This window comes from Equus caballus, chromosome 8 (assembly GCF_041296265.1).
Source record: "Equus caballus isolate H_3958 breed thoroughbred chromosome 8, TB-T2T, whole genome shotgun sequence".
Lineage (NCBI taxonomy): Eukaryota > Metazoa > Chordata > Mammalia > Perissodactyla > Equidae > Equus > Equus caballus.
The window spans coordinates 65,347,672-66,459,147 of record NC_091691.1 but is presented as its reverse complement, the minus strand read 5'-3'; the positions used below and the strand labels follow the sequence as shown (position 1 = coordinate 66,459,147).

The 1,111,476-nt window shown below is 44.0% G+C and overlaps 3 protein-coding genes, 3 long non-coding RNA genes, 1 other non-coding gene and 2 pseudogenes across 77 annotated transcripts; 5 read left to right on the top strand and 4 right to left on the bottom strand.

The window, feature by feature from the left end:
* Nucleotides 1–277,275: 277,275 nt before the first annotated feature.
* LOC138915349 (large ribosomal subunit protein uL11-like) lies at nt 277,276–287,683 on the bottom strand (annotated as a pseudogene).
* Nucleotides 287,684–358,917: 71,234 nt separating this feature from the next.
* Nucleotides 358,918–384,042, bottom strand: LOC138915293 (uncharacterized). 2 transcript variants are annotated; one of them, XR_011421026.1, is made up of 5 exons: nt 383,919–384,042; nt 382,380–382,626; nt 360,629–360,726; nt 359,638–359,844; nt 358,918–359,256 (listed from the first exon to the last, which is right to left on the bottom strand). It is a non-coding gene; the product is annotated as an uncharacterized lncRNA (long non-coding RNA). The 2 variants fall into 2 exon arrangements; XR_011421027.1 differs by lacking the exons at nt 358,918–359,256; nt 359,638–359,844; nt 360,629–360,726 and adding an exon at nt 363,969–371,820.
* A 225-nt stretch (nt 384,043–384,267) lies between these two features.
* CELF4 (CUGBP Elav-like family member 4) lies at nt 384,268–690,290 on the top strand. Of its 50 annotated transcripts, none has more exons than XR_011421022.1 (14): nt 384,268–384,926; nt 462,541–462,623; nt 616,790–616,838; nt 658,906–659,031; nt 659,446–659,525; nt 659,924–660,067; nt 661,200–661,347; nt 663,104–663,253; nt 667,027–667,092; nt 668,686–668,769; nt 673,866–674,009; nt 679,445–679,616; nt 686,171–686,257; nt 688,236–688,838. XR_011421022.1 is itself a non-coding variant. In XM_023647697.2 (13 exons), the coding sequence occupies exons 1-12, from the start codon at nt 384,641–384,643 to the stop codon at nt 679,570–679,572; spliced, it is 1,422 nt and encodes a 473-aa protein (XP_023503465.1). In that variant the 5' UTR covers nt 384,268–384,640; the 3' UTR covers nt 679,573–679,616; nt 688,236–690,290. The 50 variants fall into 50 exon arrangements, 45 of the variants coding, with proteins under 45 accessions (XP_023503465.1, XP_023503451.1, XP_023503462.1 ...); XR_011421024.1 differs by having other exon boundaries at nt 384,323–384,926; nt 616,790–616,868; nt 658,903–659,031; nt 668,689–668,769; nt 673,866–673,949; XR_011421023.1 differs by having other exon boundaries at nt 384,323–384,926; nt 616,790–616,868; nt 658,903–659,031; nt 673,866–673,949.
* LOC138915294 (uncharacterized) lies at nt 668,359–680,566 on the bottom strand. Its single transcript, XR_011421028.1, has 2 exons — nt 680,225–680,566; nt 668,359–671,407 (listed from the first exon to the last, which is right to left on the bottom strand). It is a non-coding gene; the product is annotated as an uncharacterized lncRNA (long non-coding RNA).
* Nucleotides 690,291–703,969: 13,679 nt separating the features above from the next.
* Nucleotides 703,970–1,046,547, bottom strand: KIAA1328 (KIAA1328 ortholog). Of its 20 annotated transcripts, none has more exons than XM_005612850.4 (11): nt 1,046,125–1,046,547; nt 1,040,321–1,040,356; nt 1,039,485–1,039,627; nt 1,036,304–1,036,398; nt 989,851–989,966; nt 914,714–914,841; nt 822,567–823,240; nt 815,245–815,352; nt 766,027–766,208; nt 750,806–750,914; nt 707,913–711,185 (listed from the first exon to the last, which is right to left on the bottom strand). In XM_005612850.4, exons 1-11 carry the CDS (start codon nt 1,046,423–1,046,425, stop codon nt 710,975–710,977), a joined length of 2,103 nt encoding a protein of 700 aa, XP_005612907.2. In that variant the 5' UTR covers nt 1,046,426–1,046,547; the 3' UTR covers nt 707,913–710,974. The 20 variants fall into 20 exon arrangements, with proteins under 20 accessions (XP_001497599.4, XP_070077082.1, XP_070077076.1 ...); XM_014727689.3 differs by lacking the exon at nt 1,040,321–1,040,356 and adding an exon at nt 1,044,845–1,044,973 and having other exon boundaries at nt 1,046,125–1,046,537; XM_070220980.1 differs by having other exon boundaries at nt 1,040,298–1,040,356; nt 1,046,125–1,046,208.
* Nucleotides 781,293–794,459, top strand: LOC111774831 (uncharacterized). The gene is made up of 5 exons (XR_011421021.1): nt 781,293–781,361; nt 785,117–785,310; nt 786,058–786,337; nt 789,468–789,568; nt 794,325–794,459. It is a non-coding gene; the product is annotated as an uncharacterized lncRNA (long non-coding RNA).
* Nucleotides 1,019,337–1,019,439, top strand: LOC111774842 (U6 spliceosomal RNA). The gene has a single exon (XR_002810145.1). It is a non-coding gene; the product is annotated as a U6 spliceosomal RNA (small nuclear RNA).
* Nucleotides 1,019,405–1,024,352, top strand: LOC111774784 (large ribosomal subunit protein uL30-like; annotated as a pseudogene).
* On the top strand, nt 1,046,341–1,103,896 carry TPGS2 (tubulin polyglutamylase complex subunit 2). Of its 2 annotated transcripts, XM_001497580.5 has the most exons (7): nt 1,046,341–1,046,669; nt 1,055,398–1,055,477; nt 1,087,923–1,088,010; nt 1,090,000–1,090,128; nt 1,096,982–1,097,095; nt 1,098,658–1,098,818; nt 1,100,115–1,103,896. In XM_001497580.5, exons 1-7 carry the CDS (start codon nt 1,046,588–1,046,590, stop codon nt 1,100,343–1,100,345), a joined length of 885 nt encoding a protein of 294 aa, XP_001497630.2. In that variant the 5' UTR covers nt 1,046,341–1,046,587; the 3' UTR covers nt 1,100,346–1,103,896. The 2 variants fall into 2 exon arrangements, with proteins under 2 accessions (XP_001497630.2, XP_023504031.2); XM_023648263.2 differs by lacking the exon at nt 1,090,000–1,090,128 and having other exon boundaries at nt 1,046,535–1,046,669.
* Nucleotides 1,103,897–1,111,476: the final 7,580 nt, after the last annotated feature.

Here is a 1,111,476-nt window from a genome sequence, read left to right as displayed (position 1 = left end):
ATTATCTGCAAATCTGTAGGTGATTAAAAGAAACATCTGGTTTTCTATTTTGAAGGCCTGTGTTTTGCTAATTTTCTCTTCAAGATGCATTAGGGCACTGTGTTGGGGGAAGAAATAACACTGCTCTAAACCAGAGGTCAGGAAACTACAGACCAGGAACCAAACCCAGCATGCCACTTGTTTTGTAAAAAAAAAAAGAAAATTGTATTCGGACACAGTCAGATTCATTTATTTATGTATTACCCACAGTTGTTCTCATGCCAGAACAGCAAAGATAAGTAATTGTGACAGAGACCATATGGCCACAAAGCCAAAAATAATTACTATTGGCCCTTTATACAAAAAGGTCTCTAAACCAGTAGGTTGACTTGATCTAACCAGTAGATCAGGTTTTGGACATAGGCTTTTATCTTTTTAACAAGACTTCCAGGAAGGGCAGCTATCTACCCATGTTTGAGAAATTCCACAGGAGACTCTGTTGGTGCCAGGCTTCAGGAAGGCCTGTGGCGTGAAGGGAGAAGGGACAAAGTTAAGGCTGCTGCCCAATAGTCAAGCTCTAAGGAAATCCTGCACAATAGCTTCCTCTTAACTCTTTGAATCTCATGTTCCCTCCAGCTTCATATTTCCTGATACTGATTTTGGCACATTTCCACTTGGTTCTTGGCATCCTTTTTTTAGATAGCCAGTATTTATTCTTGGCATCACTCTTTGGTTCTGCTCTTACCACTCCTATTGTGTATGATGTTTATCTGCTCCTGCTCCATTGCTGACTCCAGATATCTCTCTGGTTTTGGTTTTCTAATTCCCATTCCGGTGTGAGTACAATAGAAGCAACAACCACAGACATTCTTCTTGGTTGAGAGATTTATCCCTCAGGAGGTCTCCAATTCTTAATGTTTGATACCAAGACAAACATGAGATTGAGATACCCAGACAACTGTTTTTGATCCCACATCCCAAGGTAAGTCAGTGTCTAAGGAGTTGTTAAGTGGGATCGCCCAAGGGCACATAATTCAATAGCCTCAGGAAAAGCACTGTCACCAAGGCACAGCATGGGATTACCTGATGTGCTGTTAAATTCACAATCAGCATCATTTTCAGATTCAGGAAAGTGGCATTCTTCCCAAAATATGTTTATTTTCCCAAAGATAGAGCAGAATCTGCACTCGGATTTGCTGTTGACAGTGAAAAGGTGGGTGATAACAGCTTCTCTATGCACCCGTTGCCGCCCGAGTAATTGAATGTCTGAGCTTCTCTTGGCCATTAAGCCAAAAAATCTTGTTTTGACTGTACAAACTTACCAAAAATTATAACATTAAACTAAAAGCATTGACCTTGGAGATTTAAAGACTCTCAAAATTGGGGACACGTCTATTTTTGCAAACTGAAAAAAGTAGTTAAAGTGTGTGTATGTCTCTATATATTATATATAATCATACACACATAAACATAGATGCTATTATTGTGATATATATGTATGTAGATACATATAACAGCAAAACAATAAAAAATAGTTTATAAGAAGTCAAGAATCACTGTAATTTGAAGTCATTTATACTACAGTTAGATAACCCTACTTACCTTAAAAACTCTCAATAATACCACTAAGTTAAAGATGAAAAACTGTTTTGCTATGATGACATTGAAAATTAAATAAAAATCTGTATTATTTTCAATATCTCTTCTTAAAAATCTAAAACATACCTTAAAACCTTTACAAACTTACTATCTAAAATATTTAGATAGGAACTTACCAAGCAATAGAAGACAGATCTGTTTATGTGGGCTCATTTACAAAAGGTTTAAAAAACTAGGATTCTTGTAGATAGTTGTTTAGATAGAGACTGATCATGACCCTCTTAGAGCTCCATGAGACCTGATCTGTGTCATATTCATTGTTGTACCATCAATACCTTCTGTAATAACTGGAACCCAACTCCTTCTAGGAAATTTCTATGTCTTTGACGTCTTAGAGTACCCTTGGACTCAAACTCCAGATTGCATCAGGTATAATGATACTCACATTTGAATACTGGGCCTTAAGAAGCCAATCTGGCCCAACCTGGGACCATAAGATGGACTCAACTTCTCCTAGCCCTGGTCTATTCCAGGACTGGTTTCCTTCTTCTCAATGAGTATCAAGAGTGCCTCGCAGCTGTGCTCACTCAAGCTCTAACAGTTCTCTCCTCTGTAAAATTTGCATGCCCCAATTGTTACCACCTCTGAGAAACTGTATGAGCCACTTCCAGCAGTTCTTTCTAGGCCCCTGGAGTTCCTCTCAGAGAGATAATGAAGATGAGTCAAAGTTGAGTGAGAGTAAAACCCTAGTGGTTAAGAGCAAGTGCAGCCATTGAGAACGATAGAAATAACAAAGGCTGTAATACAGGAACATGCTATCAAGAGCACTGGATGATATAGATGTAGGGAGGATCTGGGAGGGAGGAAAAACTGGGATGGGACAAGACTTTGGTCAAAAAAAGTAGTATAAAGGGGCTGGCCCCATGGCAGAGTGGTTAAGTTTGCACGCTCCACTGCAGGCGGCCCCGTGTTTTGTTGGTGCAAATCCTGGGCACGGACGTGGCACTGCTCATCAAACCATGCTGAGGCAGTGCCCCACATGCCACAAATAGAAGGACCCACAATGAAGAATATACAACTATGTACTGGGGGACTTTGGGGAGAAAAAGGAAAAAAATAAAATCTTTAAAAAAAAAGTATTATAAAAAACAACACAGCAAAAAGAAGAATAATAACTCAAAAAGTAACACAGCCATAGTGCTGAAGAAGCCCTCTGATCAGTGATGATGAAGGGAATACTCTGAACTTTCTGTTAATCTGAAGAAATGCCTTGAGTGAGAAGGGTTAAGACAGAACCTACTTGTTAACTACTGACCTTGTACAAGGTGGGAGAGAAGAGAACACAGGCAGCAGCGTGGCTGAACCAGAAGCGAAGAAGAAAAGATCAAGGTTTCAGCGTGATTGAGCAGATGTGAGGATATTTTTATGAGAATAAGTTCTGATTGTTTCTATTAGGTAAGTCTTGTTTTCTCATCTAGACTACCAGATCCGACAGGGTAGGGACAATGTTTTATAAGTTTTTGAAAACACAGCACATACGAAATCTTGTCCAACTCATAAACAAACTTGTCAAAAATTACAAGGCTGGTAAATGTCAGGACAATTTGGCACTACAGTTCTATTTACCTGACTAAATCAAATGTATGCTTTTTTATGATATGCATTTTATATATGCTTTATTCTTAGCTTCATTTTAAATCTTTTCCATTCTGTAAATCTTCTTTCTTACTTATTCTTAATGTCTCATGTTGTTATAGTCTACAAATCTATATAACCCATCCTATGTCCTTTCAAGTACAAAGCAGTTAAATGAATCAAGAAATAGTATTATTTATGTGAGACACACACACACACATTTCTGCTTAGGCGGAATGATTTGCACTGTGTAGCTATAGTTGGTTAACCTGCCCTTCAATCTCTGGGAATTCTGAAAGACAAAATTCTATCTTTACACATTGCTTAATAAAGAAATTACTTAGGAACCTAAATAAATGTAAGCCCCCATTAAGGTCTAGGGATCCTCTCTAATATCCTTCTTTTTCATAGTATCCCAACATAATACTTTATTTATTACCCACATCCTCTGGGTCTCTCCTTTCCCATCAAGTCTCCACTCCCTCACGCCAAGTGAAAATGAAGATAGAGACACTCCCCTTGGCCTTAAGCCAAGTGTTTCTGTTATTTACTGCAGTTTCATTACTTTGGATCATTGGGAGGCATGTTGGCATATGGGAATGGAAATTTAGATTGAGTAACTTTGGTAATGTGAAATGAGCTACTACCAGAACCAAATTCTACGGTGTCCTGGTTGCTCTTGGAAGATGGGTTTCAGTGTCTCGGCACCACAAGATGACTCTGAGGTTGATGGAAGTCTAGCAGTAAAAAACAAATAGATAGGAAATAATAAAAATGACTTACTGAGGAATTTAAAATCATTAATGCAAGCAAATTCATCTCAAAAAGGATTACTCAATCAGGAAATAATTAATAATGACTTAATGTTGTGTCAGAACTGTCCCACGTATGCATGTGAATGAAGAAACAGGAAAACTTTTGTCTTAATTGTCAAAAACATGGAAGACATATGATATTTTGCATAAGACAGGGTGAAGGGGGGAGAAAAATGAAAGTGCTAATATACACAATAGCTTTTACATATATACATATATATATGTGTGTGTATATATATACACATATGTATATATGGGTCTCATTACTCTAAGAAGTAGTGTAAAATGGAAGTCTTAATGGAAATGGACACTACAACAAGCCTAGATCAGGGCACAGGAGAATAGCTTGCACCTCTGTCTTGGCCACCAACGAGCTTTGTGACTCCGAGGAAGTTAGTGTCTGTGTCTAGCTCTTTCTTTGATTGTGAAATGAGGAAAATTGGATTATTTTTGTAAACTGAAAGAATATGTTATGAATATGTAATACATTTCTTGATATTAAACACTGATTTATTCACCAAAAGAAATTAGAAATATTTAAGAGTTGCTTCTAAATTTAGAGAGTAGTATCAACAGAGATCTCTCCAAAGTGTCCCTCAATAAACTGAGACAAAGCCCAGGGCAGAAGAGCAATGAGATCAAGTTCAAGAAGGATATTTTTAAGTGCTTACATTTTGAAAAAGTATGAGCAATACTGTAAGTGAAAATCCATACTCTTAGATTGTTAGAGGAGGTTATTGAGAGGAGGTGACTGCTGATAGTTGACCCTTGAGCTGGACCCAGTCAATCGGAGCCCTACCCCTGGCCCCTAATACCCCTGCCCCACCCCGTCCTTGGAATGTACATTCTGCCTAGCATTCCTACAGCTGGAGCTGCTTCAAGGCCACTGCCTTGAGAGAACAATGTGTTGTTGATACCATCTGGACGGTACCCATGACTGAACTCCATTAAGGCCTCTACACAAACTTTTAAGCTTCTAGGGGGTGGGTGCAGAGATCCACTTGTCTTGAAGTGCCCCAAGACAAGCCTCATATGTAAATTCCCTTGCTTATTAAACCTGCCACCTACCAATCTAGAGCGGTCTGCCTCTTTCTTTGGCCTCTCCTTGCCCTCCATGTATGGGATCCAGTTTCAGATTTCACTCAGAAAGCTCCTGAGGTTTTGAACCAACATGGATTCAAATTTTTATAACACATTTCTTCATTGCCTTTTGCAAGGAAGATACATAACACAATGACTAAGGCTCCAGGATTTGAAGCCAGACCAAAAACCAGCTCTAATATTTATTAGCTATTTCACTTTGAGGAAGTTAACCTTTCTAGGAATCAATGACCTTACCAGAGAAGCAAAGGTAAGATTTTCATCTAAATCACTCTTGTGAAGGGAGCATTAAGTAAGATAAGCATTCAATAAAGTGTAAAGATTCTGATATTCTTATTTACCCACTTCTGGAAGAATAAATAGAATGTTTATTAGTGAATTGGAAGAGGCATCACCACACCTTCGAAAAGTTAATTGTTGTAACTATCTTTAAAATGCCAACAAACTCATAGCAGCTAATCACCATTTAAATGCAATTTAACCTTTATTCCTAAAATTAACATCACTCAAAAGTCACTCATTAAAAGTGACAGTGAGTTTAGCCTTCATGTCAATCCATCTTTCTGGGAGGAGAAATCTCAGCGGTTGGTCCTGTCCACATTCATTGCCTGGCCTATGGAAGGTGTCTTCTGTCTCTCCTTAATGCACAGGTACAGGTGATTTCTTCATCTAAGAGTCTGCCAGGTTTTTTGCTGTTTTTTCCTTTTTCCTGTCAAACTCTTTGAGGGCATTGGACTGACAGTTCTGGGTCGGACTGAGTTTAATCTTTTCCTTTCAAATCAAATTACGGGGAAAATGCCAGGGAAATGGCTCCCTAACAGCTGGCATTGTTCAGAAATCGCAGAGCTTGGTGAATTTGTAAGATAAGTGTCTAAATTGTGGAGAAAGGCCGACAGCTTCCCCTCTTGGGCTGATATCTGAGGAACTAATGACTAAATGACTCCATTTTGTTCTCCACACAATGGCCCGTCCCAAAAAACTTGAGACACGCTCTCGGGGTTCAGTGGCCTCTCCAAAATCAGCCTGCCTAAAAGCTGGCTTGGGGTCTTCCCCACTGCCTTTGCTCCCTATGGGGTAATCTTACAACTTTTCAAAGTAGTGAGGAGAGAGGAGGGTAGCTTCTTGCCTTGAGTAATGTGAAATCTGCCGAAACTTTTCTATTGAGACACTAAGAAAAATGACTAAGAAAATAGAAAGTACTCACAGGACAAAAGCCAAAAAGGGAGAAACAACTTTTAAAATATTTTTGGAGAGGCACCACATTTACATTAAATACTCAAATGGTAAAATTGATTGAGGTTGTGAAATAAGTGAATTACTTAGTCTCCCATGCATTAAAATTAATTTTTCATCTCCTTCTCCAGGCCACTTCCCACTGGCTTTCGTTGAGCCCTCTTAATATTTTATTTGCTGAAGGGAAAAGGTTTCCTTTTGACATATTGGCATTCCTGGGGTTGGTTGACTGTCTCACTGCTGACTCCATAAGAGGCTTTCTCAGTCCAAGTGAAGCAACAATAAAAAATAAAAGATTTGCTACACTCCTGAACTGCACATTTTTCTAACCAAGATCCTCCTTAAATACTTTTATCCATGAAGCCACTCCCTTTGTGCCTTTCGTTCCCACCCTTCTAATTCCCTTCCAACATCCCCAGTCATTAACCTGTTGGTAATTCATCCAGAAAAAAAAACTGAAAGAGAAGTTGAGGTCACTACATTTAAGCTACCAAACCTAGCTTTTACTTTTCTCTATTTGGAGCTCTGGGAAGAGAGATTGCCTCTTTGGGGATTTAGATCAGCCAAGGCATGGTGGTCCCTGATTTCTGGAGCTCAGGAATTAATGTGGCAGATTGCTGTAGTTAGGAGGCGAATTCAAAGCTGATACAGAGGTATCAAAATAGATACTCAAAGCAGAGTGGACAAATGCCCCGAAGAAAACAAACAGGTGCTAGAGATGTGTCTTGCAGACTTACCACGATATTAATCATAAAAACCTCCAAGTTTCAGGTCTTATACTCATGTGAGAAATCTAGACTCTTTGTTGTAAGGAAAGTTTATCCACATGAAGAAGGTAAAATAAGAAACACTCAATGTCTCTTTAGAGCGAAGTGGAATTCCAAACTCTCCATCATTCCCCAATGTTCCCTTCTTCGTGGTAATGAGAATAAAGCAATGCTTTTGTGCACTGATAGAGTCAAACAGTGTTAGATCTAGAAAGAACTTTGACTTTGGTCTAAAGTGGTAGATTTAGAGAGAAATTTGACCTTGGGCTAGTCTAAAATCTGCTTTCCAAACATTATGAAATTGCAGCAAACAGAAGGGACTCGACTTGCCCCAGTCAATAGAGTTAATACCTGAGCCCTCACCACAACACCATTTCCCAGGTGCCCAATTCAGGACCCCTGCACAGATCTTTTAGGGCAGCTTGTGGTAGGAATATGTTTTCATATTCTTAAGGTTCATTCTTCTTTTCCCAGATTAGTCAAGATTAAAGGCTAAGGCAGAAACCATGCTTGCTATTTCAGGTCACTTGAGTCCAGAGGAAAAGGTACAAAATATTATTTGTTATAACATTAACATACTCTTGACCTGGTTCTGTATTCAGACTAAAACTTCAGTATATAAAACCAATAACTTTCCTTGTATATTCAAAACAATCAATATTTTAGTTCAATGCATTCCTGTGGTGCTCATATGAGAAAAGTCAGAAGTCATCAGCCCTGCTTATCCTATGAGAAAATGTTGACCCAGCTTCAATATTCACACAAAGTCACATTATTGGTCAGTCCTAAGTGCCAGAGCTCACCTACCCCATTGCTAGTTCTGTGCTCTATCTACTGTACCCAAAAGGAAGAAGATATAGTATGGTATTTATTTAATGTAGGGCATCAATTAAATGGAAGATTCCAAAAACTTCAATGGAAGGAAACACTAACCAATGTGGTAATAATAGTGGTTACAGAAGTCAAGGCAAATTCCATAATAATAAGCTGGGGAAACTATAACAAATAGAGCTAAACATATTATTGCGCTGCAGAAATTTTCAAAGGCTTTAACATCTTGTTGATCTTTGCACTCATTTAAGTGGAGGATAAAGCAGGACTGTCACAAACATACCTGATCCTGGAAATCATCAATTCAGGAGCATTTCAAGTGAATACTGAGACCCAGAATGCACCTTAGGAAACACCAAGTCAGTGCCTGAGGCATGTCACTGTTCTCCTTCAGAATTGTCAGGATGTTAGGTAGGTACAAGGAGCTGAAGGATTAATCCTCTCAAACACCAATCACTTTTCCAAGTCAGCAATTAGGATCCCCACAATTCTCAAGGCTTCAACCATCAACTCATTGTGAATATACTAAAATCACAACATACGATGTCTCTTCTCAGACCAGACCTATCATTTCAAGTCTAAACCTCTTAACCCATCCACAACCCAGCTGTGATCTATTTTTTTCACATTAATTGCAATCATACTCCTTGCTCTTATCACACTTGTGCGTTTTCTGTTCCCATAATGACCATGGCTCTTTTAAGATCTTGTCTTTGCTTATACTGTTCTTCTTATCTGTAATGAACTGTTTTCTCCTTCCTCTCAATCTAACACAATCTTCACTGAGGTGACCTCATATCCTATCTCCTCTCTAAGTCGTCAATGTCCCCAATTCAGAAGTGAGTTTCTTCTGCTATAAACGTTCATGGTATCATTTATTCTCTGCCTAGTGTTGCTGGTTATATTTTCACAGGTTTGTGTTTCATCATCCTATTTAGATTTGAAACTCTTACTCATCTGTGTTTCTCCAACAGAACGGAGCGTGATGTCTGACGTATAAAACATTTCAAGTAATTGATTAAGTTTAAATGAAACATAGGAATTGAAGTTCTACCAATAGGTTGATATCAGATTAGAGAGTGCCTTTAAAGCCACAGACTTAAGCCTTTGGACTTAATCTGACAGATATTTGGAGATGTTCTGGATTCCTTAAAGAGAAGGGATATGAATAAAAGATAGTACCATACCTGGTTGGAGAAGCAACGTAGCTTGGTGGTCATCAGTAAGCATTCTGAATCACATCCCCTAGCGCTGAACGCCAGCACTGTTCTTACTACCTAAGTGAAAGTTACTAAATCTCTCTGGTTCCCAGTTTTCTCATCTGTAAAATTAGAATAGCATTACTCCTAGAGTCATTGTAACGTTTGAATGAGGTAATCCATGTAAAGTCCTTAAAGCAACTCCTGGCATCTACTGAGTCCTGAAGAAATATTAGCTAGTATTATAATTAACCTCATGGAGAAGTGAAAAGAACATTTGTGTGGGCATCAGGGGACCCGTTTGAAGAAAAGATACAAATGAGGCAAGTATTTCCAGTCGAAGTGCCTGGTTGGCATTCAACGAAAAAGAACATGCATCGGTGAATTCACCATTCTCTGCACCCTGGGCTTATACGTTTGAAATCATACTGGTAGCACAACAAATGCATTAATCAAGCTTTCAGAGATGATCTATAAAACACAGAAGCCCAATTCATTAATTTACAATGAGAAATATAACTATTGAGTAGATGAGATGTCAGTGTTTATGGATAAGCATGTTCTCTCCTGTGAACAAGAATATACGGAAAGCCAAATTATAATCCAAGGGTTGTTTGATGAAAAGGAAACAGAGCAAGGAGAGAAAGGGAGTGATCTCAATCACATAATCTAGTTCATAACAAAATGCATCCCACTCTGCTACAGGCACATACCTACCACTCAAGAGATGCCAAAACACCTTCCCCATCTCATCCTTCCAGAGACAGAAAACACTCCATTTCCTTGGCTTCAGATAGGTCCCTTTATAGATGCCATGCATACCAGTGTGTCCTTGTTACAATGCAAGCATTTGGATGGATGTTTTCAAAGTGCAATCAACATTTTCCCAGAGTTTTGCCTGACTGTTATAATTGAATTCTTGATATTCATAGATCATTTATTAGAACAGTTTTAATACAGTTATCTTCCCCTTAAACTTGTTTGCTGAGCCTCTGGTAGCCCTGAGAGACTCAGCAGAAGAGATTTCTGTATTCTTTCCAGTTTGAATCTTCCTAAATTTATCCTTAGATGGCATGTCAGTTAGCTGGTGTTGCATAATAAACTACCCCAAAACTTGTTGGCTTAAAATGTTCACTTTTGTCTCCTTTGTTTGCTAAAGACCTTGTGGTCAGCATTTGAGATTGGGCTTAGCTCACCCCCCTTCTCTCCACGTGGTATCAGCTGCACTTGCGCACATGTGTGGGCAGAGATCTGGCAGAGATGACTGGGGCAGTTGGGGTCTCTCTCCACATGTCTCTCACCCCACCCTCTCTGTTCTGTTAGGCCAGATCAAGTACTAACTCAGGGGGAAATAGACTCCACCTCTTGATAGATAAAACTGCAAAGGATCTAAGGCCAGATTTCGTAAAACATACCATAGACAGAAATAAATTAAGACTGAACAAATGAATGAATCAGAGGTTACACCTGCCCAGTACTCTAGGCAGTTGAGTTGACAACTCTGTCACCTGTGAGTCCAGGAAACCAACCTGTACAGGCCACAGGGAAAGAGGTTCCAGTCCCAGAAAGAAGTTTGGAGCAGGCAGCCTGCATTATTCCTTCCCCACACTCAAACTTTATGATCCTAAGAACACAATCAGCCGGGGAAGTGAAAGCCCCTGAATGGAGGCTGACATCGAGTGACCCTTCCTGAGGAAGTTGACGCTGACCACTCCCGCCCAGGGATCGAATTTGATGGGTTTCATCATCTTCCTCCCATGTCCGCTCCAGTTCTATCGATTGCATCGCCTTCAATATCTCTTTTGTGGTTAAAGGCTGCTCTGGAGACTGCCCTCTGAGTTGCCTAGTTTTGTCAATTCCAATTCAGCCAGACATCCTTTTACCCTTTCCTAGACAACAAAGCTTTCTGGTCGATGTTAAAAAAAAAAAAAAAGAAAAAAGGAAAGGAAAGAAAAATCATAGAAGCCTTAGAGCCTCAGAAAGTCTTACTAAACCCTCTTTCCTTAGGACCCATTCTCCCCAGCCTGGGTTAAGGAGAGCAATTCTCCTTCTCTGCCGATAGCTCACATTTATCTTCTCTCCCAGCCTTTTACCTCTGCCTTGGGACCTCAGACAGGAGCCTCCTTGTTATTTTTCCCTTTCTTTCTTCATTCTGAAAATTAAAAATGCTTTATTGAACATAAAGATAGTCTGTACATTTTAAACCTGTACATCTTAACCCTGTACGTCGCTTTGACCTTATTTTCTAGATCAGAAAAAATATCTTTTGAGAATTCTCTTTAGGCCTAAATTATGGAAAAAGGATCTTCTGTTTTATGCTTCAAATCCTGCACGTCTCTTTAAGCTGCTGAAGAAAGACCTCCTCAAAACAGAGGACTGAAATTAATGTCCTGGGAAGAATGTTACAGTTATCACGTGCCTCTCATTGCATCGTGTCTGTAACTCACGATAGACGTGAATCATATTTTCCAAAATCAGTGCTGGACAGAGGTCCCAAAACTATATGGTAAAATCCAATCTCCTTACAATCAGAATAAAAATTTAAAAATAAGATCTTGTCTCTGCCTCCTTGCCCAGCTTCAGACTTTCTTCCCTCCCCTAAGTACTCTGTTCAGAAGTCACACCAAACTACTAACCAAATTCTGCATTTTCACCTCTGTGAGATTGCACCCATTACTCCTCTATCCAGAATTCCCTATCTATTAGTTTGCCTAGAAAATCCCTTCTCATATTTTAGTTCACCTTTCAATCTGATCCTTACCTGGTAAGCTTTTCTTGATCTACCTAAATAGTCATTTCCTTGTTTTTATCAGCACTATACGTGTATTACCTCCACTAACCTCATTGCATTAAAAATGTTGTTCATATATATATTTTTTTGCTTCTTGAAGAGGTTGCAGAATCGTGTCTTTGTGTTTTTGTATACCCCTGCGTTTGTCTTAGAATTTCTAGGGTGCTGATATATGTATTATCTGCCTTTGTTGTTGTAGTACATTTTCTCTGCCGTCTCATTCCATTCTGTTTCCTCTTCCTCTTCCACTATCCCTCTCCATCAGCATGCTACTTTCAACTGTAAATATGATCTTGACTTCTTTATATTAAAAATCCACCTTGCTCTCCTCGCGCTCCTCCACTGAACTCCCTGTCATTCTCCTGTACCTGGCCACCTAATTCCTAAGAAGAGTTGGCACCTGTTATCTCAGCTGCCTTGCCATTTGGATACTCCTTAATTCTTTGCAATCTTGTCTCTAACCTCACCCCTTTGCTTGCAGTTACCTTCACAAAGATTGTGAATTATTTCTTTGCAATATGCGCTCACACACATACATGCATGTGTGTGCACACACATATGTACAAACACCTGTAGGTATAATAAGTATAAGATTTTAAGCAACTCTTGTCACCCTTCATCTCTCAGCCACTTTCCCTCCTTGAACTCTTGGGCCCTCAGGACCCAATCTCTCCTTATCCTGACTGAGAGGCAGGATGGTGAGGGGTAGTAGGTGACACTTACCTCACGTTTAGGATTACGTGGTGTTCTCTCTTAATGGCCAGAGCATTTGACTGCGAGGCAATTCTCTGGTTTGCCTGCATACTTCTCTTCCCACCTGTGAGCTCCATATTCACCAAGAGTCAGTTGTGTTTATGACCAAAAATATTTTTGCCATTTTGAGCTTTTTATTATAATGACACACTTTAATTAAACAATATGTAAAACAATAAAATATGAATGCAAAAGAAATATAATTATATCTTTCATGGAAACTAAATTGAAAAGATTTGATGAAGGCAATTTGCAAGGAGCAAAACACAACAAACCCTATTGAATTAGAGTGAGATGTTATTTGCAGGGAAAAAATAATCATAAAACTCCTCAGTGACTCTAGACTTGTGTTCTCTAAATACCCCTACAGCCCCTATAGGCCTCCCTATAAGCCCCTGCTCTGTTTGCTCAGTCTCAGTGACTGTACCTTGCATGGGTTTCCAGTAAGTTCCATTAAGTTCCGGGGTCCTTGGTCTGAAATGTCTCTGCTTGTCTGGAATTTTCACACTGTGTTGTGTCATGCTCCTGCTCTGAATGCCCTTTGAATGCCTCATCCCACCGTATACTCTTCTGCTGGCAGATGTGTTCCACATGAAATGCCTCCAAGAACCACTACTATTTTGGCTTTCTTAAAATATCACCACTGCCTGAAATTCCCTAGTAATGATTTTTTTTTTTACCAGATTGGGCCTTTTGCATGTGAGTTCTGGCCCAAATATGGAATAGATGCCCCTTGGATGGCAGATGGAGGACTGCCTGCCCCTTCCTTCATCCAGCTAGGTCGATACCCTACCCTACTCCAGCTTCCTCTCATTCTCCAGTCTCCCTTGCTGCTGAGGGCAGCTCAGCATGACTCTTGCCTTTGTTAACTCACATTGTGGTAGTTAGCAGGTGTTAAATTATTTATGATGAATTGGTTGATCCCGTTTAATAAGCCCTCAGGGCAGGCAATACATGGACAGCCACATTCAATAGCAGGAGGAGAGTGAAAGCATGGGTTAGCGGCAGCTTGAGATTGAATCAGAGAAAAAGCTTGCAGGAGGTCCTGCCCTGGGTCAGCTCATGGTGATCTTAAGGGTCAAGGGGTGGAGAAGGGTGGGGTCTGCAATGGATAGTGGGTATATAAAAGAAAGCTCAGAACCATTAAAATCAACCACCCCCACAACACTAGGGCATGTGAGTGTTAACATTCTCCATTAATAAGGAGATAAAGAAAAAAGAAGAAAGGATGAACATATGGAAAAATCAGCAGGGAAAGCACAGTGATTCTTTCCTCACAAGGAGCTGAAAAATTAATGGTAGGAGGTGGATGTGTTGTTAATGAAGAAAATGCTAAAAAGAACCTTCTAGGAAGTGTCAAAGAGGTCAGTGATAGGAGATGAAGGGACTTTATAATCACCCCAGATCTTCATGGACATTGAAGTCAGAAATAAGAGTTTAGGAACCATACAGAGTGCAATTATGTGTGATACTAATGGAAAAGGAAAAAGCAATCTTTTGGGGGTGATTCACACAGTGAGTAATTGACTCTGGGTTTGGATTGTAATTGCAGCAATGGCACCTCTGGACAAAATGATGAGGCTTTAGGGGCTGCAATCAGGCAGGTCCCGGAACCAGCAGCTTCCTAGGGGATTCGGTGGAACTTTAAAGGGTGGAGCCTTGCCTGTCCTTATCTGTCCTCCTGCACCCCAAGCCTGAAAGCCAAACTCCCCAATACACAGTCTCACAAAGACAGGTCAAGATGAGGATGGGCAGAGGCAAACCCCTCATAGTGGAGACTGAAAAAGTAATCACTGTGAATATGATGGAACTGGGGGAGTATTCACAGCAGCTCAAGAATTCATGGACTCCTATAGGTATCTATAATCTCTGCTTTGAGATGGCTGCACTCCTTGCTACCCTCTAAAAGTCACAGTTTACCCACTTAGTTCCTTGATTCACACTATTTCCCCCAGTCTAAAATGCACTTCCTTCCCCAACATCCCTCTTCCAAGGTTAAGCACAACTGCAACTCCTATAGTAAGCCTTTTCCAGCTCCTCCAACCTAGAGAGCCCCTCTTGTCCCTGATTGCCTCCAGTCCTTGGGGTCTAGTAAACAGCAGTACTGTCATTGATTACAATTTGAGTCTTATCACCCTAAAAGATCACATAAGCTTCTTAAAAGCCAGCCCTGTCTCCCCAACAACATCCAGCACAGACTAGAGGCATTAATTGCCTAGTGAATACATATTGATCAATTGATTATTTAACTCACTTAACACTTTCACATTACTTGGCTTAGGTATTTGATGGTTAGGAAAAATTCTGTGGAAGTCAAACTGATTTAATTCTAATTAATGGGGAATAGAAATGAGACAAATGGGTTCTTTTGAGCTATAAATAGACTTGAAAAAAATAAAATGACCAATAGCATAAAAAAGATAATTAACCTCACTCATAACCAAGAAAATGTATTTTTAAACAATAATGAAACATCATTTTTCACACATCAATTTTGCAAACAGAAATCTGATGTGGGGAAATGGGCATTAACACATATATACTTTGGTGGGATGTAAATAGAATCTTTTTGGAAACTCAATCCAAAGGCTTCTTTTCAAAATTAGCAATTCTACATTTATGAACCCGTCCTACAGAGAAGTGCATACTTGGTCCAAAATTGTGAGTACCAAGATGCTTTTTTTCATAGGGAAAAAATGAAAACAAGCTAAATGCCCATCGGAAACATATTGCTTAAATAAATCCTGAGATGTCCATATTGTAGGATGCTGTGCAACTAAACATAACGAAGGCAATTGACAAGGAAGGATCATCAATGTAGATGGGTAAGCAATAAATTAAGCAACTCATTAGAATTGTATATATATAGATGATCCCATTTAGGTTTAGAATGTGTATGAGTGTATGTATATACATGAATATGTATCTGTATCTACATATGTAAGTGCATAGAAAGAGAGCTGAAGGATACACAACAAAGTGTCAAGAGCAGTTAGCACTTTCCAGAGGAATGGAATTAGATAGGAGAGGAACATGAAGAAATACTCTATATGCCGCTGTACAAAATATAGAGTTGAACACAAAATAGGGGACTAAATCTAGAGGACTTCAGTCCAATCCTCAAGAAGGATTTTCTCCACACGCAATGTGTCAAGGACAGTTTGCCCAAATGTGGTATATACTCTGCATCAGCTAACCATCTGCATGGCACCCTACTGGGAACATCAAGAACATGTGAATTCGCATTACTCAGGGGACACCATTGCCTTCCCACTCTCACAACACTGTTCCTCCCATTCCACATTTCAGCCTATTCTTTCAGAATCCTTTGTACTGCCTCAATGCACATTGATCTCACCCCCTCAGAACTCCTATGGCTTATGTCTGCATCAATCAATTGACAATTAATTATGAATGATTTTGTGACTTTGGAGAGGTAACTTTCAAATGAGCTACTAAGCAATTCCTATATTGTAATGTTTACACTTTTGTTCTTTGACTCTTTAGCAAGTAGTGAAATACAGAAAACCATTCTTTCTCTTTTCTTCCTCCTTGTGTTCCTTTTAGTCTTAATTTCCATTCCCCCACCATTCTGGGAATGCTGCACTCAAAATGAGAATGCAAAGTTCTCATTTAGGTGGACAGCATAGATCTTTCTCTCTCCCAGCTTGCTGGGTCACAGTCTCCCCAAGGTGCAAAGGCACTGTGGCACTCCAATTAGCATCAAGGCCTTCTTCTCTGATGGACTTCATGGAAATAGAGGAATCGAACATTTGCCTGTGACAAATGGAACCTGGCCAATTAGAGAGCCTAAAATCTCACAGGCAAGTTCAGCTAGAGTTATGTAACCGAATGAAAAATAAACATTGCAAGAATAAGAGACCCATTTCAAGTACTTATTTTGGGTGTCGTGTCTCTGAGTTTAAAAAGCTAGGAAAATAGCTCTTGTGCGCCAATCAGTTGGAATCCATTACTCAGTCTCCGCTCAAAGGAAGGTCAGACCACCTAGGAGCTGCAGTTGGTCCCAGGGCAGAGTGGCTTCTGCTCAGCAGCACCGTTCCCCAGGGCTTCTGATTGCTGTGCTCTTGAAAGGAAGGGGAACAGCTGAAAACTCTTAGCATCCTCTAGTTCTTCTCTCTTTTCCTCCACTCTCTGCTTTTACTCAACAGTCTTCACTCCCCAACCTTCCTCAACTCCTAGAATTTCATAATAGATGCACAATACATTTTTAATGAATTAAATTAACATTTTGGCAACATTACAGAAATAAAAGCTCTGCCTCTGGCTAAATGTGAAATAAAAAGAGTGGCTGCCTAAAATTTAGGTGTATAGTAAAGAAAGAGGGAGAGAGAAATGTTTGATTTGAATTCAGGAAGTCTATAGCTGAAAAGTAGAAGATAATAGAAAAGTAAGCATGAGAAAGATCATGCTGGGAAGCTGAATTTATCATTTGAAGAGCCAGTGAAGGATCTTAAATAAGGAAATGACATGACGGAAAGTTTGTTTCAGGAAGCTACTCTATGGCAGTGTAGAAGGTAAATCCTGGCTTAACAACTTTGGCAAAAGAACTAGCCGATAGACTATTGCAGTGGCCCTTGCATGAGAGCCTGTGCTAAGGCAAGGCACAGGGGTTGCATGTGAGGGGCGATTTGGGAGATGCTGCATAGAATTGCGAGGGCCTGGAGCCTGGAGGCAACAGGTGAGGTAGGAAGACTTACGAGATGGTGGCTTGGGAGCTGGGTAGGTGACTGTCATGCTCAGAGATAGAAAGTCCATGTGGTTGTTTGACTGGAGAAGAAGGGGGTTCTTTTGGGACATAGTAATTTTGAGGCGCTGTGTGGAAATTGCAAGGAGAAGTAAGGCAGGGCGTTAAAGGCACAGGCCCAGAGCTCCACTGAGTAGGCTGCACTGAGTTTAAATTATCCATAAAGAGACAGGGCTGATGCCCAGAAAGTAAGGAGGTCACCCAACAGGTAGGTCAAGTAAGAGAAATGGAGGATGCAACACTAAGAACATTCAATTCTAAAGTCAGGCAGGAAAAAAAAGAGTCCCTTTTGACTTTTCATCTCATTTCCCTTAATTAATTTAAATTTAATTAATGTCCCGCATTTCTTTACATCTGAGATGAGTCACCACCACTTCAAGTGCCCATGCTACCTCATACCTAGGTGCATTTCTCAGTCTCAATTCTTTTCATTTCTACCACCACACCTTGACACATTCTTTTTCTTTGTGCCTCCTCTGGCTTTGCATTAAGTCTCTCTGAATGTTTCTTGTTTTCTTGGAGTATTTGCATGTGTAGGGGATGGAGTTGGGGGCCTCTGAGGTTGGGGAAGTCAAGTCAGGACATCAGTCCCATTGCTTGGAAATTAGTACTAAATAAGAAATAATTCTCCACCCTGGTCCTCCCTGGTGATATTTTAGAATCTATGGTCAATGCTCTCACTTCATTGGCCCAGGTTTGTTTCCCGGTCAGGGAACCACACGACCCACCTCTCCATTTTCATACTGTAGCAGCTGCGTGTTTCTGCAATGCTGAAAGCTATGCCACCAGTATTTCAAACACCAGCAGGTTCACCCATGATGGACAAGTTTCAGTGGAGCTTTCAGACTAAGACAAACTAGGAAGAAGGACTTGGCCACTCACTTCCAACAAATGGCCATGAAAAGCCAATGAATAGCAGGGGAGCATCATCTGACACAGCATCGGAAGGTGAGAGAATGGAGCAAAAAGACCAGGTAGGGTTCTGCTCTGCTGTACACAGGGTCGCTGGGAGTCAGAATCCACTGGAGAGCACTAACAAGTCAATGCTTTCTCCATCATATAGGTACTATTGTATCTACATTGAAGGTTCCTCATCCCAAGAAGCTGAAACCTCAGGTGTTTCCAATGTGATTAAGGCTTTTGACATAATTTCAACATATCTCTCGATAAACAAATGCCAGTTCATCTGAATCTATAATACTAGGATTAGAAACACTAATGAAATAAAGTGATATAACATTTCAATATAAAATTTTCACATTTGCCCACACATTCAGAAGACACTCAGGCACGTACACATCTCAGAGATGCTTCTCCCCAACAAAGATATACCTGAGGCAGAGCCAAGACTGCAACACAAGACCCAAACATAGTATCCGACCCACCCAGGGTGACTTCCAGGAAAATAACCTGTGAACATTCTCTCCAGCCCTCTGCTTCTCCAGCTGAGAGTGAGGGTAAGTCCTTCTGCTGCACATGCATCCGAAAGCAGCCAGTATCTCAATCTACTAAAATGAAAAACTTTACCCTCAGGTGGGCTGAGGAGGTGGAAGCTATAACCAGAGGGACAGGGTTGGCAATTCTTTGTTCCAGTGAAGGAGAAGTGTTTCTAAAGAAGAGCAGAAATGCCGAAGCTCGGAAGTATGAGCAAGGAGAGGAACTGGCTAGAGAAAATGAGAAGACAAGGAGAGTACCCAAAAACCTGATTTGCGAAAGCATGTGGAAATTGATTCTGTTTAATGGTGGAGAAGAATAATAATATATAATATATAATAAATAGATGTGATGAATTTTAAAAATGAGGCTGTGAGGATGAAAAGGATCAAGTTTTGGCAAGTAGGGGAAAAGAATCTAGCACTGTAGGATTTCAGGAAGGAGAGAGGAGGCTGATTTAGGGGGAGTCTAGCTCTCTTGCCTCCTGGAGCAGCCTGGAGCCCTGACTGAGCGGTCCAGGTTTGCCCTTCACTAGTCGCTTAATTCCCCTTTGGAGCTGTCTGTCAATCATGCCCCTGCAGGAGCCCAACTGTGTGAAACCCTCCTTCCCAAGGCACTCCTTCCATTATCCCCGCTCAACCTGCCTCTGCCGTAGGGATGCACGCAGATTGCTCACATTAAGAAGCAAATTGATTATGAACTGAGTTTTGTCTACCAACAATTTTTAATATGTAATCTTGTCATGAGTGAACGAAAGTCATTAATAATACAGTAAGCAAAATGTGCTACAGTTAACCTTAAATTATAACTTACAAAGAGCATTCTTGCAGTTTCTTCTTTGATTTATGAGCTCAGTTTATTCTATGCAAATTCATGCACAGTTTCTAATAAGAGGGAGGAGGAAAGATAAAGGAGCTTTGAATATTTTATAAGCTTTTTCCACTTACCTTAATTTAGAATTATGAGGCTGAATATGTAAGTAGAGAATAATTACCTATTACTAGTCTCCCACATAGTTTATCTATTTCAGCTCTGAACATCCTGAGCCATGCAAAGCATAACTGTTTTACTACCTGTACCACTGTGAATATGATAATTAGGCCTCCTTCAGTGTTACTTGTTGCTGACACATGAGAAGATAGACATTGTAATATAACCAGACAGTCCTGCACTGTTGTTTAATATCCCTTTTTGAAATAATATACTGGATGTTCAATATTTCATTCATTGCACACAGTTAAAGTGAACTTTTTAAAGAGGTTTGTGCGCTGAGAAATTTCTCTGCCTTTCTTCTCCCATTGCTGCATTCTCTGAGCTCCAGGAACAAGCAATTAAGTGAAAGGAATTCTATCGAGAGAGGTGAGATTGATGGCCTGGAAGACAGAGGGCTCCTGGGGGGTGGGGGAGAAGCATACAGCTCCCTTCATTTCCTCACCCTGTCCTCCACCCAGCCCCTACAGCAACCCCTTCTCCACACCATCTCCACACCTCCAGCTCCCCACTCACCATTCACCTACAGACTCTGGGTTTTAGGCCACATCAATGTCAGGGTGAGACGGGGAACAAGAAATGGAAAGAAAACTCAGGGTTTAGAAGGCCTGGTAAGTAAAAGCTGAAATGGATGAGGTTAATAATGCCTCCAGGTACAAAAATGGCTGTGCAATTGTTAACTGACTACAAGAGAAAGGAAATACCTTTCAAGGGTCAGTAGACCTTGACTAGGTCAATAGGAGGACTTGGTGACTAGCAGAACCCTAGGCAGTGAGGTAGTCTGCAGAGAGAGGCAGGGAAGGAGGCACCAGCGCTTCTTAGGTATGTGCTTAAAAACAGCAGCCTGGACTAGGTGGCGACTGGCAGTTCCACACTTCAGGATTCACACACACTCTCCTTGGGAAGTCTTTGGCAATGGTGGCTGTGTTTTTAAGAAATCTAGACCTGGAAGGAATATTGGAACTGACCGGCCCATTTAATTTAGGAAATGGGATGAAATGGATCACCAGCTCTTCAGTGCCTGTATACACAAATAGATTCAGAGCACAAGGAAGGAAGAAGGTCCCAGCCTCTGCCTGCTCATCATCCGAGTCAGCCCGAGTCCCCATCCAAGGGATGCAGAATCTCAGATTTGTTTTGTCTTCTTAGATTACCAACAGAAACTCTTAAGCACCCAGTGATGTGCTGAATTATCTGAAAAATAACATGAATTGAGAGTGAACTGTCCTTTGCATTAGTTAAGGCTCAAGGCAAATGCAGTGCCAGGATTTCCTCTTCTATCACAGTAAATGTGATCAAATTTAAGAGAAGGAGCAGGCAGCTTCCAATAAAGAAAGAAAAAAGGTTTTTCTCTCCTGGTAAATTGTAAATTGTAAATTGTATCATTGGATTTTGTGATAATTAGCACTTCATATTGTATTATAGTGACGGTGTCAGACCAACAGCCAAACAGAATTAATGAGTTAAATATCTGTCGGCAGGAAGCTGCAGGTCTGATTAAGGGCACTGCAGGTGTGTGAGTGTGTGTCTATTTCTCTTCTTTTTTTCATAGTGGTCAGTATATTGAATTGTCAGAGAGACCATCATAATATTAGCATCAATTATCAATGAGTCAAGAAAATGATAATCCCTTCTCTTGATCATTGGAGGAAAACTACGGAGAATAACAACTGATATAATAAGAAAAGAAGGCGGACTAAAATGAAAATTTAATAGCTCCTCTTCAGTGCCTGCTATAAGTGAATAAATGAATGAAGCATGTCTTAAATCATTCATTCCTGTCCAACTACTGCATCAAAATAGCCAGGTAGTTTTGTGACATAGAAGTTTCCATTAATGAGTTAATCCTGGGGGGTATACAATTTACCAAGGTTTACCAGGTAGCAGGTCCTCTGCCTTGCACTGGATATACATCGTTCATTTAATCCTTATGTCAGCGCTATGAGTATATCTTGTTATTCTAATTTCAGGTGAAGAAACGCAACATCAAATAGAACTGCCTGTCCTTTATTCTAACAACTAATATTTCTTGAACACTTTCTCTGAGTCTAATTACCTACTACTGAGCACAGATTAAGGAAGAATATAACAGAAGGGGGAAATACCACCCCTCCCAAAAAGAAGGCTTGAGTGAATTTACAGTTATGTGGAAAAATGTGAGGGGAAAGAGAGAAAAAACTGAAAACAGAAGAGGGGAAATAACGACATGGCACAGTGTAATATCAGAGCTGTCACAATGCATTATATAGTTGATTGTCAAATGAGTGGCAGAGATAGAAACTGCTATTAGTTTAGAAAAGAAAGAGAAAATTGTGGGCTAAAGTGCTCTGAGAAGCTTGGAGGAGGAGACGAGAGTTGACCTTGGTCAGGAAAGATGGGCAGGATTTGGATACAACGAAAAGGTCAATAGGACACGAGGGGGCATTTCAGATGGGGCATGAAAAGGAACGTCTGTAGGGAGCAGGCAGCAGCTCGATTTGGGAGTCAAAGAGCCATTTACTCAGGCTGGTGAGGAGGGTTCATACAAATAAACACTAAGTAGGCTGGTTGGGGTTGTGCAGTGGGGCCTTGAAGAGGAGAGAGAAGAATTTGGATTATATTTTTTTAGAAAAATTGAGTCATCCTCATTTTCATCAGATCTGTGGTTGGCACCTGCTTGCAGTTTATTGCGCTAACTGATCACTGATCATGTGGGCCAGTAGCCCTGTACTTTGCTTCTCAAATAGCATTCTCTATCATTACTCTTATGGTCAGATAAAATACTTTCAAAAGCAGCTTATATGCCTCAAATCAAGCGGCATTTAACAGTTTGGGGTCATATACACCCATCAGGAAAAAACAATTGGGTTTGCTGCCCCCATAGAAATAACTAAATGAATAGATAGATAAATGAATAAACATACATATATACATACTACAAATTAATATGTTGCATTTATTATAAAACTTACATTAAAATATAAATTTAAAAAATGAGAAACAAATAATCAATATTTACATTTTATTTTACTACATAATCATAATTTAATGTTAGCCTTTTCACTGAAATTGAAAACATTATCCATAGTAATATTTTCCGGGAAAGCCTTGAGACTGAGTGTGCTTCGCATTTGAGAAAGTCTAGGTTTGCTGTGTTGTGATAGAACAATCGTAAGGTCCGGCACTGATTTCAGTTTATTTCGATGCTTGGTGTTCATCGCTGCTCCAGCTGTAAAAGGTTCTCACGAAGACACACAGTGCCCATGGATGAAGGCACAGTGGGCTCTGCTGATTAGTTGTGGATTCATTTTCAATCCTACATACCCTATGAGCAAAAGTATTTGTTGGAATTTTGCGAGTCAACTTCTAGCTTATCTAACGTCATTCAGATTAGAAAAATTTTCCTGACATTTTTCAGTGTGTTAATATGAGACCTTTAATCATCATTTTTGACAACAATATCACACAGGGATGGAAATCTCCTTTCTAAGCATCCATTTTCAAAGGGCATTTACTTTCCTGCTCATTGGCTGACCCTTCTTTAGATCTGAGTGGATCGCCGGGCGACGGGGCTAAGGAAGAGTGAGGAAGAGGAGAAGTGTTGGGTCCACCATACCCTAACAAGGCAATTCTCCAGGGCTTGTGTTCTTAGCATTGTCTTCAGTCCACAGTTTTCTCACAGGGTTATTATAACTCACTTCTCTATCTTTGAAGGGTAGTTTAGCTAAAAGAAGATAGCATAATCCACAAATCCACTTCCCTGAGCACATACAAACAAACAGAGAATAAAGCAGCCTTGTTACCCCAACAAACCCTCTTCACTATGGAATTCTCACTCTCCCCTCAGGACGCTTCAAGGCCACTGTGAGTCATGTGACTGTCCCAGCTTAAGGACTGAGAGAGGGCTCCCACGCCAAATTAAAAATTCATTGTTTGGGGCTGGCACTGTGGTGTAGTGGTTAAGTTTGGCACATTCCATTTTGACAGCTCAGGTTCACAGGGTCAGATATCATGTGCAGACCTACACCACTTTTCAGCCATGCTATGGCAGCCACCCACATATAAAGTGGAGGAAGATTGGCACAGATGTTAGCTCAGGGCTAATCTTCCTCAGCAAAAAAATAAATAAATAAATAAATAAAATTAAATGTTAGAAATTTAATCCTTGAACTAGTACAAGTTCTTATATTCTCTTCCCACAGCTCAGTGGGTCATCTTATTCATCCTCTGATTGTGGGCATCACTCTGGAACAATTGTTCTGCACCCATTTTGAGAGTACAGCATCTAAAGGCAAAGGAGTTTGTGATTTGGCCCAGGTACCAAAGACATTTTGTGCAGATACCCACATCAGAAGCAGGTCTCAGCACTCACAGCCCCTGTGTCCACTAAGGGAGGGTTGTATGTCAAGAATTCACAAGTATACACAGATAAGCCAGAAACTCAAATGAGATTTCTGATACATTTTCAAAATTTCTTTCTCCATTCCTTGACCACACCCCACACATACATACAAACTTAGCACAACATCTTACCCTTAGTATGCATTCAATTTATATTTTAGAATTAAATTTAATAGGAAGTTCTGCCCTGGAGTGATAAACAGTTAACGCAAATGAAATCTTTCAGGCACATACGCAAACCAATGTACAAATGTGAATTGTTCTTGAGACAGAAATGTCATCAAAGGAAACCTTAGCCCAAATATCACCCCTAAAGACCCAATGCAATGTCAGAATGTCTACTCCCAGTTATTCTTAACAGGCTCTTTTCATTACACTCTCCTAGTTGGGATATGAGCTATGTGTACTTGAAGCAATAGTCTATAACACATGTTATGTTAAAATCATATTATTAATATCAATAGAATGGTCTATAATTCAGAGTTTAATTATGAGGCTTAAGCTCCACATGCCGTAGGAATTAGAAAAAGAAAAGATGAGAATGGGCTGGAGAAGCAAGGGGTGTTTTCCTGGAGGAGGGCTTTGAAGGATGAATAGGACTTGCAGAACTTACACAGGGAAAGAGGTTCCAAGTGGGCAGAGTGCCAGCTGTGGCACGATCCAGGCATGTGCAGGGCTGGTGAGAGGTTCACTCCATGAGGATCAGGTTCACAGAGTCCAACGTGCTGTGTGCTCACGTGGGCCTTTTCTCCTAAAGGTGTCTTCAGTGCCTATTTCAGATGAAAATACCTTCACGGAAGTGACAGCTCTGTCAACTGAATTTTCATATCTCCTCATTAAACAATAAGGATGTGATTGGGATGTTACATTTATGAGGCAGTTTTTGAAACCTCTTTGAAGATAATTGTCAGTTACTGCAGTAAAAATCTGCCCTTCATGCGACTTTTCCCCAAAAGTTCCCCAATCTGGTGGGTTTGTAATTCTTGACTCTATTATCACATCCTATTAAGACTAATCTACAGGATGATTTCAAGGGGCTTAAGGGGTGGGGCCGAAAATAAATGCATAATATTCTAATTGCTGTTTAACATCATGGAAATGGACCACCACAATGCATATGCAACCTTCCTCATTCTGAATGCTTCTCTGGCACCTTCGATTACCCACTAAAAGGATGCAGCCTTTTCTGGAGGCTAATAACGTCCTCAGAGGTCTTTTATCCTACCCTGTGATTAAGCCATGATTTTTGCACTTATAGAGCTCACCCTCCACCCCCCAGCTTTGAAAATGGTCCAGACAGCTTTTGTCTTGCCACAAGCATGCCTGTATGCATGGCAATCACATATCTTATGTTTTCCAAGATAGTCTCTATGTCCTATACCCTGTGCCATCATAAAACTAGGTACAAAGAATAAAGGCTGGGAAAATATGGCCAATGCACTTCAGAGAAGCTGCCTCCAATGTGCTCAGAGAAATAAATTTTATTTTACCACTAACACAAACCCATATCTAGACCTACTCATCCCCAGTCATAACAAATTCTTCTGCTTGTCCACACATCATGCATGGGCTCAGAATCACTTCACACAGTGCCCTCTTCCTTAATAAAGTTCCTCAAGAGTCACCTCAAGACTTCTTGGACCATCTGAGACATCCAGGTGTCTCCCTTTGCTCTTTTCCTTGAGTCCTTCCTTGGCTGATCCACTCACCTTCCCTCTTAACCAAGATCTGTAATTTGTTTTTTTTTCATGTATGTGTTTCTGCCTCCACTCTATTGCATGCATTCTGAAGTCATATGCACATTTTAGTCTTTTTAGTTCATAGTTCTCTAGATCAAGGTACTCCTGAGACGATGGATTCAAGGACTCTCATAGACATCTGTAACTAGTGCAGATCAAAATATCATGGATTTAGAGCAAGATTCTGTGATTAAATGGGGGTGGCATCTTTCCTATCTAATGGCATGAAATTAATCTTATACTTTGGAAGCCCACAAGATTTCTAAAGGAATTTTATTAGCTTGTATTAAATGGAACAGAGAAAGTTGAAAATAAAAAGAGACCTCTGATTGCTCAATGTGTACATGCAGGAAGCAGCTTGGGAAAGCTACTCATTTGTGAAAATAGACCATTTGTTATGTAAAAGGAAGTGTCAGCAGGTGAAGCCAAGTGCCCAGAGGGAGGTTCCAAAACTGCAGGAGAAAATATACAAGGAAACTGCCACTGGAAGCAGAATTGTTCCCTAATTAGGAAATATGTCTGACCCTAGATGAGTTAAAACCTAAGAGCATGTGCCTGGCTTAACTTCAGAGTTACTGTAGGCCAGTTAAATATTCAGGAATTTCACGCATTGGTTGTTTAATCACTGGTCACTTGAAATCAGCCATGGTGGGAATATTTGCACCACAAAATCAGGAAATCTACAAATCACAGATTTTTACTTTCCCAGAGACCCAGTTGATTAGCACATTATGGCTGCCGTGTGGAGAAGCCCAGTCTTGTTTATTGGAAGATGAGAGGCCACCTGGAACAGAGAGGAATGATCCCAGGTGAGGCTCACTTAGACCAACGAGTCTACCAACTGGAAGACGTGTGAGGGAGGCCATCCAGGACCATCCACACTCAGTGACCAGCTAGATGACTTTAGAAGTCCCCAGCTGATCTGCAGACTTGTGGGCAATAATGAAATTGTCATCATTTTAAACCACTAAATTTGAGGTGGTTTGTTATGCAGCAATAGATAACTGAAATAACAGGTTAATAATTTCTCATCCTATTTAGGAAAATCCACAATACTTATGATGATCTGCAAGTCCTACATGATCTAAACTCCCACTAGGTCCTAATCTCATTTCTTGCTGCTCTTCTTCCTTGCTTCACCGGCTCAAGCCACTCTGGCTTCTTTGCCATTACTCAGATAGAAAAGCACTTTCCAACTTCAGAGCTTCGGCACCTGCAGTTGTTTCTGCCTGGAGCCCTCTTTCAGGCAGATGCCCACATGGCTCCCTCTTTTAGGTTTCCTAGCAAACATCACCTTATCAAAGAGGTCTTGCCTGACTTCCCTTTATAAGATAGCCCCTTCACTTCATTTCCCTTCACGTTGCTGTATTTTCCTTCATTGCACTTGTGTCATTATATATTATCACTTTCTATATACTATTTCAATGTTCTATATGACTATATGTAATATATAAAGTTATATACATACAATTATAATAATTGTAGTATGTTACATATTATATATTGTTGTATTTATTTGTCTATTATTTATCTGCTACCTATGTAATACAAGTTTTCTGAGAGCAGGGCATTACCTTGTTTGTGGTTTTCTGTATCTCTGGTCCTAGAAACTAACCTGGTGCCTAGAAGGTACTCAATAAATATTTGTTGAATGAATGATTTATAGGGAATATGTTAACTACATATCATGTGTCTGCCTCTTTACTATGCACTTGGAAGAGAAAAGAGAGAACATGGCAAAAATTCAAGGTATGCTCTAATAACGATAATAATATACATAGATACAATGTTTCTATGTACCTAGCACTGATGTATGCTTTTTACACGTATTAGCTCGTTTAATCTCTACTCAAGCCTATAAAGCATATACTATAAGTATCCCCATTTTACAGATGAGGAAAATGAGGCATGGAGGGGTTAAGTACTTACTTAAGACCCCACAGCTAATAAGCATCAGAATCAGATTCCAACTAAGCTGCAGACTCCGAAGTTTGAGCCTTTTACCACTCTTCTATATGTCCTTCAATTAGTTTATGGTCTAGTTAAAGAAATAAACAAAACCGTTCTTAAAGTAGAAAATATATAAGAGCTGTGGTATGCAGTTTAATTATAACTCCATAAAAAATCAGGGAATCTGAGTGTTCGTCGAGACTGGCATGGCCAGAAGAGGTTTCCTGGAGAAGGCAAGGCTTGGCCAGCCCTAAAGTGCCAGCCGAAAAAGGCAATCACTCTAAGTGAAGGATTCAGCTTCAGTAGTGGTGCAGTGAAAAGAAAGAACCGAGCAGGAGCAGGAAAGAGTGTTGATGACCAGTGGTGATCAAAGGGACTGACCTTGCATGTGGTTTTAGGGGAATCACAGGGCCTAATGAGATCAAGCAAAATATGTCCTAAGTGGAGGAGTGATAAGAATGAAAAATTCATCTTCTGATTATTCATTTATTCATTCTCTAAAAAGAGTGCTTTCTGAGTACCTACTAGATTAAAATGACCTTGCTAAGGACTGTGGGAAGTATGAAGCCATATGAAACATGGTCCTCAACTTTGAGAAAGTACATCCTAGTAAGGGAGATAAAGTGTGAATGCAAAGACCTGCCGTAGGAAGAGGATGTGTTGGGCATCCTCAGGTTATTCGCTGGGCTTCAGAATTTCTGACAAAGGTGGGGTCCCTTCCTGCTGAGGAGGTTGGGAAGGACGTTTTGTAGTAGTAAAGCTGGACTTGAGCCCTGCAGGGAAGGTGGACTCGTATACAATGAGTTGTGTGAAGATGGATTCCAGGTGGAAGAAGATAGTGACTAAATTCTCGTGTGCCTTTTTAGCAGCAGTGGGAAATGGGTTTGAAGAATGAGTAGATTGGGTTTAAAAACAAAAGAGACATTTCCTCAAATTATGTTTCCAGAAACACTAGATTCTCAAGATGTTAAAAGACAAAGTGTTCTTTTCATTGTAGGTGTGTGTGTGTACACATGCATGCATACATTTGTAAGCACGTGTTCATGTTTGGGTATGTGTGTGCACATGCATGTATGTGTGTGTTGGGTAAACACTGAACACATTGGAAACTAAAACAGAAGATTTGAGTAATGCAGATGATGGCTACAAAGCTAAGTTGAGAACAGACTATAAAAGTCCTTGGAGAGATTGTGAACACAGAGGTGACATGAAAACAGCAGCACACAAAACTCCACCTGAATGAGAGACTAAAGGAAGAATGAGCTACTGTTTAAAATGCCCTACTAGAGTTTTCTAGATAGGAAGCAACAAAAGTTTTATTTTCATAAATAAGTCTTACAAGAAGGTGATACACAGTCATTCATGTTTTAATTCATTTTTAAAACACCATCGCTGCTCTTCTTTCCCTTGTAAAATAAATGTACTACCTGGAAGAAGTGGCATTTGAATTCTCTTTTTCTAGAGTACTGATATTCTGAGAATTCAGATTTCTCTGAGGTTGGAGGCAGTAAGAGACGCCCTCTAGAGAGATTGGGAGCAAGGTGAGAGACCACTGGATTGTACTCTGGTAGTGCAGGTCCCCAGCTCTGAGCAACTCACATGATATGCAGCGCCAAGACCCAAACCTAAGAGAACACCTTGTTCTTTGGACCTCTCATTCTCAGCTGGTTCTTAAGATTATCTCATTTTCTTCTCCCAGAGCCATTAATGCTATCACCCTGAATGCCGGTTAAAGGGCATCCCTTGCATGACTTGGCATGGTTCCCAGATATGTATTTCATCCAAAATATAGAGACCAAATTACCAATAAAGAAATTATGAGTGACTGCCGCTGCTCTGTCTCTGTCATCCTCCTCCACAGTTGAATACTCTTCATTGTAAGGCACTCGTTTTTTCTTGCAATTCAGCTTAAATTTTCCCTCACTTGGCTTCCTCCCATCACTCCTAATTATAGACTAATAAAGCCTTTGGATTACTGTGAGCGATTTTCATCCCTCCCTTTTCCCACCTCAACTTTCCTCCAGAGGTTTCTTGAACCTAGCACTGGATTGTGCTGAATGAATGGTGACCAAAACTCATAAGTTCATTCCATGGAATTAAGATCTGGGGCTGTTCTCTATTCTCATTCATGCTCCCCACTCCTAGTTTAAGAAGAATCCACTATAAAGGCTGTCTGAGCTGAAGGCTGCCTCGAACAAAGTGGAAGGCACACATGGATCTGTGGAAGGTACTTGCAGGCGAAATTTCAATGAGCAGGAATACTGTTCTGAATTAGTGAACACAGTCATTCAGCAACAACCAAGTCTGTCTGCCTGCACTGGCTGGAGGAGCATTGCTTGACACCTTCTAGAGGGTCTTGCTTTTTCTAGCCCCAGGAAAATAGATACAGTTCATACTGTATTCCTTATCCAGTCCCTAGCCCACTCCAACTCACATCCTTAATGAAGTTTCTTCCTCCTCAAGATCAGACTACCCCACAGAATGAAACATTGAAGGGGAGCTTAGGAACAGTACAAATTACTAACTGTGTGATCTTGGGCAGGTAACTGGATCTCTCCATATATTTGTTTTGTAGTTTCAGGGAAATATTTCATAAAAAGATTCATCAAAGCGCAATGTGGTGAAGGATATGATAACTGTCAAGTCAAGTGCTATTAACATTCACTAGGGCAGGAATTCAAAAGAAGGAAAGCTAAGGATGAGGATTTCAAAGAGGACTTCTTAAGATGAGAGAGGATTTAAGACAGACCTCCACAGACGAGTAGAATTTAATAACTGGAGATCCTGAGATACAGCATTCCAAGCAGGTGAGCACCATAAACAAAAACTGATCTTTCTTAAAGAATAAGACCTTAATTAGCATTGCCCTTTTTCCCTCATTTTATGTGTGTTCCTGCAATTATTACGATGTAAAATTCGACCCAAAACCTTATAAAGTTTTGTGGATCACCCCAAGTAATTTGGGAAAAAAGGTCTACTATTACCAGCCCTACCTACACTTTAGAATTCAAGAGTATAACAATCCCAGTCTCCTGTGTCCCTGCCGCTGCCACTACCATTATCTGCCCTCCTCACCCTGCTTACCTCTAAATCATAAACACCTGCTTAACCGTATCCTGTAGAATGGATAACTAGAGAGAAGTAGAGTTGGTTTTATTAATGACCCCAGATTGGGGGCAATGGCATGGGCCTCCCAGTGCCATGGAAATCAATCAGTATGGCCTGACTCAGGGGACATTCTGACTGCCTTGCAGATACCTCTGGATGACAAGGAAGGCAAGGTGAAAGTCTTCCCATTGGCTACCTCTGGCCTGGAAATCAAACATGATTTATCTACATTAGTGGGCTTCATCTTTGTCTTATTATCCCAACCACAGCTTGTGACCCAGGCCAACTCCCTGCCTTTTAATAAACAGATTTAATAGGACTCATAGTTTGGCAATTTGTAGAGTAAATTAGATTTAATTTGGCCTGAATGCCACTGATTTCTCATATTGTTCAAAACAATTTTATCCAGGGCTGCATGTCATCCCAACACGTTCTTCACTGATACAGCTGAAAACAGCCAACTGACACACTTAAGTGAGTGAATGTTCTCCAAAGAGACTAAGGCCTTCTCCCTTGCCTCTTGTGACTTAATTCACTTAGAAATAAGGTCCAGTGCAGGTATAGTGACTATGATGATAGCAAAACCAGTGACAATTTCGTTATGTTGCCACTGTTAGATATCTTTGCAGAATGAGAATAAGTTGAATGTAGCGTCCCTTTAGTTGAAAAATATCAATATTTTAGGGATTTTGTGTAGAAATAATTCTAAAACATAATATAAATGTTCATGTCCTCTTAAACATAATTTACGGAACACAATTTTACTTTTCCTTGATGACTAGGAGCTGGTTTGAGCATCATTAGTTACGCTGTACTGGAGAGCAGTGAATAATTCAGGCCTGTGTAGCTGACCACCTGACCCTAAACTAAATGGCCCCAGTCTTATATCTTGACTTCTCATCTCTCCTTTGTCTCTTCCCTCTCAAACAGCTGTCACTCTTCAGTGTTGTGGGGGACCCTGGCAGTTACAGCCTTCCCTCACCTCTAGAGTACTCATTATTCTGACCACCAAAAAGTTCTGGGTCTGGTAGCATTGAACTCTCTGGCTTCCTTGGGGTTGTTTGCATGTGGCCTGGGCCTGTCAATTTCATCATCATCATGACTGGCAGAACTCCAGAAGGTAGCTGCTTTGTCAATGTGGGTTCCCAAGCAGAACCCCTACCCAACCCAAATAATGGCAGAAGGAAAGAGCCTTGTGTTAAGCTATCAGGAGAGTGAGATTGTTTGTTAGTGCAGCATAACCTAGGCTGCCCCAGAGATTTACTTCCCCACTTTTTAATTTGAACATTCTAAGATGCTGTGGACCTGGATAAAAGATAACCAAACTTCTTTTTTAAATCGTACAAAAAATTGCTGTGAGTAAGCTTTCAATGGGCTCTCATCTATAGGATAAAATGCATCAAAATACTTCAAATGTATGCCTTTTGTTGTTGATGTTTAGAGCTATTATTATTTTTTTTTGGTCTATGTATCAGTTGGGTCAAAACCATATAGGGAATGAGTATCTTTTTCACTAAGAACAATGTGCTACCACTTCCATGATGGAAGCACGCCAGTGTAATCAACCTGCCTCCAGGTAGCTGGCTGGTCACCCTAAGGAATGGTGCCATGTCAGTGTTGGTTTTGCTGCTGGCAGATTGGGCACTCAGCAGTGGCTGTAGCCAGTTCATCCTTGGTGAGTGGCAGTACATATTGCTAAGCCTATATATACCTTCCATCCCTGCCATCACGACCACTTTGTTGATGAACATATTAGGGAATGACAGGAGTGACTGGGGAAGAAGACTGTCTGGTATCCACAGAAGAGGTCATCCTATCCACGTAATTACCAAAATCTTGCTCTACTGGGATCACCCTTTGGTGAGCATTCACATGAGTACAAATATCTTCACACTAGGTTCCCATTCTGATAAGTCTATCTACACGCCTCTTACCCAGACCTTCTTGTCACCAATTTTTCATTCATGTTCTTTCTAAGTCCCTGAGCAACCACCCAAACCACTCATAGTCTATGAACTGGTATAGATTTTCCACTCTTGTCATCTCTCCTGGGCACTGACCAATGTCCTACCATGGGGAAGATTTTCCTTCAATATTGTCTTTCAAGTCCATCTAGAATGGAGCCATAGTGCAACAGCAATACTCTTTTTAGTAACGACTGCATATCATGCAGAACCATCTGTAAAACACAAATCCAATGTTTTCTTCCTCAGTTGCCTGATCATAAGGAGCTCCCTATGAGGCCATAAGTTGAGAAAGAAGATAGTGTAGCAGGAGTAGGTGCCATGGGCATCTGGGCTACCTCCACATACAACATATTTGTGCTTTCAGAGCCTGCTTAAACCCAATCTCATATATATCACTTAGACTTGATAATGGAGAGCTCCTGTCCATGCTCACCTTCATGGCTTTGTGGATCAGACAACAACAATCTCTGACAGGCAACTCAAGTCACATAGTAACTTGATGGCCTTGGTCAAGTTCAGTCTCTGCTATGGCCCAGTAGCAAGCCCAAAGTTTTCTCAACAGAAGAATAATTATATAAAAAAACTAATATGGTTTTACTCCAAATCTGTTCTATGATTCACCTACTGTGGCTTTCCAAAGACTGCAAACCACATCTCTATCTGCCACTGACACTTCAAGCACCATTGGATGCACCTGATCACATGGCCCAAGTGGCAAAGAAGCTTGCATGGTAGTCAGGACCTGTTGTAGAGCCAGCTGTTATTCTGAGCCCCACTCAAAATTAGCAGATTTGCACATTAGTAAACGGGTCAGAGAAGTACATCTACATGAGGTATACATTGTCTCCAAAATCCAAAGAAGCCCCCTAAGCATTATACCTCTTTCTCAGTGGCAGAGGGGATCAGATGTAGCAACTCGCTCTTCACTGTGGAAGTGATATGTCAACATGCTCTGGACCAGAGGACACCCAGAAATTTCACCACAGCAGGATGCCTGGAGTTTTTGTAGGATTTATTTCCCACCCTCTTGCATGCAAGTGTACCCAAGTCTATAGAGTAATTGCTACTTCCTGATTGCTAGATCCAATCAGCCTAATACTATCCATGTAAGGGATCAGTGTGATGGCCTGTGAAAGAGAAAGGTAACCAAGGTCCCTGGGGGCTAGATTATGACATAGAGATGGAGAGCAAGAACAAGCTGGAATGTCCTGGCATGAGCTGGGAGCTACGAAGATGGACTGAAACTTGGGTGAGTTCTTATTGCCTTTGACCTTGAGGTTATCCCTCAGAGGCTAGAATCCTTTGTCTCAGAGCTAGGCCTACATACTTGGTCCAGTATTCAGGGGAAGTTGCAGCAATTGCAAGCCCAGCAATAGTCTCACAACAACAAGGTAAGTCAGCAGAAAGTGACAATGTATGTGAGCTACTAAATGGCTGCTGTTTCCCTTTGGCCCAACAAATCTCTTATAAGAATCTCTTTTGCAGCCCACCCTAACCAGAAACATGCAGGAAATGGAATTCAGTCTAGCTGCGATGACACCTTATAAATCCATCACAGTCTATAATCCCATATTCTGAGTGCATGCTTCTTTTCACATGAGTTGGACAAGAAGAGATACATGGTGCAAAGTAAATTCATTCTTTCTAAGGAAGATACCATCATTTCATGATGCAAACTTTACCTCCTTTACTATTGAGAGGCCACCTCCCTGTAGCATTTTGGGCTGATCCTGGTGGTTTCAGCCACATGGGGGCAACCAAGTTTCTACCCCCTATCTGAGGAGTTTATACAAATATCACCAGCAAAGGGCTATGAAGAAGTGAATATTCCCTGGAGTTCTGGACCTGCAGAGCACAGGTAAGAGCAGCATCAGATTTGAATTTATGCCAGGAATAATTTTCACGCTATTAGCCTCTTCAATCAGAAGAAAAAGGAAGAAAGGAAGGAGGGGAGGGGAGAGAGAGAGAGAAGAAAGAAAGAAAGAGAGAGATAGAAAGAAAGAATGAATGAAAGGAAGGAAGGAAGGAGGGAAGAAGTAAAGAAAGAAAGAGAAAGAAAGAAAGAGAAGGAGAAAGAGAAAAGAGAAGAAGGAAGGAAAGGATAGACAGACAGAGGAAAAAGAAAAGATAAGATGCTTATATGTGATTTTGGCCAGTTATCTCCCAAGTACCCAAGCAGGAGCAGGATCTTGGGCTGCTGATGTAGGTGATTGTTTTTTAATTTATTAGCCCCCACCAAAGAATCTCTCCGGAGTGGAGAATTTGAAAATATGATATACAGTAGGTTCTATGGTGGGGTTGTCTTCATCAGCAACAATATCAATCAATTCTATGGGGAGCCAACCTTGAAACTTGAATTGGATGGCTTGGGGAAGCTCTGAGAAGGAAAATAAGGGATTGCAAATTAGACGCACTTGCATCTGGAGTCCTCTAAGGCTGTGGCTCACAGATAAAGAGAACTGGCTCTCTCCCAGCAATGCCACTGACCAGCTCTTTGACTTTGAGGAAACCCCTGTCCTGCCCTAGGCCATGGGCTTCATATATGAAAACAATTTCCCTTCTAGTTCCTGCCCAGTGACACCATCAGAGACTGAAAGGAGTGAGGAAAGTCTCAGAGAAGGTCAGTGGGAGGAAAATTCAAACCTGTGGCCAAGCTCAGGAGCTCCAGAGGGCATCCCTGTACCACGAGAGTTTGTGCTCAGAATGACGGCCCTGAGTCATCCAGAGAAGTGCAAGGTGCTCTCTCCATCCTCTCTTTCCTGAAGACAAAAATAATTAGAACAAAATATTAAATATAATGAAAAAATTCCAAGAAAACGTGTTTAATTTTTTTAAGTTTAGAACAAAATTCAGTTGAGCATTTAAAGGTAGACAGAGTTCAGTTATCTGGAAGATTTAGTTCTGCAGAATCCCTCGGAAATCAGGATTCCAAAATGTGAAGGCAGCGCGGTGAATAAATCAGAACAACCTCCTTTTGTCATCTCTTCTGGATGACTCACCGCCATTATTTTAAATGCCAATTGCTGCCTTGTGCACGGAGGCAGTGATGTCTGTAGGGGCTGTGGCAAACCACCTAATGTCAGAGCTGGAAGAGACCGTTGGCTCTTGCCTTTTCTGGATGAAGTGCTGATGTTGCAGAGGTGAAGTTCTTCTTGCCCAAGGCCCTCCAGGTAGATATGTGGCCCCCTGAGCCAGGGCCAGTGCCTGGGTGCCAGGCCAGTGCTCTTGTTGGTACTCTGGACCTAGTTGGTGCTCCTCAGCTCCCCCCTGTAACTCCAGACACTCTCATCACCTTTGATGAACCTGACCACCTTTCCAATGCATTGTCTGCTGGCTTCCTATCTCAGGAGTAATCCCAATGAGAAGAGACAGCGTCTAGGGGGAAACAGAGGCTCTACCTCTGAAAAGTGCTCGAGGAGCAGTCTTCATGCTCTGTCCCTGAAAAAGGAGATGGGAGTCCCTCTGTCCCCTAAAGACTTAGAGGCCTCTGCTTTACCACCGCTACTCTGGTCACATGACAAAATTAGGGTCTTTTTCTACTTCTAAACATTGGGCTGTTGAGAGCACTCTAATGACTTTCTGCCAAGTTGGTGCTATTCAGTGTAGCTCCTGAAGACTGCTTTGTCTAAGGAGGAGGAAATGTGGGAAAGAAGCTAACACTGGGGATGATTAAAACAAAGGGGGTGTCTTATTCATTTCTCCCTCTACCATTCCTTGCCCTTTCTTCTTTCATGAGTGTGTGTGTGTGTGTATATTTCTATAGAAAACTAAGATCTGAAAGAGGCCCTCCCTAGGAGATGCTCAAAGACTCAGACCTAGGAAATAGAGAGAATTAAATGCATGGCCCTAACCAAGTGAAAGCCAAAAAGCGTAGTCCAGGTAATAGGTGGCAGAGGACGAGGAGAATCAGTATGCACTGGAATCCTGGGAGGTGGTACTTGAGTGGAAATGCCAAGCAGGAAACAAAAGGAGAGAGGAGCAGGAGGATGACGTGCATCCCAGCAGGTTCCAGCTAGGGCTCACTGAGAGGAGCATCTCACCTCATCCTCACTGTGACTCTGAGGAGTGGAGTACTGCTATGACCCCCATTCCACGGATAAGAGAGCCGAGGTTCCTGCCCACAGCAATCTGCCCCAGGTCACATAATGCATATAGAGCTGCAGACGGCTTGGGCAGTTTTACCCTTACTCTTTACCACCATTCTGCACAGTGTCCAGGCTGAAAGCCTGGGGAGGGCAGAAGGAAGCAAGGCTTGGGAGGGAGGGGGCAGAGCGGCCAGTGTCAAATCTCCAAGAATCTAGAGAAAGCCTAGCCCTCTGCACATTGGCTGGTTTGCATGAGCCTGATCCACCCCCTCTATTTATGACTTGGCCCCATCCGAGCGTCAGCACTGGGGAGCAGATGCTCACTTAATCCTCAGGATTAGCTCCAGATCATGGAGAATAATCAGCAGTCAGCCAAAGCACAATGCAGGTGGTACCTCGCACGCACACTCTTCCATATTCAGTTTCCTAAATGTAATGCTGATATCCAGCTCTGTCCCTAGATTTTGCTCCATAATACATAAAAGAAACAGAAAGCTGAGACAAGGCTGCCAAAAGTTCTAGCCATCATAACTGACAAAGGAGATAATGTCTTGCTATTTGGAAAATGCTTTGAAATCTGTAAGCGAACGACTAAGTATGTATATGTGTGTGTGAGAGAGAGAGACAGAGACAGAGACAGAGATTGAAGAAGGGAGAGAGAGATATACTCTTAACTTAATAGTGCTATGTACTTAAAGTATAATAACTCAACTTTATATGTATGGAATAGCCATATCCATATCCATAGCCATTATATCCTTTAATTGAGAAAGAAATACCTAGCCTTCTAATGAACCAAATATGCAGTTAAGAGAGAGAGGTAGAGACCATTAGATGCCTGGGGTCCCTAATAAACTGTGTGACCCAGGGCAAAGGAAGTGCAGCCTCGCTCCTCATCTCAAAGATGGATGAAGAAGTGTCTGCCCTTCCTGTCTCCTAGGCTCACAGTGAAGAGATCCATGTGTAAGTACTTTAGAAAGTTGAAAATGCCAAATACATGAAAGAGATAATTATCAGTAATCATCATCATCATCATCATTTAATCTTGAGGATGACAGGCAGGGGTGGGGAAGAAGCAGGCTCCATTATAATTGTCTGGAAGACGCAGCCAAAAGCACATTGAAGCCAGATTTTCCACCTACCACATTTCTTACTCTGTACTTTCTGTTCTCAATCCCAGAGATTCATTAGGGAGCACTGCTGTTTTGTTATTATAAGACAATTGCTGGCACAAAGTCCACAAATTCAAAAGGCCCTTTTCCCCTCTATTTTCCAAACTACCTTTAGCCTGAGAAAGCTTGCACTGATGTGAAAAACCAAATTTGTCTTATCCTTCATAGAACACGGATGCCTTCCTGGGTACAGTGCTGGATTCAATCTCATCTCTCCACTCAGCACTCATTCCCTTTTGGTGGCTTTTGGGGACCACCCACCTCTCTCAGCAAAGCACCCTTCGTCTAGAATTGACTTGTGCTAATCAAATGTGGAAGCCACTAAAACCAAGCAAGCTTACTTTTAAGGTACCTATGGGGCAGCATGCCCGCCTTGGCTAATGTGCACTACCTAGCAATTTGTTTCTTCCTTCTAGGAACTGGTCTCAGCTCTCTTTTACCGTTGAGCTCCTTTTCTGGAGTTCTTGACTCCGTTTATGCCTTCTTCCACTCTCCTCGTCCTGGGAAGCGCATCTCTAAATCTCTTTCTTTTCACTGCTCTCCATCTTCTCTTCCTTCTCATCTTTGACTAAAGACTGGTACAGAATGTCTCAAGTGAGGCCTTGGGTTTTTCCCTTTTCTTGGTGTCCTTTCCCCTTATCTTTGCTACTTCCTTAGACTTCTTTTCTCAGATAGTTTTGTATGTTCTCTGATTTCTTTCTAATTGAATGTAACTGTTATTTTAAAAAATAAAATAAGAATTCTTGCATCCCTCTGCTTCCTTTCTCCCTTTCTCTGGTCCCCATTGAATCATCGCACCCCCTCAGTTATCTTGGACACTGCAGGGGCAAAGAAAGGAGGCAGCAAGACCTTGAGTCTCTGGACATTAGGGTCTAGGTAAGAAAAAAGGGGATAAACGGTGACCGTGCTTAGCACTCAGCTCCTCTTCCTTTTGGATGTTCACCCTCTGCCTTCCTGCTGCCTCCTCTCCCCCAGGACATATATGGGCAAGTCTCGCCCAAGACCACAGCTCTCCCAGGGGGAAAAAAACACTCTTCCAGGAGCAGCTGCCTTCGGCCTCCGACATGGTGGGTAAACTTTGATTTCTTCTCCGTGACTTTTCTTTATTTTCCAGGTGCTCTACATGAAACCTGTGTTTTTAAAAAAAAAAAAATTCAATAAAGTGTATATTTTTAACCTTCCCTTGACAAATATCTCCAACATTTACTATACCATTTCTCTCCTTCCCTTCATAGCTAAGCTGAATTCAAAAAAGAAGATTCTACTAGGACAGTGTCTCCACTTCCTCAGTCTATGTTAGTTCCTTTTAAAGTAATATTTTCACATCTGATAAACCCTCTTGAACCATTATTTAATGCTTTTACTATAATTATACATAGACTGATATTAATATTTCCAGGACTAATTTCTTTTCTTTGTAAGGTTTTCCTGTTTTGTCTTTATCCATCCTTTTATTTTTAACTTTTCTTTCTTTGCCACCTTGTTTAGGTGACTATTTCTCTTAGATTTATCATTATCCCAACATGAAAGTCATCAATTTTCATATTGGATGTTACAGCATTTATAATGACTGGAGTAGCATATACCTTGTGCTACTCATTTCATCTTGTTGTGAGCTTTCTTTTGTTTTGGCATTTTTGCTGCTGCCTTGGTTTTCTGTCTTGGACTCTGTAGAGACAATGTATCTGCTTAGATGCTCTGTGGTTATTTGTAAATTATGGTTTTTATTTGTAAGAATCTATCAAATATGCATTTACATTTGTTTCGAATTATCAAAGTGAGATCAAATCAATACAATTTGAGCTCATTCCCACCATTCCCACATTATCTCTCCCTCTTTTTTCAAAACTTATATCCTGGCTTTTGCAACCTGAGTTTCTGTGCCTTCTTACTTCTAGTATTTTCTTCTTTCAGTTATCTCCTGAGCTTGATATCCCTTGCTCCTATTATGCAGATGCCAGGGTCTTTGGCATCTATAACAGGACATATTTACTTTACTGCTGTCAGAATAAGCACAAACTGGAAGCATTTGTGTTTAACTAAAGGAAACACAAGGCATTTTGAGGGGACAGGAATGAGAGGGAGGGGTGAAATAGGTTCTGCCCATGATCTGGCCCCAGGGCAGGTCCTGATCACCTGGCCAAGGGAAGAGGCAGAGATGGATGCAGCTTCTTAGGAAGAGCTCTGTGAATCTCTGCTTCAGGCTCAGCTGCTTTGGGATCCGCGTGGCCTAGAACTGGAGGGAGAACTTTCCTTTCTCGAAATGGGGCCCTTCTCAGGTCTGCCTCGCCAAAGCGTGAAGCACAGGAACACCTAGACACTGCCTTCCAAAGCCAGTGCTCCCACAATGGGTGGGACACTCGGCATGGACACATCAAAGGACATCTAAGCAGGGCAGGCAAAGGGGTCAGGAGCCACGTGGTGCCCCTGAGGTGAGAGAAAGTTCTGCTAGCCCATGAGTCACTCCCCAGGGACTCTCAGAAATAACTAGTGACCTTTGCAGGGATGTCTGAGGTCTGCTGTAGACACAGAAGGGGCTATTGAGCCAGGAAATTTTGAAGTAAACATTGCATGATTAAATCAGTTCACTGGATGTCTTCTAGGCTATTTATATGTTTCGGGAAAATTTTTTTTATAGTTGTGCTGCTCCTTTAGGTATTCAAGGCACTGTTTGTTATCCAATTATAGGCTTTAAGCACAAATACACAGGCACACATTCTTTGCAGGCTGAGTGTAGAGTCTTCCACTCTGAGGCTGCAGTAATCTAATCATGTCAGCACCCGCACGCGCACACACTTATACGTACACACACACGGAATCTATTAAGGGTTCCCATAGTGTACATGCTGCTCTATACACTCTGGCCTTTGCCCCCCTAACCAGCCTTTTTCTGGCTACCAGTCTGGCTTGCAGTTCCTGAGTAGACTGTGGTCAGTATTCCTAGGGCTTTACTCAGGACACTGCCTCCAGGTGAAATGGCTTCTCCACGCTTGTGTGGTGACATCTTGGAGTGACTTCCTCTATGGAAGCTTTCTGGTCCATCTTCCAGGCCATTCCTGAGAGAAACAGAGCTCTTCCTTCTCTGTGCCCCTGCTGTGCTCTGAGCAGACTTCCATCACACTATCATAGACAATGCTTCTTGTGGTTTTGTTTTACATCTTTGTCTTCTTCTGGATTATTAGAGCTTTGAGAACAGAAGAAGAAGAGGTTATTTTATTCTTGTGTATATCCCCAGAACCTAGGGCAGGTTCTGCAATGTAGGGGAGGTAGCGAGTCAATGTTTACAGAATTAATGGAGAAATGAATGAATGGATAACACAGAGTGACTGAGAGAGAGTATGCAAGCCAAACGCAGAGGAAGTGGAAGGCCCAGCTGAGGAGGCAGGCTTTCAATCCATTGGCAATAGCGAGCCCCTGCAAGCTTCTGACAGAATGTTCTGAGTGCCCTGAATAATGCACCAACGAAGGGAGATCTCCTGGGCACCCGGGTGCCCTTGCTTCAAGTGAACTTGACACATGGAAATGGCACCCTGCAAAACAAGCATTTAGGTAACATCCCTTCTCTGTGGTATCCAGAGAAATTATGCCCGTTAGAGGGATAGAAACAAAGTGGAAATCATAGGCTCATGGACGATGGGGGCCTTTTTCCGCTATAATCACAGAGGTCATGGTTTCAGGAGTTGTGTCTAACTGAATAGGAAACCAAAATATAATACTGGAACCAGAAAAAAAGATCTTCAAAAAACCTTTTATTTCAACTCCATTTTTTCCTATAATTACCAATAACCCACTATTAGACTTCAAGGACAAAAATAACTCTTAAAGCCCCAGACAGAGGGGCCAAACTAGTCTTTTTCACCGTGGAAGCATTTGGGGAAGATGATTCCTTCCTTCAGGCCGCAAGGGTCTGTAATTGTCAGCATCCCTGGAGCCCATGGAGCCACATGGGCGGGGGGTCTCCACTCTGTGATTATGCCTTGCCTTGGAGCCATATTCTGACCCCTCTGGGGCTGTCAGTTCTGGACAATGTTTCCCAGGGAGAAGGGAGTGGGAAGTTGAGGAACGCAGGGGCCATCTAGGAGGGGAGAGGGTTTAGCGTAGGGATGTGCACAGAAAAAACCTACAGCGAATGGTAGCTGATGATAGAAAGCTTGGAGAGGTGAAGGAAAGGGAAAGCAGAGTACAAGCCTGCCAAGGAGGAGTCCAATCTGTCCCCACCTCAAGGACCCCAAGAACCAGTGTATATTTGCACACTGTTAAGAACTGGATCTCAGCCGCTGCCACAGAAGGGTAGCTCTAGGAGCTCCTGGCCACTCCACCATCTCCCCTTTCCAGAGGCCAAACCACTTCCCTTTGCACTTCCCACACACTGAAGTGCTGTTTCATCTTATCCATGATGCGAAATTTCTTTCACCAGTCCAACAAATCAAATCCTATTCAGTGAAGAAGTGCTAATTGTCTAATTGAAGGATTAAGTTGTAACAGGGCCATTTGAATTGAGAAGGTGGCAAGATGGACAGCAAATGACAAGAGGCTATAGGTAGGCAAGAACAGTAATGATTCAGGAACAAGGGCACCTGTGATCCTTTATTCTGGAATAAGCACCGTGACCTGGGTGGTGGCAGAAGTGCCCTCAATATCTGTGATGCTCCAATTTCCCTTGCGTCAGGCTTAGCAACCCAAGATCAGTCTTGCCAGAACAGTTAAGAGGCAGTGAGCACATAGACATGGAATCCCCTGCTTGGAAGCACAACTCAGGTTCTCTATAAGATGTGCTTGCTAAAAGGAGAGATGATAAATCTCTACCAGGCCAGCTACCAGTTTGATGGGGGTAACAGGATTCTCAGCATGAAGCAAATGGAGGAGCACAGACCCTGAAGACAGAAGCTTGGGGAGAAGTATGGAAAGTACATTACTTCTTGGGAGCCAGGCTGAGGTCTTCAGTCTGGATCAGAGGGTCTCTGTTCAAGAGCCCAAATACCTGAAGACTCTGGCCTGTACTGCCTCTGCCTCATTTTATATTCTGGCCACAAAGGAGCAGCCAGCAGTGAGGAGACCTGGAGAATGGCAGCTGGTAGCCAGGGAACCTTCGAGCTGGAGCCCTCCTCAGAATACCCAAATCCACTGGGCAAGGTTCGAAGAGCATCAATAAGAATTGCAATCAATAGGTTGCTTCTCTTATTAATGCACCAGTGAAGAGATGAAAAGACAGCACATTACAGCTTGTTGAATCTGGAGAACACTGTGAGATCCAACGTGAAGAAGCCTCTAATTACTGATGTACTCCTTCAGGGTTTGGGGCTGGGTCCCAGCTGTGCCTGTTCCTCAGGCATAATGTCACCAACATAGGCTCTCCTTCCTCATCCTACCCAGTACTCCCTCCACAGGATGTAGTAGAAGCACAGCCAGGGCAGGAGTCTCAGGACCCGAGCGCCAGTTCAAATCCTTTCCTTAGAGCACAAATGTAATCAGGCCCCAAGCTGTGAGCAGGCAGAGGGAAAGAAGGAAGAGAAACACAGAGGAACTCCTAGGTCACTAGCAGGGGCAAGTTGGGGTTGGGGGCGAGAGGAGTGAGAACACTTGGTTGGACTTGAACCCTCACTAAAACAGAGGGAGGCTACAAAGGGATCTTAGCCACAGGAAGAATCCCCTTCTCCACATATCCTGTCAATCTGGAAGAGCAGATCTCCCTCTTTCAGACATCATTTGCAAAAATAACTTTACCCTTTATTCATTCATTCATTTATTTGCCTTATCACAAATGTATAGTGATGGACACTGGTGTTACAGAGATGATTAAAAAGGGGTTGGGTGACCAAGAATGCGTATTCAAATTGTTTGCAACCTACACAAACTTTCATACCAAGCCAGCAAGGAAGCATCACACAGAGAGACACAATGCATGCTGTAAGGAATGTCTAAAACAAAAACCACATGACCCTTTCTGCCTGAAGGGCTCAGGGAGCATTCTCAAAAGGAGACTTGAAGTGGATCTTTAAGGATGGGCAGAAATTTTCCAGGTCATGAAGGAGAAACATAAATTCAAGGAGGCGGGAAATAACGTCAAGTGCTCGGGCAAAATGAAAAGTCTGGTGGGGTTCCATCAGATTGTGGTGGGGATGGTGGTGGGGAATGTGGTCAAGGAATGGCACTGGTGGCGTTGGAAAATAAGAAGCCGCGTCTCGATGTAAAGGAGAAGAGCATATGGGAGGTGAAAATTCAGTGTGGAATTTCTCAATGTTAAATTGACATAAACAGATTAAGTCCACAAGCATCTATTGAGCATCCATTATGTGCTAGCTACTGTACAGGAAATGGGGCCATGGAGACAATTAAGATTCAGTCCTAATCCATGAGGAACCCACTATATAGTGAGAGAGAAATGCAAAGAATTAGATAGTTCAGCATAAGGTGGTCCAAGGGCAAATTAACTGGAAAATGCAGGGATCCTCATTCAATCTTATATTATTTTTAAAATGCTTTCTTTTAAAGAGGATCCCTCAAATTATATAAGCTTCAGACTCCACCCCATAGATCCACCCCTCATGTGCTGAGTAATATGGTAATAATATAATCATAAAGGATATGCATATAACCCTGATTTGGGTTGAGAGAGGGTCAGAGAAGCTGTTTCAATGAGTCAACACTTGGTTTAACTAAGCCATTCTCAGGTTACTAATTTTAAAAAAGCCATCTTAACAGATGTAAGGTCATATCTCATTGTGGTTTTGAATCACATTTCTCTGGTGATTAATGATGTTGAGCATACTTTCATATTCAGTTGGCCATTTGTATGTCTTCTTTAGAGAAATGTCTATTAAAGTCTTTAGCCCATTTTTTAATCGGGTCGTTAGTTTCTTTGCTATTGAGTCATAGAAGCTCCTTATATATTTTGGAAATTAACCCCTTCTCAGATGGATGGTTTGCAAACATTTTCACCTATTCCACAGGTTGCCTTTTCATTCTGTTGGTTAAAGGGTCAGATTTCATTCTTTTGCATGTGGATATCCTGTTTCTCAACAGCATTTGTTGAAGAGACTATTCGTTTCCCGCTGTATATTCTTGGCACTCCTGTCAAAGATCAGTTGACCATATCTGCATGGATTTCTAGGCCCTCTATTCTGTCCCATTGGCCCATATGTCCATCTTTATACCAGTACCATAATGTTTTAATTACAATAGCTTTGTAACATATTTTGAAATCAGAAAGTATGAAGAATCCAGCTTTGTTCTTTTACAAGATTATCTTGGCTATTCAGAATCTTTTGTGCTTCATATGAACTTTAGAATTATTTTTTTTAATTTATGTAAGAAGTGCTTTGGGGACTTTCATAGGGATTGCATTGAATCTATAGATCACTATGGATAGTGGACATCTTAACAATATACGAGATATTCTTTTTATTCTATCTGTATGAAAAGATGGATGTTAGCTTAACCTATTGTGGTAATTACTTCACAATATATGTAAATGAAATAATCATGCTGTACACCTTAAACTTACACAGTGATGTACATCAATTATTTCTCAATAAAACTGGAAAAAACGTATGAGATATCACCTCGCCCCTAGCAGGATGACTATTATGAAAAAACAAGTGACAACAAGTGTTGGTGAGGATAGACAAATTGGAATCCTTGTGCATTGTTGGTGGGAAAGCAAAATGGTCCGGTCACTATGGCAAACAGTATAGAGATCCCTCAAAAAATTAAAAATAGAGCTACCATTTCACCCAGCAGTCCCACTTCTGGGTATTTATCCAAAATGATTAAAATCAGGATCTCAAAGAGATAGTAGCACTCCCATGTTCTTTCCAGTGCTATTTACAACAGCCAAGATGTGGAAACAAACTAAATGTGCATCAGCAGACGAATGGATAAAGAAATGTGGTGTCTACATGCAATGGAATATTAAGACTGAATACAGCCTTAAAAAAGAAGGAAATTCTGTAATATTTGACAATGTGGATAAACCTGAGGGCATTATGTTAAGTGAAATAAACCAGTCACAGAAAGGCAAATACTACATAATTCCACTTGTATGAGGTATCTAAAGTAGTCAGACTCACAGAAGCAGAGAATAGAATGGTGGTTGCCAGGGGCTGGGGAAGAAAATGAGGAGTTGCAGATCAACACCTATAAAGTGTCAGTTATGCAAAATAAATAAGTTCAAGGTATCTGATGTACAACATTGTGCCTAAAGATAACAATACTGCATTGTACACTTAAAAATCTTCTGGGGGCCGGCCCAGTGGCCCAGCAGTTAAGTTCACACTTTCCTCTTGGGCAGCCCAAAGTTCACCGGTTCAGATCCTGGGTGCATATGTACACACTACTTGTCAAGCCATGCTGTGGCAGGTGTTCCACATATAAAATACAGGAAGATGGGCACGGATGTTAGCTCAGAGCCAGTCTTCCTCAGCAAAAAGAGGAGGATTGGCAGCAGATGTTAACTCTGGGGTAATTTTCCTCAAAAAAAAAAAAGAAAAATCTTCTAGAAAGTTAGATCTCATGTTAAGTGTTCTTACTAAAAAGGAGAATGGCATGGAAGGAAGAGAAAAAGGAAGCTTTTGAGTTCAGAGTAGAGGCAGAAAATCGCAAGGCCTGAGACCAGTGGTTCTCAAAGTCAGGAGTCCCCAGAGGAGCAACATCGGCATTTCTGGGAACTTGTTAGAAATGTGAGTTCTTGGGCCTCTCTACCCAGACCTACTGAATTGGAAACTCAGGGATTGGGCCCAGGAATCTCTTTTAACAAGCACCCCAGGTGATTCTGATGCCTGCTGAAGTTCGAGAACCACTGCCTTAGATTAAGGAGTGAGAAATAAGGACGAATATCCTAAGAATTCTTCCCAAGCTGGAACCAGCCCAGGTGAGGCAGTAAGAACCCAATCAGCAAGAAAAAGCTATTCCACATGGGAAGGGAGGGAAGGAGGAATCTACATTCAGGATTATGGTACATTTCGCCGGGAGGTGGGGGGAATGCATTAGTATATTCTGTCAGGACCAAACTCCTCACTGTTTGATCACACCTCATTTGCATTTTTAATAGCCCCCATTAGACAGCCTCTGAGCTAATTAGGCAGGCGTCTATAATAGAAGACTTCTGTTTCCTGTTTTCAGAACTCAGAAACTAATGGCTGAAGCACTGCTAAAACAATTAAGTAATAAGAAAAATACTGTGGAAGATTGGCAAAAGCACAGCTGCCATAAATCATTACAAATGACTCGCAGCTCAAAATGTTTAATTAGGGAGGAAAAGTAACCTATCACATGTTGGGATGGCAGGGGAGAACAGAGGGAAAGGGACCCTGGAAGGGAGAGTTTATGGCCCTCTGCTAAGTGGAGATGGTTTGGGGGATTGTGATTCCAGGATTCAAGTACTGACCATACATTCCTAGGCTTTAAGGGATGTTCAGAGGCATCTCTTACTTCATCCGAGTTTAATAGTAAATGAAAACTGCCACAACCCAATAAAATCAGGACTACTAAAGACTCAGACTTATGGAAGTGAAATGTGGGTTAGCCAGCAGAGGAAGAACCCTAACATGAGATGCTGGCTGAGGGCAAAGGAAACATGAAATGGATAGGTAGTAAAATAAGGAAGTTATAAATATCACCTACAGACTCATGATCACTTTCAGAATGGAGAACAGTAACAGTGTACACATTCTCTTTTTTGCTTTTTATGCATATAGTTGTCTGTGTTAATTAGTTTTCTACTCTCTCTTTCCTCTATATTTTTGTATAAGGAGTGTTGGTGAGGGTTGATGTAGGAATTTAGTCTTCAGGTTATAAAATATACAGATGGGATTGTGACTAGCTTAACATTACCCAAACATAGACACAGACATGATTTTGTGTATCCAGTTTTTAGAAGACAGCAAGCATATCTTCATCAGTATGAGGGTTAGTTGCAATCTCTTAGGTGGAAACAAGATATTTTTCTTATCATTATATGAAAAGTTAACTACAAGCAGAAAGGGATGTATATGGATGCTGAGAAGTCAAAGTAGTGAAATGTGCCATCCAGTATCTCTTGTCCCTCAGTTTCACATTTATCTCATATACTCTCTTCTCTATTGTCATAGTAGAAAGCCTGAAAACTACATTTCCAAGCTTGCTTTTCTCTGTTTGGAATACCTAGAATGGTCAACTCTATCTGACAGGACATTGACTAATACATAGGACATGATTAATTAGATTGTAATCTGAACATAGATCTGTTTTACTTGCTAGTCTCACCATAAAATAAGCTCACCTACATTCTATATGCTGTTAATTTGTATTAAGTGTGAACTCTTGTAATTTATATTAAGCTACAAGCTTGGTGTAATTTTGGCATACATTATACTCAACCACTAGGAAAGGATAAATTTGATTACCTCAGAATGACTCCAATTTGTATTTATTCTTTCATGGACTGCATTAAGTAGTTGTAGACTAGAGGCCATGTATTCAGCACTTCACCAGTCACTGTGAAGGAAATAAGGAAGCATAACACTTTGTCTGGGTCTCAATAGTAAGATATGTCACAAGGCTATAACCATTCAATGAAAATAATAAAAAACACACAATTAGTATACAGACTGGGAATTACATGCTCATCAAGAAAGATAACAAAGTGTTGGGAAAAAGTAAAAATTGAGCTGATACACCGCCCATTCATGGTAAAAACTCTCAGTAAATTGGGAATAGACATGAATGCTCTCAACTTGATAAAGACTATCTATAAAAAGCCTACAGCTAATATCATACACAGTGGTAAAAATCTCAAAGCTTTCCTACTAAGATCAAGTACAAGGCAATGATGCCCCCTCTCACCACTGCTTTTCAACATTGTACTAGAAATCCTTGCTAATGCAATAAGGCAAGAAAAGGAAATAAAATGTATACATATTGGGAAGGAAGACATAAACTGTCTCTGTTCACAAATGACATGATTGTCTATATAGAAAAGCCAAAAGAATCAACAAAACAACTCCTGGAACTAATAAGCAATTATAGCAAAGTTGGAGGATACAAGGCTAATATATAAAAGTCAACTGCTTTCCTATATATCAATAATGAACAAGAAAAATTTTAAATTAAAAACACAATATTATTTACATTAGCACCCAAAAATGTAAACTACTTAGGTCTAAATCTAACAAAATACATACAAGATTTTTATGAGGAAAACTACAAAACTCTGATGAATGAAATAAACACTAAATAGATGAAGAGATATTCCATGTTCATGAAAAAGAAGACTCAATATTGTCAAGGTGTCAGTTCTTCCCTACTTGATTATAGATTCAATGCATTCTCAATCAAAATCCCAGCAGGTTATTTTACAGACATTGACAAACTGACTCTAAAATTTATATGGAACGACAAAAGACCCAGAATAGCAAATGCAACATTGAAGGAGAAGTGCAAAGCTGGATAAAGGACACTACCCAACTTCAAGACTTCCTATAAATCTACAGTAATCAAGACAGTGTGGTATTGGTGAAAGAATAGACAGATAGATCAATAGAACAGAATGAAGAGCCCAGAAATGTATCCTTATAAATATAGTCAACTGATCCTGACAAAAATGCAAAGGCAGCACAATGGAGCAAAGGTAGTCTCTTCAACAAATTGTGCCGATATAACTGGTTCATCCACATGCAAAAAAATGAACCTAGATACAGACCAAACACCCACAAAATTAGCTCAAGATAGATCATAGATTTAAATGTAAGATGCAAAACTATAAAATTCCTGGAAGATAACAAAGAAGAAAACCTACATGACTTTTGATGTGGTGATGCCTCTTTAGATACAACACCAAAGACACGATCCATGAAAGAAATAATTGATAAGCTAGACTTCATTAAAATTAAAAACATATGGGGGGCTGGCCCTTTGGCCGAGTGGTTAAGTTCGCGTGCTCCGCTGCAGGCGGCCCAGTGTTTCGTCGGTTCGAATCCTGGGCGCGGACATGGCACTGCTCGTCAGACCACGCTGAGGCAGCGTCCCACATGCCACAACTAGAGGAACCCACAACGAAGAATACACAACTATGTACCGGGGGGCTTTGGGGAGAAAAAGGAAAAAATAAAATCTTTAAAAAAAAAAAAAAAATTAAAAACATATGCTCTGCAAAAGACAATATCAAGAGAATTAGAAGACAAGCCAAAAACTGAAAAAAATATTTGCAAAAGACACATCTGATAAGGACTGTTATTCAAAATATACGAAAACATTCTTAAAACTCAACAATAGGGAAACCAACAACCTAGTTAGAAAATGGGCCAAAGACCTTAACAGATACCTCACCAAAGAAGATATATAGATGATGAATACCATATGAAAAGATGCTCCACATCTATGTCATCAAGGAAACCCAAATTAAAACAACAATGACATGCCACTACACATCCATTAGAATGCCCAAAGTCCTGAATGCTAACAATACCAAATACTGGTGAGAACGTGGAGCAACAGGAACTCTCATTTAGTGCTAGTGGGAATGCAAAACAGTACAGCCATTTTGGAAGACAGTTTGGCTTGGTGGTTTCCTACAAAGGCAAACACACTTTTACCAAATGATCCAGCAATCATGCTCCTTGGTATTTATCCAAAGAAGTTAAAAATTTATGGCCACACAAAACCTGCACATGAATGTTTATAGCAGCTTTAGCCATAATTGCCAAAACTTGGAATCAATCAAGTTGTCCTTCAGTAGATGAACTGATAAATAAACTATGGGACATCCAGCCAATGGAATATTATTTGATGCTAAAAAGAAATGAGTTACTAAGCGACGAAAAGACATGGAGAAAACATAAATACATATTACTAAGGGAAAGCAGCCTATCTGAAAAAGCTACATACTGTATGATTTCAATGGTATGACATTCTAGAAAAGGCAAAACTATGCAGACAATAAAAAGATAAGTGGGCGCCAGGGTGATTAGGGGGAAGAGATGAGTAAGATGAATAGGCAGAGCAAGAGGATTTTTAGGACTGTGACAATATTCTGCATGACGTTATAATCATGAATTTATGTCATTATACCTTTGTCCAAATCCATAGAATGTATAACACCAGGAGTGAACCTGAGGTAAACTACAGACTTTGGGTGATGTCAATATAGGTTCATCCTTGGTTAAAAAAAAAAATTACCATTCTGTTAACTGATGTTGATAATGGGAGAGACTATGCATGTGTCGGAGCAGGAGGTATATGGGAAATCTCTGTACCTCCCTCTAAATTTTGTTGTAAACCTAAAACTGCTCTAAAAAATAAAATCTTAAAAAATTGAGCTGAATCTTGAAAGAAAGTCTAGGAATTAGAAAGATGGAGAAAAGAAGATGTTAGTCCAGATAAAATTAATATTTCAAAATATGTACTCAGTGTCATTTACTTTAATCTATCATCTCATAGACACATAATGTAGGTGTAGTAAAATTATGGACGTGGACCAGGTCTGACCCACTGCCTGTTTTTGTATATCCTGTGAGCTAAGAATGATTTTAACTATTCAGAAAAACATTAAAAGAAAAATAATATTTTATAATATATGAAAATTTTTCAAATTTAAGTGTTCATAAATCCAATTTTTGAACACAGCCATACTCATTTGTTTATATATTGTGTATGGCTTCTTCCACTTTACAAAGGTAGAGTTGAATAGATGCAACAGAGACTGTATGGCCTGCAAAACCTAAAATGTTTACTATCTGACTCTTTACACAAAAAGTTTGCTGACTCCTAACTTGACATGCGATCTCTCAATTCAATTTCACCATCTCAGTTCAGAGCTCAAAAATATACAAGACATTTTCAGATGCTTTGTGCTTGACACCCAGGATGGCTCCTCACCTGTCAGTTCTTCCTCTGTCTTGTCTCTCATTTGTCTCTTCCTTCTCAGTTTTTCCCACTTCAGGGTTCTCTTTGTTCACATGGCTGGCTCAGAGAACCCTGTACACCACATCACCTCTTCTTCCCACTGAAAATTCCTTCTCTCTACTTTTTGGTTTTTTTGTTTTGACAAGGTGATAAAATATTGAGTAAATCCAAAAGAATGGCTATGAAATATCCATAACTTATAAAGGATAACAATAAAATGAACATCTACATATCCTCTATCTAGCAAAAGAGACAAAACACTATCACGGCTTCAAATTTTCCTGGACACCACTCACTCCTTTTACACCTTTGATTCTCAAGTCTCACCTCCTCAGTGAAGCCTTCCCAGATAACTCAAGCCAACACTAATGGTGCATGTAGGTTATTCTCAGCACACAATTTAGTGATGGTTTGGATATTTAGAATTTAGGCTTAGAAACTCAATGTGTAATTTCAAGTATATTTAAAGCACCCTCAAAAATATATGCAATTTCATATGTAACTTTTTGCCTGTAACATTCCATATGCCAAATATATTCACCCATAATCTTGGGCTGTTTTTCAATCAAGAGACAAGAGAATTCCTACTGCCTTCTCTGAAGCTCATTTTCCATGTTTAGTGAATCTTTCCAGCCACTTGGATGATGGGTGCTCCTAGTTTTAACATGCTACCATCAAACGGTGATTAAAATCTATGAAAGCATGTAAAAAAGGAAATAGGTCAGCCTCACAATTTTAAATAAGACCAAAGATGACTGTTAAACTGTCTTAGTTAAATGGGACTCTAAACACTCCCTCCATCTTCCTTGCCCAAAAATGATAAATTTCAGCTGTTTCTAAACGTGATGGTGCTTGAAGTTCAAAGAGACTTGTGCAGAGTAAAAAGCCTGAGGCTAACAGTTGGGGGTATGGAGGTTTCATTCCAATTCCATTGTGAAGTCTCTCTGAGATTCTTGAAAAGGAGTGACTACTCTCTTGTCTTCAGTTTCTTCAGCCGTAATTTCTGAGATGGCTATGTCTCTATCATTCTCTGAGTTCACGGGTCGTGGCCAACATCAACAGATAGCAAGATCAAAGCTCCTACCTGTGCTCATTCCCCTCTTCTAAATCTCTGCCTGACCAGACATGGCCCTCTATTCTGACTGCTAAATATTGTTAATTAAGGAATTGATTCCTGACATATGATAAGCATCAGAATTTAGGCCTGGAAATCTAATAGGACCTCACCATGACCCAGCTGGTCTTCTGAAGCCCAGACATCAGGAAATGCTGAAAAAAAGGAAAGTAAAACAGCTCCTGTGAATCAAATGCCAACAACTTCAGCAGTAACGGCCATCAGAGGGAGACCGAGGCTGGTTTTGCTATTGCCAAGGAGGAACTGGCACCACTGGTGCTAACTTCAGTTATTCACGTGGTCCAAAACAGCCTGCTCAGAGGAAGTTGCCCACCTCTCCAATACACTTCAAACAGTGTGTTGGGTAAGCAGCAGCTCTCTACAATTATCCTACTCTTTTGGCCAACCTGTTTTCTTCCCTTCCTTCCTGATTGATACCTTTGGCTACTTCCTGGCCAATTGTGTCACAGATCCACCTAAGCTGCTTTACCCCCAGATCAGCATTTTTTCTCAAGAAAAAATGAGATATTTCATCTTAATGGGCTTTTCGCATCTCTATGAACTTATATCTGATACATCCTGGAGGATCTTGCTCCATCAAAACTTTGACAAACTATTCCATTCTCCATGTTCTCAAATATAGTCCAAAATACAGATTTCCTCACATATCTTCCAAATAAAATCACTCTTTCTCTCTTCCTTCCTTCTATTCTTCTTGCTTTCCTTCCTTTCCCTCTTCCTTCCTTCTTGCCTTCCTTCCTTCCTGCCTTCCTTCCTTCCTCTCTTCCCTCTTTCCAACCTTCCTTCCTTCTTTCCTTTCTTCCTTCCTCTCTTTCGTTCTTTAATGCTAGGTCAAATCCTAATACTCTGAAATCTAATAAGGGACTGATGTGGGCCTGGGAATATGTGATTTTCAAAAACTATTCCAGCCTGCAGAACATCAGAGTCTGAGCAGTGTCATTCCTGAGCATCCTGGGAAAAGCAAGCCCCACAGACGCCTGCCCTCATGCCTCCCAGAGATTGACTCAGGTTCTTTATTCCATCATCCTGCAACTTCTAGAGAAAGTGTCCCAGCAGTTATCCTGACAGTCCTTGCCAGGCTGGACTCCTGCTGTGCCTCACTCCACCTGATGCCTCAAATCTACCCCTACCCTCACCATTCACCTTCATCCCATCACTCAGTCACCAGGCATCTCTGGGGTGCTGACTGCCCTGGCTCACGGCCAAACCCTAGTTCTTGCCACCACTTTTTCACCTGGTTATTTTTCAATACCCAGAACATTGAATGTCAGGCAGTCTTTTTTAAAGTTTTTCTTTCCTAAGTAAGAAAAGATTCCATATTCGAATGACAAATGTGTCTATCCCTTGCTTAGGAGCTTCAAAGGCAAAAAAAAAAAAAAAACAATCTCCACAAAGCCGGCAGAAATAGCCACTTAACAATTCAGTGACTGTCTTAGTGCACATGCCTCCCTCCCAGTTAATTCTTTTACAGGAACAACTGCTTTGGGCACCATAAATTACATACCTGTTTTGTCTAAAAGGAGTTGCATGATGAGTGGTAGGGCTTATCAAAATCGAGTCAACATTACAGGTGCTGTCAGCACAATAGACAGAAAGGCACGATGTAATCCTGATGGCTCCCTGATGAAACATATACAGAGGCTTAAGCTAATCCTTGAAGGAGTGACAGGGAAAATAAGGTGAAAGACCAATTAGCCTCTTTCTATATAATCCTAAACTTATTGGTTTGCTATTTTCATTTCTTCCATTCCCTGACCCACCAGGTAGGAGCCAGGAGATGAGAAAAGCAATACTTTCTCCACTGAGCCATCTGATACTTTTTGGTGGGGGAGCTACCTGCCTTTTACTGGACTAAAAAATGTCATATCTACCTGCACCCTTTCTTTTCTTTTAGAGAGTTGTAAAAAACAGCACATTTGTCCCTATTGTTTTTTTTCTAAACGGCAGAAAGTAGTTAATCTCTTGGGGAGAAGCAGTTAATCTCTCCAACGCCATCCATCAGTTACTGAATGCCCTCTTTGTGTTCACCCCTTGTTAGGAACTGTAGAAGATATGAGAGAAAGAGAAGCAATATGCCATGGCCTCTCATGTTCAGAGTCTAGTGAAGGGGAAAAAATAGGTAAAACTCTGCTGAAGGAAAAGAAAGCCTTGCTGTTATTTTTTATATATGATCAACTTACCTCTTCCCTTTTGGGGTTTTATCCAGCTCTGGGGATAAGTGTGCACTGGGCATTCATCTCTCTAGACTCTTCATTTAGCATCCTTCATAATCAGTGGGATATAGCTGAAGAGATACTCATCAAGGTTCACAGTAGCATCTGCAGTGTGATTTAGGGGCTGAGACCAGGAATAAGTGAGTATATGGCTTGAGTCACACTATTATGCTGCAGTGAGATGATGTGCCCACAATGGGAAGTCGGCTAAAAGTCAATGTGACTGAAGCTGGGCAAAGACTATGGCCAGGTTGAGGGCGTTAATTGGTAGTGTTAGAAAAAAATTCAATGGAAATGATGGTTGCAGTGCTCAGATGCACTATCCTGGCCCCAGCAGTCAATCTTCCTGACTGATTTCTCCATATGACCTGTCCTGAAATCTTCATGAAACCACCAAAAGTGCTTCACTCCTGTGAGATGGATCAGTCACTGAAGGACCATCCTAAGTCACTTCCCCAGAAATGGAGCAAGTATAGTCAGGAGGAGAAACTCATGTTAATCATGTTAGCTGTTGTTTCTCCTCTGCTATCTTTGCCCACATATGCCATTTTTCCCCCAATCAACTCCAATTAAATTTAAGAAAGATAGATAATAATTATCATTACTGTAAAAAAACACAATCTTTTCCCATAGTTCTCTTTATTTTTTTCTAAACCAGTTTCATATACATTTATTAATTCAATCTTTATCATCTGCCATGTGCCCAGACACGTGCAAGGCACTGTGAGGAATGCAAGAAACAAAGCTTTGCATACCCCCTGAGTTATTGGTGTGCTCTCTCCCATTGCTTTCACAGGTCACTATGACAAAAACCATGGGCCTAAAGCCGTCAGACACAGCTACCAGAGAGGAGGCTGGGCTCCTTTCTGGGAGGAGAAAATGGAAGTCTCTCTCCTGGCCATCCTGAACCTCTGTCATCACTCTATCACAGCCCATGATTAGCCTGGTTCTCCCAGCCTCCGGGATCATGGAGCCGCTGTTCCTCCTTTCTAGATGGCCTGTCTTTGTTTCCGATTTGAACCTCATTCTGGTCCTCCACCTGCACTTCCTCACAGCTTCTCCAGATTCCTTTACATTGCATTTTGGCTCTCAGCTAGGTTTGCAACTCCTCCCAATTTAGAAACATCTGAAAATTTAATTAGCAGGCGGTTGTCTCCCTCTTCCACATAATTAATGAAGATGTTAAAATAAAACTGGATTAAGAATTTATTACACTATAATTTGCAAATCATTGCCACAGTTACTAGATAAGCTCTAACAAGGCAGGAGGGAGCAACTTGAAAGGGGCAAGGGGATCTAAGCCATCATTGTCCTTAACTCTAAGCCAAAGGCAGTATGGCACAGACGAGAGAGTTCGGGCTGGGAGTCAGGAGCCAGGGTACCCATCAGGAATCTGTCACTAACTAGGAGAAATTCCCTCATGATAATCCATCCCTAAATCCCAAGAAGCACGCTGAAGTACACCAAGAGAATTTCAGGTCAAAGGATCGAGGGGCTGGGTAGACTGTCAAATGAGTATGGAACACAGGCAGTGATCCATTTGAAAGGAGGGAATGCAGAAGGGAGAGGGGAAATATGTATCTCTTATTGAATGCTATAATACTAGTAAGAATAATCCTTTCTTGAGGACTGAACAAAATAGTATTATGTCAAACAATAAGATTCCAGCAAGAACTTACTCCTAAATATCTGTTCTTGGCTAATAAAAACTCTAGACAAAAATGGTCAATCATAAGGAAGGAGAGTTTCTAACATTTAAAAATCATAGTCAATGAGGGAAGTCCTGTGTCTGATTTAATCTCAGACCATTCACAACAAATGCCATCTTTACTTTTACCTTATGTCAGCCCTGATCTTATTCCTGCTCCCATTGTGCCTTCTGATCTGGACTCTCTCAGCTGAATCTTTTACCTTGATTCTTCTCTTCTTTGACTTCTATGACCTCACAGCCCTCTTCTGCCTCTTCACCTTGGCTCTTCTTGAGGATACTCAATCTCATGTCTTTCCAGCAGTAACCAAACGAGGTCCCTCCCCTACTCAAGCATACAGGCCAACCCCACACATGGTTCCTGTGACATTTCTGGTCCATCCAGCTCTGTCTTTCATCTTGGAGCTGCCATCATCTCCCTGCTGGCCATGCCTACTCAACAGGGAGCAAACCTGGGAATAGGATTAAGCGAATTTATGAAGGACAGACACAGAATGAATTATTGAAGATGTTATTGTGTTTAGAACAACCTTAGCTTCATAGAGAAAATATTAAAGAGGAAGTGCTATGGTATGAATATTTGTGTCCCTCCAAAATTCATATGTTGGAACTCTAACCCCCGAGGTCATGGTATTAGAAAGTGGAGTCTTTGGGAGGTGATTAGGTCATGGGGGCAGAGCCCTCATGAAAGGGATTTTTGTCCTTATAAAAGAGGACAGACAGAGCTGCCACAAGAGGATACAAGAAGTCTGCCAACCAGAAGAGGGCCCTCCTCCAATCATGTTGGCACCCTAATCTCCGACTTCCAGCCTCCAGAACTGTGAGAAATAAATTTCTGTTGTTTATAAACTACCCAGTCTGTGGGATTTTGTCATAGCAGCCCAAACAGACTAAAACGGCTAGTCATACTTGTGGAACTTTTTCAAGAAACTAACTGTTGAAGAATATAATTCAGGAACCTGGTTTTATTCCAAAGTCCTTTTGTTAAGTCCTACATACAATGATGTAATTTAGAATTGGCAAATCATGTATGACTTGACTGCCTTGCTGGCCCAATATTGCAAATTCCAGGTGAAGTTTGCTATCAGATACATTAATTCCTATATTTGAGCCCTTTATAGTTCTTTACATCATTGTATTAGAAAGGGAAAGCCTATTTTGTTAAAAAAAAAAAAGAAAAAGGAAATAAAAGACAAAGGAGTGGCTCACTCAAGGGAATACCTTGAAACGGGTATAATTTATAAAACAAAATATCCTTAATATGACAGCAGTCAATTTAGCCTGATATAAAAGAGGGTCTGTGTTTTCTTTCATTTATATTTTTATGATATGTAATGTCTTTATAATTTCACCACTCCACATCAAAGCCGCCAACCGCTGAGCGCCTAAATAAGTAGCATGTGAAGAAAATGAATGAATTGCTAAATGTCCCATTACGTCCACAGAGAATATCCTTCTATTTGGAGTCAGGAATCTTAAATTGAGACGACAAATGAATGGTTTTCACTCCAATGGAGGGAGAGTTTTGGCAACTTTATTACATTCGGCATTTGAATGGAACAAGGGGGAAATATAGAGAGAAATGAAGTTTTAAAAAATAATAAGTGTTGTTGGTATCTGAGCTCTGGCTCTAAATGTCAGCTCCTCTGTGAGACAGGGTGATGGGGACAGTAGGGGGCATAGCACATGCATAAAAGCTCCAGGGAGATGGAGAGGAAGGCCTGTCACTGGTGTGATTTCTCCAGCACAAAGAAGCTATTTGTAGAATCTTAACAAGTTCCAACGTGTTTGGCCCAACACATTAGGACTGACATCAAAAATTGAAAAGCAAAGAATGTGTTGAGCCGGTTAAAGGAAATCACAATAATCATCAGCTCTTAGGGCACTTAATCATAGGCACCCAGGGAGCCCCAAGGCAAGGGAAAAGAAACGGGGGGAGGAGGGTGACTGCACCACCATCCAGGAGTTCATCGACTTGAAAAATCTACCCAGAGTTCCAGAAGAAAACAGGAAGAGAACTATCACGAAGACAATACAACTACTGGTCTGTGCATACTCTCGGCACACTAGTCGCGAGGGAGTCCTTTAGTGGAGGTCCACTTTCAGGGGCCCTAATTGAATTATTCTTAAAGCCTCCATATTTAAAGCGTTTATTTTTCATGTTCCAGATCCCATCTCTCTAATCACCTTTTATCTTACCATCTGCAAATTCCCATGGAGACTTCCTCTCAGAATGGCAATTTGTGTCACAATTGATGATGGAGGAGAAATGGGCTCAGTCAGGAGCTATAGTGGCCTCCAAATCAGGAGGCTAGACATTTTCAGGGTAAGACATTTGACTTTACTGGTCAAAAATTAAATAACCGGCTAAGAGTACTGGCCAAACTAGATCAGATGTACTTTACTTTGAGTGCTGTACCACAATATGGGGTGAACGGTTAGTAATCAGGACAATTGTTATTCTCTTACTGAGGTTGACCTGAAAATTTGTGAATATATGAGCAAATACGTGTGATGTGTGATGTACATGCAGTCAGAGCATGATGGGAAGAGGCTCGCCCTCCTATACCTTTTAAGGTCTGTGTTTTAAAGAAAACAATTCATACCCAGATGGAAACAAAAAAAGAAAACCTAAGAAATTGGAAGGGTCATTTTTCATGTAAATGGAGAGTACTATTTTACTCCTGTAACTGGAAAAATATTCTCTGTATGCGGCAAACATGGTTTTAAAATTGCAACGTAATAGAAATCAGAACATAAACTTTGAAACTTGTAAACTGTTCTTTTAAGACAAATTAATCAATCAACAGGCTGCTCCTCTCTGGCCTCATTTTTCTAATTACAGGAACAAATGAGTTGGATTATACAATTTCTAAATTCCCATAGAGTCTAATATTGTATGGTCTTTAATAATACAAATAGTAATGTCACAACTACTCAGTAATGGCATATCACCAACAACAATCTTGTCGACAACCATTTGCTAAATGCTTGTGGAGCATCAGACAATGTGCTAAGTGGTGTATATACTTTACCCCAGTTAATCCCTGCAATAACTTTATAAAGAAAGAATTACTATTCCCATTTTTGTAGGTGAAGACAAAAGTTTCCTCATATGACATAGTTTGTGGGTGCCAGGATTGGAATTCTTACATCGAAACCCAAATCCTGTGTTCTTAATTTAAAAAACACTGTTGAGTATTTTAATTTTACTTCACATAGTGGGAGGGGAAGACATGCTACACGGGACTGAGAAGTACAGACACTTTCAATAAGTGTTTTCAACATTATTGTAGAGAAAAGACCCACATGGGAAAGGGCTAACCATACAGTTTGGCATGTGCGTAAGTGCCAGACTGGATAGACCAGTCAATAAGAACTACAGGATTTAAAGAAGAGAAAATCGTGATTAGTTAGATAAACCAACAAGCCTAGTTGGAAAGGTATTCGTATCATTGGGCTTTCAAAGGAGAGGACACAAGGCAGAGAGAAAGGTTGGGAGAGGCTGTTCTGGTAGTGGAAAAGCACGTCAGCAAAACCAGACACTGGAAGTGCGGTGGCATAACTGACAGACAATGAAGAGATGAGTTTACTTAATCTATTTTGAAGGAAACTCATACTGCTTGGTATTTTGCAAAAAAAAAAAAGCGGGAAAAACAGGTTAATATATTTTCTTTGAAATAGAGACAAATTCATAGAAAACAAACTAATCACATATTATGATTAATCAATTTACTTTTGCAAAATGTGACCAGCACTTATGAACATACAATATTACTTTAGATAAGTACTTTCAAAGGTATAATTGATGGACCACATGCATCGGGATCAACCAAGGCCCCCTGTTAAAAACGCAGCTTAGCTGGTTCTCACTACAGACCCACTGAATCAGAATCTTCGCAAAACGAGTTCAGGAATTTGTATGTCTAAATGGTTTTCAAATTATTAAGACACTTTATTGAGGCATAGCTTTCGAAAATAAAATGCACAGATTTTAAGTAGTTATTTTGGTCAATTTTGGCTAATATATATACCCTTGTATCCTTCATCCTGGTCAAGATACGCAAGATTTCTAGCACCCCAGAAAGTTTCTTGTGCCCCCGTGCACTCAGTCCTCCACTGCTCCTGTAACCACTGATCGGATTTCCTATCTCCACAGATTAATTTTGTCTGTTCTAGAACTTCACATAAGTGAGGTCACACAGGCTCTGATTTTTTGCACTAGCTCTTTCTTCTCAACATAAAGCCTGTGAAGTCCATCTCTGTTGTTGTGGGCATCAGCAGTTTGTTAGTTTTTGTTGGTAAGTAGTATCCCATTTTGTGAATATGCCATGATTTGCTTATCCATAGTCTTCTTAATAGACATTTGAGTGGTTTCCAGTAGGTGTATGTTTAGTTTTAAAATAAAAGTGATCAGGGGCTGGCCCCGTGGCCGAGTGGTTAAGTTTGCATGCTCCACTGCAGTGGCTCAGGGCTTTGTAGGTTTGGAACCTGGGCATGGACGTGGCACCGCACATCAGGCTATGCTGAGGTGGTGTCCTACACAGACCAACCAGAAGGACCTACAACTAGAATATACAACTATGTACAGGGGAGCTTTGGGGTAAAGAAGAAGGAAAAAGATTGGCAATAGAGGTTAGCTCAGGTACCAATCTTTAAAAAAAAGAAAAATGACCAATAAGTTTTCACAAGGGATTGTACCATTTGATATTCCCACCATCAGTATATGAAAGTTCCAGTTGCTCCATGTCTTCACTTGATATTGTCAAGTTTTTTAATTTCACCCGTTCAGAGTCAATCTATTTTTTGTGGTTAGTGCTTTTTGTGTCCACAAGGTTCAAAAATTTTCAGTACCTTTATTAGAATTCAATTCAAAATATTTTATAATTTCTTCTTTGACTCATGGGTTATTTAGAAATGTGCTCTTTAATTTCGAAATATTTAGGAATTTTTCTGTACATCTTATTGTTAATGATTTTCAATTTAAATCTATTGCAATCAGAAGAGATTTTTGTAAGATTTTAATTTATTAAAATTTATGACATGCATTTTATGGATCAATATATGACTTAACTTGATGAATGCTCCATGTGTACTTGAAAATAATGTGTATTCTGCAATTGTTCACCGCAGTGTCCTGGCAATATCAGTTAAGTCAGATTGGTTGATAATGCTGTTTAGATTCTCTATATCCTAAATGAATTTTTCCTTATTTGTTCTATTAACTAATGAGAGGAGGTGTTAACAATTTACATATGATTGCATGGTGTATGTATGTGTGTGTGTATATATATATATATATATGTTCCTTTTCATTCAACCTGTTTACATTTAAATGATATCTTGTAGATAGCATTGTATCTACAATACTTTGTATCTTGTGCCTTGTAGATAGTACAAAGTGAATTTTTCCTTATTTCTTCTATTAACTAATGAGAGGAAGTGTTAGTTCACATATGATTGCATGGTGTATACATGTATGTTTATTTTATATATTTTTTACTTTTTGAGGTATATATATTTTACTTTTATATCCAGTCTGACAACCTCTGCCTTCTAATTTGAGTGTTTAGTCTAGTTATTAATATGGTTGGGTTTAAATCTATCATCTTTTTGTTTTCCATTGGATTTATTTATTTATTTTTAATTTGGATTTTTGTTTCTAAAGCAGTAACATTGGGTTATAACATTATATAACTTTCAGATGTACATCATAATATATTTCGAATGCTGTGTGTATTACATCATGTTCACCACCCAAAGGCTAATAATAATCCATCACCACACACACGTGCCTAATCACCCCTTTTATGCTCCTCCCTTCCCCTTTCCCCTCTGGTAACCATCAATCCAATCTCTGTCTCTATGTGTTTGTTTGTTGTAGCTTTTATCTTCTACTTATGAGTGAGATCATATGGTATTTGACATTCTCCCTCGGACTTACTTCACTTAGCATATTTCCCTCAAGTTCTATCCATGTTGTCAAAAATGGCTGCATTTCATCCTTTCTTATGGCTGAGTAGTATTCCATTGTGTTTATATACCACATCTTCTTTATCCATTTATCCCTTGATGGGCACCTGGGTTGCTTCCAAGTCTTGGCTATTGTGAATAATGCTGCAATGAACACAGGGGTGCATGTATCTTTAAGCATTTGTGTTTTCAAGTTCTTAGGATAAATGCCCAGCAGTGGAATAGCTGGATCATATGGTATTTCTATTCTTAATTTTCTGAGGAAACTCCATACTGTTTTCCATAGTGGCTGCACCAGTTTGCACTCCCACCAAAAGGGTACAAGAGTTCACTTCTCCCCACATCCTCTCCAACACTTGTTGTTTCCTGTCCTGTTAATTTTACGTCATTCTGACTGAAGTGAGGTGACAGCTCATTGTAGTTTTGATTTGCCTTTCTCTAATACTTAATGATGTTGACCATGTTTTCACGTACCTGTAGGCCATCCGTATATCTTCTTTGAAGAAATCAATGCTCAGATCTTTTGCCCATTTTTTAATTGCATTGTTGTTTTTTGTTGTTGTTGAGATGTATGAGTTCCTTGAATATTTTAGATATTAACCCCTTATCCAATATATGGTTGGAAAATATCTTCTCCTCATTGTTAGGTTATGTTTTCATTTTGTTGATGGTTTCCTTGGCTGTGCAGAAGCTTCTTAGTTTGATTTAGTCCCATTTCGTTATTTTTTCTTCTGTTTCCCTTGCATGGCCAGGCACGGTACTTGAAAATATGCTGCTAAGACTGATGTCGAAGAGTGTGCTGCCTATGTTTTCTTCTAGAACGCTCATGGTTTCAGGTGTTACATTCAAGTCTTTAATCCATTTTGAGTTGATTTTTGCATATGGGGTAAGATGATGGTCTGTTTTCATTCTTTTGCATATGGCTGTCCAGTTTTCCCAACCCCCTTTACTGAAGAGACTCTCCTTTCTCTATTGCATGCTCTCGGCACTCGTTGAAAATTAGCTGTCCATAAATGTGTGGATTTATTTCTGGGCTCTTGATTCTGTTCCATTGATCTGTGTGTCTGTTTTTGTGCCAGTACCATGCTGTTTTGGTTACTATAGCTTTGGAGCATATTTTGAAATCAAGGGTGTGATACTTCCAGCCTTGTTTTTTTTCCTCAAAATGACTTTGTCTATTTGGGGTCTGTTGTTGTTCCATATAAATTTTAGGATTCTTTGTTCTATCTCTATGAAAAATGTTGTTGGAATTTTGATAGGGATTGCATTAAATCTATAGATTGCTTTAGGAAGTATGGACATTTTAACTATGTTAAGTCTTCTAATCCAAGAGCACAGACTGTCTTTCCATTTCTTTGTGTCTTCTTCGATTTGTTTCAACAATGTTTTATAGTTTCAGTGTACACATCTTTCACCTCTTTTGTTAAGTTTATTCCTAGGTATTTTATTCTTTTTGTTGCAATTGTAAATGGGACTATACTCTTAATTTCTCTTTCTGCTACTTCATTGTAATTGTATAAAAATGCAACTGATTTTAGTATGTTGATTTTTGTATCCTGCAAGTTTACCATATTCATTTATTATTTCTAAAATTTTCAGTGGGTTCTTTAGGGTTTTCTACATATAAAATCATGGAATATGCAAATAGTGACAGTTTTACTTCTTCTTTTCCAATCTGGATCCCTTTTATCTCTTTTTCTTGCCTGATTGCTCTGGCTAGCACTCCCAATACTATGTTAAATAAGAATGGTGAAAGTAGGAATGCTTATCTGGGTCCTATTCTTAGAGGGATAGCTTTCAGTTTTTCTCCATTGAGAATGATATTAGCTGTGGGTTTGTCATAGATGGCCTTTACTATGTTGAGGTATTTTCCTCCTATATCCATTTTATTTAGAGTTTTTATCATAAATGGATGCTGTATCTTGTCAAATACTTTCTCTGCATCTATTGAGATGATCATGTGATTTTTTATTCTTCATTTTGTTAATGTGGTGTATCACGGTGATTGATTTGCAGATCTTGAACCATCCCTGAATCCCTGGAATGAAACCCACTTGATCATGATGTATGATCTTTTTAATGTATTGTTGTACCCAATTTGCTAGCATTTTGTTGAGGATATTTGCATTGATATTCATCAGTGACATTGGCCTGTAATTTGCTTTTTTTGTGTTGTCCTTGTGTGATTGGGATCAGGATAATGTTGACTCATAGAATGAGTTAGGAAGTCTCCTCTTCATCTTAAATTTTTTGGTACGGTTTGAGAATGATAGGTAGTAAGTCTTCTTTGAATGTTTGGTAGAATTCACCAGGGAAGCTCTCTGATCCTGGGCTTTTATTTTTTGGGGAGGTTTGTGATTACTGTTTTGATCCCTTAACTGGTGATTGGTCTATTCAAATTCTCTACTTATTATTGATTTAGTTTTGGCAGGTTGTCTAATTCTAAGAATTTATCCATTTCTTCCAGATTATCTAATTTGTTTGTGCACAGCTTTTGATAGTATTCTCTTATAGTGTTTTGTGTTTCTGAAGTGTCTGTTGTAATTTCTCCCCTTTCATTTCTGATTTTATTTATGTGAGGCTTCTCTCTTTCTTTCTTGGTGAGTCTCACTAAATGTTTGTTAATTTTGTTTATCTTTTCAAAGAACCAGCTCTTGGTTTCATTAATTTTTTCTATTATTTTTTAGTCTCTAGTTCGTTTTGTCCCTCTGTGAGTTCTATTATTTCCTTCCTTCTGCTGATTTTTGGCTTAGTTCTTTTTCCAGTTCCTTTATGTGCACTGTTAGATTATTTATTTGGGATTTTTGTTGTTTGTTGAGATGGGCCTGAATTGCAATAAACTTTCCTCTTAGAACCATTTTTGCTGTATACCATAGATTTTGGCATGCTGTATTTTCATTTTCATTTGTCTCTAGGTATTTTTTTATTTTTCCTTTGATGTCTTCACTGACCCAATCATTATTCAGTAGCATTTTGTTTAATCTCCACATTTTTGTGGTTTTTCTGATTTTCTTCCTGTAGTTGATTTGTAGTTTCATACCTTTGTGGTCAGAAAAGATGCTTGGTGTTATTTTGATCTTCTTAAATTTATTGAGACTTGTTTTGTGGCTTACTATGTGATCTATCCTGGAGAATGTTCCATGTGCATTTGAAAAGAATGTATATTCTGTGGGTTTTGGATGGGATATTCTTTATGTATCTACTAAGTCCATCTGATCTAATGTGTCGTTTAAGGCTGATGTTTCCTGATTGATCTTATGTTTGGATGATCTATCCACTGATGTAAGTAGAGTGTTAAAGTCCCCTACTATTATTGTGTTACTGTCTATTTCTCCTTTTATGTCTGTTAATACTTTCTTTATATATTTACGTGCTCCCATGTTGGGTGTATAGATATTTACAAGTGTTATATCCTCTTGTTGGATTGTTCCCTTTATCATTATGTAGTGCCCTTCTTTGTCTCTTACTACAGCTTTTGTCTTAAAGTCTATTTTGTCTGATGTAAGGATTGCAACACCCACTTTCCTTTCGTTGCCATTTGTATGGAGTATCTTTTTCTATCATTTCACTTTCAGTTTGTGAGTGTCTTTAGCTCTGAAGTGTGTCTTTTGTATGCAGCCTATATATGGGTCTTGTTTTTTGATCCAGTTGGCCACCCTATGTCTTTTGATTGGAACATTTAGTCCATTGACATTTAAAGTAGCTATTGATAAAAATGTAGTTAGTGTCATTTTGTTACTTTTCCTCCTGGGTGTTTTAGTAGCTCTTCTCTGTTCCTTTTTCTTCTTTTCCTCTCTTTCCTTGCAGTTTGATGGCTTTTTTTTTTACTAATATACTTGATTTCTTTCCTCTTACTTCTGTCTTTACTTATTATAGGTTTCTGGTTTCTGTAAATCTATCACCTGGAAGGGACCATAGCAGCCTCATGCAGCTGATTATTACAACCAGTTGGCCAAGCAGACAGTCTATTCTCCCCAGGACCTATAGCAAAAGCAACCCTGCCACAACAGCAGGACACATGTGGCCCATACAGGGGATACTCCTGGAACATCTGGAACTGGTGATGAGAGGGAAGCACATTGCTGAGCCTCATAAGGCATCTCTTACATAAGACCACCTTTCCAAGATTGGGAGATGTAGTTGACATACCTAATACATAGATATAAGCACAGAGAAAGAGGCAAAATGAGGACAAAAAGGAATATGTATGAAATAAGGTAACAGGACAAATCCTTAGAAAAATAACTAAATGAAACAGAGAAAAACAATCTACCTGACAAAGAGTACAAACTAATAGTCATAAGGATGCTCACTGATCTTGGGATAAGAATGGACAAACTCAGTGAGAACTTCAACAGAGAATTGGAAAATACAAAAAAAGGACCAATCAGGAATGAAAAATACAATGCTGGAAATGAAAAATTCACTAGAACAACTCAATAGCAGAGTAGATGATACAGAAGAATGGATCAGCAAGCTGGATGAAAGACTAGAGGAAATCACCAAAGCTGAACAGAAAAAAGAATTTAAAAAAATGAGGACTGCTAAGGGACCTCTGGGGGACAACATCAAGTGCAATAACATCCATATTACAGACATCCCAGAAGGAGAAGGGAGAAACAAAGGGGCAGAGAATCAATTTGAAGAAATAATAGCTGAAAAGTTTCCTAACCTAAAGAAGGAAACAGACATCCAGTTACAGGATGCACAAAGAGCATCAAACAAGATAAACCCAAAGAGGCACACACCAAGATATGCTATAATTAAAACATTAAGAATTAAAGATAAAGAGAGAATTCTAAAAGATGCAAGAGAAAGGCAACAAGTTACATACAAAGGAAACCCCATAAGGTTATCAGCTGACTTTTCAGCAGAAACTTTACAGGCTAGAAGGGAGTGGCACAATATATTTAAAGTACTGAAAGGAAAAAACCTACGTCCAAGAATTCTCTGCCAAGCAAGGTTATCATTCAGAAGGAAAGAGGAGATAAAGAGTTTGCCAAAGAAGCAAAAACTAAAGAGATTATCACCAAGAAACCAGCCTTACAAAAAAGGCTAAAGGGAATTATTTACATGGGAAAGAGAAGACCACAAATAGGAATAATAAAATTATAAAAAAATAATAATAATAAAATCACTGATAAAGGTAAGTACAAAGTAAAGGTAGCAGATCAACCACCTATGAAGCTAATATGAGGGTCAAAAGAAAAAAGTACTAAAATTATGTATTTCCATGATAAAAAAGTAATGTATACACACACACACAAACGAGATTAAATATGATATCAAAAACGTAAAATGTGGGAGGATGGGAGTAAATGAGTAGAGCTTTTAACAAAAGGTCAAACTTAAGAGACCACCAACTTAATATAGACTGCTATATGTGTTGGTTATTATATATTAACCTCATGGTAATCACAAACCATAAACCTTATAATAAATAGACAAAAAATTAATAGAAAGGAACTCAAACATAATACTAAAGAAAGGCATTAAACCACAAGGGAAGAGAGCAAGAGAAGGAGAAAGGAAGAGAGAAGAACTACTAAACATCCAGAAAAAAAGTAACAAAATGGCAATAAGTACTTTCTTATGAATGGCTACTTTAAATGTTAATGGACTAAATGCTCCAATCAGAAGGCATAGGGCGGCTGATTGAATAAAAGCACAAGACCCATGTATATGCTGCATACAAGAGACACACTTTGGAACTAAAGACACTCACAAGGTGAAAGTGAAGGAATGGAAAAGGATACTCCATGCAAATGGCAATGAAAAGAAAGCTGGGATAGCAATACTTGTAAGAGACAAAATAGACATTAAATCAAAAACTGTAATAAGAAACAAAGAAGGGCACTATATAATGATGAAGAGAACGATCTAACAAGAGGACACAACACTTGTAAATATTTATGCACCAAATATAGGAGCACCTAAACATATAAAGCAATCATTAACACACATAAAAGGAGAAATAGCAACACAGTATTATTAGGGGATTTTAACACTCCACTTGTACCAATGGATAGATCATCCAAACAGAAGCTCAATAAGGAAACATCGGCCTTAAATGACACATAGGACCAGATTGACTTAGTAGATATATACAGAACATTCTATCCAAAAACCACAGAATGCACATTCTTTTCAAATGCACATGGAACATTCTCCAGGATAGACCATGTATTAGGCAACAAAACAAGTCTCAATAAGTTTAAAAAGATCAAAATAACACCAAGCATCTTTTCTGACCACAAAGGTATGAAACTAGAAATCAACTACAGGCAGAAAATTGAAAAAGCCATAAATATGTGGAGCTTAAACAACATGCTACTGAACAATGATTGAGTCAATGAAAAAATCAAAGGAGAAATAAAAAAATACCTAGAGACAAATGAAAATGAAAAAACAATGTGCTAAAATATATGGGATACAGAAAAAGTGGTTCTAATAAGGAAATTTATGGCAATACAAGTCTACATCAACAAACAAGAAAATTCTCAAATAAAGAAGCTCACAGTGCACCTAAAGGAACTCAAAAAAGAAGAACAAACAAAGCCCAAAATTAGCAGAAGAAAGGAAATAATAAAAATCAGAGCAGAAATAAGTGAAATAGAGACTAAAAGACAATGGAAAAAATCAATGAAATGAAAAGCTAGTTCTTTGAAATAGACAAAGTTGACAAACCTTTAGCTAGACTCGCCAAGAAAAAGAGAGAGAAGGCTCATATAAATAAAATCAGAAATGAAAGAGGAGAAATTACAACAGACATCTCAGAAATATAAAAGATTATAAGAGAATACTATGAAAAGCTATCTGCCAATAAATTGTAAAATTTAGAAGAAATGAATAAATTCTTAGAACCAGACAAACTTCCAAAACTAAATCAAGAATAAGTAAAGAATTTGAATAGACCAATCACCAGTTAAGGGATCCAAACAGGAATCACAAACCTCCCAAAAAATGAAAACCCAGGATCAGAGAGCTTCCCTGGTGAATTCTACCAAACATTCAAAGAAGACTTACTGCCTATCCTTCCCAAGCTCTTCCAAAAGATTGAAGAAGAGGGGAGGCTTCCTAACTCACTCTACAAAGCCAATATTACCCTAATACCAAGCAGACAAAGACAACACAAAAAAAGGAAATTGCAGGTCAATATCAGTGATGAACATCAATAGAAATCCTCAACAAAATAGTAGCAAATCAAATACAACAATACATTAAATAGATTATACACCATGAACGAGTGGGATTTATTCCAGGGATGCAAGGATGGTGCAAGATCTGCAAATCAATCACTGTGATACACCACATTAACAAAATGAAGATTAATAATCACATGATCATCTCAATAGATGGAGAGAAAGCATTTAACAAGATACAGCATCCATTTATGATAAAAACTCTAAATAAAATGGTTATAGGAGGAAAATACTTCAACATAGTAAAGGCCATCTATAACAAACACACAGCTAATATCATTCTCAATGGAGAAAAACTGAAAGCTATCCCTCTAAGAATAGGAACCAGACAAGGATTCCCACTTTCACCATTTTTATTTCATATAGGATTGGAAGTCCTAGCCAGAACAATGAGGCAAGAAAAAGAAATAACAGGGATCCAAATTGGAAATGAAGAACTGAAACTGTCACTATTTGCTGATGACATGATTTTATATGCAGAAAACCCTAAAAGATCCACCAAAAGACTTTTAGAAATAATAAATGAATATGGTAAAGTTGCAGGATACAAAATCAACATACAAAAATTAGTTGTGTTTATACATACTAACAACAAAGTAGCAGAAACAGAAATTAAGAATATAATCCCATTTACAATTGCAACAAAAAGAATAAAATACCTAGGAATAAGTTTAACCAAAGAGGTGAAAGACCTGTACACTGAAACTACAAAATGTTGAAAGAAATGCAAAGACAGTCTGTGCTCTTGGATTGGAAGAATTAACATAGTTAAAATGTCCATACTTCCTAAAGCAATCTATAGATTTAATGCAATCCCTATCAAAGTTCCAACAATATTTTTCACAGAGATAGAACAAAGAATCCTAAAGTTTATGTGGAACAACAGACCCCAAATAGCCAAAGGAATCCCAAGGAAAAAGAACAAAGCTGGGGGTATCACACTCCTTGATTTCAAAATATACTACAAAGCTATAGTAACCAAAACATCATGGTACTTGGACAAAAATAGACACACAGATCAATGGAACTGAATCAAGAGGCCAGAAATAAACCCACGCATCTATAGATAGCTAATTTTCAACAAAGAAGCCAAGAATATAAAACATTGAAAGGAGAGTCTCTTCAATAAATGGTGCTAGGAAAACTGGACAGACACATGAAAAAGAATGAAAGTAGACCATTATCTTACACCATACACAAAAATTAACTCAGAATGGAGTAAAGACTTGACTGTAAGACTTAAAACCATGAAACTTCTCGAAGAAAACATAGGTGGTATACTCTTCAGCATCAGTTTTAGCAGCATGTTTTCAAGAACCATGTCTGGCCAGGCCAGCGAAACAAAATAAAAAATAAACATATGGGACTACATCAAATTAAAAGGCTTCTGAACAGCGAAGGAAACCATCAACAAAATGAAAAAACAACCTAACAAATCAGGAGAAGATATTTGCCAACCATATATCTGATGAGGGGTTGGTATTCAAAATATATAAAGAACTCATACATCTCAACAATAAAAAAACTAACAACCCAAGTAAATATGGGCAAAAGATCTGAACAGACATTTCTCCAAAGAGGATATAGATATTGCCAACAGGCACATGAAAAGATGTTCAACATCACTAATCATTAGGGAAATGCAAATCAAAACTACAATGAGATATCACTTCACTCCCATCAGAATGGCTGTAATTAACAAGACAGGAAATAGCAAGTGTTGGAAAGGATGTGAAGAAAAGGGAACTCTCATATACTGCTGGTTGGAGTACCAACTGGTGAAGCCACAGTGGAAAACAGTATGGATATTCCCCAAAAAGTTAAGAATAGAGCTACCATATGATCCAGCTATTACACTGCTGGGTATTTATACAAAGAACATGAAAACACAAATGCATAAAGATATATGAACCTTTATGCTCATTGCCGCATTATTCACAATAGCCAAGCCCTGAAAGCAACTGAGCTGCCCATCAAGAGATGAATGGATAAAGAAGATGCTGTATGTATATACGATGGAATACTACTCAGCCATGAAAAAGGATGGAATCTTGCCATTTGTGAAAACATGGATGGACCTTGAGGGTATTATGCTAAGCAAAGCAAGTCAGATAAAGTCAAATACCATATGATATCACTCATAAATAGAAGATAACAACAACAACAAACAAACACACAGAGACAGAGATTGTATTGGTGATTACCTAAGGGGATATTTTCACTACAAATAGATTCTGGTTTAGTTAAGTTCTTTTTTTTTTCTTTCAGCACTTTAAAGGTGGCCATTTCATGATCTTCTGGCCTTCATTGTTTCTGAAATAAAATCAGCCCTTTTTCATATTATTGTCGTACTGCACGGAATCTGCTGTTTTGTTCTTAGCAGCTTCCAATACATTCTTTTCTTCTATTTTCCTTTGGTTTTCAGCAAATTGACTATGATGTGTGCCCAATTTTGATATCCTTTATATTTACACTCCTGTGGGTTTTTATCCAAATGTGCACTACTGATTCCCACCTCAGGTCCACTGGATCATAGTCTCTGGTGGTGTGACAAGTATCTGGATTTCTACACAGTCTCTAAATTATTTTTATGGACACTGAAGCTTAGAGAATCACTAAACCACAGAATAAAACTAATCCCTATCCTAAAGAAATTTAAGAAAGTCAATAGAGCTAAAATATATAATTAAAAATTTATAATATTATTAGGATATAAAAATATACTTTATCAATAGAGATGACTTATTATGAAAGTTCAGAAAAGAAAGAAGAAAACTAAATGACAAGAAGACAAGCATATTGGCAGGCATAGCATTTATGTAGAATCTTAAAAGATGAGTGACATTCCAATTTGGAAAATTGGAGGAGTTGCCCCAATGTAAGTGGTCATCTCCAAATAGTATCATGAAGAATAATTTTACCCCCAAACTAGTCTTGAAACCTCTATTACTGACATAAAATAAAGGCGAGAGGCCATGCTAAAGGAATATTTTTGACAGACTTAAAGTGAAGGTCTCTGCCTTTCAATCTTTAATACAGAACTGTACCCTCCCCCATACAATATGTGATCACCCTACAATGAGCAGAAAAAAGAGACCTGGAATGTTTTCCAGCCCATTAACAAAATGCAGTAGCTTCTTATTTTTTTTAATGCTACATAACCTGGATGTCAAGTTGCATTAAGATGCCTTGGGTTACGATGACATAAATAGTTCAACATAATGAAACATGACACTGAGAAATATGGGCATCGATCTGTGCCACTAATTTAAAGACACACTGGGTTTTGCCTTGATCTGTTTTTATGTCCTCAACCAAGAAATGACACATGGATAATGGGTATTGTCTGCTTTGTTGTTCCCAGGATAGGCTGTACAGAAGAGTTTTTCCATTATTGACACATCCTTGGTATTGACAAGAGGGTTATCATAGTCTCTTCCTCATGGATTCTTGTCAAAATGGTCATAACTTACACAAACAAGAACAGAATCATTCTAAAGGCAGTTTTCAGGAAAATGGATTCTAACTATATCTTTCTCACACTTCAGTCTTCATTAGAGCTGAAATTTAATCTTAATTTATTCACAAATTCAATAAACCATGGTACTTTACTGGGGGCTAGGCATATAGAGATGACTAAGACCTTGACCTCATAGTCTTGTCCGGCATTTATTAAAATATATTTTCCGGAGATGTTACTAGATGTAGCTCTAAAATCTCTGTGTTTGCGAAACACAGAGTTAAACGTGTAGCAGAGATTTTTTGGTCAAAATTGGAGATTGAGCTAATTCAGAATTGTTTGCCTCCCACCAGTGCTGAAGTAGTATAGTCACAGGCCTCTGCTGTGTGAGAACAGCCGAGTTGTCTATAAAATCTGGAGGTTGTCAAGCATTTTGCTACCCATTAAATAGAGGCTAGAAAATTCCACCCATCAGCCTAAGGAAACAGCAAAGAATCATTATTTTCCTGAGGCTGTGGGTGTGATCACTCAAAATATATTGGCTACCCAAGCCTGCTCCAAGTGTAGATGTGAGTTCCACATGGAATAGAGACCCCAAATTGGGAATAAATATAAAATTGGCCCATAACTAGTGAAACCCCAGAAGTGACAAAAGAATATTCTGTTCTTAAAGGATCTTTACACGGTTCAGAAACCACTGGGCTTCAACAGAAAATAAATTCTACTGACTATAGTTTAATAATAATAATAATAATAGTAAATTATAAGCCATTTGAAAAAGAAACCCCCATGAAAGAGAATGAACACACATACTAACAACAACAGCAACAAAGAGGAGAGGTTACTAAAAATTCTTTTTAAGGCTTTAAAACAAGTATATTAGAATGGCTTTATAAACCAAATATATCAATATTTTCCTTAACATTAATGCTTTATGTGTCATGTTTAACAAATTTTTGCCTATTCCAAGCTCATGAATATATTTTCCTATGTTTTCTTTTAGAAACATTGTTTTAATTTTCATATTAGTCAAAAGGTAATTCACAGAGTAGAAGAAGATATTTGCAATGCATTTACTGCCAAATACTCCTATCCAGAACATATTAAAAGCATCTAAAAATCAATAAGAAAAAGACAGGCAATCAAATAAAATAGCAGGCAAAAGACTTGAACAGGTACTTTACCAAAAAGAATATTAAAATGGCCAATGAGTATTTGAAAAAATGTTCAACATCATTAGTTATAACCAAAATAAAAATTAAAAACACTATGAGATACTCCTGCACACCCAGCGGAATGTCTACAATTATATAAACTGTCAATATCAAAGGCTGTCAAGGATGTAAAGCAACTAGAATTCTTATATATTGATGAACTGGATTGCAAATCGTTGTGTACACTTTAGAAAACAGTTTAGCAGAATCCATCAAAGCTGAACACATGTAAAATTTATGACCCAGAAATTCAACTTATAGGTAAATACCTAATTGAAATGAGTACTTATGTCCACCTAAAACATATTGTTAATAAGCTGTTATATAGCCTGACATAAAGGGAAACTCAGTAAAATGTTTATGGGAACATTCTCTACTATTTTTGCAACATTTCTATAAGTCCAAAATTATCTCAAATTAAAATTAACTGTTAAAAAAAAGTCATACGGAAGTGGTATAAACACAAGATTTTTATAAACTCAAGTTTCAAAAAGAGTAATCTATAGCTATAGAGGACCCTCTAGGGGAATATTGACTCAGAAGGAACATAAGGGAGACTTCTGTGATACTGAAAACATCTTATATCTTTTTCTGGCTGGTGTTTATATGGTATACATATAAACCAAAGGTAAAGAAGAAAACAGGATTGAACTGTTAAACTTCACACAAATAAAGAGAATTCATCTGAATGCAGTGTAAAGATATAAGGAGATGGAAATTATGTTAGAAAAGGTAAGAGAGATGAAAGACAAAATGAAAAGTTCCATCTATATCCACTAGGGGTTCCAGAAGGAGAAATTAGAGAATGAGGAGCAGTAGTACCCAAACATATAATGTCTGAGACAGGTATGTAATTTAGTAAAAGATGTCTTTCATTTGAAACAGTACCTTGAGTTTTAAATAGAGTCAATTAAATCCACACCTAGTTCCAATATGATAAAAGGATAGAGTATCTGAGAAAAAATCTTAAAAATTGCCAGAATTAGAATTCTTACTACTGGAATGGGAATTTACAGATAAGCAAGGGAGGCTAGATTGACCCATGTAGCAATGGAGATATCACTATGAGCTCATGTTTAGCTTAATCCAGATAGAGATGGTTACATATAGGAATATTTGTCGACAAGGGTATATACACAGGTTAGTATAAACACATACAATTCTTTGCTGTCAGCTGAGAGAACCTAAAAGAAACAACACTCTAGTAGCAACAAGCAAATCTAGTGTCCAAATCTTGGTCTCTAATACCATTTTCTAACAAAAGGAACAAGACACCTTGGAGAAATGGCTGTTTCTGGGATTGGAGCAAAAAGTATAATGATGAGCACTGAATATATTACAGTACTGGAAAGTAAGGGGAAAAAATCCAAAACCACACAATGATGGGGATATGCCAAAGGAGTACAGGAGCCAACTGAAAGAGCTCCCAATGGCCAAGCTGGAACGATTTGAGAAACGAAATTAATATAGTAGAATTGGATTATAACCAAAAGTATAAAATAAATTTTCAAGAGTCTATACTGAAATAAATAAATGATTGAATAAATTAATATATGTGGGAGAAGAGACAAATTTCCAGGGTAGAAGAATTCAAAGTAATTTACGTAGATATTCTACCTTCAAAAAAGTGGGGCATAATTCCCCACTCCTGAGATGTGGGCAATATATAGCGGGTTCCTTCTGAAGAGGAAATATTGAAAGGAGGAGAAAAAAGATTAACTTTGCAGTGGATAAACCTGACAAACACTACCTCAGCCAAGTAATCAAGGTCAACCTCAACAGTCATAAATCAAATTGATAGTATGTAGACTTGACACGATGTGATGAAAATGGCACTTTACCTCTTCCCAAAAACCCATATCCCTGGTTCTAACATGAGAAAAACATCAGCAAATTTTCAGTTGTGGGGCATCCTACAAAATATCTGATCAGTACACTTCAAAACTGTCAAGGTCATAAAAACAAGGGAAGTCTGAGAAATGGCCACAGTCAAGAGGAACATAAGGGAAGATGATGACTAAATGTAATGTGTTAACCTGGATGGAATCTCGGAACAGAAAACAGACATTAGGCAAAAGCTACAGAAATATGAATAGACTATGGACTTCAGTTAATAATAGTGTATTAATATTGGTTCACTGATTATAAAAAATGTCGCAAACTAATGTAAGATGTTAATAAAAGAGGAATGTGGGTTCAAGGTTTATAACTCTGGGATTATGTGAATTCTCTGTACTATATTCTCAATTTTTCTGTGAATCTAAAACTTTTACAAACAGTAAAATCTATTTGAAAAGTATTACTTACACAGAAATGCCAATTAAAATGACAGCAAATTTAGCAACAATAGCTATTAGTGGTGCTAGAAGACTAATTATATGCAAAGGGATTAATCAAATAAATAAATATATTGAAGATAATATGGTGCAGGGTTTCTCAATCTCAGGGAAGCCAATTACAAATATGGAAAGAGCATAAATAAGAATGAATCCTATGGTGCTGGACTGGAATTGGATATATCAGTATAAACATAGGGTTTTTAAGATAGATAAACAACAGCTGATAAATAGAAAGAAATAGAGAGAGAGATCAAAATGTACACCCTCCATGTGTACACATATTCCTAAGCTTGGTCCACATAGAGGGCCTAAGAGAAGTGACTTCCTAATAGCAATGAGCATACCTAGAACCCAGGTTTGGTTTTCTAAATGCCATCACCCACTAAAATGACCCAGTACTCCATGGAGAAATTGCTGACTTCAAGACTTAAGCAGTAGAAGATGAAACTGAAACGCCTTGTTGTGCTTGAAAATAAGAAGGTGTTCAAAGAAGGAGGGCGATGTATCACCTGAACATGGAATCCAGCTTCTAAGGGTCTTCTACTGGCCTTATCTGGGATAATTTCAGCATCAAAAGAAGTAATAATAGTGTCTGACAATAACCCATTGAATAAAATTAAGAAGCCATGGATATAAAAATACAAATGAATTCGCTGAAAGTTTATTGAGAAAAGGGATATTTTTATACCCTCAAAGTAACTCCACACAAAATACTTAATAATTATAAAAGGAAAAAGAATAACTTTATACTGGAGAAGCCTGGTAGACACCAGGCTTACTCAGGTGGGTAAAGTAACATTACCAATAACGGGTCAAATCAAAATCATGTCACCTGTTATGACGCAATGACCAGAACACCACCTTGTTTCTGTGACATTTCTGTGACTATGGAGCAGTGTGTGTGTGTGTGTGTGTGTATCATATACATAGATTATACACATGGATTATATACAATAGATCATATGTATGCTATATATTCTATAGATTATATATGTATTTAAAACTCTAAAAATCCATTCCAAGACACATGGAAGTAAAACTGTACAATATCAAGAATTAAATGACAATTTTAAAAGCTTTGAAAAGTAGACAGATTACTCTCAATAAAAAGAAATGACATTTAGTATGATAACAAGTGAAATTCCCTTTAAAAACCGTAGGTGCCAGAAGATAGTGGAATAATATATTAGAAGGGCTGAGGGAAAATAATTGTAAACCTAGAATTACAGAATTATGAAGGATTGTAAAACAAAGGCATAATTTGTTCATTCAGCAAATCATTTCCTTTGTACTTACTATGTTTTAACTCCTGTTCTAGGCTTTAGGATATAACAGGAAACAGAAGAGACAAAGCCCCTTTTCTATGAGGGCAGACAGACAATAAATAGATACTACATCATGAAGTGATAAATGCTATCAAAAACGAAAGGCAGGAGCCTGCCCTGGTGGCCCAGTGGTTAAGTTCGGTACCCTCAGCTTCAGCAGCCTGGGTTCTGTTGCGGGGCACAGACCTACATGACTCATCAGTCAGTGGCCATGCTGTGGTGGCAGCTCACATACAAAAAGAGGAAGATTGGTAGCTGATGTTAGCTCAGGGTGAATCTTCCTCAGGAAAAAAAAAGAAAAGACAAAGCAGAATGAGGTATACAGAGTGGTGACGCGAAGATGTCATTTATGAAGAGTCATAAAGGAATCCTTTTCTGAGGACACGACATTTGATCAAATTCACAAAGGAATCGAGAAGTTATCCAAGAAAGTGTGGCCTCCAGAAGGACCTTTGAAAAAAGAAGAAGAGGAGGAAGAGCAGGGAGGGGAAGGAAAGGAGGAAGTAGAGGAGGAGGAAGAACAGGGGGGAGGAAGAAGAACTCTAAAGTCGCTGGTTAGAGGAATTAGTAGAATGAAATTACCATTTACTGTGATGGAGGGAACCTCAGCAGATGCAGGTTTGTGGATAAAAACCAAGAGGCTGTTTTTGTACATAAGATATCAAATAAGATTCGAATGAAGACATCATGTAGGCAGCTGGATATAGGAATCTGGAATCCAGAGGAAAAGGCTGGAACAGGAGATAGATGTCAGCATCTAGATATTAGTTAAAGCCACATGCCAAGTATCAATAGAAATAAAGAGATACATCTGAGAACTGAACCCTGGTGAATGTGGCATTTACAGTAAGAATGGTGGAAGGAACCAGTGTGGGAGCCTGTAGAACAGAGGCCAACAAGGTAGACAGAGAACCCAGGGAGGGCAGAACCATAAAAATGAAAGTGGAATGTGTTTCAGAGAAGAAGAAGTGGTAACCTGTGTCAAATGCAGCTCAGAGTCTAAGCAGATGAACTCCAGGGCATGACCATGCATTTGGCCGTGGAGGTCATTGCTTAATCAGAACAGCTGCACTGAAAGGAAAGTAACAAAGGCCTGACTGGGGAAGAGTCAAGAGACGTGGAGGAGAAAGCGAAGAAAATGCTGTAGACAACTCTCGCCAGGAGTTTTCCTGAAGACTGCTTCAGTTATATAAATACTGAATTTATTACTCATAGACCCTCATCATAAAAATTATTAAGGCATCCACTCCAGCAAGAAGAACGTGCGTGTACTTAGAGATAAGTCTCACAATGATGAGCATGGAAATGGCTTTTAAAAATCAGTAAATTTAATTGGCTATGGATTATAAATAAATTTAACCTTTATTTTAAAAACTAAAAATAATTTTTTAAATTAATAAGACAGAGGGATGGTTGTTCAATAAAGAAATATGTCATGCCTAAACTGACAGAATTTTCAGAACAAATGACTAATATATAATTATAGCGGAAATTTTAAAATACGTCTGTCAAAGACTGACACCTTAAAATGATAATAAATCTTTGCCAATATGAAAGTTTTGAACAAAATAAAAATATTTATCTAATGCGTATTTGTACAATTCTGTTCAGAAAAATAAATAAAGATTATATGATATTTTCAAATGCATAGAAAACATTTTTTAACTCACCATATATGAATGAAGTCACAAAGCAAGACTCAACCAATTTCAAACACAATATAATAAGGCCATATTCACTGATCACAAGATCATTAAATTCAAAATTAACAAGAACAAGAATATAGAAACAAGCTTAGATTGTTTTAATGATTGCTAAATAACTTTTGATTTAAAAAGAAAATTATGGCAAAACTATAAAATATATAGAAAGCAGCTTTTAGCTATAAAAGTATTCACTTAAAATTATAATGATTGAAAATAAATGAATTAAGTTTCAGCTCAAAAGCCTGATAAGGAAAAGAATAAACCTAAAAAAAGCAGAAGGAAGTAACAAGGATAATATCAGAAATTAATTAATCAATTAGCTGCATTTGTATAATGTTTATAATTAAATAGAAAAAAACAAGGAAGCAATGCAGAGGACAAACAAAATTTTTAAAAAGCTGTTTCTTTGGAAAAAATTAAGATAAATAAACTTCTAACTTGAACAACTAAAATACCAAAGATAGAAAAGGCAAAAATAAACAATATTAGTAATTAATTAGGGATCAACAGATATGAGATTAAAAAAACAGTATTTCCATAACAAATTTTAATTTATGTACCTTTTATTGTTCCAAAACATTTAGAACAACAAAGAACACATAAGTTAAAACGCAAAAATGATTTTTCCCAGCCATGAAAGAATAATACTTAAAAACTTTGGCAATGAAAATGAAAACAGAGAAACCGTAAAATACAGAAAAATACAGATGCCAAGAAAGAGATAATCTCTTTATTATACAAATTACTTCAAAGAAGAGAAAAACAGTAAAAGGAACCCATTTTTTAAATTATACCTGCATAACTTTGACGCTAAAATTGGACAAAGGCAGTTTAAGAAATTAAACTATAGACTAACTCCCTTGTAAACATACTCACAAACCCCCTAAATAAAGCATTAGAACTTTGAATTTTATGTGAATTTAAAAACATTGCATCATTACCAGGAAGCATTTTACTCAAGAATGCAGGATTATCTCAAAATCAAAAACATCAGTTTATTAAGTTTATTGACAGATTAAAGGAAGAAAATGATATGACCCTCTCAATCAATACAAGAAAATCATTAGTTCATTCATAATTTAAAAATTCTTAGTTAACTAGGAATACTTAATTAGGGACGTCCTTAAACTAAGAGTATGTATCAAAGCTTATAGCAATCATTGAACTTAATTATGAAAGTTTAGAGTCATTTCCATGGATGTTAAGGAAAAAGAATAAAGAAGCTTGTTATCATGTTTCCATTCACCTTGTAGCAGAGCCCCCAAGCCAATTCAAGATGAGAAGAACAGATGTAAGAAGTGTGAGAATTGAAAAGAAAGAGGCAAAACTACCTTTCTTGCATATATACTTTTCTTATAGATTACTGTTGGTGAATAGGAATGTTTTCAATTTTTTAAAAGTATATTATTGTGTGTTTAAGTTTTCCTGGATGTTCTATGTAGACAATTACATCATTCACAAATAAAGATTGTTTGTTCATTTCCGATTCTAACCCCTCTTTTACTTTTCCTTTCTTTCTTATTGTTTTAGTTAGAACTTAAGGTGGTAGCATGTTTGTTCCTGAATTTAATGAGAATGCTTTAAAGTTTCTCCCCCAAAGTGTCTTCTGCTGTAGGTATAGATAAATCCTCTTTATCAAATAAAGAGATTTATTTCTATTGACCTTATTCATACTTATTTAAAATTAAGAATAGGCTTTTAATTTTATTCAGTGCTTTAACATATTGAGCTAATCAAATGAATTTTTATTACCTATTAATATGGAGAATTGAATTGTTAAGTGTTCTGAAATTGACCCCCTTCTGCATCTTGGGATAAAAACTATTTGGTTGTTACGACTGGTATTGCTGCTACAACTTTTATATTCTGCTGAATTTGATTAGCTAATATTTTACTGGGGAATTTTTTACATCTATGATTAAATTTTCTTCTTCATGATATCCTTATTCATATATTGCCAGGTTTATGCTAGCCACCTAAAATGAGTTAAAGAATGTCTCTTCTTTTTTTCTTCTGTAAAACATTTTTTAAAAATAGGAGTTATCTTGGGGCTGGCCCCGTGGCCGAGTGGTTAAGTCCGCGCGCTCCGCTGCAGGCGACCCAGTGTTTCGTTGGTCCGAATCCTGGGCGCGGACATGGCACTGCTCATCAAACCACGCTGAGGCGGCGTCCCACATGCCACAACTAGAAGGACCCACAACGAAGAATATACAACTACATACCGGGGGGCTTTGGGGAGAAAAAGGAAAAAATAAAATCTTTAAAAAAAAAAAAATAGGAGTTATCTTATTGATGTTCTCATGAAACACAATTTTCCCACTTGCTTCTCAGGTAGATGGCATGTTAATTCTTTAATGTATACAAAAATATTTCCTCTTGAAGTCCAGGAAAAATTTTGTCTAGAGAAAATTATTCATTTTTTGTTAAAATTTCTATACAAACACATAAGGGAAATGCAAATCAAAACTACAATGAGATATCACCTACACCTTTTAGAATGGCTATAATTACAAAGGCAAAAAACAGCAAATGTTGGAGAGGATCTGAGGAAAAGGGAACCCTCATACACTGCTCTTGGGAATGCAAACTGGTGTGGCCATTGTGGAAAACAGTATGGAGACTTCTCAAAAAAATTAAAAATACAAATGCCATACAACCCAGCTATCCCACTACTGGGTATTTATCCAAAAAACTTGAAATCAACAATTCAAGTGCCCATCAACTGATGAATGGATAAAGAAGATGTGAGATATATAGATATATATATAGAGAGAGAGAGAGAGATACGTACATACACACAATGGAGTACTACTGAGACATAAAAAACCAAATAAATCCCATTTGCAAAAACATGGATGAAACTTGAGGATATTATGTTAAGTGAAATAAGCCAGATAGAGACAAACATCATATAATTTCACGCGTATGTGGAAGAAAAACAAATACATAGAAAATGAGAACAGATTACTGGTTACCAGAGGGGAAGGTGGTTTGGGGGGTGGGCATAAAAGGTAAAGGGGCACATATAAATGGTGACTGACAAGTAATAGTGTACAACTGAAATTTCACAATGTTATAAACTGTTATGACCTCCATAAAATAAAAAATAACAAATAAAAATGATTCATTTCTTGTAGAAATCTTCTCCATACATTCTGATGATCTCTATATTTTAATTGGAATGTTTATCCATTAACATTTAATATAGTTATTGATATTGCTGGATTTAGGACTACCACTTTTTATATAGTTTCTATTTATACTTCTTTTTGGTTTTCTTTCACTCATTTCTTGTCTTCTGTTTAATTATTTTAATCCTTTTTTTAGAATTATGTTTCAATTTACATATTGGATCTTTAGCTATGCTTATGTATTAATTTTTAACAGTTGCTTAAGGATTAAAACACACATCTATAAATTTTCAGTCTTCTGGGTTAACATTGTATCAATTCACTTAAAATCTTACAACAATATAAGCCCATTTATCATAGACTTTGTTATAAATTTTGCGTTAAGCAATCTTAGGTACATTAAAGAATTAAAATAAAAAATAATCTTTCATATTTATGCAGATGTATACAATTTTTAACCCACTTTATCATTTTCTGCAGATACAGCTTTCATTCTCGTCTCATTTCCCTTCAGTATGCAGAATTTCCTTATCATTTCCTATCATAAAAGCTGACAGGTGACAAATTCACTTAGGTTAAAATGTCTTTATTTTGCTTTAATTGCTGAAAGATATTTTTGCTATATATTTCTCTAAATCTGTCAGAACATTCTTTAAAAATGGCATTATTATTTTTCTTTAAGAATTTTCAACATATTGTTCTACTATCTTCCACCCTCCATAGTTTCTGATGAGAGCTCAATTAATGTTCAAATTATGGTTTCTCTTCATGTAATGTGACTTTTTTTCCTCTAGATGAATTCAGGATTTTCTCTTTAACTTACCCTAGTATAGAATGTTCTTATGCATGTTTTTCCTCGTAATTATATTTCTTAGAAATTACTGAAATCCTTGAATATGTATATATGTCTTTTACAAAATTTGGGATATTTTTTGATATTATAATATCTTGAAATATTATTTTGTCATATTTTCTCTTCTGAAACTCTAATTACACATATATTGGGCTTTTATTATTGACCCACATGTCATAAAATTCTTTGATTTTTTCCATACTTTAAAGTTTTTATCAACTTTTTTCTTTCAGCGTACAGTTCTATGAATTTTGACATGTGCATATATTTGTGTAAACACAATTTCTTTACAAAACAGTTCTATCACCTCCCAAAGAACTCCCTAATGTTGTCCCCTTTTAGTTAAACCCTCCCTAAACATCTAACTCCTGGCAAAAATTATTCTGTTCACCATATAGTTTTGTCTTTTAGAATGCCATATTAAACCTGAAGTTCCTTATATTCTAATGAATCTGCCTCACTCATATTCTCCAATAAGAGAAAACATAATTCTATTTGCCCCCAAAGAGCATCTTGAAGCTTTGATCAAGCTGATGACCTTGAAAAACAACAGCCCTAAAGTAGGTAGAGTCACAGGAAGACTGCTCATTCAATAATTCAAGAAGTAATAGGTTCCATGAGGGAGCAGATTGCCTGAAATGAACAGGAGACTTACATCTGTGAAGTTTTGGTTTAATAATCATCTACTCAGGCTCCTCTAGACTTGTGAATTTTGCAAGAGGAAATGGTCACGTACACTGATGTGGGTTAAATGAGGGGCATGGGCATTGGTGGTGAGGGCCAGAAGAAGCAAGAGAATGGAAAAGACACACTTAATTCTAATTTTATTCTTACAGTTTATTTGTCTGTCATCTGGGAAGCCCAGAGCTGAGGCAGCTTCTAAGAACTTACCCATATTTAGCAAATCAGGTTATACCATAGTGAATCTGGTCATTCTGATGCTCACCACATTGGTCACCATGTTCATATGTCACATGACCCTCTTAGTTTGGCCACTATCACTGTCTCAGCAGCAGGCAGGGAAGGGGTTACCACAAAGCTGATGAATCCATTCTAGAGAAACACAGAGTTAGAGTAAGAAGGCCAATACCTTTGCAACTGACTCAATGCAATCCCTTTCAGTTTGTAAAACTGGGGTCTCCCAGTTTTAATGTCTGGGATTTGATAAACATGATTGTGTTCATCTTCTCTATTGCCTTCACATTTTTTCAGTTAAAATATGTAAATTTATATACCTGCATGTAGTCATTTTAAAATTTATTCATATTATTGAAATGTTGCTTGAGCCTACCCTCTCCACATTGTTGTATTATTCCAAATTCGGTCAAATGTTTTTCTTGGAAAATTCAGATGTGAAGAATGTTCTCCATTATGGCCCTCCTGTGTTTCAGATGAGTCTCATGCTTCTATACTTCTCTGAAAGAGGGAAGATTACATGCCATCACTTTGGTGACACCGAACATGTTTTGCTTTTAAAACACCAGTCACTCCACTTTGGACTTAGACAAAAGGGGCATAATTTCAGCAATTTCTTTGAGAAAGTTTCAAAATTATGTTTTTGGTACACCAGCTTTCTTGGGGAACCTTGAAGTTCTTTGACAAAGAGTTCACCTAATTCTAGTAGGCAGTGGAGACCTGGAAAATTAGAAAGACCTCTAGGTGACAAGGAAGCATATGTTCTTATATTTGGGGCAGAGAACTCAGAAACATGTTTGGTGTAGAGAGAATGAAAAGAAGCGTTAACTGAAGAAAGGTGCCACTAGAAGATAACTGAAAGAAATTGTTTGGGTTTTCTCACACCCAGTATGCTAAAATACAGAGGTAGGGAGAAATCTGAGGAATATCCCCTCCACTGCCGTGTAGCTTAGTTCCAGCAGACCTGTCCATCCAGGATCCTATCGTGAATCAGAACCCTAAAGTACGGTCTCACAGGATGTGTGTAGAAGTTACAGTTCTTAAAATCATCCCTTTAAGCTAAGGATTTACTCCTCCTCATGAAACCCTAATTTTTCTTCGATAATCCAAGATGGCTCTATCATTTAGGAAACCTTTCTTCTCTCAGAAATGTCTCCCGTCAATTTACATCCAAATATTTAAAGCAGGGCCTTTTTTGTTTATCTTACCTCCACCAAGATATAAAAAAATACTCCTTTATTACTATATTTGGACAAATGATGAATTCCATGCTTCTCCCAACTCTCAAATGTTTAAAAAGTCCTACTTGTCTTAATTCTTTATGAATACACAGCCCACATACATTTTTTCATTGCAGATTACAGGTATCAAATGGGGCCAAAATACAGAATACTATGTTCCCTGGTCTAATGTGGTTTGTGGAATATTAGAGAAAACAGAGCTATAAACAAATAATTATACTAATATGAGGCAACATTGCTATCATGGAAGAATGTGCTGTGGGGGTACAGTGGTGGGTTGTCTAATTCTCAAGGGGATGTCAGAGATGCTACTGGAGGAGATTATTGAAGACTGATTATCAGTAAAACCCATGAAAACAAACTAGTCCAGGAAAGAAATAAAGAAAGAGTGAACTAATGCAGTAACCATGGTTATGGAGAAGAGGTAACAAATAGATGAGACAATCTAACAGGTCTTGGTAACAGTTGGGATCACGGTTTATGGTAACTCCCCCATTTTCTAAGGCCAAAGATAAGGAACATAAGAGGATGTGATACTACCACAGGTTACTTTTAATACCTTGGATGAGTCACTACTCTTAGTTTCCTGATCTGCTAAATGACAGGTACCCCGACTGGATACATAGACCCTTCAGACATTTAAAGCAGAAATGAGACTGAAAAGTTATTTTCAATATCTCAAAAACCTAAATGAGAAACAGACACTTACCTTATCACGACATTGTTTGGACTAATATTTTTTTCTTTGGGTTGGAATTATAGGAACACTAGGTATAAATTTTATTATTTCATTCATAATCCAAGTTTTGATGGCAATTAGATTAATTAGAGCATCGCTCTTCATACTTTATGCCCCACATCCTTCTAATCTCCCAACTAGCTTTTTCCTATATAAAGGCTAAATATTTTCACAATATCAGCAAAACTTTCTTAAAGAAAGTTGGCCAGCCTTTCTCTGTCTCCAAGAAACCAGGAAATAAAACATTTAATTAGCCTTTGTCTTTCAATATAATAAGTACAGAAAGCAATAATACCATCTTTTTTTAACTCCAAGACAATAGCTTGTGTCTCTTAAGCTGACAGTGTCACTCCTGCAGAATAAATTTCCATGGGAGATAAATGGAAAGTCACTCTCGTCGTCTGCTGGAAGTATTTGTTAAAGCAATAATGATCACAGTCTAAGCCATTGCCCCTGGGATTAATGAGAGTCCAGGAGGAGTTGATGGTCCAAGATGCAGAGAAAAGTCATTAAACCCCAGATAACTATTAAGTCCCTGGTAATTCACTGTGGCTAAAGACTGTGGATGGCGACGCAGGAATATCATAGTGATGGGCCTGGGAGGGACAGCAAGAGATGGGTGGGTTTAGTGAAGATATGAATTTTCCAGTGCCCATGAAAATGTCTGTTTTTGTACAGTAGATATTTAAAGGTATATTTCACCTCAACTCCTCATCAGCAGTATGAGGCTGAATGGTTTTACCCTTGTAATATTCAATAGCACCACTCCTGCTTTCATGGAATTGACGCTAACTTCTATTTCTCTTCATTTCCTTCTTTACTATTTACTCCCATTCTGTAAATACCCATTAACACCCAGTATTTGAATGCTTGTATTTTATGAGGATAAGCAAGCAGCAGCCAACAAACAGTAGAAATTTTTGGGGGGGGTCTACGTCAAGGTCTGGGCCACTTCCATTGAATATATGGAGAGCCATATATTCCATGACGGGCGCCGCTCCTGGAAGTATCACTAGATACATGTAGAAATGCACATTATATTCTGGAGTTGAGGGAAAATATAAATAAGTCTATTCATCCCAAAAGAGCATGTGCCACAAGGAGGGTTCTAACGATAAGAATGAGTAAGCAGACCAACTCCTTTAAAACTGAGCTTGAAGACCTTGTCACACATCTTTATTTCTGATTCTGCATCATGTTTATTCAACATGATTTCAGATTCTTTAACAGGAGCCTATTACATGCGCAGAAGGTACACTGGTGAATAAAGCAGGCATCCTTCCCACTCTGAACCACTTTTTTTCTGACAGATAGTAAGTTCTCAATAGATATTAGCTGTAATTATTGTTATTATTATTATTATTATTATTTCCCAGACAAGAGGGATGAGATCTTGTAATCCCATCATGTTCTCCATGATGGGTGCCACTCCTGGAAGTATCAAATACTTTGTTCTCACATCAAACATTCCTCATCAGGGTGGTTTAAAAATAATTACGGTAAATTCTAATTTTATTACCCCAGAAATATATTAAAAATGTAGATCTTTTATAATTCCTTCAATTAACAGTAGACACTTCTTGATTACTTTCTAATTAAATCATTTCACTCTAAGACTTAGTAATTACAACAAGGTTATTAAAATTAGAAAACATTTGCTAACTCAGTACTTTTGATTATTAAGCTTTTGTCATTTAATATTGCCAAACAGTCTATGAAGATATATGAGCAAAGAAACTGATTTTAATGTCTTTAGCTGCAGTAATTAACTACAGGTGTCCCAAACAATGCAATGTTTCTTTCTTATCACATCTTTTCCTGTAAAATCTATTGTTCTTGTCACCAATTGGAGTTTGTGTTTTTTGGGGGTTTTATTTTGCTTTGGCCTATTAACCTATGTTTTTCTCCCCTATATTACTGCTCTTCCCAAAGAAGAGAATCATATCGTTCAATCTCTCTACTTAGGTATTTTATCTTTCTTTGGTGCCCGATGAAACTATATCCACAGATTATTATAAGAATCAAACTTACTCTGCCTTTGATGGTTTTATCTGACTGATCACCACATTACAATCTACAGGACAATAAACTTCCCTAATCAAATACATTCCTGGAAAAAAAACATCCATATTGCTGGGGCCTGGGAAATGCACAGTGTGATTTTCCATCTCAATATGTCAATAGAGTGACAATTTGCTTTCATCAGATTTCTTAGAAGGTGTGATATCTTTTATCTCCAGTGACTGACCCTCACTGGGGTGAGGGAGAGATAGGGAGAGAGATTGTTTTTTCTTTTATATAAACCTCAGAGAAAATTAAAGGATATGTTTCTATCCTGCTCTTTGCAAATCAGTGTAAGCAAGGGGTAGACACATCATCACTGATAGAAAATGGCTTTTGAAACATAAAGGTGGATCCATAGAACCAAATGATCCCTGCAAACTGTGATCAGTCAAAATAAATTCCCCCAAATGTGATTCTGAAGCACCGGGTGAGGTGCTAATGGCTGTCTATTGGAATATCGGTTTGACAAAACACACCTAGAAAAGATATTGACAAGCTCTTCAGTGTTCTAGCAGGAAAGAGATTCTTGAAATCAAGCCCATTGCTCCTCTGCCTGCCTTCTGCTGAGAAACCAAGGAAAGGATTGAGCAAATTCATCACCTCTTAACAAAGCAATAAGTGAAAACTGATGAGTCTCTGTGCTTGATGGAAAGGGAGTAGCCTGTTCATGGTGAAAAACAGCTCCCTATACTCTAAGCTGATCAGAGAACACCTAGGGAATCGTGTTCTATTTGGGGCACCATGTTTTCCTGAGGACAATGAGAAATACCCAAAGGATGGGAAACGTGGTGTGAAGAATGAAAGGGAAAATAGAAGAGGAAAAGTGAGCCCAGTAATGGAAGACCAGAGGGTAGAGTGACAGGAACATTTTGGTTGCCTTCAAATACATAAGAGGTGTCACAGTGTGGGTAGCACTACACAAGGGAGCAGAGGACAAACTAGGACACGTGAGTGGGAGTCATGGGGAATCTAATTTAAGGTCAAAAACATGAACAACATTCTTGTGGTGGAATTAGCTATTTCAGGTAGTTGTGGGCTCTATTTATTATAAGTATTCAAGCAAAGACTGGGTAAAAATGTTGGAAGCAAAGATGTTGGAAAAGTGATGAAAGATGGATAAATGTCGCATGCTATGAGAGAAGAAACACAAACTGAGAAATTAAAGCCCCATGCTCCAGGTCCAACTCTGAAAATACCCAGTCAAGGGGGAAATCTAGATTTAGCCTGGGTATGCTGTGTGACTTTGGATAAATTACAAGCTAGGGGGTGTATTGGCTATGTCACATTCCTAGAGAGTTTGAGGAGGAGGTTTGAAGTCTGTAGATTATTTTTAATAATTCTATGCCTGTCTTAAAAATGCATGTTTTGTTGGTGGGGATACATTATAAGTAAATAAATAACTCTTGAAGACATAATTGTATGTTACTTCAATGATATAAATGTTTCCATGCTTGTAATATGTATGTGCTGTGGAATTGTGGGAGGAAACAAAAAAAGGATTAGACGAGTATCAGCGAAGCCCTTCCGATCTCAAATTTTTAAATTACTTAGGTGGCTTTAGGCAACTCCTCTTGTCTGGGGCTTTGTAGTCTCATCTGTGTAAGGAGGGACCAGAGGGGATCATCTCTGAGGTTTCTTTCTGCTGTTTTTTTTTGTTTTTAACATAAGACCCAGTGATCATGAATATGTACATATAATATACATGTATGTCAATGCATTAGCTATGTTATAAAATGTAATGCCACAAACAATACCCTCGTAAGAGTATTAGTTTTGCCAACGTGTACTACTTTTTTTCATCCCTGGGACCCTAGAGGATGAAAGTGTTGAAGAACCTTGGTAAATGCCTTGATCCACTAAGGAGATTCACAACATAAGCTTGATATTTCTTGAGTTTTAACCATGCTGAGATAAGCTCAATATCTCTATTTCTGCATTACGGTTGTAAAGAAAACAACGTAAATCTTCCCAAATGGCTTATTTACATGCTTTTGAGATGCAGAATCATAGAATATTAAAGCAGCAGGGGATTTTAGAGGCCATCTAATCCCAACCCTCTCATTTGACAATGGGGACATTGAAACCCAGTAACTAAGGACACAGAGTTACTTTGGGCCAAGGCTGAGGATAGTTTTCATAGCTTCTAACTCCTCATCAAATTATATTCTTTATTTAAATATGTCATGTGTCCATTAATGAGTTTTATGGCTTTTATATTTCTACTAAGGCAGTCGAGATTTAGTTATAAATTCACGTTAGGTAGAAATTTTATAATTTTGGAAACATCCTTGCTTAGTTTTGACTAGCATGTTTTCCACTCATCCCCACACTGATGAACAGGATGTGCCTTGGACCTGAACTTTTCATGCCTTCAGAGGAAACATCTCCAAGCTGGGATATAGAATCTACAAGCTTATTCATGAGGGGCTTGGGAAAACCAGCTAGGACACTAATTTAATATGAACTGATGGCAGAGAGGACATTCCAGGAACAAACAGCAGCCTAACTGGGAGAGTCTGTGGTCCATGGCAGGAAGAAGGATCAGGTTGTTTTAGATGGAAAGTGAAACACATACACACAATTCCCAAACATCTAATTGTTCTGTCATGAGGACTGTTTGTCCAGCACCCAATGGATTTGGCAGATTATGAGAAAATCAGAATTGCCTCTCTGGGTAAGTCTCATATTCCATCCAAATAAGAAATCCGACAGGGCACTGAGAGAAAATTTGGGAAAAATCCAGATGATTCTCTTAGTTTGCCAGAATTAAATGATTTGTAATTTGAAACTAATATCCTTTCAAAGCCTTGAATAATCCAAATTTGATTTCTGATATTGTTCTTAATTTCCAAGAAGCTGGAAGGTTTGTTTATCTGAATGAGCTAGTCAGGTGTAATAATCAAAACAATTATTAATGTGTAGAAAAAGATGAAATTGAGCAGATGGTTTGCCCACATGTAGGCACAGTGTTTGACATGCATCATTTCAAAGAGATTCTGTGCTCATTTGCTGGAATTGACCTGAGGTGGTTGGGAAATGATGTGGGACTTGGATCAATATAGACACAAATCAGTTTTTCAGTATTTCCAACAACTTGTGACCCTCCATCTGGGTTGAGAATATACAGAATGATTGTGGAAACAGAATAGTTCTCTATCTGGCCTGACCTGCTGACCTTCTGGAAGTTCTCACATAACTAACTCTAGTCTCACAGGTAAAAAAGAGGAAGGACAATAAATAAAACCATGTTTGTAAGTAGACCCCTGGCTGGTATGAACACCTCCCCTGTGTAGCTAAAACTGTAATACTGCTGGAGTCAGAGAGAGTCCCCTGAAATGAATTCTCTTGCAATTTATTGTACGTCTCCAGCTAAGTGTCAGCAGATACGCCACTCCCCAACCTGGGGAATGAGGCTTCCTTGTTAATGTGGCGGAGGTATGATACAATTGCCTCTAGTCACTCATCAATCCAAATTATTTGATGTAATTTTAATTAGCCCAAACAAGAGACCCAGTAGTTATTTTAACTCAACTACAGAAAGAGGAAAAATCAACTCTTTGTTTACTTCTGTGCCCCAGACGCATGAAGACACACCAAAATAACTGCTATTTATTTTACAAGATGGAAAAAATATTGACTGCCCTCTGGTCATAGAAGGCATTTTCTTTTGGGATTACAAGTGCAGAGATGAATTAGGTACACTTAGGATCAATATCTGTTTCTCTTCTTGGCTCAAGATGGGATTTGTCAAAATTCGAGAGCAGCTTCTATTGAGTGTCAGCTACAAATCCTTCCACTACTGAGTCATACACCTATTCAGGTTGAAATATAAAAGGCAAAGGGCTTTTTCAGCTACAATATCTGGGGTCAGGATGCTGAATCGCTTCTCTGCCTTTTCCTTTAATGAGCTTTAGTTTGATGAAGTGACCTTACCCGCAGAGAATGGAAGGGAGTAAAGGACAGTGACTCCTGGGGATGGAGGGAGATGCAGGCAGGAGCACTCACTATGAACTAGCAGGGAGAAAAGGAGGGGGCAAGGGAGCAGAAGAAATTGTGAATGCAACTGCTCTGGCCAAAGATATTGTGAGACAGATGAGGAAAAGTGGGGCTAGAATACAGGGGAGAAATTTGTTTTAGCTCTGTCTAACTTTTAGGACTGCAACAATTAGTCAATACAATGTTCAACCTATTTTCTATCATTGGGTACTTGAAGCCTTGGATGAAGATGTCCCTCTGCTTGGGTACAGATTAGGCAACAAAGTTACCAGGCATGCCATGGGCAAAACCAGTGAGGAGTAGAGAAAGAACTGAGACATTCCTATAGATTTGTATTTCACAGACTAGGAGACAGATGGACATCTGCTAATCAAAAAAGCACAGGTGCAGAAGAGATTGTTTGTATTCACCTTTGGGCATTCTAAACAATCAAGAATTTACCAAGAGTAAGTAAGTGTTTCATGTGGAATTAGGAAAGAGAAATAAGAAACAAAAGACAAAGTCCATGAGCCAAGGAAGCAAGTTATTAGGCGAGGAGACAAAGCCAGTCCCGAGGTTGTACAGAATGAGGCATGATGAAAGCCGTGGATCAATAGGCGACAATCACTGAGCAGTCAGCATGGTGACCACAGTACTATGGAAATCAAAGAGGAAAGCTATGAGATGTAGGGTAAGAAGTCCTCTGTGAGAAGATGGATCTTGAGCTAGACCTTGGATAGAGAAAGGATTTGGAAATGTGGACAGAAAGAGGTAGGCACTCAGAGCTCAGGAAATAAATGAGTAAAAAGAGGGGAAGAAGGAAATGATCACAGTGAAGGGGAGGGCAGCAGTGACATATGCCTGGTGGCGAGGAAGGATGTGCCAGGGAGAAGGGAGATGGAGGCACTCACACAGTACCTACACCAACAAACTTAATCTTCTCTCATTCTCTGAACTTTAGTTTTCTCTTCTCTAGAATGTCTACTGCATACCAATTTGAGAAATTGAAGGGATGGTATATGCAAATCACCTGCCTCAGTTCACATCTCAATACATTGAATTGTCTTGTCTGCACCTACCCTCAGCTCTGGCAACGAGCCTGAATCTAATTCCAGTGTTTTCTTATATCTTACAGTCACCCCTAATGAAAATTGGTGGTTGTTTCACTGGCACATAGTAGTATCTGAGGGGGTCTTGGCATAGAAAGCACTGTTAGTTCCTATGCAGGGATCTCAGACTGCTGTACCTTGTGAAAATTTTGTCTGATTTTTTTTTTTTAATGTTCCTTTCTTCCTCCCTCTGTCAGACTGTCAGCTGACACTTCTTGATTCTGCCATTTTCCCCTGCATTGCATTTAATCTGCCATGGGCTAGGAAACTGTGGTGAGACTATACTACATTCATGTAACCCTGAATATAGGGATTAAAGATGAAAAAGTCAATAAGAAATCCAGAGGTCTCCATACATCCAGATGTTTGTCTTATGTAAATCTTGACATGTGGCCATTCTTTAAAAATATTTTCTCTTAAGTAACACCAAGAGCTTAGATCCATTCTTGCCCTATCATTTAAAACAATAAAATCACACATAATAACAATCCAAGCTAAACTTCTGCAAAAATTTGAAGGTGGAAAATTTGATATATCCCTCTATTGCATCCGGTACCCAGTAGTAAAACGATCTAGCCTCTTTCTCCAAAAACACTTCTCAGGCCTCCAATCCTTACTAAATGGCAAATGAATGCATCAATTAAATATGGTGCTACTCAGGTAGTTTGCGTGATAAGAGAGATGTCTTAAGTTATCAAACACAAGTTCTAATGGGACATCTTAGACCCTTGACTGAAATAGGTGAGATTTTTGAGTGAAGAACTAGAGAGACCTTGTTAAACTTCATCAGGTATGTGGTCTCCCGCCTTGCCTTCCTTCTGCAGTTCCAACTACCAGAAAAGGAACTAAATTGCTACCCTTCATGTCACAATGTGGCTGCTGAGTAATACACTTGACTGCTGGGTGTTGTAGGGAGATCTACTCTTTTACTTCTGCTGGACTCAACGTCCCCAGATGGACATCATGAAAATTCCCCTTCCTCGTGTCAAAGATGTGTCCTAGAAACAGTTCACTTATTTTCAGAACAGGATTTAAGATCCTTCAGAGAATAACACCATCTGAGGTTAATGTGACTGCCTGGTCGCCCAGTCTGCCTCCTCTCTGTATTATCCAGTGAAATTGGCTAGGACATTTCCAACTGAGAAAGACATGTCTTTGGGTTAGATTTAACCATAAGGAGAATTAATATAAAGCGGTAATGGTTCACAAGCCAGCTCACTCCTCCTTGAAATTTCAGCGACTGGAAAAATTAGTCTCCTGTTTCCTTTCCGTTCCCTTTTTTTAATTATAACTTGCTGAGGCACTAGCTAATACCCTTTAATCTCTTTTAATAACTACCCTATCCTCGCCTTCTCTAAGCATTCTTCTCAAGGTATCCACAAATCCAAGAATGCTCTTAAGATTGACTGACTGACTGATCTCTCAGCTCTGTTGATTTACTGGCACAAGGTTTATTCCTCCAGCCCCAGCTCTGAGGGGATGAAAGGAAGAGCAAGGATATGAACTTTCTGGACCCAGGAAAGGGCTAGCTCTCAAGAAATTTGGGGAAAAGTCCAAGTGTATTTTTAGTAGCCCCACCCCACAGTTCCTTAATGTTTTCTCTCTCTCAGAGCTCTCATCTCTCCCACTTAGCATCTGCCAACAGCCTCACTCTTTTGTCTGGTGAGGGGTTTAATAAGTGCTCTCCCTCATAGGGATTTTACCTATTCAAAGAAGACTAAGTCATAAAGAGAGACGTGTCTCTATTGGAGGAATCACAGGCACCATGTCAGGCCCACACGGGCTGCATTTAGGGCAGCTAGCCCAGCCCAAGTGTTCACAAGTCACGGAAGGTCAGAAGCCATTAAGTCCTTCTTTTTGTAATACTTGGGCACATTTTGAGTGAATGATGTCAAGCTTAAAAATGAACCTCTAAACTCAGAAGGTATGGGACCTGGCCTCAAGCTGCTTGTCATCATTACCCTTCTCCACAAGGGGTACAAATTCAATGGAAGGACACAAGGCAGAACAAAGCAATGATGCCAGCAATCAAGTATTTACTAAAGCACCTACTCTGCTTAGCCCAGTGGGGGATAAAATATGACCTAGAAAACAGGACTTCCATATGTGACATAAGACAAGAACAATAGGCAGTGTGTGATCAAAGCTATAGTGCAGGAATGAAGTACTCACGAAGGTCAGGAAGGGAGATTAATGAGGATCCATGCATCCACAGAAGGTTTCATGAGACTTGAAGAGTGCTTAATGTTTAGAAACAAGTGAGATAATATGAGTTTAAAAAAATATGTATGCTATAAACATGGAATGGGTGCAATAGGAGGAGGCTAGCCTGTTGAAGCAAACCAGGTTAGAGATAGAGAATATGGATCCCCTAGAAAGATGTTTTAAATTTAGAAGCCAAATGACTGATTCGATGATTAGCAGAAGAAAGTGCCAAGCCATGCACTTGTTTGATACATATTTGCTTCAGCAGAAGAGACCCCTCTCATAAGCTAATGCAGGCAGGTTCTGCCCACAGGAGGCTGGAATGTAAGCAAGGTAGACTTCTAGCACCCACCGTCAACTCTGCACACAACAATCCCACATTTCCCAAGCCCTCCTACCTTGCAGTTCAAAGACCCTCACTGGACCGTACTTCTAGAGAAGCACTATCCAATAGAAACATAACAGAAGCTTCAAATGCAAGCCACATAATTAATTTTAAATTTTCTAGTAGCCACATTTTAAAAGGTAATAAGAAACAAATGAAATTAATTCTAATATATTGTATTTAGCCCAATATATCTAAAATTCATCATTCCTACATTTAATCAATATGAAGAAGTTATTAATGAGATATGTTGCATTCATTTTTTCATACTACATTTTTAAAATCCCATGTGGATTTCACATTTACATATCAACTCAGACTAGCCACATTTTAAGTGCTCAATAGGCCCTTATGGCTAATGGCTACCATATTGGATGGCTCAACTCCAAAGACGTGCGAGTCTTTAGTTTCAATCTCTCAGGTCACTGCTTTCTTCAAAGGCTAGTTAAATAAACTAATTCATTCTAAGATGCTGCTAATAGATAGCCATCATTTGCTGTATCAGCCTTCCCAGATAATATGTTATCTTAGAGTAAGAATTCTCACATTCCAAGGCAGGTTGTTGAGAGAGATCACCTAGGCAAGGAGAATTTGCCTGACAATATAAGCAGACTGAGTGGGTAGAAGCCTAGTATGAAATTCCCACTACACTCTAGAACCCTCCCCACTCCCTCCAGCCCTGCAACAGGTTCCTCTGCATATGTGGTTTTTGAGGGGGTGGTAAGTCTTGACAGCTCTCTGTCTTCAAAGCATCCTTCTAGAAGTCCTGGGCCTGCTGTTGGCACTTAGACAACCCTGAAGCACCCAGGAGGCCTACTGTCACATAAATCTGTTCGCCCTTTCCTTTTCTCTAAACAGTTGGTCAGTGCTACCCTCTGGCCACCTCCCTTGACCCATGACTGATCTTTATACTTTGTAAACTACTGCGGAAATTCCCAAGGGCTCTGGAGGCCAGGTCTGAAATGCACTGATCTTTTACAAGGTCAGGGAAGGAGAAACCCACTGCTCTGAAGCAGGTGCTAAAAATGCTGCCACGGGCTGTGTTATGGGAAGGAAGGTGGCTTGACTGCAGGACTGGACACTGACTTGACAGGGTTCTGGATGTAATGCTTTCAGAGAGATGTTGGAAAAACATGACAGTGTTTCAGAGAAGATATATTGGCCCTAAGGTACAATGTTTAAAAGTAGATGGTATATAGAGAGCTGTGCCTACTCGAATTTGATCCCCTGCTGGGCCACTCGTAAGGTGGCTGACCTTGGGCAAATTACTCAACTTCTTTTTTTTTTTTTTAATTTTTATTTTTTTCGGATGTACATCATATTTCGAATTCTGTATACATTACATCATGTTCACCACCCGAACACTAATTATAGTGCATCCCCTCACTTGTGACCCTAATCACCCCTTTTGCCCTCCCCCCTCCCCCCTTCCCCAATGGTAACCACCAGTCCAATCTCCAATGCTATGTGGGGTTTTTTTGTCATTTTTATCTTCTACTTATGAGTGAGATCATATGGTATTTGGCTTTCTCCCTCTGACTTATTTCACTCAGCATAATACCCTCAAGGTCCATCCATGTTGTCACAAATGGCCGGATTTTGTCATTTCTTATGGCTGAGTAGTAGTCCATCGTGTATAAATACCACATCTTCTTTATCCATTCGTCCCTTGATGGGCACCTAGGTTGCTTCCACGTCTTGGCTATTGTGTATAATGCCGCAATGAACATAGGGGCGCAAGTATCTTTATGCCTTTGTGTTTTCAAGTTCTAAAGTCTTGGTTCCTCGAAGTAACCTGGGGTTGTAAAAGCAACTCAGAGGATTGTTACACAGATATGCTTACCTTGGTGCCTGTCTTTGAGTGTTTTCAATAAAGTATGGCTATTCAACAGACAGATGATTGAGATACAGATAATGGATAGATAGAGAGAGAGCAATAGATAATAACCCGGAAGAGAAAGAGGCAGAGGACCAGATGACAGAGGGTCAGAACACACACACACACACATATTCATACATGCACACACATGCACATGCAAGCATCATATGTGCACACACATACATGTGTGTGCAATGTTGCTTTGACATTCTGAATCTTAAAACGTTAACATCTCTTTACCTATAGCCTCTTTACCTTTACCTTAACCTCTTTGCCTTAACATCTCTGTACCTGTAGCTGATAGTTTCCTGCTCCAATACCTCCCCCTTCTTTGTGACCTCATAGAGGACTGCTGCCTCCTGTGTGCCCTGTCTCACTGCTCTGGAAAAGGAAAAATAAAACTGTGACCTCATTGGGAAGGGAAAACCTGCCCTTTCTCCACTCAGTGTGGCAGACATTTGACTCTGGCCACTTGCTTCACAGGACTGGATTATGCCGCTTGTTTAGGAAACAGTACGTCCCCTCTACAGAGAGCATCCAGAGGTACTTAGTAGAGAAAGTAAATTATTGTTGGTTGAAAGGCCTTAATGCCCTGGAGTAATCGAATTCTCCTTCCTCACTCACTCACTTCAGACACCGCATCAACCATGCGTAATTAATACCATGAATAGATTCATTGCCACCCTTTATTTGCACAATTGTGGAGGAGTGTGGAAGGGCCTGTACCAGAACAGCATAGTGGGAGGCAAGGCAATTCAATAAAATGTGTAAGAAGAACCCAGAGAAGCAATTCGACAAGGAATTACTAGACCTACTGTGTTGGCTGCTCTGAGGTCCACAAGAAAAGAGGCCCTGAGCTCCAGGTGATTAAATGCCCAACCTATGAAAGTGAAAGAGCAACACTAACAACACAATACTGTTCCTCATAGATCTTATGTTGAGTGCTTATGAAGTACCTGGCTCTTTGATGAGTATTTTAACTTATGACTTAATTGAATCCTCACAAGCTCAGTTAAGTACTATTATTCCCCCTTTACGGATGAGAAAACTGAGAATTAGACCATTAACTCACTTGCTCCAGGTCACACACTCACCCGCAAGACACTAATGCCCTAGACTAGTAATGGAGTCAAAATCCTGCCTGAGAGTGACTGATTTGGAGACTGTGTATTTAACCCCTACAGAGCCTGTGGGTGGAATTCCTCCCAAGCACGTACCCTATTGACTTCTGTTTCTACAAACCCAGTTGATCCTTCTGAAAACCAGCTCATTCCTTGCCTTCACCAGGAAGTCTCTAAAATCCTTCTTCTCTGGCATCTTGCTTCAATAGTTTCTTGTCTGTCATTTTAAGTCTTATTTCTCCAACTAACCTTTAGGTTATTTGCACATTATATCAGAAGAGAGTTACTAGTACCTGTTTCTATTACTACTAGTGGCTTTAGCTGTCCCAGAAAAGGTACTGCTTATTCATAATAACCAGATAATAGAGCAGCGACTCTGTCTTGTTCCTCAGGATAGCCCCAGTACCTGGTACAGTGCTCCCACAAAGCGCACGTTGTCCAATATGTGAAAGGCAGTGTGCAGAGCACGGGGGTGGGAGGGGAGGTGTAAAAAAGGAATCAAACACCCCACTTGCCCTGAAGGCATCAACATTAACTGTGGATCTGCAGCATCCCCTCCATAAATATGATTTATAATGCAAGTCAGAAATTGATAAGTGCAGTAGGGAGAATGCCAACCATTATGAGATCCAGAAAAGAGAGAGGATGTGGGAATAGATCAAGACCTGAACTTGAAAACACTCGCTTGATTTAATCAATTTACAATACTTTGATCTTCAGCTCTTGATATTTGCTATTACACTTCAAAGTGTCTGCATCAACACTGACAACTGATTTTATTTTGAATCTATGGAGTTCCCAGTAAGGAAAGGAGGAAAGATGGATATTGTAATTTGACTGATGTTTTTCCTTCCAATCCATTTCACTTTTCAAGTCAAACCATATCTCTCTCACTGCTGTCATGACCTTCCCAGTGCCACACACAATGATTGAGTAAATCCTAAGTGTACCTTGAATGTCCCCTGAGTCTTATCACTCACGGGTCCTCACGTGGGTCATTGTACTGCAACTCACCCTTAAAGTCACAGAATCATCATGTCTCTCTTCCAGGAAGGGACCTCGGCTCTGCTCTCCATGTGTCCCAAGTGGGATGCGGGAAGGGGGCATTTTTCACATTGCATGTGACTGAATCACCCCATCTGTTGCCTATTGTCCCTGGCCTCCATGTAGCCGCCTGCCTCTCACTGTGGGGCTTCCCGCAGTATAAGGCTGACTTGGCGTTACCCTGCAGCTTCCAGATCCTTGACTAGCATCACTACTGCTGCTGTCAGTAGGCAGGTCTAAGCTTTCAAAGCCTAACTCTGGAACTCTCTCTCTCTCTCTCTTTTTTTCTCATGACCAGCTCTTTCAGAAGGTGCCCTGCAGCAGCCCAGTGCTGTCCTCTTCCCAGGGTCAGTCCTCCAGGAGGGCTGGGTCAGGATGGGTTCAAGTACAGCCTCACACTACAAGACTGTCCATTCTGACCCTCCCTCATGGGGCCCTGCTTTTCCTCTCTGTAACTGGCTTTGGTCAAGTAATACCTACCAACCACAAGTATGTCTACACATGTCTGACCCCCAGGTGGTGTGGCCAAGTGACCTCAAACTGGCCATGACATTTAGAAAGGCTTTGTCTGCTTTGTGCACACAGAAGCCGTCCAGGCACAAGAGGTGTTATCCAACCCTGCATATTTTCCTATCCTAGTGCCAGAGACCCATTCCGACAAGTCACTCCTTTCGTCCCAGTAAGGACAGAAATTTCGCACATAACTGAACCGTGAGGTGACCATTTCCTTTCCTGCTATTTACTTTATATCCAAATGTATAAGATTGCAAAAGGATTCAGTTTACCTTCCCCCATCAAATACATCAAGATAAAATGACATCTGGGTGATGGAGGGAGTGACTGATCAATTGATCAAAAACTGACATAGACCCTGGGTAGTTGCTTTCTTAGATTAAGAAAATATATACCTTCATAAAATTATTGATAAATAATCATTATTATGAATACTAATAAAAAATAATGAGATTCTTACTTTCTATATGGGTGCTTTCTGGATAAACTGTCAGCATTTTTTGTGTAAAATCCTGAATATTCTCATGTGGTTAACCTAGCCTGAGAATTTCTATTGCACATGATCAAGCTTTTCCTCTTGAAGGAGGAGTGCTGGACAATGACCTGGTGGGGAGTGAGAGCTGTGGGGTCAAGTGTAGCAGGAGACCATGAAAGTAACCGAGAGGGGAATGCTGAATGCAATCAGGGAGTCACAGAAGAGCTTGACTTGCTCAGGGTGGAGGGGCTAGAGAAGATTTGGGGTGGGTTTAAGGCTGAGATTCTAATTGGTTTAGGGTTCAGCTAGGAAATGCGTATGGAAAACATTGAGTACAACCCCCCAAACAATAGTTTAATATTATTCATCAAAGTTATTCCAGATATTGTTCCCTGAATGAGAGTCACTTGGGAATCTTGTTAAAAATTTAAGTTCCCAGCTCTCACCTGTTACCTACTGAAGCATGTTATCTGGGGGTGGAGGCCAGGAATTTGTGCATTTTGAAAAATTCCCAAGGTAAGCCTAATATGCAGTCAGGTTCAGAGGTAATAATTTTAACATCTCAGCAAATTTAGTCCATAGTGTCACTGCTATTGGTACAGGGACGCAGGATCCTAAAGCAAAATATTCCATCTTTGGACCACTCTGCTTTGTTAGAGTGATCTATCACGTAATGAGCCAAATGCATCTCTGCACAATGTCCATCACTGGGTCCTGCTTGTATCCCTTGGCACCTCACAGAATAAGCTGAATTCTTTTTCCTGATGATTAGTGATCTCATCCATAAAGGAGCCAGAATGTCTTCTGATTCCCTGACCCCCCCAGTGCAGCCCTGGCCCTCCTCTGCCAGGGTCATGGCTCTGGGCGAGCTGTGAATGTCATTTTGGAACTCTTTTGAAGTGTTGGCGAAGCAGCGGCTGTTATTTTAATTCTGCATCCGTGTATAATATAACAACTCCTTGACCTGGAGGCTGAGCTACGGTCTACTAACTCAGCTTACTCCTTTCTCTTTCCCTTTTTCTTGTTTGTACTGCCGTTTTTTCTCCTCTCATCCTGCATCCTTCAAGTATTTTTTTCCCCTTAGCTTCCCGGCAGCACAACTCTACAGATTTGCACATCAGTAAAGGAGCCAGAAGAGATGCCGTGCTGCAGAAGTGCCCAATGGATCCAATGCCTGTCCTCTTCAAGTAACTACTCTCGACTTTCTCGCTCTCACATGAAGCAAAACCACAGGGCAGTGGACACGGGCCAGCTCCATGCCACTGGCTACAGCATTCCATTTCCCCCCGACCCAAATCCTAGTTGCAGCCTGCTATACTAACTTGCTTAACTACCCTATGAAAAAAAAGAATTCCACATTATTTGGTCCACCGTATCAAAAATATTTGTATCAGGTATCAGGTACAAGAGCGTGAAAAAATCAGTTATTACATAGAAATTATCTCTTGCATCTCTCTCTGCCTTAGAGACACAGAAGGGATGAAGGTCACTTATCCCCAAACCATAAAAGCCCACACAGCCACATCCAAAGCGTGCAGCAAATGTGTGTGTTTGCTTTATTATGGTGTTCCAAACACCACACAACTCCTCAAACACATCAAAGCCAATCTACAGTACTTTAGATAATTGGAATTTATCTGTGCCCCTGCACTACTTAGCATTTCACTGAGCATATATAAATAATTTGAGTCATAGGTACTCATACTACATATCCATTTTTGTACAATGATAGCAAATAACTTAAACATATGATAAGATGCCTAACATGTTTTCAGAGAATCTATATAATTGACCCGGACTCAGGATTTACAGTCACACCCTTGACAGCTGCATAAACTGATTCCACCTGACATCCAGCCTTGTCCCTCCATGACTTGGTCTTTGCCCCCACGAGGATGGTGCACAAGCTTCATACTGGCCAAGTCTGACCTGAATGCAAAGGTCTTCTTGATGCTTCTGCTGTGGTTGGCTGCCCCTCACCCTGCCCCAGGCCTGCGAAATAGGGTTCTGACTTTCCCATTGTGCCTTACAGATTATTTCCTGTGTGTCTCTAAATCCCCAGCCACCACTGCCCGTCTGACGGGGTTCTGGTCACAGGGCACCCACCTGTTCACCACCTGTTTCATTCTACCTAGGGCCCTTACTCATTCTGCAGGAAGCATTCAGGAAAGGAGAAAGTGTGAGTGTGTGCAGGTGAGACCCTGGACTGTGATGTACAAGAGTGCTCAGGGTCACCTGGGTTCACATCTTGTCTCTGAAAAATACTGGCTGTCTGATCTGCAAGACACTGAGCTCAATAGAATCAACCTCACGGAGTGGTTGCGGAAATTAAATGGGCTCATATATTTGAAGTGAATGGCAATTGGACACCTCATAAATATTAATTCCTTTCTCCCTCTCTTTTCCTTACCCTTCATGTGCACTCAGCTTGAGCAATGAAAGCTTGTCTCCTCCTAATGTAGCTAAATGATCATACCTTGCATTTGCACAATACTTTCTAAAACACAAAACATTCAGAAGCCTTTCACCCTCGTGGTTATTCTGTAGTGGGTGGAGCAGAAATCATTGTTCTCATCTTTCAGGTGAGGAAATGGAACCTAACGGGGTTAAGTGATTTGCCCACAGTCCCATGCTATGATCTCTTGAGTATAGACAATACGTCTTCTCAAGAGAAGGTTAAACAATCTGAACACCTGCTGGAAGAGGCACCACTAGCCATTCCATTCTCTCATTAGGCCTTGCATTCCTTAACAAACAAACTCTTCTATCCCAGATTCCTTCCTCTGAGGGCTTACACACAGAAATCTGACAAATGAATTCACATGAAGGTGCCAGGGGCCTATAACAGCTTAATACGTTAACATTCCACAAGTATTGACATTTTAACAAGGAGAGGATCTAGACAGTGCCTTAATGCAGGGAGAGCAAATAGATTCCATCCTGAGTGCCGGCTCTGATCAATTAGTAGTGGCTGCCCAGATTGTTTTGAGAAGGACCCTGGGGTTTTGTCTGGGCTCAGAAGAAAGCCTGTCATGATCCATTGACAAAATCTGTCATTGGTGTGGATGGGGCACAAGAGGCAGGCTTGCCACTCAGCTCCTCACCCTCCAGCTATGATCCCAGATTCACCTGAGACTGCCTGAGAAGAATCCTCATCCTCCACCCTCTCAACTTCGAGCTAATTCCTTCAAGATGAGCTAGATGAGTTAGAGGTGGTAAAATGGGGCTTGGGCAAATTCCCTGCATAAATTCTAGCATCCCTTGGGTCTAGGTTTTCTATCATGAACGCTAAATGAGATACTAGATGTAAAAGCACTTTGAAAATTATAAAACGCTATTCAGCTAGGAGGTGGAATCGTTATTAACCAAATACATTATTAGCCTGCCAGCTGGCAGGATAAGAAGACTTCTTTCATTCTCAGGTGGCTCTTTGCAGTAGGGAGTAACCTATTTTGCCTTCACTCTATACCAGAATGAGGAAGAGAGTTGTTTTCTGGGGTCACCTTCTTTTGTGCTCATCTCTCCTCCCCTCCTCTCAACTCTCCAGGAGATGAGGCAAACAAGCTGCCCCAGCAGCATCTCCTCCTCCCTCCCGAGCAGGGTATTGGCATCATTATCTGAATATCAGCAATAACAGATACGAGCCACAGATACTGATGTTTCATTACCTTTGGCGCCGCTGAGGATTGCTGCCCGGATATTTGGATTCACATGGCTTTCCCTCCCTGAGACTGACTTTGAAAAAAGTGAATTTGCCTCAGTAGGTGAACCAGTGCAGGCCTGAGGGATAGAGTCCCTCTAGTCTTTGTACTGCCCTGGGTCCCATCCTGGCCCTTGCCTGGTGTCACCTGGCTCTGTCCACAGCAATGCCGAGCTCACATTCCCGGAGTCATTGTACTGTTTGCGTCACTAAGAATGAGCTTATCAACCTGGCATGTAAGGCCCTGCATAACCCTTAGCTGACTTTCCAAATTACATCTTCTTGTCACTCACTCTTTGCTTCCAGAAAACTGTGCTATCTGTTGTTAGGGTCAGGCACATCCTCACCTCCATGCAGTTTCCTGAGCTGTCTGCTCCCCCTGGCATGCCCAGCCTTGAGTCTCTACCTCCTAAGTCCACCCTTTTCTCAAAGTCCACCCCACATGGCACTTTCATGAGGTCCACAACAGTCTCTTTGAACCACAGGTCACTTTCTCTTCGTTTTAAATAAATGTTTAAGAGTAGCTAACAATTATGGAGTATGTACATGGGCTACTACACTGTGCTAATTTTATATCCATAATCTCAGCTAATTCTCACAATAGCCCTATGATTAGGCACTACTATTAATCCAGTTTTGCAGTTGATGAAACAGAGGCCCTGAGAAATCAAAGCATTTCCCCTCAATAAGAAGTCACTAAGTCCCAGAGCTGAGATTAAGGCCTAACTCTCTATCTCCAGGGCCCATGCCTAGAATCCCCACGCTCCAGGGTTTATTGAGCTCCTGAGCTTTGAGCCCCAGGAGCACCTCTCTTGTTGACATAAATCGCATTCCACTTGGTGTAGGAACTCATTGTGATCTTATCTCCATCCTTCTGCCTTGATTATAAACTCTTGTACAATCAAGAAAAGATTATATCCTCCTCAACTTTGTCTCCCCAGCACACAGAATGTGCTGAGTAACAATCTGGATTAAATTAAACACCCTCTGATTCTTTGATGTCAGTCTATTTCCCATCTTATGAGCTCCACATCCTGAACCCACCCTCTCACAGCCTAATCTGCTTATATGTTTTGACTAACCAGTTCTCCCTGCAGCCTCCTCTGAACACCATGCTGTTTTTCCTTCATCCTCTTTATTTGCGCTGTGTCATTTATACTCTCCATCCTCCATCACCTCTGCCTTTCTAAATCTTCTCCAAACTTCAAAACTCCTACTCCTTGTCCACTTTCTCAGGGGAATCTTTCCTAACCCGTATAGTCCACATGGTCCTCTCCGTCCCTCGAACTGCTAACGCATGTATACTTAGATAGTTCACCAGCTCCTTCACTAGTTGACAGTAACACCCATCATGTGCTGAGCTTCATATTGGGCACTATGGGGATACAAGGAAGCACAGAACTTGCACTGTCCCTACTTCTGAGGGTCAAAGACTGGGGAGCCAGAGTTGCCCATGGGAAAAGTCAAGAAAAATGCCCAATCACTTATACGTGTCAGGTAGACAATTCAGACAAAGATCTGTGCTAAAGGAGCTCGGAGGAGGGTGAGAGCATTGTGCATTCTGGAGCTGAGGTTGAAGGCTACCTAGAGGATGAGTCTAATTTGGGCAAGTAAGAAGGAAAGAGAACATGTTTGAGGCAGGGCAATAGTACAATCACTTGGTGAGAATATGAAATGAGAATGACTTACAAAATAGGCAATGAGGAGACAAGTTCGATGGGTGGGGAAATTTGGCTGAGAATGGTACAGGGAAAATCGAAGCTACCACATGCACCCATGGAAGACTAGCTTCCATGTGGAAAGTCTCTTATTGAACCTCTCTTTCTACACATGAGATAATGGAGGCCAAGGATGGCACTGTGGCTCAGAAATGGTAAAGCTGGGATAAAATCAGATCATCAGAAGTCCAGGTCTGTGCAGCCAGGTGGAAAATTCTTTGGAACTGCACAATACCACAGCACCTTGAACTAGATTGTTGACTCTGAGCCTTACCTGAGAAACAGCATGTCTTCATGTCATGACCATGAGGTTTAAGGGCTAGCAGTCTTGCCAACAACCTGCTGACTCCCTTGGCCAGGTCATTTTAACTTCTTTGAGCATGAGTTCCTTCACCTATTAGAAAAAACAATAAAGTTTACAGTTATGGCTGAATTCCAGGATCCTGGTAGATATTAATGAGTTGATGCTTTTCTAGTGCTTAGCATAGTACCTAAGCAGTACCTAGCAATCTAGCACATAAGAACTTCTCAATACAACTCACCTTTAAATGAAACATGGGGGTGATAATGCCTCTCCCAAGGAGACATGCAGTCTATGCTATTAATAGAAAGAAACCCAAACCAAGAGTTTGGGGGACCAGGAGTCTATTTCGACTGAGATCTACAGTGGCAGTACAGCTCCTGCCTGCCACAAACGTGCAACTCCTGCACTATCTAGCCCAGGGCACAATCCATCGTAGATATTTAATAAAGGTTTCTGAACTGAATGGATTTAAATTGGATCAAATTTAATTGGATCCTTTGTTTAAAATTTAAAAGTCTGCCTCTGAGAAGAGGCTGAATGGAACACTTCTTGGGTTCAGAGATTGTTAATTCCAGCAATCAGACTTGACCTGCCTTTCCTTTATATTGATAATTCCCGACAGAATGCCCCACTACGTTTTCCCTCCGCCACTGCTTGGAGTTGATTGAACATGAAATCCTCAGCTGTGGTTGCAGTTTGCTGGGAGACGTCGCTGACGATTACCAGTTTGTATTTTCTAGACCACTCTTGTCATATGCCCCCAATGTGCCAAATATTTTAGGCGGATACTCAGACGCATTTCCACTCTGCTTTGCCTTCCTCTCTATCCCAGGAGGTGAAAGCCTGGAAACTGTGTGGTCCAGAATCCTTGGCCAGCTACGGGCTGCTACGGAGAGGCGCTCACTGGAGACTGGAAGGCAGGAGGGAGGGAAACGCATTCTCCTCTTGGCTCTGGCAACAGCAGAGGATTTCAGGGAATTGAAGCCTCCAGCAATGTCATTGGGGTTTGACTATCAGGGGTGTGAGCTCCTTGGTTCCTGCTGGCAGCAGAGGGCAGTGAGTCCAATGGCACCTATATCTGCCTGCTGTGGAGCTCCAGCCCCATCAGCACAAGAGCTTGCTTTTGTGCACTGTGTAAAGTCATGCTAACATCTTTCTCCTCCAGCCATTCTGGCATATGTGTAAGCAATAACTTGTATTACATTCTCTTCTGCTTGAAATACCTAGTGCTTTCTGTTTGTCTCACCAGACACTGATTGATACACCACTGAAAACCTTCTCAGTATATTATAAATTATGAAAACAAATTTTCATTAAGCTGTGAATGATCAATAACAACAAAATAATTCAGCACTTCTAAGAGTAGGGACTTTTTTAACAGTAGGTTTAAAGGAAAACATGTCTAAAGGTAGTAGGGCTTCCTTCAAACTGACACATGATGGGAGCAGTTTCGACCCATGGGCCCTGCCCCACATGTCTGAACAACCAGGGGAGAAACAGCCTTCTCTGAAGATGACACAAATAGTCATCAGTGAAATGAATGGCTAGAGGTAGAGGGGACCATGAGTAGCTGCCATGCTGAGTGAGATCATGAGATGGAAAGGAAGATGGCAGGGAAGTTTCTTTAGCCCACTGAGAAAACTCTGCCAGCACTGACATGATCAGCTTAGGGATTGGCTCATCCCTCTTGGCACTGGCAGGCCTCTGAGGCAAGAAGTAGACAGAGGGTGGGGAGGTTGGATTCTGTTCCCAAGCCAGGCTTCAGGCTAACCCTGCAGCTAAGATGCAAGCCGAACACCAGCGCCCATCTCCAGGCGTAGCGTCCAGATCGGCATCTATGCGATGCTTAAAAGGAACATTTCCCTACTCGGTCAGACAGTGCCATGCCCAGGCCTCTGCCTCCTGAGCAAACTGGGACGTCAGGATGCACTAGAGGTGCCTCTAAGGTAAAACTGCAGATCATAGCAAGATTCACAGCTTCAACACGACGTGTGCCTTAAAGTTATTGCTTTTCGCTTTGTTTCATGTTTAGAGGGAAAAAATAACAACAACAAAAAAATTCAAACCTTTAAGAAATCTAATTATATGTTTGAGTTATAGACTGGTTTTTAACAACAACAAAAATTAACAAAAAAGGGGGCTCATTAAGAATCTTTTGTCTCCAAAACAAGTGTGTTTTCCTAAGCCATAGAGCAAGCAAATTCTAATTGCTGGCTTCATTATACAGAAAAGTCTAAGTGTAACAATCAGAAGCCTTATTACACATACATAATTGAGTTTCATTGCGACTTATGAAAACATAAACTCTCTTAAACACACTTGCAGAAAATGTCGCATCATCAAATCAACACTTTTATTATACAAAAGTAATTGTGTTTAAAGACACCAAACATATGTTACTTATACAAAAAAAATGAGTTGTACTATGATTCAGAAGTCTAAATCTTGAATCTGAGAGCAATGTTTTGTTTGCAAATGCAAGGCAAGAAAAAAAAGACAAATTACAAACTTTACTAATGAGATATAAAGGAACTTGTTCTGGAAAGATTCTACTTTGGAAATTCTGAACCCTCAAATTCCCTTTTCTGGCCAAATCTTCCATGAGCCTACTTTCCTCTGTGCTTGATTCCCTCTAAATCTGTTTCTCATTGCACATCTTCACATTTTTCCTTCTGGTTTGAATTTCCTCTCTACCCAGTCTGAGCCCCGACCATTTGAATTTTCTAGCACTAGCACCAATAATCGCTTTGTCCCTTTAAACTTCCATCATTCCCACCTTGTCACACCCACCCCTCACTATTGCTTGCCCTCTACGTCCTACACTCCTGTGGTTGGGCTGAGGGACCCCTGGAGAATCCTGACGGCTGTGCCCACCAGGACTGGCAAACTCCAGTCCAGCTGCTCCTTGCAGCCTGTCCAGAAGTCCTCTTATTTCTCTGGGTGACTTTCCTCCCCAGGACCAGCTACATAATTTGTGGGGTCCAGTGCAAACTGAAAATGCAGGTCCTATTGCTCAAAAAGCAGAGAAGAAGTCTTTTCTTTCTTCCATGTCTTTTTTTCTTTTGCTAAGGAAGACTTACCCTGAGCTAACATCCTTATAAATCTTCTTCTATTTCCTCTTTTTTTTCAGTATGTGGGCCACCAGTACAGCACGGCCACTAACAGAGTGGTGTATGTCCATGCCTGGGAACTGAAAAAGAGCTCACTGAACTTAACTGCTAGGCCACCAGAGCTGGCCCTCCGTGTCTTTTTATTTGCTGTTTAATGTCGCGCTCCCTCGAGTGCAAGGATACTTGCTGGACAAGAGCAGACTCTCACAGCTGTGGGCCCTACTTCCTTGTTCAGTGTATGGGTATGTGCCAGACTTCAGCCTCCCCACTCCTGTGAGGCCAGGCTTAGGTGGTGGGAGGCAGAAAACCTGCCCTGGGGAGATGGGACCACAACAGGAGACAGGCTCCAAGTCCCCAGCATGGGATCCATTTTCCCATTGGACTCACGAGACACAATTCAAAGATAAAATTATTAAAATTTCAAGATGGAGAGTACATAGCATTAAACCCCACCGTGGGGCCCTGTGTGACTACATTGGTCACTGGCCCATGAAGCTGGTCCTTCCTAGCGCCTCTCCATTCTCCTCACAGCTCTAGATTCCTACTACTTGCCTTCTTCCCCGGGTACACCTGCCCTCTCCAACCACCTTGGCTGTGGACCAGCTGACCAGCGTTTCACAGGTGAGGCAGCAACTAACCCAACTCCTGCAGCTGCTGTCCGACCTGACTCTGCATTCGTCTCAAGCCACACACCTCCACCCCTTCTCTGGCAGAAGGAAAAACTCATGTCTCATCCCGAGATAGGCTCTCTCCCACCACACTGGAGCCAGACCATCTATTCCCATCCTCTCTAAACATTTCCTTCCTCGGTATCCTGCTTGTCCCCCAGTACACTGCCAAGTGCTTCAGCCAATCTCTCATCTGTGCCTCCCAACAAACCAGTACAGGGTGTGCTCTTTTTATCCCCATTTTTTCACTTGAGACTTGGGAGTTTAGAGTAACTTGCTCAAGATTACACAACTGCTAAGAAGCTAAACCACGATTTCAGCCCAGACTCCAAAACCTAATAGCACTCAGCCACCATGCCTTACTTCTTGCATTTTCACATTTTCGAATGCTCTTTCTACTGGCTTCTTTCTCCCAAATGGAAATTTGCTCTAGTAGTCTACATCCAGCAATGATAGAAAGTCAAACAAAGACAAAAACAAAAGAAACTCAAAGATATTGTTCGTGGTCCAGCTTAGTTCAAATGTCCACACTTGTCTTCCTTTTAATACCATACTTCTTGATATCACAGTGTGTGCTCCTTGCCTTTGCTTTCTCCCTCCACACATCCATCTCATGAAAATGTCTGCCCTCGTTTGGGCAGGTGGGGATTTTCTGATGGATCCTGCAGTGGTTTGTCAGTCTTTCTTCCTTGACCTCTCTCTAACTTAAAACACTGCTATCCACCTGTTTCTCACATTCTCCCCTCCTTGGCTCGCCTGGATCTCATTCTTCCTCTGTCACTTAAGCCACATCCAGAATGGTGGTGTCCCCAAGCTACACCCTTGCCCTTTCCTGCTCTGTCATCTTCCTGGGTGACGCCCTACTCTGTGTAGGCATCTCCCAGAAGTTACACACATGCATAATCTCACACTAGTGAGGGAGCAAGAATGACCACTGTCCACTCTAAATAAAATATGAATCAGACATTTTACACTTATCTCCTTGAAGCCTTGCCAGCTCTTCAAAGTAATGAGAAATCTAAAGTTCATGATATCTACATGCCCTCTCCACAGGTGCCCTTCTGAGCAGTCCAGAGCCAGCATTCCAGCCAGGTCTGCCAGACTCTAAGCCCATCTTCCACCACTGCCCAAGTGCCATTGCCTCTGCGATGTGTCAGTCAGATTCACATCTAGATTTCTGACTTTTTTAGATTATATCCCAGATACTTCCAAGTTAAAAATATCAAGATTTCACTCAAGTGAACATTCTCCCCTAGTATTTTCTAGTTTGGTGAATAGCAGAGAGATCCGATTTTGCAGTTCCATTCCCTTGTTCAAGATCCCTTAGGGGCTCTCTGATTCCTGCAGGATGAAGTTGGACATTTTTCTCCAGAGACTACAAAGCCCTCCATGACCTGGCCCTTGTCTCCCTGTGTGCTCTTCTTCAGCTGTGTTTGTGGAAAGCCTTCAGACACACCCATCTGCTTGCAGTGTCCCAGTGTACCACCATCTGTCACTCATCCAGGCATTTGCTTGACAAATAATTATCCATTGAGTGCCTACTGTGTGCCAGGCTCTGTTCTGGGTAACTTGGGCTAAATTTGCAAACATAACAGCAAAGATCTCACTGTCTTTGAACTTATAACCTTGTGCAAGAAGGCAGGCAACAAGTGATAAATGATAGTAAATTATGCAGCGTATAAGATTAGGATAAGTAATATAGAAAAAAAACAGAAAAGGAAAGCAGGGTAAAGGGAATCATGAGAGCTTCTATGGTTTACAATTGAATAGCATGCTCAGGGGTTGCCTCACCAGAAGGGCACATTTGAGCAGAGCCAGGAAGGCACTGAGGGAGGGAGGGAGGGAGTCACGCTGACATCTGGGAGAAGCATGACCCAGGTAAAAGGAACAGACAGTGCAAAGGCCCTAAGGTAGGTGTGGGCCTCAAAGAAGGCTAGTTATGATGGAAGCAGACTCAGCAAAAGGGGAAGGTCATAGCAGAGGCGATTAGAAAGGTTAAGGGTGCCAGGTCCTGTGAGATCTTGGACGTTGTAAGGACTTTGGCTTTACTCTGAGTGAAATGGGAAGCCCTGATAGTAGTGACCCAATGTGATTTACATTTTAAGAGAACCACTCTGGACACTGGGATAAAACAGACTATAGGTAGGCAAGAATAGAAGCAGGGAGCAAGAAGACGATCGCAGTGACCCAGGCAAGAGATGGTAGTGGACCAAACAAGGGCTGTAGCAGTGAAGGTAGTAAGAAGTGGTCTGAACTTCAGCATGTAATGTTCCCTTAGTCCGGAATGTTCTTCTCCCCAAGTCCATTTAGTGGAAGACTAACCTGACCTTCAAACATATCCTCACCTCTTGGAAGCCTTCTCAAACCTGTTATCCTTGACTAAATTCAGGATTTCTTTTCTTTGATCTCCCTCTGAACTCCCATAATACTACAGGCATTTCATTATTAGAGCACATATCTGTCTATGTCAAAATTATTGATGTCATTGTCTTTCTCCCTACCAGACTGTGGGTGCCTTGAGGCCACGCTGCCTTATACTTCTTTATATGATCAGGATGCAGTTTTCCTAAATGCTCCATAAAAGCCTGGTGATTGAATAAATGACATAAATGTAAAAAGTAGGCTACACTTTCTGTTTATATCTAGACTCCAAACCACGGTGTTGGGAAATTCAGGCACTGGTCATTTCTTAGAAGACAAATGCTCAGCAGTAATCATCCATACAAGAGCCTGGTCAGTTGGGGCTGCCAAGACCAAGAAAGCAGCCCACCACCCTTTCCTCAGCTACTGAGTTAAGGAAAATCAGGAAGGTTGTCACCTGGTGTAAAAAGTAACTGAATGGAAAGAGGCACGTGTTCTGATCACCTCCTATTCACCCTGTTGGTGAGAGGAGGGCCCCTCCTACTAAGTAGTATGAGATGGCCAAATACAAAACACCTGACACTGCACAGACGAGATGGAAGGCAGTTTATTAGTCACATCCACCCACAGCCCAGGGAAAGAGGACACTGCATGCCACACAGGGCCACACAGGGCTGGCACTCAGAAATAGAGTGAACAAGCAGGGTCTATGGGAGGCAAGCTTTGTAGTAACAAGAGGACAAGGTAACTCCTACTATCCAAGAGTAAATGTAATTGGCTTGTTTGAATAATTTCATGGACTGGCTATCAGATGAGGACCTGGTGGAGTGCAGTTCATTCTGCTGATAAGGGAACTAGCCAAGTGGAGAGTCTTTCCTACTGAGTAGGGAACATATCTGATGAGAGCAAGGAACTCATGGCTAGGCCTTTGGGGGCCTGTGAGGCTCAAAGATATCGAGGCAGCATTTAATACTGCGTGTTAATTTCAGCCCTCACATCACAACATGGAAGCAAGAGAAATGTTCAGGTCTAAGACCTGAAGAGCAGGGATATAGAAATCAAACTTAGGGATGGTTTGCATCTTGAGGACAATATTGGAATAAGGATTTATCACAGATGTAGTGGATCCAGACTATGACTAATAACAAAAGATATTCTGGTAGCAACATCGATCATGACTTGGGCCACAATTCCAGGTCTAGATGGATGAGTGCATTCTAAAGCACACTGGATAGACAACTTCCAGGAAGCTTCAAATAGACTTCCTGTCTTTGTCTGAATTCTCATGGAAAACTGAGCAGAGTTGAAGTGGCAGTGGGATAAATGTGTGAACTCAACTGGGTCACTGACACAGAATCTCTTGGAGAAAATCCATTTTAATACCACAGTTAATACCATTTTAATACCACATTCATAGCAGTATTCTTAGAAAACTTAGGTCTCCCACCACCAATGTACTCACATCATATCAATGTTTCCCCATTTTCCTAAACAATAAACTCTGAATTCCTGAGCCTGTTGGTAAATGCCCTATAGAAGCCAATTCTACCTACTTATCCTTAGCTTTTATTTCTCTCCTATAAGAACCATCTTTTGTCAATTCCCACCTCCTTTATGAAAACCTTCCAAAGAAATAAGGCTAACAGTGATGACTCTTTTTGTAGTTAATCTCCAATTGTAAGAAATACTTACTGGTACCTACTCAATGCCAATACCGTGCTAGGAGTTGAGGATACAAAGAGATACAAGACAAGCTCTTGCCTTCAAGGGGCTGCAATCTGAGTTGATGAGCAGAGAGCATTCTTAACTAGGTCAGAACAATGAAGGTCACATATGCTAGGTTGAAACAACTAATACAAAATGAATGGTAAGAAGTGGAAAGAATGGGAGATCACTGAACTAATTTGGGGAGGGGAGAAGGATCTACATGTTACCTATTCTGCCTCATTACATATGGTGTAAAATCAGGAATATCATCTATTTTTCTACCGCCAGAGCCTAACACTATGTCTTACATTGCTGATTGATTGACTGCACAATTGACTGATATATTGATGTTTGCTTGCTCCTTTGGAATCTTTCAAATATGCCTATTTCTGTTCTCTAATCATATCAGTAACATTCAAATTAACTCATCTTAAAGGGTCTTAGTACCCTTGGGAAATTTAATATTGCTAACTTAATATCCTACCTTCTCATGCTGGGAGGTAGGTATTATTACTGCCATAATTAAAACCATATTAATTAGATTTTTTCAGTCATCTGGATTTCATCAAACTCCAACACTGGGGGTTGGGTAGCTTCTATGTTACGAGACATGAAGGGCATAGGAAAGGCCTCTCTGGTCCCAAAATATCACACCCAGCTGGACTTCTATAATGACTAACATTGGAAATGAATCCCATTCAATAACACAACTCTTGCCCATGCAAGAATTGTTTTTGCAATGTGAATACCTTTGGTACAGGTGAAACCAAGTCAATAAATATTTGCGGGCATGGGGTTTTGTTTTTGATCTTTTTAAGAGCTTTTCCTGTGTACCAGATGTTGTGCTGGGCATTATGGGGATACAACATTGATCAAACACAGCCTCCTCCTTTAAGCACATCGCTATCTGGTTAGTTGGAGGAGGCCTGCAGCTACCCAGACCTGCAGGAGATATTTACAGGGCAACGGCACATAATCAAGAGACGATCATGGAGTAATTGTGGTAAGAGGGATCAGTTAGGCAGAAGTGAGATCTAGATTTTGTCATTAAGGTACTGTATGACCTTGGGGATCACTTGCTGCCAACGATTTGCCCTGGGTCTGATGCCCTTTGCTTCTGTTGGGTAATCTCTAGCTTGAGGAGATGTTCAGAACACCCTAATGACATCAGAAGAGACAGCAGTCAGAGCCTGGCATAGTGCCTGACCCACAGTAAGTACAATATATTAGTTCCCAACTCTGTTCTAACCCCAGACCCAGAAGGACTTGAAAGGACTGTCTACCAAAGCAGAGTGGGCAAAGGAACGAAGGAGAACTTTAAAGGAGTGGTTAGGAGAACTTCAAAGAGAAGGAGAAGCCTAAGATGGACTTTAAGGAGAAAGTAGGATTTGGAAGGAGCAGGATGGGGAGGGTATGGCAGGTGGGGTAAGAGCCATGAGGAAAGACCAGCAAATTAGCATCACTGTGAATGATCTTTATCAGACATAGTTCTTTATATGTGACAGCTTTACATACCTCTTGTGGACACCAGCAGTCATGTTTATGGAAATGAAGATGTGGAGTTGAACCTGGCAGCATTACAGACACACACTGCTTTCTGTAATGATACCCCTTTTGGCCCATTCTTGGCAGAGAGGTGGACGTTTTTCTCTGGAAGTACAGCAAGGCATTGAAACCTGGGGAACTGGATCCCATGTCCCAGTCTGGTCTTTGCAGCCCATTGGTTCTTACTATGTGTGACAAGTCTGCCCAAGTCAGAAGGATCTTTTGGGACTGAGATCAAAAACATTCTCCATGAGAAAATCAACCTGAGCCCTTATCCACTGCATTAAAGTCTTTGTTATTGTCTGCTTTGTTTTGTTGTTGTTGCTGTTGTTCAGGGACGGATGTATGTCAGAAGTAGAGAGATATTGTTCTATGAGCATCTCTCTACTTGCCATCTTACTTGTGGTACCTCATCTTATCCTTGTTGGAATTCTGAGAGGTAAGCACTAAGCTGCCTATTTTACAGATGAGGAGAATGAGGCTCAGTGAGGTTAAAAAGATTTCCCAAGACCACCATCTAGGAAGTGGTTGAACCAGGATTTGAACCCTGCAGGCAAAGCCGGGAGTAGGGTAAAACAAGCAAAGCATCCAAGGTGCAAAATTTCAGGAGGTCCTTGCTCTGAGGTGCTGACCCTGCACCTGTGTGACCCTGAGAGTGAATGCCTTGCTTTATCCTAGTCCTGGCCCTGCTTGCAAGGCCGTCTGACTCCAAAACTCATACTTTTTCTCTTACGCCACATACACATTCTCTATAGCCAGCTTTTCAACAGGCACATCAGCCCCTTAGCAGCCCACAGGGCGAAATGATTCCCAGGCAAACCCCGGCCTGGGAATCTTGGCTCCCAACTGCATGTTAACCACAATCCCAGATGATGCTCAGACGAGACAGAGAATGAAAATAAATATGGATAAATCATTGTCAGCTAGAACTGCTCCTGGAGGTGCCCTGTAACACTCACATGTCAAGAGACACTTGGGTATGATGAAGCCCCTGCTGGGGCTAGAGTGGGTGCAGGAGCATTAGCTCTCAATATATCAATGTTTAGAGAATCAGAACGTCTGCAAGAGAAGTTGTGCTCTCAAGTGACCCATGGATATGCCAGTTCCTTTAGCTCGTGTAGATGCTGCACACAGCACTCCCTTGGGAAAACTACCCTATAGGGGCAGGAAATTGTTAAGTGTCTAAGGGCAGAATGGTCACTGTGCCCCAGCCCAGAAACAGATAGCTGTCACACACAGATGGCCTCACTTCCCTTCCCATTCCTCGTGCATTTGAGACAAAGAGAGGCTCATGTGCCAGATGGCAAGCTGAGGATGTTAAGTTGGACAGCAGGGCCATAAAGCCACCACAGAAGGGGGACATTAAAGAGAAAATGTAAATCCCTTGATGACAGCACTAAGTCTCTGTCAACACTGGCATCAAGTTGTGCAAAACACACGGAGCTCCAAGATGCTCACTACAGTTACGTTCAGAGTTTTGCAGAAGAAGGATGTAGAAAAGTAAAGAAACTGAGAAATGCCTCTGTTCTTTGACTACTATACATGTCCACCTGGTCTCAATCCATTTCCCTCCCATGCTAGTCTGCTCCCCTGATCCTGTTTCATTCCAAATCATCCCACCCCATTGCACCCTCTCTCATTCCATTCCATTCCAATCCATCTTGCCTCGCTCTATTCCTGCATGCTATTCTGATTACAACTATTTTGTTCAAACTTACCCCATATTTTACAATTCAAATCAACCTGAAACCTAGGTATCCTTACCCAGCTAACCCATTCCATAGACAACAATAATTTTAGTAAACTTCCTGAGCTGGTGTGCTTATGGAAAATGACATATGAACACGGAAAAGTTGGTACTATACTTAGATGGACTCCAAACCCACCTACCATGCTCAAAGACCCTAGATTATCAAGTAAAGTCAAAAGGAGAGAGATTTCTAGTGGTTCAATTCTCAGCCTTTCTCAAATGGACATTTTCATCAGCATATAAGTTGGAGGCATAAAAAGAGGAAAGGAATGAGCGCTGACATTTGCTGGACACCTCCTGTCCGCTATGAGCTAGAACTTGCTTTACACACAGTATTTCATCCTCACCTCACTACCACCCTGAAATGTACTATTTTTATCCCCATTTTACAAATCACTGAGGCTCAAAATTTGAAAACATTGGCCAAGTAACACAGCTAAGAAGTGCTCTTAGACCCAAGAGGACTGGCCACATGGAGCCCATGATCTAGAGCTTCTATCCTGTGCGGTTGATGACATGAGGGCATGGTGCTGGTGGTGCGACCACCATGATGGTGCTAGCATTAGCAGTGGTGGTAGCTGTTAAAATAATCGTGCAAAATTGTCACTCCATGGTTGTGGATGACGTGAAGCATGGAGCAAATATGGAGGCTGAGATATACAGTATATGAAATAGCAACGCACATATATACATTATGTGTAAAGCAACCTCACCCAGTTCTGCTTACCACCCTAGTCTATTTTATTTCACTCCATATATTACTAGATTTTTTGTTGATTACCTCTTTCCTCTAATTTGGATGTTAAGTTTCAAGAAGGAAAGTACTTTGTTTTGTTCACTGCCACATACCCAGCCCCTAAAGGAGCACCTGACAGATAGTTGTTGCTTAAATATTATTATTTGTTAAGTGAATGAATGAATTCCGTAACACACTTCTAAAGGAAGTTCTTGATATTTGAACAATAAGCAAAAGGTGATATCTATGAGAGAAATTTTTCTACACAAATGTAAGGTGGTAAATATATGACTTGATTCAGTTTAAACTCCTAGAACACAAATATGCCAAAACAAGAAGAGACCGTACCGCCCCCTCTAAACCACTAGTCAGAATTCACTAGCATTCTGCAGGACAGGCAAGGCTGGAGGGTGTTCAGGGACAGTGCTCAGGCTGGGAAGGAGATACTGGTAATATCAGGGCTTTTACCAAAACACTGGAATACCTGCCGTGTGGGAAGGGTCATAGGCATATTGGGTACAATTCCAAAGGCAGAATAAGGGCGTCTGGGTGGAAATTATGTAGACTCACATGTTTCAATACAGGGATGACAATTCCACCATTCTTAAAAGTTCATAAATGGAAGTAGTTAATTCTGCCTAGAAATTCTTTTGCATCCTGGAAAGGCCTGAAGCAGAAGCTGAACCTTGGTTTTCCTTGTCATAATTCAGGTTTCAAATGGACACTGGATGAAATTAACTACTCTAAGATTCTATCAACCCTGAAACTGGATGGTTCTATGTTTCTCTTGGTCTTGCTCATCTGGGTATCCCCAGAAACATCTATCAGACTGGTCTAATGAAGCTCAGTCCTTGACATCAACGCTCACTGATCTTGGCCATCTCCTCACAACATCCTGACTCTCTCTCCTGCTGTGCACAATTGTAATCCCCCGTTGAACCATCCCTCGATCCTCCTGCAGACTCTTACTATAGAGGCCTCCTCCTTCTCCTCATCCCTTTGCTTCATCCCTTTACCATCCTCATCATCTATGCATGTCCTGAGACTGTGCCCCCAAGAGTCTGCTCTAGGCTGTCTGCCCATTAATTATTTATAAAGGAGATCAATCCCTATTTATATGTGAGTGAATATGAGATGGAATGTCTTACCTCAGTGAAAGTGTACACATGTCTTGAAGGACATTTATTATAAATTAAATCCCGAAGAATCTCAGGTATCATCAAAATCCATAAGGAAACATAGCAAAAAGCAACAGAAACTATAGTAAGGATTGGCGGTTTCAATCTGGTTAAAGGGGGTACTAGACGGTCCTATTTTGAAGTTCCAATTGCTTTGCAAGAATGCTGTGTTCAATTATAAGTTCTATTGATTTTCAGTAACTTTAGGTACAGTTTATGGAGAAAATGGAAGACTATAGGTCTGCAAGCCCAATCTTGGTGCTGCCACTGATTTGGGAGGGGGGAAAACAGATGTGCCTCAATTCTTATCATGTTAAGAATAAAATAAAGTTATATGAATATAAGATAAGCCAGAATGAAAGGATTAATCATGATCACTGGTAAGATGTGGGCATAAGACTATAATCAATTCTACCATAGAAAGAGGGACCAGAACAACACCTCTGCCCCAGTAAATGCTCCTTTCAAAAGCATGGATAACAGAAATATAGGCAGAGGGGTAAAGGGATGGAGTATGTTTGAGGAAGTGGGCAGAGAGGGAAGAACTCAGTAAGCAGGATTGCAAAAATACTCAGGGCCTCAGCAGTAAAATAGTACTGATACTAATAACAAGAAGAAGGGGGACAGAAGAAGAAAAATGTAAGAATTATTATTTTATATGTATTTTGAGCTAATTTGAATATTCGAAGTTGGAGCTATAATTGAAATATTTGATCTGGACCCAGTGGGGAATTAGCTTATAAGTTGCATTTCTAATCCACATCATACATAGGCTGGAGGAGGCCAGAGAAGCTAATGGCAAGGCCATCCAGTTAGACCATGGCCTAGAAGGTCATAGAAATACCCAGGACACTCAGGACGGCAGGCACTCACATCCTGTTAAGGAAGCCAGGTGTTGCAGTTGAATGCAGATGTCCCCACGGTCCAGAGGCAGAGGAAGAGGAAGAAGGGGACCAGGCTATCTGTTTGCCCACCACAGAATTCAAGGCTGCAGAGGTCGTGAGACGCACTGCAGGAAGGATGCTATGAGATCCACATGCCCTCCTCTCTGAGGCCTAAGGCTCTCTCCTCATGACTGGCCAGTCCCCGTGCCCAAGCTTCTTTATGAAGCGGCTCAGTTCTGCCTCTCCTCTGTTCTTTGTAGATACGCCCCATCTGGGCTCCAAGTCCACAAGTTCATGTTCATCAAATGATGGGTAATGGACAGAGAAATACTCATGGTGTCTTAATGGATGATACGAGGCAAATTCTGGCCTTTGGTAAACATTTACTGAGACCCTCCTATGTACCCAACACAGTCTTTACAGTCAACAGGTCCCCTTATTCTGGCCACAGAATAGCAAATAAGTCTCAATTCTTTTCTCAGAATCTATTTGTAGCAAACTTAGGACTCTTACTGGTGAAGCCTAGGATCAAGAACAAGAGGGGGCATCTGCAGTGTTTGGGGGTCAAGGAACATTGGACAACACACTACTCCTACTTCCATTATCACCACTCACTTGTTCACTTAGTAATTTAAGTGATTTCATACCTAGAAAAAGCATCAGCAGGCAAGGGGCTGGAGGGCTGAGACGAGCAAGTCGGTCTGGCCCTAGGCCTTTGGTCACCATCCTTTAGCTCCCTGTCTTCCTGATATTAAGCTTCATGATCCAGGTTTTACATTTTCTTGGCTAGACTGGTCTAGTCTGGAAGCAGAGGTATCTCTCCTCCCAGCTCAGAGGCTTTTGCCTTTACTGATTAAGCTGCATAATTTGACTTAATAAATCAGGAGAATTTGCAGTGGGTTTTGCATACTTTCATTAGGGAAGATATATGTGGTATGGCTGCTGGTTGGTGGCGTGTTTAATTAAATTAATGAATTAACGTCTTTGGCGGTGAGGATTCCAAGTGCACGTACCCCCCTGTTCTTTAGCCCCCTGGCTTCACTGAGTAAGATTCCTGAGTTTACCATAAATAGATTTCAAGATAGAGTTGGAATTTACTTTCTGTTTTACCACTAAAACAATGGGGTCTAGTGATCCCAAAGTCAAGGACTTTCACCAGTTTCTACTTTTGAACTTAATCTTGCCTCACTGGCCTATTCCCAACCCAGTGCTCTGACCCCCACTCACCAAGCCCTCAGAGCCCTCACTCACTCCTCCTCCTTCTCACATGCGGACATTTGCTCTCACTCTCATTCTCACTGAGGAGACCATGCATGATGACAACTTGACCATGGAGGTTTGCTTGTGAGAGAGGCATTTCAACAAGGACTGAACTCAAAACCTGAGGGATGAACACCACCTCTAGTGTCCAGACTCCAGGCAGCAGGAAGGGAAGATGTTCTGTGTGGGGACAGCACCCATGGAGGCACTGAGGGCTCCTTTACCAGCCTAGAGCCAGTGTTGCCAATGGAAGGGGAGTGCGAGTGTAGCAAGGGTCTGCCAGACAGACAGCCTCACTGGCTCCACCACTCTTTGTTGGAGTCCATTACTCATAATTTTTTGTGGCTTTAACCAGCTTTTAGAGTATTTAATAAAGCAAATGAAGCTGTAATCAAGGTCTTTGTCACTCTACCGTATCTGCATGTAAGTGCTACAATTTGGGGACAGCTCATCAGTCCTCAGTTTGCTCAGAAAGAGAATTTTTAAAAGAACAAAAGGAAAACAACTTGAAAAGGACCCCAAGCATTTTGGGACTCCATGATTTTGGAGACACAGTAGACAAAAATATTCTAATTCCTCCTTAGTTGACTTCGCATAATATATTGGTCCCAAAAAGCCAAAGACTGGACTCACAAGCAGAGAGGGGGCACCTCTATTTGCATTGCTAATGGGCTGCTTCCAGGATCGGAGAGGAGGCATCCCAATGCGCAGAGCATGCAGCTCCCCAGGCAAGGAGAGCTCCCTGAAATCCAGTTCAACAACCGTCATCAAGAGCAGGAGGGAGAGTCCCCCAATGAAGAGGAGACGCTGTACCAAGTAGCAGAGAGGCAGGCATCAGTTCAGTCCGTAAGGCCTGGCGTCAGGTTTTGGAAACAGCATTGTAGAATCATCTATGTCCTGACTATGTGATTAGACTACATTCTAACCACTTAGGTTTCAAATTCTTTCTGTAGAACCATTTATGCTTTCAAAAAATGTATATTATAAAGCCTTACACAAGTGTAAGTCAGACGGAGAGGGAGCAGAGGTAGGATTCACGATCGCTCTCATTCTGATCAAAGCCCTTCCTGCACCCCTCCTGGAGACATCTCTATGAACTGCTCCAAGGATCGTCTCGGAGTCACCGTGCAAGTCCTTGGATTAGGCAGAAAGGAAGCTTCCCTCCAATCACAATGAGTGTAACTCTGAGCTACCAATCCAGGAGGGTGTGAAACTTCTTGGCTTATTCTGCATGGAAAATGGGGAGAAGAAGATGGAAGCCAGCCTCCTGGTGGTATAAAAGATAAATTTTATAAAATGATGGTCAACTTTTCTGCTTGCTAAAAGACTGAACATCTATTTCTCCACTGTGTGGTCACTAGTGATATTCACCAAATATTTCTGGCTCTCCACCTTCAGGACACATGGTAGGATTGCACTTCCTGCCCTGCCCCACCCTTGTGGTTAGATGGAGTCATGCAACTAGTTCCCATCAGTCAACTGTGGCCAGTGAGTACTTGATTGCTGATGCCAGACCCTGCAATGCTCTCTCTTCTCTATGGTGCAGCAACTAGCAGTGTTAGAGATGGCGACTGCCTAGGTTCCAGGGTGACTAAGTGAATAAGCCCTCCTCCCCCAGGGACCCATGATGGACATGTAGCATGAGGAGAAAGAACATTCTGCTATTTTAAGTCACTGACATTTGGGGATTATTTGTCACTAATGTATAATCTAGCCAATCCTGAATAATACATCCACTCACGACATCCCCATAATTTCATAAAACAAAGGTCAAATTGATTGGCTTCTGGTCAGTAAAGCAACAAACCAGCTCATTAACTAGTATTTGTTAACCCTAAAAAGTGCCCTGTCTCATGCTAGTTATACACAGAAAGGAGAAACAGATCCCTGTCCTCAGAGGTTTACTGTTTTAGCTGGGAATACACATTTTAAGCAGGGAGGCAATGGGAAATATTTAAATGTTAAAATGCAAAGGTGTTTCTTATAAGCACCAAGGAGCTTCTACAGTGGAGGGTGTTAGGAACTCAATGTATGTCTGTCCCCTAAAACTCATATGCTCAAGCCCTAACTGACCCCTAGTGTGGCTGTATTTGGAGGAAGGAATTAAGGTTAAAAGGATGATAAGGGCAGGCTCTGGTGGATTAGTGTCCTTATAAGAACAGATACGAGAGAGCTCGCTCTTTCTTTTTCTCCAAGCGCACCTGTTAAAGAAAGGCCATGTGAGGACATAAGGGAAAGGCAGCTTTCTGCAAGCCAGGAAGAGAGCTCTTACTAGAAACCGACCCTGCTGGACCCTGATCTGGGACTTCTGGCCTCCAGAACTGTGAGAAAATAAATTTCTGTTGTTTAAGCCACCCAGCCTGTGTCATTTTGTTATGGCAACAAAAGACTAAGAGAGAGGAGGAAATATAATTCTGGGCTAAGCTTACGGGAGGATTTTCTGAAGGAGGCAATACTTGCTAGGGCCTAGAGGAAGGAAGCTGAGAGTAGCTATAAACGCTATTTGCTTTACGTGTATTATCTCAGTGAATTTTAATAAAACAGCAATACAGCATAGAAACTATCATCCCCCCTTGCAAATGAGGCTCAGGGAGGGAAAGAGTAGAAGGCACACCCAATCTACAGATTTCCCAGCCCTTTCCCACCTCACAGCACAGGAGGGATGGGGTTGATTGGCAGAAAGGGCAGGGTTCTCTAGATGGTTGGGGGACGGCCTTTTCAGAGGTAGAGTAGGAGAAGGGACCTGAATGGGAACTGGAAGCAGTGGGACATACAGTGGAAGAGGAAGGCTGGGATGAGACGGGATGTGGCCAGACTATTGGAGAAAGAGGGAGTCCCCATAAAAATATCTAAATATTTAATCTACATAAGCATTTAAATATTTGCCTAAATATTTAAATATGTGATCTTGAAATTGTGATCGAACGTGAGTACACTCTTCAGAGTCAGAGAATTTTTTTCCGGCCATCTTAAAAATTGATCCAGGTCAGTTTTAAGATGTCCTAGAAAACCCTCTCCACTGTTTTTCGATTTGATGTATTTCATCATCTTGACATACCCTTGGGACAGAAGCCTCATCCAAGAAAAACTGGACTTTACGTTGACTGCTTTCAGACAGCCACTCTAAAGAGGGAGATGGAGAAAGGATGCATGAGTCACAGAAAATGTCCAAGCCTCATTATTGCCAAAATTTTCATACCCTCAAATAACAAAACTTTAGTGCCCTAATTGAGACTTCTCAGGAGCTTCGGTTTGCTAGAGAGAACAGTGGATGGCCACTCTGCCCAGCAGCTGGCTCAGCCCTCTCTCCTGCTGCTTTAATAGCCTTTTAGGTAATAACTTCCTTTTCTAAGACAAAGACCCAAACCCTTTAAGCTCCAGCAGAGATGAGCTTAAAAGTGAGATGCTCCAGGTGGCCAGGGTTAGCTACTGAAACTTTTTTGCTCCTGTTTTCCTGGATTTTACCCTCTGGTAGAGCAGAAGCTCCCGACCTTGAGACTACAGAGCAGCTTTGGCCATCCCTTAGTCCCCTAAAATTTCACGCAAAATATTGGATAAATGTGCATTGTTCCAGGGAACGAGTCTATAGCTAAAATATCACATCCTTGAAGGGCTGTAGGTTTGCCAAACAAGTCATAGCTTTACGGAGTCCTTACTTTGACTCCCACTGAGACCATTGGAGTCCAGATAGCCAAAGTGGGTCAGCAGAAAAGGTGTTGAATGGGGACACAGGCAGAACTAGGTTCAGCCCCTAGCTTGAGCAATAACATCTACAGCCTCAGGCAAGAAATTACAACACCCAGTTCAATTTCCTCATGCAAGCTTCACACTCCTTCCTTTACAGGGTCGTGGTCACAATTGGAAGTAAAGTATATAGCAGGTATTAAATGAAACTATTCCTCCTTTAATACTTCTATCCAAGGTCCAATGAAATAACATCATTTACTCAGAAGAGATACAACCTCCATGCAATCCCACAAAAATCTTTCAGTGTACAGTTCGGTAAACTTTGTTGTGTGTATCTGCGGGGGTAGGGGACACCATTCAATGAAGGGTCTAATGGGCACCCAAAATCCAGGAAGGGAAGCCAAAGGAGGGATCAATGCAATGATGGCTTTATCAGGCCACCACTGGGCAGAGATCCACCATTATCCTCTCACAATGTGGTGGAAAGATCATTGTTGTGGGAGCCACCATATTTGGTTCTAATCTGAGCTCCACACCTTTTACCCTTGAGAATTTTTTCAGTGAATGGCTTTATCTCTTCAGTAGAATGAGGAAAATAATACCTGCCTTGCCGTTTACACAGGACAGTGATGAAGACAAAAGAGAATCTTGGAATATATGTAATGAAACAATGAGTGTGAAACAACCTGGAAAGGGTTTCAAGGGCTGCTAAAGTAAGGAAAGGTCATTACCATCAACATCATGATGTTCACCATCAATCCACAAAGGTATCTTTACAGGGAAAATTAGCAAACTGGGTTAGAGACAAAAGAAGAGTGCTGCCCAGATAAGCAGAATGATCCGGCTTCAGACAGTGGGAGGTGAGCCATCTGTTTCCATTTTCCTTTTGAATTTCCCCAAGACATGCAAGGAAATGTGTGATTCTGTATGTGGGCACTCATCTCTTCTATGACCAGTGTGCGCTGATTTCTTTGTTTTATATATTCATAAAATCACATCCATTAATGAGCACCTTATGTCATCCCAGCAATGAAAGCTTACTCCTCCTCCTGCTGTTGCTGTTCCTACTTCTCCCCTACACATGTGTATTCCTAGCTGTCCTTCTCGGTCCATGTTTTTCTACATTTTCCTACCCACAAGGACACTCAGGGACTTCCATGGAACAAAATTCCTGCCCATCCCTCAAGTCTAGCCAAGAGGTCACCTTATGTAGGCTTCTCTACTCCTCAGCCTACCCGCTCTATCCTCTGCACTCATGGAATCTGGGGACACTGATCATGTAATTTACCATCCAAACTGGAATACTTTTGAGAATCAAATATGTAGCTATTAATTATAACCACCAGGAAACAGGTATAAACAAAGTCTGTCCTGCGATAACTGAAATATATGGTCCCTCTAAGTCTTGGCTACAAAGCCTGGCTCTTCACCATGTGGTACCTAACATTATTCTTTTACTCTTCCTTGTATGCGTCTGCTCTCCCCAGCTGGATTCCTATGGGACAAGACTCATCTTGCCTCTCCACCACCACTCCACATTCATCTAGTACATTGCCTTAAATCTGGTTCCATGGGGAAAGTCTGCAATGGGGATTTGCGTGCAAAAGCTTATTGGGACAGGCTCTCAGTAAGATCATCTGTGAAGGAGTAAGGGAAGCAGGACTAGGGAGAGACAGAAGTTAAACTGTGCTGTAACAGAGGCTCCAGACAATCCTCTGGGCAGCTCAAAGGCTGGGATGACCCTTCAAGAGGAACCAAGGGCTCAAGAGTTTGTATTCCTGTATCAGTGAGTCGTCAGATACAGGCTGTCCTCAAGTAGAAGGCATAACTTGTCCAAGGCAGCTTCCTTCAGTCCAAGATGATTTCCGGAGAGAGATGTGGTCTGAGTACTCCAGACAGCTGAGGGAATGAGTGACTTGAGCCTTGTATTAGTTTCCTCTTGATGCATGAGAAGTTATTGATGTACAAACTTAAAGGCTTAAAACAGCACACATTTATTAGCTCACAGAGGTGTAGTTCAGAAGTCTGGTCAGGCTTGCCTGGGTTCTCTACTTAAAGTCTCTCAAGGCTGAAATCTAGGTGTCAGTTGGGCTGTGTTTTTATCTGAAAGCTCTAGGAAGGATCTGCTTCTGAGCTCACCTAGCTCGTTGGCAGAATTCAAGTTCTTGCAAGTCCCCGTTTCCTTGCTGTCGGACAGGGGCTACTCTGAGATCACAGAGGCTGCCTGCACTCCTTGCCAAGTGGGTCCCTGCAGGAGCGGAGAATCTCCCTTGGACTGACTCCCCCACATTTTGAATCTCTGACTTCCTCTGTCAATGATCTCTTGACCCAGATCTGACGTTTAATTGAATAACTAGGAAGAGGAGTGCATACACCAGGGACTAGGAATGTTCAGGGTCATCTTAGGAATCTGCCAACCAATGTCCTAAAGGGGGAATATGTGCACACAGTAGAATCCACTCAAACAAAGAACTCCAAAGTCAGTGAAACCTCAGGGCATGATTACCCATTCTCCTTACTCCACTTGATTCTCACTTGTGGTATCTATTCTTCCCATGTGCCTTAGCTTGAGCACTACAGAACCCCAATTCCCACCAGAATTCCAAACCAAGAGGGTTTGGCCCAAATGAAGGCAAACCCAAACTCAGTCAAGACAAGACTGACATGTTCAAAAGCATGTTAGTCAGAAATAAAGAAAAAGAAAACATTGTGCCCCCTCAAAAGGAGTACTTTCAACGGCTGATCTCTTAGCTTAGAATAGTGGCTCAGTGATCGGGTCACAGAGGAGGTCTGCCTGTGCTCAAAGCCTGGCTCTACCACTTACTGTGTATATTTGGGAAAGTTATTTAACCTCTCTATGCAAGTTTCCTCAGCTGTAAAATGGGCATAATAATTCCCTCCTGGTGGCACTTCTACGAGGACTGAATGAGATAGTACATGCATGTAGATTATTTCCCATTTCCCCTCCAGATCCACTATGCATCCTCTATCTTGCTTGCTCTATACCTCAAGAGACTGACTTGTATGAACTATATTAATGGGGTCCCTTGACTTCTGGCTTCTGATTGGGTCTAGTCAATGGGATACATGGGAAAGGGATCTGAGGGGTATTTATTGTCCTGGCTCTCTCCCTCCAGGATGACCTCAGGCTGGCTACATCCCTCAGTCGAAGGTGGAAGCAACAGTCAAAATGCCCCCTCCACACAGCTTTCTCTTTGTAGGGTCTAGTAATTGCCCCCAAGCCCCCCGTTCCTTCAGGACAAGGATGGTAACTCCCAAGTGTTAATACACCCTGGAATATTGCGCTATCCATTGTGGTTTCCCTAAGTCCTCACACCCTTCTATAAGTCCGCTCTAAAACTAGTTTCACTTTTTTCTTGCTGGAACTCATGTAAAACTGGTCTATAGCCAGTATTTGCTAACTACTAGGTGTTAACAACAGTGGAGTCACTGCCCACAGGGTTGTTTGGTTTGCAGGGCCCTCTTAGACATAGGTCTCCACCCCTCTGCCTCAACCTCCCCTCACTGAATGCAGCTCCAAGCTCAAGGTAGAATGAGATGGGGACCCTGCAGCCTGGAGAGGCTCCTGGCCTACCCCACAGTCTCTGCTCGGGTTCCTCCTATGGCTGCAGACTGCCCCCAGGGGCCCAGGGCTTTGGTGCATTTCCCTGTGAGCCTCTCACAAACTCTCATCCCCTATATGGGGAAAGTACTTTCTGCTCCAGTCTCCAGAGTGTCCAGCACTCAAGGGGCAGCGCTTTCTCTTGCCCTTCCCTCACAGATATCTGTGGCCAACCGTCTCCTCAACTCACTTCTCTTTTTCCTCTGTATCTTCCTGAAGCATATTCATTAAACTTATTGACTGCCAAGGATGTTTAAATGTTTGCGAAAACCTACACAGGAACACTCTCAAGACCAGCACCTAAGGCGTCAGGACCAAGCCATCCACAGCTGACAAACAGCAAAGAGGACAGGTCAAGCTGAATCTCCACCCACAATGGGCTGACTGAGAATGTCAAAGCTGGAAAGAACTGACTGGGCCATGGGAGCAGTGACCCCAAATCAGGAGCACCTGCATCATAGCCCCACACCTGCCCCTACAGAGGATGACCCCACCCAACCCAAAGTCCACAGATTCATGAGAAGACCAAAGGTCATTTTACAGTGCACCAGAGCAGCCAGTACCCATGATTAAGCAGGAAATCACTCTTATGTGTTGGGTCAGCAGTCTATCCACTCAGGGAAAAATGGGTTTTCCGAGAAAATGAAGATCATTAATTTACCCTGAAATTTTATTGGGGGAAATTCTGTTGTATTTGAATACAGATGGGAGATAAAAGATGCTGGAGTACTCCATTCTTCCCTTTATTAATGAAGTAGGATACATAAAAAGCCTATTAAAATTACATAGAAGCCTCATAAGCATCTTTTACATCTTCTTACTCAGTCATTTTCAAGTCTTGAGAGCAGCATTTCCGTGAGAAGGTGTTACTCAAAGGCAGGGCTACCCACACTCACACATACACACAGTTTGCTTGTATTCATCCATTCATTCACTCAATCATTACTTCAATAGGTATATTTTGAGCACTGAGAGTATGCCAGGCATTGTCCTAGTTACTGGGACCATAAACTAAGTTCCATGCTCTATAAATGCCTATAGTTAATGGGGAACATGAAGGAGGAAATAGGCAATTAAGGACGAGGAAGTCCTTAGTGGGTCCTAATTGGGTCCTGGGAGCTCAGATTAGGAACATCTAACTCAGACCTGAGAGAAGAGGATCAGGGAAGTCTTCTAGATTGAGATCCAAAGGAAAAGTAGAACTTACCTGGTGGAAAGGAGAGAATGATAGAAAGCAGAGTGTTCCAGCTCAAGGAAGGAGGATGCCAAAAGGCTCACAGAAAGCTTGCAGTAGTTCAGGAAGACTGGAGCAAAACACTTAAAGGCAACAGGTGAGTGGAAAAGAAAGGGAAAGTTCCGGGCAAACAATGGTAAGAAATGAGATTGGAGAGGTAAGAGAAAGTCCAAGGCTGATCAGAGAAGCCTTCCTGGAGGTGGTGAGTTTTGATCTGAGAGTTGAAAGTCGTGATTATGCTCGATGCATTCTGGGGTATGGAGCAGGTGGCTGTAGACCCAGCAGAGGCGTGTTCATAGAAAATCGTCTGTGCTACTGAGACCTAAAGTTCATTCATTCAGTCATACACCTGTCTACTCATTAAATTTTAATCGGCCTTCTTGTACGTGATAACACTATGCTAGGCCCGATAGAGATCTAGGAGAAATCAGACATGAATCTGTTCCTTTGCCTTATACTTAAGCCCAAAGTCAAGCTTCGCTGTATTGAAGACTGTACCGTGATTGGAGTTGGGGGAAGGGTGACGAGACTTATGGGGGCACTCAAAAGTCTGAATAGGAATGAAATCCCCTCTCTGGCATCAGAAATAAGTACCTTGAGAAGAAAGAAATGAAACTTGTTAGTTCTCTTGAAAACTGTCTGACCTTTTCACTAACCACGTAGATCATTATCATAAAACAAAGACTAACCGATCCACTGCTCCCGTCTCCCTCTGACCCCAGAGTTCCTGCCTGGTGACACATTTCAGCCCACCGACAGAGAGCGCCTTCTTTGTGTGTGGGTCCAGGGGTTCATATCCTTGCTGGAACACTGTTTGGCTGTTTGATTTTTATGCAGTTGTTTAATCATTCTGAGCCTCAGTTGTTTTGGTCTCTAAAGTGGAAGTGGTAATGTCTACCTTGCAAAGTTGTTTAAATAAAACATAGTAAGTGAATAAAACAGTTTTGCAGTGAGTGCCAACAGTTCTATGTAAACTTTGGTGGAATAGGATGTGGAAAGTCAAGGGAGAGAGTTTCAGAAGATAGTTCTTAGCTAGACCTTGAAAATCCCCGAGGGACACAAGTAGGTCACTTTAGGGATTGCCTTACATGGGGGCCAGAGTCCTTCCAGGCATTAATTCATTTATTCCTTCAGTAAACAAGAATCATCCCTGTGCTTGCCTCTGCTGACCCCATTACCAGGAATATCTGTCTCCCATCTTATACTCCCGGGTTTTGTTAATCCAGCCCATCTTCCAGCACCAGACACACCTGACCTCCATCCACCCATTCTCCTATCTTTGTAGCGCAGTCACACTTTAGTGGTTAGATGCTTCACATTACACTGAAATTATTTTCTTTTTACATGTCTGACTCTTCCTGAGATGTGATCTCTTCGTCAACTGGGATCATGTCTGCTTTTTGTGTTTCCAGCAATATTAGGTACCTAATAAATTTGTTGGTTTGTTGAACCAAGTGTGTGTGGTGCTCTGTAGTTGATAAAATGCTTCTATGTTCACCATCTGAGGAAATTTTAGGTGCTCCCCAGAATAATCCTTGGAGTGGGCTAGAAAGATCTCTATTTTAGCTCCATTTTGGAAATGTGGAACCAAAATGAAATGCCGTGTGGACTTCAGTTACATCTCAAGAGCATGGATTCATAAGCCTACACTGTGAGAGAGTCACTGACCTCACACACTGGGAAATCTAAGGCAGACAAGACAAGGGGAAAGGTGGCACATTTCATAAGAAAGATAAAAATACAGCGTTAGAAATCTTTCAGAGGAATTTTAGCAAGACTCCATGGGAAAGGAAACAAAGCAAGGACTTCAGTTAAAAAAAAATAATTATTCTATGCCTACCATTTACAAGCTGAGTAAGTGTTTAAGAGAGAGAAATTGACCCAACTGCTTAGAGCCTGCTCATCTGCAAAATGAGGATGGTAGTACCTCTTGGATTATTGTGACAAATAATTTTTAAATAAATGCAGAGTATACTGTTTTCAAGCAAATATCCAATAAATATCAACCCACCCTTCTCCAATCATCCCTTGGAGTTTAGGAAATGGGGAAGCATCATATTGGAAGAGAATCAGTGGGGGCTTCATGAAATAGGTAACATCTAAACTGAACTTCCATGGCTGATCCAGCAGACATGGGGATAAGAAGTATTTCAGGAGACGACAGGTAAGTATAAAGTGTGTGTTTCAAAGAATGGTTATGTGAGAGTAAACTCGTGTCTGTAGCGTATGTGTCCCTAAGTACATGTGTATACATATGTGCATGCAACTGAGTGTGAATGGACATGTGTATATACACACGTGTATATACACACAAATGCATGTTTGTGTATTTGCAAGTGTGTGTTTGCATGATGTGTATGTATTTGTGTGTATAAAGCAGATAAATGGGAAATGAAATTGGAAGCATGTGGTCAGACTTGGGAAGCCCAAAATGGACTTGATCCACAGAGCCAGAGGTTCATTCTATAGCATTTGGGGGAACTGGGGCAAATTGCTAGGCAGAGAAGGGCACAAGCACATCAGGCTTGCAGAAGCTTAGCTTACATGGCACAGAGGAGCAAGCAGAGAGCAGATACAGGGAAAAGAGTGAGGCAGCAAGGTAGGCTGGACAGAAGGGTACCACGCAGCTCGGGCAAGAAAGAACAGTCACTGAAGGAGTAAAACTGAAAGTGCCTCTCCGACGGCTTGTTAATGGGGAAAGGAGGAGTGAATGCTGATTCCAAGATGTGGGGCAGAGTCACTAGGGGAACATGGTGCCACCTAAGGGGTTTATAAGTCAAAAGGATGTGGAAAGAGTCAGGTCCAAGTAGGCAACTAAGAGTTTTGGTTTGGGAGCAGGAGGAGGGAATTATTTTAAAGCTATATCTTAAAGTTCAAACTCTCATTGAAAAAGGATCCCATCCTGGGCATTCTATCATAAGAACTTTATTCCAGTAGGTCTTCAAGGCTTCTTGGTTCCCCAGAGAACTCTCATCTAAAGGCAAATACTGAGGGAGAGGCAACACGCTCTCCTTAGTTAACCAATGGCCCAGGGAGGAGGTAATGCTCATTACTCATCAGACCAGAAAGCTCTCAGAGAACAGGCCCCCACAGACAGCCACAAGAAAGAAAGATGCAGCAAAATGCTACCGTGCTCTGGAGGCAGCAGAGGAACACTTCTGTGCTGGGGCAATCAGAGACATCCCCATGAAGTCCTGGCATTTAATCTGGGGCCGAGGAAGGTTGAAAGGAGAGGCAGGGAGGGGGTGAGCATTACAGATTTTGTCAAGGGCCAATGTGAGCACATCAGGGACCAAGAAAAGAGCAATTTTCTTAATCCTCAGCACATTCCAGAGAGATATTATAAATATGGTTACGGCTTTGGTCTCCAGGCTGAGGCAGAGATGCACTACCTTGCCCACTCAGAGTGGCCCTTTCACAAGGTAGCCTGAGTCATCAGTGCCTCTTGCTCTCTCCCATCCTGCCAGACTATACAACATAAGTGTTGTCACAGTCACATCTTCCCTAAGGGACGAAATGGATCCCTGAGCTTTCTGAAGCAGTTATTCTGCCCATCTACATAGGAGAGAAGCTGACAACCACAAGGCTAGTTCCATGAACTCAGCTTTGAATGCACCCCACTAAACTCTCAGCTGAAAGCCCTACAAAGGTGAGCACCCAAGGCTTCTGCACTGGTGACGTCATCATCTTTCACTCCAATTTCTCCCAATGTGATGGTTTATTTCCTTATAAAGCGCATATAACTGTGGGGCATCAGGGCCCAGTACACCATCCCCAGCTGAAAAACAAACCCTACGATGTGTGGCATATAGCAGCACAACATCATGATCACAAATATCGACCCATATACAATTACATAGGAGTACTTCAGCACATACAAGCCCTCCTGATAAACAGCACCCACAGAAGAGGTATGTTCTGGCTCTTCCAATAAAAGTGGATAACCCCAAAGTCATAAATTCTGGGTACTGGAATGAATTACATGATTTGACTTTTCCATTTTACTGGAAGATTACTTATTTTGCAATTTTCTTTTCTTTTATACAGAGTAATATCCATTCATTCAGCTGAAATTTTACTGAATGCATATTATCAGTCAATAATGTTTTAGCTATTATTGTATGCTTACTTCAGCTTTGGGCACAACTAGAGAAGAAGTAAAATGCACGCTAACGATACCTAGAACGACAGATGCAGGAGGCTTGGAAGGACTTAAAACTCCAGAATTCCAACCTCCTCTCGGGAACTTTAGTACCCTTTCTACAGCCCTCCAAAGCCAGCATCAAACCCACACTATCCATGGCAGAGAGCATGTTCTTTTAGTAAAAGCCCAAGGTAGGATTCATACACGTTCTTCCATAGCCCCTAGAACTTCTTCCAAGTGCTCTGGGTTTTTTCATCTAAAAGAGAAAAAATTTTTTAAATCATAAATATGTATACATATATAAAAACGTAGTCTCTCTCCTCCTCCATATGATGACAGCTGATAATCACAATAGCTTTCCTGGTCTCCTTAGTCTTTCCTATTTCATGTTAAACAGTTCCCTGTCTTCAACACTCCATAGGTAAAATATATTTAAGGGGCCAAGGATAAACCCACAGATCAAGCTGTACAAAGACTGATAGTAATGAGCAATGGCTACTAATCACGGGGAGGCAACCAGGATCTATTGATAATAAGTGATCCCAAATTAACAAAGGGATTCAGGGAGGCCCATGAGATCCAAAAGCCTCATGGAAATCTGTCAGTAACTCCTGCCCCCGGTTGGCCATCATCCCCAGATTTCTAGGACAAACTGGTTAAAATAATCTATATCATGCTCTGTTTTGTTTTTAACTATATAGCCTGTCATACTTCTGCTATATAGGGCAGAAACAACAAGGAAAAGAGGCCAGGTTGGTGGAAAAATGCATGTGCTTGCTGGACTTATCCATCATCATTCTGTGGCATGTACACTGCTTTATAATCAAACGTCACACATAATACCTTCCTTTCATTGGCTGATTTCTCACCTCAATACATAACCCAACCTAATTATTCTTTAATCATTTTCTGCTGAAGAGTTTTCTGTCCTTTGATTAGTAGCAATGATTTCACAATTATTATAAGAAAGGGTATCAAGTCTTTGTTATGGAATCATGTTTTGTATGGAACACTTCGAAGACTTTTCAAATCAACTGGCACTTTGATTTTGGCAGAATGTTCACGACCAGGTCAATCATAATTGGCCATTTATATTTGGGGATATTGAACTTGCGTAAGAACAGTAAATTCACATTCTGGAGAAAGTGGAATATGGGAATGCCATAGAAAATGTGGAGTCTGAGAGTATTAATGTGAACATGCTGTTTTAAGGGTATTAACCTGAAGGCCATGGGCAAGACATGTCTGCTTGGAGCAGGGGCCTAGAGGCAGTGTTCTTGACTGGGGGTTTTTGCCAATGTGCAGACATACTGCAATGAAGGTCTGTTGCAGGATAGCCCTAGTGGAAAAGGGAAGAAGAGAGAGAATAGGCAGATGCTCAAGACCAATCCAGTATGAAGTGTGAGAGAAAAGAGTAGTCAGCCGTGATCTGGTAGGCACAGGCCTGGATGACTGGGAGCATGATGAACTGATGAAAATGTGTTTCCCTTCATTGAGGTCACAAACACTGTGTATATAGGGAAGGCATCCAGAGGCATGCAAGAAACCAGGGCCAGAGATCATCCATACCTCAATATTCCATTCATTTATTCAAAAAAAGAGAACCATTTGCTACTTTGCTACTTTATCACAGTATTGGTGCAAATAAACAAACAAAACAAAGTAGAAAACATTATTCTGACCACATTGCAGGGGTAAGAGTGGTGTAGGATATTCATGGACATCTACAAGCAAGACAGTATATAACAGATGAACACCCCAATGCAAAGTGCCCATGAAGCTACAGTGAAGAAAACAGCTCTGTCCTGGAGACCCACATGGTATTCTTAGCTGCCTTCCAATCAAGTAACAAAAGTACCAAGATGGGGCTTATTACCCTCTGGATGGAAACAATAGAAGTCACTTGAGGAAGGAGAGGAAGCATGAAGGGTAGGTCTTTAGAAAAGCTGAGATACAACTAGTCCTCCTGGCTGCATTCACCAATGAGGTAGACAATGCAAGCAGGACAGTTGCCAGCACCAGGCCTGCCTAGCAAGCACATCCAGCTTCATACTGAGGAGGAGATAAAAAGCTGCACACGGATCAGTGCCTTTTAACTCAGGGAACTTGCCCACCAGTGGATGCAACCTCATCCTTGTGCCAGACTCAGTTAACAAGATTGGGCTATTCCTTCTTCTTTGTTGGCACAGAGAGGGAGCTAAGAAGGGACTGGCAGAGGCAGGCAGGCTGATGTGGGAAGAAGGATGGGAGGATGACAGTGTTCTCTCCTGAATGTTAGTACCCCTCCAGGTCTGAGCAAACCCTACCTCTCTAAAATCCTGAAAAGCCTCACCATTCATCCTACACTAGCAAAGAGTTTCAGCTCTACTCTTCATATTACTGATCTCTTTTTTTCATTTTAAAGTTATTTGTCGTGTTTGTGTGATTTCCTCCACCTAAATCATAAGCTTCTTGGAGGCAGACTCTGGGTCCTACTTGTCCTCAAATCCTCTTCTCCCTTGGGACCTGGTATAAGACACACACAGTAAAGAGTAAATGTACCCCCAGAGCCTCACTTCCTCACTGGACCTCCCTGCAGTCTGGAAAGAATCAAGGGCCCACAAAGGGGAAGACAGTCTAAGGAGCCAACTCAGAAGGGGAAAAGATGTTCTATCTGGCTGCCAGTCGGCTAAGATTTAAAGATAGAAAAAGCTGCATCTTCAGCAAGGGGGAGAGAACGCTGTCACCTGTTCCTCCATTCAGGGGAAAATTCCACACCCCTGCACATGACATGCAACTTCAGGTGGGAATAAGAAAGTTAACAACCAGGAGAGCTGGAGGAATTGAAGAGGTGGGGCTGACTGGCAAGTCCATTTGAGAGATGGAGGAGGACCGTTGATTGAAAGAAGAGAAATCCATGGATTTGTCCTAATTCCATGAAGGGAAAACCTTTCCACATTCATCATTATACCCTCAGCACTTAGCACAGTGACTGCCACTAATAAACAAGAGCTGACTGGACCCACGAAGCAATGAGTAATCAATTAACGGATACAGGGAGTCGATGAATGAATTCTGGGCCAACTGTAGGTGCATGCTCAAAGGAGAAAGGTCAGGGAAAAGAATCCCCTGTTTGTTCAGCCACTTCTCTAGCTTAGGAGAAGAGGCAGGAACCCAGGACTCAAGCTCTGCCCAGAATAAAAGGGAAGAACCAGACTGTGTGGAGGGGAGCTTCGTTACTGCTTCACTTTTTGGGACACTGGACCTATTTGTGTGAAACAGAGAGAAAAATTCTTAAGGTCAGATGTCAACATACATTTAAATTGAATAGGATCAAATGGAATGAACAGAACTGAGCTACAAAATGGAGAAGTGAACAGACATGGACCAAATTCAGCTTAAGAGATGGGAACTTCCACTCGGACTTTTAGAGCAGCTTTGGCCCAGTTGGAGCTGGAGAGTCGCAAAGACACATTTCTATAATCGCGGAAGGCATGTGAAGGTGTGTGACCGCAAATAAACCATCTGGGGTCACAGGAGTCAGCCCCTCCCTGTGCCAGCCTGCGGCTCCCTCTGGGCCTGTGTTATCTCCCCGCACCACATGCTGTTCTGAGTTTTATGTATGAACTTTAGGGGGAAAAGCATCCAACTGTGTGGAAGAAATGAAAGATATTTTTCTCCTTTTTCCTTTTTTTTTCTCTTTTTTTGCCTTTTGCACTCCTTGAGGGGCATAACACCTTGGAGAGCTATCAAGAATTCACAAGTGAAGGAATAGTGATAACACAGGGCTACATCCAGAGCTGCCCTAAGGCTCCTACCTTGCCCATATGGAGGGGCTGGGGGCTGCAGGCCCTGGGGACAGGTCCTGGAGAAGGCAGAAAGGGAACAGGACAGATCCAGAGAAGGGAAGGAGGGGCTGCAGGAAGGGCAGGAGTCCGGGGGGAGAGTGCAGGTGATGAACGAGGAGTGCTGAGGAATCACGTTCCGGGAGCACGTTTGTCCTTCCCATCTGATGGGGCTGTAATTACAGGAGGATTGAGCTGATGAGGCACGGAGGACCTTTTCCGCTTACGTTCGCATCTTTCCTCCATAATCATCTTTGAGAAAAACGTTAACTTGGAGATGGATAAATGGCTCGGAAACTCAGATCATCGGCTCAGTGGGTGTGGAGTTCCTGCAACTGGGCTGAGTTTATCCAGAACCACCTGTTTCACTGTCAGAAGATCTGGCTTCCCTGCCTGTGCACTTCTCCAGGCCCTGGGGCAGATCGCTGAGATAAAAGATAGCAGTCTGAAATATCTGCCCCCTCAGGCCCCATTTGGAAAGCATTCTCTTCCAGAACGTGGATGGGCAACATGGAAGTTACTTAGGAAGAAAGCATGGTGCCTGCTCATAGTGTGGTTGGGAAAAACAAGTCTCACCCCATGAAGAGGTCAGGACACTAAGGGTGAGCTTCTCAGGGCACCAGTCTGGAAGGTCAGTGTGGCTTGGAATAATAGGGCAAAGTTCCCTGGAATAGATAGGACTTCATGTAGGCCCTGAAAACTAAAAGGAAGACGTGGAGCTGGGCCTTCCAGGTGGTATAACGACAGAATAATTAAATGCAGGCAAGTTGAAGTGAGCGTGGCAAAGGAAGGGGCGCTAAGCAAAAGCCTTTGACAATCTCCCTGCTTTGAGATCCCCTCAGATACCCCTTTTCCGTGGAGATTTTCCTCACTACCCCAGTTAGCAGGGTCTTCTATTTCCTCTGAATAAATCTGATAACACTTTGTTCTCATGTCTCTCTAGGTCTGCATCGTATATTGCCTTTATGCTGAGGCTCTTTCTTTGCCTGACCTAAATTCGTTGCTAGACTCTAAACTGCATCATGTCCCTGATATGTACTTCACCCAGACTAGAAATTTAGTTTAGGTTAGTTAGATTGATTAACTTATTAATGAATGACAGGGGGTATGTTTAGCCCACCTGGTAGGTGGAGTTCTGACTGCCCTTTGCAGTTCTTATCTAAGTGCAGGAACTGGAAAACCTGGTGATCTGAAGGGAACCAAGTACTTATCCCCATGGGTCTTGCTGCTCAGCATCTTCTCCTACTGAGTGGCTTTCCTCCTTTGTTCTGTGTCTTTGTAGGTTGGGCACAGGTCGCATTCCAACCTTCCTACTGGTGCACTGAAAATCTCTGTCTGCAAGTGCCTCCCCAGTGTACACGCAAGCACCCACAAATAGAGCATTATTTGGAGAGAAGTTGTAAGAACAGAAGCTACGGCCTGGCAGTAGCTTAAACATGAGTATCTGTTTCAATATCTGGAGAGCTGAAATAAGAGTACAGGAGAGAAACTTTATGATCTCAAGGTAGAAGGAATCATTTGAATAAAATTCACCACATATCTCTTTATTTATTTCCCTTTTAGAGAATGCTTTTTTCACTCACATCAGTTGATCTGAGCTCCACTTTCTACCCTCCCTTACATTGCTTGGCCCCAGTCTGACCTCCATGGACTGAGTTACCCAAGCTCAGTAGCACCCTGACTTCCCCAGGCCCTGGCAGGAGACTAGAGGGTATGAGGAGCGAGTAGTCCAGGCTTTATTCCTTCATCCCCCTCCCTGCATGTCTGCAGGTTGGCGGTAGCTATGTTCTTCATCAAAATCTGCTCTTCTGCAACTGCAGCTACAAGTCTTTCAGGATACAGCAACTGCTCTGCTCCCTCAGACCTTGAGCCTTGAGCTGCTGATGCTGGTAATGCCGCCTCCTCTGCTCTTGCCAGCTCTGGGGAACTTTGACCCCTTTTGTTGATTTTCAATAACATTGCAAATACCCATCACATTTGGGCACTTCCTGTCCCTGTTTCCTGCAAGGATCCTGGCTGACACAAGGCCCCACTGACTCAAGAAATGTTCAAGGAGAAAAAGCATGATCACTTTTCTATTTATATTCTGAGCCAGGATCAGCCTGATCTTTGAGATGGCACCAAGCACTGCTGGGACAATTGGGTACTTGGGCTAGTGGGAGACATGCTTCTATAGATTTGCTCAGAATCTTAAGCCTCCGTCTTGACTAATCAAACAAAATCATGAAAAGCTGCATCAAGAAGTTTATGATGAACACAGTGGAAAATTTCAGAAGAAGCAAACTCAGACCCCGTCCCTTGGCACTTTGTGGGAGGGGGCCTCTTCTGCGCACTCTCCCCCGGTCCGTGTCCTTATCTTGGAGTTAATAGGAATTGCAAAAAGGAAGGTTTATGCTGAACCCGTAAGAGATTTTTTACTTATTCCTGTTCTAATTTTTGGCAATAGAGAAAGAGAAGACACATGTAAAAAGTAATTCCAGGCCATACAACATCAAGTCTCTTGTTTTCATAGTGGGAAATTCAGGCTATAGAAGCAGTTTCATGTTTAGTCACTGCTCACTAGGGAGGTGATTTTGCTAGAGGGTGTCCAGGTAGTCTTTTGTGGCAATGTCAAGGTCAAGGAGGCTGCTGACCTAATGCTCCTTAAGGGAGAAGCTGACTATAGTGTACACAAGTCACCAGCTGGTGGAAGCCTCTAGTTCCTGGATTTCGGGACAATCTCTAGGGGTCCCATTACCCTCAACATTCTGAGCACTCATCTTCCAAAATAAGACTCTCGCCCTGAGTGGCCCTTGGCTTCCATGCTGTGCTAGCTCACTCTTCATTGATTGATTTAATGTGCACACTATTCAATGTTTGTTCAGTTGTCAAAATGGCTTTTAAGTTTGTTCTTGTCAGGGCCAGATGTCATAGCCTATAGACTCCCTGGAGGCAGGCATCTTGGGTTTTATGCCACCTTAAGCAAAGCTTAAGTACAGAGGGAGGTGGGGTTAAGAAATACCCAGGTTTTTTTTAAGTACTATGCAAATTCATACTATTAACAGATAAAGATGATAGTAATGACAATGATAGTGATTATAATAATCCCTCACAAAACATTCTTCCCTTCCTCCCTTTAGATTGCACAGACTCGCCTACTCAGTGGTTGACTGCAAAACATACACTCGAGGAATCCTGGGTAAAAGCTTACTTGAGCTTCTGGTAAAGCACACAAAAGGCGTGTGTGTGTGTGTGTGTGTGTGTGTGTGTGCATGCGCATGCTCGTGTATGCATGTGCACGTGCATGCATATAGGCACGTAGACTGATTGCCTTCTGTCTCCAACAGGAAATGACTCCAAGGTAAGGCACAGGGGGAAGCTTTGCCGGCTGCAAGCTCCTGGGGTGCAGCCATAACCATAAGGGCTGAGGGTTTGGGGAAAAATAGTTTGTGGTGTGGGAGATGTTCCTGCATTTGAGGGGGAGCATTTCTTCAGGCCATTGTGGACCAATAAACAGTTCAATTTTTTCATTGTTCTAATTAATTTAATTAAGTTAACTTCCAAGGTGTGTTAAGAAGCAATGCCTTGGGTGATTAACTGTTCCCATATCAAGGTGTTTTCACAAACACATTTACTCTGATTAGTGTACACATTATTATGTAATTAAATACCTCACACAGAGGAATTTATTAGTGCCTCCTTGTCTCCTATCAAATAAAGCAGCCCTCAGAATCTCCTGGAAAAGATGATTCCAGTTGCTAGGAGAGAGGGACAGAGACGTGGAGACACACCGAGACCCAGCCTGGGAGGGAAGAAGCTGGCGCTCCCGGGGCAGTGCCACCTCCCAAATGTGGGCAGCCTGACCCATTCTTACTCCATTGTCTTTCCTCTCCTCCCCACTTCCTCCCAAAAAGTCCACGTCACCTACCAGCAAGTTCCCTTCTTCTCTTTCTCCTTTTACAAAGAGAAATAAAGGGAAGGTCTTCGCATGGAAGGAATAAGGACTCTCCCTTTCATCTGAGCACATCCTTTTGAGATGGCTTACAGAGAACTTACGGAGTTCACAAAGTTTCTTTTAGCTTCCTCCACCTCCTCCTCCTAGTCCATCCATCACATGTCATGAACTATTAACCCAGTTCCTATAGGGCCCACTCCCTGTTGCTTGGAGCTGGGAGGGCTCTGTCTTAGTCTGTTTGGGCTGCTGTAACAAAATACCATAGACTGGGTGGCTTACAAACAACAGAAGTTTGTTTCTCACAGTTCTGGAACCTTGGACATCCAAGATCAATGTTCCCGCAGATTCCATGTCTGGTGAGGGTGCACTTCCTGGTTCATGAACAGCCATCTCTTGCTATGTCCTCATGTGGCAGAAGGGGCTAGGGAGCTCGCTAGGACCACTTTTATAAGGACGACAATCCCATTCATGAAGGCCCCACCCTTATGACATAATCACCTCCCAAAATCTCCACCTCCAAATACCATCCCATCGGGGATTTGCTTTCAACACATGAATTCTGGGGTGCCACGAATATTCCATCTATAAGAGGCTCATATTCTGAGACGTTGAAGTTAGTAAGTGTCAGATGTTGGGTTCTGAGACAAGTTAAAACAGTAGTTCTTTCTGGACAAGCCACCTTCTCAAGGCTTTTTCCCTCATGGTCACCAACTTGATTACATGTCTGGTCAACCTTACATATCCTAATTGTGTCCTAATAATCACGCTATTAATAATGTACACTTACTGATCTTGGCTGGTCATGTACTGTGCTAAGCACTTATGCCATGATCTAATTTCATTCTCCAACTCCATGAAGTAGGTGCTTTTATTATCGCTATTCAACAGATGAGGAAACTGGGTCATAAAGTGATCAGGTAATGTGTTCAAGAGTACACAGCTTGGAAGTGGCAGAGTCATAGAAACAACCATGGACCATGGGACATAAAAGCCCCAGGCCCCAGCCACTGTGCTTGACGCCCCTGCCTCATCCTCAGGGACAAGCACAGGAGCCTGAGAGTGGAGGCCTGATTTTCAGGTCTAGGGGCCCGAGGCCTGTGCCTGTAATGCGAAAAGACAGACACGTTTCTTGGCTTGCCTGTCCCACTTGATGCAGGGAGGCCCAGGCAACTTAGCCACCTTAGAGAGGATAAATTAAGTGACATTTCTGGGGAATGTAGAAAATACTACTGAAGGCCAAGTGAATCAATGCTGAACGCAGAACAAAACAGTCCCTGCCACTGGGATCAGACTGTTCAGGTTGGTGGCAGGGAGAGAGAATTATGTGAGCCGGGGGGCAGCTCCTGAGGGAGCTGAGATTGATTCTGTATGATTGATGACTCGGGGACAGAATGCCAAGTCATCAATTGCCTCGGCTCATGCCATGAACGGCATCAAGATCCCTTTTCCCTGGTGCCCAGCCTGAAAGATTTCTCTTCTGTTTGTTTGTTTGGCCTGGGGCAGGCGCCTGCCGGGCTCAGCTGTGTAACTTTACCAAGGCCGTCAGAGAAAAGACAGGTGACAACATCTGGCAGGAGGGCACAGGACTTGAAGGAGGAGCAGCAGAATTGGGCATAAAGGCTGTGTGTGTGTGTGTGTGTGTGCGTGTGCGTGTGTGTGTATGTGTGACAGAGAAAAAGAGAGAGCGGAGGCATTGGTCCTACCGTATGAATCCTGAGTTCTAGTTCCAGATGTGCTAGTGCGTAATATTTAACCAACTAAGATATTTTCTCTGTGACTCAGTTTCTTCATATAATGAATCAGAATAATCAAGCTATTCCATCCATCTCATCAGGATATTAAGAAAAGACTCTGAACCCTCTCTAAAATGTGCTCATCATGGCCTCAGGGTTTAACATTTCTTTCCTTGACCTTTACCATGCTTTCTTGATTGTACACCATTAGATGGCCCACTAGGGCTCTACCATGCAACTGATCTGGATGCTTCCTGGAGTTCTAGACCACAGCCTTTCTTTTCCTAGATCTTCTGTAAGCTCGGAGCTTAGCAGACCACATGCTCTATGACTATTTCCCCTGACCAGTTTCATACACATGTAAATAGATATATATATCCTATATAGCCTACATATCCTATGAGTCCCATGAACCAATATAAATGGTATCAGGAAGGCTACAGCTTGGATGAGATTGAAGATATTAAAAATTTCCACAAAAACAGCAAGTGTGATTTTAAAGACAGTAGGGGAGAGATAAGACTATTGCTTCGGGAGGATGACATCAGGTTAAGAGGTAATAGTGAGAAATCTCAATCCCTCACTTTCTGTTTTGCTCTATTTCCTCTGACAATGTTAATAAACTTTTACTTGAAAGGTAGAATAATGTAGCTAAGAAGGAATTCAAGCCCAATGTAAGTAAAAGGATGGTGGTAAAGCATATACCCACTTTTTAAAAATTCATATGTCTGATTGTAAAAAGGGTAATTCATACACACAATAAAACAATTGGAAAAAAAGAAAGATAGAAAGAAAAAATAATAAATATCCTCAAACCACCATTCAGTACTGAACATTATTAAATACTAGTCATATTTCTCTATCACTCCAGCATTCTGTGTACATCTTGTGTGCCTATATGTGTGCATTTAATTATAATTCTAATATTTAGCTCCTTTAAATTAGTTCAAGTCTTTGGTCTCATGTGGAAACTCTACCCCAGGGTGGAAAAAATGATGGAAATCTCTTACATAAGAAAGCTATCGCAGAGATCCTGTGTGAGTTAACTAAATCATATGCAAAATAGTCTCATTTTCTTCTTTGATAAAATATATCTTAATTTTGAAAGTAATTTAACAAAATAGCTCATAATATTCTTAAAGATAAGACAGGGAAATGTGGGATGGCATACAGTCCAGGGGTTCATAAAGTGGGTTCATGCTGCATGTGTTGACCACACCAACAACTGTTGGAGGGGGCCCATAAAGGCTTTTAATGAGCTGGTCATTCATTCACTTACCTTTTCACTGCTTCAACAATTACTTACTGAGGCCTGCCAGGAGACAAACACTGCTCTAGGGGCCCAGGGTGTGGCAACTGGAGTAAATTCACAGAAAGGAGCTCCTCAGGCATCTGCCTGAAATGAATCCAGAGAGGTAGTGAATGAGTTTAGTGACACAACTCTAAACTGAAGACATTGACTGACAATTAACAATACTAAGATTAGCAGAGAAATCTGTATTTGTCAGAACTGATTTATTATAAGGTATTGGCTCACGCAATTAACGGAATCTGAGAAGTCCCACAATCTGCCATCTACGAGCTGGAGATCCAGGAAAACCAGTGGTGTGGTTGAAGGCCTGAGAGCTGATGGTTCAGATTTCAGTTCAAGTCTGAGGGCCTGAAAACCAGGAGTGCTGAGGGCAGAAGAAGATGGATACCTCTGCTCAAGCATTCAGGCAGAATTAATTCAACCTTTCTCTGCCTCTAGTTCAGTTCAGACCCTCAGTGGATTGGGTGATGCCCACGCACATTGCGGATGGCAATCTACTTTACACATTCCACCAATTCAAACACTACTCTCTTCCAGAAACACTCTCACAGACACACCCAGAAATAACATTTAACCAAATATCAAAGCACTTTATGGCCCAGTCAAGTTGACACATAAAATTAACCATCACAGCTTCCATTTAAGTTTTAACAATCAACTCCTTGGGAACAGGATTGGAGAAAATTGATTTAAGTGGCATTCACATAAAGAAAGACTGAGAAATTTCTCCTAAGTACAGGCCTAACAACAATTAGATGCAGATGCTAGAGAGGCTAACATAGTCCCACGCTAGCAAAGTATAACTATCATGTTGTCTGCCCTGGAGGGGGAATAATCTGGTGTTCCTTGAACTCTGTTGTTATGCTCAGGTCTGGGCTTAGAACTTAAGGAGAGACCCTGACAACCTAAGATAAGTGCATCCAGACACAAGGCCAGGGAGGTGAGACACTTAGAAGCCCAGCCCCGAGAGAAAATGAAGAAAATTGAGATGTTTAATTAGAGTAGAAAAGCCACACAGTGGTGGAGGGGTATAGCAGAGGGGGACGTGATAGATATTTCCCTTTAAACCCTGTGGAAGCTGTTTTGGGCGGAGCGGTAGATTAATCCTGCATAGCTACCAGGATAAAGGGTGGACATTACTGAAATACTGAGCTTTATGTCAATATAAGGAAGAACTTTCCCCTTAGCTGGAATGCTCCATAAATGGACTCGTTTTGACTGTGAGATGGGAGTTTCATTCTACCAAGAGTATATGCACAATCAGGGTCACTATGTGTCAGGGGAGTATTCAGTGTTGGTCAGAGGTTGGAGCACATGCCCCAGGGGACCTTTCTGTTAGAGATTCCGTGATTCTCTGATCACTGAAATTTGGCTGAATAGAAGGCACCAGTAAACCAGGGAAATGTCCATTTTGGGCATCTTTCTCTCAGTTGTCTCCCAAACCCCATGATGTCCTACTGGCTCAAGCACCCCTGAAAACCTCTATTCTCAGTTATCCAATAAGTAGAAAAGAGCACATGTGCGCTTCACTCTCAAGGGACTCACCCACAGGGCTATTAACACGTTCAATAGCGTTAACGCCTAACTTAACACACCCAACTCCCATTGGTGGCATGTCAATCATCAGACATAAGTGGGCAGGGTAATGCATTTTCTGGGGCAATGTGGACTTCCTAGAATCCCTCACATCATGTCACCCAGTCTGCACGTGTGATTAAGGTGGCCATGGTAGGAATACAACTTGATGTTATTAAATCACATCCTACAGTCACATCTCCACCGCTTCCATGAGTCTTTCCAGGACTGCTCTGAATCCTGAGGCTGTCTCCCTTTTCTGAAGCCCAAATCTGTAGCCCCCATCTAGATTTTGATGATCAATTCAGTTGAGGAAGAAACAACATCTGTTTTAGAGCAATGGCAGATCCAAATTTTTAGAGACAGTCAATTTGAAGACCTAAAGCCATGGGATATTAGGATGGAAGGGACAGATGGGCAAAATCCTTTCTTCAAATGAAATTTTACCAGAAAACATTAATTTTTCAAAGAGATAAAATCACATCTGTCCTGGCTGAAGGAGTGATGAGGGGTAAAGAAGGCTGTAGCCCTTAGCCCTCTGCATCCTTCCCCTGTCCCTCGGGAGGTCCCTAAGGAAGCTCTGCAGAGCCTAGTTTGAAAACCACTGAGAGTCACTTTACATATGGGGAAACTGAGGCAAAGGGCCTAGAAAAAAAGTGACTCTCTCAAGTCAACAGCTAATTAGCAATAGAGTGTACATTGAGTTTGTTCTCTTGATTAACACAGTGGTCATGTTCTTTGCATGATTACAAGGCTAAATTTAGAGGATAGGAAAGACAGACCCCCAACCAAAACTGATGAGTCACTTTCCTTATTAATATGCCTTTCAATAATTGGACCTGTGATTACTTACATCTCTTTCCCCCAGTGAACATGGTGCATTGTAGTGAAAATGGGGGGGGGGGGGGCGGAAATGGGTAGGGGAAGAGATGAGAGAAAATTTTGCCTTGGCAACACAAAAGCAATTTTTTGCAAATTTGCTTCCAGGCATGAATTTGGCTTTTCTTCCCATGGAATGTCAGCATTTTCAGTCTCCAGGACAGCTTTCTCAGCAAAATAATAGTTCTTGGTTCATGGAAGTTTCCCTTTGTTTTTGCAAAACAGAAGTTTAAAGCTCAATGAAAAATGGAATTTCTATCCCGTCTTCTCCCACTTTCCTGGGATTCATGATCCTGGGTGGGCTACTGCCTGGCTCTGTAAGGCTAGGGGCTGCATCCAAAGAGACACTGAAGGGAAGTGGGATAGGAGTTTCCTCTGCAAAGCCAAGTGTTCAACACAGTGGATGTCTGCCTTTATGTTTTGTGTGACCCACAGAGGTAAGTCACCAGATGGGCCCTCTGGGGGTCCAGTGGGCCAGGCTCCTCCCTCTGGACCTTTCCTGGCTGTTGTCCAGTCCATGAGACCACTGCCAGGTGTCCTGAGGTCATGTCTGTGGTAGGCACTGCTTTAGCTTTTGCTTTTGAAGTTATATGTATCTCTTTTTATTTTGTAAATTGTCTTCACAATAGACTCTCAGTTGCCTGAAGCAGGAAAAGTTTTGTGTATTCCATGCGATCTAGCACAGGGCTGAGCACATAGCTAGCACTCAGTGAACACTCCATCAATAACTGAAAACTTAATTGAAGTCAAGCACACCATGGCCACCACCATACCTTCTCATCCTCATCCTTATCATCCTCTGCTCTTTATCCTCCAAAGAGTGTTTGACCTTGAGCAAATTACTGGTCTTGTTGGGGCTTTAATCTCTCCATCAGCAAATGGGAATGTGCACACTTTCATCACCGGCTCTTCGTAAAGTTAAATAAGATGACGTGGAAGTGAGATGACAATGATCACCTCACGTTTGTTTCCTTCATCCTTTTCTTCCTTCTTCAGCCTTCCTTTACCTTTTTGCAATCCTTTCAGCATGGGTACACAGAAGTCCTGTCCTAGTCTGGTTAAGTGAGTGAATACTTGTCTACCGAGGGTGCCTTGCCAAAAGTGATGCCATCCCACTCCTTGCCTTATCTTTCTAGAGGTGTATAGTTGACAAAACATTCAGCAGTCAAGCCTCAGGAGCTGGTGCTAAGATTAGGAGAGGACACTTATGGACCAAATATGCCTTAATAATTGTGGAATCCAGGGACCATTTGGAGTCATCATCTGAGGGGAGCAGGTAAAGAGCTAGAACCCATCAAGCCATCCACTCAAAGCAAAAGAGTTTAGGACAATGGCACATCAGGGCCCCTGAAGGCCTGCCAAAACCGGTGAAAAACACACGGATACCAGAGGAAAGAGTGGAATAGGAGCCCCTGAACATTCTTCAAGAACCAACAGAACACACACAGCCAAAGAGAAGGAAAACTCTGAGTAAGCACCCATGGCCATCCTTTGGATCTGCCCAGCACCAGCTCGAACAGGTTGCAGCCTCCTGCTACTAGGTGGGGCATCTTGAACCAGGCTCAGTCAATCAGAGGTCTTCACCAGCTTTATCACATCAACCCAAGACTTGCTTCTTGTCATTTTTAAAGCATTTTTTACCCTGAGCCCAGCACAGTGTAGATGATTTGCATGGATCATCCCAATAGCCTTACAAGAGATATTCTATTATTATCCCCCTATTATTACTCCTTTCTAAAGGAAATTAAAGCAAAGAGAATTAGGGAAACCAACACATGGTCTCACAGATGGTGTGTGGCATGTACCCTAAGCCGGGCTGATCAGATTTCTTTCCTGGAATTTTTCCAGACTTGATCAAGGAAAGAAAAGATGTGTGGGCTGCACTGCCCAACAAGGGGGTGCCATTTGGGTCCATTTACATCTTTTTCTTCTCTTTCCAGAGTGAGGCTGGCAGAATGTAAGTCAGGATCTGCCTGCAGCTGTAATTCTTGCCTTAGGAGAAGGCTGGTTTGGCCATCACCCAAATAACAGAAAGGAGATGGAGAGCCCTGTTGGGGTCTGACCTTGAGTTCAGTCATCGCTGAGGCTAGCTCTATTCCAGGCCTGCCTTTCCTGGTGGTTTGGTGATGTGAGCCAAAAGAAGCAGAACTCTTCTCTCCCATACACACATTTTATTTTTGACTTAAGCTGGCTTGAGGTGGTTCTGTCATTTGCAACCAAAGAGTCCTGATGGATTCAGTAACTCAGATACCTTCCTGTCTCTAACTCAGCTGCTTTTAACCCCCTCACCTGATGACGGGCAGTCCTCATGGAGAATAACCTGAAGGTGTATATAACCTGGCACCTGAAAATACCAGCCTTGGAGAGGTAGAGGGGGAAGAAAGGATGGGAGTCAGCAAAAGACACTGTAGAGGGAACTACAGAGAGCAGAGGCTCTGACTACTAGGAAGAGAGCAGAGAACCAGGGTGGAGGCTTTTCTTGTGAATGGCCCCATTCATTCTGACAGACCCCTCCCTCACACCCACCAGGCCAGACGCTGCCCTCACAGCACCCTGGAGAATCAGGCCCTCTATCACTCTGGTGTTTGCACCTGGAATGCCCACAAATATTTTTTGATCAAAGACCTATTAGCACTTTAAATTTCTAAGGAAAGCTCCTGGTCATCTAAAAGGAGCTCACCCAAAGCAAGAATTCCTCCTCCAGCATCTGTGATAAAGGGTCATTTAGTACCTGCCTGGCAACCCAATGGGACAGCAAGATCATTCATGTGTGAAAAAGCGCTAACAAGGGCTGGGTTATCTAGATGTCAAATGCTCCTCACTTCTCTTCACTGTTTTTTTCTCTTTAAAATTCCTATGACTTATTCACTCACCACATCTTTATCCAAATTGTGATACATTTCAGAGAAAAATTTCATTAGTATTCTCACCATCCAGATCTAATAGATATTAATATTTTGGCATGTTTGCCTCAGATGGGTTTTTTTCTGAGAAAATAGATGGTTGCAGATACAGCTAAAGTTCCCTTTATATCTCCCTCCAACCCTATTCACCTGAATATATCCCCAGATGTAACCATGTCACTCTCTCCCTGTGTCTTTACTCTTACTATATGTGCATAGCCATCAAAACATGTACATTCTTTACACACTTTTCATCTGTAGGTACTGCATTGTTTACACAATATTAAGGTTGTCAGATTATCCATATGAATCCAGGCCACCTAGGCCATTTGTTGTAATGGATATGTATGTGTATGAGGTGAACATACAATATATAATATACAATTTATTTATCCTCTCACATATGAATAGACATATACATCATTAATCATCCTTAAAAAGACACCCTTGTATACACCTACTTCCACCCCTGGGTCTGAGTGCTTCTAGGGTACTAGGGATGAGAACTGTGATGTCATATGGGATTAGCATTTTGGACTTCAGTGCACACTGCTAAATTGCTCTCCAAAATCTTATTTATTCCCCTATCAACAGTGTATAAAAGTCCCTGGCCTCTTGATCTGCACCAAGACTTGGAATTATTAAACCTTTTAACTGACATGTGTGGAGAAGAATTTGTTTTAAAATGCTTTTTATCACTCACAGGTGCTTTTGAGCTCCTGCTCATGTGTGTACTCGCTCAGTTTCTTTTTGTGTGGATTGATTGTTAGCTCATTTTCTTTAGCTCATTTCCTTGTTAAATTGTTTAGCTTTTCTTCTTGGTTTTAGGACTTCTTTATACATTCTGGTTACCATCCCTTCGTTGATTAAAGCTATTGCAAACATCTTATTCCCACGTGTGTCTAGCTGGTCTTTAAACTTTGAATATGGTGTCATCAGTCATATAGAAGATTTAATATTCAACGTGAAAAAAATATGCTTTTTCTTCATGATTTCTACTTTTTATGTCTTACTTAAGGAATCATTACTTACTCTATATCATAAATGTATACTTCTATCTTCTCTTCTATAAGCATTGAAGTTTTCCTTCCACGTACTGTCTGTAATCCACATGACTTTCTTGTTTCTTCTTGGTATGAAATTGGGATCCACATGGAAAACCAATTGTAGGAGTACAAATTTTTACATCAAAACTTCTTGAAAGCTTTCTGTCCTTAATTTCTCTCCCCCATTTTTTGAACACACACCGATCAAGATTTTATTCACACTATTCTGGAAAAATGCTCTTGACAAGGATACTAGTGACTTCCACTTTGCTAAATACAATAAATACAATAGTTAATTCTCAGTCCTCATCTTACTTGGCCCAGCACTGGACATAATTGAATGCTTCCTACCTCCCTGAAGTACTTTCTTTCGATGGCTTTCTTATGGGTTTCCTCCTACCTCACTGACTGATTTTTCTGTCTTTTTTCCTGGCTTCTCCTCAACTCTCTCATATGCCTAGGGTTTAGTCCTTGGGTTGATTTTCCAGTCTACTTACAATCATTCCCTTGGTGACCTCACCTAGTTTCATGGCTTAATAGTGCCTAAATAATGTGCATTTCAAATTTTATCTCTACTCCGTATCTCTTCACTGAATTCCAATTTCGTACACCCAACAACCTGCTTGACATCTTCACTTTGATACTAAAAAGCTATTTCAAAATTAAAGGTACAAAGCTGAAATCTAAACAATTCCCCAGTCCTCCAAAACATGCTTCTCACACAATTTTCTCCAACTCAGTAAATGGCAACACCATCCTTCTTATTGTTCAAGTCAGAAATCTGGGGATCGTCTTTGTCTCTTCTCTCTCACTCACATCCCACATAACGAGAGAATCCAGTTGGTTCTACCTTCAAAGTATATCAGACTGTCACTGCTTCTTACCATCTCCACTGCTACAACTCTGGTCAGAACCACCGTCATCTCTCATCACAATTACAATCTCCAAATCTATCTACCTGAAATCTACCCTTTCCACCCTCTAGTCTAGTCAAATCCAAAAGTCCAAGTGGTTCTGTTAAATTGGAAGTCAGGTTATGCAACTTATCTGCTCAAAACTCAGTGTCTCCCCATTTTACTTGGGTAAAAGCCGAAGTCCTCATAGTGACCTATATGATCTGGTCCCCTGTTACCTCTGTGGTCACATCTCCTATTATTCTTCCCCTCACTCACTCTACTCTGTTTCTATTGGCATCCTCACTGTTTCCTCAATGTGCCAGGCATGTTCCTATCTCTGGGTCTTTACAGACGATCTTTGCTCTCCTTCCTTCCAGAAACGCTCTATTCCCAGATATCCTCATGGCTCACTCCCTCATTCCCTTCAGGTATTTGTTCAAAAGTCTCCTTATCAGTGACATCTTCCCTGAAACCCTATCTAAAATTGCACCCTTACTCTCACATGTTCTCGTCACTCCCTATCCCCTTCCCTTCCTCTTATTTCTTCTCCACATATTTATCTTGTGTCATCACCACTCTCCCTCTAGGATGCAAGTACCATGAAAGCAGAGGTTTTTGTTGGGATGGTTCATTGCTGTGTCCTCAGGGCCCAGAGCACACTTGGGACACTGAGGACATTGGCATTGACTAGTCCCTTTCCATGCTTCACCTTGTCAGTTCGGCTTTAGGTTAGATGTTTAAATATTTACATCCTTTCTCCCATTAGCTGAAGACCTCATGACCTTTACATAATTGTCACTCCAGAAAAAAAAAGTGTGTTTATTCAATAAATACTCATTGAGGGTCCACCATGTGTTAGACATTGTGTCAGAGACACAACGGCTGGCAAGTTATACAAGTTTCCCGCCCTCATGGGTATACAGATCCCACTCCTCCCCAAAACTACTGACAAGAAAATAAGTAAATAAATAGATAATCCAGAAATAAATTGCTGTTGAGTGGATAAAAAAATAAAATATTTCTTTTAGAAATATTTTATAATAGATCACATTATGAAGTGATCAAATGAGTCCTATGGCTCAATCAACAAAATCAAGTATATTTAATAAATGGCTCAAACGTATGTAGGATGCTCTAAATGATTTAATATTTTAAGGCACCAGACTTTTGCTTAATGGGCTTGCAACCAACTACACAGCACCAAGCCACATGTCTTATAAAATGACAACTTAGGGAGCATGATAGTGGCATTCATCCTATGTGTGCTGAGCACCTACTTTGGGGCTGGGAGGGAGGACTGAGTCACTTTAGAGCTAGTACACATTGTTTCACTGAACCCTCACTGCTGATGTAAGAAGAAGGTCCTCCTAGCCTCCTTTCACAACAAGGAAACCAAGTACCAGAAAATAGTCCTTCAGCTTTCAGCAATCAGCTGAGGATTCAAATACCCGATGGGCAGATTTCAAACCCCTGCCTTCTACTAGTCTCCGAACGACTCTTGCTCAAATTTTCCAGTCCTCACCTGTCCTTTCTGTTCAGAGCTAGCCTGTCAGGCTCTCTTAGGACAGTCACTCGGCACGATGCTGAAGTCCGGAAAATTGTCTCTGCTCCCCCTCGTCTCGCCCCCTCCACCCACCCAATCTCCCACCACCCAATTCCCCTCCCCTCTCAGTCAGTATCTATTCTCTCAGACCCTTCATCCTCCCTGAGATCCAAGGGACTGACAACTGCTGAAATCCAAAGCCTCCTGTGAAGAGATGCATTTGACATCCTTTGGAATCTTGAGCTGCGGCCGAAAGTTTTAGCGATGAGATTTCACTTGTTTTTCTCCAGCTGGATGAGAAATGTTGATGCATTTGAGTTTTTCCCGAGGTTCCTAAAAACAACCCTCAGGGAAATCTGGTGCTGGGTGGACTCTGGAGAGTCTCTGAGAGGGCTCTCTGGCTGCAGCTCTGTTAGGTGCAGAGTGCCTGGCTCTTCTCCCTGCGCTTCCTCAGCAGAGCTGCCTTCTGTGACAGAAAGGTGCAAGTGTCACTGGCCCTTGGGGCTTGGGCACCCTCGTATGCATTTTCTATGTCTCGGGTCTTAAGGGTCATTATGAGGATTTGGAGACGGTTTCTATAAAGTACTGGCACATAGTAGGTACATAATAAGTGGCGGCAGTGGTTAACGGTTTTCTCTAACTCTCCTAACCAAGGGCTTTGGGTCCACTAGTCCTTCCTCAAAACTGTTTAATAAAGTCAAGAAACCCTTTGCATAAAAATGGTGATGGAGTGTATTGCCTAATTAACTGTGCTGGTAATTAAATTGCAACAGAAACGGCCTGTATGCACTTAACTAGGCATTTATTATAGCTTAATAAGGTAACGATTGTATGATAAATACATGCCACTTGATTACAAGGAATAGATTCTCCGAGCATTAATAAATGCTGGTGACAGGCTAAAAATATTGCAAAGTTTGTGGAGTTTCTTCCATTTACTCCCTCACACATTTATTCCCTCATACACTTCTTCACATTTTTCATATCAAAAATATTCAATTGGTTAGACAAACACAATGAAATAATCTGGTTGGTCTCTTTTGCCACAGTTCATCTCTGCTGCCAACTTTGTGACTAAGCATGGGTGGAGTCAGATGCTCGTGGAGTGGTAACTTACCAGAGTTGGGAGAGGACCTGGAGGTCAGCTGGCTCGCTCCCTCATGAGAAACCCAAGGACCAAAGAAGAGGTGTGCCTTTCTCAAGGTCACACCGGCAAGAGGCTCAGGACAAGAACCTGGCCTGCATGATTTCTTTTTCCATGTTCTTTTCTCTCCACAACATAAATTTGTTCCTTTGCAAGGTATGCCTCCCATGTTTCCTGGAATATGTTTTCTCCCTGCTCATTGACAAGGAAAGACCTACTTCTCTTCCAGGGTAGAAAGGCATATTCACTGAGACAGGGAGTGAAGGGGCTGGAATTCATACTAAGAGGTAAATGACTGATAGACAATCCTGTTCAGATACTGAGTTTTGACACAGACAGAGTCGCAGGAAAAACTTACAGCATTAGGGCCAGTGGTGCACTGGAGCCAGCTTCTACAGGATCAGATTGCAAAAATGCAATTTGCAGGGGCCAGCCCAGTGGCATAGCAGTTAAGTTCATGAGCTCTGATTTGGCAGCTCAGGGCTCGCCAGTTCCGATCCTGGATGCAGACCTAGCACCGCTTATCAAGCCATGCTGTGGCAGGCGTCCCACATATAAAGTAGAGGAAGATGGGTACAGATGATAGCTCAGGGGCAGTCTTCCTCAGCAAAAAAAGGAGGATTGGCAGCAGATGTCAGCTCAGGGCCAATCTTCCTCAAAAACAAAAAAAATACAATTTGCATATCTCTTCCCTGCTCCATAGTGAAGTCAAGTTGGTAGCTTGAAATCAGCCCTGGTACAAGAAGTATCTATACATTGGAAATTAGCAAATGCTATTAATTAAGGCTTGTTTTGTTTTGTTTTTGAAACTGGCTTACCAGAAAACCACTAATTAGGGCTCTATGAGTCTGAAGTGAGTGGATAACGCAGAATAAGGGAAAGTGCTGAAAGTTGATTTCAGTTAAGTTTGATAAAAGCCAACAGGACCTATTTTCCAATTTTGCCAAGAGTTGGTCCTGGGCACAGCTTCTATCCCCAGCATCTTTCTGATCCAAGTCCATGTGCACAGACTTTTTTTTAACTAAAAAGGAATTGAACACAGAAAAGAAACGAATAGGGCTACAGAATAAGATGGTTCCAAACACACTTCTGGTTGATTAATGCCGATTAGCAGCCCAAAACGATATACATATACGAAAGAGAATTTTCCCTGGTTGGGTATGAAATGTGGTGTTTGCCAAAAAGCACTGTAGATTTTTCAAGCTTTGTAAAACTGAAGTTTAAAACTCCAAAAATTATTACTCTCATAATCACCCATTACTTAATTAAAACCCAATAATTGCCTTATTAGATCAAAGGAAATCCTTCCCAGATGCATTCACTAGACAAAAAGAACCTGAACTTAATTTTTGATTTAAATCAAGCCATTTGGTTCTTTGTCATATTAAAAGACTAAAGAATAGTAATAATGGTAGTATTATCCCAAACATATGAGCCAGAATTGCAGAATAGGAATTAGAAATTAAAGGGATATTGTATCAAGTGAAAAATCATACGTTTAAATCAATTACTTACCTGCTTCATTACTAACACACATCAAAGCCAAGGCGATTTAGAGAGCAACTGCACTGTTTTGCCTTCATATTATTTTCAGGCTATTCCTGAAGTTGAGGCCCTCAGAGCTTGAAGCAACCTCTCTGCCTACTTGTGTTACTTCCTACAACAGCAGAGAACATGCACTCTCCTCATCAGGCCCAGGAGGTGATGACCGGCCCATCCCAGGAATCGAGACCAGGAACTCTAGACCTCTGTGAAAGGCAAGTAGATGAACAACTCCACAGGTGAGTTCAAAATCCCCAGGTGGTTTGAATGTGCAGCCAGGGCTGAGAGCTACTGCTCCTGGTCCTTATCTGTCTCATGGGGTCTTGCTTTCTCTTCCAGGTGGAGCATATCTCTCATGGTTATTATCAAAAAGGAGAGAACAGCACAGATGCTCCCTCCCTTTCCTCCCATGATGTGCGTCTGCCAAGAGTAATGCTCTTTATTGTTATGCTATATTATTATCTCATTTAAACCTCAAAATCATTTTGCCAGGTTGATATTATTACTCTCATTTTACGATAAAGATGGTTAAAAAAAGTGTCTGCACAAACTAGTACAATATCAGGTAATAGGTCCAGACTCTACTCAGGTCCTGTAATTTGAGAACCAGAGCACCCCAACCCCCTTTTGAAAAATGTTGATGCCTGGGCTTCACTCAAGATTCTGATTTAATTGGTGGGTCCTGGGCATCGCCTTTTTTTTAAAGATTGGCACCTGAGCTAACATCCGTTGCCAATCTTTTTTCTTCTTCTTCTTCTTCTTCCTGAAGCTCCCCAGTACATAGTTGGATATTGTAGTTATGGTCCTTCTGGTTCTGCTATGTGGGACCCCATGTCAGCATGGCTTGATGAGTGGAGCCATGTCCACGCCTAGGATCTGAACCAGCAAAACCCTGGGCCACCGCAGTAGAGTGCACAAACTTAACCACTCGGCCATGGAGCCAGCCCCAGGCATCACCATTTTTTAAACAATTCCTAGGAAGATTCTAATATGCAACCAGTGTTGAGAAACATTGAGCTGTAATGTATGGTCAAAACTCCTGGCCATCTCAACAAGCACAGGAAAAGATGTTCAACATCACTGATCTTTAGGGAAATGCAAATCAAAATCACAGTGAGATACCATTTGACACCATTAGGATGGCTATTATCAAAAGAACAGAGAATAAGTGTTGGTGAGGATGTGGGGATATTGAAAGCCTTATGCATTGCTGCTGGGAATGTAAAATGGTGCAGACACTTTAGAAAACAGCATGGCAATTCCTCAAAAAAATTAAACATAGGATTACCATACGATCCAGTAATTCCACTCTTGGATATACCCCAAAAAATTGAAAGCAGGGACTCAAACAGGTATCTGTGCATCCATGTTCACAGCAGCATTATTCACAATAGCCAAAAGGTGGAAGCAATCCAAGTCTCCATCAACAAATGAATAAACAAAATATAGTATATACATCCAATGAAACATTATTCAGCCTCAAAAAGGAAGGCAATTCTGACACATGCCACAACATGGATGAGCCTTGAAGACATTAGGCTAAGTGAAAAAAGCCAGTCACAAAAGGACAAATACCGTATGATTCTGTTTATATGAGGTACCTAGAGTAGTCAAATTCAGAGACAGAAGGTAGAATGGGGGTTGCCAGGGGCTGGGGGCAGGGAGAGAGGTTTTTGGAAATTAGGTGCAGAGTTTCAGAAAATGGTAAAGTTCTGGAGATGAGTGGTGATGGTGAAGGTCGTAGAACAACGTAGATGTACTTGATGTCACTGAACTGTACATTTAAAAATGGTTAAGATAGCAAATTTTATATTATGTATATTTTATCACAATGAAAAACTCCAATAATAAAAAAGAAAAAAACTGGCCATCATTCCCAAACCTGGGTGTGCATAAGCATTATGGGAGAGGAGGACAGGCTACATGCAGATCCTAGAGACCCACCTACAAGGATTCTAGCTCAGCAAGGCCATCCTGAGTCTCACTCAGGAAGCTGCCTTCTAACACACACACCCAAGTTGATAAAAATGCCTGTGGTCCCAGGAACCCATCGAGAAACTCTATTCTTAGTGCTAGTAGTATAGGTCAGAGAACAGAGACAAATGTAGACTGGAGTTCTCAGGCAGGGCTCACAGAAGTAGCAGATTTGAACTGGGCCTTAGAATTTGATAAGAAAATCCTCTCAACATACCTATTTCCCTAGAACTGGCTTTTTCGTTTTACCTGCTGCTGAATCTTTGTTAGAAAGTGTTCACCGAGGCTCTACATGGACACTGGGCTCCATTTGCTGGACCTCACCCACCAGGGGGCCACCCTACTGGAGCATCTTTGAGTTGGTTTCCAACTTAAAAGGAGACCGCACTCCTGCACAGCTTCAAGTAGGGCTAACTACTATTTGCAAACCCCATGGGGCTCCAAGCCATTAAGGGGCGAGGCTACGGAGGCGAGCTCTCACCTACTGTATATGTTGCTTACATGGGGGTGACTCCAAATCCATAAAACGAAGGAGGGAGCTCTGGGTGCAGACAAGCTGACTGAGTCATCCCCAGGATATGGACCCAAAAGAGGCCTTTTGACCTTCATCTAGGGAGAGAGGGGCAATCCCCAGGCCACAGATCAGCTGCAGGACCAACCTCACGTGGGTCCCTTATTAGGCGTGTTTAGCGCAGGTAGGGTGTCTGAGAAAGTTATGGTTAAACGTCACCGACGTGCTCTGTGCTTAGAATCTGCAATGACTCAGGCCAAGTGCCTTCACTGATGAGAATGCTGGAAACTATTTTTTCTCTTGTGAGTTTCCAGAATCTCAAAAGCAAGGAAGTAGCCTAATCCAGTCATTTAGGATGTTTGACTGAATGTTCAGATAGATAGTTTTACACATCAAGGTGCAGTCTGCTTCTGGGACAGTCCTGGGACTCCTAGGCAGGAGAATTGTAAAGCCGGTGAGTCTCTGCTCCTCCGGGGAGGGAACTCTGTTGGAATTCCCTCCTAGCAATTGTTTAAATTCCCCTCCATGTTGAGCAGCAAGTCCAGGAATTCAGAGGAGCCCAAACTGTGCCCTATAACCAGAAAAGAGGCTGCATACACAAACCCAAGGAAATCCCATTCCTGAAGCCTTTCCCTTCCAAATGCAAAGAGCCCGCAAGGGTGAAAAACCTCCTGTTCCCAAGAGAGCTCTCGCGAGGTCTGCTTCTTCATAATTCAGAAGACTTTCAACCTAGGAAATCTTCAGGCTGCAAAGGGGAGGACAAGCCTCACTGAATTGCTCTAGAATTTTCCTCAAGAGATGCTTTAAAACTGCCCTATAATCCCCAGATACAACAGAGTGGAGTCTAACGAAAGCTGTCATGAGCCTTCCCCACACCTAGCTGGGCAGCTCAGAGCATGTCCCATAACCACTCTGGGCCTAAGTTTCCCTTCAGGTAAAAGAAGGTGATAAAGTCCATCATGTCTACTGCAGAATACAGTATCAGCACATTATTAAACAAATGTATCTTATGGAGCTACTTAGACAAAAGTTTAATAAACTCTACAAACCAAATGTTTTCACATTTACAGGGCCTGTATCGCCTTTAATGCAGGCACCCCCATCTGTCCTGGGGGTGGGAGAATGAGGAGTGGCTTGCGGCATTTGGAAACAATTTATACCACAGATAAATACACCCACCTTGACATTTTCAAAGCCTGGCTCAGAAGAAAAAGTCCCTTTTTTCCCTGAAGCATTAAGAGAAAATGTGCATGATTATCATCTGTCTAAAAAAAAAAAAAAAAATGAGGAAAGAAAGAGGGAGGAGAATAGGAATACAGCCGAACTGACACCGAGAAACTCACCATTTTATTCTGCACAATTGAACTTCATTAATCATAGAAAATCAGAGATGGGAAAGACCTATTAGGTCACCCCGTCTATCCCTCTGAAAGCATTAAAAGCTTTCAAATGAGACAGAAATCGGAGGTCCTGATTGCTGATGGTCATTAAAGATGTTTTTTGTGAAGAAAAATGTTAACCTTCACATCCCTGACAAATTACACTCTGGGTAGTGACAGGCTGCCTTTGCCAGAGCGCCCTGGCTCTGGGGTTGGATGTCACCACCCCTTAGCATGAGGGCCGCTAAGTGGCTTCATCAGGGGCCCCGATTAGATAACCACCACTCGCTGACTGAGAAGGTGCTGGAGAAAAGCAGTAGGGCCTGGTTCTCCACTCTTCCTCTGTTCTCCCTGCAGGAAAGGAGGAATGCCATTTCCCCTCCAAAAACACCCTCCTTCAGGTGCCTTTTTCACACAGAGCCTTCCTGCTTTTGCTAGCTCACAGCCTGGTCCCCTTTGCTGAGCCTTCATATTCTTAAATTCTGGGCCTCACGGAGCAGCCCTGGGCCATGGACAGACCACCCGCTGTTTCAGGTTGTCCCAGATCTCTTTGCCCTTCGTCTAGCAAGTGCTCGCCCCAACTCTTTATTTTAGATCGTTATCCTTCTCTTACTTTATGTGGCTCTCATGGGGCAGGACCCCACTTTTTAGTTCATAAGACTGGCCACATGCCCCAGGCCTGCCTATCATAGTAGCTCAACCCTCTGACTACAATTATTGGATAGGAATGAGCACATGACCCAAGCCACTCCAATACAGGTCCTTCTCTAGAATTTCATATATCAACTCTGAGAGAAAGAAGCTTTCTCTTTCCTCTGATGTCACTAAGATGGCATGATACAAACTGAAACTATAATGGCCATCCCCACTGCATGGAAGTAGCCCACCTGATCAGAACAGGATGAGGACAACACATGGAGAGGCAGACAAAGAGAATTTTAGGCATCTTGAGAGTCCCTAAGGTCAACCACCCCCGTTTCTTACCAGTTATATAAGCCAACAAATAAGCTTCTTCACTTAAGCTACTTTGAGCTTGGTTTCTCTCCCTGGGAATCCATGGAGTTCTGGCTACTAAACTCCCACCAGGTTTCTGCCATTCAACCCTTGTTAGTACATGAAAGTCTTGACTCCCAACAGAATGACAGCTCACAGAGGGCAGAAACCATGCTTTCCCCTTCTCTTCAGTGCCACAGTCCAAGCCCTATCTATTAGGTCATTATTAAGTAGTAGATCATTGAACTGTATCCAATTATCTTTGCCAGTAGGAACTTGCCTTTACTCTCTTTCCTGCAGGGACTGCTGGGAGCTGAGAAGCACCATGAATCATACCCCCAACTCATTGGTGGATGACTCCCCAAGAAGGGCAATCCAATCCCTCCTAGGACATGGATCCTTCTCTAAAGATGTGACAAACATGGGTGGGCCAACTGAGTGTCTCTCAGCCTAGCAGATCATTCAAGGCACTGACCTCCCCTTCTCCAGGACATCTCCTGCTGTGGCTTCTCACTTCTGGCTCTTCTTTGCATTTTACATATCTTGTGCGAATGTGCTCATACCAACCTTCCTGTCATGTCCTCTTGCTGTTGTGGTCATCAATCAGGCCCAGTTTGGGGACCCGCCCTTTCAGGGCCAAGGACAGAATTTGATGGGGGAACTTTTAATAAAAGGCACCTGACGTCAGCAACCTTTCAGCCCAAAGGCTGAAAGTGACAAGAAAAATTAGTCTCAGTGACACATAAGAAATAACTGAAGTTAAGACCTTAAACAAAATCATAAAATTTGTATGCCCTCTCCCTCCTCTGTGGCATCACCCCTGTCTGCATCCCTTCTCTAGAGTTCCAGCCACCAAAGTCACCTCCTCCTTTTTGTCTCCTAAGGACTCCTAAAACCTTCATGTGGCCAAGCTCAGATGGGCATCAAGAGATTACCCAATGAAAGCCAATTTTTGTTAATGATCCCAGGGTGAGCTGTATTGTGTTTGTTTGTTAATACTGAGTTCAAGGATAATAATAATAGCAACCAACACTTATATAGCACTTCCTAGGTGCCAGGCACTGTTCTGACTGCTTTATAAAAATCAACCCATTTAATCTTCACAATAAACCTCAGAGAGAAAACTAATATAATCGCCACCTGAAGTGAGGTAATTCACTCACATCCACATGGCTGAAAAACAGCAATGCTAGGATTGTCCTTCACCAAGAAAATATCTGTAGTCAGCGGACTTAGAAAGGTGCATTATTTTAAATTGGGGATCAATTGGGGTGTTGGCAGTTTGGGGATAGTTGGGTAGGAGAAATGGGAAATGGAAGTTGGAAAGATAAGTCAGAATGGGCAGGTGGTTGGGGCTTACCTTGTAGAAGCAACAAGAGGCAATTTGGACAGGAAGTTGGAGACTGAGAAGTCTGGATGCCCACAGGATCCAGCAAGTCAGTTGGATGGAAGTCAGTGGGCACTGCCCTGGGAGAGTAGCCCAGGTATCAGAGGCTCCTCACAGGACCCATGGCCCCAGACTGGCCCCAGGCAGCCCATAGGAGGGTAACCCCAGCGAGAATGGCCCAGACCAGGGAGGAATGGAGACCCCAAGCAGGGCTGCAATAGTTAAGACTCAGCTTCTTCTGGATTGGGACTTTGTTTCTATACAGAAATATAATCTGAGTTTCAAATGATAATATGATGGTTAAAACATGGGGGAATCCATGTATTATAATAATAAATTATTTTGATAATTTTAATTATCCTTAGTAAAACAGATGATTTATATTTAATTGCCTTACTACAGTAAAATAAAGTGGTTGTAACTATAATTGTTATATATAATATAGAATGTACACTATAAGCTAAAACAATTCTATTATAGAAACAAACACATGATTTAGTTAACAACTGCACATTTCAGATGTTTGAACCTGAGGGGTTTTTTTGCCTACAGGCTGATTCTAAGGTTTCTCAGGCAGAAGTCTGTTCTGTAAAATTGTGTACCTCATTGCCAAGTCAGGATGTGCATGTCCCCGTCTGGGTGACTGGTGGGCTGTCTGTCAGGAGGAAATGATCTGGTCCTTGACAAGTCAGCTTCAACAGAAGAAAGACTCACCTCCATTTTTTTTTTTTAAGATTTTATTTTTTCCTTTTTCTCCCCAAAGCCCCCCAGTTCATAGTTGTATATTCTTTGTTGTGCGTCCTTCTAGTTGTGGCATGTGGGATGCTGCCTCAGCGTGGCTTGATGAGTAGTGCCATGTCCGCACCCAGGATTCGAACCAATGAAACACTGGGCCGCCTGCAGCAGAGCGCACGAATGTAACCACTCGGCCACAGGGCCAGGCCCTCGCCTTCATTTTTAAAAGCAACTTTATTAAGGTATAATTTACCTATAATATACTGCACCCATCTTGAGTGCAAAATTCGATGAGTTTTGACAAATTCATATATCCATTTAACCACAATCAGAAGCATGACTATTGAATTGAACATAAACAAATGCAAACATGCATAGCACAGTCAAACTTCCTAATGATATGGAACGTGGTAAAGAAATTCAACCCAAATCAACACAGGTTTGTTAGTAATGCGTTCAAAGCTCCTGGTACAATGACTGGCACATTAGGCTTGATGGTAATTTTATCTAGAAAGTGCTTCTCTATGCCAGACAATGTGTTAGACTCCTTAAGTGCTATGCCACAAAATGATGATGCAAACTACTGAAATAGTAGGTAGAAAGTGATGCCGACTCTGAGAGAGGAACACACTATTGCGGAAATTAAGAGAAAGAAACCCAAGTGTAGAAACTTGAAAATCACTCATGGTAGCATTTGAGCTGAGACTGGATAAATCAACTAGCTTTTAAAAGGAGATATCGGTGGTGAGAACTCTCCAAAGGAACAGCTCCAGCAAAAGCACAGAAGCCTGAGAGCCTGAAAAGTGTTCATAGGATAACTGTAGGGAAAAAATAGACCAAAAAAAATGACTAAGAAGGTAAGTAAATATGCATTTGAGAAGTACCCCTACCCAAAATGTCCTGCCTAGTTCTCTGATGACAATTACTCCGCCAGAGGCCAATATGTTTATTTTGCTCAAAGCTTTAACTTTTTGTTAAAAATGCGAATATACACATGGAACTGTGCCGTACAGTGCTCTCCAGGCGTTTGTTCCTAAGATAAAAATGGAAGGAGGTTTTGAAGTAGGGAAGAAGAGTATAAGTTACCAAATATCTGAGAAGAGAGAGGATGTGTCAAAAGGGATCTAGAAGCAGGAAACCAAGGAGACCTTAAAGGCATTCACTGACGTGGAAGTCTTGCTCCAGTTAACCTGAGAGTCAATTTGCTGGAATGAACCAAGTATGGCAGAGCACGGCTTACAGCTATATGTTATGAATCAATTAAAAGGTTTTGCTCAGCTGCTCTGCCATGTGACTGCTCTCCACCACTAGCTGAAATGTCTCTAAAGTGGCAACTCTCTGCAGGACCCTTTATCCCCCTACGGTGGAAACCTGGATCCCAAGAGGTTAAACCTTGGCTGCCCTCACCAATGTGACTACAGAGAAAGCTCAAATTATTGAGTACAGTGGGATTAAATGTCTATCAGCCCTCATGCATTTGATTCTTTCTCTCAGCACTCTTCAATTACGGGAAAATCTTAACCCTGTGGTTAAGGTTATTTTGGGAGACAAGGACATCTCCTGCCAAAGACCAAGAGTGATGTGTACCATTAGGGTCCAACAGTAGAGTGCAGCTGTTTTCTGAGACTCTGTTTCCTACAAGATGAAAAAGCAGGCTGCCTTTCTCAGAGGTACTGATGCAAAGAGGGTAAGAGGGTGATGGGCAGTTCATGCAGCAGGCTGAGCCTCTGGAATCTCAGGTCCACTTAAGATATTTCAGACAGTCTCAGAGCCTGAAGGACCTTGAAAGTACCTTGCCATTAGCCAAAAGAACTCTAAACATTTCCACTCTGCCTGAGTCTTCAAGTTTGGCTCCATCACTCCCAGAAGACTGAGACTCTTCTGAACAAATAAGTTAAAATACATTTATTGTTCATCCAACGTGGGCTGGCACTCTGCTCTTAAGAAATTGACATCTTGATTAGAAAAACAGGACACTCAGTAATGAAAATACAGCCCAAGAGTGATGGACACAGCCAGGACTGAAGAAATTCCAAGGTAGGTAATATTACACAGAGTCGAAAATTATTTTCTTTTTAATGTCTTATTTTGGAGAGAGTTGGAGGTAAATTTCCCCTTCTTTTTTTTTACATTGCACAGAAATTTAAATTTTTTTATACCCAACTCAGATTTCCTAGACTTTAATTTTCTTTCACAGGGTCCTCTACAGACACAGAAAACAGCTGATCCCCTACCGATTCATTAAGTTCATTGATTCCTAAGAGTGAACTTTCCTTTAGAAAAAGTCAGATAGAAATACCTTTTCAAGCATTCCTTCCCTGACCCCTTCACTGATTTTTTTGGTAAGCTCCTCTTTGTCATCTTAGTCTCTAAATGTAGATTTCTTCAACGTTCTGAACTTGGTCCTCCTCTATACTTTTCACATATTCTTTCCTACTCTTAACCGGTCTTAGAGTGTTAGAATGATAAAAGACCTAACTCTGTGGATATTATTTGAGACCATACTGTGTCCCAAGTAACAAATTGAGGCCCAGACAGAATAACTGACTTTCTGAGATAATACCATAACTTAGTTTTGGAACTAGTAATAAAATCTCTGTCTGTAATAGCAAAACTCAAACTGAATTGGTTGATGGGGTGTTTTAAGATCATGTAGACACAAACTCAGTGCTCTAGTCTTGTGCTACTGTAAACAAGTTTAGTCTAGTGATCAGATGTTCAAAGACGAGTATCTGCCCTTCGGCAGAACATATTTCTTCCTGGGTCATCTAAGATCAGCCCTCCTAAGAATTTATTTTTTGGAGCTATTTCATTAACAAGACAGACTCTTTTTGGCCCCGATTGTCAAACACAAATCCTCATTTCTCTTTCTTTTAGCAGTGAACTAACAGTTCCAATATATCTGTCAAATGAAAGAAAAATATATAGCTTTCTCTCCCTTCTGGTTCCTTCATCTCCCAGGTGAAGCCAAGATCCTCTGAGGATGGACAAGAGATCTGTGATGGTGCTGACAACAGGCTCTAGTAAACAGGCTAAAAGGTCACTGGATTACTCATTTTGTTCAGGTTCCATTATTAACTCACTAACCATGTAGCCCTCAGCAATCCACCTAACACTCAGCACCACAATTTCCTTAATTGACCCTGCCCACCTAGAGTGGTCATTATTTCTAAACCAAGTATCTACATACATATGTTAAGTCCAAGTGCCCCTGTGGATGTGGTGACGCCTTATTCTTCCATCACCTATCATGATAGATGTTACTATCATTACTATTACTCAGATATCAAAGACAGGTCCAGCCTAGAGAAGCCCCAAAATCAGTAGAGTACTGTCAACATAACCAGTTGATGCTACTTCCATATTTTGTGAAGTCTTCCTCCTTTTATCCCTTTCCCCTATTGTAGACTTTTACCATGCTTCATCTGGATTACCTCAGCAGTTCTCAATTGATCTAGGCAGCTCCCTGACTCTCATCTTGGCCTACCAATTCATTCTCCATAATTACCAAAATGAGATTTCTAAAATTTAAATCTGATGATATCATCCTCTATGTAATGCATTGCCTTCATGAAAACATCCACATTCTTTGTTAACATGGAAACACCCCTCTCCATCCCTAATCCCACAACCTGGTCCTTGCTCATACTATTTCCTCGACCTGGAACTTAACTTTTCTTTCTTCTCTCCCCCTGAGTTTTCTCACCCACATCCTCACAGACTCAATTTTCCTAACATTCTTCATATCCTACTATATCATTGATAGTGTATTAGCTAAAATAGGTAGTTCTTTTTCATATTCCCACAGTAGCACATGTCACGATCTGTGAAGGGTCTGAAGTTTTATCAAATTTTAGCAAACTAACAAGTTAGCTTGCCACAGTTTCATGGATGCTGGTAGATAACAAGACTCTTGAGTAAAGAGATGAAAGACAGTTTATCACTCATAGTCTTGCAGTAGCCAGAGGACCAGCATTTCCTCCAGTTTATAATCCTACAAGGTAACTCACAGGGGGCTAGATGGCATCTATATCGTGGATGATATGATAGGAGAAGAACTCTGAGCTTAGAGACACCAAATATTTTATAATGGGTAGTAAACCTACTTACCCTTTGCCCCAAAGGAAGAGATTCTCTATCTTCCAAGATTGTTTGTTATACTAACAACTTTGGAAAGATAATCTGAAACAAGAGACACTTAGTAGCTCACTTAAAAGGCAGGCAGAAACTTGAGAGACCTGTGGAGAACTGTCTTCCAACACGCTAAACATTCTGTACTCACAGTATTTATAACACTGAGTTCTTGTTATCCTCTTAACTGTCTATCTCTGTCACTAGATTTTGAACTTCTTTACAATAGAGACTAAGCTTTGGGGTCTTATATAGTGTATGAAGCATAACTGGGATCTCAAATATATTTGTTGAATAGTAACATGCTAATCTGATCAAGGAAAAATCTTAAATGAACACTACTTTGTACATCCCTAAACAAGAAATTCATGTAACTTCAATTAGATAATGCCTATGTAATCTTCTAGAAGTTTATAATGAAGTGTTTTTTAAAGTAAGAAGTTTTGATGTCTTGAAAAAAATTCTCCAAATGACTTTTTTTCTTATTTTAAAAATGGAGTCGTCGAATTTTAAAATGCACTTATTAATTAAAGTTTCATCTACAGGTCTCCTTTTCTGAGATGTCTTTGAACAATTCCTGTGAGAAAACACATCCCAAACCCACACTATCCTCATAAGACAACTCGTGATAGGAGGAGTCGCTGTGTCCACGTTCACGGACTCCCTCAGCTAGATGAACACAGACTCTTCTGTTTAATTCCCCTATAAAGCTTCCATCCTTCTCCAACCAAATCCTCCAGGCCTGATTTCTCCATGCCTCCCCTTACATTTCCTTTACACAGTGGCCACACTACGAAATGTTTCCTTCCTGGACTCTAGGAAAAGGTGACATTATCCTCTGACACCCAGTCTCTTTCGTGGAGCTAGAATTCTCTGAGAGTCACAGAGGTAGTGTTCTGGGGTGCAGAGAATTGAAGTGAGGGTCAGGAGGTTTGGAGAGCAATACTAAATTAACAAAAACAATTTCCCTTAGATATTCTGAGGGTGGTCCAGCTCAGAACAAGCTCAATCTGCAAGTTTTATATATTTCTTTGTGTGTGTCCCAAATTATCACCTTCACTGACCTATTCTTTCCTACCTGTCCTCGAATATTCTTGCCCCATCGTCATTTAATAAATCAGGTACATTGTCTCAAGAAGATCGTGGTGATAGCAAAAGTATAATTTAAGAAGACAAGAAGGGAACTAGGGGGAAAGTACTCACCTATAGAGCTGTTACATTTGCACATCATTAAAAACATATATGAGCTTTATTGTATTTTATTGTCTTTTAATGGGGAACATTTTTAAGCATTTATATTTATTGCCATAATTGATGTCCTCAGGCTCTAGCACTTCATAAGATTCCTTAGTGTTCCTTTAATTTTCTGTCTTTTGCTGAATTGTGATTTAGCTGCATTTATTTTTCTAGCTATCTAGCAAGTTATAAATCTATGTTTTAATTATATTAACAGATAATTTTTTAAACATTTTTGATGAAGTATAATATACATGCAGAAAAGTGGGTATTATACATGTCTATCTCATTATATTTTCAGAAATATAGAGCTATAAAAACAATAAACATATCCAGAAACAGACCATTGCTGGTATCTTGGAAGCCCCTTTGTCCTCCACGCCAGCCTCTGGCCCTCCAAGGGTAATTGCTCCCCTGATTTTTAAGAGCTTGAATTAGTTTTGTACTTTATATAAATGGAATGGTACAGTATGTACTCCTTCGTGACCAGCTTCCTTAGCTCAACGTTATATTTATGAGTTATATCCACATTGTTTATGTACTTCCAGTGCATTCATTCTCATTGCCATATAGTAGTCCTTTGGGTGAATGTACCACAATATATCTATCCATCTCACTGTTAATGGGCACTTTTGTAGTTTCCAGTTTGAGAATATTAAGAATAGTGCTACTTCTGGCTTCTGCTTGAGATGTAGAAAGCTAGCAAGAGCATAGCTCCCACTCTTACAACAAAAATGCTGCACAATCTACAAATTCACAACTTTGCTTGAATTTGTCAGCAATCTGAGTTGCATAACAAACAACAGACCTGAAATTGAAGTAAATACAAGTGTGTGCTAAGAGAGATGGAACGTGAGCACTTGCTTACCTGGGGCAGATGCTTCCAGACATTAGTAAGAATTCAGCTAAAATTGTTATTGAACTGTTAAGGCCAAGTGATGGATCTCAAGAGGATATAGAATTCCTGAGGATGCAGATATAATGGAAATTTGCACCCATTCACAGCTCTTCTATATGCACCTAACCAGTGATCACAAAAAAGATTGATGAGAGTCCTGAAGAGGCGTCCCCTTGTAGTGCAAGCCTGAAGAAAAAGAACAGCAGCTGCTGCAGGAAAGGCATAAAATCCAACCAGATTCTCCTTGCCTGTTGCCTCTTCATAATAAAAGCCTTAAGCTGCTGGGAGAAGGCGACACACACTATCGCACTTAGGGCAATAGAGAGAGCATCCTGCATCTGGGGAAGAGAAAAGAGAAAAAACAACTGCTACTCCAGGAGAGGATCAAGGATGTGAACTGGGTCCAGAATTGCCCCCAGAGGTGGGGCAGGAGCACTGAGAAGACCACAGTGCTGAGGCCCAGAGACACAGAGCCTGCGCAAGGCTGAAGCTTAATTAGAAGAAAAGAGGATACACCTGCTCCCCACCACGGGCTAAGAAGCCTAAGTAACAAATAATTGTAGAATGCTTCTGGTAGAGGGACAAGAGCATGCAAAGAAACTCTCTGAAGCATAGCATAAAGGGAAGGCCTAAAGCTAAGAGTGGATTAAACATTGAGAAGAACTCTCCGGCAAACCAAAACCCAACCTCAAGACAAGGCAGTGCTTGAGGAATTGGAAGCATGTGATGCATTGAAGGTAACCATAGCAACAATAAATCCTAAATCCAGCTCAACTCCTAACTACATTCATGCAAATCCCCAAACTGAAGTTCTAACAGAAGGAAACCCATGCCCATCTTCAAGCATACAAACTACTAACCTCAGCCTCAAGTGTCCTGCACAAGATGTGTCTTTCAACAAAAACTTATAAGGCGTACTCCCAAGAAAAACACTGTCAAGGGACAATGCAACCAACAGAACCAGACACACATGTGATACAGATGTTGGAACTATCAGAAAGGGAATTTAAAATAACTATAATTAATGTGTTAAAGGCTCTACTGAAAAGATTGGTAACAGGCAACATCAGATGGGTAATTTTAGCAGAGAAATGGAAACTAGAAAAAAGAATCAAATGGAAATGCTAGAAATGAGAACACAGTAACAGACATGAAGAAAACCTTTTATGAACTCATCAGTAGACTCAACACAGCTGAGGAAAGAATCAATGAACTTGAAGATAAGTTAAAGGAGATTACCCAAACTGAAACAGAAAGAGAATAAAATAGTAATAATAATAACAATAACAGTAAAAGAACAGAGTACACAAAAGCTATGAACACTATCAAAAAGTATAGCATATACGGTGGGCTGGCCCCGTGGCCGAGTGGTTAAGTTCACGTGCTCCGCTGCGGGTGGCCCAGTGTTTCGTTGGTTCAAATCCTGGGCGCGGACATGGCACCGCTCATCAAACCATGCTGAGGCAGCATCCCACATGCCACAACTAGAAGGACCCACAACGAAGAATATACAACTATGTACTAGGGGGCTTTGGGGAGAAAAAGGAAAAAAATAAATTTTTTTTTTTTAAAAAGTATAGCATATAGGGGCCAGCCTGGTAGCATACTGGTTAAGTTCGCGTGCTCTGCTTCAGCAGCCCAGGGTTCATGGATTTGGATCCAGGGCAAGGATCTACACACTGCTCATCAAGCCATGCTATGGTGGTGTCCCACATACAAAATAGAAGAATATTGGCATAGATGTTAGCTCAGCAACAATCTTCCTCAAGCAAAAAGAGGAAGATTGGCAACAGATGTTAGCTCAGCGCCAATTTTCCTCACCAAAAAAAACAAGTATAGTGCAGATATAACTGACTCTCAGAAAATGAAAAGAGAGAGAGAATGGCACAGAAGAAATACATGGAAAAATAAGGGCTGAGAATTTTCCCAAAATTCATGATAGTTAGGACACCAAGCAAGGGAAAAAAATAAAACAAAACTAAGCATGACATATTAAAACTACTAGAAACCAAAGACAAAGAAAAATCTTGAAGGCAGCCAGAGAAAAATGACATCTTATCTATACAGAAATGAAGGTAAAAGTAGACTTCTCATCAGAAATGACACAAACCAGAGGAAAATCAAGTGGCATTTTAAATATTGAAAAAAACTGTCAATTCGTTATACTCAGCAAAAAAAAAAAAGTCTTTCAAAAATGAACAAGATAGAAATACTTTCTCAAAGAAAAACTGAGAGAACCTATCGTCAGAAGGCCTGCATTTGAAGAAAGATCAAAGAAAGTTTTAAAGGCAGAAAGAATACAATATCAAACAAAAACTGAGATCTACACAAAGTAAAATGAAGAGAGATGAAAATAAAATTAATAAAGGTCTAACGATGTTTTCTTCTCATTTTAATAGCTCTAAAAGATAACTGTCTAAAGCAAAAATAGTGGTGATGTATTATATTTATAACATATGTAAAATGTATGATAAAAATAATACAAAGGATATAAAAGAGAAATTGGGAATAACATTCATGTGTATGAACAGAGGCTGTTGTATTTACCAAAAGCATTGAACTCCATACTTTCTGGGCACCATATATACGGAACTCCTGGGGTGGCCAGGAATGTGTTGGATGTGGAGAAAAGGCAACAGGCCCCCACTCAGCGGTTGCTCTCAGCACCCATGCTAGACGAGGCAAAAACCCCATCACTCTCCAGAATCAAGGGCCACAAAGTCCCTCATAAAACAAGTCCAAGGAGAAAGATAAGTCAACTATTTTTATGTACTCCTGTTGCCTACTTTACTTTAGGCTCTGACATATTTTTTCAGACACTTGGAGAAGGAGCCCATGCTTACTCTTCTAGCTATAATTCAGCATCTTTTCTGAGGCCCCAGCTCTTAGGACAACAAGCCTCTCTCTAGCAATGAAGTCTTCAGGCCGCCCGGACTACGGAAGGAACCGTTCCCGGCAGCCTTTTCTTTCCTTTCTTGCTCTCTCATTCCACCACACCAAGGGATCCCACTTAGAAGTAAATTTACAACAGAAGCTGGCAATCCAATCTCTCAGGCAAGAAAAAGCTTTGAGAAAAGCTCAGGAAGGTAGAATTTGAGAAAGGAATAGCTGCAATTTTGATCGTGTGTCAAATCTGCAACGGCTGAGTGAACTCCGGGAGCTGCCTGGCGCTGGCCGGCTCCAGGGGCATTGAGCTGAGCTGAAGAGGTTGGCAGGTGGGGATGGAGACAGGGCAGGACTAGTGGAGGCACCTTCGACGAGGAGGCAAGGGGCAGGCTGGGGATATGACACAGACCCAGTTTTACCTCCAGAGCTGCCTGTACCGTTCTATCATGATCCAATAAAATGTGAACCTGGAGAGCCACCATTTGTAAGGCAACAAGCAGCTACCTGTGTGAGATCCAGGTCTGAAACACACAGCAAGACCGAATGCTCTAGCAGCAACCAGCTCAGGCTGGAGGGCAAAAGCAGTGGATACCATGGAGCTGCTCTGGTAATGCCTGCTCTGTATGGGGAGACTGAGAAGCAGTCAAGGGTAAATCATCCACACGCAGAGTCCAAAATCAGGCACCAATGTGCTTCTGAGGTAGCCCCTTAGGTCATGCCCCATGCATCTGGGAGATGGTCCTAAGACAGTATGGCAGGTGATCGTGGGCTGAGCCTTCACACTCTTTCCTTCTCACGCTCTCCTCCACTTTCTAAGACTCAACTGTGTCTAGTCTACAGGAGGCAAACCTTCAGAACACTGAGCCTCAGAACAGTGTCATTGTGACACGGAAGCTGGGAGAGCTTCTATATGCAGTTCAGTGGGTTGGAAGCCTGAGACCACTAAGAACCTCAGAACACTGGCTAATTCTGCTCTCCCTGTCTTCAAGGAAAATATCCCCTGCTAATGCAAACCTCCACCACAACGCTTCTCTGACCATTTCCGTCAAAACCTGATTCTCTAAGGGGATTTGTTTAATACTTAGATATAACTTGTCACATAACAAATAAGCAAATATAAAAATACCCAGTCCTGGCAAAATTGAAGGGAAATAAAGCATTCCTGCACGGGCTGAGAGGGGGTATTCATTGGTCCGATTCTCTGAGGGCCAGTTCAACAATGAGTATAAAAGGGAGAATGCGTAGAACCCTGGACTTGGAATTCCTCTTCTAGGAAATTTTCCACTGGGGACGTGGATGGTCATGGAGGATCGTTGAAAGCCAACTCATACTGCAGTAGGTCTGGAGACATTTCCTAGCCAGGTTCCTGGCTCCGTCGCTTAGAAGCTCTAAAACTCTCTGAACCTCAGTTTTTGCATCTGCAGAATAGGGTTATGCACAGGGTTGTCATGAAAAGTAAATGATAAAATGCGTGTAACCTGGTACATAATGCAAACCCAGCAACTTTCCATTGTGTGTCATCCCTTTATTGTAATTCAAATATTTTTCGTAAACTTAGATAGCCATCAATAGGGTTCAATTAGAAACATTATGATAGACCTATGAAATAGAATATTATGCAGGCTTTCAAAAGAATAAAAGCTCTCTCCATATATACTGTATTAAAAAAAGCAGATTTCAGAAGAGCCTGTGTGTTTATGTGTGGTCTATGCCTCTATGTGTGTACATGACTAAGTGTGGGTGTGCATGTGTGTCTGTGTGGTGGGTATATCTGCAATGTGTGTGTGATTCCTGTGTATATGTCTATGGTGTATATGTGTGAGTTTTCTGAGATTGTCTACAGTATATGCATGTGTGTAAGATGTGTGTGTGTGCCTATGGTGCACGTGTGAGTTCTGTACATGTGTCTTCAGTGTCTATGCATAAATTCTGTGTTTGCAGTGTGTGTGTGCCTTCTGTGTGTGCCTATGGTGTGTCTGTGCTGTGTGTGTGTGTGTGGAATGTGCAGGTGAGTCCTGTGTGTGTCTGTGGGGGTGTGTGAATTGTGTGTGTGTGTGGTGTATTAGCATGAGAGTTCTGTATGTGTCAGCAGGGTGTGGGTGTCTGTTGGGGGTTATCTGAAGAGTGTATATGAGTTTTGTGTATGAGAGTGTGTATGTCTGTGGGGCAGGGGAGTGTGAGACCTGTGTGTGTGTCTGTTGGGTGTGCATGTACCTAAATATGTAGCCAGTATCAGAAGGTGAATAAGAACGTGTCCGGGGTGAGACAAGCCTGAGCTGGGTTCTTGCCTGTCACAGAGTAGCTCACCCTGGGCAAATTACTCAACTCTTCTATTTCTAGTTTCTTTATCCATTAAAAAACTATCCCCTCCTTCCTATGGGCCATGTGAGAACTCGATGGCAGACACACGAGAAGCACACAGCACTGTGTCTGGCACATAGTAGGTACTCAATGAAGTGTAGCAATTGTCCATCCTTGTCATATTCATAGGAATGTGTCTGGACAGATGTTATCTGACATCTTATCCAGCTGGGTGGTAGGAATTGTGGTGTTTTTAATTTTCTCTTTATAGTTTTCTGTATTGCTTGGATGTTTTGCATGCATATATATTATCTCTGTAATGAAAAAACCAATACATGCTCTTTTCAACAAAACCAAAACCTGAGACAGGCCTCGGTCGCCTCCACGATGTAGGTCAAAACCCCTCCCAACCCCGACCTCAGCGCCAGGCATCTCTCTGTTCTTTCAGAACGCATCTCTCTATTCCTCCCTGAAACCCCCACCCTCGTATGATTGTACTTCATCCAGCACTTCTGGATTAGAAGCCGAGACTGTGACGTTATATCCAAAAAGTGCTGCTTTAAATTCCCATGATACCTGGGATTGGCCAATTGTTGGGACAACCTTCTATCTTAATCCCACTGGAATTGATTCTTTTAATCAGATTAATCCATTGTCACTTTGGAAGGTGCAGTGGCAAAGGGCAGCTCGGTGTCATTCTCTGTCAGAGTGCCAGGGGGAAGCCCGGAATGAGGGAGATAAATCTTCAGCTGGAGGGGGTTTCAGAGGTGAGCAGCTGACACCATGGGCGGGGGTTGTGGGATGAGCGGAAGCCCTGCATGAGCAGGGTGGGCTGGTGCTGGGAGACTGAGGCAAAATTCCCGTTCTTTACACTTTGGTTCAGATCAAGTTTTCTCAAAAGTGCAGGATCCCTGTTCAGCATGTTTATCAGAATCACTGGTGAGCTTATTAAAAGTGCAGATTCCAGACAAGACCCTTCTCTCCCCCAAGAGATTCTGGTAAAGGTTTAAAGTGGAGCCTGGACATCTGCTTCCCGGAGGAGGACTGGATTCATCCTTGCGGAGTAATGAGGAAGTTCCTTGGAGTCAAAATACCACAGTGGAAAGTCGAGTGATAGACTACTTTTGTGGCTGTGTGTTTTCAGTTTAGTTACACAACCTCTCTGGGTGCTTCATGCCAGGGAAATAAGGAAGATGGTCCAAAACAAAATGATGCTGAGGCTATTAAGGTTGGACAGTTTCTGTGTAAACATAGAAGCTAGTTGATTTGAAGCCAATGCACACTTCTGCCATCCTCTAAGAGGGGACAGGGTGCTCTGAGGATAGTTTCTGACCCTCTGGTCTCCTGGCCTGTTTCCCCTGCCTCAGAAGCTTCTGCCGACCTTTCCTGGTCCTGCGGCTGCAGGCAGCCTGCGAGTGTGCTCCACTGCCCCCTGGTGGTCTCATCTGGGAAGGTGAACAGGCTGTTCTCTTATCGGGCTTTATCCTGGCCTCTGAGCAAAGATACAGCCACCAGGCCAAAGATGGAGAAGGGAGGGAGCCACATGAGCTGATTTCTGAGGCTGTGGGGCCTGAAGTGCATGCATCATCACCTCCTGATTGCTGGTGTTCAAACTGTCGCTGTGGAGCATCACCACTTCGCTTACGGGTTTCAAGTCCCTCGATGCTTCCTGAGCCCTGAGCCAGGATCCTGCTGGGAGCAGCACGCAGGAGGAGGAGCCACTCAGGGAGACTCAACACGCCTGTTGCTTCTGGAACTGAAAGAGCTGAGTTGACCCATGAGATCGCGGTACAATTGGGCGAAGCCACACAGAATTCTGCACTAATAGGGGTTAAAAGTCCAGCCCTGAGGGAGCCCACTGTAGGCTCTTAGCGGTCATTCAGCTTCAGCATGAAGAAGGTTCTGAAGGCTGAATGAGAACCCTGTGCTCCTGGGAAAACTCGATCAAATGTCTACACCTCTGAACTCTGCCAGCAGCAAGGCGGGCACTGGTCAGAGAAAAACCAGCTTCAGCTGCCATCCCCACCCCTGCAGCCTGACCTTTCTGATCTTCCCATTCACAGCTTAGGCTGTACCACTCCAGAGGCTGAGCCCACCTCCAAGCCCCTCCCCTCTCCCCACAGTGAAACACCCCATCCTGTACCTTGTACCCCAAGCATGTACCCCTGAGCCAGGCCTTTGGGCAGGCTGACCCCCCTACTTGAAGCTTCTGGAGGCAGAGCCTCACCTTGGTTATCCCATTCCTTAGTGACTCTGCTAGTGTCAGACAGAAGCCAAGAGGATTTGAGGGCGGGCTAGCGGAAGTGTCCACAGGGGCCTGGGTGCCGTCCTCTAACCAAAAACACATCGTCTGGACACTCTACAACCACAGGGAGCAGACCTTTGGGGTGACCACCACAGCACTGTGTCCCTGCATTCAGGCACATGCTCATGGGACTGAGGACTAGCTCATTTCACAGGCTGTGGCCCCCATTCTGGGTGTCTGCAAGAACAGAGGGCAGGGCTGGGGCTCCCAGAGCTTGTCACCTCTCAGAGTCAGCCTCAGATGGTGTCACGATTGAAGGAAGAAGATTGGAGTGTCTAGGCGACCCTCTGAGTATGGGGGAATGAACCGCTCAGGAAGCCCACCGTTGTTCCCATCAGCAAGCTCTTTGGAAGGGCAGGTTAGAGCTGGTCGTCTTTAATGGGGAGATGTGTAGGCAGCCCGCTGACAGCCATAGAGCTGTGTATAAAGACGAACCGTCATCTTTGTCATCACCATTATCTTTGTGTGGAAGTGATCTTATTAAAGTCTCAGTCACCTTCTTTTTGTTCCCCTGAGGTTCCCTGAACACCCATCAACCAAAGGCTTCTTCCCCCATTCCTCAGTTTTTTTCCCATAGAAAACAAGTCCTCACACCTGTTTCAGTTTAAACAAAGGGGTAACAAAAAATACCAAGACAAAGAAAATGAATGCATTATATTTTTATAATGAACTGGGTCTACATAAATTTATTTTAGCATAATTTATCCCACTTAACTCTTACAGAAACCCAGAAGAGGCAAAGAGAGACCCAAATTTAGAGACAAAGGGACAAGGGCCGAACTAGGATGTGGCAAAAGCTAGACCTGATCCCTGAATCCAGACCCCAAGTTGTCCTCACTTTGTAAGTTCTTGGTCTTTGTGCTTTGTCTGTAATTTCCAGTGCTGTTTCTTTGCCTCCGCAGAAGTCTGGCACCATTTCCTCTCTGTTCTTTTATTCTGGGGTATATCAGTGCCACCACCACTTCCAACCACCTGACATCTGGCCGGCCTCTTCCTCACAAGCTCTCACTCTCCACCAGGCATGCCTCTCAGGTGCAGTTGGGATCTAATCATAGGAGGCTAGTGGCCCACAGAGCAAGGAGTGTTTGCCCCTGGTTGACCAGATGGTACGTTCCATACCCACAGCTCCTGCTCCCCCACAAGAGGTTGGTTCAGGGCACTTTGTTTTATTCCAACCTCCCCTCACCTTCACACACACACTGCTCATGAGGAATGGCCCCGGCTCAGGGTTCAGGGCTGACATCACACTTCTTCCCTCCTCTCCCCACCAAATCCTGCTCGCAGTCATTGTCCTGGTGAAACACTGCCACGGTGAACAGGTTATGATAGAGCCCTGAAATGTTTTCCTCATCTGATTATAGGACGCCTCACCCCTTGCTTCCCTCCCACCCTCTCTGTTCCTTCTCAGTCTTCTTTTCTGGGGCTTTCTGGTCCTCCCAACCTGTACACTTTGCAGAGCCCAGGTCCAGTCCTTGCTCTCTTCTCTGTCTATACTCCCTCTCTCAGTGATATCATCCCAGGACTTCCAATACCAAGTATATATCCTGATGACTCTCATTTCTACTATATGTGACATCTTCATTGTGATGTCACGTCAAAGGTAACTTGGATGTCTTAGCCCATTCAGGCTGCTATAACAGAATACCACAGACTGGATGACTTGGAAACAACAGAAATTTATTGCTAACAGTTCCAGAAGCAGGAAGTCCAAGATCAAGGTGCTGAAAGATTCATTGTCTAGTGACAGCCTACCTCTGGTTCATAGACGGCCATCTTTTTGCTGTAAGCTCATTTGGTGGAAGAGACTAAGGTCTCTTTTATAAAGGCATTAATCCCATTTGTGAGAGATCCACCCTCATGACCTAAGCATTGCCCAAAGGCCCTACCTCCAAATACTGTCACATTTGAGATTAGGTTTCCACATATACATTTTGAGGGGATACAACATTACAGTCTATTGCATTGGATAAAACCAAATTCTTCATTTCTCCTCAAGTCTGATTTTCGACAGTCTCCTGGAGTCTCAGTAGAGGCACCTGTCTCCCAGCCGTGCAGGCCATGGAGTCATCCCTGACTCTCCTTTTCTCTCCCACCCCCCACCCAATCCCCAGTAAATCCTGTCAGCAGCACTGTTAATATGTAGCTAAAATCCAGTCACTCCTCCCTCCTCCACTGCCCCTACCTGCTCCCAGCCTGTCATCTCCTGCCTGGATCGTTGTAATTGCCTCCTAACTCATCTCCCTGCTTCTGCCCTTGCCTTGCCTCCGCCTATTGTCAAGATGGCAGCTTGACAACCCCACTAGATCTAATCCCACTACTCTCAACCACAACCCCGCTGCTCAGAACCTCCGAGGCACCTCACCCACCCATAGTGAGAACCAGCGCCTCACTGACCTTCACAGCAGACGGCCATGCACCCCACACTGCCCTGGGCTCTATCGTTTATGTCTGTCCTGGTGTGATTACAAACAGCACATTCTTTCACTACCAAAAGGTGCCTATTGGATAACAAATTGCATGTTGTCCTTCCTACATGCACTTTCATGGTCTGGTCCTCGTTCCTCTGCGCCCTCCGTCCTACTTCTCTCCCTTCTCTCCCCTTCCTTGGGCCACATTGTCTCTCCCCCGACAAGCTGTGTCTTCTGCCTCTATCTGGAACAGTCTCTCCCCAGGTAGTCTTATGTGTCCTTCCTCATCACCTTCAGCTGCTCAAATGTCACCTTATTTGCTCCCTAATAATGCCCCCCTACACTGCCAGCTCAGGAAAACAGCCAGGTCACTCTCCACCCTCTACCCTGCCACATCCTTCCCCAGAGCAGGTGTTCTCACCTGGCACCTACCTGTTCATCGTCTTACTCCCCTCACTACAAGGTAAGCTTCTTGAGCCCAGGCCTGTGTCTTTCTGCTCACCACTTCATCTCTGGGACTGAGAATAGCTCCTTGCACTTGGGAGGTACTCATTAAGTATTTATTAGAAAAATGAAGGAATGAATGACTGAATGGCCAGATTGAAGAAAAGTCACAAAATGTGGAGCTTTCCCCTTCCCGTGTCCACTTTAAAACCTGTTACAAGTAGTAACAATGCACTCAGAGGGCAGTTTTGATCAATGCAAACCAAATAAATGTTAGGAATCTTTGTCAGTAACTCACATACTGGTCTGAGGTTGCGAAGGCGTGATGCTGATTATAGGTGCGAAGGCGTGATGCTGGTTTGGACTACATCATTGAGGCACATCTCAGGACTCCCCTGAGCCTCAGCTTCTTTATTTTTAGAATAAAATAATGTCTACAATCATTTCCGGCACCAAAATTCCAAGACTCCATGTGTTGGATGTCAGAAAGGTGATGCTCAAAAGAGCACAGTAAATAAACAGAATCATGAGGAGAGTGAGTATTTCACTGCCTTCTTGCCCTGCCATGGACACACGTGTCAAAAGGTGTTACCCAACTCGCGCCTGCTCTGGAAGCGCTGGGACCAGGACAGACACGTGGGCAAGGAACTGCCAGTGTCCTTTAGTGTGCTGTCCTCCCCAGAGGGCACTGACCTTTAAATATCAAGGTGCAATGACCTTATTTGTAAGCAATACACATCAACCCACTCATCTGTATTAGCCACTTGCTGACCAACCACATTCATCTCAACTTGCAGCCTTGGAAACAGGACACTCGGAAGAAAGGTACTTGGGGACTAGGGAACATAAAGTGCCCATCCTAGGGGCACAATGTCCCAAATGGCATGGATACCATATGTCATGGGGAATGGGCCTGGCCCCATGACCTGACACCTACCCCGTGTCACACCCACCTCTCTGCTAGGTTTCCTGCAGGCCTGCCCGGTTCTCTGAGTTCAGAAACCTCATGGAAATTCTACATCAGGGAACAGGAGAGAGAATTTACTCTATAAAATATTATTTGTATATGTATATATGATTTATATAGACATATATGTGTATATATGTATATATAATAGCTACTGGGTGTGGAGGTGTGGGAGGGGATAAAGGGACAGAGATCCTGAAAGATGTATCAGAAATAAAATTGTCATCTCAGAATTAATTTGTAAGTTACAGTGAGATCATCAATTTATTTGCAAAAGAAAGAAAATCAGCTTACACAAAACTTTTGCAAGGGGAATAAAAGGATTTCCAAGTAACTGATTGAGACACAGCCTTAGAGAGCTGGCAGGAAGGTAAACAGGCCAATCTTGGGCCCCAGCAAGTGTCTCTCCTCCATTTGCAGGCCCCCTTCGTTGCACGTCAGGCAGCTACCCCAGACTCTGCACTGTCTCCCCATGACTGTGCACATGCCCTTCCCTCATTCCCATCCAACCGTTAAGGCCAGGCTCGAATGGCCCCCTCCCTCAGCTTCCTCCGGCAGAGCCTTTTTCCTCTTAGGGCACTTGGTAGCTTGGACGTCATCTGCAGGCTCTGTGAGAGCAGGAGCAACCAAGTAGCTCTCACCTGCCACATCCTACCTGCTCTTGCTCCCAAGTTGAAAGACATCTTCCATACAGAAACACACTCTGGCTGTGAAAGGACCAGGTCACAGAGTCAGGCACCAAGTCAGATCAGCTCCAGATTTGGCAAGCCAGGATTCATTTCCTGAGCACCTTTAGGAAATGAACCCAATTCTCAGAGTGGGCCTTGTTCTCGGCAGCCACCCAGCACCAGGCCCAGTACCTCGAATGTAATGGGCATGTAACAAATACATGTTGAGCAAATGAAGGAACAAACAAGGACATGAATGAAACCCACACATGCACTCATACATATTAGTTTGGACATATCTTGCTTCTCCGCCCTCTATCCTGGGTTACTATCTCTCAGTTCATTTGCTACCCAGATCCTCCAGGATGGGGCCGACCCTGCATGGGAGACCAGGATTCTTGAGACCAGGATTCTGTTCAAAAACTATCTCCCACTGGCACCCTCACTGTCAGTCAATGGCACACTCTATTGCCAAGGCTTTGATCCACGGTGTTATACATACACTGAGTTTGTCATCAGAATCTAGCAGAATCTATTTTAAACACACGGGGACTACAGTACATATGAATATGCTAATCAACAAAGCTTAATAGTTCTCATTTGTATTAATGCAAATTAGGCAGCTGCATTTCCCACCAAATATTTTCCTTGGTATTTACTGACGAAATCAAGGTCTTTCTAATAAGTTCTAATATTTAATCTAAAAGCTCTAAAGAAGGTGCTTTAGTTGAGCGTAATCTAATTTCACTGAACAAAATTGCATCTAAAAGCAATATAAAGTTACAATTTGTTCCTTGTCAAATAGTAAAAATGGCCTTTAAATTTTACATGGTTTTGACCTTTGGTTTTTGCATTTCAATTAAACTTCCCTCAGAGCCCAGAGGATCAAATGTTCCCTGAGTGTGAATTAGGTCCTGGCGAGAGGTGGCGACTGGCCCTGTGCTTCTTTTCTTTTCCAACTGACATCTGTCTCCCTTTTGACACACAGCAGAAATTTCCTCCCTCAATGGCTGGAGCAGAAATAAACAGAAATACTAGGTCTGGACCGTATCTTATCTTTAGACACCTGAAATTTCTACAAGTCAATCTACAAAACTCATTCGTGGATCGGTACGCCATGTCACCAGACTCCCTATCAGGGGTCTGAGAATGGCCCAGACTCTCCTCTAAGCCAGGTTTGAGCAAGAATTTCACCTTTACAATACCTATTGGAATCTGTTCTTTTTCTCAAGCTAAGAACTCAGGATGCAGAGGAGAGGGCGTCTTTTGGCTTCTGACAGAATTAGGTGCTCAGGTCTGAGAGGCTGTGATGCCACTCAATATCCATCCTCCTCGTCTTTCTTGGGAACAGAGGCCTAGTTTTATTCAGGGCAATGATGCCCCTCAGCTGAAAATCTTACATTTCCCAGCTTCCCTTGCCACTAGCCAAACAAAAGATAGGGAAAGTCCTGGTTTTCTGATGATGTCGTGGAACCACATTACTAACCCTGGCTGCTACCTCCAGGCATCTTTTACATGATAGAAAGAAACCAGATGAGTTTTTACATTATATGCAACTAAATCTAATTGTAACTCTTGTGAAGTTAAAGTATTTAGCACAGTTCCTGGCCCATAAGTGTTCAATAAATTATAGCAGTTAGTCAAGAGTCAGATGGATGACCAATTTAGATAACACATCATGGAAACCAAACAAGTACTCAGAGAGAGAGAGAGAATAGATAACACCTTTATGTCTACAAAGATAAAGAATGAATTAAGAACTATATGTATCACTTCATAATAATTACAACAATATTAGCAAATATTTGGGTTTATAGGCACTGAGCACTGTTCTAAGCATTTTACATGTATTAACTCCTCTGCAGCTTCAGCATTAACACAGCACTAGTAAAATTGAAGGTCCTTCATAAACAAGCGTTGAATAAACAAATAGATATATGATACCTTGCTTACCTGGACCTGAACCTGACCTGGTCACTACTTTGGGTGTGATCTAGGTCAAGTGACACACTAACTCTTCAGGTCCGTAGACAACATGACCCCATGACCATGGTTTCCCCAAGGTTGGGGTCATTTTATCTCCAGCTAACGGGAATCCTCGTGTGTGAGGATTATACGTCTCTCCCCTCAAAGAAGGAATTTTATCAGTGCATCTCCTCCCTGAGCTTTGCAGACATACAGCACTCTTCAAGATTTTGCCATCTCCATGACCTGGGTGGTTCCAAGATGAAAACTTTGACAGGGCAGTGTTGAAGGTAGAGGGGCCCTCAGTGACCATCTGCCACACCACAGGGCTAGGCCCAAGCAGGGAGTTCTGGAGCTTCCATAATAACCTACCATGAACTGAGTGCTTGCTCATACATTAGCACAGTTCACCTTTACAGTGGGCTTATGAGTTGGAATACTACTTTATCCAAACCACACTAAAAATAAGAGATCTTGTGGCTTCTTAGGTTCATGCAAACTTACTAAGTGCCTACTACGTACTAGGCAATAACTCCTAAGGATATAAGGGAAAACATGGCATATTACTTCAAGGAGCTTAGAGTCCAGTGGGGCAGATGGACAAATAAATAAAAATCATACATTGTGACTAGTGCTGTAATAAAAGTATCAGCTATCACGGGGACATATGGAGACTATCACAGAGAAGGTACTGTTAGGGCTGAGGCAGAGGTTGGGACAGACAGGAGGCTGAAGGGAAGGTATTCCAGCCAAAGAATGCAGTTCTGCAAAGATGTTGGGGTAACTGGAGCACAGGTTTTACGGCTTCATAATGTGTCGACTTGAAGGGCTAAACTACATTTCCCACAACTTCCTTTCTTGTATGTTTCCAGTTGGAATCCACAAAGAAGATTCCTGGGAGATTTGAGGAGGCAGAAGCGAAGCAGCAGCCATTTTATAGCTCACACAGGTGGTTGCTGATCGGCTGATTCATCTCCATCACATGAAGCAGCAGCTGGGTGAGCAGTTTCTCTACCTTCCTTTCGATCCTCCTTTAACTCCTCTAGCTCCTGAGCCAGGTATCTGTTTAGCTCTGTGATGGGGGCCCCAGGCTGCTGCAGAATAACCTCATCACCAATGTCAGAGGCAACAAAGCACGGACACCGACTTCAGGCCATGCTCATGGGTCTCAGCTTGTGTTTGTGGGTTGCAGCCTGCTCCCGATCTTCCTCTCCTAACTACCTGCCTTCAGACCTCCATCTCCAGCAGCACATGGACTGTTTAACCAGCTCCCACAATTGTGTAAGCCTATAACAAATCCTTTAATATATATACATGTATATATCTCTTACTGGTTCTGCTTCTCTGCTTGAACCCTGACCAATACAGAATTTGGTGCCAGAAATGGGGTGCTACTGTAACAAACACCTAAACACGTTGGAGGGGCTTTGGGAACAGGCAGTAGGCAGAGGCTGGAAGAATTCTGAGGAGCACGATAGAGAAAGCCAAAATTGCATTGAACAGTAGAAATATAGACAACCAGGATGCTGCTAGTGAGAGCTCAGAAGGAAGTAAGGAACATGTTACTGGAAACTGGAAAGGGGATCCTTGTTATATAGTGGCAGAAAGCTTAGCAAAATTGTCATCTGCTATAAGGGGAAAGCAGAACTTGTAAAGGGTGAACCTGGTTATCTAGTTAAGGTGATTTCCAAAGAAAGTCTTGGGACTGCCAGATGACTTCCATCAGGACTTAATGGTTTTAAAAATTCTCAACCTCTCCAGGCAGCAAAAGATGCTGAAACTAAGAAATGACTTCTAAGCACCGTCAGAAAAACATGGCATGGAGAGAAAGCTTATCTAAGGATGAAGCGACTCCCTTCCTAGAGCTTCCTGAATCACCTCTGATAGACTATTTGTTTCAGGGTCTAATTCTTGGAGAAACAACAACCTAAAATGCATCCTTATTTTTTTCTAAATTCCAGGGATTTGAAGCTCAACCACACCCTCCCTCATAGTCAGGGCTGTCACCTGCTCCTAGCTTTCACCCTACTCTTGAGCTGTTCGCTCACAGTGCCCTCTATGAGGTCCTGGTCTCAAGTCCATCATGCAAAAACTGGTGTTGTCCAGAACTCCTCATCGCTCTTAGCAGATTTTGTACCATTTCCACGTCTTCAAACGTCAGTTTGCACACTGACACCTCACAAACTTGTCCAAGTCTAGTCCTGCATCCTAAACTGCAGCCTATCTATTCAACCTCCAACTAGAAATCTACACTACAGTGTTCCAAAGGCACCTTCAATTCACACATCTAAAACTATCTTTCTCTCTCTCTCCTCCCCTCTGTCTCTTTGTCTCTCTCTCACCCGCAGACACACACACACCCCAGAGCAAATCTCCTTTTCCAAGAGTTATGCACTTGGTCTATGGAACTAGACCACCTGGATTTGAATCCTGGCTCTTCCGCTTCCTGACTGTGATACCTTAGACAAGTCTGTTTTTTTAATTCCCTATGTCTTGGCTTCTTCACTTACGATTTGAGGTTAATAATAGTTCTTACCTCATTAGGTTACTGTGAAGATAAAATGGCTCTACATGTAAAACAAACAGTGCCTGGCACATCTTATACTCTCCACAAACTTTAGCTCTCAGTTTTGTTGTATCTTGGTGAGTTGTATCACCCAACAATCCAAGGAGGAGGCCGTGAAGTCCCATATTGCCCTTCAGTACAGACATATTCAGTTAATCATCAAACTTGTTGATTCTACCTCCTAAGTGATGTGGCTCAAAACTCCCCTAGGTAGAGAAGCCCAAGGTGTCCTGGCCTACATGCAGATCTATATGACCCGATGGATTTTATGGTGTGGATTAGGGCTGCCCCAGGGAGAGAAGCCCAGGGCATCCTGGCCTACATGCCGATCTATATGACCAGATTCATATCTAAAGTTATACAACCACACAATAACCAGACCCCATCTACACTGAAAGCATTTAATGACTTTTTACATCATCTTTTCTTTGTCTAGTAAAAATAAGTCATGTACCCATGCCTTATAAATTTAGCCCTAACCCTCAACACATTGCAGCAGCTCTTTCCTGCCCATGGGTCCTGTCCCCATGCTATTCCATACTATTCTCTAAATAAAAGAGCACTACTGCCAGACCTTGAAAGTCCAAGAAATCTTTCTTTCGACTCTTCGGCTTGCCGACCCCGCATCACTAAGCATCTTCAGAATGCATCCACTTCTCTCCATCCCAATAGACCCCTCCTTAGTTCAAGCCTCCATGATTCCCCCACTGATCAGAAGCAGTGTATAACTGCCACGGCCCCTTACCCAGGTTTTATGTGCCGTGTAACCAAAGCAATCCCACCCCAAGATACCTATGTCCAAATCCCTTCCCCTTACTGTAACCAGAATATTCTACACTAAAATTCTCATCATGTCCCTCCCCTGCTTAAGAAGCCATAAGAATAAAATCTTGACGTTTTAGGGGCCAGCCCCGTGGCTGAGAGGTTAAAGTTCTGTGCGCTCTGCTCAGTGGCCCAGTTCACAGGTCCAATCCCGGGCACGGACCTGTTCCACTCATCAGCCACACTGTGGAGGCAGCCCTCATACAAGGTAGGGGAAGACTGCCACAGATGTTAGCTCAGGGCTAATCTTCCTCAAGCAAAAAAAAAGAAGTGGAAGCTTGGCAGTGGATATTAGCTCAGGGCAATCTTTCTCACAAAATAAAAATCTTGATGTTTTAGCCTGGCATTACATAACAGCCCCCATGTTCTCTTTCCTCATTGCTCATTGGGGTCAGCCCCACCCTCACCCCCCTTGTATCTTGTGTTCTAGTCATTTTGAACTATTGGCAAATTTTGAACTGTTTGGACTTTTAACATGTTTTTCCTCCCAGAGTATTTGGTGCTGAAAACGAGGGACTCTTTAGATCAAGGAAGACCCCTATAATCGCCAGTGTCCAGAACTTAACGACAGATGAGGAAGGGAGTGGCTATGGTTGGGGTCCCGCGTGGGTGGGAGATCGGATTAAGGAGACCGCAATGCAATTAGCCCTGAGCTGCTCTGGCAACTTCAGAGGGCAGCTCCTGGGTGAATGTGACCCCAAACTTTTTGCTTCAAGGCAAGAGATAACTGTAGTACCGCCCAGTAACTAGTCTAACCCTGGCAAATGTCAGGGAACCAGGTCCTTTCTGCCATAGTGGAAGATATTTTCATAGTAGAAGCCAAACCTGGGGCACACTGACAGAAGAGCTTTTATGTTATAGGGCTTGGGTTTCCTTTTTTTTTAATCTTTCTTAAAAAAAAAAATGTAGTCGAGAGGCTGTCAGGCAGCTCCGCGTCTCCATTAGAATTCAGAGTATTCCACGGTAATTACAAAACAGCTGTAATGGAAAATTGGTAGTCAAACCCATTTTCCAGCGACTAGAACGGTGAATGGGCTCCATTATGTTCCTAATTCTCATTAACTTAATTTGCATAGGAAACAATGAAGGAATACATAATGAGGTACAGTGGGCGAGCAGCCCAGCCCTCACCCCCTGCAGTGCTGGGTTCAACCCACAATGACCCTCTGGGAGGGAGGAGAGGCGAGAGCCCTGGGCCATGCTCGGTCCGTACGGGGCCTTGTGGCAGCAGACCTGAGCTAGCACAGCACGAGACAAGGGCGAAGCGGAGGGTGACTCTGGAATCGCCTTGCCTCAGCACCCACGGTGAAAACTCCGTTTCTTCTCCCACCCCCGCCCCTGCTTCTGGGAAGGCTGAAGAACTGGAGCAGAAGGAGGAGGGAACTTGTTTTCGGGTAAGCAATTCCAGGCTTTGGCTGTGTGTGCACGTGTGTTGCCTCCTACAAATCTGTTTTTAAGTATAAGGAGCCCTGGCAAAGGATGAGATCAGCAGCCTGGGAGCTGGGAGGTGCGGGGTGAGCCTCAGCTGGGTTCTCTTTAGGAAGTGAGGACTGCAGGACTTGGTCCCAGTCTGGCCACTCTAAGCAGTGACTAGGTCAGGCCAGAACCTCTGCTGGCAGACCAAATGGAACTTGAGATGAGACAGGGACAGATCACAGCTAAAGCTCAAAACTTGAACAGCTAGGTTGTCTCCTGACTCCATCTACCAAGCTGTGAGTAGTGGAAAGCCAGAAGTTGTACTCTCCACTTTAACAAATAAAATTATAAACCAAAAATATATGGTATATGCAACTCAATGTTATTGAGCATCTATGGTATTTCAGACAAGCCACTGGACAGCATCACTGAATCCTTATGCAAAACTGCAAGATAAAATTAAACCCACTTTGGGCTGGCCTGGTGGCACAGTGGTTAAGTTCCCACATTCCACTTTGGTGGTCCAGGGTTCGCAGGTTCGGATCCCGGGTGCAGACATGGCACTGCTTGGCAAGCCATGCTGTGGTAGGCATCCCACATATAAAGTAGAGGAAGATGGGTATGGATGTTAGCTCAGGGCTGGTCTTCCTCAGCAAAAAGAGGAGGATTGGCAGCAGATGTTAGCTCAGGGCTAATCTTCCTCAAAAAAAAAAAATTAAACCCACTTTGCTGATAAGGGAACTGAGGCTCAAATAATTTGATATGCTGGGGTTATTTGGAGACTCAAAAGCAAAACCAAGACTGAAGGTATGACTTCTGAACCAGCTAGTCTAGTTAGGCCAATGCTCCCCAAACTTGCTTACTTCATGGCACACACGGAAAATGATATTATTTGTAGGGAACACTGGGATGAAGGAGAGGGGACTTGGAGGCTGGGGAAGGTTGCCCCAACCCCCAACTGGGTGAGAGGATCACGTGGATTGGAAAATTCAAGTCTAATCCAAAGGAAAAATGATGTCCCCTTGTGTACATAATCGGAGAGCTACCAGGAAGGCCAATATATCCCAACAGCATCCCAACAGTATCTCACTGGGTGAGACAGAGTGCCTGAAACACCACTATCAATTTGGATTAATTGTTGTCCTTCCCACATTCCTCTTCTTAAATGCCTATCTCTGTGGATGCTGTGTAACATTCACCCCATAGAGAAAGAGAATATAAGGAGCATTTATCTTGAAGTCAGAAGACCTGGGTTAGAATCCTAACCCACCACTTAATAGCTGAAAGGCCTTATGCAACTCACTTCCAGGAAATGGGACCAGATAACCTTCCTGCCCTTAAAACTCTGTGAGGGTATTTACCACAGGCTTTCCTCGGTAGGTTGGAATGGACCAGTGGTATGCAACATACTTAACATGAAGAACGACACAGGCAACGTGACCAAAAATAAGCTTTTCCAATAACCAACCTTTCCCAGCTGGTCCACACTAACTCTTTCACCCTCCAAATCTCCAACAATTTCCTGAGAATCTGCTAAGTCCTGCTTAGTTTAGATTATAACCATATTTGGTTTATAATCCCTCTAACAACACTATGAGATGGGTTTCATCATCTGTGTCAGGTTAAAGATACACAGCCAAGCGTTCTGCCTGATCTGGATGTCCAGGTCTGTCTTACCCCAAAGCCTGGGCCCTCTTTATTTTTTGCAACAACTTGCTGCCTCTCCTTTAGCAAAACTCTCTCTGCACCTAGAGTTGATGGCACACTCTTCAGCGTTTCAGTGAGTTCTCCATGCTCGGGGTAGATTTGGGAACCCAGGCCCGTTCCGTCTCATTTGCTCCCCAGCTTCATCCTAGGAGATGCTATCTGCATCCAGGAGACCTGGAGACAGATAGTTAAAGCAGAACTTTTGGTTGACTTGACCAATTGGATTAGTTCTTCAAGTGCCATGCTCATGAGGTCCAGACAGAGATACCCTTGAGAATCAACACAGCAAGCCCCCATGTGGGAGACTAGGGAAAACAGTGCTTGGCAAGCTTCTGTTGATTAATGGATTGACTTATTTCCTTTATTAGTACCCAAGACTATTTACAAGTACCTGGTATGTGCAGTTGTTGTACCAGGAGTGATAGATAATTTTACATTACTCCAGGTCATAAAGCATATTCCAGTTGTCTACCTAAGTCTTCATATGGTTACTCAAAAGTGCTTGGTTGGGACTAGGCACTGGGAGATGGTCATCCTTCTTGATGCTAACTTCATGGTTTGGGGGTATGCTGTGGGTTATGACAGGAAGGAACCCTAGAGACTAAGTCCAATGTTCTAACATTGTCCCACTTCACCTCTGACTTTAAAGATAAATACAAGCTCACCTGTTTAACCAAGCACCAATCCCAAGGAATTCCCAATCTCAGATGGATTGACTTTCAAATTTGTTTTTCTGTAGGTTCTCCAAGCACGGTCCCTCATCTCTAGATACAAGAGATCAAAGCTGAAGATGTTCTAGGAAGATTCAGGGCTGGTTTGTTTGTTCCCCTCTTGGGTTCACTCACTGGCACTTACACACCAACAAAAACCCACTTGTGGCTAAAGTTTTCCATGCAGAGTTGCAGGCACTTGGCGTTCCCTCAGTAAAGTGCTTCTTGCTGTGTTGCTGGGAACCAGCACTGCACCGCACAGCTCTGCCAACTGCGTCACTTTTAGATTCTGGGCTTTGAAACCAAATAAAAATTGATATGTGTGTAATCACATTTGTTTAATTAAAGTAACACATCTGTGCAGTAAATATTCCAGCACGAGCTGGTCAATAGCAAATCCTCAGCATGTACAGTAATAATTGACTAATGTAATTAAATGCATGTCAGAGTTTTAAAAGAAAATATAATGAGATTTCATCATTTTATATGTACAGGTAATTAGTTCTTAGGAATGTGAGTAAAAGCAAATTATCTACAGATTTGAACTATCAGCAGATAATTCAAATGACCTAGTTTGGGAGAGAAAATGGTATCTAAAAACTAGAGAAATTCAACCCAAAACAAATGTTCCCTACTATTAAATCTGAAAGCTATGTTAAGAAAATGAGCATGTATAATTTTGCTCAACATGTTTTCATCAAGCTTTCCTTTTGGATGAGTTGAGCCATAGGGAGGGGACCAGGTTGGAATGACATCTCTCCTGGCTCTTGCTCCTCTACTGGCTGTTTAGGCATCCAGGAACTTTCTAGTACCAAGCTCTGGGTCGTTTTGAACAAGTCTTTCTTTTGCTTTGTATTCAAGCTGACCCCATCTTCTGCTGCTTCTTAACAGTTGCTGTTTGGCCTGAGTGTTCTCCTGAATCTGGACAGCATGCACAGAGGAGGGCTGTGGGAGGGGCATTCCAAGAGTAGGGAACAACATAAGCAGATGCAAGGAAGTAGAAAAACACATGGCCTGTTTGGGAAGCAGCGAGGAGCTCAGTCTGACTGGAGAAGATTCCAGTAGGAGAAAAGAGGGAGCTATGCCTGTCAAAACAGGCTGCGAAATGATGGGCAGAGACTTGAATATCAGCCAAGAAGTTTGAGCATCATTCCTCTGAAGGCAATATGGAATTGCTGAAGATGCTGTTTTCTGCTACTTCACTCAACAGTAATCACCAAATGCTTTAAAAATCCCAACACTCAAATGTGAACTCCCTGCTCCTGGAAACAGTCAAGGCCTCACACCAAAGCCTGGCAGCTTTAAGATTGGGGTCTTTCCTCTCCAGAATGGGAAGCTGTCTGGATGATTCTCCCTCCCTCCCCAGGTGATTCCTCCGTTCGAACCCCTTCCCTTTTCTAAACTCCCAGAAGTGATGACACTGGCCACCTCAATGGCCTGTCTTAGTGACTGCAGCTCTGGATTGTGAATCCCGTCTTGTGTGAATCTTATTGACATAACCAGGCCAAGGGTGGACAGGAACAGCCTGAGTCTGTCCCGTGTATGCAATTTCAGGTTTTTAACACATCTACATCGGTTGTTTGATTGTGTCTTTGCTGTCCTGACCCTCTGTCAGGACACAGCAATAAGAAGACAGAATGACCATTAGAAACACAAAACATGACCACCATTTGATATGAGAGTGACGTGTTCCTTACTAGTTGGAGGGCAGCTTTACCTGGTCTCACAGTTAGTGGCCGTACTGAGGGACACCCCCACCAGCTCCCTGGCTTGCGCCCCTTGTGATCAGAGCCTCCCTTCTGTGGGACGGCGTGTGCTGGTGCATCAGTGGCTGGAACTAATGGTCAGCATGGCCCCACATTTGGGGCTTAATGGTTGGAAGTTTCTTCAACAGCAACAAAAAATGCAATAAAAGCGATACAGAGGAAACATATAGATTGGAAGAGACAAAGAGATACATCAACCAATAACAAAGTACAGACTTTATTTGTATCAAACAGATAAACTGGAAACATATAGTATATCATATATTAATATAATACATTAAATATATATAAAACAGTTGGAGAAAGATGAGCACTTACTAGATATTTATGCGTATGAAATTTTTGTTAAATTTGTTAAGTTTTAGGTATGATCATTGTATCATCATTATAGTTTGTTTATCTTTTTCAAAAGAACCCTTACATTTTATAGATACAAACCAAAATATATACAGATGCTAGGAAATGATGATGTCTGTATTTCCTTCAGAATAATTCAGGAGAGGGTGGAAAAGAGAGTAGATAAGGATATGAGTGAAACAAGAATGGCCATGTGCTGATAACTGTTGGAGCTGGAAGATATAAACTAAACTGTAAACTATACTAAACCAAACTATAAACCTAAAATTTAGCTAACAGAAATTTCATATGCACAAATATCTGGTGTTTATATTTCTCCAATTCTTTTATATGTATATATACAATGTTTCATATTGATATATATTCTATATACAATATTTCCAGTTTGTTCAATATACTAGTTTCTTGGCATCTGTATATATTTAAGTTTTTCCTTAAAAAATGATAATGGTTGTGATTTGCAGTCAGCCAGGGCAGAGGTCTTTTTGTTAGTTTATGGCCAGGGTTTGAGGTTGCTCTGAGGCTGGAGTCCTGGGTTCCATTGTGGCTAGGGTTATAAATTTATAATTTATCAGGTATGGTGCAATCTATGGCCAAAGAAAGGGTCCAGGAGTGGTCAGAACAAAGCAGAAACTGTGTGATCATGATTATTGGGTAACTTTGGGTCTGGGCTTGGGATCAGTCTATGGCCAGCTTAGCAGGATGCTAGAATTAAGAAGAAACTGTCTGTAGCCAAAGTAGGAAGTCATTCTTTCTGGAGTTAGAGATGGTCTATGCCCTCAATTAGGGAATTATCTATTTCCAGAGATAAAATTCAAATCTGGGGCCAAATGGAGAGGAAGTTGTGGATATTCTCTGTGATGATGGTACAGGGTAGACGGCTTGTTGGCTCTAGCATGGCATCAGCTCAGTGATTGAGATGTGGAAGGCAGTGTATAGTTGAGGTCAAGGTCAGCTCTGACTGATTTGGGAGAGTTCCCTAGTGATGGGAGTTAAGGACGTCTACAGTTCAGTTTCTTGATAGGGTTAGGAGGTGGTTTCACACTCTGGGCTGTGTGTTAAAGTTACCTATGTGGGGAGAGGGCCATAAAAATGCCAATGCCTAGGCCCCGGGTAAGCCCAGTGATCACCAGTCAGAGAGTGACCAGACCAGCGGATCCTTTGTATCTGCAGTTAAAGGGTGTTCTGTGACTAGAGTTGCAAGTATAAGGGGTCAATCAGTACTACATAATAGAGAAAAGATATATGGACCCCAGAATGATGCTGCAAGTTTATTTTATTAACACTGTGTTCTAATCCTCAGGGCCCTGATTCCGATCACCCAAGAGGTACATCCGCAGAATGTGGTGCCTTGATTTAAAACAATGCTTCTCACCCACACGGCACATGTTGGAGTCTTTTAGCTGAAGTAAGAATGAGTTTCTCTACTGAAAACACCCAACACTAAGTGGTCTAGAACCTATGGCCATTCAAGAGATCATGAATAAGATGGTCCATTAGGAAACTGAACCCCTGACTTTGGCCTCAGTTGACCCATGTGCCAGTCCACTTAGTTAACCCACGTAGTAGGACCTTACCAATAGCACTATGTACAGTAAAAGTTTAGTAGGCAATGGGTTTGAATGGAGATAAAGTCATGAGCATTGTAAGCTTAACCGATGGAAGAAGGCATAAAGGGAGGATGCATCTCCTAGCTTTTCCTTCATCAGTAAATGCTTCCTTGAAGAGGTGAAATTCTGTGACCCAGCACTCTGCTCTGGATTCCAATTAATCAATCCACAAAATGCTTAATGTACACCTATTCTTTGTACCTGTGAGGGTGTCTAAGTCATGGCCCCGTTCAGAGGAACTTTGTAACCTAAGATATCAGGGGCTCAGGGTCAGCTGGACAGGGAAGACATGGGAGATGATGTGGGTGGGCATGCAGGGAGATGGCATGGTCACAATACCACTGGGTTGACCCCTATCCATGAAAAAGGCTCCAAATGGTTTTCTAGCATCTGACCAGAAGAAGGGCTAGTCATTATTTTCCTATCAGGTGGTCTCTGGTACCCAAAATTGGTCAGCATGCTTCTTACATGAGTCCTGAGACTACCAGCAAGAGAGGGTCTACAGTTCCTTTGGGGTGGCCTGCACTCCACTAAGGTCCTGGTCTGGGTGCTAGTGACACTGAAGAGCACAGAGAAGAGGCAGGTATGGGATGAAATTTTGCAAGGGGAGAAGCCCAGAGAAGTGGGAGTTAGGGTAGGTTGAAGAGTGGTGGTGGTAATGGTAGACGCTGTAGTTGCCTACCAAATGTTATCACTTTTCCTTCCTACAAACAGAACCCCAATTTAATTCAGAGAAGCAAGGGGCCAAGTTTCAAATACCATTTCCGGGCCTTCCCTGCTATCTGAGGTGAACATGTGTTACAGTTGTGACCAATGAAATATTAGTGAAAACACTCCTTCCTCCTTTACTCATGTTTTCCAAGTTCCAAACAATTCTTCTGCAGCAAGGACAAGAGGCTTTAAACAACCAGTTCATGGAAAAGAACATCCCTAGGCATATCACAGAATTGAGTGCATTCTTCTGGGTCATTCTTCTCCAGCTACTGGCAAGGAAAAAGACCTGTTTTATGCGGGTGCCAGTGACCTATGTCTGTGCTGGAGCCTGGAATGGTGCTATGACCATCACTTACTGGACCAGGTCATTGCATATTGCCATCTACTTGGCCAGGACATCCAGGAGTCCTGGGCAACAGGAGAAGAAGCATCTCTTACCCCCCTGCTTCCCCAACTACTAGCAATGCCATGAAAAGGATCTGAGTTGCCCCTCTTGCCTATGAACTTGTGGCATGGAACTATGGTGGAAAAGAGGAAGGATGCACAGATGATCTGCAAGAGTTTGTTGAGGAGAGGTGATGGCTGTGGCAAATACTGTGGCAAGAGTTAGGACATGCCAAATTCTGGGTTTGGAGCAAAACTCCTCCATCTTCACTTTGAATTAGTTTAGGTCACAGTAAGTCGGGTTTCCAAGGCATAGCTAGCTACAGAGCATGCATCAGTGATTGATGAGTATCACAAGACCGTAAGGCTAAAAGATAGACCAGAAACTCTGGGAGTGCCTTCTGCAGCCAACCAAAGGGAGTTCTTGGCGGAGCAAAAACCAGCCAAGAGGATAGGACTAGACTGATTGTCTCAGCTTACCAAGGTTGGACCTTGGAGACCAACTTTCTAACTCTCCCTCCCAAACAAGCAGGAGCTGAAGGCTCTCATCCAGGCTGAGTTACTTGGAAACAAGTGGGAATGGAGGAAAGCCAGGTTGCCTCTGATGGTGAACATGCAGCAAATAGGAAACAAAGTCTGCGTTTTAAAGGCCAACTGTGAATAGCTAAGTAAGGACATGGAGTCCAAATGAGGATGAGAGAACCAAAGTGCAGGGGCCCCAGCAGAGGGCAAGCAAGATGGAATAATTAAGTTCCTGATTGGGGAGTACATAGTAGGGAAGATACAGTGACAGCTGAGTTCAGATAACAATATCTCTATGTGACAAGTATTGTTATTACTTGATAAGTACTATTATTATTACAGTCTGCTAATGTAGGTGAAGAAGCTGAAGATCTACAAGGTACACAGTCAAGCAGCCAGCAAGTGGCAGAGGTGCAAGCCCAAAATCAGAATTATTTCTTTATTCCTTTATGGCCCTAATTGTGCAATGAAACAAATTCAGTGTGTGTATGTGTGTGTGTGTGTGTGTGTGTGTGTGTGTGTGTCGGGGGAAGGGGGAAACATGAAGGGGGTCAGCTAGAAGAAAATGATGATGATAATGGATAGCCCTGAATGTCTAGCAGAGAGATTTTCAGTTGACTTGACAGTAAAGAAGATCCATTGTAACTCCTTGAACCAGGGCAGAGACCATAAAAGTGGAGTTTGGGGATGCTTAATCTTGCAGGAAGAATAGAAAGATAAAAGCTTTGAGAATAGGGCAGTGGGGCTTCAAGAATCAGAGTTATCCTCCTTCCCCTCCTTGGCCACTGAGTCTAGAATAACTAGCTGATTTCTTTGTCAAATTCCTCCTCTAGTCTTGTTTCCTATTTCTAGGATAGAGTGAAGGTTACCAACTATGATTACTTGTGTTGGCATTTCCAACTCAGAGAAGTTTGCTCCTTAAACACAGCGATTTGTTCAGTCCTCATCAGTCCTCATTTCAATGAAGTAGAGAAATTTCACAAGCAGTGCTCTCCCCAGCTGCATTCTGGGGCTGAAGTTAACCTCCCATCTAAAGGGGGAAAAACCCTATAAACAGAGCCAAGTGGAATAGGCAGCCCTGTATCTTAGAAAACGGGACTCTCTTGGATAGGAACTTGCAATAGAAGGTGTCAGGGTCTCCTCCAACTCTGCGATATCATGATGATGAGATTCTGATTCTTAAAAATGTGTCAGGCTCAGCCTTCTGCCTTCAGCAGACCTGCGCTCCTGGAGGAAGCTCAATTCCTGAGCTTGCCAAGCCTTTCTGCATTCCAGGCTTTTGGCACTCGCTGTTTCCTCTTCCTGGATGGCTCTTCCTTCTTGCTCTTTGCAAAGCTGGCTCGTTCTCTTCCTCCAGGTACTTGCTTTAAATGTCTTTTGCTCACAGAGGGCTTTCTCATCCACTTACTTAAGTAGATCACTCTGTTTTTTTCTCATCTTAGAACCCTGGTTATTTCCTACATGGGTCTTACTACACTCTGATAATCTGTATTTATTTGCTTGCTTAATGTTTATCTCCCAAACTAAAATACTGACTCCACAGATTCATTTACTGATGGATTCCCAGGATATAGCACTCTGTCTGGCACATAATGTCTACTCAAGAAATACTGGACGGATGGATGGAAGGAAGGTTAGATGAATGGATGGATGATGGATGAATGAATGGTTGATGGAGGGAGGAGAAAGAAGGGAGGAAGGGAAGAATGAATAAATATTAAGTATGCCTTGAAAAAAGAAGAGTTCTTAGGTCAAAAAGATGTGGAAAATATGTTCTCTTATCTTCTTTCTCAGATTCATAGTGCACATTAGCAATTTAAAGGGTCTGAAAATTCCACAGTAAGAAAAAACTTGCTTCATTTTATTTAACCCAGCATTTCCTAAACTTGTTGTAACTCAAAATACTTCTTTTCCATGATACCCTTACTTAACATTCTGCCAAAGACCGTTCCTTAAAACACTAGTCTGGAAAATCTCCCCCTTTATAATCATTGCCATATTGAATAGTAATTATTTTTTTAACTCTCCTTCCAGGCTGTGAGGTCCCTTAGGATACAGACTGAGACTTACTCATCTTTGTACCCCCAGTATATAGCACAGTGTCAGCACAGAGAAAATACTCAGAAATTATTGAGTACTTGAGAAGGAAGGAAAGAGGAGGAAAGGAGGGAGGGAGACAGGGAGAGAAGAAGAAAGGGAGGGAGCGAGGGAGGGATGAAGGGAGGGGGAGAGGGACGAATGGAGAATGTAGCTGGGTTAGTCAGTAAGTAATTACTTCCCGAAATGTACCTTCCATTGACTTTGAAGCAAATAATAAAATGCTAATAATGACCTTACCGTATCAGAAGTTAGAACTACATTAACCATCTCAGATAAATTCTAGGTTAGTAATTTACCTAGGGTTAGGATTAAAGTTAATTCACAATAAATACCTCCTTGCCACCCTCCCACACACACACATACAGGCATAGTGTTCTTATGATGAGCTCTCCCCTATTTCTGAGAGTCAGATAATTACTATATTTAGAGCGTTAGCAACAGTATTATATACTGGTTAAGAGTACAGTTTCTGAAGTCAAATCCAGTCTCTACTCTTGTCTAAATCAGAGCTACTATAACAAAAATATCATAGACTGGGAATAGACAACAGAAATTTATTTCTCACAGTTCCGGAGGCTGGGAAGTCCAAGATTAAGACTGTGGCAGATTTGATGTCTGGTGAGGGTCTGTTTCCTGGTTCTTAGATGGCCATCTTCTCACAGTGTCCCCACATGGTAGAAGGGGCAAAGGGGCTCTCTGAGGTCTCTTTTATAAGGACATTAATCCCATTCATGAGGGCTCCACCCTTACAACCTAATCGCCTTTCAAAGGTTCCACATTCAAATACCATCTCGTTGGGGATTAGGTTTCAATATGAATTCTGGGGGAACGTAAACATTCAGTCTATAGCAACCATTTACTAGCTGTGTGAACTTTGACGAAGTATTTAACGTTTCTAAGGCTCGGTTCCCTCATATGTAAAATGCAGATAGTAATAGCATATAATTACAATGCTGTCATGAATATTTACTGAGATAAACATGCCATGGGCTTAGGATAGTGCCTGGGACCTCCAGGACTCCCTTGTTGATGGTGACGTCAGAAGCCAAGGCATTTCATCTCCCAGGTGAATTGCCTTTTGAAGAATGCCTAGGGAAATGCTTAACTGAGAAAAGCAGTACCCTGACTGTAAACTTTCAGGCCCATGAAAGGACAATTTCAGGGGCTGGGGCTCTTCAAATCTTACCCCAAGAGTCTATCTCGCCTTTGAATACCATATGAAATTGCACACAATCCTGTTTCACCTAGCACTTTGTGGGTGCTCTCTGCATGAAGGACTGGTGGGAAACCACAAACAAGCACACTTTCTCTAGAGAAAATTCACCCCTCTCTGCTTGTGGATGCACACGTGGAGCCGGCTTTGTCCCTCTTCTTCCTTGTAATTATGTAGGATTCATTCCTTTCTCTCTCCATTTTTCTTTGGGTTTCATGAATTATAAGCACAGGTAATTTCTGCCTGCATAGTTTCTAGGGATGGGAGGCATTGGAGGGGCCACAAGAGGCAGAAAGGAGCATAGTCTTGACCTAGAATGGGATTAAGGAGGGGTTGGGTGGAGAGGGGGGTGGTTAAAATATTAGCAGCTACCCAGGGCTGAACACAAAATAAATGCATAAGAAAGGCTCTGAAATGAATTGAATACAGGAATACTGTCCAAGAATTATTATTTTTAAAGAGGATTCAGCTTCAGAATAAATATAAGTCTCCTTTTCTCACTTCCAGTTATGGCCCCAGTGGAAGAGTTACAGGCTCAAAAGGCCAAAAGGATCTCAGAGAGTAATGTAATCCCTGCTCGTAGACAAAATTCACCTTAAATCAGCTCAAATGTCTTTGCCTTTCTTTTAAATAAAATTTAAACCTATCTAGAAAATCCCAGACTCAGAGGTGGACGGGACTCCTTCTTGAAATCCAACATTTTTGACAGATGGCTATAGAGGCTTGGAGGGTGGAGGGGGTGGGTTCAAGAACTGTATCCCACATCTTTAATCTTTAGAAAGTTAGTTCTCATGTCAAGCTGAAATCTGCTTCACTGTAGCTTCCATCTGTTGTTCCAGTTCTGCCATTTAGAGCTAAGCAGGACCGGTCTACTCTTCCATTTGACGCCCTTTCGTTCCTGACCCCCACCTCCCATCATCTCTCTCTGCACTATTCTCTGAATGTTCCCCACATGCTGTGGTTTCCATAACCTTTACCATACTGATGACCTTCCTGTGAAGCCACTATTTGGTTATTGTCTGTCTTGAAATGCATCTAGTAGAACTGAGTCCAATGCCCCATATGTTTTCAGACCCACATAGAACAGTGAGGCAATCAGTGATCAAGAACAACAGCGTTTGCAATCAGATATACTTGGTTCCACCACATCCTGGTTCTGTGTCTTCATACAAGTTAAGCATTCAAAACCTAAGTTTCTTCATGCATAAAATGGGCATAATAATAAGGTGATCACAAAAAGCATTAAGCACAGTGCCTACTACATGGTTAGTGCAAAGTAAATGGTGGCTACAGTGAATGTTGGTGTTATTTGTATTATATTCCATTAATTGTGTAAAATTTTTAACAGCTATTCGTGCTGTTCATTCGCAAAAGATGAGTCAGCCAAAGCAATCTTTTTCCATAAGTTATTGTCCAGCAAACATCTCCCCTATCTTATATTTGTGCACCTTGTAATTTAAATCCAAACTCAAAATTTATCTGTATTCCTGTTTATCATCTGGCTCATTGTTCCAACATACAAATACCATCTACTATGAGTAAAAAAGAAAACACCCTCCCTTGGCCATGAGACACGGGACTTGGCTGTACACAGAGTCTGGAAGCCTTTCTAACATTAGCAGGACCCCCATGTAGTTGGGGTCCTCTTGCCTCACATTTTCTTTCCCCACCTGGGTCTCCGGTTTCCAAACTTCCACCATTAGAAATTTAACCTATGAGTTCATTTAATGAGTTAAATGCATATTTGTTGAATGCCTTCTCTATTGCAAGCATTTCTCTTAACTGGGGCCATGCAGAGGATGAGACAGGCAAGACCCCTGCTCTCATGGATCATAGATTCCAGAGGGGGAGTTGGACAAGCAAGAAGTGCATGCACCAGGTAAGTTCAGACCATAATAAGTGCTATGAAAAAAGAAAGCAGATGGCAAGATAGAGAGGGATGTGGGTGGGGAGAGGACCACTAGACTGAGTGGTTCCAGAAGGCACTCACTACCTAAAGCGAGGCTAGGAGCTGCCAGACCCAACAGATGCACAAGTCAGCACTTACTGGTCTGTTTGGCTGTTCCTTTTTCAAACACATGAATGACACCAAAATGTATGCCATAAAAAGGTAGTAAATTGCTCTATCTTCAAAACTTCTAAAAGCCTGGCCCAGATTGTCAACCCACAGCAAGCTCCTTGGGCTCATCAGATAGAGCCTCCTTTGGCGTCACCGGGAATGCCAGCAGCTTGGTATGATAATTTGGAGCATCACATGCTCTTCAGAAGTAACGGAAGTAATTAAAATGAGAAAACATATTTTTACTAAATTGGTTCACTTGGGAAACAAATCTTATGGGATCCATAAGGAGCTGGGTACAGTAAATTTACTTGGTGGGAAAGAGTCTGGGAATTATTTCTTTAGAGCTCAGAACAGGGGGGGGCCCAAGCTCATTCATTGAATTTCTCTGACTCGGTGTTCAGAGCACCACCCTCATCCAAAAAGTTGATTTCTCATAAAAAGAGGCCTCCCTCTTTTTTAATCAAAAGATTAGAGGCACACTGACAAAGGGCTTGAAATTTACATTATTCTCTCCTGGGGTAACAGGCAACCTGCCCATTGATAGCAGTTTGAGCTGCTTTCTTTCCAAGATGGCCTCTTGCTAGCTAAATTTGGGACTTTCCTTTTTCTAAACCCTACTGAAACCACATGAGAAAATGAGAAAACTTAGTGCTAATTAGTAAATACACATTGGTCAGAATCTGGGGAGAACTCCATTGGTTATGTGATCTCTGGAGCTGAGGTGGGGATTTATTTCGTAGGTGAGTCTGACAAGGAGAACCAGGCCACAGGCTTGAGAAGATGGGCTCATTTTTTCCTGTGGAATAAATCTTTAATCGGAGGTCCAAGGTCTACCTCACCAGGCACTGGGCCACTTGTCCACTGTTGCAGAAAGGGGTTTTCTTTCTTAGTTAACCAGGTTGCCCTGTACCCCCACCCTATCCCACCACAAACTCCTCACTGATACCTTCAACATACATTCTCAGAGTACTGTTTCCCTGGAATAATGTTGTCGTGTTCATAGTTATAGATATATGTACGTAAATTCATAGAAAATTCTGGAAGGATTCACACAAAATGATCACATTAGTTACCTCAGGGGAATGGACTTGAGTTGAGGAAAGGTTGGTCAAATAGGATTTTTTTTTTTATGTAAGGTCTTCATATTTGGAAGGAGAATATTTTCAGCAATTACTTGCACAATGAAAATTGTGTAAAAAAAGAACAGACACATACACTATTTGCATCTGGATGAAGTGAATTGGATAGATTACAAGGGAGAAAAAAGGAGAACAGGCTCAAACTTCCACATAGCACTAAATATGAGAAACATAAAAGAAATGCACAGAATTTCTGGAGAAATTCTACAACCAACCACATGATCATTCTTTGAAAACAATATATCTTCTGAATAAAACTGCTCAAAAACATATCAGTTCATCCTGTAATAAATTGTCTTAAATAATTTAGAATAAAAGATTGGGGTTCAAAAGGGATGGTGGTGAGTATTGAGACCATTTAAATGTAGAATTGAGTCTAAATGGTTATAGAAAATGTGGATTCAAAATAAAACAAAAACATTTTTTAATTGAAAGAATATACATAATATAAAAATAATTATTAATATTCTGGTTCTGAAATTTCCCAGTAACCACAAAAAAACAGGAAGTGAGTAGAAAACTAAAAAAAATGGAGTGCAGTAAAACAACACAAATTGCCTCATCTGCAGAGTAGGCGATCGACAGTTTCTCTTCATTTGGGCAAGTTGCTTAAACTTTCTGTGTCTCTGTTTCCTGCAGTGAGGACATAATGAATAAATATACATCCATTGTTTAGCACAGTGCATGGCATATATTAAGAGCTCAACAAAAATAGCTGCAACAATATCATAATTATCATTATTATATTGACTTTGAGACTTCTAAAAATATAGACATAAGCTACTCAATGTTTAGTAGAATTAAAAACCAGATGCACACTTACCAATCCACAAGAGAAAACAAGAGCAAATAAAATATAATCTATACACAAATGACATAAAACCAAAAAGCAAAGAAAATAATAAATTAAAAGCATGAAATAAAGGTAAAAAGATGAAAAATGAACATATTGAATTGATTAGGGACTGTTGGCTACAAGTAACTGAAACCCTAACTTAAATTGCCTCAAAGAACAATAAAGAACTGTAATAAAGAATGCAAGATGTAGGACAGCCACAAGGCCATTGATTCAGAAGCTCAGGGATGTCGTCAAGAGCCCAGGTTCTTTCCATCTCTTTGCTCTGCCATCCCTGTGAGGGCTTCATCCTCAGACAGGCAGCAAGATGGCACCCTACACTCTATGGTAGGTCCAAGTGCAGTGTCCAGACGTGACGAGACCCAGCAGAAAAACAGAGACTGCCCTTTCCTGTGACTTACCTAGCAAAGAAATTTTCTCCGGAAGGTCCCCCCAACCCAATTCTTTTCTCAATGTCTTGGCCAGAAATGAGTTACCTGCCCATTCTTGAGCCAATTACTGGCACAGAGGGGGGTTACATTTGGACTAATTGGGCCCACCTCAGAGCAGGGGTGGAGTCAGGTTCTCCCGGAGCTCAATGGGTGAATTCTGGAAATATCCGGACTCCGTTAGGACAAAGCAGGAGGGAACAGATGCCAGGCAGGGAATAGCAACATCCTCTACATGTATCAGATTGGAAAATAACTATCAATGTAATTAATTCCCTCATTAATAGACAAAGGCTTTTTATGTTTGGTCAAAATATACAAAATACAACTCAAACAAGGTCAGAAATAAAGATCAAACGCTTAGCCGAGATGTATGTACACAAAAAAGGAAACAGATAGAAATTGCAAACAAAGCATTAAACAGGGCAAGAAGGGCATATAAATTGCTTACGAGTGTAATCCACAATTATGATACACAAGTGCATATCTTCATCTCACATTATATTATAGCATCATAAAACGTAAAGCAAAATCTCTGACAAATGAGAAAATTAAGAGTCATACGGTAATCACAGAAAAGTTGGACACTTCTCTCCCAAGTTTTGGCTGATCATATTGTCAGCAAAGGGTAGAGGGTTCCAAATAGTTTAATTAATAATGTTTATTTAAAGTATTTCTAATTCAGCTGTCCTCTATCTGTGCTAGTCTGGCCTAAAGAGAAAATTCAATCGATGGCTCCAGTAAAGATCATTGTAAGCGCCCACCAGCCCACGCATCCAATAACACCCTTGAACTACCTCCCTAGGGTTCAGCCCTTCAGGGCTCCTCAACCCTAGGGCTGCCTCATCAATTCAGAAGACCGAGCCCTCTTGTCCATCTGCTCCGGCTCCCTCCTCCAGCTGCCCGGGCACCATCTTCGACACAGCTGGGCATGGCAAGGGTCTGCTCAGCCAGCCACCCACCTTGCAGAGGCCTCGTTTCCCCTTCCCTCTCAAAGAGATCTTTTAAATCCCGTGGCCGAGAGCAGATTACAGCCCTTAGCAAGGATTTACGGAGAGTTCATAAAGAGGGAAAGAGAATAAATTGTCCTGGCCGACAGATGCATCCACATCCTGATGCCCTGGTCCCAGGCCTGCCTCCAAGGTCCCTCCAGCTTCCCTCTATGCTCCACTCTTGCTCTGTCCCTCAGATTCAGCTTCCTGTCCAGCTGTGCTCTAGTGTATCTCTCCAGCTAAGTTCCACCTCCCCGGGCTCAACCTCCCCAGGCTTGACCCCCGTTCCAGGCACTGGCTGACCATGTGAAGGTCAGTTGGCTTCAGATAGAATCATCCCCTTCTCCAAGGGCTGTGTGTGCTCTGGTCCCATCAGTGATACCAAATATTTTACCTTCTATGTATTCTATTTTCAGAATTCTTAGGACTAAATTTCATCTCGGGTACTCCATACAGACATGTATCTCACTATATATACTAACAACACAGAATACTCTTTCCAAATGTACATGAAGAACTATGAAAATGAATTCTGTGTTAACCATAATAAAATCTGAATATATTGCAAAGAGGAGAAGTTTTGCAAAGAGCAGAAACAACAAAATACAACCACTTGGAAAATGAAAATTATTCCTAAATCACACTAGGTCTAAATTTTTTAAATGACTATTTAGAAAATTATAACAAATAGAAATTTGTATAAAGACACTTTTGTGTTACAACCAAAGTCTTTTCAGTGATAAACACAAGGCCTACAAAACTAAAAATGAAATATGAAAATAAATGAAGAACACATCCAACTTAGTCATCAAAAGAAAATTAAGATAAACCCAAGGAAAGCAGAAATTTTAAAAATTTGTTTAAAAATAATCAATTAGCAATGAGAAAATTGATAAATCCTAGAAATAGAACTTTGTAAGAAAGACCAAATACCTAAATACCTAGTGAGTATATTCAGGTAAATAATAAAGAAGACACAAAAGCAACAAATCAGAAATGAAGAAATAAATACATCCACAAACTTCCTTTTAAAGAAAAATTTATACAACCATGATGAAATTGACAGTTTTCTAGGAAAATATAAGTCAATCAAACTTAATCATGGAGAGAAAACATCTGAATTGATCAAAAACAATGTGAAAAATCTCAATATATAAACACTTATTAACTCCTAAATGGCACAGGAAAATATGTGTTCTTTAAAACTCTCAAGGGACAGACAATTTCCGTTCTATATCAAATATTCCAGAGTTCATTTTTAATGAAACATTTCCAGTTTGCTTTCCGTTACCTTAATGACCATACTTGATAGAGAAAACACACACTTATATACCCACACACCCCACACATACACACATACCCTTACACAAACACCAACAGCTCCTGCTTATTGACAATACAAATGCAAAAATCCCAAACAGAATATCAGCACAAATGAAAATCATAAACACACATGATCAGGTAAATGTGACTTCAGAAATTGAAGGATTGCTATGATTTCAGAAATCCACCAATATTACATAAATTTTTAAAGAAAAAATAATCCTGATATACATAAGAATACTAAGAATACCAAGAATAAAGTATTTTTCTTTAAAAATTCTATCTTAAAACAGCAGTGGACATTTGGTTAAATGATGAAACACTGGAGGAATCCACATTAGAGTGAGCAGCAATACAAAAGATACCAGATACCACTGCCTTTATATAATTCTTTGCAAGATGTAGCCAATGCAACAAAACAAGAAAAATAAATGAATTATATATATTTAAATAAAAGAGGCAAAAGAAAAACTTAAGAAAAACAACCAGAATATTTGTGGACAAATACAAAACACACTCACATATGCACATACACCCCACACACACACAAACAACCACCAAAAAATATCAGCAAATATATGAAATATAAGCAATAAATGTATGAAATAGGTAGCATTTGATGAATAAAACTATTATACTTGACTGAGGATCATAAAAGAATCTTGAATAAATTAAGAAAAACAGTATTCTTGAGTAGGAAGAAATATTTTTTTCAAAATAATATTGTAAGTATATCATTCCCTCCAAAAAAATCATGTTTCAGTTTATTTCAATCAAATCGCCAAAATCCCTTGAAAAAGTAATATAAAAACCCATCTAGAAGAATAAACAAAGAAGTCCGCATAAAAATAGAGTAATAAAAAGAAAGTAACACTACCAGATAATGACACTTAGTACATTATAAACCTCAGTAATTAACGCAGCATGGTGCTGGAGCAAGAACTGTCAAAAGAATCAAGGGCACAGGGAAGCAGTTCCAGAAATAGACTGTAATAGAAATTAAAGTTCAGCATTTGACCAAGATCACATTCAAAATCAAGGGAGAAAGAAAAGAATATTTAATAAATGGCTCTTAGACAACTGATTACATATTTGAAAAGAAAATGCTAGATTTCTGTCCTATACCATACCCCAGAGTTATTGGCCCATTAATTATAAAATGAAAGGAAGGAAGGTGGGGAAGTAGGGAAGGAGACGGGGAGCATAAAACAGAAGAAAATGTACATTATTTTAAAATGTGATCTAAACCTAAAAACAAAGAAAGATATTGTCAAAGGAAAGGATAGTTAAATTTTAATACATAGGTATCTGAAACTTTTTTGGCAGAGGGATCACTATTTAAGTTTTAAACAAAAGCAAATATCTGGGGAAAATATTTGTACCATATATCAGAGTTCTACAAAGAAATAAGATCAATAGAAGATGAGCAAAAAATATGATCAGGCAATTCACAAAAGGGAAACAAAAATAAGCTGTAATAAGAAGAAAGTATTAAATATTTCAAGTAAATTAAAACGTGATTTCTTTTTTGCTTATCTGCTTATCAAAATACTACTTTTCCTTTTTTTAAATTCCATTCTTCAATGCTGATAAGGCTGCATTGGAAATATATAGCTCCAAATATTATCAATGGGAGTGGAAATTGGTTCAGACTTTCTGGAGAATGATATAGCAATAAGTATCAAGATCCTTTTTTTTTTCATTGAAGTACAGTTGACATACAATATTGTATTAGTTTTGGGTGTACAACATACTGATTAGGCATTTATGTACATTACAAAATGATCACTGATAAAACTAGTAACTATCAAGACCCTTTAATTTTGAAGGTTTTATTTTTTATTTTTCCTTCTCCCCAAATCCCCCTGGTACGCATAGTTGTATCTTTTTAGTTGTGGGTCCTTCTAGTTGTGGCATGTGGGATGCTGCCTCAGCATGGCTTGACGAGCGGCGCCATGTCCATGCCCAGGATCTGATCTGGCGAAACCCTGGGCGGCCAAAGCAGAGTGCATGAACTTAACCACTCGGCCACGGGGCCGGCCCCAAGACCCTTTAATTTTAAAAAATCTACTTTTAGTAGTATTTCCTAAGGAAATAGTTGAGATTTGCCCCAAAATATGTATATAAATATGCCCACAATTGCAATATTTCTAATTTTAAAAATTAAAGAACCATCTTCATGCATTCAAAATAGGGCTTTGCTAAATATGTTTCTAAAAACTTGACAAAGGTGCTCATGATATAACATATTAAGTGGAAAAAGTCTGATGAGTAACTTTACCATGTATGGCATGAATACGAACTTAAATTTTGTAAAACAAAACAAAGGTAGATGAGAGAGAAAGAAAAAAAGAACAAGAGTGAGAGAGAGAATAAACACACCAAATGTTAGCTAAGAGGTGGAAATATAGATGTGTTCTGTTTTCTTCTTATATCTTCCTGGGTGTTCCTTTTTTAATTTAGTGAATAAGTGTTGCTTTTAATATCAGAAAAGGGTGTCATTTTAAAAATAGTCATTGTTTACATCAAATCTGTTATTTAGGTGGAGGTATTTGGATTAGAGTCAAATCTCCTTAAACTCCATTTCTGCCTTAAATAGTGTGCCCACAAATCATCATCACCATCTTTATGCTCCTAAAGACGCCTTTGTGAAGCCTCTCTTCATTTCAGGCAGGTGGTACACGCTAGAGACACAGACATATAATAAATTCACCAACTTTGAGGAATTTGAAGTCCATTTTGGCCTTGCATGCGGAACTTGATGCCCCCCTGAAGATTTAACTTGTATTTATTTTATTCATTTTTCTTTCTCTAGACTAGAAGCAGTCTTAGTCTCCCTTAGGAGGATAAACCACAACTGAGGTACAAAGGTGACTCTCCCTTACAGTTCCTAAAACAGCACATTCTCAGGGAAAGAGGGGTCAGTACACTATTTGCTTCTGTGCTTCTGACAAAGAGAGAGTGCCTCTCCCCACAGTGGTCCTGGGGAGGAAAAAGGAAGAGTATTTCAGACACTAGAACCCTTTCTGACACCACAGCTAGGGCCTTGGGGGAAAGTCATGAATGGGGCTGAGCCAGTTAAGTAAGAGAACTGTGGCCCTGGAATTACAGCAAAGAGCAAGCTTGGCTTGATTGACCCAGGGAGTGAACCATTCTCCACACAAGATCCTGGTGAGAGTCTTCCTCCCACCAAGGGCAAATTTGGCAAAGAAGTTCGTGATATAATATGTGTGTCAATCAGCTCGGGCTGCCGTAACGAAGTACCATAAACTGGGTGGCTTATAAACAACAGGAAGTTATTATTCGCAGTTCTGGAGGCTGGAAGTCCAAGATCAGGGTGCCAGCATGTCAAGTTCTGGTGAGGGCCATCTTCCCCATTGCTGACAGCTGACTTCTGATTGTATTCTCACATGGTGGAAAGAGGATGAGAGAGCTCTCTAGGGTCCCTTTTACAAGGACACTAATCCCATTCATGAGAGCTCCATGCTCATGACCTAACCACCTCCCAAAGGTCCTACCTCCTAATACCATTAGATTGGGGGTTAGGATTTCAACATAAGAATCTGAGGGGGACACAAACATTCAGTCTATTGCAATCTATTAAGTGAAAAATTCTGATGCATAACCTTATTGTGTGTAGCATGAATATGAACTTAAACTTATAGAACAAAACAAATTTCATCCCAGTAGTGGACCACAAATGAAGGATTCTTAGAGAAAGGGCTTTCAACAGGCTCAAGAGGTGGCAGCAAGAACTAGCAGAACTAGGAAGAGTAAGCTAATTCATAACCAGGGGCCGCCCCACAGAAGCTTGTCATTTAAGGATAACACCTCCCCCTTTTGGATTTTGTAAGCTCTTATGATTTAATTTTTCTTAAAACTTGTTCATAAGGGCTGGCCCTGTGGCCTAGTGGTTAAGTCTGGCACAATCTGCTTCAGCAGCCCAGGTTTGGTCCCTGGGTGCAGACCTACACCACTCATCTGTGGCTATGCTGTGGCAGCAACCCACATACAATATAGAGGAAGATTGGCACAGATGTTAACTGAGGGCAAATCTTCCTCAGCAAAAAAAAAAAAAAAAAAAAAAAACCTTGATTATCCATTCAAAGAATGGAGGAGAAATCCCAGCAAGGAGAACTACATAAGCAAAAGTGAAGAACTGGAAATGCTATTTTATCTGTACAGGACAATACATGGTTGCCTTCTCTTTCCATATGTTTGTTATTACAGTTTGTCTCTGCTCTAAATTTAAAACTGGTTATCCTTCCTCACATCAGCATGTGTCCCAAAAAAAGGGCATAAATTGCATTTATCCAACTGGATTTGTCAACATAGAAATCCCTTTTTTTCTTCTTTCCTTTGTTTTATTCAAGATATTTGGTGCTCCTACTTGGATCCCAAATGGGAGAAAACAATAATCAACAATTGATTTACTCGTGTGAACAAAATGATTTGATCTGTTTCTTGTCGTTGACAGAATCATCTGGGTGGAATTGCATTCCATTGATAAAGCTGTGATGAAGTGTTATTCGTTGGATGAACAAAGTTAGAAGTCAAGAGAAATTGCTTGGACTCACATGACAATTTTTCAGCCATCAGTCATTTCTTGGCATTTGATCACATCATTGTCTCTGTTCCCCTCATATTGACTTCGTTGTCTGTTATTAATTGAAGCATGACTTTTCTTTCAGAACTACAACGAACAGTACTCTTTGGAAAATGGAAGAAATTTCACTTTTACTTTTCCTAGCTCCTTGACTGTCTGGTTCTCTCCAGAGTAAATCAGCTTCCTTATTGGTATACTTCAAATATCACAAACTGATATGTCCTTCTTTTGAAGACATACGCTCTGAAAGGAAAGTTCGCATGACTTGACTTTGTTCAGGATGCCTTCAAATGACCTCAGGAAGATACAAACTTTGTAACAAAACACCTTGCTATGAAGTGAGGCACTGAGAAACAAAGAACTGATAGCATATCAGAGTCTAGATGCATCCCACAAGCATAATGTTGAGTGAAAGAAGCATCCTGTATGAGCCCATTGACGTAAAGTTCAAAATCAGACTGACGATAGAAGTCAAGGGAATGCTTACCCTTGCGGGCAGTGACTAGCTGGTGGCAGCTGGGATACTTCTGATGGTAAAGTCCTGTTTTTTTAGCTGGATGGTGGTTATAGAGATATATTCACTTTTTAAAAAAATCCCATCATACTACACACTTATGGAATGCTACATACACTTATGTATGTTATATTTTAATAAAAATTCACTAATTAAAAAATAGTTTAATTACTATAAAAAGATTTTTTTTCTTTTGTAGCCCTTCACTGATTAGATGGCGGAAATGAGAGGAAATGAGACTGTAGGGTGACCTCAAATGTTTTTCAGGCATTAGTGGGTGGGTGTACAGAAGGACACAGAGGACATAGTAGTGGATCTTCTGTGTGTGGGGGTGGGGAGGAGAGGTTGGTTTGGAGAAGTTGAGTTTGAGGTGCCCGAAAGTCACAAAGCCCAGTCCATATTCAGAAGGACAACTGAAATGGAGTACGTATGCAGGAGTTGTCAGTACAGTGATGATAATTATAGGCTGTGAGGAGATGGAATTGCCAGAGAAATAAAAGGAAAAATGAGAGGAGGAGAGTTCAGGAAAAAGCAGGAGGGGGCACCTAAGATGGGCTGCAAATTTCCATGCTCAGGGACATGGGTAGGGTGGACTTCCTGGCCCCTCAATTTTCATGGAGCCAGAACTGCCCCTGGGGCCCATCCCACCCAGCAGGAGGTGGGTCTCATCCAGGGCCAGTCCTTTTCCCAATTTACCATCTTGATCTTGCCCTCAACATTTCACATTCACCCAAGTTCTTTGCACATAATTGATGAATGAATGAATACCTCACAGACAAGTTTTGTGTCATAACAGCATTGATAGGCTTTTGCAATGCCGAACAAAAATGAAATAGAAACCACAGGTGAGTGAGATTGATATGTGTATGTAGTCACAAAATAAGGGGAGATTTTTTTTTTGAGGAAGATTAGCCCTGAGCTAACATCTGCCACCAATCCTCCTCTTTTTGCTGGGGAAGAGTGGCCCTGCACTAACATCTGTGCCCATCTTCCTCTATTTTTTTATATGGGAGATGCCTGCCACAGCATGGCTTGATGAGCAAGGCATAGGTCCGCACCCAGGATCTGAATCAGTGAACCCTGGGCAGAGCATGCAAACTTAACCACTGCACCACCAAGCTGGCCCTGAGGAGAGATATTTAAAGCATATAACTGGGGGAAACAGGGACCATAGGTACAAGAGTTTTATATTGAGTTTGAGCAGAATGGTGGGGAGGTGGAATGGAGACAGTTATTAACAATTCTCTCATTTATAATTCCCTGACCCCCTTCTCCCAGTTCAGTTCAATAAAGACACTCACAAAATAAGTTCTCTTCCATTCTATAGGCAGTCAATAATATCTGACAACAGGCAGATCAGTAAAAATGACAGTTGTATCCACAACATGGAAATTACCAAGGAAAACCATTGTTTTGAAATTAATACCTCTTAGGATCAATAATACATTGGGAAATTGATAGTAACTACACTGTGTTTGTGGTGGCTTTAAGTGGAGCTGTAGGGTCCATTGGGTCCCTTTTTACCACAGAGGTTAAATCGTAAGTCACTATGCACACTGCTTATGCCATTGTCTGTCCCACTCTTGTAAGACCGCCTGACACCTAAGAGTTCAGGAATATTAACAACTATTTGCTGATCGGCATTTTGGATGTTAATGTTTTGTCATTTGTTGGTAGGAAACCACTATGAATTAAAAAGACTAACTATATTAAGGATTTAGTGCATCTGCTGATGCCCACCTTTTGTCTGATCTGTGCTACAGCCCCAAAGGAAACCAATAAATAAGACAAAGCCTTCTCAGAGTCCAACCTAAAAGGGTCTAGGCCACATCAATGCCAACTACTATGTTTCCAGAGGAGGAACGTGAGCCTCTAAGAGATAAAGAATTGAGTCTAGAACTCAGTTTTCCAGAATCCCAGCTTAGGGAACTTTAAACTATAGCTTCTGATCTCCTTACTAGGAATTTTCATAATTGCTTCAGAGGAACCACTCGCAAGAAATATTTAAAACAGTGAAAACCAATGTGTTCCTGGTTTCTGGTTCATGCTGTGCTGGCAACAGTGTTCACAGAGGGGAGGAATCTCAGAGACAGTGTGGGATAATGGAAAGGAATGGTAGTCTGAGAGTCACTGATTCATATCCCAGCTCTTTCATCTTCTAGCAGATGACCTGAGATAAGCTGCCTAACCTCCGTGAGCTTCTTTAAAAAGGAGATAAAACACCTTCCTTGGAAATAGCTCTTAGGAATAAACAACTAACAAAGCTCCTAGCACAGTAGATGTTCAATATATGTTCACCCCTCCATCTTTTTCTCTCCTTTCTGGAACAGTCAGTCGAGGTTCATAGAGAATATAGACTGGAGAGGAACTCCAAGCAATTTGGATGTTTTCTTCTTTCCCTGAGTTCATGTGTTGAGAGTTGTCATCCCAGGTACACGGCTGCCTCAAGACCCAAGTTGTGAAGCCCAACCCTCGAGGTCATCACTTGCTTGGCCCTGCTTGCCTCGGCAACGGTGTCTCAGCTGTGCCCCAGACTCCTTCTCTAGAGTCCGTGAGCCTACCGCCTTACTGCATGCAGTGCCAATGGCTGCCAAAAGACAGACCAGCCATACATAAGCAGGGCCTCAACAGATTTCCATCTTTATCTCTTATTCTAAGAAATCGGTAACCTCCTAGAAATGTTTGAGAAAAATCTGTATTTCTTTCATTTATCCAGAAAAACATCCCCTCAAAATAAATAAACCAAGACAAAGTTCACTGACCATGCCAAGGCACCCTCAGGGGCTCCCTACGCCCTGGGTGACTGTGCGCTGACCTGGACTAACTCATCCGCTTGGGGCCTGCACGGACAGTCTCTATCACTAGGTTCCCCTTGGAAGGTTCCATCTCTCCTGAGAACCACAGAAACTCACTGAATTCCACCCCCTCCTCCCAAGCTGCAAACTGTGAAAGCAGAAATATGACAAGGGTGACTCGCCCTGTTCCAGAACTGCTGATACAGAGATAAGAGGAGGCAGACACACAATGGCACACAGCGGCATGCCCAGAGACTTTCTATCCCAAACAGATGCCCCCCCCCACATACATACACACCTTCGCAGAAAGACTGCCATGCATGGCACACCGCTGTGCCTGCCCAGGTACTGTGTGCACCCCTCCCAGCTTCTCCACCTGTGACCCATTGGCAGCGCAGTTCAGGCCTGGAGTCAGACAGAATGGAATTTGAATTCCTGGTTTAATTTCTTCCACTCAAGAGCTGCGGACCTTAGGTAGGTCATCTAACTTCAAAAGCCTCCATTTCCTCATCTGCAAAATGGAGTAATAATGGTTTCCACTCATAGGGCTGTTGTGAGGTTCCTATGGGGTGATGTATTTAAAGGGCTTGGAATACTGCCTACCAAATAGCTAACGTTCCGTAAATGAGGTAGGCAGGTTTTAGGCTCACAATTTCCTATTCTCAGAATCAAAGAAAGATTTGAAAACCAAAAGATTTTCATAAGCTGACCTGGATGACGTGAGGCTTTTTACGATGCTTATTCACTTACTCAGTGTCACGAGTCACCCATTTTGCTGCAGAATTCTTAGTGTATTTGCTTAGGATACCGTCCCAGTTGCTATTAGGGTTTTACTCATGAACAATATTCATCACTTTACCTTTCTGAAATCTGAAAAACCTTGAGTACTGAAACAAATATGGTCCCCAGGATTTGGACAAGGACATGTAGACCAGTATAACTGTTAATATGTGCAGTTTCTATAACAAAAATAAGAATGTATGACATGGAATCATCACTATTACCATGTGATTAGATTATGATGAAATGACTGCTGTTGTTACTGCCATTACACCCGTATACCCTGCCCCTTAGCGGGTACATCTAAGTGTGAGCTGTGGTGGTGGGTTCACACGCTGTCCTTCTTCCTTTCCCCTCGAATAGCGACTTTCTCCTTGCACTTCCCCCCATTTCAGGAGGGACTAACTGAAGCTTCTCACAACCTGCCAGGGGAATGAGTGGCTGGGCCATGGAGCCCATCCTGGTCTTGCTCCTTTATAGTCTTCCTTGGTTATCACAGCACATGCTGACCCCTCTTCACACACACACATACACACACAGAGGACTCTGATGGCTGCAACCCAGGGCTCCATGTAAGGCAGCGTTTCAGAGCTAATGGGAAGGGAGGAGGAAGGGAGGAAGCATCTCTCCCCAGGTGCACTGTGAGCACCTGGACAGCTGAGGCTCAGACCTCACGTCCTTGAATCCCCACACCAGTTTGAGGACCAGGACCATCAAAAATGAAGAGTAGATACTGGGAAAGCTGAGGAATGTACTTGAATTATCTTCCATCTTGGAACCCTGACACACTCAGTGAATGAGTGGCTCTCTCTAAGTCCCCGTCACCTGAGACCCCAAGTCAGACCTGCACTTTTCTGTATCAATGGTGCTAAGGCCTTGGTCCTCAACCTAGGGAGCTCATTAGAATCACCTGAGGAGACTTTTAAAATCCCAGTTAAGTAGACCACACCCCAGACCAATTAATTCAGAATCTCTGGGGATGAGATCCAGGTATTAGTATTTTTTAAGTTCCCCAGATATTTCCAATGTGAAACCAACAGAGGACCACTGTCCTCCAGGTCTCTGGAAGGAAGACCACATCTGCACGTGTTATTAAATCTTGCCAACGATCTTTCCCTAGGGAACCCCAGTAGCCAGGGACTCTGGCCTGGCCAGAGCACTGAGTACTAAGTACTAAGAAGTACTGAGTACTGAGAAGAGGAGAACCTTCTCCCAGAGAAGATTGTACAGTTTGCCCTGGAATAGGAATCTGGAGAGAAAGCAGCCTCAGGTTCCTTAGAGGACTGAGCAGCAGAGGATTCCAGAACCGGAGCTCTGGGTGGGCTCACAGTCAACTCAAAAACTGTGGAAGTTCAGATAGAATACAGGATGCCCAGTTAAATTTGAATTTCAGTTAAATAATGAATAATTTTGTAGTATAAGTATGTCCCAAATACAATACTAAAAATTATTTATTATTTATCTGAAATTCAAATTCAGCTGGACATCCTGCATTTTTATTTGCTAGATCTGGCAATGCTGGGAGGGGCAAATATTCCCCCAACTGCCTCCTACTTGTGTCATGAAAATTTGTTTATGCAAAAAAGACGAAAAATCAGGATGTTACTTCAGATGATATCCGTTCCATTTGCCAAACAAACAGAACTTGTACTTTCCTTTAAAGAAAAAAATCAAAATAAAAATCAAGCTTATCCACATTTCTTTTTCTTCCAGAGGCATGGTCCTTCATATCATAGTGGCCCTTTTCCTCCTTGTCACAGGCGGTTCTGACATGTAACAGAGAAAATACAGGGATGCCTTGCATGTGGACATTGCATGAAGACAGAACTCAGATGTCGTGAAGCCCCTCAGCTGCCTCCCGCCTGATGGTCTCCCCCCAGCAACTCCCCAAAGGATCCCAGGCTCAGGGCTCCTGTCTGCCCCAGGCCCGGGGAGCTTTATTCAGGGAAATAGGGACAGAGGGAACTGGGCTGCCGGAGAGACGGTGCTAATTGGAGCAAAAGATTTTGCCAACTGGAAATAGTAGCTCTAGGCGAGCTCAGACCCAAGGAACCCTGTGAAACTCTAACGGCCTGACTCCAGCCTGGCTCCCCCAGGGGAAGACAACACTGAACCCCCATTGAAGCAAGGCAGAAAAAGCACACAATGAACCAATTAACAGCAAATATAAAGAAGTAAATGCCTGTCTTTCTCTTCTCTGTGAATTTGAAAGTCTTTATAAGAAGAAGAATATTGCTCCAGAGCCTTAGGACCTGCTGGTCAAGCCGATTCACACTTCAACACTGAGAGACTATAAAAGGGTCATCCAGGATGGCCTTGGCTGGGAGCTGTCACCTCACTCTCCTCAGCCTGCGGAGCTGTGAGGAGCCCTGGTTGGGCATTCTCGCAGACACCTGAGAGATTAGTTTTGGTAAGATTCAACTTCTTCAAAATGCCGTCTTCCCCAGTCCCAGGAACCTCTGAGCAGAGATCACAGCCCCGCCCTTGAAGCCCACAGCACGCACTTCCACCCTCTTATGTAACCTGGTCCCCTCCAGCCATCCCCATCTGTGTGCGTCACCCCTACCAGACATGTGACGGGGGTGTACAGTGCACATCCCACATCCTTTTCGCCACACAGTAGCTAGTCCAGTGCTATGCTCTGAAATATTTGATGGATGAATGGGTGAAAAAGTAAATTAGGAGTGACAGGCACTTCCCCTTTAAATATATGTGTTTGTCTCCTTCATCTTTTAATAGCCTCATAAGGCCAGAAGGGCTACAATTATTAAGCTCACCTTATGAGCTAGAAAACAAGATTTGCATCCATGGCTTTCTGCAATGGGCTGTAACTCTGTGGCAAAACCAGCCCGTGGTCCCCACCCTGGAGTCCCCCCCAGACCTCCTTTCCTGGCACCACGCTGCCGCTTCACCAGCCTACTGAGGCTTGAAGGGCATGTTGGATACAAATCACCAGATGCTTGAGAGCTATCACCAAAAATATGGAGGCCAGATATGGTCCATGTCTTCAACAGTAAATAAATAACTAGCTGTAATAGCCGTATCAAAATACTAGGGAAAGGACGGGAACTTCAATGTATGTTGTTTGGGTAAAATATACAGACTGAATTCTTTTGGATAAAAATTATCATTGGGTAGAATTCATTCTCAAAGCTGGAATGCTTTCTCAAGGAAATCAAAGCATTCCAAATCAAACAGTATCTCATGGAGGCATGTTCATTTACTGAGTCATTAACTTAAGACGCATGGAGTGCCTACTCTGTGCTGGGCATGGCATTGGGAGCTGGAACGTAGTTGGGGAGTAAGTCAGAGGCCTACCTTCTAGTGGGTGGAGATACACAATACAAAATAAACCAAATAAACAAGCAGGTGGCTGAGTGGTTAAGTTCGCATGCTCCCCTTTGGCAGCCTGGGGTTCGCTGGTTCAGATCCTAGGCGCAGACCTACTCACCGCTCATCAAGCCACGCTGAGGCAGTGCCCCACACTGAACAACTAGAAGGACCTACAACTAGGATGTACAACTATGTACTGGGGCTTTGGGGAGAAAAACAATTTTTTAATAAAATTAAATAAGCAACACAGCATCGGGTTGTGACGAGTGCCATGAGGAAATAAAACACAGTGATATAATGGAGGGCGACTGTGGAGCTGCTTCAAACAGGGTGTCAGGAAGGGTCTCTTGAAGGAAGTGACATTTAACCTGAGACCTGCCTGACAGGAAGGAGGCAGCCTTGTGAAGACACGGGGGAAGACCATCCAGACAGAGGAAATGACCAGTGCTGAGCACCAGAGGTAGGGTCCTCTGGAGGGTTTGAGCAGACAAGTGCATGATTTGGTTTATATTCTAAAAATGCCACTTGGCTTTGTGGAGAATGGATTTAGGTAAGAGGTGGAACCAAGGAGATGAGATCAAAGAAGGCTCTTGCAGTATTCCCCATTGTGAAGATTCTGACCTGTCCAGGTAGAGAGAGAAAAATTCAGAAGGACATAGAATATGATTTTAAGCAAAGTCAGTAGAATTCGCCAATGAAAGATATCCATGGAATAAAGGAGCTAGACAAATTAGGATTGGGCTTCCGCTTGGCTTAAGCAACTCAATAGATGGTGGTGCCATGTTCTGAAACTGGGAAAAGAGCAGTTAAAAGAGGAAATCAAAAGCCTCCTTTTGGGGGTGTTTGAGGCTTGAGATCCCTATTAGACATGCAAGTAGAGATGGAGAGAAGACAGTTGGATACATGAGTCTCCAGAGCACAGAAAAGGCCAGGCCTACACATTTGCACATTGGAATAGTTGATATAGGTCAAGGTCAAGAAATTTCCCTGATAAGAGATAGTGTAATTAAGAAGAAAAGAGGGCCCAGGATGCTGCCCCAGACATTCCAACATTAGGGTGGGTCAGAAGAATCAGGAAAGACCAGTGAGATGTAGGCAGTGAAGCAGGTAGAAACTTAGAATAGAATAGAATCAAAGAGCGCTATGGACTAAAATAATCATGAAAGGCTTCCAAGAGCAAGTCATATTTAAGCCAAGCCTTGGAGACTAGGTGGAATTTAGATCAGCGTGGAGCAGTTAAGGGCATTCCAGGTGGATGTAAAAGTGTGAACAAAGACTTGGAGCAGGGCTGGGGCAGTGAGGATGAGTGCAGACAGGCGGGAAGAAAGGGAGGATCTAGGATCACTGCTCACGTTTTGGGGGCCACCATCAAGGGTTTGACTATGGCTTCCACTGCCCACTGTCTCACCTGGGCTTCAGACACCTTAAATGCCCCGGGAGTCAGGCCTGAGCATCCAGGCTCATTGCTTCCTTCCTTCCCAATGCCATCAGCAAAGGGCAATGAGAGGACTGCCTAGGACCCAGGGCCCTTTGCCCACTGTGCAGCCAGACCATCAGCTGCCCTGGATCAAACTCCTCCCTTAACTGGGACGGATGCCATGGGGAGTCTTTAGCCCAAGAATTCAGGAAATTAGCTCTACTTTAAGCTCTACTCTCTCCAGCCAACATTCTGTAAACCCCTTTCTGTCTCAAATTAAGGTGGTTTCTTAATTAAGGTCACCTCGAAGTCCCTCTGTGAGCCAAGGTACCTCATCTTTCCAACTTTCCTCCTTACCTGCTTCTAAAAGTTTGCTCTATAGGCCCAGTTTCTCCAGATTCTGCTTATTTTGTAGGAAATTTATATTTTACCCAAAGAATCTGGGTTCCAGCCTGGCAAATCACACCCCATCTGCCATGTCCCCTGCAACCTCTCAGCTGGTGAAATGCTTCTCATCTTCAGGCCTGAAAGCAAGAATGAGTCTAGAGCTGGACCGGAGATCTGGCTCCTCAGGAGGGGAACTCATTTCCACAGGAAAAGCCTGTGGGACAGACCCAGGGAGGAGGTCATCTGGTTCAGATAGAAAGCCTCCTGGAAGAAGACAGAGACTGGATTGGATTATTTGTGTAGTGGCTTCTTCAACCACATGCCAATGTAAAGGAAGTTCCACAAGTATACAAACACACATACATGCAAATGTGCACACATTACAGACACATACTCATGTTCACAAATCATGAATTTGTATATACAAACCACCCAAGCGATGCTATTAAAGGGCCCTCAAGTGTGTCCCCTTGGCAATGTTCATATATGTGCACACAACTGTGCAGTATTCACTCTCAGCCTAGCCTTCTTCCTTCAAAAACGGCCACTGAGTCTCCTACCACCTACTATATACAATGTACCTGGTGCTCTTAGAGTGCCTCGTGTCCCCATTGCCACCTAATTTGACTGAGGGCTGATGGGCTGAACCCACGTGTTTAGGACATCTTGCTCTCAGTCCTCCCTCTCTGTCCTGTCCCCCGGCTCTAGCTAGTCAACTGTAACCATTTGCACATGTTAATGTCTTATTTGTGTCTGTTCTTAGACCTTTTAAATATACATGTGTGTCACAAATACTGGCCTGTGGCAGAAACCACATCTCTCAAATGAGGCCAGGAAGCCTGGGGCTCCCCAAGGGTGAAGACTGTTTGTCTTCCACCAGACTGGAGACACCTGGTGACAGTTGCCTGTCAACCTACTTAAGCTGGAGGCTCCTCAGTGGCTGGGGCCTTCACTTCTATTCCACCAGGGCTCCCTGTGTGGCCCTGTTCAGATCCCAGCACACAGCATATACTCTGTAGGAGGCATGAAAATATCTGATGTCAGAGGAGTTATGAACCTCTTCCTCCTAAGTAGTGGGTGCTGGCCAGTTCTCTTTCAGCCACTGCACACAGAGGAACAGTTGTCACAAGGACCCAGTCCTGGTTGTGTGAACCAGGTCTGTGGACAGAGGGCTATGTGACCATCTATTCACATGGGTCCAGTTTCAGAAGCACAAGGAAGACCCCTTAGATGTTCCTAAACTTTGCCTACCTGCTAGTGGATACCCGTTTTCTTGTCCATCACTGGGGATAAAACACAGAGGGCAGGTCTCCCTTGGAAGATGACACGCCGACTCTGACATTATTGCTCTAAAATGTCAGTGCCTAATCTAGCACCTCTTTAAGGGAGGGACTGAGTACAAGAGCTCTGGGGGCCTAATCTTGGTGACAGTGCAGGGGAAATGACCTCCAGGGAAATAAGATTGAGTAAGAGGTGGGAGGCCCAAATTGAACCCTCCTACACATTCTATCTACCCTGTTTCAGACACTTTTCTCTTTGTTATCTCTCCTCTACTCACCACCTTCCTCACTCCCACCCACCCAAGTATAATAAAGACTATCTAGAAGAGGCAAGATTAGGGAAGTGAGCAAGAGCACCCACTGCTTCCAGATGGTTGCAACCTCCTAGACAGACTAGGAGGAGGTAGGCAGTAGGCAGTAGACAGACTAGAAGGAAGTTCCTCCTAGACAGGAAGTATAGACCAGAGTGGCCTTGGCTGACTCCTCCAGCCAGAGCATCAGCGTCCCCCTTTTGAGTGCTCTTACATCACTTTTATCACACTGCTGTTACAGGGGCTCAGACAGGACATTGGAGTCAGCTGTTGACCACCAGCACCTCGGGTAGATGGCATATATCAACTCTGGTAGTTGAGTAGGGACTGAGTCTTATTCCTCCCCATAATCCAGATACTTAGCACAGAGCCCAACTCGCTGAGCACTCAGTAAGGACTAAAGAAAGAACCGTGAACACAGGGAGGACTTATCATAGGTTGAGTTCTTCAGAAAGCAGACTCTGAGATGCAGATTGGCAGACAAGAGGTTTATTGGGTTGTCCCTGGGGCCCACACCTGTGAGCCAGTGGGAGAAGGAGTACTGGGCAGAGGGAAGAGTTGAACTGCAATACAGTCACTATAGAGAGCTCTGGAGCTGAGAGGGCCCTTCAGAGTTACATCTTTATGCTCCATCACCTACCAGTCTGTGTGAGGGCTGGCCCAGGGCACCAACACTCCCAGCAACTGGAGGAGGGAGTGCTTCAGGGCTGGACAGGGGATCTACAATATCTGCCCATCTGGCACAGAAATCTTGATGGAATATCACTATTTAAGGAAAGGAAAGAAATGTACTAGCAGGAGGCACAGGACCCAAATCAGGAGCCCTGTGTACTAGTCCACACCTGTTTTCTGATCTTGGACAAGTCATGCAAGCTCTCTAGCTATTACTTTCTTTATATATAAAATCAGGATGTGGATTACATCATTGGTTATGACTACTGGCTGCACATTCAAACCTCCTGAAAAGTTATTAAAAATTACCCAACTCCGGTCCCCACCTCATACTAATTGAATCAGGGTCTCAAAGGGTAGGAATCCAGGCATGAGTGTCTTTAAAAATTTCCAGGGGCTGGCCCAGGGTCGTAGCAGTTAAGTTCAGCATGCTGCACTTCAGCTGCCTGGGTTCATGCCTTTGGATCCCGGGCACAGACCTACACACTCATCAAGCAATGCTGTGACTGTGACCCACATACAAAGTAGAGGAAGATGGGCACAGATGTTAGCTCAGGGCCAATCTCTCTCAAGCAAAAAGAGGAAGATTGACAACAGGTGTTAGCTCAGGGCCAATCTTCCTCACCAAAAAAAAAAAATTTTCCTAGTAATTTTAATGGGCAGCTGAGCTGAGCAATGGATGATACACAGTCCTTAGGGCCCCTTCTAAATTGATTTCTAGTATCTAGGCACTAGATTTCTAGTGTCTATGCTTTATAGCCAAGAGCTCACCCATTCTGTGCATAGAAGGACAAGAGCAACTTGGGGTTGCCGAAGTCCCTTCAAATTCACCCCTTTTTATAGACTCAATTGTGTCCCTCCCAATTCATAGGTCGAAGTCTAACCTCCAACACCTCAGAATGTGAGTATATTTAGAGATAGGGCCTTTAAAGAGGTAATTAAGTTAACATGAGGTCATTAAGTTAGACCTTAATCCAATGTGATTGGTGACCTTATAAGAAGAAAAGATTAGGACACAGACATGCACAGAAGGAGGACCATGTAAAGACAGGAGAAGATGGCCATCCACAAGCCAAGGATAAAGGCCTCGGGAGAAACAAACCCTGTGACACCTTGACCTCATACTTCTAGCCTGCAGAATTGGGAGGCAACAAATGTCTGTTGTTTAAGCCATCCCTCAACCCCAGACCCCTCTGCCTTCTCTCAATTTCTCTTCCTAATTTGTTCCTCCAATTCCTCCAGAGACCAGAGTTCATAAACATTCTCAGAGGCGCCCTCTCCCTCCAGGCTCAAATGCTGGTATCACAGGACAGAATTTAGGAGACTTCCATCCCCATGAAAAATTAGTGAGATCAACTCTGAACTGTTCCCCAGCATCCGCCTACCCTTGCTTTCCAGTCCATCAGTGAAAACAGAGTTATCAAAGTCTTTCCAAAATAGCCAACCTTGGGCCTATTCTTAATAAAATCACAGAAGGAGATGCATAAGAGGACATTTATAGGGGAAGTTATTCTTTGTCTGGAGTGGTGGTGCTATTCAAAGAACTTGAAGAGACCCAGGCTAACCAAAGTAGTCTGCCCTACCAGCCTGTGGCCAGGGCCTGAAATCCAATCCTCCAGGACAGCCTTGTTGTATTCGTCAAGGCCTCTGCTATAATGTCAATGCCAAAGAGATGGGAAAACAAAGCTATTATATGCTATTTATTCTTTAGAGTCAATTTGTTATGAAGTTGCGTCCTATGAGCTGGTTTGATTAATGGTTGTCAGGAGAGAATTAAGGCATTGGTCACTTCAAAGAAAAAGATGGACTTGCAGAGGGTCTGCTGCCTACAAAGCCTGCCTTCTCAAAAGTATTGTCTACCAATTCCTTTCTTATTTCACAAAAATAAGGAGAAAAATCCTCGCAACAAATAAACAAGGAGTTTCCCAGCCTGGGAAACAACGTTGGACTAACCATCCTCGGGCAGGCATCCCTATGTTTCTCCAGTTACGCTCAAAGAGAGGCCAATTGATTCGTCCAAATCAAAATAATAGGTACAAAGTGTTTAAAAAGGAAAGAGGGATCAAAAAGACTTCTGGTCAATACTCCACTGTCAGTAAATACTGGGTTCTAACCAATTTCCTCAATGACCTGGAAAGTCCTGTTGGCACAGCCATGCACTTCCTGGGGAGAGTTTCCCTAAAGAACGCACTCTGCTAACCAGTTGCTTTGCATAAACAGGAATAAAGTGTGGAAAATAAAAATGTTCCAAAAAGGAGATGCAATTATTTTAGGTCCTTTCCTACAGGAAAAGAAAACATCATCCTGCTATAATTTTCTCTTTACTTCCCTCCTCACTCTCTCCTCCTCTTCTACCCACTGTTTAATGAGCCCCAGAATCTTTCTCCAGAGAACTTTTCCCCATCATATAACACAACCTTGGAAATAAACACCAGCTCCAGTTGTGCGGACTGAAAAAATAGGATGGGCCTAAAGGAAACGTATTCACTGTAAAAAAAATCAAGCAAATCTGTGCATTAAATAAGTTGGATGGTTTCTGCTTTCTTCTATTCCCTTATTCAGGTGGTCCCCAATTTAAGGAAATATCCTAAGACTGACTTCAGCCTCACCCTAGCATTTGGCCAACACCAAGCCTGGGGTGGGTGTATTTCAGAGGTTCTTTACAATGTCCTGGGGTTCAGTGCTGTTAGCTTTAGTTACTGTGAACCAGCCCTTGAGCCAGGAAACTTTCTTACCTCATTTTGGTCACTACCTTCTTGCCTCATTCCTGTGCATGAACCCCTGTCTCCATCATCAACTCAACATCCAGCCGCTCTAGGATATGGTTCACACTACTCTAGACCCCAGGTGCCACACACAGGACAGCCCTGCTGTTGACTAACCCCGTGCTTACCTGCTGAGTCTGCCAAAATTGGCCGACAGCTGAGTTCCTCTGTTTCAAGCTACCCACCCACAGGGCTCCCCCCACTGCAGAGAAGCAATAGAGGGAATTGTGAAGAGCATGAAATCTCCAGTGAGCTGGCCAGGGTGGAGCTCTGGTACCATTTACCAGCTGGTTACCTGAGAACGTCATTGCTTCATTCTGACTCGACTTCCTGACCTGTGTAAGAAAGAGCAAATATTACATGTCTCACAGGTTGGCTGTGAGGAGGAAAGCAGTTAACACACATAGATTGCTGAGCACAGTGCCTGGCACACAGAAGCACTTGCGAACTATTAGCTTCCTCGTCAGCTGCTCCCCACCTCAGGCTGCTTGCTCACTGGGACACTCCTGTTGCCAATTGGCCACGTATGTTGAGTACCAGGTTTTCTGTCTACTGGACTGAACTCCCTCCAGTATCTGCCTCATAAGATTGGGCCAATCTTGGGCCTAGACCCTTCCAAGACCCAGCCACAGCCTCACCTAAGATAGTATAAGTTAAACAGCACTGAACACAAAATATCTCATCCAAAGATCATTTATTGAGCATCTCCTATGTGCCAAGCACTATCCTGGATGTGTGGATATACAACGAATAATGTATATTGTTTCTTCTTTTCAAGGGGCTTGGAGTCTAATACATTTATAGAATGTCTCTAAAATCACAGTGGAAGTTTACAGCAAAAAGAATTCTTGCTTCCTCCTAAAATGGGACTACTGCATATATTTAGATTCTCCTCAAAGTCAGATGTCCATGGTTTTTGAGGTTGAGTTCTCTGGGTCGACTGAGATGGGAAGAATTGGGTCACCTATTCCAGCATCTCATTTGAAGATTGACTTTCTCTGGGTGTGAGGCAAATGGACCTACAAGGAAGGGACACTGAAGAGGAATCCCTTTGGCAGTTTTCCACTTCTCAGATGGAAAGCCCTTGTTGCCAGCAAGAGATTGTGTTTGTGGTGGCTATACTGGGAGATGGAATCTTGTTATAAAATTAGAAAACTAGTGAAATTGGTGATCTCTGCTTCTTCTCTGATTCATTCCATCACTGCTACAGACTAAATGTTTGTGCCCCCGACCCCACCACCAAAAATTCATATGTTGAGACCTAACCCCCAGTGTTTTAGCATTTGGAGGTAGGGCCTTTGGAAGGTGATTAGGCCATGAGGGTGGAGCCCTCATGAATGGAATTAGTGCCCTTATAAAAGATACCCCACAGAGTTCCCTAGTCCCTTCCACCAGGTAAGGTTGCAACAAAAAGACTACCATCTATGAACCAAGAAGCAGGCCCTCACCAGACACTGAACCTGCCAGCATTTTGATCTTGGACTTCCAGCCTCCAGAACTGTGGCCAATAAACTTCTGTTGTTTATAAGCCACCCAGTCTATAGAATTTTGTTACAGGGGCCTGAACAGACTAAAACAATCACTGTCCCACTCATTGCAATCCTGAGGAACCCACACAGCCACAGGTGTCCATGCTTATTTTTGATCATTCCTGTCAGCGAATAAAAAGTGTTGTAACAAACTTAGTTACTCTGTGGAGATGGGACCTGAATGTGTTCCCTGTCCCAGGGTCTTCAGCCAACAGCAACCGAGGACTGCCGGGAGTCCTAGTGTGAAGAGTAGGACCCGTGCCAGCCTTTGAAATGCTCACAGGCAGGGTGGGCATGAACATTGTGTGCCTCGGGAGGGGAACTGTGCAGGTGGGAGGCACTAGTCAACAGACCCTTACAGCACTGTCAATTCAACGCGACAATCATGGTTCCCATGAGGCGGCCTAGAAGCCCTGAGGCAGGGTGTCGGGGGGCCCCAGAAGCCTTCCAGAAAAAACAAATGGATAAATTAGACTCGAAGACAGTCCCAAAGAGGGCGACGTTTAACCCAAATGATATAATGTTTAAGCCAAGCGAGAAAAGTACCTCAGGCAGACTTTCAGACAGCCGCATGAAATGATGGGGCAATTGTGCACTCCAAGGATATTTAAGATGACCCTGTGAACAGGCTGTGTAAACTGAATAAAAATTCAGAATGTGAGATATTGGATGCCCCTCTTGAAGCTGGTTCCCCAGGCCTCAGAGAGTCCTCCTTCCCCTCCCCTCTGCCAAGCTGCTCCTCTGCCCTAGCGGGCTGCCGTCAAGTGCCATACTTGCCTGGGTTTACTTCTGCAGGATGGGTTGTTGGGATGCAGTAGAGACTGGTGACTTGAGAGCTCCATCTCGCCCCTCTTCACCTGTTAACATCGCATTAAACACGTCTGTCCCTGGGAAGCCTGTTCCTGCAGCATCAGCATCAGCAAGCCATTTTCTCACTTCCCTAATGCCTTTTCTGAGATACATAGCAACTCACAGGAATGTAAGCTGAAGCTCTTCCTCCTCCCTTCTGTGATCTTTGTGTCTTCACGGCATCGGCATCACAGAGACAGCAGAAACACAGGGTACCTTCCAGGTGCCTGAGGCCGCCCTTACCACTCGCGCACGCACACACGCACACACACACGCACCACTCCTCCTGATGGTCTCCTGGCTCCTTCCCACCTTTTTCTCTCTTTCTGCCTTCGTTCTCAGTGCTCTCTCATACTTGACCATCACCCTTATCACGGTGCATTACAAGTATCTGTTTACTTGCAGAGCTCTCCCTACAGCCTCAAGGCCTGCAAGCCACACACACAGGCTGGCAGGTGTTGATGCTCAATAAACATCAATTGCCTGTTTCCTTAGATTTCTCTTCTTCTCAAGGAAGTCTTCTTCCTGGCCATATGCAATCCAGTCGCATCACTCCAGCCCCCTGGAACCTTCTAGGCATTGTTTAGATGGTTCAACCCTTTCACGAGCTAGTTCACTGCATGTCCGTCCCCATTAGGGTCATGTCCCCAGCACCATCACAAAGCGGGCACATACTAGGAGTTCTCTATTTGTGGGAGGAACAAATGAGTGAATGAATGAATGTGTCTTCTGAGGCAGGCAGATCTGGAGAGAATGGAGGCTCCATTTGTCTCACTTTGGTCTTGTCCTGCCTCCAGCACTCTTCACATGGTTCTGCACATAAAGCCTCTCATCCACATGCTGGCTGACTGCACTTGTAAAAGCCATTTGGATGGTTTTCTTTTGAAAGATGACTGCATTTTGTCCTCTCCACATCTCCAAATCCCTCCATCCCTGTCACAGCCCAGTCCCCCAACCCAGAGACCACCCTTCTCACCCATTTTTTTTGCCCTCCCACAGCACTACCTGTAAGTCTGAGCAGCCACATGCTGCCACCCTGATTATTAAAGTGCTGGGTATTTTGAGTTGTTTCCCTGGACAGAAGATGAGTCCCCAGGGCAGGTGCCTAGTCTGTACCTCCTCCTACGACTCCTCAGAAAGAGGGGGTACTGGACTATCATGAATCCTGAAAGTTCCACTTGGCCATACGTGAATTAAAGCTGTAATTCACTGCCCAGAGGGCCCCTTCCTGGGGCAACTTCTGAAATCCAAGAGCAGTGGTCCTTGGCCCTTCAGGGACCACAGACCCTCCCTTAGTGAGGGGCTCAGTCTGAACTGAAGGTGACTGAAGACGTCATTGCTGTGCAGCTGGACTCTCTTTACACCAGAACTCTGTTGCCCAAAAGCCACGTGCAATGTGGATTTTCTAAATTGAATCAGCCTAGAATGTCTCAGAAGTGTTCTCCCTTCTGCAGACAGACAGAAATCCAAATTCCTAGTCACACTCAAGGCTCTGCACACTACTGGGACCTGATGGCCTTCACTTCCCCAGACTCCCATCTATTCCGCAGATGGTCCAGCCCTCCCCGACCTGCCCCAATCTGCCCTGCTAGGCTCTTTTCCCGGACAGAGACCAGGGTCTCCAACTCCCGGCCGTCAAAGGGCAGACACTCTTCCTGTTCTCTCCTTAGCAAATTCTGACTCATTATCAAACCCCTGAAGTCTCTCTTGATGCCCCCAGCAGAGTTTGTCTCTCCCTGCCCCATTCCAAAACTACCTTCTAACCATAGCAAGGGAGACCCCTGCCTAAAGCGATCCTATAGGGAACTGACAGGGAAACCACCTTCTCCCTCTGACACCAACTGCATCCCCCAGAGTCAGCAAAATTGAGATTCTCCCACAGGGCACAGGGAGAAGCCGGCTCGTACACCAGCACCCACCACAGAGTCAGCTGGTCCTCCACCTCCACAGCCTGGCGGACACACGCAAGTCTTGCCTTCATTCTGCCCAGATGGAGTACAACAAGACTCAGAACTACATAAGGGAGATAAGCCGAGAGGTTGTGCACCTGGATGATCTGGCAAACCAGGATGGTGACGGTGGGAGGCAGCAGAGCCCAGGATTGGGATGCTGCCTGTAACTCCCTCCACACAGGGGTGAATTCAAGCGTATTGAGACCCTCACATGCTTCACGGTCAAGTGAGCAAGGCTGAAGAGGCTCAGCCCACAAGACCTCCACCAAAGTTCCTGTGTCCTGCGTAGAATTCACTTTTCCACTGTCAACTTTGGAAATTATTGTGCCCTACAAAGGGCATCCAATATGTGGCCTTGCCCTATGACCTCGAGGCACTACCATATACAATACAATAATCAACACGTCCAACATTTATGAAAGAGGCAGACACCTTCATTGAAGCAGGTGGAGCGCGTCATATTATAATCTTTTCTTAATTCTATAATTTTTAGTAAAGGGAATATTGCTTTTTCTCCCACTACTCCAGCAATAGAGATGGCTGCTAAATCCAAATTATTTAAGGACAGGTTCTACCATGTAAGTTTTGGCTTGGGAAAAGTAAGCTGAGGAATCTGGGTAGGAAACTGCCCACTGAAAAGTGACAGAGCCAATAGGATGCACTAGTTAGTCTGGTATACTGATTCGGGCTGATGTGCTAACGGGCTGGGCCCAAGGAGGCTCCCCTGCTCCTTCCTAGCAGCATCTGTGCATGTGTGGGGCCATCTGGAGGGTGTCCCCGCCTGATGATGATGGAATTTGATCTGAATAGCAGAGGGCAGCACCGGCTGGTCCAGACCACAGGCCAGGCCTGCCTGGTGAACAGCTCTGCACAGCCTCCCCCAAGGCTGGGACACACAGAGTCAGCTCCAGCCCTAAGAGGGAGATGCGGGGGCAAACGACACAGCGAGGGCCACCTCTCCTCTCCCCTCCCATTTTACAGCGTGTGCTACATCATCAAAATGAACACATCAAGGGCAGTTTGATCAACACAACTGAGAGTCTAGACATCATCTCAGACGCAGAAGACAAGGTGTCACTGGTGCAAAAACCCATAAACGAAGGTTTAAGGGTGGAATGACTGCATTGTGGCTGGGGAGAGAGAAGAAACCAGCTCATTTGGAGATCAGCTTCTCTTTCGTTAGGAAAAAAAAGATTGGGATTTTTTCTTGTACATTTTTAAAAAGAAATTAAATGGTCTTTATTGATCTCCCACAAAGAAGACCACTCCTTTCCTTAAGGAGCTTAAAATCTATTAGTAGGTAGACGATAACAAAAATGTATTATAACGCAGGCCTGAACGTAAAATCAGTGTAGCACATGACGAGGGGCAGGGAGGGGATATTTTCAAGGGGAGACAGTGTCAAGGGATGTCAGAAAATGCCAGCACTTAAGAGAATCTTGATGTAAGGATCATATCCCAAAAAGTTTCCCAGGACTCGAGAATACTGCCCCAGGGAACGACTCCTCTGGGTTTGGCCCCGCAAAGTGCCATGTGCTGTGGAGAAAGCAGAGAAATCGTTTTCAGGTAAGATATGCCCGCAGTCGCTGTTTCCGTGATTCTGCAGGTGGGGACTCATATCTTTCCTGTCTTGGTGATTTATAATAAATGCTGAGGGTGCCTGGAGCCATCTCTCTGCATTGCTAAGTGTGTGGTTCACGGCTCTTTGGGGAGAGATGGAACGGCAGAGCCAGGCATCCTGCCCATACAGGTGTGTGGCAGGGGGGTAGGGGTGGTGGCTGTGAGATTTGCAGAGTAATACCAGAAAGAGCTTTTCCTCTCCCCCTTCTGTTGCCCCTCTCACGACCCCCAGCCCCACCCCATACCGAGCCTCCCTCATCAGGGGTACAGTAGAAAGGGATAACGAAGGAAAGGTTGTGCTCCCAGCTTCCTGAACCCCTCCTGCTGTGAAGAGACAGTGTCCTTCTAATGAGGGGCAGGACCTGTCTGGGTTGGATGCCCACGGAGACCCTCTGGTATCCTAGAGAGTGGCGCTGCCCAAAGCAGGTTCACATAAGCAGTGTTGCTGAGACTGGGGGATTGTCCTTTTCAGAAGTCCACTGCCTCCTTAGTGCCTGTCTTCCTGGCCTTTGGGGATGCTCAGTCATTTCAGTTCTTCCCTATCTGGTCCGAATTCTTCCTCTTAGCATGATCAGCCAGTGCTCAGCCTGCAGGGAGCTCTGGAGAGGCATTTGGACATGCAAAGACCTGTGTCATCACACAGATAGATGTCAACTCAGATGGCTGCTCTGCCCTGGCCTTTGGGACTCTGGGCAAATTGTTGCATCTCACTCAGCTCATTTCCTCCTCTGCAAGATGGGTGTCAAAATGCTTAACTTTTCAGGTGGTGTGAGTGGCTGGGATCATGCATGTACAGCTCTCAGCTCAATGCCTAGTGCACAAAATTAGATCTGACATTACATCATTTATAAAGTAAAGCGCAGATGGATGGAAAGATTAATACTTTTAAAAAATAGAAGAAAATAAAGGAAAATGTCTTTATGATGTTAAGGATGAGGAGAGCCTACTTAAAAACAGGATACTAAAGCAAGTTATTAAACAATACGGTGATACAAATGGACTAAATCAAAATTAAGCACGTGCATAAGACAAAAAGCAGACAATGGATGGGAGAAAATATTGTCACTAAATATAACACAGAAAGGATTATTATCCAAAATATGCTTTTAAATATCTGCGAAAAGCAATTAAGAAAAAGAAATTAACTCAATAAAAAAATAGTCAATGAACACAAACAGATAATTCACAAAAGAGAAAAAGCAGTCAGTAAATATAAAAAAAAAAAAGGTGGCTTGACTTCATTAGGAATAAGGAAAGTTCTAATTAAAACACCAATAAAATTCTGTATCCTGTTACCTGCTTAGATTGGCAAAATTAAAGTTTGGTAATGTAAAAAAATGATAAGGTTGTGTGAAAACATATAATTTGAACACAATTAATGGGAGTATGAGGTGGTACAACCACTTTGGAGAACAGAATGACAACCCTTGAGAAATTTTTGTGATGTACGCACATCGAGATATCTATAAGGATGTGTATTGTAGCAGTGTCTATAGTAAGGGAAATTTTAAATGACAGCTAAATTAAATGTGATATCCCCATACTGTGGAATAGTATGAAGTTGTTAAAATGAATATGGTACACCTTTATGTTCCAAAATAAAATAATCTCTAAGACACAATGTTGAGTGAAATAGACATAAAGGTATGATACCACTTATACTAGATTAGGTAGATAGGTAGGTAGATAGATAGACTGATGATAGATTGACGCTTATATAAACTGTGTTGTTTTCTCCAAGTATATATATGTTCCTAGATGACTTTTTTTAAGTTTTGGTAGGCTGCATACCTAACTGAAAACCAACAAATGCTAGGGAGGAGATGGGAACAGGAGCAGTCAAAATGGGATATAGTTTTCACTGTACTATTTTAATTTTTTACAAGGAGACTGAATTCTTGAATTCCTTAAGTAATTAAAATTAATTTTTAATTGAACAAATAAAACAATAAAACCTATACCTCATCATAAGCTTCAAATTCTGATCTACAGGATACATAATGGTAACAGCTGATGTTAACTGAGAAATTATCAAATGCCAGACCTTGTTCTAAGTGGTTTCTATGTCTGTTTCCTATGCTTATATGTTTCTTTATTTTCTGTGTTCTTATTTTTATCCTCAGAACAACAGGATGAGGAGGCACTCATCTTTCCCATCTTTCCTGTAGGTAAGGACACTGATGCAATGGGGATATTACATATTGCCTACAGTCACCACCTCCAAGTAGTCATAGAGCTGGAATTTGAAGGCCGGCAGTCAGTCCCGTCGGAGGAGCCCTGCTCTGCATGCCCTTCTAGCTCCTTCTTGACTCATGGCAGAACATCTATGGCAGCAACCTCCTGGACCCAGGGAACGGGCAGCTCTTCCCAGCTCAGGGCCCGACTCTCCCCAAAGGAGACCTAGTCTGCCTTCTCATGACCTGGGCACCCCACACTGGGAGAATAGCTTGCTGAGGGGTAGACCTGGAAGAGCAAGGAAGATTGGAGAGTCAGTACAGGCAAATGGGACTAAGGGGAAGGACAGTCCAGAAGGCTGTGCATCAAACAGTCCTTGGTGGAACAGGGAGGCTGGGGGCCCAGAGGGATCCCAGCAGCCTGACCTCTGCCTCCTCTGAGAAACCAGATTTTCACCTGTGCTCTTCCTGGAGTGGGAGATCACACCATATTTAATCCTTCTAAATTGGACATGAATTATTCAAGGAAATTAAAGAGAAGAAGAAAACCTCTCTTGCAGTAAATGTGACTCTTATGGACTCTAATATCTAATGATTAGCAAGGGGGAGAATGAGGCATTTGGCACAAGGCAAGAGCAATAAGTGAAACAGTTCAATTGGGACAAACCCAGCCCTGACTCCAGCCTCAAGCCACCAAGTGCCAGGATCTTCTTCGGATTGCTGTGTACCTGCCAGCCAGAGTTGGTTCCCTAAGTTTGCTACAGAGGGTCATCTCCCAGGAGTGAACCTCTGTAAGGATGAGTAGAAGGAGGATGCAGACTTGCCATTTAAGAGGCACCAGGAAGCACTACTTGACCCAAACATGTCCCCACACTCAAAGCTTCCATGATTGGAAACCCCCCTGATAGCCTGCAAAAGGGTGAGGCCATTGTCTCAAGAAGCCCCATGAAAAGTACCCCCCTAAGACCCAGAGGAAGGGGTTGCCCTGGGCCATTCCTTAGAGAAGTTTCTGGACCAGTGGTTCTCAGAACCCTGTATCAGAATACTAATGGGTAGCATTTACGGAGCATTCGCTAAGTGCCATGTGCTTGGCATGTATTATCTAACTTAATCTTCACTGTAAAATAAAATAACTATTAAATTAGTCCCATCTCACAGATGAGGAAACTGAGGCACACAGAGGTCAGGTAATTGCCCAAGGTTGTGTAATTAATTTGGTGCCAAAGGAGGGATTTGAACCCAGGGAACGTAATACCAGAATCCACTGTGCTCTACTTCCTCTAATCGTGTAGGTTAGGACTAAAGCAGGAAGGCTAGGGTAGGACCACAAAAGCTGAATTTTCATAAGCTACTCAGGTGACCCTTATGCACCCAAAGTTAGAACTTTAGAATATTGTGTATCTCAGCTAAACCAGTTGCTTCTTTGGAGCCAACTCTGCTATCTAGCTCATCTCACTATGCAGACTGCATTTCTTGAAGCAGCAGTGTTTTCACTTCTTAACACCTTCCGCCCACACCCCCGCACCTCAGACCTCTCAGCACAGTTCCAGGCATGGAACTCAATGAATACCTATTAGTCCAGAGAGAAAGCTCTGGATCCAGAGTTCAGAAGCTGAAGCTCACACTCCAGCTGTTATGAAATCAGCTGAGGCAGATCCCTATGGGAGACTTAGCCTCAGCATTCTCATCTATTCAATGGAGACAATGTCAAAAAGGAATTTAGAAATAATATTTTTAAAAACAGCTATCTTTTATTAGGTGTTTATTCTATGATGGGCACACTGCCAGGACCTCTGGCATACATTGACTCTGATTCTCAGGAACCTCCAAGGTAAGTTATTATTCCCTGGTTACAGGTAAAGAAACAGGATTTCAGAGACACCCGGTTACTTGGCTAAGCCTGCACAGCCAGCAATGATGGAAAAGCACTCTTACCCAGGTCCCTTTGATCCCACATCACACTCTCTTTCCCACACACAACCCAGAGTAATCAGCCTTTTCTCTCCCATAGATATAATCACAGCCAAATGGGATCACAGATATATCAGGAGGGTGGGCTGGGCTACGCCGTGATTAAAAAACAGCTCCAAATCTCAGTGGCTTAAAACAACTAACATTTATTTCTGACTCTCGCCACAAACCCATCAGGAGTCGGCAGGGCACTTCTCTGCACCATAATCACTCAGGGACCTAGATGGAGCCGCCGCCATCCTGAGCTGGGCTCAAAAGAAGCAGAGTCGAATCATGCACATTGAAAGCTTCCACTCAGTTAGATGAGGTGTACATGTCCTCATATGCCATGGACCAAAACAAGTCTTGACCAAGCCCAAAGTCAATTGGGTAGAAAGCAGGAAAGGGCAGAAATGAAACAATAATTGTGAACAAGTAATTAGTCTACATAGAAGACCATGGATGTAAAGAATGCTTTGAAAGTTACTCAAGTGAAACAGCATGAAGTATGCTTTCTCCCATAGTGGCATGGTGGCAGTCCCATTGCTCCAAGCTGAGCTTCCACATCTGCAAACCCATGGATATCTCCTCTGCTATCAGGAATCTAATTATGCCTCTCGTTTCTGCTCAATTATTAAAGACAAGGCAGTGAAGGGGCATGGAAGAGGGGAAAGTCTGTTTTGCAGCAATCACAAACCATATTTCATATGCATAAAGGGGAGAAATAAAAGAGCATTGCTTTTACTCTTATAATTGCAATTTCCTGCTCGTTTCCTTTTCAAATTAGTGGATGTAATTGTTTGGTAATAAAATATCAGCATAATATATTAGAGGCAGAGAACAGACGGGCTTAAGGGACAGTTGCCAAGAACAGGAGAGAGAGAAAAGAGTGAACAGAATCAGAGTGTACAATCCTTGTGGGTCTTTCACAAAATGTGCACTAGACTACATCGTGGCCTTCTCTGTGCTCTTCCTTCTTAACTCTTAACTGAAGCAAATGAATGGTCCAGACAAGCCAGGATTCCCCAGCTACCTTAAAATTCATGTCAGTACCAAGTTCAGACCAGAAGGAGAGAGAGAGAAACAGAGAGAGAGCAAGAGTGAGAGTTCAGCAGCAACAGAACGACTGTGGTGCAGAACGGCTTTGGGAATACATTTGAATTTAACACCAACTGTACCACCCATTGACTGTGCCACCTTGAGAAGATTATTGACCTCTCTGAGTCTCTGTTCATTCATTTGTAAAAGAACAATAAAAAATACCCTGTCTTAAGGGGTAGGTGCTCCATAAAAAGCAGCTACTCATATTGTTGGAAAATTAGAGCAGGTGGTTTAAAATTCTGTAGAGGGGACAGGGGTTGCCTTTGGCAAAGTGTCAAAACTAGGGAAGATTTTCTTTGTTGTCTTCAATTCTACCATTAGCTTCCCTTTCCTCCACCCTGGTGCCCTTCTCCCCTGGCTGCCCTATTTTTCCAAGGCCTAACCCATGTCCCACTGTTGCTCTCAGGTCAGTGTTATCTGCTGCTTGCCATGGTGATAACTAACAACCAAGGTGCTACGTGATAAAGAAACCCTGACGGAGGCTGTCTTGGACAAATGAAAGGCTCCTGGATTGGGGACATGCTGCCACCTCCCACAACACACTGTCAAAGCAGCCACCGTCTTGAATGCTTGCCCTAATTGAGTGGTTGGACCCCATAGGCGAGCCCTAAATTGGGAGCCATGGGAGGTTAGAAATTAAACAGTAGATTCAGTCTGTAACCTCAGAAACCTCCAGACTGGTGGAGGGAGGAGACGAAGCCAAGTCCATCTATTGTGGAGGTTCTGCGCTCTGCTTCTCTCGGTGTGGGCGCACTGGGAAGTCACCCAGTGGTGCGAGTGCAGGGACCTGGGGGTCCTACTGCTGCTTGCATAGGCCTCCCAAATTTTGATGATAGCAATTCGTTTCCTTATACAAACAGTGGTGAATGCAGATGGCCCATGAAAATTATCCTCCACTTACCCTGGAATGTCACTGGCTGATTCTAAGGGGAGGAAGAGCATGAGAGCCCTCCTGAGGAAGGTCATAGCGAGGGGAAGCAGCTCTTCATGAACTTCCTGGTTTACCCCTGAAAGCTCCTCCAGGGAGGTGAGACATGCCAGAAAAGAAGTCGATGGTAAGCTTTCCCAGCAGAACCAGAAACAGAGAAAATGACCCTTAGTTCCAGGTAGAGAAAGTTGGTATACACATAAAGTGGAACTTCTGGTAATAAAGAATTGAGGCTGTGGGAAGCTGAGAGTTCTCTGTCACTCTATCCTCAAAGCCACCTCAATTCAAAACACCCCTAGTAGCAGCTTGGTAGGAGTTTTAAAACAAATATAGTCATTTTCCTCCAGAGGGAGAAAGGCTCTGTAACAAATCCCCCAAGAGAGACACCAAGCCAATACCTGCAAAAGGAATAGGAAGGTGGAGAGAAAGGCCCAGAGGACAAAGTTTCTTGAGGAGCATCTCTGTTCTGTTGGGACCATCCCCAGAGGCTTGACTTTGTCTTTCTCAAAACAGCCTCTGGGGCCCCATCCCAGTCAGGGTCAAAGGCAGAAGTACCTCACATCTGCATAACCCCAGAGGTTCCCTCTCAGATTCTCCTTCAATAAACCCACAAATACTTGGAGAAGACCTACTATGTGTCAGGGAATGCGCTAGATACTTATTAAGCACTGCATAAAAATTATGGCAATGCTAGATTCCTTGAGTATAGGGAATGGTGAGAGAGAGAACTTGTCAAAGTCTTTGCCAACATTGGATGCAGTTAATATCTGTGCATCAGGATATCCCGGAGGCCATGACTGAGCACAGCCAGGAATCCAGCACTTGGTGCACTGGTGAAGTCCAGGGTGAGACAAAGTGATTGTCATCTTCCGGTAGAGTTTTCCTGGACTATGGAAGCTATCCCTCCTGCTGAACTGACCTGGTACTCACTGTCCTCACACTCAGATGTGTTGTCACACTGTGTCCAGTAGTGAGTATAGTTACTGGGTAAATGCCTCTCATCTCTTGAGCTACCTGAGAAACTTCACTGTCTCTCACAATGATTGGAATAGAGTCTTAAGTAATATGGTGCATGATATATATTAGAATATATTTATGTATTGAATGAACATTGGGCGTCTAAATGTTTCTGCTACGTGAATGTTGTTGATCCAAGTTTACCCCTTCTCCCATGTGCTGAGTTTCTCAGGAGGCTTCTGGAATTGACCGAAAACACGTCTAGGTTAATAGGACAACGTTTACAGGCATATAGTGCTTAATATTATAAGCGCTGTATTTCATTATCCTCAGTGCCTCCCTCCAGGAGCTGCCTAGACCTGGATGCGTTTTCTCAGCTAGTCATTCCTAGCCAGAAGAATCTTTGAAGTTTGGCTCATCATCTCACAGTGTTTAGATCTTGAATTTCAAGTAGAAAGGCAGTAAGATTTCAACAAGGCTAAAACTGAATGCTCTGAACACAAACACTTATGACTCCACCCTGTTTCCCTGTATCTGCAACCCACCTAAACCTTAACCTGAACCATAGTGTTAATTGTCTGTACTGAGCAATTGGGTCTTGGGGCTGCTTGAGTTGTAACATCTCTTTCATTGCTTTTTAACCTTTTCCTCATTTTGTTTTGGTCCCTTATCTAGACTACAAGGCCCTTGTAAGAGCAAAGTATGTGCAACAAGATAGAATGGGACACTTCCTGCTTCACTTTTGAACCCTACCCCTTTATGCAGAATTTGCAAAGGAAAAGAAGTTGAACATAGTTTTGGAAATTTGGACCCCTCGGCTCAGTCAAGGATTTAGAAAGAGTGGAAAAAGCTATCTTCTCTCCCCAGGCCTAATGAGGGGCTCTCTAACAGGACCACATGCAGGAATTTGAAATATATTTCTGCACTTAGAAGACATGGAGGACTGCACTGACTCTCACCAGAGAAGATTAAGGGGACCTCCACCTGGAAATCTGCTGGGTGAGGGCAGAGTTGACCAACTGCCCAGTTGTCAGGGCTGCTTCATTGGGATTGGCCTTCACTAGAGAAAGAGATGCATGGGTATTTCTCATGGACTAGATGTGGGCCAGGTGAAGAGAGGCTACTTAGGGCCTTCTTGGGTCCTAGTCAGTAGAGCTGCCTAGAGGAAGGAGGGTCCTCAGCAGAAGGAGGCTTGAGGTGTACCACTGGATGCCCAAGGCATAGGAAGTTGTCACAAGTGTCCAACTGGATTAGAAGGGGGTCACACACAGGTAAGGGAAACCTCAAGACAGAGGGACTCAGCAGGGAACCTGTGAAGATCCCAAGAAATTACCCTCAAGAGAAAGAATCAGTTTTATCCATCAGCCAATACTAGAGACCATGAATGTCCCCAGCCAAGCAGATACTATCTCATCTACTCACCTCTCCTCCCTCACCTGTCTCTAACCTTGTGAAATCCATTACAGGACCTAGTGACCAAGTCAGGGAGGAGATCAGCAGGGAACCAGGGAACCGGAGATAGCCAAAGAACTTTGCCTTGTTTCCCACAGCTTCCAGCCTGAAGCAGTCCAAATAAGGGCAGGGAAGAATACACAATCCAAGTCCAGTTCAGAGTTTTGACCATCACATAAGACTATTTATACCATTTCTTGGCTCTAGCCTGTGTTTATGGCCTACAACAACAGCCATGTGCTGTCTAGTGTCTAGAAATGAGCAGAAAAGCCACGAGAGCTGCCATGGTTCTCATCAAGCATTGGGAAAATTACCCCCTTTAAGTAAGTTTAAAACAACATCAGGAAACAAAAATAAAGTTACGTTTTGATAATGTCTAAATCCTTCATATTCAAAATGCCATGGAACAATGCCATGTTTCAAACTTCTAGAAAAAAGTCCAACTTTTTAAAACAAAAAACATGGCCCCCAAAGTAAGAGAAGTTAGGCATCAAAGAAAGAATCTGATAGTGAAAACTCATGAAATGGTCCCCAGGACCCACCCCAAGCCTCCAATCCACTCTAGAGACCACAACATCTGTCCTGAGGATAGTCGCAGAAGAGTGGCACATCTAGCAAATGAGACCAAAATTCACGTGGGCCATTTAAGGAGATGGACAACAAGCCAGGATGTGGGTTGACTAGGAAAACTAACAAAAGCCAAACAAATGAAAAAATCCCCTAGTTTAAATACATACAAAAATTATAAAATCTAGCCATATTCCTTAACTCAACTGAATTCTTTTGACACTAACAACTTGTTAATGTTTCAATGGGCTGCTAAAAACTTACAAACGTGGTATTTCTAAGTACCAGGGCCACCTCACAAGACGTCTGAGTGCAAGGCTCCCTTCAATGACACAGTGCTTCTGGAAAGGCAGGGATCAGGAGAAACTGTGCCAACTATCATAAATTATGATGTTTTTCAGGAAGAGTATGGAGTTCAGACGTCTGTGCCCTGGTGCCTCACCATTCAAACCACCCCATAGCAGCCTTGCCCTGGCAATGGGTTCATATTTTCCAAACTCCCACGGGGCTGCTTGGAAACAGAAAGGAATGTTCATCATCTATGGTGGGAAATCTCTTTTTGTCCAGTAGGGAAAAGTGAGAAAGTGGATTACAAGTAAGAGTGTGTTGAGAAAAGCACGAGGTTGGAGCCTGGAAGTCATTCCCACACAGGCTCCCCAAGACTGCTGATGTGGGTACCCATACAGCCGCTCTCTCATGTGGGACCCTTCCTACAGACATTGCCCCTCCATCTGCCACAATGGTCCGTCAAGAATCACTGCTTTCATTGCCCCAGACAGTCCTCTCAGATCTCCTATTTGCATCTTAGTTTTACAGTCCAATGGTCTCAGCTTGCTTGAGGATGAAAGGCTTGTATAAAGAATTTTTCCAATAAAATCACCCTACCTCGACTTGTGACAGGGGAGGGATATCTCCTTCAAAGACCAACCAAGCAACCAACCTAAGAAAGAGGCCCTGAAAATTCTTTGCTAGTTCATCTGCTTTAATATCACCACCACCACCAACAGCAAACCTCACCATCATTAAATAATTATTTTTAAGTTTCCTTTTTACCATTTTTTTGACATTACAAGGACTCAATCTGAAGTCATGGTTAACATATTAGTCTTTCTCTACTCTTAGCACTAGTTTCAAGGATAGTGTCATGTAAGCCTTCCTCAGATACCAAATCCTCCTCACCTGCCCACTCAAGATTTGCTTTACATGCAAGAGGAGGTGGGTGGTTCATATGCTCAGGGTATTTGTATAGTGAGTCACTAAAACTCAATTTCCTTGATACTCATGTGAGAGAAAAGAAAAAGAAGAAGAGGCAAATGAACCAAAGAAAAAATGAAAGTCTGGTTAACCTGGGAGTTTGAAAGAGAAAAACAATCAACTAGCTCAGAAGTTGAGGACTCAGGGGCTCTGTAACCAAATGCAAATAGGCCCTCAGTAGAAAAACTGTGTGGGAGGCAATGGAGAAGTAGAGAGAGGAAGGAAGATGGAGATTTCTTTGGTACTTACCTGTATGGCATCGACTTCAAGTCGTCTTTAAGTGGAACTGACGGTATTACAAACACAATAAGCATTTCTGGACAAACTGGAATAGCAATCACTTCAGGAGCTGGGAAGCATTCACAATTTTGCTGTTGTCAACGCTTTCAGTGGCTTTAATTTTCAATGGTAAGCACAACTTCTATATAGTGTTGTCAAAACCGCAATGAAGTTATGTCATTGAATATTAAAGGCCCAGCCTGCAGAATGCCAACACACAGATTTGAATTTCATGCTCGCTCCTAAACATCAAGACAAATATGTCTAATTTCATAAAAACCTGGGCAGCCCCAAGGAGGCTGACAATCATATCTATTGTTACCCAGGTTTGCTGGAATAAAACCTGGCCCCGCTCAGTGTGTGAGGCCAAAAAGGAGGAGGAAGAGGTGAGAAAGAACTGAGGATAACTAAAATATGCAGGAAAAACTGGCCAACCTTGTATGGATTTTGTTAACTTGAAGCAGAGCTCTGACTGGATCCCAACTGGTATCTAACTTGACCACTTTGGACTCAACCTTCCAGAATTCCAGAGTGGCACTAAGAATTCACTCAAAAGGAATTTTTTGAGCCTAACAAAGTGATATATTTCACCTCCAAAGAAATGTGTATTGAACATTCCCTACCATATGTTGGCCTGTGCTATACACAATAGGCAATGCATGGAGTTGCAAGAGTGATCACACCAGTTGGGCTGTAATGGAGATGGATTTTAGGAACCAGTGGGAGCTTAAGTTTGAGAGGTGGATGAGGACAAAGGTGGGAAAGATCACTGGAGATTTTTCAGCAAATATTAGCGTGTTAAATGTGGTGTTCAAAGAAGATTAATTTTAAGATATACATAGGTTCAGTTTGCTCCAAAAGGAAAAGGAAAAAGTAAGCAAGGACATGTAATGGGCCATTTATGAAGGAGAAACATGGAGAAACTGGTTAGTAGAATAAGCTCCTCCTGCTCTTAACATTCACTTCAAAAGATAAATCCTTTATAATCCCTCCTCAGACGCCTTCCCACTCCCGCCACCACCCACACCCAAGATCCACCTCACCTTTGGACGAAAAGTGTCAATTTTAAAATCTAACAATCAGAGGGTCTAATGATGTTAGTAATTCATTTTTGCGTCATGACGTTTTAAGATTTAAAAGTGTCTTCACTGCTCTTACCTATTGGATTCTCATGTTGATCCTATGAAGAAAGTACACTAATGCTACTAATTTGATAATCATTTTCCCCAATCCATTTTAAAGGTGACAAATGTGATGCCCAGATGATCTAGGACTTGCCCAATGGAGTACATCGATTTGCTTAAATTAGATCCCAGGAATTGTGACTCCACCGCTAATCATTTCACCTCATCTTCCTCTCAGACTTCAGGTGGCGTTCCTGTATCTGCTTCCACAAAGCTCATACCCTGATCCAGCTGAGATGCATGCAAAAGAAACCCAGGATTTAAATAAAAGTTGTTTGTTTTGTACGAATATGGGTCTTAGTTCAGGCATATGAGGAGGAAAAGTCATAGTGTTCATGGAGAGTGGATAAAGTAATTCCTTCCTCCTGCATTCCACAAGAGCATGTGTAAAGGTACATTCCTCTCCAAAAGCTAGGAAAAAATATGCACATTGAGTGATGGAATGAAAAACTAGTGGGCACAAAGTATGCAAAGATGCAGAAAGTCACAGCACCTTTCTGTAACCTCCTTTCTATGGCATTTATAGCCAAGATTACATCACCTAGACATTGATTAATTTCACTTTGACCTTTGGTTAAGGGCTAGGACTGTGCACTCTCTTGTCATATTTTCTAAAGCAGTGGTTTCTAATTTTGAAGTGCATCAGATGTACATGGGGTGAGAGGCACTTGTCAAATATGCAGATTCCTGTGACATTCTATGCCAGTGAGTCTCATCCAGCAGGTCTGGATCCATGTTTAACGAGAATCTTTAGGAAATTAGATGGCTAGGTCATGGGACGGATATTGAGAAACTTGAAGGAGGTAGGAAGTATGACCTGAAAGGAGCAGGAAGCAGATCTGGAAGGGACCTCCATGATATGCCAAGGCATTTGGACCCCATCCTAAAGGCAGTGGCATTTCTAGGATTTTAAGCATGGGTGAGGTCATATTTGCTTCTTAGAAAGATTGCTTTGGCTCCAAAGTAAAAATTGGATCAAGGCAGGTAAAGCTGGAAACAAATAGAACAGTTAAGTATCAAACCTTACATGAGTCCCTGAACTGGGGCAGCTCTCAAGAAAACAAAAAATGAGTAGCTCTGAGAGCCAATCAGAAGATCAAAATCTTTACTGCTGGATTAGATGAGTGGATGAGGAAGAAGGAGCAGTCTGGGATGACTTCTAGGTTGTGCTTGAACAATTAGATGGATAATAATTGACGCTTATTAAATGCTAACTATGGGCAAGGCTCTATTCCAATGTGGAGGCACAGCAAGGTAGATAAGTTGCCTAATTAGGAAGTGGTGGATCCAAAATTCAAATTCTCAAACCCATATCAACTGGATCTAGAGTTCAGGCTTATAACCACTGCACCAGCTTGCTCTGTAATAGAGAAAGATAATGAGTCTGAATTTACAAGCTGAATTGGGAAAAGAGAAGAGGAAGGACAGAGGGTGGCTAAAGAGAGAGAAGGAGGAGCTGGACCCGTGGCTGAGTGGTTCAAGTTCCGCATGCTCTGCTTCCACGGCCCAGGGTTCACAGATTCGGATCCCGGCTGCAGACCTGCTCCACTCATCAGCCAGGCTGTGGAGGCATCCCACATACAAAGCAGAGGAAGATTGGCACAGATGTTAGCTCAGGGCTAATCTTCCTCAAGAAAAATAAAAAGAGGAGGATTGGCAATGGATGTTAGCTCAGGGAGACTCTTCCTCACAAGAAAAAAGAAAAAGAGAAAAGGTGACTGTGTAGAAAGTGGAGTCCTGGAGATCACAAGAGGAAAGATGTTTACCAAGATCCTGCAGGAAGAAGGACATTGACGCCATATGCTGCAGAAAGCAAGAACCAAAAGAGTCCTTTAGGTTCAGCCATCTGGAGACCATCAGAGAAGTTACATGTATCTCCATGAGTTGGTATGGGGAGACTGCAGGGACTTGGGTGAAAGGGAAGTGTTGAGAGAGGTGACCATCCTTAGAGCGAAAGGCAGTATAAAGGAAGAGAGATGAACTATTTATGTGCTGAGCATACAGAGGCAGCAAGGCACTGAAGAAACTAGTTAAGGGGGAATAGAGAAGGCAGTAAGTGTACTGAGGGACATGGGAAGGTGAATGAGTCAGAGGTAGGAGTGGGCAGCAAATGTCTAAGGAAGAATGATGAGGGTCTGGAATAACAATCTTTAGGAATGAGAGGATATTGTGGGCATAGAAAGTGGTTCCTGGGATATACTGAGAACCTAGTGAGGTTGTGGCTTCACCACTGGGATGTTTGTGGCAGGGTTGTCTTCAGCTGTGCCCACCAGCTTGAGTATAGGTATATGACTGGTCCACAGCTGAGGATTTGTGGTATGGTTTTGTGTGGATATATGGTTAGAGGGGATAAGAATAAAGACAGGTGTTTCAATCCAAGCAAGTAAGTAAATGAATAGAGAAATGGGTGATTGACTAGATGGATGACAAGTTCCTGAGTTTGGCCCCAGGAGCATATGTCCCCATCAGACCAACATAAAGCAAGGAGTGAGGCAAAGCAGAAGCCCATGGCCCTCATTCCAATAGGGAACCCAAGTATGAACTAACAAAAAGTTGTAAAGAGCCTTTAAGTACAGGGAGCTGTGCCCTAGGAAAGGTAAACTCTACAACTATGCCTACATCTGAGCCCAGGGCAGCCGAGCCCACTGGAGCCCGAGGTCTCAGGGAGAATCATGTGGCATGGGCAGCCTCTTGCTGAGTTCCTGAAGCTGGGGAGTCCTTACTTCTGGATATAGCACAGATATTTGTATCCTCATTTCCCTTTTTCTCTTTGTCCAAATATCCTAATTTCTTTCCTTCAAGTTGCAGGTCAAATCTTGCCTCCTTAAAGAAATCTCACACACCCCAACGATTGACACATATTAAGTGTACAGTAAATAATAACTATCATTTTTTCGTGATCATCACTAATATTGTTTTGATAGTGTGTGATTTCTTATATCCCCGGTCAGTCTGTGGACTCCCCTGAGGCAATGAACACACCTTCTCATCTCAAACCCCCACCACCACTGCCTCAAGCCCACAGCAGTGTGCCCTCATTGATAGATGACCTTTACCCCCAACCCTGAGGATGACCGTAGTTGAAGTCACTTAACCAAAGTGTCCAGCAGAAAAGGGTGAGGACAGAGACTCTGGGAGATGCAACAGTAGAAAGCCCCAGTACCTATAGCCAAATCCTGTCCCTGCCTGCAGAGAGAATTGTTCGTGGGGGCATCAATGAGGGCCCAGCAGGAAACAGAAGGCACTCAAGCTGGGATTTTGAAGAGAATTTAGTGATGGGACTAAGGGCAGGTTTAATGAAGCCAATTAGAGATATCAAGACACCCAAGGATTAGAAGAGCAGGGGCATGAAGGGGCCAGGGGAGGGAGGAAGTGATGTTACCAGAACCCATTGAGAGCTAGAGTCCTGGAAGAGGCCCACCGGGCAGAAGCTACAGGTATAGAGAAACAGCTACAGCCATAACTGCTATCCAAAATAGAAAGAGAGCAGAGTGGAAGCACCATGACCTCGTTCTCCCTGCCACCCCCAGCCTCCTGCCGGTGCCTCCCATCGCTGAACCCAACAGCAAGTCAGACAGAGGGCTGCAAGGGTGCCTGGGGGAGGTAGTGTGCAGCGGCCAGTCTCCCAGGGCAGCGACCAGGACAGTACAGGGCAGAAAAGGATGGAGCATAATCATCACAATTAGCGAAGACCAAGAGCCAAATGAGAGAACGTTTGCAACATACTCATCAGACAAAGGGTTAATGTTCTCCAAAAGGGCTGGGCACCTAACTGGTAGAAAAAAATGACTGTCCTTGACTAAGTGTTTCCTTAGTAGCTGTTGGGGACACAGGAGGAAAACCAGGCAGAGCCCATCCAGGCAGAGTAGGAGCAGTGCCAGCAGGACGTGGGGATTTCGGGACTCTGCCGCTAATAGCAAATTAAGGGATGATCATGAAACCCTCTTAGCTAGTCTTGGTCTCATATCTGTCAATCACCGTCACAAGGCAATAAAATAAATAAGCAAATATAAACTGAGGCCTGGCCTGGGAATGGAAAGCAGCCCTGACTTCCGCAGGCCTGAGACAATGAAACAGGAACAAGTGGATATTGGTTAGTTAAAAGGAAAAGCCTCCTAGAAATGCCAGGGGAGGCTGGTCGTCACTCTGGGGGTCACTGGTAGCACGATGCACGCAGTGGCCACAGAGGCTCTGATGGCATCGGGAGAGAGACTGTGATGTAGCTCACAGACCAGTGTAATTTTCTTCCTGGAAGGGAAGCAGGCTGGGAAATAAGCGAGGATGCTCAGGGGATTAGCGGTGCAGTCCCTGCCGGGAGCAGGTGGTGGCTCAGCGGGCTGGAGAGACTGGAGCCCCATATCCCTTCCCCACAACAACTGTGAGTTTTATTAAGAGATGCTCAGATTCGATGAGAGTGGGGATTATGTGGAACTCATCTCACCACCCATTGGACTCTGTTGATTAAGTTTCTTCCTCTAAGATTTTGTGATATGAGTGCTTGGGAGGCTGGTAAAGGAGAAGCCAGTCCCCAAAGACCCCATCCCTTGGGTAGCTGGGCCTCAAGGACCCTCAGCACAATTTCCATCTAGACCCTATACTGGTGATGGTCCCTGTAAAGGTGACATATGGAAGGGGAGATGAATATAGTGCCAGAAACTTCTATCTTTATAATTGCTGTTTTATGATATATAATATATGAAAAACTTCTCTGAAAAGGCAAATATTAGGTATTTTAATAAAGGCCAAGAAATGTATCTTTATATGCAAATGAGACAAAGCTAAGTTTTCCTCTTTGGATTCAAATAGACATATACATAACACACATATAATTATGTATTATTAAACATCAGAATCCTTCAGTGGCACTTCCCATGTCATTCAGAGGAAAAGCCAAAGTCCTACAACGGCCTACAAGCCCTCATGATAGGGCCCCCATTACCTCTGTAAACTCGCCTCCCGTGGCTCACGCTATCTCATTCCAGCTGTACAGAACTCCTTGCTATTCCTCAAACATACTACACCCTAAGGCTTTAGCCTAGGCTGCTTCTTCTTCCTAGATGATTTTCCTCCAAATACGTGCCATGGCTAACTACCTCGCCTCCTTTTTTCCCAGTGTCATTTCAATGAAGCCTGCCCTGACTACCCTATTTAAAGTTACGTTCATCCCAACCCTCACAGTCTCTATATCCCTTACGCTGCTCTACCTTTTTTCTTTTATTTCCACAACACATCAAATTCTATCATACTATTTAGTTTCCTTATTTGTTATATTTGTTGTTTGTTACCTGTTTCCTTCTCCACAATGCAAGCTCTGCAAGGACAATGATCAGTACACTGTTCACAAATGCTTAGAACAGTGCCTGGAACAGACAGGGCACTAAGTGGGTATTTGTTGAATGAATGAATGAATGAATGAATGAATCACCTACCATGTGCCAGACTTTAATTACAGGTCTTTATTCCACTCTGCTTGAGCCAAGCATAAATCCTGTCACAAATTAATGCTTCATAAAGGGTAATTGATGATGTCATTTATTCAACCAGCAGTTACTGAGAGCCTATTCTATCTAAAACATCATGGGAGATGCTTAGAAATATAATACATCCAAGCTTCTCCTAAATTTATTATCTAGTTGGTGATGTGGTTGGCATCATGGTATTCCCCAATATCCACTTCCCCTCTCCTTCGAGACACCTGGGAAGTCGTACTTTTCAACTGCCTTGCAGATGGGCAGTGTTGGCCAACAAAACAGGAGCAGGAATCATATGTGTCACATCCAGGCTGCGTCAGTGGAAAGCACTATCTACCCCTGTGACAGTGACCCAAAGAGGCCTTGTGCTCCAAGGTACAGTTGCTGGATGGAGAAGACCTGCTTAGCTTGGAGCCTTGAACAAAAATACAAAACTTTGTAGTGTTGAGCCACTGACATTTGGGGATCTTTAGCTCCTGCATAACTTAGCCCTTCCTCATTAGCATGGGGTGCAGGAGGGCTATGAAACGGATAAGGATGATAAGAACTGAATGAATGGCTTTCATGAAGCTGGATGGAACAAGCAGCCAGTGAGTGGTACAGACAATCATTGAAGCATCCATTAAGAGGCGGGAATGTTGGAGAACTGTTGAGTAGACTGAATAAAGGAATTGAGAGCACTGTAAGGATGAGCAGAATTTGGATAAGCAGAAAAAAAGACAACATTTAGTTGGACAAATGTCTTGGAGGAAGGTGTGATGATGACAATGATGATGATGAGACATTGAGGGGAGTGCTCAGGGAAAAATAAAGCCACTAAGATAATAGGGACAGGCTAATCAACTCACTCATCGGTCAAGCCTGACTCACAGAAGTGTCAGCACTGGGACAGGCCCCACACAAGGAGAAGCACATTTCCCCTTGTGTGGCCCCATGCCCACTTCATGGGAGTAAATGTTACTTAAAATTCAATTTACCCTTTTTTTGTTGATTTAGGGTGGCTGTTTAATTAGTTTTTAGCATTGCACATTGTTTATGGTCATTGTTTCAACAGAAGTTAAAAGTGGGAAAGTTTACCATGCTTTGATTTGTAGACAAAATAACTAACTGTTCCAGATTTCTCTCCTCTCCCCTTGCCACATTTCTGATTTAACAGTGTCTCTGACCTAGTGAATTGCTTCTAAATCATATCACTGGGTTGCCTGAACTTCTATTGTGTGGAACTTCTCCCCTAGGACAGCATCCTTACAGCTGAGAAAACATATCTTCTCTCAGTGTTTCAAGTGATAGGGTGTCTGATAACAAATGCAATAGGCCAAAAGAACATTTGTCTTCTGGAAATGGCATCATCCTCAATGAGGAAAATTCCACAAAAAGCTTAAGCTGCAAGTTTCACTTTGGAATCCACTACAGCTGGTCCCTGAGCAAACCTGAGACTTGCCCATGAACCAAACCAAACTTGCAGAGGGCTCCAAGCAGAGGCCGTTGCTTCTCATCGTGGGTCTATAATCAATAAATGATGGGGATCAAATAGTAACCATCTACCAGACCCTGTGCTGGGAACTGTGGGAGAGATAAAGAGAATAGTGTCTGCCCCCACATTCCTCACAGCTCTATTCAGGACTCATGCTTAATTCTCATGGAAAGGAGGCTAACAACGACTTCACAGCAGCCATGTCATCAGGCTCCCTTCCTCCTGCCCCAGCATCACAGCCTGCTTGCCCAAGAGCTTTTGGTGGGCCAAAAAGAGGAGCGATCTCAGAAAGAACTTCCTGAGGAGAATTCAAAACATAGACAACTAATAGAAAGTAAAGATTGCCTCACGTTCTAAAAATGAGATCGAGACGAGGTTGATACAAACATAGCATATGAAGGAATGGTCTATTTTAGGAATATTCCTATTTGTGGAAATTGCCTAAGTTGTTAGAGGGATGAGCCCTTTGAAAAAGAGGTTTTTCCTCAAAGCACACCAGGATTTCTCCCTTACAAGGCTTCCATCCTTCCAGTCATTCCCAATTTCTTCTCCTATACTAATATGGACCCTCTGTCCTGTACGTGCATGCATATGCACACGCATACGCGCACACACACGCACACACGGCATGAAAGCGTCATTCAGTGATTAAGAGCTTGGATGCTGGAGCCAGACTTCCTGAGTCCAAATCCAGCTTTATCATTCTTTAGATATGTGACCCTAATCAAGTTACTCAACCTCCTTTTGCCTTGGTGTCCTCATTTGTAAAATGGGGCTAAAAGTGGCCTTTACTGCATAGGGCTCTGATGGGGATTGGATGGAGCGATGTGTGTCAAATGCTTAGAACAGCGCCTGGCTTGTACCTGTTGCATTTGTTCCTATTATGATTCTTACTGTGTGCATGTCAATTCAATGGGCAGCTAGATGAGCCCTTGCAATGTGCTAGGACTGTGGGCTGTAAGAGAGTATTCCATTATAACAGCTTCCACCTTGAGGCTGTTATAATCTGCTTGGAAATACAAGATTTAGAGAGAGAGAGACTAACTAGAGAAGATTCTAGGGTGTGCTTGAGCGTCAGATCAGAGGGCACAGCTGCTGGTCCTGAGTGGTTGGGCTCCTGAAACGCACCCAGCTCTGTCCTTCCTCGCCTGTCTGACTTCCTCTTTGCCTGAGTCCAGTAGGGCAAATGTGGAAGTGAAGTCAATATATATATTCAGGTGTCCTGATTCCCCAGGGAAACTTGACGTCACCACACATTCCTCTCCCCTACTCCTCTACCCCAAGGCTTGAGGTTTCCCTCTATGGCCTGTGGCCCCTGCAACGCAAAAAGCAAGGGTTGAGAGGTGCTCCCTTCTGTTCTTCTAGTTACTATTTCTTAAACAGCCAAGAAACACCTCCCCAAATAGCCTGACTTGCTTCAGCAGCCTTGGGCTTCCCATCTGCCACTGCTTGTCTCTAGAGGAGGGGCGACACCCTGCACAGCGGGTTCTGCTCTTCCTCAGAGACCAGGACAGGTGGGAAGCACGCCCACCATTTTGTCTGCCATTCTTTCTTAGAAACCCACAGCCCTCTTCATCTTAGCCCAACCAGAGATCTCTCTGTCTTTGCCCTCTTTCCACATATACTCTCCTACCCCAGGACAGGGCAGGGCATTGTGTAAACATGCAGTCATTCCTAAATGTTTCAATAATGCCATCCTATCTGAGTTCACATTTAAAACAACTCGCAATTCCAGCTGATAGGCAGGAGGACAGAGTAGGAATGGGGAGGAGCCCTTCGTGAGTCATTCTCTCCTATCTCAGTGCTTACAATTCAGAGAAGGCAGGTATTAGTAGCTAGGCAATCAAGAAATGCTTCCCAAAGGCCAGGGTTTAGCAGATGCTTGAGAAATGGTCCCAATTGATATGTAAGGCAATGGTTAGAAATGGCAAGAGTATCCCAGATGTGGAAATTGGCAGTGGGAAAGGTGCAAGAGAAATTAATGTGGCACCTGCAGAGGACAGTATCGCACTTATAATGGCATGCAATCAGTGTGAGGGGAGGGGGCACACATACACACATATGCATTTGTTTACATTAGAGGATGTTTCACACCACAAAACGCATGTGCATGTATCATCTCTTTTGATTTTAACAATGGATCTGTTGGATTGGCAATATATGATTCTTCATGTCACAAGGAAGAAATTCAAGAGAGAAGCAACTTGTTTAGTTCTTAAAATTGGTAAATATGGAATTTGGATTTCAACCCACAAGTTCTGATTGTAGATTCAGTGCATTTTCCGCATCTCTTCTTCCCTCTCATCTCCCTTCCCCTCCTCTCTCTCTTCGTCTTCTCTCTACTCCTCCTCTCTCTTTCCTTTCCCTCCTCCCCCTCCATCTCCATCTCCTTCTCTTTCTCTTTCTTAGCAGTCCAGTGGAGAAAGATTGTAGAGGTAGTTGAGGCACCTAGAATGGGCTTTTGTGTGCCTACTGAGTTTATACCTCCCAGTCTCTCTTAGGAAGCATGATTCCCGGTCACTCTAACCTTTCCCTGTGTGCCATCTCCTTCCCGCTCCAGGGCTGGAAGCCCCATTTACACATTCTCTTACCACCAGGGAGCAGAGTGTACTTGAGGCAGAGGGGAGTGCTTCCCAGTAGACCCAGCTGCTGACTCATGTTGCATCAGGGACATGATGTCCAGTGTGAGAACAAGGAAAGGAAAAGAGAAAAGGGTGCCCTAGGAATTTTGCCAGCGTTGAGAGAGAGAAAATGCTAGTACACGGGTAGCTGGGTTGCCTGTAGTCATGGATCTAAATGCACATAAGGGAGCTATAACAATAAACAAAAATAAATAGAAAAAGAATTGAAACACTCAGGAGGAAAATGTCAAGGTGTATATATAAATGTCACTGTCAGATAGTCATTCTTGACCAGTCAACTAGCCCAGTGTTTGATCACACCCAAGGCTCAGAGAGCTTGGGAATGTGCTTAATGTAAAAAGATAGAATCTGGTCTCTGAGGTTGCCCTTTTTGGAGTGATCTCTAGAATCTTTCTTGGTTTGGGGACCTCATAGGAATCCTGGATGCTGCCATAGACACTATGTCACACACACACACACACACACACACACACACACACACACACACACACACATCATGTATCCCATCCAGACCTGCAGTTACCTACAGGACCCTGTGCTGGGAACCTGTCTTCATACCAGATGCCAGTCTCCTCCTCCAGGATGCTCCACCTGGAAAGACTCTGAAAATCTCATTCCAATACATGACAACGCCTGAGAAAGGGGCTTCCAAGTCTTTGTCATGGGTAATCTATGGGTTGATGGAGAGCCATGCTTTAAGCCAAAGGGGTGAGGCTGCAGGACGAAAGTGCTGTCCAGGACATGCACCTCATTTCCCTCCGATCCCCAGGAGTGGGGAAGTGCAGAACTACTGGAAGCTCCAGACTTGACTCAACCTTCCTGTGGAGTGTTAGGGGCAGGGTCAGAGGGGTCCTGGACTCCCTGATTCCCACTCCAATTTGCACTTCAGAGAGCCTAGGGCCTGATGTGCTCTCCAGAGTCAGTGAGAGGGACCACTTCCCAGGAAATGAGAACATTGGGAGGCCTCGCCCATGCAGCACAGCCACCTTCTGCTCCTGGGCTCCACCTGAAGGGAGCCAGACTTGCCCTTTCTGACTCACCTGCTCTCTGGCACCCTCTCAGTCCCTACAAGTAGAATCCCTCAGAGCCCCTCTGGGGAGTCTTCAGAGCCCTTTGGATTAGTGTCTAGCTCCTGCCTTAGGAGAACAAGTGCCATACAGTCGTTCCTCCATGAAATAAATTGATTTGTTGTTTCACTCTACAATAACCTCTTTCAAGTATTCAGAAATGCCCAGGTCTAGGTGTTTAAGGAACAAGTCATTATTCTTCCTCTCACACTCCTGCCGCATTCCCAGCTTGAGATTTTCCAGATGTTTTTCTTACCTCCAAACTCACCCTCCATGTTTTTCTGGACTTTTCCCCTCTGCGCCTTTGAGGGAGTTGTCATGCACAGCAGAGGATGACATTTTAGGACAGTGGGGCTGGGGCCTATCTGGAAAGAGTGGTGGGGTTTACCCAGGTAGTTGGAGGACAGGGGCCCTCCCTCCAAAGGGGACCAGGGACAGGGTAAGCAAAGGCATTGATGGCAGAAATGAGCTTATTGTGAGGAGGACCTAAGGGCCACCGGCCTTGCCTGAGCCAAGGGGCTTGAGGGTGAGAGGAAGGAGGGGACCTGATATCAGAGAATAAGAATTGTCAAACACACCGACCAGCAATTATATTGACATGACCTGGCCCTACGTGCTTTGCATTGGAGCCCTCACCCCATCGGGGAACATTCCATGGGGATGCCATTCTTAACAGCTAGAAGCCCTTGCAGTCAGAACTCCAACCCTTGCACCGGATCAGACACTGCTTTAAACTTTAAACAGTGCCATTCTAGAACACACTCCTTAAGAGCTGTGTGTATATATAAGTCTTATCCGCAAAGAAACTGTAGTTCAGAAATCCTAAGACAGATCCTGTCATCCCTTCACTCAAACTCCCCTGTGTCTCCCCAGCCTCCTCATCATCATGTCCCCAGGACTCTCTGAGGGCGGAGAGTGCTGTGGCCAGCTCATGGAGGCCACTGAGTAAATATCTGTAGAATGAATGAATGATCGCTGGACTGCAATTGGAGAGAGAGAGAATTATACATGACTGTGTTTTTCATGCATTCGAGATTCACAAAGGCCTCGGGATATAAGCTCACAGATGTCAAGACTCTCCCATACTACAGTAGTAAATAATCCATACATATTTAATTGTATATGGAAGTGAATTGAACAACACCTAAATCCGCATTTCCAGACAATGCCCAGAATCAGTGTACAAATAAATCCAGGATTGTGCATTGAAGCGTGAGGTTAGCACACATGCCACCTAAGAGCCAGTGGGGTCATGTGACAGGGTGAGAACCCAGCCAGGGATAGGCACAGAGAGCACTCCTGGAGCAGCCAGGGCAGGGCAGTGATTGCTGCCTGCAGGGGAGACGAGCAGCACCCGGTGACTTGCTAAGAGAATTCTGTGGAGTATGTTAATTTCTGTGGGACTTCAGAGGCCCCATAACTCTTGGAGATTAATAAGAATCTGGGAAGTATCTGTCTTTGCCGGCTGCTTTCATTTGCGCAGTAATAAAGCTCGCCTTTCTTGTTTAATAAAAACAATGTGGAAACAAATGGTTCTGTGCACTGTGGAACTTTAGAGAAATGAATTCGGCAGTACGGAGGGAAGCATTTCATCACGCTGCCGGCTCCCCAAATCGAAAACAGAAGCCATGTTTCCTCTTTCCCGCCCACTCTTGAACACCCTACTCCATATTTTGGTGTTGTATCTGGACCTCTCCCTGGTGCGTAGGGCTGGTGGGTGGAACAGAGAGGAATGGGCAAGTCCCTGCCTCTGCTGGCCCACACCCATCCCTCAGACAGAGGAGGCCAGAGCTTGGCTCCTGAGATCCCAGTAGCTGGAAGGAGATAGGCAGAGGCCCAGTCCTAGGCTGACAATAAATATGATGAGGAGAAACTAGCTCTTCTATAAAGGGAAGCCTGCCTGGCAAGAGAAACAGGCTGAGAAACGGTTTAGTGATGTCCCTGGGAAATGGATCACTAATGGGTCCAAGGGAAAAATCTAGGTGCCATTGCCCATTTGTTTCTACATCATGATCTGGTAGATAGCACGGAGTGGATGGGGCGGGGGGCAGACAGCCCCCATCCAACTACTTCAGCCACTATCAGAGTCCAAGCATCAGCGAAGCAAGCCATGGCTCTGACCCTAGCCGTGCTTCTGATGTCCCTTACCTTTATTTTCTCAACTGAGGACACTCGAGCACACTTCATAGATGTAGCATAAAAGCCACAGGCTTTGCTAGAAGGTTTTGTTTCCTCTTTGGGGTCCTGTATGACCACGTGGAAAATGTACTAAGGCTGGTGAGGATCTTAATGATGCTTTATGAGGAGAAAGACTAGTGGACAGCCTCCCACTGTGGGAGAACTGGGAAAATACACGATTTATTAACTGCCTACTATGTGCCTGCCCTGCTGGCCACCATCCCCAGGGAGACACATGAATCACAGTAATGAATTAGAACCTCTTTAAATTAGACAACTAGGGGTCTGGCCTATCTGCATTAATGAAGATCTGATTTATTAACTATCTTTAAAGAAATGCAGTTTTATTACTTTCAAGTATAAGCATTGATTCATATCAAGTGCCAACAAGTATTGCCAAGTGGAGGTCGTGATGGCCCTGCCTTAACAAAAAGATAAGATTAATTTGTAATTAACGGCATCCATTTGCTTGGAAACAATTAATGGGCTAAAGTCCTCATAAAAACAGTGCAATCTATTAACTAGATTAATAATGCCCCCTTTACAATCTAGGAAAACTTATTAGTTTTTTCCAGAAAAGGCAAAGGTCAGATCCCCGGGAGCTTGGGCGTTATGCTGAGCCCAGAGAAAATTATAAAGAGGCCCAAGCTTGTTTGCACAGTCCCCAGCTCCCTTATCTCTTTTTCCTTCTCAGTTTCTTTCAGTAAGCATTTACTGAAGGCAACTAAAAAAAATTTAAAGAGAAAAGTATAGGATAATCTTTGACCTCAAGGAGCTTACAGGCTGACTGGGGAGACAAGACACAGACATATTAAAATATTAGGGAGGAATTCAAGGGCTCAATCAAGGCAATGCATAAGTATTAACTACCAACTGTAGTTGACCTCCTTAGTTGTGCTAGTCACTGGGGGAATCCCTTGACATATATATGTTAATACATAAGCTGCATGGGAAATAGGCATTATATTATCCTTTCCCAATCTGCAGGTGAAGAAACTGAGTCACTGGATGCTCTGTACCTTGTCTACATTCACACAGCTGGTAACTAGTCTTCAAAAATGGCCCTGTGATGAACCCTAACCCCCTAGCATTCACACCACTGTGTGGACTCATCCTCTTGAACCTAGGCTGGTTCTATGACTCGCTCTTGACCGACAAGAGTATGGCAGAAGTAGTGCTGTGTGACTTCTGTGGCTAGATCATAAGAAGCCTTATAGTGTCTGCCTAGTCCTCTTAGAACACTTCTTCTGGGGGAAGCCAGCCACTAGGTAAGAGATACAACTATCCTGAGACTGACGTGCCATGAGGAAGCCCAAGCTAGTCACATGGAGAGGCTATATGGGGAAAAAAAGATGCCTACACATTCCTCAGTCTATTGTAGCCATCCCCACTGAAGTATCAGACATGTAGTAAAGACCCCATCTTGGATATACAGCCCAGCTGTATGATGCTTTCAGTTGACTCCCACACAAGCCACCATCTAACTACAACCCCAAAAGAGACCCAAACCAAGAACTACCCAGCTGAGTCCAGCCAATCCACAGAACCAATAAAATGATGGTTTATTTCTTATGGTTCTCTGCAATAGATAAACCAGAACTAGCTAGTAAAATTTGAACGACAGCAGTCTAATTCTAGTTACAAGCTTAACCACCATGACAGACCAGCCATTGGGTGTGATAGACCACTGTGTGAAGATTGCATGTGTCTGTCCACCTTACCCCTCCTTCTTCCCTCAGTTGGAGAATCCCAGACAAGCCTGCTTCATCCTTCTGATTCCTGTTCTCTAAGAATGGTATTCAGTCTATGAGTAGCCCTCAGACTAGCCATAACCCCAGCCAGCTTCTCTCGATCAGCATCCATGACACAGGTACTAACACACAGGGCAGAGGGTGACTGCACCTGTCCCTAAGACCCATTTTAGTGCCCTCCTTGTGGCTGATGTGAGAGTCTGTCTCGAGTACCCTATTCAGACTTACATCTCTGTGGTGTGAGTCCCAGACTCTGGTCCCCACTTTTAAGTTCACACGCCCCTCTCCCTAATGTGCTGTTGCCCCTCTGCATCCATGGAGCTTAGGCTGTTGCATTCTGCAGGTGCCTAATTTTGCTTGAGATCTAAGCAGGTGTCATTCTGAACTCATATGAGTTTAACCAGAGTCTAACCAACCCCCAGGCCTTTGGTCTATACTGGTCAACGTCCCCACAAAAATGAGTTCTTGCTTAAAAAAAGCTTTGTCTTGTGGCCTATTCTGGCATTGGGGTCTGTTGGCCCCAGCAGTGCCAACCAGAGGCTGAGACCCAAGCACATTAAGGTGGACACATTATGGCAACAGCTCAAAACACTATACTGACTCAGCCTGCCACCAAGAAATCTGCGTTTAATCAGAGTCAGTCTGTTACCAATAAAATGAAGCTCCTGTTATAAAAATTTCTGACATGCTTACATTGTGAGCTAGATACCTTGATGGGTCACTTTCCAAAATCCCTGGACGTCCTACCAGGTCACTGCCTCCATGTATCTATACCACTGGCTTGATCTTCTGGAGACTGTCTACACTCTCAAGATTTTATTGGGATTTCCTTCTATGCTTAAAATAAAACAAGGAGTTCAACCGGAGGATGAAGACATAACAAAGGAAGGAAAGCTTCCTCCCTCTTCCTCTCAGCCGTCCACGCCTCCCAGCCGTGAGGCTCTGCAAGAAAGCTTCAGAGGAGAAACCTCCCTCCCAGAGACAGCATGGGACAAGCAAGTACACAGCACATGTGGAAGGTGACAGGTGACCTTCTGGAGGCATCCTGGCTGAAGGCTCCGGCTAGGCCCCACTGAGGCAAATCACACAGGAACCCTGATCTGGGGGCGGCACCCTGAGTGCAGAATTAGACTCTGCCACTTCCTCACTCTGTGACTTCGAGCAAGTTCTTTAACTTCTAAGATTAGTTTCCTCCTCTGTAAAATGGAGTTATTGGCACCTATTGAATAAAATTAAATGAGAAAATATTTATAAAACTCCTATACATAATACTCAATGAATGACATCTGTTAGCAATAGTAGGACATAGACATAGTTTTCGTTACGTTTTACTCAACTTGTAAGTTTTCAATATATGGCCCCAAATTGTATCTCTGGACTTACTTCAAATAAATAGAGTAAAAAGTTTTCTCATACCGGATCATTGAATCCTCACAGAATCACTACCACAACTACACTTTTTTTAATAATGAAAATGAGATATGGAAAGGTACAGTAACTTACAATATCATCTTAATTTCGCAATTTAAGAATCTAAGAGCAATGACTTGCCCAAGGTGGCATAGCTCCTGAAAAGAGAAGACAGGCTTGAACCATAACTTTGAGCCTGAAATTTAACTCCAAGCCCATGAGCCTCCACCCTAACCTTGATTTATCTGTCCACAAACAGGCACTAGTTTGAGCACCTACTTTCTACCCAGTCCTAGAAGACATAGGAGAAGAAAAAAATGCCCAGGCCTTCTTCTGAAGAGTTCATGATCTAGCAAGAGAGAAAAAGGAAATATCAGCATTATAATCATTTTTTATGAATACAGGAAACATTGCTGGATGTGTGGCAAGTTTAAGAAGGCCTATAGGAGTTCCAAAACAAGACGAGAGAATCACACCTGGGAGATAGATATGGGGGATGGATGTCAGCGTCCGTCCGGGAAAGGATGGGACACCCAAATTAGGAGAGTTTCTTTGCAGGGCATTTATTACAATGGGGTAGGCAAGGTGAAGAGGAAGCAAAACGAGGGCCAGTGCAGGAATCCAGGGATAGCAGCAGTGGGGCTGTGATGGGCCTCAGGCTAAAGGGCTCAGGAGAGGGAGAGGTCATGGGTACGGAAAAGCAGACAGGCTTGTATAGCACAGGCCAACAAGAGAGGCAGGGACCTTACAGTGACAGGTGATGTGATCCCACAGGAGGGAAGGAAGAGAGGAAACACCTTGATCCCACATAAGTCTCTCCTTATTGGCCCAACCAACCAGAAGCCAGAGGGCTCACATGCCTGTTGATATAATCCATACAGGGTACCCTGCAGGGCAGAGGGAAAGTGAGGAGTGGATCTGGAGGGCCAGTGGGAGATATGCAGTGTAGAGGATTCTGAATTGTGGTTGGAGTCTGAGTAAGTCAGGAGAAGAAAGCATCCCATTGAGGGAGCCAGTGTTGGAAGGCAGATTGAAGTTGTGAGAACAGTGGAAGGCGGTAGATGGTGAGAAACTTGGCTTCACTGGGCTGGGTGGGCTTGGTAGGGGAAGTGTGGGATTTGAGGCTAGGCCACATGTTCTGAATCATGGGTTAGATCATCAGAACATCCAGCATGGTGCCTAGCACTTAGTTGGATCTCAATAATTTTTCTGAAGAAATAAATCAGCATAACCATTAAATACACGAGCATGAATATCTGGGACGCCACAAAAGGAAGCCCTGTGTGGATCCTATGTGTGGAGCGGAGCTATTGTAGATGACCTGGGAGGACAGGTTTCATGACCTCCACACCTTTTCCTCTTCCTGGCCTTTATTTGTGGAATCCCTGTCCCAGTGGGCAAATATAGCCTAATGAGGCCCAGGAGAGCCACATTTCCTTCAAAGAGAGTCTAATTCTAGGTTTTTCACCCTGCTTTTATCTTGAGCACTAACCCAAGACATTCACATTAGGATTACTGGGGGGAGGGTCTCTCAGTGGTGGAGGGTGCAGTAGGGTAGAAAAAAGCAAGGAGAGAGCCAAGCAAAGAAGCAAGGTCTCTAGACCATGGTCTGAAAGCAGATTTTACTGGCAGGTCTGTTGCCCCCCACCTCAGATCCAAGGGCTGCCCCTCCCCATGCCCCAAATTGACATTCAGTTAGGGCTGGCACTCTCCACAAGCAATGTAACAACATAGAGAAATCAAACCTCATTTATGTTTGAGTCACAACGGGACCTTATGCTGATGTGTCCATTAAATACTCTTGGAATGAACAGAGTAGAAGGAAAAAAGGGAGGCAGGGAGGCAGGAGGGAATTTTCAAATGGTTGCCCCCACTAAACCCATCAGCGAGGATATCCTTTCTACCACTCATGTTTCTCCAGATCAACACAGGGTGCTGTTGAAAAGACAGGAAAAGAAGGCACAGGCCAGCTGGGGGACAAGACTGTGTCAAAAGACATTCACCAAGTAGAACCATTAAATGGCAAGCTGAGTAACATGGAACCAGTCATAATTGTAAAAAATGAATGCACAGAGGGCAGCGCAATGTCAGTCTGAGGGGCTCAACAGACTGGTTCCATTTCGATAGGATAAGTGGATGGAGGGAGATTTCCCAGATGAAGGAATCAGCTTGGGTGAAGGCAAGGAGGTCAGGACAAATGAGACACGTGTCCAGAACAGATGGTCCCAATTCACATCTACAAATATTTGCACACACACACACATACACCAGTACTGCCTAAGGCACAAGGGATTGAAGATTAGAAAGACAGAGTCCCTGCTCTCCAGAAGCTGCCAGGTTGTTACCAGCTCTGAGAATCTAGGAGTTGTGAGAAACTAGCCAGGCCTCTTACTCCAAACAAAGATCCTTTTCAGAGAACCCTGGAAAGCTGGTAGGCTAGCTTCTGCTCAGATATCCCCAGATAAGAGATGACATATGGTCATCTTGATCTTCTCTTTGACAATTTTATTGATAGAAAGTTAATTCTATAATAGCTTAAATCATCCCAGTTGTTCCCACAAAATGTTGTTTCTATTATCACAATCATCATAATTATGAAAATGCCTCTCACTTTCTCCATGCCCGTTCCTCTCTGTAGACTCTTTCCCAGGACACCATGGGACTCTGCAAGAGTGCTGGGGCCGCTGCCCTTCTGGGTAGAAGCTGTGCTAATGGCACCTACTCTTTTTCAGGTGCGAGGACCCTAGACGAGGCCATCACCTGCTCCCAGCACCCTTGGCCTCTGTGCTTTGTCATAGTGGAAAACCCATCTAAGGCTCCAGGCTGGCAGTTTAGCACACGTTTCTGGGTATCAAATGGCAAGAACCGTCATAAGAAATGTCAAACGGAATATCACGGAGCCCCCACGCACAACCGCTCTCCTTCCCACCCTGTTGACACAACCCTATGGAAGCTGTGGGAAGTATAAAATGCTTGCCTTCTTTTAATCAAGGACACACTTTAAGATGCTTAAGTATAATACTATTTAAAAATGGGCAGTTTTATATAAAGGAAAAGAGAAGAAGTACAGCAAGAACGTACAATATATTAGATTGAATTAGTTTTTCATGCCACAACATGTAAACAAATCTGTTTAATTAGAACACCTTGTTTTTATTACATTCTGAGCAATTTCTTCAATGATGAAGAGAAAATAAGACAGTGGGGAAGGGATTCAGAAATTTCTCAGGGACCCCCCCCAGAATCCTCTCTACTTCCCCTGAAGGCCCAGGTCCTGGGGTGTCCCCTTGCATTCCCCATAAGTGCCCACTGGCACTCCCTCTTCCCACTCATCCCCCTCCCCCAGCAGCCTTCAAAGTAACAATTTCCCTTTACAGAGATTTCATCAGATTTTATGCACAGAGGGAAAATGAGATGTGGTCTCCAACATGATGATAACTTGGGACTCCCCAAAAATGGAGAGAGGGAAATCCTCAAAGTCCCCCAGGCTCCAGTGAAAGCTGGCAGAGAGGAGCAAGCCCAGGGCTGGAGTCCAGTATGTGGTTCTGAATCTTGGCCTGGGGGTGGGCTGAGGGCTCGGGCCCCCTACTCAGGCCTCTGTCTCCGCATCCATGTAGGGGAGAGCCTGGCTGAGATCCCCTGACAGCCCCCAGACTCAGGGACTCAGACTTGTGTCTTGGACCTCATGCTACCATAAACATCTGCTTGGTACCCAGAGGCCTAAATTGAGGGAGCCGAGAAGGATTTATAGAAAGCATCCGGTTGCCCCTCAGCCCTCCAGAGCACAGAGGATGGCCTGACCTCCTCACATTCCCTGCCACATGTCTCTCCTCCCCAGAGTACACACTCTCAGGTCCCCACATACACCCATGCTCCTCCCCTCACCCCACCACTGCGCTCACACCTGCAGGGGTGTGAGTGTTTATATTTTTGGTTTCTGGTTGGTTTCCGAACAAGCAGAAGATTTAAGCTTTTAATCCATCTGTTGGGTGCAAAGCATAATATATTCTAGGAGTGGATTAGGGGACTAAATTTGGGAAATGTGTTGTCAAAATGTGGTTTTGCAATGCAAGCTTATTGATGAGGGTGTCATTTGGAGCCTGAAGGCCTTTTGGGAGTCGCTGTGTGAGGAGGGGTGGAGAGTGGGGAAGCAACAGGTGCACAGAACTTGCTCTCCACAGAATGGTGGAAGAAGCAAAATTTCTTTTGGGGTACCCTCATCACTACTTTCTGGGCTCTCCTCCTGTTGTATCTTCCCTCCTATAGACCCTACGTCTTTCAGGATCCCTCCCCTCCATAGTAGCATCCTCAGGATACTGGCTTATACTTACTCACACTCAGGAGCAACATCTAATCATAAATCATAAATCTCCATTTCTTTCTGAGGTATGTGCATTTTAATGATGCTTGAAGTCTCGTGTTCTCATCTTGGGAATGTAGGCATCAACCAACATTGAGAGATGATACTGAGAGGGGGATAGAGAGAACAGGAGACCCACCTCAGAGACCCAGACACAGGGCACAGGGGTGGCCCTCTCACTCCTGTGACACCTAGGATCAGTTTGGTCATTAGAACACAGACACCCTCTTGCACAAGGAAGTGGCCAAAAAATCACTTCAGTTTGTCTTATTCCTGCCACCACTCGCTGCATCTCTCCCCTGTGTACTGGGCCTAAGTTGGGATAATGGAGTGCATAGCCTGGAACATAGAAGACAGCTGCAGACTTGGGAGAGTTAAGCAGTGGCAATAGGATTACAGGGTTAGAGGGTGGGTCGGGCTGAGGGATATGGGGTGGGGGTGGGGTAAGCAGTGGGAACCACCACTCACCCATCTAGGCTGGGCTGGGCACATCACAAGAAAGCAACAGTCCTTAGTGAACAGGGACAGCAATATAAGAGGCTGGTCCACAGCATCCCTGACTGGCACCTACCAGCCTCCAATAGATGGTCCCCAGTGAGAGAGAGCTCACTAGCTCTCAGAGAGGCTGAGCATCACACTCCAGGTGAGGACTAACTAGGCAGAGGAGAGAAGACTGACCCCCAATACATCAATAGATTAGCAAGATCAGATTCCAGCCTCCATACTATACATTTGATATCGAAGATTGAAATGAAATCTCCCCTCAGACCCACTCTGTTCTTTTTTCAGCTGACTTGTAGCTGAGGCTCAAACCTCTTGCAGTTGGAAGGTTTTGCTACTAGCTAACCCTTGTCATCCCCGACTTGTGAATTGCCAAGTATAATCGTCCCTCGTTACTTATGGGGAATTGGTTCCAGGACCCCCATACCCCCACCCTGTGGACACCCAAATCCACAGAGAATCAAGTCCTTTATATAAAATGGTGTAGTATTTGCATATAACCTACACACATCCTCCCATGCACTTTAAGTCATCTCTAGATTACTTATAATACCTAATACAATGTAAATGCTATGTAAATAGTTATTATACTGTACTGTTCAGGAAATAAGGACAAGAAAAAAAGTCTGTACATATTCAGTACAGATGCAACCATTGTAGGCCTTTCTATCCATGGTTGGTTGAATCCATGGATGGAGAACCCACAAATATGGAGGGCCCACTGTCTTAGCCAATCCACTATCCTGCTCCAGACTGGTGCTTACTGCCCTGGTGCATATGAGAAGTACAGCCCTTGGCCTCAGAAATCTCACAACACACGTGCACATGGGTGAAAAACTTGCACCTAAGACAGAGAGAGCAATTTCAAACGGGGGGATCAGGGGAAGGCTGTAGGGTGAGATTTGGGGGCCAGTTCAGTAAAGTTAAGGCAAAAAGTAAGACACTTTAGTGGGAAGCCACCCCTCCCAATACCACTGCCCCTACCTTGATTCTGAGCAGGACAGCACGCGCCTGGCTCATTTCTCATTAAAATCTCCAAAGCTGTTGATCCTACCCTCTCATGGTTTGTCTCAATGCGACCTTGGTGGTCTAAAACAGAGTCTGTCTGTAATCATTGCCACATGGTCTAAGGTCAGGGAGCCCAATTCTGCTTTCTCATGGTCCTATCTGTGCAAGAAAGGAAAGCATGGGAAATGGCTCAGGGTTCCATATTTAGAAAATAAAAAATGCCCTGGTACTGCTGTACCCTGAGTGGAAAGCTAATAGATGACAACAGAGGAAACACTAATGCTAATGATGGGATGGAAACTACCAATGGGACTTGATGCAATAATTTGACAGGAGAGAATCATAATAATGTAATGAATATGCCTACTGGGGTAAGGAATACCAGGAGTAAAAAGCCGGAAAAGCTTGAGCAGTTCCTTTGGTGGTTTCCATATCACTATCCTTTCTCTATTCTCTCCTGCATTATCAGTTTTTTACTCTCTACTAAATTACTACCATCAGCGCAAAAACATGCCATTATGTCTGCCATTAAAATCAAACTCTCTCAACTCCACTTCTAACTATTGGCCCATTTCTTTGTTCCCCTCTGCAAGGAATCTCCTCAAATGGTTATCTATTCTCTCTCAAATTCCTCTCCTCCCTTTCTCTCTTAAACCCACTCCAGTCCACCTTACATGAACACCTTCCAACCAAAGCTGTTCTTATCGTGACCCCTAGTGATCTCCACATCGCTGTATCCACCCACCAATTTCCAGTCTTCATCATACTTGCCTAATCAGCAGCATTTGACAATATTGTCCACCTCCTGGACTCCACACTCTCTCTACATGTTGAGTGCTTTGGGGCACCTCCTTGGTCCTCTTTTCTACCAACACTCACCCCCTTGCTCATATGACCAGGCCCATGACTTCAAATACTGCTGTGGGCTCATGAACTCCAAATTCACCTCTCCAGCCTGGATTTTGCTCCTGAATTCTAGACATGTGTCTCCAATTGCCTATGTGACAATTTCCACCTGGACATCTAAGAGTTCCTTCAAACTCAACATGTCCAAAATTGAAAATCAAATTTTTTCCCACCTCAACCTTACTCCATACACAACTTTTCCTATCTCAGTCTCTCAGGCCTAAAACTATGGAGTCATCCTTGACTCTTCTTCTTCTGTCACACCCCATATCTAATCACCAGTAGATTCTGTTGGTTCTACCTTCAAAACATATCCAACTTTGAGACGTTCACCACCTCGACTGTCACCACCCAAGTCCGGCTGACATTACTTTGTCCTTTGATTAATCTCACAGCCTCCCCCACCTCCTTGGAGGTATTCTTAACACAGCAGCCACATACTTTAAGACACAAGTTTCATAGCATTTGACATAAGAATCATTTCATGTGTCTGTTCACAACCTTCCAGCAGCAGCCCATTCCACTAGGAGTAAACTGAAGCCCTTGCAATGACATACAAGGCCCTCCCTCCCCATGACCTCTCCAACTTCAACTCCTATTATTCTTCCCCTTGCTCATGGTCTCCAGTCACAGGGTCTTCCATGCTGTTCCTCAAACACAGTCTGAATCTCTACCTTAGGGCCTTTACTCTGAATGTCCTCTGACTAGAATATTCTTCCTTTCCATGTCTTCTTGGCTCACTCCATCACCTTCTTTCAAGTCTTTGCTCTCATGCTCTCAAGGAGGCCCACCTGATCACCTTATTTAATCCTGCAGCCTGAACCCCATAGCATCACACCCAAACCCCTTACCCTCCCCAACAGTCTTCCATAGCATCAACATGTTGTATTGCTTCCTTATTTTTAAGGTTTTAGTGCATGTATCTTCCCCTGCTGAAATGTAAGCACCACATGGACAGGAATCTTTTGTCTGTTTCATTCTTAAATGTATCCCAAGTGCGTAGGGCAGTGCCTGGCACATAGGTGCTCAATAACTAATTGTGGAATGAGGAAACTTCCTTTTTTATTGCCCAAAGACATACTGCTTCACCCATTCTTCCAGCTAAATTCTCTATGAGTCTTGCTCTTTGGGATAACAAGTGTCTGCATTTCTGATAATGATAGTTATAATAGCTACAGTAGCTACAATTTATGTATTGCTTACAAGATAAGTGACCTATCAACCACATGTAAAGTGCCCACAACATACCAGGCAAGGACCTTAACAAAGACCATCTCTTTTAATTTTTCCAATAGTTAAGGAAGATAGTATGGAAAAATGCATTGCTAGATCCAATACTTCACCCCAGCCCACCAGCAGTATCCATGCCATTGGGGTGCCCTTATTATGAGCAGAGTGCATTCCTTCTTCTCTTAATTTGAATGTGGCCATGTGACTTGTTTTGACCAATGATATATGAGTGGAAAATGACAGCATCAAGTTCCAAATCTAGGCCCTAAAAGACATTGCATGTTTTCTCCTGTCTTCTTGCACTTCCGTCATCCCCATGAGAAGGTGCCCAGGCTGGTCCTCTGGTACTAGAGAAAAATGAGAGACATGGAGCCACCTGAGTGAAACCCAGCCTGAAACAGACAGACTTTGTTGACCTCCAGTTACATGAACAAGTAAAATGGTTGTTGTTTTAAGCCCCTGAGCTCTAGGGTGCTTTGTTGCACAACAATAGTTCAGTGATAGAGGTATTCCCATGTTTTCCATTTTTAAAATGTGGAAAGCGATTCTTAGCAAAGGTAAGTAACCTACCCAAGATCTCACATCTGATGAGCAGTGAAGCCTAGCATCCAGCTCAGGCCTTCTGATCCCAGAGCCTGCACCTTAACCACTAGGAAACACCCCCAACCCTCTCTTGTCTGCCTGTTCTGTGCTACACATTGCTTGGACACACTCTGAATTCCTCTCCAAATGTATTTACTTATTCATTCTTTTGTTCATTCATTCATACTTTCAAAAACTAAAAATAAAAATTATCACATTGTGCCAGTAACTTGAAAGTTGCTGGAAATGCTGAGATAGAGCCTGAGCTATGTAAACAGAAATACACCAGAAAGGGAAAAAACACAACAAGAGTGCAGCTAGACAGAGATGTGCCCAAATGAAACTGAGAACAATCACAAAGTAGAGAGGGCTAGTGACAATTATTGTAAAGGTTCCCACAAAGTAGATTCTCACACGGCCTGGAGGAGCCAGCTTTAGAGCAAGTGCTTGAGATGACTGGACCATTTCTATCCTGGGTGCTGTGTGGAGCACAACCCTCCCTCCTTACAGATACCCCTTAACCCCCCCGGCCTTTCACTTCTCCCTCCTCTCAGAGTAGGATAAGAAAACCTAATATTATTAGTTACTGCCACTCAACGTTAAAAATAGACAAGCCATTTTCAGGCTTCATCAAAACAATATCATGATGAGTCACTTATTTTTCAGGATTGTGAATATCCAGAAAATATTAAAGCGTTTCCAAGACAGTGAGGCAGTTCTCATTGTAAGAAAATGTGACTCTTTATAAAGATTTGTGACTTGCCTGGTGCCATATGGTTAATAAGTGGTATAATCAAAATGAGAACCAGAGTAATTAAGGATGAGCAAGACAATGGATAAAGAAGGTCATTCTTTGACCCTGGCTGAATTGGTAAACCTTTCTGAATCTCTGCTCCTCTATTAATAAATTGGAAATGATAATACCTAGTTCATAAGGTCCTGGTGATGTTTAAGTAAGTTAAAAAGAAAGGGCCCAACAAGACGTTTGTCACCAATCCTTGGGCATAGATACAGCATCATGCCATCCGTTCAATAAATACAGTGAACGCCTACCATGTGCCAGGTTCTATGCTATGTCCTGGGAATGATGAGATACATAAAATGGACCCATCCTCTCCCTCCTGAAGCTCACTGCCCAGTAAGGGGTACAGACAGGTAAAACTGGCAGATGCAGCATAATGCTCCATGTGCTCTGTTGGTTTATGTACACGGGACAGGGGATCATTCACCAGTTAGTAGTTTCAGACTTACAGTTTCCAAACCTGGGGCACTTGTCAAAACCTTGGAAGAGATTTCAAATGATAATGCAAGGAACATGTTCATCAGGATCTACTCTTCCTGTAAGAAGATGGGAAAGACCCATTCAAGCACTCTGACGAAGCAATCATGGAATAAGGACTTCCAGCCCAAAGGGAAATAGTCCTGCACCATTAGAGTTCAATGAAATACACTGAATTGCATGCAACCAACTGGGACCTCTGGCTATCCTCATTCAGCATTAATCCCACCCATGTATTGAATGCTTACTCCAGGACCTTGCATAATCCTCATAACATCCCTGTGAAGTAAGTGCTATGATTTATCCTCTTTTCACAGATTATTGAACTGGTGCTTAGTGAAATTCAGTAACACAGCTTGAAATTGACAGCTAGTAATTTACAGGGCTGGGACTCAAACCCAGGATGTCTTAAGTTACTAGGGTCCTTCTCTCCCTCTTAGTGGGCCTGTCTGGTGGGGCAAAGGAGCCTCAGCAGACACTTTATAGAGTGCTCTTGCAGAACAAAGCCTATTCATGATTGCTCAGTTACCAAGAACCACAAGACCAAATTGGGGTTATAAATATAAGGGCTGTGGATGATCCATGCCCGGTGAGTTATTAGGGAAGACTTTGAAATAGAGTTGGGACTTCAGTTTGTGCCTGGGTTGAGAATAAAAGCAGCATCCATTCTGTAATTCTTTTGATAAAGATGCATGTTCTGTGCACTGAGCTGCAGTTTATTTCTTATTCGTCTGCTTTTTGTCCTCTTTCTTGGAACATCTTAGATGCATAAAGAAAGAAAACAACTGAGCTGCTCCTATTACTGTAATTACAGCGTGACATGATCTCGTGATTGAAGAATGAAGCACCTCAGGGGCTGGGGAAAGGAGGGACAAATGCTAAGGGAGTCACCCGTCTGTAGGAGGGCAGGTCGCAAGGACTGCAAAGGAAGAATGAAAGTTCTCATTACCCAAGATTCTTATCTGCTCCTTCTAGCAAGCATAGCAAGACCCTAACTTAGAAACTAGTTATTAGTTCATGATTCTCTCTGCTCCTGGTCCTCCTAACAAGAATAATTCTCTCTTCTCAGACCTCCCATAACCCATTGACAACGCCTCTTTGGGGGGGATTTGGAATTTTCCGTTTCATTTGATGGTTATGTATGTGTAAGTTACTACTTCTGCTCAACTTTAGGGTAAGGCTTGCTTTGCTGTGGTTTTGGGTCCCTCACAGCAGATGCGTATGCTCACTGTGTGCTTTACTAATACTTCTTAAAGGGATGAAGTTACTGTTCCATCCCTTGGAAAAAAATTTCCCTTAATCTCACTGGCTTCCTTTGAGGATCTGGATGGACAATAAAAAAAAGAATTTTGATACTGTTCTCAATTTCTACACAAGAATGTCTGGCCCTTGGAAATTTCTGCTCAAGTCTCCGGAAAGCGATAACTGCTAAGATCAGTTGCTGAAGACCAGGGGCAAAGCCTGAGAGGGACATCAGATATTTAGAAGAGCCAAAAACGAAGGAACACTAAATCCAGCAAGCTCCCCTCCCAACCTGCCTGCACTGCTTGCTCCTAGCTTCGCCTCCTGCTTCCTCATCGTCATCGTCCATTCCCCGACATCACTTTTGCATAAGCCCTCATCTCTGTGTCCTCTGGTATTTCAGCATTTCCTGACCTCAATCACTCCCCTCTTCCTTCAAGCCTGTATGATGTTTCCAGATTAACTTTTTGAAATTCTTACTTTAATTATATTGAAAAATGAATACACATTATGGTTGAATGCACAGCTTTGGAAATAGCCAGATTTGGACTCGGTCCCAGGCCAACCTACTTACCAAGCCTCAGTCATCTGATCTATAAAATGATGATAATAATAAGACCTGCCTCATAGGCAGCAGTGAGAATTAAATAAGATATTATGTATATTTTCCAGAGTACGTGGCTCTTTGCAAGCCCTCAAGAGATGTTAAGGAACAGAAAAAATAATTTCCCTTTTCCCAAATCTGTAGTAGTTCTCAATGACTACAAGGTACCTCCCTTTGCCTGGCATCCCAGGTCATCCAGAATGTAAGTGTTGTCACCCCTGAACCCCCATGAGCCACCCTCTGCTTCAGCCAGGATCATGCTGTCTCTCCCTTTCAGGGTGCTGGACATCTCCCTCTACTGACCTAAATCCTGACACCCAACAGCTAGGTAAATATTTGGGAAACAATCTTTAGGAGACCCCCTACTCAGAACATATATCAAGATATACTCCATATCAATTCAAGAATTAAATGCTTTATTTTGGGGGGGGGGGGTGTTTGGTGTGTGTGTGAACACAAAGGAAAAACAAGGTAAAATTAATCTGTTATTTTGGTTAAGTCCTTTCATAAATAAAGAGCAAGAGAAGAAAATACAAATAAAAAGATTACAAGATGTGGTCACGCAAAAGCTAAAAAATCTCCATACATCTAAAACACCACAAACAAAGCTGGAAAGCAAAACATCAAAAGAGAAAAAAAAAATGATTTCACCATAAATGCCAAACAAAAGATTTATAAAAAGCTATTGCTAATCAATGAGAGGAGAATATCAATGGAAAAAATAGGCCATCAAATCACAGAAAAAGAAACCCAGAAGATAAAGAAATATAGGGGAAAATGCTTCCTGTCTAATAATCAGAGAAAATCAAAGTAAAGCCCAAAGTTCCACTTTGATCTCTCAAATAGGAAACGGTCTTTTGCAGCCAGTAACAATCAGCATTGGCGAACCTGCAAATACACAGGCACCCACCCTGCAGGAGGAGCAGCGAGCACGACCTGTCCTGGAAGCCACTGTGGCGAGATGCATAAAAGGTTTGTAAAATCCAAATAACTTTAGGAAATACTTCTAAGAGAATAATCACAGATGAGCACCAAGAGTTCTGCATAAAGATTTTCATCAGTGTTTTTTGCAATAGAAAAAAATGCAACAGCTTAATTTTCCAACAGTTAGAGATCGAAAAGTAAATCATAGCATATCCACATGACAGAATGCTATGCAGCCATTCAAGATTATATTTTAGAAGAATATTTAAAAGATTAGGAAAATAGTCACAAAATATTTTAAGTAAAATAGTTAAGTGGGAGTCCAAATTTGTAATATATTCCCAGGGGGAAAAAAAACTGGGGGAGACATGCATGGAGAGGTTAAGCAGTTATCTCAGTAGGGAGGAATTACCAATAATTATAATTTTGTTTAATACCATTTCTTTTCTTTGTGTGGGGAGGAAATGAATGTAAATTAAACACAATCGATGGGCCCTACACAGGCTTCAAAGTCCTACATCTTCCATGAAGTCTGCCATGACTACTCCAGACCTCACTGATCTACTCATCCTTCACACCCTTTTAGCTGTTATTATCTATGTTATAAATCACCCATTTGCTCATGTGCTTACTCTTATTGCTGACTAATTATCCCAGGCTTGAAAGTATGAATTCTTTAGTAAGATTTCATTCAAGATCCACTCATATCTGAATCTACCTTACCCATGGTAGATTGTCTTTTCCAAGATGGCTGAAACAAATTCTCCTATTCCACATGCTCTTATTACAAGTGGCATTGACATTCCTCCAAGGAAGAGGCAGGGCCTATGTTCTCCGCCCTTGAATCTGAGCAGATCTGTAACTACAGCAGAAGCGGAGCTATGTAACTTCTGAGGCCAGGGCATAATAAAAGAGGATAGTGCTTCCACCCAGCTCTCTTGGGATGCTCTTTTTTGGAAGCCAGCTGCCATTCTGTGAGGAAGCCTAGGCCACATGGAGAGTCCACGTGTAGGTGTTCAGCTGGCTAAGAGCCCCAGCTGAAGTTCCAGCCAACAGCCAGCAACAACCACCAATATGCAAGTGAGAAAGCCTTTGCGATGGCTCCAGGCCCGTCCACTGTCTGCCTGCAAATACATGAGAGACCCTGAAGGAGAACTACTAGCTGAGCCTAGTGAATCCTTGAGCTTTGAGAGATGATAACAACAAAATGATTGCTATATTTTAAGTCATTAAATTTTGGGGTGATTTGTCACATAACAATTGATAAGTATAACTTACTTATATTTCCTTTGTTTCTTTGCTGCCTCCCAAATCTTCTCTCTGGAACACTTTCAGTCCTAAATTCCTTGGCCTTATAAAAATTAATCCATGCATATTTGTTATATAAGACAATGAATGAATGAAAGAATGGGAGTTCTAAACATTACAGTATTCCTTAGTTCCAAACTTACATATGCTAATGAGTCCTCTTAAAAACCTCCTGACCTAAGAGAACCAGCAAAGCAAATCTTTTCTACACATATTCTGAACTTTGTCTCCTTCTGCATAATCCCTTTCAGTTACACCTCTAGCTACCTAGCATGCCAAAAAGTTTCACTCACTAAAAAAGAAGAGCTAAGGAAAGAGGGCCAATGAAGAAACTGATGGCTCTGAGCTTGCTCTTTTCTCAAGAATAAACCACTTTCTAGGAAAACGTGGGCCTTCTGGCAACCAACCTATTAGAAGGACACTGCTCTCTTCAGATCTTCAGTCAACAGGGATACAAGCTACAGAACTACAGCCCTAAATAACAGACAGACCCTTAAGTCCCATTAAGCTACCCTAGCACATGGCACCGCCTATGTGGTGGGGTTTGAAGGAGAAAGTGTCTTCTCTGTGCTAATCCACCATTTCAGATCCCCTCATGGGGTAAGCATTTTCTCCTCCAGGCTCTTTCATTAAAGAAAAACTCCCCTGGGAAGAGAGCACAGGTTCCCAGTGTACAGAAGCAGAAGCAGCACTCTTATTATTCTGCCCTAACATTACAGAGTGAATGCGTTCCTGGGAGTTTGTCCCTGGACTGAGGCAGAGGTTATCCAAAGAGAATATCCACAGAGAATATCCAAAGAGAAGAAAAAAGGAAAGGAAAGGAAGTCCAGGAACTCTAAAATCAAACTTCTTACATTTTAAAAACTCACCAAAATTGGTAGATGCTGCCAGCACATCTCTTTACTTGATCATAATTGATTAAATTTGCTTCATCATTTATTTGTTATGTTTTTGGTAATCAGTGAAATTGGGATTACCCGGAACTAGTGTCACTCCCCTCTTTTACCAGGCCTCAGAGACTCTTAACTTGTCCTTTGCTGTTGGGGGTGCCATCAATGTCATGAGCAGGAGTCAGCTGGACCTCAAAGTTCCTTTGCCTTAATGCTGTTATCTCACCCGTTGGACACAGTGACTCGGAAAGGCAAGGACGTGGTGACCCAAGGGTGGAAATAGGAAAGTAGAAGGACTTATAGCAAGCACAGCCTCACATGAAATGCTCTTCAAAGAGAGTGGGATTGTCTCAGATCCTGAAGAAGAGTTTGATGATTAACTGTTCTCATCCCTCCTCTCCAGACACTGGTCAGGGCAGGAAAATCAGGACAATTGGCTCTTCCTTGTATTAACGGGTTTGTTTCTGGCCACTAATATCAGCTTGAGTTTGTATCTCACTGTACACTGTTCTGAGCTCACCAGATAACCCACCAGAAAACCATGCCATGGTATAATATATTTAATATACTTGACACCAAGTATTTGATTTGACAGAACTAACCACAGACAAAAGGGATTTTCTTTTTCCCTTTCCCAGAGGTAGATGTTTTTCTTCCCATAGTCTACTTTGCCAGACAAGAAAATGAAGTTCAAGTTAAGGTTTGTTCCCTAGATTTCTCAACAAATTTCTAAAACCAAGCTCCCTGCCATTGTCATCACCATCACTATCACCATCCTCACCATGTGCCCACATGCTCCATCCTTCTTGTCACCCAATCAGGTTGACCTCATTACTGCCGCCATCACCGTCATTAGTGACAGTTAATCATCTCTGTTAACAGCCTCAGAATACTGGCTTTAGCAAACCCCAACTGGGAGAGGTCCGTTCCCACCACTGCAGGAATTTCCATATTAAGACTTCCAAGCCCACGAGCTCTGGAATATACTAACAGAGAGAAACTGTGTTGGAAAAGACCTCTGGGAGAAACTGGGAGAGAAAGCACGCCCCAGTCGCCTCTCAAAATATCCAGCAAGCAGCCATCAGGGAGCGTGTGCCCGTTCTTTGAACTCCCTCAAAGTACATTTCATCTGTTCTAAATCCAGGATCGTCTTTGTACTGGGCTTGCTGTTTCTGGATAAATCCTTGGCCCTTGTTCAAGCCCTGGACTGTGTCAGGATGTTCCACAGACCCCAGCAGGAAAGTGTTGCTAAACGAGCCTTTCCAGCAGGACCCCTTTCTTGTGACACGGATTCCAAATCTCAGCCCAGAGCGTCTGCGCTCAGCAGTACGACATGGCAGCAACCAACATCACCTTCTCATTTCGACTCCCATCTTCTCGGAGAAGGCCCCCCACACCCCCCACAAGATAGTCAGCGGCTGATAGCTCTTTCCTGAGGCACTCTATTTTCGGCTTCATATCATATCACGGACTCTTTTTCCCTGTGGAGCAAGCTGGCGAAACATTTTTTCCTTGCCTAAGCATTTGCCTTGTATCTGACTCAAATCTCAAACCTGGAAACGGGGAGAACAAGCCAAGAGAGCACCAGGAGGAAGGCCTCCTGCTCCTCCATAGACCGCACCGCAGTCCTGAGACCCGCTGTGTGAGGCTGAGCTGATATACTCCCCTCTCTGAGACACCATCTCAATTCTCATTGTTGGAGAAAGTTTTACACCACTAGCTTCCTTGGGGTTGACAGAAGACTAACTCTGTTTTCTTATGTGTATTACCAAAATGCAACACTTTTCCTTGTCTTTTTTTGTTTTTCTGGTTGTCAAATTATCCTTTATTTCCTTTGCAGTTCTTAACTCACTATGCCTTCCCCCACATCTCTGTTGCAGTTCTTAACTCACTATGCCTTCCCCCACATCTCTGTTGATGTCATCTATGATGTTGTGAAGGTGGCAGCCATTGACACTGCAGCCCACAGACTGTGCAGTCCCCAGGATCTCTTTAATGATTCCAGAGAGTTCTCTGGCTAACCATCAGTGCCACATCTGTTGGGCAATGTTGATAGTGTCATCAAAAGTGGTATTTCCACTGAGCTTAATGTTTTTCTGCTTCCTTCTGTCTCTGGGTGGTTCCTTGAGGACTGTGATGATCAGGGCAGAGGCAGAGGTGCCACCTCAGTCTGGGCCTGTCTGTTCTGAACGGTCAGTTCCACTGCAATCCTTAGACCCTTCCAGTCACCTGCAGCCTTGGCAATGTCATCACCAACCTGTTTGGGAGATAAGCCCAAGGGGCCAAGGACAGACATGGCACTGACTTCCCCACAGATTCACCTCAGGTACACAACTTTAATATTTTTGGGGTCAAACTTGGGTGGAATGGCAGAGGCAGCTGGTATAGGTTGAACCCTGATGCAGAATAACTGAAGAAAGTTGCATGTTGGCCTCCTCCAAGCCAAAAGCCAATAGCTCCCTGATATTTTTAGATAGCCCCTATCTCTTTGTTACATTTTCATGTAATGTGTCTTGTAAGCCACAATCAACTCTGTCAACGAAGCAAAGGGGTCTTATTCCCATTTTACAGATGAGAAAACAGATCCTGAGTGGGGACCTCTTTCAAGGTGTCAGCTATGTGGATAGTGGCCACTTTGGGACTGGAACCCAGGTGTCCTAATTGTTGAAGTTGATCTTCTTTCTTTTCCACCTGCTGCCCTGCATGGAATGAATATGAGTAAGTTGCAAAACAAGCCTGAAACCAGCAGAAGGGAGCAAGAAAACTATGAATGGAGTGTGAAACACAAATGGACTGTGAAAAGTATCCATTTAAATATGCTTCATGCTCCTGTGGGGACTCTTTCAGTCTAAAACATGAAGGCCCACAGGTGGCTCAGAGTCACAGACACCCCATCCAAGACATCAGTGCTGGAAGAGGACTTGGGGATCAGCTCACAAAACACCTCCATTTTACAAACGAGAAGAGTGATATCCTGCAAGGTCACTGACTCGTCCAGGCCACTTCGGGACTCTGAGGCTCAGTGGATGCCTGTTTCCAAAAGCTTTCCCTTCAGAACATTTCTCCCTCCTTCTATGAGAAGGACGTGACCTCCTCGCGGTGGTAGAGGCCCAGGCAATTCACTGTGAGCCAGGAGAGTTGGCCCTCAGCCACGGACACAGGCAGAGGAACTGAACATCCAGCCAAGGAACTAAAGAGTCACCGGGAGGAGCATTTCATGAAATCAGCCCTTCAGCAGCCAACCACAGTGCCTGAACTCCCACCCCTCGGGGTCCACTCCCATGGATTACGGCACAAAGGACTGCAGCACAAATATAACAATGCCACAGAGGATGAGTGACGGCCAGAGCAATTTTTAGCCATCAATGGCCTACTATAACTTAATCTAATGACTCCTAGAAAAGGGCAGGGCCCTGAGAGATGGAACACGGGACAGGCATGTTTTGACAGAAAGAAGAGGGAATAAGGCGCCCGCTGGCCTAAAACTTGAAGCTTCAACTAAGGAAAAACTCCTTAGTCTAGAGGACAGCTCTGGAAACTTGGGCAGTAACGGGCCAGGGGAGGGGAGAAGGGATGAAGTTACATGAATAGAGAAACCCTACTGAGCCTTAACCCTACTTAAATACAAGTAGTATTATAAAACAAAACAAAATGAAATAATAAAATAAAATGGAATATATTAGCTTATGAAACTCAAAGGTCCAAAGGTGCACTGGCCTCTGGCCCAGCTGGCTCTTTTCTCTGCCTGATTTCCTCTGGTCTGGCTGCATCCACCTCAAAGAGAGCAAACACCACCCACAGCAGCTCCCTCCATGCTCACATCCCACCAGCTTGGCCACTCCAGCAGAAAAAGGGCTCCTCCTATGCAAAGTGCAGGAGTGGGCTCTAATTGGCTAACCATAGATCACATGTCCCTCCTTAACTAATCACTGAGGTCTGATTGGCCAAATCAATCACTAGATCACATGCTCTCCCCGCAGTTCTGTTGGACTGACAGCTGCAACTTTCAATCAGGAGGCTAGTTCAGCCTGGGCAGGGCCACCAACACCCCCCCACCCCCCCCCCCCCGCCCCCTCCCCTCCACAGGGCTTGTACAGAGCATGGGGCAGCACAGTGGGGGTCCTTGCAGATCACCTCCTCTCTCCCCAACTTAGAAACACTTCTGTAACCAGGAAGGCGCTGTACCCCGAAATGCCACAGTGATGGGCTCCTACAAGGGCTCAAGCTGCTTAAAGGAAACCCAGGGCACTCCCAACCCTGAGTCGGACAGTTCTTCTGGAAAGGAAGGGTCAAAAATGCTATCTAAAGTAACTTTGTCTATTGTTTGCTGACGGTCTCCTTTGGTATAAATATTAGTTCTGTGTGGTGAGATACTGAATGTTTCCTTGTTCGTGGACTCCCCAGCACGGAGAATGGGTGTGAAGTGCCTCTGAAGCTGTCCTGACTTTCATCTCTACTCATTTCTTTGGCACTGCTGCTGCCCCTCTGGGTCCCAGAGACTACCCCCCGCCAACCACACCAGAGACACATAAAGCTCTCACCTCCCCCGGTTCTGGCTACGGAGGGGCTTGGCACTCCCCTTCCCCCAACCAGGGCCCCTGTACATGGCTTGGAAAGTTAAGCCCACACGGAAGGAAGTCCTGCTGGGGGAAAGGGAGCAGAACAGGAAGGGGAGATGGCAAATGGCCTAAGCAAAGCTTTGTTCCCTGGCCCAGACCTCTCATTTCCTCTGTCTCTGGGAGGTGACCAGCGGGGGTGAAGGGAGGTTGTTGCTGTTGTCTTCCTTTCTGCACAGACACCTGTAATCACCGGCTCCATCAAACCCCGGACCCTGCATGAAGGCTGCTGCCACAGTGAGGACCTCAGCTCCAGATCCGAGTTGCCTAGCAACTTGGAGTCCTGAAAAGAAAGCAAGAAAGCAGAGGAGCCCAACAGGAAAGGGCAGAGGGAAGTGGGCCTGGCAGAGGAGGGAGATAATCAGGAGCAATCAGCCTTATGCACAGGCTCAAAATGCAGGGCAGCCTCTCAACACCTTAGGACCTCTCTGCCCCAGCCTGCTGCTGTCCTCTCACCCCCTGTTAGGTGCCTGACATTCCACCACTGCAGATGTTTCCTTTCAAACTACTTAACTCCCTCGAGATGCAAATCATCTGCACTGAGCTGTCCCACTTCAGTGTGAGAGGAATTTACCAGACCTTCTTGGGGAAGAAAAAAGGGAAAATGTGGAAATGCAGTCTAATCCCATTCTAATCCGTCCTGTGCTTTCCACTATATTTTATATCAGTTCAGTCCATTCCATTCTCCATCCAAAGTCTGTCCATGGGTGCAGGGCAAAGATGTCAGGTTTGGGTGTTTGACAGCCATTTGTGTGACACTCAGTGAGCTGCTTACCTCGTGGAGGCTCAATCCTATCGAAAATAATCCCTAGTCATGAAGTTGTCATCGAAGTTAAGCAAACTACCGTATTTGAGAAGACCTGCACAATATTTGGCATGTAGACAGCACACAGTATATGCTAGTTTCCCTTCCCGAATATTGAAGTGATAATGTCGTAGTCACTGGGACCCCTGGGGTCTATATAGTCCTCCTACTTTGGTGCAAAGTAATCAGACTCTAATTTTGGAGGTGAAATTTTGCTCCAAGGCTGGAGAAATCCCTGGAACCCAGCTGTGACTTCAAGGCTGGGAGACTTCACTCCTCGCTCTTGGGGAATGCATCGGCCAGTGGGCAAGGCAGAACCCCAAGAAGCACGAGTGTCAGAGGACACTAGTCAATGGCACATTTTCTGCTCCTGAATTAGTCAAGTGTTCCATGGCCCTTAATTTTCCAGCACTGCTGGAGCTACTCTTGCATCAGGCTGCCTTTGATGGGTGGCTTCGGTTCACCTGCGGTGGTGCTTATGGCTCAGTCCGCCTCTCATCATGGCAGTGGGAGTCAGAGTTGGTACTAAATTTGTCTGGAATTGAGTTTGCCATCTTTTGGCTGGTGTTGGACCTCTGGACAAAAACAGGACTTCATTTCGGATCCTTGGGCAGGGTTTAAGATCAAGATTTGACCGGCAAATGGAATTATTTTGTAAACTGGCAATCTTGTATTTATCCATCCATCCATCTATCCTGTACTTACTAAGTTGGGCTCAATTCTGTACTAAATATAAGGAATATATAAGGAAGAAGAAAATGGCCTGCTGGAGTTTTCTGCCCCAAAAAAAGATCACTAGAAAATAGCACATCATTCAAATCCAGATACAACTGTTCATCTTTTCAGGGCACGAGTAGTTCAGCGAAGGAGCTAGAGATAGTACAGTCAGCGCAGAGGATTCCTGGAGCAGAGGGAACTTTTTGAATTTCCATCCTCCCATCAAACTACCAGAGCAAATTACAAAGGTAATTTGGCCTTTTCCAAATTCCACATTCCTAGACCCAACGGAATCCTTAAAAACAGTATACCTAAGGATGGAGAGAAAGCGACAGGCAAGCAAGGATCCCAAAGCTTGAAGGATATTGAAACTGATGGAGAATTGACAGGAGAGGAAAGAAAAGAGGACAAGTATGCCCCTGGTGTCACTTCTACAGCTACTTGTTGGGTGTCTGATTAACAATTTTACATCAGCTCAGCCCTGAGTCTTCATTCATTCACTGCTCTCAAATGAAAGCATCTCTGTCTTCCATATTCCCCAGGCTTGCGTGGTTTTGAGTGTGCATGTGTGAATGTGCACGCATGTGTGCCTGTTGACCAAGGACATCTGTGTGCTTGCTGAGGGAATGAAGGGGCACCTACAGCGCATGCAGGCAGAGTCTGAATTGCGTGTGTATATAAAACTATGTGAATTCATGATGGAAAACGCTCTGATATTAAAAAACTGACATTAAATATTAAACTGATATTAAAGAGCTGGTTCGAAAGCCAGAAGTCCCTGGAACCTTTGGAAATGCCTGACGATTTTGCTCCTTGTGGGGCCTCTGTCCAGCTTTATTCCTGAGGCAAGCATGTGCAGCAGAGATGGTCTGAGATGAGAGCTCCTTTTCTCTGAACTCCCAGAGTCGTCCCGGTGATTATCAGAGCATCCCCACCGTGGCTGTGGTCATATTTCATATTTATCTCAGGCAGGCTGGTCTCCTCTACAGTGGGTGACCCACTTTCAGGGCAAGACATAAGACTTGAGTATCAGAAGTTTGGTCTCTGCCTGACTTCTCGTGCCTTGGGAAAGGTGCTGGCAGGGAAGGGACCCCTGCAGGCTACCCCTCTCTGCTCTTCTCTTCTGTCCCAGTCAGGAGGTTTCTCATTACCCCCAGGGTTTGGCTTTTCATTCCCACTCCTGGCCTTTGTCTGTGCTGTGCCTTCCACCAGAAACACTCTCTCCTCTCCTACTCTGCCTCCTCAAACTCTCTGCATCCTGCTGGGGTGCCTCCCCACCCCGCAACTGACCTTCCCTGATCCCCTGCCCAATACTGCACACTCTCCGCTGTCTCCCCCTCCGAGTGTCTGTGCGAACCACTTCATAGGAATTACATTCTGCCTTCTAATTGTTTCTATCTGGATTTTGTCTCTCCAACTGAGGCAGGAGATTACTACAGATTGCTTCCCTCTTTGACATCTCCTTCTCCGCTACAGTCCTTGGCTTAAGCCCGGGCCCCTAATAAAACCTGCCTCCATTGAATTAACTGTAGCAGCCCTGCTGGAAGACTCGCAATTGAATGGCTGACAATTTATAGGAGCTGAGGACTTCAGTGTTTACACAAAGTCACTTCCTGTGAATCATACAATTGGAGCCTCACAATACCCCTTTGAGGAAACCAGGAATGGGCTTGTTATCCCCATGTTGCAGATGAGGAAGGTGAGGTTCAGAGAGATTTGTGATTTACCCTAAAGTCACGTAGGTGGGCTAGGGAACCCAGCCAGCCAGTCCTGACCCCACAGATCCTACGCTTTTCTCACTGTGCACATGTCAGGGCGTTTTCTTGATGCCACTCACGTCCCCGTCTCAACGGTTTATTCTCACCGAGTGCCTTCTGGGTGCTGTCCCTCCAGCGGCCTTCTAACTGCCTTGATACCCACAACCCCATCCACAGTGCTTAATCTTTGGTCGTATTTCTACTTCAGCCCCATTGGATAGAGATTTAGAAATTTGATAACTGTTGTTAGAGGTCAATAGATTGATAAGGAATTAAAATATGAACACTTAAAAGGAGATTTGAGTTAGAACAGTAACAATCCCTTAATCCACTCTCCTCCCCCTGTCCAAATGGCAGAGTTTTAGGAGAGAGAGATCACTGAGGCTTGTTCCATCCAATATGGTGGCCACCAGCCACCTGGAGCTAATGAGAGCTTCCAAAATGGCTGATCCCAACTGAGATATGCTTTAACTGTAAATAAGCATGGGATTTCAAAGACTTAGTCTGAAGAAAAGGATGTAAAATATTTCATTAATAATTTTTCATAATGATTGCATGTTGAAATTAGAATATTTTAGATATATTGAATTAAGTAAAAATGTGTTAATAAAATTAACTTTACTTGTTTCTTTTTTTAACGTGGCTACTAATAAATTTTACATTACATATGCAGCTTGCATTTGTGACTCCCATTATATTTCTATGGGGCAGCACTGATGTGGACAATAGGGCTTTTCCAGTACTTTTCAAACAACTCCATGCAGGTAGCCATGTGTTCAAATGGTGCTTGAAGTCTCATTATTTGCAGCAATAAGAATTCAGGATAGAGTCTTTCTAGAAAATGGTGCTTATTTCCTCCCAAAAGGTGTCCCTAGCAGTCAGCTTCTCTGGCTTCCCAGAGTTGATGTTCAGCCCCAGCACAGGAACACTCAGCATCCCCATTTGGGCAAGCCCAGAGTCAATTTCCTGGCAGGCTCACCACCTGGGCTGTGGGTCTCTGTAATGCCTGTCTTCCTGCACATCCCAAGAGAGGACCCCTAGTTAAAGTCATGCCTTAAAATTTTCAAAGATACCATGGAGTACTGAGAGGCTATGCTCTCTATGAAAGCTCAAATCTTCTACAGGGTGGCTGGCTTTGACCGAGGTGAAGATACTAAACCAGACTAGTTTAGAGCCAATTAGGTTGGGTCAACAAATAGTAACTGACCACCTGTTGGTAGAATTTGTCCTCCTGTGTGCTACATGGACTGTGTACATAGAAGCGGTTAATATAGTCCTGCCCTCATTGAGTATATAATAAAAAAGATCACTCATCGATGAGCAAAACCAAATAATCACAGATAAAAAAACCTCAAGACAACAGTAGATAGTTTTTTTATCTTAGCACGTAGAAGTCTTCCAGTTAATTCCCACACTTGACACAGCCTCTGTGGCATGGTGGGAAGGGGAACCGACCACCACCTGAAGCTCAGAGCCAGCTCTGTCACTACTGAACTGTGAGACCCTTGGTAGAGCAGCCTCCTGTCCACCTGGGCCTCAGTTTCCTCTATCCTCCTATTTTAAGGGTGAGGCATGGACTAGTCGATCTCTTAGAGTACTTGCAATGCTGGCCTCCACGAACTCTGCAATCTCCCCTTCAGCATCCACAAAGGCCCACAGCTGCTGCCTCAACCTTTTGGTAACACGGAGCTCCCTCCTTACAAATATCTCTTGTTGTTTCAGAGTTCTTCCTCTTAGAAGCTGGATTTTGCTCTCTCTAACTTCCACCTGCAAATTGACACCAAATGGATGAGCAGATACAAGTTGCTCTGGGTTTCAGAGGAGGCCAGAGCTTGTCAAGTTGGAGGAGTAAACAGCTAGTCCAGGGAAGGGAGGAGATTTCAGTAGAGCTCCCAATAATGGGTAATATTGGACATGCAGAAAATAAGAGGGTGGAACAGAATAAACCAATACAAAAAAATATCCATAAAGAATGAAAGGAGGGGTTAATCTCTGGCCTGAAATAGAGACCTGGGGAGAGAAAGAGAAAGAGTTCAGAAAGGGGAAATCACACGGTTCTTCAATCACCCTTTTTAGTCTTCAGAAGATCAGTTCTAAGTGAGATCATATTTATAACCATAATATGAAATATCTAACATTTATTGAGTACTTACTATGTGCTAGACCCTTTATATTATTTCATAAAAACCTCATAATCACCCTCTTGAAGTAGGAACCATAGGGTTCCTGTTTTACAGATAAATAAATAAGAAACATGGAGGGTTATTTACATAGTTGTCTTGTTGTGGCTCCAAAATTCTATTGTCCTATATGATGCATAAAAAATATCCTCCGTTCTGTTGGCACTGAGAGGCACCTGGAGATTCAGTGCAGTAGACGAGGATGAAATGTCTTCAGTAGATCCTCACGCTAGAAATTACTCCTCCTTCACCCAATGCCTTGGAGCACATGCTGGTGGACATAGGGTGCATTCAGAGGGATAGGACCACTGAGCTGAAATCAATGGTCAAGTCGTGGACAAAATAGGCAAGATCGCCTAGCAAAGCGTTCACAGTCTATCCTCCATGGGGTGGCTCCCATTCATGTCTGCTCTCATGTCCACGTCGCCTCTTGATAGGGTGGGGAAAGTCTCTAGAACTATAGCTTGTCTCCAAATATTCCCCATACACCAAAGGAGGCTATCCCCAGAGGACACTGCTGGTCTCGTCTCCAGCAAGAAGCTTTGGACAAAATAAAAAAAGAAACACACAAACAGCCATTTTCCAGTAGAGCAAAGTCTCAGGGCCTTCTAAAACATGAATCCACAAAGCTAAGGAAGTCTGTAGATCCCAGGCTGCCCCTCACTCTGAGGTGGGGGTAGGGGGCACATAACGATGTCATTTCATACGATTAAAAAAATATTGCATAAATAGGGCCAAGGAAAATAGAATAAAATATAAACTAAAAATAAATGGTTGAGTCAACTCATCTTTAATGCTTTTCCGTGTAACATCTATTTTGTATAATGGAATACGACTTTCATACTCCGACTGCAAATTTAACCTTGGCCACAAGTTATGATGTACATTACAATACACTTTTATTATGTTACACAGTATTGTGGTGGTTTTTTTTAATCTATTGCTAAGCCCCTAACAGTATGTCTGCGTCAGTGAAGCCCATCTGTCACAACCACAGTGGAGACATTATTATGTAAATAGTTCTAGGGCCTCCTTTTGGGGGAATTTAATATACTGTCCTAATATCCCAGCTGGAAAAAAAAATGTTTATGAAAAAAAACCTTTTTTTTTTTTTTTGGTTTGTTTATTTCATCTGTAGAGAGAGGCAGGTTGAGTTGCTGAGGGTTTTTTTTAATAGTTCAAATCTCTTTTCTTCTCTCACTCACAATGTCTTTAAAAGCTAATGATATGGTTCCTAATAAAATAAAATAAAATACATGAGAGACTTCTTTTAAACACACCAGCTGAAGTGTAGAGCATTAATATCTCGCAGCCTAGTGCATTAGCCATCTTTTCTATATTACAGTCATATTTCAATAAACTAAGTTTTCTTAGCAGGTGCCATCTTGGATTATTTCTTTATTAGACTGAGTTATAAAATATGCAGAATGGTAGGCTGAATTTTTTATTTATTGCGGGTTTTAAACCTTCACCAAAATCCATCCGACTAAATCTTCCTTCTTGGAGGTGGGGAGGCAACACCTGGAAGGGACCTGCAGGCACTTCGGCTTGCAGGGCTGCCAACCCAGTGGCTGAGGGGACGAGGGTAGGACGGAACAGAGTGTGGCTGCAAACAGAATTTGCCAGCTCCCCAAACTTCTCATTGCATCTTAATTAACCGAGTCAGGATTTGAGGGCAGCACAAAGGAAGGGGCTAATCACTGGAGGGAGCTGGGCCACAGGGACCTCCCAGCCCCACATCAACCACGTTCTTGCTTTTACTCACTCAGGCATCAAAGGTTTGCTGAGCACCAGCCAAACAGTGAGTGCTATTCGAGTAGCAAGAGAAGCAAACTACATACTCCAAGACCTCCAGGGGCACCCAGTCTAGACAGGGAGAGGTGACACCAGGTAGAGAACAACGTGGGGGTTATCTCAGTCCATTTGGGCTGCTATAACAAATTACTATAGACTGGGTGGCTTATAAGCAACAGAAATTTATTGCCCAGAGTCTGGAGCCTGGAAGTCCAAGTTCAAGACACTGGCTGATTTGATGTCTGGTGAGAGGTTGCTTCCTGATTCACAGCTGTGTCCTCATAAGGTGAAAGGTGCATAGAAGCTCTCTAGGGCTCTTTTATAAGGGCACTAATCCCACTCATGAGGGCTCCACTCTCATGACCTACTCACCTCCCAAAGGCCCCACTCCAAATGTCATCACATTGGGGATGAGGATCCATCGTACGAATTTTGGGAGGACACGATCATTCCATCTATAACAGGGGTAAGATAGTCACATGACTGTGCATCTTGATTGTGGTTCTGACTAAGGGCTACAGGAGCTGAACAGGAGCCCTATGGTGCAAGGACTGAATAATCAAGGGAAGCTTCCCAAAGTGGTGGGGGCTTAGCTGGGCCTGGAGGGAGAAGTAGGATTTCGCTGGTTGGAGGGGAGGGGAGATGTCACCAGAGCAGCTTCCTAGCAGAAGACTCTCTTAAAAGATTCAAGAGTCAGGAAGCCAAGCTCAGCCCAGGAACAGCGCAATAGTGGTTGGTGGAGAAAGCGCATTCTAAGGGCAGCATGATCCTGGTCCCTCACGTGTTCCTTTCTGCCTTGCTATGTCTCACATCTAAGGGGAAAAGTGGCTACAAGTAAAATCTAGAAAAAGCCACCTGACCAAAAATGCTGCCAGGCATCACAGCACAGGCTTATACTTGTGACGGTACCAAAAGCATGTCAGAGAGAGGAGTAGGGTGGCATCTTCTGACATATTGACTCCACACATCTTCCATCTCCTGTGTCACCTGGCTTGTGGACGAGGTGGCCACAGCAGCAGTGGTGCCCAGTGGCAGACTGCAGTCATGTGTGGGACAGGAGGGGTAAAATGGGACCTGGGGCTCCAAGCAGAGGAAGCTGCAGTGCCCAGAGGAAGCATGGTACTCAACAGTAGTGACAGCAGTGCCCAGTGGGTGGAGTCAGTAACTGGACTTATAGGAAAAGACGTGTGAAATGCTATCTAGGAAGCTAAGAATCTTGGTAGGAAGACATTTGTGAATGTCAGCAGGTGGCTATAGTGAATATGACCCCATTTATCTACCAGCACTGTGTCCTAGGGAGATCAGCCACATACATGAGGGTAAAGGAAGGAACACTGGCAAGTTCACTGGTGTCAAGGACAGGGATGCTGGACTGATAGCAGGCCTGTCTGTGGCAGCTTAAGGCCATGTTGGTGACAGGCCATTCCTCTGCACTCTGCTCTCCTCAGTGAGGATCCAGCTAAGCACTTCCAGGAGAGGGACCCTCCCCACCCCCAGACAAAGCAAGTTCAGGTCAGAGCCAGGCAAATGGGAGCCCGGGAGAAGTCCCTGTGGCTTAGCTACACTAGTCACTCAGTTTCTCCAACAGCATGGACCATGGCAGCCCCATCTGGGCCAGCCAGGAGCTCCCGGTCCCAAGAGAAGAAGGAGTCCACAGGGAGAATGAACTTACTTGGTTCTTCCTGTGCACTCTGCAGTGACTCAAGATGGTGGGTGGAGAGGAAAGGAGGTGAGAAGGAAGAATCGGGGAACTTCCAGCAGGGCAGGGTCTGGATCTGGCTTTGAAAAGTGACAAGAATTGTACTTGAAGGTAAGAAGGGGGTTTGCTGAGAGCAGGGCACAGGTGGTGTCTGGGTGTCCCCCACGTCTCATGCCCCCAAGACAGTCAGCATCCAAACATGCCAAGTCCCTCTTAAAATCCAGGGCTGAAAATCCCTGCTCTGGCATTTTCTGGGGTATGATCTTAGGCTATTGTCATAATCTTTCTGAGCCCCCATGTGCTCCCCTGTGAAGGAATATAATACTGGTGACCTAGTAAGGTGGTTGTGAGGAGTAGATGGATTATCAAATGGCACCCAGTAAGTGTCCAACAAATAGAAATCCCCTTTTTGCTTTGTGGGTCCACTTTAGGGTTTGGGATTTATATCCCATGAACTCATATAAAGTATCTGTGGCATCTAATTACGTATAACCTGCGCTGCCCCCTGGGGGTAGCAAATCCCACAGTTGATCCGCTCTCCAGAGATCAACTGCTACAGCGTCTCAGTGTTCAGACATTCCCTTCCAGTGTCTCCCCACAAGTCCCACTGCTCATCTGAGGACACATATAAACTCCCTGGGTCCATGGAGAGCTTTGAGAAGACCAAAACTAGAAAGAGACTAAAAACAGGCCATTTCAAGGGGCGATATGAACTAAACCTGCTGCCATATACACACAGAGGCCTGAAATCCCAGGAGGAGATGTTCCTCAATTGAGTTTAGACCCTCATAAACGTGTAAGGCTACAGGGAGAGCCACATCCTAACTCTACCCAGTCACTGCCCACCTGAGAGGATCTTGGCAGGGTGGGTGAGTGTAGGAAGCCAGAGGGAAGGAGGGTTCCCCCAAGGGCAGGAGGGTTCCACAAAGGCTGGTTGGGGCTCCAATGATGACTTCTCTAGCAGTCTGCCTGTGGTCAGCCCTGGAAGGTAAATTAGGAGGCCCCTCTAGGGTCAGACCAACAACAGGAACTGAGGTTTGAGCATCATCCCCACCCCCCAGATTTCCCCTCCTAGCCAAGCAGGGGGCTGAGCGGGTCTCCTGAGATCACCTCCCACCCCACAGAAGTGAGGCCATGCGAGGTAGCCCAGACTAGCTCAGCTGCCCAGGATTCGTATCCTTGAGAATATCTTCCTCAGGTACCTCAGGAATTAGGGAACAGAAGGAGGCAGAGGAGGAAAAGGAAGGACCAGGACAACAGCCATCTGGGGAAAGACCAGGGTAACCTTTACAAGTGAGATTTCCAAGGGAAGAGCTAAACAAGATCCTCTTTTCATCCAATTAACAGTTAGAATCTTCCAGGTCTAGTGGCAGCTTTGCAGAGATTAATTATCTGTCAGCTGAGAGATAGAGTAGGGCAGATGCCCAAGAGTGACACCCGAGGATGGGGGACCCTGGATGAGACTAAAAGGACACCACAGAAGTGAAGGATGCCTAGAGGACAAGCTTTTCCTCCTTATCAGGGCTGAAGGTTGGCCCTGACACCTGAAACCATCTGGCACCCCCCAGGAAGAGCACCACAGCAAGGACCCCTCTGGTCAGAGCCCACCACAGGCCTGAGATGCTGAGAAAGACGAAAGCCATTGAGGAGAAAATAACAGCTTTCAACTTTCACCTGAACTCTCTCTGTCCAAACTCAGGAACCAGGTAGCAAAGAATGCTAAAATACAATTGTATGAAATATCTTCTTTCTCCAAATCATCAGAAAGGACTTCAGCTCCTTGTTTTACACATGATGGAACTGACACTCAGGAAGACTCACAGCTTGCCAAGACCATACAGGGACTCCGTCCCCGAGACCCTGGCTCCCATTTCCATGTTCTTTCTATAAACTCATTTATTCAAGAGAAGGTCAGGGCAGCATTGGTGCAGCCAGTCGGCTTCTCTTGTGCCTGGAATCATGACGTCCGAGAGTAAACACTTCTTCCCCTGGCTGACCCCAGAGTTGCCCCAACTGCTCACCCGTTGCCCATGTCCAGAGCTGATTTAGCTGTTTGGGCACGAGTGGGCAGGCACGAGAATGTGCAGGAAGAAGTCCAGGGAAGTGGTAGCTCCATTTGGAAACACCCCCACCAGGATACAGATGTTCCAGCAGCCGGCGAGGCAGCAGGCCTGGCAGGAAGCTGCTCCAGCTCTGACCCCAAATCCATGCCTCTGGCCCACCCCCTTCTCGCCCTTTCACTCCGCTCTTCTCCCTGCCTCCCCCACTCCCTTCCCCTCTTCCTGCTCTTCCTCCTCTTTCTCTCCTCTTTGCTGCATTTCTCACCTCCTCTGTCCCTTACACCTTGTCCCTTTCCCTCCCTGGCATTTGTCTTCTCTCTCTCTCAATCTCTCTCTCTCTCTCCCTCCATGTCTGGACATTCTGGTGCTGAGTAGCTCATCTGGGAAGAATAGCCGACCTGGCAGTATCTAGGTCTTTTTCTTCTTCCCAAAACCAGGGAGTACAGACAGAAGCAAAATGTGCCCAAGAGGACAGGAGGAATCTCACCTAAGGCTACACTCCATTTTCATATTCCCTCCATTTGACAGATGGATAGAAAAAGAGAGGGAGCTAATCAGCTCATTGAGCAGTTGGAACGCATGAGGCACAGACATGAAATGATTTGCTTTTTCCCCAATCCCTGTTTTCAGACAGGCCCTGTCAAATCCCTTTTCCCATCCTTGATGATAACCCAGGGATATCTCATTGCTAACTAATCACTTCCAACCATTAAAAAGCACCAATAAGCTGAGCCTTATTCAAAACTCCATCATATATCCAATATGGCATCATCGCTTCCTTTCCCCCAACTGGCCAGGCTCTGGCCCAAAGGACGAGGAGATGAGAAGGGGAGCTTGGTCTATTCTCAGGACGTCTCCTACTCCCCTCTTTACCCTTGATGTGTTGGGGCAAAAAGGATAGAAAAGATGGAAAGTAACAAGTGTCTTTTAAGGATATGGTGCTATGGTGGTCCTTCTTCGACTTGACTGGCATTGCTGCCTGCTGGCTTCTAAACCTCAGCTCTCTTGCTTTCTCATGGTGGTCATGTTGGAACCTTTGGAAACCACTCACAGGGTCTACCCCTGCACAGTGCCCTCAGGTGGGAGGTTTAGCTTCCTTTCCACCTGTTTGACCCTCTCATAACCCTCGCTACCTCTGCTACTGCACTCTTCTCCCCAGGAATCCAATCCCTCGGTGGATTGACCAGAAGTAGGAGGTGCTATAGAGGAGAGGCATGCACACCGGAGGTACAACTCAACTTTTACTTTTCAGAATAATCTTTGGCTGGGAGATCCAGGGTTTTGTGTTCTGGTCCCTCACAAGCTAGCTTGGTGTCAATTGACCTTTGATGTTAGCAGAGCTGAATTCAAATTCTAATTCATAACTTTCTCACTGAGTGACTTTGGCCAGTTATCAGTCTCTTTTGCACCCCAGTTGCTTCACATGCAAAATGTAGATAATAATATCGTCCATCCAGTCCTGTTTAAATATGACCATGCAAAACAGGACTGGCATAAAAATCTATGTTCAGTAAGTGCTAGGCATATTATCTTATCTCTTGAAGCCTCAATTTCCCTCATATTTAAAATTGAGAGGAGAGTCATGAGCTCCCAAGTTCCTTTTCAGCTTTCAGGTCTCCAGAAAGTGGACACGTTTATCTCCTCCAATGAAGTATTAGCTATGTCTATGCTGGCAAGGACACAAATCTCCTTCCAAGCCTGCCAAAGTGAGTGTGTTGAATGGAGAGGCTGGGGCTTCAGCTATCAACAACCATAGCCCTTTGTGGACCAGTCAGCATCACTCAGGACTTGGGCTACACGGCCAAGCCAGACCCTTCATCAAGCCTAAGAAAGAATGAGGATGGGCAATCCAGCATTGTCCATGCCCAGTGCTAGACGCAGGTTACCCAGAACACACTCTACTTAAAGGGGTCAGAACTGCCATCTGGTTATCTGAGAAATAACATGGTATTTTTGTTTCAAAAGTCATAAACCACACACCAACCACACAAGCCATCTCTAGGAGGTGGATCAAAAATTGCAATATCATTCTCCTACTATATTTTGGGGAACTGAAGAACAAAAAGGAACGTGTTTTGCCCAAGGTCACACGGTATCTAGAATTAAAACTCTCTTTATCCTATAATTAGTCTAATGGCCATATTGTCCCTAAAGCAGTTTTCTCCCTCTCCAGGGCCATCCCTTAGGCTCTACTAGGAGCAGGGAGAGGAGATCTGAGACCTTGGGGATACCTTTTATTTTGTTCTCTTTCCAAGCTGGTCATACTCTGGGAGCCACTGAGACTCCATGAGGGAAGAGCAGAGCTTTGCAGGTTTGGAATGACTCCAATCCAGAGCATTCTCTGATCTCCCTGGGTTCCCAGTGAAGAGAAAACCCAACAATGATGGGATAGCAAAAAGAACTCAATAATTTATTGGGATTTCCTGAAAACCCATAGAGAACTTGAATGTGCAAAGGAACGTGTCAACAGCTTTTTTGTTGAGTTCAATGTAAACGAATTAGAAACAGATGGATTAAGTTTCCCTTCAAATACATGTGTGCTGGAGAGTTACAGCTGAGAAAATGCTTAGACCTGTGCATTTCAAGGTACTGGTCAACCCCAAACTGAGTGGGAGGTTTTGCTGAGTCCCAAATACTGCTTCTCCTCCTGTCCCTAAAAATAAGTGAGCTGTCCAGCTGCTGGATGGATATTTTCTCTTTTGGTTTTGTTTTATTTGGTTTTCTCACAAAGCGCCAGGGTGATAAATGACTTGAAAACTTGATAGAATGTTCTAGAGGAATCAGGCATCCGGAAAGTAAAAAAAATCTGCCAGTATGTTCACATCATTCCCATCACTGGGCATCCTGCCCCTTGAACATTACCTGTCATTACTTACCCATCCATCAATGTCAACCGCAAGATCTACTTCCTTTGGGAAATCTTTTGGGATTATTTTTGTCCTTGTGGATATAGAAATCAATCATTGCAACAATATTTTGAGCACCTAGTATGTGCCCACAATACTCTGAGCATTTAGTGAATATCTGAGATAAGGCCCTTGCCCACAGTGAGTTTTTTATCTAATTAGGAAGCTCCTACAAATTCGTGAAGCAATTAAGAGATAATAACAGGTGGTACAGGTAGGTCAAAATGAGTGATAAAAAGCATTAAGTGATCTTAGGAATTCAGAGAATGGAAAAGGAACTGTGTATATTAAAGAGGTCGGAAATGATGATAACAACCAACATTCATTAACTGCTATGTTTGGGGGACTATCACAAATGTTTTCTCTTTGGATCTTCACAAAAGCCCTTTAACACAGAGATGGATTGGTTTTACAGATGGGACACAGGGACTCAGGAAGATTAAATGTCTTGTTCAAGGTCACACCACTAGTAAGTGGTGAATCAGGATTAGAGCCAAGACCCATGGCTTCTGGTCCCAGCACCTTTGCCTTATATCATACCACTTCTTGCAAAGGTATGTTAAAGTCAGATAGGTGAGTCTTCCTGGTGTAACTACAGCCTAATCCTGGAATCTCCTTATAACTGGAATCTCCTCAACATTTCTGAATACGTCCGAAATTGACTTGCACACTCCCACTTTCCCATTTTGCTAATAAATTGCATTCACGTGGGATTTTCTCTTCTCCTCTCCCATTTTTAAAGATTCAGCATAAATTTGTACCTTGGATTTCCCCACCCTAAAATGTTTCCCTTCTTTGGAACAAATAGAACTTACTGGTTGTATCTCTCACTTGTCAACTAACTATGCACTGGACTACACATCACCTCCACTGTTATCTGGGACTTTTATTTAAATAATCTTAGATTATTGTGTAGCACATCAATGTTTCATCTTCTGCAGAGATTAGCTACTCTCTGAGGAGAGGTTTTATGCCTGATACATGCTCCCAACTGTTTTGAGAGTGCTTCTATGCTACGCTGAGTAAACATGTGTTGATAAGAGTAGAAATCTCCAGCTTATGATGATGATTCCTGCATCTGCAGCCCCAGCTCCCATTTTGCTGTAAGACTCTCCACTTACATGTTCCATGCTTCTCAAGCTCCTTGTGTTGAAAATGCTACCATCTTCCCCTAAAACTAGCTTTGCTTCCAGAGGTTTCTCTTGCTACCAGAGGCAATGTAATTCTCCCAATCAGACACCAAAGGTAATCATCAGTTTTGATCCTGACCCCTGAGGTCCTGTTGATTGTTCATTTGAAGTTTCTTATATGTAAAAGGGGCCCTATCATGTGCTGGACAATCTGGCAGAGATAAAGAACAGATTCCCAGGAGAGCTCCCTGTCAAATGAAAGGACAAAATACACAGGGAAGCAATTAGACAACAATCCAGACCCTGTGTCATCAGTTCACATTGCAAGAGCCATGGGGCTGATGAGCTTTGGTTGAAGTAAACCACAAATGCTTCTTGGAAATGGATTCAAGGAAGCCTTCAGGGCAAGGATTGAGTTGGGAGGAAGATAAGGGAAAGGCTCTGTGTCCTGCCCTGTGGGGAAGAAGGAGAAGATAAATGCATGATCCCTGTTCCTAGGCATCAGAAGTGGTCCAAAGGAAAGGCAGGACAAGACAGGTAGAGGGAAATGTTGAGATCCAAAAGGGGATAAATCATGTCCTATGGGACCGGCTCAGGGAGCTGAGAGAAAGAATCCCAGAACCAAATTCAGTACCTAGACCTCCTCTCCCTTCTCTTCCAGCACAGAGCCAGGTGTAGTCTCCTCATGGCAGGATTCTGGGGTTGTTCCTTCCTGAGCACGGTGCATGCTTTCAGCAACCACACTGTTAGAAAGAAACAGTACTCGACTGGGGTGCCCCCAAACAGGAACCTCAGGAGAGGCTCACAGAGGCTGGAAGGATGCAGGCAGCTAAGGCCATTGGGTTTCAGCTTTAGTAACTAGGTCGTCTTCATGCCGCAAGGTGATTTTTCAAAGGGGCAAGGAGGAAGTCAGCCAGCATTCAAAGTTCCCCAGCTGGGGGAGGCAGTGGGGACTGTCCTCAGAATCCCCCCTTCCCTCTCCTTCCTTGCTATGGCAGCCATGAGAATGTTCCTCCTGGACTTACAGGGAACATAAATGACTAAGGGCTCCAACTCCTAATATTCTAAATCCACGGACTTTGTCTCAAGGACTCCCTACGGCTTTGTAGAACCTTCCTTAAACTAATCTAGGATGGTTCCACCCAATCTTCTCCCATCGCCTTCATGAAGTCAGACTTGGATTGTGGTGTGATGACCTTTTTGTGATTGTGGTAAAAACACATAACATGAAATCTACCTTCTTAATAAATCCTTAATTGTACAGTAGAGAATTATTCGCTATAAACACAATGTTGTACAGAAGCTCTCTAGATCTTTCTCAACTTGCACAACTGAAACTTTATACCCATTGAAGAACTCCTCACCTCCCTCTTGCCCCAGCTCTAGGCAATGACCATTCTACTCTCTGTTTCTGTGGACCTGACTACTTTAGCTACCTCATATCAGTGCAATCATGAGGTATTTGTCCTTCTGTGAGTGGCTTATTTAATTTAGCATAATGTCCTCAAGATTCATCCCTGTTGTCACATATGATAGAATTTCCTTCTTTGTTTTAAGGTTCAATTACATTCCCCTGTATGTATCTACTGCATTTTCTTTATTCATCCATCAGTGGACATTTCAGTTGTTTCCACGTGTTGGCTATTGTGAATAATGCTGCAATGAACGTGAGAGTGCAAAATATCTCTTCAAGATCCTGATTTTAATCCCTCTGTATGAATACCCAGGGATGAGATTGATGGATCATATCATTAGAGGAACCTACATACAGTTTTCCATAATGTCTGCACCATTTTATATTCCCACCAACAGTGCACAAGTGTTCCAATTTTTCCAAATCCTCGCCAACGCTTGTTATTTATTTATTTATTTTTATGATGGCCATCCTAACAGGTGTGTGGTGATAGCTTATGTGGTTTTGATTTGCATTTCCCTGGTGATTAGTGATGTTGAGCATCTTTTGATATACCTGATGATCATTTGTATGTCTTTTTTAGAGAAATGTCTATTCAAGTCCTTTGTCCATACTGTCAACTAACCTTCAACAAGACTGCCAAGGATATACAATGGGGAAAGGGTAGTTTCTTCAACAAATGGTGCTGTAAAAAATGGTATCCACTTGCAAAAGAATGAAACTGGACCCTTATCTTACACAATACACAAAAATCAATTCAAAATGGATTAGAGACTTAAACATAAGACCTGAAACTGCAAATCTCTTAGAAGAAAACATTGCAGGAAAGCTTCATGACATTGGTCTTGGCAATGATTCCTTAGATATGACAACAAAAGCAAAAATAGACAAATGGGACTACATTGAACCAAAAAGCTTCTGCACAGCAAAGGAAACCATCAATAGAGGGGAAAGGTAACCCACAGAATGGGAGAAAATATTTGCAAATCATTTATCTGATAAGGGATTAATATCCAAAATATATAGGGAATCCTTACAACTCAATAGCAAAAGGACAAGCGACTATTCTTAACCTTCCCTGGTTCCCTCCCTTTTTCCTGTCACAGAGGCATTTCTCTACTTCAACTCTCCTTGTGCTCAGTGATCAGGCAGAGAAGATAGTGTCAAGGAATGCATTCTCACAGAGGTACTAGACACTGAATATGTCTCCAACATCTCCCTCCCAGGGGCTGCTGCCTTCAGGAGAGTCTGGAGAGAAAAATTATAAACCAAAGTAGTAAATCCCTGAGGGGGTGCAGGTGTGGGTGGAGATTTCAGGTCCTCTGACAGGTGGGTGAAGAACGTACTTGCCTTCATTCCAAGGGTCAGAGAAACCTCCTTGGCATTCTCAACATTCACCAGATCTGCCTACATCTACAGATGGGTAGGGAATATTCCTTGACCCAAGAAGAATTCAGAGCATCAATATCACCATGACCAAGGAGCATTTTAAAATCTCAGCCAGAGTTTATTCATTGCTTTCAGAGCTCCAAACCCCAAACAGTGTGCCTCCTCCCACCCCCACAATTGCAGAGACTAATGGAATGTGCAAAGTACTGCGGACAAGCCCTGAGGTGACTAACAATTCCAGTCAGTTCTTTTTCTCTTAACACATGCCATCCAGAGTACTTTTCTTTAGAGAATAAAATAGTAAAAAGAAAAGAAATCTTAAGAAGAGATATTTATTTTGTTTTTACATAAAATAGCTCTAGTACTCGTAGAACTGGATGACATGAAGAAAAAGAAGGAAGAGGAGAAGGAGGAGGAGGACGATAAAAAGAAGGAGGTAGAAGACAAGTGTTGTCTGTTTCTCAACTCTGCCCCATCTCTTTTGTATTGCAAAATTATACTACACGTACAGAAAGGTACCTAAAATATAAATATACACTTTAATAAATAATTTCAAAATGAGCACTGTGTAACCACCATCCAGGTCAAGATAAAACCACTTCCAGCATCCAAGAGGCCCTTCAACCGCCTCTTTCTCTCCAGCCAGAGGTAACCACCATCATGATCTTTACGGTAATCACTTGTTTGCTTTTCTTTATAATCTGATCACATAATGTGCATTCCCAAACATTATAGTTTAATTTCACCTGTTTAGAGCCTCGTATAAAAGGAATCAGACATGTATTCTTTTGTGTTTGGATTCATTTACTTAACATAAGGCTTGTGAAGTTCGTCCATGTTTTGCATGTAGCAGTAGCTCATTCATTTTCATTGCTGGATGGTATGCCACTATAGGAATATATGAAATCTTATTTATCCATTCTACTGATGATGGCATTTCGGTTGTTTCCAGCATTAGACTATTGTGAATTATCTCTTGGCATATGTGTGCATGAATTTCAGCTGACTGTATACTTAACAATGAAATTGTTAGGTCATAGGATGTGGGTATCTTCAGCCTTTGGGAAGCACAAATTGCTTTCCAACACGGTTGTGTCAATTTAAATTCTCACCAGTAGTGTGTAAGAGCGCATGTTGCTCCACGTGCTTACAAAAACTTGTTATCAACAAGTTTTAAAAATTGGCCATTCTGTAGTTATGTAGTGTTATCTCATTGTGGTTTTGGTTTGCATTTTCCCTATTATTATTGCTTCTTAATGAAGGTGGACACATTGTCGTGTGAACACATGATCTTTTTGTGGAATCGTTATTCAAGTCTTGCCCATTTTCCTATTGGGTTTGTTGTTGTTGTTGTTGTTGATCTTTAAGAGTTCTTTAATTATTCTAAAAATAGCCTTTGTTGGTTTTATGCCTTAAAAACATATTTTCTCACTCTTGGGGTTGTATTTTCACTCTCTCGATGGTTTCTTTTGATGAGTAGAAGTTCTAAATTTGAATACAGATAAAGTATCAGTCTTTTCTATATAATTAGTGCTGTTTCCTATTTAAAAATCATTCCCTCTTCTGAGATTACGAAGATATTCTCTATCTTGTCTCCCAGAAGATTTATTTTTTGCCTTTTACATGTATATACACAATCCATCCGTAATTGACTTTTTTTAATGGTGTTAGGTAGGGGTCAAGAATCTTCCTCTCTTTTTTTTAAACATATGGCGATCTATTTTGTTCCACAAGCATTTATTAAAAAGACCATTCTTTGCCCACTGCAACAGAGCATAACATTCCTTATAAATCAAGCGTCCATATGTACCTGTGTGTGTTTTTAGGCAATTTATTCTGTCTCATTGGTCTGTTAGCCTATTATTGCAACAATACTACACCATCTTAATTACTGCAGCTTCAAAAGAAATCTTAACATTCAATAGAATAAACGCTCTCACTCTTCTTCAAGAGTCTCTCGGCTCTTCTCAGCGTGATTTACATCTTGCACATCTCTTTTTAGATTTATTCTTAGGATTTCATTTCACATTTTTGATGTTACTATAAATGGTATATTTATGTTTTAAATTTTAATTTCCTAATCATGTGTGGCTGATATTTCAAAATCAATTGGTTTGTGCTTAGTGATCTGTTTATGGAAACTTTGGTAAAGTCGCTTGTAAATTCTAATAATTTATCTGTCGATTTGTTTAGATTTTCTTACATATATAATAATATAATCTGTGATCAAATATTGACAATTTTATTTCTTGCTTTCCAATTCAAAAACGTTTATTTTTCTACTTATCTTGCTTCATTGGCCAGGGCACACAATCTAATGTTTAGAAATAATGATAGTGGGCAGCTTGGTCTTGGTCCTGATCTCAAAAGAAACTCTATCAACATTTATACATAAAGTATTATTTTTTTGGTTTGTCTTGTTTTTTCATATAATTAATAATTGTCACTATTTTTTTAAATACTTTATTGAGGTATTATTGACATAAAAAAAGTATACACCCATGAAACCATCACCACAATCACAATGCCATAAACATATCCATCACCTCGAAAAGTTTCCTTCTGCCCTCTTAATTTATTCTAATTATTATTTTTTGGTGATAAGAATGTTTAACAGGAGATTTACCCTCTCAGCAAATTATTAAGTATACAATACAGAACTGTTAACTATAAGCTTATGCTGTACAGATCTTTACAACACATAACTGAAAGTGTGTACCTTTTGACTAACATCTTCCCTTTTCCTCCTCCCCTCAGGCCCTGGCAACCACCGCTCTGCTCTCTGCTTCTATGAGTTTGTCTATTTTATATTCCTCATATAATGGTGTCATGTGGTATTTGTCTTCTGTAACTGGTTTATTTCAATTTGATTGAAACATGGGCAAAGGAAATATTTCTCGAAAAATGTCATACAAATGGCCAATAGGTATACGAAAAGATACTCAACCAACCATCACTAATCATCAGAGAAATGCAGATCAAAACTGCATAAGATATCACCTCACACCTATTAAGAAGGCTATTGTTTTAAAAAAAAAGATAAGTGTTGGTGAGGATGTGGAGAAATTGGAACCCTTGTGCACTGTTGGTGGGAATGTAAAATGATACAGTCACTATGGAAAACAGCATGAAAGTTCCTCAAAAAATTAAAAATGGAACTACAATATGATCCATCAGTCATCCTTCTGGGTATATATCCAAAGGAATTAAAATCAAGAGCTCGAAGAGATATCTTCACTCCCATGTTCATTGCAGCATTATTGACAATGGCCAAGACATAGAAGCAACCTAAATGTCCATTGATGGATGGATGGATAAAGAAAATAGATATAGATATATAAATACACACACATACACAATGAAATATTATTCAGTCATAAAAAAGAAGGAAATCCTGCCATTTGCAAAAACAAATACCTAGAAGACATTATGCTAAGTGTAATAAGGTATTATTTAAGGTAGAGATTTTGTAGATATCCTCCATCAGAAAGCTTATCCTTTATCACAAGGAAGTTTATTTCTATTCGCAGTTTGCTAAAGTTTTATTTCTATCGTGAATTTTATCAAACATTTTTTCTGGAACTACTGAAATAACCACATATTTTTTCTGCTTCAGTCTGCTAATATGGTGATATACATTAATTGATTTTCAAATATCAAATCAAATTTGTATTCACAGAACAAACCCATCTCAGAAGTGACTATATTTTCCCATATGTTACTGGATTTGTTTTGCTAACATCTTGTTTAGGATTTTTGTCTAAATGTTCAGGAGAGGCGTTGACCTGTAATTTTCCTTTCTTTTTTCACAAGTTTCAGTTGAGTGTATGCTAGCCCCATAAACAAGGTAGAAAATATTCCCTTTTTTGTCCCTCTATAGAAGATTTTGGTTAAAACTGGCATTATTTCTTCCTTAAAAGGTTTGGGAAAATTTTCTGATGAAACCTTTTGTTTCTGAAATTTTCCTTTATTAGTTATAGGACAACAGATTTTTCTGTTACTTCTTGTATTACATTTAGTAGCTAGGGTTTCTCTAGAAATTGTCTATTTCAAATAAATTTTCAAGTTTATCACAGAGTTGTTTATAATGTGCTCTGTTTTTTCTTTTTTGTGTTTTCCAGATCCATAATGACATTTCCTTTTTTATTATTTGTGGTCTTTCTCTCTTTTCACGACTAGTCCTATCAGGAGTTTATCAATTATTTTACTCTTTTCAAAGACATTTTCAGTTTCATTGATCCATTATTTTTTATGTAGTTTTTACTTTTACTTTTCTGTTTTATCTTTATTTCATTATTTTTACTTTATGTTTATTTTGAAGTTATATTTCTAACTTTTAAAATAGATGCTTATATTATTAATTTTCAGCCTTTATAATATATAATTTATGGGCAAAAATTTTCCCTCTAAATACTTCTTTGGCCACATTCCACAAGTCCTGATGTATTTTATGTTTATTATAATCCAATTGCAAATAATTTCTGTTTTACTTTCTGAATTCTTTCACACACAAGTTATTTAAAAGTACATTTATTTATTTTTTCTTTTTTTTTGAGGAGATTGGCCCTGAGCTAACATCTGCTGCCAATCTTACTCTGTTTTTTTGTTCTCTCTAAAGCCCAGTACATAGTTGTATAACCTAGCTATACGTCATTCTAGTTCTTCTATGCGGGATGCTGCCACAGCATGGCTTGAGGAGTGGTGTGTAGGTCAGTGCACAGGATCCAAACTGGCAAACCCTGGGCCGCCAAAGCAAAGCATGTGAACTTAACCACTCAGCCATGGGACCAACTTCTAAAAGAACATTTCTTTTTTTTTTTCTGCTTTATCTCCCCAAAACCCCCCTGTACACAGCTGTATATCTTAGTTGCATGCCCTTCTAGTTGTGGGATGTGAGTACATTTCTTAATGTCCAAAAAAATGAGTATTTTTCTAGTTATCATTTACTTATGTTTGGATCATTTGTGTTGCAATCAGAGAACATACTCTATATTATGAAAATTTGAGACTTGCTTTATGGGCCAGGATGTGGTCAAATTTTACCAGTGTTGCTGGTGTGCTTGAAAAAAGAGTACATTCTGCAGTTGCCAGGTGTAGTGTGCCTATATACACTTGTAGGTCAAATTTGTTCCTCATTTTTTAAAAATCTTTTGTACCCCTACTCATTTTTTTCCCTGTTTGTTCTTTCAGTTAGTGAGAGAGGTAGGTTAAATTGTATATTGTAGCTGTAGATTTATTTTTCCTTTTAGGTTTGTCAACTTTATATATTTTAAGGTTATATTTTTTGTTGTCATTTCTTCCTAGTAAACTGAACCTTTAATCATTCAGAAATCCTCTCTATCTCTAGTAGTGTTTTTGCTTTAAGCCTACTTTTTCTGATTTTAATATAGTATAACTTTTTCTATCCTTTTAACTTTTTGTTATCCTCATGTTTTTTGTGTATCTCAAAAACCAAATATAATTGAAATCTTTTTAACCTTTCTGACAATCGTTGTCTCTTCATTGGAGTCCATTTACATTTAATGTGATTATTAATACATATGTGTTTAAACTTACCACTTTATTATTTGTTTATGCTTTGTCTCTTTTATTCTATCTTGCTTTTTCTCTCCTTTCTTTCTCTTTATAGTTTGATTTTTTCCTTTTCTTTTTTTAGAGGATGGTATTGTATTAGCTTGTTAGTTATTTATTTTTCTATTCTCTCAGTGGTTAAACTAGAAACTATGATTTGCATCTTTAACTTATCAAAGTCTAATGTTAATTGGAAACTTTACCCTTTTCCTAAGCAGGAAAAATACTTTAGAGCACTAGTAATTTATTTACCCGTCTCCTAATTTATATGACACGTTTTCATTTATTTTAGTTCCATATTAATTTTAAACCCCACAAGGCAATATTATCATTGTTTTATACAATCAATAATCATTTAGATTTAGTTACATGTTTACTCTGTTTTTTACTCTTCATTTCTTCTTGCATCCTCATTCTTCCATCTAAGCTCATTTTTCTTCCATCTGAAAAATGCCCTTAGCTCTTAATTTAGTATAAGATTGCTGGTGACAAATTCCCTTTTGTTTAAACAGTCATTTTACCTTCATTCCTGAAAAATATTTTCTCAGGGGATAAAATTCTAAATTGGCAGTTATTTTCTTTCAGCACATTAAAAATATAATTCTAATGACTTTTGGCTTTCTTTCTTCCTTTTTTGTTTTTCCTATTGTAAAGTTACCCATCAGTCTAATTGTTGCATACTGAAGATAATCTATCTTTCATCCATGACTGCTTTTGAAAGTTTCTTTTGTCTTTGGTTTTCTGCAATTTTAAAATCATAGGCTATGTCATTTTAATTTTTTTACTTGCAGTTTATAACATTTTTCAATCTGATAACATCTTTTAACACTGTTGGAAATTTCTCAGATATTATTTGTTCAAATATTTTTTCTGCTCCATTCTCTTGCTTCTGTTTCTGGGACTTCAATTAAACACGTGGTAGAACATATCACTGCTTCCTCTATGTCTCTGCCTTTTCTGTTGGTTTTTTGTTGTTGTTTCCCCTCACCTTTTATATGACTAAGCTTCTTCCTGGATATTTTCTTATAACTTATATTCCAGTTAACTAATTCTCTCTTCAGTTATGTCTAATCTTTGAGTAAACTATTCCATAAATTTCTTGATTTAGAGTATTATTTTTTAAATTTCTACAATTTCTATATAGCTAATTTTTTAAATCTATTATATCAATTTTATAGTTTCTTATTCTCTGCTGAAATTTCCATCTTGTTTTAATTGCTTGAAAATAGTAAATATAACTTTTTTAAAGTCTGTGCCTGGTATTTTCAATATGTGGATACTCTGTAAGTCCTTCTTTGGACAAGTTCTTATTCATATTGGTTTTGTCTCCTTATGTGTCTGGTTACCCTTGACTGTATGCCAGACCATGTATTTGGAAACTATTCATAGAAATAATTTGAAAATTGAATGTCATTATCTTCCTCCAGAGGTGATTTTCACTTGATTTTGCCATACACCTGAGAACAATAATAATCTTAGGTTTCCTTAATTCAGTTTCAGGTATTTCTGGGCCATCTAGCAACTCAAGCTAGGCTGGGGTCTTGAGATGATTCTCTTACTTCTGGTTCACCTGTATCCATAGGTTACAGCCTTTCAAAGTCCCAACCCAAATTGAGGGTGATTTACCAGCGCATACATCTCTGAATTGTCTTCTCCTGAGAAATTCTTCACTACTTTGTCAGTTCTCCAACGCCCTCAGACTCCTTTTTATTGTTGTTGTTCATCTTTTCTGGTCCTCAGCAGAAAGGTTTATCCAAATTAACTAATCCACCAATTCTGGCATGATTCCATCTCTGACACCTAGGAATTCTACATTGCCTTCTACCTCCAGAGAGACATCTACCCACATCCAACCCTTCTCTGGAGTCATGTTACTAGCAAATGGAATGAAAGAGTTGTAGACTGTTACCCAGAGGACTCGGCTTCCAGTCACCTCTGCCCCAGTCTGGCCTTGGCTTCATGTCTCAGTACTAGTAACTGGGCTACTGTCTTATTCCTGTGACCAAATAATACCCACCTTGATTCTGGTGAACTCATTCATGTGTTTGTCTTTGCACCTAAAGAAATGTCCTATTCTCTATACCCTCCAAGAGTAGAGCTCCATCTTTCTTCTTTTCAGGAGCTTCCTCACCATGACCTGCAGCAGTTCTAGGGGCATAAGGCCAGAACCCTGCCAATGTTTCTGGGATGCCATCTGTTGGCCAGATCCTTGGTTGCTGACACGTGATCCCTCCTGCCCTTTCTAGACTTTCCTGAGGCTAACCATTTGTCAGGGCATCATCTGGCTGCTCCCCAGCACTCACCATAAGAGTCTCTTCTGCAAAGCTGGGCTTCTACCCTTGCCCTTAGGTGTGCCGATCTAGGACTGTCCTTCTATATAGCTGGGCTCCAGCTCCAGCCTGGCCTGTCCAGGCCACCAAATCGCATCATAGCTTCCCTCAGGGAACTCAATTCCACCAGGAGGCAACCTGGCCACAACATGAGGTGAAGGACCTGAGCCACAACGAGAAAGACTGTATGGCATTCATTTATTCATTCACTTACTTTCTTCTTCATGACCTAGAATCCCAGAGTGAGGGAAGCAGGGTAGGTGCCTTTGTAAGAAAGTAAAACATAATATTAAACATCTAATTACTGCTAAGTTAACTACTCAAAAGCTATTGGCTTTTATCATCAAGTTACCTTTTCAACACTTACTCTATAGTGGTAATACTAGATCTAAGAGACCAATTTGTCCAGGACTTGGCTAAAAACTATAAAACCTTATTCCTAGGATAATATCTATTTGAAATAAACACAGTATTCATTTTTATGTAAAGACCGTTCTGTGGAAGTTTTGCACTGAACGAACATTTATTTAGGCAGGCTCTGAGCTGGGGATACAGAGAAAAGGGACTAGAGGCATTGTCCTTGAGGTGTCCCCAGTCTGATGCATTGTGCTAAGGGCCGTGATGGAGGGTGGCATGCACAGAGAGGCCTTGAGCCTCTACAGGACAAGACTTCAGAGAGGGCTTCCTGAGCACTGAGACTGGATCTATGCTTAGTAGTCAGTAGTCAGCTGGATCCCTCCCCTAATCCTTCACCTCCACCTCCACCTACCCCTGCTCTGGCTTCCCTTCTGACATTGCTTGCTAACTTTACAAATACATTTTTCAAAGTGCAAAAGCAAAATTCAGCTCTGCGGGTCTGAGTGATTGCTTACTCTAAATTAGTGGAGTTTGAGTTAATGAGGTTTAAGAGGGCCATTTTTCTCCTTATAGTCAAGTGAGTCCATGCTTTGCCCATGAGGCCCCTGGAATAAGACCTTATTTTGTTTCCTCAGTCCCTTATCCCACCTGCTCAGTTTCCTCACTCAAAGATTTAATTATTTCCTACTGGACAAGCTGACCCAAAGTTCTCCAAAGTACCCATCAGGAAGGCTGGCGGGCCATACCCTGTACTACCTCTGCTATGTTTCTGTTTATTTACTAAGCAGTGTAAGCATTTAATAATCTCTAACCGTATACCTGGTCCTCAGGTATTGTAGGAGATTTTTTTTTTTTTGAGGAAGATTAGCCTTGAGCTAACATCTACCACCAATCTTCCTCTTTTTGCTGAAGAAGACTAGCCTTAAGCTAACATCCATGCCCATCTTCCTCTACTATGTGAGATACTTGCCACCACATGGCTTGACAAGCAGTGCGTAGGTCCACACCGGGAATCCGAACTGGTGAACCCTGTGGCACTGAAATGGAATGTGCAAACTGAATGCTGCACCACCAGGCCGATCTCTGTAGGAGATTTTTTAAATAGGGCTCCTACACTAAATATGCTTATAATCTATTGGATGGAAAGGAGATATTTTCATGATAATCTAGGCAGCACACACTTATTTATTCCATAAATCATTACTGGATATTGAGGATGTTCCAGGCATTGAACTAGACATCAGAAGCCCTCAGCCAGTAGGACAAATAGACAAGCCAACAGAAGACTACAGTGTTAGATGCAGGGACCAGCTAAGATTTCCTCAGCACAGCAAGTAGATCAATGACCGCTAACTCTGGTTATTATTGGAGTTGCCATCACTTTAGACAGCCAGGCATATGGGTCAGGCTAAGATTCAGAATGCCTACTATGCCCACCACCTCTTCCAAGAGATCTTCCCAATGAGTCGTTATGGTCGCACCACAACACTTCCCCCTGCCCCTAACCCTCTTCCACAGGTGGTTGGATCAGATCCAGGGTGAGCACTTAACTCAGGAAAAACCAATCTTTGTGTTGCCAGCAGCCTTTGAAGAAAGGGCACCCAAATTGTGACCAAATAAGCACAGAGGTGATCAGCTATGTACATCATATTTTCTCTGCAGGAAAGTTTTTATGAAGGGAAAGTGAGCCAGTTAATAATGGGACCACAGAAATCACACCAAAAGCAGCCAATCTGCAAAGGCCTTAAGTCTTGGGTTTGCCTAAATGAGCAGAAGCTATAAGTAAACAAAAATTCTAAACCCAGACAGAGTAGTAGAGGATGCGGTTGGTCATTAATGGAAGGAACAGGAGACTAGAGCTCCTGCTTCTAAGGGGGCACCAAGATAACCTAGGCGCTGGAGCTGGCCTACCTGGAATCTGGAAGCCCTCCCAGGCCCCATCCATCACAGCCCTAGCATGACCCTGCTTTCCTGAGTTCCTGTGCTAGGAGGTTCAGCCTGTGCCTGCTGTGGCCTCATCTGACGTAAACCCCAGCTCTTGATGTGAACTGAGCACCTGTACTTCCACCTTAAAAAGTCTGAGCAATGCAACAGGAGAGGCCCACTCCCCAGAGCTCTGGTCACTTGATGGGGATTCAGGGAGGCCACCTCTGTCTGCTTCCTGAAGTCTGAGTCCACCATACACACAGGGTGTGCCCAAATGCAGGCTGCTGATGGAGACATGGATCATAATTGCAGGAGCAAATTACTTATGGTAAAAAAGAAAGGTGTTAACCTGGAGGCACATAGCTGCCATAAAGGGCTGTTGGAGGCTTGGAAAGGGGAAAAGGAAGGCCACTCCTTGGGGGAAGCAGGACTTAGACTCTTCTTAGTGACCAGGAAGACAGGTCCATCCACTTCACCATCACCCTGTAACCTCCTTCCACGCTCTGGTCCCCCAGATCTGGCTCAGGACAAGAGGGAGGTGAGAAGGAAGAGAGATGCAAAGTGACAAACCTCAGGTGACAAACAGGGAAAAGGCCACTAGATAGATTGCTCCTTCAGGGGACACTGCAAAGTGTGCCAACACTTTATGCAAATAGAGCCCATATTTATGCAAATACCTACAAGGGCTCTACTAGTTGGTAGAGGCAAAAAGGCAAGATCTGAGGGGAGAGGGCTGCTGACCTCGTTCTCATTCTGATTTTGACTTCCCTACATTCATCTCCTACAGTCAAAGGGTTGGGACACAAGGTTTCAAATGTTAGGTCTTTAGGAAGCTCAGCCGAAACTACAAATGGACACAACTTCCTTTAGCAGGACCAGAGCTCCCATTTGGGGGAGGTCAGCCTCTGTACACTTAGACACCAAATCTAGACACCCCATGACCTCTTGCTGGCCCTTGCTGGCTCCATCCTGCTCTCTGTTCCCACAAGAGTGTGCTATGCTACAAACTTTTCTCCCTTCTTTGCTCTCCATCCAGCTTATCCCTCCCCTCAGGACCCTGAGAGATGACTAATGGTAACTTGACACATATTTCCTACTAAGAGAGTCAAACATCATGGACATTTGAACAGGTACCTTCAGTGCCTTAACCCAAAGGATAAGGATCTCAAAACGGAACTCCAAGCAGATATTTATTTTGAATGATGGGAGGCAGAGACCTCCCTTGGGCTTCCAAAGTCAATTGCACAAGCAACCCCTCCCCTCACCCGGCCAACAGCAATGAGGACCCCACCCCATGCTGGCTCCTCCATTCCTGGGCATCCTCAATTCTGCTTATTAGTTTTTATTTCCCAAGTGGTCTTGCACCTGAGACAACTCCCTTGAAGAAAAGAAAAAGGCTGAATTTTTAGGAAACAGCTGCCCTGGAGGCCTGGCCAGGACTGGCTTCTGGAATTCATTTTCCAGCTAAGCACTTTAGAACTGCGTTTCTTGTGGTTATTAGCACAAGTGACAACAGCCTTTTCCTCCCTGAGCCACGCAGATTAAGGAAACCTAAGACTACATTTCTAAAATTGTTTCCATTTCAACCCACAGAGAATCAATACAAGAGAAGAGCATTGCCTTAAACGCTAATGTTATCCAAACTCAAATTCATTTTTGATGGATTGGTGGCTGGGTTTTCTTAAGGCTAGGCCAGGACAAATATACACACTTCTTGAGATTCTTTCTCTCTCACCCAACCCCCATCCCCCACACAGGGAGAGTGCAGCGAATGATACACTCACACCCTATCATCTCTTCAGGATACAATCTGTATCGGGGAATTGAGAACTATTTCTAGCAGAGCTCCTGGGGCTCTGCTAAGGCCATCTGCCAGCACTGACTCTATGGCTCAGGGGTCCGCAGTCTGATGGAGATGCATGGCACAAACTGCAGAGAGCCTTGGGCGCAGGGTGCAGATGCAGACACCAGGACTGTCTGCAGTCACTGTTTGATCCAGCCCCGCCCCAACTCCTCCCCTCTGCTAGGGTCCCTTGATTCTGACCTCCACCACCACTGTGCATTCAAGCCCAGCCTTGACCCCCATGCTCAGGTCCAAGCGTGGTTTGAAGCAGGAGGGGTTAACAAAGTTCCAGTCCCACATTTTCAGGCTCAGCATCCAATCATTGCTGGCCTCAGACATCCACCTTGGTCTCATCCTGCTCCCTGAACGCCTATCTTCTCTTATTCTTCAGGACACAGCTCAGGCATCACCTCCTCTAGGAAACCCTCCTTCCATCACCCCCTTGTAGGTTGGCGCCCTCTTCTGTTTCTCATCTTTACACCTGGGCACACCTCGGCTACAATGCTGGCCACCTGGAACATCAATTGGCTGTTTGTGTGTATCTCTTCCACTCTAATGTGAACTACCTGATGGCAAGGTCCAGGTCTATTCAGCAGCAGATCTGAGACAATGTCTGCCACACAGTAGATAATTTTTTATAAAAAAGGAAAAAATGAACAAAGGAAGGAAGGAATAACTGAATGAAGCCCAGCCCAGACCTGGTACTAAATTAACAAAGCTTCGGCTTTCGTTCCTCAGATTACATGAATAACTTCCATATCGTCCAGTTCCTGACCTCGAGAGGTAGATTTTTCTGGCCTTTGCATCAGGACTTGGCTGTGTGACGTGCTTCGGCCAATGGAGCATTAGCAACTGTGACACAAGCAGTGGCCTGGAAAGCTCTTGCTCAGTGGAACTTGCCTCTCTTGCTGCTCTTGCTGCTAAGAATCCTTCAACCATCACGTAAACAAGCCTGGGCTTCCAAGAGAAGGATGAGACACCCCGTGGAAAGGGAAGCCCAGCCATGCTCACCATCCCTGTCATCATCGCTGAAACCTAGCCATGTAAGTGAGGCCATTCTAGAGCTTCCAGCCCAAGCCAAGCAAGCCTAGACCATAAGAACCCCACAGAATCATGAGAAATAATAAATCATTCTTGTTTTAAGCCACTAATGTTAGGATTGTTTGTTAGCAAAAGCTAACTGGTATAGTTTCCATAGTTCTTCTTCAATAACCTGTTTCTCTCCTCTTGCCCATTCTCCAACCATCCTGACCTCCTTTTAGTTTCTTTAATAAATCAAGGCTTTTCTGACTCAGGACCTTTGCATATGCTGTTCCCTCTTCTTGTATTTCTTTCTTCTATGTTCTGAACCTGGGTGGCTCCATCTCATCCTTCAGGTCTTGGCTTTCCTGATCATCCATCCTAAACTTTGTTCTCCATACTTTAGGTACTTCTCCAACTACCCACCACCACTGATTATTTCTCTCTTAGCACAGTTTCCTTCATAGACATTTACACAACTTATAGTTATTTCATGCATTTGTTTACTAGTTTTATCTGGTCCCCTCCAAGCTCCAGGAAAGAATCTTGTCTGTTTGTTCACCAGATTGCCCCGGGGCTCAGAAGACTTACTGAGTGTTCATTAATTATTTGATGAAGGAAGTGAAGGAGGAAGAAAGCCAGCCCAGACTCCCCTAGTATAGGGTGCTTCTTGGTTCCTGGCATTCCCCTTCTAGATACCGAAGGGTGGGTCCCTAACTATGAGCTGTCCCCAAGCTGGATAGCGAGTCCCTTTAGGCCTCTGTTCTCATTCGCTCCATAGGCAGCTTTGGATCTTCTTCACACGAGGTCTTCCTCATCCTGATGTCCCCAGCCCATGCCTGGCTAAGTCTTCAAATATGTTACTAACAGAAAAATGATCCAACAGAAATTACAAACATGATACACAGATAAAACCTATTCTATACCCAGGAGGGTCACGGTACTATTGGCATTTTTGATAGTTTGTGGTAAGTTCAGGCTGACCAAAAAGGCAGCTTGGAAAACCAACACACAAGCTGAGTTCTAATGGAGGACAGAAAAGGAAAATTTAGCCCTGTTCCACCCCCAACTGTCATACGAAATTAGTAGGCTGGAGGAAGTGGTGTGGGAAGGAAAGGAAACATCAAACCATCAATCAACAAACATGACAGAGTACCTACAGTGGGCCAGTCCAGCGATCTCCAAGTGAAAAAATACAACAGGAGGCAAATACTAGCATAATGGGGAAATCAGAGTCACCTACAGAATAATCAGCAATTAATCTAAGCTCCTATGATGCTGTCCGGGATTGTGGGTGGGTACAGGGAGGGTCAAGCAGAGGCTAATGGGGCAGGGCTGGAGCAGGTGGGCGGAGTTTGCTGTGAGAAGGAGATGTGGGCAGTGAGCAAGGGCCTGACCTAGGACAAGGAGCGGTAGGGTATGGGGCAGACCCCACCGTGGCCCTAAACCCTACGTGCTAAGCCTGGTTCAACTCTCACTCTCCGGGGAAAGGGACAGCTGGGGTCTAGCTCAGAAGAGAGCTGCCTTACCCCAACAACTGAACCTGATAAAATGTGCCTGCATTTTATCAGCACCTTAGCGTCACTGGGAAGGTCTCACCTGGCAAGATTTCATTCATGAGAATTATGTCCAGCTGCCCTCTTTCCCCCTGACTCTCCTGATTTCAGCTCCATGCAGTTCCATTCCTGGAAGTAGTCCCACTCTACCTGGGCATCTTCTGTCTAAACACTAGTGTGACCCTGCCCTCACCTGCTAGGCTGAATCTGATTTTGTCCCTTGTTTCTCCAATATGAGCCTTGCTGCCTCCAATTCTGTCCTGCTGGATGTTTACTGGATTATAAATCATCACAAAGTTCATTGCTATCTACTTCATTATCCTTACAATCACCCAGCCTGAGCAGACTGGAGGGTTGACACAGTTGTTGTCATCATCATGGTGGACGACTGCTTCCTGTCGTCCACACTCTCCAGCTTACCATGGTGACAGTTAGTCCAGCCTCCAGCATGGCCATTGGGTGGAAGGGAAAAGACCTGAGCAATGACAGTGCAGAGTTAAAGGTCAACTTCTTGGGAGTTTGGCAGAAGTCTAAATATTCTGCCTTTCTGGTTGGGGAGAAACAGGATGAAAGAAGAACAGATAATGGAAGCTTCTTAGCATTCCAGTGGGTCTCAGTCCCAGATCCCTCATACATGGCTGGGAACTGTGCTGAGGAGCAGAGCTCCAATCCAGGGCATGGCTGGACCCCAGGGGGATCTCCAAAACAAGAAACTGTTCTCTGGAGGGTGAGGCTCCACTGATGGGACATTTTGTAGATGCTGTGAGATGACACATTCAGTCACATCCTGGAGTTTTAGGATACAGGGACAAGTTTAGGCCCAAGGAATTCCAAGGGGACATTGAGTCACTGCATTCTTCCAGGAGATTGTTGGTGTCTGAGTTGTACTGAGGGGCCCATCCTCAGCCTGACCTTTGGCTGGGTGGAGGAGCCCATGGCCAGCCAGAGCATTACACACAGGTCAGGAATATCTAATCCTCTTCCTCTGATGGTTCACCCTCTGAAAGACATAATCTAATGAGAGGCAACAGCATGGATATTTAGGAAAGAAATCAGAGTTTCATGCCTTTTGGGTGACATTTTATTATAGACTAGATCTAAAATTTCTTTCTTCCTGAGGAAATTCCTCACTGCTCGTCACATAAAATTAACGATTAATTTTAATTTCTCAGAAACCAAATGTGGCATCTTTTTGGCTTAGTTGTTCCACAGCATCTAACTACATCAATGGCAAAATAAATAATTGCTGCCTCTGATGGAATTTGAGTGAGGCTCTGTGAATGCTCATGAGGGACAGAGAGAGAATGGGAACATTGGCCAGTGATTGAGATGTAGCATTTGTGATTAGAATGTCCTTTTCTTTTTAGTTTCAGGTTTGGGATAAACCAACTTTAGTCCAGAAGAATCAAAACCAAGGCCTCTGAAGTAGTTCAGCTTAGCATATATGCTCAAGACTACCTATTTATGATTCAATTTGTTCATTGATGTATTCGTTAAGCATCTACTATGCGTAGGGAGAGCATTGTGCCTGCCCACAAAGTTGATGGGGGAATTGGGTGGGAGCTAGAAAATTCAAACCAGAGATGGACATTGGCAATAAAAGAATGAAGTCAGGCAGTCAGATAGGGAAAGAAGAGCGAGGACTTTCCCTTTATGTCATCATTGCAGAACCAAACAGTAGATGTTTCCTTACATTTAACTCAAGCCTTCTGTTTTCTCCACTTGGTGAAGTCCACCCATTTTCTCCTTCTGCAATATTTATTCTATACCATTATTCTGACTTTAATCACATCCACCTCATCTAGGCAATTCTAAGAGAAAAAATCCAGTGTGATTTCAGCTCCTCCTCAGAGCTCATCTCAGCCCCATCTCCCCTGCTTCATTCAGCATCAGTGTGCAGCTGTGTCTATAACACCTGGTCCAGCTCCTAACTGTAATTTCTCTTTATCATGCTCTGTTGTTTCCTATGGTGAGTTCTACCCCCTAACTACTTCCTCAAGGACCAAGTCTTCTTCTTCTCTTGGTTTCCCTGTATAGGACAGAGTACACAGTTGGAACTTAAAAAAAATTCTCAAATGAGTAAGTCAAAGAGTAAATACATGAATTATCTAACAGTTCTCCTAGAGATGGGAAGACCTTGCACTTGGTAATTTACTCATGTAAAAGTTAGTTTGAGCTAAAATGTGAATGGTTGATAATTGTAAACTATTGTTTCTGCAGGATGACATTTGCATTCAGTCAGGGATCTTCAGTCTTAACCCAAAGAAATATGTTACAGTTAGTCTTTAAGTTAGACAAAAACTCATGGTGCTGTCACCCATTTAACCCTCTGACAAGCCCTGGCTCCCCTTCACCATATCATCACTGTCCCCCGTTGATTTGATAGAGAATCATAAGCAGGAGTCTGTGTGTTTGATGAGACTCAAGGCCTGGGGGCCTATAAGTATCCCCTGCTCATGTTAGCCAGCTCTGACTTCCCCAAGGTGATGGTAATCAGGAAGCAACTGCCACCACCCCCACCACTGCCCACACACACACACACACACACAGCCATCCCTGGAAGTCTCACAGTTCCCCACAGGACTGTTTCTCTCAGGAGAGAGTAGGTTTTTAAGATAAACTCCTTTAAAGGTTGTGTGCCCACCAGCCACTGATGCAAGGAGAATAATTAAGATGGAAAACAACCAAATCATACGAGGAGCAGAAGCAGAACAAGACTGGGCTGCCTCAGTGAAAAGGCCTCTCTCCCCTGTGGTTCTGTCCTCAAGAGCTCTCCACAAGCAAAGAAATAAGTGAGAGTGGAAAGAAACACATGAATAAAACAAAAGGCATATTCATGGAGTTCTGCTGGGCAACTCCCACCCCGCCACCTGCTGGCTTGACCCCTGGGGTCACCTTCTAGTCTGGGGCTGGATCATCATGTTCCACTATGTTCTTTCCCACAGACCCCAGATGTCATGAGTCATGTGAGCTCATATGGGAATCATGCTGAGAGCTCAGCAGCAGGGCAGGCGGCGAAGGGTGGGATGCTCAGAGGAGGACTGAAGAAATTTCAAGAACTATAGAGCCAACTTCAAATCGGTCACCAAGAGCCCCAAAGAGTTGTGGCACAGTCAGTCTTGTCTCCACGAGCCCTGAGATCCCCAGATCAGCTCAGAGGATGGAGAAGAGCAGCAGGAAGAGCCAGATGTCAGGTGTTGTCAAATCCAGGTGGGGTCAGCATCCTGCCCTGGGGTACTTCGTTCATTTAGAGCCAGAAACTGGCCACCAACTTGGCAGGCAAGGAACAGAGTCTGCGCTCACAGAGTCTAGGCAAAAACTTTCCAGAGAGTCAAGGCCAAACCCAGGTGGCATGGGTTTCAAGACAGCATGCTGTCTCTTCCAAAGAACTGGATGGCAAGTAGAAAACTGTCCTGAGGATTCTATCATTAGGGCTTAAGGGAACAAGTTTCAGAATTAGGTAGATGTGGGCTGGAATCCAACATGTTTTTCATTTGAAAACTGGGGAGAGTACCTCCCTATGGAACTGTTGTGAAGACTAAATGAGATATGGATGAAAAGTGATTAATATAGAGCCTGGCACATATTTACAGTATCATAACAGTGCTGATGGCAGAGATGGGGCTGCTGGTATTGAAGGAAAAATTTTAGAGTGACATCTAGGGCTACAAGCACACTGTAAATTTCAAAGTCAACTAGCTCACAAAGCTGAGGCAACTAAAGGCTAACCTGCTGGGTCAGGACTGATGCAGAAACTGAAGAGCTATAGGCTTAAGGCTACACCAGCTCCAGCTCTCCACTGCTGGAGCTCGCGGAAGCTAGGCTCAGGGACACAGGCAGCTTGGCTCTCCTCTCATAGATGCCACCACTGGCTCAGATTGTAGAGTTAAAAGACACATTAGCAATCAGGTTGCCCATACACAGCAAGTGATCTACACAAGATCACCTAGCTGGTTTGTAATGGAAGAAGAAACAGAACTGAGTCTTCCTAACCCAGAGCTAGAGTTCCTGCCATTCTGTTGGAGTTCCTTCATCCCCCGGATCATCAGGATGCAAGAAAGCATCCATACCTAACTCCTTCCTTTCCTCACTGCCCCTACTATCAGTACATAGATCTTCCTTCTAGACTTGAGAAGGTATTCCCATAGGAAACAAGCCTGTGTTGATGGAAAGGCCAGGCATGGAGAAGCTACGCACACTGCATGAGTCATCCCTTCCTGGATGTGGAAGCCATCTCTCACTGAGGCACAGGGAACGGGTGTGGATGACACAGTGAGCATGCCATAGAGAAGAGCCAGCCTTTCCCAAGAATTCAGGTAGCAGTCCTGCCCTCTCTTCCTCCATATCTTTCTTGTTGTCATGAGATACCAACTACTCTATTCCAAACACGAGGCATGAATCAGAATGAAAAGTGTTTCTTACATTCACAATCAAAAAGCAACAGCATTTACATTCGTTATTTCTGCCTAGAATACAAGGGCAGTCTATGAATAAAATACACACAGTTGGAAAGGAGGAGACTGTTCATCCCACAGCTCTCTGCCAACTCAAAGGCCAACTGAACCATCTTCGTGACTTTCCATAGTTAAGAACATACTAGCAGCCAACTAGAGTGTTTTAATCAACGTTTGGGGTATTAAATTTGGTTCTCACCTGAGCTGATTTGAGTTGTTGATTTGAAGTAGTTAAATTGAAATGAATTAATTTAAGCCCATGAATTACAGGGTTCAATTGAGTTATTTGAAGTAAAGTAAAATGAAGTGAATCAGGTTAGTTCATTTTTAGACTCAGAGTAACCAGCGTTTTTAACACTGGGTTGATGACCAATGGATAGGAGTGTTGACCCTGAGTAACTGAGATCTTTGAAAAACTGGTCCCAAGGCACAGTCCTAAGCGAAGTTATTGCTGGCTTCTGCGGGTTAGGCCCACTTGGTGCAAGGAAAATATCTAGGTTTTGCACTAGGGAGTTCATCATCCACCATCCTGCAAGCCCACAGACCATGGGGAGACAGGAGACTAAAGATGCTTCATGACTTGGGCATATCCTATAAAATGCAGGCCACAGTCATACCCTGAACTCTCAATTTAATTCAACCTTTTCTGTTGCTATATGATTCAACTGTTGATCTCAAAATTAAGAACTGTGTGGTGTGGAGCTGCTTAGAAGAAAGCCCGTGGGAGGCAAACCACACAAACCTAGTGAATATTTTAGGCATTGCCTCTGTGTCTTCTACTCTCCTTCCACAGGAGAATTGAATATGTTCTACAGAGCAAATGTTCACATCTTCCCCCTTCCCCAAGAACACGATTTCTACTTCTATCAATTCTTTCTTCCAATTCCCATTGTTACATAAGCTGAGTGGCTTGGAAATAGGCATATGTCTTAAAAATAGGCCTATGTATATAATTTAGCTGTGACTGTGGCATTCAAGCAGTCTCCAACTTAAGAACAGGCTCTATTCCAAAGTTTGAGTGTATGTCAGTTTTCTGGTACTCAAAATGCATCTCCCCTTAGAAACCATGCTGTGTATGATGGTTAGGTCTCCAGGCAGCCCACGGAAGCCTGTTGAAGCCCATGTACCTAGAATGCAGTCCTGTCGTAATAGTACCTAGACCCTGACACATTACTATAAGACAGTACATCTGAAGTTCCATCTGGGGAATCCTCCTCCCCTCCAAATGCCACCTCTACGGGTTGTGGGGGTGGTCACCAATCTCCCCAAGTTCTCAAAGAGGGATCCTGCATCTCAACTTCCAAACACTCCTTCTGGAATTCATTAGTCTTCCCCTTTTCTTCTGCAGCTGGCTGTTAACAATCAAATGATGTTTTTACCCACAATACATCAGTGCAAAACTAGGAATCAGACAGATGCTCACCAAGGTTGTCTTGCCTTGAGGGAGGGAGAAGGATGGAGAAAGGCCTCACCTGGGAGACAGATAGATGGCTCCCTTGGTACTCTTTATCAGGCCTTGGTGGCTGGTGGACAGAGAGAGGGAGGCCCAAAGAAGGTAGATAAGAGGGTGCTTAAGACCCACTCCACTGTCTTAAGAAGCACCCTTAGTGCCCAGAACAATGTCAAACACATCCAAGAAGGAACAAACTATACCTGGGGGCCCAAGGTCAAAACAGAAGAAAAACTGGTATATATCCCTTTAAAATGACAATCGTATCTGGGTACATTATTAGGTGAAAAACAGAACAAACAAGATGAAACAGGACAAGATGAGGGAAGGCAAAAAGGATGTGCCAAGCCTGACTGAATGTGAGCACCCTCTCATGGGCACCAGATAGCATCTAGCCAGCCCAACGCATCTCGTGGTTCTGCCAGCCCAGGGCGGCTTGGACACCTCACACCAGCAACCCATTAGAAATCCCCTTAGGCTCTCCAACAAGGTGATTATTCAATTGTCCCTGACTGTAGTTTTTTTAATTTCAGATTTTGGTTTTTGGTGTTAGCATTTAGCCTGAAGTCACCCATTCAGTGAAGAAGTGATATAAATAATGTTTGGAAACACAGAGTGCATTTTTTCATTATTTATGAACCATAAAGTAGATAACTCATCCTCACAGTTTTTGCTAGATTCTATCTCCAGCTTCCTCCACTGTAGTACCGGAGAAAGAAAAATAATTTCATACACAAAGTTTTGGGGCTTCTTCTAATGGTCCAGAATCGCCTCTCCCTTGGTGAGTAAGCACCACAAATCAGTGGGAGAAACAACTCAACAGCTCTTACCCATCAGGGGAACACAAGGGGTGACTAAGTCCACCTGCCATCCCACACTATAGTCCTTCAGGCATCATCTATGAAAAAATATGGGCTTCCAACAGATGAATGAATAAACAAAATGTGGTATATACACACAATGGAATATTATTCACTTTAAAAAGGAAGGAAATTCTAACACTTGCCACAGCATGGATGAACCTTGAAAACATTATGCAAAGTGAAATAAGCCAGATGCAAAGGGGCCAATATTGTGTGATTCCACTTATATAAGGTACCTAGAGTAGTCAAATTCATAGAGACAGAAAGTAGAATGGTGATTTCCAGGGGCTGGTGAGAGAGAGAAGATGGAGAGATATTATTTAATGGTTCAGAGTTTCAGTTTGAGATGATGGATGGAGTTCTGGAAGTGGATAGTGGTGATGGGTGCACAACAGTGTGAATGTACTTAATGCTACTGAACGTACTTTTAAAAATGGTTAAAATGGCAAATTTTATGTCCTGTATATTTTACCACACACAAAAATAATATACGGGTTTCCAGCCTCTACTCAAACACTCCACTTCATTCCAAAAACATGTATTGAGGGATAACTACAAGCATTGTTCCAGGCTGGGGGAGGCAGGGAGGGTTGCAATTTCAAGTAGGATGATCAAAGGATGACTCATGAAGGTGAAATCTGAGCAAGGACTTGAAGTGGAAGAGTGAATAAGCCGTGCCAATATGTGGAGAGAGCATCCCTGTCAGAGAGAACAGCCAGCGCGAAGGTCCTGAGGCATTTTATGCCTGGATGCGTGGGTACCAAAACGATGCCAAGGGAACTTGTGTGGGTTTGCATGGTTCTCATTGCAGAAATGTTGGACTTTCCAAGCAGAGATGTTCTGCAAGCAATTAATGCTGGATTAGTGAGTAGAGAGTGGACAACCTATTCAAGTCTCATCCACGTAGAAGCAACAAAGCTATGACAAGGGCTATGCATGGTCTTTATTTAATTGCTGTTTTCACTAAGGCACCACACCCGACCCTCTGTTGTGGCCAGTGATGCAGAGTGTGGGCTTCTGCTGTTCAATTTATCTAGAGATTAAACTCCCCTTCTCCTGTCACGATATGAAACTGGTACTACAGGTGTTCTAGGGAACTAACACTTCTCAAACAGACTTTCAACAAATCCTCTTTTTAGCCCACTCTTTTTGAAGGCCAGCACTTGCTCCCACTTCCTGAGGGGACTGGAGCCTGCATTTCCATTTTTTTGAATAAGGAGTGAATGGGCGAACAGACAAGATACACGAAACAAAAGAGAGTCTGGTGCTGGAATATGTAGTTAGGATCCCAGGGGCTCTTGGAGATCAGATGAGAGGGAGAAATCACAGAAAACTGCAGAAAGATTAGGAATAGTGTTAAAAGACAGGGGCTGCTGCAGACGGAGCACATCGTGGAGCCAGAGCCAGGTGTCTGGAAGAGTGGGGTTGAATGGGGGCCCTATTGAAAGCGTGACTGAGGACTTGGGTTCAAGACACCAGAGTGCATCCCATGTACACTTTGGGATTGTACCCAAGGGTCTCATCACATTCTAAGCCTTCCATCCCTCTTACCTCGTTTTGTCTTGTTGATGCTTTCACTGGGAAAGGGGGAACAGAGAATCCCAGAGATTTCCAAGAATTCCTGCTACTTTGCTGAGCAATTTTGTTATATGAGGTTGCATTTGGCATCTGGGCTTCCAAATCATTTTGATGGTATTTCAGAACATTTATATATCATTTATACATTTAGAAACACAATTTATATAAACAGTATATAAATTATAAATTATATATATTTATATATTCAGAACAATATATTGTGTTTCACTCTATTTCCAAACTATATATCACTTCCCTCATAAAGACCATGACCTCATCGAAGGAAACAAGGATGTCGTATTCATCTTTGTAGCCTACGTTCACAGCAGCATCTAACCATAATTGGTGCTCAGTAAGTATTTATGGAATAAATCAATGACTGACTATTATTGATGCAACCAGAATAAGGTTTCAGTTTTGAAATGTATCTTAATATCCCATTCTCCCTGCTATACTTAGGAGGATTTGTGGGACTGGTTCCATTTTACAGATTAGTGACATAAGGGTGTGTTAGTTATCTACTGCTGCATAACAAATTACCCCAAACTTAGCAGCTTAAAACAACACACATTTATTTTTTATTATTGTCTCTATTATTTTCCATTTTCCATCCGTGAGAAATCTGGGCACAGCTTAGCTGGGTCTTCTGCTTCAGGGTCTCTCACAGGTTGCAATCCAGGTGTCAGCCAGAGCCACAGTTATCTCAAGGTTCAAATGAGGCAGGATCTGCTTCCAAGCTCATGTAGCAGTTGTTGGCAGGATTTTGTTTTTCATGGGCCATGGAGGGAGGGCCTAAGTTCCTCACTGGCCGTTAACCAGAGGCTACCCTCATATCCTTGCCGTGGGGGTCTCTCCACCATGATAGTTTGCTTCATCAGAGCCAGCAAAGAAGGCAAGAGAGAGAGCACCAGCACGATGAGTCAGAGCCTTTTAAAACCTAATCTCCGAAGTGACATCTCATCACTTTCTCAGTATTCTATTCATTAGAAGCAAGTTGTGAGGTCCAGCTCACACAGAAGGTGTGAGCACCAGGAGGCAGGGGTCGTTGTGAGGTATTTGAGCGGCCACCTACCGCAAGGGGCACTGAATGCACCTAAGTCCTTCAACATCAGGCGGTGGATTTGAGGTCGGACTCAATGGCTGGAGATTTGAGTCCTCCACTTTCCTCCCTGCTCTCCCTCCTGAATGGTGCTTTGGGGCAGGCCTGAGAGAGGGGGATGAATGCATTGGGAGGGAGAGGAGCAGAATAGTGAAGGAAGGATCACCAATCCGTTCACCCAAATTTACACTAGAACAGAATTTACATTTTTCAAGTTATCAAACAGGCAGAAATGAGAAGTGACTGCAGGTATGGATTGATTACCACTAATGCTAAAGCTGTTCCTAATGACATTTTAAAGCATTTCCATATAATACATCTGTTCAGTTCAAACTTACAGTTGGGGTCTGGGAAGAAGCACAGTGGCAGTCAGAGAGCCCTGAAGAGCTAAGTTTGCATGTCACGTTGTGTGTAGTTTTTTCTGTTAGGGAGGGCAGTTGTTTGGGCTGATTTTGGTCTAGAAATTAATTCTGGCAGGCTCAGCCACTAAGAAAGCCCCCACCAGAGCCCCCCCCCCCCCCCATTCTATCATGCTGCTCAGCTCTCACCATCCTCTATGGAAGAAGAGAAGGAGCTCAGAAAACAGCAGTACCAGGCCCAGCGAATGCGTGCTGTCAATTGGGAGAGCTGTGAGGGTGGTTAATTTAGATGATTCTGGACCCAATGCCCTTCCTCTCCTCCACCCATAATTCCCTGTGCCTGAGGCTTCTGACTGTGTCCTCAGTCCTTTCTTCCTGTGGGTTTGTCTCCTCTCCATTCACAAACCACGCTTGATGTGGAAGTCTGAGGCATCTCCACATCTCTATCCAGTATGTGTACTTATTGGAGATGGGGGTGGGGAACCTGAAAATAGCAACATGTTATTTCCAGGCCCTTTAGAAATAAATGAAGCATGATGAGAACAATGAGAGATCAGTGTGTATAACTGAGTTAGAAAGGGGAGAGGGAGAGGCAAGTGGTAGAAGGAAGGAGTAGAGAATTATACATCTGGAACGTTTTCTTCCCACTCTTCAAATTATGTCTTCCCATTTGGGGAACAAGAAAACTCAGAAAGAAAAGAAAGAAAGAAAGGGCCTCTTTGAGGCTCAAAGAAGTAAAGTAGCTGGCCCTAGGTCACATAGTGGTGGATCCAGAACACTGTCCTAAGGCTGCCTGATGGTGCATTGGATGGTAATGGCAACATGAACATGTCGGGAGGAGCAGCTGGCCTTAATTATGACAGTGGGCTGGCAAAATTATCCTCTCCATCTTAGAATATATATATATTTCTTGCTTCTGATTGTTAAAACTATTTTAGATGACAAGTGATCATTTTAGGAGGCCATTCTCAGGAGTAGAATACTGGATTGTGTCATCATAAAGAGGAGTGAGTGGAGTTGGCAGCAGGACTCTTTGTGATGTTCAGGGCACATCAGCCCTTCAGCCACACCACTGTGCTCCCTTGGAGCAGAAGTGTGAATTGAGAGTGAGACCAAAAAGGGACAGAGGATCTTTGAAACTCCAGAAGAGGCTTCTTCTGGTTGCTGGGCAATGGAGTCTCCTGAAATGCTGGCACCTGCCCACCACTGGGACCTCACAAGAAATTTAAGCAAGTTTGTCTATCTAGAGACCCCAGGTGATGAGACCAGCTTTATCTGAAAGTGGAAGTAGTCTTAACAGCTGGTCTTATTTTTGTCAAGAAGAAGGGAAGAATTTCAAGGAGCAGAAGTCAATTGTAAACAGTTGTGATAATCAGGATAACGCCAATCCCCCCCAAAGATGTCCATGTCCCAATCCCCAGAACCTGCAAATATGCTCCTTACATGGCAAGGGGGAATTAAGGTTGCTAATGGAAATAAGATTGCTGATGTGCTGGCCTTAAATAGGGAAATTATCCTGGATTATTCAAGTGGGCCCAACGTCAACACGAGTGTCCTTAGAAGATGGAAGAGGGAAGCAGGAGCGTCAGTGTCAGAGTATTGGGACATGAGGACTCAACCAGCCATGGCTGGCTTTGAAGATGAAAAGGGGCCATGAGCCAAGGAATGTGGGTGACCTCTAAAAGCTGGAAAAGGCTAAAAAAGAAGTATTCACCTCAAGAGACTCCAGAAGGAATGCAGCCCTGCCAGCACCCCAATTCTAGCCCACTTAGACCTGTGTCAGATTTCTGACTCCAGAATTGCAAGATAAATTTTTGTCCTTTTAGGCCACTAAGCTTGTGGTTATTTGTGACAGAAGACATAGGAGACTAATAGGAAAGAGTATAGGATTTTCTAAGTCCGGGGAGAAACTTTGTGGGGTCCAGAGAATGCAGGGTTGTAGGTGAGCCTGAGCAGGCTAGTTTTGCACCTAAGTCGTCAACAGCTGTCTGTGAGACCCCAGACAGCTAGAAAGGCTGTCAGCCCCTTCTTGGGAACCTTTGGAGTCATCATTTAAGAAAGAGTTCGGGAACCACTAGTCAGTGACAGCCACCAAGAGGACTCTGCATTTTGACCTCCTCAACATCTATGCTGTTTTGTTTATTTTCCCCGCAGTGATTGACAGTTGAACACTTCACTTTAAGAAAAAGGCCTTGTGATCTGTTTCATGGACAAGAATGATAAAGAAAAAACAAAACAAAACAGCTCCCATTCCCCTGTCAACCAGCAGGGCTGCCGGAAACCTGAGATAGAGAAGCGGGTGCTGGCAACACAGGAGAAGCAGAATCCGGATGGAGCCTGAGACAGGGAGAAAGGAAGGGCTTTTGAGGCTGAGAGAAGGGTATCCACAGAGGCATGGGGCCAGGGCCAACAGGAACCTGGTAGGTGTGTCCCCAAGAGGGACCACTCTGTGCTTGACTTGGGCCTGGCATGAAGCTGGCCTCAGCAAATGTGAGCTGCTTTTATTATTATTATTACTTACTAAGAAGGAATGTCCTTTAGAGAGTGATTGCCACGTTACCCATACATTAAAAAGAAGGCTTTACATTCTCTCATATGATTATTTTATCTGATTCTTCTATAACCACATTGTCATGGCAGGACAGGTAGCATTTCCCCCTCTATTTTATAAATTTGAAAATGTCAAAGTGAAACATATGCTTGTTTTGAATGGACTTCAGGGGTGAGGAGCTCGATGGGCGACACTGCCGGGAGGCTCCAGGGCAGAGAAAGAGGAGACTCAGTTGGGGCACGTGGACCCTGGTGTCAGAGCACCTGGGAAACACCTTCTGTGACCTCCAGGACGAGCTGGAGAGACAAAGAGCCCAGAAATACTGACCCACCATCTCCAGACCTCAGAGCTGGATGCTAAATGAACCCAGGCTCCGAGCTCCCTGCTCAGGGTCTGTGCCGCCCTGCTCTGAGATTCCTAACTGCTCGTCTCAAGCTGGTTGGGAAAGGGGTAGTAGAGGAAAGCTAGCCTCCTGGAAGGCCTCCCACCCTCCCAAGACTCAGAGCCGCACCCTGGCACGGCTTCCAGCCATTTCTGCCTTCTTCTACTTACCAAAGGAAAAAATACTGATTGTAAACATCACTTTAAAAGCATGCCATCCGACAGCCGGCTCAGCTGCAATACATCAGCCTGAATTGTACTCATTTATGGTGAAGCATTTTATATTAATGTTTTCATTGCTTATCACAGACACTGGCTTTAAAGTGCTTAAGCCAGCTGTACTGAGTTATTTATTAGGCTTTTTTTTTCCAAGTTGCCTTTTCCTTAAATAAAGTGTTTGTTTTACTTTCATACATTTAAGAATCCCGCTTGTCTCCTGTCAATCACTTCTGATGGCTGATGTGCCTGCATCCCCTATTTCTCCAGAATATACTCAGAACATGTGGAAGGAATGTGAACTGGAGCCAGCAATGCCCAGCAAAGGACAAATTCTGAGTGAGATGGAGAGTTCAGTCTCTACACGGCCATTTAGCTTCTCTTCCTCCATTTTCTTTTTCTGACAAGCTGGATTCCACCTCTAACAGTGAGGATCTTCAAGCTTTGTCTGAAGTCAACTGATCTGACACCTGGGCTCTCACCAGCCAATGCTGTTGATCATCTCCTTCCTTGGTTCTCTTCCTGACGTTCTGACCACTCCTCAGTCCCCTTCATTAGCTTCATCCTCCTCTTCTCTAGATATGGGTGGCCTAAGGGTCAAGCCTCAAGCTGGTCTCCCTCAGAACTAGGACCTATGTAAAGTGAATTCTAAAAACTGAATGGTGAGACATCCCCCTTCCTTCACCTACTGGACTCCCAGAAGACTGACAACAAGACAAAAGCTAGAGGGCTGGTCTCTAGAGAGTCTGACATTTGTGAGATGGCTAACAAAATTTCCAGGACCAAATCAGTTTACACTGAAGCCCGTCAGTCAACAAGGTCCACCCATAATCATAGAATTCCAGTCAGCAACATGGTTCCTCGCTCTGAAATATGAACAGAGCCAACGGTCAGCAGACACTTAAGAACTCTAGCAAAAACTAAAACAAAACAAAAATTGGAATCAAGGGATTCAGAGGAAACGAAGGTAAAGCAGGAACCAAAAGAATTCTTAAAAATTTTTAAAAAACTATTGTTAATATCTTCAGAAAAAATAAGGTAGGTAGCCATGCAACAAGAATAGAAAGCTCTTGTAAAAGAACAGTCAGAAAATAAAAAAGAGTGCATGGGTGTTAAATATGGAATAACTAACAAAAAAATTATGTAGACTTCTAGAAGACAAATATAAGAAATCTCTTGGGAAGTAGACAAAAAGGACAATGTGATAGAATTAAGAAAAGTAATAATAGGAAAATTAAAGCATCCATCAAGGAGGTCCAACAGTCTCCTAATAGAAGTTTCAATAAGAGAGCTCAGAGAGAACAAGGGAGGCAATTACAAAGAATAAACCTTAAGTAGATTTCCAGAAACCTAGATATATCATTGCAAAATTTCAAAACACCAGGGATAAAGAGTAGGGATAAAAACTTTCAGAGAAGGGTGGGAAAGAGATCACAAGGTTAGGGATTAGAAAAGCATCAGACTTCTCAATAGCAACACTAGAATCTAGAACACAGTGGAGCAATGTCCCTCCATCCTAGAATTCTATATCCAGCCAAATGGCAAGCCAAATGTGAAGAGATAATAAAGACGTATTCAGATACACAAGCACCCTAAAATTTTACCCCATGTGTGTTTTCATGAGAAGCTTCTGGAAGAGGATCTTCACCAAAGTGAGAGAGTAAAACAGAGGACCTGCGATTCAAGAGGAGGAGATCATCAGAGGAGAGCAGTGCAGGGGAAACCAAGACAGGAGGGATGCAGCAGACCTAGAAGGAGCCAGTCCAGATTGAATGAAGTTGGGGCTTGGGGGCCCCAGAGGGATGGTTTCAGGAAAAGAACAACGCTCTTCAGTGATCCAAAGGGCTTGACCCTGTCTAAGGGACTTTGGTAACACTGCCAGAGAGTTTGGGGAAGAATCAATGGTAGATACATAGAATACTAGGAAAATTATTAAATTTGAAAATTTTCAGCTCTTAGCTAAACAAAAAGTTGTTTAAGAAAGGAAATATCAAGGGCCCGCCTGGTAGCCTAGTGGTTAAGTTCGGCATGCTCTTCTTCGGCCACCCAGGGTTTGCGGGTTCAGATCCTGGATGTGGACCTACATCCCTCATCAGCCATGCTGTGGTAGCGACCCACATACAAAACAGAGGAAAGACTGGCACAGGTGTTAGCTCAGGGCCAATCTCTCTCACCAAAAAAGAAGGAAACAAAGAAAGGAAATAATCATATTTGTATTCCTTTGTGAATATCTTCATAGATATAAACATGAAAATCCTAAAAATTCACTTAGAAAATTGCAGTATAACTATGTTGGGAGGATGAAAGGAAGAGAAGGGGGTGGTGTGTTAGCTAAAACAGAGAAAGCCTACACTGCTGTAGACAGAAGTTAAAAAATAATGTCCTAAAGATATAGCAATATAATACACTATTTAGAAATATGAGCATAAATGTCAGCGATAAGAGCTCAAAAAGTTGAAAATGGTGTTCCTAGGGAGTAAGACTCAGGAATGAGGACAGGTAAGCCAAAGAACTACTAGGTTTTTTGTAAGTCTTGTCATAAATTTAAATTGTGTAATCATGTACGTATACTAGTTTGATAGAAAGTAAAAGTGTGGGGCCGGCCCCATGACCAAGTGGTTAAGTTCGGCACACTCCACTTTGGTGGCCTTGGTTCATGGGTTCAGATACCAGGCACAGACCTACTCCACTCATCAGCCATGCTGTGGCAGCATCCCACATAAAAAGTAGGGGAAGACTGGCACAGATGTTAGCTCAGGGCCAGTCTTCCTCAAAGCAAAAAAAGAGGGAGATTGGCAACAGATGTTAGCTCAGGACTAATCTTCCTCACCAAAACAATAAAGTAAAATTGTAATTCAGGTGTGTGGTATATGCATAGCTGTGTATTCTACAAAGGTCAAGAGTCCACTATGAGCAGAAGTACAATGAGGAGCAAAATCAGACGCAGATCCTGCCTTTCTGGAACCTGTCTTTAAATGTGTCGTGCTGTCTCTTAACTCTGGACCCTGCATAGAGTTTTCCCTGACCACTTGTCTGTCTGGAAAATGATGACTTAATTACCAAAGCTCTTTTCACACCTTCCATGACTCCCCCAAAGCAGCCAGGCCTCTCCTTGGTCCTACTGTCCTTTGTGCAAACCTCCATAGCAGCGACTGTCTCATTGTCCTGGACGTGTGTATTTGCAGGCCTATCTTTCAGGTAGTCATGCAAGAACCTCATTTCACCCTGAGTGTGTCCCTGGTGCCTAGCACAGTGTCTGACTCTATGTCAAAGCCCAGTAAGTGCTTGTCAAATAAAGGCATGCACGCATGGATGTACACATGGTTGGGCAGATACATGGATGCATGCATAGAGGGTCAAGCTGTGTTTCTTTGTTACCATCTAAAAGAAAGAGAAATATTGGCTGGTTAAATAAACAAGACTGAGAGAGCAGGAAATATCCAGGAAATTGTACCACCCTCCCTGGGCTAGGCATACAGGCTGCATAGAATGAGCCACTAACACCTCAGTGAGAGCTAAAGTTTGCTTTACATTATTGCTTCCACAATCCTTGGGACCCAAGATGGTTCAAATCAATGTGTACACAAGAGAGAAGAAAGGAGGAAAGTGACACGGCAAGGGGAGGCAGAGGCCCTGAAGACATACCTTGCTGGCAATGGCACCTGTCTCTGATTGTGGTTTCCAGCAGGAAGGTCAAATACCTCTCGGGTGCTGTTGGATATTGCTCTCAGCTAACAGTGACCACAAAGGAAGAAGCCAGGGCACCCTCCAGTAATGACACACCATATCCCATACCAGGGGCCTGATGAACAGGTGCAGCTCTTCTCAGGCCCGCCTGTGGGTGCAATCAGCACTTATGCTAACGGTTTGCATTCTTTCCACAAAGATCCCCAAGCAAGTGGACAGCAAGATGCAGGGATCATTTGCAGCCCCCGCTTCTACCAGCAAGGCCATTTCCTAAATCAGGGCCCTCAACTTCGTAAGCTGAGTCTAAAGGGCAAGAGAAATTTACCAAAGACTCAGATGAAACTTCTAAAGCCCTACTGATGCCACTTTGTTCCCACCAAAAGGATCTTTAACAATTGAAAGTTAAACGAATTTCTCATATATTCGTCCAACCCAGGATGGTAGCTAGTCAGCTTTGTGGCATGATTTAAGGGTTCTGAAAAGACCACACTGCCCCAAAATATCTCCCCACTGGCCTGAAATTCTTCATTTCACTTTATAACCATGCCTGAAATTCCACCAATTAGAAACTCATTTACAAGCCCCTCTTGTAAAATGTGCAAGAGTGATTAGCTTTATTTGATGCCGCTCCAGAATCTAAAATTAGGACCAATGGTTGGGTCTAATAAAGAAAAATTGATGGGCTTTAGTTTGACTGAAAAAGCCTCTTCTGTCAGTTCTTGCTCTTCAGCAGTGGGACCGGCAACCCCCATGAGTGACAGATAAACGATCACTTAAGACAAAATCTTCTCCTTCTGGACAGCTCGAAAGGGGTAGAAAGTTCTTCCCTGTGGTGGATTAAAATTTGCTTCCCGACACTCTGAGTGGTTTGCCCTAGTTCTGCTTTCAACAACACAAAGGGAGTCTATTCTATTTCCCCTGCTCAGATATTCCAAGGCAGCCCCCTCTCCCTTGGAGCTCCCGTGGCCCTTCCTCCATGTCTAACAGCTGGGCAGTCTGTGTGTGCTGATTTGGCTACATAAGACATGGCTTCAGGATTGCTTGCCTGCCCACCAGAGAATGGCCTGCAGGAAGGTAGAAGTTGTAAGGTGCCTGTGACGTGCAACAGCAGCCTGCATTCTCTGCTCCTCATGGACAGAGCGCTCTGGCACACACAGGGCTGTGTGGGGCTGGAAGTATCACATGCGTGTTGCAGGATCAGGCGCCAGACCATGTGCAGAGAAATCAAATCAAAGAGAAGGGCTCAAGAAAGTACTGACACCTGAGCTGGTTGGTTTTGGCAAGATCTGTACCAGGATGCAGGACACCTTGAGGGTGCAGTCCGATGCCAAGCCAGGGGTTGTTTGCTCAGTATTTCTCCATGAAAGTTCGGCAAGAAAGCCCAAGACCTGGCCTTCTATCCGAGATCAATCCCTCACTAACTGAAGGCTTCATGCAAGTTTGTTAACTCTTCTGAGCCTCTATTTCTTCATCCACTAAACGAGAACTCTTTTTCTATCTACCTGATAGAGTTTTATGAGAATTTCATGAAATGATGAACTTGAGAATGCTTTGAAAGCTGTAAAGCAAAGCACTGTGCAATGGCCCGCAGTGGAGATCATGGTTGACTTTTGGCTGGCTGGGGACCGCCCAGGTTCTCAGCTGGGAATTATGGCCAGAAGGAGAGCTGACACCCTGCTGTGAGGTGCATTTCTAATTAAGGCAGGACCCAAGGACCAAGGGTTCCAGAAGCATAATGATCGATTTATGGCCTCTTGTACCTTTTTGCAACAAAACAATATCTGATGAAAGTTTCTGCACGGTTGTATCTTCTGACATATTGCATGCAACATAGGTGTTGGGGTTGGTCCCACAGCATGGACCATTGCATGGAGATGCCTAAGTCTACAGGCCACACAGCCAGCCCTGAACAGAGATCTGTTCCGGTTACTCACCAGCCAATCTTAGAGCAGATCTTCACTTTTGTAGATATACGGCACTTGAGAGCCAGGGATGGAAGGGGATGTGGAGCTTCTCATAAGGGAAGGTGGAATCAGAGACCTGAAGAGGAAACATGATTAAGTCTGTGAGTGGACTTTCCAAGTGACTTTGAGATTTATCTATCTAGTGACCTAACTCCTGGTACAAATCAAGACAAAGCAGTCAGTAGGCCCTGGCTTCTGCTGTTCCGCCAACATAGGTGCAACTGGGAGGGTCTCCAGGCCTCACTGGTCTCACTTGTAACTACAGGAGCAGAACTGGGTGATTGTTTTCTATAACTTCCACTTTTATCCTTGCATTCCACTCTCTCTACTCCCAGACGGGGCTTTCTCCTGACATCCTTCAAGACTCAGTCTTAATTTTGCTTTCTTGGGGAAGTCTTCCTATTTTCCCTGGACTAGGCTAAAGCCCCTGCCAGACACCAGCACAGCACTTCTAGCCTCTCTTCCATCTTCTCCTTGAGTATTCTGTGACCACCATATCTTTTTGTAGCCCAATGTGCCTGGCACAGAATGGGTATGTAATAAATTAAAGTATAAAAGAGAGAACAAGACCTCTTGGTGAAGGTGAAATCACTAGCCCTCTTAGAATGCAAATGGTAACTAAGAAAGAGCCCATTGCCTTAAGCAAGAGTTTTAACTTCTGTGATTAGCCACAAATAACCACAAATTCTTAGCAGCAAAGCACCTTCCATCAAGAGTGGATTTGATCAATGGAATGTGTGACTTCCAAGCCTAAGCCTCAAAAGGGGATGTAGCTTCTAATCTTGCCTCCTTTGGAAGCCTGAGACAACCCTGTGAATAATCTCAAGCTAGCCTGCTGGAATTTGAGAGCCCCCGAGGAGGAGAACGAAGACACCTCAGCCGAAAGTCAGCCAATTCTTGGCCAGTAGCCCACCAACTTCCAGACACATGAGTGAGACCACCCTAGTTCATCAAGCCACCAGCTAACCCACCAGGTGACTAGAGACACCTGAGAAATCCCAGCAGAGATCAGCTGAACCAGTGCAGAACAGATGAACTGTCCAGTCAAACCTCAGAAGCATGAGCTAATTAAATTGTTGTCATTTTAAGCCACTACATTTTGTGGTGACTTGTTATGCAGCAAAGGTAACTGATACAACTTCGCTTCTGCCCCTTTTTGTTTAACTTAGCAGGTCTAATTCTTGGCAAGTGTCATGGAGGCAAAGGGCATGGACTAAGCTGTGTTAGTTGTGTTAGGAGCCCAGGAGCCTTTTGAGGGAGACACAGCCCATATCCTTATCCCTGCAGCATGAGCTTCGGATTAGCGTAACTTGTACATATGGATCCCTGTGACCATGATCAGTCATAACAGTCAACAGCTAATAACACTGCTCCAGCGCTTACTCCATGCCAGACATTGCTGAGGGCTTTCCAGCTATAATTTCATTTTATTTTAAAAACAACCCTATGAGATGGGACCATTTTTATGTCCATCTTACAGATGAGAAAACTAAGGTACAGAGATGCTAAGTAAGTCTCCCAAAGTCATACTGCTAGGAAGTAGTGAAGCTGGCATTTGTTCTGAAGCAGGCTGACTTCGAGTCCTTGCTCTTACTCAGGATGCTAATCTGCCAAGTCCTCTGTCAAGAAAGGATGACTGGGACCCCAAAGGAAATCTCCCAGGAAGGAAGGGGAGATACAAACTGGTACCAGGATCAGTCCTGGGGCCTATGGGGTTTCACGGGGACAAGGTGATTCTGACACAGGATGTGGTGGGAACTGGAAATGCCTCGGGACCCAGTTGCTCTGGAGAAGTGCTTTGGGGAAATAGTGGCTCAGCATGTGAGAGTGAAAACTCAAGTACGGAAAACCCCAGAAATTACTGCAGGTACGAGGATCTGGACCCACAAGGGCATCAGCACGGCTCCAGACAGGGGCCCACAGAAAACATAGGCCCTGTAGCCCAGAATGCAACAAAGACATGACTCCTAGGTAGAAGTGTCCTGGACAGGTGGAAATTTCAATTTTCTCTCTCCCTACTTTTGGGAGAATGAGGATGGGGGAGGTGGGGAAAAATGAGGAACTAGACTTCCTGATAAGAAGAGCAGCTGAGGTCCTAAGTGATTGACCAGGAAAACAAAACAGAAGCAACCATATTTGCACCCAGAGCAAGCGAAGTGGTCCTAGTGGCTTCATAAGTATTGCTTGAATAGAACTGCACAGATTAGTAAGTGTTTTCAAATATTGTGTTTGCCTATTTGCTCCTCAAAACAGCCCTGCAAGGTGGGTAGACAGGTGTCGCTGCCTCTGCTTTGCAGATGATGGAACTGTGGCTCAGGAGAAGTGCCTTGCCCAGGGTCAAGGAACCAATGGGAGGCAGAGCCAAGATGCCAACACGGGGCTTTGCCCTCCAGATCTGGAATTCCCTTCCACTGGGCCATGGTTCCTCTCCATACACATGAAAAGTTGTGTAACAATTAACGAGAACTCATAACTCAAGACAGGAATCCAAGGGAATGCACATTCGTGACTCATTATCAAAAGAGTGGCCCCAGACCCTAGAGGAGCTGAGGGAAGGTCACTGTATCCCCACGTAGTCAGCGATGGCCTCAAGTAAGAGGCCAGGACTTGAGCTTGATTTAATTCATTCAAGCAACTCTTTGTTTCACAAACAAATGGTTCTTTGAAACATTGCTGATGAATTCCATCCAGTTATTTTTTAGCAACAAGTTGCTTGGGGCTGATCTACAAAATAATCTGCTACTTGATGTAAACCATTTTTACCCAAACTGTTTTATGTGCTAAACAAATCATGGCTATTTGTTCATGTTTGCTTATTTGTCAGCTTAGACTCAGAGGCTGTAGGAGGGCAGCAGCCCCAGCTCCCAACCACCAACACGTGCTCACTTTGGGCCAAGTCCCAGCGGCAGTTATGGCTTGGATGGCAAACACAACTTCCCATCGCTCACTGTTGAGCGACTGGAAGGAGACACAAGCAGGAAGAGGATCCTGGCATCTGAAGTCAGCTCTCTGGAAATGGGTTTTTATTGGGGAGTGGCATAGAGAAATCGCTGAAATGAGAGGAATTATCGTTTCCAGAGTCATCTTTGGATAACAAATTGCTGAGCCCTAAATATCCACAGATTATTCTATCTGAGTTTATCTTGTTGCGACAGATCCGCATGCTGTAATCAATCACGCTGCATATCCATAAAACAGCTTGATAGTACACATGTATTCTCCTCAAAATAAAGTTGTAACATTTACACATAATAACTTATTGGGCTGCAGGCTTTGCCTGACGTATGCTCAATATCATCTGACGTTTTACTGGATCCCACACAGACTTTTGCCTAATACAGTCGTTCTACAGAGAAAAGTTAATTGAAGTCTTGACTATAATAAAGAAAATTAAAAGGAAAGAGAGGGAACTGAGGCAACCTGCTCTGGGGGCTAAAGAGAGGCCAACATAGGTATAGCCTTGGGGGAGAAGGTCAAGGTGGGGTTCAGAGCCTGAAGCCAGGCCCATCGCCCCATCACTGGCTGTGCAGTGTGGAACAGGTCAGTTCAGACCTCAGATGCCTCATCTGTAAAATAGTTAACATTACCAGGTGGGGGGAGGGTACGGAGGGGGAAGTGGTGTACCCACAACATGACTAACAAAAATGTACAACTGAAATCTCACAAGGTTGTAATCTATCATAACATTAATAAAAAAAAAAAAAAAAAAAAGAAAAAGAAGATTTCTATCACCCAGAAGTCCCCCAGCCAAGGTAGATCCACTGTTCTGAATTCTAGCACTAGAGAGAAGTATTACCTGTTTTTGAACCTCATATAAATGGAATCACTCAGTAAAAAAAAAAAAAAAAAAAAAAAAATAGTTAACATTACCAAATGTTAAAATGTAAGTTGTACAGAGAAAGAGAGATGGAGGAGGATGGAGAACTGACGGGAGCGGGTTCCTGGGCAGGAGTGAAGTGTAATTGGCCAGTGCATCCCGGAACACAGAAGGCCGCCTCCACTGATTCAAAGCAGGCTTGGTAAAAGTAGTCTGAGGCTTTCTCTATTGACCGTCCTTCTTACTAAAATCTGTATACATGTTATTTATTCATTGGCTTATTTCTTATTTCTGGCTCCCCACCCTACCCCGCCTAGACTATCAGTTCCATGAGGCAGGCACTTGGCTGTCCTATACACTATGAGGTTTGCAGTGCTTAGCATATAGTAGTCACTCAGTAAACAATTGATGAATGAAGGAAAAATAAATGAGTGAATGCATAAATTAGGCCTGGAATACACTGCATCTGACACTTTCAAAGAACTGCCACAGGTGTCTACTCTGGGCAGTCACTTTGGCCCAAACCCTACACTCTACATTTCCTTCCACCTCCATTCAATCTTGCCTGTGCTGTGCCCACAGTCTCAGCAGTGTACCCAACCTAAAAATAGCTAGGGCAAATAGTCATGCTGCTCTTTGCAGTTAACATAAGGGTCCCTCTGCTCTCTACCCTGATCAGAGGGCACAAGGGATGTGGAAACCGCTTTGGGGGCACTCTGTAAGAAACCCCAGAAACTAGGAAGTGCTATATAGATAAGCAATTTTTTATGTTGCAGAAATACTCAATGGATTGGGTGAAAGACAGGATTGTGCCAGTCATTCTCAGAGCATCAAAATCATCGGTGGAGCTTTCTCACCTTATACCCTGGGCTCTACATGTAGAAGTGCTTATTAAGTAGGTTTGCAATGGAGCCTGGACAGCTATGGTTCCTAAAGTTTCACAGATGATTTTGATATGCTCTGAAGATTAAAAACAACAGGACCAGACAATGGCATATGTCCTTTCCCGCTTCAACTCTAAGTGCAGTTTTTAAATGCCCTTCAGGGGAGGTGCAGTGGAAATGAGTGCATGGTGTTTGCTAAAAATTCAAAAAGTCATGGACAAAACAAGTGACTCAGACAGTGTGAGTTTAACATCTGGCCCCTCTAGTTTTCACTGTCCACTGAGCATGTCATGCCCACTCCCTGCCCCTGTCCTCCATCTATGGAATTCTTCAACTGCGTATGTTGCCCTTTATGTCCTTAGCAGCCTCTCTGAGTCATACCCATTTGCTTGGGGAAATGATGGGATATGATTAATCATGTGACAATCAGCTTCCATTTGGGCAAAGAACCTGCCCCAAGACTGTCTTGCTGAAACCTTTGAAATTTGCCTCGTGATGGTCCACTCACATTCATTCATTTATTCACTCATTGAACAAACATATTTGACCCCCTCCTTTCAGGAACAGTGCTACGTGCTGGGTATGGAGCAGTGAACAAGTAGATATGAGGACCTGATCCTTGCTTCATGCTGAAGCTTCCCTGCTTAAGGAGCATCTACAGTTTCCAGCTTAGTGCTTTGGGAAGTCAATGGTGTACACAACTCAAGAGTTGAAGGGGACACAACCCTCATGAAGAATCACAGACATTATCCTATAGATTATCCATTCAGTCAGCCAAGGTTTCATTCTCATGCCCTAGTGGGCAGTAAGAGGCTGAGATTTCATGTGAGTCTCTCTAGCGGGGAGCTACTCTGCCCCTGGCACAATATACACATAAATAAGTTGACTTCAACCATAAACTCAGGGATGTTCACCTTGGAAATGGATCTGACGCCTTGGATCCTCTGTCAGCATTGGCTGGGCCTTGCTGGAACAGAACTGTGGATCTTCACACATGCGTGTGTTTGCCTGGTTACCATCACTGTGAGGTGGGGAAGGAGGCCCAGGAGCATGCTGGGCCACATAGAAGCAAGTCACGAATCCATGCTGTTGAGATAGCCAAGACTCCTAGGGATCAGAATTCTTCCCTCTTCCAGGCCAGTCTGTATCCCTTGCTCACAGCAGCTGGAAATGGTTTGCATTGGCTGGGCCAGGCTGGGGGACTGAGTCGGGAGCACAGACTCAGGGATTAGAGACATTTCCCATGACACTCCACAGTTATTCACAGCCACAAGGGCCTAGGTTTTGCTCTCACCCTTCTCAGCACAGGCTAGTCTGTCTCTCTAGAATGATTTGAGCAGCTCTAGAATGGCCTTAGACTTGGGCAACAGGCCAGGTCTGGAGAGACAAATCACCATGCAACATTCAGCTTTTTCATGTCCCAATTCCTATTGCCAGCAAGTACCCCCTTTCCTAGCCAGGACCTCTGCTAGGCTCAGGGCACACAGGCCCCCTACCTACCAGACTGCACACACCCTTTCCCTTTAGTTACTCTAAAGCCAGGCTAGAACTTTCAAAAGGAGCCCTTATTAGGAAACCCTGGGAGCACAAAGAAGAGAAATAGATGAGCGCAATAATGCTTCACATTCGTATAGCACTTTGCAGTTTGCAAAGCACTTGCACATTCATTACCTCATTTACCCAGCGTGAATCCCTTCCCCTAACTTAAGTAAAGCCTAGCCAGAGATTGGCACGGTCTCTGCTAGGAGTTCCCTCCACCCCTGCCTCACCGCCAGGTCCCAAATCCAACCCAAACTTCTGGCAACATTGACAGCCTGCGTGCTTACCAATGGTCCCCAAAACTCTGATTCCTGCTCCCAGGTCTGAGTCCGGCTTTCTCCTGGAGGTTGCTTTCTGGATGCATTTTCCCTAACTGATTGTTAATGGTGATTCTAACCACTAAGGAAAACGAAGTTTCTTGTTTCTAGGACACTGCTCGGTGTGGTCTCTCTCTACTTCTTTGTGGAGAAGAGTAACACCTGACATTCACTGAGCACTCACTGAGTGCCAGGCACTGCTTTTTATGTGGATTAACTCATTTCTTCTCCACAAAAATCATCAGTAGACAGCATGACCCCCACTTTTCAGATGAGAGAGGCTTAGCAAATACAAGTCACACTTTACGTTGTAGAAGTAATCAATGGATAGGATGAAAGGCAGGACAACAAGACAAGTGAATTCCTTCATTTAATCGTTACTTTATGGATGCACGCATTCAAGATGCATTTACCAAGCTCCTCTGGTGTGGCTGGCTGGCCACAGGGCCCAACAGTGAACCAGGCGTGGCTCTGCCCCAAGGAACCCACTGACTGGCCCCTATCAGCCTCCCCTGCTGTTGCTAATATAATGTAATAAGTATGTCACAGAGGCCCAAATCTGGTCGAGGGGCCAGAGAAAACTGCTCAGAGAACATGACATCCATGAGGAGGAGGAGCGGATGCCCCAAGCAGATAGAGCAGCAGAAATAAAGGTTTGGAGGTAAGAGAGAGCACAGTACATTCAGGAAATTCAGTATGTATGGGGGGCGGGGGGGTGAGTTGTATACTGAGTTATCCTGAAATCGCTACAGCACTAATGATGGGTTTTAAGCAGAGCAGTGATATGAAAGGGACTTCCCCCTGAAGCTATTTTTTAATTAAGTCCCTGCTTATCATCTTGTTGTCCCATAGTTACCTCTTTCCAATAAAAGTGAGTTCAGGTGAGGCAGACTCAACAAATAAGTCTCTCTGACTACTAGGTGCTAATCAGCTAAAGTTTTGCCACCCTCTGTTGGGTGAAAGGTAAGATGGTTGTCTCCATCCGCCTCCATCCCTGGCTCTCTCTGCCTGCTACTAGAGACTTGGGGGAGCTTGAGCTCTTTTGGTCCAATGGCTAACAGTGATTTCCAGGCACACATCTCTGAACACTTGCAGCTTCCACTTCTTCTGGATTTACCTTTACATTTGCTGTCCATCTGTAACTGTTACCTGCTATCCACATAGGCTGTCAGAGTTCACAGATTGCCCCACAGTGACAAAGGCCCTGTTTGTCAAGCTTTACAGAGCTGGTATAGACTTCCAGCCGGCCGATGCTGCCCTTCCCACTCTGACGGGGAACTCCTGGGGGCCGGACCACGGCCAGGTTTGGAGGAACCCAGATACCGGCCCCTCCTTGCCCTCAGGAGACCCTCTTTATTTGGCTCAGCATGTGATTTCAGCAGGCATGGGCCTAGAGAAGTGAGGGAGGAAGGGGCCTTGGCTAGTCAGGTAGGCCTATCAAATCAACTCTGGTGATTGACAGAGCTGCAGGTGGCATAGCCAGCTCCTTCTCATAGCTGGGACTGGGTCTTATACAGCTCTGAAATGTCCACAGCCTCCAGCTCCGAGCATATACATGAGCTTATCTTTGGCTGTTCCCCTCTTCAGAAGCAAAGTGCTGTCTTATTTCCACAGATGAGAGAGGCCTCAGAAATCAGGCTCTGACCAAGCCACACTATGATCAGGGCGTGAGACACCAAGACAATGGACCCTGCCTTCTTCGGGACAGGGAGCCTTCACACTCGGACCGTAACAGGCTGAGAGACTCAGAGTGTGCTGAGATCCATACACAATTGTATGGGGTAGGTGGGTGAGCTGCTTTCAACAAACCCCAAAAGGGGTCCACAGTCCCCCCAAAAGGTTAACAAGCCCTGATTTTGAAGGTGCTTGCTGATCTGCACACACTGACCCTCCTGTAACCCTCCGAGCCCAGGCCCAGCTCTCCCCACTGCGGGTCTGCCCAATCGCATCCAGTTGACCCAACTAATGCAAACATGGCAATAATTTATTTCAGTTCAAAGAAATGCAAATTGGGTTAATATCCCTTTCTCTGAACCATCACATATTCAATGTAAACTAATTCATTTCCACAGCAGTGAATTTTTCTAGAAACAAATGATACTCTGTTCTGCACAATTCAAACCAGCACATTTTTTAATGCAACAAACATTTATAAACCACCCATCCCTCCCCTCTTCCCTCATTCCTAAAAATACCCATTGCAGCACCATCTTCAAGCTTACAGCCTGTCATCCCGAACTGCTGCATTGTGTTTGTACAATGGGACTGTTTCAATCCCAGCCATCAAATTATCCTGTTTATTATTATCCCCATTTTACAGATAAAGGAACTAGGACACAGGGAGGTCACCTGACCAGCCCCAAGCCCCCAGCAGGGATGCAGTGGAGGAGATGTGTTTCCCAGTAACCGAAGCCTTGAGAGAGCAAAGGCAGGCAGGCTGACTTGGTTAAGCTTCTAGAGAAAGCAAGTGCTTAGGGGGAAATGATCCCTGTTGTCTCCTACCACAGGCCAGGGCCAACACAGAGAAGACCATGGCAGGCAATGCGGTGAGAGGCCTCCTCAGCCAGTCGTGCTGGACAGATTTGTGTGACTACATGTGAAAGCTGGAGTTTGGAGAGCACCATGAAGAGGCTGTGGGATGAGTGGGAGGCTTCTTGGAGAAGCAGCAGCTCAGGACAGGTCTGAAGATCTGGACCACAATGGAAAGGGCATTTGACTCGAAACTTGGGCCCTGGACAGCAGCCGCCACACCACCACTAGCCGCGACACTGCAGGCTAGTTGCTCCTCTCTCTGAACCTCTGTTTCTCAGCATGAATGATGGTCTGGATTCCATGATATCCATCAGTCTTTCAGGAGCATCAGAGGAGTCTGACCACAGGCAGTTTCTGAAAGGACTCCTGAAATTGCCACCTGAGGCCCACACACACAATGCTTGAGCCCTCCCCAGCCAAGCTTCCTCCCATCGTGTAGCCTCCCAGGCCTTCCGCTGTAGCGGGTGAGTCCTGCTGCGGGACAGCCAGCTCAGCTGATCATCATGCCAGGCAGACTGTGGGTTGACGTCATCTTTTATATATACAAAATTTCATGCACATGCACACACTCACAGATGCACACAATTTTTCCTGAACACATACCTCTTGATTTAAAGAATTAAATCCTGGGGGTAGGATTATTTCTGGCTGCCTTCCAAGACCATGAGGGCAGAATCTAGGGACTTCATCCTGGTGCCCATCAAAGTGTCACATCCAGGTACCCCCTACCCAAGAGCTGTCTGTGAGCCATCAAGGTGTGTGTTCCAAAGGCTAAAGGAACTGCTCCATTTGTCTTTGTCCCCATACCCGCACCCAAGCACTGCCCTGTGTATGCCCCAGTCCCCGGCTCCCCTGACGTGCTGGGCTGCAGTGGGTGTGAGGGCCAGAGGCCACATCGGAACCACAGCATCAGCGATCTCCTGCAGGAAGACTCGTTATTAATAAACACGCTGCTTCAAGCATTTGCTCACGATTGTTTGATATTTCAGTTTTCAGTAATTTTCTCAGTTAATAATTTATTAAATGGATTATTTGTCATTTCAATTTATTAAAAATTGATAAAGGGCTCATTTCTTTTTTCCCAAGCTAGGACACAGAGAGAGATATACAGGCCAGAGTACAAATTAGTGGCTCCCTGCTTCCTTCCTAACCCTGTCCCTGCCCAATCACCCACACCCCGCCCTGGTGGCTCTGCGCCCAGATCCTGCTCCCTGATCCAGCCATGAGGCTGGAGAGACATGCCCCACCCCACTCCAGCCACCTCCACTGCCCAACTCTGAACCCTGGTTTCTTATCCCAGCTAATCCCCTGAAACGTGCTGGAAGCTCGGAGCCCTCCTGCTGGCCCACTCAGCAAGGAGAGCGCCTCACCCATTCCTTCAGCATGCTAAAGACTGCACAGTGCCCTCTCTGTGGTGGGGCTGCATTCTAAAGAAGGAGGCTGTGATGGTGGTGGGACCTCAGACCTGTGACTGGAGCAGGAGGGAGGTATTGAATGCAGAGAGGAAAAGAACTTGCAGGGAGCACTCGGAATGGCTACCTGCTCTCCTGTGGGTGATACCCACTCCAGGCAGGCAGCTCTCTTGTCTGTGATGCTGTCAATCACTTCACAGTTTCTATATTCTGAGCATGGCCCTGCCAATATTTACAGAACAAGCATATGAAGGCAGTCGAGGAGAAAAACATAAGCAGGACAGTCTGCTGATCCTTTTCCTCCTCTTTCTCCTCTTCATCTTTCTCTTCTCCCTCCACCACACTCCTCCCATTTACTCCTTCTCTCTCTTTCCACTCTCTTGTCACCTCTACAACCCTTCCTGCTTTTTTCCCCTCTCCTTCTTTCTCCATTCCTCCTTCCCTGTGCTCTCTCCATCCTCCTTCCCTATACATTTCTCCTCTCTGCCTCTCCCTCTCCCAAGGACTTGGGATCTCAGGCTGGTTAAGTGCTTAGATTCCCTGGTCTGTGGGAATGTCCTGTAAGGGGCCTCATCAGAGCAGCCATACAGCTTCATCACCAGGTCCCTGAGGTCACAACGGCTCTGTGGCTCCCAACCTCAGGTCCCAGAAGGCCCACTAAACCACAACCAGAAAAAAGGACAATTCAACCTTTCTGGATCAAAGATCGTACAAGTGAAGACTCATCCAGCCCCTGGCAGAACCCCAAGGGCAGAGCGAAAGGAAGAAATCATGGGTGGGCAGGAGGGTGAGCAGAGAAACAGCAGCCACCTCCAAGTCACTTTAGCTAAGAGGGTTTGGTCATCATTTTGCCATTTTGGTCTGCCTTCACAGACTCCTTGAGAACCCATGTATCACTGTTTTCCAGAGCGCTTTTCCCCAAGATGAGTTTAATGGCCTTATAAAAGTCACATTGTGCACAAATTGGGAAGTTTCTGAAGCTCAGCGCCGGCTCTCATGCATATACACTCACAGAGTTCCCACAGCTGAGCAGGGAAGGCAATTCAAGGCACCAAAACATCCTTGGGTAAATTACTTCCTATTAGTATGTCACATATTTCTTAGATACGACTATAGTTCCAGGAGGTGACAGCAGCAGTTGACAATAAAACTTTGCACTCTTTTTTATTTATATTTTCCCTGCCTTTCTATTTTGTTTGTTTTGTTTTTTCTTCCCCCTCAAAGTTACATAACATCGCATCCAAATCATCATCTCCTTGCTCTGGGGGAAACAACGCCCCTGGGGCTTTTCCTGACCCCCACCCCCACCCCGCCTTGGGTTGTCCAAGTAGACGTCTAACCTTGAGTACCTTGGAGGAAACGCAAAGTGACAGTGCAATATCTGCTAGACAGGAGGTCCGGAGCTGGGCTTCCTCAATCCTCCTCCTATCCTCCCCAATTCCATTGGTGGCCACAGCTTCCTGCCTCCCTTCAAATCCGTAATTCTCCACTGAACAACTACCGTATGCTTAGACCTGAGCAAGATGAGGTGGAAGAGGCAGGAGAAGATAGGAATTCATCGTCTAGTTACTGAGTAAGACCCACCCAGTGAGACAGCCTAATGGAAAGAAAAGAAAACATGTAAGTGACAAGGTGAGCACTTTAACAAACCAGGCTCCAGAAGCTAGGCTGGAGCTGGAGGGGATGGAGGTCAGGCTAAAGGAAGCTGTGTCCTAAAGCTAGGCTGTGATGGATGGGTAGAGGACAAAGCCATGGAGAGCAGGAGGCTTCCCTTATGCTGTTCTTTGCAAACACAGTGGCACCGCAGCATTTAAGTACAACTGGATGGAGAATAAGAAGGTAACGCTCTGGTGAGAGTCCCCAGCAGGGAATTGATACTCCTGAACAAGAATTTTCTCTCCATTGTCCCAAGACCTTAAATGTCCCTCAAGCCCAGTTTGCCAGTCTTTGGTTGAGGGTGGAATGCATGAGGCCCTCTAGTCCTTGCTGAAATCCTGTGTCTCCATCCTAGACCCCTCCTTCCTCCCTGGATAGAGATGCCCAATACATCCAAGGGATAGCCTCTTGGGAATGCCTCTGCCCTCCAAGCATGGGCCTGAACCTTTCCTGGCCTTTTCACCTCATGATCTATTTCCTCCTCTCACAACCTGAAGAATCCAGAATTCCGAGCTTTCCTTGGGAGGACAAAGTCTCACTTTGCCTTCAGCCCTCTGGCTCCCTGGTCCCCTCTGCCTCTAACTCTCCCACCAACAGGAACCTGATTCTGATGGTTCCCATCCCAAGCTCAGATGGCCCCTCCTTACCTGCTCCTTCCTGAGAGCATCCGCCTCATTCTCCTTCTTTAGAATCTCAGGCCAAAAGTCTCCCAGCTCAAGTTTACAGCTGAAGAAGAGGTTCCATTGTTCTGTTTGCAATGTTTCAACCCGGTCTGTATAAAAAGATAAGAATCCAGACCCTAAGGAAACATCAGAACCACAAAATGTGGACAGGACCATGGCCACTGATGAGGAAGGTGGATAAAGTGCCCCTCGGGTAGGAGGGTGGAGGGGGTACAAGATGGGACGGGCTTTTTAAATGGAGAACCTCTGAAGTTTGCAGACAATGAGGTAGTTTTCTCCGTAATTAGAGAAAGGAACAGGGAGACAGATTAAGGGACAAGGATTGGGGAGGAAGGGGAGACATTGTTTTGTGTAAATGTCATAAAATGGTGAATTTAATTATTTTTAGCTATTCAGCCAAAAGTTTTGATATTGAATTCAGAGTCATTGAAACAATAGGAAACGTCTACCACTAAAAAATAAAAGCACTGTCAGATTAATCCTCTAATTGTGACCTGTCCAATACCATCTTTTTGGTCAATGTAGAAACCTCTTGAATACTTTAGAACTTTTTAAACTTCAGTTCTCTACCACTTATAATTCAAAATCGCATCTCCCCCTGCCTTCTCCGAGGACTCTTAATTTCTCTTCTCTCTCCACCATTATTTATTTAAGCCTCCTAACTGTATTATTTATTTTAACACCATATCTGTATTATTTATTTTACTGTAGCTCCATAACGATATTATTTAAGTCTATAAAATAAAGCTTTTTTCCCTTGAACTCTCTGTGCAAAATAAAATTGTATTGTACTGAAACATTCTTTGAAATGCCCTTCTTTTCTACCACTGGATGATAATAATAATACTTTGCATTTATATAGTACTTTTCATCCTGGGATTATTTAAGTCTGCAAAAGCAGTCTGTCTGAAATCTCTATGCAAAACTCAAGTTGTATGATAATATTCTTTGAAATGTCCTTTATTTTTCACCACTTGCTGGTACAGAAATGCTCTGACTTTGTGCACAACTTTTTACCTAGGAATTCCCAAGCGGTTCTCTCGTTAATACTCACTTGGAAACGGTTGGGTAAATATTGTCCCCACTTCCTGAGTGGCGGAAGGGAAGCAACAAGAAGACCTCCATGGACAGGAAATATGTGTAAATCAGAGGACATCCTACCTCACAGCTCCTCCCTGCCATTGAAGGAGCTCCTCACAGCCTCCTTCCTCCTGTCCATCAACTGGATTTATCAAAGAAACGTGGACTGAAATCTGAGCCAGACTGCCTGGGTTTGAATCCACTTATTCCCAAGCTACACATCCTGGGCAGGTCCTTCCCTTCTTGAAGCCTCAATTTGCTCATCTGTACTCAGCATCCTCCTCACACTCTGAGCTTAGTTCAAGCCTCTCCCATATCCCGAACTGTCCTTCCTATTCCTCGCCACTTGTCCATCCTTAAACGCTCAACACCAAGTCCACCTGTAGGAAGAGCAAATAGCAGCCCTTTACCTTCTCCACTAGTGGCAGCCAGTATCGTTTTCTTTTCGGTTGGCCCTTGGGGCTTAAGTTTCAGGCAACATATCCTGGGGCTGGATTACATGTTATTTTGCACAGTTTTTAACTGTCTCTTGTGAATGAACTTTCTTGTATTGATTGATTCATTCAACGAATATTTGTTGAGTATCTACTATGTATTGGGCACTCTTTTGGGCTCTAAGAATACAGCTGTGAACAAAGTAAAAGCTCCAGCAATCTCAGAGCTTAATATCTTGTGGGGAAATACATCTACCATCAGGTCTGTAAAGCTACACCATAGCAAGACTCCAGATTCTTCTCTCCTGGCTCTTAAAGTGCTGAAGGGAGCATGGTATACACAGCAGGGGAGCAGAAGATACTTTTTACCTGATTTTTAAAATATTAATGATAAGGAGATAGAAGTCTTTGAAATTATAATTTTAACAGTTTTCTCTAGTTTCAAAAAAAGATTTTTAGAAAGTTGCCTCCAGTCCCAAACTGGTTATTAAGTCCCTAAGGATCCTTATAATGTTTTATATGGTCAATGTAACCCTTTCCGGAAGTACATATCACTGTGAAGTGGATTAAGTCTACGACCTGCAGTTACTCATCTGTCAGATAGGACTGGTGCCTTCGAGTGTTGTTGAGAGGGAACAATGAGACAGCCATTCCAAGGGCCAGTGCCATGCCAAACACACGATAGCAGCTTAATGAACCACCATATGACATCCTTTCCCTTCTTGAGGCTCTGGTCCTAACTCCACATGATAACTGAGACCAAAAAGCTTGGGCTGATGGGAAGGACTGTCTGCTCTTCTCAGTAAGTTCTCTTCTAAGAAAACCCTTGAGCACAGGGCAGGACTCCTGTCTCTTTTGTGGTTTGTGCCCCAGCCCCAACCACTCCTCAGCCCTCATTGGAGGCACTACACACCACAACACTAGCTGTTTGCATTCTCAAACCACTTCCACCTTTATTTATTCTTTTAACCCCCTCTCCTCACCATTTATTACATTTTTCATTTACTGTACAGATCTTCCTCAACTTACAATGGGGTTACATCCTGATAAACTCACTGTAAGTTGAAAATATCGTAAGTTGAAAATGCACTTAATACACTTTACCTACAGAATATCATAGCTTCGGCCTAGCCTACCTTAAATGTGCTCAGAACACTTACATTAGCCTACAGTTGGGCAAAATCATCTAACACAAAGCCTACTTATAATAAACTGTTGACTATCTCTTGTAATTTCTCGAATACTGTCCTGAAAGTGTAAACAAAATGGTTATATGGGTACAGAACGTAAATGGATCGGCCGTTGACTCTCAAGATCCTGTGGCTGACTGGGAGCTGCGGGGGCTGCCACTGCCCAGCATCGTGAGAGAGTGTCTACCACATTTCACTAGCCCCAGGGAAAAAATCAAAATTCAAAATTTGAAGTACCGTTTCTACTGAATGCATATTGCTTTCACACCACTGTAAAGTTGAAAAATCGTAAGTCAAACCATCATAAGTCCAGGACCATCTCTAAAATGTATTAGTTCAGTAACTTGCTTTTTTCCTAGAACGTTTTACCCTAATCAATTTCCAGGCAAATATTGCTCATTATCTTGTCACATTTCCATCTTGGTGTGTCGACAGGAAGAGGAATGGAGTAAATGCTCAATAAACATTATTCTCATGGAATTTGGCTTGTCTATGTAGACTATTTGAAGTAGGTAGAGTTAGCCCCACTTTAATAGATGAAAAGGGAGATCTGCCCCTTCCCAAGGTCCCCTGGCTTCTAGCCAGTGCTGCCTCCCTTCGCTCGGGGAATGGAATACTTCCTCTCCAAAGCTGCACATCAAGTGTCCTCCCTGAGCACCTTCTCTGTGCCTATAACCATGCTGGGCACTGAGGAGATGTTAAGGAGCAAGCCACAGTCCCCTGTATGCAGACACCACAGTCTAGTTGGGGAGACATACAGAAAAAGACAACCAAAACACTGTGTGGATATACCACGAGATAAAGCACAGGGTCCCATGGAGCATATACCATGGTCTCTTAACCCAGTGATACCAAGTCAAAAAGGCTTTCTGACTCATGGAGTGAGCCAGAGATAGGGAAGACAGGAGGCATTCAGGCAGAGGAAACAGTGCGAAGGTCCTGAGGCAAGCAAAACATGTTCAAATAGAATAGTTCAGGGCCTTCTAAGTCCTACTAAGGAATTGGGACATTACCCTGAGGTTACCAGAAAGACAGGGGAGTCCCTGAAATTGGTTAATTAGGAAAGTACCATAACTAGACACAAAGAAATCTCCAGTGAGGGGAGAAGTGGATAGAAGTGAGAGGAAGAAAGGTGAGAGATAAGAAAACCCTTTGAAGAATTAGAGAGGATTCATTTAGGGAATATTTGTTAAAATGTTTCTAAAAATGATCTTCTATGTATGAAATCCTAAATATCCCACACAAATAACCTGTTAGAGCTAATAAACAAATTAGGCAAAGTTGCAGGATATAAAATCAACACACAAAAATCAGTTGCATTTCTATACGCTAACAATGGAACAATCCAAAAAAGAAGTTAATAAAACAATTCCATTTGCAATAGCATCAACAAAGTATAAAATACATAGGAATAAACTTAACCAAGGAAGTGAAAGACTTGGACTCTGAAAACTACAAAATGTTCCTGAAGAAAATTAAAGAACGCATATATAATGGAAAAACATCTGTGTTCACGGGTTGGAAGGCTTAATATTGTTAAGATGTCCATACTAGTCACAGCAATCTACAGTCTTAATACAGTCCCTCTCAAAATTGCAATGGTACTTTTTGCAGAAATAGTCAAATCCTTCCAAAAATCCATATGCAATCTCAAGGAACTCCAAATGACCAGAACAATCATGGAAAAGAACAAAGTTTAAGGTCTCACACTTTCCTATTTCAAAACTTACTACAAAGCTACAGGAATAAAAACAGTGCAGTACTGGCATAAAGACACACATACAGACTAATGTAATAGAATAGAGAGCTCAGACATAAACCCTCACATACATGGTCAAATGCTTTTCAATAAGGGTGCCAAGAACATGAAACAGGGAAAGGACAGTCTTTTCAACAAATGGTTCTGAGAAAACTGGATATTCATGTGCAGAAGAATGAAGTTGGACCCTTACCTCGCACCATATGAAAAACTTAACTCAAGATGAATCAAAGACCTAAACATAGGAGCTAAAATTAAAACTATTAGAAGAAAACATAGGGACAAATTTCATGACATTAGATTTTGCAATGATTTCTTGGATATGACATCAAAAGCACAGGCAACAAAAGCAGATATAAATAAATAGGACAAAATAAATTTAAAACTTCTATGCAACAAAGGAGATAATCAACAGAGTGTAAGTCAGCTCACAGAATGGGAGACAATATTTACAAATCATGTATCTGATAAGGGACTAGTATCTATAATATATAAAGAACTCATACAACTGGGGGGAAAAATCTTGAGTAAAAATGGGCAAAGGGTTTAAATAGACATTTCTTAAAAGAAGACATGCAAATGGCCAACAAGCACATGCAAAGATGTTCAACATCACTAATCATTAGGGAAATACAAATCAAAACCACCATGAGCTATTACCTCACAGCCATTAGAATGGTCACTAGCAAAAAAAAAAAACAGAAAATAACAAGTGTTGGTAAAGATGTGGAGAGATTGGAACCCTTGTGCACCATTGATGAGAATGTACAATGGTGCAGCTGCTGTGGAAAACAGTATGGCAGTTCCTCAAAAAATTAAACATAAAATTACCATATGATCCAGCAATTCCACTTCTGGATATATACCCAAAAGAATTGAAAGCACAATCTTAAAGAAACATTTGTACATCCATGTTCACAGCAGCATTATTCACAATAGCCAAAAGTTGGAAGCAACCAAAGTGTCCTTTGACAGAAGAATAAATAAAGAGAAAGATAAACAGTGAGATATTATTTAGCATGAAAAAGGAAAAAATTCTGACAAAAGCTACAGCATAGATGAACCTTGAGGACATTATGCTAAGTGAAATAAGCCAGTCACAAAAAGACAAATACTGTATGATTCCACTTATATGAGGCACCTAGAGGAGTCAAATTCATAGAGACAGAAAGTAGAAGGGTGGTTGCCAGGGGCTGGAGAGAGTGGGAATTGTCTAATGGGTACAGAGTTTCAGTTTTGCGAGATGAAAAGAATTCCGGAGATTGGTTGCACAATGTGAATGTAATTAACACTATGGAACTGTGTGCTTAAAAATGGCTAAGATAAATTTTGTGTTATATAAATTTTATCATAGTTAAAAAGAATTGTATAATGCAATTGAGAAAAAAAATGTTCTAAAAGAATTATGCTTCTGTTCAGCTTTGCTTCCAAACTTCAACTTGGGGTCATCTTCTTCTCTATTACAATGTTAGACATATCAGTAACAGCCTTTCTTCCCTGTCCCCTCAGAGCCAGTTGAGGGATAGACGTGAGAGTCTAACAAAAGGAGAACAAAAGATCAGCTCCGTTGCAGCTAGCTGATTGAAGAGCAGAGCTTCAGCTCTGTGGCCAAGTGGGCTGACCAGTCCTTCACCCCTAAATTAGAGTCCTCACAGCTGAACAACCTCTGACTTGCGTTGCTCTGCAAGCTGTGGTGGAGAGCACATGAAGCCGGAATCTTGCAGATAGGCTGCCTCTGACTGGAGGGAGAGCAAGGCCTGAGCTCAGTGTCTTCTACCACTGCTCCTCAGCTCATCATCTCCATCCCCAACCCATGGGAGGGACACTGGGGAGATGTCAGAAGTGTAGACATCCTTCCAGTTGGGGAGTGAGGAGCATTCTCCCCTGAAGAGCTACTAGGCAAATTAAAGATTGGCCCAAACCAATGTTTTCAAAGTTTTATACTGAATTACCCAAAGAGCAAGAGAAAGTATAGAGCCCTTCTCATCACCCCTCCAACCACCCCCATTTCCCTCCACAGGAGCTGGGAATGAGTCAAAAGACTTGGCACATAGCAAGCAGCACATTTTTTAGAAGTCTCATTTGAAAATAATTTCTCCAAAATATCAGCGTGAGCTTGCTGTCAAGGGATGTGGGGTTTGTTGGTGGTGCGGCTTTCTCAATCCAAATGGAACATCTGTGAAGAAGGGACTTCACTGTCTTTGAAGCTGAAGGACTTCAAGAAGCTGAAGGACTCGTACATTGATAGAAAACATAACGAAAGGGACCCCTCAGATTCGGCCTGGCCGGGGAGGCGGAGCATGTGAAGGAACCTTAGATTGGACAGTAGGCTCGAGCAGCAGTGAGGCCTAAGGTGCTGGGTCTCTTCCCCCAGCCACCCTTCTGTATTTGCAGCTGCAAGTTAAGAGTAAGGGTCTGGGTACATCTGTATAAATACATCAGGTCCTTGGAAGGAAACCCAACCCTTTCCCTCCGAAGCATGAAGTTATCGAACCACATCAGAGGGACTAAAGTAGGCCTGACCCAGGCCGCATGACAGGAAAGGAGAGCAAGGGCCCTGGGGGAAAAGAAAAGACTCTAATAGAGTAGGGCCAAGACTCCACTCCAGGGGTCTGCAAGGGGTGAGTAGTTCTAGAAGAGTCACCTTGCCTTGTGCTGTCCCTCCTGCTAATTCATTCTCCCTGATGCAGACACGGGAGACAAAGGGCTCCTGGGACTGAGAAAGACAGGTTGTGATGCCTGGGGCCTGCACTTCCTTGCTGTGGGGGCCCCAGGGTCTGACTGATAGAGAAGCCTCGTCTCTCACATCTGGGCAGCCCACAGCTTGGGCATCTCAAGAGGCCCCCTGTGGTGGACTTTGAAGCAGAGAAACAGCCAGGTAGACTCATTCTCCAAACTGAGGCTCCAAAAAAAGGCTCAACATTTTATAATATGCATAACTTAAATTACTATTGAAATCAGCAGAGCTTGTCCCACAACCTCTCAGGTGCCTCAGAAAGACGTGCCGTCTTTTCCTGAGGCTTGGCATCCCCTACGCCCCATGGCCCACCCTGAGAACACATGGGTCTCAAGAAGAGATATGCCAGTGGGTTTCCTCCTATGATGCAGCCTCCACCATACCTCGTGCCGTGGAGGCAGTTTATGGACCTTTTACAAAGTGGAATGAGAGATCTTTTTGGTAGGCCAAGACCAGCCAATGTATTACCAGTGTCCACTCTGGAAATCCAATCAAATTCATCCCATAGCAAGTGAAGCATGCCCTTCTGCAGCAGTATGAGTGGAAGTGGGAAACACAGCATGCAGCAAACAGACAGTAAAAGCGTTGGCTCATTGGCGTGTTTGTGGGGCTTTAGGACCAGGAAGGCCCGTGATCTGTGGAGCTAGCCCCTGAAACTCAGCAGACACAGGGCTGGCTGCCAGCATGGGTCACAGGGCCAAGGAGTGGCTTTCTGAAGAGCTGGGTTCAGAATCGAATAAGCAGCACGGCTATTTATTGACCACTTTAGATTCCATAGAAAGAGAGAAAAAAAGTAATCCACCACGAAAATGAAATCCTGTCAGTAACCCCAATAGGCTTGCCCACCAACTAACGAGAACAAGGTAAATTTGAGCTCAATTTACTCAGATGGATAATAAAACTTTCAATTATGGTTGCATTATTTGTTGCTATATGGTTGAAAGATTAGGTGACAATATGCAAAAAATAGTTTCTTCATATTATAATATTTAGTAATGTCATTTTATTTTTTATATGTTTCATTAAATTGTTTTGTGGCTTTATTATCTACCCAGATGCACAGCCCAGAAATACAATTATTCAGATTTAGAAGCAATAAAATTTGGCATGCATTTTCTCGTATTCAGAATTCCTGCATGTTAAAAAGAAATTATAGCGTTCTTCCCACATTGCACCGCTCTGAGGCCCTCACAGACCCATTCATTAACCGAAGACATTACAGAAAGCACACCATTTAGGTTAAAGGGCCCTTCGGATAACAGATATGCATGCACGAAGCAAATATTTCAGTGTAGCCCCGCCTTTTGATTATGACAATAATAGAGGCAAACGGATATGCATTTGCTGTAATGTGCTGCTCCGAGATGGATCCATCGAGTGGTGAAAACTCTGATTGCAAAGCAGCACACAGAGAAAGCATTATGACAACAAAACCTATCTTTGTAACTATCAGGAAGTGGGAGTTTTACTACTTGGAGAAAAATGAAAGCTTCCTGGGGAATTGTATTTCAGAAGAGTTCTATAAGATGTGAATCCTGAACATATTTCAGCTGCCCATGGAGCGGTGGGTGTAGACAGGTAGGAGCTGAGAGATGATGGCCCCTCAGCCCAGAAATATTTCTCCCAAGTCACAGCCCTAGGTGTCAGAACTCCCCTATAAAATGTAACTAAATACCTTGGGGATATTCGTCCACAGCTGGGACCCTAACACATGTTGAATAGATAGTTCCCTGAAATCATGGAAACCCAAATGCAGATACATTAAGGAATATAACACAAGACTATGCCAAGTGTTCGTTTTGTTTTGGGGACAGCTAACAATGTTAAATGGAGGGAGACATCAAAAGAAGGGGGAAAGGTGCCAAAATGTGATCTTACACATGCAATACAGGAAAAAATAAATTACAAACTGGAAAAATATATTTGCAACATATATCACCAACAAAGGATTAGATCAAGAATATACAAAGAACTACTAAATCCACAAGAAAGGAGCAAACAAAATGATACAAAGAAAGGGACAGAAGACATGAACAACCATCTCACAGAAGACTAAGCCCATATGGCCAAGAAACATCTGAGGAAATATCAAGGAAATATATAATGAGATGTCTCTGATACACATTTGCTTGGCAAAATTAAGAAAGATGACATTATCAAATGTTAGAGACGATATGGATCCAAAGGATTGCCAGCGGGTGAGTAAACTGGTAAAATCTCATTGGAAAAGAATTTGGCATTATCTTGTAAAGTTACATAGTCATATATCCTACAACCCCCAAGTTCCACTTCTGGGTATGTACTCAATAGAAACTCGTACATATGTGCATCAGGAAGGATGTACAAAAGTATTCATAGCAGTCCTATTCTTGGAAGCAAAAATCCGGAAACATTCCAAATGGATAAGTAAATTCTAGAGTACACCACAATGAAATATTGTGTGGCACTCAAAACTAATGAACTGCAGCTACACACAACGATATGGTAGCTTCTTGGCAATACATATTGTTGAAAAAAGCTGGTTCCAGGAGACTATAGACAACATGATTTCCTTTTCTAAAAACTTAAAAATAACCAACCAAGCAATATAGTCTTAGGAATGCACATATATAATAAAACTATCTTTTAAAGGGGATGATGAGCACATGGTTCAGAAAAGTGACTAGCTCACATTAAGGGAAGCAAGTGATGAGCTAGAAAAACCACACAGAGGACAGGGCAAGTTATGCCACTGTCTAGTGCCTTTGGCAGATATGTGCTCTTGGGTGCTTACGACATCGTAAACATACACATACGCACACACACACACACACACATGCACACACACAGCAAAAGGAGGCCATAGACAGATATATAGAGAGTGTTGAGTGTGTCAGAGACCAAAGATTAACCCAATTCTAAGCACTGAAAATACTATGTGATTATTTATGTCCCTTGGATGTGTATTTGTATGTATATTTCATCCACACACTCACCAAGGAAAATGGTGTGAGTTGTTTCTAAATGGGCAATTAAAAGTAATCTATTATTGTTATAATGATGATCAAGAAGCAACCAAACAGACATCCTGTGCTGAAAATTCTAATCATCACAACAAAAGGGAAGATGAAGGAACCTAGAGGACCAGGACAGAAAGAGCAATAATGACTCAGCTCTTCTAACCTACTTGCAAGGTAAAGGTTTCCCTTGAAAGGAAAGCCACAGAGGGGAAGAGAGGCTTAATTAAACGAGAGAGGACATCATCCAGTATGGTGTCATCAATCTCACTGTGCCTCAGAAAGCACCTGCTGAGCTTTGAAAAAATGTAGACATCTGGATCCCACCCTCTGAAATTCTAACTAAACCCATTCATCTGGTTCAAGCTGGACATCAGTAGGTTTAAAAGATCCCAAAGTGTTACTAAGACGTTACCAAAGCTGAGAACCACTAATCTTGTGGGGCAAATGTTAGGTTTGAAATCAGGTTCCTAGGTGTTCTAGTCCATGTCTTCCATTAGCTAGAGAAACTTTGGTCCAATCATTTTACCTCTCTGAACCTCTATTTTGTCAGTTCTAAAGTGGAGGGTGTCTGGGCAAGGAGCAGGGGCCAGTCATGACATCTAAAGACCCTCAGAGACTGATTTCATGATCTCATTTCCTATTTATGTTCCAGGCAGGAAGAAGGGTAATCTCAGCAAAAGGGACTTCACTGGCTTCAATCCAGGGAGCAGGAAACTGAACGAGTCATCAATTTCCTGGCTGGATGATTGTATATTGCCTAAAGGTGTGATTAATTAAAGAAGTAGTATAGTCTAGTGGTTAAAAACAGGGTGCCAGGTAACTTCTACTTAAGATGACTCAATGAATTCCCACTTTAACAAAACTCTCTGCTACAAAGAGTTAAAATCATAAGAGAAAATCAATAAAACCATAGCCAAGCTCAAAAAACAAGATAACAATTGCTGTGGACCAGAAAAAGAACATAAAATCAAGGGGTTGAGTAGACTCATGGGTCCCCTGCACCCCAGAGCTGGAGGCAGGAGTTGTAGTCTTAGAGTTTGCAGGTTAACAAAGACCTAAGAAGACCTAAGTTAGACAGAAAACCAGCTAGATTCACTGCTTGAAGCCAGGGCTGGGCACAGCTCCCATATAACTGAAGGGAGGCCAGGGGAAAATGGTAATGTGCTGCCAGGGGCAACAGGCTTGTGAAGATTTCGGAGCGTGAAAGGGGAAAAAAAAGTCATAAACTTGTGGCCAGGAAGTGAGGTTAGACAACCACAGATTCTGTGACTGGATGTGAGATACCTCAATGTCAACCCAGAACAAGAGCCCCAACACATGCATCCAGCTGGAGGCAACCACAAAATGTATATGAAATGGAAAGCTTTCTAGAAAACTATGAACTACTAAAGTTGACTCCAGAAGAAATAGAAAGCTTAAATAAACTAAAATCCATTGAAGAAGTGGAATCATTATGAAAATCTCCTTCCCCAAAAAACATCAGATACAGACAGTTTTAAAGGTAACTTAGCAAATGTACAAGGAACAGACAATTCATATCTTGTATGACATATTTGGGAGAAAGGAAAAATAAGAGAAAGTTATCCATCTCATCAATACCAAAACGTGACAAGGACAGTACAAGTAATCAAATTAAAAACCATTCTTATGAACACAGATATAAAAGTCCTAAATAAAATACAGCAAATAAACTTCAGGAGTATATTTTTTGAAGTCTGACCAAATACTTTTATCAAAGGAATATAAGGATGCCCTAATATAAAGACAAAAGAGAATACGTAACTTTCTCAATACACGCACAAAAAGCATTTGTTCTAGATGTAATAGCCATATCAAGCCATATCAAATAATATCAAGATTAAAAGAATAAGATACAAGAATTAGAAAGGAAGACTCAAGGGGCCAGCCCAGTGGCATAGCAGTTAAGTTTGCACACTCCGCTTCAGCAGCCTGAGGTTCTCCGATTCAAATCCTGGGTGTGGACCTGCACACAACTTGTCAAGTCATGCTGTAGCAGGCGTCCCATCTATAAAATAGAAGAAGATGGGCACAGATGTTAGCTCAGAGCCAATCTTCCTCAGCAAAAGAGGAGGATTGGCAGCAGATGTTAGTTCAGAGCTACTCTTCCTCAGGAGAAAAGAAAGGAAGAAAGAAGACTCAAAACTAGCCTTATTTGCAATAATAATTTGTGTATATAGAAAATCTGAAACTATCTATCAAGTATTAGAACAAATAAGTTAAGAAATCCTTATGTACAAAAGATAATCCTTTTGATGAATAATGTTCCTACACACCAATATGAAGAAATAATAGGAAAAAAAGTTCTCATTTACAATAGCAAGGAAAACTATAAAGTTCCTAAAAATAAAACTAAAAAATCTAGGTATGAATTTTATAGAGAAAATTTTCAAAATGTTACTGAGAACCATGAAACAAAATTGAATGGAAAGATAAACCATTTACATGGTGGAGAAGACTCGATTGCATAAAGGTACAACGCCACCCACAAACTAATATATAAATTCAATAGAATTACAATCGAAATTCTAATAGTCTTTTGGAGCTACACAAGCCAATCCTAAAATGCATGAGTAAAAGGCCAAAATTATTCCAGGACAAAACGGAAGAATAACGTGAAGAGAGGTGCCCTTCCCAAATCCAGTTTTATGATAAAGTAATATGTGCTTTATCATATTTATTTAGTGTGATGCTGCCACAGCAACAGACAGCAGAACACCGAGACAGAACACAGAGCTCAGAGACAGCTTTCACAGGGCGCATAAGGAGATCATGACTGAGGCTGAAGACTGGACTCGTGAATAAAGTGTCCCAGCGTAAGTCAGTCTCCATTTGGGAAGAATGAAAGTAGGTCTCCACCTCATTTTATTCACATTAAATCTCATCAAACATTAAACTCCAGATAGATGTGATACGAAGTAGGAGGAAATTCTCTAAAAATTGAAAAAGAACACATCTTGATAATAGCAAAGGAAAATATTTCAAAAATCAGACCCACAAATCACTAACGCTCCAAAAAATCCTGAAAAGACTAAAAGCTCAAACAAAACAACATGTGATTAAATTTAAAGAAATGAAAATTCCTGCTTGTTGTGTCATCATAGATACAGTGATGATAGTTGCAATCCACAGAATTAATATCCAGACTCCACAAAGAATTTCTACATATAAATTTTTAAAAGGCAAATATCCCACCTTAAAAAAAAAAATACCATGAAATATAAAGTGAATATAGCAGAATATTAAGATCTCATAAAATTGGGTGATGGGCACATGGGTGTTTGTTGTGTTGTTCTGTAAAGTTTTCTGTGTGGTTGTAATATTTCATAATAAATTTAAATAAAAATAAAACAGTGCTTTAACATCAGACAGGCCTGCTTATTCAAGTTTTAGTTCCAAAACTCACCAGCAGCCATAGATGAGACACTTGAAATTTCCAATTAAGGATCTCAGTTTCCTTATCTGGAAAGTTGGAGCAGTAACAATACACACTTGTGGGTAAAGGGCTTCGTATGGTGGTTGGCAAAAGCTAGTTCTTAACAAAGCCAGTTTCTTTTGTGTTAATAGTAAATCATTAATTTAATCCTTTTTCTTCTATACCTAATGTCCTTAAATCTACCAAAAAAAAAAAAAGGTAAGCCACTGAGCCTTTGACCTAGTTGATGTAAAACATGTTTTAGGGCAGTGTCTTAGAAGAGTGCCGGCAGCTCCAGGACTGGATAAAACCTAACGTGTGAATTAAGCAATGGGTATTAGTGCTGACCCGTCCGTGAGAGGGCCCTCAGAGATCCACAGCATGTATTCCCTGCCTACCTCTGCTATTTCCTATTTAGGTGTTCACTGATAACGAAGTATTTGTGAGTGTCCCTGTGTGTCTTAAGAGGGGATTCTTAGAAATAAAATAGCTTTCAGTACTAATATTAAAAATAGCTTTCAGTACTAATATTAACAGCAGATTAAATTCTTCCCTAAACTCTCTCAAATCACACCAAGTCAGAATTTCTTGCAAAGTAGAACAGGAGCTGGAATTGCAAAAGTCACGCACCCTGACTTTGGAACGAATATTCTTGCATTTACACACACTACACAGGCACGCACAAGCAATTTCCTCACCTATCTCTGCTTCTCTATGTAAGTAGACCCGTCTAGAATATGCTGATCATTATATCCTGATATCCTGTTGCAGTCTGCAGGGTGAAGGTCTTGTCCCTGGAAGTACACATGGTCTCCCCTGAGAGGGACAATCATCCCCAGGGTCAATTATCCAAAGCGGGAGCAGGTCCCCGAAAGGCAGGCCTCAGGCAGGAGAGAGAATCTTGTTTCTCTGAGAGCCTCATTTGATAGGCGCTGTTCTTCAAGGAGTGAAGATGCCCGGGGTGAGCTCCTGGGTAATATACGCTGAAGTGACGCCCACCCAACGGAGCCGGGCTGGGAGAGGGATGGAAGGAATCCTTTCCCTTCCAGAGAGCAGGTCACGGCCTCGACGCAGGTTCTGTAGTGTGGCGTCCTCCCTGGGTTTGTTTCTCTTTGGCTTTCTTTCCAAGGTCTCAGTAACATACATTTCTGTATGAGAATTAATGATAGGTCCTCCAACAAGAGCCAATTTTTATGTTTTTAAACTCATAAAGTGAGAACAGGATTATAAAGAACGTTTAAACATGGAATTACACATCTTCCTATGATTCGTGCCCGTAAGTTCTCACCAAACACCCCTTCCTCTGATGGAGAGGTGTTTCCCTCTGTTACCAACTAGATCACTTAGCGAGCTCTTTCTGTGTAACAAACCACTCCAAAACTTAGTGATTTCAAACAGGAGTTATTTATTACTTACTCACAATTATGTGGGTGGGCTATCTGGGCTGGGCTCCCCTGGGCTCACAGCTGTCTCTCCACAGAGTTCACAGGTGGGATGAGGCTGCTTGGTCCAGGATGACCTCATCCACATGTCTGGCAGTCAGTGGTGGCTGTCAGCTAGGGTGGCAGGGGTCACCGGGCCACATGTCTCCAGCAGGTTTGCCAGGGTTCATTGACATTATGTTGGTTGAGGGTTCCCAAGAGCGGCAGGAGAAGACATCTTCAGTGTGCAATTGCTTTTCAGTTCTCTGTCTGTGTCACATTTGGTAATGTCCCACTGGCTAAAGAAAAGTACATGGCCACCCCAGCATCAGTTTAGAAGGGTACTACCCAAGGGTATAAATACAAGAAAGAAATTATTGCAACCATTTTTTCAAACAATCTGCTATACCAGGCTTGTATAGCCTGGATCTTTTTACGAGATAGGGAAGAAGTAAGTTTCCTGAGACACGCAACATATCCGCACACATTCACACTCTCATATACACACCTGCACATAAAGACTCATTGCATATTCTCACATAAAAGCACATGAACATATACATTGTCCCCAGACACAGACACACGCCCACAAGAGAAAGTGACGTGGAGATACACATAAAACCAGTCTTGTGTAAAAGCACAAAAGTCAATTTATAAGGCAAGGTTTTCACCATACACACTCTGTTTCATTTTAACTCCCAGGTTTTCCTTGAGAAAATCTGCCATGGCAAATTCTTGAGGAGGAATCTGCTGCTAAAACCCATCCTTTGACATGAAGGGTTAAGTGATTAAAGATGACCCAGCCTGCCAGCTGCAAGCCCGTCTCTGTGGTCTGATTTCTCAAGATGATACAGCTCACTTCCCAGCGGTGATTGCAAGATTTAAATCTAAGTCAGGAGAGAGAAAAATGCAATTCTTAGTACGATGTTAGTTAGAGCACAGCCAGAGACAGCATAACCAATGAACAGACAGAGTTTTACAGAATTGTTTAACAATTTTACTAGATGGAAAATAAGAAGATGCATTTTCATAGTTTCAGAGCTGCAGGACCTTAGGAGGCCCCTGGTCTACTTCCCTGAGTATCTATAATGGATGTGCTATGTTCTAGAAAAGATACGGCTTTTTAAATAAAGATCTCTTCATTTTCTACTGAAAGCATATGACTGTTCTGTTTTCACATCTCTATGCATATATTATCAACAATTTATAATTAATAAGTGTTTACATTTATAAATTTTTAAAGTGACAATACTATTTTAAAAATATCTTAAAGATGGGATTACATATATATTCATTTCTCCCAAGTTTCTTTTGCCTATGGGGTGAAAAAATGGTTTTTTTCCCTTATGGGACAAAATTTCTAGAGAATTTATATCTGAAGAGCCAAACAGGGTTTCAAATATGGAAATTCTTGTAAGCTCATCCTATCTCTCTGTAGACCCCCAGTCCAGGGCCGGCCTGTAATTCCTCGCCCTAACGCCATCATCTGAATAGCCTTTGAAAGCTCACTCCCCTGCTTAATGCTTCCCTGATCCAGCCAAGTACAGCCCCACCCTCTCCCGTGCCCAAGCCCACCTGGCTGCTCAGTGGTACCCAGTGTCTCTCTGTTCGGGCTGCTATAACAAAAATACCATAGGCTGGGTACTAAAACAACGAACATTTATTTCTCACAGTTCTGGAGGCTGGAAGTCCAAGATCGATGTGCCAGCGGATTCGTGTCTGGTGAAGGCCAACTCTTTGGTTCATAGACAGCCATCTTCTCAGTGGGTCTTCACATGGCAGAAGGGAGCAAGGGAGCTTTCTGAGCCTCTTTCATAAGGGCACTAATCGCATTCACAAGGGCTCCACCCTCATGACCTACGGACCTCCCAAAGGTCCCATCTCCTAATAATATCACATTGGGAATTAAGATTTCAACACGTACATTTGGGGGGAGACAAACATTCGGTCCATAACACCCATACTTGGAAATACAGTGGAGAAACTGCGGGAGCTCACAATGGGTGGGAAATGACTGCTTTGGGTTCAGAAAGCTGGTCGTTATCAGCTATGACAATAGTTTGAGGTACACACAATACCTCTCCCTGTCAACGTAAAAGGACCCACAGAGACCCACCGGCGCAGCTGACCCCCTCAGGGCTGCAAACTCAAGTGCGTGGAGGCCCAGGTAGGTGGTCTGAAGTGAAAGGGCAGCTGGGCAGCAGGGTGTAACTGAAGAGTGCGTGATGCCCTCCCTGCTCAGCCCAGGGAGCGAGGGCCTGATGAATCCAGACCTTCCAAAGTCTCTGCTTTTCTAAATCTTGGCAAGTAACTCAAATTATGAGTCTGTCTGCAGGCCGGAGCACTTAATTAATTAATAAATTAATCAATCCATCCATCAAGCCAGCAAAAACAGTCAAGTTTCCAAAGCTCATACTCTGATCTTAAGAATCCCAGTAAAAACAGGAAAGATCAGAATGGAGCCTTAAATGCCATTATCCAAAGATAGCTTTGATCTGATTCCAAATGGACTCAATTCCAAATACAGGCCCTTTTGCAGGATCCCCTTCCTGCCCTGCAGGCCTGAAGACAGCCCTTTTTTCCACAGCTGGGGAAAGCAGCTCTACCTGAGCACAATGTGATGTTTAAGAACAAACACCTCCTTCCCAAATTAAACCTTGCCCTGGTTTAGACTTCTGAGTCCTCCAGGGCACCTCCCTCCAAGTTGTGCCTTATTCACAGCTGATTTTAGAAGTGATGGACTGGAGAGCCACAAACCTCCTGATTGATGTATCTCCACCATCCCCAGGTTCCTTTTCAGCCAAGAGAACCCCCCGTGGCGTAACTTTCCCCAAGATACACACACACACACACACACACACACACACACACACACAGAGTCAGGGAAGCATCCTGCTACGATGAACTGACACAGTTGTGTGTTATGAAAATGCATTAACCATCCAACTACCCTGCAATTTTTTTTAAGAAGCTTTAAATAGAGCATAACGTCCTCATCAAACAATCTATGAAAATGAGAATGGTAAAGCTGGTGACAAACGAAGTTTAAATTTGAGTGAGGCAGCACTGACTCCATGCAAAGGGCCAGGAGGGTGCTTACTCCTCACTCAGAGGCTGCCCTCATCCTCAAAAGTGTATTTCCCTTCACATTACCTCAAGTTATCATCTTGCAATCCCGGGGGCCAGTCAGCAGTTGGTTATACCCATTTGATGGAGGAGAAAACAGAGGTCCAGAGAGAAGAGATCACAAAGGAATTGTGCCAGAGTCAAGAGGAAACAGGCCTAACTTAGCCTCAGCTCCTCTCCCACATCTGGAAGGCACTCGGGGCCTCCCTGCCTGTCCAAACTTCCTATCCTCCAGCACATCCTTGGGATGGAAGCCATGTCCCAAGCTTCCAAAGGCAGGGTCTGAGTCTGCTTCTCCCATCTACCCCCAGAACCCAGGATGGAGCAGGCTGCACACTGGGCCCTCTGGGGTAGAGGTTGTGGTCAGACACACAGAAGAATCCCTCAGGTTCTACCAAATACCATTTCAGAGTAGGGGCAGCATCAGGGGCTGCCAGGAAGAGGCAGGTGGGGATCTGCCCAGAGGGTTGGACACGTGTCTGCCCGGAGGTCAGAATGTAGCATGTGCCTGCCCAGCACCCCTCAAGCTCAGAGGCTGAGATTTCCCATTTGACTCTCTGCAAATAAGAAAGCTTATTTTGAAGGGGGAAAAAGAGTCAACAGAACAAAAAAGAGCAGCCCACTGCTAAGCCAGGCCAACTGCCATTCCTGCAGGCTGTCCTAGGCTGGCTGTCTCAGAGAAGACAAGGAAGCACAAAGTCCCCACCGTTTGGAAGCACCGTTAGATCAGTCTGGGAAGTCAAAATGTTCAACGACATGCATTAACAGTGAGGTTCCCATCTAAGTTCTCAGACCCTTAAACGCTCTTGGGTCTCCCAGTTCTGATCTCTGAAAAGATGTGAGGGCACAAAAAGCCAGGAGGACTTTCACAGGAGGTTTGACCGGGCCCAGGCCTCAAAGAATGAGCAGACTGGGATGGGGTGCATGATGGGGGCAGGGGGCCATCACAGGCAGAGGCAAGAGCTGCAGCCTCAAAGGAGTCCAGTTGGACATGAGACATTGGACGCTGCCTGACCAGGGCACAGGATTTGAATTGGGAGAGAGAGAGAAGTGCGGCTGGAGGGTCAGCAGGTTCAGATCACGTGGGGCCTTGAAAGCCATAAGGAAGAAACTGACCTGTTCATTTACTCAGCAGGGAAAACGACATCAATGATTCCCTCTTAGTCCTTAGGCATTTAGCAGAACATAAGCCAGATGGAGAATCAAAAAAAAAACAACAACAAAGACCTACCCCTAGACCCAGATGGCACCAAGGCCTAGAGTTAGGCCCAAGACCCTTGCAAATGATCCCAGGGCAGGTCCAGTCTGTCCTGCAGTCACTTAGGCAGTTCTGAAAACTGGCAGGGTCTTGATGCCTGCACAGTGCCTCCCCCCATCCATTCTTCAAGCACCTCTCAGATGGCCGTGCTGGGGCTGCCTCCCACCATCACCCTGAAGTAGTGCTAGTGGTGGCAGCACGTATTAAGAGCACCCGGCCCCTCAGAGATCCTCAGGGAGGCGTGGGGACAGGTTGCCCAGGTTCACTCAGGACGGTTGTTCACCCTCTGCCAAGGGGAAGAGATGGGGCTGGAGGTGATGCTCTGAGCTGATGAAGCCAGAAATTCTTTGACACTGAATATCCCTCTCCAGAGGCAAAAAGGGATAAAAGAAAATTAAGACTCTGAATATAAATCTGGTAAAATAAAAGAAGTTCTTCATTTTTCATTTTCATTTCATACCAGGAAATATAGTACATAGCTTGGTTGTAAAGACCAGTCAGAGGAGAAACTGGTAATGATCTGGGAGTGATCTGAGGAGCACCTCAGTTCCCCTGCCCCACTGCCTTTTTTCCATTATTAGACCCTTTCTGATACACAGATGCCCCATTAGAAACTCCACAGTCTTCTTTTTTTTGAATTGATATCGTTTTTTCTTTATTGAAATATATGTAACACTGTGTAAAGTTAAGGTGTACAACATGTTAAATTGATACATTTATATATTGTAACGTGATTTCCCTGTAGCAATAGTTAGCGTCTCTATCATGTCACAGAATTATCAGTTCTTTTTTGGCATGGGAGTAATTAAGATCTAGTCTCTCAGCACGTTTGATGATTACAATAAAATGTTGTTGTCTTTATTCACCATACTGTGCATGAGATCTCCAGGACTTCTTCCTTCTTTCTCGTGGCTGAATAATACTCCATTGTGTATACATACCACATCATCTTTATCCATGCATCCATTGATGGGCATTTAGGTTGTTTCCATATCTTGGCTATTGTGAATAATGCTGCATTGAACATGGGAATACAGATATCTCTTCAATATTCCATTATCATTTCATTCAAGTATATACCAAGGAGTGGAATTGCTGGATCATATGATAGCTCTATTTTTAATTTTTTGAGGAAACTCTATACTGTTTTCCATAGTAACTGTACCCATTTACATTCCCACCGATAGTGCACAGGAGTCCCTTTTCCCCACATCCTCTCCAATACTTGTTCTCTCTTGTCTCCTTCAGGAAAAAACTCCACAGTCTGGTTTTACTGAGCCACCTGGGGGTTTCCCAACATTCCCCAACACACTGTCCTCCCCAGATCGCCAATCCTCCCGCTGGCCTGAACGCCTCCCTCCCTTCTCTGCCAGGTGGACTCCTACTCCTTCTTGACTCAGTTCATACCTGGCCTGGGCTGCTCCCACAGCACTGCATCCATCCATCTGTATCACCTGCTTCACTGTTCTGTGATTATCTATGTAGAGGCCCATGCTTCCTCTTCCCACCCCAGTCAGTCTCTGAGAACAAAGGTCAGTCTTATTTTGTATTCCAAGTCTTTACAGGGTGCACCTGTATGAATGAGTCCTAAATGGAAACGCTAGCACCGTTATCACCTACTGGTATTTCCCCCATACCAGTTTGTCAAAATGGGCAGAACTGTATACAGGAGAATATCAGGAAAGAGAAGGGAAGTCATGCCTTGGGGAAATATATGTGCATCTTTATCTCATCAGTGAGGTAGGTGGCCACATACAGGATAAACTAGCAAGAGCTTCCTTGCTAAGGGAGGTAGGACACCCACATGGAGAGACCCTCCCAACCTGACTACTGATGCCAAAAAGAGTAATCATATTCACAGTGAGTAAGGAGTCTTACGATATTGACTCTCCATTTGAGTGCTTCCTATGGCTATGACATCTGACATGTCTGATCTCATTTAATCCACACAACAAACTGGGAGGTAGGTTATGCGCCTCCCAACTGCACAGGTAAGGACCCAGACTCAGAGCAGACAAGTAACTTGCTGACTGTCACGCAGCTGGCCCCTGGAAGAGTCAGGATTCAAACCCACTGTCCACCCCAAAGCTCTTACTCTCAACTGTGCTGTTGAACAAGAAATCAGGCTGAAACTGCAGGTCCCATTTGGTGGGAAATCTTGTTTATATACATTCACACTATCTTACTCAAACCCTTTTGGACCATAGGAAGGCATTAAATAACTACTTATAGATAAACAGAGATCTTAATAAATTCACACACCCCTTTCTAAAGTCAATTCTCTCCATGAACAAGAGCCTCCCTGTGGGGTGGGAGATGCAGATGCCAGACTCCTGAAGGAGGTGACATTACGGAATGGAGGGTGATGGGAGAAGAGAGAGACAGAGGCTGCACGGACAAGCCGCCCATCCTGCAGGCAGCTCCCACTCCTGCAGATTCTGTCTTTACAAAGCCCCTCTGCCACCCACAGCTACTGCTGGAGTTCATGACCCTGCTTACCCCCATCCAGTCCCCTGCAACTGCCTCACAAGGATTCCCCTGCTCTCAGCCCCTTCCATCCAACACAGCCCTCTCACCAGTGCAGCCTAACCTCACTGAAGCACAGCCCAGATCCTGCTCTGACAATTCGGAGACTCCCATTGCCTTCTGACTGAAGTCTAAAATCCTCAGTTCAACTCAAGGACTTTCTTACTCAGCCTCCAACCAACCAACCAGATTAATCTTCAGCTACTGGCTCAGACACCCCAGGCTTCAGCTTCAGGCCCAGAACACAACTCACTGCATCCCAAATGAGCCTTTCTCTCTCCACTCTACTGTTTCTCACTCTTTCCCTCCTCCTAGAAGACCACTGTCTTCTCTCAGGCTGCCAGCAAACCTTCATGGAGCCCCTACTAGGAATTAGGCACAGTCATGGCTGATAAGATTAGACTTCTCCTTCAACACTCGATTCGAATACTGACTTTTACATCAGTTGTTCATCAGTTTCCTGATGAAAAGTAACTTCATCCTTCTCTATGTGTTCAAATATTTACAATATTTGCCTTGAACCACAGGCATACATCTGCAACCCCCAGCCCTGTGAGCTCCTTGGGGCAGGGAGTATGGCAATCATGGCAGTGAGCCCCATCATTGATCATGGCGGGCTTCAATCCAATCTGTATTGGACTGACAGTTCCAGAGTTCCTGGATCATCATTCCCCATTGGCACGTAAACCACAACAAAGAATGTATGTTATTGAAACAATCATCAAAATTTCAAGGAATAAATTCTCTGAAGCATCTAATTATTGCAAAGACAGACTAGAAATCACCCAGTATCCCGGATAATTTTGATTTACCTAACATTTTTCCTATTATGTACCCACACAATTAAACAGACTACATAAATCCATAATACTTTGTGCGATTAGACAGAGGCACTATGCAAGTCACGACAAAGAGGATTGAAAGTATACCCTGCATTCCCTCCTGGGCTTAGACTCTAACCTCTAATGTTAAAAATAAAAGTAGATGTTGGGTTTGAGACCCATTCACTCCATCAGCCAGTTGGAAACCATTTATTAAACACCCATTGTGTCAAGTCTTACAGTTGGGCTATAAAGTAAATGGATATAGCGCCTCCCTCCAGGTATTTCTGTTCTGGTCAGGAATACAAGACTTACTCAGTTGAAAGAATCAAGCTAAACAACATAAGCAGGGACAAGTAATGTAAATTATTAACAGGAATGCTGAGGAAAAATCAAAGTAAAAGAAAAATCCAAACAAATTGAGGGTAATTAGGAAAGACATGTTTGAATCATCTTGCTTTCTCAGTGGAGACTAAGAATGAGCCTGAGAAAACCCTGTAGTAACCATCTTAGGGTGCCAGGTCCAGATGGTTCTAGGGGATGGAGGAGACCCAGTGTGCAGGGTTTCTAATCCTTTAGGCCTCTCATTTATTCATTTATTATTCAACAAATATTTGTTGAGTGCTTACCATGTGCCAGGCACTGTACTAATGCCCAGAATACAGTGATGAACAAGAGAGACATGGTCCTCATGAACTAGTGGAGTTGGGAATGCACAACAGGAGAGCGTGTTTTTTAATACTAAAACTTCATGCCTTCAAATGTAGGTTAGTACTCAAGTGAGTTGAGTTCCTATGCACAGCATGGATGATGATCAGGATGGAGGGGTGGTGGTTCAGAGGCAGGATGGACAACAGGAGAAAACCTTACTGAGAATAAATATCAGTCATAACTTCATTTCAAGGTTGAAAAGTTTAAGATGGTGTGGCTGGGCTAGTGGCATAGTGGTTAAGTTCACACACTCCACTTCAGTGGCTGGGAGTTCACCAGTTCAGATCCCAGGTGTGGACCTACACACTGCTCATGCAACCATGCTATGGTAGCATCCCACATACAAAATAGAGGAAGACTGGCACAGATGTTAGCTCATGGTCAATCTTCCTCACCAAGAAAAAAAAACGTTTAAGATGGAGGTTTTGGGGGGCAGCCACGGGGAAGAAGGAAGGAAAGGAGATCCTGCCCATGAAAGGGACACCACAGAAGCTTCTGCATCAGGGTCAGCCCCCACCCCCAAGCTGAGACTTGGCATTGCTGACATGGATGGCAGAGCCAAGAAGTGACAAAAAAACAATGAAATGGGGCTGCCATCAATGAGGAAGCATCGTGCAATGCCAGCACTTGATTTGGAAAGTATTCATAAGGCTTTCTTGGCTAGGATGTTTAAGATAAAAATAGAAATATTCTCATCAATGATTTATAAGATTGCTTTAGAGAGATGGGGCAGAACCCAGTATAACAAAGAGCAGAAAAGCAGTGTCCTAACTTGTTACTGGGCTGGAGATCACGGGCCCAGGGTGAGAAAGCTGTGACAGGCGCTCCTTGTCCCTATCACAGAAATTAGAGTTGAGAAAAGCTATCAGTTTAGCTGGTCTGAACCTCAGAACCCCAGCCACTTTTGGATTCTTCCAACTACAATTTTATTCTTCTCTGGGGTTCATGCCTCCAGATGCGATACCTGAAAGTTGTGCATGTATTGTGGAGAATAACAAAAATATTAACAAATTAGCAGCCAATCAGATAGGAACATTCTTCCAAACAGAGAGCATCTTCTTCTGGATTCCATTCTTGGAAGAGGAGGCGATGGGACCAAGGAATGAAATAAGAACAGATTCAGAAAGAGAAGAAAGTGAGAGAAAACCTTCCCACAATAAGGTAAGGTCATTCCACAATCGTGTGCTGAGCTTATCATAAGCCTACTCCTGGATTCTGTTCATTTTCAATCGTGCGCAAATTGCCTCTATCTCCTGGACTCTCCATCGGAAGCATATGGGCTGGGAGAGGAAAGTCACTCATCTCAGACCCGCACCTCATGCCTGTACCGCTGCCAGGCCCCAGTCCCTGCTGCTGCTGCCGCCTTGTCCTGTGTAAAGCTCTGCAGCCAATCTTCCTGAAACCCAAATTTTCATCAGGTCACTGTCGTAGTGGGGATAACCTTGTGCCTCTATTGCCCGGTTATAGGATCAAGATCCTACTCAGGTGGGCATATTCAAAGCTCTCCGATCACACAATCAGACAAGAGCTTATGGTGTACACAGGCACTGGGGTGGAGAGGGAACAACAAGGCACAGTCGTCGTGACCTGGAGGAATGTACAGTCTACTGAGGCTGGGGGTGCGGGAGGAATCAACCAGTAACTAATTAAATCATGACAGTCTTGCAGATGGCTATAAAAAGGACTGAGTATCTTGGGAGTGTGCAATGGGTCACCTACCTTAGTCTGTGGAGTCAGGCAACTAAGACTTCCCTGAAGCAGTGATGCTCAAGGGGAGATGTGAAAACTGAGTAGCAGTTAGCTAGGAAAAGAAAGGAGCGAAGATTCCAGAGTGGGGAGCAGGCCCTGAGTGAGCGAGATCGTGGGACTGTAGAACTTAGTGGGAGCTGGGAGAGCGAGGATGAGACTGGTACCAGTTAGGGCCGGGGACCCAGGACAGGGGGAAGAAGAGGTGCCAGAAGACAGACTTAGATGGGGAAGCAGAGGAAACAGGATAGGGTATGAGGATCCTGGAATCCCAGGCCAACAAGATTGGGTTCTATCCTGGAGGCAATGGGAAGGCTTTGAAGGAGGGAGTTGGCATGACCAGACCTAAGTTTTAGAAAATTCATCCTGTGTGCAGGGTTAAGTGCATGTGGGTCAGAGATGGTGAGGTCAAGGGCAAAGAGACCAGCTGGAAGACTACGGCAATAGTGTAAGTAGGACAGAATGAGGGCCTGGTGGGGAGGAGGCAAAGATGTGGCAGAGCGTAGGAAGGCAGAGGGGACTGGACACGTTCAATTGGGACCACCAGCATTTGATGGGGGATTAGGCTCCTGGGCAAGAATGTGGTGACCCTAGGAGAGTGTGAAGCATAAAAAGAAGAAAAATTCAAGAGTGAGACTGGGGTAAGCCCAGTATTTAAAGACTGGACAGAGAAAGGACCCAGTCGAGAGGGCTAGTGGGAAGTAGTGGGAGAACAAAGAGAGAACAATGCATTTCTCGAAAGAGAAAGAAGATATTTCAACGAAGTGGTTAATAGCATTTAAACAAAGACTAAAGAAATAGCTGCTGGATTTGGCGAAGGAAACCACTGATGACTTTACTAAGGATAATTTTGGTAGTAAAGTGGGAGAGGCAAAAGCCAGATTTAAGCGTATTATAGAACAAAGGAGAAACAAAGAAGTTGAGAAAACAGGGGAAGCCACCTACTGCAGGACCTTTGGTGGGAAAAGCAAGGAGACAAGGCTGCGCCTTAAGAGAAATGCATGATAGCAGGACTGTTTAAAGGAACTGGCCCATCACTGGAGGGGGTTAGGCAGACTGGACAAACTTGAGGGATGCCAGAGGATGGATTCCTCCAACAGCTGTGGGAGTAAGAGAGATGACCTCTAAACTCCATTCCAAATCTGAGATTCCATGCCTTTCTGGAAAATGAGACACAGCCAAACAGCCATTTCTACCGTCTGCTTAGAATTGGGAGCCAGACTTCAGCATCAGGATATCAGGATGAGAAGGGAGCACTCTCCCGTGTCTCTCGGACATGAGTCAAGGAGCACATACATCTTCCAGAAAGGGGTATCTGAACTGGAGGTCACGTGGCTCAGGCTAGAGAAAAGGACTCAAGAAGGAGGAATGGCCAGGAGGTAACCGGTTGCCTCTCCCTAAGAGAACGTCAGCTCCCAGGGGAGGGAGCCAAGGAAAGAGGATCAGGCTGAAAACAGATTGCATAACAGCGGGGCCAACCCACCCTCCTTCCTCTGTGCCTCTTCCCCCAGGACTGAGGCATTGCTGCCCTAGGCTCACAGCTGACAGGGAAGCAGAGAACACGCTGTGCCTCCACTTCCCCACTACTGGTGGGCACTGGCCTTGCCAGCTGCTGCGGCAGCCTTCCTGGGAGCCAGCATCTCCACTGCCTATGCCACCTCAGCTCCCGGCCCAGGAACGCAGAGCAGCGAGGGGAGGAGGAAAGACAGACAGACTGATGGCAAAAAAAGAAGCACAAGGGAGAGAGAGAGAGAAACAAAGAAATGCTGTGAACAATGAGGAAATAGCCCTCTCTTACTACAGCATGAGTGAGTGTGTGCATGTGAGAGAGAGAGAGAGAAAGAGACCTGGGTTCTACATCTGACACCCCCCACCCCGACCCCAGCAAATCCCTTCACCTCTTTGGACATTAATTGCCGTATGTGCAAAATGAGACAAGTGGATTAGAAGATGCCTAAGGTTCCTTTCAGGTTGAAAATCCTGTGTTTCTCAAATTCTGCATCTGTATATATAGAGCACCCCCAGAGGCCAAAAGCATTAGCAACACAAAGAAAATACAATAAACCCCAATGAGGAGGATGCACTCACACGTGCGTCCCTGACAAGCACGTGCACACACACGTGCGCACACACAGGAGGGTGGGTGCTATGTTGAGGGGTGTGCCCATCAGTGACGAAAGCGGCTGAAGTACATTGGAACATTACACACAAAATCTGTCTGATCAGTTTCCAGTCAAGCCTCCTTTACATACTAGTAAATGCTAAATCTCAACTAACCTAAATATTTGACAAATGAATCATTTTAGATTGTCAAGCTTTCTAAGTAGCTAAGGATTTACTCTTCAAATGATCAAAACTAGTTTTGAAAGCCACCCCAGAGGGAAATCTTTGTTTTTTCGTCTTATAAATGTTTGAAGCAGACTTTGAGGAAGCTGACTTCACTGTGGGTCCTCGGTGGCACTGGTGGTCTTGCTGCTCTGTCAGACACGCTGCCGCGCTGTGCCCAGGCTGGGCTCACAAAGCGACTAGGCTGCAGGACCATCCTCCAGCGTCCCTGGGCCTGGGGAGTGGGAAACAGACCACAGAAGCCTTCTGATCTGGGGAGCAGACAATGAGGAAGGGCAGGTGTTACTCTGGCTGCTGCCTCGCACCTTCCTCCCACCCCAGAGCTGGACCTGAAGCACAGAACGGGGAGGGAAGAGAGAAAAGCACATTTTCAAAGGAAGCTGAAGCTGGGGACTAGGTGGCACCTCCTGTTTGGGCAGCTCTGGGCAAACTGGGCCACCACTCAGAGAGGTAAAAGGAGAGTGGGTTTAGGCAGAAAGATGGGTTTCAACAGATTTCATCAATTCTTTCTCCCTGTCCATCCTACCTACCTGCAGTGCAGGAGAATTCCAGAAGCTGTCTGGCTGCATCCTGGGGTGGGAAATGCAGGAAGAGCACTGGAAACCAGGGTCAATCCCGGGTCCCCCGGGTAAGGGTGACAAGTTGTAGGTGGGTGTAGGAGGTGCTGGGACCCAGGGGTTCCCTTGACCATGACGTCCAGCTGGGATTGGTGGGCAGAGTAGCCTGCAGCTCCCACTCTGCGGTCCCCAGAAGGGAGAGCATGGCTACCACACCCCAAGGAGCCCATCCAGGCGCCCTCCCACTTCGAGGTATGTCAGGTTCCCCCTACCTCAGATGCCATCTTGGCTAGAGGCGAGAGGGGAAGAAAACCCTCCAGAGATGGAGGATTTGCCCATATAAGACTGGAGGATGCCGAAAGGAGAGTGGGTGACCTTTACCAAGCACGTTTGGAGTTTTCCCCTCCCCCAGCATGGCAAAGACTGGGCCCTGGGGCCTGGAGCAAACGGGTAGAGGAAACAAAGGCCACTGCGTGTTCACCCCTCTCAGTGCAAAGTCCCCAAGTGCTGCTGTGGGTGGTAGCTGGCGAGGCTGGTCCTGGCCCCTCTCCTCACCTGTGCTGCCCCTGCCCGGGGGTCTCTTCCCACCCCTTCCTGAGAGGTCTCACCCCAGGGCTACAGGCCAGCCTGAGAGGAGGGCAGGGCTGCGAGAGGCCAGAAAGATGCTGGGGCAGGGAGGGTGTCAGCACCCGGGCAGCCGGCTGGAGGCCAAGAGACAAGGCCCACCGCCTCCCTCAGAAGAGGGAAGGCTGGCTCCTTCCTGAGGCACCAGACGCCTTCAGGCCAGCCTCAGACTTAACCTGTAAGAGGTGAGGGGCCAGAGAAGGACTCAGGCACCCCCAAAACTTTTTCCCAACAAAGTCTTCTGGATGAGAATCTGTTTCCAAGACAAGGATTGAAAAATGCAAGCGGCTGTGAGGAACATTCAGGCAAAGGGTGAGTGAGCCTGGAAGGAGGCAGGGATTGTCCTCTGGGCAGGGCTGGGGAGGAGGATCCGGCCTGGAGCCTGCACAGGTGTGTGGACCCAACAAAGACTGGGCCACAGGCCTCCTGTACCTCCTCCACCAACAGCCCAAGCCCAATGTGACTGCCAGTAAGACAGCAGCCCAGAGGACCCCCTGGTGATGGCCTTCAGAGTCCCTCTGAGCCCTCAGGTGCCTCTGGCCTGATGCTCAGGAGACCCCTAACTCCACTCACCACAAGCCCTAACAGGCCCCACAGCCATTGTCATGACAGTTCTCCAAACTATGTGGACACGCACACACGCATACACTCACTGACACACAGATGCACACCAGGACAACCAGCACTCAGGATAAGGGTCCTCACTTAGGGTCTGGACACCCTCTTTTGTCCCCAGTCATTTAATTAATAGATTCTGAATGGTGTGAAAATACCAACACCCTCAGGTCCTGCCATCCCCTAGTGGTTGCAAGGGTCCTGCGTGTTCTTTCACAGCTGAAAATTAGATTTTTATCATCATCATAACCACCATGAGAGCCAGGGGGAGCTGTAGAGAGAACCCAAATGTCGACCGCACAGATGGGTGTGGGCCCTTGTCAGGAGCAGCAAGGATCCGGCCCAAGGAGAGATGCTCATGAGACTACGAGTCAAAGCTGGGAAGGGGAGACTGGAACTACGACCAAGGCTCAGCTCATCCAGTCTGCACACAGAGATGCTCCTGAGTCAAAAGGGCAGAGGAGGGGAGAGCAGGGAAACTCATGCTCTGCCCAATAGGGCCGAGGGCACCTGGCGCCCGCTCAACAGCTGTAAGGGTTCAGAGTAGCAGAGATCAGGGCTACTGCAGTGGGAGAGGTAACTTTCCAAAAGAGGTGGCACTGAGCAGAGCCACCAAGGCGGGGCAGGACTTGTTCTGAAGAGAGCTGACAGCACAGCATAAGGATGAAATAAGTGAGCCGTGGAATCAGCCAGCCTGATTTTGAATTTTCGCTCTGTCACTTCCTGGGTGTGTGACCCTGGGAAAGACACCTAACCTCTCTGATCTTTCAGTGGCCTGGTATGTAAAATGCCAATGCCTCTCTATCAGGATGCAGAGAGGAGGAACTAAGCCTGCAAAGGGGCTGGGCTGTAGTAAGCAGCAGGTAGCCTAGGGTAAGGGTAAACAAAGGCGCAGACACGGAACCGAAGACAAGTGCATGCATAGGGCCAGGGGCCAGAGGATGAGGATGGCTGTGGACAGCCCAGAGGGCCAGGCCCCAGAACGGAGGGGCACCAAGGCTGGATGAGGCCTGGAGGGGGCCGCCTCTGAGGCCCCGTCTCTGAAGAAGCTGCAGCCGTGGAGGTGGCAGCCCTGCCAAACAGGTTGTCAGTCCAGCCCTTCGGGGGCTTTCTTCCCATGGTGGTGACTCTGACAGGGAAATCAGCAGGCTAGCCATGCGGGCCTGGGCAGCACAACAGACAAGGCCCTAGGGACAGCTTAAGTGGACAATAATTGCAGGTTATTATATACCGGGCTGCAGCCAAAGCCAGGCAGCTATTAAGTGTGATTGGGAGAAATAATCAAGAGGAGGAGGATGGATGTGAGAACTGGGTTGCTCCTTCTGTTCTCAGGGCTGCTCTGAGGCTGTGCAGGGGCTGTGCAGAGGCAAGGATGGGGTACATAGGGAGAGGAGCCGATCTACACTCTAAACACCCTACATTCCAGGCACAATTCCTTCTGATCCTCCCCAGTCCCCACAGGTTGTACAGAGCAAGGATTACCATCCCCATCTCATGAATCAGAGAATGAAGTCCAGAGAGGGGAAGCGGGTGACCCAAGGGCACACAGCGAGTCTCTCCTGAGTCCGGTCTGAGACCAAATTGAGCCCTCTCTGTTGTTGGTGGCCACAGAAGTGACTCCTGGCACAAAACCCCATCAGGACCTGGCTCTGCCCTCAGTGGGGGTCATCTCCAAACCAGGACTGGGAGCAGTCATTAAAACCCAGAAGGGGCACAGATCCCACCGTGTGGACACCAGCTCATGGGTCAGGACAAGGGCAAGAGACCAGGAAACAGAGGAGGGGGCAGGTTTGTAACAATACGATTGGTTATTTCTTAGAGCTTTATATAGTCATTAGAGACCTCTCTAGGACAGAAGGAGAATTTTATGCCCATTTTATAGATGAGGATACAGAAACCAAGACTTGTTTCAGGCTTGGTGGTGATGCCATCAATAGGAGGGCCCATGTGGAAACTGCTGGTCTAGGGGCTTGTAGACACACCCCACATCTATCTATTGGAGATGACCTTGGCAAAGGTGACCCTTACTCTGCTCTCTGCCGCGAAGCCAGGAGAACTTGTGGTTTTATCCCTGCTAGCCGGAGTTTCTCACTTCATCAGTACCAGAGGTGGTTCTTCTCTTTCTGGGCCAAGGATGGCATGAGGTTGAGCCCCAAGGGGTGACATTGCCCTTGTATGATGTGTGGATCACATAACTTCCTACCGCCCACTCCTCGGCTCCTCCAAGCCCACCACTCATTTTCGAAACAAGGATGAGGCACCCTCGTCCTTGAAGCACAAACACCTTGAGCATCTTCAAGGAGATTCCCAGCGACCAAACCACCCCCTTCATGATCTCCTGGAGGCAATTTTACAGGGAGAGCCCTACTCTGATGGGGACACCAATGGAGGCCAGGAAGGGAACATATATGTCTACCACTGACTCCTGCACACACCGCACCCCAGCAGACGTCAAGGAAAGTCATACACAAGGCTCAGGGCCACCCTCAAGGTTCTGTCAGCCTGCCCCTCCCTCCTGGGATTGCCTCTCCCAGCCAGGCCTCCCCAGTCTGGGTCTGGAAATGACCCTGCTTTGGGTCACATGAGAGCAGAAACCTGGCGCAGGGAGGGATCAATTACATTGTGACTCAGCGAGAGGGCACAGAGCCAGGCAGTGAGTCACAGAGCTCGCCCACCCTTCCCCTTCCCCGGGAGGGGCTGCGCCATGCAGACCTGTGTGGGAGCCTCCCCTGGGTCTGGGCGTGCAGATGTATGGGTGCAGGCCCCCCAACAGTGGGAAGGCGATGGTCGGTGTGCGCTACGGTGTGGACCCCTTCCTAATCCTGAATGCAGGTGGGCATCACTGAGTTGCTGTGTGAGCAGAAATTCATGGGGCCCTTCCCTGACCTGGGCTCCGCTCCCCAAAATGCTCTCCCACAACACTGCACCTCCAACCAGAGACTCACATGCCTCTCATCTCCCCAACATGCTGGGAGGATCATGGAGGAGAGCCCCCAACTGCCCTCTTCTTTAGAAAATCTCCAGGTCCCATTACAGACATTCTAAATGCTATTTTCTGCTACAGCCTGATATTTATACCTGGAAAGGAGAGAATTGGTTCACTTTTTAATGAATACACTCATAATAAACAGAGCTAACATTTATGGGGCACCTACTACATGGTAGGCACTAAATATTTATCACCTCTTTCAGGAATTTATTACCTCTTCATGACGATCACAGGCAATGTTATCATGCCCATGTTTCGGATGACGAAGCTGAGGCTCTCAGAGCAGGACTCCTATGGCCAGTAAGTGACAGATCTGTCTGGTCCCAAAGTCCAACTCCTTCTCTACACAATGCACGCACCTATGCATGTCTGTATGTAAAGTACAGTAATTTAAGTCTTATATTTTAAAGCAATAAATGCCCAGTTGTATTTATAGACTGTATTTCTTTAAATTATACTCTTTGTGCAAAATTTATATTCACATGTCTGTTTAGAAAGAGACCAGAATTTATATATACAACTTTACATACACACTTTGGAAGACTTTAAATTTACTAAAAGAAGGGTGCCATCTTGGAATTATTTGAGGGGGAGTTGGTTCTTGAAAACCTGTGGCATGTTCTTTAAATGTTCCTAGTGGTAGCAAACCTTCATCCTTTGAATGAAGAAATGATCTATGGAGAATGGGCCTGACTCGGCGCCCCTTCCACTCAGCACATGTGTGTCAGGCCAGGGAACGGGGGGTGATTTCTCCCTTCTTGCCCTTTCTTCATGAATACCCAGTGCCTTCTTTGTCCTGGTCTTGTCCCATTGATTTTACTCTTCTATGTTATTACCAGCAGCTGGTCAGCATATGGTCAATGAGACCCCACTCTAAGTCTCTCCTATGATGCAGCCCTGCTGCAAGACCCCCACCCCATGGCCACCTGCCACCCTTGGAACACAAGCCTACATCCCTCCATGGCCTTTAGTGGCCAACTGGACTGCCCACAAGCCCTCTCCGTCCTCATCGGCAGCCTCTCCTTCCCTCTCCCCAGGCTTCGTAGCCACCGCCTCCTGGTCAAGCTCTTGTCAGCATCCAGCTCCTGGGTGAGTGAGCAGGAGGGGTCCACTCAAGGAGGTGAGTCTGAGGCCCCCAGATAACACCTCTTTGAAGATCTAGCCTAGTGTAAATGTCCTGCAGTCTCATCGTCTTGAGCCCCTGTCCAGTTGGGTTCTTCCTGTCCCATCCAGCCACCTCATTCCTTCATGTCACCTGCACAGCCTGTGGACACTGAGTTTCTTAACCCCAGCACGATCTGAAGGATTGCGTGTTAGACTGAGGAGGTCTGGCAGCGGCAGCTGGGAAAATTAAAACTAGAGAGCCCTGTAGAAGCTGTGGATCCAGCATCATTATCAGCGAAATTGTGGCTGTGATAAAGCAACGTTTACCTACAGCATTGTGTGTGTGATAACTACAACTTACTATTCCAGTTTCTAAAGTGAGCCAAGTCTCTGAAAACCTCAGGGCTCATGTACATTAAATTAACATAATTAAAAACTAATTAGTAAAACATCACAATTAAAAGGACTCGCTGTGGCAACACCTCTCAGGTAAGAAGGTGCTGGGGAGGGCCGGCAGCCAGTACAGGGGGCAGGCCCCAGGAAGAGGCCGTGATGTGGGCCCATCCTCCCAGAAGGCTTCCCGCACCCCGGAGCACCTTGAGAAACAGTTCTGCAGCAAGTGAGGACATCTCCTGCGGGTCCAACTCAGGGTCCAACTCAGGCCCTGGCCAGAGGGGAAGGCCCCTCGTCGTCTGTAGGATGTGGGAGGGGCTTCAGCAAGCTCTTCAGCCCCCAAGGGCCTGTTAGTGATGCTCAGATAATATTGGCTGGCCAGACATTGATCTAAGCCTTTTACTTTGCCTGCATTTACTCATTTAATCCTCACAACAACTTTATGAGGTAGGTTCTCTTCCTCTTGCTATTTTACATATAAGGAAACTGAGCCACAGAGATTAAACAACCCGTCCAAGGTCACAGAAGTAGTAAGTGGGACAGGCAGGACCAGAAGCCAAGGAGTCCGGCTTGACCAGCTTTACCTCAAGGCAGCTGTAAGGACTTGCTCCTGTTGGGCTGAGCGCTGCCTGGCCTGGGCTCCTTTTTAAATAATGTAAATTCTTTGGGAAAGATAAGGAGTAAATTCCTAACCCTCTGGTGCAAACAAGTTAACTTTATCTACACCTTTCTGTGGCCCATTTTGACCCTCAGTCTCTACTCTGACCTTAATAATTTTTTACATGAGAACCATGAGTCAGCCTCACAGATATGCCACTGTCTCACCTTCTTGGATGTGATGTGAGGAGGGAAAGGAGGGTGGAAGAAAGAAGTGCAGTCTCCATTTTACAGAGGAGAAAGCTGAGGCCAAGAAAGTGATGACTCAGGTCCCTTCTGTCGAGTTCTGTCTCTCCCAGCCCCACCACATGAAGATGCCCTGGCTGGGATTCCAGACCCCTTATCCTGCCTCTTGTGTCCATTTCTTGCCCGCCCTCAGCAAAAGAAGCAAAGCCCTGGGTTGGCATGGAAGCCTGGGAACGGGCAGCATGTCTAGGCTGACCCAAAGGCCCAGAATCTCCCCAATGTGATCCTCACTGCTGCCCAAAGCCAGAGGCCCCACAAGACCAACGCCACGTGTCCCTGGGGCTCAGCTAGCAGGGAAAACAGCCCAGAAGCCCCTCTCTTGCCAGTCCTCGCCCTTGTCTGCGTTCCAGGAGGCAGCTCAGTCCCTTCTGGGGAGCCCCTGGGTTTCCCAAAACACACAACATCCTACCTCTGATTCTCTTCCTCCCTCCATGAGTTTGCTCCCACTACCAGGCCTGCCGTGGGCTCAGGACAGGACAGGGGAGCCCTTCAATCATCTATTCTGAGTGGCAAAAGGCTGCTAATGTTAATAAATTAATAACCTCAATTACTGTTCCTTATATCACTAAACCTTCCCAAATTATTCAAGGACAGAGAAGCCCTAGGCTTGTGGAAAAGACTAGAAAGAGACTTCTGAGGCTGCCTTCAAAGCCCCATCTTCCCCATCTAAACTACCTCCACATAGGAGCCCCTCTAGGAACTGGCACCCTCTCACCATCCCACAAGAACCCAGAGCCCATTACACACTCCAGTCCTGGCAACTCCACCCACTGCCTCAACCTCCACCCTCTCTTCCCAAGCTGACCCAGCCCTTCTTGCAGCACCAGATCAGAGCTATCTCCACCAGAAAGCTTTCCCTGGATGCCCTGCCCACATGAGCTCCACCTTTTCCAGAGCCCCAAGGCACACATCACCAGCTCCTTCCACTCTACCCCTCATTTGGGTGATGCCCTGTGTGGCTACTCTGCTCTCTGAGGCAGACAACACATGAGCTCTCTACAGACAGCAAGTCACTCTCCCTCTCGGCAGCCTCCCCTCACTGTCCTCTGCAGGTCTGGGCAGAGCAGTCATTCCCTAGAGACATTTAATTGGAGGGCTGGTCTGTTAGGGGAGCCCCATGCAGATCGCAGCTCTCTTTTCAGCTTGCTCTCAACACAACCTTGGAGAACCAGCTGCTTCTTGCCATCCTAGCCCTAAGGCCAGGCCATCACCCAGTTCTCTGGCCATCTACCTCATTCTGCATCCTGCCTTCACAAGGGCCCCTCTTTCCTCAAGGCTGCCACCCCCATCACAGATCATTACATACAACTTGGATTGTTTTGTTTTCTCGCATGTGGAACTCCTCAGGTCTGGAAGACATTTAACCATCTGCTGCCATTTGAGGCTCTGGGGCTTTTCACTTGGTATGACTTTGGTCTAACTAGACAGCAGATTCTTCCCAGGCCTGTCCTTTCTCTGCTGCTTCCAGTGGTAGATTGGATGGGCTGGATGAACACAAGAATGACTGGGCAGTGACGCCTCCAAGCCAAGCCAGGCTGCCTTGGGAGGCTGAACTGCTGTGTGTGGTCTAAAATGCGGTTCTCATCCCAAACTCTGACCTCCTTCTCGGAGAGAGTCTGCTGGGGCCCTGTAGCTCCCCATACTTAGGGCCCAGATGAATGAATCCAGCATTGCCCCTCAAAGTCAGATTAGCCATTGGTATCAAGAAAACTCCATCCTGAGCACCAACTGTGTGCCCACGCCTATTGACAGAGGATGCGGGGGAGGAGGAGAGGTCAGATCATTGGATTCCTGCCTTCCACCAGTTCACAGTTTAGACGGAGAGAAGATGCACACACAGGAGAGCCAGAGCAGGTCTGAGGGTGTGTGGCCATGGCCAGGGCTACGGAATGTAGTTCAGTGGATGCCAGAGGGAGGAGAGTGATGGCTCAGCTGGAGGGAAGCTGAGCACAAGAAGGGCTTCCTTCCTCCTGGAGGAGGAGAAGCAAAGGGAAATGAGGAGCAGGAGGCAATGGCGAGGGCTGCAGAAATACACCACCAGAGCAAAGATCCCCACCCTATGGGGCTTCCTGAATCAGCAACAAAATGTAAACCCAAACGCAGAGAGAAAACGAGAAGCAGTGTTCCCAGCTCCCACTTCCCTTCACCAGCCTTCTCCCTCTCAGTGGATGGAATAATTGTGGCCATGAAGTGGCACTTGGAGAAAAAGTTTTAAATCTGTTTAAATGTCACGGTGAGTAATACTTTGCCCCCATCTTTCCTAATTACATTTCTTTTTGATGACCTAAGGTAAAAAAAAAAAAAAAAAGAACTCCAGTTTATCTAGAATCTCAAGGGCAAGGATACCAAAAAGCCAACCTAACCATGTTCCTTACTATTTTCTCAGGGGTCCTGCTCCTTTACTACATTAGTTTGAGATACCTGTCCATGTTATTTTATCCCCAACACTCTGCTATGGCAGAGAGGTGGGAGCCTAAGAGATCTAGCTCTTTGCCTTTAAGAGATCAATGCCATGGCAGGAGCTGCTTCAGCTGCTGTTGACACAGGGTAGCTCAGTTACTTGGGCCCTGGTGTTCAGGCTGCTTCTGCCCCAGCAAGCAGGTGGGGCATTTCACCACATACCTGCTGGAGGCCTGAGAGGTGAAAATGTGTTTCCCCCTAAGGGGACATAGCCCAAATCCAAAATAAGGCATCCTCAGGTGGGAGAGAAGGGAGGGTGAAGACCTTCACCTGAGAAAGAAGGAGCTCTCCGCAGCTTTGGGTCCACAGTGGAGAGACGCAGGGAGGGGCCGTGCTGCAGGGGGAAGAGGCACAGTCCTGGAGGGAGTTGGCGCTGTATTGATGGAGGAGTTTCTGCGGGCATCTGAAATAACTAGACGCCCCCTTTCATTAACAACTCCACTCTCCCACCCACTCCTGCTCAGGGACTGCTTTTATTTATGTATTGGCTATTATTATTAATAATAATATGATAATGAAAAACCCGTGAATAATTTACTTGGACGGGGGGCAGGGGGGACGCTGGGGTGGTGGCAGGAAGAAGTGGAGGGCGAGCCTCAGCGGCCCTCCTCTGCGCAGGTCCCTCCTTTCCCAGCTCCTCAGCTCACTCCCTTCACTTCCCCTTGTTCTCACTTTGCTTTGAGGGGGTGGCAGGCAGGGAGAGAAAGAGAGACCTAAAGTAGGAACTACTCTCCTAAACTCTCCTGTTATGGCAGAAAATATATTCCACTCCATTGTGAGATCCTGGAAGGTAAGGGCCAGCACCAGGAGATGATGTGGGAGTAGATATTTTGGACAAAGTTATTGGCCTCTGCTGATGTGTCCGGAGGGAAAGGGGAGGAAGAGGTCTCAGGCTGGTGGGTACACACACACACACACGCACACACAGGCAGAGTGTGGAGACAAACAGGGTCTATGGACACAGCCACACTGCATCCACATAAGCACCCACAGTCCTGACAAGACGTATGCACACACCTCCAAGCCACGGGCTCAAACCCTCCCTCAGACCCGCCCAGTGCCTACTGGGGACATGCTGCCTTATTACAGCACGTCCCAGGCACACCAACCACACAGTCACATGGCAGAGAGGCTCTATGTGTGAGTTTCTGTTCCATTCCATCAACTTGGGCGATTCTTAGACTATCAAGTAACACTGGATAATGTAATCCCGGGAACCGAGTTATGAATCAACTATACTTACACACGATTCCATCAAGCAAAGGCAGGAGAAGCTTAAAATGAAAGGAGGAAGTTCCACAGTTCTCAGAATTGTACTTGCTGTTTGGTTTGGGCCCTGGATCCTCAGGGAGAGGTGTCCCGGGTGGGCTGGGGGCCTGGGGCTGCGAACCTCGGGGCCTCCTTGGGCCTCTTCCCAGCGCTGGAGAGCTCCGCGTTGTGGTTGTACCAAACGGGCTTGGTCTCGATTTTCAGGAAGCCGGGTCTCATTTCTTTAGATAAAATTTTAAACATATCGTTTACTAACGTCATGTCATCCGAGGGCAAGAAAAGAAACCCAGAACCCCCAAAAGGGGCCGGTGGCAGGCCAGCAGCTCTGCCCCGCAACCCGCGGGGAAGCGGGCACGTTATTTTAATTTGCCCGGCTTCTGAAGCCGAGAAAAGGCTGCCCTGGAAAAGCAAATGTGGGAAAGGATGGGGTGCAGGTAAATATTAAAATCTGCTCTCCCAACCCAAGTTCACCACTAGCGTTCGCCCCCAGAGGCGGGGCTGCTTGGACCCCGCTCCCGCGCCAGCCACTGCCTCTCCTGCGCAGCCCATGTTCCGGCCCCGGCGGACCTGGTGGGGGACTCCGCGGAGTCCCGGCTGAGCGGCCGGACCCTCGGCTCTCGCCCGCGAACGCGACTCGCAGCCTCGCACTTCTGGAGCGGGCAGTGCTGCACACGAAACCCGCGGGGGCAGCGCACGCCGCGCGAGTCTGGGTCTGGCCGCAGCCCGGATGGCGATTGGGGGCTTTATTTCTTTGATGGTGGATTAAGAAAATAAAAATTCCGTTTGAACCAGTAAAGCAGATGAGGGCAAAATCAAGCCAGTCCCTCGCGCTGCTTCACCGGCCACTGCGCCCAGAGCCTGCCGCCTTCCCCGGCGGGCGAGCGGGCCGAAGCGCCCGGCTCCTACCTTCCTCCCGCCAGCCGCCTGCCGGACCAGCCGCCGCGCTTTGGGGCGGGGGAGGCCGTCCGGGACGGAAACACCCACCTCCAGTCTTCGCAGGCGGGTCGGGCCCAGAATCTCTACGCCCCGTCCCCCCAGCGCGGCCCAACTACTCCCCAGTCCCAGGTGGCTCGGGTAGCGGTAGACGCTGTGCGGGAGGGCGACGGTTTGGGGCTGCTCTGGCAGGTTGGGGATGCGAGGAGGAAAAAAGCAGAGAGACGGAGAGACAGAGAGCGCGCGCAAGACAGCTCTTGTCTATAGATTCATCCACATAATATATATTTATGTAGCTTTTTTTCTCTCCACACTGATCAATGCGCACTCGGATCGCTGGGCGGACTCCCTCCAAGCCAGCTCGCTTTTTCTAGTCGAAATAAATAAATAAAGGGAACCAGATGGGAGAAAAAAGCGCCCATTCCACCTCCGCCGCCGCCTTCGCCGCCGCCCCGCCCGCCATCCCTGCTTTTGCTTCGCCCGCCTGGCGCCCTAAGAGAGCGCAGCTCGGTGGATAACGGCCCCCTACATACCCACACGAAAATGAAAATCAATGTTTTTAAAATACAAAAAGTTGCACCTGCTGCTATTACAAAAAGAACCCCCAAAAGGCAAAGAGGAGGCCAGCAACCCGGTTCCTAAGAGGCACCCGCTCCCCGCGGTCGCCGGGCCCGGAATCTCAGCGCCTCCCGAAGAGCCATGCGCCTGGCGCTATTTATAGCCCGGGGCCGTCTCGGACTGTACCACCGCCGCTCGCTGGGGTCGCCGACGGGGGAGGCGCGGCGGGGCCGACGCCGCCCCACGCCGCCCTGCTCCTGGCCGCCGCCCGCCGCCGCGCGGGAGCTCCCCCCCGCCCCCAGCTCGCCTTCTCCCAGTGCCCCCCTCCTCCGCGCGCGCACACTCGCGGCCCCCACCCCTGGTCTGACTGGGAACTTGAACCGGTCCAGCCTGTTTAAACGGAAAGGACAGAGATCCTGTCTGTTCAATGTAAAAAAAAAAAAAAAAAAAAAATCAGATCAGACCGAAAGAGAGAGAGAGAGAGGAGAAGGAGAGAGAGAGAGAGGAGAGAGGGAGGGAGAGAGAGGGGGGAGAGGAGAGAGAGAGCGCGAGCGCGAGCGAGCGAGAGAAGAGAGGAGAAAGAGAGAGAGCAGAGAGCGAGAGGAGAGCGAGGTGTAGAGAAACCGAGGGGGAGAGAACCCGAGTGTGTGTATGCGTGTGCGTGTGTGAGCGCGACCGAGCTTGCGAGGGAGAGGAGCGAGAGAGTGCGAGCGAGAAAGAATAAAAGGAAAGAAGATTTTCTCTATGTATATAAAGATGGCCACGTTAGCAAACGGACAGGCTGACAACGCGAGCCTCAGTACCAACGGGCTCGGCAGCAGCCCGGGCAGCGCCGGGCACATGAACGGATTAAGCCACAGCCCGGGGAACCCGTCGACCATTCCCATGAAGGACCACGATGCCATCAAGCTGTTCATTGGGCAGATCCCCCGCAACCTGGATGAAAAGGACCTCAAGCCCCTCTTCGAGGAGTTCGGCAAGATCTACGAGCTTACGGTTCTGAAGGACAGGTTCACAGGCATGCACAAAGGTGAGTGCACCTTTCCCTCCCAACTTTGCCGGGGAGAAGGAGCCGGCGGGCGGGCCGGCGGGCCGGCGACGGACGAGCGGGAGACGGCGCGAGAGGAAGCCTCGGGCGGACTCCGAGGAGGGAGGCGCTCGGGCAGCAGAGACCAGGACTGGGGTGCGTGGGGAGCTGTTCGCTGGGGCAAGGCTGGGTTTGGGGCGAAGACCTGATAGAAGCGGTGCCGTGGGGAGAGTAGCGGGAGCCGGAGATGAAGAGAAAGAGAGAGGATATAGAAGAAACGGGGCTTGGATTTTTGGGTAGAGCGACTTGAAAGATTGGGATGGGGACTACTGCACCGGCTGAGCCCGGGACGCTGAGCAGACTGGCGGGCGCTCAGAGGGCCGGGGACCAGGGTGCTGTCCATCGCCGTGGTGCTGAAAATGCTAAGAGGAGACGGTCTCCTCGTTCTCTGCTCGGGGCCAGAGTAGCAGGAGCGCAGCCGTCTAAAAAGGATAGAGGTGACAAATTCAAAGAGATATTTTTATTTCGCTATCAATTTAACAGTAAACTCTGCCTGTCGAGCTGTGTGCCTCAATAATCCAGTTGTGGTATGAGTGGTGGGGGAGGGGGGGTGGATGTTTGAAGGAAGGAGGAACAAAACCTAAGGCAAGAATTAGCAAGAAACCAGCCATCCCCTGGGTGGAGTGGGGGGTCGGAGAAGCCTGGATGATCCCCTTCTCAGGAAAGTGGGGCTTTGGGGAAAAAATCTGTGTGTGCAAGATATGCATTTTGAAGGGTGTAGCTTAAATTATCCCAAACTCACCATGCAGAGAGGTTTATAGTACATTATTTCTCTCCCTTGAAGCAATCATTGCTAGCGAGTGCTTAGGGGAAGGGGCGACAGAATAATCAAAGAATTAAAACCCAACAACTTTTTAGGAAAGTGGTCACGGGAATTGTCTGCAGCCTGCCTGTTTTCTCCTTGTTTTATTATCTTTAAGGCAGAGCCCCAAACGTGTTCAGTTGTAGAACGTGTGTGGGTGGCTGGTGGGTGACGAAATTAGCCCAGTGCTCCGCTCTCTAACAGTAATGTATAGGATGTGCAGCAGGGATTAATCGGGGCTGGAGCTGTGTGGGCAAGTTAAATGCTTTCTGAGAGAGATTGAGCATCAGGCAGGGAAGGAGCACCGGGCTAAGGAAGTTGTAAGGATGTGTATGGACGTTCCGTTTTTAATAAACACTCATGTGGAGAGCCACTGAAGATGCTGTGTTAGAGCTGGTGGTTTTAAAGATGAAAACACACACACGCACACGCACACCCACCCACACACAGAGAGCAGCCTCATCCTTGGCCACAAATGGGCTATGAACAGAGCTGATCCTCCGGCACATTAGGTGCAGAGCGTGGGGCTGTCTGGCTGTCTGGCTCTCTAAGCAGCAGTGGTTTTTCACTATCACAACCTCCCTCCTTCTCCAGCCCTCCCTTCATCTGAATACTAAGCAGAGCTCCAAACTCTTCATAGTTGGAGTCCCAGAGAGCAGTTTTTTATTGGCTTTAGCATCTTCCAGCTTGCCTGCTGAGGAGTAAATCTTAAAGTTAATGGCATGTTGAGTAGCACAAAAACACAGCAGAATGGAAATATACTGGGTTTGTTGGGGTGGGGTGAGGGTGGGGGCTGTAATGGAGAAAGAAATCAACCTTTATCCAATATGGAGAAAATGTCTGTCTATTCAGAAGACAGACTGGAAAGGTGGAATGGGGAGGCAGCCTTCAAAATAATGTTTGTTTCCTTTTTTCCCTCTCCCTGTCAAGACAACCATATCTTTGTAGTTTTTCTCTTTCCAATCAAGCTCCCTGGAAGCTAATCAAGGTTTGTATCAAACCTTTGTCGTTTTACTATATCCTCAGATTTAAAAATAGTAATAATGAAAATAGAAAAGGATAGGTAGGGAAACCCTTTGCCCATCTTAATGATCAGTTCTGGTAGTGATTTAAGGTTTTAAAGTTAAAAAAAAAAAAATCGGAACCCACCAAAGGCAAGACAGTTGTGAAGAGCTGAGCTTCCTATGAGATCTGGTTTGGAGCACTTTATTTGCTTTTTTATTTCAAATGAAGACAAACTTTAGCAATATTCCTTGGTCTCTTCTCAATGATCACTTGCTGGTATCATCACTCTGTTTCTGATGTTTTGTGGGCTCCCTTGTATTATAGCAAAGAAGTAGAATTATCATCATTTGCATCAGGGAAGTAGGGAAGGCTATTATATAGTTATATCACATGTATCATATCATATATATACATACACATATCTGACCAGGATTCCTAGGACAAGCAAAACTTTATTTTTTAAATAATTCTTCCCCTAAACTGGCTCAGTCGGTGGCAGGCAGGCCCGTTGGCTCCGGCAAGCTGGGTGCCTCGTTGTCGCAGCTCACCCTTCAGAGCCTCAGCATATATTTTCCCCTATGAAACTTCCTGCCTCTTCATCCCTAGGATTTTTATAGATGAGGTTGGGCCACGATGTCCCTAACAGTGCCTGAAAGCTCCTGGAGAGCTGAATAAATGAGACAGTTTCTGAGGTCTGCTTTATTCAGTCCTAGAAGAGTTTGAACTCCTCCTTCAGTGATACAGCCTGATCTATTAGCTAATCTTGATAAAATAAGCCTCTGGCCACCTTAAAAAAATTACTCACTTGCCATTGGTGATTAATTACTGTTAAGTCAAAAAGCATGATGAGGCTTGAAGAACGAGGATTGCATTTGGCTTCTAGATTTTCCCCAACTCTAAACTGACAACATGAGGCCGGGGATAGAAACATGCCTTTGTTAAGCCTGGTTTCAGGGCATATTTGTGGCTCTTTCTCTCCCCTTCTTGAATTTCTAACTTCTACTGAATCATACTGGGATGAAATTGAGAGGCATGACAGAATACTGGCCTCCAGTATGGATGGCATATGTATGTTATTGGTAGGAAAAAAAAAAGAAGAAGTAAAAATTAAATTAAATGCATGAGATTTCAGGTGGGTATCCATTTGTTGGCCAACTGCCATTTCAGGTAACTAAAGAAGGAAGGAGTTCTAAGGGTTAAAGGAATACCTGCCATGCGTAGAGTGAACCTTAAAAGGCAATTACTCCAGTCAAATTGGGAGTCTGTGGAGGAGAGAGTGGGTGGGTGTTGTGGAGCAAACCCAGCCGTATCAGGAAAGGCTGTTGGGCTGGGGAGGCAGCAAATAGCAGTTGTGGACTGAGGTAATTACTGTAAAGGTAAAAGTACCCCCTGGAGACCAGACAGCAACTGGGCGGGTGTGGGGGGGCAGATTTAGGTGCTAGGCAGAGTTAGAAAGGAAGGAAAAAAAGCCCAGAATTACAATTCGAAGAAACAACATTCAAAGAAGAAAATCCAGTTTAATGCAAACTCTCCCAGCTAACTCAGAGTCTTCTTTTCTCCCCTATGAGAAGCACTTTGAGAAAGATTGTTTTTCCAGGCTCCAAAGGGAAAGACATTGTACTATTGATTAAAGAGGAAAAAGACAACCTCCCTGCGTAGCAGAAGAAGTGAGCTGAGGACCGATTTTGCCCCTTCCCGTAGAATTTTTCTCCCTTGGAGAAGGGAACAGGTCACCTACTGGTCTAATTCTTCCCTTCTCTCACTTTTTATTTATTTTTCTTTTCATCTTTTTATTTCCTGGAGAACAAATAGAGACAGTGACTGAAAATACACACACACACACACCCATGCTTCCTAACACACACACACATACACAATTAGTGGATCACACATGAACAAGCCGGCAATCCATTCATAACTTTGGTCTTGACTAGCAGGATGGGAGGCAGCAAAGACTGAGTTACTGGGAGACATAAAGACTAGTGCTCTCTGGATAGCCATATTATAATGCATTATCTTTGAAGTCATTTAAGTCCAATTTAAGTAGCATTTAGTATAATATTTATGAATTAATGTAATCTAAACATAAGGTTGTCCCCAAAGGTTTAAACAGCCTTACTACTGATGTGTGCTTGTTCCCAGAGCCTGTGATGCATTTTAATCTAAACAGCCAAGTCCACATCGCAGTCCCTCTTGTTAACCAGTCAGAACAGATCTGTGGCCTGGGTAACCACTCTGCATTGAGACTTTCCCCCGATGCATGGAGGAAAATCTACTCTACTGGCAGCCCAGGGGCTCCAAGCCCAGGAGCCACAGCTGCAGGGACATCAGCCCCTCAGACTTTCACACTACATTCAGAGGGAGGGTGGGGACAGAGTAATGGAACCTTCTGTGGATTGAGCTCCAGAGAGTATATCATTTTAAAATATTCTCATCACCAGATACACAACCTCTCATTTCAACGGTCCCTGAGTAGGAATGCCTGAAGCCCCTCGATTTGGGGTGCAGCTGGGAGAAAGGGAAGGGGTAAGAGTTGTGATTATGTTTTGGTGATTTGTGACCATCTTCATAAAATGATGCCTTGTATTTTCGTGTAAGATGTAACAATCCTCAGAACATCTAGTTTCCACCGCTTGCTGTTAGCCGAGAGGGCTTGTTGTTTTTCTCCTTAGATAGGTGAATTAAAGCCAGTCAGGCTCTATCTGATTTCCGTTTTCAAATGAGTCTAAAACACAGTGAAGCTGAGGTATCAGCATGGGCATCAGCCCAATTAAGATGTACTTTAAAAAAATTTATTTGAAAAATAAAAATTCAGTTCTGTCCAGATAAAGACACTAGTAGAATGGCTGGGCACACACCTATAGTTTTTAAAAGAAAGATTTACCTTGTGAGAAAGAGATATGGAAAATGAGAGAGCTGCAATAAGAAAAGAAGAAAAAAATACGTAAAAAGAATGTTTCACTAAAGAAAATGAGCAATAGTAATTATTGCAAAACTAAGGTAAACCTAAGCAGCCCCTGTAATAAACCTCCAAATTCCAGATGTTGATAAGTACTGTATTTAGGAGCAAAGAAGAAATTATTGGGAAATGATTCATTCATTTAAGAAACTGGTGGTTATTTGCTGTTTGTGAATTATTTCGTTTATCTTTTAAACAGACTTCCTCAGAATGAACACACACAGGTAAATGAATATGCCCATGTGCGCGTATATGTATCCATGTGCAAGCATGACTAAGCGCATCCCAGACATATGGGAACCAGGGCTGGCCTAGATTTCACTGCAATTCAACAGGGAGATGTTAACACTCTTCCCACCCCCCCCAACCCCACCCCCCCACCCCCCACCCCCCCCCCCCCCCGCCTCAGCTTTAATGGGAATTCTAGATTGGGTTGAAAGTACCCCCTTGGCATACTTTCACTCTCTCCACCTGCTCCAGTTGGCTGGATGTTTGTGGCTTCTCAAACACAAAACAAAATAAAACAAAAAGAAAAGCTTTCCTTGAGTGAAGTCATAGCTTGAAAACAACCCAAAGGAAAACAATTACAAAAATGTACGCCACAGATATGCCTCCCTGCCACCAACATGGGCATAAAGTTATCAGAGTGCTTTCAAAGAACTGGTTTCCAGGGGCATTCCTAATGCCCAGTGATCTCATCACACTCCAGCGACTTGAGCAAGGCCATCGCTGTCACTATTATTAGCATCATCATCCTCATTATTATAGTTTATATACCAGGAGGGGAGAGGGGCTTCTGAGTGATGCCTGAGAAGCTACCCAAGACACCACCTCCTTGGTTGGGAAAAGAGCAGGTCTCATTTGCCTCAGATGGACTTGGGAAAAATACTGCACGACTCACACCTTCCATGTCCTCAGAAGGTGATCAGTTTCCAAAATGACCCAGGAGGGATCTTACTGAAGAAGATTTGGAATGGGCAGGCTGTAGAGAAGAGGGAGATGCAACAGAGAATAAGGCTCGATATCACAGGCAGAAAAAAGGAAAACTGAAAGTTGTAGGGCCACAATGCCAGCCGGAAGCGGGGAGCACTGGTTGACAGAGGCTGAAACTGCAGCAGCTTCTGAACTTGGAAGGGAAATCCCATGTGACATGCAGAGAGAAGAGCTAGAGGGTGTGAAAATCTGTGTGCGTCTGTGGGCACTGGAGAGCTGGGGGAGGGAAGATGCTGCAGCCCTTGTGGGTGTGGGTGTGAGAGTGTGTGCGTGTGTGTGTGTGCGTGCGTGCGTGCAGAGAAGAGATGACAAATGCAAGTGGTATGGTGATGATGTTAGAGGTAGTTTCACCTTGCAAGGCTGTATGCACCATCAGGGAGATGGTTGATGAAGAAAAGGGGAGAGTCCGGGGAGAGCGACACTGTCCTTGTGATTATGTACATGCTCCACCTCGGAACTCGTGGCTTGGATTTGTCAATGATCTAAGTTCCCCTGCGGAGGTGTGCTCTTGTTTATCCTCCTGATGTCCCCACCCAGAAGTCCAGGTTTGGGAGAGTGTTTTGTCTCCCCCCACCCATCATCCTTCAAAGGCTCGCCCGCTTCTGTTCACTTTTTGACTCATTTTAGAAATGACCTTCCATCCAGGATCTGAGTGGCCAGCCACAGAGCCCAGCTCTCTGCAGAGATAATTCTCTCCACCCACTGCATTCCCTACTCCACCCGCTGCCCCTTGGTATCCCAGCCCTACTTTCTTCTTGTAGTGTTTTCACATAAACACACACTCACAGAGAACTTGACCAAGTCAGTCAAGTCAGGTTCTCCAGGCATTGTGCTGCATTTCCCCTAAACACACACAAGGTGTGGCAGGGACCTTACCCTCCTTTGGGCTCTCTACAACAAGAAAGGCACCTTCACCCCCTCTACCTTTGCCTTTTCGGCCTGCCTTTAAATACACAAATGCTCCAAGAATCACAGAAATCATCCAATCCTACCCAAATAGACTAGGGGAGAGGACCAGAGCCCCCAACTTAGTTGTAGCCCTTTTATTATGATCCTCTATCTCCCTCTCTTCCTTCTTCTCCTTGTCATTTAAGATGCCCTCACAAACCCCAAATTGGGGCCTAGAGACGAAGATCCATGTTCCTCTTGGCAACGTGGGGGTGCAGTTAAAGATGCCAGGCCAAAAAGACAATGAGAGGGGTAGAAACTGTGGCAGGGGAATTTCCAGAGTGATGTGCTTCCCTAAGGGCTTTGTCCACCTCCACTCATTGAGTTTCCAGTGGCCCCTGGATGGGTGTAAAGTCTGAGCCGCAGCCCTGGCCACAGGAACCAACAAGGCAGCCAAGTGGGAGCCCCAGGGTAATTGCCCTCCTTTCCAAGTCCCTTTGGGAGTAGAGGGGATGTTTTCAGAATCATGCATTCCCAGGGCTTCTTGCTTTGCACTTGCTCCACATTTGGTTTTTCTTATCCTCCCTTGTATCTCCTCTCCCGCATGAGTTAACCGACACTCTCAAACAGAGCGATTCCCAGCAGCTCAGCTCAAGAACAAGTCCTACGTGGCCATATGCAAGATGTAAATAAATGGGTGCCCTCATGGAGACAGACGTAGTTCTGGTTCCCTGAGGATGTAACAGCCAAAAATATTGATCAAGGCTCAGGAAAAAAAATTGATAATGAGCTGGCCTCCGACAAGCATTTAATTGACAGAAACTTCTGAAGGCCAGCTCTGGACAGCGCATAAACTGACCGGTGATGTTACTTTTTTTGCAATACACTCTGCTTTAATTAATTATCACCTTTGTTAAGAGCGGCTCCAGATCAAAGGTTTCTAGATACTTAACAGATCTTACTAACAAAGCCCCCCTGTGCATTAGGCTGTCCCACAGCTCCTGGTCAGGCAAGCAAGCTTCCTTCTCATTCTCTTCCCTCTTAACTGTTGGCTTCCTCCTCTTTGTTAAAAACAAATGGCTCTTGCTGCACAGCCACTCTGTCCTAGGACACAGATTGTGAGGAGTGTCTCCGCCCAGGGCAGAGGACTGCCATTTAGCAGCTGTTTCTAAAATTACACGACTGAGACTTGGTTCACCTTCAAATCTATCTGGCTGAAATGGGGAGGGTCGATAGAAGAAAAAGGAGATCATGGAAATGCAAAAGGTGTGTGTGTGAGGTTGTGTGTGTGTGCGCACATGCACAGGTGACAATGTGCACATCCACATAAATATTATGGGATCGATACATTTCACATCAGCTGCCCACACCTCTTAACTTCTCCCTCCTGTCTCTTGAGCACCTGTGCACCCGTCGTATTTCACTCTGAGAAATGCTCACAGCCGAAGCGTGCATAGATGATGCTGTATCGAACCAAGCCATTGTTTGGATTCTGTTGTGGAGTCTGGGTGCTCACTGAAGGATGGTCCTCGCCTGGGGCAGGTGGTACATAAGGAATCCACTTCTTGAGATATGACAGGAGCCTCACTCTCCAGAGTCCCCAAAACCTACAAACTGACAGGTGACTTACTTGAAAGCAACCCTTGGAGTCGTTCTAGGCAGATTTGAATGCCATACGTGGCTGTTTTTCATTATTCTAATTTAATGATGCAGTCACACCTAATTAATCCATGTCTGGTTTATTCATACACTATGTCTGAGGATCCAAAAGATCTCTCTAGCTAGCCAGCTTCCCTTTACAGGGGCGAGTGAGGGGGCTCCCCTGACAAGTGAGTGTGTCTGGGTCCAAACAGGAAGGGATCACTCTAGATCTGATAGAGACATGGTCCCTGACACAGCTGTCCATGCAGATAGGAACAATAGCAATCTCAGAGAGACATAGCAATGAGATCTGTGTGCACACGTGAGCACACGAAGTGTGCATTCTACCACGGAACCCTTCTAATAGGCAATAGGCCACACCCCCAATGTGTAATAAACAAGGTGGGGGAAGCATTCCTATGATTGGGAGTTTCAATGCACAAGGTGGAGAGGCTGAACTGTGTCAACCTCCTCTCTCCGGCCTTAAGAAAGTGCAGCCAGATTCATTGCTGCCACTGCACAGATAAGGAGACTGAGGCTGGGAGCAGCATGTCCCCAAGGCCAAGCTTGCAGCGTGGCCTTCAGCACACCTCCCCATGGCTGGTTCTGGCCAGACTGCTCCCAATGAGTGCTGTCTCTTGCCTGGCAGGTACGTGGAGAGAACGAGGCATCAACCTAATAATATCCTTATAAAGCCAAGCCTCCTGCGCAAGTCCTAGGAGACAAGAAGCATCCAAAGATCAAACACTACATCACAGTGTATTTGTAGGAACTCTCTGATTCTGCTACCTCCCTATAATGCTCTAATTGACTATTTGATCAGCTCTAAAAGGGCCGGTGTTCAACACAGACTCACACACACACACATTCATACACACACTCACATGCACACTCACCTACAGACATACACACACACATACACTCACCACACAAGCACATGCACACAGACTTTCTCTTTCACACGCCACTATACCCACACCAGCTTGTCCAACAAGGGTAGATTTTCACAGGAGATGCTTGAAGGTGAGTAAAAAGCACACACCTAAGATTGTATATGCCCTTCCAGTAATGGGCTTATCAATACCTCTTAAAGAAATGTGACAGCCAGCCCAGAGTGATTCAGTTGTGTGGACAAAGGTCAGCATATAGATATCCATTATTAATAATATCAATATCTTGGTTGACCAATATAACCAGAAACTGTATCATGTCGCTGCTGATGGGCGAGGCTGGGAGGACTCCACGGCAATAGCAGGAAATTATGCCCATGTAAAATTAATCATATTGACTGGTTCTAAGAATATACAGAGAAGCGAAGATGGGAGTGCTTGCCGTGGTGGGAGAGGGGGACCTTGTTCCCAGAGGCTTCCTGGTCTTGAACTCCTGGAAGGGGACCGGGGGAGTGGAGGCGTCCCTGGGTGACCGATGAGAACACTCTCCCTCATCCGGCCTCCGCTTTCCAGCAGGGTGAGGCGGAGGAGAGGTGTTCTCTCAACAGGAAAAGAAAGAAATAGGATCCCCTAACCATTATCCACCCAACATATCCATATCTTTCTGTCAAATCAATACTTGGCTTGGCTTGGTCTCACCGGACGAGACACAGAGAGCATCCTTGCACCCACTGTGTGAAGAGGTCTATCTCCAAGCGGGTGGCATGAGCCTGAAGCAACACCCCTAGTTATGTAGAGTAGGATACTGGCCCCAGAAGATGCCAGTGTGCACTCTGCAACTTAGTAGTCCCAGGGGGAAATGCACCCAATCAAATCAATCACCGTGATTCAGTTCCTGGGACCAGCATGGCCAGGGGCTTAGGGTCCTGCCCCATCAGCATTGCCAATGGGGTCAAGAATGTCTGCACTTCAGAAAGCCATTGCTCACTGAGGCTCACCTCCAGTCATAGTGAATGGAAAGGAAAGGGAAGGCTGTGTGTCTTTGGCCTTGGAATTCCCTCCTGGCATGCCCCTGACCCCTCACTCCCTAGCCTGCTGGAGCTCCCCCCAGGATCTTCCTGACCCTCCTTGGCAGCCCTGGGCAACATCTGGGAGGCTATTCTGAGGATAGTGAGGAAAGGAGAGAATCCCAATGGCTGGGGACTCCTCAGAGAGGAAGAAAGGGAACAGGGCTGGCCAGGGGAAGCCCAATAAGCTTTTGGATCGTTCCTTTTCTCTGTTCCCAAAGTCGTCAAGGCAGCTGGAAGGGAGCCTGCCTGAGAGGTCAGGTGGCGTCGTGGGGTGATGATGGATGATAGGAGAGAGACTGCTACGGTGCAGGCGAGATGCTGTTGATTGTAAAGGAGGGTGAGGAAATGGTGCCTGTGGCTGGGATTGGAGATGGGGCCCCTCAGGGCCAGGCATACCCTTTCCCATAGGGAGCAAGGGAGCACTTCGGCCTCAGCAGACAGGCCACATCTGATCCTCCCTTAACCTGACTTGCCTCCCTCACTCCCCAGAGCTGCCAAGGGGCAAGCTAGTCCCCCCAGATTGCACAGAGTCCTGCCCCCATGATTATACCCAGCCCTCGGGGCCAAGGGCCTTGGCCAGTCTCTGCGCTCCCTCCGCAGTTGCTAAAGGCCTTCCTAGCTGAGCCCCAGCCCCGGGCCACCAGGGACAGTTCCCAGATCTCCAGGACTTGCTCCCAACCGGCACAGGTTCAGCATCGCCACAAAGGGCCTATGCAGAGGGCAGGTCCTGGCGCCCGATTTCAGTCACAGTGCCCTGTCCCGCAGGGCCTGGGTCTCCTTAGGAGCTCGAGGAGAACAGCCAAGAGCCCAGCAACCAGGCCCCTCTTCTAGACCTTTCCCTACCTTGGCGAGGAGTCCCCAAAGTGTACATGTGGGAGGGCTCCCCTCTCCTCCAGCAGTCAACTGCCCTCTGATGGTGACAGGGAGAAGTTCGTGCGCTGCAACGTGGGCCCCTGAAGCCAAGCGCTGCTCCTGCCGCAGTCCAGCTCCGCCAGCCATCCAGGAGCAGCCGCCAGCCCTCTCCCGCACCCGCTCCTCACAGCTCACCGGGTGGGGGTGGGCCCTCTTCCTCCCCATGAGAGCCCCCTGCCCCAGTGGGTGGCACAGGCCCCTAGGCGAAGTCCCTCACTAGACAAAGTCAGGCCTGAGCCTGGGACACCAGCAAACAGAGAGGCAAAACAAGAGAGGAGAATCAGAAAATCCGTAAAATACTGTTTCAGTGCACATGTTAGTTTTGTTTCATTTCAAAAATGAATACTAATTAGTTTACAGTTAATTATGCCTTTATTCTTAATCCCACATGTTGGGTCACCAGAATCTTTTCCATCTTTAGGGCCTGATATGAGTCCAACTCTGAATTGCTATGCCCCTCAACTTCTGCAAAGGAATTTCCAAATGCCCCCACAAGACACACACACACAGGCATGCGTACACGTGGGCACACACACACACTCAACCCTGTGCCTCGTGAAACAGAGAGGCCTGGGTGGAGAACCCATCAGTTAGTGATCAATTGGCACGCTTGCCACCCAGGCCGAGCTGAGGCCCCCGTGCAGCAACCTGAGTCCCCTTGGTCATCGGAGTGAGGGAGGCACGGAGCAGGAGAGCCACCACTGGCTTATTTCCAGGCTTCGTTTTCTTTTCCAATTTTTAAAAATCTTTTTATTGAGAAATAAGACCTTCCTCTTTACTCTCATCTTGATTATTTCAATGAGTAAATTATTAGATTTGTTCTAGAGTCCATTTTCTATTGCAGTTGGCGGGGGGAGATTGAAAATCCACTGGAAGGGGGAGTAAAGTATGAGGCCTGGGATGGGGCAGCTGAGTTGTCCGTAGACAGAAGTAACAAATCGTAGGGTGGTGTCTCAGCACAGGGAGAGCACACCCTTAGGCTGCAGAAAGTGGCCACTTGGCAGATCTGGTCACAACGGCAGACCTGGCAGACTGTTGAAACTGGAGGGGAGCGAGTGGGAGCAGGGCCCCAGGCCACGCCCACGGAGCTGGAGCCCAGGGCAGCCAGACTCCTGCTCCCTTCTGTCTGAGACCCCTGTCTCCTGCTCACATTGTCTCCAAGGCCTTGGTTTGTTTCTCTCTAATTTCTCAAGTTTCTTCACAATACATTAACTCCAAATGTTCTGACCTGAGTCAGCTGAGCCAATGCTTCAAAGGCTGGTCCACAGCAGAGGCCACACAGCCTGGAGAAGATTGTCCCCACTGCAGGAAAAGACACAAGCAAGGCCTGCTGGGGCAAGAGTGGGGACAACGCAGTTGGCTTCTGGGACGCCCCCAACCATCCCTATGTGGGGAGCAGGGTCCCACACTCACCCCCATGCGGCAGGGCAGTCTTCTGCAAAACAGAGAGCATGTGTGGCATACCAATCTGGTGAGGGAGACGCACCGTGTCCCCCGACTAGGAAGCCCTGCGTCTGATGGGAGAGATACGGGCCTCCCTCGAGGAAGCACAGATTCATGTGCGATTCAGGTGTCCTGAGGGTCAAGCTGTCTCCTTGGGAGGTGGAGACCCACCCTCGCCACCACGAAATAACTGGGTGTGATAGAGGACAGCAGACCCACAGATTAAACTACTCAGTGCAAATGACCTGTGTGGGGAATGAGGGAACCCTAAAAAGAGGAGTAATCAGATAAGGGTACAGGCTTCCTGCCCAGGGGACTTGGTCCCAGGCTTCCAGGTAGAGAGGGGCAGTGGAAGCCACAGCTGGCACGTTGAATGAGAGAGAGCAGGGAGGCTGGATTGCTGACGGGCCCGGCTGTTTTGTTTCGTTTCGTTCCATTCTGTTTTGTTTTTGTCCCACTGCAGCGAAGTCTCATTCTCAGGCTGGTAGACAAAGGAATTTCTCCCTTTGAATAAATCTGGACCCACCACCAGCCTGGCTGAGGGAGAAGAGATGGGGATCAAGGGTAGGTGGCTGGGTTGCAGATATGTCCGAGGAGGTCAGTGACACACACAGAGCCTGCAAGGACTGGCCTCACCTGCTTTGGGGCTGCAGTGTCCTTCAGCTGTCCCAACTGCAGCCCACTTGGGCTGAGAAATTACTCATGGAATATTTAAACCCGTGCCCATGTTCCCCGTCACCGAGGCAGACATCCAGATTGTTCCCACAGGCTCACTCAGCTGAACGTCCCAAGTAATAAACTGTGGAGTTCTGGAGGTTGGAATCTTCTCATGACCTGCGCCCTTCCTCTGAGCCCACCCCTGCTCAGAAGTGACTGGAGGCTGCCGGGCAGTGGGTTTGAAGCTGGGGGACAGCGTTTCCTGGGGTGACACTGGTATTGCAGCTGGAGGAATCTCGGCAGATCTCAGGAAGATCTCGTGTGGACAGAACACACGGGTGAGGGTGCCAGGGTCCTTGGGCAGCCCATTTACTGCAGGGGAGCAACTGGGGCATGTCTCTGAAGGGAAACCCAGCCCAGAGAAGCAGGAATAGATGAGATGAGTTTTGGGGCCCCAAACACAGGAGTGTGGCCGACTCTTTGGGGAAAAAACACCCCTCTTATAGGCCTTCCACAGAGCTTGACCCCTGGCATCTTCCTGACCCCAGGGATGCCTCAGGGGAGGAGCAGAACTGGGCTCGGTCACAGAGCTGGACTAACTGCACAACTCCTCTCTCTGCAAGGATGTGGAAGTCAGTGACCGTGGTCTTCCAGCGCCCTCCCAGCTCTCCGTCATCCCGCCCCCACCAACACCAGGCCCCAAACCCCAAGCCCCAGTGTTCTCAGGCCCCCCAGCCTTCCCAAAACAACAGTCCCCAATCCAAAGTGACCTCCTTTTCCTATCCTTTCCAAGTCCTGCCCCTTGCTGATCTGACAAATCAAACTGGGCAGATGTGTCCCTGGCGGCTAATGGACATTAATGTGTTACCATCTCTGGTGACACGTGCCTGGTACAGGGACCTTTTAGAGCCCAGGCCGTAACCCAAAGAAATCTCTCTAATAGGGGAATTTCCAACACAGGCCAGGCCTGAGGGAGACACTGTGAGGCTGGGAGGTGTCTGGCTGCTCAGAGGGGCATGGGCCTGGCTGGCCTAAAGCTGCGTCACCGAGGACATGGAATTCCACCTCCCCTACTGCAGAACCAGGGCACCCAGGCAGCAGGGGAGCTGAGACCTTGCTGGTCTCCCCTCAGGGCCAGTGCACACAGGAGTCTGCCGTGCCAAAGTTCTAATCAAATATTAAACGTGGTCAGTAAACTTAAACCAGCATCATCTCTGGAGTGCTAAGTCCCTCCCTGTGATCAGCCCAGCTCGGGGACATTTTCAGCCCTGCCTGGGTGCTGGGGTCAGGGCTTCTGGATTCATGCCCCATTGGGGGCAGGAAAAGGGGAGACAGGGACCATGGCAGTGAGCGAGGCTCATGACTTCCCTCCTCCATTCTATTATTCATTTCCTCTGATTTTTATCTAATCTCTTCTGATTGTCCTGGTGAAACTTAATAGACAAAGTGAATTTTTATTACATCATCAATGTAATCTCCAGCTAATCAGCAGACATGGGGGCCACCGCAAGCCCTATAGCTCCTCATCTGGCTTCATAAATCGTAGGAACAATCACTGCCACATGTAACTCTTCCTCCTCCTCTCCAGAGGCCCTCTCTCCACTGCTGCCCTTCCCCAGACTTGAGCTGGGGGCTTCTGCCTTCCCGCGGATCCCCCCGCTCAAGGGGCCACGTTGCCGGCCGATGGAGATATCTTCCTCATTTGTATTTTTAGTTTTCTCCCTCCCAGCTTCAGCTGTTAAAATCACAAATCTGGGGCTTGTGTTTCGAATGCCAAAATAGCCTAATGTTGACTGATTTTGATTTTCTTTTCCTCTGTGTTAGGAATATGGTATGTCATAAGATATTATGTAATCCTATGGTTCACAGTAATACTATAAGCCACATTACATACCAAATTAAGTCCTATGTTACATCGTACCTATATAACCTATGTAACAAGGTGTTTTGGTTATTTAAAGTCAAATTATGCATCTTATATACTGTATCATAGATGTTAAATTATATATTTCATTTATATTATAGTATGTCTTCCATTTATATAGCATTTCAATCTGTAAAGTGCTTTTTTGTATATTACCACTTTTTATCCCCATTGCACCCGGGCACAATTGATACCTTTATTATAAAGAAAAATGGAAAAGGGATCATGAACGAAAATTACAACCTGGTCAAATCCTGCTAGGATACAACAGAACTTCTCAGGCTCAGAACAGCTCTGGGGAGCCAGGCAAGGGGGCATGAGCCAACAGGAGGGGCAGAGCCCTGGCTGCTGACCAGGCAGGCAGATTCCGGGGGCCTGGCCTGCTAGGCAGCTCCTGGCCAAAGGGCAAACATAATTCAAGGAATGGTTTATTTGGGGTTTTTTCCCACAAACGTGCCCAAAGTTAAATGTGAAACCGAGCAGACCCCCTTTCAAGACCCCTCCTTGGGAGACTGGGCCCATTCAGTAGGGCGAGGCTGTCTTCTCCTCTGCTCTCAAGAGGCCAGACCACACGGCTCTGCAATGGTTTGAATTTCAGGAAACCAGCAAACATCACTTAGAGTCAAGTCCTATAAATAAGGTGGGTGATGAGGTTAATGAATCTGCCCTGGGCATCCGCACCCTCAACTGTTTGGAGGAAGGGGGAATCTGCTTCTTGCAAGCAGATCAGAGCTGACTCTGGGAGTGACTGGCCACCCATTATGAAGTTACCCCTCCGATTTCTGTGCAAAGGGCTGATTTGACACATCTGTTCAGTGGATGGTCTGTGTGCATCTGGGGGTCATGGGAAGGCTCCTCTGGTTTGGGCCTGAGCGTTTGAGGGAGGCCTGGATGCTCACAGGGGCCCCTCGGAGCAGGCAGTGCTTAGCACTCTGGACACTGCCTGCTGCAGAGGTGGCTGGCACACCATGGATATGCTGCACCCCATAGCTGGATGCCTGGGTCCTTGCCCTGCCCTGCTGCCTCACTCAGAGACTCGGCATCCTGCTCTCGCAAATCACTGGGATGACACCTGCTCATGCCACTTCTTAGGGTCATTGTGAGGCTGGAATGAGCTGAAAGGAGGGACAACGCGGTGTAGAAGTTAAAATCTCCAGGGTCATCATCGTGTATTAAATGCCAGCACCCCCATCAGACCACAGGGAGCTCTGACAGTCCTGCTCACTCAGAAATAGGGTGCTCAGGACGACATTAGGGCTCAAGGATGGACGGGAGGGAATACCGACAAAGCACCTACTACATGGCGGACACACAGGGCTCTCGATTTTTTTAGCTCATCAAATCCTTGTGACAAAACTGCAACAGAGATGTCACTGTGCCCCTTTGAACGCCGAGAGAACAGAAGCTCCAGGAGCAGTAACTCGACGGAGGTTACACACGAGGGAGACGGAGAGCCAGAATTTGCACCCAAATTTGTCATATTCTCAAGCCCACCACATCATGACGGCAGCTCCCTTTATGGAAGTAAATAAAGTGATCATCTCTTCCATCTCCTTCATTTTACAGATGGGGAAACTGAAGCCCTGCGACATTACAAGCTAATGTTTTCCTAAATCTCTCCACACTGTGTTTTATAGAGGCTCTGAAAACACATACACGCACACACGTACACATACACATTACAGACACACAGAGATAACTCACACAGACACACCTTTATACACGTATACACAGACACACACAACATAATAGACACACTCACAAATAAATACATAGTCATAGACACACAGAGGAACACACTCAAATATAGACACTTATACAGATACCCACATACACAAGAACGCACACACTCAAAAATACAGATACACACACGAATAAACATTTCATAGACACATGCATATGGAAACATACTGACACACACATAGACACACCCAGAGATACAGAAATAGAAATACACGCAGGGACATAGATGCTTATACTCACGCAGATTCACACACCACTCCTTAACAAGGTTTAATTAACCACAAGGCCACAGACACAGTTTAGCCCCATAACTCTTAAGCAGAAAAAGTAAAACCAGCTGTTTTGGAGAAAGGCCTGACAAGGACCCATCTTGGAGGCAGGAAGGAGGCACAGTAGCCCCTCAACTCAACTTTCAGCCCTGGGCCAGAGGCCAAAAGTCCTCTCACTCACACCTGTGTGGCCCAGGAGCCCCGTAAAGGGCAAGGCCAACTCCTCATTAGAAATCAACAAATAAACAGAAGGCTTTTGCTGAGAATGCTCCCTCTGCCATCTCTATTCTGAGTCAATCCGCAGGATCCCAGCCAAATTGCTGTTCATCTGACCGAGACCAAAGACAGGTCCTGGAGAAATTTTGGGTAGGCCTTCCAAGGACCACCCAGCCCACGCGTTGGCCATGAACAGGTCTCGAATAGGTAAAGCCAGGCCCATGAGCAGAGGAGGCGCTTCCAGAAAGGGTGATTGGGAAGGGAGGAGAAGGGAGTTGTAGGTTTACAGCAGTCATCCTGGAGGCCTGCATTCAGGCTGCCCCACTTTGTGGGGCCCAGAGCGAGAGGAAGGATGTCTTTGCACACCGAGTCCTCTGCTGGCTACCCGAGTCTGCTCCCAGCCGGCATGGCTCCTCTTGGCCCATGGGACCACACTTGGCCCAGGCTTGGCAGAGAAAGTGGCCCTGTGCGTGTGTTAAGAGAATACACACACACACACAAACACACACATACGAACACACATACACAGTGAGCAAACAATTAGCAACGGCAAGGAGCTCATCAGAGAATAGGAAACCTATGGTTTTCTCTTCTTTTGAATAAAATTCTGAGAATCTGGGAATGAGTTCAGTACATTTTTACCACCTGAAGGATGAGCAGACCATTTAGAAATTGAGGCTTTCCTGGGACAATGGGGCAGGCCTGCTGTGCCGTACACAGCCTTGAGTCATGTATGCTGGACAGGAGATGCTGTGCGTTGCCATTGGAGGTGGCATACGTGTTGCCCTGTGCCACATGACGATTCTGTGCTGATGGGTTGTGAGGGTGAGGCTTTGTGGGCACCTCTGGGGACTGTGGCAGAGAAAGGGCTATGAATGACCGTGGCCTAGCTTTTGCTTCTGGCACGTGGTGTGTCCATCAGAGGTGTGCTGTTCAGATGCAGGTCGTCTCCTTATGTTTTGCATTTATGCTCTGTTTGTGAGTCTCTTGTGTGCATGCATGTGTGTGTTGATGTTGTGTGGTTCATAGGTATGTGCCAGGAGTAGGAGAGCTGTATTTTCTGCCCTGGTTCTGGAAAGAGAAGGGAGGATGCAGAGGGGACTCATTCTGCGTTCCTCCAAGACTGCAAATCTCCCTCATCCTGGGACTTGCTGCCAGGGGAGCCCCACCCTTTCTCTCAGACCAGGGGTATCTCATGCCAAGAGCATCTCTACCTCCCTCGTGAAGATCTGGGTCGGAGAAGAGGAGCTCTGGGATCTAGAGCCCCTCACTGTGGCTGCCATGAGAACAGTGTGTATGTAGTGTATGTGTGTGTGTGTACACATGCACACACACCACCTCCATGTGAACACATCACAGTCTCTGCTTGTGAGGCCCGGGCGAGATGTGTGGACAAGTGTGCTCATACGTGCTGTGTGTATGCAAGCATGTGTGGGCTGTAACAGGCTCAGGTGGGCCAGTTTTAAGTGACAGATTGTGTGTACGTCTATGCCTAGAGTTTCTACCAAGTGCCTGTGAAAAACAGCAGAATAGATGGGTCCAATTCCCTGGGTGGGCACTCCTGCAGTTCTCGGCCAACGTGTGTGAGTGGGGGTCTCTCCAAGAGGCCTCTGGCCAGGGTGTCCGGGAAGAGTGTGGGACCAGTCTGGGGGGAGGAAGGGTCCCACGCACATGTGGTTGTGGGCAGCCTAATTGGGTGGGACGCTCGGTGAGACTGTGTCCTCCAGAGGCCTCGCTGCTTTCCTAGATGCTGGGCCATCTGTGGCATTTTCTCACATTCTGCCCAGAGATTCCCCCGGGAGACCAGAAGAAGAGGGGGTTGGGCTCCTCGAATCCCCAGAAGATAGTCCTGAGTACCCAGCTCCCCTTGGAGACAGTCGAAAGTGAGGGCCCTATGTGTGTGTGCGTAGATATGTGTGTGTGACAGAGACAGAGATGGAGCGAGAGGGAGCTCGGGGGCAGCAGCTATGGGAAGAGAGAGCCCCCATCCCCACTGCCTCCACCTGGGTGGGAGCAGATGGTGCTCAAACCCGAGCAGCCAGGCCAGAGGCAGAACTTGGAAGCCGTGTGTCTTGAGAGAAGGACAGGGCAAAGGAGGGCTGGGGTGGGGGCCCTGGGAAATGCTATCTGGCTGAATGCATCTCTGCCCTCCTGAACCCGTCCTCTGTCCAGGCACACGGAGCCTCTGATCCCAGCCCACACGTGTAGCTGCAGGTGTGCTGTTCCTGTGCTTCAGCTCTGGGCCACTCGAAGGCTGCTCCAGCTCCTGGGGCGCAAACACGAAGGGCGGGCCCTCCCTGAGTGCAACCACTGCATGAACTCACTTTCCTCTTAGGTGGTGGGTGGGAGGCAGGCCAGTCCTACCTGCCCCCAGGGGTCCTTGGGTCTCAGCACAGATCTAGCAGTCACCTCCTTCAGTCATCTGGAGGGCCCTGCCATGCCGGCTCCTGAGGACACTACCCTCTGCTCAGACCCAGGGCTGTCATCTGTGCTTTGCCTGGAAGTCCTCAGCAGGCAGCTTTTGGCATGCAGAGCACTTCGGTGAAGGCTGCCTTGTCCTCCTGCAGCCAAGGCTGGACCCTGACCATCCCCAGCCTTTCCCAGGACCCCTGCATCAGAATCCCCTGGGAATCTGGTGAGAAATGAAGAGTGTGGCCTCTGCCCCAGACCTTGGAATTCCCTGGAGATGGGGCCAGGGACTCTGTAGTTAGATGAAACCTCAGGGGCTCTGTGCACGCCAACAGCTGGTCCCCAAAGCTGCCTTGTGGCCACCTGCCAGCCCCCTGGTCAGTACCCAGCCCACATTGTCAGAGTGCTGAGGCTTCCTCCTGCCTCAAAGCTGGACACCCTCTCAGTGTCCCCTAATTTCCTGTGCCCTGGGTCCTAGCCCCTGAGGCGCAGCCTTCTTCCCCAGGGGAATGACCTCCCACACCTCCATGACCACGCGCTTATACCATAAAACCCCTTCCGTAGGCTGTCAGCATAACTGCCGGACCCAAAATGTCTTTCCCATCTGCAGGAAGGGAGTCCTGACCTCACACTCTCACTCCTCACCCTCACACACTCCGCTCGCACACACACAGACACACACACAGATACACTCAAACATATACAGACACACAGGTACACTAACACACACAGATGCACTCACACACACAGATACATTCACACACACAAACACACTCACACAGATATGCACATATACACATACAGACATACACACAGACTCACACACAGACACATACATACAAAGATACACTCACACATAGACACACAGTCACACTCATACACACAGACACACTCATACACACAGACACTCGTGGTTTAAGCTATGCTGTTTCCAGCGCCATGGAGTCGTGGCCCTCCTCAGCTCCTCACTTGGCTTCCTGGGCCTTCCCAGCTCCTGTTCCCCTGTTCACTGGGAGGTGGAGGGCTCTGGAGGTGGCACGGGAAATGTGAGACAGTTGGTGCTGAGGCCAGATCCCAGCTGTTCCACCGACAAGCTGTGTGACCTTGAGCAAATCACTTTACCTCCTGGGCCAGCCTCAGTTTCCTTGTCTAGGAAATGGGAATATACAAACTACTTAAATGAGTTTATTTTGGGTAGGAACTGCAGTCATCCGGGTAAAGTGTTTGGCACGGTGCCTAGAACATGGTGCGCCTGCGATAAATTGTAGCTGCATAACAAGTAAAAAGATAAAGAAGTCAAAAGGTTCGCCACCCAGACGCCTCTGGCCCTGCTCTGGCCTTGCCTTCCTGGGAGATGAGCTCCAACCCTGCACCACGGCTCAGGCTGTGCCCTGCCTGGTGCGCCCTCTTCCCCTCTGCTTCCCCCGGACCGGACCAAAGCCTGCTCCTCCGCAGAGACGGCGCTGACCCTCCTCCAGGAAGCCTCGAACGACTGCAGCCTTGTCAATCATCTCTCAGAGACCCCCGGAGCTTGACTCTCCCACCCGGGGTCTCAGCCTCATGCACAAAGCATGACGGTGGCACCGTGAGCCCACAGACTTCCCCACAGGCCTCCGCCCTACACGTCTCAGCCACGATCCATGGGAGCCTCCTACGCTCACCTGGAGGAACGGCCACTGTGGTCCTGGCAAAAGCCAGTTGCTTTTTTAATATCAAGTTTACTATAAATGTTTTCCATTGTGAGCAATACTCATCAAGAAAAGATAAACAACATGGGACAGCAGCAAGAAGACAAAGGCACCCCTATTCGCAGCTCCCAGACATGACTGCTGGGAAGGTCACGGTGATTTTCCTTAGGTCTGGCTGGCAGTTCCACTCCGCAACCTCGTGCAACATACACTGAGCTACGGCTCGCCTGTGGTGCGCCCGGCGCCGGGCTGTGTATCATGAGAGAAGTAGGAAGAGCCACAGCCCCTGTCCAGGGATGCTCACATACTCGAGAGGAGATAATACTTGGAAAAACGATGCCCAAAGCATAATTAAAACACAACCTACCGCCACCCGCCACCAGCAGCTCGACGTGGGATGCTGTTGTGAGCCCTCACCTGCTCCCCTGGTGATGGGGGAGTGGCCCAGCTTCCATGGCCAGGGTTTGGAGATGGGTGGAAGCCCTGGGTTCTAGTCCAGGAGCCCCCAGCAGTAAGTCACTGGGCTCCTCTAGATCTGCATTGTCTCACCTGGGAACAGAGATGAAACTGATTACCTCTGAAAACGCTTCCTGTCTCACAGTCTATCACCCTGTGATGTGCAGTTCATGCTGGATTTAGAGTCCGGGGTAGCACGCTATTAGGGGCTCTTGGAGGCTGGGGGCAAGGGCGGGAAGATTTGAGGAGTTGCTCAGAGACCACAATCAGGGGTCAGAGGCAACTAGAAGTGGAGTGTTCATGTAGGGATTGAAGAGGTTATGACTGGGGCTTGGTCTTGGGTTAAAATGGAAATGGGGTGTGGTGGTTGGCCCTCATTAGCACCAGGTTCTCCCCAAGAACAAGGGGAGGCAGCAGTGGTACCATGGAGAAGGCACTGGATCTGGAGTCCAAAGACCTGAGTTTTAATACTTGAGAACCGGATGCTGATCTCGGGCGTTTTAGTCCCTGTGCTCTGAGCTCCTCGCCTGTAAATCTGGAATAACGACACTGACTCTTTGGGTTATTGGGTGGCAATTAAATGAGACTATGTAGAAACATCTAGAATAGACTTGGATAATGGTAATAATCACAGTAAGAGAAAAATGGCTAACATGACTTTATCAGTTACCACGCGCTCAGCCAGATAGCAAGCATTCTAATGTGCTATCTCACTTAACACTCCCAGTTCTCCCAGGAGAAAGGTTCAGTTTCTGTCTCTATTTTACAGACAAGGAAACAGAGGCTCAGAGAGTTTAAGTAACTTCCCAGGTCACACAGTGAGGAAACGGCAGAGCCAGGATGCCAGCCGTGGCCCCGGGAGTCGTGGGCTTGGTTATGAGTGCTTGTTCCTGTTGTGGTTAAGTCCTGTATCCGAGGATGAGGAAATCATCGTGTGTGTAAACACCGTGATGGATGATCAGAGCAACCAGCTCCTCAAGTTCAGTGGATACACAGTAAGCACTCAATAACGAGTGTTTATTTATTGCTTCTGTTTACAGCTCTATTCCCAAAGTGAATTGTTTGTTTAAGTAAGGAGCATTTACCTTTATTACAGTCATTGGTAAATAAAATTATATTTGCATTTCCACAAATATGTATGAGTTTAATTAGTCTTGCAATTCGTACACAAGAGCCAGTCCAGGAAACACATTCATGAGCTCACACTTCTACCTCAGGCAAAAAGCCTTTCAGATAAACACCATCAGGATTAAATAATTCATTTATTCACAAATAGTTATTGATCACCCACTCTGTGCCAGGCACGAGTCGAGCTGCTAGTGACACAATAATGACCAAGGCAGATAAAGTCTTGGCTCTTCTGGGGCTTACATGTTCACAAGGAGAATTAGGTGATACATTAAAAATTAAAATTAAAAACCTGATAGTGAGTGCTATACTGAGGATTAAAACGTATGGATGAGGTATTGAGTGACTGGGGCTGCCCTATACTAAGTGAACAAGGAGGGTCTCCCTCAGGAGCTGACAGTGAAGCTGAGTCCAAAAGACAAGCAGAGATGGAGGAAGAGAGTACTTTGGGCAGAGGAAACCACAGGTGCAAAGGTCCTGAGGCAGGAATAGGCTTCCTATGTTCAAGGGACAGGAGAAAGCCTCATGTGACAGGAGCATCACGGGGGTGATGGGGAGAGGGAGGTGGGAGGAGGATGGTGGAGGTTGTGTGAACCTCAGCAGGTCAAGAGGGGGAGTCTGAATTGTATTCTAAGTGTAGCAAGAAACTGTAAGCAGCGTGCTCTTACATTTCACAAAGCTCTTTCTGACTGCTGTGTGGAGCCAGCTGCTGTAGGAGAGCAGATGTGAGGCAGGCGGCTAGGGAAGCCATGATCGGGGTGTGGATTAGGGTGAGCAGTGAAGGTTTGAGAAATAGATGGGCTCAGCATGTGTCGGAGAGAAAGGGGGTCCCAGACTTGTTGATGGATTGGATATGGAATGAGGGGACAGTGGGGAGCCCAGGAAGATTTGAGCCCCTCAGTGGCGAGGGGCACCAATACGGGGAAGGAAGCTGTTTTAGGGGTGGGAGATGGAAATTCCGTTTTGGCCATGCTGAGGGTGGGGTGCCAGTTAGACAGTGAGGAGGCAGGTGGATAAGCGATCCTGGAGCTGAGTGACGCTTTGGGCTGGAGGTATAACTGTGAGAGGCATTGTGATATTTAAAGTCATTTGTAACAGAACAAATTAAACAAGACTTCAGAGATGTGATTATTGTTCTTCCCCAGTGTGGTCTGAGATCAACTAGGTCACAGACTGTGCCATACACAGTATGAGGTCAGGCATGCATGAGGACCGGGATGGGACTCTGGGTGCCCTCTCCTCCCCACGACCCCACCCACACCTCAAGGCGGGTGCTCACCAACGCAGAAACCACTGACCCCCATTTTGTCATTAGTGAGTGTAGCAAAGGAGACGGTTCCTCCACCTCAATCCCGCCTCATACCAGCTCCCGGAGCTTAGCTTGGGTCTGTCCTTCCCACGCTCCCTCCTAAATCTCTTGTGCTGTAGTTTCATTCCCTCCAGCTTTTGCCAGGGCCACTGTCACTGCCCTTTCTTGGAGCATCTCTTTCCCAGGATGCCAAGGTTGCATTCCACCCAGGCGGGAGAGCGGGAACTGCTGTCCGGGGGTGAGTCAGCCGGATTCACAGCGGAGATGTAGGTCGCCAAGCTCCCTCCTCCCTCCTCTGCAGCGGCCGAGGCCTTGCTGCCCTGCCTGCCCCACCGCCCGTGTCCTTGTGGCCTGTGCACCCCTGTCCCACTGCTCCCCGCCAGCCTGACCTCTCTGGTGGCTTCTCTGAACCCCTAGAAGAGAAGCACCCTGCAGGAACTTCTCTTTACCCCGGAGAGCCACCACTAAATGCCTGAGGTAGACTGCTGGCCCTTTTTTCTCTCTTTTAAAGTAAAAACTAATAAAAGCAACACACAACAAAATAAGCTGATGTGTTACTTACAAATTAGAGCTGAAATTACTCACTCAGGCACCTGGGAAGCTCCGGGTGGTGGGGCTAAGGAGCCTGTGGCAGAAGGTTCCCCCAGGGCCACAGGCTGACCTGCGACACCCAAACTGCTCACCGTGGACACCCCAGAGCCAGACCCTCCTTCCCTGTCACCATCACAGATACCCCTGGGTCGGAGCCCACTGTCAGGAGGGTGGTCTTCAAAAGTTGCCTGTAAAGAGCGATGGGTAGCTGGATGGAAGGACAGACAGAGATATGGAGATGACACACACATAAGAGCACACGTGTCGTCACTGACAGGGCAGTAATCGTGAAAATGCACCTGTCATTGGGTGCTCTGACGCTCCAGGCCACGCTACCCGCATGGCCACATCACCTCTCGTCATCCTCACCACCATCCCATGACGTGGCCACAGGACAGCTGACAGCCACGTGTGGCTATTTATATGTACATGTAAACTAATTTTATTTAAAGATAATTAAAGATCAGTTCCTCAGGCTCACAGCCATGTTTCAAGTGTTCAATAGCACAAGTGACTAGTGGCTGCCGTGTTAGTGCAGACGTACAGCATTTCCTTCGTGGCAGGAAGTCAGACAGCGCCGCTCTAAAATATCGCAGGCGGGTAAGGCACCAAGAGCATCATGCGTGCACATACTAGCATGAGCTTGCGTGGAGATGTGACAGGGGCACGTGTGGGCTTCACTGGAATGTTCACATATGCACAACGTGTGGGCCACGTGTGTATGTGTGTGTCAGAGAGGTGCCTATCCCTTGCCACCACCTTCAACATCCTGCCGCCTGAAGGAGTGTTAGGGACACGGCCTCTAGACTCAATCTGATGCTGGCTCTCCCACTCTCTAGCTGTGTGACCTTAGGCAAGTGGCTTAACTTCTCTGTACCTCAGGTTTCTCTCTATAAAATAAGGATAATAATAGAACCGTGGCAGAGGGTTGTTAGAAGCATTCCATGAGATAATACGTGCAAAGCTCTCAGCGTGGCTCCCGGCACATTGCGAGCTATTAATAAACGTTAGCTGTTACTGTCATTTCCAGGAGGCAGTGTGTGCCGTGCTGGGGCAGCCTTGGAGAAGAGTCATGTAGGAGAGTGCGTGGAGGACTGTGATAAGACGCGAGGATTGCCTTATCCTCATGTCCGCAGGTTAGGGGCTGGGGAATGAGCTGGTGAGAAGCTGCAGGGGGATGCCACTGGCCGGGGAAAGGGTGCAATGGCAAGAGAGGCTGTGGGACAGAGATGAGTGCTGGGATGACAGGGTGCGAATGAAGGGGGGCACATGGAGGGGGATCGGTAGAAATGAGAAGGAGTTGGGCCTTATCATGTTCTTGACAGCCTAGATCTTCGTTTCTTGCCCTGAAACTGCACTACCTGGTGAGGGAGAGGAAAGCCATGTGCAGCACTGTTTTGTAAGGTCAGAATCGCTTTCTCTATTCAGTAAAGCATCAGGACAGCCATTTTCCCACACCTTGCCCTCTAGGATCCAAAGTCTCACCTGGGAGATGAGACCAACTGGCAAGCGACAATTGGAATGAAAAGGAATCAGAGCCGGCCGGGTGGGGGGGGGGGTGGCACGTGAGAGAATTTCTAGTCCAAGGCAGCCATTTTCACACAAATCCTTTCAACAGGTACTTATTGAGTGCCTGCTCCGTGTACAGGCAGCATTGTGGGGGCTGCAGGGGATTCAAAGGGAGAAAACCTTTGAAAGAGTCTCTGCCTCCAACAAGTTGAGAGCTTGAGAAAGAGGCCTGAGGCCTCGGCAGCCAAAGGTGAGATGGATGTTCGGAGGTGGGCAGGGTCCTTTGCGAGCAAGGTTACAAATAGGAACTGGTATTTGAAATGGGCTTTGAAGGATGAGTAAGACCTTATAGAGAACAGAATGAGGTCCAAAGAGGTTGGGCAGCGTTCCCAGGCCCACACAGCTGGTAAAGACTAGAAGCAGGCATGAGGTCCACACACTGTGGAGAGAAGAGGGGAAGGGGAGTATGGCGTGCATGCTGTACGGAGAGCGGGCCCCGGGAGGTGCACATGGGGAGAGAGCAGAGCCATCCTCCCTCAGCCAGCCCTGTCTGTCCAGAAGCCTCCCGGAAGGTCCTGCCCAGACGCAGGCTCCAGGCTGCCTGTGTTTTCAGACGTGGCCAGCAGAGGGCACCAGGACCACTGCACAGCCTCGGCCACAGAGTTGCCGCCCCTGGTTCTGGATTCAGAGGCTGGGGCCCTCCGGTCACAGGGCTCAGACATCCGCGCACTCACACACCCACATGGGGTGCACCTGTTGTGGGACCTCAGATGGGAGAGCTGCCCCGGCAGCGGCCACGTGGAGGGTGGGGCTCACAGGGGGCATGCTTCGGTGGGCAAGAGAAATCTCGTGGCCCTCACGGAATCAGGCACATCCATAGAGGTGGCTCCTAGGGTTGAATAAAAGAGTTCTCTCCCAAGATGAGCCCGCACCTGGTTGTGACATAAAATGGGTGTGCTTTCTGTAGTTTCCGTTCGGAGAAGGCACAGGGAGGGGACACTCCATCTGTCACCACCTCTGGGGTTCATCCCCAAATCTCCCACAGCTGACCAATGGGATAGAAAGCGTTCCTGTCAGGCCATGCGTGTGGAGTCGGGGTGGAGAGAGCAGCCTGAACCGGTCACTAAAGACTTGCAGTTTTCATGTCCTCTTACAAACATGTGACAGAGGAACTGTGTCCTTTCATATAGACTGACCAGGAGCCAGCCTTCCTGCCTTAATGACGAAGGCCACTCGCTGTTAACTCTTGGGTTGCTCTTCTGCAGGAAGACACCCCCAAGGACTTCCCGGGGACTCCTTCTCCTGAATAGAGGCCCCATTCCCAGCCAGGAAGCCCAGGTCTTCAGCGTGTACACAGCCTTCAATCCAGCCCAGGGCATGAGGGGGTGAGATTTCCCAAACTCCAAAGGATTTCAGTCTGAACTCGGCTTTTCATCTTCTCGCTCTGAAAACCAGCATATGTCTGGTTTGGGAGACGACAGTTTGGAGACTCAGGTGACAGTAAGGATCAAGGTGGCAATAACTGAGTGCAGAGCAGGAGATAGGGAGGAGAAGAGGAAAAGGAGGGAGAGGTGAATGCGGAGGAGAAAGAGGCACGAGCGTGCGTGCTGAGTGGCCAGAAGGGCATCAGGAACACAAGGTGAGGACGGGTGACCGACTGCATCAGCCAGGCCTGCTGTGGGACAGGACCAGGCTGGCAACGGCTGGGCTGCACCGTGCTACATCAGGTCATGTCTGTCCTCGGTTTTCTGTGGATGAATCTTGTGAAGTCAGTCGGCCAGAGCACCCTGGCAAAATGGGGTGCCTCCTTTCTCCCCTCACAGCACACGGCTCATCCCAGCCAGGAAGTGCCTTGCTCTTCTTTCTCCAGGCCCAGGAGCTTTGTGTGCACAAAAGTGTGCGAGAGACACAGCAAGCCTGGGAGTGGGCCGTCTGCGGGAGCCTGTGCCTTTGTGAGGCAGATGCACACATCTGCACGTCTTCAGGGTGGGAGGGAGGGCATGCAGAACCCATCAGGACTTGCCAGGCTGGGGGTCAGGGCCCAGGGCTTCGGTCCTGTCTCTGCCATTCACTAACTCACACCATACTCTCAGTTGTGGCTCAAGCTTTCTATGGCTCCATATCTGTAAATGGTAACCCCTGCCTCGCTTGCCTCACACAAATGTAGTGATGCTCAAATTAGGTAAAGAAGTAGGAAAGCTACGAGTACCACACAGGTGCCTGGTATACAACTGTAGTTGGGGACACCTAGCCCAGGCTGGGAAGATGGATGTCGCTCCACCAGTTCCTTTAGAAAGGGGGTGGGCTGACAGGAAAGCACACAGAAGAGAGTTAGGCTCCGGGGAAGAAAGAGTTCCTGATTGTCCAGGCTCCAAGCTACCTTTTGCCCTAACGCCTGTCCCCAGGGGGTCCTGAAGACCACCAGCCTCATCCACTGCCGTGTGGGCCTGTGCAGCACTCAGCTTTCCCTGGGGAAGGCTGTTTGCCCCCCACCCCTCCAGGGAATATCCTCCCACCTCCCCCCATTGCTGCAAACAGCTGTGATTCAGAGACAGAGTCATTTCCAAGGAAACCAAAAAAAAAAAAAAAAAATTTCCAAGCGTCAGGGGAAATTTCAACCTCAAAGCAAGTGGTTCCAGAGGAGCATTGACGGCACCCAGGACGCAGCTTGGGGCTCCTAGCATTGTCAACACCATTCTCGGAGGAAGGGACATAAACAGGACATATGTGCAGGGGCGTTGGGGAGTGAGATGAATGTTTCCCCAAAGTGGAAATTAAAGTTATCGATAACATTCTCTTGTCATTGTTGTTTAGCCACAGGGCCCTTACAGCTAGAGGAACCAAAAAAGAGTGAAAGTTAGCAAGGGCCTTTTCACCAGGGAATAATCTAGCTCTCCACCCTGCACGCCAGTACGGATTCAATGGGGCCCCAGCTTGGCCAGTGCCGAGCTCTGAGCAACACCTGAGCTGGCTCCTCTGGGTCTCCCTGCCCTGGTGGCTGCCCTTCCCCACAGTGGATCCCACACACAGGACTCTGGTCGTTTACTGTCCCCTCGGAGCGCACAGTACCTATATACACTCAAACAATATACTCGGATAAATTGTCTCTCTATAGCCCATGCATGCACACACACAGAAGTATGCACCCTACTGGGTGATGGGTTCCATTAACTTTTGCCATTACTCCCACTATCATGCTATGCTAATGTGATAAAGTGAGTCGGGTCCAGGATCTTGCCACGTGCATCCGCGGGTTGCATGGGGACAGTCCGCTGGTTGGAAAGTCTCTGCCTCAGGGCCATGGGGCCGCTGCTCATTGGAGAACAGAAACAATTGCCTTCAGAATTTGTTCAGCACAGCAGCATTAGTCTTACTTTAACATTTCTGAAATGACTAACAAGGAAAAACAACAAAAAGACGTAACATAACCCCATAAGGTATGTTCTCTCTCGTAGCTTCAAATACAAAGAGTTAGATTTGGCCTCATCCAAATCATACAGGGATGTTATTTTTAACTCTAGCATTGCCAGTCATTCGTAGGCAGGAAGGATTTCCAGGATGATCTGTAGGAGAAGGCCTGGATGCTGGGAGACAGGCCACAGTAGCTGGGGCCCCGGGGCCGGCCATCCTTCAGATGCTTCAGGAGGAGACAGTGCAGAGGGCAGCTTTCCACCAGTGCACAGTGTAGACAGCTCTGCCTCCCGGACGCTGCATGTCCCCTTCCTCTTGTTTCATACAGTGTTTCCAGTGGCCTGGGCCCCTGCTGGCCGGAGCAAGGGGCTCTGTAAACACCTGGCTCACAGGCTCTGTGAGGCGTGTCTCCTCTTCCCAAGGCTGAAACTGTGCAGACAATAGACCTGCTGCGGGGGAAGTGTCTGCATTCATATTCAGTCCTCTGCCTTCCTTCCCTCCCCTCCCCTCCCTCTCCTTCCCCTCTGACCCTGGGGATGTATTTTGCATCCTTTAAATGATCTTGTTTATTCTATGTGTCGGAATATAGTTATCTGAATATTAATTATGGCTTTAGTGAAGTTCATCGGTTGAATGCAGGAATTGAGAATTCCTTCTTCACTTTCAGCCACCTGCTTTGATTTCTCTGTTTATCTGCTTGACTGAGCTGAAATCAGTTTCTGTAAGTGAAAGTCGGCTGCTTGGAGCAGATGTTAATGCTCAGAAATAGTGTACGGTCTGCTATTAGCATAAGTAGCATGATGCTAATAAATAGAGGTGCGCAGCGCTGGTGGCGGTGCCGGTGGTGGGGACCAAGGGACAGCAGCCTGCCTGGTGACAGAGCCTGAACGCTGCCCAAAGAAAGAGGGAGAGGCCAAGCCTGGGTGCTGGGCACCTCTCTGCCGGAGCCAGCCCCGCCCTCCCCATCCCCAGCACCCTCGTACAGCCGGCTGGGGGCTGATGATTAATGACAGTGAGGGCTGTAACCAAATTGTAGTGCCATTAGCACCAAGTCACGACTGACAACTAGATACATCATCTCTGAGGTTTCTATCCAGCTAACTAATTTAACTATGTGAATACGGGAAACGCTGCACTCATACCATAAGGCAAATATTGCCAAAGCAGAGAGCCCGTCGGTAACGAATGAGAGAGGAGGAATCCATCAGGGCCCAGTGGCCAGGTCCATGGCCCTGGCTGGGTCAGCAGATCTGTCTTTGGAATAACTCCATCATATGCCCCATGGAGCCAGGTCTCAATGGGAAACTAAAGTGGGGAACTGGCCAGTCCAAGCCTCAGCCTCCAGGACCACCGCTACTCCCTGCTCCATGACGGGGAGATAACAAGGTTTCCTTCCAAGTCGGAGAAGGCCAGATTTGACTGCGGCAATGCCTTCATCCCCATCCCCCGAATTTCTCCCCATCTCTGCAGCTCCCCACTTTCTCCAGGAGAGGGACTTGCAGGAGCTTTGACGTGAAACAGGTGGGCCTCCCGTCTCACAAGAGCTGCTCCTGAAATAGTGAATGCAAATTGTTATTATCTTTTTTTTGCCATTTTTTTTTTTTACAATGAATCCTCTTTGAAATGTGCTGTGTTTGCTCATCAGAAGAGCCTTATAAGGCATCCTTTTAGGAATGAAAGGATCCTCTGCCATGTGAATCATCGCCCTTTAATTCATCTGGTTTATGAGCTTGAGGGTCCTGCACAGCCATGTTTCTTAAAGCCACCCTCTGAGTTATCAGGTGGTTTATTCTCTGAATCAGAAAGCTCATCCACTCAGGTCACACACACACACCCCCCGCTATAGGGGGCAGTGGCTGGGGGGGTTGGGAGGCAGGACAATAACTCCGTGATAGAAACCCTCGATCCCCAACTTCTCACCTGCCATGCCACAGACAGAAGAACATCTAACATGCTCATATGGCACAGCAAATCTGGTCCCCTCTCGGGGGTTCCCCAACTCACATCCACGGAACTAAGGATGAGCCAATGGGATAATGTCTGTGAAAGCAGACGTTTCAGAAAACTCAAAGCACCCCACCAATGTGAAGGAGACATTTGTGTATAAGCAAATGTATAGTTCTGCCTCGAACCTGCAGCTCCCCCAGCCCTGACCGGAGCTAAGGGCGTGGAATCTGGAGCAGCCAAGCCAGTGTGCTGGAAGGTTCCGCACTGCCCACCAACACCAGTAAGCTTGGAAGAAAGTAATGGCAACAACCCAGATAGTCCTGGGAAGTTTAACTTCCAGGAGAGAGAACCAGATAATAAAAACAGGAGAAAGATGTTAGCGCCTGAATACCTGTGCGGGGCCCCTCTTTCTAGAGGATGCACTCAGTCAATAACTAGGTAATCAATAACTACCTAAATAGCCAATCCACGCCCCACGTATACCGCACTTTCTCCTTCACAAGTTTCTCTCTTCACTTTTCTCTCCTGCAAAGTTTGAAGTGGGACAAGAATTATTATCCCAATTGACAGATAAGAAAACTGAGTTTGAATATCGTCATCAAGGGAAGAAGGTAGTTATTTTACAGATAAGAAGGCTAGATTCATTTTCATCAGAAAATTAACACAGTGTCACTTGACTCTTTTTTTTTATTTTCTGCCTTATCTTCCAAAAAATAAAAAGTCAGATTCCTGACCCCTCTGTTCTCATCTGCTTATCTCAGGTGGGAGAGCGTCTATTTCCTCCGCGTCTCTCGAAGAGGTTATTATCGGTTCCCTTCAAGTCCGTTCTTTCATCTGAAAGCTGTTTCAGATGTAAATGGGGTACGGTCTCCCCCAAAGATAGCATCCCTCCTGCATCCATTATCCCACAAACCCTGGGCAGGGGTTACAAAGGTGACTGAGATGCAGTCCCTGCCCTCGAAATACCTACAAAGAAATAAAGTACAAAGCCGCATTTTCCCAAACTGCCACAGGAACACACATTCAAAGTGCCGGGAATGTTCAGAAGAAGAAAGACTGTCTCCTGAGGGGGTGACTTGGGGAGCTGCTACACGGGGTGTCCTTCGATCTTGGCCTTGATGAATGGATATGATTGTGAAATGCAAAGATCAGCAGAAGTGCCCTCCGCAAGGAGAAAGCTGTTTCAGGAAGGGTGGAGAGGTGCTGGGGAGCAGAGTGGGGCCCGCTAGCCCAGGCAGCAGGCCCCTGTGTGGACGGGTCAAAAAGGAGCTGGCAGAAGCGGTCAAGGGCCTAGATGCCAGGCCAAGGAATGTGGGCCAGAGTGGATGGGCAGGGGACGGCACACTTAGGCCTTGCTTGAGGGGGTTTCCCAGGGTTGACACACCAGAGATTAAGGCCAGAGTAACGGGGAGATCCTGAGGGGGCTCCAGCGAGGACCTCACTCGCTCACCACCTCATGTGACCAAAGCAGATCCATGTCCTACCCTCCAGCACTCTTGCTGCCCTGCACCCAATGACTCCAAGCTGTACCAGATCTCAGGGTGCTGGGGCGTGGCACCCCTCACTGCATCCATCTCGGAAGCACTGATGGAACAGACTCTCGAGCCTGGGCACAGGATGGCCCCAGCTCCACAGTGAGATCCTCCACTCCCAAACTTCTCACTCCCCAGACCCCATCTTGGTTCCCTCCCACCTCACCCCACCCCATCCCGAGTCCTCCACTTTCTTAAAGGTTTTGCCTTTAAAACAAACTGCTGTTATTAAATAAATAATTGATTCCCTTCCCCATTTTTTATTAATCAAAGGCTAATCAGAGCTGCAGATCGGCAAGCGGCAACCAGTGTTAGCCACACGGAGTGGATATAATTCTTGCTAAAAGCAGCGAGGTGCTATTTTTGTTTTCCCTGTGCAGCCTCATCAAGGGGGCATGTGCGATTTCCATGAGGCTTTGTGAGATCCTGAGAAAGAGCTTAGGTTCTGGGACTCCAGGTTGGCAAGCTCAGCTAAACTGTCCACACCCTCAAGGGATCCCAGGGGCCTGGAAAGAGGCAGTCTGAGGACCGGCTCCCACACAGTGGGAACTAGCTGCTGGTGAGAAGGGTCTTCCGGCGCATGGCAGGGTGTCAGGACAGGCAGCCCAGGACTCAGAGAACGTTCCTGGGCCAAGATTCAGGCTGGAACCTGCTCTGGCCTGAGGCTGAGGGTCCCCTGGGCCCTCCCACGAGCCTGTGACTTCACCCCACTCCTGTTCTCTCACAGGCTCCCAGCCCTGGGAGACCAGACGCCGTCCCACCCCCTCACTTGCCCGCACCACCCCTTAGCTTAAAGATACCACTGCCAACATCAGGGTTCCACGACCTGGACCAGATTCTTATCAGTCCTTTTTTTTTTTTAATCCTGCTGACTTTTTTCCCTTCCTTTTTTTTTTTTTCTCTCTCTCTCTCTGTACTTATTGATCCCAAACGAGGAAAAAGTCTATTAATCCTAAACCCAGAGAAGATTAGAGATAGGGCCGAAAGGGCTTGTCAGGACAGAGCCACACGGGCATTATCTCCTGGGAAGGTGACCACGTCACCAGCAGAAGGAGGATGGGAACAAAGGAAGGGAAACAAAGAGTGCCTGCCCCAGGAAGCAAATGTGATGCTGAGGAGAAGCTTGGATCTCAGCTTCCCACCACCTCGCACCCTTGGAGGTGGGAAGTGGGGGGAGGGGGGAGAACAATGATGATGGTCATAACCCAGCCCTTCTGCATCCTCAAAGCACCTTCCTGCACAGACAGGAAGTGGGTTTCGTTGCCTCTGGGGCCACAAGGACTCAGCCCCTTACCTGAGAGACACAATCAGAGACAGCACCGGGATGATACCCCAGGCCCGTCCAATATGGGGAAGCCTATTTGGGACCATGGGACTGCTGGAGTGCCACTCAAGGGGTACTGAGGAGCTGGGTGACCCACCAGAAGCCTTAGGCAAGTTCCTTAACCTCTCTCTGCCTCAGTTTCCTCCCCTATGAAAAAGTGACAATAATTGTAAGAATTTGACAGGGTTGAGGTGAGAAGTATATGAGATCATCTGTATGAAGAGCCCGAGTGTTAGTCCTATTATTTTTTTTTTTAAGATTGGCACCTGAGCCAACATCTGTTGCCAATCATTTTTTTTTATTTTATTTTTCTTCTTCTCCCCTAGGCCCCCAGGATGTAGTTGTATATTCTAGTTGCAGGTAGTCTCATTATTAATAAATAATAATTATTACCCCTTCATCCAAAGTTTAGGAAGACGGTCTGGCCCACTGTGCTCTATGCAAGATGGACCGTGCAGTCTTCAGGGACAACACGACAGCTAAGCAGTGTGTCAACACCGATGGAACCAAACACTGTGGATCTGTGCAGTGACTGTCATCCACTCTGAGTGACGGCACAGCAAGCCCACAGGACTGTTCGCGGCAGCCCTCAGGCCCTGGGCTGCGGGTCTCAGCCCCTCCAGGCCCCACTCTGCACTGACAGAAGCAGAATCCCCAGGTGAGGGGAAGCCCAGGCACCTGCATTTTTTAGGTAGAGATACTGAGGCCAAGGAAAGTCAACTTTGTGTCCAAGCTCCAGTGGCTGCTGAGTGGTAACTGAGTGCTTATGCCCCTGGGAATAGAATCTAGGTCCCTATCCCACAGTCAGTATCACACCACAGTCTCCCTCAAAAGGTCATCCCTGGCTTGTCCAGAAAGCCACCAGCTGCTTGCCAAGGGAGTCCAAACATTTCTGGCCTCCCATGCCTATAGGGAGGCGAGGAGAGGGCTGTTTCACCCACTGGAGGGTCTTCTCCCTCTTCTGGTTCCCCTACCTCCATCCCTCTCCCCACTTCCCTCGATGTGGGAGCTGATGCTGGGCTGTGTGGACATTCCCTTGTTTATCTGCTTCTCCGTGGTCTCCCTCATGCAGTGGACGCTGCTGTGCAGCGTCTGGGCTCCCAAGGTCAGAGACGGTGTCTGCAGGCTCCTGGGCACCTTGACCCACATTGTCTGAAACAGAGCACTGGACAAACAGGGAGCTCTGTGTCCTGCTCACCTCTAGGGCCAGGAGCAGGCTCACTGGATGAGAGGAAGAAGTCAGGGTTACCCATCCAAGTACTTCCTGAGGACCAGACACACACTTTATGTCATCTGTTCTCCCACAAACACTAGGAGGCTGGAACTATTATCATCCTCATTTCACAGGTGAGGACACTGAGGCACAGAGCACTTGAGAGACTTGCCTAGTAAATACTGGACTTGAGATCCTGGGTCTTAACCCTGTACTTCACCACCTCCATGTAGGGTGTCTCACCCTAGAGCCTCGGTCCCCTGGGAAAAAAATAAAGGGATGAGCTAAGAGCAGATGGCTTGTTTGTTGTTTATTACCTACTTGAAATTATGACAATTAGACTCCAAGTTACCAATTTACAGAAGAATAACAGCAAGAGAGGCAGCTTGGTACAGCAGGGGGAAATGCTGAACTAGGAGACTGCAAGTGTTGAGGTTTTTATATTATTATTATTATAAAAATAACACATGCACATGGTAAAAAGTGCAAAGGGATATACAACGAAGTGTGATGGTTCCTCCCACTCGAGACCCCATCCCACTTGCCAGAAGGAGCGATTTCCTGTGTATTCTTTGAGAAATATGTCAAGTACAGACAGGCACACGCAAACACACCCACAGACACTTTCTCTGGTGGAAATTGGAATATGCTCCCCACACTACTGTGCAGCCTGATTTTTGACTTTGCAATATATCTTGGATCTTTCCAAATCGGCACACACAAGGATCGACTTCATTCCATCTAGGAGCTGCACGGTATTCAGTTGTTCAGATATTCATTCATCGACACAGCAATTCCCCACTGACAGACGTTTCGTTTATTTCTAGTTTTGTGTTTTATTTTATTACAAACCACATGCAATATCTTTGTGCACAGCCGTTGAACACATGTACGATTCCACCTGTAGAATAAATTCCTACATGTGAAATTATTTCAGTAGATCTAAGCATTCTACATTTTGATTGATTTTTGCTTCCAAAGAGATTCTACCAATTTAAGCTCTCATTAAATCTTTTTTCTTTTTTTTTTTTTTTTGGAATTCCAATTTTCTCAAACTCCTTACTAACCTTGTGTTTTGTCATAAAATGTTTACTATTTGCCAAGACTTGGGTCCCAGGTCCTACCCTGACACTAACTAGCTATGAGGCCTTGAATAAGTCACTCTGCTGTCTGGGCCTCAGTTTCCTCATGTGCGAACAGAAGGTTGGACTGGCTGATCTGTCAGGATCCTTTTAGCGCTACCTGTCTGCGATTTTGACTACCTACCAAGTGGCTGCTGTGTGTTAAAACTGTGCTGGGACCCATGAGTTCTTCTAGCCTCAAGGAATTTAAAATCTGGTTGCCTAGTGGAACACATCCAGAGAAGAATTAGAGAGCAACTTGTACAGTCTGAAATCAAGTGCACAGTTGTGTGGTTTAGTCTATGGGCTTGTAGAAGGTCCCAGGAGAATGACCCAATAAGCCCGTGGCCAAGGGGAGGCAGCTCGGAGGAGGAGGTGGCACTTGCATGGAATGAACTGGAAAATGCCCAGAGGTGGTCGGTTGGAAATGACACTAGGAAACTTTTTATCCCACCCCCTACGCAGAGCCTGGAGAGCCAGCCCGCATTCTCTCTCTCACCCAGCCACCCCACAGTCTGCTTGCTCCCTTGCCAGGACTGAACCCCAGTGAAACAGCAGGTTCGTCTCAGAGCACGGCTTGATGCTCCAGTTCAGCAAGGGTCAGTTCCCATCCGGGCAGTTTCACTAAGCACTGCTCTTTGTGGAAACGTCAGTTCAGTTTACTGTTCTGGGGAAAAAAAGCATACTACATATAAACCTTGATTAACACAAGTTCTCAGAAAATGGAGGATTCTAATGAATTCTGTTTTCTGGGTACCAGAGGGTAAAAAGGGTTTGGGGAGGCTTGGGCTCCGGTCAGCCCAGGATGGGGACCCTTCTCCAGGGCGGGATCCACCCACGCAGCCTCCTCCAGACAAGGTTTCCTGTAGCCAGAGGGTTGCAGGTGAGACTGATGGTGACAAAGCGTCAGGGACTCAGGGGTGTTTTTGGCTTTTGGTCTGCTCGACAAAGCACAGGCCTTGCTATTTTCTTCTTGACAACTGTGTTCCTTTGTGGGCGATTTGGCTCATCTTCCTGCAAAGTGGGTGGAGGGTCCTCCTAATTGATGTTATGCTTTTGGGGGCTGACAATCATTAATAGTATCAGCTGTGCTCTGTTACAGCTGGAGAGGCTCCTGGTCCAACTGCTCACTTTATAGGCAAGGAAATGGAGGCCCAGAAAAGTGCAGGGGCTTGTGTCAGAGCTCTCAGAGATTCAGGGTGGTGACCACGCCCTACAAATCGGGCTCTTTCATGATGGACAGGTGACATGACTTGCCCAAGGTCCCACATAGCCCGTAAGGGGCAGAGCTGGGGTTCAAACTATATCCACTGGACACCCAAGCTTCCCTCAAGAGGTTCCCAAGGCCCCAGAAGCCCCTTTTCTCTGGCTTTGGTAACCTGTTCGTCAGGAAGGGGGCCTTGGAGTCTGTATTTTAAAGGGCACCTAACACACCCCTGAGGAGAGCTATTCGTGTGTGAAAGACGCAGCTCTACAAGCTGCTTTCAATGGTCTAATTAAAAAATCAGTCTTCAAGAATCATCCTAGTTTTCATGCAAGTGGCTATGCCTCAGGTCACCACACCCCAACCCCCAGCCACTAGCATTGGCCAAAAGAGTCTCGAAAATCTAGAACCTTTCCAGTCTCTACAGGTCATAGGCAGACTGACAGCTGGGCAATGCCCGTCACCGCTCCAGGCGTAATATTTACCTCCTTCGAGGGGTGCTAGAGTTGGAATAAAATGTGCCCTCTAACACCCTTGAAGGCTGCCTCCGCCTGAGCCTAGGACCAGTCCTAGCCCTGGCCCTGCTACCATCTGGCCATGTGGTGGTTCTTTGCCACTGTTTCCTCCAGGGATAAAAAGAAGATACAATAATTTCCACCCCACCTACCTCCTAGAACTTCAGACATAATTGAGGTCAGTGGTGCTCAAACTTTAGTGCTCTTCAGAGGCCCCTGGAGGGCTTGTTAAACACAGACGGCCGAGCCCCTCCCCAGTTTCTGATTCAATCTGTGGGTAAGGCTCAAGAATTTGCATTTCTAATAGGAGCCCAGGAGATGCCCAGGGGACCATCCCACAGGTCTGGGGCCACACTTAGAGAACTGTGAACTGGGGGACCTGTGAAAGGGATGGTTATCGCCCTTTCAAATTTTGTAAAATGCAGGCTCCTTCTTTAAAGTGAAAAAGTACCATCTATTCCCTCCAACGCCGTATCTGATAAATTTAAGTTTTTGTGAATCCTGCTTGCTTGTCTAAGAACCTGTGGACGTTTTAGGAAAGAATATAGACCAATCAGCCAGTCACCAAATGAACCCAAGACCTCATTCCCTCCCCACCCTCTCCAGCCCTAAGAATGGTCAGCTCAAGGCACCAGAAGGTTCTCTCCTCAAGAAGAGAAATGGTAAATATTTGCTCCAGTCCACAAAGCTGTCTGCCCTGGAACCTCACTTCCACCTGCACAAACCTGGGCACAGACACACAGAACCCCCACCCACACAAACAAGCAAGGTTGCGCCCCTCCCCTCCACGCACCCCAGAAACCCCAGAGCAAGAGGCTCTGTCTGCTGTGAGCACAGCTGCTACCCCGTCTAGATGTGGGGGTCCTCTCCTAACAGGGGCCTATTGTCTGAGTGAGAAGGAACAAGTTAAAAATAGAAAGGATTCTGGGGCTGGCCCCGTGGCCGAGTGGTTAAGTTCTCGCGCTCCGCTGCAGGCGGCCCAGTGTTTCGTTAGTTCGAATCCTGGGCGCGGACATGGCACTGCTCATCAGACCACGCTGAGGCAGCATCCCACATGCCACAACTAGAAGAACCCACGACGAAGAATACACAACTATGTACCGGGGGGCTTTGGGGAGAAAAAGGAAAAAATAAAATCTTTAAAAAAAAAAAATAGAAAGGATTCCCAGAAGTCATTAACCCCAAATCAGAACGGCCTGATGTTGGTTCCCATTGGTGAAGACAGACGTTCACGGGCACGAAATCTGAAGGGAGGGACGGCCACCATCCCAGCCAGACGGCGCAGGGGCAGCCGCGGCAGAGCTTTGCGCACTGGGGACAGGAAGCAGGAGCCACCCTGTGGCCAGCTCAGGAGGGAGGGAGAGGCAGAAAAACACAGCAGAAAGGTGGTCCGAAGAGCAAGAGGCACCAAGGAAAGAGAGAGGTTGTAACAAAGAGAAAAAGGAGGAGGGCAGGATGAGAGCGAGAAAGGGAGGGCTGGAAGGCGGCGAGCTCCAGGGAGAGGAAGGGAGGCGCAGACAAAGAGCGGCGGGCCCACCGCGGGTTTGGCCTGAGCGCCCCCGGCCCGGCCCGCTGGGGCTCCCTGTCCCGCCGCTGAGGTCACTGACATCGACCGCGGGGAGCCGCGGGGGGCGGAGCGCGGGAAGCCGCTCGGCACTCCAGGGGGCGATGCCCGGCGCGGGGAGCCGGGTCTTTTCCCGCTCCCGCCCCACTCCCTGCCCTTAATGGCTCGGTAATTGATTGGCCCCGCGTCCTATTTTCACCACGGGCGGCCGGCGCCAGAGGTCGGCTAATATCAATATTTCCCGCGGCTGCTCCGCGGTCTAGATCCTCTTGCTCCGGGCCGCCCTGCCGGCCGGGCGAGAATTTACCTTTGGTTTAACAAGAAGTGGGAGATGAGTCAAGGATTAGGGCTTGTCAAGTCAAGTCAACACTAATAAAAAAAAAAAAAAAAAGAGAGAGAGAGGGGGATGGGGAAAGGGAAGAGACCTTCGTCAATGCGGCCGCAGTCAGGACAGCCTGGGGTTAACTGGGGGAAGGAGGAGGGGGCAGAGGAGGGGGCAGAGGAGGGAGGGTGGGGGGCGCGGAGAGGCAGCGATGGGAAGACATGAATGAGGAGGAGACAGACAGGGATTTTAAAAGACCGCGGAATCCTTATTCCAGGGGCTGGCATTGGAAGCCACCTGTAATTGGCCATTTTCTTTCTTCCCACCCACCTTGTCGCCCCCCACCCTCCAACAGCCCTACCACAGGCAACCCTGCAGCCCAACCCATTTCCTTACCTCGCCCTCCCCAGTGTTACTATCTATTATCTGGTCCTATTTTAAGTGGCCTTTTCTCTCCAACCAGACGTGACTCATTCTAGGCAGAGAGAACTAACATTTATAGAGGTCTTGCTGTATGGCAGGCACCCTGCCAGGCGGTAATCAAATATTAGCTCATTTAACCTCCACAAAGCCCCAGAAGATAGGCTCCATGGGTGTGGGGTGGGGTCTGTCCCCTACCCCAATCCACAGTAGCCAGCGGCCCATGTAGCTCACACACAGTAGCAATCTGTTGAAAGATGGAATGAGTGTATGCAGGGATGGCAGTGACACGTGTAGGGCTGCTGTTAGGGTTGCTCAGCAGCCTGAGTTGCCCAAAGCGACACAGTCTCCTCTCCACCACTCCTCCTCCTGTGGCGTTCACCTCTTGTTGATTGACTAATTGTAGATGATTGGTAGGTGGTTCTTTATTAAAGAGACTCAAGTTTCATACTGAGATGAAGGACCAGATGGAACTGGTGACAAAAGACTTTGTGAGACAAAGGGCAGGGGAGCCAAGAAAACCCTGTAAATGGGACTCCTCTTAGCGGATTGTGGGGTCTCCACCTCTTCCCAGGACCCATTCTGCTCACAGCCTGAGCTGTGGGAGTCAGTCAATGAGCATCCTATGACAGGCCTGGATTTCCCAGAATGGAGCCTGCGCAGGTGCCTCCTAGCCAGCCCTCCCAGCAATGGTACTCCCCCCACAAGCCCACCTCCTGAAACTGGGTCACCAAACTTCTTACCCTTGGTCAGGACTACAGGTGTGTGACTCAGGATCCCACAGCTGGGGCTCCCCAGGAATGGGAACACATGGCAGGCACAAGTGGCAACCAGTGGAGCTTCCTCTAGGACATTGACCACCCCTGCAAGGGAGGTAGAAGGTGTGAATGGACTTTCTGATATCCTGAAAGAATATCTGGGATCCCTCTGAGCCCTGCTCCTCGCCCCAAAACAGACCCTGAGGAACATGAGAATGGATCCAGGTCAACTCTTACCTTGGGAAGACAACTGAGACCTCTGTATGGTCCCTGTGTCTGTTCCTACTCTGATCCAGCGTACGGGAGGGTTCACACCCAGCACATCTGCACCTGTGCCCCGCCTCATGGTGAGCCCCTCAGGGAAATAGAAAGACGAGGCAGAGCAGTCCCCACCCCCACGTTCTCAGTCTACTTGTGGAGAACAAACTTGTCCCCAGCCAAACAATTACAGAGCAATGCAAGGAAGTGTGGGTGACAAGGAACGTTGTCCTGAGTTCTTCACACTGAGAATTCTGCAGAGTTGATTCAGAAGTGCTCCGTGTGGCTGGACTGATGTGGGATGGTTTCGTGGAGGAAGGTGGACAGGGAAAGGGGTGGATGCAATGCCAGAAACTCGATGCACATCAAACTGATGGGAACCTGGGAGACTGGAAGTCACCCTGCAGAGTGGGCTCAGAGAGGCTGGAAGGAAGCCAGTGATCAGATGTTGCCCCAGGGCCTCTGCTGGGCCTGGCTGCCTTGTCAGCAGGTGTAAAGTGAAGATGGGACCACTGAGATGGCCTGGAGCTCTCTCAAACAAACCAGCCTGCACCTGCTGAAAATTCCTCTGCACCCCTCCCTCAGCTCTTCTCTCAACCTGCCTGTCAATGTGAGGAGGATAATGCATTTTCAGGCTCAATTTGTTGCCCCCTTCAACACACACACACACAGATAGACACACACACACACACACATCTAGTCCGACCTGGCAGAGTCTCTGCAGAGCTGTGACTTGGTTCCCCCTTGCTGTCAATTCCTGAGTCCCAATTTCAGTCCATCCCCCATCTCACCTCCGCCTGGGTCCTGGGCAAGGGATGGGAGCACAGGGAGGGGCCTGGATCCTGCCATCTGGAGCTCACGTCTGCCACAGGCCAGAAACAGAGAAGGATCTGAGATGGTCACTGTGCTACGTGGTAGATTCTGCATGGCAAGGGCAGGGATATAGGGACAGGAAGGAGTTGCAGGGGTCAGAGGAAGTGGGACTCATTTAGAAATTAATCTAAGAGCTGCCCTTTACTGAGGCATCACTGTGTGTGCTGGGCATCTGGCTTCCATGACCTCACGCAGTCCTCACATTTCCACCAGGTGGGAGGCACCATTTCTCTTCTCCAATTCCAGATGCAGAAGTGAGACTGCAGGAGGTTAAGAGCAGAAGTTAGTGGCAGAGATGGGGTTGACTCCAGGGCTGCCAACTCAGGACCTCTAACTCTTAAACTCCCTACATGCTGAGGGAAGATAACCTGCGGCAACCTGATGGGGTGGAGAGGACAGCAAAAGTACCATTGTAACTTAAGAAAAATAAAGAAGGAAGCTTAATTTTCCTGTGTTCCAGAAGGTGTTCCGGATAGTATCCTCTGTTCTCTATGGCTGTCACTCCTCACGCCCCCTGCCTGCCTGGTAGGATGAAGGACAGGCTTTCACAGGCAGACAGGAGAGGCCAGGGTCACTGCAGGCTAAGGCGCGCCCAGCGCTGCTCCCGCCGCCCAGACGGGTTCTCTGATCCTCCGCTGAAAATGTCACGCGGGAGACAGGCACGCTCTGATCTTCAGAGAGCCGCGGTGCATCTGTGATGACATGTGGGCATCAAGATTTGCATATTTATTATAGATAAGCTGTCAAAATGTATGTTGTCAATTTCACCTTATACTCTAGATTTAATGGTGCGCGTAAAGGACAGAAAATCTTTAATATTAATATTAATATGATTTTAGATTATAAGACCGCATTGTAGATATCAATCAGCCAACCCTTAAGGACGTGTCACTCAAGTTGATATAGTTTATAGAAAATTAATGTAATCCATCCTGTATGATCTATTACGGGGCATGAAGAGAGAAAAGAGCGTGTGTGTGCTTGGGGAGGGGGCTGGGGACCGTTATTACTTGCCACCATTCTCCATACGTGCTAATTTGTGTTCATGCCTGAAACATCAGAGAGGGGAATCTGTGGATTTTAGACTTGGCACGGGCCCCGGAGATCAGCCATGCAAACTCCTTCCCTTTGCTGTGAGGAAAGGAGAGCCCAGTGAGGGGAGTGACAGGACCACAGTTGCTCAGCTACCTGGTAGCAGAGGTGAGCCTAGAGCCCAGGCTTTGTGAAGGCCAGCCCTGCCTCTCCCCCGACTCTGTATGGTGCACCCCAGGTGCCTTGATACACTCCCATCCTCCCCTCAATCCCTAGTTATAGGAGGCTGACTGGGCAGATGGCTTCTTCATCTGTTTCAAAGGATCCCGGAGGTCCTCTGGTTCCTCTGAAGGACTCATCCCCATGACAAGCGGCCTGAAGGACCTTGGCAATGTGCGAAGGGGCATTCCTGGTGGTTGCAAAGGTATCAGGAGAGCCCCAAAGTCCCCACTGCTCGCCCCACCTTCATTCTGCCAGGGGAGGCTCTGGCATTGACACTCCACTCGCTTAAATCGTGGACTGAACATCTACCATAGGCAGTATGATGAGGACCCCGTGACCACCAAGAAATACGTGACTTCATAAGACTGTTCCCTCTGGATGGAAAGGAAAAATCCTAAATAGGTCCTAGGACCTGGGCTGACGCCTCTGCCCTAGCCTGTGTTGATACCAGCAGCGCCAGGCAGGACCTAGGATCTGGGCGAGAAGAGGCTGAACAGAGAGCACCAATGGCACCTAGCTCCCCAACTCTGCTCTCAGAGCTGTTATCCCTCACCCACCTGCTCCCAATTTGCTTCAACTATGCAGGGAAAAAAACCAACTTTATTTCCATAGAGCCACCCAATGTCTGCTGCCCTCACCAGCTGGGTCAACAGATAACCCAGAGGCCTTCAGGACCAGAAAGACTCCAAGCCTGCTCTCTAAATCCCTCGGCTGTAACACACTGCTGACCAAATAGTCCTTCTCTAGGCCTTCATTTCTACACACATAAAATGGGAATGAAAAGACGAGCCCTGTGTAACTCACCCCTTGCCGGGCACGTGCTCGGCTCTGAAAGGCGCCAAGCACACACGGCACTTGGCGTGGTTTCCACAGCTCTGGGTCTGGAAGCCCTGCACTGCTGGCCTCGCCCAATGGGCCAGGATGTGGGCAGGGAAGAGGGGCTGGTCCTGGGAGCTTGGGCCAACAGAAGGAGCAGCCTGCTCTCTGGAGTCAGGCTCAGCTAATTTGGGTGCCCAGGGCTTGGGGTGAGAGAATACAGACCTGGGAAGATGAGGGACATCTCCCTGATCTGCAGGCCTCCCCTCCCTGCTGGGGGGCTGCAAGCTCTCTGGAAGTCCTAGTCTTATCCAAGGGGGTGGGAGCGGCAATATCTTGGTGCCCAAGTGTCCACAGTGACCTTCTCCCCTGGGGTTTTCCCAGGCCTCAACAGAAGAACACCTGGTCTCCCACCAGTCTGCCAGCCCAGGAATCTGCCCTCTCACTCCGGTTCCCAATCCCGGCTCTGGGCCTTTGGTTTACTCTCCCTCTCGAGGATGGGAATCAGGAAAGTCCTGGCCGGCTGGGGGAGTCTGTGACCACTGGAGCTCACCTACATCCACCTTGCTTATCTGAAGTAAGACAGGCCTGGCAGGGCTCCATAAATCACAGAGGCGCAGAGCACAGGTGAGGCCCAGGCCACTGGGGTGGACACTTGCGGCTGGGCCTCCTCAGTGACCCCTAATGGACCCAGCCAGACGGACATGCGCTTTGCTGCCCACAGCTCCCAGCAGCTTATTTACATACTGCTGCAGACCGACGACACCTGAAGCATTTTTCATCCTGTTCAAACTACATAAGCCTCCTCGAGTACTTCTGTGTTAGAGCTTCCTCCACAATGGCAAAATGCTGATAGGAAGAATTTTTTTTTTTCTTTTTTAATCTTCCACTGAAACCTCTGAGAAAGATGACCCGCAGAAGAGGGAGGAAGGTACAAACAAAGCCAGACGAAATGAGGAGGGCATGCCATCCTCGAGCATGTTTCTTTCTCCAGGGAAATGCAGCAAGTCAGGCGAGAGTTTCAATCCTGGAGAGCGTGGCCATCCCTGATTCTGCCAGCTCAGAAACCCGCCAACTCACCCCACACCTCTCTCTCAGGGGCAGCTTCTCCCCATCCACTGTTCTGGGTCCCAGCTGTTAAAGGTTTAAAGTTGGGTGGGTAGGGACAAATCTGAGTGTCCAGAAAGAAAGAAAACACAAGTGGGGTGGGAGGGGGATCCCCCTGGGGCCAGGCCCTTGGGGGCCATCCACCCCTCTGGGGGCTTTTAGCACCCCCGTGTGGAAGTAAGGAGACAAGGTCGTGGTTCCATCGAACTCCAGGATTCTACACCTGATGTTCTCACTCCCCTGGAGGAGGGGGTGATCCATGATCGGTTTTCAGGGATCTCATGCCCCTCTGAAATTGATGCAAAATTGCTTGTGTGTGTACATGTGCATGCATGTGTGGGTGCATTCATGCAGGTGCATGCACTGGGGGCATTTTTCTAAGAAGAATGCCGTTAGTGTCCATCAGATTCTCAAAGGTCAAGGGACTCCTCTGAAGCATTCAGGAACCACTGGGCTGCCCTTCAAGCTGCTCAGCTGTAAAATCAGGGCCTCGTGAGGCAGTCGGTGGTACAAGTGCACAAACCAGGACTCTGCACTTAGTAAACCAGCCCGAGCAAGATTGCTTGGGAGTGGCAGGGCCGGGGGTGCTCTCCAGGCCCCAGTGGCCATCAAGGATCAAGGGGGCTCCCTGCCCTGGAAGGGAGGCCAGGAGGCGATCCTAGCTGGCTGTGGCTCTGAACTCGTAGGTTCTCAGCGTCTTGGTCCTCTGTCCCCGTTGCCCGCCTGGAGGTTGTTTTCTCTCCCTGATCCTGTCTGTTTATCTCTGTGTCACCAATATCTGTTTTTATGTATTCTCGGGCCCCCTTTCCTTCGTTTCCTCCATTAATACTTCTCGTTCAGGGGAGGATAAACAGGGTCATAATCATGCCATAAAGTGAGCCACGGGCTGTGTGTCGCTTATTGCCCAGGGGTCTGCTAATTGGAATTTATAAAGTTCAATAAAAACTATAATCCAATAAGGGCTGAAACTCTTCTTCATTTATCTTAAGGGTAATATTCTGCCTGCCCGCCCACCCGCCTGCCTGCCAGCCAGCAGTGGGAGGCTAGGGAGCAGCCACCAAAAGGGCCTTCCCCAGGGGCCACAGAGTCCCCAGGAGTGGCTAGCACTGGATTGAGAGCTGGGTGGCCAGGCGAGGGACAGTGGAGGGGGGCCCAGTCCCCAGCCAGCCAGCTGTGGTGGCCATGCCTTTGAGGCCTGGGGACCCCCACCGTCCTAGCATTATTTCTTGCACTATTACAGATTCACCCCCAGTAACAGCCCCCACCCCCCATTCCCACCTCAGTGCAATAGCCTCCCCTCCCCCTTGCCCCCCATCCAGTATCTAGGATAACTCAGTGATCCACTGCAGGGAATCCTGTGTAAGGGTGATGGACGCAACCCTGGGATTGAAGGTGCCTTCCCCGACCCCAGGACGTCCCATAGAGCAAGGTGTCACCACATGATGTACAGCCCAACCAGAGCTGGAGCCGTCTCAATCACCGAGCCATCTCTATCAGCCACCCACCATGAGCCATTTCCCAGACACCACAGTGAGAGAGACAAGAGAAGGTGGGGAGAGGGGTGCCCCCTGCCAAGCTGAGGACTCGCACCCTGGGGCAATTAGAGAAGTGTGTGGGATTAGAGAGGTGACCAGCCGTCTGTCCTGGTTTGCCCGGGACTGAGAGGTTTCCTGGACACCTGAACTTCCGTGCTAAAAATGTAACAGGAGAATGCGGCTGAGAGGACTGTCCATGTGGTGGGCTGAGTGGTGGGGAGGGCAGCAGAGCTCACCCCCAGCAGGCAGGTCCTGGGAGGACCCATCCCACTCCTACCTGGAAACCACTCTGGGAACAATATCACTTCCCCCAAACACCTCCTGCAAAAAACCATGGAGTTTCCCCCCACCTTCTAGGAAGCCCTCATTTGGAAAATAAAAAGTGCTCTCCAGCAGGAACACACCTGTACCCCACTTCCAAATGCAAACAGCTGGCCCTTTGCTGGGGGGCCAGAGCTCCAGGCACTCTCTGAGTGGGGAGAGGGGCAGGGCACTCAGCCGGTCCATGCCAGCCTTCCAGCCAGGACAAGGAGGGGGAGCTACTGGTCCCCACAGCATTCCTGGCTCGCTCAGGGCTAGGAAGGCAGAGGTCTATGGAGCCAGCCGCCCCCACCAGTCCCCATTCGGGGGTGGGGCATGTGTGCACGTGTGCGCATGTGTGTGAGGAATGCATGATAACAAAAGTAGAAGGCAAAGTCCCCACAGCTTCTCAGAGCTCCACAGTCTCACACGGAGATAATACAGGCCAGGTTATTGTCCTAACGCAGCTCTGGGGCAGGGAAGGTTGGCCAAAACGTGAACCAAGGAGGACAGTCTCAGCAATGTGCCCCAGGTGCTGAGCTCTCAGCAGAGGAGCCAGCTGCCCACACCACGCCACTGTGGGGTGAGCCACCCTCTCTGGCCCCAGGGCCCTTGTGGCCAGTAGTGTAATGGAAATAGCTAAGGCTTTGGAGCCAGACCTGCCGTGGTTCTAAATTGGCTTTCTGCCACGTCCGTGGTGTTTATCCTTGAGTAAGTCATTCACCATCTCCAAGTCTTGGCTTGAGGAATCATGCCATAACTTATGTAAAATGCTGACCGCAGAGCCTGGTCCACGTGTAGTTTATTCTAGCTACTGTTGAGAGTAATTTATATTTTGTGTGAAATGCCCAAATGGAGATAAAGGTCAGTCTGTGGTCAGGGTTAGGGCTCCCTCATCCCCAAGCTCCCATTGCCGGACAGGAACCAGGTTGGAGTTGGCATGGGGTGAGGACTAGAGTCATCAGCAGACCTGACTTTGGGGTCAGAAGGAATGCCAGGAGGAAGTGATGCCTAAAAGCGGTAGAAGAATGGTCCCGGTGGAAGAGGGCAGAGCCTGCCAGCAGAGGGAACAACATGTGCACAGGCCGGCGTGGGGCCAGGAGGGGAGCAGAGAGGAAGGCCTGGTGTACCCGGGGAAAAAGGGGATAGGGGATGCTTAGGATGACAGAAAGTCAGAAAATGTGTTTTTTTTGCCAAAAGAGGTAGTTTACCATCTGGAACCAAAAACATCTAACACGCTAAACCCTCCTAATCCATCTGCAGCCTCTCTCTCCTTTTCTCTTCACACCCTCATCATTCATTCATTCATTCACTCACTCCACCAAGTACATCAGTGCCTCCGTGTACCTAGCCCAATCCAGGTGCTGGGGACACAGTAGTGAAGACAGTAGACCAAGCCCCTGCTCTCCCGTGGGATGAAGTCCCCTCATCCAGTGTGGGCCCTGCTCTGCTCAGGCTGTTCTGGCCCTGGAATGCCTTTCTTTTTCTCCATGCAGTCCAGTCTTCCCAGTAACCCTACCCACTCTGTGAAGCTCTGTCTCCCCTTTCCGGTCATCACCTCCTCTCTCTTCTTGGTGGAGGGACAAAAGCAGCAGCATCCCAGGCCCACTCCCCTCGAGCCCTCCAGGCCCCAGGCCCGAGGGCGGTACCACCACCTCTAACATCCTAGGTTTACTGCCAAGGCACTGATCTGGCACCAGCCTCTCCTACCATTCCTCAGGTGGTCTGTTCCATCTCTGGGTCAGACCGTGAGCCCCATGAACGAGGCAGCCCTGCCTCCTCCAGCGCCACAGTCGCCATTCCACCTCCACTATTGGAGAAGAAAAGCAAGTATGACCCATGTATTAGGTGTCCCCTGGAGGGTGGGCCGAGAAATGCCAATTCCTACCACTTCCGTCCAGGAAGACTTGGTCTGCAAGAGACGGGAGAAGGGAGAAAGGCTGTGATAAGATGAGATCCTCAAGGAAGGAGGTCAGGCTGGGGAGAAGGCTTGGGGAGCAGAGAGAGGCATGCAGCTGGGGGCGGAAAACTTGTTGCATCAGGAATGATGAAAAGCAAAAGCAAAAAAAAGGAATAAGGAAGTCACTGGGGGAGGCAAGATGGAGTGTAATCTGAAGCGCGAATCCACCTCCTCCGGGCTCTGTAAGGCTTTGACTGCACTATAAAAACCACTGCTGAACAGCAAGCCTGCTTGATGACAAAGAGAGATAATTGACTCTCATGCAGATTTAAGCCCAAAGTTATCAAATAATAATAGCACGCAGAAAGAGACCCAGGCAAATGGGCCTGGAGAGCCCGCTCCTTCCAAAGGACGAGGATTTGTTAAAAGTATCTAAATTATGCTCCTGCAATGGAACAGGGAAATGGGGCATTTTTTAAAAAGAAGATTTTCTTTTAATGCTTGGATACATTTTTAAAAGTTCCTTTATAATTAGGACTGTAATTTATATAATTTATTTTTAAAATATCCTTTTTTTTAATTTCCACCCGGTCCAGTTAAAGTTGAACTGAAAAGCCCACAGTAAATGATTTTTTTAATAAAACCGTTTAAAGGAGCCCCAACCTGAAACAGAATAGATATGTGGATTTTCAGAGGAGAGAGGGAAAAATCGTATATTGAAAAAATAAATTTCCTAACCCATTTTACACCCCAGATTTTATTACCACCGGAAGGTTTTTAAAATTCTAATTCCCGTTGCTTTCTTTAAGCTGTTTGTTTGCCACGGGGGGATCCCTGGGCTTGGGTCTGGGCGCTCAGCAGGTCAGTACCAGATGAGTGGACAGGGCAGTTTCACTTACTCTCCTTCCTCACGTGGTTTGTCCATTCGAGCATCTGCCTAGCCCTTCAAGTGAGCTCTGAGCTCCCTGAGGTCAATGCCATGCCCCACAAGAAATCTCCCTTCCCCTCTCTTTAGCATCCAGCACAATGCTATGCATACAGTAGGTGCTCAATAAATGTTTGCCAGTGATGGGTCACCCTGTGCCTAAGCCCTAACCCACCCACAAAGTGGAGGCCAGAAAACATTGCCATATTCACAGGCAGTTTTTGTTCCTGTTATAACACCTTCTTCCTGGATGGAAGCAGGGAAGGGGGTCACGCTTTCAGCTCTTAATCAAGGACCCCCTCAGATAAGGGGAAGAGGAGCAAAGAGCAGATTACCTCGAACACCAGAGCCAGAGAGCATAAGGGCTCTGGTTGTTTGAGATGGGATGGGATGGGGAAAATGCAGCAAGAGGTACCAAGGGGTACTGTAAACTAGACGCAATGACACCATCTTTCCAGGGACTCGCCCTGAGCATCTCTTATGGACTCAGCAGAGCCATAACCTCATAGGTTAGCATTCCATACCTGTCAGAAAGTTCACACGCACGTGGAAGGGAGAGGAACAAACTTAGGTCCTCGTGAGCCAATCAGAGGACACACAGGAGGGGTAGTTAGGATGGTAAATGCTGTAGCAGGACAACGGACGGGAAGGTTCATGAACACTTAAGGGAGACTCCACAGAGGAGGGGCATTTGAACTTGGCCAGAAAGTGCAGATTGTATAAACATAAGCACAAGGACTGGGGAGGGTATTTCAGGGCTGGGATCTGTCTGAGCACAGGCGGTGGTGGAAAGAGCAGGTATGGCTCAGGAACAGTAAGAAGAGCTGCTGAGCAGAGCCCAGTAAATGAAACTGGAGAGAGAAGTTTGGTCCAGGTTGAGGAGGGCCTGGAGGGAATGCAGGAACAGAGAAACTCAACCCCATTCAGAAAGAACCATCCACATCCCTACCTGATGGTTCTCAGAGCCTTTCTCTTTGGGAAGTAAAGCTCCGATGAGAGGAAGACCCCATCACTGTCCATCCACGGACACACATTTGCTAAACGCTTGTGGGCATAGAAAAGCCCATAAGGATGAGGTTCACTCCCCATCTCAGGCTGCTTCCATCATGTCCGGGGAGCCACCCCAACTCCCAGTTGACAGATGGGCCCTGAATGAGAGGACTTGGCAGGCAGCAGAGAAGGAACTAGCCATTAGAGTTGGTGCAGCCAGGGAAGTCTTCCTGGAGGAGGAGATACCAGAGCTTACCCTTGGAGGATGAAGGGATCCATACTGGGGCAGGGAAGGGACGGCCTTTTTCCGTTCCCGGTCTCCACAGCAGGACCACATGCAATCAGTCCAGGTGGTTGGTGGGCAGCAGGGAAGGTGGAATTTTTCTCCTCTCCCGCTGAACCTCTGGGGAAGACACTTTTTGTGCTTTTGCCTGGGTCCTTGTACCAACAAGATGCCACCATACCTCTCCCAGCCTCTGAGATCCCCCCACACCTCATTCTCTCAGCTCCCTGCTGCCACCACTACACACCCATGAGCCCCAAAGGCCAACAATTCCTTCTGCAGAGCTCCCAGGGGGAAGAGGGTTTCCTGCGAAGACAAAGGTAGAGAGGAAGAGGAGGAGGGAGAGAAGGAGAAAGAGATGGAGGAAGAGAAGACAGTAGGCTCCTTAAACTACGCTCCGATGGTTGGGCTCTCTTCACAGGAAGTCATCTCAGAGTGCAGGTCCTCTTGACGTCACTCCCATCCATGCTTTCCACACAGATGCCTGCCTCTTCTCGCCTAGGCCATTGGTCTGGAAGGTATGAACGGCAGCTGAAGACCAATGGGAAACAGTGAAGGTGGCTGAGAAGTGACTTGAAAACAGCGCCTTCTTCGGAAGGCCACAGGAGAGTGGAACACACTCTCCCTCCCCGTGGTCCCTCCCTTCCCAGCCCAGGGAAGGATGGCGGAGCACAGGGCCCCAGACTGCTCCTCGTTGCCAAGGAGACGGCAATTACTTTGTGAGTTGTGTAGGGTTTTTCTGCCTTTCTTTCTTCTTTCTTTTTTTAAATTCCAGGCCTGATGAACAGCAGTCGGCCTGGCTGCCCCCTCCTCCGCCCCCGCCCCCAGCCGCTGACTCTGCATTAAAGGTCGAAGGGCTGTAAACAGTTGCCTTCCAAAATGACAGATGCCCCTGCTTGGGGTAAGCAAGGCAGCAGAGAAACCATTTGTCAAAGTATTTATAAAGTGGGTGGAGATGCTGAAGTTGTATTCCCTCCAGGTTAAAAAAAGAAAGAAAGAAAAAAAGGCAGAGAGCCGTAAGGAAAAGAGTAATCCAGCAACTTCTCTCACAGACCAACTCTCCTTTTTTACCAGCTGGAGATGTTTATTGAGTGCTAAGTGCTGCAATGGATGCGGAGATGCAAACACCTGTGCTCCTGTGCTCTGGGGGGGTTGCCGTTTGGGGTGACTCACCCCTAGGTAGACAGAGGCAGTGTGAGGGGTATGAGACGTGTCAGACGTGCGTGTGAGACCAAGAATGTCACAGGTCGAGTGGGAGGCCATCAGGTGTGGGGTGAGGGGGTCTGGGCCTCATGTCCTGAGGCAGGCCCAGGCTACACTGGGTCCTGAGAGGACAGCACGGGATGTGCAAAGCCTTTGGCTGAGAGTGACAGGCTAGGGCCTTGGTGGGGTCCCTGGGGGTGGGAAGGTAGACCCTCATCCCAGGGAGCTTGGCGTGCCCAGGGAGTCCAGGCTCATGCACCACTCACCACTCAGGGCAGCACACAGTGAGACTCGGCCAAGCACAGGGCCCAGCTTGCAGAGGGCCGCTGATGCATGCCTGATGGAAAATGGGTGAGTGAGTGACTACGGAAGCTTGTGGCTCTGTCTCTAAACAGATGTGGATTTCAGGGAAGGGAGAGGTTGGTGAACACTTCCCGAAACCATCCACCCCTTTATTTATTTATCATTCACTCATTCAACAAATAGTTCCAGAGCACCGCCTAGGGACTGGGGACACAGGAGAGAACCCTCCATGAACAGGAGGTGGGATGGTAAAGGCCTAGAGGCTGCACCATTTGCTCCAAGTGAGAAGGAACAGAAAGCCGAGATTGTCTGGGAAGGCAGAGCCATCTCCAGGAGGCCACCTCCCACCCCCCACCCCCTCCACTCAGGCACAGCCGCTGGGTCTGCTCTGACTGTTGACATGTCTTCCTGGCTGCTTCAGTGATGTGATGAGAGGGGTCACTTGTGCACAGGCCCGGTGGGAGCACCTGGAGAAGGAGGGGGAGACGTTTCCAAAGGAGGAGCTGTAAAGGCCCAAAGAGAAAAGGGATGCCCCGGGAAGGGAAGTTACTGTTGTGCAATCCCACAGGGAGGAGGGACCTTGGCAACGTGAAGTTACCCCTCAGACCAAGTACAAGCAGGCAGGCTGGGCCAGGGTCAAGGACAAGTCAAGTCTCATTCTCTAAGGATGGATCCACCATCAGCATCCAGCTCATCTTGGAGCTTCACACAATCCTCTCGGGGCAGACAGCAGGGGAGCTCAGGCAGAGTTGCCCCTAAAGAAATGGGGATGCCTCTTTGGCCAGAGCTTGGTCCCTCTGAGGGAGGCCTGGAGGAGTAGGAGAGCCCCAGGGCTGAGGCACCCCAAGTGCCAAGGAGCCGTCCCTAGATGGTGGACTCATGTTGGTTTCTGGGGAAGAAGGTCAGTGTCCCTGCAGTAGTTTGGCCAGCTGGGCCTAAGTACCGTTCTGTCAGTTTGGGACAAGGACATGCCTAGTGTGCACTGAGGAGCTGTGCGCTGAGAATCTCAAACTGGAATAATCCGCTCATAGGGGACGGGGGTGGGGGGGTGGGGGGGGAGGGGGTGGTGGGGACGGGGTGGGGGCAGGAGGGGGCAATGCTTGTGTGCTGTAGTGTGTTAATTTCCCCCATGGCCGTCCTTTCTTTTCTATTCTTCTTCTTTTTCAAATTAACCATTAACTATTTTAAAGGGTATACAATTCAGTGGCATTTAGTACAATCACTGTGTTATACAACCATCACCTCTATCAAGTTCCAAGACAGTTTCATTGCCCTAAAAGGAAACCCCACATGCATTAAACAGTCACTCCTCACTCCCACCTCCTCCCAGGGCCTGGCAACCACTAATCTCCTTTCTGTCTCGGTGGATGTTTCATAAAAATGGACATGTGCGATATGTGACCTTTTGTGTCTGGCTTCTTTCATTGAACGTAATGTTTTGGAGGTTCATCCACGGTGAAGCATGGATCAGAATTTCCTTCCCTTTTATGGCTGAATAATATTCCATTGTGTGGAGAGATCACATTTTGTTTATTCATTCATCTGTTGATGTAAATTAGGGTTGTTTACACTTTGGGGCTGTTGTGAATAGTGTCGCTGTGAATATGGGTGTACAAGTATTTATCTGAATACTTATCCTCAGTTCTTGGGGGTTTATAGCTGAGTGGAATTGCTGAATCACACGGCTTATGCCTTCTTATTATTTGTAAATTTCCCAGCTGACTTGTCTGTCTCAAGTTCTCCAATTTGATTCAGATTAACTTAACACTTGTTGAGTGGCTACTAAGCATCATGCCCTCACTAGTCCTACGAGCTACCCTGTCTAATAAGTTCTATACCCATTTTAGAGATGATAACACTCAGGTAGATCAGGTCTTAGGTCAACCAACTGAGAGGTGCTGGAAACTCAGATGCCATTTCCTGGATTTTTCACCACACCACACATGGCTCTCCCACGTGGTCTGGGCACCTGGTGCCTGGATGTCCCAACTTCAGATTGCAGAACTCAAAAATATCTAGATATTTAATTCCATGTGAAAGCAGTATCCTCTAGATTCTACTGCAGATAAACAGTTGCAGGTGCTAATTTTTTTTAACTGGAGGGGAGCACATAAAATTGGTAACATTCATCCATTAAGTTCACTTTGTTTAAGTGAGTTGCAGAAAGACAAGCTGAAGTCCATTTTGATGGCTAAACTCTTAAGCTCCGCTGATGGGAGGGAGACTGGGGTTATCCCAGGAAAGTCAGGATGAAGCTTTGGGGTGGGGAGACCACAGCAGGGCAAGAGCAGCATAAGCAGAAGTCTCTGGAGGCAGAAGAACAGACTGGGGCATCAGGGGAGGTGACCGTAGGGGCAGTGAGCTGCAGCCTACAGAGATGGCTGGGTTCTCCCCACACACAGAGACTCTGACCTCTGGGTTTGTGTCGGCATGTGCATAGTTGAGGTGGCTTGGCTCTGAGGAAAGGACCCTCTGCACCTCCATCTCTGTTCCCCCAGCCAAGAAGAGATGGTTAGCTAAGGGGACCCACCAGCGGTGGTGAAGGGGCTCCTAGTCCCCAGCCCACCAGACCACTTGAGCTCTCAGCATGACCTTGAAAGGCATACACGCAGATGTGATGGGAGCAGCTGGCTTGTGTCCCCTGTGGATGCACCTGTGGCATTTGTCAGCCTGGAGAACAGGCATGCCCTACCTATGCATACTTCGTGCCATCCATCAGCCCAGTGGGGTTAAGGGTGAGGGTCCCACTCCACGCTTTTCTCCCAACACTCCATCCAACTCCCGCCCCACGAAAGACCTCAGCTTCTGAGTGTGTGTTGAGACCACAGCCCAAATCCTGGACACCTGCCCTCTAATTCTGTCAGGCAATTAGCACAGCAAATGGGCCCAGAGGGGCCTGCCTCCCAGGAGTCGCCCTCCAGCCTCCAAATGCTTTCCCCTGGCTCACCGCATGTGCTGATTCCAGACTGATGATGCACACACACCACTGCCTCCCGCTGCTTACCAACCAGAATCTCCATTGGCTCCACGGCCTCTGATGTCTTAGGCTGGCCTTTGAGGTGCCCTGATCAAGCCCACCCTGTCTCATATGCCACAGCACCAGATTTCAGCCAAATCAAGGAAAAGAAGTGGGAGAAAGGAGAGGCCCAGATGAGGCCTGCCTAGGAAGGCTGAGGAGGAGGTGGCATCTCTTGGGAGCTGCAGGAGGCAAACTCAGGGAGTGCTGGCAAAGAGGGCAGGGTGGAGAGAGGAATCACTTTGGAGATGGCTGTGGGGAGGTGAGGATGAAGGAGGAGGATGTAGAACTCCCAGTTCCTGGCTTGGGAGTGCCAATCACTAGTGTGGGGAAACCCAGGAGAACAGGTAAATGGGTGCCCGTTGGCACAGGTTGAATGTAATGGACCATGGGCCCTCCAGGCAGCGATGTTCAGCAGCTGGAGGTGTGCCTAGGAGATGGACACCAGACCACTGTGACTTAAGGGCCACATGGGAGCCACTGTGATTCCAGGGAGAGATGTAGGAACAACCAGGTGTGAACCCAGGTCACTTCTCAATGAATTGCCATCTCACCAAGGAGCCAAGATTTAAAGTAAGTCCTTGAACGTAGAGACTACGGGGGATGACAGAGACTAATGTCACAAAGGAGGCAAGGCTGAGAAGTACGTGCTGTTTTTAGAGGAAATAGGAAGTCACAGAAGGTTTCTAAGCAAGGAAGTGACAGATCAGAGCCTGGCCTTAGGACAATCACTATGCTGCCCAGAGACTGAGACCCTGGAGGCCAAGGGACAAATTAGGAGTTTATGGAAATGGCCCAGACAAGAGAAGATGAGTGAGGAGATAGCAGACAGGAACTTGCAGGAAAGGAGGTGAGATCCATCCTTATGAATAACCTTGCAAATCAGTTTTAGACTTTTGCAAATTCACCACATCTAAGGAGGTAGGGTGCAGGGCCATGGAGGCCTCCTCCCCTCCTGGGTCCAGCTCCCACTCAGATGAGAGTCCGGGGTCTCAGGGGCCTTGGGCAGAGTCCCAGAGGGCAGAGGAGGCATGGTGCTCAGCTGGAATCCACCTGGATGCCTTGAGCAGTCAGGCCAGATGTCCAGGAAGGTAAAGGAGGTGAGAAACAGCAGCCCGGAGGCCAAGCCTGGGCTGCCTTCTTGGTGACTGTGACCTTTGGCAGGTATTCCATCTCTCTGCATCTTCATTCCCTTACGTTGAACCATCCACTCAGGAATGAGTATCCTCTGCCACATGGAAACAAGGGTGCCTGACCCCCCACCTCCCAGAAAGTGAGGAGCAACGGGGTGGAGGCTGGGAGGGAGCTTGGGAGGTGGAAAAGTGCTCAAGGAGGAAGCAAACTTTTCAAAGTTAGAAGGGCCATAAAACTGAGGCACCGGATGTTTTCCCCATTTCCCAGGGAAGCTCCGCGTCGTTGTTCATGCGCCACTGCGCTGACTGCAGTGGGCGTCTGTTGGGGCTGGGGATACTGAGTGGCTCAGGCAGGCGGTGAAGGGAGGGGGAGGGAAGAGGAACGTTCCAGGCCTGCTGGATGCAGAGCTCAAGTTCAGAGAGGTCACCTGGCCCATGAGACTGTCCCAGATTGGTCCAGGTGACCTGACCTCCCTCCCCACCTGCCTCCAGAGGGATGATGCGCGATGGGGATGTTGATGTGTTTGGGGAAGTTACACCTGGGCCGGTGAGAGAGGCTTGTCCAGGCTAGGGCACCTGTCACCCCTCTCAAAGGAGCAGGGGTGGAGCCAGCAGGTCCTAGAGGGCCTTGCAAGGGGTCCTCCAGGTGATCCATCCATGGGCTTGACCTCCCGGGAGCCCATCAGTTTGTCCACATCCCCCTACACAGTGGGTTTTTTGGTCGGCTGTGTTTTCCCCAAACAAGCTTATACAATTAGTTTCTTCTTGTTTCCTAAATTATTTTTGCCACTGCTAATTATTTCACACTCCATATACAAGAGTTATTGGGGTGGGTAATGGGAAGCAAGGGATCGCTTCGCGGGAGCATCGCGGGCTCCAAGACATGCAGGCAACTTTGATTTGTTTTTCTGCTCAGCCGCCTGCCCGAAAGAAGGAACAGAGGCTGCTGAGAGAACAGAGGGATGGCATCAGGGTGGGGAGGGGACGGGGAGACACAGACAAGGGCTGAGGCTTTGAAAGATGCAGCCTGCCCACAGCCTGGGAGGGGACACCTGCTGAAGGGACCAAGGCCATCGCCCTTCTGTCCCATGGAAAGGACATGTCCCAGGGCAGTTCAGGGAGGGCCGTGCAATCCAGAGGACACATTTGCTCCATGGCATCGCAAAAGACATGTGTGGGGCCTGGCACTGCACTGAGAGCTTCACATGTGTCACAACAGGCCTGTGTTGATCCCATTTTACAATTTGGAAAGTGGGGCTCAGAGAAGTTAAGAGGTTAACTCACCCAAGATCACACAGCCAGGGAATGACAGAGCCCAGACAAGAACTCAGGTCTGTTTGATGCCAAAGCCCACATTGCTAGCCATCTTGCTCCCCCACCTGCCACTGGGACCCTCTTTGTTCCCAAGGACACTTCCTGGAGGCGTTTCCTTGGGAGGAGGGCGCCTACATGAGGTGGGAAGGGCCTGGCCCCGTAGTGCCCCCAACCTGGCCCTAGGCCCACTGCCGTCTCAGCCCCCAGAAACCCACTGTGCCTGAGCTCCAGCCAAGACAGTTGTGCCCATTGCCATACTCCCCTCGGGGCAGCCCCCATGAAGGGATGTCCCTTTCAGTTTAGCTCTGCTGAAGGGAGGTTAGAATTTTCCTAAAGGAAATTAACCAGGAATCTAAGTGGGGAAGCAAAACTAGATAATTTAAGAGTGTTGAAAGAAAGGGTGTGTGGAGCCCAGACAGCGTCCCTGACGCTGTGGGTCGGCCTAGCTGGCCCTGTCACCAGGCTCCAGGATCTCAGCCAGGTGAAGCCACTCATACTTAAGCTGGTGATGGATCTGACAGCCACTGTGAGGGGGCCCACTTCCTGCTAGGACAGTTGGCTCCCTTCTCTCCTTGACCAGGGACCCCACAAGGCCCTCCCTCATCTCACCAGGCTCAGTCTGAGTAACCTCGGCTGCTTGAGGACAGCATGCTCCTGTTTTGGCCCCAGGCCTCTGGTGGCCAGCCTCACTGTCCCTCCAGGTGTCTGCAGCTCAGGCCTGTCCTTTGCCAGGAGGCCTCTTATTCCAGGCAGATGCTAGGAGCGGGGACTTATGCCACACACACGGAGTGGTATCTATAGTTCCGAGCAATACTCTGGTCTCGCCCCTCGGGGCTTTCCACATTTTTCACACACATGCGCACACACACACACACACATACACACACAATGAAAACAGAACCAATGGGCTAAATGAGGAAATGTGTGCAAACTGTTCAGGGACATCCCTGGTACCCGGGAAGTGCTTCCTCCTATTACCTAAGAGCTAACACTGACCCAGGGTGCACTGTCCTGGCACCCAGCATATATGTTCTCATTTAATCCTCAGCCACCCAGGGACATAAGTGCTGTTCATCTCCCATTTTACAGGTGAGGAAACTGAGGGAGAAAGTGGCTAAGAAAGCTGCGGCAAATCACACAGCTAGGTGGTGATCGAGCTAAGCAGTGCGCAAGCCCCATTCTTAACTACCGCCCCACGCCACCTGAAATGGAAGGGGCTGCACAGGCCCACTCATCCAACTCTACCCACCTCCCTACAAATAAGGCCATGGGCCCCCAAAGAAGGAAGGTGGCTTATCCCTGGGCATAAACCCACTTTCTTCATTTCCAGCCCAGGGCTCTTCTTCCAGGGGCTCCTCTCCTCTCCTTGCCTCAGGAAGCCACTCTCTCGGCCCCAGTGGGAGTTCTCTCTGAGTCTGGTTGCTTCTCGCTGGAGAGGAGAGCTGAGCTCTGGGCTCACTTGTCCACCCTGGAGGGCGGGCAGGGTTGGGAGAGTCCAGAGGGAGCGTGAAGCAGGGGGCATGGAACAGGGGCCTTAGGGAGACAGACATCCAGGTAGCTACTTGGTGCTTCCTACTACCATCTCCTTGAAGCCCGAATCACCTACCGAGGTAAGGGAGCTAGGGCAGGAATTGTCATGCCCATTCGATGGATGGGGAAACTAAGACCCAGAGAGGTGAAGGGACTCACAAGCCTTGGAGGCAGAAGTGGCACTAGACCCCTTTAAGTGGCTTTGGGGGAATGCCCTGTCCTGGTGGCGTGGGTCTCAGCAAACACATGTTAATGGATGTAGGAAAGGTGACTTGTGGGCTGGGGTCCTGGTGTAGGGTGTCCCTGGGCACAGGGCTAGGCACAGGATGTGAAGGGGCCTCTGCCAAGGGAGGGAGCAGCTCTTCTGCTGACTGGACAAGGTTGGTACAGCGTGTCATGACCCATCAGGCTCTGAGGGCCGCTCAGCTTTGTTGGCTGGAGTGCCAGAACCTGGCACCTGGCCAGAGGTCATCAGAGCTCGCAGGGCCTGCACTAGGCCTTAAGAAACCTCAGGGGGCAGTTTTCCTGTCCTTTGGATGCAAGTGCTCCTGGAATGGGGGCTAAGTGCAGAGCCCCAGGCTGACCTTTGAGGCAGGGGGTGGGCAGAAGCCCACAGTGCCCCAGAACCATCCCAGGGGAGCCAGGAGGGAGAGAGCACAGGGTCTGGCCTTTCACACAGACCCATGTATTCAAATCCCAGCCCTGTGTCTTCCTAGGTGGTCAGTGGCCATGAACAGCCTGTCTGCCCTCTCTGAGCTCAGGCTTGTCCTCAGAGAAATGGAGAAGAGGGCATCTACCACGCAGGTGTGTGGTGACACACCTGATGGGGCCTGGTGCTGTGAGGTTCCTGTTTAGTCCAGTGCCCGCCACTTCCTTTAGCAGCCGATGCACAGGCTCCGAGGAGGCAAGGGGGCAGAGCAGACCCCGTTGCTGGGTGCCTGCACAGGCCTCTGGAGTTCAGAATGGAGGGACTGGTGCTACCTAGAGGTGTCAGGAGGCACTGCCTGGCAGAGGTGGGATGTTACCCAAGCCCTGACTTATGAGTGAGAAGTCGCCAGGCACAGAGACGGAAGGAGGCCATCCTCACTAAGGGGAGACTGAGCGACTAGGCAGGGGCCAGGCCTGCAGGAGCCTGAGGGAGGCGAGGGTGGAGAAGAAGGGAATAAAACCTAGAGAGGCCAAGGGACTGCCTCAGCTGCCCAACAGCGCCCAGCAGTGCAGTGGAGGCCCTGGCCAGGTTCAAGTAGCCAAGAAAAGGTACTGGCCTTGTAGGTGGCCTGGTGCCTCCTCCTGGGCCACCACACTGTCTTCTGAGACACCCCGTACCACCTTTCCCGGGAGCGCTGATTACAGCCTTTCTGAAAAATAAAGAACAGAAGGAAGAAAAGAAGCGAGCCCTCTCCTCCTCCCCCTCCCTCCCTCCCACTCTCCCCGCATCTCCCCTCCCTCCCCACCTCCCGCCCCCTCATGCTCTCTGTTGCTAAGTAGACGGTAGGTTTATTTGCGGCTGTCGGTTCCCAGTAGAAAAATTTCGTCTTGGAGAGCCGCCTGGATGGAAATGGCTTCAGCACCGATTTCATGGAGAAGGTCTGTGCAGTAATTAGTGTTCATGAGGGAGGAATTGGACTGGCAGGCTCCCAAGAAAACTACTCCCCAAAAGTTAGCTCGAGTCCAGAGGGCTACATCAAATCCAATTCCAGAGTGTACATCGCTATCGCTATATATAGACGCACAGACAAAAACAGGCAGCGGGGTGGCTGGAGGTCCACCGGGGGACTGGCCGTGGGAGGCAGAGGCAGCCTGCGCCGCCAAAACCAGGGATGGTGCAGAAACTTAATGACTAGTGCTGCCCACTGAGCCCTGTGCCTCCCCTCCCCTTCCTCCTCCAGCTCGCCTGGGAAGAGATGCATGGTGAGGGAGGAAAGGAAAGGAGAGAGGGAGAAGGGGCAGAGGGGAGAGAGGAAGGTAGGCTAGCCCTGTGGTAGCCAACACTGGAGTGCCTTTCTAAAAAGCAAATGAAAAACCGTCTGATTGCAAATACCCGCTGCCCGACGTGGGTCCCCACCCAGAGCACACTCACTCCAACCACTAGGAAATCCCCCCACCCTTTGTCAAGAGCCCAGGGGCACTCCCTGCCTCCATAAGGGCACCCTGATCACCCATTCTGTCAAGGCCTCCGCAGTCCGAAGCTTGGTCACTGGGTAGCACACCACCATGGGAGGCCTTCTTCATGTCCCTCTGTCCCCAGCCCCTTCCCAGGTGCCACTAAGATCCAGTGGCCCATCTCCCTCTCATATTCTTCCCTCCCTCTCCAGGCCAGGGCTAAGCAACAGGCAGGTGGCCCTGGACGCTTAGCAAAAGAGTTGAGGGCAGCAGGCCTCAGAGAACTGCCAGGGGCTGGGAGCTCCAAGTCTTGTCCCCCTGGGCCTCCAGGCTGAAGGAGGAACAAGCAGAAGCAAGATTAAAATCTAGAACTCTGAATCCTCCTTCCCATTTTGATTCCTGGGAATTTTTCCAGTGCCAAGCTGCTGCTTAGGTTGAGATTTTACAGACAAGGAAGCCAGGGTCCCCAGAAGGCCAGGGGCTTGCCAGAAGGGCCCTACCCTGGCCTCTGATCCAAGTTTCAGCTTCCAGCTCAGTATTTTTTTCTCAGTTCTGTGCCACGGGGACCTTCCCACTGAGGGTCTCCCTCTGTCTGCATTCCTACCACTTCTGTGCACTCCAGTCCTGGACCCTCTGCTCTCAGCTCGCCTGGCCTCTTGGCCACATTTCTGGCACCTCCGGGGACCTCTGAGGTCAGCCCTGCACTTCACAGGGTGTGTAGAGCCATGGGAGGGGCCTCTATGCTCAGCTGGGGATGAGGGCCACAGCCGCCTGGGAGTGGAAATGCCAGGAGGAGGGCCCGCAGCCGTACCTTGTATTCACCCCACCACCCAGCTTTTTCCTTCTGGGCCTCAGCTCCCCAGCTGGCCTTGCTGGCCATGGGGTACAGTCAGCTCAGCCACAACAAAGCAAAGGTCTAAAGGGAATTTCTAGGAAGCCGAGAGAAATGGGAAAACCCAAGGATGCAAAGACTGAGACACAGCCAGCTGTGGGAGTCGGACCCATCACGGCCGTGACCGTGCCAGGCCTCAGGGTGGCTCTGCCTGGTACAGCTCACTGACTCCTGGCCCTGGGTCCCCCGCAAAACCCCCTGCACAGCCCACTCCCTCCCACCCCCAGACCCTCTCAAGCGCAGTAAGAACAGAGAATAGAACCATTCTATGTGCCTTTAGGACACATGAGCGTTTCAGACGTGTGCCTCCATCTCCCCCGCCCTGTCCACTGCCTGCCATCCTCTCAGGCAGGGGCAGGGGCAGGAGCACTGATGGACTCGGCTCCACCTGCTCACATGAATCTTTTCTCCCCGTTCCCTTCCTTTTGCTGCAAAGCCTTGGAGACATACCTCTGTCTGTTGACTCCTCTGCTCCCTACACATTTTGTCTGGAACATTCCATGCCAATCACCCACCCTCTGCTTGCTCTCTCCTCCTCAGGGCTGCACTGGGCTCCCCATCCTCTCAGAGACTTGTTCTCCTCACTCAACCCAGGAGGCCAGGCAGCGGGCCTGAGCGCTAGTTCTCTCTCTGACCAGATGTGTGCTCCTGGGATGATCACTCCACCTTGACCTACAGATGCATCCCTTTCCACCTCTGTAAAAGAACCATGTACACCTCCTGCTCCCTCCCTCCTGCCCCACTCATTCACCCACTGGCGAGTGTGTGCTAGGATCCACTTTGTGCTGGATGCTGGGGACACAGACCCCTGAGCAGGGATATCAAACCCATTTCACAGAAAAGGAAACTGAGGTCCAGAGAGATCTGGTGGTTTGCTGGAGGCTGTGGTTTATCTATCAAGAGATTGCCTTCAGCCAGCGTTATAATGCCAAACCAGTGTCTACCCCTCACCCTGTGCTTCCCATCACCATGCCAGGCCCTGTGCCAGGAGCAGAGCATTCAAGGGTCCACAGCAGACGGGGCCAGGAGCTCACAGCATCCTCTCAAGAAGTCATTGAGTAACTTGGACAAGAGTGCTCAATCCACATCCAGTCCCTTCCTACAAGGGCATGCTCGGGGGTGCCGTCACTCCCAGCTGTCCCATCACGGTGCTGCCAGGGGCCTGTAGAACATCTCCCCATCTCGCAGCTCCCCAACCTTGCAGCTCACATTCCAGGTCTTGACAATTTCTTTCACAAAAGAAACAGTTGACACTGAGGTGCCTCTTTGGGGAAGCATGAAGCCAGCTTTTTGTCACTCAGGTCCCAGCCAGCTCATCACTGCCTCCTGTCATTAGCATACTAGATACACGAGGTAAACAAAATGCTTGCATCTTAGACTCTCAGTGCAAACCCTCAGCCGCTCCGAGCCCCCAGTGTGCTGGGCTGTGCCGAGGCAGGAAGCACAGACAGGGTCCCTATCCATGTGAATGTGCATGCGGAGGAGGTTATAGTCAAGTAAAATGTGCAGGTCCCATGCAAGGGAAGCAGACACCACCAGACAGTATAAATGCCAAAGCTATTTTTCACACTGTAGGGAATCTTTAACGTCACATCACAGCTGCTCCTGGTGACAATAGTAGCAAGAGTAATCCCCCCCCCCATTCATTATATGCTAGGTACTCAGCTGGACGCTCATGACCCAGTAGGTAAGTCTCCCCTTTATCCCCACTTCCTGGGTAAGGAACCTGAGGCCCGGGGTGGGGATGGGGGCTACGTAAACTACCCAAGCTACACAGGGGCTTCTAGAACAAGGCAGAGGCTACTCTCAGAACCAGGTCTGCCTCCCTCCAAGGTTGCAGACCTTTCTCAGGACTCCAGACATCCTGCTGAGGGAAACAATCAGGCCACAGGGGTTAAATGGCTTTCCCAGAGGCAGCTGGCTGGTGACAGAAACCAGGGGGTCAGGTGTTACCCTTGTTTAGGAATAAAAAAAAAAAATGGTGTATCCTGGAGAAGTCTGGATGGGAATTAAATAGATGGACAGGAGAGAACGTGGGTTTCTAGCCATGAGACAAAAAAAGAAAGGAAGGAGTGAAAGAGGGAGGGAAGAAAAAAGGAAAGGAATGAAGGGAGAAAGGAAGAGGAAAGAAAGGAGAGGAGAGGAAGAACAGACAAGGGTGAAAGCCAAAGAAAGGTGTTGAGGAAGGTGTCTGGAGCTCTGAAGGGGACCTGCTCTTGGCTCCAGCCTTCCAAACCACTCCAGGGGCTCTGTATTCCCACTGCGGCCCACAGCTCTGGCTTTGCCCATGCAGAGCACTTTTCCCAGCACATCCTTTGCTTGAGGCCACTCTGGGTTCAAGACTCACTCCCTGGCTCTGCACTGATTCTACCCCAGGCAAAATTGACCATTCTCCTGCATGAGGTGGCAGAGCCCATGGTTAAGGTCACAGACTCTGCAGGCAGCCTGCCCTAACTCACAGCCAAGCTCTACCACAACCCGACCATTAGACCTTGGGCAAGTCTTTCATCTTTGAGTGCCTCAGTTTCCTCCCCTGTAAAATGGAGACAATAATAGTACTACTTTATAGGGTTATTGTATTAAGTGATTCTATGCATGCAAAGCTCTTAGCACAATGCCCAACATATAACCACACATCAGTAGGTGTTGGCTGTGCCACCCATGAGCCTGCACAGACCTCGGCTTGTTAGGTATGCTTGTTCTATGCATATCACCTGGCCTTGTACTTATGTTACTTGGGTCTCCTTTAAAGCAGGAGATATGTCTTTCATCATCTGGCAAATGGTGGGCTGTCAATAAATGGTTGCAAAATGAATGAATGAATGAAGTATCTTCCACTCCAACCACAAATGACAGTACCCCCAATCCCAGGCACACGGTTTGAGTCTTGTGTACCAATCAAGGAATTAGTTAGTTCAATCTTCCCTCTTGGTAGGCCCTGTGGGCATGTGGCTGGGACTCTGGGAAGACAAAAAATGGGGCTGAATGTCAAGCTCGGTCCCACCCCCACAGGTCACCCTCCTCTCACCCACCTTGGGCTCTCCCAAGGTCAACAATGAATAAAGGCTGACTGTGAGTGGCTCTGGCACCTTCCCAGGATCAGGGCCAGCTGACTCTAAAGTGAAAGCCAGAGCCCCTCCCCCTCTTAAAATGTGAACCATACCTCCGCCAGGGCTCCGAGAGCTGGAGGGATTAACTCGCGGAGGCCAGCATCCCAGTCATATTTGCTGACTACTTCTTTGCCACAGCCCTCAGGTTAAATATTGCTAAGTGCCTGTGATTGAACCTATCTTATTGATGTTGGGTGAAGCCCAAGGCCCAGCCAGAAGAGTGGCTTAAGTGGCCAAGATCATGAGGGAAAGACACCCTTCATGGAGAGCTGGACCCTGGCCCACCAGGACTGTGGGAGATTGTTTTTCTGCTTTTAAAAAGAAAATCACATTTTCCAAACATTGATCCTGTAATATGGGACTCCTGGCTATTGGTCTTTTCAAAATAGCCTGTCTTGGATGCTGAGGTTGGAATTTCTTGGTTGGTGTGCTTCTATTTTTTTTGTTCTTTAAGTGAATTAGGGCCTGTTAGGAAGGAGCCAGAGGAGAGAGGCGAGATTAATTCACCTCACCTGGCAGGTCCTGAGTGCTCGTGTGCAATCAAAGGGGGCGAGCACACCCTCCCCTCCCAACTGAGCAGCTCAACTGCTCTTGTGAGGCTCCCATCCTGGGACCTGGTCCCGCGGATGCGGGCGGGAGACACAGCCCCAGTTGCTGCGATCTGGCTGGGGAGACACGGTTCCCACAAATGAGAACTGAAGGAAACTGTCCAAACAAGCACTCGTTTTTCAGACCCTTAGACGTGGAAGGACTCATTGGAAGGAGAATCAGAGAGGGCTAGGAAGCTGGGGATGGATCCCAAGGTAGGAGATCTGGTAGAGGATCCAGGAGCAGGGAGGGCATCTGGGATCCGGGTTGGGGGAGGAGCCGGAGCAACGGCCCAGAGGTGACACAGATAGGCACTGTGGAGGAGAGTGTGGTTCAGTGTGACTGAGGCGAGGAGCAAAGGGACTCATCGTCCCCTGCCTTGTGTGTGTGATCTCCTCTCCTTCCGTGGGAGGAAGGAGTCAGAGAAGCTGATCCCCCATCCCCGATGCAGGGACATCATGAGGGTAGACAGCTGTCTCTGTGGATAGCCGGGGGCCAGGGGCTTCAGGGCCAGGCCAAGGAGGGACTCCCCCACACTTCCCTCTGCATGGAGAGGGGATCCTATTGGGGAAAACGATCCCCATCTCAATTTAGCAGGTCCAACAACCGTGTAAAGCTCCAACCAGGGAAATTCTATGCAACTCAACAGGCATTTACTGAGCTCCTTCTGTGGGCATAAGACCCATACATGACCCAGCAAATGCTGGGGGCCCCTTGGGGGCGGGATCCTGCATACACTGAGGAGCTCAGCATGGCAGGCAGGGCTTAGCAGCCTGACCAAAGTCAGCCAGCGAGGCTTGCAGTTCAGTTCCAGCCAGACAGGCGAAGAGAGAGAGGTGATGGCAGGCAGGCGTGGAAATGGGCAAGCCAGACGGGGGAAGCTATCCAGACCAAGGGCCAAGGTCTTCCTCCCAGACCAGTTGAGATGCCTCCATTTCCCAGAGGCCCTGCCTGCTGCCTGTTTCCCACGGTTTAGTGATGGGCTGAGTCCCGCCAAGGGGGGCCCTGAGAGCTGCTTGCCCCGTGGCGCTCAGTGAGCCAGGGGTCTACTCCCACTGAGTCACTCCTGGCTTCTCAGCAGGTGCACCCTGTTCTGAGAAAATTCAAAACAGGAAGATCTAAACTCCCTGACCAGGTTAATTAGAAGGGAACACAGTTTAGTTTTTCGGCTCCAGCATTTATCCTGGCATTCGTGTGAGTAACGAACGCCCCACGTGCATTTCAAATCCAACCTTGATGCTCAGATTAGAGCCCTCTGCGGAGAAGCCCACAGCCTGACTTTGACATTGGAGAGGACACGAGGGTAGAGGAAGGTCAGGCGCGTGCAGCCCACTGAGGTCCGGGAGGCCTCCAGTGACTCCACCTGTGTCCTCGTAGGAAGAGAATGAGGTCAGCCCTGAGCCCCTTACCCCAAGTACAGGCCGTGGGGTGGGAGTGTGGAAGGAGGACATCTCCCATCCAGGACCTCCATGGTCCCCACTAACACTGCCCTGAGACACTGCCCAGGGCCTCTGGAGGGGGCGACAGGAATTGAACCCCAAACCAGCCATCAGGGGCCTCAGTTCTCTGCTCCACCACTGAGACAAGTCACACAGCCTCTTTCAGTTGTCAGATGCTGCTAATGTCCCCTTATCTATTCTGAGGTATAGGAATGATGAGCTCATGGGCCTGACAGCACTTTGGCAAGTAAAACACTTTAGCAAGTAAAACACTTTTTAGCAAGTGAAAGGGAGCACTTCATGCTGTCCTGGGGACCAGCAGGAGCTGCCGGCCCAGAGCAAGGGCACCGGGACAGCCCCTTGGCTATGAGAAGAAAACTCAGCACAGGTGTCAGCAGAGCAGGTTTTACTTCTCCCGTGGGCTGGGCCTTAGAAAGGCTGACACCTTCTCCGCGCCAGACCCCACCCGCTGAGCCTCGTGGGCCCGTCAGCCCTGGCCAGAGACCACAAGCTCTTTGCTGAGAAAGGGGCGAGGCCATCAATACGTCATGTCCACTTTTCGTCCTTTTTCACAGCGCCATAAAGAGGCTGCAGCTGACACCAGCTGTGTAACTCTCCAGCACTGAGGGTGTAAACAAGGGCACTGGCAGGGACAGACATTTGGCAAAGGCCCGCCCTCTGCTCCTTTCATCCTCCTAGGGAGGGCCAGAGCCAATGAGGCCCCTCGCTCTGAACTTACTGGGCCTGCCCTATGCCCAGCACAAAGAGAAATAGAGGGCTGCTCCCATCCCCGGGGGGTGCCCAGTCCAGGTCTGCGGAGGTCTGGAGCCCCCAGCTCCGTGCCCATCTCTGTCTTGCGGCCACAAAGGGATAGAGAGTTGAGAGAAGGACAGGACACACTTAGAGTCACAGCGAGCAGGATCCACGTTCCCGTATCACACAACCAGGTTTAGCCCTGGGAGATGCTTGCACAGACCACCACACTCTCCTCCAGAGTTTCTGACTTTAAAGAGAGTTGACGCAGGAGGGCAGTGTTGAGCCCGAAAGCAGGGTGAGGCCAGGGGTGGGGTTCAGCACTGGAGCGCCCTGAGGCAGGGAGCAGCCAGCAGCCCAGATTCACTGGCTGAGGGCACCATCCATCTCCCCATGGGGCCAGCAGCCCCACCATCCCCACCCCCCAGGCCTCTCCAAGGAGAGGGTCCGGCCACCACCAGAGGGAGGCCTGAGCTGATGGGCGGAGGTCCCAGACTCTCTCCACACACCCTGTTTCCCCTGCAGCCAGCCGTCTCTCCCCAGCCTTTCAGCTCACTGTCACCCCGCCAGAGGAAGAGTGGAGTTTAGCAACCACTGCATTCAGTGACGTCTGTCACTGGGGAGACAAGGGGACCTCGGAGTTAACAGCTTCTATAGGAGAATATTTCCACATGGGCAAACACAGATAAATGAGAGGTAGACAAAGATGTGTATTCTAACTGGCAAATGAGAGGGGCCATCGCTAGGAGCTTTAAGAGATGTTGGGGTTGGTGTAGTCAGGGAAGGCTTCCTGGAGGAGGGGAGGCTTAGTCACTCCTAGAAGGACATGTGGGCACCAAAGGAGAGGAGGGAGGCATGGTGGAGGCAGCAGGTGAAGGGGTGCTGTTCTTTGGCTTGGGTTTCCCCCGATGGAGGTGGAGAAGCAAGAGGAAGTCAGAGTCCTGTTCTGTAGGTGGTCAATAATTGTCCCTCTCCTGTGGAGCAGAGAACTGCAGGAATTGTTGGAACACCAGCAGGGAGCACTCCTGGGGAGAAGTGGGGAGAGAGGGAGTAAGGCCCAGCTGGAAAGGACTGGGTGGATGGGAACGGCCAGGACAGGTTCTGGGAAGACAGCTGGAGGACTGGCCAGTGGCCGGGCACTGGGAGAGGCAGAGACAGTGGCAGGGCCCCATGGTTTCTTTCTCAGCCTGTTCCTAGACCCGGCTGAGCCCAGGGGCCCATTCTCAAGGAGCTCAGGGATTAGAAGAGGAGACCAGGCTCACCCTCGGGCCAAGCCATGGGCAGTGGTCAAGGGCACATCCATGTAGGAATCCACAGAAGGTGAGACCACAGTGGCCGAGGTGGGTGCTGAGGATTTCAGTGAAGAGCAGGACCCAAGAGGCAAGTCTTGAAGGAGGTGCCGACCCGGGCCAGGCACAGAGGTGGGAGGACGTTCCCAGAGGAAGGGCACGTATGCAGAAGTCTTCTCCAGCATCTCTCCCACACGTAGGGAGTGGACACCTGCTCCAGAAGGCACCAGGGAGGCTGCCGTTGCCCACCCACCAAGGGATCAGAGGCTGGATGAGGGGACAGACGTGGCCTCGGAACACCAGTAACCCTCTTTCCAGGGAAGCTGGTGGACATTCCTCTCTCCCTCCCTCCCCCAGAGATTCTGCCTTAGTTTCTCAGCAGCTGAGCCCACATCTGTTTTTCACATCCTCCAGGTCATTCTCAGAGGCAGCCTGGGGTGAGAAGCACTAAGGAATGATGCTCTGAGGGTGGGATTCCAGGAACCACAGCAGGCAGATGGGTGGAGATTTGGGGAAGAGGATCACACTGAACAGGGAGCCCCTCCGTGACCTGTGGGTCAGGCTGGTTGGTGGGTTTCCTGTTCCCCTCCTGTCCCCCAGCCCACTCCCACCTCCCACCTCCCACTTCCTCCAGGCGAGCCAAGTGCAGGGCCTGAAGGATCTGATGTTTTATTAAAGTCCAGATCTTCCTATTCCAGGGCCACCTTCCTCTGGCTAATTCTGTAATTCAATTAGTAGGAAGCTGAGGCCCCGCCGGGGTGGGAGGAGGGAGCGCACGGGGAAGCTTCCCTTCCGACGATTACACCCCAGGCTTCAGCCCTGTTCAGAGCTGGGCAGCAAATTGTACTTCCTTCACTTCACCATGACAAGGGCCTTTTATCCCCGCACACGGGGGCTTTGTAAATTACTACCATCTCCGTGCAATTAATTCTGCTGCGCTGTGTTATTCCCCTACGTGGGAGAGGGCACCCGCCTACCTTCTCAGGAGCCCCCGCACCATCATCAGAAGGCTATCCTGTGGAGAAGGGTGTCTGCTCCCCCAAAACGATGCCCCGTCTGCCGCCCCCCCCCCCCCGCCCTGTCCCCGCTGGTATTAACCTCTCCTGGGTCTCCCTCCCCCACCTCGTAGGTTTTCTTGGTCTCCCTGCCCTCAGACACCTGAGCTAGAAGCTCACTGTCCCTTTAGAAGACATTGTCTTCACCCTCACAGGGTTGATAGCCTATTCAGAGACACAAGACGTGAAAAACTGATACGCTGAAGGAACAAAGAAATAAGAATGGTGAGTGGGAAAAGGTTAAATGGCAGCATAAGGAAATGTGCCTGTGGGCCAGCGTTCGGTGTGCACAGTAGAATCAAGAGTGGCAGAGCGGAGGCAGGTCAGCGAGGGTCAGGGGGGCCGCGGGGGTCCACTCGAGCAGGGAACCTGGGCGATCAGCTGCTGATGGCAGCACTGCGCCATGACTTTTCTCCAAGTCTGACATCTGTGTCCCCACTCTCCCCACAATGATCCCCCAAGTCCGTTCCTGCTCCACCAGGCCGCAGTTCAACTCTGCTCAAGTCCACAATGCAGGAGGGGGTGGGATGAGAGGTGCCGACCCTGAGGGGTGGGAGACTCAGGTGATGAGCTGGTGCTGGGGACAACCATCTGGAGAGGGGGATGGGAGTGGTGGGAGCTCAGGGGTGAGGTCACACCTCGCCTAGGAATTCCTTAGTCACCTGCAGCTCCTCAGTCCCGCTGTCAGCGTCACACAGCTGATCAGGTCCTAGGAAAACAGGAGGGCACACATGGGGAGGCTGTGTGCTCCACCATGGATTCCATCCCCCAAGCGTCAACTTCTGGAACTCAGGGCCCAGGACCAAAATTTACAGCTTGCCAGGCGGAGAGAATCCGCTTCAACTCCCGGAGCTCAGAGGAAGCTTTGAGGCAGGGGCACAGCAGGACCCACCAATGATAGGTTCCCTCATGAAGAATCTGCCAGAAAGCTGACGCCCAAAATGTCTCCTCAAAACAGGTCCTGCAACCTGCCTGGCTTATCCATCCATGTTCACCCACTCCCCTTTCATTCCAACCTCCTCCTTCAGCAAAGGTTTTTTTCTTTAAGCTAATTATGCAAATGATACATGACTACATTCTGGGTCATCAGAGACATCCCCCAGCCCCCATACTCCCTGTTTTCAGTGGCGTGGCCCCTTCTAGACTTTGTGCTATGGTGTAAACACAGCTTTGAGTGGGTATGGAACTAGAGGAGTTTGTCTCCATTGTATATATATGGTGTATGTTATATCACAACTTGGTTGCCCCATCTGACAATGCATCTTTCCCTGTTGGTACATTTAGGACCATTTCATCTTTTTAACTGCTATAGAGTATTCCACAGCTTAAACATAAAAACATCACTGCCCCGAGGGACCTTTAGGTATTTTTCAGTCTTCTTGCTATTCCAAACAGCCACAGTGGACCCTTGCTCTCTCCTCTGTGAGCACATGAGAGTGTACTTGTAGGGTCAGGCCTGGCAAGGGAATTGCTGGGCCCAAGGTAGAGAGATTTCTGTGCCACCTGCCCCATGCCCAGAAAGGATGCTCCCTGCTCAGACCTTCTCATGCCTTCGGGTTCAGAGCCCGGTGCCAGCCTTCTCTCCCATACCATCTCATATCGGTATGCAGCTGCTCCCTGAGAGAATCCCATTTCCCAACTAGACCACGAGTTCCCAAGGGGCCTCACAGGGTGTGTCTCTGGGGACCCTTCATCACGTCACAGGAGAGTGAGCTTGGCAGATTTAGTGACTATGGAGCTGAGGCGCCCTGCCCACCCTCACGGCTTGAAGCCCCTCCTCAGCTCTTGTGAGTAGCAGCAATGAGTGACAGGAAGTCACAGCTAGTTTTGGGGGGGAGTTGGGGGGATTCTGTGTGCAGCACCCCTTCCCCTACACATGAGAGGCCAGTGAGTGTCCACTGGGTGAGGCTTGGGCAGCCTCTCTCCCCTGGTCACCCTGAGCACCCACCTCAGCCTCCAGCCCAGGCCCACCATGCTCTGCAGCACCCCATGATGCAAACTCTCCTCCTGAAGCCATTCCCTTCTGAGCAAAGCGCTCTTGCTCAGCAAGGGGACAGACGTGGTCCCTTCATGCACGCTGGAGTCTGTGGTTAATAACTGTTTATCCGTATCCGCCTATTTAAAAGAGCTGTAATGAGACAGCTCATCTCTCAGGTGAACTGTCAGATGCAGCATCACTGGACGGGCTGAGAGATGGTTTGAGAAAGCTCGGGCAGGGCGGTGGGGTACGGGACGGTGCCCCAGGCAGCCTCTATATAAGGCTGGTCCCTCCTGGCAGAGGTGCAGAGGGAGAGGATGGTCCCTGCCTCTCTGACCCCCTTTCTCAGAGCAAATCTGTGTTTATACCGCACTCTGCAATTCGAGGGCTCTGCAGCAGTTGTTAATACTCCTGACTAGTAGGTCTCTCCACAGGCCTCTGAGGGAAATTACTGTTCCCGTTTATAGATGAGCAAACTGGGGTCAGAGATAGGAATCAGCAAGTGATCCTGGCTGGTAAGGGTCTCGCCTGAGCACAGCTTCCCATCTGGAACTGGGCATAGCCTTTCGGGCTATGATGACCTCAGGGTAGAGAGCGGGGGAGAGACAGTAACCACACTGGCAGGCACTGGGAGAATGGGCTCCAGGAAACGCTGGGGATGAGAGCCCTCCCAGCCAGGGCCCCCTGTCAGTTCTCACAGGCAACCTCTGTCCCCCCACCAGTGTGGAAGTCCAGTGTGCCTCAGTGTCCTCAGGGCCTCGATCAGCTCCTAGCAGCCTCTGAGTACCACTTCCGTGTCCCCCCACCTAGCGGCCCCACAATGTAGCAGAGGTCCTGGGGATTCAGTGCTCTCGATGAATCCAATGAATCCGTAGTGAGCTCCAGCCCCTGTTCTGGGCCCTGAGAACCAAGCAGAATCAAAACAAAAGCAAGTTGCCGACCTCATCTGAGCGTGGGGAGACTGCTGATATCAATACGACAGGGGTGAGGGTGCCAAAGAGAAGTGTAGACAGGGCAAGGGGTCAGAGACTATGCATGTGTTGGGGGAGGGGGTGATGTGTTAAATGAGGCAGCCAAGAGAACTATCTCTGAGGAGGTCATATTTGAGCAGAAACCCGAAGGGAGTGAAAGAGCAAGCCATGTGGATAGTGGCGGGGTGGGGGTCCTTCTGGGCAGAGGAATGACCAGTGCAAAGGTCCTGAGGCAGAGTGTGCCTGGCAGTGCTGAGAAGCAGGAAGGAAGCCAGGGGGTGAGCAAGGGGAAGCATGGAAGGAGGTGAGGTCAAGGGGTGGAGATGACAGGCGAGGTCACACAGGATCTTGGGGTCCCTCAAAGATTCTGGTTCACAATGCTCTGGTGAGCTCTCAAAAGAAACCATGGCAGAAATTCCTAGAAACTGGACAAAAGCAACAGATTCCTTTTTTTTTCTTTCTGGAATTCTTTCCTTGTTATCCTGGACCATGGAAACAATGTGTTCATTTTCTTCTCCTCCTCCCTCTTCCTCCTCCCCCATCCTCCCCCTCTTCCTCCCTTCTTCCTTCTCCTCCTGCCTCCTTCTCCCTCTCCAGACCTGCCCCTGACCTTGTCCCAAGCTGGCTTGCCTGTGTGCAGCTGAGACAGTGACTGCCTCCCACTTGCAGGCAGGGACCAGCGGAGGACAAGGCCAGTGAGGGGACAGGAGGAAAGAGGCCCCCGGAGAGGCAGACAGCAGCATGAGGGACGACGTCACAGGGGCCTCTTACCGCTATTCATTTCAGTCCCTGGTGTCTCCATCAATAACCGTCTGCCATGATCAGGAGGGAGGAGTGAGGGGGGAGGAGGAGGAGGGTGATCTGGGGTCTGGACAGGGAGAGGGAGAGAGGCTCCTTGGCACTCGCAGCTCCTCCCAGCCTGGGGCAGGAGTTGGAGGTAGGGAAGGCAGAGAGCTCATGGGGAGCTGACAGTTTTTGTCTCCCAGGTTTTTTTCCCAGCTTCCTTCTTGCCATCACTACGTCCCCCTCACACACTCATCCCCTTCCATCTCCTCTCTGGAGCTAGGAGGGGAAGGGAGGTAGGATCCTGCGTTGGAAGAGAAGGAAGTGGGTTTTCATTGGGTGGTAGAGGAGTCAGCAACTGCAGAGGATGCTGAGAGCACTCTGTGCCAAGGAAACAAGAGGGTGAGCCTAGTGATAAGACATGGCAGAGGCACCAGACTAGCACCACCAGCCTGCAGGCCTCTTGAGAAGAGGGCCTGGGCCACTGGGCCTGGCACAGAAACTGGCACACAGTGGGCACTCAGGGAATAATTGATAAATGGCCATGAGAATAACCAAATGGCCACCTGTGGGTAGTCAATAAGGGAGGTTGGCTTGAGATGGACCAGACCAGTCAAGGAGGGCTGACTGAAGGAGGTGGAACTTGATCAGATTTTTGAAAGATGGATGGGATTGGGAGAAGTGAAAATGGGGAGAGAAGGCATACCAGGTGAGGAGACTGTGAGAGCAAAAGAAACCAGGATGATGGTGAATACAGGTGGTTGGGGAGGTCAGTAAGATAATAGGAGAGAGCCTGAAACAAGGAGGGAAAGAAGACAGTGAAACAAGGGAGTGGCCAGCCCGCAGGGTGCCTTCCCTGGGGCCCTGGTGGCTTTGGAAAGTCTGAAGGCACTGTTCCCCAGGGGACCCAAGCCTGCTGTTGGACAAAGTTGGCTTTTTGACTTTCCCTATGGCCCCAGGACCTTGCAGGCCTCCCAAGCCACACTCAGCCACATCTGCAAGCACAGAAAGAGGCCCCGGACACTGGGCGGGTTAAAGGAACACCCAGAAAGACTCTCCCATCAGCGGACATTCTCTTTGCCTTGTCACAGTGCCTGAAGGGCCAGCATTAAAAAGTCACCCCTTGACTTAGGCACATTGCTCCCCGAAGTCCAGATTCCCTGGTGAGGCGCTGTCAGAATCACTCAAGAGGAAAACGAGGCTGGACCTTGGGGACCACTTGGTCAACACTCTCAGTTCGCACATGAGGAGACTGAGGCAGGACAGGAGACGTGATTTGTGGGGTCACCCAGGGAATTAGAGGCAGAGCAAGAGCTGGCCTCAGGTCCAGCGCTGTGCATTGGTGGTCTGGATGTGCCCAAAAAGTGCTCTGACTGGGAGGCGTGTGAAGATATCAGTGACAACAGACACTGAGGCAGGGGACACATGGACGGCCCCATTCATTTTATTAGGATAGCCTAGACTGGCGTCCCCGCTACAGATGAAGCCTTAATTTGGAAGGCCCAGAGGGTCCCTCCATCATCCCTGATGGGGCAGCCGGCAACACTCCTAAGCAGCCAGAACAAGAGTTCATGGTCAAGTGTGACTAGAGGTGCTGGGGGTGAAGGGTGGAAGCTGCTCCTTCTGAGAGGTATTGAGGCTGGAGCTGAAACAGACAGAACAGCCCCCGGAGGGAAGGAGGGAGGGAGGGAGTGAGGGAGAGGGCAGAGGCGCCTGAGGCACCAGGGCACGAGGACAGGAAGAGACCCGCCGGGAGACGGGGAGTGGAGGGGGGGAAGATGCAGGGTGGGGAGACTACGCTGAGGGAGCAAAAGAGAAAAGCAACGCGAGGGACAAGAAGCAGACAGACAGGAAAACGGGGAGGCAGGAAAGCCCGAGTGGAGTACACAGGAGAGAAAGAGAGGTGGGGAGAGGGACCAAGAGCAGGGGGGCGGGGGCCGGGGACTGGAGGGTGGACGGGAGGGCGCGTCGGCGGCCCGGGGGCGCCCCACTGACCCTTCTCGGCGCTTGCTTCCCTCCCCAGGCTGCGCTTTCCTCACCTACTGCGAGCGTGAGTCAGCGCTGAAGGCCCAGAGCGCACTGCACGAGCAGAAGACTCTGCCCGGGGTAAGTGGCGCCCGGAGAGGCGCGAGCGACTGATGCGCCGACAGGGGGCGACTTCGGGAGGCCGGGCAGCGCCGCGGAGGCGGGGGTATCGCGGGCTCGGGCGCGCGCCGTCTGCCCTCGCTCGGAAACTCGCGCGCCGCCCTTCCCGCCCCTAGAAGCCGAGAGGCGGCGGGCCCGGGCGAGGGCGCGTGGACGCTGAGCTCAGACCTCGCCCCGCGGCCTCCGCGCTCCGCCGTCCAGGCCCGACGGAATCCCGGGGTGGGAGCGAACTTGGCAGCGACCACGGAGCTCCGGCGCGGCTCCTCCCCTGGCCCTCCCCGGCGCCTCGGATCGGGTCCCTCCTCCGCGCACTGCCCGCGCGGGCAGCCCGGGGCGGGGACGCGGGGTGTCCTGGGCCCCGGGAGCTCGGAGCTGCCTCCGCCGACCCCGCGGGACCGCCGGCGGCAGGGCCTCCCGTGCACCCGCCGATCGACGTCGGACACGGGCAATACCTGGGGTGGGGGCTGGACCCGGGAGCGGGCGCCTCCCGCCCCGGCTCGGCGCCGCAAGTGAGATCACCGCGGTTTATTTAAGGAGCCAGCCCTCGTCTTTGATAAACTGTCTCGCCTCAGCCCTGGTTTATAGCTTCTGTGCGGGGGAGAAGAGAATTATTTATGGCCCCCCTAACTGGGTGTGATATCAGCCATGGCTATTATCGAGGCTAGTTCATCACCATAAAATAAGAAGTGTTCCTCGGGTCAAGGGTCTGCGCTGTCTCTCCTGTGGGTTCAGTGAGATGGGGGTGGGGGGAGATATACGGCTCACCGAGTATCTAAAGATAAATGGAAAGATGTGAGTGTTTGTGGGCATAATTTAAAGAATTTACAAATATACCATGTTTACGCTTACACAATGGACTCTGCAGGGAAGCACGTGTGTTCTATATGTATGCTCACCAATGTTTACGCATGCATGTTTACATTCTTACCAAGCAAACAGTATGTAAACACACGTTTCCGTTTCTACCCCACAGCAGGAAAGGTTAACCAGGTAGACAGAAAACGCACCCCGGGGCGGGGGCAGCCTTCCTTTGCATCAAAGATCCTGCTTTACACATTTAGGGGTGGGGAGGGCTTTCCTTCCATTAAGACAGCCTTTGTATTGTATTGTGGTATTTGTGATTGCAAAGCACGGGGCTGAGTCATCTTAATAACAGACCCTCGGATGCAAATGTATGGAAATCGTGCACCCCACAGGTTTTTGTGTGGAGCCCAGCTCTGGCTCGGTGGCCATTCCCCAGTTGGTTTTTTAGTGGTGCGGCTACATGCACATATATTATAGTAATTACTTTCTGGGTGCCCTCTGTAAGATGGCAGAAATATGCTCCACATCTCCCCATGTTATGTGTGAAGCATAAAGCCATATTGTAAGATAATCAAAGGCTTCTGAGAAAGGTTTGTGCTGATTAATAAAGTGTTTATGGTACTTTGTTTTGGGGGAGATTGTGATAGATATTTCAGAGCCACCCAAATGGAATAGAAAATACCACATTGTTATGGGAGACCCTTCATCAGCTTGAGAGAGATTGCTGGGGAGTTTCGTGATGGCTAAAAGCCGAGAATTAGATGGGGAAACAGAAAGAGAAGGTGGGGGGGGCTGGCTTAGGGTTTTGAAGGGGGAGAGGCTGAGAACTGAGAGAATTTTGGCAGCAAGTATGGAGTGTCCAGGATCTAACATTAACTTGTGGTTGTTTATTTTACATATAATAGAATAGCTAAATGATGGAGTGTATTAGTTCTTTAATAATTTATAGAAATACTTTGATGTTGCAGTAATTACATTAAAGGTCACATATCAAAGGTAATTTGGTTGAGCAGCTGTGATGGTTTCTCAGAAGCAATCAATACCACTGTCCGTGGTGCTGATTTCACCAAGGGGCCTGCCAGATTAAAGAAGGCTTATTACCAGGCAGAAAGGCCCAGGGGAAATCAGGAGCACATTGGAGCGACGCGCCAACCCCCCTTCCACCGATAATTAACACTGTTCCCCATAATCTGTGCTAATCCTTCATACTGGGAGATCCAATGGCATTTTTCTGAAATCACAAAGACACGTTGGGCAAGTTTGAGAGAAAGGAAAAAAGAAACGTGAACGTATGTTGGGAGCTGGGAGGGGCGAGGAAAGAGGCCAACAGTGGAGTGAAAACGTAGCCTAGAGTCCCCTTACGGTGCCCAGAATGCCATCCTTTCTTCAAAGGCCTCTTGGGGAGACTCATGGCCTCAAAGACCTCATCACAATTCTTAGGGCAGGCACAGCCTACAGGGGGAGGGGCAGGGAGAAAAGACAGGATTGCAGCTTGAACTTCCCAGGGCACATTGTCCTCGCACAAACTCACATGGAAACGAATGAAAAACAAAATGACCAAATAAAATTATGTTTTAAAGTGAAGTCATTTGGATTCCAGAAAGCAGAACTGGTGTTATTATTGTGGATTGGTTCTCTCCTTTGAGATCTGAGAAAGTGTGCCGCTAGCAAATGCAGAGACAGGACCAAAGAAAATGCTCTCACCCAACCAAATAATGGGTGTTCTCGCCAGCTGAGGCTATGCTCGTGGCTGCCTGTTTCATTAGGGGGCAGAGAGACATCTCTTCTTGTCTGGGGTGACCACACTAGGTGCCCCAGTGAGGACACTCTGTTTCTGACTAAGGAGAAAGAAATTGAAAAAAGAACCTGGAAAACTGGTAACCTCAGCAATTTAGGCACTTTTCCAGACTTCAAAATCCATTAAAATCAATCCATTAAAACCAACCCTCCACTTTCTCACTGAGGAGAGAAAAAGGGGAGAAGACAGTGCAGCAGCTCATTCTGTTTCCCAGCCAGTTACAGAGCTACATCCTGTTGGCAAGAGGAGAGCAATCCCACTGTTGTCATGCACACTCCACCACCACCACCAAAAACAAAACAAAACAACCGAGACAGAACTAGAGACACCCCTCACGCATGTCCTTATTTGAGGACAGACATTTCTCTTGGGATAAGTGGAAGCTCAGAAACCAGACCACAATAGCTGTTTGTATAAGTCAGAGGTCAGTATCCCTGGGAATCAGCCTAACCAAGGTCCCTCAGTGGCTGATGGAGTCATCCCTAGACCAGTGTCACAAATGGATTATTGTTTTCGAGTTTGGCATGAGTTCAGGAGAATGAGATTACTAAACCACAAAGCCTCATCAGGGTCCTTTTGAGCGGTGTCCTCTGCCAGCATCTAAGTAGAATGATTCCACTTTTCTAAACTCTGTATCTCTATCTCTCCCTCACACTCTGGATCTCACTCTCTCTCCTGACCCCTCCAGCCCACCCTCTTCCATTCCCAATGTTTGTTCCACTATTTATAGAGTCCTGTCAACACGGGGTGGTTTCTCAATCCATCAACAAGTATTTCCTGAGTGTGTTGGGGGACCATGCTAGGCATCTTGGCAGACACAGAGATGAGAAAAACACACCCCCTCCCCCTCTTGGAGTTGTCCATCAAGTTGGAGAGACACACAGAAAAATGTCATCAATGATACAAGACAGCACATGTTATTATAAAATAGGTAATGTGGACAATTGCTCAACAATAACAGTTAATATTTGTTAAGCGCTTACTATCTGACAGGCATGATGCAAGCACATTACCTCATTTTATCTTCACAGCCACCCTATGAGGAAGATATCATGATTATGCCCCACACAGGAGGAGATCCAGATATAGAGAGATTAAGCCATCTGCCCACAGTCATGTGATTAATAAATGGCCAAGCCAGGACCAGCACTGGGTCTGCTACCAATGTCCAGGATACCCAGCAGTTTTTACCATCAGCAGTTGCCTTAGAGGGGACCCAGATGATTCTGGGGTGCAGGAGTTGCTCACAGTTTTTGTTCAGGATATGGGCAAGATGGGAATAGAGAGCTGGGAGGAAGACAGATATGTCAGATGAGAGCACTGGTCTGAGAGCCAGCCTAGAGACAAGGCATGCATGACAGGTCAGGAGCCATGAGAGGGGCAGCTGAGGCCCACTCTGAGAGCTCCCTGGGGCCTGAGTGTGCACAGTAGCCCTCTGTTCCTTAAAATAGGCCCCAGATGCTTAGTCCCAGCTCCCTCTGCCTTTGGGACTTTGCAGGGAATTGTCTTCTAGGAAGAGCCTGTCTGTTTCCAAAGTCAGGAAGGTGGGGCCTCTGGGGAGAGACTCTGATTAGAGAAAACCAGGCAACATGGCCAGCAGTGGCTACCCTTTTCCTCCTCTGGTGGCAGAAAGGGCTCCTCACCAGGGGTGAGAGGCCAGTTAGCAGGAGGCCTGGAGCCTGTGAGAAGAGGGAGCAGGCAGGGGAGAGGAGAAGAGAGGGAGCTGGGGCAGGGGGTAGAGAGAGTGGGAGCTGTATCTGCTTGGTAAACATTAAAGTTCCAATTCACTAGTTAAAGATTGGCTTTTGTGCCCTCACTCGGCAACTCGAGAATACAAAGCAAACCCACACACTCCTCTCTGGCTATCTCCCACCCCAGCCCCTTGTGCAGCTGGGGAGACTGCACCATGGCTATCATCACACCTCGCGCTCAGGCTCAGGTCTGCGAAACTCAGGATGGAGCATCTCCATAAAAATTCAATGTGACCTTCTTTGTGTGCACCAGGAAAGATTTTAAAATGGAAAATTTTTAAAAAGAAAACTCAATTGGTTCTCTAGCACCACTGTCCCAGGATATCTCTTCTGTCTTTCTCCCCCTTGTCTCACTTCTATTTGCCTTAGTCCCATTTTGTCTTCCTTTCTTTCTCTTCTTCTCTCTTTTCTTTTTTATGCCTGTCTCCTCCTCTTTTCTTCCCTTCTGGTCACGTTCCTCTTCCTCTCTCCCCTCTCATTTTCAACGCTTTCTTCCTTTACCTTTCTCACTTGCCTCTCCTGTCTCTCTCCTCTCCTTCCCTCATGCCCTCCCTGCTCTCCTTCTGCCCACCCCACCTCTACCTTGACACCCACTGGAGGCTTTAGTGGGACCTCAACCAGCTTTCCTGGGACTTCCCTGATGAGGCCCATCTCCCTCCTGACAGCCCTGCCATGGAAGGATCCATCTAATTTTATGTACAACTGTAAAGATGAATGATAAGTAGAAAGGATGCAGGCAAGAACAAGATGAATAAATTATAAAGGGCAAATGATGACAAGACAGGGGTCCCCAGAGACAGTGATATGATAACAGAAACTAAAGACGAATTTATGATGGATGTAGTTAGCGTGTACGGAGGCTGTTAATTCTTCGGGGTAGTTTTACAACTTCTAGTGATTGGCACAATCAAAGCATTTCATTTTAGAGATGTGATGTATTTCCACTTGTGTGTCCTATAGGTACAGTGTTGATTTTGTCTCTATATGGTAAGTCCCATTAGCATGTGCATCTTCTGTCCCAGTCCCTGCCACCTTCTGTGTCTCTGCTTCAGGTGGTGCAGTCACAAGCCAGATCCCACACACCACCAGCTCCCTGGTCCTGCTTCTTTCTTCTTGCTGAGTGTATGAGTTTGGGCTGCTGTAACAAAGTACCACAAACTGGGGGGACTTAAACAAAAGGATTTTACTGTCTCACAGTTCTGGGTCTAGAAGTCCAAGATTAAGGTGATACCAAGGTTGACTCCTCCTGAGGGCTATGAGGGAGATTGCGTTCCATGTCCCTCGCCTCGTTGCTGGCAGCCTCAGGCATCCCTTGACTTGTAGATGGTGTTCTCCTTATGTCATCACATCTTCTCCCCTGCGTGCATGTCTGTCTCTGTGTCCAAATTTCCCTTTTTGATGAGAACACCAGTCATATGGGATTAGGGCCCACCCTAATGATCTCATCTTAACTTGACTACACCTGCAAAAATCCTATTTCCAAATAAGGTCACATTCACAGGTACTGGGAGTTAGGACTTCAACATCTGTTGGGGGAGACACAATTCAACCCAAAACACTGAGCAATGGGCAGCCCTCTGACTCTTGTCTTGCGGGGAGGAAAAAGATCTTCTACAATGTTTGAGGAATGGGAGGTCCCACCAGCCCATCCTCTGCATCTCTCTCTTGGCCTCATGCTTCTTTCTTCCTCTCTTGAGGAAAAGAATGACACATCTTCCTTCTTTTCCCATATTCCCCAAAGAGAACAATTCATCTCTCCTTTTAGGGCAGTGGTTCTCAACAGAGAGCAGTTTTGCCCCCCTGGGATATTTGACATTGGAGACACTCCTGGCATCGATTAGCTAGAGGCCAGGATGCCAGTAAATGTCCTACAATGCACAGGACAGCCCCCACAACAAAGAATGATCTGGCCCCAAGTGTCAGTAATGCCAAAGTTAAGAAGCCCTGTGCTAGGCTGGAGGGTGAGTGGGAGATGCACAGTGAGGTCCTGGGGTGGAGCTGTCCTCTTTCAGTAACACCGGTCCTTTTTCACTTGGGGGACAAGCCCAAGGGGCCTTAGAATGTTAGAGGTGAGAGGGCTCGTTAAGGGGCACACACTCAAAAAGTGTGAGCACAGAGGGAGTCATGGGCAGCAGAAGAGGGCAAAGCATGCCCCCAGGCATTAGAGACCATTTCTGGTTGGTCATTCACACACTCATACCTGGGGGCTGGATTTGGCCCAATGACTGCCAGTTTCACCACCAGCTCCAACTCAGTTCTCTCATTTTACGCACGTGGAATCTGTGATCCAAGTGAAATGAGTTGAGTGTTTGCTTGTAACAGAGCTGAGATTGGAACCCAGGCCTCTGCAGCCCACCTACGTGTGGGATTTCTCCAGCCCCTCCCTTCAGAAGAATCCCCATCCTAACAGGAAACAGAAACCTGGCAGACAAAGGTCCAGCCTAGCAGCCCCTCACCAAGTGACAAAGACCATGCCATGCTGCAGATACAAGGGCTGGGGCTGAAAGCCCTGCTAGGCCCATTATGCGGAAGGGAACACCGAGGTTCCAAGGGGGACGTCAGAAATGCTTTAAACCCAGAGACTGAGGCCCGATGGACACAGGGGCTACATGTGGGATACCCTCAGATCTTGCCTCTCCTCTTCCACCCCAGTCCTTGGCCTCAGCCCTCTCCCACTGCTTCCATCGAGAGAGAGAGAGTCTTCACTCCCCTTCCCACAGAGACGTCTTGAAGTCCTCCTCCCACCCGGGGCTCTCTCTCCCCTGGACTGCGCACTCTCCTCTTCCCTGCCCCTGCCCACACTGGCCGAGGTGGGAAGGTCCCCATTTCTCAAGCAAGTGACTCTCGACTCCCATAAGGACAACACCCTTTTGGAGGCCCCATGACAGAGCCTCAGCCTGGCCATGGCCTGTACTCAGTAAGACTCCCTGACTGATTTGTCAGAAAGAACCAGAGAGCCTCTGTGTCCACAACCATCACACCCAACTTGAAGGAAATAAATAAGAGGTCATATGAGGTAATGGACAGAGCCTGGGCTGGGAGTCAGGGAACCTGGGCTCCAAGCCCAGCCTGCCCCAAACAAGCCAGGTGACCTTGGCCAAAGCGCTCAGCTCGGAACCTCCCTGGGCTTCCACCTTCTTGACTGCAAAAGGAGGCGGTGGGCCAGATTGCCCCTGGAGTCCCTTGTAGCTCTGACATTCTTTAAAATTCTAAGAATAATAGACTTGGTGTGACTCGCATTACTTAAGATGACAGGGAGACGAGGGAGGGTGGGAGGGCGAGGAAGACGGTGTCTCCCGCTCTCCACTGCCCGACTCCATTTGTGACAAGTGTAATATAGTACAGGTCAGCTATGTGTCTCCCTGATGCAGACCAGCCAGACTTCCTACCCCTGAGGGCTGGCTACAGGCCGGGGCTGCAGTGATGGGCTGGGTCCCCGAGGGCACATATACCCCGCCCCTCGGCCCCAAGCCTTCCTCCTGCCCTCTGCTCAGATCTCTTTCTAAGGAAACCAGGCCGACCTTCCGCAGCTTTCTCCAGCACTTGCCCTGGCGTGGTTTGGATCATGGTTGCCGTCACTCAGATCAGCAGCAGCAACGTTTATGGATTACCTGCCCCATGCAGAGTTCCCTTATGGGAGGCGGGGTGTCTAGAGTCAGACAAAAATGAGCGAGATACGGCCTGTTGCTCAAAGAGCTTACAGTCTGGTTTCAGAGGCAAGCGTGAAGATGGCTCAAGATCCAGAAAATATCTTTAGGTGCCAAAAAATGGTAGTCATGGGAAGTGCCCAGGAATTCAGATGAGAGAGACCTTAAGACAAACCAGGGCATCCTGGAGGAGCCCACACCACCACAGTGGCCTCCGGACTCCAGGCTCTCACCCTCTCACAGGGTGGCCAAGATCCAACCTCCAGGCCCCTCTGGAGAGTTTTCCACTGAGGTTGCCCTGCAGGGTTACTTTTGGAAAAATGAGGTCTCACTTCATGGTCGTGCTTGCATGGAGGAAACACTGTGTGGAAGGCACTTTGGCCTGGGCAGTCACAGCTGGCACCGGTGTGTGTCTGGGCGGGTGGTACAGGAGGGAGGGGAGCTTTCCCTGCACAGGTGTGTCAGTAGAGGGGGAGTCCCAGGCTGCCATGGCAGACATGCCCTCGCAAGTCCAGGTAAGGTTCTTAAACGGCGTTGACCTTTCTTCAGAACATGAGGCTGAGAAACAGAATGTCTGTGTGAGCTCCTGCTCCAGGATGGATGTATTTTAAGATTGGACGGGTTTCTTCTAGAGAGCATGGGCATGGGCAAGCAGAAAGCCAGGTGTCTGTGTTGTTGACCTGCGTCCTTCCAGAACTGTGGGCTGCCACATCCCATTGAAGATGGGCAACCCTGAGTGATGATGGCAGAAAGCGGTATGGTTCTTTATTCTTCAATTCATCATGAAATAGTTGTTGAAAAGAGAAAGGGGCTGAAATTCAAGGGGATGAGGTCTCTCCGTGTTCTCTCAGAACCATCTATTGTGGTTCAAGTGTGTTTTGAGAGCACAGGCGTTTGTGGTGTTCTCAATAAGAGCACCAGGGGGCGCCAGGCAGGTGACTTCCTCTCCTGGTGGCTGAGGGGGCACAAGGCGAGTGAGCTTGGTGCCCTGTGCCCAGCACAGGAGAGTCAAAATCATGGCGAATTCTCCACTCCTGCCACTTATAGCACTTACAGCCTGTAGCGACACTAACCGGCTGGATGATTTGGGACAAGCCACCAGACCTTTCTGGGACTGTTCCTTAACTCTGTAATGAAAATCTTATGTGTAAGCCCTTTATATGACGTGCCTTGCTAAAAATAATCCAGAGATTATTGTGATTGACAAAACAATGATGCGAGTGTGGATGACCTCGGGGACCTTTCCCACAGTAAAATCTGATGACTCCTAATTCATACGCAAAATAATCACAGGAAATAAAAATACAAAATGGTCAAATGTGCGATTTGGACTACATCTCCTGTTACGTTTCAGAAGAGGGAGATGACTGTGAGCTGGAATGTCCAGAAAGGACCCCACAGAGGGGGAGACAGCATCCAGGTGTGTGTAAGGGAGAGGAAATTGGAAAGGTAGAAGACTTTGGGGGGCCAGGAAAGTCTGCATTTTCCTCCCAGACTTGAGGATGAGAATTGGGGAGCTGTGGTTGGAGGATGCAGCAGGGCTGTCTCACACTGCTGTCCTTCAGAACCTCCTGCCCCTTACTGCCTGCAGGCCCCAATCCACTCTGGCAGATGAGTCACCCGACATCCTGCTCACTCTGGGCGTGGCTTCAAGCCCCAGCAATCCCCAGCTTCCCTCCTCCCTGGAAAGGCCTGCCTCCCCTATCCACCCACCACAGTCCTCCTGGGCTTCAGGACTTAGCTCCAAGCCCCTGTCTTCCTCTAGGAAGCTGTCCCAGGCTGCTCCAACCCACTCTGGTCTCCCCCTTGTCTGAGCAAGGTCAACAGCACCGGAGATCTAAACCCTGGCTGACGTGTGGACCTGGGAGCAGTGCGTCAGCATACCCCAGGTGCTTATTAGAAATGCAGTCTTGGCCCCACCCCAGACTGTCTGAATCATGTCACTAAGAACGTACCTTGGTGCCTTCTAACAAGATCCCTAGGAGGTCCATGTGCACAACAAAGTTTGATGACCACTGGCCTAAGTTTAGACTCTAAAAGATGTTATCTTAGTTTGAGGGGGCCCGCCCGGTGGTGCAGCGGTTAAATTCACGCCCTCTGCTTCAGCAGTCCCGGGTTTGCCCGTTCGCATCCTGGGTGCAGTGGACCTAAGCACTGCTTATCAAGCCATGCTGTGGCAGCATCCCACATATAAACTACAGGAAGATGGGCAAGGATTTTAGCTCACGGCCGATCCTCTGAGCAAAAAAAGGAGAATTGGAAGCAGATGTTAGCTCAGGGCTAATCTTCCTCAAAAAAAAAAAAAAGATATTATCTTAGTTTGAGTGCTCCTAGAGGCAGACTCTAGATGAGCATTTGAGTGCAGGTGGTTTCTTTAGGCGAGGCGAGCCCAGGAAGCATGAGTAGATAGTAAGGAAGTGTGACACGGAAGAAAAGCAAGCAATAAAGGGTGTGTTATGCTGGAGACCAGCTTCCACTGTGAGGGGTGCTTCCTCCCACTGGGCACTCTAGACCCAGCGTGGCTCACACTCCCCAGAGTCCTCCACCAAAGGGCAGGGGAGCTATTCACTGTTTCCGCTAGTCTTTGGTTGAGGATGTGTGCAGCGATCATTAATTCCTCAGCTCTTCTGGCTTGGGCATGAGTGAGCAAAGTGGGCTCCGCAGCCAGAGAAAGCTGTCATGCAACAGGTCAGGTGCTGGCAGTTGGAAGTCAGGCCACTGTCACTGCAGTGAGGTGAGCAAGGGACTACTGGCAGGGCCGTGCCTGCCTCTGCTGCAGATCTGCTCCAGCTCCTGGCTCCAGACTCCCAGATAGCAGGCCAGGTCACAATGGCCTCTCTCTCCAGCCATGATGACGACCATCATTACTGAGTACTCACTAGGGGCTAGCACTTCACAAATACTGTCTCACTTATTTGTCAAGACGGCATCACACAGGTGCTCTCAAGTAAGCATCCCAGCGCCATCTTACAGGAGAGGTAACTGAGGTGAAGTGGGTGCCCAAGGCCATGCAGCCAGGGAGAGGTCTGGCTCTAGGGCCTGTGCTCCTTCCACCACATCTTGTGGCTCCAGGGCCTGTGGAAAACCAGAGATTCACAAGGACAGGAATGGTGTCATCTTCCTCGGTCCCTGTCATCCTGAGGTCAAGACTAGGCTGCTCCCACAACAGACTCTGGCATGATTGCTGGACCCCCAGGGGGCCATGTGAGGCAGGGTAGTGGCCCTACAGGTGTCACCACCCACTAGGCCTGCCTTTGGATTGGAAAAGTCTTGCCTGCATGAAAAGCAGAGTCGAATTCCAGCCCAGCTCTGCCTAGAGGTTTACTGAGTGTCCTTGGGAAGCCACTCAACCTCTCTGAACCTCAGTTTCAGTGACCACTCTGTCACTTAGAAATACATTTGGCTGCAGTGGCTTCAACAGATAAAGCTTTGGTTTTTTGCATATCGCATAGTATGGGGTCTGGTGTTGGTTCAGCAGCATAACAATGTCAATGGCAGAGTCTCTTCCCTCATGGTGATAAAATGGCTGCCCCTGTTCCATGCATCACATCCACAGTCAAGCAGAGTGAGTCCAGCTGGGTCTGTCCCTTTTATTAGAAATGCAAAAGATTTCCCAGAGGGCCCTCCCCAGTCAACTTCTGTGTATGTCTCATTGGCCAGCATGTGTCATGTGACCACCTTATCTGCAAGGAAGGCTGGGAAAGGGGAATAAGTTGCCAAAGACAAGTCACATATCTGCCATCATCAAAACTGTGCATCCATTAGTGAAAGAGAAAAGCAGATGGATAATGGGTGGGAGCCAGTAGAGTCGGCCCCACCTACCAGCCTTGTGGAGAGGGGTAGGGGTTGCAGAAGAGCCAGCTGGGCAGAGCAGCAGCCCTCCCCACCCTACATGCAGTGTTTCCCTTCAGCTCAGATCATGACCGATGCTTATATGAGGAGGCTGAGTCAGAAAGAGGAGTTTCACAGTGTGTTCCAGAGATGTTTCTTCAACATAGCACTGCTAACTCAGCACGTTTATTCAGCTACTGACGTGGTTTCTGATTCCATGGGATTTGGGGCGGTCGGGGGGAGGGTGACGATTTCAACTCTTTAGGTACCACATTTTCATCTTCTCTATCTTTCTTGAACTTGTATCCCTCTGTGCCTCTGTGTATGGCTTAAATATTAAAGAATCAAGGGCCACTGTGCCGACAGACAGCAGTCCCCACATCACAGGCATTCCAGAGTTTTCCTTTTCTGGCTGGCCATTGCAGTTCTGGGTACATATTCTGAGAATGGTGCGCCCGGCTTTCAGGGCCAGCAATGATGAGGACGACTTTACTTTTCAGAGACTGAAGCGCAGTGCTCTGGCCTGTTGGAAGGGAGTGCGGGGGGAGGTGGGTGTGCTCTGAACAGGGACTGCCGAGAAAGGAGAATTAGCCTGGTGACGAGCTTCAGCGTGGCTGGACTGAGAGCTCAGGAGGAAAAAGTCAGAGACTTCTGCTCGCTCTGTTCCTCAGGCCCTCCCTAGTGGCCTCTACCAGCCGCATGAGGAAGGCCCACTGAGCCCTCCCCACCTCCCAGCAGCATAGGCTGTCCCAAGAAGTAGTGAGCCTCTGGTCACAGAAGTGTTCAAGCAGAATCTGAGTTGCTGGGAGGTAGGGGGAGGGCAATGCAGGTAATTCCTACATTGGACCAAATTGCTTCTAGGAGGTCAGCCAAGATTCCATGATTTTCTCTATTTCACTTGTTTCTTCATCAGGCCCTGCAGCACCAGTTCCAGTGCTCAGCCCCTGCCAAACCCAGCTGTTCCATCGGTCCAGGGGGATGTCCTCACAGCCACTCTGGCCCTCCCAATATCTCCCTTCTTTGAAGACCCTCAGGACTTAGAGACGAGACCCACCACACCACAGGGCAGGCTCAGACCCCAAATTCAGCCAATCCAACTTCACCACTCTGAGCTGTGTGACCTAGGGCAAATCACTTTCCTTCTCTGTGCCTCGTTTTCCTCATCTTGCCCTTGGGATGCCCATGGTGCCTTTATCCAGGGACTGTTTACCCGTAGCATGAGATGATGCACACAAGGTACTGAGCACCCACGTACACATGGGGACTGTGCGATGGTCTCTCTGTTGATCTCTCCCCCAGAGAAGCCAGTCTCCCTGCCTGGCCCCTCTGATCTGTCCTCGCCCCAGTCTGCCCTGGTCTGGGGGACAACTGACCCAGGGTGCACAGCAGCAAGCCCCCCAGCTTCACGGACTAGCACAGGGCTAGCCACATGGGGAGACCAACAAACCCCGCTTGTGAGATTGGCAGGAATGTCCCTCAAGGCCACTGGTTCTGTCCCTGCCAAGGCCTGGCTGTGCATGAAGAAGGCCATTGGAGAGCACCACTTTATGTCCCCACAAGAGGTGTTAGCTAAGTTTGTCCTAATGGTTTGCACAATCCCCACGTGAGGCCTACGTACCTCCCTGTCCACACCCCACTCACCAACCCCCACCCCAAAAAAGGATGAAGCCCCCAGGAGCTCGGTGAGGGGAGCCCAGAAGATTTAAAACCCTAACAAGTGAGAGCAGAAACAGAATCGTGCCCTGGCACCCATGTGGTTTAAGACAGTCCAGGAGGCCCTTCAAGGCAGCCGACCCAAGGATCTGAAATGAATATGCATTCGTCCTCGCCAGCAGCCCTGACAGCTGGCATCCAACAGCTGGGACCGCTCAGGGCCGGAGAGAAGGTTTTAAATTCAGTTCATAAGTGTTTCCCGAGCACCCACCAGGAGCGTGGCCTCGTGCTAGGTGCTGCTTGGCAGGTGGAAGCGAGGAGAGGCCGAGGACCCTTGGGGCTTTCCCTCCTGCAGAGGAGAAAAGATGTACATGTCAAGCAATTAGAGGACAATGGATTGAGACTTTGGGCTGGAATTTAGAACTCTGAGTAGTCTGGGAGCACTGTGGGGTGGTGTTTACTGAGTGTTTACGGAGCGCTGGGCACTGGGGGTGCTGCCCTTGGAAGGATGCGCAGGATTTGGTGGATGGAGAGAGGCCGGGGATGCTTTCCAAAGAGGTGACGGCACAGGGAGGGAGTGGGGCTGTGAAGGAGAGGACTGGACTGCTGGAGTTCCAGGCACTCAGAAAGAGGTGGGGGCCTCATGTTAGAAGAGGTTTGGGACCCAAGTGGGGAAGGCCTTGAACAGCCCACTGAGGAACTTGGTCTCTTTTCTTTGGGTACATGGGAGCCACTGAAGCTTCTTGAGTAGGAGAGCAACAGCCTTGCCATGATAGGCAGCGTGGTCTGGAGCGGGAAAGGCCTGTGTGGGTCCCAGGGAGAGGCCAGAGGTGGGGCCGTGGCATCAGGACCGGGCCCTGTGGAGAGTGGAGAGCCTCTGGAGTCCCCCTTCTCAGGAGCAGCCTCAGGGGGCAGAGCTGGCACAGCTGGGGCACAAGCCAGCAGAGGCTACTCACTTGGCATCTGGAAGTCCTGCTGGAGGAGGGTTTAGGGGATATTTGGCTCCCTCTGGGACCCTGAAGCTGGTGAGGGGAACTTGGCAACCCCCTCCCCCAACCACTTGGAGAGGTATTCCCACCCAGGGGAGAGTGCTGGGAGGTCCCTACACCACCTGACTCCACATCAGAGTTCTGGGACATTCAGACTGTGACAGATGCAAAGAAAGATAGAGAGTCAGCCCCCTCTACACACAGTCACGCAGTCAGGATGTGGCCTGGGTGTTGCAAATGCGCCCCCCAGTGAGCTCCTCCAGCTCCCGGAACCCTGGGCGCCCCCTACTCTCTGTCCAGCGTTGTCAGGAAATCTCCATTCTGCCTCTCGGGCTAGAGGAGTTTGATCCGTGAACGGGGCTCTTCTCTGCTATTATGTTTCCCTCCCGAGAGCCAGAGAACCTCAGAAAAGTAGAGTGGGGCGGGGTCTTAGCATCACCCACTCCCCCACCATTTTGCGTGGGAGACACAGAAGCCCAAAGAGGGCACACAGCCTTTGAAGGTTTGTGGATGTTGGGCAAGGCTCTGCAGAGATGCCACATTTGGGTCCTTTCTCATTTGCAACACAGCCTTTATCTCAAAGATGCTCCGTGACTGAGAAATCAGGCGAACCCGCCCTAATTCAGAAGAGCTGGGAGGACACCCGTTTCCATTAGCATCTGTATTATGGGGTGTGCTCAGTGCAGTTTTATGACTTTTGAGTAGACAATCCAACAATGCTTCCAAGTTAATGTCCTGCCGAGCCTGCTTTAATGAACAGACACAAAGCGTGTGTAATTGGCACGGCGATAGTGTGACAGTGAGTCCTAGTATGCCACTTGCAAACACCGTCACTCTCTTAGGTAGTTGACATATTCCTACAGACAGTAATGTTGTCTACACTATTTATTTGCTGGTCAAATTTTTTTTCACCATGGATTTTCCAAAGACTGACTTCTCCAAAAGTCCAAATTACCTTCAATTCTGATTTGGTCGGTTGGAAATTTACAAAGACTTCAACTACCTCCTTAAGTGGTGAGCATCTCACAGATGGGAGAAACTTGCGGTGCATCATAGCTCCTCCAGAAAGCTTCCCCGATGGGCGTGAACCCCATGTTCTAATGCACCCACGGGATTTCACTGGGGATTGTGCTGCATTATAAGGTGGCCGAGTGGGCTGAATCCCACTGGTGCCCCTTGCTCCTCTCAGACCCCATGGAGCTTTGTGTTGCTCTCTACACTTCTGCCTTCACCCAGCCTGCATGTTCCCCAAACACTTCCAACCCCTGTTAGATCAGCGGGCAAGGACCTTATCCATCACCCATCAGTGGATGGAGGCAAACCCGCTCTCCGGCCACTCTCTGAGCCCTCCCTGGCTCCTGCCCACTGGTTCTGGGAAGGCAGTTTGTGCCATCTTCCTCTATTCTTATTAAACAATTTATCTGGGGGAACTTAATATTTTCTTTTAGGATAAACCGAGCTAATGCAATGTGCTTGTTTTAATTTGCGAGGTTAACTGATCTAATTATCTGCAGCGTTTAGTTAAATCCTTGTGCCTGGGCCGGCTGCAGGTGCGGACTTTGAATCCTGCCAACAGGAAATCTCTTAAAACGAGCTGATCTAACACAGCGGGTCTGCTGGTATGAGGGATTTTCTAATAATGCATGAATTTATTAACAGCCGAAGATAAATAGAGGATGTATTTACATTAAACAAATTCACAAGGAACTGTCTGCTGCTTCCCCACCCCACTTCCAGTGGATGCATCCCCCAACTCACATCACTATCTGTGCCTTCAAGGTAGAGTCCCCTTCTATATGACACTAAGGGGGGAGCTGGTCTGGCAGGGGTTAAAGACCTGGAGTTTTAGTTGACCCTAGACTCCAAAGGCACCAGTGATACCCAAAAGCTGATGCGGTCTTGGGAGGTGAACAGATGCCTCCCCCTAAGGAAGGAAAGTGATGGTCCCATTGTCCCTGGGCTGGGAAGATGGTCCCAGAAATCTGTGTTTGGGGCTGAGAGCTAAACCTCCCAGGAGGAGCGTGTCCTGGGAGGGTGACAAGGGAAGAAGAAGAAAGTCCTGGCAACATTCAACCCAAAGCAGGACAGCCTTGGCAGATGTGAAGTGTGGCCAGATAACGGTGGCAGGAGGAGAACCTTGGGAGGCAGGTAGAGGGGACGAGTGGTGGCCCACCCCACACAGGACGTGTCCCAAAGGGCTGCTGGCTTCCCAACTGCACCTTCTGCCCTGACCCACTAGAAGCTGCCCCATCCCCCATCCCGGGCTCCAGAAACCTCTCAGAGGCTGGACCCGGGATGCCAACACTGTCCAAGGAGTGGAATTCTAACTCCAGAAATTCCACATAGCTTGAAAATACCGCTAGCCTGTGTTGTTTGGAAACACGGCTTTGGTATGAGGCCAAGCAGGCCCAGCCGCGTTTGAAGTGCATTTCCCATTACCTGAGGCCCAGATGCCCTGACAGCCCGAGTCACTCAGTCCTGACCTGTTTTCAACCAGCGTCAAGCTCTCCCTCTTCCACATGAGTGATCCTGGATGAAATCGCACTTGGAAAGGCACACGTAGAGTAAGCACACACGTGCAAAATGTGCATGTGCACACGTAGACGCAGGCACGCACTTAACATTTAGATGTGCACACACATGGACACCAGGGCACTTGGCATATATGTGTGCACAAAGGTATGTACACATACCAGATGCAGGTGTACCCATAAATACACATAGGAAGATGTGCACACACAGGCATCCTTGCACATGCCCACATGCAGGCACACAGACACACACGTGCACACACACCCTTCCTCAGGCTGCTTTGGAATTGAAAGAGAATGTAGCTCTACAGGGACAGCTGAAGATAAACTCTTGATTTCTGATTTCCAGAGCAGTTTGGACAAGGTCCTCTGAAATGCATTAAAATGCTAATCACAGCATCTGTCTGAACCCTGGCAGCTGTGTGACTTGGGGGGAAATCGAAACAGAATGGATGCAGAAGCCTGGAACTCCTTGACTCTCCTTCCCTCGCTCTCTGCTTTGTCTCCTCGCTCCCCTCCCTTGCCTGGCCCCCCACAGGCCTCCACCCCACACCAGCCTCCCCGCCCCCTCCTCTCCAGCCTGGGCCGCAGTGGTCTCAACTCTGCCATGTCTCCCCAGTGCTAACAAACAAAGCTGTCCCCCTTCTGGTTCTGCCCCAAGTTGCCTACAGTGGAGCTGCCTCAGCCCATGCCAGGACGGGCGGGGCCAAGTTTTTCTACATTGGAGAAATGTCCTCCCACCCCCTGGGCCCCTCTGCTCTGCAGTGCCCCCCAAGGCCCACAGGCTCCAGACCCCTCCCCGAAGCAGAGAGCAGAGAAAATGCCTGCACTATCAAGGATGGATGCTGAACGTGTGCTCTATTTAACCCAGGAACGGCACCCTGAGGGTGGAATTTCAGGCACTGTAGTAGGCAAGCCAGGGAGAAGCTTTCTGACAAGCCCAGATGATGCCGGAAATGGACAAGGGCATGGGATCAGGGGAGATTCACGCACCCACACCCCTCACTGATTCTCCACACCCCCAGGTGACACCTGAGCCCTGTGTGCGGGCCCTCCTTGAACCCATCTCTCACCATTAGCCCAGCTCCTCTCCCCGGCTCCCACCAGACACCAGGAGCCAGGAGCACCCCGGCACTCCTGAATCCCCACTTCCCGTGCAGCTTCACCTCCCATGCTTTGCTCTGCTGCTTCCTTTGCCTGGCATTCTCCTATATCCCAAGCTGTTTTTCCAGGCCAGTCCCTGGTCAACATTCCAAACTCAGCCTAGACATCACCTTCTCCAGGAAGCCTTCTCCAATCTGGATGAGGCTGCATCAGATGCCCCTCTCGTATTCCTAGGAGTTCCTGTGCACACCTCAGTTGCCAAGGTTTTACATGATCTCTCAGCTGGTCCCTCTCTGTGGACCATGTGCTCTTGGAGGGCAGGGGCCGGGTCCTTGTGGACCCAGTGTTGGTATAGGCTTGCTAAGTTCTTGGTGGCTGTGAGAACCTTGGAATGTGTGCGTGGGTGTGCACCTGAATCCCTGGGACCAGAGCTGCTTTGTGGGGCCCCGCAGCAGACATTCTAGAAGCATTTTGCTCCCTCTGCTCGGCCTGGAACTGGCTTTGGTCAGGCCTGTGTAAGTACAGGCCTCAGGCCAGACTCCATGTGCCCACACCCCTCACCCCCACCCCATGAAGATCGAAGCTCCCAGCATACCATGGTTCCATTTTTCCTCTTAAGCATCAAACTGTCATTTCACTAAACACCATCTGGAGACTCCTGGCTTCAGCCCCTCACTTCTCCCAAACTCTTATTAATGTGACGGGTGTTTATTCCTTCTTCCTCCTCTTCCACTTCCTCCAGAACATCTCAGCTCTGTGGCCTGCAGACATTCATCTTATCTTCGGGGAACTCAGCTCTGCTGGGGAGGGCGGGCGTCTCAGGCTTGGCTTTAAGCAGCTGACATTGATAAAGAGCAGGCAGAGAGAGCAAGAGGGAGCTGTGCTGGCTGTTCCTGGAGGCTGGTCCCAGCCAGCCTGGGAACAGGGGATGGCAGAAGGCAGTTTGGGGAGAGAACCTGGGTCAACCTGGTCTGCAGTGGCTTCAGTGCTGCTACAGAACTCCAGGACCCTCTATGACTTCTTAGTGCTACCAAACCAATCCCAGATTCCTACTCCAGCCCTTGACAGTGTGCATCCTCCTGCCTTTCCCAGCATCAGTGTCTGCCCCAGCCCCTGGGCGCCCACCTCTGCTGCCAGCACACAATGCTCATCCTTCCCCCAATGCCTGTGCCCATGTTGTGGCTCTCATCTGAAGTCATTCCCTCCCCCATTTCTTGCTTGTCCTCAAAGGAGGACCTCATGCCTTCCCCCTCCAAGCAGCCTCCTCTGACTACCCCACCCACACCAACAACCTTCATGGCCCTTACCACCTGGACCACATTATCTCGCTCAGTGCTCTAACCCATATTGCACTTGAGAATTGTATCTCCCAGAACAGACACAAGACTCCCCTGACGATGCCTTTAGCACCCAGCCCAGGACAGGGCACCAGGGGCACACAGCCAATCCCTGCTGTCTTGAAGTGAAGTGGATCAGCAGCAGTGACCCCACTGAGAGAAGGCCCAGCTCCTCGAGGGGGCCTGGTTGGCACCGGGGTGCTCACAGGAGGAGCCCTCCCCCAGTGTCCACATGGAAGCCTGCACATTCTGGTGCCTCACAGTGGCCCAGCCTGGCACTCAGAAGCCGGCTCGCTTCCCCTGGTAGAGCATTAAGCTAATGCGTGTTGTGTCTCATTAGTGGCATTCTGTTTGTGCCAGGGCCAGGCAATTTGATGGGTAGTTGATTGGCTATTCTGTTTATTTATGGCAGGAAAAGCATTCTTTATTGAGGACTGGGCAGCACATTTCTGTCCCTATGGCACTCAGATCCTCTGGCAATCATGCAATTATAAATTAAGACAAAATAAATAATATATAATAAGCAATAAAGACTGCACGTCTCCATATAAAGAGCTCTCCTCGGGCAGACCATAGCTGGGCTGGAGACCCCACAGAACCCCAATCTGAGACACACCACCATCCTAAGCTCTCAGCTGGTTCACTGCCATGATGAGCATTAGCATCCATGCACCTCAGTCATCATACCTGTGAGCCCGCCATGATAGAAAACCTTTAACTTTCAGCTGCCATTGGTCCTCATACAACTTTGACGAAGAGAGGGGAGATTTTGCTAACTCCGGTTGACAGGTGACAAAACTAGGTAAAGCCCGTGGATGTTGAGAGACCTGCCCAGGACCATAAGGAGAGGCAGCCATGGCTGGATCCCCACTGCCCTGCCCTGTGCCCCTTGACTTTTTATAGGCCGGTCAGGATGGGGACAGGAGATAGAGCATCTTCCAAAGGCACGAGGAGTCGTTGCCATCCTTCCAAGAGTAAACTCAGAGCCGACTCTCTTGGTTATCTGAATGTGAGGGAAGAGAGCGAATATCCACAGCCCACCTCAGAGCCAACCCCTCCCCACTCATCCTCGTGCCTGAGCTCCCTCCTCCCCGCCCCCCTCCCCCACAAGCCACCCTCCCATCTCAGGGATGCAGATGAGTGGGTGAGATTGCCGCTGACCACTCATCACCATTACCGGCTGCTTGTTGAGCCTGGGGAGGAAGCAGTGGGGGAGGCAGAGGAAGAAGGTCGAGGCCTGGGTTCTGGGAACAGGGAATCACAAATCCATGGAGAGAAGTGCAGGCTTTCTGTGCTGTGGGGTCAGAGAAGGGAGAATGCATGGCTGAGTGGCTGGAAGGGTCTGGGGGATGGGGCTGGCCCGTATTCTAAAGGACTTGAGAGGGCGCAAGGAGAGTCCTTGGGGACCTGGGCCCCCACTGGGGATGCATGCCAAGCAAGTGGTGATCTCCAGAGTGTATCTGAGGACAGCAGGCCAGGGTCCTCCTCTGGGCAGGTCACCAGTATGGAGTGGGCTGAGCAAGCTGGGGTTTGGAGTCTGGAGATGACGCTGTAGCCCTGGCTCTGTGTTAACCAGCCAAGGCAAGCTGGAGACAGAGCTTCGATACTTCCCACCTGTGAGACACCTCCCCTGGCAGGGCTGCTGGGATCAGGGAGCCCTTAGGAGCTCTGAAATTCACACCTGGGTGGGATTCGCAGCCAGCAGGTCTGCAAAACGTGCCTCCGTACCCAGAACACTGGGCCAGCCAGACCACCCACACCCACACCAGGCAGAGTCCTGGGTCATGGGGCAGACATGGACAAAGCTCACATAGCTCCCCCAAAGGCTCAGGTATGGTCAGAGCGTCTCTCCACACACCCCAGCCAGGAGCCTGGAAAGGCCCTCCTGAACTTATCCTGTAGCCGGAACGCTCCCTGCAGGAGCAAGGAACGGGGCTGGGCTTTGATGGCAATTCAATAAGAGCCTCAAGCTGGGGGCCTGTAGGCACCAGAAAGGCCCCACTGCAGGCAGTGTTTTGCTGTCCAGATGCAATCTATATTTCACTCAACCCATGCCCCTCTCCCACCACCCCCTCCCCGCCTCTCCCCTTTCCTTCCCTGCGCTTCCTCTTCATCCTCACAAAAACTAATTGTCTCTCTCACCAGCCTGCGCCCGGTGCTTTCGAGAGGTTTATGCATGAAACTAATTATGCACCGCTAATTTGGAAGCTAGCAGCTTTCCCGGTAACGTTCATTTGATTTGGGTTGTTCTGCTGAGTGGCATTTCTGTAAATATGCCGTGGGGCTGGGGGCCTGTCGGGAAGGGTACCATAAGTTCCAGGTCAGTTGGAGGGGCCTGGGGGTCTCGGGGTGGCCAGGCGTGTTGTGCTCCATGCGGGGGAGGGGGACAGGAGGTGCCATCACCATAAACCAGTGGAGGCCTCATTAGCGATCTTGGATGGCCCTGCGGGGAAGGAGGAATCTGACTGTAAAATGTCACACTCAGTTGGGGTAGGGACAGAATGGAAAACTGCCCGTGAAGGTAAAGAAGTGGTAGGCAGGAGTGCTCAGTGAGCCTGCTGTGTAGGGCAGGAGCTGGGACGCCCGGGTCTCCAGGTGAGCGCTGGGCAGGCAGGTCTGGAGAGGGACGCTGGGAAATGAGAGGTCATTGCCCTGAGAAGCTCCCTCCAAGGAAGATCTCACGCCTCAATGGATGATCCCACTTTGATCCTGCAGGGCTGGTGTCCAGTGTCAAGGAGAGACCAGGGCAGGCAGAGATTTTGAGGAGAAGGATGGTTGCTTTTCCCACCTGCTACAGCCAGGCCGGCTTCATGGGCACGTGCATGCTCTGTCACACAAAGCCCAGTGCTCAGAGGACCCAGCACTTGGTTTGATGGTCTGCTGTCACCTCCTTGAAATTCTTAATACTTTTTGAACAAGGGGCTCCGCATTTTCAGTTTGCACCCACAAATGATGTGACCAGTCCTGTCAGAACCGCCAAGTCTCACACGGACCCGGTACTCATCAAGGATGGTCTCTGGGGACTTCTGGTAGTCACTGTGCCTCCTGGAAAAGGAGCTCCCTGAGGGCAAGGGCTGGATCTTCTCCCCTTACTCCCCCTCAACGTTGTCCCACTGGCTGGGCTCCGTGAAGCACTCTGCAAAGAACTCAGGCATTTAACTTAGTTCTTATACACTGTGCACCCTATGCTGTCCAAGATAAGTCACATCAGGCCAGCTATTCATGCATGCTGCCTTTTTTCCTTCCCATAACAGGCCTGGTGAGCATCTCCCAGCAAACTGTGGGAGCCCCAGCTCCCACCTCAACATAGCAGAGCGGATGTCAGTGCCTGCCGCATCCTCGGCTTGTAGATGCTGACAGCCTCTCTGTCGACTCCAATCTCTGGTGGCCTGGAGCCCGCCCGGCTGGCAGCTCGGAGATCTCAGGGCACATCCACAGGGGAGGGATTAGCAGAGAAGTCAGACGATGCCTGCAGGGCCCGCAGACGGTCCGTCAGACAATAAGGCTTCTAGGGGAGCAGAGAGGAGGGTGGGAAGAGGAGATGTGGCACCAGGGCCAGCAGTGGGAACCCCAGCTTTCTGCCCAAAGGGAAGCAGGACAAACTGCCCTCTGGGGGCCACTGGACACCCCCTAGATAAAGATCAGCCACCCTTACTTCTCCTTTTTCCTGCCTGAGACCTCCACGCAGTGCCGGAGAAGCCTTGCTGGGACAGGGGCAGCCAAATGGATACAAGGGCAACACCCAGACCACCTCCCACCTCCGCTGGGCTCTGGGGGTTGGGGAGGTCCAGGGAATCAGGTGTCGTGGTAAGCTCATTGCCTACCCTGCTCTGTCATCGCCCACTCACCCTGGACCAAGTATCAGTCCCTTACTATCCCAGGGCTGCACTTCCCTCTCCGGTGGGATGAATTCAGTCCTCCCAGAAGCCGTTTCAGAAGTCATCGTGGTGACTGCCCCTCTCAGTTACCCCCATCCTGCCTTGTCCTGAGTGTCCTCGCCACAGTCACGCATACCTAGGTTCTAATTCCAGCCCAACCAGACCAACCATGCGGCCTCGGAGCTGATCTCTTAGCTGCTCTGGGCCTCAGTCTCCTCTCCTCCAAAATGCGCACGATGAAGCCTTCCTTTGTGGGGCCATGGAGAGGAGGTGGTCATGGCAGCCACTACCCGAGCAGCAGCTTCTACTGTGACTCCGTGGCCATGCTGATGTACAACCACACGGCTCAGCGGAGCGGTTCCGGCCACCTGAGATGCTGCCCTTCCTCTCACCTGCACTAAAATCGGCCCCATCCTTGGCAACAAATCTCAAACCCTGCCTCCTCCAGGGGACCCGGATGAACGCCTACAAGACTCCACAGTGAATCAGCCTCCATGCCTCTGGGGTGGCTTTTATCTCACAGCCACTTATCAGCCTACATTTCCTCCTCCCAGTCGCACTCCCGGACACACGGTAGACCGCCAGGGAGGAGCTGTTGAATAAAATGCACATGCCTTGTGCATTACACCCTCGGTCTTCTACACATAGAATGCGCTGTATTATAGGGCATTTGTTCCTGGCTCTTCCTTCCCCTGATGGGATCTGAGTGGCATTTTCCAGCAGGCTTGTTCCATTCCCACAGCCAACCTTGGGAGACTCTCCTCCCACATTGAAGCAACACCCACCCGGTTGTTACTTGATGTTGACTCAAGGTTCTGTTAGTTTCCAAGACTGCCTGAGAGGCCGGCCTCATGCTGAGCCATATTGACCAGCTAACCAATGCTGAGTAATGGTTCAAATGGTAACCAGCATTAGCAAATAGTTCCTGTGATAATTGCAGCCTAATTTGTGTGTGTGCACATGAATTAGCATGCATCTGTATGCCATTAGCACTCTGAATTATCTCCTGAGCCGCAGCGCTTGCCTCGGGCCCTGTGGACAAAGCCAACAGCGAGACGTATCCAGAGCTCAATTTCTTCTAAGAACAAAAGACAGAAAAAACCATTTTAAGAAAGGGAAATAGTTTGCCTCCAGCCCGCTCCATGGACTTGCTCTGTAAGCGGAACCTCAGACCATCCCAGGGTATGGAGGCAGAGAAAGTCAGAAAGGTCCAGACCTCACACCGTTAGTCATTGGCCTAGACCAGGTCCTCAGCTGGGACCTCCCTGGGATTCCTGGGAAAGAAACAAGGGCATTTCAGGATCCCTCCCCTCAGCTTAAGAGCTGGGTTGCTAGTTGGACTGTGGAGAGGAGCATGTTCCATTTTAATGTGTCCGGAGAGTTATCTGAAATGAGTGATCACCTCCTGACTTGAGCTTTCATATCACAGACTTCCTGAAAGCAGACACCCTTGGTGTTAAGATCTCTACATGGACCCACTCATGTTCAGACATGGCAAGCCCTGGGTAGTGGTGATACTTAGGAAAATTCCTGAAGCGGCGCTGGTGACATCTGGGTCGATTCCTTACACTCCATCCCTCTTGGCCAATACTGCCTGCCTATTTAAAATTTGAACTACTAGATTTTTGTAAGAAGTACCTGGAATCATGCCATTCAAATCCTGTTCTCCAAGGACATGTGTATCTAGAAGGCGGCGTTACCACAAGCAACACTCAGCCCAGCCTAGGGTTCCTAAGTTGGTGTGTTGTTAAGGACTGAATGTGCTAAGATGACCAGGGTTAATCAGAGTGTGCCAGCTACGGTCAAGGACAGCCTTGCACAACGAGTGCCAAGACTGGTGGGGCACAAAGGCCCATAAGGCAGAACTGATGAAGATAGTCATGAGTCTTTCCAGGCTCTGAGGCGAAGGTCACATGGCCCCCCAGGGCACAGAGTAGGGCTCACATGAGACACAAACACCCCACTCCTGTCCAGTCCCCCTACCAGGACGTCACGTCCATGAATTCTGTAAGTATCTACGAATATGGAAACATTAGGTCTCCATGCTTGAGAGAGAGAGTAGACTGAAGGACACAAAATCGTACTGAGCCAAAGGTAAAGAGAACCCAGGTAGCTGACTGGAAGGAAGTTCAAGAGCTCTGAGCAAAGATGATGGGAGAGTTGGTTATATAGACTATTAGTGCTGGGAAGGAGAGAACTCAGAGCATCTTGACTTTAGAAAGGAAGCTGTAAGCATTGAGCCAGCATCATAGGGACACACGGGGACCAGGGGAAACGATGTGGAGCCTGAACTCGGCAGCCATCTTGGAGAGAATCCCAAACCCATAAGTGCAAGAAAACACTTCAAAACCCAGTGATATGGGCACGTGTCCTTAAAAATTGACCACAAGGCAGATAATCCAGGCGTGAGAAGTAGAATCCCAAAGTGTCCCAGGGCTCTATCCCCAGTAATGAACTCTGCAAGCAATGTCAGACTTGCAAATAGCCCGAGGTTCTCCGAGCAACAGGAGCTTTGTAAGCAATGAAGGTTCTGCAGGCAGAGCCAAACTCTGCAGACAGCAATAAGCTTTGTGGATACTGATGAGCTCAGCCTACAAAGCCAGCATCTCCTAAAGACAATAGATTCTACAGAGAGTACCTGGTTCTAAAGCTAGTGAAGAACTCTGCCAGCCAGGACTTTCTCTGCAAACAGGCTCCACAAACTGCTATGGGTTGGTTCTGCAAACTCTGATGAGCTTTGCAAGGGATGTCAGGCTCTGCAAACCGCAAGAAACTTTACGAGTGGAAGCAAGCTTTGTGGCTAGTGATGAGCTCTGCATGCAGTGCCCGTTTCTGCTAACAATGGACTCTACAAACAGCAACAGGCTCTAAAGCCAGTGATGAGACCTTCCAGAAACAGCTGACTCTGCAAGCAGCAATATGCTCAGTAAATGTCACTTGGCAGGGATGAGCTCTACAAGGAATAACAGAGGTGCTGCAAACTGCATCAAGGTCTCCCATGTCTTGGTCTCTGGAAATAGCAGACTGAAGAAAGCTCGATCCATGCCAGGAGAGCTCTGTCCATACCTAGTCACGCAGCTCCTTCCACACAGGCCCATAAGCAATGATAGGGTCCTCTCTTCAGCAACACTTGAGTGAGATGGCCAGTCCTCTCCAAGAAGAAGTCTCCTCTAGTGGTGCATCCTATTTAGGGCAAGGAACACTCCTAGAGGCAGGAGTTCCAGCATGCACTTCAAAAACTCGGAGATGGTGCCAGGGATGGGTGTGGAGGTAGCCACAACAGATGCTTAGATCTTCATACCATGGGAAAGAAGCTGGACCCTAATGAGAGGAAAAGCTGCCTAGGACAGAGCAGCCTCAGCCATGGGCACAGAAGGTGGCAACCCCCATTCCATCACCTTAGCAGTCCCTAGGAAGGACTCTTGACCAAAATAATCCTGCTGCCTAGCCTTTCTCTGATGCCTGAAATCCCACCATTAGAGCTTACACTGTTAGAGTCAAAGCATGACCCTTGTTAAAATGAAATCACCACCCACCCACCCACTCTCCCAACACCCTCAGCCTGCCACCTCAGTGTGAATCAGCTCATCATGTCCTCTCCCTGGTGATAGACATCCAAGAGCAATGTCTGAAGGTGTGTGGGAGCCAGCGTGCCTGGATCCTTGGAGCATCGGATATTGTACCAGTGAGGGCTGGGGCAGGAATGGACATGGATGGGAGCAAGAAGACAACTTGTGGGTCAGGCTTGAAAGCGGAAGGGTCAAGGTTCACAATCCTGCCAGGCCAACGCCTCCCGGGAAAGCTGAGATCAGAGGATGGAACGACCTTCTTGATGTCTCCCGGGCCGGTGGGTGCCGTGCCAAGCAGGAGAAAGCAGGGGGAGGGAGAGCTGGGGATGGTCTTCTGGCTGCAGGATGTGAGGTCTGCTCCCAGGCCGAGCTCCCAGACCTTGTCAATAGCAGGAAGCCTTGCTTGGTTAATTAATGAGTTATTCAGGCTGACCCTTGATCTCTGGAGCAAATCATGGGCTTTGTGTGGCTCCTATTAACTGCCTGGATTTGTTCAGCAACTGCCTGGGAGGGGGGATGGTGAAGCCTTCTCCCTCTCCCCACTCCAAGCTCTGCGCACTCCCAGAGGCCTGACGGGACTGACTCTTAGCCCTGGGTCTCAAGGTATGAGAGTCCCAGAGAGAGCTGACCGAGGGTCCTGGAGGGGGGCTTTCGGGGGGAGACCCCTCAGAGGAGGAGGAAGGCCTGATACATTCCGCAATGGCCTAGGATTCAGCCAGAGGCCACCATCAGCCATCTGCTGGAGGCAGCGCCGAGCAGGCTATAGAGGTGATTAAAGTCACGTGGAGCCAGCTCCTCACCTCACAAGGAGAACCACAGATACTCAGAGGCCCTCCCATTCCCCAGGAGACTGCCTGGCTTCTGCAAGCAATCAGCAAAAGAGCAGCCCCTTCCTACTCAAACTGCACCTTCGGGATGGGTGCAGGTCTCAGAAACTCCCTCAGGAGAGATGCCACCCCAGGGAGGGATGCTTCCGGGAAGGGCCAATGACAGAAGGCCTGGGAGAGGGAGGTCTGTGGGCCAGGTTCTGCAAGAGTCTGAGGATGGGACACTGTCACATCCAAGGATGAGGAAAAGAATGGAGAAGTGGGATGAAGCCTGGATCCCCAAACACAGAGCCCTGGGACCTGAGGAGATTCCCGAGGCCAGGTTTCAGACCATGCCCCTTGCCCCGTGAAAGTGATTGCTAGACTGGCTGCCCAGAGAGTGGATGTGGGTCTCTGCCTCCCACCCGGGCATGACTGTGATTCATCAGGAAGGAGCCCCAGAGTGAGCACCCACAGGAGGGCACAGTCCTGGTTCTGCTATTCATGGCTGTGTGTCACCTGATCGCCCAGGCCTCAGTTTCCCCAGTTGTAGATGGGGGCTAAGAAGACCCACCCTGCCTTTGACACAAGAGAATCCAATCACAAGATGGCAACAAAAGCCCTCTGGACAAGATGCAGCACTTTAGGTAAGGCAGTCAAGTTCTCTGAGGAGCTAGGTGGCCCTGACGCCCTTGAGAGGGTTCCCTTAGGGACCACGTTCTGTCAGAGTGCAGGGCTAGACAGGGAAGGACAAGTCGGGCCACTAACTCAGGGCCCACACGTGGAGAGACAGAGCCTCAGTCCCTCCTCAGTCCATCCAAGGAGGCTGGTGGAAGCAGTCCCGTCCCCTCAACAAACCAGCACTATAAGGCCACCCCTACCGAGGCCCCTTCTTGAGTCCCTACCAAGCACCGTGATGGAGGATGAGGGATGGAGATGAGGCTTCAGAAGGGAAGGGAAAGGCTGGAGTAACTGCTTTGGAGAAGGAAGAGAAGCAGAGATAACTTGATCTGGGAAAAGCCTAGAGCCAGCTGGGCAGGTGAAGAGGAAGGTGTTGGCACAGAAGCTGGACCACGGCTCTGGAGTCCCCTCTGCCGCAGGTGCCCGAGCATGGTTATAGACACTCCAGAGGCCTTCAGGATGAGAGCAGAAGCCTCAGGGCCCAGAATCAGCCACAGGGACTCACTTATCATGATTCATGACTAGAGATACAAGACTGACCGAGGCCAGCCTTCCCAGACTGGTGGGGGAGACAGACCAAACGTAAGGAATCCACAGAGCCTAAGATGGAGAATCCTCGGACCCCAGGGGGAGTCTGGGAAGGCCTCTCTGCAGAGCCCAGGCGAGTGTGGTGGCCTTCCCAGCTCTGAGTTTGTGATCAGCCATTCTCCAAGGAAGACCCCCTGCGATGAGCCTGTCTATGACCTGAGATCCATGTCCCTTGAGTCTGGGTCTGCTGCAAGGATCCACCATCTGTCGCCATAGGCATCATCTAGTTGCAAATTCTGAGACTCTGTATCCACAGCCCTGACTGGGGGGATTGGGGCAGAAGCACTCTAGGCTCAGACCTGTCAGCTCTGGTTCCTCAATTACGGATCTTGAAAGGGAGAGGTTCTCAGCCCTTAGGGAGCCCCCAGGCACCTTCTGCGTGTGGCCCCAGCTGTGCTTTCCCAGAAGGATGAGGAGATGCTGGAGTGAAGGGCAAGTGAATCTGCGTTGGAAATGAGGAGGAGGAAGTGGAAGAGGAGGAGGGGAGTGAGAGGTGGAGAAATTTTTAAAGGGAGAATCTCACTCAACAGCACCCTTGCAGCAAATTAAATCCTGAGCCTTAAGATAAAGGAAGAGAAAATGAGTTTTTGCTCAGATACAAAATGCTCCACACCAGGTATGCTTCATGCTCTGGGAGGTGTGAGCAGGTAGGCCTGAGAATCCACCGCCTCCCATCCTCCTGCCTCTAAATGTGTTAAATCCATCAAACTAAATGAAAGCAGCTGCTGTTTTAGGGAAATAAAAGGCTCTCATATTTAAAAGCTCAAGATTTTGAGTGGAGAGGGAGAGAAATATATACAAATGTAGATTTCCCCAGCCCCAAGTACCACTTAGCTATGCAAACCCTGGGCAGCCCTGGAGAACGCTGTCACCTGTAGAGGTGGGACTTTGGACATGCAGGGACTGATTCCAGGGCCGGGTGCCTATGTTCTCCCAGTGTGGCCACAGTGAGGAAGGGGTTGATGGCTGTTGGTTAACTGATGGCCACTCTCCTCATTAAAGGCTTTATCGCATCCAGAGCCTGTTTCCTGCCTGCTAAGACGGAAACAATGTGTTTAGTTGACTCTTTCATTCCCAAGATTAATCATGTGATTTTTAAAAATATCTTTTAATGTGTTAACAGCCTCCAGTGGAGACAGTTTATTAAAGAAAACATGTTGTTGAAAGCAAAGCCTCCTTTGCAGGCTGACTCTATTTCTTTTTCCTGATGCCTGGTGGACATTTCCATACTGATGGCCATCCACAACACAGCCATGACTTACATCTATGTGGTTCTACCGAATGTCTTGCGTATTGCTGGGGTATGAATGAGGCTGTGAGTGAGAGCAGGGAAGATTAAGCCACATTCCTGCCTTCAAGGAGCTTACGACCACCATGTAGGGTCAGAAGATGCAGAGATGAGAACCAGCCAGAGCACGTAAGGGGCTAACAGTTCAGAGGCAGGTGCTAAGGATGCAGAAAGGAGGCCAGCCAAGTGCTGCTGTTCCCTGTCCAACCAGGAATGGATCACCAGGGGAGTGTGGTGGTCTGACTGGGACCATTTGAATGGGGTGAGCCTCTGCCTTCCCGGGGCTCCTCTGTAGAGTGGCGCCACCTGCCTCCCGGCAACAAGCCCAGGAAGACACATCCCCTCGCTCCTCCCAGCATCTTTCAGGGCCATGAGAAGCTCCCTCCCTCTGATGGAATACAAAGGGACACGGTCTGCTTTTCTGTTTCCCAGTGGACAAAGCCTTGCAAAACTGTTTCCAGTTATTTTTTTGCCTGAATTACAACTTCCCCTTTCCTAATGTGATAGGTTTGTCTGGAGGCAAGAAATAGGTTTTTAGCTAGAAAGACGGATGAGTGGAGACGAAAGCACGCGGGGGATGATGTGGGGTGGGGAGAGGCTGCCTTCCAAGAACTTCCCATCCAACTCCAAGTTAGACCCAAGGTCAGCCTGAGTGACAGGACCTGGGTTAGGCCAGACAGAGGGTAGAAGGAGGATGGGAGGGGGCGGAAAACCAGCCCCTGCCTTTGGGGAGTTCATGATTCCTTTGAGGGAAATAAGCTTCTCTATTCACCTTATGAATCATTAGGAGAAAAGGTGGGACAGGGGCTGGCCCCGTGGCCGAGTGGTTAAGTTCGCATGCTCCGCTGCAGGCGGCCCAGTGTTTCGTTGGTTCGAATCCTGGGCGCGGACATGGCACTGCTCATCAGACCACGCTGAGGCAGCGTCCCACATACCACAACTAGAAGAACCCACAACGAAGAATATACAACTATGTACCGGGGGGCTTTGGGGAGAAAAAGGAAATAATAAAATCTTTAAAAAAAAAAAAAAAAAAAAAAGGTGGGACAGAGGCTCCTCTGGGCTTTTCTTTTAATAACTACCCCTGTCCCCAGGCTGCCGTCCATCCAGTGACTGTGGCCTGCCTTGAGGCCCTCCGTGGTCCGTCTGCCTTCTACCCGCAGCCTGATCTCCACCCCAGGCCAGCCAGCGTCCTCATTATTGACTCCCACTACACTGTCCCACCTCCGTGCCATTGCCCCTGAGAGTCCCTCTACCTGAAGTGACCTCTCTCCGTCCAAATCTTTCCCCATTCAAGCATCAGCCCTTTCACTAACCCCCTTGTCTGAAATCCTGTAGCTCTTAGAGTCTGGACAGCACCCTCTAGCCCAAGTGAAGGGTTCTGGCAAGGACCAGTTCTCCTCCAGAGAATGGCACACAGCAGGTTCTCAGTGGAGACCCTGTCTCTACCTGGAGTCCCCTCCTCGTGGCCCTGAGGGCTGACCAGGAGTTGGTTAGAAAATGTTCATGAGTGTTAGGTTTGGGCTAAGGGTTAGGGAGTACCCTCTATGGGTAATCTGTCTTCTCTGAACTGCCCCTTGGTGTTCATCTCTTGATTCAGTGAACAGCAATAGCACACAGCATAATGTGGCCAGGTTAGCCAAACGAGTGCAGCAGGACATAGTGGCAAATAAGTCAGACCAACAAGGAATCTTATTTCTATAGTCAGAGAAAAGGAGGAAGGGCAATCCAGGTAGAGGAAGCATCAAGGTCAAAGGCCAGGTGTAAAGTGTGTTCAGGAAACTGGAGGGGGTATCAGAGAGGGGGCTGGGTGTTGGGCCACCTCTGGAGAGCCTGGAATGGCTTGGAAGGCAACATGAGTCTGCAGAGACAGGGGATGTACCAGCCCTGTTTCAGACTCCCTCGGGCTGTGGGGACAAAGGGCTGGGAGGCAGCAGGGGCCTGGCTTGGGGCTATGTTGGGGTCTCAGCTGTGCAGAAGGGAAAGAGACGAATTCCATAGCCATTTGGGGTTGAGAAAAGGGGGAAGTCAGGGTGAGGCCCCGAGTCAAGATGAGAAGTGTTGTTCTTTCACTCCGTTACTTATTTAGCAAGGATTGACAGGAAGCTTACCAATGTGGGGTGTGCGAGAGAGCGAGGATGATTCCTTGGGCAGTGTCCAATGGACTCAGGGTAAACAGTGGGACAGGCTTGTCGACGGCAGGGGCACATTGACACAGACTGTCAAGCAGAAAGCCTTCCCCGGAAATGGCTGCTCTGCTGCCATCACAATGCAGGAGGTGACCTTTAAGCCCCTCAGACCTGTGGCTTTACTACAGGTAGGAGACACTGCCCACCAGCCCACCAGCAAACACATCACGGCCTGCGGTGGGCAGACTCAGGTGTCTGGGTCTACCTCAGGGTCCCACAAGTGCAGCCACCAAGAGCCAAGCAGCCTTGGCTGGGCAAATGATGCCTGTTTCCCCATCTGTGCAGAGTTCACAATCCTGCCCTCAAGGTCAGAAAGAACTACGCCATGCCACATGTAGGGTTCTACCCATGGCACCTGGCACATGGCAGCCACTTAATAAGCAGTAGCTGTTACTACTCCTGCTGGTATTATTACTATTATTATGTTACCAAGTGTGGTTCAGGGTGCTGTGCATTCAACTGCCACCATCGCTGGTAGAGAGCAAGGCCGTCAAAGATGCTCCATTCTGGGAGATCTTGCTCTGCACCCGTGGTCCCACCTACTGGCAGCACATGCCAGCCCAGAGAAGGGGCCAGCGGAGGCCAGGCAGAGTCCTGGGCTCTGACACAGGCTACAGGGCAGAGCCTGCCTGCCTGCCTGGCAGGCGGGCTCAGATGCTGAGGAAGGTGGGGTAGACAGAAAGTCCTGGGACACCTCCCACCCTCTAGGTTTGCTTGGTGGGGGAGAGGCCACGGAGGCCCATCAGATCCAGGATATGAAAACCCCATCCATGCCAGGCCTCACTAGATGCAGGGGCTGGAGATGGGGAGCCCAGAGGGAGGAGCAAGTGATGGCAAGGGAACAGAGCCAGCAGCAGGTCTTCTTGGGCTGCTCAGAGCCGGCCCCCTTCGTGGCTGATGGCTCCTCAGGGTGTGCTGACTGGGGTGCTAAGTAGGTTGCCCTCCCCGAGACCCCTGTCAGGAGCCACTGAGCTGTGAACACACTCTAACGTGGCCCAGCTCAGATTCCAGGAGGGTCCTGTGAGGGGAGTGTAAAGCAGGGATGTGGGCGAGACCGCACGCGCGTGCGTGCACACGCACAGCACCTCCCTGTGTCAGGCTTACATCCCTGGACCACAGTGGGGGCCCTCCGGGCACCAGAAGTACATCCACACCAGGTTTTCCTCAGTGTCCCTCTCCTCCCAAGGCGCCCAGTGGTGTCACCACCCTGCCCTCCCTGCTATCGTCTTCAGTAGGCAAAGGGCAGCCTGATTCTGCTCAAGGACTGCCCCTTGACAGAACCTTGGCCCCATGGGGGGGGTCCTTGGAGCCCTTTGCTCTACAGTGCCCACCACCTGCCTGTGCCCGGGGCTCCTTCAGATGGAAACTGCAACAAATGGGCTGCTTTGCGTTGACCTGAGACTCCCACATCCTTGGTCTCATCCTCTCGCCCCTGTGGTGGGTGTGGCTGTAGCAGGTCCACAGGCAAGAGGATGGGGCCCGATGCACAGCTCTCTGACCTGGATCCCCTCCCTCCTACCCCCCAAAAACCCGGGCCTAGGCTGGTGACAGAGGAATGCTGTGTCCCCAGCTAGGAGCGTGTGCATTATTGCACTGGACCCAGGAATGTCCCAAGGGGTGACAGAGGCAGGATTGGGGGAGGGGAAAGGCACTGGGGGCCCCGAAGTGACGTGGCGCCTGCTCTCTCCCGCGTGGGGTCTGCTCCGGGGCCAGTGGGGCTGCGCAGCCCAGAGGCCCCAGCAGGGAGATGGGGAGGGCAACATTCCAGCCACGGAGATCATCAGGGATCGCCATGGCAACGGGGGTGCAATTAAGGCCCGTTTCAGCTGGGAGCAGCTGTGCGCACTTTATCTGCCTTGAATAAGGAGCGAGAGAAAAAACCTGGGGAGGGAAAGGGAGTCGGGAGGCGGGCGGGAGGGAAATGGCAGTCCTTTGCAGGCCTCTTCCTGTTCTGAGAGAAAGAGGAGAGGGGGCAGGGAGGAGACAGGGAGAGACCCAGAGAGGAAGAGAGACCCAGGAGAAACCAAGAGACTGAGAGCCACACAGAGACAGAGACAGAGAGAGCCCTCAAGAGAGAGGCAGGGACCCAGAGAGACCGACAGTGAGCGACAGAGACACACACAGGGAGACCAACAGACAGAGAGACTCAGGCAGAAACACCGACACAGACACAAAGGGGAAAAAGACAGAACAAACTCAGGTCATAGTAGAGACACAAAAAGACACGTGGCCAGAACCTTGCCACCCCTCTCCGCCTCTGCCATCCTCAAATTTTTTACATTTCCCAGTCCCCGTGGGTTTCTCAGGACTTCCTTTCCTCCCAGCACACACACACACACACACACACATATAAACACACACACACTCACTCCCATCTCTGAGCCTTTGCTTCTCTCTGGCCCTGCCCTGGTCACTCCAAAGTCCTACACTCTGGGGGTCCTCCACCAGGAAGCCCTCCTCCTCTTCCCCAGGACTTTCCGCCCCAGGCAGGGACGCCAGCCCCCGTTCTCACTGCTGGGGGCAGGCATGGAGTCCCTGCCTAGGGCCTGGGTGTGGAAGAGTGGGTGGCAGCAGGGAGTACTGGGCAGAGAAAAGAGCCTCACAATAATTAGGGACGCACCTTGAGGTGAAGAATTCAGAGGCTTGCTTCTTCCCTTCCTGGCTGGGCCACAGATTCCAAATTCCATCTTTGTCTCACCTTTCAGCAAAGGTGTCTCACTGTCCCTCCTGGATGAGGGAAGGAACCCCACTCGCTGTGCCCCAGGCGTAGCAACAGGCCAGGAGTGCAGGATGGGCCCTGTCTATGCAGACTCAGGACGTGAGCTGAGCAGCTTGTGGCATACTTCATTCTACAGGCTGTGGATGGCTCGTCTTCCAGCTGGCCCGCACCCTGCCTTAGGGCCTTTGCATTCACCATTCCCTTTGCATTCACCATTCCCTATGCCTGGAACATTCTTCTTCCACGTGCAATTCAGTTCATTCCCTCATTTCCTTCAGGTTTCATCGCAAATGTCACCTCATCAAAGAGGCCTTCCCTGGCCATTCTATATAAATAGGTGTCCCCTCGCCCCAGGGCCAGTATCCTCTCCCCCTTACACTGCCTCACTGTTTCCATTACCACCCAAACTATTATGTTGTGACTTGCGTGTTTCTTGTTGGTCTCCCTCCACTAGACTGTGTGCTTCATGAGGGCAGGGACCTTGTTTGCTGCTCTGTCCCTGGATCCTGGAACAGGACCATCACACGATGGCAAGGGACCACTCCATGGGCCCTGCGGGACTGATCGAATGGGTAGCAGAATCTCTCCCACGTGCCTGGATCTCACAGCCACCTCACAGCAGAGTTAAGATGGAGCTCCCAGTGCCTTAATGTCCCTTTCCCCGGGTTCCACAGTCACAGCCATCCTCTCCCCTTCCCTGTCCCCCATGAGCCCACTGTTCAGGCCACACTGGTCCACTCATTGTCACCCAAAGGTCACCCATTCTTCCCCATGCCTTGGGATGACGTCCTTCCTCTTCCCTCAGGACCTGAATGCCACCTGCCCAAAAGAGTTCAGGTGCCTCCTTCTCCCTGGAAACCTCCCTCCTCCAACCCCAGGGCCATCTCTCCCGTGGACACCTAGGCTACTGGCCGGGCTGAGGAGCTGTGGGTTGGTGGCCTGGTTCTGATGCTGGCAAGCTGTGATTCTGAGCAAGTCACCTAATCTCCCTGGCATTATTTCTTGGCCAAAAAGCAAAGGGGTGCAACTCTGTTGCTAAGGGCTCCTGTTCGGACAGACCCTTTAGGGGGCTTGTGAGGCCTGTGCTGTCCTGGCATCGAGCGGTCAGCTGGCTCTGCATCTAGCTGACTGACCAGTGGTCGCACCTTGTTGACTGGAGGTGGGTGGGGCAGCGCCTGCTGGGTGGTGTTGTGGAAAGGTGGCTTGACACATTCTCAAGAGCCAGCACCAGGCGCCAAGCTGAGCTTTCACCCCTGAGGAAACAGGTAGCCGGGCTGAGTGCTCCTTGGGAAGTGCACAGAGTCTGGAGAAAGGGCACTGTGAGGCTGCCAGACCCACGCAGGCAGTGGGGTGGCCACATCTATTCCTGGCAGTGCCCTTGAAGGCGGTCAGAGCTGCTCACAGCAGTTCCCGCCAGCCTCCCAGATGCTGGCGCACTGTTGGGGGCCAGCATCTGCTCCTGGAGCCGGAGACCGAACAGGAGAGAGAGGGCGTGGGGATGGCTGCCACTCCCCATCCTGGCTGGTCAACAAATGCCTCATAACTAGACATCCCCCTGTGTGGGCACTGAGGCCACAGGTGGGGAAGAAGCAGACCCACCTGGCTTCTGAGGAGACAACATGGAGCCACACCATGGGGCAAGTTCTGCTGTCGTGGGGGCGGTGACAGTCAAGGAGGCTTCCAGGGGGCAATGGGCTGGAGCTTTGCCCCCGTGCCCCTCGGAAGAGCCTATGATCTCCCAGAGGAGAAAGAACGAGTCCTCGAGACCTGCCCAGGTCTCAGGCTCCGATTGCTACCGTGAGCCCCAAGGCTTCTGGTGACAGGAGCCTCACTCCCCATGAGTTCAAGGCAGGAAGCAGACGCCAGGTGATGCCATAGAGGTTCTGTAGTTATCTTTACTGACTGTGCCGTGTTCTGCCCAATTGGCCTCTCAACCGCCTCATGGTTACAGCTCATTTTCATATGGGAAGCCCCGAATACCACCATGTGCTAAGACGTAGGCCTCACCAGGGTGGCTCTGAGAAGAGATGCGGTCCTGTCTGCAGAATGGAGGCCAGGGGGCCCTGGAGGGAATGCGGGGGTGCTTGTGCACAGAGGCAAGGGGAACGTGTGCCCAGCAGTGCTGGCCATCCGTGCTCAGTCAGCTCAGGTAGAGAATGAAAAGTGGTGGGACAAGGGGCTGAATAAATGAATGTATCTCCGCAAAAGACAATCAGTAAAAAGTCGGGAACATTGGCCCAAACCTGAACACCAGGGCAGATGCAAATCAACAGAGAAGGTCAAAGGCCAGAGGAGTGGGGGTGCAGACATCGCCCCCCACCCCCCACCCCAGGGCCTGCATGGCACTGCAGCTGCACTACAAGGAGGGCTCTGTGCCTTCTGGTCACCAAGGACGTGCTGGTGGGCCAGCGCTGCTCAGGAGCTCCTAGGGCTGGGAGACGAGCCTGCACAAGGGAAAATCAAAAGCAGTCACCCCAATCCTACAGCAGGAGAAAGGGCCCAGGTGGGGGCAGTGGGACCTAAAGGGAGCCCCTCGGTGCAAGCGAGGCCGGGATTCATGTCCCAGCTCTGATGGTCAGTGCTGGGGGACTGCAGGCCAGTCTCTGTCCTTCCCTGTGCAATGCCTATGGTCACACCCGAGGACACTCAGCCCCAACCTGGCTACCTCCCAAGGTTGTTGAGAGGACGCAGCAAGAAAACACACACAAGGCCCTTTCTGAGCCTCACCATGATGGTGAGGATTACAATCAGAGCGAAATCTCCCCATGACACACTCTGGGTCGTGTAAACTCGGCCTTGGTGTGTCTGGTGATCGGCTCCTGGCCTCCAGAACCCCTTGCCAGCTGTCTGCACAGGCAGCCCCTCGTGTATTCACCCTCATGATAATGGGACCCTGCCTTCAGGAGGCTGAATCTTTTTTTTTTTTCACTCCACTTCTGGTGCCATGGCGGGATTTTGCTGTATTTCTTCACTTCTGCGACTGATTACACACGGCTGGATAATCAGTGAAGGAATCTATAATGGTGAATGAGTGAGTGAGTGAGTGAATGAATGAAGTCACTGTGCACTTGTTGTGGTTCTCCTATTTGGTGGAAACTCCTTGGAAGGAAAAGAAAGGCGGGTGTGTCTTGTGCTGATCACAGGGTTGTGCACTGAGAAAATGCCCAGTAGTGTTGAACTGACTTAATTCACCATGGCCTTTCCATGAGTGGCCCCAGCCTAGCAGAGGCACCACACCTGGTCAACCCTCTGAAAACAGGCTTGACAGTTTGGGAAGAGGGGATGGGGCTAAGGAACAGGGGAGAGGTAGGGAGTGAAGGAGGAGGAGCAACCAAAGGAGAAAAAATAATTATGTTAATGATTAAAGAAACATCAGCGAACATTTTTCAAGTGGTTGCTGTAAGCCAGCAATTGTGCTGGGAGCTTCACATGGATCTCATTTGATCATCCACCTTGGAAGCTGGGATCATTTTTCAGGGGGTAAAACTGTCACAAAGCAGTTAGGGACCTTAACCAAGGGTACACAGCTCCTACGTGGGAGAGCTGGGACCCAGCCCTGACCCTGTGGGAACAGCAGCCCAGGGCTTTCATGCCCTCCCTCACGGGGGAGCCTAGCAGGGGGTACTACAGCCTGCATTTGAGAGCAACAGAGGTCTTCTGTTCCCAGTTCTAACTGGCTCCTTGGCCATGTCCTCCCAGGGGAGTGGCCCCCAGTGAGGACCCTGGAGGGCTGGCATCAGTCACTCAGGCCTGGCCCAGCCCCTCCAGGCTGGGCCTGTGCAAGGGAGGGGTGGACAGGACCTGCCTAGCCCACCTGACCTCTCACTGGCCTGGGGAGCCCCTGGCCTACAATCCAAGGTCCTCACTCTCGCTGTCTACTTGGTGTCTGCATGTGGATAGCGAGGATGGCGGTAGTCTTGGGACAGTCCCCAGCCCACCTGGACAGAGCTCACAACCCAGGTCAGTCTCTTCCTGCCAGGAAAATCTTCCATGTTTGGAACTTTCTCTGGAGCGGCGGCAGCGAGCATGAGGGAAGATGGTGCTAAAAGTCATAGGTCAGAATCCTAGTTCTTTCTTCTGTGCCTTCAATCTCCTCTCTAGAAAGTGGAGACATGAATCCCCGCCTTGGAGGGTTGTTATGAGGATGAAAGCCTGTGTGCATGTGGCGCCTGACAGAGCATAGATGCTCAGAGGGTAGGTAATAACACTGAGGAGGAGGAGGATGGTGACAGACAGACAGGGACCTGGAGGCAAGCAGACCACGTGAGGCACCTTCCAGCCATCCCTGCTGCCACTGCCTGCTTGTCAGCTTTGCCTGTCTCTTCTCCTTCAGCAAACATTCTCTTTCAGCCTCTGGGGAAGCTCTGTGGGAGATATGAGACGATGAATCAGATTCCTTCCTCCTTTTCTCCTGAGTTCCCTTCTTTCCAAGTTCTTGGCCATGTGACTGTCCCTCTGCCCCTCTGGCTGCCTCTGTCTTCCTGTGTCTGTCACCCCATCTCCCTGCCTCCCTCCTTTACTTAATCATCTTAATCACTGTGTCCTTGTAACTCAGCCCGGGCTGTCTGGCAGTAGCAACACCCCGTGAGGTGACAACCCTGAGTTAGATACACACATTTGGGTGTCAGCTCAGTGACTGCCAGACCCCAGACCCCTTCTCAGCAGGCCCCAAACGCTCCTCAGGGACTCAGAGTCTCAAAACACTGATAAAACCTTCCTGGCTCTATTTCTGTTCCCAGCGGGGGATGGAGAAAGCAAGCGCCTGGTCCAGCTCACTGGGGCTCAGACTGTCCCTCGGGGCCTTGGTCTCAGTGGGTGTGGGGAGAGAGGAGGCTGCATCATCCTAGAGTCTCACTCGCCCAAGCTTTCTCAGCCTGTCTTCCACAGGCCCTCTAAATCGGCCAGCACTGGAGGTGCTGGAGGTTCCTGGGTCCCACTCTCAGGCTCACTGTATTTGTAACAAGTGCACCAAAGTCAGAATGATGTGGCCCTCCCCCTTCCCCATGTGACAGGTCCCAGCCCAGGCCTCTGCACCTAAAGCAGGCTGTGTGTGCCCCACTGCACACCCAGGAGCCCGCATCCGCTCACAGGATGCTCCAACAGCACCCTCTCCTGGAAGCTCCCTCTATTTTTTGGAGAGTCAAACTCAGATGCTTTTGGTAACTATACCCAGGTGTCTCTGAGAACCTCGCTGGGGAGAGAAGTAAGGGGAGGCAGAAGGGAGCTGGGCCTCATCTGGAGGGTCCCGTCCTGAGCCTGTGGGGCCGTGAGCTGAGTCTGTGGACACGGACAGTGCAGAGAAGCGCCTCCATCTCCAACAAGCCAGGTGGCGGAAACTGCTCCTGTCAGTGCACCCCTTCCTCCTCTGGTACTCTCTCATGTGTGTGTGGGTGTGTGTGTGTGTGTGTGAGAGAGAGAGAGAGAGAGAGAAAGAGAGAGTTTCTCCTGGAGAAGGGCAGCTTTGTTTATTACGGCTGTAACCTTGGCTTTTGGGTAGAGCAGGGCAGTGGGACTCTGGAGCCTGGAGCAAAGAATTTAATATTCATAAGTGACCTCACCATAAATGGACTCCAGCGCCCCCGAAGGACTTGCAGATGACGCCCTCTGCCTCCTCCCGCAGTTGCCTCTCTCAAGGAGTCCATTGAAGCCTCCAGCAGCCGTTCCTCACCCACTGCCCACAGTGTCCCCAGACCCGTCCAGGGCTCTCTGGTCTCCTCCATGCCTGGGGGTGCCCGCCCCTGCCCACACAGGGGGTCTGTATGGATGTGAGGGCACCCAGTGCAGGGTAAGCACGGGGGGATCAAGGATGGTGGGCTCAGCCTTTCACCCAGTCTCTTCACACAGGTGGGATCAGCACAGCGACCCATTTCACAGATGAGAACGTTGAGGCAGGGAGAAATTAGTACCTGGTCCCAGGCCACAGCATCAGTAGAAGCCTTACAGATGATGAGGAGAATCTCACAGACACTCGCGAGTGTGTATCGTTGGGCCTATATGCAGTTACATAAACCTCTAAATTTTAACATCTGTTTTAGGGCTCTCAGAACATGCACGCTGAATTTTTGTTGAATTGACATCTTGCTGGGCATTTGTGGTGGGCAGTAAATATCTGGTAGATGAAGATTGGATGAATAGGTTCCAGAAAGGACTGAGCTTGTGAGTAGGGTAGGAGGCTTGGGACTCTTGGTGACCCCCATGGGGAGGGAGAAGGAGCCAAGGACTCGGAGTTCTGCTCCCCACTCTCCCACACTTATGAATACAGGGGCAGGGGAGCCTGGCCCCTCCTCCTGAGGGCCTCCGGGGACAGAGCTTGGCAGCCTCCCTGCAGCCCTTCAGGGACTGACGCCTCGTCCTCCCCTCCCCACCCTTGGTGGTGTTGCAGTGTGTTGGAATCGGGATGGGGTGCGGCAGAGCAGGGGTGCAGCTGGGAGACCTTCGCTCACCTCTTTTGCTAACCCAGAGCCTGCCTCGCGCATCTACTTTTAAATAAGCACAATGTGGTTCCAGTCTTTTCTTCTTCCACTTTTGTCAGCAAAGGAAGGAGAAGAAATCCCAGGAGCTCGCCAGGCAGACAGGCAAGGGCTTTGCCCCCTGTGAGGACCTAGATTCTAGCACTAATCTACAAGAAACAGAGCCTCACCACCCACCAGGCCACCCGGGGGCATGGGGCGTCACAGAGAAGAGGGGTTCTCGCCCCCTAGGAGTGCACATTTGGGAAGACAGGAGCTATTTGCTGGAAACAGAAGTAGCCCCAGAGTTTGGCCACACATGATTTAGAGGGCAAGGACCTATGCGCTGTGGAAGTCAGGGTAGAATTTTAGAGCCCAGGCAAGATGAGGAAGATAGGCGTAACTAACGTAGAGCATCAGGGGACAGAGAAGGCATTGTACTTGGCGGCAGGCAGGCACTGTGCAGGAAAGCAGGGAGAGCTTAGCAGAGCAGAGACGGGGAGATGATGGAGCCCTGCCTGGATGCTCCTTGGAGACGTCTGAGATTCCAAGTTGCTTCCATTCCCGTGCACGTGGCTCCCACCGCCCTCCAGCAGTCTGTGCTACTGGCTGCCCAACGGCTTCTTAACAAATGTCCGGAGGAGAAGCACAGCATGATCTGTTTCCTGGTATTTGGAAGTGCGCCCTGTCGACCGAAAGCAGCCTGTGTCTGTTTTCTTTCTCCCCAGAGTCACCATGGGGCCCTCTCACGGCTCCCTGTGCTGTTTGTGTCAAGCCCTGCTCAGCAGTAGTGGGGCATTGTGATGACCATCACCTGGCCATCACCCTCCGTCCCTCCCTGAGATATTGACAGGGCCATCCCTCTCCCTTCCTAGAGGGGTTCTTGGACCACCCAGCCATTAATTTGCAAATGGACCATTTTCTGCTTCAAAGGGAAGATGATTTTTTTTTTCTGAGATCTGCAGTTTTTAAGTATTCTCAAATGACTAGCCAGAATCAATCTGAGATCTAAGCGGTTGGTGCTTGTTGAGTTTGGATTCTCAACTTCCATCTTTATTTCTTTATGGCAAGACCCAGCGAGCTGGCAGATAAATGAGGGACCCATAGAGGCCATGTTACTTAATTATTTTTTATTTGTTCCTTCAACTGAAACTGCTACAGATGATTTTCACCCCACCTTCCTCTCCCTCCATTCACTGTCCCAAACCCCTGGGTAATTCATTCTCCCTTTTCCCAAATCTGGCCAGGCCCAGCAGGGTGTCTATTCCTGTGTCAGGCACTGATGGGAAGCCCAGCCAAGAAGAAGCTCCAGATAGAGCACACTGTGTGGTCAAGGGTGTCTGCAGGTCAGACTTGGAGATCAGGGGCTTCAGAGAAGGGAACACGTGTGTGAGCTGAAGCAGTCAGGAGGGCTTCCTGAGGGAGGGGGCCTAAACTGGGCCTTAAAGAACAGAAGGCTCCCAGGGCCACAGGTCTAGTGCTAGATGGAGAAGTGAACTGCCTGTCACACCTGGGTGAATAAGTCTCCCCTTCTGTCTCATGTGCACCTTCCCCAAAAGAAGGTGAGTGACCTTGTGAGATAGAAGGTGACCACAAGGCAAATGGCCTGGCTTAAGATGATGCCCCCCCTGCCACCCCGGCTGCCCGATCATCCATAATGGGGTGGACTTGGCTGTCCCAGCCACACCACCCTGTCTCACTCGACCCCCTCCTTCCTAATTGCCCCATTACTGTAAATAATATCTTCCCATCAGAACAATTAGCCTCCTGGTTTTAAAGCTCCGTTTGTTTTTTCTGATTCTGAGGACTTAACGTTGGAAAACACAAACACATCCGGCATCTGTCTGCGGTCTCCCTGCAACCAGCCCAGCCATTAATGCTCTTACGGCCCCCACAGGCCTGCCCCCAGACCCCCTCCCTGGTTTCTTCCTCCTCCTGTTGTTGAGTTCTGGGAGGCAGGGAGGAGCCAGCTCCGTGTGTAGTGTCTGAACCTATCAGGAAACCAGGGACGGAGCTGGGCGGCTGGAGCTTCCTCCAGGATCTGCCCCACCCTCCAGGGTGGCAGGAGATCTTTAAAAACAAATCCCCAACCTTCCTTCAGTGGATGTTCAGTCTCTAGTCCAAGGGAGGGGAGAGTCAGAAAATATCTTAAGCCAGGGAGGGTTTAGACATCAGCAGTGCGGTAGCAACGGTGACAACAATCAAAATAGACCCACCATCTGGAATCTGTTTTCCCCGCACCACATTACAAATCATCTTCAGGTCCATCAGATCCTTTAAACAAGCTCAGGAGATCAGTGGAGAATTCTCATCTCCATTTTCAACAGAGAAACGGAGGCCCAGAGAGTCTGCACAGTTTGCCTAACTGTCCTTGGAGGAAAAGCAGGTGGGTGGCTAGTTGAGCTGGTTGGGAGTTAGGTGGATGGGTATTTAGATGGAGTGAGGTGGGTGGATAGGTAGGTGGGTAGGTGATTAGGTGACTGGGTAGTTAGATAGGTTGACAGAAAGACTAGATGACTTCAGCGGGTATCCATCTCTCCCCTCCATGAGACCACTGAGATCACGGCAGTAATCACCTGGCCCATAGGATGTGGTCAGTTGTATTTTAAATGAAGCCAATGCCATTCACTAATTATTCCCTGCGGGTCTCACCTCCTCCAGGGAAGGGGAAATGGCCTCTCCTCTGTCTCTCCCATCACTCCTGTGCCTGTACTTTTGGAGCTAAAACTCAGGACATCTGGTATGAGGAGGAGGAATTGCTCTTCCGACGGTAGGGGAAGTGAAGGCAGCGCTGTCCCGGGACTGTGAGGTGAGCTTGGTTGCTGCCCTGCTGAGTTTAGAATGAACTGGGCACCCAGCCACGGCTGCAGGGCCTGCTGGGGCTGAATGGAAGGCAAGGACATGCCTGCCCTTCCTCCGTGGTTCTCTAGGATGTCCTCGGGGCTCCAGGGGGAGCGCACGGCCCAGCATCACTCCTCTCCACCTGGTTGTTAGTTCCAGCACGTTCCCCCTCACCAAGGCCCCCCAGCCAAGGCTGCCTGAAAAACTCCACCGGGAGCGTGTACAGGACACCTTGGGTCTAATGTAACATTTAATGGCCAAATCTCCTCAGGCCCCTGCATTAATACAGAACGATCTTACTGGTGCCAACCAGACAGAGTCACACTGCTAAGGGCTCTAGGGCTGAGCCTAGGCAAGAAGGAGGTCATGAAGGAAGCTGTGGCCATAGACACCTTACTATGGCCTTGAGTGTCAGAGGTGGGCCATACCCAGAGCCAGAGGTCTGCACATGACCTCTGAAGGCAGGGCCCTGTAGCATTCGTCTCTATATCCCGGGAGCCTCAGGCACCATCATACACACAGCAGACATTTAACACACGGTGGCTGAACAGATGTACGAATGAATGGGCCACTGTGCTCAAGATTCAGGGGTCTTGGGGACAAATATTTCCCTGATGACATGCAAAGACAGACATCCCCTCCTGCCCCCGGCTCCCCAGCCTGGACCAGAGATGACGTGATTTCTGCCAAACCAAACTGAAGCCTGCTTCCCAGACCAGCCTGACGGGCTTCATTTGTACTCCTCTTGGGGGCCCCAGGGATTTGGGGGATGGGGGAGCTGGTGGAGGGGAGCTTGCTGGAGAAGCCTATGACGACAGACCAGGCCAGGTGTGGAGGTCCTCAAGGAGCCCAGCACGGCCCTAGCCTCCAAGACGCTTGTAATGGTCAGGAAGAAAAGACTCCTGGAAAGAAGATGGCACAGGATGTCAGAGAAAATAAGGCCAATGGGACATTATAACAGGGCTGTGATGTTCAGAGGGGAGTGGCACAGCCCTAGTTATTGCTTACACACACACATGCATGCACGATCAGAAAAAGCCCTCCAGAAGTGGCCCTAACTTGGTCCTGCTTTCAGTTTATGGAAACCCCACTTCCATGGACACCAAGGGGCAGAAGGGATGGTCCCCTGGCCAGCCAAGCCTTTCCAGGTCCCGTCCATCCCCCCTCCACTCCTCTCGGGGTAAAACAGCTATCCTCCCTCCAGGGCTCCCTGCAGCCAGACCCTGGTCTAGCTCTGGCTCTGCCTCCAGCCAGCTGCTCAACCTTGTGCAAGTCCCTGTGCTTCTCGGAGCCTCAGTTTTCTCATCTGTAAAATGAAGGGCGGGCCTGGAGAGTCCCTGAGGCCCTCTGCAGCTCTAGCATCCGGACTGCCGGGCCTGCTGGGCTCTCAGGTGGAGGCAATTTCCCAGATCACTGAGCCCCACCTGGCCACCATTGTGTGAGGGCCTCCCCTGGGCATTGGCCGTCTGGAAACACCGCCATCCATCTTTATGAATATCTGGTTAAAACACTCACCTAATCCTAACCTAATCCTTTCAATTTGGGGAGAGAATTGAAGAAAAAAAACGCAAGCAGCCTGAAGCCTGAATGCTAACAGATGGGTAAAAAGTATGTATAAATTACACCCGCTGCTGTCAATTCAAGCTCTCCAGATAAAGTGATATGAAAGGTGTTTCATTTATAGGGGAAATTAATTGCCAGCTGTATGACTGGATGGTGTGAAGAAACTACAGCCACGTGATGTGTCCCATATATTTTTCCTGGCTAGATTCAGTACCTTCCGTGCCAAGGGCTCCCACTGGACTCTAGACATGGCAGGGCAGGGCCGGTGGGGGGCAGGGGGGGTCGCACCAGGGTAAACATGACCCCAGACCAACGGTTCCCAACGTAGGATGCAGCCAGAAGAGCTTCAGGCATGGTGGGGGCACATGGCATTGCGAGGTAGGGTGCCCCCCTCCCTATCAGCCCTGACCTCGTGGGCCTCGGTTTCCTCATCTGTCAGGACAGCTGCTTCAGCTGGGTCTATTATTTCTATCTGTGAAGAGATGGCTTCTACTCTGTCAGTGCCCTGAGCACAGGACCACATGGCAGTCCTCTCTGTGCCCCCATCCCGCCTTGCCAAGCATCCCCGCAATGGACACTCAGTCCATATGTCAGTGGCTAACACTGGGACCTGGAACACCTGTCACATTATTTATTCTGTGACCACCCACTCTGCAGCCAGAGTCAATCGCTTGGCATCTTGGGCCTCAGTCTCCACATCTGTAAAGGGCAGCTATCTTAGTCTGCTTGGGCTGTCATAATAAAATACCACCCACTGGGTGGCTTAAACAGAAGACATTTATTTCTCGAAGTTCTGAAGGCTGGGAAGTCCAAGATCACAGTGCCGCAGATTCAGGTCCTGGGGAGCCCTCTTCCTGGCTTGCAGATGGCCACCTTCTTGCTGTGTCCTCGCATGGCAGAGATAGATCCAGCTCTGATCTCTTCCTCTTCCTATAAGGGCACTAATCCCATCATGGGGCCCCACCCTCATGACCTCATCTAAACCTAACCACCTCCCAAAGGTCCCACCTCCAAATACCATCACATTGGGGGTTAGGGCCTCAACAGATGGATTTGGGGGCCACAAACATTCAGTCCACAGCAGAGGCACCTGGCCCGAGGATCCGCAGCTCCCTTCCCGGGACCGTGTGCTACTCTGGATATTAAGGGTCTTATTCTCTCTGTCACTGGCCGTGGAGATCAGCTGGCTCAGAGGATCTCTCTGCGGGAGACCAATGAGCCCTGGAACCTGCCTGAATGGGGAGGAGGTGAGCTTCCCAGGAAGAGACCGTCTTCCTAGTCTCTGTCTTGGTCCCCTGGACACAGGATAGGGGCGGGGGGGAGTGGCGGGGCAGAGAGTGTTGGCAAAGTTTCCAACTTTGTACCCCATGCCCCGAGTTTCCGACGGACCTCTCCCACAACCAACCCCACCAAAGGCACCTTCTGGATCGTTTGATGAAGATGTCCTTATCCCGGAACCATTTCTGAGAAGGGCAGACTGAGACCCTGAAAGACTTCTCAGCTCTCTGACCACGCGGTCTGGTGGGTGGGTCAGTGGGCCCTCAGAAACTGGCGGCAGCGCGCTCGCCCCGCCCCCTCGCCTCATCCGCCAGCAGGGAGGAGGCCCCCTACCCCCTACCCCAAGCCTCTAGCTTGGGAAATAGCTCTCTAGTTCCGGCTTTCCCGTCTTCTTTCTTCTTTCTTTCCTGGGCGGGAGGCGGTGTCTGCGGTGAGAGAGCCCATTTGGGACCACGCAGGGCCCGGCGTGTTCTTGCAGCCGCCTGTGCGCCCCACCCCCAGGGTCTGGAGCCCGACCCCCACCCCAACCCCGCCAGCTGCCCACCAGGCCTGTGGAGTCTTTCCATTCTGGCTGGAGAGGGGGCGAGTGGAAGGATTTCCGTCCTGTGCTCCCCCCCCCCACAAGCATTTATCAGAACTATTAAGACAATGAGCTAATATTCTATTCAGATTTAAATAATAAATTAATCTGCATTATACTGAGGAGGCCTGAGAGAGACTTAATTATCTGGTGTAGTTTAGGGTGGAAATGAAGGTTGGGGATCGTGCTGGGAATAGACAAAGTTACTAGTGATCACACTGATGCAGAAGCTCAGATGCCGGGGCCCTGGGCAGAGGTAGGCAAGTGCCACTCTCTGTCTAGCCCCAGAAATTCCCCCCAGCCTGGAGGGAGGTGCCTCCATTCCTGATAATGGAATGTTCCCTAGAGGGTTGGGGTCAGACAGCCCTTGCACAGGACCCCACCTCTGCGGCTTCATTGCTGTTTGACCTCAGGCAGCTTAATTAACTTCTCTGAGCCTCAGTTTCCACATCTGTAAAATGCAGGTGCTACCACCCGTGTCCAGGGTGGCTGGAGGATTAAACCCTGCAACTTTAGCTGCAGCTTTAGCAGCGCCTGCAGGCAGGAAGCCCTTGGGAAATGGGGAGGCGGAGGTGCGGGTCTGACAGGAGGAGCGCTGTGAGCTGCGCGGGGTGAGTCTGTGGTTATCCCGTCTTAAACAAACAGCGGTAAGTTGGGGGGGGGGGGAGGGGGGAGGGTAGACGCTTGCGTTCTTCAGCTAAGCAAGCAAGCGCCAAGCCTGTGGTTAATTTTTCTTCCCGGCTGATGCCTGCCGCTCCCAGGGAGCGGAGCATTTCACACCCTGAGCCAGCCTGCCCGACACAGGACTATTTTCAGCCCAGCAGCTACAGCAACAAAGATGTGAAGTCACTCCTGCTGTTTCCACTTCTCCTTGCCCGCCCGTCCAAGCCCATGGGAGAGGTGAGGGGAGAATGCCAGTGGGCTGCAGCCTGGGGGGCCTGGAGCACCCCCACCCACTCACTGGCCCCTCCCCCCCCCCCCCCCCCCCCCCCCCGCACTCCCTGACCCTGGCAAGACACCACTCCCTGCCCCTCCTGGACCCATTTCCTCATATGGGCTCGTTTTTCTCCCCTCCCTGCAGGCTCTTGGGGTGGGGCTCTGCCTGGGTGATTGGGTCCCCCTGGGTTTCACCCCTCCGGAAGACAAGCTGGGACTGACAAGAGGGCCGAGGACCAGGGTGTCAATTGAGGCTGAACCAAAGTGAGCTGCCTCCTCTGCTGGGAGACTCCTGGGAGCGGGGATCTGGTAGGTGTGTGATGAGGTGGGGGCAGGGGGTAGGCACCTGAGTGATGAATCATTGCAGAGAGCCCAGGCAAGTGGGTGTTGCTGAGATCCTGAGCTGAGAAGAGCTTGATCGTTTGTTAAGTTCAAAACCTGTCAGTTGTCTCAGTCAGCTCTGCAAAGAAAACTGAGGATTCAAGACCTTCCTAAGATGCGAGAGGGAAACTGAGTGGCCAAGGGGACAGGTGGGAGCTGCCATGGCTGTGGGGAGGGGGAGGCGTGGCAGCCTCACCCTAGACCCAGATTGGAAACACAGACAGGGTAGTGACATGTCAGACATACCCCGCAAGCCAGAAGCACCTCCCGCCCCAACAACGCACACCACCCAGGCCCAGGGAACAGGGCTGTGGGCTGTCACCAGTCCACCAAACATGCCCTGGGCCTCCTGGGAGGTATGCAGTCCCCGTGGTTCTAGGTGCTCATGTTCTTCTCTTGGAGAAAGATCAGCTGGAAAAATTCCCCCTTTTCTCAGCTCGGCTATAAAGGGGGTTTGTTCTCAGCCAACCCAGATGCTCAGGGGTCAAGTCCTAAAATGTGGGATGTGATGAGGGGCAGCACTCTACCCAGCCCCAAAAGGAGACCAAGGGAAGTCCCGATAGGGGCTGAGAGAGACTGGGACAGGTTTGAGAGAGGGCAGGGCCTGCTATGGACCCTCACCACAGCCCCCTAGTGTTTCCCTCCTGTGGACTTCCCATTCCTCCCACTCCAGGGCTCCAGGGGAGCTGGTCCAAAGATCTGAGTCCCCATTGCCACCACCACTATGTGGTGCCATCCTCCCCCAGGGAAGACAAGAAGCAGCAGAGGAATAAGGAGTCCATTTTCCCGGCTCAGAGCTTCAGCTGGGAAGAGAAGCGGGGGCTGGTGGGTTTGGGAGAGGCGGGCGTTGATGATGGGCTTAGGGCCTACATCCCAAACCAGGCATTGGGGACGTTTGGGGAATTGGGCATAGGGTCCAGAGTCTCCTCCCGCTCCCTCTACTGCAGCAGGCTGGTAGCGATAGGTGTTTGCTGATTACAACTGTGGTCTCCTGCCATCAACAGACCAGCTACTGCACATCCAACCATGACACGGGCCTGGAAGGCCCTGGTTCCTGGTGCTGCTCAGTCAAGCCACTAGGGAGGATAGGCATCAGCATGCCCCCAGGGCCACTTCCACTCCACACCACACCTTGTGGTGTAATGAGGCGAGGCGGCTGACCTCACTCCCAGAGGTGGGCAGGGCAGGGAGAGACATGGCAGAGGAGGATGTTGACAAGGGTGCAGAGCAGTGAGTGGGAGATGCTGGCCATGTCTCAGGGATACAGAGCCAGTTGCTCCACGGGGGCCTCCCGAGGTCGCTACCTCTTATTTTCTCAGCCTGTTCTTCCCTTGGGGACAAGAGCCACAAGAGGCCCCCCCTAAAGAAGATGATGGGTAACAGCGTCCCCCCTGCCAAGAGGAGCGGCAGGAGTGACTCTGGGCTTCCAGACCATTGATGGGTTCTGTTGGATGGTCCTTGGAAGTCAAATCCCAGCGTTCGGTCACACTGCGGTTAATAGACTGCAGATGCCCGAAACTAGCCTCCAGAGCTTTCCATGAGCCCTGCAGCCAGAAGTGGGTGCTCCCACCTCCTCCGGGTAACTCAAAGGCTTGTTGTCTATACCTGTCATTGAGCAGCTAATGGTGTATGGCCTTGAAACTTCACTTCTCTTTTTATTTGGAACTATTAGTTAACTCTTGTATTATTAATTTACTTTTTATGGTTCATGTTTCAGAGTTTATGTGCAGCTTGCCCTTCTCCCCAACAAAACTCTAAGCTCAATGAAGTCAGACACCAGCCTTATTTTTCTCTGTCTTACCCTTGGCACCTAGCACACTAAATAGTTCTTTACATGTAGTAAGTGCTCAGCTAAGATTTCGCTATTTAAAACCTTCCCAATTCTGCCTCTTGCAGGCATTTCAGGTCCTGAAGGAGCTGGCCAATCTCAAAGACTGGTTTCAGCAAAGCCAGCCATCTTCTGGGGCTCCAGACATGTGCCACAGTCTACTTCTCCGTCTCTCATGTCATCCTCAGAGTGACAGAATCATAACCTTAGCGAGAGAATGGAACTTAGACATCTCTTGGTCCATCCTCATACCCGTTCTAAGAATCCTCTCCCTGGCATTTCTCATAAATGGTCACTGGCTCTTTGCCTGCACCCACCTCCCAACAGGGAACTCCCCACATGCCAGGCGACCCCTTCCGTTGTTGGCCAGTGCTTACGAAATGTTCCAAGATGAAGATAGTCATGGCCACGACATGGTGTTTTGAGATAATTTCCGAAAACAAAGGTTCAACCCAAAATGGTTCTGATGTTACTAGCGCTATTACTTGCCTCCCATGTGGTCTGTGCTCTGTTGGACCCTGTCGGGGCACAGACAGAGCAGAAGATGGATCCTTGCCTCAAGCAGCATTCAGTCTAGTTGGGGGCCAGACAATAGAAAAATGATGGCCTCACAGAAGAGAAAACATCAGCTGCTACATTGTATTGGCAAGAGCACAGGACTGCAAGCCATGGTGTTTGGGTCTGGTCCCCATGCCACCCCTCATCTCCGAGTGGCCTGGAGCGGCTCCTCCCCAAGGCAGACTCCTAGTGTCACCTGCAGAAACGGGGTGGGCCCAGATGATCTCTCAAGCCTCTCCTGGCTCTTGCATTCCTGGGAGCACTATCACTTCTTAGGGAGAAATGAGTGTGGAAGGCATTGAACGTGGAAAGGTGGAGGGGCGGCCCTCCAAGCACACTTTACGCCGTTCCTCACCTCCAACAGGCAGTTCATCCAGTCCGTAAATTGGTTTTATAGGGTGTTGGAAATACATGCGTGTGGCAATAGAATCCCTGTGTTGTCCCTACCATGGGTTGGGACAGGAGATGGGCATGAGAAAGAAACTTGGGAGGACTTGCCAGCTCACTCTAACCAGGAGCAAATCAAAAGAGCATGAAATATAAAGACTGTGAAGGTGCTGAGAGGACGTAGTAGGAGAATCATTAGAGGCAGGAGGTCGACCCGAGATGGCTTCCTACCAGAGGAGGATGTTGACAAGGGTGCAGAGCAGTGAGTGGGAGATGCTGGCCATGTCTCAGGGATACAGAGCCAGTCTCTCCACGGGGGCCTCCCGAGGTCGCTAGCTCTGAAACAGTAAATATGTGTGGCTCCTCATTCTCAGGTGTGACACGAACACATGGTCACGCTGTTTGTAGAGACATTTTTACCAGATCATGTGAGTGAGAGTAGGTTGTCTTCTCCTGGCATTTTCCATTCTAAACATCCTTGAGTAGCATCTTACAGCTCTTCCTCCTCCCTCTGCTGCTGGGATTTGCTCTGCCTGGTCCCCGCGCAGCCTTCCTTGCCTTTTATTTGTTGTTGTTTATAAAGTTGGAGGACAGTGCAGCCCACTGTGTTTTCTCTAATTTGGTCTTTTGCGGTAAGCAGTAGAAGAACAAATGCCCCCTTTGCCACCCTACCTCCCGGCTCCCCCTTCTGGGCCCAGGTGGGGTGTGCAGGGGGTGGGGAGACCCTCCTAGGATGGGGCCAGTCAGGGGGCACTCTGGAGCCTGTATCCCCATGCTGCCAGGTGACCCTCACAGCAGCCCCCCATCTGAGATGAGATGCACAGATGAGAAGGTGGGCTCCACCGAGGGCCAGAGACCTGCAGGGCTGGCTGCTGCTCAGCCACTGTGACCTGGCGGTCGCAGACCCAACAGGAATGGACCCAAAGAGAGGACCAGATGGGACCCAGGGCTAAGCTGCCTGGTCTCCCAGCCTCTGCAGCCTCCCAGCCCCGGCCCAGAGACAGCAATAGACAGACATCCTTCCTGCTCCTCATTCCTTGCAATCAGTGGAAACTCAAACGTTCAGGGCGTGGAGACCTATTTCATGCTTTTATAGCTTCTCTACAGAATGGAAGCCTAGGACTCAGGAGGCCTAATTATGTGAGCATGGACAAGCTGCCTCCCGGGACCTCAGTTTCCTTATCTGTAGATTGGGCATGATGGTACCTGCCCGGACAGCCTTGCAGATGTGTTAGGAGGATGAGACGAGAGAATTAATAAGATGGCACTTTGAAACGTATAAAGTGCTGTGCTCACCTGCCAGGGAAGTTTAATATTTTAATCTGATTGTGGTGATGGGTTTACCGAGGTTTCGCATAACTTAAAGGAGAGAGAGCAGCTGCATAATAGAATGAGAACTCAAAAACAAGAAGGGGACGATAGTCCGCCAGGAAAAGAAGTGCTCATCCTCAGCATAATGGCCTTTTAATCAGTCAATTGGCCAATTATAATTGGGCGCCTACTGTGTGCCAGGGAGTAAACTAGACGGTGGGCAGGTGATTAAGAAGTTACAGTCATGGGAGAGAGCTGTCCCTGGGCAGAGCAGAGGGGAGGGGGCTCCGTGGCCCATTCCCACTCCTGGTGCTCAGCTCACCCATGACACCCATCCGGAGAGGGGTCTGCAGTCTTTTCCTCCTTCTAGTCATTCCAGGACCCGGGCCGGACCCAGCTGCACAGGCCTCCAGCAGCCGGCGTGGGATGCATTCCCTACAACCAGGCATGAGGGAGGAAGCTGGCGATGGAGGGAGTGTCTGGGGAGGGCCATACCCAGAGACACCTGCAGCTATAAAAAGCTCCTGCCCCCACCTTCAGACCAAGTGAGAGCTGCTAATGTGAGCGCCCTGCCAAGATCCCCACGGGGTGAGGAGAAGCGGGGGTGGGGGGAGCAAGCCGGGAGCAGCATGGACGAGCATCCTGGAGGGAGATCGAGCATCCTGGAGGGAGATCGCTTTGGCTCAGCCCTGGAGGGGGTCACTGGAGGGGCCTGACACACCACCGCTTATCTACCAGGAGGAGACCGAGGCCAGGAGGCAATGTCTCACAGCAACTTAGGGGTGCTGTGAAGACAGGAAAACAGGCCCCCTGCCTCCCTGCTCAGCGCTCCTCCCATCACTCCACCTGCCCATCGGGATTCTCCCCCCACCTACCCAGCAGACTCTAGAGGCACAGACTGCTTCTGCAGCCTTTTGTTTGCAAACTAGGCCCTAAACCATAGTTATCAGGGGTCAGTCTCTGCGCTGGGTTGGGTTTCATGCCTGGCTCTAGGTTTTGTTTAAAGCCCCTGCAGGCTTGAGCTTGTCGCCTGCTGTGCGCCATCCTCCCTGGCTCTGCCCCTCCCCGCCCCTCCCCAGGTGTGTGTGGGATGGGAGTGGGGGACCCACTGCAATGCTATTCCAGGATTTGCATTTATATGAGGCACAGACCCCAAGTCTCCAATCTCTGGGTGCTTTTACAACCCTGTGTATACATAATTTATTTTTGTTGCTATTTAATCAGTCTCCGTATTGAGATGAAAAGTTTCCAAGGGGCCCCAGGTTATTAAGCAACTTTCAATTCCAGCAGCATTGACTGAGTGGATGGGGCCCCCAGCCGGTGCTCAGCTACAAATGTTGGGGGCAGGGGACTGCACAGGAGGCCCAAAGACCAAGCTCAAGCTGAGGCTGGGGTGGCGAGGGGCGACAGGGAGGGGAAGTGGGCCTGGAGAGCCACAGTCCCTGGGGAGAGATGCTGAAGCAGGAGAGCCCGAGAAAAGGGCATGGTCTTGGGAGGAACCAGCTGGCCTGGATGCTTGGTTTCAGAGTCTGGAGACAGAAGGGGCTGGGCAGGGATGCTAGAAGCTAAGTGGGAAGCAGGACCTGCAGGTGGGTGCCTGGCTCAGAGGTGGAGGGAGGGAAGGATGAGGCCAAGGGTGGTGTCTTCAACTGAGATCAGTCTGAAGAGGATGAGGTTGTTCTGGGCGCCTGAAGTAAGCCTTAAAGGAGAGCCTCCGTGCATGGCCAGAGGGGAGCCCCAGGCTAACAAAGATCTCCACCTCCAATCATTTGTGGGACGTGGTGGCTGATAAATAAGTGACCAAACAAAGAGGCAGTGGTGTCAGCTCAGGTTCTTGCCTCCGTCTGCTAGAGCTGAGGCCCTGGGAAGGGAACAGTCCTGGGTGGGATGGCACTGCCCCCTTGGAAACTCCAGGACCCCCAACATACACATGCAGCCGATGCACACACACACACACACACACACACACACATACACTTACAGATACACACAGATATACAAAGACACACAGGCATACCCACATACAGACACACACACACACACACAGCCTTACACGTACACCTTCCCAGCCCTCAGGCTTCCTCTGGCTGGCCACACCCATGGTGGGGGATCCTTCTTCCAAGAGAAGTTTGGTTAGAGAGTGGGGATTGGAAATGTGGATAAACATAGTCTCCCTGAAAAGCGCAGTGTCAGGAGTCTTAGGTCTCCGACGGAGGATAGAGGGTAACGTTTCGAGCAGATACTCAGAGGACCTCCACCCATAAAGCCAGATCCCCTTGTCCCACATACCCCACCCGACAGCAGATCTGCCTTGGAATGCAGATTTAAAGTCTGGCCAAAGCTGAACTTTTAGGGAATCAGATGACCCTGTTAGGGAAAACTAACATGATGAGTCTTTCCAAAGGCCCACGTGGAGTTGGCAAAGCTCTTTTGGATGTGTGAGCACTGTCACAGCTACCATGGGTGACACCTCGTAGACATCCCCAGAAACACAGCCACCTCCAGTGGATACACTCGCAACACAAAGAAAAACCCTCTATTTAGCTGTGTCCCCCAGCACCTCCCTCCTGATGGTCAGAAGTCTGCTGGAGAACAACTCGGGGGACCTCTCTCATTTTGCAGATGAGCAGACTGAGATCCAGGGCAGGAGCGATGTTGCCTTCTTCACCCATCTCCTGCCCACCCTCAGCTCATCGCCCCGAGTGACGACTGGCCAGGTCCCAGTTCCACATCCACGCTGTCCCTCTTCTTCCCTTCACTGTACGCTCACAAGGACTCAGCCACTGGCCAAAGCTTTTATTTTCCTCTCATCACCCTGATTATTCCCTGTTTAATTAAAATTTGTTTCAGCTAATAGGCCTTAAATTAGTATTTTCAAATATTGACATCTACAGGACCCTTATTCATTATTTTCGAAAGCTCTAGGGCTAATTGCTTTATCACCCACCAATTAATTGCTCATTCACTAGACAGGTAGCCACTGCCCCCAGAACCTGGGTGGACATGCTCGCAGGTAGATGAAGCCACACATACAACAGAAGCACACACACCTGTGTGGACACTTTCTCCAGTGGAAGTCGGGCCTGGTGGAGTCTGTCTGTGCCTAAGTTGGGAGACTAGGAGGACAACAAAGCATTGCATTGCAGGTCTTTGGTACTATGCCAGCCCCAATCGCTGTCACACTGACAAGTCTGCGGGACTAGGGTTCTCAGGGTCCCCTCCTCTTTGCTCTCCCTTCAGTTCCCTGGGGAGCAACGGCACTGAGAGGAGGTGCCCAGGGCTGAGGAAGGTCCCAACAATGGCACCTAGCTAGTGACCCAGGGCCTTGAGAATGAAAGTAGGCCTCGAAGGCTAAACTAAGAGAGTGATGTCTGCACAGGGAACGACTACAAGCAGGAGGAGACAAGGACGAGGGCAGCGAGAGGCTGCGGAGAGGGAGAGGCCAGGGCCGGAAGGGTCCCTGGAGGCCATGCGGAGGGCGCCAGAGTCAGGCCCAGGTTGGCTTCCCTCCAACAAGGGAGGCAACTGTGTGAGGCACTCAGCTCCCCAGAGGGACCCGGCTGGGGACATCAGCAGATCCATCAAGGGTCTTGTGCTGTCCGCAGAGCAGATTCTCCTGCAGCTCCGTGAGGAATTGGATTTGGGAGTTGGATGGATGTCTGCCTGTGGGGGCCCCTCAGGAGGGGATCCCCTGTCACTCACAAACACAGCTCCTGTCCTATTTCCCACCCAGCCTACTAAGACCTTTAAGGAAAAACAATAACGTGTTCAGAATGCTACTGCTGGACCCCACCTCCCACCCCTAGCCCGTGATCCCACACGGCCACGTTGGGTTGGAGGAGGTGAGACCAGCTTCCCACTGGTCACCAGAACAAGGATCTTCCCCAGACTCCTGCCAGGATGTGCCCTAGGCTGCTGGGACTGTAGGCTTCACCCAGGGGGGCAGCTTCCCCGTCCATGTCCCTGCCAAGGCTGCGAGCCAGCAGGGGCTGGGAGGGGACTGGGGGCCAGGCACTCGCTCCCTGCAGGCAGGTTTTTTTTGCCTCCTTGTAAACAGTCTGGAGTGATTGAGATTAAAGTCTCTGTAAGTTGCTGGTATCGCTTTTCGGGAGAGCCGAGTAATCCACAGGGATTAAAGGAGCAGCCGTGCTCATCTCCCACAAATGAATATCTGTCAGAGGCATTGACCTGTTAAAATAATGAATTTAATGTGCAGCAAACCGCACACGGCAGCGACGCAACATGGCCTGGCAAATTGTTTTCCGTGTGTCCTAATGAGACTTTTAAGGAAACAGGACCCCTGGTCAAGCTGCCACGGCTCCAGCCCTCCAAACCCTGGAACCTCCTTCCTCATGGGCGGTGGGCTGCAGTGGGAGCTTCAGTGGCTTGTCTGATGGAGGAAGGAGATGGGAGCCCTAAAAACCATCTAGCCCGCCCTTGCTCAGTCCGCTCAGAAAAGGCAATCGTCCCTCTCAATTTTCTGCAAGTTTTTTTTACCAATTTTGTAGGCCATCCATTTGTGGCTTCCTCCAGGGGCTCTCCCACAGCTCAGCCCCCATGTGGTCCCCAGTAAGGCCCTGTGTGGCCCTGAGCCCCTCTTTAAGGCTATGTCACAAGACAGACTGTCCCCTTCCAGTCCCTGGGCCTGCCCAGCCCCCCACCTGCCCCCAAACCTTAGGACCAGAGCTGGGGGCTGGAAGGACAGGCATCTAGGCCAGCACTCTCCTTTTACATAAGGGGAAACTGAGGCCCAGAGAGGGGACCTTACTTTTCACTCAGTCACCTCAAGTGTCCATGGCAGACAGAGGACCAGCGTCCTGATAGTCTGCCTACTGCCCAGTTCTCTGTCCACTCTCCATCTTCTGGGGACATTGAAAATGACAGTTTGGGCTGTGATCTGATAGCATGTGTCTCAGTCCTCACCATGGTAGAACCACAGGGTCAAATTCAGGAGTCCAGGAGAGGTGGCCAGGCAGCCGAGGTGAGGGGGTGAGAGGCTGTCTCCCCTCCCCATGGCTGTCCAGCTTGGGGGCAGGTCCATCTGGGAGCTGAGGTGCCTGATCTCTGCTATGGGGGTCAGGCCCATAGCCAGAATTGTGACCACATTCACTTGAGGGCAGGGGCTGTGTCCTGCTCTGACCCCACTGGCCACTGTCACTGCCAGCATGCCTTCCACCCCTCCAGTCATTGTCCATGGCAGATGAGGCAGAGGAGCTGGTTCTTCCCTCTCAGTTCCTCTCTGAGGAGCGGAGGCCCTACCCCAGCACCTAACAGACCAATGTACGGCCCAAAGTCCCCTCAACAGGTAGCCCTCATCTGTGATGTGCCCATCTTCCAAGGTGTCCCCAAGCCGGGAGGACAGTGGCCCCAGGGCTTTGGCTGAGCAGCTTTAGGTTTTGCAGACACAAATGGTCTCGCCTGTGCCCGGGGAGCCGGTTCCTGCCCCGAGAACCCACAGGGCACCCGCTCTTTTCTTTCTTAGATCTCCATGAGGCTTGTCCCCCATCGACAGGTGCACAGTGCCTGCTCTAGTAAGGTAATCATGAGGAACTCGCCAGAAAGGCAAGGCACTTCCTTTCCTTCTTCTTCCCTTTATTTTTTGGAAAGAAATCATGTGATTAGGAATTTCCCAGGTCTCAGGTATTCTAATCTAGGATGTATCAATAGAGCGAGGTGGCAATTAAATAAAGTCAGGTGGAGGTAGGAGGGCTTCCTGAAGCTGCAGCTCTCAGAGACCTCCTTGGTCCTCCTGGCTGGGGCACAGGGAGAGGGCCAGAACCCTGGAAGGGCCTTGTCTTTGCTTTAAAGCAGAATTGTTAATGGACGTGAGCACAGCTTCCCCAGTTCAGCCTATGGGGCTCCACCAATGTCATCACCCCACGCACAGGGAAGGTGGCATCATAGTCAGATGATCCATTCGTCCAGTCATGGCCAAGCATGTCCAGATGCCCAGCCCTAGGCTTGGCAGGATGGGAAACGTGGGTAGTTGGAATAAGTTGTCTCTATCCATGCGAGGCCCATACTCACACCTGACAATCGGGTCCCACAAGTTAGGCTGAGACCAAATGTCCAAAGAGGGCACAGGCTTTAAGAGACAGGAGTGTTTGGAACTGAGAGCCTGCCCTGTGGACCGCAGTGGTCAGAGAACAGCCCTGGAGAGGGCGCGGGGGGCCAGTGTGGGCTGAGGGCCAGATGCAGGGAGGGATGGAAGATGCCCTTGGGTCTCAAAGAGGAGCGTGAGGATCAGCACGGAGGTGGCCAGAGTGTGGCAGAGTCAGGGAGCAAGAGAGGAGTGTGTTTTGGTACTGGGCGGATGGGAGCTCAGACCTCCTCTTTTAGCCAGAAGGAAGGCGGTGGAGAAGGGGCAGCCAGAGCTGAGGTGAGGGGACCATCGTAACCACCTGGCTAGGGAACCTGGAGGGAAGGGCAGTTGTGTCCCCTCATCCACAGCCTCAGGAGAATCTGGCTCCCCGTGTGGCCACAGGCATTGCTACGAAGCGGCTGGGAAGTCTTACCCCAGGCAGCAGGTGACTGCACAAATCCTTGGTAATAGCACAGGGAATGTTGCTTGTACATGCTGACAGATGCTCAGAGCACCCAAGGCAAGAAATGCTGGGTCTGGGCCAGGCTGAGACCCTCCAAGGTGGGCTAGATGGGGTGGAAGGCTGCCAGGGGAAGGCCAGGGCTCTCAACCCCAGAGGCACGTTTTCTTTTCCAGCTCTCTCTGATGCCGACAAGCCCAGTGCCCGTTCTGAGTCTCTTTTGCACCCCTTCCTCCTCAGCAAACCACTCCTCCTCCATCCCTTCTAGATGTCTCTCCTTCCCAAAGCTCCCCATGATAGCCCACTGCTCCTTGGCTCAGCACATCTGTGCACAAGCTGGGCATTTTGCCTTAGATCTTGTCGTAAAGTCTACTTTACACTGTAATATAGGCCTTCTAGGGATAAAGCCAAGAGCTGCTCATTGCTGGGATGAGAGTACCAGCAAATCAGATGCTTGCAGGAACCACAGTGGTAGAGAAGGGAGCTAGATCATTCCACATTCATGAAACAGGATGCTGTCTCAATAGGCCAGGCAGCCTGGAGGGCTTCTCACAGGAGGATTCCTCTCCCTAGGACTTAGGAGGCAGAGAAGGGAGAGGCTCAGGGAACAGGAGGAGACAGCATGGTATATGGCCAGTCTGGCGGGGGTAGCAGGTAGCATGATGAAGCCCAGTGAAAGATCTGAGAGCATCTCAGCCATGGCCAGTCCCCTGAAGCCTCTTGAAGCCATTCTGAGGGTTTAGTGGAGATGAGGAGAGAGGAGTACTGCCAGCCTTCCTTCCCTTTTCCAGAGGGCTTGGGGATGAGGGATGGGGTGGCCTCAGGAGCCCGAGGCCAGGGCTGTTGCCAGGACTTTGGGTACTTCCATTGTTTTGGCTTCTCACTAGAATAGCTTCACCCCACCTCCTGTCCCTGGTTTTGCCCCTGGGACTGGGGCTGGGAAGGGGAGAACGAGGCCAGTGGCCCAGGGATATGTGTGCCACAGCACGGGGAGAACGGGGAGGCAGCCATCCTGCTCCCTGCCAGGGATGAGTTCAAGGATGCTGCATTCAGGCCCCACCTTCTGCCAACAACATCTCTAAAGTCCAAGGCAGATCCACCTCCAGCCCCACCTCCTCCAGGCAGCCTCCCCATCCCATTTTGGCCCCAAGGGACTCCTTTCCTCATGAAAGCCAGTCCCCCATGGAGTCGGAACCACACAAGATCTAAGGACTCCCGGTCCAATCCTAAGCGCCATTTATTTCACAGGAAGACCCTTGCAGCCCGATGTGACCTGGATGAGCTGAGGACAGGGCCCACCCATGTCTGCCTCCTTTGCCCCTCAGCCCACCTTCTGGAACTCTCGGCATTGCTTTGGGGTGTGGCATGGGCTTATCTTGAGGTGATGAGCCAGCATGTGGCAGGGGTTGTTTCTAAGTGGAGGGCGTGCACACCGTTTAAGGAGCACTGTCCGCTCCTATACCCCTCTCAGCCCTACAGAGCAGCAGAGAAAGTGGCTTGGGAAAACGAGGTGGAGGGATGGGCACTGTGTGTCCTCTGAACAGCCTGGGAGAGGTCTGGGGCTGGGCCATGGTCGTTGCAGAAGCTAGGAGGAGCAGGAGCATTTGTGAGTATTTCTGCTGGAGAAGTAAGGAAAGGAATGATTTAGGAGTCCTTTCCATTGACAATCAGGAGTGGGGGTGGGCTCTGGCCAGGTTCCTTGGCAAAACATGGTAGGTGCAGCTTCGCTGTGGCCGTGAATGTAACCAGGGCAACTGTAAAAGGCAGTGTCCCCCAGACACAAGGCTCTCCCTCACTCCCACCCATGTGTGTGCACACACACATTCATACACACACTCACACTCGCCTGCTCCCACGCACGTAATACACACATTCACTGTCACATTCTTCAGGTACAGCTGTCCCTCCTCCAGGCTTCTGTCTCCTCTCCCAGTTCCCTCCCTTCTTCCTGACACTTGCAGGGGTGACTTTGCCTTTTGAGGGTGTGCTTAATAAGGTCAGGGGTTTGGAGTCAAAGCTATAAGGAGTCGGGGGAAGAGGGGCACTGGGAGCCAAGAGGCTCCTCCTTTCTCTCAGGTAGATATCCTGTTTGTTTCACCGGAGGGAAAGCTCAGCTGTTTTTCTTAATGGGCCACAAAGGTTGCTGCAGCCTGGCCTTCCCAGTGGTGAGGCAAGCTGCCCTCCCCTCCCTGCCTGCTCCACTCACAGATGGAGGAGGGGATGCTGAAAGTGCCCAAAGGGGCCCAGAGTCTGGTCCCAGCTCAAGCCTTGACCCTTTCTGTGATCTTGGGGAAATCACCTGCCTCCTAGACTCAGTTTTCCCACCTGTCTCATGGAGGTACTAATTTGTTGCCATGGCATGGCAACTGAGAGGCATCTCTTACAGCAAGAGGTATTTGAGTTAGACACAAAGGACTAGCTTTTGAAAATGAGAGATCTTAAGGGCAAGGATCCAGGAATATCTTCTCTCTGTGTTTGCTCACACTCTGCCACTTTCTAAAAAGACACCGGCGTGGGTGACCGGAGGGAGGTGCGAGGATTGCCTTCCGTGGAGAGAATCAGGCCATGCTAATCCACGCTGACAGAGGAAGGCTTGAATTCACATCAGATGTTTTACAGCTCACATTTCATAGGCTGCACGTGACTGTCCTGGGTGGCTTGACTGTTAATTTGCTCCACGAGCCCGTTCTCTACAGAGAGAGCAAAGGTCAACCTCAATCACCCTCACGCCTGAGTCTCCAATCCATTTATCACTCATTGGGTCCCGCTGAGTCCCCACTGTGCGCTCTGGCCACGGGGACTCTGGAAAAGGGAGCACGTGGCCACAGCGGCAGGCGGCCAGGTCACTGTCTGGCTGGGGAGACATGACTCACGCACATGACACAATCAAGAGCAGGGAGCGGCCGTTAATCAGAGCAGGAGGGTTGGGGTCGGACGCCAAGGTCTGGCTGTGATGCTGGCAGAAATGCATGCGAGCTGATGGGCTTAAAGGAGAAAGCTTCTGGTGGGCCCAGAGTGGCAGTGATAAGGCCCCCTATGTTTAAGAAGGTGGCAGAGACCCCATGGGCCCTGCAGCCGGACCAGCCAGAGTGCAGGAAGATGGAGAAGGCAGGCTGAGCAGGAAAACCTCTGGCCTGGGAGCTGGAGACGTGCGATCTGGTTACAGCCCTGCCCATAACACTTCCTGTTCAATCCTCTGAGCCTTAGTTTCCACTTCTGCAAACTGGGGGTGTGAGGAGATCCCTACCCCCACCCCACCGTGGGCTGGGAGACTCTTGGCAGAATGTGAGTCAGCCTGAGAGGGCTGGGAGGGAGGGCATGGGGTCAGCGATGGGAGAGTCAGGACCGAAGACGCAGCAGATCCTACCCCTGGATCAAATGGTGGAAAAGGAAAGAAGAAGAGAGTGAGTTGGGGAAGGGAACCTTAGCTAAGGAGGCTTGGAATGTCCCTGGTTCAAGCCAAGTCCTTACTCGAGCTGGATAGAACAGGGCAATATCGCACGGCATCAGGCTATTACTGGGGAAAGGCGAGGCCTTCCGGTCCCTCACAGGCTTCCAGACGGCTGAGGCTCCCAGGAGGACCAGGAGGCAGGGCCCTGGAGCAGAGAGCCTCTGATCTACTAGGGGTACCAGAGACCCACTTTTCCTGGTCGTTGGTGAATGCGCCTGTCTTGGGGTTTGTGCTCAGAAAGTTCTCTTCATGGGATTCACGAAGGCATGGCTCTGCCTATTTGTTGAAGCAGTTATATCACCAGGCAGACCCCAGCCCCGAGGTCAGGGAACAGGCACCTGTCTCCCCTCTGCCAGAAGCTGGGGTGTCCTGAGAGCATCCTGTCGGGCAGAGCATCCTCACAGGCGGGAGGGGTCACGTAGCACCCCCCAGTGTTCCCAGCGCATATCCCGCCCACACACTTTGCTCACACAGTTCCATGCACTTCTCTCTCTCGCACCCGGCTCAAGTCCCACCTCCTACGCAAAGCCTTCCCTGAGGATCCCCGGTCACAGCCAGCATGTGCCTCGTTCTCGGCACATCACACTCACTCTTTCACTTACGCCTCATAACAGCCCTGTGAGGTAAGTGCTGTCATCCCTTTTAGCAGATAAGGAAACCGAGGCGCCAAGAAGTGAAGTAGCTGCCCTGAGTCACATGGCTAGTGAGGGGTAGAGCCAGGATTTCCACCCAAGTTGGTCTTGCTTCGGGTCTGTACCCTAACCATGAGGCAACACTGCCTCTCACAGCTGCTGCCAGCCGTCGGACACTGGCCGTGAATTAGCCCCTGCATCCTGCAGCTCCTTCTACTTGGAGGGCCAGGTCCCCTCACCGCCTGGGAGGCCTGTTTCAGGCAAGGGCTGGGCTTGGAAGTCTTTGGTCCACCTCCCCACCCCCACGCCTCCCAGCAGGGTGCCAAAAGCTGATGGATCAATGTGCTGCTGGATGAGACAAGCAGATAGATCACATGACCACCAGATGCAGCCGTCAGAAGCCCGGAGTGGCCATTTTGTGAGTCCTTCATAGAGGACACTCCTTCTGCTGACCCTGTGCCACCATGGCTCAGTTTATCCCCAGGACCCTTGCTGTGAGTTGGCCCTGTCTGAGGCCATGGGACTTGTAAGGAGGAGCAGATGGGCCAGGAACCCTCAGGACTATTGCTCTCCTTGTCCTTAAAAAATCCTGTAGCCCAGCCAGCCTGGTGGTGTAGTGATTAGGTTTGCATGCTCTACTTCAGCGGCCCAGGGTTCACAGGTTCCAATCCTGGACGCGGACCTACATACTCATCAAGCCATGCTGTGGCAGTGTCCCACTTACAAAATAGAGGAAGATTGGCACAGATGTTAGCTTAGGGCCAATCTTCCTCACCAAAAAAAAAAAAAAAAAAAGTCCTCTAGGGACCCTCCCAGTGTAGAGGGGATACCTTTCTTCCCCTGGGTCTGCTACTGTTGGTACCTGAGGGTTTTCCTGAGGTTTTTATTGTCTTCCCTCAGCCCTCTCTACCCTGCCAGGGAGAGGGCAGCCAGGCTGACTTCCCGACCAGCATGGGTAGAACCCAAGCATTCCAGGCCTTGTGGCCACTCCCCTCTCCTCCCCACACTGACCACACCCTGAGGCAGCTCCTTGGGTCTCTCCCCAGTGGGGGCTCCAAGCTATCTCTCTCCCCCACCCCTTCCTGCAGAAAGGTTGGGATAAGGGGCTCCACCCATCTTCCAGGAATGCGGTGAATCCTTCTCAGGCTGGGCCCCCATTCTGGCTCCCAGCAGCCCTGAGCCAGGGGTCCCAAGAGGAAGGTTTCCCTGGGTTCACAGACCTCAACCCTGGCCCCTTCTGTCCTGACTCTTTTCCTGTTCCACAGAGTACCTGTGGTTCCCTCTGCAGAACATGCCTGCCGGAGGGACTAACCCCCTCCCCAATACATCTTTTTTTGGTTGCAATAACGAAGACACTTCTGGAATCATTTTAAAGAAATGAAGTTTTGTCACTTAAAAGTGCAATTCATTTGTAAACCTGTGTAATCAAACATAGAAAAGTAACACCAATATTGATTAGCAATTAGCCTGTATGTTCCATCACATTGATTGAGCCCTCCTGGGTGCTAGGCCTGCAGTAGGTGCTGAGGAAATAAAGCGGAATAAGGCACTGCCTGGCCTGGGGACAGCGGGGCCTGAGTCCCGGGAGCAGGTCTCTTCCATCCTGCCCCTACTCTGTGTGCACCAGCCCTATGCCAGACACCGGGTTAGCCTGAAATATCAACCAAGTCTTCTAGAAGGGCATGTGCAGTGCCCCTACCCTTTCTCAGGCTCTCAAGGAGCCCGCACGCTTGCTGACAGCGGGCGCCATTCAATGATTTGAGAAGCTGTGCACCTTTGGCAAGTTACTGAATTTCTCTGAGCATTAGTTTCTCTTCCAAAAAGACTGTTCAGTGGTCTTCCTGTTTGAGGAGTGCTTTGTGATATTTTTTGATTACCCTCACGGCAACACTGTGAGACAGGCAGAACATGTATTATTATCCCACATTAAATTTCAGAAATGAGGAAAACGTAAGAGAAGACAAGGAAGTTGACTTGGGTCATGCAGTGGGAAGAATGGAGCAGAAACCAAACTTTCTGGTTCCTTCTTCACTGCTCTTTCCAGGGTTGGGTTAGATGGTCTCCCAAGTCTCCTTCGCATTGAAAATTCTACAACTTGAAGAGATTAGGGGCAGGGAGTGCGTGCAGAGCCCAAGTCTGGAGAAGCTGGAGCTACAGTTGGAGGCTCAGAGGGGGTGGGTGGTCCTGAGGGAGAGAGCAGAGCCACCTGGGAGCCGAGCAGCAAGAGAGAGCAGCAAGGACAGGATGGGCTGAATGCTCTGGGTTTATGACGCCACGTGAATGCGACCTGCCCATACTTGACCAAGGTTGAAACCTCTGCACCACATAGTAATTAGATTTTTCGCCGCTATTCCCACTCTGGTTTATTTATCCAGTGGTAATTACCACTAGCAGAGCTGGGCACTGGGGCTGCTCACCTTCCCCAGCCACATGGTTCCCCTTCTGCCTTCCCATTTGGAAAGAAAGAGAGGCCAGGAGGGACACAGTTCGGGCCTTTGGTCAGACCACTTTTGCCTTGAAGATGTAAATTTCCATGATATCCCTAATTGATGGCACTTCCAGGACATCAGGCACACTGAGGGTGCTGTCAGGTGCTAGCCTTTGAACTGAGGGTTAGGAGCAAGGCTTCAGGAACTTGGGGTTCAGTTGGCCCTAAAACATCCTTCAGACCATCCTACAGATAAACTATCAACCACACGACTCCTTATGAGCAGGTGATATCTCTTACCCCACCCCTCTGTGGGTCATGTCTCTGAGCTGTCTTTGCAGGGAGACTGGGGTGCCCAGAGGGTCTGACAGCAGCTGCAGGACGTCTGGCTGGGGTTGGCAGGATCAGGAGGTGGCCAGGATTAGGATCAGACTGGGCTCATGGTACCTGTGAAGATGGCATCTGTAACCCTCTCCTCCTGGCTTTTTCTCTCTCTTTTTGTCCTGATGGGCTCCAGGGCAGGGCATTTTCCTGAGAGGGGATTCCAACTACTGGTCAGAGACCGCAAGAAGCACCTCGCTAGATCACTGTGGGACCCACTCAGGCTGCCAAAGAAGTCGGCACCACTTGGCCAACGGCAGGTCTTCACTGGGCCTGCTGTGTTGTGCTGGGCAGATCCCTGGGAAGCTGTGGGAGGGACCGTGAGCCTAGGGAAAAGGAGACTTCCCCACGGGTCAAGTCAGAGAAATAGGCAGGCAGCAATGGTGGAAAAGTGGGGGCAATCTCGTGCTTTGTCTCTGGGCCACTGGCTGGAAAGGAGCTGTGGCTGCAAGGAAGGGAGTGGTCGGAGATAACTCCCCGCTCCCCACTCGTCATGAGCCATCCCTGTGGATGGGCATGTTGACCCCCAGACCCAGCTCCCAACCTGCCTCTTCCTCGGAGCCTGGTCAGCAGGGTCTCTGTCCACAGGCTGCGTGGAGAAACTGCAGCTTTCGGGCTCACTGAGGTTTACGGGCAGCCTCACAAGTGACAGGAGGAGTCTTCTTTATTTTCTATTTCCTTCTTTCTTTCCATTTTCTTTCTTTCCTTCCTTCCTTCCTTCCATCCTTCCTTTCTTCTTTTAATGTTTTTCCTTTACTCTTTCTTACTCCCTACTTTCTCCTTTCTTTTCCTCTCTCTCTCTCTCTCCCGTTCTTCTCTTTGCATTCCTTCTCATCCTCCTTCCTTTCCCCCTCCTCATGTCTCCTTCTCTTTCCTCCCTTTAGCCTCCCCTCTCTGTTCCCCAGGGAGGCGCTGCTGCCTGTAGCATTTCCACCTGCCTTGCTTCTGAGCCTCCATGATTTCAGAACTGTGTGTTTCTGCCTCCTCAACGCAGAGCAGATGCCACAGGGAATGTGCAGAGTGAGGAGGAAGAGGGAGAGGAAGGCCACAGCCTGTTAACAGGGCCGGGACACGCTGGAGTCCCATAGGGCCCTCAGCTTCCAGAAGGTCCAGCCCTGGGCTTGATGCATGAAAAGACAGAGGGGCCTCCCAGGCTGGCTCAGCAGTGTGCCTAAGGACCCCTGGGTCCTCTTTTAAAGGGCTGCTTCCAAGGCCACAGCCCCAGAGTTCTGATTCAGTATGTCTGCAGTGGGGGTCCAGCATCTTCCTTATTACAGAGGAGACCAGGTGATAGGAAGCAGGTACCCAGATGCTTTGAGGAATCTTGAGCTAAGGAGACAAGACACTGATGTGAAGACCGTGTTCAGCCAAGTGTGGATCCTCTTCAAGCTAAGGGCTGGGGAATTCTACGGTAGGAGCTGGAGGGCTGGAGAAGAGGAGGCGGGGTTCTGGAGGTGGGGAACTTGAGCTAGGCTCTGAGAGTTGGGAGGATTTGCATGAATTGTCAGAGGAGGGAGGATTACAGGCAAGTGCAAATTATTTGAGTCAGGGACTTCAAATAGGAGGCAGTAAATTGGATGGATGGATGGATGAATGGATGGATGGATGGCCTCAATTGGCCCTGACACATTGCTGGGCTCTGCATTGCTCTGGTGTGTTGAGTGCCTATGGTCTCAGGCCAGGGCTCCAAGGGGCATGACACCCTCCCCCTAACCAGACTTCTCACTCACCCACTTGCCACCACCCTTAGCTGTCCTTCCAGGTTCTAGAAGAGACCGAACAAGGAAAGGAAGGTTAAATCTGGCTCCTTCCCCCTCCCTGCCCCACCCAGGGCCCAACGTTCAGAGAAGAGTTAAGTGACAGAGCCTCGTTCTCCTGTATGAATTAATAATTGATTCGGTAACAAATCACTAATATTGCAGTAGTCGTGGTGAATAAGATAATGAATGTGTTCTGTCCGGGGAGTGTCGTGTTGTGAGGATTCAGCTGAAATTATTCATAAATGTGCTACTTTTCCTCATCTCCAACTGCTGCTAGTTTAGCTCCTCTTTTTAATCTTCCCAACCTGTCACATTCAATGGTGGAAATCGTCAGGCTCCATATACAGCAGAATATTAAGGGGGAACTGCCAAGGCATTATGTCAAATTTCAATAGGTAATAGAAACAAAGTGTTTCCAGACCCTTTCCCACTGCTTCTGAAGTTAAAAAAATAAGACTTTTTAAAAACTTTCTGGATGGGCTCTTTATCCATCATTGGGAAGAAGCTCCCAGGTCCAGGAGTCCAGAGACTTGAGTTGTGGTCCCTACTTTGCCGCACACTTGCTATGTGACTTTGGGCCAGCCATTCAACCATCCTGGACCAAATTTCCCATCTCTGAGAGGTGATGGTGCCTCTCTGCTTTTGTCCCAGAGGTAATGAAAGAATTGCAAGGGGATGGGATAGAAAGTGCTCTAGGCCACTGACAGGTAGTTGGGCTGGATTTTCTCCAGTACTTCCCCCTGCTTATTCACTGGATGCCAGACAAGGCAGAGGGTTCACTATTCTCTAAACACGCCTTCCGTGTGCCCACCACTGGGAAGCCCCTCCTCAGCTCCCTCCTCCTCTATCTGACCCATCTGGCCCTCTGGGCTCAGTTCAGCTGCCACCTCCCTCACAAAACCTTTCCTGAGCCTGCCTGTCAGACATCTTCTCTCTTCCTGCAAGCCCTCCCCAGAGCATTCTGGCCTCTCTTACTTGTTCTTCACTACACACCACCTTCCCTAGTAAGCTGCAAGCATCTCGAGAATGGAAGTTGTCTTCTATATCTTTGAGCACAGTAAGAAAGAAAGAAATGATTGTAGAGTGGATCCATTGGTAGGTAGATGGATAGGTAGATTCATGGGTGGATGGATACATGCAAGTGTAAGTGGATAGATAGATAGGTGGACAGGTGGGTGGATGGGTGAGCAAGTAGATAGAGGATAAGTGCATAGATACAAAGTTGGGCAAATGAATAGACAGAGGGATGGATAAATGGATGGATAGATGGATGGACGGATAGAAGAATAAAAAACTTGAAACTGGCATCATGCTGTTTTTGGTCAATGAGTAAGTATTTTCTGAGTCCCTGCCATGTACCTAGTCGTGATGTTTATCTCCACTGCATCAGGTTGGAAAGCACAAGAGGAAGCGTCAGTGGCTTGACACTGAGTTTTCTTGAAACAGGATTACAGTGATCAGACTGGTTTGGAGAGTGGAAATCATAACATGACAGCTGACAAACCCTTAGGATGGGCCTTCTGGAGGCCTTGCTGTGGCCCCTCACCCTATGAAGGAGACCTGGGATGCAGAGGGTTTAGACACTTAGCTTGACTACACAGCTGGTTGTACAGGGCCAGATCCTGTGCAGGACCAGCTGGTTGTACAGGACCAGAACCACCAGACCGTTGTTCTTCCTTCATACCAGAGGGCAACATATGTGACCGAGGAGGGTGGGCCCCTTAGAGAGGAGGAATGGAGCTCTGCAAGGCCGTGGGACTTGAGTGGGAAGGAAGGACTGATCCCAAGGGGTTGATGCTGATTCTACCAAGAGGTGGAAGTGGGTGAAGGGCTCTCTGAAGACCTGGCCAGTCTCAGTTGGCTGAAATTGTTCCCACAACTGGCCCACGGAGTCATCAGAATTGGGGACCCAGACTAAAGAAGGACTACAGAACAGGGAGACCCCCAGATCAGATGTCACAGGAGTAGAGCAGCGTGAAGAAGTAGGAAGAAGGATTGTTTTATTTCCCCTGTTGTGTCCACCTGTCTCCAGTCCCTTTATGTGAACACATCCCAATAAAATGAAACTTTTGCAACACACACTGCAACACACTCTTACACAGCCTTAACCATAAGTGAAACACACAGTACTCTGGAGCAAATGCTGACACTCCACCCCACACACACACACATGCTCATTGACACAGGTGAAACAGCTACAGACACCCACATAGACAAATGCAGACATGTAGCCCATAAAACACACACGTCTACACACATGCAACACACAGACACAAAGAAACACACACACTCATCCAAGCCTTCATTCTGAGTAAGTTATTAAAAATGTAGACATCGCTGGCTCCCAGGGTCAATATGTTGTTTTTAAATTTAAACATGAATTTCCATTTCATTGAGCCTCCAGGGCTAACAAGATGTGCTGTGACAGGAGCAGCTAGCTGGAAAAGGCATGATTGAGGAGCAAGCCAATAATGTGTGTGCACAGCCTGGGCTGGGAGGGGAGCCTCCTTAGCCCGGCCCCCACGGCCTGGTATGAGCCATGGGGAGGCGGTGAATGTCACTGCTGCCACTCAGCACTGAGTTCTGACCCCCTTGACCAATCCATGCTTCCAAAGCTAAGAGTGTGATAGAAGAAGTGACATCATGCATCCATCCATACATCCATCCCCCTTTCCATATTCTCTGAAAACCCAAACAGACCTGAACTAGAGGATGTGGAGGTGACGGCAAGAAGAAGTGCTGTCTCTGCTTCCTGGAAGTTTCCACTCCCATTGGGATAGGATGTGTGTCTCAGTGAACTCCAGCTTGGAGACCTTTTCTGTGCTCCAACCATCCCTTCTGTATCCCCAGCAGTGCCAGATTCTTCAGTTTGTAACCACTCTACCAGCGAGCTCCGTCACTGGGCTGTAAGTTCCAGGTATCATATCTGATTATCCAGCAATGGACCCTCGGCTGACAGCAGTGCAGATGGTTGGTCAGAATGAGGAGTGAGTGAGTTAAAAAAAAAAAACTAACACACAGGGACCGGCCTGGTGGCATAGTGGTTAATTTCGCCAGCTCCGCTTCAGTGGCACAGGGGTCGCAGGTTCAGATCCCAGGCACGGCTGGCGTCACTGGTCAAGCCACACTGTGGCAGTATCCCACATAAAATAGAGGAAGACTGGCACAGATGTTAGCTCAATGACAATCTTCCTCAAGCAAAAAGGAGAAGATTGAGAACAGATGCTAGCTCAGGGCCAATCTTCCTCACCAAAAAAAAACTAACACACACCAAAGGAAAGGGTGCTGAGTGGGCTCCGTAGAGGACGTGGACAGGGAGGAGATGCTCTCCTGCCACTCCTGGCTGCTGGAACATGGAGAGACAGTGCCTGAGAGCAGAAGCCCTGGGCAGAGCTCCTGGCTGGGAGAGAGGCACAGTCATTCGGACTGAACTGGTCCCTGAGGCCTGCGACCTAGGCATAGAGTGCGCTGTGCCTGCTCCCCAGCCAGCCCCAGGCTCCTGTCCACCCCACTCTGGCCACCCTTCTTGATAAGCTACTGGTCTTGTGCTCACCTCTGACCCTGGGGAGAGCTCTGCCTCAGGGTTGGCTGTTCTCCTGGGTTTCAGAGACCTTCAGTTTGGCTGGATTGGGTGGATGCTATAGGATTTCAGGTATGTTACATGTCCTAAATGCCAATCAATTCCCAAAGGTCTTCACCCACCAGAGGGGTTAGCGGGAGAAGGAAGGAGCAGCGGTGGCCCTCGCGGACAAGTTGCCCCACAGCCTCGTCTCCTGGAGATGGTTTGATTGAAGCTGGACCTCCATTCTCCTCCTTCTCAACACGCAACACACACACACGCGCGCACACACACCCAGGAACCATTAGCTAATGTAGATCAGGTTCCACCATACTTACACAGTCTCAAAAATGCAGTCACATGCACACACAAACACACACACATCTCCCACATTTTGGGATATTCTTTCCCTCTCTTCTAGATTTCTGAACGCAGAATAAATTTCAAGACTCTTCCCTTAAAACTGAGGCAGTGTGGTTTCTGTCTCTGGGAAAGCAGCCCCTCTCCCTCTCTCTGGACTCACAGAAGCAGAAGTCCAGGAACGAGGGAGTAGCACTCCTGCACTCCTGCAGGTCAGCTCCTGTCAGGCACAAGGCCAGCCGCTGCCCAAGCCCCACTGGCATTCCACAGCACACGCCTGCCTCTGGCCCACTTGCACACTCTCTTCCTGTCTGCTCGTGTAAGGGAGCACATATGCTAACTCACGCACTTCCTAATTCACACGGTCGTGCCTACACACATGCACACAAAAAGCAATTGCTGGCCACACACAGAGCCTTCGCATGCCACATCACACACACTCCCCAACACACACTCTAAAACTGTGCAGAGACAGCGCCCACCAGCACACACACGTATAGAGAACCTGGAACAAACATGTGCAGGTCGCCCACACGTATACACAAGCACACCAGGGATGTCAGGCCCCATCCTCAGGTCATCAGCCTGAGGTCCTGGCAGCACAGGAAGGGCTGGACAGAGGGCAGGGGCTGCCCACACCTGCCTGCAGGCCCAGACCTTCTCTTGCCCAGGAAAGGAGGCCTCTGGCCCTTTAAACATCCATTTAAAGTCTCATCTCTCAAATAATTCAGCGGAGGCATCAGCCAAAAGGGCACACTCTCCTTCCCTTGTCGTCAGGAGCAGGAGCAGGAGCAGAAAGGAGACAGGGGAGAGAGTAGATTAATTGGACCTGGAACACGAGCCAGGGATTGTGTAAGGCCGGGCTGCCCGGGAAGCAGGGGCGGGGGTAGGGGGGAGGTCCACAGCTCACTTCTCTTATCTCCTCCTTCTGTCCTTTACTCGTCCAAGGACCTCATGCACATCTTCACAGGGAGGGGCGCCCTCTCTGTCCAGTCAAAACCTGAAAATGGCCCTGAGGCCATCTCTGCTTTCACCACTCTCCATGGCCTTTCTCATCCCAACACTAACTCCCAACCAAAACCTTAGAGAGGGAAGGACTTTCAGGCTGGGCCTGAGCAGCGCTCTGCCCAGGGGTGCACGCAGTGCTGAAGCACTGTGTGTGAACGGTCACTTTGCAAAGCCAATTCTGTCTTGGTTGCCCAGAGGGAGCCAGGATTGGAAGGTGATGAGGCCTGGGCAGGGTAAAGCAAGAAACCCATCTGTAAACTGAGCCACATTCCCTGTGGTAGGTCTCGGGGTAGACCCGAGTGTCTGCTACTTCTGTTGACCCGTAAACCCATACCCTCCACTTCCAACCCTTCCTGGATGTAGCCCCCACACTAGACTTTACGAACCTCCATGGCGTGGTTGCGGCTGTGGTCTGCCTGGCCCCTTATCAGAGTGTCCTAGATTGGGCCAGGGTATAGGAAGGATGAACAGGCAGATTTGGCTCAACAAGTAGAGCTCGCTTACAGTGAGGGATGTCCTACCACCCAGGTGGCCTCCTGAGCAGGGACCAGCTGCCCCACCCCTGAAGCATCCTCGAGGAGATTGTGCTGCCCCCAAGATCCCTCCTGACTCTAAGACTCTGAGTCTCCTGCAGGACCCAGTTTGCCCCTCAGTGCCTCACATCTGGAGGGGACCCCCCCCCCCCACTGCCCACTCCCCACCAGCTCCTGGGGACACTCAGCTAGGGCACTAAATGCACCAAACTCATTCCGGGTTTGGTCCAGTCCTCTCTGAAAGCCGGTGGGAAGGTGTTTGTTCACATGGGAAATCCCATCTCTGGGGAGAGCCACATTGCCCAGTATGTGAGATATGTAGGTCAGGCTCCGAGTTTCTTCTGCATGACCACCCCTGGTCATATCTGCATGACATCTGAGGAGTCAGCAGGCCAGGCCCCCATCCCAGCCCCACTTAGCCTTCACTTATAGTTATATAGTAACCAGTGTGTACTGAGCACTGGGTGCAGGGGGTCGCGAGGTGAATCGGACAGACCTCTCCCACCTGCTGTCTAGAGGGGCCCCCTGCAGAACTAGGACATGGCTAGCGCGGCTTCCAAATGCCTCTCATTCCCCCCTCTGCTGCTGCACCGTCAGCTCCACCGAGCCCCTCGATCAGCCCACTGCAGCCAAGAGACACCAAGGCCGTCTCTGAGCCCAGCTGGGCCCAGAGCTGTAGGCGGCAGGGCGGGGGTGGAGGAGACAGAGACACCCCCACGAACCATGGAGCAGGGGGCAGGAGAGACCCTGCATGAGGAAGAGCTAGACTGCAGGATCCCGCCAGCAAAGCCGGAGTCGGGGGAAGAGTGTGTGCACCCAGCTTTGGCCCAGACCTGAATCCAGACTCATTCTTGTTAGCTGTGGCTTGCGGACAAGCGAGCTGGCTGTGCTGAGCCCAGTCTCCTCGTCCCTTCCATGGGGATACTGATGATCCTGCCTGAAGTGTGTAGAGAGGGCTAGGCTCCCTCACCTATCGCATTGTCCCGTGCATAGCTGAGACTCAGGAAAGGGGAGCCCCGGAAATTCTGAGATGGGCCTAGGGGAAAGGAGCCTGGAACTGGAGTCTTCCCAACTCTGCCCGCACGTCCAGACAACAGGAAGAATCATAAAGTGAAAAATGATGGGGCCTTCAGGTTTGCCAAACCTCTCAAGAATCTCCAAGCCCCCTCCTCTCATATCCAACCCTCTGGAAAAAGCACCTTCTTGATGTTTCCATTAAAAACACGTGTTTAGTCATGGCGTGTGAGAAGCAGCCTGTGTGGAGAGGGCATGCTGAGGAGCGAGATTCTTGGGGAGTTTGAGCACCAGGTCCCTCATATGGTCCTTTGAAAGGGTGAGATGTGGCTCTTGGTCTTCCTAAGAGAAAGGCAGTGGCCTCAGCTCAACGAAGGAGGTTTCTCAAAGGATGAGCACCTTACACATAATTCTTATCACACGTGGGATAACATTTCAATGAACAGTCCTGCTTTCTAATAAAAACAAAAAGCCACGTGTCTCCCCAAGCCCATTAGTCTAAGAACAGAAGACCCTGGAAAGAGAGAGAGAAAAGAAGAGAGGTGAGGAAGAGGGCAGGTGGGCAGAGCTGATGCACCAGAGATCAGAGTCTTTTCCAAATCCCCCTTTCAGTCCTCCAGCTGTGCCCCAGCCGCTTCCCATCACTGGTACTCTGTATGGGCCAAGCTTCGGTACACACAGGAGTGTCACTGTAACCAGGCCTTTAAAAAATCCTTTTCTTTCAAATCAATGTAAAAATATTCGCGGTACAGAGGCGATTTGATTAAAAAGGGAAAAGGTTGCCTGAAATATGCCAAAAAAAAAAAAATTTAGCTAATGGGAATCTCATTCATTATTTAATCTCCTGCTTATCAGAACAGGACCAAAATGGAATCTAATATGGCATATGCATGGTGTTGTCCTGGAGAGCAGACAGAAGGTAGGGAGCGGGAGAAGGGAAAGATGGATAAAGACTTGCCATTTCACTTAATATATTAAACTGGGCCATAGGCTTTGAATCAGATTAATAACAGTAGTGGGCCTGAAAATCCCAATAAATGTGTGCATGTGTGTATATATAGATACACATGCACACACACTCATACACTTTTCTGGTACCCATTCTTGTGCGTTACACTGTGATTCATAAACTGCTATGCTACTGGACTTTATTAAATACAAATAAAATACATCTTCCCGGGCAGCAGCCCACAAGGCAATGAGACTGTGGAATGGCTGGCAGCGCTATCTTGCTCACTTATGCTGTGCTGGCAAAACCTGCCTTGTTGTGAAGAAGGCCTGGCAGCGAACAGCCAGCGGCACCCTCCCTGGAGTGATGTTAGGGGGTGGGGACATCTGCTGAGAGTCCCCCATGTGTCTAGCTTTATGGATACTGGTGCCTCTCATCCCCATAGCAACTCTGAAGACAGTATCATCATCCTGATCTTGCAGGTGAAGAAACTGAGGCGCAAAAATGTAAGGAAACTGGCCCAGGGCCAAAGAGTAGTAAGTGGCGGATCTATTTGACCCTAAGATTCATGTTCTTTTCACTAAACCACACACTCCCCTAAGGTGTATCAATGTGAGGACTGACATTCCGCATTGCACGGATGGGTGAACCAATAGGCCGATGGGCTGCAGCTCTCCCAAATCTTCCTTTTTTTCAGACTGGTCTCTTTAGCCACGCCCAGACATGCCCACCTCCACTCCCTGGCTCACCCCATTCCCCCCCCTCCACCCACATGACACCTTTTCTGGCCTCTCTTTCAAAGGCACACCTTACACCTCCCCTCCCCAGCCTGCCGTCTCTGAGGTCCACCTGCTGAGCACCCACTGAATACAAGGCCTGGAGGGCCCTGCACCCAGAAGGCTACACTCCACGTGCAGTATCACTGGGTTTTCCTTTTCTTCCACCATGACCTCCAATGGAGCATCTGAGGGAATATTTTCTCCCAAGGCTTTGGGTCTTGGTAACAAATAGGTTAGGTATGTTGGGACAACAATTTCCCAGCAAATGGCCACCTTCCAAGTTGTCCATCTATGGATTATTTATCATGCAGATCCGTGATGGCCCCACTGACCAGCCTCCCCAATGTCCAACATCCCATCCGCATCTTCCTCCCATTCCTGACAGGCCCATAGTGCATAATGGCCAGTATAGGCTGGAAGAATAGGGACATATATGGGAGGTGAAGGATTCTTTCTAATAGGAATGGATGTTTTTAATGAGCGCTCACACTGACTTATGCTAGAGCATCTCCTCTCCCTTCTCTTGGTCCCAAGACCAGACCCAGACGGGTGTGTTGGAGGTGTGCCTGTGATTCCTGGGGTAGAGATGGGATGAGCACTGTCAGACCTGCTATCTTCTTTCCTCCTTTAACACCAACCAGAGACAGCTCTCCTTTACTCTCATCTTCTTTGAAATTCAGCTTGAGCTGTAGGGGAGTTTAAAAAAAAAAAACTGAGCAGGGCGCCAAACCACCTACAAAACAACTCAGTGAGGCAGTTTCTCCAGCAAACCTGCGTCTTATATCTTCTGTGACAAAAAGATTTATAGCAATTTTTTATTAAAAAAGAGAGAGAGAGAGAGCTGCAGATAATCAGATCTGAGACGCAGAAATGGGAGCGTGGGGGTGTTATGCGTGTAAGTTATTTTAAAATATATGTTAGATATGTGATGGATTTTTCCACTCCAGGCTGGAGGGGGCCCAGACCAGCCCCCCCCAACCTGAAGCCTGGCCTAAAGTGATGGAGATGATGTGTGAAGGGGAAGGAAGGACAGGGGCGGATGGGGGTTCCAGGCAGGCAGGAGCTCAGCTACTATTTGGTGGGAGCACTCCCTCCTCTTATAGGTGCCCTCTCAGGCTCCCGCCCCAGCCCTGCCCACAGCCCTCCTCCCTCAACAGGTAGAGAGAGACTCTTGTTGCCTTTTACAGAGTAGGACACAGCCACAGGCTCTTAAAACCAGAAGCAATCTTAGGACACACACACACACACACACCCCAGTTTTAAGCTCTCAACCCAGTTTCATAGACAAAGTAATGATGGTTATAAAGAGAAAGGCTCACCCTCCATTTTGGAACAAAGAATGGGCCTCCTTGGCTGTGGTGGTGAGATATACACACCTCTATCCTAGTTCTTGCAGTCTTCTGGGTCTCCTTGCCCACTTCCTGGGAGAGGTGAAGGCAGGCACTGGGGTGCATGCCCTATAGAAAGGACTGGGACCAGTGCCAGAATGCGCAGAGTTGGCAGGACAGGTGACCTGGCCCTGATGCTGGGCAGGCCTGTGCATGGAGATCTGAACCTGCAAGGGGGCGAGGGGCGGAGGGGAGATGGGATCATCTCTGTGGAACATGCTCCTATCTGAGGAAATTCCCCCCACCAGGGAGGCTCAATCTTGTAGGACCTGTAGACAACATGTAAAATGACTAGACATTCAACTGTTAGTGAAAATGACAGGATGGGGAGGTGAAGGAAGTATCCGGAAAACAGGTCGTAGGAGCAATAGCTGGAGGAAACAGGGATCTAAAGAAAAGGACACTGGGCGTGAGACCTGACTTCAGATCCTGGCCCAGCCAGTTCGGAGCAGGGAGAGATCCTCATGGGCTGAAGGCCTGGGGGCAGGGCCTGGGGGTCTAGACAGGCCTTACGAGGAGGGTTTGTTTGGTGGGACAAATAGAAAAGATGTTTTAGAGGGTGGAGCAGAATGAATTAAAATGCTGCAGCAAGAAAAAGCACGGTACAAGGGCCAGGCAATGCTTAACCCCAAATTAAGTGCTAATGGTGGTGTGTCAGCCACCAGGGCAGGCTCACAGGGAAGACATTAGAAGGGCAGGGGCTCCTCCAGTGCCTCAGATGGCTCTGTTAAGGCACATGTCTCCTCACTGGCCTTGGCTGTAAGGTACACACCCTCCATCCTAGTTCTCTGAGCCTTTTCAAGACACCTCCAAGTCTTCCGTGAGCCCAGCTCCCCCAGAACCAGAGCCTGTGGGGTGAGAGGGCTGGTGATGTCCAGGTGCAGGCACCACTCGGTGGGAGAGGACCCTGGGCCTCCAGGTGCACATGCCCTGGTGGGCAGGGTCCAGACCCCTGCTCTGCAAATTTCCTTCCGCATTCCCCACCCTCGGACCCCATGCCACCTCTTTGTCAGCCAGTTAACAATCTGAAAACAAAAACTTAAGTAACTCCAGAGGTGCCCTTCTCGGAGGAGCCCAGGGTGATTTCTCTGGGAAAGGGAGGCCTCCTCCTCCGTGAGGTGTGGTCTCGAGAGCAGAGAAGTCTCCCACTATGTGGCCAGGACCCTCTGCTTCTCCTTGGACAAGTGAGCCAGCCATGAGCTAGGCAGCAGTGTGGTGGGTCCACATGGTTGCTCACAGGCATGTGCCTTGACCTCTCTGAGTTGAGTTGCAGCTGTCTTGTCTATGAAATAGGGTTGATTGTACCTGCTCCTGGGCTGTTGTGGGAGGAACCAAGATGAGGCATGGGGAGGCTTGGCCAGGCCCTGGAGGGAATAAGGAACGAGTGGATGGTGGTCAAGATCCCACTTCAGGTGGAAGATGTTGGCTCTGAACCACCCTGGCTGCCTGATGAAGGTTCTGGATAGAAGGCTCCTAGACAGATGGCCTCACAGCAGGGGCAAGGCCAGGGCGAGGCCAGCCATTGGCACCTAGAGCCGAGGTAGAGGAGTGACCTCTGAGAACAGGAAATGAGAATTGGGCCAAATCTGAGGAGTCTATAGCTGAGACCATCTCAGCGGAGGGGATGATGGCCTATTTCTTGAGAGGGCCCCAGCCCAGAAGATGCATGTGCTTCAGTCCCTCTCATAGTGTCTGTCTGTCTGTCTCACACACGACCTGTCACACAGCATTTGAATGTGCACTTATGGAAACGCTGACATGTGTCACTCACGGTTCTGCCCGGCGCCGCCCCTCCACCAGGTGGGAACACACAGGATAGCATCCGTCAGCCCCGCCTGCGAGGTCACCGCCACCTGCGCTGTCATACCCTGTCACAAGCCCCATCTCTCAGTGCCACATCTAGAGAGCTGCACACATAGTCAGACACAGGTAGGGCCAGGCCTCACTCCTCTGCACAGTCACACATCTGCACAGCAACATAAGCCGTCCCAGCAGCACATGACCCCCACTGTCCCCATGTCACACGGTGTCACACATGCAAACACTGTCACCCAATCCTACATTCCAGCCATTTATCCCAGCCTGTCTTGTGGGCCTTACTGGACTGGGGGAGGGGTACAGAGAGCAGCAGGAGGGGGGTGGCCTCGCCTTCGTGGAGGGTGACTCCTCAAGTTATTTTTAAGGCTTCTCCTCATTTGCTAAATGAGGCTTTCGCTCCGGCTCCCTTTGAAGCGGCTGCTCCTCTCATGGCGGGGGGCAGGGAGGCAGTGGCCTGACAGATGCTTAAGAAATTATGGGTGAAACTTGCTGACTCAGGCCAGAATTACTTGCTGTCCCGGGACTGTATTTAGTCCAATAAGCGCTGCTGGCTGGCTCGCCCCTCCCTCCTCCCTTACCTTCATTCTTTTTTCTCTACCTCCCCCATTTCTGCCTCTGTCCCCCCTCCTTTCCCTGTTTCTCTTCCCCTTCTGGCTGCCTCAGCCCAAGCATCTTTCCCCACCCTCCTACTTCCCTTCCTGGGTACCCCTCATGCCTCCCCGCCCTCCTCGCCTGGAGCTGGCAAGCCTGCCCAGGGAAGGAAAAGACGCCATCCCACACAGAGCCCCAGGAAGTGGTGTGGGAGCCTGCATGTGCATGGGTGGGGGGGGGAGGCGGTCAGGATAAGGTAGGCGGGGCAGGAGCCAGGGAAGGCTCCACCGAGGAGGGGCACTTGAGCTGGGCCCGAGACAGACCCTGAACCTGGCAGATGGTAGAAGGGCACAGGGCTGCCCAGAGGAGAAGGCGCAGCGTCACCAGTCCCCAGGGTGGAATAAACTGGATGTGGAGGATGATGGGGAGTTCTGTAAAGGAGAGAGGAAGACCATTTTGAATTTTAGAAGTTCCCTTTGACTTGAACTTTGATTTACTTTTTTACTTACTGTCTTTCCTCCTCACCCTTTCCCCACCCAGACCCTGGCTCTTTATCGAAATAAAGAATGACAAAGAACTTCTATCCCCACGCCATCCCACACCCACAGCCCGCCTGCCACCTCTGAGCTGGGAGGATTGGGAAGAGGGGTCCCACTCAGAACACAAGAGAGAGGGATGGGCGATCCTGGATCCCAGGAGGGAGGGGTCAGGGAACAGGCAGCTTCATGGGGCCAGAAGGGGCCAGGTCCCTGGAGGTGGGAAGCGCACCAAACACCCCAGGCAGGTGCAGTGGAAGGAGTGCGTAGAAACAGGAGGAAGCATCCGGGGACCCAAATGCCTCTTCTCCCACGTGGGCAACCTTAAAAACGATGGTAATTAAACCTGAATGCAAATTAAAATGGTTCAAACCAAACACTTAAAGACTCACCTGGCAGCCTCCTTACTCATTCCCACCTAATCATTTGTTCCCTGGCCTCAGCATAAGAGGGGGCTGGTCCCCTCCAGGTGGCCGTGGAAATAAGAAAAGAAAGAAGCCCAAAGACAAGGAGTCTAGATTCCTGGGGACTGGGTGGAGGAGCCCAAGGCCCAGAGAGAGATAGTGATTTGTCCCAGGCCACCAGCAAACTGGTGACATACTCATAGTTGGGTTTTAAGGCCAGACAGCTCAAAGGAGACAGCAGCCCACGGCCAGGAAATGATACACCTGGACAGGCAGGAAGACCTGGGGTCACTGGTCAAGCCAACTCAGGGCTTAAAGTGCAACATTCTCCTCTCTCTACTAAGCTGGATAACAGCCTGCAGCCCCCAGGGAGGTGAGAGGCAGCCGTGTGAGTGTGGGTGGGTGGGAAGGGTGCTGACTGTTCCCTCCTCTATCTCCCCGTTCAGCTCTAAGTGCCTTGTAGGCTAGGGGCTTTCTGACCCATGGCTGCTGCCAGTGAGCCCCCAGAGCCACGTCACATGGGGGTCAGGAACACTGCCTGAGCTGGGCCCTATGGCTCGCTGGCTGGGAGGTCTTGGAAAAGCTCCTGAATGTTCTCTGGCTGCGTTGTCTAGAGAACAGGCTCATAGGGCTGTTCTGAGGACTAAATGTGTTCAGGCCTGGACAGCACTTGACTCATGATCGGTGCTTGGTCAGCATGAGTGAGCATTTGTACCTACGATGGCCCAGGTCACACAGAAAGGCCTTTTCCTGAGTCCTCCCCAACAAATGCAGAGCCCACTTCCTCCTCCAGGATGCTGTTTCACCCAACAGGAGCCCAAGACGAGACCTTCACACAGTAGGTGCTTGTTGAGCAGCCAGACACAGCCAGCCACACCTAAGGGTTTGCCAGCTGGCCTTGCAGTTCAGTTTTAAAGGAGAGAATGGCCTGGTGGGAGAAGGGAAGTCGCAATGATCATCTCCATTTCCATCACCTTCTTTACTGAGGGAAGAGGACCCACCTGGATCCAGGGGCCCAGCAGGGGACCTGGTGAAGCGTGAGCACCCCAGGAGCTGGTCAAAGCCCTCGTGAGGTCCCTCACCCCCACCCCCACCCCACAGCCTCGGGGGTACCAGTGGGGTCCAGCAGAAGCAGCCGAGGAAGGGTCCTCACCGCAACCCCTGCCCGGAGCCAGGCCGGAGGCCCCTGCCAAGCTCAGCACTGCATCAAGATGGCCCAGGACCTGCTGGGATCAAGCTGTTCCAACAATGAAACACAAATCAGCCGCCCTCGGCCCTGCCATTTGCCAGAACCAAATTCATGAGCCTCTGATAAATAATTCAGGCTTCTCCATCTGTGGAAAAGTTGGATTTGGCCTAATTTCTCTCATAAACAAAGAACATCATCTGCTCAGAACAGTAAAATAGACACTAGTCAAATTTTTTACAAAATATAGCCCAGTGAACCTCATCCACTCAGGGTCTGGGATCCTGGGACCCAGGTCGCCTTCACGAATCTGGGCGGACAGGACGGACTGAGAACACCATGTCTGATTCCAGAAACGGGCTGGGCGGGTGGCCCAGTGGAGAAGAAGAGGACATATTTAAGACCAACAGATGCGCCGAACTACAAATGAGTCTCCATTTACTGAAGTTGGTCACCTCATTTGTCTCCAAGTGGTATTTACTGAAGAATGTAAAAGCAGCATACACGTTTCCTTGAAGTGTTCTCAAGCCCAGGTGCACGAGTCAGGGCTCTCCAGAGAAAGAGAACCAATAGGAGATAAATATATACACACACGATCACATACACATAGCCATAAAATTTATATACTATATATTAAATATATATATATACACACACATAGATATGTATAATATATGTTAACACAGGTACACCTCAGAGATATTGTGGTTTAGTTCCAGACCACCAGAATAAAGCCAATATCACAGTAAAGCCAGTCACACGAATCTTCTGGTTTCCCCGTGCTTATAAAAGTTATGTTCACACTATACTGTAGTCTATTAAGTGTGCAATAGCCTTATATCTAAAAAACAATGTACACACCTTAATTAAAAAATACTTTATTGCTAAAAAATGCTCACCATCATCTGAGCCTTCAGCTGGTTGTAATCTTGTTGCTGGTGGAGGGCTGCATTTTGTAAAAAACGCAGTATCTGCTAAGCAGAATAAAACAGGGTAAGCCTGTATACATTAAAAGATTTAGGGCCAACCCCAGTGGCCTAGTGGTCAAGTTCGGTGCGCTCCACTTTGCAGCCCAGGTTCAAATCCTGGGTACAGACCTATGCCACTCATCTGTTAGTGACCATGCTGTGGCAGCTGCCCACATAAAAAAGAAAAAAAGAGGAAAATTGGCAATGGATGTTAGCTCAGGGTGAATCTTCCTCAGCAAAAAAAGAAAAGATTTATTTCAAGGAATAGGCTCACATGATGGTGAGGGCACTGATAAGTCTGAAATCCGTAGGACAGGCCAGCAGACTGGAAACTCTCAGGTAGAAGCTGACACTGCCATCTTGGGGCAGAATTTCTTCTTCCTCAGGGTGGCCTCCATTTGCTTTTCAGCCCTTTCAACTGATTAGATGAGGCCCACCCATATAATGGTAGATAATCTTCTTTACTTAAAGTCAATTGCTGTAGACGTTAGCCACATCTTCAAAATTCCGTCACAGCCACACTTAGGTTAATGTGTGATTGAGTGACTGGGTGCCATAGCCTAGCCAAGCTGACACATAAAACGGACCATCTCCGCTGGTCTGCTTCTGGTATTTGCATTTCCCTTGGTGTCTCCCCACCCAACTGGCCTAAATCAGTGAGGCTCACCTGCATGGGCAGGAAGCAAAGCATCAGGAAATGTTTGACCAGAGCAGAGCCCAGTGACAATGTGATTGCGGAAAATGAAGCCAAGAGTGCTGAACTGTTTGCCCAGGGTCACACAGCCACCTTGATGGGCAGGTGTGTTCCGGAATCAGGACCACAGTGTTCTCACCAGCCACGTGGACTAAGCACTTCCGCCCACCTCCTCCAGGTCCTGGACCCGGTTGTGTGCCTTTCTAGGGAAGCAGCCAGGGTTCCACAGATGTGCGGCTCTGTTACAAACCAACCCGGGGACAATGACTGGTGGCTCCTGGGCATCTTGTGTTTCTGTTGTTTGGGGCCTTCTAGACCAACAGTCATCCAGCTGTTAGTAAAAGCCCCCACAGAATGCCTGTCATCATGATGGTGATCAAGTATTTCTGAATGAAAAATGACTGTGAGCTATTCTCCTGTGCATTAATCGGCTGGGGTGCCCTGTCATCCGGCATAGCACCTGGCATAGTATGGGGGCCCCGTAGATGCTGATCTGGAAGAGGGTCTCCTAGAGTGAGGAGGGGCCAGCCCTCCCACAGTGGGAGAGTCATACCGTGACAAAGCACACACGTGTGAGGTGTGGGCGGTCTGCAAGGCTCTGCACACCTGGGTCTCTATTCGTCCTCTCAGCCCCCTGAGGGGATGTGGTCACCCCCATTTCACAGTGGAAGAGCCCGGGACCTAGCAGGAGGAGGGATCTGCCGGAAGTGGCCCAGCTCATGGTGGCAGCAAGGCCTGCAAGCACAGTGCTCCACCCACCAAGCCCACCTCTCCATGAATCCCCACACCCTGGAGATAAAGGCAGTGTCCGAGGCTGGTGTACATTCTTGCTCCTCTCCACCTACGGGTGTCCTTTGGAGGGACCACTGAGGGCCAGGGAGGAGGGGGAGATGGAGGGAGCTGGCCACAGCCTTGGGGAGCAGCCGCCCCACTCCTGGACCACAGCAAGAGGCCTCCTGCCACTGACTCTGGACCAGGTTCTTCCTCAGGACAGACAGCAGGTCCGTTCCCCCAGCCCCCTACAGTCCAGCGCCGGGCCAGGCAGCAGCCTCGTGTGTGCAGCCAGGGCTGGGCAGGGCGGATTCCTTCTCAGCAAAAGCCATCGTCTGACGTGGAACAGTTCTGTTCCTGCTCCAGGAGGCACAACCCACCTTCCCAGGACAGAACAGTCACCATCGTCCCGGTCTTCCTTGGCTCACGTTTCCCAGCCCCAACTCCCTTCTGACCTCCGGACTCCAGAACTTCAGAAGAGGAAGTAATTCGGCTGGGACTATTATTAAAAGGGAAGGGGAGGCAGGCCTCGTGGGCTGTAAATTCTCTCCTTGCCTCCCAGCAGCGGGGGCTGGCAGTTCCCATCGCTCACCTGCACGCTCGTCCTCCCTGAGGCCCCAGCCCTTCATACTCTGCATGGGCCCAGGGCCCCTTTACAGCCCTGCTGCCGGCCTGGTCCAGGCCTGGGTATGCAGGGACAAGAGTGAGCACAGAGGGCTGGGACGAGCCCCTGCTTCAAAGGGCGGAGCCGACCTCGTGTCAAAACAAAGCATATCCAAATGTAAGGGCTCAGAGACAGAGCAGTCCCAGCTGGACTCCACCCCAGCTGAGACTGAACTTCTTCCCTGATAAAAACCAGTGCTATCTGCCTCTCAGGAGTCCTGCACAGTCATTATTTACAAATCCAAGCTGTGCTGTAAACCAGGACATCTTCCTCAACCAGGCAGTGTTTGCCCACCCTGGGCCTGGTTTGGGGGCAGCATGACCTGGGCAGCTGAAGAGGAAGTGACCAGAAGGGGCTCAGAGTGGGGCTCCCCCACCCCACAGACTCCCCAGGGCTCCTCGGTGCACAGTTTGTGGATCCCAACCAATGTCTTTAGTCTACAGATGGGAAAACCAAAGCCTAGAGAGGGCAGGAGGCCCTCCCAGAGCTACCCAGCCAATCCTGCCCCAGCCTGGCTGCAATGCCCTCCCTCGCCCCCAGTTTAGACTGGAAACACCTGGAGGGTAAGGGCCAGGCTTTGTCCAGCCCTACACCAGGTGTGCCACGGGGCCTAGCAAATCTCCCTGAAGAGATGAAGTTTCTGCCAAGACTCCCTGTGCATGAATGCCCCCGGCTCCTTAAATGGAGAGGTGAGGGGCTGGCTGTGCGGACATTGCAGGGGGCTCAGAAAGTCAGTGCCACAGCCAGCAGCAAGTGCTCCACGTCAGCAGAGGGGAGAGCTGCAGGCCTTGTAAGGTTTGGGAAGGGTGAGGATGTGTGGGAACCTTGGGGTGACGGGGGCAGTGGGGAGGCCTGTGAGCTGAGCTGCAGTCAGTCAGGGCCCCCACACTCACCTCCCAGCATCCAGCTGCCAGCAGAGGCGGGCACAGCCATAATGAAGACATCCAGACACAAGGCTGCACCTTCCGAGACGGAATCCTGGCTCCTGCTGCCTTAATTAAGAAAAACAAAAGACAAAAGCAGGGTGAATCTGCCTGGGAGATGCCCAGGAGGCGGAAAGGATGGGTTCTTGGCTTCCTACAGGAGGGCTGTCTGCGAGGGACAGTGGGTGGTTTGGCCGAGTTGTCACTGAGACTAAGGTCACTGGTTCACACCCCACAAACAGGGAAAAGAACCCAAATCCCCTGTCCCAGACTGACCCCGACCAAAGCCTCAAAGCAACCCTAGCTCCATCCAGCTGCCTCTCATCCATGCTTCTCTCACAAGGGCATCGGCAACACGGGGCGGCTGCATTCACTCAACCATTTATTGAGCATCTACTAAGCTCGACTTCAGTGCAGGGGACACTCAGTGCCAAGCTCAGAGCAGGGGACACAGTAAGCGGGGGCAAGCTCCTTGCCCTCAGGCTGCTGGCTCCACCTGCCCTTTAGACAGTCACTCACCTGCTCTTTCTTTTGTTTGTGTTCGTCTGTTTCTAATCCTTTTCAAAGCCCATTCACGTCCACCATCTTGTGGCACGTTCTCAACAGCCAAAATTTACAGATGGGAAAAGGGCAGCACAGCTAGGACAAGAATTTGGATTCCTGTCCTGTAACCACGCATTCTTGGAGCCGTGCAGCACATGCTGTGTGGGCACAGGTCTGGCGGGTTGCACCCATGGGGCTGCACCAGGGAACGTGAGGCTGGGTGTCAGGGTGGTGTGTGGGGAGAGGGAGAGCGAGGGGAGCAGAGGAGCTTTTAACCTTGCAGGAGGCATTCCACAACTTCACCCAAATGTCCCTCTGCTGGGTCCCCAGGGAAATGGAAGAAGCCAGAAGCCTTGCACTCATGGGCTGGATGGAGAGAAACAACTCACCCACACAGACAAGACGGGGTCCATCACCTGGCCTGGAGCCCTGGGCTGGATTTACCTGGCAGGAAGGGAACCAGGAGACGTATCAGAAGGTGAACCTGGGATGAGCAAAGATTCCGAGGAAGAGTGAGAGGAAATTGCTGGGGTCCATGAAGGGAGCAGGGTAACAGGAAAGCAGAATGTGGATTGAGGCTGGGAGTTCACACTGGACACCATGGGCTGTAGGAAGCTTCGAAGGCAGAGTCCTGGAGACCTGCCTCCTTTCTCCTCTGGCGGGAGCATAGCGGCTGTGCCCAGGGGCATTCAGACTGGTCTGGTACTCATGTGTGCTATTTGCAGTCCTCACCCCACAGCAGGCAGATCTGGCCCCAGCCAACCAAGAGGTCAGTTGGATTGGCCTTCAGCACCCCGACCAGCTGAAAGAGTCTTCCCCCGGACTGGAAACCTCCAGGTGACACAGAGACACCTGGAGATGGGGACCCTGGTGTTCGCCCCTCCCTGTCCCAACCTCTCAGGGAGATTTATGGTTTACAAGGAGAGCCAAGAGAGGGGCTACTAATCCCAAAATGATGAATTGCTAGTGGTGGAAACCAAGACACTGCCACTCATCCTCTCAACAAATCTCCAGTGAGCACCTACCATGCACAAAGTGTGGGTGCAGTCGTGGAAGGAAGCAGAGAAGCGAACACGGGCTCGCAAGACCCTGGGAGACAATCGAACATGTCTGGTCCTTCACATGCAGCCCAGCCTGCTGTGGGAGCGGGAATCCTAGGAGGCAGGAGGGAAGCGGGGCAGCAGCACACCACACCCACTCCAACTAGGGCCACAGGCTATAAATGCTGCAAGAGAGGTGCAACAGACCTGCAGGAGGCCTGGACGGGGAGCAAGTGACCCTCCACTGCCCCCCGCGACTCAGCTCTGCAGGGAAGAGAGTGGACATTCCGGAGAGGAGGTGACCTGGTGAGGGCGTCTTTAGATGAGAAATAGTGGGCAAGGCCGGGCAGATGTGGTCTGCCCCCGTGGCCGTGGGGCTGAGGGCCATCTTCTGTTATGGAAGAACACTCATCCAGATGGATCTGGGGGATTGGAGTTTGGGGATTATCTGGGAGCAGGCGTAGAGGCCCTGGGAGTGGTGATGGGGCTCAGTTAAAGTCATGCCGTGGGAACGGCAGTGAGGCTAAGAAGGAGTTGGAGGACCACCTTACGGACTGTAGGAGGAGGAATGCTGGCGGCCCCCAGAGGCTAGGAGGTGGCCCCAGTGGCCAGAGCATGGGTATGTCAGGAGCTCCGCTTTGGGGAGTGGGCAGAAGACATCTGGGGCCTGGAGATAGCAAACCCTACTGGCTTAGCATCCTCCCCAGGGCTCTTCAGTCCTCCCATCCCTTCACCCTTCTGTACCCTCCCACCTCCCTCTGCAGTGGAGTGGACGCTGGGGCTGCCGTGGGAGGACCCTGGCATAGCGTTATTAAGACATCTGTGTCTCTAATGAAAAGTTACCCGTTGCCGGGCAGGGGAGAGACACAAATCATTATGAATCAATTTAGCTCTGGCCAGCCATCTGCCCGTGCCTCACGTAGGGGGAGCCAGATCGCCGCAGGGAGGAGCCCACTCGCTCTCCCCTCCCAGCCCAGCCTCAGGGCTGGACGCATGGCCAGGTGGGCGACTCGGGCTGCCCACCAGACAGGAACGCTGGACCGAGGGCAACCTGTCGTCCGGGACCCCGTCCCACGGTCTGCCTGGAGCAGATGCCCGCGGTGTCCCGGTGGGGTGCCCAAGGGCGCAGGCCAGGTCTAGGGGCAAGGCTGTGGCATGTGAGCTGGAGGGGAAAGGCGGCCCAGTTCCGCACCCCACCTGGTCCCGAGTGGGTGGCTGCGGATGCCAAGAGCGCTCTGGCCGCGGAGCGGTCACGGCTCCGTTGGTATCGAGGCCGACGCCTCCCGCTCCGGCGCCCGCGCCCCCGCCGGCCGGTCGGAGCATCTGCCGCGGGCTCCTCTTGCGGCCCGGGGAGCCGATCGCCGCCCGGAGAAGAGCGCCAGTTGTCGCGCGCGCCCCGCGGTCCCCGACAAGCTGGCAATTTGTTGTTGTTTGTCGAGTGCTTTTGTCATGCAAATCCCAGAGCCAGCCGCTGGCGCCAAGCTCCAAGGAGGTGGGGTGTTTCTGCCTTTTTTTTTTCTTCCCTTAGCTTTTGCGGTTGCAATTTTTAGTGTTGCTTAAATTAAAAAAAAAAAAAAAAAAAGGAAAGGAATATCCCTTATTTAATTTCATTTACACTTAGTGGTTGTGGCTCGTCATTGCCACCCCTCACCTTCAGAGGTTGCCAAGGCTGCAGGTGGGAGTTGTTGGTTAGAAGGAGAAGGGATCTGTCTGGAGGGACACTGCCATCACCAAGACAGACCAGGCCCAACACCAAAACCAACCTCCGGCAGTGGAACACCCCTACTTCCTTCTCCCCCGCCCCCAACTGCGTATGCCTCTGCTGGGCTTGTCCCTCTGAGGAGTTGCCTCAGCAGGTGGGGGCCTCAGCCTATTTAGCAAGCCCTCTCTCCATGGGGAGTATGCACCCCAGGATGCCCAGCAGCCCACATCCCATCTGGCCATAGGGACCTGGGCCTGAGTGTCCAGAGGGCTGGTTCCTGGAGATCCCAGCCAGTCCCCTCCATGTGTTGCTGGACAGCCCCTCCTGATGGTGAAAGTTGGTCCCCAAAATGTCCTTTCACGTCCAATTCCCGTGACAGGCAGGGAGAGAGCTGGTTCACCAAAGCGATTTTTGGTGAATTCTTCACAAACATCATAACCCCTGGAAAGCAAAGAATGTCCCCTTTGTGTAACGTTTACACCGTCTCAGGTTTTATGATTCTGAGTGGCTTTGAGCAAGTTCCAGATGCGTCAGTGAGGGAGGTATGTGGTCTGGGCAGGCTTTCCATGCTAGGGGCCAGGGCAAGCTGGCCACCCCCCGACCAGGAGATAGTGGGAGGACACCAGGGTCTTCCTGAGAGAGCAGAGCCACTCCTCAAGCCTCTGCTCTAGCCCCCTTGTCCAGGGGTTCGTTCATCCACCCCGTAATGCCTGTATCAGTCAGCTGGGGCTGCCGTGACAGAATACCATGGACTGAGTGGCTTAAATAGCAGAAATTCATATCTCCCCACTCTGGAGGCTGGAGATCTAAGATCAAGGTGCCAGCAGGCTCGTTCCCCGATGAGGGCTCTCTTCGTGGGTTGCAGGCCCCCTTCTCACTGTGTCCTCACGTGGCAGGGAGAAGGAGAAGCAAGCTCTCTGTGTCTCTTCCTATAAGGGCACTAATCCCATCGTGGGGCCCCAACCTCGTGACCTCATCTAAACCTAATTACCTCCCAAAGGACCCACCTCCAAATAGCCTCTCAAAGAATGAAGCAGGTGATGTGGCAGAGAGGGAAGGGGCCCCTGAAACATGCCCAGTAGCAAAACAGGCTGCTTCTCTCCACTTCCTGCCTCTTCCTCGCCTCTCCAAACCCTACGCTTTCCTTCAAGTTGACCTTCTTCGGGAAAGTCTCTCAGATGTACCAGAACAGAGACCTCGGCCCTCTCCGGCAGCAGAAGATGCAGTGTATGTGCGCATCACTATAATGGACAAAATCGGTCTGAGTTTGTGAATTGCAGGATGGGTATTGGCGCATTCAGGCCCAGTGCTTTAGGGAGCAGGAATCTGTGGGAAATGGCCCACTGGGGACAGCTGCCAGGCCGCACAGGGGAACATCTCCAGTCTGCCTGTGAGCACAAAGGAATTTTCCAAGCGCAGGCAACAGCCTGTTGTTTTAAGAAAGACAGCCCCGGCCTCTCCTCTCTTCTCTCAGCTTAGCTGGTTCTTAGCTCGTCAGAGTGGTCAGCAGTCAGATTCAACATGACGTACGCTGAGCAGAGGAGGCCTCAGCACATTGTATTCCACATCTCTTGCAGGCTGTGCACATAAATAGGAGCATCTCAACAGGGCATTCAGGGGTTGCCCCGTATGCAAAACAGATGGCCAACTGCAGACCCAGGAGCTAAAACAAGGATGGCTGAGCGTGGCATTCTAAAGCACTTCCATGTGGGTCCCCAGGGTGGCCGGATGGGCAACATGGATGGAGGTCCTGCCACAGGTGATGGAGCTGCCACTGGACTCAGCTTCCAGCCTGTTTTTAGGGGGAAACCTTTCTTTCTCCTGCTTCCCCACCACAGTATGAGCAGATATGAGCATGTGAAGCTTAAACATCCTCACAGAAGTAATCCTGGTTGAAGGGGAGCAGAAAGGCCCACAGCCCCTGGGGTCCCCCGAATTTGGTTCCTGTGACCCAGTTGCAGGCAGCATCGTTCACTCCTCCCCATTCTTAGCTGCACACACTAAAAGCCACCCTGGGATCAATCGTGCCCTGGATCTGGGCTCTCAGGGTGGGGTACAGCCAGCAGAATGATGCAGCTAACGATGCCTGTCTCAACTGCCTGCCTCAGGTCTGTGCTCAGCACACTTGTCCCAACCTCGCCAGCTCAGGTCTGCCTCTCCTCTCCCTTCCCCCATCTCACCTGCCTCCTATCCCCTCAGAGCCCTCCCTCTGTTCCTGGCGTCTCCTCATCTGCCACCCAATAAACAAGAGCCTCTCCAGCTCTTCCTGTGTGCCTGGCCCTATGCAGGGTGTTCGGGAGAGGACAGCTCACTCACGAAGCCAGTGGTGACTGAGCATCAACTATGTTCTGCTCACTGTGCTAGGAGTTAGGGCATCAAGAGGAACAACGAAGGGAAGCCATGATCTGGTGGGGCAGACAGACACATAAGCAGGTGGCAGCAATGGCAGAAATATTCCAGGCCGCCCAGCATGGAAGACAGGACCACTCAAACACAAAGACCGTGGTGGCACAAGGGACCTTGTCAAGCACTACTTGGAGCCAAGAGGGCCCCCCTGAGTTCAGAACAAGCTGGACAGGCCGCTGCCACCACGGAGCTTCAGAGAGGAGCGAGCTGCTTGGGTGAGGGTGACCTCCTGCAGGCATCCGTGTGGGTGCGGCACCTTGAAGAGGATGTGTCCGTGTGTCCTAGATGGCTAAAGGAAGCTTTGGGATCCCCGATGCTCTGCCCTTCTCGGGAAACAAATGTGAATTACAATATAGGAGTCTTCTGCCCAGAAGACTCTCTCTCGGCCTGCTTCTTTTGCTTTTGTCCTTTTGCCCATTCCCACGTTGTCTGTCCCCTGCCTTCTCCTCCTCATGTCCCCTGTCTGGTGGCAGCCCAGCGGGCCAGACAGGACCAGACATGACTGGGGCGGGCAGCCTCCGCACTCTCGGCTGCTGTGACAGCTGACAAAGTTACAAGGACGGGACGTCAGGGAGGAAGGGTGGCCCTCTCCCTCTGGCGGCTGCCCCTCTGCTCCATTCCATTAGGATTGATCAAGCTGGGTCAAGGGTCTGCTGGGCCTGCACTGGGCACCTGGAGCTTTCACGATGACTGATGGCAGTGCCGCCACCACTGCACCCACCCCCTCCGCCAGCCCTCACTTCCACCTCACTCCTCACCATTAGTCCATATCCAGCTCCCGCCCCCTTGTGGCTCTTATTCTGGCCCTTCCTTCCTTCCTTCCTTCCGTCTGCTCCATCTCCCACCCCTAGCTGAACTCTGCTCACCAGCCGCTTTGCCAGGCCCCTCTACTGAGCATGTAACAAGTGCTCTCCCTCACACTGCAGTGGGATTGCCCAATGAGCCTTGACTCAGAAAGTGAAAAAGGCCCCCTTCTCGTTTCGAACTGACCGTCAGGCCCTGTATGCCCAGCAGAGGAGAGAGAGGAGAAAGTCCAGCAGGTGCCCTTAAAGAGTTTTCCTCCAAGTACAGTGAGAAGACCCACCTGCACAAAACTCTTAGAAAGCCTGAGTGTGAGAACTCAGCCAAGAGATGGCGTGAGTGACAGGCCATGGGGCTCGAGGAGCTATGAGGTGTCAAGGAATGGAGAAGACAAAGAATCAAGCAGAGAAACTGACTCACAGCCATACTCCGTCGGGCACCCCCATAAACCCACACTCTGGTCTCCCACACGGTGCACACCATGGACTCATGCTACCTGCTCCCACGAAGGGGATGGGCAGAGGTGTCTTGGAAGATATCCTGGGGCAGGCAGGTCAGGAGAGGCGCTGGCAGGGTTGGGGGTGGGGGCTGCTCTTTCCTCTCTCCTGGGTGGGGCAGGGCAGGATGGAGGCCCTGAGTCCTGTGCAGAAGCAAGCCTCGATCCCCAGAACCCTCCATGGGCCCACCCTGAAGGATGCATGGAGCATGAGGGACCCTAACTGTTTCCTGACAGCGTCCTCTGCAATTCAGCTGTGTGTGACTCTGTTCGAGATTTGGCTGTGTGTGTTTGGGACCAGAGTGGATTCGCTGGGCATGGCCTCTTTTGACAGATTAGGTGTGGGTGGGGCGGAGTCTTTTGCTGGTAGACTTGAGGCTGTGTCTGTCACTATGTCTGAGTGTATGTGTGTGAGTGAGTGTGAATGAGTGTGTGAGTGGGTGTGAGTGTGGATGTGGGTGTGATGTTCGGGTGTGACTGTGTGGCTGTAGGGTGTGGGTTTACCGCTTTCCTGGAGGCAACCATACTTAGGAGAGTGAGGGGCGGACACCTGCTCTCTGCTTTCCTCTTCCTCTGGGCACCCAGAGGTCCAGCCATAGTGAGCCAATCACAGCCCAACCCCCTCCCGCACGCACTTTTAATCAATTTGGTGCTTTCTTGTCAAGAAGACAAGCTATTTGCTTCCTGAAGATCAGATGGTGATGGATGAAATATAGGGAATAATTAAATTAGCAGTGTAATGGTGGTGCAAACCTCAATTAAAAAAATATTTCCATTGTCATAAAGTCGAGCTATAAATATTAGGAGCCTTGCATTCCTGTGGCCTGTAGTGCTTAGCAGCGGGCCCGGCCGCCCTGTGGCTGTGGGTTCCCACCAGCTCTGGGAGAAGGACTGAGCTGCTTGAGACAGACTTGAAGCCCACCCCACCAGCACACTCGCTTCTCTGTCCCTGTCACATCTGAGCCAGATGAGCTGAGAGCTGTGACTGGCTCCAGCCCCACGTTTCAGGGGTGTCCCCACCTCTCAACCTTGTTGACCCCCCTCTCCCTTCATATTTTTCCTAACTTTAAACTGACCATCAGGGATTTGGGGGGGCCAGCTCCCACTCTGTTTCACCAGCACAGGACCCCAGGCCTGTTCACGAGGTGCCACTCCGCCACAGGGGAGAGTGTGTGGGTGCTCCCCCCATCCCCCACCAGGGAGCCCCTGCAGGAGACTCAGGAAGGCCCACAGGAGGGAGCCACTGCTCCTGCGCACAGCAGGCCCCCCCGGGAAATCCCTGCCCATGGATGGAGTGGACTGAGGCAGCCCTCTAGGTTGCTGGGGAGGATCTCCAGGATGAGGGGCCAGGTTGGAGAGTACGGAGGTGCTGGGGCAGAAGCAGAGGATGAGGGGAGGAGGGACTAGAGAGTAAGGCTGACCAGAGGGGAAGGGCCCTCCGGTGTCCTGTGGGGGAAAGGCCCCCACTCTCGTGTAGGGGGATTGGCTGCTCCTCCTCCCCACTAGCTTACTGCAATAGCTGCTCTTTGTATGGCCCATTATGCTAATGAATTACAGCAACAGACCTCAAAGGGTGTGTGTTGTCTTCTTGAGCTCATTAGTAGGGAGGAGAGGGGCCCCATGCAATAGGAAAGTTGGAGAGGGAACCTGCGGGGTCAAGTCTGGGCCAGGGTGCTGGTACCCGGGAAGGGAGAGGAGGAAGGGAGGAGCAGTGGGGAGGAGATAGGGAAGAGGGAGATAGAGAGGTGGGGGGAAAGGAGGAGGAGGAGGGAAGGGAGGAGCAGGAAGAGCCAGAGCAGCAGTCAGAGGCCAGTGGGTGGCCCATCTGGGGAGGGGGACAATATCTCCCACCCCCCGTCTCTTTGTGATCAAGCTTGACAAATGAGGTAAGGCTGGCATCTATCCCCTCGTCCTCACCTTTCTTTTCCTCTTCGGGAAGCCCCCTCTCCCGCCTCAGATGGTCCCTCCCTTTCTCTCTCTCTTTCGTAAAATCTGCCCCAAGGAAAGGACAGATTATCCTACTCACACTCCTGTACCCCACCCCCGCCCAGGAGCTGTTGCATTCAAGCAGGAACAAGGACAGGGAAGGCCATGGGGAGAAGCAAAGCGTCATCAGCTGGTGGGGAAGGAGGCAGGTCTGGAGGGACTCTGTGGGGAAAGCCGGCTTCCCCCAGCCCCAGGCTGGCTGCCCTGGACCCTAGCTGTGCTTGGCTGTGTGTGTCGGGCCCCTCCCTGCCCAGGGCTCCCTTGCCAGGCCTTGGATCTGGGGAGTTGGGGCATGTGGGCCGGCACAGATCTTTTGGGATTAGAGCTGGAAGGAGCAAAGAGTTGGGATGGAAAGCACAAAATGCTGATAATCTGCTCAGGATGCTGCAAAAATAAGATCCAGCCCATAAGGGAGCTGCCAGGTACAAGAAGAACTTGGAGCTTCAGCAAGCCCTGGACCCTTCCCCCAGCCTCTTGAGGCCAGCAAAGACCCCAGACCAGTGTCCTGGGGTTTCTAGCCCATCTCTGGGTCTATCCGAAAGCGTTCAGATGGAGCAGCTGCATTCAGCCTGATGGGGTGGAGGCTGGCCAGGGTACCTAGCTCAGTCTTAGGTCTGGTACTAGGGAGGCTGCAGGATCCTCACCTCCAAAACTGAACACGTGCCTCCAGGTGACAAGAGAGACTTGGGGGTTAAGGAAGCAATTGGCTGGCTGTGGTTCCCGACACCCAGGGCTCAGACCACAGAGGCAGAGGCCAGCCAGGGCCCAGGGGCAGGCTCTGAAGACCCCTGCCCCACTGCTGGGGGAGGGAGCAGGGCCTGGCCCAGATGCATGGATTTGCCTCCATTGAGGGGCTCAGCTGGCCTAGAAACACCCTCTGGGACCCCCTGGCTGCCTGCAAAGTGGAAACCAGTAGGAGGGCAGGAAAGTAGGGGTGGCCCCTGGGCTACTACTGGAGAGTCCTGGGCACAAATAGTGCACAAGAACCAGAGTGACTTAGGGTCATCTCCTTCCTTGAGGTGCTAGAATCTGTGCTTTGGGCGAAGGTCAAAGTGATACTTGTATATCCCCAAGTGAGGCCAGCAGGGGTGGGGGGCCCTGGGTGCAGCAGGCGCAGTTCTGTGAACCCTATTTCTTTCTGATGCTGCTACCTAGACTGAGAGCCTAGAAGGCCCCAGGACCAGAGGAGAGGTGCAGTTTTATTTTTTTCTGCTGGTGGGTTCTTCTTCAGGTCACTGCAGAGAGTCCAGACATATCCTCTGGAAGGCAGTAAAACCTCCTTAGTGCGCAGAGACTGCACAGAACCCAGCCCTGTGCGCAGCCTGAGGTGTGCGAGCGAAGTGAAGGGCGAGTGTGTAGTCAAGAGCTTCTTCTTTGAATCCCTAGAGGGGACACTATTTAGGAAAAGAGAAACTATTTAGGACCATAACAGTTAAAGATTATTGAGAGAAGACTGAATTGTACCTAGGTGGTTTTTTCTTTATAGGCTTGTTTTATAAGACTTTCCAATCTCCTGTTTAATGGCGCCGTGTTCAAGTTAATTTAATTCAATCAAAAGTTCTATTTTGACTTTTTCTAAGGATAATTAGTGGGAAAGCGTGTGTTCTCTCTCCATTAATGGTGTCCTCATCTACACTGTCGCCAGATCAGGACAGCTCAGCATCCTTGGTGCCAATTCCACCTCCCCAGCCCTTCTCCGATCGTCCAGCCCGGCCTCCCTTCCTCAGGCTTCCCTCTCTGCATCCCCTGCCTCCACTTCTTCCCATGACCCTGCCCCGCTCCAGCTCAGCTGACCACCGAGGGCCAACATGCTCATCTTTCACCCACCCTGCCCCAGAACTCCTTCTCTAGACGTCAACCGCTCCTGCCGTTTTCTTATGCGCTCCACGCTTCCTGTAGGTGAAGGGAAGGTGTTTAAGGCTCACGGAGATGTGGCCCAGGGGCTCCAGCCCTTCTTCTGGGAGAGAACTCTCCCATCAGCCATCACTTCTTATTCCCTCCTTGTCATCACTTCTACTCCTTTGCACATTCTGACTTCTTCTCTCATTCTGTGGAAAGCCCCTCTCTTCTGTGGACACACGCATGGCTGGCAAACTCTTGTTTTCTCCTTACTTACCTCGCTCTGATGTTACCTCCTCTGTGAAGGCTTCCCCTTCTTTGAGCTAATCATTCCTTTCTCTAAGCTTCCAGAACACTTGGTTTATTTCAACACACATCCTATGATATTGTCATCCTCTTTGTGCATCCGTCAGTTCCACCAGGGCAGATACTCTTTTTGGGGTGGGGGTGGATATGCCTGGAACATAAGAGCAGGTAAACTAAAACAATCAAAAAGTAGGAAAGATGAAAACATTAATTCACAGTCTCCAGAAAATATACCCAAATCACAGAGGACATACCAAGGCACATATCACCACCTGGTGGCCATCTTCAGAATTGCAAGTTTAGTTTATTTTGGTTCACTAAGTGAATTCCTAAATCTAAACTTGAAAAGTAACAGTGAATATCACACCTGAGCACTATGAGTATAGTGTCTGGAAATGACAGCCTGGCCATTTCACAGGCTTGCATGCAGGTAAAAAGATGGAAATCCTTTGGAAAGTTGCTAAGTATATGTTGAACACAGGCCACATGTCTGGTCCCTGCCAGGGACTATGGAGGAGAGAGCTCCCCGTGTAGCGAGAGAAACAAGATTCACACATGAAAGGATCAGAGAAACATTCAAAACTGTGGGCGAGTGGCACAAGGTGCCACAGGAAAAGCCTTCTGGTCAGGATGTCAGGAGGGCCTGATGGACAGGGCAAGGTTTGAACAGTGAGTCAAATTAGAACACAGCCAATCAGCAGGAGTATGTTGTGGACTGAGGGAGCTGGAGAGGAGGGGTTCATTGGTTCAGTTGACTGCTGGCCTGTCTGACCACCCGAGGATGTGGACCCACTAAGGGAGAGGGAGCCCACTGCAGGCTCCCACTCTTCTCTTGACATCCCATCACCGTCACCATTGCTGGACCCGTCAGAGGTGATCATATTTTCTTAACAAAAAAGTCCAACACACAGTCTGACAAATATAACTGTATTTCTGGAGACAGAGAGAGAGAAGATTTAGAATGGGGATTGACCCAGCAAATCTGAGCCGTGTGGTTCTGTGCTCATGAGTACAGAATGGGGGATGGGAGTCCACTGAGGAGGGCAGGTGGCTCTGGGACAGGCAGACAGAGGAGGCCACCTCTCTGGGTGTGGAGGACAGGACCTGGTCCAGGAAGAAGCAAGTAAATCATAAGTAAACCTTAGCCATTCCTCCACCCCAAAAGATGCCCGTTACTGTGGGTGAAAAACAGCAGCCACTCTGTCCAGCCAAAGCATCCTGTGATGCTCCCCACTTATTTCTCCTATCACCTCCACTCTGCTCTGTTCTCAGCACCAGCACCCTCGCTGGGCTAAGGCTTCTGCAGCGTTCCCTTCCTTGCACAACTCCCAACATGGCCTTGAGGACCTTCAGGCACCAGTAGGGGCAGGAGGCCACATCCAGGGCCTGTCTTGGGCATGGACTGAGCCTGCTGAGCTGCAGCGCATCCCAGTTCTTCCACTGCAAGCTGGCTTCAGTCCCTGCCCACCCACTTTTCTCAGGACATGCCACAGGCCCCCTGCAGGCACCCCCCCTCCACCCTGCCCCACTTGCACCCTCCCTCCCCAGTCCCCAATCCCAGCCCTACCACCTCCCTCTCCAGAGCTGAGGCCAGCCTGAAGACAGATATTAATGTGCAAATTAGCACAGCCCGACTGGGTCCAGATTGCCACTTAGAATTTGCATATTAATAAATGTTTTTGTGACAGCATTTAGCAGCTCAGGAAGGACAGAGAGTCTCCCCTCCCCCACCCCCATAAGCAAGATAACAAGACTTGAGAAGCCAAACTTGTCTCCCTCCCGTCACCCAACTTGCAGGACTTCCTCCCATCAATCAGCCGATCAATCAATCTATCTATCTCAGCGTCGCATCCCCTCCCTAACGCCCGCCCTGCGTCCTGCATTGAGCATCTCTACCCAATCTCACAGTTAGCCATGGAGGAGGCAGGACAAGCTCCGCAGGGCTGTGCAGAGCAACAGGGCAGCAGTTAGTGTGGCCGGGGTGTCTGGAAGGTCTCCCGCAGAAGGGAAACATCTGGGTCCCCAGACAGGCCAGGCATGGTGGGCTGAGGGAGAATTCATTCTTTCCAGAGATCCCGAGGGTCCCCGCCTTCCTGACCAGTGAAGAGAGGGCCTCAGGAGGCAGCATAAATACTGGACTGCGAGTCAGAAGCCCTGGCTTTGTGTGGGTCTTGGTCACAACTCATACCAGACCCAGCATCAATTTGAGCCTCTCCTGTAAAATAATAAAGTTAATACTTAACTCCCCGCGTCTACAGGACTACAATGGGAATCCAACGAGATAACGGATGTGGACATGCTTTGAAAAGAAAGGAGAGGTTTACAGATGCCACATGGCATTTGGCATGGGAGTAAAAAATCCTGGGGCTGTATATTACAGACTTCTGTATTATACATGGACCATCTGGAAATTAAGAATTATGTATAATAGAGTTTTCAGCTGGCTGAGGATTGCCTCTTTCAAGCATCAAAACTTTTAAACTTTCGTTTTAACTACTTGGAGGGGACATCTTGCCAAAATGTATTCCAGTGCCGTTTTCTCATTCAGTATAAAAACGTCATCTAAAGTTTTCCTCCTGACCCGGGTTTGTTCTTTGCAGGGTGGTGTTGTCAAGAACGCCAGAGGGGGTGGACCAGTTTCTGTGCAGGCGGCAGGCACTGCCTACTGCTGTGTTCTGCAGGTTCTTGCTTCTCCCCGTGGTGGTGGCTCTGCTCTGCCTCTTGCCCCTTCTGATTAAGTCCGCGGCCAATCAGCTTTGGTGATGGAAATCGGGATCCGTAAGCTTCACTCAGTCATGTAGGTGCACATGTATGCCGGACTCTGTTCCCAGCACAGGGGAATAGTAATGACGGGATGAGGGCGCTTAGGTTTCTGGGGAGGGGAGCAGGGGAGGAGCTTGTCGGCATTGTTTGTAAACTAGCAGTTAATAGCCCTAGCGTGGGTTTTCTATGAGCAAAGTGCACAAGAGTTTGAATACATGGACCATAAATATTTTACATTTGTCGAATCAATGAAGGGATTAATAAACCTCAGGGGCCTTTATGACCTACTTCCTGGTTCTCCTGCATTCAGAGTGGTGAGAAGCCTTGCTAACTGGTGGCGTTATAGATGGAAAAGACGTTACGTGTGCACAAGTGTGCACATGTGTGTATGCATGTGTGTGTGTGTAAATTCACTGGCTTTACCTGGTTGGAAAGGATAAACAGAGCCTCTGGAAGCAGGGGTCCAGCAGGTGCCGCCTTGTGCCCAGCCCAGGGTGTGAGAGGCAGGGGAAGGAGCCCCAACTCTGCTGTTGCCATGCATGAGATGGAGCCTGGTTGGATTATGGACCAGGTGTGTGTCGGAGGGGGGACCCTGAACCTCCTGGATCTGCATTTCCCATTCTCTACAAAGAGCTTCTGCCAAGAGAGACAGAGCAGAAGAATGGTTAAGTGCTCAAGAGCCAGACTGCACGGACTAGACTGCTGATACCAGCTCTGTGGGCCTGGGTAGGCTAGCTAATGTCTCTGTGCCTTGGTTTTCCCATCTGTAAAATGGGATGGTAATGGTCCCCATCCCGTCGTTGTGAGGATGCTCTGTTAACAGATGCCAAGCACTTAGAATGGTCAGGGTCAGCACTTAATAAGCTCTAAGTAAACATTTGCTGTTTTTATTTTTGCTTTAACTGCCTTACCAGGTCATTTTAAGGACCACAAGAGTTAATGGTCCTTCAGTGCAAGTTGTTACCTTTGGGCCACCTCCCAAGCCCAAGGCTCCTGCTCCCAGGGCTTGGAACAACTGATGGCCTCCTTTACAAGCCCCTGGGCTGCCTCCCTGCTCCCCTCCTTGCCCGCACTGGGCCCATCAATAAATATTCAATCAGTGTTGATGAGTGATAAAGAGCTCAGGCTGAGGCTGGGACAAGACAGAGTCTTGCTGTGAATTCTCTGTAGATGCAAGAAATGGGTCAAGCAGGAGGGAGGGCTGGAGGCAACGGGAATCTGAGCCTTAACCCAGATGGCAGCTGGGGGTCAGCAAATCAGCCACAAGATATTCTCTGAGCTCAGTTAAAACAACTCCAGCATCTGAGTCCTGGCCTGGGTGGTGGAAGAGATGGGGAGGAATAGAGGTCACCACCCCCTTCATCTGGGAGACCCTATGCAAATGGCAGAGGCAAGGTGCTCCTCTACCTCCCGTCCTAAGGGAGTACACATGTGACGGAGGGGTTAGTCCCTACCCTAGGGCACCTGCAAGGCTCCCACCCATGCGGGCCCACCTGCCTTCTAGAGCCCCCATATGGTGTGATACAGCTTTCAGCATTCTGAGAACTTGGAGCCTGGAGCCAGGGGGCCTGAGCTGAGCCCAGGTGGAGAGTGAATTGTCTTTTAGAGCTCACCATCTCCAGAAGCCTTCCCTGATTTTGTGTCATAATTGCCTAGTAAATTAACTACATTCTCTACTCCAATGTAGCTCGCTGAAGACCAGGATTGGCCCTTATCCCAGCACCAGCTCAGGGCCTGGCATTAAGTATGTCCTCAGCACCAATTTTTGGATGGATGGATGGATAGATGGATGCTAGATGGATGGATCGCTGGGTGGCAGGAGGCATGATGAATGGCTTACTTGTAGAAGAGTGGCAGTAGTAGCAGAGGCCAGGGTAGAAAGGAGGTCCTGAGTATGGGGGGTGTGCAAGGACACTGTGGGGATCAGCTTGAGGGAGGTTACACACAGACCTTCAACCTGAGGCCCAGGAGAGAGGACCTCAGCATCACTTGGGCACTGGGGAAGGCAGAAGTTTTCCCAGAAGGATAGTAGCAGATAAAGTGTCGGGGGTGGGGAGGAGTGGTGTTTGGCAGGATGTGGGAGGGATGGCAGCTGGTCCAAGAGGGTGGTGAGCTCAGGGGAGTTTCTGCATCTCCAGAATTACAACAGTTTTGGGAGAGCCGGTCCTATCACCAGTGACTTGCCCTTGGGTTCAAATCAAATAGACTGGGCCAGAGAATGGGAGCAACAGCCCCAAGCTGAAAGGAGTCTCAAATTCTGGCTGTGGCTTGGTAGAAAATGTAGACATGAGGCCTAGTTCCTGGGACTCATCAACCCGTTGAGCGGGAGGAAGGGCCCCAGAGCAGAATGGCGGCTTAGCCTCCCTTGCCGAGGCTCCTTGAGGGCCTGACGCTGAATCCACGCCCCTGCCTCTCTCCAACACCATGAGCACTGCACACAAAATGGGGAGAAGAGGAGAGCCAGCAGAGGGCCACCGGATCTCTCAGGTTCTCACTCAGGAGAAATCTTTCCAGCTCTACTCAGGTCCCAGCACTGGCAGGAAGTCCTTCCTTCAGTCTGATCTCCATCCCTCTTGGTACAGTTTAAGTGAAGATGCAGAGGAGTCCAGTTGGAGGTTCTAGAAGACAGTTCTCAGAATTCCCTAGAACTTCTTTAGGGCGAGGAGACATTGAAGGACTTTTCTGGCTTCACTGGGGCCCCAGATCTTGCCCGCTCATTCAGGAGCAAAGGATTGTACTTTTCTTTTCTCCTGGCCCCTTATTTGCGATGCCAGAGCTGGCCATTATGGAGGTGATTAAATTTAAAGACACTGCAGTAAACTCCGGCCTACAAAAGGCAGCCAGCTTCATTAACACGTAATTGGAAGCTAAGCTTAATGAGGTAAGAGAGAAAAAATAATATCCACGGTCCCTTTTAGGATGGTCACCACACCTCCGCTGCCACCACACTTCCTCAGTGGCACCGGCTACTGAAGTCTGGCAGAGAGGCATGTCTCAAAGCTAGGACAGGATGCCAGGTGATGGAGAGCAGGGTGGCATGGTCGGTCACAAAGACAGGAAGACCGAGGAGGCTGAGAAGGGAGAGCAGGAGGTTAGTTAGGAGGGGAACAGTGGGGAGACTTTCTGGAGAAGGACATACGTCAGCTTTGAAGAGTGCAAAGAACGAGTTGATGCCGTGATATTTGGGACTCAGGAGATGCTGGCTGCCTGGGGCCATCCCGGCCTTCCTGGACCCCTGTGTTGACCCCCGACATTGACACAGGGGCCACTGCACCCCCCAGCTGCTCCTTCCCCATCAGGCCTGGGCAAGCCCAACTGTGATCGCTGGTCAGCCAGTCCTCTGAGATTGACTTTCCCAACATCTATGGGTTTTCATAAGACCCTAAAAAGTGAAAGCGCAGCTCACCCCCAAGTGCTAGTTCCCTTTAATTTGGGGTTTATAATACACATGCGTTTCTCTCATGGCAATGAATGCTTCCAAGAGACTTGCTCTTTGCAAGCATTGTCTGATTTATTTTCTCTCGATGCTCCTAGAAGGATGCGGTTGTTATTAACAATAATGCCGCCCATCTTACGGCACTCTCTGCTTTTCGGGGCCTTTTAAAATCCATTATCCTATTTAATAGAATTGTAGACTCACAGGGAAATTGTAAAGTCATGGGAGTTTGTCCTTGGCCACCCCAAGGCCTTCCAGTGCCCGCCTCCCTCCCTCGGCTCCCTGCTCCTCCTGTCCGGCCACCCCAGCCTGGCAGACCCACTGTGAGGCCAGACCCCACATCCAGCAACCCAAGCAAGGGTGGCCCTTCCACTCCCCAAGGGAGGGGTGGGCATTCCAAGGAGGCTTCTGGTCTCCTCACCTTTGCCCAAAGTTGAGAGGAGGGCTCAGGTCCCAGGAGGAGAGCAGGGGAGGTAGAGAGTGCCAGCCTTGCCCCCAGTAAGGGGCAGGGTGAATGGGAGCTGACCTCTCTAGTTTCTCGAGGTCAGGGACGGGATGTGGCCATCTTTCCGTACCTAGTGCCAGGCTCCTAGCAGTCCAGCCTGTCCATACTTGGGGGTATGCAGAGGAAGGACCTTGCTCCCTCTCAGGTCCTCTCCTCTCTCACCACCTTAGGATTCCTCCCCATTCAGGATCTTCTGTCTGTCCTTGGCTCTCCCTTCCCCCTTGTCTCCCCCAGCCCTTTGAGATGCTGCCTCTCCTTTGAGCTCCTCCTCTCCCTCCCCTTCTGTGCACCCTCCCTTCTCTCCCTCCCCAGCCTGTCCTCCCCCTCTGCCCTTCCTGTATTCCCCCCCCCCCCCCCCCCCCCCCGCCCCACCCCAAGTGCATGCGTCCTCTTACCTAGGGGGCAGCCCGTGTCCCAGACAACCAGGCACAGTCTCAGACGGGGGTCCCGCCTCTAACTCGGACCCCAGAGGCATCAACTTGAATAAATCAAACCATTTCCCCATGAGCCACCTGTCTTTTCCTGACAGCCCAGTCCCAAGAATGGGGTTATAAGCCTGTTTGTGCACATTCATTTCATTTTCTCCATTTTCTCTCCTGGCTATTTTTTTTCCGTGCCTCCTCCTCATTTTTTAGGCCCTTAGAAATGGCCCTTCACCTGGCACCTACCCAACCACACCCTGCATCTAGTGCTAGCACATCAGAATCACTGAGGAGCTGAAAAGACATCCCATGCCAGTGGCCCTCATACAGATTCTGATTGAATTCTTCTGAGACGGGTGTTTTTTCTTTTCTTTTCTTGAAGCTCCCCAGGTAGTGCTCAGTGTAGACTGGGTGGAACCCACTGAGCTAGTCCTTTGGGCTGTGTAGACCTCAGACCTCAGGGCCTTACACAGGGTAGACGGCTCCTGGAGAGGCCGGGATGTTGTCTGTAGTCGGTCAAGGGGCCCTCAGTGGAGCGTTACCCATGCCCACCCATGGGCAGCAGACATGCACCCTCACCCTCCCAGCCCTGCTCCTCCCCTCAGACCCCTTTGCCTTCCTGCCCCTCAGAAAGCCTCTTGTCCACTCTCCCCACTCCCCTGACCCTCCCTACTGCACACTCTGCTAAGCAAATACTCAGTAGAAAACCCCAGGGATACCCAAGAGGAAGGGAAGGACTGTCTGCTCTGCTTTAAAATTTCCATGTCCACCATCATGAACTAAACCCCAGGTTATGACCCCAGCTCTTGCCAGGCCAAAGGAAAGCTGAGCATCCTCTCCCTGCCCCCTGGGAGGTGAGCCAGGCCAGCACTGCTGCCTGCTTTGCAGGGGCCCCAGGGTCCTGGCCCATTTTCAGCCAAGGCAGGGCCAGACCCCAAGACTCGGTCCTCCAGCCCAAAGTCCCAAGGTCCTCAGGACAATGCATCACGGCAGAAGAAAAGCGGAGAGGGGCTCTACTGCAGCCAAGTCTTCCCCGAGGCCTTCCTGGAATTCTCCAGCACCCAGCACTGTACACGTGGAAGCCTTGAAGGCCAGAGGAAGACTGCGCTCTGGCCAGAGGGATTGGAGAAGCGGTGAGCACACCTGGGCAGGACAGGGTTGCAGGAGACAGCAAGCGGAGCGATGGATGCAGTGTTTGTGGAGATGCCCAAGCTGGGCTGCATGGGCGACACAGATGGGGAGAAGACAACGAGGCCCAGAAGGGGTTTGGGGCAGATTACAGAGGAAGGAGGGCTGAGCTGATGCTATGGGGGTCGGGAGCCATAGGAGCTCCTGAGAGGTAGGTGGCCCTGAGAGGGACGTGGTCTGGAGAAGTGGGAAGCCACCGGGTCAGGAAAGGGCTGGACTAGGGCTTGTGCTTGTAGGAAGGGGTGAGGGCTGGCAGAGGTGGAAGAGGAGGCGGAGGCAGCCATGGGTGCTCTGTAGCAGCCCGCTGGACGCTTCAGGTGCCCTCTTCATTAAGAACCCCATCTCTGCTCCTGACTAACCTGCCCCCACCCCGAGTCTGAGCTCAGTAAAGGAAATTGATTACTTTCCATTGCAATTAACATCTGGTCCCGGGTCACTTCCTTAGGATAATTTGTTACAGGAAAAGCAAAGGAACTAGCTACCAGGTAATAAAGTTCTTGTGGACCCAATTAAAGAGGCCTCCTCCAGTCGATGGGGAGGCGCTGGGATGGGCCAGGCTCCCCTGGCGGAACCAGGGACATGGGAGATTGGCAGGGGCATCGGAAGCAGATGTTTGGGGGTGAAAGAGTAAGGAACTCTGGCTCTAGCTCCCCCCCATCCCCACACTCGGGCCTCCAGCTTCCCGCCAGGACGTGGGCGGCAGCCCTGGGCGCTGGATGGAGCCAGCTGTAGCCTCACTCAGGGTTTGCGTCCTGGCTCCACCACGTAGGGAAGCCACCTCCCTCTGTGGCTCAGTTGCCCCTCCTACCTCAGAAGGATGCAGAGGATTAAATAAACTATTAGAGGTCAAGCTCTCTGCGCAGGTCGGAGTCATTGAGAGCTGCCTCTGATTGGGCGATTTGCGCGTCCATCCCGTGCGGCACCACAGATCAGATGGGGAGGGGGGTACCACAGGCTTGTCCCTCCCTCCTCGCTGAGGGGACCGGCCCTGAAGCCTCTGAGGTGACCCAGCTGCCTGCCCCGGGACCAGACCCAGCGGCTTGGTTGAGTTAACGCTCCTCTCCTTCCTTCTTCCACCCCGTGGCTGAGCACCTCCATCAAACCCCCCAAAGCTACCTTTGCAATTCATTTGTTTGCCAGGCGCGCAGATTTATGGCAGGTATCTGTATAAATATTTATGCTCTGCGGCAAGGAGGTTTTGGAGGTACACACACACACACACACACACGTGTGGGCCCTCGTGCCCCCACCCCCACCCCAGACACAGCCAGCCCTGCCCCCCAGTCCACGTCAGCTGCAGCTGAGGGATGAGTGATGGCCAGCCGGTGCACACACTCGATCTGAAGACACGCGCCCAAGACTTGACAGGCCCACACCAGAGATGCACCCACATGCACACCAACATCCGGCTGGGCCGGGCCCTGTGCCACCAGCTCGCAACCAGCCACCAGCTTGCTCCACCTCCATTCCACAAAGGAGAGGCCACAGCTGGGAGAGACAGGACTGGACCCAGAGCTGCACGGTCAGTCAGAAGCAGAGGTGAGGTGTGAGGTCAGTGCTGGGCCAGGACAACTCTTCTCTGTTCTTCACCTCCCTCCCCTGGGGGGTTACCCTCTGCAGGAGAAGAAACCAGGCAAAGGGGCACAGTGGCCTTCCGGAGGCTTTTCCATCAGGATTGATTCCCCCTGAGACTTTGGGAGCACCTGGTGGGAGAGTGCCCCGCCCTGTGCACACCTGGGGCAAGATCCAGGGAGCCCCCATTTCTGCAGGCTAGCATGGCGTGGTCAGCCCCCTCAACAGGCAGGTGGCCAGAGAAGTGGAGATCAGAGAGTCAGGAGGCCTCCTGCAGTGTAGGGAGCATAGGAGTCAGGCACTGGAGGTCAAAGGGCAGCAAAGGTGTGCGGGCAGGACAGCGAGGGCCCAGTCTGTAGCATGTGTGCAGGGCAGCGCAGACCGCAGCCTCCTGGGCAGAGGGCTCACAGCCCAGCCACCTGCCTTTGAAAATTAGTTCGCTCAACTACACACTGAAAAATGGTTAAGGGGCTGGCCCCATGGCCGAGTGGTTAAAGCTGTCTGCTCTCCACTTCAGCACCCCGGGCTCACAGGTTCAAATCTCAGTGCAGACCTGCTCCACTCATCAGCCGTGCCACGGAGGCATCCCACATACAAAATAGAGGAAGATTGGCACAGATGTTATCTCAGGGCTAGTCTTCCTTAAGCAAAAAAGAAAGAAAGAAAGAAAAGAGGAAGATTGGCAATGGATGTTAGCTCGGGGCAAATCTTCCTCACCAAAAAAAAAAAAAAAAAAAGTTAAGACGGTAAATTTTATGTTATGTATATTTCACCACAATTTTAAACGTTTAAAAATAAAATCCTCATTGGGGAACTTAAAACAATAGTTTTAAAAAAGAGGGAAAGGAAGGAAAAAAATTAGTCTTTTTGAGCCTGCAAGAAGCTGGGCTAAGGGCGTGGGGGACGTGAGGTGGAGCCGCAGGGAACCTCTTGGCCAAGCTGTGGCCGGGAGCTCAGCGGCTCAACAGTGGGAACAGCTGTCTCTCTAGCATGTAAACTGCTGTATATCTGGATAACGCGCACACTCCCAGCCCATCGCTCACCTCCCACGTTCTCCTCTCGAATTCTTCATTTGGTGAGAGCTGATGTATGGTGCCTCATCGCTCCCCAATATTATTGTTCAATTAAAGCAGGCCTGTCCCCAGCAGCTGTAGATCATCTGGCCGTCTGGGAGCCCACGGGCAGCTCGCCTGAGACCATGGTGTTGGGAGGGGCCTCTTTACCTGCCCACCTGGGACTCTGATGTCCACCGGCAGCCTGGCAGGAGCACCCCCCCATGCCCTGCTGGCATGATGCCCACCCAGATGACCTGCCCAGCTCCTCTCCAGCTGGCCAGTTCCTACCCCTTCTGACATTTCAGCCTCTCCCATGGACGTCCCCTGCCCTTGGAGGCGGAACCACCCTTTCACCCTGGGCAGGGAAATGTTGAGACTCAGCTGGCTCTCGGGCTGGGTGGCCTGGGGCATGCTACTGAGCCTCTCTGTGCCTCAGTTTATTCATCTGTAACGTGGTGACTCTAAGTGCTGCTCTCAGGCTTATGGTCAAAATCAAGTGAGTAAATGCACAGATCTGCTCATCATCAGTGATGCTAATCACCACCGTTCCTATTAGGGTGTTCTTTGTTCCAACTCAGCTCCTCAAGGAGCGAGAGGCCTGTCTTGTGCATGTTTGTTTTCCCCACTTAGCTCTTCAGTGTCTTGGGTTGGGGTCCGGGAATGTTGCAATCTGTGGTCAGTGGGCAAGTGGGGTGTACAGAGCTCAGTCGCCCCCCTGCACACAGCTCTGTCACCACTTACCAGGTGGTGTCCAATCCGGCCACCGTCTCTCTGGGCTACCTTGGCATTCCCACCTATAAGATGTGAATCATCCTTTCCCTGCGTATCTTCCTAGCCCATTTTGAGATGCGGAGGAGACAGTGCCCGTGAATGCACCTTCAAGAGCTGGCAGGTAAAGGGAATGTCAAGGGCATCTGCTGTCAGACTGAGTGTCCTCAGTGAAATCTTCTGATAGTCGGGGCTCTCACTCATCCCCTGGGCATCCCCCACCCCAGCCTCAAGAGGCCACACCAGTCACTGGCTCAAGTAGGGCCCTGCCACAAGACAGTGCTTCTTCTTCTAAGGCGCTCTTATCTCTGCTGCTTTTACCAAGCTCCAACTGCACACTGAAAAAGAAAGAAAGAAAAGAAACGAGTGCTATGGCTGAACTGTGCCCATGTCCCCAGGCCAGGCCTGTGACCTCTCTGACCCCAGAGCCTTGTTCTCCCTGGGCCCCTGAATCAGGTGGATATCTCAGTCACCCTCATCGCCACACCCAGGACCTGGCACTGCGTGAGGACTCCACCACTCCCTCCCTGGTTCTGTTTTTATTCCATCCTGGGCCAGCCCCTTGGTCACACTCCCTGGGGGGTGGCAGAGGGTCTTGACTGCCCCCTCCCAGCTTCAGAGAGCCCAGATCCTGGTAACAGGACCACACCTCTTCTCTCCTTTCCTTGCAATCCAGCAGCAAACCAAGAAAACCCCTACTAGGATCCTGGTATCACTCAAAGAGCTGTTAACATGCAGGTCGTGAGAAGCCTCTAGCTGTTCAGTGTAAGGATCTGTATAGGAGGAAGGATGTCTCTATCAGGAGAGCCGTGGCCACAGTCCTGGAGAAAAGGGGGCACTGGATGAGATGTCTGTAAAGGGCTCACTCCAGGAGGGTCCATGCCTATTCTCAGAGACCAGGCTCCCAGGGCTTCTGGACAGGAGTCAGGCCCCAAAGACCCACAGAGCATCCCCAGGGCCTTGGCACCCTGTGAACCGCTCCAGGGCTGGTACCCTGCATTTTTCAGCTTTATACTACCTGTTCCTAGCATGGGCGATAAATGTTGTTGATTGAATTCTTGGTCAAGATCTTTGAGGAATCATAGCAAATGGGAATGATGCTGTAAGGCCAAAAGAAGCAAATGTAAGTCTGATTTCCACCAAAAAGAAGGATGATTCCACAAGCGACAAACCAGTGAGTCCGTGTCAGCCCTCCCAAGATTCCCCAAAAAGCCTGATCAGACATTTATTTTCTTCACTGGCAGGTCAATTTGAGTTAGGTCATCTTCAGCGAGTCTTCTTATGAGGATCTTGTGGAGAATGGAGACAGAATAGTCTGGATGGCAGAATAATCAGATCTGTAATTGGGTGAAGACCTGTTGCTAAGATGTAGCAGCAATTAGGAGGGTATCAACCCAGGGAGGTGTCGCCAGGATCAAGAAGCTGCCTCTGGCCTTCGTCCTGCCCTAATCCGCATCGTTATCAATGACTTGGCTGCAGATACATCGGTCAGACTGACTGAATTTTCAGATGGCTTAAAACTGAGAGGAAAGCATCCATTAGATGACAGAATAAGAATGCAAAAACATCTCGGCAGTGGAAAGTGACGGGCAGAAGCCAACAAGATGAAGTTCCATAGGGAGAAATTTGGGGCCTTTCCCTGGGGGCCGACTTCTCACTGCAGACACACAGAAAGGAGAAGGTGTAGCTTCAGGCAGCTGCTGACAGCTCGGTAGGAGTCTCTGGGATAATGTGGCCGCCCGGAACCTAACTGCTCCTTAGACTGCATTGAGACAAGTGCAGTGTCTAGAAGGAGGAAGGGTTGGTCCCACTCTGCTCTGTGCTATTGAACCAGTTCTGGAACCTAGTGAGAGGCTGGTAAACACAGAGAGTGTCCAGAGGCACGTGGTAGGATGTGGGACACTTTACATGCATGACACGTGACGTGGTTTAGGAAGCAGCACTGTTAAGCTTGGAAAATGGTCTTTTAAGGGTGGTCCCAAGGAAAAGGCTTGTTTCCTGTGGCTCTGAAGGATCAAATTAGGCCATGTGTGGGAACTACCAGAAGTCAGATTTCAGGTAAACACTGAAAGGGTGCTAACTTTCATTGCTGTGCAAGGGATGTGTGGCCTCTGTGCTGGGGTTAAGTAACTGGACATAGACGAACTGGACGCCTCAGAGCAGAGTCATTTAATGGGGATTTATGGTCAGGCCGTGGCAAGGCTGGATGGCCTCCAAGTTCCTTGCAAGTGCATCTGAGTTCCTGGATTCCTACTGGGTGTGGAGAAATCCCAGGGACCCCTCCACCCTACCATACTCCTTCTAAGTGTAATTGTTCCAATGACGTCCAAGACCTCCGTGGATGGGTCTGGTGGGAAGAGTGGAATGCCCCCCGCCCCCTACTTCTGAGCAGCAGAATGCATCCATTAGTAACATAACCCTGGGAAGATGGCCCCGGCCTGGACAGAGAGAGGCAGCCGTCCTCTTCTTCTTCTCCTTGGGCTCAGGAAAGTGGGGTGCCTGGTCCGCCAGAAGGGGGAATGAAAGGGCTCTTGCCCAGAGAAGCTGTCTAGGATGACACCTGTTGGCCTGGGAGCTGGCCTCAGCTTGTAGCCTTTGGGAGTCAGAGCCTGGGGGGTCTCTCTTGCCTGCTGGCTTTCTCTTCCTTGTCCCTCTGGTTTCAGGCAGCAGGTACCTTCTGCTTTGGGGGAACACTTGACTGAGGCAAGCCAGGGGAGCAGGCGCAGCTCTGAGCAGAGAGGAAAGGCTTTGCATGATCTCACCTGGGAGGCTTCCTGCAGTTTGCACAGCCCACGGCCCCAGGGCACAGAGGAGACAGGCAGGGGTCTCATGCAAGGGACAGGGTGCACTGCTGCCTTCTCTGGCAGTGTCTCTCAGAATGTGCTGTGGTGCCTGGGTCTCCAGAGAGTGTAAGTCTGTGGCCTGGCCTGGCTGGAGCAGGTGTGAATGGGAGAGTCACTGAGACCAGACCACAGAGGACTGTGAATGCCAGATTGGAGGGTTTCGAGCCAATCCTTTGGCACTGGGGAGCCATAGCATGTCTTTGAGCAGTAGAGTGGTGGAAGCAGGCATAGGTGTGGGGCAATAAGGAGTGGAACTAGGGCAGCGATGGTGAGACTAGAGAGGAAGGGGCAATTCCAGAGTGTTTAAAGAATTGCAGATTCTTTAAACAGGGCCTGGCCCTCAAGTACAACAAGGAGAGGGAGTGTGGTCAGCATGCTGCCTTCAGAATTCAGAAAACTCAGGGTAAACACACACTCACACAGTTGGGAGGAGAGGCTGTTGCTACATCCCTCTCTTGCACCCAGTGCCCAGAGCCACTCGTAGATTCTTTGGATGGTCCAGAGAGCCAGTCCTCCAGGAGGTACTGCAACCATGGTAAATTGGGGTGAGGAGGCATCTGGGGGTAGGTATGGCCCTTGGGCAATGGCTGGGCGAGGGTTTGGATTCCACCAGAACCCGGGACTCAGCCCAGCCTCCCACTGCCCCCTCATACAATGTGGGGTTCTGGGAGAGAATGTTTACATGTTCCCTTTAAACGCTGGGGGCCCCATGGTGGAGGCTGCAGACCAGGGGAGAGCCTCAGCAGCTGGGAGGGACTGGGGGGCAGGAGGCTTGCATCTCCCTGTGGATGCATCTCTAAATAAACTTCACGCCAGCCTGCCCCGCCCTCTCCTCCCTTCTGGAATCTACCTAGCTCTGCCCAAACAAGCACACAGCCCCCAGAAGGCAGATGCCACTGAGGTTTGCAGTGCCCGTGGTCTCACCTGTGCAGGCCTGTGTGCAGCAGGAACAGGCCTGCCCACTCATACAGGGGCTCCCAGGTGTTCACCCAGGTCCTCATGGGCACCTCCTCATGCTCACATACAGATGGCACATGCCCACCTGCACAGCATAAGGCATAGACTACACAGCTCACCTGTGTGTGCGCGTGGCTACCCCACAAGGACACAGCAGACGGGCAGGCCTGGGCTCACACCGTTGGTGGGGTGCTTGGCTGCCAGCTCCCTCCACGCCAAGGTGGCCCCAAACCCTGGGGTGAGGCTGGAAGAATGACTTTGCTGGCCGAAAGTGATGGAGGCTGGCCACCGACGCGGAGAAAGAGGAAGTTTTATGGCAGAAAATTGGATTTGAAATCAAACCAGGCCCCTGGGAAGAGGGCTGGTCAGAGAATGCAGCTGTCAGGACGGGCAGTGGAGGAGAGGCCAGGCAGGAGCCGAGCGGGGGAGACGGCGCCCTCCTCACCCCTCCCCAGGAAGCCAGGCCCTGCTATCTCACTGTTGGAGGAAGGGTCAAGACCCCAGGACCAGACAGGCAGCAAGGGCTGAAAGAGAAGCTTCTGCAAACATGAGTAAGAGGGCGTGAGGTCAAGAGGAGGGAACCCAGCAGGGAGGAGGGGAGCATGAGGCTGGACAGGGAGATGGGGTCCCATGGTGTGCCCATCTGCACGGCACACAGGGGAAACCAAAACCTCACCAAGCTGGGTTGGGAGCAGAGGAAGGTTGAGTTCTCGCCTAATGGATTGATGAAAAAATGAATGATGTCTCCATCCTGGGACATGTCTAGTGCCACCACACACAGGTCACAGATGGAGTCTCTGAGACCCAAAGGACCCACGGGCTGTGTTAAGGGGATGCTGGAGCCTGGCTCTGAGAATCTCAGGGCCGGCACCCTCCCATAGCCCCAGCCCGTGTCCCTGGGCCCCGAGCATCCACCCCGCCCACCCTCCTCCTCACCGAGCCCACCCTCCCCCGACCCTGCTGGAAGACTGGCTGAGTGTGGGGGTGTTAACACAGCCAAACAATTAACTGGAATTGCTCAGAGGGAGGGAGGGAGAAGCTCTTGGCGACGCCACGGTTGGCGTAGGGAGAGATGGATGAACTTTCCCACTTCACCGGCGCCATGGAGCTGACAGTAAATATCAGAGGTAATGATATTGACTTTAAGGTATTATGGCTCCAAATGTCACTTGTGCTCTCCTTCTCTTTCTCTCTCTTAAGGAAAAAAAAAAAAAAAAACAGTCTCCCCGATGTGATTTACATTTTTCCTCCCTCTGCTTCCCTGTTCCCAGAGCAGAGAGGATGCAAACAGTCCTGTATCAGCAGCTGATGGGCACCCCACACCAAGCTCATTAGAAAACGTCAGATGTGGTTCCCCTGTCTCTTTTGCCCCAAATGTCTCCTGCAGGACGAGGAAGCCATCCCCAGAGCATCCTTTCCCTTCCTCCCCCACCCAGCTCAAGAACCCCCTGCAGCCCCCCAAGGCTGGGAGAATCAAGCGTGGTCAGGAGGCCAGCAGGCCCTGCCCCCAGCTCTTTCCAGCTACCTGTCTCCCTGGCCCGTTTGTCTCCAGTCAGGCTCTCCTCCCCCATCATTCCCCCCTCTCTTTGACTATGCTGCTTCCTTCCTGTCCACTCACCTCATCCTCTCCATCTCACACCTCCTCTGGGAAGCCCCCCACCACCCCTACCTGAGCCCCACGGCCCTCACTTCCTCCTGCAAACACCCCAGCACGTATACCGGTGACACCCCCTCCTCAAGTGGATGCTGGCCCCACGACCTCCTGGGTTTCTTCCCCAGATTGCGTCTCTAAAGCCAGGTTATAGTTCTGAGAGGCCAGCATCCCAACTCCCCTACCCATGGATCCTGCACAACTCAGCATTTTCACTGGGGTTTTCTCTAAATATCTCTTAAGTGGGAACCCAGTAAGGAGCCACACAGAAGAGCTCCCGGGGGAATGGGGAGATGGGTGGAAGCAGAGACAAGAGAAGAGGGTGGGGTGAGAGCGAGCACCAGATCCATCCCGGCCAGGGAGCCTCGAGGTGTAGCAGGAAGAGCTTGAGGTGGATGGTGGACAGGTCTGGAGTTCTAATCCAGGTGCTCCAGGACCCAAGGATGCTGTTACCCTCTCTGAGCCCAACCTCCTGGTCTTCCAATGGGAATATCGATGCATCCTCTACTGGCTCCATCTCCGTGGGAACCAAGCTTCAGGTCCCACTGAGGCAGGAGAGGAGCAGGCCAGGCACCCAGACAGGAATGTGGAGAAGATGGGACGAGGGTCAGGCTGTGGCCCCCTCCACCTCCACTCCTACTGAGCCACCCACGCCTAAGCATCAGCTCTTTGTTTGCAAAAAAGGGATAGGGACCTATCCACTGACACTTGCATGGGGTTTTGAGACAGCAGGTGGAAATCAGGAGCAGAGGGCCTGGGACACAGCAGAGCTGCCATGTGGGCATGACTTGTGGATGTTCTTAATAACCACGATAATAGTAATGAAGGCCTGGCCAGGCTGGACTCTGTGCTGTGAGCATTTTTCGGGGTCTGCGCCACCGCTGATCCAGCCCAAGCCCTATTCTGTTCGGCACCTCACTGTCTGGAGGAGAATATCCTCCTCAGCAAGGTCTTCACAGGGCCGAGAACTAGAGAACCCAGGGATAGATGTTGCCCCACCCGAGGCCTCGCCTCCTCAAACATTTCCAGAGACAGGGAGTGCACAGCCTTTTCCAGATATTCCGTTCCACTGTCAGACAGTTTTAAGGGTTAGAAAGTTCTTCCTTTGGCTGAACTAAAGCCTCCCTCCCTCTCAGTTCCAACTGAAATTTCCATGTTATGATCACACAAATCACTTTCGAGGCGGGGGGCCTCGTTCCTGATCACCCAGTTGATTGCCTGGATCCTGGGCGGGATTTTACTGTTGTCCCTGTGAAGCACCATTTTTCAAGAGGTGTCCAGCTGTCGACTTAGTTTTAAATCTGTCCCTGAGGGACTCTGAGGGAATCCTCTCTCTTCTGCTTCATCAAGACCCCTCCCCAGCCCTGGGCTCCCAAGCTCAATCATAGGGGGCGGTGATGTGCTCTCCCCTTCTAATGAGGGTTCCTGCCCTGTGGCAGGGGTGGGAGAGGGGTAGTTGAGGGGGGTCAACGAACCCTCCTCCTCCCAACTGAGGACGTGCTGGAGACCCCTTCCTCCCTTCTTTGGGCTACTTCCCTGCTCAAGAACCTGCAGTGGCTGCCCGTTGCCTCTAGGGTTGAGTCTTCAAGGCCCTTGGTATTCTAGCTCTCATGTTAGCTCTCTGCTCTCTCTCACCCTACCCCACAAGTCATTGCACAGGAGCCTCCCCCATCCCTGCCATCTCCCTGGTCCTCCTCTACATGGATGTTGCATTCTCACCACCCAGGAGACCTTGAGTGACTGCCCCAGTCCCCACTGGCCTTCTTCCTCTCTCATCTCCTCCAGCACCTGTCATCTGACCCTCTTCTGCCTCTACTCACTACTGTGGTCTTCCACTGACCCCCCACCCCACCTGGCCTCCCAGTCTCCAGTCTGCAGAGGGCAGAGGCCCCACCTTCTATTTCATCATGGCTTCCTGTCCCCCTAAGCCAAACTACCTAGAAATCACCTATATTTCGCTTTGGAACACCTTACGAGAGCACTTGAGACTTGTTCTGCCGTGAGAAGTCCATTTCTCTTCCTAATTCTAACTTCTTTAGACTCAACCAGAAATGATAGGGCATCCCGAGGGAGATAGTGACCCAGGAGAATCCCCGGATGGGCTCAGAGTTACAGACCACAGCCTCTGGACCGAGGTCCGCAGCCACAAAGCTAGACCCTCCAGCTACTCTGTCAGGATCCGGTGCTCCCTGCTCTCCTCCCCAGCTGTGGCCGGAGTGTCTGACCCTCCAGGTGGGTCCTGGAGTGCAAGTCAGGATGGGGCCAATTCCTGGGGTCACTGCCAGGGAGAAATGAGAGGACACATCGTTTCTCATGCCCTGGGGAAAGGAGCCCAGTTGGGAAACAGAGCAAAAGCCAAGAACAGTATGTTTGTGGAGATGCTGGCTATCAGGGAAGGGCAAGAAGGAGGGGAGACAGGAACCCCAAAGGAGAGGGCAGCTGGCGAGGGGCGGGCAGGTGCACCCAGTGACCGGGCTCCCTGGAGCCGAGTGTGAGGGACGCTCTGCAGACCTTACCATCGCAAATCCCCCGGAAACCTGCCTGTTGAGAGCCATCCGAGGATGAAGAATGCCATAGAACAAAAAAGCCTCTGCTGGGCAAAGAGGCTGCTCCCTTTATCCCCTTTCTTCAGACTCCTCACCCAGAGGGGCCCTGGCTTTAGATGCAAGGTGTTCCTGGAGACACAGTGACAGACATGGTCCCCACCCTGACAGTCATGGATGCAGACAAAGGGGCAGACAGACGGGGACCAAGCTGAGAAGGGGATTGCACTGAGCATGAGGGTGGGGCCCTACGTTTAGCAGAGAAGTGCACAGCAGTGGGAGAGGGCAGCAAGTGCAAGGAGGGCTGGCACCCTCCTGGGGATGTTCGCAGGGACAGCCTTGGGGCCTAAAACTCAGTTGTCTAGAAGCCTTGGTAAGGAACTTACTTTGAATAACCAAAGATAATCTGGATTACTGGTAAACTGCACCCTTCTAAACCAATACTGTCCTTTCCTTCATCCTCCCTGTAAGGTGGTTGGCTGCTGACAGTTTGCACTTCTACCAGGTAACTCCCTAGTAACACCTGCAGCCCCTCATAAGGTTCTCATTCCAAGCTCCTGTGTGCTGAGAACCCGGGTTATCAACACTGTTCAGATTCTTCCTAAAGTGAGAGTTGCAAGGCTCTAAGAGAAGGCCTGAGAACATCTATGGTATGAAAAATGTTTGTACTTCTTTTCTTTTGTTTAAAACCTGTACCTGTTTTTTTAATGCTGATTTTGGATACCTGGAAAAATGTTTCCTCCTTTCCTCTTTCTTGTCTGTGTCCTGGTAGATGATAAATTTCTGTACATGAAAATATCTCCTGGGTGGGAAGTTCCCTTCCTTTGTTGCAATGCTCCTAATGGCTTTTTCCGAGGCGCAAAAGTATGCTCAGCATCTCCTAACCTCGCCCAGCCTCCCGTTCCCTCCCTTCCACACACACACACACACACACACACCCCCAAGCACATGCCCAGGGCCCTCCCTGAAGGCCCAGCGGTGCCTGTGCCCAGGGGGCATCTCTTGCAGCCCTCCAGCCAGCCGGAGGTGAGATTCTGCTCGGTGTGGGGCTGTGCCTAAGAAACATGGAGAGAAATGAGAGTTTCAGAGAGAATCCGAGGGGAAAACAGAGGCAGAAACCAGACAGGTCCTACTGTGTGACTGGCTTTCTCCCTGGCATCACCTCCTGTAATCTCCTGAGGGGCCTTGAGCAAATACTGTCTCCATCATCCAGACAGGGAAGCTGCCCAAACCGCACCTCGACCCTGAGCCAGTGTGTGCAAATGGATAGAGATTTCTCAGGAGACAGGAGGGCCTGGGGAGGCAGGTGAACCATGAGCGAGCAAGTGATGGACAAGAGATGGAGGAAAGGCTGCAGAAAGACATAGGACAAGGAATGAGGTTCAGAGATCTCAGCGAGCGCCGGCAAGGAAAGCAGGGTCCAAGGGACTTATTCTGACCTATGGACCGTCAGATAAATCCAAGCTAAGTCCCTCCAGGCTATGGCAGCCCCGTGGTCCTCCCTGTGTCCTGGCAGAACGGTGCCCAACAGGGCAGTCGGCATTGTGCTCCCTGACCACACCCCAGTCCCGTGTCCCAGATGCCCACCCATCCGCGGGCTGTGCTCCTTCCTTGGAGCCCAGAGTCTGGCTGGCCCCAGGCCCTGCGCGAACAGGACCTGCGGAACTGCCAGTCCCAGATCAGGTGGGGCTGCCTCTCAGGTTTGGTCTTGACCTTCGGCAGCCGCTGGGGAGTGGAGTGTCGGCCACCCTGACTTGATTAACATTTAAATGCCATTTGGTGTGAGGAGGAGGAGCAGCAGTAGAGGTGGAACAACAAACCACGGAGCTGGAGCGGGAGCGGGAGCTGGAGCAGGGCCTCTGACCAGAGAAGCCTGCTTAGCAGACACTGAATTAGAGATCTTCTCTGGTCCCTGGGGGTCTAGGTGGCCAGGGCTTCTGTTTCTCCTCAGGGGCCTCCAGGTCCAGCTCTGCCTTGAGCTCTTTGCTCTCTTCACCAAGACCGAGGGACAGTGTCCATTGGGTACACACAGGACACAGACAAGGGTCTTTGCCGTCCTTTGCAGACCATGGGGCCAGGTGGGGGGGTCTGACCACAGGTTTCCCTGATCCTCTGGCTTCTGCTCCCGCAGCATCATGGCCTGGCCTGTCCTGGCCCTTGTGCGCCTGGACATAGTGGTACACACAGCCCACCCTCGGAAGCTCCCCTTGGCCTCCCCTCTGCCTCTCCATCCTGGCATCTCTACGGGAAGGGAAGGAATCCCTGGGTCCCTCTCCAACCCCTCCCGCCTTCCCCAGCAGGGGCTGCCTCTGGAGCAGCTGTAATGGGCCAGGTTGCTCCCCAGCTGGGCATCTCTGAGGGGAGTCTTTCCATTGAGACATGAGCAAAGGCTTTAAAAGCCACTTAAAATGTCCTTAATGAGCAAGAGTAACCCCTCAGGAGGAAAAAAGGCTGGAATAGAGCGTGGAGCTGAGGGGAGCCACAGGGCAAGCCCGCCTCCCCCCTACACCGCCCCTCAAATCTACCTGCGGGTGGGGCCCAGGCACCATTCCAGGCTGCACCTCGGATCCAAGTAGGGGTGTGATTGTAAGCTAAGCAGGCTAATTTTGTTAGCCCCCACGGCTTGATTTGCATATCCAGAAGGAGTGCTGTCCTCGGAAGTCATTAACACAAGAGTCTAAATAACTTCACTAATGGGCAGCGTGCATTTCCTTGGGATTTGCCAGCCCACAGAGCTCTGTCCACTGAAGCGATGAGCTGAACTGGTGGGGCAGCTGCAACGGGGTGAGAGGTTCGAGGGATGACAGTCCTGGGGCCGCAACTGGAAACCCTAATTAGCAGTTCCAGGTCTGATGCATCCTTGAACCCTCCATATCCAAGGTTAGTTTGGGTTGAACCCTGCCCTTTGGTAGATGCATTTGCGGAGCCAGATCCAGGGCAGGAATGCAACACCGCCAGAGATCAACACCCTTGTGAAAACACGAATGTCCCTGTACAAATGACAACTCACGTCCCCTATGAACGGCCTTCTCAAGCAGAATTTTCCAAGGCTTAATGTGTGCTGCTGGGGGCCCTGTGGGGGCTGCTAATCAAAACTAGCCTTTGACTAGTACCTACAATGGGCGTGCCTGTGCTGGGACCTGTCTTACAGCACGTGCCCTCCTCCAGCCTCACCCACCTCGAGGAAGGCGGTGGGACCGCCCCATGGAGACTGAGCAAGGTTAGGGAGCTTTTTCACAGCCATGCAGTTCCGTGGATTAAAGCTAAGATTCAACTCCAGGCCCGTCTGGCTGCAAAGGCCACTCCTCCCACTGGTACTCCCCCCGAACTCACACACAGATCTGCAGATGTCCCACCAGAACCCAGACGTCAAGTCAGCAGGGAAGCTTCCCTCCTCCGGAAGGACACTGTGGTCATTAAGAGCGTGGCGCTGCAGCAGCGCTGCCTGCCTCCAGACAGACTCCACCCCTGACCAGCTGCATATCACTGGGCAAGTGATTTCACCCGCCTGGGCCTCAGTTTACTCGCCTGTCCAATGAGGATAATATCAGTAGTCCCACTCTGCTTGTTATGTGAAGTGCTTGGAGTGGGGCCCAGCAGACAGGAAGCTCTCACTCAGTGTTATTAACAGGAGACACACAGGGGTTTCTCCACTTGAAGGACTCCGCAGAAAGCCTTGGTCGTAGACTGCTCAGTGCAGGCTGCATACTCTGCCAATGGTGGGCGCCCAGTATTGGGATGAAGTCCCTGGCCCAGCAGTGATGACGTGGCACTAGCCTGCAGCCCCCTGAGGCTCTCTCCCTGGGCCAGATGGTGAGGACCTGGGTGGCCGTGGCTGGAGATTGGGAAGGGGCATTGGGCAGACAGAGCTGAGTAAGTGCAGCAGGCTGCCCCAGCCTAAAAGACAACAACTGATGCCTGCGCTGGGGTCCAGACAGCCTGCAGCTGCTCAGCTCCAGGCCCAGAGATGGCCCTGACCAGCCCTTCCAGGCACCCCTGAGATCCTCCCACATGGGCCAAGGTTTCAGGGTACCTGGCCTGGCCTTTTGCTTTCTCCTTGAGAGCTGACATCCATTCATTTACTCAACAGGTCTTTGTTGAGCTCCTACTATGTGTCAGGCCTCAGGGAATAAGTCAGGCACACTGTGCGCCCTCCTGGAGCCTATGGTCCACCAGGCAACCAGGAGTTGACTTAGAACCAGCTCGCAAGTGCATCATTAGTCAGCAGCTTGCGGGAGGACCTGCAGCTCACACCCAAGCGCCTGTGTAGCCTCCCGGGTCCCAGTTCAGCCACGATTTGCAGCTAGGTGTAAAGCACCCCTGGGCTCAGGAGAGCACAAACAAGACAGGATAGTTTGGGGGACCTGCCGCCCTGCCAGCCTCCCCCAGCCCCCCTTCTGCCCTTACACGTCCTGCTCCTGCCGCGTTGCACACACTCACTCACCCTCCCCACCTTTGCACATGCTATTCCCTCCACTTGGAATGCCCTTAGACTTTCATCCACCTGCAGGCTCCAAGTTCAGACCTCAGCTCCTCTGGAACCTTCGCTGACACTCCCAGATCCTCCTCTAAGCCTCCCACTGGGCCTTGCCCAAACCTCCAAGGTCCCCATGGACATTTCAGGCTAAGAGAACATCAGACCACAAAAGAACAGGGAGTGATTAAGTGAGACAAGTGGCTGGAGCACAAGGCAGGTGCGAGAATGGGTGGGAGAAGGGCTGGGGGCAGCCAGGGCCTGGGGCCCTGTAGGAGGAGCAGCATGCAGGACAGAAAGGGGGAGAGCAGAGGCAGGAAGGTCTGTGGGAGGCTGCCATGGTCACTCAAGCGAGTGGTGTTGAAGGGCTGAGCTCATGGGGCCATGGGGGCGTAGAGCAGAGGGGCAGGGCCTGGACACCCGAGCCAGAGCCAGACGCCCAGTGCCTGGTGTGATGCACTGGTGGAGAGATCTGGGTCGGGGTCTGCAAGGCCAAGGTCAGAGCGTGGCTTAGCTGGGGGCTTGGGCAAGCTGCTGACATCGCTGCATTCCACGTCTCTCCTCTGTGACAATACTCTCAGGATTGCTGAGAGGATTTGTGAGAACAGCATGAAATGTGCGGCCACTGCTGGCCACAGGGGCCCTCCACTGATGCTGGTCCCTTCTGACATTGGGGTCCTCCACGTGCCTGGGGATGTGGGATCTGTGTCTGCCTCTCTTCTCTCTGCACCCCTGCCCTTCTGGCACCTCCCTCCATGGCCTTCTCTCTGTTTGGGCCTCTCTCTGGGCCCCTGTCCCACCCCCCTGTTCTCTTTCTCTTCGCTGCCTCCCTACCCTTTCAATTCCTATTACCCAGAACAGAGGAATATTTTATTGTTTGGTGTCTTTATTAAATCAAGTTTTATGTTCCCTGTTTTTCATTTTTAAAGTGGATGAGTGCCACACTATATTTTCCTATTAAAAAGCAAAAACTAAACAGAGTAGCTAGGATGGCCCGCAGTGGTTCTATCCATTGGTCAGTGCTCCTTGATAGAAAACTAGGAGGTGAGGTGTTCTCCTAGGCCACGGGGATGCCACCTCATTCAGAAAATGAGGGGCTCTCTGCACACCCATAGCAGCATTTCCAGAGAGGTGCTGGGGAACAGGGGACCAGGCCTTGGGCTGAGCTGGGTGCCTGTGGCTGGTGGAGACGGAGGCCACAGGGTGTGCAGAGCCCCTCTTGGTGCCCTGCGTGCAGGTCCTCCACTGCGGCTCCCCAGCAGGGACCTCCCAGGCTCTGCTGAGTCCTGGCTCCCCACTGGTTTATCCCCAAGGGGCAGTGGCACAAGAGCACAGGGAGGCCCACTTCAGCTCCTTCATGGTCCCATCTTGGTGGAGAGGATGACGTGTCGTGGGGGTGAGTGCAAGGCCCAGAAACCACCTCCACCAGGGAGCCTGCCTGGACTGCTTCCGCCCACTCAGATCATGGCCCAATATCTCTGTCCTTTCAGGCCTGTGTTTTCAGTTTAAAGTTTATAGTTCATCACGTTATAGCACACACACACAGGCACACGTGCACACACACACCCTCCCAACATGGTCACACACTGTCATGCACATGTACCCAAATACACACTTAAAAACGTCGCATGCCTTCCTGCATACAATCAGGCCACCTCATAGGGATTCATCTTCTGAAACATGTTCACCTGTGTGTACACACTCACAGACACAACTGTGTACCCTTGAACACTTACACTTCACCTCCCCAAGCAGGCTCACTGTGTCACTCTCGCAGACAGAGTCACATACACACCCAACCACACCTAGACACAAATCAAGCATTTCCAGGGACACACACTCATGCACACACACAAGCACAGGAGCACATTTGCATGCGTGCACACATATACGCATATGCAGATACACACGTGCACGCACACACATGCACACCATGATCACCCTTTATGTCCATCCATAATCTGATCCTAACAAATAGGCACCAAAGTGCCCCCATTCTGCTTTCCCAGACCTTCCCGTGGGTGGGTTCCTTCTCTGAATACCCTCCTGCACCCAAATGCTAGGAGCCCCACCCTGGGTTCTGCAGAGAAAGAGCTGGAAACCCAAAGGCTTCCTTATTGAAACCTCTGTCCACTGTGGGTGGGGGGGATGCTCACTGGCTCCTGAGTGCCACCTTCCTGGCTCCCACAGCAAACCAGAATTACCAAAGTGACCTGAACAGCAGGGCGGGCCTTTAGAGCCCCTACAGGCAGGTTCCTCAGAGACCCCTTGGAGGACGCGAGGGCAGGAGGCAGCCGGCCCTTTGCCTCCTGGAGCCCCTGGCCCTGGGCCTCGGCTCACCCTGCAAGGCGCCCACCACCACAAGCCTCTCACAGGCCACAGGGTGAGGAGTCAGGGGAACAGAAGCCAAAATGGAACCACCTCATTCCTGAAGCCTCCAGTTTTAGAACCTGGCCCAAATGGACCAGGTTTGCCAAGAGAATAGATTACTTTTTTCACCTACCCGCGGGGACCAGAATGTTTTCAAGGTTAAATTTGTATGTTGCCACTCACGGGCCCACGGAAGAAACATCCTAACGGAGGTGTCTGGAAGTTCTCCCAGGCACACATCAGGATGCAAATGTCCAGGTCCTCTGCAGCCCTCCCCCAGGCCCCAAGCTGGGTGCGTCTGCTCCTCAATCTGTGGTGCATTTTCTCTCCGTGGTGATCTCCAAGGCTGGGCGTCATGGGGGCGAGGCTAGCCTTCTTCTCCCCTGCTCTGCTTGGCAGGTTACTCACCTAGACTCAGTTTGACCATCTATAAAATGGGATACCAGTGCCTCCTCATACAGCTCTTGGGCAGGGGAACAAGCTCCTGGCGCACTGCCTAGAACATGGGAGATGCTCAAGAAAGTTCCGTCCTTCCCCTAAGAGTCTACGCACTAAGAAGAATGTCCCGAACCCACACCTCTGGCTCCGGCCTTCATCCTAAGGACCAGTTGTCACACCCCTTTGGTCAATTTGACATCTCCACCTAAAGTCTTAGCAGAGTTGACAGCAAACTCATCACCTCCCTTCCTCCCCAGACCCCCCATCCCATCTTCCCCCACACCCCCCAGCTGCTGACATCCTTATTACAGTCAATGGCCAGTGGCATCACCGCCGTCAAGACTTCAAGTCCCCATGAGGGGCTTCCGGTCCCTCCCACCTGCTAACCTGAGCCCCAGTGGTCCTTCCCCCATGCCCCATTGCTGCCAGCAGGCCCCAAGTCCTCCTCATTTTCCTGGGGCCCTTTGCAAGAACATCCCAGCTGGTTCTCCTCACACCCTACCCCATCACCTCAGAGCCCTCCCCAGGAGCCAACCTGACTGCTCCACTGCTGTCCCCTGGGATTGCTCAATCTGCATTCCCCCTACCCCCAGGAGTTTTACTCTATCTATAAAACCACATGCCCAATCAAGTTTACCCCTGGCCCCTCAGCCCCTCGAGAAAGGGTCTTCTCTGATGCATTCTTGTACACAGCGCAGGTACCAATGGCCCAATTCTGTCCAGTCCCACCTCTATACCTTGGTTTCTATCTTTCTCTGCCTTCCCAGGTGCCTCCTCTCCGCTGAGTCTCACACCTCCTCCCAGGAGCCTTTCCTTACCTGAGCCTCCCCACCCACCTCGAAGTAGAAGCTTCCATCATCTAAGCCAGCGCCCCGCCCTCCCCCGCCTCTGATCTGACTTCCAGATTCTGACCTGAATTTGGTTGCTGAGAATGGTGACTAAGGGCCCACCAGCTCTGGGGCCAGGCTGCCTGGGCTCCAGACCAGACACTTTTCTTTTCCGTAGAATGGGGAGGAGGTGACGTGGAGGATGAATGGGGTAGTGTGTGTCAGCTCTGAGGACGGTCTGGGTACAAGGTGAACACTCAAAACTGGTAGCCATCCTGCTCGTTCTGCCTGGTGGCTTGCTTTGGTGTTCTTGTCCTGGCCTTGCCCGGATGGCGCACCGCCTTCAAAGCCATGGTCTGGACCCCTGCCCTTGCAGCTACCAGGACTCTGGTGTAGAGCCCATGAGAGCAGGGCACAGCTTGATGTTTGAAAGAGAAAGGAGGAGGTTGCCGCCAGCACCACACTGCACCCCCCCTTATTTAAGCTGCGGCTACTGGCCCACCATTTAGAACCTTGTATATCCAGACAGTCTCCACTATCCTGACTTCATCTGCTGGCCACTCCTGTGGCTGATGGGGCTTCACCTGAGCAGTGAGAATTATTCTTGAAAGCATTTTTTTGTAGACACCAGCTCAACCTCAGGGCACAACCAGCCCCTTCATATCAAAGGCAATCCCTTTTGGCAACCAGTCAATTGGAGTTGAGGACACAGGCAACCCACTGGAGACCTGGGCAGGAGGTTTGGGGATCCACTGGGCCGGGGGCACAGGCAGGCGGGAGGGGAGAGGCACCATTCCTTGGAGAGGCGGCCGCATGTACATAATGCGTATAAATGTATATAATAATCATTAGCAGCGATTCAGCTGTCTGCCGCTGGTTTGCAAGATAAATTGCATTAATCAACACGATGCCTTCAGAACTTTTGGCGAGCCGTTTCTTATGCTAATTGGGCCACTTAAAGTAGACTGTCATTGCACCAGGATCTCCGGCTGTCAAGACAATTACTGGCATATGCAAGTCCCTCCCTCCCAACCCCCTTCTCCCCTACCATCACCTTTTCTTTTTTAAATATAATATTAATGAGAAGAGCTATGCTAATTACCTGGCCAAAAATAAAACCTTGAAAGAAGAAAGGGGGAGATGGATAAGGATGCGACCCACAGGGGGAACTTGGGTCACCTTGAGGGCTGTAGGGAGAAGCCCTCTGGGTGGGGGCTCCCTGGAAGAGGCGGTAGGATCAAAGACCAGCCAGGTCAGAGCTCCTGCTGGAGTGGAGTCCTGACTCATCCTCCCTGCCCTTGGTGACCCTCAGGACTCAGGTCAGACACATCGTGAACCCTGGGATGGGGACCCCAGAATCTTAGGGTCTTGAGTGAAAAAAGCCTACAACCCCAGAACCAAACATTTCGAACCTTCTAGACTATGAGAGATCAAGGAACCCTTGAAAAGCCATCTGATTCCAGCCTGTCTCCCTGAAAAGACCAGCAAAATAACCTGCTGATCAAGCAAGGCCAAGTGCATTGCCTACCTCAGGTAGAGCAGGCGCCCACCATCTTGGTGGCCTTAGTGATGTGTCAGAAGGGGGAGGCATTTATAGGGCTGGGGATCTCATTGGAGGTGGGTCTTGCAATGTGGGCGCCTAATTGGAATTGGGCAGAGTTGTCAAAATAAAACCAGAGCCGGACAGTAGTTAAAGCAGAAAAACAGATTTTATCCAGGAACTACTGTGTTACCGCACAAAGGGCACGATCTACTTGCTACAAGACAAAAGCCAATCGTCAAGAGGCAAGATGGTGGCAGAGAAAGGGCATTTTATTAAGTGATAAGCTAGCAAATCGCAAGATGGGGGGACTAGTGTCCTACTGGGTTATAGGGGAGGAGGTTAGGAATGTTGACCCTCTGGTGTTACAGACTAGGAGTCACCACACCAAATTGACTCTCTGTCCGGGGGTCATCACGTTCCTAAGGAACTCAAAAGAACAAAGTTATCATCTCATTGCAGCTGGGAAGTATGTAGACAAGCAGGGGTCATAAAATCTACAGAGCAGTTAGCTCTCCTGGAGGGTGCCTATCCAGCTGGGTTAGTTAGTCAGAGGTCATTCAAAGTTACAATACGCTCTCTTTTCTACAATATGGCTTCCCTTATGTCAACCTTGTGTTGAGCCAGTATCAATTGCAATAGGGGAAAAGAGATCTCAGGATAGGTCTCGGCCTTAATTCCAAATACAGCATAGATAAGTGGGGATTTATAGCCAAGGAGCAAAGGGGCAGTGGATAGAAAATTCCTAAAAGGAGCCATCAGAGATAGGGGGGTTCTGGCAAACCTGACTTGACAGGATTCTTGCTGAAGGCAGGCCAGGGTGATCAGACATCGCCCGCGGGATGACAGGTGAGGCATCTGGTCCAATGTGAGGGTGATCAGACATCCAGGGGGCCAGTTCTCTCTAAACTGACTTGACAGGATTCTTGCTAAAACTGGGCCGTGCAGCCCAACAAGGACAAACACCAAGGTCGAGGCCTAGAGGGCTAAGAGGAGCTTGGCTAAAGTTTAGTCAAGGAGCTGGTCCCTGTCAGGTCTATGAGATGACGGTTTGGAACTGGGAGACACGAGGGTTTTGAGCAGGTGAGATGACTGCACAGTCTTTCACAGGCGCCCAGGTGAGTGAACTCCTGTCCCAAGAGGGGGAGCTGAGTGGTTTCTTGTTCAGAAACATGGAATTTCAGGAAGTTCCTGGAACAAACATCATTTACTGGCAACTTTCTCTACCTGGCTGAGAATCTCCTGGAAGGGTCAAGTCAGGTCATGTGGAAGGTGTGGTCTCCATCCATCAAGCGGTGGGCTGTGGGCAGTTGTTCTCCGCATCTGCATTTGTCACAGTGGGTTTGTCACGGTGGGACGGTTGTTGACGGCCCTCATCCACCTAACTGGATACTGAATTCTATCAATTCTTGCTCCTGACTCAGTCTCTAGTACATTCCTCTCCTAAACTCCACTGCCCTCACCTGATTTCAGGACCTCCCTGGACCCCTTGTCACGGAGGCTTCCAGAGTGGCCCTAGAAATCTAGTCACAGTGACCGCACACTGCTGCAAAACCGAGTCCTCTTGCCTGGTCTGGACACCCAGGGCCGCCTCTACTGGGTCCCTGCTTGCTTCTCCCCTCCCACCTCCCCCTCCCCCCTCTGGAGAGGTAAACTCTGTGCAGCCTCCCCCCTACTCCACTCAGTCAGTTTTCTGCCTCTGGGTCTTTGCACCTGCTGTCCCTCTGCCCAGATGCACCTCTCAGCTCGTGCTCCTGGCAAAATCCTTTAGGAATCAACTGCACCAGCTGCCCTCCAGCAGGTCCTTGGTCACTTGCTGCTTCGTGGCCCTGATCGGCCTGGACAAGCTGCAGCTCCCCTGCCTGAGTTGTTTGTTTCTAGGCAGGGCCTGTCTTATTCCAGGGTCATCCTTGGTGTTTGCACAGTGGCTGGTCCACATTTGTGCCTGAGACGAGCTTGTGAAGTAAGGGGATACATCTTTCTATTGCCTTTTGGGTAAAAGAAGGAATTCTTCCTTAGGCCCACTGCAATGCCTCCTGCGTTAATGTAAGCCATTGTGTCCTCAGCTGGTTGCCTCTTCCCCTATAAACCCACCATGGAAAAGACCCAGCCCCCATAGGCGGCCACAACTCCACACTGACAGGCCACTCTGGCCCCTTGACCTTGACCTGGGGACCTCCCAGTTTCTCTACCGCTTCTGTCCTGCTCTTGCTAGATCCTACACAGACTCTCCAGAGGAGGGACGGGACAGTCATTGTCCTTGATTCAGGTTCAGGGAGGGAGGGCAGGAGTCCTCTCAGGAAACGGAACAATGCAGACCCCCATCTCGGTGTTTTCTGACTTGGTTTCCATGAAGTGAGTTACCTCTGACCATGTCCAGCATTTGCCTCCGGCTCCTTGTCACCCTACAATGGGGAGCATGGGCGGGGAGATTATGGACTGAGGTGGCCCTGCCAGCAGGGGACCCCATGCCCTGAGCCCCTGCTGTGCTGTGCGGATGGACAGGACACCCTCAGCGGCAGGGAGCAGGAGCAGGGGCCACTAGAGGAAAGGACACAGGGAGGCCGGTGAGCTGGGAGGATCCGGCGCTGGCAGTTTTCAGGAGCTTGTCTGTGTGCAACCATTGCTTCTGAGTCTCACCTCCTCCTGGTGAGGGACATAGGACCCTGCTTAGCAGATGAGGAAACTGCAGTCAGACGGATCAGATGGCAACGGATTTCCATACTCTTTCTGCAAAGCTGTTCAGAGAAGGAAAGAAAAAGGGCTTCAAGAGAGAAGAGCCCGAGCAAAAGGCAGAGGTCGATGCAGCCGGAGCAGAGAACCGAGGCTCCAGGGCACGGCGAGCGGGTGGGAACGGGCCTGGGGCTGGAGGACTGGTGGGCATGGGGAGAAGGGCCATGCCGACCTCAGGCACCCCTGCCCCACCCCTGCCAGGCCCACAGCCTCTCTCCCAGGCACCCCTGCACCTCTGATTTGCCCTAAGCTGGAAGCATTAGAATCTGTTGGAAGAAGGGACAAAGGGAGCCCTCAGGGAGGTCCCCACCTTCGCAGGAGCCCTAATCTGAGGACCCAGAACCAACTCCGGCCCCGGGCAGGCCAGGCCACAGCAGGCACGCCGAGGAGGGCCCAACTCTGCTCCCTGCCCAGCTCCTCCAGCCCCCACCCCCGCACCCCACAGGAGGGTGGGACTCCGTGCCCCCGCGCACCCCAGATCCTCAGTGGACCAGTCTGTCTGTTGTTCCTCCCACTGCCTGGTTGTACCTCCTCTCCCAGTGAAGCCAGGGAGCCCCGGCCAGGCAGAGGGCAGGCACAGCAGGTAAAGGGCTGGCTCCCACCCCTCCAGAAGGTGCTCAGGTGAGAGTGAGGTGGGGGCAGGCCGCGGAGGCCCCTCCAGCAGAGGGTGTGCAGCTGCCTCGGTTGGTCCTTTTTGTGGTGAGGGAGACCTGCCCAGGCGGAGGGGGGCAGGGAGAGCTTGTCTGGGACACTTTCCAGGATAAAAGCAGATAGTCAGGCACAGAGAGACCGGCACAGGGTGGGGGAGGCCCTCGCAAGCCCCTTATTAATAAATGAATAATCGGCATAGTGGTCCTCTGACTGATGAGCACAGCAATGCATCAGCATCTTCCACGTGAGGCCACCGATAAATCTTCCCTGCGTGGCCACTGTCATCAACCCACTAGGCCAGAGAGGGTGGGGTGATAGGGAGACTTTGGAGACTCCCAGGGCACCCCCAGTGCTCTGGGGCTCTGCCTTCTCTTCTGAGAGATGTCTGAGAGCCTACAGATTCCTCTGCAGCTCCCACCAACAGGCAGCCTGGAGTGCCCCCGAGGTTCCTTGCATCAAAGCCTCTTGCTGCGGTTGGGAACTGCTTCCTCAGGCTCCACTCACCTCCCATCAACCCTCCATCAGCAGGTCCTGGAGGTCTCATGTCCAGGTCACATCTCCCCCCCCCACCACCACCACTCCCATCCCCCTTCACCCTCCCCCTCCTTCCCTCTGCTGTGGTCCTCCGCTGCTGCTCAGGTTAGGCACTTCCTCCTTCAAACCTGCCAACAACTCCCAGGGCTGCTGGAATAAGGACTCACTAGGATGGGATCCTGGGGCCCTGCTGACTTCCCCACCCCAGCCCAAGCCTACTGGACCCCCCACAGCCACCCCAACTGTTCTGAAGCTCCTCACTCCTACCCTCTCCCTCTGAACCCCACCTGGTGCGCACCCCAGGGCCTTTGCACAAGCAGTTCCCGTTGCCCCAAGGGCCTTCCCCGCCTTCCTCTGCCGCCCCCACCCCAGTTCCATGTGCTTACCCTCAATGTCACCTCCCCAGAGATGCCTTCTCCAACTGCCCTATCTAAACTGGACAACCCCTCCCCGACTTTTGTCTGTCCCTGCCCCTGCCAACAATGAAATTGGCAATACTGTCACACCTATCTCCCACTCTGAGTTCATTTCCTGCCTCCTCCCTGGGGAGCAGAGCCCTGTCCTCCCTGGGCCTCCCCACAGAGGTGCCTTCCTTCTGACTTACCATGTTCTGAGCATGTCACCTCCCAAGGGGTGTGCATTGAGAAGGGGACTTTGACTCATTCAATAGGGTGATGCTCTCATGGTGTCGTATTAGGCACTGGGTGGCCCAGTGGAGGAGGTGGGCACTGTTCTGGACCGGAGGGGAGCCCCTCATTCCCCTACCACACACGGGAGGTGACAGTGGGACGTCCCTGCTCCACGCCCCAGAGATGGCCTCCACGGTGAGCCGGGAGGACAGGCACAGCATGCCTCTCCCCAGGAAGGCACCATTTGGAGTAATCAGTTTTTTAATTACTAGTAATTAAATGTGTGTAACCTGCCCAGCTGCCACTCCAGGAACTGGGACAGAGCTCCTGGGGGTGCAGTGGGTCAGGCGCACGCTGGGCGTGGCCCCGCCTGTCTTCAGACACCTTGGTGCTGAGGAGGGTGGATGGGCAAGCAGGAATGAGATGTCCAGCGTGGGCTGGAGAGACCTCAGCCTCAGGGTGGGCTGCCTGCATTTCTGTCCCAGGGCTCTCCAGCCTCCATGGGGCCTCCTTCCATTTTCCCTTCAGCCTGCAGCAGCAGGACACCACACACGAAAGGCAGATGCTTGCAAGGGGGTCCCACCGTTCAGTTTCCTCCCTCCCAGCTTCCCAGGTGCCCAGCAACCCCCAAGGGAGTCCTCCCAGGGCATCCCCCAGGCTGCTGCTCCACCGAGCAAAAAGCCTGCCTCATCCCCAAACCAAAGCACTCAGTTAATTTAAACATCTATGGAGCATCTGCAGCCACCCTTCGGGGAGCCCACACCTCCCCCTTACGTCACCTCTCCCCCACCTCCACCAGGTTCAGACTGAGGCTGGCTGAGGCCGGGCCCTCCAGGTCACACCTGCTCTCAGGTTTGACCCTTTGCGCTGCCCTTGGCTCCCTGGCACCTCCACCTCACTCTCCCTGTCACTCTCTCTGTCCTGTCCCTCTCTCTCAATTTCATCTCTATCCTGCTCCCCCACTTTATCTCCCACTTAGGGTCTTTTGCAGAACTAGTAAGATAAGGAATAGGCAACCTCCTTGCTTTCTTGCAGTTCCCATTTGGGGAATGGGCAGTGGAGCCTAACGTTGCTCTAATGAAACCCGTCCTTATAGGAGCTCCACATATCTCCAGTCCTGGGACTCCAGCCTCTTCAGAGATGGAGCCACCGGAGGTCTCCTGAGGGGCTCACACTTCATGGCCCCCTCCACCCCCTTGCTTCAGTTCTCCCCTCCTCACCACATCCTACATCCTGCACACATGGGCTTGAGTAGATTCTGAACAAACAAGAAGACGGTTCCAACAGATGGACCAGAACTGGGGGCTACAGGCACTGATGGGATCAAGGAGGGCATACTCCCCTCTCAGAGTCTTCAAAACAGGACAGAGGCCTCCTGTGTGCATGCTTGGGGGGTGAAATCCAGGAGGCTGCAAGGCCACCCATAGGCTGGGCTGTCAGGGCGAGTCCCCCGCTTCAGCCACGAGTCCCTCATCTGTCAAGAAGGAACGGTGACAGCTCCTGTCTTCAGGTTCACGGGCGGCCGCATGCCTCTGAAAGCCCTTTGCCAGCGTGTAACATGGGGTTAGTGCGTGGATAGCAGACACGGTGAGCACTACAGAAAGCCAGGCAGATGTGCACGGCGACTGTGGCTCTCATTAACTCGGAGAGAGAGCACTCTCTTGCTTCACACTAGAGCCTCTCCTTGTCTCGGCAAGGATGAGTTCTTCCAGCGTCTAACTGTAATTCCTCCTGCTGCAGCCAAGGAGTAGTGCCATGTTTCCATACCCACCCAGAAAGCAGATGGCCCACCTTTGGATCTTAAAAACAGCCCCCAGGAGACACTGTGGTCCACATTACCTCTTTTTTTCCTCTGCCCCTCAGCACCCCAGGGCTCTTGTACTCTGTCCTAGGGGCTGCTTGCAGGGTATAGTCCAACAGCCTGTCGTCGGCACTGGCTCCTTGGGACCCTGTGGAGCAGGCAGTGTGGGGAAACGTGGCCCTCGATGATCTGGCTTTTACCTGGCACTTACTCCGGGTGCCCGGCCCCATGCTGGGCACCACCCTGCCTGCCCTTGCAGGACTCAGCTTCTCTGAGGAGATTCAGGCGTGAGCCATCTTGAGCAGGCCGTTGCTAATGTGGAGTCTACAGATAGTCTTGGGCAGTGGATGGAGCAAAACGGGGAGGCATGATGCTGGGGTCATCTAATGGGCTTCCTGGAGAAGGCGGCTCTTAGATAGAAGCCTTTGAAGAATGGGGAGGAGCTGGGCTGGAGGGAGACCATTCTCAGCAAGGAGAAAAGCATGGGTTAAGGAAGGAGGGAAGGAGGGACAAGCCGGATTGAGGGGCAGACTGGCAGGAGTGAAAGGTGAGGGTTTGGGGAGCGGGGAGGCTGGATGGGGTCTGCTCCAACACACATGCATCCTCCGGCTTGTTGACACACATGTTCTGGGAGAGCCAGGGTTTGCAGAGCATGAAGTGTGGGCAGTGCCCAGGTGGTCAGGGTAGGGAGGAGGATGCCATGTGCACAGACTAGCTACCCCGTGTAGACGCACAGGTGCCCAGTCCGCAATCAAGCAGTCCCTTCCTGTCCCGCTCATACACACGCTCCGGGTGGGCGGGGGCAGGCGTGGAGGCCGAACACAAAGCGACGGGGCCGGAGAACTCACGGCTCCGAACCCTTAGCCTGCGCCTGGGCGCCATCTGGTGGTTGTTTGGAGCACTGCGCCCTCCGAGGTTTCAGGCCTCTTGGAGCATTTGGGATGTCACACCCAGAGGTGACATCCCTGGTCACACACACGCAGAATCATCGATGGCCGGTCATGACACGATGGCACCAGCCCTAATGCACACAAGGCCTCACAAGAAAACTCCAGCAGGTCCACATGGACATATATACAGTCATTGCCGTTCACACTTCTTTTTACCTCTTCTCGCCAAATAAAATTTAAGTAAGGGTAGAAAATACTAGTCACATCCCAACACAAATATAACACAGCGAACATCTTCCGAGCGTCGATCTGTTTTCATCACACCGTTCATTCTCTCCCTCAGTCACACTGCACGGTTTCGAGCTCACACATCTGGCTGGACCTCCTCCTTGGACATGAGAACGGGGGTCGCTCCGCAGAGAACCCCACTGGTGTGCGTGCTCACACAGGCCACGTGGAGGCAGGACCCCTGGGCCCTTCTCATAATCCATCACGTTATAGCCCCCGGGGCTCCCTCACGCTAATAGGAAGGGTAGAAATAAACACACTCTCTAGCGTTGGTTTTGTCTCAAGAGGCTCACAGCACATCTTTACATCCACTGGCTTAAACTCCAGCTATTACGTCCCCCCATTATTTCCCAGTGAAGGCACTGAAGTTCAGAGAGGTTAACTCATCCAGGGTCGCAAGACCAGGAGCTGGCTGTAGGGACCCCAGGCCCCCTCCCCTGGGCTCTGGCCTATGCTCCCTGGGGAGGGCAGGGCTGCCTGGAGAACAGAAGCCTAGGGGCAGAGGGCAGCCTGGATGCCCACTCCTCACTCCTGCTCTGCACTGCCTCCCAGAGGCCTCTCCAACCCTGTAAGGCAGGGACCCGTCCCCACTAAGGCTGCCACAACAGAAAACAGAGCATGGGGTCAGTTATTCTGTGAGAGGTGAAGGCTGCCCCTGGAACCAGCCAGGGGGCCAACCCTTGTGCTCTCCAAGCTGAAGCTGCTCAGAACAGTTTGCTGTCCTTGAGGGGCCCAGGCACTGCTGGCAGGGAGCAGCTGGACTTGGGAGGAGGCTGCATATGCTTCTGTGTCTGTGTGTGTGTGTGTGTGTGTGTGCACACACGTGCATGCACTGTTATTTTCCCCCAGTCTAGATTGCATCCTGTATGGATACAAAATGGTCACAGTGCTCCCAGGACAGAATAACAAGGGATGGCTCTAAGAGGTTAGGTAGAGGGAGCTTGAGGAGGAGAAAGGAGGCTGGAGGCGGCACCTAGGAAGAGCTCCAATGTGCCTCCATCGAGACTGGGACACACACACACACAGAGCCCCACGGAAAACACAACCTGCAGATACCCATTTATAGGTAGACCACCAACAAGCTGAGTGTGCAAATCTTAGCAGAGGGACCCAGATCAGTCAGAGAGGGGTAGGGATTAATCAGGGCCAACTTCCTAGAGGAGGAGAGTCTTGAGCTTCGTGGCCTCAGGAACCCATTAGAGAGATAAGTCCCTGCTATGAGACAAGCATTCTTATCAGCTTTCATGTGAATACCTTGTTTAATAACCATAGCGACACTTACTTGGAGGAATTATCATTTCCCTTTTTATGGATGAGGAAACTGAGGCTCAGCAAAGTCAAGTAACCTGCTGAAGGTCACACAGCTAGTAAGTGTCAAAGCTGCGATGGAAACTTTAGCCTTCTTGGCTCCTAGGAGCACTTTCTTTCATCATCATACAATCCTACTATGAGAAGGAACCTAAGTGGTCTTAGGGCCTAACTGAGCATGCGTGGACGGCAGCCCCAGAATCTGCTTGAGCACCCTCCCAGGACAAGTGGCAGTCCCCACGCTGCAAGGCAGGCTGGGCCCTTATTGGAGTAGGAGATGCTCCTCCTGTATCCTGACCCCCAAAGCTGGGTGAAAACCCTTACATTCTCTACCCACTGCTTTCTAGCCCTGTGGAGACAATATGATGCCCCCACCCCTGCTCCAACCTTCACGTAAGCTGGTTTCCAGACATGTCCCAAAATGTGGGTCCAAATGGACGTTCTTATCCTATGTCTGAGCACCCGGCATATTTCCACCTAAATGTCGGCGTCTGTGTGCACCGTGGGCCAGATTCCCCTCCTGGCAGCAGCAGACAGAATCCTGAGCTGGTTGCACATGTGGGTGCTACCTCCCCCTCTGCTCCTCTGGGCTCATCAGGGCTATGGGTTTCCCAGGGGCAGCCCAGCCTGCACTCCCCAGGGTGGACCCCCTGCGGGACACACAGCTGTACCACGGCCCTGGTTATTCACACACAGATGGATCCGTTTCCGGCAGGTTACAGTCCAATCTGCTGAAACCTAGCTTCCCAGTTTACCACGTCCCACTGAGACCCCACCGTAGGGAATCCCCAGGGCTGGTGCTTTTCCCCAGCCACCAAGGTGGTTCTCCACCACCAACCCTACCTTAACCAATTGTCCCATATGAATGCAGGGTGTACAAAGGGGTGGAAGCTCCAAGTGGCTCAGGCTTCAGCTGAATATCAATGGGACTGTATCTAACAGAGACATCTATCTCACAGGTGGAGTGAGCATCCCGTCATGGGAGGTGTTCAAGCTGAGGCTGCCTGAGCACTGGAGGCGGCTGTGAGATTGCTACCAGTATCTCACGGGTGGTGGGATTAGACCCCTGTCATCTTCTGAGTCTGTGATTCACTGTCACTGTCATCTCCATGGACACCTTCTTTAAAATCAATACATGTTTAGCATGACCATCTGAGAAAACCCAACAGACTCCTGCCCAGGGATCTTGGTCTGGCAGACCCTGGGGTAGAAGATGAGGAGGACATTGACCATCAAGGTCGACCCTCAGGCCTCTGGGACTAGAGGACAGGAGAGGGCACTGGGCTCAGGAATGCTTGTTAGATGGATGAATAAATGAAAGAGTAAGGGAATGAATGAGTGATCAGCTACAAGACCACATCCCTGTTTGATCCTCTTCCTGCTCTGAGCCTGACCCTAAATTCAGAGAACCCCCAGGCTCCCCTGGGACTCCCCACCCTATAGGGCCCAGCCCCATAGCCTCGTGAGAAATGCTGCAATGCTGGGACCCAGTATCTGTCACCTGCTTGAGGGACCTCAGCTCAGTCAGTGAAGAGCCCAGCCCAGCTGGCAGAGGCATCAGCCCGAGAGCTCAGAGAGCCATAAACCAGCTTTGCCCTCCAAACAGATCCGGCACTTCTGAGATCAGAATGGACACCTCACCCCAGGAATAGACTGCATTTCTGGGCCCAGGGTTTGTAGGGAAATGTGTGCTGACACACCATGCAACCCCAGGCACCGGCATGAGGGTGACTGTGGGATGCCCTGTATGGGAGAACAGTGGGACACACAGAGTCCCACATCACTGGGAGTCCCAAGGCCAGGGGTGGCTGCACCCCGGGAAGCTCTGTGCAGGCCCTCTCCCCTCAGCCCTCCCTCCGCACTTCCTCCTGTCTGTTCATTCACTGGCAGCAGCATAACCAGGTCTGCACACGAAATATACCCACAGAAACTTCCAAGCCTTTGCACACATGCGACTTCATGCACAGGCACACACATGCACACTTATCCAGGTGCCAGGACCCTCAGAGCCCAGCTCAGGTAAGCACCCTCCCCCAGGCCCAGCAGAAGTCCCACTTTCCAGTAAAGGGATCCATTTGGGGGACAAACACTCCCCCTCCCCATGCTGAGGGAGTGGCTTGGCAGCAGGGTAAAATTTATCATCATTATCCTAATATCATCTCCAGGCTCGACAGTGGCAGCAGCTAAAGAAAATACCAAGGCTTAACTTGGGGCACGTGGGAGAGCGAGGCAGAAGATAGGAAATATGATTTATGATGGAAATCAATGCAATCATAATACTCTGTGCTTGTAAAATTGGGCTGCGCCTCCTGTGCCCACAGGCCTACTTCCGCCCTGCCTGTCAGAGGATGACGCAGACCCTAGGGCCTGGGGCCATGGTGGGTGCGGGGACCCAAATGGTTGGGATACTGCCCATCTTCTTTCCCAGCCTTCATTGGGGGGAATCGGGGTGCAGGGCATTGTCTGAAGAGGAAGATGGAAGGAAGCAAATTAACGTGTATCAGTCCAGATCTTGGCCACTTTTGCCCACATGGTTTTACCTGCTGCTCACAACACTACCCTGTGATGGTAGAGAATTCTGTGCTGCACTTTCAGGTCCATGAAACTGGAGCTCAGAGAGGCAAAGTGACTAAGTTAAGGTCACGCTAGTCATGGCAGAGCCAGTTGTGCAGTTCCCATGACATCACGTAGCCTGGTGTAGATGTGGAAAGGCTGTAGGGTGCTGCTCGCGCCATGTGGTGTGAGGGGCCCCAAGAAGGTTCCACCTCACCAAAAACATCTCCTCTGCCTATCCCAGCATCCAGAATTCCACCTTTAGCAACACCCCTTTGAGTTAAGCCATATCCTATTCAGTTTATAAAATGTAGTGGTGGCGGTGATGGTGACAATAATAGTGATGGTGACAAGGTGATGGTGACAATGATGGTTTTTCAGACGTATTTGTCACAAATATGGGGCAGGGGGTCAGAGTAAATTGCAGGCGGGCATTGCAGCAAGTACTGGAGATAAACTTATTTCTACCTCACGACTTTTCTAGAACTGAGCCGAGAATCCTACACGGGGTGACCTAGAAATGGGTGGAACGGTCCCTCTTCCTGGAGAATTGGACCTGAGCATTCTTCTGTCACTGACTGGAAAGTCTTCACTCTAGCAAGTGACAAACAAGTGACAAGCCATTTGTGCTAAAGATGGGGGCATGGGAATGGTGGAAAAATGACTTCCAAGGATCCCCCACCTGCGTTCCTGCCCACTGGCGGGTAAAGCAGGGGTAACTGAGGGAGCCTCCTCACAAGGGCATTTTCTCCTTAGTCCTCTTAGAACAAGGCGCGGTTTAAGGGGAAGGGAGGAGGGAAGCAGTGAGCCAGCTTTCTCCTGGCTGCACTTGAACTCAGCAGCAGGGAATGAGATCACACCCTGGTAAAGAGCGGCTGCCTGGGGAGGGCCAGGCCTCTGGGGACCAGAGAGGCTGATGGCGGATGGCCTTTGTGAGGGCGCAGGCAGAGTTCAGCCCCGAGGAAGCTCTGAGGCCGGGACATCAGGAAGGAGCCTTAAATGGGGCTCCAAATGTGGAGAGAATCCCGAGGAGGGGGCGTGGGGCTCCCCAGCCTCTCCACCACATCCTCCTCTCTCCCTGCCTCCGGGGACACCGGGGCCCAGGCCAGCTCTGCGTCCGCCGTCAGCTTCCTGTCCACCAGACCCGGGACCAGCCCCTCTCTGATCAGCGCCTCCAGGCCCCTGAGGAGCAAACAGAGACAGAGGCGAGGCTGCTGCAGGATCGGGAAGGGTTGCGGGGAGGAGGACGGCATCCGTCTGGCCGAGGGACACCGCCAGGCCACCAAGCCGGGAGAGCGGTGACGCGGCCAGGCCCGGGAGGGACAGAGATGGAGAGAACTGAAGCGGGACTCGCCCGAAGCCCGGGGTCGCGGGGCCGGACCCGCAGGTTGCTGGGGGTCGGAGGTGACAGCTCTGGCATTTCGAAGGGCACCTGGGGGCCAGCGCCTGCCTCGGCGAGACCTCGGGAGCTCGATAGACTTTCCAAACCTAATTAGTGTTTAATGGTCTGGAGAGACGCCGCATCCGCCGTCCCCGGCCGCACCACGCCGTCCGGCTTCAGATTCTTAATTAACCTTTAAGGAGGTGATCCACTGGTGGCCGCCTCGGAGGCCATGTCCGTCCCCACTCGCGCCCCTGCGCCCAGGGCCCACGGCTCTCTGGGAAAGGATCTGAGGGTGACTCCAGCCACCCCTTTAAGGCAGGCTTTGGAAAATGCTCCCACCGAGGTGTCACCTACCCGGCACCATCACATGTCTAGCGGGGGCTGTGCTGAAGGACGCAGGATAAAGGACAGGAAGGAGGGAGAAACGCAGCCAGTGCCGCGGCCGTTAGGGGGCGCAACCCGGCAGGGCGCCCTGCAGGGGCAGAGGGAGGGGACGGGGATGCAGCCGGGAGAGGTGAGCGGCCACCAGACCAGGGGTGCCTTGTCCCCGTGTGAGGAGGTGGGCTTTATCCTGGGGCAGGGAGAGTCCCTCAGGGGCTCCCGGGGGCGGCTCATGGTTCTGAAGCATCCTGCTTCCTGCAAAGAATGTGGCACGAGGCAGGATGAGGGGACAATCAGAGGACGGTAGTGCTTGGAATAGAGTTGGAGTGCAACCTGGGGGCACAGAACGTATTGGAGTGTATAAGCCTGGCCATTGGGCGGTGGCAGTGACGTTCCTGAAGCCAGACAAACCACAGAGGGAGTCAGGCTTTGGGCTGGAGGTCATGCATACCTGTGGGACAGCCGAGGAGAGTGACCAAGAGCATCCAGAATGTGACAGGGAAAGAGGGGAATGGCAATGGGGATTCTGGAATTGCCTCCGTGGGAGTGCCAGTTGAAGAGAAGAGGAGGCGTAGGAGAGGGTAAGGGGCCAGCAGCTCCTGGGAGAAGCTGGTGTTCAGGGGACAGGGATTGACAGGTAGGGGATGGCAGGGAATTCGCTAGAGAAGCAGAAGAGGGCAGAGTGGAGGCAAGGCGGGGCACCAGCATGGAGAACGAACCTGTGCGTTCCAACACCCCACCCCACACACAGCACACAGCACAGTGTGTGGTATGTACACACCACAGCCACCCCACACACACCGCACATGCTTACAGACACACATACAAACATACACACCCACTCACACCTACAATACACACCACACACTCCCAGTCACCCACTCCCTCCACACACCCACATCTTGCACTCTCATGCCCCCTCCCCACCATGCACTCCAGCCCCCACGCACACACGATGACACTCACACCTAAGCCTGACACACTCCTGGGCAGTGCCCGTGACCCAGAGACCCTGGCCTGTTCCAGGAGGAGGGCCATGATCGATGCTTATTAATGAAGCTGCCCCGGAGATGGCTAATTGATGGCGGTGTGCGGCTGTTGTCTGGAATTTAACCTGATTCATCATTTAGCCTGTTGGAGGCTGGAGAGCTGTGTTAATTAATGCCAGGAAAACAGACTTGGACGAGCTGGCGGTGCAGCCTCCTATTAGAAAACAGAGAGCAAGGGGCAGAGGGAGGGAGGGGGTGAGAGAGAGAGAGAGAGAGAGAGAGAGAATGATTAAATCTAAAGCCCAGAGACAAAACAAATTCCAAAAAGCAAATGTCGGTGCCATTTCTGGGATGACTCAGGTTTGCGCTTGGCCGGCACCATCAGGCTGTGGTGTGAGGATTAAGAGCAATTTCCTCTAGATTTGTCACTTACTTGGTGGGGGTTTGTTGTTTCCTCTAACTTGCCTGGGGACTCTCTCTCCTGGCCTATGACTGAGCCTGGGACAGGGAGGAGGGGTCCCAGTCGAGGGAGGATGATGAGGAAGGCAAGTCGTCCCTTCTCCTGGTCACGGAGGCGGCTCAGCCTGGCAACAGGGTCCACAGTCCCCAGGCTGCCTGGGAGGGCGGGGGTGGTGGGGGAGGACTCAGAGCATCTGACTCAGGGACAGACTGAAGGGAGAGAGGGCCTGGATAATACAGATGAGGGTCCCTGTCCAACCTCCAGGGCCAGGGGGCCCTCTCCCCTTCTCAGTCCCACCCATTCAGCGTGTTAAGAGGCTCAGAGTCTAAATCAGGAAGGTGGTGGTCCCACTGTGGGCTGGGAAAGGTCAGACCCAGCTAGAGGGAACACCCCCCCCCCCCCACCGTGAGGCCCAGAGCCCCACAGCCAAGGGCCCTAGTCAGGTGTGAGCTCTCAAGGAAGGGCCCAGAAACACCGCGGTGAGGGGAGGGCTGTGAGCATGTTTTGATGGAAGAAACTGAACCTCAGGTCCGAATAGCTCCAGGCAGCCTTGGGAGATGGGCTTGACTTGCCCTGTGGAGCTCTGTCACCAGCACAGATGAGGAGAAACAAGAGGAGGTGGGTTTGGGCTGGAAACGCATCCTCTCTCATCACCAGAACTGACGAGCGCGGGTTTAGGAAGGAACTCCCAATCCCACCACTGTAGTGTGTGAGCAAATACTGAAGAGCCGCCCGTGGGAGCTGAGGAAGGGACTTCCACCCGAGTTGGGTGGCTGGTCCCTGCCACGTGCAGAGCTGTGTGGCTTGACATTTGGAGAACTGGTTTTGCTGCTGCCCTGAGGGCAGAAGGCACAGCTCAAGGCTGGGGCCCAGGGAGGGTGGGTTGATCACCATTTCAGCAGGCCCTTCTGCAGACTGGGTGGTGAGCTCCTGGAGGCAGGGCCACGTCGGTCAGGTTTGCTGTGCCATCCTTGAGGCAGAGAACTGGGCCTGGCACACACGGATGTTCAATAAGCATTGGATGGATGGAGGGATGGGTGAATGCACAAAGCAATAGGCTCTAGTCTTGGTAGGCCAGGTAGAGAGGGTGGCGCCAGAGCTGGTGGAAGAGAAATTTGGGGTTATGAGGGGTCCACAAGTCCCTGAGCTCAGGGTGTGCCTGCCTCAGGAGAGCATGGCCTCCTCCACCCCCAGTCTCAGCTGTTCCCAGAGGCTGTCCAATCTTTTCAGTTCAGTAGAGTCCAAAAGAGTGCCCAGGGGGTGGGAGTGAGAGCAATCAAATGTTAGCTATTCCCTCAAAATCATGGCAATACCCACTAAGAGAGGAGGCGGGGGGGGGGGGGGGGGGGGGGGGAGAGGAGGGGAGGGGCGAAGGAGGCAGAGGAGAGCTGCGGCTTACTTATGGAGCACTTCCGAGGTGCCAGGTTCCTGCTGAGAGCTTCACCTGAGCTGTCAAGTTTAATCCTTCCCCTCCGGTCCCCTTTCGCCTCGCCGCCGCACCCCCCCCCCCCGCCCCCCCATAGGCAATGTGACTCTAAGGGGTCGAGTAACTGCCCCATCGCGTATAAGCAAGGATATGGCAGAGCTGGGACTGAAATTCCAGCCTCCCAGCTACATCAGGGCTTGTTTCATCCAGAGTTATCCACTGCTGTTTAAAAAAAAAATCGCACATCCCCCACCCCGAAGAGGGCTGGCGACCCAGCCTGGCCGCGCAGGCTAATAAGCTTGGTTTCCACGGCAGCGGATCTTAATTAGGACCACAAGGGTCCTCCCACCCTTGCCAGGGTAACCCTGGGGTGTTGGCGGGAACGGGTGAGACGGGCATGGGGCTTGGAGACAAAGAGTCAGATTGCCCTTGGCGTGTGGCCTTGAGGGCGCCCTGACTGGGAGGTAGGGGCGCATGAGTTCCACTGCGCTATTCCATCTCGGCGAGTTTTCACAGCATCCGCCCAGTCCACCTTACCTGCCACAGCCCGGAGAAGCATCTACTCACAGAGATGGCCCCCAACCCCAACCCCATTGCAGTGGAGGGGGGAGGAACCGAAAAGCTGACCTGGGAGTCCCTGCCTCCTGGAAACCAGCAGAAGAGACCTTTGACCAGCTCCTCCCACCTCCCCCCCCCCCACCCCCGCGAGGGGGCACCTCCTTTGTTTTGTGCCAACCACCCCCTGCCCTGTGGGTGAGGGGAAAGCATTCTGTAAACTTAGATTCCAGAGATCAAGGAGAGGATGGAGGCTTGGAGAGGGATGAGAGAGAGAGAAAAGCAGAGAGAAGAGGAGGGGGCAGCCCCAGGCAGCCCCACCAATAGGCTTCGTCGCTGCCGCCTGCTGTTCCGCTGTTTGCTGGACACTGCCGGGCAGAGCAGCCTGTTGCATAGCAACTGCCAGGGGCCTGTTTGTGGGGGCTGGACCGAGGAAGCTGCTCGGGCTGCAAAGGGGGCTGCAGGGACTGAGCTCCGCGCCCCACCCCGCCTCCTCATCGCAGGCACAGAGCTCCCCACCCCACCGTGTCTGGAGCGCCAGCCAGCTCAGGCAGCACACGCCTGCCAGCCCCCGCCGTTCAGTATGCTAGGATTTGACTACCTTCTCCCCCAGGGCCCCTTCTGAGTAGAAGGCACACAAGGCCAGGCTGGGGCTGGGGCTAGGGGTCAGTCTGGAACCAAGCATTAAAACTGGGGAAATTTTACTTCAATCCTTCCAGTCCATTCTATGCACAAGCCCTAGACTGCTGTCTTCCCACAGATGGGGAGGGGACCAGGTACCAAGATAATGTCAGCCACTCCAGATCTAAACATTCAGCCGGCATTTCTCAGGCTCTCCCAACAGGGCTCCGTTCTCCTGTGCATGCAGCCGCCCCCTTGCTCTCTCTGAACCTGGCCTTCGTGGAATGTCTTCTCTGCCAAAAACAGACAGAGGACACCACTGCCCACAGCCCAAGCTCTGACCTTCCAAGGGCAGCTCCAGGTCCCCCTGCCTCCGCCTGACCTGCCGGTGCACTTACACTCCGAGACTTTCCTCACGCTCTCTGGCACCCTGCTGGCCCTTCCCTCAACTCACGCTGGTCTTCTGTGGTTTGTCCTGCCCCTGAATGCCCACCCCCCATATCCTATCCCATGTCCATAGCTTCCCCACCCCATGAGTTTGCTCACCTGGTTCATTTGGTTTCAGAGAGGACTGAAGAACATAAGCCACGTCATATGGTCAGCGCAAGGTCCAGAGCTTGGGAAAGATTTGCTAACTGTCCCCTGCCATGGTCATTGATGCCTCCCAGTCCCTATCCAGGCACACGGCTACAGCCCATGCAGCTCCACACACTCTCATATCCTGACTCGAAGCCAGCAGGCCCAGGCCGGGGCTGGGTCACACTCATGTTATTAAGACAGTCGGGCGCCTGTGATGCTTCTCAGCCGCCTTTTCTCCATCCCCTTGAGGGCCACCTTTGACAGCAGCAGACCAAAGTGAGTCCAGAGGCGATGACTTGCAAAGTGACAGGTGTGGTTGGGGGGACCCAATCACCAAGGGCTTGCTGGAGAAGGACACAAAGGCTTAGGACTCTACTCTTTAGATAGTTATGAGAGGAGGCGAGGATAAAGGTGAAGGCTGGAAAGGGAGGGGGCCCTGCAGCCAGCACGGGGAGAGGGTGAGACGTCTCTGTGGGTGACCCAGAGGTGACCTCGGTACTTTGCCAAGGGACAGGCTGAGTTTGTTGGCTGGCAGTCTGCCCCACCCAGGGGCAGTTGCTAGCCGGCTAGTCTAACTGTGGAGAGGGGTGAAGAGCTGACAGGGCCTACATGCCAGGGTGCGTCCTGCCCCAACAAGCATCAGATGGCCTCTTCCGAGTGGGGAGTAGGCGCAGAAGTAGATTTATTAAAAATCTTATCTGGAGGGTTTGCATTTCAATGGGCTTTGGATTTGCATATTTTAACAATAACCTCGGTTCTTCTGTCTGGTCTGCACTCACTGGCTGTCTCTCTAAATGTTGATCGCTGCCTCAGTAAACCCTTCCTAATCCGAAGGTACAACAACGCCACTTTGCTGGAGGTGGGATGATGAAAGAGCCTTTCTCTCTCGGCTGGAAACAGGGTTGCCCCGCAGGTGACCATTTCTGGCCTCTGGACACTCCTGCTGCAGGGGCGTGGCTGAGGCAGGAGGGAACACTGCTGGTGATGGGGCACAAGAGAGGATTCAGTCATCCATTTGGTCAGCGAGCATTTATTGACCACCTACTGTGTGCCAGGTGCCACACTGGGTTCTGGTTGTGCAGTGGTAATAAAATGGGTGTGGGCTTTCACTCCTAAAGAGGAGACAAACATTGAACAAATAAAACCACAAATTTGTGACCATAATGGTCCATAACCATCCCAAGTTGTGGCCAGGCAAGGAAGGAAAGAGTGGGGAGCTTGAAGGGACGCCTAATTTAGATTGCAAGGCCAAGGAGGAAGCTGAGACCTGAGGGGAGGCATGAGAGGGAGCCAGGCAGAAAAGGGAAGCAGAGCTGCTGCACCCACAGGCAGCCTTGGGGTCTGCACCTCATACCCCAGGAAGGGCGCCGCCTATGGGCTGGCCAGGGTGAGCCTCGGAGTCTAAGCAGTGGTCAGGGACTCCAGCCAAGACAGGTGTCACTCTGCAATAACTATTGGGGTGTCCTTGAGTCAGAACTTTATGATGACAACAGACGGGATTCCTTGAATTTCTAACCCCTCTCGACAGAATGAGCCATATGCAATTTATTAAGGAGGTAATTAAAACATTACTATATTTACAACAAGCTACAAATAATGTGCGCCGCTTCTGCCGTTCCCCTGCACTCCCTTCTCACGAGGGGACTGCAGATGCCCTGGGCAGGGTTCATTCTCTCATTCCCAGGTTACTGAGGGCCTACTATGCACAGCCCTGGGAATCCAACAGGGCACTGATTCAGAATCCGCCCTGCTGGGGCTTTAAACAAATAATTTCTCTATTAATTAATTTGTTAATTATGATTTGCTAAATGCCATGAAGGCCAAGTCCTGGCAGAGGGCAGAGTCGCTGGAGAGCGCCCCCATAGGGCCCCCACCATCTCCTGCGTGATGAGTTCTCTTCTCAGTCCTCTCATTTGGTTGCTTCCTCACCACCATGCTCTCTCTGTGGCTAGAGCTTGTGCACAGACCTGAGCAATGCTGAAAACACCTGATGGTCAAGGAAACGCGGATGCCTGGAGCTGGTGGATGGAGATCAACTTCCAAGGTGTTGGGGACCCAGGAAGGCATCATATTCGGGGAAGCTTCATGGGTGTGCAACCTGTGTGGTCACTTGGGGCCCCACACTCAAAGGGTCCCAGGCTTGGGGTTTGGTGCTCTTGCAGTCGCCATCTTGAAATTCTTAAAATTTTATCTTTGAACTTGTGTTTCGTAAGTGAAGTCTGTGAGATGAAGGAGCACGTGTAGAGGGCCTGGGGTCTTTGTTTCTGCGAGGTTCTGCCACCCACCACCTGCCCAATCCACGCACGTCCTGGGCCCCACATGCCATCAGCCTGCCCTCTGCGCCAACCAGCAGTGGCCTGAGTGCAGGTTAGGGGAGGGGAGGGGAGGGCTCACTCATCCTTTGGTAGCCCAGGCTGGCAGCGCTGTAGCACATATGGCTGGCCTTCAGAGGCCATGTCATAACGGGGGTGAGCCTCTTGCCCAGGTACCTAACGCATCCCTGGCATAGCATTTACAATACTCTTAAGGGTCACCTGTCCACTGTGGGTTGGGGTAGGGGGAGCCTATGGGCAGAGGTGAAGGCTGGCCTGACTTCCCAGGGCCCACCCTCAGCTGGGTTGCAGTGTGTCAGCCCTTGGTCAGTGGAAGGAGGCACCCAGCAGTCCCTGGGCCCCAGCTGCCCCCACCATCGTGTTGCGGGGTGGGGCTCTGGGTATCTGTGAGGGTCTCCCCACCTGAGGGGACCCTCTCTCTTCCTTCCAACCTTCCTGAGTCTGGCTCGTGTTTGTCTCCCCTGGCCAGCTCAAGGCACCCTCCCAGCACAAGCCACAAAAAACAAACGGTGCAATTTTGGTGATTCTGCATAGGAGTTCAGTGTTCTGATATTTGCATTTAAAACTGGCATCACACAAAATAAAGATGAATGGTAGAATCCATGCTCATAATTTAAAATTTATATTTTTCTTTACTTAAAACGACATCAAATAGCAAATAAAAATACCATGACAAGTTGAGAAAGAGAGAGACCGTGGAAGAAAGGAAAAGCTTTACATTTTAGTGCTTTAACGATGCTTTATTCCTTGCTTTTTGAACAAGGGGCCCTGCAAATTATGTTTCTCTTCCCAGAGCAGCGATGCCGCTGGGGTTGGGGCACAGACGTCCCGGAGGGCCCCGGCATGCAGGGTCTGCTGCTTCCCCGCTTCCGCGACCATCATGTGGGCTGTAGTGGGGGACGTTCAGTGTAAAAGCGGAGTTCTCTCGGGAGATGAGAACAAACAGCGGGGATGAATGAGAAGCAGGAGCCTGGCTCCTGATGAGGGCATCCGGGAGGGAGTGGGTGGGCGGAAATGGAGATAAGAGCTGCCTCCGGTGAAGGCTGCAGATTTGGACAAGAGAAGAAGCCACATAGCATGGCCACACTCCTTGACAGCTTGGGGAGATGCGGGCCCTTCTGATGAGCAGGGAGCTGGTACCACTCACACACCCCAAAAGGAGCCAGAAAAGCCCCTCAGCCTTGAGATCTGCACACCCACCCTGGAATTACATCTGGGGGTTCAGCTTCCAGCTGGAGAGCACTCTGGCTGTCCCCCCAGGCCACCACAATAATCTCTGCCACCCCAGCCATCCACCACCACCCCCCTTTCTTGGCGCCGCGCAGGACGTGGTCCAGACCTTCCTAAGGCATTTCTGGGCCACAGATTGGAAAACAACGTGGAGGCTGACGTCGGTTGAGAGCCTACTGTGCTCCCCTGCACCAGTTCCCCCCTTGTCTCGTTTAATCCCAAACCCAACCCAAAGGAGGTCTTTGAAAGTGACTGTGATGTCACACAAGACCACTTAAGTATGTGCAAACATGCAGGCACACACACACACGCACACAAGAGAAGAGAGAGACAGCAGTAGTACAGGGCCATGTGTGACCAGGGGGCTAAGAGACAACCAGTCTTATTGTAAGAATAAGTCTTATTGTAAGAGGAAGTCTTATTGTAAGAGGAGGGCTTGGATGGCCAGTGAGGAGTGACAGGGAACTTTCCAGGTCTTTGTATTTCTGAGGCAGCTCTGGGTCAGCCTCACTGGGGCCGGGTGTGAAGCAGAGGGCTCAGTGCCTGAGAAGACAGGGAGGAGAGCCTAGCTTGGGGGAGTGGGCAGTGATCCCACAGGCAGGGAGGCTATCCCCAGTGAGGGAGGGTGAGCTCACCAGTGGACGTTCCCCAGGCCTCTCACCAGCACTGGCTTAGGCAGGTGTCAGGCAGTAAGGGATCCAGGGGACACAGCCCCCTCACACCACCACGCCAGCCCTCAGGAAGGTGTTTGCAGCAGAAGGGAAGCCAGGTGAAGACAGACTCTTCCCGGTCTGGTGGCAGAACACATCTGGGCACTCAGGGACCAGCAGCCCCCTCTGCAGGCTGGCCCAGCTCTGGTGGGATGCTCATTCCAGCCTCAGGGAGCCCCGTGCAGGGTCGGGGAGAGGAGACACACAGAGAGGGACATGGCTCTCACACAGGAACAAGCCCAGGGGCATAGCCTGGGTTGCACCAGGAGGAAAGGAAAGGGGTGACTGGAGCCACTGGGGTTAATCAAGGCCATCTTTGCAGATAGAGAAGGGGCGCCCTGCACCCCGACCCACAGGGGGCGGCAGAGACCTGCAGACACCTGTGGGAGGTAAAGGTGGCAGCCAGCAGCAGAGAAGGGAGGGAGGGGAGGTGGGAGGGGGAGAGGAGTCAACAAAGAGCTGGGCTGGCCTGTCTGTCAGTCTGTCTGTCTGCCCACTGGCCACAGGCCTCTCCTTGCGCGGGGAGCCACGCTGGATGGACAGGTGAAGCCTTTGGACCAGCTCAATCATCGTATTTATTCTAATTGTATCGTAATCGTCCCCAAGGAGCCTGGTTCAAATGAGCTTGACATTATTAAAATTTTAATGCCCAGTTTTCATAGCTGAATGAATATTTAAAGGGTATGTCCCAGCTTAAGTTATGATGATGAAGAAATTAATGGAATGTCTTGTTTAATGCATGGATATGTGTTGATGCAAAAAGTGGCAGAGATGGGGAGGGGGAGGGGAGGCAGAGCCCGAGCAGAAGGGGCCTGGGAGGGAAGGAGTCACCGCCCGCAGGCCCTCTGCTGTGGTAGGGAGCAGGGAGGGCCCCAATCCTGGGCCAGGACCCCTCACTCCCCCTGAGGGGGCCCCGGGCTGGAAGCAGAAACACAGTCGACAACAGTTAGTGGTATCCCCAGAGGACTGACCCCAGAAGCCTGCAGGGTGGCTTCAGGGAGCTCCTTCTGACCCCAGGGAAGGCAGCCCTAGAGCACCAAACCCCGCTCCAGGCACCTGGAGGCACAACTAGAGCTGAAGGCCACAAGGGGACAGGGTACACTGATGATACCTCAGAAAGAGAATCAGCAAGGAAGGCGCCTGTAGCCCAGCACAGGCCCCCACTGCCTCCAGCCCCAGGCCCTCCTCAAGGACGACACAGCGGCTGAGAGATACGGCTGCACAGACAAGCAGAAGATGGGGAACGGAAAAGCCCTAAGAAGTGGGCTCCAGCGTCCTTGAGGCATGATGTTCACCTGCAAGGGACACTCTGGCGCCTAAGTAGTCCTGAGGCCATGGCCAGGGTCAGAGGGTGCAGAGTTAGAAGAATAAGGAAAGGAGATGGCAACTTCCCCTCCCACCTTCCTCCCCATTATCCTCTCTCCTCTTCCTCGATGTCCCTCTCCTTCTGACTGGCCATCTCTGTAGCCTGGCTCGGCCTCCTGTCCCCAGAACAGGCTCACTCTGTCCGCTGCTCCCTCCTCAAGGCAGGACCAGGCATTGGCGAGGCTGGACAAGGCCAGAGTCTGGAACAGGGAAGAGAGACACTGGCCGAGGGAGGGAGATCTCCCTTCAGGCCCGAGGCATCTGCACAGAGCCTGCTTCAGCTGGGAAATCTTCCCAACTGAGCCTGACACTTTATTTCTGCTGAGAATTAAGAAAGCACAGGGCCGTATTTTATCTCTCCATCTAGCCCGGCACCTCTCTGACAGCCCCGCAAAGGCTGTCTGGACACTGACCATCCCTAGATCATAATGAGACATGAAAAATGGCCCCAGGAGCCACAGGTCCATGGGAACCAATTCACTTCCGCTCCACCAGTCTGTTTAGAGCACCCCGTGGGGGCCCAGCCCATGGCTGAGGACAGGCAGGAGGCTGGATGAGACCCTGCATCCATCTCTGGGAAGCCCGCAGTCAAATTGGAGCCTAGTGTCGAGTCATGGCGATCAGGGAGCACGCTCCAGGGATGGCCTGCTCAGGGAGGCCTGGGGTGGGGTGGGGTGCTGGGGAGGATCAGGCCCTGCTCTGTGAGCCTAGAGCAGAGCATTCACGAATGCTCAGGTACCAAGGACAGTGGGACAGTGGCTGGCTGCCTGAGGGTGGGGTGCCCCCCGGGGCAGAAGGCTCCACGCACAAGGAGATTCCATTTGCCTTGTTTAATTTACCATGGAAATGGGCCCCATCGTAGCAGAAACAGCTCTTCCCCAGCCCTTGTCAATCCACAGGACTCATCCTAACCTCTCGCACGTACAGAAGACTGGCCGTGGGACGCAGAAACAAGGTGCCAGGGGAGGACTCCTCCCAGTGGTCCCTGCCCTTCCTCTCGACACCACCCCTAAGCATTGAGGTCTGCCTGGGCATGCTCTGGCCCCAGGGGTGGGGCCTCCACGCAGCCTCACTCACTCCCTCATCTCCACAGCAGCAGAGCCCAGCTGGCCCGGGTTCACACACCTCTACTGGCCCCTCCTCAGCCACACCTTCCTCCCCCTCCTTGCTGAGAAAGCCTGACTCTCCCATCCGGCACCCTGCTCCCCGCACTTCTGCTTTGACCTTTCCTGGACCATCCTCAAGCCCCTCACGCCTGATTCCCAGCATCTCCTAAATATGTAGGCAGGTGTCAAGAGTCCTGGGCTCATCTTGATATCACCCTTTACCACCTGTGTGACCTTGGGCTAGTTCCTTAACCTCTCTGAAAGTCCACTTCCTTGGTTAAAGTTAAAGATACTCTATTTGCATGCATTATAGAGGAAGTTACGATGATCTAACAATATAACCTATGCAGCATCTGTCCGTGTTCCTGTAGGTGTAGCAGTGTATGGCTATACTCCTAGAGGGGTGGGGTCAGATTTAGGGGGCCAGGCTGAAGAAGATGTATTTGATTTGTTAGCCCAAGGAACCTGGCCCCAAACTCGCATTGCCATGCGGACATTTTCCCCAATGACTTCCTCCCTGGGTCCCCTCCTTCGAGAGTATCTGAGGTCAAATGAAATAAAATATAGAAAGGCCATTGCATCATTAGCACTGCTGAATCCCGGAGCGGCTGCCCCTCGGAGCTTTGGTTCCTCGTCGGCAAGAGCGATAATAATCCCCACCTCAGAGCACTCTGACAATTACATAAGCAAGAGGGTTGTAGGAATATACCCAAGACAACACAATGGCCAGAACTAGGTCCAAGTCAGTCGTTGGGGCCTTTCTAGGGTAGGAGAATGTTACAGGTTTCGGGGAGACCAGGAGGAAGGGGTGTTCCAGGAGGGGAGGGACAATCTGGAAAAGGGTTGGATGCTGAGTCCCAAAAAGTCCTGGGTGGGAAACCAGGAGCACCCTGGCTCCCCTTGGAGCCCTTTCTCCCCTAGCCAGAAGCCTGCTCGGCCTCCTGGACCCTTCGCTCAAGAACTGGAAAGGGCGGGGGCTTTTAGGGGAGCCAACGCCCCCTAAATGGAGCTGGAGCTGAGAACTTCATTATGTCTCTGTGGTTGGAGGTTTCTGTCAAACCACAATCTCGTCTGCTGGCAGAGCTTACATACAAAGCACCTTTCTTTCTCTCAACTCCATAAGGCGTGCCAAGTGGGGACTGTGTGACAAACAATGGCATTTGACCCCCTCTCAGTGAATGGGCTCCCAGCATCCCGTCTGGCCCCTCTGGCCACCTGTGCCTCCGCTCCTCTGCTCTGTGTCCTGCCTCCTGCCTCTGTCCTTCCTTGCGGTGGCTCTGCCCTTCCCCTGGCCTCATCTTCACCTTGCTGAGTCACGGGTACCCACACTCCCCCACCCAGTTGTCTTGACGCAGCCAAAACTCACTTCGTATCCTAGACCAGAAAACCTGAGGAAGCTTGTGATTGGCCAGTGCAGCCTCCGTACACCAGGGGAATTGGCAACAAAAGGTCACCTGGTGCAGGACGGAAGCCCAGAAACAGCCCTGGCAGACCCAGGTTCCCAGGCTCATCCTGCCATGGGCGGCCCAGCATCAGCTTCTCCATCTATAAAATAGGGGTATTAATATTTGCCTGGGGTTTGTGTTTATGAGAGAAATGCGATAAGGGATAAGGGATAAGAGAGATGTGTGGCAGGCAAAGACTGGCAAAGACACAAAGTACAATTCCATTTGTGTGGTTCCTACCATTTTTATTGCTTGAAACATCTTGGGACCTCAGGGCTGGAGAGCCTACCCTGGCGCCCTGGGCAGCAGGGAGGATTAAAGACGGCTGCTGAGGAGCTGGGATGCTTGGAGTTCAGAGACCCCTAGTGGCCTGAATGGGGCATTGAAACAGGTCCCCGAAAGAGACCGGCGGCCGGGAGACTTGGGGAGTCAGGCGGTGCCCAGGTGTCCTCCTGGCACCCAGACACCATGGGAGATGGTAGCTGTGCCCACTCTACACACCCCGAGGGGACAGCTCTGGCTGCAGTCAGGGTCCCAACCCTGAGCTCTGCTCCAACCAGGAGCTGGGTGGCCCTGTGCCTCAGTCACCCTGGGACCCACAGCCCATGTCTGAGATGGCATGGGGTGGGGTGAAACTCGTTGCCATGCCCCAGCCTGGGCAGGAGTCATTCTGAGGCCAGAGACCAGCCTGTTTCAGCAAAGCCCCCTGTCTCTCCAGTGAACCAGGGCTGGCCACAGAGCAGCGGGGGGGGGACCTCAGATTCTGCTATCACAGATTAGCAAGAGCTGCTCAGAGCTGGAAGGGAACACACAGGGTCTCCAATCAAGAGAAACGCTTCTGAAATCCCGGGGCCCTGGGGACTGCACGGGAGGGGAGATGGGTGGGACTTTATGAAGAGGCACACTTTGCAGCCGCTTGGCTGTGGGGGTGTATATGGGGGTATATGTCCGAGGGTATGGTCTGTGCACCTATGTACCTGTGAACACCTGTCTGCCTTTGGGAGTGGCTGTGTCTGCCCCACCCCCACCCCCCAGGTCTGCGCTGACGCTGTCCCCTGTGCTCTGTTGCAGATGAACCGGCCGATCCAGGTGAAGCCCGCGGACAGCGAGAGCCGAGGAGGTAGTAGCTGCCTGCGCCAGCCCCCTTCACGTGAGGGCCCACTTGTCTCTGTCCCCCTCCTCCCCACCCCTCTCCCTCCCTTCCTCCCCTGATGCAGCCATGCAGCGACTCCCTGCCGCCTCCTCCTGCCTGCCTGGGGACCTTGGGGCCGGGGGTTGGGCCAGGACTTTGGAGCTCTGGATGACTGGAGTGGGGACAGTGCGGGGAGGCAGAGATGATTGGGGTCTGCTGGCTGGTGGGGTTCCTTCCTTTCTGCAACTAAACAAGTAGCATGTCTCAGGGTACTCTTCTGCCCCCTTTAGGACACCCCAAAGGATACAACCATCTCTGTGTCACCAAGGAACACCCACTGTGATGGGACTTGGCCAGTTGAAAGGGTGCCTGGCTGGGAGGAAGGAAATGGTTGCAGCCCTGGCCTGGGAAGGTTCAGGCCAGAGGGGGAGAGCAGAGAAGAGCTGCCTGTGAGGGGTGGGACCTGAGGCCAAGATCCTGGAGACACATACAGGCAGACAGGAAGATATCCGGAATGGGACAGAGCAAGAGGACATGGCCTCACCCCACAAACGAGGGCCCCCTCCATCTTCTCTATCAGTAAGGGCTCCGCCCCTTCTACACACAGAGGCTCCACCAGGCCAGGGTCCTGGCTTCCTCTGCCAGGCCCCCACCATCCTGGGTTCTGGCCTGGGTGCCCATGCCCACACCATGCCCAGGCCACGGCCCTCTGCCCCTTGGCTCTCCCTGCCTGGGCCTGGACAGGTCGCTGTCCTCTTGGCTCAGCCAGGCACTGAGGCATTGCTTCCTCACTCTCCCTCCCCTCAAAAAGTAAAAAGTAAAATAGGCAAAATTACTTGCAAATTCAGAGTCAAGATCCTCGTCCTGGGGGAACTACAGTGTGGCCACAGATGGTCTGCCCGCCCCTGGGGCCTGTGGTCCTTCCAACTCAGGCCACTGCCCTCTGAGCCCCCGCAGGGCTCTGACCTGGCCCGGGCACAAGGCCTTTATGGCCTGTGGTCCTGCCCACCCAGGCCTCGAATCCCACCCACCAGGGCCTGGCTGGTGTCTTGGTGCTGCCTGAAGGGGCCCCACCTCCCAGGGCACAGACACACCTCCCTGGGGCCCCCTGAGGGCTCCCCATCTTGAGGACCCCGATAGTCAAGATGGGTCAGTCGAGGGGTAAAGATGGAGCAAAGCGCACCTGTTCTCTCGCTGGCTCCTGCCCCTTTCCTGGCGGTCAGTTCCTCTGGTCTTCTCTGCACCCAGAGGCTCCTTGTCCACCCGGTGCCAGGTGCCCTTGCCAGACAGTGAGGGGAGTGCTGTCCTGCCATGGTCTCACTCGGGGCTTCTCCTTGGTGGCATGTGGCAGAGCCAGGAGCCTGTCCTAGAGACTGACTCCGGGAGGCAGGCCCAGCAGGACCTGGGCCCCAGGTCACCCCGTCACGCAGTGACTCACCTGTAACACCTTGTCCGCGTAGCAGGGACAGGATGCAGCCCAGGGCCCTGTCCCTGGTGGGGAGAAAACTCTCGTGTACAGGCAGGTAACTCCGACAGGAAGTGGCACCTGCAGTCCCAGAGAAGGGGGCCCCTCGGTGGGGGCAGCCAGAGACCTCGAAGGAGGTAGCACCTGAGCTGGCCTTGAAGGAGGGGAGTGTCCACACCTGGAGAAGAAGTGGGGGTGGCATGAACAAGGCCCCAAGGAGGGAGACCCCTGAGGGGGAGCAGGGGGTCCCTCTGGTGTGGAGCAGACAGCTCAAAGTCCAGCCAGTTTTCCCCAGAACCTGTGGGGGGTATCTGGAAACCCTCTACGCAGCAAGGCTGTGCGGAGCTGTAAGGCAAACCTTTTCTCCCTCCACCTGCCTCCGAGGCAGTAGCTCTCAGACTCCGAGTTGCTAACCTCATCTCCTTTCTCCTATATATCTCCGGCCGCTGACACTTGCCCCAAACCAGATTAATCAGCTCTTTTATTCTTCCTGCAGTCGAAAGGGGGGAAAAGAGAGCCAAACCTAAACATCTCTCTATTAATTGCATATTCAATATTAAACAGTGAGATGATCCTGAGTCAGCATTATCACCAAGCTATTTAAAAAAAAAAAAGAAAGTCAGTTTAAAATAATTTAATATCCATTAAATACTTCTTCTTGCGGGGAGGGGGTGGGGGAGAGGTGAACACTAAAACAGATGAAAGAAGTGGGAAGGGGAGAAGGGTATGAAGGCCAGGATGGGAATGGGATGGAGGAGGAGGCACATGACGGAAAAGGCCCGGAAGATGGGAAGGAGCTGGGAAGACTTGGGACTCTGCTGGGACGACAAGGGAGGGGCAGGAAAGGGAAGTGGCCCCAGAGGAAGAGAGGGGGGATCTGCCCCACGAGGCTTTCCTCATGCCAGCTCCGGAAACTGTTCCCAGGTTACACAGAGTCCCCAAAGGCCCAGAGGACATGGGACACATGTGCCCTCAGGACCCCTACCTGCACTCCCCTGAATGCTCATGAGCAGTGCAAAGAGATGGATTTTCTGCCTAGGATTTGATGTCCATGCAGGAGCCTTGGGCTGTTGGGCAGGTGGATGGCTTCCCCTGGCCTCGCCCACCACAGAGGGAGGCCATAGCCCACTGCAGTCACATCAGCGTCCCAGCTTCTTCTTCCAAATCTCATGCTTCCAGAAGCATCTGCTGGCCACATCAGCTTACACTCAGAGGAGGGGTCCCAGGACAGGCGTGGATGGAGGAGTGCCATGTGTGCAGGTCTGTGGGAACAGGGGCGGCTTTTCCCTTTTGGGCTCCCGTCTCTGACAGGAACTGCTAGCTGGCACTGACAGGCCACCGTCTGTCAGGAACCTCCCATCAGGACGGACAGGAGCTGAGTTCTCTTTTCTCTGGTGGGGGTTTGGCTCCAGCCTTCCCTCCAGAGGTTGGGATAGAGACACAGTATCTGAAATGCACCGAGTGTAAGGAAGAAGGACTGGCTGGGTGCTCAGCTCCCCAAAAGAGCACAAGACGGCAGTTCTTGTTCTGGTCCAGGGCCCCAGTCCTAGCTTTGCCCAGAATGAGCTCAGGCCCAGGCACCCCATCTCTCGGCTCCGCTCCCTCTCCTGGGCACAGGAGTACTCACTCTCAGTAAAGCTGCTGTTTACAGAGCACTACTGAGGGCTGGGAGTTTAAACAAATATGTTTACTCCCTGCAATAACTTTGGAAAGTGCAAGTTATTGGCCCCACTTAAAAGTACAAACCAAGACACAGAGAGGCCAGGTAATTTGTTCAGGGTCACACAGCTAGAAAGTGGGAGAGCCAGAATTCAAACCCCTGCCTGTCAGTCACAAGCACCTATGTGCTCTGCATTTCTCTGATTCCCAGGATAGTCTCCCAGACTCAGGGGGCAGTGGGATGGTGCCACAGGCATTTGTCATGCCTCAAGGCTCATTCTCAAGGTGACCTAGAAGAGAAGAACAGGGTCCCAGGTGAGGGAGGCAGGGCCAGGCCGGACAAGGAGCTCTGGGACCTACCTGTGAAACATGAGAGATCGGGCTAGAGTGGGTCAGAGAAGAGAGGGCTCACTGTGGCTTGGAGTAGGCAGGGAGGGCTTCCTGGAGGAGGTGGCAATTGGACCAGGAAGTGTAGACTTGGTAGGAGACAGGGCACAAAGAAAATGGGGCCCTGAACACAAGGCCGAGAGGTTAAGCTTGTCTCCATCAGAAGCAGGAGCCACTGATTCCGGTGGGGAGACCAGGCAGAGGGACCAGGCATCACAGCTGTAATGTCCTTGGTCAGGAAGAGAGGAGACAGTACCTGCTACCACCCCCAAGAGCCAGGGCACCAGCTAGGCAGGGAAAGAAAACCAAAAGAGAAAGAACCTCCCCAGGAACCATCCATGCACGGAGGGTGCAGTTAACCCTGCAGAGCTCGCTGGAGCAAGTCGTACTTAAATTCACCCTCAAATAAGCGAGCCAATCCTTTAAGGAGGGGAGTGAAGCAGGCAAGGGACAGAGAGGAACGGGGTGGAGGGAATGCCCACACTGGCCCCACCTCCCACAGGGCCCTGGCCGTCTGGAGGCAAGGACACTCCCTAGGGCATGCCCTGTGGTTCAGGGTCAGCATCTGAACTGAGTCTCCACAGCTGCAGGGGCCCTTCGGCCTCGGTTCCACTCTCAGCCCCACAGTGCACAGCCCTGCAGCCCCGACCCCCTCCCCATCCTCCCTGGTCTCAGCCCAGGTGAGTGCTAAGCCCGGAAGACAGGACAAGGCCCCCCATGAAGGGGGGCTTCTGCGGCCAAGTTGTGGGGGCTCCTTTCAGGGAGTCAGGCTCTGGGCGCCTGGCCTTGGGCAGCAAACCTGCCTGGGGGCCCCTGGGTGGAAGTGAAGGAGGCTTGGGCTGGGGAGTGTGCCTATACCCCTCAAAGGGCCCAAGAAGGTCAGTGGCCGAGGAGGGGCCCTTGAGGAGGGAAGGAGTGGCTGAGACCTGGGCCAGGTAGAGCAGACATTGGCCTGACCCCACCCCCAGTGCCACCTCTCCCACGCACATACCAGCAGCTGTGTGCTGTCTCCCTGGACCCCTAGAAAGCCCCCCGCCCATCACGAGAAACCACTCCCACCCCTTCCCAGTGACCATGTACTGAGCTAATGTGGGCCTCATGCACGCTGTGTTTGGAGGAATGCAGTCAGTCCCACACATTTCACACCATCGCACCAACATGCCTACACTGATGGAGGCACCCACAGACACACCCAGTTTCACACACGCTCCCAGTGAGGTGGAAAAGAAATATCCCCACAGGGACATAGTGGCTGGGGGTGGGGCACAGACAGGGGTCACCGAGTTTTATCTCATCAACGTGAAATGACAGGAGAAAGAGCAAGACGGCTGGTTGACAATTTGGAGAAGGTAGAAACCAAGATGGCTTGGGAGGGAATCCTGGGAAGGAGGGGTTTGGGATGGCCAAGGGGCTGGCCCCCCCCCCCAGAAGGGGGCAGGTGTGACCCTGGGGAGCCCCTCTAGAGGGAACGTGAGTCTTCCAGGGTTTGGAACCAAGGCCCCCTCCTGGGCCACAGCACCTGGGACTGGAACCCCACACATACATAGACACACTCCAGCCCACACAGGCCTTTGGCTGGGACACGTGAGGCCTGAGCTGGGGTAGCGGTCACAGCCCGAGACGGGGACTGATAAGGGGTTCCCAGGTCCCCTCCCTGGCCTATCTGAGCGTGTTTGCCTCAGGAGGCCTTCGTCAGGCCCAGGGAAGGAGGCAGGGGGCCGCTGAGACTGAACCTGACGGGAGAGCCTGGCCGAGGCCAATGATCCTAGAAGGGTGTGGCCCTGAGCTCCAGCCATGAAAGAGACCCCCTAGGGAAGCTTCTACAGGGTGAAGGAACCTCTTTTTATGTCCTCTCCAAGTCCTTGAGAATTGCCTGGGGCAGGAGGATCCCACAGCAGGTTCCACTTCCTCCCTTCCCTCCATTTCCAGACCAGGGAGCTCACGTCGGCTTCCCCGCCCCAGCTCTGGCTCACCCTGCTTTCTCAGCTGGTCTCTGGCTGGACCCGGTCTCTAGCGGGATCCGCGCAGGGTGAGGCAGGCACGGGAGGCCAGGGGCAGGGGCGACAGCCTGTGAGTCATCCCGTTTCCCCTCATCCCTGAGGCAGGTGGGCGCCCAGTCATTTCACCAAGCAGCCTTCCTGCAGCCTTTCTCCGCTGCCCCTGTTCATTTAACAGCATCTTCGGGGCGTCTGTCCCCGCTCACGGTGGCTGCACTCGTGTGGCAGCGGAGCCCCGCTGGGCCAGCTAATGAGGTTGGACACATCGCTTGTGAGCGCGGCTCCGAGGCCCTCCCCGAGGCCACGTTCCCCACCATAAATCCGTGGCTGATTCCGTCCTCCCGGCCCCTCCACCATCTGTAGCCCCATCGCTTCCTGCGGCTTTTTAAATCCTATTAAGTTCCTCATTTCTCCTCCGAGCATATTTTTATTTCTAAACAGACACAGACAACGGGCTGTCAGGGAGGCCTTTTGGGAGCCATTGGTGACCAACTGAGGGGTGCAGGCCCGGGCGGGGGCAGTTCCCGGCTGCTGAGAGGTCCAGGGACCTCCAGAGACCCAGGGCCACACCGCTGACCCCCCGATGCAGGTCTCTCACTTCCAGACTTTTCTAGCTGTTTAGCCCCATAACTCTAGGTATGCAGTTAGGGAGCATTTAGATAAAATGGACATGCAAGCTGGTCCTGCTTAATGAAAATTCGATGTACAGAAGTTTCAATTTCCCAGTCTTAGGAGGCAACAAATGACTCGGTTGACAAAAGCTTCTGGGTGAAGAGAAACCCCTCTGGGTTCTGCTAGGAAGCCCTCAGCCCAGGAGGGAGGGGTACACAGAAACCTAAAGCTAAAGGACCAGGGGCCGCAGCACATTGAAGACTGATCTGAAATTATACCAAGACAGTAAGGAAACCAGGTTTTAAAAAACCGTATTAATTCCAGAGAGCCCCGACCAGGGTGCAGTGCAGGGGGAGCGGGGAGGTGTGAGAAAGGCATGAAGGACACGTTGTGAACTCCCTGTGGGAACTCTTGGGTGAGGCTCCCTGGGACGTGAGGCTGGGAGTGGGCAGAGACTCAGCCCCCAAAACAGCCTCATTTGTGCAGCCCCAAGCCACGTGTCTGGAAGTCAAATCCCACAGCACGAGCCTCTCCACCTCCACTTCAGTCTCTCCCCTTTAGGGCATTAGGCACCTCCCCCTGGGTCTAGTACATCCTGATCTATATTTGGGGCTCTTGATTTGTACCCTGAGAGACCCCAGAATGAGCAGAGCTAGCCCCACCCCAGTCATGATCTAGAGAACCTAACAGTTGGAAATTCTTAAACAAAAGTAGGAGGGATTGTGGTCAGATATGTGGTAGAACTTCCTGCCCATCAAAGAAGCCAAATCCTAGATGGGTCACTTGGCCTGGGGATGAGGTGTCTAATCCTTCAGCCCTTCCCAAAGGCAGATCACCTGAACAGGGTCTGGCAGGGCCTGCAGCAGCCCCTGACCCAGGCTGCTCCCTGCCCCATCCACCCCGCTGTCTTGTGTCTGACACAAACTTCCCAAGCTGAACACTGTAATGCCTTTTCTTAAACATCAGTCCACAATAAATGAGGGATTCAAGTACAGGAAAGATCTGCCAGGACACTGGCTTTGGGGCTGGTGTTAAGGGAAAACATTACAATCTACAGCTCGAGAAATTCCAGTGGGAACAGGACAGGACAGGCTGACAAAGCAGGGTGTCTGAGCTCTAAGGAGGAGGCTGAGAGAGGCTGTGGAGCTGCTTTTCTTCTTGATCGTCTTTCTAAAAGCGGGAGGGGCTGGGTAAGAGGCAGGCTCATGGCGGGAGGGTGGACACATGCTCCTGGGGCCTCTCCAGGCCTTGGGGCTGCGATGTTCCCCTTGCACCGTGGTTGATTCTCCATAATCCCTGTTCCTTCTGACTTCAAACTTAAAAGAATCTTGGCGTCCTTTCTCTCCCTTTTAAAAAGAAATTTTTAAAATCGGGGAAGCTCCTCTAGTTTACACAAGTGAACCCAAACAGCAGCTGCGTGAAATAGGTCTTTGTGGTTGGGGCAGGAGGCGCCTGGTGGAAAGGGTCCCCAGGGAGGGCCCCGTGGCGGCTCCAGCGGGGCAGACGCATTATAAATACCTCGGTAAGTCCTGCCATAGGTGCAAAATTATAATTAACTGCAAACCTGCTGAGTTTAAATGGACTTTAGGTTTTCGGCTGGGCAAAGGGGTGTTGATTGATCAGCACTTTGTTTCTGAGGGTTTTTTTTTAATCCGTTCGGCAAGTTAAGTTGAGACTGGCGGCTCCTCACCAAATTCCCTCTGGCCCTGGGTAATTTAGCAAAGGAGTGTTTCAGGGGAAATGGGAGATTAATCATTGCAAATGGGCTCCAGGATGATATTTAAAAGCTGCCTCGTGTGTGCCCAAGCTGAAGCGGCTGATGACAGGAATAGGAATGATGGAGAGGGGACCACGGCCCTCTGTCTCCCGCCCCATCGCCACTCCCATGGCATCCTGCTGCGGGCACTGTGTGCACAAGCAGGAGGAAGATTCCCCGCTTCTCTGAGAGACGGGCAAGATGAGAGAGGGAATGTCACAGGCAGTCCTTCCTGGGCCAGGTGGTCCTCAGTACTGCACTGAGTGAGCCCTGACGTGGGCAAGACGTATCCAGAGCCCTCCTGGTCCCTGGCTCACCTGACTTGGAACAGCCTGATGACAACACGGGAGTGCTGAGGTTGTACAGGGGGAAGTGGTAGGAGAAGGCAGGGAAAGACAATATGGACCAAAAGATCTGAATGGGTAGGGGGCTGGCCTCGTAGCCCAGTGGGTTAATTTCATGTACTCCACTTTGGCAGCCCCGGGTTCACCAGTTCAGATCCTGGGCACGGACCTATGCACCACTCATCAGGCCAGGCTATGGCGGCATTCCACGTAGAAGAACTAGAATGACTTACAACTACGATATACAACTATATCCTGGGACTTTGGGGAGGGAAAAAAAAAAAAAGAGGAAGAATTGGCAACAGATGGTAGCCTCAGGGCCAATCTTCCTCACCGGAAAAAAAAAAAATCATTTAAAAAAGAAAAAAGAACAGGTAACACCCACCTAGCCTTCAGAGGGGAGAGGATTTGAGCGAGGAAGGACAGAGCTTCCCAGGTGGGAGGATAACCTGAGCCAAAGAGGCCAGAAGGAGGGGTCTGCTCTGGGGGGAGGGCAGGATATGGGAGCTGATTTCCAGAAGGTGCTTTAAATGGATGCGTTTAGGCAAAGGAAAGCCGCCTAAGGCTCTGGGGCAAGGAGTGACATGATATAAGTAGTGCTTTGAAAACATCTAGGGATGCTCAGCCAGGTGGGGAGGGAGCCAGAGCAGGCATCACAGCCAGGGCTCTGCCTCCAAATTTCCTGCCCTTCCCACAGCGAGGCCCTGCCCCTCCTGTTCCACAGGGGATGATGATGGCCCTTGGAGCTGCCCTAGGTGGAAGGCAGTGGGTGGATTGTGGGGTCTTCCCTGATGACAGCTGCTGCTACTATTTTATTCTCAGAGTCCAGTCCCTGGGAAATGAGAAGAGGGGACATGGGCCAGGACTTCTGACGAGGTCTGATCAACAAAGTGCAAATAAAAATCATACTGCCTAGGGCCAGCGCTGTTTGGAGCTTGCGAATGACCAGAATGAGGCGTGACAAGGAAGGCTTCCTGGAGGAGGTGGTTATTGGGATGATGGGTTTATCAAGAGGTAGCATCTGGGCTGTCACAAGCAAAGACATGAAAACAGAGACAAGCAAGGCAAATATGTGGCATCTTAGATCTGTTTTTAAATAATGTTGAAGAATTGGTTTGGCTGGAAACAAGGGTCCACTTTCTGGAAGACTCAGATTTGGTGCATTGTGGGTCTCGCTGCTCCTGGAATCCAGGGCACGCGCACCTGTGCTCGTGTACACAGTGTCTGAGTGTGTCTCTTATCACTCTTCAGTCCAAGGTCAGTAGGCCCAGCCCAGAGTCTCGTTTCTCTGTTCGATGCTGCTGCCCCGTCTTCCCGATCAGTCATGCCCCGCCTGCTGTTAGAGAGGAGCTCCTTCCCTCCCCCCGTAGCCAGGCAACGCAGGGAACCAGGCAGTGCCTGCAGCAGATGCTGCCAACAGCAAGCTAGGGCTCTGAAAGGAAGACGAATAGAGCCGTAGGGCCTTGATCCTCCCCTTAAGTCATCCAGAGCCTCCACTCAGAGAGCCTCGAGCCCTGCAACAGCCCTGCAAGATTGGCTGCGCAGCACCCCATTTCATGGATGGGGAGACCAGGCCTTGGAAAGGAGAGCTGACCCGCCCAAGACCACACAGCCAGGCGTCCCCTTTCATGCCTCAGCCCTTCTGCGAAGGCCTCCACACCCCGCTGCCTTCTCTCGGTCTGTGCTGGGATGCTGACGCCCAGAGGAAGCTCTCCCAGCATCGATGCCACCTGACAAAGGAGGAGGCTGGACCACAGCCTTCAGGATGGGCTCTCCAGCTCCTCACTCCCCTCACCCATGCCCTTTGGGAATGGGGACATCTAGGGGGACGCGGAGCAGGGCTGAAGAGGGACTTGCCTGGGTGCAAGCCTGGTCAGCAGCGGGATGAGCCTGTCTGTGGCCCGTCTGAGCGTGAAGGGTCAGCTGGGAGGAGCAGGTGGAGAAACGCCATGTCTGCCCAGCAGAGGACAGCCAAACCTGGCACTCAGGGCCTGTTTGTCTGGGCCTGGCGTGGAGAGAAGCTCCGCGGAGGCTGGAGGTCAGTAGGGACCAGGCAGCATGGGTTTTCTTTTTGACCATATCAGGGACAAACCCACGATGCCGACATCATGCACGCCACATCCCAACACTGGGTAACTGGCCCAGGTGACTTTTAAGGCTCAGACATAAATGGTCAATTGCAAGTGACTCAAAACTTCAGAGAGATAGTGTCTGTTCCTAGAAAGCTGACAGACCATGAAAGACAGATACATGGGGGTCCAGGAAGATGTCTTCAAGTCTTTGCTGAGTTCCAGGCCCTAGAAAAGCTCACAGTCTGATGGAGAGATCAGTTTACAGCCTCAGGAGCACCAGATGAGCAGCGGAGACAGCGCAAACCACTGCCCACAGAGGGGAGAGCTGTGCAGGAGGGGAGAGCCGTGCATGCCCGAGCAGTCAAGGAAGGCTTTCTGGAAGAGGCTCCCGTTTGGAGGAGATTGAGGCTGAGAAGCTGATGAGACAGGGAAGGCAGGCTCCATGGCATAGAGCCTACCCAGGGAAAATGAGAAAACTAGTGGGCCCAAGGAGAGGGTTCCAAGGAATGCCCAGCTAAAGAGTAGAGGGTTTTCCAGACGATGACAAGACATCCTGGAGACTATGCAGGTGGTTGTTGATTGATGGAAGCTGGACTTGGGAAGGCCGGCCACCCACAGAGAGGACTGGACAGGCTGTCATGGAGACCAAGGAGAGCCAGATGCAGCCTCCAGCTGTGAGGGGATGGGTAGGGGGCATGGGAATTAAACCGTAAGTTCAAGAGCCCCTTTGTCACCATGAAATACAAACCCCAAAGCCACCGCTGCCCTGCCCAATTCCTGCTGCCTTCAGACCTTCAAGCACACACCCACTTTCAGGCACCCACCTGCCCTCAAACAGTCCTCTGTCACCCTTCCCAGTTGCCCAGCTCCATGTGGCCAGAGCCCTGCCGAAATGCTTTCTCCAGCTGCTCCTCACTGGGCTTCCGGGCTCAGAGTCCTTTTCCTGCCCTTTGTCTGAGCCACAGAGTCAGGCAGTGAGTGTCAGTCTCTCCTCTCTCCATAGAGAAGGTGCCCTCCTTGGGGGCCAGCATGTGCAGCCCTCCACAGAGCCTGACTGGGCACCTCAGCAGGCCTCCCTCACTGCCAGCACCAAAAGGCCAGTCTCCCACTTGTGTCTCTAAGTGGGAACCTTCTCCACCATCCCAGCTCTCTGCCGACCTAAAAGCAGCCCCTTCTTTCTTCTCCCCACTCCCCCAGCCCCTCCAAAATCAGACCTACAGGCAGGGGGCAGAGGTGGGCAGGGGAACAGGTGCCACTGACATTGGCACTCTCCTTGCAGTGCATCTTAATAATTTAATGGCTATTAGCTGGGCCGCTGTGGTGGTGGGGGAGGGGGGGCGCAGGGAGAAGATTTATAGAGAGAATTCACTCCAGGTTGGGGTTTTGTCTTCCTCTGTTTTCCTGGCATTTATCATGCATGTTTTAATTTGGATCGGAGAGTTGCTACCATCTGGCCATTATCGCAAAGAAATATTCATTTTCACTGAGTGACACAGGCTCCATTCATCACAGAGCGCGCTGATTGCCCCGCGAGTGTGGGGCTGCGCTTTCTCCTTCATTCGAAATGAACCTTGAGCTACACACAGGTCCAATTTGCCAGAAGCAGAGGCATGGGGTGGGCAGCCGCCACTGACCTCCCAGCCAGGTGGGCAGTGAGCACGTAGGGGGAGGTCCAGGGTGGGAATCGGGAAACAAGCCCTCTTCTCCCATCACGGTGCTCCCACTTCCCCTCACCTCTCCTGGGGAGGGGGTAGTGGTGGCCCCCATAGTCTTGCCCCAGGCTTCTGACAGCCAGTCCCCCCCTACTCTCAAGTCCAGGGTGGTCCCCAGGCCAGACCACAGAGATGGCAAGGGTGGCCCCTCTGCCCAGTCCTTGGGCCCTCGCCTCTGATAAATGCACCAATGCTGTCCTGCCAAGAGTAGAATTTGCTCAAGCAATCTTCCTCTAACAGAATATCACTCCAGTGGTGTCATTTCAGGTCAGGGCTGTGTGGGGGACAGAAGGGCCTCCTCGTTCTCCTCTCATCACGTTGTGGTGGTACCATCGGGGCGGGGCCTGTGAGAAGAGACGTGTCTGCCTCCAATTGGGACATTTCCAGAGTGTCACCCTTGTATCTGCCCGCTGCTGACTGCAACATGTCATCAGGGGCCACCGAAGGCCTTGTCAGCCATGGGCCTGGAACTCAAGCATAACGCTGGACACCCGAGGGGCGCTGTTACAGAGCATCCCCTGATTGGGCCGAGCCCCCCTTTAAGTCCACTGAATAAGCAGGCATCCAGATCTGCAAAACAGAGAAAGGAGAAGAAAACTTCTTTCCATCCATTTTAGATAGTGAGTCAGGGCACCCAGAATTTTCTGGGCCCTTCTGTCTTCCCTGCCCCAGTGGGGGTTCAGACTCAGCATGAAGACACCAGCTGAGCAGCATCCCCCCGACCCCGAGCATTAGACACTCCCAAGAGGGGAGTGAATTAGAGTCAGACACGACTTCACAGGGGAGATGTTTGGCAAAAAGGCAAAATCAGACAGGAGGGCTTTCTGCTTCCCCAGGTCTTGGCAGGAGCCCAGGGGTCATCTGACTTTCCTGATCTCTGTCCTGGAAACTGTGGCCCGACTCGGAGACGCTGACCCCTTACTACGACTCCTGTGCCCTCCTCGCCCTGTACAGATGGGCACACCAACATGATTCTTGGCTACAGGAGGTTTACAGTCTAGCTAGGACTGGGGTGAAACCAAGGAGGCCATGAAGAGAACTCAGATCAAAGCACTAAGTCACCACAAGTGAGAGCCATAAGCTGCAGGACCGGAAACCAAGCGACCGTAACTGCCCCCTGCATGGACCAGTCCTTCCGCAGGGCGCTGTTTCTTCCTCTCCCTACTCCATGACTTGGGTATTACTGCTCCCTTGTAGAGATGAAGCAACTGAGGCCCAGAGGTTAACTTGCTCGGGATGGTGGTGCAGATGGGTGGTGGGTGCATCTGGGAAGGACGCCAGGCCCCTCTGATTCCCAGCACCGCACTGTGGGTGTGAAAAAAACATGGATGACTTTGAGCGTCAGGTAGCATTTCAATTGGATAGGATGGGAGCAGCGACATTCCAGGCAGGGGGACCTGTCTGCCTGTCTCACCCTCTGGTTTTCCATCCTGGAACTTGTTGAACTAAATTAGCTGTCCTCCGCCACAGACCCCTCCTCCCCGCTTCCGGCAGCCTGCAGTGAGGCCTCCGCCTCCTGGTGGAACAAGGGGACTCTCGCTAAGCCGGCGAAGGGCCCCTCCCCGCCCCCCTAGGAATGCGGCGCTGCCCCCTCCTCCCTTGGAACTCATTCCGTGACACCAGCAGCTCTGAAACATCTGCTCCTCCATCCCGGACCCGCAATTTGAATAAATTACCCCGACGTGGCGGCAGCCTGTTATTAATGGCTTGAGTTTTATAAGATGCTTTAGTTTAATAACACTGTATCCCGGCGCTGCGCTTCTCCCAGATATTTTTATATTTCGCCTCTTCTCCTCCTCCTGCCTCCCTCCATCCTACCGCCGCCTCCAGGGCTCCGGTCCCAGGCCACAACCCCCCAAGGCCCCATCCTCGCCCCGCTAGCTTGCACCTCGGAACCCGGGGACCACCAGCCCCCACCGGCGCGCCGCCGCCGCTTGTCCCCCACCGCGCAGCCGGACCGCGTCTACCCTTCTGGGTGATCCACGCGCGCGCCCCTCGCCGTCCGTCTCAGGGCCGCGGGGAAGAGGGGACCACGGCCAGGTTGATTGCTTCTCTCCCAGACTCCCCCAAAGGAAGCCCACAGGGACGGAGCGGCTGAAGGCGGGGCCGTGCGCAGGGAACACTGTCCCCAGGCTCTGGTTCTGCACCCCCTACCACCCCATCGCAGAGGCTCTGCCGCCTTTGGAGACCCGACAGAAGCCTCGGGAGCGAACCCACCTCTCCCCAGTTGAGCTGATAGTGCTGGAAGGTTGGGAGAGGCCGAGGCCGCAGTTTATTTCTTTATTCGCTGCACCTGGTTCCTCGTCCTTTTGTTCGTTTGCGCTCATGCTCCACACACCACCTTCCTGCAGCCCTCCGGGGTTACCTCCATTGCCCCTGATCTGGCCCTTTGGGCGTTTTCTACATGCCCAGACACACCCCTGCCCCCATGCCCTCTGTCGCCTGTCTTTTCTCCCCAAAGCCTGCCAGCCTGCTTTCTCCTGGAACCCCCTGGGGCCTCGCCAGCCCTTCTAGAATATCCCGGGTTTGATTAACAGCAGGTGCTCATAACTGTGCGTTGCTTCAACAAGCTTGCCTGTCTGTGTGGGTGAGGCTTCCTGCAAAGAATGGGTGCACTCGCTGAGAGGGAGAAAAGTGGGCCAAGAGGTGGGTGGGTTTATTCGTTGGGGATATAGGCTAGAAAACGTTGAGGTTTAAATAAGTAGCCCGTGTAGTCATGTCCTCAATCTGTTCCAAAAAACGTCAACCACAGTCACGGTCAAGAAGTGCAGAGATGCAGGCTCCTTGCAAGCTCAGCCCCCACTCAGGAAGCCGTGGGGACAGGCCTGGCAGGCTGCCGGCGTTCCCCTCACAGCGGGGCTGTGGACCAGGGGGCCTCCTTTAATGCGCCTCCCCCCAGGGAGGTGGCCCCCCAGGATGGGTGGAGGAGCCCACCACCAGGAGAGCCCCAGAGGGAGCATCTGGAAGCAGAAGGAAAGGATGTGCCTGCCGGAGGGTAGGGTGAGGGGTAGGAAGGTAGGATGTCCCACCAGGCTGGAGGCCAGACCCACCAGTCTCTGCCGCACTGGAGAGTCCTTTGAAGACCCAAAGCCTGGAAGTGGTACTCTGGGGGGCCTCTTGGAGGACCCTTCTGTGCCAGGGCCAAATATGACTGTTTAGTTCCCTGTTCCCGGGGACCCAGTGGTGACCCTGACATGGGCTCTATAGGGAGGATGTGTGGGTCCCCTACTAACCCCCCCGACCCCGTTCTGAGGGCTCCAGGAGACCGAGGCCCTTACCACTCCCCATTTTGGTCTAATGTTACTGTGGGACTCTGCTTTGGCTAAGAGCCCCACCATTATAACATAATTACTGCTGAAAATGACCTTTAAAATATATTTTAAATTCAAAATGTCTTTAAACCCTTCACTGAGCACCATTTTTCAATTTCAACGACTGTTTTCCTTTTTTGGGGGGGGAGCGAGGGGTGGGGAGCGGAGGAAGGAGCCCTCTGCACGGATTTCAAATGTTAATCTCTCCCCATGACAGAGAGAGCCAGCAGGCTCAGGGGCATCTGCAGGGGGCCCAGGGCAGCTGGGCGCAGAGGACGCCCTGCCCTTCCTCATAGCCTCACGGTCTGGGGGGCCTCAGGCGCTGCCCACACTCCACCCAGCCTCTGCCCCAGCCCCCCGCCTGAGCTGGCACTCCCCCCGGGGCGCTGAATAAGAGCCAGAGAATGAGCCAAGAACACAGGCCAGTTCCTCACAACCCTCCTCAATCTGCCTGCTTCCTCCTCAGTTCTCCTTCCAGAAGACCACTCTCATGCAATGTTCAGTGCCCTGCCTGCTCAGCACCCCCCGGGGGCCCCCAGTTCCTGCAGGATGGAGGCCGCCCCCCACTCTGCTCTCCCATGCTCCGTTTCACACCCCCTTTGCCCTGATCTGGCTGGTGCACCCTATTTCTCAGATGGCCGGAGCTCCTTGCTGCTTCTGACCACTCCGTGACAGTGGTCATCTGGAAGGGGAATGGACAAGGAAGCAGAGCTGGTAGAGGAGGGCAGTTTGCAACTGGCCACAGCTGCCCCACCCCTGATCTCCCGGAGGCTCACACAGGCAGGTCTGGGGGGAGGGTCTGACCTGCCAGGCATCCCACACTCCACTGACCGCTTCAGCCCTCCCGTTCTCCACCCCTGCAGCCCCTAGGAAGCTCTGCTGTGCCTCCCACCTGGAAGGTCCCATGCTTCTGTCCTCACTAGTCGAGTCCCTCCCTCCCGCTCACCATTTCAGGAAACCTGCACTGCCCAGAGTCACCTCAGCACCTCCTGATGGTCATTGACTTGTGTCCTCCCTCATAGTGGTCTCGTGGCAGTCTGCCCTTCATACACCTTGTCTCTCCATCAGAAGGGCTCCCAGAGTCTGCGAGCTTGTCCCTGGCTGCTGATGTGAGGGGTCATTGAGGCAGGCTGCCGGCCACAGTGAGAAGGGGATAGAGGCAGTTGGAGACCGTCTGGCCCCTTACATGGAGGGGGTACTTTCAGGGGTTCGAGTCACGTCGATACTGACAGGAATGCCACTCTCCTTCCCCACTAGGGACTTAGCCACCTCCATCAGCAGGACGGGGCAAAAGCCAGGGGAGGGAGGGGGGCCTGATGTGATAGGGGTGTCAGGTGGGTAACTCCATCCGTCTCCGGCAGGAAGGAGTGGCCAGTGGGCGTCAGACCATTCTTCCAGTGTATTCTTGGGAGTTTTCCTAAAATGGCCCACATTTCCATCGCATTTAACTTGTTCTCTATGAAAGTCAACAAACATTCCAAAGCCAACCAAAACAATGTGGATACTGTCCAACTCTCTGGGTTTTTAGGTTGTCCGTAGTTTTGAATGACACTTGCCCTCAGCCATGGAAAGTGGGATCCCTCAATGTTGAGAAGCCATTGGGGTTGCTGCCTCTCCTTGGTTGAGGTTTGGGGCATGGCAGCCCCTTGGCCTCCTACAAAGGAGGTCAGGGCATGAGGGAGGGAAGAGAGGTGATGAGGGCTCCCAGAGCTCAGAAGAGAGGGTTCTGGGTATAATGCAATGGGATGGCATCCATGACCTGGCTTTGAGCCCAAGTCCAGTTCTTGGAGCCTTGCTGCTGCCTGAGAGGGTCCTGAGAAGGGAGGACGGGAGGCGGGTGGGCATGAGACCGCTCTGCGGTGATGCGTCTCCTGCAGAGAAGGAGGTGCTGAAAGGACAGAGCCAAAGGGTAGTGTAGGGTGAGATGCCAGCAACCATGCTGGCCAGGCCTCTCCCTCAGTTCTTGCCACAATGACACCTCCACCAGATTGGCTTTCCTGAAACCAACTTGATACTCTGTTCCCAAGCTCAAGAATCTAGAATGTTTCCCTATTTCCTGTTCCCTTTGACTGATTTTCAAGAGCCCCCTCAATCTGGCCCCAGCTGTCCATCCCCTCCATCATGAGTACAAGTGGGCATGGAGTTATTTAGAAATAGCCAGCATGAAGAGTTCTAATGCAATGCACCTTGTGGTATGGCCATCTTAAGAGAAGTATGGTGTCCAGAATAGAGGAGGTGATGGTTCTACTTGTACTGATAAGATGACATGCCCATTTTACAAATAACGCATTTGAGGTTCAAAAGGACTAAATTACTTGCCCACAGCCACACAAAAATTAAATGGTGACAAATGGTGATTGGAACCCAGATGTGTGTGACTCTGATGTCTTTGCTCCTAGCCCCTTCCTTTTTCATTCCTTCTCTAAATCCTGCCTAGCTACAAATCCCAGCTCAAGGGCTCCCTCCACCAGAAAGCCTTCCCTGCCTGCATCCGCCTTCCCAGTCGTCTCCCAGCCTCTGCACAACCCTTTGTGTGTGTGTGTGTGTGTGTGTGTTTGCCACAATAAGGTCATAAGTTCCCTGAGCGTCAGAGAGCAGCCACAGCCCACACTCCTTCCTGCAGGTCCTCCCCAGAGCCAGGATCAAGTGGAGAAACCAGGGCAAATCCACCTTCCTATGTCAACAGCCCGCCTCCTCCTCTGCCTGCCCAGGCCCGGAGCAGCCAGGAGGTGGGGACAGTGGTGGTGAGGACAGCAAAGCAGGGAGAAGGCAGAAGTGGAGGGCATGCCACTCCAGAGAGATACATGTTCCATGACGTATAGTAACAAGAGAACGCATCGTTCCCCAGACTGTGTCATAAATATTATATTTATAACATCAATTAAATGCCGATGACTTAAATCATTTATAATAGAGATACAGCCACTCAGTGAACCATTAGCAGAGTCAGCACCTTCTCAGTCCTAGCAGGGTCCAACAGAGAGCGATGGCTCAGCCTCGGCTCAGGCTCCCAGTGCCTCCCCAGGAGGACTCCCGGGGCTCATGGAGTGGGAGGAGGGGTGGCACAGAGCAGGAGCACCCCCACCCTGGGGAGGTGTAACTCAGGCAAGGCTGAGCTGGGAGAAAACATTTGGTCCAATCTCCTGCCTTGCATGAGGCAGCCCCCAGCGCAATGAGGTGGAGGCAGGTGCCTGTCATCAGGGCTCTTCTGGAGGGCGCATCCAGGAGCACTCACCCTAAAGCTTCACTGCTGGCATGGGTGCTACTCCTGGGGACCACGGGAGGTGGCCATCTTTGCCTCCTGGGAGTGCCGTGTTGGACATTCTGCAGGGGTGCAGGACCCAGTGCAGCCAGCAATCCATGAACATCTGCAACCGGGGGAACGATGCCCATCTCTGCCTTCTTCTAGTGTCAGGTCTGCTGGAGGACAGGGACAGAGAATCAGGCAGGGACAAGAGTGTATGAGACACAGGGGGCTGTGGGAGCCCCTGCAGTGGCCCATCACCCTAGCTGGGGCAATTTTCCTCCATCCCCTGCCCACTCTGAGCCTCCTCTCTCTCCTGAACAGCAGTACCCCCTCCTTTCCATGTCCCTGTCTCCATCTGTGCCCCTACAGCCCATTCCCCACACGTGGCCCCCTCAGAGCATGACCCTCCACTGTATTACTCTCTGGAGGCTCCCGGTCCTTTCACTCTGGCGGGAGTCCAAGGCCCTCACCTCGCCTGTCCTGCTGCCTCCATGACTCCACCTCTAGTTACCCTCTCCTTCAGTCCCTTGCTGTAGACCCCTGGCTGCTCCTCAGACATCGCTGCTCCAGCCTTTGCACCAGCTGTTGCCTCTGTGGGTGCCTCTCCCCCGTATGCACTGCTCCCTACATCTCAGCTCGCACGTCCCTGTCACCCAGGCCTGTCCTGACTTGCCAACTAACGTAGCCCCAGCTTCCCCATCTGCCACTTTGTTTTATTTCATTCATGGCAGAGACCACTTCCCTGATCTTTTCTTATTCATCATCCTCTTCTTCCCGCTTAAAGGGGAGCTCCGTGCCAGCAGGAACTCTCTGTATTCGTTCTTCTCTGTGTCCCGACGCCTTGCACAGTGCTCGGCCCAAAGCAGGGGCTCAGGAAAGGAATGGCAGAAGGCACAGGACAGGGATGCACTCGGGCGGTGCTATGAAAGTGCTGGGGTGTGGGATCCCACTGGCTGGGGTGCGGTCAGTGAATGTCTACATTGGCAGGTTACATATACCAGGTCCTGGGCCAGGTGCCAGGGGTCAGAGGAGAAGGGGGAAGACTCCATCTTCAAGGAAGCTTAAGGAGAACAGAGGGAGCCCCGGGCTCAGGTCTTCCTTGTGGGCTGGGAAGCTGGGGCAGTTTCCTGGTGGAGGGGGAGCTTGTAATGGATCCAGAAAACTGGAGACTCCAGGTAGTGGAGGGGAGCGAGCTCCCAGCTCCAGGCCTGGGACAGCCTGACCAAGGCCCAGCATCGGGGAGAATGGCCACCGGAGTGTGTGTTTAGAAGGGAAGAGGGTGGTGGAGACCACACAGGGCTGGAAATGTGACTCACTCAGCCTGGCCAGCTTCCAGAAAACTCTGTGCAATCAACCAGAGAAATACATCGGAGAAAACAAAATTGTGAGAGTAACTTTGAAGCCTCGGTTGCCACGGGAACATATCTGTAAATACTTAACTGCAAACATTAAGTGACACACAGGATGGAGTGAGGGAGCAGGAGGCAGCAGTGCTCGTAGTGGGAGCTAGCCATGTCCGCTGGCACCTTCCATCACCAGCCAAGGCCCATAGCACCTCCCCCTCCTTCTTTCCCTCTTCCTCCCAGGGTCTCTGCCCTGGACCCTCTTCCTTCCACCCTCTCCCTCACTCCTCCTTGTCCCCATGAGCAGGACATTGAGGGTGGAATGGTTCCAAGTGGTCCTCGAGATTCCCTTTCTGTCCCAGTTCTGCCTCATCCCTGGTCCCCACACCAGGCCCCCCCGGGACCCTCACTCTCACGAGCTTCCCAGCCCAGAGGTGACCAGAACCCTGGCCATTCACTTTCCCTCCCTTCTTTATCCCCCTCACTTCTAAGGGATGAGCACAGGAAGTCTTTGCAACAAGTGCGTTTAAGTGACCCAGATGTTTTGCTGTAAGGAAATCTTGGTCCAGCTTGCTGATTCAGGACCCCCATCCTTTTCTTTCCACTGTGTCTCCTCTAGTCTGCCCTCGGTCGTGGCCATCTCCCACCAGCCTCTCTGCCCAAGGCTCCCCCGTGGCTCCATGTCTGCATGGGAGTCTGGAGGGCAGTCACCCTGAAGCCCTCTCTGCCTGCTGGCACTGACATGCCTGCTCTGGTCCTGCCCAGAGGTTTTTAAACTTTCTGGGTCACAGACTCCTTTGGGAAACTGACGGAAGCTTTTCATTCATCCATTCAATTGTGCTCCAGAAGGTTAGTGAGCAAGGCCAGGCCCAGTGCTGAGTGCTGGGCAGTCCCTGCCCTCCCAGGCCCCACGAGTTAGGGGAGGGGCGGGCAGTAAGCAAGATCCCAATCTAGAGGAACTGCTCCGGCATAGCAGGCAGTGTTCAAGGTCGGGACAGGGCCCAGCGTGGCTGGAGGGCACAAGTGAAGGGACAGAAGGGGTGGGTGGAGAGGATGGGAACAGATCCTATAGCACCTTGTAGACCATTTTCAAGACTTTGAGTTTTATTGAGTGAAACAGGAGCCACTGAGAGGCTTTGAGCAGAGGAGGGACATGCTGTGCTCGCTCTGGCTGCTGTGCTGAGAGAGACAGTACAGGACAAGGTGGAAGCAGGGGACAGTTAGGAAGTCACTGCAGTGACAAAGGAGAGATGGACATGGCTTGGACCATGTGATGGATGTCGTGGTGAGAAACACCATGGTCCTTGGAAGAGGGAGCATTTGTATATCTGTGGGCCATTTTATGCACATTCTCAAGATGCTCCTGGACCCCAAGGTTCAGCCATAGTCCCCCTAAGGTCCTGTGGCCCTGGGTTCAGACCTCGCTGTCCCTGGCCTCTCACCTTAACTCCAGCAGACACCTCTAATCCTTGGCCCATTTGTGGAGCCAAGGCAAGCAGATCCTTTGCCCATTGCAGGTCAGGCTCCCTTCCCAGCTCCTACAAGAGCCATGGTGTCGTTGATGGGAGCACCTCTGCCCAGCACCCAGCAGGCTCCACTGAGCACCTCCAGAGGGCCCTTGGGTGACCCAGGCAACATGGATGAATCTCACAGACTTTATGCTGAGTGAAAGAAGCCAGACACAAATGAATACATTATGTATGAAATTCTAGAATAGGCAAAACCAAACTGTGATGAAAAAAGTCAGAACACTGGGTGCCTTTGAGGAGGTTGGGATGTTGCCCAGAAAGGGTCATGAGGGAAGCTTCTGAGGAGATGGTGATGTTCTCTATCTTGGCAGGGGCATGGGGTACATCAGTGTTTGTATTTGTCAAAACTTATTAAATTATGCTCTTAAGATGTATACATTTCACTGTTGGTAAAGTTTATCTTTTAAAAAATAGACCTAAGAAGGATGGTGTGTCCCAGACAGAACTAGGAGGGGCCAGCTGCCAAAGAGGATGCCCGTCTCCGTGGAGAAAGAGTCCCCCGCCTTGTTAAGTGCTCTGAGGCAGCTGCAGGCAGGAGGGACGTGATCTGATAAAGGAATGCGTGTGGAAGTGTTAGAGGTTGACTACAGGGATAAAGTGATTCTGCATTTTGAAAGAGAATTCTGAAGACAGCAATGCTTACCCCACTGAGATGAATCCAATGGTGGGATTCAAGACCCCTTGGCAGGCAGTGGTAGAGGCCCCCCCTCGCAGATGGTCTGCTCTATGAACATGATGGGCAAAAAAGAGGGAGAGCAGGAGAGAGGGAGAAAAGTTGGTAATTAATTAATTACCCCTCCCCTTCCAGCTGCCTCTCCATTCCCCCCAACCCCTAACCTTCCACCCTCTCCTCACCCCCACGTTTGCTTCCCTGCTCCCTCCCCTCCTAGCTCCCGCTTGCTGTTGAGATGCCCTAATTGATGTCTGGTCCAGGTCAGAGCCCTTGCAGAGTCTGGTTTCCGTCTGGTTTGTTTCTCACCCTGCTCAGGTGAGGCCCACCCAGGGTCCATGGGAAAAGGCTGGAGGGGAGATTCAGCTCCTTGATTCGGCGCTTGGTTAGGGTGTTGGCTCTTCTCTTCACCACTGACTTCCTACCCCCAGAACCTCTGCCCTGCCCAGTCTGACAGAAGAAAGATTCCATTAGGAAAATGATGCTGGACCGTGGGTGGGGCCAGAGCCAGGGCCTGTCCCCTGGGTGGGGCATTGGTGTGGGCTGGAGCAGTCAGGGAGGGCTTTCAGGGAGGGGTGTTACCCAGACTTTCAAGATGGAGGAGATCTGAGATCAGCTTTGGGAAGGAGACAGCAGGAAACCAGGGCGCCCATAAATCCCAATGCACCAGGACAGATCCAGAGTTGCCAATTGTCCTGGACAAATTATTAATAGTGTGCTTTCAACCTAACAAGGGTCCCAGTTTAGACAATCAATTATATGGTCACCCAACACATTAAAAACAAATAAACAAAAAAGATAAGTGAATGGCAAAACCAAGAGGCAGGTATGCACACAGGTGTGCCGAGTGGCTGGAATGAGGGGTCCTGGAGGAGATGAGGAAAAGGAAAGGAGACAGCGGGGAGGAAGGAGACAGGGCCAGGGGTGCTCTGAACACCCCGAGGGCTCCAGAGCCCCTCACAGGGCCCCTCCGCAAGCGAGTGGGACACAGCAATCTCATATTCCCACATTTCCAAAAGAAGGCAAAGACCCAGAGAAGTGACATTACTGGGCACAGGCTGCACAGCTCATTGGTGACAAACCAAGATAGAACTCAGGCTGCTCTCTCATACCCCAACACTAGCAGGGATCAAGCCTGTGAGAAGAGTGACAACTGCGTGTCCCAACTCTGATGCTGGGTGCTGAGGACTCCCGAGGCCACGCAGCGATTTCCGATGAGGAGGATATAGATGGTATACAGATCAAATTCCACTCCTTACTAACTGTGCCCCTGTGGGCGAGCTTCTTGACCTCTCTATGTGCCTCAGTTTCTTCACTTGTAAAATAACCATAACAATAATACCATTTCTGATGACTTGGCATTGCAGGATCTCCAAAAATAGACAGAGTTCTTTCCCAGAGGTCCCCAAGCCCCACCTGCTCCTAGCATGTTCTAGACCCTCTCTGCATGGAGCGGTCTCTGACCCATGCCAATGTGTTAAGCTTCATCACAATCCTCCTTGGGTCCACTGGCATTGAGTTCAAGGAGTACCCCTCAGTTACCCCCAAATCATAGTCCTTTCAGTTTATTAGCCACTCCATCCCAAACTGAATTCAAGTTCCTTCCTGAAAAATTGCAGGACTGGGCTTCTCAGGCATCAGCCAGGCCTTAGGCACCAGTGGCCACTGGATGACCTCCTTGAGGAAAATAAGAGGAAGAAAGCAGCCCTCCTCAGTCAGTGAGTCTAGGACAGAGATAAGGATGGGCAAGCCAGCATCCAGGAGAGATCCCAGGAGTAGGGGCTCCCATGGCACCTGCTTGTAGGGGCAGATGAGGCACAACATAAGGAAACGCCTCCCCTCTGCTTTCAACCTCAGCGATAGCAGGAGGACCGTGTTCACCCACAGGGCCCAGAAAGATGGATACCGACAGGGCCGGGGTGGTGCTTTGGGGCGTGTGTTGGATGCCTTCCTGCCTGAGAGCCACCAATGAGATCCATTTGGAAAGCAAACAGGAAACTGATGTCTAAGAGAAAACAGAGAATTAACCTTGTGCATTTCTCCTATCTTCTCCAGCAAAGAGACTGGCCTTCAGGATGGGAAATGTAGATACGCATCGTAAAAAGGGAATCAACATCCAAACAAGGCAATGACGTCAAACCTAGTCCCATAAGTTAGATTGAATCTCCAAGCCAGAGCAAACTGTGAGCCATGGTCCTGGGAGGGCATAAGGAATGGGTAGAGGGGCTCTGAGCCCCTGGGGGTCATCACTGAGGCATTGTAGAGCCTGGAAATGAACAAAAGCCAGGTTTTTAAAAGGTGACGAGGCTAGATTCCAAAAATTGGCAGATTGTCAATCTTGAAGACAACCTTTGGCAAACTTCTAGAATAACTTTGTCAAAATGGTGGCTCAAGACACTTGAGGGGAAGTGATGGTGATTTGGGAACCACTGTGGTGCACCCAGAGTGAGCCGGGTCAGAGGGCCGGTGCCTGTTTTGATAAGGGGATGCTGCAAAGCCTATAACCTGGCATCATGTCACCTCATGGGGCCAAATGACAAAGTTGCCCAGGGTAACTCAGAGCTGGGTGGGCAGGGAGGGAGGTCCCCGGTGAGTGACATCCATGGCCTTTGTCTTTGTGCCCTCCTGCTGAACTCTTTTATCAAAGACTTGGGAGGAGGGGTAAGTCATAGAACCTGATTTTTAGATACACTCCTGACGCACAAGCTGGTCTGGAGGGTGAGATGCTGGTTAATACGTTCAGAATCCAAAGACATCTCCCCAGTGCAGCTCTCATTGCAGGTGCAGCTTCGCGTGAGCCCCTGTGTCCGCCGCCTGCCCTTGCCACGATAACAGTGCAGAGGTTCCAACCGCTTCCTTTCTGAAACCCCAGAACCTACACCCTTCTTGGGATGGAGAGTATTGGAAGATTCTGGAAACTTTAAAAAAGCGTGTATTTGGAAATTCTTTGTCAGTTGGTTGGTTGGTTGATTGGTATTTGTGATCCCTCTCTCACCCCCAAGTGTTTTACATAGTAATAAGACGAGAATCCTTTGGGGTACCAGGCCCCTTTGAGAATCTGATGGAAGCTATGAACTCTTTCTCTAGGAGAAGTACTCCCGGGTGTGAAATGGGGCTGACCATCTCGGGGGTTCCCTCTAGCCCATCAGAGAACCTCTCAGGAAACCATGGATTTCCGATAGGCAGCCGCTGCCAGGCAGCCCCTCTGGCAGTCATTGCACCTCAACATGGCTTGGTCTGTTCCTTCCGGAGTGGGAGTGGGGCAATGATCACACAAACCCTTGGTGCCTGTAGTGGGTTAAGTGTCCTCCCAAAATTCACATCCACTCGGAAATGGTGACCTTATTGGGAAATTGGGTCTTTGCAGATGTAATCAAATGAAGATGAGGCCATATTGGATTAGGGTGGGCCCTAAGTCCAAGAGGACTGGTGTCTTTAGAATAAAGAGGAAATTCGAGCACAGAGACACAGAACATGCAGGGAGAGCACCATGTGATGATGGAGGCAGAGATTGGAAGGATGCAATGGCGAGCTAAGGAAGGCCAGGGCTTGCTGGCAACCCCCGGAAGCTAGAAGGAGGCAAGGAAGGATGCTCCCCTGGAGCATTCAGGGAAATCAAGGCCCTGCTCACACCCTGATATCTGACTTCTAGCCCCCAGAACTGTGAGAGAATACATCTCTGTTGCTTTATGCCACCCAGTTTGTGCCTTCTAATATTGTGGCAGTGCTAGGAAACTAACGCAGTGCCAAAAGGAAGCTGGAGCAGAGAAGGAAGCCCAGTGGGCCTGTGGCTGGGCCTCCACCCTTTCCCTCCCTCCACCACACTTCATGGGGTCTTGCTGGTCCTGGCTGTCCACCGGAGCCACGGCCACCAGGCAGCCCCTGGGTTTGCCTGAGAGAGGGTTACAGGCCACTTGAAGAGAAGTTAGAAATCTCAGCACGTCCATCTTAATAAGTTTTATTACAGTCTGCCACTTTAGACTAATGACAAATTTATTGTATGAAATACCAGCAGTATATTTTTTATTTTGTTAATTAATTATCTCAAAAAAAGGTGAAATTTATAAAAGTGTCCAGAAACGGTACACATGGTAAAATCGCCTTCCAGCAGGAGATGAAATTATTACTAATATAGGATCGAATTATTATTGTATTGACTTAGTTACTTTACGACTCTGTAATGGATTTCTTCATTATTTTCTCGGGATTGTGGCATTCGTGATTGCATTAAAGTCTGTTAATCTATGCAAATATCATTAGGCACCGCTAATAACCAAGCAACTTTCCTCCCTTTCGAGGAACGTGCTAAATACTTGGCCTGCGTGGGTCACTTCTGGGCAGCAGGGAGGGAGGAAAGACAAGCAGCAGGCAGTTCTGGAAGCCCTCTGCACACACAGCCCTGCCCAAGGTGGAGTGGGCGGGCACTTCTGTAGGGGGGTTGAGGGTCTTAGGAAAGTCTCCTAGCCGCAAGCCATCACACATCTTCTTTCCCTATCAGAGGGCCTGGCTTGTCACCATAAACCTCCATTCCTTTGGATTAAGGCTTTGGAGGACCTTCTTAAAATGCTCCTATCCTGGAAAGAAAACCTCATGGGCTCAGTATCCACCATTAGGGCTCTAGAACCCACAAGATGTTCGAGGGGAGCATAGGGCCTTGCTGTGTTGAGACAAGGAATTGGTCAGATTTTATGAAGATTAGAAAGACAGCTGGATCAAATTATGGGCGCTGTCTGAGTAGAGTTGGCCAAAATAGGATGTTCTCGGGGACACCTGTGGACACTAGAGACTTGGGAGGGATGTCTCCACTGTGGCGGGGAGGGAGAGGTGGATGAGCAGAGGTAACCACCCCATGAGCAGCCCATTATTCAAATTTAGAATCCATGGGGATTTGAAATCCCCATGACCTCACCCACCGGGTCCTCAGGTCAGCCCACGGCTACAGGCCTAATTCTCCCATTGCCCATGGGAGGTGGTGAGACCCAGGCTGAGCCCCCAGCCCCAGTCACGGAACTGATCAGAGCTCATAGGAACCAAATCCAAGCCCCTAGCCACTGAATCCAAGGTGGGCTCCCATTTTATCTTTGCTGAATGGTCAGACCAGAGTGTGAGGGAGGTGGAAAGAGATGTGTCCACGGGTCCAGGTTCCCTTCCTAACCTTGACTTTCTCAGATTAAACCCCCTCTATAATATGTGGGTTACTGTTATTATTCACTCAAACCGTGTTTCTCGAGCATCCATTATGTGGCAGGCACTTCACTAGGCTCTCCTGACAGCAAGCTCCTTTCCTAGCACCAACAGAGGTGCTGACTCACAGTTTTTAACTGAAAACGGTGTGGGACTCATCATTCTCACTATCTTGGCTGCATCAAAGGATGAGCTTGACGATCAAGGCTCAGAGAAGGGCAGACACCAGGCCCAGGTCACAGTTTTGGGGACTCAGGGCTAGAGACAAGTTTCCTAACTGCAGGTCCGGGGTGCTCCCTGCTGCCTACCCTCCCACGATCCTCCCCCCTGGGTGGGTGACACTGTAGTCTTGCAGGTGAGATGGCACCAGGCCGAGGATTCGGCTACGGCATGTTCTCCTCCTCCTTGAGCTTCCGATGCCCTCCTTGGATCGGAGTGCCCAGACTTTTGAAGGTCAAGGAGCCATTTTTAACATCAAAAATTCATCAGCACCCCGCCTTGACAGATGTTTTACTTTGAGTATCCATTGTTTGAGAGAATGCAAAATGGCAATAAGCTACCTTGAATTCAGCAGTGCTTTTAAATGAATTGGTACTTTTTAAATCACAACAGCATCTATATGCATTTGAAAAATAGTCACATCTACCTAGGAGTGAAGTATTTCTGATGCACTCAGCAGACAAAGCTTGAGGTACCTGGGACCCCAAGGTCAGACGGCACCGCTGCCCCAGGCCATCTGGCTGCTGTGCCCTAGGAGGAGAGAAAGCGGGGCTAGAAGTGGGCGGGGCATGATGGATGGTGCTGGCAGGGAGCACTCCCTGTGGCCACCAAGGGGGCACCCAGGCTGAGAGCCGTTGCCATCCCCCTCTCCTCTTCCTGTTCCTCTCTCTCCATCAGCCTCTTCAGCCTCGTCTTCCTGGCCCTAAGCCCAGGGTGGGGGTGCTCCTTGCTGGGGCTGCTGCAGGCCACACTCCCCACACTTCCACTGCCCATACACACCTGGCCCCACCGCACGTCCTGTTCTGATTACAGACCCCCTCCCCTTCAGCCCAGCCCACCCTCTTTGTCCTCCCCAGCTCAACACAGTCACAGACCTTCTCCCAGACACCTACCCCCACTCCCACCCCCTTGCTCTCCCTTTAGGCCGATAATCCTTCCCCAGCCCTGTCCCTTCATGCTACCTTCCAGGCGTCTCCTTTTCCATCCTCAGTCACTGCAGGCCTAAATGCTTATCTGGTCCCTTTGACCATAGAGGACATTTTCTGGCAAAATCAATCATGGTTGAGGTGACACAAGCCAACACATTTCAAAGGGCTCCCGGAAGAGGGCAATGAGGAGGCTAAAGGCCTTCGAACCCAAAGGACGGAATTCCAGACCCTCAGGCAGGCACACGGAAGTCATCTTCTATTTTGAGCACCACAGAGGGCGTGGCACAGCCGTCAGAGATACCTGGCGGCAATCCCGCTTACACCGCTTACGGCCTGGTGAGCTTGAGCCTGTTACTCAGCCTCTGTGTTATATTGAAGTAGGATAGTGAGAAGTGGGCAGAATGTGTGGAAAGGCCCAGCTGGCACAGAGCTGATGGTCAGTTAGCATTGTCCCCTGCAGAAAAGTCTGGATGCAGCGGAGAAAGGAAGACTGGTGGGGATGCCCCAGCCAGCAAGCCAGGGTTTTCACCCTCCTCCTTCATTCCCAGACATGCCTGCTCCAGGCAGAGTGGGCCCCACAGTGCTGTCACCTCCAGTGTCCCTCCTTGAGACCTGTTGGTGGGAGGCTGTGTCTTGCTTTTCAAAACAGGATTCTCCAGCTCCTTGCAAACAGGCACCTGTGGCGAGTAGACTTCTTTGCATTCTCTCCTCTGCTCCCATCCCAGGTTTCCTTCCTTATCCCCACGCCTCCCTGCCCAACTTTTCCCAGAGAAGGGAGGCAAGGCAACCTGTCCTCAGTACCTGTGACCTCAGCCGTCATGATGCCCCGCCCCAGCAAGCTCTTCCTGCTCCACAGTGCTCCTCCGTGGGCCCCCATCCGGCTCTGCCTTCCACAGCTGGGCCATTCAGGCCCCAATTTGGAAGCACTTTTACCCAAGGATCAGGTCTACTCCTTGCATCTCCCAACACAGTACCTTGCACATGGTTTGTTGACTGACTGAGTGCCTGCCTGGTGAACAGAAGGGGTCCAGAGCTACCATGCAGGTTTCTGAAACTTGGAATTTCCCCTTTCCGCCACTCTCTAAGCTGAACTTTATGGTAACCCAATATTGCCAACCTAAAGGATTCAGGGGCCCCCCTTGAGAGACAAGAGTAGCCTCCTCTGTGGCTGGTAATGCCAGCCACATGCCAACAGTTAATATGCTGCCACCCTTCAAAAACGTTTGATCGCTCGAGGAAACTGACACTCCCCTCACCATCTCATTAGCCATTAGAAATAATAATGTCCTGCAAATTGTGCTGCCCCTTCCAGTTCCCAGAGCCACACTCTCCTGAGCTCACCAGAGCCTTGCCACCATCCACTCTGGTGGGCAGGCAGTGGGGGGGGGGGGGGGTGCCTTCCACGTAGTAGATGAGAGCTCAGAAGCCAGATTACTTGGGTTCAAATCCTGACCCTTTTCTTTATTAGCTCTGGGACCTCCAGAAGTTGCTGAAACTCTCTGTGCCTCAGTTTCCTCATCTGTAAAACAGGGTGACAGTGGTACCCACCTCATAAAATTAAAGTGCTCTGAGCAGTGCTCGGCCCATGGGGAGTGCTCAGGATGAGTCAGCTCTCCTTGCTCTCTGTGAGGGCATGGTCCCCGACTGAGGGAGTGACTGGAGGAATCTCCGCATGTGCCACATGGGCCGACGGCCAACGCCCGCCATCTGACTGCAGGGGCCAGCCCAGCCTGTCTCACTCCAAGAGCCAACCTGCTCTGTGGGGTAGGAGGGCATGGCTTGGCCTTTGAAGAGCAAGCACCTATGGGGGAGACCGACAGGCCTGCCCCCAGGAGGGAGGTTCTCATTAGGAACAATGGTGTCTCAGGAGGCAGCTCCCTCCTGCCTTCGGTCTCAGGGAAACAGCAAAGAGAAACTTCAGGTGTCCACGGAAACCAGCCCCACTACAACCTACGTTAACCACAAACCCCTCAGACACGCGCAGGTTCAGGAAGTTGAAAGAGAAGTTGGTTTAAGACAGGTCTTGAGCAGAGCAGGGTTTCCCGTTCTCCTGAAAGCTGATACCCCAGCAGGTGTGGGTGGCTATGGCTAGTTTTCTGACCTTTTGCATTTAGATCCCATTATCTGAAGTCCTCAGAAACATCTTGGCCATCTATCTATCCACATTCACCTATGCTATTTATGTCCCATCGATCATAAATCTATCTGCTTTCTGCAATCATTTTTCTCTCATCTGTGTATCTATCTATCATCCAATGTTTAATCTGGATATCTAGCATCTATTAATCATGTCTGCCATCCATCCATCTCTGTGTCTATCTGTAGTCCATTATCAGTCATGAGTTAATACAGTGTGTACTTAAGCATGGACCATCTGAGTTCCATGGGGAACAGGGTGAGGGGCAGCAGCAAGTCCTGGAGGGCTGGGGTGGCTGGAACAGAGACGGATAAGAAGTAAACTAGAGGGCTGATGAAAGAGGAGCCTGGGACTCTCCTCTTAGAGCAGGGCTGGCCTAAAGGATGGAGGGGAGAGGGGTACCAGAGGGAAGACAGGAGGAAGAGGAGGAGGCTGTGAAGGCATTAGAGGGGTGAGCCCCATGCTGAACCAGATAATCCCTCCCACCCTACCTCCCCACGTTAGGACAATGTCTTTCCAGGATGACCCTGTGAGGGATGGAGGGGATGCCCAGGCTCAGGTGTCAGGACAGAAAAGGTGAGTGCTACCCTCCCCCCAGCACCAGCGGGCACAGAATCCTGCAGTCTGAAGGGCTGAGCTCCTACAGGCAGGCCGAGGGCCAGAGATGTGGTGCCCGAGGAGAGGGCCAGGAGAAGCCTGGAGAAGTCCCATCACAGCCCTTCCCAGCCCCAGCTGCATATTGGTATCAAGGAGCAGCTTTCTGAAAATACTGATGCCTGGGCTCCAGACCACTCTGTATCTCAGGGGCCAGTGGTCTTAGGCATCTGCATTTTTGAAAGCCCCCAGGTGACTTTCATAGCAGCCAGGGCCGAGAACTACCCTCTTACAAGATCCAAGACTCCTGCTGTTATTCTCAGAAGGGCGTCCCGAGGAGGAAGGAGCAGTCTGCGGTGCTCCAGGGGCAGGACTTGGGCTCTGGGCAGGGTTGGGCCCTCCAGGGGGGGCACATGGAGGAATTTTCTCCCGGGCTGCCTCCTGGACCTGGCACAGAGGCCAGTGGGACTTCTGCCAGGGTATTCCAGAAGCGTCATACCACATTTGGGTTGTACTGGAGAAGGCTGGGCCAGGTGGCCTCTGAAGTCCCCACCCCCACTCAGGGTCACCAAAGGTCCTAGTCACAGTGTCCAGAGGTGGGGGATGGGCTGGATGACTGTGGCCTCTGCTGTGTCAGGCTAGCAAGGCTGACCCTGAGCCACTTGCACCTCCCAGGAAGAGGGGCACCGGGCTGTTAGAAGCTGGGGTGCCACTCTCCTCCCTTGTCCCGCAAGAAGCAAAGCCCCACTCTCAATGTTAAAAATGGCCCATGGGTCAGAGGGGCAGGAGGTTTGCCTGGCTCCCTGGCATTTCATTCCATCTGTGGTTGTGGCAGGGGACCAAGAGGAGGCGGGTGGACCCATGACCACCCACTCTGTCCATGAGGCTGTGGAAAGAAGCACCACAGCTGGGAGGATCGGCAGCCAACATGAGGGTCAGCCTGTGGCTAGGGTTACAGGCTGGTCCGTGCTCGGGTCGTGTGCAGGCGGAGTGTATCCTTGCAGCGACAACTGTGCAGCTCTACCACTCAGCTAACAAGCCCCAACCTGCTCCGCGGTTAATAGAGACAAGCAGCTCGACATGGGTACTTCTACCTCCTCCCCGTTATCTGTGGCCATGCTGAGTAGATTCTCTGCCCTGTCAATGAGATGCTTTTGACAGCATTCCTTGGTTTCTCCTCTTGGCCCCCACCCCCATGGACCACCCTGCCCCTACCCATCCCCTGCAGAAACTTCCTCCCCTTGCTGGAATAAAGCCCTGCTTTGTCTGTCTCCTTGAAAGCTGAGGACAAACTGGCCATAATTTACGCTCCTGCATGATATAAAGGAAAAAAGGCCCCATTATGCTATAAATTATCCTGTGATGGGTGAAATGCTGGAGAGTACGCCAGACGCCGGCGGAAACCCCATTAGACAACAGGGTTCGGCTGCTGAGAAGTCCCCACAGCACTCCGGGCCGTCTGTCGTGCGCCGTGTGCCTGGTAAGGATAATATAGCAGATCAAACGTATAATCAGTTACCTGGAGAGATGGCTGCGCGCCATCGCCCCAGCAAAAGGTGACTTCTACGGAGAGCCACGGCGCGTCCCAGGCTCCCCCTGGGAGGCCTGGCGCAGACTCAAAGGCATGAAAGTCGAGGGTCAAGGGCCAGAGGAGGAAGCAGCAAGCTGTGCTGTGAATTAGGGAGCTAGGCTGAGCCAAGGGAGAACATGGTGGGCAGTGCGAATGGCCATAGGCAATGAGCCTGGACCCAGGGTCTGAGTCCCAGGCCAAGCTACCAGTGATCAGAGGTGAGGGTTCAGGCCTTGGGCCTCGAGGTGACTGTTTAGAATATGGTGGGTGGAAGAAAAGGAAGAAGAAGGGTGTGTGTGTGTGTGTGTGTGTGTGTGTATGAGATTGCTACTCCCTCAGACCACATGCCCTTTTACAGTCCCCGCTTTTGCACATGCTGGTCCCTGACCTGGGGTGCCTGCCCCTTGCCTTTTCCACCTGACAAACCCTACCCATGAGTCCTTTAGGGCCCAGCTTAAGCCTTTTAGACCCCTCCTCACTCCCCCCATTCCCTCAGGGCTCATCACTCCAGGCTCTGTGCTCACATCATGGCTGGTGCCTACTCATCTCCAGGGGACCCTCATTTCCTACTTTCTGAGGATTCCTGGAGTTCCGTGCCCTGCAGATGTCTAGGATACGATCTCTGAACAAGAGGAGGAATAGCAAGTGCAAATGCCCTGGGGCAGGGCTGTGCATGGAGTGTTCCTGAGACAACATGAAGACCCACGCATCTGGAGCGGAGGATGGAGGGATCAGGGGAGAGATGGAGTGTGACATGCCTGCTTAGCCCCTTACAGGTCACTAGAAGACTTGGACTTGTTCTCAGTGAGACGGGAGCCACTGCGGCGTTTGAGCGGGGCATAGACAGGTTCTGCCTTGGATTTTAACTGACCACTCTGGCTGCTGTGTGGAGGGCAGATAGCAGGGGCCTGGATGAGTGTCAGCACACAGTAAGGAGGCGACACTCATGGCCTGGGTCCCATCCTGAAGCATGTGGAAGGCAGAGCTGAAGGAATGCGAGTGGGGGGACTGGATGCGGTTCTCCAGTCTCCTGCCTCCTCCCATCCCAACATCAAACAGAGCCTGTCTGGAGGGAGCTCAGCAGATCAAGGCCTGGCGCTGCCTCCCCCGGGACCAGAGCTGGCTGAGGGTCCTCATTTGCATCCGGGGGGAGTGCAGCCCCGTCACGGCCCCCCCACACCGCCTGTCCCCAGCAGCCTTTGATCTGGTTTGATGTCTCCTTCAGCTTCTTCCCCGGGCAGGAAGCCTTTTATCCTCGGGAGGCGGCTCTGTGCCCCTGGCTCTGGCTCCGACAGTGTGTGTGTTGTGGGGATGAAGGGGGGCATCATTCTTTTACCTACTGGTTCACTTCATTCTGAGAACGAGCGTGGCCGTCCCGTGACCCGTGTCCCAGGTGAAGGCAGCTGACCTGGTCACACAGCTGCAGCAGGAGCCAAATCCAGGCCCTTACCTCCAGTGTGGACGGTGATGCTGGAAGCTGCCTGCACCCCCTGGGGGGCGAGCAGTTGTTGGGTTCTCAGACATGAGAGGAACGGAGTGCATACCCTCCCCAGCCCTGTCCACCGCCCCTACTTGGAAAGCAGGTCTGAGACTACGTGCCGCCGGCCTGGGGAGTGAGGCGGCTCTACCGGGGCTGGGAAGGAGGAGGCAGAGGAGACCTCTGGATTTGGGCGGGGGACGGTCAGCAACCTTGAAAAGGGCAGAGATTTAGATTCAGAAGATCAGTTCGATCCCTACTTGTCTCTTAGGAGCCACAGGTGCTTGACAGATCTGGACTGAGAGAATTCGTGGAAATGGCACATAGTGGTGCCCAGTGTAGCTTCCAGGGAAATTCTCTTATTTTGGATCAATCCAGGTAGATCTCCTGGAGGAGGCTGGGGAGCATCTCAGTGGCCCCAGAAACACTGCCATTTGGTCAGGGTGGTGCAAAGGGAAGCCTGGCTTCTCAGACTGGCCCAGGTAGGCACGGCTTTGCTCCCTTCAATGCTCCTGGGGGTCCTCTCTGTATCCCTGGGGATGAGGGTGGGCATCCTCATTCCACCAGCTGGTGCTCCTGCCGGTGAGCAGTAGTAATTGCTGGACCCGGCACAACGACTGTGTTTATTGTGTTTACTGTGTGCCAGCGCTGGGCTAAAACCTATGTACCTCCACTCACTCACTCCCGGCAACAGCCCCACGAGGTATGTGAGATTTTTCTCCCCTTTTACAGATGAGGAAACAGGGGCTCAGGGAGGGTCTATGACTTGTCTAAGGTTGCACAGTCAAAAGGTAGTAGAACCAGGATTTGACAAGCAGCCTCAGTTACTCTGGAAGATGCCCCCGCCCAGCCTCTGCTGTCACGTCGCGTGTCTCTCATCTTCTTTGACTGAAGTTCCTCCCTGACCCGTGATGAAGTTAGGGAGGAGGAACAGGTCCTTCCCCCTCAGGCTCACTGTGTGTGGGCCGTCGGGCACTGAGATCACGTCCAGGGAGAGCAGACGGTCCTGGGATGCAGGAGCGCGCTGGGGAGTCCCCTGGCCCCACAGTAAACAAACTGCTTCAAGACGCCCTGCATGCCAGCCCTCAGGGCTCCAGGTTCTGCCGGCAGTGGAGGGGCAGGTGCACGGGCACCGGGGCCCTGGGCTCTGGCCCTGGCCTGCCCACCCCCAGGGTCACAGCTGCAGAGCAGGAGCGCAGCCCTGCAGACCAGTCATGTGAACCTCTGGCAGTTTCTCCCCCTCCCCAAACTGCTGCCCTCCAGTCCTCAGGGGCTCTATGGAAAGTGTTTCTTGATGGCTTGACCCTGCATCCCCCACCAAGCCAGGCCCCCCAGGTCTCCCAGCAACCCCTCTGCGCCCCCCCCACCCCGTCCCCTGCCTCAGACCTCAAAGCCATTTATTCCCCACCCCGGCCCCTGGCTCCTGGGTTCTCCCCAATTCAGGTCCCCCCACAAACCCTCTCTCAGCAGCTGGAGGGAAGAGAACAGTAAAAGTCTATTGCAGCAATAAAAGGCATTAACCATCTGAACACTCGTCCGCAGTGCCCCAGCAGCCGTCTATCCTTAAGCAGGAAATATTGTTTAATGCTGATGGTAATGAGCGAATCAAATTTTGAAAATTAAACCGGAATTTGAACATTAGCGCCAGGGCGCTGGCATTTGGCAAGTCGAGTGACGCTGCTGCCACCCGCCTCCTCCCTTGGGGGCCCACTCACTCTGGAGGGCCAGCAAGATGCTCCCTGAAGATCTGGGGGCCCTGTGGCACTGCCCTGAAATACCCCTGCAGGGGTCTGCCCTAAGTCTTCCATCCGCATCTTGCTTCTCTGTTTTCTGGGCTCTCCTTTTAAAATGCAAATCCTTCCAGCTGAGCCCCATTCTGCCCTGACATTCTGAGCGAATGAGTGCGTGGAAGGAAGGGAGAAAGCAGGGACTCCAGCCACTGGACTCCACTGCCTTTTCATAAGCACCAGAGGCTTCCTGGAGGCGTCACCCAATGCTTTTCATAGGTTGGGAAACGGAAGCTCAGTTAGATTTGGGTTCTGGGAAAATAAACAAGATTCCCGAGGCCAGAGGAATGGGAGATACATGTGTGGTAGAGGGGGAGCAGGCAAGAGGCAGTTGGGAAAGCAAAGTCAAACACCCCCAGGACCTTTCTTGGCAGCCCTGCAGAGGGGTTACCACTTGGGAGCAGGTGAGAAGAACTGCTAAAGGGGTCCCTCCCACCTCTCAGCCTTTGCTCAAATTCTGTTGTGGGCCTGGAAACCCCTGCACCTGTCCCTTGGACATCATAACTCCAGCCCGCCTCCTCCAGGAAGCCTTCAGGGTGTAGCCACTTCCCTCTGCCCCAACTGTTCCCCTCCGGCCTGCAGTCCAGAGCTATTGCCTGTCTGTCCTCTCTCACTGGGGGCTGTGGCAGAGGCTCTAGGGCCTGTGGACCAAAGACTTTGGCTTCTCCAGGGATCTAAGAGCCATGCATTCCACACACACACCTCCCCAAACTCCTCCCCCCACTGCCGTCCACAACTCTCCATTCAAAGAGAAAACACAGAAGGGCCCCTAAGACACATCTCAGATTATTTGTTCAGCCAAGTCCCAAGCATACAGTAAGTGCTCAATAAATGCTTGTTGAAGGAGTGACCAGAAGGTAGACCCAGGAGGGATGTCAGGTGCTCTGGTCCAGTCCCTTCTGAGGTGGCTGTAAACACCTTCACCTGACACAGGACTGGGTACTTTTCTTGTCCAGTGCTCTATTGGATGTGTGTCCTTGTGGGCTGTGGGTAGATATAGACTATGCCCACTCCCGAGTAGTGGAGGTAGGACATCTGGGCTCAGAGAGCCGAGTTGCCCAATCTGGGTTCAGGCAGGGCTGGGACTAGTGCCTACCTTCTGTCGCCGTGCCCTTCTGGGGCATCACACTCCTGTTCCCCAGAACCCCACATGCTCCCTCACATCCACAGACACAGGCACTCACATTCAAAAGAGCAGAAAGGTGTTGCGAGGGGTCATGGGATTGGGAAGTCAACAGACCCCCAGAGACCGGGTTTAGTCCGGACCCCTGCTATGCGGCTGCAGTGGAGTGTCCTGAAGCTCCCTCTCTGCTGACGTCCTCATCTGAAAAAATGGTGGGGCCCTTGGTGTTATTTGGGCCCTGCCCAGCTCTGCCACTCTGCACTCTCATTCCCACTGGGGAGGACACACCAGTTGTGGGGGCCACTGGCCTTTGTGTTGTTTGGGAACTTGTTTATTGTGGACAGCCTGTCTCCCCATCTGGATGTCAGCTCCAGGGAGCAGACTCACCCCTTTTGTTTACTGCTGTAGAAGCAGTGCTTGGAACAGTGTCTGGCACAGACAAGGTGCTCAGCAAACAGTTGTTGAATGTCTGTAGGACCATGCCTCCCTTGCTCCACCCCTTGACCAGGAGGAACCTATGTGAAGACCTGAGGGTGGGATATTTGCACGTCACCCAGCAGGTTGCTAGCAGGGCCTGTGATGCCTGATAGTCAATGCTTTCCTGTGCTGGCCACTGGGCTCAGTTCCAGGAGTCAGAAGGTGAGCATGATGCAGCCCCCTGCCCTAAGCTGGGCTCAGTGGAGAGGAGGAGGATACTGGGCTCCAGACTTGCTCCTACATGTGCCATGCGGTCTCAGTGACCTCCCACCCCGGGGTGGCTTCAGCCCATCTCCAGCCTGGCTCTGAGGTCTCTCCTGGCATCACCTCCCTTCATGGTGGCCTGCAGGGCCCAGTTCCAGCAGCACCTGTCTGAACATCTTCTCAGAGGAGCAGCGACACCTCCACACCCCGAGTGTGGGAGGCAAGGGGCTCAGGCTGAGGGCTCATGGGAGTGAGAGCACAGAGCACCGTAGCCTCATCATCACCCAGGGGCCCTGCATCACTCAGGCAGGCAGGCTGCGAGCAGGGACTGCTCAGCCTGTCCCAGGAGGTAGGAGTCTGTGTTGATGCTGCAAGGGGTGGGAACTGGCTGGGGAAACTGAGTCATTCTCTGAGACTTTCACTAGATTGGCATCGGATCCAGGACACCAGCCAAATGGTGCCATGGGTCATCTGACAGAGCTTGGGGACAGTGCCCCGGGAAAGTGGCCAGAGGGAGAGGCGGGCACAGGGTAGGGTGTCCTTCTCAGCTGGTCAGCCACAGCCTGAGACGGTCCCACCTGCTCCTTCAAGTGCTCCTCCCCCAGATGTGGATCCTCTGACCTCTCCCCTCTCTGACCTCTGTCTCCTCCTCAGATCAGGGCAAACCAAGTCAGGGGGAAGGGGGGACACTCCATTTCCTCTTCCTCCTGGATAGAGAACCCCAAGCAATGGTCCTCATTGTATCACTGCTGGCCAGGCTCTGTTGCTGCAGCATCTCTTGGACGCAGAGCATCCACCACATGAGGCAGACCCAATTATTCGCATTTTATAGGCCTATCTGGGAAGCAGTGACACAGCTGAAAGGCAGGGGAGCTGAGGTTTGAGCCAGTGGGCCTGGGCCTGCAGGAGGAGACCCACCCTGGGGACTGAGCGTCCTGCCAGCCCCTGGTCTAAAAGACAAGCCTCAGAATCCCTCACCCAGTACCAAAGCCAACTGGAAATGAAGACAGTGCAAAGTGAGAAATCTGAGGATCCTAGAAAGAAATGAACATTCGAACATTCGTGCTGGGTGGGGTCATCCAAGAACACCTGGAGGAAGTGAGTCTGGAGCCGGTTTCTTCAGTTGCTCTGCAGCCATCCACAAAGGGAAGGCTAGCTGTAGCTTCCCTGGGGAAATCTGGACGCAGGAAGAGGGGGAGCCTGGTCCCCTACACATCTGGAAAGTCCTCAAGAAGGAAGGGCCCAGGCCTAGAACGGAGAACTGAGAGCTGGCAGCAAAGGGAGATTCAGGGGAGGCAAGAAGGAATCAGCAAAAAACAAAAACAAAAACTGGCGAAAGGGACGTGGCTGGATAGAAAGGCACGTGTGGATGAATTTTAATGCAATCAGAAAGCCGTCGTAATGGTAACGGTAATAAAGGAAAATGTTCAGATGTCAGGAGGGGGGAGGCGTGGAGCTGGTCCCAGCACAGAAACCAGACTCTGGTGGAGGAGGGGCCTTCTCTTCCCTCCTTTTTCCTTCCTAGCGAGGAGACAGAGTCTAAGGAGGAGGGCCAGGGATTAGCAGGAGGGGGTTATCACTTCTTTGTCTTTCCAGAAACCCTATTTAATCGGAGTCTTTAAAGGGCACTGGGGGTGAGGAGGTGCTCAGGCCCAGCCTGGAGGGCAGAGTTTCAATCTCTCCACTAAAGGCCTTAAAAGGTCTGGGTTCATTTCATGTAAAATGCTGTTGCTGCTTCTGGGAGTTAAACGTAAGCTGTCGCCCCTTCTTTCCTCTGTCTCTGTCCTCTCCTTCTGCCCATCTCTTCTCTCTGCTCTTTGTTTCTAATTCTTTTTTCTCTGTCTCTGCCATTTTCCCTCCCTTTCTGCTCCTAACCCCATATCCTCCCATCCCTTCTCAGCTTCACCCCTTCCCCCCACCTCTCTCTCTTTCTTCTTCGTGGTCTCCTGAGTCTCTGCTCCCCACATCCTAGAGCTTGGAGTCCATGAGCCCTGGAGATGGGGCGGGGGTGCGCCCAGCCCAGCCATGGCCCCAGAAGCCAGGTCAAGCAGCCCAGTCTGGGGGCAGGGGGTGAGGCCAGGGCTCCATTCCAAGAGCTTGGGCTGAGGCCCTCCAGTGGTGGAAGTCTAGGCTGGTGCGCCCCACCCAGAACTCGTAACAAGAACTGGCAATAATGCCCTGCAGGGGATGGAAGGAGTTGGAACCCAGGGCCACATCGTGGAGAACTTGCCCAGAGCTGAGTGCTCTGGGCTGAGGGGTACCAGCAGGGCAGCGGTCAGGCTTCCTGAAGAGGAGGACTCTGGGGTGGCTTGTGAAGGAGTACAGGGGCCTGGAGGCTTCCTCTGCTTTGCTCCAGCCCCCAGGACAGCCCCTCAGCGCTACCTGAACTCGCTGGTAGTGTGGGCAAGGGGGGCTCTCTGGGGCAGGAAGTACCAACCACCCTGAACACAAAGGGATGAGGTCCCGGAGTGCCCTTGCGTTCAGAAGAAACCAACACCCGGCCGAGTGCAGTTCTGGGGGGGGGGGGGGGGGCGAGCGTTTCTGCAGCCTTGTGTGTTTGCGCCTGCGTGTGTCAACTGTTCAAGAGTCAGCAAATGTCTACTGAGTGCCTGTGGAGGGCGGCACCACAGGGACCCTGTTCCAGCCACTATGGCTGCACAACAATTTAGCTCCAAACTGAGTGCGGTAAAACAACCGCTTATTGTGCTTGCAGATTCTGTGGGTCAGGAATTAGAACAGGGCACAGCATAGAAGGCCTGTCTGCTCCAGGACATCTGGGTCTCAGCTGGAAGACTCATAGGCTGGGGTCTGCAATCACCTGAGGACTCATTCGCTGCCATGTCTCGTGGTTGATGTTGGCTGCCAGCTGGGCTTCTGGGCTCCTTTCCACGTGGACTCTCCGTGTGGCTATTCAGGGGTTCTTCATAGCATGGTGCTGGCTTCCACAGAGCAAGCATCCCACAGAGAGAGAGCCAAGTGGAAGCTGATCCCATTTATGACCCAGCCTTGCAAGTCAGCTGGCATCACTTCTGCCATTCTTCACTGGCTAGAGCAGTCACAAGCCCTGCCCGGATTCAAGGGGAGGGAACACAGACCCCATCGCTCAGTGGGAGGAGTGAAAGGCACTTTGAAATAAGAGCTCGTGGGATGGGGAATTTTTTTTTTGCAGTCGCTTGGGAGTCGCTCCAGATCCACACAGCCCAACCATGATCCCTGTCACCCTAAGTGAACAGCTGACGGGTGTCAACAAACCACTTGGTACTCAACACAAGTGTGAGGGAGCTGTTGAGCGAGCCCAGCCTCCAGGAACAGGCTACCCAAAAGTGTCCGGGGCTGAAGTTTGCAGCATGAACAAACAGGAAAGGCCAGACCAAGGAAGGGGCACCTGGTGGAGGTTAAAACACGTGAGACAGAAAGGAGATGTGGGCCTGGGCCTGGCATAGGGCATTCATTCCATAATCTGTCTTGAAGGCCTACTACGTGCCAGGTACAGCTGTTCCAGTAGAGGCATGGGCTCTTCCCCCAGGGAGCATACATGCGGGTAGTAGGGAGCTAGGCAGAAACCAACAACACAGGCAAAGTAGTAAATAACTGTCCTTTGAAATTCTGGCCAAGGGATGAAGGGCTGAGACACAGAACAAAAGAGAGGGGGAAGGAGAGGCCTTGATGAAAAAGCAATATTTAAACTGAGGCCTAAAACAGAAGGATTCAGTCTTGTGGTGTGGAGGGCACTCAGGCAGAGAAAACAGCATGTGCAAAGGCCCTGTGGCAGACTTGCCGGTTGTGAGTTAATTTTGGCAACTGTGGGTGAAGGTAACAGAGAATAGAGTATGTCAAAGAGGAAGGAAGAAGGGAACGCAGAGCTGCCCAAAGGACCCGTGTGCCCTAGGCCAGCGGCCAGACCAGCAGCCTTCTCCGTCAGTGTGCAGCCTACTCTGTAGGCAGGAGGAGGCAAAGTCGCTGAGATTCAGTTCCCTGCTTGATACAACCCCTCGCCTCCCGCTCTGGCTATGCCCTCATTCTCTCTGCAACCTGCCCTGCCCCGTCGCCCCTCCCCCGCAGCTATGCCCTGCCCCGCCCTCTCCCTGCTCCCTGCTCCCCCTCCGGCTGTGAGCCCCACCCCCGCTCCTGTCCAGCTCCCCTCTGTCCCCCGTAACCTTCCCCTCCGGCCGTGCTTCCTCCCCCGGGGCCTGCCCCCGCGCAGCCCGGCCCCCGGCCCGGGTAAGCATCTCCTAATTTTGTTCCAGAAGATAGAAAACTCTTCGTGGGCATGCTCAACAAGCAGCAGTCTGAGGACGACGTGCGCCGCCTCTTCGAGGCCTTCGGGAACATCGAGGAGTGCACGATCCTGCGCGGGCCCGACGGGAACAGCAAGGGTGCGTGGGGGCGGGGCGGGGCGGGGCCGGGCCGCGGGACGCGCGCCTGACCGACGGCCGAGTCCGAAGCCGCCGGAGCCGGCCGGGTGGGCGAGCCTGGAAAGGATGGTTGGGAGGGGCGGAGCTGTCGGGCCTGGGGTGACGAAAGGCCGCGATCCAAGTCCAGGCAGGGACGGGGAGACTTAGGGGTGCTTTTAAGTCTCCAACCCGTCCAGGTCTTTCTCTGTCCCTGTGTGGCTCTGTCTCTGTGTTTCTCGGTGTCTCTCTTTCCCACTCAGTCTCTGTCTCACCTTGCTTTCATCTGGATGCGCCCTCTTCCCTCGGCCCCTCCCGTGCCCCGCCTCTCGGTCCTTGCGCTTCTCTGGCCTTCCTCCGGGCCCACGGGCCGTGGCTCAGCCTCTCGCGTCCCCCCAGGGTGCGCCTTTGTGAAGTACTCCTCCCACGCCGAGGCGCAAGCCGCCATCAACGCTCTGCATGGCAGCCAGACCATGCCGGTGAGTGCGGCTGCTCCCAGGGCGGGAAGGGGGGAGGGTGACGGGAGCAATGGAGGGACTGACACCCCCTCCACTCCGCACACGCACAGGGCCCGCCCGCGTGCGCGGTCCACACCGTGCCAAACGCGTGGCGCGCTCACAGCCTCCCCAAGAGACTGGAAGGCATTACCATTATCCCCAGTTCTCAGACAAGGACACTGAGGCTCAGAGAGGTTAAGGAACTGGTCCGAGGTCAGCCAGATAGAAAACGCCCGCGGTGGGGTTAAAACCCCAGAGCCTTGGGTGAGCGCGGGTGGCCCGTGCCCCGATAGCGCCAGGCCCAGAGGACCGCCTGGGCCCAGGCCAGGGACACGAAGGTGGCTAGGGCAGGTGGGCCTCACGCGCAGTCCCGGCTGCAGGGAGCCTCATCCAGTCTGGTGGTCAAGTTCGCCGACACGGACAAGGAGCGCACGATGCGGCGAATGCAGCAGATGGCTGGCCAGATGGGCATGTTCAACCCCATGGCCATCCCGTTCGGGGCCTACGGCGCCTACGCACAGGCAGTAAGTAGGGGCTCAGCCAGGCGGGTGGGGGGGGGGGGGGGTGGTGGTTCTCCAGCTCATTCGGCTCAGAGCCCCAGAGAGCAGAGACTCCTAACCTTGCTGTGGGGAGCCCTGCTCCTGGCACAGAAAGTACTGCTTCTGCCCTGGGGAGTGAGGAGTGGTGAGGAATGAACCCAGGGAGTGGAGGCCAGAGGGACCTGAGAGAAGGCTGGCCCATTCCCCGGTGGCTGCCAGGAGGAGGTGTGTTGCTGTCCTGTTTCTCAAGGGGAGGAGCTGGAGAGAGACCTCTAGGCAGAGCAGCAAAGTGGATTACCCTGAGCACGCCTCCATTAGTGAAACGCTAGGAAGCACTGACTGGAAGGGGGAGAGAGGTTCAGGTGTTCGGTTGTCACCACCCACCCCTGGCCCCACTCATGGAGAGGTGTCCTCAGACCTTCTGGTCACACACTTCCCCTGCAGTTCCCCTGGCCCAGCCTCAGGCCATTGGCCCACCAACGTCTTTCTTCCACTTTGGAGCCCACACTGCCAGCATCTCCCCTGACTTGCCTCCCAGACATGTACCTACAACCCCTACATGAGTGGCACTTAGGTAGGCCGGGGTTCTGGTTCTGAAAATACTAGCTCACCTCACTTCTTCAGTGATATCCAAGCTTGGCCAGGTTCAACAACCCCCTCAGTCCCCACTCACACTTATGAGAACATCAGGGATGTGATTCTCCTGTCACTTCTACCCAACAGAAGCCAAGGTAGGACCATTTTGGACAAAAATCCATGCCGAGTTAATTCTGCAGAGGCTCATCCAACATGTTTCTAGAACTTTGGGTGTCACATTTCCATGAATGACACCCCTGGAGCCAGTCCCCTTCCTCCCCTCTACAACTTTAGAGTACCAAAGACCCTACCATGACATTTGAATACAGTTCTCTCTCAGGGGGAGGTCTCTAATAGCCATTGAGAACTAGGACAAGAATGGGGGAGACATCAGAGCTCTCTAGGGGTGGGGGCGGGGAGATGTAGCTGAGCTCCCTGAGTTCAGGGCCTGGGAAGCTGGTCTCCAGGAGCTGAAGCCCCCTGGTGGGGAGGGCGGCCCCCCTGGAAGCGCATGATATTTTTTCCACTCCCTCTGCCCCAGCTGATGCAGCAGCAAGCGGCACTAATGGCGTCAGTCGCGCAGGGCGGCTACCTGAACCCCATGGCTGCCTTCGCCGCCGCCCAGATGCAGCAGATGGCGGCCCTCAACATGAATGGCCTGGCGGCTGCACCCATGACCCCAACCTCAGGTGAGCTGGCAGGTACCAACCCAGGGCCTGGCCCAGTGGGAGAACAGCTGGACCCCGGCTAGGACCTTTTGTTTGGCCAGTTTTGGCTACCAATGAACCATGCTGTGACGAGAGCACATGGTGTCTGGGCCCAAGCAGGCCTCATCCTCTGGCAGTTTGCCCCCAAAATATTCTAATCCCTGGGGACCCAAGAGGAGATGGGATGTGGGCCCCATGCAGTCCGTATGATTCTGGGTGGTAAGAATTTCACTCAAGTTATATTGCCATGTGAGGAAGCAGTTCATCTTGGTTTCTATTATAGATATCTGGAAAGAAATTGACATGAAAACATCTCCCTTTGAGGTCCGAGGGGAGAAGAGCCCTGCCCATTCAATGGCCTTGTTTGGTCCCTGGCCCGAGCACAGAGGGAGCTCCTTTTTTTCATTTTCCTTTAGCCCAACCTAGACTCTCTGGGTTTTTCCAAGACAACTACACAACAACCATGAGAGACCACAAGAGTTATCAAAGGACAGGAGGGTTAGAAACAGCCCCACTCACAAAGCAGGTTTTTATTGGATCTTGGCTATTGCCCAATCCAGTGATTCTCAACGAGGGGGAATTTTGCCACCTCCCGCCCACCAAGGATATCTGGCAATGTCCTGAGACATTGTTGGTTGCCACAACTGGGGCGAGGAGACGACAATGGTGTGCTATACTATAATCTAGTAGGTCCAAGCTACTGTTAACATCCTAAAATGCACAGGACAGCTCCCCACAACAAGAGTCAAAGTTGAGAAACCCTTGTCTAGTCCCAAGGCCTGGCCTGACACTCTAGGCTCTCAGTCACTTCCTTGGCTGTCTGCTTCCAGGCCATAGCAGCAGCTTTCCTGGCATCCAGGAGCTGTTTCTTTCCTAGCTAAAGGGGACAAGACTGTGCCATCTCTAGGCCCAACTTGATCACTATACCACAGCTCTGATCCCTGACTTAGGGACATTTCTGAGCCCAGGCTAGCCTCAGATCTTCAACACAGAAGATCTTGAAGAGGAAGGCCCTTTCCAGCCTCTGGGGCCTCAGTACAGTCACCATGCCATCCACACCTTGGGTTCCACCCACCTGACATAGGGAAGGCACCGGATATTGTCATCTGACTCCAACTTTACCCTTGCCACAATGATCATCACCATTGACTCAACTGGAGGAGGCCAAGGGGTCAACTTTGTGTATGAAAAGTGCTGAGTCTGGATTCTACAACAGCCTCTCTCCCTCAGCGCAAGGAAACACCAAAATTAAGACCTCTTCCACTGAGTAGCAAAAATCCTTCCTGGGGAGCCAGATCAGCCCCTCAGTGATCCAGACAAGAGAGCAGAGCCAGAAACTTGGTGGCTAAACAAGGATCAGCCCATCCTGACTTAGCTGGGGTGAGCAAGAGCCACTTTAAAAGACTGAAAGAAGACCAAGTGGGTCAAAGTCAAGGACACTGAGAATAGTTTGTGTGCTGTAGGTCCAAGGTCAAGCAGTCAATGGTCAGAGAAATCTTGGAGTAGGTGGGATTTGGACTCTGCCTTGAAGGATGGATACAGTTGGGATGGGTGGAGTCACTGCATGCAGGGACATAACCCCTGGCATGATTCACAGATAGGATTGAGTTGGTGTGTGCGGTCCAAGTCTATCCCCGGACCCTTGGAGCCAGTGTTTGGAGCTCCATGAGTTGGCCTTCCTCACCTTTGTTCTGCTTGCCTTCCCTCCTCTTCGATCCCTCCCCACTTCTGGAACCAGGTGGCAGCACCCCTCCGGGCATCACTGCACCAGCTGTGCCTAGCATCCCTTCCCCCATTGGGGTGAACGGCTTCACCGGCCTCCCCCCACAGGCCAATGGGCAACCTGCTGCGGAAGCTGTGTTTGCCAATGGCATCCACCCCTACCCAGGTAAGCACATCTGATATCCTTTTCTTCCCATGCAGCACACTTCTTATCCATTCTGTCCCTGCCCTTGCCGTTAAAATAGGGAACGTGTAGCTCCTGCCCTCTGTTTGTCCTTGGTGGGACCCCAAATGTGATCATGGAGAGCCAGCCTCCTGCCCTCCCAAGAGCCCCTGGTGGGAGAGAAGAAACCAAATTCCCATACTTGGGCAGGTGTCAATCTGACAGGTGAGAAAGAACTCCATTCCTGGGGCTCCCTCAGGGGAGAAAAGAGAATAGATGCAATGTACAACCAGGTAGAGAGGCTAGTGACTGGAAATTAATTGAGAGTGAATTTGACCCATTATAAGTGAAAGCATAGAAACTAAAAGAATAATCATATTTAGTGTTAAGTATGAAAAGACTCTTTGGGGAAAGAAGGGGAGGTGTATAGATTGGCATTCTGGTACACACAGAACCCTGGTCAGCACTTTGGACAGCGGGTCAGAACCTCGGACAGCTCCTGGGTCCTATTTTCCTGAATTCTTGCGCAAAGATCCAGGAGGGCTGTTCCTGATTAACTTTGTTCCTCTTATACTTAGTAGTTCTCCTGTGGTGAGAGTGTCCAGTTGGCTAGAAGCAGCTCCTCTCTCTGGTCCTGAGGAAGGACTGACATTAGAGCAGACTAACAAGGGGCAAAAGCCCTAGAGTAGACGAGCAAGGGGCAGTGCAATAGAGATGTAAAGAGTGCTGACCTCCTTCCTGGAGGGCAGATGACAAGGTTATGGAGTCCCATAAGTACTAGTAAGTGTCCAGTCTGTGCTAGATGAAAGGGGGGCCCAAGAAGGAGGGCAGGACATGGGCTCATCACCTGGGAGGTCAAAGTCCAGTCAGGAACACAGTACACATTGACAGAATGTTGAGACCATAAAGCAGAATGAGTCTGATCAAGAGTCAATGTTTGCCGATTTGAGATGCTAAAGGATTCAAATAAAGGGAGAGTTCTGTAAACTGAAGAAGCCCACAGAGCTTCCCTAAGGAGGAGGCTCAGATTGGACTTTAACAGATGGGTAGGAATTGGAGAGGTGAGGATGAACAATGTGGAGTAACTGTCCTGGAAGCCCAGAGGCAGGAGGGGCTTGCCTGACAGGGGCAAGAGGTGGTAAGGAGGTTGGCTCAAGTAGGGCAGAGGAGGTCAGGCCGGGGTAGATCAGCAGGCAGGGCTGGGGGCAAAGTTGTGCTCCCTACGCTGGTTGCGCATCAGAATCCAACGTGTGGCTTTGTAAAACCACAAAAGCCAAGAGATTCTGATTTCAGTGTCTGGAGTAAGACCCAGACATCCAGAGAATATAAAAGTTCCACCAGCAGCAGAGTACAAGGTCACTGTGCTAGAGGGTAATAGAGGAGAATTTCCTGACTTTGAACTTGGAGTTGTCCTTGATCCCATCCCAGTGCTTACCCTGAAACTCACCCCTCAGTGCCTAGAGAAGAGACCAGAGAAGCCTAGAGAGTGAGGTGGCAGGGCATGGAGGATCTGGAGCGTTGTTTGAGGATGAAGACTCCAGGCTGGCAAGGGAGGCAGGGGAGGGGCTTGGCAAGCTGGAGGTGGGAGAGATCCCACCACTCTCAGCTTCCTGGGCTCCTCCTCCCTCAGGTTCATGGGCTGGGAGATACAGTTGCCAGCACATCTGGGTGGTTTCATTTCCCCCCTCCTCCCTGCCCACAAGCCCATCTGGATCTCTGGATTTTGACAAACCTGCTCCTTCCCCACCTCCACCAGCATCTGTGAGCTGTTTCCCTCATGGAATTTGGAAATGTTTCTCTCCCCCATTTGTAACAATCTGCCACATCCCATAAACAATTCCCTGTCAGAGCAGGAGGGAGGGATGGAGGGAAGGAGAGGAGAAAAGTAGTACATTAAAAAAATTAATTTACCGTCTTTAAATGCGGAGTTTGGAGCCGCTGTAATGAACGAGATCCTTCAAAATGTTCACTCTTTGGCAGTTACTAATGAGGTCATTAAGCAGAGAATTAGAGAGGGGCTTTAGAAATGCTTTTCTCCACTTCCTAGCCCAAGGTAGCTTCTCTGTTCTCCTATCTTCCTCGAGATCAGGGTGGAAGCACACAGTGTGGCCTTTACTGCCACATCACACCCCTGAAGGACCATTCATTCATTCCTTATGTCGCAGTATTTGCTGAGTCCTTGCTATGATCATGGCATTGCACTGGGGGGCTGTCATGGAAGTTGTGCAGGTTATATTTTGCACAGGGCACCAAACTGTGTGCCCAGAAGAAGAGACACCTTTTTCTAATCGGGATAAAGGCACTATGTGGGCGAGCAGCTAGGAAGACCAAGAGGACAAGCTAGACATGGCTCTCCCTCCGGAGAGCTGAGGCTGGCAAGGGGGGCCAGGCAGAGGGAGCAGGAGGGATGAGGAGACCACCCCTCCAAGCACCACAACTACCTCAGCACTGGGAGCCCCAGGCTCCACCATGGGGGAAATATAGGGATAGGCTTATGTTCTGGGGCAGCCCCAGGCAGAAAGAGGTCTGCATCCTGACCCATCTTCAGCTGCCCAGCTCCCCTGCTGCCGTCCACATTGTCTCTCAGGACCTCTGTCCTAGGATTTTCCCTTGGCTCCCCTAAGGCCCAAGTGCTATTGTTCTAATCGAATTTGACTGAGAAATTCAGGGAAGAGCTCAGAAGGGAAGTTTGAGAATTCTTCCTGGTCTACAGGCCCCAAAGCCTGGCACTGCCAGTTAACGTGGCTGGCCTGGGTCACCAGGCACATAAGCTCAGACGGTTTTCTTCCTGCCTCTCTGTGTTATTGAGTCTGCCCCAAACATACTGAGGCTGGATCTGTCTCCACCCACCCCCTGAGCCTCCAAGGCCAGCCCACTCCCATGTCAGCATGACTGGCTTTGGTCACCATGGATAGTGCCCACCATGGGTCCATGCTCCTGGCTTTTGCCCACAGCTTCTGCAGAGACAACAAAGGCCACAGAAATCAACCAAGGCTTTTCTCCAGTCCAGTTGCCCCAAGTTTCTTGCCAAAGTATCAGCCCAAGGGTCCTCTCCCCACACCAGGCAGTAGACATCCCAGAGTCATGAGATCAGGTGGAAGGAAGGTCCTTGTTCTTCTGGTTCTTCAGTGTCCGTGGGGCAGACCTCATTTGTGTGGCCAGTCCCTGCTGAGAGTGTCTCAGCCATGGCTCCATGCCCTGTGCAAAATCCCTAAGAATAAAGGAGAGGTCCCTCTGTTTAAGCAGGCATGGCTGGCCCAGGAGACAGAGTGACAGGTGAGGCCTCCCTTGTCCTTTTTTCACCCCAGCTGGGACTGCCTCTGACTTCTGCTGGAGATAAGTGAGGATGAGACCACCCTCCTGACAGCCTCTAGCCCCCTTGCCTGATTTCCCATAGCCCTTCTCCAGGCCGAGTCCCTCATGTATCTCCCCACCAAGGCCCTCATGGTCAAGCCTTCCTCTGGCATCTTCTTCCAAACCCTTCACTGCCTTCTGCATGAACCACCCATCCCACCTCACCCTAGGCCGACTGCAGCCTGCATCCCCCAGCCAGAATAGGCAACCTTCTCCCCTACTAAGGGCCCTGGGCTGGGGAAGGGGGAACCCCAGCAGGGTCCAGGCGCTCAGGGTTCCTGCTTCAGATGTTCTGTCCCAGGGCAGACACTACAATGGCTGGGAGGGGTGATGAAGCCACAATGTCATCTCCATGGGCATGGTCAGGGAGGAGCTGGTTTGGGTGGATGTGGCTGACCTCTGTCCCCTTGGTTCCCCTGCAGCGCAGAGCCCCACCGCCGCGGACCCCCTGCAGCAGGCCTACGCCGGAGTGCAGCAGTATGCAGGTCGTTAGTATCCGCACGTCCCCGTGGCTCTCCCCCAGCTGCGTGCATCTCCCCACGCCCCACCCCAGGCCTGGGCCCAGCACTGTGTGGGAGGGCAGAGGAGGGAGGGAATGGCAGGGAGCTGCAGTGGAAGGAGGGAGGGCTATATTGGCGGAGACCCCTGTTCGGGCTGCCTCTCTCTGTGCAGCACCCCAGCATTCAGGGAGAGTTTTCCCATCATGGCAGGGTGCCCTTACTGTGGTGGGTGGTCAGAACTTCAGACGAGCTGGTGAGCTAGGCTGAAGCTTTGACCTCATTGGGCAGTTACTCATCTTTGAGGCCAGATTTCCCTTCCCCATGGTATTGCCAGGGCTGGTTTGTCCAGGACCCCCAAGCCACATCACAGCACTGGGGGTGAGGCCAGAGCTAGGGTGCTGCCCATCACAGTGCACAGTCACTGGCCCAGGAAGCATAAATGCCTGGGTTTGAGGGCAGGAGAGACCTGGAAGGGAAGCACTTTCCACCACCCCCACCCCCCCAGCCATACACAGGTAGCAGGAGTGGGGCTCCAGTGAGGATGACTGGGGACAAGGGAGGATAGAAAAAAGAGGTTGAAAAGAGGAGAGGCAAGAAAAGAGACCCAGGGCGAGCAGATGGCCTGGAGTCACTGAGTGGGAAGGTGATGAGCCACTTTAGGAAGCCTAAGGCAAGCTGTCAGTTATGCTTGTCTCTCTCCCACTCGTAGGCTGGGCAACACACACACGCACACACTACACACACACCTATAATCGTCCCATCCCAGCTAGTGTTCTGCTCTCTGGCTCGGTCAGGTCCCTCCTCAGTGTGTTTAGAAGAGCCAGCAATGTCTGCCCTGAAAGCGATGGGGCTGCTTGACAACTTGGGGACCCAGGTGAAGCTGGACTCTCCCATCTGGAACCCAGGGGAAACTCTCTCTCTCACCTCCTGGGCTCCCCTAAGCTCTGACCTCAGGTCCTGCCGCTTTGGGAGCCAAACCAGGCTAAGGAGGGGGCTGCCTATTCCTGTCCTACCTCTGACCCTTTCCAATTACATACAGGAAGCATCAGCTTTGTCCAGATCTGTCCTGGGGACCACCCCCTGGCAGGATCCTAGAGGCCAACCTCACACCTAGGGTGGCTCCCCACCTCCCACACAGGCATCATCTGAGTGGGAGTGAGGGCATGTCAACCAGAGTCGGCGTGGCTCAGAGAAGGGGGAAACCTTCTTGTGGCTTCCAGGTGGTGTGGAGTGAGCTTGTCCATGGCATTCTGATGCTTTTGATTATCTTTTATTGTATATTATCCACACATGTGGGTTTTCCATTGTTTCAAATTAAACTCGCCTCTCCCCATGCGTGCATGTGTGCACCCACACGCACACACACATACACAGCCCTCTAATCTTCCCTGGGCCACTTCTCCTTCATTACTCCTCAAAGCTGGCTTTGTTGTAAGTGGCTGAGCTGAAATGCAATTTTTGGCTAGTCTGCTTTTGCTGCTCAACACTGAAATTTCTCTCTTTCTTCCTGCCTCTTACCCTGTTTCTCTCCATGTCACTGTCACCGTCTCTTGCTCTTGCCTCTTCTCTCTGGTCCTCCAGCAGCCGCCTACCCTGCTGCCTATGGTCAGATAAGCCAGGCCTTTCCTCAGCCACCTCCAATGATCCCCCAGCAACAGAGAGAAGGTGAGTCTGCAAGGCGGGCCTCCTGGGCCCCGCCCCACCCCCTTCTCTCCCCAAAGAGGCCGTTCACCTGGGCCTTTGGCTGGGTGTTTTGTTGGAAAGGTGACCACGTTTGTGTGTTGTATGGAGGGTGATAGAGGTCTGCAGGGTTGTGAGATGTGGCACTCTCCAGTCCAAGGACCAAGGGATGCTTCTCGTGGGCAGCTCTGTGCACCTGAGTGGTGGGAGATCAGGAAGGTGGGGCCCTAGAGGAAGTGGGGTCCAGGAACCCAAGACTCCCCCCTCACTCATGGGCAGGATTTGGCCAGTGGAGAGGAAGGGGAGAAGCGGGAATCCTTATGGCTGGGGGAGGGAGGGCAGTGGGGGGACCATTTCATTGTGGACAGAAGTTGTACCCTCTGGGTGACCAGGAGAGACAGCTGGAGCTCCCAGGGCAGGACTCCATGGCAGGTAAGGGGATGGGAGAGCCCCAGTGCAGGCCTCATGGAAGGAGGGCATCCTGGAAAGCCACATCCAGAGGCCCTGGTGTGAACAGGGCAGGGCAGGCAAGGCCAGTGGGGCTCAGGAGGCGGGGACTTCCAACAGACCCTCAATGTCTTCCCATCCCAGAGCCTAGAGACCCACAGGAGCTACTTAAACAAGTCCACCCTTGGGGACTCTGTGGGCCTGAGAGAGCTCAGTTTGAAGGGCCAGGAACACTAACAAGGTCCTGTCCTCCCCACCCCCATGGAAAGGGTCACCCTGCCAGTGAGGCCACCCCATCTGCCCCAGTAGCCTGCCTGGTCAGGAGGTTCCAGTCGTCTCCAAATGGTTGGCTTTAGCTGCAGCAGACCGTCCGGAGCCATGGAATGTGCATTAGTCCTGGAAGGGGCCCTGGAGGTCTGCTAGTCCAAATCCCTTTGGTTAGACAGGCTCTGAAGAGGCCCCAGTGCCCGGACAGCTGAGGGTCTGGGCTTTGAAGCAAACCCATCTGTGTCTGACTCCCAGCTCAGCCACCTCCTCCCCTCTCAGCCTCTTCCGTAAAATGAGGACAGTGGTGGTTATTCCCTAGAGGGGTGTGAAGATCGAACTAGCTCTAGTCTGCCTTCCAAACTCCAGCAGTTGCCTCTGGATTTCTCGCTGTGCACACAACCCTTCCTTCACTAAATTGTCATCCTCTCCAAAGTTGTACCTGAGACGTACCTCCCCAGTTTACAAGCACTGGGCAGCTCCTGAGATCTGCATCATCAGATCTCCTCGTGCGCAGGAGAGCCAAGCTACAGGAGCCCAGAGGGGTACACATTGGGGCCCCCTGCCCACACTCTGCAGTCGTGCCCTGCTGAGCTCTGAGTGACGTCTGGACACACCATGGGTGAAATGGGGGTGAGGGTGGTCCATCAGCCCTGCTGCCACCAGAGGGTGCCCTCACTGGAACCTGCCCTGCCCCTGTCCTTCTGCTCCCCAGGCCAAGCCTTCCAGTGCCGCTTGAGTCAGATCAGAGCCGCAAGGGGTGGGGTCCTGGAGTCCCAGTGTGGCCAGTCCTGGGCCCAGAATAGAGAGCTGTGCCTAAAGGCCCTACTCCTGTTGTCACCACCCCCTGGCTTCATGCTGACTCACCCTCACCCTGTAGTCAGCACCCTGCATCACTCTGGGCTGTGGGCTCCAGGGTCTCTAAACCCTGCTATGCACATGCACGTGCACAGCTGCAGGTCATTGCTGCTGTGACCAACACACACAACAGCTCCTACCTGGTCTTAAACTCAGGTCCTCCATCTGTTCCTTGCCCCACCCCCCACTCACACTCGGCCCCACCCCAGGTGTCTAGCTTTGAACTCCTCGTACTTTCTCCCCATCTCTGAGCAGCTTCAGCTCCCCCTACCCCTGTGCCCTGCTCCCTAGGCCAGACCCTCTGTGGCCAGTCTCCACTCCAGCCTCCCTCAGGAGGAAGGATCTCCCACTGTTGTCCCCATTCTCCTTAAATGTGGTGCACAGGATGAGCCACTGTTGGGGAGCAGAGCATGGGGAGCGGGGGCATGAACCTGGATGTGTTCAGAACCACTCTCTATATAAGGGCAAGCTCATGGCGCTGGGAATGGGGTTGCTGGGGAAGGTTTCGGGGGCTCTGAAGGATGAGGTCTTCAGCATATAGAGAGGGGGAGACAGGCATTCGAGGCAGGGAGAACAGCAGGTGCAAAGGCACGGGTGCTGCCAAGTATGAGGTGAGCCTGGGGACAGGGGGAGACAGGGGAAGACAGGTTGAAGGTGGGTTGGAGCCAGACCAAAGCCATGTCCACAGTGTTGCATGAGGCATGCACGAGAAAGAAGGCTGTGTTCCTCCAGCCATGCCTGTGGTTGGCCTCTTTCCATCACGCTCACCTCCCCCATGCCAGGCCATTGAAATACCAGGACATGCTGGTTGCTGGGGAGGGCCCTCCTTCCAGCTCCTTGTCTTTGAGTTAAGCCTGAAAACCATCAGATGCCTGAATCCCCAGAGCCTGTCTGCCCCACAGCTGGGCTGAGGTTACTCTGCCAGGGGCTGCTGTGTGGCCAGGGTAGTTGCTTTCTGTCTCTGGAGCTCTGTGTCACCATTTCTCAGAAGGCTGGGTTGGACCAGATGGTTCTCCTAGGTCCTCCCGGTCATACCATCTGGATGCTCTGTAATCTGTGAACGAAGGAATACAGTGAGTGGTCAGGGTAGCTGGAGCAAGACAAGGTGTAGGCTCACTGTTGAGGGGTGAGGGGCAGGGGCTAGGCTGGGGCTAGGAGAGCCGTCCCTGTAGGGCTAAGCCACAGACCATGCTGATGGGACTGAGCCTACAGGCCCTGCCCTCGAAGGCTCCTTGTCTTTTTAAGAACAGATATAACATCCACACAAAACAACTTGCAGAACTTGAACTTGGAGTAAGGGCCCCAAGTTCAAGTCAGGGGTCAGCATGGGGTGGAGCGGTCAGGGAAGCCGGGAAGAATGAGGATGGGAGGAAGAGGGAAGGCACGTGCTTGTTGTGGTGTGGGGCAGGAAGACTAGAGAAGGCAAATGCCTGTGCCCCTGAAGAGCGGCCCATCTCATTGGAGAGAAAAGCTCTCAGACATAAAGGAGAAAGAGCCTCAGACCACAGAGTATGGAGTATGAGCTCAGGGAACACCGGAAGGGAGAGGGTGTGGGGAGTATCTGGGTGGGAGTCCTGGAGAAGGTGTGGCTTACATGAGGCCTTGAAGCTGGTTCCTGCCCCAAGGCGACTCACATCTAGCTGGGACCATCAATGGAGACATTCACTGGGCATGAACCAGTGAGAACGTGGCATGGTTGGAGGGGTCAGGGTGAAGGGAGGGCCACCAGAGCTTGGAGGATCCAGCTCTGGGCACCCCAGGAAGTGGGTGAGGGAGCACGCTTTGCGCCGGTCCTGAATGTGCCGTCAGCTGGCAGTTTGCCTGGGAGACAGCAGACCAGGGAGGGGAGGCCAGAGGCTGGGGGTGGCCAGATGACCGAGGGGATGAGCGGCTCAGAGGGCAGCTCTGGTGATCTATCGCTGTGTACCTCAAGCGGGTGGAGATAGAAGGAGGGAGGGAGGCAGGAGGAGAGCTGGAGGGGAGAAGAGAGGAAGACGGACAGAAACTCCAGAGGGAGCTCTTTGTTCCAGAACTGGGTTATCTGGCAGAGAACCTAACAGTTGGTTCTGGCCGTGAAAGCCACATAGCAGCCCACATGGGTGCCTTACGGCCTTCACTTTTAAGCTCCTGCTTGGTTTGCACCAGCCTGTGATCAGAACCTCAGTTCTTACACAGCTCTAGCAAGTGCTGCTGTTGCCTCTGCGTGTCCTCCATAGGTTGGAAACGATCAGTGAAATGACCACGCTTTAAAAAGTTAAATTACATGTGGTTTACTCTGTTTAAGACGGCAGGAAATAGATGGAGCATTTTAGAGAGATTTCCATTCCAAAGAGTTAAAATTGAGATTTTGGTCATTTAAAAAGAAAAATGTAATCCTTTCAGCTTCTGGAAATTTCAGACGTCTAAAGGCCTCAACAGTGTTCAGGGTTTCTGGGGCACTGAGATTTATGATAGATAGTTAAGGAGAGAGGAGAGCACAGACAATGGAGGCAGAAGGCCTGGGTTCATAGCCTGGCTCTGCCCTCTACTAGCTGTGTGACTTTTGGCAGGTGACTTAACCTCTCTGCACCTCAGTTTCCTCATCTGTGAGGTGGGGATGACGATAGTATTTGCCTCATAGGTCTGTTGTGAGGATTAAGTAAATTAACGTACATATAAAGTGCTTAGAACAGCCTGACATGTCGTTCATGCATAGAAGTGGCAGGGCTGTCACTGTTTAGTGCAATGGGGAGTCCTTCATGTAATAAGGTTTGCAGGTACCCTGGCTAATTGCGAAGCCTTGTTGAAGCCCCTCCTGCGCACCTAGCCCACTGGAGGAGGCAGGATAAATCTTGGTTTCTGCCTTCAAGACCAGGGCTGAGTTTAAGGTTCTGGGGTAGGGGGGAGTGGGGCCATGGGGACCAGATGGGAAGGAGTGGCTGCAGGCCAGGGAGGAGCCTGGGCCAAACCCACCACCCCATGGAGATGCCGGGCCCCAGAATCCCAGGTGGGGCCTGCCTGTAAGAGGTGAAGTGAAGCTTGTCACCTGGCCCCAACAGCACAGGCCTGCTGCCCCAGGGCACTTCCCTCTGACCTCTGCTGAGCCGGGGCTGGGCAGGAGGGAGGCCCAGCAGGCCCTCCTGGGTCTCCCCACCCCTGCCTCTCCTTAGCACCTCATTTCCACGACTGATCAGGCCTCGGCAAGTTCCCCCCATCACTCATCAACTCTGCCCGTGGAGCCCCAGAGTTGCCAGGCACCCTGTTACTAATCCCTTTTGCAGAAAAGGTGACTGAGGCACAGAGAGGTTCAGTGACTTGCCCAAGGGCAGAGCAGAGTCCAGAGCTCAGACTGGGGCCTCAGCAGCCCCCACTATTTTGTGGCCGCCTTTGGATCTTGGATGAGACCCTCCCTCCTAACCTCGCCCCCACCCCTCCCTGCTGCCGCTGCCTAACTCGCTCACCTCTCCTCTGTCTCTCTCTTCCCCCACCCTGCCATCCCTCCTCCCCCGCCCCACCCCCTCCCCTCACCGCAGGGCCCGAGGGCTGTAACCTGTTCATCTACCATCTGCCCCAGGAGTTTGGGGACGCTGAGCTGATGCAGATGTTCCTCCCTTTCGGTAATGTCATCTCCTCGAAAGTGTTTGTGGATCGGGCGACTAACCAAAGTAAATGCTTTGGTGGGTAAAGATAACAAACCAACTAGCTTCACCTAGGACAGGGTGGTGCTCGCACCAATTTACCGGTGTCCAACTGCGTTTAACCTGCTCCTTCACATCGCCCCTCCCCCTGCAGGTGCTCCCTGTGGCCCAGCCTCCAGTCTCCATCTCTCACCCCTCTTCTCTCTACTACTGTTCTTTTGGCTTCTAGGCTTTTTCTGCCTACCCCCACCCAGCTCCCCATTTCCCTCTCCCAGTCCAGGAGATAGGTTCCCCTTCCAGCCAAAAAGTCCAATTCCCACCGAGGGGAGAAGGGGGAACAGCCTCCTTGGGCAGGGGAGGGAGGAGGGGCGGAGAGCAGAGCCTAGCAACACCCGTTATCCCAGCAGCCCTCTCCTCTCTCATCAAAGTGGCCCCCGGGTGAAAGCTGAGCATGATCCTTGGGGTGAGGGGGGTCTGTCCAGCTGAGGCCCCTACCCTGCCCACCCCTTGGCCTCCTCTCTCCACCTCTCTGTCCTGCCCCCGCCCCCCTTCTTGGTCTACCCTGCTCTTTGCTCCCCTCCTGCCATCCAATGACCCCTCCTTCTTCCACCCACCCCCCCACAGGCCACCAGAGCTGCATTGTTGAGGAGTCAGGAGGAGGAAAATAGTCCCTGCCCGCAGGAAGCCTCAGGTCTGAGTGTAGATGAAAATCACCCTACTTAACAGCAGTGAAATGTGCGAGGCACCAAGTAATAGTGTAATGAGAAAGGCAGGTGGATGTAAATAAGGGAAGGGGAGGGAGTTCCAGGTGGGGAGAATAGAATAGACCAGAGCATGGGGCTGGATGAGAAGTCAAGGGACAGTGAGTGAGGAAGCAGGAGGCTCTGGCGAGAAAGGAGAGTTCGGGGGACGCCACCTGTACGGGAGGGTCTGTGCTGGGGAGGGCTTTGACTTCAGATGAGCATGTTTCATGTGATATGGTAGGCAGTGGAAGATGGTGGGAGGTGCTTGAGCTGAGAATAATAGAACAAAGATACAGCTTTCAGGAAATTTCCCTGGTGGCTGGGTCTTAGATGGGAGAGGGAGGATGTGGGAGGATCTAGAAGTATAATTTCAGAGGAAATATAGGACGCCCAGTTAAATTTGAACTTCAGGTAAACAATGGATGCATTTTTAGTATAAGTATATCCCAAATGTCACATGCAATAGGCCAATGTAATATTTGGGATATACTTATACTAAAAAAGTATTCATTGTTTATTGGAAATTCCAATTTAGTGGGGCATTCTCTGCTTTGATTTGCTTCAGACCTCCTGGAACCCCACCTCATCCCCACACCTCCCCCCTCCACTCTTCCTTAGCCTCTCCTACATCCTCTTCTGTCTCTGTCAGCCCTTCCTTCTGGGGCCAGAGGTCCTCATGATTCCCCAGGATTGAGGAGTCCAGTCCCCAGAGAGCCTCACATAGAACCAGAGCTGAGTCTGCCAGAAGCTCAGGATCTCCAGGTTGACCCCCAGATTCTGGGGCTGTGAGGATAGAGTAGGAGCCTTCATTGGCCAGGGAATGCAGGACACAGCCTGGGGGTGGTGGAGGGGAGAAGAGACAAGAATGTAGAAGCATCAGGCAACACATGTTAAGGAGATTCCAGTTTGGAGACCAGCTTTCCAGAACCATGAAGGGCTTAAGGTTCTAGAGCATGTTCCCCAAAGCAGTCAAGACCTTTGCACCACTGTCCCTCTCCCTCTGGCAGCTGCCACAGGAAATGTGTGCTACTTCAGTGGCATAGAGTTGCCAGCAGCGCATTTCTCTTTGCCTGTGGCAAAACAAGGCAAAGGAAAAGACAGGGTTATACCCTCCACTGTTTGGTATTTCTCCTGGTGAACCACAGTTACATATGTGAAAACAACAAACTGGAGAGGATGTTGCATCTGCTCTTTAAGTAAGCCTCAGATGTTACAGAAATCAGAGGAAAATTGCTAAGAGCCCAGAATGCGCTGAGCACCTGGGCTAGAGCAGGCTTGGTCTGGTCTCTAGCCATACCCTCCGTGCATTCGTGCTGTCCCTAGTTCCCTAGCTTGGGAGCAGCTCAGCTTTTCAAAGGCATTTCCTTAGAGTCTGCCCCAAATGCTACCCTTGCCATTAGCCCATTTAAGTTCCCCAGGACCAAGATTGTTTTCCCTGCTTTTTCTGGAAATCATCCTCTGTATACCTCTACTCTGGCTCTTTCCTCTCTTCCCAAACAAACTTCTAGCACTAAACATCCACCAGGTTGAAAAAGGACGTGCTCCTGCCATGCTGGCCCGGCCCAGTGGTTCCTCCTTAAGCCTCCTGGGTTCTCTCACTCCCTCTGGCAGCGGAGCCTTCTGCAACTCTCCCAGAGGCCTTCCTGTGCAAAGGAACTCAACACTCACTCATGGGCAAGGCTTTTAACTCTCTGAGCCTCACTGTCCTCAGTTGTGAATGGGGGACTTGGGCAGTCATCCCTCAGGGATGCTGTGAGGGCTGCATGAGATGGTGTATGTGACAGGCTTGGCCGGAGTGGACCCTCAGGACTGACCAGAGCCTCCTTTATTCCCAAAAGGAAGGACCATTTTTGCCACAAAATGGTCCTCTATTGAAGTGAACCCCTCAAAGGCCCCACTCGCTCTTTATAAGCATAACCAGAATCTTCCAGAGGCCTTCGTGAGCAAACGTGCAGCACGAATTGTTCCTACGTTGGTTGGAAGAAGGGCTGGAGGCACATGGGGAGGGCCTCCTACTCGTGCATCTTGCCGTGGTCCTGGAGGCAGGAACTTTCTCGGAGGTGGAAGGATGCAGGAGGGGGCTCTGGGAGAAGGAAGACAGCCCTGGAAACCTAAACATGGGAGATGGTGCCCAGAGTCCTGCCCCTGGGGTCCCCAGTCAGCGGGGGAGACGCTCCCTGCCCCGACTGCTAGCCAGTTAACAAAACTAGTTGGAGGAGAAAAATTCCCTTGAGCCTGAATCCTTCCTAAACCCCTGGCTTCCGGAGACACTAAACTCTTCCACGAAGGCTGGGCTTCTTCCCTCCAGGACCTTAGTGACGCTCCTCCCTTGGTGACTGTCCCTCCCTTCACACCTTCCCATAGGCAGCACCTCCAGCCCCTTTTCTCTTTCTCCCGTCTCCTCCCTGCTTTGCTCACATTTGTTTCCTGCAAAAAGCGCCACCAAGTGCAGGTGAGGAGGCTGGTGGTGAGGTAGAGTTGGAGCTGATGGTGCTGGTGGGCAAGGGGAGGAGGGCGGAGTGTACCCTGTCACCCCCGGTGAGGCTATCTTGTCCTGGCAGGGAGAGAGGCTACAAGTTCAAGCACCCTCCTGAATCTGGGGGAGAGCAGTGTAACAGACACGATTCATACATTTGAAAACCCGCTCTGCTCTGCTAACCACTCAACTGTGGTCTTCAGACACAGGGGTTGGTGGGGAGGGGTCGGGCTGGGAGGGGTGAGAGGAGGAGGTGCAAGGATGGCTCACATTAATCTCCAACCATGGATAATCCTAAGTCTTTCCTATCTGTTTTGGCATATGGATTTATACAGATGTCGCTTACGTTGTTCTGGGCATGGCTCTGACCACTTCCATTACTCACTTGCTCGCTTGCACTTTTGAATACACTCACGTGCACGTCCACATACTCCTCCCCCGTATTTGATGGTGCATGGCTGCAAAGGAAAATGTGAGCAAAAGCAGGAAGGAGACAAGAGAAAAAGAAAAGAGGCTGGATGGAGACAGTGTCTGGGGTGGAGTTAAAAAGGGAGAAAGAGCCACCACATGGGAAGAGTGAGGGAGGGGTCGCAGACAGGCTGGATGTCCCAGAGAAGATTAGCTAAGAAAACAACTTCTACTTCAGCGGGGTCTGTATGTTTATCCCTTACATATCTAATGGCTATTTGTGGACACACACCCCAAATGAGGCATGTGTGCAGGATGGCCTGGGAACTTTGCCAAGCTTAGTTTCATAGATTTTTGCGGGATCTAAGTCCATTTTACAGGACAAAAACCCTCTAAAGTCAAATAAATTACAGGAAATACTAGGTTAAACAAAGCTATAAAGGTTTATTTACTGGAGAAGTTGGGGCGGGAGGGGGATGTTTTCATTTGTTAATATGCTTTGAAGGGTCCCAGAGGGGCCTGGCTATAAACCTGCTTGACGGGAGAAGCCCCTTGCTCAGGGAGCACCTATTAGGGGCATTTTGGGAAATGCTGATATAAAGTGTAAAAGGAGATGCATTCAGAGTTCCAAAACGAGGAATGGATGAACTTAGAGAACCTGATCCATCCCCACCTGGGAACTCCTTGTAAGGACTGACCGGGAGCCATAGATGGCTGGGATGTTGGGAGGGGCGACTGTGTGGAAAGCACTTCTGCAGTCCGTGGTACACGGAGAAGGCTCTCAACTAATTTTTACTAATAGTGTTAATTTGTGCTATTGTTGTTGCAATACTATTATTAGTATGAGGGGTTCATAGGGAACACATGGATTGGTGTGTGCTTAGACCAGGGCGAGAGCTCCTGCTCCTAGGGCTTGGAATTTTACTAAATGAGAGAGGTGCCGCCAGCCCCTGGGTGCGAGGCGGTGTGTTAATGCGACTCGGTCTGGATTTACCCCGGTGTCCCCAGGGAGCCCGGCTGGGGGCAGCCTCGGCAGGGCCCGGGAGGGAGCTGAGGGGCCGCGAGCACTGTCAGCCTCTGCCCTCCCCCGCGGCCAGGGGCCCTGGCGAGGGGGGCGGCCGCAACGATGGTGGAGAAGTTCTCTCCGAGGTGCCTGCCCTCCCTCCCCCTCGCACTGCTCTCTCTCCCCAGGCCGGCACCCCGTGCCCTCCCGCTGCCAGGCCCCCTCCTGTCAGGGAGGACAGTGTCCAATAAACTCCTCCACCCGCAGGTGTGTCCGCCCCCTCCCACCGAAGGAGAGGGCTGAGGTGCCGGGGCCGGCCGGGGTGGGGGGCGGGCGCTGCTCCGAGCCCCGCCGCGCCGCGGGCGCCCGGCCTCGGGGAAAGGGCGCCAGGGCGAGCGGCGCCGCCCGAAGCCGAAGCGGAGCGCAGGTCGCCGGAGGCCGAGCCTCGGAAACGCCCACCGCGGGCGGGGCCGAGCGCACGCGGGCTGGGCGGGCGCGAGGCCGGCCGGGGGCGGAGCCTGGAGCCTCGGAAACGCCCACCCCGGGCGGGGCCACACGCACGCGGGCTGGGGGCGCGAGGCCGGCCGGGGGCGGAGCCTGGAGCCTCGGAAACGCCCACCCCGGGCGGGGCCACACGCACGCGGGCTGGGGGCGCGAGGCCAGCCGGGGGCGGGGCCCGAGGGGAGGAGCCTTGAGGCCCGCCCCTGCCCGGAGGCGCGGCGGGAGCGCGGGGAGGGGCCGCCGCCGCCCGCCCTGCCCTCGGCCCGACCTTCTCCCCGCCCGCCCCGTCCCGGCCGGGGCGGCCCCGTGGAAACCCAGGCCCTCGTCCCTCGTGTCTCGCCAGGCTTCGTGAGCTTCGACAACCCGGCCAGCGCACAGACCGCCATCCAGGCCATGAACGGCTTCCAGATCGGCATGAAGAGGCTCAAGGTGCAGCTGAAGCGGCCCAAAGACGCCAATCGCCCGTACTGAGCGCCGGCGGGAGCGTCCCCCGGGGGAGACCAGGACTCGCACAGGTAACCGGGGGCGGCCGGGGCGCGGGGACGGGGGGCTGGGGAGGGACTCCGGACGGACCCGCCGCCTCCTCCGGCCTCCGTGGGCCGGACCCTCGCTGTGCCTTGGACCCGCTGCGCCCAGCTCGACCTGCCTGGTGCCCAGGAGACAGGCGCAGAGCTGCGGTGATCCCGGCAGAAGTGGGCATGGCCATTCCGCTGCCGCAGAGCCAAGAGGGGCAGGAGTGAGGGAACCGCTCTGCGAAGGTGGGGCGAGCCCTGGGCCTGCGCCTCCAGGTCTACACTGGCAATCCTGTTTGCCAGAAAACCCTGGGGTGAACAGATGGCAAGCTCAGGGCCGGGAGAGTTTGGGGGCGGTATGGGCTCTGCGGGGAGCTGTAGCCTTCTGCTGGGGCCTTCTCCCAGACTCCTTGGCTCTCCCCTCCCCAGCTCCCTGCCTGGAGGGCTGTGGCCTTTAGACTCTTGACCCCCTCATCCCCCCAGTCCCCATAGCTCAGTCTGGAGAGCAGGGACAGGACTTTTCAAAGGAAACTTTACCAAAAAAAAAAAAAAACCCAACAGGATGGGACAGAAGCTGAGGAGGGTGATGGTGTAGCACTGGGGCCACTTACCCTGCCTGCTCTACAGAGGCCATGATGCGTGGGCAGTTGTCACCTTTTCTTGCTCAGTCTGGGTCCTGCTTTGCAGCTGAAGACACATTCAGCCACTCCTCTTCCAGGCCACGTGTTCCCCTGGGTGAAGCGGCTTCCTGGGGAAGAGGGGAGCCGGAGGGGGGCGATGTGCCAGGCCATCAAAAGTCGGCCTTCAGCCTGGGCTCCCCATTGCTGTGCACTCCTGCAGTCCCAGCTCATTCACAGGCCAGACGGGCTGCCCAGCCCTCTGTTCCTCCATTCCTTCAGCAGTGCTGGCTGCCAGGCACTGTTAGATCCTTGGGACTCAGCAGTAAGAGTGGTAAGCATCTGTCCTTAGCAGGAGAGACAGACAATAAACAATGACGTATGATCAAAGAGGAAATTATATAGTGTGCCAGAATTGTTGGTTACAGTTAAATAGTGGGGTCAGGTTAGGCCTTGTTGAGAAAGTGACATTGGAGCAAAGACTTAAAGAAGGTGAGGCAGGGAGCCATGCCAGTGTCTGGAGGAGTGTGTACTCCCAGGGTCCAGGCTCCAGGGTGAGGGCGGGGTGGTGTGTTCCAGGAACAGCAGGAAGCCAAGGTGGCTGGAGGGGAGCAGGCATGGGGGGGAGTGGTGGGAGAGGAGATCCCAGAGGTGAGGAGGGCCACCTCCTGTGGGACCTGCAGGCCATTCTATAGACTTTGGCTGCTCCTCTGAAATGGGGGACTGCACAGGGGAGCCATCGGAGGGGTGTGAATAGAAAAGTGATGTGATTAACTCCCATTTCAGTGGGATCACTGGCTGCTGTATTAATAGATTCTCAGCCCAAAGCAGAGGTCTAGTGCACGGACCACTCACTTTAGGGTGACAGCAGTCCCATGTGGTATGAGGGAGTTAACTTCTAGATGTATTTTGAATGCAGAGTGAAGGATGTTGTTCGTAATGAGTTAGAGGTGGGTGTGAGAGAAAGAGGAGTCAAGGATGACACCAGCTTTGACCCGAGTGACTGAAGAGCAGAGTTGTCATGACCCAAGATGAAGAGGGGTTGGGAGAAAGATCAGCCGTGTGAGAGTCAGGCATTTGAGCGGAGCTTCAGAGTCTGGAGTTTGGGAGGGAGGTCTCCAGTTTCCCAGTCTCTCCTCAAATCCCACCACTGCCAGCAGAACACCCTTTGTCCACCCGGGAGCAGCAGTGTTCACCTTTCACAAGGAGTGCTTGAGCCTCTACTCCCTGCAAGCCTGGAAAACCAAAACCCGCCTCTCATGCTTCCTGAGTTCCCACCCTGCCCATCTCTGGCTTGCGTGAAGTTGCATCCACACGTGTTCATTCAGGGTGCGGGCACTTCCTGTGCCAGGTGCTGGGTCACCATCCCGATTGGGTCACCATCCTGCCTCCGTGGAGCTTCTGGCTCTGTGCACACAGACACCAGGAGGAAGCCCGCAGATGGGTGCATTTCCATGGGAGGGGAGGGATGGTTCAGTGAAAGCAGCCCTTTCTGGACATAGAACACTTTTTCTTAACTAAGCTCAGCTCTGCCATGAAGGCGTGACCTGGGTCAAGGTGCTTCTCCTCCTGGGCTTCCATTTCTTCATTAATGAAACCAGGGTGTTGGAGTCATCAGAGGATTTTTAAGGAGAGGCATGCTCTAGGGTCATGGCCTGAGCTTCTTAGGGGCGCCTGTGGGTGTGTTTTGGGGCTCCCCCCAAAGCAGCCTGTCTTAGCCTCCTAGAGCTCCATGCAACTAAAACCCAAGCAAGGATACAACCTCTAGGGCAGAGCAATTCCCAGGTGAAGAGGTGAGGAAGGCACAGTTGTTGTTTGAGATGTGAGGTAAGAAGTGGCCCTCAGGGTAGAACCAGCTGGCAGTCATCATTGGGGTGGGGACTTGAGAGGTTTAGAAAACAGAGTGGGTTCTTCCAGCTGGGAATACAGAGGCCAGGAAGATGGGAGCCACGGACTTCTGCACAGTGCTTACCATACCCGAGGCACAGTTCTTATAGGTAACAACTGCAAGACAGAACTCTGTGGCTGCCTCTCAGGTAGGTAGTGTAATTATTCCCATTTTACAGATTGAGCACAGAGAGGTTAAGTCACTTGCCCATCAGCTGCTGGGTGTAGAGCCATGATTTGAAGCCCAGGGTCTAGTTCCTGACTCTTAACCCCTTCAAGGAAGGAGAACCCTCACCGCAGCCCTCCTATCCCTCCTACCCTAGAGTGTCCTGACTATCAGAGGGCACTTGTCATGACATCTCACTTCTTTGGGGTTAGCCATCTGACTACCTCCTTCCTACTGAGCAGTCTTCTAAAAAACTGTAATGTGACATAACTCCTACAAGAGAGTTGACCTTTAATCTCCATTTAGGCAGCATTTTAACAAATGGTAACTTTCAGGCTCCCCAACCCAAGACTGTCAGAGGCTGTCACTGAAAGGGGCTGCTAAGATCAGGGGCACGCTTGGGGACTGCAGTGAGAAGTGGCTGCTGTCAGGCTGCCAGTGAGGGAGGAGACAGCATGCACAGCAGCTAAAAACCTGCACGATTTCACAGGCCAGTAAAGGGTGTTTACAAATGATAAGTCCTCCGTCCTCAGACGGGAAGGGCTAGCCTGAGCAGGGGCTGAGGGACAAGCCATGGCTAGGAGCAAAGCTGCGACGGGGAGGGGGGTCTCAGGGCTGGGGCAGGCCACCCACAGTGGTGAAGGCTGCAGGGGCAGCAGGCCTGGTGGCCAAGTCAGAATGGAGAGTATAGGTCTGGGGAAGGAGAGGGGCCCTGGCGGGGCCCCCTGCTGGGAGGAGCCAGGTTGTGCCTTGGTTCCTTAAAGTGAGGCCCGGGGATCTGGCTGGGTCTTGGCATCTCCACGTCTCCTGAGAGTGTGGCTCTCTTTCCTCTAGGGCTTCCTGGCTTCCCTGCTGCCTCTGCTCCTCTGGCTGCTCCGGCTTGTTATCTTGTGCTAAGATGGGAGTTTCTCCAAGAAATCTTTACCAGGAAACTAAGAGGAAGGAAACAAAGGCAGGAAGAGTGGCAAAAATGCCCACATGGCCAGGTCCACAGCTAGCAGGCGGAATACCTGAGGCCCTTGTCCTACCGCCGAGCTGGCCAGCACACCCTGGGCCCCAGGCTGAGGGTGGGCTCGCAGACCCCTAGCATGTGCTTCTGCGGTTGGAGAACACACTGGGCAGCATGTCTCACTCCAGTGGGCGTCCCGTCCCTTCTGAGCCCTGGGCTTTGGCCCTGAGTGTGCTGTTGCACAATGTCTGCTCCAAGCTTGGTGGGCACGGGAGCTTCAGGTCTGACCGGTCCAGGGCTGCGTCATGGCTTTGGGCCTGGGCCTTCTCTGGCTTGAGCCCAGCTGTGTTTAGGACCTAGCATCTGAATTCGCTCAGCCTGACCACAATTTCCTCATCCGTGTCTTGAGTTGGAGCTCCCAGGCTTGATTCAAGCTCCTCTACACTGGGCAGTGACCCTGCTGCCACCTCTAGGGCTGGGCTCTGTGAGGCTCTTCCAGAGGGTGGCCGGAAGGGGTCACCCCTGCAGGCAGAGGTGCAGCTGCTCCCTAAGGAAGAGAGTCATCAGCTGTGCACACGCAGATCCCTGGGGAGGCTCCTTAGGGGTGGAGTGAGTGTGAGAGTGTGTTTGTGTGTGGGGGGCCAAGCGCGTGTGAGAGAAGAGAGGTGTATGAGAAAGTTCGCTGGATGCACCTTTGAGGAGAGGCTGTGTGAAGCTCAGCCTTGAATCTCCAGCGTGCTGGACCGTGCCAGGTGCTGATGGGCAGTTGGAGGAAAGCTCGAGCGGGCCAAGGAGCATGGCGAAGTACAGAGGAGTGGGCGCCCGTGAGGTGCTCAGGAGTGGGGTGAAGCGGGAAGGAGGGGAGTGCCCAGGAGTCCCTTAGTTGCAGTTGCCGTAGCTGACACCTGATGGCACTGCCCATCTCAGTTCTTAGGCCTCTTCTCCCACCCAAAGGGACCTGCCAGTTGGATGTCTTGGGTGGGTCTTAGGGCTTTTTTCCAGGAGGGGTGAAAATGTAGGGGAGGGTGGCATGTCAGGACTTGGTGGGCAAGCGGTGGGCACTGGTCTGAGTGAGGGAGACCTGCTGTTGGAAGAGCAGGAACCCCACATACGCGCAGGCAGGGCAGGGTCTGTGGAGGAAGAGGGGCTGTGAGCTCTTCTCTGAAGGCACAGCTGGAAGCTGGGTTTGGACTTAAAATAGAGTCACCTCTCAGCTGCTTTGCACCTTATCCACAGTGACATTTCACGATGCCAGGCTTCCCTTCCACACTCCCTGAAGGAAACCACAAAGCTGAGAGTGGAGTTGGCTGCATGTAGAAGCTTGGTGGATTGGAAACCCTGCAGATAAAAATGGTGCCTAGGGTGGGGCACAGACCCTGGGGCTGCAGGGGAGCAGGAGCTGGGGAGCAAGCTCAAGCAAGGGTGACCATGAGGAAGGGGTGGAGCTGGGGACTCTCAAATCCTCGGGTGGGGGCAAAGAACTGTGCGGTGGTGAAGAGAGCAGGAGACGACTCAAGTGGAATAATTCAGTGATGGTTGACTGAGAGGGGAGCTCAGCCTCAACCACTTAGGGCTCCACCAGTAAAGAAGGGAGGTCAGAGCCTGCGAGCTGGGTCCCTCTGGAAAGCTGAACGTGGAGGGCTGTAGGGTATAAAGGGACGGAGAAGGAGGTGGCGGAATAGGGGTGGTCAGCAGAGCAAAAGTGACAGCGGCAGAGACCAGCGGCTAGGGCCATGGCACTCCCCTCTCTGGTGGACTGTCCTTGGTATTACCCACCCTGCAGGGCGCCCTACAGCCCTCCATGTGGTCTTTTCACAGGTCAGAGCTGCGGGGCTTCTGAAGGCTTCACATGCCCAGAAGCAGCCCCACTTAGGCCACATTGGGAGGGAAGCACAGGGTGTGAGGTGATCGTGAAGTGAAGCTGGTAGTGCCAAGGTGTGTTTCTAGAAGTCCAAGAATGCAGATGTGATTTACCCTAAGTCTCAAAACTAAACGTGTTCATTTTCTGAAGGTTCTGAGGAAAAAGGGTTGAGGCAGAGTGGAAGGGGAGAGGATCATAACATCGTGCAGTGGGTGCTCTTGCGGTGGAGACACCCTTCACTGGGGATGGTGGCCAAGGTGGGACCCGAAAGGGTGGGAGGGCTGAGTCGCTGTCGGTGTGGACCGTACTCTGACAGCAAAGTGTGTCATGGGTGGACCCCAGGGATACAGCAGTCACCTTAGCCAGCCTCTGACCTACCTGCCAAATCAGGGCCACCCTGACAGGCGCCCCCTGCTGGTCCACAGGCTGAAGCCACAGAAGGCTGGGAGGGTGAGGAGAGCTCAGCTCCTGGGGGAGAGAAAGAATCGAGGGTAATATAAAGCAGAGAGCGTGCTCCCTCATCTGCTTGCCGGCCATGGTGGCTTGAGGGGCTGTTTTATTTTTTTCTAGCCCCCTCGCCAAACCACCCACGCCCCCCCTCCTCTTCCCGACGCATGATGGATGCCCTTAGTGGCCCTGTGTGAGGTTCTGCTACTGTTCACAGTGTATCATGTGTCTGCATAAACAACCGTGCGTGTGTGTATGTGTGTGTGTGCTGACGTGCCCATGTCGTTTGTCTGCCGGCTTCCTCCATCCTTTGAGTTCTTTTCAGTTCTTTTATGATTTGACTGCTGTTCTCTCATCAGAGCTTTTAGATTGATGCTGTGGTCTGTGCTGTATAAATATTTTTCCTTTTAATTTTGTTTTAACTTCTTCCTTGCCCTTCTTCACCCTCAACCCAACTCTCCCTGCCCTCCCACACTCCCGACCCCACCCGACCTGTCCCTGCCTCTTCCTTCCCCCTTGCCCACACTCTCTTGTCCTCTCTCTCTTTCTCTCTCTCTCTACATATATAAATATATATATATAAATCTTTTCTTCTTTTGTCATTCAATCAAATTCCAACAACCCAACCAGGGCCAGTCAAATCCACCACAGTCTCGCGCTGAGCTAGGAATAAAGTTCACGTAATCACATGAGAGTGGAGAAAACAGTCCCCCATCCGTAAGTTCAAATCAACTCAAAGTTCACAGTGTGACATGATGGCGTCATGTAACAAGGCTAAGAATCGGTTGCATGACAATTGCCGTCAAGTTTCGTGGAGGTGCTGTGATTGGAGCGTTTTTCTTGGATGTCGTATCAGTTGATGATTGGCCAGTCATGATCACACGTGCATTTTCTTGACTTTTGTGCTGCCACGATCTTTTTTGCTGTGCTCATTTTCGTTTCGTTCTTGGTGCTTGCAGTGGTTTTACTTTCTGTTGTTTGGTTTTTCTTGTTCAGCGTTTTTTATGCTTCTCTAGATGTCACATAGAGAAAAAAACAAAACAAAAGAATAAAAAAATAGTAAAAATAAAGATGAATTCCTGAATTCTCGAACACGGGATCATTTAACGATGCAAACCATTATTTTTTTTTCTTAAAAATAAGGAAAACATCTAAAAAAATATCTTATGCGTGGTTGATTTCCTTGCACTTGAAAATATTGTGATTTTATTTTTTTCTAGAAATTTGGGGGCCTTTTTCAATTGACATTTTCCTAGGTCTGGTCTTTTTCCACTTAGGCTATTTTAAATCTCACTTCAAAAGGAAAAACAAAAACCAAAAAAATCTCTACAGTAACAGAATGATAAAAAAAAAAAAAAATTCTAAACCAAAAAACTAGAGCACAAAGCCAGAGGCTCTGAGAGAGAGCCCGGTAACAATTGTAAGGTTTGTATTGTAGCCGCTTCTGCTAAATTAAATGTGGGGAGGGGAGGCGGGCGACCGGGGGTTTGGGAGGGCTTTTCGGTTGGTTTGGAAAAAACAGTCCTGACAAAAGCAAAATGCACCTTTTTGTTTACAACTGAAAAAGGGTCCTTGACAAGTGTTTTTTAATTTTATTATTATTTTATTTGGTGTTGTAATTGTTTAGACTGCTGTGTACGGTTTGCTGTTTGTTGAATCAACAGTGTGAAAAACCTGCCAGCATGGATTGATACACGCATGACGTTGTCCCCTCAGTGGGGGCTTTGCAGTCCTAACTTTCTTGATGTAACCAGTCACCCCCATGTATAAGTGGAAGCTGCTTGCTAGAATGGAGATGAGTCTCATTTGTTAATTCACAATGATTAAGCATTCTCCTTCTGATTCTAGTCAGATCATGATTTTTTTCTTAAAAGCAAAATGAAACACCAAGAAGCCACCATTCAAAACGAAATCGAGAACTGTCTAATTTAATTAAGTTTGATGATTAAATCCGTCCCAACTTCTTTAGGTCCTCCCATCCCCTCTCTTGAGGTTCTGAATTTCCTCTAAATTCCCTGGCATGTATGAGAAAAATATTATGTGTGTGTGTGTGTGTATGTGTGTATCTATGCATATACATACACACATATCCACGTATATCCACATATGTGCAGGTGAATATGTTCTACACATATTTCCAGATATACATATATATACACAGCCTCGCAAATAGTTACTGACCTTGGGAAAGAAGCAGTTGGCTGGAAACTGGGCAAGCATTCAACCAAATTCATGTCACGGATCTGTCTTCCTTCTTTTCCTCTAGCAGGGGAGGAGTGGGCTGGGCTGCTAGATTTTTGCTCTCTTGTTTGCTAGGCTTCTGTATACATATTGTATCTGGGCTCGATCCCTCAGAGATCAGTTTAATTATGAATTCATATCCCACAGTCCCAAATTCTTCCCTTGGATCTCGCCATCCTGCAATCCAGAAGTCTAAGGGAACCCAAATCGAGACCCTTCTCCCAACAACTAAATCTTCACCACAGGCCTCCCAGTGGTTTCTTACTCTGAATGGAAGAGTCAATTTCTTTTTTACGTATCATGATCATGACTAATTCTCATACTGGTCTCTCCCCTCCCTCCCGCCATCCCCCAGAGCTCCCACCCTACCCCCTGAGGCAGGTTCCTTTTGGTGTTTGGATGCATTTTGTGGTTCCTCTCTTGGCTTAATCAGCCCTGATTTTCTTCATTTTAGGGCAGGATGCTGAACGGGCTACATTAAAAAACAAACCTCTCTCTATATATATTTATAAATGAGAACTGTTGGATGACATCTTTGACATATCAGCCAATATCAATCAAGCTGAAGACTCCAGACACTTTCTGTGACTGTAACATTTCTTCAAGGAAAGTATAGCGTCTATGGAGTTCAGAGGGCATGTGTTTGGGGGAAAATATAAATATGACATAAAGAAGAAGAAGATGAAGAAAAATGAGGAAAAAAACACAAAAAAGGCAACTTTACAACAAAATAACTTGAGACCAGATGGGGAGGCTGAAGGGCTGGGACCTGGGAAGAGACGCTGCTCACCGATCCCGGGGCTTTTCCAGCCCGCGGGCGCCTGAGGCAGGCTGGGGCAAGCGGTGTGGTGGGGCCTGGTCCCCAGGGGGCGGCTGGGAGGCTGCCACTGAGCATCTCTATCTGTCATTCCTTTAGCTATTTAGGGACCAAAGGACCAAACTTTTTATTGCAGATGTGTAGCTCTATGTCAAATAGAGGGGGAATGGAGTCGACCCTCCTTCCTGCCTCATGGCTGTTCTTGAAACAGCTTAGAGCGATTCTATGAAAAATGTAATTAAAAAATAAAAAAAAAAAACACAAAATAACAAAAACAAAAAAAAGGAAAAATAATGCTTCAATGCTTTTAAAACAGCAAGATAATAGTTCTTTGATACTTTGAGAGGCGCTTTGATTACCCTCATTCAAGTCTATGACACTTTCCTATGGTTTTCTGTATTATATGTCTGATGGAGCTGTTAAGATGAACAAATTGGTGGATATTTGGGGAAAGCAACAAAAATATTAAAACTAACTGTGAAGTGTGAGAAAACAAGGAGGGGAAAAAAGGGACTTACAAGGCAAGATAATTGTTGTGAAAGGTCTGTAAATGCTTCTAACTCTTCCCCCTCTTAAAATCATAATAGTTGTACAGAATTTTAAAAAGGAGAAGTTTAAAATACCTATATAATAGAAGAAAAATTAGAGGAAAGCAAAAAATAAAAAAAATAAAAAAGGAAAAAAAAAACCTATAGAAGTTAGCGTTACTGCTAAAATCCCAGATGTTGTAGGACTGTACTTTTGTAGAGTTTAGACTGAGCATCAATCCCTTCTCCCTGCGAGTGCTGTCGGACGCCGTTGACCCCGAGGGCCAGGCCGGACTCGCCCACACCTGGGCCTCCTGGCTCCGCACCACCGGTGGAGGCCGCGCCGTCGGCAGGAAGGCCCGCCGCCGCCGCCCTCGCCTCGCTTCGCTCGGGAGCTGCGCGCGCTCGCCCGCTCTCCGCAAGCCCTCGACACCTTCCGCTTCACTCGCCTTCCATGCTTGCTCCAGAGACTTTCCGGGCAAGGGAGACCTGGGAACTTTCATCTTCAAACGACTAAACAACACACACACACACAAAAACCTTAAACAAGAGAGAGAAAAATAAACAATCTTTGAAGAATTTCTGAAACTGTTTACAAGGAATTTTGAAAAACAGGGATGTTTAAATGATGCCGGCTCTGTTTTTCTGTAAATAAATTTGCATATTTTGTAGGACTTTTAATTGTAATGATAGAGAAAAAACAAGGAAAACTATTTAATGAAAGCACGATATTTATCTTTGGTAAATGACTTTAGAGCAGTTAAAAAAGACATTGCTTAAAAAAACTCAGAATCAGAAAAAAACACTGAATTATTTAAGAACACATATATTTTAAAGTATAACATATTTATTATAATTTATTTGCACCGTTGGGAAGACTTGCTTTGGCATTCTGCCTTGATACCCTCCTCTCATAGTCCAGGTCATCGGGAGGCCAGGGGGCTCTCGGACCTACCATTTTTTTTCCTTTTTTGCTTTAGGAGAACAACTATCTGGTTCCTCTCAGGCCTTCTGCCTTTCCTTTCTTTCTGTCTATTTTGTTGGTTAATTATTATTTTTAAAATTTTCTTTTTCTTTCTCTTGGCTCCTCCTTTTAGGATGTCCAGATGTTGTAAAAAAAAAAAAAAAAAACAGCTGCAGTTCAGTAAAACTGCTCTTTTCACACTCAACTCCCTAAAACTCCTTGTAACCTTCTGTAACTATTGGATGACGCTTTCTCCAGCTTAGCCCTAAATAAAGCACAGTTTAAAAAAAAGACTCATCTTCGTTGGTCTGTGCTTCTCGGAATCCGGCCAGCAGTGCCTTGCGGGCCCAAGGCTGGTACATTGGAAGTAGCATTGGTCCTTCCCTCCATGGAATCTGTGTGCTACCTGGGCCCTCGTAAGTTTGGAGCCTAAGCAGCATGGAGCACTTTTTGGGAGGTGATGGGAGCAATAAAAGGAGGTCCTCTTCCGCACGAAGAAAAGTCTCTCTCAACTGGTGTGTGTCTCTGAGTCTCCGTTGCAAACCCGTTCTTTTGGTTCCTGGGCACGGATGGCCAGAGTGCCCAAACCCAAGAGAAAGTCCCCCTTTCCTCCTTGACAGGAGGAAACTGAGGCCACCTGACCCAAGTTGGGGTGGGGGTGAAGTGCTGTGAGGAGTCGGGGAGGGAGGCAGTGGAGGCAGGGACCACAGTAAAGCAAGAACGATGAGGACGCAGCCCAGAAGTCGCCACCGAGCATTTTGTGCTTGGTCCTGCACCTTCCACTGCACGGACAGTTTGCACGGATGGAGGAAACGGAGGATTCTGGATCATGCCCTCAGAGTCAGGGTGCTGGTGGGGCTGGGGGGGGGAGTGTAGAGGGAGGAGCTTCCTGGAGTGCTGCATCTGTCTGTGGTGACAGAGAGAGAGAAAAAGAGAGAGATGCATGCCAGAGGAGGTTTGAGGAGGCAGGTATTGTGTGTGTGTGTCTGTGTTGGGGGGGGGGGTTCCAAAGGAGGAAGAACAGGAAGGGGGACTTGGGGGAGGTGAGGTGGAGAGGAGGGATCAGGTCTTCCTGAGGTGAGATGCACACCAGCCATGAGCCTTCATCGGGCCTTGTCCCGGGACAGACCTTTCTCTCCGTGCTCTCTCATTCTCCCGGCCACACACACGCACCAGGCCCAGCCTTCAGCCCGGCAGCCTGGTCTCGGAAAGGGCAGACTCTCACCAAGGGCCTCCATCTCCCTCCATGTGAGGGGGCAGGGAAGCTTCATGGTTTCAGCTGCCTGGTCAGGGAGAAGACAAGAGTCCTGGGAGGCAAGGGTCTTTGTCTCTGCCCTCCCGTGGGAGAGGGGAGTGGCTTCAGCCCTCGTCTGTCTTCTCTGAAGCGGGAGTGGTAGAAAGCAGAGTTCCGAACCCCAGCTACAGAGCAATGCCTGGCCCCCGTGCTCCCTCATCTCCCACCTCTCTTCCCAGGGCTCATACCAGCCTCTGAAGTGTTAGTCTGGGAAGAAAAAGCCTTCATACCCCAGGAAATGGGGCAGGCCTTCAAGCCTTGACTTAAATGTGGAGCTGGGTGCAAGATGAGACTTTTACTGGCCCCTAACTAACCCACAGTTCCCCTGCCCACCAGGCCGCAATGTCCAGGTGGCAGCCTGCTCCGCCCATTCTGGGGAGCTTGTGGGGAGCTGGACTTCTTGGAAGAATTCACTGCAAGGGGCTGGATGTCACACTGGGTGTTTTGCTACCCTGAGAGGAATGGAAAGGGATTGTCTAAGGAATTCTCTGGGTCTTGAGCCTCAGACTATTCAAAACTGTTGTTTCTGTTGGACGTTTGTAGTCAAAAGCCAGTGAGTCTGCCAGAGGATGACAACCTCAACAACACTTGCTCCTGTCACTCTCTCAGACCCCAGGGAGCCTCAGTGGCTTCCCCAGACCTCTCCTGTTCCTTTGTCTCTGCTTCTCCTCTGTCCCCCAACCCCCACCCCCCAGAGCTGGGCTGTGAAGCCGGTCAGCCAATTTTGCTTTGCTCTAGGCATGGTTGACTGAGAGGAGAGATGAAAACACAGGACCCAGATATGAATATGCCAGTTCTATAAAACAAACCCTTTATTTAAACCACACACCGAGTGACTAATGTATGCACAGCACATTTAAGAGAGAATACAATTTATTAACCTCTGAGGGGGAAAGTCACAGATTCCTTGAAAAGTATCAGGTCACTTGGCACATGGTTACAGGGGGTTCAGGGACCCGACAGTCATCCATCATCTCCTGGTGAAGAACCCCTGATTTGTGCTGTTATTTAAAAAACCCCAAGATACAATTCTCATTAATTTCTCCTTGTATTCTATGGCTTATATTCCCTGCTAGTATTCTACCTGCAGTGTGCGATTCTTTCATAGCTCCTCTACTTTTAAAAGACATTTTATTATTATAAACTTTTTAATTCAAGCATGATGAAAAGTGCAGATACTTGCATGAAGAACCCCCATGTACACACCACCTAGCTTCAACATAGGTCAACTCAGGAATTATTTTAAAGCAAATCCCAGATATCAAGTCATTTCATTGTTAGATACCTCAGTTTGCCTCATGTTTTCTATGCTGCATTGAGGCCTAAAGGCTGACTCTGGCCAACTGGGGGCCCTTGTGGCCTCTCGCAGCCTTGTCCAAGGGTGGGCCTGGCCCCTGGTGCGGCCCCAGGTCTCCCTCCAGCCCTTGTTCCCACGACACCTTCAAAGGCCTTTCAGCTCTTCATCCACCCATTTGTAATCATATCTTCTCTCTTACTTTTCTCTTTTCTTCTCTCCCTTCTCCCCGCCTTTCTGTGTGATGATAATATGAAAAGAATATGTTTACTGAGACCTTTCATTTAGTAGCTCCTGTCTCCTTTGGGTTTTTATAAAGATCTGACATTTTTCTTGTTCTGAGCTGGATCCCACCCACTCCTTCACACACGGAGCAGCACAGGGAGACACAGACGGACGTACCAGAGCTTCCCACCCACACGAGTGCCTCCAGCTCCTCCATTCACCTTCCAAATCCTGTTGCAGTCGGGCTGGGCTGATCTGCTGCTCCCCCTGGCACGGGTCTGCGGGGCCAGTGTTTGAATTACACTGGAGTTGAACCTCACTGAGCATTCCCAACCTGAGTAAGGTGGATGAGGGACATCTGGGAAGTGAGCTCAGGGGCCTAGCCCCACCCGAGGTGACAGCATCAGACTTGGCTGTGAATGCCATTTGTCTTTCTCCCTAAATGGAATCCACCCCTAAATAAAAATGATCAGCTACCCTTGATGTCCCACCTTTGATGGACTGTTCACTCCTGGCGGTCACATGTTCAGTCGCTGCCTGTGTGAAGGAGGGGGTGAAGGAAGAAAGGAAAGAACAGACTGCAGACAACAGCAGGCGTGTTCCAGAGAGGTAGGTGTTCTAGAAATGCTTTGAAAGTGATAATAGCACATTTGGAATCAGCGTATAGCCAACCCTCCCTTTCCCCTCAGAGGAGTATTTGCAAGGATAAGCTTTATACTTTATAGCTTCCTCTCTCTACTGCCCTCCTTCTCTTTCTCTAAGCTGTCCTCCCTTCTCCCTGCAAATCCTCGCTTGGGTTGCTTGCCCTCCCCTCCCTACCCCCATCCATCTCTGGTCTTCAACACTCTCAGATGCCCTGAGGCCTGGCTAGTGAGGGGGGTGGAAGGCTGGACAGCCAGCACCAGCACCCCAGTCTCACCTCAACTTCTCTTCGCTCATGTGAACCTAACTGCTCATCTCTTCAGGGGACTCTGAGCATCTCCCTCTGTGCTTGTGCCCTTGGTGGAGATCTAACCAGGATTTGTCCAGACCAGGAGGAAGGTGGAGGCTAGTGTAACAGAGCGAAAAAGGTGTGGGCTTTGACGTCTGACTGGGATGCAAACCCCAGTTCTCTCATGTACCTTCTGGCTCACTTTGGAAAAGTTACTTAACCTCTCTGAGCCTCAATTTCCTTATCTCTAAAATGAGGATGATAATCCCCCCTCGCTCCTCCTTCCCCCAAGAGTAGTGAGGAGTAAGTGAGACAGCCATACGCAGCTCCATCCCACCCCAAGGGTTCTGGGAGTTGTGACTTTATGCTACAGATAGAATGAGTGGTTCAGGCTCTGATCCCCTCCTCCTTCCTTTCCTTAGTTCCATTCCATTGACAATTCATGTCCCAAGTGAAGCAAACTTGAACTTGACACCTGACCCCTTTAAGTCATTTTCTTTTAGGTTCAGTCAGCCTGTGACACTCCCAGGGATGTCCTGTCGTGTTGAGGTATGCACACCTCTGTCTCTAGTTGCTGACGCTCTTTTCCGGGGCATCCCCAGGCCTGCACTCATCTCCTGGGAATCCCACGGGTCAGCTATGGGAGCCGACACTCCTCTGCCCCTTCCTTTCTCTTTGCCCTCTCTTTTCCCCAAGAGCATTCCCAACACCACTGTGGCTGCTGTCGTCTGCCGCCATGCTCCTCCTGGTTCATATGGCCACGGGCTGCATTGAATTTGGTCTTTGCATTTAAAAATTATCTATTTTTTGAATAGCTAACATATCCATATATTTAAATTTTTAAAAGTATGAAAAATCATACAATGAAAAGTCTTCTTCCTACTCCTGAAGCCGGCCACCCATTCTTCTCCGCAGAGGCAGCCAGTGTTACCAGTTGTTCTTGGTTACTCTGGTCTTCAGTGTGTAGACGTGGGGTACACTGGTGTGAGGAACCCACTATCTTCCTCATTGTCAATGAGGAGACCCAGAGCCAGGCAGCAATGTCCCCAGGCTCCCGGAGCTGACCTGTGGGATTCCCAGGAGATAAGCGTAGGCCTGGGGATGCTCAGGACCTCACTGGCTGAGTGGAGGAATCAGTTTTTCCAATCACACTTATCAGTTGGGCCCTTCTCTTGGAGGCAGGGGTGTAGCTAGCATTTATGGGGTGCTTGCTCTGTGCTAGACAGTGTATTAAGAGCTGCTTAATTATTATCTCATCTGAGTCTCACAATAATTCTCTGATGTACGTATTATTATCCCTATTTTACAGCTAAAGAAACAGGCTCAAAGATGTTAAGTCCCTTACCTAGATGACCCAGAGTCAGGGGTCAAGCCCAGGTCTGTCTGCAAAGCTGTGCTCTTAGTCTCTACATCCTGTCTCTCTCGGCTGTAAATTGTCTGCACAGTGGCTCCCTTCCAACCCTTCTCTCATGTTGCCCATCTCCCTTCCTTCCTTCCTTCTTCTCACATGTGTTTTCTCAATAATTCCGACTGTACCTTTAAGAAATGGCATTGTCTATATTGACTTAGGTACCAGTCCTTTCCTCCCCTCCTCTGCTGGCTTATTGGGACTGGAACTGGAATTCTTAAAGGTGAGTGAGTGACCAGTTACTAAACATGTTGCTAATGAGTTTATAATTCTCCCTGCCTAGTAGCACTTGCTGGTGGTAGTGACAAAAGGGAGAGCATGGAAAGAGAGAGAGAAAAACCAAAGACCCAGTGAATTTTATTATTAACGAGGAGAAGAAATTAAGTAGAAATAAGTGTAATATTTATTAACGTTTTATGCAGCTACCTGAAGTTCAAAAAACATTTGAGCTGTGTCAGCTCTATTTTCCCCAGTAAGCTGAACTCTAGTGAAAACTATAAGCAAAATTTTAAGATCCATGCCAACTGGTTCTCGATCACTCAGAATAAAGGGAAAATTTTAACCATGTCTGAAGGCCTCGCACTCCACTTATTGAGGTATGAAGATTCCTCTCGTCCCCAGAATCTCCACGTGCATCATCTTTGTCATTTCCCCTCTCTCCCTCCCTCCTCCTGGGACCCAGCATAGGGGCCATGGGCATTGGGGTGGCAGGAAATCCAGTGGACTCAGGTGCTACCAGCCTTGTCTCCCTTCCACTCTCTTCTTGAGGTCCTCTTGGGGTCCAAAGAGGGACTTTAGAAGCAAGGCAACTGAAGGCACAGGCACGGCGTGGACTCCATGGACAGCCGCTGGGAACTAACATGAGGGCCGCCGGGCAGACCCCACACAGCACCCCACAGGCCCCGATCAGGGCCTCGGATCCCATCATTAGGGCTATTTCTTTGGGTTGGACTTGGGCCTCAATTAGTTCTGCATAAAAATTACCTTGGGATGGGGAGTATATTTGTTCCCTGACCTGCTCAACTAATATTTATAGTGCATATACCAAATGCCAGCACTGTGCGAAGGATTAGGGCTGGAGTGGTGAGGACAGCACACTCATAGCCACCTTCCAGGCATAATGCAGCTGTGTTATAGGCTTTATTTCTAGTCCTGGAAATAATTCCGCAAGGTGCTATCACCTTACTTTCCAGATAAACAATAAGAGGCTTGAGGAAGGTAAGTAACTTGCCCCAAATCACACTGCAAGAAAGTAATGGAGCCCAGACTAAAAATCAGCCGCACTCCTTCCCCCATATGAGGATCCCTGAGAACCCAAAGATGAGTGCAAGACAGCGTGGTGGACTGTGCAGGGGTCTGGGGTAGCCCTGAGGAGGGAAGGCAAGTAGCCCAGACTGGGGAGGGGGAGACACTTGGGCCAATTGTTGGAGGGAGAGCAGGAGTTAAACAGACCCCAGGGGTGGGGGGGCCTGGAGGAACAAAGGACCACAGACCTGAAGAACCGGAAGGTGTCTTAGGTAGGCGGGCAGTATGCTGGGGAAGACACAGGGCCTCGTTTAAAAACAATCCACTTACAGATCATCCAGACACTGTCCTGGCCACTTCACCTATGCCATCCCAGTCAACCTTCTCAATACCTCTGGTCTCTGTTTCATGGATGGGCTCAGGGGTATGCTGAAAGTCACATGGTGTGGCAGAGCTGGGGCTTGCACCCAGGTCTCCCCGTGGCAGATTCCATGCTTGTAATCGTTGTATTACTTTGGAAGAGGCTGCCCCTTCAAGGCACACATGTAGCGAAGCTTCTTCAATGACTGTGTTTCCAAGCCCGAAACAAACATGCAGCCTATCCACAGGACAGGAGAGCGGAGACAGGGCTGTCCCTGGAAGGCTCGGACCTCTCTGCCTCTGTTTCCTCCTCTAAAGTGAGCAGGTGTGCTGGGTCTCAAGGATTCGGCTCCACTGCGCCCAGCTCTCTGCTAGGTGCTGGGGAGGGGGGTGAGGAAGAGAGAAGGCAGAGGAGGGACACCACGAATGCCCTCAGCCCAGCTCTTGAGACGAGCGTTGCCTGAGTGAGAGACCTCAGCAGCGTTGTACTCACCACTGACACTTGCTTTGCCCTGCCTGAGTGCTAGGTGACCTAGTGCTAAGTACTTGTGCTGGGCTCCAGGCACCCCCTTTAATTGTGAATGACTGGAGAGCATTTTGTGCCATCAGCACTGAACTCCGTGCCGGGCACATAGTAGGTGCTGAAGGAATAAGAAGGGGTGCAGGGTAGGGGCATGCCCCCCACGGGCCCCTCCTGAAGCAACCTGCCTGCCACAGTCTCAGTGTCAGTCTCAGCAAGGCCCCTCTGCCCGCCTTGCCCCAGCTCTGACCAGGGATCAGAAGAAAGCCTGCTCATTCTGGTCTTCTCACTAACCTGAGAGCTCCAGGCATTTGAGACAGGGTCCCCTTGGGGCCCTCAAAGATGGCCTATGGCCACGGATTCTCATGTCATTCCAGATTTCTGACCACTCATGTTCTCCCTGCCCTTAGTTCAGGGTCCATCTGCTTGAAGGGAGTCTAGCTCAAACTGAGCACCACTTTTCTGACCTCCTAATGCCCTCAGAGAGGGGACCACTTCATTGGGCCCTTGTTCCCACTGTTCTGCGTTGCTCTGTTTGTGGCTCCCTCCACAGTTGAAGGACCTGAGGATAAGAAATGAACTGTCTCCTTTTTCAGTCTCTCTCCTAGCACTGGGCTGGTCAAAGAGGGTAGTGGGAACACAGCAGAAGACTAAGGATTTCAATGGAATGTGCCAAATTATCAATGGATGCTGAAACTAGGGAGTGAAAAAGGTAGATGAGAAATGACATTTACATAGTCTGCGCGTTTCCCTCCCACACCTCCCCCCAGATACTTACAAATGACACAAGGAAAGTTAGTAATTGTTACAATGGAGAAACCGGCACCTTAATCAAGTAAGCAAAGTTACTATCACCTAAAATCAAAGAGATAGCTATCAGGAGCCTCCTGGTATCATGTACTGAGAAGGACACAGCATCACTTACTCTTGCTGAAAATGTATAACCTGAATTTAATTATAAGAAAACATCAGACAAACCCAAATTGTCTGCAAAATATTCTGCAAAATAAATGGTTTGTACTCATCTAAGGAGATATGACAACTAAATGCAACTGTGATCCTGGATTGGATCCTGAGCCAGAATTATTTTTCTTTTGTTAAAAAGGCAATCTGGCAAAATTTAAGTAAGTTCTGTCGATTAGATCATGGCACTGTATTAACATTAATTTCCTGATTTTGATCATTGTACCGTGGTTATGTAAGGGAATGTCCTTGTTTTTAGGAAATACATGCTGAACTGTTTGGGTAAAGGATCATGTCTGCAACTTACCCTCAAATATTCCAGAAAAAAAGTAATAATATGTGTATTTATATATGTGTGAGAAAGAGTGAATGATAAAGCAAATGAGTTAAAATGTTAACACTTGGGGAATATGAGTGAAGGATATACAGGAATTCTTTGTATTATTTCCAAAACTTTTCTGTAAGTCTGACTTCAAAATAAAATGTTTGAAAAAAAAATGTGGCCGGTTTGAACATTAGCCGGGTCAGCCTGGGGAGAGCTGTCAGCCGTTTGGACCGGGCACTGCGGGGACCAGTTCTCCCCTCACCCCCCCCCCCCAAGTCTGCCCCTGGAAACGTGCTGGGAACCTGAAAGGAGAAACCCTCCAATAGGACATGAAAAGTGAGTGTCCTGGGCAGTGCGGTTTGTGCATGCAGCCCACTAAGGAAATGCTGCCTAGCCCGGGCTCCAGAACAGTGAAAGTGACTGTTCCCACACCCACTCCCGAGAGCAGCCTGACTAGCAAAACAGAACAATATTGCCTTTAGTTCTGTAGAGAGAAGGGACAGATATGAAAATACTAGAGGTGGGGACCAGACAGTGGGGCTGGGACGGGGCGAAGGAAGCGGGTGAGCAGCCCACATGCATCCATTATGGAGGCAGGTGGCCATGTGGACCACAGCACAGGAGTGCCCACCCCGGAACAGCTCTTGGCTCTCTGCTCAAGGCTGGGGTCTGGAGAGTCAGGGCACTGAGGCAGACGTGGCCTGAGAAGCCAGGACCCTGCACGGGGGGTGAGGTGATGGCTCTGATACAGTCCTAACTCTGGGAAGAGACAGAGGTAAAATGCATTCTGAAACTGGGGTGAGTGTGGCAGTGGGGTGCTGTGCTGGAGGCTGAGGAGGGAGCTGGGGGCATTGCCCGAGGTGGTGACACATAGCAGGTGAGCAGCAATGGTTGGCTTTGCCTGGCTGTCATGGAATCCCCAGTTCTCCATGCTTCAGAGGGGCCCACTGCCCTTTGCCAGCCTTCAGATAAATTATAAAAGCCCCTGATACGTATGCAGTGCTTTGTAGTTGTTTACCCAGCAGGTGCAAGAACGTCCTTTCATTGGATCCCCACGGAGCCCGAGAGCCAGGCAAGGTAGGTGTGCGTGTGTGTGCTGTCTACATTTGGCAGATAGAGGCACTGCGTTTGCCCTGGTGAAGGGACTCGCACAATGTCACATGGCCAAGGCAGCAGAGCAAAGACTTGAACCTAAGCCTCTGGGTAGACTGTAAACTGTGGCTGAGTAACGGAAGCTATGTGGTCTCTTACCCTTGGACACTGCTGCCCCTCCGGGTTTAAACGGCAGGCCTAGCAGTCAAGGCCGTCCACAAGCTCACTCATCTTGAGGCCTCTGTGTCCACGCCTTTGACACGTTGCTCCTCTGCCCAGAGCACCCTTCCTTCCCTGCCTTTGCCCAGCAAAAGTGTCCCATCTTCTGGGAAAATTCTGACTGAGTCCCCCTCCCAGGGACTGCTGTTCAGGCCTCTGTGACTGCACTAACCTGGCGGCACTCTAGCAGCAGCTCGACATAGTTCGTGTATGCTGCCAGGGGCAGTAAGGGTGCTGTTGGACTTTGCCTAGTACCTTGTGGACAGTCGGAATATGCTTCTGAGTTTACTGAAGACCGGTGATTCCTGAATCCAAACCCCCCCTGTACACAGTGGTATATCTTAGTTGCACGTCCTTCTAGTTGTGGGATGTGGGACGCCACCTCAACGTGGCCTGATGAGCAGTGCCATGTCCGCGCCCAGGATCCGAACCCTGGGCCGCCGCGGCGGAGCGCGAACTTAACCACTCGGCCACGGAGCAGGCCCCCTGAATTTGTCGATTACAGGTTCCTTTGAGAATCTGATGAAAGCTATGCATTCTCTGGTCCAGGTGAGGAGTGAGGCAAGAGACAGGTGATGAGAGATGGCTGTATGCAGGCCAGCTCCCTATGCAGGCTGATGCTTTTGGAAGGGATTTCACATCATGGGGAGAGTTTTCATTTCTGATAGAGCCCCACTCCAACACCTCCCCCTGGACAAAACAGGACAGAGGCCACTGGGCTCCCTGGCCCCATTTCTCTGCTCAAAGGCTCTTCTGAAGCTCATCTGGGAGATTTTGGGGACACACCCTAGCCAGGGCCCCCTGCTGCGCTGCGGTTGCACATGCTGCTCCTCCCACGGGGTAAGAAGCAAGCACAGGGACAGGGAGAAGCTCTGCTTGGGGTCACTGCTCCCAAGTCCCTTCTCAGAGGCATTGCTACTCAACTTTTTTTTTTTTTTTGCAATGCAGTAAATCTCCTTCTATTATTCTCCAAGTTGATATAGTAAGCTGTGTCATTTTGAGAAGAAATACATAATGGTATATTAGAGGAATCATGGATCTCTTCATTCATGCTTAGAAAAAATTTATTACAATGTAAGAAAGTCTGAATAGCATGAATTTATTATAATGATTTAACACTTCTGCACTTGAGTTAAAAATGCCCCTCCATAAATAACTGTCCCTGGAAAACATAGCAAATTTACACAGTTTACCATTTCCCAATGTTATATAAATCCAACAAGCTTAAATCACCTCCAGCTGGGAGGAGAATGCCGAAAACTGGGGCTGGGGAGCTCATTCTCCCTCCACTGGCAGCAACAGGAGGCAGGAGAGTCAGCCTTCCCTTCCTCCAGCTCCCTCACCCCAGCTCCGGACTGGCCCACAGAACTTAAAGGGGCTGATGCATGGGGAAGAGAAGGACAAAGAGGGAAATCATAGCTCATGACTGCAGAACGGGTGAAGGACAGCAGGCCTCAGGCATCCTGGCAGTGGTCAGGCCATGGGCCATTGTCTGTGTGGCACTACCAATGAGGTGCCAGCCAAGGCCGCCTGGCTGTGGACTATAGAGGAGAGGGGCAGGGGGAGTGCCGATGCCCTGTCCAGATTGCAAATGGGGCCTGCTCTTCTAGCCAACCACCTCTTCTACTTTCTCACCAACTCCAACAGTGCTCTTTACTCCTGGGCCTTCTGGTTGCTCCACGTTCCAAGGAGCCCCCTCTCAGAGCCTCCTCTGGCTCCACTGCACACTATGACTAGCCCTACTTTCAAGGACACTTTGAGCTCGTCATTCTGGCTTTCCACTGGGCTAGTTTCTAGGCTAGGACAGTGTTCCAGGCACCAAACTTGTAAGGGAGAGATTATTGTAAGGGAGACCTCCATTTTAACAAATAATTTTATGAATTATTATATCTGAGGCTTAGAGTGTATAAGTAACTTGCATAAATGTATACAGCACCTAAGTGATAAGTCCAGGTTGACTCCAATGTCAGTATAGGTTATATTTGGACACAACATTCTAATAGGGAAGACAAACAGTATGCAAATCAGTACAGCACAGTTGAGGGGGGCTCTAAGAGAAGGCTCTATAAAGTATTGTTGGAGCCAGGAGAAAAATGCCTGGGGAGATCAGGAAACATGGAAGCAGTGACAACTGAGCTGAATGTGGAAAGATGCGCGCAAAAGAGAGGGACCCAGAAAAGAAACACAGGCAGGAAAGAGCAGTGTGTCTCCAGAGACTGCCCATAGTTGTGAGTTGCAAGGGAGCAGAGTGGAGAAGGGAGGGAGATGCAGTGTCAAGGGCATGTGGGGCTCAGATGCTGAGAATCCTGGTACGTCACTCGAAGGGGTGCTCCTTGCTCTGTAAGCATTGTGGAATCCTTTGGATTTTTAAGCAGGAAATCACAAATCTCAGACTTGTCCTGGAAAGAAAATGCTAGTCGTTGTGAGGACAGGACTGGAGAGGGAGTGATGGAAGCGTCCCCAGGCCCCACTCTCCCGCAATCCTATCGGGACGGCCCTTCCTCCTTCAGGAAAGAGCTGCAAGCAGCCTGGAGTAAAAGAGTACTGGACTTTGGAGACACGGATCTGTTTCATTTCTTCCTTCCCTCCCTCTCCCCCTCCCTCCGTCCCTCCCATACCCCTACCTATCCATCTGTCTGATAAATAATAATGGAGAGCTTACAACGTGCCAGGAACCATGCTAAGTTCTGGGGAGTTAGTGATGAATAAGACTGACATCTTATCCTGGCCATCATGGGGCCCATAGGCTGAGGAGGAATCAGACAAATAGGCAATTCTAGCACAGTAAGTATTATGATAAAGGATGTATAAAGGGCTAAGAGAGCTCACAAGAAGTGAGGGAAAGGATATTACAGTGCCTTTAGGAACTAACGGAAGTTCACAGTGGTTGGAACACAGAAGTCAAGAGAGAGAAAGAAAGAAAAAGAGAGAAAGAGGAAAAGAAGGGGCTAGAGGTTGAAGACCACAGAGGGCCAAATCAGGAAGAGATTTGTGCATTATGCTCAGAAGCCCAAACTCTCTCTTAAGGGCATCAGGAAACTATCTAGCACTTTAAGCCAGGGTGTGACATGATAAGATGACCTGGTAGCTTTATGGAGAAGAACAATAGTAACAGGTAACCCTTACCGAGTGCTTATTTATTCCATGCTGAGCACTCTACACGCATTAGCTCATTAACCTTCACAACAACCCCAGGAAGTAGGTTCTGTTACAAGCCATTTAAAGATTAGAGTGAGGCAGAGAGGTAATGTCACGTGTTCAATGATGAATCCAGGCCATCTGGCAGGAGACCAATGAAGAGACTGTTGTACCAGAGAAGCATCAGCAGAGACAGAGAGCAGTGGCAGGCTGAGAGAAGGGAGGACTTGAGACTACTCAGAGATTGACTGGAAGTAGGAGAGGGGAAGAAGTTGATAAGGACACTCCCATCCCCAGTTTCTGACTTTGAATTCTACTCCTTTCTAGCTGATGACCTTGGTTGACTTGCCAAGCCTCATTTTCATTATTGGTGTCAAAGATATCACCCTCAAATTTTAGGTGTGCATAGATATATGCCAGGCCTCATTCCATAGTGGATTTGAGGTGGCTTACAAGAAAAAGCCATATAATGAAATGATTTCTAAAAAGGATGAAAAGAGGCCCCATCTCATAAGGATTGAATAAGACGGCACATAGGGCCTGGACTAGGGTCTGACGCACAGTAAATGCTTTATGAGTTTTTGGTGTTTTCCTGACACCCACTGGCTTACACGCCACATGCTCCTCCTTTCCTGGCACAGGGCCTGGGTTTCCATCCTTCTTCCTGGCTAACTCTGTTACTCCTAGGTCATCACCCTACAATGACATTATTTTTGTCCCTCGTCTCAATTTCTTCCTGTCCAGGGCTTTTCTCTTTCATTTGTTCGTTAACAGTAGTTCCCAAGTTTTGCACCTCCAAGGAGCTCCTTTGTGACATCCCCAAGTACATCATGTTCGGAAACAATTTGTTTACCGAAGTGCATATGTAGATTCATCTGCCCATTTTTATTAATGAAGCACAGATTTACATGTTGTCTATATAGATATGCCAACAAGTCAGAGATGACCCCACACAATAACCAAGGTTATCAGAACTTGACATAGTGATTCCCAGGTCAAACAAAAGAAGTAATATTACAGTTGGCCCGCGCAGCTTTTCTCTAGAAGAGTGCAAGGTTTCCATTAGTCTTTCTGAAATAAGGCAAATTGCTCATGGATTACTAGTAACACCTTTTGGGACCAGGCTGGGAATCGGGGGACTTGAATCAAGTGGAGGCCCCTCTAGCTTGACAAAATGCCCTGTAGCTAGCCTGAACTTTCTCTTCTACCCACCATTCTGGTCCCTCCTTTCGTTCACAGCCAGATTTCTAAGATGAATAGTTGGACTCACTCTCCCCTAACGCCTCACCGACTGGCTTTCAACCAGGCCCAGTCTAGAGACATCGATCTGGTTTTTGTTTCCGACTTTCCAGCAACCAAGGCCCTGTACACTTTTTCTTCTTCTTTTGTAATAGCTTCATGAGATCTAACTCACATCTCATAAAATGTACCAATTGAAGGTGTACAGTTCAGTGATTTTTAGTATATTCAGTTATGCAACCATCACCACAATCAATTTTAGAACATTTTCACCACCCCAAAGAGAAACCCCACACCCTTTCGCCATCAGCCTCCATTACTCCTATTTCCTCCTGCCCTAGGCAACCACTAATTGACTTTCTGTCCCTATCGATTTGCCTACCTGGACATTTCATATAAATGAAATCATACTACATGTGGTCTTTTGTGACTAGCTTCTTTCACTTAGCGTGTTTTCAAGGATCATCCATGTTGTAGGATGTACTTCATTCCTTTTTATTGCCAAATAATATTCCATTGTGTGTTTATTCATTCGTCAGCTGGTAGATATTTAGGGTGTTTCTACTTTTTGGTTCTTATGAATAATGCTGCTACCAACATCCATGCAAAAATTTTTGTGTGGACCTATGTTTTCATTTCTCTTGGGTATATACCTAGAAGTAGAACTGCTGGGCATATGGTAACTTTATATTTAACTTATTTTTTCCCTCTGAGGAAGATTGGCCCTGAGCTAACATCTGTGCCAATCTTCCTCTATTTTGTATGTGCGTCACCACCATAGCATGGGTGATGAGTGGTGTAGGTCCGCACCTGGAATCTGAACCCACGAACCCAGGCCACTGAAGTGGAGCATGCTGAACTTTAATCACTATGCCATGGGGCTGGCCCCATATATTTAACTTTTTGAGGAACTGCCAGACTGTCTTCCAAAACAGCTGTACCATTTTACACTCCCACCAGCAGGGAATGAGGGTTCATGGACACTACTTATTTTGCTCTAAAATTCTCCCTTTGCTATTGTCATTGCCACCACTGGGGTTCAGCACCTTATCAACTCTCCCCACTAGTGTTTCCATGAAGGGAGCTCCACTGGAGCAATTTCTGACTTCTTGCCCCAACCCTTGCTCATCACTCCATTCCTGATGCCTTGTTATTTATCTTTTCAGTCAGTGGCAACTCTGACTTCTTTTGGTGCACATTCTCAGTTGGGCAAGGTTGATGTAAATGCTGCATTTGAGGTCTTTCTCTCCAACTCAGTCCCTGGCATGTGAGGTAGATTCTAGGTGTGTGTGATCTGCAGTCCCTAACTCTCCTGTGGGTGGGTCATCACAAGGTCCAGGCTTGGGAGGAAGTATTAGAAAGCCTGACGGTAGCAACATATCAAATCTACACCCTTCTATCCAGTCCTCTCAGTATAAAACTAAGGGGTGACTGCTGGGGTAGGATGGGGGTGACAAACTCCCAATATCTCATCTGACCTGTGACAATAGCTTCCTAACAATTGGTGTCTCTGCCTGAAATGTCACCTGCTTACAGTACATGAAGAAGATGAGTACAGCGGAAATGGCATGGCTGTAGAATTGGACAGCTCATCCCCTAGTCCACTGACTAGCTCCCCAGCTTAGTGGCTGAGGCACAACACCTGCCCTCTCCCAGATCAGTTCCATATCTACAACATGGGGATACTGCCACCTAGATTTTAGGGCTGCTGAGTGGATTAAGTGAAATAATTTATCTACAGACCTTGCTTAACATTTAGTGGGCACTCAGTAGATGTTAGTTTCTTTCCCTGCCTTATCCCACCCCCTCTGATAGAGCTTGATACTACTGCAAGGTAGATATTTCTAAACAAGTAATTCTAAAGTAGTTTATGGCTTTCATTGCTTGAAGGATAGAACTCCCTTGCCTGACATTCAACGCTTTTTACAATTTGGGCCCAACATACTTCTTTCAGCTTATTTCTATGCCTTCTCTTCTAGTACCTCCCCTATTAGCCATGAACTCCTCACCATCCTTTCAAAACACATCTTGAGCTTTCCTGCCAATGAGTACTCCACTTCTGCACTTTCCCACCCCAAGTCCCTTCCCACTCTCCATCTATCTTGGATATTCTTCCAAAGCGTAGGTCAAATCCCTCCTCTGTTTTCTCCTCCTGCTCTTCCTCCCATAAAACCTAAGTAAACTCAGCCCAGCAATTTGCCGTCCTGAAACCACAGCATTTATAGCCTCCTACCAGTCAGTGGAAAATTTACTGTACTGGCTCTTGTTTTATTATTATTAAAGATTTTAAAGTATGAAGCTTTGTCTTCTATTGAATCTGTAGGTTCACTGAGGAATAAATGATAATAATGACAGCTATTAGCAGGGCACCTTGTGTCAGACACTATCCCTTCACATACGTTATCTCATTGAGCTTCTCCCTTACAACCATCCTATGAGCTATGCATTATCATCCTCACTTTACAAATTAAGAAACTTGGGTTCAGTGTGGTTAATATACTGCCTACGTTTATTCAGCTAGTAAGCAGTGTGAACTGAGATTTGTACCAAGGTCTACTTGGTTCCATAGCTCATGCTTTAACCACTTGCCTAGCAGACTCTGGAAGGTGGCGGGATGATGGCAGGAGGGGGAATGGAGGTTGAAAAGGCTCCGACCATTTTCTAGGCGCTTATTCAGTCCTGAGTGTGTGAGCAGTGGATGTGAACAGGGAGGGAAAATAACTGTGAAGCTGAAGGCTGAGAGGTCATAAGGTTCTACTCCTGAATGGAACAATGGAACCCCAGGGGTCTAGGAACAACCCACCTTGAACAGCAACTCTGAGAAACATGTAACTGGTAACTAATTCATGAAACTGGTTCTCTAGCTGCCAGGTCATTCTTCCTCTGAGGACTATGGTTTACCCTCACCCCACTCATCTCCAGCTTTGTTCCCAAGGTGACCTTATGACAACTGTGGCAAACTTTACTTATTTCATTTTCGGCTTGGGAGCTGGTCGAGTGATTCTTCTGTTCTTGGCACCTCTGCCTCTGAGGGGTAGCTGCAAAGTCTTCTGTCCAGGTGGAGGTGCCAGGCTGGTTTGGGGAACAGGGGGCAGGAGACGGTCTCTGGCTGTCTTAGGTGAATTCACAGGTGTGATCTCAGAACTGGGCATTTCATGCACTCAAGCTCTCCCCTACCTTCTCCCAGCACCTAAAGCCAACTAGACAGGACAATTTTTCCTGTCTTAAAGCACTGTGATATTTCTCCCTTGCTGAGCAAGTTTGGGGACAGGCACAGAGAAGGGACTCAGAGGTGCACATACGTTGAAACTCATTCCAGTAACCACACGACTGAGAGGAGGCTTGGTGTCCACGTGATGAGAGTGCGCTGCAGCCAGCCAGGAAAAGCTACTAGGATGTGGGAAACCATTTCCTTTCTTTCAGTAGACCACAAGCTGCTGTTGTTTTAACAAGTACTGAGGAAAATCACATTTTGATAACCTGGGGCTCTGGTCTTGCTTTTAAGCTATGCCACACTGATCTGATGAGGGATGTTCAAGGAACAATTCAGTATCAAAACCACAGAGGGAAAACAGTCATAGAGACAATTTATTAACTTAAAGTCTCATATGTATATCAACATTTGCCCACATTAAACCCAACACACACTGAGGTGGGGATGACCTGTGAGCTGGGAGGAGTCTTCCACAGCCCCCACATCCCTAATGATTGCGGACATCATCCGGCTCCGCTCCTTTAGGCCTGTCCTTTCCTGGGGTCTCTGGCCAGCAAATCTCTCATATGAACCATGGCGCTGGAAGCAGGGCCAAGAGAAAAGAATGGCTCTGAAGGAGGAGAGAGCCCCTCCATCCCCATGACATCAGGGGTGTTCTAGACAAGTCCCCACCATGGAGTCAGGTTTGGATAAACACAAGTGTGCCTCCTGGAAGAGTGACTGTCAGCAAAAGCTTTTCCTTGATTAGCCTTGGTTTTGTAAATCAAGCACTTTGGACCCTACTTAAGGAGCTTCAATGGACACTTCATCCTTTTCCATTTTGCAAACACTGATTGGCTTTTCTCTGGCAGAATGGTAGGAAGCAGGGTGGGCAATGTGGTAGCACCATCTGCTGCACCCCCACTACGTGTCCTCTCTTGCTTTGGGGAAGCGGCTGGAGGCTGGACAAGCAAATCCCCACCAGTCACTGTCAGGAGCATTTCACAGGGAGGACAGGCAGATCCTTTGTGCCAGAGCCCCTCTCTTGGGAGGTTAGTCTGCAATTAGCTTAAGCCTCAGGCTCTACAACAGCCTCGAGGCTCTACGACAACCTTTTCATGTATCTCTCTCTCAAAATAAGACACAGATTAAAATGTTTACATATACTGTTCAATTCATAATGAAGACATTAGATTAGACACAGATTCACATCCTATTGCCCTGACACTCAGGAAATGCCTACAGGACAGAGAAAGGCAACTGGTAGGGCAACGTGGCATATGAAAAATATGTTAATCAACGCTCTGCTGAAAATCCATCTTTGCCTGTCCAAATTGATCATGCAGGGGGAAGTAAAGAAGCAATTAAACTCCATTCTGTGGCATGTGACCCCCGCCAAAAGCCTTTATTTAGATCCTGTTTATGATTCTTCTAAAGGCAAAGAAGCTTCTAAAGAAATCATAATCTTTTTCTTGGTCCTTCTGGCATCCTCCTACTCTGGAGAGCAGTAAAGACACTGGCATCCAGAATGAGTGAGTGTGATGATGGCTGATCGAAGGGAGTTGGGTTATTTGACATGGTCATGACACATGGAGGAAGGAAAAGATAGTTCTGGAAACCTAACTTTGAGAAAATGGCCGAGGGTCTCAGTTTGCTTTTACCCATTTTTGCCACACCAAAGAAAGCTCCATTTTCCCAAAGCTTTCTGAAATGGGATGAAACTGATTCGGTTACTCTCACAGAGGTGAACGTTAAAAGGATATTGTAATCTGCAACGATTTTTCAACTTTTCAAAAGCATGACTACAACTAGTTAGTCCTGACCTTACGTTTACCTCAGATTAAGAATATGGTATGGGCAGGCTCCTTTCTTCTCTCCTCTAAAGAACAAAAAGACCCAAGTGAAGGAAGTCTGGGTGGAAGGGACAGGGCCTCAGCCTGAGGAGACAATAAGATTTAGATCTATCCAGACAAGGAAGCTGCTCAACAAGGCTTTTGTAGGCTGAAATAATCCACTTTTGATAAAGAATTCAGGGAAGCCACGCAGGCTCACTAAGTGACCCTGGCTGCCAATACCGACTGACAAAGAGTCTTGGTCCCAGTTCAAGCCAGGGGCTGGTGAAAAGGGGAGAGAAAAAAAGCAACACTCTCCAGATCAGATAAAGTCATCAAGCAATACACATCTGGGGACACATCCCCTTGCTTCCAATAAATGAAAAGTTTTAAACTCACTAGCTCTACTAGGCTCATCATACTGCCCATCAGCTTGAGAGGCCACTAGAGCCCACTGTAAGCTGAAGGACCCATCTCAAGAGCTCTGCTAAGTAGGAGAACAGAGAGAGAAGGAGGCCTCAAGTGCGCTTATTCCACAGGCTTTCCCTGGGTCAGAGTGAGCCCAGTGGGAAAGGGTTGGGGGAGACTCTGCTTGGGGTGGTGGAACATAATCTGGCAAGTAGAGATAGTTCTTTGGGGCCATGGGACATGTGTATGGTCTGGTTAATCCAGTGCCTTTGATCCTCATGGGGTGAGAGGAGGGGCCATGGAAAGCCTATCAGCCTGCAGTCGCTGGATGCTACTCTCCTTCTAGTGGCATCTTCCCCAGACACAGCCATGGGAAGTCCTCAAGGGTGAATAAAATAGATACTTGGGTCAAGAAACAACACTGAGATTGCTCTTATTTATCCTGGTAAATGGGAGGATGGAAGGAAAATTGTTTCAGGCGTGCACTTCCACTGGATTTCCCTAGGGCAGTCACTCTGTGGTGTGATTTAATGCTGGTTTCCAAGGGTTGGTTGGGTCCCTCTCTCTAGCCCATTGAGCCCTTTTGGTTATGGGGTGGGCAGCTGGCAGGCTGATGACTTCTGAGACAGACTTGTAATTGGTCCTCAGTGTTGCTTGTGACGGTAGGGGCACCAACTCCAACTTCAGAATTAAATGACTATACTTGGAGGTAGGTGGTGAGAGAACAGGGTGGAGAGGTAAAAGGGCCTGTCTTCTTGAAATTGTTTATGTTACAAAGGGTGACTTTTAAATTAGAGGGGTCTTTCAGAGGAAAGGTTTTCCTTATATACAAAAGAGAGCCAACCTTTTCCAGTAAAATATTGAAAAGGAAACACTCTTGAAATGAGGCTGAATATGCAGTGGCCTCTGCCATGCAGCAAGTGTCCTATGTTAATTTTCTAATCTCTGCTTGGCATAGAAAAGATACTGCCTTCCACCCCCACCCCCCTTAATGTACTATCTACTGATTGGTCTGATCAAAAACACCCTGGGTTGTTAGAATGATTTCTATATTCAATACATAACAGGATGCTATTGAGATAGGTCCCTGTGAAAGGAGAGACACTATTACTTTGCAATCAAATAATTTAAAATTCTAGATCAGTATATAAAGAAACCCACAAATTTCTGACGGTAATTTTGCAGCATGAGCGTCAGTGTCAAATGAAAAAGATATCTTCCAGAATTTGCTTTTCCTCCAGGTCTTCAGGGGTCCTGCCTGCCCCCATCTTGTTCCAGGTTGATTTTAGAGGACTGAGTCGGCGAGTACTGTGATTCCAGGCCTCAGCTTCTCTGGAGGGATGGGGCTGAGGTTTGGCAGCAGACTTTGGGCTCAGAGATTGAACCAAATCCAACAGAGATGTCTCATACCTGTAACACACACAACCCAGATAGAAAATGATCAGACCAGTAGAACATCAGAATCCAAGAAGCCTACAGAGATGGACTCCCCAGGGCAAGAACGAGATCCCAGATCACAGCATGTGCAAGGGGGCCTTCCAGGGGAACTTTAGGGAAAGTAAACACAAGAAGGCCCCTGCTGTCGGTCTGTAAGTTCTTCTCTTCTGCTGAACTCCAACATTCTCTTCTAGCTGTGAAGAGAGACTGTGGTGTGGGCAAAGTAATCATGATAATAATAATGATAGAGCAGTAACATCTGCTGCAGGCTTACTACACGTCAGGCACTGTGCTCAATGCTTTACATACATTTAACCTTCATAACAACCTCTAAACAACCCTATGAGGTAGATACGGTACTACTCAGATCCCCATCACATACATGAGGAAACCGAGGCTCAGGGAAGTAACTCATCCAACATGAAGTCGTTACATGGCAGAGTCAGGATTTGAACCCAGGTAGTTTCTCTCCAGTGCTCTTATCCAGGACTCTAAAGCTGTCTCTCAAAGTCTTTGCAGTCAGACAGACTTGGTTTCTTTCTTTCTTTCTCTTTTTGTGAGACACTGGCCCTGAGCTAACATCTGTTGCCAATCTCCCTCTACTTTGTATGTGGGATGCCACAACAGCATGGCTTGATAAGTGGTGTGCAGGTCCACACCCAGGATCCGAACCTGTGAACCCAGGGCTGCCGAAGTGGAGCACATGAACTTAACCACTATGCCACCGGGCCAGCCCCTAAACAGACTTGGTTTAAATCTCTGTTTTACTATTTGGAAGCTGTGTGCTACTGGGAAAGTTATTCAGTCTCTCAGTTTAGTTTCTCTTGAATAAAAGGTGAACAGAACTCCTGTTAGGATTCAACGAATCAGTTGGTATAAATTAGCATATAATAAGTACTCAATAAATGCTAGTTCCTTCTTGCTATCCTACTCTAATTTTCTCTAGAATCTTGAGAAAAGAAACCCTCGTCTGAATCTACAAAGAGATCCCTTCAAAGAAAGACTGCCCTGGTGTCCAGCATTCTTATCAAAAAGGAGACGTTTGTAGCAGTGTAGAGGCAGGGAAGCTAAATATGGTCAATGATGCCCTCGTCCATGGCCCACTTTACGTATTTCCAGTATGGAAAGCCAAAGGCATAAATGTATCTGCCTCCATACTCATTCATACCAGAGGTCAAGTAATTCCTACAGGTATATAGTGAAGTCTCAAGTAGGGCATGTATGACCTGTGTAGCTGCAAAGGGCCCTGCACTTGGTTTAATGCTCTACTGCTGCTGTTTGAAATTCTTAATGATTTTATCTTTGATTTTGTGTTTTGTAAATGAAGTCTGATGGGAGAAGGGAGCATGTGTGTGAACAGAGGAGACACGGTGGGCATGCGTGTGTGGGCACAGGCACAGTGGGCAATGGCAGTTTGTGTGCCAAACAGTTGGCTTGCCTGCCTGCTGTACACATTCAGGCCAGAAGCATGCTGGGGTGCTGCAGGGCCCCGGGGGGTGGCTGGGGCCAGGACCTAGGCCCCGATTAGTGATGGTCATGGAGGCAGCAGAAGCAGCAGTGGTGGTGGCAGCGGTGACAGGCTGGCTTGCCTGTCTTTTCCCAGAACCCATTCCCTATGCAAAAATATTAGCTCTCTGGCCAGAGCACTGAGATAAGAACTGCTAGCGTTTAGGCAATAACTATCATCAAATCATGACAAAAGCACACACGTGGACATTGTAATAAAGTATATCAGAGAGATATCAGAGTTCTTCAAAGAGTTTAGAATCTCTGGTTCTAAAAACTGCTGCAACATTACAAAGCAAATATCCACAGGCTTAGAAATAGAAATTAAATGTAAAGATTGTTGCAGTTGATGGAAAAGAACACCATTTTCATATGCAGCTTCAAGCGAACCAATTAACAAGGAATACAATTTTGAAATCAATTTTTCTTTGTAATTGAAGATACAGCAATAGAAAGCACAAGTAGGCATTTTGAATTATAAACACATCATTAAGTGGCTTTTGGTTTCTTGTATGATGTATAAGTTACCAGATATACCAGAGAAAACATTAAAATGATGTATAAGTTTATATTTAAAATTAAATTCCAACATACATGAAACTAATGTGTATGAAGAGTTAAATCTTTTTAGAAAAATTGTTCCATAAGAATCATCAGCTCTAGATATAATAAAATTCATATTTTGAAAGAATTTATCAGAAATCTATTCCAATTTGTCACAGCCTATAAAGTATTCTTAACAGCTTCAGTGTCAGTTACATCAGCAGAAAGATCCTTCTCAGGGCCGGCCGGCCCGGTGGTGCAGCGGTTAAGTGCACATGTTCTGCCACACGTTCTGCTTCTCTGCGGCTGGGGGTTCGCTGGTTTGGATCCCAGGTGTGGACATGGCACCGCTTGGCAAAATCCATGCTGTGGTAGGTGTCCCACATATAAAGTTGAGGAAGATGGGGATGGATGGTAGCTCAGGGTCAGGCTTCCTCAGCAAAAAAGAGGAGGACTGGCAGTAGTTAGCTCAGGGCTAATCTTTCTCAAAAAAAAAAAAAAAAAAAACTTTCTCAAAATTAAAAATTACCAAAAATTATGTGTGATCTTTCATTTGCCAAGAGCAACTGATCTGCTTTTAATTAGATCACTTAAAATACAGTTTCTAAAAGTATAAATTTTGATGATCTAATAAATGAATTTGAAAAGTGAGCCAGAAAAATCTTATGATCAAGTTATTACATTAATAAAGTATTATTTATTGTATTATATGAAATTATATCAAAAATAAAATTTTTTTGCTATCTGTAGGTTTATGTTATTACTCATGTATCACTATTACTCATTGTTTTAGAAATTTCTTCTTAAAGGAATAAAGCTTTGTATTTTAGTACCTTTAAGTGCATGTTTTCATCCTACGTTTTGAACGAAGGACTTTCCTTCTGCACTGGTCTTGTAAGTTATGTAGCTGGCCCTGCCCTCAAGGCCCAGGCGAGATCAGACTACCATCTCAGGAAACGTCATGTATTTTCTATGGTATGAAAACCTATACATTGAAATCTTTTTTACCAGAAAATTTTTTGCAGCTTTTATTCTGACAGCATCAAAGCAATGTTTCGACACAATTATCTCTGTCACGTAAAACCACGGTTTCTGTGTTCAACCAAAATATCTCCGTTTAAGGTGTAAGCCAAGGAGCTGGGTACTGCTTCCAGGAAAGTCTGTTTATAAGTAAGACAGACCTACTTCACCCTCAAAGAATAGGCTTTGTTTGAACCTTCCTTGGAGACACGTGGCAATCTTGTTGCTAATATTCATCTCTTCATACAGACAATTCAAAAAAATTTTTTAAATTAGAAACAATGGAAAGCCTATATTTTTCTATACAATTCCATGCTTAAAACTGTTAGGGAGAGATATTCTGAATGAGGAAATAAACTAGCTACCCTCTCTATTAAAAAGCAGAGCCAAAATAATGGGGGGTAAGAAAGCATGTCAGAAATCAATCTTTAAGAGATGCAAACTGAATTCCAGAGTAATGATAAGGATTTGTGTTCAAACTGATTAAATAGGTGCCAACCTATCATTTGAAAAAAAAATTGTGACTTCAAATTCCTTCCTAGTACTCTTATTCACATATGATATAGTAAAAAAATATTTATAATATAGAATGACCCACAAAACCATAGAAAGTTAGACTTGATGTATTAGTCAGGATAAGTTAGGTTATGCAGCAGTAACAAATTAACCTCAAAATTCCAAAGGCTTAACACAAGTCAAATATATTTTATGCTTATGCTATATGCTTGAAGTAGGTCCATTCAGACAGTGGCTCCACTATCTTATGACTGCATCACCTGGAACATGTGAGCTTCTCTATTTTTTTGGAAGGGAAGAGAGACTGAAGAACCGTGCATAGGTTTTCCACAGCCTGGAAGTGACACAACACTTTTTACATCTGATTGGCCAGAACAGTCATGTAGCTCCAGAATGAGATATTGGCAAACACTAGTAATGCCTCCCCACTGAGGAATGAGTCTTAGACATAATACGGAATAATTTCTCTTGTTTTATCAATGAGGACACTGAGGTCCAGAGAGGCATAAGTGAACTGACTGGGGTCACAACAAGTGAGCGGCAGAGCCAAGTGGTTTTTAACCCAGACCCTCGACTTCCTAGACTAGTGTATCTTCAATCTTTCCATCAAGATAAATAAGATGTGTAACTAAAGGAAAAGCAAAAGAAGAAAATGGCTGCTGTTTCCAACTACATTTTATTTAAAAAGTATAGTATGATTAACTGTAACTCAGTGTGAACATATCTGTACCCTAATCAACTGGGTTATCTTTTCACCAACAATTTAATCTACCCTAAAGTACAAATGCTCTTCATGGTCTGCTGTCATCATAAAAATTCCATTTCTCTAGAAGCCACATTCAGTCACGGACTACACTATGGCAGAAGAATCAGAAAGTCTGTGGTAGGCAGGGGCTCAGTAGCACTTCATAGCTAATTTTGTTCATTAAGCGTTGTAACAGTACTTTTGCTATCAGAAAAGACCAAATAATTTGGCAGATTAAAAAGCAACAAAATAGCAAAGATTATTTTAAAAATCAAAGCTTGAGAAATCATCCAATTTTACACCAGAATTATACATGCAACAAAGCAAAATAAAAAATGAATTCCTATGGTATTTTGCACCAAATACCAGCAAAGAGCAGTGTGTTTATCAAATTGTGTCTATGAGCAGTTTATCTTAGTTTGCTGAGGTGACATGTGGCAGGAGGCTATAAAACTGATTAACTTGGCTTGACCCTGATGGGGATGTTTGGTATTTAAAGAGACATATAACTTATTCAAATCCACAAAATACCATCTCTTGAAAAACTCAGACTATATGTTGGCCACAGGCATTAACAACTTTGGCTTTTCTTGTCTCTGTACCTCACAGTGCCAGTACTCACGAGTTACCTAGGCACACAGGCTGACTTTAACAGCTTCATTACGGAGAAGTGATAAGCAGAGGGCTAATTTGGTCTATTCTGCCAGGCCCATCCAGGAAGCAATTTGAACTTGGCTGTCCTAGCTTTAATTCTGTCCTCCTAGAGCTCTCTTTCCAGTTTTGCTTGCCTCTGAGCTAGCAAGATACTTAGACAGAACCCAGGGGAGGATGTAACCTCTGCAGATTTGATTTGGCTCCATGCCACCAACTCAAGAAAGGGACAGTCTGACATGGTGTCTGAGAATATTAGCACAAGGCTAGGAAACGAATCAATTTCATGGTCCATTCCATAGACTGCACTGGATGAGAACCTAACCATGATGCTGGAGCTTTCCCCTTCCATTCCCTTTTTCCATCTTTTGTGATTTCAGTAGACCTCTCCTGATTACCGTCCTCTTCTCTTGCCTTTTAAAGGATGGAATGCCCCAGGGCTTAATCCTTAATCCTTAGCTGTTATATCTTAGGTGATTCCATTCATTCTCATTACTTTTAATAACATGAATATATCAATGACTCCTAAATGTATAGATCCAACATCAACCTTGCTCCTGAGTTCCATACTCACAAACCCAACTGTTGCCTGATATCTCCATGTGGATGTGTTATAGGCATCTCAAACTATCCAAAACAGAACTCTTATTTTTTTCTCTAAATCCTGCTCCTCTCCATCAACACAGTTGCTCAGGCCAAAAACTTGCTGTTATTCTGGATGTTTCCCTCTGGGCCTGGGCATATGCTGCATCCTCTGCTTAGGATGCTCCGTTCTCAGATCTTGCTTGCTCTCTCCATTCCTTAATGACACCTCCTCCAAGAGGGCATCCCTAAACACTCTATCCAAAACAGCCATCACACTAAAGTTACTTTATCTCTTTATGGTGTTTTATTTTCTTTATATCACTCAATACTACAGAGTATGTTATTTATTTATTGCCTATCTCTTTCAGTGGTAATGGGATCCATGAAGGTACGATCATTATTTTATTGACAATGTCTCTAGTGCCAAGAACGGTTCTGACACAAGGTAGGAGCTAAATATTTGTTGAAAAAACGAATGGTCCAATGCTTAAGTTTTAGTGCCTTCCTCCTTGGGCAGCTTTTGTGATCTTTGGATAGCTAGCCTTTTTTTTTTTTTGAGGAAGATCAGCCCTGAGCTAACATCTGCTGCCAATCTTCCTCTTTTTGCTGAGGAAGACTGGCCCTGAGCTAACATCCATGCCCATCTTCTTCTACTTTATACGTGGGACACCTACCACAGCATGGCTTGCCAAGTGGTGCCATGTCCACACCCGGGATCCAAACCTGCGAATCCCGGGCCACTGAAGTGGAACATGGGCACTTAACCGCTGCGTCACTGGGCCAGCCCCCAATAGCTAGTCTTTTAAAAATCGCAGTATATTTCAAACATTCTGAAAAGTATTACCCATCCATTTATTCTTCTTGTTCTCCTTTTACAAAAAAAGATACTACACATAGGGTTTGTGTAAACTACTCTTTCACTTAATATATTGGGACTATTTTTTCACATCAATCTTTTACATTATTTTTAATGATTTCAGATTACTTTGTCTCCTGATTTACTCTAATTTATTAACCAATCCCCCATTAAAGAGCACTTAGATTAGGTCCAAGGTCTTTTGGGACTAAATCAAGTATTATATCTTTTCTTCCTTTTTTCAATCAGTCAACGTCCAAAGGGTATTCCCCACTACAATTCATCATAGGTTACCAAAATATCACTATCCCTATTATGTTCTGTACTGTCTCTCTATTCCCAGCCCTTCCCATGGCCTCCAATGCTTCTGAAGCTTTTGCTTCATGATGTACTTGGCTATATTTTGTACTCTTCTTAGAGTACTTTCTCCATCTATTTTAACTGAAACTTGGCTCTTTTCTCAAATTCCCCTACATCATTCTCAGTGGGAATTGTTATTACTCTACATACCTTATATATTTTGGGGTCAAGAGGTGGTATTGGCATCATCATTGCTTCCACTATTGCTTTTCGATCATTATACCCCAGTCTCACATTAAACTCCTACTGCTCTCAGTATCCTGTCATCTCCTCTACCACCCTCAACCTCTCTTCATCTATTTGCCCAGTCACTCTCAATCACTGAAGATGTTAACACTTGATTCTGTCTTCTTCAGTTCAGCTCTTACCATCATCCCTGCTGATGTCAACATCACAGGAATGAAACTCAACCAACACTCTGACTTCTTCGTTCTTTGACCTCTCAGGTCAAAGACTTTTTTAGTAAGCCTTTCTCTTCATATCCTGGAACTTGTCATCAGTTAAAATGGCATCTCTTCTGAGTTCAGTAATTCAAACATCCCACTACTTCCTGATGCCCACATCTTACCCTCAAGCTTGTTTTTTCAACTATTTCCACTATCTATGTCCACTGGTCTTATTAGACCTTTAATTCAAACCATCATTGTTTTAAGAACTGGGAATAAAGTGGTGAAAAAGATAGCTAAAATCTCTGTCTTGGTGGGACCATTAATAGCATACTTTCTTCCCAACCCTTTATCCTTATTTATGTTGAATTTCCTGGTCCAGCATTCCAATCATTCTATTAACAATGATCTTAAAAACATGTCCCCTGTCTTTTTGTCCCCTCCTCTAAATCTGGCAAAATCACAACACTGCATGAATCCAAACGTCTGCCTTTTCTATGAATTATGGTTGGGCAACTTAGTGTGAATGAACAAAACAAAGAAACAAACAAACGAACAAAACCCAGATCTAATATAGACTCGTCGTCACTAACCTTAAGTGGGTGCTAAACATTTTCTGACAAAGCTACTGTACTTCTCTCATCAGCTGTTTTGTTCTCCTCATTTCTCCTTCTCCCTTTTTATCCTAAACAGATGGCCTTGCTTCCCACTTCAGAGAAAACAGAGATCATTAAATAGAAATTGTCTTTATCAAGCTTACAAGTCTTTTAGCACTCATCATGTCCTCCTTTTACATTGAAAGAAGTGATCCTTCTCTTAGACAAGGCTAATCACTCCCACTCGTGCTTCTTAGGGACCTTTTAGCATTGATTATCCACTCTAGAACTTTCAATCTTCTCCTGCTTACTGGGTAACCAAGAGCATTTAAGAAGTTCTCTCCTTTCCATAACCAAACCATTTCTCAATTTATTCCAATTTGGCATTTGTCGTCTACAACTCCACTAAAATTGAAATTATCAAATTCACCAACCTCCATGCTGCTAAACCCAACGGACTTTTTGTAGCCCTTACTTTACATAATGTCTCTCAGCATTCAATGTGGCTGACTGCTTCTTTATGAACTTTAAACTGCTTTACTGAAGTAAAACATACATACAGAAAAGTCCCCCGATTTAAAGCATACAGCTCAGTGGCTTTAGTTCATTAACAGAATTGTGCAACTATCCTCATAATTTAATTTGAGAACATTTTCATTGTCCCCAGAAAGAAATCCTGTACCCATCAGCAGTCACTCCCTATTTCCAGCCCCCTCTCAGCCCTAGACAACCACTAAACTACTATTTGTCTCCATAGATTTGCCTGGATATTTCATATACATGAAATCATACAATATGTGGTCTTTTGCGACTGGCTTCTTTTATTTAGCATAATGTTTCCAAGGTTTATCCAATATGTTCTCATTTCTTTTGGGTAGATACCTAGGGGTAGGACTGCAAACTCTATGTTTAACTTTTTAAGGAAGTGCCAGACTGTTTTCCAAAGTGGATATACCATGCCATATCAGTATGAGGACATCTTTTTTCTGGGACTATTAAGTTTCTTCAGAGAGGACTCTTTCAATATTCTGCCTGGGAGGGAGATATGATCTACTTCTGGGATGGGGAAGGAGGCCAGCCTTTCCATTTGCAGACTTTGAATTCATCCAGTTTCAGCCCTATCTGATTCATCTCACCTTCCAAAGGTGAGTCCTGAGTCGTCTCTTCTCTGTTGAATTTCTCCAGAGAATTAATCTCCAGTCTTCTGTCTGGAACTAATATTCCACATATGACACTGTGGCTGGAGTATTAAGTTTTTTGATTCTTACCTGAAACATCTACCTCATACTATTTTTAGTTCTGCCCTATATTACCACTTTCCATTGTTCATGTTGCTTCTAATTCCCAAAATTTTCCAAAGTTCAGTGACATCAATCTCTTTTTGTGTGAATACTTTCCTCAGTGCTTTCTATGTGGCAGCTTCCTCTGTCCTGTTTAATAAGTTACTAATCCTCTATTCATTTTCCACTTTATAAAAATGTATATAAATCTCTGGTATATTAATGATTCTTCTCCTTTTGTATTTATTCTTGTGAATTTATACCTTTAAAAACATTCATTTACTCTCATCTTACTGATGTCTCAGGAAATAGAAGAGATAAACATAAGTGCTCAATTAATCATCTTAGCTAGGAAACACATTTTCAGAGAGGTTCCATAAATTTCTATTAAGTTTATTATTAGGAATTTCCTAATTTTTTCATTGCTATTATGAATGAGTCCCCCTTCCCCACTATATCTTTTAAATAGCTAATGCTGTTATAGAGATTCATAGTAATTGAGTTCTGTATATTATTCAATTCTCTTAATTCTTTAAATTATTTTTTCAGTTGATTCTTATGGGTTTTATGGGTGAGCAATTATGCTGAAAATAATGATTAAGTTTATGTGTTTCTCATTTTTGTATTATTTTTTCTTATGTTATTATATTGGCTAGAACTTCCACGGAAATGCCAAAACTACAGGTTTTATAGGCACCTTTGTATAATGCTGATCTAACAGGAATTATTCTATTTTTTTCACTATTAAGTATTTCCCATGCAGATATTCTTTATTATGTTAAGAAATATTTTGTCTTACTAAAACCAGGAATGAAAAATAAATTTTATCAAGTAACTATTCAGTATATACTGAGATGTTAATAAACTTTCCTTCTTTGATACATTGTTAAGAAATATTCTATTTTTGGCTTCCAAAATAGTATCCATATTTAAATTCCTAGAACATATTCTACTTGGTTATACAGTATTATTCTTTATATACACTGTTAAATTAGATTCCTTATAATTATTTTAGGGTTTAAAAATCTGTATTTATAGGGAATATTTGTTTATAGCCCTTCTTATGGTTCTTTATAACCCTATATATTATTCTTCCCAGGGTCAGGGGAAAAGAATGGTACCAATTCAAGAAAGAGTGGGTTTATAAAGAAGGCAGAAAGATAACCAATTACCGTACTGAGCCAGGAATCTTAAAATAGGTCTTCTCGGGAATCCTAAAATCGTTCTTCTAGAAAGCTCTTTACTTTTTAATTGCTAAAGCAAACCTAGGCTGGCATTAATGTTTCTGAAGCACTTATAGAAGATACAGCATATTTTATAAATGCTTCACAATCACTTGTCAAACATCAGCAAAAAGGCTCGTAAGAATAACAGGGTGGTCTTGAACCTGCCTGTGGGACTGCAGACTTCACAGAAGAACTTCTCACACAGAGAGAAAATCAGATGTATGCAGACACAGGATTGAGGGTACAACTCAGAATCTTACCTTTCTATCTCTTGTTCTCCATTCAACAGAGGTGCTGTCACAAGAGGACTCTGCTAACTCTAATTTAACATATTTTTTCTTGAAGTACTTATAAGCTATAGAGTGAAAACTATGCACAGTCAGTGTACCTTGAAGGGAGGCTAAAGTATTTACCAAAAAATCTGTGGGTATGTGGGAGATCCTAAAATCAAGAACAATTTTAATATACTAAAAGTAACAAACAGAAGAGTAAAATCTCTTACTCATGTTATTATAACATTTTCCTGTAATCTTTACCTTTTCATCTAAGACTCAGTTTCTTATATGGGAAGGAAAAGGAACTAGAACAGCCACAACAATTTTGAAGAAAAAAGCAAAGTTGGAAGGCTCATGCAACATGGTTTTAAGACTTACTGTAAAGCTACATTAATCAAGGCAATGTGATATTAGCAAAGAATGGATAGACAGGCAGATCAATAGAAAAAAACAGAGTCCAGAAATATACCAACACATATAGGATCAGTTGAGGTTTTTACAGATGTGCAAAGTAAATCCAGTGGAGAAAGGATAAGCTTTTCAACAATTACTGTTGCAAGGATTGGATAGCCATATGCAAAAAAATTGAACTTCAGCATAAACCTCACACTTTAAACAAAAATAACTTTACATTCACCAAGATAGACCACATTCTGGGCTACAAAACACACCTTACCAAGCTGAGAATAGAAATCATATAATGTTTGCTCTCAGACCTCAGTGGAATTAAGTTAGAAATTAGTAGCAGAAAGTTAACTGGAAAATCCCCAAATACGTGGAGATTAAACAATACACTTCTAAATAATGGATGGGTTAAAGACTAAATCTCAAGAGAAACCAAAATATATTTTGAACTAAATAAAAATGAAAACAGAACTTATCAAAATTTGTGGGATGCAGTGAAAGCAGTGCTTAGAGGGAAATTTATAGCACTGAATGCATATTTTAGGAAAAAAAATCTAAAATCAATTATCTAAGTGTCCACCTTAGGGAACCAGAAAAAGAATATCAAATTAAATCTAAGAAGAAAAGAAATAATAACAGGTAGAGTAGAAATCAATGTAATTGAAAATAGGAACTCAATAGAGAAAATCAATGAAATCAAAAGTTAGGTTTTTTTGTTTTTTTTTTTAAAGATTGGCACCCGAACTAACAACGGTTGCCAATCTTCTTTTTTTGTGTGCGTATGTTTTCTCCCCCAAATCCCCCCAGTACACAGTTGTATATTTTTCAGTTGTGGGTCCTTCTAGTTGTGGCATGTGGGACGCCACCTCAACACAGCCTGATGAGCAGTGCCATGTCTGCACCCAGGATTTGAACTGGTGAAACTCTGGGCTGCCAAAGCAGAGCGCGTGAAGTTAACCACTTGGCCACAGGGCTGGCCCCTAGTTTTTTGAAAAGATCATTAGAATTGATAAGCCTTTAGCTAGGCTAATTAAGATAAAAAGAGGGATGACACAAACTACTAAGAACAGAAATAAAAGGGGGGATATCACTAAAGATCCCATAGACATTAAAAGGATAATCAAAGAATACTACAAACAATTCTATTCCCACAAACCTAGATGAAATGGACCAGTTCCTTGAAAGACACAATCTGCCAAAAATCACACAAGAAGAAACAGATAATCTGTATAGGTTTATATCTATTAAAGAAATTGAATCAGTAATTAATAACCTTCCAAAACAGAAAGCACCAGGCCCAGATGGGTACAGAAGCAGATGGAATTCTTCCTAACACATTCTATGAGGCCATTATTACCCTAATACCAAAACCAGACAAAGACATTACAAGAAAAGAAGGCTATGGACCAATATCTTTCATGAACATGGATGCAAAAATCCTCCACCGAGTGTGATTTATTCCAGATATGCAAGGCTGATTCAACATTCGAAAAATCAAGTAATGTAATCTATTACATCAACAGGCTAGAAAAGAGAAACACATGATCATATCAATAGATGTAGAAAAACTATTTGACAAATCCAATGCCCATTCATAATAAAAACTCTCAGCAAACTAGGAATAGAGGGAACTTCTTCAACTTGACAAAGAATATCTACAAAAAACCTACAGCTAACATCATACTTAATGTTCAGAAACTTGCATTTTTCCTACTAAGTTCAGGTACAAGTTAAGGATATCTTCTCACCACTTCTTTTCAACACCATACTGGAAATATTAGCTAATGCAAAAAGACAAAAAAAGAAAATAAAAGGTAGACAGATTGAGAAGGAAGAAGTAAAATTGTCTTTGTTCACAGATGACATGACTGTCTATGTAGAAAATCCAAAAGAATCAACAACAAATTCCTGGAACTAACAGCGATTATAGCCAAGGTTGTAGGACACAAGGTTAATACACAAAAGTCAAATGCTTTCCTATACACCAGCAATGAACAAGTAGAATTTGAAATTAAAAACACAGGGCCAGCCCAGTGGCCGAGTGGTTAAGTTTGCATGCTCTGCTTCAGTGGCCTGGGGTTTCACTGACTTGGACCCTGGGGGTGGACATGACAATACACATCAGACCATGCGGAGGTGGCATCCCACATGCCACAACTAGAAGGACCCACAACTAAAATACACGACTATGTACTGGGGGGATTTGGGGAGAAAAAGCAAAAAAAAAAATAGAAAAATTAAAAAAAAAATAGAAACACAATACCATTTATATTAGCATTCCCCAAAATGAAATACTTAGTTATAAATCTAAGAAAATATGTACAAGAGCTGTAAGAGGAAAACTACAAAACCTTGATGAGCAAAATCAAAGAACTAAACAAATGGAGAGATATTCCATGTTCATGGATACAAAGACTCAATATTGTCAAGAAGTCAGTTCTTTGCAACTTGATCTACAGATTCAATGCTATCAATCCCAATCAAAATCCCAGCATGTTATTTTGTGGATACTGACAAACTGATTCTAAAGTTTACATGGAGAGGCAAAAGCTCTAGAACAGCCAACACAATACTGAAGAAGAACAAAGTTGGAAGACTGACGCTACCCGACTTGAAGACTTACTACACAGCTACAGTAATCAAGATAGTGGGGTATTGGTGAAAGAACAAATAGAATAGAATAGAGAGCTTAGAAGTAGACCCACATAAGCATAATCAACTGATCTTTGACAAAGGAGCAAAGGCAATACAATGGAACAAAGACAACGTTTTCAACAAATGTTCAAAGACAGCCTGGAACAACTGGACAGACATCCCTATGCAAAAAAATGAATCTGGAGACAGACGTTACACCTTTCACAATAATTAACTCAAAATGGATCATAGACCTAAATGTAAATGGCAAAACTATAAAACTCCTAGAATATAAATAGGAGAAAACCTAGATGACTTTGGGTATGGTGATTACTTCTTAGATACAACATCAAAGGCACTATCCATGAAAGAAATAATTGGTAACATGGACTTCATTAACAGTAAAAACTTCTGCTCTGCAAAAGACACTGTCAAGGGAATGAGAAGACAAGCCACAGACTGGGAGAAAATATTTGCAAAGACACATCTGATAAAAGACTATTATCCAGGGGCTGGCCCCGTGGCCGTGTGGTTAAGTTCGCGCGCTCCGCTGCAGGCGGCCCAGTGTTTCGTTGGTTCGAATCCTGGGCGCGGACATGGCACTGCTCATCCAACCACGCTGAGGCAGCGTCCCACATGCCACAACTAGAAGAACCCACAACGAAGAATACACAACTATGTACCGGGGGGCTTTGGGGAGAAAAAGGAAAAAATAAAATCTTTAAAAAAAAAAAAAATTTATCCATTCTTATAAAAAAAAAAAAAAGACTATTATCCAAAATGTATGAAGAGCCCTTAACACCTGATAATTAGAAAACAAACAACCTGATTTAAAAAGGACCAAAGACCTTAACAGACATCTTATCAAAGAAGATATACAAATGGCAAGTACGCACTTGGAAAGATGCCCCACAATTTATGTCATCAGGGAAATGCAAATTAAAACAACAATGAGATACCACTACACACACTACAATGGCCAAAATCTGGAACACTGACAACACTAAGTGCTGACGAGGATGTGCAGCAATAGGAACTTTGATTCCTTGCTGGTGGAGATGCAAAATGGTACACCCACTTTGCAACACAGTTTGGTAGTTTCTTATAAGACTAAACATATTCTTACCATAGAATCCAGTAACTGTGCTCCTCGGTATTTACCCAAAAGAGCTGAAAACAAGCCCACACAGAAAACTGCACACAGATGTTTACAGCAGCTTTATTCATAATTGCCAAAACTTGGAAGCAACCAAGATGCCTTCAACAGATGAATGGATAAATAAACTGTGGTACATCCAAACAACGGAATATTATTCAGCACTAAAAAGAAATGAGCTATCAAACCACAAAAAGACATGGTGGAAGCTTACACGCATCTTACTAAGATAAAGAAGCCAATCTGGGAAGGCTACATACTGTATGATTCCAACTATATGACATTCCAGAAAAGAGAAAACTATGGAGACAGTTAAAAGGTCATTGGTTGCCAGGGGTTGGCAGGGAGGACAAACAGGCAGAGCACAGAGCATTTTTAGGGCAGTGAAAACACTCTGTATGATACCATAATGGTGGATGCGTGTAATTATAAATTTGTCAAAACCCATAGAATGTAGAAGACCAAGAGTAAACCATAATGTAAACTATCAACTTTGGTTGATTATGATGTGTCAATGTAGGTTCATCAATTGTAATAACTGTACCTCACCGGTGGGGTGTGTTGACAATAAGGCAGGCTCTGCAGGTGTGGGAGCAGGGGACAGATAAGAAATTTCTGTATCCTCCTCTTAATTTTGCTATGAACCTAAAACTGCCCTAAAAAATAGTCTTTTAGAAAGTTAACTCTAAATAGATCATAGACGAAGTGTGAAACATAAATTTTAAAACTCTTAGGAGAAAATATAGGAGAAAACATCTGTGACCTGGAGTTAGGTAAAGATTTTTTACACATGACATCATGAGCACAACGCATAAAAGAAAAAATTGATAAATTAGACTTCATCAAAATTAAAAACATTTTATCTGTGAAAGACACTTTAAAAGAAAAGTTCTAAACTGGAGGAAAATATTTGCAAATCACATATCTAACAAAGGACTTCTATCTAGAATATATAAAGAAGTATCAAAACGATACCAGATGGAAATGTGGAAGGACACAAAGTGGAGTTTATAAGATATGTATAAGGTAAATGTATGATAACAATAGCACAAAGGCTGGGAGGGGGAAAGTGGAAGTATACAGTTGCATGGGTCTTACACCATACATGGAGCACATTAAATAACTTAAAGATAGACTGTTCCAATGATTCACAGATCTTGTAAATGGCATTGTTGTACTAATTTCAGTTTCCAATTGTTCATTGCTAGTGCAGAGAAGCACTATTGAATTTTGTGAGTTGGCTTTTTATCCTGCAACCCTTATAAACTCCTTTAGTTGTAGGAACTTTTCTGTAGAGTCCATGGGATTTTCTGTAGGCAATCGTTTCATCTGTGAATAAGGACAGTTTTATTTATCCTTTTCCAATCTTTCATCTCACGTACTTTTGCCATTTCTTTTAGAGCAGGTCTGCTGGTGATGAATTCAGTTTTCCTTCATCTGAAAATGTCTTAATTTCACGTTTATTCATCAAAGATATTTTCACTGGATATGGAATTCTGGGTTGGCAGTTCTTTTCCCTCAGCACTTTAAAAATGTTGCACTCTTTCTATTCTTGGTTTCTTATGAGAAATACATAGTCATTCGAATTGTTGTTCTCCTATATGACAAACGTCAATTTTCTCTGGCAACTTCCATTATCTTTTCAGTTTCTAGTTTTCACAAGTCTAATTATGATGTGTCTGGGAGAGGATTTCTTTGACTTTATCTTGCTTATGGTTTGCTGAGCTTCTTGAATCTTCTTGTGTCTTTCACCAAATGTGAGAAATTTTCTTCTAATATTTTTCTACTTTATGCTCTTTTTCCTCTTTCTGGTATTCTCATATAGGTCCCTTAGGCTCTGTTTAAATATTTTTTTCAACCTTTTTATTTTCTGTTGTCTAGACTGGATAATCTCAACTGATTTACCCACAAGTTTACTGACTTTTCCCTCTGTGATCTTTTTTCTGATATTGAGCTCATCCAGTGGATTTTAAAAATTCAGTTATTTTAATCTTTCAGTTCTAAAATATCCATTTGGTTCTTTATATCTTCTATTTCTATACTGAGACTTTCTATCCTTCCATTTGTTTGAAGAGTATTTGCCCTTCCTTCATGAAGCACAGTTATAACAGCTGCTTTAAAGTTGTCTGATAATTCCAACATTTGTGTCACTTCTGGTTTGCATCTATTGATTGTTTTTTCTCTTGTGAGTTGAGATTTTCAAGGTTCTTCATAGCCGAGTAATTTTGGATCATGTCCTGGGCATTTGACTATTATGTCATGAGACTCTGGGTTTTGTTTAAATTCTAAGGATATTGTTGATTTTGCTTTGTTTTGTTCTGTTGTAGCAGGCATTCAACCAGGAGTGGTTCAGGTCACAGTTCCAACCTGTCTTCTGTGAAGTGTTGTTATAATGTCACTTAAGTTTTCAAAGCATTTGTAGTGCTATTTGAATCAGCTTCATTTATGCCTTACTCAGTGGACAGTGTGGGACCCTGGCAGTGGCTATGGTATGCTGTCTGGGGAAGGAGTCAGAAGTTTTTCTGTAAAGGAGCAAACAGTAAATATTTTAGGCTTTGCTGGCCATGTGGCAAAATGAGAAGGTACTCATATAACAAGGGAGAAATTAATTCCACAATATTTTTTACTGACAAAATTAAAAATGGAATCATAACTGTGCATACTTTTTTTTCATTCAGGTCTTATAATGAGAAGAGTGGAATTATTTTTTTGAGGGGGAGGAGAGAAGATAATTTCACTTAATTAGTGTGCAAAGCTAATGTTCCCTATCATCCAAATTGAAAATGTTCATCTGTTAATGCTGATCTGTAAAGAGATTTTTTATATAATTCATCTGCAAAAATATCTTTTCATGCAGATAGGTATTGTCAAATAGTGATATTAACCCACAAGCATATGATTTTAATTGACAATATATAGAATTCTATTAGATTCTTCCCAATATTTGCCTTGTAGCATGTCATTACATTGAACATTAATCACTCCAATTGATGGTTAGATAGAACTGCACAGTTAAATGGATTCTCCAACATAGAATACCCTTTGCATTTACATCCAAGTCAGAAAAACATTCCTGGGGCCAGCCCAGTGGCGTAGTGGTTAAGTTTGTGTGCTCACTTCGGTGGCCCAGGGTTTGCTGGTTCGGATCCTGGGCACAGACCTACATACCACTCATCAAACCATGCTGTGGCAGCATCCCACAAAGAAGAACTAGAATGACCTACAACTAGGATATACAACTATGTACTGGGACTTTGGGAAGAAAACTAGATAAATAAATAAATAAATAAAGAGGAAGATTGGCAACAGATGTTAGCTCAGGGCCAATCTTCCTGACCAAAAAAAAGAAAGAAAGAAAGAAAGAAAAACATTCCTGGAACTGTAGATTGAGCTCAGAAGATATATCCAATACAAATTTGTGAGAGAATGGAGGTCTCACTTCTTGTTTTAACTTTTGACAGCATGGAAAGTATATAAAACAACTTGATATTACTTGTGATTCAAACAAGGTTAGTTGTTGAAATGACTATCACAGTACAAGTTTGTATATAAACATCTGTTTTGCCTTGTAATTTTAGGTTGAATTCATTAAGAAAAATTGTCAAGTCTGCAGCAAAACCTAATTTTCAAAGTGATTCAGTGTTCAACAATAGGAGTTGAAGGGGATTTTTCTTGTTCAGAAAAGTTTCAATCTCAGTCTTCAAAAAAATCATGAAATTCAAAAAAATCACAAAAATCTTTACCACTTCTAAGCCATTGAACTAGTGGGTAGCAAGTCAGGACATTCATCCTTTACAGCTGACAAAAATTCACGGAACTGATGATGGTTAAGTCTATGAGAGCAAATGAAGTTTACCATTGACACTACTGATTCAATACACATGATACATTCAAATATTTTCCTCACAGTAGCTGCTGCTGAATAACACAATGAATAACCATAAGCTTTAAATATCTTACATTTTCACAAGCTTCGTACATTTGGTTAATTAGGCCTTTTTCAGCTCCATACATAATTTTACCACCGTCAGTTGTAATACATCCTAGCAGATTCCACTTCAGGTTGTACTGAAATAGGATTTTCTCAACTTCTTTGAAAATATTCTTGCTTGTAATTATTCCACATAAACTATTCACAAAGGGTAATTCTTCAGTCACTGGCACTGACTTGGCACCTGGCACTGACTCCAACTGAACAATATCTGTAACATCAGTCAATTCATCAAGAATCAAGAAAAACCACCTGAAGTCATTTGCCTTGTTTTTAAATCAACTATTGATGTTCCTCCCAAGGCCAGCTCTCTAAGCACTTTAGATACCCTATAGATATCTAGAGCTTTCTCTTTTTGTAGCTCTCTCCTATCCAGTACTCTGCCTGCAAACACTAGTCACCTTGGCCTCCCTCAGACTCCCAACTCTGCCTCCTCAAGTCAGTGAACTTGTTGGGCTCCACTGAGGTTCCTGAATTGTGGTCCGGAAATGTAATTGTAGGGTTAACTTCATTCATTTCTTCTCTTTAAAGGAGAACTGTCCTTGATGTACAATATTTGAAAACAGTTGTTTCATATATTTGGTGTGTTTAGTTGTTTCAGGTGGGAGGATAAATCCAATCCCTGTTACATCTTGGTTCAAAGAGGAAGCGTTCTGCTAGGATCTTGACCTGAATTTCAAAATCACGCTTTAAGAATATGCTTTAAGAAGGTATCTTGCTTCCTTATGGTATTCAGCTTTTGCCACTGGAAGTATTTAACCTTAACTGCAAATATTAATTATTTTGCTTAGGGTTTAGTAACATTTTTGGAAATATACTTAAGATTCGCATTCTGAATGTGCCAGAACATAACACGTTTATTTCCCAAAATACCCAGATTAAAGTTACAAGAAGAAAGCTGCATGCTATCCATGTAATGGCAATCCACACTTCCAGTTTCTCAGGGAGAAAAAGGACAAGTAAGACATTTGTAGGGTGAAACAGATCTCAGAGGCGAATAATCAAGTTTTTAAAAAATGTGTATTAATATGATTCAAATCAACATCAAGGATTAACTAATAAGAAGGATAACAGAGGCATCAGTAGTACAAGACACACTAGCCAGATATGAAATATCAGTAACCTCATTGTGTCCTTACATGTCAGACAAGTAAGCACAAATCTCAAACTTATCTTTCCCTAAACCAAAGCCTTCGTCTTTGCCCCATACCTACCCCTTCTTTCATGGCTAAATCTGTTTCCTCCTCTCCCAGTTTTCTCATTTCATTAAAAGCTCTATCATCCAGGGGCTGGCCCCATGGCCGAGTGGTTAAGTTCGTGCGCTCCGCTGCAGGCGGCCCAGGGTTTCGTTGGTTCGAATCCTGGGCGCGGACATAGCACTGCTCATCAAGCCATGCTGAGGCAGCGTCCCACATGCCACTACTAGAAGGACCCGCAACGAAGAATATACAACTATGTATTGGGGGGCTTTGAGGAGAAAAAGGGAAAAAATAAAAAATCTTAAAAAAAAAAAAAAAGCTCTATCATCCACTCCATTTCTGAAGCCAAAAATCTCAGAGTCATCCTTGATAGCTCCCTCTCTTTACTGCCCTCTTCTCTATAAGGTCCTGTTGGTTCCGTTTCCTAAACATATTAAGGTTTTCATTCTTCCTATGCCATTTCAACCCTTGGGTCCCAGTTACTATCATCTCTCACCTGCATAACTCCAACAGCCTCAGTGGTTTCCCATTTCACTCTTGCTCCCCTCCACAGAGCAGCCAGAGTGTACTTTTACCAACTCGAAATAGATTCTGTCAATTCCCTTCTGGGACATCCCTTTGCACTTAAAGTACAAAACAGCTCACAAGGGCAATGTGATGGTTAATTTTATGTGTCACCTTGGCTAGGTTGTGGTGCCCAGCTGTTTGGTCAAACACTAGCCTAGATGTGGCTGTGAAAATATTTTATAGATGTGATTAAGATTTACAACCAGTTGACTTTAAGTAAAACAGATTATCCTCCACAATGTGGGTGAGCCTCATCCAATTAGTTGAAGGACTTAAGAGCAAGAATTGAGGTTTCCTAAAGGACAAGGAATTCTGTTTTAAGAATGCAACATAGATATTCTGAGTTTCCAGCCTGCTGGCCTGCCCTTTAGATTTCAGAATCAAGACTGCAAAAATCAACTCTTACCTGAATTTCCAATCTGCCAGCCCGCCCTATGAATTTCAGACTTGTCAGGCCCCACAACTCATGAGCCAATTCCTTAAAATAACCATTCCTCCTTCCCTTCCACCCCTCTTCCTCCTCTTCCTTTTCCTCCTCCTCGCCTCCCACCCTCCCTCCCCCTCTTCTTCCTCCTTCCCCTTCTCCCTCTCTCAGTTCTGCTCCTCTGGAGAACGCTGACTAATACCCTAACACAGGCAGCAAAACCCTGAAGTCCTGTTCCCCTGCCAGCTTCTCCCTTCTTGTTTCCCACGACTCGCTGCCTCACTCATTACATTCCAGCCACAACGGTCTTTTTCTGTTTCTGGAATGGACAAGTTACTTCCTGCCTCAAGACCTTCGTATCTACTGTTTCACCTCTTATGAATGTTTCTCCTCTCTCAATCTCTCTCTGTTTTTACTTTTTAATACAGATGAACATATATAGTATTTATGTATAGTTAAGAATAATAACAAGATAAACACTTGAATATCAACCATCTACTTATTTTTCTCCTGGATAACTGTTACTCATCCTACCAGATATCAACTGAAATATCGCTACTTCAGAAAGGCCTTCCTTAACCCCACTGTCTGAATTGGACTATCTCAGTTACTTTTCTTCTCATAATAATCTGCTCTTCTCCTTCATAGCATTTATCACAATTCATAATTATTTATTTCTAAGGGTTTATTTGTTTAATATCTGTCTCCCTCATTACACTGGAAACAATATGAGGGAAGAACTATTGTATCCTTAATGTCAAGTACTCAATAAATAATAAATGAAACTACCCTGTCACAATTATTTTCTTAAACAGTTTTTAATTGTTTAAATAATATAAAAATATTTTCATTATAAAAATTCAAATGTACAGAATTATACAAAGAAGGAAAGTCCCCTCAACATTCTGTCCTCCACCCAAATGCAAACCCATCACCCTTCCTAGAGATCACTGTTACCAGTTTAGTGAATCGTTTTTGTACAATTACATGTGTATATGTGCATATACAAATCAACATGCATAGAAACATAGGTATTTTAAAACTTACATTGAACCATGCTGATGCACTGATCTATGATCTGTTTTTTCACTTAGAATGTTTGGAAAGCGAGCCACAACAGTGCATGTAGATCTACCTATGTCTTGTAAACTGTGGCAGTGTTCTACTTTATGGACGTGCCATTGCTCTCATTTTAAAGAATCCCCAGGGGCTGGCCTGGTGGCATAGTGGTTAAGTTTGCACGTTCCACTTCGGTGGCCTGGGGTTTGCAGGTCTGGATCCCAGGCATGGACCTACACACCACTTATCAAGCCATGCTGTGGCAGTGTCCCACATGCAAAAAAGAGGAAGATTGGCACAGATGTTAGCTCAGGGCCAATCTTCCTCCAGCAAAAGGAGGAGGATTAACAACATGCTAGCTCAGGGCCAATTTTCCTCACCAAAAAAAAAAAAAAAAGAAAAGAAAAGAAAGAAAGAAAGGAAAAAAGAAAAAACAAACAAAACTAAAAAGAACCCCCATAGTTTTCATTACTTTGCTCAAGCTAAATTTTGTATTTAGTATTCCTGTTCTGTTATCTTAAGGAAAAAAAAATCAGTATTTGGGAGATTGGCACCTGAGCTAACAACTGCTGCTGATCTTCTTTTTTTTTCCCCCTGCTTGTTCTTCCCAGATCCCCCCAGTACATAGTTGTATATTTTAGTTGTGGGTCTTTCTAGTTGTGGCATGTGGGACACTACCTCAACATGGCCTGACAAGCGTTGCCATGTCCGCACCCAGGATCCGAACCAGTGAAACCCTGGGCCACTGAAGTGGAGCGCACGAACTTAACCATTCCACCACAGGGCTGGCCCCACAAGTATGCTTTTCTTGAACTTCCTTTCTACTGCATTCATGCAAGATAACGTCAACATAACTTGTTTCAGTGAACAGAAATAAAATGGCAAGACACAGTGAAGGGTTGAGGAAATCCCAGATAAAATAGCTCAAATTAGGTTTGTTTTTACCATAAATTAGCCATAATCTAGCCAGGTTCATAAAGATCTAGTATCTATCTTCCTTTCTGACATACTGAATTAGATAGGTATCAGTGATCCCCGTGTGATAAGCACTCTTTTCTTGCATTCATGCCAACCACTCCCCACAGTCTATGAGCAAGGCGTGGAGAACTTAGGCCTCACTCTGGCACAGGGACGGGAGAAGTCAAGAGTTCCTATGGGTTCTCTTCGGTCTTAACATTAGTTCTACAGAGCCAGTTAAACTGAAATTCTGTTGGCCAAAAGTTTAACTCCTGTCTCTATGCCAGTTTTGTGGTTCCAACCTCCAGATCAACGAAGTTAATATCATCTATTGTGCTGGGGCTTTAAAAAGTGGATCCAGATGATGAAACTGTCACTCTGTTGAGTCATTATCATTTAAACAAAACTGTAGCTAGACAGTTTCAGAAAAGTAGGACAATCGGTTGGGCTAAATTCACATGTATATGTACTTCCAACAGATGACCATCCTGTTTTATCTATTTTGAGAGTCATGGCTTTTCAGACACCAGTGAGAAAACAAGCAGTAAAATGTGAATAACTATGGAAGAATTTGGGAATCTTCATTCCTGAAGATTGAATTGTTATTTAAAGCGAATAATTTCTTAGTTATCCTTAAAGGGATAAACATAACTCTACTATAGTATTTCTGGTAATAGCTCCAAATTAATATTCTTCATAAAAACATCACATTCAAGGTAGTGGTAGGAGCTCAGCCTCTGAAGCCAGATACTATATTTGAATCCTGGCTCTACCATTTTCTAACTATGTGATTGGGCAAGTTGCTTAATTTTTCTGAACTTTAGTTGCTTCATGTAAAATGAGGGTAAAAACAATGTCTATCTTTCTGAGGAATTATGATGATGTATATAAAGTGCTTAACACTATGCCTGGCATATAATAAGTGCTCAATAAAAGAAAGTTGTTACTATTATTATTTTTTAAATTGTTGTTAGGAAGCAGGATGTACACAGAGAAAGAGAGTTTAGATAGAAGGATCAGAGAAAACTCTGGATAAATGTGCCACTAAAAACTATCATAAACTACAACAGAGACGAACGCAGAGTGAAATTAGACAAATCAAAGGTAGAACCAACTGAAAGGGACCTGAAAAAATCATTTGCATGGGAGACTTTTCTGCATAGAAAAAAAAGCCATACAACCGAAGTCAAAAGATAAAAGATAAGCTGGGAAAAATATTTGTGATATATTGCAAAAAGGGCTACATTTTTTTCTTATGTAAAGAGCACTTTATAAGTCAAAAAGAAAAAGACTAACAACTCGTGGAAAAACGGACAAAAGATAGAACAATAGTTTGTAGAAAATATAAATGACTCAAATATAAAACTTCACTCATAATGAGAGAAATGCTAATTAGAACTACAAGATACCATTTTCACCTTTCTGACTGGCAAAGAATCAAACTTTTGGATTACACTCTTGAAGGTACAATAAAATAGGCACTTTCAAATATAGCAAGTGGGAACGTAAGTTGTACAACTTCCATTGAAGCAATTTAGCAATATCCATCAAAATTTATAATGAACCTAGCTGTGACCCCCAATTGCATTTCTAGGGATTTAGCCTATTGATATTCTCACACGTAATAAATGACATACATAGGAATATTCATTGCAGCAGTGTTTGCAATCATAAAAGACTAGAAATAACCCAAATATCCATTCACTAGTGGGCTGGTAAAATGCATGAGTGCACATCCATACAGAGGGACACTGTATGGATTTAAAAGAACAAGGCAGTCCTACAGTCACACATTCATACACATAGCCAAGATTGTACATGGATAATTATCCCAGAAAGGACACACAGGAAACTGGTAATAGTTACATGCAAGGAGGATATGTGTCTGGCTGGGAGACGGTTGGTGTGAGAAAACTGTACTTTTCACTAAATATCCCTATAAACTTGTACTTCTTGAATAAGACAGTAATTATAAAAACAATCTAGTTCAGTGCTCTCTGACAAGTGACTATTTAACCCAACTATACCTGAAATATCTTAATGGGTTCCTCCTGTAATCTGTGTAGCCAAGCATTTTATCTAGAACAACATGAAGAAATGATTTAGAGGAGAGCAGAGACATTTCCCTTTATAGAGATTCCTGGATTTAGGAATACTTAAAAATGTCCACGAGTGGTGATGTGGGCTTATAAGCCTTACCTGTAACTGTGAAATGTTAAGAGTACTGAACGCTTTTTCATAGCCTTTTTTGGTAGCAACATTTGACCTAACCCAAACTTATTTGGTAGCAGAATCTGACCTGAGCTGAGATGGGGCTATTTACACTTGTTGTTTATTCCATTTAATGTGAATAATCATACATTATGCTGTATTCCATACAGTATATGCAACATGTCACCTTAAAAAAACTGTGAATTCTGCAATATATTTGGCTCCAAGGGTTTTGGATGAGGGCCTGTGGACCTGTATCATCTTCTCTCCTGGCTATCAGCCCTGAGTAAAGTCTTCACACAAAGATATTATCATCAACAGAAACAGCCTTCCGGAAGTCACTCAGTCTTCTTCAACAATGCCTATCATTCAAAGTTCATGAGATACCTACTCCTGGCTTTTTGTTGTTGTTCTTTGTGAGTTTGGGTAAAAGACTATCACTAGGCAAGTAACTTACTTGCTCTCAGAGATACTGATCTGAAAAGCAAACTTGGGCAAATCTGATAATTTGTGAAACTATAAAAATGAAATTACTTAAGGAGAATTTCTTTTCTTTCTGTCATTGCAGCAGGAGATACACACAGATTAAAAGAAATTACCACCCCTGTTCCCCATGCCGACACTTTTAAGTATTGGAAAACAAGATATCTTAATTATTTTCTAGCATCTTAATCATTTTGTGAAATCATGATGTTAGATAATGGCCATTTAATATAGAATGTTCTCTTTTCTATGGAATTGTAACTTCCTACTAATTATGAATTAAAGCCTAATTTATATGGCTGGGAGCCAGCACAACAAGTGAAATTAATAGACCACAATGTTGGTTATCTTGAGAGAAAAGCACTGTTAGCTTGGAGTCAAAGGATGTTCCCTGCTAGGCTCCAGCAGGAAAAGCAGTAAGCTAACTGCCGGAGAACATTATGCAGAAACCAAAACTGGGAGGAGGAGTGCTTGCTTTGTAAATTCTCCCAGGCCAGAGGGATGCTAGGTACCCTGTTTATCAGCATGCTCTTTATTTTTATTTATTTTTATTGAAGTATAGTTGACATGCAATATTGTATTAGTTTCAGGTGTACAACATAGTGATTCGACATTTATTTATATTACAAAATGATCACCCTGATATACCAGCATGCACTTTAGAAAGTTCAGGGCACGTATAGATATGCATTCATTCCATTTTATGCTACACATTATTGAAAATGCATTCTATAACATAAATAATTCATCAGTGCATTGTCTGAAATTTAAGATTACAAAACTGAACGGTAGTGTTCTGTTTTATGACTGTTCGTACTTTCAAAGAGAGACAATATGGATAGATGGACTTTATAACCTTTATACGAACCTATTAGGGAGAACAACCCAACAGAAAAGAAACAGCTCCCGCCCCCTCCCCGACACAATTTCTCTATGTGTGTGCCACAGGCTGTTGTCTTTAGGCTTAAGTAAAACCAGACGTTTAGGACTGCTTTAGCGGGGACAGAATGAGGTGGAGATTAAGGCATTCTGTTTGTTCTCAGGGTCACATTTGAAGCTGGGAGACTGGAACTGTGAATAAGCTGAAACAGGAATTCTCTGGAAGGAAGAGACCTGAGATTCTTCCAGTTTAACATAGCCGATTATCCCCTTCCATCCTCTGGTCACAAAGAAGGTGATACAGGTTGACAGAGGGCAAAATCATAAAACAGTAGAAACAAATAGATATACAGTTCAAGTGCTCACCCTCTTGTTGATAAGTACAGATAGCTCCCAGAAGAGTCATCACTTAAGCGGTTTGTCAGGATTGTGAACTCAGAGACTGTTTCCCTAATTCTGGATACAGCTGCATGGAGAGGCATGTTTGGGTTAATTTAAGACTCCCAATTGGCCATAGTCTACGACACCTTGGATGAAAATTAGAGATGAGGGAATATCCAGCCTTTTGGGGTGAATAAGGACAACAACACACAATGTGTATCCTGAAAAAGGAAACTTCCCAATTTTCCTATTAAATGCAAAACAGAACACTGCAGGTGAAGCAGGTGATATGCTGTGAATGTAAGCCACGTTGGATTGGCGTTATGGTAACCAGGATGTTCTCCCAATGAATACGCCTCTCACCCAGACCACAATAAAAGATGTGATCTGAGGGCACCTAATATTACCCCCATGTTACGTTGTTACTGGGGGCAGGAGTGGAGATAAGATACAGCATAGGAAACTCTATTTGATTTACTGTCCCAATTTCCTTTCATAGGGTTTACCGATGCTAGAAAATAGTAGTCTGTAGAAAGGGAGAAAAGGAAGGGGAGTCAACAGAGGAGGAAACAAGAGTAGCCACATAGGGTAGAAATATTTTGGTTGCTGTAAACATATGGAATGGAAAAATCAGAAATTGATGGGGAAGAAACCAGAGTTTTAACAGAGCATTACCAAGACTGGGAGACTCACTGGGTTTCCCCAGTGCTCTGGCAGTAAAAACACCCAGGGAGATCAACCATCTATCCCAGCTTGGAAGACTTCGGAAAATTGGATGACAAGGAAAAGCCCAATGAATTTGATATTGAAATACAAGAGATGTCAGTAAAAAAGACTGAATCTGATGAAGATTGATGGGAAGGCCAGGATCTCTCGGCTCATTATAGTTGGCACTAGGCCAGGATAGTAATTGAACCCGACATCTCTTGTTTGGGTCAAAATCAATGATAAATGGAAGGAAGGAGGTAAAAGAATAAATAAATGAGATATGCTGAGGTGAAAAGCCAACATTATTTTGGTGTCCCAAGAGAGGCTCAGAGCAAGAGAATAATATTCTTTCTTAGCTCAAACTAAGGATGCCTGGAAGGTGAAGCAATCTGGTTCACCAAAGCTGTCTCTGCTTCTGGAAGCAAAGTAGCAAGGCAACCAGCAAGTCTGAGAGGCATCCTCCAGGAAATGCCTTTGTCCTGCATTACTCCTAATCAGGAAGATTCCATTTAATCATTCTTTCCTCTACAAAGAAATTCATTCTAATTGCATGATTTAACCTTAATACACATTTTTCTCATCCAGATAGATGTAGGAGTCTTCTTTTAGAATATACCATACATTTTATAACAATGATTTATAATTCAGATTAAATTTGTGCATAGATCCAAAAAAGAAGGAAAAAGGAGAGAAGTTTTATTGGAAACACAATCACATTGTAGTACTCCTGAGGAAACTTGTGGGAGAAACATGTACATTTTCATTCCAACATTGAACCTTGCTAACAGGCCAATCTAGGAAATTTTATTTAGCACTGCTAATTCCCACCTACCTCTTTCTTATTTATTCATGGAACGGTTAACACAAAAGACTTTTGCCTTTTAAACTTCCAGGTATTTTTCAATTTAGAAAAATTTAGTCTAAAGAAAGAGAAACGTATAAGAAGTGAAAGAAAAAAGGATTGGAAGGAAATATACTAAATACTAAAATATTAACAGTGGTATATACAATGTATACAGTGGGTTGTAGGATTATAGGTAATTTAAACGTTACTTTAAAAAATCTGTATTACCACTGCAATTGTCCCAAATATGCATAAGTGCTTAAGTGATAGCTGCCAATCGCTGGTGTCAGTTTCCTTAAAAACTCATTAGCCAACGGATTCTTGAACAGCTCCTCCCTAGTCCCTATACACAGCCCTCTAAAAGGGATTACGGATGGTGGTATTAGGAGGGGGCCAGTGCTGGGTGCCCAGTCACAGCCAATTACCCTAATTTAGCAGTTTAAATCTGACTTTAGGACCATAGGCTGAAGGTGGTGGCAAGAAAGTAAATTTGAAATAGTTCATTAGAGAGCACACAGTATTTCACAATTATTATAAGGGTTCATGAATTATTTCTTAGAAGTTAATGTTAAATAGTTTATGGTATTAAGTTATAATTCAATAATTCTGTGATATCTTTGATCTTAAACCTCTGATGAAGAAGAGATTTTAATTTTTTTGCCAGCAGTGACTGGTTAAAAAAAGATCTTGGCCCCAGTCTGATTGTTTTTTATACACAAACAATTGAGGATATCTTGTGTTTCAATTAGAAAATTCTTGATAATCTGTACTAATGAAATAGTACCAGCAGCCAATGTTAACAGAGAGGTTTTTCCCTCTTTTGAGCCTTGAGCCCATACTCATCCATATGAAAAGCCATATGAGCTGGAAAAAATTCTTTTTTTCCTTAAATAACAGCTTTTTGCCAACAGATTTTTATCTGTCTTTGTTTTGAGATCGTAAATGGATCAACTTTACTTTTTTCAATCTAAAATGAACGTGCCACAGGGATTTACCCTTTATGCGACAACAGGAGCAGAGAGAGCACAAAAGACTGTGTAGTCTGCAGGGCGTGAAATTAAAATTTTCACATTGATACAAAAGACTCCACTGAAGAAATGAAACAACGCTACAATCCTAGCAGGAAACCTTCTGGTTTGAATAAAAGTCAATGCCACGTGACCTACAGTCTTTACATCAGTAGAAACATTTTGCAGTTTTCAAAAATATTTATTGGGGCCAGCCTGGTGGCACAGCGGTTAAGTTTGCACGTTCCACTTCTTGGCGGCCCAGGGTTTGCCGGTTTGGATCCCGGGTGTGGACATGGCACCGCTTGGCAAAAGCCATGCTGCGGTAGGCGTCCCACGTATAAAGTAGAGGAAGATGGGCACGGATGTCAGCTCAGGGCCAGTCTTTCTCAGCAAAAGAGGAGGATTGGCAGTAGTTAGCTCAGGGCTAATCTTCCTCAAAAAAAAAAAAAAAAAAAAAGATGGAAATAAATTTATAAAAACAAAAAAAAAGAAGAAAGGGAGAAAGTTGGTGTGCTGGGGTTAGGGAGGATGTGCAGGTTCAGAGCAGGGGCTTCCAAATGTGTGCCCTTAGACCAAGCACATCAGAGTCACATGAGAGAATAAAAATACACACCGCTGTGGCCCATTCCTGGGAATTCTAATTCTATTAATCTGGGATGAGGCCCGGCAATAGGTACCCTTACAAAGATTCTTAGGTGATTCCAACATGCAGATAGATTTTAGAACCACTGCTCAGAAGGGAATTAAACTCTTTCAGAATTTTTAAAAAGGGCTACCATGAGGAAGAAATCCATTATCAGTAACTCCAATGAGGCCTGGAGTGATCCTAGAAACAGAAGTCCTAGGAACGCAGCATTAAATCCTAACTCTACTATCTAGCCAAGAATTTTACTCCCCACTCTCCTCTATTTGGAAGAAAAACAAATAGGAATATTTTAAGACATTAGAAAAATTTGCCAATATTGCACAAGAAAAATCTTTTGAAGGCAAAGTTATTAACATTCGCTTCTAAGTCATATTTCTGCAGAGCACTGTCAGCCTGTACATTTGGCAGATGGGCTAGTATCATTTGCATGCACTGTTCTAGGTGCCCAAACAGGTCTTGTTGCCCAGAGCACAGAAGAAGGGAGCTAACACTGAGTGCACACTACGGCCTGCACCAAATTAAGGGCTTTGCATACCTAGTCGCACTTAATCCTCTGAGTAAATTTGTAAGGTAGTAATTAATGTTCTTATTTTCAGAGGAGGAATCAGGCTTAGAGAGGTAAAGTAACAGGCATGTTTGCAAGGTGAATATTAAAAAATACAACCCTATCACCTGCCTCTATGATGGACCTAACCCTATTCCTAACCTTGTGTGAGGGAACACACAGAGTTTGGAACTGTAATAGCAAGGTCCAAAGTTATATCCCTTATTGCTTGTGTGATCTTGGGAAGTTCTACATGACAACTACTATTTAGCCATATACCAAGACTGTGCTAAGGACTTTATGTGAACTATCTTGCTTAATCATCATGACAAGCCTATGAAAGAGATATTATTATCCCCATTTTATAGATTAAACTAAATGATTTGTTCCAAACTACATAGCAAGCATTTAAACCTAGGCCTATAAACCTAGGTGTTATAATTAGTCCACCTGGGCTCTTAAGTGTTCTATAACCCCCTCTTTGCGCTTTACTTTCCCATGGTTCTGAGGATTACATTAGGTAACCTATATAAGAGAATTTTTACAAAAGCATTAAAGTGCCTAGAACAGTAACTGACACTCAACAAATATTTCTTAACATTGAAGTTAAGGGAATTTGATGACCTTGGACCAAATGAACAACTCTAAAACAGCAGTTCATGAGGCTAAAAACCATGAAATGATAGGAGCTGGCAATACTGAACAGATGTCACTAATCATAGCATTTTTCAGAGTTCAGTACCCTAGAGAAGACTCACCATGGAAGCATAATCTTCACCTACTGCTGCCTCAACAAAGAAATAACATATTTATGTCATATGTTCCAAGGGTAACCTTAGGGTTTTTGCAACTACTTGGAACTACAGGGTCTAAAACTTTGAAATGGGTTTACCTCCTACAACTGTGTCCCCTTTGTTTTCTTTTAAAACATATTTTTAAAAATTATGCACTACCTCATTGTTGTAGAACATTTGGAAAATATAAAAAAGTGTGAACAATAAAATAACTCTTATAATCTTTTCACCCAGAACATAGACAGACTTCCTGAAGCCAAAGGACTACAATTCTAAGTGACTTGTAAATATAAGCTGTTGTAATATACATTTTCCCTGTACAGTATGTGCTTCCTATGGTAAGAATGCCTTGGCAAGCTTCCTCAAGCTAAATTCATTTCTTAAAATTATGCTCTGCCTTTATTATTTCTACTCAGCCTATTTGTTTCTGTTTTCTTAACTTACACACTCTACAAGCATTGTGAGCAAGAGGAATGGATGATTATATTAATGGCTTTTAACAGTGGGAATTATACTAATGGCCCAATATCATGGCTTAATTAAAAGCAACATCTTTTCATCAAACACATAAGAATTTCCATGCATTCGACTGTTCTTGTTAGTAATGCACTTGCTGGCAGGGAATTCCAAGTTAAAAGCCCAACTTAAACAAAAACCCTTTTGAATGGCTGGGTGTTTCCTCCTCCTGATTAAAAATGAAAGACAGAGAGGCATATTTATAACTTCATATTTTCTTTTACATATTCAATATATTCTTTTCTGAAGTTTTCAGATTATTCCTTCTTATTATCAGTTTATGCACATCATTTCATTAGGTTGTTTTTGTTATTTACAATATACTTGAAATGGGAATGTTATAGGAAATGCTACTTTGATTTGTGCAGTGTGTAAACTGTTACTCTGAGGGCAGATAAAGCTAAAATGATAGTTCTTGGCCTAACAACCCACATTTTAGGCAGTCACTTGAACAATCTAAGAAGAAATTCTATGTAATACTGTGAAACCGAGTTTTAACAGTCATTTAAATAAGCTTTACAAAGATATGCAATTCGTATGAACATATATTATAAATGGATATATCTGCACATGCCCAACACAATACCTGATACACAACAGGCATTCAGTGAATAGTAGCTAGCATCGACATATATGGTCATCAGTCACATACTCCATTACATAGAGGCAGTGAGGTCTCCTATTCAAACCTACTGCACAAACCAACGTAGTGCCCATGGGCTCTGGTTTGAGTTTTAGTTTAGCTCCTTCCTCTCTACCTTTGGGAGAATAACACATTATCATTTCCTCTGCTAGGCACATGAGGGAATCTGGTTGAGTATTTAAGATATCTGGGTTAGTGTACAGGTGACAAAACAGTCTGATTTTTTAAAAAAAGATTTTGTTGCAGTTAGGATTCTGGGCACAAGTGCAAGAAAGTGTTGTTTGTGCATACACAACAATTTGGCTGTTGTGTATAATGGAACTACAGCATGTTCCCTGCTCTGTAAGACCAGGTTTCTTCCTATCAAGTTATAAAAACAAATTCTAACTCTTTTTTCTTTTTTGCTTTTTCTCCCCAAATCCCCCTGGTACATAGTTGTATATTTTAGTTGTGGGTCCTTCTAGTTGTGGCATGTGGGACACCGCCTCAGCATGGCCTGATGAGCAGTGCCATGTCCGCGCCCAGGATCTGAACCTGCAAAACCCTGGACCAGGGAAGCGGGGCATGCAAACTTAACCACTCAGCCATGGGGCCGGCCCCCAAATTCTAACTCTTAAAGTATGTTTGTCTGACTCCTGCCCTACACTGGAATTTTATCAGCTTTGTGCTTATACTTCAGAACCAAATACAAGTTTTAGGCAGCATGGAATACTGGCAAAACACTAAAATTTGGGATCAGAAGAGCTAAATTCAAGTCCTCTTTCTGCTTCCTCACTGTGTGACCTTGGGCAGTCACTCAGTTTCTCTCAGTTCTCATTTTCTCATTGTAAAACAGGATAATACTATTACTTACCTCACAGGGTTTGGGTGCAATTTAAATGAGATAATGCATGTTAAAAGCATTGTGTCAACTCTAAACTACTATACCAAGGATTGTCAACAAGTAATTATAATTTTCAGCATCATATTTTCGTTACTAGTATAACAGAAATACATTTCTTGTGTAGGTATTGAATACTCTGGCAGTTGTCAATCCAGAATTTTATTGCTGAGATAAAATAGATCACTGTTATAATCCCTTCTCTACAATGTAATTGGTTACTGGCAATGTGATTTGGGGAACTAAATGGAGCCTAAACTGCCCAGGGGCCAAAGACTTGGTTCCTAATCCACAGAGAATGAAGAGGGACAAATGCAGAAAGTTTGTCCCTCTTCGTGACATGGCAAAAGACCAAGACGCCATCAGCTGTTCTACCACTTTAAAGGCTATGCCATCATAACTGGAGCTGGAAGCACCTGGATTTTCATGTCAAGTTACTTAAGATAGAAATAAAGATTAAAAAAACTGTCTTAAAATAAAATAAAAATTGTATATATTTAAATTGTATGACACGATGTTTGGATATAAATATACATAGTGAAATGATTACTACAGTCAAGCTAATTAATATATCATCTCCTCATATAGTTACCATTGTGTGTGTGTGTGTGTGGTGAGAGCACCTGAAATCTTAGTAAATTTCCAATATTCAATACAGTATTATTAACTATAGTCATCATGCTGCACATTGGATCTTTAGACTTGTTCATCGTACATAAGTGCAACTTTGTACCCTTTGACCACCATCTCCTCATTTCCCCCACTTTCCCACTCCTGGTAACTACCATTCTACTCTCTGCTTCTATGTATCTGGACTTTTTAGATTCTACATATAAGTGAGATGGATGCAATATTTTTCTTTCTGTGTTTGTCTTATTCCACTTAACATAATGTCCTCCAGGTTCATCCATGTTGTTGCAAATGGCAGGATCTCTTTCCTTTCTAAGGCTGCATAATATTCCATAGTCCCTTCTTCTGTTGATGGACACTTAGGTTGTTCTCATATCTTGGCTATTGCAAATAATGCTGCAATAAACATGGGAGCACAGATAGCTCTCTGAGGTACTGATTTTATTTCCTTTGGGTACATACCCAGAAGACGGATTGCTGGATCATATGGTAGTCCTATTTTTGATTTGTTGAAGAAACTCTATTCTGTTTTCCATAATAGCTGTCCCAGTTTACATTCCCACCAACAATGTACAAGGCTTCCCTTTTCTCCACATCCTTGGCAACACGTGTTATCTTTTATCTATTTGATAACAGCCATCTTAACAAGTGTGAGGTGATATCTCATTACAGTTTTGATATGCATTTCCCTGATGATTAGTGATATTGACAATCTTTTCATATACCTTTTGGCCGTTTGTACATCTTCTCTGACCAAGTTCAACTTCCATTCATGATAAAAACTCTCAACAAAGTATGTATGGAAGAAAATTTCCTCAATAAAATAAAAGCCATTTATGAAACATCCATGGCTAACATCATAATCAATGGGGAAAAGCTTTTCCCCTAAGATCTAGTACAAGGCAAGGATGCCCATTCTCACCACTTCTAGTCAACAAAGTACTGGAAGTACAAGCAATAGGGCAAGAAAGAGAAATAAAAGGCATCCAAATTGTTAAGGAAGAAGTAAAATTATCTCTGCAAATGACATAATTCTATACGCAGAAAACTCTAGAGACTCCACCAAAAAGCTGTTAGAACTAATAAATTCAGTAAAGCTGCAGGATACAAAATCAACACACAAAAGTCAGGTGCGTCTCTTTACACCAACAATGATCTATCTGAAAAGGAAATGAAGAAAACAACCCTATTTGCAATAGCTTCAAAAAGAATAAAATACTTAGAAATAAATTTAACCAGGGAGGTGAAAGATCTGTACACTGGAAACTGTAAGACGTTGATGAGAAAACCTGAAGATGTAAAAAATGGAAAGACATCCTGTGTCTGTGGATTAGAAGAATATTGTTAAAAAGTCCATTATACGCAAAATGATATACAAATTCAATGCAATCTCTATCAAAATTCCAATGGCATTTTTCACAGAAATAGAAAAAACAATCTTAATATTCGAATGGAACCACAAAAGATTCTGAATAGCCAAAGCAATCTTGAGAAAGAAGACCTAGTTAAAGGATCACATTTCCTGATTTTAAACTGTATTACAAGCTATAGTAATCAAAACAGTACGGTATAAAAACATACACAGAGACCAATGGAACAAAATAGAGAGCCCAGAAATAAACTCAAGCATAAATGGTCAGCTAATTTTCAAAGGGTGCCAAGAATTACACAATGGGGAAAGAATAGCCTCTTCAATAAATGGTGTTGGGAAGACTGGATATCCACACGCAAAAGAATGAAATTAGACCCTTATCTTACACTACTTACAAAAATCAACTCAAAATGCATTAAAGATTTAAATAAATGTAAGACCTGAAAATGTAAAATTCCTAGAAGAAAACAGGGGAAAAGCTCCTTGATGTTGGCCTTTCAAATGATCTTTTGGCTACACCAAAAGCTCAGGCAACAAAAGCAAAAATAAACAAGTGGGTCTACATTAAAATCAAAAACATCTGCACAGCAAACAAAACTATCAACAAAATGAAAAGGGAACCTACGGAATGGGGGAAAATATTTGCACACTATATGTTTGATAAGTAACCTTTTACTCGTGGGACCGAGAATGTAATCCTGTTGCTGCATGCACAATACTTGCCCCTGTTTATCTGCTTGGAATAAGCATCACTGTGTTGTCATATGACTGAGAGACAGAAACTCAACCAGTATTTTAAAAAGTGACAAGATTTTTGTTCCATTGAACAACCCCAGAAGCTTCTGTCTTCATTTTACCAAAAAATGTGTCAGATCTACATACCTCTAGGAAGACACCAACTTATAAGGTACATACAGCTGCAAGAGACCTTTTTTCTCAGTTACAGTTGAAATAAAACATTTGAAGATCCAAAGCCACATTAATGCAAATATCTGTCTGTTGCAAGTATACTTTTTGATTAAATTGGCATACATCAAGTACAATTAGAAAGGTTATTTATAACGAAGAAATACATAATTCTGCATCTTAATGGAGATGACAATTACAGCTGATGGTTGCTAATTAACATTACTTTTGCTCTGAGTCTCATATATTTCCTGTATTGCCATTGCTGGCAATGGGCACACCTAATTCTGGAAGGCACAAAGAGTTAATTATCAGTAACATTTGTGCTCATAACAAATTCACTGGTAATCCGCTCAGCTCTGGTTTCATATTGGAGACTAGAGGATCAAGTCCAATCGGTAAAGCCTGACTCAGTGGCATGGCAGGAAAAATGTCTGTTCAACTTTCTTTTTGAGCAAAGGCATGCCTCCCCACCAGGTACTCAGAATGACAGGGAGAAAGGCCCCTCTAGTCTTCTCTCTAGGTGGAGCAGTCTGTGGGGAGTTGCCTGTTCCAGCCAAGCAGAAATGCATGGCACCGTTTAGTTCAGTGGTGCCACCCGCCAGTGCCAAGATGACCACTGTGCTTCGTCTCTTGGATAGCTCATGGGTGTGTGACCAGTGCTGGAGGCCAGAAGTGAAATGGACAGAAAGAAGCGCTGCAGCTGTCAGCACAGAACACTACTGAGCCCTCTTTGCTTGTGCTGTAAGTCACATATTTATTTTGCTAGCATGAGAGAGATGAATATTTCTACGTACAAAGGTGCCCAGCTAAAATCAGGATAAGTGATATTAACGTCCTATGGTCAGTATTATTGAACCTCAAAAGCAATAAACTTTATGAGTCAATAAATATTACATTTACAACATAGTTAACATTCCTTTACTGTCTCTAGCACTTATTACACACGGTAACTGCAAGTCTACAATACATTATTCATATTTGGGTGTCACTCAGTGATGGATTGCTGTAGGAGAGGCTGTCCTTTAAATAAATCAACAAATAAAAATGCAAATGTTAACATTTTCAGCCACAACTTTTTCTATCTTGAATGGGGAATGAAAATTTCACATTATATTGACAGGCAGCAGAGAGTATAATTAACAACCTACATTGTGAATGAGAAAGATGACTGCCACGCCTGGTTTTCTCACCTGCATATGGGCCCATATGGGATCCTTCTAGGTGTTAGCTCTTTGCAACGAACAAAGGAAAACCTGTCTCCCATGGGCATCTGTCCCACCCCCATCCTCTTTTGTAACTCTTGAAATTCTTGGCATTTAGGGTGGACAAGGGAAGGGCGTTTACTCTTATTCTCCTCAGTACCTTTAAAGGTCTGTTGGGATGAAGAAGAATAGGCCTGTCTCTTGCATTAAGAGTTTGCGTGTAACTGTAAAGTTGTCCATAAAAATGCCTTTTTTACACTTTGAAGTAAAAATAATTCAAACAATCCTGATTCTAAAATCTGGAAAGCAACCACTGTGCCTTCCTCGTAACTGATTTTCATAGTACTGATTCTTTTTTTTCCGATTCTGCATTTTGTATAATAGACCTATAATATGCCAACGTGCACTTTTAAGGATAAAATCTGGTGTGCTACACATTATTTTATTTAGCCAAATGCTCATTATTTAAGAAGATTCTGAGAATCTATATTTAGCTGACCTGCAGTATTAAGAACTAACAGATAAAGAATCCTTTTTTAAGGTCCGTAAACAGGAGTCCTCACAGCAATTTTCACCTGGGCTTGTAAAAGTCTAAAGTTGCTACGGTCCATTCAGAAAACGTGCACTGAGGACGTTCTACAAAACCCTCACTGGGGAAACATTTTATTCTTCTTTTTCATGCTTTTTCCTAAACTGAAATGCAATCATCAAAAACATATTAAAGTAGCATTAAAGATCTCATTTTAATCTACAGTAATAGAAAAATTCACCAAGATTGAAAATCCAGATTGTTTCTCCTCTTTACCTGTAACTCTTCCAAAGGAATCCCTCAAGGTGAGCTAGGATGGATCATCTTCAAGTGCAAGCATTCAGCCAAATGTCAAGTGGTCCAAGAAGGGAGCCCTGACATTTCAGAACCACAACTTACCGCGCATGTTTGGCAAAATGCTAACAATGACAGTATTAAAAATAAAAGAAAGGAGTAATGGAAAAAGAATGTGGTAAATTAGTTAAATTTTCTTTTGATTGTGGGTGGCCTCCAAAATAGGGAGGTTGTTGTTGTCAACTATTATAATATTTAAGATTATGGGCTTTGAAGTCTGAAATGCTGGCTCTATCTCTTATTAGCTGTGTGACATCAGGCAAGTTGCTCAATCTCTCTGAGCCTTAGTTTCCTAATTTTTAAAATGAGGATGATAGTATTACCACCTCATAAGGCTGTGATGAAGACTGATTCAGATGATCTTGCATTAAATCAGATAAGCCTTTGATACCAAGGGCCTGGCACAGTGCTGGCCACATAGTAGATGCTTCATAGATGACAGCCATTATTATTATTATCCTCTGTGTTAGAGTCATTTCCCAAAAGTTCTTTAAAATTAAGTCTTAAAACCTGTATTCATCTGATAAGATGCTAGGAATTTAAGTGTTCAATCAATCATATTCCCAAGGAAACATGAACCAAGCCCTTTTGGTGTTGATGTTTATATATTCAGCCTTCAATGCATAATATGGGAGTTGGTTTTATTAGATATGAGAAATTTTAATAACATGTTTCTTTTCTTGACTCTTGAAAATGCTGATCAAAGTATTAACTCCTCAAATATCTCTGGCATAAGTAAATGTTGACAGTCCTTTAACTATAGGACAAAATCCACTACAATTTTCAATATCAATTAATTCAGTTAGTCAAACTTATAGTGCAAGTGTACAACCATTCTGTAATAAATTGGGAAGGACCTGCTGCTAAGCAGATTTTCTGATGAAAGATAGGATTAGTTTTGCGTTTCCTTGGAAATCCTTGCCAATTACCATTATCAGTTAAAAAAGGGCAGGTGTAAAGGAAAGGGTTCCATGAGTTCCACCTGGCCAAATCTAGATGCTTCCAAATAAGCGCCTCTCTCCCAAGTAACAGCCATTAAGATTTTCCCACTCCTTATAAAATAAACCTCAAAAACTGCTCTTATCCAGAAAATGTTAAAGCAAAGGATCCCTGAGGCTTACCGGGAGGAGTTGTGTTGGAATGGTGATGTGGTTGTGGTTACAAGTTCCTTTTGGTTTCCTGTTGCCATAGGAGATGTGGATGCATCTTTTCTAACTCCTGTTGTTGTCCCTGTGTGAACAATAAGGGAAATGATTTGGGCATTCAATAAAAGGAACTGGAAAAGTCCAATCTGAGTAATATATTAGAGATGATAGGAATCCCCAAGCTTTCAAAGTAAGCCATTATTTCCCCCTAAAATGAAACAATAGCAGATGGAAAACTCAGTGGGTTGTTTTGGTTGTGTAAACATCAGAAATCCACATTATCCTGTTTTAAAAAAGTACATTTGTGCAATAACGGACTAACTAGAGATTTTGTCTTTAAACTGGATGGGCTATCATATTCCTGCTGATTTGGGTTTACTGTGAAAACGCCCAAGAAGGTAGATTGCTTTATTTTGTTCCCTTTAACTGCCATAAGAAAAGACTTTTCTTCTCTTTGACAAAATATAAAATTCCAGCAGTTTGTATCTCCACACACCCCAAATTAAATTGATCCTCCCCCCAAAACTTTCAAGGTAGACATAAATCTAGAAGGTTTCTTTTAAAGAACTATGCGTTGGGCTAAAACCAGTGTCCTACTGGAAGAGATGCTCAGCTAACCATTCATTCCAGGGCTGCTGTGGCCTCTGTTGCTTTCTAACAGGCAATGTTTAGTTGATAATTCCTTTTCTGTTCTGGGGTGCTAAATAAGATGGGATAGAGAAAAAACGATTTTTTGTTTGTTTTCTAATTATTATTATTTTTAATAATAATAATAAGTTTCTCCTTCTCTTTCTCCCTCTTTTTAATATTATTTTCCAAACAACACAAAATATTACAGTTTTTTTCTTGGAAAACTATAAGAATCTCATTCACAATTTTCTTGTGGTTCCTGGGAAACTATTGCCCAGGCTGCTTAAAGTTATTTGGGAAGAGTCACTATTTCTTTGAGGAAAGGACGAATATTCAAATAACACAAAGACAGCTTTGGTGTGTTGGGAATACCAGACCTTAAAATGCCAAGAATACCGTATGCTATCTCTGGGAATGGCACAGTTTAGGTGTGACTAGAGAAAATCAGGCCTAGAGAAAGCAAGAGTCTTACATCTACAGAGAATAGCATCAGAACAATTACCACGATCCTTGGTATTCAAAAGCTGTACTCAATATTGACTGTTCTCTATTATGTACAGATGTAAAAGACCAGCCATCTAAATGCACAGTTCGGTCCTCTTTGTATACCCAAACCTGTGGGACCCTCAACCCAAACCTGTAGATTCTCATACTAGACTCAGACTCCACACAGTGCACTCAGTCAGTGAATATTTCCTGAGGGCCTAATGATGGGCAATCCTGATGCCAGGATTGAGCTCAGGCTTAGTCTAGGGGGAGGGGAAGGACGGTGTGAGAGTAAGAAACCGAGATACTCTGGAAAATCTGGTAAAGAATCACAAATAACCCAAGGCAGTATCAGATAATAATAACAGCCAACAGACAGGACCCTCACTATGTGCCTGGTACTGTTCCAAGCCTTTTCCCTATACTATATACTCTTTTTTTAAAAACAGCTTCATTAAGGTATAATTTGAATACCATAAAATTTAATCATCTTAAGTGTACAGTTTGACAAATAGTAGTACATTTATACAGCTATGAAATTATGGCCACAACCCAGTTTTAAAAATTTTTGTCATGGTATTTACTTACTTTTACAATCCAGTTTTAGAATATTTCCTCACTCCCAAAAGTTCCCTCATGCCCATTTGTAGTCAGTCCCTTCTCCCTGTGTGGTCTGTTTCTATCCCCTTCTAGCTCTATCTCTACAGTTTTGCCATTTCTAGAAATTAGTTATATTTATCCTCATAAAAACCCTTTGTGATAGATACTATTTTTTATATCTAATTTACAGATAAGAAAAATAAGGCATAGGGAACTTACATGATCTGCCCAAGGTCACAAAGCTAGTAAGTGACGGAGGCAGCATCCATGTCCAGACAATCTGATCCCAGAGTTTTCACCATTATGTTATACTGCCATAATAAATAGTATAAAAAGTTTAAGGAATTAAGAAGTGGGAGAGGGCCAGCCCCAGTGGCCTAGTGATTAAGTATGGCGTGCTCTGCTTCAGTGGCCTGGGTTTGGTTCCTCGGCATGGACCTACACTACTCATCTGTCAGTGGCCATGCTGTGGTGGCAGCTCACATACAAAAAGAGGAAGATTGATAACAGATGTTAGCTCAGGGTGAATCTTCTTCAGCAAAAAGAAAAAAAAGGAAGAAAAAAGAAACTGGTATTTAAAAAAAAAGAAGTAGGAGAGATTATATCTGGCTATAGGATTAGGGAAGATTTGATGCAGGAGGTACAGTTTTGATAAGAAGGAATAAGGGGCATGGAATTAGCAAAAGCATTAAATTAAAAGTCTCAAGGCTAAATATTTAATGTATTCAGGAAATATTTATTGAGCATCACTACGTCCTTGTACCTTGCTAATCACTTTAAATCACTTTACATGCATTATCTCATTAATCCTTACATCAGTCCTTAAATTACTGTCCTCATTTAATAGATAAGGAAGTGGAAACTGTGAAAGGGCAAGCAGCACGTCCCATATCACATGGCTAGTAAGAACAAGGCTAGGGTTTTTTTCTTTCTTTTTTTAAACATTGGCACCTGAGCTAACATCTGTTGCCAATCTTCGTTTTTTTTTCCTTCTTCTCCCCAAAGCTCCCGTGGCATACAGTTGTAGATTCTAGTTGTGAACGCCTCTGGTTGTGCTATGCATGATGCTGCCTCAGCGTGGCCTGATGAGTGGTGCCACATCTGAGCCCAGAGTCTGAACCGGCAAAACCCTGGGCCACCGAGGCGGAGTGCTGGAACTTAACCACTCGGCCATGGGGCCGGCCCCTGAGGCTGGGTTTTGAATTCAATCAAGGTCCATGACTCTGTACTGTAAACTCTCAAACACTGTGCTAGTTGGCCTCAAAACTAAAACAAAACAGTAACAACAATTAAAAAAAGCAAACTGGTCTCAGGAGAGATTACTCTTGTGGCAGAATTTAGAACAGAGTCGAACAGAAAGAAGAGACGCAGGTAAAGCAGTTCACTGCTACATCAATTATCTGCGTAGAATCCTGGGTGATGCGAGGGGAAATAAAAATGGGCAAACAGGAGTAGAAACAACTGAGAGGGATTTGCAGGTGAGCTCTCGAGAGGGGAGAAGAAATGCCTGGTAGTGACAGAATAGAAATATCTTCTTAGTCACTATTCTGGAAGAACTGAACATTAGTCTTATTTATTCTGTTTTGACCTCTCTGTCAAAAGTTTGGTTGAGACAGTTGACATTTGACAGGGACAATGTAAAGAAGGACTTTCAGCAGAGAATCCAGGGACTTCTATGGAATCCACAGATGGACTTCATGTGTGCAAATCCCTCACAATTGCAGGCACAATAACATGTGTAGATGTGCTCGTTCATTTTTCTGGGGAAAGGGACCACAGATTTCATCAAATTCTGAAAGGGTATGGGCCCCCCTCAAAATTAAGAATGATTGCTCTAAGGCATAGGGCAAGTTGATTCTTTTTCTTAATTCTGTAAACTCTATTCCTCATTAAGTTTCCAGGAAGCTATATATCAATTTTTAATTATACTCGTTCCTTCTATGAAATTTGATTTAATGTTAAGTATACCAACAATTACATACAGTTATGCATATTCATAGAATGACATATCCCTCTTATTTATACACATACACACAGACAACATACATTTTAAAAATAAAAGTCTTGGTAAAAATATCATCCATTAGGCTGATAAATTTCATATATAAATGTATATGTTTATATATGTAAATATATGTGAATACATGTAAATATATGTGAATATATGTAAATACACATACATATATATTTTTGCACACACAGATGGAATAGAACATAATGGGTCATGCCCTAATTACATATAGCCTGCTTGTCAATCAATATCTCATGATAAGACAACTTCTTAGAGTTTAATGTTTAGGAAAACTCTGTTTCTGGGCCCCTTGTTTTATTTTGCATTTTAAAAATAGCTAAGCCATATTATACATTCAATTTAGTTTAAAGAAGAAATGATAGGGGCCAGCCCAGTGGCATAGTTAAGTTCATGTGCTCCACTTCAGCAGCCCAGGGTTTGCGGGTTTGGATCCTGGGTGTGGACCTACACACTACTCATCAAGCCTAGCTGTGGCGGTGTCCCACACATGAAACAGAGGAAGACTGGCATGGATGTTAGCTCAGGAACAGTAAGCAAAAAAAAAAGAGGAAGACTGGCAACAGATGTTAGCTCAGGGCCAATCTTCCTCACCAAAAAAAGAAGGAGAAGAAAGAAGGAGGAGGAGAAGAAAGGAGGAGGAGAAGAAGAAGAAGAAGAAGAAGAAGAAGAAATGATAAAGAAAATACCAGCATAACCCATCTTCAGATCAAGAAATAAAGTAGTGGCAGCATTGCTACCTGGAAGCATCATCAATATCCATCCCCAAGTACAACCTCTTCTTGCCTCCAGGAGCCAGCCACTATTCTCATAATTATTTCTTTCCTATTCTCTATAGTTTCATAATTTACATATGCATCCCAAAAATGTGATTTAGTTTTGCTGCTTTTGAACTTTATAAAAATAGAAGTCTTTTTAAGACTTCTTTTGCTCAATATTATGTCTGTGAGATTTATCTATGTTGATGATTTATGTGGCTGCAGTTTGTTTTCTTTGCCATATAATATTCCATTGCATGCATTTATGACTTTTTATCCATTCTGTTGTTGATGGACGTCTGGAGTGTTTCCGGTTTGGGGCTATTATGAAGAATGCTCCTGTCACAGAGGCTGCCAATTATCCACTAGAATGCACTCTTCCCTTCTTTCTGGGCACACAGCTAGACTATATCTCCCAATCCTCCTTGCAATTATGTGTGGTCAGGTGGAAAATTAGTGGATGTTATATGTCCACTTCAGGCCTGTCCTATAAAAACCTTCCACGTGTACTCTTCCATACCCTTCCTCCTCCTTCCTGGCCTGCTATGGAAGGGTCAACAAACAGTTTTCTGTAAAGCGTCAGATAGTAAATACACTAGGCTTTTGTGGGCCATCCTGCTCCTGTTGTAACTATTCAACTCTGCTATTATAGCATGAAAGCAGCCACAGACAATATATAAAAAATGGAAATAGATGTGCAATAAAACTTTATTTACAAAAACAAGCAGTGGGCCAGATTCGGACTTGGACCAAGTTTGTCAACCCCTGTGTTGTTGTAATGCTCAAGGTGATCTTGGAAGGCAAACAAAGATGGCAGAGCCATCATTCCTTGAATCAGAGCTGCTGTCAACTTGAACTCCTACCCTGGACTGTTAGAGAGGAAAGAAAGAAATTTCTTATTCTTTAAGCCATTGATTTTTTCTGCCCACTTGTTACCATAGTTTAGCGTATCCTAACTGAATATAGCTGTTATGAACCTATCTGTAAGTTAATCACTGTGTGTATGAGATTCTCTCTAGTATATATACCTAGAGACAGAATCACTAGGATGTAATGTATTTGTTGTTTATCTTTAATAAGTAATGCCAACCTGTTTTCCAAAGTGGTTGTACGAATTTCCACTCTGACCAGCAGACAGGCATTCCTGGTGCTTTCATCTTGCTAACACAAGAATGATAATGAAAACACAACCTATCATAATTTGTGGGATGCAGCTGAAGCAATGGTTAGAGAGAAAGTTATAGTTTTACATACATATATTAGAACAGATGATTTAAAATCAATGATTTAAGCTTCCAACTTAAGAAGCTAGAAAAAAAGAGCAAATTAAACCCAAATTAGTACAAAGTAAATAATAAAAATAAGAATAAGAATCAATGGAATAGAAAACAAACACAATAGAGAAAAATCAAGAAAAAGCAAAAGCTGTTTTTTTTTCCAAAAATTCAGTAAAATCAATAATCCCCTACTGAAACTGATCAAGAGAGAAAACCACAAATTACGACTATCAGATGAAAGAAGGATATCAATACAGATGCTAAGGTCATTAAAGAAAAAGCATGTTATAAACAATTTTATGCCAATAAATTCAACTTAGATGAAATGAGCAAATTCCATGGAAAACAAAACTTATCACAATTGAACACAAAAAGAAATAAATCTGAATAGTCCAGCCTCTATTACAGAAAATGAATCTGTATTTAAAATCTTTTGCACACAAAATAAAATCCAAAATAAGAAAATTCATACATACACAACATCACCATCAACACTAACAACAAGAAAAGCAACAGCTCCAGGCCAGACGTTTCAATGGTGAATTCTATCAGACAGTTAAGGAAGAAGTAACACCAATCTTGCACAAACTATTTCAGAAAACAGAGAAGGAAAAAATACTTCCTGACTCATTTTTTAAAAATTGTGGTAAAATATACATTTACCATTTTAACCATTTTAATGTGTACAATTCAGTGACAATAGGTATATTCATAATGTTGTACAACCATCACCACTATCTAGTTCCAGAACTTTTTCATCACTCCAAACAGAAACCCTGTACTAATAAAGCAGTCATTCTCCATTTTCCCCTTCCCCTGAGCCCCTGGTAACCACTACTCTGCTCTGTCTGTTCTGGATATTTCATATAAATGGAATCAAACAACATGTGGCCTTTTGTGTCTGGCTTCCTTTACTTAGTATAATGTTTTCAAGGTTCATCCATATTGTAGCATGTATCAAAACTTCATTCCTTCAGGCCACTCTGGTGGCCTGGTTGTTAAGTTCAGTGCACTCTGCTTCAGTGGCCCGGTTTCTGTTCCCAGGCGCAGGCCTACACCACTTGTCTGTTAGTGGCCATGCTGTGGTGGCGGCTCACATACAAAAAGAGAAAGATTGGCAACAGATGTTAGCTCAGGCCAAATCTTCCTGAGCAAGAAAAAAAAAAAACGCTTCATTCCTTCTTATGGTTAAATAATATTCCATTGTATGGATACATTACATTTTGTTTATCCATTCATCTGTTGATGGACATTTGGGCTGTTCCTACGTTTTGGATACTTAAATGGGGCCGCTATGAACATTTGTGTACAAGATTTTGTCTGAACATCTGGTGTCAATTATTTTGGGTACACACCTCTGAGAGGAATTGATGGGTCACATGGTAATTCTATGTTTAACTTATTGAGGAACTGCCAAATTGTTCTCCACAATGGCTCCATTATTTTGGTCCCACGAGAAACTTATGAGGGCTATGATTGTTCCACATCCTCTCCACCTTGTTATTTTCCATTTTAAAAATCATAACAATCCTAGTGGGTGTGAAGCGGTGTCTCATTGTGGTTTTAATCTGGATTTCCGTAATGATTAGTGACGTTGCACATCTTTTCATGTGCTTATTTGCCACTTGCATGTTTTTTTAGGAGAAATGTCTACTCAAGTTCTCTGCTCAGTTTTTAATTGGGTTATTTGACTTTTTGTTGTTGAGCTGTAAAAGTTCTTTATATATTCTGGATACTAGACCCATATAAGATAAATGATTTGCAAGTTTTCACCCCATTTTATAGTTTGTCTTTTCATTCCACCATTAGTGTTCTTTGATGCCAAAAATTTTTAATTTTCACTAAGTTCTATTTTTTTCCCTTTGTTTGCTCCTGTTTTTGGTGCCATATCTGAAAAACCATAGCCTTATCCAAGGTCACAGAGATCTACAGAGCTATACCTATGTTTTCTCCAATGAGTTTTATAGTTTTAACTCTTATTTTTAGGTCTTTGATTAATTTTGAGTTAATTTTTCTATATGGTGTGAGATACATAAATGATGGATCAACTTCGTTTTTCTTTTGCATGTGGATATCTAGTTGTCTCTGCACCATTTGCTGAAAAGATTATTATTTCCCTATTGAATTGTCTTGGTGCTCCCGTCAAACATTAATTGGCCAGAGATGTATGGGTTTATTTCTGGATGCTCAATTCTATTCCACTGATCTCTCTAAATAACCTATGCCAGTACCACATAGTTTTGATTACTACAGCTTTGTAGTAAGTTTTAAAGTCAGAAAGTGTCAGCCTTCTAACTTTCTTCCTCTTTTTCAAGATTATATTGGCCATTTGGAGACCCTTGCAATTTTATATGAATTTAAGGATTGGTCTTTCCATTTCTGCAAAAAATGTTTTTGGGATTTGAGTAGGGATTGCATTGCATCTGTAGGTTGCTTTGGGGAGTTTTGCCATCTTAACAATATTAAGTCCTCAAATCCATGTCTTTCCATTTACTTAGGTCCTCTGTAAGCTGTTTCAGCAACGTTTTGTACTGTTTGGCATACCAGTCTTGCACTCTTGGTTAAATTTATTGCTAGTGTATTTTATTGTTTTGATGCCATTATAAATGGAATGGTTTTCTTAATTTCTTTTCCAGTAGTTCATTACTAATGTATAGAAACACAACTGACTTTTGTGTGTTGAATTCTATCCTGCAACTTTGCTGAATTCATTAGCTCTAAGAGTTTTTTGTGCAATTAGCTCTAATAGTTTGTTGTGCATTTTCTAGGATTTTCTATACATAAAATCATGTCATCTGCTAATACAGCTACTTTAACTTCTTCCTTTCCAGTTGGGATGCATTTTATTTCTTTTTCTTGCCATTTTGCTCTGGCTAGCACTTCCAGTACAATGTTGACTAGAACAAGCATAATTCCTTGAGAACAAGGTCTGCTCTGCTTCCTCTGGGTCCAAGTCCTCACACCTGGAACTTGGGCTGCCAGCTTACATTCTGCTGCTCTGCTGGGGAAGAGAGAAGAGCAAGGCTAAATTAAAACTCCACAAGTTCTCCTACTATGTTTCAGTGGCCTTTTTCCTGGTCAAGCATTTGCTTGGTTTCTGTAAATCTTTCACTGTCTTCTGGAGTTCTGATAAGGTTGACTGACAGTTTTCGCCAGGTTTTTCAGTGTTTCTGGGGAGGAACAAGCTCCTGGAAGTCCCTACTCTGCCATTTTTGCTGACATTCTCCTCACTCATTTATGACACTAGCATAACTCTGATACCAAAACCTGACAAGGTCATTACGAAAAAAGGATGTTACACACCAATATTTCCCAGGCAGCGTAACTCATCAAATTAACAGAATATAGAAGAAAACACATGATTATCCCAATAGGTACAGAAAAAAGATTTGATGAAATTCAACATTCATTATGATAAGGATTCTCAGCCGACGAGGTGGGAACTTTCATAACTTGACAAAAAGCATTTACCAAAAACCTACAGCTAAAATCCTACTTGATGAAAGACTGTACACTTTCTCTATGAGATCAGGAACAAAGCAAGGAAGTCCACTTTTACCATTTTCTTCTACATTGTAATGGAAGTCTTAGAGAGTATAATGAGATAAGAAAGAGAATAAAAGGCATAAAGATTAGAAAGAAAGTAGTTGTTATGAACTGAATTGTGCTCCCTCCCAGATTTATATGTTGAAGTCCTAACTTCTAGTATACTTCAGAATGCGACTATATTTGGAGAGAGGGCCCTTAAGGAGGTAATCAAGACTAAACAAGGTCATACGGGTGGGCCCTAATCCAATATGACTGGTGTCCCTTTAAGAAGCGGAAGACAGGCCAGGGATGCACGCTCACAGCAAAAAAGCCTTGTGAGGACACAATAAGACAGTCGTCTGCAAGCCAAGGAGAGAGGCCTCAGCAGGGAACAACAGGAAAGGAACCAGAGGAAACCCTGGTGAATAACAGAAGTATACTATATCTTAATTGGGTGGTGCTTCCCTGGGTATATACAACTGTCAAAGTTTATCAAACTGTACACTTAAGATATATGCAATTTTATTGTATATAAATTAAATTTCAACTAGAATAAAAGGAAATGAAAAAAACCCTCCAGTTTTCTTGACTCTCAAGGTGTTGCTGTTTTTAAGACCCCACTCTATTGCTATCTCTTTGATATTACAAATCAGTCACCGTAAGGACTTTGAAGGGACAAGTATATACATTTCTTAAATCACTAAATTATTGCAGGCAATGAGGTCAAAAGGTTTAACTGATTAGATCCTTTTTGTGGGAAAACAGGGCAATAACATATAAAGAAAAATCAATACATATGTTATATTAATTCATTTAACAAATATATAATGAACACCTATCAGATATTAAAGAACATTCTAGGAGATGGGGATACAACAACGAACACAGGGAATGCTTATATTCTAGTGGGAGAAGACACAAGATATAAAAAACAAGTAAATTACATAGTATTTTGAGATACTTCTTATGTTAAGTGAAATAAGCCAGTTAGAGAAGGACAATCTCTGTATGACTCCACTCATATGAGGAATTTAAAAATATAGACAAAGAGGGGCTGGCCCCGTGGCCGAGTGGTTAAGTTCGCACGCTCCGCTGCAGGCGGCCCAGTGTTTCGTTGGTTCGAATCCTGGGCACGGACATGGCACTGCTCATCAGACCACGCTGAGGCAGCGTCCCACATGCCACAACTAGAAGGACCCACAATGAAGAATATACAACTATGTACCGGGGGGCTTTGGGGAGAAAAAGGAAAAAAATAAAGACTTAAAAAAAAAAATGTAGACAAAGAGAACAGTTTAGTGGCTACGAGGGGATAGATGGGGTTGGGGGTGGGCATAAAGGGTGAAAGGGTGCACCTACAACACGACTGACAAACAATAATGTACAACTGAAATTTCACAAGATTGTAACCTATCATTAACTCAATAAAAATTAAAAAAAATAAGTAAATTATATAGTATTTTGAGATACTTCTTTCTATTGTAGAGGATGGAAAATGTAGAACCTCTGGTTTAAAGGACAATATATATTCCATATATAGCAACTTCAACTCTTTTTTTTTTTTGGTGAGGAAGATTGGCACTGAGATAACATCTGCTGCCAATCTTCCTCTTTTTGCTTGAGGAAGACTGTCCCTGAGCTGACATCTGTGCCAATCGTCCTTCATTTTTTGTATGTGGAATGCCACCACAGCATAGCTTGATGAGTGGTGTGTAGGTCTGTGTCCAGGAACCAAACCCATGAACCCTGGGCCACCAAAGTGGAGCATGCGAACTTAACCACTATACCACCAGGCTGGTCCCAGCCACTTCAACTCTTAATGCTAGTCTCTTGCATTTGAATTCCTTTTTTGAGTGAACTGGGCAGAACAATTTAATCTACATGTCTGGGTTTATTCATAGTCCTGTACTATGCTTGTCTTCTGTGTTCTGTTGATAAAGGCATCAACTTAACGAACCTTTTACCTGAGACTTCTGGAAATCAGTAGTAACATATTGTGGTACCTTTTCCAGTGATTGAACATATAATAATAACAATGATGCTAATAATAAAAGACACATAAGTAAATGTTCCTTAGAGGCAAGATGGAAATAGTTTCTGTACTTTGGATACTCCAACTTGTTTACTTTTTAATTTTTTGCTGAGGAAGATTCATTCTGAGGTACCATCTGTTGCCAATCGTCCTCTTTTTCACTTGAGGAAGATCCACCCTAAGCTAAGATCTGTGGCAATCTTCTTCTATTTTGTATGTGGGTCACCACAACAGCATGGCCGCTGACAAGTGTTGTAAGTCCATGCCCAGGAACTGAACCCAAGCTGCTGAAGCGGAGCGTGCCAAACTTAACCACTAGGGAATGGAGCTGGCCCTGTTGTTTATTTCTTTAATCACGTCACCTATGTCAATCCATTATGGGTTACAAAGAACACTCACATCATTGCAAGCACAGGCTCATTTAGAGGAACAACTAGGAGCTTCAGAGATTATTCCTCACTTCAGATGAGTCTACAAGAATCCTCTTCCAGTGAAAGAAAAATGTGTTTGGGAGCTCCTCAGGGAGCCTCAACAAATGACAGCTGCTGTATATTATATTACCTAAAAAACCCGAAGACAAAATGAAGGGCAAGGTCAATACTATCAGGTAGAGCCAAATTACTCTAGGTTCAGCCTCTCTCAAACTCTCTCAAAGATTTAAGGTGATTCAGAGATCAATGAAAGAGGAACAGACAGGAGGTAGCTTCAAATGTAGTTGGGCTTCGGAATGGCTTTAGCCTGACTTAGGAACAGGTAGTGCCAAGCCCTGAGGTCTAAGCTTTTGATTCCCGAATGTGTGTGCTCAGTGGCCTCAGAGCCTCTGCTAGCCCATCAGCATAAGGGGAAAAAAATGCTCCCAGATTCTAAGGCTCTTATAGAAGAGAATCAGTGATGGTTCTGGAAGAGGAGGTTCTAGGCAAGCTAGGAGAGAATAGAAACACTGCTGCACAGGGAGGAAAAAAGACAAATGAAGACTGGGTATTTCCAGATTTATGCCTTTGGCTTAAAAGTTCTTGACTCAAGTTTAGATTTTCCTAAGCAATGTCTCCTTGATCCACATAGCTCAACAAAAGCAACTAAAATAGAACTTTCCAAGCATTGATGACTGAAAAACAATTTACATTTTAAGCATAATTCTGACAATACTGTGCACATTTTTGCAATCATGACACTGTTTCCTGAGACAAGAATCGTGTCTTTTTTACATGTTTAGTATTAATAAAGGTGACAGAATAGTGAGGAGCAGACAAGAGGTAAAGGAGTAGGAGACTGATAATAAAGATTAATGGTCCTGCAGTAAAGGTCCTATGTAGGACTTTATGATTAAAGGACAACAAAAGATATAAAACATAAGAAAAGAATTTAAAAAAATTCAGACACACTAAAGAGGGGAAAGCAATTAAGGAGATACTAAACCGAGCAGTGTAACTCAGGCAATTAGTGCTAGGTCATCAGCCTCATGATAAACAGGTGTCCACACCCTTGCAGCACACCTTGGAAAGTCCGTCTCCCATTCGGTGGGTGCCACAGCAAATGCCAATGCAGCAACTTTGCCCTGTACTGTAATCTGTGTAAACCTCTGCAATGGGCAGAATGGCTCCAGGGGGCAGCTTCAGCTACCTCAATGATCAGGTATACCACTGCCAAGGGCTCCAAATTAGAATGAGAGAAAAATACAAGACAGCCTTTCTAATGACTAGGAAAAAAAGTTAATAATTCCTGTGAATATTTTAAAACAAAACTCTTTTAAAAAGATGAAAAAGTTTCTATTTTCTTCACTGCAACACTACAACCCCTCCCCCCAAAAACGGAAGAGGAAAAAAAAAAGCTAATGAAAAAAATAAAACCATCAGTGAAAACTGTTCCTGAAAACTTCGCCAGAATTGTAACAGCTTTCTCTTGGTTAAATTGATTGGTGGAGCAACATTATAAAATCACTATTAGGATTCACTGTGCACAACGGAAAGTGCTGAAATGTCAGCATTTCTGAACCCCTGTTAGTCAAAAATGATTTTGTTTCAAATTAGAAATTGATTTTTTTGGACACAAGCCCTTTCCAGGCTTCTGGCTTCTGTAACTGGGCCCGGGAGAGATTAAACCTCTACCGCGGCAAGGACTGGCCTGATGATGCTTTTATCAAAGTGCCTTTTCACTGGATGCTTTCTAATGTTGCTGTGCTCTTAACCAATACCAGAAGTTATTCGTCCGTTTGCTATTACACTACATTTTTCTCATTTTGCTGTTTTATTTTAGTGCTGACATACAACACAAATTTGTTAAGTTAACAGAAGCCTACGCTAAGTCTTGCAGCAGAACCACCACACCCATTGTGACTGCTTCTCCACTCTCCAAAGTACAAAGTAAGAGTTTCCCATCTCTGAAGGACTACTAACCGAGAAAGTAAAGAAGATTCTATCTCGGATACTGAGGCTCCTCAATTTCATTTTTGTTTCTGGTAGCAAAGCCTGAAAAGACAAAAGTTGTTCTAAGTTGTCCTAAAGGCAGTGGCGGTCTGCAGAACTTCTGCCACATGTCAAACAAAATGTACTTTTGCTTTTGTTTCAAATTGTGGATAGCCTCTCTTCTGAAGTTTGGACTAATTATCATCTCTCAATTGTCTGGGAGAGGATTAAACAATTTCTAGATTAATCATAGTTAAAACCAAAAGACATGACAAAGCTGGCAGCTGATAAGGAAAGACAGGGCGTAGCACACCTGCAAGATCTTCTCAGAAAGCAATGCCCGTTGCTCAGATAAATAAATGTGAGAGTGGCTAGAGAGATTATGAAAAGTTGGTTTCTTAAGATCAGAGGTGGGCAGGTGCCAGCCCAGTGAAAAAAGAGGTAAATAAGAAGGGAATCAGGGGCCGGCCCCGTGGCCGAGTGGTTAAGTTTGCATGCTCCGCTTCAGCGGCCCAGGGTTTCGCTGGTTCGGATCCTGGGCGCAGACATGGCACCATTCGTCAGGCCACACTGAGGCAGCATCCCACATGACACAACTAGAAAGACCCAGAACTAAAACATACAACTATGTACTGGGGGGATTTGGGGAGAAAAAGCAAAAAAAAAAAGAAGGGAATCAGGGTTAATGACTGTGAGTAAGATGACTGGGAAAGAGGCATGAGCAGCAGAGGGCTCCAAGACCTTCTTTGGCCCTTTGTCTTCTGCGTATCTCTTCTGTACAATGAACCTCAGACTTGTTCCACTCTGCTCCAAAGTCCTCCCCTCAATAATTCCAGAAGAGAATGAGCCAAAAGCCACTCCAGAAGCAACTGGGAAACAATTAAATTTGACTGCTTCACTCAATATTTCACACAGTTATTTATAATTGATTTCTTTAAAAATATCTATGACATATAACATAGGAAGAATTATTGGCACTTAAAAGACTGCTAGGCAATATATGCTTAGGACTTATGAGGTTTTGTTTTAGCCGCAATGTAGAACTATCCATGACCTCTCCTCCACTCTCCCCATATTTCCAGTTAATTGATTAACTGTAGTTAGAATTTATATTCCCAGCAGATTTATGTTCAATTTCTTGTCCTCTTTACTCACTTTGAACATTATTTTGTGTCTATGACCATACTTACTGCTGAATAATTCTTACAGTTTGCTGCTTGCAAGAAGAGGGACAAATTGGGTCGTTTCTCACGTGAGTATTCTAAGAGAAATGCTGATGCAATTCACTGACGCGGTAGATGTGCTACCTCTGGCCTTGCAGGCACGTGTCAGTTTGTAACATATGTAACTCATGCTCAGGTTGTAGGAAATCATCTGGAGTTCACGACTAACAGCCAACAACAACCACCTGCTGCCAAAAGTTTCTCATTTTGCTACTACATGTGCTAAGCTTACCTCTCTGGGGTCGACATGTATCTTTCTTTTGACATGTCCACAGGGCATCATCTTCCATATGTGACTGAAACCCAACTGTCTTCTTCTCACTTCTATTCTCTCCACTGTTAGTGGACTCTGGGTAGTTTCTGATGGATGGTGATGTTCCAAGCAGCCAGCCATCACATTTTGACTTCAATAAACTGAAAAGGACAAACATGAATGAACTGTGGATAGCACAGAAGGGGGTACAGATCACACAAAGGCAGATAAATTCAGCATGAGTTGAAATGCAATCCATGGCAGTAAGAACTTTCTTTTTCTTCTTACTTTTATTGAAGTATAATTTAAATAATTTACTGAAGGTTTATTTCGTGTCCTGCCACAAAAATTTTGGAGAGTAAACGGTCTTTATCTTCAAAAAGCCTACATTTGGAGCTGGGGAAATGAGACTCAGATCCATGAACTGCTAAGAAAGCCACAGAGTATGACTCAAAACCAGAATATCTACAGAAATAAAAAGTATGCTAAAATAAGACTTGCATAACTAAAATGTTTCTAAGTACTAAAAATGAACCTTCGGGATTAAAATATCACCAATTTGCTTCAAAATGCATTTGTGTTTGTCATTTTCAATTGTTATCATATTTCTTATGTACCTAGAGTATGTAAGGAGTAGTAAAATAGCGCACGTGGAAGAATTAGTCTCTGTCCTCACATAATTTCATTATAAAGTCAACAAGGCAAATACGGAGTGAAGCGAATTTTAATGAAAATAAACAAATGCACATATGCTTTTCTAATAAACTGTGTTCCCACCATTAGCACATTTTCTCTTATAACAGTTCATTTTTTAGAGAGATGTTCTGATGATGTATATTCCTTACTATTCCTCCAGCCTTTTCCTTCTAACTTAAGTTCACCACAGACTCATGACATTTTGGTTTTGTCTTCCCCATGCCCATAAACAATGTGAAAATTAAAATAAAAAAAGAGGACTTTTCCTCAAAAAGTAAGATTTCAAAAGTTAAGATGTTTAAACTCCCCAGAAGCAGAGGTAATCTCTAGATAAGAACAAGTTGATAGAGTATTACTGGATCCATTACTAATCACAGATGGCCCTTGACCAGGATTCAAATTACGTAAACCCTTCAAAGTATTGGGCTTCTGATTTGTGTTGATCAGGATTTTTAATAATGTTTGCTCTTATCATAATTTATTAATAAAAACCAAGAAATTAAATGGCTTTATGTTCAGAATGATATAAGGAAAACAAAAACTATTGGCACTATGGCTTTATATGGGCATAAGGCAATATATTAAATTTGCGTTCTTTAAAAAATTTTTTTTTACCAGAACCCAGGATCACTTCCCATGTGGACCCATCAGCGGATGTATATCTTAGCTCATATAACTTCTTATTCATGAGACAGGAAAATAGAATAAAACTACCTCACTGTGAATGTAAGGTAAATTTACCTCAACCCAGAAGCCAAAAACCCAGGCAAATGCAATGAAAAGTCAATGTGACCAAGACAACTGGCTTCCCCCAAATTCATTCATTCTCTGTTCAGCTGAGCTCCCGGTACTAGTTAATGCTGATCACGTTCAATACTGATTGCTTCCTGCTTCTTTACCCCATTTTACATAGAAACTTTTCTGTACCTTTATTCCAAACCCTATCCTGGGAATCCTCTATCTCAACAGTGGACTTGGCTTTTAATTTCCCTAAAATAAAGATGGCTATATTAAAATTTTCTCCTTTCATTTGCATTTATTTCCATCTTTATTCATCTACTATTCCTTTTAATGTCTCAGAAGAAAATTATACCTTTGTTCATACTCTTGATACCATTGACCTATGCTGTGTCCACGGCCTCTCAATGATCTCTTTTTCTTTTTTTTCTTCTTCTGCCCAAAGACCTCCACTACATAGCTGTATATTGTAGTTTTAGATCCTTCTGGCTCTACTGTGTGGGACACTGCCTCAGCATGTCTTGATGAGCAGTGCTAGGTCTGTGGCCAGGATCTGAACCGGCAAAACCCTAGGCCCCCAAAGCAGAGGACACGAACTTCACCACTCAGCCACGGGGCGGGCCCCAATCTCTTTTTCTTATAATTTACAAACTCCTCCTCCTCTCAACTGGTTTCTTTCCTAGGATTATAAACTGGATTGAACTTCCCATTAAAAATCAAAACCTAAACCTAAAACCAAAAACTCTTCCCTTAAGTGGGAAAGCATAATACTACTTAGCGTCAGTGAGGGTGTGGGGACAACAGCATCTTAACACACTTACTGAAGGAACTGAAAATTGGTATAGCCTTTTGGTGGGTGATTTGTCAACACAAAATAAAAATGCACCTACTGTCCTAATAATCCTACTTTTAAGAAGTTATCCTACAGAATTACATATACAACAGCATAAGAATAACTACACAAACAACAGCATGAGAATATTTGTTTAAGGATGGTCATTGCAGAATTATTTGTAACAGTGAAAAACTGAAAGCAAATATTCAATAGGAGGAGTAAATAAACAACAGTACATCCATCATAAAGAATACTCTTCAGCCGTTAAAAAGAATGAGGTAGTTTTCTATACTACCATAAAGAAACTGAATGAACACTATTAAATAAGAAAAAAAAAGCAATTTGCCGAAATAGAATGTATAATGTGATCTCATTTTTGTAAAAACAAAAATATATAAAAAATATTTTTAATTTCTGGATGGATAAATACCAAACCAGAGAAGAGAAGTAGAAATGGAGTGACTGAGGGAGAGATTTTTATAATTTAATTTATATGCTTCTGAATATTTCATTTCTTCCAATAGGCATGTACTTTTGTAATTAAAAAACAAAAACTTTTACCATCTTCTTTACATTACCAACTTCTCTCTCCTTCACTTCTCTGCCAAACTTCTATAAAAGAGTAATTAATTTTAACAGACATGCCTACTAAAACAATTTTTGAAGAACAAATATAGTGACCTTTTCTCTTCCAACAATCTTGTTTGTTCCTGGACCACTTCACAGCAATTGGCTCCTTTCTTAAAACTTTTTTCTTTGGACTTTATAACGTATGATCTTGACTGTTTTTCTAGTTTTAGGAGGCTTCTACTCATATTCTTTTACTGGGAACTCTTCTGCTTCCTTCCTCTTAAATGCAGGCATTCCTGAAGATTCCGTCCTTTCCTTCTTTCTCAGTGAACCTTGCCACACAACTCTACCTTCAGGTATGATTTCTAAAGAGATTCTTCCAGCCCACAGCGCTCTCCAAAACAGCTCGTCTGACCAAGTATCTGGTGAAACATTGTGAAGGGATGTCTTGTCATACCTCCCAAACCAACTCATGATGAAGCAATGCATTATCTTTACCTGAAACCAGTTCCTTCATCTGTTTCTATTCTCATTTAATGACACCACGATTCTCTCAGTCACTCATATGAAAAACATCAGTTATCTCAACTTTTGCTTTCCTTGTTCCTGTTCAATAAATTGCCAAATCAATCATTCCTTTATACAGTAATGTGTTGCTTAACAATGGGGATACATTTTGAGAAATGTGCGGTTAGGCAATTTCATCATTGTATGAACATCATTGAATGTACTTACACAGACCTAGATGGTACAGCCTACTACACACCTAGGCTACATGGTACTAATATTACGGGACCACTGGTGTATATGTGGTTGTTGTTGACTGAAACTGAAATGTTGTTATGTGGCGCATGGCTACATATTCATCAGATATTTATTGAGGGGACACTCTGTGGGCTTCATTATGTGCTATGGGGCCTGGGTGGGCAAATACAGAAAACAACTATTTGTTGAGCACTTGATATATGCTAGGCACTTGATATGCAAACATGAGCAAGACCTGGTTCCTGTTCTCCAAGTGATTTTAGTGGTGGAGACAGAGAAACAGATCTTTTTAAATATGATATGATACATGCTACGATTCAGGAATACAGGGTATTAATCAGAGCACGAAGACAAGGCTTCTAACTCTATCTACATAACGGAAAGGAAATTCCTGAAGAATTCAAACTAAATTTTGGAGGATAAGCAGGGGGATAAGGAAGGGTGGACATATGTTCTAGGCAGAAGAAAACAGCATAAGCAAATATATCAACAAGAAAAACTTCACCATATATTTTGGGGAGAAGTGGAAGATGAAGAAGGATAGGAATAGTTCACATCATGAAAGGTTTGGCTTCTCATGTCAAGACGTGTGGCAAGGCAGAGTCACTGAAAGGCTCTAAGGGGAAAAATGACACAATCCAACAGGAATTTATGAAAAATTACTCTAGCACCATTTAGAGAATGGGCTGAAAGAAGCTGGATGAGCGGAAGGCTGCTGAAACAGCTCTGATAAGACATGATGAGGGTCTGAAATAGAGAAGCACTAGTGGGAATGGAAAGGAGATAGCTCTTAAAACATAGGATTTAAAATTGGCAGAACTTGATACGTGTTTGAATATGAAAAGCGAGGGAGAAAAAGGAGTTGAGGATGATTGGCAGAATTATTTGTGGATAAACAATACAGAGAAGGTTTGGGGAGGGTGGGAGAAATTAACTGTAGCTTGAGATGCCTATGGAACATTCGGGAAGATATTTCAAGAAAGCAATTGAACCAATGACTCTACAGCTTTTTGCTAGTTGGCTGAGTGACTTCAGGGTGGTGGGGCTCAGAGACAGAGTTGAAGAAGTATATGGTTCACTTTCAATTTTCTTGATGAAGGACAAGGTAAATTTATTCTTGTGAGTGAAAGAAATGGGTATTGAGGAGAGGGTGAAAGTTTGGAGTACGTATTGAGGGAATTCAAGATAAAAATGACACAGAACAAGGAAAAGGTTGTCCTGAAATGTTGAAGGCCTAACAATTAGAAATTATAAATTTGTATCAGGGCTCAGGTGCACAGATGTAGAAGCAGAGAAAGCGTGAAAGCCTGATACAGGGTTAGGATTTTATTGGGAAGGTGCAGCAGATTGGTGGTCAAGGTTCAAACTCCAACATCCTGCACCAATACAGTCCCCAGTATGAAAGCCCTCCCCACCTGCACAAGCTCTGATGTTCTGTGCCAAGCTGCCCCTTCTGTGGAGCAGGTTCTCACACCTCATGATCAAATTAACCTGGGGATATGATGCGAGGTACGGATCAAGGTTCATTTTTTTCAGTATCTATATCCAGTATATCCAGCATTATTTGCTTAAAAGACTTTCCTTTTTCCAAAGAACTGCTTGGTACTTTTTTAAAAAAGCAGTTGAATATATGAGTGTGTGGTTCCATTTCTGGACTCTCTTCTGTCCCACTGACCTATTTATCTATCTTAATGTGAATGCCAACTTGTATTAATTACATAAATTAAAAAAAATTTTATTGAGGTCATAATAGTTTTTAACATTGTTAAATTTCAGTCGTACAGTATTATTTGTCAGTTCCTACATAAATGTTCCCCTTTACTCCTTATGCCCACCCCCAACCCCCTTCCCCTCTGGTAACTACTAAACTGTTCTCTTTGTCCCTGTGTTAGTTTATCTTCCACATATGAGTGAAATCATATGGTATTTGTCTTTCTCTGTCTCGCTTATTTCGCTTAACATAATACCCTCAAGTTCCATCTATGTCATTGTGAATGGGACGATTTTGTCTTTTTTTATGTCTGCATAGTATTCCACTGTATATATATACACCATATCTTCTTTATCCAATCACCAGTCAGGTACTTGGGCTGCTTCCATGTCTTGGCTATTGTGAATAATACTGCAACAAACATAGAGGTGCATAAGTTTCCTTGAATTGTTGATTTCAAGTTCTTTGATAAATACCCAGTAGTGGGACAGCTGGGTTGTATGGTATTTCTATTTTTAATTTTCTGAGAAGTCTCTATACTGTTTTCCATACTGGCTGCACCAGTTTGCATTCCCATCAGCAGTGTATGAGGGTTCTTTTTTCTCCACAACCTCTCCAACATTTGTTATTTTTGTCTTGGCAATTATAGCCATTCTAACGAGTGTAAGGTGATATCTTAGTGTAGTTTTGATTTGCATTTCCCTGATGATTAGTGATGTTGAACATCTTTTCATGTGCCTATTTGCCATCTGTATATCTTCTTTGGAAAAATGTCAGTTCATATCCTCTGCCCATTTTTTGATCGTGTTTTTGTTGTTGTTGTTGTTGAGTTGTGTGAGTTCTTTATATATTTTGGAGATTAACCCTTTGTCAGATATATGATTTGAAAATATTTTCTCCCAGTTGATGGGTTGTCTTTTCATTTTGTTCCAGGTTTCCTTTGCCTTGCAGAAGCTCTTTAGCCTGATGAAGTCCCAGTTGTTTATTTTTCCTATTGTTTCTCTTACTGGAGTAGACACGGTACTTGAAAAGATCCTTGTAAGACCAATATCAAAGAGCGTACTGCCTATATTTTCCTCTAAGAATTTTATGGTTTCAGGTCTTACCTTCAAGTCTCTGACCCATTTTGAGTTAACTTTTGTGTATGGTGAAAGATAATGGTCTACTTTCATTCTTTTGCATGTGGCTGCCCAGTTTTCCCAACACCATTTATTGAAGAGACTTTCCTTTCTCCACTGTATATTCTTAGCTCTTCTGCCGAAGATTAGCTATCTGTAGATGTGTGGGTTTATTTCTGGGCTTTTAATTCTGTTCCACTAATTTGTGTGTCTGTTTTTGTATCAGTACCATGCTGTTTTGATTACTATTACTTTGTAGTGTATTTTAAAGTCAGGGATTGATTACACAACCTTTAGTTACATACCTAAAATTAGGTAGCATAAGTCTTTCAGTTTAATCTTTTATAACAGCAAAGACTGTCTTTACTATTCTAGGCCCTTCATATTGCTATGTAAATTTCAGAATGTTTGCCAATTTCCATAACTGTATGCTGGCATTTTGACTGAAACTGTATTGAATCTATGCTTCAATTTGGAAAAAACTGGTATCTTAACAATATTGAGTGTTCCAATTCAAGAACATGGTATATCTTTCTATTTATTAAATTTTCTTAAATTTCTCAGTAGTATTTTGTAGTGATCAATGTAGAGATTTTGTATATTTTTTGTTAAGAACTTCTAGGTATTTGATGGTTTTTGATGCTATTGTAAACCTTTTCTTTTATTTTATATTCTGTGTTTTTTTTTATCTATTGCTATATGATAGCAAATTGTGATATATAGAAATAAAATGGGGGCTAGCCCCGTAGCTGAGTGGTTAAGTTCGCGCACCCTGCTTCAGTGGCCCAGGATTTCACTGGTTTGAATCCTGGGCGTAGACATGGCACTGCTGGTCAAGCCATGCTGAGGCAGCATCCCACATGCCACAACTAGAAGGACCCACAACTAAAATACACAACTATGTACCAGGTGGGTTTGGGAGAAAAAGGAAAAATAAAGTCTAAAATTGATTTTTATACATTGGACTTGATCTTGAATTCTGTGAGTGTGTTAAATTCACTTAATTCTAGCAGCTGTTTTCTATAGGTTCCTTAGGCTATTTCTATATAGACAGTTATGTGATGAGAACAACGACAATTTTACTTGTTTCTTTCCGATATTTTTCACGCCTGATCACACTAGCTAGGACCTCTGGTACAATATTGAATAGAAGTGGTAAGAGTGGACATCCTACCTTATTCCTAAAAGTATTCATCATTAAAGAGATGTATCTTTGTCTATACCCTCTATTAGATTTCTAGTTTGATGAGTAATTTTTCTTCCTATAATGAATGAGCATTGGAAAACTTATGTTAAATGCTTTTTCTGCATCCATTTGAGATGATAGTTTTCTTCTTTATTATGTTAATGTGGCAAATCACATTGACTGATTTTCAAATGTTAAGCCAACTTTGCATTCCTGGGATAAACTTTACTTAATCAAGCTGTATTATCCTTTTTGTGTATTCTCGGATAATATTTTGTTAAGGAAATTTTTTGTTTTGCATTTACATTCATGAGGAAGATTGGTCTGCCATTTTCTTTTCTTCTAAGGCTTCTACCTGGTTTAGGTCTCACAAAAGGAATTGGGGAAATTTCTTTCTTCCTCTGGTCCAGCGGTTCTCAAATGGGGTAGAAGAAGAGGATTTTGCCACATAGGGGACATTTAGCAATGTCTGGAGAGGGCTTTGACTGTCACAAGGGGAGGGGGGGTTGCTATTGCCATCTGATGGGTAGGAGACAGGGATGCTGCTAAACATCCTACAATGCAAACAACAGTCTCTCCCCACCCCCACCATGAAAGATTATTATCTGGTCCAAAATGTCAATAATGCCGAGGCTGAGAAACTCTGTTTTAGTCTCTGAAAGAATTTGCGTAAGATTGATATTATTTCTTATTTAGATGTTGGGTAGAATTTACAAGTGAAGTTTTATGGGTCTGTAGTTTTATTTATGGGAAGTTTCTTTTTTTTTTTTTTTTGAGGAAGATTAGCCCTGAGCTAACTACTGCCAATCTTCCTCTTTTTTGCTGAGGAAGACTGGCCCTGAGCTAACATCCATGCCCATCTTCCTCTGTTTTCATATGTGGGATGCCTACCACAGCATGGCTTTTGCCAAGCAGTGCCATGTCTGCACCCAGGATCCAAACCGGTGAACCCCAGGCCACCGAGAAGCGGAACGTGCGAACTCAACCACTGTGTCACTGGGCTGGCCCCTGGGAAGTTTCTTAAATAGAAATTAAATTTCTTTAACAGATACAGGGCTATTAAGATTTTCTACTTTTTTTCTGGTAACAGTTTTGGTATATTGTCAGTTTCAAGGAATTTATAATATTTAAGTTGCCAAATGTACTTCAAAGAATTGTTCAAAATAATCCTTAATTACTTTTTGAAATATTGTTAGAATCTATGGTGATCTCTTCTTTTTCATTCCTGATATTGGTAACTTGTTTTCCTCTCTATAGTAGATTGATCATCTTGAAAAGGCTTATTAATTTTATTTACATTTTCAAAGACTCAGCTTTTGGCTTTGTAGACTTTCTCTATTGCTTCTTTTCATTTTCACTGCAAGAATTACCAAAGAATGGCTGCTACAAGCTTGAAAGCAGGACAGAAATATAGAAATCCTACAAACTGGGTAATGCTGGGAGAAATCGGAGTTCTGACACAGAATGGTAAGATACTGTTAATGTCCTCGACTTCAGCTGAGACATCAGAAAGTCCACATGCTAGACAAGGGCTTACTGTAAACCTCTAACCAAGCCTAAAATCAAGATGACAAAATAGACAGGGAGGAAGGGGTTTGGAGATTGAGTCTTAGCAATTTAGAATGGCTTGGGAAACATCCTGGGCTTTCCAGAGATCCCCCCTCACAAAGCATATAATCAAACCAATCCAAGTTCAAGGTGATTTAATTACCTTGAATTAAAGCAGGTAATTAAATTGCTGAGAAAGAGCAAAAATCAACACTTTTCAGAAAATAATAAAATCCACATCTCTGAATGTATTATCCATAATATCCAGGATACAATACAAATTGTCAGACACAAAAGAAAGAAAACAATGTGACCCATAGTTAAGAAAAAAAAATCAATTAAAATCAACCAAACATGGCCCAAATATTGGACTTAGCAGATAAAGACTTTATGTAAATCAGCTATTATAAATATGCTAATGGATATAAAGGAAAACATGTCTTTATGGATGAACAGACAGGCAGTCACAGAAGAGAGAAACTCTAAAAAAGAATCAGATGGAAATTCTAGAGCTGAAAACTACAGTGGTTGAAATAAAAATTGGAAAAACAGAGATGAAAGATCAAAGAGTAAGTGAATTTTACGACAGAATCATCAGAAATGACGCAATTTGAAGAACATGGAGAAAAACACTGAAGAAAAATGATCAGTTTCAGGGATCTTAGAGACAATGTTAAGCTGTTTCAGAAACGTAATTAAAGTCACAGAAGAAGAGACAGAAAATAGGATAGAAAAAAATCGAAAAAATCTATTTTAAAGAAATAATGGCAAAATATTTCCCAAATTTGATGAAAAACATTGACCCATAGATCAGTCAAACTGTTGAAAACCAAAGATAAAGAGAATCTTGAAAACAATCAGATAAAAATGTCGACCACTAAAGAAGAATAATGATCTTGACAGTTAACTTCTCAGCAGAACAATGAGGGCCAGAAGATAGTAGAACAATATCTTTAAAGTGCTGAAAGGAAAAAAAAAACCCCTGTCATCCCAGAATTCTGCATCTCATGAAAATACCCTTCAAAAATGGAGAAATAACATTTTCAAACAAACAAAAACAGGGAAAATTTGTTGCCAGCAGACTTGTACTACAAGAAATAATAAAATGTATTTCAGGTTGAAAGAAAATGACACCAGATGGAAACCTGGATCTATAGCAAGAAATGATGAGTATCAGAAATACTACACATGTGAATAAATACAAAAGTCTGTATTTTCTTGTTTTTGTCTTAATGTCATTAAAAGATATATGAATGTTTAAGGCAAAAATGAGAACACTTATTATGGGATTTATAATGCACTGAGCTGTCATGTATATGACTATAATATTACAAAGAATGAGAAGGTAAATATACCTATACAACAGAAAAATTCTTACATTCTACATAAAATGGCACAGTATTAGTACTACATAGACTTTAATAAACTAGGGAAACATATTGTAATCCCTAGAGAAATCACTAAAAAAAATACAAGGAAGTATAGCTAATAAAATAAGAGAAATAAAAAGAGAAAATTGAAAAAAAATTTTTTTATTATTTTCCCTTCCCCCCCAAAAAAAGCAGAGAAGGAGAAATAGAAGAAAAAAGAATAGATGAGATTAACAGAAAGGAGAAAAAAAGCAAAATGTTAGACCTACATCCAACAGCATCAACAATTAAATTAAATGAATTAAACACAAATTATACGGAAGAGATTGTCAGACTAGAGAAAAATGTAGAACCTAAACCATATGCTGTTTACAAGAGTCATACTTCAAATATAAAAGAATAAATAGGTTGGCATAAAAGGATGGAAGAAGATCTGTCATGCAAACAGTACACATGGAAGGCTGGAGTGGTTATATAATATCAAATAAAGTAGACATTAAGAAAAAGAGTAGGGCCGGCTCCGTGGCCAAGTGGTTAAGTTCGCGTGCTCCGCTGCGGCGGCCCAGGGTTCGGATCCTGGGCGCGGAGGTGGCACTGCTCGTCAGGCTACATTGAGGCAGCGTCCCACATCCCACAACTAGAAAGACCTGCAACTAAGATATACAACTGTGTACAGGGGGGGTTTGGGGAGATAACGCAGGAAAAAAAAAAAAAAAAGATTGGCATCAGTTGTTAGCCCAGGTGCCAACCTTAAAAAAAAAAAAAAAAAAGAAAAAAGAAAAAGAGTACTACCAGAGATAAAGAGAAACATTTCATTGTGATTAAAGGGCAAATCATCAGACACACATAACAATCCTAAATACATATGTATCTAACAGAGTTTCAAAATACACATAGCAATACTGATAGACTAAAGGAAAAAGTATATGAATTTATAATAATATCTGAAGATTTTATCAACAGATAGGAAAAAAAGACAAAAATTCAGTGGGTTAGAGGAGAATTGAGTAACACTAGTAATCAATTTGATTGACATATACAGAAGATTACACTCAAGAGCAGAATATACATTTTTAAAAGTGCACATGGAAGAATATTAACCAAGATAGATAGTATGTTAAGCCACAAAACATATTTCAGTATATTTCAAAAGAATGAAATCTCATAGAGTATGTAATTTGACCACAATGGAGTTAAATTAAAAATAAAAAACAAGGTATCTAGAATAACTTCAAGTATTTGGAAGTTATGTAACATACTTCCAAACAACCTATAGGTCAAAAAAAATCACAAAAGAAATTAGTAAATATTTTTAAATGAATGATAATAAAAATACAATGTATCAAGATTTGAGGGATACAGAAGCAGTACTTAGAGGGAAAACAACTTAACTGCTTGTATTAGAAAAGAAGGCAAGTTTAAGATCAATGATATAATGTTCCATCTTATGAAGCTAGAGAAAAAAAGAGCAAAGCAGATATAAACTAAGTACAAGGAAGGAAACAATGAAGAGTAGAAATCAATGAAATAGACAAACAATAGAAACACAAAAGTTGGCCCTTTGAAAATATTAATAAAATTGATAAACTTCTTACTAAGACAAACTATGACAAATAGAAAACTCAACTTACAAATACCAGATATCAGAGGGGATATCACTATAGATTCTACAGATAGTAAAAGAATATTAAGGATATTTCGTGAACAATTTTATGCCACTATATTCAATAACCAAGATGAAATAAAATGCACAGACTTCTTGAAAAATATAACTTGTTAAAACTAATTCAAGAGGAAACAGAAACTATGACTAGCCTCATATCTATTAAAGAAATTGAATTCATAATCAAACCATTCCCACAAAGAAAACCGACCAGATAGCTTCGTTTCACTTGTAAATTTTATCATATTTAAGGAAGAAATATTACTAATCTTACAGAAGTTTCGGTAAATAGGAGGCAACACTGCTCAACTCATTTTATGTTACCATGTGACACCAAAACTTAAGTTATTACAATAAAGGAATACTACAAACTAGTATCTCTCATGAACAAAGACACACAATTCCTTAACAAAATATTAGCAAATTGAATCCAGCAATATATAGGAAGGTACTACATCACGGCCAAATGACTATTTTTCCAAAATGCAATGTTGGCTTAACATTAAAAAATAAATGCATGTAAATCATCACATTAAAAGAATAAAGGAGCAAAACCACATGACTAGATCAATAAATACAGAAAAAGCATTTGACAAAATTCTGACAAAAACTCTCAGCAAACTAGGAATAAAAGAGAACTTACTTCAATCTAATAAAGGGCATCTACCAAAAATCTATATTTAACATTACAGTTATTAGTGAATTACTGAATGTTGTTTCCTTGAGAGAAAAGCAAGAACGTCTTCTTTAACTACTTCTATCCAATATTGTATTGGAAGTTCCAGCCAATGAATAAAGCAAGAATAAGAAATAAAAGATATAAAGCTTGGAAAGGCATAACTAAAGCTGTTATTATTCACAGGCAATGTGACTGTAAACTTGAAAATCCCAAGGAGCCAAAAAAACCCCCCAAAACCAAAAAAACAAAAACGAACCAATCAAACAAAACCCTGCCAGAATATGTGCATTTAGCAAGATTGTAGTATACAAGGTAAATATTCAAAAACCAATAATCTTTCTACATACCACCAATAAATTCAAAGAAAAGTGCGCAAGACTGTTATGTTGAAAACTACATGGTATTACTGAGTTAAATTTTAAAAGATCTAAATAAATTCAGAGATACACCAACTTCATGTGTTGGAAAACTCAATATTTTTAGGATGTCAATTCCCCCCAAATTGATCTAATCATAATTCCACTTCACTAATAGAAATTGATAATTGGAATCTAAAATTTAAAGACAAGAGCTTAGAATAGCTACAAGAATTTTTAATAACAAAAACAAAGTTGGAAGACTTACACTATCTCATTTCAAGATTTACTATAAAGCTAAATAATACAGACTGTGTGACACTGACATAAGAATGGACATATAGATCATTGGAATAGAAATCCATAAATGTGTGTGCCTGAGAGTACATATCCAACTGACTTTTGAAAAGTCATTAGGCAATTCACTGAAGAAAAAATAGTTTTTTCAATAAATGGTGCCAGAATAACTGGATATATGTACAGAAAAAAAAGTTTTTGAACTGTGAGCCTTACCTCACACTACACACAAAAGTATATTTGAAATGGATCACAGACAAGTGTAAAAGTTAAAACTATACAACTCCTATAAGAAAACACAGAAGACCTTTTTTTTTTTTTGAGGAAGATTAGCCCTAACTGTTGCCAATCCTCCTCTTCTTGCTGAGGAAGACTGGCCCTGAGCTAATATCCATGCCCATCTTCCTCTACTTTATATGTGGGATGCCTACCACAACACGGCGTGCCAAGCGATGCCATGTCTGCACTCGGGATCCGAACCGGCGAACCCCAGGCCGCCAAAGCAGAATGTGCGCACTTTGTTGCGTCACCGGGCTGGCCCGGAGAAGATCTTTTTAACTTGAGTCAATAAAAAGTCCTGCTCTTCAAAAACACCATTAAGGAAATAAAAGGCAAATCACACACTAGGAGAAAATATTCATAATACATATATTTGATGAAGGTTTTGCATCCAAAATATACAAAGAATTCCATGTTAAATAATTGTGTTGTTTACTCAGTTAAAACTGGTTAAAATATTTGACAGATACTTTACAAAAGAAGATATATGAATGGCCAATAAACAACATTAAAAGATATGCATCATAATTTCTCATCAAAGAACTGAATATTAAAACCACAATGACATGCCATTTCACATCCACTAAAATGGCTGAAATGAAAATGTCTGACTATATCTAGCTTTAGCAATGACATAGAGCAAATAGGACTCTGACGCTTTGCTGGTGAGATTATAAAGGTATATAGCTTCGGAAAATAGTTTGGCAGTTTCATGTATAGTTAAAAATAAACTTAGAATATGATACAGTAATTATATTCCTAGACCTTTACTTAAGAGAAAGAAAACATATCTACCAAAAGACTGGTACGCAGATGTTTATAGTAGGTGTTTTCTTTTTTTTCTGGCCAAATCTAGAAACAATCTAAATGTCCATCAACAAATGAACTGATAAACAAGTTGTGGTATACTTACACAATGAACTACCATAACTGCAGGCCCTCTAGGACCAGTTCAACTGACCCCATCTTATCAACAGAGTAATTAAGAGTTGTCTTTCAGGAACTGAGACCCCTTGTCCGGTTCAGACCAGTTGAGACCACCAACCCATCAATTGGGTCTGCGCAAATGCTTGATAAGTGGCCTTTTTGACGTCAAGGAACTAAAAGCTACACCCTCAGATCATGGTAACACTGCCATTTTGTGAACATGCATCCCATGAAGAGCCACGAAGCTTGACCACACTTGCACAGATCGTCAATTACCTTACTTCTCCTTACCTCCAATCATCCGTCTCCACACCTCAGACCACCCTGCCCTTCATCCCGTAAATTGTGCCCCAAGCCCTGAAGACAGATCTGAGGGCACATGCCCCGTCTCCTCGCAGATTGGTCTCGCAATATACAGCTACATTTCTTCTCCCAAAAGCTGATGACATAATAATTGGCTTTTTTTATGCACAATGGGCAAGAGAATCCCAATTTTGTGTGGTAACACTACTACTCAGGAATAAAAAAGTAATGGACTAATGAAACATGGAGCAACACAAACATCCAAAACGTACAGTGAGTAAAAGATGCCAGAAACACACATACATACATTATTATTTCATTTATATGAAGATTTAGAACATCCAAAACTATCTCAAGTGATAGAAATCACATCATTGTCTGCCTGGGACAGAGGTCTGTGCGGGAACTTAGTGCAAAGTGGCACAAAGCACTGAGGTGGTGGGTACCTTCTATATTAATTGAGGTGTTAGTTACACAGGTATATCATCTGTTAAAACACATCAAATGACGTGTGCATTTTATTAAATGTAAATTATATTTCAATAAAGTTGATTAAAAAATAAAGTTGAAGAAAACAGCAGAAAAAATGCCACCAAAGAAATTTTTAGATATACTGAGATGTGTATCAAAATTAATAACTATATCTTATTTCCAAAACTACATAGATCCAGACAGTAAACTGAAGAAAGAATCATTGACCATGTACTGTCTACCATTCATTCACTGTGCGAGGCACTGTCAAGTCAAAATCTAATTGTCAGATGATCAGTGTTTCTTATCACTTCTTACAGTCCAGATAAAATGTGTACAAAATTCACTGAGGGGGTATGACTACTAAAGGACAACATTATTCACTGATATGATGAAATTATTAGGGATAGTTTTCTGTTATTTCTATACAGCATCTGTTGGAACTGTGAAAGTGATGGTAAAATGATGAAAATCAAGACAGCAGAAGAAAAGAGGTGGTTAAACTCATGCCATTTAGGACTGCCACACTGTATAACTCACTCAAGTTGCTAAGATTTTATTGAACTGTATCTCCATATTTTAATACTATAAAATATTAGATGGGAAACTCTGAGGAGCCCTGATTTAGGATGGGGGAAGGAAAAAAAAAAATTAGTTCTTCAAGTTTTAAGAAAATTCTAATAATCCAAAGCTCCATGAACTTTTCTTTCTCTTTTGCCCAAATCTCATATCGCGACAGTTCTGTCTGAGCTTGAATGGCAAATTTTAAATGTCATTCAGGACCAATTGAATACCACTTGTATTTGCATTCCTTAAAAAGTGGAAAAACATTAACCTTTTGTTTTATTGAATTAAAATGCCACGGAAATGCTGATGTAGTCTTGGGAGACTGGAATACTTTCACAAAGAAGAATAGCTGTCATTTATTAAACACAAAGAACAATTACTTGATAGGATGCCTTCTGACAAAAAGCAGATTGGTATTCTCATCATAGAAAAGGCATTATAAAAAAAAATCTAGCCAAGACCTCTGAGACTTGAATAATTTAAAGCTGCATTTGGTGCAATTTGAATTTTTCTTTAGGGAGGCAAAGTTAAATACCTTTAATTTGTTCTAATTATTTCAAATTTGCAAGTTAATTATGGCTGATCATTAAATAACAAAAAGGACTATCGTCTCCATAGAGTTTTACCTCCTACCCTCTGCATTACTTAAGCTAGATTTTAGTATGCATGAATTAACTTTCTAAATAATCACACGGTTTGACTAAATGGCTCAGTAAAATGAGCTCTGATCCTCAGAATAAGCATTAATGGACATTAGAAATGCTATTGGGACTCATGTTACTTACATTATAAGTATTTTTAATAGGGCCTTATTTACTAATCTTTATGTACTGTTCGAGTTAGAATACCATACAGATACATTATTCTGCTTTACTGGAGGAAAAGTCCAATCTTTGAGACAATAAAAACAAATGTCCATTTAACACCAAATAAATTCATTTTGAAATTAATGAAGGGATATGACGATGGATTTTAACTTGTTTTAGCTGTTCGTCTCAATGAATCAATCTAGCAAAAATGGTCTGCTTGGTCTGTAAATGGAATATTATGGATCCACTGATGCTAAGTGATTCAAGCAGCAAAAGGAGGTCCAATGAGCCAGTATTTAAATTCCACCAGCTACTTCGAAGAAAGAATTCATTGTTTCTTGTGTTGTGAGAATTTCTAGTTACCATTTATGTGCATACTTGGCTACCAACAAATGTGAAGCCAGATGGCATATAACCCTACTGCTTAGAACTCTTAAAAACAGTTTTCCTAAATGTCCCCACTAAATCTTCATATTCCTCAGGGATGGACCTATTAATGAACAAAATATTCTAAGACCAAAGAGTTTAAAGAACAAAATTTCAAAAACAAAATCTCCATATGCTGTCAGAACTTTCTATTTTCCCACTCCAAAATCATCAATACAAATTTTATTTTCACATATCCAATAAACATTATCTGAGAGCCTACTAGGTGTCAGTTCTGTGTTTGGGCATGGGAATACACAAAGGAACAAGTGATTACCTTTGAATATGTACAAGTAAACAAGAAGAGAGAGCCAGCTCGACAATGAATACATAATGTGGCAGGTGTTATGATGGCAGTATACCACCATAGGCATAAGGGCGAGAGGGAGCTGATAAATATGACAGGAAGCTTGCAAGAAAGGAACGGGGAATCATAAGAGGATGAGGTAAAAAAAAAAAAAAATCACTAAAAAGGAATGATAATTTACTAGCATACACTATGTAAAAGACACTGGCATGGTTCCTGGCTCCAAAAGATGTGGCCATCCTAGTAAAGAATTTACTTATGGGAATATGCCAAATCCCTTAGGTGTGCTGGGTAGCATAAAGGTCTCTGGAAGACAACAGGTACTTTAGAGGCAGAAAAGATATAATTTAGATGTGCTTGGCATAGGAAAGAGAGGAGTCTGACCCTGAGGAGTAGCTAGAGCAGCACAGTAGTTTAGAATATTAGCTTTAGTGTCAGACACAACTGGGTACTGGATAGCTAATTATAAGTTCTGATAGATGTGATTTCTCAAGCGAGTTACTTAACCTCTCTGGGCCTCATTTCCTCATTTATAAAGTGAAGTTAATAATAGTATGTAACTCATAAGGTTGTTGTGAGGATGAAATGAATTAACATATGTACGATATGCAAAGGGATGCCTAGCTCATAAATACTACCTAAGTGTTAGCTTCCATTATTATCATTATTCTTATTACTACTAAGTGAGGCAACATTTAAAAGACTTAGAGCAATATCTAGTACACAGTAGGTATTCAATAAGTTATTACAGACTAGCTGAATAGGCAGATGGCATAATTGCTGAGAATTATAGAGAAAGAGTAGGTCATTGGGTTGGGGGAGTGGGTAACTGAATTGGATCTGAAAACCTTGAATTTGAGGGACCTATAAATCATTTGGGCTAGATAATGTTATCATACAGTTATAAGAATAGGTTTGGACGTCAGGAGGGAAAAGCTGATACCTGAGATAAAGATTTTAGAGTTATCGTCATTGAGATATGATCTAAATTCATGGGAATGAATTAAATTTCCCACAGAGAGAAGTCTATTGATATCTAAACAGTAGGTAGAGGCAAAGGAAGCAGTAAAATACTTTGCAGGGAGGGGAAGCAAAAGCCAACAGGGCCAGAATCTCCGACAGGGAGACAAGCAGAGAGAGAAAAAAGGATAGTGTCAAAAAAACAAGGAAATGAAAGAGATATCAGAAAGGTTAGCTGGCTCTTGACAAGTCAAGTAAGATGAAGGCTGAAAAAAAGTACAAAGATTTGGGAATTGGGAGGATGCTTATGACCATGGGGAACACAGTTTTAGTTGAGTGATACATAGGTGAGGAATAAATGGAAGTGAGGAAGTGGAAGCAGAGATGTAGATTGTGCTCTCAAGAAGTTTGGAAAAAAGAATGGAAAGATAGGGCAGTGTTGCAATAGTAAGGCAAAGATGAAGGTATTTCTTTTTTTTTTTTTTAAGGAGAAGGATCTTCGAGCATGTAGAAAATGAGCCTGAAGACGTATGACAAGAGGTATTGATGCAGCGAAATTGCTAGGAAAATAGGAAGGGAATGTGACTGAGGCACTGACGCAGGAGACTTTGGATTTGAGATCCCTCTGGGAACGCTAAGCAATGGCACCTGATGGGCACTTTAAAATGCGAACTCTGGAGAGGTCAGTGCTTCACACAAGGATGTGACCCTCACCATACAATTAGAGACTAGGGCAGACCTCATTTTTAGTGATGGTACACTTTACACTTGAAGATGTCACCAGATCTTAATTTGCTCCCTCACCAAAGGGAATGTAGCTAGAATTTCATTAATTATAATATCTTTATTTTAATTCTTCCCACAAGAAAAAGCAACAGAGTTAAGAAAAAGAGAATGGGAATGAAGCTGTGCTAAATAAAACACTGTGCTGTAGGCATCACCAAATCCCTAATTTGAGGGATTTGCTCTGATTCCAGAAATGCCTTCAGAATTTCTCTATGGTATCCAACAAGGAAAATAGCTCTTTAAGTCAATTAATGTATATTTAAATGTAGAATGTGTACTTTTTTTTAACTTTTTAAAAGTATGTAAGAGAAGGTTAACATTTGGGAAGATGAAAATGTCAGTTTAATATAAACTAAGAGATGCAGGTATAAACAAAACTACGAAGATTGTCCACTACACAATCAGTTTCCTAAGAGCAGATACCACGCCCCACTCTTCTCTGAATCTCTAACAATGCCTTCCAAGGGGATGTACACAGAAAAGAGGCCCAACATACATCTACTGAAGAGATGATTATAATTTGGAAAGCATTTGTGGGATTAAAACAACAGGACACTGAGTTAGTTAACTGTTATCTCTTCCTTGCATTGTAGACCAATCACAGTCATTCCTAGATTGATAATCTATATTTTAATTTTATCAGAGCATGCACTTATGAAGATTCAAAAATCAGGCACAAGATGAGAAAGACAGTATGAGGACATGTTTATAGTATGCTAAAAAACAGCTTGCAAACAAAACGTCAATACGAAATTTTAGAATCAAGGCCAATCCAATCCAAGTTACCAAAGACCTATAAATTAATTGGAAATGTTGAAAAACCTAATGGTGGTCAGTTAAGGACTGCGATTGAAAATCTCCCTGAAGAAAACCAAGGTCCAACTGTGAATCAAAACACAACCAGAGCGTTACTCTGATACAAGGTGAGGACCATGTTTCTGTTATCTCTAAAGCAGTAGTTCTCAAAATGTGGGCCAAGGATGTAAAACATATTTTCATAACAATACTAAGATGTTATGTGTCCTTTTCAGTTTCATTCTCTTATGAGTGTACAGTGAAATTTTCCAGGAGATACATGACATGTGACATCACAACAGATTGAACGCAGAAGCAGATGTGAGAAAACAAAAGCCAGACATTAAAGAGATTTGCAAAAATTGAAAGCAATGATACTCTTCTCACTAAATTTTTTTGTTTTGGAAAATATAGTTTTCATAAAAATACATTATTTATATCAATATGAAATGAGTTTACTACTATTATTTTTAAATGAATAAATATTAAAAAATTTTTAATTTCTAAAAAGTATTAATAATCTACGTTAAAAAGATATAATGTACATAAAAGCTCTTTGGAGTACTCAGTAAAGTTTAAGAGTGTAAAGGCGTCCTGAGATCAGAATGTGTGAGAACTGCTACTCTATACAGCATGATAAATGATGAGGCTATGGAAATAATGATCAACATGTTCCTTGGGAAACTCAATGTGGCATCCATATGGAAGATTCCAGAGAATTAATGGTAGAAGAAGATTTTCATGCAAAGTTTTTAATTAAAAAAATTAGTAAACAATAGAATTGACTTTTGGGGGGTGTATATAGTTCTATGAATTTTAACACATACATAGATTCTTTTAGCCATCACCACAATCAAGATACAAAATGGTTTCATCATCCTAAAAAAACTCCCCTTACAATTCCTATGTAGTCATACCTTCCTCCCATCCCTAACTTCTGGCAACCACTGATATGTTCTCCATCACTACAGTTTTGTCTTTTCCAGAGGGCCATGTAACTGGAATCAAACAGGATTCAATTTTTTTTTTTTTTTTTTTTAAGATTGGCTTCTTTCATTCAGGACAATGTCTTTGAGATTCATCTAAGTTGTCATGTATATCAATCGTTCCTTTTTATTTCTAAGTAGTATTCCATTGTATGGACTTATCACGGTTTGTTTATCCATTTACCCATAGAAGGACATGTGTGTGGCTTCTAGGTTCTGGCTATCGCAAATAAAGTTACTATGAACCTTCACGTAACTAAAAGAAGCCCTTAAATTTCTAACAAAGGGTAAAGTAGGAAGTGTTCCGGCTCTTACCACTGATAATGGCATGTTTAAAAACGAGTCCTGTTCCTTCATTCTCAACAAAAGTTTTGTAAAAAACTTTAAAAGTACCATCCAAAGTTCCTGAGATCAGACCAAATCATTTACATTAAAGGAATGTTTATTTCCCATTTATTGAAGGAAAGTCAACAAACTCCTTGAGAATTTATCAGGAGTTCCAAATCCAATTTGCCCTTTCCCTCTGCCCATTCAAGAGACTCACATGAACTTCACCTGATCAAGAAGTGCCACAAAAATAACCCATTTTCTGGCATTTACAGAATCATGTGTTTTAGGGCTTGACTGCTGAGCAAAACAACTAGCAAGAGAGCATCAAAAGGCTTCCTTGTCTCCTTGGACCAAATAGAGCTAAGAATCTCCCTTTAAGGCTTTGATTATTATGTAGGGGATAACCAAGCTGGAAACATGAGACTTAGAATCAATGAACCTTCTACAAAAATCCTGGGTGCACCAGTATGCTACAACACCTTTTATGTTTTCATACACTCAATATGACCATAAGTATATACACACCATTCTCCACCACAGGGGCCCTTAGAACTGGCTAACAGCCATTGATGGCTGGAAGCTTTTGGTAGATAAACAGCAATTTTGAAATCCATTTTTTTAATTTTTGCCAACGGATTCTATTCATAGAACCATCATCTACTGAAGCAAATGAGAATGTAGTAGAAAGCTGAGCAAAAAGAAAAAATAGCATTTTAGACAGATTTAAAGAAAACACTTAACAGGACCTATAATTAGAGCAGCCAGCTTTGAGCTATAAAATCATGGATTTCTTATAGTTTGTATGGGCCATGCCTTGGCACCCATTTGACCCAGAACCCTCCAACAGAATGAAAAGCCCCAGAGTATAAGGATAAAATGAAAGCCTTTAATTACCCCAGTGTGACTAGTTTAAAGGAAATCAATCACACTATCTTAATGATAATAGTTATATATAATTTACATGTTCTTCTCATATAACATTTGTTGCTATTGGCATTACTGTACAGTCACTAAATGAACCATAGTTTTTGAATTCCACAATTTAAAATTGGTTTCTGTTGAGCTGTGCTGTTTTGCAAAAAGATTTCTGTGCAGTAAGTGTGTTTCATCAAAAACCTCACTGCTAGGTGTCATGCTGGATTGCTTGTTGGAAAAAAGTGAGAGGTAGGAGCAGGAAGTTGCTAAGTATGAGTATATAATAACCACTTGGCCGTGAAAAACAAATCATGACACCATATTATGTTTATTAGCTCATTTATTTAGAGATTCAATCTCCTTTTGCATCGCTCAAAGGCTCTGCAAACACAGAATCAAGGGATCAGAAACCATGGTTCAAAAGGTTGACTTCAAATAGCACTACTCAGCCACCTTTGGCACATACCTGCTCTGGAAAGGAAGGGCAATTTTGATACTCCTTTGATCTCTAGGGGCCATAAAAATATGCAAAAGCTATTTGCTAAAGATAATGATAATAGTATTAGAATAAAATGTTTACTGAACATCAGTTACATTATAGCAGGACATGTAAGACTTTTAAATTAATTTACACAACAAGCACAACCCGAGCTTAGAAAGGCCCTTGTCTAGTTGGTCCACAAACTAGACATCACCAGAACAACACGAGAGCTTTCTGAAAATACAGATTCCTGGGCCTCATCCACAGAAATTGTAATTTAATAGGTCGAGGCTAAATGTCCTTGGTTTCTTCCATTATTTCTCCTATAACATAGGCTTCAGTTTCCATAGCTCCATGACAGGAATAAATAATATCTATCTATAAGATTCCCTCTAAACACTGTTTTAGCTGCATCCCACAGGTCTTGATATGTTGTGTTTTCACCTTAATTCGGTTCCATATTTTCAATTTTAACTGCAGAATCAGCATGCCCTACAAAATAATTTATATTTTTATCAGATACACATTTTATCATTTTCCCTGCAGCCCTACAAGCATGGGTATCACGACTCTCTAATTTTTGCCAATATGAAGAATGAGAAGTGACAGCTGACTGCTTTTTCCTTGAAGAGTAAGAAGTCAGTCACGTAAGACTCCAGGGATAGACCATTCCAGGCACAGGAAACTGCAAGTACAAAGAGATGGGGATGAAAATCAGTTTAGTGTATTCAAGGAATTGCGAAGGCACTGTGGCTGGAATATGCTGAGCAGAGTGACAGCAGTAAACAATGAGATCAGAGAGGTATTCAAGGACCATATCACGCAGGGCCTTGTAAACTGGGGCAGAGTTTAGATTTGTATTTCAAGTATGCATTGGAAGCTATTAGAGGGTTTTTGGCAGAGGACTGACATGATTCTGACACACATTTTTAAAATGACCACTCTGACTACTGTGTCAAGGATGGGCTGTAGGAACTACAAGTAGAAACAGAAACATCAATTAGCAGGCAACTGGAATAATCTGGGTGGAAATGGTGGCGGTTTCGATTAGAGTGGAAGCAATGGAAGTCAAGGGAAGATGACAGAAAGGGAATAATCTGAGAAGTAGGGTCAACAGGACTTACTAATGAACTGGATATGGAGAGTGAAGGGAGGAGGGAAATAAGTCAAGGTGGTTTGCACAGTTTTTGACTTGAGCAACAGAGCACAAATCTATTTGAAATGGGTAAGAAGAAAAGTATAAGTTTGGGTTTTCTAAACATCCTTTTTTGTCATCTTGGTGGTATTCTATAGGAGACAGTGATAACTACATGTTCAATCTGCTTTCTTAGATCATAAATCATCTTATAATTCAGAATCATGTCCAGAATTAATGTCTAGTTCACTGGATTATAATATGAAGAATCTACTTCTTTTTTAAATTTTAAATGAAATTTATCCATCTTCGGCCTCCCGGCACCTCCACAGTCTTCCACAAATCTTAAAGGTTACTGATAAAGGTTCAGTAGCCTTATCAACAGGACCTTTTATTACCCTGAGATGTTTATAAATATAAACATATAAACATATGTATATGTATACACGTATTTTAAATAAACTCCTCACCTAAATTTTGCTTCAGTTTTCTTGTACCAGTGGTTGTTCTACTCTTTCTAGACCAAAGATTACTCATCTTGAGAAGAAAAATAGTATTTGGGTAATGTTTCATATTCTTTGGCATGTGCTAACACATCATAGGCCCTAAATAATAAGCCTATCCTTGGTTTGCCCTTAATCTGTCAAACAAAATCAAATAAGCTATTTCAGTCATCCATGGCATGTTTTAAAACCCTAAACTTATTTGGGGCTTTAGTGCATTTGATAGCATTCTTAGCTTTCTTTCAAATTCTCTTATACCCACCCTTAGATATATATCTTCCTATTTTTGCAGCCATGATCTAAAGAATTCTCTCTCAATTCCTCAATTAATTTATGTTTGCATGGTCAGAATTATACTTTTGATAATTTCCCAGGTCTTCTGACTCTATCCTTTTGAGTCTCAGATCAGAAAATCATGCTTTTCTTTTTTCTGCCTTTCTTTAGTTACACATCTAATTATGACCAATTTTTCATTTGTCAGAACTAGGCTGAGCATGACAACTCTACTGGTTGCCTTCATTTCCTTTTAGGTTATGAAATGCTAACTTGCAGTCAAGAATTCGTAGAGTGGAATAAGATTTCCAGTTTTCATTTCTCTTTCATTTTACTCAAATGCCCTCCAGTACAAGAACAAGTGAGAATGCTTTCTCTCTTAAGTCTGAAAATCACCCCATGAAGTGTTCTTAAGGACTGGGGAAACCAAGGCTTAGCAAGGGTAAATAATTCACCCAAGTTCATACAACTAGTAAGTGGCGGAGCTGAGATTTGATCCCAGGTCTCACTGCCGAGCTTGAGCTGTTAGGTCACGCGCTACACTGCCTTGTAATAAGCCACTCCCATATTCCCAATTCCATAATGTAGGATTACAGAATTCTACAATTGTATATATTTTCCCGACATACATTCCTACTTCAATGTCCTAAGAGATCTGCTTTTCAAAAAAGCAGTACAAATTCAACATTCCTAAAATCAGTTGGACAGGCAATGCCACCAGACATCTTTTCTGCGATTTCCTGGTCAGTTCTGCTTCCCTCTCTCAAGCCCTTCACAGCAGTAATTTCAAGCCTTTTTTACTCTTCAAATCTTTAATCCCACTCTCAATCGCCCTATACTTTCCTAACCTCCCCTACCACACTCAAATAGATCATCCCATCTCTTACTTTACAGGAAAAATTGAGACTATCATACAGGAACACTTTACTTACCTGCTAAAAAACCTATAAACTTAAAAATAAGTTTCCACATTCCCTCCTGTTACAGTGGGTAAAGTCTTCCTTCTCTTGACTGAAGTTAATCTCCCACCTGTGATTCGGATTCCATTTCCTGTATTGCAGGGATCTCGTTTCACCGATAATTCCCTCTCTCCTGTATTTCCCACCTCTTCATCTTTACTGTCTCCTTACCAGCTACATTTAAGTATCTGTTTCTTACCTCGCTCAAGAAAACCCTTCTTTGACTCTACGACTGCTTGCAGCTACGGCTCCCTGCCTCCTCTCCCCTTCATGGCTAAGCCCCTTTGTCATTACCATTTCCTCATCTTCCACTCAATCCAAAGCCCATCATCTTCCATCCCCACCATCTCTGTTGCTAAGTCCAGTGGCACATTTTCAGACTTATCACACTTGCTCTTTCAGCATGATACAAAGATCATCACTCCCTTCTTCAAACACTTTCTCTCCTTGATTTTATGATGTCATTTTTCTCTTGGTTTTTCACCAGTTTTCCTCACTGCTTGTCTCAGTTTTCATTACAGGCTCTTCTTCCTCTACCTATTCATGAAAAGTTATTTGGGGCTCTCTTTTAGCTTGATGTTATGTCATCTAAATGTCCTCAAATTTTAAATGTTTAAAAACATTGTGTTAACCAAACACTATATCTGTAGGCTTGATTCAGCCAGGCCACCAGTTTCAGCCTCCTGCCATAATCTCCCTTAGAGATTGTTAGGTTTTCCTTGGTTTCAATGACCATTCATATGTTTTACACACACACACGCATACAGATACATTCTCTGCCAAACATGTCATCTATTCATTTATTTACCCAAATAATAAATATGAGGCCTACGTCCTGTGCAGAAACTTAAAGCCCAGTGCAAGTGTTTCCATTTTATTTTCAACGTGCTGAATACCAGATATTTTCTTATGTGAAATATGAGCATTTTCTTCTCGTCTGTTCATCAGGTCATGTCTACTATCCTATATAATATGCTCATAGTTTTATCCCTCTAGCTCCTCTGTATCCACTTTAAAGTTCTCTGGATAGGACAGCTAGCTCCCTATGTTCTTCCCAATCATCATATAAAGTACTCCATTTTCAGCTAAGACCCATTTTTCTAGTTGAGTGAGGACATGGTCCCATAATTCAAACATATTTTTGTGGTCTGTAGTTATATCTTCGGACTTAAATGAATAATTAGATTTGAAGAGTCTCAACAAGTTCTCTATAATAATATGGACAGAGGATGTAATGATGGCACACTTTCTTATGAATTATGTCAGGTCTATATAACGTTACCTCCAAACTTGTATAATGCAATCATCAACTAACCTGGTGGACTCCCTTCTTATAGAAGACAACAGCAGATTTCCTTGATTCTGCTAGAACTTTGAAATTTTCTTTACTGTTTCTGTGCTTTTCAAATTATTGGACATATACCTAATGGTAACTGAATTTATTCTTTTCCAAATTTCTTTACTTAGTTTGCATATTGATAAAATGAGAGAGCTGGATCACACCTCTCTCTATAGGCTCTTTAAGCTCTATAACTGTAAAAATTCATCTTCATATTCTGGCTTTTATTATTTTCATTATAACTTTTCAAGGAACACAATTTCTGCCGTATGAGTATGGTAGAACAGACTGTTTTTCCTCTCTTTATACTGTCACATTTTTCTGCTTGCCACCTACCTGACAGTACTTTTCCCCTCTTAAGAAACCTAGAAATTTCTAAAACCTACATGCTTGCTCAGAATCTTATACTACCAGATTCCTTTTAGTTTCTTCACTCTTTCTAGAAACTCTTCAAACTTTCTAACGAGGTCAAGTTTAAAAAGGTATCTCTTTTTCACTTTTCCCTCAAAGACACCTGCTTGCATGTGAAACTCTTATGACTGAAAGACAATCGGAGCAAAATTTCCATAAGTCGTCAGAATAGTAAACTCCCTCGTGGCTAGGAATTTCACTTTCAGGCAGAACCAGAGCCTTTTCTGGTTCTCCTTGAGAGTTCCTGGGTTGGCTCTCTGGACAAACTGCCAGACCTTTTGATTTCTTTAGTAAAACCATTCCTTTCTCATACCACCCAGCATTTCTGCCCTTCACTTTACTAACAAAGTAACAAAGATTATATAATCCCTTTACCAAACTGGGAGGAATTGGAAATAATTACTCAGTTCTTCTCATCCTCCTTTCTTTGCAGATAAGGTCAATTTGCTTTTTTCCCCTCTTCCAGTTTAGCTAAAGTAACTTCTGTGTATCATTTTACAAGGACACAAGCAAATAAAAAAACACCTGACATTACTATTCTTATGGAGGGCATTTTAGTAAGTGTTGCTGGGATTCAGTGCAATCAAGTTCTGTTTACAATCTCACCTTTTCTTCCTGCTTAAGTAGTGTAGCTACCACTAGACCACACTAAGTAGTCATCAACTACCTAGTACACGTAAAATCAAGATGACTTTTTTAAAAAACCTATGCTTTCTCTGATTTATTTGCACAATGTTCTGCCTTTATACTTTCCTAGTTTTGAAAATAAAGTTTTCATTTCAGATTTCCAGAGAAGTTTGAAGACGTTACAGAGAGATCTCATATACCCTTCATCGAGCTTCCCCTAAAGGTAACATTTCACAATACTATGGTACTTTTATTAAAACTAAGAAAACAGCATTGGTACATTACTACTAACTAATCTCTAGACTATTAGGATTTCATCAGTTTTTATACTTATGCCTTTGTTGTTGTTCCAGGATCCATTCCACATGGCATTTAGTCATCATGCCTCCTTAGTTTCCTATGATCTGTGACAGTTGCTCAGTCTTTCCTTGTCTTTCACGATCTTACCTGACCAGTTTTGAGAACTAGCCAGGTATTTTGTATAACGTTCCTCAATTTGTATTTGTCTGTTGTTTCTCCTGTGTTTAGTAGAACGTTACGAGTGTTTGGGAAGAATACTGCAGAAGTGACATTCCCTCCTTATCACATTGTGTCAGGGGTTACATGACACCAACAGGACTAATCACTGGTGACATTAACCTTGGTCATTTGAATAAGGTAGTGTTCACCAGATTTTTCGACCATCAAGTATGATTTCCCCCCTTTCCATATCCTATTCCTTGAATGTCAGTCACCAAGTCCAGCTCACACTCAAGGGGCTTGACGATTAAGCTCTACCTCCAGGAGGGGAAAGTATTTACTAATGTTATTTGGAATTCTCCTAAGGATTATTGGTCCCTTCTCTCTCATTTATTTATTCATTCAATCATTTACTTATATCAGTATAGACTCAACTACTCTTATTTGATACTTTGGGTTAGAGTCCAGTATCACACTATTTATTTTGTTGCTCAAATTGTTCCAGCTTAGGCCATTGGAAGCTCTTTTAGGTTGGCTCCTCTGTCTCTTTGACATTCCCTCATCCTTTTGATTTTTGAGCATGTCCTTGCTTTCTGGCTCACAGCTCATCTTTCATTCTCTTTGTCCCATCACTATAATTAGCCATTTCTCTAAGGAGTCCTGGTTTCTTTTACTGGGGAATGGTATTTATTTATTATTTTATTGAGGTCACATTGGTTTATAATATTGTGTAAATTTCAGGTGTACATCATTATATTTCAGCTTCTATATGGACCGTACTGTGTTCACCATCAAAAGTCTAGTTTCCATCTGTCACCATACACATGCCCCTTTACCCCTTTCGCCTTTCCCCTCCCCATTCCCCTATAGTAACTACCAGTCTGTTCTCCATATCTATGTGTTTGTTTATCTTCCACATATAAGTGAAATCATACAGTATTTGTCTTTCTCTGCCTGACGACTTGTGCTTAGCATAATACACTTAAAGTCCATCCATGTTGCAAAATTTCATCATTTTTATGGCTGATTATTATTCCACTGTGTGTGTGTGTGTGTGTGTATCACATCTTCTTTATCCATTCATCCACTGATGGGCACTTAGGTTGCTTCCCAGTCTTGGTTATTGTGAATAATGCTGCAATGAACATAGGGGTGCAAATATCTTTCTGAATTAGTGTTTTCATGTTCTTTGGATAAACACTCAGAGTGGAATAGCTGTATCATATGGTTTTTCTATTTTTAATTTTTGGAGAAACAGAGATGGTATTTAGAAACCAATATCTGGGTGTTGGGTGTGCTCATTGCTACTGGGTATCACTGCTTCTAGGCCCTCTCATGAGACAGGGCTAGGAGATATATATTATATATACTAACTCATATCTGTATCTTTGTATATATCCACATGTATGTGTGTGTCTGTGTATATATACGTAGGTGCTCTGGACTGAATTGTGTCTCCCCAAAATTCATATTTTGAAGCCTTAACCCCTAATGTGATGGTATTTGTATTTGGAGATGGTGCCTTTGGGAGGTAATTAGGTTTAGATGAGGTCATGAGGATGGGGCCCTCATGATGGGATTAGTGCCTGTATAAGAACAGACACCAGAGAGCTTGTTTGCTCACTCTCTCTACGATGTAAGAACACCGTGAGAAGGCAGCCATCTGCAAGCCAGGAAGAGAGTTCTTAACAGAACTTGAACATGTTGGCACCCTGATCTAACATTTTCAGGCTCCAGAACTGTGAGAAAATAAATATCTGTGTTAAAGCCACCCAGTCTTTGGTATTTGGTTATGGCAGCCTGAGTAGACTAAGACAATACATAAACATGAGAATATACTAATGTCTCCACCTCAATCTAGTATCACAGCATTCATTCTAGCCTTATATCCTTGCTTATCTTTAATTTCCCTCTATGTCTCTTTTAAATTTATAGACTGTAGGTGTCATGTATTAGTAGCTCTCATGGGGCTGGAGATATATCCTATTTTTTATTTTATTTTATTTTTTTTAAAGATTGGAACCTGGGCTAACAACTGTTGCCAATCTTCCTTTTTTTTTTTTAAGGATTGGCACCTGGGCTAACAACTGTTGCCATCTTTTTTTTTTTCCTGCTTTGTCTCCCCACACCCCCCCTGTACACAGTTGTATATCTTAGTTGCATGTCCTTCTAGATGTGGGATGTGGGACACCACCTCAATGTGGCCTGTCGAGCGGTGCCATGTCCGCGCCCAGGGTCCGAACCCTGGGCCGCCGCAGTGGAGTACGCGAACTTAACCACTCGGCCATGGAGCCGGCCCCTGGAGATATATCTTACTGGAACAGACGTTTACTGTGGATATACATTAGCTTTCTGTGCACACAATACTTCTTTCAAAACTACCATCCATGGACCTACAGAATGCCTTATCCACCATCATGGTATTTTACACAGCATTGCTTCTGATCAAGGAATTTGCTTCACTGCAAATGAAGTATGGCAATGGGCCCATGCCCATGGAATTCACTGATCTTACCATATCCCCCATCATCTTGAAGTAGCTATCTTGGTTGAACAGTAGAACGGTCTTTGAAGACTCAGCTACAGTGCAAACTAGGAGGCAATACCTTATGGGGCTGGGGAAAGATCCTCCAGGGTGCTCTAAACATGTTCCAAATCAGTGTCCAACATGTGGTGCTGTTTTTTTCATAGCCAGGATTCACAGGTCCAGGAAAGAAAGGATGGAAATGAGAGTGGCTCCACTCACTATTACCTTAAGTGATCCATTAGCAAAATTTCAATTCCCTTCCTCATGACCTCAGGGCCTGTTGGTCTAGAGGTCTTCACTCCAAAGGGAGAAATGCTTCCATGAGGAGACACAACAATGATTCCACTGAACTGGAAGCTGACACTGCTGCGAGGCCACATTGGGTTCCTCATGCCTCTGAATTAACAGGCAAAGTTCAGCTTGTACAGTAACAGGCTGGGGTTGTTGATCATAATTATCAAGAGGGAAATGGGTTGCTACTACACAACAGAGGTAAGTAAGAGTATGTCTGGAATACAGGAGATCCCTTAGAGTGTCTATTAGTACTGTCTCCTATGATTATAGTCAATGGGAAGCTACAAAAATCCAATCAGCTATGACTGCTAATAGCCCAGCCCCTTCAGCAATGGTGGTTTGAGTCACCCCACCAGACAAAGAACCATGACCAGGTGAAGTATTTGCTGACAGCAAGGGGTAGTGGAATGGATAGTGGAAGAAAGTAGTTATAAATATCAGCTACAGCCATGTGGCCAGTTGCAGAGATCAGGACTGTAATAGTTATGAGTATTTCTTCCTTACACTATTATGGATAGTTTTATATATGTATATTAACCAAATATTTTTGTTTACTTTCCTCTTTTAGCCCTTTATCATATAACATAAGATGCATTAACATAATTAACTTTCCATCACAGCATTGAAATTACAGGATATCAAGGAAGAGTGACCATCCTCTAAGGACTTCACATCCTCTCTGGGGAATGAGTTAGCATGCTTTCAGTTATGTGGGATACTTGTATCATGTAAGGTGAAAGTATGCCTTTTTTATTACCTTTATTTAGAGATTAAGTATGGTTTAAGAAGATGTGTATGGGTGCCAGGTTGACAAGGGGTGGGCTGTGATGGTCTTTTTTATACATCAACTTGGCTAGGCTACAGCGCCCAGGTAACCAATTAAACACTAATCTAGGTGTTGCTCTGAAGGTATTTTGCAGATGTGATTAAAATCTATAAAATCTTAGGTAACCTGGATGGGCCCGATTGAATTTCTTGAAAAGTCTTAAAAGCACAGCTGAGTCTTCCCTGAAAAAGAAGAAGCCTCTGCTGTGGATAGCAGGTTCAGTCTGTACCTGAGAGTTCTCTTGCTGACAGCTTGCCTTATGGACTTCAGACTTGCCTAGCATAAGCCAATTCCTTGCAATACATCTCATAATATATATCTCCTATGGTTCCGTTTCTCTGGTTGACCCTGATTAACACAATCCTTCACCAAGCCACATGACATAACAAAGAAAGATTCTTTCTATCAAACAGCCCAGGGCTCAAATTCAAGGTTACAGGATTAAGGCTTGCACACACTGTTTACCAAAGGAGAAAATGCCAAATAGCAAAAGCACACAGAAATCAATCCTCTTCACCACATTTCACACAGCAATGTGAAAAACAAATGAGCTGAGTTCAGTATAAAATCTTCTCTGTAGGATTATCAAAAATTAGCATTGCTTCATATGTAATAGCCGTTCTTCTGAACCGGACGTCCACCTACAACAAACCACCATGGGCTAACCAAGATCACAACCACATCCTCAGACACTTTATGATCAAAAGACGTGCTCAGAAACACAGTCACTATTTCTTTTCATCTTATCTTCAAATAAGCCTCCAGTTACCCTATCTAACCAGGAAGTTTCTACAAACATACTTCTACAAATAAAATAATGCACTTGTTTTTAAACTTCTGTGTTTGTGTTTGTCCTCTGTGTATTCAATTGTCCTGAATCCAAAAATCAATTCTTTAGTACATCCAGGCAGCTAGAAAAGCCAATTGAAGCCACTGCTAATTAAAAATAAAAACCTTTAATGGCATCTAAAAATTTTATATCTTTTTAGAGAGAACTCTTGGGGCTCCTGAAAACAAGAATAAATAAATTGACTTAACAATCACTAGTCTTAACCTTGCTGCCTCCACTCTTTTACAGGTATATAAAAGTCTTGTATGCCAATGGGATGTTTTAGTAAAATGCTTTAGGCTTCAATCTATTTTGTCTTAGCTCTTACTCCCTCTTCCCACTGCAAAATATCTTATGTGCAAATACCTGTTGTATAAATGACAAACAGCAATATGTTTATGGATTCCTTTCATAGAAAAATCTTACATATTTGTAGAAAGAGAAAAGGATCAAAGCCTAGACATATTTTATCAATTAAGTCATAATATCCAGTAAAAATCTCTTGGATTCTACCAAAGATTTGACATGACAACTAAGACTGCAGTTGTAGGCTTCAGACTAATCTCTGTGTATTGGGGCTTGCCAAAAAATTGCTAAAAAAGAAATGATACTTTTTAACCAGCTGATACCTCCAAGCCAGTACTGCTTTTCTCTATCTCCTGGGAAACAACGTTCAGTATCCAAGATGCCACCTCTATTCCATATTGTGACAAGAATCCATATGATTCAGACTGGAACAGGATAGGCAGTCACCATCTAAAAAGAAATCAAACTGCTCTCATTCCAAATAAATCTGGGAATGAGGTTATCAAAGCAAGCTGACTCAAGTGGCAATGAAACTTCCAATTCCCCAATCCCACTAATATTTTTGGCTGGGAAGAAAATTACTTTCACAAAGATTTGTGTGGGTACATTAGAGCGAAGGGCGAAAGCCACCACTATTCTATCCACTTGTGTACAGCATATAAAGCGTAAATGTTTATACACTTTATTATTCAGCTCCTTGTGTTTAACAAGTGGTAGTGCAATACTCTTCATAAAATGTCTCTGGTTTCTATACATCATGCTTTCTACCTGCTGTATTCACATACATACACATCAACATCAGACCCTGGGAAAATGCTATGCAGCCAAATAATCTAACATCCTGAAATCTGTGAATTGCCATCTTAGAAAATATTTATCCCATAAATTCATTATGTACTAAGATGACAAATGTGATTAAAAAATTATCCAAAGCCAAGAACATGTAGATATTACACATGAAGAAGCCAATTCCAAGGATATGCTATACCACACACAAGGGGAATTAGGTTTGTCTTTTTCTATTTCAGTGCCATAAATCTGCAAAATTAGAAAGTATCTGTAGACAATAGCTTGGAGAACCCTAAGTATGTTCAGTCTATTAGCTGTCATTTAAAAACCAGTGTTTGTGGATAGAGAAGGGAGGTGCCCTAGTATGGAACGTAAGAATGAAGATTTGCTCCTGAAGTCTATGTAAGGTCAAGCTAAGGCCTGGATAGAACAGGCACAAGATTGGTGATGTGCTACCATCTTCCTTATTGGTTAAATGAAAAAAATGGAAAAGTTGGTTAAAAAATTATATATTTATCACCAACTTATCTGTTTAAAATTGTTGATTATATATAACTTTAAAATTCCAAATTATCATTCACCAGGACACAGGTCTCATAAATAGGATTTGAATAGTATTTTCTCCCACTTGTCTTATCATTGTATCTGTTATGAATACAGAAGGAGATGTCATCTTGGAGAATTAAGTTTGAAAAAGCCATTCCCAAGTAAAGGAAGGAGTAAGAGGGCAGAAGAATCTTGAGGAGGAAGAGAGAAAGGCTGATGCAGTGTGAAAGCAAGCAAAGCTTTGTCTCATTTTTCTTGTTATTATATTTAATTTATTTTGAATATCAAAGAATACTAAAAATAGAGGACAATTTTTTAAAAAGTTTTAGTGAAATAAATTTATATACCATAAAATTCACCCATTTAAAGCTATTCTTAGTAAGTTTAAAATTGTGCAACCATCACCACAATCTAATTTCAGTTCCAACAACCTCAAAAGAAACCTCCAGCTTACTTGCAGTTGCTCCTCATTCCCAGCCCCTGCACTAGGCAATCAATAATTTACATCCTTTATCTTTAGATTTGTCTTTTCTGGACATTTCTTATAAATGGAAAGGTACAATTCATGGTCTTTTGTACGATCTTCTTTCAGTTAGCATGTTCTCAAGGTTCATCCATGTTGTAGCATGTACTAGTACTTTGTTCCTTTTTATTGCCAAATATTCCATTGTACGGATATACGACATTTTGTTTATCCATTCACCAGTTGCTGGACATTTAGCTTGTCTCCACTTTGCAGCTACGATGAATAATGCTGCTGCGAGCATTCACACAGAAGTCTTTGTGGGTGTATGTTACCTAGGAGTGGAATTGCTGGGTCATGTGGTAATTCTATGTTCAAGTGATAATTTTTATATTTATCAAAAAGGTAAAGGATTTAAAAAGATTGAAATGTGGGTCTAGAGGAAAGTACCACAGAGGAAACAGGTTTTTATTTTATTTGTTGTCGTTAGTGCCATCAAGTCGATTCCAGCTCCTAGAGACCCTGGGTACAGCAGAGGAGAATCCTGCCCGGTCTTTTTGGGCCATGCTCTCACCTTCAGGCATTATATCAGACAATGCTTCTCTGCTATTCAAAGGATTTTCATGGCCAAGTTTTTCAGAAGTGGGTGGCCAGGTCCTTCTTTCTATAGTCAGGTTTTAGTCTGGAAGCTCCGCAGAAACATGTCCACCATCAGTGACCCTGCTGGTATTTGCAATACCAGTGGCATAGCTTTCAGAACCACAGCAACAAGCAGCCACCACAGTATGACAAACAACAGATGGATGGTGTGGTTCCCTGACCAGAAATGAACCTGGGCCGTGGAGGAGAGAGAGTCAAATCTTAACCACTAGATCACCAGGGTTGGCTTTTTATATTATAGCTCAAAAAATTTGACAGAGGATAGCAAAATCACTGTCTGATCCCTGAAAATTTCTATATTATTGAAGCTATGTAACAATGAATTAATAGCAAACATTTTTCTCATCTTACTTTATTATACTTTATACTGCAAGGTTTCTGAGCCCAATTTTACAATTTGATGATTTCTAGTGTGTCTAAGGTAGACAACAGTGAGCCCCACCCATGTTAATCAGTCACGTTGTTAAAGACCTTTGAAAGAGAAATTGGAGAAATGTTCTATTTTTGCATGAGCAATTCTTTAGGCCAAAAGGTTATCTATGAGTTTCAAAGAGCAAAGAAATGAAGAGAAGTTAGAAGGCAGGGGGAGATAATCAGAAGGCGATTTGCTGTGCCAATTATCACGAATTATTAAAAATAATTATAAAATGATATTACCAATTGATCACTGAAGTGGCTCTAGAAATTTGCATTCCTACCAGCAGTGTATCAAAGTACCAGTTTCCCTACATCCTTGTTAACACTTGATATTATTAAACTTTTCAATTTTGCCAAATTATTGATTTAAAACTGGCATCTTTTTGTTATTTTCAACATTCATTTTTCCAAGATTAGTTGTGAAAAGATTTTATATACATATTGGCTATTTGGGTTTACTCTTTTGAGAGTTGCCTATTTGGGGTAGTTTATCTCATCAATTAGAGGAAATTTCTACATTACGGATGCAATACTTCTTATATATCATCTTTTGATGACTTCTTCTTATATATTCCCTTGAGGTTATTTCAAGTATCTCTATCTTCTTCCCAGATGCTATCCTTACTGTCACCTTTCTTAGTAGATGATCTCCCTTCATACTGTACTGAGAAGATTGAGATTTTTAAAAAATCCATCCCACAAACATTTTATGAGCACCTATGATATGGTGAACATACAGTCTTTATAACATATAGAAAATATGTTATAACATATCATATTTAACAAGAAAGTTATGATCCATGGACTCATGAAGCTTAAAGTGGAGTGGTGGTTTGTGGGACTTCAGAGTACTGTAACAGGGAAGGATGGGAGACACACGCTTTACATAGGATGATCAGGAAAGTACCCCTCAGGAGATGATATTTAAACTCTCATCTAAAGAAGTTAACACAAGGAAGAACAGGATTAAGAGTGTTAAAGGCAGCTACAGGTATGATGCAGCATGTACTGGAAGCTGAAAGAGGACCAAGGCCAATGCAGTTAAAACATAGGATGCAAGGAAGAAAGTGCAAAGTCAAGATAGGAGAACATAAAGGGCCCTAAAGTCCATGGTAAGAAGTTCAAATTTTAAGTAAAGTGGGGTAGGGGTCACTAAACATTTAAGAAGGAGAGTGGAATGAGATGAGGCAAGCAGAAGCCAGGTCATGTAGAACACTTTAAGACAGTTAAGGAGTTAGATTTTATTTTACAAGCATTGAGGAGTCTTTGGCAAGGAAGCAGACTGCTATTTTTAAATGATCTTTCCAGCTGTTGTGGAAAATGGATTGTAGAGGGGGTAAGAACATAATTAAATAAAGTAGACCACTTAGGAAACCTCTGCAGAAGCCCAGGCTTGAACTATGGTGGGAGGAATGTATACATTTTGGAGGTAGAATAGAAACAAAATAACACACTTACAATTATTTGGGAGGGGGAAGGGAAGGAAAGAGAGAAATCAAGGGCATTTTTCAACTTGAGTGGCTAGTAACATTTGTTAATATGGAGAAGACTGGGGATGGGTGACTATGGAGTGGGTGGTGGAAAAGGGCAAAAAGATTTCTGTTCTAGCTTTGATATCTCTGAGATATCTATTAGACAGTCCAGTGGACATCTTGTGTAGACAATAAGATCCGTGGATTTAATGATTGGAGGAAAGGTCAGGCCTATGGAAATCCATTTGGCAGTCATCAGCATATGGATGATATGTAAAGCCAAGGGCCTAGATAAGGTCACATAGGAAGAATGGATAGAAACACAAAAGAAGAGGTAGGGCTAGCTACAAGCAGAGAAAGAGAAGCCAAGTACAAATAACTGAGCAGCTGACAAGCAATTTGAACTGATTCCCCCACCTTCGCTAGGACTGTGCTCCATCAATTATTCATTTGCTGCAGTCTCTTCCTTCATTAGCCACTTCCCCAAGATTATAAAAATGTTTAGGTCATTCCTACCCTTAAAATTATATTTCCTCAACCAAATTTCTTTCCAAGGTACCATTTCTGCTTTTCCTCCTTTGTTTCCCTGACACTGCACCAGCCAGCTTCTTTGTCAAATTTTCATATTGTCACTCTTATTCTTTTAGATTCCCACATGTCAGTATTTCCTAAAGTTCTATTTACATTTCTCTAAACTTTTTCTCGGAAATGAATATCCATTCTCTCAGGTGCAACACCAATGAAGATGACTCTGATCTTCAATTTCTCTTAGGAGATATACATCCAAATATCTACTTATATACTAGATATCTATGCCCAGAAATCCACTCTGTTCAATAATCATGAACTGTTAGAGATGGAAAAAACTCAGCAAAGATCCAGTTTAACTCTCTCATTTGCAGACAAGGAGACTGAGGCACATAGCATTATCTTCAAGCCCCATGGCTAATTACTGGAAAGACTAAAACCTGGCATTCTTGGCTCTTATTCCAATGGTCTTCAAAATCAAATTTATCATCTTCATCACAAAATAGTTCTTTTCCCTGACTTTTTTATTCTTCCAATCACACTGGTCCAAAACCTTTGAATTGATATTTAAACTCTTTTATAATATAACCTAATTAACTAGTTTAATCTTTAGTTTCATTTTCCCTTAACTCTTCTGGTCGAACTTACTGCTATGCCCCTCATATACTGTGTGATTTCCATCCTCTACTCAGATTCTCTGTCTTCCACCCCAAGAAACACACACACACACACATACACAGAAACATCCATAGATAGCCCTAGCCTATCAAAATTCTATCCTATCTTTTAGGACTTATCTCAAATATTACCTTTTCCAAAAACTTTTTATTAATTTCTTTGGATTTCTCTTATAACCCTTATATTCCATATAGATAATAAATATCTGTTTATATGCCTTACTCTACTATTAGAGTAGAAGGTACTCTACTATTAGTGTGAAGGTATCTACTATTAGTGTGAAGGTAGAGGCTTCTCTGAATCTCCCACAGTATTTAGCAAGCCAGTTATATATTTTTTATAATAGATGCTTAATAGAAACTTTTGTTGAATTGCTCAGTATTATATGAAAACACAAAATTGGTCAGATTTTTAGAAATCTGCAGAATTACAAAACTAATATTAATTTATAAGGGTCATCTTTGCATAGCCAACAAACAAACATCAAACAAACTAACTAAAAAACAAGCCAGAGAACTTACAAGCAATCAGAGTTGCTGTGACTGTTTGAGTCATTACCATCTTTGATGTGATAATTATCTTCCAATGGTTTGGCTCAGCTGTGCCCTACTATTTGCTCTTATTCGTCATTAAGGCCTCACGTATTATTTATTCTCATTCTATAGCATTTAGGCAGGAAGGCAGCAATGTAAGCTCCCTTGACTGTGATTCTTCCCATAGATAATAGAAAATAAATTGCAATTAGATTTTGGTAATTGTATATAATTAACTCAAAATGAGCTGTTAATTATAAAAAATATGTTTTTCACTTCCTCATTATCTCATTTATTTTAGTTCCAAAGTCTTAATGCCTCACTTGAGTAAGTTTAATATTTTAAATACACAGAGTATTTTTAATACTAAGATAATTTAAATTTCCAAATAAACGAAATTTAGCTTAAAATTAAATTTTATCTGGGGAGTTCTACTGGCAAAATCAAAGAGCCTGCAAGGTAGAAAGAAGGTCATTTCCCATAACAATTCCTGATTATATTTTCTAAAATCAGCAGATATTTTTGCTTAAATAATTCCACAAAGGGTACTCAAATCTGTAGAGTAGTCTCCTTTGACCCATCTCTACCTCTTTCTGGGGTTCAACATCACTTCCACAGCCAAATGAATCAACGAGACAAATGAACTCATTGTCTTTACTTCTTTTAATCTCACATAAGATTAAATAATTGAAGGGTGGTTGAGCGAGAATTCGTGGCTTTCCAATGACTGTCTGTCAGAGTTTGGAAGCAGTTGCCAGGGTTTATTCAAACTCTTGTAATGTATATTAACATTTTAAAAGGTCTATGGTCTTATCAAAGGCATATTAGGAAAGCTTTTTTTGGAAGCATGCATAATCTTACCTTATTTTTGTCATAATTATTTGAATATAAGACCTGCATGCCCAGATGCACCTAAACTTTAAAACATGTCTCTCTCTTAGACTGAAGCACGAGTTTCCAAAGCATTCACTACACCTACCTGAAGAGCAGCGATAAAAACTTTCATAAATTGCAAGTCAGAGTATGAATTGCTACAACCTTTTGGGAAAGAAAACTGGCATGGACTATTGTAATTTATAATTGTAAATTACATAAAAATAGCCTTTGACCTAGCAACTGCATCTTTGGGAATTTATCTTAAAAAAAAAAAAGTACCAGAACACAAGAATTTAAGTACAGTCATGCTTATTATAGCATTTTGTGTAGCAGTAAAGAACCTGAAACAATTCGACTCTCCAACAACAGAAGTGCTGAATAAGTTAAAGTGTATATGGAAACCATGGACAGTTATGCATTTTTAAGAAATGAGTTATTAGTATTTGTATTAGTTTTCTATTGTTGCTATAACAAATTACCACAAATCTAGTGGCTTAAACAACAGATTTATTATTCTATAGTTCTGTGGGTCAGAAGTCTGACATGGGTCTGACTGGGCTACCACTGAGGTATGGGCAGGGCTATGTTCCTTTCTGGACGCTCTAGGGGAAAATCTGTTTCCTTGCTTATTTGGGTTGTTGGCAGAATTCAATTCCTTGCAGTTGGAGGACTGGGGTCCCCATTTCCTTGTTGGCTGTCAGATGAGGACTGCTCGGAGCTTCTAGAGCTACTTGCATTCCTTGGCTTGTGACCTCCTTCCTTCATCTTCAGAGCCAGCAAGGGCAGGTTGTCATTCTCATGCTTCAAATCTCTCCTCCTTCCATCTCATCTCTCTGATCTAGCAAAGAAAGGTTCTCTGCTTTTTGGGACTCATGTGATTAGACTAAGCCCACCTAGATAATCCAGGATAATCCCCCCATCTCAAAGTCTGCTCCCTTGAACATACCTGCAAAGTCCCTGTGCTGTGTAAGGTAACACATTTAGAGGTTCCAGGGATTAGAGCACAGACATCTTTGAGGACAATTATTTTGCTTACCACAGTCCTATAGCTAAAAACCTAATAAATGACCATTAGGCACTAGTAAATGGAAAAAAAAAAAGATTAACAAGTAATGTGTTCAGTTTTATCTCAAATATAGATACTGTATACACATGTAAGACTAAAGTAAGGTATAGAAGGATATACATTAGGGTGCTAACACTAATTCAGCCAAGACAACCAGGATAAAGAATAGAAGAGAGAACAAAAGATGACTGATCTTGGGGCTGGCCCTGTGGCTGAGTGGTTAAGCTTGGACGCTCTGCTTTGGCGGCCCAGAGCTTCGCCAGTTCCGATCCTGGGTGTGGACATGGCTCATGAGGCCACGTTGAGGCGGCATCCCACATGCTACAACTAGAAGAACCCACAACTAAAATATACAACTATGTACTAGGGGGATTTGGGGAGAAAAAGCAAAAAAAGAAAAAAAAAAGATGACTGATCTTTTCTTGATGTGTCTTTGGATGTTTTACATTTTATGAGAAAATGCTTTTCTTTTGAAATTTAGAAAAAGTTTAATTACAAAATAAGATAAATGATGAAACAAAATGTATAATATAAATATGTATCACATACTCCTAAAGAAATAAGATCTAGCAAGCATATACTAAGATTACCTCTAGATAATGAGATATGGGTATGTTTTATTTTCTTTTGGCCTAACCACATTTTACATTTTTTTCTACTATAGGCAAGCAAGTAAATACAGAAAGATATAGATAAATACAAGTAGCATTAAGAATAAGAAATTATTTTAAATTAAAAACAAATATAATAAAAAGTTCTTATATATCAACTAAAGAAGAAATACAGTGACTCTACATAAAAAATATAGATATAGTCAGGAAACGAAAATTCTACAAAGAAACACAAAGGGTTAATAAACGCATAGAAAAATATTCACCCTAATTGAATACTGAACAACTGCAAATTACAATACGATTCTATTTTTCCACCTATTAAACTGCCAAATATTGCTTAATTATACAAATCAACATTGGAGAGCCAATTTACATGGTTGACTAAAAACAAACTTCTATTACCTTCTGACATCTCTCAAAAATAATAGTAAAACAATAAAAAAAAGACTTTAAACTATGTGATTGCAAAGAGAGGAAGGAGAGAAAGTAGAAAGGACAACAAAGAAGAGATGTCACAAAATTTTAGAAGCATAGAAATCAGATGTGTAAGTTCAAACTCAATCAGTCAACTAGAAAAATCAAAACTGAAATCTCTACTGGCTGGGGCAGAGGAAGGGGTTAAGCTGAAACATGCCTGAGAACTCCTGAATGGTTCAGGAATTGGAGGAACCAAGCAGGAATGCAGGTGGGACTGAAAGCAGGACTGGTTGAAAGGCTGCACAGCAGTAAAAATCCAAGATGCCTTCCTCTATCTCCAGAGACAGTGAACTCTCTCTCTCTCTCCATCTTTTTTTTTTTTTAAACATTGGCACCTGTGCTAACAACGGTTGCCAATCTTCTTTTTTGTTTTTTTCCTTCTTCTTCTCCCAAAAGCCCCCGGGTACATAGTTGTATATTTGAGTTGTGAGTGCCTCTGGTTGTGCTGTGTGGGACGCCGCCTCAGCATGGCCTGATGAGCAGTGCCACATCCATGCCCAGGATCTGAACTAGCAAAACCAGGAGCGGCCGAAGCGGAGCGCACAAACTTAACCACTCAGCTACGGGGCTGGCCCCTCTCACCACCCTAAGAAGATTGGAGGCTTACTCCCCTGGAGAGGTTGAACCAGAATGACTCTGGTCTTGGGGGTCTGAAATAGGCTGAAGATAGAAATACCATACAGTTAAAAAGGTTATTAAGTGAAAGCCTACATAATGAGCGATGGGTCCCATTCCTCTTACTCTACCAGACTCCCCACATTAGCAGCCAAGCTTACATAATACCCCATCTCTTTTTCCCATTTAAGCAGATTACCCTTAGGGAAACTAAGCACCACCTCAATAGAAAAGACCTACAGATACTAACAGGCAGAGCGTCCCCAAGGTTCCTACCTGATCACCCCACAGTGAAGTTCATCAATTGACAAGCCCTGCTTATAACTTTCAGTAGCCTTTCACTGCTTTGTTCATAATATAAACGGATCATCAGACATTTGTAGGAAAAAAACAAACTTGAACTTGGTTAAAATAAAGACAATGCACCAGAAAAGAAAACTTTAAAAACTAGTATTAATATCCTTAGAGATAAGAAAATATATTGCATATATAAAAAAAGCATGGGTTATTATTTTAAAAAAGACATTGAGAGAATAAAGTGTTCTTGGAAATTATAGTAGTAAAAAAAATCAACAGAAGGGTTGAAAAGTAAAGTTCAGGAAATCTTTTAGAAAATAGAAAAAAGAGACAAATACGAAAGACAGAGAAAAATAAGAAAGAGACGATTTCAAGAGATTCAACATCTGATGAATACAGTTCTGGAAAGAAAGAATAAAAAAAATGAAATGGGGAAAACTGACAAAATTTCCCCAAACTGAAGAAAGTTTATCAATTAAGAGAGTCCACTGATTACTCAGCATAATGAATAAAAAAAGGCTAAACTAATGCACATCACCATTAATTTTTAGAACAATGCTGAGAAAGACAAGTTCCTAAGAGAGTCCATGGAGAATAGGTCACATAAGAAATGTAAAGAATCAAATTGCATCAACTTGTTCTTCTTCTCTTTTTTTTGATCTTCCAAAAGCTTTCCATTCCTTTTTTTAAATTTATTTTTTAATTGCAGTAACATTGGTTTATAACACTATATAAATTCCAGGTATACATAGTAATATATTTTGAATTCTGTGTAGATTACATCATGTTCACCAACCAAAGACTAACTACAATCCATCACCACACATATGTGCCTAATCACCTCTTTTGCCCTCCCCTTTTCCCCTTTCTCCTCTGGTAATCACTAATCCAATCTCTGCTGCTACGTATTTGTTTGTCATTGTTTTTATTTTCTACTTATGAGTGAGATCATACAGTATTTATTTTCTCCCTCTGACTTATTTCACTTAGCATAATACCTTCAAGGTCCATCCATGTTGTCACAAATGGCCGGATTTCATCATTTCTTACGGCTGAATAGTATTCCATTGTGTATATATACCACATCTTCTTTAGCCATTTGTCCCTTGTTGGGCACCTAGGTCACTTGCAAGTCTTGGCTATTGTGAATAATGCTGTGATGAACACAAGTGTGCAAGCATCTTTACGCATTCATGTTTTCAAGTTCTTTGGATAAATACCCAGCAGTGGAATAGCTGGATTATATGGTAGATCTACTCAATTTTCTGAGAATACTCCATACTGTTTTCCATAGTGGCTGCCCCAGTTTGTACTCCCACCAGCAGTGTACGACGGTTCCCTTCTCTCCACATCCTCTCCAAAACTTCTTGTTTCCTGTCTTGACATTATAGCCATTCTGATGCGAGTCAGGTGATATCTCATTGTAGTTTTGATTTCCATCTCCCTGATTGTTAATGACGTTGAACATTGTTTCATGTGCCTGTTGGCCATCTGTATATCTTCTTTGGAGAAATTTCTGTTCAGATCTTTTGCCTGTCTTTTAATTGGGTTGTTGAGATGTATGAGTTCTTTGTATATTTTGGATATTAACCCCTTATCTGATATACGGTTTGCAAATATATTCTCCCAATTGTTAGGTTGTCTTTTCATCTTGCTGATGGTTTCCTTTGCTGTGCAGAAGGTTTTTAGTTTGATGCAGTCCCATTTGTTTATTTTTTCTATTGTTTCCCTTGCCCAGGCAGACATGGTATTTGAAAAAATGCTGCTAAGACCAATGTTGAAGAGCATACTGCCTATGTTTTCTTCTAGAAGTTTCATGGTTTCAGATCTTACATTCAAGACTTTAATTCATTTTGTGTTGATTTTTGTGCATGGTATAAGATAATGGTGTTCTTTCATGCTTTTGCATGTGGCTGTCCAGTTTTCCCAACACCATTTATTGAAGAGACTCTCCTTTTTCCATTGTATGTTCTTGCCTCTTCTGTCAAAAATTAGTTGTCCCTACATGTGTGGGTTTATTTCTGGGGGTCTTGATTCTGTTCCATTGTTCTGTGTGTTGCACCAACTTCTTAATGAAAACACTAAAAACTAGAAGATAATGGAACGCAACCTTCAGTCTCTTCTGAGGAAAAGTAATTATCATCCAAGAATTCCCTATGCAGCCAAACTATACATTAAATGTGAAGACATATGTAAGATAATTTTCAAAGATATGAGGTCTCAAAAAATTATAGCCTCTGTACTTCCTCTCAGCAAGCTATTGAAGGACATGTTTCAGGAAGATGAATATAAACTAAAAAGAGGACATGTGATCCATCTAAAGGGGAATAAAACACAGAAAAGAAGTGAAGAAAACTTCTAGGATGATGGATAAGGGAAATTTCAGGATGAAATCCCTAGACAGTAAGCCTAAAGAACAACCAATTCAGACTAGAGTGGAATTATGAAGAGGTCCAGGAGGTACATCTTAAAACAAATAAACAAACAAACAAACAAACAAAAAAGAAAAAGGGGAAAAAAAGCAAAAAATGAAAACAATGAAGAGATATGATAACAACATATATCTGAATAGACTCAGAGAATTATACTTTCTTGGTGAGTTTGGGAATGACAAGAAATGAGAATGTTAAGTTGCAAGAGGCCAGAAATTTTTGTTTTGTGTACTGCTATATTCCTCAAAAATCTAGAATGTGCCTAGAAACTGGTGGGAAACTATAAATATTTGAGTCAATTAATAAATGAATGAGTACAGAGAAAGCTAAATAAGCCATTTCTAAGCTCTAGAGAAAACAATTTATTATATAAAAGTTAAACATAATTTAATAATCATAAAATCATAAATAATAAATGAATAAATAAAACAAATTTAATAATCAGTACATGGCTCAGCTGTGTATAAAATATCTACAGTATGATTGTGAACATATTGTGGTACAGCTATGTTGAGAGGATAGAAGACAGGAAATAGCATGTGTGTGGGTATGTATGTTAGAGAGACAGGAGAGGTGAAGAGGGAAGAAGGAAGGAAGGGCGGGAAAAAGGAAGAAAAGAGGGAGAGAGCAAATAAATGGTTATCTGTGAGAGCTAAATCTCATCTTTCATAGCAGAAAGTCAATACGTAATGCCTACATAAGTGTGATACTTAGAAATATTCATATAAATAGAATAAACAGATAAAAGAGGAAACATCTAAAATAGTCAAAACTTCTTTTCTCTAAAGAATGGAAATGGGAGTAGGAAGGAGTTGTAGAGGAGGCTGCTATTTTGCATAAGTCTTGTTGAACTCATCGAACTTTTAAACTATATGCTTGATTTCAATAGTAACAACAATTAAATTAAAAATAGGGGGCCACCCGGTGGCCAAGTGGTTAAGTTCGTGCGCTCTCCTTCAGTAGCCCAGGGTTTCTCTGGTTTGGATCCTGGGTGCAGACATGGCACCGCTCATCAGGCCATGCTGAGGTGGCATCCTACATAGCACAACCAGAGGGACCTACAACTAGAATATACAACTATGTGCTGGGGGAGCTTTGGGAGGAAGAAGAAGAAGAAGAAGAAGAAAAAGTAAGATTGGTAACAGATGTTAACTCAGGCACCAATCTTAAATAAATTATGGCAAGTCACAAAAAGACAAATACTGTATGATTCCACTTATATGAAGTATCTAGAGTAATCAAACTTATAGAAACATAAAATAGAATGGTGGTTGCCAGGGGCTGTGGATAGGGGAAAATGGGTATAGAGTTTCAGTTTTGCAAGATAAAAAAGTCCTGGAGATTGGTTGCACAACAATGGGAATATACTTAATATTTCTCAAGTGTACACTAAAACAATGGTTGAGATGGTGAACTTTATGTTATGTATAATTTACCACAATTAAAAAAATAAATTATGGTCCAGCCCCGGTTGCCTGGTGGTTAAGATCTATGTGCTCTGCTTCAGTAGCCTGGGTTCAGTTCCTGGAGGTGGACCTATAGCACTTGCCTGTCAGTAGCCATGCTGTGCTGGCGGCTCACATACAAAAAGAGGAAGATTGGCAGCAAATGTTAGCTCAGGGCAAATCTTCCTCAGCAAAAAAAGCCCCAAGAAATCCCCCCCAAAAACCTAACTAACTAACTAAATAATGGCAAAATTATGCTGAAATGAGAATTCTTGGGTTCTGCTCCTGATACGAGCTGAGTAGCTCCTATAGGACAAAACCTCCCACAGATAGCAACTATGAACTCTAGGAGAAAAAAAAAAAAAACCTAAATGCACCGAAAAGTGGCCAAAACCAGGTAGAAATTGTAAGAGGATCAGCACTGGAAAGAAGAGAGTGGCATTGGGAGAGTTCTCATTTTTTTCTAACGGCTGTTAGCTGAGGGGCAGGATTAATGAACCAGAGGACAGAATTTGGGCTGACCAAAGCAGCTGAAAGAATGAAGGCCTCAAATTCTGTGTGATAATCGTGCCAGTTCTGGCTGACCCTTGGACTACACATGAAAAGGCAGAATCAAGTATCCCAACTAAAGCAAAAGAACTCAACAGTGCTTATCACTGCCACTTACTCCAGGGAGATAGAAGTTGGAACCTGAGTTCAGTCTAGTTAACTGTCTGCTAACACAAAAAATTAACATTGTTCAGAAAATATAACTGAATTCCAGAGTCATTCCAAATGACCAGGAAACAACCCAAAATTACCAGACAAAGGAATAGGAAAACATGACCTATACTTAAAAGAAAAGTTGATCAATGGAGACAAATCCCAAGATGACCCAGGTGTTAAAATTAGAAGACAAGGATTTTAAAGAAATAATATGCTCACAATGAATAAAATAGAAAACTTCAGCAGAGAAATAGAAGTTATCACAAAGATCCAAAGGGAAATTCTAAAACTGGAAAATTCACTATCTGAAATTTTAAAACATTACCGTATGGTCTTACCAGCAGATTGAAAATAACAGAAGAGTTGATAAATTGAGGATAAATCAATAGAAATTATCTAATATAAAGAACAGAGAAAAAAAAAGATTTAAAAAAATTAGCAGAGTCAGGGACCTGTGGAACAATATCTAAAGGTCTAATATAGATGTAAACAAAGTCCCAAAAGGAGAAGAGAAAGAGAATAGGGAAAAAATGTATATTTGAAAAAAATAATGGCCAAAACTTCTTCAAATTTCATGGAAAGAGAATTCTCAAACATGGCTTTGGAGGTGTAAATTGATTTAACTTTTATGGAAAGCAACTTGGCAGTGTGAATCAACAATCTTAAAAGTATTCATATATACTTTGAGCTAGTAGGTTCCACTTATAGGAAGCTATACTAAGGAAATAGGCAGAGATAAAGCAAAAAATTTATTTACAGAAATGTTATTCAAGCCATAATTTATAATAGTAAAATCTTATATTAGCCAATAACAAGCTAATAAATATTGAGTAACAGCTGTCACACAATATTTGTTGAATGAATTAATACCAAGTTTCATAAAATATTTAATGACATCAGAAAATAAGATACAATAAAGAAGCAAAACATAAAATTCTGTATAAGCATAATCCCTATTACTCAATATAGACTATAGTATTATAAAAGAAAGGTAGAAAGGGGAAAAGAGTTCAAAGGATTGTCTCTGAATGGTAGGAGTATGAATGATTTTTATGTTCTTCTTTACACTTTTCTATATTTTTCAAAATTTTATAATGTGAACATATTTATTCATATCATCAGAAAACTGGTTTCACTGATATGAAGCCAAAAATGTATACCAAATATATCCTTAATATCTGTGTCCTACTTATTCTTGTCTTCACCCACTGCTCAAGTTTACCTTGGTCCAGAGTCATTCCCATTCATATCCAGATTGGGCTCTTGGGGTTTAGTAAGCTCTTTATGAGCAACCCGTTCTCTTGACTCAAATACAGCTTGAGTTCTTAACCTGTAAAAATAAATTTGACACAGAAATAGAACACACAATCCTAAACTTTGTATGAAACTACAAAGGAGCCCGAACAGCTAAAGCAACATTGAGAAAGAAGAACAAAACTGGAGGTATCAGGCTCCCTGGTTTCAAATTACATTACCAAGCTATAGTAATCAGAACAGTATGGTACTGGCATAAAAATAGACACATAGATGAATGGAACAGAACAGAGAGTCCAGAAATAAACCCACGCACGTACGGTCAATTAATTTACAATAAAGGAGCCAAGAATATACAATGGGGAAAGGACAGTCTCTTCAATAAATGGTTTTGGGAAAACTGAACAGCCACATGCAAAAGAATGAAACTAGACCACTATCTTACACATTACACAAAAATTAACTCAAAATGGATTAAAGACTTGGATCTAAGACCTGAAACTATACAACTCCTACAGGAAAATATAGGCAGTAAGCTCCTTGACATCCATCTTGATGACGATTTTTTGGATCTGATACCAAAAGCAACAAAGGCAAAAATAAACAAGTGGGGATGTTTGTTTAAAAAATAAACATCATTATTTTAAAAATAAACATCAAACTAAAGAGCTTTGGCATAACAAAGGAAACCATCAACAAAATGAAAAGGCAACCTACCAAATGGGAGAAAATGTTTGCAAATCATCTATCTGTTAAGGGGTTAATATCCAAAGTATATAAGGAACTCATACAACTCAACAGCAAAAAAGTCCCCAAACAATCTGATTTATAAATGGGCATAGGATCTGAATAGACATTTTTCCAAAGAAGACATACAGATGGCCAACAGGTACATGAAAAGATGCTCAACATCACTAATCATCAGGGAAATGCAAATCAAAATTACAATGAGATATCACCTCACACCAGTTAGAATGGCTATTATAAAAAAGACAAAAAATAACAAGTGCTGGTGAGGATGTGAGAAAAGGGTACCCTTATGCAGTATTGGTGGGAATGTAAATTGGTGGAGCCACTATGGAAAACAGTATGGAGGTTCCTCAAAAAACTAAAAATAGAACTACCATATGACCCAGCAATTCCACTTATGGTATTTGTCCAAAGAAAATGAAAACACTAATTAAAAAAGATATATGCACCCCCATGTTCACTGGAGCAATATTTACAATAGCTAAGACATGGAAACAACCTAAATGTTCATTGGTGTGTGAATGGATAAAGAAAAGGTGGCATGTACACACAATTAACTATTATTCAGCCATAAAAAGGAAGGAAATCTTGCCATTTGGGACAACATGGATAAACCTGGAGGGCATTATGCTAAATGAAATAAGTCCAATAGAAAAGATAAAATACCAAACGATCTCACTTACATGTGGAATCAAAAAAAACCAAAAGCCAACAAAAATTTGAGCTCATGGATACAGAGAACAAATTGATGGTTGCCTGAGGCAGAGGGTAGGGGACAGGCAAAATGGGTAAGATGGTCAAAAGGTACACATCTCCAGTTACAAAATAAGTCAAGGGGATGTAACGTACAGCATGGTGACTGTAGTTAATCATACTCTATTGCACACTTGAAAGTAGCTAGGAGAGTGGATGTTGAAAGTTCTCACCGCAAGAAAAAAAATATTTTTTGGAATTATGTATGGTGACAGATGTTAACTTGCCTGTTGTTATAATCTTTTTGCAATGTATACAAATATTGAATCATTATGTTGTACACCTGAAACTAAAATAATGTTATATGTCAATTATACCTCAATAAAATATATATAGACAATAAATACATAAATTAATTAATTAATTTAGAGAATTTCTAATCCCGTAGCAGCTAAGAAACTGAATGGTACCTCTTGGAAGATTAGAATCTTCCAAGCTAGACTCTCAACAATAATTTTCAAATTAAAATTCAATCTGTCAAAAATAAATGAGTACTTCCTAAATACACAAAAATAAACACAAATCACTTTCACAGGAATTCAAATTTTCTTTATTTATAGAAAAGTGGGGAAGACTGAGTTGGTTGGAATAACATTTAAAAACTCAACATTATAGATGCTTCAGAACTTTAAGCTCCTAATTAGAAATTTAAAGCTTCTCTTTAACCACAGCTAAGCAAGTGTATTTTGATTACCAGAGTCTAAGTGGGAATTCTAGTAATGCTAATTATCTCTGACCCTGCCCAACATATCCACAGGAGGCACCTACTTCTCATACTGACAATTCAAAGAGCTGGGGCTACATTTGACTAACCAACATATTTTCTCAGGGTCACAGGAAAATTCCTTAAAGGAATAGGAAGAAATTGTATCCGTCAATGCTAACTTAGTCCCACTCTTACTGTACTGAGGAGGGAAGGCAGTTAAAGAAATTAGCATGAAGTTTTTCTACTAGGAGTTTCAGTGGCAATTAATAACTGGCATCAAATATGTGACCTTTACTACCCATTTTCTCAGTTTTTTAGAAATGTTCTCTGGTTCAGTTTTAGAAATGAAATCCATCCAAGTATATTCTTTAACTATGAGATAAAACCATCAAGAAGTAAAATATTGTTAAAACAGCACTGTCATTTCCATCATTGTTAAAAGACATTCTTACAATTGCAACTAACTATGTACAGTGATATAAAAAGAGAAGTATGTAGATTAACCACTTTCTAGGAACTTAAAGTTTAATAATATTTGGTAGCGACACACAGGTAGGGAGGTAAATGCAGAGAACAGGAGTAGCTATACTTATATCAGACAAAATAGACACATCAGGGGGTCAGGCCCGTGGCCGAGTGGTTAAGTTTGCACACTCTGCTTTGGCGGCCTGGAGTTTTGCTGGTTCAAATCCTGGGCGCAGGCATGGCGCAGCTCATCAGGCCATGCTGAGGTGGCATCCCACATGCCACAACTAGAAGGACCCACAACTAAAAATACACAACTATGTACTTGGGGGATTTGGGAGAAAAAAAAAAAAGAAAAAGAAAATCTTTAAAAAAAAATAGACAAATCAAAAATTGCAAAAAGAGAAAATCATTATATAATAATAAAGGGGTCAATTCATCACCAGGCTATAACAGTTGTAAATATATATGCATCCAACATTGCTGTTATGAGCCATCAAGTTGGCTCCGACTCCTGGTGACGCTATAAATGAGTAATGTCTACAATGTCCTATACTCAACAGTCCTACTGAGCTTCTGTAGACTCATTCCTATGGCTTCCTCTATAGAGTCAATCCATCTCATATTTGGTCTTCTTTTCCCGCTTCCTTCTACTTTTCCCAGCATTATTATCTTTTCCAAAGAATCCTGCCTTCTCATGATGTGCCCAAAGCAGGACAGCCTCAGTTTTATCATTTTTGCCTCCAGTGATATTTCAGACTTAATTTGCTCTAAGATCCACTTGCTCATCTTTTTGGCAATCCAGGGTTTCTGTGGAGCTCTCCTCTAATGCCATATTTCAATGAATCAGCCTTCTTCACTGTCCAGCTTTCGCACCCATACACAGTAATTGGGAATAAGAGGGTGTGGATAATCTTGGCCATGATCTTTAGCGACACTTTCTTACACTTGATGATCTTTCCTAATTTTTTCATTGCTGCCCTTCCAAGTCTGTTTTTTCTTGATTTCTTGGCTGCAGTCTCCATTTAAATTGATGACAGGTAAATAAAATCTTTAGCAATTTCAATGTCTTCATTGTCTACGTTAAAGTTGTGTAGCTCTTCTGTAGTCATGATTTTTGTCTTCTTGATGTTCAAATGCAGCCCTGCTTGGGCACTTTCTTCTTTCACTTTTGTCAGAAGTTGTTTCAAGTTACTGCTGCTTTCTGCCAGTAAGATGGTATCATCTGCATATCTTAGATTGTTAATATTTCTTCCACCAATTTTCACTCCTACATCTGAATCTAGCCCAGTTTTTTTCATATGATATGTTCTGTGTACACAGTAAACAGAGAAGGATAAAATGCACCCTTGCCTGACCCCTTTGCTTATAGGAAACCATTCTTTCCTTCCATATTCTGTACCAACAGTGGCTTCTTGTCCACAAGACAGGTTATGCATCAAGACAATCAGGTGCTAAGGCGTGACCATTTCTTTTAGAGCAGCCCACAGCTTTTGATGATGCATGCATTCAAAGGCTTTGCTGTAGTCTGTAAAACACGGACTAAACTTCTTCCGAAATTCTTTGGAGTGCTCCAGTAGGCAATAAATAATCGCAATTTGATCTCGTGTGTCTCTGCCTTTTCAAAATCCAGCTTAGACATGAGACATTGCTTGCTCCATGTAAGGTAAAAGCCTTTGTTGCAGCACCTTGAGCATCACTTTACTTGCATAGGAAATTAGAGCAATGGTCCTATAGCCACTGCACTCCTCGGCATCTCCTTTCTTGGGGGTTAGGATAAAAACTCTCAAGAAACTGGGTATAGAAAGAACATAACTCAATATGATAAAGGCCATATATGACTAGCCCACTGCTAACATCCTACTCAATGGTGAAAGGCTAAAAGCTTTTCCTTTAAGATCAGGAATAAGAGAAGGATGCCCACTCTTGCCACTTCCATTCAGTATAATACGAGATGTACTAGCCAGAGGAGTTAGGCAAGCTAAAGAAATAAAAGGTATCCCAATTGGAAGGAAAGAAGTAAAATTGTCTCTGTTTACAGATGACACAATCTTATGTATAGAAAACCCTAAAGATGCCACCAAAATACTGTTAGAATTAATAAATGAATTCACTAAAATTGCAGGATGCAAAATAACCATACAAAAATCAGTTGCATTTCTATACACTAATAATGAACTCTGAAAAAGAAATTAAGATAACAATCCATTTACAATAGCATCAAAAACAATAAAATACTCAGGAATAAATTTAACCAAGGAGGTGAAAGATCTGTACACTAAAAACTATAAGACACTGTTGAAAGAAATTGAAGAAGATACAAATAAATGAAAAGATATTTCATGTTCATGGAATGAAAAAATTAATATTGTTAAAATGTTCATACTACCAAAAGTGATCTACAGATTCAGTGCAATCCTTATCAATATTTTGTTGGCATTTTTCACACAATCCTAAAATTCGCATGGAACCACAAAAGACTCTAAATAGCTAATGCAATTTTGAGAAAAAAGAACAAATCTAGAGGCATCGCACTTCCTAATCAAATAGTGATCAAAAGAGTACTGGCATAAAAACAGACACAAAGACCAAAGGAACAGAACAGAAAACCCAGAAATAAAACCATGCATGTATAGTCAACCAATATTTGACAAGGGAGTCAAGAATACACAATGGTGGGGCTGGCCCGGTGGCGCAGTGGTTAGGTTCGCATGTTCCGCTTTGGCAGCCCAGGGTTTGCTGGTTTGGATCCCGGGTGCAGACCTGTGCACTGCTTGTCAAGCTATGCTGTGGCAGGCGTCCCACATATAAAGTAGAGGAAGATGGGCACAGATGTTAGCTCAGGGCCAGCCTTCCTCAGCAAAAAGAGGAGGATTGGTAGCAGATGTTAGCTCAGGGCTAATCTTCCTCAAAAAAAAAGGAAAGAAAGAAAGAAAAGAGAATACTCAATGGGGAAAGGACAGTCTCTTCAATAATGATTGGAAAAACTGGGTATCTATATGCAAAAGAATGGAATTGGACCACTATTTTACACCACTCACAAAAATTAACTCGAAATGGATTAAAGACTTAAGTGTAAAATCTGAAAATGTAAAACTACCAGAAGAAAACACAGGGGGAAAGCTCCTTGACATTGGTCTTGGCAAGCTCAGGCAACAAAAGTAAAAATTTCAAGAGCTTTCAAAGAAATTAGAATCTATGGGGCTGGCCCCGTGCTCGAGTGGTTAAGTTTGCACGCTCCGCTGCAGGTGGCCCAGTGTTTCGTTGGTTTGAATCCTAGGCGCGGACATGGCACTGCTCATCAGACCAAGCTGAGGCGGCGTTCCACATGCCACAACTAGAAGGACCCACAACGAATAATATACATCTATGTACTGGGGGGATTTAGGGAGAAAAAGGAAAAAAAAATAAAATCTAAAAAAAAAAAGAAATTAGAATCTAAAAAATATTAGGCAGAGTCTGTAAGTGAAAGAAAATTAACTCCAAGAAGTAAAAGAAAATAACAGTAGTATTAAGTCTGTCTGTAAAGGATGTGTGTGTCTAATAAGAATGAGTACGAAAGGGAAATGGTATGTTTGACAAAGGAGGAAATGGTAGGGATATATATATATAAGCACCTTCCTATGAAAACTTGAAATTTACTTTTTTTAAAAGACATAAATACCATATTTTATGTTTCAAACACAATTGTGTCTGATTTATTACTATTTTTGCTTGAATAAATTAAGATAAACTTTATGACTTGCATGTAAAACGATGCTGAACACTATAATATCAAAAGTGCACTTCAGGGCCGGCTTGGTGGCGCAGCGGTTAAGTTTGCACGTTCCGCTTCTCGGAGGCCCGGGGTTCACTGGTTAGAATCCCGGGTGCGGACATGGCACCGCTTGGCAAAAGCCATGCTGTGGCAGACATCCCACGTATAAAATAGAGGAAGATGGGCATGGATGTTAGCTCAGGGCCAGTCTTCCTCAGAAAAAAGAGAAAGATTGGCAGTAGTTAGCTCAGGGCTAACCTTCCTCAAAAAAAAAAAAAGTGCACTTTAGTTTTTGAAACACTTTTCTTAGGGAAGAATTGTTAAGGGAAGAACAGTTTAAATGTGGGTAAATTTATAAGAATTGGTTATTGAACAAGTTATGTTTCATGACCAGAAAACGTTGAATTTACAAGGTTCCCATCATTTGTTACGTTTTATATTATCGTGGATATACATAAATATGGGATGATGATAGCTAGTCACACTTCCCCACGATCTGATTTCACATCCTGATATCTCAGGCTTTAACTTAATGCCTAATATTCTCTACATCAAAGAGCAAAGGATTTGTGTAATAGTAGTATCATTTAAAAATATTGTCTTTGGAATCCAGCAAAAATTACACTGGACTGCACAGAAGTAGATATTCTAAGCTAACATTTTGGAAGACAAGGTAATTCTTCAAGTCTTCCTAAGAAGACAGTGAAATTTACTTAGTAGTCATAGTTGGTATGCATCTTGAGCAAGCCAAGATCCCGAGGAGCCTCTGTTCCTACAAATCTGTTATAGCAACACAGCAATCATTTTATACTGTGTTCTCCCAGCCACAGACATTGGTGAAAGAACAGGAAGAACTCACCAATTATAATCCAGTCGAGACTGATGAAGCTGCTGCTGTTTTAGGAGAAGCTTTGTCTCTTGCTGGGCCAGCAGATGCTGAAGGCGCTCCTTTTCAATTTCCAGCTCCATTTTCTGAAGCATAAGTTGCTGCCTTCTATCTTCTGACAGTTGCTTTTTGATATCAGTTTCACTAGGATGCAGTGCCCTTTGGCCATGCATCAGAGATGCCCAGGAAAGACCACAATAACTGCATGATTCCAGACGTGTCTTGGGATATTGAGGGGCCATGTTTGTAGGATGGCTACCATGAACATGATCTGCATTTTCAGAAAGTCTATGACCGCAACACTGAGTAGACAGAGTAGGCTTAAGGTGTTGGTATTCCTTCATATTCAATTTCTCTGGTAGAGCTTTCTCTGTAGAGACTGCATCGACTAGTTTTCTCCCTGAGGATCCATAATTACATGTTCTGGTCTCTGATTGTGCCCTGTCTGGATCCTCTGTGGGATAATGAAGGGCTGCTGGTTTCAAAGAATTATTCCTAAACTTCACAGGGGATTCTGAAGCTGGATCCTGGTTTGCAGACTTCGGTCTTTGCTTGGTTTGATGGTAGGTCTGTGGTTTGGCTACACTCAAGTAGGAACCATCCAGTTCTGTGGACGAAGACTGGAGAGCGCTTTTCCTATTGGACACCTAAAAGGAACCACAAGATCACTTGTCAAATAAGAGCTCAATAGAAAGAGTTATTTCTTTTGGCTTTTCAGAAATCAAAGACATATTTTAGCAAGACAAAGCTGTGGTTTGGTTTTCTTAAACAAGAAATGATAGAATTCACACAGCTAAACAGCCATGTGCCACAAAGCTAAACCCATTTTCAAACAATCTACATTTCAGTAAATCCATAAGGAGGAGAAAAAGAAAGTGTTGCTACTTGCTGCTTAAGCAAGATTTGCAGGGGCTGCAAATAATGAGAGTTACATAAAATCAACTTTGAGAAGAGACAAAAACATTAAAGGTTAATGTCTTAAAATGGTTAATTTTGAATACTAAGCCAAGAAATCCTTTCAGCCACCTTAAATACCCTTTGATTGGTCATCACGCAGCATGAGATTTGATGTAAAACACATCACCTTATATTGAACAGGATGTTAGTTACTGCTAGAAATTTGATGAGTTTTTGTAAATATCTTTACAGCACAGAGATAAAACCAACCACTTTCAACAAAATATGATTCTAATCAAAAGTGGTTATTTAAATACAAAACATATTTAATTTCAGCTATAAACATAAGTGATTTTTCAATTAAGCTGTTCAAATGATTACAGTCTGATAGAACTCAGGCAGAAAAGAAGCAGTTGCAAATTACCTTTGACAGGCCAATACGGCGAGCTGTGCCAGCATTTTAGCCTCAAGCCTGTTGTATCAGGGAGAACAAAACTTAGTTTATATCAGTGATTCTCAAACTTTCGCATGTATCAGAATCACCTGGAAGCTTGTTAAACATGAACTGCTGGGCTTCATCCCCAGAGTTTCCAACTCAGTAGGTCTGGAGCAGAGTTGGAGAACGTGCATTTTTAACAAGTTCCCGGTGACACTGATGCTGCTAATTTGGGACCACACTTTGAGAGCTGCCGGTCTGTGTGCCATCTGACTCCTTCTGTGTCCCTCTTATATAGACCATTTTGATTACATCAGACTCACTCAGGTAATCCTGGCTAATTTCCTCATCTGAAGATCCTTAATCACATCTGTAAAGTTTCTTGTCATACAAAGTCCCTTCTGCCACACAAAGTGACAATCATAGGTTCCAGGAATTAGGACATGGACATATTTGGGAGGCCACTATTCAGTCTACCACAATTTCTTTTTAAATAAGAACTAATTGATAAAGAGTTGAGATGGTTATCTATTATTCAGATCTCTAGCAGAAGGGGAAAAAATTCCCACTAGTTAACTTTGCAAGGGTTGAAAATGATGACCTGTCTTGTAAAAAGTGTCAACTAACAGAGATATACAGCAACACCATGTTTCCTATCCTATGATAAAACAGGGCTATTACTGTGATTCTTAAGATTTTAAGTCAGTTTCTAAAGCAAGGTAAAGGAGTTGTATTTAAATGAGAATGAGCCACATCTGGTGAGAAGACTTGGCCCTCTTCAAAGAAGACATGCAATTCTGCACACTGAGCAGAATGACAAGATACAGAAAACGAACTAGTCCTAGGGCAAAATTTATGATAAACTACCTCATAAAAAATTAACCTTATTTTACACCTAAAGGGAAACTCTAGTCCACATTAATCTCCCTACTCTGAACTTCTGTAGCATTTACTGTCAACACAAATACTTAACATTTATCATCTGCTATTTTGTACACTAAACTATCTTTTTATAGAATTATTACACTTTGAAAATGACAAATTTTTTTAAAGATTCAGAAACTTAAACTGACTATTCTATATCATTATATATTTTCTAATCCATGTATTATTAACATAATAGACAGCATGTATGTATTATTTCATCTTTTCATTTTTGTTCCTTAACATTATTTACATATGTACATTTTTAGGTATTAATATAGCTACACTTACGTTAATAGCATTCATTATTAAATTATTCACAAATGTCAGGTATTTGGAATATTTCTAAAATTTTTTTGGTAGTTAACTTTTTATGTTTTTGAGAAGCAGTACAACGTAATGATTTTGATGCATGCTTTGTTCAGAAAACACTCCTTTGTCAATTACCTGCTGGGTAATTATCTGCTGTTGGTAGGTAGAATTCTAATATGGTCCCCAAGATTCCCATCTTCTTAGTGTACCCACCCTGTATTATCTCCTCCCTTTGAGCGTGGGTAGGGCTTGCAAATATGACGAGATATCACCTGTGTGATTATGTTACACTATGTGGCAAAAGGGACTTTACAGATGTGACTAAGGCTCCTAATCAGCTGAATCTGAATTAATAAAAAGGGAGATTATCTTGAGTGGGCTAGACCTAATTAAACAAGCACTTTAAAAGAGGGTCTGGTGCCCTCCCCATGGTCAGAGATTCTCTTGCTGGCGTTGAAGAGATAAGCTACCACATTGTGGGCGGGCCAATAGAAGGGGTCATGTGGCAACGACCTCTGGAGGAGAAGGCAGTTTTCAGCCAACAGCTAGCAAGAAAATGAGACATCTATCACACAGAACTAAACTCTGCCAACAAGCACGTGAGCTTGGAAGAGGACCTAGAGCTCCAAATTAGAATGTAGCCCAAGTGACATCTTGATTGCAGCCTTCTAAGACCCTGAGCAAAGGACCTAAAGAAGCTGTGCTTGACTCATGACCACCCACAGAAACTGAGATAATAGATGTGTGTTGTTTTAAACTGTTAAGTTTGTAGTAATTTGTTACACAGCAATAAAAAACTAAATATAGCATATTACTCAACTTGCCTGATCCTCAGATTCCTCAACAGTAAAACAGGGATTAAAAACAGCAGCTAGATCAAAATTGAACGTGATGGTGAGACAGATGGACAATTACCAAGGGTGCCAATTTATAAGGGTACTTATTTACAAAAAGGAAAAAAAAATCCCTTATATTTACCCAAACTTCTTTGAAGGAGAACACTGTGGTGTATGCATGTGTGTGTGTGTGCGGGGGGTGGGGGGGAGTGGGGGGCTTGGTTGGTTGGGTGAGATCCCTAAGGAGCAGGTTCAGTTACAACAGATTATCTCTACATTGTTTTCTAAAGAGAATGAGTTCAGTTATCTACCTCTATTTTGCTACAGTGAGGTTTGCAAGTTGAGACAGAGTTGAACTGCTTAAGATAACAGAGAGGTTCTTCATCTTTCTCCTTCATACAAAGATGTCAGTCTTACACTAACATCTTGCACAGTCTCTTAGGGTTGTTGCAATGATTAGATGAGATAATCCATATAAAGTGCTTTGGATAGTGCTTAATATACAGTTCGTATTCAAGAAAAGTTTCCCATTGTTGTTGTTACTACTATTCTTAACACTGACTTCTCTGTTTTCACAATTTCTGAAGGCAGGGGCTATATTTACTTCTCTATATGTATAGCACTGGGGCTTGCACACAGTACATTCGCAATAACTATGGGCTGACTGTATCAGCTTAGTAGAAAAATTCAAGCTGGGTTATGAGTCTGTAACTAAAGAAAAGAAAATTAGGATCCATGATTAGGCCAAATCATATGTTAACTAAGGAAGAGGAAGAGAGGAGAGAGAGAAAACTCTGTTAGAATCTGAATATAGAAATTAAGTTATTTTATTAGTGAAGTTAAGACAAATATTGCCTTTGGGACACATGGAAGTCACAATGAGCCTGAATGAAACAGATGTGTTTTTCTTCCTGGAGCTGCTCCATGCTTTCTATGTGATATTTACAAATAAACTTCTCTTAACTGAGGCTTACACTAACAGCAAATCGGTAACTGCTGTCTCTCGCATATGAGTTTGATATGAATTTTTCAGATATATAATGTTAACTTAGAAGACAGTAGATTTTTTTAAAATGGAAGTACAATTTATAAAAAATAAAATACACAGATCTTAAATAAATTTTTATATTTGCATATATACCCATGTAATCACTTTCCAGATCAAGTTACAGAACATTTCCATTACCACAGAAAGTTCCCTTGTGCCCTTTCGGGTCAATACCACTCCTTACACTCCCAGGGGTAACCATTATTCCGACTTTTATGACCATAGACTAGTTTTGCCTATGGTGAACTTCACATAAATGGAATCATGTAGTATGCTATACTTTTGTGCCTGGCTTCTTAAGCTCAACACAATTTTTGAGCTGCTTCTACGTTGCATGTATCAATAGTTCATTCTTTTTTTATTGCTGCATATTATTTCATTGTATGAATATAGCAAAATTTGTTTATATTCTTTTATTGGATTAGGTTGATTTCAGTTTAGGGCTATTGTGAATAAAGCTGCTATGAATATTCTTATACGAGTCTTTTTTAGACATATGCATTTATTTCTCTTGAGCACAGGGTAGGTATATGTTTTATTTTATTAGAAACTGTCAGTAAGTTTTCCTAAGTGGTCATTCTGTTTTATATCCCCCTTAGCAAAGTAAGAGACTCCCAGTTGCCTCATATTCACACTAACACCTGGAAGGGTAGGTGTTCTTATTTTTAGCCAACCCATTGTGTGTGTAGTGAAAATCTCATTGTGGTTTTATTTTGCATTTCCCTGATATGTAATGATATTAATGAACATATGCTTGTTGGTCCTTTGGATATTTTCTTTTGTGACGTTCTTCTTGAAACTAATACCTTTAAATAATTAGAAATAATTTTTAAAGGACTAAAGATGAGAAATGAAAAATGAAGCTCAGGGAAGACATTTTTATGCAAATTATTTCAGATAAGAGAATGTGGCTCTAAATGGTCACCTTCATTAACCACTGAATGTAGAACATGATCCCAGAACACTTTGCCACTTTGGCTATTCTTAACTCACTATACATTATGCTAAATTTTTTATATTTGACCTATAATTCTTAACAACTCTGTAAAATTACCACTTTACAAATGAGCAAATGAAGTTCAATGAATTAACACAACTTTCTTAGGGCCACCTCAACACTTTCTGTGAGACATAGGAATATGTTTCACTCCAAATCCTTAGTCTTCCACTATTCCATGCTGTAGCTTTTTTTTAAAAACTTCTTTAATTTGAAATATAATAAACATAGAAAAGTGCACAAAACACACGTGATCAGCTTAGTGAATAATCACAAGGCAATGCCCCTCTAATCACCATCCAAGAAAGAGACTACTGCCTATACACAGAAGACCCTTGATGGCCCCGCACCACCACAACCCTGTACCTCTCCTGCCAAAGGGAATACTATCTTGACTTGTATGGGAAAAATATCTTTGTTTTAATACTTCCCTGCTTAAATAGCCATATTAGAGTTCAGTTTTACCTGTTTATTTTTAAAGTATAAATGGAATCATATCATATACATTCTTTTGTGTCTGACTTCTTTCACCCAACATTAGATTTGTGAAGTTCATCTATGGTGCCATATGTGGCTATAATTTGTTTATTTTCATAGCTATATAGCAGGGCTCAGCAAACTTTTTCTGTAAAGGGCGAGACAACAAACATTTTAGACTTTGTAGTCCATACAGTCTTTGTCATAACCAGTCAGTTCTGCCTTTGTAGTGTGAAAGCAAGAGATAATACATAAATGAATGACTATTCCAGTAAAATCTTACTTATGGACACTGGAATTTGAATTTAATGTAATTTTCCTATATCAAAAAATGTTCATTTTTTTCCCCAACCATTTAAAAAGTTAAAAACCGGGGCCAGCCCGGTGGTGCAGCGGTTAAGTGTGCACATTCCGCTTTGGCGGCCTGGTGCTCGCCAGTTTGGATCCCAAGTGTGGACATGGCACTGCTTGACAGGCCATGCTGCGGTAGGTGTCCCGCATGTAAAGTGGAGGAAGATGGGCATGGATGTTGGCTCAGGGCCAGCCTTCCTCAGCAAAAAGAGGAGGATTGGCAGCAGATGTTAGCTCAGGGTTAATCTTCCCTAAAAAAAAAAAAGTTAAAAACCATTCTTAGCTCATGACTTGTATAAAACCATGCAGTGGGCTGGATTGGCCTGCCAGAGTCTGCCAACTGAACTTGATGATTACACTGAGTGCTCTTTCAATTAAAAGATTCTATGAATATGCTAAGATATGTTCAAAACCCAATAAGTGAATTGAACAATATGATTTGCAACGTGCTATCTCTTTACACATTTTCTGTGTGATGAAAATGAGTAGGATGGACTGCTTAATCAGAAATGAACAGACTGATATTTACCAGAAAAGCACGCAAAAGAATATACTTGGGCAGGAAAAACAAATTGTGTAAATTAAAAAAAAAGTTTAGACAGAAAATGATTAACGGATTACAACAAATAAAAAAGTTGCATTCAAGATGGTAGCATATTAGGATTTGTCTTATACAAAAGGTACTACAATCTTTGGCTACATCTTGAGCCTCTAAAAGTGGCAGAAATGAAGCCAATAAAGTCTTTGACAAGGCATGCTATGGGATACACAGCACAAAAGAAAGATGAGAATGTAGGCATTTTTGGCTCATGACAGTTGGAACTAATGTCTTTTAACTTGGGTAGACACAGGCTAATGACTAGGTAAAAAAAACACCAATGAGAAAAGTATAAGGTTTAAAAAAGTGTGAGAGACTTAGCCTGGACACAAGGAGTTTTGTCATGCTGAAAGTTAGTAAATTTCTGAGTTGGAAGAAGGTTTTCCCAATCTTTAAGATACATTTTTAAAATATGACAGATATTTGTAAAGATTTCATAGAAAATAAAGATGTTTATATTGTAAACATGTATGATATGATCTTGTATACATGTATGCACACACACATAGGTGTATAAGCACATACCTGAACACACACAAAATCATATACTATTCCTACGGTAATCAGAGTTTTCCTGTGTTCTCACATGTTGGAAAAATAACAATTGCAGTATTTCTTGGTGAAATAGTATTAACAAGTAAACAGTGATGTTTTATAACTTTCTGAAAATCATTTTTACAGACCTAGCGAATCTCTCTGCTATAAGCCATAAGGAGAGAGGTGAACTAAACTGCAGCAATTATTTCTTGCAATAGGTTGTTATTTACTTTGCATGATTAGGAAGTGATTACTTACAATGAATTTATGAGTTGTTAACCACAGGATTAGTCAATAGTACCAACAAGTCTTATTGGTATTCATTTCTCTGACGGTAAATAATAATTTACTATCCTGGCAAGCACCCTATTAACAATCCTCATATTCCCACTGATAGCCTTATATGAATGAAAACCTCAATTTTGTAACTTCAAAATTTCCCCCTGCACTCTTTATTTTATTACGAAGTCAGAAATTCAAAACCTAGATAAACATTTCTAAACCTAAGCTACCGTGTGTAAGGCAAATCATTGCATTACCTAGAACATTTGGAGTTAATGTGAACTAAGGCACAGAATGACATGCTGCGCTTTTAGTTGGGCTTACATGGACCAGTTGTCAAGCTGACAGAAGCCATGTAATATAACAGCTGCACTGTATGGTTTGCCAAAGTCTCATCCCAAATAAATGCTCATTCTCCCTAGTGCAATTAACTCTCCTATAGTGGCAGATTTTGCTAGAAGATCATCAAGGTAGATTACCTTCCAGCGTTATGAACTAAATACTTACAGGTGTTATATTATCAGTTATAACTTACAAACTTTTGCATTTAGCAAGACATCCAGGCAAATGAATCATCTAATTTATGAATTATTTATAAGAAATTCACAGCATGCTCCTGGCATCTTCCATGGCCTTTTCCAGGTCATATGACACCAATTAGAGCTGAATTTTAAATTATTCAATAACCTGAACTCTCTTGTCATTTAACATATAGATATCAATGCAGTAAACAAGTTAAATCTAATGGGCCCTAGAGGTTTAAGCTTCTCCACTGCTCAGCAGCTGAAGCTGTGGGCCATCAATGGAAGAGAAAAATAACAGGATGCAGCAGTCAAACGCATTTGCAAGGCTCTAATAACTTATTCTAGTTCCCATAGGGACTGCAGCACAACTTAGGAATATTGAATCTAAAAGACATTAAAGTCAATAATTATGAAATTTAAAAGAATAAAGGCACACAATAACGTATAAATGACAGAATACTAGCAACAGATACTAAATGCCATAGCAACTCTTAGGATATGTACAACATAGGCCTGCCAAAATTTTTAACAGTAACTACCAGAATCAGAAAAGGTTAAACCTCATATTCTTTAACCATTACTACATTTCCTGAAAGATGGAATTTGTTGATTTGCTGTAAAAATGAATAGAGAGCACAGAATAATTGAAAGTATACTTGAGTTGATGTCAAAATACCTTGATTAGAATTCCAGTCCTGCTACTTAGGAGTTCTGTTATTTTTGGCAAGTCACTTTACCTCTCTCTTGGGCAGTTTAGACATTTGTAAAATAAGGGATTGGGTTTGATGACCTCTTTATCTCTCTTATCTCTTTATCTTCACTAAAGATAGTTTATGCTATCTTTAACTGCTGAAAAACCCAGGGAGTAGGTTGGCATACTCCAAGAAAATGAGAGAAAAGAAGAGGGTTAGATGAGAAATTATATCAATTAGTAAATGTTCAACTATCAACTAACAGAACTACTGCAAAATTAGTGAATGTCCCTTGATTCTATTTTCCCTAGCAAATTCTGTGTTTTAACATCAATGCCTTATGTGACTCACACAATGAAGAATTTAAATCAACATCTTAATTTATCTATCTGGTAGTTAAATCTGAAAGAGATACAAATGAAGACTGAATAAAACGTATAGTTGTGAGGACAGTCCTAAATATTTTGATGGGATTTAAAAGGGACAACCATTCACCAGTGAAATACATAACCATGTTCTGATTCAGATTGCTTTCATATATATGATCATAATTGCTAAAAGTGAAAAAAGAAAAATGAGCTTTATACATATTTTCTAAGTCTGTAAGAGGAAACAGATGCATAAGACTACTTTTAATCATTTAATGAACATCAGAAAGAAGGTTGAAGAGAAAATGAGACAGATAAGTTAGAAGTGGTGAAGACAATCTTCACTGGTACAAAATGAAAACAAAACATAGTGAACAATGAAGCCAACTGGTACTTAGATTTAGTTAAGGATGCTGCACAAGAAAATGATCCCTAAGAGTATACATGAATTTTCTTGTGCCACCCTCTTGGCATTACATTTACCGAGCATATCCTGGGGTTCCAAATAAACTCCCATTGTCTGTTGACTGTCCTCTCACCCATCCCTCCAGTAACAATAAGGCTCAACAATGGAAACAAGAACTGCATGTAAGCAGATGTTTCAATGCAGTTCTTTTTAAAAGAAGCAAACCAGACTAGCTTGTGTCAAATAAAGGAAAGTTTTAATAAAGAATTTTTAAGACAATTTCTGGAAAACATAAAATTAATGCTACTTGACTGTGACCAACTGTCTCTGAAGGTGAGGTCCGAGTTTAGAATGCATTTATGTTGTTGGCTGCGGGGAAAAACTATTTGTGTTGTATTTTTGAGATTAGTAAGTGAAAAAACTCCTGAAAAAGAGCATTTCAGAAGTACTAATAAGTATAACCCATAATCAACTTGTACAGAAATAGGAGGGAAGGAAAACCAGGATGTTGTTTATGACACCAAGATTTCCCAAAGTGAATCACAGCAGTTTCACTAAAGATTAGAGTCTCCTATATTCATGTTTCCCCCTGGAAGTGGCTGCAGAACCAGGGCTGCTGAAGAGAACTAATGAGAAGCATTTCTGAAAGCCCAGGAACAACCGATTCAAAGAGATTTAAGGCAGTGACTCTGAGAGGGCGCTAGCCCTTCCTTGGGGACTTTTAAAAAATTAGGACATTGTTTATTAGCTAGTTTAGTTTACAGCAAAAAACCAAGAGAAGAGATTTCATTTGGAAATTAGTAAAAAGTAAATGAGTGATGAAATTTCCTCATTCTCGAAGGCCCTAACTCATTTTCCTATCCTTCGAAATTCTATTCATGTTTCAAGACTGGCTTAATACCACTTCCTTCTATTGTGGTTTTCCCATCCCCCCAGCTCAGATTAGTTGTGCCTTTCCCAGAAGGAACCCCAGGAGTACTTTATTCATTTCTTTATTGTTGTACATATTTCAAACTGCTCCATCATAGTTAAGTGTTACCTGTTTTCACATCTCTGTTTCCTTGTAATGTGTAAGTATTTACACTTCTTATGGAAACTGCAAACTCTTTGAAGGCAAAAACCTCAAAAGATACCATTAATTTTGTTCACTGCTATGTCTCAATGAGAGATAGTAGGTGTCCAATAGATAATTCTTTTTGCATACAGTTTGGCCCCTCTTCAGTATACTGTATGGAACTTGAGGAGAGACGCAATGCTACTTCAACTTCCTATTTCAATGACACTGGTCTTTATAGATAAAAGATACTTAAATTAATGAATATTTGTTGAATGAACCAAGAAGTAAGAAGCAGGAGCAGCAACAGCTAAATGGCCTAACTTGTATCCTAAGGAACTTGATAGTAATGTATCTTAAAATGTAGTGTGCTTCTGAAGGAGGCACTTACTTTTTCTATAAGTACCTTTTCTCAATCAGAGTGTTTAAAGCTTGATAAAAAATTCTATAAATATAGGAATAATTCCCACTATGTCTTTCACTACACAGAGACAATAAAAACAGGAATCTAGAGGGGCTGGCCCCACAGCATAGTGATTAAGTGCGGCACTCTGCTTCAGCAGCCCGGGTCCATGTGTTCAGATCTGGGCTCAGACCTACACTATTCATCAGTCAGGCTGTGGTGGTGACTCACATATAAACTGAAGGAAGATTGGCACACATGTTACCTCAGGGACAATATTCCTCAAGCAAAAGGAGAGTAGGGTTGGCAATGGATGTTAACTCAGGGCTAATCTTCCTCAGCAAAACAACAACAACAAAAATAGGGATCTACATGCCTATTTAGTTTGGATCTGTGAAACAGTAAATTACAATGGTATTTTTTACTTTTGAGATGAGAATTTAAACTTAAAGCAGATCATTATATTATTTTCTAAAATGTCCCATGAAAAGTTTTAAAACAAAACACTATACTGGAAAAACTACAAAACACGTGTGCTATATCAACCTAGAGTAGGGATAGGCAAACAGGTTGTAAGACGCAGTAACTGAACAAAAGGCAACTGCCACAGGATTCCTATTTTGAGTTATTAAAGAAAAAAATCAACCTTAACGTAAGTGACTCATAAACAAGGCTGGCTTTTTCTTTTTTTTTTCCTGGTGAGGAAGATAGGCCCTGAACTAACATCTGTGCCAATCTTCCTCTCTTTTGTATGTGGGATGCTGCCACAGCATGGGTTGATGAGCAGTGTGTAGGTCCATGCCTGGGATCCAAACCCGTGAACCCCAGGCCAATGAAGCAGAGTGTGTGAAATTAACCACTATGCCACCAGGCCAGCACCTATGGCTGGCATATTTTGCGAGAGGCATTAAGTTCAGAGGGAAGATTTGATGGGAATTTTAGACAAACAGGGCATTCAAAAATGTAAAGTTAATTGTGATTTCCCCCAAATCTTTTTTTAGCTAATGGTGTCATCCAATGTGCAAAAAGATACTCCCCAAAAAACACAGTCCCATAACTATTTTGGATGCTGCTCTGGTGCTAAACATGAGAAGAAAGAGTTAGGATGCTAGACATTTGGGGAGAAATGATTTTTCTTAAAGTCATTAAATTAAAGATACACAGAAATGAACAAAACTTCTGTATTTAAAAGCCAAATCTTGTATATTTGTCTAACGGTAGAAAGGAAGAGTATATACAAACAAAATAATATGCATAAACACATTAAGTATTATTATCCATTTACTGTATAATTTTACTCAAAGGTATAGGCTGCTACCTTGGTGTGAGCCGGCAGGATGGGGATCTGGAAGTATCTGCCAGATACTGTGCTAGCTGCCAGGAATACAAAGCTTAATAGAACAGAGTCTCAACCTTAATGGCCCTCAAATTTTGGCTAAGGGGGGAAATATTTTTATGTGACAAGGTCTATTAAGACTTATGTGCAATGAGTTGAGGAGCATTAGGGAAATTAGTTTTGCCTTTAGTCAGGGGAGGGGAAGTAGGGAAGGTTTCACAGTAGAGGAGATAGTTAAACTAAATTTTGGAAGAAAGACTGAAGCTTATTAGTGATAAAGGTATGTGTGAGAGTGTGTAGTGTGTGGAGGGTAGGAAATTTCAGGCAGGGGGACATATGAGAAGAACAACAGAGATTGTGAAAATGAACATGTGTGTGAATATATGAACTGAACTCTAAGTACTCCAGAGCATGGAGGACAGAATGATGGGGAACAGATGAAGCCAAAATGTTAGTAGTAAAAATGGTATAAGTGTTATGTTAAAGAAGTTTCACTTTACATTTTTCATGTCCACCTAATATAGGAAATGACCAGTATAGATTATACAGTATCTGAAGGAATTAAGACAAGAAGTTTATATGGGGAGATAGTAAAAAATAAAGAAAAAAGAAAGGCCTACCACAGATCAAAACACCAACAAACCAAACTGAAATAATGTAATTAAAATTTAAGTGTTCAGATCTGCCATTGTATTAAATGATCCTTGGAGAGTAAGGGAACCAAGTAGGGGGCAGATGCCTTGCCAAGGCATAAAAATGAATTATAGCAGGAGAAAGGCACCAACAACCTTTCTACAATTTGTTGATTAAGTACTCTATAGAATTTCTTCAGGGTCTGGTATCTCTAAATTCTCAAAAAGATTGGGCAGAATCCATTGTGGATTACTTTGTTACAATCAACTTTCCCTCATAAATAACTACGAGGACAAAAAATGTTTTAAAATCTGTTTGAAGGCATTAAAGTGTTACTAAGGCAGTGATGACATGAAGTAGCCAATCTTCTAGATAAAAGGTAAACAAGAAAAGATAGCTTGACATTAGTTGTCACTTTTCTATTCAAGAAGTTCTAAATTAGGAAGTGCTGGCTGAGAAGCTGAGAAAGGCTTTAAGTAGTCTCACAGGGCTGGAAACAAAATTTGGATTTCAGAGGCTGCCAAGAGAGGTCCTGTCACAAACTCCAGGCTTTCACATAAAAAAAGACAAAATCATTCCACTTGCAACAACATGGATGGACTCTGAGGGTATTAGTTAAGTGAAATAAGCCAGACATAGAAAGACAAACACTGTAGGATTTCACTCATGTGTGGAAGATAAACAAATACATGGATAAAGAGAACAGATTAGTGGTTACCAGAGGGGAAGGGGGTAGAGGGGGTGGACAAAACGGGTAAAGGGACACATATGTATGGTGCTGGATAAAAACTAGACTATTGGTAGTGAGCACGATGCAGTCTATACAGGAACTGATATATAATAATGTACACCTGAAGTTACACAATGTTATAAACCAATATGACCTCAGTTAAAAAAAAAAAATGAAAAAAAACCCCTGGCTTTCAATTGAGAACCCTGAAAAGCGAGCAGTAAAAATGAAACAAAAATAGAAATACCTATGTACATATTAAAGCTGAGCTTCAAACCCTCTGGGTTGGTGTCATTTGAATCAGTGCTAACTGCCAGCAAGAAGAGTCAAATTCTCTCTAGAGAAATGTAATATCAAACAGAGACCCATATTATATCTAATTTTTTTCACAATGTCTAACAGTCAATAAAAAATAAGAAAGCATACAAAAGGATAAAAATAACAGACAAGGAAACAAAGACAATAGGAATAGAACCACAAGAGATTTAAATATTGGCATTATCAAACATAGACTTTAAAGTAATTGCTATTTATGTGATTAAGATATTGAACATGATAGAGAATACTGCAGAAAACTGAAAACTAGAAAAAAATTAAATGGAAATTTTAACTGAAAATATAACAAATACAGTTAAAAACTTAACAGAAGATTAGATATATCTGAGGAGACAATTAGTGAACTGGAATAAAAGTCAGAAGAAAATATCTGGACTAACATGAAAAGATGGATGTAAAAGGATGGAAATAAATAAAAGAATGTAAATGACATAAGGAACATGATGACAAAAGCCTAATATATATGTAATTATACTACCAGAAGAATGGAAAAGAGAAAATGAGGAAGAAGTAATATTTGAAGATAATGCAGAGAATTTTTCAAAACTGTTGTCAAGCCACAAATTTAAGAAGTAGTATGAATCTAAAGGAGGACAGATACAAAGAAAGCCACACCTAGAGCACATGATAGTAAAATTGCTGAAACCAAGGACAAATAAAATATTCTCAGAAGCCAACAGAAAAAACAAGCATCTTACCTTCAAGAAGATAATACTAAGACTTACAAATAATTTTTCAATTGAAAATAATTCTATTGCGTAGTGGAAATATCCATTAAAAATGAAAGTGACAGACTTTTGTTTCCAGTCCTGAGGAAGAAAATGGGTCAGAAATTAACCTCCAACCTTAAACAAGAAAATCTGTGAAAATGTTAAGAAAACCCACTTCAGACAGTAGGCAACAGGTAGCAGAGATTGTGATATGAGAGAAAAGAAAAAAATTCAGTGAATCCTGAATAATAGATGATAGACAGGCAAAACCAGAAAATTGCAACTCTATATTAGAATAGGTGAGTAAACAATTATAACATAAAAGCTAATGGGAAAGAAAGCATCAAAAATAACTTTAAACACTTCAATTTGGTAACAAACTCAGAACACAAAAAAGGATAATTTGTGACAACAAAAATATGCAAGTAGAAGAGGAAAAGGACAGAGTCCGCATAGGCTAATGGAGATAAGATGTTATCAGCAGAAAAAGGGCTGTTTCATCCATCTTTTATACACATCTCTGGTAATCACAAGACAAAAATTCACAGCAGAGTCATGAAACATAAAAAAAGAAGAAACTGAGAAAGACATCACAGAAAACCACCAAACTGAAATTGCAGACAGAAACACAAGGAAAAAGAAACAATGAAAATATAGAGCAACTAGAAAACAAAGATAAATGGTAGGAGTAAGCCTTCATACATAAATAATCACTCTAAATGTAAACGGATTGAAATGACCAGTCAAAAGACACAGAATAGCTGGATGGATAAAAAACAAGACCCAAAAATATGCTGCCTCCAGGAGACCCATTTCAGTTCTAAAGACAAATATAAGTTCAAAGGAAAGAGTGGAAGACAACACTCCAAACAAACGGCAACCAAAAGAAAATGAGTGCAGTCATATTTATATCAGAAAAAAATAGACTTTGAGCCAAAAATAGATAAAAAGAGACAAAAGTAGACATTATATAATGATAAAGGGAATAATTCACCAAAAAGGCATAACCTTTCTTAATATATATGCACCTAACATAGGAGCATCAGTCTATAAAGCAACTATTAAAAAACATAAAAGGGAGAAATGACAGCAAGACAATAATAGGAAGGGACTTTAATACCCCACTTACATCAATGATTAGATCATCCAGACAGAAAGTCAAGAAGGAAACATTTGCTTTAAATGAAATACTGGACCAGATAGACTTAAAAGTTATATATAGAACATTCCATCCCAAAGCAGCGGAATATACATTCTTCTCAAGTGCACATGAAACATTCTCAAAGATAGACCATATGTTGGGAAACAAAACAAGCTTCAATAAATTTAAGAAGATTGAAATCATATCAAGCATCTTTTTTAACTACAATGGTATAAAACTAGAAATCAACTACAAGAAGAAAGCTGGAAAAGTCATAAGAATGTGGAGACTAAACAACATGCTACTGAATAACTATTGGATCAACGAAGAAAGCATAGCAGAAATAAAAAACACCTGGAGACAAATGAAAATCAAAGCACCAGATAGCAAAATCTATGAGATGCAGCAAAAGTGGTACTAAGAAGGAAGTTTATAGCAACACAGGATTACCCTAAGAAACAAAAAAAAAATCTCAAATAAACAATCTAACACTATACCTAAAAGAACTGGAAACAGAAGAACAAATGAGGCCCAAAGTAAGTAGAAGGAAGGAAATAATAAAAATCGAAGCAGAAATCAATGAAATAGAGACTAAAAAGGCAATAGAAAAGATTAACGAAACTAAGAGCTGGTTCTTTGAAAAGATCAACAAAATTGATAAATCCTTAGCTAGACTCACTATGAAAAAAGAGATAAGCATTCTCAATGGAGAAAAACTGAAAGCTATCCCTCTAAGAACAGGAACCAGACAAGGATGCCCACTGTCACCACTCTTATTTAACGTAGTATTGGAAGTCCTAGCCAGAGCAATTAGGCAAGAAAAAGAAATAAAAGGGATCCATATTGGAAAAGAAGAATTGAAACTGTCACTCTTTGCAGATGACATGCTTTTATATCCAGAAAACCCTAAAGAGTCCACTAAAAAACTTTTAGAAATAATAAAGGAATACAGTCAAGTTGTGGGATACAAAATCAATGTACAAAAATCCGTTGCGTTTCTATACACTAACAACGAAGTAGCAGAAAGAGAAATTAAGAATACAATCCCATTTACAATTGTAACAAAAAGAATAAAATACCTAGGAATAAACTTAACGAAAGAGGTGAAAGATCTGTACACCGAAAACTATAAAACATTGTTGAAAGAAATCGAAGAAGACACAAAGAAATGGAAAGATATTCTGTGCTCTTGGATTGGAAGAATTAACATTGTTAAAATGTCCATACTTCCTAAAGCAATCTATAGATTCAACGCAATCCCTATCAAAGTTCCAACAACATTTTTTACAGAAATAGAACAAAGAATCCTAAAATTTATATGGAACAACAAAAGACCCCGAATAGCCAAAGGATTCCTGAGAAAAAAGAACAAAGCTGGAGGTATCACACTCCCCGATTTCAAATTATACTACAAAGCCATAGCATCCAAAACAGCATGGTACTGGCACAAAAACAGACACACAGATCAATGGAACAAAATTGAGAGCCCAGAAGTAAACCCACATGTTTATGGACAGCTAATATTCGGCAAGGGAGCCAAGAGCATACAATGGAGAAAGGAGAGTCTCTTCAATAAATGGTGTTGGGAAAACTGGACAGCCACATGCAAAAGAATGAAAGTAGACCATTCTCTTACACCATGCACAAAAATCAACTCAAAATGGATTAAGGACTTGAATGTAAGACCCAAAACCATGAGACTTCTAGAAGAAAACATAGGCAGTATGCTCTATGACATTGGTCTGAGCAGCATATTTTCAAGTCCCACGTCTGACCGGGCAAGGGAAACAAAAGAAAAAAATGAACAAATGGGACTACATCAAACTAAAAAGTTTCTGCACAGCAAAGGAAACCATCAACAAAACGAAAAGACAACCTAACAATTGGGAGAAGATATTTGCAAACCACATATCAGATAAGGGGTTAATATCCAAAATATGCAAAGAACTCATACAGCTCAACAACAAAAAAACCAACAATCCATTTAGAAAATGGGCAAAAGAGCTGAACAGAGATTTCTCCAAAGAAGATATACAGATGGCCAACAGGCATATGAAAAGATGTTCAACATCATTAGCTATCAGGGAAATGCAAATCAAAACTACAATGAGGTATCACCTCACTCCGATCAAAATGGCTATAATTAACAAGACAGGAAACAACAAATGTTGGAGAGGGTGTGGAGAGAAGGGAACCCTTGTTCACTGCTGGTGGCAGTGCAAACTGGTGCAGCCACTATGGAAAGCAGTTTGGAGCATCCTCAGAAAATTAAGGATAGATCTACCATATGATCCAGCTATTCCACTGCTGGGTATTTATCCAAAGAACTTGAAAACACAAAGGCATAAAGATACTTGCACCCCTATGTTCATTGCGGCATTATACACAATAGCCAAGACATGGAAGCAACCTAGGTGCCCATCAAGGGACGAATGGATAAAGAAGATGTGGTATTTATACACGATGGACTACTACTCAGCCATAAGAAATGACGAAATCCAGCCATTTGTGACAACATGGATGGAACTTGAGGGTATTATGCTGAGTGAAATAAGTCAGAGGGAGAAAGTCAAATACCATATGATCTCACTCATAAGCAGAAGATAAAAATGACAAAAAAAAAAAAAACCAACACATAGCATTGGAGATTGGACTGGTGGTTATCACTGGGGAAGGGGGCGGGGGGAGGGCAAAAGGGGTGATTAGGGTCACATGTGAGGGGATGCACTATAATTAGTGTTCGGTTGGTGAACATGATGTAATGTATCCAGAATTTGAAATATGATGTACATCTGAAAAAAACAAAAATTAAAAAAAAGAAAAAGAAAAAAGAGATAAGGATGAAATAAATAAAATCAGAAAGGAAAGTGGAGAAATTACAACAGATATCATAGAAATAAAAAAGAAATAGAACAAAGAATCCTAAAATTTATATGGAGCAACAAAAGACCCTAAATAGCCAAAGCAATCCATAGAAAAAAGAACAAAGCTGGAGGTATCACACTCCCTGATTTCAAAATACACTACAAAGCTATAGTAATCAAAACAGCATGGTACTAGCACAAAAACAGACACACAGATCAATGGATAGAATTGAAAGTCCATAAGTAGAATCACATACATATGGACAGCTAATCTTTGACAAAGTAGCCAGGAACAAATCACAAAGAAAAGAAAGTTTCTCCAATAAATGGTGTTTGGAAACTAGACAGCCATGTGCAAGAAAATGAAAGTAGACCATTGTCTTACACCACACACAAAAATTAACTAAAAAATATTAAAGACTTGAATGTGAGACCTAAAATCATAAAACTCCTAGAAGAAAACACAGGCATCAGGCTCTTTGACATCAGTCTTAGCAGTATCTTTCTGAATATGTGTTGTCAGGTAAGGAAAACAAGCAAAGAAAAAATAAACAAATGGAACTGCATTATAAGGAAAAGCTTCTGCACAGCAAAGCAAACCATCAACAAAAAGAAAAGACAAGCTATCAATTGGGAAAATATATTTGCAAATCATATACCTGATAAGGGGTTAATATCCAAAATATAAAGAACTCATACAACTCAAAAACAAAAATATAAACAACCTGATCAAAAAATGGGCAGAAGGGGGCCAGCCCTATGGCCAAGTGGTTAACTTTGCGTGCTTCACTTTGGCAGCCCAGGGTTTTGCTGGTTCAGATCCTGGGTGCAGACATGGCACCACCTATCAGGCCATGCTGAGGTGGCATCCCACAAAGCACAACCAGAGGTACTCATAACTAGAATATACAACTATGTACTGGGGGGCTTTGGGGAGAAGAAAAAGAAAAAAAAATGGGCAGAGGATTTGAAGAAACATTTTTCCAAAGAAGATATACAGATGGACAACAGGCACATGAGAAGATGTTCAACATCACTAATTACTAGGGAAACACAAATCAAAACTACAATGGGACACCTCCTCACACCCATCAGAATGGCTGGTATTAAAAAGACAAGAAGTAACAAGTGTTGGAGATGGTGTGGAGAAAAGGGAGCCCTGGTACACTGCTGGTGGGAATGTAAATTAATGCAGCCACTATGGAGAACAGTATGGAGATTCCTCAAAAAATTAAAAACCAAACTACCATATGATCCAGCTATTCCACTTCTGGGCATTTATCCAAAGAACATGAAAACACTAATTCAAAAAGATATATGCATCCCTATGTTCACTGCATCATTATTCACAATAGCCAAGACTTTGAAGCAACCCAAGTGTCCATCAACAGAAAAATGGATAAAGAAAATGTGGTGTGTATATATATACAATGGAATACTACTCAGCCATACAAAATACGAAATCTTGCCATTTTCAACAACCTGGATGGACCTTGAGGGTATTACACTAAGTGAAATAAGTCAGATGGAGAAAGACAATTATTATATGATTTCACTCAAATGCAGAGGATATACAAACAAACACATGGATACAGAGAACAGACTGATGAATACCAGACAAGAAGAGGGTGGGAGGAGGTTGAAAGGGGTAAAGGGGCATTTATGTACGGTGATGGATAGCAAATAGACTTTTCGTGGTGAACATACAGAAGTCAAAATATAATGATGTACATCTGAAATTTATATAATGTTATAAATCATGTTACTTCAATTAAAAAACAAGTAATATAAAATAACTAGATACATTCCAGACTCCTATCATCCAACATTTTATCCATTTAACGCTGCTACTGAATGCATGAAATATAACTTTAAATGTATTACATAAATAATAAAGTAACAAAAGAAAAAATAAAGAAATCATAAAACACAATCAATTAACCTAAAAGGAGAGAAAAAAAAAAAGTACAGATGGGATAGAGAGAAATTAAACAGCAACATGGTAGATTGAAACCCAAATATAAATGAACTAAACACTCCAAATTAAAGGACAAGATTCACAGATTGGATAAAAAAGCAAGACAACTATATGGTGTCTACAAAAACTCACACAAAATATAAAGACAAGGACAGAGTAAAAGTAAACTGAATAGAAAAGGATGCACTATTCAAACACTAATCAAAAGAATGCTGTAACTGTTGTGTTAGTTTCATAGTAGACTTTAAAGCAATAAAACTGCCATGGAAAAATAGGAATATTTCATAATGATAAAGGGTTCAATTCATCAAAGCATCAAAGTAATCCTAAATGAGCATGCACCTAATAACAGAGCTTAAAAATACATGAAGCAAGCCAGCCCCGGTGGGCTAGTGTTTCAGTTTGGCACGCTCTGCTTTGGTGGCCTGGGTTCGGTTCCCAGGATCGGACCTACACCATTCTGTTAGGGCCATGCTGTGCTGGTGGCCCACATACTAAAAAATAGAGGAAGATTGGCACAGATGTTAGCTCAGGGCAAATCTTCCTTAGCAAAACAACAACAACAAACCAAAAAGAAATTACATGAAACAAAAATGACAGAACGGAAATGAAAAACAGAATAACAAACAATTAAAGTTAGAGATTTCAACACTCTTCTCTCAGTAAATGATACAGGACATAGACAGGAAATCAATAGGGTTATGGAAGACAAACAACGTTATCAACCAAGTGGACCTAATTTATATTCATCTTAAGTACACATGAAACAACCACCAGCATAAACCATACATTGAGGCATAAAACAAGTTTCAACAAATTAAAAAGAATTGATGTTAATACAAAGAAATTAAGAAGTCAGTAACAGAAGCTATCTGGAAAATCACCAATTATTTTAAAATTTAGGAACATACTTATAAATATCCTACGCATGAAAGAAGAAATCAGAAGGGAAATTAGCAAATATTTTGAACTAAATGAAAATGAACACATAACATAGCAAAATTTAGGGGATGCAGTTAAAGCAGCTTATAGAGGGAAATTTATAGCTTTAAAATGCCCATATTAGAAAAGAACATCTCAAATTAATAATATGAGCTTCGGTATTAAGAACTAAAAAAATAAGAACACATTAAACCCAAAGCAATCATAACAGAAATAATAAAGATTGTGTCAGAAATGAATGAAGTATAAGATGGACAAACAGAGAAAGAATTAAAACAAAAGCAGATTCTTTGAGAAGGTTAAACTTTTGATAGACTGATAAGAGAGAAGACAAACTACACTATCAGGAATTAAAGAAAGACACCACTATACACCATAGTCATTGAAAAGACAACTCAGAAATATTACAAATAACTTTATGCTGATTAATTTGACAACTTAGATAAAATCAACAAATTGTTTGAAAGACAAAGACTGCATGAATGGATCAAGATAAAAGAGAACACCGCAATAGCTCTAACAACTAAACAAATTGAATTTCTAATTAATTCCCGTGAAGATAACTTATGGCTCAGATTGCTTCATTGATGAATTCTCTCAAACATTTAAGTAAAAAAAAACCAATTTACACAAATGTTTTTCATGAAATAGAGGAAAGAGGAACATTCACAACTTATTTTATGTGCTAGCATTACTCTAATATAAAAACCAAAGACATTACAAACCAATATCCTACACGAACATGGATACAAAAATTTTTACTAAAATACTACCAAATTAAATACAACAACATATAAAGAGATAATATAGAATGACCAAATGAAGTTTATCCCAGAAAAGGTAGGTTGGCTTAACAATTGAAAATCAATCCATGTAATGCGCCATCTTAATAGAATAAAAGATAATTATATGATCAGATTGATAGAAGCAAAAAAAGCATTTGACAAAACAACCACCATTTAGCAAATTATAAATAGAAAGCAATTTCCTCAATTAGATAAAAGGCATTTATGCAAAACCTATAGCTACCATCAGACAATGTTAAAAGACATTATTCATTCCATATGAGACTCAGAAAAAGACAAAAATGTCCACTCTTAGCACCTCTTTTTGGCATTGTACTGGAGATCCCAGCCAGTGCAAGAAGGAAAAAAATAAATGGTGCAGAGGTTGGAAATTAAGAAATAAAACTGCCATTATGTATAGATAACATGATCATATATATAGAAAACCATAAGGAATTCAGAATATCAAAATTACTTACTCAGTTTAGCAAAGTTGCAGGATATAAGGACAGTACATACAAATAAAGTATATCACTATAATAGCAAAGAACAAATAAAAATTCAAACAAAAAGACTACAATAGCATCCCCAGACATGAAATATTTAGAGATAAATTTGACAAAATATGTGCATGACTGTACAGTGAAAATTAAAAATACTACTGAGAGAAATTCAAGATCTGAATATAAGGAGAGAGATATTGTGTCATGGATGAAAAGATTCAATGTGGTTAAGATGTCAGCTTTTCCCAAATTGATTTATAGTTGGAGTGAAATCCCAGTATATCCTTTTGTAGAAGTTGGCAAGCTTAATCTGAAATCTATATAGAAATCAATGGAAATAGAAGAGCAAAAATAATTTTGAAGACAAAGAATAAAGTTGAAGGACTTATACTGCCTAATTTCAGAATTTATTATAAAGCTATGTAATGAAGACATTGTGGCACTGGCATTAGGATTAGAGAAAGAACTGGAAAAGGACAGAATTTAGAAATGCATATATATACACATAAATATAGATGATTGTCTCTTGACAAAGGTACTGTATTAGTTTTCCAATGTTGTGCAACAAACTACCACAAACTTAGAAGCTTAAAACAATATATATACTTATTATCTCACAGTTTCCATTAACCGGGTCCTCTGATCAGAACCTTCTAAGGCTGTGATCAGAGTGTTGACCATGGCTAAAAATGAGGCTTGGCGGCCTCTTTCAAACTCACGTAGCTGTTGGCAGAATTCATCTCTCTGCAGCTGTAGCACTCACGGGGCTTGCTTCTTCCAGTCCAGCAGGGGAGTTCTCTCCAGAGAGGATCTTGCCCTCTCTTTGAAGAGCTTCACTTGATTAAGTCAGGCTTATCCAGGATCTCCTTTTTGATTAACACAAACCCGACTGATTTGGGGTCTGAATTACGTCTGCAAAATTCCTTTACTTTGTCACATTCTATTGGCTGGATGCAAGTCACAGGCTTCACTTCCAGGCAAAAGAAAGGAATTATACAAGGACATGACACATTGGTGGTCACCTTACTGTGTCTGTCACAGGTAGTAATTCAATGGGGGAAAACATGTTCTGTTCAACAAATAGTCCTGGGCAACTGCATATCTATAAGGAAAAATAAAACTGCAACCTTTACATCACTCCCTACACAAGAATTAACTCAAAAGGAGTTATAGACCTAAATGTAAAACCAAAAATTATAAAATTCTATAAGAAAATATGACTATCTTTGTGATAGTATAGTAGGCAAAGTATGGTTTCCAGATTTAGCAAACAAAAATACAAGACTTCCAGTTAAATTTGAAATTTAGATAAGCAAAAAACAACGTTTTAGCATACATACGTTCCAAATATTACATAGGACACACCAATATTTTTTAAAATCCACACACATGTTATCAGTGGGTTCTTCTGGTTAAACTAGACATAGACTACTTCAGGGGATTTTGAAATTAGGGTTGAATCCATGAACTGCAGACTAATCTTGTACTGGAACCATGATACAATGTGTGATATTTTCAGAACAGTTTGTCATTTGTCCCTCAAAATTGTGTTATAATCTGAGAAAATGTTTTGAAAACTACATCATTTTTACATGTAATAATTGTGTTACTGTAGTAACACTTTTAATTCTTAATCAGGCCTGTTTTAAATTATGCTTTTATATTATTAGCTAAATTAGGTAATATTTTACTTATTTTAAATTTTAATTTATATATTATGAAACAGCTTCACTAGACCTTTTGATCACGAAAAGACACAACTTTTCTAAACACAGAAGTAGTTTACTACTTTAAACCAAACGATGGAAGTGATTCTGAAGAAATGAAGGCCAAGAGTTTATATGAGTTTTTACTTAATACTAGTTTTACTTAAAAGTGTGACCCCTCACATACTTTCAGTTTTGTGACTGTAAATGATGGTAGAGTGCTAAAACCACAGTGTGTTATTTATTGAGATGTTCTGGCTAAAGAAGGAATGAAATTATCAAAACTTAAGTGGCATTTACATACGCATATAAAGAAGTAAATTAAAAACCAAAAGACGCCTTTGAAAGAAAGAGTACTGAGCCAACAAAAGCAGCGTGCAATATTTACATATAAACGTTTGTGTTTTGCGAGTTTATAAAGTAGTAATTTGGTTTGCTAAGAATAAATACACCATATAAAATTGCCAAAACATTAGTGAAAGACTGCATGAAAAGTGTTGGCACGATGTGGGGTAAATCTGTAAAGAGAGTTGCTCAAGTACCATTTTTTCATGACATCATAGTTTGACATGGCTATGCAAGAACTGGCTAGTAATATGGAAAACAAATTCATAGAATAAAACTGGCACGGTATTTTTCAGTGGAAGCTGAAGAATGCACATATACTAACAACATGGCAGTTTTTCTAGTATATGCTCAATTTAAACAGCATGATGATAAGAAAGAATAGCATTTTTTGGCTTCATTGCTGACAAACAGAACTTTTGAACCGTGTACAACTATGAAGGCTTACATTATCCACAAATGTGGTTCGACAGCACAGCAGCAATAGGAAAACATTTTGGATCACCCATCAGAATATAAATAAACACATTAACTCTTTCATCTAGAGAGGTTTATTATTAAAAAATCAGGTGAATTAAATAGTGTGCTGAGTAACATGTTAAAAATGTGGATTTCCCAAGCTCATAGATACAGAGAACAGATAGGAGGTTACTAGAGGTAGGAGTTGGAGGTGGGAAAAATGGGTGAAGATGGTCAAAAGGTACAAACTTCCAGTTATAAAATAAATAAGTCATGTGGGTGTAATATACAGCATGACAACTATAGTTAATAATACTGTATTATATATTTGAAAGTTGCTAAGAGAGTAAACCTTAAAAGTTCTCATTACAAGAAAAAAACTTCTGTAACTAGGTATGGTGACATAACTAGACTTATTGTGGTGATCATTTTGTAATATATATAAATATAGATTCACTATGTTGTACAGCTGAAGCTAATGTTGTATGTCAACTGTACCCCAATAAATAATACTAAATTGAAGATTGACATAAAAAATGTGTATTTCACAAAGACAAATGCATAAAATTCGAGATTATTCTATTTATTTCTGCTAATACGGAAGCCAACCCCTAACAACTGTTATTTTACGCTGAGGCGTGATGGTTATAGAGGAGAAAACTTCTGTTGAGAATTTGGAACAAATCTTAAGTGTTTCTGCAACATAAGAAACTCATTTGGCCACAACTTTTAAAAGATATGAACTGGAGAGCCAACCTAGCTTATGTGATATCTTTGGCATTTTTTACTGATTTTTAATACTTTCATGCAAGGTAGAAACACAACACGGTCTTCAATGGCAGATGAGATTGAAGAGCAGAAATGAACGGTAGTAGTTTGGAAGAGCAGTGTCGCTAGGGATTGTTGCTATATTCCATAATTTCAATGAAGTAAACGATCTTGATACTGCACATCTGTAAAAAATCATCATTGAACTCCTTTCAAATTTGATGTTTCAAATTTTATTTTCTATCAAAAGAAAATGCATAGAAAATCCATTTCTTTCACTGAAAGAATTTAAATTTAACTATAATTTTAAAGAATAAATTGTTGAAACTGGTTAATGATAAAGAACTGGAGACAAGTTCTGAAAATACAAATCACTTCCTTCACTTTTGACAAAAAGTTAAATGTTGAGAATGAATATTCTGAGCCTATTGAAATTGCTTTAAAATCTTTTCTTCTAGAGAATTATGTTAAGTGAAATAAGCCAGCGAGAGAAGGATAATCTGCGTATGACTCCATTCATATGAGGAATTTAAAATTATGGACTAAGAACAGTTTAGTGGATACCAGGGGAAAGGTGGGGTGGGGGGTGGGCACAAAGGGTGAAGCGGTGCACCTACAACATGACTGACAAACATTAATGTACAACTGAAATTTCACAAGATTGTAACCTATCAATAACTCAATAAAAAAAAATTAAAAAAAATCTCTTCTTCCATTCCTAGCAATATACTACTATGAGAGAGATTTCTCTGAGTGTTAAAAAAACAAAACAGAAAAAGGTTACATTATATTATCACTTGTATCATTATCATCACTCCAAACAAAACTGCACAGGTTACCGATGAAGGAGTAAGCTTATATACCATATTAAAAACTTTCAATATTGACATACATGGTTCTATTAATAGACTTGGTGTTCATTCAAAGCATGTACAGGCATTTATTATGGGGGAATTGTGACTTCACACATACATTTTTAAAGTTATGATTGCAAATAACAAAAAGTGATGTAATAGTCATCCTCTATTTTAATCACCTGTATGCACAGTTTTGATGAAGATTTTCATAATTCTTTTTTTCCTATGTTACATCTGTTCAGATAATGCTTACTGAAATATAATTTATGTCTGTTGAAAATATTAATAAAAATTTGCTTGTGTCATTTATTTCATTTTCTAGTATTTCACTTTTAATGAATTTTACAAAAGTTTTAGTCCACGGAGATTAGGAACAAACAAACAAACAATCAAAGCTGGTCCTTTAGCACAGCTTAGTTTAGGAAGCCCTGACCTAAATCATCTAGAACACAGTCAGTCTGTTAAAACACTGTTTTGAAAAGGTGGATTTGTTTCAACATGACTTATATATTAGGGAATAATCTGAATATAATGCAAATTTCGTATTTGCTTATACACAGTTCTTTTCATGAAACATACCATGTGAACACAGAAAACTTCATCCAGCTGAACTGAGCCATGTAGGAATTTACCAAATGCACACCTACGACACCTTGGGCAACCACGAGCTGCCTCAGTTCTCCACACGTGTAACACTATAAAGTTGTGCTTTGCTATCCTTTCACACTGTGAACTTTTTAATATAAGAAAACATCCAATTAATACCCCACAAATGCCTAAGCATCCTGGTTCAAAAATGTCAAGGAGTACACGCAGAAGGAAAGTTTCAAGTACTGAGGAGAAGCTTGAAACAACAAAGTATTTTGAAAGAAACCGGTCATTTTTAAGGTGAAGTGCCACATTTATTGTATTATCTTTGTATTTATTTTTAACATTTAACATGTGCAAATCTATGCTACTATTTTTATTGGGTTCCTGTTATTTTTAAGTATTGCTTGAAGTTTTTGAGTGTTGTATCCCTAGTCCCATTTTTCCCATTAGCCCTGTGTTCTTTATTGTGTGGTTTTGCATAGCACGATTATTTTAAGAAACCATATATATGTCATGTTATAGCAGAATTGAATGTACTCCTCTCCTCCACCATTTTCCTATCATCTCCAACTCCCAATAAAGGAAGTGTGACAATAAATATGAGCCATAGTTAGCATCTTTGAAAAAGTATCTGCATTGTCATTAATTCCAGGGACTATTGGCACATATTTTAAAGAAGTTAAAAAAAGATACTTTCTAAGTGAATAACCAATACGTCTGGGAACCCCCAGACCCCAAAAAAAGTGAATGGTAAACAGAGCTTTACATACAGTTAACAAGCAAAATGCTTGAAGTGTTATAGTCCATGACTTACGAAATTAGAGGTCAAAACTATTACTCTTGATGTTCGACTTCTGAGATGTCTTGAAATATGGTACTTGCTTCTTATTTTGAGAGATTCACCTTATGCAGTCAAGCATATGGAATCAATAAATGTGCCATTTCACCTGCCACAGGCAGCTGAATTTTTCAAACTTTTACATTACTACTAGGTTAGAAAACAGCAACATCTACAATGGTCTCTAAAAATACATCTCCCATTTGCTACTATGTAGTAATGTTACTTAGTAAATACACATAATTTGGGTTCAAACTAAAGATTCAGATACTTCAGTACTTAAAGCATTCAGGATGACAAAGTACATTACTCAGCTCAATGACATCCTTAAAATAACTCATTTAAGCATTTACAAATATATACAAGCTGATCATGCTTAGTATTTCATTCTCTTCTAGCATCCTAAATGTCACCAACAATGACTATTCCTTTCACATCTTTTTAATGCAGTATCTATCAACCTCAGGGTCCTCTGTGAATAAAGCAGCTAAGATAATTTGGGAGTCTAAAGTCATAAAAATTTTTGGTAGCCTAAAGTCAAGCAAGCACCAAATTCTCTCTTAGTAGCCATCTCTGTATATTCAATGTATGTAATATATATTATGCAATTTTTTTCTTTTTCAATTCATTCTCATGGTGTTCAGACAATTTATTCAGATCATGAGTATGAGATATAAAATTAAAGATCTAGGTCTTGAAATTATGTAGCAGTATTGATTTACATGATAAAGTTCTTACTTAATATACTTATTTAAGAAAAATTGCAAACTAATCACAATATAAATAAAAAGTTGGCACAGTACACTAGAGGAAAAAACTTCTAAAGCTAAGAAACAAATGCATATTAAAAGTTATCGGTATTTAGACATTACATTATAGTTAATTCACATTTTTAAAAAATTGGTAAAATTGTAGTATTCAGAGGAATTAGCTATTTTATTCTACTAATGGTTCAGAGAAGGAAGGATAGAATATATACATATAAGCATATAGTAATATATATAAACAAATACATGGCACACACGCCTATGTACATCAGTTTCAATCTAAGGTAAATTTCTTTTCTAATTTGTGGACTGTCAAACCCATAGAATAATGTAGCACACGTGGGTTGGGTTCCCACAATCTATTCCCTTCCTCCTTCTATAAAGGCACTATGATCCTTCTAGAACCGAACAGAAGCCAAAAGGTTGTTCTTTCCACAAGACATAATCATTTAAAAAATCCTATCCCCACCAAAAGGCACTTATTTGAATATAACTTTCAATGTTTTGCTTATTGCAATGAAACTCCAATAAAATGGACAAAATATACTTTTGAAAGGATCATTATTTGCTGAAGTTTAACTTTATTAAACTACATTATAGTTTTAAGAAAAATAGGCATATTATAGCTTCAGCAAACTAACTTGGCTTGAAATGATATTTTTGATACAATAACTTCCTTTCTCCTTTTATTTTACACTAACTGTACTGGTTCTTGATTGTTTCATTGATATAAATTCCTAGGAAAAACATCTAGCTCCTAATGTAGGAAAATAATCAAAAGCAGAAAACCTGAGAGTAGAAATTCTGGAATGACAGAGTGTGGAACTCAACAAATCCTCTCCTGCTAAAAACAGTGAGAAAACCATACTAAACTGTGAAAAAAAACCATTTCAGGATTGTGAGAATTCAACAAAGGCATACAACAAGCTAAGAAGCATTTATTCAAATAGAACCCTGGGTAAGAAAGGGAAAGCCCATGGCATTTTAGCCTGAGGCTGTCTCCCATGCCAGTTCCCTGCTAGATAGGAAAGGAAGATCTACAAGTGTGGGGCAAGCCCTGAAAACTAACAGCATAACTAGTGGGTGCTGACTTGATTTGGAGTGAAGACTGAAAAATCACCACAATCTTGAGAATGGTACAAATAGCAACCTTGTGGCAATGAGAATAACGAAAGTTGCAGCTAACCTGAGGTTGTAATCCTGGTGGGGCAAGCAACTGACTGGTAGAGCAGCCAGAAATTTAACAAGGAGACTGGGGAAGGAGACAGCAACAGACAGCCTTGGTAAACTCGCTATATACCAGGTGGTATGGAAGGTAGTGTGCTGTGTGTACACTCAGCAGAGACTAGACAGGGTTTTAACAATCTACCTATCTCTGTCTGAATGTGAAATCTTGTGAACACGTAGAGAAGACCTGAGAAGGCATGGCAGAAAGTGAAGGCATTCCAATGCAACTCACAGGCAAATCCATTGGTAAAGGGTAGAAGCCATAGTGACTCAAGGTGTTTGAGCACAAGCTATCAGCAATCATTAGCTGTTTGCTAATTAAGTTATGTTGACTCAGGACTGCCTATGAAGCTGGATTTAAAAAGAAAAAAGAAAAGGAACAAAAAGTTGAGACGTCAGGGGACAAACATTGCAGGGGAGACAAACTCTATAGAATTATTCAGGCAAGTCACAAACAAACAAACAAACAAAAAGCAATAACAATAACCTTCAAGAGAAGGAATCAGAAGCAAGAGCTGCTAGAACATACTATACAAAATGTCCAGTTTTCAATAAAAAATTACAAGAATTGCAAAGAAAGAGGATAGATAGCCCATGTTAAGGAAAATCAACTATCTCTGCGGGGGCCCACATCTTAGACTTACAAAGGTTTCAAAGGAGGTATTAAAAATATGTTGAAAGGCCTAAAGGAAAATATATTTAAAGAATTAAAGAATAGTATCATATTGACAACAGATGAAGACTCTCAATAAAGAGGAAGGAACTATTCCAGGAATGTAAGGTTGGTTAAACGTCAAAAAATCAATTCATGTAATATAGTGTACTAGTAGAATGAAGAACAAAAACCAAAATCACCCAATCATCTCAACAGAAGCAGAAAAGGTATTTGAAGAATTCAACACCCATTCACAATAAAGACTCTCAACAAACTAGGAAGAGAATTTTCTTAACTTGATAAGAAGTATCCATAAAAAATCTATAGCTGTAGGTTTTACTTAGTGTACTTAACGGCAAAAGTCTGAATGCACTCCTTCTAAGATTAGAAACAAGACAAGCATGTGCCCTGTCACATCTTTCAGTCAACATTGTACTAAAAGTTCTAGTCAGTGCAATAAGGCAAAAAAAAAAAGAAAAAAGAAAAAAGTCATACATTATGGAAAGGAACAAAAACTTTTTATTCACAGATGCCATTATCCTTTATGTAGAAAATACTAAGGAATCTACCAAAAAACTCCACAAACATCTAGAATAGTAAGTTCAGCAAGGTTATAGGATACAAGATCAATACACAAATATCAATTGTATTTCTATATCCTAGCAATGAACAATCTGAAAATAAAATGAAGAAAAGTATATTCATAATAGCATCAAAACCAATACAAATTTTAGAAATAAATATAAATAAGCACAAGACTTGTGCACTGAAAATTACACAACAATGCTAAGAAAAATTTTAAAACATCTGAGTAGATGGAGAGACCTTAAATGTTCATAAATTGAAGAACTCAAATTTCACTGATGACGATTCTCCTCTAATTGGTCGGATTCAATGCAATCCCTCTCAAAATTTCAGGAGGCTTTTCTGGGAAAAATTGACAAGAAAAACCTAAACTTTACATGGAAGTGCAGAAGCTCAGAACAGCCAAAATAATTTTGAGAAACAACAATAAAGTTGGAGAACTTACATGTTTTGCTTTTGAAACTTACAAAAATACTGTCAGACATTCATGATCAACTGACGTGACAAAAACGCCAAAGCAATTCAATGGGGGAAAGGATAGTCTTTGCAACAAATGGTGCTGGGATTATTATATATCCACATGCAAAAAAAAAGAAAAGAAAGAATTGAGATGCTTACCTCACACCATACACAAAAATAACTCAAGATGGATTAGAACCTAAATATAAGAGCTATAACTACTAAAATTCTATTAAACATCTAGAAGAGAACATAGGAGAAAATCTTTGTGGTCTTTGGGTTAGGTAAAGATTTTTCAGATATCATACCAAAAGGACAATCCATAAAAGAAAATATTGATAATTTTTAGTTCATCTAAATTAAAATCTTTCATACTTTAAAAGATACCATTAAAAAATGAAAAGCCGCAGACTGGGGGAAAATATTTTCAAAACATTTTTCTGATAAAGAACTTACATTCAGAATATATAAAGAATCCTTATGATTCAATAATAGTAAGAAAAATAATTCAATTTAAAAATGGATCAATAAATAGGCAAAAGATAGAGACATTTCATCCATGAAGACAGACAAATGGATAACCACATGAAAAGATGCTCATCATCATTAATCATTAGGAAAATTAAAGTGATTAGCATGTTAAAACCAAAAAGAACAACCACTCACACCTACCATAATGGCAATAATCAAAAATATAGACAATGAGGAGTTGGAGAAACTAGAATTCACATACACTGCTGGTGAGAATGGAAAATGGTATGGCCATTTTGGAAAACTGTTCACAATTTCTTCAAAAATTAAACGTAAAATTACCATACTACTCAGCAATTTCTCTTCTAGGTATCTTTCCAAGAGAAATGAAAACATGTCCACACAAATGCCTGTATGCAAATGTTCACAGCATCACTATTCATAATAGTCAAAACTGGAAACAATCCAAATATCTATTTACTGGTGAAGTGTCAAACAAAATATGGTATATCTATAAAGTGGAATACTATTCAGCAACAAAAAGGAAAAAACTATTGTTACATGCTACAACACAGATGAACTTCAAAACACATCATGCTAAGGGAAAGAAACCAAACGCAAATGGCTATCTATTGTATAATTCCATTTATATGAAATGTCCAGAAAAGGCAAATCCACAGAGACAGAAAGCAGATTAGTGGTTGCCCAGAGCTGAGGGTAGAAAGAGGAATGACTGCACCTAGGCACGAGGGATCCTTCTGGGGTGACTGAAGTGCTATAAAACTGGATTATGGTGATGGCTGCACAACTCTATAAATTTACCAAAATCATCAAATTGTACACTCAAAATGGGTGAATTTTATAATAGAAAGACAACATTCATTCATTTATTCACTAACATTTACTGAATGCATACTATGTATAAAGTACCGTTCTAGGTAACATGGAATCATCAGTGAATATAAACAATCTGCTCTAATGAAAACTTATATTCTAGTGGAAAGAGACAAAGAAACAAGTAAACAAATAAATTACAGTCATTTGTAAGTGGTATAAAGACAATAAAAATAGAGCTATTTGATGAAGAATAATTGGGGTGAATGATAGAGACTAAATGAATCCTTCCCACCTCTGCTACTTGCCTCAGGATTTCCACCATCTTTATAAGATCCCCTCTGCTATGATAGGCAATGTGTCATTAACATGGGAGATCCACACTTCAACTTTATCTTGTTTCAGATGGGCCTTTAGAACCTATTGGCTGAAAAGCAATTTGATTTGGGGAGAGATTTATTTCACAAAGCCCTATCTACTTATGGCAATACATAAATAGTGAACGATATAGTTTGGAGAAAACAGGTGGAAAGAGGCAAAGTTAACTATAACGACGACAGAAAATACAAGCATTTCAAATAGTGGGACAGATGTTTTCTTCACTGCTAAGACTGAGTGATGATGAAAATTACTGTAACAATATTTATAATATTTGGTTACTTTAGGGTCTAGAAATCACCATCAGGTATTGCATACTGTATAATTTTTGGACACATTTTGGCTGAGGTCATTGTTAGGATGATTACTTAAGCTGTTTTATTACCTGCAATAGCCTAAAGAGTACCAAAAAATTTAGTTCTTTAATCTATACTAAATCTACAAAGTAGGAGAAGCCCTGTTCAGAGAAGAATGTCCTAAAACGCTACTGTGAGGGGAGGGAGTGGGTATGTGTGGAAATAACAACATAACCCTGAATTCTTACGGCACTTTTCACGTGGGAAGGAGGAGAGTGGTGTCAGGTATTTAAACCAGGAGGCTAGCCCAGGCAATGACTACTATAGAAGGAGCAGGTGTCTGCGAGCACAGACTGGCATAATGGCAACAGTCTTCATGTTTCTGCATGTCTCAACAAGAACTAACCAATTCAAATTGTATTGAATATCTGTGCATGCCAAAATGTCATCATCTGTTCAAGACAGTCAACGTGTCCAAATGAATTGTATGTAAAAGGCTTCCACCAATCAGTTTCACCCAGGAAGACTGGCAGGACTTTAACAGGCAAAGACAGCCTCCAGGGTCTATCAGGCTTATGAACTAAATCCTAGTCATCCAGTGATTTAAATGACACCACAGACAGCATGCTTTTTTTTTTTTTTTTAAGAGATTGGCACCTGAGCTAACATCTATTGTCAATCTTTTTCTTCTTCTTCTTCCCAAAGCCCCCCAGTACATAGTTGTGTATTCTAGTTCTGAGTGCCTCTGGTTGTGGTATGTGAGACGCCGCCTCAGCATGGCCTGATGAGCAGTGCCATGTCTGCAGCCAGGATCTGACCTGGTGACACCTCGGGCTGCAGAAGCGGAGCGTGCAAACTTAACCACTGGGCCATGGGGTCAGCCCCCAGCGTGCTTTTGATTAATCTGTGAACAAAAATTTTCTCTTAGAAAGAGAAGGACAGGATAATCTGCTTCTTCTTGAGAAGTACTTGAATCTGGAAGTCTTGCCTTATTAATATATTAATCTTATAATCATTGTTAGAATTTCTCTCCCACTTAACACTTTTCAGGTTGGTGCAATGGGTGTCCAGGGTTCAGTTTGGCTGCTAATCCATAATAGACTTAATACATTTCTTAGAAATATAAATAAACAATTATAATTGCTTACTGACTTGGCTAAGAAAGACTGTTAAGTTCACCTAGTTCAGTGCACCAGAAAGGCATTTCCTTGTCAGAAACAGTGTTATCTTTCAATGCTTTCCAGAAACCACAGGCCAAGAGTGGTTTCCTTCACAGAGAAGCTTTCTGGGCAAAGTTGCTAGGCAGCACCAAGTACATCAGCAATCAAATGCTTATAAAACAGGGCGAAAAATTTTTGGCATTATTGGTAAAAAAGAAGCAGCCATTAACATAAGCCGTTAACTTCACGTGAACACTTTATTTTCCTTTTATTACTTTGACTCTCAAAATAAGTACTCTTTACGAGATTCCTATTATACATCAATTTGGGCTATCTTTATAAATTACAATAAATCTGACAAAAATGTAGCTCTCTTCCCTGAAGTTTTGTCATTTAAGTATTTTTTTTGGCCTGTGAGGTTATGTTTTACCTTCTTTAAAACAGGAAAAAACATTCAATATTGTATCTCCTACAAGTTTTTGCTCTTGTGCATTTATTATTCTCATGACGCTCTTTCTCCCTCCATAAAGCATCTTTGTTTTCCTACGAATACTACTAAATTTGTATGCTAAAATCTAACAACTATATTTGAAAGATAGTTTCAGTGAGAATTTCTATTTTAGGGTATTTTGGAGTAATAGGAGACACACATACCTGCCCACTGTAAACTAGAAAACTGGACAAAATATATAAAACTATTTTCAGACACTGGACAGCAAGTAGCGCAAGTATAAGATCCCTGGAAGAAGGCAAACAAATGAGCTAATAAGCCCTACAATGGCCCTGGATTTCTGTTTAGACAAACATTCCAGACTATGGTGCAAAGAGGGGTCCCAAGCAAAACACAAAAGTCTTGGTAAATTATGGAGACAGAGATCAGAGTTCAGGGAGGTGGCAGTAACCAGAAGTTGCAGGACTGAGTCCCAGAAAAGACAGAGCTATGCAGAAAAACAATTGAGTAATCTGCATATAGGCCTGTTTGACTACTTTTTGCTGAAGGCCAAGACTGCACATGCATAGAGTGAAACTCCAATAGCCTGGGAGAGAAAGAACCAGGGAATTGTAAGCAAAACTATTTCCAGAACTCACACAGAACAGGGAGACACACAAGTTTTGATCAACCAGAGTAAGAGTCATGGTTGATCTTAGGACACTCAATCCTACTGAGAAATCAGAAAGAGCAAAACAGTTGCTGGAGAAAGGACTAGCCTACAGATTAGCCCTAACAAGGTTTAAAGACAAACCTCAAAAATACCAAGCTGATCTGCCAAAAACAATTGCCTGCCAGGACAGTCTGTAAAAGAAGCCAAAAAAATCTAGAAACTTATGAATCTAACATCCACATTGCTGAGTATCCAGTGAAAAATAACAACATATGATGACATTTGACTAATCTGTCAATAGAAAAACGCCTAGAGAAGACAAAGGATGGAATTAGCACATGAGGACTTCAAAAGATCTATTATAAACAAGCTCGACAGGATTAAGGATTTAAAGGAAAACATTAACACAATGATAAAAGAAATATATAAAAAATAACCAATGATATTCAATAGATGAAAAGTTAAAAATCTAAATGTTAACCCCATGCAGCAGAAGTTTTAGAAGATTAGATGCTGCTAAGGACAAAATCAGGGAACTCGAAGACACAGCAATAGAAACTATCCAAAATGAAGCACAGAGAGAAAAAGAGAAAGATTAGGGAACAAAGCCCTGGTGGTCTGTGGAATGATAACAAGTGACCTAAGATACGTGTAACTGGAGTGTCTGAAAAGGTGAAGATAGAAAAAAATATTCAAAGAAATAATGATTTAAATGTTAAAATTTCATAAAAGCTATAAACCCTTATAAACAGGAAGCTCAATAAAACCCAAGCAGAAAAAGAACATCAAGAGGTATAATTATCAAATTGCTAAAAACTAGTGATAGAAACATCTTAAGAGGAGAAAGGTTAAAAAAGACATTACTACAAAGGAATGAAGAAAAATGACAGTAGAAGCTCATTTAAAAAGAATGCAAACCAGAAGAAATGATACAGTATTTTAAAAGTGGTGAATAGAAAATAATAACAAATTGCTAAGCCGAAACTGTATAACTGACAAAAATTTCCTTTAAAAATCGAAAGTGAAGTATTTTCAGACAAAAAAAAGATAAAAGAATTTATTGCCAGAAAACCTGCATGACCATAAACAAACAAACAAAAAAACCTAACATCTTCAGGGATAAATAAAATGATACTAGATGGAAATTTGGAACGAATGTAGACTTCCAGAAATGGAAATATGAGCAATATTATCTCACATTTAAAATTCACGTAAAACATAATTGACTGTTTAATGTAATAATAATAACAAAAACGTGGAGTTTATAACACATGTAGGAGTAAATGTATGACAATAAGAGCTGAAAGGATGGAAGGGGAAAAGGAAGCATTCTATTATAAGGCTATACATTGTACATTACACATGAAGCAGTAAATTCTCATTTAAAAGCAGACTTCTAAAAATGCATATTGCAAACCTTAGAGAAACCACTAAAAAACAAAACAAAGATAATAAGCCCAAAATAGAGACAATAAAGACTAAAACTAGTTAACCAAAAGAAGGCAGGAAAAACTAAAGGTAAACTGAAAAATTGGTGAAAAATAGAAAAGAAATGACAAGACAGTAGGTTTAGACCCAAACATGTTGATAACTACACCAAATGTAAAGGGTCCAAACACTACAACAAAAAGCCAGAGATTATCAGACAGGATTGTAAATAAAAACACAAATATATGCTATCTATGAGAAGCTTACTTTAATTATAAAGACAAAGATAGGGTAAAAGTAGGATGGAAAAAGATATGCTCTGCAAATACTATTTATGAGAAAGCTGGAGTGGCTATATTAACTATCATAGAATGTATATTTCAGAATAAGTAATATCAGGAATAAAGAAGCATGTTTCAAGATGAAAGACGTTAATGCACGAAGACATTACAACTGTAAATGTAATGGTATTTAATAAATGAAATTCAACATACACAAAGAAAAGATGAACAAAAGTGAAAGGAAGAACAAACAAACCGACAATCACATTCAGAGGTTTCAAAGTTCTCTCTTGAGCAACTGATTGAAAAAGTAGACCAAAAATCAACAGGTATATAGAAGACATGAGCAAATACCATAAAAATATTGGACTCTATTGATATATATTGAGTACTCCACTCAATAATTGCAGATTAGATTATCATTACATGTATATATAATATTTACCAAGATAGGTAATATATATGATAGGATATACAACAAGTCTCAATAATTTCAAGGTATTGAAATTGTGGAGAGTATATTTTCTGACACAAGGGGATTAAATTAGAAATAAATGAGAGAAAGCAAATCTGCATATATTTGAAATTAAGAATCTTATAAATGATTAGAAACTGCTCAAGGAGGAAATCGCAAAGGTAAGCAGAAAATATTTTCAAATGAATCAAAACAAAAACAACATAAAAACTTTGTGGAATGAAGACAAAGGAGTTCTCAGAGGGACATTTATAACTTTAAATGCTTATATTAGAAAAGAATATGGTTCCAAACTGATGATCTAAATATCCATCTTAGCAAATTAGAAAAAGAAATGCAAATTAAAACTGAAATAAATAGAAGGAAAGAAAAACATATGGCCTGAAAGAAAGGATATAGAAAACACACAATAGGGGCTGGCCCAGTGGCACAGAGGTTAAGTTCACATGTTCCGCTTCTCGGTGGCCTGGGGTTTGCTGGTTTGGATCCTGGGTGCCGACGTGGCACTGCTTGGCAAAAGCCATGCTGTAGTAGGCGTCCCACATATAATGTAGAGGAAGATGGGCACGGATGTTAGCTCAGGGCCAGCCTTCCTCAGCAGAAAAAAAAAGGAGGATTGGCAGTAGTTAGCTCAGGCTAATCTTCCTCAAAAAAAAAAAAAAAAAGAGAAAGAAAGAAAACAAACAATAGAGAAAAGCTAATAAAAGTTGTTTTGTTAAAAAAATTAATTATCCTGGAGATCCAGTGTCAAGATGGCGGCATAGGAGGGCTCTCAACTCACCTCCTCCCATAGACACAACAAATTTACACGTACCCTTGGAACAATTACCCCTGAGAGAGAACAGAAAACTGGATAAAAAGAAACCCCAGAACAACATAACAAGGGACAGTGCTGACTGAGGTGGAAGAGGCAGAAATTCCTTGCTGGAGAGGGAAAAGCAACCTTCTAGCTGTGGCACTTCCTGGTCGACTGGGAGCAATCCTAAGGTACAAAGTCTTTGCTGGAGGAGTGGGGGATCCAAGCAAGGGAGCATTATAGCTATAAGCAACTTCTGGACTCAGCACAACAGAGACAAGTGTCATAATATCTGGCTTTGCTGGCTATTAACAACAGGGACTACTTCCAGAAAACCTATCAGACATAGGGAAAGAAAAGCCTGCTCTTAAAGGGTCAATACACAAATTCACTTGTTTCAAAAAGCGACCTAAAACCACCAGAAAGAATAGTGGACAGTCCTTTGGAGAAGAGACTCACTTGATAGGCTCTGGCCGCATCTCAGTGAGAGGTGAGACCTCCATAGGCTGGGATCACATCCCCAGGGACTGAAACTTTGGAGACAGCCATTTTTGTGAGTAGTGCAGGCCTAGTACAGACACTGGCAGACACCGCTGTAGTTCTTCCCCTGGCCTATTAGCCCCGGGTCTGCCCTACCCCCTAGAGCACTGATTTAATCCAGCTTAGCCAGTGCAGGCAGCCTGCCCTAGGGAGTGGACCCACCCACCAGGAAGCCCTCGGGCAACTTGTAGGTCTGCATAGGCGGTGTGCCTGGAATCTCTGCAGCCAGGCCATGGGTCCATCTCTGCAGGGTAGGGCATGTGCAAGGGGCAGGCCTATGTTGGTGGAGTGTGTGAGGTCTCTGCAGCAGGACAACCAGGTCTACTTCAGTGGGCCAGGGCACATGCAGGGGGAAGAACTGTGTTGACAGGGTGTGTGGCCCTGTAGTGATAGGGCTTGTCAATTGCAGTGGGCTTGCTAATTGCAGCAGACTTCTGCTTCTCAAACAGCCACATAGGCGATGGGTCCCACCTTGCAAAGCCTGAAACAATTGGGTGCTCCCATGCCTGGGACTGGTCCCACTCAGCTGTACTCCTGAGAGAGCTGAGAACAGCATTGCAAGCTGGAGGCCGACAGCAATTGTAAGCCCCTGAGGCTAACAACCAGCCATGTCGGGGGCCTAGCCACTTAACTGAAAAGCTGTAATAGTAATGTGCTATTAGACCTTGCAGCCAATTGTGCTGGGGCTCCACACACCCGACAAAGTGACTGAAAGAACCATAGCAGCCAGACACAATGGAGGATTACAACCAGCCGGCCAGGGGGACATCCTAGCCTCCCGGGGGCACCTGCAGCAACAGCAACCCAGCCACAACAGAAGGACACATGTAGGCCACTATGGGGTCACTCCTGGAATATTTAGAACTGGTGACAACAGGGAAGCACACTCTTACAAAAGTCCACCTCTCCAAGATTGGGAGATGTAGCTGATCTACCTAATACATAGATATAAGTACAGAGAAAGAGGCAAAATGAGGAGACAAAGGAATATGTTCCAAATAAGGGAATAGGACAAATCCTCAGAAGAAGAAGTAAATGAAAGAAAGATAAACAATCTACCTTACAAAGAGTACAAACTAAGAGTCATGAGGATGCTCACTGATCTTGGGAGAAGAATGGATGAACTCAGTAAGAACTTCAACAAAAAATTGGAAAATATAAAAAAAGAACCAATCATAAATGAAGAATACAACACTGAAAACGAAAAATTTGTGAGAGGGACTCAATAGCAGAGTAGATGATACAGAAGAACAGATCAGTGAGCAGGACGAAAGACTAGAGGAAATCACCCAAGCTAAACAGATAAAAGAAAAAGAATGAGGACAGTTTAAGAGACTACTGGGACAATATCAAGCACACTAACATTAGTATCATAGGTGTCCCAGAAGGAGAAGAGGGAGATAAAGGGGCAGAGAATACATTTGAAGAAATAATAGCTAAAAACTTTCCTAAGCTGAGGAAGGAAACAGACATCCAGGTACAGGAAGCACAGAGAGTACCAAACAAGATAAACCCAAAGAGGCCCACATGAAGGCACATCATAATTAAAATGTTGAGCATTAAAGAGAATCTTACAGCTGCAAGAAAAAGGCAACAAGTAGCATACAGAGGAAACTCCATAAGGCTATCAACTGACTTCTCAGCAGAAACCTTACATGCTAGAAAGGAATGGCACAACATATTTAAAGTTCTGAAAGGAAAAAACCTACAGCCAAGAATACTCCACCCAGCAAAGTTATTCTTCTGAATGGAAGGAGAGATAAAGAGTCTCCGAGACAACCAAACACTAAAGGAGTTTGTCAGCAAGAAACTAGCCTTACAAGAAATGCTATACGGACTTAATTAAGTGGAAAAGAAATGACCACAAATAGGAATAAGAAAATTATCAAAAAACCAAAAAAAAAACAAAACAAAATGCAATATAAAGGTCAAAAGACAAAAGGACTAAAATTATCTATTTCCACGATAAAGGGGTAATGGATACACACGCACAAAAAAGAGGTTAGATGTGATATCAAAAAGATAAAATTTGGGAGGAGAGAAGTAAAAGTGTAGAGCTTCTATCAAGAGGTCAAACTTAAGAGACCATCAACTTAACATAGACTGCTATATATGTAGGTTATTGTATATGAACCTCATGGTAATCACAAACCAGAAACCTACAATAAATACACAAAAAATTAAGAGAAATGAACCCAAGCATAATATTAAAGAAACCCATCAAATAATAAGGGAAGAGAGCAGGGAACAAGATAGGAACAGAGAAGAACTACTAAAACACCCAGAAAGAAAGTAAAAAATTGGCAATAAGTACATACTTATCAATAGCTACTTTAAAAGTCAAGAGACTAAATGCTCCAATCAAAAGGCACAGGGTGGCCAACTGGATAAAAATACAAGACCCATACATATACTGCATGTAAGAGACACATTTCAGTGCTAAAGACACTCACAAACTGAAAGTGAAGAGATGGACTATGATACCCCACGTAAATGGCAATGAAAAGAAAGCTGAGGTCGCAATACTCATATCAGACAAAACAGACTTTAAAACAAAAACTGTAACAAAAGACAAAGAAGGTCACTAAATAGGGGCCAGCCTTGTGGCTGAGTGGTTAAGTCATGTACTCCGCTTCAGCAGCCCAGGGTTTTGAAGATTTAGATCCTGGGTGTGGACATAGTACTGCTCATCAAGCCATGCTGAGGTGGCATTGAACATAGCAGAACCAGAAGGACCTACAACTAGAATATACAACTATGTACTGAGGGCTTTTGGGAGAAAAAGAAAAAAAAAAAAGATTGGTAATGATATTAGCTCAGGCGCTAATCTTTAAAAACAATAACAAAAATTCTGTAGATGTTTGGATATGTAAGTGTTTACACCATCAGCAGGGAAAAAAAGAAAAAAGAAGGGCACTAAATAATGATAAAGGGAACAATCCAACAAGAGCATATGACACTTGTAAATATCTATGCACCCAACTAGGAGCACCTAAATATATAAAGCAATTATTAACAGACATAAACGGAGAAACAGACAGCAATACAATAATAGTAGGGGACTTTAACACTCCAATTACACCAATGGATAGATCATCCAAACAGGAGATCAATAAGGAAACATTGGCCTTAAATGACACATTAGGTAAGGTGGACTTAGTAGATATATACAGAACATTCTATCCAAAAACCGTGGAAGACACATTCTTTTCAAATGCACATGGAACATTCTCCAGAATAGATCACATATCAGGCCACAAACAAGTCTCAATAAATTTAGGAAGACTGAAATAATACTAAGCATCTTTTCTGACCACATCAGTATGAAACCAGAAATCAACTACAGGAAGAAAATTAGAAAAGCCACGAATATGTGGGGATTAAACAAAATGTTACTGAAGAATGACTGAGTCAATGAAGAAATCAAAGGAGAAATCAAAAAATACCTGGAGACAAATGAAAATGAAAATACAACATGCCAAAATTTATGGGATATGGCAAAAGTGGTTCTAACAGTGAAATTTATAGCAACACAGGCCTACCTTAACAAACAAGAAAAATTTCAAATAAATAATCTAACAGTGCACCTAAAGGAACCGGAAAAAGGAGAATGAACAAAGCCTCAAATCAGTAAGAAATACAAAAGATTATAAGAGAATACTATGAAAAGCTATAGTACAACAAATGGGATAATCTAGAAGAAATGGATGAATTGTTAGAATCACACAGCCTTCTAAAACTAAATCAAGAAGAAATAGAGAATCCAAATAGACCAACCACCAGTAACGAGATCAAAACTAAACAGTAATCAAAACTTCCCCCAAAATAAAAGTCCAGCCAGCTTCTTTGGTGAATTCTACCAAACATTCAAAGAAGAATTAGTACCTATTCTTCTCAAACTCTTCCAAAAATTGAAGAAGAGGGGAAAGAGGGGAAGTGTCCAAACTTATTCTATGAAGCCAACATTACCCTGATGCCAAAACCAGACAAGGACAACACAGAAAAAGAAAATTACAGGCCAATATCACTGATGAACATAGATGCAAACATCCACAACAAAATACTAGTAAATCAAATACAACAATACATTAAAAAAAATCATACAGCATGATGAAGTGGGACTTATTCCAGGGATGCTGGGATGGTTCAACATCTACAAATCTATCAGCGTGATACACCACATTAACAAAATGAAAAATAAAAATCACATGATCATTTCAATAGACGCAGAGAAAGCATTTGACAAGATACAGCATCCATTTATGATAAAAACTCTCAATAAATTGTGTATAGAAGGAAAGTACTTCAACATAATAAAGGCCATGTAAGAAAACCCATAGCTAATATAATTCTGAATGGAGAAAAACTGAAAGCTATCCCTCTAAGAACAGGAACCAGACAAGGATGCCCACTGTCACCACTCTTATTTAACATAGTATTGGAAGTCATAGCCAGAGCAACCAGGCAAGAAAAAGAAATAAAAAGGGTCCAAATTGGAAAGGAAGAATTGAAACTGTCATCATTTGCAGCATGATTTTATATATAGAAAACCCTAAAGAATCCACCAAAAAAATTTTAGAAGTAATAAATGAATACTGTAAAGTTGCAGGAGACAAAACCAACATACAAAAGTCAGTTGCGTTTCTATACACTAAAAATGAAGTAGCAGAACGAGTAATTAAGAACACAATCTCATTTATAATTGCAACAAAAAGAATAAAATACCTAGGAATAAACTTAACCAAAGAGGTGAAAGACCTGTACACTGAAAACTATAAAACACTATTGAAAGAAATTGAAGAAGAGACAAAGAAATGGAAAGATATTCCATGCTCATGGGTCCAAAGAATAAACATAGTTAAAATGTCCATACTTCCTAAAGCAATCTATAGATTCAATGCAATCCCTATCAAAGTTCCAATGACATTTTTCACAGAAATAGAACAAAGAACCCCAAAATTTATATGGAAGAAGAAAAGACCCTGAATCACCAGAGGAATCTCGAAAGAAAGGACCAAGGTAGAGGTATCACATTCCCCGACTCCAAAATATACTACAAAGCTACTGTAATCAAAACAGCATGGTACTGGCACAAAACAGACACACAGATCAATGGAACAGAATTGAGAGCCCAGAAATAAACCCACACATCTATGAACAGCTAATTTTCAACAGGGGAGCCAAGAACATACAATGGAGGACGGAAAGCATCTTTAACAAATGGTGTTGGGAAAACTGGATAGCCACATGCAAAAGAATGAAAGTAGACCATTCCCTTACACCATACACAAAAATTAACTCAAATGGATTAAAGACTTGAATGTAAGACCCAAAACCATGAGACTTCTAGAAGAAAACATAGGCAGTATGCTCTTCAACATTGGTCTTAGCAGCATATTTTCAAGTACCATGTTTCACCAGGCAAGGGAAACAATAGAAAAAATAAACAAATGGGACTACATCAAACTAAAAATCTTCTGCACAGCAAAGGAAACCATCAACAAAATGAAAAGACAACCTAACAACTGGGAGAAGATATTTCCAAACCATATATCTGATAAGGGGTTAATATCCAAAATATATAAAGAACTCATACATCTCAAAAACAAAAAAAGAAACCCAATTAAAAAATGGGCAAAAGATGTGAATAGACATTTCACCAAAGAAGATATACAGATGACTAACAGGCACATGAAAAGATGTTCAACACCACTAATTACTAGGGAAATGCAAATCAAAACTACAATGAGATATCACCTCACACCCATCAAAATTAACAACAGAAAAAATAAGAAGTGTTGGAGGATGTGGAGAAAAGGGAACTCTCATACACTGCTGGTGGGAGTGCAAACTGGGGCAGCCACTATGGAAAACAGTATGGAGTTTCCTCAAAAAATTAAGAATAGAACTATCATACTATCTAGCTATTCTACTACTGGGTATTTCTCCAAAGAACAGGAAAACACAAATGCATAAAGATACATGCACCCCTATGTTCACTACAGCATTACGCACAATAACTAAGACTTGGAAGCAACCTAAGTGCCCATGAAGGGATGAATGGATGAAGAAGATGTGGTTTATTTACACAATGGAATACTACTCAGCCAATAAAAAAGGATGAAATAAAGCAAGGGCCCAAGGCCCTAGACAAACCAGACTGTTTACAACTCCCTAAAGCCCCATGATCTTCAACATCTAGCTGCATGTAGATTTATGTTTGATTTTTGCTTTTGAGAAAGAAGGAAGCAAGGAAGGAAGGGGAGAGAAATCATACTATATTGCCATTTGTGACAACTGGGATGGACCTTGAGGGTATTATGCTAAGCAAAATATGTCAGACAGAGAATGATCTCACTCATAAATAGAAGATAAAAACAACAAACAAACACACAGAAATTGGATTGGTGGTTACCAGAGGGGAAGGGGGGAGGGAGAAGGGTGAAAAGGGTAATTAGGTACATGTGTATGGGGATGGATTGTAATTAGTCTTTGGGTGGTGAACATGATGTAATCTACACAGAAATTGAAATATAATGATGTACACCTAAAACTTATACAATGTTACAAACCAATGTTAGCACGATAAAAAAAAAAGATAAGATCTAGCTTCCTCCTATGTTGTTACCAGGCATTGCAAAGTAAATAAAACTTTCAAAGATTCTTCAATCCAAAAAGTCAATTGGCTTGATCAAGAAAAAAAAGAAGATAGGGGCCGGCCCAGTGGTGCAGCGGTTAAGTGCGCATGTTCCGCTTCGGTGGCCTGCTGTTCGCTGGTTCGGATGCTGGGTGCAGACATGGCACCACTTGGCACACCATGCTGTAGTAGGCGTCCTACATACAAAGTAGAGGAAGATGGGCATGGATGGTAGCTCAGGGCCAACCTTCCTCAGCAAAAGGAGGAAGCTTGGCAGCAGTTAGTTCAGGGCTAACCTTTCTCAAAAAAAAGAAAAAGGATATAAATCATGAAAATAAAAAATGAAACAGGAGCACACAGATATAGATGCCATAGACATTATCAAGTTAATAAAGGAACATTAATTTATGACAACTTAAATGAAATGGGCAAATTCCTTGAAAGACAGAAATTACCACAACTGACTGAAGATGAAAAAGAAAATCTTAATACTTCCACGTCAGTTACACAAATTGAAGTCGTAATTAAAAAGCTTACCACAAAGAAAACTCCATCTCTGATGGCTTCAGTGGTGAATTCTATCAATCATTAAAAAATAATAATAATACAAAGATAGCAAACAGAAAAAGGAATAATTTACAATTCATTTAATGAAGCCAGAATTACCCTAATACCACAACCAGACAAACTACTACTAAAAAAAGAAAACTACAGATAAACATCCCTCATAAACATAGATGATGTTAAAACGTTGGGGAAAAAGATGAGAAAAAAGACATCGCAGAGGTAACCACATGGTCAGTTGCTCCTTGCCATCTGCTCCCCAAGTCTCCACACACAATCATGTCAGCTGTAGCCCAATTAAACCGATCGGTTCATAGGTATTCATAGATATAACACAAAAATGAATCTTCCTTCAGAAATGTAACATTTAAAGCTCTGAGGTAGAACCAAGAAAGAGAAAAACTATAACCAAGTTTACTGCTCTTCTATGCTTCACTCCAGTGCAGATTTTAAGCAGTCTCCCACTGGTATGAAAAAACATGACAATCATCTGCATTTCAATTAAGAGGGGGAGGAGAGTGTGAGGCTTTGCGAAACGTGAGTGGTGGTATCCAACGAGTGTAGCTCGGCTCGCTTGTTTACTGTTAAGAGTTGTTCAGCGATACAATCAAATTATTTGCCTGATGGGCTGTGGAAACTTTGTCCGAAACCAACAGAATATGGATGATGGCTTAGATTTTCATAAATAGTTTTTCATCTTAACATAACTCATCTCCCAAAGCAACCATTTCTTAACAATTTAATGAGAACAAAGCACATTTAGATAACATCTCTATTTCTTAGATTCAGATTAAAAATACGAAATGGCAGAAATAAAGGAGTCAACTTGGGGCTCTGACAGGTCTCCAGATTCCTTAAGTTGCCGTGTGACAATACAATGTACCAAGTAAAAGCATGTATCTATAAAGTATTTTTTAAGTGTTTTTCAGTGGAGAACGTATGCAGTTTAACATCCCAACGCCTTTAATTTCCACACTGTAGTATTAAATAGCAGCCTTCTCCAAAGGCACTTTGCTACCTAAATAGCAACTGAAGCAAACTGCCAGCCTGTTCAGTGTCGCTCGCTAAGACTGCAGTACCACAGTTAGACTTCAGCCACCTTTAATTTTAAAACCATTATTCTAAAATTTTGATTGGGAGTATAGTGGGTGATTGAGGGTCTAAACCAGGGCTCTAAACCCAGTAAGTTCTCATTATTATATGAGTTTTGAAACATTAAAATCTATATCCTACTTATCTGAATACTACTTATTTTTCATCTAAATTATAAGAAATTTAACAGACTTTCTATAAGATCAGAAGAGAAACTGGCAATTCTTATACTCTTAAGTGTCACCAGCAGCTCTGCCTTTCTTAAAATCCACTCTGACCTCAACTTCATTGAGGCACATGCTTGGGTCCCCTCTAGGTCAAGTGCCAAATAAATTCTTCAATTAAAGAAAAAAATCATTTAAGGAACATTCATGCTCTAACGGCTGTGAGGTAACTTTCAAGAAACTATTTGCTTAATGCCAAGACAAACACAAAGAAATGCTACCAAATAATTTTTAGAAGCTGTGAAATGCCATCTCTAGAGTCAGAAGTTGGTAGTTGTGCTAAGGACATTTTTCCTCCTTAAATAGAAAAGTTTCTTATACAATAGGTTTCATTACAGGAATGTATTGATTGAAACTAGTTTCAATGCCACTAATGTTCTGCTTAATTTTAAAGATAACATAATATCGAACAGAATAATGTGTTCTATTAATAACATTGTATTGAAACAGTAAACTGATTTATTGCATATGTTTGTCCAAATAAGCACCCAGATCATTTGCCATAAATCTTCTTGAGTCTAAACAGAAGGCTGAGATGCAACTTGATAAGAACAAAAAGTTATCATAAAACATAATGAAAAATCCAATTTGAAAATTAAACAGTGCACTGCCCAGCTTCATGTGTTGTTTAGGGTCTGAAGCTTGCAATGAAGATGAAGGAGCTGCTCTGGCCTACTTAAAATGGCTATTGTGAGTCTTCATTTGGGAAAAACTATAAAAATAATTAAAATCTGTTAGAGGAAGTCTAGCCACTTAGCTTCTGAGGCAATTCATTCTCATCTCACTGCTTGTACACTTTAAAATAAAACAGTTTACTTTTTATTGAAAAATATTTTTTAAGTTGAACTTTATTTTGTGGGGGTGAGAGAGGAGAACTTAACGTAAGACCTGTGGTCATGAACTAAAGATTTCTCCGTTGCGTTAGTTTTCAATGAGTCTATTCAAATTCATTCCTGTGTGTGTATGTGCACACGGGAGCACGAGCATACACCAACCAGTTCCAGTAGGTGATGTCTGAAAGGATGCCATCAGGCCGTTCCTCTAAGAAAGGTGATCCACGCACCATTTGGAAGGCAATGTTTGGACTTCACAGCCAAGATATAAGGTTATGTGCTACTACATACTACACACTTGTCACTGATTCTGTACAAACTCTGTCGTTTATCTGTAGGTGATTTCCCTCACATAGAAAGTGGTTAAAGATTTCTTTTATATTATCTACCATTTAGAAAAATTCTCGTTTTCTAAATTTATGTGTGGCATTCTGGATGTTAAGAAGTCTAATCTGTGCTGTAATCTTTCAGAATAATTTGCAAAAAAGAAGTTATTCAACTATTTTTAAGAAATAGCCATGCTTGCAGCATAAATTTAAAAGCAGTATTATAAATCCTTTATCTACTGTAAAACATACCATAATCTATTAAACAATCTTTTATTCATGGAAATTTAGATATTGTGCTGACCAACGAGGCATGGCTCACTCCATCCTCCACTTAACTGTAAAATTTGGGAAGCCACAAGTCACATATTCCAGACTCCCTTGCAGCCAGGGCTCTGGATGTCAATTAGGTTCTGCCTATTTCACATGACTTTGGCGGTCTCCTTTTGTTTGTCTCTGCTGGCAAGAACAATGGTGAAAACGTGAGAATTCTCCCTAGCAATAACATCTCGGAGAACAACTTTCGGTTCTCTGGGTAAGAAGTAGCTGTTGTGGCAGCAACAGAAGCACCAATGACTTGTTGAGCTGGCTTCCTAACTCCTAGGTCTCACTGATAGGAGTCTATTCTGCAGTTTCCTGGGTGTTGAGACTGCTGCTGCAGCAAAAGAAGCATTGCTCCCGACTGCAGCATAGCTCCAGTGATAGTCTCAGAGCATTGCTCCTCAAATATATTAATTCTATATATTTCTGAAGTCATTACCAGAAGTCCAACAAAAAACCTACTTCTTCAGAACCTTTCAAAGCTTTTATTCCTAGTATTAAATTCCTTCCTGCTTAAAATACCTAGAGTGGTTTCTGTTCCCTACACTGAACTCTGACCGACACAGTTTTTGCTATTACTAACAATGCATTCATTTTTTCTTTTTTTCTAAATTAAGGTATAATTTATACACAATAAGATTCACCCTTCTTAAATATACAGTTCTTCAAGTTTTGAGAACTGAATACAGTCAGTAATCACCATAATAATGAAGATAGTTCTATCATACCAAAAAATTCCCCGTGCTTTGTAGTCAATCTCTCCCCGAACCTCAGCCCCTAATTTATTTCTGTCTCTGTAGTTTTCCTTTTCTAGAATGTCATATAAATGGACTCATATAGTACATAGCCTTTTGAGTCTGGCTTCTTTCACTTAGCATAATGCACTTGAAATCCATGTACATAGTGTGTACATCAATAAGTCCAGTCCTTTTCTTGTCGAATAGGCTCATTTGGATTATTTCAGTTTTTAGTGAATATGAATAAAACCACTGTAAACATTCACATACAGGTTTTCATGTGAATATAGATTTACATTTCACCCAGGTAAAAATCTAGGAGGTAATACAGGTGAAAAGTGGACCTGGAATTAGGTGGGAGCAGTGAAGGTGGTAAGAAATGGTAGGAGTTGGGATATGTTTAGAAGGAAGGATGGGCTGGATTTGGTGACGGACTGGACCTAGAAGAGAGATAAAGAGAAAGAGATATCAATTATGATTCCAAAGATTTTTTTCCTGAGAAATAGAAAGAATGGGAGTACCATGTACTGAGCTAGATATATGAGGGAGTTACAGGTTTGGAAGAAAAGTCAAGAGTTCAATTTAGTCACACTAAATTTGAAATGTTACTGGACAGATCAAGTGTATGTTTAATGTTAGCTTCATTAGATTGAAACTCTTTATGGTAGAATGTATATTTTTACTAACGTATGATTTCCTACAGTAGTAAGGGCATAGATTAGAAGATTTGGGGGTGTTTATAACCCCTAAAATTCTGCAGTGAGAATCAGACTGTCAGAGGTGCAAATTTACAAGTGCACTAAGCTCTTGTATTCCATAAATGGCTACTTGTAGGGTCCCTATAATTTAGGTGAATTGGCATTGCTCTGTGCCAGCTAGAACCAGCATGTACATAGCAAAGAAATATCACTTTCTTGAGGCTATGAGGTAATTTCATGGTTAGGGAATTTTTTATGTTGAATTTTCCATTTTTTGTTTCTGTCAATTAATGCTATACCTCTACTCTCTTAGGTCAGAACAGCTTTAGTTTTTTAGATCTTAGTGTGGCATAATCTCAAATGACACCATTGTTTTAATTGAGTTCCAAGGCTGGACATAGTGTTTTAGCTTTGATGTTGCCCTCATAATGAGAAAAGGATCCCAAAGAGCTCAACCAACATAACCTCTTACTCTTCCAGAGTGTAGACACTGCTTCCTCCATCACTTTCCCTTTAATGAATCTGCACCCCCAGGCAATAGAGATGAAAGCAGTTACGTCCCTATGTGATCCAAGCTAACTGCAGATCTAGTGGAAGTTGAAGAGACCCAAATTCTGGTGCCAGGATGAAATATATACTATAGTAGTGACATAAAAGTGTCTCATTAAAGAAACCCACAAAATGGTACCAAATCCTTTTAAGATATCTTTAGTCTTTCAACAACAGGCAAATGTATGATAGTAACTCAGCAATTCTGATATTTTGCTAGATTTTATATTCCTCTATACACCAAGTATACTTTCTTCAAAATGCTTCTTTGCCCACGTATATTATGGAAAGCTTTTCCTTATTCTTTTCAGTGCCTAAGATCTCTTCATGACTATTTATATGTTAGTTGCCCTAATCTTTATGACTAACAATTTCTAAATAAATAGTCTATCAATGAGGAAATGTGTAAGGGAAGAAAAATCCATTAGCTTGAAGTATTAGGTGTTTTCCTTTTCTTATAATGAGGTGTCTGGAAGTACACAGTCTGGGGTGGTTATAGCAGTGCCACAATGTCATCAGGGACTTCAGCTCCTTTTATCTTTCAGTTTAAACAGGGACTTGCTACCTTTTACTCACAAAATGGCTGCTTAATCTCCAACATCAAGCCAGCATTCCATAGAGCAAGGTTTTTCAACTTGGCCTAATGACATTTATACCAGATGATTCTTTGTTGTGGGGGGCTGTCCTGCACATTGTAGGGTGTAGTGATACCATGGTGTCTACCTGCTAGATGCCATAGCAACCCCCAGTTGTAACAACCAGAAATGTCTCCAGACGTTGCCAATTTTCCCCTGAGGATCAAAATCGCCCCTGGTTGGGAACTGCTGCCGTAGAGGAAAAAGAGAATGGACAAAGGACAAAAAAAGCCTAAAAGTGCAGCCTCCTATACTCTCACCACACCTCTGCCCCTTGGCCCTCTTAAGGAGATTTCTTAGAAGCCCTATGGAACAACTTGTACGTACATCTCACTGGCCAGAACTGTAGCCCAATGCCACAGCATCTGCAAAAGCTTGGCAATGCAGGTTGTAGCTGGAGACACTACTACTTTCAATAAGACTGGCATTCATTTAAGAAGGAATAAGGAGGGAATAGATAATAGGTAGGTAACTAGCATTCTTTATGAGAGAAAGTGTTTCAGTATTTTATTTTCAAGGCAATTTTGTTCTGCTCTTTAAACTGACGTTCTTGAGTATACCATTGCAAAAGCTCCCAAGGTTTTAAAAAGAAATTTTACCCTCATTTGTGTCTTATAAAAGACTTAGTCTTTTTTGCAGAGGCTGCCTTTTCCCTTAAGAATTGGCTATTCTTTCCTGGTTCTTTGTATGTAGAGTAATCACTTTTTCCTCCTGGGACTCCAGAGCCGTCAAGTTAGGTCCTTAAGGCTCTGTTCATTCTTTTTTCCAATCATTTTTTTTTTCTTCTTAAGACTGAATAATTTCTATTTATGTATCTTCAAGTTTACTGACTTTTTCCTGTCACTCCACTCTACTGATGCGTCCACCCAGGAAACTTTTAATATTAGATATTATAATTTTTGGTTCTAAAATTCCCATTTGATTCTTTTTAATAGTTTATATTTCTCTGCTAAGAACTTCTATCCACTCATTTCAAGTGTGTTTACCTTTATGAGATGGAGAATTGTTGTAATAGCTGCTTTAAAGTCTATGCCTGATAATTCCAATATGTGGGTGACCTTGGGGTTGACATCTGTTGATTGTCTTTTCCCTTGAGAACAGGTTATAATTTCCTGGTTTTTGTAGGGAGCATAATTTTGCACTATATCTTGAACATTTTAAATGTCATGCTTTGCTGACTGAGTCCTGTGATCTGCTATACTCCACTAGAGAATTTGTTTTAGTGGGCAGTCAGGCCCGTCAGGTTCAGACCACAAGTTCTTTCTGAACTTCTCTGAGCAGTGGTTCTAATTTCAGTTCTCAAGCCTTTGGTATGCTGCTGTGGGTCTGTCTCATGCCTGCACAGCCTAGTACTTGTGCTGGTCATACACAAAATGAGGGATACTCTTATCCAGATAGCTCTTTTCTGAGATTTCCCCCCTATTCTTTGGCCCTCAGGGGCCCCTTTTCCTGGTTCCTCTGGCAGAAAGGCAGGGTTTCTCCTGCAGCAATGCCACTGCAGCTGAGCAGCTGGTTCTGTCTTCAGGGCAAAGCTGGGAAAGGGAGAAAAATAAGGGATCCGCTCTCCCCTCCTCCCAGACTTGTTAGAATGCAGGGCCCGTTTTCTTGGTTCTTCTGACCAGAAAAATGAGGTTTCTACCAGTTTTAGTTGCCAGTGCCAAGCCATGAGAGAAAAGTAAAACCCAACAAAAAATTAGGAAACACTCCCAAACTGGCTGCCTCTTTGAGTTTTGACTTCCTACCACTCTCTGCCTGCTTTTTTTTAACTTACATAGTTGCTTTTGTATTTTGTCCTGAGTTTTTAGATCTAATAAGAAGAAAAGGTAGGCTATAGGGGGCTTACCCCATGATAGCAGGAGCATAAACTTTCTAAAATGTGTGTTATGAAAGTCATAGAACTATAAATGTCTAAAAAGTCAGAGAAGCTAGCTGCACAAACCAAACCACAAAATCCTAATAAGCAAAGAACAAAAAATAAAGAAATATATTCCTTCTTAAATCATAAGTGCTAAAACAAAACAATCATCAAGATGAAAAAGGACTTTTTCATAGCCAAGTATCTGAACTAACGAAGCCAGACTGCCAATGGGTCATACTGCTTACAGAGAAAAAGACCAAAATACTTCCTGAAGAACTTTCTACTCTTCTCCCTCTTAAAGTAACTTTTTGGGAGAGGGAGTGGGAGAAGAAAACAAATCTAATAAGAAGCAAGGAGTGTAATAATGGAAAGTCACAGCATCAACCAGGAGCCTCAGAGTGGAGTCCTTCCATTTGAATGTCTTGTGGTGTCACAGACAAAGCAAGGAAAGCAAATCAACGTGTATGTCTGAGTGAGACACAGGCAGTGCTCTAACAGGTCCAAATGTCTAACTCTACACATGATGAATTTTCTCCTAAAACCTTGCCAAGATAAGGCATGCTATCTTCAGCCTCCTAAAATAGTTAAGGCTAGATGAAATACATATTATAACCTCCCTTGGAATTAGAAACATTAAAGAATACAGTAAACTAAGAGGGTACTTCAGAGAAAACTCTTTAGCTTTTCTTTTTTTTGAAGAAGAAGAAGATTAGCCCTGAGCTAACATCTGCTGCCAATCCTCCTCTTTTTGCTGAGGAAGACTGGCCCTGAGGTAACATCCGTGCCCATCTTCCTCTACTTTATACGTGAGATGCCTACCCCAGCGTGGCTTGCCAAGTGGTGCCATGTCCGCACCTGGGATCCGAACTGGCGAACCCGGGGCCGATGAAGAGGAACATGCGCACTTAACCGCTGCGCCACGGGGCTGGCCCCTGTTTAGCTTTTCTTAATCTGCAAATGCTGATGACAGAACTTCAATATAGAAACACAGAGTACTCGGCCTTCCTCCCCCTCCCTCCTGCACTTAGTCCTTTTCCTTGGTAAGGACTGATATACTAACTAGAAGTTTAAAGCTGAGGGAAGATGTTTATCTTCCATATTACCTTTTCATACCTTTAAAGAAAAAATAACTCAAATATTCATTTACTTCCTGTTTTTAAAGTTTAGAGCCCTTTTAACAGACTTACTAATCAATTAGAACAAATATAAACATTCTCATCTACTCCAATAACAACCAAACACCTGTGTTAGAATCCTGGCTCCACTTATTATAACTGTAATTAATTGACTTTGAGCAAGTTACTTAATCTCTGTGAACTGTGTAAAAGAGGATAATGATGGCGCCTACTTCATAAGGTTATGGCGTGAGAATTAAATATGTCAAAACATATAAAGAATTTAAAGTAGCATCTGGTACAGAGTAAGTGCTATATAAGTTATCAACTATCGTTGTTGCTATTACTAAAATAAGCATGAGTCTAACAAGGCAGAAAAGTGGAAAAAGAATGGATTTTTGAGTCAGACAGAAGGTTTGATCGCATGCTTAACATGAACAATGAAATCTTGAGCAGCTTACTTTACCTTAGGAAAGCTATTTCATCATTTGTAAAAAGGAGACAACAATACCCACTCATAGTATTTTGAGGATTAATAAGATAGTGTTTTGTAAAACAAATCCCAGAGAAGTGATCAATAAATAACAGTAATTATTACTATCACCATGAACCAGCTTCTCCTCAAAAAATAAGGAATTCTTCTGCCCTCTGTAGAAGTTGTACATTTTACTTTGAGTTCTTCAAGGGAAACCAGAAAAATGCAAATTTTAACTTCACTGAAAACCACTCGCCAAAGGAGAAGTTTCCTATATCCCAGAAAACGAGAAATAGGAGAAAGGTACATTTATCTAAAGTTTTGCAAAACCCAGTCCTCTGACCAAAGCACCTGGAATGGTTATCTTGTTAGAGGCCTAAGCAAGAACCCGTCAACAAAGCAGTTTCATCACACGTGCAAATTTCATTTTAAGAGCAATTGCTTCATTTTGTTGCTTTACTAACATATCAGTCATTCTTCTCTACTGGAATTTTTTATTTGAAACTTGGAAAAATAAAATCAGAGCTTTGATTAAAGTTGGCAGATTGAACTGTAAAGGAATGGCAGGAAAGGAATATAAAAAGATATAGACATACAGAGATAAAAAATTGGAAAAAATATCAACAAAACTTTGGATGATGGAAACTAGGTGGATAAACTGGTAACTGATTTAGCATGTACCAAGCAGAATTCTAATGTAGAAGTAGGCTGATTTGTATTAGCTCAGGAATTAGAAAGACTGGATACTACTAAAAATGAGGGCAGAAATGAGGCTGAAAAGAGGAGAGTTGATTGAAAGTCTGTAAGAAGGAGACAGTAAGTTTTAGAAGGTGAGTTTGTAAAAGAAAGAAGGCATTTAAGCTAAAATAAGCAGACTGAGAAGTCAGTTTAAGCACTTGACTATGAAAACCACACAGCAGCAGAAGAGAAACCACAGGTTTTCAAAACTAGAGCAATAAAAAATACGTGATGCTAGCAGTCTACCTATGCTCTGACTCTAAGTAGCTATGTGAACTACAGTACCTGAGTTTCCACTTCTGTAAAGGAAGAGGCTGGATGAGACGAATGGTTCTCACCTAGGGTTCACATCAGTATCACTGGGGGAGGGGAAACCTTCTCAAAAACCACACATCTGGAGTCCTATCCACTGATGTTATAACTCCTGGTTATGTGTGTTATAGAAAAAGCTCCCCTTCACTGAAGAAGAGGATCTCAAAAACTCTTTCTAGTTATAACACTTTATACTTCAAATAACAAAGAAACATAAATAAAACTAAGTTCACTCAAGAGAAATCCATCACGAGCTTTTCTTTAGACCATCTTGAAGCACACCAGGGACAGGCATAGCAGAGTAACAACACGAATTTACTCCACTAAGGAATGTTTGTCCAGTGAATGAATGTATCCATGGTATTGTCATGAGTTTATTTTATAACTCAAATTAAGTAGTTCACCTCTAATAAACTACTGTAGGGTACAAATATTCTTGATACGGAAAGTTTATAAGTGGATTCAGTAAACTGTATAACTAATATTCATAAGTCTACCCTAGATGTCCAGCTAACTGACTTTGCTTTGAAATTAAAACTACTGTTTTAATTCTTCCATCACAGAATCACAGCTTTAGCTTTTCTTTTGTTTTATTCTTCTTCTTGTATTATTTGAAAAGTAATAAATGAACACAGAACCAGAAACACACACTGTTTGTTATAGGAGGAAATAAAATGGAAAATAAAAGCATCTCTGTTCCCTATTCCCAATCCCACTCCCAACGAGCCGTCTTCTCTATTTCAGACTTTAGTTATTCTGTTACCTCCACAACTTTAAATAATATGTTTAGACCTCTATTTCTTCAATTATAATTACATATTTATTACGGAAGATCCAGTATTTTCTTCACTATGAATTTAGCTACACAAGCTACACTTATGCTACATCCTTTCAAGTTTTTCTTAGCTATGTTTTTATTTTTAGTTCTTCTGTACATTATCCTTCTAACTTTGGATAATAATTATAATCTCTACTTGGTCTATTACTTTAGCTATCTCATCTCTTTCACATCACCAAGGTTTTAACATTTGTATTCTTCTCAGAAACAATGACTGGATCGCCTTTGCTTTGTTTACAGATTTATTCTGAAAACAGAAAGTCGACAAACATATAAAATATGTAAATACTTGTCACAGCAGAAACAGGATATGTGATTAGATTAATAGAAAGTAAGATGTCAGCCTATGGTCACTAACCCAGATACTTGAAAGGGAGTGTTCTAAGCGTAGAGGTCAATGGCATCGTCTTTCTAACATTCAGCTCCTCAGAGATCATGCCTCATTTTAGTTTACTTCATTTTGAATCATGACTTTCTTGTTCAGCTTTTCATTTTTACTACATTTCTAAGTACCTCCTTCTCCCAGTTGGTAGGAATACTTGCTGTTCCCTCTGCTTAGAACATTCTTCCCAGGCACTTCAAATGGCTGGCTTCTAAAATTTGAGGTCTCAGCTCCAGTGTTATCTCCTCGCCAAAGGATTACAACTGTTTAGTCATATTATTTGTAGAAAAGCTCAACTAAACACTGATTTCCTCTTAAGTAGCTTCTTTCCAAAACTGCTGCATGGTCGTGTTCCAGCAAAATATAAAAGGGATCCAGGACACAGGAACATACAGCATTTAAGAAACAGTGGAACTAACCCAAAAGTATAGTGTAAAGAAAGGCCACATGTGGCAAAAAAAAAAAAAAAAAAAGGCAGTCAGACACTTGCCTCATACCAATCCCCAAAATCAGTTCCAGGTGAATTACAATTATAAACCTGCGTATGAAAGACAGAACTATAAAACATTTACATGACAATGTACAAGAATATTTCATGCCTTGGAGGAGAGAATGACCCAAAAAGGGCAAATCATAAAAGATGATAAATTCAACTATTTTAATATTAAGAATTTCCATTGATCAAAAACACCATAAAGACAGTGGAAGATAAACTATAAACTGGCCAAAGATGTTTGTAACACATATAGCCAACAAAGGATTAACATCCAGATTACATGGAGAATTTCTACAAATCAGTATGAAAAGACAAACTATCCAAAAGAAAAGTGGGCAAAAACTTGAACAGCAGTTCACAGAAAAGGGAAATGACAATATACATATGAAAAGATGCTCAACTCCACTAGTAATCTGAGAAATACAAAGGAAAATGACTATGAGATGCTATCCCTGGCAGTCTGTTACACCAGTGGCCTCCAAATAACTACACCTCCCAGGAGTTCCCTCCCCTTGAATCGAGTCCGGCTCAGTTACACACTTTAACCAAAAGACACTTTGCTGGTTGTAGATCAAATCTATATAAGATGTGGCAGCCCCTGTTCTCGCACTCGGGGAGCCCTGAGCTCCAGGTAAGAAGTCTAGTTACTTTGTAGGATGAACCGCAGGGAGAAGCTACATGGAGAGAGAGGCCCTGAGCCAACACGGAGGGAGAAAGAGAGGACTAATCATGCCAGCATCGGAGCTAACAAGCCAGCTGCACACAGCCACGCACGGGAAAGATCACCAGAACCACCATGCAGCTGAACCCAGCTCAAAATGTGGAATGTCAGTCGTTTGTCTAAGTTTCAGGGTGGTTTGTTAAGCAGCAAGAGATAACTGAAACTGAAAGTTATTTTATGGTTTTCAGCTTCCCAAAGTCTGAAGGGTGAAAAAGCTGTCAAACATCTTGAGGAAAAAAATCCACTCAACAAAGTCTTAAGATGTTTTTTGAGAGCATATACCTACTAAGCATTTGTGGTTTGTTAACTAGATTTCAGATATTTATTAGAAGTCTTCTGGCACACACAGGAATTAATATGGAAAAAAAAATTTTGAGATTCAAAATAGAAGAGCTGGAGTCTAAATCTTAATTGTCACCTTTAATGATTAAACCACATTATACCTGACAGAACGCTACGCAGGCATTATAGAGAATGCCAAAATATAATGTTGTGACAAATACAGAATCCAAAACTGTAAGCACACAATGATTAAAATTATATTTTTCAAATAAACAGGTAAAAATCAGAAGGATTATGGATTTTTTCTTAACTTCTGTTTTCCAGATTTTCTAAAATATAGTTAAATTACTTTTATAGTTTAAAATATTTATTTTTTATAAATTAAAGACCAAAAATGAATAGAAACAACAGATGAGAATGAGGTGTAAGGGGAGCTTTAATTTTCTTTGAAGATCTAGAAGTCACTATTAACTGTTTACACAAGGAACTACCTCAACTGAGGGCAAAGCAAAGGCTGCCATTCTCATTGTCAGTATCTACTATTAATGTATGAGTTACTTTTTTCTCTCAACAAGTACCTGTAATGTGTCAATATCTATCATTTAAAACATCTTTTTATGTTCTTTGAGTATACATTTCTACTTTATGGAATTTACCCAATAGAAACACATGCAAACATATTCAAAATTACAGGTACAAGGGTGTTCACTGCAGTATTCTTTGTACAGCAGAAAATTAGAAAGAACTCAAATACACACCAATAAGGGATTGATTAAATAAATTATGATATATCCATACACTAACATACTGAATGGACATTAAAAAGGATGTGATTAATACATATATGTACTCCCCTGGAAAGTATACGATATTTATTACCAGTAAGAAAATAAAGTTGTAAAACCTGTATGTACAGTATTAACACACTTTCCTAAAAAAGTATTAGATCTGCACAGGAAAAAATCTAGAGTAGTACACATTGAAATTAACAGTAGCTATTGCTGAAGAAGGCGAGTACAGAGGACTTGTAATTAATACACAGGACATTTTTAAATTGCTTGAGTATTCTAAGACCAGAATGTATTAGCTTAACAATAACAAAGAAACAGCAAACCATCTTAAAAAGTAATATACTAACAATAAACCATCTTTAAAAAAAAAATCTCTGTCTTTCCTGGCTTCTGTCCACAATGACTAAATATTAATCTCCCTGGCTACTTCTGGAGTTCCTGGGGCAGAACCTCTCTTCTCAATGATTTAAAGAAATGAGAGTCATGTTTGGATGGGAATAAAAGCAGAAGAAATGTTTTAAAAAAATTGGGGTGGAGGATTAGGTTAGCTCCTCTAGATTTACCTATGTTCTCTCCCTCGGGCCCCATCCAACTGTACATGCTAGTCTAGATGGACCACAGATCTCGGCTTAGGCAGCAATTCTGAGGAACCCAAATAATAGCTGAACATAGCAATTCATTTTATAATCTGCCCTTTATTGGGTGCTTTAAACCAAATGAACACTGGTGGTTATGAAAATTTTATTCTTAGAAGACGAAAAAGCCCTTTATTCACCAATCTCAATTTTATTCTCAAAGGACTCAATTCTGTCGAATACAGTACCTCAGGACTGACAGAAATGAAAACCAGGTGTGATAATGCCTAAGCTGAGATAATAATTCAGGCTGAATGTCATAAGCACAAAAGATGAATAACTAAATACAAGGGCATTCCCAAACAGATGATATTTTTGGTTTTCACCAAATTCTACTTCAAAATTCCAATAAAATCAATTATAACAATAACAGTAACAACTGGGAAGCTGTTACATAGCGTTTACTGTAAGCAAGGTCCAGCTTTATTTGTTTTACACTTATTAACTCATTTAATCCTGACAGATACCCTATAAAGTATATTTATTTCATTTTCCCCATTTGCAGATGAGAAAATTGAGGTTCACTGATGAGGTGACTTGCCCTAGGTCGCAGCTTACTGTATAGGAACTCAAGCATTCTGGCTCCAAAGTTCATGGTCTAAACTGGCTTTCAGAAGGAATCCTTGAGGAACGAGCAGAAAAATATCTTGTCTACCAAACAGCAAGCCCTAAGGCAAGACTATAATTATAAATCAACACCCCCAAGTAAGGCTTAAGGAAGAAGAATGCTGCTGCTTGTCAAACGGTTACCTATAACATCTTTTACACACACAACACTTAAAAACCATGAATTGTATTCTAGGATATAGCAAATGCCTAACATTTCTAACTCATGGGGATGGTTGTCTATTTACTGGTCAGGAGGGTAGTAACTTATTGAAGGGCAAACCAATGAAGTGAGCACAATATCTAGCTATATCCTGTTAACAGTTGTGGTAACAAAAAATTGAAACCTGGAAATTTCAGGTTTTATAGTTGCTTCTTCAATCCATGTTCACTTATATAAAGATGTCACAGCTAAAAACATTTAAAATTCAAATTATCTGGAGAAAAGATTCATATAAAATTTATTTTCAGAAACTGATATTCAGCGTATTGCATCAGAGTTGATTGCTCTTATATGTAAACTTCATTCAAGTTTCTGCTGGTTTGAAAATACAAAGACTGACATTTAAAGCCTTTGTAATGTGTCATTAAAAAGAAATTAAAATGGGAACATTTCCACTTTGTCAGGAATATACAGTTTGTTAGGATAATGGCTATACTAACTGCTTCTAAGTCTCTTTTGTGAGTATTAAATATATCTCGTTCTGTTACATATATTATAGGGGAAAAGATAAAGCTGAACCACAGCTGGAGAATTTGCTCTGATCACAATAAGGCCAGGCAACTAAAACTTTAAAGGAAAATCATCCAGTTATTTTTGTTTGTTTGTTTTTAACAGCCTTATAAAGGTATAATTGACATGCAATAAACTGCATATATTTAAATTGTACAAGTTGATAAGTTTTGCCATATGTATATACTCAGGAACCATCACAACAAACAAGATAATGAACACATCCATCACCTCCAAAACTGTCCTGTGTCCCTTTGTAAACCCTTCCACTCACTGGCCCTCTCCTGCACCTGGCCAACCAGGCAAGTACTAATCTATTTTCTATCATTAGAGATTATTTTGCTTTTTCTAGAATTTTATCTCAATTGAATTATACAATATGTAATCTTTTAAGTCTAGACTCTTTAATTCTGCTTATTTTGACATTTATCCATGTTGTTGCATGCGTCAGCAGTTCCCTTTTGCTGCTGAGTAGTGTTCCAGTATACAGATATACCACAATTTATCAGTGAACCTGCTAATAGCATTTGTGTTGTTTCAAGTTTGGGGCTATAAAAAATAATGCTGCTGTGAACATTAGGGTGCAGATATATGCTCTTATTTCTCCTGGGTAGATACCTAATAAAATGGATGGATCATATAGGTGTGTTTTTGGCACTTTCGTAAATAAAGGTTTGCAAAGTGGCTGCACAATTTTACATTCCTACGAGCACTGCATGAGCGCTCCAGTTCCTCCACATCTTTGTTTGGCAGGACAAGTTTTAAAAATTTTGGCCAATAGCCAAATTTCTAATAGCTGTGTATTGGTATATTATTGTGACTTTCATGTTCATTTTCCTAATTACTAATGATGTTGAACATTTTCTCATATGGTTATTTGCCATCTATACATCTTCTCCTGTGAGGTGTCTGTCCAAATCCTTTGTCCATTGTCTTAATTCAGTAGTTTGTTTCCTTGTTTATTCAGTTTTGTGAGTTCTTTATATATTCTGGATGAATCCTTTACCAGATATTTGTATTCCAAATGTTTTCTCTCAATCTGTGGCTTGTCTTATTTTTTTCCCAGGGTCTTTTGAAAAACAGTAGTTTTAAATTTTAATGAAGTCTAATTTCTCAATTGGTTCTTTTATGGACTGTGCTTCTGGTGTGGTAACCAATAAATTTATGACTAACCCAAGGTTGCAAAGATTTTCCCCTATTTTCTTCTGGGATTTTTATAGTTTTAGGTTTTACATTTAGGTCTATGATCCACAACACAAGATGTAACTGGAATACTCTACCTAATGCTCCATGAATTATGAATTTTAACCCTCTGGTTGATAGGAACAGGCACTATTCCCAGTTGTTATTTTACGAATATGATTTCTAAAATGAAATGGTCATGCTCATTCCTATCTCTTGCTCTTCATCAATTAGGTTTAAGTTGGACTTAATCAAAAATAATAGTACTTCTCCCTACCTCCTTACCTTTATTTAGGCCCCAAATCATTACATATTCCAAATTGCAACAATGAGTCTGCTAGCATATGCCCAATATTATATATTTGGAGTCCCTGTTATTATCTTTTTTCTATGCCAACCTTTACCCTGTTTTTAGGGCAGCAGCATCTACTTCCTATTCTCTGGACTCCCACAATTGTATTACTTTCATAGCTCTTTCCAATTATCTTTACCCAGATGCTTTTAACTGTGATTCCACCTGCAGAATAAGAAGTTTTCCTTATTCTTAAATTCTTAAATCACTTAGAAGTATGAGTTGACATTGATTTAAATCTGATTTAAAGGCCCAATTTATTTCTCAGTCTGCTCATATAACACCTACAGGTTGTATCTATGATAGACATAACAGCATCTCTGAGGTATTGTAGGTTCAACTCTAAGGTTTCTAAGAAGTGAGAAGCGTATTGATGGGTATTCATGTAATCTTTTTTCAAGGCAGTAATAGCCTGCTACTTTGAGGGACACAGAAATCTGCAGTTAAATGCTCAGATGCAACTATAAGACCATACCCTTAAAGAACTGAGCAAAGCAAACCCCAAAAGAAAAGATAGTGGCGAGGATTCAAAGGAAAGGTGATTTGGTGCTCTAGCCTACAAGAAATAGAAATGACCCCATTAGGCAAAAGAGTAGGAGTACAGTACAGTGTATTTCTATTAATCTCTAAGTGATATTATCAGCAAAAAAAAAGACACTAAAGAGACTAGACATGAGGAAAGTTAAAAATGGGTTAAAAGTTCCAAGTCTGAATGTTGACTGAGGCATACCCAGACGCAGACAAAACGCAACATAGCAGGCCTGAGATTGCTATCCTTAGAAAGCCCTGCTTGCAAGGCTGGCCCTTGGCTGGCATTTTGGGAATTTGGATTTGTATGCCCACCATTCTCCAAATGATAAGGGTACTTTACTGTGCCTAAATGGTTTGTACAAGCAATACGGTTTGTGCTGAACATCTGCTTTCCTTCTGGGAGTCTGGAAATTGATACATGCTAGACAGAGGTTGCCTACATGATCAGCCGCCAAAAAAAACCTTGGGCACAGAGTCTCTAATGAGCTTCCCTGGTAGAGAACACTTCACATATATTGTCATAATTAAACACTGAAGGAACAAAGTGCATCCTGTGTGACTCCACTTGGACAAGATTCTTTTAAGATTTTACCTTGTTTCCTCCAGAAGTCATCCCATGTACCTTTTCCTTTTGTTGATTTTGCTTTGTATCTTTTTACTGTAATACACCTTAGCTGTGAATATGACTATGTGCTGAGTCCTCCTAGTCAATCACCAATCACTCTCTAGTTGGGTGGACATGGCAACCCTAACAAACTCACTTTCTGGGTTTAATAGATTAATATGGCCCCTTGCTTTAAAAACAGAAGTGAGGTGAAGGTGGTACACAGTTCTAGTTGGGTGTTCCTTCTCTATAAGATAGTGCTTTAGTACTCAGGCAAATTTTCTGAAAGAAGGGGCATCAATTAAGACTCATTTATGTAGCAGAGTGAGGGTAGAGGAAAAAATAGCAGTCACTCAACCTGTCAAGCAGGCAAGCTTTCATCAAACACTTATTTCATGCCAAAAGCAGAGCAAAATGCTTAAGACTAATCTTTTGAGAATTCTGAACACTGTGCAAAGGTGTAAGCCAAACAGAGCAATAGATATACAAATCAACAGAGAATTAAACTTAAAAAGTTGGTATCTTGACTCAGTCTGGACGAACTGAAGTTACCAACCAACATGGTTAGCTAACCAACTAGAACAGTATTACCTCCAAATGCCAATGAAAGGCCTTACTGATACACAGTGAAATATGGAGGAATAGGGAACTGAGGCTTCAGTACTAAACAGTGCTGTATTTGGGGAGACAAATCTAAGTTACCTTTTATGTTTATACTTTCTTTTAACCTATTCTCTTAACATGTTGCCTCCATAAGTAATATATTTATATCTGACTGATTAAAAAGCATGACTATCACTCTTAAAAAAGCTATTAAAGTAACCAGGAAGATACCACATTCTTGGGAGTATTTGTCAGAGCTTTCTTTTAATCAATACTCTATTTGAAATGAAATAAATTTACTTAGCAAGACAGAAATCATTCATATGGCCTGGGAGATTAAGATCATATAACAACACAAGTCAAACAATGAACTCCAAATCCTAAATTAATCTGACTACTCCACTCTCAAAGATTTCTCCTGCTTAGTATTCTTAAGATTTAGCATAACAAAAGTTAGTGCTGGAAGGAACCTTAGATAACATCAAATCTATTCGAATGTTTGACAAGAGACTTAATGTACCCCTCCTATGGCATTTAGAATAGAATATCTTGCAATGTTTTCTTATCCATCCAACTACCCATCCTTCTTTCCTTTCTTTCCTCCTTCTCCTCCTCACATATCCATTATGTCTCTTTAATCAGAGAAAGTCATTAAAACGGAAGTCCTACATCTACTTTGGGTTTTTGGTGTCTAATGTTGAAATCTGTAAATAGCAGGTTTGCAATAATTATATTTAATTTTGACATTGAAATTTCCATTGGTTATGATTCACTATTATTCAACAATAAAATTTTCAATTAGCAGAAAGGTAAAAACATATACAATATATCACGGAGTCTTTCTGAGGTTAGATCTCACTTAAGCTAACAAGCCCTGTCATGACTAGTTTATCTCTTTAAATTATCAACTTATGGATTATGGGAACTCATAAACTTCTCATATGCAGGCATTAATCAGCACTCCAGAATTGCACTGTCTAATATGTTAGTCACCAGCCATGTGTGGTTATTAAAATTAAAACTAAAATTAAATTAAAAACTCAGTCTCATTAGCCATATTTCAAGTGCCCAATAGCCACATTGGTGCCATGTTACTATACTGGACAACATAAACACAGGGGAGTTCCATCATTACAGATAGTTCTATTGGACAGCACTGCTCTAGACATTCTGCTAATAGAGTACCTGGATTTACAATGGATTTCTCAGTGTCTTTCTCTGTTTTGCTTATATTCCATGACGTGCCTAATCCAGAGGCTTTTTACCACAACAAACAGTAAACACATATCTAAGACACATATAAAAAATCATAGGTATAAAAAATAAACAATAGAATATTTAAAGTAGTTATGTGGTAGGACTTTAAAATTATTATTTCTCTAAAAGACACAGGTTTGGCCATTCATTTTAACTGAAGGGGACAAAAGCTTTAATTACTTTTTTTTAAATTTTTTTTTATTTGGAAAAGTTATTTAGAAACAATATCAATTGCTGAAGGTGATGCCGGCCCTGACATCACTTCCTTCATATTAAACCCAGCATATTTGGGGTTAAAACCAAAGCATTGCTTACTCCCTGGCTCCAGAATTCACTGTCCGCCATGGAGACAAACGGCCAAGGTCACCCACCTGGATTTCATATCATCTCCGCCTCCTCCCTGCAAGCAGTGTCCCAAGGCCAAAAGCAGGCTGATGGGAGAGCACCAACCAGCTGGGCCACTGACTCCCGCCACCCATTTATAAGCAGCCACATTCCTCACAAACCCTTAAAACCCCAGGCCTCCCACCTTTCAGGGAGATGAGATGAAACGAGACAAATTTGAGGGCTCACTCTTGTCACCCTGCTGATACCATCCAAAATAAAAACCCTTTCCTTGCCATTTTGGCATTCCAGTTTTTATTTGGCCCCTCTTGTGTGGCACGTAAAGAACTTACGTAGGCACTAACAAAGGTGGTCAAAAGGTACAAATTTCCAGTTATAAGCTAATTAAGTTCTGAAGATGTGATGTACAACATGATGACTACAGTTAACAATACTGTATTTTATACAGTCATGTGCTGCCTAACAACATTTCGGTCAGTGACGGACAGCATAGATGGTGGTGGACCCATAAGATTAGTACCATATAGCCTCAGTGTGTAGTAGGCTATATCGTCTAGGTTTGTGTAAGTACACTCTATGATGTTTGTGCAATGATGAAATCGCCTAATGATGTATTAAGTATTCCTGTTGTTAAGCGATGTATGGTTATCAATTTCATAAATTTTATCTAATCTACCACCAAATTTTATCAGTTTACCTAATAATATCCTTTACAGTATATTCCTTCCACCATAACAGGATAGTCTAGGGTCAGATACTGCATTTAACTGTCATATCTCTTAATTTTCCTTTAATCTGGAATATTTCCACAGCCTTTGTCTTCTATGAATTTCCATTTTTGAAGTACACAGTCCCCTCCCTCCTTTATTTAGCAGGTTTGTCATTTTGTATTTGATGTTTCCTCGAGATTCAGATTCAGGTTATGTATTCTCGGTTATGTGTTCTCATAGTTTAACATATGTCGACACAGAGAGTCCACCTGTCTTTTATTGGTGACGTTAATTTTGATCACCTGGACGATTTCTCCACACTGTATAATTACTGTTTTCTTTTTCTCTCTTACAATTAATAAGCAATCTAAAGGGAGACACTTACAGGCCATGGAAACTATCTTGCTTCTCATCATTTCTCCCTAGATTTAGCAGCCATTGATAACTCTGGCTTGATCTTTTTTTTTTTTTTTTAAGATTTTATTTTTTCCTTTTTCTCCCCAAAGCCCCCCGGTACATAGTTGTATATTCTTCGTTGTGGGTTCTTCTAGTTGTGGCATGTGGGACGCTGCCTCAGCGTGGTCTGATGAGCAGTGCCATGTCCGCGCCCAGGATTCGAACCAACGAAACACTGGGCCGCCTGCAGCGGAGCGCGCAAACTTAACCACTCGGCCACGGGGCCAGTCCCACTCTGGCTTGATCTTTTCCATGACGGTTTCAAAACGATGATTTTCCAACTTCAGCACTCCTTCCACATTCACCAGTTGGCCTTTCAGCATCCTTCTGTAAACAAGAACACTCCTTCCTCCCCTATCCATCCATCCATGTATCCATGTATGTATGTATGTATGCATGTATCTATCTACCTACTATTGGTATAGACTCATGAATGTCTATTTTCCCTAGCAGTGTGTAATTCATTACTGTTCTTAATTATTTAGTTTATTTAAGTAAGATAGCTCGTATATTTGTTGATAATGTTTAAAACTGAAGCAACAACTGGGTAATTAACACAATCCAAAACTGGCTGGAAATGTCAGGCCTTATGCCTGATGACAAGAAAGTTGGGAAGGGGGAGAGGAGAGCAAGCAGAGTGTAGAAGGCTGGGTGGTGTGGAAGTGTTCTCATACAGGTATCAGACATATGAAAGAAAGGCACCAGGAATCAAAGGAGCCACAGGCTTTCCAGTTATACCTGTTAGCCACAAATGGAAACATCCTATTTTACGTTTTGAAAATTGGGTTCTATTTAAGGTAAAACATATGGTTAATGAGTTAAGCTTCTGTGCAAGAAAGCTCCTGAGAAATTATGATGTACAGTAAAATGGGGTTAAAATAAATGCAGAATGACAAAAGTGTCAGCATTAGTTGAACATGGATAGAATCAGGACTACAGTTTAACACAACGCTACTCTCATAATCCAGCCACTGCACAAATTACTTATTTTTTTCCTCATCAGAACTAAAAACTATGCAGTGTTATCTTGCACCTTCCCCTCCAGTATCCAATTCAATGCTCAAAAGTTATAAAGAAATGTGACTTTTTCCACCAGTTAATTTAAAGCTACAAAAAAGAGCAGACTCGTCATTAAATAATTACCCCTGAAAAGGAGAAATCTCATGAAGTAGAATGGAAAGGACCTTAGGTTCTTTCCTTTCTTTCCCTCTCCTTTTCTATTTTCCATTTGAGAAAATGGAAGATCAGAGGAATTAAATGAGTTTTCCAAGTGTACATAACTGAACTATAGGAAGAGCAAAAACTAGAACCCCAAACTAATTTTCAACCAAGCAGCTGAAGTATAATAGAAAGAGCGCTGACCTTGAGATTACAAAGTTTGGGTTTGAATCTTTGCTTCCACTGGTTCATTCTACGGGCAAGGGCAAAAGTCAGGGCATAGCATGAACACTCTGAAAGAAATGCATTGGCAGTCTAAGAAAAGTAAATTCGAGATTTCCGTGAGTAGAGATTTGGGTAGCATTAACAGCTCTAAGTTAACGTTAAGAGGTCCCCAAAGTAAAACTCTGAAATATAAGTGGTAAGACCTATAGAAACCACTGAGAATTTCTTATCTTATTGTACATAAGAAATAAAATTCTGGGGTCCAGCTGGTTAAGTTTGGGCACTCAACTCTGGCGGCCCAGCGTTCGTGGGTTCAGATCCCAGGCCTGGACCTACACGCTGCTCATCAAGCCATGCTGTGGTGGCACCCCACATATAAAGCAGAGGAAGACTGGCAACAGATGTTAGCTCAGGGCCAATCTTCCTCACCATAAAAAAAGAAGGGAAAGGAAGGAGGGAGGAAGGAAGGAAGAAAGGAAGAAAATTCCAAATAGTACTGAAGGCACAAACAGGGTAAATATGGAAAAATATATTTGCATTATCTTCCCTGTTTTCTCCACCCCAGAGTCTTTGAAACCCAACAACAAAAGTCTAGAATTAATAAGGGGATAGACTTGTAGTTTCTCTCCTTAATGCTGAATTTTCAGAATTCTTCATGTACTTTGGATACAACTGATTTATAAATATTTTCCCAGACTCTGTAATTTGAATTTTCATTCTCTCAGCAGTGTCTTTAGAAGACTAGTTCTTAATTTTGATGAAGTGCAATTTATCAATTTTTCTTCTATGACTCATGCTTTGGTATTGATTCTAAGAAATTTTCCCTTAACACAAGGTCAAAAAAAATTCTTTTTAAATGTTTTCTTCTAGAAGTTTTACAGCTTTAGGTTTTACATTGAAGTTTAGGTACAACTGTTTATATATGAGTGGGTCTAATTCTAGATGGTGTATTCTGTTCCACTGATCTATTTGTTTATCTTTACATTACCACACTGTCTTTATTACTGTACTATAAAAATAAGTCTTGGGACCAGCCCTGTGGCCGAGTAGTTAAGCTCGTCCGCTCAGCTTTGGAGGACCAGGGTTTCGTCGGTTTGGGTCCTGGGTGCAGACATGGAACCATTCATCAGGCCATGCTGAGGTCACATCCACATAGCACAACCTGAGGCACTCACAACTAGAATATACAACTGTGTACCAGGGGACTTGGTGGGAGGAAGAAGAAGAAGAAGAAAAATGATTGGCAACAGATGTTAGCTCAGCTGCCAATCTTTAAGAAATAAATTAAAAAAATGTCTCATTTGATCCTTTGCATTTCAATATGAATTTCAGAATCAATTTCTTACCCAAAAAAAGCCCGCTGAAATTTCGGCTAGTATTGTGTTAAATCTATAGATCAATTTTGGGAGAACAGACATATTAGTAATATTGGTTTTCTGATCCATAAACCCAGTACGTATTTCCATGTATTTAGGTGTTCTTTAAATTCTTTTGCAGAGAAGCTGTCAGAGTATAGGTCACATTTATCCCTGAGTTTCTCATATATTTTGATGCTATTATAAAATGGTAACTTTTAAGTTTAATAGATTTAAAAAGTTTTTAAGTTTTAATATCTTACTTTGTTGGTAATATATAGATATACAATTGATTTGAAAAATTCTTTGTTGTGGTAAAATACTCATAAAATGTACCATTGCAACCATTTTTAAGTATACAGTTCATTGGTTCACAACATTCATAATGATGTACAACCATCACCACCATCCATCTTCATAACTCTTTTCATCTTGTAAAACTGAAACGCTATACCCATTAAGCAGTAACTTCCCTTTCCCCACCCTGCAGCCCCTGGCAATAACAATTCTACTTTCTGTCTTTATGATTTTAACTACTCTTACCTCATATAAGTGTTACACAATTGATTTTTGTAAATTGATCTTATACTTGTCAAGCTTTCTAAACTCACATAATTTCTAGTAGCTTTTTGTGTAATTATAGTAAAAGTCTGTGTGTACACTTACACTTTATGTAGACTTACACTTTGATTATGTCATCTTCAAATAGTTTTAGTGCTTTTCCAATCTGTGTGTCTTTTATTTCTTTTGCATGACTTATTGCACTGACTGGAACCTCCAATACAATGTTGAATAGAAGAAGTGAGACAAAATAACCTTGCCTTATTCCTGATCTTTCACCATTAAAAATAGAATGCTATCTGTAAGTTTTTGTGAGATGCCCTTAAACAGGTTAAAGACATTCTCGTCTTTCTTAGCTTTCGGAGCTTTTATCATAAATGGAAGTAGGTTTTCTCAACTATTTTTTTTTTTTCATTTTTAGACTGCTAATATGGTGAATTACACTGATTTTCAAATGTTAAACCTATCTCACATTTCTGAGATACACAACACTTAGTCATTATGTCTTACTTTTTACACTGTTGGATTGAAATTGCTAAAATTATGTTGATTTTTGTATCTATATTCGTGAGGAATATTGGTTTGGTAGTGAGGAATATTTGCCTGTGTTTTTTTTCTTAAAACGTCTTTGTCCCGTTTTGTATCACAGTAATGCCAGCCTCATATAATGAGTTGAGAAATATTATCTCTTGAATTTTCTGGAAAATGTGTGTAGAATTAGTACTACTTATTTCTTAAACAAAGAATAATGTTTGTAGAATTCACCAGTGAAGCCATCTAATAAGCCTGATGTTTTCTTTGTGGGAAGGCTTTTAGCTACAAACTCAATTACTATAGGGTTATTCAAGTTATCTATTTCTTCTTAAGTAAGCTTTGGTACTTGGTGTCTTTCAAGGAACTTGTCCTTTATACATAAGATATCAAATTTATCAACAAAGTTGTTCATTATAGATCCTTATTTCTTTTTAATATCTGAGAACCTGTAGTAATATTACATTCTCATTCTTGATATTGGTAATTAGCATCTTCTCTCTTTTTTTCTTGACCAGTCTGCCTAGAGGTTTATCGACTTTATTGATCTTCTCAAAGAACCAAATTTTGGTTTCACTGACTTTCACTCTCTCTTTTTTAGCTTTCTATTTCATTAATTACTGCTCAAATTTTTATTATTTCTTATCTTCTGCTTACTTTGGACTTAATTTCTCTTTCGTAGGTTCTTAAGGCAGAGGCTGAGGTCATTTATTTGAGACCTTTCTTTTCTGTTATAGACGGCTAGTCCTAAATACTTCTAAGTATTGATTTATCTGCATTCCACAAATTTTGACATGTTGTGTTTTCATTTTCATTAAATTCAACATACTACCTAATTCCCCTTTGATTTCTTCTGACTCATGGGTTACCTAGATGTTTGTTATTTAGTTTCCAAATATTTGGTGATTTCACAGATAACTTTCTGTTATTGATTTCTAATTTAATCTGATTGTGGTTCAGAGAAGCACTTTGAATAACCTGAATTATTTTAAACTTATTGTGACTTGTTTCATGGTGCAGAAAATAAACAATCTTATCAAATGTTCTGTGTAGACTTGAAAAGAAATTGTATTACATTATTGTTGGGTGAAGTTTTCTATAAGTCACATCAAATTGGCTAATATAATTCCAGTTTTTTACATCTTTACTAATTTTCTGTTTAATTGTTCTATCAATTATTGAAAGGATATTAAAATATCTGACTAAAATTGTTAATGTGTCTATTTCTCTTTGCAGTTCTATCATTTTTTGCTTCACATATTTTGAAGCTCTGTTATTAAGTGCATAAACATTTAGCATTATTATGTTCTCCTAATGAACTGAACACTTTATCATTATGAAAGGCTTTTTCTGGAAATATTCTTTGCTCTGAAATATACATTGTCTGATATTAACACAGCTACTCCAGCTTTCTTTTTATTAATGTTAGTATAGCGTATCTTTTTTTCCATCCTTTTACTTTTAATCTTGCTATTTTTTCCCTAGTTGTCCCTTCTGTTTTTTATTCCCTTTTCTCTCTTCTTCTACCGTTTTTTGGATTATTTTCATGATTTTAATCTACTTTGTTGACTTAATAGCTATAATGTTTTGTGCTGCTATTTTGGGGACTGATTTAGAGTTGATAGCATATATCTTTAATTTATCATAAGTCTACCTTCAAAGACATTATGCCACTAAAGATATCATATAAGAAGCCTTACAACAGTATAACTTAATTATCCTCATCCAATCTTTATACTACCGTTATACATTTTTTGCTTCTACATGTTATAAGCCCCACATTATTTTTCTTAAAAAAAGTACATTGTCCTTTATTCTTAAACAGACTTAAATAATATGAAGAAAATTATTTTATATTTGCTCACATAGTTACCACTACTTTGTGTAAATCCATATTTCTATCTGGTATCATTTATTACTCTCTGAAAGACTTCTTTTAACATTTTTTGTAATGCAGGTTTGTGGTGAAGAACTCTTTGAGCTTTTATAGTCTGAAAAAGTCTTTTATTCCTCCTTCATTTTTAAAAGATATTTTTTTTTTAAAGATTTTATTTTTTCCTTTTTCTCCCCAAAGCCCCCCAGTACATAGTTGTGTATTCTTCGTTGTGGGTTCTTCTAGTTGTGGCATGTGGGACGCTGCCTCAGCGTGGTCTGATGAGTAGTGCTATGTCCGTGCCCAGGATTCGAACCAACGAAACACTGGGCCGCCTGCAGCGGAGCGTGCGAACTTAACCACTCGGCCACGGGGCCAGCCCCTTTAAAAGACATTTTTTGATCAGTAAAGAATTCTAGCTTGACAATTTTTTTCTTTCAGTACAGTAGTCCACCCTTATCCATGGGGGATATGTTCAAAGACCCCCAGTGGATGCCTGAAACTATGGATAGAAACTATGGAAACGAAGCCTATATATACTATGTTTTTTCCTATACATACATACATAAAGTTTAATTGATAAATTAGGAACAGTAAGAGATTAACAATAACTAATAATAAAATATAACAATTATAACAATAAACTATAGTAAAAGTTACTGTAGATCTTAGCAATCTCTGCATTTCTTTCCTTATTAAGTTGAGAACATTCACTTTTTCACTTAAAGGAAGCACTTCACAGCTTCTCTTTGGCATATCCAAATTGCCAGCATCACAACTCTTGCACTTTGGGCCATTATTAAGTAAAATAAGGGTTACCTGAACACAAGCCCTGCAATTCCGTGACAGTCGATCTGATAACTGAGACGGTTACTAAGTGACTAACAGGTGGGTAGGATATACAGCATGGATATGCTGGACAAAGGAATGATTCACATCCTGGGCAGAATGAAACAGGATGGCACAAGATTTCATCATGCTAGTCAGAATGGCACGCAATTTAAAACTTATGAATTGTTTAATTCTAGAATTTTCCACTTAATATTTTTAGATGGCAGTTGACCAAAGGTAACATCTGGTGCCAATTTTCCTATTTTTGCCTGAGGAAGATTGTTGCTGAGCTAACTTCTCTGTCAATCTTCCTCTATTCTGCATGTGGGACGCCGCCACAGCATGAATTGATGTGCGGTGTGTAGGTCTGTGCCCAGGATCTGAACCCGAGAACCCCGGAATGCCAAAGTGGAGCATGTGAACTTAACCACTATGCCACTGGGCAGCCTGGACTACTGTAATTTAAAGATATTGTTCCAGTGTCTTCTTTCTTGCATTGTTTCACAAAAAAAAAAAACCCCTGCTTTCATCTTTATCTTTATTCCTCTTTATGTATCGTGTTTTTTCTTGTGGCTGATTTAAGAATTTTTCTTCATCGCTGGTTGGTTTTTAAGAATTTGATTATGATGTGCCTTGATTGAGTTTTCTCCAAGTTTTTTGTGCTTCTAATTCACCAGTCTGCTTAGATCCATGGGCTTATAGTTTTCATGATACTTGAAAAACCAGGGGCTGTTATTTCTTCAAAATTTCTTTTCTGTCCCCATCAAACCCATTTGGGAACTCCAATTACACATATATTAGGTTGCTTGAAGTTGTTCTACTGATCACTTACGTTCCTTTTCTTTCAGTCGTTTTTGTCTCTCTTTTATTTTGGATAGTTTCCATTGCTATATCCTCATTTTACTAATCTTTCTTCTGCAATGTTAAATCTGCTATTAATCCCTTTCAGTGTATTTTTCATCAAAGACATTGCAGCTTTAGTCTCTAGAACTCTGATTTAAGACTTTTTAAATATATATTCTGTTTCTACTTAACATGTTCATCTTCCCTCTAACTTCCTGAAAATATGCAATATAGTTAAAATAATTTGTTTAGTGTCTTTGCCTAATAATTCTATTGTCTCTGTCATTTCTGGGTTGATTTTGACTGATTTTATCTCATTTTGCATCATATTTTCCTCCTTTACAGAGTTGGTAATTTTTTTTTTTTTGAGGAAGATTAGCCCTGAGCTAACTGGTGCCCATCCGCCTCTTTTTGCCGGGGAGGACTGGCCCTGAGCTAACATCCATGCCCATCTTCCTCTACTTTATACGTGGGATGCCTACCACAGCATGGCTTGTGCCAGGTGGTGCCATGTCCACAAGCGGGATCCGAACCAGTGAACCCCGGGCCGCCGAGAAGTAGAACATGTGAACTTAACCACTGCACCACTGGGCTGGCCCCAGAGTTGGTAGTTTTTGATTGGATGTCAAACATTGTGAATTTTACCTTTCTGCTTGCTGGATATTTTTGAATTTATGCTTAAGCTATAAATATGCTTGTGCTTTGTTTTGGATGCAGTTAAGTTACTCGGAGACAGATCCTACAAAGTATTGCTTTTAAGCTTTGTTAGGTAGAGTCAGAGCATCCTTTAGCCTAGGGTTGATTTTGTCCCTTTACTGAGGCAAAACCCTTCTAAATACTGTACCTGATGCCAACCTGGCTGGTAGAAACAGGATCTATTTCCAGGCTTACATAAGTTCCAAGGATTGTTTGGTAGTTCTTTCTGCAGACTCATAGGGCTGCTGAGCCTCAAAAGAGGGGACGTGTCTGGGCAGCTGTGGGAAAAGGGACGGCAGCTTCGGCAGCTTCAAGCTCGCTTGAGTTCACCTTCCTGGCAGGGAGGGGCAGTCCATAGGGTCCCTGTGGAGCCAAGGAATAGCCCTAGCCCAGGTCTCAGAGAGGAAGCCCCACCCACCAAGCACAGTAACTTCTCAGACCCCAAGCAGAGACCGCAGCAGATCTACACAATGGGGCAAACACAGTCAGGGCCCACGTGCCTGAGTGCTCATAGTCCTGCTGAACCCCCAAAGATGGAACATGTACTGGCGGCTGCGGGAAGAGGCAGCAGCAGCTTTTAGCCCACTGGTGATCACTTTCCTGCTGGGGAGAGGAAGTTCATAGTGCCTCTGAGGCGCCAAAGAGTGGCCCTATCTCAATCCAGCAAGGAAGCCCCGCCCACCAAGCACAGTCCACAGAAGCGCCTGAACACACCCCAGGCTGGGGCAAGCACCCATAATACCCCCACAGCCTTCAGCAGACAGGGTGGGGCCAGAAACTCTGTTCCTGCTTCTGCATAGAGGTAACAGGTGGAATCTGCATCCAAAGAATACCACAAATGTCCTGACAAAAGATTAGCTCGTCAAACACCAAGAGAAACTGTAGCAACAATTCAGACCAGAAAGAAAACGACAATTCTTCAGAAACCAACCCTGAAGACACAGAAATTTACAACCTAAATGACAGAGAATTCAAAATAGTCATCATAAGGAAACTCAACAACTTACAAGAAAACATGGAAAGACAATTCAAGGAGCTCAGCCATAAAATGAATCTCTCTACCAAAGAGATTGAAACTATAAAAAAAAATCAAGCAGAAATTCTGGATATGAAAAACACAATTAGTGAAATAAAAAATAATCTAGAATTATCAAGAAACAGAATGGGGGGCTGGCCCGGTGGCGCAGCAGTTAAGCTCGCACGTTCCACTTTGGCAGCCCAGGGTTTGCTGGTTTAGATCCCAGGTGCGGACCTATGCACCGCATGTCAGGCAATGCTGTGGCAGGCATCCCACATATAAAGTAGAGGAATATAGGCACAGATGTTAGCTCAGGGCTAATCTTCCTCAAAAGTAAAGAAAAAAAGAAATAGAATGGATCTTATGGAGGAAAGAATTAGTCTTCTAGAAGATATAAATGTAGAAATTCTATAGGTAGAGGAGGAGACAGAATTAAGATTTTAAAAAAATGAAGGAATTGTTTGAGAAATCTCTGACTCAACTAGGAAAAACAACACAAGGACTATAGGTATTCAAGAGGGAGAAGAGAGGGGGAAAAGGAGAAGAGAGCTTTTTCAAATTTATTTTCAAAGAAATAAATGCTGAGAACTTCCCAAACCTGGGGATGGCTCAGGATTTACAAATAAATGAAGCTAATCAAACACTCAACTTCAACAATGCTAAAAGACCTTCTCCAAGGCATATAATAGTAAAAATGGCAAGAGTTAATGATAAATAAAAAATATTAGGAGAAGTAAGGCAGAAGAATATAACCTACAAAGGAAACCCTATCAGGCTTTCAGCAGATTTCTCAGCAGAAACCCTACAGTTAGGAGAGAATGGAGAGATATATTCAAAATACTAAAAGACAGAAACTTTCAGCCAAGAATCCTCTATCCAGCAAAACTTTCCTTTAGATATGATGGAAAAATAAAAGCTTTCCCAGATAAACAAAAGCTGAAGGAGTTTATCACCACCAGACCTCCCCTACAGGAAATAATTAAAGATGCCCTTACACAGGCAACAAAAAGTCAAAGGTCTACAAAGCTCTGAGCAAGGAGACAAATAGACAGACATGATCAGAACTTGCAGCTCTCTACCAGAATAGGAGGCAAAGACTCAATTACAACTTAAAAGAGAAAGGGAAAGAAAGCATCAAAAGTAATGATAAACATGTCAACTAAGCCACAAACTCACAAAATTAAAAACAGAACAATTTGTAATGCAATTACTCAGAAGGGGAGAGGAAAGGGAAGGAAATTGCTTAGGTTAATGGAGATAAGAGCCTTCGAGAAAATGATCTATCTCATCTCCAATATCTTTCATACAATCCTCATGGTAACCACTAAACAAAAAATCAGAGCAGAGCCACAATTCACAGAAAGTGAGAAAACTGAGAAATCCTCCTCAGAAAACCATGAAAATGAAATGGCAGTCAGAAATACAAAGGAAGAGAAAAAACAGAAACACAGAACAACCAGAAAACAAGAGATAAAATGGTGGTATTAAGCCCTCATATATCAACAATCACTCTAAATGTAAATGGACTGAATTCTCCAATCAAAAGACACAGAGTAGCTGGATGGATTAAAAAACAAGACCCAAAAATATGCTGCCTCCAGGAATTGCATCTCAGCTCCAAAGACAAACACAGGCTTAGAGTGAAGGGATGGAAGACAATACTCCAAGCTAACGGCAAACAAAAGAAACAGGTGTTGTCATACTTTTATCAGACAAAGCAGACTTCAACTTAAAAAAGACAATGAGGGACAAAGAGGGGCATTATATGATAAAAGGGACACTCCACCAAGAGGACATAACACTTATTAATATACATGCACCTAAACACAGGGGCATCAAAGTACATAAAGCAATTATTAACAGACCTGAAGGGAGAAGTTAACAGCAACACAACAATAGTAGGGGACCTCAGCATCCAACTCACATCACTGGACAGATCATCCAGAAAAAAAGTCAACAAGAAAATAGGAGATTTAAATGAAACACTTGATCAGATGGACTTAATAGATATATATAGAACATTCCATCCCAAAACAGCAGAATATACATTCTTCTGAAGTGCATATGGATCATTCTCAAAAACAGATCATATGGTGGGAAACAAGGTAAGCCTCAACAAATTTAAGATGACTGAAATCATCCCAACCATCTTTTCTGACTACAATGCTATGAAGCTAGAAATCAACAACAAGAAAAACACTGAGAAAGTCAGAAATATGTGGAAACTAAACAACATGCTATTGAACAACCATTGGATCACTGAAGAAATCAAAGGGGAAATTAAAAAATACCTAGAGACAAACGAAAATGAAAATACAACATACCAACTCTTATGGTATGCAGCAAAAGCAGTCATAAGAGGGAAATTCATAGCCATACAGGCCCACCTCAACAAGCAAGAAAAATCTCAAATACTTAATCTTACAACACACCTAACAGAACTAAAAGAACAAGAACAAACAAAGCCCAAAGTCAGCAGAAGGAGGGAAATAACAAAAATCAGAGCAGCAATAAATGAAATAGGGTCTAAAAGAAGTAAAAAGGATTAATGAAAATAAGAGCTGGTTCTTTGAGAAGACAAACAAAATTGACAAGCCCTTAGCCAGACTCACCAAGAAAAAAAGAGAGAAGGCTCAAATAAATAAAATTAGGAAAGAGAAGAAATTATAACAGATACTGCAGAAATACAAAGGATTATAAGAGAATACTATGAAAAACTATATGCCCACAAATTTGACAACCTAGAAGAAATAGATAAGTTCCTAGAGTCATACAATCTCCCAAAACTGAATCAAGAAGAAATAGAGAATCTGAACAGACTGATCACAAGTATAGAGATTGAAACAGTAATCAAAAAACTCCCAGAAAACAAAGTCCAGGACCAGATGGCTTCTCCGGAGAATTCTACCAAACATTCAAAGAAGATTTAGTACCTATCCTTCTCAAACTATTCTGAAAACTGAAGAAGATGGAACACTTCCTAACACATTCTGTGAGGCCAACATTACCCTGATACCAAAACCAGACAAGGACAACACAAAGAAGGAAAACTACAGGCCAATATCACTGATGAACTTAGATACAAAAATCCTCAAGAAAATATTGGAAACCGAGTACAGCAATACATTAAAAGGATCATATACCACAATCAAGTGGGATTTATTCCAGGGATGCAGGGATGGTTCAATACCCGCAAACTAATTAATGTGATATACCACATTAACAAATTGAGGAATAAGAATCACTTGATCATCTCAATAGATGCAGAGAAAGCATTTGACAATACCCAACATACATTTATGATAAAACCTCTCAATAAAATAAGTATAGAAACAAAGTACCTCAACACAATAAGGGCCATATACAATAATCCCTCAGCCAACGTCATACTTAATGGTGAAAAACTGAAAGCCATCCCTCTGAGAACTGGAACAAGACAATGGTGCCCACTCTCACCACTCCTATTCAACACAGTACTGGAGGTGTTGGCCAGAGCCATTAAGCAAGAAAAAGAAAGAAATGGATCCAAATTGGAAAGGATGAGATGAAACTTTCACTATTTGCAGATGACATAATTCTGTATATAGAAAACACTAAAGAATCCACCAGAAAACTATTAGAAATAATCAAAAACTACAGAAAGTTTCAGGGTACAAAATCAATTTTAAAAACCAGTTGCATTCCTATACACTAACAATGAATTAGTAGAAAGAGAAGTCAAGAATATAATCCTGTTTACACTCGCAACAAAAAGAATAAAATACCTAGGAATAAACTTAACCAAAGAGGTAAAAGAAGACCTGTACACTGAAAACTATAAAACATTATTGAAAGAAATTGAAGAACACATAAAGAAATGGAAAGATATTCCATGTTCATGGGTCCAAAGAATAAACATAATTAAAATGTCCATACTACCCAAAGCAATCTACAGATTCAATGCAATCCCAATCAAAATCCCAATGACATTCTTCAAGGAAATAGCACAAGGAATCCAAAAATTTATATGGAACAACAAAAGATCCCAAATAGCAAAAGCAATCCTGAGAAAAAGGAACAAAGCTGGAGGCATCGCAATCCCTGACTTCAAAACTTACTGCAAAGCTATAGTAATAAAAAGAGCATGGTAGTGGGACCAAAACAGACAAACCCATCAATGAATCAGAATTGAAAGCCCAGAAACAAAACCACACATCTATGGACAGTTAATCTTCGACAAAGGAACCAACAACATACAATGAAGACAAGAAAGTCTCTTCAATAAGTGGTGTTTGGAAAACTGGACAGCCACATACAGAAGAATGAAAGTAGACCATTATCTTGCACTGTATACAAAAATTAACTCAAAATAGATTAAAGATTTGAATGTAACAATGGAAACCATAAAACTCCTAGAAGAAAATATAGGCAGTACACTCTGTGACATTGGTCTTAGCAACATCTTTTCAAATACCATGTCTACTTGGGCAAGGGAAAGAAAAGAAAAAGTTAACAAATGCATCAGTCTAAAAAGCTTCTGCAAAGCAAATGAAACCATGAACAAAACAGAAAGACAACCCACCAACTGGGAGAAAATATTTGCAAATCATTTATCAGACATGGGTTGATCTCCAAAATATATAAAGAACTCATACAACTCAACAAAAAAACCCAAACAACCTGATCAAAAAGTAGGCAGAGGAGCGGCCGGCCCAGTGGCATAGCAGTTAAGTTCATGCACTCCACTTCAGCGGCCCAAGGTTCACCAGTTTGGATCCCAGGCATGCTGTGGTATGCATCCCACATATAAAATAGAAGAAGATGGGCACAGATGTTAGTTCAGGGCCACTCTTCCTCAGCAAAAAGAGGAGGATTGGTGGCGGATGCTAGCTCAGGGCCAATCTTCCTTAAAAAAAAATAGGTAGAGGACACAAACAGACATTCTTCCAAGGAAGATATACAGATGGCCAAGAGACACATGAAACGATGCTCAATGTCACTAATTATTAGAGAAATGCAAATCAAAACTACAATGAGATATCACCTTACACTGGTCAGAGTGGCTATAATTACCAAGACAAAAAACAACAAATGTTGGAGAGAATGTGGAGAAAAGGGAACCCTCATACATTGCTGGTGGGAATGCAAACTGCTGCAGCCACTATGGAAAAAGAGTATGGAGATTTCTCAAAAAATTAAAAATAGAAATACCATATGATCCAGCTATCCCATTACTGGGTATTTATCCAAAGAACTTGAAATCAATGATCCAAAGAGATTTTATGCACCCCTATATTCATTGCAGTATTATTCACAATAGCCAAGACATGGAAGCAACCCAAGTGCCTTTCTATAGATGAATCAATAAAGATGTGGTACATACATACAATAGAATACCACTCAGCCATAAAAAAAGACAAAATTGTCCCATTTGCAACAACACGGATGGACCTTGAGGGTATGATGTTAAGCGAAATAAGCCAGACAGAGAAAGACAAATACTGCATGATTTCACTCATATGTGGAAGATAACAAATACGTGGATAAAGAGAACAGATTACTGGCTACCAGAGGGGAAGGGGGTTGGGGGTGGGCAAAAGGGACAAAGGGGCACATATGTATGGTGATGGATAAAAATTAGACTACTGGCAGTAAGCACAATGAAGTGTATTCAGGAACTGATAAACAATAATGTATACCCGAAATTACACAATGCTATAAACCACTATAATCCTAATAAAATTACTTAAAAAAAAAGTTAAGCTTGGGGCCAGCTCAGTGGCATAGTGGTTAGGTTCTCATGCTTCACTTTGGTGGCCTGAGGTTCGCAGGTTCGGATCCTGGGTATGGACCTAGCACCACTTGTCAAGCCACGCTGTGGCAGCATCCCACATAAAATAGAGGAAGATTAGACAGATGTTAGCTCAGGGCCAATCTTACACACACACACACACAAAAAGGAAACTTTATATCCATTGAAAAACAAGGTTTTCTTCTCCCCCCAGCCCCTGGCAACTACCATTCTACTTTCTACGAGTTTGACTATTTTAGATACCTCATAGAAGTGGAATTATGTAGTACTGAGAATATCTTTTCAGTACTAGATTCTCTTTCCTATCACATGATGCCCTATGACAGATGGCACAGTCTTAGAGTCAAAGTCTACTTTAAATAAACACACAAAATAAATAGCCTTCTGAGATTTAGGATTTAGAACCAACGTCAAATAGTCAGATGTAGGGCAAAGAACCCTGACTCGAAAAAGAGTGACCATGAACCTAAGTTGTTCAATATACTTTGACCATTGTATCCCAATCATATGTAATTAGAGAACATACAAAGTTTAATGGCATTAATATTACATTACTAGCTAAAACACTTTTCAGATTTCATTTTGAATGTATAATCTACCAGTAAAAATCATATTTCTTCAAGTCAATAACCAGGTATTAATGTCTAGATTGCACTGAAAAATAGATTTTCTGATTTGAAAAGTATTTGTAGAATATGCAAATGTGTATAAAACTGTGCAGCCAGTACTAATTATCAATCAATTTGATTTGAAACAATTGACATTAAGACAATAGTAAATACATGTTTATAATGCTGATTTTGTTTTCAGTGATTATGAGACTTGTAGTATGTCACCAAATTATTATTATTCAATTTAGCCTGATTCGAGGATCTGGAGTAGGTATGTACTACTTTCAGTATAATGTATATAGATTGATCCCTTCTCTCACGTTGGTAGTGAATGTTTTATAATAATTTGTGTAGCTGTCTGAATAAACAGAAAAAGGCCATGAGAAACACGATAATGTGTAAAACATACTGAGAAGTAAAATACTTAAAAACTAGTAAGAATAACCCATTCTGCAGATTGGTGAGCTGACATGACAGCATCTTCAACACAAAATTCATATATTCAAATACCAGACAGAGAAACCAAGAATTTAGACAACTGAAAATAAAGATGTAAATTACCACAACACAAAGTCGAATGTTAACTATCTAGATAAAGATGTTCCAAAAACTTCATTATTTCCAAATACTCAAATACTACTATGACATACAGTTTGCTTAACGTCTTTGTCTGCGGCAGGCAGCTTTTCAGATGGCCCCAGTGATCCCTCTCCTGGTATTCATGCCCTTGTGTGTGAACATCTCCCTCTGCATATAGGCACGACCTATGACTTGCCTCTAACACAGCAAAGGTGATGAAATGTCACTCCCTCAATTAGGTTACACAAAACAGCAACTTCTGCCTTGCTAGTAGACCCTGCTGCCTTCTTGGCTTGCATATTTTGATGAAACAAGCAGCCACGTTGGAGAGGTTTACATGTCAAGGAACTGAATGTGGCCTCCAGTTCACAGACAGCCAGGAGGTCCCCAGTCCAAAGACCCACAAGGGTCTGCCAACTACGATGTAAGCATGAAAATGGATCCTCCTCTGAGTCAATCATATGAGAACTCAGCATCTGCCAATACCTTCATTGCAGCCTGAGAGAGCCTCTGAAGCACAGGAACCAACTAAGACTTGACTGGATTCCTGAACCAGACAAACTATGAGATAATAAATGTGTGTTTTAAGTCACTAGATTTTGTGGTAATTTGTTACAAAGCAATTGATAACTAACATGCCATCTTTAAAGTAGGGATATCGCACAGTCTGGTTGCGTGAATTAAATGACACGTAGCACATATGAAAAACTAAATTGCTTAAGATGCAGATACTAGATGGTTAGTTCTGCTCACTCTGGTCAAGTAACTTGTAGCATTCTATCCAGCAGCTGGGAGAATGTAGTTTACCTAGAATATAAAACATTTTTGGTAGCAAATAACTTTAGAGTAACTTATACCCTGCACTTTATTTTCATCGTATTATTTTAATTAATAGACTTTTTTAGAGCAGTTTTAGGTTTAAAAATTGAGCAGATAGGACAGTTCCCTTTTCCCCCCTCATGGTTTCCCTGATTTTTAACATCTTCCATTAGTGTAGTACATTTGTTACGACTGATTAACCAGTACCGAAGCACTATTATTACCTAAAGTCCATAAAATCTATCGTTTACATCAGGATGTGTCTTTGTGTTGTAGCCCAATTCTTACAGTTCACAGTGACACAGAAATTAAATAGGGACAATCACCTTAGGATTCAAAATTCATGCACAGTATCCCATATGCAGTCAAAAGAAGTTTGCTTAGACCCTAGACCCTCATTAGCATTGCAATTAATATCATTGGACTACACTTCAAATAAATCTGTGTCAAAATAAATCCTACAAACACTTTTAATATTAACTTTCCTTGAACAGAGAGTCTTTGCAACATATCTGATATAATACTAGATTTAATAAGGTTCACCCATCTGTCAAGGGTGGCATTTCTCATTCTTTTTTCCTTGGCTATTAAAAGTATATATTTTATTGACTAGCGTTGTTTATTGACTTAAGGGTACAGCTATTACAGTGGATTTGGGAAGCAGTCCTACAAGCACACTAAATTTACCAGCAAGATACCTGGATATTTTGAAATGGTCATAATAGGGCTCCAAAAAGCAAAGCTCCAGGCACTATTCTGGAATCTTTTGATCTTGTGGTTACTTCAATCTTAGAACATTCACAACAATTTTTTTTCTTATTAAGGATTTTATGTCGCAAAAAAGGCAATACTTCTGGTTACTATTTAATTACATAAGAGTAAGTGATATATTGTGATCAGTGTTCAAGTTCAGGTGGTCACTGTAAAAGGGATAAAAAACACTGCACCTAAAGAAAAAAAAACTAGTCCCAAGAAAAATCAATATCTGAGTTTAGGTTTCAAAGAAGATGTCCTAAATGTCAGAATAATTTGAAGTTAATTTTTGTGCATGGTATGAAGGGTTTAAATTTCTCTTTTCTGCAAGTGTCCAATTGTCCCATCAACGCTTGTTGAAAAGATTATTCTCTCCCCCATTGAATTGCCTTAGCACTTTAGTTGAAAATCATTGACCATAATTGTTAAGCGTTTACTTCTGAATTAACAATTCTGTTCCATTGACTTATCTGCCCATAAGTCCATTATTATGGCAGTACTACACTGTTGTGAATATTGTATATATTACTTTTCTGCTTCTGCACAACAAATTACCACAAACATAGCAGTTTAAAATAACACAGATTCATCAGCTCAGAGTTCTGTAGATTAGAAGTCCAGGCAGGTTTAGCTAGGTTCTCTGTTTAGTTTCTCACAAGACTGAAATCAGGGGCCGGCCCGGTGGGACAACAGTTTAAGTTTGCACGTTCCGCTTCTCGGCGGCCCAGGGTTTGCTGGTCCGCGTCCCAGGTGCAGACACGGCACTGCTTGGTAAAAGCCATGCTGTGGTAGGCGTCCCATGTATAATGTAGAGGAAGATGGGCACAGATGTTAGCTCAGGACCAGTCTTCCTCAGCAAAAAGAGGAGGATTGGCAGCAGATGTTAGCTCAGGGCTAATCTTCCTCAAAAAAAAAAAAAAAAAAAAAAGACTGAAATCAAGGTGTCAGCTGGCCTGGCTCTAATTTGGAATATGTGAGGAAGCATATACTTCCAAGCTTGTTCAGGTTGTTGACAAAACACAGCTCCTTGTGGTTCTAAGACTTAAGTCCCCAATTTCCTGCTGTTGGTCAGAGACCATTCTCAGCTCCTAGCCCTCTCCATCTTCAATGCCAGCAATGGTGTATTGAATCCTTCTTATGCAGAATACAAGAACGACACGTAAAAATCAATTTTATTTCTGTTTACTACCAATGAACAATTCAAAAATGAGTACATTTAATAAAACCAGTGCAAGATTTGTACACTGAAAAAAGCAAAACATTGCCAAGAGAAATTAAAGATCTAAATGAATGAAAACACATTCCATGTTCATGGATTGCAAGACCCAATGTTGTAAAAATGGCAGTTCTTCCCAAATTGATCTATATATTCGTTGCAATCTCTATCATATTTCCAGCAGATTTTGATAACTTCTTTATTGCAGAAATTGATAAGGTGATCCTAAAATTTGTATGGAAATGCAAAGCAATAGGAATGGCCAGAGCAATTTTGAGAAAGAGGCGCAAAGTGGAAGATTATTCTTTCTAATTTCAAAATTTACTCTAAAGCTGCAGTATAGTAGATAGAATTTTACCTTGACTCTCATGCCCTTTGACCCCTTGTGAAATGGTTTTTCTCCCTTGACTATGTTGTGTTACATAGTAAAAAGGAGATTATCTAGGTGGGCTTAACCAATAAAATTGGGGCTTCTTATAACAAGCTCAAAGATAGCTTAGTATTAAATAGAACTAAAATAAACATTACATATTAAATACATATTAAAATGCAGAAATAAAATTAGAATTAAAATGGTAAGGAGTTCTATTATCATACAACTATATGTGGTAGTTGCAACAAAAAATTTAACCAAAAGAATACATGAAAATAATCACAGAATAAAAATTAGTCACATGACACTGTGGCCCTAAGCACTACAAAAACTCTTTTAACACAACTATAGAGACAATAATAACAGAAACGACCAAGAAACATTAAACATGTAGTCAGCAATGATTTATCTTTAGTGTATTTCAGATTCTGTCCAGTCCATGACCCAGACATAAATTAAGAAACATGGTATAAGTTATCACGGCAAAAATGGAAAAGTTTCTATAAAAGGCCTTTTGCCAGATCAGAACATCAGAGATTCATTAATATTCATTGCCCATGGCTAAAAAGTGATGGTGATTTTATCCATTTTATTGAAAAGGGAGAAATCTCAAGAAGATTCCAAATCTACCTTTCTTATCTACTTGCCAAAAAAATGAAGAGTTAAAGAAAATAGTAAGGTAGGCTTTCATACCAACATTTTTTAACTACAGTAGGAGAACCTATTCAAAATGCTGCCTAAGATTTCTCTTAATATAAAGAGTACTGAGGAAATACTGTAACACTTCTAAAATGGTATAGCCTATCAAATAAGACTAAAATAGAAGTTATAAGTATATAAGTTTGAGGTGACATTGTTTAAGTTCAGATTCACAAAAAAGAAATAACACTCAACTATGACAAGAAAAGCCATACTGTAAAATGTACATTGGCCAAAACTATGGTTACTAGATCCTCTCACGTCCACAACCAAGGTTATACTGTGGGTAGGCACTATTTCTTAAGATAAGGAAATGGAGTAACAGGCACACATCAATGAAATGTCTCAATCTAAACGGAACAAGTAAAGGACTTTTCTAGAATCCACAATGATGAATGAGTAATGTTGAATAAAATACAAAATGAACGTATGCATTCATCTTTGAAACAAAGCAATAAAAAGGATGGAGAAAAACAAGAAAAAAACTCACCTTGTAAATGCAACAATTTCTTTTCAAGGAAATGGCAGAGGTCAAAAAAGAAAATCATGAGCTAGGGCATTCTTCTGGAGAACTGCAGATTTAATAAAACTATAAGCAAACCTTAAAATATGCCATGTAATCCAGATGGCAACCAATGCAAAGAAGAAACAGAAAAAGGCTCTCAAAGTCAAATGGACACCTCATGAAAATGAAATGCTGCAATCTCCATCACAAAATCTGGAGATGAGTTTTCAAAAAAACTTATTCTGAGAACAAATAAAAATTTATGTTTACCTGACATTGTGGCTACTACAGGAAAAACAAATAAAGAGAGTTTTCTATCATCTCTAGTTTGTGCTCTGATTTTTAAAAACCTGTATGTCATATTAAGAGCCAAAGAAGGTTAGTCATAGAAACTAGAACATCTAAAGTGAATTTTCAACATTTTTTAATTATCTCAAGTTTTTCTTGTCTTTCTCCAAGAAACTATGGAGCCAGACCAGTTGGGTTCATATCTTGATTTACCAGCTTGCTAGCTGTATGACCTGGGCAAGTCACTCATTCTCTCTGTTTGGGATTCCTCGTCTGTAAAACGGGTATAATAACTTCATTGAGTTATTGTGAGGCATAAATGATTTAATATGTGTTAAGAGCTTAGAACAGTACCTGGCACACAGTATGTATCACAAATAAATTTGTTAAGTAAAAATAAAAATTCACTATTTATTAAGCCAAACCCTATTAGGGTTAGGCTCTGAGTGTACAAAGACCAATGCAACAGGATGACTGTTGTGAAAAAAGCTTGCTGAGGGAGATAGATGAATAAATAATGATTACAAAAGAACAAGGAAGGTGCTATAATAGAGATGGGCACAGTCTATTTGTGAGCACATAAAGAGGACATTTACCTCACTGCATCCTCATTTAGGGTCTCAGAGTCTTCACAATGATGCCCTTCCTGACAGGAAGTAGACTTGTTGGCTAAATTTACCCAGTTTCCACGAGGAAAGAAGAGAACATGTTTACCTTTGCTCAGCTAAGAGAAGCCTATCACAAAGAACAAACCAGATAACACAGGAAACAAGGTGATAAACTCCACTTGGTATTCAAAACGAAACATTTTCTTTCTCTAGGTTCAAATGGCAGCGCCTACAAGTGGCCTTTAACTCTCAACTTGGTTTTCATTGTAGATATATTTGACCACCAGGCACTTCCTGACAACATGGCTTAAAAATTTTCTCATTACTAAGTTAAAATAAAAATTCAGAAATATCTCTTTTTAAGGGTAAACTCTCTCGATACACTTGGCCAACATTTTCATTCTAGTATTTGTGATCTTTATAGTTTTGCCCCTCAAGGTCAAGGTTAAGAGAGGCAGTGTTAAAACTATGATTGGTCTCTAGTGAAAACCTCCAAGAATCCCTAGCTTAAACATAAAACACTAATACCTGAGAAAATTTTATTTTCCCCCAATTTCAGAGGTAAATAGAAAAAGGGTTAGATCTCCTTATCTAATGTCTTAGAGCCCCCTTAGTGACTATTTCTTGACTCTCAGTTTATATCTTTAAGGTCATAAGACTCTACACTGGCAATTCAAAGACCCTTCTGCTTCCCCTCCCATACCCTTGCCAAATAGCTTGCCCTCCATTTTTGTGCCCTCTCACACACCTATGTCATGCAGAATGAGGAAGTGGAAATGCAAAAATAAAGGTCAGAAATATGATCTTCATGTTAAAACTTTCTCTAGCCCACTCAAGAGAGCAATAGGCAAGGATCACCTTAAAACTTCCCTGTACTGTTTTCAAAGTGGCAGGGAAAATCCAGATAAATAATCATTAGATGCCACCTTCTTTGCCTCATTTTATAGCCTAGGTTTCGAGAAAACAGAACAAAAGAAAGTATTTCAAATTAGAATACAAACAAACCATTCATACTTTGGCCATTTCTTATAAATGTTGTGATAAAAAACAAAAGGATATGTTAAAATTCTAAGCTATATCACCTTCTAGCAAAATGACTATTTTTTCTTTTTTCCTTTTCCTATTACCAAACTTTAGGCTCAAAACTGAAGTTTTCTTGGCCAAAACTTCTAAACCCATCTGAGACAGTTGTCTCTAGGTGGAACAGCAATAGTGTTTTTCAGAAGGTTTGCAAAAAGCATTCAGGACCTGATGCTATTCAAAGGGGGAGGGTAACACTTTGGTACATTATTCTTGCTCTAATACTTAATATGAATGACTTTGACCCTACTATTCGTTTTTTTTCTACAATTTTTTAATACATAAGGTTTGTCTTCATCCATTTAAAGATTTAAACTCATGTGAATATGAAAAAGATATTAAGCATCACTTGCTAGAGGGCAAGAAGTCAGTATTTAGAGCTTGTTTCACATCACGACTGGCGGGGTTCTGAACATTCATGTAATTATCTGATATATACCACTTGATATGTATATAAGGGTTTATATACAAACACTCTAATATATATTTATGTAATTAATACACATATAAAAATCATGTAAAATATTCCAATTTTCTCAAATTAAAGCTTTTACTAATCACCGAGTTACTTTTATTATACCAAAAATGTAAACATGAATTAGGAAAGGCTTATTAGTGTTTTCTACAAGGACAATGAGTAACAAACAGCCCACCTGACCTTCGTTAAGCAACAGAGCAGTGAGTTTTCTTTACCATTCCTGCTGTGCTTTCATACAACCAGGAGCTTCCCTACTGACCCACAGCCTGCTTCAAGTAGTTATTCCTGACCTCTGGGTCCCAGGAACAGGAAAGGAAAATAGAAGAGTGAAGTAAAAGACACAAATTCAATCACATGCTGTATTTGCATGTTTTAAGCTAATATTATATACTGTGAGACAATTTAAGTAAAAGGCAAATGACTCTTCTGACACCTTGCTGATCCATTAAAGAAAAGGTAAGAAGATGCTTACCTGTTGTTCCTGCATTCTAGCAGCACCCAGTTCTGAGAGAGACATGGTGAGCTTCTCTTGCTGGTCTGATAGATATTTCTGATAGAGGCTTAGAAGTTCTTGGCATTCTCTATACTGTAGCTGAAGAGGTAAGATTGTAAATTAAGGGAAAAAAACTAATAAATGGACTCAAACTGCATCCATAAGTGCTGTTTTTCAGATTCTAATAAACAAAATAGAGACAGAAATGCAATCATATTTGGTGAAAGGGCAGGTAAGTGTAGTCTTCGGAACAACACAGTACATAAATCCCCCCCAAAATCATGAAACAATAATTCACAAGGAAAGTAGCAATGGTCATCCCATTTGAAGAGAAATTTCTCTCTCAAATCTCCGAATTTGAATAAATAAAAACAAATAGCAACACAAGCAAAAGAATGGAAGTTGGACCCCCACCTCACATCATATACAAACAGTAACTGAAAATGAAGCTAAAACTATAAAGCTCACAAAAGTAACTCTTTGTGACTTTGGATTGGGCAATGATCATCCAAAAGCACAGCAACCAAAGAATAAATAAATAACCTGGACTTTAAAATTAAAAACTTTGCTTCAAAGGACATATAAAGAAATTGAAAAGACAACCTCCAGAATGAGAGAGAATATCTGCAAATCATATATATGCTAAGGGACTGGTATCCAGAATATATAAAGACCTTACATTACTCAACAATAAAAAACTATTGACCTAATTAAGGATGGGCAAACGACTTGAATAGACATTTTGCCCCCCAAAATATACACATGGCCAAGCAGCACAAGAAAAAATGCCCAACACCATGAGCCATCAAGGAAATGCAAATCAAAAGAATAATGCAGTACCACTTTGTTTCTACTAGGATGGCTATCATCAAAATGCCTGACTATAACAAGCACTGACAAGGATGTGGAGAAATTAGAACCCTCCTACATAGCTGATGGGAATCTAAAATGCTGCTTTGGAAAACAAATTAACAGTGACATAGAGTTACCATATGACCCAGCAATTCCACTCCTAGGCATACACCCAAGAGAACTGAAAATATACGTCCATGCAAAAACTTGTACATGCATAGTTAGAGCTGCATTATTCATAATAGTGAAAAAGTGAAAACAACCTAAGTGTCCACAAAGTGATAAATGGATAAACAAAATGTGGTATATCTATACAATGGAATATTAGTCAGCCATAACAAGAAACAAAGTATTGCTCCATGCTACAATATGGATGCACCTTGAATACACTGTGCTAAAGAAGCCAGGCATAAAAGGTCACATTATATTATTTCATTTATATGAAGTTTTTGTTTTCTTTTTTTTATTATTTTTAATTTTTTTGCTGAGGAAGATTCACTCTGAATAATATCTGTGCCAATCTTCCTCTATTTTCTAGTATGTGGGCCACCAGCACAGCACAGCCACTAACAAATGGTGTAGGTCTGTGCCTAGGAACTGAACCTGGTTCTGGTTTGGTTCTACTGAAGCAGAGTGTGCTGAACTTAACAACTAAGCTACCAGGGCTGGCCCTGTTTTGTTTTTTTAAATACTTCTTCCAATGAGCCAGGGAAAAGAATACTTAGTTCTAAGTATACCAGATCACAAATAAGTGATATTCATCCATGTCCACCTTCTGTCCTCTTCTCTAGTTTTCTGAAATACCTATTATATAAGAAAAGCTAAAGGGAAAAAAAGAAATGTCCAGAATAGGTAAATCTAGACAGACAAAGTACGTTAGTGGTTGCCAGGGGCTGGGGGAGGGAAATAGAAAGCAGCTGCTAACGGATACACTGAGTTTTGTGGGGGAGGTAATGAACACGCTCTGGAATTAGATGGTTGTGTTTGCAAAGCTTTGGGAATATACTCAAAACCACTGAATCATAAACTTTAAAGGCGTGAATTTTATTGTATGTGAATTACTGTTCTGGTAAAAATAATTACTGCCCAATATACATAGAAAGTTCTAACTATATTAAACATAAGGGATTATAATTAGATTTTTGTCTTGTTTGTTTGGTTTTGCATAATGTCAGTCAGTTAAGTCAATGTTTCATTAATAGAACCATCATCAGGAAATTTTCTGCCCATATTCCTCCCTACATATTTGACAATCTAGTATGAGTAACACAGCAACCCATCCTACAGCACTCTCTCCCCCAGCTCCTCAAAAGTGCAAAGTGCTCAAGGTGAGGACGCTCAACTGCAGAGAGCAGGTATCTGGGAGAAAAAAGGTTCTCTGCAAGAGGGAATTCTGTTCCTGACTTCTCATTGTGGTAATTCCCTCCCCAAACCCATTTTTCTCTCAGATCATTTCTGAATCTCCCCCTCACATTTAATTATGTATGCTGTTGATATAAAAATTACTGCCCAATGAGATTACTCTGTATAAATACTTTTATAACAGGTCATCATGATTAAGAGTGGGAATAATATGTTTTAAATGTCAAAAATGGTGACTGGTTTCAGTATTCCTTAACATTTTCATAACCTAATCATTGCTTCTGGGCAGATTCCTGTTCTAATAACTTTTGCCAATCATGACTGCATAAATAACCAATTGCTTCATTATTCTCATTATTAACCTTTAACAAAAAAAAAAACGGAGCCAGAGATGGCTTGTAGAAGAGGAGCTGGTTCACAGTGAAAAGATAGGTTAGTTACTAAGCTTAAAGAACACATTAATTAGAAGAGCTTGTAAAATATTCAACATCATAAAAACAACAACAATAGAATGAACAGTGATCTAAATAAACTAATATGTTTTCAAAGTCACTCTATATCAGACCAGGCTGGTTTTACATTTCCATGCTTTTTGTCAGCAAGCTCCAAAAGACAATGATTTGTGGTGGTCCCAGGAGTCTCTGCCAGCTATGATGTATATAAAAAGAATTTTTTATTCTAGTTGTTACCATAGGCAGTAATGTTTATAGTAGGTGAACATATTAGCCTGGATGCAGTATATGAATTTTACTCTTGAAAAAGCCAGCACAATTATACAGCCTAAGAGTTAAATGTCAGCATTTGAAGACAAATTATAGGCAAATTCATTTAAACACATGTTATGTGGCAGAATATAAAAACAGGCAGTCCTATCTTTATTAATTTTTATAGCTGTCTTGATTCACCAGAGTTTGAAATGCTCCCTTTTTCATGGAAAATCCAAAATATATGTCCATGCAAAACAGATGCCTTCTTCTCTAGCACAGTGAAACTTAAACCCTTCAACTGAAGAGAGAGATTTATGCTAGTAAACTGTGAGCATTTTGAGGGAGGAAGTATAGTAAGGAAGAAGACATATTTAACTCAGCGCTGGCCAAATGACAGAAAAGAATGCAACAGATGTAGAAAATCCTAAGGGAAGGTGTATACCAAATCATGATGTGAATCTAACACAGTGGTGTTAGCACACTAGCGTCAACACACTGTTAATGAGAGAAATGGCAGTCATCATGACCTCATCAAAGAAACATAAATAACATAAATAAATATAAATTAATATTAAGCAAGATCACATCAAAACCTAAACATCAAATTAATTAGCTGAAATGGCTGCTGGAAATGGTCATTTTGCAAAGCTTAAGGCCTTACTTCAAAATGCGTTATAAAGAAAAATAAAACTAAAGATCAAAGCAGAACGAATAGGGAGATAAAAGAATAAAAATCCTGTGTGAAAGAAAAGTCAGAGGCAGAGGGAGAAGGACCAGAAGACAGGATATCCTACTAGCAGGCTGCCAAAGTAGCAAGTAATTGTCTTAAGCTGGAATAATTCCTATGATGTAGCAGAGATTCCACCCCCCATCCTTGCCTTGGATATCTGGAATACTTGGATCTGGTACTTAGTAATCTTGATGTAATAAAGAACCAAATGAAGGGAGGTCTGCATGAGAGAAGAAAATGAAGAATCATTAAATTTTTTTAAAAATTCGTTTTTGGAACCAAGACTCCTTGGAAAAACAGCTGATTCCCATTTTAGGGTAGGGAAAATACAAAGTGAGCTTGAAATATCTTGTTATACTATAATGCAAGAAAGTGTTCAAAGACAAATGGATGGGGGCTTGTCATAAGGAATAGGAGCAACCCTGAAGGGGACTCTCATTAACCAAATTTGGGACAATTTGAGCATCAAAAAGAATGACTCTAATTAATAGTAAACTGAATAAACAAAAATCTACCAGTTCATAATGATACTTCAAAAAGAAAGAGAAGAGTTCAAGGGGAAAAAAGGGAAGCCCTTCTTTACAGAAGAATGCTAATTACTTAGAAGAAACGGTCAAATTTTAAAAATCTCCATTTTACAATCCCCAGTGTAATAACTAATTCAGATAAGGATCATTAATAGATACTGAAACCAGTAAGTGAAAGGCTAATAAATAAGATATTCATAAGGTGTCAAGATTACTTACTTGCAGCAAAGAAGAAAATGTACCTTTAAATGGTGAAATCTGGTAGTCATCACCCAAACAAAGTGATTAATTTAGGATTATTAATAGTGGAAAACCCAGAAGCTACGTATCCCCTAATGTATGACGTAGGCAACATGACCTATGAAATATTCTTGCTAAATGAATCTAATCAAATCTGTAAACCGAACTCCCATTTCACAGGAATTAGAAGAAATAAAGGAACAAGTTAAATTATACTACAAGGAAAAAATCAGCCAAATCGGGAATGTGAGAGATTTTGCAAAGTACTTGGCCTGAAATCTTCAAAAAGTCAATGTTATAGGGGAAAAGAATGGGGTGAGGGGCCTATTCTAGATTAAGAAATCAAAGACACAACCAAATGCAACCCATTGGCTCAGGCAGAAATATAGTCATAAAAGACATTCTTGGGACAATTACAGAAAGTGGAATATGGACTTAATAACAGTTGTTTATGGAATTACTGCTTATTTTCTTAGGAATCTTAAAGTGGTTTATAAAGATAAAGGTTTCTATTCTTATGAGACAAGTGTGAAGTATTTAGGGGTGACATGACACCTTCGACTTTAAAGTGGTTCAGAAAAAAAGTGAGGAAATAAATTTTTATATATGTACGTAAACAAATTTATTTATATCTTCATAAATTTATATATTTATTTCTATAAATTCATAATGTAAATAAAAACAAATATATGAATATTTATAAATAAATATATATATTTATATACATATATATATGAGAGGAGGCAAAGAAAATATAGCAAAATGTCAACAACTATGGAATCCAGGTAGCAGGTATATGGTGGTTCATTGCAGTATTCTGTCAACTTTTTTATATATTTGAAAATTGTCATAATAAAAAGTTATGAAAAACCTTTTCTGGTTTTGGTTTTTGCTCATTTTGGTTTTTTTGTGTGTGTGTTTTCTTCTTTCTACTATTATTCAGTCTCTTCTTGTCTTTCTTATTCCACTCTAAGTTATCATGGGAGAAGCAGAACCCTAAGCATCAGGTCAGACTCCTAAGAGCTCTCTACAACTCTATGTATGCAAGGTCATTAAGTCAGGTAACAAACTGTTAGTATGAGCTGATTATATACTAACTGGAACCAGTCCTTTGAGCCAAGAATAGGCACATTCAAGGCAGCAAAAGACCATGTAAAAAAGGCCTGTCAAGGTTCTTCCAGTCATTTAACAAAGGCAGTCGTGTAGAGTGCATAAAAGCACAGACTTAAGTGTCATCCAACATTCTTGGCTCAAATCTTAATTCTGGTACTTAGTAATAAAGTAACTTCGGACAAATAACTTCTATGACATTCTCATCTGGGGATAATAATACCTACCTCCCACCTCACAGGGCAACTATGAATATAAATGAGATAATAAATGAAAAGCACTTAGCATAGTGCAGAGCACAAAGCATATACTCAACAGATTTTTTAAAAAGACATCGAGGGGACAAGAGATAAGTGCTGGCGAGGATGGAGAAAAGGGAAGCTTTGTGTACTGCTGATGGGAATGTAAGTTGGCGCAGCCATTATGGAAAACAGTACGGAGATTCCTCAAAAAATTTTAAAAACAGAACTACCACATGATCCAGCAATCTCACTTCTGGGTATATATCCGAAGGAAATGAAATTGCTATCTTAAAGAGATATCTATACCCTAATGTTCAATGCAGCATTATTTACAATAGCCAAGACATGGAAACAACCTAAGTGTCCGTCGACAGACGAATGGATTAAAAAAAAAAAATGTGGCATACACACACAAGCACACCCACGCGCGCACACACACACACACAGAGGAATATTATTCGGCCTTAGAAAAGAAGGAAGTCTCATTTGCAACTACATGGATGAAACTTGAGGGCATTATGCTAAGCGAAATAAGTCAGAGAAAGACAAATACTGTATGATCTCACTTATATGTGGAACCTAAAAAACAGAACTCATAGAAACAGAGAGTAGACTGATGGTTGCCAATGGCTGGGGGGTTGGGGAAAGGGGTGATGATGGTCAAATGATACAAACTTCCAGTTTTAAGACAAGTAAGTTCTGGAGAACCTAATGTAAAGCATGGTGACTATAGTTAACAATACAGTCTTGTGCACTTGAAAGTTGCTAAAAGAGTAGATCTTAAATGTTCTCACCACGTACACACACAAACACACACACAAAGGTAACCATGTGAAGTAATGTACATGTTACCTAACCTTATTGTGCTAATCATTTCACAATATACACACATACCAAATCATCACATTGTACACCTTAAACTTACACAATGTTGTATGTCAAATATATTTCAATAAAGCTGGGAAAAAAAGACATCAAGGGGCTGAAAGAGATTTAAACAAATAAAGATAACATGTTCTATGAGAGACATTTAAATACAGGGTGCAGCGGAGATTTAAAAAATGAGGGTGAGTGGTCACTCTGACCACATGGGGAGAAGTCAAGACAGACTCCAGAGAAGATGTGACCCCACGAATGAATTCTGGAAAAGGAGTATATAGATTCACTGGGTAGGTAGGGTGGGGAGTACCCTCGGCTGAGAGATCATCAGAAGCTTAAGCATGGAGAAATAAAACCAACAAACAAGTTAACGGGACTGCAGGTAGTACAGCATAGATGGTTAACTGGTCTTGAGTAGGGTTAGAGTGAGTGAAGAGGTTGCAGAGACGAGCAGTGGCCACATCTTGAATGTCACACTAAGTTGTTTGGATTTTATTTCTATATAACTCACTGATGTCTTACAGCCGTTTTGTATTTATAAAGATACTTTTGGTAGGAATGTGAAGGATGGATTGAAGGGCTTGAGACTAGAATCAAGGCAACCAGTTAGAAAATTGCTATAACGGTCTAAGCAAGAGATAAGGGGGGGGCCTGGATTGAAGTAATAATGGTAGGAATTACAGGAGAGGGGGTTAAAAAGGGAAATTTCAGACACTGTCAACTTATGAATTGGGTGATGAGATAGATGATGAGATGCACAGTTGCATTTACCAAGGCAGACAATGCAGAATAAAGAAAAAGTTTGGGGGGAGGGAGTGCAAATTTAGACACACTGAGTTGGAGATGCTTGGGACGGAATATTTAGTCCAGATGGTCAATAAGGCACACTTGGATCCCTGGGCCTGAAATTCAGAAAAGAAGTCTCAGTAGAAATAGAGTTTGAGAGTTAATCACTTTATATGTGGTGACTGAAGACAAGAAAGTGTGTAACATTGTCCAGGGAGTATGTAGTTTTGTTCATTCATTCTTTCTTTCATTCAAAAAACAAGCTCCATAAAGGCAGGAATGTTTGTCAGTTTTGTATACTGCTGAATTCCTTAGCTTATATAATAGGTTCTCAATAAAAATTTATTGACTAAATACATTTACTGAGTACATTAACATCTGAGATTGTGCTAGATGCTAGACATACAATGATGAACAAGACCAACACTGTCGCCTGCAGGGAACTTACCATCCAGCAAGGAAGGCAGGTAACCAAACACATACTTACAATAACGAATGATGAAAGTAATGGCAAGAACATTATATAGTGCTATGTGAGCACCTCCTAAGGGGACCTACACAACTAAGGAACCAGGCAAAGCCTCTTGGAGAAAGAAATGTTCAAACCAAGAGAAGAGAAGAGGGCCAGTGTAACAACAACATGTAAAAGGCAGGCAGGGCAAAACAATCAACAAAAAGATGCAGTCAACTGTGTCCAATGCTACAGAGGCCACAGGAGTTAAAGACTGAGAGTTGAGGAGGCTATGGGTAACCCTTGCCAGAAAACAAGTTTGATATACTTAGGTGTTCACCATTTCCCCACTGTTTTGGTAGATGAACTTTACGCTATTTTCAATAAAAGAAAGAAGCTTCTGGACAAAAAGAGATGTTTTACTCATGGTACCCTGAGGTAAAAAGAGCTGATCATGTGGCTCCAACTCTAATGCAATCCATTAGTCACAAGACTCCCAGGGAAATACAGAACTCAAAGATTTTCACTACGGCAGTGAAACTGCCACTATCAACACCTACATAGTATATAATTATAAAGACAGCATATACTGTGTATTTTCCTAAGAATGTTTTGCCTGTCCCTAATCCTAGGAAATTCCTACTTATCCTTTCAAACTTAGTTTTTATGTCACTCTTCCTCCAAGCTTTCACTGACCTCCTAGGCAGAGTTAAGCACCTTTAATACAGTAAATAGCATATAGCTAAAGTTATCTGATTATATCACTATCACCTAAAGTGGCCTGTGTGTTCATCACAGTACTATATTAATCCTAGGACTATATTAATCCTGGTATCTCTCTAGTACACAGTAGGCTCTTCAAAAATGTTGTAGAATGAATAAAGTAGTAAAAGTAAAAGAGTGCCTACTGAATTTTATGTTAGCTTTGGGTTTGGAAGTGAAACAAATCAGAGACAGACCATATGGTCTTTAAACTAGCCAAGAGGATGCCTAAAAATACCGATTCATTAAAAATTTTAAATTGTTCTAATCTCACAAGATTTTCCCATTTTGAAGAAAACATGGTTTCTGACCATGCCCTATTTCTCACCTCAAAATCATTTCCTTTTTTCCCCTTTCAAAAAAGAAGTACACATTTTCTGAGGTAAACACTGAGGTTCAAATTATATATCTAGTTTGGTACTCAATGACAATATGCAATAGAAAATGGATTGCTGGTAAAAGAAAAACTGATAACAAGATGAACTGATTAGCAGAGCTGGACAAGAATTTCATATGAATACTTACACCCTTTCATTAAGTTGTGATCTGTGCTGGAGTATAACACACTGATACAAGTCTAAAATTTTCCATTTAATTAAAGTAAGAAATTTATGGCAAATTCTGTGCAAGACCATAGTGTTTCTCAATTTCCTGATGATAGCAGTCTGGTGGGGAGGGGAACAAATCTTCAAATCAAACAAGGGAAAACTCAGTGTTCTGGACACTTACAAAGGGAAAAAAAAGTCAAACGCCTCACCCAGTTTCTTCAGGATTCTACTCATTCTGCTTCAACAATAGCAACAAAACATGAGCCATGGACAGATATCTATCTAATTAGAGTATTTAACTAGCTTTTAAGAGTTTTCTATGCATTTCTATCCTGTTTCTTGCAGAGTTGCAAAACAAGATGGGGCAGAAACACTTCAAACTGAAATGCTTTAGATTCTGTCTTCTCTTCAGATCACTAGAGTCTTGAGGTTTTTCAGGAAACCAACTACACAATGGAGACCCAAGGTTTATTTCTCCAACTTCGAAGGTAAGGACACATTTAAAAGTTCATATGCAGACGTCCTAAAAAGCAGGCTATCAATGTCCCAGATTGATCAGGATTTTGATTTCTTTAGTTCCTCTTGATATAATACTCTAAGGATACACATTTTCAAGCATTCATGGCAGACATTAAAGACAAGGTTGCAAAAACATTTCTACTGAAAGTCATACATCTTCTCTTGCTTCTAACCTCCTTAAAAATTTATCTTTTGTTAAAAAGTGCCATGTTTCAGCTAGACCTGAAGGAGAAGTATTTTCTCCATTTGGAAGGCTGCTTTAAATCAATTCAGCCTTTTTTGAGTTACAGGAACTAGCCAAAGTTGTAGAAGAAAAGGCTCCACCCCTCATCAGACGTTACTTAAAAAGGTGAACTGCAGTAACAACGACTAACACTTAAAAATTTCCAAGTTCAAAAAGGGTGAATTCCTGACAATACAGACCACTGAAAATAGTCTGCACAGTAAGCTCTCTAGACTCTGACAGGCCAATAAATGAAGGTGCGTGTACAATACTTTATGAAAAAGAGCTAAACATACCAAGCTGGGGCCTACTGGCTCCAGCCAGGAGAAACAGGCTAAAAGCTCCTTAGAAAGAAGTCATCTCATTCTGATCCCTATTTTTAAGCAGAAGAGATTCACTCTTGTCATTAAATTAAAAGCCTCCATGAACTATCAATATCAATATAAATGATACCTCCCTCTTGTCATACTCCTGTATTTGTCTACTTGAACTATTTTTGCTGCTATATAAGACCATTCATTTCTGAGTGAAAATGTAAACTGCGTTTAAGAGGTCCCTTAATCTTCTCATTTCCAAACTAAGGATTAATCCAGTGGCATTATGCGTTCCTCACACAGTTCGTCTTCCAGCTCTTAGAATTTTTGTGCTTGCCATCTCACCCTTCTTCAGAGTCTTTATTAGAGTTGTCTTCTAAGAGTCAGATACTACCATCACCTATCACACAATTAAATGCTTATCATCAGAAATTGAGGATGGCTCAGTATAACCTCTACTAGGGGGTAGGGCACTTGTATGTGCTTTAAAGCTATTGTTGTATTTAATTCTCATCAAAAGAAAAAAAACATAAGGTACTATTATTAGTCTCATTTTACAAATAAATTTGCAGCATAAAATGGTTAACAACTTACCCAAGTTACTCTGCCAGTGAGCTGAGATTTGGAATAAAGTCCTAGATGTATTAAATCAGTGTTTCTTAAAAAACAATGTACATGAGAATCACTTGTGAATCTGGCTAGAAAGCAGATATAGATTCAGTAGATCTGAGGTAGGGCCTAAGATTCTACATTTCTAACAAGCTTCTGAGTGATGCTGATTGCTGGTCCGTGGACCACACTTTGAGTGTGCATATCACCTCTAAGTACCCCGCTTCCTCCCTATCAGTGAGAGAAAGCCCATCCTCCTCCTTTACGTTCAAGTGTAATATATTATCGCACTCCTTTGCCTCCTCCCTTGAAGTCATCCTTCGTAAGAATACGCTGTTGTTGTTTTTTCTCTCTTTTGGTCAACTGTTTTTCTTTTGGAAAGAAATATATAGAAAATAAAATATGAGATGTGAAATAACCCATTTTCTTCTTCAGAAGGAAGCAGTATTCTAGATTTTCAGAGCAGTATAACATTTCTATTGTGGCTGACTACTGAAGTAATAACAATTAGCAAATATTACCTGTAGAGCTTGAGAATTTATATTGGGGGAAGAGAAAAAATAAACAACCATGCTTTGTCTCTTCTACTTTCAAATAGATATCCATCCTCTACCTTGTGCAAGCACACATTTAAGGCTAAGTTTACAGCATAATTTCTGAATGCAGTTTAACATTACCAGACCATCAGCTATGGCCTTAGGGAACAGCATTCTCTCCAGAGTTGTACGCACTTTTTAATGCAATAGAAAATATGACCTGATACAATAATTCTAAGTTAAAGTCAAACAACTTCCATAAAATAGTATTCATAACTAAAGTGAAAAAGGAAAGCTCTTATAGAATGGAATCACATCTAATATTTTTAAGGTTAACCTGAAAAAAGTAGTAAGAAACATGTCTTTTCTTGCCTCTTTGAAAATGACTGAGGCTACTGCTTACAAACGTAAATTATTGCTCAGAGAAAAATTAAGTAACTTCTATGTGCAGGTTTATTATCTAAACTTAGCCAATGCTGCAAAGACTGAAGGTAATAAAGCATTTTATGAACAACTTCACTTCACTGGTTCCTAATATAATTGAGCTTACGTGGACTGTTTAGCAGAAGGATATTTTAAAAACTGGTAAAGAATGAGATTATTTGCTTGACCCTCCACTCAAGAAACGTTATAGAGAAATGGCCCAAAACAGACAGAGAGAAAAGTTTTATAGTGTCATTCAAATCAAGGAGTTAGGTTTTGCCTTACTATTTTAACACTACTGACTACTAAATAAATTAATCCAAGAGGCCACATTTAAAATAACAATCCCTGAGACCTAGGTTTTTATCTACATGAGCTTAACAATTGAGCATTGGGTCTACCAGAGACTTCCAAAGTAATGAACAGACTAGTTAAAGCTGATTTCTATTCTATTTTTTTTGACTGTTTTAAGCAATTCCATTAGGAAGCAGCAACTTTATATATTTAGTCTCTGTCTAGTGGTGATTTTTCTTGAAAAATCAGTCTTAGCTAAATCAATTCACCCATGTCTGCACTGGGAAGAGGGAAAACATCCTCTTTTGGACTAAGGTAATACATCTAAATACAACAGGATGTGTTCAGAAAATTGAGTCAATATTTGTAGTCGGAAAAAGTATTTTAAAGAAAAAAGTAAAATAAGCACAGTGGAATTTCTGAGTCTAGACAAGATGGAGTAAACATAATTTTTTCTATTCCTCTCACTAAGTACAGTTAAAAAAACCCTAGATACCATACATAAAACAAACAGAAAAGACTCTGAAAGATGGAGAGAAGGTGATAGACTGGCTAGGGCCCTCACAACCTGGGGAAAGAAACAGTGGTGAGTTGCCTAGTTTTGTTTTTGCCTCATATATCCTGGACTGGGTGTTGGAGAAGTCAACAACCCAGAAATGCCAATGGATACAGACCAAAAACCCCCCAAAAACAAAAAACTAAGAGAAGCCTGTTCTCACTAGCTAAAAGAAAAGGAAAGGGGAAACCTGGCAAAAAGAAAAAACTTTTAAACAAGGACTGCTTTATTCTAGCCAAATACTACAGAAAACACTGCAACCCCACCCCTACATCCATCAGCAAAGGCTAAGGGAGGAGCCTAGACTTCTAGGTGTCCCTCTGCCCCGCCTCCCACCCCGTCCACTGGGATTGTATCAGAGAAGACTGAATGAGGAGCCAGAGCTTTAATCCCATTACCTAGGAAGATAATGACTCCCTCCTCTGCTTTCTTCACCCTCATGATCATCAATAGAAGCCTCATAAGGAGCCTGGACTTCCACTCCCATCTAGCTTTAATGAGGTGTCTCTCCCTGCTGGGCTGGTGTCAGAGGAAGCTGAGTAGAAAGCCAAGAATTTTAGCAATAATGAGTAAAGGTCATTCGGGAAGCCCCTGCCTTTCTCACCAAGAGCGGTATCAGCAGAGGTCTATTAGGGAGGTGAACTTCTACCCTCCACTCAGCAGTAATGAGGTACCCACCTCCCCCTGGGTGTCAAAGAAGGCTGAGTGGGGACCCTGAACTTCCATCTTCACCTGAAAGTAATAAGGTAGAGCCTCTTCTTTCTCCCTGGTGTTGATGCGGGCTTGGTGAGTCGAGGGATCTTCGAAAGAAAGATTTCTTGGACTCTCAAGGTCTGGCAGTAGAGCTCTTTTATTCAGGGAATAGCATGGAGTAGCATGGGGAGAGGACCCATGGGCAATAAAGAGCTGCAGGCATGGGGACAGGACCCACGGGCAGTAAGAGCTGCAGGCATGGGGACAGGACCCACGGGCAGTAAGAGCTGCAGGCATGGGGACAGGACCCACGGGCAGTAAGAGCTGCAGGCATGGGGACAGGACCCACGGGCAGTAAGAGCTGCAGGCATGGGGACAGGACTCATGGGCAGTAAGAGCTGCAGGCATGGGGACAGGACCCACGGGCAGTAAGAGCTGCAGGCATGGGGACAGGACTCATGGGCAGTAAGAGCTGCAGGCATGGGGACAGGACCCATGGGCAGTAAGAGCTGCAGGCATGGAGACAGGACCCATGGGCAGTAAGAGCTGCAGGCATGGGGACAGGACCCATGGGCAGTAAGAGCTGCAGGCATGGGGACAGGACCCATGGGCAATAAAGAGCTGCAGGCATGGGGACAGGACTCATGGGCAGTAAGAGCTGCAGGCATGGGGACAGGACCCATGGGCAGTAAGAGCTGCAGGCATGGTGGCGGGACCCACGGGCAGTAAGAGCTGCAGGCATGGAGACAGGACCCACGGGCAGTAAGAGCTGCAGGCATGGGGACAGGACCCATGGGCAGTAAGAGCTGCAGGCATGGGGACAGGACCCATGGGCAGTAAGAGCTGCAGGCATGGGGACAGGACCCAAGGGCAGTAAGAGCTGCAGGCATGGGGACAGGACCCATGGGCAGTAAGAGCTGCAGGCATGGGGACAGGACCCATGGGCAGTAAGAGCTGCAGGCATGGGGACAGGACCCATGGGCAGTAAGAGCTGCAGGCATGGGGACAGGACCCATGGGCAGTAAGAGCTGCAGGCATGGGGACAGGACCCATGGGCAGTAAGAGCTGCAGGCATGGGGACAGGACCCATGGGCAGTAAGAGCTGCAGGCATGGGGACAGGACCCATGGGCAGTAAGAGCTGCAGGCATGGGGACAGGACCCATGGGCAGTAAGAGCTGCAGGCATGGGGACAGGACCCATGGGCAGTAAGAGCTGCAGGCATGGGGACAGGACCCATGGGCAGTAAGAGCTGCAGGCATGGGGACAGGACCCATGGGCAGTAAGAGCTGCAGGCATGGGGACAGGACCCATGGGCAGTAAGAGCTGCAGGCATGGAGACAGGACCCATGGGCAGTAAGAGCTGCAATGTGTTGAGGGTTAGAGCTAAATTTATAAGGCATAGGTATGTGACTTATTTCTTTACAAGACAAAGGAAAGATGATGTAAAAAGTCATTAAATGGTATCAGTGCAGGTGGGATCTGGTTATTGGGTGGTCCTATAACTTCAGATAAGAATCAGATCGGATTAAGTCTGGACATCTTATGCTTCCTGGAGGATGATACAGATCAGTATGTAGGGCAGGGCACCTTGGGCTTCTCTCCCTGGGGCAGGGGCAGCCTTGATCCTCCTCAGTGTGATGTCAGAAAAGGTCTGCTAAAATGATAATTTACATAAGACTATAACATAATACCCAAAATAGAATACAACTAAAAATCACTTATATCAAGAGCCAGAATAATCCCAACCTGAATGAGAAAAGACACCCTACAGATGCCAATACTGAAATGACACAGATGTTGGAATTATCTGACAAGGACATCCTATTTCACTGAAAAGCAGATGGCCAAGAGGAACTTGTTAAATATCCCCAACTTCCATCTCAACACATCATTCTCTCAGGTCTTGGCATTCACTAAATATTGAATGAATGAATGAATGAATGAACGAATGCTTTCTAAGACAAACTTTTCCATCTGTGTTCCTGACCACCCTCTTTATCATTCAGGCAACCGTCCTATAAATTATTGTCCTTCTCATGATCTCAATAGCTTTTGGCTTCTTCCCATAAGCCTTCATCGAAGTGCATCCTAAGAAAAGCCCTCCTCAAAAAACACTTTCTTCTTAAGCTGCCAAAACCTCTTTTCTCTCCTTCATTACCAAAACTCTACAAGATTAATCTGTTCTCATTGTCTATACTTCCTGATTTCCAGTTTAATTTTTGGCCCAATACAATAGATTTTCTTGTCCTGTCACTTTATTTACACTACATTCTTGAAAAATATCCTCTAATCTATTAATTGCTAAATATAACAACCGGATTTTGGGTTTTATCCTCTTTGCTGTTCCTCTTCAAAGGATTTCCTCTCCCAGTTTCTGTGTTACTGGCTCATTCTGCTTTTTCCTTACAGATTCTTTGAAATCTCTTTAACTGACTTTCCTTTCTTTACCCATCCCTAAATGCAGATATTCCCAGGGACAACGTCCCAGAACCTATTCTGTTTCCATGACCTCTTCCCGTGACCTTCTATTCTACCACAGCTTCAAATTCAATACATATGCTGGTGATCCCCAAATTTCTACTTCAGAGCTATTCAAGAAAAGCAGTGTGACATGAGGATCTACAGCAGTCCCATGTTACAAACCTGAATATTATCCACTAGAGTGAATGTATATATTTGGAACTATACAGTTTACAAAACGACAACTGATAAGCTTCCAATTTCCTCCATGTTTTCAGTATTTTCAAATCATAATGTTGGATTTTTACATTTAAGTAACAAAAGTCAATGCTCCAAAAAAATTTTAACAACCTACTACTGCTTAGAGCATCATGACAATGTTGTTGAATGATGTCACTTTATTATACAGAAAGTCCTAATACATACCAGTTTCATTTGAAGGAAACATGAAATTTACTTTACGAGAGAATAACATTGCATGATTAGTGCCTGACTTGATTACTGTTTGAAGGGAATCCAAAATGACATATGGTATAACATGAATTAAGTAAGGGTTACCTATATACAATAAAAAAGAAATCACATTGAATAAAAGACTATGGTATTCATCAAAACAAAATTTCTTCTTTATCTCTAACTGGCATCAAAAAGATTATGGTGATTTTTAAATTCAGTTTTCTAACACCAAAATGAATTGTTTTCTAGTTCCACCTTTACCACTTGTGCAATAATTGTTTAAAAATGACTGTAAAGCAAGGAAAAAAGCTAACTAACTCCCCAAACTGGTAAAAGCACTGATATGACCAATTTATACTAAAGGAATAAAGATTACAAGCACTATATTACTTTCCTGGATTTAACATTTTCAATGATCAAGCAGGTTATGTATGTCTTCCCCCCAGTTCAGGTAAATGTCTCTGAACTATAGAGACCACAGAGAAATGACAGACTGTGTTTTAAGATATGCAGATCACCATACTGGCATCAAGATGTATTAATGCTGAGCGAGTCAAGGAAATATCTAAGGAAGGCTTAATAATGAAAGCACTTGTGTACTTAAATACTGCAAACAAAATTTTCGTCCTTTTACTCAAGGCAAATCTATTCTCTTATAATAGATATATATTCAAAGTTGGATTCCAGTGACCTTGATATGAGTGCTATGTACCAATTATCTGACACTCCCTTTGAATATACAAGTTCCAGACAAACAAGGCAGGCACTCTGAACATCTTTTCCCTGGCACATTGCAGTTCCTTCAATTCAAAAAAGGGTTTTATGTAAAGATGCCAATGGGCCATGATGCCTGTACCCAGCGAGCAGTCTGCATAGCACTGCACCAAATCCTGATAGGGCTCAGGGAAGTAAATTTGCTTTGGCACCATTTCTAGGGAGCCATTCCTGGAATAAAATTTGGAAATGTTCTGTCTTTAGGAAATGGTAGAGGATTTTTAAATTTATGTACTTGTCAATCCAACTGCCAGCGAGATTTCCCTTTTAATGAGTAGTAGGAGTCACGATAATGTAGCTGAAAACATTCACTCCCCAGAATATAGACATGATCTCTCAGCTATATGCTCCAATTTCTATCATACACAAGAGATCGATTAAAAATGAAATGCAAGCTCCAGTGGGCGGCACAAGACTAAGCCACAGGAAGGGTTACTTACTCCTACTACTAAAAATTATTCTGCCTTTTGTTTTCTCATTAAAAAATATATATTTAGATTACAAAATTAAAACAAATAAAAGTAACACTGCATAATTTAGCTGTCGTTTTCTACCAAATTGCTTATAACTGTAACCATAAAATGATAATCATCTACCATATGTGCAGCTGCAAAACTAAGAAAAGCACTGGTCAGTGCTGCTGTGAAATGTGAACCTACTACTCCCCCCGGTGCCCGTGCAGCTGAATTGCAATAAAATAAAAAGTTCCATTTCTCCAAGTAACGGTGAAATTTCATACACTGTTAGTTCTACTAATGCTTGCTTTGAAAACACAAACTTGTTTCAGTCAACTTGATGTATTCGGAAATAATTGGAGCATAATGTGAATATCACCCATGAGAAACACCAGAAGCAGGCAGAAAACTGTACCTAGCCAACTCAAGCCCAGTAGGAATACACAAAACACACACCCACATGCTTCCCACCTCAAACGCCTACCAGCTCACCCTGTGTTAGGAGCCATAGCCACCCACATCTAGTGTTAAAAATTTCCATCCAGTTTCAGTAACCCTTCTTTTACCACTTTATAATTAACACAAGCTGCAACCCTTTCAACGTCAACTTCCATAAGCATACTTTAGGTATTTTCAAGGTAAAGTGCCATATTTAATTGTAGTATTTATGCATTTCATAATTATTTAATATGTGCAAAACTGTGCTATAATTTCTTACTAGGTTTCTTTTTTAAAAAATGTTTCACTGATGTTTTTGAGTCCTGTGCCCCTAAACCCATTTTTCCCATAAGTCATGTGAGTTTTTTAGGCATTATTTGCATAGTGTGGTGATTTTTAGGAACACATATGTCTCCTTATAGCAGAACTAACTGTATAATAAATAGTAAAATTTAAATGCCTCTACTATATTTGTGTATAGACAAGAGTAATAATAAATGATTATCTAAATTTTGTATTTTAAAAAATGTGTTTAATGTGCCTATTTCCATGAAAGTATTACTGACTTTTTCTGTCTCCTTTTAGAAAGTGTCTCTCTTCAGTTATAGATCTTAATAAGAATTCAGGGGCAAAAAATTTATATATACATACTGCAACTTTTCCCAGTCAAGCTATTAATCATACCAAATCATTTGTGCCCCTGCTATAATTTGACAACCAAACTCTTTCCAGAAGTCTAAGGAGAGTAAAGGTTCAACTGACTCAAAAAAACAGGATGATTCCTTGTTTTGTGTTCATATGTCATTCAAAACTTGAAATAGCCAAAAAGTAGCATAAGAAAAATAAGCAATCCATTAAGGAAGGAAAGGGGAGGAGGTTCAAGGGACACAAATGCCCAAAGAGCTGTTCTCCCCAATGATAAACGCAGCTTCTTACCAGCTTTCCACTTTTCTGAAAAATACTAGTATTACATTCAGATAAAAGGGAAGTGAGGATAAAACCTTTTGGAATTCATTATCCTTCACTTGGTTAATAGGTTAATATTCTTGCTTACATCTAACGCTTCACAGTCACAGGAAGCTTTGTCAACTGCATACCTTCCTTATCAGAGTACACTTCAACATTAGCAGTTTGTCTACAGTGGACTTAACCTTTCCACATTATCAATCTGCTATAAATAGAGAAAAACTTACTGTTAGGTAGGAAGTCTAAAAGTGTGGTACATGGACAGTAGCATCAGTTCACCTGGGAATTTGTGAGAAATGCAAAATCCTGGGGTCTTCTCCAGATATGGGCCCGCCTCTGCATTTTATCAGCTGCCCAGGTGACTGATGCACACATTGAAGTCTGAGGAGCACCGGTCTAAACTACTATGACGAAGTTCCAGGCTCCATTTCTGCCCATATTGCACTTCTATAGAGTTAAGAAACACAACTTCCCGCCACCAAAGTCACAGTTCTTTTACAGTGAATTAACTGGATACATTTTTTAAAAATCTGCTGCTATTTTGTCAGTCTTTCTACTCTTGTTAGAGAACAATGTGTTTTGATCACAATGGATAAGACTGGATAGAATGGATGGCAAGAGACTTCTGGGATGAAATTGATTAACTATGGCTAAATATTAATTCCTAAAAGGGCAGAGTTTCATATATAAATACATATAAAAAGTAAAACACGTTTTTTTCATATATACATGCAAAACAGCAGACATTTGTGCAATAAAACCCTAGCAACTCATCTTTATGTCACATGTCTAGGACCTATTTCATTAATTAAATAAACATTTTGAAAAACTACAGAGTTAATATTTTCTTCCTCATTTGGTTATAAAAACACCAAACTGAGTGTCTTGGTTACAATGAATTAAATCTACAGAAGAAAAGGTTTAATAATGGTACCTTTAGAAGATTTGGTGTGATACAACTATTTATCACAGAGTTTTACTGAAAACCAATATACATCCCATTAATACACGCATATTGCCATATAATTTTAAATGCCAAGCACCCAGGAATTCTCTGGTAAAATAACCTGCTCTCTCAAGCGCTCTCTCTTGACCCCCTGATATGCACACACATAGTATATACCGGACATAGACTAGCCAGGCTGCTTCATTAGGACAAGGAGCTGCAAAGCGCTGAGGGATACATCCTCCCTCTCCCTTTTGTGAAGGGGCTTTTATTTTTTTAATTGAAATATATTTGATATATAACATTGTGCAAATTTAAGGTGTACAACATGTTGATTTGATACATTTATATATTATAGTATGATTGCCATTGTAGTGATAGTTTGCACACCTATCTTGTTACATAATTATCTTTTTTTTGTGTGTGGTGGGAATAATTAAGATCTAGTCTCTTAGCAAGTTTGATGATTATAATACAATATTGTTGTCTATATTCACCATATTGTGCATGAGATCTCCAGGACTTATTTATCTACTAGTTGCAAGTTTTCCTCTCTCCTTGATCACTTTCTTAAAAGTCCACTGTGTGCACGCTGCAGAATCTTTAGAAAGGATGAGCCCTCCTCACAAGCATAGACAACAGTAACAACAAAAACAATGAAACAAAGACTAACCAACCCAAACCAGACCCAAAGTCCCCACTGACCAACTATATGGTTCCACATAACATAAGGCATTAGGCGGCCATATGCTATGTGGGATGGCAAAGATGTCATATCTGGGCAGCTTTTCATGAGACAGAAAATGTCCATTTCTTTAAGATACAAACTGAAAGGCTTATACCAAGGGAGCTCCAAATTTGCTGTTTTGATTAAGTGACTTCAGGTCTGGGTAAATGGAGAAAGGGAAAAAGGGAGCAGGAGAGTAGAATAAAGGAAAATGCAGAAAGAAAGAAAATCTGTATGCTCAGGAAAACAGACTGACCAATAAGGGTTAAAAACAAAATGTAAAAAAAAGACAAAAAAAATTTCTTCTTAATTCAGTAGGAGGACTATAATGCTTTTGCTTTCCACAGAAAGATAAGGATACAAAATCTTAAAATGAAATGTTGGAATTCTGGACACAGTATTAAAGATCAGAATCAGAAAAACAAAATAAACAACCCTGCTAGGTAATAAAAGCACTAAAATAGAGATGAAGACAGAAAAGGGAAACCTGTTTAGATCTAGAGACCTCATTTTGAGTGCATGACTTCCACCCAAACTTTGGCAAACTTTTTCTATAAGGGGTCAGGTAATATTTCCGGTTTTGCAGGCCATATGATCTCCTGAAATGAAACAACTCTGCCATTGTAGCAGAAAAGTAGCCATAAACAATGCATAACCAAATAAGCATGGCTGTGTTCAAATAACACTTTATTTACAAAAGTAGGCAAAACTAAAAGTAGCCTGGATTTGACCTGGACTCTGTAGTTTGCAACCCCTGCTATAACCTAGCTGAGAATTGGAAAGATTATGGCTGTAACTTCCTAGGGTTTTAGAAGAGATAGATTAAAGAAATGATGAGTGAGAATCACTTGGCCTCCAGCAAGAAGGTGGTCTCCAAGATCACTGTGACTAGTTTCAAGAGTGATTAGCTCTTGAAAACTAACTTGGGCTAATATTTAAATAAAAGCACATATTCATTATAGACCTTATTTTATTATACTGCAATAACATATACTTTTCCATTCTCCAAGTTCCATCCTTGTTACTTTCATTGATCTATTAAGTAAAAGAACAATTGTTCACTGGAAGTGCTAGCTAGAGCAATTAGGCAAGAAAAAGAAATAAAAGACACCCAAATTGGAAATGAAGAAGTAAAACTGTCTCTATTTGCAGGTGACATGATATCATATCTAGAAAAGCCTAAAGACTCTACCAAAAAAACTGTTAGAACCAATAAACAAATTCAGTAAAGTTGCAGGATATGAAAGGAATATACAAAAATCAGTTGCATTTCTATACACCAACAACAAACTATCATAAAGAGAAATTAAGAAAACAATCCCATTTATCACAGCATCAAAAAGAATAAAATACTTAGGAATAAATTTAACCAAGGAAGTGAAAGATCTGTACACTGAAAACTATAAGACATTAATGAAAGAAAATGAAGAAAACACAAATAAGTGAAAACATATTCCATGCTCATGAAATGGAAGAATTAATAATGTTAAAATGTCCATACTATCCAAATCAATCTATAGATTTGGTGCAAGCCCTATCAAAACTCAAATGGCATTTTTTACAGAAATAGAAAAAACAGTTCTAAAATTTGTATGGATCCACAAAACACCCCAAATAGCCAAAGCAATCTTGAGAAAGAACAAAGCTGGAGGTATCATGCTTCCTGACTTCAAACTATGTTACAAAGCAATAGTAATCAAAACAGTATGGAACTGGCATAAAAACAGACACAAAGATCAATGGAACAAAATAGAGAGCCCAAAAATGAACCCACACATATCTGGTCAACTAACTTATGACAAAGGAGCCAAGAATATACAACGGGGAAAGGACAGTCTCTTCCACAAATAGTCTTGGGAAAGCTGGATAGCCACATGCAAAGGAATGAAACTGGCTCACTATCCTATACCATACAAAAATCAACTCCAAGTGGATTAAAGACTGAACCTAAGACCCAAATCATAAAAGTCGATGAAAACAAAGGAGGTAAGCTCCTTGACATCAGTCTTAGCAATGATGTTTTGGATTTGACACCAAAAGCAAAGACAACAAAAGCAAAAATAAACAAGTGGAACTACATCAAATTCAAAAGCTTCTGTACAGCAAAGAAATCAACCAACAAAATGACAAAGAAATCTATGGAAAGGGAGAAAATATTTGCAAACCATACATCTGATGGGGTTAACACCTAATATACAGGGAAGTCATACAACTCAACAGCAAAAACAAAAACACAAAAACAAAAACAATTAAAAAATGGGCAAAGGACCTAAACAGACCTTTTCCCAAAGAAGACATACCTGTTTCATGTCCAAAATGTACATGAAAAGGTGCATATCACTAATCATCATGGCAATGGAATGATCATTTATTTATGGGCAGAAATAAGACTATTGGTAGCAGAGAGGAGTAATGATAGGACTCCAATCAAAAGCTACATCAAACTGAAATGACTAAAACACAGAGATTAGGAAAGTCTTGGAAAGACTGAAAAAAGGTAGAGATCCAACTTATTCTTTTGCTTCATTTCCACTCTAGAAAATAAACAAAATTGGCCAAACTAAGAAATCCTGCTTTGCTTTGTTATTCCCATACCCTCAAATTTTGACTGAGTTTCTGATGCTCTGCTACTGAAGTCTAGAAGTCTGTCCTTCTGAAGGTAAAAAGACCTAGGGAAAGGCATAAAAAACACCTAGTATAGACATAAAACATATATATTAGAGTGCTGAAAACCCAAGGGTGTATATATACTTTCATTATTTTTAGACACTGATTAAAAAGTGAAATTTGAAAGCAGTTCCAATATCATAACAAGCTTTCATCTTTTACTAATTCTGCAAGAGAAAAGCACACAATATGGTGCACCCCAGTTTTGTTTCTTTGTTTCTTACCTCAGAGCAAATGACTCAGAATATGCTATGGAGCTACTTTCCCACATTTATTGTTGAATTTCATTCTCTTTCAGGGCTTTAGGTAATTATAGTAAATGTCAGTTACAGAAATACTTGAAAATACAGAAAGTCTCAAACTTTTTCTAACGCATATCAAAAGACTGATAATTGCAAATGTTTATGGTCATTGAGGTGTCTAATATAGTCTGTGTCATAAAGACAATAAGAGCATCATCATAAGCTTACTTTCAATAAAAACTTACTTCTTTTGTTCATGTTATATATTTTTTCTTCTACGCTTCCTTGAAGATGTAAAATAAACTTATAGAATAGGTTGGATCTTGGATAGAAAGAAGGGAAAAAGCCATTACATTTAAGCGCGTATGGTTTAAATCTTTTATAACTGTTTTTGTTAAATTATGCATCACACTTTCTGTATAATATGCAAGGTGGAATTCTTTGGAGCAAAAACATTCTTATAAAGAATATATAAAAGTATAAGTAAACTGTTAAATGTTAAAACAAATAAAACCAAAATTAAAAAATAAAATAGCTAAGCTTGGTAATATTCAAAAATTTACATCACAGCATATGTTCCCTAAAGCAAAGAACATACTGAGATTTATTTCTGGTTTAAAATAAATGCTGGAGAATAAATTAGTATTTCACAATAAAAAAAGTGAGAGGAAAACAAATCTTCAAATATGTGATAAGGCTAAGCTACCTCAAGAGTGAGGCCAGCTAGAACCAGAAGTCTCCTCACTACTTGCAAAGAAAAAGGTCAGGACGCCTTGAACTGTCTGTATAAATCCAAATCCTAGCCAAAAGACTTCTTTATCATTTGGGGGTTTTACCCATTTGCTTTTTTCCATTTTTGCTCTTCCACTGGTTTGATGCTGGGTAAAAGGAAGAGAAATTCATGATGATAGTCTTAGTGACTGCCCTAACTTTGGAATATGCGCGACCAATGGAGAAATACACTGAATGACATAAACATAAAGACACTATTATGTAGCAAAAACTGGTAACTATGGCAAAGTATAGGGCCCTGATTCTGGAAAGAAAAATTTTTTACTTTAATACTCCAATTATTTTGAGTTGCTATGGAATTATGTGGAACTCTTAAAGCATTTAAGCTACACCATAATATTTGATTAATTTTGAATAGCATACTCTTTATTCATCCTATATTTAAAACAGAAGAATTAAGGCAAAAATGAGTGGTAATTGCTTTTATTCGATTTAATCAAAGGATAGCATATTACTTACAAAGTGGATTCCATAACTAAATGCAGAGTATGACAGGTCATCCATTCTTATAACACTAAAGAATCAAAGCATCTTGATGCACAATTAACCTCATCACACAGCACACCTCATAACATTTCTTTGTGGTACTCAAAATGTCTATAGAAGAATATGCTCCTATCCATTCATTTCAGCATTGCTACTATTATTTTTTAAATTATTTTAAAAACTACTACTACTAGATTCAGAATTAGAAAAGGCAGTTCTAAATGTGAAGTATTTCTTCTTAGAACTATTAACCTCATGTATAAAAGAAATATATCATGATTAGAAGAGAGGTCCCCCCTGCTTAGAATGTAGAAAGTCTCTAGAGAATGTTGCTCCCACACTAACAATAAGAAAGAGCCAGATAATCTGTAGAGTATAACTTTGGGGCCCATCAGAGTTCAGGTCACAAGACAATCAGGTAAACTGAATTCCAAAGGGTGATAAGCCTCTCTAAGGAGAGACAGGACACAGAACCCAGAAGAAGAGGTGGTCAAGAGAAAAGGCAGATAAGAAAAAACACCTGAAATGTTTAACAAATACTGAAAGTTGAGTGTGGGCTAGTATGACAGCTTACACATCCACGGGAGCATCAGACACAAGAAGAAAATGGACTTACTTGCTAAATCTTTTTCACAGGCCACTACAGGGGTTTATAAGAAATACTGGGGGTAGAGCAAGAGAGCTAACAGAGTCCCGTCAGTGGTGCATATGTATAAAACTCTGCTCACTTCTTGGACCCTTCTCTCATAGAAAGCAAAAAGCTGGAAGCTTCTATGAGAAGGTCAGGAACACTACCTAGCTACTCTCAGGGACCAAGAACACTAGGAAAAGCCTGCCAGTACTCCAGAATCCACAGTAGGCACAAGGTAGCAGAAGTCCACCACTAGAAAAATTTAAACTTTGATGCACTGAAGATAACTACAGTAACAATAAAACCCAAGTCCAATTCAACTATTGACTAGAATGACTCAAACTGCACACTGTCTGATAGAAGAAAAGAGATGCCCATTTCTGAGCATAAATACTATTTACTTCAGACTCTACTGTTCTTTAACACACAACGTCAAGTATTAAATAAGAAATAAAGAATTCCTTTGATGGCCTTATCAGCAGACTGGGTACAGCATAGGAAACAATCAAATAACTTGAAAATAAGGCATCAGAAATTATCCGAAATGAAACACAAAGAAGATAAAAGAACAAAGCATCCCAGATCTGTGGTACCATATCAAATACGTGCAACCAGAATCCCAGAAAGAGATGAGAGAGAGAAGGGGGCAAAAGGAGTATCTGAGGAAATAATGAATGGTCAAGAACTTTGCAAAATTAATGAAACACAACAAACCACAGAGCAAAGCAGCTCAAAGAACTCCAAGCAGGATTAACACGCACATATACATACCCTAAGACATATCATAGTCAAATTGCTAACAACCAAAACCAAAGAGGAAATCTTGAAGACAGCAGAAAAAAAATTTTTTAAAGTACTGAAACAAAAGCATACACAATAGCAACAATATTCCACATTTGTGACTTGATAATTACAAATAATAAAAAGGGTATAACTAATACTTCTGAGCACTTATTACATGTCAGACACTGTTCTAAGTGTCACAAAAACTGCATGAGGTACAATTAAGATCTTATTTTACAGATGAAGAAACTGAGAAACAAAACTTAAGTAAATTGTGCAAGATCACAGAATCTGTGGAACTGGAGTTCAGATCCCAGCAGTGTAGCCCCAGGGCTGATCTTCTGAATCACTACTCCACTCCATTTTAGCCAAGATCTTTATCTCCACCCCATTAAGGTACTATAAACAACAATAATTAACACACCACTATCATACACATCTTGCCCCATCTGTGCTCCTAAAAGAGAAAGCAACACTGAGGCAGGGAAGAACAGAAACTTCCTCCATCACTACTGGAGTCGGCAGTGAATGTTAGCATAGTTTTCACAATTGCTTCTAAATTAGATAAACACTTCTAGGCAACAGGAAATCTGAACTTCAACTGCACATATGCATGTATTTTTTGTGCTGAATTGCACCAACTTGTTCTTACAAGGGCACTCCCACTTTCTCTCCTTTGAAACACAGTGAAAATAATCATAGCAAGGAAAAAGTTATTACTATTTCTAAACCATCTCTGCTCACAGTAGGCAGAATCTCCAGGCAACAGTTTTGACAAAAGAGGTAGCTATGTCCTAAAAATAACTTTTATTTATTGTTTCTTTAATATACTGTTCTAAGTATCAAGTGCCTAGAAATACTCATATCTCTTTCAAGGCTTAACAAGCCTGGGAAGCAAGATTAAAATACCCATGTTAGTTGGGGAAATTAAAGGAGAGAAGATTGTGAATTAATATCTGTTAAATGTATATTATGCACAGGCATGTGCCAGATAATTTATATCCATTAGTTTATTCAAACACTCCACAGTTTAATGAAGTAACATCAACCTGTAGATTTTCTACTTTTAAGAACTGTGTATAAAGTTCTTATTTTAAAGATCCTCATTTTAAATATATCATGAGAATTTATGATTTACATGTTTTAAAATGTTTTGATTAATTTATTTTTAATATGCTTTTTATTTTTGAACAATTTTAGATTTACAGAAAAGTTGCAAAGATACTACAGAGAGTTGCCATATACCTCTCATTTGGTTTTCCCTATTGTTAATATCCTATATTACCATGGTACATTTGTCACACCTAAGAAACCAACACTGTTACACTACTATTAACTAAACTCCAGACTTTATTTAGGTATCACTAATTTTTCCATTAATGTCCTTTTTCTGTTCCACAGTCCAATTCAGGGTACATTTAATTGTCATGTCTCCCTACTCTCCTCTAGTCTGTACAGTTTCTCAGTTTTTCCTGATCTTGGTAATTTTGAGGAATACTGGTCAGGTATTTTTGTAGAATATTTCTCAATCTGAGCTTGTCTCATCTTTTTCTCATGGTTAGGGTGGGGTTATGGATTTTTTGAAAAAGGTGAAGTGCCATTCTCATCACATCATAGCAGGGGTACATGGTGATGTTAACTTTGATCACTTGGTTAAGATAGTGTTTGCCACATTTCTCCACCATAAAGCTGCTTTTCCCTTTCTGTACTGTATTCTTTGAGGGCAAGTGAGGATAGCCCACTCTCAGAAGCACAGAATGGGAATTAAGCTCTACCTTCTGAAAGGGGAAGTATCCACATTTATTATTTGAAATTCTTCTCTAAGAAAGAGTTGTCTCTTCTCTGCCATTTGATAAATTTATGTTTAATCTATTGTTTAGTATGGGTGGGTATAAAAGGGTCAGATAAAGTAAATATTTTTAGCTGAGATTTGATTCTCTTAAAGCCAAGAACAAGCCCCTAGCCCCCTTTTCAGTCCAACTCTACTGAAAAGAAACAAATTTAAAAGTGTCACAATTGAGTAGACAATTCTGCCCAGTGCATCTGTATAAAATTAACTTTAGAAAAGAACAAAGCTCACCCAAAGTATGCTTTGAATGGAGGACTATGGGACACGACTTGGTCTTCACATCACTGTGCAAACAAAGTCACACACACACACACACACACATGCTCTCTCCCTCTGGGTGAGTAGGATGGAAGGAAGAAAAGGAGACGAGTGAAATTGGTATTCCCCTTTCCGATTCAGAACACAAAGATACCTAGTGCTGCCATCTACTTCTAGCAGTAGAAATTATATCTCTAGAGGCCAAGGAAGGCATGATAATCAGATATGTTAAAATAAGAATTCAAATTATTCTTGGTTAGGCTATAAATAATTTCTCATTTCTCAGATAATCTGTCCTTCATCCAATCAATTAGTCCCCAGGAAACTGAACCCCTGGAGCAAGGAGCTCATCTCATAGTAAAATGAATATGAAAATGCTCAGGAAACCTCACACCAGAAGACCAGCACTCAAAAGCTACAAAAGCTGTGGGTTTCAGACAACAACAAAAAAACCAAGAAGAAGAAAAAAGTTCAGAGAACTAAAAGAAGAAGAAATGAAAAGGGAAAAGGGGTGAGAGGAGAGAAAAGAAGAAAAGAAAACTAAATGAAATGAATATTACCCACAAAACTAAGCATTTCAAAGAAATCATTTGCAAGAAATATACAAGAATCAAATTTTTTTCAGGAAGGCTAAATTGTAACTAATATAATTAGTTAGAACACATCCAAGGAATAGTGGTCTGTTTGTACAGTACAAAAAAAAGGCTCCAAACTTTTCTAGTATATTCCAGATCTGCCCAGGAAGAAGGTATCAACCAATGGTCTGCAAAACACCAATATTCTATTTCTCTTCCTCATTCAGCCCAACTCTTCCTCTTTCTTAGCTACTATCTCCACCATTCATACAATTCCAGTGGGGCCTCTAGAATCTCTAATATTCTACCAAGATATGTCTTTATGTCTTCTGTCTTAACCTAAAATCCTCCCTCCCATTTCCTTACCTTAAATTAAATATAGATTACTTAAAAGTAATCACAATTCTGTAAACTTTAAAAAAAAAAAAACTTTGGAGTTTACAAAATACTTTTTCTCCTATTCCCTCACTTGATCTTTATAATAATAAAAACACCATGATGTATTATCTTCTTACAAATGAAGCAAGGATAACTTACATGACTGAAGGCCATATCAGTTCTGGTACTACCAGGGGCCCTTTACAAATTCACCACAAATGAAGATCTGAATTTGCTCGGTGGTTCAGCATACAGCAGTTCCTAAAGGTCCTCAGTGACTACCTGTTCAACAAACCCAATATATACTTTATGGTTCTCTTATATAGCTTCTCCGGATCAGTAACTCTCTTGAAGTGCAATCTTCCTTCAACTCTTTTTGGCACAATTCTTTATTAATACTATTCCTTTTCTTCTAGGTATTCCTTCTTATCCTCATTCTAAATAAATGTTAGGGTCTGTCTTTGGCTTTTACTGCTCTTCATGCTATATGTTCTTCCTGGGCAATCTTATCCAAACTCTAAGCTTCAAAAGCCAGTTTTATTCTGATGACTCCCAGAAGCAAATATCTGGTCCTGAATTTTATTCTCAACTCCAGACTCTTAATTAAATTGAGCCTATCTTTAAAGTTAATGTGGCTAAAATGAAAAGTCATACCTTTTTCTCTTTTTAAGACCTGTTTTTCCTATATATGTCTGCTCCCATCTACCTAAATGCCCAATTAAGAAATCAGAGGCACCCAGACTCTGTTAGGTCCCACAACAAATCCTTATACTATTCTACCTCTAAATACCTATTAAGTCTGCCTCCTTCTTTCTATCCTCATTACTTCTGATTTAGCTCAGTCTTTAGCAATTCTCACATCTGGACTACTGATGTACTATATAATAAACTTCTGAAGATTAATTTCACCCTTTCAATCTATCTTTTGTCTTGCTGCCACAAAGATTCTTCTAAAACACCACTAAGATCAATTCACCAGCCACTACCTTCAATAATCAAAACCAAATACCCTAGTCCCTCCCACCCCAGCTGATATCTCACAAGGTAAGCCCAAACACCTTTGCCATTCAAGACACTCAAAGATTTGGACTAAGCTTACCCTTCCAGCATCATTTCCTTCCACCTTGCCTTTGAAACTTTCATCTGACCGTTGCAACCTATACTTTCAATAAATCAAACTCCTGAAGTTTTCTAAACACATTATGACAGTGATGTCCAATAGAACTTTCTGTGATGATGTAAACGTTCTATATCCATTCTATTCAGTACCAGTCACATGTGGGTAATTGGGATCACACTGGGAACTTAAAATATGGCAAGGATGACTAAGGCACTAAATTTTTTATTTTATTCAATTTAAATCTAAATTGTTATGTTTTAGTGGCCACCATATTAAACAATGCAGCTCTTTGCTCTCTATATCTTGGGATATGTCCCTCTGTCTAGAATGTTCCTTTCTTTTTTCCTTGCTTGCTGGTATGGTAATTTTATATTCATCTTTCAAGTCTCAACTCAATGACTGTTTTATACACAGTCTTCTTTGCCCCTATCAACTCCCATAACAGCTTATGCCAAAAAAGAAAAAAGATATCATTCATCATATTGTGGTCATTCTTTCAAGCAATATTTAGTGAGTGTTTGTGTTAAAGGCTGTGCAAAGCACTGATGTCACAAAGAAAAATAAGTCACAATTTTGTAATATGAAAGTTATTGCTTATTAAGACAAACAAATGTAAAACTGTGTGAGAGGTGCTATACTGGAAGTATCTGCCAATACTGTTCTCTGAACAATGCCATGCTCATTTACATCTTGATGCTTTTTCACATGCTTTTCCTTTTGTCTGGCATTCCCTCCTTTGCCTTCTCTACTTGATTATTCCCTTGTGCTTTAAGAATCAGATTAAGAGTCAATTCCTCTGGGAAGTCTTCTTTGATCCCTAGTTAGTCTCTCCTCTGCTCTCTGAAACCTTACCGGCAAATATCTCTATCATAGACTTATCACACTGCATTACAAATAGCTTTACTTGTTTGTTTCCCCCATACAGTGTGTAAGACAGTGCCTAGTATATAGCTGGCACTAAAAAACTGTTTGCAAAATACATGTTTACATACTAAGTAAGAGAGATATATTATCAATTAACATTATTCTTACTTTCTTTTCTGCTAATAACATATTTACAACTCTGACTTTTCTTTCTTCTTTTTAAAGATTGGCACCTGAGCTAACAACTGTTGCCAATCATTTTTTTTTTCCCTTCTTTTTCTCCCTAAAGCCCTCCAGTACATACTGTGTATTCTAGTTGTGAGTGCCTCTGATTCTACTAGGGGGGATGCCACCTCAGCATAGCTTTGATGAGCAGTGCCACGTCCTTGCCCAGGATCCGAACTGTCGGAACCCTGAGCCGCCGAAGCAGAGTGCGCGAACTTAACCACTTGGCCACAGGGCTGGCCCCAACTCTAACTTTTCACTTAAGCCTTTCAGCAAATTTCCATTTACTTCTTTGGTAAATGGACATACTCTGAATGACCTACATGCAAATCAAGCTGAATACATCCCAAACTTACTTGTCTTATCCAAAAAACTACCTGAGCCTTGTCCTGAGTCCCTGCCTCTTCAGGGGACCAATACCTACAAGGAAAAAATGTTTTAAGCATTTTGAAACCAAGTATAATACACGTTATACATGGTTTGCTTTTACCCACAACACTACAATCACCTACCACTATTTTAATCTGGCGTTGTCTCTCCTCTTAAGTCAAACTAAACAACTAAGAATTATGCAATGGCTATTTTATAAATTCAGTTATATATGCTCAGAAGAATCTTAAACTAAAAAGATATTAATATCTTTCAAAGAGTTTCACAGAGAAAAACCAAAATTACTCAAAAGCTTCTAATATTACTTCTTATTCCTTCTTATCCCATTATCCAAAATTCTTATTTAAATATGAAATTAAATAAAATGACAACAAAACAACAGAAAAAAACCTATAAGGATAATAAAAGTGTCCCACCAAAAAAAAAAAAGTATTTTCTTATACAGAACTATTAAAGTTCTATACACATATGAAAGCAGAGAGTCATACATCAACTCAAAATGATGATTTGGAGTTCTACTTCCAACTTCCAGCCTGGTTTTTAATCTTAGGTGGAAAAGTATACCGTCTTCCCATTTAAGTATGAGTGTAAATTCTTTGTAAATGCCCTATGACAGGTTGAGGAAATTTTCTTCTATTTCTAGTTGGCACAGATATTTATAAGAAAAGGATGTTCGATTTTGTTTTATTTTTTTTTGTTCAGCTATTGAGAGAATCATATAGTTTTTTGTTTTTGATTAATACAGTGAATTTGATTGATTTTTGAATGCTAATCTTGCATTCTACAAAAATTTTGGTCATGGTATATTCTGGATTTTTTTATTGTTGTATTTGATTTGTAAATATTCTATGGAGAATTTTCACATCTATGTTAACAAAGGATATCGGATTCAGCTTTTCTTATAGTGTCTTTGTCCGGTTTTAATATCGGGATAATGTAGGTAAAGAGTTGGGAAATATCCCCTGCTCTTCGATTTTCAGAAATAGTTTGTGTAGGACTGTGTGTAGGGAAGAGGCCTGATTTGCTCAAATCTTGCTTGTTTCCAGAAGGGCCTGATCTTGCGACTATCTCTTGGGATCTGAACTCTTGGAATGTTCTGATAAAAACTGTTTTGCATGCTTGGCGTCTTGAACCACACTGTACCAATTTATCTACAAGTCTAGATAGTTTGTGCAAACAATGTAATTTATAGTGAACACCTGCTTTCGGTATCTACGGTTGGTCATGTCTGCACTGTGTGACTGATCCTCAGTAAAAACCCTAGATTATGAGGCTCAAGTAAGGTTCCCCGGTAGACAACACTTGTACATAGTGTTATAATTCATTGTTGGTAGAATTAAGTACATCCTATGTGACTCCACTGGGTAAGGATTTGGAAGCTCGCACCGGGTTTTTTCCATATTTTGCCTGACGGACCTTTTTCTTTTGCTGATTTTGCTTTGTATTGTTTTGCTGTTAAAAAAAAAAAATGTAGCTATGAGTTTAATGACTTCTAAGTCCTGTGAATCCTTCTAACAAATCATTAAGCCTGGAGGTGGGCTTGGGGACCCCTAACACAGTGCGATATTGGAGACCACGAACGGACACTAGTATTATTTTTTACTTAAATGCTTGGCATCATTCACCAGTGAAGCCATCTGGGCTGGAAATGTTTCATGTGGGAAGATTCTTTTCCCCCTTAAATAATAGACTTTATTTTTTAGAGCAATTTTAGGTTTATAGAAAAACTGAGCAGAAAGTACAGAGAACTTCTGTACAGAGCCTCCCACCTCCCAATAGTTTTCCCTATTATTAACACCTTCCATTAGTGTAGTATATTTCTTACAAGTGATGAATGAATCTTGATACATTATTACTAGCTAAGGTTAATAGTTTACATTAGGGTTCAGTCTTTGTGTTGTACAGTTCTATTGTTTTGACAAATACATGTCATGTATCCACCATCACAACATCATATAGAATAGTTTCACTGTTCTAAAAATCCCATGCTCCATCTGTTTATCTTTCCCTCCTTCCTCCACCTCCCCTCATCCCCTCACCTGAGTCCCTGGCAACCACTGATCTTTTAACTGTCTCTATAGTTTTGTCTTTTCCAGAATGTCATATACTTGGAATCATACAATACGTAGCCTTTTCAAATTGGTGTCTTTCATTTAGGATTATGTATATAAAGTTCCTCCATGTCTTTTTGAGGCCTGATAGCTCATTTTTTTATTACTAAAAACATTCCATTGTATGGCTGTACCACAAATTATTTATCCATTCACCTACTGAAGGATATGTTGCTTGCTTTCAAGTTTTGGGAATTATGAATACAACTGCTGTAAACATTTCTGTGTAGGTTTCTGTATGGACATAACTTTTCAATTCATTTGGATAAATAGCAAGGAGTATGATTGTTGAATTATATTTTAAGACTGTATTTAGCTTTGTAAAAAACTGCAAAACTGTCTTCCTAAGTGGCTGTACCATTTTGCATTCCCACAAGCAATGAGAATTCCTGTTGTTCTACATCTTCATCAGCATTGGTGTGGTCAGTGTTTTAGATTTCAGCCATTCTAACAGGTGTGTAGTAGTATCTCACTGTTGTTTAAATTTGAAATTCCCTAATGACATATAATGTTGAGCATCTTTTCACATGCTTATTTCCCATCAATATATCTTCTTTGGAGAGGTGTCCATATCTTTTGCTTATTTTTTCAATAGGGTTGTGTTTGCTTATTGTTCAGTTTTAATATATTCTGTATATTATGGATATGTGTGCTTTATGAGATAATGTGTTTTGCAAAGATTTTCTCCCAGTCTATGGATTGTCTTTTCATTTTAACAGTGTCTTTCACAAAAAAATTTTAATTTTAATAAAGTCCCACTTATTAATGTTTTCTTTCATGAATTGTGCTTTTGGTGTTGTTTCTGAAAACTCATCACCAAGCCCAAGGTTACCTATATTTTCCCCTATCTTCTGTAAGTTTTATAGTTTTATTTTTTATTTAGGTCTATGACCCATTTGTAGCTAATATTTTTGAAAGGTGTAAAGTCTGTATCCATGAGGATATCCGGTCGTTGCAGCATCATTTGTTGAAAAGATTATCCTTACTCCATTGCATTGTCTTTCCTCCTCTGTCAAAGATCAGTTCACTATATTTGTGTGGGTCTATTTCTGGGCTATCTATTGGGTTTCACTCATCTATTTGTCCATTCTTTTGCCAGTGCTACACTGTCTTCACCACTGTAGTAAGTCTCGAAAGTTGGGTAGTATCAGTTCTCTGACTTTGTTCATCTTCAATATTTTGTTAGTTATTCTGGGTTTCTGCTGTTTCATATAAACCTTAGAATCAGTCTGTCAACATCCACAAAATAATGTGCTGGGATTTTGGTTGGAATTGCATTAAATCTATAGATTAAGTTGGGAAGAACTGACATTTTCAAAATATTATGTCTTCCTATGTATCAACATAGAATATCTCTTCATTTACTTAGATATTCTTTGATTTTCACCAGAGTTTTGTAGTTTTCCTCATATAGATCTTATACATATTTTGTTAGTCTTATACCTAAGTATGTATTTCTCTCCCTCTCTCTTTTTTTTTTTTGCTGTGAATGTAAATGGTGCTGAGTCTTCCACTTCAAATTTAATTGCTCATTGCTGGTATACAGGAAAGCAATTGACTTTTGTATATTAATCTTGCATCCTGCAACCTTGATATAATTGCTTATTAGATTCCAGGAGTTTTTTGATTGATTCTTTGGAAGAGATAATCATGTCATCTGTGAATGAAGCTTTAGTTCTTTTTCCCAATATGTACAACTTTTATTTCCTTGTCTTATTGCATTTCTAGGACTTTTAGTAGGATGTTCAATAAGATTTTTTAACTACAAGTTCAATTTTTTTAAAAAAGATGTAGAGCTATTCAAGTTATCTTCCTGAGTGAGCTCTGGCAGTTTTTGTCTTTCAAGAAATCTATCCCTTTCATGGAACCTGCCAAATTTATATGCATAAAGTTGCTCATAATAATCCCTTATTATGCTTTTAATATTGGTAAAATCTGTAGAAATGAAACCTATCTCATTGTTGACCTGGTAATTTGTCTTCTCTTTTTTTACCCAATTTTCAGTATGACTAGAGTTTCAAGAATTCTATTATCTTCCCAAAGAGCAAGAGTGGCCTCACTAATTTTTCTCTATTGTTTTTCTGTTTCATTGATTTCCTCGCTGATCTTTATTATCCTTCTATGGCAAATTTCTGGTTTCATTTGTTTTTCTTTTTCTACTTTCTTAAGGTGAAAGCTGAGGTTATCAACTTGAGACTTTTTCTTCTTTTCTAATGTAAGTATTCAATGCTAAAAATGTCCCTCTAACTACTGCTTTAGCCACATCCAAGTAATTGTTTTCATTTTCATTAAGTTCAAAATACTTTCTAATTTCTGTTTGGATTTCTTCTTTGACTCATGAGTATTTAGAAGCGGGAAGTAAGATAAAAGGGAAAAAAACTCAATCATAAATGTCTTCATTACTTTTTGACATGAAGGAAGCACTATCTCTACTGATAAACAACAATAAGAATTATGTATCAAGGCTTGGTACAGTTACTTCCACTGTAATTAAGCTCCAACATCCACATGTTATGTACACACTTTAAACCAAGAGCTATCAAAAGCCTCTGTATTAGACAGCACTCAAAAAGTAAATGATTTGTAATAGGGGACAAATGGTTCTAGCAGGTGACACAGCAGACTAAAAGAAAGATAAAAGAAGAGTGTAAAAATATCAGATGAGGAGTTTATCCCATGGACTGTGTGTGTGTTGGGGGGGGGGGGGGAATATGACAAAAGAATATTCTTCCAAAATAAGTCACATACACAAGAATGAAAATGGGAGGTAAATATCCAACAATTGATTTGTTAAATATATTAAGGTTTACCGATACATTGTAATACTATACAAACATTAACAGTGTTCTTATAATAACAAACCAAAAGGCACCAAGACTCCTCTCAGGACAGTATATAAAGTGTCACTCGAATAAACTCTAATATGAGAAAAACATTTCCAACCTAAGTAACTTGAAGGATGAAACCTGCCTATACCCATATGCTCATTAACTCAACACTTGTGTTCCCCAATAAATATGAAACGGTTTACCTTTTTAAGACTTCTGTTGAGCTAAAAAGAAGTTTTTCCCTTTTATAAAGGCACTTATAAAAGAAATAAATATTACCTCTACAGGTCCAAAGGTCAACATTTTTAGATGCAACCAGTTCAGAAGGGCATTCACAGGCCAGCCTACTAAATTTGAACCAACTGAAAAGCAGTCTACTAAGTCTTAACATCAAACCACATATAATTCCTGTGGCTAAATACAAACTTCTCAATACCTAAATCAGAAGGAATCCATAACATGATGGATTCTTCATGATTGATTTTCCATGACCCCAAATATAAAACACGCTTATGCTCACCCCAAATATAAAATCTTCAATTACTGAAAAATAGCACATCCATCCATGCTTCACTTAAAGAGGCAAGCCAAGTTGCCAACTGAGAGATGGGATTGAGGGAGGTGGGTAAACACATTTGAACCAAATCAAAGTATGTCACCATACAGAGGATGAAAGGAAGAGAAAGCAGACTCTGCCTCCTCAAGAACTGTGTGATCAGGAGGTAACCAGACAATTACATTTAAGATATAGCAAACAAAGACAATGGCATTAATAACTGGAAAAACCTAAGGATGCTACGTAATCTTCAAAAAGAATAAAATGGAATTGCTATGACTTGACTAAATAATACAGGTTGTCTCTAAAAAAAAGTATTTTCAAAGATTTTCAAACCACTTCTGAAATAATCTAAGTGTAAGCATTCTGATAAAAATACATGAATAAGAGAAAACAAGTTCTAGGAGTGAATTCCTAGAATAAAAATGTAACTATAACTAGGGAGCTTGTCAAAATCCCCAGTAATTTATAAGGAATCTTGGAAAATTCTGAGAGCAAAAAAATGGACCACACACGTCATACTAAACTTGTAAGTTGGATATCTGTTAAATTTAAGACCACAGATGACCTAAAGTAAAAATATATCCAGAATTTCATTCAACCTGAACTACCAAAAAACCCTCTTGTAATCACGACCATAAAAACATGTCTTTTCATCAGCTTCTGCTTATATCCATGAAGGATAAATTGAGACAAAAAATTGCCCTCCCATCATAAATACTTAGAAAGTGGACAAAATATATGAAATAACTGTGTTCAGATGTTAGACAAAGAACAGCACAAGATCATGCTGCTAGAGAAAAGATTAAAAAAGGTAAGATGAGACCTACAATTACCCCAGCTTACTGCTTAAAGGATGTTGCCAGGCCACAGCACAGTGAGAGGAAATCCATATGGAACCTGGTAGGCTTGCTGAGTTATGCAGACAGAGACTGACATACAGGGAGACCAAGGATGCTAGTCTTTGCACGGCCAGTATGAGAGAGGAAGGAGCTGCACACAGAGAGTGTTCTGGAGTTCTGCAGAGAGACGTAGTCTTGGGCTGAGTCCTGATCTGCATACTCATGGAATGAAACACCATGAAGTCAGTGAAAGAACCATTTAATAGTAGAAAACTAAACAATTGCCAGGGCTCACACAGGAATGAAAAGAGGTAGCATTCCCATCAGCCCAAGTAGAGATATCATGTAATACTCAAGGTATTTGATATGATACTCCGAGAGGTCATACCTTAATAGTGGGGTTAACTTAGCCTTAGAATAAAGGTTTATATGGACATACTCTAGCAAAGCTTAAAAGCAAAATTCAAAAAACAGGCATTGATTCCAAATAACTTGTTTTAGTCTCTAAACAAAGACCAAAAATTTTCATATCTACAAAAAGTAAAAAAAATTAAAGTTTATAGGGTAGAGGATAAATGTTATTCTACTTTTGTAAGGTTCCCTTAACAAGAAGTAGTACAATAGTAACTCTAAGTAGTTTTTGATACTTGAATGTGTGTACTGTAATCCCGAGGGCAACCACTAAACAATAATGTAAAGTGACAGAGTTAAAATTCCAGTAAAGGAATCAATATAATATATCGAATATTCAACTAACACAAAATAAGGCAGGAAAGGAGCCTCAGAGATAAAACACATGTATGACAAATATTAAACCAACAGCAAAATGGAAAACCTAAATTCAACCATATCAATAATTAAATAAAGATAACAGACTAAGAACTCATGATTAACATACAGAGATTGTCAGACAGGATAAAAAAATATATCCAACTATACGCTCTATATGCTGTATACAAGACATGCACTGGAAATAAAAGTAACTGATAAGTTGCAAGTATAAAGGACAGAATAAGATACAACATGTAAATGGTAAGCATAAAGAGTTGTGATCATATTAATATCAAATAAAATGGACTATGAGAGAAGAAATATTACCACAGCTGTAGACACAAATTTCACAATAAAAGGGTACATCATGCACACATAATAATAATAATAAAGGTATATATACCTAGTAACATTGCTTCAAATGACACCATCAAGAACCTGGATCCAAGTGACATTTAAATTTAGAAAGCACTATCCCCAAAGCTGTAAATATACATTTTTTCAGGTACATATAGAATGTTCATCAAGATAGACCACATTCTGGGCTGTATTACAAGTTTCATTAAATTTTGAAAGGCTTTAATTACACAGAGTGTATTCTCTAAGCGTAAAGGTATTAAATTAGAAATCAATAACAGACTTCTAAATAACTCATGTGTCAAAAAAGAAATTTAAAAAATTCAAAAATATTTCCAACTGAATGATAACGCAAATACAATATTTCATAATTTGTGAAATGCAGCTAAATCAGAGATTAGATGGATATTTAAATCTTTAAATGCTTATGTTAAAAATGAAGAAAGGCTTAAAAACAATGATCTCAGTTTCCATATTAAGAAGCTAGAAAATGATTAGCAAATTAAGCCCAAAATAAGTAGAAGGAAGGAATAAATATAAAAGCAGAAATCAAGAAAATAGAAAACAGACATGAAAGAAAATTAAGAATGCCAAAAGTTGGCTTTTTGAACATTAATAAAATTGATAAGACCCCTGCAAGACTAATGGAAAACAGGGAAAACTAACTAATTACCAACATAAGAAACAAAAGAGGAGGCATCACTACAGATGTCACACAAATCAAGAGGAAAATAAGGAGAATCCCACTTCCTGGAATGGTGACGTTATTTATTTTGAACCAACCTTCCCACACATAACAACTTAAAACTCTAGACATGAAGATTCTAGATATTAAAAAAACACCTATCTCAAGGCCAGAAGTTAGCCAGCAGCAGGAAAAATGAGGAGAACTGCCAGTTGGAAGAAAAGAACACTGGGTGAGTTTCCTGTTCTTATAGCTTTTTATCAGTGTGCAGGCTCCAGTAAATGCTGAGCAGAATGGCTAAATTTTGGAGAACTAATCTTATCTGTTGTTAAACCAGAGAACAGAATTAAAGTTGATAATGGCAGATGGAAATTGAGGAGGAATAATCCAGGAAGGAGAACGGAAGTGCACAAATCCCATGTATTAAACTCTGTTTACACTTTTTGGCTGACACCTGAACTATAACAGAGTCTCCAAGCAGACCAGCTAAGACTAAATGAACTGAGCAATGATTTCAGCTACTGCCCAATCTGGGAAAAGAGAGTTTAGTCAGGCAAAACCAAAGCAACCAAAGTTCAAACCTCTTTAGAGTAATACAACATAATGCAAACTGTCTACAATGTATCATTCACATTATTAGGGAGCTAATCCAGACTTTAAGAAAATGTGACTCATAAAGGCAACAATGAAGACTAACTCTGAAATGACCCAGAGGTTGGAGTTATCAGCCATGGATTTAAAATAGTTATTATAGTTTGTGGGGTTAATATCCAAAATATACAAAGAACTCATATATCTCAACAACAAAAAAACTAACAATCCAATTAAAAAATGGGCAAAAGATCTGAACAGACATTTCTCCAAAAGATATACAGATGGCCAAGAACACACAAAAAGATGGTCAACATCATTAATTATCAGGGAGATGCAAATCAAAACTACAATGAGATATCACCTCACTCCCACCAGAATGGCTATAATTAGTAAGACAGGAAACAATAAGTGTTGGAGAGGATGTGGAGAGAAGACAACCCTTATACAGTGTTGGTGGGAGTGCAAACTGATGTAGCCACTATGGAGAACAGTATGGAGATTCCTCAAAAAATTAAGCATAGATTTACCATATGATCCAGCTATTCCACTGCTGGGCATTTCTCCAAAGAACATGAAAACACGAATGCATAAAGATACATGCACCCCCATGTTCACTGCAGCATTATTCACAATAGCCAAGACTTGGAAGCAACCTAGGTGCCCATCAAGGGAACGAATGGATAAAGAAGATGTGGTATACATACACAATGGAATACTACTCAGCCATAAGAAATTATGAAATCTGGCCATTTGTAGCAACATGGATGGAACTTGAGGGTATGCTAAGTGAAATAAGTCAGAGGGAGAAAATCAAATACCATATGATCTCATTCATAAGTAGAAGATAAAAACAACAACAAATAAACATAGTGAAACAGAGACTGGATTGGTGGTTACCAGAGGGGAAGGGGGAAGGAGGAGGGCAAAAGGGGTGATTAGGCTCACATGTGTGGTGATGGACTGTAGCTAGTCTCTGGGTGGTGAACATGATGTAATCTACACAGAAAATGAAATACATAACAATGTACACCTGAAATTTATATAATGTTATAAACCAATGTTACCTCAATAAAAAAATAAAATAGCTATTATAACTTGCTCATAATGAATAAATAGACAAGGAAATCTGCACAGAGGAGAGAAACTACAAAAATTACAAAATGAATATTTTAGAATTGAAAAATTCAACATCTGAAATGAAAATTTCACTGAATAGGTTTTAAAAACCAAATTGGAGAGGCCAGACGGATGAGTCAGTGAGGGTCAAGACAGATCAATATGTATCATCTAATCTGATGAAGCAGAAAGAAAAAAGACTTTAAAAATAAACTGAGGGGCAGGCCCAGTTGCATAGTGGTTAGGTTCATGCACTCCACTTCAGCAGCCTGAGGTTCGTGGGTTCGGATCCTGCGTGCAGACCTGCATACCACTCATCAAGGTATGCTGTGGCAGTGTCCCCCTTACAAAATAGAGGAAGACTGGCATAGATGTTAGCTCAGTGACAATCTTCCTCATAAAATAAATAAATAAATAATTTAAAAAGATAAACTTCGATTCAAAGACCTTTGAAACAATATTAGGAGGCATACATACATGTAAATTGGAATCCCAGGATAAGAAAAGTGAAAGAAAAGGTCAGAAAAGTTTTTGAAAAAATAATGGCTGAAATTTTCCCAAATAGTTGAAAAATATAAATGTATTATGTTCAAAAACCTCAGTGAACCTCCTGTAGGAAAGAACACCACACCTAGACACATCAGAATAAAACTACTTTGAAAAGAAAAGAAAAATAAAAATAACACATTATATGCAAGTGAAAAATGATATGAATTATAACTTGCTTCTTATCAGAAACACTGTAGGTCAGAAGAAAGCAGAATAACACCTATAAGTACTGAAACAAAAGAATAACGGAATATTATGAACTACTTATGCTAAGAAACTCGATGACATAGATAAAAAGGAAACTTCTTGAAAAACACAACTGATAAAACTGAAACAAGATGAATTAGAAAATGTAAGTAGCCTTTAATATATCAAAGAAATTGAATTTGTTATTAAGTTTAACAAAGACAACTTCAGACTAGAAAGCTTCACTGGTGAATTCTATCAATGATGAGGAATAAGTAAAACCAATCTTGTACAAACTTTTTGGGGAAAAACAAGATAAGAAACTCTCCCTACTCATTTTATTAGGCTTCCATAACCCTAATACCAAAACTCGAAAAAGATACTACAAGAAAGCAAAATTATAGAACAATATATTTCATAAGTAGTAATAAAAATGCTAGTAAATTGAATCTAGTAATATACTAAAAGATACTATATCATGACCTAAGAATTATCCCATGAATGAAAGGTTAATATTTGAAAAATCAATCAATAAAATCCACCATATTAACTGAATAAAGCAAAAAGGCTATACAATAATTTCAAATAAATGCAAAATAAGCATTTGACACAGTTCAACATCCACTCACAATAAAAATATTCAGAAAACTAGGACTGGAAGGAAACCTAACCTGACAGGGAAATCTATGAAAACCTAGAGTTAACATCATATGTAATATGGAAGACTGAATGTTCTCCCCAATACCAGAGAAAGGGCAAGGATGTATGCTCTATCCAACACTGGTCTGAAGGTCTCGTCAGGAAAGTAAATCCTGAGAAGAATTAAAGGCATAGATATTGGTAAGGAAGAACTGCCTCTATGTGCAGACTACGGGATTATTTAAGTAGAAAACACCAAGAAATCAACAAAAAAATCTCTTAGAACTATTAACAAGTTGAGGAAGGTCTCAGTACAGAAAATCAATGAACTAATATTAATTATGTTACTATATGCTAGGAGCAAACTAGAAAATGAAATTTTAAAAAACTTCCATGTACAAAACTGTCAAAAATAAAGCACTTACGAATACATTTAACAAAAGGCATGCAAAACCTCTACACTGAAAACTTTAAAACATTGTTGTGAAGAGCTAAATAAATGGGAAGATGCAACATTTTCAGGGATTGGAAGACACAATATTATTAAGACGTCAATTTTCTGCAGATTGATTGATGAAATTAATATTCTCCTAATCATAATCGCAGCAAGGCTTTTTAAACAGAAACTGACAAGCTGATTCTGAAATTTATATAGAAATGCAAAGACTTAAAATAGCCAAAACAATCTTGACAAGAACAATGATAGAGGATTTACATTACCTGATGTAGACATTTACAATAAAGCTATAGTACTCAAGAGTGTTGTACTAACATAAGAATAGAGAAATTGATCAAAGTCCAGAAACAGGCATTTATTATCAACAAAGACAACACAGCAACAATGAGTAAGGAAAAGTCTGTCAACAATGGTGTTTAAACAACTGAAACATACATTTCATACAGGATTTTGTGTGATCATATTTTCATTTCTCTAGGATAAATGCCTAGAAGTAGAACTGCTGAGTCACACAAGAAGTTTAGTTTAACTTTATATGAAACTGCCAAATGTTTTCTAAAGTGGCTCTACCATTTGCATAACCACCAGCAATGTATGAGAATTTCAGTTCCTCTCTATCCTTGACAGCAATGGCTACTGTGGGTTTTTTTTTTTTTTACCCATTCTAGTAGGTGTGAAGTGCTATATCACTGTGGCTTTAATTTGCATTCCCTAATGAGTAAAGATATTGAGCATCTTTTCATGTGTTTCTATGCCATTTGTATGCTGTCTTTGGTGAAGTGTCTATCAGGGTTCAGGACAAACTACCCCAAAATATGGTACCTGGGCATACTGAATCTTTCAAGCTGGAAGAATCTGAAAAATGGAATGTGCAGGAAGGACTTTCTGACTTTCCTCTGAAGTAGGACATGAAACCCTCATGTGAGATGTGCCTTCCCTATACCTGGAGGAAAGGACCATCCTTATCTCCAAAGATGAAGGGACACAGAGAGGAATCTGAATGAAGAGGCCTTGCTAAGTTTCCCTCAGTTTACTACACTTAGCTCACCTTTGTCCTATCACATCTTTCCATGACTGTCCACTCTTCATCAAGCCTAGCATGAAAACACTGGTTTAACCATTTCATTGGGTCTTCATTTCATTATGAAGGCTCTTGTGTTATGCAGAACTTATACCAAGTAAATTTGTATGCTTTTCTCTTGTTAATCTGGCTTTCATACCAAATCTGGCTTTTCATCTTGTAATGATATTTTTCCTCCCTACATGTCAGTTCAAAACTTTGCCCTTTTTTATTGGTTTTTTTCCTTACTGTTGAGCATTAAGACTTCTTTATATACTCTGAATGCACCTCATTTATTGGATACGCGATTTGCAAATATTTTTTCCCAGTTATGGCAGCCTTTTTGATTCTCTTTAACAGTGTCTTTCACAGATAAAACATTTTTTTATTTTGATGAAGTCCAATTAATAATTTTTTTCTTTTATAGATCATGCTTTTGGTGTCATCTCAAAGAACTCTTTCCCTAACTGAGGTCATTACTGCAACTTTATCAAAAACCACTGGCCATATTGTGTGGGTCCAGTTCTGGAGTCTCCATTCTGTTCCATTTATCTATGGATCTATCCTTTTACCAGTACTGTACTAGATTACTCTAGCTAAATTAGATAGTGTGAATCCTCCAACTTTTTTCTTCTTTGAAAAATTTGTTTTAGATATTCCCTCTTCTTTAAGCTTTTCACATAAATTTTAGAATGGTCTTGTCCATATCTACAAAGAATCTTGCTGGGATTTTGATAGGGATCTATAATTCCAAGATAATTCACATCTTCACTACGTTCAATCTTCCACTTCATGAACGTGGTTGGTCTGTCCATTTATTGAGGTTTTCTCTGATTTCTTTTGTCAGCAATATGGAGCTATGGCACACAGATCCTGCATATATTTAATACCTAATCACTTCCTTGGTGGGGCAGATATTGTAAATGGTGCTATTTTTTAAATTTCAATTTCCTATTGTTCATCTTGATAGATATTTGTACGTTGCTCTTGTATCCTGTAACATTTTAAATTCACTAGTTCTAGGAGTTTGGTGTTTTTTTTGTTTCGTTTTTTTAAGATTCCTTAGGGTTTTTATGAAGTTAATCAAAATACAAGAGCTTAAAGCTAATATCTAATCCTTTCTTCCATCACCACACGCAGGATTTTTTGCTGTCTCATCAAAAGACCTTTCCTTAGGGAGCACATGCCTCTATGTTATGGCACACAAAGAGACAGCCTCAACTGAGCAGGGTTTGTTTCTTACATTTCTTTACTACATCTGTATTATATTAAAAAGATACTATGGTAAGAAAATAAAAGTTCAAATGACTACATAAATCTCCCTAAGAAGCTGTTACTATGACATTGCCTTCCTGTATATTTTCAGCTAAAATTCCTACTACCTAGGTGGAGCAAGATAAGAATCTAAATTACAGACATCATCACATGACAGCATCCACAAGAGACCTGGAAAAAACCCACATCTACTTTGGAAAATGCTACTTCATCACAGACCTCAAAGAATTCCCAAAGATGCGACTACAAAAGCAAATAAGTAATTCACAATAAAAAATTCAGTAACTACACAGGAAATAAAGCACCATAAGTGAGACTCAGCAAAACAAAGGCAGCAGACACAAGCTTACAAAGGCTTCATATTTTGGAATTGTCTGTCATGGAATATAAAATATCCATATTTAATATGCCTAACAAAAAAAAGAAAGATGAAAATAGCAACAGAAAGATGCAAAAACAATAAAGAATGCCCCCAAAGATTTGAGGGCCACATAAAGTTTTTTAGCTATAAAAACATAATAACTGAAATTTAAAATTTCAGTGGATACATTTAACATAGTAGTTTAGAAAGAAATAAGAAGAGAGTGGGGCTGGCCCCGTGGCCGAGTCGTTAAGTTCGCGCGCTCTGCTGCAGGCGGCCCAGTGTTTCGTTAGTTCGAATCCTGGGCGCGGACATGGCACTGCTCATCAGACCACGCTGAGGCAGCGTCCCACATGCCACAACTAGAAGAACCCACAACGAAGAATACACAACTATATACCGGGGGGTTTTGGGGAGAAAAAGGAAAAAATAAAATCTTTAAAAAAAAAAAAAAAGAAAGAAAGAAGAAGAGAAATAGATTTTAAGAGAGATCTGAAAAAGTTAGCCACAACACTACATAAACAGAGAGATAATATGAAGAGAGATCAAAAGATATGAGAGAGAGAATGAAGTGATCTAAAATATACCTACTCAGAATTTCCTGAAGGCCAAGAATGAGCGAAAGGGGCAATAGCATTATATAAAGAAATAATAGGGCCGGCCCCACGGCCAAGTGGTTAAGTTCGTGCGCTCGGCTTCGGCAGCCCAGGGTTTCCCTGGTTTGGATCCTGGATGCGGACATGGCACCACTCATCAGGCCATGCTGAGGCAGTGTCCCACATAGCACAACCAGAGGCACTCACACGAATGTAAGAACTATATACTGGAGGGCTTTGGGGAGAAGAAGGGGAAAAGAAAGATTGGCAACAGATGTTAGCACAGGTGCCAATCTTTAATTTAAAAAAAAGAAATAATAACTAAAAAGTTTTCACTAGCAGTGAAATACAAATCTGCAGATTCAAGATAAATGAATCCTAAGCAGGGTAAATACATAGAAGGAAATTCATACCTAGAGTCATCACAACAAAACCACAGAATAAAACAGATGAAGAGAAGACTGAGAATTATGCAAACAGATGGCTCTAGGAGGATAAAAATAGAAGCTGGAAGATAGCGGAATGATTATCTTCAATGAACTGACAACATGTAACTGTTAACTTAGAATTTTAAGAATGAAGATAAAGGGGCCAGCCACTGGCGCAGCGGTTAAGTTCACACATTTCACTTCAGTGGCCTGGGGTTCGCCAGTTCAGATCCCGGGTGTGGACAGCTTGGCAAGCCATGCTGTGGTAGGTGTCCCACATAGAAAATAGAGGAAGATGGGCACGGATGTTAGCTCAGGTCCAGTCTTCCTCAGCAAAAAGAGGAGGATTGGCAGCAGATGTTAGCTCAGGGCTAATCTTCCTCAAAAAAATTTAAAAGATAAAATAAAAAGAATGAAGATAAAAATAAGAACATTTTTAGACAAAAGTGTAGATGGACACCAGGAAATCCTCACAAAAAGATATGCTAAAGAATGTAATTGAAACAAAAGATAAGTGACGCCAGGTAGACGATCTGAAATGCAAGAACTAATCTGTGGGATATTTTTAAAGCTATAACTCAAAATACTTAAGAAAGAAAACCCTATAACTCAAACACATAACAATGACACCATATAAACTGGAGAGCAGTTAATAGAATTAATATGTTCTATGAGTGAAGACTAAAAATATGAACTTTAGACTTTTGATAAGTTAAACACATATATGAAAATGTACTGAGTAACCAGTAAAAACATAAATACAAACTTAAAAACGAAATACAGAACTTTTCTCAGACAAAAATATTTAAAAGTATATACAATATAAATTAAATATATATAAATAATTAATAAATTTAAAATAAGGGGAAGAACATCTCTCAACAGTGTGTTAGGGAAGATTAATTTCCTTAGCTGGCAGTTGGAGAGACTTAGCTTGACAGTGAATAAAAACTGTTGTGGTGTGGAAAACAGACAACAGGAACAAATGAGAGGAAAGGAAATGGCTGAACTAAAGAGAAGACTTGTTTTAGGATAAGATGGCTATATAACATGGAGTCAACTAATGCAAAGACAAATTGCCAGACAAAGCATAAATAAAATAAGTCAATAAAGTATTTGAAATTGCGTAAAACTGACTTTTATGCTCTTAAATGTACTGATTATTTGAATGTAATGAAAGATTATAATCTATAGCTGTCAATATGGCAAAGACTGCCACTTAAACATTAATATTTCCAGTAAGATTGGAAATTGGAGAAAACTATACTTAAGCAAACTGAGGCAGGAAAAACAAAACATATAAATAAATATACATATAATCGATTAGACCACTCTATTTCAATACAATACATAAAATATGTAATCTACTTTAATTTTCATCTCAAAACCAATGGACTCTTTAGCATAAAATTGTCTCCGGTAAACTAGAAAGAGCTAGAGCTTCAGGGACAGCAAGAGCTGGATCCAAACCTAGCTGAACTACTTACTAACTGATTGACCTTGGGCAAATGACACAACCTCTACAAGTTTCAGTTTTCTGAGCTGTCAACACGAATATGAGAAGAAGTCACTATTCTCTTCTACCTAGCCATTATTCATTCTTACCACTACAGGTAATCTTGACATACGGCTTTTGAAAGAGCTTTACTATATTTTCTTCTATTCTAGTTCTCAAAGTCATAGCATAGAAATAATTAAATATATTAGGTATTAACAGTCTGGGGGGAGTCACACAGTGTTTACAATCATAAAAATGCCAAAGAAAAGGTTTCCCAAAACCCAGCACATACGAAAGTAAGAAACTATTCTTAAAGTTTGTAGCACTAACATACATTTCCAAAAAATAAAACAATTGATGAAATATTACCTTATTGCACTCCTTACAAATTATCACAACTCTCCCAAAAATCACTGCAGTGAACACCCGTTACTAAGTAATAACTTATTACTTCAAAATAAGATTAAAGGCTGAAAATGTACTGGATCCTGAAAAGGTATCCTGAAAATGCTAACACATGTACTTCATTGTTGGTAAAACAATGAAAAGAACTTCAAAAGAAAAAAATCTACAAATTTCCCAGAATGGTAATCAGTGCTAAAGAACAGGAAAAAAAAAACACAAAAGCCTGCCAGATGTTTATAAAATAAAACTGGTATGAACAGACCAATGGGAAGTTTTAGAATATTTGGCGGTATTTTTGTATTATCTCATAAAATTTTGGAAAATAACATTAGATGAAGATAGTATAAATTAAAATAGATTTCAAACAAGGTATAAAAATGTGAATCCATCAATGAGAATTTATTCTATTGCGTGTAGTACCAGATAAAGCAAAAGAAAGTTAAAATGAGGCATGGTAAAATGACATTTTAAACTCAAGAGCCTAAAATGTAGTTAAATAAATAAATCACTTGCACATTCAGTAACTTATAAAAATATTTTGACAATTTGCAAATATGCAAATACAGGCATAATGCCATAAGAAATGAGAAATACATGTTTTAATTTACATTAGAAGTATATATAGATGGGCAGACAGGAAGTCATTTCCATTGTGTTAAAAACAAATGTAATTGACCAAAAACCCAAGATAATTTATCCAAACTACATTTATTGCCCTACTGAATAACAGTTACTGCAAGATGATTTTACTGCAAATATATATATTTATATACATATAAAGATATAACTGGAACTTAAAAAAAAAAAAGCAAGTATTCTTTGGAAAACAAGAGCAACACCATGGCAGGCATAATAATGCCCCATCACCACAAAGATGTCCATGTCATAATCCCTGAAACCTGTGAATGTGTTACGCTAAATAGCAAAGAGAATTTTGCACAAAGACATGGCTGGCCAATCTTTTGGTAGTGCCTTGGGAGGATCAAAAAGTCAAGAGTATTCAATCACACAGAGGGACCTTAGAAGAGATTAGGCATGTGACTCATGGACTCCTTCATCCACTGAAGCAGAAATCAGATATAGGGATGGGATAATTCAGTGAAGATTTGTGGAGGAATCTCTTGTCTAATAGAATGAATCCCCAAAACATACACAGGAAACTCACAAGGTTCTTGAGAATGTTATAGGAGCAGAAACAACTGCCAGCAAGGACTAAAACGGATAAGGAGAGGAGAAATAAAAGAAGGTTCTTGGGCTCCCAACATACCATAGGCTAGAGACAGACTGCTGAGACTACTCAGCTGCAAACATGTGCTACCCTTCATGTAAAAGGAAAGATGATCCCAAGGGCAGAGCCATGAGTCCACAAGGAAAGAACCTCAAATCAAAGAGGATTTTTCCAAGGTACTGAAACCTAATGGAGTTTGCTAGGCTGGATTCTGAAACTGCCTGGAACTGGTAACCCCATTTCTCCTTCCACTTCCTCCATTTTTCAATAAAAATGTCTATAACTTTTATCTTATGTCCCACCATCGTCTGTTGGGAGTAGATAACTTGTTTCTTGAGTTTCATAAGTTTACAGGTGGAAAGGAATTGTGTATCGGGACAAATCATACCCAGGTTAAGAACCTCAACTGTGCCTAATGTAGATGCTTTAGAAGATGAGATTTGAATTTTTGAGCAGATGGGATTTAGAAGAAGATTTTGGAGTTTGAGTTGACGCTGTAATGGGTTGAGACTTTGAAAATGTTGGGATGAAATGAATGTATTTTGCATGTGGGACAGATATCAATCTCTCTGCAGCCAGAGGGCAAACTGTGGTAGGCAGAATAATGGTACACCCAAAGATTTCCACATCCTGTTCCCAAAACCCTGTGAATGTGTTTTATTAACTGGAAAAAGAGACTTTGCAGATGTGATCAAATTAAGGATCTTGAGATGAGGGAATTATCCTGGATTATTTGGGTGTGCCCAATGTAATCACAGGGGTCCATATAAGAGCGGAAAAAAAGAGTCAGAGTTAGGGAAGGAGATGTGATGACAGAAAAAGGGGTTGGAGTGATGCAGGGCCAGAAGCCAAGAAATACTGAAAGCCTCTAGAAGCCACAAAAGGGGTGGGGTGGGGGTGGGAAGATTCTACCCTAGAGCCTCCAGAAGGATTTCAGCCCTGCTGATACATCGATTTTAGCTTCCTGAGACTGATTTTGAACTCTGACCTCAGGAACTGTAAGATTATAAATTTGTGTTGTGCTAAACTTAGTACTAAGTTCATGATAATTTGTTACAGCAGCAATAGAAAATGATACGAATACTTTGAAGAATTTATATAAACAGAAAAACCTAACTAAAAGACTAACAAAGATTTTAAGGGAAAAAAGAGTGTTTCAAGGTCTTAGCAGTCTTAGAATTTAAGATATTAAATTCTAAAAGGAATAAAGCAAAGGAAGAAATACTTTTTCTCACTCAATAAGGCCTTCAAAAATTGCTTAGATTTTCTTATTTCCAGTGAAATATTTAACAATAATAGTATCAAGGAGCTCTAAGTGCTTACTATGCACCGGACATTGTTTTAAGCCTTTGCATGGAATTTTTTTATCACATATAATCTTCTCAATAACCAAATGTGATAGAATCTGTTCTATATCCACAGACTACAGAGGGGAGAATGAAGCTTAAAAAATAATTTGTCCAAGTTCATGCAGCTAAAAAGAAACATCCTTGCGTTGAATCTAAATATGCCTCTTTTTTCCACCACTATACTACTCAGTGTCATACAACTTCTTTCCTTGGATATGTGTTTCTTGCCTAGATGCTCTAGGAAGCAGACGGCTTGCTCTGCAAGAAGATAAAGCAATTTTAAGAAGTAGATAAAGACTCTAAGTGTAATGTTTTTGTATAAGGTCACATGGAGGTAATAGAGAGTTAAACTTAGAGAGAAAATAGGAATTCTGGTTGACAAGTGACCAAAGCCTTTTTTGGTTTCAACATTCATTAACAGTTTTAATAAAAAGCCCAAGCCTTTTCTCCTGTCTTGGTAAACTAAGAATATTTTTTTTTTTAAAAAGTCGTATCTCCTTGATGGCTTACAAGGATTCATAGCCACAATTTTCATTCCTAATTACAGTACTGTCATAGAAGAAGTAGAATAACAGGCTAAAAATGCCAACATCTTAGGAATTACACTGTAAATTGACCCTAGTAACTTTTATAAACTAAACGAGCATTAATTTACTCATATACAGTATCTTTTGAATATAAAATAGAGTAAAAAACCTGGAGAGCTTCTGGTAGATTTGAAGAACCTCAAACACATGGCTGATTTTCCCTCAGGATTTTTGCCAAGCACTGGGGATGTGCAAGGCAAGAGGGTAAATAGTAATCTATGGTTTATAAGTCAGGAAAGCCACCATTGAGGGGTGGTAATTACCAAAAGAAGCCACAAGGGGGAGTTTCCGGGTGCTGACGATGTATGGCACATCCACACTTGGCAGCTAGTGGTGGATCGGTTCCAAAGACTTTTCAACCCCCTGAGCACGTTTCTCACCACAATGACAGAAATGCAAGAGGGAAAGCAGCAACACTCAAGGTCCTTTATTTAAAGTCCAGGTTTGAAAATGACACACTATCTTTCACTTCAGCCTCATCCTATTTGGCCAAAGTAACATGATTACACTCAAAGTCAATAGGAAAGTAAAGTACATGTAACTGCAGTGTCACGTGGAAAATGGATATAGGCAGAAGTAAATAACTGGAACCAAATCTACCATACAGACAGACTTTGGTGTAATTCTGTCATTACTAAGTAAGCCTAAATGGATAATAAAGCTTATTCTAATTTGGCTTTGGAAATAGGGATTCTTCTGTGAACTTGTACTAATAATACAGTTCATTTCAGAATGCTGTATATTATAAAAAGGAGGGACCCGCTCAATTTACAGGTAATATATTATTATAAATAGTTGGCAATGCTTATTTTTATATAGAAATAATAATTAGCATACATACTGGATTCACACAGCTACAAATTCTCTGTCTTGCAATCCCATGTAAATATATTCACACCTGACACAGAGTTTCCCAAATAAGTTTGCAAAAATATACTCAGAATTAGCTATGAAAAATCTTAATAGGTTCCAGACAGTCAAACACTCTGTAAGTTGATAAAATAAATGGAAATAAATCACTTCGGTATCTTAAGAAGAAGTGTCTCCCTCAAGTAAACTATAAGGCTCAAGTTCAAGAGATGACAAACTGAGCAATTCCTCCATAAGGAGGAAACAACTACGTTTTACACATTCCATTTTAAGTATATTCCAAAGAATAGGAAAGAAATTTGCTGCTTATATTCCAAATTAGTTAAAATTAATATAATTTAAGAAACTAATTCCATTAATTCCCAAATTACTGCATTACTCCAACTTTATGCACATAAATTTGAAAACATAGATGGGATGGACAAATTTCCTCAAAGATACAAATTACCAGAGCTTACTGAAGAAGAAAGAGATAACCTGAATGGCCCTATGTCGATTAAACTTAAATTGGATTTGTAGTTAAAAATGTTTCCATCAGAAAGGAGAACAAACAAACACTCCAGGTTCAGATGGCTTCATTAGTGAATTCTAACACAAATTTAAAGAAAAAATTAAAACTCATTCTATACATTCTTGCAGGAAACTGAGAAGAAATGATTCTCAACTCATTCTTTCAGGCCAACATTACCCAGATAAAAATCAATAAAGACATTACAAGAAAAGAAAACTACAGAGCAGTTATCTCTCATTAAACCAAAATACTTAACAAAATACTAATAAAAGCTAGCAACATATAGAAGTGTAAGATATCACACCAAGTGGCGTTCAGCTCAAGAATGCAAAGCTGGAGTAACATTCAAAAATCAATCAATGTAATTCAAAATATTAAGAGACTAAATAAGCAACACTATATGATCATATCAAACGACAGAGAAAAAGCTTCCAACAAAATTCAACATTCATTTGTGGTAAGAACTATCAGCAAACTACAAATAGAACACTTCCTTAACCTAATAAAGGGTATCTATGTAAAACCTACAGTTAAAATTATAATGGTAAGAGACTAAATGCTTTCCCACTAAGATCTGGAACAAGATAATAATGTCCTCTTGCACCACTTTTTTTTTCAACATCATATTAGAAGTTCTAGTTAGTGTAATAAAGCAAGAAAAAGAAATAGAAAGCATATAAATTGGAAAGAAAGAAATAATACTGTCCTTATTTTTGGACAACGTGATTGCCTAAGAGTAAAAAATCCCAAAGAATCTACCAAAAAAAAAAAATCATAAAACGAATAAGTTTAGCAGTCACGAGATACAAGATCAACATACAAAAGTCAATTTCATTCCTTTATGCCAGCAATAAAAAATTAAAATCTAAATTTTTTAAAAAGTTTAAGATGCAGATTATCTCCAGTCTGATATATACATTCAACACAATCTCACTAAAATCTTAGTAAGCTATTTTGTAGACATCAAGGAGCTGATTCTAAATTGATACAGAAAGAAAAAGAACTAGAATGGCCAAAACAATTCTGAAAAGGAGAACAAAGTTTCGTTGTCAGTGCCATCAAGTGGATTCCAACTCCTAGCAACCCTGTACACAGCAGGTATACGTGGTCTTTTTGTGTCATCTTCTCACCTTCCGGTGCTCTATCAGACAATGCTCTGCTATTATTCATAGGGTTTTCACAGTCAATTCTTTTGAAAGTGGGTGGCCAGGTCGTTCTTCCTAGTTTGTCTAGTCTGGGAGCTCTGCTGAAACCTTTCCACCATGGGTGACCCTGCTAGCCTCTGAAAAACCGGTGGCATAACTTTCAGCATCACAGTAAGATGCAGCCATCATAGTATGACAACCAGACAGATGGGTGGTATGGTTCCCTGATGGAGAAATGAACCTGTATCATGCGGTGACAACATCAAATCTTAACCACCAGACCACCAGGGCTGGCTAAGAACAAAGTTGGAAGACTCATATTACAGAATTTAATACTTACTGTAAAGTTACAGTAATCAAGACAGTGTGAATTGGTAAAAGAATAAATACATACATAAACGGAATAGAAAAAGAGCCTAGAAACAGACTGACACAAATATAGTAAACTAATTTTTGACCAAAGGCAAAGATAATTCACTAGTAAAATGACAGCCTTCTCAATAAACTGTGCCGAAACAAGTGAATGTCCATACACAAGAAAACTGAACCTAGACAGGCTTTACACCTTACAAAAGTTAACTCAAAATAGATTAGAGATTTAACTGTGAAACACAAAGTGGTAAAACTTTTCAAAGAAAACACAGGAGAAAAAATGCATAACCTTGAGTTTGGTGATGAGTTTTTAGATACAACATCAAAAGGACAAACAATAAAAGACAAAAATGGATAAAAATAGATTTTATCAAAAGTAAAAACTTTTTTTTTTTGAGGAAGATTAGCCCTGAGCTAACATCTGTTGCCAATCCTCCTCTTTTTGCTGAGGAAGACTGGCCCTGAGCTAACATCCGTGCCCATCTTCCTTTACTTTATACGTGGGATGCCTACCACAGCATGGCTTGCCAAGCGGTGCCATGTCCGCACCCGGGATCTGAACCGGCGAACCCCGGGCCGCCGAAGGGGAACATGTGCACTTAACCGCTGCGCCACCAGGCGGGCTCCAAAAGTAAAAACTTTTGCTCTGCAAAAGACACTATTAAGGGAATGAAAAGATAAGCCACAGACTGGGAGAAAATATTTGCAAATCACATATCTGATAAAGGACTTGTATCCAGAATATATATAAAATTCTTAAAACTCAACAATAAAAAAACAAACAATCCAATTTAAAAATAAGCAAAAGACATGGACATCTCACCAAAGATGATAGACAGGTGGCAAATTTGCATATGAAAACATGATCAAAACCAAATGTCATTAGGGAAAGGTAAATTAAAAACCACAATGGCATATCACTGCACACCTATTAGAATACCTAAATCCAAATATTGAAAACCATTGCTGGCAGCACGCAGAGCAAGAGGAACTGCTGTTCATTGCTGGTGGGAACATGAAACGATGCAGCCACTTTGGGAGAGAATTTGGCAGTATCTTACAAATCTAGGCATAGTTTTATCATACAATCCAGCAATCATGATCCTAAGTATTTACTTAATTGATTTGAAAACTCATGTCCATACAAACCTCGCATGTGAATGTTTAGAGGAGCTTTTTTCATAATCACCAAAAACCAGAAGCAACCAAAATATCCTTTAATAAATGAGTAGATTACCAAACTGTGGTACATCCAAACAATAGAATACTACAGTAATAAAAAGTAATGATGTATTAGGCCCTGCAAAAACACTGATGAGTACTTATCAGCAAAGATGAGGTGTTATCCAATAGTTTCCAGATATGGGAGACAGGGGTGGGCTGTACCTACAGGCAGAAAGGAAGGTGCTCTAGTAAGACAAAGGGTAACCATTGCTCGCTTGTAGAAATGACAGGGTGATGACAATGGAGCAATGTTTTTAAAGTACTGAACGGGAAAAAACTCAAAAATTAGGGCAAAACAAAGACTTTTTCGTTAATTGAAAGAAAAGAATTAATAACTCTGACATCTGTTAATGGAAGTCTGTCAGGCAGAAGAAAGTGGTAACAGAAATATGGACTGCAAAGGAGCGCTGGAAGTGGTAACTACATGGGTAAATATATAAGATATTTTTCTTATTATTTAAATCTCCTTAAAGATAATTGATTATTTAATAAAAATAATAGTAAGGTGTGGGTATAAAATTACGATGTATCCTAACAACTGCACAAAGATCAGGAAGTGAGAAATGGTACCATACTCAAGTTAGGTAGCTAAAGTATACATAATCCATCATTGGAGGGTTGACTGTTATTAGTCAAAGGTGAATACCTACACCTTACAGCAACCATTAAATACCCAAAAGAACAGAGTGATAGCTAATAATCCAACAAAAGATAAAATGAAAAATTTTTAGATATTTAATTAATCCAAAAAATGGCAGAAAAAAGGAAAAGAGGAACAAAGGTCAAATGGGACAAATTGCAAAATGATAAACTCAAACCTAACTATCAAGAATCACATAAAATGTAAATGGTCTAAATACCCCAATTAAAAGCTATAGATGTTAGATTGGATTAAAAAGCAAGACTCATCTATGTGCTGGCTATGAGAAATGTGCTTTATACATAAAAACACAATTAGGCTAAAAGTTAAAGAATACAAAAAGATATACCATGCTAACACCAATCAAAAGAAGCTAGAGTAGGGGCTGGACTGCTGGCACAGCAGTTAAGGTTGCATGCTCAGCTTCAGCAGCCCAGGGTTTGCCAGGGATCACGGGAGGGTACTTACCCATCGCTTATTAAGCCATGCTGTGGCAGGCGTCCCACATATAAAATAGAGGAAGACGGGCACAGATGTTAGCTCAGGGCCAATCTTCCTCAGCAAAAGGAGGAGGACTGGCAGTGGATGTTAGCTCAGGGCTAATCTTCCTCAAAAAAAAAAAAAAAAAAAAAAGAAGCTAGAGCAGCTAAATAAACATTAGGCAATATAGATTTCAGAGTAAAGAATATTACTAAGGATAAAAGGGGTCATTTCATAATGACAAAGGCATCAACTCATCGGAAGGAGATAATCTCAAACTTCTGTGCATCTAAAAAGAGATCTTCAAAATACATCAAGCAAAAACTGATAGAACTGCAAGGAGAAATAGATAAATCCAAAATTATATTCAGAGATTTCAACTCCTCTTTCGCAATAATTGATAGAAGTAGATGAAAAATCAATATGCATATAAAAGCTTTGCACGACACATCTGACACCTGTAGAATCATCCACCTAATAGCAGAATCCACGTTAATAGAATACACACCTCTCATATCTCCTCTCATATACACATCCCAGTGATATCCAAAGCCATAAAGTAGGAGGTGAAAACTTACAAAGAGAGCAAAAACTCTACCACCATCTCTCTTACGGAAAACATTTCTTATCGCAAGAAATTAGTACAAACAGAGCTTTAATATACAGGGATCGTGTTAAAAAGCAGATTTTGAAAAATTAAAGTCTGGCCTGGGGCCTAAGATTCTGCACTTCTTTTATTTTTTTTTTCTCTCCAAAGGCCCCCAGCACGTAGTTGTGTATTTTTAGTTGTGGGTCCTTCTAGCTGTGGCCTGTGGGACGCCGCCTCAACGTGGCCTGATGAGTAGTGCCAAGTCCACACCCATGATCTGAACCAGCGAAACCCTGGGCCGCGGAAGCGGAGCACGAGAACTTAACCACTCGGCCATGGGGCCGGCCCCCTCTATACTTCTAACAAGCGCCCAGGCGTTGCTGGTGATGCTGACATTCCAAATTCACAGGGTGTACTTGGAATAGCAAGAGACCAGAAGATGGGAAGAAAGTGAGTAAAAGAGGCTAAGATCACTTAAGTTTTGCTGGTTTCTAGAAAGTCAATGACAGACAAAAACATAACATTTTTTGAGTAATTCTAATGTGGTTACAATGCTTTTAATACGAATTATTTCATTTAACCTTCAAAACAACTCTTATTTTAATTTTTCAAAGATGGAATCTGAAGCTCAGAGAGGTCACTTATTTACACACATTACAGAGCTGTCTAACTACCTGACAAAAAAGCACGGGTGTTCTGAGCACTAAATGAGCTCCACGGAAATTTTCTTTTCCTAACATTTCTCCTACAATCACATTAGTCTCAGATTTCTCTTTGAGTCCTTCCCTCCCCCTCCTCACTAGAAAGACCTAAGCATAACCACGAAACTGAGCAGAGAACTTTCAAAAATACCATTACACAATTGAACTGGCAAGGAATTCTGTAAACATATGCCTTTAAACATCTTTTGGCTGACTCTTTTGTTATGTTTAAAGAGATGTTTAATATTTCACCTCAAAATATAATTAACTGACATGAAATTCAAGACATTTGAAAAATTCTAACTTTCACTGTGATGTCAAATTAGACCTACTTGCATCCATTAGCTCCCCAAGTGATGATTAAATGATGAACTGGGAAAACATGTATATGCCACACACTGATGATTTCAAGAATGAAGCAATATTCTGTATTATTCCAAAATATTCCACAATGTACATGCACTGTATTTAAAATTAGGTTAAAAATTTTTAATCAAATAAGGCATTAATTAACAAGTATTCTCTTGGCTCCTCCTATTTCCTCAAATACTAGCACTAGTCACAGAGCCGAGAAAAGATGAACAGATACATAGTTGTAAATATTTCCAGAGGCTAGAGAATTCTAAGAGCAATTACCGTCCTAGTTAACAATGGGAAAATACAGAAAGTCTATGTAGTGAAAGTCAAATACCCTAAATCAAAGTTTCCTCGAACAGGTGCAACACAGTGGGTACCAGAGTCCCTGCGGCTTTGCAGACAGGTGGTGTTCTGACACCTCACGGTGCTCGAGGTTTATTTCTAAGCACTTTCATCATCGCTAAAAGGGAAGTGGTAATTGTGTTCCCCCAGCCATAAAAGAGAAAATAAGTATAACCAAGCAGGCAATGTCCTCCCAACTGGCTAGAACTTTATGGAAAGTACTTGACTGTATCTCAAATTTTTAACTTTACAAGAAACCTACAAAGAAACTGTCCTAAAGCAAAATTTAGGATTCTTTCATCCTGTGAAGTCAGGGCTTGGAAACCATAGCACTTAAAACACACCTCCTTTGCTGCCTTGAAGGTAGTAAAGTTCTACAGCAACAGAAATATTCAAGGGCAAGTTGTCGGATTAAATATCATGGTACTTTAAAACTGAACTGGCAGATGAAATTTTTATTTCAATATTAAACTTCTTTCCAGAAAAGGAAGAAATGTGCACAGGGAGGAAAAAGATAAGTCATATTTTTTTGGTGACACAGAATGTGTTTCTCTAGTTTTGTGGGAAAGCACACCCCACAAAAAAAAATTTTGTTGAAGAATATAATCACAAATAACTTTATAAACAGCTGAAAATATTGCCTTGCTAATAACAAGTGAGGCTGTACTTTCAGAACTTTAAAATGTTTTACACACAATGTCTATCTGGCAATAATGAAGGCTACATTTTCCCTTGATAGAAGGGCATGACCAATGTTTTCACTATGATACTTAAGAAGATCCTATCACTGTGAGAAGTACCAATCTCAGACTATTTTAAGAGATAACATAGAAAATTTATGAAAAGGCTGGGGTAAAATGAATAGCTATGGAACTTCACCTCTACAGTAGTTTCTTCACAATCCTTACCATATTTCTTCCCTGGCAATTCCCCAAAGAACAGAAATTCTTGCAAAAATTTCACTTGCCTCTTGACCTGTTAAGCCAAATAACATTTCTATGCAAATAATCCTTTTATGGTGTATCAGTTTTATGCTATATCAGTTCTAATAAATTTTTAGCAAGTAACTTGGGGCAAGAACTCCTCTTAAGGCTGCTTTCTTACTCTCTCTTGTCAGACTGCTAACCTTGCATTTTGAACTTTGCAGAGTCAGCTTTGGAATGCAGGTCCACTAAAAGTCAACAGTAAAATGCTGCCCTGAGCTAACAGAACACAAGAAAAGAAGGAGCCCCAAAAGACCAAAAAGTGCTAGTGTCTTCGTAGTGGGCACCAAAAAACCTGAATCAACTCACAAAACAATTCTTTAGATGGTTGCTCTGTTTAAAATTTTCCAGCCATCTGATTGACAGCATTCACAAAAGCATCCACCAATGCTGAAGAAACAAAAGCTGACAGTACATATAGATATCCAAAAGCCAAGGAGTTTTTCCACAAAACCTGTCCTTCCATATTAATTCTGCTGCCTCGTTGACTTGCTCTTGGCCTCCCATCCTGCACCCCTCCCCCACCAAGTGACTCATTTTTCACAGTGAACATTTTCTAATGCATACAAATAGCATAGATGCCCAAGAGCATTAACATAACAGCCTCCACCATGAGGTATTACAATCCAGCTTAAGACACCAAAGGAACAAAAACATAGAGAATACTTTCAGAACTAACACTGTGGCCTGATATAGTCAAAGGCACTGAAAAGCATGCATCTCAAGAACAACATTTCAGAAGCAGAATTCTAAATATTCATAAGCAACCAGATCTTTACTAAGACTCATCTCCTCATTTAAGACAAGAAAACTAACCCTAGTCAGGTAGATAGCTATTCCTAATGAAATATTTTGAAGAGAAAACCAGATTATAACATTTAACCCTGGAAGTTTTATTTCATAAACTTATTTATATGGAGACAGACTTTATATCTAAAAGCGCAGATTTTTAAAATTTCCTTTGCCATTCGGGGGATGGAAAAGCATCCCTGATTTGTATATTAAAGCACAAGCATCTGTCCTACTGATGATATTCTAGGGAAGCACATTAGCATAAAATTTAACGATGTCAAATAAGTGGATGTGAAATAGGGACTGCGTAAAGACACTATTTCCAAGGCTGACAGAAACATCACTGTTTAGAAATGCAAATGAAACCATTATGTTCAATAATTATATGAAAATATGAACAGTTCAGCATGTTTTCCAGCCCTGATGGCGGTTAATGGGATGTACGCTTATGTAAATAACTACTATTAAAGCTAATGCTGAAAAAAACTAATAAATTCATACTAAAGCAACTGATTTAGTATGCTTTTAAACCCCAGCAGTGCTCACTTATTAGAAAAGAGTGCATTATTATGTTTAGAACTCATTACTGCTACAAGTCACTGCAACTCCATCAATTACCATGCATTAATGAAAATGGGACACATACAAAAAAAAAATTATTGCCTCTCAGCAGTTTTCTTTAAAGACAAAATCTAGGGGTATTACCATCATGGGGCCTTGTAGGGAACTTATCCACACTATAATCTTTATTACTAAAACAGTACTCCCAATACCATCACCCTAGGGTATTTTGATCATAAGAAGGGCTAACCTTTATGTAAAAATATCAGTATTTTACAAGATTGGCCATTTAACATCAATAAGAAATTTTTAATATTTGAATTACATTTTTAAAATTTTTTATTAACATATATGTGGCACATGGTCCTTTCTTTTCTTTTCTTTTCTTTTTTTGGTGAGGAAGATTGGCCCTGAGCTAACATCTGTGCCCATCTTTCTCTATTTTTTTTGTGTGTGGGATGCCACCTCAGCATGGCTTGATGAGTGGTGCATAAGTCTGTGCCCGGGATCCAAACCTGCAAACCCCAGGCCACTGAAGCAGAGCACACGAACTTAACCACTACAAACCAGGCCAGCCACACATGGTCCATTTTTTTAAAGAGAGGCTAAGAAATGAAAATACACAGGGGTAATCATACCAGTATAGAGGATAGATGGTTTCATTCCAAGATGCTGCCTGACATAACAGATAAATCCCCCTTAGTTCTACATTTATGCCTCAGTGAATTCTACAAAACTAAAGGATTGAATTTTTAAGAACAAACCTAAAATTTCCTTCTTGGCCACAAGATGGATTTCTTGAGATATATTAAATATTTAGTAAAAGAGATTAAGAACCTGGAAAATCTTTGTTGTTTAAAATTCAAGTTTAGCCAGCACCTAACAGCAAGGAAATGCTGATGGAGCAGGAATGCAAATACAGAAATGTCTTTGCTCTCACTCCACTTGTGTCAACTTTCACAATTTGTTTCTTTAACATATGTAATTAAACTGATCTTTCATCCTTTTCCAGCATCCAGGAAAACAGAAAACACTTTAGCACCTACTAAATGTGAAAAATACTTGCTAAATCTCAGACACAGTCTTGTTATACACAATGAGTGTATGTTTATTTTGAAATTATAACTGTCACATCAGTCCAATCATTTGCAGCTGTAGCTCTTGTATGCTTGTTCATTCAGCTCTCAAGAAGCTTGCACTGCAATTTAGATCCTCCATCACCAGGTGGTAGCAGAGCACTAGGATCGTGCAGCTCCAGCAGTAAAGTGCAAGTTTTCTCTGGAGTCTGATCAAACAACTCAGGTTTAACAATTCATTCATGTAATGGGCATTTTTTGAGTACATACTGAGTAGCAGGTACTGTACTAGATTCTCAATGTATTAAGACAGAAATGATCTGAAGGAAATAGACAATAAATAAACATATGAGAGAATGTCAAGTACTATGCATAATCAGTGCTCATTCACAACTAAAAACAACAAACAAAACAATCTCTTAGGAAACTAGGAATAAAACAGAAATTCCTCAGTGTGATAAAAGGTACCTATCAAGAACCTGTAGCTAACACCAACCTTAAGGGTGAAATATGTATTTCCCCCTAAGATATGTAACAAGACAAGAATGTTCTTGCTCATCACTTCTTTTCAATACCTAACTGGAGGTAATGCAATAAGGTAAGAAAAAGAAATAAAAGGCATAAAGACTAGAAATAAAGAACTAAAATTGTTTTTATTTGCTGATGCCATAATTGTTTGCAGATAAAATCCTAAGATATCTGTAAAACAACTATTAATACTAACAAGCGAGAATTTAGCAAGGTCAAAAGATACAAAATCAATATGCAAAAACTGACTATATTTCTAAACCCAACAAGTGAAAATTGAAACTTAAATTAAATTGAGAACAAAGTTTTCAAAATGAATAGACTCCTTCCTGCAGACTAGAACGTGCACGTAATGGCTGAAGCTTAGAAAGCCGAGATAAAAAGCGGCTCCCTAAAATCTACGGAGTCATCATACCTGCCTCAAACTGCCAAAACTCAGATATCTTTTACATGAAAAGGAAATAAACATATATCTTGTTAGGATTACTTTACTTTGGCATTTCTTGTACAAAGAAGCTTAATCCTGACACAGATTTATAAAACATCGTTAAGTAGGTTTTCCTTAAGATCTCGTCCACGCCTTGTCAGAGCAGCATATGACGCTGAGATTGCTTAGCAATTTGTACCTGATTTATCTTAGCAACAAGCTTTCTTAAAACTGCTTTAAAAAATTTAAAAGCCTGTTCCCTCACATAATCAAAAAGCATTTTCCTTCAAAAACTACAGTGTCTTTTCAAAAACTAGAGGGGGCTGGCCTGGTGGCACAGCAGTTAAGTTCGCACGTTCCACTTTGGTGACCCGGGGTTTGCCAGTTTGGATCCCGGGTGCAGACATGGCACCGCTTGGCAAGCCATGCTGTGGCAGGCGTCCCACATATAAAGTGGAGAAAGATGGGCATGGATGTTAGCTCAGGGCTAGTCTTCCTCAGCAAAAAGAGGAGGATTGGCAGCAGATATTAGCTCAGGGCCGATCTTCCTCAAAAACAAAACAAAACTAGAAACCTATTTGGGCAACAGAAATCTGAATGGAGACTCTAAAGGCAAAAAACCCCACAAAACCCCAAAAAACTCTTCAAATAAAAGATAGCATCTGAAATAAAAGATAATATTTGAAAGATTTATCAACTATATCTTCATATCCATTTTGTATACTGAAAATGTTTTTAGGGCAGGAAAACATTTTTGTAGACCTTAAATTTTTATAGAACTTTATAGTTTTTAAGAAAATTTACATATTTTATCTTATTTTATCACCTTTGTGGTAATAGTTCAGATACTATTAACCTGTTACATATGATGAAATTAAGACTTGCAGACATCATTTATCAACGGTCATACAACTAGTTTAAAGGCAAAACTAAGTCAACATTTCAAGTTTTATGATTCTAGTACTCTTTCCAAAACACTACAGTCTTCTTGTCATTTCACACATGGAGATAAGTCATATTTGAGACATCCAATTTCTAATTAATTAAAAGTTTACAAAAAGACTTTTCATATAATTGGGGTTTTTGATTTAATAAGGATAAAAAAGCTGCCTTAGCAGCATGAAGCACTTCTCCGCCATTTCAAATTACTATATAATGCTATATGAAGAATATCATTATAAACGCTGTGATATCTCTAAATGATTACACTTACCATACTAAACCTTCCTCTCACTCCCTCTAGACTGCTTAACTAGTCCTGGTGCTTTTACTCTGGCTTTTACACTGATCCCTTGGGGTTACAAATGAGAGAGGCAACTTTGCTATTTGGCAACTTTTCCCTATACTCAACAAATAACTATTCTCTTCTGCCGCCAGATCATAGGCTCTCTTCCCTACTGCCAAGCTTTCTCTAGTGCAAATTTCTCATTAGGGCAATTACTATATCTAACTTTCTTTTTCTGTTGGTTTCATCTCTTTCTTATTTTCTCCTTTGCCTCTTGCTGCTTTTCCTGTGTTTATCAGCTTTTGTATGGAAAAAGGTCATAAAAGTATGGCCAAAAAAATAAAACACACACATCATGACAACTATTTGAAAAACTGACCACGTGGAACACAGTATTATCTTTCGATATCTGGATTTCCTAGGCTACATTTACTTAGAAATTCAAGGACTGCTTAACACTGTTGCAATAGGAAGGACTCTTTCTCCATTTGGCTCTGCTCTTCACGAGCTTGAAGATTCAGGAAAACAGCTCAATAGCCTAGGATTTTTGTATTGACAGAAGAGAATAAAATTGGGAGAAGGTGACAATTCTTATCATTTTATCTATGCAGAGATCCACTTCAGATATTGTTAACTTCTGTTTGTTACATGATTAAAATTACTACTTCTAAAAAATTACAGAGCTTGGAAATGTAAATCTTGGGCACAACTGTAAAAATAAAAAAGGAAATGTTATTGTGTAAGATGCTAACTGAAGTGAGAATATTACCATCTGAATCAGTTAAGAACTCACAGGTGAAAGCCATACTAAGGTTAAGAACACTAAATCAAATTTGCTACTGATTAATAATAAAGTCATTCATTATATTCTTCAAATCTAAAGCAATTACAAGCTGTGGTATGGCAAACATATTTAGCTGAAGAAATTACATCAGAATAGTCCTTTAAAGAAGATCAGTAATGTAAAAGGCTAAACAGAATAATGAACTCTCCTGAGCAATAATTATGAAATTGATTTACTGAAAGTCTATTTCTTCATGCAAGAACTGTTGAAACTTTCCAAAGTAATTTTAAATGATGCCAAACAGATTTAATACTGTTTACCCACTGCAGAACTATCACTGAAAAAAATTTTTTAATTAAACAGAGATGTAAAAAATCAATTTCTTTGAATTTCAGTCTGCTGAGGTTATTTTTTTTTAGGAATTTTTTTTTATACAGCTTTTTTTATGCTTTTTTGGTGAGGAAGACTGGCCCTGAGCTAAGATCTGTTGCCAATCTTCCCCTGCTGTTTTTTTTCCCTCCCCAAAGCCCGAGTATATAGTTGTATATCCTAGTTGTAAGTCATTCTAGTTCTTCTACGTGGGATGCCGCCACAGCATGGCCTAATAAGCTGTGCACAGGTCTGCACCCAGGATCCAAACTGGCGAACCCGGGGCCGCCAGAGTAGAATGAGTGAACTGAAGCACTTGGCCACAGGGCTGGCCCCCTGCTGAGATACTTCTACAGGGGCATCAAAAACAAATGAATCCCTTAGCCACTAGGGCCATTTTAGAAGGCCCAATCCACACCTATTTGAATCCTACTGTCACTCACTATAAAGCAACACAAAAGCTCCTCTTTGAGAGTTCCCAGTCTCTATATGTGAAGCCTTCAGTAAGCCAAGGAAATCAGAAGACTATCAAAATCAAACCTGAAAAATAAAACTATTTGTTTTATTATAAAGTGGGTATACCACAGATATTAAAAGGATCTCAGACAAAAAGGCAGAGAAATCCCTAGAAGCTAATCTCATCAAAAAAATAATATGAAATAATATTCTAAAAATTATCCTTCAAAGTGCATTAACACCCAACAAGGAGAATAAAAATAAGGGAAAATATTCAGAGAATGATATTTGAAAACACACTAATGTTTAGAAACACTACCTTTCTACAGATACACTGAAAGGCCTTTTTACCTTATGCTTAGAATAAAAATACCAAAGAACTAAGTATATGTTAAATACTGTCTAAATCTGCTTTGGCTTCCATGACAAAATACCATAGATTGGGTGGCTTAAACAATAGAAATTTATTTTCTCACAGTTCTGGAGGCTGGAAAGTCCAACACTGAGGTCCCATAGGGTTTGGTTTCTGGTGAGAGCTTTCTTCCTGACTTTCAGATGGCCACCTTCTTGCTGTGTTCTCACATGGTGGGGAGTGCGAAGGAAGGGGAGAGAGAGATCTCTTCTTATATGGTCACCATGCTATGGGATTAGGGCCCCATCTTATGACACCATTTAACCTTAATCACCTCCTAAAAACCCTATCTACAGATACAGTCACTTTGCAGGGGGGTGGTTAGGGCTTCAACATATGAATTTTGGAGGGACACAACTCAGTCTATAGCAAATACTAAAATAACACATACATACGCAAATAAATGAATCTTGCTAAGCGCAGAATAGAGAGCCAAGAACAATCTCATATCTCAATACTCCAAAGCATGTAAGTTTAGCAGTCAGATAAATTCATCAGAATTTCTTTAAGACTTGTCTCATTTCCACAGAGCAAAACCTGAATATCAGAAAAGGTACCCCAGGACGGAAAGCAGATCCTAATCGTTTGCTGGCACATTTGTTTCAACATATAAATATACTCAAAATTCTCTTACAGCCTTAAAACAAACCAAAAAACATTCCTTCAAATATAGATGCCCCTTTGGCGAGACAATATCTCCTCTTCTTCACAGCCTTCACTTTCTCACCACTACTCAAGTCTAAAGCCACTGCAAATCAGCTTTTTCTTCTAAAATGCCACAGAAATGCTCCTGCATTCGATGACTTGTATAAAGTCATAAAGGTATAAAGCAGCTGATCCAAGACCCTGACATACGCTTTCTTATTCAAAATCCAATACTGTCACAAAAACACCACAGCTGCCCAAAGAACCATAAAATACACAAGTTAGGGCAGTTAGTACAGGTGAAAATGTTTGAAGAATTCTAAGAGCCAAATACTGAAAAAAAAAAAATTATCAGAGAATACGTCTTAAAGAAGTCTTGAAGAAGAAAACTAGTAAAAGGAACAATGACAAAGAAATAGAAATAAACTGTAATAAGTAGGAAAAACCAATGCGTCTTTCCTACCTAGTATGTAGGGACCATACAAGAGAGTCATTAAAATGAAGGTCACATATATTATGTGATATCAGTAACAGAGCGCTTGACTATGAGTTAAGAATATGCGTTTGATATTTTAGGCCATAGAAGCCAAGGAAAGGTATTAAAAAGCGATTTGGATGTAATAAAGTGATGTCATAAAAACAGTCCTTAAGAAAGATTAATCTGGCAACAGTGATGGAATGAAGTCAATCAAAAAATAGTTGGTGAGAATGGGGAAAGGGACAAAAGGATACTATACAGTAATGTAGGAATGCAGTAAAGTGTCCAGGAAAATAGCAAAAGAAAATGGGCTCAGAATAATGTTTCAGAAGGAAAAGCATAAAGACGTGGTGACTGAATAGAAATGCCAAAATAGAAGAAAATCTCATGAACATTCTACATGTCTAGATTTCTGAATAACTCAGGTTATATTCTTTTCAGTACCAAAAAATTGTTTAACCAACGTTGTATAAAAAGCACAGTAAGATACATTAAAATTTTCATAAAATTGTGCTTTACAATAAATCAGGCTAGAAATGTAAGGCTTATTTGTATCATTCACTGCTGCAGAAATAATTTGGTATAATGGAAAAACACCTGGTGTCAAAAGATTTCACTCAACTCTGCAAGGGGCTGTTACACTTACCTCTTCAGACCTATATCTTTATCTGTAAAATGATGACAAGAGTATCTGCCTCATCTAATTTAACCAGGTTATCGTGAAGATTAAAAAGCATAAGTGAAAGTGCTCTGTAAATAGAAAACCAATATACAAACGTAAGATGTCTTACTAATACAAGTACTAGAAGTACTAAAAAGTAACAGGGATAAAAACAATTTAGCATTATTTTGATGCCTCAGAACCATCATTATGAATGTTAACTACTGTACTGCATTTAATAAATGATGGTCTTGGGATAAATCTATGTGGGCAGCGTTCTAGACTGCTGTACATTTTCAGTTCTTATGTGGTTTTTAAGTTTCCCTGTCAACTCCCCAGTTAGCTTCAACCTTCTCACTGTAGCTCCATTCTCTACTTCTAGTTTTCTGTCTTTAATCTCAATGGACTTATAAACTAGTCACCAGATAATGTTTATTATTATCCATATTACAGCCTCAGGAACTCTCATATAAGAAAAGTGCAAAAATAGGGGATCAGAGCCATTGAGGAGTACTTCTCTCTATTCTTATTCTTGGATGAGTTCCAGAAAAGTAAAGTGTAAATATAACTCACTATCACAGAGTAATTTAACCCCTCAAGGCTTACTGGAATGAAATTAAGGATATGGATAAAATTTTATAATCCTTTTTACTTTCTGCAAACATTTATCATCAATTCCTCCCTGTGTTTTGCATTAATATCTAAATATTTTTAAGAGAACAAAAGAATCTTTAAGAACAGTTTAGGCAACAACAAAACTAGTAACAATCAGTTCTTTCCTTAAACATGCTTATTTCTCTGTAATACAAATGGAAAGAGTTACTAAACCTGTTATTGTGATTTAAAATGACACTCCAGGACAATACACAATAATAATGGTCCAAAACCTGCTAAAGTTATACAGCATCACAAAACAAACAAACAAAAATGGACTCAAAGAGTACAACTTCTACGGTGTTAAAGATAAGTATTAGATTAATAAAACAATATTGTCTAGGGCTTGTTAAGTGGAATAAATTGACTTTATCCAAGTACACAGAATATATTCTATCACTATAGAATTAAATTTGTAAACAAAAAACAAAAGCCCAATATTTATTCAAAACAAAAAGGCCAAGATTCATCAAAGTTGATAACGTGTTTGGAAACATACATACTTGCTATATTAGTATATCACACTGCCAGACACCAAAACACCATCTCCTTTGTCTATAGCCCTCTTCATTTTAAGATTTTCAGATCTTTAATTCTCCCAGAACTATTTCCACGACTACAAAATCTCCTGCCTTCTCTTAGGAAAGGCCAAAAAGATTAACTAGAAGGGAGAGATTGAATTTTCTTTTGAAACTTATTTCCTTTCTCATGAAACTTATTTTTACTATCCTTCCCAACCCTCCCTACCCAACACCACCCCACCCAAATCTATGACAGAGCTTCCTGCAGTATGGTTGCTATCTTTAGTAAAAGTCTAATGGATCATGGTAGTCTGGCTCCTGAAGCAGAGATGTATAGTTAAACAGAAAGTTTTGAATACCTCTGAAGTATTACTGTTATTTCAACTAATGAATTCTTTTACATAATTAGATGAAATTCTTGTGAATTTTCTCTAGTATATTTTCGCCACAGACATACTAAAACCTTTGGCTCATTCTAAAACAGTCCTCAAAAGGTTAAGGTTATTTCCTTTAAAATTCTTTCTTCCTAGAGCAAGGTTTCTAAAATGACCACTCATACAATGGGCTCAAGGATCTCAGCTAAGCACCTCTAAACCTCTTTGATTTACTAGGTTCCAGTCAGAGAGATAATGGAAAAGGACCAGAAGGAGAAAAAAACACAAACATCTCTGTCAGTCTGGTTTCTGGGAGAGGAAAGTAAGACTTAGTTTCCTCTCCAGTCAGCATGCAACAGGTACAGGTGGCACAAAGAGGTTTCCTCTTTCACAGAAATTAGAAGACAAGGCAGAGAAGAGATCAATTTCCCTTTCCTACTGTGCCTCTAAACACCTAAGCACTTGCATAGCCTAATGAAAACCATCAAAACCCCAGTGAAGAGAGGCACAGACAGGAGAAACAGAGGGTCTAGTCATCTCATCCCTCATCTATATTAATTTAGTAATAATGAGAATTGCTGTATTTTTTCAATGCCTACTAAGTACAAGACACTGTTAGGTTCTTTTCAAACATAATGTAAAGAAACTATCAATTGCAACAGGCCTGCAAAGAAGGCATTATTAGCTATCCATATATTATAGATGAGAAAAGAGACTCAGAGAAGTTCAGTAGCTTTCCCAAAATCAGATAGCTGGTCAAAGCTAAAACAGGATTTCAAGCTATAGCCCTTTGTGGTTTCTTCACTGTCACCTCTCTTGCTGTGCTAGCTAAAACAGTGAAGTCAGTAAACATCAGAGTTTACTTCCCTTCTGTAAGCTTCAGATAGCATCATGACCTGAGGCATATGCTCTGGAAATACAATTAGCTCGAATATTAATCGACTTTTCTAATGGCTACATCTTCTGTGTCTTATACTGTTACATGCTAACATGTTTAGGAATTATTCCTCTTGGACGTAGTTCCCTCTAAGTTTCAGATTTATCTCTCCTTTCAATTCATTTAGCTAGACAAAAATCTACTAGGTTCATCAGACTGCTTGACTTTATAAACGGCATATTCATTTACACAGTTAAGTTCTCAGGAAATAAGCTTTCTTTTCCAAACTAAAAATTATCAAGAATTTTTATGTAATAATAACATATTCTCTATTTATTGTAACAACAAATCTTTCAAAAGCCTGATCCAAATGAAAACATGCACAATATCTCTTCTCTTTTTCATTAAGGGACTGGTATGCGTTTGTATAGTGATCAACGAATCAAGTTATTAGAACTTTTAAAACAAAACCCCCCTAAATTTAGTATAACACATCTTTAAAATGTCAAAAACCAGAATTCATATAGTTCCTCACAAAGAAAGAGACTTTAAAAATGATCTGAAATTATGTTTTCATGTATATGAAAGAGTCTGAATCATTAATGTATGATAGGTAAATGTATCTGTAGTTAAAATTATATTGTTTTAAATTATAACCTTGTTTTATGTTTCTAAGTTTTGTAGAACTTTATGTACTGTAAAATCATCTATATTAACCTTTGACAGGTTTATGCTGGTAAAGGGGATTTGTACCTGAGCAATCTACTTGGAGCAAAAACCATGGATGGCTCTGTTTTTTAATCATATCTTCCTTTCTTCCTTCTTTGACAAGTTCCACAAATACCACCTATATTTGGTGATTCAAAAAATCTTAAACTAATTAATGAAACCATTTCAATTTTTGATAATGGTCTAACATTGACTCCAATCTTCATCACAATAATAATAAGTGCTCAAGTCAGAGACTTTCATTACTATATGTAGTATGTAGACCACGTGTCTAAGTCTCTGACTTGATTTATATGCCTTTTCCTTTACGCTTATAAAATAGATCAGAGGTGAGCAAACTTTTTCTCTAGAGGGTCAGATAGTACATATTTTAGGCTATGCAGGCCACAGCGTCTTTCTTGCAACTATTCAACTTGTAGCTGCAGTACAAAAGCAGCCACAGCCAGTACATAAATGATCGGGCGTGGCTGGATTTAGCCAGCACTCTACTGGATTTGGCCCACGGCAGTAGTCTGCTGAGCCCTGGGCTAAGTCATGGGGAAAACAGGAAAAATTGTGTCAGTACAATTATCTAGGGTAGCTTAATATTTAGCCTGAGAGAAGAAATCATTCATATCCATACTGAATTTAGACTGCTTCAGCACTAAATACAATTAATCTTGACCTTAAGAGTGTTAAATATCCGAAATTAGATTCTACTTTTACAGATAGCAACACATTTTTGTTAAGCATATCACCAGATAAACAAACCCAATCTAATTGTGGCCAGGCTTTCTAAATTGTCTGCTATTTCCCTCTCTCACTTTATTTCCTCAACTCACCCCAATTCCACCAGACCTAACACTTATTTTTATGTCTCTGGAAGGTCAAGGTATCACCTCCTCTCCCCTATATTAAAGTGGATTCTATTCCCCTACTTCTGCTAAAAGACAGAGTTGGAGGCTGACTTCATTCCCAATCCCCTTCTCCCATGCTGCCTTCCACTATATAAGTTGGACACACCAAATGCTCACCTTCTCAGCCTCTCCTGAAGCTTAGCATGGCCATGTAATAAAGTTCAGGACAATAAATATCTTATGAAACATGGCGGGGGGGGGGGGGGTGCTTTGAGAAAGATTTTATGTTTTTTTTAAAAAAGGAGGAGGAATCACAACTGCCAGGACCTCTTCCTCCCCCTTTCTTCCTGCTTTAATGCAAATACGATACCTGGAATTGGAGCAACCATTTTTCACCTGGAATTTTGCAACTATCAGAAAAAGCTGAGAGAATTGTAGAGATGTCAGCACTGAAAACTTTAAGCCACTGAACCAATGTCAGAGAGCACTTATCTCCAGAGATGAAAAACAGACCCTGTAAAGCAAATTCTTGTTGCAAATAAAAGCATTCATTTTTTTTTTTTTGAGGAAGATTAGCCCTGAGCTAACTGCTGCCAATCCTCCTCTTTTTGCTGAGGAAGACTGGCCCTGAGCTAACATCTGTGCCCATCTTCCTCTACTTTATATGTGGGACACCTACCACAGCATGGTGTGCCATGCGGTGCCATGTCCACACCTGGGATCTGAACCAGTGAACCCCGGGCCGCTGAAGCAGAACGTGTGCATTTAACTGCTGTGCCACCGGGCCAGCGGCCCCAAAAGCGTTCTTAATCTACCTTTTCTACAAAGTGTTAGGGTCCCCAGTCACTACTCCATGTAAGAAGTGAAAGACCAAAACTGGCTGAGCCTAGATGGTTGTGAATTCTGACTAAACAGCACTACTTTAACCTTAAGAGAAAAGCAGCAGGAAGAAAATCCCAAGAGTCTAGCCTGAGAGTCACAAACCCAGGATAATAAAGTCAATGAGGGCAAAGAAAAGAGAAGGCACAAGATGATTATTGAAAGGTTAAAAAGATATAGAAAAAAAAAAAAATTGAAAAAGTTCTCCTTTACAATTGTGGGCCAATAAGCCTTATGAATGTTCTACTCAGCAAGTCAAGTTTGAGAATTCTGATGATATTAATTTCCAACTGTGTACGACCAGTTTGAAAAACAAAAGTTCAGAACTCATTTTTCATATTGTTATATTCACAAGTTACTTTCTTGTGCTTTTTTTGAAGCTAATTAATTTATCTTTATGCTTCCATTTCCCTGGTATTGACAAAGGTATACTTACTGTCAATATATGATCATCTTTGACACTTGAACAACCTTTGAAATAATTAATAACAATCAAGTTAATGATGGTACTGACAATAAGGACAATGACTCCTTCAAGCATTCACACACTAGTTTAGCTGGCCGATACATCACTCTAACTTTAGAGATAGTCACTTCTCTTTTATATCAACAGCACTGCAAAAAATACTCCAAGATAGGTAATTCTACCCATTCAAAAGAAATGCCAGAAATACACTTATTTTACCTCACATATCCCTTAAACTACAACTCTTAAGTTAAAACACTAGTTTTTATTTTACTTTCTTACAAATAATGTAATATATATATTCACACACACCCCCTCTAGTACTAAACCTAGTAGTTTTCTCCTCATGAAAATAGTTTGATGGTTTTATGCTGCAGCGTAAACACTTAGCTATTACAACATTTACAAATTATGATGGGTTTTTTTATTTTTATGATTTTAGAGTAGAATTCCTTAGGACAGTCAAAGCTTTAGCTAGAAAGAATACCAACTACAAAGAGGTTTCAGGCTCAATTACAGTTGTGGAACAGAATTTAATAAAGTTCCAACACCACATTTTCATGCCCAAATTTCTTATTGTCTTTTTTAGTTGACAAATATGTGCTCCGCAGGATAACAGCAGCAGCAGAACAGCTGGATGGCCGTATCAAGCAAAAGGAAGCAACTGCACATGCTGTTAAGTGTCATTCTGATTGCCTAGAAATGGCAGCCCATGCAGATTTACTCCCTGTTATAAATTAGAGCAATTATTTCTCTGGAGTTTAAATTTTCTTCATGAAAGAGTCAAACTTTGTGCACATTAAAAAAGAGGACTTTCAAAAAGGATATCTTCCCTTTCTTTGATGATCAGTTCATTCTGTTCTTCCAACTGCCTGATCTTCTTCTCAAATGATTCCTGCTCAGCTTTGAGTCGTTCTTCTGTCACTTCCTTTTCCTCACTTACTCTGAAAGAAATAAAAAAATGAAAAAGAAAATGCCTATGAGAATAAAATAAAATATGTGCCTACAGCTGCAGTTTACCAAAACTAGATTTCTTCCAGAGGCGTGCTGATTTCTTCGGAAATACTGTATGTTCTGTTTTTTTTTATTAACCTTTCTTCCACACCTTTATAATAAACTATGCATGTGATCTTTACATCAAGAATGTTTCCAATCTTCAGAAGCATCTTAAATATGGAAAATCCTCCACAGAACATAGGTTCCCAATTATAATCCAGGACACAAAAATATCCAATTTTTAAAACATAGGTTTCATTTCTTCAATATCAAAATAGGCACAATTTATTTTTATTTAGATCTTTTTCACACTTTTATTTAAATCCTGCCAATGAAATTGACAACATATATATATCTCACAAACATTTCACTAAATATACATAGACAATTTTATTCTTTTTCCCAGTACTGATACCCTTTATTCCTCAGTAGCATATAAATAACTGAACTGGGATAAAAAGACGGCATTAACACAAAAAAAGCTTTGCACTATATTTATTCTTAGCCCAAAAATGATGATAAATTTAAAAACACTGACCAAAAACATCAGTACCTTTAACATTTAACTTTGAAAAGTATTCCAACTCAATCCTACCAAAATGGGGTGGTTTCTGACAAGAGCAGAGAGGGAAAAAAACAACAAACAACAAAATACTAAACAATAACATTAAAACTTATCTTGAAATGACAAGCCTAATTTTCATGTTAATTCTGTGCTGAGATATTAGCCCTAAGTTTCTCTGTTACTGGTGCTTATTTCTCCAAGGAGAGTACAACACATTTATGCTACAAGATCACACCAAGATATGTGAAGTGAAACCCACAGGGAAACCAAACCTTTCCTCTGCTCTCCTAAATTTACTTCCCCCCAGATGCCTACTCTCCCAGAGCAATTTCTGAATAACATGAACTCCATAGCCTTTCGTTTGCTGCTAGCCTTCTGGTGGAGATATTGAAATCAATGAGATAACAGAATAAAAATTAGAATTTTGAATGTTTAAGAGTTGATTGTACCTTGTCTTGGAAATAATTTGTGTGAAAGTGCACGGTACACAGTAGTGTTCAAAAAATAGGTTGATTTCTTCTTGCTCATCATGACATTCAAATCATTTCCCCAATCTCTATTATTTATGTTTAGCATACTAATAGGCCTATGAACGGGACTCAGGTTCTTCTTTCTAAGAGGATAATCTCTAAACCGGATACAATTACAAGCAATTCAGACAATAAACAAAGAACAAATATATATATCTTAAGAGGATTTATACTCTAGTGTCAGGTTACCCTGTCTCCTGTTGTCATCTCTTTACAATGCCTTCCCTTTTCTTGTTATTTCTCTCAAGCACATTTGCACTAACATCTTTCAGAGTAATTCCCCATTGCCTATAAGTTTTTCTAAAATTGTCAAGTATTTGTACTATTTATTATTTCTACCATCCAAATTGCTCCTCTTTGATCTATCAAAAAGCTTCTGAAACATCTTTGTCAAGAAACTGTTCCAGATCAAGTAAAACCTCCAAACTGTAAATCAGAAGACAAGTACACTTGGAGACTTTGGCAAAGTGTGCTTATTTCTCTGGGCGTCATTACTCTCACTTGTAAAGAAGAAAGCCTAGACTAGACAATTTTAAAAATTCTTCCCAGCTGAAGTCCTATGATTTCCTTCACTATACTATAAATATCCTGATACTGTATATGTCCTTTATAAATATGGAGAGCATTTGTAAAGAAACAAGAAAGAAGTTATCAAACATTTGCTCAGGGTACATGGTATATAACATTATAATCTAGATAAAAGCTATAGCCACAGGATAAGGGAAGTAGTAGATAATAAGAGAAATATTAAAAAGTGCAAAGATACAAAATTTAGCATGAGGATAAATAATGCAGGACAAAGGAAGTGATAAACCTGTAGGATTGTGCATAAAATAAAGATAAATAGGTGATGCTATATACATATTTTAAGGAGAGAATAAACACTGTTGAGGTGAAAAAATATGCAGCAAAATCTCTCCATTTAGATTGATAAAATCTTAAAGACAAGACTGAAGAGGAAAATCCATAAGTAGATAAGAGAACATTTATGTTCATGTACTTATTAAAAAATATTTACCGAAAATTTCCTACCATAGGGAAAAATAATCACAGTAACCTTATTCAATTATGAGGTATTCAACAGGAACCTAACAATGGTTCTCTATAGTTTCAATCTCATTCATAAAAGCCATATAAATATGAGGAATGGCTCAAAGATTTGTTTCTTCAACAAGCAGGGGCAGGCCCAGTGGCATAGTGGTTAAGTTTGTGCACTCTACTTTGGTGGCCCAGAGTTCAAGGGTTTGGATTCCAGGCGTGGACCTACACACTGCTCACCAAGGCATGCTGTGGTGCCATCCCACATACAAAGTACAGGAAGATGGGCATAGACGTTAGCTCAAGGCCAATCTTCCTCACCAAAAATACCCAAAAAACCAAACAAAAAAAACAAGTAATGCTCCAGGGCCATAAAAACAGTAACAAAAAATTAGATTGCCAAGTTTACCTTAATATTAAATTAAAGGCAGAGATTATCTCTAGAGTCTACTAGGTCAGAACATACAGGTGTCATATAGGTATAACGCAAAATTTACTTACTCCCTTTGTTGGACTTAAAGGAAACACATGAAAACTCTAGGGATCACTGAAGGCAAAATGCTTGTACATATACTCCATAACACCAGAATGTACGATGAGCTTTTCCCAAAACTTAAAGTGTTCTACCCAGAAAAATCATTCTCTTCTAAATTTAGTTTCTGGGTATGTTTGAAAAATTTGTCACTACACTATTTAAACAGGGCTCTTTTTTTTTCCAAATCTTTTTTGTTATGCTGCTATCGTTAGACTACCTTTTAGCAATTATTATGCTCTAGAAGGCTATAAAATTAACAAGCTCTGTTAAGCACAAAGTGCAACACTTCTTCAACAGGCCTATATATAAAGATATGCATGGCTTCTTTGTGGCCTATTAGCATAGTTAATATGAGCAAGTATATGAATACAGACTTTAAATGCAGAGAGCCTGCCAATAAGACAACCTCAAGATTTGGATATCCACTTTGAAATCTGTCTTCCTGTTTAATTTACGTTTAATATTTCCCATGAGGTATATGTATGAGAAAATACCTACATTTTTCATGGAACATTCTCAGACCACAAAATAACATAAAAAGACGAAATGCTCTATTTCATTTAGAATACAGCAATGAGTTAATTAAAAAAATTAGAATATAAATATAAGAAAGGGAAATATTTGACTAATAGGATAAAAAGGTTAAAACTCTCAACAAGAGGATATTCCCAGTGTTGGTTTGTTAATTATTTATAAGGAGGACAATAGCCTATTCGTAAAGTAGGAAATCACCACTGTCAGCTTTTATTTAATGCCTCACAGTATTCCTCAAAAAATTCCACAAAATGTACTCTTACTTAACAAGAAAAGAGAATTCAGGGGTCCGCCCCGTGGTACAGTGGTACAGTTAAGTTCGCATGTTCTGCTTCTCAGCAGCCCGGGGTTCACTGGTTTGGATCCCGGGTGTGGACATGGCACTGCTTGGCACTCCATGCTGTGGTAGGCGTCCCACATATAAAGTAGAGGAAGATGGGCATGGATGTCAGCTCAGGGCCAGTCTTCCCCAGCAAAAAGAGGAGGATTGACAGTAGTTAGCTCAGGGCTAACCTTCCTCGAAAAAAAAAAAATAAGAGAGGGAATTCATATTCTTAAAGGTTGGGCTGAAAATTGTGCTGAAATTACTGAATTTCTTTGAGTCTTATGTTTTAAACACCCCTGCACACTTTGTGTTTTTCTCCATAAAACAATCTTGTCTTAATATAAAAAATTATCCCACACCATCTATTCTAAATTTTTTAGTAAAACTAATGTTCTAGAAAGAGGTTTATTCTATAGCTTTGCATAGCCCTCGTGTTCTTCCAGATACTCCAGGAACGGGGACATGTACACTAACGTGAAAGAAACACAAGGTCAAGGCAGCAAAACTTCCGTCCCAAACAGAACTACAGCTCATCCAATGGTAAACCAGAAAAATTTCTTCCCCTATTTATTTCCCTGTGTTTGGGAGGTAGGTATGCCGTGTACATTTTATAACTTATGAATATCAACTTAGTGGGTAAGATTTAGAGAAGGAAGGAACAGATTTCATGGCACATCTAGCAAACAGAAAGGAACATACTGTTTTCAAGCAAAAGTAAATGCATGGTGAAAAAGAATGGCTTTCATCATTAAGAAACATTTCAGCGAAATCATCTTAATGCCCTCTTTATAAATTTTAACATTTGGCTATTATTTATAATGTACTGTCTAAAGGAATACAGGTACTTCAAGAAATCAGAGACATACCAATCTATTTCAAAAGGGCTCTAAGAACTACAGAACAATATCTAGTGAATGAAGACACAAAAATCCTCAACAAAATACTAGCAAATAACATCCAGAAACATAAAAAAAGATTATATAAGATGACGAATTAGGATTTATCCTAGAGATGAAAAGTTGGTTTAACACTCAAAAATCAAGTAACATAATATACCATATATCAATAAAATAAAGGATAAAAACCACACGATCATCTAAGCAGATGCAGAAAAGTGTTTGAAAAAATCCAACAACAATTAATGATTTAAAAAAAAAAAAACACTCAATGAATAGGAAGAACAGGGAACTTCCTCAACCTGTAAAAGTCCATTTGTGAAAAAGCCACATCTAATATATTTACTGGTAAAAAACTGAATTCGTCGCCCTATGATCAGGAATAAGACCAAGATGTCTGCTCTTGCCATTTCAATTCAACACGGTACTGGAGGTTACAGTCTGGACAACTAGGCAGGTAAAATAAATAAAAGGCATCTAGATTCTAAAGGGAGAAGTAAAACCATCTCTATATTACATGACATGATTTTGTACATAGAAAATCTAAGAAATCCACTAAAAAACTATTAGATCTAATAAAGGAGTTCAGTGAGGTTACAGGATACAAGATCAATATACACAAGTCAACTGCATGTTTATACAATAGCACTGAACGACTCCAAAAAGAAATTAAGAAAACAACTGCATTTACAACTGCACCAAGAAAAATAAAACACAAAGGAATAAATTCAACACAAGGAGCAAGACTTGTACACTGAAAACTACAAAACATTGCTGAAAAAAATTAAAGACCTAAATTAACGACCTAAAAGACATTCCATGTTCATGATTGGAAGACTGAATATTGTTAAGATGACAGTACTCCTGACACTGATCTACAGATTCAATTCAATCTCTATCAAAATTTCAGACGGTTTATTTGCAGAAATTGACAAACTAATCAGATCTTAAAATTCATATGAAAATGAAAGGGACCCAGAATACTTAAAATATTCTTGAAAAAGGAGAAAAAGTTAGAGGATGCACACTTTCCAATTTTAAAACTTTCTACAAAACTATAGTAATCAAGACAGTGTGGTACTGGCATGAGAATAGACATATAGATCAATGGAACATAAATAAACCTTCACATTAACAGTAAATTGACTTTTCAACCAGGGTAGCAAGAAAATCAAAGGGAAAGAATAGTCTTTCCAACAAATAGTGCTGGGACAACTTGCTATCCAAACACAAAAAAATAAAGTTGAGCTAAAACTATAAACTCTTGGAAGATTTATAGGCATACATCTTTGTGACCTTGGATTAGGCAATTGTTTCATAGATATGACACCAAACACAAGAAATAAAAGAAAAATAGATAAATTGGACGTCATTAAAACTAAGAACTTATGTGCTTTAAATGAGCACACCATCGAGAAAGTGAAAAGATAACACACCGAATAGGAGAAAATTTTTGCAAATAATGTATCTGATAAAGGACGCGTAAATGGAATATATAAAGAACTCTGAGAACTCAACAATAAAAAGACAACTCAATTTAACAGGATAATAGCTGTTTCTTCAAAGAAGATACACAGATGGCCAACATGCATATGAAAAGATGTTCAACATTGTTAGTCATTAGGTAAATGACAAGCAAATCCACAATTAGATATCACTTCATACCCACTAGGATGATATAATCAAAAGGACAAAAACAAACATTAGCAAGGCTGTGGAGAAACTGGAACTCTCATACATTACTGGTGGAAATGTAAAACGGCACAGCCTGGGAAACAGTCCAGCAATTCCTCCAAAAGTTAAACACAGAGTTACCATATGACCCAGCAATTCTGTTCCTAGAGAAATTAAAACATGTCCACACAAACATTTATACATATATGTTCACAGCAGTATAATCCATAAAACCAAAAAGTACAAACAATCCAAATGTCCATCAATGGATATTCTGTGTCGCTCTCAGCCTATTGATAGTGATACTATGGGCTAGAAATGCTTGTGGGCACTTCCTGGGCCTGTACTATTTGTGGCATGCCCCCAGACATTTCCCTGACCGGAACCAATGTTGTGGCTGGACTGACTCACGTGGTTCTTATTACGATTGCAAGATGCACCTCGGCAACAACCATTAGGAAAGTTTGAAAAAATAAAGTTTATTAATCATAGGTCCTGGAAGGTATACAGCACATCTAGGGCCACACAGCAAGGTAGTGGTTAGAGAGAGAGAGCAAGCAAGCAAGCAGACCTGGAGTTCTGTCTTTATTGGGGTTGAGGGTGGGGTGCGTTTAGGGTTTGCGTGTTCACTCTTTATCAGTGAATTTAAAACGTAACAGCAGGAATTAAAGTGAGGAAAGGGAAAAGCAAGCAAACAGTTAGTCATATGGTCAATTATCTAGGTCAACTAGGACTTTCTAAAAAGGGGAACTTCATGGGTGGCGTGGCCTGGCTCTAGCTAGCTGTGTAGCTGGTAATGTGTTTATTTGAGATGGATGTCTTCGAAGTGGATGCCTCAGCAATCAAACCCTCACTGTCATTATTATGTTGAGGTACTTTCCTTTTATATCCATTGTTTTTCACAGTTTTTATCATATATGGATGCTGCATGTCATCAAATGCTTTCTCTGCATCTACTGAGGTGATCATGTGAGTTATATTCCTCATTTTATTAATGTGGTGTATCACATCAATTGATTTGCAGATGTTGAATCATCCTTGCATTCTTGGAATAAATTCCACTTGATTATGGTGTATGATCATTTGTAATGTATTGTTGTATTCAATCTGCTAATATTTTGTTGAGGATTTTTGTATCTATGTCCATCAGTGATACTGGCCTGTTATTTTTTATGTGTGTTTTCTCCTTGTCTGGTTTTGGTATCAGGGTAATATTGGCCTCGTGGAATGAATTAGAAAGCATCCTTTCCTCTTCAATTTTTGGGAAGAGTTTGAGAAAGACAGGCATTAAATCTTCTTTGAATATTTAGTAGAATTCATGAGGGTGCTGGACTTTTGTTTTTTGGGAGGTTTTCAACTACTGTTTTAATCTCTTTACTAGTGATTGGTCTATTCAGATTTTCTATTTCTTCTTGATTCAGCTTTATAAGGTTATATAATTCTAAGAATTTATCCATTTCTTCTAGATCATCCAATTTGTTGGCATATACCTTTTTGTAGTATTCTCTAATAATCCTTTGTATTTCTGTGGTACTCACTGTAATTTCTCCTTTTTTGTTTCTGATTCTGCCGTCTTTCTTTTTTCTTAGTCTAGATAAAGGTTTGTCAATTTTGTTTATCTTTTCAAAGAACTAGCTTTTAGTCTATAAGCCAAACCCACAGCTAACAACATACTCAATGGTGAAAAACTGAAAGTTATCCCTCTAATAAGAAGGAACAAGACAAGGATGCCCACTCTTGTCACTCTTATTTAATACAGTATTGCAAGCCCTAGTCAGAGCTATTAGGCAAGAAAAAGAGATAAAAAGGATTCAAATTGAAAAGGAAGAAGTAAAACAGTCGCTATTTGCATATGACAAGATTTTATATATAGAAAACCATAAAGAATCCACCAAAAAACTATTAGTAATAATAAATGAATACAGTAAAGTTGCAGGGTACAAAATCAACATACAAAAATCAATTCTGTTTCTATATACTAACAATGAAATAGCAGAAAGGGAAATCAAGTATACAATCCCATTTATAATTGCAACAAAAAGAATAAAATACCTAGGAATAAATTTAACCAAAGAGTGAAAGACCTGTTCACTGAAAAGCATAAAACATCAGTGAAAGAAATCGAAGAAGACACAAATAGAAAGATATTCCATGCTCATGGATTAGAAGAATTAACATAGTTAAAATGTCCATACTTCCTAACTCAATCTACAGATTCAATACAATCCCTATCAAAGTCTCAATGACAATTTTCATGGAAATAGAACAAAGAACCCTAAAATTTATACGTAACAACAAAAGACTCCAAATAGTGAAAACAATCTGAAGAAAAAAGAACAAAACTGGAGGTGTCACACTCCCTGATTTCAAAATATACCACAAAGCTACAGTAATCAAAACAGCATTGGGGCTGGCCTGGTGGCTCAGTGGTTAAGTATGCATGTTCCGCTTTTCAGCGGCAGAGGGTTCACCGGTTCGGATCCCGGGTGCAGACATGGCACTGCTTGGCAAAAGCCATGCTGTGGTAGGTATCCCACATATATAGTAGAGGAAGATGGGCATGGATGTTAGCTCAGGGCCAGTCTTCCTCAGCAAAAAGAGGAGGACTGGCAGTAGTTAGCTCAGGGCTAATCTTCCTCAAAAAAAAAAAAAAAAAAACAGCACAGTACTGGCACAAAAACAGACATACAGCTTCATGGAACAGAATCAAGAGCCAGAAATAAACCCACACATCTATGGACAGTTAATTTTCAACAAAGGAGCCAAGAACTTATAACGGAGAAAGGAAAGTTTCTTCAATAGATGGTGCTGGGAAAACTGGACAGCCACATGCAAATGAGTGAAAGTAGACTATTATCTTACACCATACATAAAAATTAACTCAAAATGGATTGAATGTAAAACCTTAAACCATAAAACTCATTTTTTTTTCTGAGGAGGATTAGCCCTGAGCTAACGTCTGATGCCAATCTTCCTCTTTTCTTGCTTATGGAAGATTAACCCGGAAGTAATATCTGTGCCAATCTTCTTCCACTTCTTACGTGGGTTGCCACCATGGCACAGCTGACAAGTGGTATAGGTCTGTGCCCGGGATCCGAACCTGCAAACCTGGGCCACCATAGCAGAGCATGCTGAACTTAACCACTATACCACAAAGCTAGCCCCTGAAACCATAAAACTCTTAGAAGAAAGCATAGAAAGTACACTGGTCTTAACAGTATCTTTTTGAATATTATGTCTCCTCAGGTAAGGGAAACAAAAGAATAAAAAATAAACAGGACTACATCAAACTAAAAAAGCTGCATAGCAAAGGAAACCATCAACAAAATGAAAAGACAACCTAACAATTGGGAGAAGATATGTGCAAATCATAAATCTGATAAGGGGTTACTATCCAAAATATATAAAGAACTCATATAATTCAACAACAAAAAAACAAACAACCCGATTCAACAATGGCAGAGGATCTGAACAGACATTTTTCCAAAGACAATGTACAGATGGCCAACAGGCACATGAAAAGATGTTCAACATCACTAATTATTAGCGAAATGCAAATCAAAACAACGAGCTATCCCCTCATGCTCATCAGAATGGTTATTAAAAAGACAAGCAATAATGTGTTAGAGAGGACGTGAAGAAAAGGGAACCCTCATACACTGCCAGTGGGAACGCAAACTGGTGCAGCCACTATGGAAAACAGTACAGAGATTTCCCAAAAATTTAAAAATAGAAATATCATATAATCCAGCTATTCCACAACTGAGTAGTCATCCAAAGAGCATGAAAACATTAATTTGAAAAGATATATGCACCTCTTTGTTCATTACAACATTATTCACAATAGGCAAAATTTGGAAATAACCTATGAGCCCATCAGTGGATAACTGGATAAAGAAGATATGGTATATATACAATGGAATACTATTCAGCTATAAAAAAAAGATGCAATCTTGCCATTTGCGACAACATGGATAGACCTCGAGGGTATTATGCTAAGTGAAATAAGTCAGAGAGAGAGACAAATACCATATGACTTCACTCATATGTGATTTCACTTGTAAGATAAAACAATAAGAACAAAAAAACACATAGACACAGAGAATAGACTGGTGGTTACCAGAGGGGAAGGGGGAGGGCAAAAGGGGTAAAAGGGCATGTGTATGGTGACTGATGCCAATTAGAGTTTGGGTGGTGAACATGATGTCATCCACACATAAGTCAAAATATATTGATGTACACCTGAAATTTATATGTTATAAACCAATGTTACTTCAATAAAAAATTAATTATAAAAATGTAGCAATGTAAAAAATTTTTAAAAAGTTTAACGTCAGGCCCTTACGTTACAATCAAAAAGCTACTTGTCAGCTGCTTACACTACAACGAATAACTAGATAAGTTATACGTGGTGCCATCCATAGAATGAAAAATTATTTGACAATAAATAGAAATGAGGTACTAACACATGCTACTACATGGATAAACCTAGAAACCAGTATGCCAAGTTAAGGCAATTAGTTTAAAAAGACAACATATTATGTGATTCCATGTATAGGAAATGTCCAGAATAGGCTAATCCATTGAAACAAAAAGCAGAGAAGCGATTGCCTAGGGCTAGGAACGTTGGTGGGAAGTTGGGAGTGACTGCTAATGGCTGCATGGTTTCATTTTGGTGTAATGAGAATGTTCTAAAATTGATGGTGGTGATGGCTGCACAACTTTGTGAATATACTAAACAAATCCATTGAAGTGTCTATTGTATTCCTACCAAGAAATGATTTTCTTTCTCCTTAAGTATAAGCGGTTAAAGGCTCTAGGCTCTAGTCTGAGATGAAACATGGAATGCATGATTTCCTCTAAAATTACTACAAGTAGTTAAGACATTAAAAATGGAAATAGCAAAAACGTATTTGAATATACGAAGAAAGATTAGATATAGAGAAAAATGAAGAAAATACACATTGTTTTAAAAACCTTAAGGATAAAATATACTTTCCAAGGAACAAAGCATAAGAGGTAGTATGATACATAATACTTAGAGCAGTGAGATATCTGATCATTTAAATTCATGTTAAATTGGCACCCCAAAAGAGTTAACATTCTAAAACTCACTGGTTACTCCTTTTGGTTCAAGTACTTACTTGTTTTATGAAGTAGTCATAATCTTAATACCAAAATCTGACAAGGACAGTATGGAAAACAGAAATTATAGTTCAATCTATCTAATAAACACAGCTGAAAAACGTCCTAAAAAACAATTAGCAAAGCAGATCCAGAGATACAAATAGATAATACATCCAAATTGGGTTTACCTCAACAAGGCAGGATTTGTTCGTTTAAGAGCTGAAAATTGATGTAACTCACCATGTTAATAGAATAAAAGAGAAGTCTGATGTAATCACCTATAAATGCAGGAAAGGCATTTGTCAAAATTCAACCTCTTCATGATAAAAACTCTACAATCTAGGAACCAAAGGATCTTCCTCAATCTAATAAAGAGCATCTATTAAAAAAAAACCTATGTTATCATGTCTTTAAGAGTAAAAAAAAGAACACTTTGGGGCCAGCCTAGTGGCTCAGCGGTTAAGTGCGCACGTTCCGCTTCAGCGGCCCGGGGTTCGCCAGTTCGGATCCCAGGTGCGGACATGGCACTGCTTGGCAAGCCATGCTGTGGTAGGCATCCCACATATAAAGTAGAGTAAGAAGGGCACGGATCTTAGCTCAGGGCCAGTCCGCCCTGGCAAAAAGAGGAGGATGGGCAGCAGTTAGCTCAGGGCTGATCTTCCTCAAAAAAAAAAGAACACTGTTCTTATCTTTGTACTTCAGGAATAATGCAAGAATGTCAGCCATTACTACCTCTACTCAATATTGCCTGGAGGTCTGAGCCAGTGTGCAAGAAAATAAAATAAAATGCATACAAATGGAAAAAAGGTAAAATTTTATGTGCAGATGACATGAAGAAATTTTGTATGAAGAAAATATTAAGGAATCCATAGAAAATATATTAGAACAAGTAAATTTAGGAAAAAAATCACAATGTTTACTGTGGTAGCCAACCTCTAAAATTGGTCCGAAGGATCCCTGTCTCCTGGTATTCCTGTCCTTGTTTAATCCCTTCCAATCCCCTCCCCTTGAGTATGGGCTGGATCTAGTGACTTTCAAAATTGACTGGATGTCACTTCTGAGATCAGGTTACAAAAAGATAGTGACTTGGTTCGCTTCTGTCTTGGCTACTCTTGCTCACTCTGATGGGAGCCAGTTGCCAAGTGAGGAGCTACAACATGGAGAGGTCCTTGAAACAGGGAACTGAGGGAGGCCTCCAGCCCACCGCCAGTAAGGAACTGAGAAACTCAGTCTCAGGAAGACATTACTGGAAATTGCAGGAAGGGGAAGCATTCTATGTGGTGACAGAAAGCTTATCAAAACTATCATCTTTAGTAATGTGGAAAGTAGGGAATGTGCCTAATTAACCGGGTAACTAATCTACCTAAGGAAATTTCCAGGTAAGGTATTGAAGGTGCTGCCTGGTTTCTCTCTTGTGCTTACAGTAAATTGGGAGAAGAGAGAGATAAGTTGATGGAAAGACTATTAAAACAAAATGAGCCAGGACTTCACAGTTTCAAAAGTTCTCAGCCTCTCCAGAAAGCAAAACACACTAAAACTAAGAAATGTCTTCTGAGGAAATTTCAAATCCAGGACACTGCCAGGAAAAACACGCTCTAGAGATAAAGCCAAGGGTACAATTTTTGTTAAGACCTCAGAAAGATCAAAGTTGATGCCTCAAAGGTCACACAAAAGACACTTCAAAGACACTAAGGTTGGGCCTCACCAATCCTCTCAATTAAATAACAGGGCCTCTAGGAAGCTTACTAATATTTTAAACTGCTAAAATTTTGTGATAATGTTAGACAGCCATAGATAACTAATACAGATTTTAACATATTAAAATAAGTTATGTTAAATTACTCATCAGATAATTCTAACTGCATTTGCTTCTGCTGCTTTCTCTGTCTTGCACACGCTGTTTTCTCTTGCCTTTTCGTATGCCTCATAATTTTGATATCTGGATATCTTAGGTAGGACAGGAGAGACTGAGGCAAATAATTTCTATACTTGGTAACGGGCAGACCTTTCCTTTGGCTAGGTTTTTAGTGTAGGGATTGTCTTTATCTAATCAGAAGTTAGTTGGGCAGGTTTGATGTTTACTGTTGCTATGGTTACCGTCAGTGTACCTTAGGCTTCAAATTCCTCTAGGCATAACTTCCCTTCAGGTGGACCAGATGTTTTTCTCAATGTCTGCTCCACTTTCCACTGTATGTCTTCCCTACTAGAAGGTCCTTCTCTTGCGTGTTTCTCATCAGTATTCAACTGTTACTTTTACTAGACATTTGTGAGTCTGGCGTTGGAGTGTGGGTTGGGGTGATCGTCTCTATTATTCTAATTAGGCCCGTGCTAATCAGACTCTGTATGCCTGGGTCTCAGAAGTGCTCCTGTCTCGCCTCTATAGTTCTGGGACTAGCATGTAACCCTGTTCCCCCCAGGTTATTTTCTGCCCACCCCTAGCTTCAGTGGTTTTTTCCAGTGCCCTAAGGGCTATAGTTTACTGTACCCCACCTCCTGAACTTATGGTTTTTGTTCCATAGGGGAGATTCAGAAGGATCCAGGAAATACTCTGTGCCTTTTTCATAGCAACTGCTGTTCCCCTCTCCCAGGCCCCTGCACCAAGAAGGATGCTTTATCAGGGCTTTCATGAAGCGGGACCTACGGAGAAAAAGCTTGCAAGAGAGTTTAAGCTCCTCCTATATTTGCTTCCCCCCTCTCGCCTGCCCACATCTGGCCTCCACCAATTTGTTGCCTCTTGAAGCTGAAGTATTCTCACCCATTTCCAGCTGTGTCTGCCCCAGGTAAGCTAGCACTCACAACCTCATCGTTCCCTGTAGGCACCTCTCTCCTGAGATTTCAGGTTAGTTAGTTGCTCTGTGACTGGAGCTCTCCGATTGTTTCAAAAAACGTCCTCAGTTTGCAGTCTGTTTCACCTTTTTTTTTTCAATTGTAAGGTTGGGAACAACCTTCTTGCAGCCATTCAGACTTATCCACATAATTATTTATACATACTTATATATTTATTTGTTTGAGCTCTTGTTAAATTAATTAAACAAGGAGGCCATTAGACTGAGGTGTTTCTAATACCTTAACAGCCTACTCAAGCAAACCAAACCTAAGCCTATGAATGCCTCAAGGTTAAGAAATCAAAACCTAAGGACAACCCATCATAAACAGCCACCTAGGCTTTCTCAAATAAGGCAACGCTTCCTCCCAATTTTCAAAGCCGGAACAATTTTAACAACAAAATAAATAACAATAATATTAGATTATAACTCATAGAACTATGATATTTATTAATGTTAAAAAATAAAGTGAGGCATATTACATTTTAAGACTTTGAGCAAAAATTAATTCAAGTCGCGCAGCCCGAAATCAGAAGTGGTTAGGAGCCCCCCACCAATAGGAGCTAGAGGAGAGACTTTCATAAAACACACATATAAGCAACGCAAGGAAATTATTTGATTGGCTACAGCTTAAGTGGTTGCCTTATTTGGGAAAGCCTAGGTGGCTGTTTGTGATGGTTTGTCCTTAGGTTTTGATTTCTTAACCATGAGGCATTTATAGGCTTAGGTTTGGTTCACTTAAGTAGGCTGCTAAGGTATTAGAAACACCTCAGTCTAATGGCCTCCTTGTTTAACTAACTTAACATTAATTATAAAGAGAAAAAAATAACTTCACAGTGGAAAAGCCTGGAAGACACCACCTTAATCAGGTGATCAAGTTTAACATCATCAGTAAAAAGACATGTTAATTTCAGATAGCCCCTGAGATGACATCCTGAAAAGGCACATCACTTTTGTGGTATTCTTGCCAAAAATGCATAATCTGAATCTAATCAAGAGAAAACACCAAACAAATCCATATTGAGGGAGAGTCTACAAAATATCTCTGATTAGTGTCAAGATTAGGAAAGACTGAAGAACTATCACAGATTAGAAAAGACTTAAGGAGATGTGACAACTAAATACAATGTGAGATACTGAATTGAATATCGGGTGAGAAAAAAGATATTAGTGAAATGTGAATAAAGTCTACAGTTTAGTTGATAGTGTAGGGGAGGAAGACAACTCCTCTACCCTCTAGGTCCTTCTGGCTGGTCTAAGAATTAAATTGACATGAGACAGAATAACATGAGAAAATCAAACAAAGCTTTATGACATGTATACATGGGAGACACACAGGAAAACTGAGTCACTCGCAGAATGGCCAAAACCTCCACCTTGAAAATCATTTTCAGCAAAAGACAAAGGAGGATGTTGGGGGTAGTGGTTTGGGACTTCAAGGGGATGGAAGGCAACACACGTGGAGATGGAAATGCAAACGGGCTAACTGTTCACAATGTGACCTGAGAGACATATTTTACATTACCCTACAGTTAACTTATGTTTAGCTCCTTCCTGGAACAGGCCTTCTATCTTAAATTCTTTTAGGCAGTTGGGGTGGAACGGCAGAGTCTCTTTCAGAGTCTTTTATTCTCAAAAATAATCAAGTCAAAGAGACACATTTTGGGATGGCCAATTTTGATCCCCCACAATAGTACTGCACCACTATTAATTTCTTAGTTTTGATAATTATACCATAGTTAGGCAAAATGATAACAGTATGGAAAGCTGAGTCAAGGATATATGGAAATTACAGCTTTGTAACTTTTCTGTAAGTGTAAAATTATTTCAAAATACAAAGTTAGAAAGAAACAAACTCCACCCAAACATAAACAGTGTGTGTATGGGCGTGCGGGAAGTGTAAAAGAGGGATTTTACTTTATCTGCAGTTTTGCAGTTTTACTTTTTTAATAAGACAATAGTTTTAATATACAATTACAAGTACATTAAAAGTAGGGAGCAAGGTATACTACAGAGAGAATAAAGATGCAATTTTCTGGCTTCTGCAAGAGTAATATAAAACATCAACTGAATATTATCCAGTTCTCTTCATTATGTCTTGGATTAATCAATTATTTTAAAAACTAGCAGAAAAAATTCAGCATAACATATGATGACAAAAATTGATTATCTCTTCCATAAATGCTTTGAAAAAGTAGATCATTATGTAGCAAATGATCAATAATTATTTTTCAATCAAAACCCGATAGTTAATATGGTAAGAATAAACACTTCCAGTTAAAATCCTAACCTGAAAATACTCAAATCTCAAATGTCATAATTCCAGCCATAATTCCAATTTTGAGGCAGCAGCCAAAACAAGTAGTCTTACAAGAATTCCAGATAACTTCTGTTCTGCACTCTTCGTTAACTCAATGGTTCTTCTTTTCTCCTGCTGATTTCAGGTTTAAGAAATCTGAATACATTACAACAGGCAAATAAAAAATAAACTACAAAAGAGAATAAACTGCATATATAAAGCCCATGGATTGAAAAAATGAAAACTGTCTCAGAAAAGACTGAAAAGCTACAGCATACACTTGTGTAGCACATGTATCTACAGTTGCAGCATCTCAACTTTTCATAACCAAAATGTGGCCCAAGCATAATTCTGAGCAGATCCAGCAAAAGGTCAGAAGAGACTGTCCACATTCATATGGCATGGTACATGTTTCCAAACGCCATGCAGAAGGGAAAAAAATTGCTACAGAAAAAGTAACCTCTTTTAGGAAGTAGGATTTGGCCAGAACCAAGAGAAAGATTGGTGAGTGCATGCTATTCACTCAAAAAGTATTCTTTGAATTGTAGAGTTCAGAACAGACAATCTGAAAATGAATTTTGGCATACCAACTGTTCTACAGTGTCAAGCTACATTAAAGTTCAGAGAATGCCTTTTTACCTAGAGCAAGTTAAAAATTCCTTTTCCTGAAATTTACTGTATAATTCATTATAAACACTACTTATACCAAAAAGAGAAAAAATCCACCAAGGCTTCAAACAGGAAGACAAAAAACTGAGTCACTGAAAAATTTAAGTCTAACTTTCTTATTTCACTGCAATGTACATTTAATTATGACAAAAAAGTTATTATGCTTAGTTTAAAAAATAAAAGATCAAAATAAATATAAAATCATAATGATCTACTCATTTTACAATGGGAAACTAATGGTGCTACACTTTCTATTTTTCTTCTGAGAAACGTCAACTAGAAATAGCAAACTGTCCTCTGGGAAAAATCAGAATATCTGAGCCTAAAAACGAACCCTGTCCTCAAATGAGTTAGTACACAAGTATTCACTGGGGAATGATGCATTATTTGAGAGTGTGGGCATAGGACATAAAATAGTGGAGGCTTTTTTAGGCTTCTTAGAACATGGCTCATATACATCAAAAACTGCAACTGTGGCCAAGATTATTTTAAGACTATTTTTCCTTTAAAGACTAAGCTATAGTACAGTTTGTGCATTAGACTGTGGAACCCTTCCCCATCTTAAAAATTCTCAGTAAAAAAATGCAAACGCATATATAAAAATCTGTCACCATCTTTCAGCACAAACTACAATATCTTGCAAAGCCATTCATTTTTCAAGTCCCCATAAATGACACTGCTTTTCTCATCTATGCAAACAATTCATTAATTTTACTGTAAAAGATTTTCTAAGGTTACTTAATTCACCAATCTTGAACAAAAAGAATTCTATCCTAATTCCTCCTAGAAAGATCAATCAATATTCCACTTATCCTTCTGCAAATGTAAATCAATGCTGGACACCTCAGGGAAACCCTTTCATTTACTTGAAACCCATATATCAAGTCATCTATTACACTCTCTTCCACAAGCTACATAATTCATAATATTCCTAATTTATCTTTGTGGTTATCTATTCTCCAACAGACCATAAATTTTGATTCGTATTTGTATTCTATTCTTTTATTAGTGTAGTTAACACAAGTAAAAAGGTTTCCTGAGCATTTACAGATTATTAAAAACTCATACCAGACTTTTTAATCTATTTGTTTTCTTGCCAATTAGCATAATATTGCTTGATCATGTTCAGGTTAAATTTAATTATGAACCATGGAGATATATATATATATTTTATGTATTGCACCTAGCCAGTAAGTCTTTCTCTAAAATGAATTTCTAATTTATTTTTATCCTTAGGCATGTAAAAATCTGTACTTGTCACTACTGTCTTTAGCCTGTTTGAATGGATCTATTTTTCCAAGTTATTATGCCAATTCTGAATTTTACTTATATCTTCTATTAACATTTATTCTCATTTGGAAACATCAATAAATCTTATAGGAATCTTTCTGATTCTTTCATACAAAGTACCAATAAAGATATTGACTAATGTCAGTACTATCTAAGCTAGATTCCCAATGGATCCCTCCAAGATACAGGTAAGCTAGTCTTAGAATTTGGACACATATGGTTTTTCCCACCAAAGCTGCTAAAGTCAAGGCCATGTTTTATAAAAAGGGCCATACTTTTGTAAGGAAGGCTTTTCACCTCAAAGGCACCATTTAAAAGAACCTATAGTTATCACTTTGCCTTTATATTGCATATAAACAAATTACTCTATAAATGTCACTCTATAAATGAAAAATATGCTGTTTTGTTTTGTACGTTGTACTGAGAGCTACTGAGTATTATATTATTTTGAAAATATGCTTGATGATGGTCAGTGTTGGGTGCCAAGTACTCTCAGTGACTTCTCCCCTAAAATAACGTTAGTAGATCTGCATAATAGCTGAAATTCTTTAAGTATGCTATACTTGAATATGTCATAGGAACATATAAGGTTTCTAAATCTTCGGGCGCTTTCCGCATTTGGTCTGATCTTTATCACAACTGAAACAACTTTCATTTTTCATATCTAATTTTTACTGAAAAGACATGAATGAAGACAACTTTTAAAACTTTAGCCTCCTAATCATCCTCTATTAATACTTTTTCATTATTCCCTATTTATTTAAAAGTCTATTAGTTATAAAAGCAATGTACCAGGTAAGGTAGGCAGAACACAAAAGAAGTAGAGTTTTTGTCTTATTTTATATGCATGATTTGGAAAGCAAAGTATATAAATATAAAACAATGTATTTATGAACAAGGAAATACATCTAAATGCCCTTCACTCAAAGAGAAAATTTTTTCTCTTCTAAAATGAAGGGTGAGCTTTCATTTCCTCTTTCTCTTCTTCATTTTCCACTTTCCCTTTTCTTCCTGTACAATTAGGTCCTAAAACCATTACATGAGGGAGAGTCAGAACTGGAGTGAGATCAAGAGGGCATGTGCACAGAAGGGTTGCCCAGTGGAATGTCAGTGCCCAAACAGGTTGAGAAGGGCATCAACACATGCGAGTAGTCCAGCACAAGTGTCAGAGTTTCAGCAAAGTGAGAAGAGCATCCAGGGAGAAGAGTAGCCTAGCATGGGTGTCAGAGCCTAAGCAGGCGAGGTGGGTATCCTTGCAAGGGGGTGAAGTGACCCAGTATGAAGAATCAGAGCCCAAATATTGTAAGTAAGGGGTCTAAGCAGAGGTTGGGAGTGGGTGCTGGTACAGAGTAGCCCACAAAGAATGAAGAGAACATCTACACAAAGGGTTAACCTGAAGCAGGTTATCAGACCCCAAAGAGGATGAGGAGGACATACACTCAGGGGGCAGCCCTGTGTGTGGTATCAGAGCACAGGCAGAGTAAGAAGGCTTATCCTCAAGAAAGGGCAGGCTGGTGGAATGTCAGAGCCTGAGGTAGGCGAGGAGGGCATCCATACAAGGGAGGGGACCAACATGTGTAGGTCAGAGCCAGAGAAAGGTAGGAAAGATACAACTGCAAAGGGGGTGCGTGGTGTGGAGTGTCAAAGCCTAAGTAGAGGAAAGAGCACATCCAAGTAGAGGGGACAGCCCAACATGAAGAGTCAGAACCAGAGTGGAATAAGGAGGGCATTCAGGCAGAGTACAGCCTGGATGGGTGTGCTGGAATATAAGCAGGGAGAAGAGGGTGGGCATCATGGGAGGGGGATTGGTAGACCAGAATGGGGAGTCAGAGTTCCAGCAGGATAAGGAAGGCTTCTGTGCAGTAGAGGGAATAGCAGCAGAGATGAAGAATTAGCTACATACAAGATGATTAAAGAAAAAAATAAAAAATATTAAAGATAATGTAAACCAGGTTTCTCAAGTCAGGCAGGAGAGTTACAATTATAAACATTTTTTTTTCAAGCGCTCATGAACATTCACCAAGATCAACCATATCTGGGGCCATAAACAAAACTCAAAAGAAATTTAAAAATTGTTCTCTAATCATCATAGAACCTAACTAGAAATCAATAATAAAAGACAAGAGGAAAATCTCCAAACATTTGGAAATTATACAACAGAGTTCTAAATAATCCATGGGTCAAAGAGTAAGTCTCAACAGAAATTTTTAAAAAATACACAGAACTAAGTGAAAATGAAAATACAACAAATCAAAATATGTGGAATGCACTGAAAGCAGTGATGAGAGGGAAGTTTATAGTACTAAACATTTACATTAAAAGAGGAATGATCTCTAAGTTTCTTCTTTAAGAAACTAGAAAAAGAACAAAATAAATCCAAAAGAATGAGAAGGAAGGAAATAACAGACATAAGAACAAAAATGAATAAAATCAATAAAATTGAAAACAGGAAAAATAGAGAAAATTAATGAAATAAAAAGCTGGTTCTGTGAAAAAAAAAAAGAATAAAACTCATAAACCTAGCAAGACTGACAAGAATAAAAAAAGAGATTAGCTACAAATCACTAATAACACAAACAAAGCACTACAGATCCTGCAGTCATTAAAAGGATAATAAGACAAACCTATGAACAATATTATGTTCATAAATTCAACAATTTAAAAGAAACACAACAATTCTCAAAAACCACAAACTCCCAAAACCCAACCAAAAGGAAACAGACAACTTCAATAATCTTGTACCTATTAAAGAAACTGAATTTGTAATTAAAAAACTCTTTAAAAAGAAATCTCCAGGCCCAGATGGTTTCATTGGAGAATTTTATTAAATTTAAAGACAAATTAGCACCAATTTTATATAATTTCTTCTAGAAAACAGAAGAGGAGTGAACACTTCCTAATTCATTCTATAAGGCTAGTATTACCATGATACTAAAATCAGACTAAGACAGTAAAAACAAAGAAAACCACACCAATAGTTCTTACGAACTTTGATGTAAAAATTCCAAACAAAATAATAGAAAATCAAATCTAGCAATATATCAAAATAACTATAACAAGTGAGATTTATTACAGGTATGCAAGGCAGGTTCAACATTCAAAAATCAATTAATGTAATCCAACCTATCAACAACTGAAAAAGAAAACTCATATGATCACATCAATTGACACAGAAAAAGTGTTTGACAAAATCTAGCATGCAATCATAACAAAAACTCTCATAAAATTAGGAACAGAAGGGAACTTCCCCAAATTTATAGAGAACATCTACAAAAAAATCTACAGCTAACATATACTTAATGATGACAGACTGAATGATTTCCACATAAAATCAGGAACATAGTAAGGATCTCCTCTCACCACTCTTATTCATATAGCACTGGAAGTCCTAGCCAGCACTACAATATAAGAAAAAGAAATAAAGGGCGTACACATTGGAAAGGAAGTAATAAAACTGTCCCTATTTGCAAGTGACGTGACTGTCATTCTCCTTAAGGACTCAACAGCAAAACTCCTAGAATAAATGAGTTCAGCAAGGTTGCAGGATTCAAGATAAATATACAAAATTTGAATGCATTTCTATATACTAACAACAAACATGAAAACAAAATTAAAAACAGAACATCATTTACAATTTTTCCAAAGAAAATAAAATACTTAAGACATAAATATGAGAAAACATGTACAAGATCTATAGCCTGAAAAATCACAAAATGCTGATGAAAGAAATCAAAGACTTAAATAAATGGAGAGACATACCATAGTCATGGATTGGAAGACTTAGAGAAAAATATCAATTCTTCCCAACATTGATCTATAGCTTTAATATAATCCTATTAAAATACCAACAGCGTTTTTTGGTAGATATTGGCAATCTTATTCTAAAATTATTACAGAAAGGCACAGGACTAGAAGAGCTAAAATAACTTTGAAAAAGAATAAGGTGGGAAGAATCACTCTACTCAATATTAAGGCTTATTATATAGCTTCAGTAATCAAGACAGCTGACAGAGGGAGAGACAAATAGATTAATGGAATAGAACAGAACTCATAAAGAGATACATGCAAATATGCCCAGTTGATTTCTGACAAAGGTGCAAAAAATATTTTAACAAATGGTGTTGGAGGATTTGGAAATCAGTAGGCAAGAAAAATGAATCTCAACCTAAACTTCACACCTTATACAAAAATTAACTCAAAATGGATCATGGACTTCATACAAAATGTGAATCTAGAAAATTTTTAGGAAAAAAGGGAGAAAATCTTTAGGTATTATGGCTAGGCAAATAGTTCCTAGACTTGGCAATCAAAGCACGATCCATAAAAGAAAAAATTGATAAACTTGACCTAGTTAAAATGAAAAACTTTCACTCTATAAAAGACCCTGTGAAGGGAATGAAAAGGTAAGCTATACTCTAAGAAAAAGTATCTGCAAACTACATAGCCAACAAAGGATTTGTACATAGAACATATAAAGAACTCTCAAACTCAACAATAAATAATCAAGCATCCCAACAGGAAATGGGCAAAAAGGATGAACAGACATTTCACTGAAGAGGATATAGATGGCAAATAAGCACATGAAATAACGTCCATCATTGGCCATTAGAGAAATGCAAATTAAAATCACAATGGGATAACATTAAATACCTATTAGAATGGTTAAAATAAAAAATAATTATAACAAATGTTGGCAAGAATGCAGAGGATCTAGATCTCTTGCATTGCTGGTGGGAACATAAACTGATAAACCACTCTGGAAAATATTTCAGCAGTTTCTTAAAAAACTAAACATGCATTTATGACAAAACATCCCAAAGAAATGAAAATACTATGTGCACACAAAAACCTACATATGAATGTTCACAGCAATTTCATTTGTAACAATCGAAAACTGGAAACAATCCAAACATCCTTCAACAGGTGAATAGTTACACAAACTGTGGTACAAACATACCATGGACTACTCAGCAGAAAAAAAGGAACAAACTACTGATACATGCAACAACTTGGATGGGTCTAAAAAGAATTATGCTGAGTGGGAAAAAAAAAGCCAATCTCAAAAGGTTACACACTGTATGATTCCACTTATACAGCATTCTTAAAATGATAAAATTACAGAGATGGAGAGCAGATTAGTGGTTGCTAGGGATTAGGGAAGGGGTAGTAAAAAATGTAGCTATGTCTACTGTAAGTGAACAGCACAAGTGATTCTTATAACAGAATGGTTTTGTATCTTGCTTATGGTAATGCTATACAAATCTACACGTGATAAAACTGCACAGAACCAAATATATACACAAATGAGTATATGTTAATCAAAAGAAAGCTGCAGTTGGCTATATTAATATCAGAAAAAGTAGACTATAGGACAAGTGATGTCATCAGGGATAAAAGAGGCAAATGATGATGATAATATGGTCAACTCATCCAGAAAATCTGTCATAAATGTGTATAAACCTAATATCACAAGCTCAATATATGTGAAGCAAAAATTGACAGACAAAAGGAGAAACAAATAAGTCTGTAAATATAGGTAGAGATTTCAGCATTACTTTTTCAGTAATAGGTAAAACATATGTATAGGAAATCAGCAGAAATATTGAAAACTTGAATAAAACAACCATGCAATTTGACCTAATTGGCAATTATAGACCAATATATGGAACAATGACAGAATACACATTAGTTTCAAGAAGACATAAAACATTTTCCCAAACTAATCATATCCTAAACCAAGTTTCAATAAATATAAAGAGACCAAAATCATATATAGTCTCTGGTCACAAGAGAATTAAATTAGGAACCAATTAAAAGAAGTATTCTGGAAAATCTCTAAGTATCTAAAAGCCACACAATGGGGGGTGATGTCACAAAAAAAAGCAGAGTAGGGAGCTTCAAAACCTGTTTCTTCCACTGAAGCAACCAGTAAGCTGGCAAAACTGGCAAAATCAACTTTATCAGAACTCTGGAATCTAACAAAAAACTTACAGCAACTAGGAGACTGCTTAATGAAGAAAGAGGCTAGGAAATTTTAGTAAAAATGTGGTGTTGCATTTTTGCTTACCTGCCTACCATCCCCCATTTCCCAGCTTGACATTAGCCAACAAGATGGTGGCCCAATTCTGGTGCAGATTGCTGGTGCCAGGAGGGCAATAAAGACCCCATTATCAAATAATCGTAGGAGTGTGTTTTGACCTGTCTGGTGGTTCCCTGATGGACTGGTGAAGAGATTTGCTTCTGTATCATCTCCCTACAGCTGGAGCAGATTCCTGTGTGGTGGTTGTCAAAAGCATTTAAAGATAAATAATACTTTCAGCCTACCTGGAGAAAGGAATGGCAGATGGGGCAAGCAGCAGATGGACCCAAAATCTTGGGAAAGAGGAGGATAAAAAGGAAGAGACTGGGGGACGGCCTGGGGGTGCAGCAGTTAAGTGCACACATTCCGCTTCAGCGGTTGGCAGTTCACTGGTTCAGATCCTGGGTGCAGACATGGCACTGCTTGGCAAGCCAGGCTGTGGTAGGCATCCCACATATAAAGTAGAGGAAGATGGGCACAGATGTTAGCTCAGGGCCAGTCTTCCTCAGCGAAAAGAGGACGATTGGCAGATGTTAGCTCAGGGCTAATCTTCCTCAGAAACAAACAAACAAACAAAAGGAAGATACTTGGGGGAAAAAGAGCTGTGAATGGCTCCCACATACACCAGGGAATCCAGAGTACAATACACATGCCCAGAGTCAGAGGTTTACTCAGAAAAGACCTGAGAGGATCCTAGGCTTGCACTTCTGGCTGATCTCGGGGCTTTGCACAAGCAGGCAGTGAAGACTAAAACAGAGCTGTAGGCGAATTGGTTAAACATTGAAGGAACACCTCAGATCAAAGACAATCTGAAGAGACTAGGAGAGTATGTTTTCATTATTCTTTCTGGCTTCAGTTGTTCAAGGTCAAGTCACTGGCTGACCACAGAGATAAGTGAACAAAGACTTCACAGACTACACATGGCAAGGAATACGGTCTTCACAAAAATAGTTTGGAAAACTCACTAAACAAATGGACAACAGCTGCCAGAAGGAAGAGCAAACTCCGGGGAGGAGAGGCAAATGCAGATTTCCATAATTGTCATATTACAATATTCGAAATGTCCAGTTTATGACAAAAACCACAAGGCTTAAAAAGAAATAAGAATATATGGCTCATTCACAGGGAAAAAATAAATTCATAGAAACCTACAGTAAGCAACCAAAGACATTGGATTTATTAGACAAAAACACTAAATCAACTGTCCTAAATATACTCAAAGAGCTAAAAGAAACCATGGACAAGGAACTAAATAAAACCAGGAGAACGATATGTGGACAAATAGATACTGATGAATGAGAGATGATATAAATGATGAATAGATGAATGAGATGATGTAAATAAAATCAGAAATGAAAGTAGGGGCATTACTATTAACTATTCAAAAATAAAAAGGATTTATAAGAGAATACTATGAACAATTTTATGTCAACAAATTAGATAAACTATATGAAGTGAACACATCGCTAGAAACAAAAAAATTACCAAAACTGATTCAAGAACAAATGGAAAATCTGAACAGTTCTATAACAAAAGATTGAAAGAGAAATCCAAAATCTCCCTATAATGACAAGCCAAGGACCAGATGGGTTCATGCGTTAATTCTACCAAATGTTTAAAGAAAAATTAGTACCAATCCATCTCAAAGTCTTCCAGAAAACCGAAGGAGAGGGAATACTTCCAAACTAATTCTATGAGGCCAGTGTTACCTCATACCTAAGCCAGACAAAGACACTATGAGAAAAGAAATCTACAGACCAATAACTCTTATAATATAGATTCAAAAATCCTCAAAAAAATGCCAGCAAACCAAATCCAAAAACATATTAAAAGATTATACATGACCAATGAGTGTTTATCCCAGGAATATAAGAACAGTTCAACATAAGAAAATCAATCAATATATCACATTAATACAATGAAGGGAATGAGTAACCAAAAATATAAGAATCTATCAATTGATACTGAAAAGTTTTGACAAAATCCAAAACCTTTTCATGACAAAAACACTCAAACTAGGAATAGAAGGGAACTTCCTTAACATGATAAAGGGCATTTATGAAAAACCTACAAGTAACATTTTATCCTATTGATGAAAAACTGAAAACTAAGAGCAGGAACAAGACAATGATGCCTGCTTCCACCAGTCCATTCAACAATTACTAGAAGTTCAAGTCAGAGCATTTAGACAACAGAAAGAACTAAGAGGCATCTAAACTGGAAAGGAAGAAGTAAAATTATCCCTATTCACAGATGACATGATCCTATATATAGAAATTACATAGAGAATCCACAAAAAACTAATAGCGCTAATAAACAAATTCAACACAGTTTCAAGGTACTAGGTCAACATATAAAAATCTTTTGTATTTCTATATACCAAGAATCAACAATCCCAAAAGAAAAACAATTCTATTTATAAGATCATTAAAAAGAATAAAAGTCTTGGGAATAAATTTAACTAAGGGGGTGAAAGACTTGTACGCTGAAAACTAAAAAGTGTTGATAAAAGAAATTAAAGAAGACCGAAGTATTGAAAGGCATTCCATGTTTGTGAACTGGAAGACTTAATATTGTTAACATGGTAACACTTCCCAAAGTGATCTACGAATGCAATGCAATCTTATAAAAATCCAAAATCTGATCCTAAAATTTACTTGGAAGTTCAACGGACCCAGAATAGCTGAAACAATCTTGAAAAGGAAGAACAAACTTGGAGCCTTTCTATTTCATGCATAGTAAAAAGCTACACTAAATCAAAACAGAGTGGTATTGGTAAAGGATAGACATATAGACCACGAGAAAAGAAGTGAGAGTCCAGAAATAAACACATACATTTCTGGCCAATCAATTTTTGACAACAGTGCCAAGACTGTTAAATGGGAATGGAATAGTCCCTTCAAAAAATGGTGCTGGGATAAATGGATTTCCACATGCAAAAGAACCACTACCTCTTACCATAAACAAAAATTAACTCAAAATGGATCAAAAACATAAACATAAGAGCTAAAACCATAAAAATCATAGAAGAAAACATACGGTAAATTGTTATGATCTCTGATATAGCAGTAGTATTTTAGATATGACACCAAAGACAGAATTAACAAAAGAAAAAAGTGTTTAGACTTCACCTAAAGTAAAAACTTCTGTGTGTCAAAGAACACCATCAAGAAAATGAAAATATGAGAGACTTATTTGCAAATCATATATCTGATAAGGGTCTAGTAGCTAGAATATCTAAACAAGTTTTACAACAACAAAAAGACCACAAGTTAGTTAAAAAACGGGGAAAGGACTTAAATACACATTTCTCCAAAGAAGATATACAAATGGTCAACAAGGACAGGAAAAGATGCTCAACATTATCAGCCCAAAGGGAAATGAAAATCAAAACCACAAGTAAGATAGCACTTGGCACCTAGTAGGATGGCTGTAATTAAAAAAATGGAATATGACAAGTGTTGGTGAGGATATGGAGACAATGAAATCCTTGTACATTGTTGGCAAGAATGTGAAATGGTTCAGGTACTATGGAAAACATATTGGCAGTTCCTCAAAACAAGTTCAATACAGAACTACTATAAGACCCAGCAATTCCACTCTTAGGTATATATTCAAAACAACTGAAACAAGTGTTCAAACAAAAACTTGTACACAAATACGCATAGTAGCACTAGTTGCAATAGCCACAAGGTAGAAATAACCCAAACGTCCATCTACAAATGAATGGATAACAAAATGTGGTATATTCAAATAACGTAACATTTTTCAGCCAACCTTGAAAAAGTTATGCTAAGTGAAAGAAGGCAGACATAAGAGACCACATACTGTATGATTACACCTATATGACATATCATGAGTCAGCAAAGCAATAAAGACATAAAACAAATTAACAGTTGTCAGGAGTTGGTGGGAAAAGGAGAATGGGGAGCAACTGCTTAGTGGCTAGTTTCCTTTGGTTGTAAAAATGTTCCAGAACCAGAAAAGTGATGATGGCTGTGCAACATTGTGAGTGCAGTAAATTCCACTTACAGTCAATTTTATGTTATATGTATTTTACCACATTAAACAAACACACAATGATTCCACTTAGAGTAGTAAAATTCACAGATATAGAAAGTAGGATGGTGATTACCAGGAAACGGTGGGAGAAGAGAATGAGGAGTTGTTTAATGGCATAGAATTTTAGTTTTGGAAGATGAAAACAGTTCTGGAGACTAGGTGAAGGAAAACGTGAATATATTTAACACTATTGAACTTAAAAAACGGTGAAGATGGTAAATTGTAGGCTATGTGTATTATACCACAATTAAAAACTTAAATTAAAAAAAATTCACTAAGACATTTCATGAAAACAAGTATTTCTCATGATACAAAAATGTTTAACAAAATACTAGCATCAAATTCAGCGATACATTTAAAAGAAAAAAACGATGGGGTTTAGGCCAGGAATGAAAGATAAATTAAGCATTCAAAAGCCAATCAGAGGGGTTGGCCCAGGGGTGCAGCGGTTAAGTGCACACATTCCAGTTTGGTGGCCTACAGTTTGCTGGTTCAGATTGTGGGTGCGGATCTATGCGCTGCTTGTCAGGAGATACTGTGGCAGGTGTCCCACATATAAAGTAGAGGAAGATGAGCATGGATGCTAGCCCAGGGCCAGTCTTCCTTAGCAAAAAGAGGAGAATTGGCAGCAGATGTTAGCTCAGGGCTAATCTTCCTCAAAAAACAAAAAAAAAGTCAATCAGAGGGGAAAAAACAGCGCTGGTCCCATGGCCGAGAGGTTAAGTTCACCCACTCCACTTCAATGGCCCAGGGTTTCGCTGGTTTGGATCCCAGGCGCGGACATGGCACCACTCATCAGGCAACACTGAGGTGGTGTCCCACAGGCCACAAGTAGCAGGACCCACAGCTAAAATATACAACTATGCGTCCTTGCTTCGGCAGCATGTATCCCAAAATTGGAATGATACAGAGAAGATTAGCATGGCCCCTGCACAAGGATGACTCGCAAATTTGTGAAGTGTTCCATATTTTTGGGGAGAGGCCTCTCCCAGCAATCAGAACGCTGTGAGGCTCTGGGAGAGGAGGATCCCAGGCAGGGCAGCAGCCCACCAGCCGCCTCTGATTCATGGACTCCGGCTGTGTCCCAGAGTGGGCAAGAGAGACCCAGTGATCCCATGGGAGTGGCCAGGGGTTGGGTGGAGCTCCATGGCCCAGGGGGAAAATCCACGGTTCCACAGCAGCCACAGCGAAAGCCTCTGCACAGCACTAGTGGAGAGGCACTGACCGACAATCACAAGGCTGGAAGGCCCTGGGGCAAAAGTAGCACAGCTGGGTGAGCTAACAACAGACTGCAGAAGATACTCACAGCTCTGCTGGGACTTATAGTGGACAAGTGAGATCTTGTGGGCCCTGACAGTGACAGAGCTGTGAATATAGGTGATCCTGCTCCCAGCTGCTGGGAAAGCCCATAACACTGCTGCAGACCCCAAGGAGGGAGCACGTCTAGGTGGTCTACCACAGTAGGCACCAGCAGCCTGAGGCCCCCTTGCAAGTGCCACCACAGCTGATGAGGGACCGCAGAGGACCACTGTGACTACGAGTAGGGGCCCAGGTCCACTCAGCAATAGCTGACAGGGTTCCCGGTTGGTGCAGTCTAAACAGCTGCTCCCCCCGCCACACCAGTAGAAACAAGTGGAAGTAGTAACTAAACTCTATCTCTATGCGGAGGCACAAATCCACGCCATCAAGCAATATGAAAAAATATATTAACTCTCCAGAACAGAAGGAAAATGACAAGTACCCAGAAAACAGTCCCAAAGATGATGAAATCTATAACCTAAATGACGAAGAATTCAAAACAGCCATTATTAAAAAACTCAATGAGTTGAAAGAGAATACAGATGGACAACTCAATGAGTTCAGGAGCTATGTCACAAAAGAGCTTGATATTATAAAGAAGAACCAATCAGAAATACTGGAGATGAAGAACACAATTGAGGAGATTAAGAAGAATCTGGACTCTCTGAACAGTAGGGTCGATAATATGGAGGACAGAATTAGCAATTTGGAGGACAGGAATATAGAAATGCTGCAGACAGAGCAGGAGAGAGACCTAAGACTAAAAAGAAATGAAGAAACTCTCCGGGAATTATCTGACTCAATTAGGAGATGCAACATAAGGATTATAGGTGTACCAGAGAGAGAAGAGAAGGAGAAGGGGGCAGAAAGCCTGTTCAAAGAAATACTGGCTGAGAACTTTCCAAACCTGGGGAGAGAGATGGAACTCCATGTGACAGAAGCCAACAGATCTCCAAACTTTATCAATGTAAGAAGACCAACCCCAAGGCATATAGTAGTGAATAGCAAAAGTCAATGACAAAGAGAAAATATTAAGGGCAGCCAGGCAGAAGAAAATAACCTACAAAGGAACCCCCATAAGGTTGTCAGCAGATTTCTCAGCAGATACCTTACAGGCCAGAAGAGAGTGGAATGATGTATTCAAAACTCTGAAGGACAAAAACTTGCAGCCAAGGATACTCTACCCAGTGAAAAAACCCTTTAAATACGATGGAGAAATAAAAAATTTCCCAAATAAACAAAAGTCAAGGGAGTTCACTGCCACAAGACCTCCTCTTCAAAAAATGCTCAGGAAGACCCTCATACCTGAAAAATCAAAAAAAGGAAAGGGGTTACAAAACCCAGAGCAAAGGAGATAGGTAGAAGGACAATAACAGAAAGTAGCTGCTCTCCATCAGAACAGGTTAGCAAAAGTTAAATAAAACATTAAAGATAAAAGGAAGGGAAATACCAAGAATAAATATAATCCTGTCATTTTAACCACACACTCACAACACAAGAAGGAAGACAAAAAAAAATATTTGACAATAACAACAGAAGGGGAAGAGAAAAGGGATGGAACGTTTTAATTTAAGGAAATAAGAGGCTATCAGAAAATGCACTATCTCATCTGTGAGATGTTTTATACAAACCACCTGGTACCCAATAAATAAATGACAAGAATAAAGACACAAATTAAAAATAAGAAGAAAGTCAAAACCAGAAATTTACCTACCTGAATTAGTAGTCCAAATATCATGGGATGAGACACAAAGGAAATGCAAGATAACCAGAAAACAAGTGCTCAAATGGCAGCGTAGGCCCCCAGATTTCAATAATCACTCTAAATGTAAATGGATTGAACTGTCCAATCAAAAGATGCAGAGTGGCAGGATGGATCAAAGAACAAGACCCAACAATATGCTGCCTCCAGGAAATACACCTCAGCCCCAAAGACAAACACAGACTCAGAGTGAAGGGATGGAAGACTATACTCCAAGCTAATAATGAACAAAAGAAAGCAGGTATCTCCATGCTTATATCAGACAGAGTAGACTTCAAAGCAAAACAGATAAAGAAAGACAAAGAGGGGCAGTTTATAATGATAAAATGGATGCTTCACCAAGATGACATAACACTTATAAATATATACCGCACCCAACACAGGAGACATCAACAACAATACAATAATAGTAGGGGACCTCAACACCCCATTAAGACCAATGGACAGATCATCCAGACAGAAAACCAACAAGGAAATTATAGAATTAAATGAAAAATTAGACCAGATGGACTTAATAGATATATATAGAACACTTCATCCAAAAACAGCAGGTTACACATTCTTCTCAAGTGCACATGGAACATTCTCAAGGATAGACCATATCTTGGGAAACAAAGCAAGCATCAATAAATTCAAGAGGGTTGAAATAATATCGAGCATCTTTTCTGATCATAATGCTATGAAACTAGAAATCAACTACAAGAATAAAGCTCGGAAAGGGACAAAAAGGTAGAGACTAAACAACGTGCTACTGAACAAACAATGGATTATTGAAGAAATTAAAGAAGAAATCAAATATTATCTGGAGAGAAATGAAAATGAAAACACGCCATACCAACTCATTTGGGACACAGCAAAAACAGTCCTAAGAGGGAAATTCACTGCAATACAGGCTTACCTCAAAAAATAAGAAAAATCTCAGATAAGCAACCTCAAACAACACCTAACAGAATTAGAAAAAGAAGAACAAACAAAGCCCAACGTTAGTAGAAGGAGGGAAATAATAAAAATTAGAGCAGAAATAAAGGGTATTGAAACAAAAAAGACAGTAGAAAGGATCAATGAAACAAAGAGCTGGTTCTTCGAAAAGATTAACAAAATCGACAAACCCTTAACCAGACTCACTAAGAAAAAAAGAGAGAAGACTCAAATAAACAAAATTAGAAATGAGAGGAGAAATCACAACGGATACCAAAGAAATACAAAGGATCATAAGAGAATACTATGAAAAACTATATGGGAACAAATTGAACAACCTAGAAGAAATGGATAAATTCTTAGACTCTTACAACCTCCCCAAACTGAGTCAGGAAGAAATAGAGAATCTGAATAGACCAATCACAAGTAAAGAAATAGAAACAGTAATCAAAACCCTCCCCAAAAATTAAAGCCCAGGACCAGACGGCTTCTCTGGAGAATTCTACCAAACATTCAAAGATTTAATACCTATCCTTCTCAAACTATTCCAGAAAATTGAGGAAGATGGAGCACTCCTTAACACATTCTATGAAGCCAACATCACCCTGATCCCCAAACCTGACAAGGACAATACACAGAAGGAAAACTCCAGGCCAATATCACTGATGAACATAGATGCAAAAATCCTCAACAAAATTTTGGCAAACTAAATACAGCAATACATCAAAAAGATTATACACCATGATCAAGTGGGATTTATACCAGGGACACAGGGATGGTTCAACATCGGCCAGTCAATCAACGTAACATATACAACTATGTACTGGGGGAACTTGGGGAGAAAAAGCAGAAAAAAACCCCAAAACATTGGCAACAGTTTTAGCTCACATGCCAATCTTCCAAAAAAAAAAAGTCAATCAGGCAGCACTGGAAAGATAGCGGAGGAAGAGCAAACAAAAAGATCCCTTTGGGGGGCCACCCTGGTGGTGTAGCGGTTAAGTTTGTACGTTCCACTTTGGCTGCCCAGGGTTCACTGGTTCAGGTCCCAGGTATGGACCTTCACATCGCTTACCAAGCCATGCTGTGGCAGGCGTCCCACATATAAAGTAGACGAAGATGGGTATGGATATTAGCTCAGGGCCAGTCTTCCTCAGCAAGAAGAGGAGGATTGACAGCAGATGTTAGCTGAGGGCTAATCTTCCTTAAAAAACAGAAAGATCCCTTTGGTTCCAGAAAATCTCCCGAAAAAGAGGAAAGTTTATCAGGCCCTCAAAGCCACCCAGGCACTTTTGGAAAAGCAGCAGCAGCAGAGGAAAGGAAAAGAACTCCGGTTTAAGCAACTGGGATGGTTCCTACATGATTCCTGGTGGCAAGAACGTGGCAGGGTGTACCTTAGACAACCAGAAGTGAAACCTCATGGCTTGGAAGTGCCAAATGAACATTCCTTGGCCTTTGTTGTATGCACCTAAAGAATTAATCGGGTGAATTTATTGGTGCAAAGGACCATAAAAAAGGTTCACCTGAAGAAGACTTTCAGTGGTGTCTTTGTCAAAGTGATCCCCCGAGCCACAAAAATACTGCGTATAGTGGAAGCTTATGTGACCTGGGGGTTTCCATGTCTGAACTCTGTCCAGGAACCCATCTTGAAACGTGGACAAGCCAGGGTCAAGAAGAAAACCATGCCTCTGACAGACAACACAGTGACTGAGGAGCACCTGGGGAAGCTCAGTGTTATTTGCTTGGAAGACCTCATTCATGAAACTGCCTTCCCGGGCAAGAATTTCCAGGTGATGTCGGGGTTCTTGCCCACTTTCCACCTCTCAGTGACCTATCATGTTACCAAGAATAGAGTGGGCTTCCTCAAGGAGGTGGGCTCACCTGGTTATCGTGGTGAATGCATCAATTAGCTCATCTGGCAGCTGAAGCAAACCCAGAATACCAGAAAGCACAATGTGTTGGAAGCACGTGTTTGGTTTTTGGAATTGTTATCCAGTATCTTTAAAGATTATTTTCTGCTGTACCTTCAGAAGCTGGAGGGGAAGGGTTAGGGAAAAGATGGTGATGTTCTTGGCAGGCACTTGTCATCACAGCCCAGTTCCAAGGAAAAATTTCAGTGTGTTTTCCATGTTGGCCACCACTGCCACCTCTGAAATCAGTAAAGGACTCATGCTATGAAAGAGGCAGTCTTGCTTTGTCACATCTTCTATCCTGGGCTTTAATGTTGGTGAATGAATACCCAAGCATGAATGTAAAACAGCAGTGGACCACGCCTAGGTGCATAACCTGGGGGTTCCTAGGGCCTTGTTTTGGAAAGAACTTGAAATACAATCAGAAAGAAGAACACGAAAATAGTGCTCAGTTGTCTCTGCTGTGAGTCCATATTCAAACTTTTCAGTGATGGCTTTGTGAGCTCTCAGACTTGGCTGGCTCTAAGTGTATCTGGTGGCTTCCTTACCCTAGCCTGCAACTGGATTAGTACTGATTCAATATTTTAACCTATTCTTAGATCTATGAGAAGGGAAAGGACCCTTTCCCCAGGAAAACATGCATAAACTCAAATTTTTCCTTGGAAGTTTAGGGTGTTTGTAGACCCTTCTCAGATACCCATGCACTTTATATGGGGAAGTCCTGCACTATCAGGATTGGTCAGCCAGGCCTTACCTTGCTAGGCTCCTCTGGTTCCAAGTCCTGTGAAACATCAAATCTTACCAAGATAGCTTTTGCCTTTTGACCCAATTGAGTATTTCCTATTAAAAAAACAGTGGTAGATTGCTGAGCCCCTGTGCCCATCTACAACTTGGGGAACTGCCCACCATTTATTTCCACTGGGCTTTAGGATGGAATTTTCTGGTTTCCCTGATATCAGTTCTCTGCTTAAAACTCAAATCCGGAAAGAGTGAGCTATTTTCTTGGTCTGGCATGGATGAAATTAGCACTATTTGGTCTTTTAGGCCCCAGGCCAACAGCTTAATTGGACATTTTCCTTGCATATTCTAGACTCTAAAAGTATTGCCCTCTATCTTGATGGTAATGATGTAGTAGACCAGCACTGGGGTCCTGTGGACATTAGATCTGAAAAAGGGGGCCTGATTCTCTTTGCGTTTATTGTCAGTGTCCACCCTAAATGAGCCTTCACTCAGTTATCTCAACTTGCCATCTAGGCAGTTGGTTTAGGGTACGTCAGGCCCAGATTAAGACCTGAAACATGCTTAACCATTGAGCCCTCTGGTCCCTTAAGATTAGCTTTGCTGGAGTTTTGGCTCATGGGGCCCTCAAACACAGTTGCGAGATTGAGTTAGAGGTATAGCAATGCCTTAAAATGTGCCAGGTTATGAGGTAATTAACTAGGTTGATTGGCTCAAGAGTTAACCTGCCAGGAATAAATGTTACTCTTATACTGTAAGGTATTGTGAAATCACATTACTTTAAAATGATGTATCAAACAGCCATGGGAAAGGAGCGGTTGTGTGTGTGTGGAAACCCAGGGTTTATATCTCAGATCTGTCTCATACTCAATATGGGATAATGTTTCCACTCTTGCCTATAAAATGGGGCTAATACAGCCTAGCCTTTCTGCCTCACATGGTTGTTAAAAGGATTAAGCAAAATAATAGTTTTTAACTTAGGATTCTATATAAATAAATGAGGTTATAAAAATTTTTTTAAAGTCAATCAATGCAATTTACCACATTAACAGAGAAAAAAAGAGAAAAATCATATTATCAGCATAATAGATGAAGAAAAGTCATTTGAAAAAAATTCTACTCCTATTTATGATTAAAAAGAAAGACTCAGTAAACTAGGAACAAAACTAAATTTCTACAACCTGATAAAGAACATCTACAAAAAACCCTACAGCTTACCTTGTACTTAACTGTAAAAGACTTAAGATCAGAAACAAGAAGACAAGGATGTCTACTCTCACCACTTGCATTCAACACTGTACTGGAGGTCCTAGGCCATGTAAAAAGGCAAGAAAAAGAAACAAAGTAGCTACAGATTGGAAAGGAAAAAGCAAAACTTTATTTGTAGATGACATGGTTGTATATATGAAAAATCCAAAGTATTCTAACAAAAAACTACTATAACAGGAGAATTTTAACAGACTGAAGGATACCATGTCAATATAAAAATATCAATTCTCTTTTTTATATGAGGAATTAAATAAAATTCAATGTATGATAAAAATTTAAAATAACACCATTTACAATAGTATTAAAAAACATAAAATACTTAAGGATAAATACATCATAATATGTTCAAGACCTATACCTTGAAAACTACAAATCACTGCAAAGAAAAAGAAAATCTAAATAAATAATGGAGAGATGTGACATATTCATAAATTGGAAGACTCAATAATGTTGAGATGGCAATTTTCTCAAATCAATCAATAAATTCAATACACTCCAAACAAAATGCCAGGAGGCAACTTTCTTTCAGAAATTGACAAGCTGATTCTAAAATTTACAGCGAAATGCAAAGGACCTCAAAGAGCCAAAACAATTTTCAAAAAGAACAAAGCTGATTTACCTGATTTTAAGACTAACTACACAATACAGTAATCAAGCCAGTGTGGTATTGCATAAGGGCAGACATAAAGATCAATGGAATGGAATAAAGAGCCCATAAATAGACCATGCATGCATGGTCAACTGATTTTTGATAATCAGTTTGATAAAGAGGCTGAGGTAATTCTGCAGATAGTCTTTTCTGATACAGGAAAATAATCTTTGCTACCTTGGGATGAGCCAGATTTCCTAGAAAGAGCATTAAAAACATGAACCACAAAAGAAAAAACTGAAAAATTGAAGTTCATCAAAATAAAAAATTTTGCTTTTCAAAAGAAAACACACTAAGAAAATTAAAACTCAAGTCACAGACCGGGGCAGGGTCGGAGAGTGGGAGGACAATGAACATTTTTAATAACTCACATTCAGAATATATAAAGAACTCTAACACCTCAACAACAAGAAGAGAATGCGATGGGTGAAAAAAACGAGCAAAAGATTTGAACAGATATTTCACAAAAGAAGAATGGCCAGTGATCACAGCAGTCATCAGGGAAACAAATTAATTCCACATGGAGATATCACTATAGTCATTAGAATGGCTAAAATTTAAAGAAATGACAATACCAAGAGTTGGTGAATATGTAGAATGATGAAACTCTCATAACTTGCTAGCGGAAGGGTGAAATAAAATAGCAGAAATGTTGGGAAACAGTTTGGCAGTTTCTTATAGAGTTAAATATACACTTGACATACAATTGAGTAATTACACTCCTAAGTATTTATAGAAGAAAAATAAAAACACCATGCAAAGACTTATATGAATGTTATCGAAACTTCATTCATAAAAGGCAAAAACTGGAACAACCCAAATGTCTGTTAACAGATGAACAGACAAACAAATTAAGGTACAGGCATACAATGGAATACTACTAAACAATAAAAAATGAGGTACTCTCACACACAACAAATCTTTTAAAAATCTCAAAAACATTATGCTCTGAAATTAGCCAGAAACAAAAGGACAAATATTGTATGATTCCATTTATAAGAGGTATCTAGAATAGTCAAATTCACAGACACACAGTAGAATAGTGGTTACCAGGGACTGTGGGGAGGGGAGAATGAGGAGTTATTGTTTAATGGGTACAGAATTTCAGTGATGAAAATGTTCTGCAGATGAATGGTGGAAATGGTTGTGCAGCAATACGAACATACTTAATACCAGGGAACTGTACTGAACTGTACAATGTACTCACCTGTAGGCTTAAAAATGGTTGAGATGGTAAATTTTGTGTTAAGTATATTTTACACCCCCATATGCTACAAAATCATTATGCTAAGGGAAAACAGCCAAACAGAAATGAGTACATAGCATATGGCCATTTATATGGCATGTTAGAACACATAAAACTAAGCTACAATGACAGAATGACATTAATGGCTGCCTGGGATGGGGAATAGAGGAGAGAACTGACTGTAAAAGGTCTCAAGATAACTTTTTAGAGTGACTTTACATTTGCCCAAACTCACTGAAATACACACTTAAAATGTGTACATACTATATATATAAACTGCACTTGAATATATTTTTAAATAAATAAATAAGCTTGAGGAGGGAATAAAATGAAACAGAATAGAAAATGTTATAGACTCTTCTTTCTAGGAATGAGGTTATGTTGTGGAGTACAAAGAAGGTGGTAGCTAGAGGGAAATATATGGTCAAAGAAGTATTTTACTTCTCAAGATGAAGAGAAATGAGTGTATTTAATGCCAATGGGAAAACAGTTATTTGAAACCACACTGAAAATTCAGAAGTAAAAGAAGATAGAAGCTAGGAATATTTTGTTGCCAGTGTTTGAAGTATATGGAACTCTGTTCTCTACTTCCCCACTTCAATGAAACTGAATCTTGCAAAAAAAACCAAAAGAATGGTTTGGCAAGTATGAGTAGAAAAAATTAGACTGAAATACCCAACAGAGAAAACTTAGCAAATTCATGAAACCATGAGCACAATATTCCCATATACCTGTATAATAATAGTAAATATAGTAATCATGGGGTTTCCAGCAGTATATGCAAATTTGCAATAATACTAACGTACCAATCCTCTAGCAAGAACTACCAAAAAACTAGCATTTTGCTAGAAAGCAGATTACTGAAACCAAAACATATGTTCTAATATTTCAGGCATTCTTTAAACCTAGCAGCTAAAATGAAACGGATCAGTCAGAACAATCATGGCATATCAGGACCATTAATAAATGGAGTCAAACTAATGGTAATAGCTTTTCAATGTCATCAAACATATGTGATAAGGACATCTAAAGCCATCTATGTGGTAAATAGACTTGTGAGAAGATTATCTTCAAATACTGAGAGTAACAGTTAGTAACGTTTTTTCTAACACAAAGAACACTATTTGAAGTTGATGAAAACACTACTTCAAAGACTAGAAAAGCCAAAGAATTCTAGTCAAAAAGGTTACTGATTATCTCAGGTAGGGTATCAAATTCAGACTAGGGCACGTACCTTGAATTCTCACATGTTGTATCTGAGCCCCCAAAACATCACTGCTTTTTGTCATCTTTTATACCTGTGATTTTATGATTTCATAAGGTAATTTTTTGACTTCAATCTTTTTATAAATGCCTCTATTAATGTTATTTTAAGGTCTCAATATGAAATATATTTTGAAACACACCTCACAGGATTAAGTTTAATTAGAAATAAAGAAAGAAGAGGAGTGACGTGAGTGACATGGCGGAGGGGGCTCGTCCAAGACTTTCTCCCCTCCAAATTACAACCAAAAAGAGCAACTGCTTTCCAATCAAAAAAAAAATCCTAATAACAGAAATCATCAGAGACCCACAGCAACCAAACAGCGGAGGGCGGAGAGGCTGGAGCTGCCCTCAGAGGAGCTGGAACAGGGTAGGAGAGAAGTTCGTTTCCTCCCCTAGAGACTGGGATCGCTGCCACGGGTGAGGGAAGGAGTAGGAGAGGAGCTGCACGTCTGTGGTACTGTCCAGGACACCAACCACTCATGCAGAGGAAACCTGCTGATGGGGGAAAGCTTTCACGTCGGGGGAACCCATCAAGCCAGGGCCCCAGGAAACCAGAGAGTGAGAGCTGATCAGAATCCAGGTCTGCGTGGAGAGAAAGTGCCACTCCTCCCGCAACCTGCGGTGTGCGCAGCTATCACAGCTGAAGGCGGAGGGCTCAGACTGTGGCTCTCAACCCCTGTCTAGTGGCGACGGGAGGTAACTGCAAAGATAGACAGGCTGAATGGCTCCAGACAGAGGAAAAAAGAGAACAAAAATTTTAAAAGCTGAAGAAAATCTCTGAGAAATAGTTGACTCAATGAGAAAATGCAACTTAAGAATAACAGGAATTCCTGAGGGCATGGAAAAGGAAAATGGAGCAAAAAGTGTGCTCGACAAAATAACAGAAGAGAACTTCCCAAATCTAGGGATTGAGAGAGAAATGTGTGTGGAGGAATCTTTCAGATCTCATAGATCTGTCAATGTAAAAAGACCTACTGCAAGCCATATAGTAGGAAAAATGGCAAAAATGAATGACAAAGAAAGAACACCAGGGCAGCAAGGCAGAAGAAAATAACGGACAAAGGAAACCCTATCGGACTTTCAGTGGATTTCTCTACAAAAACCTTGCAAACTAGGAGAGATTGCAATGACATATTCAAAACTGTAAAGGATAAAAATCTTCAGCCAAGAATACTCTATCCAGCAAAAATATCCTTCAGATATGAGGGAGAAATTACATCTTATCCAGACAAACAAAAGCTAAGGCACTTCGTAGCCACAAGACCTCCACTACAAGAAATCCTCAAGAAGACCCTTATACCTGAAAAAGATAAAAAGGGAGAAAGGGATCACAAAATACATAGTAGGGAGGCAAATAGATAGAATCAGAATAGGATTGCAAATATTCAACTATAGCATTAGGATAAAGGGAAGGAAATCTCCAAAGCAAAGACAATCTTATCACTCTAACCACAAACTCACAACACAAGTTGGAATAAGAGGTGAAAATAATAATTTAGGAGGGGAGAAAGAAAGGGACTGACTCAGTCTAGGCTAAGGAAGTAAGAGACCACCAGAAAATGGACTATGTTATACACAAGATTCTGAATACAAACTTCAGGGTAGCCACTAAACTAAAAAACAGAACAGAGACACAAAATATAAATAAGGAAAAGTCTAAGAAACCCAGCATAAGAAATTGCAGAAGTCAATGGGTAGGCTAAAACACACAGGACGAGAAACAAAGGAAACACAGGAAAACCAGAAAGCGAGCAACAGAATGACAGCATTAAGCCCTCATGCATCAATACTCACCCTCAATGTAAACGGATTGAATTCTCCAATAAAAAGACACAGAGTGGCAAAACAGATTAAAGAACAAGATCCAACAATTTGCTGCCTCCAGGAAACACGAGATCTCAGCTCCAAGGACAAACACAGACTCCGAGTGAAGGGCTGGAAGACAATGCTCCAAACTAATAGCAAACCAACAAAGCAGGTGTCGCAATACATATATCAGACAAAACAGACTTCAAGATAAGAAAGGTAAAGAGAGATATAGAGGGCCAACATATAATGATCAACTGGACACTTCATCAAGAAGAAACAACACTTATAAATATCTATGCACCCAAAACAAGAGTACCAAAGTTCATAAAGCAACTATTAACAAACCTAAAAGAAGACATCAAAAATAACACAGTAATAGTAGGGGACCTCAACACCCTACTCACATCAATGGATAGATCATCCAGACAGAAAATCAACAAAGAAACAGTGGAGCTAAATGAAAAGCTAAAACAGTTGGACTTAATAGACAGGTATAGAACACTCCATCCAAAAACAGCAGAATACACATTCTTCTCAAGCGCGCATGGAACATTCTCAAGGATAGACCATATGTTAGGAAACAAGGCAAGACTCTACAAATTTAAAAAAATTGAAATAATAACAAACATCTTCTCCGATCACAATGCTATAAAGCTGGAAATTAATTACAAGAAAAAAGCTGAGAAAGGCACAAGGATGTGGAGACTGAACAATATGCTATTGAACAAGCAATGGATAATTGAAGAAATTAAAGAAGAAATCAAAAAATACCTGGAGACAAATGAAAATGATAACATGCCATACCAACTCATATGGGATACAGCAAAAGCTGTATTAAGAGGAAAATTCATCGCAATACAGGCACATCTTAACAAACAAGAAAAATCCCAAATAAGCAATTTTAAACTACACCTAACTGAATTAGAGAAAGAACAAAGCCCAAAGTCAGCAGAAGGAGAGAAATAATAAAAATCAGAGCAGAAATAAATGCTATTGAAACAAAAAAGGCAGTAGAAAGGATCAATGAAACAAAGAGCTGGTTCTTTGAGAAGATAAATAAAATTGACAAACCACTAGCCAGACTTACAAAGGAAAAACGAGAGAAAGCTCAAATAAACAAAATCAGAAAAGAAAGAGGAGAAATAACAGACTCCGCAGAAATACAACAGATTATAAGAGAATACTACAAAAAACTATATGCCAACAAATAGATAACCTACAGGAAATGGATAAATTCTTGGACTCCTACAATCTCCCAAAACTTAGTCAAGAAGAAGCAGACAATTTGAATAGACCAATCACAAGGAAAGAGATTGAAACAGCAATCAAAAAGCATCCCAAAGAATAAAACCCGAGGACTAGGTGGCTTTTCTGGGGAATTCTACCAAACTTTCAGAGAGGATTTATAACCTATCCTTTTCAAGCAATTCCAAAAAATTAGGGAGGATGGAACACTTCCTAACACATTCTACGAGGCCAACATCATGCTAATACCAAAGCCTGACAAGGACAGCACAAAAAAGGAGAACTACAGGCCAATATCGCTGATGAACATAGACGTAAAAATTCTCAACAAAATTTTGGCAACCCGAATTCAGCAATTCATCAAAAGGATCATACATCATGATCAAGTGGGATTCATACCAGGGACACAGGAATGGTTCAACATTCACAAATCAATCAACATGATACACCACATCAACAAACTGAGGAATAAAAACCACATGATCATCTCAACAGATGCAGAGAAAGCATCTGACAAGATCCAACAGCCATTTATGATAAAAACTCTGAACAAAATGGGGATAGAAGGGTGTTACATCAACATAATAAAGGTCATATATGACAAACCCACAGCCAACATCATACTCAATGGGCAAAAAACTGAACGCCATCCCCCTGAAAACAGGAATGAGACAAGGACGCCCTCTATCACCACTCTTATTTAACATAGTACTGGAGGGTTTGGCCACAGCAATTAGGCAAGAAAAAGGAATAAAAGGAATCCAAATAGGGAGGGAAGAAGTGAAACTCTTGCTGTTTGCAGACAATATGATCTTATATAAGAAAACCCCAAAGAATCCATTGGAAAACTTCTAGAGGTAATCACCAACTACAACAAAGTTGAAGGGTATAAAAAATTTACATAAATTAGTAGCATTTCTATATTCTAATAATGAACTAAGAGAAAAAGAACTCAAGAACATAATACCATTCACAATCACAACAAAAAGAATAAAATACCTTGGGGTGAATTTAACCAAGGAACTGAAAGACCTACACGACAAAAATTACAAGGCTTTTCTGAAAGAAATGGATGACGACCTAAAGCGATGGAAAGACATTCCATGCACATGGATTGGAAGAATAAACACAGTTAAAATGTCCATTCTTCCTAAAGCAATTTACAGATTCAATGCCATCCCAATCAGAATCCCAATGACATTCTTTACAGAAATTGAACAAAGAATCCTAAAATTCATATGGGGCAACAAAAGACCCTGAATTGCTAAAGCAATCCTGAGAAAAAAGAACAAAGCTGGAGGAATCACAATCCCTGACTTCAAAACATACTACAAAGCTACAGTAATCAAAACAGCATGGTACTGGTACAAAAACAGGTGCACAGATCAATGGAACAGAATTGAGAGCCCAGAAATAAAACCACACAGCTATGGACAGCTAATCTTTGACAAAGGAGCTGAGGGCATACATTGGAGAAAAGAAAGTCTCTTCAACAAATGGTGCTGGGAAAACTGGAAAGCCACATGTAAAAGAATGAAAATTGAGCATTCTTTCTCACCATTCACCAAAATAAACTCTAAATGGATCAAAGACCTAAAGGTGAGACCTGAAACCATAAGGCTTCTAGAAGAAAATATAGGCAGTACACTCTGACATCAGTATTAAAAGGATCTTTTCGGACACCATGTCTTCTCAGACAAGGGAAACAATAGAAAGAATAAACAAATGGGACTTCATCAGACTAAAGAGCTTCTTCAAGGCAAAGGAAAACAGGATTGAAACAAAAAAAACCCATTAATTGGGGAAAAAAATTTGCAAGTCATACATCCGACAAAGGCTTAATATCCATAATATATAAAGAACTCACACAACTCAACAACAAAAGTCAAACAACCCGATCAAAAAATGGGCTGGAGACATGAACAGACATTTCTACAAAGAAGATATACGGATGGCCAATAGGCACATGAAAAGATGTTCATCATCGCTGGTCATCAGGGAAATGCAAATCAAAACTACACTAAGGTATCACCTTACACCCATTAGAATGACAAAAATAACTAAAACAAATATTAACAAATGTTAGAGAGGTTGTGGAGAAAAAGGAATCCTCATACACTGCTGGTGGGAATGCAAACTGGTGCGGCCACTATGGAAAACAGTATGGAGATTCCTCAAAAAGTTAAAAATAGAACTACCATACAATCCAGCTATCCCACTACTGGGTATCTATCCAAAGATCTTGAAGTCAGCAATTCCAAAAGTCCCATGCACCCCAATGTTCACTGCAGCATTATTTACAATAGCCAAGACATGGAAGCAACCTAAGTGCCATCAACAGATGACTGGATAAAGAAGACGTGGTATATATATACAATGGAATACTACTCAACCATAAAAAATAACAAAATCGTCCCATTTGCAACAACATGGATGGACTCTGAGAGAATTACATTAAGTGAAATAAACCAGATAGAGAAGGACAATCTCGATATGACTCCACTCATATGAGGAATTTAAAAATGCAGACAACGAAAACAGATTAGTGGCTACCAGGGGAAAGGTGGGGTGGGGGATGGGCACAAAGGGTGAAGGGGTGCACGACTGACAACATGACTGACTAAACAATAATGTACAACTGAAATTTCACAAGATTGTAACCTATTAACTCAAAAAAAATTTAAAAACCTATTAACTCAAAAAAAATTTAAAAAAAGAAATAAAGAAAGAAGAAAAAGATCTCCTATTTCCAAATATGCAGTTCAATGATAAAAACTAGTACTATTTTATCAACTTTTAGTTATGGCTTTTCCCTAAATTTAACTTTTACAATTTACATTAATACATTTTTCTATAGACATCTTCATTTATCAAGTTGTTTTTTTTTTAAGATTTTATTTTTTTCCTTTTTTTTCCTTTTTCTCCCCAAAGCCCCCCAGTACATAGTTGTATATTCTTCGTTGTGGGTGCTTCTAGTTGTGGCATGTGGGACGCTGCCTCAGCGTGGCCTGACGAGCAGTGCCATGTCCGCGCCCAGGACTCGAACCAACGAAACACTGGGCCGCCTGCAGCGGAGCGCACGAACTTAACCACTCAGCCACGGGGCCAGCCCTATCAAGTATTTTTAAGACCGTCAAAACTGGAGATGTATATTGACAAAGAAATTACACATACAACGTAGATATGCTTCATACACATTACTAATAAACTGGAGCAGTACATTCAAAGTGCTAAGAACTATCATCACAAAAATTCATAATCCTTTATGTGAAAGCATCAGGAGTTAACAAAATGACAACAGATATTCTTGTGATACACTACAATAAAATGAATGTTCTTTTCTGTTCAGAAGCTAAAGCAAAACCAAAGGTAACTACTGATTACAGTATTATCAACCTTCATCAACAGTAGAACGAAGTTTCAAAATTTTCCCTTTTAATAGATGACAGCTGCAAATATTTGCACCAAACAATTTATGAAATTAAATAAACAAGAAAATATAAATTGGAGAGTGGTTTGTACTAATGTTTCTTTCTTTTCTTTTTACTTTTATTTCTGCTTAAAAGTATACTTTACTTTTTTGGCACCAAAGAATGTCTTTTTTCTAAAAGTCTTTGCTCCTGTAACTTCAATGACACAATGATTTCAAAATATATGTGTAATTTTCTAGTTTCAAAAACAGTTGCCTGTCTTACATAATAATACATTTCATATAAGGTTTTGTCTCACCTGGCCAGTTCTTTAATTAAGTTTGCAATGCGTCTTTTGTCTTCAAGACATAAGTCCTTCAATGATGCACTCTTTATTCCTCTCTTGCAGAAATTCTACAATAAACAAACAAAAAAAACTCGGTTAACTTTTGCTAAAAGCAATTTTTAAGACTTTTCAAGAAATCTCTTAAAATAAGCATACGAGGTGAAATTTCTTTGATATCTTTTACATTGTGGAACACTACCTGTTTCATTTAAACTTACGGTGAACTCGAAACAAGCTAAGGAACTGTCTGTCCACCAGGGGAAATCATGAAATTTACACAGAAAAACACATATAAAGAACCCAAAAGCAGAATGTCTCTACGTAAATAACAGGGAATAGTAAGTAAGGAAACAACTTTCCCTTGGTGAATGTCACAGAAACAAACACCTAATGGAAGGTACTGAGAAGCTTTCCTACACCATAGCCCCCAGGCTGCTTAAAAGTATACTATGGTTGGCAGCTGAGGGACCAGTTTCTAAACTCTCAATATACCCTAAGGTTCAACCCAAAGGGTACTAGACCAAAGAGTAATGATAATAACAGCTAACACTTACATCCGTCTAGTGCTTACTGTATGCCAGGAATATTGTAAGTACTTTACACTTAGTAATCCATTTCATTTTCCCAACAATGCTATTAGGTAGCCATGATTCCTATGTTACAGTGAGGGTACATATCTTGCCTGGGATTACAGCAGTTAAGTAGCAGAATCAAGACTCAAGCAGAGGTTCCAGAGTCTGTACACTGTGTTATCTTATCTCTTGTGCTACAAGAAGTTCTCCCAGTACCTGAACATCATTAAGAGAAGTCTTTAAAGCCATGAAACTCAGGAAGTCACAAGGGAACCAGAAGTAACATGTAAAATAGAGGAACCATGATCCTTGGCATTTATGCAACCACAAAGTAGGTCAGTCCAATTACTTCAGGTATCTAAGAATAATCCAAGACCCCTAAAATGAATCCTGGAAATACCGAGTGCCCAAGACGGGAAAGATAGGGAAGAATAGGAAATAGGAAAGAAGAGATGGGAAGAAAATAAAATGAGTTTGGTTTTAGATATGGTCAATTTAGTATGCCAGGAGGACATTCACGTGGAAATGTTTAGACAAAAAGTTGAAAATGTGAGTCTGGCTCTCAAGTCAGAGAAAAACATAATGATTTAAAATTTAGCCATATATTACAGATGATGTTGAGATTTTTATTTTCTTCATACTTTTCTGTTTTAAATTTTTCCTTCAAGTTAAGAAAAAACACTAGTTTTTTAAAATCATCTAGAAATTCAGGAAAATAAATTAAAATTTGTATTTGAAAGGACAAGAGGGGAATAAGAAGCCTATACTATTGTGGGAGAAAAAAAAAGTTTCAAGAAGAGTACGGCATTAAGAATGCTAATGAAGGAAAAAGCTAAACAGAATATGGAAAGAATTCAAATGTCTTTCAACTGATGAATGGATAAACAAAATGTATGTTCAGCCCGAAAAAGGAATGAAGTAATGATACATGATACAACATAGATGAAACTTGGAATCAGTATGCTAAGTGAAAGAAGTCAGTCACAAAAGGCCACATATTATATGATTCCATTTATATGAAATGTCCAGAATAGACAAATCTATAGAGACTAAAAGTAGATTAGTGGTTGCTAGAGGCTGAGATGACTGGGGAATGGAGAGTGACTGCTAATGAATATGGAGTTTCTTTCTGAGGTGATGAAGATATTCTGGAACTAGATTGTGGTGATGGAGCTATAACTCTGTGAATATACAAAAACCCAATGAATTATTATATACTTTACAAGGGTAAATTTTACAATATGTGAATTATACCTTAATTTGAAAATAAGACAGTTGACTGTTTAAAGCAAAATAACAATATATTTGGGGGTTTATGTATAGAAGTAAAATGTATGACAATATCACAAAAGTTAGAACTTTTACTGTTGAAAGGTGAAGTGGGAAAATGTCACTTGAAAATAGCCTGTGATAAAGTAAAGATGTACACTACAATCCCTAAAGCCACTGCAAAGCCCAACAAAGAATTACAGCTAATAAACCAATACAATCACAAGAAAAATGGATTTAATCCAAAAGAAGGCTATTGTTGAATATAAAACAAACCAACCCTTATATTTAAAAAGTTCCGCTTTTGATAAGAACTTGCAAACTCAACTATTCACATCCCAGTGCGAAGGGAATACAGTGGGAATACAAGTAACACCACTAGGCCTTTTGAGCTTATCACAGTTAATTCCTGAGGACTACTAAACACAGTAACAAACTAGATATTGGAAACGTCCTCAAGAACATAAACCAGGAATTGAAAAACTTTTTCCATAAAGGGTTCAATATTAAACGTTTTTGGCTTTTTGGGCATACAGTCCCTGTAGAAACTCTGCCATCAAACACAAAAGCAGCCATAGATATTAGAAGAATGAGCAGGGCTGTTCCAATAAAACTTTATTTACAAAACAGGCAGCAGACAGATTTGCCTTACAGGCCATAGACTGCCAAACCATGATTTAAATTCTGGTTGGGGAGACAAACTATAACAAAAAGTAAAATAAACTAGTCAAATAGGACACGCATCAAAGGAATGTATAGATACTACTACAGAGGCAAAGATGAGGGAGAAATCAATGACTAGGCTATAAAAAGAAAGAGTCTTTATGATATTATTTTCCAAGTGATGGAAATAATAATAACAATGCAGGCTAATTTTCTTTTAATAAAACATCTTTCTTAGATACAAAGGTTTATTCATCATCAACTAACAAATTCACATGAACAAAAATCATATAGGAAGTCTAACAAAAGAAAAAGTTGTTAATTTGATTTACTACCTCCACATAGATCAGGATGTAGGTCTTTTGAGACATACCAAGGTAATAAATTTTTCTTAACTAAGGCTTAAAGCAAGCCCAGATATTCTGAAGCAAAACTCTTGAGTAATCTAGATACCTTATATTCATACCAAGCATCATCAAAGCATCCTAGAATCCTCTGTATCCTTTAAGAATGCTTATAGATCACCTAATGTTCTTTCAAGGGCTCTTCTATGCCTATATATCAGTTATTGGCCAGCACAGGAAAACCAGTTACTGGTTAGTATTTATAAAGATTGGAAAATAAGAAAAAATAAATAAGAAATTACTGACCTGTTCATCTACTGAATCTCCTGCACCTTTTAAAGATTCCATGGAGACTGAAGCAGCAGCCACCCTGGAAGTCTTAAGTTTGACATCAGCTTTTGGACTTGTCGACTTGTGTCTTGATCTGATATTTCCTTCTGTTGAAATTCCTAAGATTTCCAACAAATAAGATTTCAAAATTATATCTTATACTCATGCCTTCCTCTCATCCACCTCTTTCTTGATATCCTCTACTTTATGGGACCTGATGAGGAAAACTCTTATTTTATAAATTTCAATTTAAAGCTCTCTTAATAAATAACAAATCATGAAAAGACTATGTTTTGAAGACATTAAAGATTTAATTGAAATATTTTAAAAGGTGCTGGAACATTCATAAGTCACATTAAAACCAATAGTATAACATGCCATATATACCTTAACTTATGGGAAATTAAAGATCTGATTTTTCACATAATTAGGGTACCTGCAATGGTTCAGTTTTACTACTCATCTGTAGTAACCAGTAAACTTTAAAGAGTCTACTCCATAAACCCTATATCAAGAAGTTTTCCAATTATCTTTGAAATATCAAATTTAGGCTATTATTTGTAATATAAAAAATGAGAAAAGAATCTCTTGCTCCTTAATACATGAACAAAGTATTCTACAAGTACATCAAAAGCTGACTTACCCAGTCAGCCCCTATAACGTCATGCCAAACATATACATATTCTTTAATTTCAGGTTCTAATGAACTGTTCTGCATTCAGGTATACCTGCAAAGTTGCCCTTATATTTTGTCTTTCTCCTAACACTTAAGAAGCCAAGGAAGCTTACCAAATTAACATAGAAAATCATACCTGGAACATACACTACTGATTGTTCTTCATCAGAAACTATGTAGTAGGACATGAAGGAAAAATACTAGAAAAGATTATCCAATATCGAAACACTGCTTCTGTTCTGTACTTCTGTCATAATTTGTCATTTCTTTTGATCTGGGAATTTATAACTAGCTTTTAAAAACAAAATTACAAAGCAAAGTAACTAAATTAAATGTAACAAAATTAATATTCTTTTAAAGTTAATTTTTACATATTTACAACTATATGTTTTGTAAAACTTTTGGAAGGCCTTTTCCCAAAAAAATTTATCCACACTTACTCCCAAGTGAGATAGCCTACACTATAAACTCTGCTGTTAGGTTCCTTTCATTTTCCTTTCCTTTTGTAAACAAGGAGTTAAAGTGCTCCAGTTTGCTCACTATTGGAGAACTGACAAGTTATTTTAGGCATGAATAAATAATTCCAAAATGAGCTTGAGCTCTGAAGAACAAACACTATTTGAGGGTAAGTCAATCATACAAACACAAAGACAATTTTTATTCTTCTGTAGTGCATTCATGAAATGTCTCAAGTAGCCTACTATTCAACAAGTAGAAGAAATTTAAGAACAAAAGAACTATTTTAAATTTCAAAAGGAGAAATTTAGAAAGGCTAAGATCATAACACTGCTATCGAAAGAGAACCAATACACTAAGAAAGCTTTCTTTCCAGAAACAAAATTTTATTCAGAACTATATCTAAATCCAGGTATGTCCACAATTTAACAACCTTCTATTACACTTGCAGGAAGTATCTAAACAATTTTATTCCAAACGATCTAGAGAATTCCAAAGTTTTCTATTCTTTTATAAAACATTTTCTTTTCCAAGACTTCTAGACAAAGCAATTATTAACTATTTCCTCCAGGAAAAGGCTGGATTAATCCAGTGGATTTAATAACGTGCATAAAAAGTCAACATATTTCAGCTGAGGATCAAAGCTAAAAATGGAGTCTTTTTAGAGAATGCTGGTTGGAAATGCTTAGAATCCCTACAGGAACTGAGGAGTACAAAGAGGGTGCTTACTGGCTGAGCTGCCAGGTGGTTTCTCACTATCACAGCTTCAAGATTTTGGCTGAAAACTAGTGCTCTTAAACTTTAAATTACCTCAAACATCACGGATGGAGCTTAGAAAATTTTAAGAGGCACATAAGACAAGCAAACAAACAAAAAAAATTAGACCCCACTACTCCAAACAAACTGATAGCAACTCACATTGGAGCAGAGAGAGAATTTCTAAATTCATCGACACCCAATCTACAGAACGCTTTACAAAATGAAATTGTGCAGGCTCTCTAACAGCAAAAACTGTTTCATTTTTCATATCCCTTGGGACTAGCATACATAATAGGTGCTCAGTCAAAGTTTCATTGTTTGCTGTTGCAAATATACACATGGAAAAAAGTAACAGGGGAAAAAAACCCAAGGTGATTCAGGATATGCTCCATATGGCACTGTCTTCAATTAGAAGACAATACTGATGAATTTGCAGAATAGACTTCAAGCTTGACCTATGGAAAGACTAATATAACTGAATCCTGAAAAACATTTCCCTAGACCACTCACAAAGGATCCTGCTCACAGCTGGAAGACACCAGTCACTGGGGACCTCACTTAGCTACACCTTAATCTGGAAGCTCATGAGGTATTTTATACTTTCCCCTCTCTTCACAAACCTGATACCATTTCCCCTACCCTTGTTCTCAGCTAATCACTGTTTCCTATTTCTTTAAGAAAAATAAACTGTAGAGACCTTCCACATAGGAAAAGCTCCTATTTGCAGATGACATGATATTACATATAGAAAACCCTAAAGACTCCACCCCAAAAACTGTTAAAACTAATAAACAAATTCAGTAAAGTTGCAGGATACAAAATCAATACACAAAAATCTGTTGTGTTTCTACACACTATTAACTATCAGAGAAATTAAGAAAACCATCCTATTTGCAATTGCATCAAAAAGAATAAAATACCTAGGAATAAATTTAACCAAGGAGGTAAAAGACCTGTACACTGAAAATTATAAGACATTGCTGGAAGAAAGTGAAGACACAAATAAATGGAAAGTATTCTGTGCTCACAGTTTGGAAGAATTAATATTGCTAAAATGTCCATACTACTTAAAGCCATCCACAGATTCAATGCAATATCTACCAAAATTCCAATGGTATTTTTCACAAAATAGAACAAACAATACTAAAATATTTATGGAACCACAAAAGACCCCAAATAGCCAAAGCAATCTTGAGAAATAACAAAGCTAGAAGCCTATCACACTTCCTAATTTCAAACTATATTACAAAGCTATAGTAATCAAAACAGCATGGTGTTGGCATAAAAAGGGAAGACCCCCATGATAGCTATTCTTTTCCTGCTTTTTCTCCATTGCACCTATAATCATAGGTCCACAGAATATACTGTTACTTATTCATGGCCTCATTGCATCTTACTAAAATGTAAGCACCAAGAGGGTGAGGATTTTCATCTTGTTTTGTTCAACTTTGCATCTCCAAACATCAAAGAATGCCTGGCTCACAGTAAACCATCTATGGAAGAACAAAATTGATATTTAATTTTATGAACCACTGTGCAACAAGAGTTAGTGTTATCTTTCTTCATCCCATTCAAAATATGCAGGCAAAACCCACTAGCTACGTCCATGCTAAATTTCTTTTCAAATATAAAAATTGCTAAATAAACTGATCTTAACAAAAATTTTTAAAAATAAGACTAAAAATATTTGAAACTGCCTCCATCCAACTTACCTTTGCTAATCATTTATAATCTGTTTTCATCTCTTTATCTTAAGAAACCAAATATTCACCATCCTCAAATACAGCGATTTCCAAAAAACGTATATTTTACGGGAAAGTCAGAGACACAATATACGCCAAATGTATACTGGGCCTCTTATTGGGTTCTAGGTGCCACTTTAGTTCTTCTTTGATTTCTTTGGAAGCACTTCAATAAGCAAGTACAAGTTTTAAAGCATCCTTAATACTGATACCAATCTATCAAAATCCCCAGAATTAAAGTAGAAATTAGAAACTCAAGGCAGAAGCGGTAGAGAAGAAGAAGCATGTCTATCCCAGATGCCTGGGATCTGAACGAAATAAACTTAGTACTGCCCACTCTACTCTATCTTGAGTTTGAAGCACCACCAGCAACACATGTGTAGGTAATTATTATTGACCATAGTAACTCTCCCAGCTAGTAAATTATTTTAATATCAACATAAAGTCTTTGGCTATTTTTAATTGAAAACTCAGTGTCAGAAATTATAGCTACTGCAATGTTTTGACCACGTTCCTTATAATTCATATTTGTTAATATCAAGGTAGTAATATTGTTAATGATAATACATTTGAGTGCTTATAAGCAATCAAATTTACATACTGAAGAAACACTTCTGATATTACCAGGAACTATAACGAATGAGGAAAGCAATTTATGGCTGAAGGGGCATATTTTACTTGCAAATTTAACCCATAAAATGACAACATGGCATACTTATTGTTTACACATTAGGTATTAAGACATACCTTGTGCAAAACAGCACTGCTGAATCATACTGTGCAGCAGATGCATAAGTCATCAGAACAACAGCGAAAAAGGTGACATTCAGTCACAGATGATCTGTCCTCACATGATGGAAACATTTAGGACTGGGAAATCTCTCAATCACATTTCTCTAATTGTTTAGGCGAAGCACTGAATATATTTCTTTCAATAATGTGAAAAGAATACCACATTATAGGTACATATTTTTGGTCTTTTCCTATTGAAAGTTCTACTACAAATGCTTTGGGATGGCCTGGAAAGTCATCAATGTGACAAGAAGAGAGATCAAGATCTAAAGACATGTGACTAAACCAAATGGTTTGTAACTATTGTTACGAATCAGCAGAATTGCGTAAAAATTTGTTTCAGCAAAAAAAACTATCATTATGCTTTTTCAGTAACAAATTTACACTTGACATTGCTTTTGCGTCCTATGGAGATTTAAAATGAAAATATCCGAGGCTGGATGTTAACTGGTCATTATGTGGAATAGGCACCGGAAACAGGTGATACTGGTAACCCTACAATTCCTTTCAAACATCTGAACTTCTATAGAAAGCAATCCCCACCATTTTCCCCAAACAATTTCAACTTCTCACTTTCAGTGGGAAGATGAGTATTTGACATTAATTTTTAGAGTAAGGGAGAACGTGAGAGAAAAGGAAGGACATATAACTTCTATATGAAATCGGGAGTGACATGACTACAGGAATAAGTGAGAGTACATGGCCGCTAAGAACAAGAGCACAGGCTCAGTTTATATACCTGTTAACTTAGTCCGCTGCAATAGACTGTCTCCCTCCCCGCCCACACACACCATTTATTCTATACCAGGACAATATCATTGGTCATAGAGAAAGTTAAGGAATAATAACCAAAACTACAAAGGTGGTTATGAAAATGATTATACTAAAGAAGCGCATTACAAGCTAATTACCTTCAAATATCTCCTCTATCACAAAATCCTATCATTGCAGAGGCAGTGTTTCATGAGAAAAGACTCATCCCAATTTCCTGACTTCCTAATTCAGCCCAGTTGTTCCCAATGCTCATACTCTTTGCGTCCCTACTGATAGGTAAAGGAAAAAATATTTCAGTTACACAGTGCACTAGTAAGTTTTCATCCACAGTATGTGTACATGATTTCACTTGATTCTCACCACCTATCAGAGATAAGTGGTAATTATGTTTAGGAAGTGCACGACACTAAACATTCAGTGAGCAGAAGGGAATGCAAAAATAACCCTCTCTCCACCGCATGACACTTGATCCCTGTAACTCAGCAGGGGAACTGATAATATAATTGTGTAAGTTTCACTGCGCGCTAAATAGAATGTGCAACGAATGATTCTGCCAAAGTTAACAGCAATGCCCCCACTGCTATCGCCAATCCTAGGAAACAGAAAGACTCGCATCTGCAGGCACCCAATACACTAACAGCCCTCCTTTTATGTAACAAACACGAAGTAAATTGTCAGGACCAAAGCTCAGGCTGGAACAGTCTACCTAACCCAAGGAAAGAACCACTTATGCCACACATCACAGATATTGAACTGGGAATACTACCACAAGGGTAAAGCTCCATACCTTTTCTACCCCAAAACAATCCAAGAACTTCAATCCTGCCAGTAGTAACCCGCAATCAACATGTAAATCAACATTACTCCCAGGCCCGATGATTTGCATCTTATTCTGTTAGCCAGCACAAACCGATCATATCCCAGTGAAACCAGGCCCCATACCTCTCCGAAAAATCCCAGTATGAAAATAAATCATCACTGGCAGGCCTTCGAAGTCTCACAAGGTCCTGACTTGCCCCTAACAACGCAAACCAAGGGCACACCTAAACCCAAGACAAAACGGCTCCCTCTCCAGCCAAAACCCTTCCCTCCTCCATAAGCTCACTCCGCACAGACTGAGTCGGCCTGAGGTCACCATGGGCAGAGGGACCCTCCCAGCCCCAGGCTGGGCCAAGATTCTAGGCCATCCTTCCAGAGCTCACCGCCGAGGGCTGGGAAACATCTGTGCTGAATCCCCACACCTGGAGGGCCAACCTGGGGACGGACCAGGCGCTTTGCCGCCTAATGCCCACGCCAGAGGAAAGCCCAGCACCTGGACGGTGGCCGAACAGGACGACCCCGCCCCAGGATGCGCACCGAGCGACTCCCCTCCACTCAGGGTCCCACGCGACCGCCCTGCCAGGCGGGCAAAGGATACAGTCCCGGCTCCAGAACGCCGCCGCGCCGGGGCGGGAGGGGCCAGCCACGTCCGCCATCTTGAAACAACCGCCACTCGGGGCGTAGCGCTGGGGCCGCTCCGCCCCGGCCTCCAGGCCCAGTCCCCATTGGCTGCACGGCGCAGAGGCCCGCCCCCGCTTGCGCGGCCGGCCCCGGCGGGGCTGGAAGCACCGGGTTGAGGAGTCGCTGTGTCCCGGCGGCTTGGTGTGGAGCACCCGCCGGGCCCGCGGGAAGGAGCGCCCCACGGAACTACTACTCCCAGAGCAGCCCGGGCCCCCCATCTCCGCCCCGCCGCGCTCTCAGGCGCCGAGCACTACAACTCCCGGCATGCCGTGAACGTGACGGCCGAGGCTCCGAGGCGGCGTCCAGCCCTCCGACCCGCCCGGCTCTCCCGCCGGGTCCCCTCCGCTGCCCTGGCCGCGCGCGGAGCGGGGACGCGAGCCATGGAGGAGCCGCCGTCCCCGCTGCTGGGCTGCAGCAAGCCGCACCTGGAGAAGCTGACGCTGGGGATCACTCGCATCCTGGGTGAGTGGGGCGGGGAACCGTGGGGGCGACCGCGGGACGAGGCAGGGAGCGCTAGAAACGAGGAGGGGCGCTGGACCCTGAATGTCAGTAGGCATCGCTGCGGTGACTTCCGTTGTTAAGGAGGAATGGGGGAGCCGGGTGCGTGACTAGGCCAGGGAAGCGTTTGCGGGGAGTGTTCGGGCGCGGAGCTGGGAAGCCCGAAGGTTCTCCCCACCCCGGGTTCCACCACGGGGCCCGGGAAGGACGGCAAAGACGGGCGAAGGGGAGACAGTAGGCACCTGACATTTGGAGGTTGGGTCTCCCGAGATGCATTCTTGGCCGAGGGAGTATCCTTGAAACCCAAGCCCTTCGTCTGGTTGCAGAGAGAGCTGGAGGAATGCTGCACCCAGCCTCCCAGGGCAACAACCCCCACGCGCTCGGTGTACCGCACCTGAAGTGCTGGGAGGGAATCAAGGCTTGCGCCACTGAATGGGTGTTTCTCCTTTATCAAACCTTTACCTAGCACCCGCTGCTATGTTAGACCCTGGGGCTACAAAGATGGGGGAAAAACACAGTTCTGTGAAAAGGTAAACAGACGAGGTCCCTAGAAGTGTGAGAGATCGGTCATCTATTATTGTTGCTCGGAAGTAGCACGCAGGAGGAGGTGATTGACCCTCTCAGGGGAGGTAAGGAACGTGTCCCACAGGAGATGATGCTAGATTTTGAAAGACAAATGGAGTCAGCCAGATAACCAAGGAAGAGAAAGGCAGTCTAAGCCGGCTGAATAGGATGCTTCTGTGCCTTCCCATCACATTTATAATAAAATCGAAATTCTGTGCCATGACCCACAAGTCCCTTGTAATCTGCCCTCATCTATCTTTCTGACCTTATTTTCACTCTGCTTTGGCCCCAGTGGCCTCCTTGTTGTACCATAAACACACAAAGCTTGTTCCCACGTAAAGGCCTCTGCAATTTGCTAGACCCTCCACCTGGAATTATCTTCCTCTGAATGTCTGTTCCCTCACTCCATCTCTGATTAATTATCACGACCTCAGAGAAGCCTTCCCTGGATATAGTTCTGATAACACCCTTCCCATCACTCTTTCTTCCCTTATCCTACATTTGTTTTTATCCTTATGGCTTTATCACTGCTTGAAATTATGTATGTATTTTTTTTTTATTTGTCTGTCTCTTTTCTGTAATAGAAGTCCATGAGGATAGGAACTTTTTCTTTTTCTCCGTTGAATTCCCCAGGGCCTAAAACAGTAAATGAGACATGAATTGCTATGATGTGTTAAGGAGAAGTGATAAGTTTTAGAAATGAAGTATTAGAGTTGGGCAAGGAGAGATCTAATCAAGACCAACCATATCCTATCTCCTTGTTCTAATCCAAACTACTGCCCTGTTACTTCTTAAACTCATAGATTTAGTGAGGCAAGTTTTGCTATTCCAAAGGTGTGTTTCATTACTCTTTTTATAAATCTAGGAAGTTTGCTATAAATAAGTTATTTTCTTTTGATTAATGTTTAGTCTACTCAAGTCAAGCCAGCTAAATTTCCCTAAAGCTGTCAGTTAGATTTAAAGACCTGAATAATTAAATAACTGTGAACATTTTAAATTTCATTTATACATTGCATATATTATATCTACTATTAATCATTTCAGATGTCTGGCAACCTGGTAACACAAGGCAAAACCTACCTAAGGAATTAAACAACTCTGGTAATTAAATTTATAGTGAAGCTAGCCTCCCATAAACACTCTAATACTGTTGATAAATTTAATCAAAACCTCATAATTTCAAGTTAATCATAAGTCGAAAATCAATTATGTATTTTTTTCACATCTGGTTTTTGTTTTGAAAAGATAATATACTAAGAGGATTTTTGAAAACAAGGTAGCTGAAATTAGTGGTGGGTGTGTGGTAAGCACACTCCCAAACTCTCCTCCCTAAATGATTTGTGAAATGCCTCCACAATCTAAAACCAAACGCTCAAAGTTACTTAAAGACAGAGAATGCCCAATGTGCAAAATAACTATGAGTAAAAAGAGAAAAAAGCAACAAATCCCAGCTCCATGTCCCACCTGTTCCTGCCCCACTCCCTCTCTGCTAGAATGCTCTGCGGTAAGCAAAGGCAAACCTAGAAATGATAATAGCAAAGAGGCTAGTGGGAGCAGCCAACAGAAAGATGAAAACCACCTCGAATCCAAAAGTATAACAACAACAACTGGGTAGATCAGAGCAGGACTGCAGGAAAGTAATTTCAAAGTAGGTGTTATTTAAGGGATCAGCCATGCAGTTTAAAGGAGCAAGCATGGGGCCAGCCTGGTGGTATAGCAGTTAAATTGACGTAATCTGCTTCAGCGGCCTGGGGTTCACTGGATTGGATCCCAAGCACGGACTGACACACCACTTAGCAAGCCATGCTGTGGCCAGTGTCCCACATAGAAAGTAGTGGTGGATGGGCATGGATGTTAGCTCAGGGCTAATATTCCTCAAAAATAAATAAATAAATAAAAAATAAAGGAGCAAGCATTATTTAAAGGGACAGTATTCCAAATGCGTATATTCTAGGGGAGAAAATGTACAAAAAAGGAGGAAGAAGAGTCCTTTGGCAATTGAAGGTAGAAGGAAAAAGAAGAAAAAGGAAGATTTAATCTCTCCCCTGCCCCTGACCTCCCCCAAAAAACCTGCTAATATATCTGGACTTTGCTTCAACAGACTGGAAAAGTTACCATTAAAGTAGAAATCTTGTTAAACACCACAATACCACAAAATGAACAAGAGAAAAGTAAAATCCATAGAGAACTAATGCTGAAATCAGGAAATGAAATGCCAAACAAACAGCTGACGAAAATTCTTGAAAAACAACTATGAAGTAGAAGAAAACCGTAAGTCTAAACTCCAAACAGAATTAAAATACGTAAACAAGCATTTGAGGATATGAAAAACCACCTAGAATCAGACACTCAAAAACTAGGAACAGAAATAGATGAAAAAAGATTTGATTGAACTCAGAAAAGAAGTGGAAGGAAACAAAATTCTAAATGAAGGGTAAATTACAAGGTAACATGGGGGAAAAGATTGAAATGAAATTTTAATCTGGAGCACTGAAGAAAGGTAGGAAAAAATTAAGAAAGTGACATAAAGAAAGAACTAAAAGGGTCAGGAAGAAAGTAGTGGAAATGGAAGATAAGCAAATAAGGAGTGCTATTGTCAGAGTCTTTGAAAAGCAAAAATAAAATAGAGGAACACAGCTAATATTTAAAACTATAAGAAAACTTTCTAGAAAAGAAAAAAGATCTGACTCTATACATTGAAAGAGCTCACTGACTACCTGAAAAAATGAACCAAGAGCTATCAACTTCAAAACATATCCTAGTAAAATTAGGAACAAAGATAGAGATATAATCCTCAAGGCCTCGAAGCATTAAAAAACAAATAACTTACAAAGTCAAAACAATTAGACTCGCATCAGACTTTTAAAACTGACATACAAAACAAGGCAACAATAGAACAGCATTTTTAGAAAACTCAGTGAAAGAAAGTGTGAACCAAGGATTTTATATCCAGCCAAACTGTCTTTCAAATAAAAGAACTTAGGGAATTCTGCACCCATGAGCCCTTCGTGAGGAATCTACTAGAGGATTAGTTTCACCAGATTAAAGGTAGATTGGGAAAACTTCAGCAAAAAACTAATGGTGAGCATCATTTTCATAAACACATACACACAAGAATATATACATACATACATATAAGGCTAAAGCAAAGGTGGGATGAGAGTGAAAGATTAAAATACAACTGGTATCTATTATGACAAGCTAAAGGGCATTTAAAACGGTATAAGTACAAAGATAACTGTGGTAGGCAGAATTCTAAGATGACCCTCAATGCCCCACGCCCCTGTGTAATCCTTTACTCTTGAAAATGGGCAGAACCTGTGAAGATGACAGATATCATGCCATTGCTTATATTATATGGCAAAGGCAAAGATTTTTTTGCATCTGTAATTAAGGTACCTAAACAGTTGACTTTAACTTAACCAAAAGGTAGATTACCCTATGTAGGCCTGACCTAATCAGGTGAGCTTTTTAAAAGAGGGTCTAGAAGTCAGGCAGATTTCCCTCCTGGCTTAGAAAAAGTAAGTTGCCATGTTGTGAGAGATCCTATGAGAGGACCACATGGCTCCTAGAGGTAATTATGTTTAGATAGTGTATAACACTAAACACTGAGTAGCACAGAATGCAAAGATATCCTTCTCTCCATGGTATGACATTTTAATTCAGCTGGATAGCCTCATGCAAAAGATTGAAGCTGGACCACTACCTCAATTCATATACAAAAATTAACACAAACTGGATCTTAGACCTAAATGTAGGAGCTAAAGCTATAATACTCATAGAAGAAAACATAGACCTTGGCTTCGTTTTTTAGTAACCTTAGATTAGGCAATAGATTCTTAGATGTGACACCAAAAGTGCAGGAAACAAAAGAAAAAAACAGATAAATTGGACTTCATAAAAATTAAAAATGGTTGTGCTTTTAGGGATATCTCAAGACAACCCATGGAATAGGAGAAACTATTTGCAAAAATCATATCTATGATAAGGTATTTATAGCTGGAATCCATAAAGAACTTTTACAACCCAACATAAAATTCAAGTAATCCAATTTAAAAGGATCTGAATACACATTTCCCCAAAGAAGATATAAAAATGGCCAATAAGCACATGTAAAGATCATCATCATCATTAGTCATTAGGGGAATTCAAATCAAAACTACAATGACATACCACTTCATACCCATTAGGGTGGCCATAGTCAAAAAGACAGGCATAAGTGTTGGCAAGGATGTGGAGGAATTGCAACCCTCATCCACTGCTGGTGGGAATGTAATATAGCACTGTTGCTTTGGAAAACAGTTTGGCAGTTGCTCAAAAAGTTAAACATAGAGTTATCATATGGCCCAGCAATTCCACTTCTAGATATATACTGAAGGGAAATGAAAACATTTTTACACACAAAAGTGCATACACAAATGTTCTTAGCATTATTCATGGTAGTCAAAAGTGGGAACAATCCAAATGCCCCCATCAACTGACGAGTGGATATACGAGATGTGGTATGTCCATATTATAATTATTTAGCCATAAAAAGCAGTAAAGTATGGATACATGCCACAGTATGGATGAACCTTGAAAACTAAATGAAAGAAGCCAGTTACAAAGGCCACATGTATGATTCCATTTATATGAAATGTCTAGAATAGGCAAATCTTTAGAGACTGAAACTAGGTTAGTGGTTGCCAGAGGATGGTAGGAGTAGGGAATGAGGAGTGGCTGCCAAAGTAACAGGGTTACTTTTTTACATAAGGATGCAGAGCTCTGTGAATATACTAAAACCCACTGAATTATACACTTTAAAATGGTGAACTGTTTGGTATTGGAATTGTATCTGAATAAAGCTTTTTGGTTTTTTTTTAAGGAATTCTAAAAACAGTGGTTTAAGATTTCCTGCCCTAACTCCCAGGACTGTGAAACTGTTGAGATATCATACCTGTGATTATGTTATGTTAAATGGCAAAAGGGATTATCTAGGTGAGCCTAATATAATCACATGAGCCCTTTAAAATAGGCTATGAACAGAAGGGGAAGTCAGAGAGATTTGAAGCGTGGAAAGGATTTGTTATGCTTTTGCTGGCTTGAAGATAGATGGGAACACACCATAAGGAATACAAGATGCCTCTGGAAGCTGAAAGTGACCCTACCTGACAGCAAGCAAGTGATGGAGACGTCAGTCCTACCACCACAAGGAAGCGAATTCTGCCAATAACAAGAGTGAGCTTGGAAGATGACCTGGAGCTCCAGATGAGAACATAACGGCTGACTTGAGCAGTCAGCTCACCTGGCATAAGGATAGAAATATAGATAGATGATTTCAGCCTCAGCAGAGAATGCAGTCATCTTGTGCCAGACTTATGAGCTATAGAACTGTGACCTAAAATGAGTGTTGTTTAAAGCTACTAATTTGTGGTAATTTATTATGCAGCAATAAAAAACTTAATACAAGCATACTTTGTTTTATTGTGCTTCACTTTATTGTGCTTCACAGAGACTACATTTTTTTATAAGACGCTGCCAGCAAAAAGATTACTACTCATGGAATGGATGTGTTTGCAGTCAAAAGCTTAATGTCATGGGGCCAGCCCCATGGCATGGTGGTGAAGTTCCCCATGCTCTGCTTCGGCAGCCCAGGTTCGCGGGTTTAGATTCCAGGCACAGACCTACACCACTCATCAGCCATGCTGTTGTGGTGACCCACATACAAAATAGAGGAAGATGGGCACAGATGTTAGTTCAGGGCTAATTTTCCTTAAGCAAAAAAGAGAAAGATTGGCAACAGATGTTAGCTTGGGGAAAATCTTCCTCAGCAAAAAAGAAAAAGCTTAATGTCAGGCACTTAACGTTACATATGCGTGTCCTCTTACAACCCTAGAGACTAGACCGTCCTGTGGGTGTAGTGAGATGACATCACTATGCAACCAGCTGGGTTGTTGTCAAGGAATTCTGTATTCTTTCCTACTACAAGTGGAGTGGTAGGTTGCTAAGACTGATTAAAGTTAGAATCTAGATTTGCATAGGATAATTGCTCTGTAGGGTTATGCCAAGGGGCATGCAATGATTTGTGCACATAAACTCTTCTTTTCTGGACTAGACCCGTGCTTGGAGTTAGAGAATTGGCTTTGTGGCTTAACTCTCAGCCTCAGTATCTTTGCTGTAAAAAATTAATAACAACATTTATTATTCACTATCTTAGCTTTGGTGGAACAGTGCCAAATGGGACCACCCCTGAAGGGACAGACATTGCCTTCCATCCTTCCATCCTTTCTTCCATCCTAACCGGTCAGGCATAGCAAGGACTTACCCTGGGTCTAATGGCTTGAAGCTCACAGTGTTTTTCCACCACAGTACCACACTTTCCACACTTTCTAAGTATCACACTTAGAAAGAACATTGAACACAGGGCAGAAGAAAAATTGTGTATGTGGTACTTTTTGCTTTTGCAAAGCACCTTCATTTCTGCCTCTCTTATCAAGGGAAGTATAATTCTTGCCTTCAAAGAGAAGTGAAGACTCATCTAAGGGCATACAACTAGTGAATGCATAAAGCAAGACTAGAATAGGTGGAATCCAGAATTCTTAACTCCTATATTAGGCTGTTGCTACATCCCAAGATTTGAGCTTTCTGACAACTTGGAGGAAACTTTATGATGCATAGAAGGGGTACTGGCATAATTATAGAATCAGTGAACCGCATTAAACTAGATTAGAAGTCTCTCCCTTATTCCTAGAGATTTAAAAAATTTTATTTCCATACATTCCCTGTTTACAGATGCCTAGGACATGCTAAATAATTGGATACAGTTCAAAATAGAATATGTAAAGTATAAACTATGTGACCCCAACCCTGCATGTGATGAGATAGGATATCAGGAAAAGCATAGATCACTATGAGCTAGAGTCATCTGAAGTGGTTTCCTGGAGGAGGTGGAACTTTAGTATGGCCTTAAAGTATGGGGAGGACTTGGGTAGGTGAAGAGAAACATGGACACATTTAGGTATGTATATCGGCAAAGGGATACAGCATAGACAAAGATGAGCACAGCTTTGGTTTTTGGGGGGACAGAGGGATAGAGACAATGAGGAAACTGTCACAACTGGGACCGAGGGTTTGGACTACAGGGTGGAAGAAGATAAAATCAAACAAGTATGGTGAGAAACCTTATCTTCTGAACCAAAAGGAGAACTGAATAAGATCTGATAGGAAACAAGCCTAGATACGAAGAAGATCCCCTGGTGGTGTGCTGAGGATGGATCAGAGCAGGGAGAGAGAGTTTGTGGCTTTGACTGCATCTAGACTTGAAGTGACCATGGCCTGAAACAGAATAATCAACATGATATCTCAAAGAGGAAAAGTAGATAGGCTTTGTATTAGTTTGCTAAGGCTGCCATAAAACGTACCACAAACTGGGTGGCTTAGAACAACAGAAATTTATTCTCACATGGTTCTGGAGGCCAAAAGTCTGAAACCAAGGTGTCAGCAGGGCTATACTTGTTCTGAAACCTGGATGGGAAGGATTCTGCCTCTTCTTTTCTTAGCTTCTGGCAGTTTGCCAGCAATCTGGTGTTCCTTGTCTTATAGATGCATCACTCCAACCCTCCATATTCATGTGGCCATCTTCCCTCTGTGCATGTCTCTTCACATAGTGTTCTTTTTGTAAGGACACCAGTTGTATTAGATTAGGGATCCTCCCTACACCAGTATGACCTCATCTTAACTAAGTACATCTCCAGTGGCCTTATAAAAAATGGATCCATTTTTCATAATGTTAGCCTAGCTATTCCTTATTCTTTTTCATCCTGTTCATAAGTGTATAGATTTAGCTGACTGAGAAGTTCAGTGTGTCACTAGGAATGTAGAATCTCTGATTTTTGTTCAGCAAACTGAATGACTGAGCAGTGACTGGGTGTAGGGTATGTTGTGGTGATGTCCTTTTTACCAGATAGATTATATGGTCCTAAGTTATGTGACTGAGTGCCTTTGAGAGACCAACAGTTCTTCCCTGCTTTTATCATAGGAGTAATAAATGCTCCTCAGAAGAATCTGATATTCCTAGAGCAGTCATCAACAGTTAGTCAGCCTCTAGTCTAGAAATGTGTGACTCTACAGACTCTCTTTCCTCTTCCAGAATCATCCCCAGGTGTGACGGAGGTGACCATCCTGGAAAAGGCGCCTGCTGAACGTCACATGATTTCTTCTTGGGAACAGGTAAGTATTGCCCTGTTGAATCCTCATCTCCCAATAAAGAGAGGTCAACTTAACTGCCCCTGAGAAGGAAAGGTTAGGATAGGAAACCTGTTCTTATCTCAGGCCACAGCTGCCTTCAAGATAGAGTTCACCCTTCTCTCTGTTCCTGTTCAGACCCCTTAACACTCCCTTCCATTCCATGCCATTTCCCCAGCAGGGAGCATCTCCTCTGAGCCTATCGTATGGAGGCAGTGGAACATTTGAAGTTGTAACCAACAAAGCTAAAAATCCAGCAAGGAAAAGAAAAATTAAATATTAGTAAGCATGCCAAGCAGAATGTGGTTAAGTGTTGCAGATAAGTACTAACCAATTTAGTAACTAGGGCTTCCCAACCTTCCTCTGAACTTTCATTCGTTTATTCAATCAAAGCTTTAAGCTCCTACAATGGGCCAGGTATTGTGCTTAGTGCTGAGTGCTAGGGATTCAGTGGTAATCAAAAAAGGACACAGTTCCTTACCTCTTGATCTTTCTAAGACAGTGTGTAAATCATTGGGAGTATAATTACAATGCAGGCTGAGGACTGTGAAAGAGAGGTAAAGGGAGCCTTGTCAGGAGGCCTGACCTAGTCTGGAGGGTGAGAAAGGTTTTTCCCAAAGAAGTTAGGAGAAGCTATTAACCAGGCAGATGAGATCTTGGAAGAAGAGGCTTCCAACCTGTGTGAATGTTTTGAAATGAGAAGGATTACATTTTCCGAGGGCATAAAGAAGGTCCCTGTGGCTGGAGGACAGGAGAACAAGGGGGAGAGGTTGACAAGGACCGAGACATGCAGGGCTTCTTAGATCATCAAGAGTTTGCTCTTTATCTTGGGAGCAAAGGGGAGCCATTGAAACATTTAAGCAGGCAACTGGGAAGTTGAATTTCTGCTTGGGAAAAATCACTGGAGCCAAGGAGTAGCAAATGGATTTGACCAGGGGGCAAGAAACTACCCTGCCATTTAGTGAATGCTTGCTAGCATGTGTCACATAAGTTACTGCATTTAATCATCATAGTAACCCTGCAAGGTAGTTGAAGTGTTACAGGTGAAGAAACTGAGGCTCAGAGATGTTAAAGAATTTGTCCTGGGCCATTTAGCTACCAAGTGGCAGAGTCTGAATTTGAACTCAGAGCTGCCTGCCTCTAAGCGCATGCCCGTTTTGCTCTGCCACACTGCCCTCCTAGTGGCGGGCAACACTGTGGCAGTCTTACCCGGCAGCCAAGCAGCCCACAAGCATGTGTGCATGTTCAGTCCCTGCCAGCGGGCTCATCTTCCCTGGGCTGAGCCAGCAGCAGCTTCTCTGGAAGTCTAGTAACTAGTAGTTGAGGTTTCTCTTCAGGACCTCAGCTTAGCAGCACCCCAGTTTTTCTCATGGGCTCACTCAGCCCCCGCTCCCGTTTCTACTCGCAGCCCATAATAGAAAAGGAAGTTCCAGAACAATGTCTATTTGTTGAACACTTACTCGCTGATCCAGTCAGAGCCTGCTCCTGGTGTGGCTGTGGCTCTGCCAGCCAGCCTTGTTGACATTGTTTATACATCCTTCCTGATCCTTCACAGGCTTAAGTCAGCCCTTTAGTGAGAACTGCCTCAGGGCTCTTTTGTAAGAGTAAGACCCTGATTTTCTGTCTGCTGAGGAGATTCCTGGCTTGGAAACCCAAGTTCACAGACCTGGGAGAGTGAGAGGACAGGGATGCCTTGTCTGGAGTGGAACACCATTAATGCTATGTCCTGTCACTTATTTATTGATGTAATTTCTGAGACATTTCCTCCTTGTGTCTTATACTGCATATTCCCCAGAACTCTCTAAGATGACTTTACGCATTTCTCTCAATTTAACTTAGTATACAGTACTTTATTCATTTAGAGCATTCCTTGCATGGCTGCTTTTCAGGACTAGAGTCTGCATCTGATCTTATTGGGATCTAATCTGCCTCCTGGACAATGTAACTTTATTGGGTTCCCCTTTAGCTTAGACTGACATTTAGGAGAATACAGTTAAAGAGTTGGATAAATAGCCATCAGAGGTCTGAAAGAATGCAAGGGTAAGCATGGGGGAAAGAGATTTTTAACTAACTGAGATAATCAATGGAATGTTTTCTTCAGACATACCCATTTGGGGGAATTTCTGTGATAGTGCCTGGAATAATGAGATACATTGATTTGGAGTTTTCCATTGAGTCCTTTACTTGACATATCTCAGACCTAAGTACAGTAAAATATGCATAAAGTAAGAACAATATTAGGATCAGAAACGTAAAAATTCACCTGAGTAGATGGCGTGTCTGAGCTTTTTGAAGGCTTGTTGGGTGCTTGAAAGCTAACGTATGAATGCAGATGATAGAAGGAGTTTGGGGTGTGTACTTTTAAGACTCAGTTTTTACATAACACTTTTTTCTGGTTGGGATAAACAAAACATGGTCCTTGAAAATTTGGGAAATACGTAAAAGAATTAGAAAATGAAAAGTACTCTAGGATTTTACCACTTAGAGATAACCACTATGAGCATAATTTTAGTTGTGGGTAGAGTGGGCAATGGGTAGTGGTCCAGGGACCCACTCAGAGTCCATGAATGCGAAGTGGTCCATGGACTCCTCAAAATTTGTGTCATATTTATGGAGCACATACATTTTTCTGCAGAGAGATTTCTTTGGATTCTGAAAGGGGTTCATAACCCCAAAAAGCTTAAGAACAGGTTTTTGAATCATTTTTTCATTCAAAACAGAGGTGATACTCCATGTGCTGTTTTGGTACCTACTTTTGTCACTTAAGCAATGGAGGGCAGAAGTTTTGAGCTGATCTGAAATTCCTCCACCCTGCTTCCTCACCCAAGGAGTTACTGAAGAGCACATTCCCACAGGGGCAAGCTTGGTAGGATCCCCTGACTTGTGCCTGCTCCCGAAATTGCCTGTACCAGAGGACCAGGAGGGTCCCAAGGGGCTGGTAAGTCCCACTTCTCTCCGGGACTGACCCTGGAGACCTGTCTCCTTGGAGACACCCCAGCCGGGACACAGCTGCCACGTGGTACGCCTGTTGTCCACAGCTGCATAAATATAGCCAGCTAATAGTTATCCCTCCAAGAAGAGGCCCACTGCCTCTGCCCTGTCCCTTTGGGCAAATACAGCCCTCAGGAAGCCCATTGAGATAAGATTTAATGGTAAGGCTATGCAGGCACTAATGTGAGGAAAACAGCTTGGAGTAGGAGTCTTATGCCAGCTCTAGGCCTTTGGCTAAATGATGTAACTTCTCTGGGTCTCATGTTCGTCTATAAAATAAATGGTTTGAAATCAGTGTTATTGAAGGACTCATCCAGTTCTAATATTTTGTGATTCTTTGGTGCAAATGCGGGAAGAAAAGGTTGAAACTGAAACCTAAATGACCAGATACTTCCTGTAGTCTCCTAAGGTTAGAGGAAAAAGTGAACAACCTCTTCCTATTTTAATGTATTCCTTTTTTGTTCTTTAAAAGCAGTTTCAATCTGCCTGGTTTCATGCAATTGTGTGATTCATGTTCACCGTGCCTGCTACCTGCCTTTTGTAATGCTGGTAGTTAGTAAGACCTAATGTCTACACTGAGTTTTTCATCTTTTGGGCACCATGAAAGCGTCTACCTCTTAATTCTCACAGCATCCTGGTGTCAGGAGAGTTCTATTATTATTAAGCATTTCAGTGACATTTCATAGTTGTGCAGGGCTGTACAATTCTTGATTGGTTAGACTTTCCAATCCCCAAATAAAAATTCAGTTCACTGATGGTGAAACTATGGCCCCCAGAGACCAAATGATTTGGCAGAAAGAACATCCCCTCTCTTTTTAGCCTAACTTTTTCTACAGTCTTCAGAGAGTGGGTTCTGAACCTTCTTGCAGATCTTCCCTCACTTGTCCATGCTATGAATTTATTGTGAGCATCCCTCGTGGGAGAGAGCAGTCTGGGGCGCCTTGTCACTAGCGAGCCCCTCACCTTGTGCTCTCGCTCTGCCCTGGCATCTCCCCTCGAAGCTATTTCCCATCTCTTTAAAATTAAAAACAAAGACAGCAACCTTCAACCTTGTGTCTCCTTCTTGCTAGTTGGCCATTTGTTCCTCCGCACAGCCACGCATGTGGAAAAATGCTCTAAATCAGGGGTCAGCAAATGTTTTCTTTAAAGGACCAGATAGTAAATATTTTAGGCTCTCTGTGTGCTGTAGAGTCTCTGTCTCATCTACTCATCTCTGTCATTGTAGCACGAAAAGCAGCTGTGGACAGTACTGAAATGCGTGGGCATGACTGGGTTCCAATAAAACATTATTTACAAAAACAGCTGGCAGGGCAGAGCTGTCCAGTGAGCCCTAGTTTGCTAACCCCTGGTCTAAATTACTCTCTCGTTCTTGCACTTCCCAGTTACTCTTCATCCTTCTGTAGCCTTTCTTTCTCCGCCACCATTCAGTAGACACTACTCTGTAAAAATCACCAGGGACCTCTTCATTGCTAAAGCAGTCTTATCTCGCTTGACATCTCTCCTGCGTTTCTCACGGTTGACCACTCCCTTCTCTACCTAGCTCTCTGCTCTCTTGGATTCTATAGCATCAGCCTCTCGGATTCTTCCCCAACTCTCTGACTGTTACTTCCTAGTTGTTTCTGCCCCTACAGCTCCACAGCACTTATTTGTTACATGTTTGTCTCTGTACAAATTAAGAATATGTTTGGCTCACAGAAATATAGTTTTAAACTAAGAATAGCTTAAATAAATGGGAATTAATATTTCTTGCATAAGAAGACCTGAAGTAGACAAGTGCAGTTGGTTCATCAGCCCAGACAATGTTAAGCCACTGTCTCCATAATTCTTTTGGCCTTTTCCTTTATGGGGGCTAAATGACTGTTACAGTCCCACTTATCACCTCCAACCTCAAGGCAGAAGAAGAGGTAAGGGATTGGTTTACATTTTAAAGTCCAGCACTAGTTGCAGAGGAGGTTCTGAAAACAAGTATTTAACTGGACACGTTTCCCCCTCAGATAAAATTAGGTTTCTTTCAAGGAGGAAGAAGAAAATGGAGTTGAATAAGTAACCCGTGTGTCTGCCACAGCCTCCTCTGCACCTTGCCTCATTCCTTATTTTCTGTGTCTAGTGCCCAGCACAGTATTTATTCCACAACAGACACTTAATAAATGTTGGATAAATGAATGAATTAGATGAAATACAAAGGTCAGAAAGAGTATAGGACTTCCCAAGGTCACTCAGCTTCTTTTCCGTAAGCAGCCCTTAATTTCAGTCCTGAGAGTGAGGCTGCCATAGCCGCTGTTTCTGAAGCAAGGAGGCTTCAGGTGCAAAGGCTTCCCCAACTAATGCCCCCAGGTGTATGTCCTGATGACTAGTTAAGTTTGGGGGTACTGTTTTCTTGGCTGGTGTCTGCCATATACAAGCTTCACCAAGATGTGGGCCCCAAAGAGCCTAATATTTATATATTTTTTCATCCTGCATTTTTAGAGGGAGACTCATGGCTGTGTGGAGGAAGGATTCGGCGGCTCTGAGTCTTAAGCAACTCAGCTCTAGCCCCAAACTTTCCTACCCACCCCAGCAAGACAAAAGGTTCCAGTTAACCAGGCCCTCCCGTCTCTAGAGGAGGGAGTTTGAGAATATATTTGAGAATTCACCCCATCTCTCCACAGCCCACCCAGGTTTTCCTTCCACTACATGGGACATCCTCCCCAAGAAGAGTTTCAGTAGATGCGCTTGTCCTCATTGTCTTATGTTTCTGGTTAGATTTTAGTGTTCCTCCTTAATAAGTGTCCCAGGCAACCCTTCCTCTGGCTGTGGTTGTAAACGGGCTTAAGGAGAGCCTGCCCAGTGTGGACCAGCACCTACAGAAACATTAATTTCCGTGCTCTGGCCCTTTTGCTGGCCTGATCCTGCATCTGCTATCCAGCTCCCTTCCTTGGTAAAGTGGCCTCTGCAAGGGAGGGGACAGCGGGGTACAGGATCCCCAGAAGTAGAGAAGGTGAGTAGGAGGCAGTGGCCAGCCCTTAGCCCTTCCCTTGAGGCTCAGGCAGTGCTCAGGAAGACTTTCTAGGAATCGTGCTGATAGCTCCCAAAACATCAGAATGGCCCAGGTACTTCATTTGATGAATCAGTAATATAGCTTGTGGTGGACAGTGTAGCTTAAAGCAGCTGTTGTAGTTAGCCTCCTTGGGAAGAGAAAAAAAATATTAAAAATTGGAAGGTATATGACAGAATTATGATTGGGTTATACAGAGGTTACAGTACTTGTTCATGCCACACTATTATTTCAGACACTGGTCAGCAGTGTTATTCTCCTTTCTTGACTTTCTCCCCAAGTCCTCGCTCTAATTCTGATATCCCCCTCTTCCATTTACTTCCTGCCAGTCCTTGTCTTCTTCCTTCTGCTTCTTTTTCACACCCCTAAAAGTAAAGACTGAGCATGAATCTGGTGAGCAGATTGCTCCCTGCAGAAGAGTAGTTTCTTTCCAGATTGGGCAGGAGAGAAATTAAAACGCGGAGTCACTGGCCAGAGCAGAGGAGCCACCTAAAAGTGGTACCCTGAAAGCCCCACTCAGGACGAACGGCCTGAAGCACTGCAGGACTAGCCACAGTTCTGGCCACCAGGCATAAGGGCTGCAGCAAGGAAGCAGCCGAGCTGGAGCCACCAATGATTTATATGAGAATGACAGTGCGAGCTTAATGTTTTTGTTTACTTGGCATTTTGTATGTTTATATTAGCATTTGCAGTATATTAAATATTTGATTTCACTTTTTTTCTATTCTTATGAATTCTGAATGATTTTTCAAGATACTGGCTTAAAATAATATCAAAATTTATTTCTTGAGTGAAATCAATACCACAATAAATGTTGTAATCTCTACTGCTGGAATTCTCCAGCCTGCTTTAAAGATTAACAATGCCACCAGCCCTTCTCAGCTGGATGTCATGGAATTTAGGTTAAGAAAGGCTGATAGAGAGAAAGGCAAATACTGCATGATTTCATTCAAATGTGGAAGATAGCAAACACGTGGATAAAGAGAACAGATTAGTGGTTACCAGAGGGGAAGAGGGTTTGGGGGTGGGCAAAAGGGATAAAGGGGCACATATGTATGGTGATGGATGAAAATTGGACCACTGGGGGTGAGCACGATGAAGTGTATTCAGGAATTGATAAACAATAATGTACATCCGAAATTATACAATGTTATAAACCATTATAATCCCAATAAAATTATTTGGGGGGGAAAAAAAGAAAGACTGATAGACAGTAGTTTTCTTGTCGTCACCACTAGATGGCACTGGTGAGCAAAATCTCAGCGTGGTTGCTGCTTTTTGGGGTGACAGAAGGAGCAAGAACTTTGTCAGAACACTGGTAACTGTAGGCTTCCTGCGCTAGGGTCCTGGGGTGGGAGAAAGGCACTCTGCATGCACACTTGTCCTCTCTGCAAGCACAGAGGACGCGCCATACGGGAGGCAGTAGGGCAAACCCTGAACTCCAAATAACTAAGTAGGAAAATAAACCTTAGCCTAAGGAGTCAGAGTCCTTTAGGTTACACATCTGTGAGACTGGGGACTAGATGGTGAAGGGAGAAAAAACAAAAATGGATCAGAATGCATATTTCTTAAAAAACCTGTTTTATTAAAATGATAGCTATTGTCTGTTTTGTAATCTAAACACACTGTTCATAATCTAAATCACACACAGGTGCTTTTAAAATCACCTGCAAGCTTGAAGCTTGCTTCTCACCTGTAGTTCTTGAAGATACTATGCCCTAAAATCATAATAATCACCTCTTCCTGCCAAACTCATGGCCCCTCCCGCATCCAGTCTTTTGTAGGCTCAGTCTTAGAAATTGTTCTTGAACCTGGATTCACAGAATTTAACCGACACTCAAGGCCACTCAGCTAATGGCAGAGTTGTGAAGTAAACTCAGATCATCCTGCTACATTCTTTTTTTTTTTTTTTTGAGGAAGATTAGTGCTGAGCTAACTGCTGCCAATCTTCCTCTTTTTGCTTTGGAAGACTGGCCCTGAGCTCACGTCCATGCCCATCTTCCTCTACTTTATATGTGGGACATCTACCACAGCATGGCGTGCCAAGCGGTGCCATGTCCGCACCTGGGATCCGAACCAGTGAACCCCAGGCCGCCAAAGTGAAACGTGCAAACTTAACATCCGAAATTATGTTCGGGCCAGCCCCTCCTGCTATATTCTTAACTTCCCCACACATTGAGTACCTAGAACTGACTGACAGTGTGACCTAAAGCAAACTTGATATGAGCAGTGTTGAGGGGCACATCTCAAAATGGTCCAATAAGCCAAAAATTTAGACAGAGTTGCTAACAATGCCCCTCTGCCTGTATAACCATGTCAAGAAGTCACTCTAAAGGGTCCAAGAAAGGAATTGGAGAACTCATCCTTCTGTACACTTGGGGGTTTGAGTTGGCTAGAGAAGATTGGTCAGGCATATGCACAGATGTGAGTTACTTAGAATTTAGGGCATGCTCCTAGCACCTCGTGAAAGAATACGAAGCTCTTCCTCTGTTCTTTCCACCACCAGTTTGTCTCATTTTCTGTCCATATAAAATACTTGTTTATATCCTGTTGTACTGTACTTTCTAAGAACTTTCAGAACTATTAGGTTCATTGCATTAAATGCTCTAGAAGTATATACTCTTCATTTCTTTTCTTTTTATTAAGATTATGATAGTTTACAACCTCGTGAAATTTCAGTTGTACATTATTGTTAGTCATGTTGTAGATGCACCACTTCACCCTTTGTGCCCTCCCCCCACCCTCCCCTTTCCCCTGGTAACCACCAATCAGTTCTCTTTGTCTATATGTTAACTTCCACCTATGAGTGGAGTCATACAGAGTTCGTCTTTCTCTATCCGGCTTACTTCACTTAACATAATACCCTCAAGGTCCATCCATGTTGTTGTGAAGGGGACGATTTTGTCCTTTTTTATGGCTGAGTAGTATTCCATTGTGTGTATATACCATATCTTCTTTATCCAATCATCACTTGCTGGGCACTTAGGTTGCTTCCATGTCTTGGCTATTGTAAATAATGCTGCAATGAACATAGGGGTCCATGGGACTTTTGGAATTGCTAATTTCAGGTTCTTTGGATAGATACCCAGTAGTGGGATGGCTGGGTCATAAGGTATTTCTATTTTTAATTTTTTGTGAAATCTCCATACTGTTTTCCATAGTGACTGCACCAGTTTGCATTCCCACCAACAGTGTATGAGGGTTCCTTTTTCTCCACAGCTCTCCAACATTTGTCACTTTTGGTTTTGGATATTTTTGCCATTCTAACAGGTGTAAGGTGATATCTTAGTGTAGTTTTGATTTGCATTTCCCTGATGATTAGTGATGATGAGCACCTTTTCGTGTGTCCATTGGCCATGCATATATCTTCTTTGGAGAAATGTCTGTTCATCCCCTGCGCATTTTTTTTTTTTTTAAAGATTTTATTTTTTCCTTTTTCTCCCCAAAGCCCCCCAGTACATAGTTGTGTATTCTTCGTTGTGGGTTCTTCTAGTTGTGGCATGTGGGACGCTGCCTCAGCGTGGTCTGATGAGCAGTGCCATGTCCGCGCCCAGGATTCGAACCAACGAAACACTGGGCCGCCTGCAGCGGAGCGCGTGAACTTAACCACTCGGCCACGGGGCCAGCCCCCCCCTGCGCATTTTTTGATCGGGTTGTTTGATTTTTTATTGTTGAGCTGTGTGAGTTCTTTATGTATTATGGAGATTAACCCTTTGTCGGATAAATAACTTGTAAATATTTTTTCCCAATTAGTGGGTTGTTTTTTTGTTTCAATCCTGTTTTCCCTTGCCTGAAGAAGCTCTTTAGTCTGATGAAGTCCCATTTGTTTGTTGTTTCCCTCATCTGAGGAGTTATGGTGTCCGAAAAGATTCTTTTGAAACTGATGTCAAAGAGTGTACTGCCTATGTTCACTTCTAGAAGACTTATTGTTTCAGGTCTAATCGTTAGGTCTTTGAGCCATTTTGAGTTTATTTTTGTGAATAGTGAGAAAGAATGGTCAATTTTCATTCTTTTATATGTGGCTGTCCAGTTTTCCCAGCACCATTTGTTGAAGAGACTTTCTTTTCTCCATTGTAGGCCCTCAGCTCCTTTGTCAAAGATTAGCTGTCCATAGATGGGTGGTTTTATTTCTGAGCTTTCAATTCTGTTCCATTGATCTGTGCACCTGTTTTTGTACCAGTACCATGCTGTTTTGATTACTGTAGCTTTGTAGTATGCTTTGAAGTCAGGGATTGTGATTCCTCCAGCTTTGTTCTTTTTTCTCAGGATTACTTTAGCAATTCGGGGTCTCTTGTTGCCCCATATGAATGTTAGGATTCTTTGTTCAATTTCTGTAAAGAATGTCATTGGGATTCTGATTGGGATAGCACTGAATCTGTAGATTGCTCTAGGTAGTATGGACATTTTAACTATGTTTATTCTTCCAATCCATGTGCATGGAATGTCTTTCCGTCTTTTTATGTCGTCATCCATTTCTTTCAGGAAAGTCTTGTAGTTTTCGTTGTATAGATCTTTCACTTCCTTGGTTAAATTTATCCCAAGGTATTTTATTCTTTTTGTTGTGATCGTGAATGGGATTGAGTTCTTGAGTTCTTTTTCTGTTAGTTCATTGTTAGCGTATAGAAATGCTACTGATTTATGTATGTTGATTTTATACCCTGCAACTTTGCTGTAGCTGTTTATTATTTCTAATAGTTTTCCTATGGAATTTTTGGGGTTTTCTATATATAAGATCATGTCGTCTGCAAGGAGCGAGACTTTTACTTCTTTGTTGTCCATTTGGATTCCTTTTATTTCTTTTTCCTGCTGAATTGCTCTGGCCAACACCTCCAGTACTATGTTGAATAAGAGTGGTGAAAGTGGGCACCCTTGTCTTGTTCCTGTTCTCAGAGGGATGACTTTCAGTTTTTGTCCGTTGAGTATGATGTTGCCTGTGGGTTTGTCATATATGGCCTTTATTATGTTGAGGTACTTTCCTTCTATACCCATTTTATTGAGGGTTTTTATCATAAATGGATGTTGGATCTTGTCAAAGGCTTTCTCTGCATCTCTTGAGATGATCATGTGGTTTTTGTTTCTCATTTTGTTAATGTAGGGTATCACGTTGATTGACTTGCAGATGTTGAACCATCCCTGTGTCCCTGGTATAAATCCCACTTGATCATGGTATATAATCTTTTTGATGTATTGCTGTATTTGGTTTGCCAAAATTTTGTTGAGGATTTTTGCATCTATGTTCATCAGTGATATTGGCCTGTAGTTTTCCTTCTTTGTGTTGTCCTTGTGTGGTTTTGGGATGGGGTTGATGTTGGCTTCATAGAATATGTTAGGGAGTGCTCCATCTTCCTCAGTTTTCTGGAATAGTTTGAGAAGGATAGGTATTAAATCTTCTTTGAATGTGTGGTAGAATTCTCCAGAGAAGCCGTCTGGTCCTGGACTTTTATTTTTGGGGAGGGTTTTGATTACTGTTTCTATTTCTTTACTTGTGATTGGTCTATTCAGATTCTCTATTTCTTCCTGATTCAGTTTGGGGAGGATGTGAGAGTCTAGGAATTTATCCATTTCTTCTAGGTTGTTCAATTTGTTGGCATATAGTTTTTCATAGTATTCTCTTATGATCCTTTGTATTTCTTTGGTATCCGTTGTGATTTCTCCTCTCTCATTTCTAATTTTATTTATTTGAGTCTTCTCTGATTTTTTTTAGTGAGTCTGGCTAAGGGTTTGTCAATTTTTTTAATTTTTTGAAAGAACCAACTCTTTGTTTCATTGATCCTTTCTACTGTCTTTTTCATTTCAATATCATTTATCGCTGCTCTAATTTTTGTTACTGCCTCCTTTTGCTGATGTTGGGATTTGTTTGTTCTTCTTTTTCTAATTCTGTTAGGTGTCGTTTGAAGTTGCTTATCTGAGATTTTTCTTGTTTTTTTGAGGTGAGCCTGTATTGCAGTGAATTTCCCTCTTAGGACTGCTTTTGCTGCGTCCCAAGTGAGTTGGTATGGTGTGTTTTCATTTGTCTCCAGATAATGTTTGATTTCTTCTTTAATTTCTTCAATAACCCATTGTTTGTTCAGTAGCATGTTGTTTAGTCTCCACATTTTTGCCCCTTTCCCAGCTTTATTCTTGTAGTTGATTTCTAGTTTCATAGCATTATGATCAGAAAAGATGCTCGATATTATTTCAACCCTCTTGAATTTATTGATGCTTGCTTTGTTTCCCAAGATTTGGTCTATCCTTGAGAATGTTCCATGCGCACTTGAGAAGAATGTGTAACCTGCTGTTTTTGGATGAAGTGTTCTATATATATCTATTAAGTCCATCTGGTCTAATTTTTCATTTAATTCTATAATTTCCTTGTTGGTTTTCTGTCTGGGTCATCTATCCATTGGTGTTAATGGGGTGTTGAGGTCCCCTACTATTATTGTATTGTTGTTGATGTCTCCTTTTAGTTTTGTTAGGATTTGCTTTACAAATTTTGGTGCTCCTGTGTTGGGTGCATATATATTTATAACTGTTATGTCATTTTGGTGGTGAGTCCCTTTTATCATTATATACTGCCCCTCTTTTTCTTTATCTGTTTTGCTTTGAAGTCTACCTTGTCTGATATAAGTATGGCGACAGCTGCTTTCTTTTGTTCATTATTTGCTTGGAGTATTGTCTTCCATCTCTTCACTCTGAGTCTGTGTTTGTCTTTGGGGCTGAGGTGTGTTTCCTGGAGGCAGCATATTGTTGGGTCTTGTTCTTTGATCCATCCTGCCACTGTGCATCTTTTGATTGGAGAGTTCAATCCATTTACATTTAGAGTGATTATTGAAATGTGGGGGCCTACCGCTGCCATTTGATCACTTGTTTTCCCATTCTCTTGCATTTCCTTTGTTTCTCATCCCATGATTTTTGGACTACCAATTCAGGTAGGTAAATTTCTATATTGGCTTTCTTATTTGTAATTTGTGTCTTTATTCTTGTTATTTGTTTAGTAGTTACCAGGTGGTTTGTATAAAACATCTCACAGATGAGATAGTCCATTTTCTCATAGCCTCTTATTTCCTTAAATTAAAATGTTCCGTCCCTTTTCTCTTCCCCTTCAAGGTTGTTATTGTCAGATTTTTTTTTCTCTGCCTTCTTGTGTTGTGAGTTTGTGGTTAAAATGACAGGATTATATTTATTCTTGGTGTTTCCCTTCCTTTTATCTTTAATGTTTTATTTAACTTTTGCTAACCTGTTCTGATGGAGAGCCGCTACTTTCTGTTATTGTCCTTCTACTTATCTCCTTTGCTCTGGGTTTTGTAACCCCTTTCCTTTTTTTGATTTTTCAGGTATGAGGGTCTTCCTGAGCATTTCTTGAAGAGGGTGTCTTGTGGCAATGAACTCCCTTGACTTTTGTTTGTCTGGGAAAGTTTTTATTTCTCCATTGTGTTTGAAGGATATTTTCACTGGGTAGAGTATCCTTGGCTGCAAGTTTTTGTCCTTCAGAATTTTGAATATATCATTCCACTCTCTTCTACCCTCTAAGCTATCTACTGACGGCCTTATGGGGATTCCTTTGTAGGTTATTTTCTTCTGCCTGGCTGCCCTTAGTATTTTCTCTTTGTTATTGACTTTTGCTAGCTTCACTACTATATGCCTTGGGGTTGGTCTTCTTACACTGATAAAATTTGGAGATCTATTGACTTCTGTCATGTGGAGTTCCATCTCTCTCCTCAGCTTTGGAAAGTTCTCAGCCATTGTTTCTTTGAACAGGCTTTCTGCCCCCTTCTCCTCCTCTTCTTCCTCTGGGATACCTATAATCCTTATGTTGCATCTCCTAATTGAGTCAGATAATTCCCGGAGAGTTTCTTCATTTCTTTTTAGTCTTAGGTCTCTCTCCTCCTCTGTCTGCAGCATTTCTATATTCCTATCCTCCAAATTGCTAATTCTGTCCTTCATATTATTGACCCTACTGTTCATAGAGTCGAGATTTTTCTTAATCTCCTTGATCGTGTTATTCATTTCCCGTATTTCTCATTCCTTCTTCTTTATAATATCAAACACTTTTGCGACACAGCTCCTGAACTCGTTGAGTCGTCCATCTGTATTCTCTTTTAACTCATTGAGTTTTTTAATATTGGCTGTTTTGAATTCATTGTCATTTAGGTTATAGATTTCATTGTCTTTGGGATTGTTTTCTGGATACTTGTCATATTCCTTCTGTTCTGGAGATTTAATATATTTTTTCATACTGCTTGATGGCGTGGATTTGTGCCTCCGCATAGAGATAGACTTTAGTTACTGCTTCCACTTGTTTCTACTGGTGTGGCAGGGGGAGCAGCTGTTTAGACTGCACCAACCAGGAACCCTGTCAGCTATTGCTGACTGGACCTGGGCCCCTCCTCATAGTCACAGTGGTCCTGTGGGGTACCTCATCAGCTGTGGGGACAATCGCAAGGGGGCCTCAGGCTGCTGCTGCCTACTGTTGCAGACCAACTAGATGTGCTCCCTCCTTAGGGTCTGCAGCGGTGTTATGGTCTTTCCCCATGGCCGGGGGCAGGATCACCTCTATTCACAACTCTGTCACCGTCAGGGCCCACAAGATCTCTCTTGTCCACTATAGGCCACATCAGAGCTATGGGTATCTACTGCAGTCTGTGGTTAACTCACCCAGTTGTGCTACTTTTGCCCCAGGGCCTTCCAGCCTTGTGATTGTTGGTCAGTGCCACTCCACTAGTGCTGCACAGAGGCTTTCACTGTGGCTGCTGTGGGACCATGGATTTTCCCCCTGGGCCATGGAGCTCCACCCAACCCCTGGCCACTCCCACGGGATCACTGGGTGTCCCTTGCCCCCTCTGGGACACAGCCAGAGTCTGTGAGTCAGAGGTGGCTGGCAGGCTGCTGCCCTGCCTGGTATCCTCCTCTCCCGGAGCTTCCCAGCATTCTGAGTGCTGGGTGCAGCCTCTCCGCTAAGGCCGAGTAAAGGCTTTCCCTAACACTAGTGCAGGACCATGGATTTTCCCCCTGGGCCGCGCACCAAGGCCGCTGGAGCTCCACCCGGACCTGGCCACTCCCACGGGATCTCTGGGTGTCTCTTGCCCCATCTGGGGCACAGCTGGAGTCCGTGAGTCAGAGGCAGCTGGCAGGCTGCTGCCCTGCTCCGGATCCTCCTCTCCCGGAACCTCCCAGCCTTCTGAATGCTGGTTGGGCCTCTCCACTAAGGCCGAGTAGAGGCTTTCCCTGCCGCTGGTGCAAGACCATGGAGTTTCCCCCTGGGCTTAGGGTAATCACATGGGGCTTAGGTAGGGCTATAGTCACCTGTTTCCACCGTCGCTCCGCTGGTGCGCGCACATGCCTGCCCTTGGTGGATGGTGATGCTATGGGCGTGTCTGCTGGAAGAAAGCCACTTGCAGGTACTAGGCTGTCCGGGGGTCTGGGGTCGGAGAGTTTTCACCTATCTCCACCTCCTCCTGGGGGGAAGTATGTCCGCCTTCCCATGTATAGCAGCACGGGTCTCTCAGGTGTCCTGAGATGCTATATGGATATCGTTTGTTAACCAATGAATGTCCAATTGGTTGTAGATTCGAAGGGGGAGAGACAAGACTACTCGCTCCACCATCTTGGTGACGTCATCCTGTACTCTTCATTTTTAAGATGTTCTCATTAATCCAATAATTTGTTTCAGAAAATAATTTATGAGCATGGATGTGAAATTTATGCAGTGATTGCTTTGCTCCAACATCATCAAAACTTGGCCGAGGACCTCGTCTCACATCATTTTCCTTTAAGTCTTCTTCGCTTGTTCCCTTGAGCCCTTTCTCCAGCTAGCTCTCCACTGAGGAATTATCACAGCCTAGCAGACACCTAGTCTGCCTTATCTGGTGAGGTGAAAAAGAGATGAAATGTAACTCTACTCTGCAGACCAGACTTTTTATGAGTTTAAAATTTTCTTTTTCACTTTATAATTTTGTTTTTATTGAGGTCATATTGGCTTATAACATTGTGTAAATTTCAGGTGTACATTATTATATTTCATATTCTCTCTGGACTGCATCGTTTTTGCCACTGATGGTCTAGTTTTTATCCATCACCATACATATATGCCCCTTTACTCCCTTTGCCCTGTCCCCAGCCTCTTCCCTTCTGGAAACCACCAATCTGTTCTCCTTATCTATGTGTGTGTGTGTTTATCTTCCACATATGAGTGAAATCATATGGTATTTGTCATTCTCTGTCTGACTTATTTCACTTAGCGTAATAAACTCAAGGTCCATCTCTGCTGTCACAAACGGCACGATTTTGTCTTTTTTATGGCTGAGTAGTATTCCAATATATGTATACATATGTATATATATGTACACACACACAAATATATATATATATACACACACCACATCTTCTTTATCCATTTATCTGTTGATAGGCTCTTGAGTTGTTTCCACATCTTGGCTATTGTGGATAATGCTTCGGTGAACATAGGGATGCGTAAACCTCTTTGATTTGTTGCTTTCATGTTCATTGGATAAATGCTCAGAAGTGGAATAGCTGGATCATTTGGTATTTCTATTCTTAGTTTTTTGAGAAATCTCCATACTGTTTTCCATAGTGACTGCACCAGTTTGCATTCCCACCAGTGGTGTATGAGGGTTCCCTCTTCTCCACATCCTCTCCAACACTTATTTCTTGACTTGTTAATTATAGCCATTCTGATGGGTGTGAGGTGAGATCTCATTGTAGTTTTGATTTGCACTTCCCTATTAATTAGTGATGTTGAACATCTTTTCATGTGCCTGTTGGCCACCTGTTTATCCTCTTTGGAAAAATGTCTTTTCATATCCTCTGCCCATTTTTTAATCAGGTTCTTCATTTTTTGACTGTTGAATTATAGAGATCTTTATATATTTTCGAAATTAACCCCTTGTGAGATACATGATTTGCAAATATTTTTTCCCAGTTGGTGGGTTGTATTTTTGTTTTGTTTTGTTTTTTGATGGTTTCCTTTGCCTTGAAGAAGCTTTTTAGTCTGATGTAGTCCTATTTATTTTTTCATTTGTTTCCCTTGCCTGAGGAGACATGGTATTCAAAAAGATACTGCTAAGACTGATGTCAGAGAGCCTACTACCTATGTTTTCTTCCAGGAGATTTATGGTTTCAGGTCTTACATTCAAGTCTTTAATCCATTTTGAGTTAATTTTTGTGTATGGTATAAGATAAGAGTCTCCTTTGGTTCTTTTGCATGTGACTGCCTGGTTTTCTCAACACTGTTTATTAAGGAGACTTTCCTTTCTCCATTGTATGTTGTTGGCTCTTTTGTCAAAGATTAGCTGTTGTAGATGTGAAGTTTTGTTTCTGGGCTCTCAGTTCTGTTCCATTGATGTTTGTGTTTGTTTTTGTGCCAGTACCATGCTGTTTTGATTACTACAGTTTTGTAGTCTACTTTGAATGCAGAAAGTGTAATACCTCCAACTTTGTTCTTTTTTCTCAGGATTGCTTTGGCTCTTCGGGGTGTTTTGTTGTTCCGTGTAAATTTTAGGATTCTTTGGTGTATTTCTGAGAAAAATGTCATTGGGATTCTGATTGGCATTGCGCTGAATCTGTAGATTGCTGTAGGTAATATGGACATTTTAACTAAGTTTATTTTTCCAATCCATGAACATGGAATATCTTTCCATTTTATTATGTCTTCTTCAGTTTCTTTCATTAATGTTTTGCGGTTTTCAGAGTATAGGTCTTTCACGTCCTTGGTTAAATTTATTCTTAGGTATTTTATTCTTTTTGTTGTGATTGTAAATGGGATTCTATTCTTGATTTCTCTTTCTGCTGGTTACTATTAGTGTATAGAAATGCAACTAATTTTTGTATGATTTTGTACCCTGCAACTTTGCTGTATTCATTAATTATTTCTAATAGCTTTTTGGTGGATACTTTAGGGCTTTCTATAGAGAGAATCATATCATCCACAAATATAATGACAGTTTTACTTCTTCCTTTCCAGTCTGGGTGCCTTTTATTTCTTTTTCTTGCCTAATTGCTCTGACTAAGACTTCCAGTACTATGCTGAATAAGAGTGGTGAGAATGGATATCCTTGTTTTGTTCCTGTTCACAGAGGACTAGCTTTCAGTTTTTCACTATTGAGTATGATGTTGGCTGTGGGTTTATCATATATGGGCTTTATTATGTTGAGGTACTTTCCTTCCATATCTGTTTTATTGAGAATTTTTTATCATAAATGGATGTTGGATCTTGTCAGATGCTATTGAGATGATCATGTGATTTTTATTCTTCATTTTGTTGGTGTGGTGTATCACACTGATTGGTTTGTGGATGTCGAACCATGCCTGCAGCCCTGGAATAAATCCCACTTGATTGTGGTGTGTGATCCTTTTCATGTACTGTTGTATTCAGTTTGCTAATGTTTTGTTGAGGATTTTTGCATCTGTATTCATGATGATATTGACTTGTAATTTTCTTTTTTTGTATTGCCTATCTCTGGTTTTGGTGTCAGAGTAATGTTGGCTTCGTAAAATGAGTTAGGAAGCATCTCATCCTCTTCAATTTTTTGGAAGAGTTTGAGAAGCATAGGTATTAAATCTTCATTGAATGTTTGGTAGAATTCATCAGAGACTCCATCTGGTCCTGGACTTTTGTTTCTTGGGAGGTTTTTGAAAACTGTTTCAATCTCTTTACTTGTGATTGTTCTGTTCATATTCTCTTTCTTCTTGGTTCAGTCTCAGGAGATTGTATGATTCTAAGAATTTATCCATTTCTTCTAGGTTATCCAGTTTGTTGGTATATACCTTTCCATAGCATTCTCTTATAATCTTTTGTTTTTCTGGAGTGTCTGTTGTAATAGCTTCTCTTTCATTTCTGATTTTATTTATTTGAGCCTTCTCTCTTTTTTTCTTAGTCTGGCTAAGGGTTTGTCAGTTTTGTTCATCTTTTGGAAGAACCAGCTCTTAGTTTCATTGATCCTTTCTGTTTTTTTTTTTTTTTTGTCTCTATTTCATTTATTTCTGCTCTCATTTTTATTATTTCCTTCCTCCTCCTGACTTTTGGCTTTGTTTGTTCTTCTTTTTCTAATTCTTTCAGGTACAGTGTTAGATTGAGACATTTCTTGTTTCTTGTGGTAGGCCTCTATTGCTATAAACTTCCTCCTTAGTACCATTTTTCTGCATCCCATCGATTTTGCTATATTGGGTTTTCATTTTCATTTGTCTCCAGGTATTTTTTTATTTCTCCTTTGATTTCTTCATTGATCCAATTCTTGTTCAGGAGGATGTTGTTTAGTCTCCACATATTTGTGACTTTTCCAGCTTTTTTCTTGTAGTTGATTTGTGGTTTCATAGCATTGTGTTCAGAAAAGATGCTTGATATGATTTCAATCTTCTTAAATTTTTTGAGGCTTGCCTTGTCTCTCAACATATGGTCTATCTTTGAGCATGTTCCGTGTGCACTTGAGAAGAATGTGCATTCTACTGCTTTGGATGGAATGTTCTACATATATCTTTTAAGTCCATCAGTTCTCATCTTTCATTTAAGGCCACAGTTTCCTTGTTGACTTTCTGTGTGGGTGATGTATCCATTGACGAAAGTGGAGTGTTAGTCTCCTATTATTGTTTTGTTGCTATCAATTTCACCCTTTAGGTCTGTTAATAATTGCTTTATATACTTTGATGCTCCTGTGTTAGGTACATAAATATTAATAAATGTTATGTCTTCTCAGTGCAATGTCCCTTTTATCCTTATACATGGCCATTTTTGTTTCCTGTTATCATTTTTGTCTTGAAGTCTGTTTTGTGTGATACAAGTATAACTACTCCCATTTTCTTTTAGTTGTCATTTGCTTGAAGTATCATCTTCCATCCCTTCACTCTGAACCTATGTTTGTCTTCAGAGCTGAGATGTGTCTCCTGGAGGAGGCATATTGTTGCATTGTAGGTTTTTTTCCTTCTCTCCAGTTGCCCTGAATAGTCTTTCTCTGTCATTCACTGTTGTTTTTTTTTTTTTTTGAGGCAGATTAGCCCTGAGCTAACATCTGCCACCAACCCTCCTCTTGTTTTTTAATCCTTCCAGCTGCTGTATGTCTTTTGATTAGTGAATTTAATCCATTTACATTTAGAGTGATTGTTGCTATATGAAGGCTTAATACTGCCGTCTTATCTTTCATTTTCTGGTTGTCTGATATTCCATTGTTTCTTTTTCCCTGTATTTCTGCCTGCCATTTTAGTATAGTGGTTTTCTCTGATCTTTTTGTCAGTTTTCTCTTTATTTATGATTTGTCACTCTGCTCTGATTTTTTGTTTTGTGGTTGCCATGAGGTTTGTATAAAAGACCTCATAGATGAGATCATCCTTTTTCTGATAGCCTCCTATCTCCATTAGCCTATGCAGGTTCTATCCTTTTACTCTTCTCCTTCTATGTTTATTTATGTCATAAATTGTTTTTTGTCTTGTGAGTTGTGACCCAAGTGAAGTGGCTATAGTTATTTTTGATGCTTTCTTTCCCCTTATCTTTTATGTTATAATTACATGTTTGCTAACCTCTGATTTTGATTTTGTCTGTTTATCACCTTGCTCAAATCTTTGTAAACCTTTGCCTTTTTATTTCAGGAAGGAGGGCTCCTTAGAACATTTCTTGTAGGGAAGGTCTAGTGGCTATGAACTCCCTCAGCTTTTGTTTATCAGCTTTTATTTCTCCTTCACATCTGAAGGATAATTTTGTTGGATAGATTATTCTTGGCCAATAGTTTTTGTCTTTCAGTATTTTGAATATATCATTCCACTCTCTCCTAGCCTGTGGGATTTCTGCTGAGAAATCCACTGAAAGCATGAGGGAGGTTCCTTTGTAGGTTTTTTTCCTTCTCTCTAGTTGCCCTGAATAGTCTTTCTCTGTCATTCACTTTTTTTTTTTTTTGAGGCAGATTAGCCCTGAGCTATCATCTGCCACCAACCCTCCTCTTTTTACTGAGGAAGACTAACTCTGAGCTAACGTCCATGCCCATCTTCCTCTACTTTATACGTGGGATGCCTACCACAGCATGGCTTGACAAGCAATGTGTAGGTCCGCACCTGGGATCCAAACTGGCGAACCCTGGGCCCCTAAAGTGGAATGTGCGAACTTAACTGCTGTGCCACCAGGCTGGCCCATTTTTGTCATTGACTTTGACAGTTTTAACATTATATACTTTGGAGAAGGTCTTTTTGCTTTGAGATAGTTAGGAATTCTATTAGCCTCATGTACTTATATATCCAGTTCTTCCCCTGGTTTGGGAACTTCTCACCTATTATTTCTTTGAATAAGTTCTCTGCTCCTTTCTCTGAATGACTCTCTTTTCTTTCTAGGCTACCTGTTATCTTTATGTTACTTTTCCTTATTGATTCGGATATTTCTTGTAGAATTTCTTCACATTTTAAAATCTTACTTCTCTCTCCTCTTCCACTTGAATCACTTCTAGATTTCTATCTTTCAGCTCGTTACTTCTCTCTTCCATATCATCTGCTCCATTTTTAATGCTTTCTGCTTTATTTTTCATCTCATTAATTGTGTTCTTCATCTCCAGAATTTCTGTCTGCCTTGTTTTTTTAAGAGTTTCAATCTTTTTGCTGAAGTACTTCTGTTCATTAATTTTATTTCTGAGCTCATTCAACTGTCTTTCTGAGTTTTCTTGTAGCTTGTTGAGTTTCTTCATGACAGCTATTTTAAATTCTCTGTCAGTTAGCTTGTAATCTTCTGTGACTTCAAGTTTGGTTTCTGGAGAGTTATTTTCTTCCTGTTCTACTGTGTTACCATAATTCTTCATAATACTTGATGAGTTGATCTTCTCCTGCTTCATTTGTGGTAGTAACCACCTTTCTTATTTGAGTAAGGCTTTGGTTACTTTAGTTGTGAACTGCTTCTGGTTCTATTTGAGAGCCTACACTATCCATCCTCCACTGCCTGTGCTAGAGGCATCCTCAGTGCCCTCCTTGTGCTGTTTGTGCCTCTGAGGTGGCTGTTGCCTTGCTGCTTATGATGTTGCTGCAGTCTCAGGTGTCACCATCAGGGTCACCAGGCTACACTCCCTTCTGCTGCTTTCAGGGTTGCCTGGGTCTCATGTTTCCCCACTGGCTCTCCATGGGCTTGGATGCTGCTACTCCCAGCCTGCCTGGGGGTGCTAGCTGCAGCCTTGCCAGGGATGCTGAGTTCACAGGTGTCACTGTTGCTGCCAGGGGCCCAGGGACTTGTATGCAGCCCCTGCTGCTGGTAGAGCCAGTGTCAGGAGTGTCACCACTGGAGGCTGTGTCACGAGTTCTGCTGTGGTCCCTGATGCCTCTGGTTGCAGCTTCCAACTGCTACCACTATGGGGGTTCAGGAGCTAAGCAGGGAGAAATTGTTGTTGCTGCTCGCTTGTACAGTCTCTGGTCTTTGATGTGAGCTGGTGTGTTTTGAAAACTCAGGTCAGGGTGCTCTGCCCTAGCCAGGAAAATCTGTGTTTTGTATACCGTTCCCACTGTTGGAAAGCCTGGGCCACTTCCAGGGGAGGAGGATGGGTCATCACCTCCACTTTGTGTCCTGATCTCAGGGCATGTACACCACCCTCCAGTGCTGGGGGAGTGGGCAGAGGCCAAGCCACGCCTGCCTTTTCTGCCCTTGTAGTCTCTGTTCGCAGGTGCACATGCTGGATCTGCTGGGTAAGGGCAGGAGCTAAGCCACACCTGCCTTTCTGCCCCTGTAGCCTCTGTTTGCAGGCACATGTGCCAAATCTGCTGGGGGGTGGACAGGGTCTAAGCCACACCATGTCTGCCCCTCAAGTCTGTTCACATAGGTGTGTGCCGCTGTGAGGATCTGTACCTGAGATCACCACCACTGCTGAGGGAGGCAGAAGGGACTGCTCCCCTAGTTCTGCTGCCTCCCAGAGGTCAAGTCCATCCACCTTTAGATATGTAAATGTATGGATCTCTTAGGCGCCCTGTTGTGCTGTGTAGGGAGTCCTTTGTTGGTCAGTGGATGTCCGATTGGTTGTAAGTTAGAGAGGAGAGACAAAGGGAATAACTCACTCTGCCATGATGCTGATGTCACGCTAAAGTTTTTTTATTGAGATATAATTGACATATAACGTTGTCTTAGTTTTAGGTGTACAACATAATAATTTGATATATGTGTATATTGTAAAATGATTACCACAGTAAGCATAGTTAACATCCATCATCACACAGTTTTACACAATTTTTTTCTTCTGATGAGAACTTTTAAGATTTAGCATCTTAGCAACTTTCAAATATACAGTACAGCATTGTTAACTATAGCCGCCCTGCTGTAAATTACATCCCCAGAACTTATCTTCTAACTGAAAGTTTGTACCTTTTCACCATCTTCACCCATTCTCCCACCCCTCACCTCTGGTAACCACCAATCTGTTCTCTGTGTCCATGAGTTTGGTTTTTTTTAGATTCCGCATGTTGGTGATACCGTACAATAGTTGTCTTTCTCTGTCTGACTTATTTAACTTATCATAATGCCCTCAAGGTCCATACATGTTGCCACAAATGGCAGGATTTCCTTGTTTTTAAAGGCTGAATAATATTCCATTACATATATATACACCAAATTTTCATTATCCATTCATCCTTTGATGGACACTTAGGTGGTTTCCATGTCTTGACTATTTTAAATAATGCTGCAGTGAACATAAGGGTACAGATACCTTTTTGAGAGTGATTTCATTTCCTTCAGATAAATACCTAGAAGTGGAATTGCTGGATCATACAGTAGTTCTATTTTTAATTTTTTGAGGAACTTGCATACTGTTTTCCATAGTGCCTGCACCAATTTGCTTTCACACCAACAGTGCGCAAGAGTTCCCTTTTCTCCACATCCTTGCCTACATTTGATACTTCTTGTCTTTTTGATAATAGCCATTCTAACAGCTGTGAGGTGATATCTAATTGTAACTTTGATTTGCATTTCCCTGATGATTAGTAATATTGAGCATCTTTTCCTGTATCTATTGCCCATCTGTATGTCTTCTTTGGAAAAATGTCTTTTCAGCTCCCTCTGCCCATTTTTTATTCAGATTGTTTTTTTCCTAAGTTCTATGAGTTCCTTATACATTTTGGATATTAGCCCCTTATCAGATATGATTTGTGCATATATTATTCTCCTATTCTGTATATTGCCTTTTCATTTTGTTGATGGTTTTTCTTGCTGTACAGAAGCTTTTTAGTTTGATTTAGTCTCACTTGTTTATTTTTGCTTTTGTTGCCTTTGCTTTTGGAGTCAAATCCAAAAAGTCCTGACCAAGATTAATGTCAAGGAGCTTACCTCCTATGTTTTCTTCTAGAAATTTTATGGTTTCAGGGCTTATGTTCAAATCTTCAATCCATTTTGAGTTGATCTTTGTATATGGGGTGAGCAGGTGGTCCAGTTTCATTCTTTTGCATGTGGCTGTCCAATTTTCCTAACACCTTTTATTGAAGAGACTGTCCTCTCCACATTGTATGTTCTAGGCTTCTTGGTCCTAAATTAATTGACCATATATGCATGGCTTTATTTCAGGTTTCTCTATTCTGTTCCGTTGATCTGTGTGTCTGTTTTTATGCCAATACCATACTGTTTTGATTACTATAACTTTGTAATACAGTTTGAAATCAGGAAATGTGATTCCTCTAGCTTTGGTTTTTTTTTTCCACCTCTAGATTACTTTGGCTGTTTGGGGTCTTTTGCAGTTCCATGCAGATTTTAGAATTATTTGTTCTATGCATTGAATCTGTAGATTGCTTTGGGTAGTATGGACATTTTAACAACATTAATTCTACCAGTCTACGAGCACAGAATATGTTTTCATTTACGTCTGTCTTGAATTTCTTTCATCTGTGTCTTATAGTTTTCAATGTGCAAGTCTTTTACCTCCTTAGCTAAATTTATTCCTAGGTATTTTATTCTTTGTGATGCAGTAAATGGGATAGTTTTCTTAATTTCTCTTTCTGATAGTTTGTTATTAGTGTATAGAAATGTGTCTGATTTTTGCATATTCCTTTTGTATCCTGAAACTTTACTGAATTCATTTATTAGTTTTAGCAGTTTTTTGGTGGAGTCTTTCAAGTTTTTTAAGCATAATATCATGTCATCTGCAAATAGAGACAGTTTTTACTTCTTTTCAACTTGAATACCTTTAATTTCTTTTTCTTGCCTAATTGCTGTGGCTAGGACTTTGTAGTACTATGTTCAATAGAAGTGGTGAGACTGGATATCCTTGTCTTGTTCCTGATCTTAGAGGAAAAGCTTTCAGCTTTTTACCATTGACTATGATGTTAGCTGTAGGCTTGTCATATATGGCCTTTACTATGTTCACATATATTCCCTCTATACGTACTTTGTTGAGAGTTTTTATTATGAATGAATGTTGAATTTTGTCAAATGCTTTTTCTACATATGTTGAAATGACCATTTGATTTTTATCCTTCATTTTGTTAATGTGGTGTATGACATTGATTATCAGATGTTGAACCCTTCTTGCACCTCTAGAATAAATCCTGCTTGATCATAGTATATGATCCTTTTGATGTATTGTTGAATTTGGTTTGCTAATATTTTATGGAGAGTTTTTTTTATATGTACATCAGAGATATTGGCATGTAATTTTCTTTTCTTGTAGTGTCCTTGTCTAGTTTTGCTATTGGGGTAATGCTGGCCTTGTAAAATGAGTTTGGAAGTGTTCCCACCTCTTCTATATTTTGGAAGATTTTGAGAAGCGTTGATATTTTATCTTCTTTAAATGTTTGGTAGAAGTCACCAGTGAAGCATCTGGTCCTGGACTTTTGTTTCTTGGGAGGTTTCTAATTACTGATTCAATTTCCATATTAGTAATTGGTCTGTTCAGATTTTCTGTTTCTTCATGATTCAGTCTTGGTAGGTTGTATGTTTCTAGGAACTTAGCCATTTCTTCTAGGTTGTCCACTTTGTTGATGTATGATTGTTCATAGTAGTCTCGTATGATCCTTTTCATGCCTGTGGTATCAGTTGTAATGTCTCCTTTCATTTCTAATTTTGAATCCTCTCTCTCTTTTTCTTGGTGAGTCTAGCTAAAAGTTTGTCAATTTTATCTCTTCAGAGAACCAGCTTTTAGTTTCGTTGATGTTTTCTGTTGTCTTTTAGTTCTCTATTTCATTTATCTCCACTTTGATATTTATTTCCTTCCTTCTACTAACTTTGGGTTTAGTTTAATCTTCTTTTTCTACTTCTTAAGGTGTAAGGTTAGGTTGTTTATTTGAGCTCTTTCTTGTTTCTTAATGTAGACATTTATTGCTCTGAACTTCCCTCTTAGAACTGCTTTTGCTATATCCCATAATTTTGGCGTATCGTATTTCTACTTTCTTTTGTCTCAAGGTATTTTTTTGATTTCTCTTTTGATTTCTCCTTTGACTCACTGGTTGTTCAGTAGTGTGATATTTTGATTTATAAGAAATACATATATTTTTTCATTCAAATGATGGAAATATATTTCTCAGATATATTTGGTCTTAGGTCACTGTTTCTGGCTAACAGCTCCCAAAACCCTTGGAATTTCCTAAGTTTTGAGAGTGATATAGATGTCTTTTATTACCTTAATGAAGGTGACTTTTGGACCCCACCCAAGGGAGGGGGCTAGTTTCCAGGAGAGCCACCCATGTGATCAGAGGATTGGAACTTTCACTCCCACCCTCTGATTTCTGGGGTGGGGGCTGGGAGGGTGGTTTGAGGTTGAATCAGTTACTAATAACCAATTACTTAGTCTATAATGACTATGTAATGAAGCCTCCATAAAAACTCAAAAGAACAGCTTTTCAGTCCCTTTTTTCAGAGACCTTTCATGTTGGGGAACCAGAATACTTCCATGTGCCACTGTGCCGAGCCCCACGCTCTATGAGGACAGAAGCTCCTTTGTTTGGGACCTTAACCTATGTATCTCTTCTTCTGGCTATTGATTTGTATCCTTTAAAATTCTTTGTAATAAATTGGTAATCTAGTGAGTAAACAGGTTTTCCTGAGTTTTGTGAGCCATTGTAGCAAATTAATTGAACCGAAGGAGGGAGTCCTTGGAACCTCCAGTTTGTAGTCAGTTGGTCAGATGCACAGGTAACTGGCATCTGAAGTTGGGAGGGGGGACAGTCTTGTAGGACTGAACTCTTAACCTGTGGAATCTGATGCTATCTCTGGCTAGTGTCAGAATTGAGTTGAATTCTGGGATGCCCAGCTGGTGTTCCAAGAATTGCTTGTTGGAGGTTTGGGCAACCTCCCCCCATCCCATGTTGGGCAATTGGAAGCAGGAATCCTTTGCAGTGAAGTGGGATTTGCTAGAACGCCCTCACTCCTGGAGATGTGGTTTTTAAAGAGAAAAGAAAAAAGGGCAGGGGATGAAGAACCTTTGATCCCCAGATGGCTACCTAGTCACCTGTGACATGAAACTGCAGCTGCTCTGGGATCAGTTACTAAAGGTAAAAGTGGCCAGTGGAATTTAGTAATGGTAGTATACCCAATTCCTGAGGAGTTGGCTCATTGCATATATAAGGAAATACAAAATAACAAGAAGCATGCTAAATATACAATTCCCTGGTTATTGTTATCTGTAATAAGCAAATGAAAGTAAAAGAAAGTGCTAGGTCAGGCCTTGTTGCTGAACCAAGCTCAGATTTGGGTTGATCTGAGCTTCAGCCATTAGTCTCAAAGTCACTTAGAGAGGGAAAACTTATTCAAGGGCAACAGAAAGTACCTTTAAGACCTCTAGTCACCAAGAAGGTAGTTAATGTAGGGGGAGGGGAAAAAACCCAGAAATGACTAAAAGCAGGGGATAGTATGAAGGAACTGGCTCATTTTGTGGATCGGTATCATCAACTTCCTAAAGAACCTTTAATAAAATGGATTATGAGTGTAACCAATTTGGGGGCTGTGTCTTTGGTTTTGAATGCTGCAGAGTGGAAGAGCATGTTTGGATTGATGCAGGACCCACAGCTCACTATTGAACAATCACAGAGGGCTATATGTGATCCAGACACAAATGAAGTTATTCCCAAGGGAACAGCCAGCCTGATGGACTGGATAGAAGCCTCTGTAAAGGGTGTTTATCCTAAGAAAGGAGACTGCCCAACTATAAATGCCAGATGGAACACCCCAGATAAAGCAGCTGACGTGATTCATATGCAAGCCATGGGGGACTGGCTTTGTGATGACCAGGATAGTCACCTGCTGAATATGCCTGTTACCCAGGTTATGGTAAATGCCATGATTAAAGGGATAGATAGTGTCAGAATTGAATTGAATTCTTGGACACCCGGTTAGTGTTCCAAAAATTGCTTGTTGGAGGGGTGGGGAACTCTCCCCCCATGTTGGAAATTGGGAGCAGGAACCCTTTGCAAGTAGCATGTTGTGTAATCTCCACATATTTGTGAATTTTTCCATTTTCTTCTTGTAATTGATTTCTGGTTTCATACCATTGTGGTCAGAAAAGGTGCTTGACATGATTTCAGTCTTCTTAAATGTATTAAGACTTGTTTTGTGGCCTAGCATATTGTGGAGAATGTTCCATGTGCACTTGAGAAGAATGTTTTCTGTTGGTTTTGGATGAAATGTTCTATATTTGTCTATTAAAGTCAATCTGGTCTAACATGCCATTTGAAGCCAATGTTTCCTTATTGATTTTCTCTCTGGATGATCTATCCATGGATGAAAGTGGGATACTGAAGTCCCCTAATATTATTGCAGTGCTGTCTATTTCTCCCTCTTAGTCTGTTAATTTTTCTTCTATATATTTAGCTCCTCCTATGTTGGGTGCATAAATATTTATAAATATTATATCCTCTTCTTGGATTGACCTTTTTGTCATTATAATAGTGACTTTCTTTGTCCCTTATTTTATAGTCTTTGTCGTAAAGTCTATTTTGTCTGATATAAGCATAGTTACCCCAGCTTTTTTTTAATTTCTTATGCACAAAATATCTTTTTCCATCCTTTCACTTTCAGTGTATGTGTGCCCTTACACCTAAAGTGAGTCCCTTGTAGGCAGCATATCAGTGGGTCTTGTTTTTTTATCTATTCAGTCACTCTTTGTTTTTTGATTGGAGAATTCAGTCCATTTACATTTAAAGCAATTTTTGATAGGTATGGACTTATTGCCATTTTGGTAATTGATTTCTGGCTGCTTTGTAATTCCTTTATTCCTTTCTTCTCTTTCTCTCTTTGTGATTTGATGATTTTTTATAGTGTTATGCTTGGATTCCTTTCTCTTTCTCTTTTGTGTATCTACTATAGGTTTTTGATTTGTGGCTACTATGATGCTTACATAAAACAACATATTTATAACAATCTGTTTTAACTTTATAACAACTTAAGTTCAAATGCATTCTAAAGCTCTACATTTTTGCTCTCCTCCCATGTTTTATGTTTTTGATGTCACAGTTTACATCTTTTTAACTTGTATATCCATTAACAAATTATTGTAGTTACAGTTATTTTTACTACTTTGTCTTTTAACCTACATACTATATTTATAAGTGATTAACCCACCACCATTGCAACATTATATTATTCTGAATTTAACTATATATTTACCTTTGCCAGTGAGATTTATACTTTCATATATTTTCCCATTACTAATTAGAGCCTTTTCATTTCAGCTTAAAGAAGTCCTTTTACCATTTCTTGTAAGGCTGGTTGAGTGGTGATGAACTCCTTCAGCTTTTTCTCTTCTGGAAATCTTTTTCTCTCTCCTTCAATTCTGAAGGACAGCTTGGCTGGGTGGAGTGTTCTTGGTTGGCAGGTTTTTTTGTTTCAGCACTTTGAGTATATTATACCACTTCCTTCTGGCCTGCAAAGTTTCTGCTGAAAAATCTGCTGTTGGTCTTATTGGGGTTCCCTTGTATGTAACAAGTTGTTTTGCTCTTGCTACTTTTAAGATTTTCTCTTTGTCTTTTACTTATGACAGTTTAATTATAATGTGCTTTGGTGTGGGTTTATGGGCGTCCTGGGTCTTGATGTCACTTTTCATCCGCAGCTTAGGAAAGTTTTTACCCAGTTTTTCTTCAAATAAGCTTTCTGCTCCTTTCTCTCTCTCTTCTTTTGGGACCCCTATAATGTGAATATGAGTCTGGTTGATGTTGTCCCTTAAGGCCCTTAAGCTGTCTTCACTCTTTTTTTGTTTGTTTTGAAAAAGATCAGCCCTGAGCTAACTACTGCCAATCTTCCTCTTTTTGCTGAGGAAGACTGGCCCTGAGCTAACATCCATGCCCATCTTCCTCTGTTTTATATGTGGGAAGCCTACCACAGCATGGCTTTTGCCAAGAGGTGCCATGTCTGCAACCCGGATCCAAACTGGCAAACACTGGGCTGCTGAGAAGCGGAATGTGCGAACTTAACCGCTGTACCACCAGGCCAGCCCCAAGCTCTCTTCACTCTTTTTCACTCTTTCACTTTTTGTTTCTGTGACTGGATGAGTTCAACTGCCCTGTCTTTGAGTTTGCTCTTCCTTTCTTCTACTTCATCTAATCTGTTGTTGAACCCCTCTATCGAATTTTTCAGTTTAGTTATTGTATTCTTTAACTCTGTGATTTCCATTTGGTACTTTCTTATATTTTCTCTCTCTTTACTGAGATTCTCTCTTTGTTCATGCATTGTTCACCTGACCTCAATGAGCATCTTTATGACCACTATTTTGAGGGTTTTTTCCCAGGTGAATCACTTATCTCTGTTTCATTAAGTTCTTTTCCTGGGGTTTTATCTTGTTCTTTCATTTCAAGTATTCCTTGGTTCTTCATTTTTCTTGACTCTCTGTGTTAGTTTCTATGCATTAGATAAAATAGCCACCTCTCCTAGTTTTGAAGGATTGGCCTCATGTGGGAGATAAAACTTAACATTCAACCCTGCCTCTGGTTGTCTCTCAAACCTTTGTTATTTTCCAAGCATCCTCCTTTTGTTTTAGTAGCCCCCAGTAGTTGAGGGTGTGCCAAGACCTGTCAGTGTTCCAAAGGGAAGGATCTCAGTCTGCATCTGGATTCAGGCTGATCAGAAGCCAGAACCTTAGGCAGCTTTTAAAGTATGCAAATATACCTCTTTCAGAGGAAGACCGAGAGATGGACGTTTCTGTCTGCTCCATCTGCACTGAGCCCTGTGGTTATATCCAGTTAAGAACTGTTTCTTTGCTGCTATACCGTTGAACCCATGAACACAAGCCCTGCTGGCCACCAAATCCAGGCTATCAAGAGTCGTGTCCTCTGGATGGCAGCCACAAAATCTGGGGCGTCAGACATGTGCACAGCCTTCATTCCTGGAGACGCTGTTGACCTGGAGCAGGGCAGAGGGAGAGCAAAAAGATGCATCCCCTGGCCTGTTTGGTCTCTGGAGAAGATTGCAGTTGGCCCCTAGTTGTGTGTTCAATTAGAAATTAGAAGCCTCGCCCTCAGCCACAGCTTTTAAGATCTACAAATAGACCTCTTTCAAGGAAAGACTGGGTGTTTCAGTCTGCTGCCTCTTCGCAGTGTCCTGGGGGAATACCTGTTACTCTGTTACAGTCCTGTGGGATCTGGGAAGATAAGCCCCAGTGGCCATAGCCAGGCAGTCAAGTATTATGTCCCCTGGACAACAGCCTCAGAAGCAGAGGTGCTACTACATATGTGCACAACCTTCTTTCCAGGAGATACCAGCGACCTGGAGCAAGGCAGAGGAAAAGCACAAAGATGGCACCTACTGGCCTCCTCAGTCTCTGATGAGTATTGCAGTTGGCCTCTAGATGTGAGTTAAATTAGAAGCCTGCCCCTCCAGTTGAAGCTTTTAAGATCTACAAATAGGCTTCTTTCACGTAAGGACTGGGTGTTCAGTTGGCTGCCTTTGCACTGAGCCCTGGGGGGTTAGCCACAGTGATTCCACACAAGCCTGTTAAGACCTGTCTCTTAGTTTGCTGTAGCCTTGTGTGGGTCTCATGGACCTAAGTCCCCACTGGCTTTCAAAGCTAGATGTTGGGGGGCCTTGTCTCAGATGGAAGTCTTAAAATTTAGAGCACCAGATATGGGATCCAAACCCTTCACTTCTCAGGAAGAAGCTGGGAGTTGAGTTCCTTCCCAGTTGTGTGTCACTGCACTGGAGGTGGGGTTTATGGCAAGATTCTGTCTCAGTGTTTCATACTCATTTCAATGTGAATTTTTTCTCATTTGCCTGATTTGCAGGAGTCACTCAGCTAGTTTCTGAATTTCTTTCAGAGGTAATTGTTCCATTTTTAGCTGTAGATTAGGTGCGTCTGTAGGAAGAGGTGAATATAGGAGCCTCCTATGTTGCCATGTTGAACTGGAACTCTCTACTAGAGTTTTGTAGATAGTTATCAGAATCTTCCTGTTTTGGGGGTCTGAAACATGGGAAATACTATCCCCAGTTGCTTTGAGGCATAGCCCTATGTCCTTTCCCAGCCCTGACCTAACACTCAGTTGCTTTGTGATTCTAGAAAAATAACTGTGTGCTCCCTGAGGATGTGAAGAATTTTTACCTAATGACCAATGGCTTCCACATGACATGGAGTGTGAAGTTGGATGGTGAGTGAGCCTCCTTGCTGTAGTAGAACATTTCCCTGGCTAAGAGTTTGGAGGAAACAACTCTGAGGGTCTTTACAACTTTTGGTTCTTTGAATCTTGGTGGTTTTCCTGGATTCTCCTAAAATGCAATGTCCAAAAGCTATGATTATCTCCCAAAGCTAACATATCCCATCATTGCTTCGCCCACCACCCTGTCCAGAGTCTAGCCACTAAACTGGAAGCTCAGTTTACATGCTTCCTATTGGAATGGAGTGGAGGAAAACATTAGGCCTGAGCCACCTCAAACCTACAGCATCTGAGGACTCCACCTCAGAGCAGTCTCCTCAGGGTGAGCTGCAGTGACAGCTTCTGGTGGTCATAAGAGGGTTCCCTCCTTAATTCCCAGCACAGTGAAGACCTCAGAGCTCTGACCCTCAAAAGAGAGCCTTTCCTTCCCTCCCTCACATCTCTTCAGCCTAAGTCACCAACCTTCTCAGTTCGCAGGCTGTCATCTTTAGTATTAAATGTGTCCAGGACAAACACTTCTGCTGCAGATGTGGAAACTCACAACTTGGTACATGTCAGAGATTTAGGTACTTTGTGGACATGAAAGGCAGTGCTGCACATGTAGATGAAGACTCTAGTAAAATTTCATAGGCTAGGAAACCCTGATCTAGCCATTGGAGTCCAGCCCATTCCTGGTACCCAAGAGGCCTTTATTGCCTCCAGACTCCAACCACATCCCCAGATCAACTTTGGTCCTTGAGAAGTACCCTACACCTCCCCACACTGTTGCTAAGAATGCAGTAACTTCATTTGCACAGCAGATCTGCAAGACTGACATCTCCCATTCATTGCCTCTACCTCCTGAGTTCCCTTTTTTTAATGATTCCCCAAGCCTTCCTATTTCTCTCTCACAGCTAACCACAGGCACTCTTTATAGCTTACTGCTAAGCATCCAACACGAACTTTTAGCTTTGAATCATTTCCTCCAATGGCCTAGAAACCATTCTTGTCACCAGCATCAAAACCCTCCTTTGTAGCATGGCCTTTGGAATCTAGAGCAAGAGAGAGAACGGACAGAGACTAGACTGACTGGCAGATTTTTCTCTTGCCCACATCATAGAGACAGGCTAGCCCCTCCACAAACCTTCCTCAAAAAAGAAACATTTTTGTTAAGGTTTTATGAATGAGTCCCTGTTCATTATCATAATACCTTCTCTAATTTAATCCTCCCATCCTCAAGTCTTTTCACCTTTATTACCATTACCATACCCATTCTTTACAAAATAGCTAAAGTTGGTAACAGAAAAGACAGCAGAGGCAGCTTCTGATGTTAACCTTTTTAGCAGTCTTTTCTTCTTAGACACTGCATGGTCTATATACCAGCTATTTTATTGCCTTCAGCCATTCCAGTTTTTTCATCTGTTAGATTTCTAAGACTTTGTATGTCTTACAAGGATTCTGTATAATGGATAAGGAAAATATGCAGTCTGCCTTTTTCTTATTTACACCCTAATCACAGAAGACTAGAACCAGCAAGAAGGCTGCCAAGTTCTCTCCACTGAGTAAGGAAAAATGGCAAGTAGAGGGGAAGGTATTTTCCATCATGAAAGCTTATAACAAGAGGAGTAGAAAAGGTCAATTATATGATCAAAGCTGTTATTCCTTTGGCAAGTAGAACCCTTCATGCAAGCAAAAGAGGGAGCAAAAACATTTTTAAGTCCTTTGCTCAGGATCCTTAGCCTAGATTTCCCAGTTCTTTTGGAATAACCCCCAACACTCGTAGCAAGGGCTCTTCACCTGTGGCTCCAGCTGCTTATTTTGTGTGAAAGATTTGTGCGTTGGATCATGTAGTGCATTGATTGTCTTCATTCCACTTTGCATCAGATTCCTCAGCCCTAGGATCAAACAATAGCTAGGTTTAGGTTACTCAAGCAGAAGCCCTTATGATGACCATGGTAAATAGGCTGTTATTCTATGTAATTCTTCTTTTTAATGTTGCCACAGAGCACGTCATTCCATTGGGCAGCATGGCAATTAACAGCATCTCAAAACTGACTCAACTCAACCAGTCTTCCATGTACTCACTTCCTAATGCACCAACTCTGGCAGACCTGGAGGACGATACACAAGAAGGTACCTAGAGGAACTTCTGCTTTGAGTTAGAAATCAGCCTTCTTGTTTTGCTTTTATAATGTTGAAAACCATGAGAAGACATCACAGTGTTTAGTATGTTCCCCTAAACCCAAAACCTCCCATTCACGGCTTCTCAGGACTGTGAGTGTAAGGTGAAAAACAGCCTACATCAACAAAGGAAATTTTCATGAAGAAAATGCCAGGGTTAGGATCTTTGTTTTGTTTCCAGCACCCACTTCAGTACTTGGAACTTAGTAGGCACTTAATGAATACTTGATAAATGAATAAATGTTATAGGTTAGACTTCGCTCAACATTTCAGTATCAACAGGTTTGAGGGAACACAGCAGTCTGAGTGCAGCTGTCTTCCTTTTCATTCCTATCGCTAGGTTCTTGGCCACTTCTGACTGAAATGGCTTATAAATCAAATGACTACTAAAAGCTGTGAGCGACAGGGTCTAAGTGAGGACTTCTTCAGTCAGAATAGTGTTTGGCTGCATATAACGGAGACCCAATTACAATATCTAAACTAAATAGGAGTTTATATTTTTCATAACAAGAAATCTGGAAGCAGGCTGGTGTAGCTGTTGAGAATGTCGATGATATAAAGTCTCCCTCTGGCTTCCTGGTGCACTAGCCTTTGGGGTATCGTTTTCATTCTCATGGTCAAGGAATACAGGCTGTACCTCTAAGCTTCAAGTCCATGTTCCAGGTAGGAAGAAGAGTGAAAGGCAAAGGGCAAAAAACTGTCCCTTGGCAGAATCTTTACCTTTTTATCAGGAAAAGAATAGTTTTCTCAGAAACCCCTCACAGAATTAAAAGATTACCCATAGCTGCAAGGAAATCTGAGGAGGTGAGTATTTTTAGCTGTGCAGTATTGCCTCCTCAAATAGAATTGGGGTTTAAATAAGAAAGGAAGGGTGAATGAGCATTGAGTAGGCAACTAGCAAGGCTTTCTCCTTCAACTGGACAAGCAGTTGGACAATAGTACTAGAGGATTCCAGGAGCAAACACTGGAAAGTGATGGGTCCTAGGAAGAGCCTGTCCCTCAGAGATGTGTGGAATCCTCAAGGGTGGGGAAAAGGTCACATTTGCTTCATAGTCTAACCCCTAAAAGGCAAAGAAGTTGTTCAATAGTGGACTAAGTCTTCTCTGCCCTTGAGACTGGATGACAGAAAGGATTTCAAGGGACCTCAGCAAAGGACTGAGCTAGGGGTAGATACATACCCATAGGGATAAAAATCACTTGGCCTTCTGACACCTGCTGGGTTCATGCTTTTTAGAATATTCCAACAACTAGACCTAAGCTTCATTAAACCTAAAAATGTTGACTTTTCTCAGGAGACTCAACATTCAGAAATACAATCAGGAAGAAATATCAGAATGCACACCAGAGAAATAAAACTGTTAGAGGACAAAGATAAAACCCTAAATGAAAATGAAAATAAGAACATTTAAGGACATTTAAGACAGCACAGAGACTTCCTATTATAAAAAAGTAAAGATTATCAAACAATTGACTAAATGAATTGAAGAAGATGAAAAGTAAAATTTAAGAAATGTCTATAAGCACAGATAAATAATTTGAAAGGGGGAAATTGTGAGGTAAAAGCTGGAAGGGTAAGAGAAGCAGAATGTAGATCCAGAGAACTTCCATTGGAATTATAGCTTCCCAAGAAAGAGAAAAAGAATAGATGGAAATGCAGTAAATAAACACTAATAAAATTTCTCTCCAGATTTAAAGAGTTCACCTAGACCCAGATTGAATTGATGAGAAAATAGACACCTAGGCATATCCTGATATGGAAGAAAAATTACAAGCTTCTAGGCAAAAATAAGAAGTTATTTGTGAAGAAATAATAATCAGACTGACATCAGACTTGTCACCTGCAACAGTAGAAACTAGAAGACAGTGAAAAAGCATTTACAGATTACTGAGAGAAAAAGAGTGAAAATCAAGAGTCCTGTACACACATCAAACACACCTCTCAAATTAAAAGAATAATATTAAAGGATGCATAAAACTTCAGGAACAAATACTCTAACCAAAAAGTAAGTGAAACTGAATGGAGATCTCAAGATGTGGATTCATGAAGAGGAAGGGAAACAAAGGATTAGTGAACCTCCTGTAAGAGAAAAAGAGAGTGTGTATGTATGTGTGTGTTTAAAATTAAATCTTAATATCTAGGAATGTATTGTGAAAACTTTTACATAAGAAATCTTGGAAAAGGGGACATAGTGCAAGGAAAATTTTTAAATGAACTATACTGTCTCAACTAAACCTAAAAGAGGGTGAGATATATGGGTTAAATTATGTTCCCCCAAAATGCTTATGTTGAAGTCCTAACCCCTAGTACCTCCGAATTTGGAAATAGGGTCACTGTAGATATAATTAATTAGTTAAGAAGAGGTCATACTGGAGTAAGGTGGACCCCTACTCCAATATCACTGGTGTCCTTATAAAAGATGGAAAGAGACAGGTGCACACAAGAGGAATGTCATTTGAGGCAGAGGCGGCACAGGCTAGCATGACTTCTCTGGCAGAGAGGGTAGAGGGTGAAGGTGGTGAATGTGGGTCTAACTGGCCGTGCATGCAACAGCTGGAGGGACCCCACTGCTCTGTCTGAGGAGAGTCACAGTGACTGAGGAGTGGCAAAGGAAAGGGAAGAAGGCAGACAGAAAACTGAAGGAACATGTTTCATGCTCTCTGCCCCGGGATTCTGGCAAGAGGACTGCCCGCAGACCTCTGGGACTCTCCACTCACTCAAGGATTCCCTGCTGGACCATGGGTACACCCAAAGCCCCAAGTGCTAAGCACACACCTTCCCACATTCTACCTTCACCCTTTTTAAAAATTTCTCTCTGTCTGCTTTTTATTCGTGTGCCTGTGTGCACTCCCAAACTTAGTGGTGACTCAGCTCTGGTAAGAGAAACCAAAAACTAGTGCTATAGCACCACCTTCGGGAAAACAAAAAATGCTACTAATTACCAATTTGTTGAACTGTTAGAATCAAAGTAAACAAAGCTTTACTTACATAAGAAAGGTGTCTGCTACCTCAAATTCCTCGGCAGAGGCACTTTTCAGTAAACACTGAAAAAATCACAGTAATACAGTGTCACAGGAAGAAAATGACAGTTTTCCAGCTGAACCCAAAGGTATGAAATATTACAATCTGCCTGATAAAGAATTCAAAATAGCTGTTATGAAGAAATTCAACAAGCTGCAAGAAAACTCAGAAAGAGAATACATTGATCTCAGGAGTAAGATTAATGAACAGAAGGAGTACTCTTAAAAAGAACCAAACAAATTCTGGAGCTGAAGAACTCAATAAATGAGATGAAGAATGCATTAGAAAGCATCAGAAATAGAGCAAATCAGATGGAAGAGAGAATAAGAAGCTCAAGGATAGGAATATAGAAGTGTTTCAGGTAGAAGAGCAGAGAGAACTAAGATTTAAGAAATGTGAAGAAACCCTATGAGAACTTTCAGACTTCATTAGAAGAGCTAATGTACAATTAATGGGATACACAGAAGAAGAGAAGGGGAAGGGAACAGAGAGTATACTTAAAGTAGTAGCTGAAAACTTCCCAAACCTGGGGAAGGAACTGGATATACAAGTCCATGAAACTAACAGAATACATTATCTCAGTGCAAAAAGACCTTCTCCAAGACACATTATATTAAAACTCTCAAAAGTCAATGATAAAGAATTTTCAAGGCAGCTAAGGAAAAAAAGACAGTAACCTACAAAGGAACCCCCATTATGTTATCAGCAGAAACTGTATAGGCCAGGAGAGAATGGAATGACATATTCAAAGTATTGAAAGATAAAAATTGCCAGCCAAGAATACTCTACCTGGCAGTTATCCTTCAGATATGAAGAAGGAATAAAGGCTTTCCCAGATGTACAAATGCTGAGGGAATTCACCACCACTACACATTTTTTATAAGAAATGTTGAAGGGAGCTCTTCAAGCTGAAATGAAAAGATGAAAGTACACAAAACTCTGGCTAAGCTGATAAATAGACAGAATTAGAAAACTCCAACTCTTACTATATTAGACAATTATAGCATAAAGGTTAAACGAAAAGAGCACTAAAAATAACTATAGCTACTACAACTTGGTAATGAAATCACAGCATAAAAAGATAACTTGTGGAATCAAAAATATAAAAGGAGAAGAGTAAAAGGAATGAACTATCTTTACAGGCAAATGAAGATAGATTGCCAGCAGCAGAATAAGGACCATTGTATCTGTAAGATGTTTTATGTAAACCTCATGGTAACCACAAAGCAAAAATCTAGAGCAGAGGCATGAAACATATAAAAAGGTGACACTGATCAAATCATCATAGGAAACCACCAATTTGCAAAGGTAGACAGAAACAGAAGGAAAAAGAAACAATGGAGAGATAAAATAACCAGAAGGCAAAAGATAAAATGGCAGTAGTAAATTCTTATGTATCAGTAATCTCCCTAAATATAAATGGATTGAACTCACCAATCAAAAGGCATAGAATGGCTGGATGGATTAAAAAAACAAGACTCAACTATGAGCTGCCTACAGGATATTCATTTCAGCTCTAAAGACACAAGCTCAAAGTGAAAGGATGAAAGACAATGTTATAAGCACATGCAAACCAAAAGAATGTGGGCATGACCAAACTTATATCAGACCTAATAGATGTCAAGCCAAAAAGGGTAGCAAGAGACAAGGTCATTATATAATGATAAAGAGGTCAATACATCAAGAAGATATAACAATTTTAAATATACATGCTCCCAACACCAAGCACCAAAATACATTAAGCAGATACTACTATATCTTAAGGGAGAAATAGACAATACAATAATAGTAAGGGTCTTCAGTACCCCACTATTGGTAATGGATAGATTGGCCACACAGAAAATCAACAAGGATACATCAGAATTGAACACATGTTAGAACAAATGGACTAAACAGACATATACAGAATGTTTCATCCAACAGCAGCAGAATACACGTTCTTCTCAAGTGCACATGGAACATTCTCCAGGAAAGATCATGTGATAGGACATGAAACAAATCTTAGCAAATTTGAGAAGATCAAAATTATATCAACTATCTTTTCTGACCAGAATAGTATGAAACTAGAAATCAAGAACAAGAGGAAAGTGAGAAGATCTACAAATATGTAGAAACTAAACAACACACTTCTACACAGTCAATGGGTCAAAAAAGAAATCAAAAGGGAAATGAAAAATTATCTTGCAACAAACGAAAATGGAAATAGAACATCTTAAATATAGTGGGATGCAGCAAAAGCAGTTCTGAGAGGAAAGTTTATAGCAATCAACGTGTATATTAAGAAATTAGAAAGATCTCAAATAACCTAACTTTACACCTCAGGGAACTAGAAAAAGAACAAATTAAGCCCAAAGTTAGCAGAAAGAAGGAAATAATAGAGATCAGAATGGAAATAAATGAAATAGAGACCAGAGAAATAATAGAAAGGATCATCAAAACTAAGAGGTGGTTCTTCAAAAAGATAAACAAAACATACAAAATAACAAAGATAAGGATAATGGCATATTTCTCGGAAATAATTTAAGAGCATTAAAATACTCAAAAAAAATTATCAACCTAGAATTCTATATCCAGTGAAAATACCTTTCAAAAACAAAGGCCTTTTTGAAAAGCAATTTGGCAACATCCATTCAAATGCCGAGAATCTATCCATGTAATGAAAGCAGCAGAACATAAGGACATGGATATTGTAGCATTCATAGCAGAATAATGACAGGTGAATGCCTGTCAGTAGGGGGCTGGCAGAATAAATTAGGATATATCCACTCTCACAGACTATCAGGCAGCCATTAAAAAGAATGAATTAGAGTTACACCAAATGTCTTAGAAGGCTTTCTACATAGTGTTATTGCATAGAAAGCAAGATTCACATTATGTGTGTGATATTCCATATTTATAAAATAAACAATCTTGAAGACAAAATTTAAATGTATACCTATCTGTCTAAGACCACATGAGATCAAGAAGAAAATGAAATAATAACCTCCAGGGGAGGGGAAACCATGTTAAAAAAAAAAAAAGAAAAAGAAAAACGTTTTTAATTAGAAATTTAAATATTTATGCATTTATATAAAATTTATGTATATGTATGTATCTGTATAAATAAACCAAAAATATTATTTTTATGTACTTTGTTTTATCCAGTCCCTCCTAGGTTTGTAAACTCTGTCCACTCCAGTCAGTAATACTGATGTTTATTGCATCATAGCTGTAATGAAATAAGCAGGAGAGAAAGTTTCTGATGCTTGCATTTCTAAGAATTTATCTTTTTTCTGTTACTCCATATTTGGTTTCTTAGTAGGTGTTTCTGAGCTAGACTTAGCATTAATTATAATTAATAATAACAGTATAATTAGATATTGTAAATATACATTTTAGACAGAGGAAAAGGGATTCTAATGAAAAGATCATAAAGTGTTATAAATGGAGGGAAAGCAGTTATCTGGGAAAAAGAAAAAACGTATGTCCACCTCATGCCACTCAGATCACTCTGCCTTTATGTAGTCCCACTCCCAAGAAGTTCAGTTTGTTTCCTCCTGCCACATTCCCCCAGATTCCGTGCCAGTCTCTTGGTCAGGGGGAACCCAGACAGAAGGCCTAGACCACGGATACCATCCAGGGCATTTAGAGTACTGAATTTGTTTGGCCCACATTTGAACACCGTAGTTAAGAATATGTCTGAGATAATGCTTTTTCCTCCTGCTTTTTCATTCTAGCAAAGCTGGATAAATAAGTACGTTTGACTTGAGTGTGTTTGAATATTACCGTTAACTTCTGGGTTTACAGGCAGTGAGAACCAGCCAGAGAAGCCTCACTTTGATTCTCGCAGTGTGATATTTGAGCTGGATCCTTGCAATGGGAATGGGAAGGTTTGCCTTGTCTACAAAAGAGGGAAACCAGGTAAGAATCGTTGACAAGCATGGTCCTATAGTTTGGGTATGGCCTTGACTGACCTTGCTCTCCAGCCATCACACAAAAGGCACACTCCTCTCTGGCTTCCTGAGATACCATTAGGTCTTTCGTAGGTGCCAAAACCCAGAGATCCCCTTTGGTCCGCTGAGCATCCACCTCTAGGCCAATTACTACTCTTTTTAAGCTATCGTCATTTGTGAGTTACTGCAAAATAATGAGATTGGAGTAATAAGTGAATAAAAACTAAAATAAGTATAATTAGTCTATTTATAGACTCCTCAGTAGGCTCATGAATTAGAAAAGCAACCAGGAAAAACATTATGTTTCTTCTGTACTTCTATATATAGGCCAGTTCACAGCAATAAAAACTTGACTTACTAGACTTCAATCTAAGACCCCAGATGGGAAATCAAGAGAAAAAGGCTCTGACTCCTTGAGCAGCAGGCACCACCTGGTGCACCAACAGCAGTTCAGGCCTTTGCCTAGGAGCTATGGAACTACAGAGCTGGACAAGGCCCAGCCCCCTTCAAGTAGCTCTGTGCCTGGTAGGGGTGAAAAGATACACCAAGATTTACATCTAAGAAAAGGAGAGATCATCTTTGTGAAGGAACCTTTGAGCTACATCTTGGTTTATGGGTGGGAATTAAATATAGGAGGGTGGTTGGTGGATTAAAATGGACACCCAAGCAAAGATGCCATGGGAAAGTGCAACTGATTTGGGGGAGTGACAAATTCCAATTCATTGGGCCACGTAGTTCATCTTGTGGATGAGGAGGAAATGAAGCCATTAGGCCAGTTGTTCCCCTTCATGCAGAGCTTTGAAAGGGTTTAGACATAACCTGGAAGACAGTGGGGAGTCAAGGGTGTTTAGCAGAAGAATGGCAGGATTGAATTGGAAATGTGTGTGACCACAGCAGTTTTGGAAGAGGAAGAGACTGGAGGATGGAGGTCACTTAGGAAGATGTACAGCCATTAGACAGGAGATAAACTAGGGGAGGCCTCCAGTAGTAAGAAGGGAAGGTCGGAAGCAAGTCTAAAGCAGGAGTTGGTACAACAGCGCCTGCTTCAGCTCCAGCAGGACGTCACACAACAGCACAGGCAGGACTCTGGGAGAGGGAGTTGGTCTGGGCTTCTCCACCATGGTTTCTTACAGCACTTCTAATTCCTGACAGAAACCCTTTCAGAAAACCAGAGCCATTCAGAGTATCTCTTCCTTAGGAAAGCTGACACCAGGATATGTACCTCTGGGGGAGGGAGAGTGCTGATGCCGAATAGCAAAGGAGAGCTGCTTAGATGGCCTGAATGCGCTGATGGCCAGAGCCCAGCAGGTAGATCAATTGATTGATTGATCAGGAGTTTGTAAAAGAATACCGAAGAAATCAGTAACAGTGGCCACTGGAGAATGGGACTGGGAGGTGGGAAGGGAAAAAAAGGAACTTATATTTTACATCCTCTCTACTATTGGAATTTTTTTGCCGTGAGTAAGGGTCAATAAAGGGAACAAAGCGTTAAGCCATCCCTTCATTTATTCCCTTTGTCTGCTATTTCAGCATTAGCACAGGACACTGAGATCTGGTTCCTGGACAGAGCGTTATACTGGCATTTTCTCACAGATACCTTTACTGCCTATTACCGTCTGCTCATCACCCACCTGGGCCTGCCCCAGTGGCAGTATGCCTTCACCAGCTATGGCATTAGCCCACAGGCCAAGGTAAGCAAGAAACACCTATCATCTCAAACTGGAACTTACCAGAATCTTCTGAGGAAATGCTTGAATTTCAGATTTCCAGCTTCTCCATCTGATTTATGAATTTTTGGGTGGAGTCCAGGAACCTGCATTTTCGATAAGCAAAGCAGGTGATTCCATCGTAGGTTGTCAGCCTCACTTTATACTGATCTAGTTAAGTGGTTCCCAAACTTGGCTGATACTCAGAATCACCTGGGTGTTGTATTTCTAATTAAATAGTATTGGAGGCTCAGTTTTGCTTGTTGGTTTTGGATAGGCAGTACATGCACACCGGAAGAGTAAAAGTCTCTCATTCCTGTTCTCCAGCCTCCCAGGGTACTTCCCCACAGGCAGCCACTGTTTGAGTTTCTTGTGTGCCCCTCCCAAGGTACTCTATTGCACATAAAGCATATGTGCATTCAGTTTGGGGGTCCTTTTTCTAAATCACAAGTGCAGTATACTATTCACATTGTTCTGCACCTTCTTTTCACTTAACACTCCATCTTGGATCTCATTCCCTATCAGTACATATAGAGCTGTCCTTTTTAATTATGCAGAGTATTCCTTTGTATGGATGTGCCCCATTTATATGACAGATCTGGGCACCATTTCCAAACATACAGATGTCAGGTAATGCTGATATACTGCCTGGTTTGAGAACACCACGTGTGTCTGGAAGAACTTGTGATTAGGCAACAGTAAATTAGGGACTCAGCTCCATGTATATATTCATCTAGTGGGCTTCACTTTCCTCAAATGTTGCATAATAACATCCAGTCAACATTGTGGAGTGGTTATAATCAATGAAAAGTCAATAAATGTGATGCCCCTTGTCCTCAACTGCCTAGAAAGGGAAGAGGGCAGCAATGCAGGCAGATTCCCTGAGCAGAGGCCTGGATGGGCCTCGGTTGTGCACCTTCCCTATGGGAAAGGCTCTGCCAAATCCACCTGATAGGCAGTGGCTGGTCTGAGTGCAGAACAATTAGAAAGACACTGGCCCCTGATGATTTGGGATCTAGCATCCCAGGCTCAGGGCTCACTAGATCAGAAGGAAGGAAGTTTACTCAGATTCTTAGTTCTTATGCTGCATTTATTTTAAAAGTTATGAGACTTCATAAAGCAATGTATGTGTCATCACTTTCATGTAAAGGAAGTGCTAATAGATTTTCAAGGCAGTTTTTGCTCTTGGCTCTTTTGACTCTTTGGCTGTTTAACTAAAGAGCATAAACAATGGCATTTCTCCTCTGAATTGTGACCTTCTCTCCCAATTGTGCCTTACAGCAATGGTTCAGCATGTATAAACCCATCACCTATAACACAAACCTGCTCACAGAAGAGGCCGACTCCTTTGTGAACAAGCTGGATCCCAGCAAAGTGTTCAAGAGCAAGAACAAGACTTTAATCCCCAAAAAGAAAGGGCCTGTTCAGCCTGCAGGCAGCCAGAAAGGGCCCTCAGGTCCTCCCTCCACCCCTAAATCCTCTTCTGGCTCTGGAAACCCTGTCCGGAAATGAGCACTCCCACCTCCAACTCCACTAGCCCCACAGCGATGATTTCCATGCACAGATGCCCCCTGGGTGCCCAAGAGTCAGGTTCTCTTCCCATCTGAGTGACCAAAATCCTAGGCCTTTTACTCCCATTGGCATTAGCCAGGAGTTTGAAGGGCGTACTCAGGTCCCCCAAGAGTCCTTCCCTCATGGCCCTCACAGCACGTTGTACCACCCCTGCCTCCAGAAGCTGTGGAGAATTTAAGATGTTAAGTGGCTAAAGAGATCTGTTAAGAGCTTTCTTCTCTTTCCACCCCCTACCCCTCAGCAGTGTTTAGAGAAGTCCCCCAAGGAAACCACTGGTTTTGACCCATGAGGTATTAGAACTGTGCTGTTCAGTTGGTAGCCACTAGCCACATGTGACTATTTAAACTATGTTAAAAATTCAGTTCCTCAGGTGCATTAGCCACATTGCAAGTATTCATGTAATTAGTGGATTCTGTATTAGCACAGAGATAGTGGAACAATTCTCTCATCATAGAAAGTTCTATTGGGCCACACTGATTTAGAACATTTTCACACTGCTCTTCCTCAGATCAGTTAATTTTTGTTAGAGAATGTTGATACCTTAATTTTATGGGTCATCATGTTCCATGAGAACTCTTGAAGATACATTTCTATGTTCTTTATATCTTTCACCTCAAACAGTTCTCACTGCTCATTTCTTCTTCACTTTCCTGTAAAGCTTCTCATCTTAGTTTCCTATAAAGTTTCTTATTTTTTGTTTTGTGATGTGATGTTTACACATTTGCCAAAATTATGTTTTGTTTTTTTTTTAAGAAGAGGTGATTCTGCTATACTTTATTTAAAAACAAAAACAAACTCCCAAGCATTGCTTTACAGGACTCTTCGTAAAGAGTTTTGATGAAACCAGTCAGTCACTTTCCACCTGCTCTGCCTACTGTTCAACAGTTCATGGAGAGGCAGAAAGGGATAGAGAGGGACCAAGATGTCAAGGATAATAGCTGAAGTTTAGTCTTCCAGAAGTATTTTTCTGCCAGAACTGATCAAATCAAAAGGAGAACCAGCAGCACCAGATAAGAGATTCCAACATTTGGCTGTTTTCTCCAAGACAAGACAAGTCAAGGTTAGAAGGGGATTGAGAACTCATGCCATCTTCCACTGTGGCAGATACCCGTCCTCTAATACTTGTGGAGCCCCTTGGTCTAGTTATTCCAGTACTGAAGTAGCAGAGGAGCCACAAGAGCAATGGTACCTTTCAAATCAGTGGGAGTCTTCAAAGGGCTATAGAAGGAAAGGGGTTCTGATAAGGAAAGCCTTTGGACCTGCCTCAGGAGCAGCAGAGCAGTGAAGAAACAGGCCGACTAGCTAATATGGAGGACTCACTGCAAAATGAAGATGTGGGGCCTCTTGTTCAGAAATCAGGAAGTAGTTCCATTAAAGGTACTAAAATACTTTTTTCCTTTCTTCCATGGTCTCTCTCACAACTTATGGTTGTTTTTATTTGCTGCTTAATGCTGTTCTAAATTTTAAAAAATTAAATTTTGGATTATAAGCATTAATTTTATCATTGATTTTTATATTGTACAATTCTAGTTTTAAATGCAACACTAACAACATTTAACTCATATGTAGAATCACCAAAATTATAATTTACGTTTCATAGCTTATGTATACATATTGTATGCATGTGTATCTCATTCTTACCAGAACAATGGAAACACTGTACAAAACTAGCTCAACTGTTATTTCACTTCTTGATAAGTAGACATTTTATCAGCACTTCCAACTTACTGATGAGTAAGGAAGGAGTGAAAGAAAAACTATGAGCTGCCCTATGTTTTCCTTTTCTTCTGTGGCATCATTTTCAGCATAAGTTGTTGGCTAATACAGGAAAGTAACATGAGTAATAAAGGACATGTTGGGGTGCTGTGGTCATTCATGCTTCTTAGAATGCCATTACCTTCTTTTTGCATTCTAATCAAGTCTGGTTCAAATGGAAAGCATGGCCTCTTGGGGCTCTCAGTGCCCCCATTTACTCAGTTGTTGATATAACATGCTTACCTTACACTTATGTTGAATCTCTCTGAACTCTCACACATCATGATCCACTGGAATTCTGTGCTCACGGGCATCACGGAGGCTATAAGTGAATGGGGCCGTAAAGAACAGTGGACACCCATGTTGCACATAATCGCCTCTGCTCATATGTATGCTTTGTCTCATCAGACTTCACTTACAAAACACAATGCAGAGATAAAATTAAGAATTTCAAGACAGTGACAAGAGAAGATTAAACCAAGTGTGAGGCCCTTCTGAGTGTGGGGCCCTGTGTGATTGTACAGGTCACATGCCCATGAAGCTGGCCCTGGTGAAGGAGGAAGAGAGCACTTCTGGTGAAAGACTTCAGACAATCTGTAGGTTGAGTGGGTTATATGGCAAAAAAACTCCCCCATGAGATTTGTGTTTTGAAACTAAAGCAATTAAAATAGCAGTCAGCCCTACTGTAAATCAACCGCCCAAGAAAAAGACACTATGCTGGACTCGCAGAAAGAATAAATGGCGAAATGCCTTATGATGAATTGATGTAGTGAAGATTGTGCATGAAGTGCCACATCATCATGCTGCTTGAGTCCTAAAGCAGGAAGTACCCTGAGCCAAGGATAGGAATGACAAGGGGCAGCTTGCACGTGATAATCCACAGAATCTAGCCCTTAAAGCTGTGCTCTCCAAATGCAAACATGCATCAATGTCACTGGAGTTGTGTGTAGAAAGTAAGATAACCAGATCCCACTCCAGACCTACTAAATCAAAATTGCAAGGAAAGATTCCAGGCATCAGGTCTTTTAATCAGCTGCAATGGTGACAAGAATACTTACCAAGTTTGAAACTTTCTGCTTAATGGGTCTGGGTGATTTTGCTTTCATTGCATGGAGAACTCAAAATGTTTTAGTCCAGTAAAGCATGTGCAATGATGAAAGAGGGCTCAAGGGACCGTTTTAGTTTCTGTGTGAATGCATGTAATTTTTAAACAACTTTTTATTATGGAGAATTTTAAACATTTGTAAAGATAGAATAGTATAATGAATCCTCATGTATCCATCATCTAGTTTCAGCAATTCTCAACTCATGACGAATCGTGTCTTATCTATATACCTGTTCTTTACCTCTCCAATTTTAATTTTTTAAGTAATTTTATCTATGGTTTTAAGTTATACTTTTCATTACATTTTAGCAATTGTTCTAAGGATTATAAAATATATTCTTTTTTCTATTCAGTACGAGAGCCACTCATAGGGTCCCTCGTAGCCATATTTGTGTAGCGTAACTCTGGCCCTTGGTTACAAGTGAGTGGACACTGGGTGGGTATCAATCCAAATTGGCTGCACTTTTATCCTTGGGATCTTGTGATGAATTTCCCTCTTTGGCTTAGCCAACCCAGAGTGGATTCTGTTTTTTCTGCCAACTACTCGCTATTTAACACACAACCCCATTATGAGGTTATTGTGAATATTAAATGATTGATTAAATGTCTGTTTTTCTTTGTTCCTTTATAATGTGAATCCAGCCTTTCTTTCCAGCCATTAACTTTGTACATGAGCCACTCTTTCCTTCCAAAGCACCACTGTGGTTCTCTTCCTGTCCCTTTACACCTACAGCTTCCTACCTGCCAGTGCTGGCCAGCTGTCCCTTCTCCACCCTGGTGCAGTTTCAGTCCACCCCTGCCTGAGAGCTCTCTGTGAAGCCCTAAGTCCACAAGGAGAGCCCTCTCTTTGGGGTGGAGTGCTTCACACCAGTCCCACTCAATCAACTTCTGGTCATCTTGCCTCGTTTCCTCTGTATCGCCAATGGTTGTTGAGAGGCAGGCTTTGTGTTACTCTGACAAGCCATGCTGCTCAGTGTAGAACCCCATGAACCATTACTAGATTAAACTTAAACTCAATACATAATTTTGTGCTAAATCAAGAGCTGCCTCATACTTAAGTCCAGGATAGACCAATAGGAACAACCAAGCAAAGTACTGAGGAAAAAAGTTGTGAAAAACCTGTTAAATGTTTATGCAAACTGAAAAGGCAGCCACTACTTTATTTGAGAGGCAGGACACCTTAGCTCAGCTCTCAGACCACTTCTGTCGGAAGACCCTACCATAATGAAACATATTGCCAATATTCCAGTATTTTGGCATCCAAACTGTGTCTCCCAGACTGCCTCATGCCACTCACTCACTGTGACTCAGCACTCTTCTCAATGTCCCTGGGTTTGTCGTTTCAGAAACGGGATCTTTGTGATTACACATCTTTGTTTGTTCTCTACAGCACCTAGCACCCAGGCCTTGCTCAGTAGCCACCCTTAGTAAATGTAGCATGCAAAATAAATGCAACCATCTAACTGGATGTTTTCAATATCCAATTAGTCTTACATGGATAAAATGTGTGGAGAGCAGGTCTCCCAGATGCTAAGGGTGAAATGCAGTAGCAAGGACTGTCCAGAGGGTGGCATGGTAAAAACAACGCAGGAACTGAAGGGGTGCTCTGTATAGCTTTATTTTAAGGTAGATTGGCTGTTGTTGGAGATGTATGCTCGGATGTGGTATATGTCACAGGCCATGCACACAAGCCTGGTGTAGACTGCTGAGGAGAGAGCAAATCCAGGCGGGACATGTCAGGAGAGAAGAGTGAGTATTTGATAGCACCGAACATCAATCACATAATTCTTCTTTGAGAATTCCCAAGGCTCAGAACACAATGTAGGCAGGGGGTGGACACAGTTGCTTAGACACTGTTTTTAAGTTCTTGAGGGAGCAAAGGGCAATCCCAAAGTAATTTTATACACAATTAAATTTTACATAAAAAAACTCCTTTATGTAAAATTGATAAACAGCAACAAAGTACATAAGGTATATTCTTTCAGACCTGTAATATCCAATGCATCAGTGACTAACCACAGGTAGCCATTTAAATTTAAAATCAAAATAAAAAATTCTGCTCCTCAGTCTCTCTAGTCACATTTCAAGTGTTCAGTAATCACATGTCTAGTGGCTGCCATAGTGAATAGTGCATGTATAGAACATTTCCATCACCATGGAAAGTTCTATTGGGCAGCCCTGTCTTAGACCATGCATGGCTTGTTTTTACAATTCCCAGGATAATTCTGCTGCAGGGCCCTTTTATACCATGCTATATTCCACGAAGAACAGGGACGTTTACCTGATTTAAGACACTCTTTTCTAAGACTTGGCATCCTTTCCTACTTTATATATTCCTTGTACAATTCCTGTCTCACAGAGAAAGCCAGGGGGGAGTCAGCACACCTTGAAAAAGGAGCTGTCGTCCAGGCTGCAGAGTGGGCTACACAGCTTCTGGGCTTTGCCCCACATTGTAGTCAAAGGCCCCAGGGCAGCTCAGCCTCCAGGCCTCTGCAAGGCCTTCAACGTGGAACGCTGTGAGAAATGGAGGTGGTTTCTGCATCTTAAAGCAGCTCAGCTCTGTGGGCCTGGCCTCCTGAGCTCAGACATAATCACTCAAGAAATGACATTTCAGGCAAGCCCCATGGCCTAGTGGTTAAGTTCAGCAGACTCCACTTCAGCAGCCCGGGTTCAGTCCCCAGGTGTGGACCTACACCACTTGTCTGTCAGTGGCCATGCTGTGGTGGCAGCTCACATACAAAAAGAGGAAGATTGGCAGTGGATGTCAGCTCAGCATGAATCTTCCTCAGCAAAAAAAAAAAAAAAGGAAATGACATTTCTCAAAGTACCTGCTATTCCTCTGGAGAGCAGTTAAGTTTTTCTTTCTTCTCAGCATAAAGACCAGCAAAGAATACCTTGGAGACCAACCAGAGCAGGGACACAAACAGCCTTCAGAATAGTTAAGTCCAACATAAGGGAGACCTCATCCCTCGAGCAAAAGCTGCAAGTGAGGGACAAACTATTAAGGACACGATTACACCTTTTACCTTTATCAAGGCTCCAGTTCACAACTTTATACTTTCAAACTTTATTTGTAAATGAGGTCCCCCCTTGGGATAGAGGTGGAGGTATACATTGTCTGCATTTAAATGCCTGGTGGTTCCTGAAGCTCATCTGTTCCCACAGGTGGCTCTAGACCATGGCCACACAGGTTCTGGAACAATGGTGGCATTCTAGAATGTAGACTTATTGAGCAACTTAATAAGAAAAACTATATTCCTTCAAAACTGTGATTCTAAAATAGACTGCTGTAGCCTTAATTACTGTCTTCACAAATCATGTTTTAGGCCACTAAAAAAAAGGAAATCACCTTCAATATTATAATAATTAAAAACAAGAAGAATTCAACCAAGCACAAGACAAATTTTTGAATTTGTCTTGTGACATTTTTTCATACGCACAAGCTTATAAAGTTTAACCCAACAGTGAACTTCTATATACATTTGTTGATTTAGGAAGTTGTCTAAATTTCCACAATCCTTACAATCCAGGATAGTTTTTCTTCCGAAAAGAGAGAAGTTATTTTTTACATACCACCTGCAGAGAGGGGCTGCTGGGTGAGAGCCCGTCTCCTTCCACTGAGACTGCAGTGCTGAGGACCGGTGGAGCTGGGAATGGACTCCTTTATTCCCGTGTCACTTCCATTCTTACGCCTAATCTTCTGAGCCAAGAAGGGCTCTGACGTTGATTGAATTGCTCTAATTCTGTAGCCAGGTCTACCACCAGCTCCTGTGTGCTGAGTTCCAGTAGAAATGATCTTGTCTCAATCACATATCGTCAAGGACCCCTTCTTTTAGGGACTGGATGCAGCAGCTACCAGAGCTTCCCAGGGAACCAGCTCTTCCTGTGAAGCTATCACATTTTTCATTCTTACTTGAAAGTTGGGGTACACAAAAACATAAATATTCCATTGGGTACACGATTCAAGTGTTTTTTGGGGAAGGGTGACTGCTTCCCTTTCCTAGCCTACTGCCCTGCCCAGAAGTATCCAGCTGTCCTCCAGGGAACCCCCTCCCAGAGAAGAGTGCGGGCTCAAAAGCATTTCTAGGCAGATGCTATTAAGGGGCAAGGACTCTGAAGGAAAATGAGCTTTCTGGTTTATTTTCTGATAGAGCAAAAGGCAAGGCCTTTTCTTAGCTGGGCTGACATGAATAGTCCAAGACCTGCGTGACCTATAGTCCAGGAAAACCTGCTGCCCCCACAGGGAGGCAGAAGGCGCCCTACTTACCTGTGGTTGACTTAACGCCATATCTGTAATGTGCTGTGCAGGTCCTCTGTGGAATATCTTTTATATTTGCCCAAGACCCATTTCTTCCTGTTTCCACCTAAATCAGATAACTTACAGATTATATCAAAATGAACAGAAGAAAATGTGTTAAAATAGAAACCAGCTGACTAGCCCCTCTAATGGGAGATGAGGAGGAGAGTGAGTTTGAGTTTCTGCAGACTATTGGGACTGACACATGCAAACCTCTTCCTGCTCCACCGACCACAAGCAAGGAACCTGCAGCATCGAGCCCTGGTGGTGCAGTGGGTCCAGCACACTGCTCCTACAGCACATGCACTGTGGTGTCACAGTCACTCCTCAGTGATGGTCAGAATGGGAAATTTTTCATTGTCAGGTGTTGCTTCTAATTATTTAGCCTATTTAATTTTCCTGTACTTGTAATGCTCTACTTCTAAATTACAAAACATTCTGACAACAAATCATTGTTGCTGGTCTATAGTTAGGAACACTTCCCCCTACATCAACAGCTGAAATGGTGTTTGAACTACAAATTCCCAAAATCATAAATTTGCACTTCTTCAGGTGGATCTTCTTAAACAAAAATTCTTTTTAAAGACAATAATTAAATAATGCTCAATAAGAGAATATGAATGGCGTGGTCCTCCCTGAGTAGCAGCAATCTGAATGACCTGTCATCATATTCTTTCACCAGCAGTGGGAATCATTCCATCCTGACATCACAAAAGATGCTTTTGAGCTTCTGAACCTTTTCTACTTGTGCTGGATGTTGATGGATGAATGAGCAGGTGGATGGGTGGGTGAATGGATGTGTGAATGAGTGGGTAGATAGTTGGGTGGGTGGATGAATAGATGTGTGAATGAATGTATGGATGGACAGATAGGTGGACAGACTGTTGGGTGAGCGTATGGATTACCAGTTATTAACAGTTGATGTGCAGTGTGTGCATGATTATCAACCCTTACCAAAAGGAGTTTAGATGGTGCTGCCACCATATACATGACCAGACCTCCAGGATTTCAGATTGGTCAAGGTAGCATGACTGGCTCCCCACCCACCAGGCCCACCCCTGCGCTGCATGCTGGGCATGAAGTATAGCTGAGTATTGGTATCCAACTAACAGGCTGTCTTAAGGATTCTAAAAGAACAAAAAAAATAACCAGGAATTAATGAGACAAGTCAGGATATATCACTTCCTATCTTCTGTCCTTGGGGAAAGTTATTCAGTCACTCATCCTTAATTTCTTCATATGTAAAATGAAAATGCAGAGTGGCTATAAGGATTATATAAAATAATATGTAACAAATGCCCACACAGAGATGCCTTCAATAAAAGTGTTAACTATTTTTAAAATGATTCAGAAAGTACATTTCCCCACCTTCCATGAATTGCCCAGCAAACAGAACTGATTTTTCTGCAAATAGACTGCCTTTTTTTGGTAAAATTGATGGGGCATTTTAACATCATGTACCTTCACTGCAATTAACAAAGACATTTCTTCCCTTATCCTAGGCAATTGGGGATTTTTATTTCTACTTCTGTCTCTGATAAAATGTATAAGTAGCTGCAGAGTGGTTGATTAAACTAATTTTCATTGTAGTTGATGACTGCCTCTTGCGGCCCCAGGTATGTTCCCCAAGGGAAAGGATCATGACTCTCTTTTTCCCAGCTGAATCCCCAGCCCCTGGCACAGGGTCACCTCTGTAACAGGCCCTTAAGTGCATGTTTCTGATTGGTGGTTGTATTAATTTCCTAGGGCTGCCATAACAAATTACCACAAACTTGGTGGTTTAACACAACAAAAACTTACTTTCGTATCTCTGGAGGTCAGAAGTTCTACATCAGTTTCATTGGGCCAAAATTAAGGTGTCAATGGGGCCACACTCTCCAGAGGCCCTAGGGGAGAATTTATTCCTGGCCTCTTCCCAGTTTCTGGTGGCTGCTGGCATTCCTTGGTTTGTCGCCACATCACTGCAATCTCTGTCTTCATTAACACCTTCCCCTCTATGTCAAACCTCCCTCTGCCTCTCTCTTATAAGGACATTTATGATTGGATTTAGGGCACCCCTAGATAACCCAGAATAATCTCCCCATGTCCAGACCCTTAATTTATTCACATCTGCAAAGACCCTTCCTTATAAAGTAACTTTTACAGGTTTCAGTGATGAGGACTTGATATCTTTGGGTGGCGATCATTCAGCCTTCTACAGTCATATTTGGTGTAACGCTATCTCAGGGCCATGAACACAGGAATGGTGGATCTGGAGCTATGGATGCTGAGGCGGCCGCCAACATGTTAGGAGCCGGAAACCAGCTCTCCTGACTCCCAGGCCCTCCTGTTCCTCCCTGCACTGTGTTGGATGATAGACATGGAAGAAAACAAAGCTGAGTCTTCAGCCCCTCCAAGGCCCTGTGCACCCTCCTTTCCATCCCAAAAATCCCTCATTATTATTAAAATAGAAAAAAACCTTAAGACTCTAAAGAAACCAGAACCCAGGCATCTTTCACAGAAAAGCATTTGCCTTTCTTTACTTTATGAGCAGGTTTGTTAATTTCAACTCAAATTAAGAATAGATACAGGAATATCTATGGTGATGACCAGCAAGATTAGTAATAGCATCTCACAAGTGGGACATACCATTCACTTTAATGCTTCTCAAAGGTTTTTTAGAGAAATTTAACCTCCTGAATCAAAAACCGCTAACAGAGGCAGCTAGAGTGAGTGGTGACAAGGAAAGAGAGAGGAAAACTTTTTAAGTTTCACTAAAAACTACTAAACCAAGTTCCCAATAAAAAGAGATTCTCTTTACCAAGCTGTAATCAAGAAATTAGTTGACCTAGAGCCAGCCCTGATTGCCTAGTGGTTAAAGTTATGCATGCTCCTCTTCGGCAGCCCGGGCCCAGTTCCCAGGGGCAGAACCACACCACTCATCTGTCAGTAGCCATGCTGTGGCAGCGGCTCACACAGAAGAACTTACAACTATGCACAATCATGTACTAGGGCTTTGGGGTTGGAGAAAAAAGGAGGAAGATTGGCAACAGATATTAACGAAGGGTGAATCTTCCCCCTCCCAAAAAAATTAGTTGATCTTGCTTACTGCTTCTGAGAATTTTTTAATCCCTAAAATAAAATTAACATTAGATTTATTCAGTCACTTCCTGCCAAATGTGACCTTTTATTCTAAAGCAATAACTCTAGGCAGAACACCAGGGGCCCCAGGAAGGGCATCAAAGTACTTGTTCACTAAACAGTGTGACAAAAAATGCATCTTCCTTTGTTTGCAATCACAATCCCCAGCAATACAGATATTTCATGTCTGTATTCAGTGCCGAGGCAACAGGGAAATGCTCTCACAAACCACTAAGCCACATGTGGAATATTACACATTATTTAGAACCATAAAGACAAGAGCTTTAATACCCTGTGTATCCTTTTCAACAAAGTGATTAAATAAACTCAATTGTCTGTAATACATAGACCTAACTCTTCCAGGCTCCAGGATCTCCTGGGGTGCTCACGTTCACCATGTATTATTTGACAAATGCCTGCTTGAAACAGCTCCCTGTCTCTCAGTGAGTGGGGATGCAGAAGAGTGGGACACAGTCACGGAGGCCTATGGGGGGAGGGTATTATCTTTGGCTCTTCAGACAACACAACTGCATCTTGTTTATATATCGCATATGCCCAGATTCAGAAATGCAGACTCACAGAGGTTTTGAAAGTGAGGCAAAGATGGAATCAGTGACCTGATGAGCTTTCAACCCCTTTCAAACTGCTGCAGTGGTTTACCTTCCTGTTTTCAGAGGCAGAGGTTCTTCATGGGAGCCATGCGACCCTGGGTTGAGGGGCTTCTGAGGAGGGCTCAACAACCACCTGGGCACCAGCCCCTTCAGCATGGCTTTGTGGTTGCTAAGAGCCCCTCA

Coding starts and splice junctions, on each gene's coding strand:
- CELF4 (XM_023647672.2), top strand. CDS start 384,641: ATGTATATAAAGATGGCCACGTTAGCAAACGGACAGGCTGACAACGCG. Junction 659,032..659,445: donor GCCCGACGGGAACAGCAAGG/GTGCGTGGGGGC, acceptor GCGTCCCCCCAG/GGTGCGCCTTTGTGAAGTAC. Junction 667,093..668,685: donor AGTGCAGCAGTATGCAGGTC/GTTAGTATCCGC, acceptor CTGGTCCTCCAG/CAGCCGCCTACCCTGCTGCC.
- KIAA1328 (XM_023648260.2), bottom strand. CDS start 1,046,425: ATGGGGGGCCCGGGCTGCTCTGGGAGTAGTAGTTCCGTGGGGCGCTCC. Junction 1,036,399..1,039,484: donor GAGATTCAGTAGATGAACAG/GTCAGTAATTTC, acceptor TGTTTATTGTAG/AATTTCTGCAAGAGAGGAAT. Junction 989,967..1,036,303: donor TTAATTAAAGAACTGGCCAG/GTGAGACAAAAC, acceptor TATTTCTTTCAG/AGTAAGTGAGGAAAAGGAAG.
- TPGS2 (XM_001497580.5), top strand. CDS start 1,046,588: ATGGAGGAGCCGCCGTCCCCGCTGCTGGGCTGCAGCAAGCCGCACCTG. Junction 1,055,478..1,087,922: donor TGATTTCTTCTTGGGAACAG/GTAAGTATTGCC, acceptor TTGTGATTCTAG/AAAAATAACTGTGTGCTCCC. Junction 1,090,129..1,096,981: donor GGAGGACGATACACAAGAAG/GTACCTAGAGGA, acceptor CTGGGTTTACAG/GCAGTGAGAACCAGCCAGAG.